The following is a 1,153,433-nucleotide window of genomic DNA, read 5'->3' as shown; positions in this document are numbered from 1 at the left end:
GGTGATCACAGCTTTGTAGTCAAGCTTGAAATCAGGTAGCATGATGCCCCCAGTTTTATTTTTGTTTTTCAACATTTCCTTAGCGATTCGGGGTCTCTTCTGATTCCATACAAATTTTTGGATTATTTCTGCCCATTTTTCCCTTGATTATTTGGTTTTGGGGTGTTAAGATTTAGTAAGTCTTTATAGGTCTTGGACACCAACCCTTTATCTGTAATGTCATTTCAAAATATATTCAGTCATTCCATGGGTTGCCTTTGTTCTATTGAATGTTTCCTTTATTGGGTAGAAGCTTTTTTATCTTGATTAAAGTCCCAAAATTTCATTTTTACTTTTGTTCCTCTTGTATTTGGAGGCATATCATGAAAGAAGTGACTGTGGCCAGTGTCAGTGAGGTTACTGCCTATGTTGTCCTCTACAAATCTGATGGGTCCCTGTCTCACATTGAGGTCTTTATTACATTTAAAATTTATCTTTGTGTATGGAGTAAGAGAATGGTTGAGTTTCATTCTTTGATATATACCTGTCCAATTTTCCCAGCCCCAGTTATTGAAGAGACTTCTTTCCATTGGATACTTTTTCTTTGTCAAAGACTAGTTGTCCGTTGAGTTGAGGGTCCATATCTGCCCTCTCTATTCTGTTCCACTGGTCAATGTGTCTTTTTCTGTGCCAATAAGATGCTGCCCTGGTGATCACAGCTTCATGATATCACACAAAGTTAGGCAACATGATGCCCAAAGCTTTGTTTTTCTTTTTCAACATTTCTTTGGTCATTTGAGGCCTTTTGGTGTCATATAAATTTTAGGATTGTTTGTTCCAGCACTTTGAAAAATGTTATGGGATTTTTATTGGGATGGTGTTGAAAATATAGATTGCTTTGGACAATGTAGACATTTTAACATTTATTCTTTCAATCCCTGAGCATGGGATGCTTTTCTTTTTCTATGTCTGCCTCTATTTCTTTCATAATTGTTCTGTAGTTTCTAGAGTATAGATCCTTTACCTCTTTGGTTAGGTTTATTCCTAGGTATCTTATATTGCTTAATGCTACTCTGAATGGAATTGATTTCCTAATTTCTCTTTTTACAGTTATATTGTTAGTATATAAAAGAGCAGCCGATTTGATTTGATTTTGAGTTTGACTTCTTCTTTGCCAATTTGAATATGCTTTATTTATTTTTGTTGTCTGATTGCTGAGGCTAGGACTTCTAGTACTACATTGAAGATAATGTTGAGAGTGGTCATTCCTGTCTTGTTCTTGACCTTAAGGGAAAGCTCTCAGATTTTCCACAATTGAGAATGATATTCTCTGTGTGCTCTTCATAACGGTTTTTCTTTATAAAACTGAGGAATGTTTCCTCTATTCTTACACTCTGGAAAACTTTTAATCAGGTAGGATGTTGTATTTTATCAAATGCATTTTCTGCGTCAATTGAAAGGGTCATCTGGTTCTTGCTTTCTTTTATTAATGTGTTCTACCATGTTGATTGTTTTGCAAATGTTAAACCACTATAGTGTAATGGGGATAAACCTCACCTTGCTGTGATGAATAACCCTGTTAATGTACTTTTGGATCCTCTTGCCTAAGATCTTGTGGAGAATTTTAGAATCCATAGTTATCAGGTATATTGGTTTGAAATTCTGCTTTTTGATTGGGTCTTTTCCTGGTTTTGGGTCAAAGTATTGTGGGCCTCATCGAATGAGTTTGGAAGTGATTCTTCTGATCCTATTTTTGAAACTTATTCAGAAAAAAGGGTATTGTTTCTACTTTAAATGTTTGACAGATTTCCCCTGGGAATCCATCTGATCTTGGACTGACTCTGTTTTTTGGGCACTTTTTGATCATAGCTTCAATTTTGTTACTGGTTATTTGTCTATTAAGATTGTCTATTTCTTCCTATTTCAGTGTAGTTTATAAGTTTCAAGGAAAGCATCCCTTTATTCCAGTTGCTTAGTTTGTTAGCATATAGTTGCTGATAGTAATCTCTAATAATTGTTTCTATTTCGTTGGTGTTAATCATGATCTCCCTTCACTTCATTCATGATTTTATTAATTATCTTTATTTTGGATAAGTCTACCCAGAAGTTTATTGATTTTATCAATTCTTTCAAAGAACGAGCTTCTAGTTTCTTTTTTTTTATCTGTTCTACTTTTTTTGTTGTTGTTGTTTCTATTTCATTGATCTCTGGTTGAATCATAATTTCTCCTCTCCTGCCTGGTTTAGATTTTACTTGCTATTGTTTTTCTAGCTCACTTTCTAGCTCATTGGCTTGTGAATTGGGGATTTTTCTAATTTTATAAGAGAGGTTTATATTGCAATGTATTTCCCTCTTAGTACCACTTTGCAGTATCCCATAAGTTTTGAAATGGCATGTTTTCATTCTCATTAGTCCATGAATTGTTTAAGTTATCTTTCCATTTCCTGATTGAACCAATCATTCTTTAGCAGGATGCTCTTTAATTTCCAAGTGTTTGAATTTCTTCCTTTTTTTGTGATTAAGTTCCAATTTCAAGGCATTGAGGTCTGAAAATATGGAAGGAATAATCTCAGTCTTTGAGTACAAGTTCAGACCTGATTTGTAATCCAGTATGTGGTCTATTCCAGAGAAATCCGTGTGCATTCAACAAGAATGATATTATGTTGTTTTAGGGTGGAATGATCTGTACATATCTGTGAAGTCCATCTGTTCCAACATGTCATTCAAAGTTCTTGTTTCTTTGTTGAGTTTCTGGTAAGATTATCTGTCCATTGCTGTGAGTTGAATGTTGATGTCTCCTACTATTAATGTATTATTATCAATATGACTCTTTGTTGTTTTTGTTATTAATAACTGGTTTATGTAGTTGGCTGCTCATATGTTGGGTGCATAGATATTTTCAATTGTTAGATTTCCTTGTTGGATGGAAACTTTAGTTATAAACTTTAGTTATAAACCTTAGTTGAATGTCCCTCTATGTCTCTTTAACTACAGTCATTAGTTTAAAATCTAACTTCTGGTATGAGAATTGTTGCCCCGGCTTTCTTTTGAGGTCTAGTAGCATGATACATTATTCTCCATCACCTCACTTTCAATCTGGTGTTCTTTAAGTTCAAAATGACTCTCTTGTAGACAGCATATGGATGGTCCTTCTTTCTATGCAATCTGAAACCCTGTGATTTTTGATGGGACCATTAAGCCCATTCACATTGAGAGTAAATACTGAAAGATAAGAACTTAGTGCCATCATATTGCCTCTAAAGTTCCTGTTTCTACAGATTGTCTCTGTTAATTTCCGATCTATACTTCTCTTGGAGTCTTTCTTCTTTTATAGAATTCCCCTTAATATTTCTTGCAGGGCTATCTTGGTGGTCACATATTCTTTCAGTCTCTGCTAGTCCTGGAAGATCTTTATCTCTCTGTACATTTTGAACAACAACCTTGTTGGATAAAGTATTTTTGGTTGCATGTTCTTCTCCTTTAGTACGCTGAATATATCTGGCTTTCCAGGTCTCTGTGGACAACTCTGACCTTATTCTGATAAGGACCTCTCTATATGTAAGAAATTTCTTCTCATTAGTTGCTCTCAGCATAGGTTCCTTGACTCTAAGATTACCAAGTTTTACTATTATACAGTAAGGTGTTTTTATTGATTTGGGAGGGGTCCTCTTGGCCTTTTGGACATGAAAGCTTGTTTCCTTCCCCAGATTAAGGAAGTTCTCTGCTATGATTTGCTAAAATATATCTCCCAGTCCTCTCTCTTTCTCCACCTCCTCAGGGATCCCAATAATTTGGACATTGGAATGTTTCATGGTGTCATTTATCTCTCTAATTCTGATCTGATGGGCTTCTAGATGTTAATCCCTAGCCTCCTCGCCTTTCTTCCTTTCAATCAGCTTATCTTCAAGATCACTAATTCACTCTTCTACCTTATTTACCCTAGCTCTTAGACTATACAGTTTAAACTGCATCTCATTAATAACATTTTAAATTTTGTTCTGGTTAGTTTTTATTTCTGCCCTTAGACATTTTATATTCTCACTAATGCTTTTCTCTGGCCTAACCTTTGACTTCATGATTGCTACCCTGAAGTCTACCTCTGACATCTTGCTTATATCCATATCCATTATCCATATCCATATAATATATATATAATATACATATACACACAAATTATATGTATAAATTATTATATTAAATTATATTATATCTGTAAAATACATATGTAATATTGAGTAGGGAAAAAAAGACTACATTGAGGCATAGAGCTATAAAATTATAGGCTTGAAAAAGTACAAGTTAAAAAGCTACTCTGAAATATGGTATCTTAAACATCTATTTGAAATGAGAAAAAGGTAAAAAGAAATAACAGGGAAGAATTAGAGAACTAATGAAAAGAAAGAGTGTTGTATCTGACAAATACACAAGCTATTAGGCAAAACCTGAAGCTCAATATACTATTTCCCCCTAGTTTTGGGGTTTTACAGTTTTATGATAACTCTAGAGTTGTCCTCTTATTCTTCTAGCGTTTCTTCTGGGGGAGGGACCTGTCATGGTGTTTCTCAGGAAACCCTGCTTGGGCAAAGTTGTCCTGCCCCATTAGAGAGGCTAGCCTCAGCAGAAACTGGATTTTTGAGCTTTTGTTCTCTTATGGCTTTCTGTGCCTCTTCTGAGGGTCAAAGCAAAAATGGCAGCACCCAGACCTCTGCCCCAGATCTGAGAATTACCAGTCTGCTCTTATCTGAACCCTCCAGAACACACAGTCTTTGTTTCTATAGGTACCACTGAAATCCACAGCCTCCCAGGAGTAGTCCATTGCCCTTATCAACCTTCTCTGTGATCTACTCAGGGTCCTGGGCTTGTCTCTATCTTTTGTGCTTCTAAAACAGGGAGCAGTCCCAGGTTCACACATGTGCCTCCACAGCTCCTAGATACTTTCTGAGCACTACTCTAAAGTACTTCTATGGCCTTTACAGCTCTGTGAGTTTTTGCCTGGTCCCTAGCACAGGATGCTTTTGCACTCCAGCATTATATCAACTTCCTGGCACCAGCTTATGGTGGCTCTCTCCCTCTTCTGTCTTATTCTGATATTTGCCCACAGAATCACTACTCCACCCTTTCTACCACAAAAGGAAGTGCTATTCTGCTTGTTGAGATCCAGGTACATATTCTTAGACCTTAGGTTGATTTCATGGGTGTTCAGAATTGTTTGGTAGATAGCCAACTAAACTCAGGAGAACCGATTGAAATAGGGCCCACTACTCCCCTGCCATCTTCCTCCATTCTCCCAGAAAAATTATATTTTAAACCAGAAACAAATGGAAAGATATCCTATATTCATAAATAGGAAGAATTAATGTTGTTAATTTACACTTTACCCAAAGCAATCCATGGATTCAATGCAACCCCTAACAAAACACCAACAGCATTTTTTTTTCCAATTAACCTAAATCAAATAATACTAAAATTTGTGGGCGCCTGGGTGGCTCAGTGGGTTAAGCCGCTGCCTTCGGCTCAGGTCATGATCTCAGGGTCCTGGGATCGAGTCCCGCATTGGGCTCTCTGCTCAGCAGGGAGCCTGCTTCTCTCTCTCTCTGCCTGCCTCTCCATCTACTTGTGATTTCTGTCAAATAAATAAATAAAATCTTAAAAAAAAAAATACTAAAATTTGTATGGAAATACAAAAGACCCGAAATAAACAAAAAAAATCTTGAGAAAGTAAACAAAGATGGAAGAATTGCAGCTCCATATTTCAAGATGTACTACAAAGCTCTAATAATCAAAACAGTATGGTACTTGCACAAAAATGAATCAATGGAAAATAAATCAAAGGAAAAAATAAATCAATGGAACAGAATAGGGACCTAGAAATAAACCCATAGTTATATGGTTATTAATGTATAAGAAAGGAGATAAGCATATATAACAGGGGAAATGGAGTCTCTTTAATAAATGGTGTTGCAAAAACTACACAGCTACAGGTAAAATAATGGAACTTGAGCCCTTTTAATGTCGTGCACAAATATAAACTCAAAATGAATTCAAGACCTAACTGTGACACTAGAAGCCATAAAAATTGTAGAAAAAAAACCAATAATTTCTTTGACACTGGTCCTAGCAATATTTTTCTAGATACGTCTCCTAAGGCAAGAGATAGAAAAGGAAAAATAAACTGTTGGGACTACAAGAAAATAAAACTTTAGCATAGTAAAGGAAGTTATCAACAAAACAAAACAAAATAGTGAACCTGACCAATGGAGAAGATATTTACAAAGGATATGGGGTTAGTATCCAAAATATATAAAGAATTTAAACAACTCAATGTGAAAAAACAAATAATTTCTTTTAAAAATAAGCAGAGAACCTAAATAGATGTTTTTCTGAAGAAGACATACAAATGGCCAATAAACACAAAAAAATATGCTCAACATCACTAATCATCAGAGAAAGGCAAATCAAAATCACAATGAAATATTACTTTATACTAGCCAGAATGGCTAAAATGAAAAAGATTTAAGAAATAACAAGGCCTCATGAGGATGTGGAAAAAAAGGAACCCTTATGTACTGTTGGTGAAGTTGCAAATTCATGTAGTCACTGTTGAAAATAATATGGAGTCCATCAAAAAATTAAAAATAAAATTTTTCTATGATCCAGTAGGTGCACTATTAGGAATTTACCCAAAGAAAATTAAAACACTAATTCATAAATATGTTTGCATGCTTATGTTTATTGAATATTTATTTACAGTGGCCAAGATATGAAACCAAACCCCAAGTATCCACTGGTAGGCAACTGGATAAGGAAAATGTTATATATATATGTATATATACATATATATACCCTATATGTATACATACATATATGGCTCTCATACATATATGATACATATATACATATATGTATGTATATATATACACTATATATATACACAATATATATATACATATACATATACATGTATATACATGTATATGTATATGTATATATATGTATGTGTATATACATGTATATGTATATATATGTATATATATACACAATATATATGTATATATACACATATATATATATGTATACACACACACAGAATATTTTACAACCATAAAAAAGATGATATTGTGCCATTTACAACAACATATATCGACCTGGAGGATATTATGCTGAGTGAAATAAGTTAGACTGTGAAAGAAAAAGCACCATATAAAGTCACTTACATGTGGAGTCTAAAAAAAAAATAATAATAAATGAAGAGAAGAATCAGACCTTTAAATACAGAGAATAAAGTGATGGCTACCAGAGGGAAGAAGTTGAGTAGTTGGGAAAAATGGGTGATGGGAAGTGGAAAATATGGGCTTCCTGTTACAGACTAACTAAGTCACAGGAATTAAAGGTACATCATAAGAAATATAATCATTGATATTGCATTAGTGATGTGTGGGAACATATAGTAACTACACTTTTGGTAAAAAAGCCATAATACATAAATTTGTGGAATCATTATGCTGTACACCTGAAACTAAAGTAACATTGTGTGTAAACTATATTGTCATACACACACACACACACACACACACACACACATGCTTTCTTTCTCAAATAAATAAATAAATAAATAAAACATTTTATAAAAATGAACGTCTGGAAAAAATGAGAGGCAAACCAAGAAACAGCCCCTTAATTATGGAGAACAAACTAATGATTACCAGAGAGGAGATGGGTTGGGGAATGGGTTTAACAAGGGATGGGAATTAAGGCGGGCACTTGTGATGAGCACTGGGTGTTGTATGTTAGTGTTGAATCACTAAACTATACTTGAAACTAACATTACCCTGTATGTTTACTAACAATTTTTAAATAAAAACTTGAAGAAAAAGGAAATAAAACATGTTGGTGAGAACATGGAGGGAATGAAACCCTCATGCACTGTTTGTAAGGTTGTAAACCTGTGCAACCACTTTGGAAAGCACTAATTTAATTTCCTTAAGAAGTTAAAAGTAGAACTACAGTATGATCCAGTACTTTCAATTATGGGTATTCATCTGAAGGAAAAAAAAATACTAACTCAAAAAGATACACACATTCCTGTATTTGCTATAGCATTAATTACAATATCTATGATATGAAAACAACTTAAGAGTCTACTGATGGATGAATAGATAAAGAAGTTATAAGATATATAATAGAATGTCATTCAGTCATGAGAAAGAAATAAATCCTGTCATATCACTGCTTGTCAGAAAGAGAAAGAAAAATACTGTATGATCTCTGGAACATGCAGAATCTAAAACAAAATAAAAAACAAAACAGGGGAACCCTCTTACACTGTTGGTGGGAATGCAAGTTGGTGCAGCCTCTTTGGAGGCTGGGGTACCAGGTGGTGGGTATTATAGACATCACGGATTGCATGGAGCACTGGGTGTGGTGAAAAAATAATGAATACTGTTTTTCTGAAAATAAATAAATCAATTTAATTTAAAAAAAAACTTAACTCCCCCCCAAAATCCCCCAAACCTTATTGATACAAAGAACAGAGTATTGGTTGACAGAAGTTGGGGGTATAGAGTTGAATAAATTATGAAATAGATATGTTTATCTTATTTTATTTGTTATATTATATTAGTCACCATATAGTACATCATTAGTTTTTGATGTAGTGTTACATGATTCATTGTTTGTATATAACACCCAGTGCTTCATGCAATACATGCTCTCCTTAATACCCATCATATGGCTACCCATACTCCACCCCTTCCCCTCTAAAACCCTCAGTTTGTTTTCCCAGAGTCAATAGTCTCTCATGGACATCTCCCCCTCCAATTCCCCCCCCTCATATTTTTCTTCCTTCTCCTAATGTCCTTCATGCTATTCCTTATCTTCCAAAAATAAATGAAACCACATCATAATTGACTTTAAGCAATAATCTCCTCCACTTCTATCCATGTTGATGCAAAAGTTGGGTAATCATAATTTTAATATTCCATTGTATATTGTCTTTATCCATTTATCTATTGAAGGGCATCTCAGCTCTTTCCACAGTGTAGCTATTGTGGACATTGTTACTATGAACATTGGATTAAATGTGCTCCGTCATTCACTGTATCTGTACCTTTGGGGTAAATAGCCAGTAGTGCAATTGTTGGGTCATAGGGTGGCTCTATTTCTAATTTTTTGAGGAATCTCCACAGTTTTCTAATGTGGTTGTACCAACTTGCAGTCTCACCAACAGTGTACAAAAGTTCCATTTTCTCCACAGCCTCTCCAACATTTTTTCTTGCATTGTCATTTTTTTTTTCCCATTCTAACTGGTGTAATGTGGTATCTCAATGTGGTTTTGATTTGAATTTCCCTGATGGCTAATGATGATAAACATTTTTTTTAATGTGTCAGTTAGTCATTTGTATGTTTTCTTTGGAGAAGTGTCTGTTCATGGCTTCTGCCCATTTTTGGACTTGACTATTTGTTTTTGGATGTTGAGTTTGAGTTCTTTATAGATCTTGGATATTAGCCCTTTATCTGTACTGTCATTTTAAAATATCTTCTCCTATTATGTGGGTTACATTTTTGTTTTGTTGACTGTTTCCTTCTTATAGAAGCTTTTTATCTTGATGAAGTCCCCAAAGTTCATTTCCACTTTTGTTTTCCTTGCATTTGGAGACATGTCATTAAAGAAGTTGCTGTGGCCAATGCCAAAGAGGTTAGTGCCTATGTTCTCCTCTAGGATTCTGATGGATTCCTGTCTCATATTAAGGTCTTTGATCCATTTTGAATTTACCAATTTGTATGGTGTAAGAGAATGGGCATGTTTCATTCTTCTGTATATAGCTGTCCAATTATCCCAACACCATTTATTGAAGAGACTAGTTTTATTCTGTTGGATATCCCCCACCCTGTTTGTTGATTTCATAAAATACATCAATTAAAAACCCACAGTGAAAAAAAAAAAAAAACACAGTGAATTTCATTCTCAATGGGGAATACCTGAAAACTTTTCCCTTAAGATCGGGAACATGACAAGGATGCCTACTCTTGCCACTATTTTTCAACATAGTACTAGAAATCCTAGCAATAGCAATCAGAAAACAAAAAGAAATAAAGGCTATTCAAATTGGCAAAAAAAAATGAGTGAAACTCTTCTCTTTGCAGATGACATGATACTTTATCTGGAAAACCAAAAGACTTAACCCCCAATTTACTAGAACCCATACAGCAATTCAGTAATGCGGCAGGATACAAAATCAATGCACAGAGATCAGTTGCTTTCTTATACCCTAACAATGAAACTGTAGAAAGGGAAATTAGAGAATTGGTTCCTTTTACAATAGCACCAAAAACCATACAATAATTTGGAATAAATCGAGCCAAAGGAGTAAAGGGCCTATACTCTAGGAAATACAGAACACTCATGAAAGAATTCGAAGAGGACACAAAAAGATGAAAAAACATTTCATTCTTATTGATCAGATGAATAAACATTGTTAAAATATCTGAGCTGACCAGAGCAATCTATAATTTCAATGCCATGATCAAAATACCAATGGCATTTTCCAAGTACTGGAACAAACAGTACTAAAATTTGCATGGAACCAGAAAATATCCCAAATCCCCAAGGAAATGTTGAAAAAGAAAAACGAAACTGGGGGCATCATGTTGCCTAATTTCAAGCTATATTACAAAGCTATGATCACCAATACCACCTGGTACTGGGCAGAGAAACAGACAAATAGACCAATGGAATAGAGTAGAAAGCCTAGATATGGACCCTCAACTCTTTGGTAAAATAATCTTTGACAGTGTTGAGAAAGAAGTTCATGACAAAAAATGTCTACATTAAGAAGCAAGAAAGATCCCAAATAAACAATTTAACTCTACACCCTAGTGAACTAAGAAAAGAAAAAAAACTGAGCCCAAAGTCAGAAGAAGAAAATAAATAATAGACTTTAGAGCAGGAATAAATGAGGTAGAGAACAGAAAAAATATATAAAAGATAAACTAAAGCAAGAGTTGATGCTTTGAAGAGATAAACAAAATTGACAAAAACTTAGTTAAGGGGAATGATGGTGGAGAAGTAGGAGACCCTGTTTCAACCAGTCCCCTAAGCTGCTCTAAATATCTACCAGAACACTCTGAACACCCATGAAATCAGCCTGAGATGTAAGATTATACACTTCTGGATCTCTGTGAGGAAAGAAGACATTAGTGTAGAGGAAAAGCAGAGTGGGAATGCTCAAGGATAACCAGAAGGGGGAGGGAGCCATCAGAAGTGATCCATTGGAAAGTAATACTCCAATATGAAAGTGCCCTGTGATTGGGGACCAGCATTAACTTGGAGTCTGGTTAAAAGCACTCAAAAAGAGCAAAAGATCTTAAGGAGCAACTTGTGGAATTGGGCGGTCATGGGCATTGGCTTAAGCCCACGGACACAGGACGGCCACCGCCAGTGACCACCCATGCCAGAGAGAGTGCAGTGGAGCCTCTGGTTCCTGGTCCCTGAGCACCTGGAATTGTGGTCTTGCACCACCGCATGGCTTGGCTCTCTCCTAACCTACCCTTGAGGGAGTCTGGTGTGGGCACCAGTCTGCACTCTCTAGAACCACACCCATTTGCAATCTGCAAGCACTGTGCAATTGGGGTCTGACTGCATTCCCTGTCCGTGCCTGTGAAAGCTTAGTGTGGGAACTAGCCAGTGGTCTCTAGGACTGGCCAAGGATTGGGAAGCTCCCAGCCCATGCCTGCAGGAACTTGGGATAAACTCTGGTCGGGGTTCCCCAGCAGAGGCAGCCTTCTGCAACCTGGGTTACTGAGAGCACCTGGTGGCATGGGCCTGGTCCCCAGACTGCAGTCCTGGCAAAGGCAGCCACTGGAAGTGGGTTCCTGGACCAATATCGCTTGTGGTTTTAGTGGCACAGGGTTGCAGAAACAAGTGGATGCTTCAGGTGACCCAAGACAGTGGCTGGGGAGCACACAGCCTGTGGGAAGTTGTGCTGATCAACGGAGTTTGCAAAGGAGGAGTCTGTGTGCTCTGGACCACCTGGAGGGGAGCAGACAGAGGCTTCTCTCTAAGGCAGAAATTTGGGTGCATTTTTTTTCCCACTAAACCTCTGAAAACCTGCAAAAAGACCCCAGGAAACAAACTCCAGAGAACAAAAGCCTGAAAAACCAGTTTCCACAGAGCCCAGCCCCTAGATAGGGGTTAGGACAACTCAACCCAAGCAAGACTGCCTGAAAAGCAGGGCGGGAAGGCCCCTCCCCCAGTTGGCAAACCAAAAGAATGAGAAGACAATCACCACTGTAAAACCCAAACATCTGGGGAAAGCAATATATTAAGTTCTCGGTATTGCTCTAAAACCTGTATATTTCATAGATACAACTTTTCTTAATTCATTCTCATGATTCTTGTTCTTTTAAGTTGTTTAAACTACTTACCATTACAACTAGAGGTTTAATACAACATATCCCATAATAACCTTTTAACTTGAACTTTTTTCCATACATATACCTTTGTTTTTCTTTCTCTTTTCTTTTTAAAAATTTTTAAATACATATAGATATAAGCTGCAAGGTAATCCTTTTTCCCTATTCAATACTACCCCTATATATAAAGCAGTTTTAATCTCCCTATCTCTGGAAAGTTGACATTATTGACATACATTAAAGTTGACATTAATGATATACATTAACAAATATATCAAGATCCACCCAGGAAGAATCAGAATAAACTTCCTCGCCCAAGTCAGGGATTTATAAACACCCTCCCATCTTTTCCTTCTGTCAGTGTTTCTGTATATTTGCTTTTGTTCTGGTATTATATAAATCTTTTTCTTGGGGTTCATTTTGGCTGGGTTCTTTTTTTTTTTTCTTGTCATTGACCTTTGTTGGTCTATTCATTTGTCCGTTTTTGTTTATATACCTTATAAATCTTACTTTTGGGGCTAATTCTTGCTGGGTTTTCTCTTTTTATTTTCCATTCTCTCTCTTTCTCCCTCCCTTTATTCTTTTTTCTTTCTTTTTGGTTGTGACTTCCAATTTCTTTGAAGCATTTCAGGGTGCAACTTGCCTGTATCATGGTTGATATATTCAGCTATACATCTCCTCAACCATCTCTCTCATCTCTCTCATCAAATAACTAGGAGGAGGAACATCCAAAAGGGGAAAAATTCAGAGACTGTACCCTATCCCTCAGAACTATTGGCTATGGACATAAATGGTATGTTGGAAAGGTAATGCAGGATAACAACTATCCAGACAATGGCTAGGTTGGAGGACACCATTAGTGACAACATAGAATCTCTAAGGGCAAAAGTGAAAACTAATCTGGCAAAAGTTAAAAATGCTATCAATGAGATCCAATCTAATTTAAATACCCTAACAACTGGAGTAACTGAGGCATAAAGTAGAATTAGTGATATAGAAGATATACTGATAGAAAGAATGGAATAAGAAAGAGGCCTGGAACAAACAGCTTAGAAGACATGAAATTAGAATTAGGGAATTAAATGATGCCATGAAACGTTCCAACATCAGAATTTTTGGGATCCCTGAGGGGGTGGAGAAAGAGATAAGACTAGAATATTTAGTTGAATAAATTCTGGATGAAAATTTCACCAATATGGGTAATGGAACAAGCATTCATGTCCTAGAGGCAGAAAAGACCTCTCTGAAGGTCAATGAATCTAGAAAGACCTCGAGACACTTGATTGTGAAATTCATAAATCATATTAGACAAGAGTTTCTAAGGGCAGCTAAGGGGAAGAGATTCCCTACTTACAGAGGAAGGCCCATCAGAATAACGTCATACCTGTCCACAGAAACTGGGCAAGCCAGAAAAGACTGGGAAGATATATTCAGGGCATAAAATGAGAAAAACATGCAGCTAAGAATACTTTATCGAGCAAGGCTGACATTCAAAATGGATGGAGAGACAAAGAGCCTCCAAGATAGGCAAGATTTAAAAGAGTATGTGACCACCAAGCCAGTACCTCAAGAAACATTAAAGGGGGGTGGTCTATAAAAGAAGAAAGAACCCAATAGTGACATAGAACAGAAATTTACAGACAGTATACATAAACTTCACAGGACTTCACAGGTAACATGAAGTCGATAAAAACCCATCTTTCAATAATCACTCCCAATGTGAATGTCCTAAACGCTCCCATAAAATAGCAAGGGACTGCAGATTGGATTGAACGACAGAACCTATCCATATACCATCTACAAGAGATCCATTTGGAACATGAAGATACATATAGACTTAAAGTGAAGGGATGGAGAAGCATCTTTCACACCAGGGAACCTCAAAAGAAAGAAGGGGTAGTGATTCTCATACCAGATAAATTAGATTTTAAGATAAAGTCTGCAGTCAGAGATACAGAAGGACAGTACATTATTCTTAAATAGTCTATCCACCAAGAAGATCTAACAATTATACATATTTTTGCCCTCAATATGAGAGCAACCAACTACATAAGACAACCGTTAATCAAAATAGAGTCATATTAAAATGAATACATTAATTTTAACTGATCCCAACATGCCACTCTCAACTATAGACAGAGCATCCAAGCAGAAAATGAACAAAGAAAAAGCTTTGAATGACACATTGGAACAGATGGACCTCCTAGATATACACAGTACATTCCATCTTAAAACAACAGAATATTCATTCTTCTCAAGTGCACATAGAACTTTCTCCAGAATAGACCACATCCTGGGTCACAAACTGGGGCTCATTTGATACCAAAAGATTGAGATTATTCCTTGCATATTCTTAGACAACAATGCTTTGAAACTGGAACTCAACCACAAGAAAAAGTTTGGAAGGAACTCAGACATTTGGAAGCTAAAGGCAATCCTGCTCAAGAGTGCTTGGATCAACTAGGAAATCAAGGAGAACTTAAGCAATTCATGAAAACCAATAAGAATGAAGAAACATTGGTCCAAAACCTATGGGATATGGCAAAGGCGGACTGAAAGGGAAAATAAATAGCCATCCAAACCTCACTCAAAAAAAAAAAAAATTGAAAAATCCCAAATACATCAGCTCTCTTTATACCTAAAGAACTAGAAAATCAACAACAAATTAAGTCAGCCTCATGCACAAAAAGTGAAATAATCAAGTTTAGAGCACAGATTAATGAGTTAGAAACTAGATACAGTAGAACACATTAATGAAACTAGAAGATTCCTCTTTGAAAGAATCAATAAGATTAATAAACCCCTGGCCAACTTAATCCAAAATAAAAGAGAGAGGACCCAAATTAATAAAATTATGATTGAAAGGAGAGAGATCATGACAAATACCAAAGAAACAGAAACAATCATCAGAAATCATTATCAACAGTTACATGCCAATATGTTAAGCAACCTAGATGAAATGGATGCATTCCTGGAAAACCATTATGAAGTTCAAAAACTGAATCAGGAAAAAACTGAAAACCTGAATAGATCAGTATCTAGTAATGAGATTGAAACAGTGATCAAACACCTCCCAAAGAACAATATCCCAAGACCAAATATTCAAATAAGAAATACATATTCTCCTGAAGCTGTTTTAAAACATAGAAACAGAAGGAAAACTTCCAGACTCTTTTTTATGAATCCAGCATTACCCTTATCCCCAAACCAGGCACAGACTCCAACCAAAAGGAGAATTTCAACCAATATCCCTAATGAAGAGATAGCTATATCTATCTATATAATAGAATGGATGCCATGATTCTCAACAAGATCCTAGCTAATAGGATCCAACAGTACATTAAAAAGATTATCCACCATGAGCAAGTGGGATTTATCCCTGGTATGCAATGGTGGTTTAACATTCACATATCAATCAATGTGATAGAACAAATCAATAGGAGAAGAGAGAAGAACAACTTGATCCTCTGAATTGATGTAGAAAAAGCTTTCTTTTTTTTTTTTTTTTAAACAAAATACAGCTTTCATTCTGGGTTAAAACTCTTCAAAGTATTAGCATGGAGGGAACATTCCACAACTTCATAAAATCTATCTATGAAAAAACCAACAGTGAAATCATTCTAAATGGGAAAAAGCTGACAGCCTTCCCTTTCAGATCATGAACATGAAAAGGATGCCCAATCTCACCACTGCTGTTCATCATAGTACTAGAAGTCCTAGGAACAACAATAAGAGAACAAAAAGAAATAAAAGGTATTCAACTGGCAAAGAAGTCAAACACTCTTTCTCTTTGCATATGACATGATAATTTATCTGGAAAACCAAAAAACTCTACACCAAAATCACTACAACTCATACAGCAATTCAGTAATATGGAAGGATACAAAATCAATGCACAGATATCAGTTGCTTTATTATACACCAGCAATGAAACTGTAGAAAGAAAAATTAGAGAATCGATGTCATTCATAAAAGCACCAAAACCCATACGATAATTTGGAATAAAACAAACCAAAGAAGTAAAGGACCTATACTCTAGGAAATACAGAGCATTCATGAAAAAATTAGAAAAAGACACAAAAAGATGCAAAAACATTCTATACTCATGGATTGGAAGAAGAAACAATGTTAAAATGTCTATACTGACTAGAGAAATCTAACGCAAAGCAAAGAGTCTCCCCTCTGAGAAGAACGGGCTGGTGGCAAGACAAGGGTCACACACTCCCTACGCATTTGACAGAAGCCTGGCTGCAAAATAGAGACGAGGGGACAACTAAGGCAGGGGCTCGTGCTCCACTTTGAGAAAGAAGTCTGGGCAGATGGCAGATCTGTTCTGTGCCTTGGGCCCAAGGGGACAGCAGCTTTTGGCCGCCTGTCCCTAGGGCTGACCTCAGGGTGCCACGAGACTCCTGAACCTGAACTCACAGAAACAGCTCCTTGGAGGAATGGGCGGTCAGCTACCGACTTCCCCCAGGATGTGGTAGCCTTTGCACAGGCATGAGTGTCCGGGCAAGAAAAGGGGACATTTCCCAACAAGCGGCTTCCCAACCCAGGGCTTGGGTGCTGTGCATTGCTGCTGTCACCTCTTTTCATCTGGGGAAGGCACAGGCCTTTAAGGAGGTCGACGGAACGCCAGAGGGAAAGGCCAGACCCTGGCGAAGCTGGGAGATGGCAGTCTGTGCAGAGTGCCATCCTGGGCTATGCACGCTGCTGAAGCGTCCAGGCTGTGTTTGGTTATGTAGGCGAGGCAGTGTGAACCCAGGGTGGGAACCTGATGCCCGGGAAAGCAAAGACCAAGAGGCACCAACTCTCCCACAACTCTTCTTCCCGGACAGGAGATGGCGAACACCCAAACCCATGTTGAGGAAGCGGCTGGGAAGTGCGGTTTCTGCCTCACTGAACCCCTCAGTGAAAGCTCTGCATTCTGAGGGAAATTTTAGTTTGTTCTGTGTGCTGCTGCTGTTTGCCTGAGCCTAGTCTGGGCAACGCGGTGGGAGAAACCCACATTGGGGGAAACACTCTTGGAGAAATCGCAACTAACACCCAAGAAGTACAGACAATTATAAGAACATACTATGAGGAACTCTATGCTAGCAAATTTGACAATCTGGAAGAAATGGATGCATTCCTAGAGACATACAAATGACCACAGCTGAACCAGGAAGAAATAGAAAGCCTGAACAGACCCATAACCAGTAAGGTGACTGAAACAGTCTTCAAAAATCTCCAAACAAACAAAAGCCCAGGGCCATATGGCTTCCTCAGAGAATTCTACCAAACAATTAAATAGGAACTAATTCCTATTCTCCTGAAACTGTTCAAAAAAATAGAAATGGAAGGAAAGCTTCCAAACTCATTTAATGAGGCCAGCACCACTTTGATCCCAAAACCAGACAAGGATCCCATCAAAAAAGAGAACTACAGACCCATCCATATCCTTGATGAACACAGATAAGAAAATTCTCACCAAAATACTAGCCAATAGGATTCAACAGTATATTAAAAGGATCATTCACCACCACCAAGTGGGATTTATTCCAGGGCTCAAGGTTGGTTCAATATCCGCAAATCAATCATTGTGATACAACACATTAATAAAAGAAAGAACAAGAACCATATGCTACTCTCAATAGATGCTGAAAAAGCATTTGACAAAGTACAGCATCCCTTCCTAATCAAAACTCTTCAAAGTGTAGGGATAGAGGGCACATACCTCAATATCATCAAAGCCATCTATGAAAAACCCACCGCAAATATCATTCTCAATGGAGAAAAACTGAAAGCTTTTCTGCTAAGGTCAGGAACATGGCAGGGTTGTCCATATCACCACTGCTATTCAACACAGTACTAGAAGTCCTAGCCTCAGCAATCAGACAACAAAAGCAAATTAAAGGCATCCAAATTGGCAAATAAGAATTCAAACTATCATTCTTCGCAGATGATATGATGCTATATGTGGAAAACCCAAAAGACTCCACTCCAAAACTGCTAGAACTTGTCCAGGAATTCAGTAAAGTGTCAGGATATAAAATCAATGCACAGAAATCAGTTGCATTTCTCTACACCAACAACAAGACAGAAGAAAGAGAAATTAAGGAGTCGATCCCATTTTCAATTGCACCCAAAACCATAAGATACCTAGGATAAACCTAGCCAAAGAGGCAAAGAATCTATACTCAGAAAACTATAAAGCACTCATGAAAGAAATTGAGGAAGACACAAAGAAATGGAAAAATGTTCCATGCTCCTGGATTGGAAGAATAAATATTGTGAAAATGTCTATGCTGCCTAAAGCAATCTACACATTCAATGCAATTTATATCAAAGTACCATCCATCTTTTTCAATAAATGGAATAAATAATCCTAAAATTTATATGGAACCAGAAAAGACCTCGAATAGCCAAAGGAATATGAAAAAGAAAGCCAAAGTTAGTGGCATCACAATTCTGGACTTCAAGCTCTATTACAAAGCTGTCATCATCAAGACAGCATGGTACTGGCACAAAAACTGACACATAGATCAATGGAACAGAATAGAGAGCCCAGAAATAGACCTTCAACTCTATGGTCAACTAATCTTCTACAAAGCTGGAAAGAATGTCCAATGGAAATAAGACAGCCTCTTCAATAAATGGTGCTGGGAATCCAGGACAGCCACATGCAGAAAAATGAAATTGGACCATTTCCTTACACCACACATGAAAATAGATTCAAAATGGATGAAGGACCTCAGTGTGTGAAAGGAATCCATCAAAATCCTTGAGGAGAACACAGGCAGCAACCTCTTCGACCTCAGCTGCAACAACATCTTCCTAGGAACATTGCCAAAAGCAAGGGAAGCAAGGGAAAAAATGAACTAATGAACTATTGGGATTTTATCAAGATCAAAAGCTTTTGCACAGCAAAGGAAACAGTTAACAAAACCAAAAGACAACTGACAGAATAGGAGAAGATATTTGCAAGTGACATATCAGATAAGGGGATAGTGTCCAAAATCTATAAAGAACTAAGCAAACGGAAAACCCAAAGAACAAACAATCCAATCAAGAAATGGGCATGAACAGACATTTTTGCATAGAAGACATCCAGATGGCAAACAGACACATGAAAAAGTGCTCCATATCACTCGGCATCAGGGAAATACAATTCAAAACCACAATGAGATATCACCTCACACCAGTCAGAATGGCTAAAATTAACAAGTCAAGGAATGACAGATGCTGGCGAGGATGCAGAGAAAGGGGGACCCTCCTACATTATTGGTGGGAATGCAAGCTGGTGCAGCCACTCTGGAAAACAACATGGAGGTTCCTCAAAATGTTGAAAATAGGACTGCCCTATGACCCAGCAATAGCGATACTGGGTATTTACCCTAAAGATACAAACGTAGTGACCCGAAGGGGCACGTGCACCCAAATGTTTATAGCAGCAATTTCTACAATAGCCAAACTATGGAAAGAACCTAGATGTCCATCAACAGATGAATATATAAAGAAGAAGTGGTATATATACACAATGGAATACTATGCAGCCATCAAAAGAAATGAAATCTTGCCATTTGCGACCACGTGGATGGAACTAGAGGGTATCATGCTTAGCGAAATAAGTCAAGCAGAGAAAGACAACTATCATATGATCTCCCTGATATGAGGAAGTGGAGATGCAACATGGGGGGTTAAGGGGGTAGGAGAAGAATAAATGAAACAAGATTGGATTGGGAGGGAGACAAACCATAAGGGACTCTTTATCTCACAAAACAAACTGAGGGTTGCTGGGGGGAGGAGGGTTGGGAGAAAAGGGGTGGGGTTATGGACATTGGGGAGGGTATGTACTATGGTGAGAGCTGTGAAGTGTGTAAACCTGGCGATTCACAGACCTGTATCACTGGGGATAAAAAAATATTATATGTTTATAAAAAAATAAATTTTAAAAAAGATTTATTTTTTTATTTTTATTTTTATTTTTTTTTAATTTATTTTCAGCATAACAGTATTCATTGTTTTTGTACCACATCCAGTGCTCCATGCAATCCATGCCCTCTCTAATACCCACCACTTGGTTCCCCCAACCTTCCACCCCCCCCCACCACTTCAAACCCCTCAGATTGTTTTTCAGAGTCCATAGTCTCTCATGGTTTACCTCCGCTTCCAATTTCCCACAATTCCCTTCTCCTAACTCCCCATGTCCTCCATGCTATTTGTTATGCTCCACAAATAAGTGAAACCATATGATAATTGAGTCTCTCTGCTTGACTCATTTCACTCAGCATAATCTCTTCCAGTCCCATTCATGTTGCTACAAAACGTGGGTATTCATCCTTTCTGATGGAGGCATAATACTCCATAGTGTATATGGACCACATCTTCCTTATTTTTAGGGAGCAAAAGAGCATGTGCATGTGAGGTAGTGGGAGGAAGAACAAAGGGAAAGGGAGAGAGAATCCTTAAGCACACTCACCGCTGGAGAGGACCCTGATGTTGGGCTAGATCCCAGGACCCTGGGATCATGGCCTGAGCCAAAATCAAAAGGCAGCCACACAACTCACTAAGCTACATAAGCACCCCTAAGTATTATTTTTAATTGTAAATAAAATGCCACTAGCTATGTTTTACAAGTGACAGCTGTTCAACTCTAACTTTGCCAGCTTCTATCTTTATCTATGTATCCATGTATCTATCTATCTATATCATCTATCTGACATTCATTGTGACAAAAACCAGCTGTTTACAAACATTTCTTTTCTCTTCTATAAGAGTCACATCTTTTTAGCCATCTTTATTTTTAGCTATAAATGTGTGGTTGAGTTCTAGTCAACAGAACATGAGCAGAATAATATAGATCCACTTTCAAGCCTGACCTGTAAAAAACATCTACCACGCATTGTTCATTCTCTTTCTTCATCTGCCGAAACATCAGCTTTTGTTATGACAGCCAGTCTTACCTTACCTACTCTTACATTGTAAAATAATTTTCATTTGAGAATCAGATTTTAATAATTATGAGTAAAGAATTTTGTTACTTTCAAGTAGAAAGGACTTGAGGCTGGCTACTGTGAGAGGCACAAAACCTAATTTCTGCTCTTCAGGTAACTATCTGGTACTATCCACCGTATCATCCCCTTTACCTTGCCTTCTACCTGCTTGTATAGTATGTTATTTACTTCCTTCTCAAGTACTTTTTTATTTTTGCTTTAAAGAACTTATTTTCAAAGAGAGAAAGAGAGTGAAAGAGGGAGATAGGAAAAACAAGAAACAGACTCTTACCTGTAGAGAACAAACTGGTAGTTACCAGAGGGAAGTTGATGGGGGATGGGTTAAATAGATGATAGGGATTAAGGATTGAACTTGTGATGGTCACTAGGTGTTGTATGAAAGTGTTGAGTCACTATATTGTATACCTGAAAGTAATATTACACTATATGTTAAATAACAGGGATTAAAAAAAAAAACTTTTAAAAAAGAACTGGCTTGCAGATTAAAGCAATAAAGTAAACTGGTCTTCTTACATTACATAAAATTGTAAAAAGTGTGCCCACTTTCCAGAAGATGAACGGACGAGATTCATTACTTATGCAATATCCACATATATGAATTATAATTTAGCTAATATATAATAAATCATTAATTTTTGAGGTAATGTTCAAAGATTCAACAGTTGTATAGAATACCCAGTGCTCATCACCACATATGCTCTCCTTCCTATATTTTAGCTTATTAAACATAATAAAAAATAAAATAAATTATAATTTAGCAAATGATTTAAAAGAATGGAACATTTTATAATACAAAAGTAAGTATTTCAGAACAGAATGCCCTTCCAGTGTAAGCTTTATAGTTTCCATTGTAAATTCTTACCCTAATAAATTTAAATGCAAAAGGTTTTTGAAAATTTATTTAGAGAAAATTCACTTTGGCTTTATTGCAGAAAGAAGTTGTGATATGTGAATATATATAGTACAGCCATGAAAAGATGAAGATAGTTTATAATTTTTGACAAAACCGATGGACTTTAAAGACATTATATTAAGTGAAATAAGTCAGAGAGATAAAGACAAATACTGTATGATCTCAATTATATGTGGAATAAAAAACTCCCAGAAAAAGAGATCAAACTTATGTTTACCAGATTCAGAGTGTAAAGGGGAAGGAGGAATTGAAGAAAGGTGGTCAAAAGTTACAAAATAAGTACTAGAGACATAATGTACAACATAATGACTATAGTTAACACTGCTGTATGATATCTAGAAAAGTTATTTAGAGAATAAATCTTAAGAATTTGGAGAACAGTGTGGAGATTCCTCAAGAAATTAAAAATAGAACTTCCCTATTACCCTGCAATTGCACTCCTGGGTATTTACCCCAAAGATACAGATGTCATGAAAAGAAGGGCCATCTGTACCCCAATGTTTATAGCACCAATGGCCATGGTCGCCAAACTATGGAAAGAACCAAGGTGCCCTTCAACGGACGAATGGATAAGGAAGATGTGGTCAATATACCCTATGGAGTATTATGCCTCCATCAGAAAGGATGAATACCCAACTTTTGTAGCAACATGGATGGGACTGGAAGAGATTATGCTGAGTGAAATAAGTCAAACAGAAAGAGTCAGTTATCATATGGTTTCACTTATTTGTGGAGCATAACAAATAGCATGGAGGACATGGGGATTTAGATAGGAGAAAGGATTTGGGGGAAATTGGAAGGGGAGGTAAACCATGAGAGACTATGGACTCTGAAAAACAATCTGAGGGGCTTGAAGTGGCGGGGGGGGTTGGGAGGTTGGGGTACCAGGTGGTGGGTATTAGAGAGGGCATGGATTGCATGGAGCACTGGGTGTGTTGAAAAAAGAATGAATACTGTTATGCTGAAAGTAAATAAAAAATAAATTTAAAAAAAAGAATTCTTATTTTTTTAAAATAAATTTAAAAAAATTTAAAAAAAAGTAAAAGAAGTTTCTTCTTTTACTTTTAACTATGGTACCTTTATGAGATGATGAATGTTAGTTGAACCTACTCTGATAATTTCACAATGTATATAAATCAAACATTCTGCAATCCTTAAACAAACAAAAGCCTTGTCAGATGTGGACTGGTTCTCTCACTTTGCTGAGGCAGAGGAGCTAATTCATAACCCCAGTAACTACTGAATATGGCTTCCAGACTTAACCAACAAGAAAGGGAAGGCAGAACACCTTGAAAACTACATAGGATAAAAACATTCAAGCAGAGTATTCAGCGGGCAAAGTTGATCTATCTAAAGATAGAGCAAAGTCAGTGTCCCTGGTTGCCCAGGGAACTAAAGTAACAGGTCAGCTTAAGTCAAGACAGCAAAAACCTTGTCAGATTTGAAATCGATTATCTTGCTCTGTCTATGCAGAGAAACTAATTTGTAGTCTTGTCTATACTGAATATAGCCTTCAGCCTAACTGATCAAGGAACCTAAACAGAGTACACAGGACACTGCATAGCTAATTCATCAGTGCTGTTTCTAAAGCACTCAAACATAGAAAAAGCACAGCCTAAGGCTTCCCCCAACTTCAGGCCAAACTGATGGCACTCTCTTGTCAGGAAATTTTGTGAGTAGTTTTGGAAGATTCAGGAACCCAAGCAATGCACATACTTAAATCCTGTTTTGTAAGCCCATGAAGTCAGGGAAGTTAATTCAGTCTTTTAAAAAAAAAAAAAAAAGATTTTATTTATTTATTTGACAGATGGAGATCACAAGTAGGCAGAGAGGCAGGGAGAGAGAGAAGGGGAAGCAGGCTCCCTGTTAACTGAGAGCCCAATATGGGGCTCCATCCCAGGACTCTGAGACCATGACCTCAGCTGAAGGCAGAGGCTTAACCCACTGAGCCACCCAGGTGCCCCAGTTAATTCAGTCTTAAGCTACTGCTGAGTATAATAAAATATCCCAGCTGTCTGGAAAATATGACCACAGATCCCCGGTTACAGCAAACCCCATCCTAAAGCCTCACCTAGGAAGAAAACCAATCCAGAAGTCTTATCAAAGTGTTCTCAGCTAGTGGCATTCTTCCACAAACATTTCAGAGCTTGGGTGGTGCCTTGCCCCAAAATAAACTCTTACAGAAAGTCCCACTTCCTCAAGGACATTGCCAGAAAACAATGAATCTTGGAACACTGCCTCAAAAACTAATGATATACTGTATGGTGACTAACATAACATGATAAAAAATTTTTAAAAAAGAAAATACATCTAGAAACCCAACATGAGCTCTGTGGTAAAGATATGTCTGTCTCTTCTTTTACACTGTTTTTGGGAATGCAAGTTGGTGCAGTCACTTTGGAAAACAGTGTGGAGATTCCTTAAGAAATTAAAGATAGAGCTACCCTATGGCCCTGCAATTGCACTACTGGGTATTTACCCCAAAGATACAGATGTAGTGAAAAGATGAGTCATCTGTACCCCAAGGTACATAGCATCAATGGCCACAATCTCTAAACTGTGGAAGGAGTGAAGATGCCCTTCAACAAACAAATCGATAAAGACAATGTGGTCCCTATATACAATGGAGTATTATGCCTCCATCAGAAAGGATGAATACCCAACTTTTGTATCAACATGAATGGGACTGGAGAGTATGCTGAGGGAAATAAGTCAAGCAGAGAGAGTCAATTATTGTATGGTTTCACTTACTTGTGGAGCATAAGTAATAACATGGAGAACATTAGAAGAAGAGGAAAAGAGAATTGGGGTAAATCAGAGGGGGAGATGAAGCATGAGAAACTATAGACTCTGAGAAACAAACTGAAGGTTTGGGGAGGGAAGGTATTGGGGGGATGGGTGAGCCTGGTGGTGTGTATTAAGGAGGGCACATATTGCATGGAGCACTGGATGTGGTGCATAAACAATGAGTCTTGGAAAGCTGAAAAAATAAAATATTTTAAAAAAGAAATAAAAACAAAACAAAAGAAACAAACAACGAGAACTGTTTCTTCTAAAGCAAATCTATAAAGTCTAAAAGAGGAAACCATCTACTCAAATGCACAGACACCAATATAAGGAAGTAAGAATTACAAAAAGTTAGGTAAATATGACACCCCCAGAGAAAACTGACTTTAAAGAAATGCAGTTTTATGAACTATAGAAGAATTCAGAATATTCCTCTTAAATAGGCTTATCAAACTTCAAGAACATATGGACAGCAAAACAAAATTGGGAAAATGCTACATAAACAAAATGAGAAGTTCTATAAAGATATAGAAACCATTAAGAAAACAGAAATCCCAGAGCTAAAAGTGCAATGACTGAACTGAAAAACTTAATAGAAATCTTCAAAAACAGACTTAGGCATGCAGAAGAATGTATCAGTGATATACAGAATAAGAAATTTGAAATTATTCATTTAGAGGAAATAGTGACAGATGATAGATTAGATAGATAGATAATAGATGACAAATAGATAAATGATAGATGGGGAAAAAAAGGCCCCAGGGACTTGTAAGACAATCAAAATAAGCAGTGTCTGCATTGTGAGAAACCCAGAAGGAGAAATGAAAGAAGAAAGGACAGAAGTAATATTTAAAGCAATAATAGCTATTTTTAAAAGCAATAATGGCTAAAAACTCCCCAAAGCTGGGGAGAGACATAAACATCCAGATGGAGCCTAATGGACCCCAAAAAAGGACTACACCAAGACACATTATCATTAAATTGACAAAACTCAAAGACAACAGATTTTGATAATCACAAGAGTAAAAGGAACTTACATATTACAGAACCCCTAAAGACCATCAGTGGATTTCTCAACAGAAACTGCTCAGACCAGAAGAAACTGGGATGATATACTCAAAAATGTGTAAGAAAAATCTTCCAAATAAGAATTTTATGGACAAAACTGTCCTTCAGAAATGAAGAAGAAATGGAAACTTTTCTAGATAGAAAAAACCTGGGAGACTTCATCACCACTAGACTTGCCTTAAAAGAAATTCTGGGTGTGGTGTATAAACAATGAATCTTGGAACACTGAAAAAAAAATAAAATTAAATGAAAAGAAATAAATTCTAAAAACAATCCTTTGAGTAAAAGCAAAACATCATAAAAAAGGAGTATACCATAAAAATTACAATTAAGGGTAAATATACATTAGATTACATCAGATTGTGTGATATGATAATTATAGTACATAATTTACATACAAATCTACTTTAAAAGTTAAAAATAAACTTTGTAAATATAACCATAACTACTATAATCTGTTACTGGAATCAGTAAACTGTAGCATTGATACACTAAAATGTGAAGTGGAGAAGAACTTAAATTGCAAAGTTCGTAAGTGCTATCAAACCTATATTGTTGTCAGGTTTTTTTCTTTATTTAAAGATTGAATTTATGTATTTGAGAGATACAGACAGAGACAGGGACAGAGAGAGTATGAGCAAGAGGAGGGGCAGAGGGAGAAACAGACTCCTCATTGAGCAAGAAGCCCAGTGCAAGGCTCAATCCCAGGGCCTTGAGATTATGACATAAACTGAAGGCAGATGCTTAACTGACCGAGCCACTCAGGCACTCCTATTTTTTTTTAAGATTTTATTTATTTATTTGACAGAGAGAGATCACAAGCAGGCAGAGAGGCAGGCAGAGAGAGAGAAAAGAGGAAGCAGGCTCCCTGCTGAGCAGAGAGCCCAATGCCGGGCTCGATCCCAGGACCCTGAGATCATGACCTGAGCCGAAGGCAGCGGCTTAACCCACTGAGCCACCCAGGCGCCACCGAAAATAAATTAAAAAAATAAAATAAAATCCAAATGCCAAGCCAAAAAAAAAAAAAAATAGAAACAGGAAAGATCATGGACAAACTACCTAACTCTGTGATTCAAGAAATTAGAAAAAGAAAAAAATGGAGCCCAAACTTAGCAGATGAAGAAAACTATAATGTTTCCTATAGCTGAAACTTCTGCTATTCCTGCTCTAGCAGAAATAAATAAAACAGAAAATAGAAAAACAAGATAAATGATTGACAAAACTAAGAGTTGGTTCTTTGCAAAAATAAAATTGGCAAATTGTTCTCTAAACTTCATTCTTAAACTAGGAATGAAGAAAAAGGATCCAAATCAACAACATTATAAATAATTAAAAAGACATTATATCTGAGACCATGAAATTAAGAAGAATTGTTAAGAAATTACTATGAACAACATATGCAAACAAACCAGACAACCTGGAAGAAGTAGAAAAATCTTAGAAACAAACAACCTATAAAGACGGTACCAGGAATAAATAGAAAATCTGAACAGATCAATTATAAGTAATGAGATTAAATCAGTAATGAAAATCTCCCAATGAAGAAAGTCCAGGGACCAGATAACTTTTCTCTAAATTCTACCAAATACTTGAAGAAGAATCAAGATGCATCATTTTCTTTTTTTTAAATTTATTTTTTATTTTCATCATAACAGTATTCATTGTTTTTGCACCACACCCAGTGCTCCACGCAATCCGTACCCTCTATAATACCCACCATGTCATAACACAACCTCCCACCCCCCGCCCCTTAAAAACATTCAGATTGTTTTTCAGAGTCCATAGTCTCTCGTGATTCACCTCCCCTTCCAATTTCCCTCAACTCCCTTCTCCTCTCTAACTTCCCATGTCTTCCATGCTATTTGTTATCCTCCACAAATAAGTGAAACCATGTGATAATTGACTCTCTCTGCTTGACTTATTTCACTCAGCATAATCTCTTCCAGTCCCGTCCATGTTGCTACAAAACTTGGGTATTCATCCTTTCTGATGGAGGCATAATACTCCATAGTGTATATGGACCATCTTCCTTATCCATTCGTCTGTTGAAGGGAATCTTGGTTCTTTACCTAGTTTGGCGACCGCGGTCTTTGCTACTATAAACATTGGGGTACAGATGGCCCTTCTTTTCACGACATCTGTATCTTTGGGGTAAATACCCAGCAGTGCAATTTCAGGGTCATAGGGAAGCTCTATTTTTTATTTCTTGAGGAATCTCCACACTGTTCTCCAAAGAGGCTGCACCAACTTGCATTCCCACCAACAGTGGAAGATGGTTCCCCTTTCTCCACATCCTCTCCAACACATGTTGTTTCCTGTTTTGTTAATTGTGGCCATTCTAACTGGTGTAAGGTGATATCTCAATATGGTTTTAATTTGAATCTCCCTGAGGGCTAGTGATGATGAACATTTTTTGATGTGTCTTATATCCATTTGTATGTCTATATTGGAGAAGTGTCTATCCATATCTTCTGCCCATTTTTTTATATGATTGCCTGTTTTGTGTGTGTTGAGTTTGAGGAGTTCATTATAGACCTTTTGTCTGTACTGTCATTTGCAAATATCTCTCCCATTCCGTGGGTTGCCTCTTTGTTTTCTTGACTGTTTCCTTTGCTGTGCAGAAGCTTTTTTTATTTTTTTATTTTTTTTAATTTTTTTTATTTTTTATAAACATATATTTTTATCCCCAGGGGTACAGGTCTGTGAATCACCAGGTTTACACACTTCACAGCACTCACCAAAGCACATACCCTCCCCAATGTCCATAATCCCACCCCCTTCTCCCAAACCCCCTCCCACCAGCAACCCTCAGTTTGTTTTGTGCAGAAGCTTTTGATTTTGATGAAGTCCCAAAAGTTCATTTTCACTTCTGTTTCCTCTGCCTTTGGAGACATATCTTGAAAGAAGTTGCTGTGGCTGATATAGAAGAGATTACTGCCTATGTTCTCCTCTAGGATTCTGATGGATTCCTGTCTCACAATGAGGTCTTTTATCCATTTTGAGTTTATCTTTTTGTACAGTATAAGAGAATGGTCGAGTTTCATTCTTCTACATATAGCTGTCCAGTTTCCCAGCATTATTTATTGAAGAGACTGTCTTTTTTCCACTGTATATTTTGTTATCACAGCTTTTGGTAAAGCTTGAAATCAGGTAATGTGATTCCCCCCATTTTAACTCAAACACCTTGAAGCTAAAGACCACCTTGCTTAAGAATGCTTGGATCAACCAGGAGATCAAGGAAGAACTGAAACAATTCATGGTAACCAATGACAATGAAGACACTTCTATCCAAAACCTATGGGATACAGCAAAGGCAGTCCAGAGGGGGAAATACATAACCATCCAAGCCTCCCTCAAAAAAAATTGAAAAATCCGGAACACAGCAGCTGTCTCTACACCTTAAAGAACTGGAGAATCAACAACAAATCAAACCAACTCCACACATAAGAAGGGAATTAATCAAGATTAGAGCAGAGATCAATGAGGTAGAAACCAGAGATACAGCAGAACGTATCAATGAAACTAGAAGCTGGTTTTTTAAAAGAATCAATAAGATCGATAAACCATTGGCCACACTAATGCAAAAGAAAAGAGAGAAAGCTCAAATACATAAAATTATGAATGAAAAGGGAGAAATCACAACGAACACCAAGGAAGTAGAAACAATCATCGGAAGTTATTATCAACAGTTATATTCCAATAAGCTAAGCAACCGAGATGAAATGGATGCATTCCTGGAAAACTATAAACTCCCAAAACTGAAGCAGGAAGAAATTGACAACGTGAATAGACGAATATCTAGTATGAGATTGAAGCGGTGATCAAAAACCTCCCAAAAAACAAGAGCCCAGGACCTGACAGATTCCCTGGCAATTCTACCAAACTTTCAAAGAAGAAATAACACCTATTCTCCAGAAGCTGTTTCAAAAAATTAAAGCAGAAGGAAAACTTCCTGACTCTTTCTATGAAGCCAGCATTACCCTGATCCCCAAACCAGGTAAAGACCCTACCAAAAAGGAGAATTTCAGACCAATATCACTGATGAATATGGATGCTAAGATTCTCAACAAGATCCTAGCCAACAGGATCCAACAGCACATTAAAAAGATTATCCACCATGACCAGGTGGGATTTATCCCTGGGCTACAAGGATGGTTCAACATTCACAAATCAATCAATGTGATAGAACAAATTAATAAGAGAAGAGAGGAGAAACACATGGTCCTCTCAATCGATGCAGAAAAAGCATTTGAGAAAATCCAGCATCCGTTCCTGATTAAAATGCTTCAAAGTATAGGGATAGAGGGAACATTTCTGAACTTCATAAAATCTATCTATGAGAGACCCACAGCAAATATCATCCTCAATGGGGAAAAGCTTGCGTCCTTCCCGTTGAGATCAGGAACACGACAAGGATGCCCACTCTCACCACTCTTGTTCAACTTAGTATTAGAAGTCCTAGCAACAGCAATCAGACAACAAAGAGAAATAAAAGGTATCCAAATTGGTAATGAAGAAGTCAAACCCTCTCTTTTTGTAGATGACATGATTCTTTTTATGGAAAACCCAAAAGACTCCACCCCCAAACTACTACAACTCATACAGCAATTCAGCAACATGGCAGGATACAAAGTCAATGTACAGAAATCAGTGGCTTTCTTATACACTAATAATGAAAATACAGAAATGGAAATTAGAGAATCGATTTCATTTAGAATAGCACCAAGAACCATAAGATACCTGGGAATAAACCTAACCAAAGAGGTTAAGGATCTGTATTTGAGGAATATGCATAATTTTCAAATTCATCCGAAAAGAAGATTCCTGATGATCACAGATGCAAAAGTTCTCAATCAAATACTAGCAAACCTAATCCAACAATATAATAAAAAATCCTTCATCACAAGCAAGTGGGATTTATTCCTGGCTTGCAAGGGTGGTTCAATATTCACAAATCAATCAGTGTGATACACCAAATTAATAAAAGAAATATAAGAACATATGATCTTTTCAATAGATCCAATTGTTTTTGAGGAAAATGCGCATTTAAAAAATGTTTTTCTAGTCCTGAAATTACTTCGTATAGGGCTTAGAAAATGTGGAATATATCAACAACAACTTACAGAATTTTCGAGGAGTACCTTCATCCAGTCATTCACTTTCCTTTCTGAGAAGCCCAGGAACATTATTTGGAATAGTGATAGGGACTTGGAAATTCAAGACTATATCTAGTGACTCCCTCTAGCTAAAAGGTAACACAATTTTATGCTATATTTATGGTTATACAGTTGAATATTGAATCTACATTCACATCAAAACTTTTACCAATCAGACTTTTCTTTAAGGGTAAAACTAAATTATGTTCAACACCTTATACTAGGACTTAGTTCAAATATACAGCCTGTGTTTCCGAGGAACTCTGCATGTTGATTTTCAGGTACATACTTTTATGGGGCTAGCAAATCACTGATATGTCAAAGGGTAATATTATAATGATGGGAGTGAGATGTGATTAAGGAAAAATTTGCCTTGTATCTCCACTCCCAAATATTATCATTCTTTCTCATATACCATAGATACACTCTTTGATTTTTTTCTCCATCTGTAGTCTCTTGAAAATGAGAGTCAGACATTCATGGTGTAAAATCCATGCTCCGTCTTAAATCTAAAAGTAAGTTTTTTAAAAGTAGAGTGAAACTTCCTTCCTGGCACAGAACTGTAGAGTGGCAGGGGTGGGGGGGGGTGTCTTCATTTCCTTAAACTAGGAGGTTGTGTTTGCTTCAGCAGAAATACTACTGAAGTGGAGTCATAAAGGCACTATTGTCAGCAAATCTCTCCCCATAAAAACCCTGAGTATCATGTGGAAGAGGGGTGTCTGCCTTCATCAGCAATGCTTACAATTTTTGTTTACATAATTTATTATTTGATGCTTACACTATTTTCTGCTACCAACCCTCTTTTATTGTCCAACCCCAAGGAGAAAAATATCAGATGTGGGTCTTGATAGAACTTGAAATAAAGATTCCTGAGAAACACTAAAAAATCAGCCTTGTGAACTTTCTAAGCCTGATTGCAAACTTTACTGCGGAACATATACCCTTAGACCTGTACCAGGGAGAATTAACCTAGACAATGAAATAATATTTATCTTTCATGGCACTCAAGCTCCTCAGAACTTAGCTGGTCATAGCAAATCAACTCAATTGATCAATTCTGGGTAGCTTTAACACTAAATGACTAGGTTGGCTATAGAAGTTGAGTTGAAGCTCTGATAGATCCAGAATGCTATAGAGAAGACCAAACACTTCCTGTGTTAGTTGGGTATAAGATTCTTGTAGCATGTGGGCTTCTTGAAATCAGATTAAACAGTAAAAGTTGACCATAATACAGCAAATGGTTTTCAGAACACCTGATTTTCTTAGTGAATGGCACCATAAAATGAAGTAAATAGTTGTGCTGCTGGCTAAAGTCAAAATATGCAACATTTTTTCTCACTGACAGTTGATAAATCTCTCTCCCTTAAAGTCTGAAGTTCTTACCTATTGATAAAATTCAGACTGAATATTGTTCACTAGAAAGAATACAGTCATTTCAAAGCCTAAATTCTCTCTGTGTAGAATCTCATAGATAAGAATACCCTAGAGGCCATTTGGATTAGTTCATTACATTGTTGTAGTACCTTGAAACTTACTCTATTCTGATTCATTGTCTTTACCTGACACTGCATGAGCAAAAAGTCATCCTTTGAACTGAGAACTTTATTGGGTTGAAGAGTACTTCCTATTCAGGATCTCTAAAATCTTATTAAACTAAACTGGACTAATGTGTTTTTTTTTTCTTCTATTCTTTTCTGGGCTTTTTCATGTTATAAACTCTGGTATGTTACTTGAAATAGTGCTGCTGCAGCTGAATTACAAACAATGAATTATTTACTAAAATCTTAATGAATAACAATAGATTTTATTGTCCGAAAGTAAATGTGGAAAATACCATATGGTTTTTGTGTGTGTTTTGTTATTTTTGGTTGTGTGTGTGTGTGTGTGGTTTTTGTGGTTTTGTTTTTGTTTTTGTTTTTTGTTTGTTTGTTTGTTTTGCTTTGTTTTTGGTTGGGAATCTGCCAATCTGTGAAATTCATTACCTTTGGGACATTTTCTAAAAGGCTGATTCTGTTATTAGTCTCAGGGTTGTATCTCTTCTGACAACTAGATTGCCATTTTTCCATCATGCTTGGCAGCAGAACTTATTGACTGACAATCCCTCCATTTGTTATTTAAGGAATAAAATGTCCAAGCAATGCAATTAAGCTTATTTGGTGGACCAAAAGTCATTACTGTCTGGGAAGAAAGTTCATGTGACTGATCGTATCAGTGAACTAAGCCTGTCAATTCATTTTTGAGAATTTAATGCAATTATGCAGGTTATTCAGTAAAAAATAAATAAAATTGTATGTGACAACTGACACTGAGAATAATAAGTCTGGTGTTCAAAATATTTGAATTCCTACCTTAGGTTTTTCATCAACTTGGTATATATGGTATTTATGTCTTTGTTTTCTGAACTGGAAAATATTTTATTATGGCTTCTCTTCCCCATAGTAATATCATATTTTTTGGCTATTATGTGGTATTTCTACTTCCTGTAGTGACTTAAAAAACATCAATATTAAAGTAGCCCTAACTGTGGATGTGATGTTTTAATGAGAGTTTTTCATGTATCCAATTTTCTTGTCACATTATTCTTCACTATTGTGTAAACTCTTTTTTCCCCATGATAACTGAAGGATCAGCATTTAAGTTATTGTATTTAAAGTACCTTACTGAAAATTATTCCTCTTTAGGTTCAAATTGAGTCTCTTGTAGACAGCATCTGGATGGGTTCAGCTTTTTTTTTTTTTTTTTTTAACCCAATGTGAACACTGGGTCACAACTGATGAATTGTTAATCAGTACATCAAAAAATAATGATGTGCTATATGTTGGCTAACTGAACATAATAATAAATAAAGTAAAATTATTTCTCCTTTTTACTTTTTTAAAGATGTAGTTATTTATTTTTGGAGGAGCAGGGGAAGAGGGAGAGAGACAATCTTGAACAGACTCCCTGCTGTGTGCAGAGCCTGATGCAGGGCTTGATCTCACAACCCTGAGATCATGACCTGAGCCAAACTCAAGAGTCCAATGCTCAATGAACTGAGTCACCCAGACACACACACACACACACACACACACACACACATATATATATATATATATATATTTTTTCATTTTAACCAGTCAGTTCTGAACTTGCTACTTTGATGACAAGTAGAACTGAAGCTTTACTCAATATGGATGTCATGGAAGAAAGAGATGTGAGATTGATTTCTCAACTCTTCCATTTTGCTGTTATATACAACCCAGCTGTAAGGACTTGTATTATACTATTCTAATGAAGAATAACCATAATAGGTTATTAGCAGGAAAACTTTTCAGTTAAGTGAATTAAGCAAGAGGGCTTAAGGCATGTCATCTGTATCCTTCCATGCCTTACTCATACTTTTCCTCATCTGCTTTAATATTGACTAATTATAGAAAAGTCCAATCTAAATAAGTAATTTTTAAAAATATTTTATTACTTTGGTGTAAAAACAAGATACATCAGAGGCCAGTTTAGTAAAATAGAAACTATTTTTTCACACATTTACAAATGGTTACTGATAAAAATAATTGACAAGCCCTTCTGTTAAGTAAACTATCACTTTTCCTAACAATTCTGTTCTTTATAAATTATACAAACAGAAATCTTATTCGATCTTTCTCCATGTGGTCATAAACTAAAAAATATTTCTAAATTTGTGAGGTCTTACTCTACTTACCACGTTAAATAACAAAACATTCTTAAGTACTTTCCTCTTGTTGCCAGTGAAACTGTGAAGAATATTTAAGATGAGTATGTAAAAGAATACTCAGAAAAATATATATACATATGAACAATTTAAGCACTAGCATTACCACATTACCCCTATGTTTTACTTGTTTTTTGCAGCATTATTTTTTAAATTTTTTTTAATTATCTTTACTTAGTCACCACACAATACTTCACTACATCAAAAACTAATGAGGTGTTGTATGTCTTATTTTAACATGACTTTAATATGACGTCCATTTTAAAACTGTTCTTACAGGTGCTTTTCTCTTAGCTTAATAGGGCCTTATCATTGTCATTGTTATTTTAAGATGAAAATATTTTTTTAAAAATACACTTTTTTCATAATTCTTTTCTTCAGTGAGGGAAGATCTCTTGATAGAAATAATTTCTGTTAATATTTTGTCATTGTTCAATAAATAATGAAAGTAAACCTTGATATGAATCTGTTTTTGTCATATTATTTAGTCAAGGTAACTTGAAAGAAGTGTTCTTTACTTTTATGTCAGACAGATTAGGTATGTTTTAAGTCTCATTTCTCAAGATCAAATCCAACATTTCCTATGTTTATTCCATCTTGACAGATAAGTATTGGTCAATATTAGTTCAAGCTAAATGACAACGGGACATACATTGTACAGTTGGTTCTCACTGCTTCATCCATTGATTTTTCTCTTTTCTGTATACAAAACAGTTCATAAAGAAAACAATAATCTTTAGAAAATTAGGTAAATGAAAATATTCTTCAATTTAGTTAATCTCTCAAGAGATAGGCTTTTTACTCAAAGTGTAAATTCTGAGCATGATTGATTGATAAAGATACCAGTACTCTTGGGGCCCCTGGGTGGCTCAGTCAGTAGAATATCCAACTCTTAGTTTTAACTCAGGTCATGACCTCAGGGTCATGAGATCAAGCCCCACATCAGGCTGTGTGCTCAGCATGGAGTTTGAGATTCACCCACCCACCCTGCCCTCTCTTCCTCCCCATGCTCATGCATGAATTCTATCTCTTTCTCTCAAAGATAAAATCTTTCCAAAAAATGCCAGTGTTATTTCTACTTAGAGTCTACAATCAAAAAATTAATAATGAGAGGTAAGTCCACTTGAAGTTGATGGTAAAAATGTATGAAATCAGAGGATGTGGAGAAAGGGGAACCCTCTTACACTGTTGGTGGGAATGCAAGTTGGTGCAGCCTCTTTGGAGAACTGTGTGGAGATTCCTCAAGAAATTAAAAATAGAGGTTCCCTATGATCCTGCCATTGTACTCCTGGGTATTTACCCCAAAGATACAGATGTCATGAAAAGAAGGGCCATATGTACCCCAAAGTTTATAGCAGCTATGGCCACAGTAGCCAAACTGTGGAAAGAACGAAGATGCCCTTCAGAAGGAACTCAAACACTGGGAAGCTAAAGGCCACCTTGCTTAAGAATGCTTGAATCAACCAGGAGATCAAAGAAAAACTGAAACAGTTCATGGAAACCAATGAGAATGAAGACACTTCGGTCCAATACCTATGGGATACAGCACAGGCGATCCTAAGAGGAAAATACATAGCCATCCAAGCCTCCCTCAAAAAAATTGAAAAATCCAGAACACAGCAGCTGTCTCCTTAAAGAACTGGAGAATCAACAACAAATCAAACCAACGCCACATATAAGAAGGGAAATCATCAAGATTAGAGCTGAGATCAATGAGGTAGAAACCAGAGATACAGTGGATCGTATCAATGAAACTAGAAGCTGGTTTTTTGAAAGAATTAATAAGATCGATAAACCATTGGCCACACTAATTCAAAAGAAAAGAAAGCCCAAATTCATAAAATTATGAATGAAAAGGGAGAGATCACAATGAACACCAAGGAAGTAGAAACAATGATCAGAAGTTATTATCAACAGTTTTATGCCAATAAGCTTAGAAACCTAGATGAAATGGAGCATTCCTGGAAAAATATAAATTACCAAAATTGAACCAGGAAGAAATCGACAACCTGAATAGACCGATATCTAATAACGAGATTGAAGCAGTGATCAAAAACCTCCCAAAAAACAAAAGCCCATGACCTGATGGATTCCCTGGGGAATTCTACTAAACCTTCAAAGAAGAAATAACACTAATTCTCCTGAAGCCGTTTCAAAAAATTGAAGCAAAAGGAAAACTTCCAGACTCTTTCTATGAAGCCAGCATTACCCTAATCCCCAAACCAGGCAAAGACCCTACCAAAAAGAAGAATTTTAGAACAATATCACTGATGAATATGGATGCTAAGATTCTCAACAAGATCCTAGCCAACAGGATTCAACAGCACATTAAAAAGATTATCCACCATGATCAGCTGGGATTCATCCCTGGGGTACAAGGATGGTTCAACATTCGCAAATCAATCAATGTGATACAACAAATTAATATGAGAAGAGAGGAGAACCACATGGTCCTCTCAATTGATGCAGAAAAAGCATTTGACAAAATCCAGCATCCGTTCCTGTTTAAAACGCTTCAAAGTATAGGGATACAGGGAACATTTCTGAACCTCATCAAATCTATCTCTGAAAGAACCACAGCAAATATCATCCTCAATGGGGAAAAGCTTGTAGCCTTCCCATTGAGATTAGGAACAAGGCAATGATGCCCACTTTCACTACTCTTGTTCAACATAGTATTAGAAGTCCTAGCAACAGCAATCAGAAAATAAAGAGAAATAAAAGGTATCCAAATTGGTAATGAAGAAGTCAAACTCTCTCTCTTCACAGATGACATGATTCTTTATATGGAAAACCCAAAGACTCCACCCCCAAACTACTACAACTCATACAGCAATTCAGCAACGTGGCAGGATACAAAGTCAATGTGCATAAATCATTGGCTTTCTTATACACTAACAATGACAATACAGAAAGGGAAATTAGATAATCGATTTCATTTACTATAGCACCAAGAACCATAAGATACCTGGGAATAAACCTAACCAAAGAGGTAAAGGTCTATACTCGAGGAACTACAGAACACTCATGAAAGAAATTGAAGACACAAATAGATGGAAGACCATTCCATGCTCTTGGATCAGAAGAATAAACATTGTTAAAATGTCTATACTCCCTAGAGCAATCTATACTTTTAATGCCATTCTGATCAAAATTCCACCGGTATTCTTCAAAGAGCTGGAGCAAAGAATCCTAAAATTTGTATGGAATCAGAAAAGACCCCGAATCGCTAAGGAAATGTTGAAAAACAATAATAAAGCTAGGGGCACCAAGACAGCATGGTACTGGCATAAAAACAGACACATAGACCAGTGGAACAGAGTAGAGAGCCCAGATATGGACCCTCAACTCTATGTTCAAATAATCTTCGACAAAACAGGAAAAAATATACAGTGGAAAAAAGACAGTCTCTTCAATAAATGGTGCTGGGAAAACTGGGCAACTTTATGTAGAAGAATGAAAGTCAACCATTCTCTTACACCGTACACAAAGATAAACTCAAAATGGATAAAAGACCTCAACGTGAGACAGGAATCCATCAGAATCCTAGAGGAGAACATAGGCAGTCATCTCTTCGATATCAGCCACAGCAACTTCTTTCAAGATAGGTCTCCAAAGGCAAAGGAAACAAAAGCAAAAATAAACTTTTGGGACTTCATCAAAATCAAAAGCTTCTGCAAAGCAAAGGAAACAGTCAAAAAAACAAAGAGGCAACCCACGGAATGGGAGAAGATATTTGCAAATGACAGTACAGACAAAAGGTTAATATCCAGGATCTATAAAGAACTCCTCAAACTCAACACACACAAAACAGACAATCATATAAAAAATGGGCAGAAGATATGAACAGACACTTCTCCAATGAAGACATACAAATGGCTATCAGACACATGAAAAAATGTTCATCATCATTAGCTCTCAGGGAGATTCAAATTAAAACCATATTGAGATATCACCTTACACCAGTTAGAATGGCCACAATTAACAAAACAGGAAACAACATGTGTTGGAGAGGATGTGGAGAAAGGGGAACCCTCTTCCATTGTTGGTGGGAATGCAAGTTGGTGCAGCCTCTTTGGAGAACAGTGTGGAGATTCCTCAAGAAATTAAAGATAGAGCTTCCCTATGACCCTGTAATTGTGCTTCTGGGTATTTACTCCAAAGATATAGATGTTGTTAAAAGAAGGGCCATCTGTACCCCAATGTTTATAGCAGCAATGGCCATGGTCGCCAAACTATGGAGAGAACCAAGATGCCCTTCAATGGATGAAAGGATAAGGGAGATGTGGTCCATATACTCTATGGAGTATTATGCCTCCATCAGAAAGGATGAATACCCAACATTTGTAGAAACATGGACGGGACTGGAAGAGATTATGTTGAGTGAAATAAGTCAAGCAGGGAGAGTCAATTATTATATGGTTTCACTTATTTGTGGAGCATAACAAATAGCATGTAGGACAAGGGGTGTTAGAGAGGAGAAGGGAGTTGGGGTAAATTGGAAGGGGAGGTGAATAACGAGAGACTATGGACTCCTAAAACCAGTCTGAGGGGTTTGAAGTTGCGGTGGGGTGGGAGGTTGGGGTACCAGGTGGTGGGTATTATAGAGGGCACGGATTGCATGGAGCACTGGGTGTGGTGAAAAAATAATGAATACTTTTTTTTATGAAAATAAATAAATTGAAAAAAAAAGAGAGAAAAAAAATTAAAAATAAATAAATAAATAAATTTTTAAGAATTAAAAAAATATATATGAAATCATACCTACAAAAGGACTGGAATACTTATTACCCTAGTCCTAGCCTCAGCACTTACAACCTAAATAAATCCAGGCAAGTCACTTAACCTTTTTGAATCTGAGTTCATTTGTATGTAGACTAAGGATAATAATAGCTGCTTTTCTTACTTCATGAGTTATTGTGATTATCAAATGAGATAATACATATGAAGATATCTGAAAACTGTTATATAAACTTGAGAGAATATATTATGATGTTTCTGATTTTAAGTAAAATATCATGAAAAAAATACCAAAAGGATGGTCTATAATAAATTTAGGTTTGAGGGGTGTCTGCGTCGCTCAGTGGGTTAGGCCTCTGCCTTTGCTTGGATCATAATCTCAGAGTCCTGGGATCGAGCCCCACATTGGATTCTCTGCTCAGCGGGGAGCCTACTTTCCCCCGTCTCTCTGCCTACCTGTGATCTCTGTCAAATAAATAAAACCTTAAAAAATAAATTTAGGTTTGCACATGGCATTCAAATATGTTATTTCTTAGAAAGAACCTCCTTTGTTCCTTACTGAGACTAGTCCTCCACAGTCTGTCATAGATTTTATGTGAAGTGAGTCCTGCAAAGCTCTATGTCACAGTGTTTAGCACTATTCCAAAATCAATGGATTTTGATGTGGTTACATGAAATCAAAAAAAATTGCATAAAAAATCTTTATTCTTCTCTAGAAGCATGGAGAATATTGAAATAATGGATATATAAAGGAAGGGTGATGTAAGATTCTCAGAACAGAAATGAATACATTTTTAATCACTGATACACTCTTCCAATAGCCATTTTGTACAGTGGGACACAGAAGAGTGAGAGAATAACCCTAATCCTGTACCCTGATGCATTTAGAAGTGTAGGACTTGTTAAATATAATTTGTTAAATATAATTTCTCTTGGATTTCCTTTTCCATATATATATATATATGGAGAGAGAGAGAGAGAGAGAATATATATGTATTCTCTACATACAAGAAGATGGTAAAATACATAAAAACTTCCCTGTAATTACTTTTTGATGAGGTGCTGACAAGTTACTTTGGAGAAATATTTCAAGATTCAAATGACCTGATTTGGAATGATTTGAAGAACCCACACAATGTTTTACCAAATGTAAATGACCATGATTATATAGCCCTGAATGGTCCTTCCATATAACGTATCATGTCACCTGTAAAGAGAGAGAGTTTAACTTCTTTGCCAATTTGAATACTTTTTCTTTTTTTTTGTTGTCTGATTGCTGTTGCTAGGACTTCTGGTAGTACGTTGAACAACAGTGGCAAGAGTAGACATCATGGTCTTGTTCCTGATTTCAAAGAGAAGGCTGTCAGCTTTTCCCCATTGAGATTGATATTCACTGTGGATTTTTATAGATAGATTTTATGAAGTTAAGGAATGATCCCTCTACCCCTATACTTTGAAGCATTTTAATCAGGAACAGATGTTGTATCTTGTCAAACGCTTTTTCTGTATCAACTGAGAGGACCATGTGGTTCTTCTCTATTCTCTTATTGATTTGTTTGAGCACACTGATCAATTTGCAAATGTGGAACCACCCTTTCATTCCAGGGATAAATTCAACCTGGTGGTGGTGGATAATCTTTTTAATCTACTGTTGGATCCTATTAGCTAGGATATTGTTGAGAATCTTAGCATCCATATTCATCAGGAATATTGGTCTGAAATTCTCCTTTTGGATGGGGTCTTTGCCTGATTTGGGGATCAGGGTAATGCTGGTTTCATAAAAAGAGACTGGAGGTTTTCCTACTTTTTTTTTTATTTTTTGAAATAGCTTCAGAAGAATAGGTATTATTTCCTCTTTGAATGTTTGGTAGAATTCTCCAGGGAATCTGTCAGGTCCTGAACTCTAATTGTTTTTTTTTGTTTGTTTGTTTGTTTCTTTGTTTGTTTGTTTGTTTTTTGGAAGTTTTTGATCACTGTTTCCATCTTGTTACTAGATATTGATCTATTGAAGTTGTCAATTTCTTCCTGGTTCAGTTTAGGAAGTTTATACTTTTCCAGGAATGGTTTTCATTAAAGAAAGAAATCACAGAAGGGAATCATAGGTAGGAAATTTAACCAAAAAATCCATTAATGTAGTTATATCACTTTACATACAGGAGAGTATTGCATAATAGTAATACAAGGGCCTCATGGGATGAAAGGTTATTTGGCTTCTTTTATCTAATTCCAGGATCTCCCCTTATAATTTATTCTATTTATGCACTTTCCCAAAACTTAAGAATTCTTCCCATGTCTAGTGAGCAACTGACTCTACCTTTTAATCATATGCTCACCAAGGATAACACTTAGTTTGATTTCCAAGGATGATATTTCTTATATAGGCTCATACCAAAAAGTAGAAAGAAAGAAGTTGTAATTCCTGGAAATCTTGTTAATTTTATCTGTCATCATAGTAATTAAAATGACACTTGGGTTTATCCAGTGATTAATGCAGTGGCTCTCAACCTTGGCTGCACATTGGAATCCTCTGGGGAGGTTTAACCAAACACTGATATCTGGGTCTACTCCTAAATATTCCAATTTAATTTGTTTGAAGTAATATCTGTGCCTTGGAATTTTAAAAATTCCTCCAGATGATTCTGAAATTTAAGCAATAATGAGAAATACTGCTTTATATATTGGATTAATTTGACACCATTCAACAGATGTTATAATAGTGACTTTCTGAATCCATAAAGTTGGGAAGTTACCTGAAGTAATTGGAATGAAATCAACTTTTGAAGCTCCTTCTAACCAGAAACATGGGTATATGTGTCCCATGATAGCATGAGAATTACACATTTCTTCCTCATACTATCAAGCCTTTACAAAAATAAAATTCTCTTGAACATGTCTTTTTTATTTTTTATATTTTTAACATTTTCAGTGACATATAACTCTCTCTTTGAGAAATTATAAGAATTAAAGGGAGACAGACAAGTAGAAATATCATTAACTACAAAAGTCTGAGATATTTCCTTGCAATAGCTTCCAAAGTGGAGATGGGCAACAGCTTTGTTTGAGTTGTTATATGGTCCATGAAGCAGCATCTACTGTTTAACACTGTGTCCCCTCATATGACACAGCACCAGTACAGTTGCATTGAGTCAGTTTTGTCATAGGTAGCTGGCTCTTTAGATCTATCTGTTCATGACTCACCTTAAATCATGCCAGCCAGGATCAGGGGTGTACTATTGTGACAAAGTAGCATAGTATTAAGTTTAATGTAATTATGCTTCATGTAGGTGACTGTGTCCAAGCCAGTCAAGAAAGTATAAGTGATGGTCACCTCTGAAACTTCAAGAATTCTGATGACTCCTTTTTAAAAAATTTTTTCAATTTATTTATTTTCAGAAAAACAGTATTCATTATTTTTTCACCACACCTAGTGCTCCATGCAATCCGTGCCCTCTATAATACCCACCACCTGGTACTCCAACCTCCCACACCCCCGCCACTTCAAACTCCTCAGATTGTTTTTCAGAGTCCATAGTCTCTCATGATATCACCTTACACCAGTTAGAATGGCCAAAAATTAACAAAACAGGAAACAACATGTGTTGGAGAGGATGTAGAGAAAGGGGAACCCTCTTCCACTGTTGGTGGGAATGCAAGTTGGTGCAGCCTCTTTGGAGAACAGTGTGGAGATTCCTCAAGAAATTAAAAATAGAACTTCCCTATGACTCTGCAATTGCACTCCTGGTGACTCCTGTTAAGTCTGTCTTGATTGTTTCTCTTACATGCTCTCTGCTCCCAAACTTTAGCCTATTGCTAAACCATCCTAGATGTTCCATGTTCTAGGGAAGTGGAGGGTTGATTATACTTTTAGGTCATCAACAACATTTTTCCATTTCACTCAGCACATGCTCTGAGACTCCTTTAATTTCCCAACTTCCTAGTCATGGGGTTGACTACCATGGCTTACTAGAATATTTGCCAAGAAGAAAACCCAGCAAGGGCTCTCAAAAATTGCTCAAGGTCATAATACCATATCCTGTGAAACGAGGCTAATGGAACTAAAATTATATTCTATAGAGATGACAAGGGAAGGGGGCATCCTTGAAAACTGTCATGGAAGCTATGTTAAGCAGCATATAAATAGTTTTTTGCTAACACTTTAATGGGCTGAAGCTGCCAAAGAAAAGATATTCTATATTGGGATTTAAAGGCAATATTTAGGCAATATTAAAGAGCAGAAATAAAGGTGATCTTCCCCCATTTCCAGTTCTGGATTATTTGGTATATATAACATGACTCTTATTATATGCAACCTAGAAGTATAATTAGTCTTACATCTATGCCCCAGTCTAGATTCTGGATTTCCTGAAAGCAGGAATATTCTTAGTCATTTCCTCACTCTGCCAGCTCAGATTTAGGCATATAGTAGATTCTCAACAACAGAATAGAGAGTACATGAACAAAAGAACTCTAGCAGTAAGTAATTTTATAAAATGGAAAGGCTTTTTTGAGAAAAATTGCAGATTTTTATTTCTTAGGTTATATGGCTTCTAAGCTTTAAGGGCAGGTTTAATTTCCTATTTGAACACTAGACAGGAATAGAATGAACTGTACGATCTTAGAATTTTCATAAATTCATTCATTCATTCATTCGTTCAACAAATATTTATTGAGCCCCCAGTAGTTTTCAAACACTGTTCTAGGCACTTGAAACATATCAGCAAACATAATACACAAAATTCCTTCCTTGTGGAGCTCACATTCTAGCAGGCAATAACTTAGGAGGGAGTTATATTTGTGTTTCCATTTCTACCTGCCCTCTGCTAGAGTACTTGGGATATTTAAGTTCAGAAGAGGAGTTGGTGAAGTTTTGATAACTGAGAAAAGATTAACAATATAGAGTCTTTGGTGTAAATTTAAAGCTAAATTTGATATAGCTAGATCCAAGAATAAAAGATTTTAATAGTCCAGCTAAGAACTACACAGAAATGTAATGAGAAACTTGATTACAAGGATAAAGAAGAGAGAATAACACAGTGAAGCACCTAAAAGAAGGTATAAAATGAAAAGGAAGAGTACCTGGTTCTTCTAAGATTAGGGATAAGATATGAAAGTGTATAAGCATAAGAAACAGAATTCAATTTAGAACATTTATATTGGCTGTGTTCATAAGGGCATGCTACTGTCTCTATTTCAACATTCCTGCTTCATCTGGGCTTTGTCAGCTTTTGTCACTTCTGTTTTGCTCCCGGACCAGTGAAATAGAAGAATTTGGTTTACTCAAGGGTTCTCAAACACTGTGGTCAGTGAAAGCCCATGAGCTAGCAGAACACATAGCTAATCTTGGTTCAGTCCGTAAATATCCCAGAACAGAACATAAGGGGTTACACTTCCACTTTCTAGTCCCTAAAGCAAGGAAACAGTCTAGGAGAGAATGGTGATGGCTGTTCAAGGGAGTAAGGGGATGTTCCAGGGAAAGTCTATTCATTCTCTATTTGAATTAATCTGGACAGTGTTGTGCAATATGAAATAACACAAACTTGGAATCACACAGAACAGGATAAGATTTCTGGTTCCACTATGTGTGACCCTGAGCAAGTTACTTAATTTTAGAGCCTCTGTTTCATCTACAAAGTGATTATAACTGACAGGGTTGGGATAATATATAAAAAAAATATTGAGATATAAGTCTTTCCCCATCTAGGGAACTCCTTTGCAGGTTACCAGATACTCTGCTCCCCATGGGAAAGTTTTAGACAATTTCTCCTGACCTTGCTTTCTATTCTGACAGTTGTCAAACCATTATCTAAATGTAGGTTGTCTAATTTTTCTTTACCATTTTCCTGATTTCAGAAACAATGCCTGAAAATTAATAAAGAATTAGAACACTACAAAGCAGACTAACAGATGCTTATTGAGTGTTTGCATGCATTTTACATTTTACCTTCAAGAAAATAAGTCTTATGAAATATGCATATTTTTAGTGCTCTGTTACATATGAGAAAATTGAGTTTAGAGAGATGAACTAACTTGCATAAGGTCCCATGCCTTAGTAAATAGCAGGTCTAGGATTAAAATTGAATCCTCCTCCTTTGAAGAAAGTGAAAGTCTCCCATTAATCCACTCCATAGATTACAGTTTGTCACTTTCCCTGCAAAGAATTGCCCATGTATATATTAATGTACCCTTTAAATAGATTCATTATACATTCACTTTTTAAATTTTCTTTGTTCAATTAAGAATATGTTGTAGACATCTTTTTGTATCTAAACATACAGTATAGATGTATCTCATTCTTTTTAACAGCTTCATGGTATTCTTTATTATATTCATAAACTATAATTTATTTAAACAATTCTAAATAATAGTTCATATCTATAGACACTCACTTTCGAATTGATAGATGTTTAAGTTGCTTCTAATTTTTACCTATTATAATCAATGATACAATAAGGATCCATGTTTGTATTTCACTTTACACTTGTTTAAAGATTTCTATAGAACAAAATCCTAAAACTCCAGTACCTCAGTAAACATGCTTTTTCTAAATCCTGAGAGATATTGCCAAAGTGACTTTCAAAATGGTGGCACCAGTCTAGAATCTGACCATCTCTGTGGAAGAGTGCCTCTTCTGCCATAGCCCCACCAACAATGAGCAGTATCAACTATTTTTCTCTTTTGTCTATTGCAAGTGAGTTTTATCATATTCTCATGGGTTTAGTAGTGAAATTCATTAGTTGTTGTGCAAGTGGTCTCCTAATGATTGTTAATATTTTCATTGGTTCATTTAAATTATTTTTATTTGTAGATACTACAATATTCAATGGATATTTTATGGTATTTTCAATGCTTTAGTTTTGTCTGATTATGGAAATAATGCATTTTAATTATTAAAAAATTAGAAAATGATGAAAAATAACAAGGATAAAAATTATTTTAATCCCACCAATGAAAAAGAAGTATTTGATGCTTATTTTCCACATGTACAATTAGATAAAGACATTATTTAAAAATATGATCATTAGAGTCAATTATCATATGGTTTTATTTATTTGTGGAACATAACAAATAGCATGGAGGACATGGGGAGGTAGAGAGAAGGGAGTTTGGGGAAATTGGAAGGGGAGGTCAACCATGAGAGATTATGGACTCTGAAAAACAATCTGAGGGTTTTGAAGGGGCGGGGGGGGGGAGGTCAGGGTACCAGGTGGTGGGTATTATAGAGGGCACGGATTGCATGGAACACTGGGTGTGGTGCAAAAATAATGAATACTGTTATGCTGAAAATAAATTAAAAATAGACTTAAAAAAACCTGAAAAAATGCATCATTAGGAAAAATGAAAACTTAAAAGAAAAAATTAAACACTATATGTAAATCCATCATATATTTCAGTTTATGACCTATATAGAGTTTCATAATCTGCTTTGTTTCACATTGCATTGTAAACATTTTCCCAGGCCATTACAAAATTTTTCCAAAACAATAATGAAATTTTCAATAGCTTTGTTGAAACATAATTTGCAGACCATGAAGTTCACTTATTTAAAGTGTACAGCTCAGCGGTTTTTAGTATACTCACAGAGCAGTGCAACAATCATCATAATTGATTTTAGTATTTTTTAAAAAGATTTTATTTATTTATTTGAGAGAGAAAAAGTGAGAGAGAGAGCATGAGAGGAGAGCATATCAGATGGAGAGGCAGACTCCCCATGGAGATGGAATCCTGATGTGGGACTCAATCCTGGGACTCTGGGATCATGACCTGAGCCAAAGGCAGTCACTTAACCAACTGAGTCACCTAGGCACCTGATTTTAGATTATTTTTAAAATCTCAAAAAGAAATCTTGTACCCATTAGCAGTCACTCTTCAGCAACCCCTGTCTCCCAGCCCTAGGCAAAGACTGACCCATTTTCTGATTCTATAAATTTGTCTATTTATAAATAAATATTTTATTCATTTATTTGACAGAGAACACAAGCAGGCATAGCAGCAGGCAGAGGGAGAGGGAGAAGCAGGGTCCCTACTGAGTAAGAAGGCTCATATGGGGGGGGCCAATCCCAGGACTCTAAGATCATGTCCTGAGCCTAAGGTAGCCACTTAACTGACTGAGCAACCTGGATGACACAAATTCACCTTTTTTTTTTTAATTCACCTATTTTTTAATTACATTTTAATGTTGACTTATTTGTTTCTACCTACCAATATGGGCACAAACACCTTCTCTTTTTTTTCTTTTCAGCATAACAGTATTCATTGTTTTTGCACAACACCCAGTGCTCCATGCAATACATGCCCTCCCAATACCCAGGTGGTGGGTATTGGGGAGGGCACAAACACCTTTTTGAAATCTTTCAGTTAGCATACATCAGGAAATGTAAACTTCTACTTAACATGGTGAAATTTTACTTCATGGTGTGTAATTACATAGCTTTGAGTATACCCTAGGTCAAATATTTCCTAAGGCAAAAGAACTGCTTAAATCTGGAGGCTGAAGTCTAGCATATTAGTCAAGGATAGAGGTGCTGAAGAGAAAGTCATACATGCACACAAAAGTGGTCTTGCTTCACCTTGAATTTCACATTGAATTTCCTTATTTTCCTCCAATTCTCCCTATAGAAAACCTACCAAGTCTTCAAAATCCATCTCAAATGCTACCTCAAATACTTTCCTGACTCTGTGGGGATTCAATTCTTCATTTCCCTATAGTTTTATAGTACTTTACCAGTTACAGTATCTTTCACATTCAATTTGGTTAAACCAGATTCTAAGTATCTGGTATATACCAGGCCCTTGGCTGGGCCGAGAATTACAGAAGTTAAACTTATAGTACAAGACACAATATTGGATAATGGTAGCCAGAACATGAATTCTGGCTACAAACTACATAGGTTCAATTCTGAGCTCTACTTTAAATTATCAATGGAGCCTCACAAAAGTTATCTACATCCCCAAAGTCTTACCTTGTCATCTGTAAAATGTGAATAAAATTAGTACCTTCATCATAGCATTGTTGTAAGGGTTAAATAAAGGAGAGGGACCTTATAAGATACCTAACACAAACATAATAACAAGTCAGTAATCAAATATTTTGGTGAAATACATTGGAATTAAATTGAAAGTCCACTCAGAAGAGGTCTGGAAGAAAGACTGGCAGACACACCCTGTCACTGATCTTCCTGATATTAGTGTCTATTGCTCAACTCTCCAAGTCAGTGGGTAGAGTGGGTGGGAGTAGGAAACTCATGAAATTTGGACAGTGTGTTTATATAACATCCACCCACTCAGTCACCACAATTGTTTCACTTCTTTTTTTTTTTTTTTCTGTCACCATAAGAACCAGAACTCAAGAAATTTGGGGTTTTATTGTTCAGTATAAAAAGAACTGGTGGCATTTGTTTATTTCATTTTTCCCTATTATGTGTACATGCATGTAACCAATGGATCCAGACTTTATTGTCAAGTGTTTTCTTGGTTATTCCAGGATATTTATCAATTATACTAATTTTAAAGGATGAGGCAAGCTCAATGTTCCCCTACTACTTGGCATCTTATCTCCACATCCCCACTTGCTTTATACAACAGAGAAAGAAATGGGAACCCAATAGGAAGAAAGTGGTTCTACTCTGAAAAGTCTAGAAGGGGCTTCTCTTAAATACATTTCTGAGGGTAATTTAGCAAAACCTTCAGAGTTAGGGGATGCATGAGCATACTGGACAGTATGAGGCAATTAAAAGCAGTCTGAGTTCTAATCTGGCCTCTGACAGTGATTTCATTGTGTAGCCTTAAACAAATTCCATTTTCTTTCTAGGCTTCAGTTTTCCCCACCTGTACATTTGAGACAAAATAGGACCCATGGTTCTCTCACAGGATTCTCTAGGCTTTGACTTTCTGTGATTCTAAATATGGGTCTGGAAATGGATGTACTATAGGAACTCTTGGTTCACTATTCTTGAGTCTCTGCTCCTTTCTCTCCTATCTTTTCTTTCTTCAAAAGTAGATGCTTTACATCAATTGGTTTCACCATGTAAATGATTTGTCAAATATATTTCTCTAACCATGACCTCTCATCCTACCATATTATCCCTAGGAGGATATCTCAATGCAGGAGTCATATCACTCTATTTCCACATGACTCGGCTCAAACTATGTTCTCTAAAAACAACAGAGTTCAATCTGTGACCCTAATGTTGCCCAGGACATCTGGACTTCCTACATGAACAGTATCTGTGCTTTCCATTTAACTATGATTCACTCTGACAGAGCCAAATCCCAGCCACTCTTCTTTCCCATCTCTGACATCCATTCCTTCTACTCTGATTTCACTGCAACAATCCTAAATCTACTTAGTTGTTGCATAATCATCCAGACTTGTCTCACTTGTTTCTACCCTTGCCCCTCTAGAATCTACCATGGAGAAGCCAGGGAAATCTTTCTAAAACACACATCAAATCATGTCATTTCAAACATGTTCAGATCCCTCCAATCATTCCTTATCTCATAACAAAAGCTAAGATCCTTTAAATGACCTACAAGATCCTTCATTATCTACTCCTGCTCAACCATCCCCATTCCCACATACCCTCTACCAGTTTTCTCCCTTACTCAGTCCGCTCTAACCACAATTACTTGAACATATCAGGCATGCTTCCTTCTCAGGATCTTTCCATTTACAGTCTTCCATTCCTAGAATTACTTTTCTTCAGATATCTGCCAAGCCTGATCCCTCACTTTAAAAATCTCTGTTCAAATGTCACTTTCTCAGGAAATATGTGTCACCTCATTAATCTCTGTATTAGTTTTATATTACTGCCATAACAAGTTATGACAAACTTAGTGGCTTAAAACAACACAAATTTACTATCTTACAGTTCCAGAAACCAAAATTCTGCCATGGATATTATTGAGCTACTATCAAGATGTCAAGAGGTCTACACTCTCCTCTGGAGACTCTAGGGGATAACCTATTTCAGCTTTTCTCTTTTCAGCTTTTAAATGGTACCCACATTCTTTAGCTAATTACTTCTTTCTTCTATCTTCAAAGCCAGCAATTTTGTACCCTGCTGTGCTTCTTATCCATAGTAACATTTCCACTCAACTCTGACTCATCTTCCTCCTTCTTTCACTTTTAAGACCTTACTGGCTGCACTGATATTATCTGGATAATGCAAAATAATCTCAGTGTTGAATGAGCTGTTGATTAACAACGTTTACTCCATCTGTAAATGTAATTCTCTCTCTTGCCATGTAATTTTTTTTTTAATTTTTTAACAAGGTTTATTTTTCAAGGCCCTCCCCCACCAGAATAGGAGAAAAAAGTAGAACATGATCATTTATTAAAATGGTTTCCATCATTCAAAATCAGAAGAAAGTAGGATGAAGCATAAAGAAAAATTTGGGGCTTTCTGGAAAGACAACAGATAGAATAAAAAAAAAAAAATAAGTGACACCACTGTTGCATAAAAGCAACATAGTGACATCTGTACCAACTACAGGGAAGCTTCACTTGTGACCACACACCCACAGATAGGTGCTAGTGGGTACCACTGACAGGAACTTCCTTTGAAGCTATAACTGGGACTGTCACAGAATGCCATGTAATTTTTTAAAATTTTTTTATTTCTTTTCAGCATAACAGTATTCATTGTTTTTGTGCCGCACCCAGTGCTCCATGCAATTTGTGCCCTCTCTAATACCCACCACCTGGTTCCCCCAACCTTCCACCCCCCGCCCCTTCAAAACCTTTATATTGTTTTTCAGAGTCCATACTATCTCATGGTTCACCTCCCCTTGCCATGTAACTTAATATATGCACAAATTCTGGGAATCACTGGACATTTTGGGGAGGTCCTGTATTTTGCTAACCACACTCTCTGTCTCATTACACTTCTTTATTTTAATTTCATGGTAATCATCACCATTGCCACATTATATTCAATACTTATATTTTCTAGTTAAACATGCTTATAATAAAAAAAATCAAATAGTTTTGCAATGTTTTCTAAAACATTTTCCCTTTTTCAGAGACAATTATTCTCAACTCTTTTCACTGATCTTTTGGGGGTTTTGACTATATAAATTTAATTAGCACCCTTATATTGCTATTCCTTCTTTCATCTTTTACAGACAATGAGAATCTAGCTCGCATTCACACCCTTACTTCCATTCATGCAAATCTTGTACATACACACTCATGCATATTTCCTGTTTTCCCATCCTCCCAATAAATTCAAAGACAATTCTGGTGGTGAAAACAAGATTCAGCATTTATGCTGATGGGACTCCATTTCCATATTTCTGGTTGTTTGTTCAATATTGATTACTTCCCATTAGACACTCAGCTCTATTTCTGTTTGGATCATTATTATATCCCCGTACCTGGTACAGAATCAAAAGCACTGAAGGTATGTAATAAACATTTGTTCAGTATCTACTATGTGCCTACTGCCTACTATCATGCATGGGCTTGACTTTATAACTAGACATTGTAAAGCTTGACTTAGAAGGGCCTTTAATAACAAACCAGCCCTGTCATTTTCAGACAAATGACATGTTAGAACCCCAATAGATCTAGCAGATAAAATCAGACTTATTTTGGTTAATGTGGGTTTAGAGAATTGAAACCAATAATATATGGGTAGATATTTAAAATCAAGCTCTCTGAAAGAAAAAAAAAAAGATGTGTATTGAGGGCATGTGTGGTGATGAACACTGGATGTTATATACAACTAATGAATTGTTGAACACTACATCAAAAACTAATGATGTACTATATGCTGGCTAATTTATCATCATCATCACCACCAGCCTACCATCATCATCAAAGAAGCCCTGGCTTATACATTTGCTTATTTTTTTTTAAGATTTTATTTATTTATTTGACAGAGAGAGATCACAAGTAGGCAGAGAGGCAGGCAGAGAGAGAGAGAGGAGGAAACGGGCTCCCTGCTGAGCAGAGAGCCCGATGCGGGACTCGATCCCAGGACCCTGAGATCATGACCTGAGCCGAAGGCAGCGGCTTAACCCACTGAGCCACCCAGGCGCCCCAACATTTGCTTATTTTTGTCATGGAAACTATTCCATCATAGTGGATTTCAAAGTACCAACATGATATTACTGAACATGGATTTGGGATGAAATGTACATAATTAGCTCATTGGATTCAAGTGGGCTCCAGCACCCATGGTTAATATAGTCACCTAAACCTCCCAATTCTCCCTATAGCAACACTCTTACAAGACTCCTAGAGATCCTCATAATTTAGCTTAAAAATCCATGGGTGATGTGGTGCATAAACAATGAATTCTGGAACACTGAAAAGAAAGATTTTTTTTTAAGTTAAAAAAAAGCAAAAAAAAAAAAAAAAGGCTGGCTTAGTGGTAATGAAAAAAAATCTGTAGGTGAATATGACACTGTTATTATACAGATGGGAGCACTGAGGCTAAGAAAAGAAGATGAATCCAGGCCTCCCAATGCCCATTACAGTGCTCTTTCCATTATTATGCTGCCAATAGCCTAAGAGTCTCCCATTGCCTTTCCTCCAATTTTACGACCTTATTCTATTGGTATTCTGCCAACAGATGTGGCCCCAAAATACCTCTTTCAGCAGGAGCAGATGCCAGCTGCACTCTAAAACCTTCTATAACTGCCATAGAAGCCTATAAGGTCAATTTGAGTCATCTTGGCTCGATTTTCAAAAACTACCACCATCTGGCCAAGCGTTTCTTGCCCCTACATTTCTGTGTATACAACAAGCTAAAGTCTAATTTTCTCCTTCTTTACCAGAATTCTTCTTACCTTTGCTGCCACTGGGCTTTAGTTCTCTCTCTCCTAACTTCTTACCTGGAATTCCTTCCCCCTTCATTTTGCCTTGTTTATGCTAACTTAATTTCAGGGCCCAGCCCATATTCCCGCTTCTTTAAGGAGCCTTCTTAGATCATTGAATTCCAAGGAATTTTTTTTTCAGCATAAGACTTTTCATTGATTTTGTACCACACCCAGTGCTCCATGCAATCCGTGCCCTCTCTAATACCCACTACCTGGTTCCCCCAACCTCCCACCCCCCGCCCCTTAAAAACCCTCAGATTGTTTTTCAGAGTCCATAGTCTCTCATGGTTCACCTCCCCTTCCAATTTCCCACAACTCCCTTCTCCTCTCTAACTCCTTTTGTCCTCCATGCTATTTGTTATGCTACACAAATAAGTAAAACCATATGATAATGGACTCTCTCCTTGACTTATTTCACTCAGCATAATCTTTTCCAGTCCCATCCATGTTGCTACAAAAGTTGTGTATTCATCCTTTCTGATGGAGGCATTAAACTCCATAGTGTATACGGACCACATCTTCCTTATCCATTTGTCCGTTGAAGGGCATCTTGGTTCTTTCCACAGTTTGGTGACCGTGGACATTGCTGCTATAAACATTGGGGTACAGATGGCTCTTCTTTTCACTACATCAGCATCTTTGAGGTAAATACCCAGCAGTGCAATTGCAGGGTCAGAGGGAAGCTCTATTTTTGATTTCTTGAGGAATCTCCACACTGTTCTCCAAACAGGCTGCACCAACTTGCATTCCCACCAACAGTGGAAGAGGGTTCCCCTTTCTCCACATCTCCTCCAACACATGTTGTTTCCTGTCTTTTTAATTTTGGCCATTCTAATTGGTGTAAGGTGGTATCTCAATGTGGATTTAATTTGAATCTCCCTGAGGGCTAGTGATGATGAACATTTTATCATGTGTCTGATAGCCATTTGTATGTCTTCATTGGAGAAGTGTCTGTTCCTATCTTCTGCAAATTTCTTTTATATGATTATCTGTTTTCTGTGTGTTGAGTTTGAGGAGTTCTTTATAGATCCTGGATATCAACCTTTTGTCTGTGCTGTCTTTTGCAAATATCTTCTCCCATTCCGTAGGTTGCCTCTTTGTTTTCTTGACTGTTTCCTTTGCTGTGCAGAAGCTTTTGATTTTGATAAAGTCCCAAAAGTTTATCTTCACTTTTGTTTCCTTTGCCTTTGGAGACATATCTTGAAAGAAGTTGCTGTGGCTGATATCGAAGAGATTACTGCCTATGTTTTCCTCTAGGATTCTTATGGATTCCTGTCTCACGTTGAGGTCTTTTATCCATTTTGAGTTTATCTTTGTGTATGGTGTCAGAAAATGGTCAAGTTTCATTCTTCCACATATAACTGTCCAGTTTTCCCAGCACCATTTATTGAAGAGACTGTCTTTTTTCCACTGTATATTTTTTCCTGTTTTGTCGAAGATTATTTGACCATAGAGTTGAGGGTCCATATCTGGTCTCTCTACTCTGTTCCACTAGTTTATGTGTGTTTTTATGCCAGTACATTCCTGTCTTGGTGATCACAGCTTTGTAGTAAACCTTGAAATCAGGTAACATGATGCCACCAGTTTTATTTTTCTTTTTCAACATTTCCTTAAGGATTTAGGGTCTCTTCTGATTCCATACAAATTTTAGAATTATTTGCTCCAGCTCTTTGAAGAATACTGGTCGAATTTTGATTGGAATGGCACTGAAAGTATAGATTGCTATAGGCAGTATAGACACTTTAACAATGTTTATTATACCAATCCATGAGCATGGAATGGTCTTCCATCTTTTTGTCTTCTTCAATTTCTCTCATGAGTGTTCTGTAGTTTCTCGAGTACAGATTCTTTACCTCTTGATTAGGTTTATTCCCAGGTATCTTATGGTTCTTGGTGCTCTAATAAATGGAATCGATTCTCTAATTTCCCTTTCTGTGTTTTCATTGTTAGTGTATAAGAAAGCCATTAATTCCTGTACATTGACTTTGTATCCTGCCACGTTACTGAATTGCTGTATGAGTTCTACTAGAACTCATACAGCAATCCAGGGATTTTTTAATTGCCTCTGTACTCCCATTATGCAAATGAGATTCTGTTATTCCCTTGTTCCTTAGTTCGTGAGATCTGTTACTGTTAGTGTGCTTTTAAACAACCCTGCCTGTCTTTTTATATATATTTGGTTTAATATTTTTATGTGTGTATCTGTATGTTTACATGAGTATTTATATGCTTAATATGTGTGTGCTTTCTGATTATGCACTGCTTTGGTACATAGATTAGTGCTTCAATGCTTTTTGGGTGTCTGTGCATGGCTGTGTATATTTGGTCTGTGTTACTATTTTATGTGTTTGTGTTCTATGTATCTCTGCATGTATATTTTGTGTAACTAAAGAATAACAGAAGAAGAACTGTACACAGCTGCACTGGATGGAATAATTACTGAGACACAATAGCAGTGAGTAGGCAACACATAGAACATTCTCCTGAAGAGCCAGGTTCTGGTGAACTAGGGACTTGGCACACCAGGATACTCCAGGATCTCTTCTTCATAAAATCACTCTTTCAACAGAAGACATAGTTGACTTTCTTAACACAGAGAAACACAGACAAGCAGAAAAAATGAGGAGAAAGAGAAATTTATTCCAAATTAAAGAGCAGGAAAAGGCTGTGGCCAAACATCTAAGTAAAACAGCTATAACTAACATGCCTCATGGAAAATTTAGAGCAATAATCATAAAGATACTCACTGGACTTGAGAAAAGAGTGCAAAACATGAATGAGACCTTTAACACAGAGATAAGGAATAATAGAGTAGAGATAAAGTGTTAAATAAATGAAATGAACAAAACAAGTAATGGAATGAACAGCAGTATAGAAGACAGAGTAATGGAAATTAATTGAGCTGAACAAAAGAGAGAAAAGGACTCAAAATGAAAAGAGACTTAGAGAATTCAGTGACACCATCAAACATAATAACATTCATATTATAGGAGTTCCAGAAGAACAAAAGGGGGCAGAAAAATTATTTGAACTAAAAATAGATGATAACTTCCCTATGTGGGTAAGGAAACAGATATCCAGATCGAGAAGGCCCAGAGAACCTCTATCAAAATCAACAAAAGCAGATCCACAACAAGACATACTGTAATTAAATTGTCAAATTACAGTGACAAAGAAAAAAATTGAATAGCGGTTAAAAAAAAAATAAAAAGACAGTAACTTACAAGGAAAAACTCATAAGGCCAGCAGGGGACTTTTCAGTAGAAGTTTGAAAACTAGAAGGGAGTGGCATGATATAGTCGAAGTGCTGAATGGGGAAAATTTGCAGCCAAGAATACTCTATCCAACATGAATATCATTCAGTATAAGAAAGATAAAGCGTTTCCCAGACAAACAAAAACTAATGGAGTTCATTAGTTCTAAACCAGCTCTGCAAGAAATAGTAAAAGAGACTTTTTGAGTGTAGGTGAGAGACCAAAAGTGACAGTATAAAGGTAAGAAACACAAAAGCAGTAAAAGTGAATTTGTCAATAAAAGATCAGTCAAGGAATTTACACAGAAAGGGTATAAAATATGATAATATATACCTAAAGTGTGGTAGGAAAGGGAAAATGAATGGCTCAAACTTTAACCATAAATTTAATATAGACTGCTCTTTGCAGGAAAGGTTATATACAAACTAATGGTAATAATAGATTAAAAAACAATAATAAATATGCAAAGAATAAAGAGAAAGTAAAATACTTCACAAAGAGGAGGCTTCTGAGAAGATGGCAGAGTAGGAGGACCCTGGACTCACCTCTTTCCACGTGGCTGCCTAGAGAACACCCACATTGGCATAGATAACCCAGAAAGCAACTGGGAAGCTAGGAGAAAAGATCCTCTGCAGCCCAACACAGACAAGAGGCCACAGTGAGGCAGATCCACTCCCTCTAACTGCTCTTGGCAAGATCCCATCAAAGTGGTGCCACAAGCCTGTCTGTGTGCAAGCAGCCTAGACTAGGGCCAACACAAGTCCAAAGTGAGTCTTGCTACAGGGAAAGGAGAAGATAACCACACAACAGTACGACCATGATCCCAGCAGTGGTCTTTAGGCAGGCAGCTTGTCTGACTGCTGGCTCCAGCCACCAGAAAAGCTTCTCAGGGACCAGACAGGGAAAGTGCCTTCAGTTTGATGCTACGTCATTTCTGATAAGTGTCTGCTCTCACGTAACTCAAGCCCAAGGCAGCACCTGAATGGCTCACTAACACCACAGGAACCAGACTCTGCCCACAACAGGCTGAGAACCATCACAGGCTGGACTGAAGACAAACACAGCTCTGCCACAATTGTAGAACACCCCTGTAGCAACAAACAGAGGAGACACCCCCAAAACGCCATTTTCTGGTGAAAAGGAGACATTGCACTTTCAAATATGGGAGACATAGCTGACTTTCCTAACACAGAGAAACAGACACAGCAATATACAGAAGAAGGAGACAGAAGAATATGTCCCAAATGAAAGAACAGAACAAAATCACAATACCTAATCACAAAATCACAGAACAAAATCACATTTTACCTAAGTGAAATGGAGGTAAGAATATATATGTCTGATACTGAATTTAAAGAAATGCTCCTAAAGATTCTCATTAAACTTGAGAAGAGTATAGGACCTTTTTGAGACCCTCCACAAAGAATTAGGAAATGTAAAAAATAAAAAATAAAAAAATAGAGATGCAGGACTCACTAAATGGAAATAAAATTAAAAATAGACCATCTGGAATGAATAGCAAACAAGAGGAAGTAAAACAACAGATAAGCCACCTTTAGGACAGAGTAATGGAAAGTAATCACACTGAGCAGATGCGGGGGGGGGGGATGAGAATAGACCCAGGGAACTCAGCAACACTATAAAGCATAACAGTCACATAATAGGGATCCTAGAAAGAGAAAAGCAAGAAAAGGGGGTAGAAGAATTGTCTGAAGAAATAAAAGCTGGCAACTTCCTCAATCTGGGGAAGTAAAGAGAACTTCAGATCCAGGAGGCACAGAGAGGCCAACCCAAAGAGGTCTGCATCAAGATGCAAAGTAGTAAGATGGCTAAAAGTAGTAATAAAGAGGAATAAAGAGGGAATTGTAAAAGCTACAAAAGAAAGGAAAGTGGTGACATACAGAGGAAACCTCATATGGCAATCAGTAGGTTTGCAGAAACTCTGCAGATCAGAAGAGAGTGGCATGGTAAATTCAAACTGCTAAAAGGAAAAAAAAAAAGATCTACTGCAAGACTACTCTATCCAACAAGGCTTTCATTTAGAATAGAAGGAGAGATAGCGTTTCGCAGAAAAAATAAATAAATAAATAAATAAAAGCAAAACCAGCCACATCCCTGTCACATATGATGCCATTGGCCTGCGGGTCCCAAATTCACAGTCCAGCCACCCTCTTGCCTGAGTCAGCATGCACAGGTGGCACCTGTTTAATGCCAAGTCAACACAGATTCACCTCAGATTGCCAAGGGCTCAAACTGACACTCTTTCCCTCAAAATCCAGCTGCTGTGCTCAAATTTGTGCACAAAAGTGGTCATAATTATAACAGCAGAATGAATTCAAACAGTGATACTAATTCTGTGGAATATATAATGAATAAAAGGATTGTGCTAGGCTGAGAACATCTCCAACAAGCACATCAAAGAACAATACATACAGCATTATTCTGGCTAGTAAAAGAAACAAACCCTGGAAAAATAAAACACGATAAAATAAGGGAGAGAGACAAACCATACGAGACTTTTAAGCATAGGAAACAAACTGAGGGTTGCTGGAGAAGAGGGTGTGGGGATGGGGAAACTGGGTGGTGGGTATTAAGGGGGACACTTGATGAATGAGCACTGGATGTTCTATGCAACTGATGAATCACTTAACTCTACCTCTGAAACTAATAATAAACTATATGTTAATTAACTTAAATAAAAAAGGAACCCCCCCAAAATACACCACTAAAGAAAATCAGTAAAATGCAAAAAAGAGAAAGAAAAGAAAGAACAAGAGAAAATTTCCAAAACAATGACAAAACAATTAAGAAAATGACAATAAATACATATCCACTCAGTAATTACTTTACATTTAAATGGACTAAATGCTCCAATCCAAAAATATAGGGTATCAATAAAAATTAATATAATCAGGTCAACAGCAAGACATAGCAAATTACATAGCAAATTGTATTTGCTAAATACAGTGATAAAGAAAAAAGTCTTAAAAGCAGCAAACCATTTTATATACGGAGCACATCCTCTTTATCCATTTGTCTGTTGAAGAGCATCTTGGCTCTTTTCAGTTTGGTGATTGTGGACATTGCTACTATGAACACTGGGGTACATATGGCCCTTCTTTTCACACAGCCATAGGAAAGGATGAATACCCAACTTTTGTATCAACGTAGATGGGACTGGAGGAGATTATGCTGAGTGAAAGAAGTCAAGCAGAGAAGGTCAATTATCATATAGTTTCACTTACTTGTGGAGCATACGGAATAACATGGAGGACATTAAGAGAGGAAAGGAAAAGTGAATTGAGGTAAATCAGAGGGGAATGTGAAAGATGAGAGACTGTAGACTCTAAGAAACAAACTGAGAGTTATGGAGGTGAAGGACGTGGGTGGATGGGTGAGCCTGGTGGTGGGTATTAAGGGGGGCACATATTGCATGGAGCACTGAATCTTGGAATATGAAAAGAAGATGAAATTAAGATGTTAAAACAAATTTTAAAATGGGTAAAAAAATCAGCAAGCCAAAGTAAATCTCTGACTTACAAAGGAAGACCCATAAAGCTAGCTGCAGATCTTTCAGCAGAAACTTGGCAAACTAGAAGAGAATGGCATAATATATTCAAACTGCTGAGTTGGATAAATCTGGAGCCAAGAATAGTCTATCCAGGAAGGCTACCATCATTCAGAATTGAAGGAGAAATTAAGAGTTTCCCAGACAAAGAAAAACTAAAGGACTTCATGGCCACTAAACCAGACCTGTAAGAAATAGTAAATGGGATAGCTTGAGTGCAAAGGAAAGACCAAAAGTGACAAAAAAGGAAAGAATAAAATAAAATTCCCAGAATGACAAACAAGTAATAAAATGGTAGTAAGTACGTATCTATTATCTATCAATAATTACTTTTAATATACATGAATTAAACACTCCAATCAAAACATAGGGTGTCAGAATTGATAAAACAAAACAAAAAAAAAGACCCATCTATATACTGCCTACAAGAGATTCATTTTAGACCTAAAGACACCTGTTGATTATAAGTGAGGGGATGGAGAAACACTTATCATGCAAATGGATGTCAAAAGAAAGCCAAAGAAGTAATAATTATACTGAACAAACTAGGCTTTAAAACAGACTGTTTCTAAAGTTCGTATAATGAATTTGTTTTTGTGCCACCAAAACATGATTGACTGAATAAATAAAATAAAATAAAATAAAATAAAATAAAGACTGTAACAAGAGACAAATGAGGACAGTATAGAATCATTAAGGGGACAATCAAACAAGATCTAACAATTATAAATATTTTTGTATCAAACATGAGAGCACACAAGTATATAAAACAATTAATACCAAATGTAAAGGAACTAAATAAAAATGATACATTAAGAACAGGGGACTTTAACAACCCACTTATGTCAGCGGACAGATCATCTAAAGAAAAAATCAACAAGGAAAACAGTGGCTTTGAATGACCCCTTGGATCAAACGGACTTAACAGATATATCCAGATCATTCCATCCTAAAGCAGCAGAATACATATTATTTTCTAGTGCACATGGGATGTTCTCCAGGATAGATCACATATTGGTCACAAATCAGGACTCAACAAATAGAATAAGACCAAAGTCAAACCATGCAACTTTTTTGCACAACACTATGAAACTAGAAGCCAGCCACAAGGAAAAATTCTGGAAAGAACACAAATACATGGTAGCTAAACAACATGCCACTAAATAATGAATGGGTAAACTAGGGAAACAAGAAAAAAATGAGAAAATATTTGGAAACAAAAGAAAATGAAAACACATGTTTCAAAACCTTTGGGATGCAACAAAAGTGGTCCTAACATGCCTAACAAGCCTACCTCAAGAAGCAAGAAAAGTTTCAAATAAACAACCTAACTTTCCACCTAAAGGAGCTAGGAAAAGAACAACATGAAGAACAATGAAGTCTAAAGTCAGGAGAAAGAAGAAAATAATAAAAATTTGAACAGAAATAAATGATATAGAAACTAAAAATAAAAACACATAAACAGTGGCACCTGGGTGGCTCAGTGGGTTGGGCCTTTGCCTTCAGCTTGGGTCATGGTCTCAGGGTCCTGGGATTGAGACTCACGTTGGGATATCTGTTTGGCAGAGACCCTGCTTCCCCCCCTCTACCGCCTACTGCTCTGCATGCTTGTGATCTCTCTCTCTCTGTCAAATAAATAAAATAAATAAAATCTTTAAAAAACACAGAACAAAGAACCATAGAATAGATCAATGAAACCAGGAGTTAGTTATTTGAAAAGTTAATAAAATTGATGAACCTCTAGCCAGACCTATCAAAAAGAAAATATAAAGGACTCAAATAAACAAAATCACAAATAAGAGAGGAGAAATAACAACCAAAACCACTGAAGTACAAACATTAATAAGGGAAAATTATGAAAAAAATATGTCAACAAATTGGACAAAATAAATGGATAAATTCCTAGAAACATATAAACTATCAAAAATGAAATGGAAAGAAATATACAACTTGAACATACTGATAACTAGCAAAAGAATTGAGTCACTAGTTAAAATAAATAAAATAATTAAAATAAAATAAAATAAATTAAATAAACCAGAAGTCCAAGACCCATGGCTTCACAGGTGAATTTTACCAAAATTTTTAAGAAGAGTTAATACCTATTCATCTCAAACTATTAAAAAAAAAAAAAAAACAAAAACAAACAAACAAACAAAAAAAACAGAAAAGAAAAGAAAACTTCAAATTTCATTCTAAGAGGTCAGCATTACCCTGATACCAAAACCAGATAAAGACTCCATTAAAAAAAAAAAGAGCACTGGGTGTGGTGCATATACAGTGAATTCTGGAACACTGAAAAGAAATTTTAAAAAAATAAATAAGCTCTTGGAGACAAGATGGTGGGGAAGTAGAAGGAGGCTCTGTTTCAACCTGTACCCTAAAGTGAGCTGATTACCTACCAAAGAACTCTGATCACCCATGTAATCAGCCTGAGATCAGAATTATACAAGTCTGGATCTCTACAAGGGCAGAAGACGCCAGTGGGCAGGTAAAGTGAAGTAGGAACATTGGGCTGATATTGGAAGATAAACAAAAGGGAGAGGGAGCCACCAGAGGCCACCGACTGGAAAGTAATACCCCTAATACAAGAGTCCCTGCATCTGGGGACCAGCATTAACATGGAGTCTGGTTGAAATCACTAAAAAACAGCAAAGGATTGCGGGGTCGGGGGGGGGGGGGATTGTGGGAATCGGGGTCCCTAGGGACAGGGGCTCAAGTCCTCCGACCCAGGACAGCCTCCCCTGGCACTGAGCCAGAGAGAGTGCGGTGGAGAAACCAGGTCTTGGTTCCTGGGCCTCCAGCGGGCCTGAGAACACATGGGGTCCGGCTCCTCTGAGGTGCTGGGAGCCTTGCCAGAGGGCAGAACGCTGAGCTGTGCTAACAGAGCCTGAGATGTGCACGCCCCTCCCTCTCCCCTGAGAGAGGTGAGCGAAGGCCCAGTCCGGGGCTCTTAGACCCGCGCAATTGTATCAGAGCCTGAGATACACACGTGCCCCAAACCGTCCCCTGAGAGAAGTGCGAGAAGGCCCAGCCTGGTGCTCTCGGACCCGCGCCCTGGTATCAGAGCCTGAGATTGCATGCGCGACCCACAGCCTCCCCTGAGAGAGGTGCGCTCAAGCCCAGCGCTCTTAGACCCAGAAAGACCAGTCACTCCCAGCCTGGGTTAAGTGAGAAAATCTCAGTGTGCAATCGCGGCTTGGAACCTCTCTAGTGGTCTGGAGCTGCCCAGACAACCACGCCGCCATGGTTTGGGGTACAAGCAAAAGATCCTGCATCTCCAGGGACCGTGACTCAGAGCCTGCTCTGCCAGTCGCCAAGGCGGAAATTTATATGGGCTCTCCAGCACCTATAGGAGACCAGACTGAAGCTTCTCTCTGAGAGGGAGGTCAGGGTGCAGTTTGCTTTCCTCTAAACCTACAAAAACCATCAAAAGTGGTCAAGGTGAGAGAAAAAAAGAAGTGAACAAACATAAAAACCTCCAGAGAATAAAAGCCTAAAAAAAAAAAAAAAAATGCTTTCCTCAGAGCCTTGAGGGGGGCGGGAGGACTTAACTCAGGGAACATCACTGACTGAAAACCCACGTGGCAGGCCCCTCCCCAAGAAAACCAATCAGGAAAGAAAAAGAAAAAAAAAAAAAAAAACAAAGACTACAAGAAAGCAACCACCACTACTTCATAGGACAACATTTATTTTTAACTCATTCCCACTATTCTGGTTCATTTTTAAAAAATATATATAGATAAATTTTTAACCTACTTACCATCACAGTGAGATGTCCAGTACATCAAATTCCATAATAACCTTCTAACCTGAACTTTTTGATACATGCACCTGTGTTTTTCTCTTTTTTAATTTTTTTTTTAATTTTAGTTTCGTTTAGTAGTTTATTCCTTTTTTTATTTTTATTTTCTAATATTCATATAGAGTTAAACTTCAAGGTAATCCCTTTTCCCCAATCAATGGTACCCCTATAGGTAAACCAATTTTTTAATTCCCCTTTATCTTAGGAAAGTTGAGTTCTTTAACAAAGATATCAAGATACATCCAGGAAGAATCAAAACAACCTTCCTCACCACACAGAGAATTTATAACAACATTCCCATCTTGTTATTGCACCAGTGTTTCTGTGTTTTTGTGTTTGTCCTGATAGTGTATAAATCTTATACTTGTGGTTCTTTTTTACAAGGTTCTTCCTTTATTTGCTTATATATATACTTTTTTTCTCTTGTCATATACTTTTATCAATCTTTTTGTTTGTCTGTTTTTGTTTGTTTTTGTCTGTTTTTGATTTACTTCATAAATCTTACCTTGGGCCCCATTTGGGCTGAACCTTCTCTTTTATCTTCCCTCCTTTTCCTGTCTCTCTCTCTCTTTTTTCTTTTTCTTTTCTTTTTTCTCTCATTTGGGTAAGTAATCCGGATTGCTCAGAAGTGTTCCAGGGTACACCTTGACTGCACCACGGTCAATATATCCAGCTACATCTGTTCAGTCATCTTTCACCAAAATGACTAGGAGGAGGAATGCCCAACAGAAGAAAAATACAGAGGATGGGCCTTCTGCAACAGAGCTAACGGCTATCAACATAGATAATATGTCAGAAAGAGAATTCAGGCTAACAATTATCCAGACAATAGCTAGGTTGAAGAAACTCATGGATGACCAAGCAGAATTGATTAGGGCAGAACTGAAAAAAAGTATATGACAAGAGAAAAAAGTATAAGACAAGAGAAAACAGGGATGATGTTCACAATGTTAGGGCAGAACAGAAAGCTACCAGGGATGAGGTTCACAATTCTCTCAATGAGTTCCAATCTAATCAAAATTCTCTCAAAGCTAGGGTAACTGAGACAGAAGATAGAATTAGTGATCTGGAGGACAAAGAGATAGAGAAAAAGGATCAGGAGTAAGCAGAACAAACAGCTTAGAAACTGCGAAGACAGAATCAGGGAAATAAATGATGTCACAAAATGTTCCAACGTCAGAATTACTGGAATCCCTGAAGGGGAGGAGAAAGAAAGAAGTCTAGGAAATATAATGGAACAAGCTCTTCATGAAAATTTTCCCAATCTCACAAATGGAACCAACATTCATGTACTAGAGGCCGAACGGTCTCCACCCAAGATTATACATTCCAGAAAAACATCAAGGCACCTGATAGTCAAATTGAGAAATTATAATTGTAGATATAATCTCTTGAAAGCTGCAAGGACAAAGAGGCTCCTTACTTACAGAGGAAAGCCCATCAGAATAATGTCAGACCTGTCCAGAGAGACCTGGCAAGCCAGAAAGGGCTGGCAAGATATATTCAGGGCAATAAATGAGAAGAACATGCAGCCAAGATACTTTATCCAGCAAGACTGACATTCAAAACGGATGGAGAGATAAATAGTTTCCAGGACCAGCAAGGCTTAAAAGACTATGCAACCACCAAGCCGATACTGCAGGAAATATTAAGGGGGGTTCTATAAAAGAGGAAAAATCCTAATAATAGCATTGAACAGAAATAAAGAGACAATCTACGAAAAGAAAGACTTCAAAGGTAACATGATGTCAATAAAAACATATACATCAATAATCACTCTCAATGTGAATGACCTAAATGTGCCCATAAAAGGACACAGGGTTGCAGATTGGATAAAACGACAGGACTTATCCATATGTTATCTAAAAGAGATCCATGTTAAACCTAAAGATACACCCAGACTGAAAGTGAAGGTATGGAGAAGCATCTTTCATGCCAATGGGCCACAAAAGAAGGCCAGGGTAGTGATTTTCATATCAAATAAATTAGATTTTAAACTAAAGACTGTAATCAGAGATACAGAGGACACTATATAACTCTTAAAGGGACTATCCACCAAGGTGATCTAACAATTGTAAATATCTATGCCCCCAATATGGGAGCAGCCAATTACATAAGAAAACTATGAATCAAATAAAGAGTCATATTGATATGAATACATTAATAGTAGGAGATCTTAACATGCCTCTCTCAGTAATAGACAGATCATCGAAGCAGAAAATCAATAAAGAAACAAGAGCATTGAATGACACATTGGACCAGATGGACCCCAAAGATATATACAGAACATTCCACCCTAAAACAAGATTACCCATTCTTCTCAAGTGCACATAGAACCTTCTCCAGAATAGACCAAATACTGGGTCACAAATCAGAACTCAACCAATACCAAAAGACTGACAGTATTCCCTACATATTCTCAGATCACATGTTTGAAACTGGAGCTCAATCACAAGGAAAAGTTTGGAAGGAACTCAAACACCTGGAAGGTAAAGACCACCTTGCTTAAGAATGCTTGGATCAACCAGGAGATCAAAGAAAAACTTAAACAATTCATGGAAACAAATGAGTATGAAGACCCTTTGGTCCAAAACCTATGGGATACAGCAAAGGCGGTCCTAAGGGGGAAATACATAGTTATCCAAGCCTCCCTCAAAAAAAAAAATTGAAAAATCCAGAATACACCAGCTGTCTCTACACCTTAAAGAACTGGAGAATCAACAACAAATCAAACCAACTCCACACATAAGAAGGGAAATAATCAAGATTAGATTAGAGATCAATGAGGTAGAAACCAGAGATATAGTAGAACATATCAATGAAACTAGAAGCTGGTTTTTTAAAAAAAATCAATAAGATTGATAAACCATTGGCCACACTAATGCAAAAGAAAAAAGAGAAAGCTCAAATTAATAAAATCATGAATGAAAAGGGAGAGGTCACGGTAACACCAAGGAAATACAATCAATCATCAGAAGTTATTATCAACAGTTATATGCCAATAAGCTAAACAACCTAGATGAAATGGATGCATTCCTGGAAAACTCTAAACTCCCAAAATTGAACCAGGAAGAAATTGACAACCTGAATAGACAGATATCTAGTAATAGGATTGAAGTAGTGATCAAAAATCTCCCAAAAAACAGGAGTCCAGGACCTAAGGGATTCCCTGGAGAATTCTACCATTTTTCAAAGAAGAAATAACACCTATTCTCCTGAACCTGTTTCAAAAAACTGAAGAGGTTGGGGGAACCAGGTGCTAGGTATTATAGAGGGCAGAGATTGCGTGGAGCATTGGGTGTGGTGAAAAAATAATGAATACTGTTATGCTGAAAATAAAGAAAAAATAAATTAAAAAAAAAAAAAACTGAAGCAGAAGGGAAATTTCCAGACTCTTTGTATGAAGCCAGCATTACCTTGATCCCCAAACCAGGCAAAGACCCTACCAAAAAGGAGAATTTCAGACCAATATCACTGATGAATATGAATGCTAAGATTCTCAAACAAGATCCTAGCAAACAGGATTCAACAGCATATTAAAAAGATTATCCAGGGGCGCCTGGGTGGCTCAGTGGGTTAAGCCTCTGCCTTCAGCTCAGGTCATGATCTCAGGGTCCTGGGATCGAGCCCCGCATTGGGCTCTCTGCTCAGCGGGGAGCCTGCTTCCCTCTCTCTCTCTGTCTGCCTCTCTGCCTACTTGTGATCTATCAAATAAAATCTTTAAAAAAAAGATTATCCACCATGACCAGGTGGGATTCATCCCTGGGCTACAAGGATGGTTCAACATTCGCAAATCAATCAATGTGATAGAACAAATTAATAAGAGAAGAGAGAAGAACCACATGGTCCTCTCAATCAATGCAGAAAAAGCATTTGACAAAATCCAGCATCCGTTTCTGATGAAAACGCTTCAAAGTATAGGGATAGAGGGAGCATTCCTGAACTTCATAAAATCTATCTATGAAAGTCCCCCAGCAAATATCATCCTCAATGGGAAAAAAGCTTGCAGCCTTACCGTTGAGTTCAGGAACATGACAAGAATGGCCACTCTCACCACTGTTGTTCAACATAGTATTAGAAGTCCTAGCAACAGCAATCAGACAACAAAGAGAAATAAAAGGTATACAAATTGGCAATGAAGAAATCAAACTCTCTCTCTTCGCAGATGACATGATTGTTTATATGGAAAACCTAAAAGACTCTACCCCCAAACTACTAGAACTTATACAGCAATTCAGCAACATGGCAGGATACAAAGTCAATGTGCAGAATTCAGTGGCTTTCTTATACACTAACAATGAAAATACAGAAAGGGAAATTAGAGAATCGATTCCATTGACTATAGCACCAAGAACCATAAGATACCTGGGAATAAACCTAACCAAAGAGGTAAAGGATCTGTACTCGAGAAACTACAGAACACTCACGAAAGAAATTGAAGGAGACACAAAAAGATGGAAGACCATTCGATGCTCTTGGATCGGAAGAATAAACATTGTTAAAATGTCTATACTGCCTAGAGCAATCTATACTTTTAATGCCATTTCAATCAAAATTACACTGGTATAAAAAAAATTACACTGGTATTTTTCGAAGAGCTGGAGCAAATAATCCAAAAATTTGTATGGAATCAGAAGAGACCCCAAATCACTAAGGAAATGTTGAAAACCAAAATATAATTGGGGACATCACATTACCTGATTTCAAGCTTTACTACAAAGCTGTGATCACCAAGACAGCATGGTACTGGCATAAAAGCAGACACATAAACCAGTGGAACAGAGTAAAGAGCCCAAATATGGACCTTCAACTCTCTGGTCAAATGATTTTCGACAAAACAGGAAAAAAAATATACAGTGGAAAAATGACAGTCTCTTCAATAAATGGTGCTGGGAAAACTGGACAGCTATATGTAGAAGAATGAAACTTGACCATTCTCTGACACTGTACACAAAGATAAACTCGAAATGGATTAAAAAAAAAAAAAAAAGAAACCTCAACGTGAGACAGGAACCCATCACAATCCCAGAGGAGAACACAGGCAGTAATCTCTTCGATATCAGCCACAGCAACTTCTTTCAAGATATGTCTCCAAAGCCAAAGAAAGGAAACAAAAGCGAAAATAAACTTTTGGGACTTCATCAAAATCAAAAGCTTCTGTACAGCAAAGGAAACAGTCAACAAAACAAAGAGGCAACCCACGGAATGGGAGAAGATATTTGCAAATGACAGTACAGACAAAAGGTTAATATCTAGGATCTATAAAGAACTCCTGAAATTCAACACGCACAAAACAGATAATCATATCAAAAAATGGGCAGAAGATATGAACAGACACTTCTCCAATGAAGACATACAAATGCCTATCAGACACATGAAAAAATGTTCATCATCACTTGCCATCAGGGAGATCCAAGTTAAAACCACATTGAGATACCACCTTACACCAGTTAGAATGGCCAAAATTAGCAAGACCAGAAACAACATGTGTTGGAGGGGATGTGGAGAAAGGGGAACCCTCTTACACTGTTGATGGGAATGCAAGTTGGTGCAGCCACTTTGGAGAACAGTGTGGAGATTCCTCAAGAAATTAAAAATAGAGCTTCCATATGACCCTGCAATTGCACTGCTGGGTATTTACCCCAAAGATACAGATTTAGTGAAAAGAAGGGCCATCTGTACCCCAATGTTCATAGCAGCAATGGCTATGGTTGCTGGACTGTGGAAAGAACCAAGATTCCCTTCAACGGACGAATGGATAAGAAGATGTGGTCCATATACACTATGGAGTATTATGCCTCCATCAGAAAGGATGAATACCCAAGTTTTGTAGCAACATGGACGGGACTGGAAGAGATTATGCTGAGTGAAATCAGTCAAGCAGAGAGTCAATTATCATATGGTTTCACTTATTTGGGAAGCATAACATATAGCATGGAGGACAAGGGGAGTTGGAGAGAAAAGGGGAGTTTAGGGAAATTGGAAGGGGAGGAAAACCATGAGAGACTATGGACTCTGCAAAACAACCTGAGGGTTTTGAAGGGGTGGGGTGTGTGAGGTTGGGGGAACCAGGTGGTGGGTATTAGAGAGAGCACATATTGCATGGAGCACTTGGTGTGGTGCAGAAACAATGAATACTGTTACGCTGAATAGAAATTAAAAGGGGAAATAAGTCAGAGAAAGACAAATATAATAAGATATCACTTGTATGTGGAATTTAAGAAACAAAACACATGAGCAAAGGGAAGGAGAGACAGTGAGGGAGACAGAAAAGTCAAAATCAGACTCTTAATTATAGTGAACAAACTTGTTGGTTACTAGAGTGGATTTTGGTAGGGCAAGGTTAAATAGGTGATGAAGGTTAAGGAATGTGCTTGCTGTGATGAGCTCCAGGTTTTTATGGAGGTGTTTAATGGCTGTATTATGTACCATAAGCTAATATAACACTATATGTTAACTCACTGTAATTAAAGTAAAAACTGCAAAAAGGGGAAGAGTTCAAAATTTTCCATGAAAGATTGTAAGTACCAAATGAATTAATCCATGAAAACTGTTAGTACAGTGCATGGAAGAGTAAAAGATCAAGAGATAGCAGCTGTCATTTTTATTGTTGTTATTGTATGCATAGAGTTGTTTGATTTTTAAAATCTGAAATGATGTAAACATCCAATCTAACAGTGTTCATGTTACAATTGAGGAAGCTGAAGTTCATGTTTAACTTGTTCAAATTCTCAGAATAAAATAGATGCAGAGCCAGGCTCTTCTCTATCTTTCCTGACTTCCTCTCCAATGTTCTTCTCAAGGCTATTGATCCCAATGTAGGACTGCAATTCTTCCTCAGAAAAATGTTGTTCATATTTTCTGGAACATTTATCTTCACATTTAGAGGGTCTTAACAAGAGGCCGGAGGCAGTTCAAAAATACAGCCACCATGCCAGACAGAAATTGACACTAGTCCAATGAGGTATGGGTTTTCAGCTTTTCATTAGTAAATACCGTAAAGGAGAGGTGTGTGTGTGTGTCTATGTTAGGGTGTCAGTTGTAAAATACAAAAAAGGGCTCTCCTAAGCTCAGGGCTCTCTGAGTGAGGAACCCAATGAAAAACAATGACTAGAATTTCAAATGACGTAGACTGAATGAAATAACCAAATGTCAAGGGACATCCAGACAAGAGGGGCTGAATCTGGGAGACAAAGGTGTTAACAGAATTCTATGTAACAATGTTGGGGCCTGAAATGCTGGACATTCATCTTAACCTTTTCTAGTCCCAAATCATCTGTAAATAACTATCCCTTGGCAAGCATGTGGAGGAGATACTGTCTGTTGCCAGGGTCTCACTACCCCTTTCTGCAAAGCTCACCCCTCCCCTGGCCAAACCCTCTCTTAGCCCTTCAATTAAAAAAGAATAACCCAAGCGTAGACTTTACTTATAGTTTGGTATGAATTTGTTGGATGTATTCTCCTTTTGGAGGTGTTCATATTTTCAATATTTAATAGGCTTTGAGCAGTGCCAAACCTAGGAGTAGACTGTTGGTGAAATTACACTCTGGGGCTTGTGAAGAGAAGAAATTAAGCTTCTTAGTAAGTCTAATGCCTATCTCTTGCTGATCACAGATATATACCAATTAAAAGTCATTGAAAAATTAATCTAATAGAGCATACCACTACCAGGTTAATGGGTAAGCACACTGTATGTTAAACTTAACTTTCCCTTTAAGAAATAAATAATAGAACCCAAATTAGCACTGATTAGAACACTTACCACCAAAGAGGTGGAGCTATTGGAGAAAGTGATTCAAAGAGCTTCCTGTATATGAGATATGGGAGTATATATCCCCATAACAACTTTATCCATTGGCTTGAGAAATATTTAAGCTTTTATTTGTAGAAAGTTCTTTCAAACTTTCATCTCTTATACTCTGAAATCATCTCTTATACTCTTATACTCTGAAGCCCACAGGCACCCACGCCCAACACTCTGTTCATTTGCATAGGTGTATAAGGCAGGAGTTAACAGTATGATTGATGAATATTGCACAGGTCAGCAATGTTGATCTCTCCTCCCCAGGACCACTGGAAAGGAAAATACCCCCATACTGGAAGGATAAAATTCATCCCAAATGTTACTCCCCCAACCTCTGATTTTTGTGGAAGAAAATGAAAATAAACACAGCCTGGGAGATCAAAGACCAGAGAACATTACTGACTCCATGGAAAGTCAAGTCAATACCCTAGCAGGGAGAGTAACTTCTTCATTCACACTAAACCTCCAATCCCAAGCAGGGGTGGGAGGGTTACTCACATGATTTAGACTGAAATAGGGAAGGAAGGAGAATGTGAGATGGGGCTGGGAGTCCAAGTGAGAGATATAGAGAAGGAAGGGAAGTGAGCAGGCACAGACCCTGGCAGCCATCAGAGGTTCATGCCTTTTTAACAGCAGGAGGCTAGAAGAAAGGATAAGAGTGGCTCTGGCTGTGATGGGGCTCTTATTGGGCCTCCTGCTTCTGGACCACCTAACAGTGGTCACCTACGGTAAGGAAGCAAATGGGGACCTGGTTACCACTGCTCACACCAGCAACAAGCTGGGAGTTTGGGATTGAATGGCTACTGGGGAAAACTTATTCCTGTTGAATAGTTAAATGTTCTCAGACAGTGCTGCAGACTCTCAGCTTTGTGTAGTTGAAGCCTGCTGAAGAAGCCAGGAGGTAAGTTTCCATAGAAATTGAAAAAGAACTTTTCTTGAAAAACAATCACATGATTTTTCTAGTACTTGTCATATCTCAGGGACATTAAGAAGGTTGCCAGTGACACCCAAATCTTTCCTCCATCTTATTTCACCTGAAATTCTACCATTTTACCTTAACCCTTCTGTCTCCAGGTCTTGATCCCTGTTAATATATATAACCTTCAAAGAAAGAATGTTTTCTAAGAGCAAGATTGGACCTTAAAAGTAACCTAGACCCAATGCTTTGCTGTTATGAACTTTGCTCAAAATATCTGTTCACATACTTCCAGTGACTGAGAGTTGATGATTTTTGCAGACTATCTAATCTATCCAGTCTAGTCCAGGACAGTTACAAATGTTAAGATGCTCTTCCTTGAGTTGAACTATATGCACTTCCTTGTGGCTTCCATCCTAAGGCCCCTGCTCTCTTTCTTAGAGATACATAGAACATATCTACTCCCTCGATGCTGCGACAGCCCTTTAGAGTTCTAATGGCAGACATCGTGTCCTCTTGTCATCTCCTCTTCAAGATAAACTAGCCCTAACTCCTTCAAATGGTCTTCACAGGATTTGCTTCTTACCATATCCTTGGGTAACTCATTTCCCTGTGAATATAGCCCAGTTCGTCCAGGCTGCTTCTGAGAAATTAATGCTGGAGATTACAAATCTACATAGATAGATAGATGATTTTATAGATAGATAGATAGAGAGAGAGAGAGAGATATCTCCAAAAAGAGGTCTTATTATCCCTATCCCATAGAAGCATTATTTCTTCAGGTATTTTTCCATCCTCTTTTATATCCCTGAGAATTGAAATAGACTTTTTGGTAACTAAGTCTAAGTAATTTCTAAGTGAGATCCAAGATATAGCAAATGGGTTTTTCCTCATATCTACTTATTTCATATCTTTACAGGGAGCGGCCAGATATATGTTGGCTTGGTGCCCCTTATGTGTCAGAAAGAACATCTTTTCATAGCTGACTCAAATTATGCTAACTCTATCCTGGGGCTCTGTGACCAATCAAATTCTAGAGCCTCAAAGCTAAAAAGGACACTAAATAAGTCACCTGAGAGGGAGAAGAATGTCCTCCAGCCACAGAGCATTAGTGGCAGAGTTAATACTATTAAATAATACAGGTTATTTTGCAAATACAATATTTACATTCTCTAAAATGTTTTAGAGGATCCTTTTCTACCTTCTCCAAATCTGTTGGTTTGAGCTTATACTTACAGAGGCAGGACTAGGGCTCAGGGGAACATGATATACATGTGAAAGTTAAATTATTTGTGTGTACATGTGAGTGCTCTCATGTATATCATTCCATCCTCAGCCTGTGAGAGCCTCTAGCCCTGGAAACGGTCTTTCTTTTATGTGGAGTGTTTAACACTATAGACCTGAAGCTCAGGACATACTGAATGACCAATAACACATTCCCACTCCCTGGATCTCAGTGTCTCCATTCTATTTTTACAGTGAGGGAATCAATTTGCTGGCCTCAAACAGCTGTGCCAGCTGAATATCTCTGTATGACTGTAGCTTTACTTTTAAAAGTGAAGGGGGCAGAAACAGCTAGTCTGTCAAAGCACATGTTTAAATGATCATAGTAAAATAAATCCCAAACATTTTTATTTTATAAACATTACAAATATTTTTTTAAAGATTTTATTTATTTATTTGACAGAGAGAAATTACAAGTACACTGAGAGGCAGGCAGAGAGAGAGAGAGAAGGAAGCAGGCTCCCTGCTGAGCAGAGAGCCCATTGCAGGACTCGATCCCAGGACCCTGAGATCATGACCTGAGCCGAAGGCAGCGGCTTAACCCACTGAGCCACCCAGGCGCCCCAACATTACAAATATTTTATAAAGCTAATCTATCCAGCACCTACTGAATACCGGCCATTATTCTAGGTGCTTTCACACCTATAATCTCCTTTGCTCTTCAACATAACCCTCCATGGAAGGTATATTATTAGCCTCCATTTTATTGATAATGACATGAAGCTCAGACAGGTTTAGCAATTTACTCAGGGTCACATAGAGACATGGGGACATGGGTCACATGTTAAGACAGACCTTGGACTACTACACCATGTGCTCCTTCACTATTCTTCTGACCTCACTAGGTGCTTCTATTCAGTGTTTCTCTAGGCTTTCTGAGAACCAAAAGATAGTAGAAAGGTGTAAGTCAATTCTATTGAGGTTACCTTCACTTTGGAGATCAGAGGACATGACGTACAATGTCTTTTTTTTTTATGTGTGTGATGCCCTGTGCCTACCATATACTGTCTCTGTAATACTAATGAAGCAGGAGGATAAAGAGGAGACAATAAAAGAAGGAGGAAGTATAGAAGCCAGATGGAAAGATGAGTTGAAGGAAGGAAAGGCAAAGGAAGGAGGGGAGAAGTAAACATAGGAAAAACATGTAATTCTTAGAAGTCTGATTAACTCTGCTCCATGACCCTATTCTGGAATGTAGGAGTCAAGCCTGACCTACTTTTAGAAGTGAGTTTCAAGATTGAGAAATTGAGACTGGCTGTTCTTATAATTGACAGACCAGAGTGGGCTATGTGAGAGTCCCCAGGAAGTTCCCAGAGAGGGTAATGCAAACCAAGCCTTGCATTCCCTCCAAGTTCAGAGGAAAGACATACATATGCATAGACAAAGTCATTTTCAGCTGTTCCAGATGTCCCAAGAGCAGAATGTTGCTTTGTTGTCAGAAAAAGTGAAAGAATGCTTTTCAGAGGATGAGTGGAAGATTTGTGATAGCTGGAAAAAAAATAATGGTAAAGATTGCATTAAACTGGAAGACTCAGATGGCTTTCATGGGGCTTAAGGCTGATACATGTGTGCTTTAAGTGACACATGCATGTTCATGATGATTATAAGCTGCATCTGCATGCATATGGAGGCCTGAAATAGCAATAGCACAGTGAAACACCACCATCTGGTGAAAGTTTACCACCAGATAGAAAATGTAATTATTTAACTTTCATCTCCATTATACCCTATTAGCATTGAACAATCTAGGATTGAAGGGACCTTAAAGAGTAATGTTGTCCAAGACCCAAACAAAGATCAGAACTTCTCCCAGACTGCTTAGTTCATGAATAAAAAACTCTGAGGACAAGGGGAGTCAAAGGGTAGAAGGGAATTGAGGGAAATTGGAAGGGGAGGTGAACCATGAGAGACTATGGACTCTGAAAAACAATATGAGGGTTTTGAAGGGGCAGGGGATGGGAGGTTGGGGGAACCAGGTGGTGGGTATTAGAGAGGGCACAGATTGCATGGAGCACTGGGTGTGGTGCAAAAACAATGAATACTGTTATGCTGAAAATAAATTAAAAAAAATAATAAAAACTCTGATTAATTACAAAGTTCACTGTTAGGACAAACCAAAATCAGACCTAATGCACTCCCATTCATGGGTCTGAGTTCTGCTCCCTGCCCAATCTGAAACCCTCCAGAGACTATGTGGTTGATTTAGCAACATGGACTCGTGTTTATTTATTAATTTCTATTCAAGGCTTTTATCTTGGTCAAAATATGCTAGTGATGTTGTAAGAATCTCTGGTGAGCAAAAGCTAGAGGCCTGGTACTTGGTACATGGCAATAAATTCTGGTAGACAGAAGGCATGTCTCTACCCTACCATCTGTTTGACTGAAGCCTGAGAATCCTGGGCTACATAACAGGCATTTATTCAGTAATGTTTCACATTTTTTAAAGATTTTATTTATTTATTCGACAGAGAGAGAGAGAAAGAGAGATCACAAGTAGGCAGAGAGGCAGGCAGAGAGACAGGGGAAAGCAGGCTCCCCATTGAGTAAAGAGCCCGATGTGGGGCTCAATCCCAGGACCCTGAGATCATGACCTGAGCCGAAGGCAGAGGCTTAACCCACTGAGCCACCCAGGTGCCCCAATATTTCATATTTTGAACCTCCTTCTTCTAGGACAGAGATAAATTAATTGTCTACATATAATACCTCACTCCTGGTTGGAGTTAAATAAAACACAAAATCCTCAAAATAAGAGCTTATGAATGAAAAATTCTTTTTTTACTTTTTTTTTTCAAAGATAGAAAGAGAGAGCATGAGCAGGGAGAGGAGCAGAGGGAGAGGAAGAAGAACACTCCTCATGAGCAGGGACCCCGATGCAGGGTTCAATCCTAGGACCCCAGGATCATGACCTGAGATGAAGGTCCCCCACACACCAAGGAAGAATCTCCTTTTGGTCCTACTACTATTTCTACCACAGCCAGCTTTAGGATTTATTCAGACCCTTTTCCTTTCCTGACATTTCCCTCTCTGTTCCTCCTCAAGATAGAATTTTTCAGTGTACCTTTGGTGAAATCTAAGAGAAACCAAAAGGTAAATAAAGAGAAATCAGGGGGGAAAAAAAGGTTAGGCTTACAAAGTGAGAATTTCAAACTTAGCAATAACTAATGATTTTGTAAAACACAAGTACATTTCACACAAGTTTCCACCCTCAGAATTGCTCTGTATGCATCCAGCCTCCCTTCCAGAGAAAAGCTTAGGGTCAGGGACCCAAATACTGAGTTTTTCTGAGGAACAATGGGGAATAAGCAGGGAATATGGCCCTTTCGTTCCTAGCCCTGCAGCACAAACATTTCTCCAGGTATATAATTACATAATAAAATGGACCAGACACAACTGTTCAGCATTTGTTCCTACACTTCTTTTGGAAAATATTGAAATAGGTTCTTTTTCATAGACTTACAGAGCTTCAGAGCTTAAAGAATCTTTAGACATCATTCCATTCAAACTCTCTACATTATATATGAAGAACATGAGTCCTTGTGGTACAAAGTGGCTTATCCAGGGTCATCTCACAGCAAGGCAGTGACAGGAAAGGAACTTGAAACTGACAAGAGCCAAACAGTGTTAAGAGTTTTTCTTCTGAGCATGTGTTTCTGATTTATGGGAAGGCAGGCAGAGAATAAAAGAGCACATGGAATCTGAAAGTAGGCTGGAAGGAAATTTTAGAGGTGTTTTTCAGAAGTCTTTTGAGATCTACCACTGCCATCCTAGCTCCCAGATGGGTATGCCATCTATGTCCATTTTCTTCTTCCTTTTCAGGCCACCCCATCCTGGAAGCACCTGAGAGTGTGACAGGACCTTGGAAAGGGGATGTGAATATTCCCTGCACCTATGGTCCTTTGCAAGGCTACACTCAAGTCTTGGTAAAGTGGATGGTACATCATGGCTTGGATCCAGTCACCATCTTCCTACATGATTCCTCTGGAGACCATATCCAGCAAGCAAAATACCGGGGTCGCCTGCAAGTGAACCACAAGATTCCAGGAGATGTATCTCTCCAGCTGAATACCCTGGAGATGGATGACCGGAGCCACTACACATGTGAAGTCACTTGGCAGACCCCTAATGGCAACCAAGTGGTGAGAGATAAGATCATTGAGCTCCGTGTCCAGAAATGTGAGTGACTGTGATGATAGGAAAGCACTGATAGACAAAGACCAAATAGAGGTCTATAATACTAGAAAAGCTTTAGAAACCCAGAGAATTTTGTTTACTTGTACACATTCTTTCTTCAGTCGTATGTGCTAATCAGAGAAAGTGGACAGGCAGAGGATCCTCAGGGTCATCACTCTCATAGTATAATTTAAGAAGTGTTGGGAAGGATTTCTGGTTTTCAAATCTCTACCCCTTCAAGCATCCCTGAAATTCTAGCATCCACACCCTGGTTTCTCTCCTTGGGCTCTGGATTTTAAAACTAATAAAAGTGAGTCAATCTATCTGATCAGGATATTGGAGAGTAAATAGATGCTAAGATAGAAGCTCTGGGGAAAGGGTTATTGGGGTTAGCCAAGATACATTTTGCTGACTTGACAATTTTATGAAAACCTGGCCTTGGTAATCCAAAACTGCAGATAATCTAAAAACTCTATCTACTAAAGCCTAAAAAGTCCCTCTATATTAAAAAAAAATCAGTAGATTTTTAACTCCAAATATTTCAAAACCATATATAACACAAAACAATATCTAACCTTCCAAACAAAACTATTTTTATTTACATTATCCTATTTCTTACCCCGTTCCAAGTTAGGAGCTCCTTTTAGTTCACTTTGCAGATATACAATTACCCCTATATTCAGCAAGGATGACTCACCCTTGTCTTCACATATCCTTATAACTTTCCAGAGCCTCGTTTCTTGTTTTTCCTTTGCAGTCTCTGTTTCCAAGCCCACAGTGACGACTGGCAGTGGCTATGGCTTCACAGTGCCCCAGGGAATGAGTATTAGCTTTCAATGCCAGGCTTGGGGCTCTCCTCCCATCAATTATGCTTGGTACAAGGAACAGACCAACAATCCAGAACCCATCAAAGTAGCAGTCTTGAGTACCTTACTCTTCAAGCCTGCCATGGTGGCTGACTCAGGCTCCTATTTCTGTACTGCCAAGGCCCGGGTAGGCTCTGAGCAGCGCAGCAACACTGTGAAGTTTGTGGTCGAAGGTAAGCAACCCTTTCTCTTGGTGATCCTAGCAATGGACTACATTGCACTGGAGATACCTCAGTAGTGCCTTTATTCCAGAGAACAGAGTTTGTGTGTGTGAAGAGAGAGAGTGTTCTGGGTTCTACAATTGCAAAGAAAAATTCTGGACTGATGATAATAAGGCTGGAGACAATGCCTGTCTTCTTACAGGGGAAAGTGACATTCTCTAAGCCAATCATATTTGCCAGATACAATTCACAAGAACTCAACACACATTCTAAAATTGAATCCCATGTCTATCTCATGAGATAGCTATCACTATTCTCATTTTACAGAAGGAGAAACTGAAAATCAGAAGGTTTGTTTTTCTTTTTTTTTTCCCAGGAGTTCACAGTTAGGAAGTTCAAGTTGGAACTTGCACACAGAACAATTACTCTTTCCATTATGTCTGATTATCTCTTACGGTTGAATATTAGCTCCTGGTCACCCTTTGGAAACTTTTTTATTTGTTCTTTTTTTTTCAGTATAGCTGACACACGATGTTACATTAGTTTCAGGTACATCACATAGTGATTTGACAAGTTTATAGATTATGTTATGTTCACCACATGTGTAGCTACCATTATATCATTATTATAATACCATTGACTATATTCTTTTTGCTTTGTCTTCTTTCCTCTTTTATTCTCTAAGTGGAAGCCTGTATCTCTCACTTCTCCTCACATACTTTGCCCATCGCCCCACTCTCCTCCCCATCAGTTTGTTCTTTGCATTTATAGGTCTGTTTCTACCTTTTATTTATTCATTTTTTTAGGCCCCACATATGAGTGCAATCACATGGTGTTTGTCTTTATCATTTATTTTCTTGTTTGTTCATTTATTTACTTATTTATGAACGAGTGACAGAGAAAGCACAAACAGTGGAGGGGGAGGGACAAATGGCATGATTTTATCCTCTATTATGCCTGTGTAATATTCCATTGTATGTATACACTACACATTCCTTATCCATTTGTCTATTGACATCTAGGTTGCTTCCATATTTTGACTTCTGTAAATAATGTTGCAATAAACACAGAGGTGCATATATCTTTTCAAATTAGTGATTTTATTTTCTGTGAGTAAATTCCAAATAACAGAATTATTGAATCATATAGTATTTCTATTTTTTTAAAAAAACCTCCATACTATTTTCCACAGTGGCTCTACCAGTTTACATTCTCACCAATAGTCTATGAGGGTTCCTTTTCACCACAACACTTGTTACGTCTTGTCTTTTTTATTTTAGCCATTCTGACAGGTGTAAGGTGATATCTTATTGCTCTTTTTGTTTGTTTTGTTCAGTGAGGATTTTTATTGTTATTTTATTGTTTGTGTTTGAATTTGTTTCATGAAATAAAGCCCAGATATCTACATAGATTTTTAAGGACCACCCCCCCAATCTTCTTCCTAAAGTCAAATGCAAGTTCTGGTTGAGGTCTCAATGAAGATTGACTCTGGTTAATGAAGGTCTGGCTGTTTCTTACAGCATTATCTTGGAAGCATTACAAACCATGTACATAAATATTGCAGGCTGGTTTAAATGAACAGCCCAGCAGTGATTTGTCTAAATGAATCTTGTTGCCTTCCGAGAGATCAACTTGGAAGGGAAGGAACTTATTTCAACAAGATTGCCATTTACCAAAACTGCTTTTGGGGACTTATCCTCAGAGCCACCTGAAAATTACTATCCTTAAAAAATAGCACTGTATAAGGAAGATAATCAAACTGGCTCTAACTATTTGATTTAGGAGACTAATGTTGGTTTGAGACTCCTGTATTTGCCTGGAAGCATTTGTTTCCCAAGGCTGAGTTGTAATGAGTATGTGTGTGCTGTAGATACTGGTCTAACAGTTGTTGGGGAAACAAGGGCAATCTCACTTGTAGAGAATTATATGGCCCAGTTCTCTGAGAGTTGACAATATGGGCAAGCAGAGAGGACATAGCATGGCCAGAAAGTCCAAGAATGTATACTTCATAAGACCTAAGTTGAGCATTCTCACCTTTCTGTGAGTTAGTTCCTAGCCCATCTGGGAAGAACTTTGCTTAGAACATATCAACCCCTCTGTATTTCTTTTTTTTTAATATTAATTTATTTATTTTCAGCATAACAGTATTCATTATTTTTTCATCACACCCAGTGCTCCATGCAATCCATGCCCTCTATAATACACACCACATGGTACCCCAACCTCCCACCCCCCGCCACTTCAAACGCCTCAGATTGTTTTTCAGAGTCCATAGTCTCTCATGATTCACCTCCCCTTCCAATTTCCCCCAAATCCCTCCTCCTCCCTAACTCCCCATGTCCTCCATGCTATTTGTTATGCTCCACAAATAAGTGAAACCATATGATAATTGAATCTCTCTGCTTGACTGATTTCACTCAGCATAATCTCTTCCAGTCCTGTCAATGTTGATACAAATGTTGGGTATTCCTCCTTTCTGATGGAGGCGTAATACTCCATAGTGTATATGGACCACATTTTCCTTATCCATTCATCCGTTGAAGGGCATCTTGGTTCTTTCCATAGTTTGGCGACCGTGGCTATTGGTGCTATAAACATTGGGTACAGATGGCCCTTCTTTTCATGACATCTGTATCTTTGGGGTAAATACCCAGGAGTGCAATTGCAGGGTCATAGGGAAGTTCTATTTTTAATTTCTTGAGGAATCTCCACACTGTTCTCCAAAGAGGCTGCACCAACCTACATTCCCAACAACAGTGTATGAGGGTTCTCCTTTCTTCACATCCCCTTCAACACATGTTGTTTCCTGTGTTGTTAATTTTGGCCATTCTAACTGGTGTAAGGTGATATCTCAATGTAGTTTTAATTTGAATCTCCCTGATGGCTAGTGATGATGAACATTTTTTCATGTGTCTGATAGCCATTTGTATGTCTTCATTATTTTTGATGCCAGTATAATAGAATTGTTTTCTAAACTTCATTTTTCTGGATAGTTTGTTGCTTGAGTACAGAAATACAACAATAATTGGTGCTGGGAAAACTGGGCAGCTATATGTAGAAGAATGAAACTCGACCATTCTCTTATACCATACAAAAAGATAAACTCAAAATGGATAAAAGACCTCAACATGAGACAGGAATCCATCAGAATCCTAGAGGAGAACATAGGCAGTAATCTTTTCGATATCAGCCACAGCAAATTCTTTCAAGATATGTCTCCAAAGCCAAAGAAAACAAAAGCGAAAATAAACTTTTGGGACTTCATCAAAATCAAAAGTTTCTGCACAGCAAAGGAAACAGTCAACAAAACAAAGAGGCAACCCACGGAATGGGAGAAGATATTTGCAAATGACAGTACAGACAAAAGGTTGATATCGGGATCTATAATGAACTCCTCAAACTCAACACACACAAAACAGGCAAACATATCAAAAAATGGGAAGAAGATATGAACAGACACTTCTCCAATCAGGACATACAAATGGCTATCAGGCACATGAAAAAATGTTCATCACTAGCCATCAGGGAGATTCAAATGAAAACCACATTGAGATATCACCTTACACCAGTTAGAATGGCCAAAATTAACAAAACAGGAAACAACATGTGTTGGAGAGGATGTGGAGAAAGGGGAACTCTCTTACACTGTTGTTGGGAATGCAGGTTGGTGCAGCCTCTTTGGAGAACAGTGTGGAGATTCCTCAAGAAATTAAAAATAGAACTTCCCTATGACCCTGCAATTGCGCTCCTGGGTATTTACCCCAAAGATACAGATGTCATGAAAAGAAGGGCTATCTGTACCCCAATGTTTATGGCACCAATGGCCACAGTCGCCGAACTGTGGAAAGAACCAAGATGCCCGTCAACGGATGAATGGATAAGGAAGATGTGGTCCATATACATGATGGAGTATTATGCCTCCATCAGAAAGGAGGAATACCCAACTTTTGTAGCAACATGGACGGGACTGGAAGGGATTATGCTGAGTGAAATCAGTCAAGCAGAGAGATTCAATTATCATATGGTTTCACTTATTTGTGGAGCATAACAAATAGCATGGAGGACATGGGGAGTTAGGGAGGAGGAGGGATTTGGGGGAAATTGGAAGGGGAGGTGAATCATGAGAGACTATGGACTCTGAAAAACAATCTGAGGGGGTTGAAATGGTGGGCGGGTGGGAGGTTGGGGTACCAGGTGGTGGGTATTATAGAGGGCCTGGATTTCATGGAGCACTGGGTGTGGTGAAAAAATAGTGAATACTATCATGCTGAAAAGAAATAAATTTAATTTAAAAAAAAGAAATACAACAAATATTTGTTTATTTTTCTTAAATCCTTTAACCTTGCTAAACTCATTTATTAGTTCTAATTATTGTTTTATTAATTCTTTAGGATATTCTAAATATGATAATGTAATCTGAAGATGTAAATATTTGTATTCTTCTTTTCCAATATGGATGCTTGTTAATTCTCACATAATTTCCCTGGCAAAAACCTTCAGTACAGTTGCAAATAATCATGGTTAGAGTGGACATTACTGTTTTGTTTTGGATCTTAGTGGAAAAGCATTCAGTCTTACCATTAAATGTGCTTTTTTAAATTTAAATTCAATTAGCCAACATAGAGTACATCATTATTTTCAGATGTAGTGTTCAATGTTTCATCAGTTGCCTATAACACCCCAGTACTCATCAAGTCATGTGCCCTCCTTAATGCCCAACACCCAGTTACCCCATTGTCCCAGCACCCCCCCTTCCACAACCCTCAGTTTGTTTCCCAGAGCCAAGAGTCTCTAATGGTTTGTCACCCTTCTGATTTCTTCCCATTAAATTTTTCCACCCTTCCTCTATGATCCCCTGGGCTATTTTATTGTATTTCTCATATGAGTAAAACCCTATGATGAGTTTCTTTCTCTGCCTCACTTATTTCATTCATTTAGCATAATACCCTCCAGTCCTATCCATGTCAATGTAAATGTTAGATATTCATCATTATTTTAAAGTAACTTCAGTTTTATTATTTTTATTTCCTCTTTTTTTTTTAACTTTTATTTTATTTTTTCAGTGTTCCAAGATTTATTGTTTATGCACAACACCCAGTGCTCCATGCAATATGTTCCATCCTTAACACCCACCACCAGGCTCATCTAACCCCCCACCTCCCTCCCCTTCAAAACCCTCAGTTTGTTTGTCAGAGTCCACAGTCTCTCATGCTTTGTTTCCCCTTTCAATTTCCCCCAATTCACTTTTCCTTTCCTTCTCTTAATGTCATCCACGTTATTCCTTATGCTCCAAAAGTAAGTTAAACCATATGATAATTGAATCCCTCTGCTTGACTAATTTCACTCAGCATAGTCTCCTCCAGTCCTATCCATGTTGATTCGAATGTTGGGCATTCATCCTTTCTGATGGAAGCATAATATTCCAATACATATATGCACCATATCTTCTTGATCCGTTCATCTGTTGAAGGGCATCTTGGCTCTTTCCACAGTTTGGCAACTGTAGCCGTTGCTGCTCAGAACATTGGGGTACAGATGGCCCTTCTTTTCATTACATCAGTATGTTTGGGGTAAATACCCAATAGTGCAATTGTAGGGTCATAGGGTAGCTCTATTTTTAACTTCTTAAGGAATCTCCATACTGTTTTCCAAAGTGGCTGCACCAACTTGCATTCCCACCAACAGTGTAAGAGGGTTCCCCTTTCTCTACATCCTCTCTAACACATGTTGGTTACTGCCTTGTTAATGTTGGCCATTCTCACTGGTGTAAGGTGGTATCTCAATGTGGTTTTGATTTGAATCTCCCTGATAGCTAATGATGCTGAACATTTTTCCATATGTCTGTTGGCCATGTGTATGTCCTCTTTGGAGAAGTGTCTGTTCATGTCTTCTGCCCATTTTTTGATGTGATTATTTGTTTTTTGTGTGTTGAGTTTGAGTTCTTTATATATCTTGGATATCAGCCCTTTGTCTGTAGTGTCATTTGCAAATATCTTCTCCCATTCTGTGGGTTGCCTCTTTTTTTTTTTTTTTTGACTGTTTCCTTCGCTGTGCAGAAGCTTTTGGTCTTGAGGAAGGTAAAAAGGAAGGTTTTCAATTTTTATTTAAATTATAGTTAGTTAACATATATGGTAAAATTCATTTGGTTTCAGGTATAGAATTTAGTGATTCATCACATCTATCTAACACTCAATATTCAGTGCAACAATTGCCCTCCTTAATATCTATTACCTGTTTAGCCAATCCCCTTCAAAAGTCCCTCCATCAACTCTGTTCTTGATAGCTAAGATCCTTTTATGGTTTGCTTCCTTCCCTCTTCTTGGCCTTCCCATATGTTCCCATATGTTCATTTGTATTGTTTCTTAAATTCTGGATATGAATGAAATCATATGGTATCTGTTTTCCTATGACTGGCATTTCACTTAGCATAATACACTATTGCTCCGTCCATGTTATTGAAAATGGCAATATTTCATTCTTTTAATGGTTAAGTAATATTCCATTGTGATATATACATCATCTATTCTTTATCCATTCATCAGTCAATGGACACTCAGGCTCTTTCCATGGTTTACCTTTAGTTGATATGTTTCTATAAAAAATGGATGGATCTACCCTTTCAAATCTATATTTTAGTATTCTTTGAGTAAATACCTAGTAATACAATTGCTAGATCATAGGTTTCTTAAATTCTTAACTTATACAAGAAGCTCCATACTCCTTTCCAGAGTGGCTTCACCAGTTTGCATTCCCAACACTAGTGTAGCAGGTTTCCCCTTTCCCTCACCCTTTCCAGTATCTGTTGTTTCTTGTATTGTTGTTTTTTTAGCCATTCTGAAAGGTGTGGGGTGATATCTCCATGTAGTTTTAATTTGTATTTCCCTCCTGATGAGTCATGTTGAGTAACTTTTCATGTTTGTCAGGCATCTGGATATCTTCTTCGGAAAAATGTCAGTTAATGTTTTCTGCCCGTTTCTTAACTGGATTATTTGGGTGGTGAGTGAAATATGTTATTTGTACACCACTTTGGAAAACAGTGTGGAGGTTCCTCAGAAAGTTAAAAATAGAAATACCCTATAACCCAGAAATTGTACTACTGGTTATTTACCCCCAAAGTCACAGGTGTAGTGAAAAGAAGGGGCACCTGCACCCCAATGCTCATAGCAACAATGTCCACAATACCCAAACTGTTAAATAAGCCAAGATGCCCTTCAACAGATGAATGGATAAAGAAGATGTGGTACTTATATACAATAGAATATTACGCAGCCATCAGAAAGGATGAATACCCAATATTTGCATCAACAGGGATGGAACTGAAGGAGATTATGTTAAGTGAAACAACTCAAGCAGAGAAAGACAGTTATTATATAGTTAAACTCATATGTGGAACATAAGGAATAGTATGGAGGACATTAGTAGAGGAAAGGGAAAAATGAAGTGGGGAAAATCAGAGGGAAGATGAACCATGAGAGACTATGGACTCCTGAAATCAAACTGAGGTTTTTAGAGGGGAGGAGATTGGAGTGATGGGTGAACCCGGTGATGGATATTAGGGAGGACACATATTACTGTGAGCACTGGGTGTTATATGCAAACAATGAATCATGGGACACTACATCAAAAATTAATGTATTGTATGGTGACTAACATAACATAATAAAAAAATTAGACTAAAGTAAAATACAAGAAAGAAAAAGAAAAACCTAAGTAAAATGAACCGCAAGAATAAGATTTATATAGTAAAATACAAAAACAAATACACAGAAATACTAGCGGAAGAATAAGAGGGGAAGATGCTCATAAACCCTCGATGTGGGTGAGGAAAGTCATTTTGGTTCTTTCTGGGTGAATTAAAAACTCTTCTGAATTTCAAAAAGAAATATGTTACCTATAGATTTTGAATACTACCTCTTTATCTGATATGTCATTGGCAAATGTCATCTCCTGTTCCAAAGGCTGTATTTTAGTTTTTCAGATTGTTTCCTTTGCTGTGCAAAAGCATTTTATCTTGCTGAAGTACCAATAGTTCATACTTCCTTTTGTTTCCCTTGCCTCCAAAGACCTGTCTACTGAGAAATTGCTATGGCTCAGGTAAAAGAAGTTGCTGCCTGTGTTCCCTTCTAGGATTTTTATGGTTTTCTGTCTCAAATTTGGGTCATCATCCCTTTTTTAATTTTTTTATTTCTTTTCAGCATAACAGTATTCATTGTTTTTTTGCACCACACCCAGTGCTCCATGCATCATCATCCATTTTTAATTTATTTTTCTGTATGGTGTAAGGAAGTGGTCCAGGTTCATTCTTCTGCATGTTGCTGTCCAGTTTTCCCAGCACCATTTGTTGAAGAGTCTCTTTTTGCCATTGGTTTATTTTTCCTGCTTTCTTGAAGATTAAATGACTATAATGTTCTGAGTCTATTTCTGGGTTTTCTATTCTATTCCATTGATCTATGTGTCTGTTTGTGTCACTACCATATTGTCTTGATGACTATAGCTTTGTGATATACCTCGAAGTCTGGAATCATGGTGCCTCCATCTTGGTTTCTCTTTTTCAACATTGCTTTGGCTATTTGGGATCTTCTGTGGTTCCATACCAATTTTAGGGAAATTCTAGCTCTGTGAAAAATGCTGTTGGTATTTTGATAAGAATTGCATTAAATGTGTAGATTGCCTTTTTTAGTACAGGTATTTTAAAAATGCTTGTTCTTTCAATCCATAAGCATGGAATGTTTTTCCATTTCTTTGTATCCTATTCAATTTCTTTGTGTCCTATTCAATTTCTTTCATAAGTCTCAAAGTGCAGTCTCAAAGTGCACATCTTTTACCTCTTTGGGTAGGTTTATTCCTAAGTATCTTATGGGTTTTGGTGCAAAGATTAGTGGGAACAATTCTTTGATTTTTCTTTCTGCTGGTTCATTATTGGTGCATAGAAATGCAACAGGTTTATGTATGTTGATTTTATATCTTATGACTGTTGAATTTGTGTATTAGTTCTAGCATTTTGTGTGTGTGTGTGTGTGTTTCAGGTTTTCTACCTAGAGCATCATGTCATCTACAAGCAGTTAATGTTTGACTTCTTCCTTGACATTTTGGATGCCTCTTTTTTGTCTTTTTGTTGCCTATTTGGTGAGCCTAGGTCTTCCAGTACTATGTTAAATAATAATTGTGAGAGGGGACATACCCATTTTCTTTCTGATCATAGAGGAAAAAAAAAAATATATATATATATATATTTTATGATTTTATGATATATTCCCTCTATCCTTACTTTGTTGAGGGTTTTTATCTAAAAATGGATGGCATGTTTAAGAAATGCTTTTTCTGTATCTATTGAGAGGATACTGTAGTTCATATCCTTTCTTTTATTATTGTAGTATATCACATTAATTAATTTGTGAATATCGAATCACCCCTACAGGCCAAGGAATAAATCCCACTTGACTGGGGTGAATAATTCTTTTAATGTAAATTTGGATTCCATTTGCTAGCATCTTGTTGAGAATTTTTGCATCCGTTTTTTGCATCAGTGATAATGATTTGTGATTCTTGTTTTTAGTGGAGTCTTTGGTTTTGGAATCAAGTGTGATTACTGATTCAATTTCTTTGCTGGCTATGGGACTGTTCAAATTTTTCTTCTTCCAGTTTTAGTTTTGGTAGTTTGTAAGTTTATAGTAATTTTGCATTTCTTCCAGATTGCTCAGCTGTTTTGAAATTTGATTTTTCACAGTATTCTCTTGTGATAGTTTTTATTTCTGTTTTGGCTGTGACCTCTCCTCTCTCATTCATTATTTTTATTTATTTGTGCCCTTTGTCTCTCTCTCTCTCTTTCTCTTTTGATAAGGCTGGCTAGACTTTATAGACTTTATAGAATTTTATGAAATTTATCGATTTTATCATTTTTTTCAAGGAAGTATCTTCTCATTTGGTTGATCCATTCTACTGTTTCTTGTTTGTTTCTATATTTCTTGTTGTTCTAATCTTTATTATTTCCCATCTTCTGTTGATTTAGGTTTTACTTTCTATTGTTTTTCTAGCTCCTTTAGGTGTAAGGTTATATTTTGTATCTGATACTTTTCTTGCTTGATGTGCTGCTATATACTTCCCTCCTAGGACTGCCTTTGTTGCATCCAAAATATTTTGGACTGTCCTGTTTTCATTTTCATTTGCTTCCATGTACTTTTTAAATTTCTTCTTTAGTTTTATAGTTAAACCATTCATCCTTTACTAGAATGTTCTTTAACCTCCATGTATTTTTGGTCTTTACAAATTTTTTTTCATATAGTTGACTTCAAGTTTTATAGCATTGTGGTCTGAAAATATGCATGGTATGATCTCAATCTTTTTGTATTTTCTGAAGCCTGGTTTATGACCCAGTATGTGATGTATTTTGGATAATGCTCCATGTGTACTTGGAAAGAATATATATTCTGTTTAAGGATTAAGTATTCTGAATTTATCTGTTATGTCCATCTTATCCAGTGTGTCATTAAAGTCCATTATTCCCTTGTTTATTTTCTGCTTAGATGATCTGTCAATTGCTGTAAATAAAATGTTAAGTTCCCCTACTATCATTGTATTATCATCAGTGAGTTTCCTTAGGGTTGTTATTAATTGATTTTATATTTGAGTACTTCCACGTTTGGGGCATAAATATTTGAAATTTTTATATTTTCTTGATTGATAGACTTCTTAATTAAGATATAGTGCCCTTCTTCATCTATTACTAGTGTTTTTTTTTTAAATTTTTTATTATTTTTTTATAAACATGTATTTTTATCCCCAGGGGTACAGGTCTGTGAATCGCCAGGTTTACACACTTCACAGCACTCACCAAAGCACATACTCTCCCCAATGTCCATAACCCCACCCCCTCTTCTCCCAACCCCCCTCCCCCCAGCAACCCTCAGTTTGTTTTGTGAGATTAAGAGTCACTTATGGTTTGTCTCCCTCCCAATCCCACCTTGTTTTATTGATTCTTCTCCTACCCACTTAAGCCCCCAAGTTGCATCACCACTTCCTCATATCAGGGAGATCATATGATAGTTGTCTTTCTCTGCTTGACTTATTTCGCTAAGCATGATATGCTCTAGACCCAGCAATTGCACTATTGGGTATTTACCCTAAAGATACAAACATAGTGATCCAAAGGGGCACGTGCACCCGAATGTTTATAGCAGCAATGTCCACAATAGCCAAACTATGGAAAGAACCTAGATGTCCATCAACAGATGAATGGATCAAGAATATGTGGTATATATACCCAATGGAATACTATGCAGCCATCTAAAGAAATGAAATCTTGCCATTTGTGACAACATGGATGGAACTAGAGTGTATCATGCTTAGCGAGATAAGTCAAGCAGAGAAAGACAACTATCATATGATCTCCCTGATATGAGGAAGTGGTGATGCAACATGGGGGCTTAAGTGGGTAGGAGAAGAATCAATGAAAATAGTGTATTTTTTTTTGAAGTCTAGTTTGTCTAATTTAAGTATGGTTACTTTAGCTTTTCTTTGATGTCCATTAGAATAATAGATCATTCTCCATCCCCTTCCTTTCAACTTGCAAGTGTCTTAGGTTTAAAATGAGTCTCTTGTGTCCTGCATATAAATTGGTCTTGTTTGTTTGTTTGTTTTCCCATTCTGATATCTTATGTCTTTTGTTTGGAAGATTTAGTCCATTTAAATTTGGAGTGATCATAGATAGATATGAATTTAGCTCAATTATGTTAGTAAAATTGGTATTTCTGTTGATGTTCCCTGTTCCTTTCTAGTCTTTGTTGCTTTTGGTCTATTTTTTCCACTCACAGAGTCCTGTTTATTATTTTTTGGAGGGCTGGTTTAGTGGTTATGAACTCCTTTACATTTTGTTTTTATGAGAAACTATATCTCTCCTTGTATTTTGAATGACAGATTTGCTGGATAAAGTATTTTTTATTGCATTTTTCCCCTAATTCAGAACATTTAATATATCATGTTACTTTTTTTTCTTCTCTTCCAATTTTCTGTGGAGAGATTTGCTGTGACCCTGATTTGCCTTAGGTTAAAGGTCTTTTTTTTCCCCCTTGCACCTTTCAGGATTTGTTCCTTGTCTGTGTATTTTGTGAATTTTTTTTTTATGATATGTCTTGGTGTTGGCTGGCTTTTTATTGATTTTGATAGGAGTTCTCTGTGTGTTTTGTATTTTGAAGTCATTTTCCTTCCCCAGTTTAGGGACATTTTCAGCTATAATTTGCACAAATAAACCATCTGTCCCTTTTCTCCTCTCTTCTTTTGGGAATCCTATGATAAAAATGTGATTATGCTTTATGGAGTCACTGAGTTCCCTAAGTCTACATTCATGATCAAATATTTTTCCCTCTCCTTTTCTGCTTCATTATTTTCCATAAATTTATCTTCTATATCACCGATTTGTTCTTTTCCTTTATCCATAGTGGTGTACCACATGCATTTGTGGATGATGAATCACCCTTGAAGCCCAGTAATAAATCCCATTTGGTCATGGTGAATAATCCTTTTAATGTACTGTTGAATCCTATTAGCTAGTATCTTGTTAAGAATTCTTGCATCCTTGTTCATCAGGGATATTGGTCTGTAATTTTCCTTTTTGGTGAGGTATTTTTCTGGCTTGTGGGTCAAAGTAATTCTAACCTCATAGGAATTTGGAAGTTTTCTTTCCCTTTCTATTTTTTGAAACAATTTTAGAATAATAGTTATTAATTATTTAAATGGTTGGTTGAAGTTCCCTGGGAGACCATCAGATGCTGGACTCCTGTTTGTTGGGATATTATTGATTACTCATTCGATTGTTTTGCTAGTTATGGGTCTGTTTAGGTTTTCACTCTCTTCCTCTTTCAGTTTTTGTAGTTTATATGTTTCTAGGAATGCATCCATATCTTCCAGATTGCCTAATTTGTTGGCATATAATTTCTCATACTATTCTCCTGTATTTGTTTGTATTTCTTCAATGATGACTGTGATCTGTCCTTTTTCATTCATGATTTTATTTATTTGATCTTATTTATTCCTTTCTCTTTTCTTGTTGATAAGTCTGGATAGGTGTTTATTGATCTAAATAATTCTTTCAAGGCCCAGCTCCTAGCTTTATTGATCTAGTCTGCTATTTTTTTTTTTCATTTCTATAACATTGAGCTCTTATATAGTCTAAGGACTATATTTCTCTTCTTCTGCTGGATTTAGGCTTTATTTACTTTTTTTTTTACCAGTTCCTTTTAGTGTAAGGTTATATTGTATATTTGAGGCTTTTCTTGTTTCTTGAAAAATTCCTGTATTGCTATATACTTCCTTCATAAGACCATCTTTGCTTCATCCCAAAGGTTTGAAATGTCATGTTTTCATTTTCATTTCCTTCCATGTATTTTTTTATCCTTATTTAATTTCTTGGTTCACGCATTCATTCTTTATTAGGATGCTCTTTAACTTCCTTGTGTTTGTGTTTCTTTCAAATTTGTCTTGTCTTTGACTTCAAGTTTCAAAACATTGTGGTCTGAAAATATGCATGGTATAATCTCAGTCTTTTGCTACCAGTTGGGACCTGATTTGCAACCAAGTATGTGATTATTTTTTGGAGAGTGTTCCATATGCACTTGAAAAGAATATGTATTCTGCTGCTTTAGGATGAAATGCTCTGAAAATATCTGTTAAGTCCATCTTGTCTACTATGTTATTCAAAGCCCTTGTTTCTTTGATGATCTGCTTAGATTATCTGTCTATTGCAGTAAATGAGGTATTAACATCCCCTACTCTTATTGTATTATTATCAATGAGTTTATTTAATTTTGCCATTAATTTATTTATATGTTTTGCTGCTTCCAATTTAGGGCAAAAGTATTTACAATTGTTAGATCTTCTTGTTGGATAGGCCCTTTCCTTATGATATAGTGTCCTTTATGTCTTATTACTGCCTTTGGTTTAAAAATCTAGTTCTTTTGATTTACAGATTGCTACTCTAGCTTTTTTTTTTTTTTAATGCCCATTAGCATGGTAAATGTGTTCTTCACCCCCTCATTTTCAATCTTGAGATTTCTTTGGGTCTAAAATGAGTCTTTTGTAGTCAGTATATTGGTGGGCCTTCTTTTTTGTTAATCCAATCTGATACCGTATGTCTTTTGATTAAAGTATCAAAAAGTATTTGAGTCAATAGCATTTGAATCAATAGTATTTGAGCCTTCTTTTTTGTTAATCCAATCTGATACCATATGTCTTTTGATTAAAGTATCAAAAGTATTTGAGTCAGAGTAATTATTGAAAAATATGAAATTAGTGTCGTTGTATTTCCTATAAAGTTGCTGTTTCTGTTGATTCCCTCTGTTCCTTTCTGACCTTTGTTACCTTTTGGCTCTATCTTCACTCAAAGTAACCCCTTTAATATTTCTTGTAAGACTGCTTAAGTGTTCATAAATTCCTTTAGTTTCTGTTGTCCTAGAAACTTTTGACCTCTTCTTCTATTCTAAATGAGAGCCTTGATGGATAAAGTATTTTTGGCTGCATATTTTTCCTATTTAGCACTTTGAATATATCATGCCATTCCTTTCTGGCCTGCCAGGTCTTTGTGGATAGGTCTGCTGCCAGCCTTATGTTTCTACCCTTGTAGGTTAAGGACCTCTTGTCCCAAACTATTTTCAGGATTTTCTCTTTATCTTTGAAATTTGCAAGCATCTCTATCTTATGTCAAGGTATTGACTTATTTTTATTAATTTTGAGTGGGGTACTCTGTGCCTCCTGGACTTGAATGCCTGTTTCCTTCCCCAAATTAGGGCAGTTTGCAACTACAAATTGTCAAAATGAACCTTCTGCCCCTCTCTCTCTCTTCATCTTCTGGTACCTCTATTATCTGGGTAGTAGTTTGCTTTATGGAATCACTGAGTTCTCTAAGTCTCCCTTTGTAATCCAATACTTGTCTTTCCCCTTCTTTTCAGCCTCCTTATTTCCCATCATTTTACCTTCTATATCACTGACTCTCTCTTCTGCCTCATTTATATTCACTGTTAAAACCTTCATTTGTAACTGCATCTTGGTAATAATATTTTAAATTTTGACCTGAATAGATTTTAGTTCTTTTATTTCTATTGTAAGGGATTTTCTAGTATTCTCCATGTTTTTTTTTCAAGCCCAACTAGTATCCTTATAATTGTTTTTTTTAAATTCTAGTTCAGATATCTCTCTTGTATATGTATTGATTAAATCCCTGGCAGTCAGTTCTACTTCCTGTTCTTTCTTTTGGGTTGAATTTCTCCATCTTGTCATTTTATCAAGAACACAAATAAAAGAAAAAGGAAATACAGTAATAGCAAGAACAACAGGGGTAAAAACAAGAACTAAAAACAACAAAACAAAATAAGAATGAATCAAATAAGAAGCAAAACAGAAATATACAAAACACACACACACACACACACACACACACACACACAAACCCTAGATCCTTAGTGTGTTTTGGTCTGCTTGTTAAAAGAAATGAGATCTTAACTACTTAGACGAGATCCAGGATTTCATTCATATATATATATGCATATATATATGTATGTATGTATATATATATATATATATATATGTATATATATATATGTATGTATGTATATATATATGTATATATATGCATATATATAACAAATATATCAAATAAAAATTTAAAAAAGAGTAAAAAAGAATTGAAAAATAAGAAAAATAATATTAAAAGACTAAAGAATTTAAAGAAACCCATAAATGCTATATTTTGTTTTCCTCAAGAGCTAAAGATTTTCAGTTCTCTATTACCTGTAAACTTTGTGATAGCCAGTTTTTCCTGGTGGTCTTCTGCAGGAAGTGTCTGTTGAGATGATTCTCAGGTGCTTTTGAAATTGCAGAAATGTGCCTTCCCTGCTATGGGACCAGGCTCAGTGTAAGTGGTTTCAGAATCCACTATATTGTGCTGTTTTGCTCTCTGAAGGATTTCAGGACTGATGGGAGGAATGAAAATAGCAGCACTCCACTCTCTACTTCTTAGGCTTAAGGTTTGTGTCCCACCACTCTTCAGTGAGCCCTCACAGAGAAGCAGTCAATCACTTTTATCTCCCTGCTTCCTGTCTGAACTCTGTGTCCACCCAGCCTGTGATCTGTGATTGAGCATTTTCATCTGACACATGCAACTGAGTTTCAAGACTACAATTTTTGTAAACTCCTGAAGCACATACCATGCTATTCCTCCCAGTGGAAAGGGTGGATCTTGCCATAACTCTGCCTTTTGTTGGGCCTCTGCCAGGATACTGGAGGCATGACCGACCATGCAACAGTTTGCAGTTTATAGCAACATAGTGCAGAAAGGCAGCACCTAAACTCTTTGCAGCTGGCTTCTCCATTCTTATGTCTGGGAACTCTGCCTAACTCAGGCACCCTTGTTCTTGTGACTCTGAGATTCCTGAGACCATGCTGTCCCACCTGGGATTCTACTCTGCTTTGGCACCTGAACACCTGTAAGCAAAGAATGCCCCCTACCGCAGAAGACCTATAAAGGTTCTGATTTTGTGCTCTGCTGCTTTTCACTTTTTTTGTGGTAGCCTCCTTAAGCAGCACCTTCCTCTCTGCCATATCCCCCAATATGTCAGCCTGGATTCAAGTCTCTGCACCTCCTATCTTCCCAAAAAATGGTTATTCTACCATTAGTAGAATTGCAACATTTATTTTCTCAGATCTCTGATTGATTTTTAGGTGTTCAGAATGCTTTGATAACTATCTAACTGAATTCCAGTGCCCAGACAAATTTAGGGTCCCCTACTCCTCCACTATCTTAATGTTTCCCCCTGGCCAACTTAGGTTTGTTCTGATTAGATCCCTGGCCATGATCTCTTGCAGTTCTTCCTTTTGGAATGAATTCATCCATCTTGGCATTTTGTTTAGACCTCTGTTTACTGTATGTTAGGAAAGGCCGTTATGTTTCCTGCTCTTGAAAGTAATGGTTATACTAAGAAGATACTGTCCAGAGCATGGAGCTTTAAGAAGGTTTTTTTGCTGTATGCTGTGTGCTCTCCACTATTGTGTTTTGGCTCTTCTTTCCTTATGATCAGTCCTCTGCAGAATTGGAGTGTTTGGACCTGGTCCAGCGTGTGCCAGCTTTTAACTAGGTGCATTTTGGTGTGCTTGTTAGAAAAAGCTAGATCCTATTTCCCCAGGAACTGAAGCTTTGCAGCAGTCTATGACCAGTAGACTTTGCACATGCAGGAAGGGGTATTGTGCTAGTTTTCCAGGGCAAAGGTGTGCTGTGTTGGTTCTCAGGCTACTTGTCCTTGTATAGATGTACCTGCAGGGCGTAGTAGTGTGGGGTTTGAGGTAAGCTGCTCCAGCCTCCACTGGGAGCACTGTGTTGCTCACTGAATTCAGTCCCTTCTAATGGGCAGGGCTAAAATAGTGTCACCGCACTCTCTCATCTCCAGAAAGGGAAGTTTTCACCTGTTGATGTTTAGAAAGCCCTCACAGAAGAGTGAACAATCTCCCCTCTTGCGTTCCTTCTTGTGCCTTCACTCTGTGTCTGAGTCTTCTGTTTACATGGTGGCACTTTACTCCTGTGTCTATCTCAGGCATGTGTCTGGGTTTCAAAGCTCCAAATTTCAAGGACCTGGCACAGGCCCTATCTGTACTGATCCTCTGGGGGATGGTCTCACCATGCTATAACTGCTGCTGCTGTTGTTGTTATTGTTTTCCCTAGAAATGTAGTCACATAACAATGTGGAACGAGGAGCTTACAGTAAAACAGAGCCAAATGCTGGCTTCCAGGTTAGCTGTCCTCAGCAATACTAGTTAATGGGACCACCCCATAGCACCCATATTCTCTTTTGTCCCCTGAGAGACAGTGCCACCTCTCCCAAATGCACTCCAAGAGAGGGAACTGTTTCTCCCCATGCAACCTAGGGAATCCTCAGACCACACAATCTGTTCCTGGCCTCTGCCTTCCTTCTCCACAGGAACAATGCTAAGCCCACTAGGCATAACAATGTTAATGCTGCAGACTTCTAAAACTTCAAACTTTGAGTTCCCCTGCTTATAAAAACTTGTGATAGTCAGTCCCTCTCTTTTTCCCAGTCAGTGGTTTTGGGAAAGAGTTTCTTTCTCTTTCTTTCTTTCTCTTGCACACTGCTTTCAATCTTTCTTTCTCTCTCTCTCTTTTTCTCTCAATTCTCTCTTTGTGATCAGGGGTCTCTTGCCTCTGCAGTCCCTGCAATTCTTTCCTCCCTCATTCAACTTTCCATATCTACCTTCCATAGTGTGGCCATTTTTCTGCCTCTAGATGTGCAATTTTCTCTCTCAGTCCTCAGATTAATTTCTTGGGTGTTCAGAATGATTTGTCATTTATCTAGCTGTGTTTGAGGGACAAGTCAAGCAAGCATAGGGTCCCCCTACTAATCGGCCATCTGGATACTGTGTAGTTAGTTGTCTTTTAAAATCAGATAGAAGAAAAGTAGTTACAAAAAATAACATTTATACTCTTTATATTTACTTATGCAGTTGCTTTATATTTACTTATACAGATGCTTTATTTCTTCATGTTGATTCAAGTTACTACCTAGTGTCCTTTTATTTGAGTTTGAGGAATTCCTTTTAGGATTCCTCATAGGACAAGTCTGCTGGTGACAAAATTTCCCAATTATTTTTTATCTTAGAATGCTTTAATTTCTCCTATGTTCTTGCTAAATATAGACAGTTTTGCTAAATTTAGAATTCTTGATTGATGGGATGTTTGTTTTAGAATTTGAATGGTATCTCAGTGTATCATGTCTTCCCTTGTTTCCAGTAAGGAATCAGCAATAAATATTTTTTCTTTAAAGATTTTATTTAAATTAAAGTTAGTTCACATATAATGTAATATTAGTTTCAGGGGTAGAGTTTAGTGACTCATCAGTTGCATATAACACCCGGTGTTCATTGCATGAACTGTCCTCCCTAATGCCCAATTACCCTATCTCCTCCAGCAACCCTCAGTTTGTTCCCTATAGTTAAGACTCTTTTATGCTTTGTCTCACTCACTATCTTTATCTTATCTTGATTGTCTTCCCCTTCCCCTATATTCCTCTGTTTTGTTTCTTAAATTCCATATATGAGTGAAATCATATGGTATCTGTCTTTCTCTGACTGACTTATTTTCCTTGGCATAATACCCTCTAGTTACATCCACATCATCACAAATGACAAAATCTGATTCTTTTTGATGACTGAGTTATATATATATATGTATATACATATATATATATACACATACTGATGAATGGATAAAGAAGATGTTATATATATATATATAGAGAGAGAGAGAGATGTATATATATATATATATATATATATATATATATATATATAACATCTTCTTTATCCATTCATCAGTTGATGAAAATTTAGGCTCTTTCCATGTTTCCATATTTTACCCTACTACTCAGCCATTTGGAGACTGTGTAGTTGTCTTTTAAAATCAGATAGAAGAAAAGTAGTTACAAAAAAAAACCCATTTACACTCTTTAATATAACAAAATATGGTTATATACACTGCTATAAACACTCAGGTGCATGTGACTCTTCAAATCACTATTTTATTGTTAAGGGTCTAGTAGTGCAAATGCTGGGTTATAAGGTAGTTCTATTTTTAACTTTTTGATGAACCCCTATTCGGTTTTCCATAGGGAGAAATCAGTCATAAATCTTTTTTTTAATAAGTCATAAATCTTATTGTGAATCTCTTATACATGACGACTTGACTCTCTCTTGCTGCTTTCATTATTGTTTCGTGGCTTTGGCTTTTAATTATGTATCTAGGTGTAGATTTTTTTTTTTAATTTTCCTACTTGGAGTTCTTTGGGCTTCTCTTATTTGCAGAATACTGTTTTTCATCGAATTGGGGCTTTTTGACATTATTCACAAATAATATTCTGTCATTTTCCTCCTGTATTTCTAGAACATTTATTATGTGTACATTGGCACACTTGATGACATCCCACAGGTCTCTGAGGTACTGCTCATTTTTCCTCATTCTTTTTTGTTTCTGTTTTTGTGGCTAATTTCAATTTTCATCTTTTCAGATTTATGGATTCTTTCTTTTGCCACTTTGACCAGCTCTATTAAAATTTTCTGCCCTTCATGACTTTTTTGTGATTTACCTTTCAACTCCAGTTATTTCCTCTTTTATAATGTATGTTTCTTTATTGCTATTCTCTATTTGGTTTGAATCAGTTTCATATTTTCAGTTCTTTAGGCATGATTTCCTTTATTTTTTAACATAGTCTCAAATAATTTGTTCAAAATCTTTGGTTAGCAAATCTAATACATTTGCTCCCTCAGAAACAATTTCCACTTATTGATTTTTTTTTACCTGTCTATGAGCTTTCTAGTTTTTTTCTTAATACCTCATATTTTTGTTGAAAACTGGAGTTTTTAAGTAATATAATGTGACAATTATGGAAGTCTGATTCTTACTCTTCCTCCAGGGCTTCTTGTTGACATTGTTCGTTGTGCTAATCATTGTTTATTTGTTTAGTGACTTTTCTGAATTAATCCAGTATAGTTTTTGTATTATTTGTCACAGATGTCCGGTGAAGTCTCTACTATATTAGCTTAGTAGTCAGCTAATGATTAAATTGAGATATTTTAAATACCTAAAACCAATAAATTCCCCAGTCTTTTCTAAAGGGCTCAGCTTCCTGTTGAAATATGTCTTAAGCACTCACCAAGGTAGTTTATAATGGTGCTATAACCTTTACTTCTTGCTTACATGGAGTCTCAAGTTTATGACCTTTTCATGAGCATGCACACAGCACTATGCTTGGCAGTGAAATTCCAGATTCTTAAGAATGTGTCAGAGATTTTCAAAGCTCTAGTTGACATTTCATTCTTCAGTTTTCCTTTCTAAGTGTTTTGGTCAGTCTCTTGTTTCACTCAACTGTTATCCATTGTCTCAGACAGTTGTGTGACACCTATACCCCTCTCCCAAGGGAGAGTTTTAGCACTGGATAACCAAAAGACAAGACTTTGAGTCAGGAAACCACTTCACAAGTGGTTTGGAAATTAATCTGTTCAGCTCACTCAAACCTACTATTGTCCTGGGGAGGAGTAAAGGGGTTAGGGGAAGTTTAAATGGCACAAAACTGCTGTTATTAACAAGGAAGCATTTTGTTTTGTTTTGTTTTATTTAAAAAATGTTCCCTGGATTGATGCAAACCTTTGACTATTTTTTTTAAATTTTGGAAAAAATACTGATTTTTAAAAATGTTCTCAGTTATTGTATTTCTTTTGTGAAGAAACAAGTGTCCAGAGGTCATAACTCTACCAATCCCATTGACATCAACCATAGCCACCTTCCTTGTAATACCTTCTAAGTCCCTCTCAAGAAAATTAATAGCTAAATTTTGGAAGTTAGTAAAAACAAAATGTCTTTCCATTTCATATGGAAAGACACTCTGGAGTCTAGTTACACATTCCTTGGGGGTCTATGAACTCTGGTTTAATAATTATACCTTAAAATGATGTGAAGTATGAACAGGTAACACCCACCTTTCCAACATCATGAGAAAAGTATTGAGAGAGGTCCAGGTATAGACCTGACTGGCCTCTACTTACTTCCTCTTAGTTGGCTTTCTTACTTACTTATTTCCCCCAGAGAATGCAACTGTTCACTGTAGGGTGCCAACACCCTTAACTGGGCTCCCTTTTCCTTGCAGACTCCTCAAAATCAATCAAGACTAAGACTGAAACACCTACAACCATGAAATATCCCTTGGAAGGTGAGTTTCACTATGGTTCAGGTGTAATAGAGTCCTGAAATGATGCCATAGAAGCTAAAGGAGCCATTATATGGGTAATAAGAGGTCACTGGGTTCCTCAGAGGACACATGGAAATAACAGAATGGAAATAAAAGAAAGGTAGCAATGATTAAAAAGTTGTGAAAAAGTGGAATCATAAATATGTATACTCCTCTTTGTGAAGACTTCTGAGTCAAAAGTAAGAGAGAATTGGGATGCACATATGGGAAAAAAGAAAGTTCTGTTTTGTTGCTCATCTTTCTATGGAACTTTTGATATGTTGCACCACCCTCTCCATGGGCCTCTTTCTACCACTAACAATAAGAAACTAAGATACCTCATCTCATAGTAATAATGATCAATACATGACCAGAAATTCTAGCAAGCTCAGCATTGATGCCCAGTGAAGGCACCCAAATTTTGCAGTCACCCTCTACCTCATAGTTCTTGGCTGGAAAAGAGCCCTCTGAGCCAAACACTTTGTTCTCATAGCAACATCTACAATGAACCTGATTTGGAACTGGACCACTGAAGTGGATGGCTATCTTGGGAAGACCAATGCTGAGCCAGGTAAGGAAAATTGAGGATTTCCATCCTTCCTTTTTGGCTCTGAACTTTGCAAATAAAACTTCCCACAATACACACTGTTCTGTGGAATTTAATTCTTCAAAACATTGCCACACAATGGTCAAAGGCCCTGAAGATGAGCAGGGTGGGTGATATGGAGAGGGAGAGATACAAATTCAGTAACGAGCAAAGTCAAAGTGCAGTTAAGTGGTAGATGTGTTCTTAGCTGGTCCTCTGTTGTCATAGTAATACACCTCCCAAACACTTTAAGCAGGAATAGGAATGGGACCATGACCTCAGCCAACTTTCCTTGGGAGATGGACATTGGAGTACCTAAGGGTAATTTCAGGGTTTCATTACTTGAGCTCTTACCCAGGGCTCACCAAACAGCTTGCAGCTGATTTATGATTTCTCCAAAGTTTCAAGAATCCTTAAGTTATGATCTCAAAGATACAAACCCCAAAGAGAAGCTTTTTTTGTGTTTCACCTGAAGCTTATAGTCAGCTTGTATGCACTAATATGACTGCATTTATTGTTTAAAAAAAGTGAAAAAAAAGTTACAGTAGTTGATAATTAGATGATTTCCTTAATCACTGAGCAACCTATTATCACCTGAGCTGCTCTACCTTATCCCTTAGGACTCCGCATACCACACATGGTCTCGCAACAAAAGTTGTTGATGTCTAGTATAACAGGGGACTTCTGAGAATTCAGGTTTACAGTAAGCATCTGTTTCAATTAGTTGATGCTAAATAGTAATGACTATCATGACTGGTTTCATCCTCTGTGTATCATTAATTGTGGATTTCTTAACTTTTTTTAAATTTTTTTTTTGTGGGGGAGAGGACTTTTTAACTTATTTTTATTATGTTCAATAATTGTGCATTCCTTAATGCCCATGTAATTCTCCCCTTCTGGTTGCACAGGGTTTTTTTTGCCTATTTATAGCCATCTTTCAAACCTGTTTTATGGGATATTTTTGCATTGCCACCTTTGGCTTAAAGGCTTCCATAACTCCATGCTTCTTGCAGAGTAACATCCAATAACACAAGGGAATTAGAAGATAATTTTTGGAGACTTGGTTTCAGAAAATGGGAAGATAACCCAGGAAGAATGGGAATTCTCAGATATTGGGTGTGCGCCCTATATCCTCCATCAGTTTTTGTTTTGTTTTGTTTACTCCTTGACTCCTTCTAAGGGGGATCCTTCCTTTAATCTCCATCAGTTTATAGCTTTGGTTTTCTCATTCCACCCTAAAGCAGCAGAATACACATTCTTTTTATGTGCACATGGGACACTTTCCAGAATACATCACAAACTAGGTCACAAATAAGGCCAGTGCAAAAAGATTGAAATCATAGCAGTCATATTTTCTGACCACAACACTATGAAACGTGAAGTCAAGCACACGAAAAGAAAAATTAGAAAAACCACAAATACATTGATGTGAAAGAATATGCTACTAAACAATGAATAGGTCAACCAGGAAACCAAGAAATGTAAATTGAGTTTTCTCAGCTCCAACCACAGTTCTGAGGACCACAAATACCAGATTTTTTAAATTTATTTTTTTTAATTCAAGTATAATTAACACAGTACTATATTCATTTCAGGTAAATAATTTAATTATTCAACAATTCTATACATTGACAGTGCTCATCATGATAACTATACTCTTAATCCCCTTCACCTAAATATTCCGTGATGGCAATCACCAGTTTGTTTTCTATATTTAAATCTGTTTTGTTGTTGTTTCTTTTCTTCTTTGTTCTTTTGCTTTGTTTCTAAAATTCCACATGAGTAAAGTCATAAGGTATTTGTCTTTCTCTGATTGAATTATTTCACTTAGCATGATGTCTTGATATCTTTTAGATTCACCCATGTTTTTACAAATGACAAAATTGTATTCCTTTTTATGACTGAGTAATATTCCAGATTTCCAAGACAAAGTATTTTAGGGATTAGTAAAAATAAAGCCAGTTGCAGCAAAAAATCCTAAGGACAATGGAATTCCTACCCCTCTTTATCTCCTAATCTTATCGCCTAGATTCAGAATATTGTAGCTGCAGTATATTAGACATTATACAACTTTTCATTGAACTTATGGGTAAAAAATACTACACCTGAGTCATCACAATATTTATTTTTTCTCTGACAGCTGTAAAAATTAGTGCCTCAAACTTAGTGCCTTAAAATAATGCAAATGTATTATCATACACTGCTGATGATCAGACATCTGACACATTGAGCTCAGGTCAAGTTATTAGCAGGGATGTGTTTTTTTTTGTTTTTTGTTTTTTGTTTCCTGGAGGCTCTGGGTAAAAATCAGTTTCTTTGTTTTTTCCAGCTTCTAGAAGCTACTCACATTCCTTGGCTCTTGGCTGCCTTCCACCATTTTCAAAGCTGACAATGTATCATCCTCAAGTCTCTCTCTAACTCTGATCTCTTTTGTTTCCCTCTTCCACTTTAAATGACACTGTTGATTTCATTGAGCCTGCCCTGATAATCAAGCTAATCTCCCCAACTCACTGTCAGCTAACTCGCAACCTTAAATACACCTGCAACCTTAATTTCTTCTTATAATTTAAACTTAAATACTCACAGATCCTGGGGATTTGGATATGAACATCTTTGGATAACCATTATTCTGCTTACCACAGTCATACAAGAAGTAAATAACAGATCCAGGCCTGGAAGCCCAGACCAGTGGTTTCCTTAAGTTTGTAGCACAGTTGGGATAGCTATTTAGGAGACTCTTTTGAAATATGTTTTGAAGAAGGAGAAACCTGAGTACATACCCAAAGAGTGTGAATAAAAGAATTATTTAATTTTATTTTTAATTTAGTATTTGCTTCAGCAGCATATATACTAAAATTGGAATGATAATTTTTTTAATTTAAATTCAATTTAGTTAACATATAGTGTATTATTAGTTTCATGGGTAGGATTTAGTGATTCATCAGTTTACAAAACAGTGCTCATTACAGAAAGCGTCCTCCTTAATGCTTATCACCCAGTTACCCCACCCCCCACCCACCTCACCTCCAGCAATGCTCAGTTTGTTTCCCAGAGCTAAGAGTCTCTTATGGTTGGCCTCCATCTCTGTTTTCATCTTTTCTTTTTTTTTAACTAAGAAGTATTATATTTCTATTTTTTTAAAATTTTTTTCAGCGTAACAGTATTCATTATTTTTGCACCACACCCAGTGCTCCATGCAATCCGTGCCCTCTCCAATACCCACCACCTGGTTCCCTCAACCTCCGAACCCCCGCCCCTTCAAAACCCTCAGACTGTTTTTCAGAGTCCATAGTCTCTCATGGCTCAGTGGGTTAAAGCCGCTTATTTTATTTTTTATTACCTTCTCCTATGTTCATCTTTTTTAAAAGATTTTATTTATTTATTTTTCAGAGAAAGAGAGCACAAACAGGGGGAGTGGCAGGCAGAGAAGGCATAGGGAGAAACAGACTCCCGGCTGAGAAGAAGCCCAATGTGGAAGTCCATTCCAGGATCTGGGGATCATGACCTGAGACAAAAGCAGATGCTTAACCGATTGAGCCACCCAGGCATCACGATGCTCATCTTTTTTGTTTCTTAAATTACACATATGAATGAAATCATATGGTATTTGTCTCTCTATGTCTGACTTATTTCGCTTAGCAAAATACCTTCTAGTTCCACCCACATCATTGCAGATGGCAAGATTTCAATTCCTTTCAATGCCTGGGAGACATATATCTCACATATATGAGATATATATATATATCTGTATTATATATATATATCTCACATCTTCTTTATCCATGCGTCTGTGAATGGATGTCTGAGCTCTTTCCGCATTTTAGTTATTGTGTACATTGCTGCTATAAACATTAGGTAGGGTGCATGTACCCCTTTGAATCATTATGTTTGTAACCTCTGGATAAATACCTAGAAGTGCAATTAGTGGGTTGTAGGATGGGTCTATCTTTAACTTTTTGAGGAACCTCCATGATGTTTTCCAGAGTGGTTGCACCAGTTTGCATTCTCACTTTTTCAAGTGGTTCCCCAAGGGGGGAAAAATTTGGCTAGAAGTAATTGACTAGAATATCAATAACGAAGTTTTTTTTATAAAGTGGGAAGTCAGATACTACTTTCTTTTAAGAGTAGGTGCAAACTCCTCGTCTTGGTTCCATGGAAAGCATGGAGAACTAATTTAAATGCCCAGACCAATCAGTCATCAATTAGTGGGTTTGGAAGAATGTGTTTATACATGGAGTTTTTAGCCTCTTTCCAGCCTTTCTCATAGGTCTTGGGTCTTGTTTGTCTCTCTGGCTATCTAATAAAGCTAGGAGAAAATTAAAAATGGGTAAAAAAGGGTTATGGGCTGGTCTGGGCTGATCCTTGGAATCTATTTCTGAACTCATTTTCAACAGCACACCTCTTTGTCTTGTTTTGCCTTCTAGGAAAGGACCTGCCTATCTTCTTCATTGTTCTCATCATTTCCCTGTGCTGTATCGTGGTCTTCATCATGGCTTATGTTATGCTTTGCCGGAAGACATCCCAACAAGGTGAGTGATGAGTATGACTGAGTGACTTTGTTCATTAATTCATTCTGAGAGCACAGTTAAGCATAAATTGCATCAACCACTGTGCTAGGCACTTCAAAAGGCTCTCAGCATACTTTGGGATTGAAGTTTAGGGTTCATGGAGACAGACATGCAAGCCAACAATAACAATATGATTTATTTAAGTTAGTTTAGAAGTCTTTGGTACAAAGCCTAGTACAAGCCTTCACTGTAATGGATGGTCTAACAAGGGTGCAAGAGAAACAGAAGTCACAATCCTTGGCCTCAAGTTGCTTAGAATTTATTTAGAAGATTCAAAGTAGAAACATGAAGTTTATCAATATACATACATAACAATAAAGGCTATAGACTCAAAGCCTGGAGAAAACAATCAATACTAAAGGTTTCCAGAGAAGAGAGTCAGAGCCTAAGTGATTAACAAGAACTCTTAGAAGGAGGAGGAACTTAGACCAGGCCTTGGATGATGAAAACAAATTAGAAGGCAGCATTATAGGAAGGAGAAACTACAAAAGTAAGGTGCAAATGCTTAAAAGGTGACGGTGAGTGAGGTCATCAGTGTAGAAAATACATAAGTAAATGCAGGGGAAAGGGAAGTTTACTTCTGATTATAGAGTGTTTTAAATAGCAGGCTAAGGAACTTGGAATTTTTTCTCTAGGTCTTCCAAAGGAACTAGAAGTCACCAATTTTTTTAAGCAAAGGAGTGACATTATGAAGGTGCACTTTTCAGGGATATTTAACAACTGTGAGCAAACAGAGCAGGAAAAGAGTTTGGACATTCATTTCTAAGTAAAACCTAGCTACACTTCAATACCTGCTGCACTCACCATTTTGCTTAACATTAGTGTCCTTTTTTTTTTTTTTTTTCCTGTAGCAGCTCCTATTCCTAAGTAGCCTTGTTTCCACCATGACTTCCTCCAGCCAAAAGGGAGAAAGGAGCCTTAAGAATTTCCTTCTCCTGGGTCTGAAGTATAAGCTCTGGTCTTGGCCAGTTAGCATGGCTATGACTCATGAGGTTGAACTTGAAAGTAGAGATGTCCCAGGTAGCCACAAATCCCAGGAATACTAAAAACCATTAATCATGGTCTCAATGAAACTAGGAATAAACTGTAACCATATTTTATTGTTTCTCTCTCAAAAACCTTCCAAGGCTTCTCATGGCTTAGGGGATAGAAGTCAAAATGATGAATTCTATTTAAGGCCCTCTCTGATATAGCCTATCTTCTTTATGCCCACCACTCCTTATTTTCATTTTGAATCACTGAAGTCCAACAGGCAAATAGACCACACACCTCATGGCCTTATGCTTTTCCCCTTCTGGATTGTCTTCCCAAAGTTTCTATTATTTACTTCTCTGTAAGAGAGAGATAGCCTTGGGCCATCAATTCAATTTAACATGTAGTTACCGATTGCCCACTATCAGTCAGGCAGGGACCATATAAAATGAAAAAGACAACACCTGTGTTATGGAAGCTACCAGGCCAGTGGGAGAGGTAAGACATGGAAACATATGGCTGTATCACAAAGTAGATGGTATAGGGCATGCTCTGTTTGCTTTGTTGTGGCTTAAAGCATGCATTCCCAGTTGTATTCCTGTAAGATTATAAACTCCGGGAGGCAGTGTCAAGAGACATCCATATTTGTACCAGGTTATAGAACATTTAAGCCTGCACAGAATAGAGATAGTTCTTCTCCATAGACACTAGGGGGCAATGGTGATCTACTTAAAGACCTTTTCTGGGTGCCCAGTGGAGATGAGTACATTTGAGAATGGCTTTGGTCATGGTCCCTGACAGATTAATTCAACCCCTTCTGCCCGGGCTCTGGCCTGGCCAGCTAGTTTCCACAAAAACTCCCTGGGATCTTTGGCAACATTCCTGGGTGGTGAGTGTGTCCAGTTCCAGTGTCCCTTCCCCTACCACAACAGGCAACTCTTCCAGCCCAATGTTCTGAGTCAGAGTATGCCAAAGAGGATCATAACCAAATGTGATTCCTCAACCTTTCTCTGAGAAATTTGTATCTCTGTGCTTCAGTTTACCTTCCCAATACCCCCCAATTCCCCCTTTCTGTCTCCCCTTCCCTCCCTTTGACTGGTAACCAGTGTCCATATTTGGCCCTGTCCACTCCCCATGGAGACTTCTGACTTGATGCCTCCTTCTTTTCTAGAGCATGTCTATGAAGTGGCCAGGTAAGACTGCCTCTGCTTTTCCATCTTCTGAACCCTCCCCTGCCTTCATTCTGTTAATCACTGGCATGAAGGAAAGGGAGCTTGACACAAACCCAATTCTAAGCCCAAAGGCCTTCAGGGTCAGAGCACTGCTTTCTTTCCTCTCTGAAGAACCTCCTGAAGTTCTTTCTTGGCTCACTGATCACACAGGATAATCCAAATCCATCAGCCTTCTGTTCCTAGAATGCCTTGATAACAAGAACCTAAGGGTTAGTTGGCAAATTTAGGACAGAAGTATGGGAAACTAGAATTCCAGGCTCAAGTCCCTCTTTATGAGTGGTGGGATCTTGGGCCACAGGACACATGCCAGAGAGGCCAGCAATTCTGGTGAAGCCTGGAGAGTGGGAATTTTCACAGGGTGTTGCTCCAGCAAAGAGCCATCTTCCCAGACTCCAGGCAATGACTACTCTGAGGATCCCTGCCTGGGCCAGGAGAACCAGACCATCGCCTGGATCAACAGTGACTATGCTCACCTGCTGCACACAGCTTCTACAGATTATGAGCTTTTGGCCACCAAGGACACTGGCGTCTGCTAAAAATGTCCTGCTAAGCCAGGGCCTACTGACATAATTTCCTATTCAGCCTTCTGTATAGCCATCTTCCCTGCTACCTCTCTTCCTGGACGACTGAACGTGTCTTCCCTGCCCAACCCTGAGGTTTCTTTTTTTTTTTTTTTTTTTTTTTTTTTTTTTTTTTTTTTCTTTTTTTAATTTTTTATTTTTTATAAACATATATTTTTTATATACATATATTTTTATCCCCAGGTCTGTGAATCACCAGGTTTACACACTTCACAGCACTCACCAAATCACATACCCTCCCCAATGTCCATAATCCCACCCCCTTCTCCCCAACCCCCTCCCCCCGGCAACCCTCAGTTTGTTTTGTGAGATTAAGAGTCACTTATGGTTTGTCTCCCTCCCAATCCCATCTTGTTTCATTTATTCTTCTACCCACTTAAGCCTCCATGTTGCATCACCACTTCCTCATATCAGGGAGATCATATGATAGTTGTCTTTCTCTGCTTGACTTATTTCGCTAAGCATGATACGCTCTAGTTCCATCCATGTTGTTGCAAGATGTGGTATATATACACAATGGAATACTATGCAGCCATCAAAAGAAATGAAATCTTGCCATTTGCAACAACCCTGAGGTTTCTAAGAGTGACTGGTTTTGCCTAAGAAGTTACCATATGCACATCAGCAAGCCTGCTACTGGATCAGGCCTTAGACCCTTATATTTTGTCTTCTTCTACTGCTTCTCTTTAAACACCAGAGGGAAGTTCTCATAACATTAAGACTTGGTCATCCTGCCTCCAGACACTGCTCAACTTTGGCCTCTTGCCACCAGAAGACCAGAGGGAAACTCAGCTTTGCCAGCTCAGAGGACCAGTTGTATTCAGGATCATTTCCTTTTTTTTAGGGCCAGATAGCCTTTAATTAAGATTTGTATGCAATAGACCAGGATTCAGTTTTGCTCCTGAACTGTGACTCTAGTGCTCTGGTGTTCTTTTGATGCTCAATAAATATCTAATCATGATAGCAACCTTGGTTGTATTGGTCTTCTCTCAAATACCTACCAAGTGATTAAGGTGAGACTAGTTGAGATGTTTGGGGACTTGGAATTATAAATAGCACCTTTTCTTTTTTGGTCTTTCTCTTTCTCACCAGACCACCTTTACCTTACTTTAGAGGTGGGTCCTCCATCTGGGACACAATGAATTTTTGGCAGGTTAGTACCCAAATGCCTTCCATTCCTTTCTTTGTCACCCTGCCATCTCCACCTGGATGACTCTCTTAAGTTATTTGGACAATTGAAAATGAAGGATCCCTTTCTCTGTTTCAGGGGACTGTAGATGCAGAGATAAAGGACTCCCTTTCTTTCCAAAGTATGAATACGCCACCCTCAAAAATTTCTACCTCCTGGAATCCTAAATTCTTTGCAGTAGTTGTATTCATCATAGGTCATCTCTATCCCCTGGCCTCTTCTTACAATGTAGAGTGAGGGTCAAAGCAAGGAAGTCTTCTTCATCAAGCATAAATGGGAAATAGGAATGTAGGTGTGTGTGTGTGTGTGTGTGTGTGTGTGTGTGTCCATTTGCATATGTGCACACATGCATACAGCTTTATTTCAGTTTCCGCTCTGAAGACCTATTCTAGGCTGGCTCAACACTGCTTCCTTTCCCTCAGATAATTCATGTTAAATCAACTTCTTTGCTCTTCATGGAAGCTGTTTTTGCCACTTTTGATTCCAGTGCAGTCCCAAGGTCAGCTCAGGTTTTACCAAGTGCTTCTCCCCTTTGGGATGACTACAGAAGTTAAAATAGTACAAAGAAAGGAATCTACTGCTTCATCACCATCAACCCACCAAGTCCACGGTCAAAGCTTCAGTGTTTCCCCCCATATGTCAGATTAATATAGCTGCTGAAAGGAGCAACTTACTCTTCCCCATCATGCTTACAAGCCTTTAAACCAGGGATCCACCCAATGGAAACCTCAGCTTCCTTCACAAAACAGCTGTGTCCATTGAAGGGCATCTTGGTTCTTTCCACAGTTGGGCGACTGTGGCCATTGCTGCTATAAACTTTGGGGTACAGATGGCCCTTCTTTTCACTACATCTGTATCTTTGGGGTAAATACCCAGGAGTGCAATGGCAGGCTCATAGGAAAGTTCTATTTTTAATTTCTTGAGGAATCTCCAAGATGCCCTTCAACGGACGAATGGATAAGGAAGATGTGGTCCATATACACTATGGAGTATTCTGTCTCCATCAGAAAGGACGAATACCCAACTTTTGTAGCAACATGGACGGGAGTGGAAGAGATTATGCTGAGTGAAATAAGTCAAGCAGAGACAGTCAATTATGATATGGTTTCACTTATTTGTGGAGCATAACAAAAAGCATGGAGAACATGGGGAGTTAGAGAGAAGGGGGTAGGGGTAAATTGGAAGGGGGGGTGAATCATGAGAGACATGGACTCTGAAAAACAATCTGAGGGGTTTGAAGTGGCAGGGGGTTTGGAGGTAGGGATACCAGGTGGTGGGTATTATAGAGGGCACGGATTGCATGGAGCACGGGGTGTGGTGAAAAAATAATGATATTGTTATGCTGAAAATAAATAAATGAAAAAAAATTAAAAAAAAAAAAAAAAAAGCTGTGTCCAGTCCCCACAGTCTCAGGAGAAAAACAACAACAACACATTATTCCTGCTACCCTTAGAGAAGGGGATGACTAGGATTAAGAAGAGAATCTTAATCATATGTCCATTAATAAAAGGAACCCCAGGGGCACCTGGGTGGTTCAGTGGGTTAAAGCCTCTGCCTTCAGCTCAGGTCATGATCCCAGGGTACTGGGATCGAGCCCCACATCAGGCTCTCTGCTTGGCAGGGAGCCTGCTTCCCCCTCTCTCTCTGCCTGCCTCTCTGTCTACTTGTGACCTCTGTGAAATAAATAAAATCTTTAAAAAAAATAAAAGGAACCCCAAACCCAGGGACACTCCCCTGTTATCCGCACAGAAGCTATGGACTCCCAGGGATATTTCAGAGTCTCTTATCTTAAAAAGCTTAGGGATCATTGATTTTAATTCGCCCTTATTATAAATGAGGAAATAAAACCTACAGAGGAACAGTAACAGTCTAAATTCATATATCATGACAGAACAGAGACCAGAAAGCAGGTCTATGAACTCCTAGGAGCATAGTCATTGCAGCAGAAAACTTCTGGGTATCATCTTTGCCCCAAAACTAATACTTTCTTTCCATACCAGACAAGCCATTAAGAGAGTCTTGGGTATAAGGCTAGCCCAAAGCTGCAGGATAGGCTAAAAAAAAAATGGGATGATAATATATAATTGTTTTAGGTGGATGACTAGTCAGGGGAAGTTTAAAGGAGATTCCCAAAAGAAGAAGAAGATATGAGGTCCCTCTAGGGCAGTTTTTCAAGTTTTGGCCAAGAAATGGCCTACAGAAAAAAATTCCACAATTGGATAAGCATGAGAAATGTTTCATTCTATAGCTCTCTATTAGAAATTTCCAATGCAACATTAGACTATTAAAGGCTCTGAAAATCCTGTAATAAAGTACCTGTATAATTTTGAATTACCAAATAATTCTAAAACATATTAGCCCTCTGAAGGCTACATATGAGCCTACTTCTTTTTTTCCTTTCTCTTCCAACCCTGACTATATTTCTTAGGAGGAAAAACCCTCACATACCCTACAGCATTATGATGACAACAGTTTAGTTTAGTTTTTTTTTTTTTTTTTTCACAAAAATCATAGATGGCACTTTGAATCAAAACCAAGGATAATGGTTTAATAGAGAGTCAATCATTTAGTAAACATTTACTGTTTTCTATAACCAAAGTACTGAGCTACATGCTGGGGTAAGGATGGAAAGGGGAGACAGCAATCAAGGAAACACTGTGTTGTCCTCACAACTTAGTGGGGAATTAAAAAAATATCACCTGGAAAAGTTTACTAATAGTTCAAGAGGTGCTATTAGGCAATAGGAGAAGAAAGGGATACATATAAGGACCAAGACAAGAAGTGTTTGAATAAAGAAGAAAAGATGTGTAGGTTAACATTCAAAAGTCCTTGGAGAGCTTGGACTTTGGCTGGGCCAGAAGTATGAGAAATAATTGAATAGGCAGAAAAAAATGGAGAAAGTATTGCCAGAAGGAAAAAAGACATGGGGAAGAGGAAAAAGATTGATGAGGTCAAAATGTGGTTTTTTTTATTTATTTTTTTATTTTCAGCATAACAGTATTCATTATTTTTGCACCACACCCAGTGCTCCATGCAATCCGTGCCCTCTATAATACCCACCACCTGGTACCCTGACCTCCCACCCCCCCGCTCGTTCAAAACCCTCAGATTGTTTTTCAGAGTCCATAGTCTCTGATGGTTGACCTCCCCTTCCAATTTCCCCCAACTCCCTTCTCCTCTCTAACTCCCCATGTCCTCCATGCTATTTGTTATGCTCCACAAATAAGTGAAACTATATGATAATTGACCCTCTCTGCTTGACTTATTTCACTCAGCATAATCTCTTCCAGTTTTTTTTTTAATTATGTTATGTTAGTCACCACACAGCTCATCATTAGTTTTTGATGTAGTGTTCCATAGTTCATTGTTTGCATGTAACACCTACTATATGCAATACATGCCCTCTTTAATATCCATCACTGGACTAACCCATCTCCCCATCCCCACCCCTCTGAAACCCTCAGTCCATAGTCTCTCATGGTTCATCTCCCCCTTTGATTTTCACCCTTCATTTTCCCCTTCCTTCTCCTAATGTCCCCCATGCTATTTCTTATGTTCCACATATAAGTGAAACCATATGATCAAACTGTGGAAGGAATCCAGATGCCCTTCAACACATGAATAGATAAAGAGGATGTGGTTCATATTTACAATGGAATATACAATGCAATATTACTCAGCCATCAGAAAGGATGAATACCCACCATTTGCATTGATGTTGATGGAACTGGAGGGGATTATGCTAAACAAAATGTGTGAGAGAGTTAATTATCATATGGTTTCACTTATTTGTGGAGCATAACAAATAGCATGGAGGACATGGGGAGTTAGAGAGGAGAAGGGAGTTGGGGGAAATTGGAAGGGGAGGTGAACCATGAGAGACTATGGACTCTGAAAAACAATCTGAGGGGTTTGAAGTGGCGGGGAGGGTGGGAGGTTGGGGTACCAAGTGGTGGGTATTAAAGAGGGCACAGATTGCATGGAGCACTGGGTGTGGTGAAAAAATAATGAATACTGTTATGCTGAAAATAAATAAAAAATAAATTAAAAAAAAAAGCTGAGGGGCGCCTGGGTGGCTCAGTGGGTTAAGCCGCTGCCTTCGGCTCAGGTCATGATCTCAGGGTCCTGGGATCGAGTCCCGCATCGGGCTCTCTGCTCAGCAGGGAGCCTGCTTCCCTCTCTCTCTCTCTGCCTGCCTCTCCATCTACTTGTGATTTCTCTCTGTCAAATAAATAAATAAAATCTTTAAAAAAAAAAAAAAAAAGCTGAGAATTAGGAAAGTAAGTTTCTAAGCCCTGTCATGAAGCTTGTGTGAAAATTCTGGTATCCTTACTGGAAGATTCTGTAGAGTAATGTGAAGAAAGGAAATATGAATCAAAGAGCACTTCCATCCCTAGGCCCTATGTACTTTTCCAAGACCATTATCCCTCCCTCAGGTTCTGACAATATAGAAACAGTATAGGCTGGAGCTTCAAGAATCATCTCACTTTCCCCCTGGCAACCTCAGATACAATGCTTCAGTCCCTTCAAAGTCACTGAAAATAACTTGTGAGAGCTTAGTTTTTGTTTGGCAAGTGATCTTGTATCCAGCAGCAGTTTATTTGTTATATCCCAACTACCCTGGCCTGGAGCTGTTAGGCATGTGCCGCACTTGGGGTATTTGACAAACTGACACTCTGCCACATGGAGTGTCCAACTCAGCTTGTCAAATACACGGAGCATGACACTGCAGGAGGCCAGACCAGGGGCTTCAGTGGGGAGGCAAAATCTTCCTGGGAGATGTGACCCTGGAGGGAAAGAAAAAAAAAGGAGTCACACCCTGAGCCCCAGAGAAACTGCAGAGGATAAGGACTAGCTGAAACATCAGAATATGGAAGTGAGCAAAATAGACATAAGGATTCCAATCAGAAGATGGATCCTATGGGAAGGCTAAGTTGAGATCACAGATGAGGCCCGAGGGCTCAAGTTGGTGTCCTCAGGCCTATGTACTATAGCTATGGCATTTCTTGGTGTTTCAAGCTTCACTGGGGCTCCTATGTGCAGTAGGGAGGGAATTTGGTCATTGTCTTGCCTTTCTGACCTCAGGAAGGAATTAGATCCCAGAATCAGTGTCCATACCCCCTTCTCAACCCTCCCACAGTCTTGTAGTTGTGAACATAGACTTTGAGGTTAAACATGTGCTTGAATTTTGGCTCTGTCATTAAGCAGCTAGGAAACCTCAGATAAATTATTTCATCTCTCTGAGCTTGTTTCCTACATGCACAAAATGGGTATGAGTACTTACCTAATAAGTTATTGTGAAAATGGCATGAAATAATGTATATAAAACCTTTAATTCAGTATTTGATATATAACAAATGTTCAAAAATGGTGGTTGTGCTACCAGAAGGAAAGCAAGGGCCATTGATAATTGATTTAACAGGGTCAGGACAGATGAAACAGGAATGCTTTATGGTCTCAGGTTTGCTTAACATGGCCCCACTTGCCCCATCAGGACTCAAGAATGGCAGCTATAAAATGACCATCATCTAATCTTACCCACTCATACAAATAAGGAAATTAAGGTTCATACTGAGGAAGAGAGTTGCTAAAGATTATACAAGTGGTTCACAGTTTAGGCTGTGCCCTATATCACTCCATTGTGCCTCTCAGATTTCCTCATTGGTTCTGTTACCTCCCTGTTATGTATATCTCTCTGGGAAAAGGGAGACACATGCACAAGGATGGCAAAGACAAGGAGCAAACATGGCAATGAGGCACACAGATCTTTCCACCCACAGCCATGAGGGAAATGAGGAAGCTGCCAGCAACATGGTCAGGTCTGGAACTTCTAGGGAAGTTCCCTTGGTAACAGACAGATCCTGTTGATAAAAAATTCCAGGTTGTCTGTGTCAAATGTCTCACCCTCCCTACTGTGGCAATTGATCTGTGAGATAGTAGCTGGCCTATATTAAATACTGGGATGAAAAGTGGCAAACATTGCAAGATTGTCAGGAATAGAAAACTGCCCCATGAGGTCAGAATGACCTCTCCCAGTTAAGACAAGGTAGAGGGACTTGTCTTTCAGGAACAACAACAACAATAGTGGCAGCAGCAACAACAACATTGCTGTTTTAAAAACAAAAGAAACAAAAAACTCAACTCTTTTGGTTTAATGTATGTTGGTGAGAGGGTGACATGCTTCTCAAATTTGAGATCTAGGAGTGATTTAAAATATAAGACTACAAAGAGTTTTTCCCATCCCCTCACTTCTGTTCCTAGTCAATCCACCTCAAGCCACCCAGAAGTGTGTGTCTTTCAGCCAAAGCAATAATCTTGGTCCACCATATATGTTATAGTGTGAAGAGTAATACAAACTTGGATTCTAATGCCTTGGGTACCAACCAGCCAATCACGACATAGGGAAAATCTTTCTTTGAGCTTCAGATGTCTTCTCTGGAAATGGGGAAAAGAAGACTTACCTGGCAGAATTGTTAGGAAAGGGTTTGTTGAGCTTTCCAGAGCTTCCCATATAGTTGGTCTCAGGCACTTTGGCTCAGACCCTGTGGGTGTGCCTAGCCAAGAAATATGATTAATGGAGTTTGAGTTCAGGATGGCAAGACAGAGAACTGGACTGGTGCCTTTTTCTCTCATTACCCTCATTGGTTACCACCTCCTATGAGAAGACTTGGATAAACTGGAGGTGTCAGTATCCTTCTGAAAGCCCTTTCTGACTTCATAAGAGAGAGAGAGATATGAAGTGGCTAAAGATTTCTTCTTAGTACACTCAAAGAGTATTAAGAGGCTTAGAGACCATGTTACTCTAGTATTAATGGAAGGAGTCAGTGGCTGAGCTGAAACTAGGTAGGTTTTATTTCCACTCTTGATGTTCTAGTCCCTGACTCTCCACAATAGTATACATAAGAAAATCAGGTTCAGTTGAGAAAGGCTGGTCAGACCCATAGGAAGAAGATACAAATACTGCATAATAATATTAAGGAACTCTGAAAGCTCTTCCCTTGATCTAAAATACTACATAAAACAACATCCTTTGTCCCTTGACCTACCCTGGCAAGGTTAACACAACAAACAACAGGACTTGCACTGCACCTCATCCAGTTGGGCCTCCTCATATATACTGGAGGCAGTATGGATTTTTTTAGGCATGGTTCATCACCACATTCAGCCCCACCCAGAAATATTTACTCAGCATCACTCATGTCCTTTCTCAACAGAGTTGACAACCATCAAAATAAGGGTTATAAAAACTAAAAGCATATCTAGGTAAATGGCAAAATCAGGGCTACTACTCAATTTCCTGACCCCTGAGTCCAGAAAATATTCCACTTCCATGAGGCTATCTCTTTAAAAGCATGTTTAAAGAAGAAATGTCATCCTCCCTTCTCACTATTAGAATTTTTAGGATAGAAGACCACTGGGAACCTTCCTCTCACCCACTCTTGACCCAGAATCTCTGAAGAGAGTATAAGGAAAGTGTGATAGGCAGGTCCAAGCCATATTTGGTAGCCACGGACACTACCTCAAACTGGGAATTCAAGCAGAGAGAACAAACAGATATTATACCTGTTACTGGAGTGGTGCCTTGTTCTCAGAGGAGGCAAAGGTTCCCTGGTGATGAGACAAACTTCAGAGGCCAGATGTAATTGAGCTTTTTGCCTGGAGTAGGAAGGCCGTGTGTTTTGAAGGGCCTTTGGTGTCTTCAAGAGGAAACATAAATGAGGAAGATAAGGCTGAGGTTAGCCAACGGAAATCTGGGTGCAAAATGACAAAACAGTGCTGTTGTGAAAGGGTTCACTACTGCAGCAACAGTTCCCACTGCCACAAACCACCCTCAGCCCCCACCCCCACCCACTCAAAGCTGACCTCTAACAAATACTGGTTCTCCAAGCTACAATAAGGGAGCTCCAAGCTGCATTAATGCTTTTCCCAATGTTAATGAGAGAATACTGGGATGTCACAGCTGAGACATTATCAAATGAAAATCCATATTGTCAAAATAGAGAAACAGACCATCTGAGAGATGAAAGAAAATGCCTGATATCAAAAAGCAAATTAGTGGCATAGTTGGAATTTAAACCCACTTCTATCAACTCCAAAACAAGTGTTTTTTCACTGTTAGAATGCCTCCTTATCCCGATATACCCTTTTTACTTTCCTGTGGCATGGCTTCTCACCTTCACATGGATTCTCAGCTACACAATTTGCAGGACCTAGTGTAAAATGTAATGAGGGCCTGCTATTAAAAAAAAAATAAGAAGAAGAATTTCAGGATGGTAACAGCAAAACATTAACCCTTGTTTGTGTGGGGTCTTCTAAGCATGGCACCTGGGAAATTTTACAGGTCACATGCCTATGAAGCTAGCCCTTGCTGGCACATCTCTGACTATAAATAATATTTTGGCATCCAGCTACTTTGAAGGAAATTCACATCTATTAATAATAAGATTATGTGCTTTACATGTGTTATCTCATTTAATCGTCAACTCTCTGTTATGATATCATCATCCCTATGAGAGGATGAAGAAACTGAGGCACATAGAAGAGAAATGGCTTGCCTACAAAAACAAAATTAAGAATTAATGGAGAAGACAGAATTCCTATTCAGATCTTTTTTATTCCAAACGTTAAGCATTTTCTACTCTCTCACAATGGCTACAAGGAGAGAATAAAGTAGCTGACCTTGAGAAGGAAAATATGGTAAAAGACCCTTAGGTTCAACTGTGTCTTTCAGGCTTCATGAAAAGTGTGAGAAGAAAGTGAGTGACTTCCAAGCACCTTGTGTTTGCAATCCTTGGGCAGTCCCCATTCACAGTCTAGAAGACGTTGGATTCCCATTATGCAGTGCTCTACATCATGAATCCTGACAACATGGCAGAAGGGAGAGACAATTTTTTCAATGGTTTTAGGGTATACCTGTGATTGCTTTCAATGATTGCAGTGCTCAAATTCCAGTCCTTAATCTACATAACAGAAGTAGGACCCTGAGCAGTGCTCAAGCCCTGGTGAATAATCTATCCAAGCTATATACAGTCTTTTAAATTAAGGTTCAAGAGAAAAGCCTATATGCTGGAGTCAGGAAGGAGCCTTGTGCCTCAGTCCCAGATCTGTTAGCTCTGTTTCCTCCCTTAGCTTTGGTTTTTCACTATTCAGTAGAAGCTTGACTAGATGTTCTTAGTGACCTCTCCAACTCAAATATTCCCTGGTTTCCTTTTTTTTTGTTTGTTTGTTTTTTTAGACCAAAAAGCTGCATTTACTTGAGTTAATTATTCAGATAAAATAAAAGAACCAAAGAAAGTCATCACTAGATAGTTTTGGAGAAAAGTTGTTTGCTCTTTGCAGAACTTCCAGAAAAGTCAATGGCCAAATCAGATGCTTGATAAGCTCCAGATAACATCTCAACTCCAGGACCTTATCTAAAGAGCCTTTAAAAAAATTGTCATTTGTCTACCAAGTAGTAGCAATTGAACTTGAGTCAACTGAAGAGATACAAAAATAAGTCATTTATAAGTGATTTGGTGCTCTGAGAACAGAGCGCCAAATAAAACAAATATTGTTTTATTGTCTCCAGCTATGACTTGAGGTTAAAAGCAGTGGTTTTCAAACCTGAATGTGCTGAAGAGTCTCCAGGATGCCTGCAGACTTCCTTGGGAGATTTCCTTTTAGTAGATCTGCACTGCTGTTATAGAATTTTGACTTTTAAAAAATATCTGAGATGATTCTGATGCTTATGGTTTAAAGTTCTTTTTTTTTTTTTAAAGATGTATTTATTTGAGAGAGAGAGAGAAAGAGAGAGGGAGGGAGAAAGCACATGGCAGGGATGTGGGGCCAGAGGGAGAGAAGCTCAAGCTGACTTCCAATTAATTGTATAGCCTGATACAGGGTTCCATCCCAGGACCCTGATATCATGACCTGAGTTGAATTCAGGAGCCTGCCGCTCAGCCTCTTTTTTTTTTTTTCTTAAGATTTTATTTATTTGACAGACAGAAATCACAAGTAGGAAAAGAGGGAGGAACAGATAGAGGGGGAGGCAGGCTCCCCGCCGAGCAGAGAGCCCAATGCGGGGCTCCATCCCAGGACCCTGGGATCACGACCTGAGCCAAAGGCAGAGGCTTTAACCCACTGAGCCACCCAGGCACCCTCTGCTGCTCAACCTCTTGAGCCACCCAGGCAACCCTAAAGATCTTACTTTGGGAAACACTGACATATTTTCAGTTGTTTGCTACATTTGCCATTCTTCATTGCCTCTATTTAAGCCCTAAACAGCCTAAGACAAACATGACCTGGGTGTAGGATGTGGGGTCAGAACACATTGTATTTCATTCTAATCTGTCCTATTTCATTCAATTCCATTAATTTTAGCAAATATTCATTAGGCCAGAGTAGGGAGAGACTAAGTACTTGAACAAAAGAAAATGCATTTTGCTATTAAGGAACTTGCAAATCTTGCAATATCTGTATAATAAGGTAAAATAAAGGGAATTTATTTTGTTCTTTAATGTGTTGCAGGCATTAAGCATAAAGCCTGTCACTTCATGCATACTCAATAAATATTTGCTGAATGTTTAATGAGTGAATAACAAAGCAAGTGAAATTAGGTGATGTAAATTTATAAGCAACATTCTGGTGGTATATGGAGCAGGGTAGGAAGTTAGTGGTGGGGTTGTTAATATTTCTAAAATAGTTCCATTTCTATAATTTGCTTTCCTCCAAACACTACCCCTCAAGCCTCTCATGTTACTCATGTGATATGATCATCTTACCAGCACATAGAATCTTTAGTGAGAGTTTTCTGGTCTAGGTGTCTAAATGGACACTGTAGAAAAATGGATTGGCCATTAAAAAGGCTATGGCCTGTGGGGCACCTGGAAGGGCAATCTGGGGGTTTTGAGGGGGCGGGGAGTGGGAGGTTGGGGGAACCAGGTGGTGGGTGTTGGAGGGGGCGCCGATTGCATGGAGCGCTGGGTGTGGTGCAAAAACAAAGAATACTGTTATGCTGAAAATAAAAAAAAAAATAAAACTAAATTAAAAAAATAAAGTAGAAAATGAAGATGAAAAAAATGTAAACATGTAAGTAAAATAACCTATTGAAATATAATTACTCATGAAAATTTTCATATAACTGGTTTGATTTTTAACACTAGATAAAAATATTACTTCAATATAATGGGCTATCAGAGTTAAAGAGTATGGAACTTGGAAGTTAATCCCCAGAAAAAGAATGTAACATAAAGGGAAGTTCTTAAGTAGCTAGAGATCATCATGGAAGGAATTAAGTGACAGGGTCCCCTGGGCAAAATTTTGTGTAAAGTCTGCTCTAAGGAACTCCTAATTTTATATCTCATTTTTTTCTCTCAACTGTTAAAGTACTTTGCTAGTTATGTTTTCAACAATCAACTACCATTTCTGTGAATCAGGGAGATTGTATCATCCCTTCCAATCCACCAAAACATGGAAATGAGGACCCTCTGCCACATGGTTACTTGGTAGATTTGAGATCAGGCCACAGCTTTTTTTTTTTTTTTTTTATTTAATTGACAGGCAGAAATCACAAGCAGGAAGAGAGGCAGTGGAGAGAGAAGGCGGGGGAGGTAGGTTCCAGGCTGAGTGGAGAGCCTGATTTGGGGTTTGATCCCAGGACCCTGGGATCATGACCTGGGCTGAAGGCAGAGGCTTTAACCCTAGTTTCTTTATAAACCTCTCTATCCCTGCCCCTCCCTCACTGTGGGCTTCAGCTTAGGAGAGATTCCCACTTGCTGTTACACTACTTTGCAGAAATTTCCTTCTACCAGAATGATTTATTGGCTATGGCCTTGAGAACAGTTTCCCCAGATATGGCTTCTGGAAAGATTCAGTTCCTTTTTATTTTTGTTTCTGACTAAAAGCTTGGGGTAGAGTCAGGATTGTCCTGTGGACACTTTCTTAGGGAGGGGCTCCCTCCTTTCTACTCACTGCACAGATATTGAGTAATTTCAGCTTTCCACTCTTTTTTTTTTTCCTGACACATCAGTTAAAATAACCTACTAGCTTTTTAACAGGGGCATTTTGGAGACAATGTTTTTACCGAAAATAGTAATTAATAGTGATCACTTTGAACCACACAGTACGTCCATGAAAGAGTGCATTAGGAGCCAGAAGGACCTGCAAATCATGCCATCTATGCAGAAGACCTGAATTAGAGCAAATATATTGGGATGATTGAAGTTCCTCTTTACCTCACAAGCACAAAGCATGTTGAGAAGGGCCAACTTTGCACAAAGGGAACTTTTCCTCTAGGTCTCTTGTCCACCAAAAAGATACACAATTCTCTCATTTTGGATGCCTTTTGCCTTGGTTAGGGGGTGGTGACTGGGTTAGCCCATTTAGGATGAGGGAGAAGAGAGTTGGATGGAGAGAGCTGTTAGGCAGTTCTGGAGTCCCACACTGTAGACACATCAATTTATTCACTCAGTACCAGAATGGAAAGAAAAACTGAATTTTGAGTCAGAGTCATTGTGTCTTCCACTGTAAGTTTTAGCTCCTGAGTTATAGACCCACCTCTGTAACTCATTAACTATATGCCCTTGAAAAATTATGCCCAGGGACGCCTGGGTGGCTCAGTTGGTTGGACGACTGCCTTCGGCTCAGGTCATGATCCCGGAGTCCTGGGATCGAGTCCCACATCAGGCTCCCAGCTCCACGGGGAGTCTGCTTCTCCCTCTGACCTTCTCCTCACTCATGCTCTCTCTCACTGTCTCTCTCTCAAATAAATAAATAAAATCTTAAAAAAAATTATGCACAGCCTATCTGAGCCTCAGCTCATATTGAGGGATTCTTGGGCAGGCATGCACCCAAAGAACTATGTCTTTGAGATAAGTAATTTGACAAAAGTACAATATGCTGTCAGAAGAGTGTGATTATTCTAGGGCAGGGGGCAAAGAGATGGTTCTTGGGAAAGTAGATTTTAGCTAGATCTTAAAAGATGGAGAGAGAAAATAATGATGTTCATTGTCTCTGAAAAGCCTTCTCTGACCACCCTTCTCTCACTGAAAACGACTGTTCCCTGTTATGATTGCCTTTAGTGTCTAAAGCCTGTTCATAGCACACTTGTGTGTCTGTCCCTCCCAAGAACTGCCCAGAGTCAGAATCATGTCTGATCCCTTTTCTTCACAGGCCAAACATGAAACAGTTACCCCAGAACTGCAAGTTCTCCACCCTAACCCCAGTGATTGCTGTGTATATGATGGCACTGGGGCTTCCTCTGTAAAGAAACCAAAGGTTGATGTATTCTATAGGGAACTTCCAGGCCAGGATGGGAAAACTTCATGTATACCTGAGCCTGGGTATGGAAGATTTACTATGATGTTCCCCACAAGCCCAGTGATAATGACAAGAGAGGTGGTAGCAATTGCCCTACCAACTACAACTCAACTTTTTTCAATAGGCTGTGCTGAGCATTTACTGGATGCAAAACTCTATGCTTGGTACCAAGGGGGAAAAATATACAATAGATCAGTAAAGTATATCCAGTAGAATATAACATGAGTTATAAATTTTCTAATAGTTACATTACAATTTGAAAAATGAATAAGTGAAAGTAATTTTGATAATATATTGTATTAACCCAATGCACGCAAAATGTTATCTTAACCTATAAGCAATTTAAAAAAATTATTAATGAGATATTTTATATTCTTTGCAATGTAGTGTGCATTTTGCATATGCAGTACATCACAATTTGGACTAGCTATGTTTCCAGTTCGATTGCCACATGTAGCTAGTAGCTAATTGGACAGCACATGCATAAAATGTGAATCGTTCTCTCAGAAACAAGACAGAGGATCATAGTGGAAGGGAGGGAAAAATGAAACAAGACGAAACCACAGAGGGAGACAAACTGTAAGAGACTCTTAATCTCAGGAAACAAACTGAGGATTGCTAGAGGGGTGGGGGTAGTAGGAGGGATGGGGAGGCTGGGTGATGGACACTGGGGAGGGTATATGCTATGGTGATTTCTGTGAGCTGTGTAAGACTGATGAATCACTGACCTTTACCCTTGAAACAAATAATAGATTATATGTTAATTAAAAATAGTTGATAAAAATAAAGTTCTATATCAGTGCCTCTGAAAAATATAAAAGATATGGTCCCTTCCCCCAAGGAATTCACATAAGTATGCACAAGTAACAAGTACTATAGTGAAGGTGCATGTCTAGAAAAGAGAATTTCACCAGAAGTTAGGAGTCCTGGGCTACAGTCTTTTCTTAGTCATTGCTTCTCTGTGCGGCCATGAGTAAATCCCTCTCTCTCTATGGGCCTCCATATTTCCATCTCTACAATGAGGCTGGACTAGATTTTTTCATTCCATAAATATATGTTAAATGTTTTGTATGTATCAGGCATGGTTCAAGGCACTCAGGATACAGAGATGAACAAGACACAATGTTTGCTTTCTTGAAACATGTAGTGTGGTGGAAAGTAGTTTTTAAACAATTTTGGGTAAACACAACAAGAAAAGGGGAAGCACAGAGGGCTGAAAGAACACATAACAAGTGAAATATAATCCACCAGGCTTGGATAGATCAATGAAACCTCTCAAAAGAAGTAACATTTGAAGGCAGTCTGCAGAATAAGAAGAAGTGAACCAAGTGAATAATTGGTGAAATGCCATTCTAAGTAGAAGAAACAGCATGTGTAAAGGCTCCATGATGGCAGAGAATGTGTTATATTCCAGGAAGATAAGGAGACTCATCTGGCTTAGAATTGGGTGAGCAAAGGAAAGATTAACTCAAAACTGTAGAGGTAAGCAGGAATCCAAAGTGGGAAAGGTCTTACATACTATCTTGAGGGTTTGAGATTTATCCAATGAGTCACAAATAGCCAGAGAAGGTACAAATGATGTAGTGCCCTTTCATCTCCAGGACAAGGAATTTTGAAATTTAGCCCATGGAAAGAAAAGTTAATTCCAACAAGTTGGACAAGAAACTTCATGGAAGAGGCAGTGTTGCAAAAGACTCTTTAAAAAAAAAAAAAATCTGTTATTTATTTATTTATTTGCAAAAGGCTCTTTTTAAAAAATGTTTCATTATGTTCAGTTACCCAACATAAAATATAATAAGATCAGTAGTCAGAGAAGTCTTCCAGGCAAAGTAGAAAACATTAAGTATAAATGTGCAGATATGGGAAAGAACATGGGGAGCTTGGTGAATGGAGGGACCAATTATGTAACAAAGTAAATATTAGCCTAAGAATATCTCCCCTCTGAGAGTATCAATAGATGTACTAGAGTAATGGAATACCAAAGTCCTATCCAACACATTAGATGTGTTCTGATAGAAACCAGACAAACATCTTGGACATACAAACATCTTGGGCCTATACAAAGATATAATTTTGTATAATCCTCATCATCAATACAGAATGAACTTACTAAGTAACAATCACTATCTCAAGGCCTTTACATGTGTTAGTTTATGTAATTTCATCACAATCAATTTATGACAGATGAGGAGCTGTTACCTGCCTAATTTAAACAGCTAGTAAATGGCAGAAGCAGGATTGAAATATCAGGCAACAATTCATGAAAGGTAGAGATTTGAAGCAATCTAAAATATATATATAATATTGTTCTGGCTAACAAATATGAAATTCAGGCCAGCTATCATCATATTCTTTTTTTATTTAGTTTAATTTTATTTTGTTTTCAGTGTTCCAAAATTCATTGTTTATGCACCACACCCAGAGCTCAAATGCAATACGTGCCCTCCATAATACCCACCACCAGGCTCACCAAACCCCCATAACTTAGTATTTTATTTTCCCCAAATTCTGCACTGGCCCTGGTCAACAAATTACCATGAACTCCTAATCAGCAAAATCAAAAACCTCTCTAGTATCCCTTATCTCCCTCAATGTCTCTGCAACAGATAACTCTGTTGGACATTACTTCTTTCTTAAAGCCCTGTCATCAACTGGTTTGGAGGATATACTCCCTATTGAGACTAAATTATATCATCAGAAGCCACACAAGCATGGTTCAGATGATATGTAAAGATCATCTTCCTGCCAAAGGATCATAGCTCATGTCAATGACTGCCTTCTTCATTTGCTTCCAAGGTGCCTAACTCAACACCTGGTCCAGGATAGTGTTTAGTGATAATTGTTAAATGTGTTTACCTACATTCTTCTGACTTGCATATCTTCCTAATCACTCTTCTTGGTTTTCTTCATGGGCTTCTCTTTTTTATTCTTGTTCCTTATTACATGTCAGTGTTTTCCAGAACTCTGTTTTCCTTTGTGTGTACATATTTGTGTCTGCATGTTTATTCACTATCTATCTTCCCCACATCTGGAACAGTAGATCAAATTGATATTGAACATATCTTCTAAATTTCTAAGTCCTCATGACTTCAACCTTACACCTCAAACAAACTTGCCAATCATCCTGGAGGGAATCCATATCTCCATGGAAGGAATCCAAGATAGAAAAATAAGTTGTTTTTGGCCACCACTATATATTTTCATTAATACTTTAGTTATAACACTTACTACTTTTTAAAATTTTTTTATTTTTTCATAAACATATAATGTATTTTTATCCCCAGGGGTACAGTTCTGTGAATCACCAGGTTTACACACTTCACAGCACTCACCATAGCACATACCCTCCCCAATGTCCATAATCCCACCACCCTCTCCTGACCCCCCTCCCCCCAGCAACCCTCAGTTTGTTTTGTGAGATTAAGAGTCTCTTATGGTTTGTATCCCTCCCGTTCCCATCTTGTTTCATTTATCTCTTTCCTACACCCTAATAGCAGCAATGTCCACAATAGCCAAACTATGGAAAGAACCTAGATGTCCATCAACAGATGAATGGATAAAGAAGATGTGGTATATATATACAATGTAATACTATGCATCTATCAAAAGAAATGAAATCTTGCCATTTTTGATGATGTGGATGGAGCTAGAGAGTATTATGCTGAGTGAAATAAGTCAATCAGAGAAAGACTATTATCATATGATTTCACTTACTACTTTTTTTTTAATCTATATCTATTTCTTCAGTGTTCCAGAATTCATTGTTTATGCACCACACCCAGGGCTCCATGCAATACCTGCCCTCCATAATACCCACTACCTTTTAACATTATATTTTATGACTTGCATTTCTATCATTATATTCAGGGTTTCCCTCGAAGACAAGGGTCTCTGGATAAATTAATTCATGCAACCCCAGTTTTTGGCACAGAGTAAGTTACACTTTAAGAAATGTTAGCTGAATGAAAAGCAATGAGGTCAGCTCCAAGAGTGCCTATATTAAGAGAGACAATGATCTTGCTCCTAATGATTAAGAAGAAAATGAAAAAATATATATATAAACATAATCCTCATTCTCAGTCAATAACGTCTTTCTCCTTAAAGTTTGGTATTTATTGCCAAGATGATATTTTAACAATACAGTTCTGATGGTGTTATTCCACTGCTTAAAAAACAATGATCAAAGCCTTCCCATTGCTTGAAGTTAAAAGTTCAAAATTCCTCAGTCAGGTGGTTAAGAACCTTCACAACCTGCCCATAACCTAAATTTTCATCATTCTCCACCTATCCTATATTCCAGATACAACACCTGTACCCTTCCTGCATACTACACTACCTCCAAATGACTACCCTCTGGATGTTGGACTCTGTACACCTTCACTGCCCTTTTTTTTTTTTAAATCTCCAAGCCTTTTTAAAAAATTATTTTAAATTCTAGCCCTCCTTAATCCACATAGCCTATTTCACCCATCCCCCACCCTACTTCCAAGGCTTTGAACTTCCCTACAACTTATGACTGACTCCTACTCATCCCTCAGATCTTACCTTAAAATATTTTCTTCATGAAATGGCTTCCCTTTCAACCCTAGCTAAATAAAGTAGCTCTCCTTACCCATTTTCCCTCACACACTTAGAAGATTACAGATTATTTGCATCCTACTTTGTACCATTTTGGGTAACTTATATTTTGGTCAATTACAATGTTTGTTGCTAATTACTTACTCAGTTCTGGACACCACATTTTGTGATTGGGAACTCTGTAAGATAAATAAGAACTGTGTTTCATTCATAGCCTAGCATAGTACCTGGCACATGCTATAAGATATTAAATAATATTTAGGGAGTAAATGACTAAGTGTGCCCCCTGACACACTAAAAGTCAAGATGAGAGGAGATGGTGTTACTGGCATCAGTTTTATGATTGGGCTGAAACAGAGAAGCTGAAGGCATGGAAAGGCCAAATAACTGTTAAGTTGGATGGACTTAAAGCCCTAGTAACAGCAAGAACTCATGTTCTGACCATGAAAGGACAATTAAGTAAGAACAGTTGTTCAGTAGAGTAGGGAAAGAGGTTACCTCTTGGCCCACATCTCTAGGCCTTGACATCCTCAAGTGTAAAACAGAGTTCATAATCTTTGGCCTACACAAATTACACAGTTGTTGTCAGATCTAATGTAATAATAAATGTACAGGAAGAAAGTGGGATGGGAGGGAACTCATGAGTGGGTGGCTTATCTCCCACCAGCCCTAGCCCAGGCTTGGCCTAAGGTAGCCTATGTAACCACCTCCTTAGCCTCTAGATTGCAGAGTCATTGTGAAAAGGAAGTCCCAGCAGCAACAGTCTGGACTTCTAGCCCATACCTCCACAGTTGCTCAAGAATGACAGTTGGCTTTTGCATCAGTCCCTCTGTACCATTCTGTCCCCAACCCCACACCCCATACTGCCTCCCAAAACCCTGTGTGGCAATTTCCAACATGGCATTTCCTCACCACTGTGGCAATGTTCCGATCTCCCAAAGTCTCAGGAACTCTGAAGGGGTTAAGTGGGTGGGAGGAACCAAGTTTTCTGAACTCCTCAACATAAAACCTGATCTATCTGGGAACATGTCTATCAAACCATCCTATACTCTCTTCAGCTACTTGCACTTTGGAGATTTAGGTTAATTTGATAACCTGCATTGATCTTTTTAGGGCCCAGCATTAGAAATGCAGCTTAGGCAAGAACAGATCCCATAACTGGTAAAACAAGTTAGAAGCCTAGGCTGAGTTGTACCTAGAGTTGTACCTAGCTCTACCTCACTCACATCTTATCATCTTAATTACAGAAATCATGTTGATCATGCTAGAGGATGGGGAGGGGAAGGCACTCATCCTTAGCAGTATCCTTTTAAAATTCTTTCATTTATTCAATTAACAAACACATGAGTACTTACTCTAAGCTAGGTCCCTGTCTAGTGTGGAAGATAGCCAAATAAACAGACTTCCAATTAGCTCAGTGGGCTCATCACTATGATATATTCAAGGATAATATGTAATACATTATGTTTGAGCTACAATGGCAAAACAGGAATGATCAAATTTCTGGGGAGGATGGGAACAGTTTCACAAAGAATATTTGAACTGATACTTGAAAGATAATGAATCTTGGAACACTGTAAAAATAAAACCAAAATTTAAAAAAAATTAAAAAGATAAATAAGAAGATAGCAAGTAGTTTACAGATAGGGCTGGGGAAAAAAGTCTAATATGCACTCTAGAAAAGTATCCTATGACAGCATGTATAAATATGTAGTTATATAAAACAGGTGAGTTTTGGTGACTAAAATTCTATATGCTTTGAATGAAAGATTTATGTTGAGGAGGGACAGGAGATAAAACTGAATAGATGTGTAGGTATACATTTTTGAAGACATTGAATGTCACGCTGAATTTAGAATTTGTCTTCAAATTAATGGAAAGTAATTGAAGAGAATGGTAAAACCCATTTAGCATCTACCCAAAGTATATTTTATGAATCCAGATTTGAACAACCAGTCTGAAAATTGTGCATGTTGTTATGGGAGCAACAGGACAAAATTTTTGGACCTGAAGCTATTCTGGGAAATCCAAAAACTATGTGCACCATATTTATGATAAACACTGCCTGAAGACAGAAATGTCCATTTCCATTTCTGAACTATCTATAAATATAGACAAAATTCTTATTTGGCTTATTTCTAGAAAGGAAGTCAAGTGCCCAATTTTTCTCAAGTGATCAAATATTGGCCAAAATTGAGAAAAGAAACAGTTGCTCAGAAAGAAACAAGATTCTGCTAGTAAGAGAACTATTGGTGGTTGTCAAGAGTCCCTGAGATTCTAAGGGAAACAGTGATAGATAGTAATTGCAATTAATATCCTTGATCCTGTGCACCCCATATCCATTATCTCATATCTTATTTTTTTCTTTTCTTTATTATGTTCAATTAGCCAACATATAGTACATCATTAGTTTTTGATGTAGAATTCAATGATTCATTAGTTGTGTATAATACTCAGTTCTCATCACATCACATGTCCTCCTTGACACCCACCACCCATTACCCCATCCTCCCAACTCCTCCCTTCTATCACCCTCAGAGTGTTTCCTGGAGCCCAGAGTCTCTCATGGTTTGTCATCTTCGCTGATTTCCTACCATTCCGTTTTCCCTCCCTTCCCCTATGGTCCTCTGTGCTATTCCTTATATTCCACATATGGGTGAAACCATATGATAATTGTCTTTCTCTGCTTGACATATTTCACTTAGCATAATCCCCTCCAGTTCCATCCATGTCGATGGAAATGGTAGATATCCATCCTTTCTGATGGCTGAGTAATATTCTATTGTATATATGAGGCACATATTCTTTTATCCAATCATCTGTTGAAGGACATTTTGGCTCCTTCCACAGTTTGGCTATTGTGGGCATTGTTGTTATGAACATCAGGTGCAAGTGACCCTTTTCACTACATCTATATTTTTGGGGTAAATACTGAGTGGTGCAATTGCTGGGTTGTAGGGTAGCTCTATTTTTAACTTCCTGAGGAAACTCCATACTGTTATCCAGAGTGTCTATACCAGCTTGCATTCCCACCAACAGTGCAAGAGGGTTCCATTTTCTCCACATACTGACCAATATTTGTTATTCACTGTCTTGTTAATTTTAGCCATTCTAAGTGGTGTAAGGTAGTATCTCAATGTGGTTTTAATTTCTATTTCCCTGATGGGTAGTGATGTGGAGCATTTTTTTGATGTCTGTTAGCCATTGGTACGTCTTCTTTGGAGAATTGTCTGTTCATGTCTTCTGCTCGTTTATTGACAGGATTATTTGATTTTGGGGTGTTGAGTTTGAGAAGTTCTTTATACATCTTGGATACCAGCCTTTTATCAAATAGGTCATTTGCAAATATATTTTCCCATTCTATGGGTTGCCTCTTAGCTTTGTTGACTGTTACCTTTGCTGTGCAAAAAGCTTTTTATCTTGATGAAGTCCCAAAAGTTCATTTTTGCTCATTCCCCTTACCTTTGGGGACGTGTCTTGCAAGAAGTTACTGTGACTGATGTTGAAGAAGTTACTGCTTGTATCTCCTCTAGAATTTTGATGGATTCTTCTCATATTGAGGTCTTTCATCCATTTTAAGTTTATCTTTGTGCATGGTGTAAGAGAATGGTCCAGTTTCAGTCTTCTGTATATAGCTGTCCAATTTTCCCAACACCATTTGACGAGACTGTCTTTTTTCCATTGGATATTCTTACTGCTTTGTCAAAGTTTAGTTGGCCATAGAATTGAAGGTCCGTTTCAGGGATCTCTATTCTGTTCCATTGGTCTATGTTTGTTTTGGTGCCAATACCATTCTGTCTTGATGATTACAGCTTTGAAATATAACTTGAAGTCAGGCAACATGATGATCCAAGTCTAGTTTATATTTTTCAACATTACCCTGGCAATTCAGGGTCTTTTCTGGCTCCATACAAATTTTAGGATATATGTTCCATCTCTGTGAAAAATGTTGAGCTTATATTTTTATCCATTTTAATGCATCTGTTCTTTATATATTTAAACCTATAAGGTGGACTAGTTTCAGTCCAGCCTCTAAGGAACAGAGTACAAATGTTATGGGCTGAGTTTTGTCTCCCCACCAAAATTCCTATACTGATGTTTCCAGAATCTCAGTATGTGATTATTTTAGGAGATAGGGCCTTTAAAGAATTGATTTAATGTAGGATATGACCATTAAGTTGGGCCATATTCCAAACTGGCTAGTATCACTTTAAGTAGAGGAAATCTGGACACAAAAGAGACACCTGGGATACGTGTCTGCAGAGGAAAGACCATGTGAAGATACGATGAGAAGGTGACCATCTACAAGTCAGGAAAGAGATCTTAGATGAAAAAAAAAAAACTAACAACTTAATCTTGGAGTTCAAACCTCCAGAAGTAAGAGAAAATAAATTTCTGTCTTTTTAAAGCTATTAAGTCTGTGGCCTTTTCTTATGGTGGCCTTAGAAAACTAATGCAGGCAGGAATCATTTTTTTAGTCTGCTTTCCACTGATATACTTCTCAAAGCATCAAGAATGCCTGGCAAAGGGAAGCTTTCTTAATGATCTGGTGAGGTCTCTCTCCTCCTCTTTCACCAGTATGACCAGGACACCTCATGGGCAGAAGAGTCTAAGCACTAAGGCCAGTTTCTTGCATCTTTTATATCAGGTCTGAACAAGTTACAAGTGTTTTTGTCACTGGAATATTTTGTTCTCTCCGTGAGGTCCCCAGAAGTGGTCAGAGACAGAAAAGTCCTGGAAGAAGGAACATAGGTGGGACATCCCACCAACTTTTAGGTAAGACCAAATGGAAAGGCATAAAGGTCTTGGATATGAATCAAGAAAACTTGTGTGTACTATAAGTTGGTTAATTGAATTTAAAATTTAAACAGAAAGAAAGAAATCTTCTGTGATCAGTTCTGCTCTTAAATAGTTGGTTGATATCCAGGATCTATAATGAACTCCTCAAACTCAACACACACAAGACAGGCAATCATATAAAAAAAATGGGCAAAAGATATGAACAGAGACTTCTCCAATGAAGACATACAAATGGCTATCAGACACATGAAAAAATGTTCATCATCACTAGCCCTCAGGGAGATTCAAATTAAAACCACATTGAGATATCACCTTACACCAGTTAGAATGGCCAAAATTAACAAGACAGAAAACAACATGTGTTGGAGGGGATGTGGAGAAAGGGGAGCCCTCTTACACTGTTGGTGGGAATGCAGGTTGGTGCAGCCTCTTTGGAAAACAGTGTGGAGATTCCTCAAGAAATTAAAAATAGAACTTCCCTATGACCCTGCAATTGCACTCCTGGGTATTTACCCCAAAGATACAGATGTAGTGAAAAGAAGGGCCATCTGTACCCCAATGTTTATACGCAGCAATGGCCACGGTCGCCAAACTGTGGGAAGCACCAAGATTCCCTTCAACAGACGAATGGATAAGGAAAATGTGGTCCATATACACTATGGAGTATTATGCCTCCACCGGAAAGGATGAATACCCAAGTTTTGTAGCAACATGGACGGGACTGGAAGAGATTATGCTGAGTGAAATCAGTCAAGCAGAGAGAGTCAATTATCATAATGTTTCATTTATTTGTGGAGCATAACAAATATCATGGAGGACAAGGGGAGTTAGAGAGGAGAATGGAGTTGTGGGAAATTGGAAGGGGAGGTGAATCATGAGAGACTATGGACTCTGAAAAACAATCTGAAGGTTTTGAAGTGGGGGGGGAGGTTGGTGGTACCAGGTGGTGGGTATTAAGGAGGGCACGGATTGCATGGAGCACTGGGTGTGGTGAAAAAATAATGAATACTGTTATGCTGAAAATAAAATAAATTTAATTTAAAAAATAGTTGTATAACTGTAAACGATTAGTGTCTCTAAATCCTGGCTTTCTCATAAAAAAGAGTTGATAGTGTGTATCTTAGGGGTCTCTTACAGTGGCTAAATGAAATGTTATATAATGATTTGAGCACTGGGAGTGGTGCAGAAACAATGAATTCTGGAACACTGAAAAGAAATTAAAAAATAAAATTTTTTAAAAATAAAATAAAATAAATGAAGATAAAATTGCCTCCCCCAAAAAAGATCTTATTATTATAAATTCTGGAGGAGTTGTGTCTTGGATAGTTACTATGAATGCATGCATAATCCCACAAGGGGCACACCCTCCATCCAATCCCAACTCCTCTACTTACTTACGAAGAGGCCAAGTTAGACCAGTTTTGATATTTTTGGGAAACTGGACAAAACAGAGTCAACAAGAAGCATATGAGCTGAACACTTTGCAAAAAGAGGTGAGCCTGTAAAAAGAATTTATAACTGAATGTAATCAATAGTAATACTACATAGGAATGTAATCCTAGTCTACATCAGGGGACATAACTTGAATCTTTAGGAAGTTCCATTTCAGGAATGGAATTTGGTATACAGAAAACAGTAACCTACTCAATTGTGTTGTAACTTAGCTGAAGTTACTGTTGTGTTGTCAGAAAGGACATTGGTGGAGAGAGGGTATCCCGGAGGTTAGAGAAAAAGGAGACATAAACAGAATGTGTCGATGTGGCAGTGATACTATCCAAGGAGAAAGTCCACTGAGTCTATGGATCAACCTGTGCCACAGAAACAGAAATCTCCAAAAGGCTGGAGAGACCAATTCATACAGCTACCCAGGCTCTAGGTAAATATCCCAGAAGATGTCTAAGCCCTTTTGCCTTATTCCTCTATTCTTCAAACTCCCTTTTGCACTCAAGTCTGCTCTTCTGAGTGGTCAGTACTTGTATGAACAGCAGATATGGGTAATTCAGCTTTGTTTATGGAGAATAAGAATTAATGCCTCTGTGCCAGATCAACTATGGGTGAGATTTCTGGCCTCACCATACTAAATTCAGACCTTGAACCTATGGTGATCCCTTTCTGAGGCCCACTCTCTGCCAGTGGTCATATCTTTGTAATAACACTTAACAAATTGGTGGGGGGTTTTGGATCAGAAGTTATTACCGAGTTCTGAATTCTTCCTGGTCTTTGTCTCGTCTCCTCAAACTTCCTTAACGCACACATGCGCATGCACGTGCGCGTGCGCGCGCGCGCGCACACACACACACACACACAGACACACACAATGGAGGAGATATGGCCTAGAAATGGCCTAGAAGCAGCATGTGTAATCCAGTTTAGGGATTTTGGTAGATAGTTAGCTCAATATGTGTCAGTTGTGAGATTTGGTGTCCAAAAGATAACACCATCTTTGACTGCATTGATAAAAAGGCAGTTGCAGTGTCCAGAACTAGGAAGGGGACAGTCTTGTTCTACTTAGCACTGGTCAGACCACAGAATATTTTCTCTTATGGGCACCACACCCTGAGAGGAACATTGACAAATGGGACAGCCTCAGCCCCCACGTTTCCCTAGATATGGTTGTGGGTTCTCACTTCCCCCAGAGCAACCTTATCCTGCAAGATCACCACAAACCAGCCCTGCTTGCAACCTAGCCTCAAGCCATATCAGGAAGTTCTGATCAGTCAGAGAGCCATGAGTCCTGAAGAATTCGAGGTCTTATATTTTTCTGCCTCTCAGGGGTTAAGGACGTAAAATATTTAGTCAATTCAAGTAGAAGACATTCTATTTTTTATAAAGCATCATAAGTAGTAGCCATTCTGGCCACTGTCACCTACCATAGGTGAAACTATTTTTTGTTTTAGGAAGACTTTCTTAGGTTCCAAGATTATGAAGGTATCTCACAGTCAAGCATGAAAAAAGTGGAAATGTGGGTGCACAGTACAGACGAAATGGACCATTTCCCCCAAATTATTTGGACTTGCAAATATAAACAGTTTGGAGCAGTCCTTACTTAGTATTGTGATTTTCCTAATGGTGGGTGGTGTCTATACAGTGGATCACTGGAGTTTGATGGATCACTCTGGGGCCACACTTTACCCTGCATTTCATGGCTTTTGAAGCTGGAGGTAGTTTCTCACTGCAGAACATGGCAGCACTTACAAGCCTGTTTGAGTGTGGTGTGACTGTTTTCTTGATAGATAGGTTAAAAAAAAGTCTGAATTGTCCTTATCATCCTCTGTCTTACATCGCCTGCTGATGTGGCCTATATTCTTGCCCTAGTTGATGTTGTTGCTCTTGTTCTTATAGATCTTTATATTCATACTATTGCTCTGAGTTTTCATGTTGCTAATATCCTTACTTCTAATGCTACCAATAGTGCTATAAATCCAGTATCACACACAGTCCTGCTAGATTTCCCCAAGTCACAGGTTACCCAGTTTTTTCAGAAGGTACTTAGTCTATGAATTGCATGCTTTTATTGGCTTCCCTAGAAAGGTCCAGTGGATTTGTCCTGGGGATACAGGATAGTCTCTGACTCATTTTTGGCCAAAGATTAATAAAGAAGCACTAGATCACACATTCAACCAGTGTTTTTACATCCAACTTTATTTCCTTTTTTTTTTTTTGGTTTTATATCAAGCTTTAGTGTTTTTTTAATGTATTTTCATTTTTTAACATATAATGTATTATTTGTTTCAAGGGTACAGGTCTGTGATTCATCAGTTTTACACAATTCATAGCACTCCCCATAACACATACCCTCCCCAATGTCCATCAACCAGCCACTCCATCCTTCCCACCCCCCTTCCCTTCAGCAACCATAAGTTTGTTTCCTGAGATTAAGAGTCTCTTATGATTTCTCTCCTTCTCTGGTTTCATCTTCTTTCATTTTCCACTCCCTTACCCTATGATCCTCTGTTTTGTTTCTCAAATTCCTCATACCAGTAAGATCATATGATAATTGTCTTTCTCTGATTCACTAGTTTTGTTTAGCATAATACCCCATCCATGTCATTGAAAATAGCAAGATTTGGGGGGGGGTTAGTGGGTACATAATATTCCAGTGTGTGTGTGTGTGTGTGTATCACATTTTCTTTATCCATACATCTGTTGATGGACATCTGGGCTCTTTCCATAGTTTGGCTATTGTGGACATTGCTGCTATTAGCATTACGGTTCACATGTCCCTTCAGATCACTACTTTTGTGTCTTTAGGGTAAATACCCAGTAATGCAATTGCTGGGATGTAGGGTAGCTCTATTTTCAACTTTTTGAGGAATTTCCATACTGTTTTCTAGAATGATTGCATCAGCTTGCATTCCCACCAACAGTGTAGGAGGATTTCCCTTTCTCTGCATCCTCGCCAACACCTGTAATTTTCTGACTGGTTAATTTTAGCCATTCTGACTGGTGTGAGGTGGTATCTCACTGTGGCATTGATTTGTATTTCCTTGATGCTGAGTGATGTTGAGCACTTTTCATGAATCTATTGGTTATTTGAATGTCTTCTTTGCAGAAATATCTGTTCATGTCTTCTTTGCACTAACGTCTGTTCATGTCTTCTCGTTGATCAGATTATTTGTGCCTTGGTTGCTGAGTTTAATAAGATCTTTATAGATTTTGGATACTAGCCCTTTATCTGATATGTCACTTGGGAATATCTTCTCCCATTCTGTTGCCTGTCTTTTAGTTTTGTTGACTGTTTCCTTTGCTGTGCAAAAGCTTTTGATCTTGATGAAGTCCCATTTGTTCATTTTTGCCCTTGCTTCCCTTGCCTTTGGTGATGTTTCTAGGAAGAAGTTGCTGTGGCTGGGGTCAAAGAGGAGGCTGAAATCCTCATGGATTTCAATGGATTCCTGTTTCACATTGAGTTCTTTCATCCATTTTGAGTCTATTTTTGTGTATTGTATAAGGAAATGGTCCAGTTTTATTTTTCTGTATGTGGCTTTCCAATTTTCCCAACACCATTTGTTGAAGAGACTGTCTTTTATCTATTGGATATTCTTTCTTGCTTTGTGGAAGATTAGTTGACCATAGAGTTGAGGGTCAATTTCTGGGCCTTCTATTCTCTTCCATTGATCTATGTGTTTTTGCCAGTACCATATCATCTTGATGGTTACAGCTTTGTAATAGAGCTTAAAGTCTGGAATTGTGATGTTGCCAACTTTTTGGTTGGTTGGTTTTCTTTTTCAAAATTCCTCTGGCTATTCAGGGTCTTTTCTAGTTCCATATAAATTTTAGGATTATTTGTTTTATTTATTTAAAAAAGTTAATGTTATTTTAATAGAGATTGCAGTAAATGTGTAGACTGGTCTAGTCATCTTCATAGTATTTGTTCTTCCAATCCATGAACATAGAAAGTTTTTCCATTTCTTTCTGTCTTCCTTCATTTCCTTCATGAGTACTCTATAGTTACCTGAGTACAGATTCTTTGCTTCTTTGGTTATCTTAGATGCCTTATGCCTCTTTAGGTATCTTATGGTTTGGGGTGCAATTGTAAATGGGATTAACTCCTTAATTTCTCTTTCTTCTGTCTTGCTGTTGATGTATAGATATGCAAATGATTTTTGTGCATTGATTTTATATCCTGACACTTTACTGAATTCCTGTATGAGTTTTAGTAGTTTTGGAGTGGAGTCTTTTGGGTTTTCCACATAAAGTACTATATCATCTGCAAAGAGTGAGAGTTTGACTTCTTTGCTGATTTGGATGGCTTTTATTTACTTTTGTTTCCTGACTCCTGAAACTATGGTATCTAGTACTATGTTGAATAGAAGTGGTGATAGTGGACAGCCCCGTCAATTCCCGATCTTAGGGAAAAATCTCTCAGTTTTTCCCCACTGAGAATGATATTGCTGAGGTCTATACCTACATTGTGAAGAGTTTTGTTCAAGAAAGGGTGCTGTACTTTGTCAAATGCTTTTTCGGGAACTATTGAGAGTATCATGTGCTTTTTGTTGTTTCTTTTATTAGTATATTGTATCACATTGATTGATTTGTGGGTGTTGAATCAACCTTGCACCCCAGGAATAAATCCAACCTTGTTCTGGTGAAAAATCCTTTCCATGTACAGCTGGATCCTATTGGCTGATATTTTGGTGAGAATTTTTGCATCTGTGTTCATCAGGGATATGGGTCTGTAGTTCTTCTTTTGGATGATGTCTTTGAATGATTTTGGTAATTTCCTGACAAAAAGAAAATTTGTCATATTTCCTGGTGTGTATTTGCTCATAATATGTTTTTATAATTGTATTTCCTTGGTGTTGGTTGTAATCTCTCCTCTTTCATTCACAATTTTAATTTGGGTCCTTTCTCTTTTCTTTTTGATAAGTCTGGCCAGGGGTTTATCAATCTTATTAATTCTTTCAAAGACCAGCTCCTAGTTTCCTTGATCTGTTCTACTCTTCTTTTGGTTTCTATTTCATTGATTTCTGCTCTGATCTTTATTATTTCTCTTCTCTTTCAGGGTCTAGGCTTTCTTTGTTGTTCTTTCTCCAGCTTCTTTAGGTGTAGCATTAGGTTGTGTACTTGAGACCTTTACTTATTTCTTGAGAAAGATTTGTATTGCTATATACATTCCTCTCAGGACTGCCTTTGCTGTGTCTCATGGATTTTGAACAGTTTTCTTTTCATTATCACTTGTTTCCATGAAATTTTTTCAATTCTTCTTCCATTTCCTGATTGACCCATTCATTCTTTAGTAGGATACTCTTTAGCCTCCATATATTTGAATTATTTCCAAATTTCCTCGTGGTTGAGTACTATTTTCAGAGCCATGTGGTCTGAAAATATGTAGGGAATGATCCCAATCTTTTGGTACCAGCTGAGATCCAATTTGTGACCCAGGATATGATTTTTTATGGAGAATGTTGCATGTGCACTAGAGAAGAATGTGTATTCTGTTGCTTTGGGATGGAATCTTCTGAATGTATCTGAGATGTCCATCTGGTCCAGTGTGTCATTTAAGGCCTTTATTTCCTTGTTGATCTTTTGCTTGGATGATCTGTTCATTTCAGTGAGAGTGGTGCTAAAGTCCCCTACTATTATTTTATCATTATTGATATGTTTCTTTGATTTTGTTATTAATTGGTTTATGTAGTTGGCTGCTCCCAGGTTAGGGGCATATATATTTAAAATTGTTAGATATTCTTGTGGGACACATCCTTTAAGTATGATATAGTGTCTTTTCTCATCTCTTGTTACACACTTTGGTTTAAATCTAATTTGTCTGATATAAGGATTGCCACCCCAGTTTTCTTCTGATGTCCTTTAGACGGTAAATTGTTTTCCACTACCTCACTTTAAATATGGAGGTGTCTTTAGGTCTCTTGTAGACAGCATATTGATGGGTCTTGTTTTAACCATTCTAATACCCTGTATCTTTTGATTGGGGCATTTAGCTAATTTACATTCAGGGTAACTATTGAAAGATATGAATTTAATGTTATTGTATTGCCTGTAAGTGACTCTTATGATATATTGCCTTTGTTCTTTTCTGGACTTATGTTTTTAGGGTCTCTCTTTGCTTAGAGGACCCCTTTCAGTATCTCCTGTAGGGCTGGTTTGTTGTTTGCAAATTCTCTTAGTTTTCATTTGTCCTGGAAGCCCTTTATGTCTCCCTCTATTTTCAGTGACAGCCTAGCTGAATAAAATATTCTTGGCTGCATATTTTTCTCTTTAATGCTCTGAGTATATTATGACAGTCCTTTCTGTCCTACCAGGTCCCTGTGGATAGGTCTGCTGCCAATCTAATATTTCTATCACTGTAGGTTACAGACCTCTTGTTTCAAGGATCTTTCAGGATTTTCTCTTTGTCACTGGGACTTGTAAGTTTTACCATTACATGACAGGATGTTGACCTATTTTTATTGATTTTGAGGGAGGCTCGCTCTGCCTCCTAGATTTTCATGATTGTTTTTTTCCCCAAATTAGGGAAGTTCTCTGCTATAATGTGCTCCAATATACCTTCTGCCCCTCTCTCTCTTTCTTCTTCTTCTGGGATACCATTATTTTAATACTGTTTCATCTTATGGTGCCACTTATTTCTCAGATTTTCCCCTCGTGATCCAGTAGTTGTTTATCTCCCTTTTTCTCAGCTTCTTTATTCTCCATCATTTGGTCTTCTCTATCACTAATTCTCTCTTCTGCCTCACTTATCATAACAGAAAGAGCCTCCATTTTTTTTATTGTGCTTCATTAACAGTTTTTTTTTTTTTTTAATTTCAGCTTTGTTAGATTTAATTCTTTTATTTCTCTAGAAGGGGTGTATATTTCTCCAGAAAGGGATTATCTAATAACTTCTATGCTTTTTTTTCAAGCCCAGCTAACATCTTTATAATCATCATTCAGAACTCTACTGCTGACATATTATTAATGCCTATATTGATTAGGTCCCTAGCAGTAGCTACCACCTCATGTTCTTGTGTGTGTGTGTGTGTGTGTTGACTTATTCTGCCTTGTCATCTTGTCCAGAGGAGAATAGATGAATGATAGAACAAAATGATGAAAGGGTAACAATGACCCCAGAAAAATATACACTACCAGAAAGTGGTCACTTTTCTGTTTATAGAATTGCTGCTATTTTTCAATCTCCTGTTGAATTTGTAGGTGTTCAGAATGGTTTGATAAGTGGCTAAGTGAATTCCTGGGACCAGAAAAAATTTAGGTCTCCTACCCTCTGTCATCTTGCTCTCCTCCTCCACAGCCACTAACTCTATTTCACAAAGCAGTACCTTCCAAGCAGATTGTGACACTAAAGCTAATGAGAAACAGCCTTAGAGGGTAAATGTATTCAGGAGGTGAGATATTCTTTCCTGTTGGTTCTAGCTCTTTGAATGGGAGCAACTGCTACTCACCCTTTTCTATCCCAGCCTACCCAATGGTCCACCAGCCTGACTACCTCAAGCCTTTCAGTCAAGGTAGTTTTATTTAACATAATTATTTGTAATTATAATTATTAGTAAATATATATTTATATGTGTGGCCATTTAATTAATGTCAATCTCTCCCACTTGGCCAATAATAATTTTTATAAGGGTAGGAATTCTCTGAAGTGTAGAAAATAACAAATGGTCAACAATTTAAAAAATGAAAGAATCAACAGATGCTAAGAAAAGTCCACTTGCCTCTCAACATTCAAAATGCTAAACACAAGCTAACATTTTATACACTTATTATGTGTTCTTTCATACATAAACATATAATTTGTTTCATAAAAAGACAAACCAAAATGGATAAATCAGCAAAGAATTTGAACAGGAATTTCACAGAAGAGGAAAAACAAATAGTTATTAAGTATATGAAAAGATTAACAGTTTCACTACTAATTAGGCTACTGCCAGTTAAAACAATCATACAATATTATTCCTGATTAGCAAATTTTTAAAGTTTGATAATTTCAAATTTGGCAAAGGTATTGAAAATAGGTAACCTCAAACACTGTTGGTGGGGCAATGAATTGGTATAGACATCTTAGAGACAATTTTTCAGTATAAACTGAATATCAAAATAAGCTTCCAGATGATACTATTTGCTTTAAAATAATCCAGTGTGTATGGGGGGTGGAATTTAGATGAAACAAGGTTAGCCATGTGTTGATAAATGTTGAAGCTAAGTGTTATGCATCCTATGACCTTATTTCTCTCCTGGTATCTCTCTTATAGGAACATTCCTACACATATGCACAAGGAGAAAAATCAAAGATATTTATCTCAGTGTTGATAATAGTGAAAAATTAGAAACAATTTAAACCTACCTCAGTAGTGATGTAGTCAAATAAATGATGGTATATCTATACCATACAATACCATATATCAATTAAATACAATGGAATGTATATAGATATCCAAGTCATGCTTTTCAGTGAGAAAAGTAAATTTCAAATTGATATGTTCAAGATGATACTATTTATATTGAAAATACCATGAATACTACTCAAGATAATGTCGTATATACGTCATTAAGTCATATACACACACACAAATACAGGGAGAGAGAGAGACACAGAGAGAGACAGAGAGATGATAGAGACATATATACATAGATGATAGATGGAGATTTTTAGACAGCCAGTTATAAGAATACACACCAATGATAATAGTAGTTATTTCTGAGAAATGGAGAAGAGGACAGGACTAGTACAGAGGTGAGACTAGTGGTTAAAGAGAGCATTGATTTTTCTTTTATCTTCATAGTACATTTTATATATTTCACTTTTTACAAAGAGAATACATTAAAATGTTGAGTATTGTAAAGTAATTTTGGGGGAAGCCTGGGTGGCTCAGTGGATTAAAACATCTCCTTTTGTTCAGGTCATGATCCCACGATCCAGGTTTTGAGCCCAGCAAGAGCATCTCTGCTCAGCAGGGAGCCTGCTTCCCTTCCTCTCTCTTTGCCTGCCTCTCTGCCTACTTGTGATCTCTGTCTGTCACATAAACAAACAAACAAACAAATAAATAAGTAAATAAAATAGCTTTTTCAAGTCCCAAAATATTTTTTTTTAATTTTTTTATTTCTTTTCAGTGTACTGGAATGCATTCTTTATGCACCACACCTACTGCTCCATGCAAGAAGGACTCATATTGCCCTCCATAATACGGCACATATTGCTCTCCATAATACCCACCACGCAGCACCTTCTCACCCCCTGCCCCTTCAAAAACTTCAGATTGTTTTTCAGAGTACATAGTCTCTCATGGTTCATCTCCACTGCCAATTTCCCTCAACTCCCTTCTCCTCTCCATCTTCCCATGTCCTCCATGTTATTTCTTATGCTCCACAAATAAGTAAAACCATATGATCATTGACTCTCTCCACCTGACTTATTTCACTCAGCATATTCTCTTCCAGTCCCATCCATGCTGCTACAAAAGTTCGGTATTCATCCTTTCTGATGGAGGCATAATACTTCGTAGTGTATATGGACCACATCTTCTTTATCCATTCATCAATTGAAGGGCATCTTGGTTCTTTCCACAGTTTGGTGACCGAGGCGATTGCTGCTATGAACATTGGGGTCCAGATGGCCCTTCTTTTCACTACATCTGTATCTTTGGGGTAAATACCCAGTAGTGTAATTGCAGGGTTATAGGGAAACTCTATTTATAATTTCTTAAGGAATCTCCACAGTTTTTTCCAAAGTGGCTGCACCAACTTGCATTCCTACCAACAGTGTAAGAGGGTTTCCTTTTTCTGCATCCTCTCCAACACAGGTTGTTTACTGTCTCTTTAATTTTGGCAATTCTAACTTGTGTAAGGTGGTATCTCAACGTAGTTTTGATTTAAATCTCTCTGTTGTTTAGTGATGATGAACATTTTTTTTCATGTGTCTGATAGCCATTTTTATGTCTTCATTAGAGAAGTAGCTGTTCATGTTTCCTGCCCATTCTTTGACATGATTATCTGTTTTCTGTGTCTTGAGTTTGAGAAGATCTTTATAGATCCTGGATATCAGCATTTTGTCTTTACTGTCATTTGCAAATATCTTCTCCATTCTGTGGGGTGCCTTTTTGTTTTCTTGACTGTTTCCATTGCTGTACAGAAGTTTTGATTTTGATGAAGTCCAAAAAGTTCATTTTTTCTTTTGTTTCTTTTGACTTTGGAGACATATCTTGAAAGAATTTTCTGTGACTGATATTAAAGAGGTTACTGCCTATGCTCTCCTCTAGGATTTGATGGATTCCTGCCTCATGTTGAGATATTTTATAAACTTCGAATATACTTTGTGTATGGTGTAAGAGAATGGTCAAGTTTCATTCTTCTACACATAGCTGTCCAATTTTAGCAGCACCATTTATTGAAGAGACTTTCTTTTTTCCAGTGTATATTTTCTCCTGCTTTCTCAAAGATTATTTGACCATAGAGTTGAGGGTCCATATCTGGGCTCTCCACTCTGTTCCACTGGCCTATGCATCTGTTTTTGCCAGTACAGTGGTTTCTTGGTGATCACAGCTTTGTAGTAAAGCTTGAAATCAGGCAAAATGATGTCCTCAATATTTTTTTTCTTTTTCAACATTTTCTTGGCAATTCGGGGTCTCTTCTGATTCCATACAAATTTAAGGATTGTTTATTCCAGCTCTGTGAAAAGTCCTGGTGGAATTTTTATCAGAATGGCATTGAAAATATAGATTACTCTAGGCAGTATAGACATTTTAACAATGTTTATTCTTCCAATCCATGAGCATGGAATGGTCTTCCATCTATTTGTGTCTTCAATTTCTTTCATGAGTGTTCTGTAGTTCCTTGAGTACAGATCCTTTACCTCTTCGGTGAGGTTTATTCCCAGGTATCTTATGGTCCTTGCTGCTCTAGGAAACAGAATCAATTCTCTAATTTCCCTTTCTGTATTTTCCTTGTTAGTGTATAAGAAAGCCACTGATTTCTGTACCTTGACTGTATCCTGCCACTTTGCTGAATTGCTGTCTGAGTTCTAGTAGTTTGGGGGTGGAGTCTTTTGGGTTTTCCATATAAAGAATTATGTCATCTGCAAAGAGAAAGAGTTTGACTTCTTCATTGCCATCTGGATACCTTTTATTTCTCTTTGTTGTCTGATTGCTGTTGCTAAGACTTCTAATACTACGTTAAACAAGAGTGGGGAGAGTGGGCATCTTTGTCGTGTTCCTGATCTCAACATGAAGATTGTGAGCCTTTTCCCATTGAGGATGATATTTGCTGTGGGTCTTCCATAGATAGATTTGATGAAGTTTAGGAATGTCCCCTCTATCCCTATACTTTGAAGCGTTTTAATCAGGAATGGACGCTGGATTTTGTAAAATGATTTTTCTGCATCAATTGAGAGGACCATGTGGTTCTTCTCTCTTCTTTTATTAATTTGTTCTATCACATTGATTGATTTGCGAATGTTGAACCATCATTGTAGCCCAGGAATAAATCCCACCTGGTTATGGTAGATAATCTTTTTAATGTGCTGTTGGATCCTGTTTTCTAGGATCTTGTTGAGAATCTTAGCATCCATATTAATCAGTGATATTGGTCTGAAATTCTCCTTTTTGGTATGGTCTTTGCCTGGTTTGGGGATCAGGGTAATGTTGGCTTCAAAGAAAGAGTCTGGAAATTTTCCTTATGCTTCAATTTTTTGAAACAGCTTCAGGAGAATAGGTGTTATTTCTTCTTTGAACGTTTTGTAGAATTCCACAGGGAATCCATCAGGTCCTAGGCTCTTGTTTTTTGGGAGGTTTTTGATCACTGCTTCAATCTTGTTACTAGATATCAGTCTATTCAGGTTGTCAATTTCTTCATGGTTCAATTTTGGGAGTTTATAGTTTTCCAGGAATGCATCCATTTCATCTAGGTTGCTTAGCTTATTGGCATATAACTGTTGATAATAACTTATGATGATTGTGTCTACTTCCTTGGTGTTAGTTGTGATCTTTCCCTTTTCATTCATAATTTTATGAATTTGGACTTTCTCTCTTTTCTTTTGGATTAGTGTGGCCAACAGTTTATTGATCTTATTGATTCTTTCAAAAAACGAACTTCTAGGGTCATTGATATGTTCTACTGTATCTCTGGTATCTACCTTATTGATCTCAGCTCTAATCTTGATGATTTCCCTTCTTATGTGTGGAGTTGGTTTGATTTGTTGTTGATTCTCCAGTTCTTTAAGGTGTAGAGACAGCTGGTGTATTCTGGATTTTTCAGTTTTTTTGAGGAAGGCTGGGATAACTATTTATTTCTCCATTAGGACCGCCTTTGCTGTATCCCATAGGTTTTGGACTGAAGTGTCTTCATTGTCATTGGTTTCCATGAATTGTTTTAAGTTCTTCTTTGATCTCCTGGTTGATCCAAGCATTCTTAAGCAAGGTGGTCTTTAGCTTCCAGGTGGTTGAGTTCCTTCCAAACTTTTCCTTGTGATTGAGCTCCAGTTTAAAGCATTGTTATCTGAGAATATGCAGGGAATAATCTCAGTCTTTTGGTTTTGGTTGAGTCCTGATTTGTGACCCAGTATGTGGTCTATTCTTGAGAAGGTTCCATGTGCACTTGAGAAGAATGAGTATTCTCTTGTTTTAGGGTGGAATGTTCTGTATATATCTATGAGGTCTATCTGGTCCAATGTGTCATTCAATGCTCTTGTTTCTTTATTGATTTTCTGCTTCAGTGATCTGTCTATTTCTGAGAGAGGTGTGTTAAGATCTTCTATTATTAATGTATTCATATCAATATGACTCTTTATCGTGATTAACAGTTTTCTTATGTAATTTGCTGCTCCCATATTGGGGGCATAGATATTTACAATTGTTAGATCATCTTGGTGGATAGTCCCTTTAAGAATTATATAGTGTCCTTCTGTATCTATGACTACAGTCTTTAGTTTAAAATCTAATTTATCTGATATGAGAATCGCTACCCTGGCCTTCTTTTGAGGCCCATTGGCATGAAAGATGCTTCTCCATCCCTTCACGTTCAGTCTGGGTGTACCTTTAGGTTCAAAATGGGTCTCTTGTAGACAACATATGGATGATTCCTGTCGTTTTATCCAATCTGCTACCCTGTGTCGTTTTATGGGTGCATTTAGGCCATTCACATTGAGAGTGATTATTGATAGATACGTTTTTATTGACATCGTGTTACCTTTGAAATATTTCTTTCTGTAGATTGTCTCTATATTTCTGTTCAATGCTATTCTTAGGATTCTTCCTCTTTTATAGAACCCCCCTTAATATTGCCTGCAGTGTCAGCTTGGTGGTTGCATAGTCTTTTAAGCCTTGCCAGTCTTGGAAAGTCTTTATCTTTTCATCCATTTTGAATGTGGGTCCTGTCATTTTATCCAATCTGCAACCCTGTGTCCTTTTATGGATGCATTTAGGCCATTCACATTGACTATTGAGAGATATTATTGACATCTTGTTACTTGTGAAGTCTTTGTTTCTATATATTGTCTCCATATATTTCTGTTCAATGATATTATTATTTTTCTTCCACTTTTATAGCACCCTCCTTTATATTTCCTGCAGTGCCAACTTGATGGTCACATACTCTTTTCAACCTTGCTGGTCTTGGAAGCTCTTTATCTCTCCAACCATTTTGAATGTCAGTCTTGCTGGATAAAGTATTATTGGTTGCATGTCCTTCTCATTTATTGCCCTGAATATGTCTTGCTAGACTTTTCTGGCTTGCCAGGTTTCTTTAGATAGGTCTGACATTATTCTGATGGGCTTTCCTCTGTATGTAAGGAATATCTTTGCCCTCGCTGCTTTCAAGAACTCCTGTCTACAATTATGACTCATCATTTTCACAATCAAGTGTCTGGAGGTCTTTCAAGATTCTATGATCTTGGGGGAAGCCCTTTCTGCCTCTAATACAGGAACGCTGGTTCTATTCACTAGATTGGGAAAATTTTCATGGAGAATCATTCAACTATATATTCTAGTCATCTTTCTTTTTCCTGCCCCTCAGGGATTTCAATAATTCTGATGTTGGAACTTTCCATGGCTTCATTTATTTCCTTAATTCTGTTTTCATGTCTTCTGAGCTGTTTGTTCGAGGCTTCCTCCTGATCCTTTTTCTCTATCTGTCCTTCAGATCACTAATTCTATCTTCTGCTTCAGTTACCCTAGCTTTTGGAGAATTTAGATTAGATTGAAACTCATTGAGAACTTCATTGAGAACTCATTGAGAACATTGTTAACATCATCCCTGGTGGCTTTCACTTCTGCCCTAATCAATTCCATTTTGTCATCAAAGGCTTTCTCCAACCTAGCTATTGCCTGGAAATTATTAGCCTGAATTCCCTTCCTGACATACTGTCTATGTCCATGTCTAATAGCTCTGATGGAGAGGGCCCAGTCTCTAAATTTTTCCTCTGTTGGGCATTGCTCCTCCTAATCATTTTGGTGAGAGATGGCTGAACGGATGTGTAGCTGAATGTATCAGCCATCGTGCAAGCAACATGCACCCTGGAATGCTTCTGAGCAATCAAGTGTTCCCACCAAAAAGAAAGAAAAAAGAAAAAAAAGAGCGAGAGAGAGACAGGAAAAAAAAAAAAGAAAGATAAAAGAGAAGGCCCAGCCCAAATGGGTCCCAAGGTAAGATTTATGAAGTAGACAAACAAAAACAGACAAACAAAAAGACCGACAAAAGTAGATGACAAGAGAAAAATAAATAAATAAATAAATAAAAGAACTTCATCAAAAAGAACCCCAGGTATAAGATTTATATACTCAGGACAAAAACAAATACACAGAAACATTGACAGAAGAAAAAGGTGGGAGAGTGGTTATAAATTCTCAGTGTGGGCAAGGAAGTTTATTTTGATTCTTCCTGGGTGTATCTTGATATATTTCTTAAGGGACTCAACTTTCCTGGGATAAAGGGGGATTAAAACTGGTTTTCCTTTAAGGATAGCATTGATTGGGGAAAGGAGATTACCCTGAAGCTTATCTCCATTTGAATATTAAAAAATAATAATAAAATAAAATAAAAAATAGAAAAACATAAGTATATGTATTTAAAAAGTTCAGGTAAAAAGGTTATTATGGAATTTGATATACTGAACATCTCATTGTGATGGTAAATAGGTTCAAAAGTTGTATATTTTTAAAAAATGATAAGAACCAAAATAGCGGGAGCGAATTAAAAATAAAAGTTGTATCTATGAAGTAGTGGTGGTTTTCCTCTTGTCTTTTTTTTTTTTTTTTTTTTGACCCGGCTTTCTCGGGGGAGGGGCCTGCCATGTGGTTTTTCAGGCCCTGTTGCCTGAGTTAAGTCCTCCTGTCCCCATCAAGGGACTGGGCTCTGGGGAAACCGGTTTTTCAGGCTTTTGTTCTCTGAAGGTTTTGTTTGTTTGTTTGTTCATTTGTTTTATCTCCCCTTGGTGGCTTTTGGCAGTTTTGGGAGGTTTAGAGGAAAGCAAACTGCACCCAGACCTCCCTCTCAGAGAGAAGCTTCCGTTTCTTCCCCTCTGGGTGCTCCAGAGCACATAAATTCCCTCTCTGCCGCTGGCAGATTACATTCCCAGTCATGGTCTCTGGGATTCCAGGAACTCCCGCTTACCTAAAACCACGAGAAATACTAGCTGTGGCTATCTGAGCAGATCCAGACCACCAGAGAGGTCCCAAGCAGAGATAGTGCACTGAGATTTTCATGCTGGCCCAGGTTGGGAGTCCTCCGACTCTCTGGGTGGGAGAGAGCACAGGCCGACTGGTGCCGGCACCCACCTCTCTCACGGGAGGGTGCAGGGCGAGAATCAGACTCTGGTCATGCAGCGTGCATGCTTGTGCAGAGTGCAAAAGCCTATGGTTCTGCTGGCTAGTGAGGCTCCCTCACCCTCACGGGTGCAGCCACCCAGATGCTGTCAGGCAGAATGGCAACTCAGAGACCAAGACCTGGCCTCTTCACTTCACTCTCTCTGGCTCAGCGCCAGAAGTGACTGTCCTGGGTCAGTGGGCTTAAGCCCCTGTCCCTAATTTCCCCCTACAGCCCATTGCTCTTTTTGAGTGCTTTCAACTAGACTCCAAGTTAATGCTGGTCCCCAGTCACAGTGCACTCTCATATCAGGGTATTACTTTTCAATGGGTCACTTCTGGTGGCTCCCTCCCTCTTTTGTTTATCTTCTGATATCAGTCCAATCAATGTTTCCACTCCGCTTTACCTGCCCACTGGTGTCTTCTGCCCCCGTAGAGATCCAGAAGTGTATAATTCTAATCTCAGGCTGATTTCATGAGTGATCAGAGTTCTTTGGTAGGTAATCAGCTCACTTTAGGGGACAGGTTGAAATGGCACCTCCTCCTACTTAACTGGCATCTTATCCCACCCCCAAAATAAAAATTTTTAATAACCCTGGAAAGATATGTATGATAAGTGGAAGAAGATAGTTTACAAAACAACATAATCACACTGCAAGAATAAATACACAGAAAAATGTCTCAATGGATGTGTAGCAAAATGTATATAGGTTTATCTTTAGGAGGTGGTAGTGGAATTTCAGGTAGTTTCATTCATTCATTCATTCATTCACTCATTCATTCATACCTTTATTTATGTTTTATTTGCAAACCTGCATTTTTACATTTTATAATAATAAACATTTAATATTTGTATAAAAACAAAAAAAGCTAAAAATAAAATATGGTAGTCATTGAGTTTGCTTATATGTGAAAACAGCCTTCGTTAAAAAAAAAAAAAAAAAAAAAAAACTAAACTAAAAAAAACAAACCTGAAACAGAGGAAAAGCTTAGAAAGGAACTTCTAGATAGAAAGTCCTCTATCTCTTTGCCACTCAATGTTCCCATCAACAAACACTGAAACACTGAGCAGTTTATTCTCTCAGGCCCTCTTTAGAGTATGGAGAGTGTGGCATGGGTGGGGGGGTGGAGAGAGTGTTAGGATGAAAACCAAATTTCTGTCCTATGGCTGAGTTTGAGCTTGAGGCTCTGTCACTATATTTCCCACTTTGTCCAGGTACTCACCCTCTCTTTTCCAAAACTCACCATTACAGAGAATATAAACATGAACATTTTGCATTCCATATACTCATTTCAGGTTCTAAATTCCTTCTGAGAAGTAACAAAAGAGTTCCAACTCATAAATAGCTACTTTCAGCTTTCCATGGAATACTCTAACCTTGGTTGCATTACTTCTCTTCCAGTCCCCAAGTGCCAAGAACCTTATCTCATTAGTGTTCTTCCACCCCTATTCCCAAATACACACACACAGTCCTTATTTTTTATAAAACATTTTTTCTTTTTTCTTTCTCTTATAAAAGTAAAAGATGCTGAATATAGAAAACTCTGAGAACAGAGCACAGGTTTTTTTGTTTGTTTTGTGTTGAGTTTTTACATATATTTTGAGTATTAAACCCTTATTGGATAAAACATTATAAATCTCTTCACCCATTCACAGGTTGCCTTTCTATTTTGATGATGGCTTCCTTCACTGTACAAAAGCCTTTTATTTTGATCTAGTACCAATAGTTCATTTTTTGGTTTTGTTTCCCTGTCCCAGGAGACAAATCAAGAAAAAATGTTGCTAGGACCAATGTCATATATATTACTGCTTGCATTCTCATCTAGAATTTTAATGGTTTCAGGTCTCACATTTAGGGGTTTTGTTTTGTTTTGTTTTTCATTTAAAGATTTTATTTTTTTAACAAAGAGAGAGAGATCACAAGGAGGCAGAGAGGCAGACAAAGAGAGGGGAAGCAAGCTCTCCACTGAGCACAGAGCCCAATGCAGGGCTCAACCCCAGGACCCTGAGACTACGACCTGAGCTGACCAATGGAGCCACACAGGTTCCCCTAGGTTTTTAATTTACATTTTGTTTCTGAGTATGGTGTTAGAAAGTGATACAGGTTCATTTTATTGTAGTTAATCCAGTTTTCCCAACACCATTTATTTAAAAGATAGTCTTCTCCCTACTTTATTTTTGTCTCCTTTTCCATAAATTAATTGACCATATAAATATGGCTTTGTTTCTGCACTCCGTATTGTTTCATTAATTTATGTGTCTATTTTCATGTCAGTACCATACTGTTCTGAGTACTACAGCTTTGTATTAAACTTGAGATCTCAGATTGTGATGCCCCTTGCTTTGTTTTGTTTGTTTTCTCAAGATAGTTTTGGCCATTCAAGGTCTTTTGCATTTCAATACAAAGTTTGCTATTATGTAGTTTTGTTTTGTGAAAAATACTGCTGGTATTTCGATAGGGATTGCATTGACTCTGTTCATTGCTTTGGATAATGTGGACATTTCAACACTGTTAATTCTTCCAATCCATGAGCAAGGAATATCATTCCACTTTTTATGTCATCTTAAATTTCTTTCATCAGTGTTTTGTAGTCTTCAGAGTACAGATCTTTCATCTCTTTGGTTAGGTTTATTCCTAGGTATTTTACTATTATTGATGCACTTATATATGGAATTGTTTTCTTAATTTATGTTCCCCCTGCTTAGTTAGTAGTGTACAGAAATGCCACTGATTTTGGGGTATTAATTTTTTATCCTACAACTTCATTAATTTCATTGTTACTTTTTTTAAGGTATTTGCAGTTTATTTTATTATTATGTTCAGTTAGCCACTGTATAAGAAAACATTAGTTTTTGATGCAGTGTTCAATGATTCATCAGTTGCATATAATACCAAGTGCTCAGTACAACACATGCTGTCCTCACTATCCATCATGTGGCTACCCCATCAATTCATGCCCCTCCCCTCAGAAACCCTCAGTTTGTTTCCCAGGGTCTGTGGCTCAACTCCTTCTCTGATATCCCCCTCCAGTTTTCTCTCATTTCTCCTATGGTCCTCCACATTATTCCTTATGTTCCACATATGAGTAAAACTATATGATAATTGTCTTTCTCTGCTTGCCTTATTAGCATAATCCCCTCCAGTTCCATCCATGTTGATTAAAATGATGGGAATTCATCCTTTCTAGTAGCTGAGTAACATTCCTTTGTATATATGAAACACATAGTCTTTATGTAATCATTTGTTGAAGGACATTTTGGCTCCTTCCACAGTTTGGCTATTATGGACAATGCTGTCATAAACATTGGGGTAAAGGTGCACCTTATTTCACTACATCTATATCTTTGGGGGTGAATACATAGTAGTGCAGTTGCTGGGTTGTAGGGGAGCTCTATTTTTAACTTTCTGAGGAAACTCTACACTGTTTTCCAGAGTGGCTATACTAGCTCGCATTCCCAGAAACTGTGCAAGAGGGTTCCTCACCAATATTTGTTATTCTCTGTCTTATTCATTTAACCATTCTTACTGGCATAAGATGGCATCTCAATGTGGTTTTGATTTGTATTTCCCTGATGGCTAGTGATGCAGAAAATTTTTTCATGTGTCTCAACCAACTGGTATGTCTTCTCTGAAGAAGTGGCTGTTCATGTCTTCTGCCCATTTCTTGACTGGATTTGTTTCTTTTGGGGGGGAGTGTTGAGTTTCTTTATATATCTTAGATACCAGCCCATTATCAAATAGGTCACTTGCAAATATATTTTCCTATTCAGTGGGTTGCCTCTTAGGTTTCTTGACTGTTTCCATTGCTGAGCAGAAGTTTTTATTTTTTTTTCCATTTGTTTATTTTCAGCACAATAGTATCATTATTTTTGCACCACACCCAGTGCTCCATGCAATCAGTGCCCTCTATAATACCCACCACCTGGTACCCCGACCTCCCACCCTCCCCCCACCACTTCAAACCCTCTCAGAGTCCATAGTCTCTCATGATGCACCCCCCTTCCAATTTACCCCAAACCCTTCTCTCTAACTCCCCATGTCCTCCAAGCTTTTTGTTATGCTCCACAAATAAGTGAAACCATATGATAATTGACTCTCTCTGCTTGACTTATTTCACTCAGCATAATCTCTTCCAGTCCCGTCCATGTTGCTACAAAACTTGGGTATTCATCCTTTCTGATGGAGGCATAATACTCCATAGTACATATGGACCACATCTTCCTTATCCATTCGTCTGTTGAAGGGCATCTTGGTTCTTTCCACAGTTTGGCGACCGTGGCCATTGCTGCTATAAACATTGGGGTACAGATGGCCCTTCCTTTCACTACATCTGTATCTTTGGGGTAAGTACCCAGGAGTGCGATGGCAGGTTCATAGGGAAGTTCTATTTTTAATTTCTTGAGGAATCTCCACACTGTTCTCCAAAGAGGCTGCACCAACTTGCATTCCCACCAACAGTGTAAGAGGGTTCCCCTTTCTCCACATCTGCTCCAACACATGTTGTTTCCTGTCTTGTTAATTTTGGCCATTCTAACTGGTGTAAGGTGGTATCTCAATGTGGTTTTAATTTGAATCTCCCTGAGGGCTAGTGATGATGAATATTTTTTCATGTGTCTGATAGCCATTTGTATGTCTTGATTGGAGAAGTGTCTGTCCATATCTTCTGCCCATTTTTTGATATGATTGTCTGTTTTGTGTGTGTTGAGTTTGAGGAATCCATTATAGATCCTGGATATCAACCTTTTGTCTGTACTGTCATTTGCAAATATCTTCTCCCATTCCGTGGGTTGCCTCTTGTTTTCTTGACTGTTTCCTTTGCTGTACAGAAGCTTTTGATTTTGATGAAGTCCCAAAAGTTCATCTTCACTTTTGTTTCCTTTGGCTTTGGAGATATATCTTGAAAGAAGTTGTTGTGGCTGATATCGAAGAGAATACTGCCTATGTTCTCCTCTAGGATTCTGATGGATTCCTGTATCACATTGAGGTCTTTTATCCATTTTGAGTTTATCTTTGTGTACGGTGTAAGAGAATGGTCGAGTTTCATTCTTCTACATATAACTGTCCAGTTTTTCCAGCACCATTTATTGAAGAGACTGTCTTTTTTCCACTGTATATTTTTTCCTGTTTTGTCGAAGGTTAATTGACCATAGAGTTGAGGGTCCATATTTGGGCTCTCTACTCTGTTCCACTGGTCTATGTGTCTGTTTTTATGCCAGTACCATGCTGTCTTGGTGATCACAGCTTTGTAGTAAAGCTTGAAATCAAGTAACGTGATGCCCCCAGTTTTATTTTTGTTTTTCAATATTTCCTTAGTGATTCAGGGTCTCTTCTGATTCCATACAAATTTTGGGATTATTTGCTCCAGCTCTTTGAAGAATACCGGTGGAATTTTGATCAGCATGGCATTAAGAGTATAGATTGCTCTAGGCAGTATAGACATTTTAACAATGTTTATTCTTCCAATCCAAGAGCATGGAATGGTCTTCCATCTTTTTGTGTCTTCTTCAATTTCTTTTATGAATTTTCTGTAGTTCCTTGAGTACAGATCCTTTATCTCTTTGGTTAGGTTTATTCCCAGGTATCTTATGGTTCTTGGTGCTATAGTAAATGGAATCGATTCTCTAATTTCCCTTTCTGTATTTTCATTGTTAGTGTGTAAGAAGGCCACTTATTTCTGTACATTGACTTTATATCCTGCCACGTTGCTGAATTGCTGTATGAGTTTTAGTAGTTTGGGGGTGGAGTTTTTTGGGTTTTCCATATAAAGAATCATGTCATCTGTGAAGAGAGAGAGTTTGACTTCTTCATTACCAATTTGGATACCTTTATTTCCCTTTGTTGTCTGATTGCTATTGCTAAGACATCTAATATACCATGTTGAACAAGAGTGATGAGAGTGGGCATCCTTGTCGTGCTCCTGATCTCAAGGGGAAGGACCCAAGATTTTTCCAATTGAGGATGATATTTGCTGTGGGTCTTTCATAGATAGATTGATGAAGTTTAGGAATGTTCCCTCTATCCCTATACTTTGAAGCATTTTAATCAGGAACAGATGCTGGATTTTGTCAAATGCTTTTTCTGCATCGATTGAGAGGACCATGTGATTCTTCTCTCTTCTCTTATTAATTTGTTCTATCACATTGATTGATTTGTGAATGTTGAACCATTCTTGTAGCCCAGGGATGAATCCCACCTCGTCTAGATGCCATGAAACGTTCCAACATCAGAATTATTGGAATCCCTGAAGGGGAGGAGAAAGAAAGAAGTCTAGAAGATAGAGTGGAACAATTTCTTCATGAAAATTTTCCAAATCTCGTGAATGGAACCAGCGTTTATGTACTAGAGGCCGAAAGGTTTCCCCACAAGTTTACAGATTCTCGAAAGACCTTGAGACACCTAATAGTAAGAATGAAGAATTATAATTGTAGGCAGAACCTCTTGAAAGCAGCTAGGACAAAGAAGATCCTTACGTACAGAGGAAAGCCTATCAGAATAACGTCAGACCTGTCCACAGAGACCTGGCAAGCCAGAAAGGGCTGACAAGATATATTCAGGGCACTGAATGAGAAGAACATGCAGCCAAGAATACTTTATCCAGCAAGACTGGCATTCAAAATGCATGGAGAGATAAAGAGTTTCCAGGACCGGCAAGGCTTAAGAGACTATGCAACCACCACGCCGATACTGCAGGAAATATTAAGGGAGCTTCTTTAAAGGACGGAAAAGCCCAAGAATATCCTAAGGGGGAAATACATAGCCATCCAAGCCTCCCTCAAAAAATCTGAAAAATCCAGAACACAGCAGCTCTCTCTACACCTTAAGGAACTGGAGAATCAACAACAAATCAAACCAACTCCACACGTAAGAAGGGAAATCATCAAGATTAGGGCTGAGATCGATGAGGTAGAAACCAGAGATACAGTAGAACATATCAATTAAACTAGAAGCTGGTTTTTTGAAAGAATCAATAAGATCCATAAACTATTGGCCACATTATTCCAAAAGAAAAGAGTGAAAGCTCAAATACATAAAATTATGAATGAAAAGGGAGAGATCACAACGAACACTAAGGAAGTAGAAACAATCATCAGAAGTTATTATCAACAATTATATGCCAATAAGCTGAGCAACCTATATGAAATGGATGCATTCCTGGAAAACTATAAACTCCCAAAATTGAATCAGGAAGAAATTGACAACCTGAATAGACCAGTATCTAGTAATGAGATTGAAGCGGTGATCAAAAACCTCCCAAAAGACAAGAGCCCAGGACCTGATGGATTCCCTGGGGAATTCTACCAAACTTTCAAAGAAGAAATAACACCTATTCTCCTGAAGCTGTTTCAAAAAATTGAAGAAGGAAAACTTCTTGACTCTTTCTATGAAGCCAGCATTACCCTGATCCCCAAACCAGGCAAAGACCCTACCAAAAAGGAGAATTTCAGACCAATATCACTGATGAATATGGATGCTAAGATTCTCAACAAGATCCTAGAAAACAGGATCCAACAGCATATTAAAAAGAAGTTTTTATCTTGATGAAGTTCCAAAGTTCATTTTCGGCTTTCTTTCACTTCCCTTTGGAGATGTGTCTTGTAAGAGGTTGCTGTGGCTGATTTTGAAGAGGTTACTGCTTGTCAATTTTTATGGATTCCTCTCTTACACTGAGGTTTTTCATCCATTTTTTGTTAACTTAATTTCATTTTTTTCAGTGTTCCAAGATTCATTCTTTATGCACCACAGCCACTGCTCCATGCTAGATGTGCCCTCCTTAATACCCACCACCAGGCTCACTTAACTCCACACAACTCTTTGCTTCAAAACCCTCAGTTTGTTTCTCAGAGTCCACAGTCTCTCATGCTTCGTCTCCCCCTCCGACTTCTTCCAATTCACTTTTCCTTTCCTTCTCCTAATATTCTCTGTGTTATTCCTTTTGCTCCATAAGTATGTGGAACCATATGATAATTGACTCTCTATGCTTGACTTATTTCACTCAGCATAACCACCTCCAGTCCCTTCCATGTTGATACAAAAGTTGGGTATTTATCCTTTCTGATGGAGGCATAATACTTCTTTGTATATGTGGACCATATCTTCTTTATCCATTCATCTCTTGAAGGGCATCTTGGCTCCTCCCAGTTTGGCGATTGTGGCCACTGCTGCTATGAACATTGGGATACAGATGGCTCTTCTTTTCACTACATCTATATCTTTGGGTAAATACCCAGTAGTGCAATAACAGGGTCATAGGCTAGCTCTATTTTTAATTTCTCTTTTTCCTCTTCATATTTTTTATTTATTTTCAGCATAACAGTATTCATTGTTTTTGTACCACACCCAGTGCTCCATGAAATATGTGCCCTCTATTTTTAATTTCTAAAGAAATTTCTGCAATGTTTTCCAAAGTCGCTGTACCAACTTGCATTCCGACAAAGACTGTTAAGAGGGTTTCCCTTTCTCCACATCCTCTCCAACAATTGTTCTTTACTGTCTTGTTAACTTTGGCCATTCTAACTGGTATAAGGTGATATCTCGATGTGGTTTTGATTTTAATCTCCCTGATGTCTAGAGTAATGATGATGAAGATATATTTTCATATGTCTGTTAGCCATTTGTATGTCTTCTTTGAAGAAGTGTCTGTTCATGTCTTCTGCCCATATTTTTGACATGATTATCTGTTTTTTGAGTGCTGAGTTTGAGTTCTTTATAGATGATGGATATCAGCCCTTTGTCTAGACTGTCATTTACGAAAATCTTCTCAAATTCTGTAGGTTATCTCTTTCTTTTGCTGACTGCTTCCTTTTTTGTGCAGAAGCCATTGAATTTGATGAAATCCCAAAAGTCATTTTCGCTTTTGTTTCCTTTGCCTTTGGAGAAATGTCCTGAAAAAAGCGGCTGTGGCTGATGTCGAAGAGGTTACTGCCTATGTTTTCCTCTAGGATTTTGATGGATTCCTGCCTCATGTTGAGGTCTTTTATCCATTTCGTGTTTATCTTCATGTATGGTGTAAGAGAATGGTTGAGTTTCATGCTTCTATATATAGCTGTCCAATTTCCCCAGCCCCATTTATTGAAGAGACTGTCTTTTTTCCACTGAATATATTTTTCCTGCTTTGTCAAGGATTATTTGACCATAGAGTAGAGTGTCCATATTTGGGCTCTCTACTCTGTTCCACTGGTCTTTGTGTTTGTTATTCTGCCAGTACCATGATGTCTTGGTGATCATAGCTTTGTAGTAAAGCTTGAAATCAGTCAATGTGATGCCCCCAGTTTTGTTTTTCTTTTTCAATATGTCCTTAGCAATTTGGGGTCTCTTCTGGGGTCTCTCTGGGGTCTACATTGCCTAGAGAAATCTATACTTTCAATGCCATTCCAATCAAAATTCCACCAGTATTTTTCAAAGAGCTGGAGCAAATTGCTCCAATGTTTAAAATTCCTCTGATTCTTCTGATCCATGAGCATCGAATTCTTTTCCTTCAATTTCTTTCATGAGTTTTCTCTAGTTCCTCAAGTAAAGATCCTTTACCTCTTTGTTTAGGTTTATTCCAAGGTAGCTTATTGTTCTTAGTGCTATAGTAAATGATATTGATTTCCCTTTCTATATTTTCATTGTTAGTGTATAAGAAAGCAACTGATTTCTGTGTATTAATTTTTTATCTTGTCACATTAACAGATTTCTGTATCAGTTGTAGAGGTTTGGGGATGGAGTCTTTTGGGTTTTCACATAAAGTATCATGTCATCTGTAAAGAGAGAAAGTTTGATTTCTTCTTTGCCAATTTGAAGACCTTTTATTACTTTTTCTGATTTCTGATTATTGTGTTTTCTGATTGCTGTTTCTAGGACTTCTACTACTATGTTGAGCAACAGTGGTGAGAGTGGGCATCCTTGTCGTGTTCCTGATCTCAAAGGGAAGGCTGTCAGCTTTTCCCCATTGAGATGATATTCGCTGTGGTTTTTTTCCTAGACTGATTTTATGAAGTTGAGGAATATTCCCTCTATCCCTATACTTTGAAGAGTTTTAATCAGGAACAGATGCTGTATTTTGTCAAATGCTTTTTCTGCATCAATTGAGAAGAACATGTGGTTCTCTCTTATCTTACTGATTTGTTATATCACATTGATTGATTTGCTAATGTTGAACCAACCTTGCATACCAGAGATAAATCCCACCTGGTCATGGTGGATAATCTTTTTAATGTACTCCTGGATCTTATTATCTAGGATCTTGTTGAGAATCTTGACATCCATATTTGTCAGGGATATTGGTCTGAAATTATCCTTTTTGGTGGGGTCTTTACCTGGTTTGGGGATCAGAGTAATGCAGGCTTTGTAGAAAGAGCCTGGGAGTTCTCCTTCTCTTTCTAATTTTTGAAACAGCTTCAGGAGAATCAGTGTTATTTCTTCTTTGGAAGTTTGGTAGAATTCCCCAGGGAATCCATCAGGTCCAGGGCTCTTGTTTTGGGGGAGGTTTTTGATCACTTATTCAATCTCGTTACTAGATATTGGTCTATTCCAGTTCTCCATTTATTCCTGTTTCATTCTTGGAAGTTGGTAGGTTTTCAGGAATGCATCCATTTCTTCTAGGTTGCTTAAGTTATTAGTGTATAGCTGTTGATAATAATTTCTGATAATTGTTTCTATTTCTTTGGTGTTATTGTGATCTCTCACCTTTCATTCATACTTTTATTAATTTGGGTCCTCTCTCTTTTCTTTTGGATTAGTTTGGCCAGTGGTTTATCAATCTTATTGATTCTTTCAACAAATCAGCTTCTAGTTTTGTTGATTTGTTTTCCTGTATCTCTAGTTTCTAACTCATTGATCTCTGCTCTAATCTTGATTATTTCCCTTCTTGTGCATGGAGTTGGCTTAATTTGTTTATTTTTCAGTTCCTTAAGGTGTAAAGGGAGATGGTATATTCAAGATTTTTCAGGTTTTTTTTTTTTTTCTTAGTGAGTCTTGGGTGGCTATGTGTTTCTCCCTTAAAACTGACTTTGCTTTATCCCATAGGTTTGGGACCAATATGTCTTCATTCTCATTGGTTTACATGAGTTGTTTAAGTTCTTTCTTGATTTCTTGGTTGATACAAACATTATTTAGCAGGTTGGTCTTTAGCTTCCAAGTGTATGAATTACTTTTACATTTTTTTGTGTGATTGAGTTCCAGTTTCAAAGCATTGTGGTCTGAAAATACACAGGAATAATCTCAATATTTTGGTATCAGTTGAACCCTGATTTGTGACCCAGCATGTGGTCTATTCTGGAGAAAGTTCTATGTATGCTTGAGAATAATGAGTATTCTGTTGTTTTAGGGTGGAATGTTCTGTATATATCTATGAGGTCCATCTGGTCGAATGTGTCATTCAAAGCTCTTGTTTCTTTATTGGTTTTCTGTTTGGATTATCTGTCTTTACTGAGAGTCAACTGTTAAGATCCCATACAATTAGTGTATTCATATCTGTATGACTCTTTATCTTGATTAACAGTTGGCTTGTGTAGTTGGCTGCTCCTATATTGGGGGCATAAATATTTACATTTGTTAGATCTTCTTGGTGGATAGACACTTTAAGAATAATGTAGTGTCCTTCTGTATTTTTGACTACAGTCTTTAGTTTAAAATCTAATTTTTCTTATATGAGAATCATTACCCCAGCTTTAATTTGAGGCCCATTGTCATGAAAGATGGTTATCCATCCCTTCTCTTTCAGTCTGGAAGCATCTTTAAGTTCCATTTGTGTCTCTTATTGACAGCATATTGATAGGTCCTGTCTTTTTATCCAATTTGCAACTGTGTGCCATTTTATGGGAGCATTTAGTCTGTTCATGTTAAAAGTGATTATTGATAGATAAGTTTTTATTGACATCATGTTGTCTGTGAAGTCCCTGTTTCTGTAGATTGTTTCTGTAAATTTCTCTTCTGTGTCACTCTTGGGTTCTTTTATTTGTTATAGAAACCTCCTTAATATTTTTTTGTAGTGTCACCTTGGTGGCCAAATAATCTTTTAAACCTTGCTGGTCTTGGAAGCTCTTTATCTCCCCATCCATTTTGCTGGATAAAGTATTCTTGGCTACATTTTATTCTCATTTAGTGCCCTGAATGTGTCCTGCCAGACCTTTCTGGCAGCCTGGTTTCTGTGGACAGGTCAGATTTTATTCTGATGAACCTTCCTCTGTACTTAAGGAATCTCTTCCCCCTAGCTTCCCTTAGGACCTCTCTTTTAAAATTATGATTAATAAAATTCACAATCAAGTTTCTGGAGGTCTTTCTAGATTTGTTGATCTTAGGGGTGTCTTCTTTCTGTCTCTAGGACATGAATGCTTGTTCCATTCTGCAGTCTGGGGAAATTTTCATCCAGAATTTGTTCAACTATATTTTCTAGTCTTCTCTCTTTCTTTATCTCCTCAGGGATCCCAATAATTCTGGCACTGGAGTATTTCATGGCATCATTTATTTCCCTAATTCTGTTTTCATGGCTTCTAAGTTGTTTGTTCCAGGCCTTCTTCTGATCCTTCTTCTCTATCAGTTTGTCCTCTAGATCACTAATTCTACCTTCTGCCTAAGCTTACCCTAGCTGTTACAATATTTAGATTAGATTGGATCTTATTGATAGCATTTTTAACTTCTGCCTGGTTGGGTCTCACTTCTGCCCTAAGAGATTCTATGTTGTCACTAATGGTTTTCTCCAACCTAGTCATTGCATAGATAGCTGTTACCCTGAATTTTCTTTCCAACATACTGTTTATGTCCATATCCAATAGTTCTGTGGCAGAGAGCACAGTCTCTAAAATTTTTCCTCTGTTGAGTGTTCCTCCTTGTCATTTTGATGAGGGGTGGTTGAGGGGATATATAGCTGATTAAATCAACCAATGATCCAGGCAAAGTGCCCCTGGAAAGTTTCATAGCAACTGGAAGTCAGCACCAAAATGAAAGAAAAAAGAAAAAAAGAGAGAGAAAAAAGATAAAACGAAGAGAAAACCCAGCCAAAATGAGCCCCAAAAGTAAAATTTATAAGATATATAAACAAAAACAAACAAAAAGAATGACAAAAGTAAATTACAAGAAAAAAAAAAAAAAGAAAAGCCCCAACAAAATGAGCCCCACGAATAGGATTTATATAATACCAGAACAAAAGCAAATACATGGAAAGACTGACAGAAGGAAAGTATGGGTGGATAGTTATAAATCCTTGTTGTGAGTGAGGAAGGTTTTTTTTGGTTCTTCCTGGGTGTATCTTGATATCTTTTTTAATGGACTCTACTTCCCAGAGATAAATGAAAATTAAAACTGGTTTATATATAAGGCTATCATTCAATAGGGAAAAAGGATTACCTTGAAGCTTATATCTATATGTATATTTTTTTAAAAAAAGGAAAACAACACAGGTATATGTATGAAAAACGTTCAAGTTAAAAGGTTATTATTGGAAAGTCAGGGGCTGAGGAGTCAAGATGACAGAGGAGTAGCAGCTGAGATGACATCATGTCGCAGGAGTTCAGTTAGGTAGTTATCAAACCATTCTGGACACCTACAAATCCAACAGGAGATAAAAGAGAAGAAGAGCAATAATTCTAGAAATGGTAAATCGACCACTTTCTGAAAGGTAAGACCTGTGGAGAAGTGAATCCAAAGCGATGGGAAGATAGACTGCATGGGGAGGGGCCAGATCATGGCAAGTGGTGGAGCAATGGAGCACAAATCAGAACTTTTAAAGTCTGCTCCACTGAGGGACATCACTCCAGAGGCTAAGTGGGGGTGAATCCCTCAAGGGGACATCTTGGTCTCAGGTACTGTGGGGTCACAGAAGTATAGGGGGTGTCTGAGTATAGCCGAGCTCTCAGGTATTAGAGTGGGGAATCTGGCTACAAAGACAGAGCCAAGGAATCTGCTCTCAGTTTGGGGTTACCTTAAACAGTGATCTGTGGCACAGTTGGACCACTGCTTTTTGAGCAGGGACCCTATAAGTGGCAGATCTGGGGACACTCACCTTCCTTCTCTGGAGGCAAGAATCTGCTGGGTTTGGTGACTCCAAGTAGGACTGTGTGCCAGAGACAGAAACACTCTGTCACAGGGTGGGTGAGCTCAGAGTGTGGCTGGAGACCAGGGAGATGGGAGTGATTGAGCACTTTTCTCCATGGGTGCAATGAGGAGTGGGACCCTGAGCTCTCTGCTCCTCTAGGCTGTAGATTGGGAGGTTGACATTTTCATTCCTGTTCTCCAGAGCTCTACGGAAATCTTTTCAGGGTACAAAAGCTCCCAAGAGTGAACCTGAGCAGATTACTTAGCCTGGCCCCTGTCAAGGGTGGCACAATTCTTCCTTGGGCAAAGACACTTGAGAATCACTACAGCAGGCCCCTCACCCAGAAATCCAGCCAAGACCAAGCTCACTGATCAAGGAGAACAGTGGAATTCCAGAAGAGGGGAAGGCAAAACATGGAATCGTGGCTTTCTTCCCATGATTCTTCAGTGTTGCAAAGTTAATTAATTTTTTTAATTTTATTTTTTTCTTATTCAATATTTTTAACTTTTACTCTTTCTTCTGTTAATGTTTTTCAACTAGTTTATCTTAACAATACCATTCTTATAAAAAAATTTTAGAACGTTCATTATTATAGTCATTTTTTAATGTTATATCATATACTTTTATTGTTCACTTTTTTCATTTATTTATTTTCAGCATAACAGTATCGTTATTTTTTCACCACACCCAGTGCTCCATGCAATCCGTGCCCTCTATAATACCCACCACCTGGTACCCCGACCTCCCACTCCCCCCGCCACTTCAAACCCCTCATTTTTTAGTAATTTTATTTTATTTTTTTCACTGTTCCAAGATTCATTGTTTATGCACCACACCCAGTGCTCCATGCAATACATGCCCTCCTTAATACCCACCACCAGGCTCACCCCCAGCTTTTTTTTTTTTTTTATTTTCTAAAGAAACCTCACAATTTTTACACATTTTAAAAACTATTCTGTGACCTGTGGACTATTTAGAAGTATGTTGTTTAATTTCCAAATATTTTGAATTTCCACTTACCACAGTTCTGTTATTATCTGGGAACATTTATATTCTTTTTTTAAAATTTATTTTTTATTTATTTTCAGCATAAGAGTATTCATTATTTTTTCACCACACCCAGTGCTCTATGCAATCCGTGCCCTCTATAATACCCACCACCTGGTACCCCAACCTCCCACCCCCCGCCACATCAAACCCCTCAGATTGTTTTTCAGAGTACATAGTCTCTGATGGTTGATCTCCCCTTCCAATTTTCCCCAACTCCCTTCTCCTCTCTGGAGTATTATGCCTCCATCAGAAAGGATGAATACCTAACTTTTGTAGCAACATGGACAGGACTGGAAGAGATTATGCTGTGTGAAATAAGTCAAGCAGAGAGAGTCAATTATCATATGATTTTACTTATTTGTGGAGCATAACAAATAGCATTGAGGACATGGGGAGTTATAGTCATATTTTTTATCTTTCATTGTATCTAACTTCATTTTTTGTCTACATATGGGGCTTTTTCTTCTAAAAAACGTTGGGATACAACTTCTTCTAATAGATCAAAATATAGCCTAAATCTAGCACAGAGCTTTGTTCTAGTCTCCAGCCTGAGCAAATTATTTCTCCTTTCTTTTCTTTCTTTTCCCAACCAACTTATCAACTCTTTTTTTCAGAATTTTTTAGAATTTTTCATCTTCACAGTCATACTCCATACCTTCATCATGTTTATACTTATTTTTGTGCATATATATATACATGTATTGTATATATATATATATATATATATATATATATATATTTCTTTAAAATTTTGGGAGGTAGTTTCTTCTATATCAAAATACATTCAAAATCAAGTGGGTGGCTCTATTCTATTCACCAGTCATATATATATATATATATATATATATATATATATTTATATATATATTTTTTTCCCTTTTTATTTTAACTTGTTTATACCCGGTTTCTTCTCCCCAAGATTTGGGGTCACTTCTGATTTCTTTAACAAACAATTTTCAGTACTCTTTGCCATCCTTTTAGTATTTTATTCTCTCCCTCATATATTCTTATCTGGATAAAATGACAAAACGAAAAATCTCTCCTCAAAAAAAAAAAAAAAAAAAAGAACAAGAGGCAGTATCAAAGGCTAGGGACCAAATTAATACGGACATTGGTAATATGTCAGATCTAGAGTTCAGAATGACGATCCTCAAGGTGCTAGCTGGGTTTGAAAAAGGCATGGAAGATGTTAGAGAAACCCTGTCTGGGAAAGAGAAGCCCTTTCTTTTATTCTGGAGAAATAAAAGAACTAAAATCTAAGCAAGCTGAAATTTAAAAAGCTATTAATGAGGTGCAATAAAAAATGGAGGCTCTTAACTGCTAGGATAAATGAAGCAGAAGAGAGAATTAGTGATATGGAAGACCAAATGATCAGGAATAAAGAAGTCAAGCAAAAGAGAGACAAACAACTACTGGACCCCAAGGGAGAATACCAGAGATAAGTGATACCATTAAACAAAACAATATTAGAATAATTGGGATTCCAGAAGAAGAAGAAAGACAGAAGGAGGCTGAAGGTATATAGGAGTGAATTATTGTAGAGAATTTCACTAATATGGCAAAGGGAACAAGCATCGAAACCCAGGAGGTACAGAGAAACCTCCTCAAAATCAATAAGAATAAGTTGATACCCCGTCATCTAACAGTAGAATTTACAGTTCTTAGTGACAAAGAGAAAATCCTGAAAGCAACCCAGGACAAGAAGTCTATAAAATACAATGGTAAAAATATTAGACTGGCATGGGACTTATCCACAGAGACCTGGCAGGCCAGAAAGAACTGGCATGATATATTCAGATCACTAAATGAGGAAAAACATGCAGCCAAGAATACTTTATCCAGCTAGGCTATCATTTAAAATAGAAAGAGAGATAAAAAGCTTTCAAGACAAACAAAAACTAAAAGAATTTGTAAACACCAAACCAGCTTTACAGGAAACTTTGAAAAGGGTCCTCTAAGCAAAGAGAGATGCTAAAAGTAGTAGACTGGAAAGGAACAGAGACAATATACAATAACAGTCACCTTACAGACAGGATAATGGCACTAAATTCCTATCTCTCAATAGTTACCCTGAATTTAAATGGGTAAATGCCCCAATCAAAAGACACAGGATATCAGATATCAGAATGGATAAAAACACAACACCCATCAATATGGTGTTTACAAGAAACTCATTTTAAACCAAAGACACCTCCAGATTTAAAGTGAGGGAGTGGAAAACAATTTACCATGCTAATGGACAACAAAAACAAAAAAAAAAGCTATGGTGGCAATCCTTACACCAAATAAATTAGATTTTTAGCCAAAGACCATAATAACACATGAGGTAGGAAACCATATCATAATCAAAGTGTCTGTTTAAGAATAAGATCTAACAATTTTAAATATCAATGGCCCTAACATGGGAGCAGCCAATTACATAAACCAATTAATAACAAAATCAAAGAAACAAATCAACAATAATACAATAATAGTAGGGAACTTTAACACCCCCCTCACTGAAATGGACAGATAACCCAAGCAAAGGATCGGCAAAGAAATAAAGGCCTCAAATGACACACTGGACCAGATGGACATCACAGATATATTCAGAACATTCCATCCCAAAGCAACAGAATACACATTCTTCTCTAGTGCACATGGAACATTCTCCAGAATAGATCACATCCTGGGTCACAAATCAGGTCTCAGCCAGTACCAAAAGTTTAGGACCATTCCCTGCATATTTTCAGACCACAATGCTCTGAAGCTAGAACTCAATCACAAGAGGAAATTCGGAAAGAACCCAAATACATGGAATCTAAAGAGCATCCTACTAAAGAAAATGGGTCAACCAGGAAATGAAAGAAAAATTGAAAAAACTTCATGGAAACCAATGATAATTGAAACAAAAAGGTTCAAAACTGTGGGACACAGCAAACGCAATCCTGGGAGGAAAATATATAGCGATACAAGCCTTTCTCAAGAAACAGGAAAGGTCTCAAATGCACAACCTAACCCTACAGTTAAAGGAACTGGAGAAAGAACAACAAAGAAACCTAAGCCCAGTAGGAGAAGAGAAATAATAAAGACTAGAGGAGAAATCAATGAAATAGAAACAAACAACAACAGCAAAAAAATTGGAACAAATTAAGGAAACTAGGAGCTGTTTCTTTGAAAGAATTAATAAGATTGATAAACCCCTAGCCAGACTTATCAAAAAGAAAAGTGAAAGGCTCCAAATAAATAAAATCATGAATGAAAAAGAAGAGATCACAATTGACACCAAAGAAATATAAACAATTACAAGAATATTATGAGCAACTATATGCCAGCAAGTTGACAATCTGGAAGAAATGGATGCATTCCTATAGACATATAAACTACTAAACTGAGACAGGAAAAAATAGAAAACATGAACAGACCCATAACCTGTAAGGAGATTGAAGCAGTTATCACAAATCTACCAATAAAAAAGAGCCCAGGGCTAGATGGCTTCCCAGGGGACTTTTACCAAGCATTTAAAGTAGGATGAATTCCTATTTTCCTGAAATTGTTCCAAAAAATAGAAATGGAAGGAAAACTTCCAAACTCATTTATGAGGCCAGCATTACCTTGATCCCAAAACCAGACAAAGACCCCATCAAATCTGAGAATTAAAGACCAATATCCTTGATGAACACAGAAAATAAAATTCTCACCAAAATACTAGTCAATAGGACCTAACAGTACATTCAAAGGATTATTCACCACGACCAAGTGGGATTTGTTCCAGGGCTGTAAGGTTGGTTCACCATCCGCAAATCAATCAATGTGATGCAATACATTAATAAAAGAAAGAACAAGAACCACACGATACTCTCAATAGATGCTAAAAAAGCATTTGACAAAGTACAGAATCCTTTCTTGGTCAAAACTCTTCAAAGTGTAGGGATAGAGGGTACATACCTCAATATCATCAAAACCATGAAAAAGCCACCGTGAATATCATTCTCAATGGAGAAAACTGAGAACTTTTCCACTAAGGTCAGGAACATGGCAAGATGTCCATTATCACCACTGCTATTCAGCATAGTATTAGAAGTCCTAGCCTCAGCAATCAGACAAGAAAAAGAAATTAAAGGCATCCAAATTGGCAAAGAAGAAGTTAAACTACCACTCTTTGCAGATCATAGGATACTGTATGTAGAAAACCCCAAAGACTCCACTCCAAATCTGCTAAAACTTGTACAGGAATTCAGTAAAGTGTCAGGATATAAAATCAATGCACGGAAATCAGTTGCATTTCTATACACCAACACCAAGACAAAAGAAAGAGAAATTAAGAATGAAACTCGACCGTTCTCTTACACGGTACACAAAGATAAACTCAAAATGGTTAAAAGACCACAACGTGGGACAGGAATCCATTAGAATCCTAGAGGAAAACATAGGCAGTAATCTCTTCTATATCAGCCACAGCAACCTCTTTCAAGATATGTCTCCAAAGGCAAAGGAAACAAAAGTGAAAATAAACTTTCGGGACTTCATCAAAATCAAAAGTTTCTGCACAGCAAAGGAAATTGAAGAAAACAAAGAGGCAACCCACAGAATGGGAGAAGATATTTGCAAATGACAGTACAGACAAAAGGTTGATATCCAGGATCTATAATGAACTCCTCAAACTCAACACACACAAAACAGGCAATCATATAAAAAAATGGGCGGAAGATATGAACAGACACTTCCCCAATGAAGACATACAAATGGCTATCAGACACATGAAAAAATATTCATCATCACTAGCCATCAGGGAGATTCAAATGAAAACCACATTGAGATATCACCTTACACCAGTTATAATCACCAAAATTAGCAAGACAGGAAACAACATGTGTTGGAAGGATGTGGAGAAAGGAGAACCCTCTTACACTGTTGGTGGGAATGAAAGTTGGTGCAGCCACTTTGGAGAAAAGTGTGGAGATTCCTCACAAAATTAAAAATAGAACTTCCCTATTACCCTGCCATTGCACGCCTGGGTATTTACCCCAAAGATACAGATGTAGTGAAAAGAAGGGCAATCTGTACCCCAATGTTTATAGCAGCAATGGCCTTGGTCGCCAAACTGTGGAAAGAACCAAGATGCCCTTCAACAGACGAATGGATAGGGCAGATGAGGTCCATATACACTATGGAGTATTATGACTCCATCAGAAAGGATAAATACCCATCTTTTGTATCAACATGGATGGGACTGGAAGAGATTATGCTGAGTGAAATAAGTCAAGCAGATAGAGTCAATTATCATAAGGTTTCACTTATTTATGGAGCATAACAAATAGCATGGAGGGCAAGGGGTGTTAAAGAGGAGAAGGGAGTTGGGGTAAATTGGAAGGGGAGGTCAACCATCAGAGACTATGGACTCTGAAAAAAAATCTGAGGGGTTTGAAGCAGCGGGGGGTGGGAAGTTGGGGTACCAGGTGGTGGGTATTATAGAGGGCACGGATTGCATGGAGCACTGGGTGTGGTGAAAAAATAATGAATACTGTTATGCTGAAAATAAATTTTTAAAAAATCTAAATTTTTGTGAAAAATACATATTCCTAGATCCCACCATTTGGAATTCTCATTCAAGTCTTCTGGGAGAGGCCTTGATCTTTATAATCACGTCAAATTTGGAACCTCTGCCCTGTGCATTGGAGTATGGGTAACACAGGACAAACTCAACCTCCCATCACTAACTTCTTCATATAGAAGATAACATCTGTACCATTACTGTTACCAGGAATGACCCACAGCAAATATTTCCTGGCAATTTGTGTAAAACTAGACTGAATTGATACTATATGCAATACAGCCTACAAAAGTATTTGAGAAGCAAGATTTGAGGCTTCCAATACAATGGAAGCCAATCATCATTTTACAATCGACAAATTTCCTCTACATGTAAGTCCTTTGAACGTTTATTCTCAAAGGTGAGATAATAGAATGAGTCACTTAAAGACATAATTTGATAACTATATCTTTCTATAGCTGTGCTAATACTAGAGTCTTAGAATGTGTGGCCATGGGAAGAACATTAGACTGAATAGATATCTGATACTATTCTTGTTATGTTTATCTAAAGTATCCATGACAAAGCAACCTAAGGAGGCCATCTATGTCCCTAATTATAACTACCACATAAAAACTCACTGGTGGTAGGCACAATTACAAACACAGTAGATACATCAGTAAATTTCTCCCCAGGAGTCACAATCACCTGGATGGGTTCTCTTGTACTTCCCACCCACAAGCTCTGTAATCAGGTTAGATTTAGACTGAATTTCTTAGACAATCCAATCAAATAAAACTTTCAATTCAATTATAAATTACTGCTTTAATTTGAGGGTGGTAAATTTCCAGATTTTATTACCACTACAGTTGCTGAAAACACCAGTTGATTTAAAACAAACATGTGCTAGAGTGCCTGGGTGGCTCAGTGGGTTAAAGCCTCTGCCTTTGGCTCAGGTCATGATCCCAGGGTCCTGGGATCAAGTCCTGCATCAGGCCCTCTGCTCAACAGGGAGACTGCTTCCTCCTATCTCTCTGCCTGTCTCTCTGCCTACATGTAATCTCTGTCAAATAAATAAATAAAATATTTAAAAATAAATTTTAAGAATTTTTAAAAAATTTAAAAGAAGAGAAATTAAGGAGTCAATCCCATTTTCAACTGCACCCAAAACCTTATGATACCTAAGAGTAACCCTAATTAAAGAAGCAATCAATCTGTACTCAGATAACTATAATATACTCATGAAAGAAATTGAGTAAAACACAAAGAAATGGGAAAATGTTCCATGTTCATGAATTGGAAGAACAAATATTGTGAAATTGTCTATGCTACCCAAAGCAATCTACACATTTATTGCAATCCCTATCAAAATACCATCAATTTTTTAAAAAGAGATGGAAGAAATAATCCTAAAATTTATATGGAACCACAAAAGACCTCAAATAGTCAGGAATGTTAAAAAAGGAAGCCAAAGTTGGTGGCATCACAATTCCAGATGTCAAGCTCTATTACAAATCTATCATCATCAAGACAATATGGTACTGGCACAAAAATGGACACATAGATCAATAGAACATAATAGAGAGCCCAGAAAGAGACCCTCAACTCTACAGTAAAATAATCTTTGACAAAGCAGGAGAGAATGTCCAATGGGAAAAAAAACAAACAAACAAAGTCTCTTCAACAAATGGTGTTGGATAAATTGGACAGCCACATGCAGAAAAATGAAACTGGACCATTTCCTTACATCACTCTCAAAAATAGACTCCAAATGGATGAAAGACCTCAATGTGATAAAGGAATCCATCAAAATCCTTGAGGAGAACACAGGCAGCAACCTCTTTGACCTCAGCCACAGCTACTTGTTCCTAGAAACATCACCAAATGCAAGAGAAGCAAGGGCAAAAATGAACTATTGGGACTTCATCAAGTTCAAAAGCTTTTGCACAGCAAAGGAACAGCCAATAAAACCAAAAGACAACTGACAGAATGGGAGAAGATATTTGCAAATGACATATCAGATAAAGGGCTAATATCCAAAATCTTTAAAGAACTTTTCAAACTCAACACCCAAAGAACAAGAATCCAATCAAGAAATGGGCAGAGGACATGAACAGACATTTCTGCAAAGAAGACATCCAGATGGCCAACAGACACATGAAAAAGTGCTCCACCTCATTCGGCATCAGGGAAATACAAATCAAAACCACAATGCAATACCACCTCATGCCACTCAGAATGGGTAAAATTAACAAGTCAGGAAATGACAGATGCTGGCGAAGATGTGGAGAAAGGGGAACCCTCCTACACGGTTGGTGGGAATGCAAGTTGGTGCAACCACTCTGGAAAACAGCATGCAGTTTCCTCAAAAAGTTGAAAATAGAGCTACCCTATATGACCCAGCAATCGCACTACTGGGTATTTACCCTAAAGATACAAATGTATTGACCCAAACAGGCGCATGCACCCAAATGTTGATAGCAGCAATGTCCACAATAGCCAAACTATGGAAAGAACCTAAATGTCCATCAGCAGATGAATAGATAAAGAAGATGTTATATATATATATATATATATATATATATATATATATATATATATATATATATATATACACACACACATATGTATATGTATATATATGTATATACACATACACACACAATGGAGTACTAGGCAGCCATCAAAAGAAATGAAATCTTGCCATTTGCAATGATGTGGATGGAACTAGAGGGTATTATGCTGAGCAAAATAAGAAAGTAAGACAATCATAATATGGTCTCCCTGATATGAAGAATTTGAGAGGTAATGTGGGGGGTTTGGGGAGTAGGGAAGAAAACAAACTGAGAGTTGCCAGGAGGACGGGGGGCGGGAGAGGGTGGTTGGATTATGGATATTAGAGACTGTATGTGGTATGGTGAGTACTGTGAACCTGCGATTCACAGACCTATACCCCTAGGGCTAGTAATACATTATATGTTATTAAAAAAACTTTAAAAAGTTATTATGGAATATGTTATATTAAACCTCTAGTTGTAAAGGTAGGTAATTTTAAAAAAATTAAAAGAACAACAATGGTGAGAACGAATTTTTAAAAAACATTGTATCTATGAAATAAACAGGTTTTAGGTCAATATTGTGAGCTAAGTATATTGTTTTCCCCTGATGTTTGGGTTTTACAGTTTTATGAGGACCCTGTGGTGGTTTTCCTCTCATTCTTTTGGCTTGCCTTCTGCGGGAAGGGCCTGCTGCATTGTTCTCCCATCAGTCTTGCTTGGGTTGAGTGGCCCTGCAGACTGTGTGGAAACCGTTTTTTTAGGCTTTTGTTCTCTGGAAGTTTTTGTTCTTTGGCGGCTTTTTGCAGTTTGGGGGAGGCTTAGTGGAAAGCAAATGTCTGTACCCAGAGCTTCACCTCAGTTAGAAGCCTCACTCTGCTCCCCTTTGGGTGGTCCAGAGCACACAGACTTCCCTCTGTGAACTCTGCTGATCAGTGTAACCTCTTATAGGTGGTGTGCCCCCTAAACACTGTCTCGGTGGTCACCCGAGGCCCCCACTTGTCTCTGTACCCCCATTCCACTATCCCTGTGAGTGAAATTTGTCTGGGGAGCCCACTTCTGGTGGCTGCCTTTTCCAGGACTGCAGTCTGGCCCACTCCGGGTGCACCCAGACCCCAAGGTTACGCAGTTTTCCGAAGGCTGTCTGCGAGGGATCCTGACTGGAAAATGTGCCAGGTTCTCTCAGCTGTGGGCTGGGAGTGCTCAGACGCTTGGCAGGCTGTGGAAGACTATGGTCCTAGAGACCACCAGTTGGCATCCACACCAGGCTCTCTCAGGCATGCGTGGAAGTCCGCCCAGCCTAGCAGTGGTGCAAACAGCAGAAAGCCAAAAGCTCAGGAACCATAGACTGGAGGCTCCGCTGCACTTTCTGGCATGGGTGATCACAGGTGGTAGCCATCCTGGGAACATGGACTTAGGCCCCGCTTCTGACCACCCAATTCTACCAGTTGCCCCTTAAAATTTTTTCCTCTTTTCTGGGTGCTTTTAACTAGACTCCAAGTTAATGCTGGTCTCCAACAACAGGGAACTTTCATATTGGGGTATTACTTTCCAATGGGTAAAGTAACAATGGTGGTTCCCCCCCCCCCTTCTGTTTATCCTCTGATATCAGTCCTAGCATCCCCACTCCACTTTACCTCTCCACTGATGTCTTCTGCCTTCGTAGAGATCCAGAAATATATATTCTTAAATCTCAGACTGATTCCATAAGTGTTCAGAGTGTCTTGGTAGATATTTAGCTCACTTTAGGTTGAAACAGGGTCTCCTATCTCTCTGCCATCTTGCCTTTTTGATCCATTTTGAGTTTATATTTGTTTATGGTGTATGAGAATGGTCCAGTTTCAATATTCTGTATATAGCTGTCCAATTTTCCCAACACAATTTATAGAAGAGACTGTTTTCCATTGGATATTTTCCCCTGATTTGTCAAAGATTTGTTGATGATATGGCTGAGGGTCCATTTCTGGAGTGTCTATCTGTTCCATTGTTCTATGTGTCTATTTTTGTGCCAACATTATCCTGCCTTGATGATCACATCTTTGTAATATAGCTTGAGGTCAGACAATGGGTGCCCCCAGCCTAGTTTTATATTTTTCAACATTGCCCAGGAGATTCACAGTCTTTTCTGGTTCCATACAAATTTTAGGATTCTTTGTTCCACCTCCTTGAAAAATGCCAATGGTATTTTAATAAGGAGGGCACTGAAAGTGTAGATTGATCTTGGCAGCATAGACATTAAAAAAAGATTTCATTTGTTTACTTGACAGAAGGAAAGAGAGCACAAGCAGGGGTTCAGCAGGCAGAGGGAGAAGCAGGCTCCCTGAGGAGCAGGGATCCAGACATGAGACCTGATCCCAGGATTCTGGGATCAAGACCCGAGCTGAAGGCAGACATCCAACCAACTGAGCCATGCCTTCCAATCCATAAGCATGGAATGTTTTTCCATCTTTTTGTGTCTTCCTCCTTTTCTTTCATAAATGTTCTGTATTTTTTAGGGTATAGATCCTTTACCTATTTGGTTAGTTTTATTCCAAGGTAGCTTATCATTTTATTGTTATTATAAATGAAATCTATTCCTTAATTTCTCTTTCTACATTTATGTTGTTAGTGTATAGAAAAATAACTGATTTTTGTACATTGATTTTGTATCTTGCCACCTTGGTGAAATGCTACAATTTCTAGTAATTTTAGGGTGGTCCTTTGGGTCCTTTGATAGATGACAAAGTATCATGACATCTACAAAGATAGAGTCTGACTTCTTCTTTGCCAGTTTGGATGCCTTTTATTTCTTGTCATTGTATGATTGCTGATGCTAGGACTTCTAGCACTATGTTGAATAATATTCATGAGAGTGGGCATTCCTGTCTTGTTCCTGATCTTAAAAGAGTATGATATTCACTGTGCGTTTTTCATAAATGGTCTGATATTTTGGAATGTTCCCTCTATCCCTATACTCTGAAGACTTTTAATCAGGAAAGTATTTTTCATTTTCTCAAATGCTTTTTCTGCATCAGTTGAGAGGATTATGGTCCTCATCTTCTCTTTTATTAATGTGCTTTACAATGTTGAGTGATTTGCAGGTGTTGAACCACCCTTGCATCCCAGAAATAAAATCTCATTTGGTTGTGTGAATAATCTTTTCAATGTATTGTTGGGTCTTAATGACTAGGATCTTGTTGAGAATTCTGGCATCCATGTGTATCAGAGATATTGGTCTGTAATTATCTTTTCTGATGGGGTCTCTGCCTAGTTTGGGGTTCAAAGTAATGCTGGTCTCATAGAATGAGTTTGGAAGTGTTCCTTCTGTTTTTATTTTTGAAACTGATTCAGGAGAAGAGGTATTATTTCTACTTTAAATGTTTTGCAGATTCCCACTCGGTGTCGCCTCCTGACAGCACATAGGAAAAGAAGGAGGCATAAACAAGTCAGCTGCAAGAGAATGTGAGCAGGGGATGACAGTAGAAAAGGCCATCATCACAAACAACTCCTCAGTCTCCTATTTATTAGAAAGTGGGTAACAATCAACAAAGAAGCTGGAGTAGATTACACATTGACCATGAGTCTTGTAGATAAGTAAGAAGAAAGGCAAAATATGTCTGGTCACCTAGTACATGACCTATAGTGAGCAAGCCCAAATAAAAAAACTGTCTAACTAAGTACATGTGCTTTCTGGGGAAGGGGAGAGAATTGAAAAATGAAGCAGGTGGCATTCCACCCTGACTGGGCAGGGCATTCCCAGCTGTTCCGCTTCAAGGATGTCTATCGTCCTCTCCCCCAGAGGCCTATTGCCAGTACCTGTTCTTCTCAAGTCTATATCTAAGCATGCTTGATAACTAGTATAATTTCTTATAGGTTATATTTTAAGCAGTATGTTTTTCTGAGGGGTGGTTACACCTGGGAATCCATCTGACCCTGGACTCTTGTTTTTTGGAAGGTTTTTGATCACTGCTTCAATTTTGTTATGGGCCATTGATCTATTAGAATTGTTTATTTCTTCCTGTTTCATTGTAGTTTATAAATTTCCCGGAAAGTATCCATTTCTTCCAGGTTGCTTAATTTGCTGGCATATAGTTGCTGGTAATAATTTTAGTAATTGTTTCTATTTCCTTGGACTTAATCCCCCCTTTCATTCATGATTTTATTAATTTGGGTCCTTTCTCTTTTATTTTGGATAAGTCTAACCAAAAGTTTATCTATCTTATTAATTCTTTTAAAGAACCAGCTTCTGGTTTTGTTGTTCTATTCTACTGTATTTCTGGTTTCTATTTCATAGCTCTTTTTTCTAATCTTTATTATTTCTCTTCTTGGTTTAGATTTTATTTGCTGTTGTTTTTCTAGCTCATTTAGGTGTAAGGTTAGCTTGTGAATTGGGGATTTTTTCTGAGTTTATGAGAGAGGCTTGTATTTTGTTGTATTTCCCTCTTAGGACAACTTTTGCAATATCCCATAGGTTTTGGAATGGTGTGTTTTCATTCTCATTAGTCCATGAATTGTTTAAATATTCTTCCATTTCCTGGTTGACCCAATCATTATTTAGCAAGATGCTCTTTAACTTCCAAGTGTTTGAATTCCTTCCAAATGTGTGTGTGTTTGTGTGTGTGTGAGTGTGTGTGTGTGTGTATGATTTAGTTCCAATTTCAAGACATTGTGGTCTAAAAATATGCAAGGAATAATCTCAGTCTTTTGGTGTCCGTTGAGACCTGATTTGTTGATTTGTGATCCAGTATGTGGTCTAATCTGGAGAAAATTCCATGTGCATTCAAGAAGAATGAGTATTCTGTTGTTTTAGGGTGGAATGTCCTTTACATATCTGTGAAGTCTGTCTGGTCTAACGTGTCATTCAAAGTTCTTGTTTGTTTATTTATTTATTTCTTTTTTTTCTTCAAAGTTCTTATTTCTTTGTTGAGTGTCTGCTTAGATGATCTGTCCATTGCTGTGAGGCTTTGAGTTGAATGTTGAGGTCTCTTATTATTAACGTATTATTAACAATACATTTTGTTATTGTTGTTAATAGTTCACTTACGTAGTTGGGGCATAGATATTTATAACTGTTAGATTTTCTTATTGGTTAGAATCTAAGTATGATATAGTGTTCTTCTATGTCTCTTACTACAGTCCTTTTTATAATCTAATTTGTCTGATATGAGGATTGCTATCCCAGCTTTCTTTTGAGGCCCATTGGCATGATAAATGTTTCTCCATCCCCTCACTTTCAATCTGAAAGTTCAAAATGACTCTCTTATAGACAGCATATGGCTAGTCCTTCTTTTTTATGCAATCTGAAACCGTGTGCCTTTTGATGGGAGCATTCAGCCCGTTCACATTGGGAATACATATTGAAAGATATGAATTTAGTGCCATCATATTGCCTCTAAAGTCCCTGTTTCTGTAGATTGTCTCTGGTAATTTGGGGTATATATTATTCTTCGTGTCTTTTATATAATCCTCCCCTTAATATTTCTTGCAGGACTGCCTTGCTGGACACATATTATTTCAGTTTCTTTTGTTCCTGGAAAGTCTTTATATCTCTGTACATTTTGAACAACAATCTTGTTGGATAAAGTATTTTTGGCTACATGTTATTCTCCTTTAGTACCCTGAATATATCTGGCTTTCCAGGTCTCTGTGGGCAAGTCTGATATTATTCTGATGAAGAACCCTCCATGCATAAGAAATATTTTCTCCTTAGCTGCTCTCAGGATAGGTTCCTTTGTTCTAAGATTAGCAAGTTTTACTGTTATATGGCAAGGTGTTTATCTGTTTTTATTGACTTTGGGTGGGGTCCTCTTGGCCTGCTGGACATGAATGCTTGTTTCCTTCCCCATATTAAGAAAGTTCTCAGTTATGATTTGTTGAAATACATCTTCTAGCCCCCCCCCAACCCCCTAAGGGATCCCAGTAATTTGGACATTGGAAAGTTTTATGATTTCATTTATCTCTCTAATTCTGATCTCATGGGCTTCTACTTGTTTATCCCTAGCCTTCTTGACTTTCTTCTTACTATCAGCTTATCTTCTAGATCATTAATTCATTCTTCTGCCTCATTTACCCTACCTCTTAGAGTATCCAGTTTAGACTGCATCTCATTCATAGCATTCTTAAATTTATCCTAGTTGTTTTTCATTTCTGGCCTTAGAGATTCTATATTCTCACTAATGCTTTTCTCAAGCCTAGCCTTTGACATCATGCTTGCTACCCTGAAGTCTATCTCTGACATCTTGCTTATATCCGTATCCATCAGATCTGTGGCAGAGGCCACTGTCTCTGGTTCTTTTTTTGTTGGGAGTTCCTCCTCCTAGTCATTTTGTTGATGGGTGGCTGAAGGAACATACAGAGTCAAAAAATATCAATCATGACTTAAACAAGATGAGCCCTCAGAAAATCTAGGAGTGATTGGAAGCCACCACTTAAAAAAAAGGAAACCCAAGAATAAAATTCATAAAATTTAATTTAAAAAATTAGAAATTAAAAAAGAGGGGTAGTGATGTTAGGAGGAGCTATAATCTCTCAGTGTGGGCAAAGGAGGGTGTTTCAATTTTTCCCGGGTATATTTTTTCTGTTTGTTAGAGGACACTACTTCCCAGTTGTGTCCTTTTTTCCCGATTTTATATATATATATATCTATATATATATATATATATATATAGATAGATATAGATAGGTAGATATATATATAGAGAGAACTACATTGAAGCATATATCTATAAAAGTATAGGCTTGAAAAAGTATGAGTTAAAATCTACTATGAAATATGATATATTAAACATCTAGTTGAAATGAGAAAAAGGTAAAAAGAATAAAACAGAGAAGAAGCATAAGAGAAAGAATAAAATGAAAAAGAGAGTTATGTCTGAAAAATACTCAAGTCATGATACAATGCCTGGAGCTCAGTATACTATTTTCCCCTGGTATTGGGTATTTATAGTTTTATGGGGACTCTAGGGCTGTGTCCTCTTATTCTTCCAGCCTATTTTCTGGGAGGGGGGGCCTGTAGTGCTGTGTCCCCTTCTTGGGCAGAGTTGCCCTGCCCCCTGTCGGGGGGCTGGGTTCAGTGGAAACTGGATTTTTGAACTTTTGTTTTCTGGCAACTTTCCATGCTTCTACTGAGGGTCAGAGCAAAAATGCCCACACCCAGACCTCTGTCCAGGAGCTGAGAAATCCCAGTGTGTTCTTTTATGAACCCACCAGAGCACACAGCCTCCATTTCTGTAGGTGTCACTGAAAACCACAGCCTCCCATGAGTGGTACACACCCACAGCCACTTTCTCTGTTGTCCACCCAGGTGCCAGGGCTTGTTTCTGCCCTTTGTGCTTCTAAAACCAGGTTCATATGTGTGCCCCCATAGCTCCTGGATCCTGTTGAGAGCTGTCTAAAGCCCTTTCTCAACCACTACTGCTCTGAGTTTTGCCTGGTCCCTGGTGCAGGATGCTTTTGCAGTTCAGTGTTACCTCACTTTCCAGTAGCCAGCTTATGGCAGCTTCCTCGCCCTTTTGCTTATCTTCTGCCCACAGATTCATGACTCAGCCCTTCCTACCTTGTGACAGGTGGTGTTTTTCTGCTTGTAGAGATCCAGAAATATATTCTTATATCTAAGGATAATTTTGTGGGTGTCCAGAATGGTTTGGTAGATACCCAGCTAAATTCAGGGGACTGGTTGAAACAGGGTCCCCTACTCCTCCACCATTTTCCCCCTCCTCCTCATTTGTTCCTTCTTGTTGATTTTTGGCACAGTCTTTGGGGCCTTCTATGTATAGTATTGTATCATCTGCAAATGATGACACTTTAACTTCTTTACAAATAAGGAATGCAGTCAATGATATTCTAATAGTATTGTATAGTGACATATAGCTATACTCATGGTGAGTATAGCATAATTTGTAAACTTGTTGAAGCACTATATTATATACCTGAAACTAATGAAACATTGTGTGTCAACTATACTCAGATGAAATAAATTAATAAAAATAATGATCAATGGGGGAAATCACCCCAAAATACAGAAAACAAAATATATGTAATAGGAAAAAAAAATCCCATAATCCTACAACCAAGAGTCGTACAACCTACAACCATGGTTAACTTTGTTGGTTCATTTCATTCCAGTCCTCTTTTCTGAATGTGTATATGTGTGTTTGTATTACTTGTTTTTCTTAATTGAAATTATACTATGGGCTCTGAAAAACAATCTGAGGGGTTTGAAGTGGTGGGGGGGTGGGAGGTTGGGGTACCAGGTGGTGGGTGTTATAGAGGGCACGGAATGCATGGAGCACTGCAAAAATAATGAATACTGTTATGCTGCAAATAAATTAAAAAATAAATTAAAAAAAATAAATTATACTCTTTACACTCTGTTGTGTCCTCCTCCTTTACCTGAATGTCATAAAATTGACATTTCCCTGTTGATAAATATTCTTTGAAATGGTTCTATATTATCTCTTACCACATTTATTTAGCCATTCCCTGGAACATTTAATGTGGCCTACCATAAATCTATATGTATATGTATATGTATATGCATATGCATATATATCTATATCAAGTATGAATCTCAGTAAATCTATAAGCATGCATGTATAGGAAAAATATATATTTTTAAAGATTTAATGTATTTATTTGACAGAGAGAAATCACAAGTAGATGAAGAGGCAGGCAGAGAGAGAGAGGGAAGCAGGCTCCCCGCTGAGCAGAGAGCCCAATGCGGGACTCGATCCCAGGACCCTGAGATCATGGCCTGAGCAGAAGGCAGTGGCTTAACCCACTGAGCCAACCAGGTGCCCCAATAATTTGTTTTTTTTTATAATTAAATTGAATTTCTATCTTCAGTGTCCAACCTGCCACACTGGCAAAAAATGTAACCTCTGAAGTACTGAATACCTTTGTGCAGATGTCTTTGTAAGAACCTTTATTTCCTTGGAATAGATTTTTAGAAGTAAGTGGAAATGTTGAATCAAAGGGTATGAACTTACTTAAGAATTCTTATTCAGATGATAAATGATAGATAGATAGTATATATTATTTTATATAACATTATAGCTAGCTAGCTACAAACCACTTAAAAAAACCTTAAGCACTTTTGGTGGTTTCACATTAAAGGGATGTAAAATTTCCTAAGGAAATTTCCTATCTGTATTCTAATTTATAATAAGGCACTGGCTTAGTCTATAACTCTTTAAGAAGACATGGAAAGAAAACTCTTAAACTTCTACACTGAAAGAATTCAACTTTGCCCTGCTTTGGACAACTATCATCAAATATTGATCCTGGTTAGGCTCTCCTCCATCAAAAGTGTGCTGACATGTAACAACGTTATTAATGCAAGTCATAAGGATTAGCTCATTCAGTACGTGGGAAGTCATTCTCAGGACTGCTGGGAGAGTTTTACAAAAAGAGTATGTGATCATTACACAGTGCAGTGCTTGGCACTCAGTACTTCAGTTCAATCTGATAACATTTTTATAAGCATGACACAATTAACTAATAAGGCAATTAATTACTTAATTTAACACTTTTTCACTGAACTGAAATCATTCATTCCAGATTCAAGTAATTTGAAATGTTGTCAAAACAATATTTATTAAGTTTAGAAAATGGGTTCTGAAGTGTGTACCTAGGTATTATGCTAAAGCTATGCAAGTACAAGCAAAGAAGTGTTTCTGACCTTGAAAATTTTAAAATAAAATTGAAAAGATACTTATCTTCAAATACTAAGAGATCAATGAAAAGACTCTGAGATGATTCTGAGAAACAATGCTAATTGCAATCAAATTGATAGATATCCTAATAATGGTATGTTTAGGGAGGGTTTTGTAGAGAAAATAGGACTCCAAATATCTGTAACAGGTACAAAGAAATGGAAAGAGAATGGGAGACAGGGGTGTAAATTAACTCAAGATTTAATGTTTGTAGGGGTGTCTGGGTGGCTCAGTCAGTTAAATCTCAACTCAGATAATCATCTCATGGTTTCTCTCTCTGTCTCTTTCTGTCTCTGTCTTGAATAAATAAATAAATAAATAAATAAATAAATAAATAAATCTTCTAAAAAAAAAGATATAAGGACATCTCAGCTCCTTCCACAGTTTGGCTATTGTGGATATTACTGCCATGAATCTTGGGGTAGAGGTGCCCCTTCTTTTCACTGCATCTATATATTTGGGGTAAATACCTAGTAGTGGAATTTCTGGGTCATAGGGTTGCTCCATTTTTAACATCCTGGGGACCGTCCCTACAGTTTTCCAGAAAGGCTGTACAAGTTTGGTGTTATATGTAATTAATGAATCACTGAACATTAATGGATAAATAAATGAATAAATTTCTCATGAGCAAGATAGATAGATAGATATAGTTATAAGGGTTGGAATAAACCTAGTACAACTGAGACAAGGGGCTAGTGGTGAGAGGCCCTGAATGCTAAAATTAAAATAAAGAAAAAATGGATGATACTTTAATATACAGGCTTTAGAACCAGACTACTTGGGTTCAAATCTTGCACTTTGAAACAGATTGATTTGGGACAAATATCTTAACCTTTGTTATTAGAGTATATATGTTTTGATACCACATACAGACATGTGGGAGTCTCAGCAAAGAAGATACGAGATCTCTTAGAAACACACACACAGTGATAGAGATACAAGACACACAGAAAAATGTTTAGAGAAAGACAGTGGCAGATCCCTGAGGCCCATCACTTGAGGTCAGGAGGTGCAAAGGAAGAGAAAGTCAGTTATCAAAGAAAAGCATCTAAAGTCAGAAAAATGCTTTAATGTCACTGAACAACTTGGGCTTGTAAGGGTTATTTTGTCTGGTGCCAGAAAATAAGCCAATTCATTTGTACATTTCCAGTTCTTGTAGTGCTAAGCATAGATGCTGCTCAAGTGCTCATACACTCTTTAAGGGACTTTCTCCCCTTGAAATGCCCTATTTTGAAAGGTAAGAATGACCTTCCTTAACATTTGGGCTCTTAATGTAAGTACATCAACGCATCATATTGGTCAGAGATATGGTTCAGTATGGCTCCTCTGGGTCTAAGGACTTGAATCTGGAGAAAATATGCAGTAAATAAAAATTAACTATGAGGTATTTTTAATGAAGGTGCTATTAATGAGTCTTCAAATAGCTTGAAGATTTAGTGTTCCTTTGATTACATTTCCTGACAGGAACTGTATTGGTAGCAACGGTACTGAACTTGGAGCTTTGCTCTGCTTCCTTCCCTTAGCTGAGAACATCCCCATCTCTGAAGCTATTTCTTCTTCTGCAAAATAAGATGAATTCACCTCTTAACTTCCCTCCTGGGATTGCTGAAAATCTCAGTGGTTGTAAGAGGACTTTATTCATACAAAGCTCCATAAATGAGAAAAAGTTGAATCAGTAGGCTAACAATTATTAATATATGCAATCAGATAGACCGTGAGAACAGAGGGAGTACTCTATGCAGATTATTGTGTACTTTGAGGCTAATGTGTTGTGGCCTGCATATTTTAAATGGAACTACAACCCTCTCTGAAAATATTCTGGAAGAAGGTGAAAAATAAACTTTGGTAAACTAACATTTGCTTCCCATCCAATCCCTATGTGTTTAAGTAATGTAAAAGCCAGAGTGAACAGGATATAATAAGCATATGTTTTTATTAATTAATTTATTTTCAGAAAACCAGTATTCATTATTTTTTCACCATACCCAGTGCTCCATGCAATCCATGCCTCTATAATACCCACGACCTGAAACCCCAACCTCCCACCCCCATGCCACTTCAAACCCCTCAGATTGCTTTTCAGAGTCCATAGTCTCCATAGTCTCTCATAATTCACCTCCCCTTACAATTTCCCCCAACTCCCTTCTCTCTCCAACACCCCTGGTCCTCCATGATATTTGTTATGCTCCACAAATAAGTGAAACCATATGATAATTGACTCTCTCTGCTTGACTGATTTCACTCAGCATAATCTCTTCCAGTCCCATCCATGTTGCTACAAAAGTTGGGTATTCATCCTTTCTGATGGAGGCATAATACTCCATAGTGTATATGGACCACATCTTCCTTATCCATTCGTCCGTTGAAGGGCATCTTGGCTCTTTCCATACTTTGGCGACCATGGCCATTGCTGCTATAAACATTGGGGGTAGAGATGGCCCTTCTTTTCAAGACATCTGTATCATTGGGGTAAATACCCAATAGTGCAATCTCAGAGTCATAGGGAAGTTCTATTTTTAATTTCTTGAGAAATCTCCACACTGTTCTCCAAAGAGGCTGCACCAACTTGCATTCCCACCAGCAGTGTAAGAGGGTTCCCCTTTCTCCACATCCCCTCCAACACATGTTGTTTCCTGTTTTGTTAATTTTGGCCATTCTAACTGGTGTAAGGTGATATCTCAATGTGGGCTAGTAAGATGAACAGTATATCATGTGGCTGATAGCCATTTGTATGTCTTCAATGGAAAAGTATCTGTTCATATCTTCTGGCCATTTTTTAAATTTTATTTTTATTTTTTTAATTTTTTCAATTTATTGATTTTCAGAAAAACAGTATTCATTATTTTTTCACCACACCCAGTGCTCCATGCAATCTGTGCCCTCAATAATACCCACCACCTGGAATCCCAACCTCCCACCCCCACGCCACTTCAAACACCTCAGATTGTTTTTCAGAGTCCATAGTCTCTCATGATTCACTTCCTCTTACAATTTACCCCAACTCCATTTTCCTCTCTAACACCCCTTTTCCTCCATGATATTTGTTATGCTCCACAAATAAGTGAAACCGTATGATAATTGACTCTCTTTGCTTGACTTATTTCACTCAGCATAATCTCTTCCAGTCCCATCCATGTTTCTACAAAAGTTGGGTATTCATCCTTTCTGATGGAGGCATAATACTCCATAGTGTATATGGACCACATCTTCCTTATCCATTCATCCGTTGAAGGGCATCTTGGTTCTTTCCATAGTTTGGCGACCATGGCCATTGCTGCTATAAACATTGGGGTACATATGGCCCTTCTTTTCACTACATCTGTATCCTTGGGGTAAATACCGAATAGTGCAATTTCAGGGTCATAGGGAAGCTCTATTTTTAATTTCTTGAGTAATCTCCACACTGTTCTCCAAAGAGGCTGCACCAACTTGCATTCCCACCAGCAGTGGAAGAGGGTTCCCCTTTCTCCACATCCCCTCCAACACATGTTTTTTCCTGTTTTGTTAATTTTGGCCATTCTAACTGGTGTAAGGTGATATCTCAATGTGGTTTTCATTTGAATCTCCCCGAAGGCTAGTGATGATGAACATTTTTTCATGTGTCTGATAGCCATTTGTATGTCTTAATTGGAGAAGTCTCTGTTCATATCTTCTTCCCATTTTTTGATATGTTTGTCTGTTTCGTGTGTGTTGAGTTTGAGGAGTTCATCATAGATCCTGGATATCAACCTTTTGTCTGTACTGTCATTTGCAAATATCTTCTCCCATTCCGTGGGTTGCCTCTTTGTTTTTTTGACTGTTTCCTTTGCTGTACAGAAGCTTTTGATTTTGATGAAGTCCCAAAAGTTTATTTTCGCTTTTGTTTCCTTTGCCTTTGGAGATATATCTTGAAAGAAGTTGCTGTGGCTGATATCGAAGAGATTACTACCTATGTTCTCCTCTAGGTTTCTGATGGATTTCTGTCTCACGTTGAGGTCTTTTATCCATTTTGAGTTTATCTTTGTGTACAGTGTAAGAGAATGGTCGAGATTCATTCTTCTACATATAGCTGTCCAGTTTTCCCAGCACCATTTATTGAAGAGACTGTCTTTTTTCCACTGTATATTTTTTCCTGTTTTGTCGAAGATTAATTGACCATAGAGTTGAGGTCCATATCTGGGCTCTCTACTCTGTTCCACTGGTCTATGTGTCTGTTTTTATGCCAGTACCATGCTGTCTTGGTGATCACAGCTTTGTAATAAAGCTTGAAATCAGGTAACGTGATGCCCCCAACTTTATTTTTGTTTTTCAAGATTTCCTTAGTGATTCGGGGTCTCTTCTGATTCTATACAAATTTTAGGATTATTTGCTCCAGCTCTTTGAAGAATACCGGTGGAATATTGATCGGAATGGCATTAAAAGTATATATTGCTCTATTCTGCCCATTTTTTTATATGATTGCCTGTTTTGTGTGTGTTGAGTTTGAGGAGTTCATTATAGATCCTGGATATCAACCTTTTGTCTGTCCTATCATTTGAAAATATCTTCTCCCATAAAATTATGATGAAAAGGGAGAGATCACAACGAACACCAAGGAAGTAGAAACAATCATCAGAAGTTATTACCAACAGTTATATGCCAATAAGCTTAGCAACCTAGATGAAATGGATGCATTCCTGGAAAAATATAAACTACCAAAATTGAACCAGTAAGAAATCTACAACTTGAATAGACCAATACCTAGTAACGAGATTGAAGCGGTGATCAAAAATCCTCCCAAAAAATAAGAGTCCATGACCCGACGGATTCCCTGGGGAATTCTACCAAACTTTCAAAGAAGAAATACCACCTATTCTCCTGAAGCTGTTTCAAAAAATGGAAGCAGATGGAAAACTTCCATACTCTTTCTATGAAGCCAGCATTTCCCTGATCCCCAAACCAGGAAAAGACCCTACAAAAAAGGAGAATTTCAGACCAATATCACTGATGAATATGGATGCTAAGATTCTCAACAAGATCCTAGCCAACAGGATCCAACAGCACATTAAAAATATTATCCACCATTATCTGGTGGGATTCATCCCTGGGCTACAAGGATGGTTCGACATTCGCAAATCAATCAATATGATACAACAAATTAATATGAGAAGAGAGAAGAACCACATGGTCCTCTCAATTGATTTAGAAAAAGCATTTGACAAAATCCAGCATCCGTTCCTGATTAAAACTTCAAAGTATAGGGATAGAGGGAACATTCCTGAACCTCATCAAATCTATCTATGAAAGACCCACAGCAAATATCATACTCACTGGGAAAAAACTTGTGTCCTTCCCGTTGAGATCAGGAACAAGACAAGGATGCCCACTCTCACCACTCTTGTTCAACATAGTATGAGAAGTCCTAGCAACAGCAATCAGACAACAAAGAGAAATAAAATGTATCCAAATTGTCAATGAAGAAGTCAAATTCTCTCTATTCACAGATGACATGTTTCTTTATATGGAAAACCCCAGACTCCACCCCCATACTACTAGAACTCATACAGCAATTCAGCAACGTGGCAAGATACAAAGTCAATGTGCAGAAATCACTGGCTTTCTTATACACTAACAATGAAAATACAGAAAGGGAAATTAGAGAATCGTTTCCATTTACTATAGCACCAAGAACCATAAGATACCTGGGAATAAATCTAACCAAAGAGGTAAGGATCTGTACTTGAGGAACTACAGAACACTCATGAAAGAAATTGAAGAAGACACAAAAAGTTGGAAGACCATTCCATGCTCTTGGATCGGAACAATAAACATTGTTAAAATGTCTCTACTGCCTAGAGCAATCTATACTTTTAATGCCATTCCGATCTAAATTCCACCAGTATTCTTCAAAGAGCTGGAGCAATAATGCAAAAATTTGTATGGAATCAGAAGAGACCCCAAATCGCTAAGGAAATGTTGAAAAACAAAAATAAAGCTGGGGGCATCACGTTACCTGATTTCAAGCTTTATTACAAAGCTGTGATCACCAAGACTGCATGGTACTGGTATAGTATGCATATTGATTTACCTGAGGCTGGTCCATATGTCTGGAATCTGCCCAGTATTTTTTAGGTATTTTCTCCATATTTACCACCCTCCATTTTGATAAACATCAGAAGACCTAGAAGGCAGGATAGTTTAGGACCCATTCAGCCCTGGATTTACATATTGTGTCTGGGAAAACTCAATAAAATTTGTTATATTTCTGGCTGCTTTACAAGTTAACTAAGCAGTTTGGTGTGTGGGAGAGGAAATGATAGCCTAGAAAGTGCAGTTGCTTACAAGTTTCAGTAATTGTGTAAATAGAGAGAGAGTTTAAAGTCCAAAATAGTCTGCCTGGCATACAAAGGCTGGCACATTCTGGCTCGAGGCCCCACTCCTTCTTAGCCCTTACCATTTCTTTGAAAATGCTCTGTCCTTTCCACAAATCTGTGCTTTAATGTTTGCTTATCTCTTGGCCTGAAATCGTCTCCCCTTTTCTTCCTTCTCTGACATGTAAGTCACTTTATATCCTTAGTGACCCAACACTGTCAACATGAGTCTATCAATACACTAATCACACTGGGTTCTTAAAATCATATGTTTTTCTTTTTAAAATTAATTTATTTATTTGACAGAGATATCACAAGTATGCACACAGGCAGGCAGAGAGGAGGGGGGGGAAGTAAGCTCCCCAATGAGAAAAGAGCCCGACGCAGGGCTCCATCCCAGGATCCTGGGATCATGACCAGAATGGAAGGAAGAGACTTAACCCACTGAGCCACCCAGGTTCCCCTATGTTTTTCTGTGCTGAGAAAGAGACAAGGGGTTTTCTCTACAACAGAATATATTCATCTCCAGATCTTAGCATTGGCATTTGTGGAAGGAAAGAACAGGGAAGGAGAAAGGGTGGGGAGGGGAGGAGGAAAGTTTCCAGGAAAGAACCCAGAAGTCAAAATCAAGTGATAAGATTTGAATTTCAATCCAGCTAATTTGTGACTGAATGATGCAGAACAAATTACTTCACTTTTCTAAGCTTCAGTTTATGTTATATTGAGTTAATAATCTCTAGTCCTTTCTTCTTGACTCAGTTTACTCCACCATGGAATAAGTGAGGGAAAGGAAAGAGAATGCAGAGATGAAAGAGAAAACAGAAAACAGACATATAAAAGAAAACTGCAATTAGTGAGGAAGAGGAACAGTTTAAGGTCAGGGTTAAGTGTACCCCTGGCTGTTTGAAGAAAAATACCACTAGAGGGCAATATTATGGTAGTGAAAATTTGTCTAGTAGCATAGGGAACTGGTAAGGCTGAATGGACCAAATCAGATAGGAGCCAAGACTTCTGGAGGCTCAGTCAGAACTTAGTCCTCTATTAAGTTTGATACATGACATCCCGGGTGACTGACACTATATAAATGGGCCACAGCTGCCTAGTGTTTACAGCTGGAAAGAATTATTTGTTGATATTATTATTTTTTGAATTATTTGTTGATATTATTGGTATCTATCACCAAATTATGATGTGTTAGAGTTCTCACAAGCTAAAGTGCCACACTTGTGCCATCTCAGAGCAGCATCAAGTGTCTGTCTTCCTATCTCTGAGGCTGTCTAACATCATTGACCAAACACTTAGTCCCTCCTTGACCCTGTTCCCACAATTATTTCCATTAAGCACAGCTTGGATTATAATACTTAACTGTTCAGAAGCCACCAGTAGCTCTTCCTTGCCTACAGAAGAAAGTTAAGAACCCTTAGTCTGGTATTCATGGTTTACTATAACCTGATTCTGAAGAATCTTTGTCTGTCTCTTTTCTCACCCTTTTATCAAATTCCATTGAACAGCCAAGATGGACTGCTCCCCAGTCTCCAAACATGCCCCCTCCTTGCATAGTTCTATTGGCTTGACATGGCTCACTATATTGGAATCTTCCACAAGATGAAGCTCTAATAGTCGTTAATGATACACTGTTGTATAATAACACTTCCCCCCCCCATAAAACCTCCACTTATTCCACTAGTCACAAATACTGCCAAAGGCTAGAAACTTCTCTGTGATTTATATATGTTTTTTCACTTAAATTAGATTTGTTCCATTCATTCACTTACTCATTTATTCTTTTGCTTTTCATATACTGACTGAGTACTTCTTATGTGCAAAGTACCATATAAAGAGCACAGAAATGATGAATGATTAGTTGTGGCCCTCCAAGAACTGTGTGCACCTGGAGAATGATAGATCTATCACACCATATTGGTTGTGTGTATATTATGTGGTAATAGAAGTACACAGGTGCACCAAAGGACAGAAAAGGACTGAGAAAACTAGTTTGGAGCCAGACTGGAATGTCAGATAAAAGAATTAGGATATGAAGGTTGAGAGTGTACCTTTGGGTAAATGCTATTCATATACTTACCATGTCAACATATGTTTGATGAATCACTCAATCCAGTGTAAAATGGATCATTTGAAGGGATTTTTTAATTGGAGAGAAGGCTGAAGATTTTTGACTTGGGCCAAGGATTCTAGATGAGGTAAGCAGGATAATCACAAAAACCTCCATTTTTTTTCTCCTAGATGTGAAGTTGTTTGGGAGTAATAACTTGCTTTATTTAATTATTCCCCCTCAGAGCACTGGAAGTAGGGAATTTTTAATTGAAAGCTTATGCATTTGTAGAGTTCCCAAGTTGGAAGTTACCTTAAGGATTGTCTGGTCATTTTTCCACATATGAGGAAAAGGAAAACCCCAAGAAATTATTTGCTCAGAGTCATCCAGATTGTTACTGTAAAAGTTAGGACATAGCCCAAAATTCAGGGCTTTTGTAACTCCTTTACATCTCATATCTCAAAACCTTCAACAGTCTTCATTGTGACTGAGACCCCTGGATGCAAAGTTCTGACATATATCTCCAGCATGTCTGTTTAAGAGGGAATGGTAAGGAAGATCCAGATGTAGATGGGGGGACTGAGACCTAAAAAGGAGAAGTAACTGGCTCAAGATCACAGATCTAGAGCCAGAACTTTTAAGATATCTGTCAAGTGGAATTAAATACATTCTCTGTAATCAAGGTATCATGCCTTTCATCAACTAACAAGTAAGTGCTCTTTACTTTAGAGAATAAACAGATCCCCAATTGACATCATTCATCATTTAGTCTTATTCTCAAGAATGTGTGCTTTTACAATAGTCTTCTCATAGCCTGGAATATTTTTTTATCAACAAGAATAATAATCAATTAGTTTCTCTGAGACATCTAAGCAATTTGTAACTACCCAGAGAAAATTTTCTTCATTCATTCTGCTTGGTTCCCTTCCTCTTTCCCTTCTACTGACAAAGGGAAAAAGAAAGGGGGAAATGTACATAATACTTTCCAAACAGTGGCAGTTTTCTTTGTGGAATTTGAAAGGACATTTTTCATAAGTTCTGGGAGCAGAGGGCACTTAGGCTGAGCTGGGCAGAGGAAGAGCACCAGGGTACCAGTCCTTACCAGGCCTAGATGTTCAAACATTGGGTTGGAGTAGAAAGAAAACTATTTACAGAAAAAGGATTGGGGCTGTCAGGTGCTATACAAGACCCTGGGACTGAAGATACATTTTTGTTTTTAAGCACATCTGAACCAAATTCTCATCACAGTTTGACACAAACACTAGAGGCTATTCCAGTCAAAGTAATGAAAAAAAATCATATAGTCCCAGAAGTGATTAAAATGTGAGCAAGATTTGTAATCAGGGTCTTCTTTATATGATAAACATGGTATTTCTAGAATCATGCATGCAATGTTCAATTTAGAAGGGACTTTGGAAATCAGTTGTCCTACCCCATTTTATAGGCAGGCAGCTTCGGGTCAGAATGGTGACAAGATATACCCAACCTCTTACTATTGTGTTGCAGAGAAGATACTAAAAACTGGGTTCTGACTCTAAGTTGAGTGTCCTTATGATGTAGTTTTGGGATGCTGGTGAGGTCCTGAGCTGATGGACAATAAAGAATTATTGAGACATCTTTGGTGCAAAATGGTGGTTTTATTAAAGCAGGGGGACAGGACCAATGTCCATGAGTTGATGCTGTTTGTTGCTCCAGGATTGTGAGGAGCAACTGATTAAATATTTTAGGGTGGGAGAAGTGAAGATAAGGAAAGTTCCAAAAGGATTTTCGTGAGCTAAAGAAGACTCACAGGACACTGCAGGCCTTGCTATTGTCCAACTAAAGTTTTTTTCCCTCTAGCAATGCATTAACATTAAGATGGTTGGAAACTTCCTAGAGGAATGTTATATTTTACCTGCCTCAAGTATCTGTCAATGGGTTGTAGGTTATTAAGGACACTTAATCTTACCTACATTTCCTTCTGCCTTTGTTTCCAACATCACTTCCACAACACCAAAATCTGCTCAACGTTCTTACCTCTGCCATAAATCTTCACTGTAGAGAGGTACTGTAGGTTTGGAGATATTTTTATCTAGTACATCTTTCCTGTTTCCCTTTGTCCTCTTCCATATTTCCATGTCTTTCAAGTGCAGATGATCATCTTGGTGAGTTTCTTGATTTGTCTCACCATGCACATGTGTACACTTGCACAGAAATATGAGCATGTGGTGAACTGCAGGCTGGTTTTTAGGGTATTTTCAGAAATAAAAAATATATATATATAGTCTCCAGATAAGATTAAAATACTACATCTATGATATTTCCCTGGAAGCATAGAAAAGGCTTCCTGAGTCATAGAACTCTTAGTGCTTGGGCCAAGGGAGCCAATGCAAATGAACCTAGTATGACAGAAAGTTGATGAAGTTTAGGAGGGTCTCTTGCTAAGCTCTCAGAGCCAGACAGATCATTCTCTTTTTACCAGCAGGCTGAAAATTTAAGCCATGAGGCAGATAAGTTCAGGGTTTGAATATCTTGGAGGATGATTGCCTCTTATAGTGCAGGCAAACCACTTAGGCTCTCTGAACTTTAGCTTTCTCTCCTCCAAAATTGGGCAAATAAAGCCCTAACTCATGGGATTATTAGAAGAAACAAGGGACAAAATTCCAGGGAGAGTCTCAAGAAATATATTTGAAGTGGCGGGGAGGTGGTGGGAGGTTGGGGGAACCAGGTGGTGGGTATTAGAGAGGGCATGGATTGCATGGAGCACTGGGTGTGGTGCAAAAATAATGAATACTGTTATGCTGAAAATAAATAAAAAATAAATTTTAAAAAAAAGAAATATTCATTTCCATTCCTTTGTTTACCAAGTTTCCTGACTACATCTTCATTTATTGGTCTATCTCCTTTTCTTTTCTTTTATATTCTTTTCTCTTCTTTCTTTCCTTTCCTTTCCTTCCCTTCCCTTTCTTTTCCTTTTTCTTTTCTTTTCTTTTCTTTTTTTTTTTGTTTTTTTTTTGTTTTTTTTTGTTTTTTTTTTTTGTTTTTTTTTTGTTGTTGTTGTTATGTAGGCGATGTAAGAAAGATGTTAGGTAGGGTTCAAACCCAGTGGCCAAGAAAGAATTCTTGAGACATCTTTGGTGAAAAAACTTGGTTTTATTAAAGCACCCTTGGACAGAAAGAGAAACAGCACTAGGGTCACGAGGAGTGGCCCATTATATACTTTCAGGTTGGGAGGGAGTTAGAGATAGCTTAAGTCTCCCAGGTATTTTGGAAACAAGGTCTCCAGGATTCTGAGGGGGCTAGTGTTGGGAAAGTTCATTTATTATTGTTGAGTAAACCTTCAGTCATGAGATCCTTCAGATGTATATTGGTGGGCCATACGCTGGGAGGATTATTGCCAAAATGTATCTTGGGGGTTAAAGATAAAGGAGGCATTCAAAAGAATTTCTATATGTTAAAGTAGACTTACAGGGTCCTGGAGGTTGGGCTAAGATTGCCTGTTGCCTTTAGCAAAGTATTAACCTCAAAGCAGCTGAGTTCCTAGTGGAATGTCACTCTGCCTGTTTCAAGGACTTGTCAATGAGCTGTAGGTAATAAGGAAATTTAACAATTTTTCTTCTGCCTTTGTTTCCCACATCAATAGGCAAACCTCAAAGTTTTCTCCTTGGTCCCCTTCTTTTCTCTAAACTCTTCTTGGTCCCACATTATCCCCGCAGGATTTATTTTTACCTCTTTTCAAAGGAGTCCTATATCTCTTCCTACAGTCTTATAATGCCCAAGTGTCTTCTCTATTTCCAAGTATATATTGTTTATTTGTGCTTGAATAATTCACCACTAAAATCTCAACCAGGATCATTTGTTTAAATATCTATCTTCCCTGAGAAATTATGAGTTCTCAGGTCTTACATTTTTTTTTTTTTTTTAGCATCCAACTCTTTTTTTTTCTTACAATTTATTTTAATTTTAATTTTTTTTCTGTCTCCACTCAGTACATACCACAGTTCATTAATAAATGTTCAAAACTTCCTGTGGGATTAATGACTAAAGGAAAAATCAAACAAATGAAGGAAAGGTGAGTACTGTGTTAGCTAGGAAGTTTTTTTAATACTAAGAATGGTCATTTAGTCCAGATTTTTTGGGACATTCTCCATTTTATTCATTTTTTCTTTTTCTTTTCTATTTAGAGTGTTAGTCTCCATGCCATATTCTACAGATAGAAATATTTTCCATTAGAAAAATATGGTTCCTCTTCCAATAGGCTAGGTGAGAGACAATAAAGGTCTCACCTACAAAAGTAGGTAGGAAGTAGACTGGAAAAAAAAAGTTATGAGAGATAGAGAAGTACACTCATATACAATGCCATCTTTGTATAAGAGTAGTAGTGTTATGTGGGAGATAGCACTCTATTTCTATCAGTACCTCATTGAGATGATAGGACTCTCTCTTTGGCTTTGCCTTTTCCCTGAGTTCTCTCTGGGAGATGTTATGAGCTTCCATCTGAGTCTCAGCATAGGTCTCAGTAATAGGACCAGCCTCCTGTTCCAACACAACACACACACACACACACACACACACACACACACACACATCTCAGCCCTTCTAGAATTTTCTGGCCTGAAGGTTTCTCCAGTTCTAGCAGAGTGTGCAGTGTAAATCTATTATTCTAACACATCATAAGTGCCAATTCAATATAATACATCTCTTCCTGTCTCTCTGTAGGAAACTGTGTTGATTTTCATGCCTCCTGCCTCTCACTATCTCCAGCTTTGTCTAAGCTCTGCTACTTACCTCTATTTATTTATTATACCTTTTCTACTCACATCAGTTTATCAAACATTTACTGACTATGAATGCTTGTCAGGCTCCATACTAGGCAGTAAGTTGCAGAGATGACAGTCACTGAATACAAAGAACAGTTTAATGTGGGAGGTAGATGTTTTACTATCTGTTGTTGCTTAACAAGCCACCCCAAAACTTATAAAGCAACCATTTTATTAAGCTTGTGCTTTATACAGGACACAGTGGAGATAACTTGTCTCTGTTTTACAATACATTGAGAATTAGGAACACTCTAAGACTGGGAGTAATATGACAGGTGGAAGTTATCATTGTGGAAGCACCTTCAACTCAAATATTGGCTGGGATCTCAGCTGTGGCTGTACATGGAATAGCAGTTACACAACAGATAGAATGCATAATTAGAAGATATTGTTCAAGAAGAAGCTGGCCAAGGACACTATTTCTCAGTTCCTTTGGGGGGAAAAAAAAAAAACATTACATAAGCAATTCATATGCACAAGAAGTTGCTACACATGCTTCTTTCCCTATGGTATCACAATTTTCCCTTTTTTTTCTTACTTATTATATCATTGGATCTTCCCAACCACACTTAAAGGTCAGTGTGATGAAACTGAGGCATAAAGTCCTTCCGTGATCCTTATGCAGAGCTGAACATCAAGAGGGCCTAAAAGTAAAGATTTGCTAATTGGTGTATTTATATAGTTACAAGGGTGTACTGTATTGACTGGGAAAGTGTGTGTATGTGCGTGGCATTAGTGTGACAGGGTTTTTTCATTGTTTTATTTTAATTTTTTATTGATTTTCTTAAATTTTTTTCAATTTATTTATTTTCAGAAAAACAGTATTCATTATTTTTTCACCACACCCAGTGCTCCATGCAAGCAGTGCCCTCTATAATACCCACCACCTGGTACCCCAACCTTCCACACCCCCGCCACTTCAAACCCCTCAGATTGTTTTTCAGAATCCATAGTCTCTCATGATTCACCTCCCCTTCCAATTTCCCCCAACTCCCTTCTCCTCTTTAACACCCCTTGTCCTCCATGATATTTGTTATGCTCCACAAATAAGTGAAACCATATGATAATTGACTCTCTCTGCTTGACTGATTTCACTCAGCATAATCTCTTCCAGTCCCGTCCATGTTGCTACAAAACTTGGGTATTCATCCTTTCTGATGGAGGCATAATACTCCATAGTGTATATGGACCACATCTTCCTTATCCATTCGTCTGTTGAAGGGCATCTTAGTTCTTTCCACAGTTTGGCGACCGTGGCCATTGCTGCTATAGACATTGGGGTACAGATGGCCCTTCTTTTCACGACATCTGTATCCTTGGGGTAAATACCCAGGAGTGCAATTTCAGGGTCATAGGGAAGTACTATTTTTAATTTCTTGAGGAATCTCAACGCTGTTCTCCAAAGAGGCTACACAAACTTGCATGCCCACCAACAGTGTAAGAGGGTTCCCCTTTCTCCACATCCCCTCCAACACTTGTTGTTTCCTGCTTTGTTAATTTTGGCCATTCTAACTGGTGTAAGGTGATATCTCAATGTGGTTTTCATTTGAATCTCCCCGAGGGCGAGTGATGATGAACATTTTTTCATGTGTCTGATAGCCATTTGTATGTCTTGATTGGAGAAGTGTCTGTTCATATCTTCTTCCCATTTTTTGATATGTTTGCCTGTTTCATGTGTGTTGAGTTTGAGGAGTTCTTTATAGATCCTGGATATCAACCTTTTGTCTATACTGTCACGTGCTAATATCTTCTCCCATTTCGTGGGTGGCCTCTTTGTTTTCTTGACTGTTTCCTTTGCTGTGCAGAAGCTTTGGATTTTGATGACGTCCCAAAAGTTTACTTTCGCTTTTGTTTCCTTTGCCTTTGGAGACATATCATGAAAGAAGTTGCTGTGGCTGATATCGAAGAGATGACTGCCTATGCTCTCCTCTAGGTTTCTGATGGATTCCAGTCTCACATTGAAGTCTTTTATCCATTTTGAGTTTATCTTTGTGTACGCTGTAAGAGAATGGTCGAGTTTCATTCTTCTACATATAGATGCCCAGTTTTCCCAAACAATTTATTGAAGAGACTGTCTTTTCCACTGAATATTTTCTCCTGTTTTGTCGAAGATTAATTGACCATAGCGTTGAGGGTCCATATCTGGGCTCTCTACTCTGTTCCACTGGTCTATGTATCTGTTTTTATGCCAGTACCATGCTGTCTTGGTGATCACAGCTTTGTAATAAAGCTTGAAATCAGGTAACGTGATGCCCCCAGCTTTATTTTTGTTTTTCAACATTTCCTTAGCGATTCGGGGTCTCTTCTGATTCCATACAAATTTTAGGATTATTTGCTCCAGCTCTTTGAGGAATACCGGTGGAATTTAGATCAGAATGGCATTAAAAGTATAGATTGCTCTAGGCAGTATAGACATTTTAACAATGTTTATTCTTCCTATCCAAGCCTTCCATCTTTTTGTGTCTTCTTCAATTTCTTCTTCAATTTCTGTAGTTCTTCAAGTACAGATCCTTTACCTCTTTGGTTTGGTTTTTTCCCAGGTATCTTATGGTTCTTGGTGCTATAGTAAATGTAATTGATTCTCTAATTTCCCTTTCTGTATTTTCATTGTTAGTGTATAAGAAAGCCAGTGATTTCTGCACATTGACTTTGTATCCTGCCACGTTGCTGAATTGCTGTATGAGTTCTAGTTTGGGGGTGGATTCTTTTGGGTTTTCCATATAAAGAATCATGTCGTCTATGAATAGAGAGAGTTTGACTTCTTCTTTGCCAATTTGGATAAATTGGAGAATTAAATTCTCCAATTAAAGAGTTGAGGGTCCATATCTGGGCTCTTTATTCTCTTTGTTGTCTGATTGCTGTTGCTAGGAATTCTAATACTATGTTGAACAGGAGTGGGGAAAGTGGGCATCCTTGCCTTGTTCCTGATCTCAACGGGAAGGCTACAAGCTTTTTCCCATTGAGGATGGTATTTGCTGTGGGTCTTTCATAGACAGATTTGATGAGGTTCAGCAATGTTCCCTCTATCCCTATACTTTGAAGTGTTTTAATCAGGAACGGATGCTGGATTTTCTTAAATGCTTTTTCTGCATCAATTGAGAGGACCATGTGGTTCTTCTCTCTTCTCATATTAATTTGTTGTATCACATTGATTGATTTGAGAATGTTGAACCATCCTTGTAGCCCAGGGATGAATCCCACCTGATCATGGTGGATAATCTTTTTAATGTGCTGTTGGATCCTGTTGGCTAGGTTCTTGTTGAGAATCTTAGCATCCATATTCATCAGTGATATTGGTCTGATGAATAGGGTCTTTGCCTGGTTTGGGGATCAGGGTAATGCTGGCTTCATAGAAAGAGTCTGGAAGTTTTCCTTCTGCTTCCATTTTTTTGAAACAGCTTCAGGAGAATAGGTGTTATTTCTTCTTTGAAAGTTTGGTAGAATTCCCCAGGGAATCCCTCAGGTCCTGGGCTCTTGTTTTTTGGGAGGTTTTTGATCACTGCTTCAATCTCGTTACTAGATATCAGTCTATTCAGGTTGTCGATTTCTTCCTGGTTCAATTTTGGTAGTTTATATTTTTCCAGGAATGCATCCATTTCATCTAGGTTGCTAAGCTTATTGGCATATAACTGTTGATAATAACTTCTGATGATTGTTTCTACTTCCTTGGTGTTCGTTGTGATCTCTCCCTTTTCATTCATAATTTTATCAATTGGGGCTTTCTCTCTTTTCTTCTTGATTAGTGTGGCCAATGGTTTATTGATCTTATTGATTCTATCAAAAAACCGGCTTCTAGTTTCATTGAAATGTTCTACTGTATCTCTGGTTTCTACCTCTTGATCTCAGCTCTAATCTTGATGATTTGCCTTTTTTTTTTTAAGATTTTATTTATTTATTTGACACAGAGAGAGAGAGAGAGAGAGATCACAAGAAGGCAGAGGCAGGCAGAGAGAGAGGAGGAAGCAGACTCCCTGCTGAGTGTGGAGTTGGTTTGATTTGGTGTTGATTCTCCAGTTCTTTAAGGTGTAGAGACAGCTGGTGTATTCTGGATTTTTCAATTTTTTTGAGGGAGACCTGGGTGCCTATGTATTTCCCCCTTAGGACCGCCTTTGCTGTATCCCATAGGTTTTGGACCGAGTGTCTTCATTCTCATTGGTTTCCATGAATTGTTTCAGTTCTTCTTTGATCTCTTGGTTGATCCAAGAATTCTTAAGCAAGGTGGTCTTTAGCTTCCAGATATTTGAGTTCCTTCTGAACTTTTCCTTGTGATTGAGCTCCAGTTTCAAAGCATTGTGATCTGAGAATAGGCAGGGAATCATCTCAGTCTTTTGGTATCGGTTGAGTCCTGATTTGTGACCCACTATGTGGTCTATTCTGGAGAAGGTTCCGTGTGCACTTGAGAAGAATGTGTATTCTGTTGCTTTAGATTGGAATGTTTTGTATATATCTATGAGGTCCATCTGGTCCAATGTGTCACTCAATGCTCTTTTTTCTTTATTGATTTTCTGAGAGAGGCGTGTTAAGATGTCCTACGATTAGTGTATTCATATCAATATGACTCTTTATCTTGATTAACAGTTTTCTTATGTAATTGGCTGCTCCCATATTGGGAGCATAGATATTTACAATTGTTAGGTCATCTTGGTGGATAGTCCCTTTAAGGATTATGTAGTGTCCTTCTCTTTCTCCGACTACAGTCTTTAGTTTAAAGTCTAATTTATCTGATATGAGAATTGCTACTCTAGCCTTCTTTTGAGGCTCATTGGCATGAAAGATGCTTCTCCATCCCTTCACTTTCTGTCTGGGTGTACCTTTAGGTTCAAAATGGGTCTCTTGTAGACAACATATGGGTGCGTCCTGTCGTTTTATCCAATCTGCAACCCTGTGCCAATTTATGGGCACATTTAGGCCATTCACATTGAGAGTGATTATTGATAGATACGTTTTTATTGACATCGAGTTACTTTTGAAGTCTTTCTTTCTGTAGACTGTCTCTATATTTCTGTTCAATGCTATTCTTGGGATTTTTTCTCTTTTATAGAACCCCCCTTAATATTTCCTGCAGTGTTGGCTTGGTGGTTGCATAGTCTTTTAAGCCTTGCCAGTCTTGGAAACTGTGTCTCCATCCATTTTGAATGTCAGTCTTGCTGGATAAAGTATTCTTGGCTGCATGTTCTTCTCATTTAGTGCCCTGAATATATCTTGCCAGCCTTTTCTGGCTTGCCAGGTCTCTGTGGACAGCTCTGAAGTTATTCTAATGGGCTTCCCTCTGTAAGTAAGGAGCCTCTTTGCCCTGGCGGCTTTCAAGAGATTATACCTACAATTATAATTCCTCAATTTGACTATCAGGTGTCGTGATGTTTTTTTTGTAATGTATAATCTTGAGTGGAGACCGTTCAGCCTCTAGTACATGAATGCTGGTTCCATTCGCCAGATTGGGAAAATTTTCATGAAGGACTTGTTCCACTATATCTTCTAGACTTCTTTCTTTCTCCTCCCCTTCAGGGATTCCAATAATTCTGATGTTGGAATGCTTCATGGCATCATTTATTTCCCTGATTCTGCTTTCGTGGTTTCTAAGCTGTTTGTTCCAGGCTTCCTCCTGATCCTTTCTCTCTATCTGTTTGTCTTCCAGATCACTAATTCTATCTTCTGTCTCAGTTATCCTAGCTTTGAGAGAGTTTAGATTAGATTGGAACTCATTGAGAGCATTGTGATCCTCATCCCTGGTAGCTTTAAGCTCTGCCCTAACATTGTGAACATCCTATCTGGTCGCTTTCAGTTCGGCCCTAATCAATTCCATTTGGTCATCCATGGCTTTTTCCAACCTAGCTATTGCCTGGATTATTGTTAGCCTGAATTCTCTTTCCGACATATTGTCTATGTTGATAGCCATTAGCTTTGTTGAAGAAGGTCCATCCTCTGTATTTTTCTTCTGTTGGGCATTCCTCCTCCTAGTCATTTTGGTGGGAGATGACTGAAGAGATGTAGCTGGATGTATCAACTGTGGTGCAGTCAAGGGGCACCCTGGAACACTTCTGAGCAATCAGGATTCCCCACCCAAACGAGAGACAAAAGAAAAGAAGAAGAAAAAGATAAAGAAAGAAAAGGAAAAAAAGAGAGAGAGAGAAGAAAGAAAGGGAAGATGAAAGAGAAGGTTCATCCCAGATGGGCCCCAAGGTAAGATTTATGAAGTAGACAAACAAAAAGAGACAAACAAAAAGACTGATACAAGTATATGACAAGAGAAATATATACATATGCAAATAAAGGAAGAACCTCGTCAAAAAGAACCCCATATGTAAGATTTATATGCTAGCAGGACAAACACAAAAACACAGCAACACTGGTGAAAGAAGAAGATGTGAGAGTTCTTATAAATTCTCAGTGTGTGCAAGGATGGTTGTTTTGATTCTTCCTGGATGTATCTTGATACCTTTGTTAAAGGACTCAACTTTCCTAAGATAAAGGGGATTAAAAATTGGTTTACCTTTCGTGGTAGTATTGATTGGGGAAAGGGGATTACTTTGAAGTTTATATGAATATTAGAGGATAAAAATAAAAAGGAATAAACTAGACTAAACTAAACTAAAATTTAAAAAAAGGAATTAAAAAAATAAAAATGCAAAAGAAAAACATAGCTGTATGTATCAAAAAGTTCAGGTTAGAAGGGTATTATGGAATTTGATGTACTGCACAGCTTGCTGTGATGGTAAATAGGTTAAAAAAATTACCTATGTGTAAAAAAAAAAAAAAATGAACCAGAATAGTCCGAACGATTGAACAATAAAAGTTTTCCTATGAAGTAGTGGTTGTTCTCTTGTAGTCCTTTTTTTTTCCCCTCTTTTTTTTTTCCTTCTTGGTTTGTTTTATGGGGGAGGGGCCTGACACGTGGGTTGTCAGTCAATGATGTTTCCTGAGTTAAGTCCTCCCACCCCCCTCAAGGGGGTGGGTATCTGAGGAAACTGTTTTTTTCCTCTGGCGGTTTTTATGTTTGTTTACTTTTTTCTCTCACCTTGACCGCTTTTGATGGTTTTTGTAGTTTTAGAAGAAGAAAACCACACCCTGATCTCCCTCTCAGAGAGACGCCTCAGTCTGGATGCAAAGCCTAAATAAGTTCCCCCTTGGCCGCTGGCAGAGCAGGTTCCAAATTGCAGACCCTGTGGATACAGGATCTTTTGCTTGTACCCAAAGCCAAGGCAGTTCTGGCTGTCTGGGAGCTCCCAACCGCCAGAGAGGTTCCAAGCAGCAATCGCACACTGAGATTTTACCGCTAGCCCGGGCTGGGAGTGCCTGGTCCTGTTGGGTCTAAGAGTGCCCGGCTTGCGCGCACCTCTTTCTGGAGCAGCTATGGGTCCCACCCGCGCCTCAGGCACTGAAAACGGGCGCAGGTCCGAAAGCACCAGGCTCGGCTTTTGTGCACTTCTGTCAGAGGAGAGAGTTTGGGGCGTGCGGCTTAGGCTCTGAAACAATGGTGTGGGTCAAAGAGCACCGGCCAGGCCTTTGTGACTCTCTCAGGGGAGCATGAAGGACATGCTCATGTATCTTGGGCTTTGTAGTAGGGCTCGCGCATTCTGCCGACCTGCATGGCTCCTGTCCCCTCACAGGAGCTAGAACCCATGCATTCTCGGGCGCACTGGCAGCTTAGGGACCAAGACCTGCTTTCTCCGCCGCACTCTCTCTGCCTCAGCGCAGGGGAGGCTGTTCTGGGACAGGGACTTAAGCCCCTGTCCCTAGCCACCCCAATTCCCACAATTTCCCCCCACGATCCTTTGCTCTTTTGGAAAGCTTTCAACCAGTCTCCAAGTTAATGCTGGTCCCCAGACGCAGGGCACTCTCGCTCGTATTGGGGTATTACTTTCCAACCGGTCGCCTCTAGTGGCTCCCTCCCCCTTTTGTTTATCTTCTGATATCAGTCCACCATTCCCACTCCACTTTACCTGCCCACTGGCGTCTTCTGCCCCTGTAGAGATCCAGACGTGTATAATTCTGATCTCAGGCTGATTTCATGGGTGAATGGAGTTCTTTGGTAGGTAATCAGCTCACTTTGGGGTATAGGCTGGAAAAGGCACCTCCTTCTACTCCCCCGCCATCTTGTCCCCCTGTTTGGAGATTTTTAATGACTGTTTCAATCTCCTTACTGGTTATGGGTCTATTCAGGCTTTCTATTTCTTCCTGGATCAGTTGTGGTAGTTTATATATTTGTAGGAATGCATCCATTTCTTCCAAATTGTCAAATTTGCTGGCGTAGAGTTGCTCATAGTATGTTCTTATAATTGCTTGTATTTCTTTGGTGTTAGTTGTGATCTCTCCTCTTTCATTCATGATTTTATTTATTTGGGTCCTTTCTCTTTTCTTTTTGATAAGTCTGGCCAGGGGTTTATCAATTTTATTAATTCTTTCAAAAAACCATCTCCTAGTTTCATTGATTTGTTCTATTGTTTTTTTTTTTTTTTTTTTTTTTTTTTTTGGTTTCTATTTCATTGATTTCTGCTCTGATCTTTATGATTTCTCTTCTCCTGCTGGGCTTAGGATTTCTTTCTTGTACTTTCTCCAGCTCCTTTAGGTGTAGGGTTAGGTTGTGTACCTGAGACCTTTCTTGTTTCTTGAGAAAGGCTTGTACCGCTATATATTTCCCCCTCAGGACGGCCTTTGCTATGTCCCACAGATTTTGAACCGTTGTGTTTTCATTATCATTTGTTTCCATGATTTTTTTAAATTCTTCTTTAATTTCCTGGTTGGCCAATTTATTCTTTAGAAGAATGCTGTTTAGTCTCCATGTATTTGGGTTCTTTCCAAACTTCCTCTTGTGGTTGAGTTCTAGCTTCAGAGCATTGTGGTCTGAAAATATGCAGGGAATGATCCCAATCTCTTGATACCAGTTGAGTCCTGATTCTGGACCGAGGATGTGATCTATTCTGGAGAATGTTCCATGTGCACTAGAGAAGAATGTGTATTCTGTTGCTGTGGGATGAAATGTTTGAATATATCTGTGATGTCCATCTGGTCCAGTGTGTCGTTTAAGGCCTTTATTTCCTTGCTGATCTTTTGCTTGGATGATCTGTCCATTTCAGTGAGGGGAGTGTTAAAGTCCCCTATTATCATATTATTGTTGATGTGTTTCTTTGATTTTGTTATTAATTGGTTTATATAGTTGGCTGCTCCCACGTTGGCGGCATAGATATTTAAAATTGTTAGATCTTCTTGTTGGACAGACCCTTTGAGTATGATGTGGTGTCCTTCCTCATCTCTTATTATAGTCTTTGGCTTAAAATCTAATTGATCTGATATAAGGATTGTCACTCCTGCTTTCTTTTGATGTCCATTAGCATGGTAAATTCTTTTCCACCCCCTCACTTTAAATCTGGAGGTGTCTTCGGGCTTAAAATGAGTTTCCTGTAGGCAACATATAGATGGGTTTTGTTTTTTTTATCCATTCTGATACCCTGTGTCTTTTGACTGGGGCATTTATCCCATTAACATTCAGGGTAACTATTGAGAGATATGAATTTAATGCCATTGTATTGCCTGTAAGGTGACTGTTACTGAATATTGTCTCTGTTCCTTTCTGATCTACCCCTTGTAGGCTCTCTCTTTGCTTAGAGGACCCCTTTCAATATTTCCTGTAGAGTTGGTTTGGTGTTTGCAAATTCTTTCAGATTTTGTTTGTCCTGGAAGCTTTTAATCTCTCCCTCTATTTTCAATAATAGCCTAGCTGGATATATTATTCTTGGCTGCATGTTTTTCTCGTTTAGTGCTCTGAATATATCATACCAGCTCTTTCTGGCCTGCCAGGTCTCTGTGGATAAGTCTGCTGCCAATCTAATATTTTTACCATTGTATGTTATAGACTTATTTTCCCGGGCTGCTTTCAGGATATTCTCTTTGTCACTAAGAATTGTAAATTTTACTATTAGGTGATGGGGTGTAGGCCTATTCTTATTGATTTTGAGGGGGTTTCTCTGTACCTTCTGGATTTTGATGTTTATTCCCTTTGCCACATTAGGGAAATTCTCCCCAATAATTCTCTCCAGTATATCTTCTGCTCCCCTCTCTCTTTCTTCTTCTTCTGGAATCCCAATTATTCTAATGTTGTTTCATCTTATGGTGTCACTTATCTCTCGAATTCTCCCCTCGTGGTCCAGTAGCTGTTTGTCCCTCTTTGCTCAGCTTCTTTATTCTCTGTCATTTGGTCTTCTATATCGCTAATTCTTTCTTCTGCCTCATTTATCTTGGCAGTGAGAGCCTCCATTTTTGATTGCACCTCATTAATAGCTTTTTTTTATTTCAAATTTGTTAGATTTTAGTTCTTTTATTTCTCCAGAAAGGGCTTTTATATCTCCTGAGATGGTTTCTCTAATATCTTCCATGCCTTTTTCGAGCCTGGCTAGAACCTTGAGAATTGTCATTCTGAATTCTAGATCTGACATGTTACCAATGTCTGTATTGATTAGGTTCCTAGCCTTCGGTACTGCCTCTTGTTCTTTTTTTTGTGTGTTGAATTTTTTCACCTTGTCATTTTGTCCAGATAAGAGTATATGAAGGAGCAAGTAAAATACTAAAAGGGTGGCAACAACCCCAGGAAAATATGCTTTAACCAAATCAGAAGAGATCCCAAATCATGGGGGGTGGAGAAAGGGGATAAAAAAAGGTTCAGAAAGAAAGAAAGAGAAAAAAAAATAAAGAAAGAAAAAAATTAAAAAAAGAAAACGAGTAAAGAAAAGTATAAAAAAGGAAAAATTTCTATATATCAGATAAACTACTTAACAAAACGTTAAAAAAAGAAAAGGGTAAAAGTTAAAAAAAATTAAGCAGAAGAAGAGAAAAAAATGAAAAGGAGAAAAAAAAATTAAATTAACTGCAAGACTAAAGAATCATAGCGAGAAAGCCGTGGGTTCCGTTCTTTGCTTTCTCCTCCTCTGGAATTCTGCTGCTCTCCTTGGTATTGAAACCGCACTCCTTGGTAGGTGAACTTGGTCTCCGCTGGATTTCTTGTTGATCTTCTGGGGGTGGGGCCTGTTGTAGTGATTCTCAAGTGTCTTTGCCCCAGGCAGAATTGCACCGCCCTTACCAGGGGCTGGGCTGAGTAATCCACTCGGGTTTGCTTTCTGGAGCTTTTGTTCCCTGAGCACTTTCCATAGAGTTCTGGAGGACGGGAAAACAAATGACAGCCTCCTGGTCTCCAGCTCAGAGGAGCCGAGAGCCCGGGGCCCCACTCCTCAGTGTGCCCTCAGAGAACAGCGCCCAGCAACTCCCATCTGCCTGACCTCCGGCCACGCTCCGAGCCCACTGAGCCCGTGACTGGTTCAAGGTAACCCCGAGCTGTGAGCTCACTGTCAGCTCTGTCTCTGTAGCTGGCTTCCCCGTTCTAATACCTGTAAGCTCTGCGACACTCAGACACCCCCAATCCTTTTGTGACCCTGCGGGACCTGAGGCCACGCTGACCCCACAGGGGCTTCACCCCGGTTTAGCCTCTGGAGAGATGTTTCTCAGTGGAACAGACTTTTAAAAGTCCTGATTTTGTGCTCCGTTGCTCCGCCTGTTTATATTATAAGCTTTTGCTCTGTTTATACTCTAAGCTTTGAAATAAAGATCTTCTTATTTTCACCATGTAGAATCTTCAAAAGTAACTCTCTTCCTCAGATTCCATAAGACCTATTGAGGAAACATGTGTTGGTCTCTATTCCTGTCTGCACAACCCTGAAGTGTTCCTATTAACATTTCCTCAGATGTACACACCTTCAATGATGATACATACTCTTTTCCTTCCCTCTAAAGATCACTTTCTAAACCAAACAACAATCACACTTTCATTTCCCCAAATGTTCTCAAGAGATCAGATAATGGGGAAGAGGGTCTAAAGCCTGCCTTAATCTCCCATGGACACATACCTCATTATCCTGCTGCTCTGTCCAACATGCTGCTTGGTACTCTTCAGTAAACTTTGCTGAGCACCTTTACCAGTCACAGTGTTGAACTGCCTGGTAAAACCATTGCAAAACACTGGAGTTGTAGATGGGCATCTCTGAAATTATTATAGATACCCAAATTACAGAGAAACAAGCTAATAACGAAGTTTGTCTCTCAACTCATAAGGAGCCTTTGAAAGAAAGATCAAGAACCTAGTCTTAATTCTGTCACTATTTCATTAATTCAAAGTGGGACTTGGTGATGAAAGGCAGTATCCCAGCCAAGGAGGGGTTTCCTAGGAATTCTGTCTACCATGTGCACTCCTAGACTGGCATCATAAAACCTAAAGCAGAGCTTAGTAGCCTTAAAACCCTATGAGTAAACTGAGACAAGATGGTAATATACAAAGATCCTTAATTCACCTCCTCCCATGGACAAAATAAATCTACAGGTACATACAGAATAATTACTCTGAAAAAGTCCTGGAAACTAGATAAACACCACTACAGAAGAAGTTCTTATTGTGTCCATCCATTCTTCTCTCAAGTTTGTGGTGCATCTTCCACAACAAAAGATAAAAGGGTTACATCAAGATAGGTATCTTGCCAAAAATTCTACCCCAAATGTGGCAACCTACAATTAGGAACAATCTTAAAAACATGGAACTTTTCCCTGAGGAGCAAGGGGTTTGTTCCCTGACATAAGGCACTGTGGCCCTTGGATTCTGCGATGGAAACATAGTCCCCAAAAATGTTTGCCTGTAGAAACAAATAGGAATATGTCCAGGAGAACCATAGCACTGTAAGCAATGAAGAACCTGTTCTTAGGGTTCACATGCAGTCTCAATCATCCCCAAACCCAGAAAAAAAGCAGTAGTTTGAAAAGTGCCAAGAACATATGTGGAGAAGGCCCACTTATTAATCATAACATGGGTAAGAACCCGTTGGGACTCTCACCACAAAAACAAATGTTGGTTGATGCCATCTTTTTTTTTTTTTTTTTTTTTTTTTTTTTTGAGATCTCATTCTACCTGGATTATTCCGGGGCTGGCAGGCAACATTTTGGGAATCTCTCTTTAACGTGTTAGTGCTACTGGGCAAGCCTCATCCATCCATGCCACATCTGTGCCACAGTCACCAAGTGAGTGGTTCACACCCCCTCTATGCTGCAGTCACACTACTGCTAGTGAGGGCAAACATCCCATATCCCCTACAATGCAGCCATGCCACAGCCAAATGAGTGACCCCTCACTCCCCTGTACCACAGACATGGCTCCACTATGGCCAGCATGTTTGTGCAGCCAACATGAGGAACACCTCTTGAGTATATGCCCATAAGTCTAGCAGCCAGAGGAAAATGCATTCCTGGGCTCACAAATCATTTCCTACAGAAAGCCACTTATGTAAGACTAAGAGAGGTAGTTATTTCACCTAATACATAGAAACTAACACAGACAAACAGATAAAATGAGAAAAAGGAATGTTTTAAATGAAAAAAAAAATGAGACAAAATCTCAGAAAAAGACCTTAATAAAATAGAAACAAGTAATTTAAAAAAAAAGTTAAGTGTAGTGGTTATGAAGATATGCCACAAACTTGAGAGAAGAATGGATGGACACAATAAGAACTTCACTGAAGAGTTAGAAAATACGAGAAAGTACCAAACAGAAGTCACAGAGATGAAGAATACAATAATTACATTGAAAAATACACTAGAGGATTTCAACAGAAGACTGGATGAAGCAAAAGAACAAATCAGTGAGCTGGAAGACAAAACAATGGAACTCATCCAGACAGAGCAACAAAAAGAAAAAAAAAAAAAGAGTTTTAAAAAATGATAGAGTCCAAGCTAGTGCCATAGAAAGATCCTGAGTTCACATATTCTCTTAGACACAATGGATATACATTTTTATGTAGAGCAATTCCTCATGAAAAACTGAAGGCTAATTGAACAGCTTCTGAACAACAAATGATAGAAGGACCACAAAGAGAGAAGTAGGAGAGATGGAGACATGGTAATAATAGGAACTTCACCCACAGTGCAATGACCTGAAGTGTAGTGAGGGATATCTCTAAAGGGTCTGTGTACAAATTTTCTTATACAGTGCAAAAACAGGGATTTAAAGGGCAACTAGAATAAAAGTGAAGGAAATAATTTACTAAGCCTAGGGCATCGCCAAACAGGCAGGGAACTGCTAAAACCCCAGGGTCAAAGGCACTGGTGAACACCACTTTTTAATTATTTACTTAAATTCAATTTACTTAACATATACTGTATTATTAGTTTCAGGGGTAGAATTTAGTGGTTCATTAGTTGCACAGAGCTCCCAGTACTCATTACTTCAAGTGCCCTCCTTAACGCCCATCACCCAGTTATTCCTTCCCACCAATTGCCTCCCCTTCAGCAACCCTTAGTTTGTTTCTACAGTTCAGTGTCTCTTATGGTTCCTTCTATGCCTCCCTCTTTATCTTCATTTTATTTTATTTTTCCTTCCCTTCCCCTACGTTCATCTATTTTGTCATAAGTTCTACATATGAGTGAAATCACATGGTATTTGTCTTTCGCTGACTGACTTATTTTGCTTAGTGTAATACCCTCTAGTTCCATCCATGTCATTGCAAAAGGCAAGATTTGTTTCTTTTTGATTGCTGAGTAATATTCCACCGTGTGTGTGTGTGTATGTGTGTGTTCTTCTTTTTTTTTTTTAATCCATTCTTCTGTCCATGGACATCTGGGCTCATTCCATATGTTGACTATTGTGGACTTTGCTACTATAAACATTGGGGTGCATGTGCCCCTTCATATCACTGTTTGTATTCTGTGGGTACTTAGTAGTACAATTGCTGGGACATAAGGTAGCACTATTTTTTTTAGTTTCCTTTTTTTTTAATATTGTAATTTTATTTTATTTTTTCTCAGTGTTCCAAGATTCATTGTTTATGCACCACACCCAGTGCTCCATGCAATATGTGCCCTCCTTAATACTGACCACCAGGGTCACCCAACCCCTACCTGCATCCCCTCCAAAACCCTGTTTGTTTCTCAGAGTCTACAGTCTCTCATGGTTCTTCTCGCCCTCTGATTTCCCCCAATTCCCTTCTCCTCTCCTTTTCCCAATGTCCTCTGTGTTATTCCTTATGTTCCACAGGTAAGTGAAACCATATGATAATTGACTCTGCTTAATTTATTTCACTCAGCATAATCTCCCCCAGCCCTGTCCATGTTGATAAAAAAAAACTTGGATATTCATCCTTTCTGATAGAGGCATAATACTCCATAGTATATATGGACCATGTCTTCTTTATCTATTTTTCCGTTGAAGGGCATCTTGGCTCTTTCCACAGTTTGGTGACTATGGCCATTTCTGCTATGAACATTGTGGGGTATAGATGACCCTTCGAAAAGAAAAAGTGAAAACTACATCTGTATCTTTGGGGTAAATACACAGTAGTACATTTGTAGGGTCATAGGGTAGCTCTATTTTTAATTTCTTAAGGAATCTCCACACTGTTTTCCAAATTGGCTGCACCAACTTGCATTCCCACCAACAGTGTAAATGGGTTCCCCTTTCTCCACATCCTCTACAACACTTGTTCTTTACTGTCTTATTAATTTTGGCCATTTTCACTGGTGTAAGGTGGTATCTCAATGTGGTTTGCACTTGAATCTCCCTGATGGCTAATGTTGCTGAGCATTTTTTCATGTGTCTGTTAGCCATTTGTATGGCTTCTTTGGAGAAGTGTCTGTTCATGTCTTCTACCCACTGTTTGATGTGATTATCTGTTTTTGAGTGTTGGGTTTGAGGAGTTCTTTATAGATCTTTGATATTAGCTCTTTGTAGTTTCTGCACAGCAAAGGAAACAGTCAACAAAGAAAAAAAGAGGCAACCCACAGAATGAGAGAAGATATTCGCAAATGACCCTATAGGATAGACATTTTCACAATACATGTTCTTCCAATCCATGAGCGTGAAATGTCTTTCCATTTATTTTTGTCATCATGCACATCTTTAATCAGTTTTTTATAGTTTACAGAGTACAAGTCTTTCATGTTTTAGTTAGGTTCTTTTCTTAGGTACCTTATCACTTTGGTGAAATTTAGGTGGAATCAATTCCTTGATTTCTCTTTCTGTTGCTTCATTGTTGGTGACTAGAAATGCAACAGATTACTGTACATTGATTTTTGTATCCTGAAACATTACTGAATTTGTTTATTAGTTCTAGCAATTTTTTGGTGGAGTCTTTTGAGTTTTATAGAGAGAGAGTCATGACGTCTGTAAATGCTGACGTTTTTTCTTCCTTACGAGACTTTATTTCTTTTTGTTTTCTGACTGCTTTGTCTGGGACTTCATTCCTATGTTCACCAAAGGTGACAAGAGTATATATCCTTGTCTGTTTCCTGAGCTTAGGGAAAAAGGTGTCAGTTTTTCTCCCTTAAGGATGATGTTAGCTGTGGGTATTTCATTTATTTTGTTGAGATATGTTCCCTCTAAACCTACTTTGTAGAGGCGGTTCACCATGAATTGGTGTTGTATTTTGTCAAATTTTTCTTACTGTGTCTATTGACATGGTCACATGGTTTTTATCCTTTTTCTTATTGATGTGCTGTGTTACATTAATTAATTTGCAAATATTGAACAATACTTGCAAACCATGAATAAATCCCACTTGCTCCTGATGAATGATTCTTTAAATGTCTTGCTGGAATCGGTTTGCTACTATCGTTTTGAGGATTTTTGCATCAACATTCAACAGGGATATTGACCTGTAGTTCTTGTTTTTAATTGTGCCTTTATCTGATTTTGGTATCAGGGTAATGCTGGCCTCATAGAATGAATTTGGAAGTTTTTATATCTTTTCTAATTTTTGGAATAACTCGAGAAGTATAAGGGATTTTTATTTTTAAATTTAATTTCTTTTCAGTGTAACAGATTTCATTGTTTATGCACCATACCCTGTGCTCCATGCATAATATCCATATGGAGTGCCCTCCATAATACCCACCACCAGGATTCCCCAACCTTTCACCCCCCTCCCTTTCAAAGCCCTCAGATTGTTTTTTGGAGACCATAGTCTCTCATGGTTCATCTCCCCCTCCAATTTCCCTCAACTCCCTTCTCCTCTCATCTCCCCATGTCCTCCAAGATGCCCTTCAACAAATAAATGGATAAGGAAGATGTGGTCCATATACACTATGGAATATTATGCCTCCATCAGAAAGGATGAATACCCAACTTTTATATCAACATGGATGGGACTGGAAGAGATTATGCTGAGTGAAATAAGTCAAGCAGAAAGAACCAATTATCATATGATTTCACTTATTTGTGGAGCATAAGGGATAACACGGAGAAGAATAAGTTTTAATTTTTCTTTAAATGTTTGGTAGATTTCATCTGTGAAGCCATCTGGTCCTGGAGTTTTTTTTTTGGGGTGGGAGTTTTTAAATTACTGAATTTAATTCTTGGCTCTCTATTGGTCTGTTCAAATATATTTCTAGGATATTTTTTTCCATTTCTACATGGTTGTCCAAATTGTTGGCATATAGCTTTTTTTTATAGTATCTTACAATAATTGGTTTCATTTCTTTAGTGTTGGTTTTTATTCCTTCTCTTTAATTTATGATTTTGTTTCTTTGATTCTTCTCTTTTTTACTAAGTCTGACTAGATGTTCATCAATTTTATTGATTTTTTCAAGGAATTACCCCCTGGTTTTACTGGCCTATTCTACTGGTTTTGTTTTGTTTGGTTTCCAAATCATTTATTTCTGTTCTAGAATTTATTATTTCCTTCATTCTGGTGGTTTTACATTTTGTTTATCATTCTTTCTGAACCTTCTTTAAGTGTAGAAAGGTTAGATATTTGAGATTTTTCTTGCTTCTTGATGTAGGTCTGTTTGTTATAAACTTCCCTCTTGGACCAAATTTGCTGCAGCCCAGTGGTTTTGGACTAGTGTATTTTCATTTTCACTTGTCTTCATGTACTTTTTTATTATTTTTTAAACTTATTTTTAATTATTTTCAGCATAAAAGTATTCATTATTTTTGCACCATACCCAGTGCTCCATGCAATCTATAATACCCACCACCTGATACCCCGACCTCCCACTCCCCACCCCTTCAAAACCCTCAGATTGTTTTTCAGAGGTCATAGTCTCTCATGGTTCACCTCCCCTTCCAATTTCCCCCAAATCCCTTCTCCTTTCTCCCCATGTCCTCCATGCTATTTGTTATGCTCCACAAATAAGTGAAACCATATGATAATTGACTCTCTCTGCTTGACTTCTTTCACTCAGCATAATCTCTTCCAGTCCCATCCATGTTGCTACAAAAGTTGGGTATTCATCCTTTCTGATGGAGGCATAATACTCCATAGTGTATATGGACCACATCTTCCTTATCCATTCATCTGTTGAAGGGCATTTTGGTTCTTTCCACAGTTTGGCAATCGTGGCCATCGCTGCTATAAACATTGGGGTACAGATGGCCCTTCTTTTCACGACATCTATATCTTTGGGGTAAATACCCAGTAGTGCAATGGCAGGGTCATAGGGAAGCTCTATTTTTTTTAATTGATTTATTTATTTTCAGAAAAACAGTATTCATTATTTTTTCACCACACCCAGTGCTCCATACAATCCGTGCTTTCTATAATACCCACCACCTGGTACCCCAACCTCCCACCCCCCCGCCACTTGTCTTCATGTACTTTAAAAAAATAATAATAATTTCTTTCTTGATTTCCTATTGCCCCCTTCACCGTTTAGTAGCATGTTATTTATCTTCCATGTGTTTATGTAGTATCTAGTCTATTCAGGAGAAATTCCATGTGCTTTCAAGGAGAATGTGTATTCTGCTGTTTTATGATGGAATGTTCTGAATATATCTGTTAAGTCCATCTGGTCCAGTGTGTCATTCAAAGTCATTGTTTTCTTCTTTATATTCTGTTTAGAGGTTCTGTCCTTTGATGTAAGTGGGGTGTTAATGTCCCCTAGTATTGTTATTATCAATTAGTGCCTTTAGGTTTGTTATTAACTGTTTTGTGTATTTATGTGTTCCCATCTTGGTTACACTATGTTGGTGTTTTTATGTTTTTAAGTTTAAATTCAATTAATTAACATATAATCTATTATTTGTTTCAAAGGTAGATGTCAGTGATTCATCAATCTTGTATAATACTCAATACTCATACATCACATGTCCTCCTTAATGTCTATCACCCACTTATCCCACCCCTCATGCCCCTCCCCTACAGCAAACCTCAGTTTCTTTCCTATGATTGAGAGTCTCTTGTGTTTTTTTCTCCCTCTCTGACTTCATCTTGTTTTATTTTTTCATAAGTATTTACAGTTGTTATATCTTCTTACTGAATTGTCCCCTTAATTATGATATCGTGCCCTTCTTTATCCCTTGTTACAGTCTTTGTTTTAAAGCCCAGTTTGGAGGGAAGAGCAACATAGCAGAGAGGTAGGAGACCTAAATTTTGTCTGATCTCAGGAATTCAACTAGACAATTATCAAACCATTCTGATCACCTGGAAATTCAACAGGAGATCAATAAAAAGAATAACAGCAATTCTATGAACAGCAAAGTGACCACTTTCTGAAAGAAACATTTTATTTTTTTTAAGGTTTTATTTATTTATTTGAAAGAGGGACAGTGAGAGAGAGCATGAGGGGTAGAAGATCAGAGGAAGAAGCAGACTCCCTGTGGAGCTGGAAGCCTGATGCAGGACTCAACCCTGGGACTTCAGGATCATGATTTGAGCCAAAGGCAGTTGCTTAAACAACTGAGCCACCCAGGCGCCCTGGAAGCAACATTTTACTTTATCAATTAATTTTTAAAAGATTTTATTTATTTATTTGAGAGAGAGATCACAAGTAGGCAGAGGCAAACAGAGAGAGAGAGAGGATGAAGCAGGCTCCCTGCTGAGCAGAGAGCTCGATTCAGGACTCTATCCCAGGACCCTGAGATCATGACCCGAGCCGAAGGCAGAGCCTCAACCCACTGAACCACTCAGGTGCCCTCAATTCATTTTTTAACATCATTTTTAATTTTCATTTTTACAGTAATATTATATCCCTTCATTGTATTTAACCTTATTTGTACGTGTGTGTGTGTTTCATTCTTTAAAATTTGGGGATACAGTTTCTTCTAACAGATTAAAATATACTCTAAGTATAGTATATGGCTTTGTTCTAGTCTCCTGCCTGATCACACTCTTCTTTTTAATTTTTTTTCTTTCTTTTTACAACCAACTTCTGATCTTCTCAATTCATTTTTTAAAAGCTTTTTTAAATTTTCATCTTTGCAGTCATATTCCGTCCCATCATTGAATTTACCCTTAATATTGTATATATGTGTTTTTCTTTCTTTAAAATTTTGGAAGGCATTTTCTTCTAACAGACCAAACCATGACTAAAATCTAGTGTGTCCCTCTGCTCTAGTCATCAACTTGATGCTATCCTTTTTTTTTTTTTGCCTTCCTTCCCCCCCCAGTTTCAGGTCATTTTTTATTTGTTTAGTGTATATTTTACTGGGGTTGTTGTTACCCTCTTAGCATTTTGTTATTTCATTCATTTACTCTTCTCTGGACAAAATGACAAAATGAAAAAAAAATCACCTCAAAAAAATAATAAGCAGTACCAACTGCTAGGGACCAATCATTATGGACATTAGTAAGATGTCAGAACTAGAGTTAAGAATGATGATTGTAGGGCCGCCTGGGTGGCTCAGTGGGTTAATCCTCTGCCTTCCGCTCAGATCATGGTTTTAGGGTCCTGGGATCGAGCCCTGCATCAGGCTCTCTGCTCAGCAGGAACCTGCTTCCTCCCTCTCTCTGCCTGTCTCTCTGCCTACTTTTGATCTCTTTCTGTCAAATAAATAAATAAAATCTTAAAAAAAAAGAATGAAGATTGTAAAGATACTAGATGGGCTTGAAAAAAGCACAGAAGAGTGTAGAGAATCCCTTTCTGGAGAAATAAAACAATTAAAATCTAACCAAGTTGAAATCAAGAAAGGTATTAATGAAGCACATAAAAAATGGAAGCTCTAACAGCTAGAATAAATGAGGAATAAGAGAGAATTAGTGATATAGAAGATCAAATGAGGGAGAATAAAAAGGTGAGAAAAACAACTACTGGGCCATGAGGGGAGAATTCAAAAGATAATACAAACCATAAGAAAAAACAATATCAGAATAATTGGGATCCCAGAAGAAAAAGAAAAGGAGAGGGGGGAAAAGGTATATTGGAGCAAATTATAGGGGAGAACCTCCCTAATTTGGGGAAGAAAACAAACATCAAAATCCAGGAGACAATAGAACCCCCCCTCAAAATCAATAAAAATAGGTAAACACCCCATCATCTAATAGTAAAATTTACAAATCTCAGAGACAAAGAGAACATCCTGAAAGCAGCTCAGGACAAGAGATCTGTAACCTACAATGGTAGAACGATTACATTAGCAGCAGACCTATCTACAGACATCTGGCAGACTAGAAAGGATTGGCATGATATATTCAGAGCACTAAATGAGAAAATTATGCAGCCAAGAACACTATATCCAGCTACTCTGTCACTTAAAATAAAAGGATAATAAAAAGCTTCCAAGACAAACAAAAACTAAGAGAATTTGCAAACAACAAACCAGTCCTATAGGAAATATTGGAAGGGGTCCTATAAGCAAAGAGAGAGCCTAAAAGTAACATAGATAAGAAAAGAACTGAGACAATACACAGTAATAGTCACCTTACAGAAAATACAATGGCACTAACATCATATCTTTCAATGGTTACCCTGAATATAAATGGGCTAAATGACCCAATCAAAAGACACATGGTATCATATTGGATCAAACAAAAAACAAAAACAAAAAGACCCATCGCTATGCTGTCTGTAAGAGACTCATTTTAAACCCAAAGACACCTCTAGATTTAAAGTGAGGGGGTGGAAAACAATTTACCATGCTAATGGACATCAAAAGAAATCTGTGGTGGCAATCGTTATCTCAGACAAATTAGATTTTAAACCAAAGTGTGTAACAAGAGAAAAGACACTATATCATACCTAAAAGGTCTGTGTGACAAGAAGATCTAACAATTTAAAATATATATTCCCCGAACATGGGAGTACCCAATTATATAAGCCAATTAATAACAAAACCAAAGAAACACAATGACAATAATACAATAAGAGTAGGGAAATTTAACACCCTTTCACTAAAATGGCCAGATCATCTAAGCAAAAGATCAACAAGGAAATAAAGGTCTTAAATGACAAACTGGACCAGATGGACATCACAGATATATTCAGAACATTCCATCCCAAAACAACAGAATACACATTCTTCTCTAGTGCACATGGAACATTCTCCAGGATGGATCACACCCTGGGTCACAAATCAGGAGTCAACTGGTACCAAAGATTGGGATCATTCCCTGCATATTTTTAGACTACAGTGCTCTGAAACTAGTACTCAACCACAAGAGGAAAGTTGGAAAGAACTCAAACACATGGAGGCTAAAGAGCATCCTACTAAAGAATGAATGGGTCAACTAGGAAATTAAAGAAGAATCAAAAAATTTCATGGAAACAAATGAAAATGAAAACACAACTGTTCAAAATCTTTGGGATACAGCAAAGGTGGTCCTGAGAGGAAAGTATATAGCAATACAAGCTTTTCTCAATGAACCAGGAAGGTCTCAAGTACACAACCTAACCCTACACCTAAAGGAGCTAGGGAAATAATAGCAAATAAAGCCTTAACCCAGCGGGAAAAGAGAAATAATAAAGATCAGAGTAGAAATCAATGAAATAGAAACCCAAAGAACAATAAAACAGAGTAATGGAAGTAGGAGCTGGTTCATTGAAAGAATTAATAATATTGACAAACCCCTGGCCAAGCTTATAAAAAAGAAATGAGAAATGACCCAAATTAATAAAATCATGAATAAAAGAGGAGAGATCACAAGCAACACCAAAGAAATACAAACAATTACAAGAATATATTATGAGCAACTTTATGCCACAATATTAGACAAGCTGGAAGAAATGGATGCATTCCTACAGAGTTATAAACTACCAAAACTGAACCAGGAAGAAATAGAAAACCTAAACAGACCCATAACCAGTAAGGAAATTGAAGCAATAATCAAAAATCTCCCAACAAACAAGAGCCTAGGGCCAGACAGATTCCCAGGGGAATTCTACAAAACATTTAAAAAATTAATACCTATTCTCCTGAAACTGTTCCAAAAATAGAAATGGAAGGAAAACTTCCAAACTCATTTTATGAGACCAGCATTACCTTGATCTCAAATCAGACAAAGACCCAGTCAAAAAGGTGAATTACAGACCAATATCCCTGAAGAACATGGATGCAAAAATTTTCATTGAAATACTAGCCAGTAGGATCCAACAGTACATTAAAGGAACTATTCACCATGACTAAGTGAGATTTATTCCTGGTCTGCAAGGTTGGTTCAAAATCCACAAATCAATCCATGTGACACAATACATTAATAAAAGAAAGAACAAGAACCATATGATCCTCTCAATAGATGCAGAGAAAGAACTTGACAATGTACAGCATCCTTTCTTCATTAAAACCCTTCACAGTGTAGGGATAGAGGGTGCATACCTCAATATCATAAAAGCCCATCTATGAAAAACCCACAGCAAATATCATCCTCAAAACCTGAGAGCTTTTCCCCTAAGGTAAGGAACATGGCAAGGCTGTCCACTATCACCACTGCTATTCAACATAGTACTAGAAGTCCTAGTTTCAGCAAGCAGACAACAAAAGGAAATAAAGTGCACCCACATTGGCAAAGAAAAGGTCAAACTCTCATTCTTTGCAGATGGTATGATACTTTATGTGGAAAACCCAAAGGACTCCACCCCCAAACTGCTAGAACTCATACAGGAATTCAGTAAAGTGTCAAGACATAAAATCAATGCACAGAAATCAGTTGCATTTTTATACACCAACAGCAAGACAGAAGAAAGAGAAATTAAGGAGTTAATCCCATTTACAGCTGCACTGACAACCATAAGATACCTAGGAATAAACTTAAACAAAGAGGTAAAGGATCTGTATCAGAAAACTATAGAATAGTCATGAAATAAATCGAGGAAGACACAAATGGTGAAATGTTCCATGATCATGGATTGGAAGAAAAAATATTGTGAAATGTCTATGTACCTAGACCAATCTACCCATTTAATGCAGCCCCTACCAAAATACCATTAACTTTTTTCAACGAAATGGGACAAATAATCTTACAATTTGTATGGAAACAGAAAAGACACCAAATAACCAGAAGAATGTTAAAAAATAAAACCAAAGATCATGGCATTACAATTCTGGACTTCAAGGTCTATCACAAAACTGCAGTCATCAAGACAATATGGAACGGGCACAAGAATAGACATATAGATTAATGGAATAGAATAGAGAGCACAGAAATGGACCCTCAGCTCTATGGTCAATGAATCTTTGATGAAGCAGGAAAGAATCTCTAATGGAAAAAAGATAGTCTCTTCAACAAATGGTATTGGAAAAATTGGACAACCTCATGAAGAAGAATGAAACTGGTTCATTTCCTTACACCACACACAAAAATACACTCAAAATGGATGAAGGCCTAAGTGTGAGACATGCATCCATAGAAATCCTAGAGGAAAACACAGGCAGCAACCTCTTCAACCTCAGCCACAGCAATTTATTCCTAAAAATATTGCCAAAGCCAAAGGTAGCAGGGGCAAAAATGAACTATCGGGACTTCATCAAGATAAAAAGCTTTTGCATAGCAATGGAAATAGTCAACAAAACCAAACAACAACCAACAGAATGGGAGAAGATATTTAAAAATGACATATCAGATAAAGGGCTAGTATCCAAAATCTATAAAGAGCTTATCAATCTCAACACCCAAAGAACAAATAATTCAGGCAACAAGTGGGCAGAGATGTGAAAAGACATTCCTGCAATGAAGACATCCAAATGTCCAACAGACACAAGAAAAAGTGCTCAACATCATTTGGCACCTGGGAAATATAAATCAAACCCTCACCAATCAGAATGGCTAAAATTAACAAGTCAGGAAACAACAGATGTTGGTGAGGATGCGGAAAGAAGGGAACCCTCCTACAATGTTGGCGGGAATATAAGCTGGTGCAGCCACTCTGGAAAACAGTTTGGAGCTTCCTCAAAAAGTTGAAAATAGAGCTACCATACATCCCAGTAATTGCACTATTGTGTATTTACCCCAAAGATACAAATATGGTGATCCAAAGGGGCACAGGAACCCCAATGTCCACAGCAGCCAATGTCCACAATAGCCAAACTATGGAAAGAGCCTAGATGTCCTTCTACAATGGAATGTCCATCTACAATGGAATGGATCTACAGTGGAATATTTTGCAGCCATCAAAATGAAATCTTGCCATTTGCAATGACATGGATGGAATTAGAAGGTATTATGCTTAGCAAAGTAAGTCAGAGAAAGTAAATTATCATATGATCTTGCTGATATGAGGAATTTGAGAAAAAGACAGAGGATCATATGGGAAGGTAGGGAAAGGTGGAACAAGACAAAATCAGAGAGGGAGACAAACTGTAAGAGACTCAATCTCAGGAAACAAACTGAGGGTTGCTGGAGGACAGTGTGGTGGGAGGGATGGGGTAGCTGTATTATGGACATTAGGGAGGGTATGTGCTATGGTGAGTGCTGTGAAATTTGTAAGCCTGATGATTCACAGACCTGCACCCCTGGGACAAATAATACATTATATGTTAATAATAAAAAATCTGTTGCATTTCTATATACTAATAATGAAGCAGCAGAAAGAGTGATTAAGAGAACAATCCCAGGGGCGCCTGGGTGGCTCAGTGGGTTAAGCCTCTGCCTTCAGCTCGGGTCATGATCTCAGGGTCCTGGGATCGAGCCCCGCATCGGGCTCTCTGCTCAGTGGAGAGCCTGCTTCCCTCTCTCTCTTTCTCTCTCTTTCTGCCTCTCAGCCTACTTGTGATCTCTCTGTCAAATGAATAAATAAATAATGAAAAAAAAAGTTTTTTAAAAAAGAGAACAATCCCATTTACAAGTGTACCAAAAATAATAAGATACCTAGGGATAAACTAACCAAAAAGGTGAAAGACCTATACTCTGAGAACTATAAAACATAGATGATAGAAATTGAAGATGACACAAAGAAATGAAAGATATTCCACGCTCATGGATTGGAAGAACAAATATTGTTAAGATGTTTAAAATACCCAAAGCAATCTACACATTAAATGCAATCCCAATCAAAATACCAACATTATTTTTTTACAGAACTATAACAAACACTTCTAAAATTTGTATGGAACCACAAAAGATCCCTGATTGCAAAAGTAACATTTAAGAATAAAAGCAAAGCTGGAGGTATCACAATTCCAGACTTCAAGTTATATTACAAAGCTGTAATAATCAAAATAGTATGGTACTGCCACATAGATCAATGATACAGGATAGAAAACCCAGAAAGGTTCCCACAACTATATGGTCAATTAATATTTGAGAAAGCAGGAAAGATGATCTAGTAGGCTTAGGACAGTGTCTTCAACAAATGGTGCTAGGAAAATTGGTCAGCTACATGCGAAAGAATGAAACTGGACCACTTTCTTACACCATATACAAAAAGAGATTCAAAGTGGATTAAAGACCTAAATATGATAACTGAAACCATAAAAATTCCAGAAGAGAGCACAGGCAGTAATGTGACTGACATTGGCCCTAGTAATATTTTTCTAGGTATATCTTCTGAGATTAGGGAAATAAAAGAAAAGTTAACTGCTGGGACTACTTAAAAAAAACAAAAACAAAAACAAACAAACAAACAAACAAAAAACTTCTGCACCATGAAGGAAACAATCCACAAAATAAAAGGCAATCTACTGAATGGGAGAAATATTTGCAAAAGATGTATCTGATAAATGGTTAGCATCCAAAATATATAAAGAATGTATATAAATCAACACTCAAAAACCAAATAATCCAATTAAAAATTGAGCACAAAAAATGAAGAGACATTTTTCCAAAGATAACCAGATCACCAACAGACATACAAAATGATGCTTAACATCACTTGTCATCAGGGAAGTGCAAGGCAAAACTACAATGAGATACCACCTCATATTTATCAAAATAACTAAACTCAAAAACACAAAAACACAAGTATTGGCAAAGATGTGGAGAAAATGGAACCCTCTTGCACTGTTGGTGAGAATGCAAACTGGTGAAGCCACTGTGGAAAGCTATGGATGTTCCTCAAAAAGTCAAAAATAGAAACACCTTATGATCCAGCAATAGCAGTACTAGGTATTTACTCCCCAAAATGTAAGGGGATACTTACATCCCTATGCTTATAGCAACATTATTTACAATAGCCAAATTATGGAAGTAGCCCAAGTGTCCATTGATAGATGAGTGGGTAAAGAAATGAGATATATTACACACACACACACACACACACACACACATACACACACACACGAATATTATTTAGCCATAAAAATTATGAAATCTTGCCGTTTCCTATGACATGGATGGAGCTAGGGAATATAATACTAAATGAAATAAGTCAGTCAGATAAAGAAAAATGACATATGATTTCACTCATGTGTGGGGTTTAAGAAATAAAACAAATAAGGAAAGGAAAGATTGGGAGAAAGAGACAAGCCAAGAAACAGACTCTTAATTATCGAGAACATACTGTTAGGTTACCAGAGGGGAGGTGGTGGGGGGAGAGTGGGTGAAACGCGGGATGGGATGAGGAGTACACTTGCTGTGATGAGCACTGGGAGATGTGTGGAATTGTTGAATTACTGTATTGTACACCTGCAACCAGAGTAACACTACACGTTAACTATGCTGAAATTAAAATGAAATTTAAAAATTTTAAGAAGTGTTAAAAAATAGTATGTCTTCAGAGCAGTGTTTCCCAAGTCTATCTACACATTGAAATCACCAAGTGTACTGGTCTGTACTACAGATTATAATTTGATCTGAGGATGTGGTCTGGGCTTTTCAACCTTTAAAATTCCAATGTGCAGACAAGTTCAGGTTCCCTGGCTCAAAGGTTTGTTGTGAAGGATTTAAAGCTCACAGAATACATAGTTTACTTTTCCTTGCAAGTGTTGGTTCACAAAGATGGGGACTGGTGAGTGAGATAATGTGTCAGGTTCAAGAGAGCTGAGAAATCTTATCCCGGTATCAGTTTTCTCATTTGTTAAACTGACATAACCCCATTTAAGCTACAAAATAGACACGTTTTGTAAGCTGTAAAGTACTTCCCAACAGCTTTTGTACATATTCCATTTCACTTTACACTTCACTCCCCACTGCCTTTTACAACAGGGCTCAAGGTAATTTTTCTGATCTTCACTGGTAGTGCAAAAATTTAGTAGTAGGAAGTAGGCAAGCCTGGAAGATTTCCTGACAAGAAGGCAGGACAGGGCTTAACTATCCCAGGAGGAATCTAGAGATACAAACCATTTCTCACAAGCAACTCCAAAGTCCCAAGTGCAAGTGAGCCCCAGAACATTACATGGTCAATGCAGGGCCCACCTACACCGGAAAAATTAGCCTGGAGCTGTGGAAAGGGTGTAAGTGATTAAGAGAGTCCTGTGCCCTTTGGCAGTTACTCTTCTTTTTCAATTCCCTTGGCCCCTCTATAAAATGAGGATGGTCATATCTGCTCTCCATAGGACTGAAATGAGGATGAAATGAGCCCAAAGATTGGAAGGTGGTCTACAGAATGGAAATTTTAGTGTAGTATTTTATAGCCACTACTCACACCACAACAAAAATAAAGGCACGGAGAAGTCATCCTAAATTTTATTGGCACTGAAATAGAACATGGGTTGAGCATAAATCCTTCCAAAAACAATTTTTAAAAACTCCCAAAAAACACACACAAAAAAATTGAATACAAAATCTAACCTTTCTCCCCAGGCTCCCTGTGGGTGCATTATTGCCCTTAAGAGGCAGCTAGAGTACCCCACAATTCCAGGTTTGAATTTAGCCAGTATAGGGCCTATCACCAAAAGAGTGTCAATATAATTCACAGCAATGCACATAAGACTCCCCAAAGTCAGGCAGGATGGAGTTTGGGAGGGATTGAAGCCAAGGGCTCTGGGCTAGGGGCACTGCCATGGAGCAACAGTATTACCCTTTGGGGACTGAACTCTGGGGAGAAGGGAAAATAAAAAGAACAATAAAACCAAATACCAAGTAATTTAAAAATGAACTGTATGACCTATAGTGATAGATGACATCACTAATACTGAAAGCTTCTTACAATAGTATTTCTGGCAAAATATTCTTTTATAATATAGTATATGCTTCCTAGTATATGCTTCCCCCCATATGTGGGAATGGTAAGGAAATGAGGCCAAAATCATCCTGCCTCAAAACTAGTATCTTCTAAGGGTGCACTAGCAAGAAACACAGAAATCAATATTGAATTAGATGCCACTAGAATATATAATACTGGTAAGAAAAAAAAAAGGAGCACACATGAAACAGAGAAGAGGAGGAGGTTGCTCCTGTGTTGAGAAAAGGGGGTTAGAGTGTAGAAGGGACCAGACCAGAGCCCCCAACAGCTCTCTGAAGCCCATTGTGAACATTTACCCCCACTGGCAAGAGTTCTGGATGGGATGGCTAGGCTTTTGGGTAAACATCCCTACTATTCTATCTGGAGGGAATTTGGGGATTGGAATGGGGAGGGGCAGATCCCAAGAAGGGAGAGACCCAGAATAATAGTAAGGGATACCTCTTCCCATAGAGCTCACTTGAAACAAGCCTAGGCTCACATAAGGCATTGGGGAGGATCTTCTAAACAGCCCTGCCTGAATAGAATGGGCAATAGCCTTCTAAGATGTTCGTGAAGTCTCTTGAAGATACTGTCTCCTCCCATCTCACTGTGGGGAAAATCTGAAATCCTGAACTCAGGGACAAGACTTAGAAGGATTTTGTAACAGGTCCAATCTGGGAGGTATAGAGAAGAATGACTGACATCTTTTTCACTTCCAATCATTATGAAGCCTAAATAACTCTAGAAGAAATGGACATTGTAAGGTCTAATCCTAAATTCGCTGATATCCTAGAGCATACACCCAGGGCCCTACCTCCTTCTGTAAACTGTGTGATGCTCTAATTCTGCAAATCACAGGACCCTGAAAAGGAAGGAAGTTGTGGGGCAGGGATGGGGGTTAGTTTTCAACTTATATCACACTTAAGTCCCACAGAACAGTGGGGGTATTTCCCCAATCAAGTAGGAACTGCCTCTAAGCTACAAAGTGGTCTCTTCTAGCAATCTAGATTAAAATGGACATAGAGGGAAAAGACGGTCCAATTGGCACTATAGTGGGCCATTTATTTGCCCAATGAGGTGAGTGAGGGCTGAGGGGCTAGGTTTGGTCCCATAGGGGCACTGAAGACTTGGCATGACTCCAGGGTTGCTCTAGTTAGTTGCTTCAGCACAATGTGAGTTAGGCAAGAGTATAGGAGTGTGGGGGCAAGGAAGAAGGGAGGAGGGGTCCTTAGAGGCTTGGTGAACATTACATGGACTCAAATTCATCAATACGCTGCTTAGTATTGCCCTGCCGGATCTGACGCAGGGTTTTATATTTGTCTCGGCCAAGTCGCATGTTCTCAGCATGGATCATGTCATTGGCAGTCTTCTTGGACTCATCACGGGCATTGGCCAGTTCTGAAGTGAGGGCCTGTGAGGGTGTAAGGGGATGAGGGGTTAATGGCTTGCTCTCACTTTACTTCTTCTTATTTAAGCAGATTCATCAGATTCATTCTCTCTCCCCCCCCTCTACACACACACACACCCCTTAACTCCTCTCTTTCTACATACAAACACATATATATATTTTTGAGGGCCATTTTCAGCAATGTTGGAAATGCAGTGGGGCAAGAATAAAATAATCAAAAAAAGAAAAATCCACAAACTTTGTGGACCAATGGCAGGTATTCTCTGAAAGTAGAAAAATGTACCAAAGATTCAGGTAGAAATTAGGTCAGGGTATTTTCTGGATACAAGAAAAAAAATGGAGTATAGGGCAAAAAACAAAAGGAGGAGGTGGCCCAAGTTCTGACTGATAAATGATGGGTGCTTATCCTTAAAGCTCTCATTAGAGAAAGGCTCAGACTCCCATACCCCAATGAGACAGGCTCCTCTACCTAACCCAATAATGATATAAGGAATGTACATGGTATCTTTGACCCTCTGGTCCTGTTGGAATACCTTCAGGTGCTTCTGAACACGCTCATTCTTCTCTGCCTCAGTGGTACGTTCCTCCTCACTGCGATCCTTAGCCATGGCATCAGCCCGCAAGTCAGCACTGGCCTCTGCTCCATTCTCATCCTGCTCATCCTGCTCATTCTCAGCCGGCTCAGCTACGTGAGGTGTACTCATGGCAGTCTTCAGCTCAGCACGGGTCTTCTCCAAGTCTTCTTGTACCATCTGAGCCTGTCCAGTAATAGAGGGCAGGAAGAACCAACAGTCAGATCAGGCTAACTTGTGGCATCCTACAAATGCATAGAATGGCCCAGCAGAAGGCAGGCACCAGGAAGGCCAAGTCACTTTGTCTGCCTTTAGTTTCTGCATCTGTGTAATAGGAACAATTTACCAACTTCCCTGGTGTATTGGAGAATTCTGGGAAGTATTTGAGAAAGCCCCGAGCTCCTTCTCCCATGATGCCTGCTATCAAGGAAGGATGCAAAGAATAAGGAGCCCAAATCTGAGGAATCTAAGGAACTGAAACCTATCCTTTATCATAAGGCTTTTACTCAGGGCACTGTGTCTTACCTTCTGCTGCCATTCCACAGCCTCACTTTCCTTCTTCTGCCGAGCCATCTCCAGCTGAGAGATTCGAGCTGTCAATTCTGCCATTTCCAAGGCCTATGGATAAATTGGAAGCTTGTGAGAGCTGAGCCTTCTGGTCCTCAGGACCTAGGTATCTTCAACCCCAGTTCCACTGGGGAGCCAATAGAAAACCTGCTGTTCCACTTGCTTGCTGTTCTGGAGGCTCTTTTTACCACACCTCCTCCAGGATGACTGGAAGACCATCCTATTCTCAGATTTACTATTCTTTTTAACTCCAAATCATTTTGTTAGAAGTCATAGATCCACACCTAGACTACAGACCTCCTGAACACAAACATGTAATTTCTCTCTCCCTCATCTCTCTCTCCCTCTCCCCCCTTTCCTTTCATCCTCCCCCTCTTTCTCTCATGCATACACTATTGCCCACTGCATATTTAGGGCCTTCATAAACCTTTGGGAATCAATGTGTCACTGTATGAAGTACCAGACCCCTTCCTGCTTTTCTGGAATGCTCAGGACTCCACTAAGACTCCTCCCAGGACAAGTATAGGAAAGATGCTATAGTGTCACAAGGCAATCTGAACAAGGGGAAAAAATAACCCTTATGCACACCCTCTCATCTTGGACACATCTATCTTCTAGAGGAAACTTCTCCCTGGTAAATAGGTCTTAGTTCCTGCATTCACACTCCAAACAGTAGAGTGAAAGAACATATATAAAGGAATTTGGGACATGGGTTCTTAACTTTTGAGTCACAAAAGTAATAAAGATGAAAATTTGTCTGGAATCAGAAGAGACCCCTAATCACTAAGGAAATCTTGAAAAACAAAAATAAAACTGGGGACATCACGTTACCTGATTTCAAGCTTTATTACAAAGCTGTGATCACCAAGACAGCATGGTACTGGCATAAAAACAGACCCATAGACCAGTGGAACAGAGTAAAAAGCCCAGATATGGACCCTAAACTCTATGGTCAATTAATCTTCAACAAAACAGGAAAAAATATACAGTGGAAAAAAGACAGTCTCTTCAATAAATGGTGCTGGGAAAACTGGACAGCTATATGTAGAAGAATGAAACTCAACCATTCTCTTACACCATACACAAAGATAAACTCAAAATGGATAAAAGACCTCAACGTGAGACAGAAATCCATCAGAATCCTAGAGGAGAACATAGGCAGTAATCTCTTTGATATCAGCCACAGCAACTTCTTTCAAGATATGTCTCCAAAGGCAAAGGAAACAAAAGCGAAAATAAACTTTTGGGACTTCATCAAAATCCAACGTTTCTGCACAGCAAAGGAAACAGTCAAGAAAACAAAGAGGCAACCCACGGAATGGGAGAAGATATTTGCAAATGACAGTACAGACAAAAGGTTGATATCCAGGATCTATAAAGAACTCCTCAAACTCAACACACACAAAACAGACAATCATATCAAAAAGTGGGCAGAATATATGAACAGACACTTCTCCAATGAAGACATACAAATGGCTATCAGACACATGAAAAAATGTTCATCATCACTAGCCCTCAGGGATATTCAAATGAAAACCACATTGAGATATTACCTTACACCAGTTAGAATGGCCAAAATTAGCAAGACAGGAAACAACAAGTGTTGGAGGGGATGTGGAGAAAGGGGAACCCTCTTACACTGTTGGTGGGAATGCAAGTTGGTGTAGCCTCTTTGGAGAACAGTGTGGAGACTCCTCAATTAATTAAAAATAAAGCTTCCCTATGATCCTGTAATTGCACTACTGGGTATTTACCCCCAAAATACAAATGTAGTGAAAAGAAGGGCCATCTGTACCCCAATGTTTATAGCAGCAATGGCCACGGTCGCCAAACTGTGGAAAGAACCAAGATGCCCTTCAACGGACGAATGGATAAGGAAGATGTGGTCCATATACACTATGGAGTATTATGCCTCCATCAGAAAGGACGAATACCCAACTTTTGTAGCAACATGGACGGGACTGGAATAGATTATGCTGAGTGAAATCAGTCAAGCAGAGAGAGTCAATTATCATATGGTTTCACTTATTTGTGGAGCATAACAAATAGCATGGAGGACATGGGGAGTTAGAGAGGAGAAGGGAGTTGGGGGAAATTGGAAGGGGAGGTGAACCATGAGAGACTATGGACTCTGAAAAACAGTCTGAGGGGTGTGAAGTGGCGGGGGGGTGGGAGGTTGGGGCACCAGGTGGTGGGTATTATAGAGGGCACGGATTGGATTGCATGGAGCACTGGGTGTCGTGAAAAAATAATGAATACTGTTATGCTGAAAATAAGTAAAAAATAAATTTAAAAAAAAGATGAAAGTAAGGATGCTCACTCTATTCCCCTGAAAAGTGCCTGGACACAGTTTTACATACAATTTTAGTGAACAAACCCTTCAGAAAGAGGCAAAAATAGGTTCTCAGCCTTACTCGGCCACACTGTGGGATCTTTGACAAGTCTCTTAAACCTCCTTGAGTCCTAATTTCCTTAACTGGGCATAGTATCCCATATGGGCTAATCCCATAGGATTATTGGGAGAGGAAATCAGAAAGTAAGGGAAGAGGAAAAGTTGCTAGCATAACTTGTAACACACAGTAGGTAGTCAATTAAGTGTAAATTCTTTTGCTTCTTTCCTCCCTCCCTTTCCTTTTTCAGGTCATCAGCTCAGATCCCTAAGGGCTAAGTTAGTAGAATAAAAGTAAGGGTTAGGGAAGACTGCAAAGCTTTCTAGGCCACATCAGTGACTCTGCAGCTTGCTTTTGAATAAAATATCTGCTGGAGACCTGTTGACTGGCACCCTGATGGAAGGAGACAGCCCTGCAGGCAGGAGTAACTGTGAATAGGTAGGCAGACAGGGAAGAAAATTCAGTTACCACAATCCTAGCTCATTTTATAGCTTTACCAGCTGTTCCTGAGTCTTCTTCTGATCTCGGGAGGCCTGCAACAGGGCTTCCTTGGCCTCTTCAGCTTCTTGACGCTCTTTGGCCAGTTTTTCAGCCTCACTCTGGGCACGCTTCCTCTCCTGTTCAAGCTCCAGGGCCCTGCGGGTCTGTTCTTCTAGTTCTGGAAAGAGAAGAAGGGGGAAAGATAGTGAAATATGCAGACATGGAAGGAACACCTAGCTTCCTTCCTGGAAATGCTTTATCCCAGGGCACAGCTGGCAGAAAGCTCTGGGAACTCTTCCTTTTGCCCTGTCTTTCATCTATCTGTAGCCACATATGGATTAGATAGCCTGAGTCTGCAGCTCAGGCAGAAGAGCCTCTAGCTCAGAGTTAGGCTCTAGGAAAACCCAGTCTCCAAGGTGACTGACTCTAAGCCTCACCGTGCTGAGCCTTCTTAGTCTGTTCCTCAATTTGCTTCAGCCTCTCCATCAGTTCCTCCTTTTCCCGTTCAATCTTCTCCTTCTCCTTTTCTGCCATCTCACGCTTCTTCTTCTCATTTTCCAGCAAAGCACTAAGGAAAGAGAAAGGATGGAATAGGTCACATGGAAAGGCCCCAAGGCTCTCTGGCCCTGGACCCTCAGCCCTTACCCATCTAACACACTTAGAGCTTGTGAGTTAGGACCACGCTCCCTTATCCCCACATCCTGTCCTTACATTATAGCCCCACATTGGTCAGTACACCCAGGACCCTGTCATTTATTCCAGAGTCAGGATCTAACCTGGACTCCCAGCTCTACTACTCACCAATGGGTAACCAGTGGGTGAACTTAACTATGTCATTTCTTTGCTCTTGTTCTCAGCACTCCTATCTGTAAAATGGCCTAATAAGTCCTGCCCATCTACCTCATAGTTATAGGGTCAAGCTTTGACTCTGCGTTGGGAGTCCACTGAGCTCTATGGCTTCTACAGGCCCTCTACATCCCAGCTCTAGGCTCTTTTCCCCCAGAATTTGTTGCAAATCTAAAACAAGTATTCACTTTTTTTGCCCCAATGCATCTTCTAGGAGGTTCCTTTTTCACCCTGGGCTAGGCGTTTTTTCTTTCTCTGGGCCCTCAGAATACTTGACCTATATTCTCCCCATCCCTCCTCTTTATTATTTTTCTCCACAGCACTTTCTCACCAACTTACATACTATATAATTTCCGTATTTGTTCTCTTTCCACGAGAATGTCAGATTCCTGATAGCAGGGATTTTTGTCTATTTATTTTTCACTACTCATTAAATACTTATTGAATGAAAAAAATTTGTACCTTGAACAGTTATGTATATATTGCTTTTCCTCTTTCTCCTACCAGACTTTAAGATCCTTGAGGGCAGGTTCCTGCCAGATCCAGCTCTGTACACTTCCCCAATCTCAGTAAAATTTTTCCGAATAAATAAGAACTTTGGTTCTTATTTGGACTTATTTGGACTCCTTTTCTAGGCTACTACATTTAGAAGCCTCCTGAGGTTCCAAACTGTTTATGAGAGAGTATCTACTACAACACTGTTCTCAAACCTTAACATGAACAGGAATCACCTGGGATCTTATTTTTTAAATAATTTATTGAGGTGAAATTTACATTATAGTAACCACTATATAGCAAAAAATTTGGTGGCATTTAGTACATTCATAATGTACATTCACTGCCTCTATCTAGTTCCAAAACATTTTCATCACTCCAAAGCAAAACCATATACACATAAGTGAGTTTCTTCTTACCTCTTCCCGCCCATTACCCCTAATAACCATCAACCTGCGTTCTGCCTCTAAACATTTATCTATTTTGGATATTTCATATAGTGGAATCATATGGTATATGAAATTTTGCGTCTGGTTTCTTTAACTTAGCATTCTGTTATAGAGGTTCATTCACATTGTAATATGTATCAGGACTTTATTCCTTTTTATGGCTGAATACTATTCCATTGTATGGCTATACAATGTGTTTATCTATTCATCTGCTGACCATTCGGTCTATTTCTATCTTCTGTCCATTGCAAATAGCACTGCTATGAACATTTGTGTACATGTACTGTTTTTTTTTAAGGATTTTTATTTATTTATTTGACAGACAGAGAACACAAGTAGGCAGAGAGGCAGGCAGAGAGAGAGGGGGAAGCAGGCTCCCTGCTGAGCAGAAAGCCTGATGCCAGGCTCAATCCCACGACCCTGAGATCATGACCTGAGCCAGGCAGAGGCCTAACCCACTGAGCTACCCAGGTGCCCCACATGTACTGTTTTCAATTATTTTGAATATATACCTAGGAGTGGAATTTGGGGATCATATGGTAATTCTATGTTTAACTTTTTGAGAAACCACCAAACTATTTTCCATAGTAATTGAAACATTTCCACCAGCAATGTACATGAGTTCCAATTTCTCCACATCCTTGACAACAGCTCTTATTTTCTGTATTTATTTATTATATCCATATTAGTGAGTTACCAAGTGGTATCTCACTGTAGTTTTGATTTGCATTTCCCTGATAATTAGGGATGTTTTCACATGTTTGCTGGCCATTTGCATACCTTTTTTGGAGAACTGATCTCCTAGTATCTTAATCAAGATGCAGATTCTGGGGGTGCCTGGGTGGCTCAGTGGTTTAAGCCGCTGCCTTCGGTTCAGGTCATGATCTCAGGGTCCTGGGATCGAGTCCCACATCGAGCTCTCTGCTCGGCAGGGAGCCTGCTTCCCTCTCACTCTCTCTGCCTGCCTCTCTGCCTACCTGTGATCTCGTCAAATAAATAAATAAAATCTTAAAAAAAAGATGCAGATTCTGAGTTAGAAGGTCTGGAGTAGGGTGTTAGATTCTGCCTTTCTAATAAGTTCTCAAGTTGATGTCACTGTTGCTGAGTCTTGCTACACTTTCAGTAACAAGGGAGTTACATAAGGAAAATTCTGGTGGCTCTCCCCAATTCCACTCAGAAATCCCTACAGAGTCCATGTTTAAATGTGCATGGAGCTTTCTGCTAATGACACTACACTGGTCAGATAGGCTGGAGCAACCGAGAAATCTGCCTAGAAAAGCAATGGCATGAGGATCAGAGACTATATGGAACTATGAAATATCCCTCCCCCCATAAGCCTCTAAAATCCTAGGCTTCTGATGTCAGCTTCCTGGGGAAGGTGATGCCTGAGACTTAATAGTAGAGGTGATAACCCTGTACAGCTCTCTCTTCCCCCATCCCAGGATGGTTCCATGTCTTTCCTTTATCAATCTTGACACTTTTGGGAAGCTTCTTTGCCCTAGCCTCCACCCTCCACTCTAGTGCCACAGAACCTACCGTTCCATCTGTTTCTGGTGCTTCTCTTCCCGGGCCTGTGCCTTCATCTGCTGTACCTCAATGGTGTCAGGCTTGCGGCGGCGCATGTATAGTTCATGGTTCCCCATGCACAGGGCCAAGATACGCTTGTTAATCCTCAGCCGGGGAGCATAGAAGACAAAGTCCTGATAGGAAACCAACAATCAAAATGAGTTTGGAAGGACAGATGAAAGTGAGCTTCTGCCTTTTGAAAGCACTGAAAGGGTTATTTATCCCAATTTTCTCATATTACAGATAAGGTTAATTATCAGAGTAGTGAAGTAACTTGTCCATGGTAACACAGAAGACTAGTGGCAAACCCAGGACTAGAACCCAGACCTCTAGACTCTAAAACCAGTGTTCTTTCCATCAAACCACAATTTCTTTTAACCTTTGCTTATGAAAACATCACATCCTAAAATATCCTCAATCTAATTGAAAGATAGGAATGGAACCTATTTGCTAATGAGGGATCTTGCTAAATCTCAGGGGTCTCTCTTAGAGGCCCCTGGGATATGGTGGTGTGGGGAGCTGGACTGTTTCTGTATCCTCCTAAAAGCATATCCTAGACACAGCCCCTTAAATCATTTTTGGGATAATGCAAATCGTAAATACATACATAAATACATAAATTTGAACACTGATTGCTCTGGCTGTCATTTAAAAAAATAAGCCTTTGATCTCAGCTGTCTTTGTTAATTAACTTTTCCCACTGGAAGTTGAACACAGCAGCAATTTAAAAAAAGAAGAAAAGGAAAAAACACACACACAAGAATCTAGTTTGCTTAATTGTTACTATAAATACCATTGGACCAAGGTTACCAATTAATGGGTTAACTACCAGTTCCTCTGCCATGGAACCCAAATTACTACTGTTTCATATGGCTTAGTGTGCAGTGGAAGGAGCACAGGCTTTAGAGGTCAAATAATGTATATATAAACCCCAGATTTATATTTTTTAGCTGTGTGATCTTGAGCAAATCACTCCAATTCTTTGAACCTTAATTTCCACAAATATAAAGCAGGTATACTACTACTTACCTGACAAGGTTGTTGAGCATTAAACAAGATAAAATATATAAAGTACCTAGCAGCAGAAGTTCAGAGAACTTACAGCTGGAGAAGAATTGTTGAGGCCTTATGAGAAGGGTCTATCTCAGCATGGCCTTTAACCCCTGTTGGACATGAGGTATACCAAAAGACAAGACCTTTTTCTTTTTTCTATCTTACTCTCAATCACCAGCTTTCCAGTCTTATCAACCACAGGCAGCTAAGTAAGTGAAAACTGTGGTGAGCATGTTAGAGGAATGCCTGGACCCAAAGCCCTTTCTTGTTCTTGGGTTGCCCTGGAGATAAGTCTTGAGAGGACAGCAGTAAAGTTATACCAAAGAGCAAGTTTCGAAGATCATCTTTTGGATCTGGATTTCTGGCTCTGTCTATTCTCCACAATTAAAAATAAATCAAGTATACCAACAGTTTCCCTTTCTGGAGCCTACAGGCTTAAAAAAAATAAGATGTGCTCTCCGTTTCCACCCCCACGGCATCAGGGCAGCAGAAGACAGTGGCAGAGAGGGAGTACTTAGACTGCCTGGGGCTCTCCCTCATCTATGTTTCTCCTAACACACATTTGCCAGGGTGGCACCAGCTACAGGATGTCTCCTGATCATGTCTCGTCATCAATAACCCCTTTCAGGGCCAATCTCCTTTTGTGCCTCCTATTCCTAGCCCCCGCACACATACAAAAAAAAAAATCCAGAAAAATGAGAGAAACATACAATGACATGTTTGCTCCTAGCATTATCCAGGTCTTGGCAAGTACCTTTCTTGTCCAGTAGGAAGAATCACTTACCGGGGCTTTTTTGTCAATGGGCTTGATGACAAATTTCTTGTCATTGAAAGAAATATTTCTGATCTCACTCCAGGGAAAGCCTATCTTGGGAGTCAGTCTGTAGAGAACAAGAACATTAGGACCATGGAAAGACAAGAAGGACATAGAGGGTTGGTGGTTTGCCTTTTGCACCCCCTACTTCTTCCTTAAGGAGGTAGATTCATTATCAGCTCAGCCAGTGTTATCACAAGCTACCAGGTCAGTTGCCAGTTTGAGGGTGCAAAAAGGACCTCCTGATACCACAACCAACTTATTATTTCTTGTCCCAAACTCTGAGGTTTGTTTTACTGTATTTTTTTAATTAAATTTTACTTTTCAGTGTTCCAAAATTCATTGTTTATGCACCATACCCAGTGCTCCATGCAATACGTGCCCTCCTTAATAACCACCACTAGGCTCACCCACCCCCTTACCCCCTCCCTTCCAAAACCCTCAGTTTGTTTCTCAGAGTCCTCAGTTTTACTGTATTTTTTGTTGAGGCAGGAACACTGTGAAAATCTCTCACAAGAATCTCCACCCCTGCTTTACTGGGACTCTTCCACCCAAGGTTGTAACAGTTGGGGAGAATGTAAACAATGAGCTCCAAGATTCAGAAGTTACATGGAACAATCATTTACTACATCCATCCTCACCAAGAGCAGACCAATGGAAAAAATAAGAAAATGAGAAAAGTCTATAGAAAAAGGGAATGTAGGCCAAAAAGCATTTAATCATCATATGGGAGTGGGATTAATTACAAATCCTGACAAGGTTGGTGCTAGGGTGATGCTGTCCAATGGAAAAATAATGATATTTTAAATTTTCTAGTAGCCACATGTTGGAGTTGAGGGAAGGGATAGGGTGGCTAGATAATGGACATTGGGGAGGGTATGTGCTATGGTGAGCACTGTGAATTGTGTAAGGCTGATGATTCACAGACCTGTACCCTTGAAACAAATAATACATTATACATTGATAAATTTTTAAGAAAGAAAAGAAGTAAAAAAGAAACAGGTGGGAGTAACTATAATAACAGTTCATTTAACCCAACATACCTAAAAGACTATCATTTGAACACATAAATATCTTAGAAAGTATTTAATGAGACATTCATCATTCTACTCTTCACACTAAGTCTTCAAAGTCTTGTGTATAGTTTACACTTACAGTGTATCTCAATTTAAGAGTAGCTGTATTTCAAGAGCTTAATAGCCACATGTGGCCAGTGACTACCATAGTGGATGGTGCAAGTATGGTCAATGCAAGATTTTGAGGCCTGGGAGGTTATGCAATCATTTAGGCTGATCTAAACTAGGTAGAAAAGGGTGGGACCTAGTTGGGACCCAGGAGATACAGTCCTACTTCGTGATGAGTACTAGGTGTCAGAGTGGCCCAAATAAACTAAGAGAAATCTAAGTTATACCTGTCATTCTGCTCATAGATGTTGAGACCTAGGGCATCCACTCCCAGCCACAATTCTGAGCCTTTCTTGTTCTTGATGCTGAAGTAGTTCACACCATACATCTCCAGGTCCTGGGCAATCTTCAGATATTCTAGAACAGCATCCTCCCTAAATAAAAGATTTGGGGGGATTATAGAGGCGAGCCTGTGAATCAGACCCAGGGAGATAGCCTATATGCTCTGCACTTCTGACAAGAATCTTGCCATTAGGGGAGGGAAAGGGGATAGAGGGTGAGCAGATGACATGTTTGACATTGTCAAACAAAACCTGCTGACAGGAGCCTAGGATCTGAGGTTCCCAAGGGTAACAAGGGTGGGCCGACCCTTGCCGGCCTCTGGCATGTTAGCTGCATTGAAGTATCTTACGTTCTTAGCAGAACCCAGATGGTGTGATGATGGCAAAATGATAAGATTCATTCCTCAACTAGACAACACCAAAAGATCTGCCATGTTTAGAGATCTCCTTGACCATTTCTTTCTTGTGGAGGGGGCCCTAGTACTCTAGAAGCTCCCTAGGGATCCTGAGGTCCCTTCAGTTTCTTTGTGGTCAAAACTGTTTGGGCTATCAGTTGCCATCATTTAAAAAAATACAGTTTCATAATGATCTTTATTTGCCTTCTATCTCTAATTTCCCCTATAAGTTGCATTCTTATCCCTTTCTCCCCAGCATCCTCCAGTGCCCCTAGTCCTTTATCTCTTTGGACCAAAACCTACTCTCATTCTCCCTACAAAAGCAGTAATACTCATAGTTGCTAGGGTGATATTACCTGAGCATGCCCCGGTGCTCCTCATGCCACACCTGAATCCGCTCCTCCCACTGGTCCTTGTTGAGTTTATGCTGCTCTAGAACCCTAGAAAGACAACAGATAGTAGACTCAAGCACAAAACCCAAATGCAGGAGTAAAGCAAGTAAAGGGAAGCCCACTTAACTTTCTGAGGGATTGATGCAAAAAAGATATGGAGTCAGCCCACTAAGATCATACTGGAAGTAGACTGAAATTGTAGCAGGAGGTATTAATCAGAGATAGGGAACTGCCTGAGAGGTAGGAGAAATACAAGAATGGGTGGAAAAGAAAGACAATGTTAACACCTTCCTTTGTAGTTTTAACCAGAAAATCCAATAATATGCTGTGATTTTCAAGTAGGGCAGGAATGTATCAAGACTCTGTGCTGACTTGAGGGGTTAAGAGTAGAGATGGGCCTCATGGAGGAGGCATGACACTCTCTCCTAGATCCTTATGGGACAAATAGTTTTTGTTTATGAGAAAATTGCTCAGGTATGAGATTACAGCATATAGCTCCAGTACAGAGAACTCAGCCCAAATGACTTTAGAAGAAAGAGGCTTAACTAGATCTACTGGATCTACTAGATCATAAACAAGATCTACTAGATCATAAACAAGACTTGTTTTAAATATGCCATCTCAGACATCAAAGCAGTGACTCAGGTAGTGTTCCAGAGAACAATCATTATCCCTAATACTTTCAGGTAAGTTGTGCATATGCCACAGCTCCAATGGGACTGAGGCTCCCAGAATGAAGAACTTTTTCTTCCATCCACAAGCTTAGGAAAATGGCCACTGGAAGCAGTAGGAAAAAAACCAGGGTTAAAAATTCAAAAGACTAGGGTCCCAGGTCTGGTTCTGCCTCAAATGAGCTGTAGGAGGTCTGGCAAGTCAGAGTGAGCACTCTGCTCTATTTCCTTAGCCAGGAAATAAAGATAATGCCTGCCTTATTCATTTTGTGTGTTGTTGTGATGCTAAAACAAAAATAATGTGTGTTTGAGAGCATTCAGCTTTGAAGTTTATAAAAGCAGAAAGCTCTGTGCACTGGTTATTGATATTAAAATACAGTTGGAGCTCCCCCCACATCCCTGGCTTGGGTATTTCTCTGTCCCTCCTGTAAACCTCTGATACAAGAGGTCTAAATCAGTGAAAAGGATTGAAAAAAAATGGAACTGGGGTAGAAGGAGTCAATCTGTCTTTGGTAATCTATATAAGCACCTGTTTCCAGAGCAGTACAATTCTGCAATCAGGCAAAAGAAGAGAAGGAAAAAAGCTTTTGGTTTTGACAGAGAAACAAAAGGGCATGGTGCCATATGCAAATATGTGTCTCTTATACTAACTGCCCACAAATTTTGAGGTTAGGCTTAAGAAGGCTCCTCTTTTAACACTCCCCCAACACCATTAATTAGCAAAATAAAAACCAGTATGCATAACATGATCTTCAGAGAGACCCTAGTAGAACAGAACAGATCTGGCAGTCCCTGTATAACAGGGCCTGGTCAGCCACGGACCTTCTCCATGCAAGGGCAGATGACCAAGGGCACCACCTCACCTCTGCGGCAGCAACTTGTCCCCAGCTAAGTAGCCAGACTTGTGGACTTCCTTATTGAAGTCACCATACTTAGACTGGACAGCATAGGAGGCCAGTAGCACAGCAGTCTCTGGTGGGCAGTAAATATCATCATTGAGAATGCCCTCCTTCACTTGCAGGAAGAACAGGCGCTGTGTGATGTCCTGGATCAATTCCTCAGATACATCCTCAGGATAGAACTTGGCCCGGAACTTGAAGAGCAGAGGACTTTCCTTCCGCACATCCTGGGCAGTCACCTGGGAGCAGCAAGGGGTTACAGCTCTTAAAAAAATGGTCTTTGCCTGTAGGGTGGGGAGAGACACTGAAAAGTCATCAATTTGGGTAATCCTGAAGAGCCAGGTGGCAACTGTTCTGGTTAATTCAGAAAAGAGACATTTTTTTTTCACTGGGGACCCAACTCCATGCCCATCATTGCTTATTTTTGGGGATTCCTTCCTGAAATGACCTTCGACCCACTGATGGTCATAAGCCTTCAAGCCACCAACATCTGGCAATATACCAACTGCCCCTAAATTTTGAGGTTAGGCTTAAGAAAGCTCCTCTTTTAAGCACCCCCCCCATACCAAAAATTAGCAAAGTAAAAACTATTATGTATCATTGAGGCTTAGAAATTGGCTAGACAAGAGAACAAAACTAGACTATCTTTTAAAGCCTGAAATTGGCTCTTAACAGCAACACATTTGTCCAGCAAAAGTCTCCACTCCTTGGGGAAACAAGATTCTGCCAGGTGAAGGTGAGGCACTTATCCCCTAGACACAATCAGAATCAGATAACACAAGACACTGGAAACCTCCAACAACAAAATTAGGAAGTTTGAGGATATTGAGATGGAGGACTGACATGCTCCTGCAGAGACACTGCTTGGAGGTGAAGAGCCTGAATGGACTTCTACTCAAACCATCTCATCTGGAGTTGAACTGAGATAGAAAATCAAAAAAGAATGGGTTATAAATCGGTGATGGGTATAAAGGAAGGCACTTGTGATGAGCACCAGGTGTTGTATGTAAGCAATGAATCACAAAATATTACACCTGAAAATAATATTGCACTGTATGCTAACTAGCTGGAATTTAAATAAGTACCTGAAGAAACTTTATAAACATATATATATATTTTTTTTCTTCAGTCTGTTATTCTCCTTTTAACAAACCTCCTAAAGCCCTTGGGTTTGGAAAGAAAAAATAGGATGCCGATCTCCTCTTGAAAATCCATTAATGATTATGGTATAAGACAAGTCAAAATTTAAAACAGAGCTCCAAGGAAAGGGGGAAGGGTCTCTTCCTCCTTGGACAAAGGCCATTCTCACTGTTAGAAGTCAAAGTGGAGACAGAGCAGGAGTTCTACCTTGGCTGAGTCTTCTGTCTTTATTCTGATCAATAGACCACCCAGTGAAAAGCACAGCCCTGGATTTGCCAGCTACCACATGTTACCCACTTGAATATAAGATATGATGGAGGAATGAATTACAAACCCAACAACTGGGTAAGAAGTTACCTTCTTATTGAGTTTCAGCCAAGTGGAGAAATTTTTAGTGTCCTGGTATTGCAGACCAAAAAACCAAACTTCCCTCAGGCCAATAGTTTTCACCACCTAGAAAAGAAAAGAAAAACATTGCTTGAATGTACGGAGGACACAAAACTGAAACTAAGATGGTCCCTGACTTCAAAAGAGATAAGGTGTCCAGGGTCTGGCAAGGAAATACACTTGGGCAGTAGTCAAGAAATGATGTCAGCATCTCTCTACACAAAGTACTTTTGTTGAGATAGAGAACAGGTCTATCACTTAGGAGCACTACCACATACCAATAACTATATTCATTATCCCCTTTGATTTTCACAATAGCTCTGTGATACATTTACAACTAGGCCCATTTTATAGATAGTGAAACTAAGTTTCCAAGAAGTGAAGGTTCAATTAGTGAGTAGAAGAGTCAGGTCTGTTTGACTCCAAATCCATGAGTTTTTCAAATCCAGTGTTGACTGCCACTTCTTCCCTCTATTATGTCATGTGCCTTTCTACTCTCCGGATGAATTAAAAGGCTGGAAATAGAGAGTGTTGGCTTAATTCCTTTATCTTCTTCTCTTGGGTTACTCTTTTATCTTTAGCAACTACAAATATGTCCACACTGTTCCCAGTCCCATTTACAATGCCCTAAGAAAGAATGTTCAGGGAGACATAGCAGGTATTGTGGTATCCATTAATCCAATGATGTGCTGTGTCTGGGTATTGAGATGCTTCTTCCCAGCCCTGATTAGAGGCTAGTCATGATTACCTTTACCAATAGCACAGGTTGAGAATGGGAAAGAGGGTAGAAACAGGGTGAGTACCTCAGTATAGTAGCGAAGTGGCCCCTGGTGTTCTGGGCCTCTTGGCTAAGCAGTGGGTAGTAGGAAAGGGAGGCCAGCCAGCAGATGGAGATTGTTTTCCAGTCCCTGACATTAGCAATGTTAATGGTTCTGGCTGACAGCTGAACCCCAGCATGCCCACCACTGGAGATGGGAGGCAATAAAGCCGACTCATAACCTAATGAGGTTGTGCTGATGGTTTTCTTTCTTTCTTTCTTTCTTTTTTTTTTTTTAATTTTCTTCGGGGGTAGGCAAGGGAGGTAGGGGAGTGAGCCGAAGGAATTTACCTGGATATAGAAATAGGAAAGGAGGACCCAATATTGCTAATGTCCTTCCTTATCAATAAATTATATCTTCCCTCAACACATACATACACATACACTCCTCCACTATATCTACAAAATTTCTACTATGCACCCAAACCCAAACCCCATAGTCATTCCTGAAGCTTACAAGCTTACAAGCTTCAGAGGCCCTAAGGAAAAAGTAGCTCATATCTATTAAGTACCTATTATGTAACAGGTATTGAACACTGAACAACCCTGAGATAGCTATTATCTCTATTTTATACATGAATAAACAAAGGCTTAAGAGGCAACCTGCCTAGAAGACATGACTAGATACCTTTCCATCCAGATGGCTTACTGACACATGAAAAGATGTTCAACATCACTTATGAACAGAGAAATACAAATCCAAACCACAATGAGATACCACTTAACACTGGTCAGAATGGTTAAAATTAACAACAAAGAAACAATAGGTGCTGGCAAGGATGTGGAAAAAGGGGAATCCTCTTGCACTCTTGGTGGGAATGTAATGCAAACCAATGTACTCACTCTGGAGAAAAGTATAGAGATTCCTCAAAAAGTTAAAAATGAAACTACACTACAATCCAGCAATTTTACTTAGGTATTTACCCAAAGTATAAAAAATACAGATTCAAAGGGGTACATGTGCCCTGATGTTTATAGCAGCATTGCCAAAATAGCCAAACTATGGAAAGAACCCAAATGTCCATTGACTGATGAGTCAATAGAGAAGATGTGGTGTGTGTGTGTGTGTGTGTGTGTGTGTGTGTGTACATATAATGGAATTTTACTCAATTTTTACTCAACCATCAAAAAGAATGAAATTGGGGGGGGGGGGGCAAGATGGCAGGGAAGTAGGAGGAGGCGCCGTTTCAACCTGTATCCTAAAGTGAGCTGATTACCTACCAAAGAACTCCGATCACCCATGAAATCAGCCTGAGATCAGAATTATACACGTCTGAATCTCTACAGGAGCAGAAGACGCCAGTGGGCAGGTAAAGCGGAGTGGGAGTGGGAATGTTGGACTGATATCGGAAGATAAACAGAAGGGGGAGGGAATCACCAGAGGCGACCCATTGGAAAGTAATACCCCAATACCAGAGTGCCCAGCGTCTGGGGACAAGCATTAACTTGGAGTCTGGTTGAAAGCACTCAAAAAGAGCAAGGAATCACGGGGGGAAATTGTGGGAATCAGGGTGGTTAGGGACAGGGGCTTAAGTCCCCGGACCCAGGACAGCCTCCCCTGGGGCTGAGCCAGAGAGAGTGCGGTGGAGAAACCAGGTCTTGGTCCCTGAGCCGCCAGCGTGCCCAAGAACACATGGGGTCTGGCTGCTGTGAGGGACTGGGAGCCTCGCCAGATGGCAGAACGCCAGGCCCTGCTATCAGAGCCTGAGATGCGTGTGCCCAACACCCTCCCTGAGAGAGGTGTGTGCAGGTGCCAGCCCGGTGCTCTCAGACCAGAAATACCAGGCACTCCCAACCTGGGCAAGTGGGAAAATCTCAGTGCGCCATTGCTGCTTGGAACCTCTCTGGCGATTTGGAGCTGCCCAGACAGCCACCGCTGCCGTGGTTTTGGGTGCAAGCAGGAGATCCTGCATCCCCAGGGACCATGAGTCAGAACCTGCTCTGCCAGCAGCTCTGCAGCACCCACAGGGGAGCAGACTGAGGCTTCTCTCTGAGGGGGAGGTCAGGGTGCAGTTTTCTTTCCTCTAAACCTCCAAAAACCATCAAAGCTGTAAAGGTTAGAGAAAAAAAAAAAAAGAACAACCAAACATAAAAACCCCCAGAGAACAAAAGCCTGAAAAACCGGTTTCTTTAGACCCCACCCCCTTGAGGGGGATGGGAGGACTTAACTAAGGGAACATAATTCACTGAAAACCCACGTGGCAGGCTCCTCCCCCAGAAAACCAACCAGGAAAGAAAAAAAAAAAAAAAAAAAAAAAGATGACAAGAGAACAACCACCACTACTTCATAGATACAACTTTTATTTTTAACTCGTTCCCACTATTTTGGTTCATTTTTTTAAATATAGATAATTTTTAAGCTATTTACAATCACAGTGAGATGTCCAGTACATCAAATTCCATAATGACCTTCTAACCTTCACTTTTTGATACATGCACCTGTGTTTTTCTCTTGCTTTTCTATTTTTTAATTTTTTTAAAATTTTAGTTTAGTTTAGTCTAGTTTATTCTTTTTAATTTTTATTTTCTAATATTCTTATAGAATATTAGAGCACTCTCTCTGGCTCAGCCCCAGGGGAGGCTGTCCTGGGTCCTGGGACTTAAGCCCCTGTCCCTAACCACCCTGATTCCCACAATTTCCCCCCGTGATTCCTTGCTCTTTTTGAGTGCTTTCAAAGTAACCCCCTTTCAAGGTAACCCCCTTTCCCCAATCAAAGCTACAGCTATAGGTAAACCAATTTTTAATTCCCCTTTATCTTAGAAAGTTGAGTCCTTTAACAAAGATAACAAGATACATCCAGGAAGAATCAAAATAACCTTCCTCGCACACACTGAGAATTTATAACCACTGTCCCAACTTTTTCTTCCACCAGTGTTTCTGTCTTTTTGTGTTTGTCCTGATAGTATATAAATCTTATACTTGGGGTTCTTTTTGACGAGGTTGCTTCCTTTTATATATATATATAAATATATATATATATAATATATATATATAATATATATATTATAATATATATATAATATATATATTATATATATATTTTATATATATATATATATATATATATATATATATATATATATCTTGTCATATACTTTTGTCAGTCTTCTTGTTTGTCTGCTTTTGTTTGTATACTTCATAAATCTTACCTTGGGGACCATTCGGGCTGAGCCTTCTCTTTTATCTTCCCTTTTTTTCCTGTCTCTCTCTCTCTCTTTTTTTTTCTTTTTCTTTTCTTTTTTCTCTCATTTGGGTGGGGAATCCTGATTTCTCAGAAGAGTCCTAGGGTGCACCTTGACTGCACCACAGTTGATACATCCAGCTACATCCGTTCAGTCATCTCTCACCAAAATGACTAGGAGGAGGAATGCCCAACAGAAGAAAAATACAGAGGATGGCCTTCTTCAACAGAGCTAATGGCTATTGACATAGACAATATGTCAGAAAGGGAATTCAGGCTAACAATTACCCAGGCAATAGCTAGGTTGGAGAAAGCCATGGATGACCAAACGGAATTGATTAGGGCAGAACTGAAAGCCACTAGGGATGATGTTCAAAATTCTCTCAATGAATTCCAATCTAATCTAAATTCTCTCAAAGCTAGGGTAACTGAGACAGAAGATAGAATTAGTGATCTGGAGGACAAACAGATAGAGAGAAATGATGAGGAGCAATCCTGGAACAAAGAGCTTAGAAGCCATGAAAACAGAATCAGGGAAATAAATGATGCCATGAAAAGTTCCAACGTCAGAATTATTGGAATCCCTGAAGGGGAGGAGAAAGAAAGAAGTCTAGAAGATAGAGTGGAACAAGTTGTCCATGAAAATTTTCCCAATTTCACGAATGAAACCAGCGTTCATGTACTAGAGGCAGAACAGTTTCCCCCCAAGATTATAGATTATCAATGTCCTCAAGACACCTAATAGTAAGAATGAAGAATTATAATTGCAGGCAGACTCTCTTGAAAACAGCCAGGACAAAGAAGCTCCTTACGTACAGAAGAAACCCATCAGAATAAACTTAGACCTGTCCACAGAGACCTGGCAAGCCAGAAAGGGCTGGCAAGATATATTCAGGGCACTAAGTGAGAAGAACATGCAGCCAAGAATACTTTATCCAGCAAGACTGACATTCAAAATCGATGGCGAGATAAAGAGTTTCCAAGACCGGCAAGGCTTAAAAGATTGTGCAACCACCAAGCCAACACTGCAGGAAATATTAAGGGGGGGTTCTATAAAAGAGAAAAAATCCTAAAAATATTACTGAACAGAAATATGGAGACAATCTACAGAAAGAAAGACTTCAAAGGTAACATGATGTCAATAAAAATGTATCTATCAATAATCACTCTCAGTGAATGGCCTAAATGTGCCCATAAAAGGACACAAGGTTGCAGATTGGATAAAACAACAGGACCCATCCATATGTTGTCTACAAGAGACACATTTTGAACCTAAAGATACAGCCAGACTGAAGGTGAAGGGATGGGGAAGCATCTTTCATGCCAATGGGCCTCAAAAGAAGGCCAGGGCAGCGATTCTCATATCAGATAAATTAGATTTTAAACTAAAAACTGTAGTCAGAGATACAGAAGGACACTACATAATTCTTTTTTTTTTAAAGATTTTATTTATTAATTTGACAGAGAGAAATCACAAGTAGACAGAGAGGCAGCCAGAGAGAGAGAGAGGGAAGCAGGCTCTCTGCTGAGCAGAGAGCCCGATGCGGGACTCGATCCCAGAACTCTGAGATCATGACTGGAGCCGAAGGCAGCGGCTTAACCCACTGAGCCACCCAGGCGCCCCATAATTCTTAAGGAGATTATCCACCAAGACAATATAACAATTGTAAATATCTACGCCCCCCAATATGGGAGCAGTGAATTACATAAGAAAACTGTTAATCAAGATAAAGAGTCATATTGATATGAATACATTAATAATAGGAGATCTAAACATGCCTCTCTCAGTAATAGACAGATCATCCAAGCAGAAAATCAATAAAGAAACAAGAGCATTGAATGACACATTGGACAAGATGGACCTCATAGATATATACAGAACATTCCATCTTAAAACAACAGAATACTCATTTTTCTCAAGTGCACACGGAACCATCTCCAGAATAGACCACATACTGGGTCACAAATCAGGACTCAACCTTACAAAAAGACTGACAGTATTCCTTGAATATTCTCAGATCACAATCCTTTGAAACTGGAGCTCAATCACAAGGAAAAGTTTGGAAGGAACTCAAACACCTGGAAGCTAAAGACCACCTTGCTTAAGAATGCTTGCATCAACCAGGAGATCAAAGAAGAACTTAAACAATTCATCGAAACCAATGAGAAACAAGACATTTTGGTCCAAAACCTATGGGATACAGCAAAGGCGGTCCTAAGGGGGAAATATGTAGCCACCCAAGCCTCCCTCAAAAAATCGAAAAAGCCAGAATACACCAGCTGTCTCTACACCTTAAAGAGCTGGAGAACCAACAACAAATCAAAACAACTCCACACATAAGAAGGGAAATAATCACGATTAGAGCAGAGATCAATGAGGTAGAAACCAGAGATACAGTAGAACGTATCAATGAAACTAGAAGCTGGTTTTTTTGAAAAAATCAATAAAATCAATAAACCATTGGCCACATTAATCCAAAGAAAAGAGAGAAGGCCCAAATTCATAAAATTATGAATAAAAAGGGAGAGATCACAACGAACACCAAGGAAGTAGAAACAATCATCAGAGGTTATTATCAACAGTTATATGCCAATAAGCTATATAACCTAGATGAAATGGATACATTCCTGGAATACTCTAAACTCTCACAATTGAACCAGGAAGAAATTGACAACCTGAATAGACGGATATCTAGTAACGAGACTGAAGCAGTGATCAAAAACCTCCCAAAAAGCAAGAGCCCAGGACCTGACTGATTCCCTGGGGAATTCTACCAAACTTTCAAAGAAGAAATAACACCTATTCTCCTGAAGATGTTTCAAAAAATTGAAGCAGAAGGAAAACCTCCAGACACTTTTTATGAAGCCAGCATTACCCTGATCCCCAAACCAGGCAAAGACCCCACCAAAAAGGAAAATCTCAGACCAATATCACTGAAGAATATGGATGATGGATGCTAAGATTCTCAACAAGATCCTAGAAAACAGGATCCAACAGCACATTAAAAAGATTATCCACCATGACCAGGTGGGATTCATACCTGGGCTACAAGGATGGTTCAACAACTGCAAATCAATCAATGTGATAGAACAAATCAATAAGAGAAGAGAGAAGAACCACAAGGTCCTCTCAATTGATGCAGAAAAAGCATTTGACAAAATCCAGCATCCGTTCCTGATTAAAACGCTTCAAAGTATAGGGATAGAGGGAACATTCCTGAACTTCATAAAATCTATCTATGAAAGACCCACAGAAAATATCATCCTCAATGGGAAAAAGCTCACAGCCTTCCCGTTGAGATCAAGAACACAAGGATGCCCACTCTTACCACTCTTGTTCAACATAGTATTAGAAGTCCTAGCAACAGCAATAAGACAACAAAGAGATATAAAAGGTATCCAAATTGGCAATGAAGAAGTCAAACTCTCTCTCTTCACAGATGACAAGATTCTTTATATGGAAAACCCAAGACTTCACCCCCAAAGTACTAGAACTTACAGAAATTCAGTAACGTGGCAAGATACAAAGTCAATGTTCAGAAAACAGTGGCTTTCTTATACACTAACAATGAAAATACAGAAAGGGAATTTAGGGAATCGATTCCATTTACTATATAGCACCAAGAACCATAAGAATCCTGGGAATAAACCTAACCAAAGAGGTAAAGGATCTACACCGAGGAACTACAGAATGCTCATGAAAGAAATTGAAGAAGACACAAAAAGATGTAAGACCATTCCATGCTCCTGGATCGGAAGAATAAACATTGTTAAAATGTCTATAGTACCTAGAGCAATCTACACTTTTTTTAAATTTATTTTTTATTTATTTTCAGCTTAACAGTATTCATTATTTTTGCACCACACCCAGTGCTCCATGCAATCGGTGCCCTCTATAATACCCACCACCTGGTACCCCGACCTCCCACCCCCCACCCCGTCAAACCCCTCAGATTGTTTTTCAGACACTTTTAATGCCATGCCGATCAAAATTTCACCAGTATTCTTCAAAGAGCTGGAGCAAATAATCCTAAGGTTTGTATGGAATCAGAAGAGACCCCCGAATTGCTAAGGAAATGTAGAAAAACAAAACTAAAACTGGCGGCATCACATTACCTGATTTCAAGCTTTACTACAAAGCTGTGATCATCAAGACAGCATGGTACTGGCATGAAAACAGACACACATACCAGTGGAACAGAGTAGAGAGCCCAGATATGGTCAAATAATCTTTGACAAAACAGGAAAAAAATATACAGTGAAAAAAAAGACAGTCTCTTCAATAAATGGTGCTGGGAAAACTGGACAGCTATATGTAGAAGAATGAAATTTGACCATTCTCTTATGCTATACACAAAGATAAACTCAAAATGGATAAAAGACCTCCCTGTGAGACAGGAATCCATCAGAATCCTAGAGGCGAACATAGGCAGTAACCACTTCAGGATCAGCCACAGCAACTTCTTTCAAGATAGGTCTCCAAAGGTGAAGGAAACAAAAGCGAAAATAAACTTTTGAGACTTCATCAAGATCAAAAGCTTCTGCACAGCAAAAGAAACAGTCAAGAAAACAAAGAGGCAACCCACAGAATGGGAGAAGATATTTGAAAATGACAGTAGAGACAAAAGGTTGATATCCAGGATCTATAAAGAACTCCTCAAACTCAACACACACAAAACAGACAATCATATTAAAAAATGGGCAGAAGATATGAACAGACAATTCTCCAATGAAGACATACAAATGGCTATCAGACACATGAAAATATGTTCATCATCACTAGCCATCAGGGAGATTCAAATTAAAACCACATTGAGATACCACCTCGCACCAGTTAGAATGGCCAAAATTAGCAAGACAGGAAACAACATGTGTTGGAGAGGATGTGGAGAAAGGGGAACCCTCTTACACTGTTGGTGGGAATGCATGTTGGTGCAGCCCCTTTGGAGAACAGTGTGGAGATTCCTCAAGAAATTAAAAATAGAGCTTCCCTATGACCGTACAATTGCACTCCTGGGTATTTACCCCAAAGATACAGATGTAGTGAAAAGAAGGGCCATCTCTACTCCAATGTTTATAGCAGCAATGGCCACGGTCGCCAAACTGTGGAAAGAACCAAGATGCCCTTCACTGGATAAATGGATAAGGAAGATGTGGTCCATATACACGATGGAGTATTATGCCTCCATCAGAAAGGATGAATCCCCAACCTTTGTAGCAACATGGACGGGACTGGAAGAGATTATGCTAAGTGAAATAAGTCAAACAGAGAGAGTCAATTATCATATGGTTTCACTTATTTGTGCAGCATAACAAATAACATGGAGGACAAGGGGAGATGGAGAGGAGAAGGGAGTTGAGGGAAATTGGAAGGGGAGGTGAACCATGCGAGACTATGTACTCTGAAAAACAACCTGAGGATTTTGAAGGGGTTGGGGGTGGGAGGTTGGGGGAACCAGGTGGTGGGTATTTGGGAGGGCACGGATTGCATGAAGCACTGGGTGTGGTGCAAAAACAATGAATTCTGTTACGCTGAAAAGAAATAAAAAATTTAAAAAAAAGAAAGGGTATAATATATAAAGTTCTATGGAAAGAGCCAAGATGGCCTTCAGCTGATGAATGGATAAAGAAGTTATAGTCCATACACACAATGGAATATTATGCATCCGTCAGAAAGGATGAATACTCAACTTTTGTGTCAACATGGATGGGATTGGAGGAGACTATGCTGAATGAAATACGTCAAACAGAGAGAGTCAATTATCATTTTCACTTACTTGTGGACCATAAGGAATAACATGGAGGACATTAGGAGAAGGAGAGGAAAAGTGAATTGGGAGAAATTGGAGGGGGAGACAAAGCACGAGAGACAGTGGACGCTGAGAAACAAACTGAGGGTTTTGGAAATGAGGGGGTGAGGGGATGGGTGAGCCTGGTGGTGGGTATTAAGGAGGGCACATATTGCATGGAGCAGTGAGCATAGTGTATAAACAATGAATCTTGAAACACTGAAAAAAATAAAATAAAATATATAAAAAAAGAAAAAAGGAAATAAATTAAAAATAGAGCTTCCCTATGACCCTGCAATTGCACTCCTGGGTATTTACCCCAAAGATACAGATGTAGTGAAACGATGGGCCATCTGTACCCCAATGTTCATAGCAGCAATGGCCACAGTCGCCAAACTATGGAAAGAACCAAGATGCCCTTCACCGGATAAATGGATAAGGAAGATGTGGTCCATATACACGATGGAGTATTATGCCTCCATCAGAAAGGATGAATCCCCAACTTTTGTATCAATGTGGAGAGGACTGGAAGAGATTATGCTGAGTGAAATAAGTCAAGCAGAGAGAGTCAATTATCATATGGTTTCGCTTCTTTGTGGAGCATAAGAAATAACATGGAGGACATGGGGAGATGAAGAGGAGAAGGGAGTTGAGGGAAACTGGAGGGGGGGATGAACCATGAGAGACCATGGACTCTGAAAAACAATCTGAGGGTTTTGAAGGGATGGGGGTGGGAGAGCGGGGGATCCTGATGGTGGGTATTTTGGAGGGCACGTATTGCATGGAGCACTAGGTGTGGTGCATAAACAATGAATTCTGTTACACTGAAAAGAAATTAAATCTTAAAAATAAATAAATAAATAAGATTTACCAGTTCAAATGAAACAAAAGAAAAGAAAATAAGAAATACAGTCCTATTTCCCACATACCTCTTGCTGACTTGAGTAATTAGGAACATGTTTTTAAAAGATAATTTGTGTGTGGGCAGTGTTAAGGAAAGATCAAAATACTTCCAGGATTCAATGGCAAGGTGAATTCCTGAGTCTAAGTTGATAGGCAATATGAATTGTCTATAAGTTTTAGATGGAGAACACAAAATGCTCATGTTGAAATGTGATATTGTGTTTTTATTTTAATATATTTGACAGAGACACAGCTAGAGAGAGGGAATACAAGCAGGGGAAGTGGGAGAAGGAGAAGCAGGGTTCCCGCTGATCAGGGAGTCCGGGGAGCAGGGGCTCGATCCCAGGGTCCTGGGTCCCAGGGTCCTGGGATCATGACCTGAGCCGAAGGCAGATGCTTAACAACTGAGCCACCCATGTGTCCCGTTTTGTTTTGTTTTCATTTGGATTTTTGGAGAGGATAGAGGGGGAAGGTATTAGAAAAAGATACGTTTTATTTAAAGCACCTCTTATCTCATCCTAGACCTAAGGCAGAGCCTAACTAACAGTTCTAAAGATTTTCCACAGGGTTTTAGAAGAATAGCGACCAGATGCAATTGGTGCAGAAGAAGTAATTCAGCCCCAGGTGAGAAAGAGACACTGAAGATGCTGAAGATGGACCATTAGGGCCAGGACCCTAAGTCATGGGATGGCAGACTCAGAATAGAATTGGTAGGGGAGCAACTGGCCTCTGCCTGTACCAACTGTAGAGGCTTGGAGATCCCAGAATTAAAATGAACTAAGGCAGATAGACTACATAATCAGTCCTAGATGTCCCAAGAATGGGCTCCTTAGCCTCTTTTTGCACCATATTGTCCATTTCACTAGAAGGATGAGTAGGTTTATAATGAGAGGAAGATCACAGGACCTAAAATCGTTCCAGGATGTGGAGTATCTCTGAGGAGCGGTTGGAAAAATGACAGTTAAAGTGAAATTAAAAAAAAAAAATCAGGATCAGTAGCAAATTTAATCTCTCTGAGCTCTGCCTCTTCCATTATGAACATAAAGAAATCAGATGCATATAAATTTTCCATATCCTTAGGCTTCAGGGTTTTGGAGAAATGAGCGATCTCTCTCAGCGTCCACGAAGTCCCAAAGTGAGGAAATAAGGATGTGGAGGGAAGGAAATATGATCTAAAGTCAGAATTGAGACTGAAAAAGAAAAAAGGATATAACTCCAAGCTATAAGGAAATCTCCAATTAAGGTCCACAGAGTACTGAGAATCATTTGATCAGGCAACTCTTGTCTCTACTTGGAAATGAGGCCAAGCTTTGCTTGCTTCCAGCTTTGCTTCTGGCTGAGACTTCCACCCCAGAGAAAAGAGAAATCTTATTTTCTAGGTCCTGTTCCAGAAACAACATTTATGGCTGTAGTGACTAGGGTCCTTCCCATTCCATTCTGAGAACTAACTAACTAAATAAATAAATAATAAATTTATATGTGTGTGTGTGTGTGTGTGTGTGTGTATGTATACATATATATACACACACACACATATATAAATTTTATATATATTCTTTCTTGGCTCCCTTTGACCCCAGACTGCCAACTTACTGAGATGAGCCAGCACTTTTCAAAGCTTCTATGGAAGAATCCATAAGCAGCAGAACATAATAAATGCATATACCCCAGAGGACACAAAGGATAGCAGGATATAAGTAGATAGCTAAAGCCAGAATTTCTTTGAAGCCTCAGGTTTAATCTTAATTACATGCACACATTTTACATTCTACTCCTTAAATATCTATTTTTTTATTTTTTAAGATTTATTTATTTATTCAAGAGAAAGAGTACACATGCATGCATGAGTTGGGGGAGGGGCACAGGGGAGAATCCTCAAGCAGACTCGTGGCTAAGTGTGGAACCCCAGGTGGGCTGAGTCCCATAAACCAGAAATAGGATTGGTGGCAACCCCTACCAGAACTTTCCAGTTGTACATTGATTTGCTTTTAGGTAGGTGATTGATGCAGCTGCTCCCAAGCCTGTAATGGGGTCTCAGTGGGCCTCAGGTGTTTGGGCACTGATGGAGTTTGGAGGGACAAGAGTTGGACACTCAACCAACTGAGACACCTATGTACCCCAATGTTTTAAAAAGATAACATCTATAAGTAAAAGTGATGCTCCAAGATACTAAATCAAGGGACACCTGGGTGGCTCAGTCACTTAAGCATCTGTCTTCAGTTTAGGTCATGATCCTAGGGTCTTGGGATAGAGTCCCACATTGGGCTCCTTGCTCAGCAGGGAGCCTGCTTCTCCCTCTGTCTACAACTCCCCCTGCTTGTGCACTTCCTCTCTCTCTCTCTCTCCCCCTCTGACAAACAAATAAAATCTTTAAAAAAAGATACTAAATCAAATTCATCCCACAGCTCTCTGTACCTCCTAAAATCTGCAATATACACATACAGGAACTAGGACTTCAGTTTTTTAAGACACTGGCTGTGAATTCTATTGAGCCACACAACACAAACCCTCATGACAGACTGTGAAGCATTATAGGGTCCAAGCAGCATAAACTTGAAAACTGAGGTCCAGTGAGGGGAAGGGATTTGCCTCTGAGAAAATCCTCACTAATTACTAGGAGCATCTGAATGTAACAAAGAACCCTCTTTTGTCTCTCTTCTGCATGTGAAGGTGGCCTATATCTGAGGTTTATGGAGGGAAGGGGCAATTAGGTCAATTCCAGAGCCCATGCAGAATCCCCCATGCATCTGAGTGAACCAACTAGTGAGGAAATGAGCCACTTCAGAAGTCCAGAGCAGGACTGGAAAGCAAGGCTGGAGCCTCAAAATGAAAACTGTGAAAAATTACGTGCAAACTCCATCAGTGCCCAAACACCTGAGGCCCACTGAGACCCCATTACAGGCTTGGCAGCAGCTGCATCAATTACCTACCTGAAAGCAAATCAATGTACAACTGGAAAGTTCTGGTAGGGGTTGCCACCAACCCTGTTTCTGCTACTCCACACTGCCTGTGTTCGAGTGGCCACCTGATCTATAGCACAGAACAAACTCAGCTAGGATTCTAAGTTTAGAGACAAATTTCCTCCACTCAGAATAGGAACAGGCAAAGAGAAGAGAGGTCACTGAGGACACAGCTGACAAAAGGTTCTGGGAAAACCACAAATTATATATGCCTCGATTCAAGCCACTATACCACTTCCTAGCTATCTAACCTTAAATAGACCTTTTCCCCCTGTAAGACTCAATCCTTCACCTAAGATAGAGTTATTACTATTATAATAATAGATGTTAATTATTTTATAGAATAAAAATGAAAGAAAAAGAAGAAAGGTTATTGTCTTCAATGCAGAATCCACAAATCATAAAGACTTTACCAAGCCAGAAAAGCTTCCTGATTTAATGGCTCCCTTATCCGTACCTCCAGGGCAATTTCTACTACCTATTTAGCCCTCAATAAGAGCAACAAACATTTGAGTGTCTCCTATACACGAGACACTTTACTTATTTGAGGATTAAATAAGACCACAAAATCTCTGAAATTAGTTTGATTACCATTTCACTAAGAAGATTTAAGTCCCAAGAGGCTAAATGAGACATCCAAGATCACACAGCTAAGTAGGACAGAATTTGAGCCCAAGGCTGACACTAAATCCCAGACTTTAAACACTGTACATCACTTCTTTTTTTTTAAAGATTTTATTTATTTATTTGACAGACAGATATCACAAGTAGGTGGAGGGGGGGAAGCAGGCTCCCCACTGAGCAGAGAGCCCCATGTGGGGCTCAATCTCAGGGACCCTGAGATCATGACCTGAGCTGAAGGCAGAGGTCTTAATCCACTGAGCCACCCAGGCGCCCCTATACATCACTTCTATACACAATCTGAACTTCAAGGGTGTTTTATTCCATGTGGGAAGAGAGCGGTATTGCATTTACTTGTCTCTCCTTCTATAGGTACAGACAGGACAGAGATGGTATTTAACAGTCTAGAGATTTTTCCTGAGACACAGTAGACCTTTAGTCAACAGTGAATCAGTCAGTGAACAAATGAATGAATGGTTGCTCTGAGATTTCACCTTTCTTGCGGAGTTCAGTATCTTGAAGCCAAGAGGCAGGTAGAGTTAGAGCCCCTGGCGGGGGTGGAGCCAGGCAAGGGGTTCTCAAAAATGTAACTCATGGTGGTCACACTGCCCCTTAGTGGCACCTAGGTAACCAAGAGCCCTCTGAAGAACCTCAGGCTTTAGAAGTGGTGGTAAGTGCAGGACTGCTGTAGCAAAACATGTTCTCTCCATTCCCTAGTTGTGCACACACTCACAAAGTTAAACGGAAAAACTGTAGGCCACATTTCCCTTTCCCACCAGGTCTTGTGTGTCCTCGAGCTATGACTTCCCATTGTTGCTTGTGTGTCCTCGAGCTATGACTTCCCATTGTTGCTTGTTATTTATTACTAATGCCAAAGAGGGTGCTTCCTTTCCAGTCAGCTTCCTCTCTGGTCAATGGCCAGAGTTCCAGGGTGGGCCCAGAGCTTTTGTCTATTCCTTCCAAGGAGTCCAGCTCCTTCCTCCTAGGCCCCAATTCCACCAGGAGGGCCTCCCTGAATAATGGATCTCAAAGGCCAGTAAGAACGGACTTCTTCTCTTATGACTCACTCATTAAGTTAGAGAGAGAAAAAAGATAGTATTCCCCAACAGCATGTGAACACATACCTCTGTGGATTCCCATCCAGATCTGACTTGGCCCTGAGAGTGCCAGATTGTCAACTCCTTATTTGAGTTCAAATCTTTTTCCCTTTTTCACCCATGGAGTCCCATATCTTCCCCAACTTACCTCACAGAACATTACTGCTCCCTCCTTCCTATGACAGCCCCTCAGAAATATCAAGACAGAAAACACATCTTCTCTTAAGTCTTCTAGACCCAACCAGCCTCATTTACCCAGGCAGGATATTACAGTGGGAAAACTATAGTTTTGCAGAGTTGTATTTGAAACTCCATATTATAACTTACTAACTTATATATATTATAACTTACTAAGTTATAACATAGCATAGCTTACATAACCTAGAGTATGTTCTTTTACTTGTCAGAGGCAAGATCTTTGCAAGGATTAAAGCACCTAGCCAAGGCTAGTTCATATTAAGTGCTCAATAAATGGTATTTCTCAAAACAACACTGATCTTCCAGATGAGAAGTCATGAACTCACTGGTTTTCTCCCTTTCCTCTCTCCAGCCAGTATGAAAGCTTCAGAGTCTCTCAAAGGTTTTGTTTGGGAAGTAGTTGCTTTCACAACTAGCATACCATCTGTCCAGGGCTCCCTACCATCTGAGCTTCATACAGAACAACACCCACAGTACACAAATCAAACCAACACGAACAAAGAATTACCATGCCTTGTGGCTTTTTGAAGTTAATAAGCCTCTTTGTTCAAGAATTTTTCTGCCCTAGGTTCTAAATGATGCCTTCCTCCCCTCCCTCCACAGTTACCTCCCTCCAATGAAAATGAACAAAGCCCCAGTGTTGAAGGCAGGGAATGGAATCATTTGGCTTGAGAAGGGTAATGTGTAGAACAAGGGGTCTGGGAAGGAGTCTAAGAAGAGGCCAAAGGAGCCTTTCTTCCTTTCCCTCCACAGCTCTGGTAAGTTCTTAGACAACAAAGGGACTCAGAGGGCAAAGGATAAAGAAGGCCTAGAAAATCCAACAAGGTAACATATCCTAGACAATATCAGACCCCCACTTACCAGAAACTGGTAGGCAAACAGGATAATGACCCACCTGAAGGGATGCAAACCCCATTTTGCTTGTCACAGACAGCATGTTCCCTTGGCCCCTGGAAAGTCTTTGAATGCTGAAAGATTCTGTGGCCCCCCCCACCCAGGTATTAGATTATATATAGCATATCCCTTCTGATAATAGTGACTCCCCATGAAGGGATATCCCTTGCATTGGAGATGGGAATGACACATCAGCATTATTTCCATGGCATGAGTGCAAGGTATGAAGTACCCTCATAATGCATTTAGCACTCCCAGTGGTGTCCTAAGTCCCAATATTCTTCTGAAGGAAATGCACATAGAGGACAATACCTCAGAGAGAATAAGTTTGTTTCCTTCTACTAGGAAGAAAACAAAAAAGTGACAGAGGTCAGTGACTAGAATGCAGCATTGAAATCCCAGCCAGATATTGGATAGATACACTAAGTTATTTTATTTCTGAGTCTCATTATTAAAATGGGGAAGAGATCACTTGCATCTTTCAGAGTTGAGAGGAAGGTTCCATGTGTTAATATTTTTAGAGCATGTAACACAGAGTCACACTCTGCTTGCTTCTCTTTTCTACCATGTTCAGGACCAAGGATAGGATTAATTGGAGCCATCTGAGGTGCAGGTTGCCAAAGTTAAACTCTGCCTCCTTTGTTATTAAGGCAAGGGTCAGCCTTTGCTTGGAATTATCTTGGAGGAGCATGTAGGAGAAAAGATTCCCAAGAAGTGGGCATTGTGGAGGGAACTACTGGGAGAGGTAGAAGAGACTAAGAAACAAATAGTCCATCCCTTACCTGGTCAAACAGCTGTTTGCCAGTGGTGTTGGGCTGAATGGCAAACTCCAGCTCTGCGTCCATGGTGGTCACACGCACATTGATCTAGGATGAGATCAAAAGAGGCAAGTTAGTTGTCTGGCTCTGAGCTTAGCAGAGCATGGGACAGATATATTGTTCAACCACAGAAGAAGGAACTAGGGTTCTAAGAATCTGAGCAACTTAGATATTGGTGGGAAGGAAGGGAGAATACTGAAATAAACAAAAAATAACTAGGCCCTGGCTCCCAACCAGCTTATGAAGACAAAAAACATAGTCAAAGAGCAATGCTTACCAAGGGGCAAACACATAAATGCAAATCAGCCAACTTTCAAGAGGAAGCAAGTGCTGACTGTACTTCTTCCAGGAAGCCTTCCCCACCTACACCAGGCAGCTCTAGGCCCAAAGCATTCTCTTCCCACCTCTGATCCACAGCCTGGATTATCTGCAGTACTTGTCTTTGCAGACACAAGTTAAGGGGAAGATAAAGAACATTGGGCTCCAAGCCTAGCACTGCAACTGTCTCAATCTACAACCTTGGATAAGTCTTATCTCTTTCCTGGGCCCTAGTTCACCTCATCTGTACAACAATAGTAATGCAGGGGCGAGGGTGTCAATTACACTAGGTGATGACCATTTCAATACTGGTGTCTATGGTGGTATATACTGACTTGCACTGTTACTACATCTTGCTTTTATATTTCATTGGTCTCTCTAAGCACAAAAGAGAGAAGGGGCCTTACCAAAGGTAGGTGTGGGTGGCACAGAGATGCTACAAAAGCCAAGTCAGCAGAGGGGAAAAAGGAATGGGACAGGTCCCAGTGAAACTAATAGGTAGCCACACACACAATTTTATAACCACTGGAAAAAGTACCATCTGCTTTTTTTTTTTAAGATTTTATTTATTTATTTGAGAGAGAGAGAGAGAGAGATTTCAGGTAGGTAGAGAAGCCTAACCCACTGAGCCACCCAAGCACCTCGAAAAGTACTGTCTGCTTTTACAAATAGAACCCTTAGCTGATATTGATAGCTGAAATTTCATCAATAAAGATTTGTTCTTTTGGCTGAAAACTTGGTAGTATTGGTAGCAGTAGGAGCAATATGCAGTAGCTTTTATGTTTGGAGACTTGCTACTCACTAGGTAATTCATGTGCACCATCCCATTTAATATCAACAATCACCTTGTGAAGTAGATAAGGTTATCTCCACAAGAAATAAATATTTGTCTAAAGTCATATCATTAGTAAAGCAGAAGACAGGGTTTGAATTCAGATCTAAGTCCAAACCTCAATTTAAACGAATACACTAAAACTTTTATACATCAAAGTGCAAAATATTCCCCATGAGAGGAAATAAAATATTAATTATTTAAGTTGTGGGACATTTTTCATAAGTACTCTATATAGTATGGCCACAATCTGACTTGTTATATATGGTCATATAAAATATTTTGAAGATTGGGTGCCTGGGTGGCTCAGTGGGTTAGGCTCAGGTCATGATCTTGGGGTCCTGGAATTGAGCCCCACATCAGGCTCTCTGCTCAGCAGGGAGCCTCCTTCCCCTTCTTTCTCTGCCTGCCCCTCTGCCTGCCTCTCTGCCTACTTGTGATCTCTCTCTGTGTCAAATAAATAAATAAAATCTTTTAAAAAATATTTTGAAGACTATTTCATGCCCAGGGAAAATACTTCAGTAATATGAAACAAGGAAGGGTAAGCAACAAGACTACATGAGCTCAATTCTACAAACAGTATGTACAGAGAGAGAATTATTGCAATCATGCCCAAGTACTAGTCAGGCTTGGTTTTAGGGTGGTTATGAATGTGTTCTCTATTCTTTGAATTGAAAAAAAAAATGAATCTACATTTTCTAAGATGCTTATATACTACTTACACGATTAGTTGAGACTAAAAATAGAATTAATAAAAAATGCAAATCCCCATTAGGTTTATGTAGGTAAGACATAAACCTAATCAGTCTTTGACATCTCTGGGTCTTTCCTGGGCGTAGGGGTCAGTTAGGGGGTAAGAGGGGGCCAAATACCATTTTGCCAGCTGAACAATTCTGATGAGGACCAGGCCTGGGGAACAACTTTGTAAATAAATATCACTAGGGAGTCAGGGAGGAAATCTATTTCAAGATAGACAATGGGACAGGAAAGGCCCTGAAGGCAGGAACAAGTAAGGCAAATTACCCCAGAGGGGGACAACAGGCAAGATTAGCCACCTTGACTTGGTGTTATCCTAGGCTTCCTGCCAATCCAGTAACCCTGTAGAATGGGCCTTCATAAGGTAGTGAGAATGAAGCCTGATGGCCTAGAATTTGGCCTCAACATCTAGCCTCATATCACCCTTGAACGGACTCAAGGGAGACCTCAAAACACCAATGACTGAGGAGGTAGGAAAAAGTGGAAAAGAGCCAGTAGGGCTTTTAATACACTGGACTTCATTATCACCTCAAGGTTTCTGTCTTACTTTGAGTTACCTCTCCAGTACCCAAGACTCAATAGGTACTCAGAAGATGGTTAAATGAGCAGTTCTAAACATGGGAATATAAGAAATACAGAGATCAAGCATAGTCTAAAGACCCAGAGGTGGGAAGATTTTATATCTTATCTTTTTACTGTGCCATGGACCCTTTTGGGCAGTCTGATAAAGTCTATGGACCAACCCCTTTTCAGAATATATGTGAATGCATGAAATACAGTGATACAAAGAAACCAATTATATTTAAATAATTATAAAAATGTGTGCTTTTTATAACATTAAGTAATTGCCTAGCACTGTATCTTAGTAGTTATTATTAGTGTAATTTTAACATTATGTTGAGCATAGAAATATTTTGAGAAATCTATAGTACAGAGAATTGAGTAATGTATTGAATTGCCAAATTACTATGTTGTATACTTGAAACTAATATTAACACTGTGTACCAAGTATACTTTAATAATACATTTTTAAGTTAATAAAATAAGAATAAAACCTCAGCAAAAAATTGTGATATAAAAGTTTCTAAGATTTCCATTAGTGACAAAGTCACTGGTACTGCCATTTTTACCACTCCTTTTTTTGTTCATATTCATTTTTTTTTCATTTTATTATAAACAGATGTAACTCAGAAACAGCCAAATGGAAAACATGCACAGGACAGGGTAGGCAGGGGTTTGAGAGATACAGAGCTTCCTGCCTTCTCCAGCTGGGCCACCTTCCTAGCACCTCCATGCTTTTATCAGCTCTAAGGCTCTCCTCATTCTGTCATTTAGGGTTTTTTGTTTTTTTGTTTTTTTATATTTCACATTTTTATTAAGTTCAATTAGCCAACATATTAGGGATTTTTTTGAAAAATAAAAAAATATATTTTGTTTATACACCAGCAAGTTGGGCTTGCTCATTAAAAATAATTATGTTGGAGCACCTGGGTGGCTCAGTCAGTTAAGCGTCTGCCTTCAGCTCAGGTCATGATCCCAGAGTCCTGGGATAGAGCCCCACATCAGGCTCCCTGCTCAGCAGGAAGTTTGCTTTTCCCTCTCCTACTTCTTCTGCTTGTATTCCTCTCTCGCTGTCTCTCTCTCTGTCAAATAAATAAATAAAAGCTTTAAAAATATATGTTTATTAGCATTTTAATTTTTTTGTCCTTGGTTTATTTTTCTATTGGGCTGTTCTCTTTATCTATTAAGTAATTAGTTATATCTATTATATACTAAGGTCATGGTTGGACAAATATTTTTTCCCGGTTATTTGTGTTAGATCGTCTAACATTTTTTTCCTATAGTATTTTGTACATAATTAATTTGTCATTATTTTCCTTTGTAGATTCTGAGGCTTGTATCTTTCTTTTCTTTTTTTATTTATCATGTTCAATTAGCCAACATAAATACATCATTAGTTTTTGATGTAATGTTCAAAGATTCAATAGTTGTATATAACACCCCATGCTCATTACATCACTTGCCCTCTTTAATATCCATCACCAGGCTCACCCATATCCCCACACCCCTCCCCTCTGAAACCCTCTTTTTTTTTTTTTTCCGGTAGTCCATAGTGTCTCATGGTTGGTTTCCCTCTCTGGTTTCTCCCCCTTCATTTTTCCCTTCCTTCCCCTAATATCCTCCATGCTATTCTTTATGTTCCACATATAAGTGAAACCATATGATAATGCTCTTTCTCTGTTTGACTTATTTTTTTTTACTTATTTCGCTTAGCATAATCTCCTCCAGTTCCAACCATGTCGATGGAAATGGTGGGTATTTATCCTTTCTGATGGCTGAGTAATAGTCCATTGTATATATGAACCACATCTTCTTTATCCATTCATCTGTTGAAGGGCATCTTCGTTCCTTCCATAGTTTGGCTACTATGGATATTGCTGCTATAAACATTGGGGTGCCTATGGCCCTTTTTTTTCACTACCTCTGTATCTTTGGGGTAAATGCCTAGTAGTGCAATTTCACTTATATTCATAATTGAAGGAGGTCCAAATCTCAGTGAGAGGTTAGTACAAACAGATATGTAATTTTTCTCAATCCACTCTCATAGATCTTTCCCACTTCAGATTATATCCATGGACCCCTATGGAGGCCTAAAAATTCCAAGTTAAGGAGCTCCCTATAAATTTATTTCAATTCACCCAATATTAATGGAACAAAACATTTAAGGAACTATCATTAGAGTAGAGCTCTAGGACCAGTCCTTGACCCCGAAGCACTTATTGAATAATAGGAAAACTATACTATACAAGGAAGACCCTGAGAAATGCCATAGCAGAACAAAAGAAACATTTTGTGGTGATAAGAAACCACAGTTCAGAGTGATATTTGCACTGGTCCACAAGGATAAGCTGTATTAAAGAAAGAGAGAGAGAGAGAGGGAGAGAAAGAAAGAAATATAGAAAGATTGTGGGATGGGGGGGAAGAACATCCAAATGTCCCAGGTAGAGAAATCAGTATGTGCAATGGCCCAGAATGAGACAGGGATGGAGATGGCCCATTGAGAAGCAGATCTACTTCAGGGTGAATGTGGACTACACAGTGAAGTGTAGGCAGAGAGGCTGGGAAGCTAAGTGGAGGGCCTTGAGGTTTATACTAAAGAGCTGGGCCTTAACCTATTGGAAGGCCAGCCATCCTTGAGGCTTTGAGCAGAGTGGGGCAGACTCAGAATGATGCTTTTTGAAGAAAGTGCCCAGGGAAGAAACTGATGAAAGAGGTAGGATTCCAAGGAAATATTCCATAGTCTATGAGTCCCCTTTATTTCACACTATTGGGAAGAATTTTCAAAGTAAATAAGCCAGTGTTAATCACAGATCATATTAATCACAGGTCATGCCAATGTAACATCTTTAGGGTCTAGTTCAGAAGTCCAAATATTTAAGTCAGATATTTGTTAAAGAAATGTTTCTTGAATAAATCAATTGGTAGAAAAGGACGTAGCCTGGGTTAGGAATAAGAATGTCATACACATTAGTGTTGTCTATGCTTCCTTCCTCTTAAATAGAGCATGACCCCAGAACAAGGGCTCTTCTAAAATCTAAAGATGTCTAGCTGAAACCAAACTGGAAACTACTTCTCCAGAATTCCTGTCCAGGGTTTCTGCCATTTCCACAGTAGCTGTTACTCTAGGGAAAACAGTCTAATATCTCCTGAATTTCACTGAGGACAAATAATCTTAGGTTTAAAAAAATAGAAAGAAAAGCAAACACAAAGGGACTTCTATTCTTGCCACCACTTAACTCAGAAGAAAATGTGAGTCATGAGGACAGGGTCATTGGTCTGTACTCTCCTGTTTTCTGTATGTCAGAGGTAGAGGGGGAATAAGGGTAATAACACAGCTGGGGCTTGAAGGTGATAGGTAGAACAGGTGTCTTGTTCAACGAAGATCCCTTGTTCTCCCTTAGAATAATCTGGAACCCAAGTGTGTAAAATAAGCTGCATGCCCAGACCCACTGATACACAGGGCCCACTGGACTCTCACCCTAGTACTTAGGTACCCACTGCCTTCCTTTGAGGCCTGTTCTCTGCAATTTCAGTGAGAAGAGGGTTATCTTGTTTGAGAGGCAAGAACCTGAAAATAAAACCTCTGAAGTCAGCAGAAATTTCCTGGGAAGCCCCTCAGCTTGGCAGGAGTAGAGGAACTGGCCTGGGTGGGGGTATCATTTCAATATGTAGAGAATTAAATCCTTTTCAAACCCTGTCCCTGAGGATCTAGCCGCAGTCTGAGTTTAAAGACTGTGTCTCTGGAGAACACTAAGGGTTTAAGGAACAAGAACAAAAAGTTTGGTTGTGGTAGGGATGGTGTCATCCTCTCATACACTAGCCTCCCCACCTCTAGCCCAAGAACAATAAATATACTGTTATTTATTGAACAACTGAACACAGACACTTTCCACACCAATGTCCTTCACTGGAGACTAACAAACAAATCTTAGTGATCTGCCATCCAAAGCCGTCAGGAAACTGGGATCTCTCCTCTGTCCCCAGGTGGCTGACCTAGAAAACAAAAATAACCAGGCAGATGCTGCAGCAGCTGGGGTACTTTGGATTCTGGGCCTGGCCAGCTTCAAAGAAGGGACCAACCCTCTCTTTTCCTAGAGCCAACAACATCCAGGTAAGCAGTAGCCAGACCACACAGTGAGGAGATCAGGGCAATGTTTCCCCTCATTTGTCCAATATCGCTGAACTTCAAGATGGCTTTCCCTGGAAAGAAATTTGGGGGAGGCAGAGCAGCAAGTAGAGAGAGTTAAATAACCACAAGTTACTTGCCTGAAGCATGGACATGTAAACCAGAAAGAATTAAAATTACAGGTGGTGGGTATTAGAGAAGGCACAGATTGCATGGAGCACTGGGTGTGGTGCAAAAATAATGAATACTGTTATGCTGAAAATAAATAAAAAATAAATTTTAAAAAATTACTGGCCCCACTTCATGGATGATGAAACTGAAATACACAGAAGCAGGTGACAGAAGGATAGAAATGAACACTTACTGAATACCAACTATGTGCCAAGCCCCATCATCCACAGCCCCACTTTATATCACTGAAGCCAAATTTACTCAGCCAGCAAGCGAGGAAGGTCTTCTCTAGACATTCCCAGAGCTCCTTCCATGACTTCACTCCTCTCTCTGGTCATGCTGGTTTCACTGCTGACTTCAGACACTGCCTTGGCAACTCTTTTGGCCAAGGACCAAACACTCTGGCATTGGAAGCCTGAGCACATCTGGGAAACACTCCTTGGGAAGGCCCCCTCACAGGGGCAGAGCTTGTGAGTCAGCCCAATTGTGTCTGAGCTCAATGACCTCACCCCCAATTGCCACCTCCCCATTCTCAAGGGCTCTGGCATTTCTGTGGAGCTGCTGGTATAAAGAAGACAAAGGCAAGTGGGAAAGGGGGACAAAGCAGGATAAACCTTACCAGGGCAACCTCAGAACTTCAGTCTCTCCACTGGACAGAGAACAGTCACCACAGTGTTACTCAAACTACCTAATCCCCACTATTTAGGCTCCAGCACCAACCATTTCCTGCTGCCAGAACGGAGGCAAGGCCAGGGCAGGGCAGAGCAAGGCCTGGTCTGTCTTGCTTCTTGGAATGACAGCACTGCCTCAAGCAGCTGTTTTCCATAAGGAGGGAAACAAGGGTTGCTTTGAATCTCCAGCTTAGGAGGTATTCTCCTTCCCCCCTCCCCTCTTCCACTGACTCACTTACTTCCCAGCAACTCAGCCACTGTTGACTTGGAAATGGTACCTGGAACAGTAATCTGTTCTGACCTCTTCCTGCCCATCTCTAGACCCTTAACACAGCCATCAACACTTGCCTGGGATTAACCCTTCCCGTGCCTGTGCCTTTTCCCAGTAGTTTCTACAAAGGAGAGCTATATCCAACCCCATCTATACTCGTATCTTAATGGGTCAGCACTTCTTTACTTCAAGTGCTGCAAAGACCATGGGAGACAAGGATTCCCCTTTTACTTGCTTTGACTCAGTCCTGCCCTCCCAAAGCTCCCCAAGAATCAATGGGAGATAAGTACATATTAGAAATGGGGTGTTACTCCACCATTCACCATATATTTGGGGAAGTAACCCCCACATGTAACTAATCTCTCTTAGCAATGAGAACATATCTAGTCACTATGGGACTGAGAGTTCAGAGCAGAGGCCAAAGCTGCAAAGGTCAGATACAATGAGACTACCTTAGCAAGCTGCGGCTTCCCCAATTAATCTAGCTTTAATTGTATGACCTTTCGAATCAAGCTCAGACTGAGGTAGAGTCCCCCTCTCAACACATGAAGATCAGAAAGTAAACTTTTCACCATGTGCACCTAACTCCAGGACTTACTCTCAAAATCAGCTCAGCCAAACCATACTCCAGGATCAAACAATACCTACTCCCTTACCCCTACCCCAGCTCATCTCTCCTTCTTAGTTACAGAGACTGCCCAACCAGTTCCTCAGCACAGCCATTCCTCCTCTTAACAGTTCCTCAAAATTAAAATCCACTCATTCTAGTCTCTCATCTGGCTCCCGCAGAATAGCATCCTTCTGAACTTCTCATCCCTGCTCTCAGAACAAACAGACCAGAATCCCAAACTGTCAGACCTGAAAGGAACCTTAGAGATCATTTGGTTCAAACTCTGCAACATAACAGCTGAGGAAACTGAGGTCCAGGAAAGGAGAGGCATTGTCCCAGAGTCATATAGCTGCTAGGTAGCCTGAGATCAGGGATAAAAACCTGGATCTTAATTTAGTGGCCATTTAATAAGCTATAGAACCGCCCTGGCACTTAAAAACAGTAGATACCTCAGGTGAACCACTGCTGAAGACTATGAAGACTATGTGGAGGAAGCTGGGCCATCTTGCTTCCATGAAAAACCCCAAGCTGGCATGGTTAGGAAGTCTAGCTTTCAACAGAAGGCAGGCCTAACTTTCAGACTCTGAGACATTCACCAACATTGATTCTAGAGAAACTAAACCTTTCATAACACCATAGAAGAAAACTCAAAGATCCTTGTTTCTAAGACAGCTTCTTTTGCAAAAACTTGGATAGCAACTGATTGGGAAGTTCCCCGACAGCAGACACAGCCAAGATCTGAAACAGAATCTGGTGAGGAGAGAGTGGGATGCAACAGGCAAAGAGGCATGGAATTTCAGGAACAGATTTATATCTAAGTAGCTAAGAACAACAGATTTCTCAATTCCCATAAAACTCTGAAGCTGCTGAAATAAAAGAGAACAGGACCCATCATTAATAAAATAGTCTCCCAAATGGCCAAAGCCCCTCTCTGGGACTACACCCAGCTGGATTTCAGTCTTTCACATCAGTTCCATGCTTGACCCAGCTTCCCACCTGCAAATTTAAAAAGAAGTATTTGCAGGCTAGAAACATGGAGCATTTGCAGCTGTCTGGAGATACCAGGTCTGCCCAGGGCACCAGAAGCGGGCTCTACTTTCTCTGATTAGGAACCCACCCCAGAAATCTCCAGCATCACAGCTCTGAAGCACACTGGGGCTGATCCAAGCATCAGCCTGAGTTCTGTCTAATACTCATGGGATTTCTTCCCTGTCTTATGCTCCTGGGTATTAAAAATCGCTGAAGCCAGGATCAGTTGACTCAGCAGGGGCAGGAGGAGGCTTCTAGGCCAAGTCAAAAAGCTGTTTTTAACCCCAGAGGTAGGCTAAGGTCTGCTTTCTGCCAACCTTATTGGTAAGCCAAGAGCTAAACCCAGTATCTGGAAAACCCACAAAATTTGAGTCCTTGTCCCAGAAATAATTGTCTCAGCTCTTTGAGGAGTGAAGCATGGCATGACAGAAAAAGGCTTTGCAGCTTCTTTCACCTCCCTTTTTTTTAAAACTCAGTTTCCAAAACTATAAAACAGGTCTAATAATATCAACTTCACAACAAGGTCATTGGGAGATTTAGGTTAAAATAAGAGACATGAAAATACATAGCACATCACAAGTAGAATGGGAAGACTACTAACCCCTCCTTTTTGACCGTATATTTTTAAAATATTTTATTTATTTATATATTTCTTTGAGAGAGAGGGAGTGAGCAGAGGGAAAGGAACAAGCAGACTCCCTGGTCAGCAGGGAGCCCAGATGCAGGGCTCAATACCGTAGGCAAGGCTCAATCCCAGCACCCTGGGATCATGACCTGAGCCAAAGGCAGACGCTTAACCAACTGAGCCTCCTAGGCACCCCACATTTTTAGCCATGTTATTACAGATATCCTACCTCTCAGAAATGATTTAAAATGAAAATGTGTCCAACTGTAGAGGTCTAGGGGCTACCCAAGAAGACCTCCAGAAAGCCCTTTCAGCATAAAGGACATGTGCACTTTGGGGACAAACTCTAAAATGTGATTAGAATTCTAGTTGGTTAACAATGTGAAGCCATGTACATCAGGTACACACATGCATATCCTTGCATGCATTATTTTAAATATATTCTCTCTTGGGAGGAATGGGGATTTTCCCCAAGAAGCAAAGTCCTGGGGAGAGGTAGAACACAACAAAGCACCTATCCTACCTTGTCCTTTATAGAGGCTGCCTGATTTTCATTAAGCTGGGCTCTGCCTTGCCATTTTTTCCAATCAAGTTTCACCAAAATACACAACTCCCTACCCCTCAACACAACCCACCAGGACCTCCAAACTTTCTTCAGCTGGTATCCAGAAAAATCACAAGCTGTATCTGTAAACTGGCTTATCATATTCACCTAAGGAAATTTTTGAAATACACATACCCTGAACTCACCCACAGAAATTCTGATTTATTATATAAGAGGGAGGGCATGGACATCAGAAGTTAAGAACTTCAGATAATTCTAAGGCTCAGCCAGATTTGGGAAACTGTCATGGAATACAGTTCCCTGAACCAACCTTCTCACGGGCTAGTGTTATTATGGTTAGATGGATGCTTGAAGGAAGGGAAACACAAGTAGAGAACAACTATGGAGACATTTAGGCTACTGGGCCTGGTGAACAGCTCTCCAAAATTGAATGCAGCCCACCTCCACAAAAGATGAGCAATGCAAACAGTCCTGCTACTGCTGCCAAATCCCACTGCAACCTGGTCTCCCTATTTGTAAAATAGGGCAGGGATTATCCTTGTCCCTTGCTAGCTGGTATCACTCCCCACCACCAGAGATAGTATCATGCCCTAAAGCAATGCCTCTGTTGTAGGAAGAACATAGCTTTGTATTCTGAAACTATATGCAAGCTCCTACTTTACCAATTAAGACATGAGCTTTCCAACTTCTCATCTGCAAAATGGGCATAATGATGCCAACCTGGCAGAGTGTCCTGCAGTGTTTCCCAAACCTAACTGATCGTAAGAATCATTAGGGGCACTAATTTAAAAACACAGAATCCTGGACCCCATTCCAAACTGAAACAGAAGAGGATCTTAGAAATTAGTGGGTTTTTTTTTTTTTTCTTATCCCTTAGGAAATTTAAAGAAACTTCACCTGCCACAGACACTGTTGAGAGGAGATGAGGGGTTGGATCAGAGGTCTGGTTTTCTAAACTGCTCTCTGGTCCAGATACCCTTATGACAGGGACTTTGAAGTTAGGGCCAGCAGAGAAGGCTCTGCAGGCAGGAGAGGGAGACTTTGGAATTCTAAACAGAAATCTAAATGCTTTCTGGAATGATCAAATGCTTAGGTGATTGTCCAGAGCCTTCCACCATCCTCACATCTAGTTAAGAATCAGACAATGGGAGGGGCACCTGGGTGGCTCAGTCAGTTAAGCATCTGCCTTCAGCTCAGGTCATGATCCTGGAGTCCTGGGATTGAGCCCCGCATCAGGTTCCCTGCTTAGCAGGGAGTCTGTTTCTTCCTTCCCTTGCCTCTTCCCTGGCTCATGCTCTCTCTCTCTCTCTCTCAAATAAATAAATAAATTGATTGGACAGTTGCCACTGGACACTGGATCACTCAGCCTCCCAAATAAATAAATAAAATCTTTTAAAAAATCAGACAATTGAAGAAAACAACTGATGCAGATACCTCACCAGCCAAAACACATTGATCAGAATGTTCTAATTAGGGTCCCAATCAAAGCCTTCTTGAGTTCTCTGTCCCTAAAATACTCTATATTCACTCTTTCCTGGGAGAATTTTTAGGCAAGGAGCACCTTAAATGATACTCTCCCTTTCTTGGATGCTCTGGGAACTTGGTAGAACAGAAGAGACATGGTGAGGGGGTCCTATATTTGCTTTGAGATGTGAGCATATGGGGAGGATGAGGGTGGAAGCTGAGACAGGTGTGATTAATAATGGTGCACTGGAACTAGCTCACACTAGTCCTGATTATGTGCATCTCTTTACAGTTCCTCCCTCAAGGACTTCACATTGGTACCTTTGATACAGCCATGGTGAGAGTATTTACACCATGGGGATAAGTAAACAGTATAAACTTGACTTCACCAGAAAATTTGTTTTTAAATATTTACCAGCACATGATACACATGCAGGTAAGAATCTTTAGCCCCATTTTACAAATGAGGAAACTGAGCCTCAGTGAAAAGAAACAACTGCCATCTTCTAGCTTCATAATCTTGGCCAGGTCTGTCTGACGAGCAACAAATCTGACTCTCCTTGCCAGCACCCCAAAGGAGTAGGAAGCCCCTCTTGTCAATAAAAAAGACTGCTGACTCTGAGGGCTTCCCCATTAGCTAAAGGCCAAACAAGGGCACCTAAATGTGCCCGGTGCCAAGGAAAGCTGGAGGTAAAAAGCTGTGGACTGAGATATGAAAGCAAAAGAAAGTCCCATCACTACCTCATGAGAGAGGCTGGAGTGAGGCAGGGAATGGCTTAGAAAGCCCCAATTGAAACCAAAGCACATTCTTAGGGTCTCTTCACAAATATCTGACAGTCTGAGCTCTGGAGGGAGACCCTGGGACACTGCAAGTCCATAGTTCTCTTGAAGCCTCAATTTTCCTACAAGTAAAATAGGAGTAATAATGCCTACCTCACAGGATTATAATGAGAACAACCATCAACTCCTTTATTTTTAAGAAAAAACCTGGCTTGGGGAGGCTGGGTAGCTCAACTGATAAAACTTCTGACTTCAGTTCAGGTCATGATCTCAGGATCCTGGGATTGAGCCGTGCGTCGGGCTCCCCATTTAACAGGGAATCTGCTTCTCCTTCTGCCCCTCCACCACTTGTGCACTCACTCTCTCTCTCACTCTCTCTCACTTTTTCTTGCTCTCAAATAAATAAATAAAATCTTAAAAAAAAAAAGATATTTGCAAATGACACTACAGATAAAAGGCTGGTATCCAAGATCTATAAAGAACTTCTCGGGGCACCTGGGTGGCTCAGTGGGTTAAGCCTCTGCCTTCGGCTCAGGTCATGATCCCAGGGTCCTGGGATCGAGCCCCGTATCTGGCTCTCTGCTCAGCAGGGAGCCTGCTTCCTCCTCTCTCTCTGCCTGCCTCTCTGCCTACTTGTGGTCTCTGTCTGTCAAATAAATAAATAAAATCTTTAAAAAAAAAAAAAAAAAAAAGAACTTCTCAAACCCAACACCCAAAAAACAAGTAATCAAGTCAAAAAATGTACAAAAGACATGAACAGACACTTCTCCAAAGAAGACAATAGACACATGAAAAAATGTTCAACATCATTAGCCATCAGGGAAATTCAAATCCAAATCACATTGAGATACCAACTTATGTCAGTTAGAATGGCCAAAATTAACAAGGCAAGAAACAACAAATGTTGGCGAGGATGTGGAGAAAGGGGAACCCTCTTACACTGTTGGTGGGAATGCAAGCTGGTATAGTCACTCTGGAAAACAGTATGGAGGTTTTAGAGCTACCCTATGACCTGGCAATTGCACTGCTGGGTATTCACCCCAAAGACACAGATGTAGTGAAAAGAAGGGGCCCCTGCACCCCAGTGTTCATATAAGCAAGATTCACAATAGCCAAACTGTGGAAGGAACCAAGATGCCCTTCAACAGATGAATGGATAAAGAAGATGTGGTCCATAAATACAATGGAATATTACTCAGCCATCAGAAAGGATGAATACCCAACTTTTGCATCAACATGGATGGAACTGGAGGAGATTATGCTAAGTGAAATAAGTCAAGCAGAGAAAGACAATCACCATATGATTTATCTTATATGTGGAACATAAGGAATAGCATGGAGGACATTAGGGGAAGGAAGGGGAAAATTAAAGGAGGAAACCAGAGAGGGAGATGAACCATGAGAGACTATGGACTATAGGAAAAAAACTGAGCATTTCAGAGGGGAGGGGTGTGGGGGTACGTGTAAGCCTGGTGATGTGTATTAAGGAGGGCACATATTGCATGGAGCACTGAGTATTATAAGCAAACAATGAATTATGGAACACTACATCAAAAACTAATGTACTGTACAGTGACTAATATAACATAAAAAAAAAAGAAAAGAAATGAAAAGAAAAAAGAAAATAATCTGGCTTGGCACTTAGCGTGTATTATATGTTTGATAAATTTTAGTTCTTTTTCTTGTGCAACCTATCCAATCCAGATTCCTCCAGGGTGCCTGGTTTACTCTTATACAGTAATAACCCTAGCCCCAGGTACACAATGCTTTACAGCTTAAGTGACACTTGTTCATATGCATTATCTCACCTAATTCAATTCTATATGGAAGACAGGGCATAGACAAGTCCTGTTTTGCAGAAGGGAGAAATGGAGTTTCAAGGAGGTAAATAGCAATTTGCTCAAGTATGAAAGAGACAGGACTAGAACCCACGTATCCCCAACTACTAGTACACTGTTTTTTACCCTTCCAAGTTTCTCTTTATTAAGACTAAAAGGAAAAAAAAAAGGTTGAAGGAGATTCCAATGGCTTACCTATTTTCATTTATTTCATCCAAGAAATCAAGTGGCCTCTAGCTCTGCCTCAGGTGCTACAAACGGAACTATTCTTGGGAGAGGAGAAGATCAATGCAGCAATGGGGTAGAAATAGTCTTCTTGTGGTAGAGGGAGCTACACAATTATCTAGGAGCAACCAACCAAGAACAGCAGGCCAGAAATTGGACCTGGGTCTTGCCCCAGTAACCTCGGAATAATCTTTTTCTCTTCTTGGAAGAGTGTCTCCAATTGTATTAGGCAGGTATTGCTCAGTGGTTTTCAATTTTATTATATATTTTTAAAGATTTTATTTGTTTATTTGACAGAGAGAGAGAGATCACAAGTAGGCAGAGAGGCAGGCAGAAAGAGAGGGGGAAGAAAGAGAGCAGAAAGAAAGCAGAAAGCCTGACATGGGGCTCGATCCCAGGACCCTAAGATCATGACCTAAGCTGAAGGCAGAGGCTTAACCCACTGAGCCACCCAGGCACCCTAATTTTATTATATTTTTAGCAGCTGCTTGCCTCTTCACTCTTAAGACAGAAAGAAAACCACATGAAACTTTAAAATATGAAGTACTATAAAAGTAGAACTTTTCTAGTTAAAGGACTGCAGCTGCCCAGAGAGCTCAGCCAAATACAGTTTGCAAACCACTGGACTACCAGCTTAGGGAAAGGGAAAGAGCTCCAGGTATAACTTTCTAGAATTTTACTCAACTTGGCCACGATTCTTTATAGAACTTATAGACTCTTTTGGCCTCAATTTCCCCATCTAAGGTAGCTGGACTAATTGGCCTCTAAAGGATGTTTTAGCATTGGGATTCCAGGAAAAGGAAGCCTAGCAATCCCCATGGTGAAGAACTGTGAAGAGAGGCCATTAAAAGCAAAGACCCATCCCTTTGCCCTTGGAAAATCCCTCGGCCTTTGGTGACTCTGAACTCTTTAGTCAGTTCCTCAAGCACTGAGTAAATGGCAACTGGGCGGGTGGGCAGACAGGCAGGAAGGCAGGCACCCCACCCTCCCTTGTACAGGAAGCTAGCTACATCCTCTTTTCCCCGCCCCACACAGCACATCTCCAAAGTCCCCAGCAGAAGTAGTGGGGGCAGGGAGAAGAAGAGGATGAGGCCTGAAAAGAAACTGAACATGCAAATCACCACAGTATGCTAGGAAGCCATCTGGGGGAGGGAAATGACTAGGGCCTGAGAAAGAGAAACAAAGCAGCCCCATTCTTTACTGGGGTCCAGTTCCTCCCAACAAAACCTTGCCAAAAGGCCTATGGCTGCAGTCACAAGGCATGAGCTGGTAGTGGGAAGCATAGGCCCACCCACTCCTTACCACTGAATTTCTACAGCCTGAAAAGTTAGGCTTCATTCACAGGTGTTTTAAGTTCTTTATTAGGGTAAGAACACAGACTGTATGCATAAGTGTACACATAAGTACACATAAGTGAACCCTTAAAAATACAGGGGCTTTTCATGCCTTTCAAAGCCAAGGAGGCAGGTACCAACCCGCATGCCCAAACCACCAGCCCACTTTCCCTGGCCTCTGCAAGCCCTGTGACTGGGGCCCAGCCCTCCCCACATCCTGTTCTCAGAGAACACGTGGCTGCCTGGGGAAAGATAATGTCATTACCACACTTCCCCTCCTTGGAGGAGGCTTTGGTTGACTGTGAAAGGAGCTGGAGTTCTCTGCCTGATCAAGCTGAATAATCTACAATAAATCTCCCAGTTTTACAGACAGGGACAGGAAGGGTAACAAGTTACCACTGACTGAGAGCACCTTCGACATTTCAGGATCCATGCCTAGACACAAATGGTGATGATCCAAAGTACTTCTAGAAAAACGAATTTTCTGGAAAAACACAAATTGGCAACTTCTACATTTGGAAACTGGAAAACAACATGCTAATGCTCTTCTTTGATTAATGAACCAGGAGATACAAAAATGCAGGAAACTTATTTTTCAAAAAGTCTCCCAAACATTATTCAAGGTACTACAAATGGGTTTCAGATGCCAGTTAACAGCATTTCTGCTAAAGTAGCATGATCTACAAGCAGTCTTAATAGGCCTAGGGTGGCTTAGGCCACTATAAAAAAGAAAATGGCTTCAGACCCGTAATAAATAGCTCCTCCAACACAGAGTAAGGGATGGCGAGAAGGTACCACAGCCTAAGTCTATTCATTGTTCAATTTCCCTTCTCTCTGACAAGCTGACTCCCGGGCTCTCTCTTGTCTTTACTTCCTAGACTATAAGTAGCAAAGAATGTGTCTGAACATTCCATCTGAATGTTTAGGGAGAACCTCCTCATTCATCTAGAGTGAAGCAGAGGCAGATGTCATTCCACAGCACTGCCTCACTAAGTGTGAATATTCGGTGCAGCATGATTCTTGGCTAAAATTGTACGGAGGACCTTGGCCGATCACCCCTAAGCAGGATGTCCTCAGTCCCACCCAGCCTATTACTTCCCTACACCTTATCTTACAATGTAATCTAACTCTTGCCCGCATCAAGGAACAAGGTTTATCACATAGGCCTTAAGAAAATACCAACGTCTCAGCACCTGCCTCCAGTGGATGTGCTGAAGACTGAGGAATACTCTTATACCTGCCCTAGGTATCTCTGTCAGTGGTCATAGCTTAGTCTTCATTTTTGTCATGGTCGTCTTCCTGGGAGCAGAGGTAAAGAGAGCCTAAATAATGCCCTTGGGCTCTACAGATCTATGATTATTTTGGAAAAGTTGCAGAAAGGGTGTGGTCATAACATCCATCTTATTAGTTTAGGTCTGATATAATATAATATAATATAATATATATGATAATAGAATATGATAAACTGATATAACTTCTTTAAAAGATGGCTTTGTATTTTTTTTCAGTTGATAAAGCCACCTTTTGCCTTCCAAACTACAAGCCCAGCTACCAAACTGGTAAAACCTGTTTAACCTATTCAGACAATACCAGGGTTTTTAGCATCCTTACCATCACAAATATACAGTCTTTGCACCCCTTAATGCCAAAGTGAGTATGCATGAAACCACTTAACCTACACACACACACACACACACACACACACACACACAAGCATGTGAGCTCTTTGGGTAGACTCAGAAGCCCTTTCCCCCACTACCCTAATTTTGGTCTAGCTTCTTCAGAGAGCAGCAGGAAAGAGGCCTACCAGAATCTCTACAGTAATTACCCACAAGCCCTCCCAATGGCCCAGGCAATACACATTTTTCCAAAATAAACCCTTAAATTATACCTACAATTCTAGTAAGATCCAGAAAAGCAAATAGGGCCAACTCTTACCTACCTCAGGTGTTTTAGAAAGGATCGACTTCTCTAATACAGTTGTGTATGCACACACGCTGGTTCCATACACCAATTTCTCAGATACCTAGTATGAATCAGGCCTTAAGATGATTTTAATGCTTACACATGTGTGTGTGAAAGTGAGTGAATGAGCATGTAACAGATTTTGGGGGGGGGGGCGGCAAGGAGGCAGTGGCATGCAGACAAGTGAATGGGTAATTACCATTCTATACAGTAAAAGCAGTGATAGAGTTAATCAGAGGGAACTGTGGAACCATAAAGGGGCACTCAGGCCATAATGGAGAAAACAGAAGGGCAGAAGGTTTTTAGAGGAAGAGCTGACATGTCCTGAGATAAATGAGGCTGTCATAGGAAAAAGATGTTAAATGGAAAGGGAAACTTAACGTGTTCCGTTTAGAGAAATAGCATGTATAAGGACACAGAGGCAAGAAACACAATGTATGCCCCCAAATGCTACAGGGAAATATACAACATGTGAAAAACATTCCTAAGGTACGAAGGATCCAGATCTCCTTTTCCAGCTCCCAGACTCTCTCCTCAGAATTTATCAAAAGAGTAAATTACAGACCACTTCACCACCATGATACTAGGCACAAGATCATAAGATTTGGGGAATAGTTGTTCCACAGGCAGAGAGAGAAATTCCTGAAGACAAAGCCAGACAAGGAGGCCTAATATACAAGATAAAGATAGGAAGCTGGCTCTGTTCTGCACAGTCCCACTGAAGTACACGCTTAGTTTAATGAGTACTCCCTACCCTAGCTCCCACAAACCTAGGTGGAACCACTCTCCAGATCTCAGGGGAGCCTACTACAACCCATTCAGGCACATGAAAACCATGTCTACCTACAGGTAGACCTGGAAAGGCAACCAGACTAAGATTACCACTGTACCCACACCCCACCATATACACACAAAGAGGAAGTGAAAGCTACCAAGACAGCAAGAGCTTGGGATGGGCCTCAGCCACAGCTGCCTGGCTTCTGCAAAGAGGTGGGGCACACTAATTTCACAAACTACTTTGCCCTCTTGAGTAAGGGTTCCTCTAATCATTTTTTCCTCTGCACATCATCTCTTCCTCCCACCCCATAACCATCCAGTCTAACATGGGTCTCAGTATAGCTCTTCTTTTCCCCCACTCCCTCATCCTGAGATTTGCAAGGCTCTCAAGAGCTGGGGTTCCTCTTCATAAAGCAAGACATGCCCACATAGATTCTCAGTCCCCCTCAACAGGCTGCAGTGGAAGGTACAGTGGGGTTCACCACAAACTAGGCCAGTAATTGGCATCATTGTTTCAAATATCAGTTTCCTCACCTATTAAAAAAATCATAAAGAGAAAGAGCTACTTGCACACAGAGAGCACACTTACAAATTAGAGGCAAAGCCTAACTAGGGTTTTGAATTGTTCTGATCTCAAATACTTAAAGGGAGCAAAATACATGACAGAAATTAAGAAAAATGAGGTATTTATCAAGCACTTTCAATATTCCAGGCACCCTCCTAGATGTACTTTCACACTTGCAAGCTATTTTCTCTCTCATAAATCCCAAGGAAGTGGGTATCACTGTTACCCACATTTTTAAAATGGAAAACTCAGGTTAAGAAAGAGTCAATGCCTAACCTAAGGTCATACACCTATAAATAATAGTTGAAAATGATCCTTTATAACTGACCTACTTAATTTATATTGTGGCTACCACGCTTCTTTTCTCTCAAGTCACCTTAAACAATGTTGACCAGACCCCCACCCAAAAAGTTACAGGAAAACCTGAAGCAACTCTACTTGGAATGCTTACCATCAATTGTGATATTAAAACAATTTAAACTAACTTTACTCACTGACTATTCACAAATATGCTTCAGTAATTAAGGACAGAAACATCTTTGCATATTCCACAGGTCTTCTATGTGTTGGATAGAAGTGTAGAGTCGGATGACTTTAGGGAAGGGGAGAAGAAGAGCAGTTCTGATGAATGCTGTTTACCCCTTGTGCCCTGATCACCTCAGGTCAGGAAGCTCAGTGGTTGAATCTCCCTAGTAGTCTGGAGTTGGGTGTGTATCCATCCATAACTCTCAGTGTGTTTGGCAAAGGGTAGTCACAGCAGAAGGAAAAAGAAAAAGCATTCCAGAGCAAATCTGGTACAACCCCTTTTAAAACTCTGACCTTTACAGAAGAGTGACTCAGTCTTGGCACCACATTCTCTCTGTCTTAGGATTCCCAAAGTTTTGGCATGAAGAGGCACAGGTGCCCAAATAGACATGTACTCACATAAACACACAACAGCTAACATAGTGGAAGCCCCCAGAACACTAGATGTAAGGGCTACAGATAGAGCTGGGAATGTCTCTGTGTCCCAATAAGCCTATCACTAGAGCCGTACTGTGTCATTCCCATAACTCCAAAGAGTTTCTGTGTCATACTTCAAAATTACCTTCTGTTTAGGCATGGTCTCAGAAAAACACAAAGGATGTATCTTCTCAAAAAGCCAGACTGGTACCAGGTGGTGGGTATTATAGAGGGCACAGATTGCATGGAGCACTAGGTGTGGTGAAAAAATAATGAATACTGTTTTTCTGAAAATAAATAAATTGAAAAATTAAAAAAAAAAAAGCCAGACTGGATTTTAGGAGGCTCAGCAAAGCCAAAAATAAAGTGTGGTGGAAGGAATAGGAAGAGACAGTCCCAGCTCTGGAATCCACTGTTGAGTATAGCTTTGGACTTTGTGTTTTCTTTTTCAAATCTCCCTAATTACTATCAACAGCAGCTGCATACTTATCAGATTCAGGGCCATCTGATCATAGGAATGATGAGCTGGAAGAAAACTATCATCTATCAGGGTCTTTTTGCTCTGAGGATACAATTTTAATTCTAACCCTAGTGACTAAGGCCCCAAATTACATCAGAAGGAGACAGAGTGGTTTGGTTAGTTAGTAACAAATATGGAAGGGGCTGGCTACAAACAACCCTGTAACTATAAATCAGGATTCAACCCTATAAATCAGGATTCAGAGGTCTACCATATGGGTGCATGGCTCAGGAATTTGGTGACTATAGACACTGTTATAATGGTGTCGTGAGTTTATAAGAAATTGGTATATAGAGGTGCCTGGGTGGCCCAGTGGGTTAGGCCTCTACCTTCAGCTCAGGTCATGATCACAGGGTCCTGGGATCAAGCCCAACATTGGGCTATCTGCTCTGCGGGGATCCTGCTTCCCCCTCTCTCTCTGCCTGCCTCTCTGCCTACTTGGGATTTCTCTGTGTCCAATAAATAAATAAAATCTTAAAAAAATTGGTACATAATAAACTGGTAATATAAAGCACAGACTATCAGGGATAGGCAAACTGTTTCTATGAGCCACATATGGTCTCTGTTGCATATTCTATTTTTTTTCTCTTTTTATTTTTATTTTTTTAAAGATTTTACTTATTTATTTGACAGACAGAAATCACAAGTAGGCAGAGAGGCAGGTGGCGGGCGGGGGAGGTTAGGCAGGCTCCTGGCTGAGCAGAAAGCCGATGTGGGGCTCAATCCCAGGACCCTGAGATCGTGACCTGAGCTGAAGGCAGAGGCTTTAACCCACTGAGCCACTCAGACACCCCTTTTTTCTCTTTTTAGCAGGTTTTTTTTTTTTTTGAAACCTATTCTTACAATACACACAATAAATAGGACCCAAACAAGTTTGCCAACTTCTAGACTGGACCAATACTTGTCAGGCTAGTAACTCTACTCACTATCAGTAAGGCCTCAAATCTGGACTAACACCTCTCATAACATTCTACTTTCTATAAAACACGGGCATCAAGGGTCTTATCCAAAAGTTAGCCAAAGATAACTGGCCCAAACAATCATACACAGTAGGTTACTTCCTTCCTAAGTAAAAGCACTGGGAAAAAAATAAGCAGTAAGCTTAGAGCACTAACCATCTTCCCCAAAGGTTCATTCACGTAACAGAAAGGCCCTGGTTAATACAGATCCCCCTCAGTAGTAGGCCCCAGGCCAGGAGCTGAGCCATGGAGTACCTAGCCCCTAGGCCTCTGGCTCAAACCCCCGGCCTTGAAGAACAAGAGCCATGCATGAAGAAGAAAGAAGAAAGGGACCTGCCCAGCTTCCCTATTAAGGGCTCAAAAAGGAAACAGACATGTATGGCTTGCTTCCCTCCCTATCCCCTTAGCAAAGGTTTAAAGAATAAAAAGAAATCAAGGCAGAGACATCTAACTCAGTGGGAAGGAGAGCTAAGAATGAAATTAGGTTTCACTTATTTGTGGAGCATAACAAATAGCATGGAGGACAAGGAGAGATGGAGAGGAGAAGGGAGTTGAGGGAAATTGGAAGGGGAGGTGAACCATGAGAGACTATGGACTCTGAAAAACAATCTGAGGGTTTTGAAGGGGTGGGGGGTGGGAGGCTGGGGAAACCAGGTGGTGGGTATTGGAGAGGGCACGTATTGCATGGAGCACTGGGTGTGGTGCAAAAACAATGAATACTGTTACACTGAAAAAAAATTAAAAAAAAAAAAGAATGCAATTAGTGAAGAAACTGTTTTCCACTGTATATTTTTTCCTGCTTTGTCGAAGATTATTTGACCATAAAGTTGAGGGTCCATATCTGGGCTCTCTACTCTGTTCCACTGGTCTATGTGTCTGTTTTTGTGCCGGTACCATGCTATCTTGGTGATCACAGCTTGATAGTAAAGCTTGAAATCAGGCAACGTGATACCCCCAGCTTTGTTTTTCTTTTTCAACCTTTCCTTAGCAATTCAGAATCTCTTCTGATTCCATACAAATTTTAGGATTGTTTGTTCCAGCTATTTGAAAAATGCCGGTGTAATTTGTATTGTAATGGCATTGAAAGTATAGATTGTTCTAGGCAGTATAGACATTTTAACAGTGTTTATTCTTCCAATCCATGAGCATAGAATGATCTTCCATCTTTTTGTGTCTTCCTCAATTTCTTTTGGGTATTCCATATAAAGTATCATGTCATCTGTGAAGAGAGAGAGTTTGACTTCTTCATTGCCAATTTGAATACCTTTTATTTCTTTTTGTTGTCTGATTGCTGTTGCTAGGACTTCTACTACTATGTTGAACAACAGTGGTGAGAGTGAGCATCCTTGTCATGTTCCTGATCTCGAAGGGAAGGTTGTCATCAGCTTTTCCCCATTGAGGATGATATTCACTGTGGGTTTTTCATAGATAGATTTTATGAAGGTGAGGAATGTTCCTTCTATCCCTATACTTTGAATTGCTTTAATCAGGAACAGATGTTGTATTTTGTCAAATGCTTTTTCTGCATCAATTGAGAGGACCATGTGGTTCTTCTCTCTTCTCTTATTGATTTGTTCTATCACATTGATTGATTTGCAAATGTTGAACCAACCCTGCATCCCATGGATAAATCCCACCTGGCCACTTTGGAAAACAGTGTGGAGATTCCTCAAGAAATTAAAAATAGAGCTTTCCTATGACCCTGCAATTGCACTACTGGGTATTTACCCCAAAGATACAGATGTAGTGAAAAGAAGGGCCATCTATACCCCAGTGTTCATAGCAGCAATGGCCACAGTTGTCAAACTGTGGAAAGAACCAAGATGCCCTTCAACAGATGAATGGATAAAGAAACTATGGTCCATATATACCATGGAATATTATGTCTCCATCAGAAAGCATGAATACCCAACTTTTGTATCAATATGGATGAGACTGGAGGAGATTATGCTGAGTGAAATAAGTCAAGCAGAGAGAGTCAATTGTCATATAGTTTCGCTTACTTGTGGAACATAAGGAATAACATGGAGGACATGGGGAGATGGAGAGGAGAAGTGAGTTGGAGGAAATTAGAGGGGGAGATGAACCACGAGAGACTGTGGACTCTGAGAAACAAACTGAAGGTTTTGGAGGGGGCTGGGAGGTTGGGTGAGCCTGGTCGTGGGTATTATAGAGGGCACATATTGCATGGAACACTGGGTGTGGTGCAAAAACAATGAATTCTGGAACACTGAAAAGAAATTAAAATAAATGAAATTAGTGCCAACCACAAAGTTCCAAGGCTAAAGACCTCTATTAGTAGTCAACACTGCACACAAGCCTTTCTCCTCTGGACTAGGTCTAGGATCCTCAGGGTCCAGTTAGTACTTCTCTCATAAGGAAGTGGTGAGAAAAAACAACCATTCAGAAGTCCACCTTCTGACCTCCCACTCCATGCCCCGGATCCTCACATTTATCCCTTCTGTAGAAAAAAAGAAAGAAAAGAAAAATATGTATGTGTGAAAGCATATATACCTTTAAATCAGCTACTACTAAGAACTGTGGGCTTCTGGATACAAGGGGTACCACTGATGGCCAATACTCAGATGTAACCCTTTTCTCCCCATTAGCTTCTAGATTCTTCCCTCTGGAGATGGAAGGTTTCCAGAGAATCTAGTCTGACTCAAGGGATAAATAGGAGAAGAAAACCCAGCAGTTATTGAATACCTGCAAAGTGTGGGGCAGAGTACTGGGTACTGAGAACACAAAGATTATGACAAGCCCTTACTTCAAAGGGTTCCCCATCTAGTAGTGAAAAGATATACTTATTGGGTCCCACAGAATGCAGTATGTGTTATATCCACCCTGAAGCTCCTAGTCACCTTTCTTCCCAAATAAAAAGTTCTTTTGGAGGCTGGTGGGTGAAAAGAAACCAAGATGTCCTCCTGGAATTGCCTGGGTCTCCACATTAAATACCTTCTTGGGCCCCAGGGAGGACTTGAAACATAATCCCCTTTCCTACCATAGAAGAAGCTTGTGGTGATGGGTATTAAGGAGGACATGTGTTGTAAGGAACACTGGGTGTTATATGCAAATAATGAATTATTGAATGCTATATCACAAATGAATGATGTACTCTATGATGACTAACATAACATAAAAAAAAATGCAATCCCAGACAATGGATGCATTATTTGAAAAGAAGAAGAAGAAGAAGAAGAAGAAGAAGAAGAAGCAACCACCAACCTTCTACTCAAGGTGAGCAGACCCATGTCCACTGTCAGGGGAATATAACATTTCTGAGTAAATCACAGACTTTCAGAACAGGAATGGCCCTCAGAGATTAGGCAAACCAACTCCTTGTAGAAAAGACTATGGCCCCAAAAGGCCAATGGTACTCTGGAAAGCTAGCAGCAGAGCCCAGACAAAACTCCATCTCTTCAACTCCAGAAGGGTGCTCTTCTCACAATTCCCCAGCACCTCCTCCATTCAACAAGTTGGACCAATGTTCATGATCCCAAGGTACAAACAAGATGCTACATTAGCTAGGTCAAAGCAGTCCCCAAACAATTCTCACTGCAGGCAACATCTATGTGTTCAGAAGTAAGGCAAAACCAAGTAAGTTACTGGCTCAACCAGGTGGAAAGCTTGACTAGACTTGAAAGCAGTGGTTTGACACTAGCAAGAAGGGTGACACAGGATACCAGCTACAAAACAAGAGTCAGGCTAGACCCCAAATGGGCAGAACATAAACAACTAACAGATGGCCATCCACACACCAATCTCAATTACTAGAATTCTCTCTAAACTTTATTCTTGATTAGTGATATATTAGAAGGAGAAACTAAAGGGAGGTTGAGCAACTATTGGTACAGGGGAAGTACCTCATGTTTAAGCCTGAAACTTCCTTTCTAGTCTTAGAACTCTGGCCTAATTATGACTAGAGCTTAAGTTCAGGCCTCGGTGAAACAACATTTATCTCCCCTTCCCATACTCCACCTTATGCAGAGTCTAAAGCTAAAGTCTTCTTGTTTCCCACTCAAGTCCTATCTCCCTTATTCATTAGCTGAGTAATTTTTGTAGAGTCTGTGTTCCCATATGAAAATAGGGGGACAATAATTCCTAACCTGCCAATTGGAGAGAGCTAATAAATATCAAATGACATAACACTGGTAAAAAGGGTTTTGACAGCTATGATGCATATCACAAACACAGAGAATTATCAGTATTTGTGTTGGAGACCTTGTTTTGTTGTTGTTGTTGTTTTGCTTTGTTTTGTTTTGTTTTTCTTTGTTTTGTTTTTGTCCAGGCAAGGGATAAGTAAAGCTAGGAACACTGGAAAATAATTGCAGGGCAATACTAGCCAACCTGTAAAAGGATTCCTTCAATTCACATCTGTCAAGGTTGTTTTAAACAGGGAACTATGTGGAGAGCAGATAGCTATCCTTAATTTATAACTTCCTCCTAGCTTCCTCACCCAAGCATTCCTTTTTCTGGGCTGTTCAACAGCTAGAGGTTTCAGAAGAACTCACCTAGATGGGTCTCTAAAAGCTTTATCAAGATTTCTTCAGTCTTGGCTCCCTTGACAAAGGTTGAATCCCAATAGAGTGTGGAAAGGAGAACGGTTCAAACCCCCTTGGAATAATGTAGAATGCTGGAATAATGTCCTATGTAGGACAATCTCATACATGGTCTCTTCTATCTCCACTCTTTGAAAGGATACCTCCCTCTGTCAATCCCAGTCTTATAAATTTGGTACCCCTATCTGAGTTCATAGCCTAGAAGGATGCTACTGAGGGCACAAATGGTCAGGAAAGTAGAAGCTTATTTCTTTCCTTGTTTCAGAAGCCAAGTTCACTGTTTTCCTTTTGGTTAAAGTCAGTTATCCACATCAGCATAAGAGTAATACCCTATGCCAGTACCATGTTGTCTTGGTGATCACAGCTTTGTAGTAAAGCTTGAAATCAGGCAACACGATGCCCCCAGTTTTCTTTTTCTTTTTCAACATTTCCTTAGCAATTCAGGGTCTTATCTGGTTCCATACAAATTTTTAGGATTATTTGTTCCAGCATTTTCAAAAACGCTGGTGGAATTTTGATCGGGATGGCATTGAAAGTATAGATTGCTCTGGGCAGTATAGATATATTAACAATATTTATTCTCCTGCACGAGCATGGAATTCTTTTTCATCATTTTGTGTCTTCTTCAATTTCTTTTATGAGCATTCTGTAGTTCCTCAAGTACTGATCCTTTACATTTTTGGTTAGGTTTATTCTTAGGTATCTTGTGGTCCTTGGTGCTATAGTAAATGGAATTGATTCTTTAATTTCCCTTTCTGAGTTTTCATTGTTAGCATGTAAGAAAGCAACTGATTTCTGTAGATTGATTCTGTATCCTGCCACATTACTGAATTGCTAAATAAATTCTTGTAGTTTGGAGATGGAGTCTTCTGGGTTTTCCACATAAAGTGCCATGTCACCTGCACAAAAACACACACAGAGACCAGTGGAACAGAGTAGATAGCCCAGATATGGACCTGCAACTCTATGGTCAAATAATTGACAAAGCAGGAAAAAATGTCCAATGGAAAAAGATAGTCTCTTCAATAAATGGTGCTGGGAAAATTGGACAGCTATGTATTGAGGAAACATGACCATTCTCTTACACCATACACAAAGATAAATTCAAAATGGATAAAAGACCTCAACGTGAGGCAGGAATCTATGAAAATCCTAGAGGAGAACATAGGCAGTAACCTCTTCGACACTGGCTACAGCAACTTCTTTCAAAACATCTATCAAAATGCAAAGGAAACAAAAGTGAAAATGAAGTTTTGGGACTTCATCAAGAACAAAACTTCTGCACAGCAAAAGAAACAGTCAACAGAACAAAAAGGCAACCCACAGAATAGGAGAAGATATTTGCAAATGACACCACAGACAAAGGGCTGATATCCAAGATCCATAAAGAACTCCTCAAACTCAACACCCAAAAAAATGTTCATCATCATTAGCCTTCAGGGAAATTCAAATCAAAACTACATTGAGATACCACCTTACTTACACCAGTTAGAATGACCAAAATTAGCAAGACAAGAAACAACAAGTGTTGGAGAGGACGTGGAGAAAGAGGAATCCTCCTCTTACATTTTTGGTGGGAATGCAAGTTGGTGCAGCCACAGTATGGAGAATCCTTAAGAAATTAAAAATAGAGCTACCCTATGATCATGCAATTGCACTACTGGGTATTTACCCCAAATATACAGATATAGTGAAAAGAAGGGCCATCTGTACCTCAATGTTCATAGCAGCAATGGCCACAGTTGCCAAACTGTGGAAAGAGCCAAGATGCACTTCAACAGATGAATGGATAAAGTGTCCTTCAACAGATGAATGAATAAAGAAGATATGGCCCATATATACCACAGTATATTATGCCTCCATCAGAAAGGATGAATACCCAACTTTTGTATCCACATGGATGAGACTGGAGGAGATTATGATGAGTGAAATAAGTCAAGCAGAGAGAGTCAATTATCATATGGTTTCACTTACTTGTGGAGCATAAGGAATAACACAGAGGACACTGGGAGAAGGAGAAGGGAGTTGGGGAAAATCAGAGGGGGAGAAGAACCATGAGAGACTGTGGACTCTGAGAAACAAACTGAGAGTTTTGGAGGGGAGGATGTGGGGAGTTGGGTGAGCCTGGTGGTTAAGTATTAAGGAGGGCACATATTGCATGGAGCACTGGGTATGATGCATAATCAGTGAATCTTGGAACACTGAAAAAATAAAAAAAAGTTTAAGAAAATACAAACTATAAGCTTACTAAAAAAAAATAAAAATAAATAAAAAGTATTTCCCAGAATAAAGTGGAAAAATAGCATTAAAAAAAAGTGTAGGGACGCCTGGGTGGCTCAGTTGGTTGAGCAGCTGCCTTTGGCTCAGGTCATGATCCCAGCGTCCTGGGATCGAGTCCCACATCGGGCTCCTTGCTCCGCAGGGAGCCTGCTTCTCCCTCTGACTCTGCCTTTCACTCTGTCTGCCTGTGCTCGCTCTCACTCTCTCTCTCTTACAAATAAATAAATAAAATAAAAAGAAAAGTGTAATACCCTACGGACAACTCAGCAGTAGCACTCTAACCACTTTATGTCTGGGAAATTGTTTGGACTTTATTTCCCTAACTAATTATTCTTGTTTGGACTGTAAGAAGAGCAAAGAGAGTTTGCATTCCCTGGGCTTACATGGCTTAGGAAAGCCAGTGTAGGTAACTGGAAGAAGAAAGTAGCAACATGGACGGGACTGGAAGAGATTATGCTGAGTGAAATAAGTCAAGCAGAGAGTCAATTATCATATGGTTTCATTTATTTGTGGAGCATAACAAATAGCATGGAGGACAAGGGGAGTCAGAGAGGAGAAGAGAGTTGGGGGAAATTGGAAGGGGAGGTGAACCATGAGAGACTATGGACTCTGAAAAACAATCTGAGGGTTTTGAAGGGGTGGGTGGTGGGTGGTCGGGGTACCAGGTGGTGGGTATTATAGAGGGCATGGATTGCATGGAGCACTGGCTGTGGTGCAAAAATAATGAATACTGTTATGCTGAAAATAAATTTTTAAAAAAGTGTTGTTATGGTTAGTTGAGAGCTGATTATACGGCAATGCATCACTGGTCCTGGATGGTTTATAAATGAGTTGTTTCACGGGAATGAACTCTTCCTAGTAACCGAGGCTTACCCTTTTAAGGATAACCATTCTTAATGATGAGGTTAAAGTCTTTCATCCACCGGGACTCTACTACCTTTGTCAACAGAGGCTGTTAAAACGTGACTTAAGCATCTCTGAGGACTTGAATCCTGTATGTTTATTTTCTACAGAATTAACATTTGAGGGTTTTCCAGTTTTATCTTATCCAAGTTTCCCACCAACTCTGAGGCTAGCATTATCATCTCCACTTTACTAATGAAGAATGGGAGGCACAGGGAGGTTAAGGGACTTCCCTGAGGTCACACAACCAATATGCTAAAATACAGAACTTCTTGCAAGCTTGGCCTACAGTAAATGCCTGAAGATATTTTTGACCCAAGTAGCCCAAAGAATAAAGTATCCCAAGTGTCATCTCCTTTCCCTTTTTGGAGTTCTCTCTCAGAGCCTTGCTCTCCTTGCTCCATAAGATTCAGAAAGTTCCAATCACTCAGAATCTTCAGGCAGCTTCCTGTTTATCTAAAGAAGAAGGCGATGGCACCTGCTGCAGCCTGTAGGTCTGTCTGAATCAAGGTTAACCTCTGGTGTCAGAGGCTTTAGGATTAAAGGCTGGACAAGCAGAAACTCTGTTCCATCCACTATGAAAGTCTGGGAACTAAGAAACAAGAGAAGGGAGGGGCATGCCATGAGTGGGCAGAAGATATCTTGCATATCCGGGAATTTCTGCTTGTCCTCATTGGGTCTGGCTCCTTTCAACATGATCAGTATCTTCAAGCTAGCAAGCTTCGAAGACCAGGGGAAGCTACTAGGCTAAATTTGTTTTCAAAATATAGTGTATATATATTTTTGTAATTCAAAAATCACTATTTTCCTCAACTCTTCAACCAGATGGCTTAATTATAACTGAATACTCTGCAAAGTTCCACTTTTCTGCAACCTGAACAAGATCCCTGATAACTATGAGTGGTGGGGAGGATTCTAATCCAACTTCAATGCTCTTCTCTGGGGAGAACTGGAAAGGCATGTGACCACCACCACTACCCCACCTACTACGCACACACACACACACACAGCTACTTTCCTTAACCTTAAACAACTAAGGCAACTAGAGGTCTTCTAGGAAACAGGGTTCTCAGTCAGGTACTGTTTGGACTCAAGCTACTCCAAAGTGGCAAAAATGCAAGAGAAAGGGTCCACATAAAACAGAGGGAAGTGGTTTACCTACTTGCTAGGCATTCCACTAAGATTATTTACACACAGATGAAAGCACAGCAATCTTGAGATGAGGGGCTTGGAAAGGGAAATAACTTTCCTCATCCTATCCTTCATGCTAACAGAATGGTCCACAATTCCTGCCTTCTCCAAGAAGCCTTTCTTTCTCTGGCAGGTAAATAAAATATCTTCTTCATTTTCCACTAAACAAAGAATATGGGTCCTTTTCTTTCATGTAGATTTTATGTGTTCCACCCATTTGATAACTTGCTTATTAATGAGTTCATCATATAGACATTAAAACATGATTTGACATGAAAAGATGGCCACCACAAAATAAGTAAAAAAATGCAGAACAGTATGGATTTGTGTTATGCATGTATTTAAAATCATATGTGTATAAATACATTTACAAAGGACTGTAAGTTCAGATAAATGGTTGTTATCTCCAAAGAATAGTCAGGTCAGAAGACAAGGAATTCTCCTTTTTTTGTACTATTTCATTTCTCACAGCAAATATATCTTAGTTTCATAATAAAAAAAGCCAAATCATAAATTGTAATAGTCTTTTAAACTATGCCCTACCAAGCAGCACAGACTGTTAATATACCCTATATGGTATCTATCTCAGCACTTTAAGAACAGATGGAGAAATTATTTAAAGACAAGATGACTTTCAGAGGAACTTACCTATTTTGGAGCACCCAACTGTATCTAGTAGGCTTCAACCTAAACCTCCCGAATGCTAGCCACACCTTACTCTCAAAAATGGGTAGGAAAAAGAGTACCTTCTATTGCTCCCCTGATTAGCTGACCTTGATTAAAATATGCCCAATTCTGCAAAGAATTGCCGTTCTGGGCCCTAAGGCAGCAAAGGTAATGGTGGTGGCAGTGGTGGTGGCAACAGTGGCAACAGGAGAACACAGATGTTGAGTGCCCCAAAATGATGATCTATAGATCTTCCCTGCTATCTTCCTTGATCTGTGCCTGGTCCTGCCCATCCCTGAGCATAGGAGTCAACTCAATCCCTAAACCTCAGGAGCACATACCTCTAAATATTAGATAATACAAGGCATCCCTGCCTGCTGGCTATAGCACAGTGAGCAGCACACACACACAAAAAACTTAAATTTAAAAATTGGGTAGGGGTAAATTTTAAAACTGGGTGGCTCAGATGGTTAAGCATCTGCCTTAGGCTCAGGTCATAAGCTCCAGGTCCTGGGATCAAGCCCCACGTTGGGATCCTGGCTCATCATGGAGTCTGCTTCTCCCTCCCCCTCTGGCTCTCCCCTTGCTTGTGCTCTGTCTCTGTATCTCTCTCAAATGAATAAATATAAAAAATATTTAAAAATTGGGTAATGTTTCAAATATGTACTCCAGAACCAAAGTGTAGGTTGCTTCACAAAGGCATATAGAAATGTCTGCATGGCTGCTATAGAATCCACCAAAAACTTTGATTCAAATATTCTCCCTTGTGATGCTACCAATATTTTGTGAAGACATAAAACAGTGAATGGGAATTGTCTGTGAACTAGCTGACTGCTCACAGGTAAACAGGTTCTCTAAGGTACACAAGAGGGACTACTCCTCCCCATTCCTTGGCACTACTCAGCTTCTTCCAGGGCCCAGCTGGGTTTATATTAGGTAATTTCCAGTGCACCACTGAAATTGTTGTTTGGCTTTCTAGTAGACTTAGTCAAAGAAGTCTGTGAAACACAATCCAACTTGACAATAGTAGCTATTAATGCATCTATTCAACATATATTTTTTGAGTCCCTCCTCTATGCCAGGCATTGTACTAGGTACTGGGATACAATGAGTAGTGGGAAACTCTCCCTGTTCTCATGAAGTTTACATTCTTAGTGGCATAAGCTGATAGAATGGAAGGAACACACTCCTGAGAGTCCTGGCTTTAAGACCTGATTCTGTCCCTGACTATGGGACCTTGAGCAAGTCCTTCCCTTTGTTGTACTTTATAATTAATAGATCTTCCATAGGTTCATATAATTTGTTTCCTCTATAAAACAAAGTCCTGGGTTACTTAAGGGTTTTCAAATGGCCACAACAGCAGCAAAAAGCCACAGTAGTATGTGGAGAAAACAAAACACATCCAAAGACCATGAATCTGGCTTGGATGGTTGCCCATGAGCTATCTGCCCAAGACAGGTGGATGGGCAAGCCTTTGAATAATATATAGTCAATGACAGACACAGCCCCTTGGGGCTATTCTTGACTAGGGCCAGCTGGAGCCACCCTGCTTACATGAATGGGACTTCCCTGCATAACTTCTACTAAAGTACAAAGCTGTGGGTCTTGCTCAGGGAAACCATAGCATCTGTCTTTCTGGGCTCAGAAGCTTAATAGGGAACACACAAGGAAAGAACTTTAAGAGGACAACCAGAAAAATTCTGGGATAGCCTCAGCCTAACTTCCCTCCTCTGTACCCCACACCTCACAGAGCACTTTCAGATGCATTAGTGCCTGAATCTTTGCCATAACCCTAAGAAGTAGGGTGTTATTACTCTTTCCATATCACAGATAGGAAACTGAGATCTGGAATGTTTAAGAAGTTTGCACTGGTGGGTCAAGGCCAACAAAACTCTCTCAAGGAGCGTCTCTGCCCTGTAGGTGTTAATTATCTTTCCCTCCTCCAAGGTGTATTTTTTCTATTACTAGTGTCGTGTATGTCCTACTAGGTTCTAATTCAACACTCTTGGATCCCTTGCATACATTATTGCTGCTTCTCTCTCTCTATGTCTGCCACTGACTATACATTCTTCAAAGACCTGTCCATCCCTAACCACCTCCACCTGGACAAAGATCCCCTTCTTGAGGCAGAGTAGTTAGAAGTTTTCAAGTCCATGAGTTTACTGAAGGAAAAAGTCTGAGAGCCTAATGGCTGCAACACCACATGTTAAATATCATAACAGAAGTTCTTATAAAGGAAGTACAGTCCACACACAGAGGATGGTACAACAAATACTAACTACCTAGGAGTATTAAAGAAAGTTTCCAGTGGAGGTGACATGGAGTGGAGGGAGATGAAGAAGACACACTTGATGTTTCAAACTGAAAGGGAAGACATATGCTAGAGCTGAAAGGTATAAAAGGTATGGCTTACTTAGAAAACCTTGTTCCCACAAGCCCATAATATAGCATACATCTGGGGAGGTAAGTCCAGAAAGTAAGCTAGGATGGATCCAGGCATCAAATGGCTTTCTATATATATATATATCATGCTAAGGGGTTTAGATTTTCTCTTCCTCACATTCACTGCAGTGTTATAAATACTGGCAAATGCTGGGACTAATCTAAATGACTCCCAAAAGAGTAATAGTAAATTATGGCATAGACATTGGATGGAATTTTACAAAACCATGAAAGTGTTCATTTTCGAAAACTAAGCAGCATTTACTTAAGCTTTTAGTGATATATTAAGTAAAGATAAAGTAGTAGTACTTTTTTATATATATAATGACTACACAATGGAAAATTATTATATGAGCTATGACAAGAAATATAAATAAATAATACTTACTATGTTAAATGGTGGGGTTTGATGGAAGATTTCTCCACTTACTAAACTCTGTCATATGTCATGTTGTGTTTTATAAAAAGGGGAAATATAATGGCTAACAGACACATGAAAAAATGTTCAACATCACTAGCCATCAGGGAGATTCAAATCAAAACCACATTGAGATACCACCTTACACCAATTAGAATGGCCAAAATTAACAAGACAGTAAACAACATGTGTTGGAGAGGATGTGGAGAAAAGGGAACCCTCTTACACTGTTGGTGGGAATGTAAGTTGGTGCAGCCACTTTGGAAAACAGTGTGGAGATTCCTTAAGAAATTAAAAATAGAGTTTCCCTATGACCTTGCAATTGCACTACTGGGTGTTTACCCCAAAGATACAAATGTAGTGAAAAGAAGGGCCATTTGTACCCCAATGTTCATAGCAGCAATGGTCACAGTCACCAAACTGTGGAAAGAACAAAGACACCCTTCAATGGACGAATGGATGAAGAAGATATGGTCCGTATATACTACAGAGTATTATGCCTCCATCAAAGAAGATAAATACCCAACTTTTGTATCAACATGGATGGGACTAGAAGAGATTATGTTGAGTGAAATAAGTCAAGCACAGAGAGTCAATTATCATTTTGTTTTGCTTACTTGTGGAGCATAAGGAATAACACGGAGGACATGGGGAGATGGAGAGGAGAAGGGAGTTGGGGGAAATGAGAGGGGGAAATGAGAGACTGTGAACTTTGAGGAACAAACTGAGGGTTTGGCAGGGATGGGAATTTGGGTGAGCCTGGTGGTGGTCATTATGGAGGGCACGTATTGCATGGAACAGTGGGTGTGGTGCATAAATAATGAATTCTGGAACACTGAAAAGAAATTTAAAAAAATATATTTTTTTTTAAAAAGGGGAAATATAAAAATAACTACTCTTCTTCCATTTGTCTCCTCTTTTTCCTTCTCCCCTTCTCACTCATCCACCTGCTTGCTTACTCTTCTTCATGAACAGTTATTCTACTCTACCACCTGAGAGGTCTCTAGAAAGGAAAGGCTGACAACAAGGTGGCTGTACCCAGCAGAAAGCTCCTACACAGCCTGGAGGATATTTCAGCCCAATTTTGAGGAAGAATCTTCCACCCAAAAGCACTACCTAGCTCTACCCAACTAAGTCTTCTTCAGTTAAGCTGTCTAGGAACTTGTTCCCAAAGGAAGACAAACACCAAAATACTTCTATTATAACCTCCCTACTGGGAACTCAGGGTAAGTGAAGATCAAATTTGTGGACAACTCCTAGGTGGTTGATATCCTTTATTCATAAATAATAACTATACAAAATGTCAATAAAGAGGAAGAAGAAGATGGGTGAAAACAAATCCAGCCAAGACCACATCATTTCTATGAACTTGCTTATGCCATATCAGCCCATTAGGCCTTGATGGGAAATTCAGAAAATACTCTCTTTTGATCCACAGGTCTAACACCAAAGAAAGCCATATTCGCAAAATACAGGGCCAGTTGAAGGCTCAACACCAGGCATGTGGCAATCTTCCTTAAAAATTCCTCCCAAGCCCACATCACCTAGCTCTCCCCATGCAAGGGCAATATAGATATCAGTGACTCAGACAGAGGAAAAGGAAGGGGACCTTCCTTTTAAGGTCTTAATTTAAGACTTGGCCAAAAGCAACTTCATAGCCCTAAGAAGAGGGATGTTGTGGAGGAAGGGAATAAAGGAAGTCAAATCTCATTTGCATTCAGTTTTGGTTTGTTTCTTCGCCTCCCCCTTCCCTGGTGGAACAATGACCAATTCCAGGGTCTTCTATTCTTCTTGGATTCACCAACGACCTAAAATAGCCAGCAATTGTGGTTTGCAGGCTGGGCTCCAAGGCCCCACCCAAGGCACTTAGCCAACAGTTGTCTCTCCAAACCAGGATGCCCACAGTGAGTTCTGGGGTAGGTGGATCAAAAACCTAATATAAGCAGAGCTCACTGAAATAAAGAGGGTTACTTACGCATGGATAGTTGGGGGCAAAAATAATGTTCCCAGTGTCATTGTAAAGAAAGGACAACTTCTCCAAATAGTCACTGCTCTCTCTTTTGTTAACGCTCTTTCCAAGAAGCCTTATTATCTTCTTAAAGATTGAGCACAAATAGTAAGAATTTCAGGAAAAACCAATGTTCTCTTTAAACAGATATTAAGATTATAGCCCACAGAAATGACTTGCTCAAGGTCACACAGGCAGAGACTAAGAAGCAGATATCCTTTTTAAGTATACTATTTTTTTCATTGCACCATTTCTATTAAAAAGCATTAAGAAAAAAACCACCCAGACAGTATGTCAAGGTTTAAATGTCAGAAAGTTCAGCTCTTTTAACCTAGGGCTAGAAAACTCAGAACTGAGGATGGGAGGCAGAGTGACATCAGACTCATTCCACTCAGGAGAGCCAAGTCAGAAGCTTATGCATACAAAGGGCACACAAAGAATTTATTAACTGGAAGGCTTTACCTACTCCAAAGGAATAGTTTAAGATGCTGAGGGGGCCAGGATGACCCCACCCTCCCCCAACACTCTGAGCCTTTTTAGGTTAAGCAGGACTACCTAGGCTGTCAGAGATCAAAATAAGAAGCTAGACAGAGGTGACCAGACTGGGTCAAAAGAGCTTGCAGAGATTTAAAAAAAAAAAAGAAAGAAAGAAAGAAAGAAAGAAAGAAAGAAAGAAAAAAAATGAAGGCAGAAATCACAGTTATTCCAGAGCTCTCCCATCTTTCTCTCTTCTCTCCCACCTCTCCCTCACCTCCATCAAAGAGCCTCAACCACCCACTCTAAGCAAGCCCTATACTAAGGCAAAAAAAAAAAAAAAAAAAAGTTTGCAGGTGGCACTACATAAACTTGAGAAAGGCATTCTCTGTAGCAAAAAAGAACAGGGGACTAGTTGAGGTGGTAAAGGGCATTTGAGGGGGGGAAAGTACCAAATAAGGCATACTTGACTGGTAAGGAATCATCAGGAAAGGTTCCAAAAGCTGACGTCACAGGGAGGAAGCGTTTAGTCATTGGTTTCCTCTGGCAACTGGCCTAAGGCCAGGAGGCAAACTCCCAACCTTAGGAAAATGCCCAGGCTATGGCAAAGAGAAAGATAACCAAAAGAGGTTTTCCCCAAGCCCACCCTCAGGCTCTTCTGGAGCAGCTTTTCAAGTACCAACAGAGAGGTATAGCATAACTCTGAAGCAAATTACCAGATGTTCTCACTAAGCATATTCCAGATCCACCATGGTCCAGGTGCCAAGAGGAGTAAGAAACCTGAGGAAGAGGCCTCTGATCTACTCTGGTTACGTATTTTTGTTATTATTGACAGTCTCATGTTAGAGAAAAGAAAATTTCAAAGGCACCCTTCAACGGATGAATGGATGCCTCAAAAGCAAAGAGGTTAAGTGACTTTTGTTCTCGGCATAGGAATTTCTGAGTTATTAATCTCCCAGGTATATCAGCAAGGATGTTTGGAGAGGAGTTTTGCTCACTTAAAACCCTTGAAGATAGTAGTGGGATGCCTGGGTTGCTCAGTCTGTTAAGTGTCTAACTCTTGATTTCAGCTCAGGTCATGATCTCAGGATCATGAGATTGAGCTCCCCAGTGGGCTCCAGTCTCAGTGAAGAATCTGCTTGAGATTCTCTCTTTCTCCCTTGGCCTCTCCCCCTACTTATGCCTCTCATACTCTAAAATAAATAAATAAATAAAACATTTTTTAAAACACCCTCAAAGATCACAAAGGTTTGTACAGCTTAACTGATGACACTTAAATAGATGACACTATTACCTTGACCCCCGTCCTACAACTCCATCTCAGATTAGTCATTAGGCCCTGACTGATACTCTGCCACACAAAATATCTACATGGGCAACAGAGACAACAATATTTATTTCAGTTAATTCACCCAATTCTAGAAAACCCAAGGTGAAGTCTTCCCCAACAAACTCCTTCAGAACTATTGGCTCTAACTGACCTTACAAAGAGCAACTTGGTCTATGCTTACAGGTACTCTGTCACTGTCCTTGAAACACCTCAATGATTCCTTCATTTCAGACAAACTCACTTTCTTTTTTTTAAGATTTTATTTATTTATTTGAGAGAGAGTGTAAGCATGAGCTGGGGGAGAGAGAGAGAGAAGCAGACACCCCACTGATCAGGGAGCTCAATTCAGGGCTTGATCCCAGGACCCTGGGATCATGACCTGAGCTGAAGACATATACCTAACCAAATGAGCCACCCAGAATCCCCCAAAATCACTTTCAAGAGAGCACTGGACTAGGGTTTACATCCATGTGCCAAAACCACGTCCTCTCCCACTCAGAACAGTCCCTGCTCCCAAGTATACACTTCCTTCAAAGCCCTGTTCATGTCGCATTAAACCCCCTTCTTCTCAAAATCTACAGAAAATGCCATGTAAAATTTATTTTTGTCAAAATGTTTTTAAGTGAGTTAGCCCTAAATCTCCAATTAAATAGGAGATCTATGAAGGCAGCTCCATTCATTTATTTGTTTCTCTCATAGTAAATAGTACCTAGTAAACACTCAATAAATGGTGAGAATACAACTGCCTGCTTTCTTTCTTACCCTTCTTATACCTGGCACAACGTTGGGCATATGATAGTTCAGTTCCATAAGTAATCATAACAAACATTTGCATCTAACTTAGTAGATGCTAGGCACAGCTCTAAGCACTTCACAAAAATTGCCTCATTTAAGCCTCAGAACAACCCTATGAAATAGGCACTACTATTATCTTCACTTTACAGTTGAGGAAAATGAGGCACAAGGTAAGTAAATTGCCCAAGGCTGCACAACTAATTGGTCACAGAGCTCAGATTTGAGTCTAAGCAGTCTGATTCCAGAAGCTGTGTTTTCCCCACTACTCTATGCTACCTTTCTATGAAGTCATGAAAAGGAATTTTTTTAGCTCTCTACCTACCTTAGGCTTGGCCTACAACACCTAGAGGTGAGTAGTGAGGGGTTGAGGCCAGGAGACTCCAGTCTGAATTCAAATATCTGCTACAGCAGCAACTACTTCGACCAAAGTACCATAATGTTCTCCTAATTCATGGAACAGGTCAAGCTGGAGCATTGAGTCAGATACAGAGATGTCAGAACTCAAAATTTAAGAAGGCAAAGAGAAAGCAATAATGTGGGTGAGGAGTGAGCAGGAAGAGAAAACAGTCATTCTGGGGCCCCAGAAAAACTGAGTCACCCACTGACTGAAACCTGCTACAGCAGAAGCTATTTAGGGGAACTCTGCTGCAGCCATCTTGTTAATTTAATCACCACAGAACCAATTCTCTGGAAGTCTGTGTCACCTTGGTGAATAGTCATTCTTCCAAGATAGGCAAGTTAGTGAGAGACCACTAACTTAGTAACTGGGAAACCCAAATTCTGCTTTCCAACTTCATGTGATCCTGGACAAGATGACCGACTCCTCTAGCTATGAATACACAAAAGAAATAACCCCTATCCATAAAGACTTTGAGGAGAATAGAGGCCCAGTCTCAAGCAAGAAAATGTGGCTAGACTGTTCTCTTCTTCCCTTCAACACATACATCTGTTCTCTACCACTCATTGCAAACAGAGCAAAAAAACATTTACCTTCCTGGTAAGTGTTACAGTCCCAAAGGCATTGTCAGAGCCTGAGCTATCTCCATATAACCTCTGAGGTCAGCTCTAAACACTCAGAAAGAATTGCTCTTCCCATTACCATAATAACACTACGGTCAAGTCACCCCCAGCGAAGAGGTAGGAAACACTGAGCACCCTGCACCAAGTGCGACTTAGAAGGCAGACCTTAAAAGTTCCTTCCCTAGGGGCACCTAGGTGGCTCAGTCAGGTGGGCATCTGACACTTGATTTCAGCACAGGTCATGTTCTCTCTAAAATAAATGAGTCTTGAAAAAAAAAAAATCCTCCCCTACACTGGGGGCCAGCCAACTTGGGTTTTAGTCCCAACCTTATTACTATTTACTCATATCACTTCCCTTTTCTGACTTTTGCTGACCCCACCTAAAACATAAAGGTAGAACTAAATGTTTAAGGCCAGGTCATTTGCTCTATGGCTCATGCCAGTGTTTCTGTTAGAGCTACTAATGAAACAAACCAACTCCCAAGCTAGAAACTCCATTCTGAAGTCAACACCCCAAAAAAAAAAACAGTACTCCAGGGGTACCTGGGTGGCTCAGATGGTTGGGCCTCTGCTTTCAGCTCAGGTCCTGAGATCGAGTCCCACAATGGGCTCCCTGCTCAGCGGGGAGCTTGCTTCTCCCTCTCCCTCTGCTGCTCCCCCTGCTTGAGCACTGTCTGTCAAATTAATAAATAAAATCTTAAAAAAAAAAAAGTACTCCAGAGGTGTGGGGGGAAAAAGAAGGTACATTCTAGCAAGTGCTGATGAACTGTGTATTCCCAGCAAAGCCTAGCACACTGCCTGGTATAGAAGGCACTCAAATTTTGAGGAAAAAAAATTTCTGAAGGAAAAAACATAGAAATGGGAGGCTTGAAAGTGTATCATCAAGGCTCTCAAGGATATCAGTACCAGAAAAGTCCCTAAGTGTCCTTATTATTTTTACAATTCCTTCATGACAAATTGGGAGAGACTGAGAGCCTAAAGAAAGGATTTGTCTAAATATTTACTTCATTTGGATCACTTTATTGAGGACAGGGAAGATGTTCTTCCTACATAGAAAGAGAAGAAGAAAAATTCCCAGGTCAGTGTTATTTGCCAATTTCCAAATCAATGGAGTCCTGAGCTACCCTTCAAGTGACTGTTCCTATACCACAAATCCAAACCTAAAATTGAAAAGTTTTTCAGCTCTATCAAGCATGAATTTGGAGGGATGAATAGCAAAACCAGCCAATCACGACAAGACCACCTCTTGACCACTAGACTGGCCCAAAGGAGACCATCTTTGTACTCTTTTTTGGGGAGGAGGCAGAAGAGTGGCGCAGAAAGAGTGGTAGCAGAAAGAATACTGTGAGTTGGGAAAGATGTACATAATAAACTCAGTTCTATCTTTGAAAAATCAGAAACACACTGTTCCCAACCTGTAATAATGCCAATTTTCATCAACTCTAGCCATTAAAGGTCCAACCCTGATTGTGGTGGTAGCCAAATATTCTCCTCTCTGGGGACCATGAGTCTGGAAATTCCAATGAGGGGGACTCCCAAGAAGATACAGATGAGCCTACATAGACTGTTGCCAAGCAACACTAGCAGAACAGAGTTCAGAATATAAGGGTAGCTGTCATCTATAGAATTGGATTTAGAGTCAGCGAGATAGACCAGATGGATGACCTCTAAATATCACTTCACCATCCAGGAAAGCACTCTCCTAAGAGGGGGAAGAGAAAAAAATAAAAATAACTCCACTAAAACAAAGCTATTGTTATAGGCAGCTAGATAATAATGGAGAGCTAGCAGAGTAGTGGTCAGTACTGCCTCTGTCATCCACTCACAGAGAAACTTTCCCCTCTACAAAACTAAGTACAGATTAGTTGATATCTTCAAGTGTCCTCCTACCCCACCAGCACCTCTCTGCCCAAAGGGCTGTTCAAGGAACTGCCTAAAGAAAATCCCCAAGATGGTTCCTGCTCTATCATCCATGCTTCCACAAAGGGCTGAATGAACTGGAGAAACAGGGGTGGAGAGATGCAGGATCCAGAGCTGCCCTCTCTCACATATAACTTCCATTCCTAATCTTTTGCCCTACCCTGAAGTCTGTAGGCAGGGTTGGTTCAAGAGTTAAAAACTGAGATTCTTCCTTCTATTCACAAAGTACCATTTCAGTGCCACTCGAGTGGCTCAAGCAATGCTAGGAATGGCAGGAGAATAAACAGTCCACACAGTCCCTGTTAAAGTTTAGCTGAATGCAGATCCAGAAGCCTTCAAATACTTTAAGGAGGTGGATGCTACATCTGCACACATGGATGGTCCTATCAACAATCATTTGATAACCTTCCCCCTGACCTGCTGAGCTAGGGTTAAAAATTCAGCAAATTGAAAAGATCTTACCAAACTGATACTCTAACTAAGACTTAAATTCAAGTTCTGGCTTTGCTACTGATGTGCTATACTATTCTAGGTCAGGTCCTCCTTATCTGTGGGCCTCATTTTCCCCCCTCTATAAATTAGAAGGGTTAGACTTGACAGTTGTGAAGAGCCTTTTCAACTCTAACAAATCAAAAACTCAAGAAAACCTTGAAAATTCAAAACAATCTCTTTCTGGGAGATCAAAAACTCCCAAAGACTTTGTGACCTAAAAAAAATTTAAAGAGGGCAGAGAAGGGAAAAGTTGTTTTTTGTTTTTTGTTTTTTTAACAACTGTCTTAGCAGAAAGTGTAGATGTCAGTTAAATAAGCTTCTTCATTCTGGCAGACTTAGGAAACTGGCAACTAGAAACAGAATCCAAGAATTGTCAGGGAGAGGGTACAGAGAAGCATGTTTTAACAGATTTAACAGAGGTTGGGTTGACTAAGGGAGACAATTGGATGTAAAAGTGAAACCAACTCTGGACAGACTATAGACATAGTTCATATGAATGAACGGATTTGATTTTTCCACTACCCTTCCCTATCTGTCATAATCCAGAAATAGCCTAATAGCCTAACTAGTGAAGGAGGAGCGGCAAATAGGGAATTTTCTTCCTCCATTAAAGTTACTAGCTGGCATGCAGTGAACTAGTATATGCTCCTGGATGCCTCAGCATTGGGATGAGGAATGAGAAAAGTAACAGGAGGCACCTTGTGAAACCCCCAACTCTCAACAGGAGACCACCAAATGCCAACATCACTATGTCTGAATTATCTACCTCCTTTTATCTGAGGACCAGGAAGTCCTAAGAACAGGGGCAGTTTGCTTTGGGCAGGGGAGAGGACTCAACTTCAAGAACCTAGTCACAGGGCGCCTGGGTGGCTCAGTGGGTTAAGCCTCTGCCTTCGGCTCCGGTTGTAATCTCAGGGTCCTGGGATGGAGCCCTGCATTGGGCTTTCCGTTCAGCGGAGGGCCTGCTTCCCCCTCCCCCTCTGCCTGCCTCTCCACCTACTTGTGATCTCTCTCTCTCTCTCTCTCTGCCAAATGAATAAAATAAAAAAACTTTAAAAAATATTAAAAAAAAAAAGAACCTTGTCACTGAGGCAGAAAGAAGGGTCCTTGAGATAAGCATCAAAGAGTCTGGGCCCCAGTCTTGGTTATGTCACCATGTACTCTTAGGTTCTTTTCTGTAAGCCCAATATCCTCATTAGTTAAAAGAGAAATAGTGGAGTGGGGAGAGGAAGAAAGTTGCACTAGAGAGTCTCAGAGGTCCTTTTCAGGTCAAGATTCTATGGTCTTAATAGGCATGATATAGTTGTTTCTCCTAAAAGTTGACTATTCCTTGAACTGAACAGTATGGAAAATTCTCCAAAGCTTTCAGACTATCAAAATTCAGCCCTCTCCTTCCAATCTGATTCAAGTTTCAGACAATCTGCATAAAAATACCTTCAGTATTCAGGTACCTTCAGTACCCTAGGCCTGACCTCAAACAGCTCATTCTCCAGGCTCTTTCAAAGCCCAGGAAAAGGATCACCAGGCTATCTTCTTCACCACTTCTGACTGAGATGGGATGGTTAAGGCAACTTTGAGACAATTTCCAGGCCCATCAAGTTGTATTTAAAGGTGAGATATTTTAGAATTGAGGATGAAGGATGCCAGTAGTGAAGAGAGATTGTGGGGCAAAGTCTGTTCTCAGAGATCCACCAATCTATTTAGGTAAAACCACCCACAGAGAGATAAACTGAAGAACAGTCTCCTGTAAGGATCTTTATAATCTTCTGTGTTGGCAGAAACAGTGGGCTTTTTTTTTTCCCTCTCTCTTTTCAAAACCATTCTCTGTCACTTTATGTGTATTGGGGGAGGCGGAAAAACTCCATGTCATAAAACCATGAGCAATTTTAAAAAGAGAGAATGTAGAAGCACATGCTTGTTGAAAACTTGGTGTTTCTAATAGGGTTTTGAAAAGACAAGAATGACTTGGCAGAAAGTCTGGACTATAGCAACGTGGCAACCAAAATCAGCATACACCCAATGAACCAGCCCCCCACTTCTCTCCTCCAGGGACCCTCGGACCTTCTCAGGGCTACTAGTCACTATCTCAGCACTACAAGGCTCAGACAATCCTCTAGGGAGAGGGATCGGCAAGCACAAGCTTCTTGGCCTTAAGGACGCAAGCCAGGGTGGTCACTAGGCCTTCCTGAACAAGAGAAGGGCTCCAGAAACCTCTTGGTATGACTTGCACAAAAGAAGTAGGACTCATTATTCAGGCACACCCCTCCCATGCCCCTCCCTTCTGGGCATCCGGCCTCCCTATAGGCCCCACTCCCAGGAGGCTTCTGCTCTTCTCATAACAGCCAGCGGGGTGGAGATCAAATCTTAGAAGCTACCACCATTCTAGAAAGGTGTGGCCCTACCGGGGAGAATCCACACCTTACAGAACAATCTGGATGGGATAGAAGGAGACAGAGAACTATTAAGCAATGGGAAGGGCAAGAATCTGTCGGTAGAGAGAGGAAGAAACCAGTCTTCCACACTAGGAAGTAAAGTAGACCTCCTCCTCCAAGTGAAGTATTAGTGATCCTGGATGGAAGCAAACAGCATCTGTTGAGTCCCTCCACAACTCTCTCCTCCACCAACTCTTTCTCCTCTAATAGTCAAAAACATATGGAGTCTCCAGGGGAGACTATGAGAAAGGTGAAAGAGGGTGCTGGATCAGCCCACTGCACTTCCTACACCTTTCCCATGGACTCTCCTGGACCAAAGCAGCCTTGTCCCCAGAAAGGCGCCAATTCCTGAACTGGAGGAAGTGTTTCCCTCCCCTGCCCCCGCAGACCATCAGGAGCAAGAGGAGACCTCGGGGTCCCCAAGGAACCTTCCCTACTGCCTCATCCCACATGCCGCCGGAAACTGGAATCTGAGAAAGAGGCCGGTCCCGCCCTGTCCACTTCTAGCCTGGTACCCACTCACACAAGAGGGCTCACCAGACAAGGACTCCATTCTCGCTCCTCCCCAACACAGGCCTCAGCGGACGGCGCGGCGTTCTGAGTGGGCGGATGGCTGGCCAAGCCCATAACCATCAGCAGAGGGTTACTAGAGTCTGCTAGAGCCCCTAGGGCGGCAGCGCACATCCCCTGTACTCACCGTCTTAGGCATGGTGACTGCAAAAGTGGCAGAGTTGATAAAGTTCGGCTAGGAGCTGTCTGGCAGCGCTGAGAACACAGTACAGACAGCACAGACTCAGGGGGCTGGAGGTTCAGATTGGGTCCCTCTCTAGCGCTGGGGCAACTGTTCGGCTTCCTGCTAACGGGCCACGACTTCAGAAACCCCACCCAGGAAAGAGCCGCCCCTGTCGCGTCGCCCGTTTCTTTATGTGGCTGGGCTTCCGCGCTGCTCCCCGCCCTCGAGCCCGCCTTCTTGCCCGCCGCTGGCCTCGCCCCGCCCAGCCCAGCCCCGCCACACCAGCCACTTGGGGGTCAGGCTGGGCCTGGGCACTCTTAGGGAGACTCCCCCCCACACGCGCGCGCGCGCGCGCACACACACACACGCACACACAGGCCTACTCTTTCTCCAACGCCTTTCGCAGCCCCCACCCTTTCAAATCCAGGCGGCCCGGCCCCACCCCCAAGCAAGGCCCGACCTTGGGCGGCACCCTGGCAGAGGCTTTCAGCCCTTGACTGCAAGTTTCCATAAATGAGGAGCTCACTACCTATCAAAAGTGTCTGTTCCCTCTCAAGATAGCACTGACTCTCAGAAAGTCCTTGCGTATAGCTAACTTCTTTGCCCTGTGACTTGCCCTGGGGATTTCCGCTCTGCTCCCGGTGGCCACACAAATCCCCGATTCTCCCTAATAATCCCTTAGAGCTCTGAAGATCCCATGTCCCCCTGAAACTTCTCTTCTCTTGGCTACACCGCCTCAGCTCCTCCAACACTTCAGTCGTTCTCTTCTGTAGCTCTATGTATCCCTTTTCCCATCATATTCCCACCCCATTCTTACTCAATCCTCATTTTCAACAGAATTTGGCTTATTCTCTGTATCTGTTCTCTATTCATTTTCCTTCCTTCAAATCCCGGTCTTCATCTTCTTCAAATCAATGCCTTGATGCTTTATTCCCTCCCCCCAATACATTCATGATTTATGTGTTTCCTTTCTGATAAGGCTGTAATCTCCCAGGTGGGATGCACCCTCAATCCACGCATTGGAGACGTGTTTGCCAGAAATCATTCTACTTCTTTCAAGGTCACAGAATCTCAAGACAATAGAATTCAAGACTGTAGCAGTTAACTGGATAAGTTTGAGTTTTACTTTGAAAGTGACTGATCATAGTTCTTTTTCCTCCTATCCATAGGCAACAGTGTGCAGGTATGGTCTGAGTATCCTTTACAATGTAGAGCACTACATACCCCAAGGATGATGAGCCAACTTGGTGAAGTGAAATGGATACTTGAGAAGGGTGGTCAGAACACCTGGCTTCTAGGTGAGGCTTTGCCATTAACTCACTCTGTGACCACTTTGTGGCCTTGGGAAGTCCCTTCCCCTCTCTGGACTCGAGTTTCCCCTTTTGTAAGAAAAGAATGGATTCCTGGGCTTCCAAGGTCCTTTCCCACTCTGACATTATAAAAGGATGGGAAGGGTAGTAGAATCCCTACAACAATAAATTGAGTCTAGTAGGGTTGCGTAAGAACTGACCTTGCATTTGCCCTCAGGAATCAGCAGTCTTATTTCCTGCTCCTTTGCTTTCCCAACTCAACAATGTGCATCAATCAGTGTGCCTCAGTTTCCCTCAGTGCTCCCAAGATTCATTGATGTGTGCTAGGGTAAACAAAGTTCCCTGCTCAACTCACTATCAGGGAAAGGCAAATCAAAACTACAAGAAGATATCACCTCACACCTGTCAGAATGGCTAAAATCAACAACATAAGAAACAACAAATGCTGGAAAGGATATGGAGAAAAAGGAAATTTCTTGTACTGTTGGTAAGAATTCAAATGTGCAGCCACTCTTGAAAACATATGCAAGTTCCTCAAAAAGTTCAAAATAGAACTACACTATCATCAAGTAATTTTACTTCTGTGAATTTTTACCCCCAAAACACAAGAACACTGATTCTAAGGTATAATGCACCCCTATGTTAATAGCAACATTATTTACAGTAGCTATATTATGGAAGCAAACCAAGTGTCCATCAACATATAAATGGTTAAAGAATATGTGGTATATATACACAGTGGAATATTATTCAGCCATAAAAAGCAATGAAATCTCACCATTTGCAATGACATGGATAGAGCTAGAGAGTGTAATACCAAGTGAAATGAATCAGTCAGAGAAAGATAAATATCATATAATTTCACTCATATGTGGAATTTAAGAAACAAACAAAGAAGCAAAGTAAAAAGAAATAGAGAGAAAGAGATAAATCAAGAAACAGACTCTTTGAAAGCAAATTAATGGTTACCAGAGGGGAGATAGGGTGGTGAGGATGGGTGAAATAGGTGATGGGGATTAGGGAGTACACTTGTTTGTGATGAGCACTGGGTGATGTATGGAATTGTTGAATCACTATATTGTACATCTGAAAGTAATATAGCACTGTATTTTAACTATACAGGAACTTAAAATAAATTCAAAAAATGAAAATTAGATGCTTTAGATGTATTAAGAATTGAAAAAAAAAAAGTTCCCTGCCCAAACTATTTTCTTAAGTTGAGCAGTTGACCCTCTAAGGAAGAGCAGCACTCTCCAGAAAGCCTCAGCAGCAGGGATAGCAAGAGCAGCCAGTCACTTTCCTTGACATTACCATGGCCTCAGGAATCACTGATTCCCTCATTTATTAAAGCCCACAAGAGCCTCAGACTAGGCTAAGTGCTTAAAGGGGTAAGGGAAGTTGTTTGAAGACTCCAACTGTCATTATCCATTCTAGAAAGTGGAAACCCCCGTGTGTCATTCCCCATATCCCATGTCAACACCTTCTATAACACACAAGAGAGAGCTGGTTAGGGAGTATCAAGCAGCTTTACACACTATTAAAAGGAAAAGGGCCACAGGGGTCCAAATAGGGAAGGAGGAAGGGAGATCAGAGGGTGGGCAAGCTAAGTAATTTGATGGAAAGAGGGGCCAAGAGAGGATAGGTTTTGCCCTTTGGGCAGGAGAAGGTTGAAAAATAGTAGGAAAGCACAGACTGTCAGAAACTATTTTGTCCAGCCTCCATTCAGGTTGAGGGAACTGAGGATCAGAAAGAGGAAAGAACTTACCCAAGATCAGGCAATAAGTATAAAGAATGGATTCAGGGATAGTAGAGAAGACAAAGAAGTCAGTTAAGCTGTTGTGATAATATAAGCAAGAAATTTTGAAAGCTAGAACAAGGAAAGTAGACCCCCTTCAACTTCACCAGACAGAAGCTGATTATGGTGATTATGGTGAAGCAGCTAGATATTGCTTGAAGGTTACAGTTAAAATCCTCTAGCTAGGAGGGACCCATCTTAGGTATTCTCCCCATCTCCAGAGCAAAGTGGAAGTGGCTGAGGGTCTCTTTTTTTTTTTTTTCAAGATGGCCAGAAAAACACATCTTCGTTTCTTACTTCTTTGTAAGACCCTTTATACCTATATGACCAGAATGTCTTATCTCCCTCACACCCCACTTCCTACCAAGATCCCTTGTGAAATGAAAGTTATCTCAATCTTCCTGTGGCCAGAGTAATCCTGACACTTGGGTTTAGATATGATGACATTTATGCCCTGCTTATAAAAAGAAGACACGTGAATAAGGGTTAACATATATTGGCTACCCTGGGTGAGGGAAGTCAAAGGTGTAAAGACAGATTTTCAAAAGATCTAAATTCAGAAGGTTCAAGGATGAATAGGCAAGTATTTTTCAAGCAGTAAATGTAGGTGAGGGCCAGTTATGAGCAGAGGGTGGTACAGAAAAATTCTAGACCTGGAGCCCATGGAAGCCTGGGGCATCTTAATTGGCAATAAGAGATGCAAAAGATCTGGGCTTTAGAGCCAGACATGGGGTCCATGTGGAAAGGTTCAGGATTCCTGGGGGACTATGTCTATTCTGGAACAGCAGCAGATATGGATATCAAAGTCAAATAAATTGAAAGCAGGAACTGCATGATGCAGATGTATGTGAAAGACTATGCCAAACTCAAGAGAGAAATGAGATCAGACTTGTAATCACCTCCCACCCCTAGGATCTAAACTCACTGCAGTAAAGAAGTTTCTGCATTCTAAATGGTATTTCTCCTTCAGAGGACACAACAGTACAGGAGAGAATACCAGAGAGGAACTGGATAGGGAACAGTACTGAATCACAGAGATACTTAAGATAAAGCAGCACCTCACTTTCCCATTTATTGGATGGTAACAGTTGAAAGATCCCATCACTTAGAACTTTCTGAGGGCCGCTTTTCATTTTGATCACTGTTGAAAAGTCCTTCTTTATATCTAAATAAAATCTTTTCCTCTTCACTCAGCACAATTGCTCTTGGCTGATGCTTAGGGAAAGAATTAACTAAGCCTATGAAGTCTCTTTTCTCCCCTACTCCCTTTTCCTTTCTCTTTCTCTCTCTCTCTCTTTCTCTTCTCTTTCTCTTTCTTTCTCCTTCTCCTTATTCTCCTTCTTTCCTTCCTTCTCTCCCTCTCTCCCTTCCTCCCCTCTTTTCTTTTCTTTCCCTTTCTCTTTTTCTTTCTCTCTCTCTTTCTTTCTTTCTTGTAGGATCCACACCCAGCATGGGGCCCAACATGCGGCATGAACTCACTACCCTGAGATCAAGAGCTAAGCTAAGATAAAAAAATTTGACGCTGAACCAACTGAGCCACCCAGTTATGACTAGTTCCCATGTTCATAAAAGAGAAATTTGGCAGACATGAAAGCAAACTTTAGCTTAAGGTCACACACTCTAAGGCCTTTCTCTCTCTTCCTTCCTCTGAGTCAGTAGCCCAGGCACTAAACTATCTGTACCCTTTACACAAGAGAATTGGGGCACTTAGGTGGTTCAGTGGGTTAAGCCTCTGCCTTTGGCTCAGGTCATGATCTAAGGATCCTGGGATCGAGCCTCGCATCGGGCTTTCTGCTCAGCAGGGAGCCTGATTTCCCTCTCTCTCTCTCTGCTAGTTCTCTGCCTACTTGTGATATCTCTCTCTCTCTGTCAAATAAATAAATAAAATCTTAAGAAAACACACAAGGGGGGTGGGGTTATGGACATTGGGGAGGGTATGTGCTTTGGTGAGTGCTGTGAAGTGTGTAAACCTGGCGATTCACAGACCTGTACCCATGGGGATAAAAATATATGTTTATAAAAAATTAAAAATTAAAAAAAAACACACACAAGAGAATAAACATAAGCATATACTGCTATCTCCCCCAAAGGAAATGGGTCCTCCTGGTACAATATGGTTGAGAGTACAGTATACTTGAGCAGTAGAAAAATATTGCTTTTAGGCACCCTCAGTCTTTTACCCACTTCTTGGAAGCAAAAGCTAGGGTTTGGGTGAAAGGGGAGAAGATAACTTTAATAAGGCACTTTTTGTGTGCTGAGAACTGAGAAGGACATTTCAATATCTAGCAAAAAAACTTTAGAGGTAGAAATGAGGAGTTTGAAGTTTTGAGGAGTGAAGTGACTTATCACAAAGTTACAGTTTTTTGATTAGTGGGACAAGGATTTGGGCCCAAGTTATGTGAGTCCAAAGTCCACATTCTTCCACAACCTGAACTATGACCAGACAAACCCAAGGAGAGAGATGCATTTTAAGATTCATATCATCCTTACACATCAATGGTCACACTGGATAGCTTGAGATAGCAGGTGGGTAATAATAAACAGTGGTGATAACAGAATCTTGGCAATATCAACTGTCTGGGAATATTTATGATTAATAACGGACCACAGTGAGAAGGAAAAGCTTCTCTCTGGCTTTTCCTCTAAAAAGCCTGGAAATTTTTCAAGAACTTCCCTGAGGCAGCCAATATCAATTCAGTTTGAGTCATATTACTCTTGGAATATGAAATTAACCCTGCAGAAAGGGTCTTCCCATAGAGTCCTTAGCCCCTATCCCCATCCCCAGTGACCAAAGACCATGTGGGGCCAGAGAGCCTGCTGAGCATAATGGCAACCTCCATGAATAACTCACAGTTCAGTTCACAACTCAATACACCTAGAAGGAAACTATTTGTCCACTCCAACCACACCTCCAGCAGTGACCAGACCCCTGGTCTTATAAGAGCCTCTGCAAGGGGTGCTTACCCTCTTCCTTCTTAGGAGCTCTCCTTCCTGTTGGCTCTGTGTAACTGGTTTTGCTAGTAGCACCATCCTTTGCATGCACACTGTTATCATCTTTAACTCCCCTCTGACTGACCCTTACCATGGGTCACCAAGCCCTGTTCTCTGTCTTTCACAGCTTCTCTCCTCCTCATCTCCATGATCAGTGCCCTAGGTCAACCCTCACCAGCTCCCTGGTCTCCCTGCCTCAAGGTTGTCCCATCTAGGCCATCCTCTACATCCTCCATCTGGCCATCCTCCACACAGGCACCATGGTGATCTTCAGAAATGCAGCCATCACCTGTGCTTAGAGTCATCAGATGACCCCCTCTTCTTAGCACACACACTTAACCTTTGCACACTTCTCTTCCTCTCTTCCTCCCACAGCTTCCCAGCACAGCCCTTCACCTGGAGCCAGGCTACTCCTACCACATGTACACAATATAGTGTGCTCACTCTTGTCTCTGCACAAAGCCCTCCCTTGATCTCTCCTGCCCTCCTTGTACTCTCTGCCTCGCCCCAGCTCCTGTAGTGTGCAAGGTCTGCTGTGCTCATCTGGTTTCCCTCTCACATCTTGCTTTGTCCTGTCAACTACTGTTTTGTTTTGTTTATTTTATTCCCTCCATTTCATGCAAGGCTATAGTTGCTCCTGGGAAGGGATCACATTTTGTGCTCCAGGCATAAGGAGCCCAACACACTTTCAGGCATATCTTTGGAGCTCAGGACAAATTGCTCAGCTAGGCCAGGGAAAGACAGGGATCCACCATTCTCACATCTAGCCTTGCAGGCCTATCAAATTGTATTATGTCCTAATTCTCTAATGGCCCAAATTTCCCCTTACACTAACTTAAGTTCACCTGTTAGGAGACAAAACTAATAGAACAGAGTTTTCTATTCCTGTCTCATTACTTCTGCTCCCACTTACAACTCTCTCTCTCCTCTCTTTTGTGTGCGCTGTGTGTGTGTGTGTGTGTGAGCCAGTTCTGCTACCAGTCTATCTTAGGAAAACATTCTACTTCACAAGGAGGAATGTAGAAGAACATTTACTGTGATACTATAATAAAGGAAACAAACTAAATATCCATGACTAGGGGACTAATTATGTACAGTATACGTTATGGTATATCCATTCAACAGGACACGGTAGAGCCTTTTAAAACCATGATCTACCATGAAGAGAACTGTGAGTGTGAAGTTACAGAACAATATGAATAGTATGAATTAAAATATCCATGTGATTATATACATGTAAGTTCCCAGAAAAGGAGAAATATGCACAGCAAATCATAGCAGTTGTTATCTCAAGAAAGGAAACTGGTATTAGAAAGGAGAGTAAAGAGAGAATTTTTACTTCCTAATGTATGTATTTCTATAGTATTTAATTTTTTAGTGAGCCTAAATTATTTTTGTAATTATATAAAATGGTAAAAAAAAAAAGAAAAGAAACATGAATACATGAATAGGAGGAGAAAGAAGAGGAAGAGAAGGGGGAAGAAGAGAACAAAGGAGAATAAAAAGAATCTAGGAGAAAATGTAGGTAGGCTGTGCAATAGAGTTAGAAGCCAAAAGTTTGTGATAGGCCCAAATAATGGTAAAATTAAAAGGTAGAACAAATGTAATATTTGTGCTGGAGTCCAAAAAGTCAACATCATGGGGAAGATGTGTCTTAGATACAGCATGGGTTAAAAAAAACCTCTGAAGTGATGTATGGAATTATCAAATCACTATACTATAGACCTGAAACTAATATAACACTATAAATAAAAGAAAATGAAAAAAAATGAAATGAAATAAAATAATTGAAAAGAAAGACCTCTGAAGTTTTACTTAATAATAAACTTCATAAATGTTAACAGTGAGCTGTGGTTTCCAGTAGAGTTAATTCAGGCCTAGTAGACTAAGGTCCAGGAGGAAAAGATAGTTCTGTCCTCTTTTAGTCAGACCCCATTTGAAGAACTGTATTCTATTGTGGTTCCCCCACTTTAAGGGGAGATACACACATTGGGATATATCCATAGGAGAGTGAGCTAGTTGCAGAGGGCCTGGGACCCAGGATGCATGAGAAATAGTTGGAGTATCTGAGATGGTTTAACTTTGAAAAGATTTAGGGGGATGTTGTCTATGTGTTTGGACTTCAGAATGGTCACCTTAAGAAAAGGTAATAGATGGGCTCTATACAGCCCCAAAGGACAGAGCTGTGAGAAAGTTATGAGATGCAAGGAAGAAGGCTCTTATCATACCTGTCTAAAACTGGAGAGTCACTGAATATGTTCTGAAATCATGGGGCAACTGGGTGGCTCAGTCTGCTGTATCTGATTCTTGATTGGCTCTGGTTATGATCTCAGAGTTACGAGATCAAGCCCCACATAGGGCTTTTGTGCTGGGTGTAGAGCCTGCTTAAAATTCCCTCCCTCTCCCTCTCTCTCTGCTCCCCACCTCTTCCTCAAAAAAAAAAAAAGGAGATGTGTGAGCAAAGATTGGAGAAGCCCACACTCTGGGAGGTTGGAGAACAGATTCCTATACAATAAGAATCTATGAAACCAATGTTTTAAAGACCCTCAGGTGAAAAAGAAGCCACTATCAAATCATCATCTCATTCACTCCTAAGAACATCTTAGTTATGATAGGTATCAATCCTTATCTGACAGATAAGGTAACTGAGGCTCAAAAAAGTGAGGTCACTTAGGCTCAAAAAAGTGAGGTCACTTGGCCATGATCACATCACAGTAAGAAACCCAAATTAAGCCATTTGACTTTATTACTCAGCAGCCATGCATTGTATTCATTTAGAAAATGTGTGTGAATGCTTACTATACACAATGAATTGCACTAGGCTCCAGGGATGTAGACATATAGAAGTCACTACTTTCACAGAGCTCCCAGCCTCATTCAAGAGACAGACGAGAAATGTTATGTAAATAATGTGGTTTTTTAATTTATTTTCAGCATAACAGTATTCATTATTTTTGCACCACACCCAGTGCTCCATGCAATCCGTGCCCTCTATAATACCCACCGCCTAGTACCCCGACTTCCCACCCCCCACCGCTTCAAAAACCTCAGATTGTTTTTCAGAGTCCATAGTCTCTCATGGTTCACCTCCCATTCCAATTTCCCCCAACTCCCTTCTCCTCTCTAACTCCCCAAGTCCTCCATGCTATTTGTTATGCTCCACAAATAAGTGAAACCTTATGATAATTGACTCTCTCTGCTTGACTTATTTCACTCAGCATAATCTCTTCCAGTCTCGTACATGTTGCTACAAAGGTTGGGTATTTGTCCTTTCTGATGGAGGCATAATACTCCATCGTGTATATGGACCACATCTTCTTTATCCATTCGTCTGTTGAAGGGCATCGTGGATCTTTCTACAGTTTGGCGACCGTGGCCATTGATGATTATATACATTGGGGTACAGATGGCCCTTCTTCTCACTACATCTGTATCTTTGGGGTAAATACCCAGTAGTGTAATTGCAGGATCATAGGGAAGCTCTATTTTTAATTTCTTGAGGAATCTCCACACTGTTCTCCAAAGAGGCTGCACCAATTGCATTCCCACCAACAGTGTAAGAGAGTTCCCCATTCTCCACATCCTCTCCAACATATGTTGTTTCCTGTCTTGCTAATTTTGGCAATTCTAACTGGTGTAAGGTGATATCTCAATGTGGTTTTCATTTGAATCTCCCTGAGGGCTAGTGATGATGAACATTTTTTCATGTATCTGATAGCCATTTTTATGTCTTCATTGGAGAAGTGTCTGTTCATATCTTCTGATCATTTTTTGATATGATTGTCTGTTTTGTGTGTGTTGAGTTTGAGGAGTTCATTATAGATCCTGGATATCAACCTTTTGTCTGTACTGTCATTTGCAAATATCTTCTACCATTCCGTGGGTTGCCTCTTTGTTTTCCTGTTTCCTTTGCTGTGCAGAAGCTTTTGACTTTGATGAAGTCCCAAAAGTTCATCTTCGCTTTTGTTTCCTTTGCCTTTCAGACATATCTTGAAAGAAGTTGCTGTGTCTGATATCAAAGAGATTACTGCCTATGTTCCCCTCTAGGATTCTGATGGATTCCTGTCTCACGTTGAGGTCTTTTATCCATTTGAGTTTATCTTTGTGTACAGTATAAGAGAATGGTCGAGTTTCATTCTTCTACATATAGATGCCCAGTTTTCCCAGCACCATTTATTGAAGAGACTGTCTTTTTTCCACTGTATATTTTTTCCTATTTTGTCAAAGATTAATTGACCATAGAGTTGAGGGTCCATATCTGGGCTCTCTACTCTCTTCCACTGGTCTATGTATCTGTTTTTATGCCAGTACCATGCTGTCTTGGTGATCACAGCTTTGTAGTAAAGCTTGAAATCAGGTAACGTGATGCCCCCAGTTTTATTTTTGTTTTTCAACATTTCCTTAGCGATTCGGGGTCTCTTCTGATTCCATACAAATTTTAGGATTATTTGCTCCAGCTCTTTGAATAATACTGGTGGAATTTTGATCGGAATGGCATTAAAAGTATATATTGCTCTAGGCAGTATGGACATTTTAACAATGTTTATTCTTCCGATCCAAGAGCATGGAATGATCTTCCATATTTTTGTGTCTTCTCCAATTTCTTTCGTGAGTGTTCTGTAGTTCCTCAAGTACAGATCCTTTACCTCTTTGGTTAGGTTTATTCCCAGGTATCTTATGGTTCTTGGTACTATAGTAAATGGAATTGATTCTCTAATTTCCCTTTCTGTATTGTCATTGTTAGTGTATAAGAAAGCCACTGATTTCTGCACATTGACTTTGTATCCTGCCACGTTGCTGAATTGCTGTATGAGTTCCAGTAGTTTGGGGGTGGAGTCTTTTGGGTTTTCCATATAAAGAATCATGTCATCTGCAAGGAAAGAGAGTTTGACTTCTTCATTACCAATTTGGATACCTTTTATATCTCTTTGTTGTCTGATTGCTATTGCTAGGACTTCTAATACTATGTTGAACAAGATTGGTGAGAGTGGGCATCCTTGTTGTGTACCTAATCTCAACGGGAAGGCTGCAAGCTTTTTCCCATTGAGGATGATGTTTGCTGTGGGTCTTTCATAGATAGCTTTGATGAAGTTCAGGAATGTTCCCTCTATCCCTATACTTTGAAGCGTTTTAATCAGGAACGGATGCTGGATTTTGTCAAATGCTTTTTCTGCATCAATTGAGAGGACCATGTGGTTCTTCTCTCTTCTCTTATTAATTTGTTCTATCACATCGATTGATTTGTGAATGTTGAACCATCCTTGTAGCCCAGGGATGAATCCCACCTGGTCATGGTGGATAATCTTTTGAATATGCTGTTGGATCCTGTTGGCTAGGTTCTTGTTGAGAATCTTAGCATCCATATTCATCAGTGATATTGGTCTGAAATTCTCCTTTTTGTTAGGGTCTTTACCTGGTTTGGGGATCAGGGTCATGCTGGCTTCATAGAAAGAGTCTGGAAGTTTTCCTTCTGCTTCAATTTTTTGAAACATCTTCAGGAGAATAGGTGTTATTTCTTCTTTGAAAGTTTGGTAGAATTCCCCAGGGAATCCATCAGGTCCTGGGCTCTTTTCTTTTGGGAGGTTTTTGATCAGCGCTTCAATCTCATTACTAGATACTGGTCTATTCAGGTTGTCAATTTCTTCCTGGTTCAATTTTGGTAGTTTATAGTTTTCCAGGAATGCATCCATTTCATCTAGGTTGCTTAGCTTATTGGCATATAACTGTTGATAATAACTTCTGATGATTGTTTCTATGTCCTTGGTGTTCATTGTGATCTCTCCCTTTTCATTCATAATTTTATGAATTTGGGCTTTCTCTCTTTTCTTTTGGATTAGTGTGGCCAATGGTTTATCGACCTTATTGATTCTTTCAAAACACCAGCTTCTAGTTTCATTGATACATTCTACTGTATCTCTGGTTTCTACCTCATTGATCTCAGCTCTAATCTTGATTATTCCCCTTCTTATGTGTGGAGTTGGTTTGATTTGTTGTTGATTCTCCAGTTCTTTAAGGTGTAGAGACAGCTGCTGTGTTCTGGATTTTTCAATTTTTTTTCAGAGAGGCTTGGATGGCTATGTATTTCTCTCTTAGGACCGTGTCGGACGCAGGCCCCTGGCCAGGGCAGCCTCCGCCATTAAAAGATGGCGCCTGGCTAGTTGCCTTGTTAGGATTGCCTCCTGAGACTAAGCGGAACGCCCAAAGAGAAAGTAAACAGCATTGGTTGATAGCGAAGTTGTTCGTTTAGGTGCACAGCCTGATTCGCTCCCTCCTATACCCTGCTTGCTGATTGGTCATGTAAGCGTATATAGGTGTGTAGACTTGCGGAAATAAAGAGAGAGAAGATGCATCCGAACCAGGGCGTCTTGTCGTCCTTGCAGGGCGAGGGCGATAAATGGCGCTGGCACCCAGGAACTAAATAAAGGAATCTTGCAAGGTAATCAGCAGGAAAGCGGGGAGTAAAGGTCCGCAGGTAAACGGGGACATTAGCCACGTTCAAAAGTGGGAATTCCACGGTAAAGCGGGGAGTAAAAATAGAAAAACCGTGCAAGGGAGAAGTCCGCAGGTAAGCGGGGTAAAACCATGACAAAGGTGGTGGGAAACTTGTACAAGACCGCAACAAGAAGCGGGGCGGCCATAGAGCCGGGATTTTCTTATCGAAACTGCAGGTAAGCGGGGAAGGGACCACGATCAAAGTGGTGGGAATCTTGTACAAGTCCGCAACAAGAAGCGGGGCGGCCTTAGAGCCGGGATTAACTTGTACAAGTCCGCAATAAGAAGCAGGGCGGCCTTCGAGCCGGGATTTAGCGAGTCGGGATTTAGCGAGTCCGCAATAAGAAGCGGGGAGGCCTTAGAGCCGGGATTAACTTGTACAAGTGCGCAATAAGAAGCGGGGCGGCCTTCGAGCGGGGATTTAGCGAGTCCGCAATAAGAAGTGGGGCGGCCTTAGAGCCGGGATTTAGTGGCGAGTATATGCGGAACAGCCATTAGGTTGGGATTCTAATTATAGGATCTGGACTGTCAAAGTCGAAGTTAGAGGGTTCCCTAAAGGACCTTCTAAAGGCCAATGGCACGCCGTTAAAAACGAAAACTGCTAGGATAAAAACGGTCAAGCAGCAGCTGATAGACATTCAGCCCGTATGGATTCTTCCCCCAAGCCCTTAGTTCTTTGGAGGACACTGCCCGCTGTAATGCAGCGGCTGGAAATCCTCAGTGGGACCTAGAAATGTTAATGGGAATAGGACCGTACGTGGGAAAGCAGGCCCAAATACAATACAACCCTGCGGTGTATCTGCAAATAGCCGCGGCAGCCACTAAAGCATGGAAGACAATTCAAGGCAGTGGGGATTTACAGGGGCAGCATATGCTGATTTTGTAGCGAGGCTGATGCAAACAGCTCGTCGAATATTTGGGAGGTAGAGACAGCCATGCCATTGATAAAACAGCTGACTTATGACCAGGCTAATAATGGTGTAAAGAAGTCATCAGACCTTGGAAAAGCAAAGACTTGAGTACATATATTAAATTTTGCAGGGATATCAACGACAGTGTTATTCAAGGGCAGGTTATGGCTGCAGCTATCACTCAAGGTTTACAAGGATTACAGGGAGCTCAACAATATAAACATAGGGGTACTCCTGGAGTTTGCTATTACTGCAAGAAGCCAGGACACCTGTAGGAGCTATAGTTACCAAAGAAGAGAGTTGGACCTTCCTATTTCAAAGCTCCTCTCCCCAAGAAACCAAGCTGCTCACAGTGATAAAAGCATTTCAAATGTTTCATCAAGAATCCTTCAACCTTTTATCAGATAGTAGATATGTGGTGCAAGCTGTCTCTATCATTGAAAATGTGGGTTCTATTAATGCCAGGTCTACTATCTCTGAGGCATTACAAGAAATCCAAACATTAGTTTGGGACAGGAAGGCTCCATTTTATATTGCCCACATACGAGCTCCTACAACCTTACCAGGACCCCTGACAAAAGGTAATCGGTTAGCAGACTCCTTAACCAGAGGAGAATTTGTCTTTGCCATTGAGGACCCGGTGCAACAGGCAAGACATTATCACAAGTTGTTCCAAGTGAATGCTTTAACTCTTCGCCTCAAATTTAACATAACAAAAGCACAGGCACAGGACATAGTAGTCTCCTGCAGAAATTGCGTGACCTTACTACCTGCACGATCCTTGGGGGTTAATCCTAAGGGTTTGTTACCTAATCACATATGGCATATGGATGTCACACATGTTTCAGAATTTGGAAAGTTAAGATATGTTCATGGCTCTGTAGATACCTGCTCTGGAATAATTTTCGCCTCAGTGCATACGGGGGAAAAATCCAGAGATATTATCGCCCATTGCCCACAGGCTTTCGCGGCATGGGGAAAGCCACGCCAATTAAAGACAGATAATGGTCCAGGCTACATCTCACAACCCTTTAAAGCCTTCCTACAACAACTTGACATTCACTTGATACATGGAATACCCTATAACCCACAAGGACAGGGTGTTGTGGAGCATGTGCATCTCACAATAAAAAATGCACTTTATAAACAAAAGGGGGGAATAGGGGACACCTTCAGGTCCCCTAAAGATAAGCTCAACACCATTCTCTTTATTTTGAATTTTTTAACATTGGACAAAACGGGTAAATCAGCTGCAGACAGACATGCAAGTGATGCTGCTGCTTCCCCTAAGCCTTTAGTACTTTGGAAGGACATCCTCACAGGAAAGTGGAATGGACCAGATCCAGTGTTAGTATGGAGTAGGGGGTCTGTATGTGTTTTTCCACAGGAAAAGGAGGCTCCAATTTGGATCCCAGAGCGGCTGGTGCGTGCAGCCTTGCCTCCAAACACCAGTCATGATACTGAAGATGCTGATGATAACTCTGGGGATGCTACACCTCCTGTGGCAGACTGAAGCCAGAGAGCTGTGAGCAGTGACTAACTCTTCTCTCATATTCCCTCCTCTCCCTTTGATGCATGGCAGGTCTGTAACTTGCTAGGAGCATGTACTGATATCTCAGCAATGTCCATGTTAAATGGTGGCAAATTCCTCAACTGTTCTTATAAACAAAATGACTCTAGTACCTTTGAGACAACAGTTAATGTGTCTTGTCCCAATAATATTACTTATCAGCCCACTCCCATATGCGTCTGGCCACTGTTCCTTTTCCTCGTAATAAATGCTAGCGAGCTGAATGATACGTTGAATTGGACTAAGAATTGCTATCTTTCCCAGTGCTGGAATGTCACAGCCTTCAAGCTGGCTGTGATTATGCGTATCCCTACCCATGTTGCTTTCCCAGTTTCCATTCCAGAGGACAAGTTACCGGTGGTGCTATCCAGAAAGAAGAGAGATTTTGGTATCACAGCCGCTGTTGAGACAGCATTGGCTATATCTACAGCAGCTGCCATGGCAGCAGCAGTCTTGCTTGCTGCAACTATACCCACTGTGGAAGCTGTGAACACCCTTACAGAAGGAACGGCGGCTGCCCTTCAAACACAGACTCAGATCAATGCACATCTGCAAGCAGGAATCCTAATAGTCAACCAGAGAGTGGATTTGGTTCAAGAACAAGTGGACATATGGGGGGCCCTATTGGGACTGAGATGTAGAGTACCCTTCCTGGCAATTTGTGTAACTCCCATAGCCTATACTAATATGAGTGACTTACAGAATGTCTCCCGACAGCTCTCCCAATACTTGCGGGGGAATTAGTCCGCAGAATTCCAAAACTATACTCAGCACCTGCTACTAGGCATAACAAGGATAAATAACACCAGAGTTGAGCTTGCAACCCTCCCAGAAATAATCAAAACATTGCAAGATGTGTTAGCCTTTAGGAAACAATGGGCTAGCGTAATTGGTCTGATGACAATCCTCATAGTGGGCTTGATTCTGCTAGTAAGGAAACTGCAAATTTGGAGGCGACAGCAACATAGGCAACAGCAAGCCATGGTGCAGGCCTTGTTAGCCATCGAGGCTGGAACATCCCCCCAAGTGTGGCTAAGTATGCTGGATCGGTAGTCAACAATGGGTAAGTTTGGTGGGAGAAATATACCAACCTAAGACAGGACACAGATCATTGATATCTGCCGTCTGATGACAGGTAAAGATATTCCCCACCACTGAAAACCTAAGACAGGCACGATCCCTGCCATAAAAGAAAAAAGGGGGAGATGTCGGAGGCAGGCCCCTGGCCAGGGCGGCCTCCGCCATTAAAAGATGGCGCCTGGCTAGTTGCCAGGTTAGGATTGCCTCATGAGACTAAGAGGAACGCCCAAAGAGGAAGTAAACAGCATTGGTTGATAGCGAAGTTGTTCGTTTAGGTGCACAGCCTGATTCACTCCCTCCTGTACCCTGCTCGCTGATTGGTCATGTAAGTGTGTATAAGTGTGTAGACTTGCGGAAATAAAGAGAGAGAAGATGCATCCGAACCAATGTTCTTGTCCTTGCGGGGCGAGGGCGATAGGACTGCCTTTGCTGTATCCCATAGGTTTTGGACTGAAGTGTCTTCATTCTCATTGGTTTCCATGAATTGTTTCAGTTCTTCTTTGATCTCCTGGTTGATCCAAGCATTCTTAAGCAAGGTGGTCTTTAGCTTCCAGGTGTTTGAGTTCCTTCAGAACTTTTCCTTGTGATTGAGTTCCAGTTTCAAAGCACTGTGATCTGAGAATATGCAGGGAATAATCTCAGTCTTTTGGTATCGGTTGAGTCCTGATTTGTGACCCAGTATGTGGTCTATTCTTGAGAAGGTTCCATGTGCACTTGAGAAGAATGAGTGTTCTGTTGTTTTAGGGTGGAATGTTCTGTATATATCAATGAGGTCCATCTGGTCCAATGTGTCATTCAATTCTCTTGTTTCTTTATTGATCTTCTGCTTCGATGATCTGTCTATTTCTGAGAGAGGCGTGTTAAGATCTCCTACTATTAGTGTATTTATATCAATATGACTCTTTATCTTGATAATAGTTTTCTTATGTAATTGGCTGCTCCCATATTGGGGGCATAGATATTTACAATTGTTAGATCATCTTGGTGGATAGTCCCTTTAAGGATTATGTGGTGTCCTTCACTATCTCTGACTACAGTCTTTAGTTTAAAGTCTAATTTATCCGATATGAGAATTGCTACCCCAGCCTTCTTTTGAGGCCCATTGGCATGATAGATGCTCTTCCATCCCTTCACTTTCAGTCTGGGTGTATCTTTAGGTTCAAAATGGGTCTCTTGTAGACAACATATGGATGGGTTTTGTTGTTTTATCCAATCTGCAACCCTGTGCCATTTTATGGGCGCATTTATGCCATTCACATTAAGAGTGACTATTGATAGATACGTTTTTATTGACATCGTGTTACCTTTGAAGTCTTTCTTTCTGTAGATTGTCTCTTTATTTCTGTTCAATGCTATTATTAGGATTTTTCCTCTTTTATAGAACCCCTGTTAATATTTCCTGCAGTGTCGGCTTGGTGGTTGCACAATCTTTTAAACTTTGCCGGTCTTGGAAACTCTTTATCTCTCCATCCATTTTGAATGTCTGTCTTGCTGGATAAAGTATTCTTGGCTGCATGTTCTTCTCATTTAGTTCCCTGCATTTATCTTGCCAGCCCTTTCTGGCTTGCCAGGTCTTTGTGGACAGGTCTGATGTTATTCTGATGGGCTTTCCTCTGTAAGTAAGGAGCCTCTTTGTCTTAGCAGCTTTCAAGAGATTATACCTACAATTATGATTCCTCAATTTGACTATCAGGTGCCTTGATTTTTTTTGGAATGTATAATCTTGGGTGGGGACCTTTTGGCCTCTAGTACATGAACACTGGTTTAATTAACGAGATTGGGAAAATTTTCATCAAGAACTTGTTCCAATATATCTTCTAAACTTCTTTCTTTCTCCTCACCTTCAGGGATTCCAATAATTCTGATGTTGGAACGTTTCATGGCATCATTTATTTCCCTGATTCTGTTTTCATGGTTTCTAAGCTTTTTGTTCCAGGCTTCCTCCTGATCCTTTCTCTCTATCTGTTTGTCTTCCAGATCACTAATTCTATCTTCTGTCTCAGTTACCCTAGCTTTGAGAGAGTTTAGATTAGATTGGAACTCATTGAGAGCATTGTGAACCTCCCTGGTAGGAGGTTCTTTCAGCTTTCACCTCGGCCCTAATCAATTCCGTTTGGTCATCATGGCTTTCTCCAACCTAGCTATTGCCTGGATAATTGTTAGCCTGAATTCTCTTTAAAAAATATTGTCTATGTTAATAGCTGTTAGCTCTGTTGCATAAGGTCCATCCTCTGTATTTTTCTTCTGTTGGGCATTCCTCCTCCTAGTCATTTTGGTGACAGATTACTGACCAGATGTAGCTGGATGTATCAACTGTGGTGCAGTCAATATGCACCCTGGAACACTTCTGAGCAATCAGAATTCCCCACCCATATGAGAGACAAAAGAAAAGAAAAGGAAAAAAAGAAAAAAGAGTGAGAGAGAGAGAGAGAGAGGAAAGAAAGGGAAGTGTAAAGAGAAGGTCAGTCCAAATGGGCCCCAAGGTATTATTTTTGAAGTATACAAACAAAAACGGACAAACACAAAGACTAATAAAAAGTATGACAAGAGAAAAAAAAATACATATGCAAATAAAGGAAGAGCCTCGTCAAAAAGAACCCCAAGTGTAAGATTTATATACTATCAGGACAAACGCAAAAACACAGAAACAGTGGTGGAAGAAAAAGATGGGAGAGTGGTTATAAATTCTCAGTGTGGGAGAGGAAGGTTGTTTTGATTTCCTGGATGTATCTTGATATCTTTGTTAAATGACTCAAATTTCCTAAGATAAAGGGGGATTAAAAATTGGTTTACCTATAGGGGTAGTATTGATTGGGGAAAGGGATTACTTTGAAGTTCAACTCTATATGAATATTAGAAAATATAAATAAAAAGGAATAAACTAGACTAAACTAAACTAAAATTAAAAAATATTTCATAAAATAGAAATACAAAAGAAAAACACAGGTGTATGTACCAAAAAGTTCCGGTTAGAAGGTTATTATGAAATCTGATATTCTGGACAGCTCACTGTGATGGTAAATCGGTTAAAAAATTATCTATATAAAAAAATGAACCAGAATAGTGGGAATGAGTTAAAAATAAAAGTTGTCCTATGAAGTAGTGGTGGTTGTTCTCTTGTAGTCTTTTTTATTTTTTCCTTTCTTGGTTGATTTTCTAGGGGAGGGGCCTGCCACGTGGGTTTTCAGTCAATGATGTTCCCTGAGTTAAGTCCTCCCGCCCCCCTCAAGGGGGTGGACTCTGAGGAAACTTTTTTTTCATGCTTTTGTTCTCTGGCCGTTTTTATGTTTGTTCACTTTTTTTTTTTTTTTTTTTTCTCTCACCTTGACCGCTTTGGGTGGTTTTTGTCGTTTTAGAGGAAAAAAACTGCACCCTGACCTCCCTCTTAGAGAGAAACCTCAGTCTGGCTGCAGAGTCCAAATAAGTTCCCCCTTGGCCAGTGGTAGAGCAGGTTCCAAGTCGAGGTCCCTGGGGACACAGGATCTTTTGCTTGTACCCAAAACCAGGGCAGCAGCAGCTGTCTGGACAGCTCCAGACTGCCAGAGAGGTTCCAAGCAGGGATCGCACACTGAGATTTTCCCGCTGGCCCAGGCTGGGAGTGCCTGGCTTGCGCGCACCTCTTTCAGGGAAGGCTGTGGGTCATGCACACATTTCAGGCTCTGAGAAAGGGGCGCAGGTCCGAAAGCACCAGGCTGGGCCTTCGTGTACCTCTCTCAGGGGAGAGTTTGGGGCACTTGTCTTAGGCTCTGAAACAATGGCGCAGGTCAAAGTGCGCCGGCCGGGCCTTTGTGTACCACTCTCATGGGAGGATGAGGGGCGCTCACATCTCAGGCTGAATAGCAGGGCTCGCGCGTTCTGTCGTCTGGCGAGGCTCCCAGCCCCTCACAGGAGCTGGACCCCACGCATTCTCGGGCGCGCTGGCAGGCTTAGGGACCAAGACCTGGTTTCTCCGCTGCACTCTCTCTGCCTCAGTGCCAGGGGAGGCTGTCCTGGGACTGGGGACTTAAGCCCCTGTCCCTAGCCACCCTGATTCCCACAATTTCCCCGCATCGATCCTTTGCTCTTTTGGAGTGCTTTTAACCAGTCTCCAAGTTAATGCTGGTCCCCAGATGCAGGGCACTCTCGCTCATATTGGGGTATTACTTTCCAACCGGTCGCCTCTGGTGGGTCCCTCCCCCTTTTGCTTATCTTCCCATATCAGTCCAACATTCACACTCTGCTTTACCTGCCCACTGGTGTCTTCTGCCCCTGTAGAGATCCAGACGTGTATAATTCTGATCTCAGGCTGATTTCATGGGTCATCGGAGTTCTTTGGTAGGTAATCAGCTCACTTTAGAGTACAGGTTTAAAAGGCGCCTCCTCCTACTTCCCCGCCATCTTGTCCCCCTCCGAAATAATGTGTTTTTCTAATATTCCTCACATCCTACAAGCTGAGTGTTGAGGTATGAAAATCAAAGGCTTAATCTTAGCAATGTCAATTGAAACTATTTCCAATGTTCTGAAAAAGCATAAGTAAATGGACAAGAAACAGAAGGAAGATGCCTCAAAGGTTTGAGCAGACTCCTCCCCAATTACTGAGGCCTCCAAAAGAGCACTGCTCAATACCTTCTACTAATAGCTAGAGTTGTATGTGGTTGAGATTATATATATATATATATATATATATATATATATATATATATCCAGATAGCTACATAATTTTTTTTGTCCATGCATGAGAGAGAGAAAGAAAATTTCACTTAGAATGCGGCATAAAATAATATAAAGAACACTGAATTTGGAAGAAGACCTGTTTTTAGCCCCTGTTTTGTCATTTGATGATCCAAAAAATTTATGTAAATCAATTGATTAACCCCAAGCTTCAGTTTCCTCATCTGTAAAAACTGAGGAAATAATAATTTATACCTCCCAGGATTGTTGTCAGGATATATAAGGTTGAACATGAGAAGCATTTTTGCAAACCATAAAGTGCAAACCAGGAAAAAAGATAATCATAGCTATGTGGGTGGAAATGTAGGTTCCACGGTGCTCCTGTGTTTAGATATGCCTGTTTTGTCATATGTGTATTGTCTATACACTCACATACTTGTGTGTTTATGTGTCCTTTTGAGTGCATGTGTGCTGATGAGCCTAATTTGTGTTTTCATGTTTCTGATAAGTAGATGTACTTCAGAAACACTTTTTCTCATTCCTTAACCCTGGTCTTAGACCAGAAAACATTCCAACATTTTTCTAATCTGAGAAATACAGGTCTCAAAATGTGTTTTGAGAGCCTTTCTTCTTCTTCCCATCCCCTCAAAAGCACTTTGCTCATGTTCAACACAGCCATGTGTGTACATACAGATGAAAGCCCATATGCAAATAAGTCTCATAGACAAAAATGCAGGGTCCTCCACCAAGTTTGACTTGCCCCCTAGAACCAACTACACATGTGTTCCTGGATGACCCCAGTGCTTCCAGAGACTATGTTACTGGCAGGTGTAATGCCTCAGGGGAAGAGGAGGAACTGTTTTCCTCTTTATCTCACACACATATCGCTACCCAACCCCCTCAGCCTCCTCTTTTCAAGGCTGAGAGATCTGATTCTACTTTTTCCATATCAACAAAACTTCAAATGTGCTTCCAGGTATACTGGGTTCGAAGATATTCAGCTAATTTTTCTGTGCCAAGAATGTTTAGGAGAAGAAAGAGAGCCCAGAGAGAGAGCCTTGTGTTTAACTCATAGAAATATGGAGTCTGAAAAAGCTAGCCTAGTCTTTCATCACTGTCTAACCCCACCTTGTGAAAAATGAAAACAGAAATCATAATTCTAGAATATCACACTTTTACCTATCATCTAGCCTACATGTCTCACTTTATGTGTAAGGAAACTAAGGCCGAGTGGAACAAATTAACTTGCTCAGGGAAAAAACCTAGCTCCCACGATTCTCAGACTAGTGTTTTTCTGCTGGGCCTCCAGACTCAAGAACGATAAGGATCAAGAAAGTTAGTTAAAAAAAAGAAAAAAAAAAAAAAAAAGGTCTGGGGCACCTGGGTGGCTCAGTGGATTAAGCCGCTGCCTTCAGCTCAGGTTGTGATCTCAGTGTCCTGGGATCGAGCCCTGCAATGGGCTCTCTGCTAAGCAGGGAGCCTGCTTCCCCTTCTCTCTCTGTCTGACTCTCTGCCTACTTGTGATCTCTCTCTCTCTCTGTCAAATAAATAAATAAAATCTTAAAAAAAAAAAGGTCCTATAATTCTATTGCTTTGAAGATGTCTTCTAAAAACAGAAGCTGAATGATTCTCAGGGAGGAAAAATAAATATGAAGGCTGGCTTTTGGATCTCTCTGCCAAGAGCAAACCTGGACAAGGTATCTACCATGGCTCAGGGAAGGATCTGAGACCCAGGAAAATGTGGGCTTCTTTTGTCCAGCAACTGATCTGAAAAACTGGGGAGGTCTTGTTCCTCTTGCAACATGAGTTCTAGATCTGCAACATAAGCTCCTAATGTCAAAGGTTATGGCTTGCATTTTCTTCTCATCTCCCAGAAACTTGAACAGCTCCAAGCTTTCTTGATTGATGGTGTTTGTCATAGAGATGGTTTCCTGGGCAAAGGCCTCTGTCTGGATCCACCCACTGACTGGCTGTGTACCAGATCTGCAGGTATACTGTGGCCCTCTGGTGCTCCACACTCTGGTCATTTCAATTTTTTAGAGAGCTGGATCAGCAAAGTATACCCTAGGGGTCAAAGGGTTGCCTGCTTGTCTAGGGGGGCTGATTCTCATCCTTAAAGGCTCTGGCCTCACAGATTATATTGAAAATGGAGATGGAAGTAATAAAATCACTTTACCTCATTACATTCAGTCATTTGATCATCTCCTTTATTTCTACAAGTTGTTCTGCTCCTACCTGTGTTCTCCCACTCCATATGAAAGACTGGATGTGGGATACTTCTGCTTCCTGTTCAGTGTCATACTTTTCCTACTTTAGGGTCTCTGGAGATGCTATTCCTTCTGACTGGTACACTCTTCCTGGGACACTCTTCCACTGGCTATTTGCATGGCTGGCTCTTTCTCTTCCTTTAGGTATCAGTTTAAATATAACTCCTTTTCTTAACCATTCTTTGTAAAACAGAATGCTCTCGACCCTTCTTCCAGAAACAACAACAATTTTATTTTCAATCTCAGAGATTTATCTTCTTCACAGCATTAACTATAGTTTGCAATAATGTATTTTATTTTTGTATTTACTTGTTTAATATCTACCTTCTTACAGTAGATAGAATAACAGAATAGTGGTCCCACCAGAGATGTGCACATCCTAATCCCCAGACCTATAGATGTGTTATATTACATAGCAAAGAGGAAACAAGACTGTAGATGGAATTAAGGTTGCTAATCAGCTGACCTTGAGACAGAGATTATCCACAACCAAGGAATGCAAGAAGTCTCACGAAACTGGAAAAGGCAAGGAAATGGATTTTCCCCTTGTCTCCAGTAAGAATGCAGCCCTGCTAACCCATTTTAGACTTCTGACCTCCAGAATTGTAAGAAAATAAATTAGTGTTGTTTTAAGCCACTAAATTTGTAGTGATTTATGGCCGTAATCATAGAAAACTATTACACTCTCCATTAGGCTATAATGACAGATGTTCTTTTTCATACTTTCTTAAGTACAGATGCAGATTTTCAACCAAGAACGTTTTTTTAAATTTCATTTATTTATTTGACAGACAGAGATCACAAGTAGGCAGAGAGGCAGGCAGAGAGAGAGGGGGAAGCGGGCTCCCTGCTGAGCAGAGAGCCCGATGCGGGGCTTGATCCTGGGACCCTGGGATCATAACCTGAGCTGAAGGCAGAGGCTTTAACCCACTGCTTCACCCAGGCACCCCTCAACCAAAAACTTTTTCTGGGGCAACTATTACGTGCCATATGCAATGATAAGAGCTTGCTCATAGGTTATTTGCAGTAGTCTGTTTTTTCACACATTATATCTTACTATCTCATTTACTCTTTGCTTTTGAAAGGTAAAGATTCCTAGCCCTACTATGAAAAGGCTCAGAGAAGGTACGACCCCTCCCCAAGGCCACACAAGCTAATGAGTATAAGAGCTAGAATTAGAATCACCACTCCCTTATGCATAAACTCTCATACACTGGACCTATCTTATCTCTTCCTTTAGACTACATCTTGAACATTCCACATTCTCCTTGCTGAAGTGATACACCCTGCCTTTTAGCAACTATTTTTTCTCCATTTTTCTCCTGGTGAAAGTCAGCACTAAGCTGAGTAGAAAGGTCACATGATTTGGAATCCCAGCCGAGGTTTGAGTGCTCACTTGGTGACTTATTGACACTGATCTTTGGCACTCTCTCCCCATTCACATCCAAGCACTACTTTTCATTTCCAGCTTCATATCTCTTTTTAAATACAGCTGGGTATTTCTAATCAGGCTGGTGTCTTCATTATTCACATCTGTTCCTTACTTTACCCTGACAAACACTCAACACAATAACTATAGTCAATATTTATGGAGTACTTATTATGTGTCAAGCATCTAATTACTTGATATGAATTATTATCTCATTTAATCCTCACAGCTTCAAATCATGGTTATTATTATCTCCATGTTATAGATGAGTAAGCTGAAATTGAGAGAGATTAAATAACTTGCTCAAGGTCATTGACAACTGAAGCTGACTTGTTATGAGCCCAGATGCTCTTACATAGGACCCCCACTTTTAACTAGTAAACTCACTTATTCTATATTCTCACACACACACACACACACACCCTGCAAAGCCAAACAGACTTTCCTCAAGCTACTACTTCCACTTGGACAGTGGGAATGGAGGGCAGGAGTAAGGAAAGTGTTGCATCACACAGAAGGAACAGAATCTATAAAATCAAGGAAGCAAAAGAGATCACAGAAAGTTAGCAAGTTAGCATGTTGGAGCTGGGTGAGGCCGGAACACTAAGTCATATGAAAAAGAGGTTCCACCTCACAGATGCCTCCAATTCAACATTTTTAAAACCCCTTCCAGTCTTCCCTATTGAACCTGTTCTCCTTCAGAAACGTAAGAGTCTAAAAAGAACTCCTCAAACTCAACACCCTAGAAACAGATAATCACATCAAAAAATGGGCAGAAGATATGGACAGACACTTCTCCAATGAAGACATACAAATGGCTATCAGACACATGAAAAAATGTTCATCATCACTAGCCATCAGGGAGATTCAAATTAAAACCACATTGAGATATCACCTTACATCAGTTAGAGTGACCAAAATTAACAAGACAAAAAGCAACAAGTGTTGGAGAGGATGTGGAGAAAGGGGAACCCTCTTACACTATTGGTGGGAATGCAAGTTGGTGCAGCCTCTTTGGAGAACAGTGTGGAGATTCCTCAAGAAATTAAAAATAGAACTTCCCTATGACCCTGCAATTGCACTACTGGGTATTTACCCCAAAGATGCAGATGTAGTGAAAAGAAGGGCCATCTGTACCCCAATGTTCATAGCAGCAGTGACCACAGTTGCCAAACTGTAGAAAGAGCCAAAATGCCCTTCAACAGATGAATAGATAATGAAGATATGGTCCATATATACCATGGAATATTATGCCTCCATCAGAAAGGATGAATACCCAACTTTTGTATCAACATGAACAAGACTGAGGATATTATGATGAGTGAAATAAATCAAGTGGAGAAAGACAATTATCATATGGTTTACTTACTTGTGGAGCATAAGGAATAACACAGAGGACATTGGGAATTGGAGATAGAAATGAGTTGGGAGAAATCAGAGGGAGAGAAGAACCATGAGAGACTGTGGACTCTAAGAAACAAACTAGGGTTTTGGAAGGGAGGGGGTTGGGGGTTGGGTGAGCCTGGTGGTGGGTATTAAGGAGGGCACATATTTCATGCAGCACTGGGTGTTGTGCATAACCAATGAATCTTGGAACACTGAAAAATCAAAATCAAATTTAAAGAAAGAAAGAAAAAAAAAAAGAAACCTAAGAGTCATCCTTAACATCACCTTCTTCCTTATCCTCTGCCGTACCAGTCCATTGCCAAGTCCTATCAATGGGCCTCCTACCTAGTTGTTGTTGTTGTTGTTTAACTGCTTGCTTCTCTCCATCTCAGCTGGTGCTACCCTTGTCCCAGCCAACCTGAATGGGCAGATGCAGCAGGTTCCTAATTGATCTCTCCACATCCTTTCTGGCTCTCCTCCCATCTGTTCTCCATAAAGCATTTAGAGGAATCTTTTCAATATAAAAATCTAATCATGTCACTTTCCAGATTAAAGGCCTTCAGTGGATTCTTCTCTTTGCTCTTATGATGGAGAACAGAATGATGAAGAACAGAATCTTTGTCATGGTCTTTAAAAGCTTTTTGTGGTCTGGTTCCTGCCTACCTCTTTAACCTCTGAACCAACACTCCCTGTTACTATTTGGATCCCAGTCACACTGGCCTTCTTTCTGTTTCTAAAATGTATCATTCCTCTTATAATCCACCCTATAAAGATCTTTTCCAGCTATTTATTCTGCAAGGGGTACATGTTTCTTCCCTCCCACAATTTACCTAGTTAGCACTAACACAATCCATCCTTTAAATAAAATGTTACTGGGACACCTGGGTGGCTCAGTTGGTTAGGCGGCTGCCTTCGGCTCAGGTCATGATCCCAGCATCCTGGGATCGAATCCCACATCAGGCTCCTTGCTCGGCAGGGAGCCTGCTTCTCCCTCTGCCTCTGCCTGCCACTCTGTCTGCCTGTGCTCGCTCTCTCTCTCTCTCTCTCTGACAAATAAATAAATAAAATCTCTTAAAAAAAATAAAATGTTACTTCTTGTGGAACTTTCTAAAACTTAATAAGGCTCCCTGACATATGTTCACAGAGCCAGTCTTCCTCCAGATAACTTAACCACAATTTGTAAGTATACATTTATTTGAGTCTTGAGTTGAGTAATATCAATCTCCCCAAGTAGAGTATAAGTTTTATGAGAAAAGAAACAGTGCCAATTTTTGATCATTATCAAATGCCAGTGGCTGACACAGTGTTTGTCATATAGTATAGTTGGTACTCAGTAAGTATAAATAAATGAGAGGCGGTAAGTTTGCAAAGGGCCTTGCATCTCATACTAAGGGTTTTTAATGTCATTCTCAAGACAATGAGAAACTGCTAAGGTTTTCAAAACAGGGGAGTGAATTGACTAGGTTTTGCTTTTAGAAAAGATAACACTGCTGAACAGAGGGAGACCAATTAGAGGGGATGAGATAGAGTATGGAATATAGCACTCATTTTTGGAAGACATCGTAATAATTTAGGCAAAAATAATGAGGATCTGAACTATTTAATCTCTTGTGGGCCAACCATATCTCAATTTATCCATCTCTGAACACATTCCACAGATGATCTGAGACAAAGTACCACAGAAAAGCAATAAAATTATAAAAATAAATAAATAAAAAACCTTAGATAAAAATGACTGATGTCAGAATTGGGAAGTCAAAATTGAGGAACCCTGTTGATGATGGTAAGAGAAAAGGAGAAATTAGTTAAGAATAAAGCACAGACAGATATGAAAGTATCTGTGATTCATACAGTTGAGCTGTGAATTTGGCTTTGAGCATCCTGAAGTCTATATGGAAAGGAAGATGTGATGACTTACATAGTTTTCATTATAGTAAAAGAAAAGACAGTACTCTTCAGTTCTGATGAAGGTGGTAGTATTAGGAATTGGGAGAAGAGGATAAATTAGAGAGAGTTTAAAGAGGTAGAATTGCTAAGACTCAGTGATTGAAAGTCCTACGTAAGGGCCAGTTTGTGGGGCAAGGAAAAGAAGTTTTGGGTTATGATGAGTTTAAGCTACCCATAAGCCATCCAGGTGGAGATGCCCAGAAGTAGTTGAGATGTCTCATTTCAGCATTTCCTCTCCCATTCCCTAATTTCCCTTATTCTACCATGCCTTCTCTCTCTGCTGGAATCACACCTAATCAACACCAGAAAGGTTCAAATATCTGTACTTTTGAGCCTACTGTTCCCTCAGTTCTATACTCTTTCTCCACTTGACCAACTCCTACTCACTCTTGATAACCCAAGTCAAATGTCATTTACTCTGGGAAGATGCTCCACCACCCACAGAAACTCCCTTCTTTCTCTGTGCTCTCACCATGCTTGGATACCAAACTCCTATTGTCCTCTAATTACTGCTGTCTGCCTCCCCCATTAGACTTTCAGCTATATGTACATGCTTTAGATAAACTCTGTAGAGGAGAAAGAGAGAACCCCATGGTCACTGGGTGTGAGGCATAAACAATGAATCTCGGAACACTGAAGTTTAAATTAAAAAGAGAGAGAGAGAGAGAACCCCATGCTACGGTGACCTGAGAGTATGAAGGGTCATTACATGAATCCCAGAAGACAAATGGGGAAAACTCCTCCAATGCAGATGAGAATAAGGACCAGAGCAATGATCTTAGGGGACACATTCCCAGGGGGCAGTAGCGGCCAAGGGCAGAGGAACCAGGGTCTTTGGGCCCCTGACTCTAGAGCAAACTGGGAAACATACTCTGGAAGAGTTAACCTGAAGATCGACCAGCCTAAGCCCAGATTTTTCCTGGTTCAGCCCACAGAGAAGAGGGTGGGACTGAACCTCCACACAGGAGCTGAGTCTCCTCCCAGGCCAGTGTCACAGAAATGAGTCAGTCATGTCTAAACCTCAGTTCCATTACTGACAGCTTGGGCCAGGAAAGTGTTAGTCTTGTTCTGAGAGTCAGGATAACTAACTTTCATACTGTTTTTGTTAAGCCCTCTCTATTTGCCCTGGAGTTACCAGTTGTTCAAGAGAGTTAAATATCTGACCCAAGCTTAAAAACCTTCTGTGGTATTGACACCTATAAACTAAAGTCCAGACTCCTTAGCAAGGCATATATGACTAGCCTCAGCTGTCCAACTAATGATCACCTTACTCTCCACTCATACAACAATGGGAGAGAACTGAAAAATCATATTTTCTGACTCCTTTAGGCCACTGGGCATGCTATTCCCATTACCTAAACTGCCTTTCCCCTGCTGGCTTCCCCCTGCCCATCTGCCCCATTTACCTGAAAAATGAGTAATTTTCTTTTAGTCTCAGCTCACCTTATCTTATAGGTCTTCCCTGACAATAGCCACTTTGCCAGACTGAATTTTGTTACCCTGCCCTGAGCTCCCACAGTTCCTTGAGCTTCTTTTCTCTTTGAACTCAGACAGTGTTTATAGGAGAAATCAAAAATGATGCCCTTGGAAAGGATATGGGCCTATTGGAATCAAGGAGTTGGTTTGACAATGTTTTGTGACTCTGAAATGAAGGGGCTAGGCATCAAGGTATGCTGAGTTTGAGTTTCAACTCTACTACTAATGAACTGCATTATCTTGTTATATCTATTATCAATTATTTTACCTCTCTAGGCCTCCATCTCTCCATTTGATGAAGGGATAAGACTGAAAGGTATCAATGGGTCAATTCCAGCTCTGATATCCTAGGATTTTTTTTAAAAGTGGAAGAAGAGATAAATGAACCCATGGGAGAAAAGAAAAGGATAAATGTGAGCCATCCCATGACTACAATGGACATTACAGATTTAACTGGCAAGAATCCTGTGACCCCAAGCCTGACAGGTACTTCTTATTATTTATAACATTCTATCCACTACTGCATGCATTGCTTTATAGATCACTGAGGCCTTTCACTTGCATTATATTTATATCATCCAGTGAGAGAGGCAGAACAAGCCTTTAAAGGCTGCTAGTATTCTTCAGAAGAGAAAACTGAGGGGGAAAAAGAAGTAGTTGTCCCAACAAGTGTTGAAATGACTTAAGGTTTAAGTACTTGCAGTCACCCTGTGTAGGGTTACCAACCTTTCAACTTTACTACATATACAAGACTTTCAGTTTTAAAACCAGAAAACTCCCAAGCAAACCAGAAAATTTGGTCATCTATATAAGTAATCAGCCCTCCTGCTCCTAATCACCCTCAAGGCAAGCAGATATAGCTAGGGAGCAGTGGACTAGTGCAATCCCTTACCCATGGTCCTGAACTACTGAAGATGAGGAAGCTAATCTAGCCCCGTTTGTTCTCCCTCAGTCTGGATTACATCTAACTGGGCTTCTCTTGGCTTAGTGGTTCACAGCTCTGGCTGCACATTAGAATCACTTGGGAGGATTTGCAAAAATTACAATTCCTGGACCTCACCCTAGACCAACTAAATCAAATCTTCCTTGAATAAAGTCTGCTCATCAGTATTTTTAAAGATTTTATTTATTTATTTGTCAGAGAGAGAGAGAGTAAGGGAGCACAGGCAGACAGAGTGGCAGGCAGAGGCAGAGGGAGAAGCAGGCTCCCTGCCAAGCAAGGAGCCCTATGTGAGACTCTATCCCAGGATACGGAGATCACGACCTGAGCCAAAGGCAGCTGCTTAACCAACTGAGCCACCCAGGAGTCCCTGTTCCCCAGTATTTTTAAAAGTTCTCTGGGTGATTCTAATGTGCAGCTAGGCCTACGAACTACTGAGTCTAGCTCTTAAAAGATTTAACCACAGATTAGGTAAGGTCCCTGGATTAAAGAATTCCTTCCCCAAAGGCCTCCTCCCCTCTTCTGCCTTGCATAGCCTTCCAACATATAAAATTTCCTCTAGATACTCAAAAGAGACCTTCTACAGAGTGCAGAAGCCCTTCCCCTCCTCTCCCCCCTTCCTGGCAGCTTAAGGGGATCCCCTTCCTCGAATTATCTGCATTTTTGCAAAGGGATTTTGGAAAGTATTCAAGATTCAAAAGACAAAGCACTAGTCATGAAAAAATTTAAGAGACATCGGGAGGTCTCTTAAAACAGGGGGATTGATCGAGTACCCTTGGAATCATATTACCTAGGTAACCTCCTACCTATAGGCCTAATTAATGGAACTAATTTAAACCATGACCCAGATGGAGAAAGAGTTGTGAAAGCTCCACAGTTCTCCACAGGTAAGATGTTGTACAGGAAGGAAGGGGCTGCTGGGGGAGTAAGGCCAGGCAAGGGAAAGAGAGATTTCTACAAGGATCTGACCTGGAAGCCAGGATGACTATGGTTTTTGCTCTAACTCACTGCAAGTCCCAGTGGGCTTTATTTTCAGGGACCCCTGTCCTTGCCTTCCCCATCAGCCCCAGGCAGACAGTGTAGGCCTACAGCATTTGTCGAGACCCTCAAAAACTAGAAGGAAAGTGACTTGGAGATCCCCTGACTGCTTTACCCTCCCCTTACACACCTTCTTTGGTGATGAGCTCACTCCAGTCCTTAGCTGGACAGTCATGACAATCACGAAAGGTAGGATATTCAAAGAGTTTCTTTTATTTAAGCCAAAATTGGTTTCCCTGGAATTTTTACTCTATGGTTCTAGCTCCTTCACCTATTTCCCTGAGATAGGTCTAATTCCTCCTAGCCCACTCACTTCCCTCTGGACAGATACCAATTTATCTTTGTGCCTATTAACATGCCATGCTCAGTACTGGACCTGGACTCTGCCTACTATAGAGATAAACTTTTTCTAGAAATGGTATTTCTATTAATATAGTCTGAGATATCACACACATGCATACACAAACCATAATTTACACTCTCTGTATGCTGATTTATAATCTGCTTTTTTCACTCAACAATATTTCATGGGCATCTTTTTATGAGTCTACTCACCATTTTAAGTGGTTTAATTACATGGCTTATTTAATCATTCTGCTATTAAAGGACACTTGGATTTTTTTTTAATTTAAATTGAATTAGCCACGGCACCTGGGTGGCTCAGTTGGTTAAGCAGCTGCCTTTGGCTCAGATCATGATCCTGGAGTCCCGGGGTCGAGTCCCACATTGGGCTCCCTGCTGGGCAGGGAGTCTGCTTCTCCCTCTGACTTCTCACTTCTCATGCCCACTCTCTCTCTCTCTCTCTCATTCTCTCTCGTGCACGCAAATAAATAAATAAAATCTTTAAAAAATTGAATTAGCCAGGGCGCCTGGGTGGCTCAGTGGGTTAAGCCACTGCCTTCAGCTCAGGTCATGATCCGAGGGTCCTGGGATCGAGTTGCATTGGGCTCTCTGCTCAGCAGGGAGCCTGCTTCCCTCCCTCTCTCTGCCTGCCTCTCTGTCTACTTGTGATCTCTGTCTGTCAAATAAACAAATAAAATCTTTTTAAAAAATTGAATTAGCCAACATATAGTACCTCTTTGGTTTTTGGAATAATGTTTAGTAATTCATTAGTTGCTTATAACACCTAGTGCTCACTTGGATTCTTTTCAATTTTGTACTATCAAACAACATTGTGATGAATAATCTTGGGCAAATCTGTATACATTGGTCCACATTTATTTCTCAGTTAGTCAAAGGGGAAGCAAATTTTAATTTTCTCAAACATTTTATTTATTCATTTGTCAGAGAGAGACACAGTGATAGAGGGAACCAAGAAGAGAGTGGTAGAAGGAGAGGTAGGCTTCCTGCTGAGCAGGGAGCCAGATGCAGGGCTAGAAGCCAGGACCCTGGGATCATGACCTGAGCTGCAGGCAGACACTTAATGACCAAGCCACGCAGGCACCTCTCCGATTTTAAATTTTGATACCTATCACCAAACATTCCTCAGAGAAATTTTTCTTACTTCTATTTCCATGATCATTGCATGCAAGTACTTTCATCCTGACATGCTCATCAACACTTGGTATTGGTCATTTTAATATTTGCCAATATGCTACACCAAAAAAAAAAAATCCTCTTCATCTTTGTTTTCATTTATTTAATTACTAATGGGTTGAACATCTTTACATGTTAGTGTTTTATATTTCTTGTTTTATAAATTATTTATTCATATCTTTTGTTCAGTTTTTCCTGAGGTGTTCTCTTTTAATTATTGATTTATAAAAATTTCTTTATATTTTAAGGATGGCATCCCCTTTTATGTTGAATATCTTGCAAGTTTGTCCCTAGTTTGTCCTTTGGCTTCTGATTTTCATTTTTGCAACATAATTTTTTTGTTTGTTTTTTTATGTCACCAACATTTATAAATATTCCTTTTGTTATTTCTGTCTTATCCTGCCAAGGTTATAAAAATACTAATCTATATTTACTTTTAATACATTGGGCCTTCATTCCAGCTGCTCTACTTTCCTTCTTCTACCTCTGCCCTCCACCATAATTCACCACCTGGTACCCACTCTTCTCTGCTTTTTGCCAGATAACTGCTATATTAAAGCTCATAAACTGAGATACACTAATAGCTGCTTATATGTCTCAGGTTCATAGGTATGTTATACTGATAGGGATAGGGAATTCTTGGATATAACTATTACCCCATAGAAGTAACTTTCTAATGGTGCCATTTTGAGCACTAAGACAGGTAGGTGAAAGGAATGATTTGGAGGAAGTGGTATAGTGGAAAGAATACTAGGTTTAAAGTTAGACAAATCCGCATTTTGTCCCAACACTAACTGTGTTTCATGGCTAATTCATATTCCCTCTCTGAGACCTCATCCATAAAATGAGAAGACTACGTGTTCTTTGTAGTTATTATTTGTTTGCCATCTGTGTTCTCCCCCTCCAATTTCATTACCACTATACTCCCAGCATCCAGTATAGCACCTGACAAATAGTAGGTGTATAGCAAGTGTTTACTACCTGAAAGAATGGACACATGAAAAAGTGGCTGACAAATAGTAGACACTATATACAGCAGTTCCCTCACTTTCCTTCCCTCTCAGAATCGCTCCAGAGAAGGCCCAACCCTTAGCTGCTCCTCATGGAAGAAAACACTCACGTTTCTCCACCTTCTATTTCAGATAGTAGAAAATGGTCTCCTGCTCCCTGATTAAGAAGATTAAGAACACCTGGACTAAGGCAGACCTGGGGATAAAAGGAAACCACTCTCCATTTTCTTCAGTGGGGTAAGGAATATTGCCAAGGATGTGCCAGTCTTCTTTGAGGGCAACACACCATACCCACATGCTGGTTTAAAAACCAAGAATCCTGGAGTCCATAACATTCTTAATTGCCAGACAGACAGCAAGCTTCCAATCCGGAAGATTCATATTGGGGTCCCAGCTCTGCCACTTATTTATCCTACATCCTTCGAAAATTCATTTTAACTTCACAGGGTCTTTGAAAAATGGAGTACCATCTAGTTCCATCCACTTCATTGCAAATGGAAAATACTTGTCCTACTTCCCTCTTAAGGAGCAAGTGAGATAATGAGAGGTCTACATATTTTTACAGCCCTTTATGCATACAGACTTATTTCATTGCATCCTCATCACAACTGCATGTGGTATCATGATGCCTATATTATAGGACAGGAAACTGAGACTCAGCAGGGTTAAGTAAGTTGCCCAAGATCACATAGCTATAAATTGGCACAGTTGTATTTAAATTCAGCTCTGTCTGATTACAGCTCTTCCTACTGAATTCCAGATATCATGCTAGGCACTAGGGATACCATCACCAAGTCTTGGTTCCTCACGGTCCTTACAGTTTACCAAGGGAGGCAGATGTGTAAATCAATGACCAAGTCACAGGGTGATAATTACAATGGCAGAGAGACTATGAGAGAATGGAGGAGGGTTATCTAATCCAGCTTTGCAGAAACAGGGAAGTTTCACAAAATGGTGTAGCTTGAGCTGAGACTTGAAGAGTAAGCAGCAGTTCCCTACATAGACCAGAGAGGATAAAACTCATGCCAAGTAGAAGGAACAGCAAGTACACAAGTCAGAAGTGTGAAAGCATATATCAACCATAAAAAGCTATAGTAACTGAAGCAATTTGGTACCAAAGAAAGAAAAAAAACAAATCAGTTGGTCAGCATAGCATGAATTTACAGTCTCAAATACATAAAAGAATTTATGTTATCACCTATTGAACTTCATTCAGTGAATATTTTATTGAAAACCTATAATATGATAGGTGCTCTATTAGGTACTGAGGGTACAGCTGTGTGGAAAAATCACTGCCCTCATGGAACTTACATTCTAGTGAGAGATACAGAAAATAAACAAATAAATAAGTTTAATATGTAGTAAATTAGGTGGTGATAAGTGCTATTTAATAAAGCAGGAGAGAAAACAAGGGATGTGGGGGCAGTTGTAAATTTAGATAGAGGTCAGAGAACGCCTCATTGACAAGGACACAGTTAAGTAGCAACATAAACGAACTGAGGGAACAAGAAAGATACATAGGGAAAGAGCATTCCAGGCAGAAGGATCATCAAGGGCAAAGGTTCTTAGGTGGGAGTTCATGTGTTCTTACAACAACAAGGAGGCCCTCATGGCTGGATCAGAGAGGGATAGAATAATAGGACTGATTAGGTTGGAGAGGTGATTGTCTTTAGATGGCAGTAGGGCATAGAAATCATGAGGGTTTTACTTTCTTTTTATTATGTTGTTCAAATTTTTACCTGTAGGTTTGTGTTAACTATTGTGGGTTGGTTGTTGTTGTTGTTTTATTTGTTTTTGAGAGAGAGAGAAAAAGAGAAAGAACATTAGGTTAGGAGAATGTGGAGGATGGTACTTTGAAGGTTCCATTGCAAGTAAGGGAAATAGGGGAAGAATTTGGAAAGGTAAGTGGAGGCTAGATCACAACCAGGTTTAGGCTGTGTGTCAGGCTAAGAGGTTTGGGATTTTATCAAAGTACTCAAGAACTAGTGAAGTCTTTTTTTTTTTTTAACATTCCAACTTTTATTTTTATTTTGTATTAGCATATAATGTATTATTTATTCCAGGAGTATAGGTCTGTGATTCATCAGTCTTACACAATTCACAGCACTCACCATAGCACACACCCTCCCCAATGTCCATCACCCAGCCACCCATCCCCCCCACCTCCTCCACTACAGCAACCCTCATTGTGTTTCCCAAAATTGAGTCTCTTATGGTTTGTCTCCCTCTCTGGTTTTGAAACCATTTCATTTTTAACTCTCTTTCCCCATGATCCTCTGACTTGTTTATCAAATTCCACATATCAGCAATATCATATGATAATTATGTTTCTATAATTGACTTATTTCACATAGCATAATACCATCTAGTTCCATCTACATCATTGCAAATGACAAGATTTCATTTTTGATGGTTGCATAATATTCCATTGTATGTATATGTGTGCCTGTGTATTTCACACTTTCTTTATCCATTCATCTGCTGATGGATATCTAAGCTCTTTCCATAGTATGTCTATTGTGGGCATTGCTGCTATAAACATTGGTGCCCATACTGGCCAAGGAAATCTATCATATTTGGGGGGGTGAAAGCAGCCCACCAAACCCCCATCCCTCAAATATAATAGGTTTCTCTGGCCAGTATGGACACTTGATTGCCCAGGAAGAGCCTGCAAGCAGAAAAACCAAGCTATCACAATAATCCATGCCAGAAATAGTAAACTAGGGTAGAGGTGAAGGGGATAGGTCTAAGAAATTCTTTTTTTTTTCCTCCCCTCCTTTTGAAAGATATTAATAGTACCCTCTCCGAACTTCCCTACACATATATATTGAGGGAAAAAGACAAAACTTATCTCTAGGATCCCTCTCAGCTGAGATACTTAAAGATTTTGGGATTTAAAGTCTCTATTAACCTTCCTATTTTCTGGCTGGATCATTATCTGTTGCCACTGCTCCCGTTTCCCTTCAGGCCCCACTCTGGGAGCTGCATCAGTACTGTTTTTTTAGAGGTGGTAGGAGCTAAGGAAAAATAGAAAGGAGGCCTCAGTTGTTTTATCATCTATGAATCCTCTGGCATCCCAGCCTGAATGGAAGGGTAGGAGCCTTCTGGGATATTTTGAAAGCATCTAAAATTAGCCTCAAGGCTTCAGTCAGAGAACACAGGGCCAGGACACTGACTGAACAGTAGAACTCACAGTCTTTGCCAAGTTCCCACCCCAGGCTCCATTCTCTTCCTAAATAAGCCAGTTTTCCCTCCTTCTTTAGCTGTCTCCTTGGAGGCCCCACCCAAGCCTGAAAAGTTCAAATTTAGCCCCAAACCTCCACCCCAAACTCTCCTGGAAAGAGCCCAAGATATAGTAGCTTATCTTCTCTAAAAGTCCCTATGGGTTCTGGGATGGTAACGAAAATAAGACAAGGAAAAGCTGAGACCAAGACACATGCCCACAGAGGTTAAGGAGCAAAGGAAGAGACACTGGGATGTGAGAAAAATAGAGAAGAAAACAGAATGAAAGAACCAGAAAAAATAAGATAAAAGGAAAAATGGAGTCTGTGACTGGAGAAAAGAAAAAGATTCAGAGATAGAAATAAATAGAGATGGTAATAAAAAGGCTAAAATAAATAGCAAAACAGATACATAGAGTCAGAAACAGAGGAGAAGGGAGTGGGAGACAGAAAAGAGAGGGAGCCTCAGTTCCTTGTTCTGTCCTCAACTTTTACATCAAGCCAAGAGCCTGTGGCTAGAGGCGTGAATTCAGCCCTGGAGGTAGACCCTATGTAACCTCAGTAGAGGTTACCCTCAGGGGTAGGAGGAGGCGGGGCCTCCCAAAGGCAAGACTGACTGAGAGACCAAGATAAGCAAGACAATGAGCCCAAGCAGCCCTCATATTTGCACAGTGTTGTCATTAGGCACTCACACCCATCATGCACTGCAGACAGGCCAATAAACAGTCACCCTCAAAGCAAATGCACAAGAACCGTTCCCCCAAGTAAGAACACTTTTCTATTTGATATTTAAAAAAGACTTCAAATTAGTTATCATAAGCAGTATCAGAATATTAATAAACTTCTTCACACTGATTTCAATGGCTTGTTGTTTTTATTTTTTATTATATATGGGCAGGGATGCTAAAATCTGTTCATGATTTAGGGACTTTAAAGGTCTGCACCTGACCTACCACCATCGTTCTGGGTTATTAGGGTAAGGTAATAGAAAGGACATGCTCTCCTTCTGGGCCTGTTTGGATGCCTCTTTGACTGCTCTTTCTCAGTCATCTTTGACAGGGTCTCTGGACAAGTAGAAACTTTTTAGCAAAACATCTTTTGGGAGTTGTGAGGACCAGCTGAGGAGAAATCTAAAAGGTTTGGCTAAGAAGGTGAAAAAAAGGGTGTCTGCTCTGGTGGTAAGATATTGGATGACTTAAGTCTAAGGCCTAATTCTGTTCCTGAAATGCTGTGTGACACTGGGTACTGACTTCAACCTTCGGAAACTCAGCCTCCTTCTTAATAAAATGGAACTAAAGCCCATTATGCTAGAAGTCTTATGAGATTTGCAGGAGAATAAGCAATGAGAAAGTATGTGTATAAGAATAATTCCTGTTAGTACAAATCACTTTAGGAAATGTCAGACCACTGAGGTGAACACAGCTCCTGGTACAGATGAGGCAACTGAGGCTCTCTGAATTTTACTAGAGCAGGAACAAGAAGAGAAAGAAAGTCTGAGAGAAGCCTGAGGAAAAACGGGAAATTGGAGCAGAGTTAAAAAAAAATGGAAATCTGATTTATTGTCTTAATAGGAACTGAGATGTGATTAATTTTTATGGCCTTATTAGGCTTTGTTTGGTGATGTGTTAGAAAGGAATAATAAATATGTCTAATATGTAATGAGTTCTTTATAACAGAAACCCTTTAGAAGGGAGCATGGCCAGCCCACCAAGGGACAAGGAAGTAGCTAGCTCTTTTCTAACAGGAATCTGGGCAGCAATCCCTAAAAGGTGGACACCATGAAAGTCTTCAACCTGGCCAAATGTTACAGGTTTACATGGCTCTTCAGTGCCTATGAGATTAATTCTAAACTTTTTGTATTATGTAAGTCTTTGCTTCACTCTTTATCATGTTCTCCCCAGACCCTGGCTTATTTCCTCCTTTATATCCCTGGCCTACAGCCATATTAAAATTCTGGCCACCATAATGTATATTTACACTTTGCCTGAAATGCATCCGTGTCATCCCCTCCCTTTGCTTAGTTAACTGAAGGACTTAGCTAAAGAACACCTTTACTGGGAAATCTTCCCTGACCAACTTCTATACCCAGTCTGGGATCTGGTTCATGCCTCCTCCACTTAGCAATCTGGATTGACATTATTTGTTTTCATGTCTGTGTTCCCCCCAAAATAATGAATATTTTGAGGGTAGGGACAATATCATCTCCATCTTTGTAATAATAATGGGAAGTGACTGATAGGGTACACAGGATTTATTTTCATAGTAATGAAAATGTTTTATTTTTTAAAGTTTTTATTTAAATTCCAGTTAATTAACATACAGGGTAATATTAGTTTCACGTATATAATTTAGTGAGTCCACACTGCCATACATCATGCAGTGCTCATGACAACAAGTGTCTCCCTTACTCCCCATAACCTATTTAACACATCCCCCCCCCAATAACCATCATTTTGTTCTCTAAAGATAAAAGTCTGTTTCTTGTGTTGCCTCTCTCTCTCTTTCACTTTTTACCTTTTGGTCATTTGTTTTGTTTCTTAAATACCACATATGAGTGAAATCATATGACATGTCTTTCTCTGATTCATTTTGCTTAGCATAATACACTGTACATCCATCTATGTCACTGCAAATGTTAAGATTTTATTCTTTTTTATCACTGAGTAATATATATATATATATATATATATATATATATATATATATATGCCACATCTTCTTTAGCCATTCATCAGTCAATGGACACATGGGCTGTTTAAATTATTTGGCTATTATAGATAATACTGCTATAAACATCACAAAGCATGTATCCTTTCAAATTAATATTTTGTATTCTTTCAGTATTCTGTATTTTGTATTCTTTTGTATTCTTTCAGTAAATACCTAGTAGTACAAATGATGGGTCTGAGGGTAGTTCTGTTTTTTACTTTTTGAGGAAATCCATACTGTTTTCCAGAGAGGCTGCACCAGTTTGCATTCCCACAGTGCAGGAGGGTTTCCCTTTCTCCACATCCTCACCAACATCTGCTGTTTCTTGTGTTGTTGATTTTAGCCATTCTGACAGGTGTGAGATGATTATCTCCTTGTAGTTTTGATTCACATTTCCCTGATGATGAGTGATGTTGAGCATTTTTTCATGTGTTTGCTGGCCATCTCTATGTCTTCTTTGGAAAAAATGTCTATACATGTCTTCTCATTTTTTTAAACAGGATTATTCATTTTGGGGGTGTTGTGTGTTATAAGTCATTTGCAAATATCTTCTCCCATTCAGTTGGTAGATTTTTTCATTACTGATTCAATTTCTTTGCTGGTTATTGATCCGTTCAAGTTCTCTCTTTCTGTTTCAGTTTTGGTAATTTATGTTTCTAGGAATTTATCCATTACTTCTAGGTTGTCCAGTTTGTTGACATACAGTTTTTCATAATATTCTATTATAATTATTTGTATTTCTGTGGGTTTTTTTTTGTTTGTTTGTTTGTTATTTCTCTTCTCTCATTTGTGATTTTAATGGGAGTTCTCTGTGTCTCCTGGATCTGGATGTCTGTTTCCTTCCCCAGTTTAGGGAAGTTTTCAGCTATTATTTCTTCAAATAAATGTTCTGCCCCCTTTTCTCTCTGTTCTTTTTGGGACTCCTGAAATACAAATATTATTACAATGGATGATAACTGAGTTCCCTAAGACTATGCTCTTATGCATAATTCTTCTTTCTATCTTTTATTCATCTTCGTTATTTTCCATTACTTTGGCTTCTAGGTCACTAATTCTTTCCTCTGCTTCATCTAGCCTGCTATTCCAATTCAATCATCAAGACTGTTTCTAGTCTTGTTTATTGCACTCTTTGTTTGTGATTGATTCTTTTTTTAACTCTTGTATCTCTGTGGTAAGGGTTACACTGATGTCTTCTGTTTTTTTCCTCAAATCCAGTGAGTATTCTGATTATTCCTTTACATTCTCCATCAGGCATGTTACTTATATATGTTTCACTTAGATCTCTGGCCTGAACCTTATCTTGTTCTTTCATTTGGGATAAATTTTTCAATCTTCACATTTTGTCTGTCTCCTCCTTCTTCTCTGTGTTAGAAAATCTAGTCATGTTTCCTGCTCTTAAAAGTGATGGTCTTATGAAGAGATCATGTAGTGCCCAGGGTTGCACTTTAGGTAATGTCTCTGTTGTGTGCTGCATGTGCTCTGTTGTTGTGTTGTGGCTTCTCTATCCATTAGGCCAGTTGTTGGCACAGGCTTTCCTTGGCTGCTATGGGCAGTGCTTGGTTCCAGGCCTGAATGCGGTGAGTTTTAACTAAGTGTACTCTAGTCTGTTTGTGAAATGAGACCTGACACAAACTTCACCAGAACTGAGGCCCTGAAGAATTCCCTGGCCCAGAGATGTGGTGTGCCTGGGGGTTGGCAGTGGTCTTCTAGAAGAAGCACTTTCTGCACTGGGACTGAGGCAAGTTTGACTGCTTAACTTATATAAGCAAGTTAGGTAGCCAGTGACAGTGCTGTGCTCCTTTCCACAAGTTGTTCTCTGTTTAGGCTGGAGGGTGGCAGGGGGTAGAGGTGGGGAGGGTAATGGCACCAGCCAGCTCCTTTGTTCCCAGACAGGTGTCTCCATGAACACTGCCTCTCAGTGAGGTGCTCTGAGAAGAGCAAGTAATCTTCCCACTGTGTGCCCCAGGCAATCTTCAAATTGCTGTTCCCATGCTGTCTGTCCCTGGATTTTTTTGCCTGCCTTCTCTGTAGGAGCAGCAAATTGCCCTTCAGGTTCTATACCAGCCAAACACACTGACCTTTAAAACTCTAGGCTTCAAACCCCACTGGCTGCAAGAATTCATGAAATTCTGCCCCTCTTGTTTTCCAAGCCAAAGGCTTTGGGAATATGTTCTCCTTCTGTATCTCCCTGTGTGTTTCTTTGTCTCTCACCCTTCTCCATGACCCTGGTTCCCTTCCCTCCAAAGAACCCATGATCTGTTTTTCCCCTCACCCTATCTCTGCATTCCTTACCTTTTTTGATGGGACCTCTTCTCTCCCTTTAGCTGTGGAGTTTGTTCTTTAAGTCTTCAGGCCTATTTATGGTGCATTTAGGATGATTTTTTTAGGTATCCAGTTGGGTTTGTGGAATTCAAGGACATATATCAAAACACTAACCAGATGTGAGCTAAGGAAATAGAGATTTCAAAGACCATACATTATGAGGAGTTCATTTTTTCTAAAAATAGTTCAGAATGCTCACTAAACATACATACCTTTAGCAATCAACAAAAGAGCAAACCTTGGGGGAAATAGATGGATCTAATTTCCAGATTGGCCACATTATAATATTTGAATGTCCATCCAGTTTTCAACAACAATAACAAAACCCTCATAAGATATTTTACAAGGGAAAAAGTTCACAGCTAGAAAAAAGCTGTAAACCAAGAATTTTGTATCTGGCAAAACTCTTCTTCAAAAATAAGGGAAAAATTGAGGCATTTCCAGATAAACAATAGCTGAGGGAATATATTTACACTAGACCTGCCCTACAAGTGATACTTCTAGGTTGATCTAAAGGACGTTAGACAGTAACTAAAAATCATATGAAGAAATAAACATTTCTCATAGAAGTCCATAGATGGGGAAACATAAAAGCCAATGTTATTTAGTTTTTGGATTTTAACTCCAGTTTTTATTTCCTACATTATTTAAAAGATGTACATATAAAAATAATTATAAATCTTTATTACTGAGCACACAATATATAAAGCTATAATTTCTGAATACCATAATACAAAGGGACAGAGCTGTATCTTAGCAAAGTTTTTGATAATATTTAAGTTAAGTTAGTAACAATTAAAATTAGCTTGTTAAATGTAATCCCCATGGCAGCCACAAAATAAAATCAAATGAACATACACAGAAGCAAAAGAGAAGGGGCTATAAACTTTTTTTTTTTTTTTCAAAAAACACTGAACATACAAGTAGGCAGTAATGGAGAAAATGAGGGTCAAATAAGGGAACAGTAATTATATTAAATAGAAATGTATCACACTACCCAATCAAAAGGCAGAGATTAATGAAATGGTTTGAAAACATGACCCAACTATATGCTGCTTACAAAAGATTCACTTTGGATCCAAAGACACAGATAGATTAAAAGTGAAAAGATGGGAAAATATTTTCCATGAAAATAGCAACCAAAAGTAGCTAAGTATGAGTATCAGACAAACTAAACTTTAAGCTAAAACATTTTACAAGGGACAAAGGAGGAAATTATATATTGGTAAAGAGTCAATTTATCAAGAATGTATAATTATAAACATATACACACCAAAAAATTGAGCCACCAAAATATGAAGCAAACATTGACAAAATTAAATTGAGAAGTAGAAAATTATACAATAATAGTGAATAACTAAATACCTACTTTCATTAATAAATAGAACATTTATAGAAGGTAAAGAAATAGAAGATTTGCAGAGCATTGTAAACCAACTAAACCTAACAGACATATATAGAATTCTCCAACCAGAAATAGCAGAATGCTCATTCTTGTTTTTTTTTTTTTTTAAGATTTTATTTATTTATTTGAGAAAGAGAGAGAGAAAGAGCACAAGCATGAGGGGAGAAGTCAGAGGGAGAAGCAGACTCCCTGCTGAGCAAGGAGCCTGATGAGAGACTCTATCATTGGACTCCAGGATCATGACCTGAACTGAAGGCGGTTGCTAGTTGCTTAACCAACTGAGCCACCCAGATGCCCCCAGAATGTTCATTCTTCTCAAGTGTACATGGAGCCTTCTTCAGGATATGACATGTGTTAGGTTACAAAAGAAGACCCAATAAATTTTAAAAAGACTGAAACATATGAGCTGTCTTCTCTAACCACAATGGAATGAAGCTAGAAATCAATAACAAGATAAAAATGTAAATGTTGCAAATTTGTGGAAATTAAGCAGCATAATCTTAAAGAACAAATGGATCAAATAAGAAAATCAATGTAATATAGCAACATTAATAGAATGACAGGAAAAATCATATCATTATTTCATTTGAAGGAGGGAAGGCACTTTACAAAAATCCAAACCCTTTCATGACCAAAAAAAACACTCAGAAAACTAGGAATAGAAGGGAAATTTGTCAATATGGGGAATTATGTTTATTAAAAACTCACAACTAACATCATACTCAGTTGTAAGAGACTTAAAAACTTTCTTCTTAAATATGGAACAAGACAAAAATGTCTAATTTTACCACTGCTATTCAACATCATACTGGAAGTTCTAGCTAGAGTAATAAGAACCATAAAGAAAGAAATAAAAAGCATCTAAATTGGTAATTAAAAAAGTAAAATTATCTTTATTCACAAAAGACATCATCCCATATGTAGAAAAAATCCCAAAGAATTAATCAAAAACCTAGTAGAGCTAAGACACAAATTTAGCCAAGTTGCAAGATCCAGCATCAGGATAAAAATTATATGTATTTTAATTTACTAGCAATGGACAATTAAAAAAAGGAAATTAAGGAAGCAATTCCACTTAAAATCACATGTAAAATAATAAAATACTTAAGTAATTAATTTAATCAACAAGGTGAAGTAAGTGTACATTGAAACTACAAAACTTTGCTGAAAGAAAATTAATAAGATTTAAATAAATTGAAAGTACCCTATGTTAATTGGTATGAAGAGTTAATATTGTTAAAATATCAATATGACTACTCCAACAATCTACAGATTCAATGCAACCCTATCAAATTCCAGTAAGATTTTTTGAATAAATGGAAAAGCCAATCCTCAAATTCATATAGGATTGCAAGCCAAAAAGTTATTTAAAAAATAAAGAAGGATAAAGGTGGAGGGATCTTTTCCCAATTTTAAAACTACAAAAAATTTTACCACAAAGATACAGTAATCAAAATAGTTAGGAAATGGCATAGGTGTAGACATATAGACCAATGGAATAGAATTGGAAGTCCAGAAATAAATGCATATGTCTATGGTCATTTGATTTTTGAGAAGGGTATCAATACCATTTAATGGGAGAAAATAATTTTTTCAATGGATAATTCTGGGACAATTGGACTTCCATGTACAAAAGAATGAAATTGGACCCTGACTTCACAGCATATACAAAAATCAAGTAAAAATGTATTAATGGCTTAAAAATAAAAGCTTAAACTATAAAGCCTTTAGAAAAAAATATAGGGCTTAATATTCATGATCTTGGATTTGACATTCTTAGATATGACACCAAAGCAACAAAATTTAAAGTAGATAAATTGGACTTCATCAAAATTAAAATTGAAAGAAATTGAAGAATTAAAATTAAAAGAATTGAAAATCAGGACTCAAACAGATACTTGTATCCCAATGTTCATTGTGGCACTATCCACAATGACCAAAATGTGGAAGCAACTCAAGTATCCATAAACAAATGAATGTATAAAAAAAATGGGCATATACATACAATGGAATATTATACAGCCACCGAAAAGAAATGACATTTTCATACATGACATAACATAAATGAATCTTGAAAACATTATGTTAAGGTAAATAATCCAGAAACTAAAGGACCAATATTGTATGCTTCCACTTAGATGAAATACCTAGAATAGGTAAATTCATAGAGACGGAAAGTTGGTTAGGGGTTACCAGGGATAGGGGGAGTGGAAGAGTATACAGTTATTGCTTAATGGTTGCAGAGTTTCTGTTTGGGATGACAGAAAAGTATAAGAAATAGAAAAGTGATGATGGTACATTGAATGTAATTAATGTCCCTGAATTGTAGACTTAGAAATGGTTAAATTGGCAAATTTTATGTTATATATGCTTTATCACAATAAAAAATACAAAAAAGAGAGCAAGAGAGAGAAAGTGATAATAACACCTACACTTAATACCCTTACTGCTGGATCTAGTATAACCCTTTGTGAAGTACAGACTCCATGCCAGGTACTATTTTAGGTTCTGGGGAAATGGTTGTGAAGAACATTCTAATCAGAGGAGACAGACAATATACAAACAAATGAGTAATCAGGAAACCTAATTTATAGTCTCAACACTGTTGTGGACCTGGCACTCTGTAACTACTTTTCTCCATGACCACTTGAGGGGCTCCTGACTGGGGCAGGCCCTGGAGACTTAAGTTGTAAAACTATGCTTTACATTTCCATAGCAATGGGCAGATCCTCTGCAACGGTTTTTCTCCTCCCATTTCTCTGCTTCATAGGTGGCCAGTTTTGCCTTGTCCTAAGTGGGCTTGAGCTTCAAATCCAAGAGCTGCCTTGGAATAGCAGAGCTTAGGCCAGGCATGGAGAATTCAGATGTTTTCCATCCTTCACAATATTCCCTTGGGTCCTGGCACCTTACTGCCCTTCACCTTTCCTTGACTCAGTTTCTTGAGTACATGAAGAGCTTCTGGGTCCTTCCCCTGCTTTTTGTCCAGGCCTCGCTAGGACATCCTATTTCCTCCAATCCCACCTCACCCACTATGGCATTTGAAATTCCAGGGCTCCCACTTAAGAGTTTTCAACATAGACAAAATAATGGGCCAATTCAAGAACCAGTTTAGTTATCAACTGAGTGTCTGCTGAGTATCAAACAGGTAAAAACAAACCAAACAAGTCATTCAGTCTTCAGTTTGACAAACATTTAATGAACGCCTGCTCTTACCCAGAAGTCAGCAACTACACTTCACAGCCATAATAATGGTCATGATAATATTTTGAGCATCTATTTATGTATACAGGACACTTCCCATGGGTTAACTCACTGAATTTTCATACAATCCTGACCATTCCACAGGTCATGTATTTTCCACACAGCCAGTGCACCATGACCTCTGCCAACACCTCACTTCAATGTATTCCCCACAATTTACTTCACCACACACTTCACCCCTTGTTCCTCTTGCAAACCTCATTATAACACTCCTTAAACATATTCTCTATGCCTAGTATTCTTTTTTTTTAAAGATTTTATTTATTTAATTGACAGAGAGAGATCACAAGTAGGCAGAGAGGCAGGCAGAGAGAGAGGAAGGGAAGCAGGCTCCCTGCTGAGCAGAGAGCCCGATGCAGGACTCAATCCCAGGACCCTGAGATCATGACCAGAGCCGAAGGCAGCGGCTTAACACACTGAGCCACCCAGGCACCCCATATGCCTAGTATTCTTGAATACCATACAGAAACTGGCATGCACATACGGACACAGACACAACTCTTTCTCCCCAAGACTTTACACACATATACATATGCTTTCACAGGCCATGCTTCTGATAAGCCATGTCTCCCACCCAGGTATAAACACTTCTTTCAGAAATATAGAGTCACACTATGTCTTGTCAACAAAATTAGGCACAGAGATTCTTCATTCACTCTGCCACATTCCTTTTTTTTCTTGTAAATTATTTTTTAATTTTAATTCCAGTGTAATTAGCATGGGTGTACAATATAGTGATTCAACAATACTGTGCATTACTCAGTGCTCATCACAATAATTCCCTTTACCTATTTCCCCCATCCTCGCACCCACCTCCCCTCTGGTAGCCATCAGTTTGTTCTCTATAGTTAAGAGTCTGTTTTGGGGGTTTGTCTCTTCCTTCATTTTTTTTTTTTTTGCCACATTCCTTTTTGTGTATCCTCCTATCCCAGACCTGCCCTGTCTCGATGCCATCCTGTATTCATTTCACCCACATACAGACCCTGCACACAGTCTCATAGTCACAGACAGGCCAGTCCACACACAGGAACTGCCAACTCTTCTCTTCCTTTCCTTCTGGCTCTCTTCATGCTGCAGCATTTGGAGTCAATCAGTAGAAGGTGGCTGTGCATACAGAGTTCTACCCTGAACCTCAGAGAAGGACAGTCTGGCAGGGCTAACCCCCCTTCCACCTGTCCTTGCACCTTTTTTCTCTTATAGTGTTAGTCTTTCCAAACATCTACCTTTGTGGTAGGAGAAGTTGAACCACAGAATTATCTCCTCTGCCTCCTGTCTTCCAGATACATGCCCCAGGGAGGAGTTTGAGGCAAGGGTTCATATAATGGCATGGAGGTGTGTTCTTCTTCAGGAGTCCAAGCTTTAAAGTGACAATTGAGTATTTTTTCCATAGCTACCACTACCCTTCCCCTTCCTGGAGTTAACCCCCAGTGCCCTATTTCTATGGTCTCTTAAATTACAAGCATGCCAGGACTTTTCTTCACTACTCTTAGGTAACTCCCTCCTTGACCTATGTCTCTATTCCCCCATCTGCCAAATAGAAACCAATGATGAGGTCTATCTTATCACCACGAGAAATGGAGAGTGCAAAGGGATACATGTCAGACCTGGTGTAGGCTGGTAGTTTTCTTTTTTTAAAGATTTTGTTTATTTATTTGACAGAGAGAGAGAGACACAGGAGGAAATACAAACAGGGGAGTGGGAGAGGCAGAAGCAGGCTTCCTGCAGAGCAGGAAGCCCAATGTGGGGCTCAATCCCAGGACCCTGGGATCATGACCTGAGCCAAAGGCAGACGTTTAACGACTGAACCACCCAGGAGGCCCAAGGCTGGTAGTTTTCTGTGTGGCTTTATTTTCTCAAGGTCTTCCTCAGAGTCAGATGCCCTGCAAGAGGTTCCAGTGTATCATTTTAAGCCCAGAACTGATATATCAAAATCAGTGTGCTGTAGTGTAATGAGTAAATTGGCAGGTGTTTTGGATAAACTCCTGTACTTGACTCCTTACTAGTTGTGTGACCTAGGTGAGTTGCTAAATCTCTCTGATGTCAGGTGCTCTATCCTAGAAATGGGGTTAATGATGGTATCTCTTTCAGAGGATTATTTTGATGATTAAATGAGAGGTTGGAAAAGTGCCTGGTACATTGAAAATAATAGATGTTTATTGAATAAATAGATAAATTAATATAGTTCTACTCAGCATCACAGACCCAATAAACATCAGATATAATCCCTAACATTCACTGTGTGTCTCAATGGACTGTAAGCTCCACGAGGGCAAAGGCTTTATGTCCATTTTGAATCACAAGCTTCTAGAATAGTGTCTGGAAAATAGTAAATGCTTGATACATATTTCTTGAATGAATGAATGAGCAAGTAAATGAATACTATATTCCAGAGATGGTGTTAGACATGTTGTCTAGAGCTCTAAGACAGACAATACCTGTCCTCATGGAGCTCACAGTCTAGTTATTAAACCAATAATCACATCAATAATTGAACCTGGGGTGAATGCTATGAAAAAATAGAGGAGGGTGCTGTGAGAATGACACATAAAATAATTTCCTAGTCTCAGAGGTGAGAGTGAATCTCCCAGAGCCAATGACATCTGAGTCTAAAGAAGAAGGAATCGGGTGACAAGGTAGCTCCAAACCCATGTGGCCAACCATCTACTTGGATATCTTCCAGATGTCCCACATGCAGCATAACCCTGTCATGAACCAAACTAAAATCTTAAATATTGCTCCCTGTATATCTGTTCCTCTGCCCCACTGTTCCCTATTTGCACGAACGTCCTACTATATACCCAGAGTTCCCTGACCAAGAAATTCATAAGTCATCTTTGACTGCTCCTAGTCCCCACATTTAACCCAATACCAAGTCCCATAAATGTTACCTTCTGTAAAGTACAGAGCAGTGATTAAGAGCTTGGATTCTAAAGCCAGCTTTTCCTGGCTTATGTCCTGGCTCTGTAACTTACTACTCACTTAAACTTTCTGTGTCTCAATGCCCTCAGCTGAAAAATGTGTGATAATAATAATACTTCATAAGGTTGTTGTGAGGATCAAATGAATTAATCCAGCTAAAGCATTTTTTATTCTATTTTTTCAGTGTTCCAAGATTCATTGTTTATGCACCACACCCAGTGCTCCATGCAATATGTGCCCTTCTTAATACCCACCACCAAGCTCACTCATCGCCTCCCCCTCTCCCCTCCAAAACCCTCAATTTTTTTTCTGAGTCCACAATCTCTCATACTTCATCTCCCTCTCCTATTTGCCCCAATTCACTTTTCCTTTCTTTCTCTGAATGTCGTCCATGTTATTCCTTATGCTTCACAAGCTAGATCATTTAAAGCAGTTGCCTAGCATATAGAAAGTATTTAGTACCTGCTAACTATCTATGATAATGGTAATGATAACAAGCTCTCAAGTATGTCTCCTCTATCCCTCTTGACTGTGATTGTCATAGTGCAAACTCTCATTTTGCCTAAATCACAAGAGCCTCCTCATGTAGTTGGATTTGACCATAATAGATATGTTATGCACTGGGTGGAGAACTGTGATGACACAAACATTTATTAGATATGATTCCTAACCCCTTGGAGTCTGAAAAATCAGGATTCCAACAGTTTTTCTGTGAAACATGGTAACCACAACTTCAAGTGGCTATTAAAATTCAACTTTAAATTCATTAAAATAAAACAATATTAAAAGTTAAGTGTCTTAGTTACAGTAACTATATTTCAAGTGCTCATCAGTTTGAAATCAGGCTACTTAGATTCTTAGCCTAGACCTGTCATTTCCAGCTGTGTGACCTTGTGTAAATTACATACCTATCTGAACCTATCTTGTCATCTATTAAGTGGGACTAATAACAGTACCTACCTTAGAGAGTTGTGGTAAGGATAAAATGAGTTAATACTTGTAAATTATTTAGACTAGTTCCTGGCACATAATAATACTTAATAAATTATAGTAATTTAGTCTAACAGTAGTAATATCAGTATATCACATAGAGGGGACATACATGCGTGCATGCACGCGCACACATACACACACACCAGAAAACGTCTCAGAGAAAAGTAACATTGCCAGTTAATGCATCTTAAAGGCTAAGTGTTCAGTCCAGTAGTTGGTGAAGTGAAACCAGCGCTGAACTAGAATTCTGGAGAATCCTAGTTCTACTTCTAGTAGTGGTTCTACCTGAGGCTCTGATATTCATTCTCTATGTAGCCTTAAGCAGATTATTTATCCTCATTGGCCCCAGGGGGCTGATTGCATTGCTCTAGATGGTATTTCTGTCCTACAAGGGCAATTCTCTTTAAGGGAAATTGTCCTTCTTCAGATTGCTTAAAGGAATTAGGACAGAGAAGAACGTGGCATTTCTTTTTTTTTTTTCTTTTTTTTTAGATTTTATTTATTTATTTGACAGAGAGAGATGACAAGCAGGCAGAGAGGCAGGCAGAGAGAGAGGAGGAAGCAGGCTCCCTGCTGAGCAGAGAGCCTGATGCGGGGCTTGATCCCAGGACTCTGAGATCATGACCTGAGCCGAAGGCAGCGGCTTAACCCACTGAGCCACCCAGGCGCCCCGAACGTGGCATTTCTGAAGGATAATAATTAGAGCCCATTTATCAAATGCTAACTCTGTACTGGACACCATGTGTGCATTATTTCATTTAATTCTCACAGAAGCCCTAAAAAATAGTCATTATCCTCATTTTGCTAATGAAGTAGGGGTTTAGAAACGCAAAGCCACTGCCCACTTTCAGACAGGCAATGGTGAGCGATAAGGTAGACATTCAAACCCAGGTCTGCTTGGTACCGAGACCACATTTTGAGCCCTTGTCATTTTTCCTAGGAGGCTTAATGAGAGAGTGGAGCTAGAAAGGAGGGTCAGAGTCACTCTAGCATAACTATGGAGGAAGCATGGGAGGAGGGAAGACTGGAAACAAGGAGACCCATTAAGAGATTATTAAATGTAAGGGAAGTGATGGGGACCCTAAACTGGGCAAAAAACCTTTGGGATGAAGAAAATGAAACAGATGAAGGACATCATACTGCTACTCCACCACTCAATTGTCAATTCCTTGAGGGTATGAACTGTTGTTGCTTTTTTCATCTTTGTATGGCACCACTGCCTGCATTTTCCACTGACACAGACTCACAGACACAGCACAACACAGCACTTTGCATACAAATTACTACGGATTAAATGGATTGAATTAAATTGAATTTATAAGACTAGGTGACTGATTTCATTTTAGGAAAATCTAAGATGGCTTCTAGGTTTAGAACCTGAATCTTAGGGAAAATTCTGAAGTTTCTTTCCATGGAGTTGTAGAACACTCAAAATATGCCCTAATTACCTTGCTTTCCCTACCCTACAGTCATTTCTTGGCAGGGCTCCAGATAGAGTAAAGCCCTTTGGGCTGGGGAAGGGGCTATTTCTCCTGGGGGCCTCCCTTCCTCTTTCCCTGCCCTAGGCAGTGAGTCCCTCTTCATAGTATTTGAATTAGAGGAAACAGATAGACTGAGGAAGTGAAAAAAAAAAAAAAAAAAAAAAAAACAAAAAAACAACAACAACAACAACAGGCTGCCTGGGCTCTAGAAGCCAATGTAAACACTCAGTGGTTTCCTGTTGTTGCAGCCCAAAGTGTCCCATGACATCATTCCTGGCCTTTCCAGAACACAGTGGCTTAACACAGCCTGCTTACCTGTCCAGGACTGAGTGGCAGTCACCCCCCTTTCTCACAAGAATTAGACCCTCTAGACCAGAGAACTTCTCTCGGCCAACTATTTCCCACCTGCCCAGTTGGGGACTTAGTCTTCCTAGCCCTATAAGGCTTTGGAGGCTATGGGTTGGACATGCTGTCCCACTTTCCAGAGACCCAGTGGCTTATGGGTCAGATCAAGATCTCCCAAGCTCGAAAAGTTATTTTACTTCTTTTAATGGAGATTCAGGGTCAAAAGAGAGGGAGGAAGGTGTGACACACAGCCTCTGAAGCAAGCCCTAATTGCTTCCTCTCCTCTCTACACTACCCAAGGGCATGTGGGTTTATGTTCTCAGTGTTGGTCACAAACTCCTAGAAACAAACCTGTAAGGACCGTTCAAAACCATTAGTCTAAACTTCCCAAGGTACATATGAGAGCACTGAGACCCAGAGGAAGGAAAAAAAAAAACAAAAACTGGTGCCAGTCACACATTTGGTCAGTGCAACATAAGCCATCCACTGCCAGAAGTCTGAACCTGAACTATCTTGAGACAGGATGATATAATTGCAAGAGCTCTTGATAGGAAATTCAGAAACTAGGGCTTAAACTCTAATTCCTCTTTGAGAACTTAGATAAATTCCTCATTTTCTTTGGTCATTGGTTTATGCATAATTCAATTCAACATAATAAATATTTATTGAGAATCTACTGTGTTTGGTAGAGCTGATGGCTCCTGGGAATGAGAAGAAAGCATGGTGAGAACACTCACCATTCCAGGTTGGAATGAAAAGAAAATGAAAGAGATTGTCTGAATTCTGGAAGAGATCCTGTCTCTAGGCAGAATCAAACCATAATCAGGGGTATGAGGTCCTTCAGGGCTGCACCCCCTCCCCTCTTCCCTCGCAAGGCAGCAGAGAGCCCTCACTGAGCCAGAATTTTATTTCCAAAAATGTTTCCCAGTTATGGTCCCATTTAGTTGGGTAGATTTGCATAGAGATGTGGCAAAGTCCTAAATTTCTGTCTGCAAAATCAAGTTAAATGATTTATGGTAATTCCTGTAACCAGCAGTAATTGGATTTCAAGCCCTAACTGTGCCATGGAGCACAGGCAATTTGAAATGGCTTTTTTAACCAATCAAATTCATCATATCCTAGATTAGCTAGTGGAAATCTGAGACATCTAAAGATGCACAAGGCAATGTAAAGTCATTCCATTAGCCAATCAATTTAATCACAACATGGGTTAGATGAAACCCAGAGAGAGAATATGGACATATTTAGATGTGTGAAGATGCACAAGCCTACACAGATGTAGGGGGCTACACAGGCACATTGGGAGACACAAAGCGACACACACAGACACACACACACACACACACACACACACACACACACACTTAATCCAACAGAAACTAGGAATAGATAGCTAACTGTCTGGGAGTTCTGGGAGGACACTTTCTGACCAACTGCTCATCTTTCTCCTTCCTCCCTCCACAACCATCCTAACTCAAATAAAACAGGGCATTTTTTTCCTATAGAAACATTAGAAAGTTGAACTCTACTGCACCACATCCATACCCACTCCCACTCCATCACATCAAATTCTTATTAACTGTTTGTCACCTGGACTGCAGCAAAGATCTTCTATTTGGGCTCTCTAATGTCAGTGTCTTTCCAATAATCCATTTTCTAGGAGGCTGCATTTCCTTGGGAATCTGCCTAGAGTGCAGTCCTGTTCTTGCCTCATTAATGCTAAAAATTCTTCCTTTCCTTTCCACCATCCACATAAGCCAACCCACATGCTTGACATTCATGGAGTGACAAAAACCTGGAATTCCTTGCTCCTATTCATATCATCTACCCTTCAGAAGGCAGATGGCACATTCCCAGCTCCCTATTACCCACTTTAAACTCTCCTGTGCTATTATTTGAGCTAGAACAGCTCTCTTCTGTACCTATCAAAATCCAACACACATTAACCAGATGGATTTGACAGATATATTAAGAACATTCCACCCTAAAATGGCAGAATACACATTCTTCTTAGGTGCACATGGGGCATCCTCCAGAATAGATCATGTATTGGATCATAAAACAATTCTCAACAAAGTCAAAATATTGAAGTCATATATCATGTATCTTTTCTGACCACAACACTATGAAACTGGAAATCAAGCACAAGGAAAAAAAAAAAAAACTCTGCAAAGAGCACAAATATGTGGAGGTTAAATACCATACTACTAAACAATGAATGGGTCAATCAAGAAATCAAAGAGGAAATTAAAAAAAAAAAAATGAGACAAATGAAAATGAAAATGCAATGATCTGAGATCTTTCAGATGCAGCAAAAGCTATTCTAAGAGGGAGGTTTATAGCAATACAGGCCTACCTCAAGAAGCAAGAAAAATCTCAACTACACAAACTAGCAAAGAAAAATCTCAACTACACAAACTAGCCTTATACCTAAAGAAGTTAGAAAAAGAAGAACAAACAAAACCCCAAACCAGCATGTGAAGGAAATAATAAAGATTAGAGCAAAAATAAATAAATAAAATAAAAATAAATAAAATAGAAAGTTTATATATATATATTAAAAGTTTATATATATAAATATATATAGTATATATATTCCATACTCATATATATAAACTATATATATATATTAAAAGTTTATATATATATAATATATAATATATATATTATATAATATATATGTTATATATATAATATATATTTATATATATCACTGATATATATATATATATATATATATCACTGATGAATATAGACGACAAAATCCTCAACAAAATATTAGTAAACAGAATCTAACAATACAATTTAAAAAAATCATTTACTACAATCAAGTGAGATTTATTCCCAGGCTGGTTCAGTTTCCACAAATCACTCAAAGTGATACCTAACATCAATAAGAAAAGGATAAAAAAGGATAAAAACCATATGACCATTTCAATAGATGCAAAAAAGTCATTTGAAATAGTACAACATTTATTCATGATAAAAATCCTCAATGAAGTAGATTTAGAGGGAATATACTTCAACATAATAAAGGCCTTATGTTTAAAAAAAAAAAAAAAACCTACAGGAGAAAAACTGAGAGCTTTTCCCCTAAGGTCAGGAATAAGACAAGGATGTCCACTCTCTCTACATTTGTTCAATATTGTGCTGGAAGGCCTAGTCACACCAATCAGAAAACAGTAAGAAATAAAAGGCATCTGAATTGGTAAGGAAGAATTAAAACTTTAACTATTTGCTGATGACATGATACTATATACAGAAACCGCTGAAGACTCTGCCAAAAACTACTATAACTGATGAATTAATTCAGTTAAAGTTACAGGATACAAAATCAATATACAGAATTTCATTGCACATCTATACAATAAAAATGAAGTAGCAAAAAGAAAAATTAAGAAAACAATCCCATTTATAATTGAACCAAAAATAGTAAAATACCTTGGAATAACCTTAACCAAAGAGATGAAAGACTTGTACTCTGAAAAGTATAAAGTATTGATGAAAGAAATTGAAACTGATGCAAATAAATAGAAAAACATTCCATACTCATTAATTGGGAAAAAATGTTAAAATATCCATACCACCCAACACAATCTACAGATTTAATACAATCCCTATCAAAATACAAACAGCATTTTTCAAAGAACTAGAACAAACAAACCTGAAATTTGTATGGAACCACAAAGGACTCAGAATAGCCGAAGCAAAGTTGGGGGAAAAAAAAAAAAAAAAAGCTGGAGGCATCACAAATTTGGACCTCAAGTTATATTACAAAGCTATCATAATCAAAACAGTGTGGTACTGGCACAAAATAGTCACATAGATCAACAGAACAGAATACAAAACCCAGAGTGTAACTCACAACTATATGGTCAACTGATCTTCAACAAAGTAGAAAATAATATCTAGTGGACAAAAGACAGTCTCTTCAACAAATGGTGTTGGGAAAACTAGTTAGCTACATGTGAAAGAATGAAACTGGACCACTTTTTTACACCATACACAAAGGTAAATTCAAAATGGATTAAAGACCTAAATGTGAGACCTGAAACCATAAAAATCCTACAAGAGAGCAGAAGCAGTATTGTTTCCAACATTGTTCTTAGCAACATCTTTCAAGATACATCTTATGAGGAAAGGGGATCAAAATTAAAAAAAAAAAAAACTACTGGAACTTCAACAAAATAAAAAGCTTCTGCATAGCAAAGGAAACAACCAACTAAACTAAAAGAGAATATGCTGCATGTGAGAATATAATTGCAAATGACATATCCAATAAAGGGTTAGTATCCAAAATATATAAAGAACTTGTAAAACTCAACACTCACCAAAATCATCATCATCATCATCATCATCATCCAATGGGAAGAATATATGAACAGACATTTCTCTGAAGACATTCAGATGGCCAACAGAGACCTGAAAACAGGAAAATCCAAATCAAAACCACAATGAGATGTCACCTCACAGGTGTTAAAATGGCTAAAATCAAAAACACAAGAAAAAAGTATTGACGAGGATGTAGAAAAAAAGGAACCCTCCAGAACTGTTGGTGGAAATGCAAACTGATGTAGTCCCTGTGGAAAACAGTATGTAAGTGTCTCAAAAAATTAAAAATAGAACTACCCTACTCTACGATCCAGCATTCACACTACTACGTATTTGCCCAAAGAGTATGAAAACACTAATTTGAAAGGATATATTCACCCCTATGTTTATTGCAGCGTTATTTACAATAGTCAAATTATGGAAGCAGCAAGTGTCCATGGACAGATGAAAGGATAAAGAAGATGTAGTATATGGATACAGATAATGGAATATTATTCAGCCATATAAAATAAAATCTTGCCATTCACAACAACATGTTGGAGCTAGACAGTATAATGCTAAGTGAAATAAGTCAGTTAGAGAAAGATAAATACCATGTGATTTCACTGATATGTGGAATTTAAGAAGCAAAACAAAAGATCAAAAGGGGAAAACAACAACAACAACAACAAAACCAGACTCTTAACTATAGAGAACAAACAGATGGTAACCAAAGGCAAGGTGGGTGGAGAATGGGTGAAACAGGTGAAAGGCATAAATGGTACACTTATCCTGATGAGCACTGAGAGATATATAGAATTGTGGAATCACTATAGGATACTTGAAACTAATATAACTCTGTGTATTAATTTTTAAAATTAAACTGTAGCAAACAAACTGAGGATTGCTGGAGGGGAGGTGGGTGAGGGATGGGGTATTGGGTGATGGACACTAAGGAGAGCACATGATGTGATAAGCACTGGGTATTATACAAAGCTGATAAATTATTGAACACTACATCTGAAACTAATAATTTACTATAAGTTGCTAATTGAATTTAAAATTTAAAAAAGAAAACAGGGGCCTCTGGGTGGCTCATTCTGTCAGGCATCTAACTCTCGATTCCAGCTCAGGTCATGATCTCAGGGTCATGGGATCAAGCCCCACGTCAGGCTCCCCTGAAGCACAGAGTCTGCTTCTCCCTCTCTCTCTGCTCCTCCCCCTGCTCACTTTCTTGCTCTCTCACTATCTCACTCTCAAATAAATAAATAAAATCTTTAAAAAAAAAAGAAAAAAGAAAACAAATAAATAATTAAAAAAATCTTACCCACATTAGATTTTCCCTGGTTGATTGAAATTTTTAGAAGGATGACTGCATATTTGCCATTATTTTTTTTTAATGTTTTCACCTTTCAAGGCTCCACCCTAGTTAACTCCTACATGAAGTCTGCTTGTAATCTCCCAAAACATTGTATTTGAAAATTAAACTTACCCAATTCAGTCTTCACAGGTATGTGTTTCTAGGCCATCAGAGCAGAGCTAGTGGAGGAAGAGGATAAAATTTCCCGATGCCAGTGCTTCCTCTGGGGCAAATCATGTGGTGGCACTCTTGTGTTAATACATTCCTCATAGTTATGTAAAGAAGACTTACAAACCCCAAGCCTCTGGACTTTTTTTTTGAAATATCTTATTTTAGTTATGGGTTTGAATCCCGGCACTGCCTCTAACTTGCTGTGTGACTATGAGCAAATTTCAATTCCTTTCTGATCTCAATTTCTGAAGGATCCTTCCAGTTCTGGGTTCTATTACTACAAGATGCAAGATTTTATGCAGCTCCTTTCGTGAAGACTTCTGGGACTGGGTGTGTCCACTCTCATTCTCTCTCTCTCTCTCTCTCTCTCTGTTTCCCACCCCCCCACCATGTGTGATCTGTTTCTGTCTCTTTCTTTCTCCCTTTTTCTCTTTTCTCCTCCCTTCTTCCTCTTCTCCCTCTCTGGAATTCTTTATTGCTTCCTCTTTGTCTCTCTGACTTACTTTCTGCCTCTCTCTCCTCTGTGGCTCTTTTTCTTATTCTTTCTCTCTCTCTCTGCCCTACCCTCAACCCCAGGAAGTGCATCTGGCTGAATAGTTCCCAACCCAAAATAGCTTTGATACTTCCTGAATGTTGCTGGTTAGTAGAAGTAGAAATGAGATCCCTCTGAAGGCCTCAGGAAGCTCAAATCCCCCACCCGTCCCCTAAGAAGTGTTCACAGAGCTAAGGAGGAAAGCAAAAGGATGAAGCATCTCATAGCAGTGCCAGCTGGCTCTTACCCTCCAGACTTTTGCTCAAAGAGAAGGCTTTGCCCACAGAACACAAAGGATCTCCATCTCCTAAGTGATCTGCAGCAGAGATTCTTAACAACCCTCTTCCCTCTCCCCTGCCCCATCATTTTAAATGAGTGAAAGCTGAGGCCCACAGACATGAAGGGAACTGAGCACTGTTTCACATGAAGTAATGAAAGAACTGGAAATGGAATGCTCGTCTCCAGATTCCTGATCAAGTCCCCTTGAAAAAACTATAAACTGATTCAACCCCATTAGTTGAAAGATAATTTTCAGAGAATTTTGCTAAGAAAAAGAAGGCTGAAGATAGTGAGGTAGAGACTCAATAGATACCCAGATTATGGGATGCCTGGGTGGCTTGGTTGGTTAGTCAGGCTGACTCTTGATTTTGGCTCAGGTCATGATCTCAGGGTCCTGGGTCTGAGTCCCATGTTGGGCTCTATGCTCAGCAGAGAGTCTGTGTGCTGATTCTCTCTCTCCCTTTGCTCCCCTCTCAAATAAGTAAATATTAAATAAATAGATACTTATCTTGAGAACACAAAAAGACAGGGTCCAAATCTCCTTTGTCTCCAATGAAAGCCCAATACAGTATCTGGTACAGGTCAGTGATGAATAAATGAGGGAGGGAGCTGCCATCAGGGCACTTGAAGGACAGGGATTACTCCTCCGGGGCTATGGATATTTATATGGAACACTCCAGAAACTTGGAAATCAATGGATCAAGAGATTTAGCCACAGTCTCTTTTAAACTTGCTCAGTCAAGAGCTACACCCTTATTAACCCCCATAAATTAGTTTCTTCCTTATAAAAGGAGTAATAATATCTGTCTAATCTGTCTCCCTGGGGCTTAAAGCAGTAGCACTTTCTTTTTATTTTGTAACAGATTTCATTGGTTATGCACCACACACAGTGCTCCATGCAATATGTGCCCTCCAAAATACCCACCACCTGACCCCCACAACCTCCCAACCCCCTCCTCTCCAAACCCCTCAGATTGTTTTTCAGAGTCCATAGTCTCTCATGGTTCAACTCCCCCTCCAATTTCCCTTAACTCCCTTCTCCTCTCCATCTCCCCATGTCCTCCATGTTATTTCTTATGCTCCACAAATAAAATAAACCATATGATAATTGACTATCTCTGCTTGACTTATTTCACTCAGCATAATCTCTTCCAGTCCCGTCCATGTTGCTACAAAAGTTGGGTATTCATCCTTTATGATGGAGGCATAATACTCCATAGTGTATATGGACCACATCTTCCTTATCCATTCGTCCATTGAAGGTCATCTTGGTTCTTTCCACAGTTTAGCGACTATGGCCGTTTGCTGCTATGAACATTGGGGCACAGAAGGCCCTTCTTTTTACTACATCTGTATCTTTGGGGTAAATACCCAGTAGTGCAATTACAGGGTTATAGGTTAGCTCTATTTTTAATTTCTTAAAAAATCTCCACACTGTTCTCCAAAGTGGCTTCACCAACTTGCATTCCCACCAACAGTGTAAGAGGGTTACCCTTTCTCCACACCCTCTCCAACACAAGTTGTTTCCTCTATTGTTAATTTTGGCCATTCTAACTGGTGTGAGGTGGTATCTTAATGTGGTTTTAATTTGTATCTCCCTGATGGCCAGTGATGATGAACATTTTTTTCATGTGTCTAATAGCCATTTGTATGTCTTCATTAGAGAAGAGTCTGTTCATGTCTTCTGCCCATTTTTTGACACGATTATCTGCTTTGTGTGTGTTGAGTTTGAAAAGTTCCTTATAGACCCTGGACATCAGCTTTTTGTCTGTACTGTCATTTGCAAATATCTTCTCCCATTCCGTGGTTGCCTTTGTTTTGTTGACTGTTTCCTTTGCTGTACAGAAGTGTTTGATCTTGATGAAGTCCCAAAAGTTCATTTTTTGCTTTTGTTTCCTTTGCCTTTGGAGACATATCTTGAAAGAAGTTGCTGTGGCTGATATCAAAGAGGTTACTGCCCATGTTCTCCTCTAGGATTCTGATGGGTTCCTGTCTCACGCTAAGGTCTTTTACCCATTTTGAGTTTATCTTTGTGTATGGTGTATGAGAATGGTCAAGTTTCATTCTTCTACATATGGTGCTGTCCAATTTTCCCAGCACCATTTATTGAAGAGACTGGTTTTTTTCCACTGGATATTTTTTCCTGCTTTGTCAAAGATTATTTGACCATAGATCTAGGGGTTCATATCTGGGCTCTCTACTCTGTTCCACTTGTCTATGTGTCTGTTTTTATGCCAGTACCATGCTGTCTTGGTGATTTCAGCTTTGTAGTAAAGCTTGAAATCAGGCAACATGATGCCACCAGTTCTGTTTTTGTTTTTCAACATCCTTAGCAATTTGAGGTCTCTTCTGATTCTGTACAAATTTTAGAATTATTTGCTCCAGCTCTTTGAAAAATACTGGTGGAATTTTGATCAGAATGGCATTAAAAGTATAGATTGCTCTAGGAAGTATAGATATTTTAACAATGTTTATTCTTTCGATCCAAGAGCATGGAATGGTCTTCCATCTTTTTGTGTCTTCTTCAATTTCTTTCATGAATGTTCTGCAGTTCCTCAAGTACAGATCCTTTACCTCTTTGGTTAGGTTTATTATCAGGTATCTTCTGGTTCTTGGTGCGATAGTAAATGGATTCGATTCTCTAATTCCCTTTTCTATGTTTTCATTGTTAGTGTATAAGAAAGCAACTGATGTCTATACATTGACTTTGTATCCTGCCACATTACTGAATTGCTGTATGAGTTCTAATAGTTTGGGGGTGGAGTCTTTTGGGTTTTCCATATAAAGTATCATGTCATCTGTGAAGAGAGAGAGTTTGACTTCTTCATTGCCAATTTGGATACCTTTTTTTTTTTTACATTCTTTTTATTATTTTTTTATTTTTTATAAACATATATTTTTATCCCCAGGGGTACAGGTCTGTGAATCACCAGGTTTACACACTTCACAGCACTCACCCAAGCACATACCCTCCCCAATGTCCATAATCCCACCCCCTTCTCCCAAACCCCCTCCCCCCCCCCTTCTCTTTGTTTTCTGGGTTGGAGAAAGCCATGGATGACAAAATGAAATTGATTAGGGCAGAAGTGGAAGCCACCAGAGATGATGTTCCCAAAGTTCTCAATGAGTTCCAATCTAATCTAAATTCTCTAAAAGCTAGGGTAACTGAGACAGAAGATAGAATTAGGGATCTGGAGGACAAACTGATAGAGAAAAAGGATCAGGAGGAATCCTGGAACAAACTTCTTAGAAGCCATGAAAACAGAATTAGGGAAATAAATGACGCCATGAAACGTCCCAACATCAGAATTATTGGAATCCCTGAGGGTGAGGAGAAAGAAAGAAGACTAGAAGATATAGTTGAACAAATTCTCCATGAAAATTTTCCCAGTCTCATAATGGAACCAGTGTTCGTGTACTAGAGGCAGAATGGGTCTCCCCCAACATCATAGAATCTAGAAAGACCTCAAGACACCTGACAGTGAAAATAATGAATCATAATTTTAGACAGGAGCTCTTGAAAGCAGCGAGGGCAAAGAAATTTCTTATGTACAGAGGAAAGTCCATCAGAATAACGTCAGACTTGTCCACAGAAACCTGGCAAGCCAGGAAGGGCTGGCAAGAAGTATTCAGGGCACTAAATGAGAAGAACATGCAGCCAAGAATACTTTATCCAGCAATACTGACATTCAAAATGGATGGAGAAATAAAGAGCTTCCAAGACTGGCGAGGTTTCAAAGAGTATGCAACCAATAGGCTGACACTGCAGGAAATATTAAGAGGGGTTCTATAAGAGAGGAAAAATCCTAAGAATATCATTGAACAGAAATATATGGAGACAATCTATAGAAACAAAGACTTCACAGGTAACATGATGTTAATAAAAATGTATCTATCAATAATAACTCTAAATATGAATGGCCTAAATGCACCCATAAAATGACACAGGGTTGCAGACTGGATAAAATGGCAGGACCCATCCATATTTTGTCTACAGGAGACACATTTCGAACCTAAGGGTACACCCAGACTGAAAGTGAAGGGATGGAGAAGCATCTTTCATGCCAATGAGCCTCAAAAGAAGGATGGGGTAGCGATTCTCATATCAGATAAATTAGACTTTAAACTAAAGACTGTAGTCAGAGAAAGAGAAGGCCACTACATAATCATTAAAGGGACTATCCACCAAGATGATCTAACAATTGTAAAAATTTATGCCTCCAATACAGGAGCAGCCAATTACATAAGAAAACTGTTAATCAAGATGAAGAGTTATACTGATATGAATACATTAATAGTAGGAGATCTTAACACACCATTCTCAGTAATAGATCATCCAAGCAGATAATCAATAAAGAAACAAGAGCATTGAATGACACTTTGGACCATATGGACCTCATAGATATATAGGGAACATTTCACCCTAAAACAACAGAATACTCATTCTTCTCAAGTGCACATGGAACCTTCTCCAGAATAGACCACATACTGGGTCACAAATCAGGACTCAACCCATACCAAAAGATTGAGATTATTCTTTTCATATTCTCAGATCACAATGCTTTGAAACTGGAGTTCAATCACAAGGAAAAGTTTGGAAGGAACTCAAACACCAGGAAACTAAAGACCACCTTGCTTAAGAATGCTTGGATCAACCAGGAGAGCAAAGAAGAACTTACTCAGTTCATGGAAACCAATGAGAATGAAGACACTTCGCTCCAAAACCTATGGGATACAGCAAAGGCGGTTCTAAGGGGGAAATGCATAGTCATCCAAGCCTCCCTCAAAAAAAAATTGAAAAATCCAGAATACACCAGCTGTTTCTACACATTAAAGAACTGGAGAATCAACAACAAATTAAGCCAACTCCACACATAAGAAGGGAAATAATCAAGATTAGAGCAGAGATCAATGAGATAGAAACTATAGATACAGCAGAATGCATCAATGAAACTAGAAGCTGGTTTTTTGAAAGAATCAATAAGATAGATAAACCATTGGCCAAACTAATCCAAAAGAAAAGTAGCACTTAAAAAAAAAAAGAAAGAAAGAAAAGGAAAGATAGGAAACAGCTTTGACAATAACAAGACAGTGCTCTGCAAATGTGATGGTTGGGTGCCATGGTGATGTCCCAGCTGGCAATTATGTTCTCAGCAGCCACTGTAACACCAAGTGTGTCATTTTCAAACCTGAAGACCTTGAAAGGGGAAAAATGAGTTGAGCCTTTAGTTAAAAGATTTTTCTGTGAAGGGGGACCAGAAAAGGGGTGAACAGAGCCCCCCACATATAGGCTGTGCCCCAGATTCTAGCTTTCTAGGCATTAACAGCCAGCTTAAGCAAGGACTGCATTCCCTATTCTGCTATTTATTTTTCTTTTAATTTCTTTTTTTTTTTATTTTTCAATTTTTTAAATTTAATTTTATTTTTTCAGTGTTCCAAGATCCATTGTTTATGCACCATGCCCAGTGCTCCATGCAATACATGCCCTCCTTAATTCTCACCACCAGGCTCATTTAACCCCGATCCCCTCCCCTCCAAAACCCTCAGTTTGTTTCTCAGAGTTCGCAGTCCCTCATGCTTTGACTCCCCCTCTGATTTCCCCAATTCACTTTTCCTTTCCTTCTCCTAATGTCCTCCATGTTATTCCTTATGCTCCACAAGTAAGTGAAACCATATGGTAATTGACTCTCTCTGCTTGACTTTTGATTTAAATTCTAGGTAGTTAACATAAAATGTAATACTAGTTTCAAGAGTAGAATTTAAGAACTCATCAATTATATATAACACCCAGTGTGCAACACAAGAGCCCTCCTTAATACACATTACCCTTTTAGCCCATACATTGCCCACCTCCCCGCCATCAACCCGCAGGTTGTCCTCGATCATTAATAGACTCTTATGGTTTGCTTCTGTCTCTTATTCCTTTCCCCTATGTTCATATGTTTTATTTATTAAATTCCTCATATGGTTCTTGTCTTTCTCTGACTTATTTTGCTTAGCATAATACACTCTAGCTCCACCTATGTCATTGCAAATGACAATATTTCATTCTTTTAGATGGCTGAATAATATTCCTCTGTGTGTGTGTGTGTGTGTGTGTGTGTGTGTGTGTATCACATATTCCTTATACATTCATCAGTTGATGGATATTTAGGCTCTCCACGATTTGGTTATTGTTGATAATGCTCCTATAAATATCAGGGTACAGGTACCCCCTTGGATCAATATTTTTGTATCCTTTGGGTAAATACCTGGTGCAAGGTTCCTGAGTGGCTCAGTCAGTTCAGTGTCTGCCTTCAGCTCAGGTCATGATCCTGGGATCTTGAAATCAAGCCCCACATCGGGCTCCCTGCTCAGTGTGGAGCCTTCTTCTCCCTCTCCTGCTCCCCCTACTTGTGCTATATGTCAAATAAATAAATAAATAACTTTAAAAAATAAATAAATACCTAGTAGTTCAACTGTTGGGTCATAGAGTGGCTCTATTTTTAACTTTTTGAGGGACCTCTATACTGTTTTCCAGGGTGGCTGCACCAATTTCTATTCCCATCAACAGTATAAGAGGATTTCCCTTTCTACATATCCTTGCTAGGATCTGTTTTTCCTGTGCTGTTAATTTTAGCCATTCTGACAGGTATGAAGTGGTATCTCATAGGGGTTTTTATTTGTCTTCCTGCTGATGAGTGATGCTGAGCATATTTTCATGTGTCTGCTGACCATCTGAATGTCTTTGAAAAAAATATTCATTCATGTCTTCTGCCTATATCTTAACTGGATTGTTTATTTCTTGGGTGTTTGGTTTGATAAATTCTTTATAGATATTGGTTACCAACCCCTTAATAGATATGTCATTTGCTAGATTTTCCCATTATGTAGGCAACCTTTTAGTTTTGATGATTGTTTCCATCACTGTGTTGAAGTTTTTATCTTAATGAAGTCTCAATAGCTCATTTTTGCTTTTGTTTCCCTTGCCTGAAGAGACGTGTCTTGTAAGAAGTTGCTTTGACCAAAGTCAAAGAGGTTTCTGACTGCATTCTCCTCTAGAATTTTGATGGTTTCCTGTCTTGATTTAGGTCTTTCATCCATTTTGAATTTATTTTTGTCTATGGCATAAGGAAATGGAACATTTGAATTTCACTGCACGTTGCTCTCCAATTTTCAAACATCATTTGTTGAAGACACTATTTTTTTCTGTTGAATATTCTTTCCAGCCTTGTCAAAGATTAGTTGACCATAGACTTGTGGGACTATTTCTGGATTTTACTATTCTGTTCCATTGATCTATGTGCTTTGTGCCAGTACCATAATGTTTTTATGACTACACCTTTATAATATAGTTTGAGGTCTGCAATCATGATGCCTCCAGTTTCTTTTTATATATTATTTTTCTTTTTCAGGATTACTTTGGCTATTCAGGGTCTTTACATATGGTTCCATACAAATTTTAGGATGGTTCTAGCTCTGTGAAAATGCTAGTGGTATTTTGATAAGAATTACAGTGAATGTGTAGATTGCTTTGGGTAGTGTAGACATTTTTTTTTTATTAATCTATAATGTATTATTTGCTTCAGGGATACAAGTCTGTGAATCATCAGTCTCACACAATTCACAGTACTCACCATAGCACATACCCTCCCCAATGTCCATAACTCAGCCACCACCCTACCCCTCCCCCAGCAAACCTCAGTTGTTTCCTAAGATTAAGAGTTTATTATGGTTTGTCTCCCTCCCCGATCCCATCTTGTTTTATTTTTCCCTCCCTACCCCTCACCCTGCCTCTCAAATTGTCATATTGGAGAGACCATATGATAATTGTCTTTCTCTGATTAACTTACTTTGCTTAACATAATACCCTCTAGCTCCATCCATGTGATTGCAAATGGCAAAATTTTAGATTTTTTGATAGCTGCATAGTATTCCATTGTGTGTGTGTGAATATATATATATATATATATATATATATATATATATATATATAAAGATCCTATATGTGCATCAACAGATGAGTGGATAAAGAGGATTATATATATATATATATATATATAATATTATATATATATATATATATATATATATATATATAATCCTCTTTATCCACTCATCTGTTGATGCACATATAGGATCTTTCCACAGTTTGGCTATTGTGGACATTGCTGCTATAAACATTCTGGTGCATGTGCAACTTTGGATCACCACATTTGTATCTTTAGGGTAAATACCCAGTAGTGCAATGGCTGGGTCATAGGGTAGCTCAACTTTCAACTTTTTGAGGAAACTCCATACTGTTTTCCAGAGTGACTGCACCAGCTTACATTCTACCAACAGTGTAGGAGGGTTTCCCTTTCCCCACATCCTAGCCAACATCTGTCGATTCCTGACTTGTTAATTTTAGCCATTCTGATTGGTGTGAGGAAGTATCTCAGTGTTGTTTTGAATTGTATTTCCCTGATGCTGAGTGATTTGAACACATTTTCATGTGTCCGTTGGCCATTTCGATGTCTTTGCAGAAATGTCTGTTTATGTCTTCTGTCCATTTCTTGATTGGATTATTTGGTTTTTGAGTGTTGAGTTGGATAAGTTCTTTATAGATTTTGGATACTAGCCCTTTATCTGATATGTCATTTGTAAATATCTTCTCTCATTCTGTTGGTTGTCTTTTGGTTGTGTTGACTGTTTCCTTTGCTATGCAAAAGCCTTTGATCTTGATGAAATCACAATAGTTTATTTTACCCTTGCTTCCCTTGCTTTTGGTGATGTTTCTAGAAAGAAGCTGCTGCTGGTGTTCTCGAGGATTTTGATGGATTCCTGTCTCACATTGAGGTTTTTTACCCATTTTGAGTTTATCTTTGTGTACAGTGTCAGAGAATGGTCGAGTTTCATTCTTCTACTTATAGCTGTCCAGTTTTCCCAGCACCATTTATTGAAGAGACTGTCTTTTTTCCACTGCATATTTTTTCCATATTTTAATTTGACCATAGAGTTGAGAATCCATATCTGGGCTCTCTACTCTATTCCACTGGTCTATGTGTCTGTTTTTATGCCAGTACCATGCTGTCTTGGTGATCACAGCTTTGTAGTAAAGCTTGAAATCAGGTAACATGATGCCCCCAGCTTTATTTTTGTTTTTCAACATTTCCTTAGGGATTTGGGGTCTCTTCTGATTCCATACGAATTTTTGGATTATTTGCTCCAGCTCTTTGAAGAATACTGGTGGAATTTTGATCAAATGGCATTAAAAGTATAGATTGCTCTAGGCAGTAGAGACATTTTAACAATGTTTATTGTTCCGATCCAAGAGCATGGAATGGTCTTCCATCTTTTTGTGTCTTCTTCAATTTCTTTCATGAGTGTTCTGTAGTTCATCAAGTACAGATCCTTTACCTCTTTGGTTAGGTTTATTATCAGGTATCTTATGGTTCTTGGTGCTATAGTAAATGGAATCAATTCTCTAATTTCTCTTTCTGTATTTTCATTGTTAGTGTGTAAGAAAGCCAATGATTTCCGCACATTGACTTTGTATCCTGCCATGTTGCAGAATTGCTGTATGAGTTCTAGTAGTTTGGGGGTGGAGTCTTTTGGGTTTTCCATATAAAGAATCATGTCATCTGTGAAGAGAGAGAGTTTGACTTCTTCATTGTCAATTTGGATTCATTTTATTTCTCTTTGTTGTCTGATTGCTGTTGCTAGGACTTCTAATACTATGTTGAACAAGAGTGGTGAAAGTGGGCATCCTTGTCTCGTTCCTGATCTCAATGGGAAGGCTGCAAGCTTTTTCCCATTGAGGATGATATTTGCTGTGGTTCTTTCATAGATAGATTTGATGAGGTTCAGGAATGTTCCCTCTATCCCTATACTTTGAAGCATTTTAATCAGGAACGGATGCTGGATTTTGTCAAATGCTTTTTCTGCATCGATTGAGAGGACCATATGGTTCTTCTCTCTTCTCATATTAACTTGTTGTATCACATTGATTGATTTGCGAATGTTGAACCATCCTTGTAGCCCAGGGATGAATCCCACCTGATCATGGTGGATAATCTTTTTATTGTGCTGTTGGCTCCTGTTGGCTAGGATCTTGTTGAGAATCTTAGCATCCATATTCATCAGTAATATTGGTCTGAAATTCTCCTTTTTGGTAGTGTCTTTGCTTGATTTGGGGATCAGGGTAATGCTGGCTTCATAGAAAGAGTCTGGAACAACAGAATACTCATTCTTCTCAAGTGCACATGGAACCTTCTCCAGAATAGACCACATACTGGGTAACAAATCAGGACTCAACCGATACCAAAAGACTGAGATTATTCCCTGCATATTCTCAGATCACAATGCTTTGAAACTGGAGCTCAATCACAAGGAAAAGTTCAGAAGGAACTCAAACACCTGGAAGCTAAAGACCACCTTGCTTAAGAATGCTTGGATCAACCGGGAGATCAAGGAAGAACTGAAACAATTAATGGAAACCAATGAGAATGAAGACACTTCGGTCCAAAACCTATGGGATACAGCAAAGGCTGTCCTAAGGGGGAAATACATAGCCATCCAAGCCTCCCTCAAAAAAATTGAAAAATCCAGAATACATCAGCTTTCTCTACACTTTAAAGAACTGGAGAATCAGCAACAAATCAAACCAACTCCACACATAAGAAGGGAAATCATCAGGATTAGAGCTGAGATCAATGAGGTAGAAACCAGAGATACAGTAGAACATATCAATGAAACTAGAAGCTGGTTTTTTGAAAGAATCAATAAGATCGATAAACCATTGGCCACACTAATCCAAAAGAAAAGCGAGAAAGCCCAAATACATAAAATTATGAATGAAAAGGGAGAGATCACAATGAACACCAAGGAAGTAGAAACAATCATCAGAAGTTATTATCAACAGTTATATGCCAATAAGCTTAGCAACCTAGATGAAATGGATGCATTCCTGGAAAACTATAAACTACCAAAATTGAACCAGGAAGAAATCGACAACCTGAATAGACCGATATCTAGTAACGAGATTGAAGCAGTGATCAAAAACCTCCCAAAAAACAAGAGCCCAGGACCTGAGGGATTCCCTGGGGAATTCTACCAAACTTTCAAAGAAGAAATAACACCTATTCTCTTGAAGCTGTTTCAAAAAATTGATGCAGAAGGAAAACTTCCAGATTCTTTCAACATTCTTTTCTTTTTCAACATTCTTCTGGATATTCAGGGTCTTTTCTGTTTCCATATAAATTTTAGGATTATTTGTTTCATTTCTTTAAATAAATGATGGTATTTTGATAGGGATTGATTTTAAATGTGTAGATTGCTTTAGGTAGCATAGACATTTTCTTAATACTTATTCTTTTAATCCATGAACATGGAACGTTTTTCCATTTCTTTGTGTCTTCCTCAATTTCTTTCATGAGTACTTTATAGTTTTCTGAGTACAGACTCTTTACTTCTTTGTTTAGGTTTATTCCTAGGTATCTTGTGTTTTTTGGCGCAATTGTAAATGGGATCAATTGCTTGATTTAGCTTTCTGTTGCTTCCTTATTGGTGTATAGAAATGCAACTCATTTCTGTAAGTTGATTTTACATCTGTGACTCTGCTGAATTCCTTTATCCATTCTCCCAATTTTGGGTGGATGCTTTCAGGTTTTCTACATAGAGTATCATGTCATCTCTGAATAGTGAATGTTTGGCTTTTTCATTGCTGATTTGGATGCTGTTTATTTCTTTTTATTGTCTGATTGCTGAGGCTAAGACTTCCAGTACCATGTTAAATAACAATGGTGAGAATGGATATCCATGTCTTGTTCCTGCCCTTAGAGGAAAAGGTTTCAGTTTTTCCTCATTGAGGATGATATTCGATGTGGGTCTTTTGTATATGGTCTTTATGATGTTGAGGTATGTTCCCTCTATCCCTGCTGTGCTGAGGGTTTTTATCAAGAATATATGCTATGTTGCAGAAACAGTGGCTCTTGGAACAGTGAAAAAATGAAATTATATTTTAAAAAAGGAAAAACAGAATATATGCTATATTTTTTCAAATGTTTTTGCTGCATCTGTTGAGAGGATCATATGTTTCTTATCCTATCTTGTATTACTGTGGTATACCATGTTGATTGATTTGTGAATATTGAACTATCCCTGCAGCCCAGGAATAAATCCCCCTTGATCATGGTGAATATTTCTTTTAATGTACTGTTGCATTTGATTTGCTAGTATTTCATTGAGATTTTTTTCGTCCATGCTCTTTGGGGATATTGGCCTGTAGTTGTTCTTTTTAGTAGGGTTTTTGTCTGGTTTTGGAATCAAGATAATTCTGGACTCATAAAATGATTTTGTAACTTTTCCTCCCATTTCCATTTTTTGAAACAGCTTGAGAAGAACAGGTTTTAACTCTTGAAATATCTAGTAGAATTCCTCTGGGAAGCTATCTGGCCCTGGACTTTCATTTGTTGAGAAATTTTTCATTATGGGTTCCATTTCTTTGCTGATTATGGGTATGTTCAAATATTTTATTTTTTTCCTGTTTCAGTTTTGATTGTTTATATGTTTCTAGGAATTTATTTCTTCTGAGTGCCCAATTTGTTGGCATATAATTTTTCATAATTTGTATTTCTGTGGTGTTTGATATTATCACTCTTCTTTCATTTGTGATTTTATTTATTTGGGTTCTTTCTCTTTTTATTTTGATAATTCTTAGTAGCAATTTATCAATTTTATTAATGCATTCAAAGAATCAGATCAAAGTTTCAGTGATTTGTTCTACTGGGTTTTTTGTTTGTTTGTTTGTTTATGTACCATTTATTTCTGTTCTTGTCTTTATTATGTCCCTACTTCTCCTGGCTTTAGGCTTCATTTCTTGTTCCTTTCCTAACTTCTTTAGGTATAAGTTTAGGTTGGGTATTTGAGATTTTTCTTGCTTCCTGAGGTACACCTGTATTACTGCATACTTCCCTCTCATGACTGTCTTTTCTACCTCCCAAAGGGCTGGACTGCTTTGTTTTTCATTTTTATTTACCTCCACATATTTTTTTTTAGTTTTCCTTTAATTTCTTCATTAATCCATTCATACTTTAGTGGATTTTTCAAATCTCCTTATACTTGAGGCATTTCCATTTTTTTTTCCTTGTGGTTGATTTCAAGTTCATCGTATTGTGGTTGGAAAATATGCATGGTATGATCTTGGTCTTTTTATATTTGTTGAGGTCTGATCTGTGACCCAGTATGTGATCTACTCAAGAGACTGTTCTGTATGCACTCAATAAAAAATATATTCTGCTGCTTTAGAATGAAATGCTCTGAATGTATCTGTTAAGTCCATCTGGTTCAATGTGTCACCCAAAGGCATTGTTTCCTTGTTGGTTTTCTTAGATGATATGTCCATTGACCTAAGTGGGTATTAAAGTCCCCTAATATTATTGTGTTATTGTCAATGAGTTTCTTTATGTTTGTTATTAATTGATTTATATATTTGGATTTTCCCAAATTTGGGGGTATAAATATTTACAATTGTTGGTCTTATTGATAGACTCTTTAATTATGATGTAATGCCATTCTTCATCTCTTGTTACAGTCTTTGATTTAAAATCTGGTTTGTCTTTGGTGTAAATACCCAGTAGTGCAATTGCAGGGTCATAGGGAAGCTCTATTTTTAATTTCTTGAGGAATCTCCACACTTTTTCCAAAGTGGCTTCACCAACTTGCATTCCCACCAACAGTGTAAGAGGGTTCCGCTTTCTCCACATCCCCTCCAACACATGTTGTTTCCTGTCTTGCTAATTTTGGCCATTCTAACTGGAACAAGGTGGTACCTCAATGTGGTTTTAATGTGAATCTCCCTGATGGCTAGTGATGATGAACATATTTTCATGTGTCTTATAGCCATTTGTATGTCTTCATTGGAGAAGTGTCTGTTCATATCTTCTGCCTATTTTTTTATATGGTTGTCTGTTTCATGTGTGTTGAGTTTGAGGGTCGCCAAACCATGGAAAAGAACCAAGATGCCCTTCGACGGACAAATGGATAAGGAAGATGTGGTCCATATACACTATGGAGTATTATGCCTCCATCAGAAAGGACGAATACCCAACTTTTATAGCAACATGGTCAGGACTGGAAGAGATTATGCTGAGTGAAATAAGTCAAGCAGAGCCAATTATCATATGGTTCCACTTATTTGCGGAGCATAACAAATAGCATGGAGGACAAGGGGAGATGGAGAGGGGAAGGAAGTTGAGGGAAATTGGAAGGGGAGGTGAACCATGAGAGACTATGGACTCTGAAAAACAATCTGAGGGTTTTGAAGGGACGGGGGGTGGGAGGATGGGGGAACCAGGTGGTGGGTACCAGAGAGGGCATGGATTGCATGGAGCAATGGTGTGGTGCAAAAACAATGAATACTGTTACGCTGAAAAGAAATTAAAAAATAAAATAAAATAAAATAAAAAGGAAAAAAGGAAAAAAAATCTGTTTTTTTTTATATAAGTATAGCTACTCAGGCTTGCTTTTGATGTCCATTAGCATGATTGATGGTTCTCTACCCCCTTACTTACAATCTGCAGTTGTCTTTAGGTCTATAATGAGTCTATTGTAGGCAGCATATAGATGGGTCATGTTGTTGTTTTTAATCCATTCTTATACCCTATGTCATTTTATGGAGCATTTAGTCCAATTATATTCAGAGTGATTACTAGAAGATATGAATTTAGTCCCATTATATTACCTGAAAAGTAACTGTTTTTGGAGATTTTCTCTGTTTCCTTTCTAGGCTTTGTTGTTTTTGGTCTTTCTTTCCCACTCACAGTCCCCTTTAATATTTCTTTCAGGGATGGTTTAGTGGTCACAAACTCCTTTAGTTTTTCTACCTCTCCTTTTTTCTTTTGAAAAATAATTTTCTCTTTATTATTACTCATGTATAAATATTAGAATGAGAGTATCATAATTTATAAATGTTTATACTGGAATCTTATGAATATAGAGTCATTACAACCACAAAACAAGAAACCTGAATGATTATCGAATGATTATTTCCTGATATACTGGGATAAATTACCATTTGGCTCCTAATCAATGAGTTTGGAGATGAACTACAGACAATCGTGGGATTTGACTCATACAGTTTTTCTTTTAATTTTTTATTTTTTATAAACATATAATGTATTATTAGCCCCAGGGGTACAGGTCTGTGAATCACCATCTACCTCTCTTTTTATTCTAAATGAAAGCCTTGCTGGACAGTGTTTTTGGCTATGTATTTTTCATTCATCATGTTGAATATACCATGCCACTGTCTTCTGGCCTGCCAGGTTTCTGTAGAGAGATGGAGAGACAAATTTTTGTCTTCCCTTCTAGGTTAGGAATTTCTTTTCCTTGCTGCTTTCAGGATTCTTTCCTTATCTGTGTATTTTATAAATTTTACTATAATATGTCTTGGTGTTGGTCAGCTTTTGTTGATTTTGGTGGAAATTCTTTGTTCCTCTTGGATGTAGATGTCTGGTTTTTTTCCCCAGATTAGGGACGTTTTAGCTACAATTTCCTCAAAGAAACCTCTGACCCCTTTCTTCTTCTGGGACTCCTTTGATATGAATGTTGTTGTTTTTATGGAGTCACTGAGTTTCTTAAATGTACATTCCTGATCAAATATTTTACTTTCCCTCTTCTTTTCAGTTTTATTATTTTACATAATTTCATCTTCATGTCACTTAATTGTTCCTCTGCTTGTTCCATCTTTGTGGTCTTTACATCCAATCAGTTTTATATCTCTGCTACATTTTTAATTTAATGTAATGTAATTTTATTTTATTTTTAATTAACATACAAAGTATTATTTGCTTCATGGGTACAGGTTAGTGATTCACCAGTCTTATATAATACTCAGTGCTCATTACAACACATACCCTCTCCAATGTCCATCACCAAGTTACCCCCTCATCTCCTGCAATGCTCAGTTTGTTTCCTAAAATTAAGAGTCTCTTATGGTTACAGCATTTAAAAGAAATTTTAGCCTGATTAGTTTTTAGGTCTTTTATCTCTGTGGTAGGGTTTCTCTGGTTTCTTTTATGCTTTTCTTAAGCCCAGCTAGTATCCTTATGATTCTTGTTTTAAATTTTATTTCCTACACTATATCTATATTGATTAGCTCCCTGGCTAGGGAGCTAATCTTTCGTTTGGGTGAACTCCTCCAACTTGGCATTTCATCTAGGACTCTGTCTTTTGTGTGTTAGGAAAGCCTGTGCCTGCTCCTATTTCCACTCATGCTGAAACATTCCAGTACTCTATGATCAGTGGATCGGCTGTGTGCAGGAGGGAGCATGGGTGGAGTAGTTTTGCTGGTCTTGGGCAGGAGGAGTCCATTGTTGCTCTGGCTCTCAATCACACTTGCCCTAATTAAAAAAAAAAAAAAATTATCTGCAGAGCGCAGTGTGGTAGGTTTGATGTAAGCAGCTCAAGCCTTCACTACATGTGTTGTGTCACTCACTGAAGTCCATTCATGCATAGGAGGGTGAAATATGGTGTCAGCCCATTTTCTTTCCTAAAGAGGGGAGTTCACACCCACTGCTGTCCAGGAACCCCTCTCAGAGGAGTGAACAATCTCCCCTCTTGTGTCCCAGGCTTCTGTCTGATCCCTGCCTTCACCCTGTCTGTTCAAGCCAGCTGCCCACCTGGTAGTGCAGTGTTCTTGTGTTTTATTTCAGGCATATGCTTGGGTTTCAAGAATCCATGTTTTAGGGACACAACACATTGTGAACTTACACTGATCCTCTGGGCAAGGGTCTTACAAAGCTGTGGCTGGTGCGGGTTTGTCCCAGAAAAGCAGTCACATGATTGTGCAAGGGCTTGGATTTAATGGTAACGCATAGCAAAACACCAGCATCCAGGTTAGTTGCCCTCATCATGCATCTCTGCCATTATACAAATGAATGGGGCAGGTCAATAGTGCCTGCCAGTTCTTTTGTTCCCTGAGAGGCAGTGCCACCTCTCCCAAATGCACTTCAAGAAGGGGAACTGTCTCTTCCAGTGTGATCCAGGGGATTCTCAAACCACACTGTCTGCTTCTGGGCCTCTGTCTTCTTTCTCCACAGAAGCAACACTATGCTCCCAGGCTTGACCCTGGTGATGGTACAGACTTCTAAAACTTCAGTTTTTCATCTCTGCTCCTTGTAAAACTTGCAGTAATCAGCTTCTCTTGTTCTACCAGTCAGTGGTTTGAGGGTCTGTGTTTTTCTTGTGCCAATCCCTGTAATGCTGCTTTATCTCTTTCTCTCTCTCCTATCTCCATGATTATGCCCCCACCCCTTTCCATAGCACCCATGATTCTTTTCTCCTGAGAATCACATCTCTACACCTCCTGCCTTCCATAATGTGGCCTCTTTTCTCCCTCTAGCTGTTCAGTGTGTTCTCTCAGTCCCCAAATCAATTTTCTGGGTGTTCAGAATGATTTGATAATTATTTAGCTGTGTTCAAGAAATAAAGCAAGCATAAGGTCCTCCAACTACTCTGCCATATTAACTCATCCTTCTCCTATTCTGTTATTTAATTCAGAGACACTATGTCCCCAGGCCACTGGGTTTTCTCAGGGACTAGAAGTCAAAATCCCCAATTTCTATTCAGGCCCAGTTTTACAGCCAGCTTTGGGGTCTAGTTTTGACTGTAACTAATTTATTCTGTGACCAGACAAATCACATTCCCTTTCTGAGCCCTTCTTGCTTGTAATATACAGAATGATCTAGATGCATAAAATTATCTTTCAAGAGTCCTGGACTAGGATTTTGAATATCTGTATATCTGTATATCCCAGCTTTGTCACAATAACTGCATGACCTTACACAAGTTGTTTTTTTTTTTTTTTTTTTTTTTTGGAGGGGGGCCTGTTTTGGCAACTATAAAGTGAAGTATTTGGATTAGATCCTTATCACTGTGTTTCAAGAATCCTGAGACTCAGGAAATCTGAGTTCTAACTCTAATTGTCACAGAGTGAATCACTGTCTCAGTTTAGACTGGTCTTATCCTTTCCCTGGGCTTTAGTTTCCCCATATGTATCATGAGGGGGTCTAAATATAATTTTTTTAAAGATTTTATTAATTTATTTGACAGAGAGAGATCACAAGTAGGCAGAGAGGCAGGCAGAGAGAGAGAGAGGAGGAAGCAGGCTCCCTGCTGAGCAGAGAGCCCAATGCGGGACTCGATCCCAGGACCCTGAGATCATGACCTGAGCTGAAGGCAGCGGCTTAACCCACTGAGCCACCCAGGTGCCCTAAATATAATTTATTTTTAAATGCACCCTGTGATTCTAAAACCTTTTGTTCTAAAATTTTAAAAGCACTGAAAATAAGTGAGAGGAGTGGGAGAACACACCCAGAATAATTTCTCACAAATTAACAGTTGTTACCCTCTCTAGATCTAACCTGAAACTGTGGGACCAGCTATACTTAGCCTGCTGATAACTGCTGGAGAGCTGAAGCAGGAGTGGAATAGAGAAGACAACTGGGTACTTCACTAGATAGGGCCAGACAAATAGAGACTAGGATTGACCTACAGACTTCCTGGCCCCTTCTTAATAAAAAAATACAGATACAAGTATGTGCTGGGAGAGTACATCTTCCCTACCAGCTACCAATAACAAAAGATTTTCCAGGACTTCACAGAGAGCCTGGCCAATGGCATATCTGTCATGGGTAAAGTTGGTATATTTGGGGAGTTGTGGATGAATGTTTGAGGATGGAGTGTGACTGTGCTATGAGGGGGAATGTGAGAATGAGTTAATTCCATGGCTGCGAGTGTTCACATGTGAGGAAAAGAACTGTTCTTAACATATGGCAAGAGCTGCTCAAGTTAAAGTGTTTCCCAGTGTTCGCTTCTACTCCCTGCCCTCCTCAGAGTAGAAACAATTCATGCCTGGGCAGAAGACCCAATATGACCTTAGTGCAGAAGTAAGTACCTAAGTCATTGAAAGGAGCATAAGTATTGAGGAGTGCTCAGTATTCAGAGAAGACCCTAAAGGTCTAGAGGATTTGTAGGCTAAGTCTTGGAGTATCACTAAATTTGGGACAATCCACGGATTCATTCTTACAAGACATTATGTGCTGGAGGCTGAGGACACATTCAGATATAGGGTTCTGTTACAAAAATAAGGACATACTAAACCTTTCATAGCCAGGTCATGAAATTCTCCCCCTTCTCTCCTTTTCGATTAAAAAGTCTTACCATCCCACCCAGATACAAGGGGGGAAATAAAGGAAGAACTTGTCTTTTGTTGTGTGATAGACGTGGTTGCAACTTTATATCTGCATATAACTCAAGTCAAGTCCCAGTCTCTCTCCAGGCCTGTTTTCCCACCTGAAATGGAAAGGGGCTGGACTTGCATTTCAAGGATTCTCTTAGCCCTAACATTTTATATGTTTTTTTTGTTTTCTTTTTGTATAATGTTCAGACATTCTTCACCTATCCAAATAGGTCCCACTCATTCCCTAAGGTCCATTCAACTCTAAGGTCCTACCTAGTCATTTAAGCTTCTAAGGCTTTCCATAACACCCTAACCCTACCCCCCACCCCTTCATTCCACTGTCATCACTGCTGTTGATTGCAATGGGGTACGGTCTTCTTGACTTTTGGTTGGAAATCCTAATCAGCTATTTCTGATGTTGGTGAGGTAACAAAGATTGGTACAGTATTCCTCTGAAGTGACAGAACTCCCAGCTTTGCCACGACTTCTATATGCCCTTGGGAAAAATCCCCGTCCTTCACTACAACTCATTTTTCCCATTTTTTTAAAGATTCCATTTATTTGACAGACAGAGATTACAAGTAGGCAGAGAGGCAGGCAGAGAGAGAGAGGAAGGGAAGCAGGCTCCCTGCTGAGCAGAAAGCCTGATGTGGGGCTCGATCCAAGGACCATGAGACCATGACCTGAGCTGAAGGCAGAGGCTTAACCCACTGAGCCACCCAGGCACCCCCATTTTTCCAATTTTTTAAAATTTAATTTTATTTTTTTCACTGTTCCAAGACTCACTGCTTATGCACCACACCACACCACACCCGGTGCTACATGCAATATGTACCCTCTTTAATACCCACCACCAGGCTCAACTAACCCCCCAACACCTTTCAAAGCCCTGAGTTTGTTTCTTAGAGTCCACAGTCTCTCGTGCTTCATCTCCCCCTCCTATTTCCCCCAATTCACTTTTCCTTTCCATCTCCTAATGTCCTGCATGTTATTCCTTATGCTCCACAAATAAGTGAAACCATGTGATAATTGACTCTTTCTCCTTGACTTACTTTACTCAGCATAATCTCCTCCAGTCTCAAAGATGAGTGGAACAGAGTAGAGAGCCCAGATATAGACCTGCAACTCTATTGTCAAATAGGCTTTGACAAAGCAGGAAAAAACATACAGTGGAAAAAAGAGAGTCTCTTCAATAAATGGTGCTAGGAAAATTGGACAGCTATGTATAGCAGAATGAAACATGACCATTCTCTTACACCATTCACAAAGATAAACTAAATGGATAAAAGAACTCAATATGAGGCAGGAATATATCAGAATCCTAGAGAAGAACATAGGCAGTAACCTCTTCAATATCAGCCACAGCAACTTCTTTCAAGATATGTCTCCAAAGGCAAAGGAAACAAAAGCAGAAAATGAACTTTTGGGACTTCATCAAGATTAAAAGCTTCTGCACAGCAAAGGAAACAGTCAACAAAACAAAGAGGCAACCCACAGAATGGGAGAAGATATTCATAAATGACACTACAGACAAAGGGCTGATATCCAAGATATATAAAGAACTCCTCAAACTCAACACTTAAAACACAGATAATCTCATCAAAAAAGTACAGGAGAAAGCTGGGATTGGGAGGGAGACAAACCATAAGTGACTCTTAATCTCACAAAACAAACTGAGGGTTGCCGGGGGGAGGGGGTTTGGGAGAAGGGGGTGGGATTATGGACATTGGGGAGGGCATGTGATTTGGTGAGTGCTGTGAAGTGTGTAAACCTGGTGATTCACAGACCTGTACCCCTGGGGATAAAAATATATGTTTATAAAAAATAAAAAATTAAAAAAAAAAAAAGTACAGGAGACATGAACAGATACTTCTTCAAAGAAGATATACAAATGGCTAACAGACACATGAAAAAATGTTTATCATCACTAGCCATCAGGAAGATTCAGATCAAAACCACATTGAGATACCACCTTACACCAGTTAGAATGGCCAAAATTAACAAGACAGTAAGCAACATGAGTTGGATAGGATGTGGAGAAAGGAGAACCCTCTTACACTGTTGGTGGGAATGCATGTTGGTATAGCCACTTTGGAAAACAGTGTGGAGATTCCTTAAGAAATCAAAAATAGAGCTTCCCTATGACCCTGAAATTGCACTACTGGGTATTTACCCCAAAGATACAGATGTAGTGAAAAGAAGGGCCATATGTATCCCAATGTTCATAGCAGCAATGGCCACGGTTGCCAAATTGCAGAAAGAGCCAAGATGCCCTTCAACAGATGAATAGATAAAGAAGATATGGTCCATATATACAATGGAATATTATGCCCAACTTTTGAATCAACATTTTTTCCCATTTTTAACTTAAAAACAGTGGGCCAGAATAGTCTCTGAAAGCACCAAATTGTTCCAGCATCTTTTAGGCATGAGAAGGTGGAGATTTTCTTTGACATCTTGCCACAATCTTGATCTTCTTTCAGTGTTTTTTAAATGGAAACCTTTCTCCTTACAACCTGCCACTCCTGAGAAGTGTCCAGGGTTTCCACCACTATGCCCTAAACAGGAGAGTCAACCACCCATTCCATTTCAGCTTTTGGAGTTTTCTTCTTCCCCTTCTCATCATATTCCCACCAGAAATAGAAAATTCTTTACTAACCAAGGTGTTTGTGAGTGATTAGAGTTTATTGTGAGGAGCAGATGCAATAAAAATAGTAAATTTCTTTTTATATTATCAAATTATGTGCCCACATATCTTATCATTAGTTTTATATATCACCACATCCCTGCTGATGCCCATAAGCCTCTTCCAGAAAATCCACAGACAGACCCTAGAATGGAGATTCCAAAGGATATTTTATTTAAAAATTTTATAAACTAAATTATGTTCATAGCTTTAGCAATGGCGAGAGTTCAGTTCAACCTCCCAGCTCAGCTTCAGTTTCCATCACACTTCCTCAAACACCTCAGTGGTTTGACTTGAAGTCAGACCTGAAGAAGTCCCTTTTCTCCCTCCTAGAAACCAGTTCCAAAAAAGGCAGGGTATATGGTGGTGAGCAACACAAAAAAAGCCAGGGGGGAAGAGCATGCAAGTAGTAGAAGGAAGAGGAGGAAAAAGAGGAGAAAAAGGAGAAGAAGAGGTGGGAAAGTAAGAATATTCAATAACAGCAAGGATTGGAGGTAGACCCTTTGTGGATAATAAAAAATGTTGGAAAAAATAAATAATTAATAATTAAAAATGAGTAAAATCCAAGAATATATTTTAAAAGTTCTGGAAGAGGAAGTCATTTGCTTATTCTTGCCAATAAGTAGTTTCCTCATTCCCGTCTATGCAATGTGTGATGATAACAATTCATGTCTATTAGTGACTATATATTGTTACTATAGCTGGACTGTGTGGCTAACATTAACTAATATATTGTGACGAAGGTCAATACTCTACTTAAAATATTACAGAAGAAAAGTCACAGAATAGGAAATAAAGGGAAGAAGTGGGCAAAGAAAAAATGGGATAAAGAGGAAGTCCTGGAGTTAGAGTGTTTCTCCAGGTTCAGAACTGGCTGACCAGCATTTGTTTAGATTCTTAATCTTCAGAGACTTCCTTATGGATCTAAGGAACACTTGTCCCAGGAGAAGTATGAGGAGCAATGCTGCAATCTGGCTATCTCTGGGCACTGCTGATACCAATTGTCACCAATACCCATAACCACCTGTCAGATATCCACAAATAATTGCTATTGATATTCACAGCCAATCACCATTGATATCCATAGGTGACTGATGTTGCTATCCAATTGTTACCACCACTCAAAAGACGTCCACCTAAACTATGGTCTTGTTAGGGGACAGGAATGAGAGAATGAGAGGCAAGAACCTGTTGAGAGGGGAATATAATGCCAACCCAGGAAGAACTATCCTCTATCCTTCCTGATCATTCCATGATTAAGAGAAAGGCCTATGGTATGACAGGGGAAATCTGAGGTCTGGCTAACCTTGCCCCTAAGCCCTTTGCTTCCAGTGCCCCAATGATGATGGGGAGGGATCTAACCTTCTGACCATGGCTAGCTAAACCTGACTAGGAGGTATTGCCATGACCTGGAACTACTCTTGAAAGACTTTGCCAAGTTCAAAGCTAGAAATCCTTACCTCTAATCAAAAACTGGCAAGATGAAGGAAGGGAAGGTAGAATTCACCTTCTTACCTTCTTGACCAATAGACCAACTAGAGGTTCTCACTGGGCCTTAGTCTATGGTGAGCCAGGGTTATAGCATAATAGTGCTGGAAGAGGATCAGGAGCATGGGCACCAGCAAGACATAGGTGCATACACCCATGCTGTGACAACAGCAGTGAGCTGGCCCAGAGCAAACAGGAGGTAGACACCTTCATAGCCAACAGTGGTGAGAGTTATTACAGTCTACTAGAGACATGTAAAGATGTCCCCAAAGTGAGACTTACCCTGACCTGGCGTCGATATACCCAAGAGTTCCCCATAGAGGAAGAATAAGCCAAAGAATAAGATCTCAGCCATCCAAATCAGCATAAAGGCACACACATCCTTCCAGGAGGAATGGAAGGTATGAACAAGGACTACCATGGCCAAAGCTTTTTCAAGGAAATGCAGGAAATGTATCAGTTTAAGGATGTAAAGAAAATGAACGGCTCCAAACATTAAGCTGAGACAGGGTTGCGATTCAGCATTGACACTCACCACCAATCCCTCCAGCACAAGGAATAGACATAAAATGTTGGCTAGATTAAGAGGGCTACACAGGAAGTACAACTTATCAGGGCAAGAAATGGCCCAGGCAAGGAGCTCGGTTCCAACCCAAAGGGCACAGAGCCAGGTAGAGCTGATGGGAGGCACAGCAGTAAATGAGACTGTTGTTCTGCTGCTATTGCTGCTACTGCTGCTGGTGGTTTCCTCCTGCCACCACCCTATGTCCCATAGGAGTGAGGCTGGACCTTCATCTCCTGGAACATGACCATAGAACACACAGAAAAAAAGTGTGGAGATCAGATTATTATCAGATCAGATTATTTTCTAAGCTCCCCATGGCGAACAGTGAGCCTCCTTCTTGGCTGGCTTGGATACTCTGGTAAAAGGAAGGATGACACAGTTTGCCTTCTTTTTCCCTCTCAAGCATGGCCAGGGCAGGAAGGGGAATGAGGACCACAAAGGTGGTGTGTAAACCCAGGCAATCAAGGGACACTACCCCAGACAAGAAGCTGGGGATGTTTCTTACTTCTGGTTCTTCAAGTATCAGGAGGACAGCCAGCTTTCAAGTGTGGTCACAGTGACTAGCCAGTTATTTCCTGGGCCCAGAAATTGCAGAAGCAAAGAACAGCTTAGCCTGGAAACAGATGTTTTTCAGGAGCTTTTAGGAGATGCCTGGAGACTCTGAGAGAACAATTGTGCCACAGTATACAGCAGGGAAAGTCACAGACAACCACAGACTAAATGGCCAAGATGGGTCCATGTCTTAATCCTCTGTCATCACTTTAAAAACTTGAGGCAGGGGTGTAATAGACTGGGGAAGGGGGTAAAAAGAGAAGCCACCAAAGAAGGCTAAGTGTAAGGGGTGAAGATGGAAGTGACAGAAGAAGCTGGAAGGCTTAGAGATCCCTAAGCCTCCACAAGGAGTAGGAGGTGCCTGACTTGAGAAACTGACTAGGGGTCAGCAGACCTGACCGTGATGGCTTTTGACTCCAACTCCCTGAGCACCAGGTTCTGGGCACTCATCAGCAGCACCAACAGCAGCAGCAGCAGCTCCTGCTGCTGCCTCTATGAGTCTCTCTATTAGGTGTCCTAAAATTGCTTTGAGTTTAGTGAGTTCCTTGCCTAGGAACAGAAAAGACTAAAAGCAAAGTGGGTGTAGAGAAGAGGGAGAGAAGGTGGGAGGAACACAGAAAGGCAAATTCATGGGTCAAAACACCTACCCAGATCAACATTTCAGTGTTACCTACCCCCCACAGCCTGCTGAAGGTGCACCTCATGCTTGTCTCTGAGGGCAATAAAGAATGAGGGTACAGGCAGCCACTTGCAGTCTGGAAAACTCACATACCATATCCGCAAATGCCCCTACCTCTCAGCCTGCTCTTCTTGCTCACTCACTTGGTTGTTTTGTATGGTCCACAAACACTGGCAGTGAAGGGACCAGCAGCTGGCTGGACAGCAGGACAGGTTGTGTGGCCAGGATTGCTACCACCTCCAGAGTTCTTGACTTCTCCTGTGTAGAGGCCCAAGACCAGGGTGTGCTCATGGAAGAGCTGGCAAAGAGCTGGGGTTTTCCAGGAATGTCTTGTTCCTGCTGTGCCCAGAGGAGCAACTGTTGAGCGACAATCTGACTCAAGTCAGCAACAATATGACTCAAAGCTATATGCATCCCCTACTACTTGTTTAGGGAGGCTGTCCTGGCCCTCAGCCTGCAGGAAATCAGACAAGAAACCCGGGCAATTTTGCTGCTCCTTCTTCCTTGTGAGGCTCAGTTCCAGCCCAGAATAGAGGGAGGGGAAGAGGTAGCTGGAGTAAAAACCAGAAGTTAGGTTGGCAGGCCCCAGCCAAGAGGTCACTTCACAAGACCAGTTAATATTTTGAATAACTTTCTCCCTGCACCCCAACCCCAACAGCCCACTCTAATTCCTCACCCTTCCCCTAGTTCTACACAGACTTCCTACCAGAAGCCTGAAAAAAGAGGAAGGGGTATAAGGGGAGGTGGAAATGAAGACCAGAAGAGAGTCTGGGAAGCCAGATGTGCTCTTGGCTATATCCAGCTGTTTTCTACCCACTTCTTTTTCTTTCCTATTCTCTAGAGGCCCTAGTACCAAAGATAGGGGCAAGAATAGGGAAGGGGAGGGGAGGGGGAACAAGCCACCTTAGAATGAAGCCTGCTTGCCTGAGGCCTATACCAGGGTGGGCAGAGTCCCTAGCCCCTTGAGACAAGCCACATCCCTTCTTCCTCTTCTTCCCCTTCTTCCATAAACTTTGCTCCCAGGACCCCGCCCTGGGTATTGAGCCAGTCTCCACATTTGCTACTGATGAGAGTTTGACAATGGAGTGCCCAGATGATCCTAAATTCCAAGATAGCTCCCCATGCTCGCCCCTTGGCTCAAGCCCAATGCCGCTCTCCCATCCCTAGACCAGAATTTTCTAGGAGAAATAAAGATTTCTACCACAATTCAACACCCTCTCCAGCTCTTTCTTTTTAACCCAGCCCTTAAAACCAGGGCCAAGTTGGATTAAGAGTTACAAGACATGCAAGCTGGTTCCTGGCTCCTCTCTTTCCTCTTCATCACTGCCTTGCTGTGAGGCTGGTACAGGTGAGGGTCTCCTCAGTGGACTTCATAGTGAGAATGGGGGGAGGAGGCAGGTGACAAACACAGATGGAGCAGGCTGTAGCTCTACAAAGCCAGATTCTTACCTTAGCCAAGTTGGGCAGACAGTAACCTGGGCAATTCAGCTCTTTCCCAGTGAGGAGGGTAGAGGCAGCAGCTTCTTCTCTCACTCCTTTCCCCCTCACATGTCCTACCCTTCACCCACCCTAGTCCATTTGTTTCTCAATTCCCTAAACAAGCCCATCTCTTTTAAGACTGTCCTATCCCTTACAGCCACCTATCAACTCTTTATTCTTCCATATTCATTACCAATGTCACATCTCTTTTGGGGAGACATCTCTGAATCCTCCCTAAGACAAGGTCCTGACCTCTGAATTCTCACAACCTTCTTTGGGTTTTTTTCTAGAACACTTTTCATACTAGAACATTATTGTTTATGTTTTCATTGCTCCATTGTATGAGTTTTACGATTGCTGCTCTAACAAATTGCCACACACTTAGTAGCTTAAAATAACATAAATGTTGAGAACATGCTGAGTCATGTCTGATTTATCATTCCACCCCCCGACCCTGCACTTCTCCCCTCCAGTCATGTATCTGGCACAGAGTGGGCGTTCATCAGTGATTGACCAAATACATGTTATAACCTCTCATGGTTACCAGATTTTTCACTTCTCAGAGAACAAATTTCTTCCTTCTGTAAATCTAACCTAAATCCAGCCTGCTTTGTTACTCTAATTGGACTGATGCCAGATCCTACAGTGCCTCAACCCTTTTGTTGTTTGCCCTTGTCCAGTGAGGTATAACTGGAAACAAACTGAAAACTAGCCTGATAACATAGCCATAGTAGGGCAGTCAGTCAGTTCTCCTCAGATGGCTGCCCCATTCTTGAGGCAGGCCTTCCTGTTCTTCTTAGGTCAGATTTTAAAGCTTTTACCATCTGGGTTGCAGGATAAAATAGAGGAGGAATACTCCTGCAGGAAGACCACCATGCCTCAGTGTGCCCTCCAAGACCCTCTTCCTTTGGTAGCCTTTTATATGTGTGAGAGAGTGGGTCTTGTTTCCCCAACCTGAAGAACTAGAGCCCTATCCACATCTTGAAAATGTTCCCTACAACCGGTACAGAGCTAGACATGTGAAAAGGGCTCCCTAAACCAAGAATCTGGCCCCAAACCAGTTTTGCAAACTCTTTTCCCACTCTATTCCTTTTGTCACACAAAATTACTCCCTTTTCCTCCAAACAGCATAAATGAACCTATCCCCATCTTTTCTTAAGATATTCCTTCTGCCTAGAATGCCTGGTTTTTCTTTCCCTCCTCCCCTCCCTTTCTACAAGTCACACACACACACACACACACACACACACACACACACACACACAGACACACGTTAATCTTTTAATTTTTTGTGGTTTTCTTTGTTCATCTTTTAAAACCTAACTAAAATTATTCCTTCTCTGTAAGACCTTCCTTACCACCATGTCAGAATTTATCCTTCCTTCTTCTCCATCTCCCCAGCAGATTTTAGTTCTAATTAGCAAGAAGTCCATTCACCCTTGTGCGCTGGCTGTTCATTTACTCATTTACTTCCCCACCTTTGGGGTTTATTCACTTTGGTGTCCCACCCATCATCCACTCCACTCCCACATACCACCACAGCCTTACCTTCATCACACAGTGACAGGTCCCAATTTTGTAATCAGTCAGTGTTTACTCAGCAAATGAATGGCTTCTTCATCTTTTTCCTGCTACCTGAAAGGCCCAGGAGAAATCATGGTCCATATGTTAGAAAGTCCTCCCGCTTCCATGACCCATGTCACCCTCTTTCCCAACTTTACACACATAACTTGGCTGTTGTGATTTTTTTCTGCATTTATCCTCTGTAGCCCAAAGGCCCCAGATTCCATCACTCAGATGATTATCAGAGTACACTCATATATTTACAGGATAATGGAGCTGGAAGAGATTTTAGGGGACCCCATCTGCTTCCTAGTTCATAAAATTAGAAACTGAGACACAGGGGTCAAGGGATTTTTCTCAACATCCCTTGTCATATTCGTAACCAAGTCAGAACTAAATCCCTAAAAAGTTTTCAGAGTTTTAAGTTCAGTTTGCTTTGGACAAAACCACCATTAACCTTGCACAGAGAAGTAGGTAAATGGTGCCACATAGTGGCTGAGAGTCTTAGCTTCATCTACTGGCCTTGTTTCTGGAAAGTGGAACTTCAGCCACACACTGCTCTCCCTTCCTCCCATGAAGGATGAAGGGAAAGGAAGGTCATCTTCTAGGAATAATCCACAGAATGTCTACATAGCCCCACCTTCTGCTGGCAGAAAACAGGACCCAACTATGTGTTATCCCTCATCTTCACCAGGAAAAGTTGGGGAGTCAACACAGCAGACAGCTTGGAAGCCAGAGTCAGGCTTCTTAAAAGGGCTTTGAAGAGGTTGATTCATACCTTCATTTTCTGAACCACCTCTGAAAAGCTGTTCCTTGGGCCTGTGCAGCTGGGCAGGCTGTTTACCAAATGTTTGATTACCACATTTGGAATGTGAAGAACTGGCTTCACATCCTGGCACAGGCCTTTCTGTGCCAGATCCGAAGACCCAGAACTCAGGGCTAGAAAGGTGGATATTCACTCCAGATTCTTTCAATAGGGGTCTTAACAAGTTATTTGGAGGTTAAGATGCTGGGTCTTTCCCCATTTAAACACATACAGCACTCTAATTGACCTCCTAAAGCTTTTTTGATTTAGCTCCTAGCAGGAAATCTCTACATTGTAAGTCAGAGGAAAAGAAGGTTTCGTTTCAGGCAGAATAGGAAAATGTGGGTGGGTTTTGTGTCATCTGCCAAGAACTGACAGCATGTCTTATCTGGGAATGGAAATTCATACCTATACCAGAGCCCCCTGCTTGGACCCTCCAATGAATCATTACATTACTTTTGACCCCTAGCTGACTTCTGGGTGGATGCCTAGGTAGAAGAAAAGGTGGAGAGGAGTTGGGTTGCCAGGAAAATGAGGCTGACCCTAGCCTGGTTCTGGAATGAAAATGGGAGCAGATGACTACAAATCGGACAGAAGCTCAACAACAAATCAGGCAGAATTTTCTTCATTTCTCTCTCATTTGGGTTTCAAGTTCCAGGAATCTGTCCAAAGGATGGGGCCGTGAGTGAGCTGGTTTCAGGCTGGAGAGGGAAGGGGAACTTAGAAAACTAGATGAGAGGAAAAGAAAGGTGATGATGGGATGGAAAATCAAAAGCGCTGGGGGAAATGTATTTTGTGGGCTGGGTGGAGTTTATGCAAATTATGTTTAAATAAAATAATCTTGAAAATTAATTTCCTAGTTGGCTCAGAAGTCCTGGAAACAGAGTAAGACACTCTTTCCCAAGCCAAGGTCTCAGACCACAGTTTCCTCTTCCACAACCCCTCTCCTCAGGCCCAGAACACATACTATTTTCCCTTGGACCTGCCCCTCTAACTGATTCTGGAGCTTGGATGATTCTAATATTCATTGACTAAGCTCTTTATATCCTTGGAGAGGTATATATATTTCACTTACCTTTCAACATATTAACACTCAATTAGACTGCAGGGGCAATCTGGCCATCACAGATTACCACCCAAATGGCTCTGGTGCCCCATAGGTCTTTGAGGTTGGCAGGACAGGGAAAGTTAACTGCATTTTAAATATAAATTGATGTTCTGAGAGATGAAGTTAATTGACTTAGAATCTCACTGTTTTGGGTGCCTGAGTGGCTCAGCTGGTGAAAAGTCTGCCTTCAGCTTAGGTCATGATCCCAGAGTCCTGGGATTGAGTCCTGCATTGGGCTACCTGCTCGATGGGGATCCTGTTTCTCCCCCACTTCTCTGCATGCTTCTTCACCTGTTTATATCCTCTCTATATATATCAAATAAATAAATAAAATCTTTAAGAAAGGAATCTCAGTGCTAAAGGGATCTAAGATCATTTTAGTCAAAATCACCCTTTATGCTCAATTCCTTCCATCCCCTAATAATGCCCGTGTCCAGTGACTGGATAATAGTAATTGAGCACCCAGCAACTTGTAAATCACTATAATCTGAGAAAGATTTTGTCCAAATCCCACCGCTTATTAGATACAGGACTTGAAGTAGGAAACCAGTGTTCAGACTGAGTTTACATAAGAGCCTATGTTGAGACACTTGCTGTTTCCCCTGTTGGGGGTTCTTACATGGGTTTTAGCTGATTTACACCATACATGTTCTTATGTTGTAGAAAAATAAAAACTCAAGGAAGGAGAGGGTCAAAACCACCTGAGCAGAAGGAAGAAAGAACAAAACATGGGGTGTTGAACTTAAATATTCATTCTAGAAATGCATCTGGGCCAAGATGAGAATGAGGGGTGGAGTGAAGCTGGAATGGGAGGAAAAAGGGAAGTCTAGCCAACTCCATAGAGCCAGAAAACCTGAAAGATATTCAGCCAGTATGGGATGAGGAGTTTGGATGTTGGTCAGAGGTGACAGCATGGGGATCTGATTCCAAATTTGGGTACTACACCATTTGGAGCAATTTGTAAAGACCGTCTGGGTTAGCAGCTGCCCTGTTGCAGATAAACACCTCCTCCTCTTTACCAGAATGACAAAGACTGAAATTTAAAAAGGAATCCAGCCCTCTTCTATCTCTGAGCGAGCTTTGGAGTTAGGGGTGGTTTGGGTGGCAGCCAGAACCAGAGAAGATAGCTTTAGAAATAATTCTGTAGTGTTGTTATTATATAAGTAATAGTTACCATACATAAAACTACTATTAATAGGAAAACTGATGACAGGAAAAAGTTACTGTCTATATGACATTAAAATTAAGCACACCATTTGGTCAGTTTAGGTCAGCTTGATTCACCTGATTCATTGAGTGGAAATTAATCAGCCAGCCGAGCTTCACGGCATGAAGGTGACCAAATAAAGTTTCTCTTACTGAAGTTTTGCTTTCTCACCCTTTATTTTTGATGCATTGAGATACTATGTATGGGCCTAACTTGGATTTCTGGTGTTCTCATCTTACCAGGATGCTCAGAGCACAGAATACAGAAGTACTCCGGTGCCCGTCCCATGACCACAGTTGTTATCTCTGCCCGTCTTGCCTATGCTAGGCCTGGATCCCATCTCCAAATGAGAAAGGAACCTGTGGGAAATAGCTTGGAGCCCACTTTTTCTCTTTCTCAATTCCTTTTCCTGTGGCCCTCCTTCTTTCCCTTCCTCCCTTTTCCTTCCCTCCTTACCTCTCTTCCATGGGCCTATAAAGGTCTCTAGATTCCTAACTCAGGGTCCAGCCAACTGTGCACTGCTTCTTCTCTGCTAGCATGGGTTCCATCTTATCCAACTCAACCACTCATCACTCACTCATTGGTTTTGGCAGTAACCATCTGTCTCTGAGGAGACCCAATGAAACAGTGGGGATGGACCTGTTTTTCCTTTCCCTCTTTTGACTTAGGGAAACACTGAGTGAGAGGAGAGACATTTCTATGCTGAGGAAAGTAATTCTCTAATTCAATACACTCCCATAATCTTGAAAGGCACCCCCAGTTGAAGGGGGTTTTGTTAAAGGAAACCAAGGGATTTTCTAAGGAGCAAAGACGAAAATGAAAGGAAGGGAAGGGAAGATTAGAGAAAAGAAATGGGGAAGGGTCTTTCTCAAATGAGGTTGGCAAACTTAATCTCTAGAGTCTCAATGGAACTCCTCCTTTCAGGAGGCCCTGGGAACACTGAATTGCTCTACAACATCTTCATCCTCTCCAGCTTGCTTGGTTTTCCCTCCAGGAGTTAGAGAGCCATCTTTTATACAGCTGTGTAATTGAATGCATTTGTTAACACCCATTTTGGATGCTTGTGATCAAGAAGTGACAAGCTGGGGCGCCTGGGTGGCTCAGCTCAGGTCATGATCTCAGGATCCTGGGATCCAGCCCTGCATCAGGCTCTCTGCTTGGCAGGAAGCCTGCTTCCCTTTCTCTCTCTCTCTGCCTGTCTCTCTGTCTACTTGTGATCTCTGTCTGTCAAATAAATAAATAAAATATTTTTTTTTAATCTTAAAAATTAAAAAAAAGGAGTGACAGGCAGAAAGCTAAATAGTGAAAGGATGGTGGGGAAGATTGTTGAGGAAAGAGGAGTGAAAAAGAGTAAAAGGACAAAGAAGTTAAGGGAACAAATGAAAGAAACAAAGATGGTGCAGAGGAAGCTTTAAAAGTGTGGAGCTGAACTTATAACTGGGCACCTCTTTCCTTGTGGGACTGCCATCTAATTTAACTAAAGGATGGCATCTCAACAACTAGATACATTAGGGCCTGGTTCTTCAGTGAGTAGAAAGCCAAAATGTGAAGGTTTTCTTCAAATTTCCATGAAAATACTCCACCAAAATGGTACCTAATAAATATGGCCCTCCTTAAATAGGAGTTAGTGAGGTAAGCCTGTACAGTTGGTATAGGGAGCTCAGGACCCATCTAGGCCACCGTCTCTAGGTGGAGAGGAAAACAGAACTTCCTCTCTTCTCTCTACTGCCACTTCTGTGGAGCTGAAGAAACTAAAGGGAGAGACACCAACAAGTTGGCCACTGCTATATTCTCCTGACCTGGAGGAGGAAGGGAAAAAGAATGCTACCAGGGGCCTTCTGTAACTATCAGTTCTTAACACAAAAGAACACTTCCTGTGAGTAGATTTTCAGGTACTCTGATAGGTCAGTAGGGAAAATTGGGAATAAAAGGCCTTTCCAATGTCTCTCTAGCCACATCAAATGATCCTGGACTAGAAAACTTTAGGGTACAGATCCCCAGGTTTTCAAAGGGGCCCTAAAGGCATACCCTCTTGTCCTCATCCCAGTAATCCAGATCATCCACTGCTTGGACCTTAATTCCAAAGAGAAGGGCAACACCCTTTTAATCTAGAACCCTGGAAAATAGGACAGCAAGTTGACAGTATATTCTGGGAAAGAAAAAAAAATAGAGAAGGAAAAGGTTTAAGGAGGATCTTCGTCATTTTTCTCCAAGCCAGATGTCCCCAGATGTTGCTTGAATAATCTGAGCTAGCCACAAAAGTCCAAAAGAATGTGGAAACTATTTGAGAAGGGGCTTAAGGTTAGAATTAGCTATTTCTCGTAAGAGGCAATATGCTGTATGGGATATTTCAAAAATCAATTATGCTATCAGTTCAAGACAAAAGCAACCATTTGTGTATTATTCTGCAAGAATATCCACCATCCAAATGCACTGTTCAGTCCTCTGATCGGGCCTATACATAATCTAGTTTACTTTGCATGTAGACATGCCTATATTCAAACTCCAAATGCCCTGGGAAGAGGACAGGGCAAGTTACAGTAAATTGATAATATAGCTATAGGAAACTGAGGTCAGAGTAGCAAAAGATTTGTCTAAGCTGGCAGAATTGGGAAGGACCAAATTTTCCGAACTCCCAGGTCAGGGTTCTATCCCCTATATGTATACTCCTAGTGTAAAAGTTGGGGAATATGAGACCATCTAGATCTTGGACCCAACTCAAAGATCATCGCAACTTGGCCAACTCAAACCTGTTCCAGCTGTTGTTGATGTCAGACCCTAAAACGTGGAGGTGATGCCAAGGAGGAAGTTCCTGTGCCTGTGTGCCAATATATAAGGCTGTGGCTCTATGTTAATTCAGCCACTTGCAATGAATACATTTGACAAGCTGGAAGAGGAAGATGTCCACTTTGCAGAACATGTTCTCTCTATGCAAAAAGGAGACAAGATAAACTGGACCCAGGGCTAAAGCTCAGCTACCTTTGGGCCATGACAGGTGCTATAAGCCATGCCATGAATCCTGTCAAGGATCTAAGAGAGCCAGAAATGTGTAAAAGAATCCAAAGCCCAGGCTCTTACCCTAAATCTTTGTCTAGTCTCAACTATTAAAAGCACCCTTACAAAAACTTCCAAATATTTCTCAGAGCTCACAGGCTTGCATCTTGGGCCATATGGTGAAAAAGCTTCTGGAGCTCTGACCACTAGAAGGATTTAGAACAGTAGAAGATGAGTTTGGCATTCTATAGAGCAATACAAGGGGGCCAAATAAGGGATCCAGACTATTGTCCTGGCCCCAGGCTATGAGATTCCTCCAACAACAGCTCTCTCCCTAGACATACATTGACTTCATCCCCAGTTTTCTGGGAGGAAGGGGTAAAGTGGGCATCTGGCCCAGGCCTAAACAGGGCAAGTGAGAAAAGCAGAAGGGGAAAGGGGGAGGATAGGACAGAAGAACTTTGGGTACTGGAGGAGAGGAGTGATGAGGCAATTAAGTAGGTCTCAGATAAGTTTTACACTGATGAAGTTATCTAACAGGCTGGAGGGATGGGATCTTCTCAGGCTTCCTCCCCATATTTCACCAGCCTTCCTTGCTTGGGGAAACACAACAACTCTAGCTACCACAGGAAACACCACAGCCATCCATTGACTCTAGAGGCCAACTTGTAACTTGCTGTTAATGAGTACTAGGAGGTGTTGAGGCATCTGGGGGGCTCAGCTGTTAAGTGTTTTCCTTCAGTTCAGGTCATGATCCCAGGGTCCTGGGATTGAGCCCCTCCTCCAGGCTCCCTGCTCAGTAGGGAGTCTGCTTCTTCCTCTCCTTCTCCCTCTGCTCCTCTCCCCCCACTCATTTGTATGTGCTTTCACTTTCTCAAATAAATAAATAAAATCTAAAAAAAAAACCACTAAGGGCGCTGCTAGGAGGAGAAGGGGTCAGAGAGGGGAGCATAAGGGAAACTAGTTGAGGACTGTGAACTCACCTTCATTACCTCTTTTGTTTGTTCATGAGGTAGAAGAGCAAGGGAATGAAGCTGCAACAACCCTGATTCTGGAGGAAAGTAATGTCCCTCTTGTCCTCTAAACTAGCTGCCAGTTTGGCTCTTGCACAGACACAGTCTCACTCCTTAAGGAGATAAGTGTTATGTGTTCAGTAGCTTTGTATGCCTCAGCCTCAGAACAGCCATGCTACCCATTTCCATAGCACTCAACCTCTTTTCACTAGTCCGGAGGAACAGAACACAGTACCCTTAGATTCACAACCCTGAGTGAGTCACCACTCTCTTAGATTGCATACACATTGAATCCTCTAAATTTACTATACCATATTCATACTACTACATACTCAATTCAACCTGTTCCTTGATTATACACACATACCCCAGATATGTGTGCATGAATAATATGTACATACAAACACAGAACCATGAAATATCCACAAGTACATAGCCCTGAACATACAAACTCTCCTACAACCTACATATGCATATATTCGATTAAACCTGTACATGCACATCAACCACACTAACAATGTTTACATTCATCTCCTTAGGTATAAAAGTGTCTACAATCTGTCACATTCATATACTCCTTTGCACACATGCACTCCTTTGAATGCACGTACAACCATATCACTCTACATACAAGATGATATATAGACACAAAGGCGCACTGCGCATTCACAGATGTTCCTACCCTCTGTGCTGCCTACATACATCCCAATACTACTTTCACACATACCCAGCATATTGGTTGGCAAGTACTAGAACTAAACATTGCTTTGTAAGTTCTCCTAGGTCCATTGTGTGACATCCATTTTTCCTGCTTCCTGCTCTGTCTTTCTTGGTATATATATATATATATATATATATATATATATAATATGTATATATATCACATTTAAAGATTTTATTTATTTATTTGACAGACAGAGATCACAAGTAGGCAGAGAGGCAGGCAGAGAGAGGTGGGGAGGAAGGCACCCCGCCGAGCAGAGAGTCTGATGCAGGGTTCAATCCCAGGATCCCGGGACCATGACTTGAGCCAAAGGCAGAGGCTTTAACCCACTGAGCCACCCAGGCACCCTTTTCTTTTTAAAAACTTTTCTTTTTTTGAATAGCAGTGGTGATAATGGACATCCCTGCCGTGTTCCTGACCTTAGCAGAAAAGCTTTAAAGAATTTTTTTTAAAAGTCTTTTTAAAACGTTTTAAAAATTTTTTAAAGGTTTTAAACTTTTTAAAAATTTTTTATTATTTTCAGCATAATAGTATTCATTATTTTTGCACCACACCCAGTGCTCCATGCAATCTGTGCCCTCTATAATACCCACCACCTGGTACCCCAACCTCCCACCCCCCTGCCCCTTCAAACCCCTCAGATTGCTTTTCAGAGTCCATAGTCTCTCATGGTTCACCTCCCCTTCCAATTTCCCCCAACTCCCTCCTCCTAACTCCCCATGTTCTCCATGATATTTGTTATGCTCCACAAGTAAGTGAAACCATATGATAATTGACTCTCTGCTTGACTTATTTCACTCAGCATAATCTCTTCCAGTCCCGTCCATGTTGCTACAAAAATTGGGTATTGGTCCTTTCTGATGGAGGCATAATACTCCATAGTGTATATGGACCACATCTTCCTTATCCATTTGTCCGTTGAAGGGCATCTTGGTTCTTTCCACAGTTTGGCGACCGTGGCTATTGCTGCTATAAACACTGGGGTACAGATGGCCCCTCTTTTCACTAAATCTGTATCTTTGGGGTAAATACCCAGTAGTGCAATTGCAGGGTCATAGAGAAGCTCTATTTTTAATTTCTTGAGGAATCTTCACACTGTTCTCCAAAGATGCTGTACCAACTTGCATTCCCACCAACAGTGGAAGAAGATTCCCCTTTCTCCACATCTCCTCCAATACATGTTGTTTCCTGTCTTGCTAATTTTGGCCATTCTAACTGGTGTAAGGTGATATCTCAATGTGGTTTTAATTTGAATCTCCCTCATGGCTAGTGATGATGACCATTTTTTCATGTGTCTGATAGCCATTTGTATGTCCTCATTGGAGAAGTGTCTGTCCATATTTTCTGCCCATTTTTTGATATGATTGTTTGTTTTGTGTGTGTTGAGTTTGAGGAGTTCTTTATAGATCTTGGATATCAACCAAAATGACTAGGAGGAGGAATGCCCAACAGAAGAAAGATACAGAGGATGAACCTTCTGCAACAGAGCTAACGGCTATCAACATAGACAATATGTCGGAAAGAGAATTCAGGCTAACAATTATCCAGGCAATAGCTAGTGGAGAAAGCCATGGATGACCAAACGGAATTGATTAGGGCCAAGCTGAAAGCAACCAGAGATGATGTTCACAATGTTAGGGCGGAGCTAAAAGCTACCAGGGCTGAGGTTCACAATGCTCTCAATGAGTTCCAATCTAATCTAAACTCTCTCAAAGCTAGGGTAACTGAGACAGAAGATAGAATTAGTGATCTGGAGGACAAACAGACAGAGAGAAAGGATCAGGAGGAAGCCTGGGACAAACAGCTTAGAAACCATGAAAACAGAATCAGGGAAATAAATGATGCCATGAAACGTTCCAATGTCAGAATTATTGGAAACCCTGAAGGGGAGGAAAAAGAAAGAAATCTAGAAGATATAGTGGAACAAGTTCTTCAAAAATTTTCCCAATCTTGCAAATGGAACCAGCATTCATGTACTAGAGGCCAAAAGGTCTCCACCCAAGATTATAGATTCCCAAAAAATCATCAAGGCACCTGATAGTCAAATTGAGGAATCATAATTGTAGGTATAATCTCTTTAAAGCTGCTAGGACAAAGAGGCTCCTTACTTACAGAGGAAAGCCCATAAGAATAACGTCAGACCTGTTTACAGAGACCTAGCAAGCCAGAAAGGGCTGGCAAAACATATTTAGGGCTCTAAATGAGAAGAACATGCAGCCAAAAATACTTTATCCAGCAAGACTGACATTCAAAATGGATGAAAAGAAAGACTTCAAAGGTAACACGATGTCAATAAAAACGTATCTATCAATAATCACTCTCAATGTGAATGGCCTAAATGCGCCCATAAAATGGCAAAAGGTTGCAGATTGGATAAAACGACAGGACGCATCCATATGTTGTCTACAAGAGACCCATTTTGAACCTAAAGATACACCCAGACTGAAAGTGAAGGGATGGAGAAGCATCTTTCATGCCAATGGGCCTCAAAAGAGGGCTGGGGTAGCGATTCTCATATCAGATAAATTAGATTTTAAACTAAAAACTGTAGTCAGAGATACAGAAGGACACTACATCATTCTTAAAGGCACTATCCGCCAAAATGATCTAACAATTGTAAATATCTATGCCCCCAATATGGGAGCAGCTAATTACATAAGAAAACTGTTAATCAAGATAAAGAGTCATATTGATATGAATACATTAATAGTAGGAGATCTTAACATGCCTCTCTCAGAAATAAACAGATCATCGAAGCAGAAAATCAATAAAGAAACAAGAGCATTGAATGACACATTGGGCCAGATGGACCTCATAGATATATACAGAACATTCCACCCTAAAACAACAGAATACTCATTATTCTCAAGTGTACATGGAACCATCTCCAGAATAGACCACAAACTGGGTCACAAATCAGGACTCAACCTTACAAAAAGACTGACATTATTCCTTGAATATTCTCAGATCACAATGCTTTGAAACTGGAGCTCAATCACAAGGAAAAGTTTGGAAGGAACTCAAACACCTGGAAACTAAAGAATGCTTGCATCGGGGCACCTGGGTGGCTCAGTGGGTTAAACCGCTGCCTTCAGCTCAGGTCATGATCTCTGATGAGATCGAGTCCCACATCAGGCTCTCTGCTCAGCAGGGAGCCTGCTTCCCTCTCTCTCTCTCTCTCTCTCTCTGCCTGCCTCTCCACCTACTTGTGATTTCTCTCTGTCAAATAAATAAATAAAACCTTAAAAAAAAAAAAAAGAATGCTTGCATCAACCAGGAGATCAAAGAAGAACTTAAACAATTCATCGAAACCAATGAGAAAGAAGACACTTCGGTCCAAAATCTATGGGATACAGCAAAGTCGGTCCTAAGGAGGAAATACATAGCAATCCAAGCCTCCCTCAAAAAACTGAAAAATCCAGAATACACCAGCTGTCTCTACACCTTAAAGAGCTGGAGAACCAACAACAAATCAAAACAACTCACACATAAGAAGGGGAATAATCACGATTAATGAGGTAGAAACCAGAGATACAGTAGAATGTATCAATGAAACTAGAAGCTGGTTTTTTGAAAGAATCAATAAGATCGATAAACTATTGGCCACACTAATCCAAAAGAAAAGAGAGAAGGCCCAAATTCATAAAATTATGAATGAAAACGGAGAGGTCACAACTAACACCAAGGAAGTAGAAACAATCATCAGAAGTTATTTTCAACAGTTTTTAAACTTTTTAAAAAGTTTTAAAAACTTTTCTATATGGGAATTTTCAAAAGTATACAAAAGTAATAAGAATAGTAAAGTGAACCCTGTGAACCCATCACCTAGCTTCAAAAATTATTTACATATATTTAATTTAAACAATCCAACAATTCGCTCTTCAGCTTCTAGAGTTAACCTGGTCCTTTGTCATCACTGAGGCCATGGTTTCTAATTGAGGGACCCACTCTGTGGCTCCAGGGTTCCTCTGCCTCATTCTTTGATATGGCCCTGATGGTGCAACAGGCTCTGGACTCCAAAAGCTTTGGCACAAATTTAAGAAGATTTTGTTCATGTGTATGGTATAACAGATGAATTCTTCCTCCTCCACCATGAATGAAGAACCCAATAATCTCTCAGTAGTTAAATAGCTATGGGATCTAGAAGCAGATACATTAAATAGAAGAGACAATGTCCAGGATCAGACATGTCTGCCTGGTCTTATTTGTTTATGGACCATCCCAACCCCCCTGTTGTCCATTCCACTTTGCTCACTCTTTAGTACTTAGCAGAATGCCATGCCAACAGAGAAAAGATGAAAGGAAAACATATGATGTTAAGCTTGCACAATGTTATATAGAAGACTACAACTCCAGGAGAAACAAAACTGCTGGCTTCTGAAATTTATGACATTTTTTGGTTTTCCATATAGAGCAGATGGTAAATTCACAATAAGGAAAGCTCAGTTTTTTTCTGGGAACTACAAACAAACGTGCCAAAACAGTGGTTTTGTATATAGATGGTCTTGATGATATGTCTCAGACAAATCTCTGTGAAGAAGCTTTGTTAAGAATTAAAGGTGTACATGGGAAGATGGAGAGGAGAAGGGAGTTGGGGGAAATTGTAGTGGGAGATGAACCATGAGAGAGTATGGACTCTAAAAAACAATCTGAGGGTTTTGAAGGGGCGGGACATGGGAGGTTGGGTGAAACTGGTGGTGGGTATTATGGAGGGCAAGTATTGCATGGGACACTGGGTGTGGTACATAAACAATGAATTCTGGTACACTGAAAAGAAATTAAAAAAATAAAAATTTTTAAAGTTAAAAAAAAAATTAAAGGTGTTATTAGCTTTATTTTTCAAATGGCTATTCAAAGATGTGTGGTGTGTGTAAGGGCCTACTTAGCCATAGAGAGCCATTTTGTTGTTTATGCAGTAAACTTAGATTGAACCTGCCCCTTCCCCCCAAGAGAAAAGCGCTTAGAAACAGAACTGGAGAAATATGACTGACCAGTCCCTGATAGTGGAGCCCACATACAAGGATGTGTCCGGCCAGGTGGAAACGTCCAATCAGTAAAAGCACATGTATTACCTCCCTACCTGCAAAGGATGAGCCAGGCCAGGTGGAAACATCCAAACAAGGGAAAGCGCACGTATTACCCACCAAGGAGTGTGAGCCCCTCCTTTTGGACACCAGACAAAGGAACCGATTCTAGCCAAGGTCATAGGCTGAATTAGATGACTATCATGGGGTAAAATGTAATTCAGTTGGCCACCTGTGTGTGGCCAGGCCACATGGCCTTTACTCTATAAAAGTTAGTCTGTGAGACTGGGAGGGGTCACCTCTTTGCAAGAGATGGCCCTGGACAGTCAGTTTGATTCTCGATGCTTGGCGTGAAATAAAGCTTTGCTTGACCTTCGCTTTGTATCAGTCTTGTCCTTTTGTCTACAGACCCTTTCAGTGGGGGCTCATCCAGGATAAAATGGCGAGGACTGAGCCAGCATCAGAAAGCCTCCGGATGTAAGATCTCAAGACCCCTTGAGATCCTATCTGTCTGTTTGTCTGTCTTGTCTGTCTGTCTGCGGAGCTCCAGGGTAATAACGGGGAGAAGCTGGATGCAGCATAGCTCCCAGGGCTGGAGTGGATGCAGGGACGCCTCATCCCTCGTGGGGGGTGGGGATTGCCAGGGTTAGGGGCCCTCCCAGGCAATCAGGGGACTGAGAAAATCCCCAACATTGGGTGCATGTAGGGGACCAGGTGCAATCCCCACCAGCGAGAGCATCTAGGCGACCAAAAAAATCCCCACCAACGAGTGTGTCAAGGGGACCACAACCGTTGGGTTTACGGATGCACGTAGGGAACTGAGAAAATTCCCCGCTGGGTCAACGGATGCTCATAGGGAACCAAGAAAATTCCCGACAGTGGTAGGTTACGTTTTTAAGATGGGATTACATCTTGTACATCTTTGGGTTTAACATCTGGTCGAAGATGGGCCGCTGGGCCTGTGGTTGTCTTTGTCTTGTCTTCTTGTTGCTTGTTGTGTTGTTTGTTGTGTTGCTTGTTGTGTTTGAAGGAATGGGGCAAGCAGAGTAAGGGGACTCTGGTTTTCATCTCTCCGTTCCGCCTCATAGATGTGGGGCTTCTCCCTTACTCATTTCTTGTGTTAATGGCTGGCTATAACTGGAGCCAGCTGGGATTGGTCTAACTCGAGACAGAGACTTTAAGGAATATTCCCAAGCAGCTGCCAAAACTTCCTTTGTTTCGGGGAAGTTCCTTGCCCTCTCTGGCCCGATGTGGACTGACTAGCCCCCACCCCTTGCTGGTGGGAAAGCATGATGTCTGCTCCTCTGTTGAAGTTGATAAGCTCTAAAACTGGGAATCCTTTTTCTGCCTTCTGGTGGCACTTTGTTTCTTCTGTCTCCCACTTCTCATGTTTCTGCACCAACGTGCGTGCAGCCTGCATGACTAGCCTCTAGATCATGCACTATGGCTCCTTCTCTCTTCACTGTCAAGAAGCAAGAAGAGCAGCCCCTGGACCTAACACCCCCCACTCCAAATCCTCCCACCCATGTCTCGAGTAAATATTCAAAGTGGAGTGGGCCCAGGTGGAACGTAAATCAGTATTTGAACTAAATTTGTTGGTTTAATTAAGATATACACGTCTTTTAAGTTATCAGCAGTAAATGTAAAACTTCAGAGTTTACTTAAGATTAAATAAGCTCATTATTTCTGTTAAAATCTGTTGAAATCTATTAGCAAAGAAATGACTAAACTGATGGTTAATTGTCTGTCTCAAAGTTTAATAGGTAATTGCTAAAGTAGCTTTCAAAGTCTTTGGTAACCTGAAACTTTAAAGTTTTGGTTGGATGACAAATGGTTTTAAATTATGGACATCTAGATGTTAACCAAACAGGATAAAATGCTGACATTGATTACTGAAACTAGGTTTGTGCTTTTGAAATCTGTTGGCAAACATGTTTTGCGCTTAACTGATTCATAAATTTGCCATCTGAAGAATTCTGTTGTAACAGCTCACAATTGGTTAATAACTGATTAAGGTCTTTCTAAGAGTACAAAATTCTGTTAAATGTAACTAAGACTGATGGAAATAAGGGAAACAACTCTGTATATAGGAAAGTAGATAATATGTAAGAAAGATTTAAGAAATGGAAGTACATTTTGTTGAAAGTAAAAAAGGTAATTTTGTCCTAAATGAGATGGTTGTTTGGAAGGAAATGGCTTGGGACAAAATCTGAATGCAAAGGAAGGTTGTAGAAGGTTTGTGAAGGAAAATCTTCAGGAAAAAAAAAATTTAGGTATGGTCAGGACAGACTAAGGAAAAAAAAAAAGGGGGAGAAAAGACCAGATGCCTGATCCTGTTTAAATAAGAAAGAAAGAAAGAACAGCCTCCAAGGTGATTTAGCACTCTCCTGACCTGCCTTCACATAGATTATACTTCCAACTGAAAGGGCCATTTGGCCTTGAGAGATTAAGGAAGCAGCCCAACTTTGAGGGACTGCAAAAACACCCTGTTACCATCCTCCATTGCCTGTAACCATAGAAACTCACTCTTTTTTAATTTTTAATAGTTTTTTTATTTTTTATAAACACATATTTTTATCCCCAGGGGTACAGGTCTGTGAATCACCGGTTTACACACTTCACAGCACTCACCAAAGCACATACCCTCCCCAATGTCCATAATCCCACCCCCTTCTCCCAAGCCCCCTCCCCCCAGCAACCCTCAGTTTGTTTTGTGAGATTAAGAGTCACTTATGGTTTGTCTCCCTCCCAATCCCATCTTGTTTCATTGATTCTTCTCCTACCCACTTAAGCCCCCATGTTGCATCACCACTTCCTCATATCAGGGAGATCATATGATAGTTGTCTTTCTCTGCTTGACTCACCCTCACTGTTCTTGCTGAGCTTATGTAAATAATTAGGCCAGGTTTGTTAAAAACTGGACTTGTTTTTCAAATAAATTAGTCCTGATTTGGCTATCTCTGGAAATGAGGGTTATTTTAGAGAGAAAAAATTATGTTTTAATAACACGCCTTTATGGATGTTAAATTCTAGATTCGGTTGTCTTTAAATGTTTGTTTACCTAAGCTAGACAACTTGAGGCAAACTTTAGAGGAAGATTTAAAATATTTATAAAATGGGTTAAACTAGACTATGAAGGGGCCTGGGCTAAGACTAGGAGGAAATTAGTAAGCCAAATACATCAGGGCACTCATTTGGGGACATGCAAGCTTAAGGAGCTTATGGGCAAGCAGTTTCAAGTTTCTAAATTATGGAGTATGGCTCAGGATGTGGTTGATAGATGTGCTCAATGTCAGGTAGTAAATGCGGGAAGAACTAAAATGGGAAGAGGAAAAAGAGAAAGTGGTAAAGAGCCAAAAATTTATTGGGAAATGGATTTTACAGAGATGAAACTGGGAAAATATAGACACAAGTATATGTCAGTTTTTATGGATCCCTTTTCAGGCTGGGTAGAGGCCTTTTCTGCCAAACATGAGATGGCAAGAGTGGTAGCCAAAAGCTACTAGAGGTTTGGGTTACCTCTCGTGATGGGGTCAGACAATGGCCCTACATTTGTGAGTTCAGTAGCACAGGCATTGGCCAAAGCCATTGGCACTAATTGAAAACTACATTGTGCCTACTGGCCCCAGAGTTGCGGGCAAGTAGAGAGAATGAACTGGACTCTTAAAGAGACCTTGACAAAGCTAAGTCTGGAGGCTGGTGATGGATGGGTGACTCTCCTTCCTTTCGCCCTCCTCATGGCATGATGTACACCCTATTTAAACAAGGTGACCCCATTTGAAATAATGTTTGGGAAACACCCCCACCCCTCGCTCTGCCCTTGGCTACAAAAGGTTGCCCTAGCAAAAGTGACTAATCAGTCTGTACTCCAGTCACTGCAGGCATTGCAGTCTGTCTTAAAAAGAGCCCACTCAGGGATCCAAACTGCCCACACTGAAATGGAGATGGAGCTGGAACCACATCCTTACCAACCCGGGGACTTGGTTTGAATGTGCCGCCGCCAAGTAGAAAACTTGGAACCTCGTTGGAAGGGACCATTTACTGTCATCCTAACCACCCCCAGAGCAATAAAAGTAGAAGGCATCCGGGCCTGGATTCACACGAGTCACGTCAAGCGAGCCGAAGACAGGGATGCCCCCAGAGATGGATGCCATTGTTGATGGACCCCGCCGACCATGAACTAAAGCTAAGACTCAAAAAAACAATGAGTTCATTAAGTTTATTGTTACTTCTATTATTACCGATCTATGTAAAAACTTCTGAGTCACCCCATCAGACAGAGAAGTATAAATGGGAAATTAGACAAGTGGGATTAACAAAAATTGAAAAGGTTATACAAAGCAATAAATGGCTGACCCATCAGCTAACTATGCAATTTAATATAACCATATGTCAGTTGGCACCTGTAACTCCTTGTGTCACGCATGACTCTTACTACATGTGTCCTTACACAGGGACTCATACAGGGTGTGGAAGAGCTTCAGACTATTACTGTGCATGGTGGGAATGTGAGACAATAGCCTCTGATTGGGGGATAAACCGTGACCCCTATATAATAGTAGTACCCATCAGAACAGATAACTGGTAACACAAAAAGAATTTGTTAAAAATTTAGCCACAGGGATCTTTCCTTCAATTGCATCCCACTGATCTGGAAAATATTGTACAAATATATCTATTACAATCATCAACCCCAAAGATCATCTCTGGGAATATGGCCGATCTTGGGGCCTTAGATACTATGAACCTGGTGCAGATAGAGGAGGGCAATTCACCATCCAGAAGATAAGAATTCGAGAACCGCTTCAGCCTATAGGGCTGAACCCAGTTTTAAATCCTCCCAAGCTATTAAAACCAACCAAGCTACCCGCCACGTCTACCCCAAGGGAAACTATCATAAAAAAGAAAAGAGAAAAGGTTGACAATGGCAATAATGTTATAAAAAGTTTACTCCCACTGGCAGATACAATGTTTAATTTTTTAAATGCTTCAAATCCTAATATCACCTGAGACTGTTGGCTATGTTTAAATCCTCAGCCCCCATACTATATTGGCATGGGGGCCAATCTTACTATAGGGACCCAAAAGGGCCAAATTAAAAATGAAAGATCTTATAACTCCTGTGAATGGGAAAAAATACCTAGACTAACTTTAGGAGATATAAGAGGTAATGGACTTTGCTTTGCTACATGGAAAGGGAAACAATCTTCCCAATACAAAAACTTATGTGAGGGTATAATGGTCCCTACCGTCTTCACTAATTTCCTTAAGGCCCCTATCAGGGCCTGGTTTGTTTGTAATTCAGGGCTCACACCATGCCTTAATCTTGCTTTATTCTTCATGGAATGAACTCTGTATAACAGCTCACATCCTTCCCCAAGTAGGTTATTATAAGGGGGTCAAAGGATTCCAGCATCTTACTGCAGGGACAGGGCGAACAAAACGTGCGGTCCCATCCTAATTCCACCATTAGAGGCTGCAGGAATAGCAGGATCTACAACAATAGGAACCGCAGCCTTAATAAAATAAAAAGTAGATTTTGAGGCTCTGGGATCACAAGTAGATGCTGATTTATGTCACATGTATGAAAATATAGATAAGCAAACTGATTCCCTAAGCTCTCTAGCCAAAATGGTACTGCAAAATAGAAGGGGGCTTAACATACTATTCTTAGAAAAAGGGGGACTTTGTGTAGCCTTGGGGGAAGAATCCTACTTTTGGGTAAATCACACTGGGGCCATTAAAGACAGCTTGACAGCCGTCAAAAGAAAATTAGATGAGTGCGAACAACAGCGCAGGGACTCCCAGGGATGATATAAAAGTTTATTCAACTGGTCTCCATGGATGACTTCCCTAATATCAGCAATTTCAGGCCCCTTAATCTTACTATTATTGATGATACTCTTTGGCCCCTGCACTATAAAGGCCCTGATGTCCATTGACAATGGCAAAAAAAAAAAAAAAAAAAATGGGGCGATAAAGATGCTAATCTTACAAACTCAGTATAATCCCTTACAACAGGGGGACATAGAATCCTCAAAGATTTGACTAATCTCCAAAGAAAAGGGGGGAATGTAAGGGCCTACTTATCCAGAGCAAGCCATTTTGCTGTTTATGCAGTAAACTTAGATTGAACCTGCCCCTTCCCCCCAAGAGAAAAGCGCTTAGAAACAGAACTGGAGAAATATGACTGACCAGTCCCTGATAGTGGAGCCCACATACAAGGACGTGTCCAGCCAGGTGGAAACGTCCAATCAGTAAAAGCACATGTATTACCTCCCTACCTGCAAAGGATGAGCCAGGCCAGGTGGAAACATCCAAACAAGGGAAAGCGCACGTATTACCCACCAAGGAGTGTGAGCCCCTCCTTTTGGACACCAGACAAAGGAACCAATTCTAGCCAAGGTCATAGGCTGAATTAGATGACTATCATGGAGTAGAATGTAATTCAATTGGCCACCTGTGTGTGGCCAGGCTCAACCACATGGCCTTTACTCTATAAAAGTTAGTCTGTGACAAGATGGGATTGGGAGGGAGACAAACCATAAGTGACTCTTAATCTCACAAAACAAACTGAGGGTTGCCGGGGGGAGGGGGTTGGGGAGAAGGGGGTGGGATTATGGACATTGGGGAGGGTATGTGATTTGGTGAGTGCTGTGAAGTGTGTAAACCTGGTGATTCACAGACCTGGGGATAAAAATATATGTTTATAAAAAATATATGTTTATAAAAAATAAAAAATTTAAAAAAAAAAAAAAAAAAAAAAAAAAAGTTAGTCTGTGAGACTGGGAGGGGTCGCCTCTTTGCAAGAGATGGCCCTGGACAGTCAGTTTGATTCTCGATGCTTGGCGTGAAATAAAGCTTTGTTTGACCTTCACTTTGTATCAGTCTTGTCCTTTTGTCTACGGACGCTTTCAGCGTGGATCCATTTGGATTTGAAAGCAGAGGCCTTGGCATCAGTAATAGCATCAATCAAGGATATGAAGGCTCAGCATGTTGTGAAAAGTGAAATTGGAGAAGAGATGCTGGTCCCATTCCAAGATATACCTGTGGAAGTAGAACAGAACACAGAAAAGCCCAACTACCTGCCTGCGGATAAGAGTCCCACAAAGAAGCAAGAAAAAGCAGTGTCCCAGGTCATCTCACACCCAGAGGGTGGAGCTAGCTGACTAAGCACAGCTGCAGGGTTTTGTTTTTTGTTTTTTTGTTTTTGTTTTGAAGGTCAAGCAAGGCTTTATTTCGTGCCAAGCATCAGGAATCTAACCGAACATTCAGGCCGCACCTCTTACAAAGAGAGGGCAACCCTTCTCTGTTTCACAGACTAGCTTTTAAGGGCAAAGACCATGCGGTCAGGCCTGGCTACTCACAGGTGGCCAATGGGATTTTAACACACACAGGAAACTCCACAGTGATGCTAGGTGACCAATTGAGTTACAATTTACCCTCGTAGACATTTGAACCAGCCTATTACACCTTGATTGGGATTGGCGCCCAAAAGGCTCCCAAAGGGCAGGGCCTATACTCCTTGGTAACCAGGGAGACAGTATGCATCCCCCACTGATTGAATACCTCCACCTGGCCCAACCCACGCCTGTACTTGGACTTTGTTACGTGGGACTGGTTTCCCGGACTTGCTTTTAAATAAGTTCCCCTGGGGGGGCAAGGTCAATTTAAGCTTTACAGCAAAATTGCAGTTCAACTGGGGTGGGGATGCTCTGGCTGAATAGGCCCTTACATTCTCCCTTTTCTTTGGAGATTAGTCAAATCTGACTTTTCAGCCAGTTCTACATCCCTTTTTTAACAGCTGCCAGACTGTTTTAATGATTCCAGAGTGGTTTACCCAGAAACAGCATTTCTCTCCTAGGGCTATGCAGAGCACCCCCTTTTTAGAAATAGTATGTCAAGCCCTAATTGTCTATATTTCCCACCTATACTTTAACAATAGAAGCAACAATGAACTCAATGAACTCATTGTTTCTGAGTCTTAGCTTTAGTCCATGATCAGCGGGGTCCATCAGCAGCGGCATCCACCTCTGGGGGGCGTCCTCATCCTTGGCTCGTTTGACGTGACCCGCGTGAATCCAGGCCCCGATGCCTTCTATTTTCATCGCCGTGGGGGTGGTTGGGATGACAGTAAACAGTCCCTTCCAGCGAGGCTCCAAGTTTCCCACTTGGCAGCATGCATCCAAACCAAGTCCCTGGGTTGGCGAGGATGTGGCTCCTTCCAAGACAAACCGCAATGCCTTGTTTAAGCAGGGTGTACATCGGGCCCCTTGGCCATCTGTAGTAGTGCCTTGGTGAATGCAATCAGCTCCGTTTTCCGCCGAGGTCCTGTGTGGCAGGTCCGTCATCCAGAGTCCCTGCTCAGGAGAAACCACGGCAGCCTCCGCATACCTCTTTCCATCGACCATGTAGCTACTTCCGTCTCTAAACAGTCATTTCTGCATCTGGGAGGGGAGTGTCTCTGGGATCCGACCTTATTCCTGTGACTTGGGCTGGGCCTTCCCGCAGTCGCGTGGGTGGTCAGCCAGCACCTCTGGTAGCAACGTGGCTGGATTTAGCACCGCCTGAGGCTGGGAGATCACTTTTGGTTCTTTGAGGAGGAGGGGCTGATACCCCATCACTAGGACATTTGTTATCCACCGGTCTGGTGGAGTCCAGAGAAGGCCCTCGATAGCGTGGGTGGTGGTCAAGGTGAGATTTTGACCCAGAGACAATTTTCTTGCATCCTTGACCAGGAGGGCCATGGCAGCAATTATGCAGCTACTCCATGGTGTAGCCTGGTCCGGGGTTTATACAGACAGACCTTAGCTAAGACGCTCCTAAGTTCCCGCAAGGGACGCGAGCAGGACAGCAGCTGAAAGATCTCCCCTTCCCTTTGTCTGCGACATCATTTATGATGGGAGGGAAACCCAGAAAACTCATATCTTAAGGATGCACATTTAAAAAAAAAAGGACAGACACTGGTATAGAAAGGCTGGTTTTCTCTCTATTTAAAAGGGCAAAGTTTTCTTAGGTTAGTTGATCTGTATAAATGGTTTTCTCTTTGCCTTCCCAGAATTGTAAATGAGATCTTGTAAGGACCTATTTTACTGTCCCTGCTCCCTTCCCCCAGGGGACTTAAAAACAAGTCCCAGAAACCAGCTCCAGGTGTGAAGGCCAAGAAAAACAAGGCTGTACCCACCTGGAGTCTAGCCCTGACATAAGTACAGCCATCTCTGCAAAGCAAAGCAAAAGCTGGCACCTTGCACTCTTAAGAGTGGGTTAGCATAAGAATGGCCATCCTGAAGGCTGGGAACCCATTTTACTGAGTTAGCCCACGGGGCGCATGTAACTTGAGATAAGAGAAAGTAGCTAAAACCTGAAAAAACAAAATCATATACCACCAGGGGGGTTAGGTGATGGTGTCATAGGGACCAAATGTTAAAGAAAAACAAAAAGTTAACTTGCAGAGATCACAATCCTGCCAGACAGGAGTCTCCCTTGGTTTGCAAATGTCCTGATGATTTACAACAAAAAAGGGCTCTCTCTTCAATGGCCCAGTTTCCAGAGACAAGTGGCTCAGTTCCTCAAGGCCTAAGGTCGCACCATAAAACTGAGGGAGGCTGAGGTGGAAGGAAATGTAAATAAAGTTGAATTTCTTCTAAACCTAAATCTCGCTTAACCGCCAGGATGGCGCCAGGGTGATGCCGGGGTGGCAAAAGGTTAAACAAAGTCAAACTGTCAAAGTGGGGTGCATGATATGTATGTAGCTATGAAGACGTGCCTTGAAAATGCTATATATACTCTTGGCTTTGAGTGCTTGGGGTCCTTGTTGAAACCTGCTGCGCCAGGCGGATACTAGGACCCCAGCTAGCTGGAAATAAACCTCGCTGTGTGACTTGCATTATCTAGAGTGTTCTCTGTCTAATTGAGTGGTGGTTGACTCCGTATCCTAACAATCTCTTTGGCTCATAAGGCTTCTTTGATATGCTAAGTTACTGATAAACCTTGGGTTGCATTTGGGTAAATGCTGTAATTATTCTAGAGTTTCTATACATTTCCTAAAATTTTAATGTCTTGATAAGGGTCATCACTTGATATTTAATTGTATCTGTTGAGCTGCAGATGTTTTATCCAGATCATTTTACTGGGTGACCTCACTTTGGGTCTCAAGTACTGTGTGAACCAACAAGGGGACAGTTTTCCATTGTTGTGGTGAGCTGTCAAATGCAATTTGTGATAAGTTATCATTTTTAGATTACATGATTGCATATGCTGCATTTTACATTCTTTAAAGAAATTTTTAAAGGATTGTATTTGTTTATTTATTTATTTATTTGAGACAGAGAGATACTGGGCAAAAGAGCATGAGCAGGGGGACAGGCAGAGAGAGAGGGAGAAGACTCCCTGCTCATCCAGGAAACCAATGAGGGGCTTGATCCCAGGTTGCTGGGATGATGACCTGAGCTGAAGCACACTTAACCATCTGAGCCACCCAGGTACCCTGCTGCATTTTACATTTTATCAGACATTTTGCCCCACTCGATGGTAAAAAGGACAGAGGCTACAGGTGGAGTTCTTTGTTTATGAAGGTATTTTGATTTTGTTTTCCTTTAATTGCCTTCCTTTAAAAAAAATGGCTCCAACTGTTAAACCAAATATATGTATGTGCAGGTTTACATTTTAATTTACATGAAGCATGTGATTAAGAAAAGTCATTTTCTCCTCAAGCCTCGGGACCTATCTGAAAAGAAGTTTGCTTTTTGTTTTGTGGGTTTTTTTCTCAGTCATTCATTTTATTTGAACATTTTTGTATTGTTATGTTAGTCACCATAAAATATATTGTTAGGTTTTGATACAGTGTTCCAAGATTCATTGTTTATGCACCATACCCAGTGCCCCATGCAATGCATGCCTTCCTTAATACCCACCACCAGGCTCACCCATTTCTCCTTGCCCCTCTAAAACCTTCAATTTGTTTCTGAGTCCATAGTCTCTCACGGTTCATCACACCCTCCAGTTTCCCCCAATTCACTTTTCCTTTACTTCTTCTAATGTTCTCCATGGTATTCCTTATATTCTACAAGTAAGTGAAGCCATATGATTGACTTTCTCTGCTTGACTTATTTCACTCAGCATAATCTCCCCCAGTAACATCCATGTTGGTGCAAAAGTTGGGTATTCATCCTTTCTGATGGCTGACGAATATTCCATTGTATATATGGACCACATCTTCTTTATAAATTCATCTGTTACAGGGCATCTCTGCTCTTTCCACAGTTTGAATATTGTGAGCATTGCTGCTATGAACATTGGGATACATATGGCCCTTCTTTTTACAGCATCTGTATCTTTGGAGTAAATATTCAGTAGTTCAATTTCCGGGTCATAGGGTAGCTCTATTTTTAATTTTTTTTTCAGAGTAACAGTATTGATTATTTTTGCACCACACCCAGTGCTCCATGCAATCCATGCCCTCTCTAATACCCACCACCTGGCTCCCCCAACCTCCCACCCCCCACCACTTCAAACCCCTCAGATTATTTTAAATTTTTTGAGGTATCTCCACACACTTTTCCAACGTGGCTGCACCAACTTGCATTTCCACCAATAGTGTAAGAAGGTTTCTTTTTCCACAACCTCTGCAACATTTGTTGTTTCCTGTCTTGTTAAGTTTTGTAATTCTGACTGATGTAGGGTGTTTGTTTTAGCTCAAGTTACTGAACATTTTTCTCTGCTTTTCTTCATGAAAGATACTTGCTTTGGTATTCTTTACTGAAAGTTAAAAACTTTCTCATTTTCACCCTTTTGTGCCTTTTAAATTTTTTTCAGCCATGTTTATACAAAGAACATTAATATAGAGACATTTGGTGAATAAAAATATATCCATATGAACATAACTGTCCCCTAAAACTACAAGTCTACAAAAACTACAATCTTTTGTACTGTAATTTTAATAAGATCAACACAAAGTCAGCCAAGAAGAAGGTATTGGAGACTATTTTAATGTGATCAGGTATGGTTCCATTTGACATTGTTCAGTATGGTTTATATCAGCTCTTAAAAGTCCCGTGCAGCATAATACTGGGAGCAACTATAAATGGCCTTTAGGCCTTACTTTGTGATCATATACCATCCTTTGCTAGGAAAAAGAAATACTAAAGAACTGATAAACTTGAAAAAAGAAAACAAAAGTTGAATGCCTGTAATGACATAGTGCCATTTGATAGTTTAATCTTGAAACATAAATTGATTGGCAGATGCCTTATCAGTAGGTATTTCCTTGTATAGCTTTTTGTGAATTTATTATGAACAAGCAATCATACTGAATGGAAAAAAAAAAGACTCAAATTATTACTTATAAAGAAATAAAGCCAGCACTGGTCCACTTAATCTTGTTCTCATGTCCAGCCAGAAAGAAAGAACTTCAGTGAAGGTAAGATAAATAAATAAATAGAGGGAGGGGGTCAAGATGGCAGAGTAGTAGGAGACGCTGTTTCAACTGGTCCCCTAAAGTGAGTTTATTATCTACCAGATCACTCTGAACACACATGAAATCAGCCTGAGATGTAGGATTACACACTTCTGGATTCTACCGGGGCAGAAGATGCCAGTGGACAGGTAAAGCAGAATGGGAACATCAGACTGATATTGGAAGATAAATAAAAGGGGGAGGAAGCCACCAGAAATGACCCACTGGAAAGTAATACCCCAATACAAGAGTGCCCTATGATTGAGAACCAGCATTAACTTGGAGTCTGGTTAAAAGCACTTGAAAAGAGCAAAAGATCTTAAGGGGAAATTGGTGGAATCTGGCAGAGGCACGGGCTTAGGCCCACAGACCTAGGACAACGACTGCTGGCCCCTGCCAGAGATAGTGTGGCAAAGCACCCAGACCTTGGTCCCTGAGCCTCCAGCCCATGTGAGAGCATCTGGGTGGCAGTGCCCAGGAGTCTGTTGTGAATGCCAGCTGGCGCTCTCTAGAACCACAGCATTTTGCACTCTGCTTGTGCTCTGTGGAACCGGGTTCTGAGTCGCGCTCCACATGGCTCCACACCCTCCCCTGAGAGAGGTCCGTGTGGGCACGAGCTGGTGTTTTCTAGGACTGGAGAGAGTCTGAACACTGCCAGCCCCTGCCAACAGGAAAATTTCAGTGCACGCTATCTCTGGTTGGAATTGCTCCAGCAGTCTGGACCTGCTCAGACAGCAGGGCAAAGGCAGCTGCTGGAAGCCAGCTCAACGGACTAATACTGTTCATGGTTTTAGTAGCACCAGCGTAAAACCAGGAGCTCCTTGGACCCTGAGACTGTGGCTGGGGACATGCTCTCCCTGTGGGAGGTGGCACAGGGTAAGTTTATGTGCTCTGGAGAACTCAGAGGGGAAGAGACTGAGGCTTCTCTCTGAGATGGAGGTCTGGGTGTAGTTTTCTTTCCTCTAAACCTTGAATAACTGCCAAAAGCCACCAAGGTGAGAAAAAAAAATACCTCCAGAGAACAAAAGCCTGAAAAACCTCTTTCCTCAGAGTCCAGGCCCTTGGTAGGGGGCGGGAAGACTCAACTCTAGCAAGACTGCTTTAAAAGCCATGCCACAGGCCCTTCCCGCAGAAAGACAGCCCCACCCAAAAAAAAAGAGGACAGACCACCACAGGATTCCCATGAAACTGTAAAACCCCAGTATCAGGGGAAAAGAAGATATTAAGCTCCTGGTATTGCCCTAAAACCTGTATACTTCATCGATACAACTTTTATTTTTAATTCTTTCCCACTATTCTCATTCTTTTTAATTTTTAACAATTTTAAACTATTTGCCATCACAGTGAGAGATTCAGTACAACAAATTCCATAATAACCTTTTAACTTGAACTTTTTTGATACATTTACCTGTGGGTTTTTTTTGTTTTTTGCTTTTCTATTTTTTTAATGTTCATGTAAAGATAAGCTTCAAGGCAATCCTCTTTCCCCAATCAATTACATATATATATTACATATATATTATATATAGATATATGTTACATATATATACACAATACATATGTATATATTACATATTAAATATATATAATTACATACACACACACACACACACACACATATATATATACCAGTTTTAATCCCCCTATATCTCAGGAAAGTTGAGTCCTTTAACAAAGATATACAGATAAACCCAGGAAGAATCAAAATAAGCTTTCTTGCCCAGACTGAGAATTTATAACCACTCCCCCATCTTTTTCTTCTGTCAGTGTTTCTGTGTATTTTTTTTTTCTGGTAGTATATAAATCTTATACTTGGGGTTCATTTTGGCTGGATTCTTTTTTTTTCTTCCTTCGCATTTACTTTTGTTGGTCTTTTGGTTTATCTTTGTTTGAATACTTTATAAATCTTACCTTTGAGTCTGATTTGGGCTGGGTAGTCTCCTTTTTTTTTGTTTTTCTTTTTTTTCCCCCATCTCTTTCTTTCTTTCTTTCTTTCTTTCTTTCTTTCTTTCTTTCTTTCTTTTTTTCTCTCTTCATGGTGGGAACCCCCAATTGCTAGAAGCGTTCCAGGGTGCACCTTGCCTGGATCGTGGTTGATACATTCAGCTACACATCCCCTCAGTCATCTCTCATCAAAATGACTAGGAGGAGTAATGCCCAACAGATGAAACATTCAGAGACTGTGCCCTGTCCATCAGAGGTATTGGATATGGACAAAAACAATATGTGGGAAAGGTAACTCAGACTAACAATTATATTGGAAATGGCTAGGTTGGAGAAAACTATTAATAACAAAATGGAATCAATTAGGACAGAAGTGAAAGCCACCAGGGAAGATGTTAACAATGCTATCAATGAATTCCAAACTAATCTAAATCCTCTAGCAGCTAGCATAATGGAGGCAGAAGATAGGATCAGTGATCTAGAGGAAAAACTGTTAGAGAAAAAGGATCAGGAGGAGGCCTGGCACAAACAGCTTAGAACCCATGAAAACAGAATTAGGGAAATAAATGAAGAAATGAAACATTCCAACATCAGAATTATTGGAATCTCTGAGGGGGAGGAGAAAGAAAGAAGACTAGAGGATAGATTTAAACAAATTCTCCATGAAAATTTTCCCAATCTGGGGAATGGAAGCAGTGTTCATGTCCTAGAGGCAGAAAGGTTTACCCCCAAGATCATAGAGTCTAAAAAGACCTTGAGACACCTGATTGTGAAAATGATGAATCATAATTTTTTACAGGAGCTCTTGAAAGCAGCTAAGGGAGGGAGACTCCTTATGCACAAAGGAAGGGCCATCAGAATAACATTAGACCTGTCCACAGAAACCTGGCAAGCCAGAAAGGGCTGGCAAGATGTATTCAGAGCACTAAATGAAAAGAACATGCAGCCAAGAATACTTTATCCAGCAAGGCTGACATTCAAAATAGATGGAGAGATAAAGAGCTTCCAAGACTGGCGATGTTTAAAAGAGTATGTGACCACCAAGCCCACACTACAAGAAATAATAAGGGGGGTTCTATAGAAGAAAAAAGAACCCAAGAGTGTCATAGAACAGAAATTTACAGAAAGAATCTATAGAAACAAGGACTTCACAGGCAAAACGATGTCATATCTCTCAATAATCACTCTCAAAGACCTAAACACTCAATGACCTAAACACTCAATGACCTAAACACTCCAATAAAATGGCAAAAGGTTGCAATTTGGATAAAACGACAGGACCCATCCATATGTTGTCTACAAGAGACCCATTTTGAACCTAAGGATACATCCAGACTGAAAGTGGAGTGATGGAGAAGCATCTTTCATGCCAATGGGCCTCAAAAGAAGGCTTGGGTAGTGATTCTCATATCAGATAAATTAGATTTTAAACTAAAGACTGTAGTCTAAGATAAAGAAGGACACTACATCATTCTTAAAGGGTCTATCCACCAACAAGATCTAATAATTGTAAATGTTTATTTACAATTATAAATGTTTATCCCCAATATGGGAGTAGCCCACTACATAAGACAACTGTTTATCATGATAAAGAGTTATATTGATATGGATACTTTAAGTAGGGGATATTAACACGACACTCCCAGTAATAGAGAAATCAATCAAGCATAAAATCAATAGTGAACGAGTGAACAATTCAATGACACATTGGACCAGATGGACCTAATAGATATATACAGAACATTCCACCCTTAAAAAACAAAACAAAACAAAACAAACAAACAAACCAGGATACTCATTCCTCTCAAGTGCACATGGAACTTTCTCCAGAACAGACCACATACTGGGTCACAAATACTCAACCAATACCAAAAGATTGAGATCATTCTCTGCATATTCTCAGAACACAGTACTTTGAAACTGGAACTCAACCAGAAGAAAAAGTTTGGAAGGAGTTCAAGCACCTGTAAGTTAAAAGCCACCTTGCTTAAGAATGTTTGGATCAACCAGGAAATCAAAGAAGAACTTAAACAATTCATGGAAACCAATGAGAAGGAAGACACTTCAGTCCAAAACCTATGGTATAGAGCAAAGTTGGTCCTAAGGGAGAAATATATAGCCATCCAAGCTTCTCTCAAAAAAAAAAAAAAAAAAAAAAAAAAAAAAAAAAAAAAAAAAAAAAAAAAAAAAGAAAGAAAGAAAAAGAAAAGAAAAAGAAAAATCCAGAATACAGCAACTGTCTTTACACGTTAAAGGGCTGCCGAATCAACAACAAATTAAGCCAACCCCACACATGAGAAGGGAAATAATGAAGATTGGAGCAGAGATAAATTAGAGAGAAACTAGAGATACAGTAGAACACATCAACAAAACTAGAAGCTATTTTTTTTAAAGAATCAATAAGATCGATAAACCACTGGCCAAACTAATCTAAAAGCAAAGAGAGAGGTCCCAAATTAATAAAATTATGAAATAAAAGGGAGAGATCACGACTAACACCAAAAAAATATAAATAATCATCAGAAATTATTATCAACAGTTATATGCGAGTAAGTTAGGAAACTTGGAAGAAATAGATGCATTCCTGGAAACTTATAAACCTCCAAGACTGAATCAACCTGACAATCTGATTAGACCTTTATCTAAGAAGTATGAATCAGTGATCAAAAACCTCCCAAAAAACAAGAGCCCAGGACCTGATGGATTCCCTGGGATATTTTATCAACCATTCAAGGAAAAAAATTATATCTATTCTCCTGAAGCTGTTTCAAAACATAGAAACAGATGGAACACTTCCAGACTTTTTCTATGAAGCCAGCATGACATTGATCCCCAAACCAGGCAAAGACCCCACCAAAAAGAAGAAATTCAGACCAATATCCCTGATGAATATGAATGTCAAGATTCTCCACAACATCCTAGCTAGTAGGATCCAACAGTATCTTAAAAAGATTATTCACCATGACCAGGTAGGATTTATCCATGGGATGCAGGGGTGGTTCAACATTCACAAATCAATCAGTGTGATAGAACAAATCAATAGGAGAAGAGAGAACCACATGGTACTCTCAATGGATGCAGAAAAAGCATTTGACAAAACCCAGCATCTGTTCCTGATTAAAACGCTTCAAAGTATAAGGATAGAGGGACCATTCCTTAACTTCATAAAATCTGTCTAGGAAAAACCCACAGTGAATATCATTCTCAATAAGGAAAAGCTGATAGTTTTCTCTTGAGATCAGGAACACAACAAGGATGCCCACTCTTGCCGCTCTTTTTCAACATAGTACTAGAAATCCTAGCAACAGCAATCAGACAACAAAGAGAAACATAATGTATTCAAATTGACAATGAAAAAGTCAAACTCTCTCTCTTCACAGATTACATGATACTTTATATGGAAAACCCCAAAGACTCCACCTCCAAACTACTCTAACTCACACAGCAATTCAGTTATCTGGTAGGATACAAAATCAATGTACAGAAATCAGTTGTTTTCTTATACACTAACAATGAAAATACAGAAAGGGAAATAAGAGAATCAATTCCATTTACTATAACACCAAGAAACACAAGATGCCTGGGAATAAACCTAACCAAAGAGGTAAAGGATTTGGACTTGAGGAACTACAGAACACTCGTAAAGTAATTGAAAAAGACACAAAAAGAAGGAAACCACTTCCATGCTCATGGATCAGAAGAATTAACATTGTTAAAATGTCTATATTGCCTAGAGCAATCTACACTTTCAATGCCATTCCAATCAAAATTACCCTGGCATTTTTTTTTTCTTTTTAAAGATTCCATTTATTTATTTGACAGATCACAAGTAGGCAGAGAGGCAGGCAGAGAGAGGAAGGGAAGCAGGCTCTCTGCTCTCGATCCCAGGACCCTGGGACCATGACATGAGCCGAAAGCAGAGGCTTTAACCCACTGAGCCACCCAGGTGCCCCTACCCTGGCATTTTTCAAAGAGCTGGAGCAAACAATCCTAAAATGTGTATAGAACAAGAAGAGACCCTGAATTGCTAGGAAAATGCTGCAAAAGAAAAACAAAACTGGGGGCATCATGTTTCCTGATTTCAAGCTTTACTACAACGCTGTGATCACCAAGACAGCATGATACTAGCACAGAAACAGACACATAGACCAGTGGAAGTGTAGAGAGCCCAGATATGGACCTCCAGCTATATGGCCAAATAATCTTAGACAAAGCAGGGAAAAATATACGGTGGGGAAAAAAAGAGTCTCCTCAATAAATGGTACTGAGATAATCGGACAGCTATCTGTAGAAGAATGAAAATTCACCATTCCCTTACACCATACATGAAGTTAAACTCCAAATGAATACAAGAGGATAAATATGAGGCAGGAATAAACATGAAGCAGGAATTCACCAGATTCTTAGACGACAACATAAACAGTAACTTCTTCAACATTGGCCACAGCAACTTCTTCCAAGATACATCTCCAAAGGCGAAGGAAACAAAAGCAAAAATGAACTTTTGGGACTTCATCAAGATCAAAAGCTTCTGCACAGCAAAGGGAACAGTCAACAAAACAAAGAAGCAACCCAGAGAATTGGAAAAGATACTCACAAATGACAGTATAGACAAAGGGCTGATATCCAGGTCTATAAATAACACTTCAAACTCAACACTCAAAAAACAGATAATCACATCAAACAATGGGCAGAAGGCATGAACAGACACTTCTCCAAAGAAGACATACAAATGGCTAACAGACACATGAAACAATATTCATCATCACTAGCCATCAGGGAGATTTAAATCAAAACCACATTGAGATACCAGTTAGAATGGCCAAAATAAACAAGACAGTAAACAACATGTGTTGGAGAGGATGTGGATAAAGGGGAACCCTCTTACACTGTTGGTGGGAATGCAAGTTGGTGCAGCCACTTTGGAGAACAGTGTGGAGATTCCTCAAGAAATTAAAAATAGAGCTTCCCTATGACACTATAATTGCACTACATGGTATTTACTCCAAATATACAGATGTAGTGAAAAGAAGGGCCATCTGTACCCCAATCTTCATAGCAGCAATGGCCACAATTTCCAAACTGTGTAAAAAGCCAAGATGCCCTTCAATGGACGAATGGATAAAGAAGGTATGGTCCTTATATACTAAGGAGTATTATGCTTCCATTAGAAAGGATGAACACCCAACTTTTGTATCAACATGAATGGGACTAGAAGAGATTATGCTGAGTGAAGTAAGTCAAGCATAAAGAGTCAATTATCATTCGGTTCCACTTATTTGTGGAGAATTAGGAATAACACGGAGGACATAGGGAGATGGAGAGGAGAAGGGAGTTGGGGGAATTGGAGGGGGAGATGAACCTTGAGAGACTGTGGGCTCTGAGAAACAAACTGAGGGTTTTGGAGGGGGGTTTGGGGTTGGGTGAGCCTGGTGTTGGTTATTATAGAGGGCACATATTGCATGGAGCACTGGGTGTAGTGCATAAACAATGAATTCTGGAATACTGAAAATAAATTTTAAAAAAGAAAGGAAAAGAAAAAAATAAAAACCAGTTCAGAATCTAATAAAAAAATAAATTAATAATAAAGCTACCCTATGACCCTGCAATTGCACTACTATTTATCTACCCCAAAGATACAGACATAGTGCACCGAAGGGCCATCTGTACCCAAACGTTCATAGCAGCAATGGCCACAGTCACCAAACTGTGGAAAGAACCAAGATGCGCTTCAGCAGACAAATGGATAAAGAATATATGGTCCATAAATACAATGGAGTATTTCACCTCCATCAGAAAGGATGAATACCTAACTTTTGTATCAACATGGATGAGACTGTAAGAGATTATGCTGAGTGAAATCAATCAAGCAGAGAGGGTCAATTATCATATGGTTTCACTTACTTGTGGAGCATAAGAAATAACACAGAGGACATTGGGAGAAGGAGAGGAGAAGGGAGATGAGAGAAATCAAAGGTGGAGATGAACCATGAGTGACTGTGGACTCTGAGAAACAAACTGAGGGCTTTGGAGGGCTTTTGGAACTAAAGACACCTTCAGAATGAAAGTAAAGGGATGGAGAACCATCTATCATGCTAGTGGACATGAAAAGAATGGTGGAGCATGATACTTGTATCAGAGAAATGAGGTTTTATTTTTTTAGTAGGATCCACACCCAGTGTGGCATCCAATATGGGACTTGAATTCACAATCCTGAGATCAAGACCTGAGTTGAGATCAAAAGTCAGACCCTCAACCAACTGGGCCACATAAGGGCCCCTAGATTTTGTCACAAAGACTGAAACAATGGCATCCTATCATAATTAAGCATTCTGTCAATCGAGAAGATCTGACAATTGTAAATATTTATGCCACCAACCTGGGAGCACTCAAATAGGTAAATCAATAAGGAAGCTGATTGAAAATAATACAATAATACTAGGGGACTTGAACATCCCTCTTATAGCAACGGGCAGATCATCTAAGCAGAAAATCAACAAGGAAACAATGGCTTTGAATGATTCACTGGACCAGATGTACTTAACAAATATTCAGAACATTTGATCTTTAAGCAGAATAATACACATTCTTTCTGAGTGCACACAGAAGATTCTCCAGAATAAAAAAAAAAAAAATTAAAAAAAAAGAAGATTCTCCAGAATAGATCCCATTCTGGGTCACAAATCAGGTCTCAACAATTAAAGATAATTTAGATCATACAATGATTATTTTCAGACCACGATGTTATGAAACTTGAGGTCAATCACAAGAAAAAAATTGAAATGACCACAAATACATAGAAGTCAAAGAACATCTTACTAAAGAATAAATGAGCATGTGCTTTGGTAAGTGCTGTAAATTGTATAAGACTGAGGAATCACAGACCTTTACCCCTAAAACAAATAATACATTATATATTAATTAATTTTTTTTAAAAAAGGATGAATGGGCTAGCCAGGAAATTAAAGACAAAATAATAAAGCACATGGAAGGAAATGAACAAGAAAACACAACACAGCAAAGGCAGTCCTAAGAGGGAAGTGTATTGCAATATTGGCTTACCCCAAGAATCAGGAAAAGTCTCAAATACACAACTTAAACTTACACCTTAAGAAACTAGAAAAAGAAAAGGAAATAAAGCCTAAATCCAGTAAAAGAAGGGAAGTAATAAAGATTAGACCAGCAGTAAACAATATAGGAACAAACAAACAAAAAAGTAGAACAGAGGGAGGAGCAAGATGGAAGAGGAATAGTAGACCTAAAGTTCATCTGGTCCCAGGAATTCATCTAGACAGTCATCAAACCATTCCAAACACCTACAAACTCAACAGGAGATCAAAGAAAAGACCAGCAGCATTCTATGAACAGAAAAATGACCACTTTCTGGAAAGTGGGACATGCAGGAAAGAAAATCTGAGGCGATATACCAGTAGGTAGACCACAGGGGAAGGGAGCTTCCTTCAGCTGGGTATCAGCAAGTGATAGAGCAGTGTAACACAAAATCAGAACTTTCAGAAGTCTGATCCACTGAGGGATATCACTCTTGTAGCTAATCAGAGGGTGGAGTCCTCTGGGACAGTGTGGTCTCAGGACCCTCAGGGTCACAGAAAGACTAGGGGTGCCTGAGTGTTGCAGAGCTCCCAGGTTTCAGAGCCAGGAAGCCAGCTGCAAAGATGGAGCCGGCAAGCGGGCTCTCAGATCGGGGTTGCCAGAAGCTGTGATCCTTGGCACAGTCAGGGGACCCCACAAGTGGCAGGTCCAGGGAGAAGACCCCCCCTCTTTCTCCACAGGGAGGAGAAACATGGGAGCATGTTGCAGGAATCTGCTGGATTTGGAGTTTCCAAATAGGGTCATGTGCCTGAGGTAGAAATACTCAGTCAAAGGGTGGGTGAACATAGAGTGTAGCAGACATGAGCAGACATGAGTCTCCATGAGCATGGAGACTAGGCAGATAAGAGTGACCGATTTTCTTTGAGGGCTCACCAAAGAGAGTGGCCCTGAGCACTCAGCTCCTCCAGGGCCAGAGATTGGGAGGCCAGCATTTCCATTCTCATCCTCCAAAGCTATATGGAAAGCTTTCAGGGAACAAAAACTACTGAAAGCAAACCCTAGCAGGTTGTTTTTCCTGGCTCCTGGCAAGGGTGATACAATTCTACCTCAGGCAAAGACATCTGAAAATCACTGAGATAGACCCTTTCCCCGGAAAATCAGCAAAAACATTCAGCCAAGACCAAGTTTACTGATTAATGAGAACTGCAAAACTCCAGTACTAGGGGAATACAACACATAGAATTCATGGAATTTGCCCATGATTACTGTCTTTCAAAATTAAATTTATTATTTTTTTTATTTTTTCTTTTTCTATTTTTACTGAAAATTTCCTAATTCCTATTTTAACCAACTTCTTACCAAAATCTTTCTTTAAAAAATCTTTTTAATTTTAATTAAAAAAATTTTATTGTGTTAGGTTAGTCACAATAAAATAAAATACATCATTAGTTTTTTTTTTTAAGATTTTATTTATTTATTCGACAGAGAGAGATTACAAGTAGGCAGAGAGGCAGGCAGAGAGAGAGGAGGAAGCAGGCTCTCCGCTGAGCAGAGAGCCCGATGCGGGACTCAATCCCAGGACCCCGAGATCATGACCCGAGCCGAAGGCAGCGGCTTAACCCACTGAGCCACCCAGGCGCCCCATCATCATTAGTTTTTGATGCAGTGTTCCAAAATTCATTGATTATGTACAATACCCAGTGCTCCATGCAATACATGCCCTCCTTAATATCCACTATCAGACTCACCTATCCCCCTCAAAATCCTCCCCTCTAAGACCCTCGTTTTGCTTCTCAGAGTCTACAGTCTCTCGTGTTTCATCTCTCCCTCTGATTAATTTTCATTTTCATAGTCATATTCTATCTCATCATTATATTTAACCTTATTTGTATATATATATATATATATATATATAGAGAGAGAGAGAGAGAGAGAGAGAGATTTATAAAGTTTTTTTTTTTCGTTAAAATTTTGGGATACAGTTTCATCTAACAGAACAAAATATACCCAAAATCTAGTGTAAGGCTTTGTTCTAGTCTCTCACCTGATCACATTTTCTCTTATTTTAATTTTTTTCTTCCTTTTTTCAACTAACTTCTTTTTTTTAACTTTAGTTATGTTTTGAGTGTTCCAAGATTCATTATTTATGCATCACGCCCAGTGCTCCATGCAATACCTGTTCTCCTTAATACCCACTACCAGGCTCACCTAACACTCCATCCTCCTCCCCTCCAAAACCCTCAGTTTGTTTATTAGAGTCCATAGTCACTCATGGTTCATCTCCACCTTTGATTTCTCTCATCTCCCTTCTCTCCTTCTCCCAATGTCCTCTGTGTTATTTCTTATGCTCCACAAGTAAGTGAAACCATATGATAATTGACCCTCTCTGCTTGACTGATTTCACTCAACATAATCTCTTACAGTCTCATCTATGTTGATACAAAAGTTAGGTATTCATCCTTTCTGATGGAGGTGAAATACTCCATTGCATTTACGGATCATATATTCTTTATCCATTTGTCTGCTGAAGGGCATCTTGGTTCTTTCCACAGTTTGGTGACTGTGGCCATTGCTGCTATGAATGTTGGGTTACATATGGCCCTTCTTTTCACTACATCTGTATCTTTGGGGTAAATACCCTGTAGTGCAATTGCAGGGTCATAGGGAAGCTCTATTTTTAATTTCTTAAGAAAGCTCCACACTGTTTTCCAAAGTAGCTGCACCAACTTGCATTCCCATAAACAGTGTAAGAGAGTTCCCCTTTCTCCACATCCTCTCCAACGTTGTTTCCTGTCTTGTTAATTTTGGCCGTTCTGACTGGCATAACTTGGTATCTCAATGTGGTTTTAATTTGAATCTCCCTGATGGCTAATGATTATGAAAATTTCAAGCAACTACTTGTCTTATAAATTCCTTTTTTAACATATTTTTTTAAAAATTTTCATCCTCACAGTCATATTTCATCCCTTATATATATATATAATCTTTCTCTTAAAATTTTGGGAAAAAGTTTCTTCTAACAGACCAAAATACAACCAAAATCAAATGTGTGGCTCTGTTTTATTCACCAGCCTGATCATTTTTTTTCCTTCCTTTGTCCCTCAGTTGTGGGTCTCTTCTGATTTATTTATTGTATATTGTTCTGGGGTTATTGTTACACTTTTAACATTTTGTTCTCTCATTCAACTATTCTTCTCTGGACAAAACAACAAAGCAGAAAAACTCACCACACACACACAAAAAGAACAAATGGCAGCACTAACTTCCATGAACTTAATCAACGTGGACATTAGTAACAAGTTGGAAGTAGAATTCAGAATGGTGATTATATAGATAGTAGCTGGGCTTGAAGCAAAGCATAGAGGATACTACATAATCCCATTCTGGAACTAAAATTAAACCATGTTGAAATTTAAAAAAATTATGAAGTGCAATAAAAAATGGAGGCTCTTACTGCTAGGATAAATGAAATACAAGAGAGAATTAGTGATATGGAAGACCAAATGATGGTGAATAAGGAAGCTGAGAAAAAAAGAGAGCTAAAAAACTATGGGATTATGAGGGAAGGATTTGAGAGGTAAGTAATACCATAAAACAAAACAGTATTAAAATATTTGGGATTCCAGAAGAAGAAGGGGGGGCAGAAGGTATATTGGAACAAATTGTACCAGAGAAGTTCCCTAATTTGGTGAAAGGAAACAAGCATAAAAATCCAGGAGATATAGAGAACCTTCCTCAAAATCAGGAAAAATAGGTCAACACCCTGCCATCTAATAGTAAAACTTAAAATTCAGAGACAAAGAGAAAATCCTGAAGCCATATATACAACAGTAGAAATATTAGAGTGGCAGCAGACCTATCCACAGGGACCTAGTAGGGCAGAGAGGACTGCCATGATATAGTCAGAGCACTAAACAAGAAAACTATGCAGCCAAGAATACTATACCCAGCTAAGCTGTCATTGAAAATAGAAGAAGAAAAAAGAAAAGCTTCCAAGACAAACAAAAACTAAGAGAATTTGCAAACAACAAACCAGCCCTAATGGAAATATTGTAAGGGTTCCTCTAAGCAAAGAGAGCCTAAAAGTAATGTAGACCAGAAAGGAACAGAGACAATATACAGTAACAGTCACCTTACAGGCAATACAATGGCACTAACCTCATATCTTCTAATAGCTTTCCTGAGTGCAAATGGGCTAAATGCCCCAATCAAAAATCACACAGTATTAGAATGGACCAAAAAAAAAAAAAAAAAAAAAACCCAAGACCCATCAATATGCTGTCTGCAAGAGACCCATTTTAAACCCAAAGACATCTCAATATTTAAAATGAGGGTGTGCGATACAATTTACCATGCTAATGGACATCAAAACAAAGCTGGGGTGGTACTCACTATATCAGACAAACTATATTTTAAACCAAAGTGTGTAACAAGAGATGAGGAAGGACACTATGTAATAACTAATGGGTCTATCCAATAAGAAGATCTAACAATTTTAAATATCTATGCCCCTAACATGGGAGCAGCCAATTATATAAGCCAATTACTAACAAAATCAACGAATCTTTGACAAAGCAGGAAAAAATATACAGTGGAAAAAAGACAGACTCTTCAATAAATGGTTCTTTGAAAATTGGATAGCTATATATAGAAGAATGAAACTCGACCATTCTCTTACAACATACACAATGATAAACTGAAATGAATAAAAGACCTCAAAGTGAGGCAGGAATCCATCAGAATCCTAGAGGAGAACATAGCCACAGCAACTTCTTTCAAGATATGTCTCCAAAGGCAAAGAAACAAAAGTGAACGTGAATTTGTGGGACTTCACTAAGATCAAAGTCTTCTGCAAAGCAAAAGAAACAGTCAACAAAACAAAGAGGCAACACACGGAATAGGAGAAGACATTCGCAAATAACAATACAGAAAAGGGGCTGATATCCAGGATTTATAAAGAACTCCTCAAGCTCAACACATGCAAAACAGATAATCATGTAAAAAAAAAATGGGCAGAAGACATGAACAGACACTTCTCCAATGAAGACATACAAAGGGCTAACAGACACATGAAAAAAATGTTCAACATCACTAGCCATCAGGGAGATTCAAATCAAAACCACATTGAGATACCACCTTACGCCAGTTAGAATGGCCAAAATTAGCAAGACAGGAAACAACATGTGTTTGAGAGGATGTGGATAAAGGGGAATCCTCTTACATTGTTGGTGGGAATGCAAGTTGGTGCAGCTACTTTGGAAAACAGTCTGGAGATTCCTTAAGAAATCAAAAATAGAGCTTCTCTATGACCCTGCAATTGCACTACAGGGTATTTACCCCAAAGATACAGATGTAGTGAAAAGAGGGGCCATCTGTACCCCAGCATTCATAGAAGCAATGTCCACAGTCACCAAACTGTGGAAAGAACCAAGATGCCCTTCAGCGGATGAATGGATAAGGAAGATGTGGTCCATATACACTATGGAGTATTATGCCTCCATCAGAAAGGATGAATACCCAACTTTTGTAGCAACATGGACGGGACTAGAAGAGATTATGCAGAGTGAAATAAGTCAAGCAAAGATAGTCAATTATCATATGGTTTCACTTATTTGTGGAGCGTACGAAATAACATGAAGAACATGGGGAGATGGAAAGGAGAAGGTAGTTGGGGGAAATTGGAGGGGGAGACGAACCATGAGAGACAGTGGACTCAGAGAAAGTGAGGGTTTTGGAGGGGAGGGGGGGGAGATTGTGTGAGCCTGGTGGTCTGTATTATGGAAGGCACGTATTACATGGAGCACTGGGTGTGGTGCAGAAACAATGAATTCTGGAACACTGAAAATAAATTTAAATAAATAAACAAAAATTTAAAAAATAACAAAAATCAAAGAACCACATTGAAAATAATACAATAATAGCAGGGACCTTTAACATCCCCCTCACTGCAATGGACCAATCATCTAAACACAGAATCAACCAGGAATTCCAGCTTTGAATGACATACTGGACCTCATGAACTTCACAGATATATTCAGAACATTGCTTCCTAAAGTGAGGGAATACTCATTCTTCTCGAGTGCACATGGAACAGTCTCCAGAAGAGATTACATACCGGGTCACAAATCCAGTCTCAACTCATACCAAAAGACTAGGATTATTCCCTGAATATTTTCAAGACAGAATGCTTTGAAACTGGAACTCAACCACAAGAGGAAAGTTGAAAAGAACTCAAATACATGGAGGCTAAATTGCATCCTCCTGAGAAAAGAAAGGGTCAACCAGGAAATTAAAGAAGAATTTTTAAAATTCAGGGGAAAAAATGAAAATGAAAACACAGCTATTCAAAACCTTTGGAACATTACAAAGAAAGTGTATAGCAATGCAAGCCTTTCTCAAGAAATGAGAAAGGTCTCAAATGCAGAACCTAACCCTACATCTAAAGTAGCTGAGAAAGAACAGCAAATAAAGCCTAGACCCAGGGGAAGAAGAGAAATAACAAAGATCAGAACAGAAATCAATGAAATAGAAACCAAAAGAAGAGTAGAAGAGATCAATGAAATTAGGAGATGGTTCTTTGAAAGAATAATTAAGATTGATAAACCCCTGCCCAGACTTATCAAAAAGAAAAGAGAAAAGATCCAAATTAATAAAATCATGAATGAAAGAAGAGAGATTACAACCAATACAAAAAAAATTTAGAACACGTTATGAGAATACTATACACCAACAAATTAGACAATATGGAAGAAATGGAGACATTCCTAGAGACATATAAGCTACCAAAACTGAACCAGGAAGAAATAGCAAACCTGAACAGACCTATAACTAGTAAGGAAGTTGAAGTAATGATCAAAAATCTCCCAACAGGGGCACCTGAGTGGTTCAGTGGGTTAAAGCCTCTGCCTTCAGCTCAGGTCATGACATCAGGGTTCTGGGATCGAGCCCTGCATCGGGCTCTCTGCTCAGCAGGGAGCCTGCTTCCCTTCCTCTCTCTCTGCCTGCCTCTGCCTACTTGTGATCTCTGTCAAATAAATAAATAAAATCTTAAAAAAAAAAAGATCCCTGCATTGGGCTCTCTGCTTAGTAGGGAGCCTGCTTCTGCCTCTCTCTCTCTGCCTGCCTCTCTGCCTACTTGGGATCTCTGTCTGTCAGATAAATAAATAAAATCTTTAAAAAAAAAATCTCCCAACAAACTAGAGCCCAGGTCCAGATGGATTCCCAAGGGAATTATACCAAACAATTAAAGAAGACTTGATACCTATTCTCCTGAAACTGGTCCAAAAAATAGAAATGAAAGGAAAAATTCCAAATTCATTTTATAAGGCCAACATTACCTTGATCCAAAACCGCACAAAGACCCCATCAAAAAGAGGAATTGCAGACCAATATCCTTGATGAACATGGATATAAAAATTCTCACCAAAATACTACCAATAGGATCCAACAGTACATTAAAGGACTATTCACCACAACCAAGTGGGATTTATTCCTGGGCTGTAAGATCGGCTCAACATCCACAAATCAGTCAATGTGATACAATACATAAATAACAGAAGGGGAAAGAACCATATGATCCTCTTAATAGGTGCAGAAAAAGCATTTGACAAAGTGAGCATCTTTTTTTTTTTTTTCAATCCTTTAATAATACTCAACTGTCTTCTGGCATCCAGTGCTCCTCTTTTTTTTTTTTTTCCATTTATTTATTTTCAGCATAACAGTATCATTATTTTTTCACCACACCCAGTGTTCCATGCAATCTGTGCCCTCTATAATACCCACCACCAGGTACCCCGACCTCCCACCCCCCCGCCACTTCAAACCCCTCAGATTGTTTTTCAGAGTCCATAGTCTCTCATGATTCACCTCCCCTTCCAATTTACCCCAACCCCCTTCTCTCTAACTCCCCATGTCCTCCATGCTTTTTGTTATGCTCCACAAATAAGTGAAACCATATGATTGCAGATGATATGATCCTTTTTGTGGAAAACCCAAAAGATTCCACTCCAAAACTGCTAGAACTCATACAGGAATTCAGTAAAGTGTCAGGATAAAAATTGATGCACAGAAATCAGTTGCATTTCCATACACCAGCCACAGATAGAAGAAAGAGAAATTAAGGAGTCAATCCCATTTACAGCTGTGCCCAAAACCATAAGATACTTAGGAAGAAATCTAACCAAAGAGGCAAAGAATACATACTCAGAAAACTAGAGAGTACTCATGAAAGATTAGGAGAGGAGAAGGGAGTTGGGGGAAGTTGGAGAGGGAAGTGAATCATGAGAGACTGTAGACTCTGAGAAACAAACTGAGGGTTTTGGAGGTGAGGGGGGTGGGAGGTTTGGTGAGCCTGGTGGGTATTAAGGAGGGCACGTATTGCATGGAGCACTGGGTGTGATGCATAAACAATGAATCTTGGAACACTGAAAAAAATAAAGTTTAAAAAAAGAATGATAAAGGTACCTTGATATTTTCCCCTTTTTTCAAGTTTTTATTTAAATTCAGGTTAGTTAACATATAGTGTAATATACTGGTTTCAGGTGTAGAATTTAGTGATTCAGCACTTCCATACAACACCTGGTGCTCATCACAAGTGCAGTCTTAATCCCTATTACCCTATCCACCTCCCATCCAACAACCATCAGTTTGTTCTCTATAGTTTTGTTTCTTAAATTCCTTCATATTTAAAACAAACTCATTTCAACTATGCATGAGTCTATATTAATTAGATGACTTCTGGAATGTGCTTAAGGATGGGACTGGTTGCTGACATAACCAACCACATGGTTAGAGTGTTGGAACTTTCAGTTCTCTAGGAAGGGGAGAAGGGCTGGAGGTTGAATTAACTGGCCAATGGCCAATGATTTAAAATGTCTATGCTACCTAGAGCAATTTACACATTTAATGCAATCCATATCAAAATATAGTAATCATTTTTCAAAGAAATGGAACAAATAATCCTAAAATTTGTATGGAACCAGAAAAGACCCTGAATAACCACAGGAATGTTGGAAAAGAAAACCAAAGCTGGCAGCATCACAATTCCAAACTTCAAGCTCTATTACAAAGTTGTAATCATCAAGACAGTATGGTACTGGCACAAAAACAGACACATTGATCAATGGAAGAGAACAGATAGCCCAGAAATGGACCCTCAACTCTCTGGTCAACTAATCTTTGATGAAGACTCCATTGTTCCATTGAAGATGTGGGGAAGGGGAAAGGGGAGCATCTAGGCCCTTAGAACAGAAGACTGGAGAGTGGAGACCTCCTTTCAATCTTTCTGCTTTTATCTGGGTCCAGAACTGGGTAGATGGACATCTCTTCTATACTGACAGAGTCCTGGGCATTGCTGTCTCTCTGACATTTCCAGGATCTAGATCTAGACAAAGAATCTTCTTCTGGGTTTGAACTTCAGCTCTAGTTATTTGCTAGTTTTGCTTTCCTAATATCTAAAGTAGGGATAATTGTAATGTGAAATATTTTGCAGGACTATTGTGAACATTTAATGTCCCTCAAACATTTTATTTAGAGAGAGAGAAGTAGGACATATTGGTTCATTCAATCACTTCACAAATATTTATCAAGTGCCCTCTAAGTGACAGGTGCCATGTTTGGTCTTGGGAACACACAGTACAGAACAGACAAGGTGTGACAAAGAGTTTAAGGGGTTCTTCTGTGGCAAGCCCTAGTTTATTTAAAACATCTTATTTTAACCTAAAAATCCATAAAATTTTTCTTCTGCCCTGACTGAAGGCAATGCCTTGTATGATGGAGAAGGAAAAGAACAGAATGTGAACATGAGAAAAAATTAGCTTTTGGTTCCCTCTTCCTCCATGCCTCTCTCATGGTGAGTGTCACAAGCATGCTATGAAGGCACACACAAGAGTTGTGTCTTTCCACAAAGTCAAGTTTATTCAATCATAAAACAAGGTTAACATAATTTTAAAAGAGGCTCAGGATTCCAAACTCAATACCATTTCATTACATGTTTAACTTAGCTTCCTATATATCACACAAAGCAAAACACAATATAAAGTCACACAACAAACAAGATACAGCAGAGTAGGTCGTTAACAAACCAAACATAACATCAGTCCACAAGTGAACAATTTAGATGAACCTTTAGTCTGGTCTGGGTCACCTCTCTGAAGGTGCTGCTTATTAGGTTCAAGAAGTGGAGACTCTCTGCTACATTCAGAGATCAATCTGGCAGTTGCCTTTTTGATGTGATCACACGTGAAAGGGTCAGCATCTGGAGAATCTGACAGTTTGCTGCAGAAATCCTCACTTTAAAAAAAGTTTAATGAGTCCTAGGCCTTTGCAAACCATCTCTTGTTCTGTTGGTTATCAGTTCTGGGTGTTGTCAGCTTGTGCTGGTTTCAGTACTATCTTCTCTTAGCTGAAATGCCCTTGGTTTCTTACATCACTGCTTGACATATGTCACTGATTGACATGAATGATTCCATCTTGCTCTCTATAGAGGCACCTGGCCTGTGTTTGGGACCCACATCTGCCCAACAGCTCGATCTTGGTCAAATTACTTTGTCAACTGAAAGAAAAGCCAACCTCAAAGTAGGTTAGTAAATGCTTTCTTGATTGTCTTACTCAAGACTATAGCCTGGGAGACAGTCTCAGATTTCTCTGGAGAATAGTTCTGAAGCTTCTTAGCTTAAAAGGGATCATATGCAAAAAGGGAAAGGGGGTATATGTGCTTGCAAGCAGTTCTCTAAGGTATAATTGCATATCACAAGGTATAATTGGTTTGATTGTAAAAATTAAGGTTTACTAATTTCCACATAGACACATAAGAGACTCTTAGGTCATCTTAATACCTTATGATTCTATCATACCTAGTTGTTCAAAACTATTGCTTACGTGTCTTCACTTAACTGGTTTTCCAGTACTTCTTGTTTTTGATATTTCTTTAAGGTTACTTGAAATGGTCACAGAGGGCCGACATTAGTCTCCAACTGCAGTTCTATTGCACAACTTTGACTAGTATCCTTTGTTTCCTCACCTATAAAATAGAAGAGAAGCTCCTCTTCCCAGGGTAGTTGTAGAGATCTAAAAAGACTGTGATAAAGTGCTAAAGCAGAGTATATGTATGAAAATTATGCATATAAATCCATAGGTTTACTGCTATTGCACAAAGAGACCAAGTGAAACTGCTAGAAGACCAGACTGTATCAAGACCCCCAAGAGACTTTCTCACAAGGCTGAGGGACCCAGCTAGAGAAGGCCCTCACGGCCAAGCTGAATCAGATGGGGAGGAAGGAAGTTTTGTCAAACTGTATTGCTGGTATTGAAGATATTTGGCTGAGGGGCCCTCCACCCTGCAACAGAGACTAAGCCTTCTGAGCTTCCCAGGCCTTTATATTCTGTGGGGCTCCTTAATCCTTCACCTTCTTCTACCAAGTTCCCTAAAGGGGCCAGGACTTATTCTTTGGGAGGTCTTTGTGCAGGAAGCAGTTTTTTCTCATTCCCTGGTGTCCTGGATTCAGCCACCTTCCCAAGGGCTTCTGGGCCCTGCCCCCAACCCACTGCCCTTTTGGGAAACTTTGAATTGCATAGCACAAGAATTAAGAGAGTGAGGTTTGGAATCAGATTCCGTGGGTTTGAAGCCCACTGCCAAGATTTTGCTAACTCTGTGATCTTGGGAAGGTGGTCTACCTGCTTTGAGCTTCATTTCTTCCATTTGTAAAATGGTTATAATTATATTCTCTATCTCATAGGGTTGTTATGAGGAATAAATGGTATTTTGCATAATATCTAACTTCTTAAGTGCCAAGCACTGTGCTCAGCACTTTTTATTTTTCTTTAGTTACAAATGAAAGAAATGAAGGAACAGAAAAATTGAGTCACTTGTCAAAGGACACACAACTAGTGAGTGTCAGAGCAGGATTCCAGTTCAGATCATCTTGTTCCAGAGCCCAAGTTCTCATCTGCTCTGTTGATTTGGTGAATAGCCAGTGTTCAATAAATGATAGTTATTATTACCATTCTTAATAATCATCATAGTTTCTAAAGAAACCATCCTAGAGGAGCTAATATTAGAGATTAAAATGGTGATAAAATTTTAATGCTGACAGAGAACTTGTGGATTATGTGGAGCAGTTCTTGCATTGTACAGAAGAGAAAACCGAGCCCCAGGAAAGGTGGAGTTGGTTGCCCAAAGACACGCAGCAGTTGGGGCACAGTTACGGTCCATTCCTGCTGTGCTGACTCTAAGGCCCATGCCCTTTCTAACCCTCTTAGGCCTCTTCCCCCAAACCTCAAACCCAGGAACCATTGATAGAATATTGAGTGGGAGTGTTCCAGATGGTACAACATACTGGGTTTCCCAACCTTTTCCCTAACCATTCTCTTTGCACTGTCATATTTATTGGCGAGAGGTCTCCAGTAGGCTGCTAATGTGATCCTGTGCTAGGTGGACATTATCTAACACCCTCAGGATAATGCCATAGTGCATGCAAAGCCTAGCCTGAAAAGATACTAGAATTATATGAGCCTGGAGCAGGGAAGGGGAGGGAGAGGCAGGCTACAAGTTGAAGGAGATGGATCTGAAAAGATCCCTCAAAACATGCAGGAGGAGTTAATGTACAAACAACAGCCAGATCCAGAAAGTTGCCATCCCTCCTTAATTCTTCAGCCTATTACCATACACAAAAGTCATCATGTGGGCAGGCAGATCTCTAGCTGAGGGTGCACTGGATATATAGCCCTAGATTTGGTCTTCAGAGAAGCCCCCCAAAATGCAAGACAGTGCAGTCATGGGTCTGATTTTTAGGGGTTATTGGAGAGTGTTATGGGGAAAAACACTGAGCCTAGTGTCAGAAGCCCTGGGTTTGCTTGTTCACCACTGAGCCCCATACGACACTGTATGTCCTTGGGCTAGCTATCTAGCCTACCTGAACCATAGATACATTGTCTGTAAAATAGGCTGACACAATGCTAGTGAAACATACCATTCTCAGGTGCAAACAAACAAAAAAGAAACAAACAAACTTCAGATTGTGTTTTTTTGAGAAGTAATTTCATCTCTGCCTGCAAATTTGAAGTTCCCAAAGGGAAGCAAGGTGGTGAGACAAAAGTAGAAAGATAAAGAGGGTTACCTACTATTGTGGTCTGCAGGAATGAATGAGAGCTCCAGGATTCATAACTTTCAGTGATAAAACTGGGAAAATCCCTGGGAAACAAGGATAAGCTTTTCACCCTAAAAGGAACCCTGGCCAGAAAATCAGGAAGAAGAAAGCAGATAAACATTTGATTTCCTTCTCTGCACTAGGCATTGTCTAGGTATTTTCTTTTGTATTCAAATCCCAGCTCTAACTTCAACTTACCTTGGACAAGTCTCTCAGTCTGAGACAAAATAAGACCTCTGAAGTTCATCTCCATTTGAATACTCTGTGAATCCTTTCCTTCAAACTCAGGTAGAATTTGAGGTCCAGGGAGGTAAAACCCACCCAGCAAACTGAGGCAGAAAAATATGGCCACGCCTATCCCACCCTGACCCCCTGATCCATCTCACTCCCCCATACTTCCCTACACCACCCTCTCTAAGGACTCTGGTAAATCTGTACCCACACTTTCTGAACTTTTACTAGAGTTCTGTCATCTGGATTTTCTCTATAAACATCTGCAGGGACATTTCATGGATCTGAGAAAACTTGCTTAGATCTCAGGGATTAAGGCAAGCTAGGGAAGGCTTCACAGATGTGGGGGTCAGATTCTAGCAAAAGAGTATGGGGATGGAACCTGGGGCTAATATGTAGGGGGAAAAGGCTTACTTTGAGTCTAGCTTAGCTCAGCAAGAAGCAGTTTCAAAGGTCCCCAGTTTATGGTGGGGGTTGAAATATCAGGACTGGATGGCTAAGGCAGAGGCAAAATAGAGGTGGCATTGTCTCAGAAACATAGGCCTGCCCCAGACACAGAAGATGGAAATAATCCATAATGACCCATAATCTCTCCCCAATTTTCTGGACAGAGGCTTCAGAGGGAACTTGCTATCTCCCAAAGTTTACTGGTCCAGAACTAGCTGAACTTTCTCTAAAGTGAATTCCTCTCCTCTGCCCATTCCCGGTGGAAATGGCCCCAGGCTTCTCTGGGCTTGGCTTTTATCCCTCTGTTCTCTCTGGGTTAGCAGATCCAAGACCCTGACTACCTCAGCTCCCTGTTCATTAGTATCCCTACTCCCCAACCCAAGTTCCAGGGATCAAGAGTAAAGAGGGAGCGTAGTTGGACACTTTGCCAGGGAACATTAAACCTCTAGTCACAGAAATGGCAATTTAGGCTTTATTAGGGAGGACTGAGCTTGGGTAACAAGGGTAAGACAATGTCAAAGGCCCAGGCTTTGGAGAAAGAAACCCTGGGCCAGAGGTCCTATTCTGCCATTTACTTACTGGCTGTGTGGACTAACACAAATCACTTGCACTTATTTGAGGTTCAATTTCTTCCTCTGTAAAATGGGAAGAATGACAATCCATCAGCCGCAAAGTGGCTGGTATAAGCAACAAATATGTAATGGACATGGATTTTGTAAATTGTCAAAGTCTCCACATAAGTTTGCCATTTATCTACTTCTCCCTTCTAAGTCAGTTGAACAGAAGACTTTGATTGAGTGACCACTATGTGCCAGGTACTCTGGGGGCTGCAAAGATGAATAAGCCAGGATCCCTGAAGAATCCTAGAGACCAAACATTATTATATCAGGATAGTGGAACTGTGGATAATTTTTCCTTCTTTTCTCTATTTTCTCTATTTTTTCTTCTGCAACTTCGTTATTTTTCATAAACAAATGATAAGCAAATATTGGTTAGATGTGTACTATATGCCAAGCACTATACTGGGTACTTTGCACACATTATATTATTTAATTCTGGCCACAATTCTATATCCCCCCACACAAAGGATTTTTGCAAAGATTAAATAAAACTTCCATAAATCTTTTACATCATTTTACAGACACAGATACTGGATTCAATAGGTTAAGCCTCTTGTTGAAGGTTATACAGACAATAAATGAGTGGTAGAGCTAGAGTTTCAATCCAGACCTGTCAGAATCCAAAGCCCAGTGCTCCAAAGCCAAAATCACTCTCCAGGAATAGCCACTCTTAAGGGGTAATGGAGATACACAACACACTTTATTCTAAAATTGATTATGTTAAGTTCCAGAATAAGGGTGGAAATTTCTGCGCATATAAAGAGGGAGAAGAAGTAAACTCAAATTTGGATGAGTGTGTGAAAAAAAAAAAAAAAAACCTTCTCAGAACAACTTGGGACCAGCCCTCTTACTAGAAATATCTGGGACTCCATTACAGATGGTAATCTAAGCAGAGAGGTTGGCCCTTTTAAAATTAGAAAAAGTTTGGATTCTCAGTCCTTACCATCTGGGTGCTCATTCATTTATTAATTTATTTAAATATTCCCTGAACACCCTCTCTACTGTAGCATTAATGCTGTTCCTTGGAGGATCAGAAAGGATTAAGTCAGTTTTTGACCACATTTAAAATCTAGCCGGACACACACAGTGACAGAATCAAGTAATTATAAAACAATGCAAAAAAAAGCAGAGATAAAAATGCATTCTTATCATATTAACAGAGTACTCAGACTAGCAGAGGGCAAGGGGAACTTTTAATTGCTATGCTTCGCTTTGGGATAGCCACACTGCAAAATTGGTTTTGGAGTACAGAAGAGGACAGGGTTAAGGGAGCTGGGACAGGACTTACGGGAATGGCGTACTTTTTCCCAGATAAGTTGCTGCAATATACCTATAGGTCCCAATGCTCTAAGCAAAATAAAACAGCACATAGTAATGATGTTAATAAACCTTATTGGCTAAGCATACATTCAGTGTTTGCACCAGGCACTAAGCTAAACACTTGACCCACATCATTTCATATCATTCTCCCAATAACCGAGTCAAGTGAATATGATAGCCCTCATTTTTCAGCTAGAGAAATCAAGGCTCAGAAAGATTAAACAACTTTCCCAAGTTTTTTTTTTTAATTTTATTGATTTATTTGATCCTGGAGAGAGAGAGAGAGAGAGAGAGAGAGAGAGAGAGAGAGAAAGATCACAAGTAGGCAGAGAGGCATGCAGAGGGGGAAAAGGAAGCAGGGCCCCCACTGAACAGGGAGCCCAACGCAGTGCTCAATCCCAGGACCCTGAGATCATGACTTGAGCTGAAGACAGAGGCTTAACCCACTGAGCCACCCAGGCACTGCACAACTTGCCCAAGTTTATGCAGTTAGTTCAAACTGGGACTGGAATCCTCATCTGTTTCCAAAATTCCTGCTCTTTATTTCATGCTTTCACAAAAACCACACACACACAAAATTCCTAACAGACAATGTATTGTACACATATGTCTAGAATTATAACCCACAGCATACATGTCTATTAAAAAAATGAGAGAAACTGCCTGGATCTTTCATCTTAACATGTGCTGCTGGCTTATTGCAGTAATTTAACAGAGATTTATGGAAGTAAAAATTGTCAAGCTACACAAATGAGTTACATCCAGGTACATACCTCACAGTAACAGCCACCAAGACATTGGTCACTTCACCACTTTCTCTAATGATCTTATCTCCTTCTCCAGACCAATGCCGTCTATGTGGACTGGACCCTTAGGCAAGGACACTGACCTTTCCAAGGAGCAGGAAGTTAGTGAACTCTTCAGCTCAAGGTATCATGTAGCAAGAATGCTGGCTAAAACTTCCAATCCCTTAATCTTCACAAGGGCTAGGATGGAAAGTAAGAAGTATTCTGAATGGTAATTTAGATTCCAGCAACTGTGGATTCTGATTCCAGGCTCAACCCCCAACTCATTGAGTGATCCTGGACTGGGGTGTTGGTCTTTCTGGTCATCACTGCCTCCACTTCCCTAAAATTACCTAGGGAGTTAAACTGGCTGACCTTCTGAAGTTTCTTCCAGCTTCAAAAGTCCATGCTTCTAGGAGAATTTACCTCAGAAGTTTGAAGTGTAAGAGTAGATCTGTGTGAGCGTGCTTCCACACCCCTGTTCTGAGGTCTCTCTGACTGACTGGAGACCAGGAGGTAGAAGTAGGCTGGAGCATAAAACAAAATACATTATTCTGTGGCAACGTTGGACTTCACAGAGGACCAGGCAAATCTGTGATGAGAGTGGGTAACTCCTGTTATGCAAACAGCAGCACTAATAAATTCTAGCAATACTCAGGGGAAAGAAATGAGCAGTTCGCAGATTCTACTGTGGGTGCTAGAAGCAAATACAAGTTTACGTTTCTAAGACTAGAGTGAGGATAGCTGTTTAGGACATCAAAATGCAGGCAGGAAGAAGAGCAAAAGAGACAGACAATATATTTTCTAGCAATTAGCAGAAAAAACTCCAGAATTCCCTAAAGAAAATTATTCACCCTTGGAAATAAAGCTTTTTACAAAATGCCTGGCAAGGTTTTGTGATACCAGCATCACCACTGGGCACAGACTTCCAGAATCAAATCCTTTTTTCAATTTTTATTTTATTTTGGTTGGGGTTGAAGTGAAATGGTGAGAATTCCTGGAAATGATGGCACACTGAGGAAATGTGAGCTCCAGAATGGCACAGAGGATTTGTTGTCTCTTCTGCCTTGTCATCCCACTTACCTCTCCCACCCCACCTCCTCCAGTTCAAGTGTAATGTTCCAAAAAGGTGCCAAAACAATCTTGCAGATGGTTATTTTTAGGGAATTCCCCCTTTCCTCATGACTACCTCCTTACCCTTGGAGACAATATTGCTGATGTATAATATACTGCAAGGAGGCCCACCTAAGCCCACTTTATGCTGAAGGTTTTGGGCATGATATGACCTGTGCATCCATACTGTCACCAGCAAGTCATAGGCTGTGTTCTGGTAGGCCTCCTCTGTGTCCTGGGTCTAGGAATGGGGAGAAGAAGATCTCAGAGTAGAGCATAGAGTGTTTTTGGAAGGCCTGAAACCATCCCACCTCCTTTGAGTAGACTTGCCCAAATACCTGTTACTATCCCATTCTGTTGCACCAAGTCTCAGTAGGTTATGCAAGCAAATAGAGATATGATGTTTGTCACAGGTTTATTGCCAGGACTGAACAATGTATGTAAAGTGCCTAACACAATGTCTGGTATGTAGTACGTATTGGTGGTGACCATTTTTGACTAGAGTGACATCCCTCTTTGGTCAGAATGTTCCTGATTTTGGCACTGAAAGTCTCACATTGCGGGAAACTCCCTGAGTTCTGGAAGACTGGGATTTTTGGTAATCTTATTTTCAATAATTTCTTCTCAAATCTCCGAATGAAGTCATAATCCAACCCTCACCTCCTCATTTGTTTGACTTACAAATGTGTCTATTTCTATATTTCTCCAATCAAAATCCTAAATATTTATTTAAAAATATATAAATTCAACATATTACAATGTGCTTCTACTTTCCACTCTTCTCAGTAACTCTGTGTTCTAGGATGGTGCTTCTCAACCAAGGTGACTTTAATCACAGGGGACATTTGACAATGAATGGAGGCATTTTTTAGTGTTACAACAAGGGAGGAGAAGAGTGCTACTGATATCTAGGGGATAGGAGTCAGGGATGCAGTTAAACATCCGTCAATGCACATGACAACTCCAACAAGGAATTATTTAGTTCAAAATGTCAATAGGGCTAAGTTTAAGAAATCCTGGACTAGTAGATATTATTAGTTCAACAGATGCTACAAATGAAAACTCTAAGGCTGAATGAGTTAAATAGCTCAAGGTCAAAGAGCTGAAAAGTGTCCTAGATAGGATTCAAGCCCAGACTGGTTGACTCTAGATCCAGTTCTTTTCTTACAATATTACAATGCTCCTGAGAAATGTTTTCTTTGTCATCTCATTTGGGTTTATTACAACCCTGGCTTGATAAGATACAGCCCTTGTTAAACATGAGGAGGTAAGTCTTCAAAATTCAGGTTGAGAGCTTCTTCTTTTTTTTTTTTTTAAGATTTCATTTATTTATTTGACAGAGAGAAATCACAAGTAGACGGAGAGGCAGGCAGAGAGAGAGAGGGGGAAGCAGGCTCCCTGCCAAGCAGAGAGCCCGATGCAGGACTCGATCCCAGGACCCTGAGATCATGACCTGAGCCGAAGGCAGCGGCTTAACCAACTGAGCCACCCAGGCACCCCAGGTTGAGAGCTTCTTAATCCATTTTAGCATTATACCCTGTGGCCTACTCTATTCCCCTCACACACACACATCATGCACACACACACACACACACACACACACACACACAGGGCACAGGATATGGTGGCAGTGAGGGTTAGGTAGTCAGCTGGGGTCCCTGAGAGGCTTAGAGGTGAGTGGTGAGTGACAGCTGGAACTAGGGTATTGGTGGAGAGGGAAGAGTGGGAAGTCCATCCCTTCCAAGATTGTAGAAAGTTATGGGGAGACAGCAAGCCCATTCCTCTAGTCTCTTGGCATCCACAAAATTCTCTCCAGTCCTTGGTTCCAAAACCAGCCCCCAAGAAGAATCACATCTTGCACTGTAGAGCTCATTGAGGTGGCCCATTGATATTGTTGTGGGATCCTTGAAAGCAATGGTCAAGAAAGAATTTCTGAGATACTTCACAATGCAACTTAGTAAGTTTATTATAATTTATTTATTTTTAATTTTACTTTATTTAAATTCAGTTAACGTAGTGTATTATTAGTTTCAGAGGTAGAGTTCAGTGATTCATCAGTTGCATATAAACTTAGTAAGTTTATATAAGTTGCATGGGGACAGCACCTGTGGACAGAAAGAGTTGCACTTTTGCTCTTTGAAGCTGGTGGTTATATACTTAGTGCTCAAAAGGAAAGGGACATGCAGGGAGTTTTAGATCATAAATGTTTTCTTTAAATTTCTACTCATAAAGCTACTTTTGCAAGATTGCTCTGGTGTTTGTCATTCAGTTCAATATTAACTATTGGTGAGATTTACAGGTGGTCATGAGCCCACTTGAATATAGCAACCAACACATATTTGATCCCTATTGAAACTATTCAGGATATAGGTCAGGCTTCTGGGATAAAAGTGAACATTTTTCTGCTTCTATCCTTTATCAGTATAATCTACCCCAAAGCTCTCATTTTACAGATAATACAAAATGAAGTCCAAAGAAGTGTTGGGCTCATTGTCTCGAGGGCGAAGAGCAACAGGAACAATAGGGTAACCTGCCACCTAGTGCAGAGCTCATGTCACTACATTCTCTGGAATCAGGCTTGTAGGCCAAGCAGGCCCTTTTACATTAGTGCTGAGTGGAAGCCAATATATCTTCTCACACCTCTGTACCTTCAAATATTACCTAGCAGGTTCTTAATACCCTGAAATTTGAGGATCTTGAAGCATATGTTAAAATGTGGTGGTGAGAGAGTATTAGAAAGAAAGAGGGCTAGAGACCCTCTCCCTTGCCCTTTTGATATCTATTTTATACTGTTGGCCTGGGCTGCTGACTCTTCTCAACCCCATCTCCCAGCCTTAGTGTCTAGCTCTTATTCCCCCAGTGTCCTTGGCTTTGCTCAGTTTTTCCTTTCTAAAGCACCTAAACCTCAAAACAAAGAAATTGATCCTAAACATAACATTTTCAACATCCCAGCTAACCACTACACATACTTCTGCTACCTGCCAAGCCCCAATAGGGGCTAACAAATAGAGTTTGGTACTCTACTGTGAGCCCTTATTCCATAAGGCAATCATTCTAATTGAGTGGTCCGGCCATGTATTTCCTACTCACAGAGAAAACACCTCCTTTATTCTATACCACTAGGTCTCAAAAGGTGGTCCCTAAATTGACAATGTCACCACCATTGGGAACTTAGAAATGTAAAATATCAGGCCCCACTCCAGACCTACAGAGTCAGAGACTCTGGGATTAAAGCCCAGTAATCTTGGTTTTAACCAGTATCCTGGGTGATTCTGCTATATGCTAAATTGTATAACTTCTGCCCTGCATCCTTATGTTAGCCTTACAAAGAAGCAAAAGGCACCATTTTAGGGGCACTGGGAAGTAGGACCACCAAGAACAGTTGTGCTTTGCATAACTCCAGAGGACATCCTTCATGTAGATGTGAATGGTACCATATAGAATTATGCAGTGTGGACTTGGTAGTACTGTTGATGTTCTTCTTCCTGCCACCAAAATAAATTAACAAGTAAAATACAAGAATGGAATGCCACATTTTCTATTAGTCTTCACGGTGCTGTTCTGGAGCTCGTTCTTATAGGCTGGAGCCAATTGTGTACATCTCTTCCCAATCTTGTGTTCAATGATTTCACATTGGTAGCTTGAAATTGGCTATAATGAAAGTATTGAAACCACAGATATTGGTAAATAGTACAGAGTTAAAAATAATTACAGAGCCTGTTTACCCTTCTTGGCAGGGCCACCAAGTATAAAAATGTGAGTTATGTATGGCAACAATATCTTTAGCAAATCTATACAAAAATATGATTGCATCATAGTTCTTTGTGGCAAAAAGTTGGTAACAAAATGAACGTCCAGCAACAGGGAACACTTGAAAAAATAAAGTATGTTTGTAGGAGGGATTATTATAAAATCATCAAAAAAATAATTTCAGCTATATCAGATGACTTGAAGGAGCTTTAATGACATACTGCTGATGGAAATATGTGGAAAAGTCTTTATGATATGATCCCATTTTGGAAAACAAACAGCATATGCATCTATGCATAGGAATATCTGGTTATGTGCAGGGAAAGATATATATTATCAACATGAATTATGGGAATAATGGGAAGATTCCCACAAAAAAGACTGTTCAAAACATCGCTAATATTTATATGGTTAGATTTATGTAGTTGATGAAAATTTACATATTTTGTAAATGTAAACTTGCTTGGAAGAATATAAAACAACATGAAATTGGGAGGTGTTAAGGTAATGATAGGCATGGTGGTAGTATTAAGGATGCATGTGGGGTCACACTTCCCCAAGTGAAGCAGTCCCCAAACTCTGGTCAACAAGGATCAGGATTTAGCAGTTCTCACAGCCTGGATGTCCAAACCCAAGCTCTGGCTTTCCAACCTGATATACAGGTCAACTGCTGAGCAACATATAGCACAGGTGGATCATTGGACAACTGAAAATTGAGACACAGGAAAGTGACCAACCAGAAATCAGCTGTGCTATTTCTGTTCTAACAGCACCAGTCCAGGTACCCTATATTTATTCCCTTCTATTAGCAGGGCTAAGGACAGGGGCTTTGACACCTTTTTTTTTTTTTAATTTCTTTTCAGAATAACAGTATTCATTGTTTTTGCACCACACCCAGTGCTCCATGCAATCCGTGCCCTCTATAATACCCACCACCTGGTACCCCGACTTCCCATCTCCCACCCCTTCAAAACCCTCAGATTGTTTTTCAGAATCCATAGTCTCTCATGGTTCACCTCCCCTTCCAATTTCCCCCAACTCCCTTCTCCTCTCTAACTCCCCATATCCTCCATGCTATTTGTTATGCTCCACAAATAAGTGAAACCATATGATAATTGACTCTATATGCTTGACTTATTTCACTCAACATAATCTCTTCCAGTCCCGTCCATGTTGCTACAAAAGTTGGGTATTCGTCCTTTCTGATGGAAGCATAATACTCCATAGTGTATATGGACCACATCTTCCTTATCCATTTGTCCGTTTAAGGGCATCTTGGTTCTTTCCATAGTTTTGCTGCTATAAACATTGGGGTACAGATGGCCCTTCTTTTTACTACATCTGTATCTTTGGGGTAAATATCCAGGAGTGCAATTGCAGGGTCATAGGGAAGTTCTATTTTTAATTTCTTAAGGAATCTCCACACTGTTCTCCAAAGAGGCTGCACCAACTTGCATTCCCACCAGCAGTGTAAGAGGGTTCGCTTTTCTCCACATCCTCTCCAACACATGTTGTTTCCTGTCTTGCTAATTTTAGCCATTCTAACTGGTGCAAGGTGGTATCTCAATGTGGTTTTAATGTGAATCTCCCTGATGGCTAGTGATGATGAACATTTTTTCATGTGTCTGATAGCCATTTGTATGTCTTCATTGGAGAAGTGTCTGTTCATATATTCTGCCCATTTTTTGTGTTTGTCTGTTTTGTGTGTGTTGAGTTTGAGGAGTTCTTTATAGATCCTGGATATCAACCTTTTGTCTGTACTGTCATTTGCAAATATCTTCTCCCATCTTAGAGGAGAACATATGCAGTAACCTCTTCGATATCAGCCACAGCAACTTCTTTAAAGATATGTCTCCAAAGCCAAAGGAAACAAAAGCGAAGATGAACTTTTGGGACTTCATCAGGATCAAAAGCTTCTGCACAGCAAAGGCTTTGACACCTTTTATGTGAGTGATATCTCCTTTATCTTTAACACTTTTCCTCCAGTATCTAGTAAATAAACTTGATTTCTAGTACTTAATCACCTTTTCCTATCCCTTCCCTTGTCTCCATTTGCTATACTTGCTCTTTTAAAGATTTATTTATCTTATTTTAGAGAGAGAGAGCAAGAGTGGTGGAAGGGGAAGAAGAAGAGAAAACCTCAAGCAGACTCTGAACACTGAGAGTGGAGCCCGAGGGGGGGCTTGATCCCATGACATTGAGATCTCAGAACAGAGTTGAAACCAAGAGTCTAATGCTCAACTGACTGTGCCACCCAGGAGCCTCTCAGATATTTTAATCCCAACTCTAGATTGGATTCATTCTTTAGAGGCCTTCCATTAACTCCTTACTACTTTCTTATCTTGTATCTATTTTTCCCCCATAACTCTTATCATTACCTGATATTATATTACACAATACTTATTTTCTTATAGGTTGTCATTTTCCTTCTACTAGAATCTAGTCTCCATGAAGGCCAGGGCCTTAATTTTGTTCCCCGCTGCATCCCTTAGAAGAGTGCCTGGCAAATATGGGTGCTTAATTAATATTTATTTGATGAATTATTGGATACTTGAATACCACTTAGTATTCATAATTCTCCTATCCCCTGAGGATATTTGAATTTTTTTTAACCAGGGTGACAGAAGGCCCTAAAGAAATTTGTGTCTGCTGGATCCTTGAAGCAACTTTCACTCTCCACACTCTTTTAATAACTGTGCAGCCACGGTTCAGATCCTTAATACATGTTCTTTCTTTTTTTCCTCTTTTATTTTTTTTATTTTTAATTACTTTTCAGTGTACTAGAATTCATTGTTTATGCACCACACCCACTGCTCCATGCAATCCATGCCCTCCATAATACCCACCACCAAACTGGCCCAACCCCCCCCCCCAAAAAACCCTCAGATTGTTTTTCAGAGTCCATAGTTTCTCATGGTTCACCTCCCTCTCCAATTTCCCCCAACTCCCTTCTCCTCTCTAACTCCCCATGTCCTCCATGTTATTTGTTATGCTCCACAAATAAGGGAAACCATATGATAATTGACTCTCTCTGCTTGACTTAATTTCACTCAGCATAATCTCTTCCAGTCCTGTCCATGTTGATACAAAAGTTGGGTATTCATCCTTTCTGATGGAGGTGAAATACTCCATAGTATACATGGACCACATCTTCTTTATCCATTTGTCTGTTGAAGGGCTTCTTGGTTCTTTCCAGAGTTTGGCGACCATGGCCATTGCTGCTATGAACATTGGGGTACAGATGGCCCTTCTTTTCACTACATCTGTATCTTTGGGGCAAATACCCAGTAGTGCAATTGCAGGGTCATAAGGAAGCTCTTTTTTAAATTTTTTTAAAAGATTTTACATATTTATTTGACAGAGGGAGATCACAGGTAAGCAGAGAGGCGGCGGGAGTGAAGCAGGCTCCCCGCTGAGCAGAGAGCCTGATGCAGGGCTCTATCCCAGGACCCTGGGATCATGACCTGAGCTGAAGGCAGAAGCTTTAACCCACTGAGCCACCCAGGCAACCCTCTATTTTTAATTTCTTATGGAATCTCCACGCTGTTCTTCAAATTGGCTGCACCAACTTGCATTCCCAACAATAGTGTAAGAGGGTTTCCCTTTCTCCACTTTCTCTCCAACACATGTTGTTTCCTGTCATGTTAATTTTGGCCATTCTAACTGGTGTAAGGTGGTATCTCAATGTGGTTTTAATTTGAATCTCCCTGATGGCTAGTGATGCTGAACATTTTTTCATGTGTCTGATAGCCATTTGTATGTATTCTTTGGAGTAGTTTCTATTCATGTCTTCTGGCTGTTTTTTGACATGATTATCTGCTTTGTGTGTGTGTTGAGTTTGAGAAGTTCTTTACAGATCCTGGACATCAGCCTTTTGTCTGTACTGTCATTTGCAAATACCTTCTCCCATTCCGTGGGTTGCCTCTTTGTTTTGTTGACTGTTTCCTTTGCTGTGCAGAAGCTTTTGATTTTGATGAAATCCCAAAAGTTCATTTTTTGCTTTTGTTTCCTTTCCCTTTGGAGACATATCTTGAAAGAAATTGCTGTTGCTGAAATCGCAGACGTTACTGCCTATATTCTCCTCTAGAATTCTGATGGGTTCCTGTCTCACATTGACGTCTTTTATCCATTATAAGTTTATCTTTATATATGGTGTAAGAGAATGGTCGAGTTCCATTCTTCTACATATAGCTGTCCAATTTTCCCAGCACCATTTATTGAAGAGACTTTCTTTTGTCCACTGTGCATTTTTTTCTGCTTTGTCGAAGATTATTTGACCATAGAGTTAGGGGTCCATATCTGGGCTCTCTACTTTGTTCCACTGGTCTATGTGTCTGTTTTTATGCCGGTACCATGCTGTCTTGATGATCACAGCTTTGTAGTAAAGCCTGAAATCAGGCAATGTGATGCCGCCAGTTTTGTTTTTGTTTTTCAACATCCTTAGCAATTTGGGGTCTCTTCTGATTCCATACAAATTTTAGGAATATTTGTTCCAGCTCTTTGAAAAATACCGGTGGAATTTTATTTGGAATGGCATTAAAAGTATAGATTGCTCTAGGCAGTAGAGACATTTTAACAATGTTTATTCTTCTGATCCAAGAGCATGGAATGGTCTTCCATCCATGTTCTTTATTTTTTGAAGTTTTGGTTTGTTTTTGTCTTCATATCTGTGTGGTGAAATTCATTTAAAAATATGCAGGAGATTTCCAAACACAGGCATAAATAGCTTTACCATTTACCAACATATAACCAGTCTTCTTGCATCTAAACCCTGTTATCTACCCCTTTTTATTTATTTTTCATAGCTTTAATGGGGTATAACTTTCATAAAATAAACTGCATATATTTAAAGTATAAAATTTGATGAGTTTGTTATATGTATATACTCATGAAATCATGGCCACAATCAATATAATGAACACAATAATCACCCTAAAAATTAGAACAGTTTTTTTTAAACTGCAGGTTGCAACCCAATAGTCATTTGTGGAATGACTTCCAGGTGACAGATGTGAGACAAGTCTGAATAGTCCTAGAATCTCATTTCCTCCCCCTTTTCAGCAGCTCAGTTGAGAGTTGAATGTGCTGTACTGAACCACCTGTGGAAAGACAAGGTCTCTGGCTTATATCAGCATTCCTGGTGGGAAAGGTTCTTTCTCGGGCCCTTAGTATGTACACTTTGGCCTTGGGCATGCCATAGTTCCTAGCACTGTTACTGATCTGGACGATCACTGTTACATTTCTTGTTACTTAGAGAAACAAGGTGTGCCTTGGCTCCTTTTCCCAGTGTGGAGACAAAGCTTTTACTCTCTTGGAGTGCTCACAGTTGTACAGCCAGCTTACAGTTCAAGCAGGCTCCTCTTTGCTGGGACTTTGGTCTTAGTGCACACAGAATATCTATGACTGGCATATGCCATGGAACAAGCAGAAATCAAGAGAGGCTGCATGTGCTCTGCTACTTCTTGGCCTGCTTAGAAGTTTCCCCCCAATAAATCCCATGTTGTAACTGCATCATATGGTATATCAAAAGCTGTCTTCCCAAATATCGCCAACCCAGACTACTGGTAAGCCCAAGTTGAGTTTATTGCTTACCAGGGTGAAGATGAACACCACCTATGTAAAGCTTTGGCAAAGATGTCTCAAAGGGAGGAAAGGAAAAGTTAGAACTTGAATTGGAAGTTTGGTTTGACGTAGGTCTTTTAATGCAGGGATTGATTAGAATTAGGTAAGGATCATAATGCAACAGTCCAAGACTGGTGGAAACAGCAAGAAAATGATTTTGAGGTGATGGATTAAAAGACTTTTAGTGCATTTTAAACTCTCTGTGGATACTTTCCATTGAGGAGTTAATTGTTGCATTTTTCAGGATAGTCCTATAACAAACAATTTGCCTGGGCAGGGGAGCTCTGGAAAAGTAAAGCCATGTTAATGAAGATAATAGAATAAGGAAATACGTTTGCATAGACAATAAGGCTTAGTTTTAGTTTTCAATGTCCAGGCTAAGTATGGGAATAGAAGGTTATGATTCTCAGTTGTTGGCAGTATATGGTCATGAACCCCTTACATGACAGTGATGACCAGCATTTTTCAAAAAATAAAACTAAATAAACTTTGTTTCAGTTATACATATGTATGTGTGAAATGAGTCATGAAGTAAAATGTGTCTCCTTATAATGGGTCTGGACCCAGAAATGTTTGAACCTAAGAGAAATGCTGACAGACCTCTAAAAGTTATAATTCCCTCACTCAGCTAGCGTGCACTGCTCTGATCTAACCTTCTGGTTTTGTTAGGAAATAATACATAATTTGATAATTAAAATGGAGGTCTTCAGGCAGACTAGGGTTTGAGTGGGAACTTTGAATCTATAAGTTTGTCTGCCATTTCAGCAGAAAGCTAAAAGAAGGTACATTGCTACTGAAGCACAAAACATGGAAGCTAGACACAAATAACAATGACCTACAGTGAGCACTGTTAGTTTCTAAAGCAAATACCTAAGAAGGCATAGGTTCCCATGTGAATGATATGCAATCTACTTTATCAGGTAACTAGATAAGACGACCCTTGGGGTGCCCTCCATTGAGAGGATATTATGATTTTAGAGAGCATCTTACAACAGAAGCAAGCAGTTAGCCTCAGATTTTATTTGGCTCTTACCTCTCAACACCTGATCCTGAGGTATTATTGGATAGAATAATAAATGGGACACAGTAGACAATGAAAAGCTTCCATTCTCAAATGGGCCATCTACTTCTCTGAGGAAATTCTGCCACTTGAGGGCTTTAGAAGGCTGGAGGTTTTAGAAGGGAACTTAGCCAACCCCCTTCACCACTATCCCCCCTCATCAGGCCTGAAATTCCTCAGAGGGCCCCAATCCTTAGGATAAATCATTATCTTCTACATTTAAAATATAAATTTTCCTTTGGCTCAAAATTTTAGCCTTTCATGTTTGTTTGTCCCACTTAGGAAAAAGAGTCTTAGGTTAAAAAGGAGTGAGAAACACTGCCACACTACCTCAGTGGGAACTGACATGGTTTATTCAGGAACTCATTTAGCAAGCAAGGATTAAGATTAATTGGAGATCTGGATGTCCCTGATTCTTTAGGTTTCATGGTCTGAAGCCAACCTATAAACAGGTAAATCACATCCCATGTCTGAGAGTTGTGGAAAGAACCTAGGCTGAAGCCACACAGATCTGGGAGTAAATCACATTTCCTCCTTCTTAATGGTACCATCTTAAGCCATACAGCTAAGCTTCAATTTTCTTATCTGTAAACTAATAAGAACAAAACTAACTTCACAGAATTAAGAAGATGATTTTATTCAGGCCTTAGCCATAGGGAGACTGCTCAAAGAAAAGAAATGAAAGTTTTATAGAAGCAGGTGAACAAAGGAGTCATCATCAGTCTTATGGGAGTCATGAGGAAGTATGGGTAGGGTCTTATCTCAGAATATGACAGGACAATATGGTCCCTTACAATTAGCTAGCTTTTTTTTTTTTTTTTTTGGAACACAAAAGGGTGGGAGAGTTTTCTCGACTGTAGCTGCTTTCTTGCACCCTAGGGCTCAAAGTTCAATGTTGTCAATCATTTAGCATAGGGCCTGGACCATGGTAGGCATTCAACAAGTGTTTCCTTCTTTTCCTTTCTCCAGTATAAGGATGTACAAAGTGGTGTGGGGTTCAGAGATGGGCCTAACAGATTTATTTTGCTTGGGAAAATTTGATTTGGCAAAGGATCCTAAATTTTAAAGGATAAATGATGTTTTGCCAGAAAGGGGAAAAAATGAAAGCTTTCTAAATAGGCTAACATAATAGGGAAGGGCATAAAGGCTTATAAGAGACATATTCAGAGACCAACTGTAACTTCAATGTGTTACAAAGAATAGCTAGACATGAAGTCGGTTTGAGCCAAATTATAAAAACCCAAGGAAAGCCATTTAATGCTTACTGTTTCAGGAAAAATATCCAGGAATGTATGACTCTATCAAGATGAGGTTTCATTTTATGAGACTGCAGCGTAAGGGATGGAAGCAGGGAGACCAGTTAAGAAGGTAGTATATGATCTAGAGAGGACCAAGGCTTGACCCAGAGTAGTGGCTATGAGGATGTCAAGGAGAGGGCTTATTAAGAAGACAGTAAAGAGAGTTTACTAGATAGATTATCTAGTTATGGGGAGGGGTAACATTCAAGTGAGGGAGAAGATAGACTAGTAGAGGATGATAATATTAATAACAAATATACTAATATTTCTAGTGCTTACAATGTGCTCTGCATTGTTCTAGAAGCACTACACTTCTCTCTTTTAATCCATACAGTTATGTGAGGTAAGTGCTTTACTCCCCTCCATTTTCAGATGAAGAAAATGAGGCATAGAGAAGTTCAAAACCTTGCCAAGTATTTCACAGACAGTAAGTAGAGACAGAACTGAACCCCAAGCTGTCTGAGTACAAAGACTGAAGCTTGGATGCCTTGTGCATACTGTTGCCATTTACTAGGATCAAAGGATATAGGATAGGGGGTCAAATTTATGGCAAAAGTATTTTAGTTTTGGACAGGTTGACATTGAGTGCAACAAGCAGTTGATTAAGTGGATTTTGAGCTCCGGGGAGAGATAGGACCAGAGCCGGAGACTTGAGGGTTATCAACATATAGGGGTATGCTTATTAGGGGCCTCAAGACTGCCTTAGGTAAATGGGATGCACAAAAGTAGGGATGGGTATTTAGAAGGAGGGGGATGGTGAAACAAGCAAGGGGAAGCATTAGCTTGAAGACAAATTTGATCAACCTACAGATTTCACAGGCAACGCCTTAGACTTGGAGAGCCCATGTTTAATTCAAGCCCATTCGTACAGCTAGAGGGGTCCTGGAGGGACTGGAGGAAATTATGGTATGTGAAATAAGTTAAGCAGAGAAAGTCAATTATCATATGCTTTCACTTATTTGTGGAACATAAGGAATAGCATGGAGGACATTCAGAGAAGGAAGGGAAAAGTGAAGAAGGGGAGAATCATATGGGGAGACAAACCATGAAAGACTATGAACTCTGAGAAATATACTGAGGGTTTTATAAGGGAGGGGGTGAGGGGATAGATTAGCCTGGTGATGGGTATTAAGGAGGGCATGTATTGCATGGAGCACTGGGTGTTATACGCAAACAAGGAATCATGGAATGCTACATCAAAAACTAATGATGTACTGTATGGTGACTGACATAAAATAATAATAATAATAATAATAAAAGATCTTAAAATGGGGATATTATCCTGGATTATCCAGAATGGGCCTGAATGTGATCACATGTAATTGAGGGAGGTAGTAGATCTTATACACACGAAGAAAAGGTGAAGTGAAGACAGAGCAGAGAGACATTTGATGATGCTGGCCTTGAAGATTGGAGTGATGTGGCTACAAACCATGGACTGCCAGGAGTCACTAGAATCTGGAAAAGACTAGAGATGGATTCTCCCTAGAGCAGCCTGAAGGACCTTTGCCCTAGTAACACCTCAATTTCAGCCAAATAATACTGATTTCAGACTTTTGACTTCCAGACCTGTGAGATAATGAATTTCTATTGTTTTAAGCCACAAAATTTACAGAAATTTGTTACACAACCACAAGAAACTAATATAGTGTCTCCTCAAAGCTATCACTACTTAACACACTTTTTGACCCAGTAATCCCTAATTATCAAAAAGTATCAAGCTTCATTTGTCACATACTAAACATGGTGCTCTTGTTAGGTACTTTGGTCAAGTTTTCTTAGAACACATAGAATAGAGAGACCTTCAGCTTCATGTGGAATGAAAGGGGAAGGATAGGGGTCTTTCCAGAAAAGCAAAATCCAAAATTAGCCTCTAAACCCCCAAAATTTTCACAAATGATTCCTTCAGACTCAGTACCTCCTCTGACTGGATTAGATCTTAAGGAGTCATATAAGCCATCTCCCTGTCTTTGCCTGTATGAAGCCAAGATCCTGAAGCTTAAAGGGTATCTGGTTTGGGGCAGATAACTGGCTTACTGGTTGGCATGGCTAGTCAGAACAGAGTATATGTCATTCAAGAATCATGAGAATATTACATTTTAGGAGAAATTGGCTGGGGAAAGTAGCATGTATGGAAAATGGATTGGGATTTGTTGCTATAAAGTGAGAAAGAGTTACTCATAGATACGTTGTTAAGATTGCTATCAACAGCAGAGAAAGACAAATATCATATGGTTTCAGTCATATGTGGAACATAAGGAATAGCATAGAGGACCTCAAGGGAAGGGAGGGAAAAGTGAATGGGAAGAAATCAGAGAGGGAGAAAAATCATCAGAGTCCGGACTCCAGGAAACAAACTTAAGGTTACAGAAGGGAGGCGGGTGGGGGCAGGGGTAACCCAGTGATGGGTATTAAGGAGGGCACATATTGCATGGAGCACTGGGTGTTATGAGCAAACAATGAATCATGGAACACTACAGTCAAAAACTGGTATGTTGGCTAACTGAACATGATAACAATAAAACTATTGCTAGCAACAGTTCTCTCTCAAGTGTTAGACTGGAAAATAATTTCGTGAGAAGGATTGGGATGGAACCCTGAAAAATCTAGCTAACCTGTAAAATCAGAAGGGCTTCAGAAAATTGTCCCCCTGGCAACTCCCGAATCCTAAGGAATTATGCAGAAAAACTAAGTATACCTATGTAGATACTGAAACCAACATAGCAGTGGATTGTTGAAAAAGTAAAATCCTACAATTTCCGCTACGAAAGAGAACCTAGAGATCACCCAGTTTAAGCTCATAGCTTTACAGATGTGAAAAACCAGCAGATTTTCCAATCCAACTTTAAATAGTTCAGTATTTCCTCTGTAGACTTGCTTCAGTGTCCACAGTGTTTTTCTGGGTCAGGTGCTGATTCATGGCAATAACAACATACTTATAAACGCATTCCCGGTACACAGGACAATCACATGCCTCCCCAGCCCGCCAACGGGCGCAAAGCGAAATTCCTCGCAGTTTAGACACCCTTCTTGGGGTCTGGGACAGAAGCACGTTAGTAACCAGGAACTTAGCGGAACCTTGAAGCTGAACACTTGATGCCGGCACGGTTGCTTTGAGAAAAGAACACTTCCGTCTAAGGAGGCCTGGCCTCTAATTTGTGGGTCGGTCGGCTCCCAGTTCTCGCGTTCTGATTTGCCACGCTAACTTAGGGAGGCGGGCTTGCGTCTGGGTCACGCTCTCCCATTGGCTGCTGGCACAGCGGCGGTTTGGAGTGAAGGTAGCATGTTGAACTGAAAGCTGTGGGAGTGCTGCGACAGAAGGCCTGCGGTGGAGTCCAGTGTCCGGTGGGAATCCGGATCCGGCCAGGTGTAGGTCTCCTGGGTATGGATCTTGTGTGGAGTGCGTGGTGCGGAAAGTGCGTCAAAGAGAAAGGGTCGTCGCCACTTTGGGCCCAGCGCATCGTGGTCGCCTGGCTCAGTAGGGCCGAGTGGGATCAGGTGACGGTGTATCTCTTTTGTGATGACCATAAATTGCAGCGGTACGCCCTGAACCGCATCACCGTGTGGAGGAGTAGGTAAGGCTGCCGGCTCAGCCCTCCTGCTATCGTGGTAGTGGCGTCTCACCTCTTTCTTTGTAGGATTCCATTTACAAAGCCCAAGTCTGCAATTTTCTAAATGCCTAAGGTCCTTTGGAGTGATTTGGGCGTTGCCCATTTCCCAAGACCCTGGGGGAAAGTCCCAGCCACGCTTTTGTACTAATCCCATGTACGGAAAGGAAGGCGGTGTGCTTCAACCACCTTCTTGTTAAATCTTCGAGCTTTAACCCTTACTTTCCTCTGTCTTGGGGAAGGTGCCAAAAGGACCGGTGTACTCGAGCCAGGTTTAAGGAGTAGGTTTACACCCGAGGGTGGATTTTTGAGTCGAGTTGGGCGGGGAGCGGGGGCGGTGCTGGCTAGCAAAACCGTGTTTGGATGGGGAACCTCGGTCCAATTGGTAAGATTGAGTTGGGAGCAAAGGATGAAGTTTCCTCCAGCTGAATGAATTAAAGGTTTTAAAGTGAAAGAATGGAGTGTGTTCACGCTTAATTGTTGGTTGATTGCCTAGCAGTTAGGCAATCAACTGCTTTTGTAAACCCTAGCCAGCATCTCACACTCTGTATACATTTGGATTGTATACAATTAGGTTACCCTCCCTCTTCCTACTTTATTGATTTGTGTCTTGTCAATCCCTCTAGAGCCAGTTATGTCATTGGAATAATTTACAATGATCTAGGTTTTGAGGTGGTGGGTGGACCAGAGTAAGGGACCTTTATGATGGTGCTGGACTGTGGCTCTTTAGGTTAGGCAACGAACTACCCCTGGCAGTGGCTTCTACTGCTGACCTGGTACGCTGTAAGCTCATGGATGTAGCTGGTGGCTTGGGCCCTGATGAACTTAGACTGCTCTATGGCATGGCGTTGGTCAGGTAAGGCCTGCATGGGTAGGGGTGAGGATGGATTGAGGGATGGGGGTGGGGGTAGCCGCTTGATTAGCAAAGCTTGGCTTTAGGTGCTACCTGAAGCAAAGCACCCCATGTGCCTCTCTGTATGGGTCATCCTGTGATTGTTTGACATGACACCTTTTGGTACCCCCTGACAATACACATTCCTTTTTTTTCCCCTGAGAACCTTTTGTCTTCCATTTTTCTTCTCTTTCTGGAATGTGGGGTGTGGGTGATTTACACCAAGTGATCTCAGTGAATCACCTCCAGCTTTGATAATTTGATTTTTTTTTCTTCCCCTTTAACTCTTTTACCCAGAACTTTTCTGAATGGTCTGAGGTCTTTGGCCATGATTCGATGTAGATTTTTCAACCCTCCTCGCATCCATACCTAGTTCCCCCTTCTGTCCTTGACAACTGAAAGGTTGCTGAGTTGAAGTGGACACTGAGTTCCTGATTAACAAAATGATATAGAGTGGTTCTAGCTATTTCATACACATCAGAAAAAAGACTGTCACTGAATTTTCTCAGCTATCAAAATCTGCTCATTTCATACTGTTTACTTTGTGTGCCTTGAGGTCCTCCCTAGCTCTTCTTACCTTCTCCATCATTTAGGTGGGCTCCTCATATTTTTTGATATAGGTAATCTTTTGTTTTAGCATTTATAACGTGATCTAGCATAGTATGTTTTATTCTGTCATGATTATTTATCCTAGACTGACCTCTTCAAGTCCAGAGCAGTGTCTTCCTCATCTGTATGGCTTAAGTACAGGGCAGACATCCCTGCGCTGGCTGATACCAATCATAAGAAGAGGACAGACCAGTTAGTGGAAAGTTGTAGAAACTCCGGGTGTCAGTAACTTAGCAAGATGTTTTGAAGCCCCACTGGTTTGAGTAAAACCATTCCTTGGGCTATGCCACTGATTTCTTCCCCAACCCCAGGTTTGTGAATCTTATCTCAGAGAGGAAGACAAAGTTTGTCAAGCTCCCTCTCAAGTTCCTGGCTCAGGAGGTATGTATGACAAAATGGCATTTTTTAATTCTCTTGCCCCAGAAGGGCTCACTAAATGGGGCATCGGGTGTTATGGGCACACAGTCAGACTAGCTCATCCCCCCACTACCAGCCAAGCCCAGCAAGAGCCCCAGAGCCTCAGCCTCCTGCTCGAAAGAAGCAGACTTTCTCCCTTGCTCATGGCTGCTATCTTCAGTGGCTTGGCTTGTCCAGCTTTTTGGGAGTGGGCCAGTGTAGCTGAGGCACTGGATTGCTCCATTGGGTAAGGACAGGAAAGAGGTAGCAGTCCCAGCACTTGCCTTCTGAGAGTTAGCTGACAGTCTGAGGGAAGAGACAAGCTCAGCTGAGCAGCATGAAAATGCCTGACATTCCTGCCCTGAGTGAGTATGTGAGGTGTGTAGAAGCCCAGAGGGCGGGCAGGTTCTCAGCCATAAAGAGAAGCTTCCTGAAAAAGAGTGTGGGATGAAGGGAGGAAGGATAAAGGGCACCCAGGGATTGGGACTCATAGGGCATAGGAAGGCTGGGGGTGATTGTTAATGCTCTTTCACAGGAATCTTTGTTCAAAGAGGGTGGTTGGTGTTGGAGGAGATAGCTATCTTTTCTGATTTTCCAGATTAACTCCCCAGAGCAGTAGAAGGAATAAGGAGACCATGTTTCTAATCCTGGCTCTGCCTTTAAGACTGAAACCTCCTCAGGATCTCAGTATTTTTTATCTGTAAAATGTGGGGAGGCCAGGGTAATTAATCTCTTTGGTCCTTTGGAGCTTTAATATTTTCTAATTTCTGTACTCACACCCTCCCTCACAATCAGATAAACATTCCGGATTGGATTGTTGAACTTCGCCATGAGTTGACACACAAGAAAATGCCCCATATAAATGACTGCCGCAGAGGTGAGTTTTCAGGGATCATACCTATAGTTAAGCCCAGGGGCCTGGGCTGGGTGGCACTGTGGGGAGACGGAGGAGGATCTCTAACTGGTGTCAGAGCCAGAACTACAGTGAGGCAAGTGAGGCATTTGTCTTGGGCACACACTTTAAGGGGGTGTCAGAAGCTCAGTAATCAGAATAAATAACATTCTGATGTGGAAAAACCCATAATGAACAAAATGCCAAAATTTTAAAGACAGAATTATTGGTGATTTCTCCTTTTGCTTCAGACTCCAGTACAGCTTAGGAGCACACTGTTCTGATCCTCTTTTGATGTCTTGATTACTATGTTTTTTGGCATTCCCTTAAATTTCATACCTAGAGAAGTGAATGGGGAGCAGGTTGAGAGGTGTGAGCCATTCAGTGTCATGAACCCAGGAGTTCTTTAAACACCCCATCCCAACTGATTCAGCCTAGTCCCTTCATGTTGGGGAAGCTGAGATACAGAAAAAGGAAGAGACTTGGCCAGAACCCTGTAACTATCTAGTGGGCCTGGGTCCCTCTCCTTCACTTGTCAGCTCTGTATTATTTTTGGCATTCCGTCTCTAATACTGGTATTAGTTTCTTGTGAAAGGTGCTGATAAGCAGAAAAAAAGCAAAGAATAGGGAGATAACCCAGAGCAAGACGGGCTACCTCTAGATATTTGAGATTTGTGCCTTCTTAGAGTCAACCATCTTCCCTCAAGTCTTCCCATAATGCTTATAAGAGGAGGCTAGGGGCCTGCTAGGAGCTTGTTTGCCTGTGGCTACTCCAGTGATACTGCCTTCCTTCCTCCTCTCCTTTAGGCTGTTACTTTGTTCTGGATTGGCTCCAGAAGACCTACTGGTGCCGCCAGCTGGAGAACAGCCTGAGAGAAACCTGGGAGCTGGAGGAGGATAGGGAAGAGACAGATGAAGAAGACCAAGAGGAAGATAAAAATATTGTAGTTGATGACATCACAGAACAGAAACCAGAGCCTATGGATAAAGGGAAAGGTGCAGAACTGGATATCAGGGTTGATGGAGACAGTGAAGGCAACAAAGAGGTTGATTCACATTTGAAAAAGGCTCTGAGACATAAAGAGCTATATGGTAGGTGTCCTTGGGTCGGATGGGGGGTATAGAGGGGCCCCTGAGTCTGTAAGACTCAGACTTATGGTTAACACTGGTTATTTTCCTGGCTCAGCAATTCCTCTGGGGTTGTGGTGAGTTTTAGCTTAAAACAGTTACTGTCACAAACCATTTCCCTTGAACCCTGTGAAGTAGGAGAGGGAAGAATTCTGGTTCCCAATTTACAACTCAAGAAGTGAGATGAGAAGGGCTCAGAATCCCATAAGGAGCAGAGGGCCGGGCTGCCCTATCTGTTTCCATATTGTATTTTCAGAAAGAGCCCGAGAACTGCTGGTCTCATACGAAGAGGAGCAGTTTAAGGTAAGAAAGTGCCCTTGACTTTGTGTGTTTTCATTTGCCCAGCCATTTCTTCCCTCTTGCCAGCTTCCTGAGAGAAGTCCTGAAAAGGAATTTGAAAGAAAAGTGGCAGAGCTTGAGGGGACTTCTCGGAAAGAGAGGGGGGATCTAGGAAGGAGACAAGAGAAGCAGAATCCAGTTGGCTGATCCTCAACACTGATGGAAGAGAGCAGATGATGGAAGTCTGGATAATCTGCCCCACTGGGTGGTAGGGAACAACTGGGCATAGGTGGTTGCATAGTCCTGCAATACTGCAGCTGATAAGCAGATGGCACCCAGGAACTTTCCTAGATCAGGTGAGCTTGAGGAGTCCTGTTTTAGCAGGAAGGGAGGTAGCCTAGAAACCATTCAGCTTGGCTCTTCCTTTTCACAGATGAAGAAATAAATTGAAACCACAGATGAGTGAAGGGACTAGCCCCAGGTCACATATGCAATCAGTGACAGAACTAGAATTAGAATATCAATGTCCTGATTCCCTTTCTTCCATAACCCATTGCTTTTCCTCATTCCTGGGCCCAAGGGTCTCTGGCCCAATTCCAACAAAATGTCCTCACTGGACATCTCAGTATTGGAGTATCTGGTGGTTGGGAGCCACAGGGAATTCAGGGTGGGGAGGGAGGGAGAAGAAGGTCTGGCTTTCCAAGGTCAGGATATTTTAGAATGTGGGCTCAGTAGGGAATTTGTGGGCCCACCCCTGCATGCCATGCCTATCTCATGAAGGGAGGTGCTGAGAGGTCCTATGGGAAGGGATCCTTGAAGGGTGGAAGAGGGTTGCTTGGTTGAATCAGGGTTCTGATGGTAACTTCTTTGCTGGCAGGTGCTGGAGAAATTTAGGCATTTACCTCAGGCTGTTAAAGCATGGAACAACCTGTCTCCACCTGTAGAATGCATCCTGGCAGAGCTCAAAGGCATTACATGTGAGAACAGGTGTGTAACTAGGTAATTAGGGGCTCTCTAGCAGCCTCACTGAAATAGGCTTCCATATCCCAGCTTGTCAACCTTTGCTGTAAGGAAATCTTACGGATAATCCCGATTCCCTACCAGATGACCCAAATTCAGCCTGACCCTCTTCCCCTGGCCCTGCCAGCTGCCAGGTAAGGATTGCATACTCTGAATCACTAAAATGGCCAGGGACAGAAATGTCTACTGTCATCAGTCCCCTTGCCAGCTTTGTTCCTCTCTGTCCAGTGGTATGTGGAGCTCTGGTTAAGTAGGAAAAGCCCTTTATCCTTACCACTTCACTGTCTAGCCCATGTCCAAGTTTGAGGTAAAAGATACAGTGAGCACTGCTGATTTTTTAACTGCAAGTAAGCAATAATCGTGTCCCTTGGGTAGGATAATCATGGTAGGGGGAACAAAGGAGAGGCTTCCCCAGGATCTGGCTCTTTGAAAGAGTAAGTCCCTCCCTGCTCTGTGGCCATGAGCCTCCTCCCACCCTCCAAAGAGTGCTCAGTTCAATCTGGTGCAGACAATATCTATCAATTCCTCTCCTCCTTAGCTCTTGGATCTTGCTACCCAAATTCAGCTGGAAAAGGGCTTTGAGGAACCTTCCACTAAGACCCTGTGGAGGCATTGCTAGACCCTAGGGAGAGATTGGAAGGAATCTGGGCTGGGGCAGAGAGTATTAGGACAGGGTGGGCCTGGGTAGATGGCCTACAGTGCAGGTTGGGATTGCCCCTTGCATCTTTTTCATTCCAAAGATACTACTAATTCCAAAGACGTTTTTATCAGTGTCTGCCTATCCTAGGCTTCTTGGCACCCTTCAGCAAAGGCCATCTCAGCAGCTGGGATAACTGTCTCTGTACCTGTGTTCAGTAGTGTCTGCCCAGTTATGCTGGGCAGGCAGCTGGCTGCTGTAAGTGCTCTTCCTGGATACTGACCTGAGAAGATAGGAGATGGATGGAAAGACAAGTCTTTTCACCTCATACCTGGTGGAGGGAGGGATCTAAGCATGACAGAATGGTCTGACAATGCCTCTGGCCATTGAGACACCTTGGGAACTCATGTTCCCCCTCTAGGCCTGGTCAGCTTGGGGATCCTCTCTTGAGGGGAACTGTTAGATCTGCAGAAAACAGTTAGTGATTGTTGGTTTCAGTTTGAGCTACATGGGTTGAGGGATTACCCCCTATAGCCTATGCTTTCAAGCCCTGTAACGTAATTCTAGGTTCTTGGGGTCCCTAGGAATAAGGGTTATATTTGCTCCTGCAGTTGAGTCCCCAAAGTTTCTGCTTCTAGGATTTGAAAGGGGGTAACTGGGGAGAAGGGAGGGTAAAAGACTGGAGGACTGTTAAGAGAAGCAAAAAGACTGATTAGTAGCTGACGTCTAAAAGCCCTTGACCCTGTGACCCTAGGCATTACCTCCTCTGTGGACCTGGGACCTTTCTCTGTGTGTGCTTTCAGGCTTGTTCAGCCACTACCACCGTCATTATGGGCCTTAGATCAGCGTGTGCTTGGTAAATGCTTGTTCAAAATCTAGTTATCCCAGTCTTTGGCCCTGTCTCTGCCCCAAAAGGCTGAGGCCTGAGATCCAACTGTCAACAGCTTTCATTTCCCATGCTGCTTTGCTCACTTGAGCCGGAGGCATAAGCTGCCCTGGGAGTGGGTAAAGAAGTAGAAGAGGGCTTAAATAAGTATCCTCTTGCTCCAGGGAGGCTGTGTTGGATGCTTTTCTGGATGATGGCTTTCTCATCCCCACATTTGAACAGTTGGCAGCTTTGCAGATAGACTACGAAGGTATGGTCCTGGGACCTCACTTCAAAGAGTATTCTTTGTCCTGGGCAGGAACACCAGGGGTGGGCTGGGTAGCCCAGGGCTGGGAGGCAAGGGATGTTTCCTGCCTTTCCATAGCCTGTCTCAGCTGAGCAGAACATGTAGCACCACTGTTACTCAGTTGTTGGGCTATTCTTAAGTGGCCTGGAAGTGGGTGGGCTGGGGTGGGCTGGGGTGTGGGAGAGTCTTAATGTCATTATTGTGCTATGTTAATTGTGATTTAGCCACTTACTAGAGAGTTAGAATAGCAGAACTGGAAGGGCCTTGTGAAGTCATCTAGTTCAATATCCTCATGTTACAGATGGTCAGACTGAGGTCCAGAGAGGGGAAGGTACTGACCCAAAATTACACAGTGAGTTATTGACAAAGATGAAGCTAGAACCAGAGCTTTTTTGTTTTTTTAATACTTTGTTTTGAGTCATTTTATTGTCGAATACTAACTGGTTTCTCTCCTTGCTGTTGTGCTCTTCTCTTTCTGTTTTGTGATGGCAACTCTGTTGTTGTTGGGCGCCCCCCACCCCCTTTCCTCCCCACCTTCTTTCCCTTTGCTTTTCTTATTTCCTCCCTCCTTTTTTTTCCTTTCCTTTCTCCTTCTCTCCCATGGGCCCCTGCCTCCCCTTTCCATCAACCTGTATCCCTCACAAACCAGAAAATGTGGACCTGAGTGACATCCTGGTGCCAAAGCCATTCTCTCAATTCTGGCAGCCTCTGCTCAGGGGCCTGCACTCCCAGACCTTCACACAGGCCCTGCTGGAGAGGTTGCTCTCTGAGCTGCCAGCCTTGGGTGACAGCGGGATCCGGCCCACCTACATCCTCAGATGGACCATTGAACTGATTGTGGCTAACACCAAGACTGGTGAGGGAGACTAGCCCTAACCTCAGGGCCTAACACACAGCCCAGGCAGAAGCATCTGCTGCTGTCCTCAGCTCTCAGTTGAAAGGCACCAGGTGGACATTCCCCTTGTTAAAGGTTTAAGCTTGTCCAGGAGGGCCCGCAATAGCAGTAGACAAATCTTCCACCTTTTTTTTTTTTTTTTTTTTTTTTACTTTGGAGCCAAGTAAACTGGTCTGGGATAAAAGGGCCTGAAAGCTTCAGCAAATGGGAGGAATAGAGTAGGGAGTCTGGAGGAGTAGGGAGGGACAAAGCCAAGCTTTTAAAGGTATAAGATTGGGTGGGAGGCTTATTGGTTCCTTCTCCTCAGACCCTCTCTTCTCTCTCAGGACGGAATGCCCGCCGATTTTCTGCAAGCCAGTGGGAAGCCAGAAGGAGTTGGAGGCTATTCAACTGCTCTGCCTCTCTTGACTGGCCCCGGGTGGTTGAGTCCTGCTTGGGGTCCCCTTGCTGGGCCAGTTCCCAACTCCTTAAGCTGTAAGTCTCTTGAATTTCATCTGGTAAGAGGGTAAGGCTCCATAGGCCTCAGGGACACACAGCCTAGAGTGGCAGAATTAGGCCTTTGCAAGGACTCTGAGTCCTGTTTCCCTCCTATTAACAGATGGGAGAATTGAGATAGGGAAGGGGTAGGGAATTCTTGCCTAAGATTACACAACTTAAGACCTGTCTCAGCGGAGTCTGTTTTGAGAATGGATGAGATAATTTCCTCCCACCCCCACAGTGCTTAGCCCAGTGGCCTGTTCAAAGTGAGGGCACAATAAATGATAGCTGCTATTTATCATTGAACCCAGTCTTCTGACTCTGAGCCCTGTGCTGTCTCCTTTGTTATCTCCCAAAGTATATCTCTCCTAGGTGTTCACCAACCTTCAGTGACATATTCTGATGAAGTCTAGGTTTCTTGGCCTGACATTGAAAGATCTTTCTGATTCTGCTCCAACCCATCATGGTAACTGTACCTTCTGTGAGTCCCCTTTACCCAATCTACCCTGGGTGCTGTGGTCAAACTGAATATTGCACTGGTTCCTGTAAATACCTGTGGTTGTCTCCATTTCCTTTTCTCTGTCATGGTCTAATCCTGAGCCACTTCCTTCATAACAGGCAGACAGGCATAATAGGCATAACATTCCTCCTTTCTGGAATAATATCTATTTCATTTGAGTGATCCATCTGACACTCTTCATCTCCTCACTCCAGTGACTTTCATTTTCTACTACATCTGCAACACATTTCCATCATTCAGAGCTATTCCCCCTCTGAAACCTGACACCCCAGCATCCCACTCAGTGGCCATAACCTCTTATCCTTCCATTTCTCACCGTTGCATCCCATGATGTTAGCTCTTTGCCTGCCTCCAGACCTCCATCCCTCCATTTCCTCAGCCTTGCTTCTCCTCCATCCCGTGTGTGGTTGATCACTTCAACCATTCATCGTCAGGACTCTGCCTATCCTTTGGTGTATTTCACTTGCCAACCCCTGAGCTGGGATTGATTCTCCCCACTCTGCTTCTGCCACTCCTCAGTCCAAGTAGCTGAGCTCTGCTGGAGAAAACTACGTAGCATTGTGGATTGCTGCCACTACAGAGGTATGATTTTTAATCTCAGGCCTGGCCTCAGCTCTGCTTGTCTGAACTTTTTACTTGTTTTCTGCCCTCTTTCTCTCCTGTTTCCTGACTGTTCTAAGCCCTTACCACTCACCTCAAACCCCTCCCCATTTCACCCTAGCTTCCTCAAGCATCTAGCAGGGCCCCTCCACCTGAGGTCTAGCCCTTGTGAACTGATCTGTGATGACACTCAACCATCTTGCCAGTCTCAGGATGAATTGGCCTTGCCCCACCTCAAAGCCTGCCCTTCCACCTATTCTCTGGAGCCACCTCTGCCAACGTCACTGGGGCCTCAACCCTGCTTCTCCCTTGCTTTCCTGGCTCTTCCTCTTCATCTTATGAATGTGCCTCAGGTTTTTTTCCATCTTTAAACAATAACATAAGCAAAATCTCCTTTGACCCTTCATCCCTGTGTTGGGTAATCAGCAGCATATTAGTCCTTTCCCCCCACCACCGACCACCATTAGAACATCTCAAAAGAGTAGTCTGTACTCAGCAGTCTTGATTTCCTCACTACGCTTTTATTTCTCAACCTTCTGCAATTTGGCATTTAACTCCCAAATCTGCTTTGATCTCCTAATTACCAAATCCATTGAGCCCTTGTCCGTTGCGGTGTCTGCTGCATTAATGGGCGTTTACCACTCTCTCCTTGAAATGCCTGTGCTTTTTTTCCCCAGTTCCTATAAAGTGCCAAGGCCCAAATCTCTTTATCTATCCCAGGCCCCTCCCCCAAGATTCAGCCTCCTATATTTGACTGTATGTCAGACATCTCCACATGGATGGCCCACAGATACTTTACTATGACCAAAACACTGGTCATCTTGTTCTCAACCCAGTCCTAAAGTAATCTTTCTCTTTTGCTCCCTTTCTCACTTGGTATCACTATCTGTGCTGTTATGTTGACTCTTAAGCACTTTCCAAATCTGAGAATTTATGTTGCCATGTCTTTTTCCCATAGTGTCTCCTTCCCTCTATAAGAGCTTTTTAAAGGTAAGGGCTCTGTATTAGCCATCTGTGCCCTAAACCACAACACAAATCCAGACCCTAAACAGACCTCAGTAAACATTGTTGAACTAAAGTATACTCTGCTCTCTCATTGCCAGCAGTGCTCTCTTTGCTGGGAGCTCAGTTTGTGCTTGGGGACTGAATGAAGTGGGAGTCTAGATGCCAAGACCCTCTTAGTCCCCTGATCCCTTCATAGAGTCAGAAAGTCATTCTTGAACCCTGATGGCATTTGGGGCACAGTAGTAGTTTATAAGAGAAAAAAAATGTAGGTTTGTAGAGAGAGGAAGCTAGGGCAAGATATCCAACAGATGGAACTGAACCAAACAGCTAGATCTCCAGATGTGTATGCTCTAGACTGGAAGTGATATGGATAGGTGGGAAACTGGGAAGAGAACCAAAATGACCTGGAGGGGTCAGAAAAACATGACAGGGCATTTGAGCAATTCCAGAAGAATAAATGAAGTTTCAAAGTCTGGAAAGACCATGGCATGTGAAGGTAATGGGGGAAGGGAGTGAGAAGAGCAGCATGGAGAGCTTTGGGTAGGTGGCCTTCAAGGTGCTTTCCAATCCTAAGTGCCTGCAGAGTGGAAGCTGCTGGTCTTGAAGTCTGGACCACAGAGATCTCCCAATCCAAGCATACCAGAGGGATGTGGCACATACTGGCAGTAACAGCGGCTTACTTGGGTACAGTCCTTACACACAGATTTTGCTTTTCCCAGGTAATCAGTGAATCTAGAGTCCTAATCATCCCATCACACAGGTTGAGACATAGGATTATCCTAGGTATTAGACTGTAAGTCAGCGGTAAGTCTGCAAGTCAGAGCTAGAGCCAGAATCCAGATATCCTGTCCTTACTCCCGTACTCTTTCTCTAATGTTCCATTAGATTGCATGATTGTGAAAAGCATGTGTTATTAGGCACATAGAGAACCTGGCTTTGTTTTCCCCAGAAGAAGAAATAAAAGATACCACTGGCAGTTAACAGTCTGAGGCATGGTGCTGTATTTTTTGTAGAAGTAATTTCCTTTGACACAGCAGCCTTTAGAGATCAAGGATTACATCCTTATTTGATAAGAAAGACATTGGAGCGCCAAGGAGTGAAGTGATTTATCCAAAAGCTACACAGTTTGTTGATGGTGGGACAAGGATTTGGGCCCAGGTTTTGTGAGTCCAAATTCCACATTCTTCCACAACCTGACCTGTGACCAGACAAACCCGAAGAGAGAGAGAGATGCATTTTAAGATTCGTATTACCCCTACACCTCAGTGATCACACTAGACAGCTTGAGATAGCAGGTGGGCAATAATAAACAGTGGTGATAACAGCATCTTGCCAATATCAAGTGCCTGGGAATGTTTATTACTAATCATACTAATGGACCACAGTGAGCAGGAAGAACATCTCTGGCTTTTCCTCCAAAAAGCCTAGAAACTTTTCAAGACTTTCCCTGAAGCAGCCAATATCAATTCAGTTTGAGTCAGTGTCCTCTTGGAATATGAAATTAGCCCTGCAGAAAGGGTGTTTCAGTAAAGTCATTAAGCCCCAGCCCCACCCCCAGTGACCAGAGACCATATGGGGCCAGAGAGCTTGCTGAGCATAATGGCAATCTCCATGAATGACTCACAGTTCAGTTCACAACTCAGTACACATAGAAGGAAACTATTTGTCTACTCCATCCACACCTCCAGCAATGACCAGATCCCTGGTTTTATATGAGGCTCTGCAAGAGGTGTTCATGTTCTTTCTCCCTAGGATCTCTCCTTCCTGTTGGCTCTGTGTTGCTGGTTTTGCTATTAGCACCATCCTTTACATGCACCCTCTCATTATCTTTAACTCCCCTTTGCCTGACCCTTACCATCAGTCACTAAGTCCTGCTCTCTGTGTCTTTCACAGCCTCTCTCCCCTTGTCTCCATGGTCAGTACCCTAGGTCAACCCTTACCAGCTCCTTGGTCTCCCTGCCTCCAGGCCATCTTCCACATCTCCATGAGGCCATCCTCCACACAGGTACCATGGTGATCTTCAGAAATGCAGCCATCACCTGTGCTTAGAGTTGTCAGATGACCCCCTCTTCTAACACACACACTTAACTTTTGCACACTTCTGTTCCCACGGCTCCTCAGCATAGCCCTTCACCCGGAGCCGGGGTACTCCCACCACGTGTACACAGTATAGTGTGCTTACTCTTGTCTCTGCACAAAGCCCTCCCTTGATCTCTCCTGCCCTCCTTGTACTCTCTGCCTTTCCCCAGTTCCTGTAGTGCCCAAGGTCCACAGTGCTCATCTGGCTTCCCTCTCACATCTCACTTTGTCTTGTCAACTGCTGGTTTCTTTTCTTTTTCCTCCATTTCAGGCAGGACTGTAATTGCTCCTGGAAAGGAGTCACATTTTGTGTTCCAGGCAGAAGAAGCCCAACATGCTTGGAGGCATATCTTTGGAACTCAGAACAAATTGCTCAGCTAGGCCAGGGGAACAGAGGGTTCTGCCATTCTCACGTCCAGTCCTGTTAGCCTGTTGGCTAGTTTGTGTATTTACAAAGCATTTAGTACAGATGAATAGCTATCATTTATTGCATGCCAACTCACTATGTTCTAGGCGCTGTGCCAGACATTCTGTGTGAGCTATCTTACTCTTCCCAACAACCCTATAAGTCAGGTACCATTACTCTGTTTCACTGAGAGTAGAAGTGAGCCACAGAGATGAATCACAGCGCTTGTTCAGGGGCCTCGGTCCCGTTTCAGTTTGCTCTTCTGCACTGCCTTTTGGAGGCAGGTCTGGAAACTTAGAGACCACATTCAAACCATGGAATGTTGGGGTATGAAGTGAGTTGAGATTTTGAATCTGTCTTACTCCATCCTTCCCTTTGCTCAGCGTCTTCAAAGCCATGGGACAGGTCCTGCCAGACGAGGAGCAGGAAAGGCTGCTGCGCATCTGTTCCATTTATACCCAGACTGGAGAGAACAGCCTAGTACAGGAGGGCTCAGAGGCCTCCCCCATCGGGAAGTCTCCTTACACATTGGACAGCCTGTATTGGAACCTCAAACCAGCTGGTTCCTTTGGAATTGAAGGAGAACCCCAGCAGCAGGAGGAGCAGGGCTGCCTTAATGATCTCAAGAAAGATGAAAAAGAGGAGAAAAATCTGGAAGATCAGGTGGAAGAGGAGGAAGAGGAAAATGATGACCAGAAGTGGGAGGAGGAGGAAGAAGATGAAGATGATGAAGATGAAGATGAGGAGGAGGAAGAGGTGGAGGAGGAAGATAGAATGGAGGTGGGGCCTTTATCTACTGGAGAGGAGTCTCCCACTGTGGAGAATGCCAAGCTTCTGGCCCAGAAAAGAGGAGCTTTGCAGGGCTCTCCATGGCAAGTTAGCTCTGGTAAGAAACCTGATACTCACTTTCCATCACACCAGTCTTCCCTCTCCAGCTGGTTCTTGAGGCTTCCCTCCACCCTAGAGAAGAGGTGGAAAGTAATGGAAGGTAGCCAGGGTGAGGCAAGACTAGGAAGCAACTTGATGTGTAGATGACACCTAGTTTTCCTCCCCTTTAAGACAGTGTATGTAAGCTTCAGGGTCCCAACAACTGTCACACTATTGGCTGCTTCATACAGAGTGCTGCATGGGATGGTGTGGCTGTGGGCACTGAGCAGCAAAATACAGAGGAGATAGCAAGGGGTGGGTGGATATATGTGATTCTGCATGTGTTTTTTGCATGCAGTGAATCAGGAGCAGGGAGACAATAATGCTTTCTATGTATATGTGAATGTGTATGGAGGCTGGGTGGTGATGAGACAGGATTTTGCTGTATATATGAGAAAGAGGGAAACCAGGGGTATTAAGTTAGAGGAAGGGAAGGGGATCAGAAAAGTGAAAATAAAGGAGTAGTGTGGTTTTTAGGTGAGGATACAAGTTAGTGAGACAAAGCCTGGTGGTGGAAAGAGAATATGAGGTGGTAAGAAAGTGGTACTATCTCCTTCTGAGGGATGTGTTTTCAGTGCCTTTGTTTAGGTTAGGGAATAGGAACTTTAAGCAGAGAGATCCTGAAGGAATGAACAGTTTGGTGTATATGTCAGGGTGGGGGATGAAATCTGAAAGAGGGAAGGAAGGCAGCTGGAATTGGGTATGGTATAGAGTGGGCATGATAGGGAACAACAGAAAGAGAGGGGAGGTAGCAAAGGAACTTAGGGGGAAAGGTAGAGCCTTTGCTGGAAGGGCTGGGGCATAAAGGCACTGAGTGTTAGGTGCGAGGGAGTACCTTTATGTCTATGTGTGGTGTCAGAGAAGTCTCTTAGGGCAAGGAGAACTGTGTTTGGAGCCTTTGTAGATATTGAATGGGAGGGGCATTGACATAGGCAAAATTATTTATGTGTAAGAGTAGGGGCTATGAAAGAAGTCATTGTGAAGTAGACACTATGCATCTGCATAAATGCACACAGGATCATGTTATGTTTTTGAAAATAGAGGAAGGATCACTGAGACCTTTGGGAGCCAGGAGGTATCTCTGAGGAGAAGTAGCAGCAATGAGAGGTGGGGGTATATGGAAAAGTGTGGGAACAGGCAGTGAGACAACCATCCAGAGGTAGCCCATGTGTGTCTCTGTTGTCAGTGAGGGCCATGTACACAGATGTCAGTCTGGAGAGGCAGGGGCTATGATGTACACAGGGTTGGGGATGTTAGTGATGGGGCGGGAGGATGGTCAGGTCAGTGACAGACATGGGGGAAGTGGTCCTTGTGTATGAAGGTATTCTTATATTTATAGGGCAACACAGGACATTAAGATAGGCACAACTTCTTCCTATAAAAGAGTCAGGGTGGGTGGTTCTCTGGGTAACATGAAAAGCTAGTCCAGGAGTGATAGTTTCCAGAATGCCAGGAACATTATGACAAGGAGAATTTTCTGGGTACCAGGGAGATGGAGGAGGCCAGAAACTGGATCTACTTGGAGAAACTCATGAAAGCTTTACTTGAAGACATTGGTACATTGGATGTACTGGTATAAGGATGGGAATGAGGGTCTACTATAATACTATGTAGAGGGTATATAAGTTATTAGGCAGAGGATAGGGAGTACCTGATATGGTTCATTCTAAAGTGGAATTTCTGTTGTGGGGCAGTGGGAGAGTAGTTTGTGAAAGTGGAAAGGCTATGATATTAAAGTCTTTTCTTCTCTCTTTCCATTGCTGCTTCTGTGGGTATACATATATACAGGGACTAAGACTTGCCATGCATTCTTATGTACCTGTGAATGAGAGGTGTAGGAGGCAGGGAGTGAAACTGGGAACATTCAGTGAATGGTGGGTTCTGTCTGTGTGTTTGTGTGTATATACTTAGGTGGCAGTGGAGAGTGAGATATACAGTAAGACATCCCTTCCCTAGATTAGGGATGTTCTTTGTGTTTACATCTGGGGGCAGTAAGACCTTGCAGGGGGCAGGGGGAGTATAATACCTCTGAGAGAGAGTCCACCCTGAGGTGTGGTATGTGGGTGTGTGTATGTGTATCTCAAGGCAAGGCCACTAAAAAATGATGTGACATTCAAACACATTGAGAGTGGGGGTTGTGTGTAGACATGCAGGAAATCTAGATAATTCAGATACTCTGAGGTATCTGGGTTCGGGATAAAGATGTGGGAATTCTGGGACATCCAAACTCTCAGCATGTGTGTGTGTGGTAATAGCAGAGCAGGTGAAAGGTTGAGGCAGTGATACGGCCAGAACTGAAGATGATGCCCTTGTCTGTATTTGTGTTGAGGGCATGTCTGGGGAAGTGGAAGAAGAGCTGAGAAGAACAAATATGTTTGTAGTTGTGTACATGGTATCTGTGAACTTGGGGGTGGGTTGTGGTGGTAGGGAAGAAGGGCAATAAAGAGTGAATAAGGGAGTATGGAAGGGGTGGGGAGTGCAAAGAGAGGAGCTCACGACAAGTGATGCAGACAGAAATAAGGCTGGACTTGCACAGAAACCTCATGCTGAGCAGGCTAATGGAGATGGGCGGGTAGATCGCTTCTTGGCCTTTTGGGCTAAGATCAAGTGTAGGTGAGCAGGTAGACCTTGTAGACAGGCCAGTATACTGGTTTGAGAACTAGCTAATCAGCCCACTCTTGCCTCCTCCCTTTGCTCCACAGAAGATGTACGATGGGATACCTTCCCCTTAGGCCTAATGCCAGGTCAGACTGAGGACCCAGCAGAGCTTATGCTGGAGAATTATGACACCATGTATCTTTTGGACCAGCCTGTGCTTGAGCAGCGGCTGGAACCCCTAACATGCAAGACTGGGTGAGTGCCCATGGCAGCAGGATTTCTTACCCCTTTCTCTGCCTCCTGCGGGAGGGAGGGAGGAAGGGAAGGACCAAAATAGGAAGGGGGGGTTAAATGAGTGATGTGTAAGCTCTGGTCCCTGACTGGGCTCTTGACAGCCTAGTTGGGGGTTGGGGTGGGCATTGAAGTAGCCACGCAGAGCTGGCTTGGCACCCTTCAGATTGCATCCAGTTTGTGTGTGTCTGTGAGAGAGACAGAGATGGAGACAGAGTGTATGTATGTGTGCACACACATTTTTGGGAGGAGAGAGTTCCATAGCTTTCCTCGGATTCTCTAAAGGGTCCACCACTCCCAAAAGGTCAAGAATGGGTATTATAATCCAACTTCCTCATGTTCCTGAGGAGAAAACTGAGGCCCAGAAAGGGGATGGGATTTGTCCAAAGGTGCACAGAGTAATCAGTAGGCCTCCCTGCACTGTCCAGGCATCTTGGTAGCAAGGCCTGCGCAGGGCTCCATGCTCTCCCTCGAAACTCGCCTCTGGATCACAGGCGTGGGAGCCCTTGGGTCATCAGGGAGCCAGGAACCAAGCAGCCCTTGCTGAGGGGTTCTGCTGGTAACACGAAGGAGCCCGTCCAGAGGGCCTGTACATTCCGGAATGCAGGGCCATTGTGACTGGGAGAATCCTGTGAGTACCAGAGAGAGACCTCTGTGGGCCCCTGAAACTGAAGAGTGTGTCCCTGTGCTGCCTACCCACTCCCTGGGAAATGAGACCCTCTTCCTCTGGACTTTCAGGGAGAGAGCTATAGAACCCAGGGACCCCAGCAGCAGGCCAGGCCCAAGGCATTGCTGTGGATTCTGTCCTAGGCCAGGGGGCAGCAGGCCCTTGGAGAGGAGATGCAGCTGGGGAAACCAGGTGGTCTATAGTTGGGAGTGGGGCCCACATGTCTGAGAGACCTCTTCTCCCCTTGGGTAAGGCTGGCTTGATGAGCATCAGGGTATCAAGTGTGGGCAGGAGGAGCTGTTAATTCCCCAAGGGAGCTGATTCTGTCCAGTCCCCACACCCCCTGTAGTAGGGAGGTTTCCTCTGCTGAAGCAGCATGCCCATTCCTGCTCCTGGTCTCAGATCCACCTCTGACTTGGTTTTGTGGCCAGGAACAAGTCCCTTTTCATCTCTGGGCCTCAGTTCCCTTGTCTGTAAGATGGTGGGCAAGGGAAGGGAATGGGACTAGATCATCTCTAAGGGTTTTTTCAGCTGCAGTAGTGTAGCCATGGATCTACCTGAGGGGAAGGGTGATGGCTTTGCTCTCAGCTATCACCCTCATCTACCTGGAAGGATGTTCAGGAAGCAGGGGAAGCAAGGGTGTTCTGAACAGTGCCAGGGAGGGGAAGGGTAGTCCTCTCCCTAGAACAACTTTTTTTTTAATATTTTATTTCTTTTCAACATAACAGTATGCATTGTTTTTGCACCACACCCAGTGCTCCATGCAATCCATACCCTCCCTAATACCCACCACCTGGTTCCCCCAACCTCCAACCCCCTGCCCTTCAAAACCCTCAGGTGGTTTTTTCAGGGTCCATAGTCTCTCATGGTTCACCTTCCCTTCCAATTTCCCTCAACTACCTTCTCTCCATCTCCCCTAGAACAACCTTTTAATCCTGGGTTGGGATCTGGGCCTAGCCCTATAGCCCAGTCCTGGCCTTGGACCCTTTATCCAGCTGTTGGGGGTGGGAGGGATCCAGCCAGGGTCCTCTGGGATCCCAATATCTATGGCCCTAGAAAAAAGCCTATTAAGGTGGCCACGTTCAATATCTTCCTGGGGTGGGGGTGGGGTATACGGGCCCTCCCTCCTGCCTTGACCCAAATAGTTCTACTTTAATCTGATTTATATACTAGGGCTTTGCATAAAGTTTCATCTGAAAAGTTGTGCTCCTTCCCTCTTCTCAATTGTGGGGAAGGCAGAACGACCCCTGGGGCCCATCTGAAGTAGTTTCTCAGATTTGCTCCATAGTCGTCTTCATAAAACCAGGCAGGAGGGTGGGCCCTTTCCGTAGATACACATCATTCAAGCACCCTTAACCCTTCCAGAGCCTAAAGTTGTGTCTTTCCCTGACAGACCCCTCTCCCCTCTCTCCACAGCACCCTTGGCTTGAACTGTGGTGTGGGCAGTGACAACTGCAGCAACAGTAGCAACAGCAGCAACTTGGAGGGCCTTCTCTGGAGCCAGGGCCAGCTGCATGGACTCAAAACTGGCCTGCAGCTCTTCTGATGCCCACACTGGTGCAAAGTGTTTCTCCAGCTCTGCTGCAGCAACAGCCCCTTCCCTGCCCCTGTTGTCCCCCTGCTCCTGGCCCCCACCAGTGCACCTGATGCTCCATGAAACAACCTGGGAGACAGTCCCACTTCAGCCGTATCAGCTCAGCTTTCTGCCACAATGGAATTTTGAATGTTTTGGGGTTTTTTAAGTTTTGTTTTGAAAAACAATAAACAGGCAACTGTTAATTTTGGTGTTTATAAGATAAGGGGGTGTGTGCTGGGGCAGACCAGTGTAGTTCTTGCTTTTTTCTGCGGGACCCAGAGAAGATGTGATCATAACAGGACTTTAAGCAAAAGCCTGGTCCTTTGGCTCCTTGGGCCCACTGCTCCTAATTGTTTTCACCACCAGGCCCCACTCATACTTTCTTCCTGATTTGAACCATTTTCATTCCTCTCTGCTGTAGAATTGGGCCAGCTCACTTAGAAGCATCAGGCTCCAGAAGAGAGGTGTTGCTATAGAGCCCAGCAGCATCAGGAGAATCTGCTCAGAACCTCCCTGACAGTGGGAAGCCCCAGGCCTTCCTGATGTTACCTGGCAGGGTTTTGGCTCATTTCCTTGCTTACTCTCACTAAACAGCAATTGAAAACCAAAAAGAAACCTTTATTTTTCCACTCCTTTGGCCTGGAATAGATAGAGTGGACATGACTGTGATAGACACTGAAGCTAGAGGAATATCTTATCGGCTGACATAGAGCTTCTGTATGTCCCATAATTCTGCCAGACAAGAGTGCCTACTCTGCCAGCTCTGAGCTGCCAAGAGACAGGGATGAATATGTTCACACCCCTCTGAGCCCTCTGCCAAGTGAGAGAAGACAAATTGCCATTCATATAATCTGAAGTTCTCTGGAGGGAGCCCTCCTGTGCCACATGTTCTTTGTTTTTCTCAGGGTTATATTTTCATGGTGGAGGTTGATTGAGGTGAAGTCTGGCTACAGTATTACCAGTCCTCTGGAGAGAGTGATAGCTGAGCAAGAGAGTGGGAATTTCCGCAGGGCCAAGTTGGCCCCAGAAAAGGGGAAGCATAGGACAGAATTAGGCAGCATTCCAGACAAGAAGCTGGCCCAAGGAGTGGCTGAGCTAAGGAATGAAGGAAAGGGCTTATGCTATGAAAATGCCGAGGAGAAATTTAGTGGAAATGTCATGTCTGATGTCGTCAAAAGGTTAATTTGAGGTAGGACCCATAGGAAGTCCCCAACACTTATTAAAGTATATCCTGGATATCTTTGTGTGTATGTGTATATAATCATTTTTCTAGAGCTGGCCCACAGACCTAAACTATCAAAGGGATCCTTCAGTCCAACAGCCCAACAGGGTTAACATTTCCTATCTTGTGTAGACCCAAACATTAGGCACGGACTGAGCCGTCACTTGCATTGGTTAATGCAGTCAGTTTCCCTGCAAATCTTCTGACTTCTGCCACAATAGTAGGTGCTGTCTTTCAGAATCCTGGAGCTGAAGGAACCCTCAGAGTAAATGTAGTCTGGGAGGTAGCTCAGCACCGGCTCCATGTGGAGATGGGTTCTGGAAACTCTTGGTTCCCCTCCACCACTTATCTGGAGCAGCCTGGATTTTATATATTGTGTATGTATTGGTATCCTATGCAAGATTTATTATTTATTTATTTTTGGGGGGGCAAATGGGTTTCGCTGCTAAAGAATTTGGAAATCATGGTTCTAGTCTAGCCCCCAGATTTTATGCACTAAAGCAGACAAAAAGGGAAGGGATTTGTCCAAGGGCACAAAACAAGTTTATAGCATATAGATCCAAGTTTCTTGTAACATTGGCGTCATCTGGGTACTTGTTAGAAATACAAATTATCGAACTTCACTACTGACCTGAATTGGAAAGATTCAGGGTGAGCAGCAATCTGGTTTAACAGTCACCAGGTGATTCTGATTCATGCTAAAGTTTGAGCTGCACCGGAATGCAGAGGGAAAAATCTGCCCAAAGATCCAGGTTCCAGGGAACTCCATCACTTTATGGGAGCAACTTTGGGTAAATTACGCCAGTTTCTTCATGTGTAAGAAAATATTTGCCTCATATTTGTTGTAAGGTTCAAAAAAGATAATAGATGTGAAAGTGCTCTTCAAAGTGTACCATGCTTTGTATGTGTGAGTAGTGTGGATTCATAGCAGGATTAGTAGGCCTTGAACTCAAGACTCAATTCTGTATAACCTAGGTCAAAGTGCTTTACCTTGGCCTTCAAAGATGGGCCTAAAGATGAGCAGACTACATGAGCTTATTTCTAGACCAGGTTCAGGTAGGGTAAGAGTCAAGGGTCATTGTTTGCTGGAGTTCTGAAACCTGGTTTCTGTGAAGCAGGTCCTTGGGAAGAGCTGCTTTAGATGGTGGGGTCAGGGGTAGGGTCAGGTGTGGAGGGGGGGTAGGAGAGGACTGGCCAGGAAGCAATAATAGCCCAGTGCCCTTGGACCTCTTCCTTCTGACTGGAGTTCAGAGAACTGATTAGAAAAATTTATCAAACTGTACACATTTAACTGGGGAGCAGAGTTGGGGGTCAAGGGAAGGGGGTATATATTATATTGTTATTCAGTGACAATAATTGAGAGTCACCTCTTCTGATAATTCATCAGTGATGAAGAACATGGTTTCTGCTTCTAAGGAACTCCCTTATTATTTGGACAGGAGTTTGCATGCCAACATAGTTGTAACAGAGTGACAAGCACTAAGAAGGATTGTTCAAGATGCCTACAAGGCCCACTGTAGGTAAGGATCAAAAAAATGTGATCAAGGAGGTGGCACAGCTTAATAAAGGAGGTGATATTAGCAGTGAGTTTTCAAAAGTAAGTTACTCTAGTGAGAACAAAGAGTAGAAGTAAGGTAAAAGTCTGGAGGGGATAAAGAAAAAGCATGGCATGTTGGGACACCAGTGAAGGGTCCAGGATAACTGGAATATTTTAAGTCGTGAGGCCAGAGAGTTAAGCTAGAGAGAGGAATGGTCAAACTAGTTGATTTCTCACCTACGATTAGAGAGGCACTGAATAGTCAGTTGTCCCCTCTTGGAATTCTATTGTTACCACTCCCCCAACACTCAGGCTGCCATTGCCCTCCAAGAAAATCTTAATTTATTAACTTATTCTGTAAGTGCACCTTATTTCCTCATGAAAGTGTAAGTTCCAGAAGCTCGGAACTGTTTATTCCTCTTCTGTCTCTCCCTAGTCCAGTATAGGCCAGGTCCATATTTGGTACTCATTAAGAACTTAATTACATATATTCCTGAGTAATAGAGGAAGAAGGAAAAGGATAGGGAGAGATGAGCACTCTTAGTCCCAAAAGGATGATAAAAGAGAGAAATATTCTCAGGTTTATGAATAGCCCCTTCCAAAGGCTCAGGCTGGGCTTTCCTGTAGCAACTGTGGTCATCTCTGCCCTTAGAATGGGACTGACTTGGATTGTTCAGGGGGTGGGGGTGGGGAGGTTACGTTGGGAGTAGGAAGCTTCTGAAAAGCTTGAGGGAAGAGTAGACATTACTGTAATGAGCTCACTGGTGGGGCGCCTGGGTGGCTCAGTGGGTTAAAGCCTCTGCCTTCAGCTCAGGTCATGATCCCAGGGTCCTGGGATCAAGCCTTGCATCAGGCTCTCTGCTCAGCAGGAAGCCTGCTTCCTCCTCTCTCTCTCTCTGCCTGCCTCTGTGCCTACTTGTGATCTCGGTCTGTCAAATAAATAAATAAAATCTTAAAAGAAAGAAAGAAAGAAAGAGCTCACTGGCCTGGGAGCAAGGAGGCCTGAAGTTCATCCATGGCTGTGCCATTACCTCCTTCTTAAGCCTTAATCAAATCTCTTTAATTCTTAGATCCTCAGTTCCCACACCTATAACCTGATGGAGTTGATGGAGCTGAGCATTCCACCAGTGACTTCTCTGAAAGTATAGGGTGCCAGGCTGCTTTGAGCGCTGATATTTTGGTTAATGCCCAGCACATGATATTTCTGTGGCCCTAAGGCTATTCAGGGAAGAAACTAATCTGGGCCCTGAGCCCTCCATCTAGTTCTGACCTATGAGTGGAGGCTTGGCCCAGTCCAGGCCTATGAGAAACACCAGATGAGTAGCACTGGAAGCTTCTTTAGTATACAAAGAGAAAGGAAGGCATTTGCTTACTGTGATAAAATTCAGATTGAACTCATTTGGGGACAACTCTCTTCTTGCAAGTCCCAAGGACAGATTTTTTTTCCCTTGTAGTTTCAAATTTTTATTGAAATTCCCCAAGGGCAAAAAATTAGTTTTTAGAAGAGATATAGAGTATACGTACAGGTCGGTGTGGTATGGCTTTTGTTGTTGATGTTCTTAAAGAAACACAGTCATTAGTAGTTAGTAGACAAATAGTTTATGCAGAAAATATGTGTGTTACAGTTCATTATCATCAATGATACAGCATTTTCAGTCATGATTATAGGTGAAACCAATTAAAACCTCATTAGGTAGTCATAGCACATTCATGCTAGTGAGAACATTGCAAAGCACTGCACCTGCATTATAGGAGTAGACAAAACTGGGGATGGGATATATTTTCACTCACTTGTGGTTGGCTTTGTGTATTTTGTCATTGAGACTTACATTATGTTTGGGTCAAACAAAAAACCCAAAGCGGTTTTATAAAAGTTTACAACCATTAAACAGTATTTGTTTAATCCCACAAATGGATAAAGCAAACTACTATAGCTCAGTGATATACAAATCAGGACTAGAAATAGTCAATCTGCCTATGTATATAGCTAGCTACAATATGATAGACATTTAATATGCTGAGTCTTTTCAAAGGCATCAACTACTATAGACAAGCAGACTCCCAAAAAATACTGGTTTGGTTTCCAGTGAGAACAAACTGTATTGCCACTTCAGTTTAAGATTATGCCCTCCTCAGTGTCAGACGTGAGGAGAGGAAAACTAGGGGAATGCAGAGAAGAATTAGGGGGACACATGAGCAGGGCTCTTTGGATAGCTTAACATTATTTTCCCTGTGCAGTCTCAGACCTGGTTCACAGAGTAAAAGTGTATTGAAAGTGTTGGCCCTTGGAAAGGGCAATTGTACAAAGTCCCTTACTAACAGCATAGATAGAACAGTAACAGAGCGCCTCTCAAAGTGAACTCTTCTATGTTAGAAGAAAGCTCAGTGGCAAAGGTTAATGTGTATCAATGTTTGAATTATTATATAAAGATAATTTATTCTCGAATAGAAAAGTAGATTTTCATAGTTCTGGAAACTAGCAGAGAGAGAGAAAGAGAGAGAGAGAGAGAGAGTACTTATATTTATATTCTTACTTAGAAGAAAGAAAACTTTTACAGACCTTTTTCATAAGGCATATGTCATTCTCCCTTCCATACTTTGCATTTTAAGAGACAGTGCAATGGCTATATGCTACCTTGAAAGGGCTCTTGTAACTGGATTGACCATGCCACTCCAGAATCACACTTCTTCAGGTTGAAATAAAAATAACAACAAAATCACAAAAAGAGAAAAAAAATAACAAAATCTACAAAATCTAAGGCCTGAGCAGGCACAGACTTGCTATGAATGCAGAAATTTAGTGAAAAAATTAGAAGTACAAAGCACCTCTTGCAAAATATACTGGTCCTTGGAACCACACAGCACACTGTGCAGTAATTCTTGCTGAGTGCTTAGAGGTAAGTATTCTGCAGGACACATGCTTAACCCTAGAAAGGAAGCCTGGTTTTATTAGCAGGAGAGCTGAGAAGGTCCCAATGCTTCTTTCTCTTTCTCGTTTTATAATTACAAACAAAATGGAAAAAGTCAAGAAGTATGCAGACCTCAGTACAGAGAAAATGTTTTTCTAATAACTTCACTAAAAACCATGCTAGATTTATGCATTCATATATTTATGCTTCTTAAACACTTTTTTAAAAAATATTTTTTTTATTTATTTGATAGACAGAGATCACAAGTAGGCAGAGAGCCAGGCAGAGAGAGAGAGAGGAGGAAGCAGACTCTCACTGAGCAGAGAGCCCGATGCGGGGCTCGATCCCAGGACCCTGAGATCATGACCTGTGCTGAAAGCAGAGGCTTAACCCTCTGAGCCACCCAGGCACCCCTGCTTCTTAAACACTTTTGACACAAAATTCCCTTTGCAGGGACATATTAAATTTAATAGGCTAAAGAGAAATTATGCAAAATAATGCTTGCAACTGTACACACAATAGCTGTGTGCATAGTAATAAAGAAGCTTGCTCTTTGGAAATAGCTCCCTCATGACCTCCCAGGCTGCTTTCCTGTGACACACAATGCCAGAAACATCATGGTGAAAGTCAGTTACCTAACTTAGTTTATTATGTGTTTTGTACACTTGTTTTTTATACAATCAGGGAAAAAAGATAATTTGTATCAACAAAAGGTCATTTATGGTTATTTAGGAATTGCTTTTTGTTACTTCAGTTCATACACATTTTATAAGAAGAATGACAATTGTTTTTTGAAAATAAAAAATACATATGCTGCCCTAAAATTATTTCCTGTGTTGGGAGGAGCCTACAGTTTTTCTGAGTACTAAACATGAACATATTCAAGATAAATTGCAGCTAACAAGATATACCATGTGCTGTAAATATCTTGCAGCTAACAAGATAAACCATGTCCCTGTAAATTTCGCAACTAGTGGATACTGTGGTACCATTGATGATTGTAGTAGGAAGATGAACTGGTACAAAGGCAGTACAGTCATCTAAGATTGTCAAATACCCTGATTTAGACATGAGACAGATTCAGGAGGTCCAAGAAGTTGAAGATAGGAAATGGTATTTGTGTGAAATTTGGGTGAAACTGTGTGAATTGCAAACACTTCAGTGGCAACTGTCACTCTCTATTTTATACCTGACAGAAAATACTTTTTACACCTCAATATGCTGGGGAACAGAAAGATCAGAGGGTAGAAGATGAATATGAAACTGTGGTTAACTGAAGAAAAATGCTGGTTGAAATGCAGTTTTAGTCAACAAGGACAGAGACAGAAAGCCAGAAAGCAGCATGCAAGCCATTCTCAAACAACCAAAAACAACCCTGACTACAGCCTCACACGTGGAATGTTTCACAGTAAGAAACATTTATAGGCAGTGTCACCCAAAAGACCTAGTCCAGGCCTTCTCAACTTTCATGACAAAAAAAATTCATAGAAATTAGCAAGATCCATCTCAAGAAGTAGTGAGTAGGTCATGGTCCAAAATGTTTAATATACAATGGATTAAAAAAGGGGTTCATTTAGTACGGCTTAAAAAAATAAATGCCTCGTTTAGAGGCATTTAGCTACAAAGGTTTCCACCCTGAGCAAGATACTAGTTGCACAAATGGTGCCAACCCAAAGTCCTGCAGTGTTTAGTAATGCATTTAAGAATTATCTAAGGGTAAGTGCATCCTTTTTGCATGTATTTGAAGTGCATAACTGAACCAACTATTAGCAAAGATGTAGCAACCCCTTTTGTGAGCTGCCTTTTTCCACTTAGAAAATCCCCTGGTTTTGTTCCCTAAAGAAATTCTGTTCCATCAATTATTGACCTTATTGCCCAAAGGGTAGACAGCAGAAGAAAGTGGATTACATGTCTGTGCGCTGTCCTCCATTACATTTTATCCTTTGATGTGGAATACCGCATAGGTCAGAAGTCTAAAGAGTATCCATTAGACCCTCTTTGAGTGCAGCTTTTGTGTTCATCATGTAATGCTGCACAAGTTTGACCATCACCCCTGGGAAAAGGGAAGTGGAGTCTGGTAGTAAATCCCTTGGTCCTCTCAAACTTTTCTGTGCTTGTCTAGCACACACCTGCTATGCTTAGAACTTGAGCTTATCCATCAGCTCCTCTGAAGAAGAAAGCTGTAATCTGATCCCTAATTTGCTAAGGTGAAGAGACTTAAAAGCTAAGAACTGTCAGTAAATGTTGACAAGTAAAAAGTGCAAAGAACCTAGAGCTAGTATGCTCTGATGACTAAGAAAACATTATTCAAATATTGGCATGTAATTTCACTTTCAAAACTAGTTGAAACTATGAAATGTGACATAAAATCAAGTTGGATTCATGATCTATACAACTGTAGACTAAGGACTGTGCAGAGCTTTTCTTATCATCACTATATAAAAGGTTATATGGAGATACACAAACATCTCAAACTAAATATTTACAGTTATACATGCACTATAGTTGTTAACAATAGGTTTGAAATACATCTCTAGAAGCCTTGATGTGACCCTGTAGCTTGGTTAGTAAAGATATTGAATGGTCAGATATTCATGCAATAATTTATGCATTTACTTTTAAGTAGCTTTAAATATCCTAATAAAAATCCCAAAAGGTTAATTCAAGATGTGATTTGATCCTGCTCTCTAAATTAGATATATTATCAATACTTTGTAATGTAGAATGTGATTAAGAAAACGTTGGTAATGGAATCTCTTGGGAGTTTCATATTTAGACCTCTTCCCCTGAGTTTTGTCCTCCATTGCATGGTGTCGTGCAAAAAAGCATGGGACTTGGAGTCAGAGGACTCGAGTATGAGTCCTGGTTTGGTCACTTGCTAGCAGTGTGATCTTGGCAAGTAACTTAATCTCAGTGAGATTTAGTTTCCTTTTCTAGAAAATAAGACATTAGTAAGATTTACCATACAGGGTTGTTTTGCGCTTCAAATAACATAAACATTGTAACTTGTAAAGCGCAACACAAAATTGTTTGTTACTATTATCATAGTATGAGTACATTATTAATATTAATATTTATTTTTGTATAAAGGAATAAGTCCTATGTCATGTCAACGAGCAGCCCTAAGCTTAGAAACAATCAAAGCTGCCAGTTGTTGGGCATCTGCTGTGTGGGGATTCTTCTCCATCACTGCAAGAACAATGTTTGAAGGGAAAATATTGCAGAGGTTCTTATAAGTCTGATACTGATGCTCTGGGATCATATGCTCCCTGTTATCATTGCACATTCCAACCCAAGGATTCCTCCAAAGCTGTTCCATTTTTTCAGGCATGCTCCGTACCATGACTGGCTCATAGCATGGTTGCATGAGATTGTTACTCAAGGGATAGGAGTGGTAGCCATAGGAATCAGTTACACAGGGCAATGGATCCCAGCTGGCATGTTGTTCCCGGCACAGAGGAGGTCGTCTTTGCCTCATGGGGTTGCTCTCATAGAGACGGGAGTCAGAAATGCTGTCCATCCGAGTCATTACAAGGGCACGTCCTGGCTGAGGGGTTGCCCCAGGATGGATATTGGGAGGCATAGGATAGTCTCCAGGACAGCTGGAGCAGGCTCCAGTTGCTGGGTGCTGGGTTTGCAAAACTAAGTGGGAAACTGACTGCTTGTGGGGGGCTTGTTTAGAATCCTCTGGGCCATAGCTCTGTGCTCGCGTTAAGGCGTCATGGTAGCCATGAGGAAAAGGCTGAAGACGGTTCTGAGATGCGGAGCGATGCAGCTTCAAACTGCCTTCAGGATGACTATCAGCTACAGCCAAGTATAGATTGTTGTAAGAGGAATAGTTGTCATTCCTGGTATGGCTCATACGGTTGTCAGGACAGAGGCTGGGATTCCGGGCATATACCCCTCGGTCTGTTTCAGCCATGTAGTACTCTCGATTATGCATGCTATTGATATTCAGTTTGGAGAAGTCGCCTAACACTGAATAGTAGCCATGGTCCCCCAAGGACTCAAACTTTGAGTATTGGTCAGCATAGCTAATAGGGGTCCCATGGCTGTTGGTAACCAGGATCGGGGGGTACTGCATGCTGGCCATGTGCTCCAGTGAGGCCTTCTGGTGGGGGAAATGAGAGGATCCTGGCACTGGGCTGCTGGCTGAACGGGTATTGAGTGCACTCACTGCATGGCTTTTGGGGGGTGGGATTGTGGGGACACTTAGGGCAGTCACAAGTGAGGGGACAGAGCTGGCCTCAGGCTTACGGGCAATGGACACCCATTCCTCAGGCTCCACAGCCATGGACCGGATGCTGGGATCCGATTGGCGCTTGGGGGCCACACATTTGACTTCTGAGGTTGTCTCACCTTTGGCACTAGATATCCCTGTGCCGCACTTGCCCAGGGTGCCTTCACTCACGGTTTTCACTGTGGACAGTTTGGCACTGATGCGGAGCTCATCAGCCACCGAACGCTGTGGTTGGTTGGCCCGCTCCGGATGGTAGTATTTGCACTTGTGGCCATAGGTGCATTTTTTGCCTGAAAAATAATGCCTTGGGGTAAGACTCTCTCTCATACTGGTGTAAATCTGTCAGAAACTGTTGTAAGAATCTGGTTACTCAAGTAAGAGTTTTAGTGTTTGGGCTTAAAGAAGAAAATTAATTGTCCACAAAGATGAGAGAGGCAGGACAACATCAAGGAGGCATCACACACTGTGAGGGGAGAGGGAAGAAGTGGAAAGCTGGAGAGGAAACTACAGTGTAAAAGCTAAGAACTGAGCAGTTGAACAGCCTTCATATTCCTGTAATTCACAACTTTGCCTAGACATAGCCTGCATGCTGCGGTGGTGTAGGCTAGCAGCAGGCAGCATAGTACAATGCAAAAAGCATAGGCTTGGAAGCCAGTCAGACCCGTGTTTCAATTCCAGCTTTGCCGCTTACTAGCCATGTAACCTTAATAAGTGACTTTACTTTCTGAGCCTCAATTTCCTCTTCTGTTAAAAATGTTCATAATTATGCCTATATTATATGGTCATTGTGAAGATTAAATGATGATAATGAACATGAAAATACTATATAATTTATATAAATGTTAATTGATAAAAAGAAAAAACCCAAGATGTCCCATAAATAAATGATTATCCAAAAAGAGTGAACATGCAAAGTAGCCTCAGACCAGGCAGCCTATGTTGCACTGTTAGGCTTACAAACTTTGTGTCAGAGGGACTTGTGTAAGATCATGAAAGCACTCTAAAAAACTATATTTTAAAAGAGCAAATGAAAATGAAGTTTGAAGGCAAACTGGAAAATACAGAACTGAAGAAAAGAGTATTATTAGTTGACAGAGAGTGCAATCACCTGCTTGAGAGATACGTCCTTCCTGTGGCCAAATCCAATTTGGCTTTGCCCTTTCTGCTTCCTAGGCCATGTGGGTTTCTGCATTTCCCTACCTCCAGCAACACTGGTCAGGATGGAGGCAGCAAGGACGCATGCATTATTTAAACAAGTGACAACTAATCTTTCCTTCAATTCTAGTTACCTTTCACTCATGTGGTTTATAAGATGTTTCTTTAAATGCCTAACGGAGAATACATAAGGTCACAGACTTAAAATCCCAGGAAGTGGACAAGATAAGATTTTTCCATTCAAAAGGGAAACCTTTGAGAAGTAAGTATGCATATAAGTCCTTATGTTTCCCTTAGTATAGAACTCAGTTTTGCACATAGGTACTCACCATAAGGGCATGGTTGCTTCTTATGCTCCGGAACAACAGGTCTCTTTCTCAAGAAATTTTCAAGATTTGGGCCATGGCGTCCTAAAGGATCATCTGGAGGCATAAATCTGAAATCAAACAAGCAAGAGGTAAACACTTTCTATCCCCACCCCCACTTCAGGAGTTCAGACCTTCAGTACTCCTTGCCTATACTATTGTCACAGCCTTCTAACTGCCCTTTCTGCCTTAAGCTAGGCCAGCGTTCTTCCCTCCATTCTCACTTGAACACACACACACACACACACATGCACGCACGCACACACACACACAAGATGATTTTTCTAGTGTATCATTCTTCTGTGAATTATATGTTTCAACCATACTGGCATTCCTGGTGGCTCCCCAACATGAGACTCACTTTCACATCTTTATAGCTTTATTTATGATGTTCTCTTTACCTATAACACCCAGTAGTCCCCTTTCTTCTGTTTGTAAACTTCATCTCAAATGTCATCTCCTGTTTGAGGCTTTTTCTTATCATTTCATGTAGACAAAGCAACTTTAAAAACTCTAACCATACTGCTTATCACAACACATTGTGTCTCTCTTTCTTTCTCTTCTCCACTACACTTTGAGCCTCTTTTAAGGGTGAGTCCTATTTCTTATTCAACCTCTTATCCCTATGGCAATCAGCATAATACACAGTACACAGTAAGTGTTCAGTAAATGTTTATTGAAATGAAATAATCTATTACTAGTGCAACTTGGATTTAGTCTATTCAGAGCCTATTGAAAACAACGTACTTGTCATTCACAAAAGAATACATCAGCAACCGCTCCTCTATAAACTTCTTCCATTCTGGCTTTTCAACTTGAAGGTCTCGGTAGTTATCATTAGATACAATGATGCCGTCAGAATCGAAAGCCAATTTGACTATGAACCGGTCATCATAACAGACAACTCTCCTGCCCTGGACCCTTCGGGATGGTGTGAAGACAAGAATCTTTTCTTTCTCCAGTTTGCGTAGGATATCTTGATCTGTCAAAATATAGATTATATGCCACACAGTAGAAACCATCTTTGGAAATTAACATTATCCTCATATTACAAATACAAAAGTTGGTACTAAATGCATATGTTATTTGCCCTTAGAGAGAAAGTGGTTTCTATTCCTGGCTATGACACAAATTTGGATTGTGACCTCAGGCAAGTCACTTTCTCCTTTGGACTTCAGTTTTCCATAAAGTGAAAGAACTGAATTCAATGACATTCAATGACATTAAAAAACTACCATGAAGAGTGAGAAATAGCACTGATACCCTACCATTCTTGTTGACTGATTTGCCCTTTGGAGGAAGCAGCAGCTTTTGGCTGCTGAAGAAAACAGAGCAGTATGCTGAGGATATGTCTGTCAGGAGGATGGTAAAGCATCACTCTGTGGGAGTTACATTTTTGCCTTCTGCCTGAAGGAAAGCCACAACTAAGGAAAAACAAAGCTGTAGCATGTTGACTATCGTCCCCCTTTCCTTTTGGCTTCTTAATTGCTGAGGAAAGCCAGTTTACAAGCTGGGCTTGAGCAGGGCCAGGATCCACTCTCAGATGAAGTTGGGACCCTGTTCAGAAGCTTACAGATAGATCCACAAAACAATTAGGACCAGCATTATTTCTTACTTGGCACCTCATGCAAACAGCTGATACTCAGAGAAGTAGGGTCTTTATGTTCTCAAATGCTATGAAAAGCTAGCTTCAGGAAAAAAAAGCTAACTTCATGTACTGTTGTAAGCAAATGTAGTACTTCTACTGACATTAGGGCTGCATCATGACTTTTGTGGACCTTAGACATGTTTGCCTTTGTGGGCCCCTTCTTTCATAAAGAAGTACTAAAAATTATACTTTACAACTGCTTTGGTATAAAAACAAATAATCTCATTAGATACATTATTATAAATTAATCGCTATATTTGATTTTTCCTTCATTGTTAAAGGAATATAAAATTAAAACATCTTTTTGTTATATTTTAATTCCAGTGTAGTTAACATACAGTGTTACATTAGTTTCAGGTGTAAAACACAGTGATTCCAAAATTCCATGCATCACTCAGTGCTCATTAAGACAATTGCAATCCTTATTCCTCATCACCTATTCACCCATCCACACCACCCATCTTCCTTCTGGTAACCATCAATGTGTTCCCTATACATAGAGGGTTTTTCTGGTTTGTCTAACTCTCTCTCTCTCTTTTTTTTTCTTTTGAAGGTCTTTTTTGTTTCTTAAAATCCACATAAGAGTGAAACTATATGATATTTGTCTTTCTCTGGCTGAATTTTATAACTTAACATTATACTGTCTAGCTCCATCCATGTCATTACAAATGGCAAGATTTCTTTTTTTTTGTATAAATACTTATTTTTTAAGTTTTTATTTTAATTTCAATTAACATACAATGTTTTATCACTTTCTTGTGTACTAGATTTCATTCTTTCTTATGGCTGAATAGTATTCCATTGTATGTGTATACACACACACACACACAAACATACATATATGTATATGATATACATATATCCATTATATTTATCCATATATATACACATTTATGTGTATATCCATTATATATATATGTGTGTGTGTGTATGTCTGTGTGTGTGTGTGTATATATACAGATATGTATGTATGTGTGTATATATATATGTCACATTTTCTTTATCCACTCATCAATCTATGGGCACTAACACTAGGGCTGCTTCCACATCCTGGCTATTGTAAATAATGTTGCTATAAACATACAGGTGCATGTATCTCTTTGAATTAGAGTTTTTGTGTTGTTTTGTTTTGTTTTTGTATTATTGGGGGAAAACACCCAGTAGCATGATTACTGGATGATAGGGTAGTCCTATTTTTAACTTTTTGAGGAAATTTCATACTGTTTTCCATAGTGACTGCATAAGTTTACATTCCTACCAGAAGTGCACAAGAGTTCCTTTTCCTCCATGTCCTCACCAACACTTGTTTCTTGCGTTTTGTTTTGTTTTTTTTTTTTTTAGCCATTATGACAGGTATGAAGTAATATCTCATTGTAGTTTTGATTTGTGTTTCCCTGAGGATGAGTCATGTTGAACATCTTTCATGTGTCTGTTGGCCATCAGTATGTCTTCTTTGAAAGAATGTCTGTTCATGTGTCCTGCCATTTTTTAATTGGATTATTCATTTTCTGGGTGTTGAGTTGTATAAGTCAGAGAGGTTTCTGCCAGTGTTCTCCTCTAGAATTCTGATGGATTCCTGTTTCACATTTAAGTTTTCCACCTATTTTGAATTCATTTTTTTTTTATTTTGTAAGACAATGGTCCAGTTTTATTCTTCTGCATGTGGCTGTCTAATTTTCCCAGCACCATTTATTGAAGAGACTGCCTTTTTTTCATTAGATATTCTTTCTTGCTTTATTGAAGAGTAATTGACCATATGTAATTGTGAGTTTACTTCTGGATTTTCTATTCTGCTACGTTGATCTATGTGTCTATTTTTGTGCCAGCACCATATTGTTTTATTTACTACAGCTTTATAACATAACTTGAAATCCAGATATGTGATGCCCTCAGCCTTGTTTTCAGTTTTCAAGATTGCTTTGATTTTCAGGATATTTTGTGGTTCCATACAAATTTTAGGATTGTTTGGTCTAGCTCTCTGAAAAATGCTGTTTGTATTTTGATAAGGATTGCATTTAATGTGTAGATTGCTTTGAGTAGCATAAACTTCTTAAAAATATTTGTTCTTCCAATCCATGAGTATGTGTCTTTGTGTATTTCTCAATTTCTTTCATAAGTATTCTATAGTTTTCAGACTATAGATCTTATATCTCTTTGGTTAGGTTTTTTCCTAGGTGCCTTATTGTTTTTGGTGCAAGTGTAAATAGGATTCTTTTCTTAATCTCTCTTTCTGCTGCTTCATTATGGGTGTATAGGAATGCAATAGATTTCTGTACACTGATTTTTTATCCTGCAACATTTCCGAATTCACTTATCAATCTAGCACTTTTTGAGAATTTTCAGGATTTCTGTGTAGAGTATCATGTCATCTGCAAATAGTGAAAATTTACTTCTTCCTTATTGATTTGGATGCCTTTTACTTCTTTTTATTGTCTAATTGCTGTGGCTACAACTTCTAGTATTACGTTGAATAATAGTAGACATACATGTCTTGTTCCTATCCTTAGGGGGAAAGCTCTCAGTTTTCCCCCATTGCGGATCATGTTAGCTGTGTAGTTTTCATACATGGCCTTTAATAATTAGAGATATATTCCCTCTAAAGCTACTTGGTTGAGGGTTTTTATGATAAATGGGTTTTGTACTTTGTTAAATACTTTTTCTGCATCTACTGAAATGATAATATGGTTCTTTTTACCCTTTTTAAAAAAGTTTCTGTCTAAATTCCAGTAACATACAGTGTAATATTAGTTTTAGATGTACAATATCGTGATTCAATACTTACATATAACACGTGTTGAAATCACAAAAACTGCACTCCTTAATTCCCAACACCTATTTAATCCATTCCCTCACCCACCTCCCCTCTGGTAACCATCAGTTTGTTCTCTATAGTTAAGAGTCTATTTCTTTAGCCACAGCAACTTCTTTCAACACATGTCTCCAAAGGCAAAGGAAACAAAAGTGAAAATGAACTTTTAGGACTTCATCAAGATCAAAGCCTTCTGCACAGCAAAGGAAACACTCAAAACAAAGAGGCAACCCACGGAATGGGAGAAGGTATATGCAAATAACAGTACAGACAAAGGGCTGATATCCAAGATCTATGAAGAACTCCTCAAACTCAACACAGATAATCACATCAAAAAATGAGCAGAAGACATGAACAGACACTTCTCCAAAGAAGACATACAAATGGCTAATAGACACATGAAAAAATGTTCATCTTTAGCTGTCAGGATGATTCAAATCAAAACCACATTGAGATACCACCTTGCATCAGTTAGAATGGTCAAAATTAAGAAGACAATAAATGATTTTTTTGGGGGGAGGAGGAATATGGCAAAGGAGTAGGAGATGCTGTTTCAACTGGTCGCCTAAAGTGAGATGATTATCTATCAGAGCACTGAACACCCATGAAATCAGCCTGAGATGTAGGATTATACACTTCTAGATCTTTACAGGAGGCAGAATACAATCCAGTGGACAGGTAAAGTGGAGTGGGAATGTCAGACTGATATCAGAGAATAAACAAAAGGGGTAGGGAGCCACCATAATTGACCCATTGGAAAGTAATACCCCAATATGAGAGTGCCCTGTGATTGAGGGCCAGCATTAACTTGGAGTCTGATTAAAAACACTCAAAAAGAGAATAAGATATTAAGGGGAAACTGGTAGAATCAGACAGTTACGGGAGCACGAGCTCAAACCCACAGACCCAGGATGGACACCACTGACGCCATGCCAAAGAGAGTGCTGCAAAGCATCCAGGCCATGGTCCCTGAGATACTAGCATGCACGTGAGAGCATCTGGTGTGGATGACAGCCGGCGCTCTCTAGAACCACAGCCTTTTGCACTCTGCACATGCACAACACAACCAGGGTCTGAGTCATGCTCCACACCCTCCCCTGAGAGAGGTCAGTGTGGGTGCTAGCCAGTGCTTTCTAGTTCAAGAGTCTGAACACTCCCAGCCTGGGCCAAAGTGAAAGTCTCTGTGCACTTCTCTGGTTGAGATCTCTCCAGTGGGCTGGACCTGCCCAGAGAGCTGGGGCAAAGACAGCCACTGGAAGCAGCTCTCTGGACTAATATTGCTCGTGGTCTTAGTAACAGTCGGATGCAGAGACAAGCGGGAGCTCCTGAGACCCCCTGTGGCTGGAGACATGTGACTTGTGGGAGGTTGCAGAGGAGGAGTTTATGTGCTCTGGACCAGCCAGAGGGGAACAGACTGAGCCTTCTTTCTGAGACTGAGGTCTGGGTGCAGTTTGCTTTCCTCTAAACCTCCAAAGAACAGCCAAAAGCCACCAAGGGGAAAACAAAACAAAACAAAACAACCCTCCAGAGAACAAAAGCCTGAAACACTGGTTTCCTCAGAGACCAGCCACTTAATAAGGGGCAGGAGGACTCAACTCTAGCAATACTGCCTGAAAAAGACTGCCCCTCCCCCAGAAAACCAGCCAAAAACAAAAACAGAAACAAAAACACAAGAGGACAACCACCACAGGGTCCCCATAAAACTGTAAAACCCCATTACCGGGGGAAAAGAAAATATTAAACTCCTGGTAGAGTTTAATAGATACAATTTTTATTTTTAATTCCTTCCAACTATTCTTGTTCTTTTTAATTTTTAATAATTTTTAACCTGTTTACCATCAAAACGAGAGGTTCAGTACAACACAACCTATAATAACCTTTTAACTTGAACTTTCCTGATAAATATGTCTGTGTTTTTCATTTGATTTTCTATTTTTTTAAATATTCTTACAGAGATAAGCTTCAAGGTAATCCTCTTTCCCCAATCAATACTACCCCTATATATAAACCAGTTTTAATCCCCCTTTATTTCGGGAAAGTTGAGTCCTTTAAACAAAGATATCAATATACACCCAGGAAGAATCAAAATAACCTTCCTCACCCACACTGAGGATTTAGAACCACCCTCCCATCTTTTTCATCTATCTGTGTTTCTGCATATTTGTTTTTGTTCTGGTAGTATATAAATCTTATACTTGGGGTGCCTTTTGGCTGGGTTCTTTTTTTTTTTTTTCTTGTCATTTACTTTTGTCAGTCTTTTTGTTTGTCCGTTTTTGTTTGCATACCTTCTAAATTTTAACTTTGGGACCCATTATGAGTGGGTCTTTTTTTATTCTTTCTATCCCCCCCCCCCTCAGTCTGTCTCTTCCTATCTCTCTCTCTTTTTTTCTTTTTTCCTTCTTTTTGGTGGGGACTCCCGATTGCTCAGAAGTGTTCCAGGGTTCATTCTGCCTGGATCATGGTTGATACATTCAGCTACCCATCCCTTCAGCCATCTCTCACCAAAATGACTAGGAGGAGGAATGCCCAACAGAGGAAAAATTCAGAGATTGGGCCCTGTGCCACAGAACTATTGGATATGGACATAAACAGTATGTTGGAAAGGGAATTGAGGGCAATGGCTAGGTTGGAGAAAACCATTAATGACAACATGGAATCAATTAGGGCAGAAGTGAAAGCCATCAGGGAAGATGTTAACAATGCTGGGGCACCTGGGTGGCTCATTGGGTTAAAGCTTCTGCCTTTGGCTCAGGTCATGATCCCAGGGTCCTGGGATCGAGCCCCACATTGGGCTCTCTGCTCAGCAAGGAGCCTGCTTCCCTCCCTCTCTCTCTCTGCCCACCTCTCTGCCTGCTTGTGATCTCTGTCAAATAAACAAATAAAATCTTAAAAAAAAGATGTTAACAATGTTACCAATGAATCCCAATCTAATCTAAATTCTCTAGCAACTAGAGTAACTGAGGCAGAAGATAGAATCAGTGATCAAGAGGGCAAACTGATAGAGAAAAAGGGGATCAGGAGGAGGCCTGGAACAAACAGCTTAGAAGCCATGAAAACAGAATTAGGGAAATAAATGACACAATGAAACATTACAACATCAGAATTATTAGAATCCCTGAGGGGGAGGAGAAAGAAAGAAGACTGCAGGATAGAGTTGAATAAATTCTCCATCAAAATTTTCCAATCTGGGGAATAGAACCAGTGTTCATGTCCTAGAGGCAGAAAGGTCACCCCCCCCCTAAGATCATAGAATCTAGAAAGACCTCAAGACTCCTGATTGTGAAAATGATGAATCATGATTTTAAATAGGAGCTCTTGAAAGCAGCTTAGGGCAAAGAGATTCCTTATGTACAGAGGAAGGTCCATCAGAACAACATCAGACCTGTCCACAGAAACCTGGAAAGCCATAAAGGGCTGGCAAGAAGTATTCAGGGCACTAAATGAAAAGAACATGCAGCCAAGAATACTTTATCCAGCAAGGCTGACATTCAAAATGGATGGAGATAGCTTCCAAGACTGGTAAGGTTTAAAAAGAGTATGTGACCACCAAGCCGGCACTACAAGAAATATTAAAGGGGATTCTATAAGAGAAGAAAGAACCCAAGAGTGTCATTGAACAGAAATTTCTGGGGACAATGTATAGAAACAAAGGTTTCACAGGCAACACGATATCAATAAAAACAGATCTCTCAATAATCACTCTCAACATGAATGACCTAAACACTCCCATAAAATGGCACAAGGTTGCAGATTGGATAAAATGACAGGATCCATCCATATGTTGTCTACAAGAGACCCATTTTGAAACTAAGGATACATCCAACTGAAAGTGAAGTGATGGAGAAGCATCTTTCATGCCAATAGGCCTCAAAAGAAGGCTGGGGTAGTGATTCTCATATCAGATAAATTAGATTTTAAACTAAAGGCTATAGTCGGAGATACAGAAGGACAGTACATCTTTCTTAAAGGGTCTATCCACCAAGAATATCTAACAATTGTAAATATTTGTGCCCCTAATATGGGAGCAGCCAACAACATAAGACAACTGTTAATCAAGATAAAGATACACATTAATATGAATACATTGATAGTAGGGGATCTTAACACACCACTCTCATATCATTCAAGCAGAAAATCAACAAAGTAACAAGAGCATTGAATGACACATTGGACCAGATAGACCTCATAGATATATAGGGAACATTCCACCCTAAAACAACAGAATACTCATTCTTCTCAAGTGCACATGGAACTTTCTCCAGAATAGACCACATACTGGGTCACAAATCAGGATTCAACTGATACAAAAAAGATTGAGATTATTCTATGCATATTCTCAGACCACAATGCTTTGAAACTGGAACTCAACCAGAAGAAAAAGTTCAGAAGGAATTCAAGCAACTGTAAGCTAAAGGCCACCTGGCTTAAGAATGTTTCAATCAACCAGGAAATCAAAGAAGGACTTAAACAACTCATGGAAACCAATGAGAATGGAGACAATTTGGTCCAAAACCTATGCAATACAGCAAAGGCAGTACTAAGGGGGAAATACATAGCTATCTAAGCCTCCCTCAGAAATATTGAATAATACAGCAGCTGTCTTTACATGTTAAAGAATTGGAGAATCAAGAACAAATTAAGCCAACTCCACACACAAGAAGGGAAATAATGAAAAACAGAGTGAGATCAATGAAATTAAAAAAAAAAAAAAACTAGAGATACATTAAAATGCATGAAAGAAACTACAAGCTGGTTTTTTGAAAGAATCAATAAGATCAATAAACCACCAGCCAGACTAATCCAAAAGAAAAGAGAAAGGACACAAATTAATAAAATCATGAATGAAAGGGGAGACATCATGACTAACACCAACGAAATAGAAACAATCATCAGAAATTCTTACCAACAGTTACATGCCAATAGTTTAAGCAGCCTAGATGAAATGGATGCATTCCTGGAAATCCATAAACTTCCAAGACTGAAACAAGAAGAAATTGACAACCTGAATAGACTAGTAACTAGATTAAAGCAGTAATCAAAAACGTACCCCCAAACAAGAGCCCAGGACCTGATGGATTCCCTGGGGAATTCTATCAAACTTTCAAAGAAGAAATAATACCTATTGTCCTGAAGCTGTTTCAAAAAGTAGAAACAGATGGAAAACTTCCAGACTCTTTCTATGAAACCAGCATTACCCTGATCCCCAAACCAGGCAAAGACCCCACCAAAAAGTAGAATTTCAGACCAATATCTCTAATGAATATGGATGCCAAAATTCTCAACAAGATCTTCACTAATAGGATCCAACAGTACATGAAAAAGATTATCTATCATGACCAGGTAGGATCTATCCCTGGAACGCAAGTGTGGTTCAACATTCACAAAACAATCAATGTGATAGAATAGGCAAGAAAGAAGAACCACATGGTCCTCTCAATGGATGCAGAAAAAACATTAGACAAAATCCAGCATCCATTCCTAATTAAAATGCTTCAAAGTATAGGGATAGAGGGAACATTCCTTAACTTCATAAAATCTATCTATGAAAACTCCACAGTGAATATCATCCTCAATGGGGAAAAGCTGACAGTTTTCCCTTTGAGATCAGGAACACACCAAGGATGGCCACTCTCACCACTCTTCAACATAGTATTAGAAATCCTAGCAATAAGAATCAGACAACAAAGAGACATAAATGGTATTCATATTGTCAATGAAAGGGCACATAGGTGGCTCAATACATTAAACCTCTGCCTTCAGCTCAGGTCATGATCTCAGGGTCCTGGGATTGAGCCTCATGTCAGGCTCTCTGCTCTGTGTGGAGCCTGTTTCCTCCGCCCTCTCTGCTTGCTTCTCTGTCTACTTGTGATCTCTCTCTGTCAAATAAATTAATAAAATCTTTAAAAAATAAAACAAATTGTCAATGAAGAAGTAAAACTCTCTCTCTTCACAGATTACATGATACTTTGATGTAAAACCCCAAATACTCCACCCTCAATCTACTAGAAGTCAAATAGCAATTCAGTAATGTGAAATCAATGTACATAAATCAGTTACTTTCTTATACATTAACAATGAAAATACAGAAAGGGAAGTTAGAGAATTGATTCCATTTACTATAGCACCAAGAATCATAAGATACCTGGGAGTAAACCTAACCAAAGAGGTAAAGGATCTGTACTCAAGGAACTACAGAACACTCATGAAAGAAATTGAAGAAGACACAAAAAGATGGAAGACCATTCCATGCTCATGGATCAGAAGAATAAACATTGTTAAACTGTCTCTACTGCCTAGAGCAATCTACACTTTCAATGTAATTCTGATCAAAATTTCACCAGCATTTTTCAAAGAGCTGGAACAAGCAATCCTAAAATTTGTATGGAATCAGAAGAGACCCCGAAATACTAAGGAAATGTTCAAAAATAAAAGCAAAATTGGGGGCATCATGTTGTCTTATTTCAAGCCTTACTACAAAACTGTGATCACCAAGACAGAATGGCACTTGCACAAAAGTAGACACATAGACCAGTGGAATAGAGTGGAGAGCCCAGGTATGGACCCTCAACTCTATGGTCAAATACTCTTCGACAAAGCAGGAAAAAAAAATACAGTAGAAAAAAAAAACAGTCTCTTCAATAAATGGCACTGGGAAAATTGGACAGCTGTGTGTAGAAGAATGAAACTTGACCATTCTCTTACATGATACACAAAGATAAACTCGAAATGGACAAAAGACCTCAATGTGAGGCAGGAATCCATCAGAATCCTAGAGGAGAACATAGGCAGTCACCTCTTGGATATGGGCCATAGCAACTTCTTTCAAGATATGTCTCCAAGGCAAAGGAAACAAGTAAAAGTGAACTTCTGGGACTTCATCAAGATCAAGATCAAAGACTTCTGCACAGCAAAGGAAACAGTCAAAAAAAAAAAAAAATGAAGAGGCAACCCGTGGAATGGGAGAAGATATTCGCAAATGACAGTACAGACAATAGGCTGATATACAAGATCTATAAGGAACTCCTCAAACTCAACACACACAAAACAATCACATCAAAAAATGGGCAGAAGACATGAACAGACACTTCTCCAAAGAAGACATACAAATGGCTAATAGACACATGAAAAAAATGTTCATCATCACTGGCCATCAGGGAGAGTCAAATCAAAACCATCAAAACCATCAGATACCACCCTACACCAGTTAGAATGGCCAAAATTAACAAGATGGTAAACAACGTGTGTTGGAGAAGATGTGGAGAAAGGGGAACCCTCCTCTTACACTATTGGTGGGAATGCGAGTTGGTACAGCCAATTTGGAAAACCGTGTGGAGATTCCTTAACAAATTGAAAATAGAGCTTCCCAATGACCCTGCAATTGCACTATTGGATATTTACTCCAAAGTTGCAGATGTAGTGAAAAGAAGGGCCATCTGTACCCCAATGTTCATAGTAGCAATGGCCACAGTCGCCAAACTGTGGAAAGAACCAGGATGCCCTTCAATGGACAGATGGATAAAGAAGATATTGTCCATATATGCTATGGAGTATTATGCCTCCATCAGAAAAGATGAAAACCCAAATTGTATCAACATGGACAGGACTGAAAGAGATTATGCTGAGTGAAATAAGTCAAGCAGAGAGAGTCAATTATCATATGGTTTTGCTTATTTGTGAAGCATAAAGGAATAACAAGGAGGACATGGGGAGATGGAGAGGAGAAGTGATTTGGGGCAAATTCGAGGGCAGCCAACCTATGAGAGACAGTGGACTCTGAGAAACAATCTGAGGGTTTTGGAGGGGAGGGAGATGGGGGATTGGGTTAGTCTGGTGGTGGGTATTAAGGAGGGCATGTACTGCATTGAGCACTGGGTGTGGTGCATAAACAATGAATTCTGGAACACTGAAAAGAAATTAAAAAAAATAAAATGAAACTCATGTATTCAGCATATAGATGGGTCTTGTTCTTTTAATCCATTCCACCACTCCACTAAATGGAGCATTTAGTACATTTATATTCAAAGTAAGTATTAATAGTTATGTACTATTGCCACTTTATTACTTGTTTTGTCATTGGTTCAGGAGATTTTCTCTGATCTTTTCTTGTCTTTCATCTCTCCTTTGCACAAAAGGGTCCCCTTTAGTATATCCTGCAGGGCTGCTCTTGTGTTTAGTTTTTGTCTGGGAAACTCTTTTTCTCTCCTTCTGTTATAAATGATAGCCTTGCTAGATAGTGTGTGCTTGGTTGCAGATGTTTCCCATTCAGCATGTTGACTGTCCCTTTTGGCTTGCCAGGTTCCTGCTGAGAAATCTACAACTAGCATTATGGGTGTTACCTTGGAAGTTAAGGACTTTTTTCTTGTTGCTTTTAAGATTTTTTTCCTTATGATTATCATTTGCAAATTTAATTACAATATATCTTGTTGGCCTGATTTCATTGACTTTGATGGAAGATCACTGTCTCCTGGATCTGGATTTCTATTTCCCTTGACAAATTAGGGGAGTTTTTTTCTGTGTTACCTGAAATAAATTTTCTGCCCCATTTTTTCTCTCTTCTTCTGGGACTCCTATAATATGAGTTATTACATTTGATAGAGCCAGTGATTTCCCTATGTCTATTCTTTTGTTACATAATTCTTTTTCTCTTTTGTTCAGCTTCATTGTTTTCCATTATTTTGTCTTCTAGGTCACTAAATTGTTCCTCTGCTTATTCTAGTTTGCTCTTCATTGCATCAAGTCTGCATTTAATCTTGTTTATTGGATATATAATCTCTGATTAATTCTTTTTTAACTCTTTTATCTCTATTGTAAGGGTCTCACTGATGTCTTACATTTTTTTCTCAAACTCACTAAGTATCCTTATGATTGTTACCTTAAATTCTCCATCAGGCATGTTACTTATCTCTCTTTTGCTTAGATTCCTGACTGTGGCCTTGTCTTGTTCTTTCATTGAATATAAACTCTTCCTTCTTGGCTTTTTTTCTAAGTTTCTTCCTTTTTCTGTGTTTTTGAAAAGCTGATTATGTTTCCTGCTTCTGAAAGTAATGGCCTTATGAAAAAGAGGTCATGTAGTCCCCTGAGCCTGGCACTTCAGGATTATCTCTGGTGTGTGCTGTGTGTGCCCTGCTATTGTGATTTGGCTGCTCTGTCCTTCAGGCCAGTCTTCTGCAGAGGCTTTCCTGGCCAGCTGTGGGCAGTGCTTGGTCCCTGGCCTGAATGTTGTGAGTTTTATGTTGGTACACTCTGGTGTGCTTCTAAGGTGCGACCTGCCACCAACTCCACAAGAACTGAGGACTTAAAGAACTCTGTCATCAGGGAATGTGGTGTGGGCAGGGGTTTGTTCTGTTCTTCTGGGGGAGGGGTCTTTTGTGCTGGGACTGAATCTTGCTTGACATGAAAGGCTGTCCCATCAGAGCTCAAGGGAACTGGGCTTGGCATATGCAAGTTAGCCATCCAGTGTCCATGATGAGCTGCTTTTTGCAAGTGGCTCAAGTTTATGCTATGGGCCAGGGGAGAGAAATAGTGCTAGCCATGTTATTTTTCCCAGAGAGGGATCTCTGTGAATGCTGCCTCTCAGAGAAGTACTCCCAGCATAGCAAATAATCTTTGCCCTAAGTACCCCAGGCATTTTTCAGATGGCTGTTGCCATACTGTCTATCCCAAGGTTATTTGCTTGCTCTCTCCATGAATAGCACAGTGCCCTCCTGGCTCTATCTCAGGCAAGTCTTCTAACCTTTTAATCTCCAGGCTTCAGAGAATTGTGTGGGCAGGGGCTTGTGCTGGTCATCTGGGGTAGGGACCTGCCACTCCATTTTCTTTAGGCTATCCAATTTGTTGTCATATATTTTTTTTTGATAATATTCTCTTTTTCTGGATTTCTGTTGTTTTGATTGATATTTCTCCTCTTTCATTTTTAAGTTTATTTATTTGAGTCATTTCTATTTGTTTTTTGATCAGTCTGGCTAGAGGTTTATGAATTTTTTTTAATCTTTTCAAATAACCAGTCCTGGTCTCATCGGTCTCTTCTATTTTTGTTTGTTTTACTTTTTGTTTGTTTGTTCATTTTTAGTTTCTGTATCATTTATTTGTGCTCTAATATTTATTATTTCCTTCCTTTTGCTGCTTTGGGGGTTGAACTTGTTCGTTTTTCTAGATCTTTTCTAGATCTATATCTACACCTTGATCCTTTAGGGGTAAGGTTAAGTTTTTTTATTTGAGATTTTTCTGGTTTCTTGAGGTATGTCTGTAAACTTCCCTTTTAGAACTGCTTTTGCTGCATTCCACAGAATTTGGACCATTGTGCTTTCATTTTCATTTGTTTCCATGTACTTACAGATATCTTTTTGATTTCTTGCTTAACCCATTCACTGTTTAGTAGCATGTTATTTAATTTCCATGTATTTGTGTTCTTTCCATTTTTTTTTTCTTTTGATTGATTTCTAGTTTCATAGTGTTATGGTGGAAAAAGATGTATGGTATGATTTTGATCTTTTCAATTGCTGTGACTTGTTTTGTGCCCTAATATGTGATCTGTTCTAGAAAATGTTCCATATGTACCTGAAAAGAATGTGTGTTCTGGGGGCGCCTGGGTGGCTCAGTGGGTTAAGCTGCTGCCTTCAGCTCAGGTCATGATCTCAGGGTCCTGGGATTGAGTCCCGCATCCGGCTCTCTGCTCAGCAGGGAGCCTGCTTCCCTCTCTCTCTCTCTCTGGCTGCCTCTCTGTCTACTTGTGATTTCTCTCTGTCAAATTAATAAATAAAAAAAATCTTTAAAAAAAAAAGAATGTGTGTTCTGCTGTTTTCGGATGGGATGTTCTAACTATATATGCTAAATCCACTTGGCCCAACGTGTCATCAAAGCTATTGTTTCCTAATTGATTTTCTTATTTTGGATCTTCCTGTTGATGTAAGTGGGATGTTAAAGTCCCCTACTCTTATTTTATTACTGTTAATTAGTTCATGTTTATTATTAACTATTTTATGTATTTAGTTCTTCCATGTTGAGTACTTAAATATTTATACTTGTTAAGTCTTCTTGTTTCATTGTCCCCTTAATTATCATATAGTGTCCTTTTTTGTCTCCTTACTGTCTTTGTTTTAAAATCTGTTTTTTCTTATATAAGTATTGATATTTCAGCTTTTTTTTTTAATATCCATTTTGCATGATAGATGTTTATCCATCCCTCACTTTCAATCTTCAGGTGTCTTTAGGTCTAAAATGAGTTTCAAGCAAGTAGCATAGAGATGTGTCTTGGGTTTTTTTTTTTTTCTTTTTATCTATTCTGTCACCCTATGTTGTTTAATTGGAGCATGTATTCCATTTACATTCAAAGTAATTATTGATAGATAAATATTTATTGCCATCTTAATGTTCTTTGTGGTTGTTACTGATGTTTTCTTGTGATCCTTTCTTCTCTTATTCTCTTTCATTGTTTGTTTTCCTTAATGATACATTTGGTTTTCTTTCTCTTTATTCTTTGCATCTATTAGTGGTTTTTGACTTGTGGTTATCATTATGTTTGTATGTAATATCTTCTGTATATAGCAGTCTATATTAAGTTGATGGTCATTTGAACCCATTCTTTTACTCCTCTCCTTCCAACATTTTAGGTATATATTATCATAACTTATTTTGTGAGTTCCTTGACTGATTTTTTAATAGAAATAATTATTTTTACTTCTTTTGTGTTTCCTACTTTCATATTGTTACCTTTGGTCTTTCCTTTGCATTGAAAGTGTTCCCTTTAATATTTCTTGCAAGGCTAGTTTAGTGGTCATGAGCTCCTTTAGTTTTTATTTGTCTGGGAAACTCTTTATCTCTCCTATTCTGAATGCTAGTTTAACTGGGTGGAGTATTCTCCACTGCAGATGTTTCCTATTCAGCAATGTGAATATATTGTGCCACTCTCTTGTGGTTTGCAAAGTTTCTGCTGAAAAATCCACTGATAGCCTTATGGGACTTCTCTTATACATAACTATCTCTTTTGTTTTTCTGCTTTAAATTTTTTTTTTCTCTATCACTGCATTTTGCCATAAGGAAGATGTGGTCCATATACACTATGGAGTATTATGACTCCATAAGAAAGGACGAATACCCAACTGGTGTGGGTATTTTGTTGATTTTGCTCAGGTTTCTATGTGCCTCCTGCATCTGGATATCTGTTTCCTTTCCCAGATTAGGAATGTTTTCAGCTATTATTTCTTTAAATAATTTTTCTGCCCACATTTTTCTCTCTTCTCCTTCTGTGACCCATAAAATGCAAACATTACTTTGATTAATGGAGTCACTGAATTTTCTAAGTCTATTCTCATTATGCAGTATTTGTCTCTCATACATTCAGTGTGATTGTTTTCTAGTACTCTAAACTCCAGGTCACTAATACATTCCTCTGCTTCTTGTTTCCTACTGTTTATGCCAAATATTTCATTTTTTAATGTTCTTTTTTTATATTTCTTTTTTAAAATTAATTTATTTTCAGCATAACAGTATTCATTATTGTTTCACCACACCCAGTGCTCCATGTAATCCATGCCCTCTATAATACCCACCACCCGGTACCCCAACCTCCCACGCCCCCGCCACTTCAAACCCCTCAGATTGTTTTTCAGAGTCCATAGTCTCTCATGATTCACCTCCCCTTCCAATTTCCCCCAACCCCCTTCTCCTCTCTAACTCCCCATGTCCTCCATGCTATTTGTTATGCTCCACAAATAAGTGAAACCATATGATAATTGACTCTCTTTGCTTGACTTCTTTCACTCAACATAATCTCTTCCAGTCCCGTCCATGTTGCTACAAAAGTTGGGTATTCGTCCTTTCTGATGGAAGCATAATACTCCATAGTGTATATGGACCACATCTTCCTTATCCATTTGTCCGTTTAAGGGCATCTTGGTTCTTTCCATAGTTTTGCTGCTATAAACATTGGGGTACAGATGGCCCTTCTTTTTACTACATCTGTATCTTTGGGGTAAATACCCAGGAGTGCAATGGCAGGGTCTTAGGGAAGTTCTATTTTTAATTTATTGAGGAATCTCCACACTGTTCTCCAAAGAGGCTGCACCAACTTGCATGCCCACCAACAGTGTAAGAGGGTTCCCCTTTCTCCACATTCCCTCCAACACATGTTGTTTCCTATCTTGTTAATTTTGGCCATTCTAACTGGTGTAAGGTGTTATCTCAATGTGGTTTTAATTTGAATCTCCCTGAGGGCTAGTGATGATGAACATTTTTTCATGTGTCTGATAGCCATTTGTATGTCTTGATTGGAGAAGTGTCTGTTCATATCTTCTGCCCATTTTTTGATATGCTTGTCTGTTTTGTGTGTGTTGAGTTTAAGGAGTTCATTATAGATCCTGGATATCAACCTTTTGTCTGTACTGTCATTTGCAAATATCTTCTCCCATTCCGTGGGTTGCCTCTTTGTTTTTTTTTTTTTTTTTTTTTTTTGACTGTTTCCTTTGCTGTGCAGAAGCTTTTGATTTTGATGAAGTCCCAAAAGTTTATTTTCGCTTTTATTTCCTTTGCCTTTGGAGACATATCTTGAAAGAAGTTGCTGTGGCTGATTTCGAAGAGGTTACTGCCTATATTCTCCTCTAAGATTCTGATGGATTCCTGTCTCACATTCAGGTCTTTTATCCATTTCGAGTTTATCTTTGTGTACAGTGTAAGACAATGGTCGAGTTTCATTCTACTACATATAGCTGCCCAGTTTTCCCAGCACCATTTATTGAAGAGACTGTCTTTTTTCCACTGTATATTTTTTCCTGTTTTGTTGAAGATTATTTGACCATAGAGTTGAGGGTACATATCTGGGCTCTTTACTCTGTTCCACTGATCTATGTATCTGTTTTGATGCCAGTACCATGCTGTTTTGGTGATCACAGCTTTGTAGTAAAGCTTGAAATCAGGGAACTTGATGCCCCAGTTTTAATTTTGTTTTTCAACATTTCCTTAGCAAATCGGGGTCTCTTCTGATTCCATACAAATTTTGGATTATTTGCTCCAGCTCTTTGAAGAATACCGGTGGAATTTTGATCGAATGGCATTAAAAGTATAGATTGCTCTAGGCAGTATAAATATTTTAACAATGTTTATTCTTCCGATCCAAGAGCATAGAATGGTCTTCCAACTTTTTGTGTCTTCTTCAATTTCTTTCATGAGTGTTCTGTAGTTCCTCAAGTACCGATCCTTTACCTCTTTGGTTAGGTTTATTCCCAGGTATCTATGGTTCTTGGTGCTATATTAAATGGAATCGATTCTCTAATTTCCCTTTCTGTATTTTCATTGTTAGAGTATAAGAAAGCCATTGATTTCTGCATAATTTCATTTATTGAGTTCTTCGTCTCTGATTGGTTCTTTTTAAAAATCTCTTTGTTAAAGGTCTCACTGATATTGTCCACTCTTGTGTCAAGTCCAGTGCACACTTTTATGAACATTGCTTTAAATTCTCTATCAGGTATACTACTTATTTCTGTTTTGCTTAGTGATTTTCTCCTATTCTTTCATTTGGGACAAATTTGTCTGTCTCCTCATTTTGTTTACCTGTTCCTTTGTGTTAGAAGAGTCAGCTCTGCTCTCTGCTCCTGAAAGTAGTGGCTTTATAAAGAGGAGATCCTGTAGTGTCCAGCACTGATATTCATCTGATATTCATCAGAACCTGGCACTTCATGGGATTTTCCCATGTGTGTTGTTTGCATCTGGCTATTGTGTTTGAGTAGCTTTCCCTTTCAGTCTAAGCTTCTGCACTGATTCTGTGCCTGCTGTGGGCTGTGCTTGCTCTTTGTGGTGTTAGTGAGACCCAGGTAGGCCATCCCTGAGGGGATGAGACTGTACAAGGGTTCAGGGTTAGGTAGCAGTGTTAGCAAAATTTTTAGTGAGTCAGATCCCTCAAAGTACATTTGTGACCAAAGGCATAGCACGTGTTAGTGGCAGTGGCTGGGAGCTGGGCATGTGGCCGAGGTGGTAGAAAGGAACACCTGCTGGCTGTGCAATCAGCGGCTGAAAGTCAAGGTGGCTGGTGTCATGTGGGCAGGGCATATGTGACATTACTAAAATGTGTACTTACCTAAGCCAGTTTCTCAAAGTGTGATGACAGGGTTGCAGCACACAACTGTGGCAGCAGCCAGAGGTGTTTGCCATCCATGTGTGCAGCGACCAGGTACTGATTGTGGTGTTTGAGGCACAGGATATATGTGCACATGGCTGACTTGGTGGGGCACCTGTGGCATTAACAAAATTTGCACTAAGCCTAGGGCCAAGGCCAGAAGACTTAGGAAAAGCAAGTCCTCAAGAGAACTCCTGGGCAGGGCACACTGCTAGGAGGTTAGGTAACAAGTGTCTTTGCAGTACAGCCTCCTGTAGGTGGTTCTGTTTATGTTGGAGGGTGGGGAATGAAAATGGTGACTGTCAGTTCCTTTGCTCCCAGAGATGTCCCCCAACATTCTCCAAAATCAGTATAGACAAATCTTCCTCCTGTTTTGTAAGATGTTGCTTCTATATTGCCTCTCCTTGGGCTGATGTCTCTTTAAGGATGGAGACCCAGCTATCACTTGCCCTCCCAGCTCACCCATTGCTGGCTGAGTCAGTGGACTTTTAAAGCTTTAGGCTCAAAGTCTTGCTGGTTATATAAACTCACAGAATTCAGCCCCTCTGATATTCAAAGACAGACATTATGGGGATTTGTTTTCCCTGTGTGGGCTCCCTGGTGCTTTTCCCTCTCTGCAACCATAGTTCCCTCCCTCTTTCAGGCTGCTCCAGACTAAACTACCATTTCTGCCCTTCCTAACCTCTCTGATGTGGCTTCTTCTCTACATTTAATTATGGAGTTGTTCTGCCAGTCTTCAGATCACTTTTGTTTATTGACATGAATGTGAGTGATATCTAGTTGCAAACATGGCATGGGGTGAGCTTAGGGTCCTCTTACTATGACATCTTGCCTGTGCTTCAAAACATCTTTGTAGGATCCTAAATGTATCATGGCCATGGGCAATGGGCCTGCTGTGTTTCATGGATAAGTTGGTTCTGACTGTAATGGGACTTTTCTCTATATATATTTTACCTTATATTTTGCAAATCTCATAATCACTCCTCTGGTACAGAATGTGATCCATTTTCTATCATGGTTTCTTTATTCTTTTGGAAAACACAGTCACACTCATAACCATGTTCATCCCCCTTTAGTCTGAAGTATATTGTCAAATAGAAAGCACTCCTTTGTTTTTCAACAGCTTGCTTTATTACTTGCTAAATTGAAGTTGTCTCAATTTAACTGCCATATGCCACAGCATAATAATGGTTTTATTTGGATTAGGAAAAATAATGTTTAAAAATCTACTTAATACAAGACATTTTAAGATACTTAATAAACTTAGAAAAATAATTATGTTGGGACAATCAACCTCTCCCAAAACTATCTTGTTAGCTTTTCCTCTGGATGAGAAGAAATGTCCTATTTGAAATAGTACCTGTAATTGGTGCATCAGGGCGGGATTGCTCTTTTCTCCATGCAGGCACAAATACAGTAATATCTTTATGGCCTTTGTCTAGAAACCAGTCCACAGCAAGTTGTATTCCTCTGCAGGAGAACTCTTCTTTATTCCCATGGCTTTAGGAAGATAGAGAATGAAAGGGTAAAGGATCAACAATAGGTAGCAAAGAAATACCCCAAACAGTCTTTTTCTTAGTACCAAGACATTAACAATAGACATTTTATTTCTTGATGATGTCAAAATGAATTTTCACTTTTTAAAGGATTTTATTTATTTATTTGACACAGAAAGAGAGCACAAACAGGGGAAGCAGCAGGAGGGGGAGAGGGAGAAGCAGGCTCCTCACTGAGCAGTGAGTCTGATGCCAGGTTCAATCCCAGGACCCTGGAATCATGACTTAAGCTGAAGGCAGACACTGAACTGACTGAGCCACCCAGGTGCCCAAAAATGCATTTTTAAAACAATAAATGAATCTCTTTTTTTACTCAATCATTATAAATATTTCCACTATTATTACACCTTTTTTTAAGGCCACAGATGGTTAATAACAATTCCCAATTTATAGCAAACCTGATGAGTATTTCCTGCCACTGCTTCAATTTTCTCTCTTCTCTTTCTACATCTATTACCACTTTATTTTAGAATATTCAGATATTCACAACAGATGAGCAAAGAAGAGGTGTCACCAGAGGTTTAGATAATTTATATGGAGGATTAGTTGGAGATAAGTTTTAAGCACATATATTAAATTTAAAAAATGATATTGACAGCAGAAAAGAGATGTGTAAATTCTGACTAAAAATAGTTATCACATTTAATTAAATATAATTTGCCAATAAAAATCACATTATTTTAAAATTTTAGGATGTGGGAAATGCTCACAATATAATGCTAAAAGAAAAAGGGATACAGACTCTATATAATGTAATCCCAATTTTGTGGAAGAAAGTCTATATATAAATTTAGAAAAAATGCTAAGAAATAGATACATCAAAATATTAATAAGAGAATTATTCTATGTGAGAGGATTATAAGTGATTTATTTTCTTTATTCGAAAATTTCTTCAAAATATTAAGTATTGCTTTTATAATTAGAATATGATGTAAAAAGAGAAGACATTTTATCTTTATTATTTCTAGACATAAGCATTGTAAAAACTTGAAAATCAAACAGAAATTTGATTGAAAATTTGAAGAGGGAAAATTAGCAAATGAATTGGGGAGAGATATATTTATTGCCATCAGATTAAACAGTTACAGAGAGTGTACTAAATTTGTGCCTAGTTTGCATGTGAGAATTCCAACCTCTTAGCACATAGTTTGGTATTCTAACATAAATATAAACCACACTAAATTACAGTTATTAAACAGTTTGGATGATAAATTGGCATACATTACATGTACCAATTCTAGTATAATAAAGTGGATATTGCCTGTCAAGGCTGATTAGAAAGCTAATTAAGACAATATGAAGCTCGGGGCGCCTGGGTGGCTCAGTGGGTTAGGCCACTGCCTTTGGCTCAGGTCATGATCTTAGGGTCCAGGGATTGAGCCCCGCATCGGGCTCTCTGCTCAGCAGGGAGCCTGCTTCCTCCTCTCTTTCTACCTGCCTCTCTGCTTGCTTCTGATCTCTCTCTGTCAAAAAATAAATAAAATCTTAAAAAAAAAGACAATATGAAGCTAATGATGACAATATAATGGGCCCTCTTTCTTTAGATCTCTTAACTTCTCACTAGTACTCAACTACAAGAGAAATTAGCTCCAATTGTATTGGTCCCTTTGAGTGAATTAATACATAATCTCAGAGGCCCCATTAATACATATACTGCAAGACTTCCTAGTGTCTTAATCACTCTTGAGGCACATGACCAAAAAATATTCAGTATTTTCCTAACTTTTCTAAACACATGTTAATCATGTCTAAGTGTCCAGTAATTCCCATAAAGCAATTACAGTACATTACTAAAAGTCAAAGCACTTAAGAAAAAAAAAGGACCATAACCAGTAAGGAGATTGAAACAGTCATTAAAAATCTCCAAACAAACAAAAGCCCAGGGCCAGACGGCTTCCCGGGGGAATTCTACCAAACATTTAAAGAAGAACTAATTCCTATTCTCCTGAAACTGTTCCAAAAAATAGAAATGGAAGGAAAACTTCCAAACTCATTTTATGAGGCCAGCATCACCTTGATCCCAAAACCAGACAAGGATCCCACCAAAAAAGAGAGCTATAGACCGATATCCTTGATGAACACAGATGCGAAAATACTCAACAAAATACTAGCCAATAGGATTCAACAGTACATTAAAAAGATTATTCACCACGACCAAGTGGGATTTATTCCAGGGCTGCAAGGTTGGTTCAACATCCGCAAATCAGTCAATGTGATACAACACATCAATAAAAGAAAGAACAAGAACCATATGATACTCTCAATAGATGCTGAAAAAGCATTTGACAAAGTACAGCATCCCTTCCTGATCAAAACTCTTCAAAGTGTAGGGATAGAGGGCACATACCTCAATATCATCAAAGCCATCTATGAAAAACCCACCGCAAATATCATTCTCAATGGAGAAAAACTGAAAGTTTTTCCGCTAAGGTCAGGAACACGGCAGGGATGTCCATTATCACCACTGCTATTCAACATAGTACTAGAGGTCCTAGACTCAGCAATCAGACAACAAAAGGAAATGAAAGGCATCCAAATCGGAAAAGAAGAAGTCAAATTATCACTCTTCGCAGATGATATGATACTATATGTGGAAAACCCAAAAGACTCCACTCCAAAACTGCTAGAACTTATACAGGAATTCAGTAAAGTGTCAGGATATAAAATCAATGCACAGAAATCAGTTGCATTTCTCTACACCAACAGCAAGACAGAAGAAAGAGATATTAAGGAGTCAATCCCATTTACAATTGCATCCAAAACCATAAGATACCTAGGAATAAACCTAACCAAAGAGACACAGAATCTATACTCAGAAAACTATAAAGTACTCATGAAAGAAATTGAGGAAGACACAAAGAAATGGAAAAATGTTCCATGCTCTTGGATTGGAAGAATAAATATTGTGAAAATGTCTATGCTACCTAAAGCAATCTACACATTTAATGCAATTCCTATCAATGTACCATCCATCTTTTTCAAAGAAATGGAACAAATAATTCTAAAATTTATATGGAACCAGAAAAGACCTCGAATAGCCAAAGAGATATTGAAAAAGAAAGCCAAAATTTGTGGCATCACAATCCTGGACTTCGAGCTCTATTACAAAGCTGTCATCATCAAGACAGCATGGTACTGGCACAAAAACAGACACATAGATCAATGGAACAGAATAGAGAGCCCAGAAATAGACCCTCAACTCTATGGTCAACTAATCTTTGACAAAGCAGGAAAGAATGTCCAATGGAAAAAAGACAGCCTCTTCAATAAATGGTGCTGGGAAAATTGGACAGCCACATGCAGAAAAATGAAATTGGACCATTTCCTTACACCACACACAAAAATAGACTCAAAATGGATGAAGGACCTCAATGTGCAAAAGGAATCCATCAAAATCCTTGAGGACAACACAGGCAGCAACCTCTTCGACCTCTGCCACAGCAACATCTTCCTAGGAACAACGCTAAAGGCAAGGGAAGCAAGGGAAAAAATGAACTATTGGGATTTCATCAAGATCAAAAGCTTTTGCACAGCAAAGGAAACAGTTAACAAAATCAAAAGACAACTGACAGAATGGGAGAAGATATTTGCAAATGACATATCAGATAAAGGACTAGTGTCCAGAATCTATAAAGAACTTAGCAAACTCAACACCCAAAGAACAAATAATCCAATCAAGAAATGGGCAGAGGACATGAACAGACATTTCTGCAAAGAAGACATCCAGATGGCCAACAGACACATGAAAAAGTGCTCCATATCACTCGGCATCAGGGAAATACAAATCAAAACCACAATGAGATATCACCTCACACCAGTCAGAATGGCTAAAATCAACAAGTCAGGAAATGACAGATGCTGGCGAGGATGCGGAGAAAGGGGAACCCTCCTACACTGTTGGTGGGAATGCAAGCTGGTGCAGCCACTCTGGAAAACAGCATGGAGGTTCCTCAAAATGTTGAAAATAGAACTGCCCTATGACCCAGCAATTGCACTATTGGGTATTTACCCTAAAGATACAAATGTAGTGATCCAAAGGGGCACGTGCACCCGAATGTTTATAGCAGCAATGTCCACAATAGCCAAACTATGGAAAGAACCTAGATGTCCATCAACAGATGAATGGATCAAGAAGATGTGGTATATATACACAATGGAATACTATGCAGCCATCAAAAGAAATGAAATCTTGCCATTTGCCACAACATGGATGGAACTAGAGCGTATCATGCTTAGCAAAATAAGTCAAGCAGGGAAAGACAACTATCATATGATCTCCCTGATATGAGGAAGTGGTGATGCAACATGGGGGTTTAAGTGGGTAGGAGAAGAATCAATAAAACAAGGTGGGATTGGGAGGGAGACAAACCATAAGTGACTCTTAATCTCACAAAACAATCTGAGGGTTGCTGTGGGGAGGGGGTTTGGGAGAAGGGGGTGGGATTATGGACATTGGGGAGGGTATGTGCTTTGGTGAGTGCTGTGAAGTGTGTAAACCTGGTGATTCACAGACCTGTACCCCTGGGGATAAAAATATATATTTATAAAAAATAAAAAATAAATAAAAAAAAGAAAAAAATACAATAAAATAAGTTATGGAAGAAAAAAAAAGAAAAAAAAAAGGAAAGGAAATATATTTAACTGCCAACAAACTCCAAGGTAGCCTTAGAAACAGCTACCATGCTGATTGCTTCTAAAAATTTGAACAATGGGTAAATTGGGACAGCCAATTAACTCTTAAAGAGTTAATATTGGATAAAGCCAGCATGAAACAGACAGGTAGGGAAGATGCCCAGGTGTTAGTTTGCCCAATGCTATAGTGCTGGTAAGTATGAGAATAATATGAACTCAGGAAAAATAACCAGAATTGCCAATAGAGGGGGAATTTGGAGGAAAGGGATAGGATTTCATTTCACATGACTTGGCAGTGCTATAAAGTGTGTCCTTCCAAACACAGTCTAAAACCGTAAACAAGTGAGACCATAAATAATTGAGACAGAGAAAGACAAGTACTATATAATTTTATTTATATGTAGAATCTAAAAAACAAAACAAAACAAAAATAAACAAAGCAGAAATAAGCCCATAAATACCAAGAGCAAATTGGTGGTTGTTAGAGGGGAGAGTGGGCAAAATGGGTGAAGGGAAGTGGAAAATACAAGCCCTTCAGTTATGAAAAAAATAAGTCATGGGGATGAAACGCATAGCATAGGGAATATAGTCAGTGGTATTGTGCTAACATTGTATGGAGACAGATGGTAACTACACTTGCAGTGAGAATATAGTTGTCCAGACACTATATTGTACACCTAAAACTAATGTAACATTGTCTTTCAACAATATTTTAATAAATAAAAATAAATAAAATATTTTCCACTATGAAAATATTTTTCACTATAAAATATTTTTCACTATGTTATTATGTGACAACATACTAAACAACCTAGAATAAATGGCTAAATTCCTAGAGACAGTGTCTTGTCCAAGATGACTACATAGGAAGACCCTGAACTTACCTCCTTCAGGGAACATACCAAATTACACTGATTTATAGAACAATTCCTCTTGAAGAAGGACTTAGGGCTGACTGAACTGCCTCTACACAACAAAAGATATAATGGCCAAAGAGAAAAAAGAGATGAACACATTGTAATATAGGGAACTCCCACTCCTGACACTGCAAATAGCATTGAAAAGTGATAGTACTAAGGTACGAGGAACAGAGTCCTCCGTCCTCGGGCACAGGGAAAACACACACACACACACACAAACTGGTTTAAAAAAGCAACTACCATATATAAAAGATACAGCACTAGAACTCGGCCAAATGATGGAAGAGCTGCTCCAGGTCAGAAAAACTGGAGAAATGCATGGTTTAGTTCACTCCACCTTGAAAGTGCAAAATGAAGCAACATCCTGATGCATAGCTAGCTTGCCGCCTCAGTGATCCCTTGGTCCACAAGCCTACACCAGCCCTGGTAGCTTTGGGGCACAAAAGAAAGGTGTAATTTCAAAGGCCAAAGGAGCTGAAAGAATTCTAAGTCAGAAGCACTGGAGAACGTTTGGGTTTATGCTCTCCCTCCATGTTAAAAGAACAGGTAAGAGCAGGGTCTGGTTTCTATAGCTGGCTTGCTGCCTCAGAAAACCCTAGTTAGAAGCCCTGGGCCCATATCAACCATAGCCAGCCCCCCCAAGTGGCCACAGGTGCAAAGCACACCAGAACATTCCAGGCCCACATCACTTTGGATCCACTTTAGCTTCAGCTATCCTGACAATATACCTTCTGTGCATAGAGCTCCAGGTCCTCCCAGCTTGCACCCACTTTACTTTTAGCTATTCTGTCAGGACCACAGGGACCTCCTGGGCTTTGTACCACCTCAGTGCCAACCACTCCACTAGTATATCCTCTGTACAGACCATTCCAGGACACCCTGGCTTGCATACATTTAAGCTTCAGCTGTACTTCAGGTTGCATTATTCACAAAAAGCCCTAGGATCTCCCAGCCTACATCCACTTCAGCTTTAGTTGTACTGCCTGGGTACTTGCTGCATGGAGAGCCATGGGAACTCCCAGGCCACATGTCACCTCAGCTCTAGGATCCCTCCAGGACACCATCTATGGGGAGAGCACTGGGACACCCTAGTTTACACCTACTTTAGCCTTAGCTGTCTTGCCAGGACACCCAAAGCATGAAGAACCCAGGGGCTGCACTGATCAACATGCTCTGCACCCACTTCAACTTTAGCTGCCCTTCCAAGGTGCTAATAATGTGGAGGGCCCCAGAACCTCCAGCCCATACCAGCCACAGCTTCACCCAACCAGAAAAGTCACTAAACACACATATACTACAAAGGGGATGTATACTCATATACTGAAGCCCTGCAAAACTCTCTGGTCAAAAGATGTGGTGTGGGCAAGGGTTTCTGCTGGTCCTCTGGGGAGGGAGTATTATGTGTTGGGCCTGAGGCAAGCTTGACATGTATACACATATACTACACAAGGAGATTCCTTTACATTTAAGAGAAGTAGCTGTTCTGCTTAATCCATAAAAACAAACACAGAGAGTCAAGCAAATGGTAGAGTCAGAGTAATATGCTTTAAAAGAAAAAGTAAGACAAAACTTCAGAAAAATAACTAAATGAAATGGATATAAGCAATATGTCTGATAAGGAATTTAAATTAATGATTGCAAAGATGCTCACCAGGCTGGAAAGAAAAGTAGAAGAACTCAGCGAGACTTGTCAGGCTCCTCCCCCAGAAGAACAGCAAAAAGCCTTGCCCACATCACATCTCTGAATACTGGAGTTTTTGGATAATTGAATTTAAATTAAAAAAAATATAAAGACTGTAGTTTCGAAGGTCAGCATGATTGGCTGGGAGAGAGCCTGGAAGGCCCTGCACTGCTCCTGGTGAAAAGATAGACAAAAAACCTGGAAGCAAGTGATCTGAAAAAAGCTGGGACACAAGTAGAGAGATTATTCACTCTTCTCAGAGTGCTTCCTTGAGAGGCAGTGTTCAGAGATGCCTCTCCAGGGACAGCAGAGATGGCTGGTGCCATTTCTCACACTTGAATACTCACAATAAACACAGAGCTACCTGTGGGAAGCAGCAAAATGCCAACACAAACTGCCTAACGTACTTATCCCAAGTTCCATACCCCTTTGCTCTGGGCAGACCACCCTTCTCAGTCAAGCTTGCCTCAGGCCCAGTACATAAGACTCCCTCCCCAGAGGACCAGCAGAAAACCTTGCCCACACGACATCTTTTGACCAGAGAGTTTTGCAGGGCTTCAGTTCTAGAGAAAGCAGTATCCATTTTCATTTAACAAGCAGATGAGAGCACACCTAGTTAAAACTCACAACATTCTGGCCAAAGATCAAACACTATCCACAGCAAGTAAGGAAAGCCTCTGCAGACAACTGATCCATTGGATAGAAAAGCCAAAACATGATAGCAGAGCAAATGCTGCACACACCAGAGACACTGCCTGAAGTGCTAGGCCCTGGGCATTATATGACTTCTTTTTCATAAAGCCATTACTCTTAAGAGCAAGAAACATAACTGGTTTTTCTACCACATAGAAGAAGGCAGAGACTTTTATTTATTTATTTAATTCTTTTTTTGAATTTAAGGTTTTATTTTTGCTAGAAGACTTTTTACAGAATTAAGGAGTAGGGACCCTGTAGTTAAGTTAGAATTAATGAATAAAAATTATAACTTTTCAGAGTTAATTTTACAAAGGTATTTTGCAGACAAATAAATCTCATGTTATGTTATCCCTAATAATATTTAAAATAACTTAACTCCTTTTAAAAAATGCAAACAAAGGCAGTACATAGGCAGTAATCTCTTCGATATCAGCCACAGCAACTTCTTTCAAGATATGTCTCCAAAGGCAAAGGAAATAAAAGCGAAAATAAACTTTTGGGACTTCATCAAAATCAAAAGCTTCTGCACAGCAAAAGAAACAGTCAAAAAAAAAAAAAAAAAAAAAAAAAAAAAAAAAAAAAAAAAAAAACAAAGAGGAAACCCACGGAATGGGAGAAGATATTTGCAAATGACAGTACAGACAAAAGGTTGATATCCAGGATCTATAATGAACTCCTTAAACTCAACACACACAAAACAGACAAGCATATCAAAAAATGGGCAGAAGATATGAACAGACACTTCTCCAATCAAGACATACAAATGGCTATCAGACACATGAAAAAATGTTCATCATCACTAGCCCTCAGGGAGATTCGAATTAAAACCATATTGAGATATCACCTTACACCAGTTAGAATGGCCAAAATTAACAAGATAGGAAACAACATGTGTTGGAGGGGATGTGGAGAAAAGGGAACCCTCTTACACTGTTGGTGGGAATGCAAGTTGGTGCAGCCTCTTTGGAGAACAGTGTGGAGATTCCTCAATAAATTAAAAATAGAACTTCCCTAAGACCCTGCAATTGCACTCCTGGGTATTTACCCCAAAGATACATATGTAGTGAAAAGAAGGGCCATCTGTACCCCAATGTTTATAGCACCAATGGCCATGGAAAGAACCAAGATGCCCTTCAATGGATGAATGGATAAGGAAGATGTGGTCCATATACACTATGGAGTATTATGCCTCCATCAGAAAGGACCAATATCCAACATTTGTAGCAACATGGACGGGACTGGAAGAGATTATGCTGAGTCAAGCAGAGAGAGTCAATTATCATATGGTTTCACTTATTTGTGGAGCATAACAAATAGCATGGAGGACATGGGGAGTTAGAGAGGAGAAGGGAGTTGGGGTAAATTGGAAGGGGAGGTGAATCATGAGAGACTATGGACTCTGAAAAACAATCTGAGGGGTTTGAATTGGCGGGTGGGTGGGAGGTTGGGGTACCAGGTGGTGGGTATTATAGAGGGCGCAGATTGCATGGAGCATTGGGTGTGGTGAAAAAATAAAAATAATGAATACTGTTATGCCAAAAATAAATTAAAAAAAAAAGAACTTAAAAAATTCAAACAAAAAGGGAGGTGATAAGTATCTGTGCTGGACAGTAAGCAACTTACCAGTCATATTCTAAAGTGAAATTAGATTTATATATTTTTTAAAGATTTTATTTATTTATTTCACAGAGAGAGATCACAAGTAGGCAGAGAGGCAGGAGAGAGAGAGAGAAGGAAGCAGGCACCCTGCTGAGCAGAGAGCCCCATGCGGGGCTTGATCCCAGGACCCTGCAATCATGACCTGAGCTGAAGGCAGCGGCTTTAAACCACTGAGCCACCCAGGCGCCCCTAGATTTATATTAATACAAGAAATTCTGCTGTAGCTACAGGGCAGGAAGAAATTTCCAAGAAACTAACCATGTGATAAGAATTATCTTGAAGTAGGAAGTACATTGCTATTTGTCCTTATTCTGGCTAGAAGTTGTGTCTTAAAATTGCTAAGCTTTGAAGAAGTGGAATGGACCAGAGATGTACTGCACTGAGCTCTTAAAATTTTTCTGCAGAGTCTGTCTAGCAATAATTTTGATTAATGATTCAGTCATTTTAATTAGGATTTGCTTCAAAAGTAAATGTCAATGCAACTGGGAGGGCACAGAGTTGAAGAAGCTGGTGCTATTCCTCGGGTTTCTTCCTCTTCTTCTTCTACTCCTGCCTCCTCCCCCTCCCCCTCTCCTGCTCCTCCTCCTTCTTCTTCTTCCCCATTTTCTTCTTCTTCTCCTCCTCCTCCTCCTCCTCCTCCTCCTCCTCCTTCTTCTTCTTTCCTCAATGTGGAGCTATTTATTTACTTATCCATGCATACCTGCTTTTAAGGCTTGACTGTCGTTTACATGAAAATTGATACCAATGAAGACAATTAGAGTCAGCAAATCAAACTTACTGATACGAAAGCACAACCTGAAAATGTAATGGATTTGTATTTTTTTTAGCTTAAATTCAATTAGCCAACATAGTAGTGCATCATTAGTTTCAGATGAAATGTTCAACACTTTATCAGTTGTTATAATATCCAGGGCTCATCACATCATATGCCCTCTGTAATATGCATCACCAAATTCCATCCCCTCACTAACATCCTCTCTAGGAGCCCTCAGTTTGTTTCCTACATTTAAGAATCTCTCATGGTTTTTCTCCTTCTCTGATGACTTCAATTTACTTTACCCTCCTCTCTCATATGATCCTCTGGGCTGTTTCCTATATCCCACAAATGTGTTAAAACATATGATAATTTTCTTTCTCTGATTGACTTATTTCACTCAGCATAATACCCTCCAGTTCCATCCACATCCATGCAAAGGGTAAATGTCCTTTCTGGAGGTTGAGTAATATTACACTGTGTATATATACTACACCTTATTTAACCATTCATCTGCTCTTGGATATCCTGGCTCCACAGTTTGACTATTGTGAACATTGCTGCTATGAACATTGGGGTATAGGTGCTCCTTCAGATCACTGCATTTGTAACTTTAAGGTAAATACCCAATAGCACAATTCCTGGGCCATAGGGTAGCTCTATTTTTGACTTCTTGAGGAAACTCCATACTGTTTTCCAAAGTGGCTTTACCAATTTGCATGCTCACAAATGGTGTAAGACAGTTCCCCTTTCTCCACACTCTCATCAACATTTGTTGCTTCCTGTCTCATTGATTTTGTCATTCTGACTGCTGTAAGGTAGTAGCCCATTGTGGTTTCAATTTATATTTCCCTGATGGCAAGTGATATGGACCATATTTTCTCGTCTTTGCTGGCTATTTACATGTCTTCTTTGGAGAAATGTCTGTTCATGTCTTCTGCCCATTTCATGACTCAATTATTTTTTTCTTCAGTGAGTGGTTTGAGAAGTTCTTAATAGACCTCTTTATCAGGTATGTCATTTGCAAATATCTTCTCTCATTCTGTAGTTTGATTTTAAACTAAAAAGTTTAAAAGTTGACTGTTTCATTTGCTGTGCAGAAACTTTTTATCTTGATGAAGTCCCAAAATTTCATTTTTTATTTTTTTACCTAGACTTTGGAGAGGTGTCTAGCAAGAACTTGCTGTGGCCAAGATTGAAGAAGTTGCTGCCTGTGTTCTCTTCTAGGATACTGAGGGATTCCTGTCTCAGCCATTTTGAGTTTATCTTGGTATATGGTTTAAAAGACTGGTCCAGTTTCATTCTTCTGCATGTGGCTGTCCAATATTCCCAGCACCATTTATTGAAGAGTCTGTTCATTTTCCCATTGGATGTTCTTTCCTGTTCTGTCAAAGATTAGTTGACCATAGATTTGAGGCTCCATTTCTTGTTCTCTCTCTCTTCCACTGAACTATGTCTCTGTTTTTGTGCCAGTACCATAATGTCTTGATCACAACCTTTTAATATAGCCTGAAGTGAGTGAGACATTGTGATGCCATGAGTTTTGGTTTCCTTTTTCAACATTCCTCTGGCTATTTGTGTCTTTTCTGGTTCCATACATATTTTAGGATTATTTGTTCCAGCTCTGTGAAAAATGTTGATCTCATTTTGATAGGAATTGCATTGAATGTGTAGATTGCTCTGGGTAGCATATATATTTTAACAATATTTATTCTTCCAAACCATGAACATGGAATGTTTGTCCATGTCTTCATGTCTATCTCAATTTCTTTCATAAGTGTTCTGTAGCTTTTAGAGTACAGATCCTTTATCTCTTCGGTTAGGTTTATTCCTAACCAAAATCTTATGTTTTTTGGTTCAATTGCAAATAGGATTAATTCCTTAATTTATCTTTCATTGTTAGTGTAAAAAATGCAACTGATTTCTGTGTAGTGATTTTATTTTCTGCCACATTGCTGAATTGCTGTATGAGTTCTCACAATTGGGGGGGGGGGTCTTTTGGGTTTTCCATGTAAAGTATCATGTCATCTGTGATGAGTGAGACTTTGACTTCTATTTTGCTAATTTGAATGCCCTTTATTTCTTTTGGTTGTCTGACTGTGGAGGCTAGAACCTCTAGTACTATGTTGAACAACAGAGATGAAAGTGGACATCCCTTTCATGTCCCTGTCCTTAGGGGAAAAGTTCTATTTTTCCCCATTGAGAGTGATATTCTCTGTGGGCTTTTTGTAAATGAATTTTATGATATGGAGGCACGTTCCCTCTATCCCTACACTGTGGAGAGTTTTAATAAAGAAAGGATGCTATATTTTATCAAGTACTTTTTCTACATCAATAAGAAGATCATATGGTTCTTGTCCCTTCTTTTACTATTGTGATAAATCACATTGATTGATTTGTGAATGTTGAACCACCCTTGCAGCCCAGGAATAAATCCCACTTAGTCCTGGTGAGTAATGCTTTTAATGTGCTGTTGGATCCTATTGGCTCATATCTTGGAAGTATTTTGACATCCATGTTCATTAAGGATATTGTTCTGTAATTCTCCTTTTTGCTGGGGTCTTTGTCTGGTTTTGGGATGAAGGCAATCCTGGTCTCATAGAATGAATTTGGATATATTACTTCCATTTCTATTTTTTGAAATAGCTTGAGAAAAATAAGTATTATTTCTTCTTTAAATATTTTGTAGATTTCCCCTGGGAATCATCTGGCCCAGAACTCTTGTTTGTTGGGAGGTTATTGATTACTGTTTCATTTTCCTTGCTGGTTATGGGCCTGTTAAAGTTTTCTATTTCCTCCTGTTTCAGTTTTCTTAGTTTATAAGTTCCCAGGCATGCATCTATCTCTTCTAGATTGCCTAATTTGTTGGCATACAGTTGCTCATTATATGTTCTTAAAATTGTGTTTCCTTGTTGCTGATCATGATGTCTCCTCTTTCATTCATGTTTTTATTAATTTGGGTCCTTTCTATTTTCTTTTTGATAAGTCTGGCTACAGGTTTATTGATTGTGTTCAGTCTTTCAAAGAACAAGCTTCTAGTTTCATTGATGTATTCAAATGTCCTTCTGGTTTCTATTTCACTGAGTTCTGCTCTAATATTACTTCTCATCTCTTGCTTGGTTTAGGCTTTATTTATTGTTCTTTCTCCAGCTCCTTTAGGTGTAATGTTAAGTTGTGTATTTGAGACTTTTCTCATTTATAGAGAGAGTTCTACTTATTAGAGTTTATTAGAGTTTTCTATTTATTAGAAAGGCAGTCCTATGAAGACCACTTTTGCTGTATCCCAAAGGTTTTGAACAGATGTGTTTTAATTCTCAATAGTTTCCATAATTTTTTAAGTAGAATTTTTTTTGTTTTTTAAATTTATTTTTTATTCTTTTATAAACATATAATGTATTATTAGCCCTAGGGGTACAGGTCTGTGAATTGCCAGGTTTACAGTCTTCACAGCACTCACCATAGCTATACCCTCCCTAATGTCCATAACCTCACCACCCTCTCCCTCTCCCCGTCGCCCCGGTCACACTCAGTTTGTTTAGTGACAGTAAGAGTCTCTTATGGTTTGTCTCCCTCCCTATCTCATCTTGTTTCATTTATTCTTTTCATATATATATATATATATATATATATATATTTTTTTTTTTTTCTTCTTTATCCATTCATCTGTTGATGGACATCTAGGTTCTTTCCATTGTTTGGTTATTGTGGACATTGTTGCTATAAACATTCAGGTGCACTTGCCCCTTCGGATTTAGGGTAAATACCTAGTAGTACAATAAGGTAGCTCTATTTTCAACTTTTTGAGGAACTATCATGCTGTTTTCCAGATTGGTTGCACCATCTTGCATTCCCACCAACAGTGTAGGAGGGTTCCCCTTTCTCTGCATCCTCACCAGCATCTGTCATTTCCTGACTTGTTAATTTTAGCCATTCTGACTGGTGTGAGGTAGTATCTCATTATGATTTTGATTTGTATTTCCCTGATGCCAGATGATGTGGAGCACTTTTTCATGTGTCTGCTGGCCATCTGGATGTCTTCTTTGCAGAAATGTCTGTTCATGCCCTCTACCCATTTCTTGATTGGATTCTTTGTTCTTTGGGTGTTGAGTTTGATAAGCTCTTTATAGATTTTGGATACTGGCCCTTTATCTGATATGTCATTTGCAAATATCTTCTCCCATTCTGTCAGTTGTCTTTCGGCTTTGTTAAGTGTTTCCTTTGCTGTGCAAAAGCTTTTGGTCTTGATGAAGTTCCAATAGTTTGTTTTTGCCCTTGCTTCCCTTGCCTTGGCAATATTCCTAGGGAGAAGTTGCTATGGCTGAGGTCGAAGAGGTTGCTCCCTATTTTCTTCTCAAGGATTTTGATGGATTCCTTTCGTACATTGAGGTCCTTCATCCATTTTGAGTCTATTTTTGTGTGTGGTGTAAGGAAATGGTCCAATTTCATTTTTCTGCATGTGGCTGTCCAATTTTCCCAACACCATTTGTTGAAGAGGCTGTCGTTTTTCCATTGAACATTGTTTCCTGCTTTGTCAAAGATTAGCTGACCATAGAGTTGAGGGTCTATTTCTGGGCTCTTTATTCTGTTCCATTGATCTATGTGTCTGTTTTTGTACCAGTACTACACTGTCTTGATGATGACAGCTTTGTAATAGAGCTTGAAGTCCAGGATTGTGATGCCACAAATTTTGGCTTTCTTTTTCAATATTTCTTTGGCTATTCGAGGTCTTTTCTGGTTCCATATAAATTTTGGGATTATTTGTTCCATTTATTTGAAAAAGATGGATGGTACTTTGATAGGAATTGCATTAAATTTGTAGATTGCTTTAGGTAGCATAGGCATTTTCATAATATTTGTTCTTCCAATCCAGGAGCATGGAATATTTTTCCATTTCTTCGTGTCTTCCTCAATTTCTTTCATGAGTATTTTATAGTTTTCTGAGTATAGAGTCTTTGCCTCTTTGGTTAGGTTTATTCCTAGGTATCTTATGGTTTTAGGTGCAATTGTAAATGGGATTGACTCCTTAATTTCTCTTTCTTCTGTCTTGTTGTTGGTGTAAATAAATGCAACTGATTTCTGTGCATTGATTTTATATCCGGACACTTTACTGAATTCCTGTACAAGTTCTAAAAGATTTGGAGTGGAGTCTTTTGGGTTTTCCACATAGAGTATCATATCATCTGCAAAGAGTGATAGTTTGACTTCTTCTTTGCCAATTTGGATGCCTTTAATTTTTTTTTTTCTTTTTGGTCTGACTGCTGAGGCTAGGACTTCTAGTACTATGTTGAATAGCAGTGGTGATACTGGACATCCCTGCCGTGTTTCTGACCTTAGCAGAAAAGCTTTCAGTTTTTCTCCATTGAGAATGATATTTGCTGTGGGTTTTTCATAGATGGCTTTGATAATATTGAGGTATGTGCCCTCTATCCCTACACTTTGAAGAGTTTTGATCAGGAAGGGATGCTGTACTTTGTCAAATGCTTTTCAAGCATCTACTGAGAGTATCATGTGGTTCTTGTTTTTTCTTTCTTTCTTTTTTTTTCAATGTATTGTATCACATTGATTGATCTGAGGATGTTGAACCAACCTTGCAGCCCTGGAATAAATCCCACTTGGTCGTGGTGAATAATCTTTTTAATGTACTTTTGGATCCTATTGGCTAGTATTTTGGTGAGAATTTTTGCACCTGTATTCATCAAGGATATTGGTCTATAATTCTCTTTTTTGATGGGACCCTTGTCTGGTTTTGGGGTCAAGGTGATGCTGGCCTCATAAAATGAGTTCCCATGATTTTTTAAAAAAATTCTTCTTTAATTTCCTAGTTGACCCATACATTCTTTATTTAATATTTATTTATTTATTTGACAGAGAGATCACAGGTAGGCCGAAAGGCAGGCAGAGAGAGGGAGAAGCAGGCTCCCTGCTGAGCAGAAAGCCCAATGTGGGGCTTGATCCCAGGACCCCCCAAGATAATGACCTGAGCCACCCAGGTGCCCTGACCCATACATTCTTTACTAGGATGCTATTTAACCTCCAATATTTGAGTTCCTTCCAAATTTCATTTTGTGATTGAGTTCAAGTTTCAAAGGACTGCACTCTGAAAATATGCAGGGAGTAATCCCAATCTTTTCATATCAGTTGAGACTTGATTTGCAACCCAGTATGTGATCCATTCTGGAGAATGTTCCATGTGCACCTGAGAAAAATGTGCATTCTGCTGCTTTTGGACAGAATGTTCTGTATGTATCTATGAAGTCCATCTGGTCCAGTGTGCCCTTCAATTCCCTTGTTTCCTTGTTTATCTTCTGCTTAGATGATCTGTCTATTGCTGTGAGTGTGATGTTAAAATTCACTATTATTATTATATGATTATCAATGTGTTTCTTTAATTTGGTTATTAATTGGTTGATATAACTGCCTGCTCCCAAGTTAGGAGCATAAATATTTATAGTTATTAGTTTTTCTTATTGGATAGACCCTTTAAGTATAATATAGTGTTCTTAACTGATTTAGACTGCATCTCAGTTAGAGTATTTTTGATTTTGGCCTGATTTAATTTTATTTCTGCACTAAGAGAGTCGCTAGCTGTCTTTTATGTTTTTTCAAGCCCAGCTGGTAACTTTATAATTGTTATCCTGAATTCCGGCTCTGGCTTTTTACTTATATCCATATCAATTAGATCTGTGGCAGAGAATATTACCTCTGTTTCTTTCTTTTATTGTGAATTCCTCTTTATAGTCATTTTTTCCCAAAGAAGAATGGATAAATGAGTGAACAAAATTAAAAATATTACTCATGACCCAAGGAAAATACACACTAGATAAATCCAAACAGGTCAGAAATTAAAAAAAAAAAAAAAAAAAAAAAAGGTGGGTGGGCGGGCAGGCGGGAAGAAAGAAAGAATATAATTCTCCAGGTGGACAGTACAGCATTATCCACTTGGTCCTTGGTGTATTTTGGTTTGTTTTTTAGAAGAGAGCAAACCCCCAAATTTTTTTTTTCTTTTTTTTTTTAAATTTATTTTCAGCATAACTGTATTCATTGTTTTTGCACCACACCCAGTGTTCCATGCAATCTGTGCCCTAATACCCACCACCTGGTTCTCCCAACCTCCCACCCCCTGCCCCTTCAAACCCCTCAGATTGTTTTTCAGAGTCCATAGTCTCTCATGGTTCACCTCCCCTTCCAATTTCCCCCAACTCCCTTCTCCTCTATTTTTTTTAAACCCCAAAATTTTAAAGAAAGCAAATAATACACATACAAAAATAAAAAGTGAACATAGTAAAAGGAAGACAAAACTGAAGAATATATCTATAAAATGTAAATGTAAAAAATGAACATTAAAAATGATTTAAAAAGTTGATAGGAAAGTAATTGAAAAGGAAAAAAAAGAAAAGGAAAATTTTAAGTGGAAACATAAATGAATTATGAGAGAAACACCTTGAATTCAATATATTTATTTTCTCCTAGCCCTGGAGTTTTGCAGTCCTGTATGTTCAGTAAACTTGGTGTTACCCTGTTGTTTCAGCTGGTCTTCTTAGGTAGGGACCTGCTCTCCTGATTCTCAGGTGTCTTTGCTTGGGCAGAGTTGCACCGCCCCTTGCTGGGGCCCTGAGCTCAGTGTAATTAATGCTGTTGGTTCCTCTATGTGGCTTTTGTACCCTGCAGGGCTTCTGTGCCTCTCTAGAGGATGAAAACAAAAATGGCTCTGCCTGGATCTTGAGCCCCAGAGCAGAGAGACGACAGTCCCCTCTCCTCAGCAAACCCCTAGGGACAAACAATCTTCACTTTTGTGTGTGCCAAGCTGTGCAGATGTCTGCAGTGTGGGCCTGCATCCATCCTCCCAGGGGAAGGTAGAGGGGCCTGCTTTTCTGTCCTTTGCTGGGCCCCCCCACAGGAAGTGGTAGACTGGTGTTTCATGCTCCCATGCCATCCCTCCAGGGAGGAAGTTGGAGGTCCACCAATTTTCTTTAATTTGCAAGGCCCCTGGAATAAAGATTTTGCCTGATTGTGGTGTTGGTCATGGTTTATGGTGAATGAGCTGAGACCCCCTCCTGGACTCACTGACCCTTACTGTCTTCCTAGGTCCAGTGCATAGGAATACCACTGGCTCAGGCATCTCTGTTCTACCCCCCAGGGATCCTGAGACCACACTAGTACCACCTAGGATTCTGCTCCACTTTGCCAACTGAGCACCTTTCAGAGAACTGAGCACTTTTCAGAGAAGCCCCACATTAGAGTAGATTCTAAAGATACTGATATTTTACTTGGGGGTTATATCACTTTCTGGTAGTGGGTTTATAGAGGCTCCCTTCCCCTGCTGATTATATATATATATATATATATATATATATATATATATATTTTCTCGGATTCACTTCTCCACACTTCCTACCTTGCAAAAGTTATCAGTTTTCTATTTGTAGAAGTCCAGCAATTATTTTACTACATGTCAGGTTGAATTAATAGGTTTTCAGAATGATTTGATAGTTATTTATCTAAATGCAGGAAACCAGATGAAATGAGGTCCCCTATCTTCCACCATCTTGTCTCCAATCACAAGGTAGAGACTTTAGACAAAATGCCAAGAAGGAGGAATTCTTCCCAAATGAAACAACAAGATAAGGCCATGACCAGAGATCTAAGTGAGACAAATATAATAAAAAAATTTTATGCCTCATACCACATTAATAAAAGAAAGGATAAGAACCATAAACCCATTTCAGTAGATACAGAAAAAAAGCGTTTGACAAAATACAACATCCATTCATGATAAAAAAAAAAAAAAAAACCTTCAATAAAGTAGGTTTAGAAGGAACATACCTCAACATAAGAAAGCCCATCTATGAAAACCCCACAGCTAATATCATCTTCAATGGAAAAAAAAAAAAAAACTGAGCTTTTCCTCTATGGTCAGGAACAACACGGGGGTGACCAATCTTACCACTATTATTTAACATAGTACTGGAAGTCCTAGGCACAGCAATCAGAAAATGAAAAGAAATGAAAGGCATCCAAATCATCAAGGAAGAAGTAAAACATTCACTGTTTGCATAAGATATGATACTCTACAGAATAACCCAAAAGAATACACCAAAAACCTGTTAGAACTGGTAGACAAATTCAGTAAAGACTCAGGATACAAAATCAACCTACAGAAATTTGTTGCATTTCTTTTCTTTTTTTTTTTCTTTTTTTTTTTTTTTTTGTAAATCTCTTGCTTTTCTATCAACCAATAATGAAGCAGGAGAAAGAGAAATAAAGAAAACAATGCCATCTACAATTACACACACAATAAAAACAAGAAGGTACACAAGAATGAAACTATCCAAAATGGTGAAAGATCTTTATTCTGAAAACCTTAAAACAGTGATGAAGTAAATTGAAGAGGATACAAAGAAATGGAAAGACACCCATGCTCATAAATTTAAAGAACAAATATTGTTAAAATGTCAGTACTACCCAAATCAATCTACACATTTAATAAAATCCTTACCAAAATATGAACAGCATTTTTTTTTATATAGAGAGAACAAACCTCTTTGGTTCCTTTGTATGGAACCACAAAAGACCTTGAATAGACAAAGCAAACTTAAAGGAAAAGAAAAAAAGGCAAAGCTTGATGCATCATAATTTCAGACTTCAAGTTGTATTACAAAGCTGTGGTGATCAAGACAGTATGGAACTGACTCAAAAATAGACAAAAAGATCAATAGAACAGAATAGAAAGTTCAGAATTGATCCCGTAACTATATGGTGAATTAATCTACAACAAAGCAGGAAAGAATAGTCAATGAGAAAAGATAATCTCTTCAACAAATGGGGTTGGGAATACCAGACAGCAAAATGGAAAAGAATGAAATTGGACCACTTTCTTACACTATACACAAAAATAAACTCAAAATGGATGAAAGACTTAAAAGTGAGACAGGAAACCGTTAAAATAATAGAGAACACAGGCAGTAATCTCTTTGACACAGGCATTAGTAACTTTTTATTAAATACATCTCCTGAGGCAAGGAAAACACAGGCAAAAGCAAGCTATTGAGATTTCATCAAAATAAAAGCTTCTGCACAGCAAAGGAAACAATCAACAAACATAAAAGGCAACCTATGGAAAGGGAGAAGATATTTGTAAATCATATATCTGATAAAGGGTTAGCATCCAGAATCTATAAAAACTATATAAAACTCAACACCCCAAAAATGAGTAATCCAATTGAATAATGGTCAGAAGTCACCATTAGACACTTTTTCCAAAGAAGGCCTACAGATTGCCAACTGACTTGAAAAGATACTCAACATCACTGATAATCAGGGGAATACAAATCAAAACTACAATGAGATATCACCTTACACCTGTCAGAGTGGCTAAAATAAACAATCAGAAGAAAAAGCAGATGTTGGCAATGACGTGAATAAAGGGGAACTTTCTTGCACTTTTGGTGGGAATGCAAACTGGTACAACCACTCTGGAAAACAGTATGGCATTTGCTCACAAGGTTAAAAATAAAACTATCCTACAATCCAGCAATTGCACTACTAAATATTTACTCAAGAAATACAAAAATACTAATTCAAAGGCATACATGCACTCTGATGTTTATAGTAGCATCATTTATAATTGATAAATTATGGAAACAGCACAAGTGTCCATGGACTGATGAATGGATAAAGAACATGTGGGATATATACACAATGGAATATTATTCATTTATCAAGAAGAATGAAATCTTGGGGCACCTGGGTAGGTCAGTTTTTAAAGCATCTGCCTTTGGCTCAAGTCATGATCCCAGGGACCTCAGATCAAGGCTTACATTGGGCCCCCTGCTCATTGGGCAATCCCTTTCTCCATCTGCCACTCCCCCTGCTCATACTCAATCTCTCTCTCTCGACCTCTCTCTCTCAAATAAATAAATAAATAAAATCTTTTTAAAAAGAATGAAAACTTGGCATTTGCAACAATGTGATGGAGCTAAAGAGCATTATGCTAAGTGAAATAAGTCAAATCAGAAGTCAATCAGAAAAAGGAAAATACCATATAATTTCACTGATAGAAAAAAAGGAGCAGGTGTGTAAAGAGACAAAGAGCGACAAACCAAGAAACAGACTCTTCACTATAGAGAATAAACTGATAGGAGGTGGGTGGGGGGATGGATTCAATAGGTGATGGGAATTAAGGAGTGCAGTTGTTGTGATGAGCACTGGGTACTGTATATAAGTGTTGAATCACTAAATTGTACCCTGGAACCTAAGATTACACTGTATGTTAACTAACTGGAATTTAAATAAAAAGTTTATTTTTTAATTTTTTAAAATAAAAAATGTAAAAGAATGCATATTGAGGAAGTAATGGGAAAAGTTCCAAACCTTTAGCTGATAGCCCATTATTGTAGTGCTAGCTGCAGCAGGAGCCAATTCTTAACAAATTTCCTCTTCTATTTATGCTTTACTTGGGAGGCATCATGACATTATAAGTAATATTTTTCTATCAAAATATTTATAAATATTTTTCTGGGACTCACTGGCATATTTGTAGATATCAGGGTAGATCTGGGAAGAACTTGCTGAAAACCATGAGAGGATAGGATGAAAAGCTTTTACAGCTATATCTATTTTAAAAAGGAAAGACACCAGGAGGAATTAGTGGGCCATATCAAATAAGACTGTATTTTTGTGACTCATAAATAAAATAATGGGTTTGACTGGGGCAAGTCATTAAAAATTTATTGGTTTCAGGGGGCCTGGGTGGCTCAGTGGGTTAAAGCCTCTGCCTTCGGCTCAGGTCATGATCCCAGGGTTCTGGGATCGAGCCCCGCATCGGGTTCTCTGCTCAGCAGGGAACCTGCTTCCCTCTCTCTCTCTCTCTGCCTACTTGTGATCTCTGTCATATAAATAAATCTTTAAAAAAAATTATTGGTTTCAGTTTCTCACTTATAAAATAGGATATCAATATTTTCTTTAAATCTTTTCTGTGGGGAATAAGGGAGAATATGTCTTAAGTGCTTAGTATGCTGGAAATCATTATATGCATTTGCAATATCTCTATTTTACTTAAAGAGAAAAATTTGCTCCTTTCTCTTTATATATTACAAAATTTGTTGTATGTTAATACAAATTTCCTGTACATTCTTTGAGTGTATGAGACGGTGTGTGTATATGTGAGCTAGTGTCCATGAATGTGTCTGCAGATGCTACTGCTATTTGAAGTCATCAAAGTCAGAGTTTTGTATTTTAAAAAGAAAGAAAAAGACATAGGGTGGTAGAATAAATTTTTAAAAATAAAAAAAAATCTATATGCTGGCTACAGGACACTCACCTCAGACCTTAAGACACCTTACAGACTGAAGTGAAGGAATAGAAAACATTTATTATGCAAATGAAAGCAGAGAAAAATGCTGTGGTTCCAATACTTACATGAGAGAAAATGGACTTTATTTTTTATTTTATTTATTTAATTAATTTAATTTAATTTAACTTTGTTTTATTTTTACTCTTCTCCCCTCACGTTTTTTGGAATATGGTGCCATATTTTGCACCTTTTATTTTGTAAGTCCTTTGGCTGATTTTTACAGAAAAAGTTATTTATACTGTTTTTGTGTTTCTTGCTTTTCATATGCTCAGTTATGGTCTTTCCACTCAAAGTGTCCCCTCTAATATTTCTTGTAGAGCTGGTCTAATGGTTATAAACTTCTTCAGTTTTTGTTTGAAAAATTCTTTATCTCTTCTTCTATTATGTTGATAGCCTTGCTGGATAGGGTATTCTTGGCTGCAGATTTTTTTTCCCCTTCTGCACACAGAACATATTAAGCTTCTCCCTTATGGCTGCAAAGTTTCTGCTGAAAAAAATACACTGATACAGACTTAAAAACAAAGACTGTAACAAGACACAAAAGAGGCAATACATACTGAAAAAGTATGTAAGGGATGTAATCCAAAAAAAGATATAACAATTGTAAATATCTACACACTCAATACTGGAGCATCAAAGTACATTAAGTAAATATTAATGGAAACAAAGAAAGAATATAGTAGAGGACTTCAACAGCCTACTTGCAGAAACGCAATAAGAAAAAGTATCTTTGAATGACATATTAGGCCATATAGACATAATAGATATATATACAGAAGTCCAACTAGAGACAACAGAATACACATTCTTTTCAAGTGCACATGGAAGGTTCTCCAGAATAAACCAGGTTATGTCACAATTCAAGCCTCAATAAATTTAAGAAAAACATACCATGCATCTTCTTCTGATAACAGTATAAAATTAGAAATGAATCACAATACAAAAACTGGAAGAAAAACACAAATGTGGAGACTAAAGAACACAATATTAAATAACCAATGGGTCGACAAAGCAATTAAAGAAAAATTATACATGAAGAGAAATGAAAATTAAACACAATAATCCAAAATCTTTGGAATACAGTGAACAGTGAACACAGTTCTAAGAGCAAAATATATAGTGGTACAGGTCTGACTCAAGAAAAAATAAATAAATAACAAAACTCATTCTAAACTTACATATAAAGGAACTAGAAAAAGAACAAGCAAAGCCAGGGTGAGTAGAAGAAAGAATAAAGATAACAGCAGAAATAAATGGCACAGAGACTAAGAAAAGTCAATGAATCCAAGAAGTGTGTGTGTGTGTGTTTTAAGATAAACAAAATTGTAAACTCTTAGCCAGACTCATAAAGAAAAGAGGAAGGAAAATAAGTGAAATAATAAATGAGAGAGGGGCGCCTGGGTGGCTCAGTTGGCTAGGCATCTGCCTTTGGCTCAGGTCATGATCCCGGGGTCCTGAAATTGAGCCCCATATTGGGCTCCCTGCTCAGCAGGAAGCCTGCTTCTCCCTCTCCCACTCCTCTTGCCTGTGTTCCCTCTCTCGCTCTGTCAAATAAATAAATAAAATATTTAAAAAAAAACAAAGAAATGAGAGAGAGGTAACAAATGACACCACAGAGAAAGCCCACCCAGAATGGGCCCCAACAGTTAGATTTATAAGGTATACAAACAAAAATGGACAAACAAAAAGACTGACAAAAGTAAATGACAAGAAAAAAAGAACCCAGGCAAAATGAAGCCCAAGTATAGGATTTATATACTACCAGAACAAAAACAAATACACAGAAACACTGACAGAAGAAAAAGATGGGAGGGTGGTTATAAATCCTCAGTGTGGGCGAGGAAGGTTATTTTGATTCTTCCTGGGTGTATCTTCATATCATATCTTTGTTAAAGGACTCAACTTTCTAGAGATAAAGGGGGATTAAAACTGAATGATATGGAAGTGGGATGAGACACAATTGAAGACCTTCTTGAATTCTGAAGCAGCTTTGATTCTTTATGACTTAGTTAAGCCCTACCCACAGAACAAAACAAAACAAACGCATGATCTTTATTCAGGCCCTGGCCTTAAAATTCTTACTGTTCATTTATTGAAGTTTCACAGGAAATTTCTATTAAAAATTCATATAACTCAAAAAAAACCTGAAATATATATATATATATATATATATATATATATATATATATATATATGTAGGAGTGGAAAGAGGACTACCTTGAAGCTTATCTCTATATGAATATTAAAAAAAAGAAAAACACAGGTGTATGTATCAAAAAAAGTTCAAGTTAAAAGGTTATTATGGAATTTGTTGTATTGAACCTGTCACTGTGACGGTAAATAGGTCAAATTATTTTTTTTTAATTTAAAAAGAGTGAGAACAAATTAAAAATAAATGTTGTATCTATGAAGTATATGGGTTTTAGAGCAATACTTGGAGCTTAATATCTTCTTTTCCCCTGATATTGGGGTTTTACAGTTTTATGGGGACCTTGTGGTGGTTGTCCTCTCTATTTTTTTGGTTGGCTTTCTGGGGGAAGGGCTTGCTGTGTTGTTTTTCAGGCAGTATTGCTTGGGTTGAGTCCTCCTGCCCCCATTAAGGGGCTGGGCTCTGAGGAAAACGGTTTTTCAGGCTTTTGTTCTCTGGAGGGTTTTTTGTTTGTTTTGTTTTCTTCCCTCTGGTGGCTTTTGTTGGTTCTTCGGAGGTTTAGAGGAAAGCAAGCTGCACCCAGAGCTGCGTCTCAGAGAGAAGCCTTAGTCTATTCCCCTCCGGGTGATCCAGAGCACACAGACTCCCCCTCTGCTATCTGCCACTGGTAGAGCACATCCCCAGCCACTTTCTCAGGAGTTGCAGGAGCTCCGGCTTATCTCTGCACCCGGTGCTACTAAAACCATGATATTGTTCCAGGGAGCTCACTTCCAGTGGCTGCCTTTGCTGGGCTGCTGTCAGGGCAGGTCCAGACTGCATGAAAGATCCCAAGCAGAGACAGCACATTGAGATTTTTATGCCCACCCAGGCTGGGAGTGTTCAGACTCTAGGCCAGTCTTAGGGGGCCCACCTGCTAGCGCCCACACGGTCCTCTCTCAAGGGAGGGTGTGGGGTGCCGCTGAAGCCCTGGTCCTGCAGTGCAGTGAGCGTGTAGAGTGCAAAAAGCTGTGGTTCTAGAGAGCCACTGGTTGGCATGCACCCAGACTGTCTTGCCTGGAGGCTTCGCTGCACTCCCTGGCAGGGGTGGTCACCTGCGGTGGCCATCCTGGGTCCATGGGCTTAAGCCTCTGCCCATGACTGCCCATTTCCACCTATTGTCCCTTATGATATTTGGTCTTTTTCAGTGCTTTTAACCAGACTCCACATTAATGCTGGTCCCCAATCAGAGGGCACTCTCGTATTGGGGTATTTCTTTCTTTCTTTCTTTATTTTTTATTTATTTTCAGCATAACAGTATTCATTATTTTTGTACCACACCCAGTGATCCATGCAATCTGTGCCCTTTCTAATGGGTTTCTTCTAGTGGCTCCACCCCCTCTGTTTATCTTTTGATATCAGTCCAATCGTACCTACTCTGCTTTTCCTGTCACCTGGAGTCTTCTACTCCAATAGAGATCCAGATTTGTATAATCCTACATCTCAGGCTGATTTCATGGATGTTCAGAGTGTTCTGGTAGATAATCAGCTCACTTTAGGGGACCAGTTGAAACAATGTCTCCTACTACTCTGCATCTTGCCCCCCTCCCACAACTGACACTACAGAAATAAAAGGGATTATAAGAGAATACCACAAAAAATATGTAAATAAATTGAACAACTTAGGAAAAAAGGATAAATTCCTAGAAAACTACAATCTTCCCAAAGGATTCAAGAAGAAAGAAAAAAATCTGAACAGACCAATTACTAGTAACAAAATTGAATAAGCAATTAAAAAAAAACTACCCCAAAATGAAAAATTTAGACAAGATCAATTCACAGGAGAACTCTATCTAGCATTAAAAAAACAGTTACTACCTATTCTCCAACTATTCCAAAAAAAAAAGAAGACAAAGGAAGGCTTCCAAATACATTCTACAAGGCCAGAATTACTGTGATACCAAAATCAGATACAAATAAAGAAATGTAGGTTAATGTCCCTGATGAAGATAGGTCTAAAATACCTTTTCAAATTGTTATCAAACCATTCAAAAATACATTTAAAAGATCACTATCATCAAGTGGTATTTATTCTGAAGAAACAAATCAGACCACATATGTGATACACCACATAAAGATATGTGATACACCACATAAAGAAAATGAAGGATAGAATTCATATAATTATCTCAATGGAAGCAGAAAACATTAGACAAAATTTGCTCCATTCATGATAAAAAAAAATCTCAGCAATATGCTGTGGAGGGAACATACCTCAACATAAGAAATGGCATATATAAGAAACCTACAGCTGAGGACAGGAGTAGGACAAGATGGTGGAATAGTAGGGGACTCTAATTTCATCTGGTCCCTGGAAGTCAGCTAGATGCTATCAAATCATTCTGAACACTTACAAAATCAACCAGAGATCAGAGAAAAGAATTACTGCAATTGGACAAATAGAAAATTGACCACTTTTTGCAAGTTAGGAGGTGCAGAGATGGGAATCTGAGACAATATATCAGAAGAACAGCTGTGTTGGGGAGGAAGCATCTATAAATAGGGGACTGGAAAGTGTTATAAGCAGCAAAGCAAAATTCGAACCTTCTACAAGTCATGTGATATGTGCTTAGGGGGTGAAGTGGGGTTGAGCCCCAGGTGGGACAGTTTGGTTTCAGGATCCTTGGGGTCACAAAAAGAAGGGGGATGTCTGAGTGCAGCAGAGTTCTAAGCATTCGAACAAGGAAGCTGACTGAAAATAGTGAGTCCAAGCACCCGCTTTCTGCTCAGTGTTGCCATAAAATGTGAACTGCTGTATGGTCCAGTGATTACTCTCTGAGCAGGGGCCTAGCAATCGGATGAACTGCAGCAAGACCCTCCCCCACCCTGGAGGAGTGGTTCGGGAATTGCTAAAGTTTGGGGATTCAAACCGGGTCCTGTGCCTGAGATAAAAACACTGAATCACAGGCTGGATAAACACAGAGTTCTGTCAGAAACCAAGGAGACAAGAGTGATTGTTTTTTTTGTGAGGGCTTCCTGAAAAGTAGAGTGAGCAGACTTTCAGCTCCAGGGCTAGAGATCAGGGCATCACCATTTTTCATTCCCCACATAGATGCTGAAATCTTTCAGGCAGCAAAACAGCCACATTGATCTATCTGTGGCCACTTAGACTAAGTCAGTCCCCCTGGCAAGGACACTCTGAAAGGAAATGAACTAAATGCTTCAATCAAAAGACATAGGGTGTCAGATTGGATTTAAAAAAAAAAAACAAGACTTAATGATATGCTGTCTATAAAAGACTAATTTCAGAGTCAAAGATGCCTCCAGATTGAAAGTGAGTGTTTGGAGAACCATTTATCATGCCAATGAACATCAAAAGAAAACTGGAGTAGCAATCCTTATAGCCAAAGACTGTGATAAGAGATGAAGAAAGACACTATATGTTATAATAAAAGGATCTATCAAAAAAGAAGATATAACAATTGTAAATATTTATACCCCTAATTAATAACAAAATTAATGAAACTCAACAAAAATAATCCAATAATATTAGGGAACTTTAACACCCCACTCACTGTTATGGACAGATAATCTAAGGAGAAGATCAGCAAGGACATCAGGGCTTTAGAATGACACACTGGACCAGATGGACTTCACAAATATAGTCAGAACATTGCAAGCTAAAGCAACAGAATACACAATCTTCTCAAGTGTGCATGGAACATTCTACAGAATACATCACATATTGGGTCACAAATCACATCTCAACCAGTACCAAAAGACTGAGATTATTCCCTGCATATTCTCAAAACACAATGATTTAGAACTTGAACTCAATCACAAGAGAAAATTTTGAAGGAACAAAAATACATTGAAGTTAAAGAGCATCCCACTAAAAAATAATGGGCCAACCATGAAATTTAAGAATTATTTTAAAAATTCATGGAAACAAAAATGGAAAGATGACAATTGAAAACCTTTGGGAGGCAGCAAAGGCAGCCCTAAGAAGGAAGTATATAGCAGTAAAAGTCTTTCTCAAGAAACAAGAAAAGTCTCAAATACACAACTTAAGCTTACATCTAAAGTAGCTGGACCTAAAAGCCTAGATCCAGCAGGAGAAAAGTAATAATAAAGATTAGAGAAGAAATCAATGATGTAGAAACCAGAAAAACTGTAGAACAGATCAGTGAATTTAGGCACTGCTTTCTTTGAAAGAATAAGATCAATAAACCCCTAACCAGACTTATTAAAAAGAAAAGAGAAAGGGTCCACATTAATAAAATTATGAATGAAAGAGAAGAGATCACCACCCACACCAAGGAAACACAAACAATTTTAAGAACATATTATGAGCAACTATATGTGAACAAATTAAGCAATCTGAAAGAAATGGATGCATTACTGGAAATTTATAAATTACCAAAACTGAAAGAGGAAGAAATAGAAAACCCAAACAGACCTATAACCAGCAAGGAAATTGAAGCAGTAATCAATAATCTCACAAACAAGATTCCAGGGTCAGATGGCATCCCAGGGGAATTCTACCAAACATTTAAGGAAAAATGAACATATATTCCTCTGAAACTGTTCCAAAATACAGAAATGGAAGGACAACTTCCAAACCCATTCTATGAGGCCAGAATTACCTTGACCCCAAGCCAGTCAAAGACCCCACCAAAAAGGAGAATTACAGACCAATACCCTTGATGAATATCGATGCAAAAATTCTCACCATATACTACCTAGTGGGACCCAACAGTCCATTAAAATTATTACTACCAGGGCCAAGTGGGATTTATTCTTGGGCTTCAAGAGTGGTTCAGCATTTGCAAATGAACCAATGTAATACACCACATTGATAAGAAAGGATAAGAACTATATGATCCTCTCAATTGAGGCAGAAGAAGCATTTGACAAAGTGGAGCATCCTTTCTTGATTAAAAACTCTCCACAATGTAGAGATAGAGGGAATATACCTCAACATCATCAAATTCACATATGAAAGACCCACAGGGAATATCATCCCTCAACAGAGAAAAACAGAGAGCTTTTTCTCTAAGGTCAGGAACATTACAGGGATGTCTAATCTCACCACTATTAATCAACATAGTACAGGAAGTCCTAGCCTCAGTGATCAGACAACAGAAAGAAATAAAAGGCATCCAAACAGGCAAAGCAAAGTTAAAATTTTACATCTTCACGATGTGAAGATGATACACTATGTAGAAAACCCAAGGTCTCCAATAAAAAATTCAGTGCTGACTCAGGAATTCAACAAAGTGGCAAGATATAAAATCTACACACAGAAGTCTGTCACATTTCTATACACTAACAATTAATCAGCACAAAGTGTAATTGAGGAATTGATCCCATTTACAGTTGCACCAAAACCGATATGATACCTAGGAATTAACTTAACCAAAGAGGTAAAAGATTTGTGCTCTGAAAACTGTAGAACACTTATGAAAGAAACTGAACAGGACACAAAGAAATGGAAGAAAAATACACACTTCATGCTAATGAATTGGGAGAACAAATATTGTGAAAATGTCTACACTACCAAAAGTAATCTACGAGTTTAATCCTTATTAAACTACTTTTAAAAATATGCAGGGAATGATCCCAATCTTTTGATACCGGTTGAGTCCTGATTTAGGACCGAGGATGTGATCTATTCTGGAGAATGTTCCATGTGCACTAGAGAAGAATGTGTATTCTGTTGCTTTGGGAAGAAATATTCTGAATATATCTGTGATGTCCATCTGGTCCAGTGTGTCGTTTAAGGCCTTTATTTCCTTGCTGATCTTTTGCTTGGATGACCTGTCCATTTCAGTGAGGGGAGTGTTAAAGTCCCCTACTATTATTGTATTATTGTTGATGTGTTTCTTTGATTTTGTTATTAATTGGTTTATATAGTTGGCTGCTCCCACATTGGGGGCATAGATATTTAAAATTGTTAAATCTTCTTGTTGGACAGACCCTTTGAGTATGATATAGTGTCCTTCCTCATCTCTTATTATAGTCTTTGGCTTAAAATCTAATTGATCTGATATAAGGATTGCCACTCCTGCTTTCTTCTGATGTCCATTAGCATGGTAAATTCTTTTCCACCCCCTCACTTTAAATCTGGAGGTGTCTTCGGGCTTAAAATGTGTTTCTTGGAGGCAACATATAGATGGGTTTTGTTTTTTTATCCATTCTGATACCTTGTGTCTTTTGACAGGGGCATTTAGCCCATTCACATTCAGGGTAAGTATTGAGAGATATGAATTTAGTGCCATTGTATTGCCTGTAAGGTGACTGTTACTGTTTAAATATCTATGCCCCCAATGTGGGAGCAGCCAACTATATAAACCAATTAATAACAAAATCAAAGAAACACATCAACAATAATACAATAATAGTAGGGGACTTTAACACTCCCCTCACTGAAATGGACAGGTCATCCAAGCAAAAGATCAGCAAGGAAATAAAGGCCTTAAACGACACACTGGACCAGATGGACATCACCGATATATTCAGAACATTTCATCCCAAAGCAACAGAATACACATTCTTCTCTAGTGCACATGGAACATTCTCCAGAATAGATCACATCCTCGGTCCTAAATCAGGACTCAACCAGTATCAAAAGATTGGGATCATTCCCTGCATATTTTCAGACCACAATGCTCTAAAGCTAGAACTCAACCACAAAAGGAAGTTTGGAAAGAACCCAAATACATGGAGACTAAACAGTATCCTTCTAAAGAATGAATGGGTCAACCGGGAAATTAAAGAAGAATTGAAAAAAATCATGGAAACAAATGATAATGAAAATACAACGGTTCAAAATCTGTGGGACACAACAAAGGCAGTCCTGAGAGGAAAATATATAGCGGTACAAGCCTTTCTCAAGAAACAAGAAAGGTCTCAGGTACACAACCTAACCCTACACCTAAAGGAGCTGGAGAAAGAACAAGAAAGAAACCCTAAGCCCAGCAGGAGAAGAGAAATCATAAAGATCAGAGCAGAAATCAATGAAATAGAAACCAAAAAAACAATAGAACAAATCAACGAAACTAGGAGCTGGTTCTTTGAAAGAATTAATAAAATTGATAAACCCCTGGCCCGACTTATCAAAAAGAAAAGAGAAAGGACCCAAATAAATAAAATCATGAATGAAAGAGGAGAGATCACAACTAACACCAAAGAAATACAAACTATTATAAGAACATACTATGAGCAACTCTACGGCAATAAATTTGACAATCTGGAAGAAATGGATGCATTCCTAGAAACATATAAACTACCACAACTGAACCAGGAAGAAATAGAAAGCCTGAACAGACCCATAACCAGTAAGGAGATTGAAACAGTCATTAAATCTCCAAACAAACAAAAGCCCAGGGCCAGACGGCTTCCCGGGGGAATTCTACCAAACATTTAAAGAAGAACTAATTCCTATTCTCCTGAAACTGTTCCAAAAAATAGAAATGGAAGGAAAACTTCCAAACTCATTTTATGAGGCCAGCATCACCTTGATCCCAAAACCAGACAAGGATCCCACCAAAAAAGAGAGCTATAGACCGATATCCTTGATGAACACAGATGCGAAAATACTCAACAAAATACTAGCCAATCGGATTCAACAGTACATTAAAAAGATTATTCACCACGACCAAGTGGGATTTATTCCAGGGCTGCAAGGTTGGTTCAACATCCGCAAATCAGTCAATGTGATACAACACATCAATAAAAGAAAGAACAAGAACCATATGATACTCTCAATAGATGCTGAAAAAGCATTTGACAAAGTACAACATCCCTTCCTGATCAAAACTCTTCAAAGTGTAGGGATAGAGGGCACATACCTCAATATCATCAAAGCCATCTATGAAAAACCCACCGCAAATATCATTCTCAATGGAGAAAAACTGAAAGCTTTTCCGCTAAGGTCAGGAACACGGCAGGGATGTCCATTATCACCACTGCTATTCAACATCGTACTAGAGGTCCTAGCCTCAGCAATCAGACAACAAAAGGAAATTAAAGGCATCCAAATCGGCAAAGAAGAAGTCAAATTATCACTCTTCGCAGATGATAGGATACTATATGTGGAAAACCCAAAAGACTCCACTCCAAAACTGCTAGAACTTATACAGGAATTCAGTAAAGTGTCAGGATATAAAATCAATGCACAGAAATCAGTTGCATTTCTCTACACCAACAGCAAGACAGAAGAAAGAGATATTAAGGAGTCAATCCCATTTACAATGCATCCAAAACCATAAGATACCTAGGAATAAACCTAACCAAAGAGACACAGAATCTATACTCAGAAAACTATAAAGTACTCATGAAAGAAATTGAGGAAGACACAAAGAAATGGAAAAATGTTCCATGCTCCTGGATTGGAAGAATAAATATTGTGAAAATGTCTATTCTACCTAAAGCAATCTACACATTTAATGCAATTCCTATCAAAGTACCATCCATCTTTTTCAAAGAAATGGAACAAATAATGCTAAAATTTATATGGAACCAGAAAAGACCTCGAATAGCCAAAGGGATATTGAAAAAGAAAGCCAACGTTGGTGGCATCACAATTCCGGACTTCAAGCTCTATTACAAAGCTGTCATCATCAAGACAGCATGGTACTGGCACAAAAACAGACACATAGATCATGGAACAGAATAGAGAGCCCAGAAATAGACCCTCAACTCTATGGTCAACTAATCTTCGACAAAGCAGGAAAGAATGTCCAATGGAAAAAAGACAGCCTCTTCAATAAATGGTGCTGGGAAAATTGGACAGCCACATGCAGAAAAATGAAATTGGACCATTTCCTTACACCACACACAAAAATAGAATCAAAATGGATGAAGGACCTCAATGTGCAAAAGGAATCCATCAAAATCCTTGAGGACAACACGGGCAGCAACCTCTTCGACCTCTGCCGCAGCAACATCTTCCTAGGAACAACGCAAAAGGCAAGGGAAGCAAGAGAAAAAATGAACTATTGGGATTTCATCAAGATCAAAAGCTTTTGCACAGCAAAGGAAACAGCTAACAAAATCAAAAGACAACTGACAGAATGGGAGAAGATATTTGCAAATGACATATCACATAAAGGACTAGTGTCCAGAATCTATAAAGAACTTAGCAAACTCAACACCCAAAGAACAAATAATCCAATCAAGAAATGGGCAGAGGACATGAACAGACATTTCTGCAAAGAAGACATCCAGATGGCCAACAGACACATGAAAAAGTGCTCCATATCACTCGGCATCAGGGAAATACAAATCAAAACCACAATGAGATATTACCTCACACCAGTCAGAATGGCTAAAATCAACAAGTCAGGAAATGACAGATGCTGGCGAGGATGCGGAGAAAGGGGAACCCTCCTACACTGTTGGTGGGAATGCAAGCTGGTGCAGCCACTCTGGAAAACAGCATGGAGGTTCCTCAAAATGTTGAAAATAGAACTGCCCTATGACCCAGCAATTGCACTATTGGGTATTTACCCTAAAGATACAAATGTAGTGATCCAAAGGGGCACATGCACCCGAATGTTTATAGCAGCAATGTCCACAATAGCCAAACTATGGAAAGAACCTAGATGTCCATCAACAGATGAATGGATCAAGAAGATGTGGTATATATACACAATGGAATACTATGCAGCCATCAAAAGAAATGAAATCTTGCCATTTGCAACAACATGGATGGAACTAGAGCGTATCATGCTTAGCGAAATAAGTCAAGCAGAGAAAGACAACTATCATATGATCTCCCTGATATGAGGAAGTGGTGATGCAACATGGAGGCTTAAGTGGGTAGAAGAAGAATAAATGAAACAAGATGGGATTGGGAGGGAGACAAACCATAAGTGACTCTTAATCTCACAAAACAAACTGAGGGTTGCCGGGGGGAGGAGGTTTGGGAGAAGGGGTTGGGATTATGGACATTGGGGAGGGCATGTGATTTGGTGAGTGCTGTGAAGTGTGTAAACCTGGTGATTCACAGACCTGTACCCCTGGGGATAAAAATATATGTTTATAAAAAATAAAAAAATTATAAAAAAAAAACTACTTTTAAAAGGTATCCTTAATAAAGCTATCCTTATTAAACTACCACCATCACTTTTCACAGAGCTAGAACAAATGACCTTAAAATATCTATAGAACAACAAAAGACCCCAAAGATCCAAATAAATCTGGATAAAGAAAAGCAAAGTTGGACGCATCACATTCCTAGACTTGAAGTTATATTACAAAGCTATAATGATCATACCAGCACAAAAATAGACACATAGATCAATGGAACAGAATCGAGAACCCAGAATGCACCATCAACTCTATGGTCAACTAATATTTGACAAAGCATCCAATATTTGACAAAACATACAATGGAAAAAAGACAGTTCCTTTAACAAATGATGTTGGGAAAATTGGATAGCCACATGCAAGAGAATGAAAATAGGCCACTTTCTAACACCATACACAGAAATAAACTCATAATTGATGAAAATTGTGAGGTAGGAATCCATCAAAATCCTAGGGGAGAACATGGACAGCAACCTCTTTGAATCTGACCTCAACAACTTTTGCTAGCACATCTCTAGAGACAAGGGAAACAAAAGCAAAATAAACTATTGGGAGGCAACTGCGTGGCTCAGTTGGTTAAGCAGCTGCCTTCAGCTCAGGTCATGATTCCAGGGTGCTGGGATCAAGCCCTGCATCAGGCTCCCTGCTTAGCAGAGAGGCTGCTTCTCTCTCTCCCTCTGCCTGCTCCTATGCTTACTTGTGCTATCTATCTCTCTGTCAAATAAATAAATAAATAAAATCTTTTAAAAAATGAACTATTGGGACTTCATTGGATAAAAAGCTTTTGTACAGAAAAAAAATTAACAAAATTAAAAGACAGCCTATGGAATAGGAGAATATATTCCCAAATGACATATCGGATAACGGGCTAATATCCAAAATCCATAAAGAACTTATCAAACTCAACACCCAATAAACAAATATCCTGCCAAGAAGTGCACAGAATAAATCAGTCAGAGAAAGACAAATTTCATATGATTTCACACATATGCGGAATTTAAGAAAGAAAGCAGACTAACATAGAGGAAGGGAAGGAAAAATAAAACAAGGTAAAAACAAAGAAGAAAGCTAATCATGAGACTCCTAACTATAGGAAACAAACAGAGTTGCTGGATGGGTTGTGGTTTGTGGGGTAGGGTAACTGGGTAATGGGCATTAAGGAGGGAATGTTATAAAATTATCACTGGGTGTTATATACAACTGAGGATTCACTGAATTCCACTCCTGAAAATAATAACACACTGTATCTTTACTAAATTTAATTTAAATTAAAAAAATAGAAAAAAAGATAATACTACAAAGCTGTAGTAATCAAAACAACATAATGCTGGCACAAAAGGAGACACATAGACCTATGAACATATTAGAGACCCCAGAAATAACCTGGCATTTATATGGTCAATTAGTCCATGAAGACAGAGGCAAAAATATAAAATGGTGAAAAGACAGTCTTTTCTTTAAAATTTTTTTAATTCAATTAATTAACATATAGTGTATCATTAGTTTCAGAAGTACAGTTCTATTTTTCATGAGTTGCATATAATACCCAGTGCTCAGTACATCACATGCCCTCCTTAATGCCCACCCCCCAGTTACCCCAAATTCCCCACCAAACTCCCCTTCAGCAAACCTCAGTTTCCTATAATTAAGAGTCTCTTGTGGTTTGTCTCCCTCTCTACTTTCTTTTCCCCCCTCCCTTCCCCTATCATCCTCTGTATTTTTTTCTTAAATTACACATATGAGTGAGATCATAATTGTCTTTCTCTGATTGACTTATTTCACTTAACATAACAGCCTCCAGTTTCATCCACATCATCAGAAATGGTAAGATTTAATTTTTAATGGCTGAGTAATATTCTATTCTTTGTGCATTCATCTGTTGATGGATATCTGGGCCCTTTCCATAGTTTTGTTATTGTGGACATTGTTGCTATAAACATAGGGTGCAGCTGTCCTTTCAGATCACTATATTTGTATACCTTGTGTATATACCTAGTAGTCCAATTACTGGGTCATAGGGTAAATCTGTTTTTAACTTTTAGAAGAATCTCTATAATGTTTTCCAAAGTGGCTGTACTAGCTCGCATTGCCATCAATAGTGTAAGAGGGTACCCCTTTCTCCACATCCTCCCCAACATTTATTTTATTTGTATTTCACTGATGCTGAATGATGTTGAGCATTTTTTAACATCTTCATTTTATTTTTTTTTCATGTTCCATGATTCATTGTTTATGCATCACACCCAGTGCTCCATGCAATATGTGCCCTCCTTAATACCCACAGCCAGCTCACCCATCTCCCCACCTGCTCCCCTCCATAACCCTATTCTTGTGTCTGTTGTCCATTTGTATGTCTTCTTTGGAGAAAGGTCTGTTCATGTCTTCTTCTGATTCCCTGGCTGAATTTTTTTGTTTTTTGGGTGTTGAGTTTTAGAAGTTCTTTTTAGGTCTTGTAAACTAGCCCTTTATCTGATAAGACACTTGCAAATATCTTCCCCCATTCTGTAGGTTGTCTTTTGGTTTTGTCAGCTGTTTCCTTTGCAGTGCAAAAGGTTTTTATCCTGATGAAGTCCCAATAGTTCATTTTTTTCTTTTGTTTCCCTTGCTTTTGGAGACACGTCTAGCAAGAAGAGGCTTCTGTCTGTGTTATCCTCTAGGATTTTAATGGATTTCTGTCTCACATTTAGGTCTTTCATCCATTTTGAATTAATCTTTGTGTGTGATATAAGAAAATGATCCAGTTTCAGTCTTCTACATGTGGCTACCCAATTTTCCTAACACCATTTGTTGAAGAGACTAAGACAGTCTTATCAATAAATGGTGCTGGAAAAACTGGGCAGCTACATGTAAAAGAATTAAATTGAATCAGACTCTAACACCATACACAAAAATAAACTCAAAATGAATGAAAGGCCCAAATGTGAGACATAAAGCTTAAAAATTTAGAAGAGAACATGGGAATTAATTTTCCTGACATTAGGTGTAGAAACATTTTTCTTGATATGCCTCTTCAGGCAAGGTAAATGAAAACAAAAATAAACTATTGGGACTATACTAACACAAAAACTTTCTGCACAACATGGAAGCCATCAAAAAAATGAACCTACTGAGTGGGAGAAGATATTTGTAAATGGGAGAAGATAAGGTATTAATATCCAAACTAAATAAAGAACTTACACAGCGAGACAACAAATAAACAATCTGGTTTTTTAAAAATGGACAGTTGACCTGAGTAGACATTTTTTTTTTAAAGAGAGGGATACAAATAGTCAACAGACACATGCAAAGATGTTCAACATCACTGGTCATCAGGGAAAGACAAGCCAAAACCACAAAAAGATATCACCTTTCACCTGTCAAAATGGCTAGAATAATAATTAAAAAGAAACAAGAAATAACAAGTGTTAGAAAGGAGGTGGAGAAAAAAAGAAACTTGTACACTGTTGGTGGGAGTATAAATTGGTACAGCCAATGTGAAAAACTGTATGGAATTTTCTCAAAAATTAAACATAAAAATACCATATGATCTAATAATTTCACTCTTAGGTACTTAAAGAAAACAAAAACACTATTTTAAAGAATATATATCCATTCCCATGTTTATTGCAACATCATTTACAAAAGCCACACTATAAATATAATTACCCTACAATCCAGCAATTGCACTAGTAGATATTCACCTACAGAATACAAAAATGCTAATTCAAAGGGATACATGCACCCTGATAATAGCCAAATTATGGACACAACCTGCGTGCCATTAAGTGATGAATGGATAAAGAAGATATTTGGAACAACGTGGATGGAGCTAGAGAGTGTTCTATTAAGCAAAATATGTCAGAGAAAGACAAATACCATAAGATTTCATTAATATGCTTAACTTAAGAAACAAAACAAATGAATATATTGGGGAAAAGAGAGAGAGATGCAGCGCAAGAAACAGACTCTTAACTATAGAGAATAAACTGATGTTTATCAGAAGGAAGGTGGATGGGGGATAAGTTACATAGATGATGGAGATTGTACATGGAGTTTACTTGTAATGAACACCAAGTATTGTATGAAAGTTTTGAATCATCATATTTTACACAAACTAATATTACACTGTATGGTAACTAATTGGAATTTAAATAACAACTTAAAAATATTGTCAATAAATTGTAATACAATGATAATGTATCTCTGGTCACATTACAATAGTGGTGAGCATAACTTTATGTTTAAGGTTGTTGTATCACTATGCTGTATATCTAAAACAAATATAATATTGTGTGTCAACCATAGTAAAAAAAAAATTCCTAAAAACAAAAAATCTTCCATGACTGAATCAGTAAGAAACAGAAAATCTAATGAGACCTGTTACTACTAATGAAACTGAATCATTAATCAAAAGACTCCCAGAAAACAGTCTAGTACCAGATGGCTTCATAGGTGAATTGTACCAAAATTGTAAAGTTAATACCCATTCTTCTCAAACTATTCCGAAAAACTGAGGAGAAAAAAATGCCCCCAAGCTCATTCTATGAGTCCAGCCTTACCATGGTATGAAAACTAGACAAATTCACTTAAAAAAATGGATATAAATATTCCTGATGAGCATAGCTACAAAAATATTCAATGAAATACTGGAAAAATTTGTAAAAACATTACAAGGATCATACATCATGATTTTATAGGATTTATTCCAGGGATTCTAAGATAGTTCAATACCCACAGTTCAATCAACTGACACAACATATTAAAAAAGGATAAAAATTGGGCACCTGGGTGGCTCAGTGGGTTAAGCCGCTGCCTTCGGCTCAGGTCATGATCTCAGGGTCCTGGGATCGAGTCCCGCATCGGGCTCTCTGCTGAGTGGAGAGCCTGCTTTCCTCTCTCTCTCTCTCTCTGCCTGTCTCTCTGTCTACTTGTGCTCTCTCTCTGTCAAATAAATAAATAAAAAATCTTAAAAAAAAAGGATAAAAATTAAAGGATCATCCCAATAGATGCAGAAAAAACTTTTGATGAAATTTATCATCCATTTATGATTTTAAAAAATTCTCAAAAATGAATATAGAGGGAATGCACCTCAACATAATAAAGACCATATATGAAAAACTCACAGCAAACATCATGCTCAATGGTGAAAAACTGGGAAGTTTTCTTCTGAGATAATGAATAAAACAAAGATGTCTACTTTCACCATTTTTATTCAATATAGTTTGGAAGTCCTATATACAACAAGTAGCAGGAAATAGAAATAAAAGTCATTTGATTGGTAAGCACTGTCACTCTTTGCAGATGACATGATACTATATATAGAAAACCTTAGGGGTGCCTGGGTGGCTCAGTGGGTTAAAGCCTCTGCCTTTGGCTCAGGTCATGATCTCAGGGTCCTGGGATTGAGCCCCACATGGGGCTCTCTGCTCAGCGGGGAGCCTGCTCCCCCCCCCACCTCTGCCTGCCTCTCTGCCTACTTGTGATCTCTCTCTCTCTGTCAAATAAATGAATAAAACCTTAATAAAAAAGAAAACCTTAAAGAATCCACCAAGAAACCAAAAGAGCTAATACAATAAATGCAAAAGAGAGCTTCAGGATACAAATCAATATGTAAAAATTTGCTGTATTTCTAAACACTAATAAAGAACTGCAGAAGTTTTGAAAAAAACCCATGTACAATTCTATCAAAAAGAATAACATATATAAGAATAAACAACTGAGATGAAAGTTCTGTGCTCTGAAAACTGTCAAACACTGATGAAAGAAATTAAAAGTGACACAAATTAATGGAGAGACCACTATGCTTATGGATTAGAAAAGTTAATATTGTTACAATATCCATACTGCCCCAAACAACCTGCAAATTCAATGCAATCCCTAATAAAATATTAACAGTGTTTTTCAAAGAACTAGAACACTAATCCTCAAAGTTGTGTGAAAACCCTAAGGACCCTGAATAGGCAAAACAATCTTGAAAACAGCAACATCAGTAGCCATCATAGAAATACAGATCAAAACTACGACAAGACACTACCTTACACCTTACCACTTTACAATTTACACTAGTTATAATGGCTAAAATTAACAAGGCAGGAAACAGTAAATGTTGCAAAGTATGTGGAGAAAGGGGAACCCTCTTACATTGTTGGTGGGAATGCAAGCTGGTACAGACACTCTGGAAAACAGTATGGAAGCTCTTCAAGGTGTTAAGAATAGAGCTACCCAGGGCACCTGGGTGGCTCAGTGGGTTAAGCCTCTGCCTTCGGCTCAGGTCATGATCTCAGAGTCCTGGGATCAAGTCCCACATCAGGCTCCCTCTCCCTCTGCTGCTCCCCCTGCTTGTGCTCTCTCTCCTTCTCTCACTCTCTGTCAAATAAATAAATAAATAAATAAATAAATAAATAAATAAATTCTTAAAAAAAAAAAAAGAATAGAGTTACCCTATGACCTAACAATTGCACTACTAAGTATTTACCCCCAAAGATACATACATAGTGAAGAGAAGGGGCACATGCACCCCAATGTTCATAGCAGCCATGTCCACAATACCCAAACTGTGGAAGAAGACACCCTTCAACAGATAAACAGATAAAGAAGATATCATACATATATACAATGGAATATTATTCTGCCATCAGAAAGGATTAATACCCACCATTTGCATCAACATAGCTGGAACTGGAAAGAATTATGTTAAGTGAAGTAAGTCAAGATGAGAAATACAATTATTATATGGTTTCACTCATATGTGGAACATAAGCAATAGCTGGGAGGACCATAGGAGAAGAAAGGGAAATCCAAAAAAGGAAAAACCAGAGAAGGAGATGAACCATGAGAGACTATGGACCCCAGGAAACAATCTGAGGGTCTCAGAGGAGAGGAGGATGGAGATAAGGGGTAAGAGGTTGATGGGTATTTAGGAGGGCACATGTGATGAATACTGGGTGTTATACTTAATTAATGAATCATTGAATATTACATCAAAAAGTGTGTACTATACAGTGGCTAACTGAACATAATAATAAAAAAAGAACTACCTGGAGGTATCACAATTCCAGATTTCAAACTATACTACAAGGCAACAGAAATCAAATAAAATCAGTATGGTACTGGAATAAAACCAGATAAATAGATCAATAGAATGCAATAGCAAGCCCAGAAACAAACCCATGTTAGGGAGAGGCTAGGATGACAACATACTAGACGGACCCTAGGATTGCCACATCCTTTGAAAACAGCTAGATGTCTATCAAATCATTCTGAATACCCAAGAAAACAACCTAAGGATTGACAGAAAGAAACTGCACAACTAGAGGGAGAGACAAGGCCACAATGAGGAAGGAAGGAAGTGCCAAGACATGGTTTGGGGGAGGAACAGATCATGGGTGCTTGGGAGGAGAAGGAGGCCTGGTCACAGAGAAAGGCAAGAGAGAGTGGATTGTACAAGGATACACACAAGGAGAATACTTCCCTAAAGCCTTTGGCTGGGAAAATGACAGGAGCTGATTTTCCTGAGTGTTTGCAACCAGTGGGAATCAAGGACTAGAATTTTAGAGGTCAGGGGCTTGGCTGGAATAGAGACCTGAGTGTACTGCCCTATTCCTGTGGATAAAGCAGGCAAACAAGACCAGGGCAGATAGCGTGATCTGAGGATTGCCCAAGGTGCACAAGGAGAGACTATTTGCTCCTCTTGGAATAGATCTGTGAGAGATGGTGTGTACAGAGATGCCCCTCTGGGGACAAGAGAGCCAGCAGGTGCCATTTCCCTCCCCCACCTCTCAGCATAGGTACAGAGAAACCTGCTGACAACAGTTAACCAGGACCTTGGCTGTTTCGCCTACTTTGCTCCAAATCCCAAACCTCCTCACCCTGGTATGACTGCCCTTATCTATCAAACGTGCATCAGCCCCAGGATAGCAAGACCCTCCCCAAGAAGACCAGTGTAGGACTCCACCACAGCAAGTCCCTAAAATTCAGAGTTTTATTTATTTATTTATTTATTTTTTTAAAAATTATCTATTCTTCTAAGAGAGAGAGAAAGAACATAAGTACGGGGGAGGAGCAGAGAGTGAGAAGCAGACTCCCTATAGAGCAGGGAGTCCAAGGTGGGACTTCATCCCAGACCCCGGGATCATGACCTGAGCTGAAGGCAGATACTTAACCAACTAAAACACCCAAGTTAGTAGTTTTAAAAGTCAGTAGGCTTGGCTGGGATAAAGCTAAAATTGCCAATGCACTGTTCCAGACAGTGTCTGCAGACAGACAGATTGAACACAGCAATCTGAAAAATTCTTGGGGTGCATGAAGGGAAACTATTTGATCTTCTGGGAGTACTTCCCTGGGAGCAGTAAGCACAGAGACCTCTCTCCAGGGAAAGACGAGCTGGTTGACACCATTTCTCTCCCCTGCCCCTCAGCATAAACCGGATGCAATAAACAGCAAAGCACCAACATTGGCTGCCTAACCTGCTTACACCAACTACTGCTCCTCCTGCACTCTGCTGGTGCTGCTTTTCTCAGGCAAGTGTGCCTAAGTACCAGCACAGTGAGCCTCTTCCCCAGAAGTCCAGCAGAAACCTCTGCATGCACCACATCTACTGACTACAGAGTTCTGCAAAACTTCAATTATAGTGGAAGTAGCATTAGGTCTCATTTAACAAGTAGACCAGAGCACAACTAGTTAACACTCACCACTCTCTGGCTAAGGTCCACACACCACCCACTGCAGGCAAGGAAAGCCTCTGTGGGATGGCTAACTTGAGAAATAAAGTAGCCAAACCACTACAACAGAGTGCATGCAGCACACACCAGTGACACTCTCTGAAGCACCATGCCCTGGGCACTATATAACCTCTTCTTCATGAAACCATTACTTTTGGGAATGGAAAAAATAGCAGGCAATTCTAACACACAGAAGAAAACAGAGACCTAAACAAAATACCAAGGTGGAAGAACTCATCCCAAAATAAAGAACAAGGAAAGGTCACAGCCAGAGATATAATTGAAACAGATATATGTAATATGCCTGATGCAGAATTTAAAGCAACAGTCATAAGGATACACACCAGGCTAGAGAAAAGATTGAGAGACATCAGGGAGACCCTACTGAAGAGATAAAAGGGCTAAAAAGCAATCAGGTAGAAATGAAAAATGCAATATCTGAGAAACTGGATGTAATGACCAAATGGAGAGAAGAAGCAATTGAATAAGTTAGTGATATACAAGATAAGTTATGGAAAATAATGAAGCTGAACAAAAGAGAGAAAAAAAGAATGATGAACTGCAAGAGTAGACTTAGGGAACTCAGTTACCCCATCAGACATAGTAACATTTATGTCATAGGAGTTGAATTTGCAGAATAGAGTGATAAAGAAAAAAATCCTGAAAGCAGCAAGACAGAAGAAATCCCTAACTTACAAGGAAAGACTCATAAGTCTAGTTGCAGATCTTTCAACAGAAATTTTGCATTACAGAAGAGAGTGGCATGGTATATTAGAAATGCTGAATGGCAAAAATCTGCAACCAAGAATATTCTATATAGCAAAGCTATCATTCAGAACACATGGAGAGGTAAAGAGTTTCCCAGACAAACAAAAACTAAAGGAGATTTTGATCACTAAGACAGCCCTGCAAGGAATATTAAAGGGAATTCTTTGCATGCAAAGGAAAGAATAAAAATGTAAAGGACTGGAAAGGAACAGAGAAAATTCTCCAGAAACAATGATAAAACAAGTAAGAAAAGGGACCTAAATGCATATCTATCAATAATTATTCTGTCAATGTCCTCCATGACATTAGAACAAGGAAGGGAAAAGTGAAGGGGGGTGGGATCAGAAGGGGAGATGAACCATGAGAGATTATGGACTCTGAGAAACAAACTGAGGTTTTCAGAGGGGAGCGCAGGGGAGTGGGGGGCTGGATTAGCTCAGTGATGGGTGTCAAGGAGGGTGTGTATTGCACGGAGCACTGGGGGTTATACGCAAACAATGAACCATGGAACACTACATCAAAAACTAATGATGTCATTCACTATGCTCCACAGATAAGTGAAACCATATGATAACTGACTCTCTCTGCTTGACTTATTTCACTCAGCATAAGCTCTTCCAATCCCGTCCATGCTGATACAAAAGTTGGGTGTTCATCGTTTCTGATGGAGGCATAATACTCCCTAGTATACATGGACCATATCTTCCTTATCCATTCGTCCGTTGAAGGGCATCTTGGTTCTTTCCACAGTTTGGTGACTGTGGCCTTTGCTTCTATGAACATTGGGGTACAGATGGCCCTTTTCCCATTATATCTGTATCTTTGGGGTATATACCTAGTAGTGCAATTCCAGGGCCATAGGGAAGCTCTATATTTAATTTCTTAAGGAATCTCCACACTGTTTTCCAAAGTGGCTGCACCAACTTGCATTACCCTTTCTCCACATCCTCTCCAACACATGTTGTTTATTGTCTGGTTACTTTTGGCCATTCTACTGGTGTAAGGTGGTATCTCAATGTGGTTTTGATTTGAATTTCCCTGATGGCTAGTAATGACAAACATTTTTTTATGTGTCTGCTAGCCATTTGTATATTTTCATTGGAGAAGTGTCTATTCATGTCTTCTGTCCATTTTTTGACGTGATTATCTGTTTTGTGTCTGTTGAGTTTGAGAAGTTCTTTATAGATCTTGGATTTCAGCCCTTTGTCTGTACTGTCATTTGCGAATATCTTCTCCCATTCCGTGGGTTGCTTTTTTGTTTTGTTGACTGTTCCCTTTGCTGTGCAGAATGTTTTTTTTTTTTTTAAAGATTTTATTTATTTATCAGAGAGAGAGGGGGAGAGAGCGAGCACAGGCAGACAGAATGGCAGGCAGAGGCAGAGGGAGAAGCAGGCTCCCCGCTGAGCAAGGAGCCCGATGTGGGACTCGATCCCAGGACGCTGGGATCATGACCTGAGCCGAAGGCAGCTGCTTAACCAACTGAGCCACCCAGGCGTCCCTGCAGAATGTTTTGATCCTGATAAAGTCCCAAAAGTTTATTTTTGCTTTTGTTTCCTTTGCCTTTGGAGATATATCTTGAAAGAAATTGCTGTGGCTGATGTCGAAGAGGTTACTGCCTATGTTCTCCTATAGGATTCTACTGGATTCCTGCCTCACGTTGAGGTCTTTTATCCATTTTGAGTTTATCTTTGTGTATATTATAGATGCAGAGGAGAAGGGAGTTGGGGGAAATCGGAGGGGGAGATGAGCCATGACAGACTATGGACTCTGAGGAACTAACTGAGGGTTTTGGAGGGGAGGGGGCTGGGAGGTTGGGTGATCCTTGTGGTGGGTATTGTGGAGGGCACATATTGCATGGAGCACTGGGTGTGGTGCATACACAATGAACTGTGGAACACTGAAAAGAAATTTAAAAAATAAAAATTTAAAGAAATGCACATGTAGTGAAAAGAAGAGCCATCTGTACCCCAATGTTCATAGCAGTAATGGCCAGAGTCGCCAAACTATAGAAAGAACAAAAATGCCCTTCAACAGATGAATGGACAAAGAAGGTATGGTCCATATATACTATGAAGTATTATGCCTCCATCAGAAAGGATGAATACCCAACTTTTCTATCAACATGGACTGGACTGGAGGAGATTATACTGAGTGAAATAAGTCAAGCAGAGAAAGTCAATTATCATATGGTTTTTCTTATTTGTGGACCATAAGGAATAATATGGAGGACATGGGGAGATGGAGAGAAGTGTGTTGGGGGAAATTGGAGGGGGAGATGAACCATGAGAGACTGTGGACTCTGAGAAACAACTGAGGGTTTTGGAGGGGAGATGGGTGGGAGGTTGGATGAGACTTTTGGTGGATAATATGGAGAGCAAGTATTACATGGAGCACTGGGTGTTGTGCATAAACAATGAATTCTGGAACACTGAAAAATTTAAAGTAAATAAATAAAAATTAAAAAATGATGTACCGTATGGTGACTAACATAACATAATATAATAAAATACAAATCACTTAAAAATAATTATTCTGAATGTAAAATAAGTGAACACTCCAATCGAAAGACATAGGGTGTCAGAATGGATTAAAAAAAAAAAAAAGCTCCATCTATATGCTGCCCACACGAGATTCATTTTATTTATTTATTTTTAAATTTAATTTAATTTTTCAGTGTTCCAAGATTCATTGTTTATGCACCACACCCAGTGCTCCATGCAATATGTGCCCTCCTTAATACCCACCACCAGGCTCACCCCCCCCACCCAACTCCCTTCCAAAAACTGCAGTTTGTTTCTCAGAGTCCACAGTCTCTCATGGTTCATCTTCCCCTCCAATTTCCCCCAATTCATTTTTTTTTCTCCTACTGTCCTCCATGTTATTCCTTATGCTCCACAAGTAAGTGAAACCATATGATAATTGACTTTCTCTGTTTGACTCATTTCACTCATCTTAATCTCCTCCAGTCCAGTCCATGTTGATACAAAAGTTGGGTATTCATCCTTTCTGATGGAGGTGTAATATTCCATTGTATATATGAGCCATATCTTCTTTATCCATTCATCTGTTGTAGGACATCTTGTCTCTTTCCACATTTTGGCGATTGTGGCCATTGTTGGTATGAACACTGGGGTACATATGGCTCTTCTTTTCACTACATCTGTATATTTGGGATGAATAACCAGTAGGGCAATTGCAGAGTCATAGGGTAGCTCTATTTTTAATTATGAGATTCATTTTAGACCTAAAGACACCTGCAGATTGAAACTGAAGTAATGGAAAAGTATTTATCTTTTTTTCTTTCTTTCTTTTTTTTCTCAGTCAGTCAGTGCAGCCTAGAGCTTCCAGTGGATTCAGCACACTCTCTCATTACAGGTTTTTTATTACAGCTTTCCTGAGATCTTATTCACATATCATTCACTGATTTAAGGGTACAGTTCAGTTGTTTTCAGTACATTCACAGAGTTGTGCAACCATCACTATAACAAATTCAGAACATTTTCATCAGCCCTAAAAGAAACCTTGTGTCATTCCCCTTTTCTTCCATAGCCTCTCCCCAGCACTGGGCAGCCACTCAACTACCTTCTGAATTGATGTCAGAAGAAAGCAGGAGGAGCGATACCAGCATCAGACAAACTAGATTTTAAACCAAAGAGTGTAAAAAGAATGAAGAAAGGCACTATATAATAATGAAGGGTACTCTCCAACAAGAAGGTCTAAAAATTGTAAATATTTATGCTTCCAATGTGGGAGCACACAAATATATGAAATGATTAATAACAAACACAAAAGTACTCACTGAGAGTAATGCAATAATACTAGGGAACTTTAACACCTCAAATACATCAAAGGAGAAAAGACATCTAAGCAGACAATCAACTAGGAAAAAAATGGCTTTGAGTAGCACACTAGAAAAGATGGACTTACCGGATATATTCAGTACATTTCATCTTAATGCAACAAAATGCATATTCTTTCCAAGTGCACATAGGACATTCGCCAGAATAGACCACAAATTGTGACTCAAGAAGTACAAAAAGACTGAATTCATACCATGGATATTTTCTGACCACAATGCTATGAAACTTGAAGCAATCACAAGAAAAAGTCTAGAACCAAGATGCCCTTCAATGGATGAATGGATAAGGAAGATGTGGTCCATATACACTATTGAGTATTATGCCTCCATCAGAAAGGACGAATACCCAACTTTTGTAGTAACATGGATGGGACTGGAAGAGATTATGCTGACTGAAATAAGTCAAGCAGAGAGAGTCAATTATCATATGGTTTCACTTATTTGTAGAGCATAACAAAAAGCATGGAGGACATGGGGAGTTAGAAGGGGGTTGGGGTAAATTGGAGGGGGAGGTGAATCATGAGAGACTATGGACTCTGAAAAACAATCTGAGGGGTTTGAAGTGGTGGGGGGGTGGAGGTCGGGGTACCATGTGGTGGGTATTATAGAGGGCACGGATTGCATGGAGCACTGGGTGTGGTGAAAAAATAATGACACTGTTATGCTGAAAATAAATAAATGAAAAAAAATCATAGGAGAATAGAATGAGAGAGAGAAATAGAAGGGTTAAGAACTTAACTTCTTAATTAAAGTGGATTAAGAACCTAAGTATAAGACCAGAAAAAAAATATGTGCAAACATACTGGGCTATCTGGAAGAAATGGAAAAATTTCTAGAAACATATAAACTACCAAAGCTGAAACAGGAAGAAATTAATAAAAATAAATAGACTCATATCAGGGAGATCATATGATAGTTTTCTTTCTCTGCTTGACTTATTTCACTAAGCATGATACGCTCTAGTTCCATCCATGTTGTGGCAAATGGCAAGATTTCATTTCTTTTGATGGCTGCATAGTATTCCATCGTGTATATATACCACATCTTCTTGATCCATTCATCTGTTGATGGACATCTAGGTTCTTTCCATAGTTTGGCTATTGTGGACATTGCTGCTATAAACATTCGGGTGCACGTGTCCCTTTGGATCACTACGTTTGTATCTTTAGAGTAAATACCCAGTAGTGCAATTGCTGGGTCATAGGGCAGTTCTATTTTCAACATTTTGAGGAACCTCCATGCTGTTTTCCAGAGTGGCTGCACCAGCTTGCATTCCCACCAACAGTGTAGGAGGGTTCCCCTTTCTCCACATCCTCGCCAGCATCTGTCATTTCCTGACTTGTTGATTTTAGCCATTCTGACTGGTGTGAGGTGATATCTCATTGTGGTTTTGATTTGTATTTCCCTGATGCCGAGTGATATGGAGCACTTTTTCATGTGTCTGTTGGCCATCTGGAAAGTGGTGATGCAACATGGGGGCTTAAGTGGGTAGGAGAAGAATCAATGAAACAAGATGGGATTGGGAGGAAGACAAACCATAAGTGACTCTTAATCTCACAAAACAAACTGAGGGTTGCTGGGGGGAGGGGGTTTGGGAGAAGGGGGTGGGATTATGGACATTGGGGAGGGTATGTGCTTTGGTGAGTGCTGTGAAGTGTGTAAACCTGGTGATTCACAGACCTGTACCCCTGGGGATAAAAATATATGTTTATAAAAAATAAAAAATTAATTAATTAAAAAAAAAGGCAGTCTCTTCCACATATGGTGTAGAGAAAACTGGAGAGCAACATGCAAAAGAATGAAACTGAAACACTTTCTTACACCACACAGAAAAGAAAATTCAAAATGGATTAAGAACCTAAGTATGAGACAAGAAAACATAAAAATCCTAGAAGAGAGCTCAGGCAGTACCTTCTCCAACATTAACCATAGCAGCTTTTTCCTAGCTATGTCCTTGAGGAAAGGGAAAGATAAGCATAGTGAACTATTGGAACTTCATCAAGATAAAAAGCATCTGCTTAGCAAAAGAAAAAAAAAATCAACAAAACTGAAAGGCTGCCTACGGAATGAGAGAAAATATTTGAAAAGGACATATCTGATAAAAGTCAGGATCCAAAATCTATAAAGGACTTACCAAACTCAACATCCAAAAAACAACATCCAGTATAAGAAATGGGCAGAAGACATGAATAGACTTTTTTTTTCCAAAGAAAATATACTGATGACTAACAAACACATAAAAACATATTTAATGTCACTCATCATTGTGGAAAAACAAATCAAAACCATGATGAGATACCACCTCACACCTGTCAGGATGGCTAAAATTAACAACAGAAAAACAACAGATTTTGGTAAGGTTGCAGAAAAAGGGGACCTTCTTATACTGTTGGTGGGAATGCTAACTGGTACAGCCACTCTGGAAAACAGTATGGAGGTTCCTTAAAAAGTTAAAAATAGAACTACTTACGATCCAGGAATTGCACTATTAGATATTTAGACAAATTATACAAAAGCACAGATTCAAAAGGGCACATACACTTTGATGTTTATAGAAGCATTATCAACAATAGAAAAACTATGGGAAGAGCCCAAATGTCCATTGACTGATTAATAGATAAAGAAGAGGTGGTTCATATACATAGAATGGAATATTGGTCAGCCATAAAGGAGAATGAAATCTTGCCATTTACAATGATGTGGCTGGAGCTAGAGTGTATTGTACTAAGGGAAAAATGTGAGTCAGAAAAAGACAAATACCATATGATTTCACTCATATGGGGGAATTTAAGAAACAAAATAGTTGAAGGTATTGGAAGGGGAAAATAAAGAGGGGGGGACCATAAGGGATTCTTAATGATAGAGAACAAACTGAGAGCTGATGATGGATGATTGTGGGTGAGAGATGGGCTAAATATATGATGGGTATTAAGGAGAGCACTTGTTATGATGAGCCCTAGATGTTATATTGAAGTGATGAATCACTAAATTCTACTCTTGTGATTAATATTACAGTATATGTTAACTAGAATTTAAATAATGTAAAAAAAGAAAAAAATATATGTGAAACATAACCTTATATCTAAAGGAGATAGAAACATAACAACAAACGAGGCCTACAGCCCACAGAAAGATGCAAATAATAAAGATTAGAGCAAAAATAAGTGATACAGAAACTTGAAAAAAGCAATAGAACAGATCAAAAACAGATGTTTCTTTGAAAAAAATAATAAAATTGATAAACATATAGCCAGAATTTTCAAAAATAAAAGAGAAAGGACCAATTAAATAAAATTAGAGATGAGAGAGGAGAAATAACTATCAAGACCACAGAAATACAAACAATTATAAAAGAATATTATGAAAACCTATATGCCAAACAATTATATAATCTGGAAGAAATGGATAAATTCCTAGAAATCCATAAGTTACCAAAACTGAAATAAGAAGAAATAGAAAATTTGAACAGACTGATAATCAGCAATGAAAATGAATCAGTAATTAAAAATCTCCCACTGTTATTTAACAGAGTACTGGAAATTCATAATTTCAGCAATCAGACAACAGAGAGAAATAAAGACATCCAAATGGGCAAGGAAGAAGTACAGCTTTCAGTATTTGCAGATGACATGATACCCTATGTAGAAACCCCAAAAGACTGAACCAAAAATTTGCTAGACCAGATACAAGAATTCAGTAAAGGACACAAAATCAATGTACAAAAATTTGTTGCATTTCTATACAGCAATAATGAAGGAACAGAAAGAGAATTCAAGAAATCAACCCATTTACAATTGCACTCAAAACTATAAGATATCTAAGAATAAACTTAACTAGATTGTACTCTGAAAACTATAAAACACTGATGAAGGAAATTGAACAGGACAAAAAGAAATGGGACAGTATTCAATACTCACAGATTGGAAGAACAAATACTGTGAAAATGTATATATTACCAAAAGTAATATACAAACTTAATGTGATCCTTACCAGATTCCACTATCACCTTTCACAAAGCTAAAAAGAACAATCCTAAAATGTGCATAGAACCACAAAAGACCCCCAAAATCCAAAGAAATCTTGATAAAGATATTTAAAGTTGGACTTCAAGTTGTAGTTTAAAGCTGTAGTGAGATGAAAGAGGGACAATATGGCAGAAAAGTAGGAGACCCTGTTTCAACCAGTCCCCTAAAGTGAGCTAAATATCTAGTAGAATACTCTGAACACCTATGAAATCAGCCTGAGATGTAAGATATTACACTTCTGGATCTCTACGGGGATAGAAGACATCAGTGAAGAGGTAAAGCAGAATGTGAACTCTTGGGCTGATATTGGAGGATAAACAGAACAGGGAGAGAGCCACCAGAAGTGACCCATTGGAAAGTAATGCCCCAATATGAAAGTGCCCTGTGATTTGGGACCAGCATTAACTCGGAGACTGGTTAAAGGCACTCAAAAAGAGCAAACATTCTTAAGGGGCAACTGGTGGAATTGGGCAATCATGAGCACAGACCTATTCCCATGGTCCCATGACTGTCACTGCTGGTGACCACCCATGCCAGAGAGAGCCTGGTGGTGGCTTCAGTTCGTGGTCCCTGAGCTCAGGGTGTTCCACTGCTTGCACCACACTTAGGCTGGGTGCACTCCTGCCCATGCCTGAGAGTCCAGTGTGGGCACTGGCCATTGGTATCAGGGCCTGCAGCCTTCCGTGACCAGCTGTGGGGTCTGAATGCACCCAGACCATGCCTGAGAGAACCCAGCGCAGTCTCCAGTGAGGTTCCCTCCACCTGCAGGCTTCCACGACCTGTGCCTCCGCTGTGGGTGAGTGACCCCAGAAAGCAGTCCTGTCAATGGCAGACACCTAGGTTTGGGCTTGCCAGGACCAATATTTCTTGCAGTTTTAGTGGCACAGGGTTGGAGAGACAAGCAGAGGCCTCAGGCAATCACTGAGACATTAGCTGGGGGTGCGCACCACTTGTGGAAGTTTGCATTGTTCAGCAGAGTTTGCAGAGGGGGAGTCTGTGAGTTCTGGAGCACCCAGAGGAGAGCCGACTGAGGTTTCTTTCTGAGGCAGAGGTCTGGGTGTGGACAGTTTACTTTACATTAATCCTCTGAAAACCCGCAAAACCCCACCAAAGAACAAAACCCTCCAGTGAATTAAAGCCTGAAAAACTGGATTCCACAGAGCCAAGCCCCTTTAAAGGGCACAGGGCAACCAAGCCCAAGCAGGACTGATTGAAAAACAATGTGGCAGGCCTCTGTCCCAGAAGACAAGCCAAAAGAAAAAGAGGACAGCCACTAGAGTGTCCCCCCAGAAATGTAAAACCCCAACACCAGGGGAAAAACTATATTAGGCTCTCCATATTGCCCCAAAACCTGTATATTTCATATTTCATCTTTCTTCTTTCTTTTCTCCTTTCTTTCTTTCTTTCATCCCTTTCCTTCTTCCTTCTTTCTCTTTCTTTCTTTCTTTCATTCATTCATTCTCATGATTCTTGTTCTTTTATTTTTTTAAGCCAACATATTCCATAATAACTTTTTAACTTGAATTTTTTTATACACATACCTGTGTATTTTTCTTTTCTTTTCTTTTTTATTTATTTTCAGCGTAACAGTATTCATTGTTTTTGCATCACGCCCAGTGCTCTATGCAATCTGTGACCTCTCTAATACCCACCACCTGGTTTACCCAACCTCCCACCCTCCACCCCTTCAAAACCCTCAGATTGTTTTTCAGAGTCCATAGTCTCTCATGGTTGACCTCCCCTTCCAATTTCCCTCAACTTCCTTCTCCTCTCAATCTCCCCTTGTCCTCCATGCTATTTGTTATGCTCCACAAATAAGTGAAACCATATGATAATTGACTCTTTCTGCTTGACTTATTTCAAAGATATAATCTTCAAGGTAATCCTTTTCCCTATTCAATACTACCCCTGTGGACACCCGGGTGGCTCAGTGGGTTAAGCTGCTGCCTTTGGCTCAGGTCATGATCTCAGGGTCCTGGGATTGAGTCCCACATCAGGCTCCCTGCTCAGCAGGGAGCCTGCTTCACTCTCTCTCCCTCTCTCTCTGCCTGTCTCTCTGCCTACTTGTGATCTCTCTCTGTCAAATAAATAAATAAAATCTTTAAAAAAATACTACCCCTATATATAAACCAGTTTTAATTTCCCTGTATCTCTGGAAAGTTGAAATCATTTAGAAAGATAACAAGATTCACCCCGGAAGAACTGAAATAACCTTCCTTGATCACATTGAGTGTTTATAACCACCTTCTCATCTTATCCTTCTGTTAGTGTTTCCATGTTTTTGTTTTTGTACTACATAAATTTTATTCATGGAGTCAATTTTTGCTGTTTTTTTCTTTTTTTTTTTTGTCTTAGTTTTTTCGTTTGTTGTTTTTTCTTTATGTACCTTATAAATCTTACTTCTGGGGCTCATTTTGGCTGGATTTTCTCTCTTTTTCTCTTTTTTTCTTTTTTCATTCCTTTTGGTGGTGACTTCTGATTGCTCTGAAACTTTCCAGAGTGCACCTTGACTAGATCATGTTGATATATTCAGCTATATACATCCATCAACCACCTCTCACCAAAAGGATGAGGATGAGGAAAACGCAATGGAGGGAAAATTCAGAGAATGTGCCCTCACCTATGGAACTATTGGATATGGACATAAAAAGTATGTCAAAAAGGGAATTCAGGGTAAAAATTATTCAGACAATAGCTAGGCTGGAGAAGACCATTAGTGGCAACATAGAATCTCTAAGGCAGAAATGAAGGCTGATATGGCAGTACTAAAAAATGCTATCAATGAGATCCAATCTAATCTAAATACGCTAACAGCTACTGTAAGTGAGGCAGAAGATTCAATTAGTGATCTAGAAGACAAACTGATAGAAAAGAAGGATCAGGAGGACACCTGGACCAAACAGCTTAGAAGCCATGAAAACAGCTTTACGGAACTAAATGATGCCATGAAATGACCAATGTCAGAATTACTGGGATCCCTGAGGGACTGGAGAAAAAGAGAAGACTAGGAGATATAGTTGAATGAATTATGAATTAAAATATCCCTAAGCTGGGGGAATGGAATGAGTGTTTGAGTCCTACAGGCAGAAAGGACAACCCCCAAGATCAACAAGTCCAGAAAGACCCCCAGACACTTCATTGTGAAATTCACAAGTCATAATTTTAGACAAAAGTCCTTAAGGACAGCTACAGGGAAGATATTCCTTACATATAAAGGAAGGCCCATCAGAATAACATCAGACTGGTCCACATAAACCTGGCAAGCTAGAAAGGGCTGGCAAGACAAATTCAGGGCACTAAATGAGAATAACATGCAGACAATAATATTTTATCCAGCAAAACTGACATTCAAAATGGATGGGGAGAAAAAGAGCTTTCAAGACCAACAAGGTTTAAAAGAGTATGTGAGGAGGGAGACAAGATGGCAGAGAAGTAGGAGGCACTGTTTCAACTAGTCCCCTAAAGTGAGTTGATTATCAATCAAAGAACTCTGATCACCCATGAAATCAGCCTGAGATTAGAATTCAAAGAACTCTGATCACCCATGAAATCAGCCTGAGATTAAAATTATACACTTCTGGATCTCTATGGGGGCAGAAGACGCCAGTGGACAGGTAAAGCAGAGTGGGAACATTGGACTGATATTGGAAGATAAACAAAAGGGGGAGGGAGCCACCAGAAGTGACCCATTGGAAAGTAATGCCCCAATACGAGAGTGCTCTGCAATTGGGAACCAGCATTAACTTGGAGTCTGGTTGAAAGCACTCAAAAAGAGCAAAAGATCTTAAGGGGAAGTTGGTGGAATTAGGCGGTTAGGGACAGGGGCTTAAGCCCATGGACCTAGGATGGCCACCACTGGCAATGAGCCAGAGGGAGTGCTGCGAAGAAGCTAGGCCTTGGTCCCAGAGTCACTGGTGCACGTGAGAGCATCTGGGTGGTGATGCACATGAGATAGTCTGGTGCGGATGCTAGCCAGTGTTCTCCAGAACCACAGCATTTTGCTCTCTGCACACATGCTATGTGACCTGGGTCTGAGTCGCACTCCACACCCTCCCCTGAGAGAGGTCTGTGAGGGCGCTACCAGTGCTCTCTGGGACCGGGAGGCTCTGAACACTCCCATCCCAGGCCATCGTGAAAATCTCAGTATGATATCTCTGGTTGGGACCTCTCTGGAGATCTGGACATGCCCAGACAGCTGTGGCAGAGACAGCTGCTGGAAGCCAGCTCTCTGGACTAGTAATTCTCCTGGTTTGGGGTAAAATCGGGAGTTCCTGAGATCCCTGAGACTGTGACCGAGGATGTACTCTGCTAGTGGCAGAGGCGGAATTTATGTGCTCTGGAGCACCCAGAGGGGAACAAACTGAGGCTTCTCTTTTGAGATGGAGGTCTGGATGCAGTTTGCTTTCCTCTAAGAACCAGCAAAAGCAGCCAAGGAGAGAAAACAAACAAACAAACAAACAAAAAGCCCAAAACAAAACAAAAAAAATCTCCAGAGATTAAAAGCCTGAAAAACCAGTTTCCTCAGAGCCCAGCCCCTTGATAGGGGGCAAGAAGACTCAACTCTAGCAAGAGGGCCTGAAAAACCATGTGGCAGGCCCTTCCCCCCAAAAGCCAGGAAAACAACAAAACAAAACAAACAAACAAACAAATAAAAAAACAATCAAGAGGACAATCTCTACTACTTCATAGATATAACTTTTATTTTTAAATTTTTCCCACTATTCTTGTATTTTTCAAATTTTAAAATATATTTTAACCTATTTACGATCACAATGAGATGTTCAGTACAACAAACTCAGTAGTAACCTTTTAACTTGAAATTTTTTGATGCACATAACTGTTTTTCTTTTGCTTTTCTATTTTTTTATGTTTTAACTATTTTCTTTTGTTTATTTTTAATAAACATATAAAGATAAGCTTCAAGGTAATACCTCTTTCCCAAGCAATGGGAAACAAGTTTTAATTCCCCTCTATCTGAGGAAAGTTGAGTCCTTTAACAAAGATATCAAGATACATCCAGGGAGAATCAAAGTAACCATCCTCGCCCATAATGAGAATTTATAACCACCCTCCCATCATTTTCTTCAGTCAGTGTTTCTGTGAATTTGTTTTTGCTCTGGTAGTATATAAATCTTATACGTGGGGCTCATTTTGGCTGGGTTCTTCTTTTTTTATTCTTTGTCATTTACTTTTTTCAGTCTTTTTGTTTGTCTGATTTTTTTTTTTTTGTACACTTCATAAATCTTACTTTTGGGGCCCATTCGGGCTGCGTCTTCTCTCTCTCTCTCTCTCTCTCTTTCATTTCATTTTCATTTCTCTCTCTCTCTATTTTTTTCTTTTTTCTTTCTTTTTGGGACTCCCAATTGCTCAGAAGTGTTCCAGAGTTCACCTTGTCTGCACCACAGTTCATACATTCAGCTACACATCCCTTCAGCCATCTCTCACCAAAATGACAAGGAGGAGGACTGCCCAACAGAGGAAAAATTCAGAGACTGTGTCCTCTGCCACAGAGCTATTGGATATGGACATAAAGAGTATGTCAGAAAGGAAATTCAGGGTAACAATTATCCAGGCAGTGGCTAGGTTGGAGAAAGCCTTTAATGATAAAATGGAATTGATTAGGGCATAAGTGAAAGCCACCAGGGATGATGTTAACAATGCTCTCAATGAGTTCCAAATGAATCTAAATTCTCTAGGAGCTAGGGTAACTGAGGGAGAAGATAGAATTAGTGATCTAGAGGACAAACTGATAGAGAAAAAGGATTAGGAGAAAGCCTGGAACAAACAGATTAGAAGCCATGAAAATAGATTTAGGGAAATAAATAATGCCATGAAACAGTCTGATGTCAGAATTATTGGAGTCCCTGAGGGGGAGGAGAAAGAAAGAAGACTAGAGGATATTTTTGAACAAATTTTCCATGCAAATTTTCCCAAGCTGGGGAATGGAACCAGCGTTTGTGTCCTAGAGGCAGAAAGATAACCCCCCAAGATCATAGAATCTAGAAAGACCTTGAGACACCCGATTGTGAAAATGATGAATCTTAATCATAGACAGGAGCTCTTGAAAGCAGCTAGGGCAAAGAGATTCCTTATGTACAGAGGAAAGCCCATCAGAATAATGTCAGACCTGTCCACAGAAACCTGGCAAGCCATAAAGGGCTGGCAAGATGTATTCAGGGCACTAAATGAGAAGAAAAAGGAGTGAAGAATACTTTATCCAGCAAGATTCACATTTAAAATGGATAGAGAGATAAAGAGCTTCCAAGACTGGCAAAGTTTAAAAGAGTATGTGACCACCAAGCTGGCACTACAAGAAATATTAAGGGGGGGGTTCTATAAAAGAGGGAAAAAACCCAAGAATATCATTGCACAGAAATTTATGGAGAGAATTTACAGAAACAAAGATTTCACAGGTAACATGATGTCAATAAAAACTTATCTCTCAATAATCACTCTTAACGTGAATGGCCTAAGTGAGTCCATAACATGGCACAGGGTTGCAGATTGGATAGAATGACAGGACCCATCCATATGCTGTCTACAAGAGACCCATTTTGAACGTAAGGATACATCCAACTGAAAGTGAAGAGATGGAAAAGCATCTTTCATGCCAATGGGCCTCAAAAGAAGTCTGGAGTAGTGATTCTCATATCAGATAAATTAGATTTTAAACTAAAGACAATAGTCAGTGATACAGAAGGACACTACATCATTCCTCTTTTAAAACTTCTTTTCAGCATAACAGAATTCCTTGTTTATGCACCACACACAGTGCTCCATGCAATACGCGCCCTCCATAATACCCACTACCTGGCTCCTCCAACCTCCCATCCCCCGCCCCTTCAAAATCCTCAGATTGTTTTTCAGAGTCCATAGTTTCTCATGGTTCATCTCCCCCTCCAATTTCCCTCAACTCCCTTCTCCTCTCCATCTCCCTATGTCCTCCATGTTATTTGTTATGCTCCACAAATAAGTGAAACCATATGATAATTGACTCTCTCTGCTTGACTTATTTCACTCAGCATAATCTCTTCCAGTCCAGTCCACGTTGATACAAAAGTTGGGTATTCATCCTCTCTGATGGAGGAATAATATTCCATAGACACTACATCATTCTTAAAGGGTCTATCAACAAAGATGATCAAACAGTTGTAAGTATTTGTGTCCTCAAATGGGAGCAGCCCACTACATAAGAAAACTATTAATCAAGATAAAGAGTGATATTGATATGAAAACATTAATAGTAGGAGACCTTAACATGCCACTCTCAATAATAGATCATCCAAGCAGAAAATTAATAAAGAAACAAGAACATCGAGTGACACATTGGACCAGATGAACCTCATAGATATATACAGAATATTTCACCCTAAAACAACAGAATACTCATTTTTCTCGAGTGCACATGGAACCTTCTCCAGAATAGACCACATACTGGGTCACAAATCAAGGCTCAATATATACCAAAAGATTGAGATTATTCCCTGCATATCATCAGATCACAATGCTTTGAAACTGGAGCTCAACCACAAGAAAAATTCAGAAGGAATTCAAACACCTGGAAGATAAAGACCAACTTGCTTAAGAATGTTTGGATCAACCAGGATATGAAAGAAGAACTTAAACAATTCATGGAAACAAATGAGATTGAAGACACTTTGGTCCAAAACCTATGGGATACAGCAAAGGTTGTCCTAGGGGGAAATACATAGCCATCTAAGCTCCCTCAAAAAACTTGAAAAATCCAGAATACACCAGCTGTTTTTACACTTTAAAAAACTGGAGAATCAACAACAAATTAAGCCAAATCCACACACAAGAAGGGAAATTATTAAGATTAGAACAGAGATCAATGAGATAGAAACTAGAGATACAGTAGAATGCATCAATGAAACTAGAAGCTGCATTTTTGAAAGAATAAATAAGATTGACAAACCGTGGTCAACTAATCCAAAAGAAAAGAGAGAGAAACAAATTAATAAAATTATGAATGAAAAATGGGAAGATCACAATTAACACCAAGGAAATAGAAACAATCATCAGAAATTTTTATCAATAGTTATATGCCAATAAGTTAAGCAACCTAGACAAAATGGATGTATTCATGGAAAACTATAAACTTCCAAAACTGAATCAGGAAGAACTTGACAACCCAGATAGACCAATATCTAGTAACAAGATTGAAGCAGTGATCAAAAACCTCCCAAATAACAAGAGCCCAGGACCTGACAGTTTCCCTGAGATATTCTACTAAACATTCAAAGAAGAAATAATACCTATACTCCTAAAGCTGTTTCAAGAAATTGAAGCAGAAGGAAAACTTCAGACTCTTCTTATGAAGCCAGCATTACTCTGATCCCCAAACCAGGCAAAGATCCCATCAAAAAGGAGAATTTTAGACCAATAACCATGATGAATATGGATGTTAATATTCGCAACAAGATCCTAGCTAATAGGATCCAACAGTACATGAAAAAGATTATCCACCATGACCAGGTGGGATTTATCCCTGGAATGCAAGGGTGGTTCAACTTTTGCAAATCAATCAATGTGATAGAACAAATCAATAAGAGAAGAGAGAAGAACAACATGGTCCTTTCAATGGATACAGAAAAAAATATTTGACAAAATCCAGCATCCGTTCCTGATTAAAAGCTTCAAAGTATAGGGATAGAGGGAACATTCCTAAACTTCATAAAATCTATATATGAAAAACCTACAGTGAATATCATCCAATGTCAGCTTGGGAAAAAGCTGACAGCCTTCCCTTTGAGATCAGGATCATAACAAAGATGCCCACTCTCGCCACTATTGTTCAACATGGTATTAGTAATCCTAGCAACAGAAATCAGACAACAAAGAGAAATAAAAGGTATTCAACCTGGCAATGAAGAAGTCAAACTCTCTCTCTCTGCACAGATGACATGATACTTTATATGGAAAACCCAAAGACTCCACCCCCAAACTAATAGAACTCATACATACATCAATTCAGTAATGGGTAGGATACAAAATCAATGTACAGATAACAGTTGCTTTCTTATACACTAACAATGAAAATACAGAAAGGAAAATTAGAGAATCAATTCCACTTACTATAGCACCAATAACCATAAGTTACCTAGGAATAAAGCTAACCAAAGAGGTAAAGGATCTGTATTCAAGAACCTACAGAAAACTCGTGAAAGAAATTGACGAAGACAGAAAAAGATGGAAGAACAGTCCATGCTCATGGATTGAAAGAATTAACATTGTTAAAATATCCATACTGCATAGAGCAATCTATACTTTCAATGCCATTCTGATCAATGTTCCACTGGCATTTTTCAAAGAGGCTGGAACAAACAATCCTAAAATTTGTATGCAATCAGAAGAGACCTCGAATTGCTAAGGAAATGTTGAAAAAGAAAAACAAAACTGGAGGCATTATGTTGCCTGATTTCAAGCTTTACTAAAAAGCTGTGATCCGCAAGACAGCATGGTATTGTCACAATAACAGACACAAAGACCAGTGGAACAGAGTACAGAGCCCAAATATGGACATTGTACTCTATGGTCAAATAGTCTTCAACAAAGCAGAAAAAAAAAATATACAGTGGAAAAAAGGCAGTCTCTTCAATAAATGGTGCTGGTAAAATTGGACAGCTATATGTAGAAGAATGAAACTCGACCATTCTCTTACACCATACACAAAGATAAACTTGAAATGGATAAAAGACCTCAATGTGAGGCAAAAATCCAACACAATCCTGGAGGAGAACATAGGCAGTAACCTCTTCGACGTCGACCACAGCAACTTCTTTCAAGATATGTCTCCAAAGGCAAAGGAAACAAAATCGAAAACGAACTTTTGGGACTTCATCAATATCAAAAGCTTCTGCACAGCAAAGGGAACAGTCAATAAAACAAAGAGGCAACCCACGGAATGGGAAAAGATATTCGCAAATGACACTAGAGACATAGGACTGATATCCAGTATCTATAAAGAACTCCTCAAACTCAACAGACACAAAACAGCTAATCATGTCAAAAAATGGGCAGAAGACATGAATAGACACTTCTCCAAAGAAGACATACAAATGGCTAACAGACATATGAAAGAATATTCATTATCACTAGCCATCAAGGAGATATGAATCAAAACCACATTGAGATACCACCTTACATCAGTTAGAATGGCCAAAATTAACAAGAGAGGAAACAACGTGTGTTGGAGAGGATGTGGAGAAAGGGAAACCCTCTTACACTGTTGATGGGAATGCGAGTTGGTGCAGCTACTTTGGAAAACAGTGTGGGGATTCCTTAAGGAATTAAAAATAGAGCTTCTTTATGACCCTGAAATTGCACTAGTGAAAAGATGGGGTCTGTACCCCAATGTTCATAGCAGCAATGGTTACGGTTGCCAAACTGTGGAAAGAATGAAGATGCCCTTCAATGGACAAATGGATTAGGAAGATGTGTCCATATATACTATGGAGTATTATGCCTCTGTCAGAAAGGAAGAATACCCAACTTTTGTAGCAACATGGACAGGACTGGAAGAGATTATGCTGAGTGAAATAAGTAGAGAAAGTCAGTTATCATATGGTTTCACTTATTTGTGAAGCATAAGAAATGACATGGAGGACATGGGGAGATGGAGAGGAGAAGGGAGTTGGGGGCAGTTAGAGGGGGAGATGAACCATGAGAGACCATGGACCCTGAAAAACAATCTGAGGGTTTTGGAGGGGCAGGGTGTGGGAGTTTGGGTGAGCCTGGTGGTGGGTATTATGGAGGGCACATATTTCAATGGCATACTGGGTGTGGTGCATAAATAATGAATTCTGGATGACTGAAAAGAAATTTTCAAAAAAATCAAAATTAAAAAAGTAAAACACATACAACTCACTGCATAAATCTAAGAACTGTTGTAACTGGTTCAGTTTCACCAGAAAAAAATATGGAAATTTAAGTTTTTTTTTTTTTTTTTTTAAGAAATAAAAAGAAACTACAGTCTGTGGACCAAATCCATCCTGTCACCTAATTTTGTAAATAATGATTTATTGGAACATGGCAAAAAAAAAATAAAAAATAAAAGAGTATGTGACCACCAAGCCTGAATGGCAAGAAATATTAGGGGGGTTCTATAAAAGAAGAACCGAAGAGTCACATAGAAGAGAAATTTACAGAGACAATCTAGAGAAACAAGTACTTCACAGGCAATATGATGTCAATAAATGCATATCTTTCTATAATAACTCTCAATATGAATGGCCTTAATGCTCCCATAAAATGGCACAAGGTTACATACTGGATAAAATGGATTAAATGACAGAACCCTATATGCTGCCTATAAGAGACACATTTGGAATGTAAAGATACATCCAGACTAAAAGTGACGGGATGGAGAGCCATCTTTCATGCCAACAGGCCTCAAAAGAAAGCTACGGTAGTGATTCTCATATTAGATAAATTAGATTTTAAGCTAAAGACTGTAGTCAGAGATACAGATACCTTCTTTAAGTTTCTATCCACCAGCAAGACCTAATAATTGTTAATATTTATGACCCTGATATGGGAGCAGCCAACTACATCAGACAACTGTTAATCAAAATAGTCATATTGATATGAACACATTAATTGTAGGAGATCTTAACATGTCCCTCTCAGTTATAGATCATCTAAGCAGAAAATCAATGAAGATACAAGAGCTTTGACTGACACCTTGGACCAGATGGACCTTATAGATATATACAGAACAATACACCCTAAAACAATAAAATACTCATTCTTCTTGAGTGCACATGGAACTTTCTCCAGAATAGACCATGTATTGGGTCACAAATCAGAGCTCAACTGATACCAAAAGGTTTAGATTATTCCCTGCATATTCTCAGACCACAGTGCTTTGAAACTGGAACTAAACCACATGAAAAAATTTGGAAGGAATTCAAACACTTGGAAGCTAAACACCTTCTTGCTCAAGAATATTTGGATCAATGAGGAAATCAAAGAACTTAAACAATTCGTGTTAAGCAGTGATAATGAAGACACTTCGGTCCAAAACCTATGGGATACAGCAAAGGTGGTCTTAAGGGGGAAATACATAGCCATCCAAACCTCCCTCAAGAAAGTTGAAAAATCCCAAATACACCAAATCTTTTTACACCTTAAAGAACTGTAAAATCAACTGTAAAATCCCATGCACAAGAAGGCAAATAATTAAGACTGGAGCAGAGATCAATTATTTAGAAACTAGAAATACAGTAGAACACATCAATGAAACTAGAAGCTGGTTCTTTGAAAAAAAATGAATAATATTGATAAATCTCTGTCCAATCCAATGTAAAAAGAAAGAGAGAGGACACAAATTAGTAAAATCATGAATGAAGGAGGAGAGATCATGACCAAGAAAATAGAATCAATCATCAGAAATTACTATCAACAGCTATATGCCAATAAGTTAAGCAGCCTAGATGAAATGGATGCATTCCTGAAAATCTATAAACTTCCAAGACTGAAACAAGAAGAAATTGACAACCTGAATAGACCACTATCTAGTAATGAGATTAAAGCAGTGATCAAAAACTTCCCCCAAAACAAGAGCCCAGGACCTGATGGATTCCCTAGGATATTTGAGCAAACATTCAAAGAAGAAATAATACCTATTCTCCTGAAGTGGTTTCAAAAAAATAGAAATAGAAGGAAAACTTCCAGACTCTTTCTATGAAGCCAACATTACCCTGATTCCCAAACCAGGCAAAGTCCTCATCAAAAAGGAGAATTTCAGACCAATATCCATGATGAATATGCATGCTAATATTCCCAACAAGATCCTAGCTAATAGGATCCAACAGTACATAAAAAAGATTATCTGCCATGACCAGGTGGGATTTATCCCTGGAATGCAAGGGTGGCTCAACATTCACAAATCAATCAATGTGATAGAACAAATCAATAAGAGAAGAGAGAAGAACCATATGGTTGATTTTTATGCCAGTACCATGCTGTCTTGGTGATCACAGCTTTGTAGTAAAGCTTGAAATCAGGTAACGTGATGCCCCCAGTTTTATTTTTGTTTTTCAACATTTCCTTAGTGATTCAGGGTCTCTTCTGATTCCATACAAGTTTTTGGATTATTTGCTCCAGCTCTTTGAAGAATACCTGTGGAATGTTGATCGGAATGGCATTAAAAGTATAGATTGCTCTAGGCAGTATAGACATTTTAACAATGTTTATTCTTCCGATCCAAGAGCATGGAATAGTCTTCCAACTTTTTGTGTCTTCTTCTATTTCTTTCATGAGTGTTCTGTAGTTCCTCAAGTACCGATCCTTTACCTCTTTGGTTAGGTTTATTACCAGGTATCTTATGGTTCTTGGTGCTATAGTAAATGGAATCGATTCTCTAATTTCCCTTTCTGTATTTTCATTGTTAGTGTATAAAAAAGCAACTGATTTCTGCACATTGACTTTGTATCCTGCCACGTTGCTGAATTGCTGTATGAGTTCTAGTAGTTTGGGGGTGGAGTCTTTTGGGTTTTCCATATAAAGAATCATGTCATCTGTGAAGAGAGAGAGTTTGACTTCTTCATTACCAATTTGGATACCTTTTATTTCCCTTTGTTGTCTTATTTCTATTGATAGGACTTCTAATACTATGTTGAACAAGAGTGGTGAGAGTGGGCATCCTTGTTATGTACCTGATCTCAATGGGAAGGACGCAGGCTTTTTCCCATTGAGGATGATATTTGCTGTGGGTCTTTCATAGATAGATTTGATGAAATTCAGGAATGTTCCCTCTATCCCTATACTTTGAAGCGTTTTAATCAGGAACCGATGCTGGATTTTGTCAAATGCTTTTTCTTCAATTGAGAGGACCATGTGGTTCTTCTCTCTTCTCTTATTGATTTGTTCTATCACATTGATTGATTTGCGAATGTTGAACCGTCCTTGTCACCAAGGCAGCATGGTACTGGCATAAAAACAGACACATAGACCAGTGGAACAGACTAGAGCCCAGAGCCCAGATATGGACCCTCAACTCTATGGTCAAATAATCTTCGACAAAACAGGAAAAAATACACAGTGTAAAAAAGACAGTCTCTTCAATAAATGGTGCTGGTAAAACTGGGCAGCTATATGTAGAAGAATGAAACTCAACCATTCTCTTACACTGTACACAAAGATAAACTCGAAATGGATAAAAGACTTCAATGTGAGACAGGAATCCATCAGAATCCTAGAGGAGAACATAGGCAGTAATCTCTTCGATATCAGCCACAGCAACTTCTTTCAAGTTATGTCTCCAAAGGCAAAGGAAATAAAAGCGAAAATAAACTTTTGGGACTTCATCAAAATCAAAAGCTTCTGCACAGCAAAGGAAACAGTCAAGAAAACAAAGAGGCAACCCACGGAATGGGAGAAGATATTTGCAAATGACAGTACAAACAAAAGGTTGATATCCGGGGTGCCTGGGTGGCTCAGTGGGTTAAGGCCTCTGCCTTCGGCTCAGGTCGTGGTCTCAGGGTCCTGGGATCAAGCCCTGCATCAGGCTCTCCGCTCGGCGGGGAGTCTGCTTCCTCCTCTCTCCCTCTCTACCTCTCTGTCTACATGTGATCTCTGTCTGTCAAATAAATAAATGGATAAAATATTAAAAAAAAGGTTGATATGCAGGATCTATAATGAACTCCTCAAACTCAACACACACAAAACAGACAATCATATCAAAAAATGGGCAGAAGATATGAACAGACACTTCTCCAATGAAGACATACAAATGGCTATCAGACACATGAAAAGATGTTAATCATCAGTAGCCCTCAGGGAGATTCAAATTAAAACCACTTTGAGATATCACCTTACACCAGTTAGAATGCCCAAAATTAACAAAACAGGAAACAACATGTGTTGGAGGGGATGTGGAGAAAGGGGAACCCTCTTCCACTGTTAGTGGGAATGCAAGTTGGTGCAGCCTCTTTGGAGAACAGTGTGGAGATTCCTCAAGAAATTAGAAATAGAACTTCCCCATGACCCTGCCATTGCACTCCTGGGTATTTACCCCAAAGATACAGATGTCGTGAAAAGAAGGGCCACCTGTACCCCAATGCTTATAGCAGCAAGAGCCACGGTCGCCAATCTGTGGAAAGAACCAAGATGCCCTTGAACGGATGAATGGATAAGGAAGATGTGGTCCATATGTACTATGGAGTATTATGCCTCCATCAGAAAGGACGAATACCCAACTTTTGTAGAAACATGGACGGGACTGGAAGAGATTATGCTGAGTGAAATAAGTCAAGCAGAGAGAGTCAATTATCATATGGTTTCACTTATTTGTGGAGCATAACAAAAAGCATGGAGGATATGGGGAGTTAGAGAGAAGGGGGTTGGGGTAAATTGGAAGGGGAGGTGAATCATGAGAGACTATGGACTCTGAAAAACAATCTGAGGGGTTTGGTGTGGCAGGGGGTGGGAGGTCAGGGTACCAGGTAGTGGGTATTATAGAGGGCACGGATTGCCTGGAGCACTGGGTGTGGTGAAAAAATAATGATACTGTTATGCTGAAAATAAATAAATGGATAAAAAAGAAGCATATGGTCCTCCCAATTGATACAGAAAAAAAAAATTGACAAAATCCATCATCTGTTCCTGATTAATACTGTTCAGATTATAGGGATAGAGGGAACATTCCTTCACTTCATGAAGTCTACCTATGAAAAACTCACAGTGAATATCATTCTCAGAGGGGAAAAGATGACAGCCTTTCCTTTGAGATTAGGACACGACAAGGATACCCACTCTCACCACTGTTGTTCGACATAATACTAAAAGTCCTAGCAACAGCAATCAAACAACAAAAAGAAATAAAGGGTATTCAAATTGAAAAAGAAGAATTCAAACCCTCTTTCTTCACAGATGACATGATACTTTATATGGAAAATCCAAAAGACTCCACCACAATCTACTAGAACTTATACAGCAATTCAGTCATGTGGCAGGATACAAAATCAATCCACAGAAATCTGTTGCTTTCTTATAAACTAACAATGAAAATATAGAAAATGAAATTAGAGAATTGATCCCATTTACTATAACACCAAGAACCATAAGATACTTGGGAGTAAATCTAACCAAAGAGGTAAAGATTTGTACTCAAGGAACTACAGAACAATGATGAAAAAAATTTAAGAAAACACAAAAACATGAAAAAACATTCCATTTGTCATGGAATGGAAAAATAAACATTGTTAAAATGTCTACATTATCCAAGACAATCTGAAATGAAAACGCTAACTCAAAAAGACATTTGTACCCCAATGTTCATTGCAGCATTATTTACAACAGACAAGACATGGAAGCAACCTAAATGTCCATCAATAGATGAATGGATTAAGATACACACATACACACTTGAGTGTGGGAGGAGAGGGATATTGAAATATTAGTCATAAAAAGTAGTTAAATCTTGCTTTTTGTGCCAACATTAATGAAACTAGAATGTATTATGCTAAGTTTAGTAAGTAATATAGAAGAAGTTAAATGCCATATTGTTTCACTGGTACATAAAATCTAAATAAACATAAATAAATAAAATGAAATAGAAATTGATAGAAGAAACTGTTGTTTTCTAGAGGGGTGAGTGGATAGGGGATGGACAAAATAATTGAATGGGATTAAGAGGTACAATATTCCAGTTATAAAATAAAAAACATGAGAATGTAATGTATGGCATAGGGAAGATAGCCTATAATATTGTAAAAATTTTGTAGGATGACAGATGGTAAGTATGGTTATTGTGGTGACCATTTTGTAATGTATATAAGTAATAAATCACTATTTTGTACTCCTGAAACTAATACAATATTGTATGACAATTATTATTCAATAAAACATCTGTCATCATTATGAGTAATGCATATTTGTAATATAAAATGTGAAAAATATATAAAATGTAAAGAAAAACCCTTGTGGGATCTGTTTTGATGCCTCTCAGAGACAATCACTGTTAATATTTTGATACATCTATATTCTGATATAAGTTTTTAACATACTGGGAATTATCATGTTAAAAAATGTAAAATGCCTATAGCATTCCATTGAAAATGTATTAAAATCATGCCATTGCCACATTCCATGAAGTGTACCAAATGCCCAATAGGAATCAGAATTCACTTTCAACATTGATGAAGGTGGCAGTAAAAGTCCTACAAAAAGGCCCAATATACAAAGTTTAGTGTCAATAAGTATTTGAGGAGTGCATAAAAAATACAGGAAAATAAAGTGATTCTTGCAAGATGACCTGTTTTAGCCCCAACCCACAAAATACTATCTTGCAATTTACAAAGTTAGGACCAAAAAGCCTATTAAAATGTAATCTAGCACTCCTGGGTGGATCAGTGGGTTAAAGCCTCTGCCTTCAGCTCAGGTCATCTCAGAGTCCTGGGATTGAGCCCTTCATCGGGCTCTCTTCTCAGCAGGGAGCCTGCTTCCTCCTTTCTCTCTGGCTTGCCTCTCTGCCTTCTTGTGATGTCTGTCTGTCAAATAAATAAATAAAATCTTTTTTAAAAAATAAAATAAAAATAAAAAATTTAAAAAAATGTAATCTAGGGTGCTTGGGTGGCTCAGTCAAATAAACATCTGCCGTCAGCTCAGGTCATGATCCCCGGGTCCTGGGATCGAGTCCCGTGAACCTGTTTCTCCCTGTGTCCCTACCTCTCTCTCCCTGTCTCTCATGAATAAATCAATGAGATCTTTAATAAAATAAAATACAATAAAATGTAATCTTAAAAGCCTAGACCTGCAAGTTGCCAAGTGTCTTGGTGACAGTATATCTCACTTTGTTCTATAAACTATCTTAGATCCAGGTTCTAAGCCAAATTCTGCCTAGCAGATGGGTCACATGGCATTTTCCTCTGCCCTTTTTTTAGACAATGTTTGGGTTTTGCTCAGACTTAAAAAACATGATGGCATTTACATTTGAAAGCCTTAATTCTTCTGAAATGGATTTTTCATCCCCAAAGAGGCAGCTCTTAAAATGAACATACCCTTTAGGATCTTAACTTATATCAGTATGTGAATCACAGGTACACCACTATTGTAAATGTTAGGCAAATGTTGTAGACAATAAACCATCATGACTTCAAGGCAGGCTCAAATGACAGGCTAAGGAACAACAGATGTTATATGTAGTTTGCCTAAGAAGTATTAATCTAATGGCAAAGTTACAGCTAACCAATGGGGAAAACAAGCCAAGTTTAGATTAACTGCAGTAACAAATCCACAAGCAGACTATGGTACTGAATTCTGACCATGTGAAATGTGATTGCAGGTAAGTGAAACTTATCAGTACCTAACCTATCAAAAAAGGAATGAGGTGCTAACAAGGACACAGCTGGCAATTTTAGAAAATCATGACCTTCACTCTGCACCATTTTAATATGCTCCTAAAAATAAGCTTATTTTATGCTGCTTTTTTTTTTTGCTTTATTTGAATTATGTGAGGCATCTTTAATTTAGCAAAGCAACTCCTACAAAAGACAAAAGTTCATCTTTCCATCAGTATGACAGTTGGCTACTGGCATAGACTAGATATGTTGAAACTAATTACCTTGGTAATTAATTTCTCCAGTGTTCCTTACAAAGCAAAGTAACCATACTACAGTGCCTTTTATACCCAGCAATCCTTGAACAAAAATAAGGAAGGTCTTATATCACCATGAAGTCAAAATCCTCAAGAAATTCCTGGGATTTTTTCATCCCTACATTCAAAACACACACACACACACACACACACACACAACAAAACAAACTTAAAGAAATATAGGCCTTGGGAAACTGGTCTAACCTAAGGTGTTTTGGATGATCTGGTTTGGCAAGAGGTTGAGTTTGGCAGATCCCATACCTCTTCCCTTCAGAAATCACTCTAGTCTATGCCTATTAGGATAAAAGCAGAGTTACCATTGGCCCTTTGAATAGAAATCACCCTCTGCTTTTTGCAGGCCCACTACATAATTCTGATTACTTTCATATTGTGTACAGGCCATTTAACTCTCTTGTTACCGTGCTTCCAGTTTTCCCTAAGTAAAACAGGGGAGAGAGCTCACATGCTTTACTCATATTGTGACTGTGCTGTCATGATTAAAAGATTTGGAAAAGGAAATTTGTAAATGTACTCTCTGCTACCAGGAAGAATGTTAAATATTCTTTTTTTTTTTAAGATTGTATTTATTTATTTAAGAAGGAGAGACACAGAGAGAGAGCATGAGTTGGAGGAAGGGCAGAGGTACAAGTAGATTCCCCACTGAATGGGGAGTCTGAGGCAGAGCTTGGTAACAGGATCCTGGGATCATGACCTGAGCTGAAGTCACACACTTAACCAAATAAACCATCCAGGTGCCCCTCAAATATACTTTTTTTTATTATGTTATGTTAGTCACCATACAGAACATCATTAGTTTATTCTTAATAACACTGATAGCCATGTACTATTGCATTATATTGTTAAAGAACATTGGAGTCAGATTCAGATTTTATTTTATTTTTTTAAGATTTTATTTATTTATTTGACAGAGATCATGAGTAGGCAGAGAGAGAGGAGGAGGAAACAGGCTCCCCACTGAGCAGAGAGCCCAATGCGGGGTTTGATCCCAGGACCCTGGGATCATGACCTGATCCGAAGGCAGAGGCTTTAACCCACTGAGCCACCCAGGCGCCCCCAGATTCAGATTTTAATACAATCATTGTCATTTATTACCGGCATAACCTTGGGCAGTTATTCATCCTCTCTGAACCTGAGGCTCCTCACCTGCAAAAATGAACCTAATTAGTTTGCTCATGTAGGATTTTTAGTGAGAATTAAATAATGTATACAAAAGTGCCTGGCACTTGTAGAGGTGAGCACTGGGTGTTATATGTAAGTGAAGAATCAATAAATTCTACACCTGAAACTAATATTACACTGTATATCAACTAACTGGAATTTAAATAAAAACTTGAGAAAAGAAAAGAAAAAGAACAGATATTTATAAATGTTAGTTTTATTTCATTCATTTGGAACCAGAATATGTAAGTTCAAGTTCCCACAGCTACTTTACTAACTATAGCAAATGACCTCAAGAATATGGATAAAGAAGATGTGGTATACACACACACACACACGCACACACACACAAACACACACAGGAATATTATGCAGACATCAAAAACTGAAATCTTGCAAGAACATGGATGGAACTAGAGGGCATTATGCTAAGCAAAAGAAGTCAAACAGAAAAAGACAATTATATGATCTCATTGATATGTGGATTTTTTTTTTTTTTTGTATGCTAGGGATTTATCAGAACACCTGAGAAGACTTTTCTTATTATTGTGTTCAGCTAGCCAATATATAGTACATCATTAGTTTTTGATGTAGTGTTCAATAATTCATTAGTTGCATATAATGCACAGTGCTCATCAAAACACATGCCTGACTTAATATCCACCACCTGGCTACCCTATCCCACCATGCCCTTCCTCTCCATAACCTTTGGTTTGTTTTCCAGAGTCCAGAATCTCTTATGGTTTATCTTCCTCTCTGATTTCTTCATATTCTGTTTTCAATCCCTTCCACTATGGTCCTCCATGCTATTGTTTATGTTCCTCATATGGGTGAAACTATATGATAATTGTCTTTCTCTGCTTGACTTAGTTCACTTAGCATAATCCCCTCCAGTCCATACTGATGCAAATGGTAAGTATTTATCTTTTCTGCTAGCTGAATAATATTCCATTGTATATATGAACCACATCTTCTTTATCCATTCTTCTCTTGAAGGACATCTCAGCTCCTTCCACAGTATGGCTATGGTGGACATTGCCTCTATGAACATTGCAGAACAGGTGCCCCCTTTGTTTCACTACATTTGTATCTTTGGGGTAAATACCTAGTAGGGAAATTACTGGGTTTTGGGGTAGCTCTATTTTTAACTTTGCAAGGAACCTCCACACTGTTTTCCAGAGTAGCTATACCAGCTTGCATTCCCACCAACAGTGTAAGAGGGTCCCCTTCCTCCACATCCTCCACAACATTTGTTTTTCTCTGTCTTGTTAATTTTTGCCATTCTAACTGGTGTAAGGTGGTATCTCACTATGGTTTTGATCTGTATTTCCTTGACAGCTAGTGATGTCATTCACTTTTTTCATTTGTCTGTTGTCCATTCATATGTCTTCTTTGGAGAAGTGTCTGTTCATATCTTCTGGCCATTTCTTGACTGGATTATTTCTTTATTGGGTACTGAGTTTGAGAAGTTCTTTATAAATCTTGGATACCAACCCTTTCTCTGCAATGTCATTTGCAAAAATCTCTTCCTATACCATGGGTTACCTCTTTGTTTTGTTGACTGTTTCCTTTGCTGTATAGAATTTTTTCATCTTGATGAAGTCCCAAAACTTCACTTTTGCTTTTGCTTCCCTTGCCTTTAGAGACATATCTAGCAAGAACTTGCTGTGGTCATGGTTGAGGAGGTTGCTGTCTGTGTTCTCCCCTAGGATTTTAATGGATTCCTGTCTCACATTTAGGTCTTTTATTAATTTTTAGTTTATCTTTATGAATAGTGTAAAAGAATGATCCAGTTTCATTCTTCTACATGTGTCTGTCCAATTTTCCCAGCACCATTTAATGAAGAGACTGTTGTTGTTGCTGTTTCCATTGAATATTCTTTCCTACTTTGTTGAAGATTAGTTGATCATCGAGTTGAAGGTCCGTTTCTGGGTTGTCTATTCTATTCTGTTGATCTATGTGTCTGTATTTGTGCCAATACCATGCTGTCTTGATGATCACAGCTTTGTAATATAGGTTGAAGTCTGACACTGTGATGGCCTCAGCTTTGGTTTTCTTTTTGAATATTCTCCTAGAGATTCTGGGTCTTTTCTGGTTTCATACAAATTTTAGGTTTATTTGTTCCAGCTTTGTGAAAAATGTTGATGACATTTTGATAGGGATTGCATTTAAAGTGTAGATTTTTCTGGGTAGCTAGACATTTTAACAATGTTTATTCTTCTGATCCATGAACATGGAGTGTTTTTCCATTTCTTTGCGTCTTCCTCAATTTCTTTCATATGTGTTCTGTAGTTTCTAGAGTATAGATCTTTTACCTCTTTAGTTAGATTGATTCCTAGGTATCAATGGTTTTTGGTGCTATTATAAATGGAGACAATTCATTAATTTCTCTTTCTTCAGTGACATTGTTAATGTATAGAAATGCAACTGATTTCTGTGTATTGATCTCATATCCTTCTATGTTGCTGCATTGCTGAATGAGTGCTAGTAATTTTGGAGTGGAGTCTTTTGGGTTTTCCACATAAAGTATTATGTTATCTGCTAAGAGAGAGAGTTTGACTTCCTTTCCAATTTGAATGCCTTTCACTCAGTTTTAAAGGTTTTATTTATTTATTTGATAGACAGCAAGAGAGGGAACACAAACAGGGAAAGTGGGAGTGGAAGAATCAGGGTTCCCACTAAGCACAGAGCCTGATGTGGGGCCCAATCTCAGGACCCTTGGAATATAACCTGAGCTGAAGTAGATGCTTAACAACTGAGCCACCCAGGCGCCCCACCTTTTATTTCTTTTTCTTTTTTTTTTTCATTAATTTTTTATTTTTTATAAACATATATTTTTATCCCCAGGGGTACAGGTCTGTTTTGTTGTCTGTTTGCTAAGGCTAGGTCTTCTAGTACTATGTTGAACAATAGTGGTGAGAGTGGGCAACCCTGTCCTTTTCCTTACCTTAGGGAAAAAGCTCTCAGTTCTTCTCCATTGAGAATGAGACTTGCTGTGGGCTTTTCATAGATGGTGTTTATGATATTGAAGTATGTCTCCTCTATCCCTATACTTTGAAGAGTTTTAATCAGGAAAGGATGCTATAATTTGTCAAATGCTTTCTCTGTATCAACTGAGAGGATCATATGGTTCTTTTCTTTTGTTAATGTGATCTATCACACTGATTGCTTTGCAAATATCGAATTACCCTTGAATCCCTGGGATAAATTCCTCCTGGTCTTGGTGGATAATCCTTTCAAGGTACTGTTGAATCCTATTGACTAGGATATTGGTGAGTATTTTGGCATCTATTTTCATCAGGGATAATGGTCTGAAATTCTCCTTTTTGCTGGGGTCTTTCGTTTTGGGATCAAGGTAATGTTGGCCTTATAGACTGACTTGGGAAGTTTTCATTCCATTTATATTTTTTGAAAGAGCCTCAGAAGAATAGGTATTATTTCTTTAAGTGTTTGGTAAAATCCCCCTGGGAAACTATCTGCTCCTGGACTTTTATTTGGGGAGAGATTTTTCATTATTGCTTCACTTTCTTTTTCTTTTTTTAAGATTATTTATTTTATTTATTTGACAGAGAGACATCACAAGTAGGCAGAGAGGCAGGCAGAGAGAGAGAGGAGGAAGCAGGCTCCCTGCTGAGCAGAGAGCCTGATGCGGGATCCAGGCGCCCCATTGCTTCACTTTCTTTGCTAGTTATTGGTCTGTTCAGATTATCTAATTCTTCCTGTCTCAGTATCAGTAATTTATAAGTTTCCAAGAATGCATCCATTTTTTTCCAGATTGCCTAGTTTGTTGGCATATAGCTGCTGGTAAAAAATTCTAAGTTCTTTATAGATTCTGGACACTAGTCCTTTATCTGATATGTCGTTTGCAAATATCTTCTCCCATTCTGTTAGTTCTCTTTTGATTTTGTTAACTGTTTCCTTTGCAAGAATTGTCTCTATTTCCTTGGTATTAGTCATAATCTCTCCCCTTTCATTCATGATTTCATTAATTTGGCTCCTTTCTCTTTTCTTTTGGTGAGTATTGCTAGGGGTTTATCAATCTTATTAATTATTTCAAGGAAACAGCTTCTAGTTTTGTTGATCTGTCCTGTTCTTCTAGTTTCTACTTCATTGATTTCTGCTCTAATCTTTATTATTTCCCTTCTCCAGCTTGGTTTAGACTTAATTTTCTGTTCTTTCTCCAGTTCCTTTAGGTGTAAGTTTAGCTTGTGTATTTGGGATTTTTCTAATTTTTTGAGAGAGGCATGAATGGCTATGTGCTTCCCTCTTAAGTCCACCGTGCAGAATCCCATAGGATTTGGGCCAATGAGGTTTAATTTTCATTGGTTTGCATGAATTGTTTAAATTTTTCTTCAATTATCTGGTTGACCCATTCATTCTTTAGTAGGATGCTCTTTCTCCAAGGGTTTGAGTTCCTTCCAAATTTCTTCTTGTAGTTTAGTAACAGTTTCAAAACTTTTTTGTCTGGGGGAACCTGGGTGGCTCAGTGGGTTAAGCCTCTGCCTTCAGCTCAGGTCATGATCCCAGGGTCCTGGGATCAAGCCCTGCATTGGGCTCCCTGCTCAGTGGGGAGCCTACTTCTCCCTCTCCCTCTGCTGCTTTGCCTGCTTGTGCTCTCTCATTCATTCTGTCAAATAAATAAATAAAATCTTTAAAAAAAAATAACCAGGACAGCTTTAAAAAACAAAAAAAGCTTTTTGTCTGAATTATGCAGGGAATAATCTCAAACTTTCGATAGCAATTGAGACCTGCATATGTGATCCAATCTGGAGAAACTTCCATGTGCACTCAAGAAGAATGAGTATTCTGTTGTTTTAGAATGGAATGTTCTCCATATATCTATGAAGTCCATCTGGTTCAATGTGTCATTCAAAGTTCTTGTTTTTTTTATCTTCTGCTTAGATGATTTGTCTAATCCTGTGAGTGGAGTGTTGACGTCTCCTACTATTAATGTATTATTATCAATATGTTTCTTTATTTCATTATCAATTGATTTATATAGTTGGCTACTCCCATGTTGAGGCATAGATATTTACAATTGTAAGATCACCTTTTTCAATAGACCTTTTAAATATGATATAGTGTCTCTCTCCATCTCTTACTATAGTCTTTGGTTTAAAATCTAATTTATCTGATATGAGGATTGCTACCCTACTTTTCTTTTGAGGCCCATTGGCATGGTAAATTGTTTTCCATCCTTTAACTTTCAATCTGGAGGTGACTTTAGGTTTGAAATGAGTCTTGTAGATAGCATATGGATGAGTCCTCCTTTTTTAATCCAATCCAAAACCTTGTGTCTTTTGATGGGAGCATTCAGCCCATTTACATTCAGAGTAACTAATTAAATATATTAATTTAGTGCCATTTTATTACTTGTGAAGTTCCTGTTTCTGATGATTGTCTCTGTTTCTTTCTGGTATATATTAATCTTGGGGTCTCTCCTTGCTTCTAGAATCCCCTTAATATTTCTTAATATTTCTTGAAGGGCTGGTTTAGTGATCACATATTATTTCAGTTTTTGCCTGTCCTGGAAGCTCTTTATCTCCCCATCCATTCTGAATGACACCCTTGTTGGATAAAGTATTCTTGTCTGCATGTTCTTCTCATTTAATACCCTGAATATGTTTTGCCTTTTCTGGCTTGCCACCTTTCTGGGATAGGTCTAATGTTGTTCTGATGTTCTTCCATCCATATTTAAGGAAACTTCTCTCCCTCACTATTGTCAGGATAGTTTTCTTGGCTGTATGATTTGCAAGCTTCACTATTATATGTCAGGGTGTTCATCTATTTTTATTGATTTTGGAAGGGGTCCTCTCTACCTCTTCTACACAAATGCTTGTTACTTTCCCCAGATTAGTGAAGTTCCCAACTATGATTTACTCAAATATACCTTCTAGCCCTCTCTCTCTCTCTCTTTCTCTCTCTCCACCTCCTCAGGAATCCTAATAATTCTGACATTGGAAACTCATGATATCATTAATCTCTCCACAACATTTTTCATGGGCTACTAGTTGTCTATCTCTGTTTTCTTCAGTTTCCTTCCTTTCCATCAGCCTATCTTCTAGATCACTTATTCTCTCTTTTGCCTCATTTAACCTGGCTGTTTGAATATCCAGTTTAGATTGCATCTCATTCATAGCACTTTTAAGTTCATCCTGATTAGTCTCATTTCTACCCTTAGAGATTCTATATTGTCACTAATGCTTTTTTCAAGCCTAGCTATTGACTTTATGATTGCTGTCTTAAATGCTATCTCTGAATCTTCCTTATATACATATCTATTATCTCTGTGCCAGAGAATAGTCTCTAGTCCTTTTTTTTGTGAGTTCCTCTTTCTTGCCATTCTGTCAAGAGAATGATGGGCGGGCCAGTGAACAGAGTCCAAAATATCAACCACATCTTGTTTGGGATGTTGCACCCTAGCAACATCCTGAGTAGTCAGAAGCTACCACAGAAAAACAAAGTCAAAATGAAACACCAAAATAAAATTGAATAAAAGGGAAAAGGGGAAGAGAAATTATAATTTTGCAGTGTGGACAAAGCAGGGTGTTCCACTTGTTCCTGGGTGAATTTTGTTAAAAGACACTACATCCTAAAATTTCAACAAAAGTAAACCTTATAGGAAGTCTGGGTGACTCAGTCAATTAAGTGTCTGCCTTCAGCTCAGGTCATGATCCCAGTGTCCTGTGATCAAGTCCCACATTAGGGTCCTTGCTCAGCAGGGGTCCTGTTTCTCCCTCAGCCTGCTACCCTCTCTTTCTCTCTCTGACAAATAAATAAAATCCTAAATAGATATATATATATATATATATATATAGAGAGAGAGAGAGAGAGAGAGAGAGAGAGAATAGAGTGTAAAAGGAGTAAAATGAAGCATTTATCTATAAAAAAGATAAGTGTGAAAAAATACAAGTTAAAATGTGACTATGAAATACAAGTTGGTATAATAAGCATCTAGTTGAAATCAGAAAAAGGTAAAAAGAAAAATGAAAAAGAATAAAAAGAAAAGGAGAGTTTTATTTGAAAAATAAATAAGTCATGGGGCAACACCTGGAGCTCAATACACTATTTGCCCATGGCATTGGAATTTTATAGTCTTATGAGATCCATAGGCTTGTCATTCATCTGTTCTTTCAGACTGTCTTCTGGGGAGTGGCCTGCTGTGGTGTTTCTCAGGTATCCCCACCTGGCAAGAGTTGTCCCTCCCCTTCTCAGAGGGAATGGGATCAGTGCAAATGGGTCCTTTGTATGGTTTTTGTTCCCTGGAGGCTTTCCATGTCTCTTCAGAGGGTCAGAGCAAAAATGGCTGTGCCCAAACCTCTGGCCCAGAGCAGAAAGATTGCAGTCTTCCCTCTTTAATAAACCTTCCAGGAAAAACAGTCTCCATTTCTGTATGCACTGAAAACTTCAGCCTCCCATGGGGTGTGCTCACGGAAACTCTCTTAGAGGTAGTCCCAGGGGACTGGGACTGCCACTGACCTTTTTGGCTCTAAATCTATGAGTAAAGGTGGGCTCATGCATGCACACCTGAAGCTCCTAGATCATGTCTGATTGCCATTCTAAAGTCCTTTCAGGGCTGCTACTGCCCTGAGAGCTTTTGTCTAGTCAGGTGCAGGTTCCAGACTTTTTCAGGCTGCTCAAGAGAAGAGCAATTATCAACCAGCCCAACTCATGGTTTATGATGGTCTGAGCTGAGAAACCCCTCCTGGACTCACTGACCATAATCTGCTTCCTGATTTCACTGCTCAGGCACTCTACCAGTTCAGGTAGAGAGTCTACCCATTTTCTCTGTGACTCCTCAGATCCTAAGACCACAATTCCTTGTCCTACCTAGAATTCTGCCTTTTCATTTCCAGAACCCTTTTAGGAGAGAGATGTCTCTCACTGGAGACATCTATTTAGACTTATTTATTTTTAGTTCAGGTCAGGTTTCTAAGGGTTGATTTTGTGCTCCAGTGTTATATCACTTTCCAGGAACGAGCTTATGGAGCCTCCCTCCCCCTTATGTTTATCTTTCTATATCACCCCACAGATTCATGACAGCACACATCCTACCTTGCAAAAAGCAGTAGCTTTTCAGCTTGTTGAGATTCAGATATATATTCTTATATCTTAGGCTGATTTCATAGGTGTACAAAATAGTTTGTTAGATATACCGCCAAATTCAGAGGATTAGTTGAAATGGCATCCCCTATACCTCCACTTTCTTCCCTCCCTGATATGTGGAATTTAAGAAAGAAGGTAGAGGACCATAGGGGAAGAAAGGAAAAAATGAAACAAAACTATATTTGAGAGGGAGACAAACCATAAGAGACTCTTAAACCTAAGAAACAAACTGGGGGCTGTTGGAGGGAAGGGATGGGGGAATGGGGTAACTGGGTGATGGACATTAGGGAGGTTATATGTTGTACTGAATATTGGGTATTAGATAAGAGTAATGAATCAATGTATTAAAATTAAAAAGTAATACATTATGTGTTAATTAAAAAATCATTGAACCTTGTTGAACTCTAGTTTTCTCATCTGTAAAATAAAGCTGTTGTGAGGATTATATAGAACTATACACTAAGATGTACTTCCAGATAGCCTGCTAAGAAACTCCTGCATAGAACAATGGTATGGTTCATAAGACTTTTGCTATCCCTGCTCCCTCTCTAGGAACATACAGTAGTGTGTTATGTGTTTTGAGGAATATAAGAGAGGCATAAAACAAGACATAAAACATTTTCATTCATAATTGAATGAAAAACTTGCTAGTCTAAAGCTTCTTACTTTTGTTCTGGTTGTGTACAGTCTAAGATTCCAGTGAGTTCATCAACCAATGATAAACTCATTAAGAAACAGGCTCCTGATTCTTGAGAATTAAAAAAAAAAATTACTTATTTGAGACACAGAGCTCAAATTTATTTACTTATTTGAGACAGAGAGCCAGGGGAAGGGTACAGAGGGTGAGAATATCAATCATACTACTTGCTGAGTGCAGAGTCTGACTTGGGAGTTGATCTCACAACCTTGATTTCATGAGGTGCCCCAATCATTTAGAATTTTTCAGCTAAACTGAATGACAACTCATTTTGGAAATAAAAGGAGGTTTTTATTTTGATAAAATACTTAAAAACTATTTTTAATAGTTTACTTTTGTTTAAAAAAATGGAAAAAGAGATTCCTAAAGATCTTTTACATGAGATAAAAAATTATATGAGAAAGTATGGAATAAAGTATGAAGGCACTCTTGGTTATGTATTTACTATTGTTCTGTAGCAAATCACCACACATTTAGTGTCTTAAAATAACACCAACTTATTTATTTTTAGTTCAGGTCAGAATTCTAAAATTCTAAAATTCAAATTCTATCTGACAAGATAGTGTTGTTTCTGAAGGTTTCAGGAGAGAATCTGTTTCCTTGCCATTTTCAGTTTCAGAGGATATCCAAATTCCTTGGCTCGTGACTTCTTTCTTACACCACATGACCTCTTGTTTCTGTCATCACATCTCCTACTAGTCATTCTTATCTGGCTGCCTTCTCTTCCCTCTTATAAGGACTTGTGATTCTAGTGAGTCCACTTTGATAAACCAGGATAATTTCACCTATCTCAAGTCCTTAACTTAAACCAGCAAAGTCCCATTTACCATGTAAGATAACCTATTCACGGATTCCAGGGATTAGAATGTGAACTTCTTTAGGGGGCTATTATTCAACCTACCATAGGTAATGTAGCTCAGAGATAATCATTGGGATTAGAAAAGTAAGGATGGTATTTATGGAGGCAGTACATCTTGATGGGTATGAAGATAAAGAGGAGGTCACTCTTATGCAGAGGAATGACATGAACACAAGCAATGGGGGTAGAAATCATAATTTACATGGAAGCTATTAAAACGACTGATGTAAATGTAGTAGGTGTGAAAAACACAACCAAATGGAAGGGGAGAAAGGTCAGATCACAAAACCAGGCAAAGGGATCCAAAGTTGGTAGAATGGCAGTTGGGAGTTACTGGTAGTTCCCAAATAAGCTTCCAAGTGATGTTATAAAAGCATTCTCAGGATGATTGGTCCAGGCAAGTAGAGGTGGGAGAAGGGACCCCAAGAGGAACAAAGGTTGAATGAGTTGTCTCTACTGAAGTATCACTTATGTCTAAGATGCTTTAGGGTATCTGAAAACAAATTGCCAACAATTTTAAGGAAGGGAGAAAGGGCAAAGGTGGGATCATTTTAGCCTCTCTCCACCTACAAGAGCAAAAGCCATAGACAACAACCAGGGGCCTCTCAAAGCGTTTAGCAAAGGAAGATGATTTATATGAGCTCAGGGACTTTTTTTTTCCTTTTCTTTAAAGAGTAAATATATTTTACACTTACCTCATTGCCACATTACTTCCATCTATGACAACTGGCCTCAAATTTTCACTGCTGTCTATTTCATCTTCAAGAAACAGTTCAGGACTTGTGGTCTCTCTGGAGTTGGGACCCCGAGGTACTAAAAGATTCAAGCTGACCTGTCCTTCTGAATCACCTTTGTTCCCGAGTCTGACGAGCTCTGCCAAGACATCATTAATAAGTGATTCTGGGCCCAACTTGTTCAACACTGATTGAATCTGTGTCTCTGCATAGCCCAGCTTTAGAGCAAAATCCATCTTGGCTTGGTATTCCTTTTCCAAGTCAAGCTTCCCCTCTTGCAGAATGCCGCTCTGGGAGAAGCTTGGATGATCTAAGCAGGGTGATCTATAGAGCTGACGGTGTGGCTTAGAGGGAATTTCCTTTTTTTTCAAGTAAACATCCCCAGGTTGGTAGCTATTGTCATTGTTGCTGCTCTTAAGGATCATCTGTTCAGGGTCACATTCAGAGTTCATCCACTCTTCTGAGTCAGCATTGCTTTTCTCCATGCTGTCCTGCTTAGACTGTTGTTTCTCTTCCTTGGAGGCATTCTTCTCCATTTTTTGTGTCTCCACTGCAGCCGTGGCCGTCATCCCGTTCAGTAGACAGTCTGAAGACTAATCAGCTCCTTTTTCTTTTTAGCCTGCTTGGAATCCACATACAGTTATATTGTTTTGTGGTAAAATGTGGTGGTAGGGATGAAGCAAGCGTCTCCCTGTTTGGTTTGATATGTTCAGATGTTACCAGTCCCTATAAATAAACAAACATACCACAGTCATGTTTAGTAAAATTTTGGAAAAGCACTTCAGAATGCAACAATTTCTTTGTAAGAAACTACAGCCTATATGACCTTTAATTTTTGTGATTCAGGTGATTGGACTTGTCTCTCAATATAAAAAGAGAGAGACTCTAATTCTTTAATAATTCTATGCATAAAAATTTCAGTGATGGCAATAATACTGTAATTCCTCTCCCCTCTCACAAAATAAATCATGCTATAATTAACTGCTAATAATAACAGCTTTGAGAAAGAAAAAACATGACATTTCAACAAGGGTCAAGAATACATACATCCTTGAAAGGATTCTTTTCCTTTCTGCCAGTTAAATTTTACCAAATCTCACACAAGATCCTTCTTGTTAAAGCGGAGTTCCACTCCTGAAAAGCATAACATCTTCAGCACTACTAATTGCAAAATGTCAGGAACTCTATCTACTGGGCAGACTAGAAAACTAGTATTTACTTTCAAACAATTGAAAGTAGAGTATAACGTGACAAGTAGATAAATCTGCTCCAGGTTTTTTTAAAAGTTCATGTGTACACTTATGAGTTGTATGTGCAGCCTCTTTTATTTATTGTAATTATATTTATTGTATTGTAAAGAGAAAATTAAGTCAACTTGAACAATAAACAAAACATTTTTAAAAGAATATTAATTACTGAAAGAAATAAAATTAACATGTTAAAAAAGAATATTAATTACAAAAAAGAATTAAAAACAATTTTATTTAAAACACCTCCTCTCATGTACTGCATCTGTCTCTGCAGGTTTGAGTTCTAAGTTGGCCAAAGTATTTTTTCTCAGTCTGAGGCTTAGTTTCCTCATACATAAAATAAGAATATTGATACTTACCTCATAAGGTAAGGATTATGTAAGATGAATAAGGAAAGTGCTTAGAAAAGTGAATAGAACATATAATAGGTTTTCAGTATATGTAAAGGATGCAACAGACCCCATCAAAATATTGTGGTTTTTTTTTAAAGAAGTCTAACAGTGAGGCAAAGGGTGTAGACCTGTGAGCACTAACAAGCTCTTCAGATAACAGCAGTGTTCACTAATCTAAACAAGATTATCTAGGTAAACAATGTACTAGAGTTTTCCAGTTACTCTTTAGTAATATTTATATAAACAAGAAGGAAAGTCACCAATAGCTCTAAGAATAATATGCATAACTGCATGTGTGCTTTAGGAAAGTCACATATGGAAACATTGAATGCACACAGAATTGACATCTCAGAACTGATATCCCAGTAACATATGACTTCTGTAATGATTATACTCCCACTGTGACTTCAAAATATTCCCTTAATGAATTAGCTAATATATAGATATCCATTCACTTCTCTATTAATCTCTCATTTAAATTTTGAAGTCTATTTCCTTTATAAGTTCATTTACTATTTGATTTACATTTTATTCTCTTCAAAATAATTTCTAGTACAAATAGGACTTTGAGATTTTACTCTTACATTTATTCAAAGCTCAGAAGTCTCTTTAAAAAATCACTTTAAAACAACTGTTTAAAAGACTAACTATAATTTACTGGCAAAGAGAGATACCTGTAAAAGGTTTGACGGTTCCTAGCTATTGAACCATAGAATATTTTTTCTTCTCTGTTTTCTGTGCCCAAATTAACATTGTTGTGAGTACCTTTATCATGTTCATGTATACAATAAATTGCATGTTACATATAATATGTGTTCAATACATACTAGCAAATTTAAGGTCAGGAAGAAACCCACATAAGGAATCCTCATTGTGGGGGGCCTGGGTGGCTCAGTGGGTTAAAGCCTCTGCCTTCAGCTCTGGTCATGATCCCGGTGTTCTGGGATCGAGTCCACATCAGGCTCTCTGCTCAGCAGGGAGCCTGCTTCCTCCTCTCTCTCCCTGCTTCTCTGCTTACTTGTGATCTCTGTCTGTCAAATAAATAAAATCTTAAAAAAAAAAGAAATCCTCACTGTAATTACTAGTATTTATTGGGAAAATATCCTACTCAATAACCTAAAGCAGAAAAGAAATAAATGACTTAGCATACATAAACTTGGATTTACCTTTCAAAGCCTTAAGAAAGAAGATTTTATGAAAAATGTTGACAGTCTGTCCTAAAAACCTGTGTATGGGTATAGGTGTCATGTGTTTTTTGTGTTTGTTTTGTTGAACAATATAAACTTCTTGAGGCAAAGATGGCAGGAATGCTTTTCATTTGAAAGAATAGTCACTGAGTGCCAGATACTGAAATAGGCCCAAGGTCTAGAAAGAGAAACCAGAATTGATTCTGCCCTCAAAGAACTAACAAATTAATAAAGATTGGCTAGAAATGGCTCTAGTAAGTGCTAAAACACAATTCTATAGATTTTGCATTTATTATTGTCCAAGCTGAGACACCTATGAGAATAAAAAGAACACTAGGCATAAAAATTAGGTATGTCTCAGATACACATGAATGTATGGTTGGTCTTTCAAGTTACTTGAAAATTTCCATCCACATACAAAAGAGGGAATGTTAAGTTCTGCCCATGGGGTGAGAGATAAGGGTAATGGTTATAGAGATTAGGAACGAATTCAAGGATATAATATTTGGACTAAATTTCTGACTAATAAATTAATTAATAAACATTTACTTAGTTCTAACTATGTGCCAGGAAACATGTTAGGATCTGGGGACAGAAAAACCAAACATAAGATCCTGATTTCAATGTCTTATAGTGGTGTTGGTGGGGAGTGGAGACAGATAATAATAGAAATAGACAGATAATAATAGAAATATATATATATATATAATTGATATAATTGATATATATAATTTATAATTAAAAATTGTGACAAGTGGGGTGCCTGAGTGGTTCAGTGGGTTGAGCCTCTGCCTTCGGCTCAGATCATGATCTCAGGATCCTGGGATCTAGCCCCGCATTGGGCTCTCTGCTCAGCTGGAAACCTGCTTCCCCCTCTCTCTCTCCCTGTCTCTCTGCCTACTTGTGATATCTCTTTCTGTCAAACAAATAAATAAAAAATCTTTTTAAAAATTGTGACAAGACAAACCATAAGTGACTCTTAATCTCACAAAACAAACTGAGGGTTGCCGGGGGGAGGGGGTTGGGGAGAAGGGGGTGGGATTATGGACATTGGGGAGGGTATGTGATTTGGTGAGTGCTGTGAAGTGTGTAAACCTGGTGATTCACAGACCTGGGGATAAAAATATATGTATATAAAAAATATATGTTTATAAAAAAAAAAAAAAAGAATGATTGAGGCAACATGAAAATGCCTAGCACTGTACCCGGTACATAATAAATACTTAGTAAAAATTCAAAAAAAAAAAATTGTGACAAGTGATTAAACATTAAAAAAAAGCAGGAAGGTATCAGTTATCAGTTAAGCATTAAAGAAAAGAGTAACAATTTTTTGGCAAGGAAGAGTTTTCTAAATTATAAATATATAATGCCTTAGTTAACATCTTATGCTTAATATTATTGGTAAGGAGCAATAAATGAAAGCATTGAAGATGGATAAAGGAAAATAGTTACTTTTGCTCAAAAAAGAAGGTAAATAGGGAGAAAATTTTCAAAGATGATGTTCTACAATGTAAGGATGTGCACTCTGACCATTAAAATTTAACATAGTACTGAGTGTCTTAGCCTGAGCAACAGAAAACAAAAAGAAATAAAAAGCATCCAAATTGGTGAGGAAGAAGTCAAACCTTCACTACTTGCAGATGACATGATACTCTACATAGAAAACCTAAAGAATCCACCAAAAAATAGCTAGAACTAATACATGAATTCAGTAAGGTCACAAGATATAAAATCAATGTACATAAATCTGTTGCAATACTACAGACCAATAATGAATCAGGGGAAAAATAAATCAAGGAATCAATCCCATTTACAATTGCAAAAATCTATAAGATACCTAAAAATAAACCTAACCAGAGAGGTAAAAGATCTGTACTCCAAAAACTATAGAACACTTGTGAAAAAACTTGAGCAGGACACAAAGAAATAAAGAAACATTCTATCCTCATGGATTGGAAGAACAAATATTGTTAAAATGTCTACATTACCCAAAGCAATCTACACATTTAATCAAATCCCTATAAAAATATCACCAAGATTGGGGCACCTGGGTGGCTCAGGGGGTTAAAGCATCTGCCTTCGGCTCGGGTCATGGTCCCAGGGTCCTGGGATCGAGCCCCACATCAGGCTTTCTTCTCAGCAGGGAGCCTGCTTCCTCCTCTCTCTCTGTCTGCCTCTCTGCCTGCTTGTGATCTCTATCTGTCAAATAAATAAATAAAATTTTAAAAATATATATATCACCATGATTTTTCACAGAGATAGAACAAACAATCCTAAAATTTGTATAGAACCTCAAAAGACCCCAAATGATGAAAGCAATCCTGAAGAAAAAAAAAAAAAAAAAAAAAAAAAAGCTGGTCATCAAGATTCAGGACTATAATCTATGTTGTAAAGCTTTAGTCATCAAGAGAGTATGGTACTGGCACAAAAACAGACACATAGATCAATGGAACAGAATAGAGAACCCAGAAATGGACCCACAATTATATGGTCAATTAATCTTCAACAAAGCGGGAAAGAATCCTCAAAGGAAAAAGTCTCTTCAGTAAATGGTGTTGGGAAACCTGGAAAGCAATATGCAGAAGAATGAAACTGGTCCACTTCCTTACACAACAGACAAAAATAAATTGAGCATGTTTGAGAGAGCTAAAAATGAGACCTGAAGCCATAAAAATCCTAGGGGATAACACAGGTAACAAACTCCTTGGCCTCAGCCATAGCAACTTCTTACTACATACATCACCAGAGGCAAAGAAACAAAGCCAAAAACAACTTTTGGGACTTCATCAAGGTAAAAATCTTCTGTATAGCAAAGGAAACAATCAATAAAGTAAAATTCAGGCCTATGGAATAGGAGAAGGTATTTGAAAGTGACATATCTGATAAAGGTTTTGTATCCAAAATCTATAAGGAATTTGGCAAACTCAACACTCAAAAACCAAAAAGCCCAGTTGAGAAATGGACAGAAGATGAGAATACACACTTTTTCAAAAACATATAGAGGGCTAAGAGACACATTAAAAGATATTGAACATCACTCATCATTAGGGAAATACAAATCAAAACCACAATGGGATACCACTTTACATATTTAAGAATGGCTAAAATTAACAACACAAGAAAAAAATGGATGTTGGTGAGGATGTGGGGAAAGGGGAAACCCTCTTGCACTGATGGTGGCAATGTAAACTGGTGCAGCCACTCTGAAAAACACTATGGAGGTTTCTAAAACAGATAAAAATATAACTATCCTATGGCCCAGAAGTTGCACTACTAGGTATTTACCCAATAGATTTTAAAAAAAAAATGCAAAGGAGTTCATGCACCACAATATTTGTAGCAGCATTATCAGCAATAGCCAAACTCCAAAGATACTCCAAATATCCATTGACAGATGAATGCATAAACAAGATGTGGAGAGGGAAGTTTAGATGGCAGAAGAGTAGAGGACCTTGTTTCTTCTGGTCCTATGAATTTAGCTAGATAACTATCAAATAATTCTGAATATCTCTAATCCAACCTGAAATGTAAGAAAGGAACTGCTGGATTTCTACAAATAGAAAGGTGACCACTTTTTTTTTTTTTTTTTTTTTTTTTTTTTTTTTTTTTTGCAAAGTAAGAGGTGTTGAGAAGTGAATTTGAAAGGATATATTAAAAGATAAATGGGGGGAGGAGGGAGCCTCTGTAAGTCAGCTACTAGAAAGTGATTTTAACTAACCATGGAGCACAAAAACAGAACCTTTAGAAATCTGCACCAGTAAGAAACATACAAGCCTGAAACGTGCCCAGGTGGCAAAGCAGGGTAGAATCCTAGGTGGGACAGTGTGGTCTCAGGATTTTCAGGGTCATGAAAAGAATCAGGCTGCCTTAGCCAACAGAGTTCCCTAGCACTAGAGCAGGGAAACCGGTCATGGTCAGTGACTTCAGAAAGGGCTCTCAGCTCCTTCATAAACTGTGAATTATGGTATGACCTAGTGAACACTCTCCATGAGGGGGCCCTTCAAAGAGCAGAAATGAAGCAACACTCCTCCTCTGTGGAGGGGCAGTGAGAGTTCAAACCACAGGAGCCTGCAGATTTTGGCACAAACGAAAGTGAAGACTGCTTATCTCTGAGTGTTTACTGAAGAGAAGGGTCCAGGATCTTTCAGCTCTGGGACTGGAGATCAGGACATGAACATATTTATTTTGATCTTCTAAAGAAGTGCAGAGGGTTTTAGAGGGGAGGTGGTGAGGGGATGGGGTTAACCCACTGATGGGTATTAAGGAGGGCACATATTGCATGGAGCACTCGGTGTTATACACAAACAAAAATTAATGATGTACTGTATGGTGACTAACATAACATAATAAAAAAAAATAAATGAATGAAGAAAAAAAAAGATGCAGAAAGCCTTCAGGTAACAGAAGGCAAGTAGAGGAACTGGTAGCAGCTTACACTGAACCTGGGCCCCTTGCAAGGGGCAGTGCAATGCCAAAAAGCAAAGACACCTGGGAACCAGTGCAGCAGGTCCTTCCCCCAGAAGACCATCTCAAACAACAGGTGAATACCAAGTTTACAGAGCACATAGGACAGCAAAATTCCAAGGCTAGGGGAAAACAATACATAGAATTCAAGGCTTTTTCTTAAGGTTTGTTTATCTTTCAGTTTAATATTTTCCTTTTCCTTTTATCTTTTTTCATTTTCAACTAGTTTCTTATTTATCAATCATTTATTTTTAGTTTTTTAAAACTTTCATTGTTTATATTTTATAGGTATATTCTTCATTTTCGCTTCCTTTCATGGTATCCAATTTCATTGTATATATAAAAGTTTTTCTTTTTGAACAATTTTGGGATTTAGTGTGTTCTAAGAAACAGACCAAAATACACCCAAAACTAAGTATATCACCCTTTTTTTCCACCAGTGAGATTATATTATCACCCCCCCATTTTTTTCTTCTTTTAATCTTTAGATTATGACATTTTCAGATCTGTCTAGTGTGTATTTCACCTGGGTCATGGTTGATATTTTTAATTTTGTTCTCTTCTTCACCCACTCTTCTCAGAACAAAAGGCCTAGAAGGAGGAATTCACAACAAAAGAAAGAACTAGAGGTAATAATCTCTGTCACAGATCTAATTGATATGGATATATATAAAATGTCAGAGCTGGAACTTAGGATAAAGATCATAACATTACTACCTGGGCTAAAAAAAAAAAAAAAAAAAAGCATAAAAGATACTCAAGAATCTCTTAGTGCAGAAATAAAATTTAATCAGGTTCAAATTAAAAGTGTTTTAACTGAGATGCAGCCTAAATTAGATGTTCTAACAGCTAGGGTAAATGAGGCAGAAGACAGAGTAAGTGACATATAAGTTGATGGAAAGAAAAGAAGGTGAGGAAAGAAGAGAAAAACAACTAATGAACTATGAGGGGAGGCTTCAATAAATCGTGATAACATAAACCAAAAAAAAAAATATTAGAATTACTAGGGTCCCTGAGGAAGAAGAAACAGAGAGAGGGGAACAGTAGGTATACTTGAGCAAATCATAGCTAAGAATGTCCCTAATCTGGGGAATTAAACAGACATTCAAGTCCAAAAGGAAGAGAGGACCCCACTAAAAATCAATACAAACAAATCAACACACCAAAATATAGGAATTTACAAAATATTTCAAATTTCATAGATAAAGAGAAAATCTTTAAAACAGCTTGAGACAAGAGGTTCTTATCCTACAGGCATAGAATATAAGGCTGGCAACAAAGACTTGGCAAGCTAGAAAGGGCTGGCATGATATATTCTGGATAGTAAATGAGAAAAACTCATACAGCCAAGAATAATTTATTCAGCTATCAATCAGAATGTTTTATCCAGACCATCATTCAGAACGTAAGGAGAGATAAAGAACTTCTAGGACAAAGAAACTAAAAGAATTTGTGTCACCAGCCAGCCTGCAATAATGGGGATCCTGTAAGTGAAGAGAGAGCCCAAAAGTAACATAGACCAGAAAGAAACAGGGATAATCTACAGAAACAGGGACTTTACAGGAAATAAAATGACATTAAATTCATATTTTTCAATAGTTACTTTGAACGTAAATGGGCAAAATGCTCCATTCAAAAGGCACAGGGTATCACGTTAGAAAAAAAAGCAAAACCCACTGATATGCTGTCTACAAGAGACTCACTTTGACCCTAGATAACCTCCAGATTGAAGGTGAGGGGGTGAAGAACCACTTATCATGCTAATAGGCCTCAAAAGAAAGCTGTAGTACAATACTCATATCTGACAAATTAGACTGTAAACTAAAGACTGTAAGGGTCTATCCAACAAAAACAACAACAACAACAACAAACCCTAACAATTATAAATATTTGTGTTCCTAACTTGGGAATAGGCAATTTTATCAACCAATTAATAACAAATTAGAGAAACACATTGATAAAAATACAAAAGTAATAAGGGTCTTCAACATCTCATTCACAGCAATGGACAGATCATCTAAGAAGAAGATCAACAAGGAAACAAGGGCTTTGAATGACACACTGGACCAGATGGACTTCACAGATATAAACAGAACATTCCAACATAAAGCAACGGAATAGACATCCTTCTTGAGTGCACATAGAACATTCCCCAGAATAGATCACATACTGAGCTGCAAATCAGGTCTCAACCAATACCAAAAGGTTGGGATTATTCCCTGCATATTTTCAGAGCACAATGCTTTAAAACTTTTACTCAATCATGAATGGAAATTTGGAAGTAACTCAAACACTTAGAGAATAAATACCATCTTATTAAAGAATGAGTGGGCCAACTATATTGTGGCTAACTGGACATAAGAAAAAAATAAGAATGAAGAAGATGGATAGAAAAGAATTTTTAAAATCATGGAAACAAATGAAAATGAAAACAACTGTTCAGAACCATTGGGAAACAGCAAAGTTTGTCCTATGGGGGAAGTACATAGAAATCCAAGCATTTCTAAAAAAAACTAAGGGTCTCAAATACACAAGCTAACCTCGCACCTGAAAAAGTTGGAGAAAGAACAAATAAAGCCTAAACCAAGCAAGAGAAGAGACATAATAAAGATTAAGTGCAGAAATCAATGAAATATAAACCAGAAAAAAAAAAAAACAGTAGAATAGATTGATGAAACTAGAAGCTGGATCTTTGAAAGAATTAATAACATCAACAAGCCCCTAGCCAGACTTATCAAAATGCAAAGAGAAAGGACCCAAATTAATAAAATCATGAAAGAAAGAGAAGACATCATGGATAATAGCAAAGAAATATAACTTTAAGAACATATTATGAGCAACTATATGCCAATAAATTAGACCATCTGGAAGAAATGGATCCATTCCTAGAAACTTATAAACTATCAAAATTGAAATAGGAAGAAATAGAAAACCTGAACAGACCCACAGCCAGCAAAGAAATTGAAGAAGTAATCTAAAAATCTCGCAAACAAGAGTCCAGGGACTGATGGCTTCCCAGGGGAATTCAACAAAACATTTAAAGAATAAATAATACCTATTCTCCTGAAGCCATTTCAGAAAAATGAAAGGGAAAGAAAACTTCCAAACTCAGTCTCTTAGGTCAGCATTACCTTGATCCAAAAACCAGACAAAGAACCCATCAAAAAGGAGAATTACAGAACAATATCCCTGATGAACTTGGATACTAAAATATGCTGCTATCCCTTGGAACAATTTGTTACTTAAACCCTAACCCCTGGAGGATTTTACTAGTTACCAAGCACATTTAGATATGGCCTTAAGAAATACATATACTGACAACAGGTCTTTGGGGAGAAGGACGATATACGACCGTGAAGCTGGGCAGCTGGGGATACCTGGCTCACTCAGGGTGGAAGGCCACCCCTTCACAGAAGCCGGGCAGCTGGGAATGCCCCACCTGCCCAGGGCGGAACACGGCCTGCTTCAGGGAAGCAGAGCACCTGGGAACGCCCTGTCAGCTCAGGGTGGATCAAAAACCACCTGCTTCCCTTATCCGTTATTGCTCCTTTCTCATCCCAGAAGTGCCCGTTTTTTAGTTTAGATGAGTCCTTTGAATGTGCTTGTTTAACTATAAACTTTATCCTCCTCCTTGCTTGTCTGCAAGACGGGATTAACGTTTGACCTTCATCAATCCTTCTATTGGCTATTGTTTTCTATCTAATAAAAGTGAGACTGTGGAGTTGCTTATGGCAGCAGTCCTTTTCGACGGTTGTCCCCTGCTGCCAGTATTTTTCAGCTGACTTGTTTGTGCCTAATTCTTCTCTCGTCGCAGACTGGAAGCGGCAAAATATTCACCAAGATCCTAGCCAATAGGATCCAACAGTACGTTAGAAATTTTACTCATCATGACCAAGTTGAATTTATTCCTGGGCTGAAAGTGTGGTTTAACTTTCACAGATCAATCAATGGGATAGATCACATTAAGAAAAGAAAAGAAAAGAACCATATGACCCTTTCAATTAATGCAGAAAAAGCCTTTGACAAAAATACAGCATCCTTTCTTGATTAAAACTCTCTGAACTGTAGGGATAAAAGGAAGATATCTCAATATCACAGAAGCCATCTACAAAAAGCCCACATCGAATATCATTCACAATGGGTCAGAAACACAATGGCAATGATAACTCTCACTACAGTTGTTCAACATAGTTCTAGAACTCCTAGTCTCAGCAATCAGACAACAAAAAGAAATAAAAGACATTTAAATTGGCAGAGGAAATCAAACTCTTCCTCATCACAGATGACATGATACTTTATGTGGGAAACCAATAAGACTCCAACCTCCAAAAATTGCTATAACCCATACAGGAGCTGAGCAATGTGGCAGGATATAAAATCAATACACAGGAATCAGTTGCGTTTCTATACACTAGTAATGAGGCAGAAGAAAGAGAAGTTAAGAAATTGATCCCATTTACAATTGCACCAAAAAAAAAAAAAAAACAAAACAAAAAACAAACAACAACAACAACAACAAAAAAAACCATAAGATACCTAGGAATAAACCTAACCAAAGAGGCAAATAATCTGTACTCCAAAAACTACAGAACATTTACAAAACAATTTGAGGAAGACACAAAGAAGTGGAAAAACATTCCATGCTCATGGATTGGAAGAAAATTGTTAAAAAGGTTTATGTTACCCAAAGTAATCTACACATTCAATGCAATCCCCATCAAAATGCCATCAGCATTTTTCACAGAGCTGGAACGAATAATCCTAAAATTTATATGGAGCCAGAAAAGACCTTGAATAGCCAGAGGAATGTTGAAAATGAAAACCAAAGCTGGTGGTATCACAAAGCCTGACTTCAACCTATATTTACAAAGCTGTGATCATCAAGACATCATGGTATTGGCATAAATATGGACACATGGATCAGTGGAGCAGGTAGATAAACTAGATATGGACCCTCAACTCTACGGTCAACTAATCTTTGACAAAGAAGAAAGAATTATCCAAAGGGTGGATACAGAGTCTCCCATTTAACTAGAAATGGGAAAGGGAGAAAAAAGAAAAAAGGACCAAGGAACTTAAATGAGTTATCAAATCTATAAAATCATGACTAGAAGAAATTACTAAAGGGATGATTTATGAGCTCTTAAAAAGGGAATTAGTGCTCACTAGAGGCAACTATGTGTTCACAGAGAAAACTTTTTGTCCAACTAATGATGCTTTGGTCCCCCTTTATACATGGTAGATATGTTACAAGATTCTCAATGGATGGCTGAAACCATGGGGAGTACTGAATATATATATATATATATATATTTCACATATATATGGTATGTATACATATATATGTATACATACATATGTACATACATATGTACATATACATATATACGTATACATATATATATATATATATATATATATAAGAGATTGAGAACAACAATAATAGAACAATTATAACATAAATAAATAAATAAGAACTTAAGAAGCAGATAAATGTCTGCAAGTCACAACTACCAACATTGACCTCAGAGAATTATTGCCAAGAAAACAAAGTGTTCTCTTTCCCATTTAGTTGACTTATTCTACTTTCTTCATTCACATCCTCCTTCCCATCTCTTTAATATGAAATATAGTTCACTTGTATGGCATTTAGACAGAACAAAATTCTGAGATCAGTCTTCATGTTTTACTACAGTCTCCACTTTATCCTTTCCAGAACCACTGGAAATGTATTAAAAAATAAAAGACAAACTCAGTAGTTATGTAGGACAGAACTGTCCAGCAGTAACCAAATCAAGAAGAAAATATTAAATTCTCAATGATCTACACGTGGCTAAGACACTTTATTATTTGTGAAAGTGTTAAATTTCAGTCAGTGCTCTGGGAGGCATGTTATGAGGGAGATACAAGGACATCTTATTAGACAACTACCCTTCTCTTTCCCTTCTAGCATTTCTTTTCATAATAGGCATCCTCAAGGATATTGCATATATCAAAAATTATCTACTATGCATGATTTTTGGTAGGGCCTAGAAAACTGAGAAGTCACCATATTTCAGTCATCATAAGAAACTAAGCTCTTTTCTTAGTTCTTACACTTTGAACTGTACCATTGTTTTTAGAATTAACTTTAAGGAGAAATAATACAAATCTGTATTATATGAAGACAACATATTTTACTTTAAAGATAGAAAATAAGGGACACCTGGGTAGCTCACTTGGTTAAGCATCCTTCTCAATTTTGGCTCAGGTCATCATCTCAGGGTCATGAGATAGAACTCTGTGTGGGGCTCTGCATACATCAGTGACTCTGCTTGAGATCATCTCTCCCTCTCCTCCCATGCTCATGTTCTCCCATTCTCTAAAATAAATAAATAGGTCTTTTAAAAAGTGGAAAATAGCAAAAATAAACTATTGGTACTTCAAGAGAAAAAGCAAAGGAGGCAGTCAATAAAATGAAAAGAAAACCCAAGAAATGGGAGAAGATATTTGAAAATAACATAACAGATAAAGGGCTGGTATCCCATATCTATAAAGAACTTCTCAAACTCAATACCCAGAAAACAAATAAAGAAGTCAATAAATGGGCAGAAGACATGAACAGACATTTTTTCAAAGAAGACATGCAAATGGCTAACACACACATGAAAAAATGCTTCACATCATTTGGCATCAGGGAAATGCAAATCAAAACTGCAATGAGATACCACCTATGTCTATCAGAGAGGCTAAAATTAACAAGACAGGGAACAACAAATGTAGGGGAGGATGTGGAGAAAGGGGAAACCTCTTATGCTGTTGGTGGGAATGCAAGCTGGTACAACCACTCTAGAAAAGAGTATGGAGGTTCCTCATTAACTTCAAAATAGAGCTACCCTATGACCCAGCAAATGCACTACTAGGTATTTACCCCAAAGATACAGATATAGTGAAACAAAGGGGGACATGTACCCCAATGTCCATAGCAGCAATATTCACAATAGCCAAACTGTCAAAGGAGCTGAGATGTCCCTTGACAGATGAATGCATAAAGTAGATATGGTATATAAATATAATGGAATATTATTCAGCCATCAGAAAGGATGAATAACTACCATTTACATCGACATGGATGGAACTGCAGTTTATTGTGCTAAGTGAAATAATTCATTTGGAGAAAGACAATTCTTACAGTTTCATTCATATGTGGTATATAATAAACAGTGCTGAGGATCATAAGGGAAGGGAGGAAAAACTGAATGGGAGGAAATCAGAAAGGGAGACAAATCATGGGAAGCTCTTGACTCTGGAAACAAACTGATGGTTGCTGAAGGGGAAATGGGTGTGGAGTTGGGGTAACTGGGTGATATTAAGGAGGGCATGTGATGTTATGAGCACTGGGTGCTATATGCAATTAAAGAATCATTGAACACTACACTAAAAACTAATGATGTACTACATATTAGCTAATTGAATTTAAATTTAAAAAGTGGAATATAATAGTTATGATATTTTAGTAATAATAATAAAGTATAAATACTTATTTACATTTACATTACCTGTTAGAGTTTCCTGTGTGCTTTCACATACATGTTCTAAATCAACAAGGTCACATCATTACCTACATAACCCTGATTTGGATTCTTATTTCTTATATATCTCACTTTTCAATTCCCTATGTCAAGTACATCAGGTAAAGAAGTTACAAAAATCCCAGGGAGAAACATAAAATGTAATCTCTCTCAATGATTGAGAGGGAAAGAGGTTAGAAACCTTTACTGATTCTCAAAATGAAAAAGGTTCACATGAAAGCGATCTGAGAAAATTCAAGATTCAAATCCTCTCATTTTAATTTATATTAAATCTATTACACACAGTAATTATATCAGAAAAGAGGTAAAGACTTGCTTTACTGCTTCTTCAACCTCTAATTACACCCACTTGTTTATGTGCTCTTGAATGGTTTTTAGGTTGTAATACTTAACAAAGACATAGTTTAAGAAATAGCGTATTTTATGTGTTTTGTAAACATAGGATTTTTCTCAAGTAATGAGAACATGCTTCTCAGCCTGTCCTTACACACCTCTAAAACAAAATTGGCTTTTTCTTTAATTTTTTTTTTAATTTATTTTCAGCATAATAGTATCATTATTTTTTCACCACACCCAGTGCTCCATGCAATCCATGCCCTTTATAATACCCACCACCTGGTACCCCGACCTCCCACCCCCCGCCACTTCAAACCCCTCAGATTGTTTTTCAGAGTCCACAGTCTCCCATGATTCACCTCCCTTTCCAATTTACCCCAACTCCCTTCTCTCTAACTCCCCATGTCCTCCATGCTTTTTGTTATGCTCCACAAATAAGTGAAACCATATGATAATTGACTCTCTCTGCTTGACTTATTTCACTCAGCATAATCTCTTCCAGTCCCGTCCATGTTGCTACAAAAATTGGGTATTCGTCCTTTCTGATGGAGGCATAATACTCCATAGTGTATATGGACCACATCTTCCTTATCCATTCATCTGTTGAAGAACATTAAAAATTTTTTTGAGCTTCAGTGCATTCCCAAAATGATGCATGTCACACCAAAAATTGTCATGAGGAGAGGTAAGCACAACTGAGATATTAAAAATTTTGGATTTCATTTCTTAACTGTGCATGATTAAGCAGCCTCAAGTCTTATACCTTGTCCCCTCAAAATATGTGTAAGCTTTAGACAAAATGTTTATAGGAAAGTAACAGTCTGTAGACTTTCAATATCCATTTGTCCTTCCAGAGTTTTAAACATAATAGACAGACAATTTGATTTCAAGACCCATTATTCTTTGATTTTGAACTGGGGCTCATTTTTCTGCTACCTTCTACCATCACTTACTTCATTAGGGAAGACTTTCATAGCACATGTAAAACATCCTGCTCTATACACAGTCTATTGTCCAAATGAACTAAAAACACACTGGTAAATAAAGTTCAAAATAGAGCTACCCTATGACCCAGAAATTGCACTACTATGTACTTATCCCAAAGATACAGATGTAGTGAAACAAAGGGGCACCTGTACCCCAATGTTCATAGCAGCAATGTCCATTAAATTATCTGAATTTAATCTTCCATTAAAAAAAAAAAAGTTCTAGTTCTCAGTCTCCTAGAAGGACAAAGAAATAGTGGGTTACAACTTACTATTTTTTTTTCTTTCTATATAAAGAATGTCTAAAGAGAGATCAGTTGAAATTCGTGTGTGGAAACTGTATTATACCTTATTGGAGAACCCTCTGTTAGAGTAACTATGCAGTAAATGTTTGTTCTCTGGCCACTAGTGATAGCTGGGGAGCAGTTATAAAAGCATTTTCTCCAGAAACTATGGCCACTTCCATGACTCATTGGTAAAGATTCTTTGTTTCTTTTGCTTTCTTCTTTCCTCAGGCAGTTATATATATATATATATATATATATATATATATATATATATATATATATATTTCTTTTCTAAAGTTGTTCTGTTCTATCTCAGTAGCAGCTATACTTCTGTAGCCAGTAACATTCATAAGAAATAGTTTTACATATTAAAATAAAATATGTGTTAATCTTTCAACTTAATAAATGGTTGATAATGCAGTGTATGTTTTCTTAATTAATACTTTAACCATGTTATGTCATGGACAATCTCCTGGCTGCCCCAATGAACTTAAGGCGCTGGTGACCCCTCAAGGTTCCAAGACATACAAGATTAAACATAGTGGGAAAACTTTTGCATTTGAGGTTGGAGTCAGGAGATCTGGGTACAAATTTTCATTCTATCATTTACTAGAGCTCTGTGTCATTTTTAAAATTTTAATTTCAGTTAGTTAACCTAGAGTGTTATATAGTTACAGGTGTACAATATAGTGACTCAACACTTCCATGCATCACCCTGTGCTCAATATAAGATGTGCATTCCTTAAACCTATTTAACATTTTCCCCCACATATCTCCCCTCTGGAGACCATCAGTTTGTTCTCCATAATTAAGTCTATTTCTTGGTTTTTCTGTCTCTGTCTCTCTCTTTTGTTTTCCCCATTGTTTACTTGTTTTGTTTCTTAAGTTCCACACATGAGTGAAATCATATGGTACTTGCCTTTTTCTGACTGGTTTATTTTATGTAGCATTGTATTCCCTAGCTTCAGCCATGTCATTGCAAATAGCAAGATTTCATTCCTTTATATGGCTGAGTAATATTCCATTATATATCACTCTATATCTTTTAGTCTATCATCTATCTACCAATTATCTATACATCAATCTATCTATCATCTATCTATCCATCATCTATTATATCTTCTTTATCCATTCATCAGTTAATGGATACTTTCCTATTCTTTCCTGCTTTGTGAAAGATTAACTAAACATATAATTGTGGATTCAATTCTGGATTTTCTATTCTGCTTTACTGATCTATGTGTCCATTCTTTTGCCAGTACCATATTACTTTGATTACTACAGCATTGTAATATAGCTTGAAGTTTGAAATTGCAATGCCTCCAGTTTTGCTTTTCTTTTTCAAGGTTGCTTTGGCTATTCAGAGTCTTTTGTGATTCCATACAAATTTTAGGACTGTTACAGTTATGTGAAAAATACTGCTAGTATTTTGATAGGGAATGCATTAAATGTTCAGACTATTTGATGTAGTATATGCATTTTAACAATATTTGCTCTTCCAGTACAGGAGAATGGAATGTCTTTCCATTTGTTTGTACCCTCTTCAATTTCTTTCATTGGTATTTTTTAGCTTTAGGAGTACAGGTCTTTCACCTCTTTGGTTAGGTTTATTACTAAATATCTTACTACTTTTGGTGCAATTTTAAATGAGATTAATTAATTAATTTCTCTTTCTGCTGCTGCATTACTGGTGTATGGCAATGCAACAGATTTCTGTATCTTGCATCTTTACTGAATTTGTTTATCAATTCTAGAAGTTTTTGGTGGAGTCTTTCAGGTTTTCTATATATACTATATATATGCAAATAGTGAAAGGTTTACTTCTTCCCCATCAATTTCAATGCTATTTATTTCTTTTCATTGTCTGAGTGTTGTGGGTAAGATTTCCAGACTATATTTAATAAAAGGGTGATAGTGGTCATTTTTGTCTTATTCCTTATCTTAGAGAAAAGTCTCTCAGTTTTTCTCCATCAGGGATGATGTTCCCTATGGGATTTTCATATATGGTCTTTATTACATTGAAGTATGTTTTCTCTAAACCTACTTTGTTGAAACATTTTGTCAAATGCTTTTTTGTGTGTCTATTGAAATGGTCATAATGTCATAATCATCTCTCTTATTTATGTGATGTATCACACTGATTGATATGTGAATATTGAATCATACTTGTAATCCAGGAGTAAATCTCATTTGATTGTGTAGAATAATTATTTTAATGTATTGTTGGCTTCAGTTTGCTAGTTTTTTGTTGAGGATTGCATGTATGTTCATCAAGTATAGTGGCATGTAGTTCTATCTTAGTGGTGTCCTTCTGGTACTAGCATAATGCTGGCCTCATAGAATGTATTTGGAAGTTTTAGTTCCAGTTCTATCTTTGGAATAGTTATAGAAGAATATGTATTAAGTCTTTAAATATTTGGACAAATTCACTGGTGAAGCCATCTGTTCATGGACTTTTGTTTGTTAGAAATTTTGTGATAACTAATTCAATTTATTTGCTGATAATCAGTATGTTCAAGTTTTCTATTTCTTTCTGTTTCAACTTTGGTAGTTTATATGTTTCCTGGAATTTATCTATATCTTCTAAATTGTCCAATTTGCTGCCATATAGTTTTTCATAATTTTCTCTTATAGTCATTTGTATTTCTGTGGTGTTGGTTGTTATTTTTCCTCTCTCATTTGTGATTTAATTTATTTGAGTCCTTTCTCTTTTCTCCTCATGGCTCTAGATAGAGGTTATTTATTTTGTTGATTTTTTTTTTCAAAGAGACAAACTCCTGATCTCATTGATCTGTTCTATTGTTTTCATATTATTTATTTCTATTTTAAAATTTATTTACTTCCTTCTGCTAGCTTTAGTCTTCCTTTGTTGTTCTTTTTCTGGCTCCTTTATGTTTATGCTTAGGTTGTTTGAGATTTTTCTGGAATCTTGAGGTAGGCTTATATTGCTGTGAATTTCCATCTTAGAACAGTTTTGCTGCAACCAATTTTGGACAGTCGTGTTTTCATTTTCATTTATTTCCATGTACATTTGCTTTTCTTTATTTTCATTCTTTATTTTTTTCTAATTTTATTTTACTTTTTCACTGTTCCAAGAGTCATTTTTTATGCACCACACCCAGTGCTCCATGCAATACATGTTCTCCTTAATACCCACCACCAGTCTTACCTAACCCCTCACCCTCTCCTCCAAAACCCTCAGTTTGTCAGAGTCCACAGTCTCTCATGGTTAGTCTCCCCCTCTGATTGCCCCCATTCACTTTTCCTTTCCTTCTCCTAATGTCCTCCATGTTATTTCTTATTGTCCACAAGTAAGTGAAACCATATGATAATTGACACTCTCTGCTTGACTTATTTCACTCAGCATAATCTCCTCCACTCCCTTCTATGTTGACACAAAAGTTGGGTACTCATCCAATCTGATGGAGGCATAATACTTCATAGTATATATAGACCATATCTTCTTTATCCATTTGTCTGTTGAAGGGCATCTTGGCTCTTTCCATAGTTTGGCTACTGTGGTAATTGCTGCCATGAACATTGAGGTACAGATGGACCCTCTTTTCACTACAAGTATATCTTTTTTAAAAATTTTATTTATTTAAAAATTTCTTTTCTGTGTTCCAGAGTTCACTGTGTATGCACCACACCCAGTGCTCCATGCAATACATGCTGTCCACAATACCCACCACCAGATCCACCCAACCTCCAACCCCCTCCCTTCCAAAACCCTTATTTAGTTCCTCAGAGTCCACAGTCTCTCATGGTTCATCTCCCCCTTCAATTCCCCCCAACTCCCTCCTCTCCATCTATACCATACACAAACTCAAAATGGATAAAAGTTCTCAATGTGAGGCAAGAATCCATCAGAATCCTAGAGGAGAACATGGGCAGTAACCCCTTCGACATCAGCCACAGCAGCTTTTTTCAAGATATGTCTCCAAAGCAAAGAAAACAAAAACAAAAATAAGCTTTTGGGATTTCGTCAAGATCAAAAGCTTCTGCAGAGCAAAATAAATAGTCAACAACACAAAACAGCAACACATAGAATGGGAGAAGATATCTGCAAATGACAGTACAGAAAAAGGGCTGATATCCAGGATTTATAAAGAACTCCTCACACTCAACATACACAAAACAGATAATCATGTCAAAAAATGGGCAGAAGACATGAAGAGACACTTCTCCAATGAAGACATACAAATGGCTGACAGACACATGAAAAACATATTCATTATCACTTGTAATCAGGGAGATTCAAGTCAAAACTACATTGAGATGCCACCTTACACAAGTTAGAATGGCCAAAATTAACAAGACTATAAACAACATGTGTTGGAGAGGATGTGGAGAGGGGAGCCCTCTTACACTACTGGTGGGAATGCAAGTTGGTGCAGCCAGTTTGGAAAACAGTGTGGAGATTCCTTAAGAAATTAAAAATAGAGCTTCCATATGACCCTTCAATTACATGGCTGGGTATTTACCCCAAGGACACAGATATAGTGAAAAGAAGGGGCACATATACCCCAATGTTCATAGACACAATGGCCACAGTCGCCAAACTGTGGAAAGAACCAAGATGTCCTTCAACAGACAAATGGATAAGGAAGATGTAGTCCATATACACTATGGAGTATTATGCCTCTGTCAGAAAGGATGAATACCCAACTTTTGTATCAACATGGACAGGACTGGAAGAGACTATGCTGAATGAAATAAGTCAAGCAGAAAGAGTCAATTATCATATGGTTTCACTTATTTGTGGGGCATAAGGAATAACACGGAGAACATGGAGATGGAGAGGAGAAGGGGGTTGGGGGCAATTGGAGGAGAAGATGAAACATGAGAGACTGTGGACTCTGAGAAACAATCTGAGGGTTTGGAGGGGAGGGAGTTGGGAGGTTGAATGAGTCTGGTGTTGGGTATTATGGAGGGCACGTATTGCATGGGGCACTGGGTGTGGTGCATAAACAATGAATTCTGGAAATCTGAAAAGAAAAATTTTTTGAAATCTTGCCATTTGTGACAACATGGATGGAACTAGAGCGTATCATGCTTAGCGAAATAAGTCAAGCAGAGAAAGACAACTATCATATGATCTCCCTGATATAAGGAAGTGGTGATGCAACATGGGGGCTTAAGAGGGTAGGAGAAGAATCAATGAAACAAGATGGGATTGGGAGGGAGACAAACCATAAGTGACTCTTAATCTCACAAAACAAACTGAGGGTTGCTGGGGGGAGGGGGGTTGGGAGAAGGCGGGGTGGGGTTATGGACATTGGGGAGGGTATGTGCTTTGGTGAGTGCTGTGAAGTGTGTAAACCTGGCGATTCACAGACCTGTACCCCTGGGGGTAAAAATACATGTTTATAAAAAATAAAATTTTTTTTTAAAAAGTCTACTAAAAAAGAAGGAAAGAAGTCTTGCGATATGCAATGAAATCGGTAGAACTAGAGAGTAAGTGAAATATGTGAAATATGTTTGTTGGAGCAAGACAGATTCATAAAAATCACAACTACTAAAATTAAGTCATGAAGCAATAGAAGACCTGAAACCTATCTACAATAAGTAAAATAGTAATACTTTTAACAATAACAATAATAAACTTCCCATTAAAAAACCCAACTCATATAATTTCACTGATAAATGCTATCAAATGTCTAAGACCTCTTCCAATGGTAGAGTAGGAGAATATATTTCCCCATATGGGAGAAGTATTACCATGAAACCAAAATCAGACAAAGATATCACAAGAAAAGAAAATTACAGGTCAATATACTTTATGAATACAGATGCAAAATCCTTAACAAACTACTGGCAAAATAAATCCATAAGGGTAAAAATAAATAATTACACATCATGATCAAATGTGAACCATCTGCGGAATGAAAGGTTGGTTCAATATATGAAATTCAGTGTAATATGCTATATTGGCCAAATAAAGGAAAAAAATAACAGGATAATTTCAGTACATATAGAAAATGCATTTGATAAAAATCTGACATCTTTTCATGATAAAATCGAACAACAACTAGGAACAGAAGGAAACTTCCTCAAATTCATAAAGGGGATCTAAGAAAAACCCATGCTAATATTGTAAGTAAGGATGATAAAATGAAAACTTTCCCCCAAGACCAGGAAAAAAGCAAGTATGAATACTCTTTTTTTCCTTTAATTTAAATTCAAGTTAGTTAACATATAGTGTATTGTTAGTTTCAGGGGTAGAGTTTAATGATTCATCAGTTTTATATAACACCTAGTGTTCACTGCATAAAATGCCCTCCTTAATACCCATAACCCAATTACCACATCCACCCACCCACCTCACCTTCAATAAACCTCAGTGTGTTCACTATTGTTAAAAGTCTCTTATTGCTTGCCTCCCTCTCTGTTTTTATTTTATTTTATTTTTCCTTCCTTTCTATGTTCATCAGGTTTTTTAAAGTTAAATTCCACATATGAGTGGAATCATATGATATTTGTATTTCCCTAAATGACTTATTTTGCATAGTATAATAAACTAGTTCCATCCATTTGTTTCAAATGGCAAGATTTCATTCTTTCTGGTGGCTGAGTAAATATTCTATTATAAAATATTATTCCATGTCACATCTTCTTTATCCATTTATCCAGTCATTCATTGATTGACATTTGGGCTCTTTCATATTTTGGCTATTGTTGATAATGTTGCTATAAACATCAGAGTGTATGTATCCCTTTGAACCTGTGTTTTTGTATCCTTTGGGTAAATATCTATTAGTGCAACTGTTGCATCATAAAGTAGCTCTATTTTTAACTTTTTGAGGAACTTCCATACTCTTTTCCAAAGTCGCTGCACCAGTTTGAATTCCCACCAACAATGTGAGAAGGTTCCACTTTCTCTGCAACCTTGCTAACATCTGTTGTTTCTTGAGGTGATAATCTTAGGCATTCTGACAGGTGAGAGGTGGTATCTCATCGTGGTTTTGATTTGTATGACCCTGATGATGAGTGATGGTGAGCATTTATCATGTGTCTGTTGGCCTTTATGTCTTCTTTGGAGAAATGTCTCTTCATATTTTCTGTCCATTTCTTGACCAGATTATTTGTTCGTTGGGTGTGGAGTTTGATAACTTCTTTATAGACTTTGGGTACTAATCCTTTATCTAATAAGTCAGTTGCAAATACTTTCTCCCATTACATGGGTTGCCTTTCACTTTTGTTGACCATTTCTTTTGTTGTGCCTTTTATCTTTTTTTTAAAATTAAGTTCAACTAGCAAACATATCATTAGTTTTGGGTGTAGTGTTTAATGATTCATTAGTTGTATATAATACCTAGTGCTCATCAGATCATATGCCTTCCTTAATGTCCATCACCCAGTTACCCCATACTCCCACACCATTTTCCTTCAGCAACCCTCAATTTGTTTCCCTGAGTCCAGAATCTCTCATGGTTGGTCTCCCTCTCTGATTCTTTCCCATTTAGTTTTCCCTCCCTTCCCCTATGGTCATCTGCACTATTCCTTATATTGCACCTATGAGTGAAACCATATAATAATTGTCTTTCTCTGCTTGGCATAAACCCCTCCAGTTCCATCCATGCTGATGCAAACAGTGGGTATTCATCCTTTCTGATGGCTGCTATGAACATTGGGGTTCATGTGCCCCTTCTTTCACTGTATCTGTATATTTGAAGTAAATACTAGGTAATTCAATTGCTGGGTTGTAGGGTAGCAGTGTTTTTAACTTCTTGAGGAACCTCCACACTGTTTTCAAAGGGGCTGTGCCAGCTTGCTCTCCCACCGACATTGTAAGAGTTTACCACTTTATCCACATCCTCTCAAAAATTTGTTGTTCCCAGTCTTGTTAGTTTTAGCCATTCTTACTGGCATGAGGTGGTATCTCATTTTGGTCTTGATTTGCATTTCCTTAATGGCAAGTGATGTGGAGCATTTTTTTCATGTTTCTGTTGGCCATTTGTATGCTTTCTTTGGAGAAATGTCTGTTCATGCCTTCTGCCTATTTCTTGACTTGATTATTTGTTTTTTGGGTGTTGAGTTCAAGAAGTTCTTTATAGATTTTGGATATCACCCCTTAATCTGTTACATCATTTGCAAATATCTTCTCCCATTCTGTAGGTTGACTTTTAGTTTTGTTGATTCTTTCCTCTCCTGTGCAGAAGCTTTTTATCTTGGGGAAGCCCGAATAGTTCATTTTTTGTTTTTGTTTCCCTTACTTTCAGAGACGTGTCTTGGAAGAAGTTGCTGCAGCCAAGGTTGAATATGTTACTGCCTCTGCTCTCCTCTAGGATTTGGATGGATTACTGTCTCCCATTTAGGTTTTTAATCCTTTTTGAGTTTATCTTTGTATATGGTGTCAGAGAATGGAGGAGAAATGTTCAGGGCTTTTATCAAGAAATTATTCTATAACTTGTCAAATGCTTCTGCATCTATGGAGAGGATCATAAGGCTCTTAACCTATCTTTTATTAATGTGGTGAATCATGTTGATTGACTTATGGATGTTGTACCATCCCTGCAGCCCAGGGATAAATCCCACTTGATTGTGATGAATTTTTTAAGTGTACTGTTGGATTTGATTTGCTACTATTTTCTTGACAATTTTTGTATCCATGTTCATCAGGGATGTTGGTCTGTAATTATCCATTTTAGTGAGGTCTTTTTCCGGTTTTGGGATCAAGGTAACACTGGCCTCAGGATGAATTTGGAAAGGTTCCTTCTACTTCTATTTTTAGGGACAGTTTCAGAAGAATAGGTATTAAATCTTTAAATGTTTCGTGGAATTCCGCTTGGAAGGCATCCAACCCTGGGCTCTTGTTTGTTGGGAGAATTCGGATTACTGCATTAATTTCTTTCCTCGTTGTGGGTGTGTTCAGGTTTTCTATTTCTTCCTGTTTTGATTACTTTAAGTTTCTAGGAATTTATCCATTTCTTCCAGATTACCTACATAATTGACATACAATTGCTCATAGCAGTCTCTTATCATTGTTTCTATTTCTTCGTGTCTGTTGTGATCTCTTCTCTTTCATTCATGATTTTATTTATTTGGATTCTTTCTCTCTTTTTTTTGATAAGTATGGCTAGAGGCTTATCAATTTTGATAATTCTATTAATAAATTAACCCCTGATTTTTTTAATCTGTTCTAATTTTTTATCTCTATAGCTAATCTTTATTATTTCCCATTCTCCTATTGGATCCAGGCTTTTCTTCCTTTTCTTTTCCCAGTTCCTTTAGGTGTAATGTTAGGTTGTGTATTTGAGACTTTTCTTACTTCTTAAGGAAGGTCTATATTGCTATATATATCTCTATTAGGATCGCTTTTGCTGCATCCCCCAAATTTGGACAGCTTTGTTTTCTTTTCTTATTATATTAGTCACCATACAGTATTTCATTAGTTTTTGATGTAGTGTTCCATGATTCATTGTTTTCATATGACACCCAGCGCTCATTGCAATACATACCCTCCTTAACACCCAGCACTGGGCGAACCCATCCTCCCAAACCCCTTCCCTCTGAAACCCTCAGATTCTCTCCTGGAGTCCAGAGTCTCTCATGGACCATCTCCTCCTCTGATTCACCCCTTAATTTTCCTGTTACTTCTCCTAATGTCCTCCATGCTATTCCTTATGTTCCACATATAAGTGAAACCATATGATCATTGTCTTTTTCTGCTTGACTAATTTCACTTAACATAATCACCTCCAGATCAACCTATGTTAATGCAAATGGTGGGTATTCATCCTTTCTGATGGCTAAGTAATATTCTATTGTATATATGAACTATATCTTCTTTATCCATTCATCTGCTGAAGGGCATCTTAGCTCCTTCCACAGTTTGGCTATTGTGGATATTGCTGCTATGAATATTAGGGTGAATGTGTCCCTTCCTTTCACTACACCTGTACATTTGGTATAAGTACCCAGTAGTGCAATTGCCAGGTCATGGCGTAGCTCTGTTTTTAGCTTTTTGAGGAAACTCCATATTGCTTTCCAAAGTGGCTGCACCAACTTTCAGCCCCATCACCAGTGTAAGAGTATTCCCCTTTCTCCATATTGTCTCCAACATTTGTTGTTTCTTGCTTTGTCAATTTTTACTATTCTAACTGGTATAAGGTGGTATCTCAATGTGGTTTCGATTTGAATCTCCCTGATGGTTAATGATGATGAGCATTTTTTCATGTGTCTTTAGCTGTTCATATATCTTCTTTGGAGAAGTGTCTTTTCAATGTCTTCTTCCCATTTCTTGACTGGAGTGTGTGTGTGTGTGTGTGTGTTGAGTTTGATATATTATTTATAGATCTTGTATACCAGCTCTTTATCTCTAATGTCATTTGCAAATATCTTCTCCCATTCTGTGGGTTGCCTCTTTGTTTTATTGACTGTTTCATTTTCTGTGCAGAATCTTCTTATCTTGAAGTCTCAAAGTTCATTTTCACTTTTGTTTCCTTCGCGTTTGGAGATGTGTCTTGAAAGAAGATGCTGAGAGATTGCTGTCTGTGTTCTCTTCTACAGTTTTGATGGATTCCTATCTCACATTGGGGTCTTTCATCCATTTTGAGTTTATCTTTTGTGTGGTGTAAGCAAATGGTTGAGATTCATTCTTCTGTATATAGCTGTCCAATTTTCCCAGCACCATTTATTGAGGATACTGTCTTTTTCCCATGGAATATTTTTCTTGCTTTGTCAATATTATTTGACCATAGAGTTAAGGGTCCATAGCTGGGATATCTATTCTGTTCCATTGATCTGTGACTGTTTTGATACCAGTACCACATTGTCTTGGTGATCATAGCTTAGTAATATAGCTTGAAATCAGGCAATGTGATGCCCCTAGCCTTTTCTTTTTCAACATTTCCTTGACAATTTTGGATCTTTTCTGGTTGCATATGAATTTTAGGACTGTTTGTTTCAGCTCTTTGAAAAATGCCAATTGTGTTTTGATAAGGATGGCATTGAAAGTGTAGATTTCTTTGGGAAGCATAGACATTTTAACAACGTTTATTCTTCCAATCCATGAGTATGGAAAAGTTTTCCATCTTTTTGTGTCTTTTTCAATTTCTTTCATAAGTGTTCTGTAGTTTCCAGAGTATACATTCTTTACTTCTTTGGTTAGGTTTATTCCTAGTTATTTCATGGCTTTTGGTGCTATTGTAAATTGCTTTCATTCCCTAATTTATCTTTCTACAGTTACATTGTTAGTGTATAGAAAAGCAACTGATTTCTGTGCATTAATCTTGTCTCCTGAGACAATGTCTCACATTACTGAGTTGCTGTGTGAGTTCTAGTTATTTGGAGGTGGAGTCTTTTGTTTTTTCCATGTGAAGTATCATGTCATCTATGAAGAGTGGGAGTTTGACTTCTTCTTTGCCAATTTGAATACATTTTATTTCTTTTTCTTTTTTTTTTTTTTTTTTTTTTTGGCTGACTGTTGATGCTAGGACATCTAGTACTATCTTGAACAATAGTGGTGAGAGTGAGCATCCTTGTTGTGTTCCTTTCCCCAATGAGAATGATATTTGTTGTGGGCTTTTCATAGATGGATTTTATGAAATTGAGGAATGTTCCCTCTATCCCTACACTGTGGAGGGTTTTAATTGGGAAAGGTTGCTGTATTTTGTCAAATGCTTTTTCTGCATCAATTGAGATAATCATATGCTTCTTGTCTCTTGTTTTATTAATGTGTTCTATCACACCAATTGATTTGCAAATGTAGAATCACCCTTGTATCCCAGGGATAAATCCCACGTGGTCATGGTGGATAATCCTTTTAATGTACTATTGGATCCTATTAGTTAGGATCTTGTTGAGAATTTTAGCATCCATATTCATTAGGGATATTGGTCTGAAATTCTCCTTTTTGATGAGGTGTTTGTCTCCTTTTGGGATCAAGGTAATGCTGGCCTCATATACAATGAGTTTGGAAGTTTCCCTTCTGTTTCTATTTTTTGAAGCAGCTTCAGGAGAATAGGTATTATTTTTTCTTTAAATGTTTGGTAGTCTTCCCCTGGAAATCCATCCGGGCCTGGACTCTTGTTCTTGGAAGGTTTTTTCACTGCTTCAATTTTGTAACTGGTCATTGTTCTAATCACATTGTCAATTGCCAACACAAATGCTTGTTTCCATTACCAATTAGAGAAGTTCTCAGCTAAGATTTTCTCAGATATATCTTCTGGACCTATCTCTCTCCACCCCTTCAGGGATACCAATAATTCTGAAATTGGAGCATCTCATGACATCATTAATTTCTCTCAGTCTGATCTCCTGAACTTTAGCCTGTTTCCCCAGGCCTCTTCAGTTTCCTTATTCTCTATCATCTTATTATCATCTTATTATCTTATTATCATCTTATCATCTAGTTCATTAATTCGTTTTTCTGCTTTGTTTACCCTGGCAGTCAGAGTATCCAGTTAAGACTGTATTTCATTTATAGCTTTTTAGATTAGATCTCATTTCTGTCCTTAGAGATTCTATATTGTCACTAATATTTTCCTCCATCTTAGATATCAACTTCATAATTGTTACTCTGAAGTCTATTTCTGACATCTTGCTTATATCCATATACATTAGTTTTGTGGCAGAGGTCACAGTCTCTGAGTCTTTACTATGTTGTGGTTTCCTCCTCTCAGACATTCTTTTCATGGGTGGCTGAGGGAATGTACAGGGTCCAAGTTATTGACCACAGCCCAAACAAAGTGCACCTGTTTTATAGGGACCTTAAGGTTGTTCTTTCAACCTCTTGTTCTTTCAACCTGTGTCTGGGGGTGGAGCCTGCCACACTGTTACTCACGCAATCCTGCTTAGGCAGAGTTGCCCTACTTCCTGTTGGCGGGGTGGGTGGGTGGGGGGGAGTTGGGTTCAGTAAGAACTAGTTTGGGAGGCTTTGTTCTTTGGCAGCTTTCCCAGGCAGATTTCTGCATCTCTTCTGAGAGTCAGAATAGAAGTGACCACATTCAAACCTCTGTCTCTGAACAGGGAAATCACAGTCTGCTCTTCACTGAGCTCTCTAGGCCAGATTGTCTCCATTTCTGTCTGCACTGCTGAAATGCACAGCCTCCCTGGTTGTGTGGTCTGCAGCAACACTCCCAGGTGTGGATCCCTGGGCCAGGCACATATCTGCCCTTTGTGCTTCTAAAACCATTAACTGCCCCTGGGTTGCATGCACATACCTACAACTCCTGGATCCTGTTAGGGGCTGGACTGAAGACTTTTCCCCACTGCTACTAGTCAGCAAATCTGTGTCCAGTCCCCAGAATGGGACACTTTTGCACTCCATTGTTGTATCACTTTCCCAGAGCTAGCTTATGGTGGCTCCCTCCAACTTCCATTTATCTTCCAATATCAGCCTGCAGAATCATGGCTCCATGTTTCATACCTTGAGACTGCTGGAGATATTCTGTCTATAGAGATCCAGATGCATATTCTTACATCTCAGGCTGATTTTGTGGATGTTCAGAATATTTTGGTAAATATTCAGCTAAATTCAGGGGACAGGTTGAAATAAGGTTCCTTACTCTTCCAACACATTTTGCCCTCCAGGATGGCTGTGTTTTCATTTTCATTTTCTCCTGTGTATCTTTTAAATTTTTCTTTAGTTTCCTAGTTGACACATTTATTCTTTAATAGGATGTTCTTCCATGTATTTGTGGACTTTCCAAATGTTTTCTTGTGGTTGACTTAAAGTTTCATAACATTTGGTCTAAAAATATGCATGGTATGATGTTAGTCTTTTTGTACTGGTTAAGTCCTGGTTTGTGACCTATTGTATGACTTGTTCTGGACAATGTTCCATGTGTAATCAAGAAGCATGTATATTCTGCTGCTTTTGGATAAAATGCTCTGAATATATCTATGAAGTCTATCCAGTGCAGTGTGCCATTTAAGTCCTTACTTCCTTGTTGATCTGCTTAGATGATCTGTCCATTGCTGTGAGTGGGGTGTTTAAGTCCCCTATTATTATTGTATTCTTATCAATGAGTTTCTTTAATTTTATTATTAATTGCTTTATATATTTTGCAAATATTCACAATTGTTAGATCTTCTTGTTGGACAGTCCTTTTTATTGTGATACAGTGCCTTTTTTCTTGTCTTCTTCAATCTCTCTTTTAAAATTAGTATGTCTGATATAAGGATGGCAACTTCAGCTTTCTTTTGATGTCCATTGACATAATAAATGGTTCTCCACCCACTGATTTTCAATCTGGAGGGGACTTTGGATCTAATATTAATCTCTTGGATTGATAGATGGACAATATTTTTTGTTTGTTTGTTTGTTTTATTTTCAGCATAACAGTATCATTTTTTCACCACACCCAGTGCTCCATGCATTCCGTGCCCTCTATAATACCCACCACCTGGTACCCCAACCTTCCACCCCCTGCCAATTCAAACCCCTCAGATTGTTTTTCAGAGTCCATAGTCTCTCATGATTCACCTCCCCTTCCAACTTACCCCAACCCCCTTCTCTCTAACTCCCCATGTCCTCCATGCTTTTTGTTATGCTCCACAAATAAGTGAAACCATATGATAATTGACTCTCTCTGCTTGACTTATTTCACTCAGCATAATCTCTTCCAGTCCCATCCATGTTGCTACAAAAGTTGGGTATTCGTCCTTTCTGATGGAGGCATAATACTCCATAGTGTATATGGACCACATCTTCCTTAACCATTCGTCCATTGAAGGGCATCTTGGTTCTTTCCATAGTTTGGCGACCGTGGCCATTGCTGCTATAAACATTGGGGTACATATGGCCCTTCTTTTCACTACATCTGTATCTTTGGGGTAAATACCCAGGAGTGCAATGGCAGGGTCTTAGGGAAGTTCTATTTTTAATTTCTTGAGGAATCTCCACACTTTTCTCCAAGAGGCTGCACCAACTTGCATTCCCACCAACAGTGTAAGAGGGTTCCCCTTTCTCCACATCCTCTCCAACACATGTTGTTTCCTGTCTTGCTAATTTTGGCCATTCTAACTGGTGTAAGTTGACATCTCAATGTAGTTTTAATTTGAATCTCCCTGATGGCTAGTGATGATGAACATTTTCATGTGTCTGAAAGCCATTTGTATGTCTTGATTGGAGAATTGTCTGTCCATATCTTCTGTCCATTTTTGATATGATTGTCTGTTTTGTGTGTGTTGAGTTTGAGGAGTTCATTATAGATCCTGGATATCAACCTTTTGTCTGTACTGTCATTTGCAAATATCTTCTCCCATTCCGTGGGTTGCCTCTTTGTATTCTTAACTGTTTCCTTTGCTGTGCAGAAGCTTTTGATTTTGATGAAGTCCCAAAATTTCATCTTCACTTTTGTTTCCTTTACCTTTGGAGACATATCTTGAAAAAAGTTGCTGTGGCTGATATCGAAGAGATTACTGCTGATGTTCTCCTCTAGGATTCTGATGGATTCCTGTCTCACATTGAGGTCTTTTATCCATTTCGAGTTTATCTTTGTGTACGGTGTAAGAGAATGGTTGAGTTTCATTCTTCTACATATAGCTGCCCAGTTTTACCAGCACCATTTATTGAAGAGACTGTCTTTTTTCCTCTGTGTATTTTTTCCTGTTTTGTCGAAGATTATTTGACCATAGAGTTGAGGGTCCATATCTGGGCTCTCTACTCTGTTCCACTGGTCTATGTGTCTGTTTTTATGCCAGCTCCATGCTGTCTTGGTGATCACAGCTTTGTAGTAAAGCTTGAAATCAGGTAACGTGATGCCCCAAGTTTTATTTTTGTTTTTCAACATTTCCTTAGCAATTCGAGTCTCTTCTGTTTGTTTTTGTTTTTATCCATTCTGGTACCCCATGTATTTTGATGGGGCATTTTACACATTTACATTCAGAGTAAGTAATCAAAGATATGAATTTAGTGCCATTGTATTACCTGTAAAGTTGTTGTTCCTGTAGGTTTTCTCTGTTCCTTTCTGGTCTTTTTTTCTTACTTTTGGCTGTCTTTCTGCTCAAAGCATCTCCCTTTAGTATTTTTTGCAGGGCTGGTTTAGTCTTTACAAGCTGCTTTAGTTTTTGTTTCTCTTAAAAGCTCTTTATCTCTCTTTCTATTTTGAATGACAGTCTTGTTGGAGAAAGCAAACTTAGTTGAATATTTTTCCTATTTAGCAAGTTAAATATGTCATGCCAGTCTTTTCAGTCCTGCCAAGTCTATGTAGACAGGTCTGCTGCCAGCCTTATGAATCTACCCCTATAGGGTAAGGACCTTTTCTCCAAAATTGTTTTCAGAGTTCTCTCTTTATCTTTGTATTTTGCAAATTTCACTATGTTATGTCATGGTGTTCTCCTGCTTTTGTTGATTTTTAAGGGTGTTTCCTATTTCTTATTTCCTCCTCCAGATTAAGGATGCTTTCAGCAATAATTTGTTCAAATAAACCTTTTACTTTTTTTTTTTTCTGCTCTTCTTCTTCTGGAACTCCTGTGGTACAAATATTATTTTACTTTATGGAATCCCTGAGTTCTCTAACTCTATCTTGTGATCTAAATGGGTATTTTTTTCCATCTTCTTTTTAGCTTTCTTGTTTTCCTAATTTTATCTTCCATGGCACCTATCCTCTTCTCTGCATCTTCATTCCTTGTAGCAGTTATATTGTCTATCTTGTATCTCAGTTGTAGCACTTTTCATTTCAGCCTGACTGCTGTTTAGGTCTTTTGTTTCTACAGTGAAGGTTTCTCTGGTATCTTCTATGCTTTTTCTAAGCCCACCTACTAGTGTTAAGACTGTTGAACTAAATTCTCATTGAGATATACTGCTTACATCTGCTTTGAGCAGATTCTTGGCTGTGATATCTACCTGAGCTTTCTTTTGGGGAGAATTCCTCCATATTGTCATTTTATCCCAGTTTCTTTCTTTTGCTTTTATGAAAGATTGTTATATATCCTGCAACTCAGAGTAATGTTATATTAAAAAGGTCATGCAGTATCTAGGGTCTGGCACCTCAGTAAGAGTTTCTGGTTTATAATGTGTGTACTCCACTGTTGTGTTTTGGCTGCTCTTTGCCACTGGTCCATCCTCTCCAGATTTCCTCTTTGCTTGCAGTGGGGTGTGTTTGGGACTTTATCTAGGTTTGTTTTGATTTGTTTGTTGAAAAAAGCCAAAAAGGAAGGAAAGAGGGAAAAGAGAAAAAAAGAAAAAAGGCCTGCCTGATCCAACAAAAGAAAAAAAAAGGAAAATGAACAATAAATAAATCAAATAGATTAAAAGCAAAACAAAAATAAAACCCCAAGCAAACAGATAAAAACCAAAACAACAACAACAACAAAAAACAATCAAAAAACAACAACAACAACAATTATAAGCCTGATTTCAAAGAAAATGAAAGGAAAAATCAATAAAGAAAAAGAAAGGGCAAAAAGAAAAAAGAAACCTGGTGCAAAAGAGAGAGAGAGGGAGAGAGAAGCAAATAAAAGAAACAACAACAATTTAACAAACAAACAAATTTGCCAGCCTTATTCCAAAGGGGAAAAAAATGAAAAAAAAAAATACAACCAGGTCTTGTTTCCACCAGAACTGAAGGGGACACACTGTATGATCTGTAGACTTAGTTAGTACTTGTGGCATGCTGCCTGTGTTGCTCCTCTAGGGGAGAGGCCTGCTGTGCTAGCACAGAGTCAATGCTGCCCCTGTTTAAAAAAAAAAAAAGTGCTTGCTAGGCACAAGGTTGTGGGGTTCGATGTAAGTAGCTCCTACTTCCACTGGAGGCTGCTGTGCTGTTCTCTGAAATCCACTGGTGTTAGTATCAATGGAAAAATAGCATTACAGCCAGAGACAGGGGATCTCATCCCCACCAGCTGTTTAGAAGCTACTCACAGAAAGACAATGGCCATCAGCATGCCCAGCATGACAACTCTCCTGTATTTTATCTTTGGCTCTGGCTAGGATTCAGAACTCTAATCTTAAAGGAGCCAGCACCCCCTGGATTTCTGTTCCCTCCTCCAGAGTAGAGCCTCTCTGTGCTCTGAATACTGCTATTTGTTTCACAAAAACAGTCTTATGTCTGCATGATGCACAGAATCTATGGCATAGAGAGCAAAAAACAGTTACCAGATTATCCAGGCTCACCAGGCCTTTCCATTTGCTGGTGCCTGCAGGGTGTTTTGTCCTTGAAGAGGCAATATGCCTTCTTCCAGATATACTCCAGGAAGGAGAGTGGTATCTTCCAGTGTGGTCCAGGAGATCCCTACACCACACTGAGTACCCAGAGCTGTCCTCTATAGGAGTGCACACTACAGCTCAGCTCTGGCAAAAGTCATGAGCTTCCAAAACTGAGCTACATTCACTGTCTGGAAAAATCCCTGCCCACTCAGTTCCCCCATCTCCCCAGTTTGTGGTCCCAGAGGTTTTGTTCTTGTGTGAACCCAGTGAACACTGCATTACTCAACCCTACTCTTCCTTTTCTCTCCCCATGGAAAATGTTCTCCCCCAATTCACTTCCATGCACATTATACCTATCACACTATCTCCCTCCAACTGGTGGAACTCCTTCTTCCAATCCTCAGATAAATTCTTTGGCTCTTCCAAGTGATTGGACCTCAAAACAGCCTCACTGAAAGGATGAGGAAAGCTTCAAGTTCCCCTATTTCTCTGCCATTGTAACTCAACCCTATGAATACTCTTGATAATTCCAATCAATTATATTATTAAAGCTAAAGCCAGGCCAATTAGTCAAATAAGAAACCAATAAACAAAACCCAAAACTGTAAAGGATGTTTACCATTTATAGGTGGTATATTTTATGTAAAAAGTACTAGTGAACTTGGGGCACCAGGTGGCTCAGTTAAACATCCAGCTCCTCTTGGTTTTGGCTCAGCTCATGATCTCAGGGTCCTCAGGCTCCACACTCAGCAGGGAGTCTGCTTGAGGATTCTCTCTATCCAAGTCCCTCTGCACCTCCCTCTGCTTGTGCTCACTTTCTCTCTCTCTCAAATAAATTAACAAATATTTAAAATACTAGGGAACCTACAAATAATTTATTAGAATTAATACATTAATTAATATGATAAATAACAAATCAGAAGTATTGTATGATACAAGAACTGTATACAAAAATTGTCTTTCCAAACACTAGCAATGAACAATTTCAAAATGAAATTAAGAAAATGTCATTTAGAAGGTGGCAGCAAAGTCGGAGGACCCCAGCCTCACCTAACACAACTAGATAAATATCAAATCATTCTAAATACTTCAGAAATAGTCCTGAAGACCATCGATAAAGCTCCACAACTAAAGGGAAAGAAGTGGCCACATTGAAGAAGGTAGAAGTTTGGAGGTGGAGTTTAGTGGAGAAGTGGATCAGGGGTACTGCAAGGAAAGGGAGGCTGTGGTTGTGAGAAGGGAAAGAAAGAAGAGCAACAGGAGAACACGAAAGGATAATGCTTTCCCAAAACCATTTTCCTGGAAAAAAAGAGACGATGAATTTTTAAAGTTCTTATAACAACGAGATTTAAAGCATGCAGTTCTAAAGGTCAATGGGCTTCAGTGGGAGAGAGTACAGAGGGCCCTACACTGCTCCTTGAGAGAAGGCAGGAAAACACCCCTGGGGGTAGACATCCTGGAAACAGCCACCTGAAGAATGTTTGGGGCACACAGTGAGGTTATTTGTTCTTCTTGTAGCATGTCTTTGAAGAATGTTTGTGGCACACAGTGGGGAGAATATTCACTCTTCTGGTGGTATGTCTCTGAGAGGCAGTGAAAAGTGATGCCTATCTGGGAACAAAGCTGGTATCTGGCACCATTTCTTTCCCCTGCCCAGTAACAATAACACAGAGCCACCTGTGGAAAACAGTGCAGCACAGAGTGGAGCTGTCTAACTTGCATACACCAATCCCAAGAGTTATGACAGGGTGCCATTCCCACACAAATCTGCATCAGTCCCAGCAAGACAGGTATATCCCCAAAAGGACCAGCACAAACCCCACCTACACCATGTCTACAGACTAGAGAGTCTGTAGGCCTCTGTTCTGGTGCAGGATGTGTCAGCTCGTATTTCAAAATACGAGATCAAAGTATGCCCATTTAAGATTCACCACACTCAGGTCAGAGACTAAACAATGCCCTCATCAGCCAAGGAGAGCCTCTACAGAAGGCTGGCCGGAAGGATAAAGCAGTCAAAACACAACATCAGAATGCATGTAGCACACACCAGAGTTAATCCCTGAAATACTAGGCTCTAGGCACTATGTAACCTCTTCTTCATAAGACCATTACTTTCAGGAGCAGGAGACATAATTGTCTTTTATAACAAGGAGAAGAAGACTTAAAGAAAATGTGACAATGGAGGGATTTATCCCCAATGAAAGAATGAGATAAGGTGCTGATCAGAGATCTAAGTGAAGGAAATATAAGTAACATGCCTGGTGGAGAATTTAAGCAACAATCGTAAGGATACTCACAGGACTTTAGAAAAGAATGGAAGACACCAAGTGAGATCATTAGCATAGATGAAAAGTTTAAAAAGAATCAATCAGAGATGAAAAGTACAATAAAGATTGGAAACAGGCTTGAAGCAATGAACAGCAAACTGGAAAGTAGAGGAACAAATTAATGACCTAGACATCAAAGTAATGAAAAGCAATGAAACTGAACAAAAGAGAGTAGAAAGAAGTCTGCAAGACAAGAATAGATGTAGGGAACTGACTCCATCATATGTAATAATATTCATATTATAGAATTCCCACAAAAAAGAAGAGAGAGTAAAGGGGGCAGAAAATTTATTTGAAAAAATAATACCTGAAACCTTCTCAAATCTGAGGAAGGAAACAAATATCCAGATCCAGGAGAAGTAGAGAATTCTAATAAACAAAAGCAGACCAACACAAAAAAACATTGTAATTAAAATTTCAAAATATAGTAATAAAGAAAAAAATCTTAAAAACGAAAGACAAAAGAAGTCCTATAATTACAAGGGAAAACACATAAGGCTAGGAGATTTCCCAAAAGAAGTTTTGCAATATATAAAGAAGAGGAATGATATATTCAATGTCCTGAATGAGAAAAATCTGCATGCAAGAAGACTCTATCCAGCAATAGTTGGAGAGCCAAAGACTTTCCCAGACAAACAAAAACTAAAGGAGTTAGAAAACACTAACCTAGCCCTGCAAGAAATATTAAAGGGGATTCTTTGAGTGCTAAGGAGAGACTAAAAGTGACAAAGACAAGAAAGGATCAAAGAAAACCTCCAGAAACTATGACAAAAGAAATAGTAAAATGGAAATAAATACATATCTATTAACAATTACCTTGAATGTAAAGGGACTAAACACTCCAAAAGACATGTGGTGTCTGAATAGATAAAAAACAGGACTGATTTATATGCTGCCTATAAGAGACTCATTTTAGACCTAAAGATAGCTGTGAATTGAAAATGAGAGGTGGAAAACAATTTATCATGTGAATGAACATCAAAAGAAAGATGGAGTACCTATCCTTATATCAGACAAAGCAGATTTTAAATCAGAGACAGTAATAGGAGATGGAGAAAAGTATATCATAATAAAGGGGTCTATACCACAAGAAGATCTAACAACTGTAAATAATTATTCCCCTAACATGGGAACACCAAATATATAGACCAGTTAATAATAAAATTGAAGAAACTCATTGATAATAATATAATATTAGTAGGGGATGTTAACACCTCACTCACAACAATGGACTAATCATCTAAGCAGATCATCAAAGACACAAGGGCTTTGAATGACACACTGGACCAGATGGACTTCACAGATAATTACAAAACACTCCAAACTAAAGCAACAGAACACTCATTCTTCTCAAGGGCTCGTGGAACTTTCTCCAGAATAGATCACATACTGGGTCACAAATCAGATCTCAACTGGTACCAAAGGACTGGGATTATTCCCTGCATTATTTTCAGAACAAATTGCTTTGAAAACTAGACTCAATCACAAAAGGAAATTGGAACAAACTCAAACACTTGGAGGTTAAGGAGCATCCTACTAAGGAATGAATGGGTCAACCGGGAAATTAAAGAAGAATTTTAAAAATTCATGGAAACTAATGTGAATGAGAACACATCTGCTCAAAACTTTTGGGATACACCAAAGGCAGTCCTGAGAAGGAAGTATACTGCATTACAAGCCTCTCTCAGAAAATTAGAAAAATCTCAAATACACAATCTAACCTTACACCTAAAGGAGCTGGAAAAAGAACAAACAAATAAAGCCTAAACCAAACCAAAGAGAAATAATAAAAACTAGATCAGAGTTCAATGAAATAAAAACCAGAATAGTATAATGGATTAATTGAACTAGAAGTTGGTTCCTTAAAAGAATTAAGATTGATAAACATCCAGCAAGACTTTTCAAGAACAAAAGAGAGAAGACCCAAATTAATAAAATTATTAATGAAAGAGGAGAGATCACAACCAATGCTAACAAAATACAAAAATTTTTAAGAACATATTATGAGCATTATATGCCAACAAATTAGGCAATCTAGAAGAAAGTGTGCATTCCTGGAAACTTATTAACTAGAAAAACTGAAACAGGAAGAAATAGACAATCTGAATAGATCCATGATCAGCAAGGAAGTTGAAGAATAATGAAAAACTTTCCAGGGCCAAATGGCTTCCCAGGGGAATTCTACCAAACAATTAAAGAAGAAATAAGACTTATTCTACTAAAGTGGTTTCAAAATATAGAAATGGAAGGAGAACTTCCAAACTTGTCCTATGAGGCCAAATTACCTTGATCCCCAAACCAGACAAAGATTCCATTAAAAAGGAGAATTACAGAACAAGATCCCTGATAAACATGGATGTCAAAATACTCACCAAGATACTAGTCAACAGGATCCAACAGTACATATAAAGGATTATTCACAACAACCAAGTGGGATTTACTTCTGGGATATAAGGGTTGTTCAACATTCACAAATTGATCAACGTGATACTTCACATTAATAAAAGAAAAGACAAGAACCAAACGATCCTCTCAATTGATGCATAAAAAGCCTTTGACAAAATACAGCATTCTTTTTTATTAAAACTCTTTACAGTGTAGGGATAGTGGGAATACACCTCAATACCATAAAAGCTACCTACAAAAAGCCCACAGTGAATATCATTCTCAATGGGGAAAACACGAGAGTTTTTTCCCTAACATCAGGAAGACTCTCACCACTGTTATTCAACACAGTACTAGAAGTCCTAGCCTCAGCAATCAGACAGCAACAACAAAAAATGCATTCAAATTGGGAAAGAAGGAGTCAAACTGTCACTCTTAACAGATGACATGGTACTTTAAGGTGGAAAACCCAAAATACGCCACCCCAAAATTGCCAGAACTCATACAGGAATTGAGCAATGTGGCAGGATATAAAATCAATACACAGAAACCAGTTGCATTTCTATACACTAACAATGAGGAAGAAGAAAGAGAAATCAAGGAATCAATCCCATTTGCAATTGCACCAAAAATATCTAGGAATAAACTAAACCAAAGAGGTAAAGAATCTGTACTCTAAAAACTACAGAAAACTTACTTATGAAAGAAGTTGAGGAAGACACAAAGAGATGGGAAAACATTCCATGCTCAAGATTTGGAAGAACAAATATTGTTAAAAATGTCTGTGCTGCCCACAGAAATCTACACGTTCAATGCAATCCTTATCAAAATACCATTAACATTTTTCACAGAGATGGAACAAACAATCCTAAAATTTGTATGGAACAATAAAAGGCTCCAAATAGCCAGAGGAATGTTAAAAAGAAAACCAAAGCTGGTAGCATCACAATTTCTGACTTTAAGCTATATTACAACTTGAAACTTAATGAATGTTAGATGATGTGTTGTTGAAAGAAAGAATAAATTATTACCCATATTGGTAGGGAAGGAAAGAAAAGCTACATTACAAAACCACGACTATCAAGACGGCATGGCTCTGACACAGAAAGAAAGACATAGATCAATGGAATAGAATAGACAACCCAGAAATGGACCTTCAGCTCTATTGTCAACTAATCTTGTACAAAACAGGAAAGAATATTTAATAGAAAAAAGACAATCTCTTCAATAAATGGTCCTGGGAAAATTGGACAGTTATATACAGAAGAATAAAACTGGACTGTTCTCTTACACCATACACAAAGATAAACTCAAAATGGATGAAAGACATAACTGGAGGACAGAAATTTAAAAAAAAATAATTCTAGAGGAGAACATGGGAAGCAAATTCTTCATCCTCAGCCACAGCAACTTCTTGCAAGTATTATGCTAAGTGATATGTCAGTCAGAGAGAGACTATAATATATTTTCACTCATATGTGGAATATGAGTTCAAAGGACCATAGGAGAAGGGAGAGAAACTAAATGCGAAGAAGTCAGAGAGTGAAACAGACCATGAGAGACTCTTGACTCTGGGAAACAAACTGAGGGCTGTGGAAGGAGAGGTGGGTGAGATGTGATAACTGAGTGATGGGCCTTAAGGAGGGCACATGATGTGATGAGAACGAGTGTTTTATGCAAGTGATGAATTATTGAACACTATATCTGAAACTAATGATGTACTATATGTTGGCTAATTGAATTTAAATATAAATAAATAATACAAAAATATTGGAAGATTTAACACCTTACTCACAGCAATGGGCAGGTCATCTAAGCAGATCTACAAGGAAACAAGGGCTTTGAATGACACACTGGACCAGATGGACTTCACTGATCTGTTTAGAATTATTCATCCTAAAGCAACAGAATATACATTCTTCTTGAGGGTATGGAACATTCTCAAGAATAGATGACATACTGGGTCATAAAACAGGGATCAAATGGTACAAAAACAGAGCTAACTCCATGCATTTTCAGACCACAGTGCTTTAAAATTTGAAGTCAACTAGAATAAAAATAATTGGGAGGAGAACTAATACATGGAGTTTAAAGAGCATCCTACTAAAGAATGAATGGGTCAACCAGAAAGTAAAAAGTAAAGTAAAAATATATGTAAAAATAAAAAAGTAAGGTAAAGTAAAAAATACATGGAAACAAATGAAAATGAAAACATGACAGTCCAAATTTTGGGTGTGTTGCAAAGGCAGTCCTAAGAGGAAAGACCTTTCTCAAGAGATGAACAACAACAACAAAAAAGTCTCAGCTGCACAAGGTAAACTTAGCCTAAAGAAGCTGTAAAAAGAATGGCAAATAAAGCCTAAATCCAGCATGAGAACAAAAATAATAAAGATTACAGCACGTTGAAGATGTAGAAATTTTTTTTTTTTAATTTTTTATTTTTTATAAACATATATTTTTTATATACATATATTTTTATCCCCAGGTCTGTGAATCACCAGGTTTACACACTTCACAGCACTCACCAAATCACATACCCTCCCCAATGTCCATAATCCCACCCCCTTCTCCCCAACCCCCTCCCCCCGGCATCCCTCAGTTTGTTTTGTGAGATTAAGAGTCACTTATGGTTTGTCTCCCTCCCAATCCCATCTTGTTTCATTTATTCTTCTACCCACTTAAGCCTCCATGTTGCATCACCACTTCCAAGATGTAGAAATTTTTTTAAAATGGTGGATCAGATCCACAAAACCAGGATCTTGTTCTCTGAAAATTAGTAAGTTTGATAAACCCCCAGCCAGACTTTCAAAAAGAAAAGAGGAAGGACCCAAATAAATAAAATCATGAATGAAAGAGGAGACATCACAACCAACACCAGTGAAATATAAATAACTATAAGACGATATTATGAACAATTATATGTCAGGAACCATATTATCTTCTCTATTGATGCATAAAATCACTTGACAAAATATAGCATCCCTTCTTGATAAAAACTCTCCACCCTGAACAGAGCTCAGTATCATAAAAAACATATATGAATAACACACAGCAAATATCATACTCAATGGGGAGAAACTGAGGTTTTTCCCCCTAAGGTCAGGACCAGAACAGCAATGTCAACTCTCACCACTATTGTGCAACATAGTACTGAAAATCCTAGCCATAGCAATCAGACAACAAAAACAAATAAAGTCATCCAGGTGAGCAAAGAAGAAGTCAACTTTCCCTCTTTGAAGATGACATGATACTTTATGTAGAAAACCTGAAAGACTACAAAATATTGCTAGAACTCATAAAAGAATTCAGCAAAGTCACAGGACATAAGATTAATGCACAGAATTTTGTGCACAGAATTCTGAATGCACAGAATAGCATTTCTCTACAGCAATAATGAAGCAGCTGAAAGGGAAATCAAGGAATTGATCCCATTTACAATTGCACCAAAAACCATATGATACTTTGGAATAAACCTAACCAAAGTAGTAAAAGATCTGTACTGTGAAAACTGCAGAACAATTATAAAAGAAGTTGAAGAAGACACAAGTAAATGGAAAAAACTTCTTATTCTCATGGATTGGAAAAATAAATACTAAAATGTCTATGCTATCCAAAGCACTCTATACAGTCAATGCAATCCCTATCAAAATACCATCAGCATTTTTCAAAGAGCTGGAAAAAGCAATCCTAAAATTTTTATGGAACCAGAAAAGGACCCTGAATCACCAATGGATTATTGAAAAAGAAAACCAAACCCAGGAGCATCACAATTCCAGACTTCAAGCTGTATTTCAAAACTGTAGTCATCAAGACAGCATGGTAATGGCACAAAAACAGACACAGAGATCAATGGAATCCAAAAGAAAACCCTGAAATGAACCCTCAGCTCTATACTCACCTAATCTTCAACAAAGCAGGAGAGAACATTCAATGGGAAAAAGCTCTCTTCAACAATGTTGTTGGGAAAATTAGCTACATGCATAAAAATGAAACTGGCTCACTTAATTCTTTTAGATTTTATTATTTATTTGAGAGGAAGAGAGAGAGTGAGTGAGAGAAAGAGCACAGACAGGGGGGAGAGACAGAGGCAGAGGCAGAAGCAGACTCCCCACTGAGCAGGGAACACAAAGTGGGGTTCCATCCCAGAACCCTGGGATCATGACCCAAGCTGAAGGCAGAAGCTTAACTGACTGAGCCACCCATGGGCCCCTAGATCACTTTCTTACACCATACACAAAAATAAACCCCAAATGTTTGAAATGCCTAAATGTGAGACAGGAATCCATCAAAATACTAGAGGAGAACATAAGCAGCAAACTCTTTGAACCATATGGCAACAACTTCTTTCTATACATGTCTCCAATAGTATGGAAAACAAAAGTAAAAATGAGCTATTGGGACTTCATCAAGATAAATATCTTCAGTTAACAAAACTAAATGACAACCTATGAAATAGGAGAAGATTTGCCAATGTCTTATCAGATAAAGGGTAAGTATCCAAAATCTATGAAGAACATAACAAACTCAACACCCAAAGAACAAAAAATTCCAGTAAAGATATATGTAGAAGGCATGAACAGACATTTCTCCAATGAAGACCTACAAATGGCCAAAAGACACATGAAGAAATGCTCATCACTTGCCATCAGGTAAATACAAGTCAAAAGCACAATGAAATACCACTTCACACTAGTCAGAATGGCTAAAATGGCTAAAATTAACAAGTCAGGAAATAGCAGATGTTGATGAGGATTCAGAGAGAGGGGAGCTTTCTTACACTGTTGCTGGGAATGCAAACTTAGGCAACTAGACTGGAAAGAGTATAGATGTTCATCAAAAAGCTAAAATAGAGCTATCCCACAACAAAGCAATTGTTCTCTATATAATTAACCAAAGGATACACACATAGTGTTTTGATGGGTCACATGCTTCCCAATGTTTATATCAGTAATGTCCCCAATTTCCAAAATATGGAAAGATCCCAGATGTCCTTTGACAGATTAGTGGAATATATATATATATATATATATCATCTTCATATATATATCATATATATATATATATATATAATACACATAGACATATATATGTATACATAGTGGGATACTACTCAGCCATGAAAAAGAATGAAGTTCTTCAATTTGCAATGATGTGGATGGAACTAGAGGGTCTTATGCTAAGCAAAATAAGTCAGAGAAAGATAAATACCATATGATTTCTTTCATATGTGGAATTTAAGAAACAAAATCATCTTGTTTATGCCCTTACATATGGTATTTCCATATGTTCCACATTCATTTGAGAAGAATGTACCTTGTTGCTGGGTGATTCAAATTTTGATCCTGCTTCTTCCTAGATGTGTGACCAGTAGATTTAGGCTCCTCATTAGCAAATGACAATAATAAAACTTGCATCAAAATGTTCTTATAAGAAGAAAATTGGATAATATATATGAAGGAACAAGCACATTGACTAGAACACAGTAGACACTCAGTAGATGTTCTTTCTCTTCCTTTTGTTTTATAATCACAGTGAGGAAATTATTAACCATGAAACTCTCAGAAAACAATTCATTTCATTACATGGTATTAACTATATACAGGGAAAAGTTCCAAAAAGGCAGACCAGTGAGAGAATTGCAATGATCAATAAGTCTTCTTGGAGAACGTGGGATCTAAGTTTGGCTTTAAGAGATAGATACCCTTTGGATGCATAGTCCAGTGTATCTCAAAATTCTTTATTAGAACACCAGAATTGTGTAAAATTGGCCAGGGTGCTCCACTATTTAATTTTTTTTCCAATTTTCAAAACAACTAAAATAACTTTTTTAATTTGAAACTTTCTTTCTATACATTCTTAAAAATTATTTGACACTTGTTACAGCTTCTTTAAATTAAAATCAAGAATAAGATAGTAATAAATTTAGCAAATAATATAGTTAGTTATTTTATGTTTAATAAAGATACTTCATGGTATTTACAAAAAGAATCATGGCTTCTGGTGCTATCCTACCAAAATACATTGGAGATTTACTGGCATGAGTGGAAAATATGAAGCATATAGAAACAGTATAGAGATAGCATAAGGGAAAGTATCAAAGGCTACAGATAACAGACCCATCTGGTGTGAGCAGTGTGTGTAATGGATTGATAGAAAATAATGGCTAGATAATAATAAGGTATAGTATAATTCTGAGTAAAATACTCATCTGAGCTCATTCTCATAGCAATTTTTTGAAATGAAGGGAGCAGGTGAAAAGTATTACTGTTAATAATAACAGCTTTTTATTATTGAGCACTTATATAAAGATGTAATTTATATATGCCTTACATATATTATTTCTAATGCTCACAAAAACCCTGAAATAATAGGTGTTATTACCCTAATATTACAGTTGAGTAAACTAAGGCTCAGAAAGTTTAAGTCATTTGTCCAAGGCCATAGACCTAGAAAAGAGCAGATGCTTAAATTTGAATCTCAGCTTTGATCCCAGTTCCAGTATACATTCTGAGAAAATGGAAAGAAGATCCAAAAGAAGTGAAAAGGAGAAGGCAGTAACAAGTACACGACATCAGATTTCACCACCAATAATCCTAAGGTTGGATCTTCCAGAAAGTAAACTAAAAGGATTTTTGAAGTCCATTTTGTAAAAATAACTTCAGCTCTGTCAATCCTAAAAATCAACAGTCCCCAATTTGAAAGGCCCAATTGAAATATTGAAGTATTTAGGGGGTGAGCACTGGGTTCACTTTAGAACTCAGGGTCTGGAGTCACCTATCAAGCCTGAAATGAAAGCTGTCTAAATTGACATCATTTATCATTTATTTGCTTTCCTTCCTTGGGGAGATTATAGCCAACAAAAGCTCCTTGTGTAAGAGGAATATTTAAAGAAATCCAGGAGTTGAAGCATGTTTCCATGACTGATTCCCTACCAAGGCATTTTCTTCCTATAAGGAGAAGTCTAGAGATTGTCAAAGTCAGGGATCAGTACCAAGGCTTGACTCAGAGTCCCATTCCTTCTTGAAAGGGTGGAATATTCAGGATTCTCATTCAGAAGGAATAAATGTAAAAAAAAAAAAGTAAAAAAAAAAAAAAGAAGGAATAAATGTTTGCCTCTTGGAAAATGTTTGGATTGTCAATCAGGATCCTTTAGGGAGAATATAAATGCTGACATTTAGAGCTTAGACTAGAGAAAGTGTAGTATCTATTTTAGCCCCAGAAAGTATAATATAATCTAACATAGAATTTTGACCCTCATGGAAGGGAAGCTTTATTGCTCTTTCTCTATTGGAGATAGACAAAGAAAGGCAGAGTAAAAGGCTTCTGAGAAGCTGGAGACGGTGACACTGAGTCTATAAACTAAAGCTTACACAATTTTACTCATAAAAGAGTTCCTTTATTCTGTATTTAAAGTCAACTAACTGTTATTAAAACAACTCATTTCTTTAGAATTTAAAAAGTATGAATAAATACCTTTGGATATATTTGATTTTGAAGAAAATTGGATCTTTTGCAAAAATAAGGAAGACTGATACTGTTTTACCTTATAAGAAATGAACCATCCTGTAATTCAACCACTGCACTACTGGGTATTTACCCAAAGAATACAAAAATACTAATTCAAATGGATAAATACATCTAAATATTTACAGCAGTATTATCTACAATAGCCAAATTATGGAAGGAGCCCAAATGTCCCTTGAATGGTGAATGAATAAAGGAAATGTGGTATATAGTAGAATATTACTCAGCCATAAAAAAGAATGAAATTTTGCCATTTTCCATGACATGAATGTAGCTAGAGAATGTTATGCTAAGCTACAATAAGTCAATCAGAGAAAGACAAATACCATATGATTTCTATAATATGTGAAATTTAAGAAACAACACATATGAACAAGGAGAAAGAGAGAAACCAGGAAATAGACTCTAACTATAGAGAACAAACTGAGGGTTACTGAAGGGAAAGTGGGCAGGGGGGATAGGTTAAATAGGTGATAAGATTAGGGAGTGCACTTTTAATGAGCACCAGATGTTGCATGGAAGTCCTGAATCACTATATTGTATGCCAGAATATAATATTACACTGTATGTTAACTAACCAAAATTTTAAACAAAAAGTTTTTTAGGGACCAGACAAGATGGCAGGGAAGTAGGGGGAGGTGCCTTTTCAACCTGTACCCTAAAGTGAGCTGATTACCTACCAAAGAACTCTGATCACCCATGAAATCAGCATGAGATCAGAATTATACATGTCTGGATCTCTACAGGGGCAGAAGACACCAGTGGGCAGGTAAAGCAGAGTGGGACCATCGGACTAATATCGGGAGGTAAACAAAAGGGGGAGGGAGCCACTAGAGGCGACAGGTTGGAAAGTAATACCCCTAATATGAGAGTGCCCTGCATCTGGGGACCAGCATTAACTTGGAGACTGGTTGAAAGCACTCCAAAAGAGCAAAGGGTCACGGGGGGGGGGTGTGGATTGTGGGAATCTGGGTGGCAAGGGACAGGGGCTTAAGTCCCCAGTCCCAGGACAGCCTCCCCTGGTGCTGAGCCAGAGAGAGTGCAGTGGAGAAACCAGTTCTTGGTCCCTGAGCCGCCAGCGCCTCCGAGATTGCATGGGGTCTGGCTCCTGTGAGGGGCTGGGAGCCACACCAGATGGCAGAACACATGAGCCCTGCTACAGAGCCTGAGAAACGCGCGCCCCTCCCCCTCCCCTGAGAGAGGTGCATAAAGGCCCACCCGGCGCTCTTAGATCCGTGCCATTGTTTAAGAGCCCAAGATGCACACCCCAAACTCTCCCCTGAGAGAGGTGTGTGAAGGCCCAGCCTGGTGCTTTCAGACCTGCATCCCACTTTCAGAGCCTGTGACTTGCGCATGACTTGCAGCCTCCCCTGAGAGAGGTGCATGCAAGCCCGGTGCTCTTAGACCCAGAAACACCAGGCACTCCCAGGCCAGGCCAGCTGGAAAATCTGTGTGTGATCACTGCTTGGAACCTCTCTGGTGGTCTAGAGCTGCTCAGACAGCCACCGCTGCCATGGTTTTGGATACAAGCAGAAGAACCTGCGTCCTCAGGGACTGCGACTCGGAACCTGCTCCGCCAGTGGCCAAGGGGGAATTTATATGGGCTCTGCAACACCCACAGAAGAACAGACTGAGGCTTCTCTCTGAGAGGGAGGTCAGGGTGCAGTTTGCTTTCCTCTAAACCTACAAAACCATCAAAAGCGGTTAAGGCGAGAGGAAAAAAAAAGTGAACAAATGTAAAAACATCCAGAGAATAAAAGCCTGATAAAACTGGTTTCCTCAGAGTCCACCCCCTTGAGGGGACAGGCAGACTTAACTCAGAGAACATAATTGACTGAAAACCCACGTGGCAGGCCCATCCCCCCAGAAAACCAACCAGGAAAGAAAAAAAAAAAAAAAAGACTACAAGAGAAAAACCACCACTACTTCATAGGACAACTTTTATTTTTAATTTGTTCCCACTATTCTGGCTCAATTTTTTATATAGATAATTTTTTAACCTATTTATCATTATGTAAGCTCTCCAGTACATCAAATTCCATAATACCCTTCTAACCTGAACTTTTTGATACATAAACCTGTGTTTTTCTTTTGCATTTCTATTTTTAAAATTTCTTTTTTTATTTTATTTTAGTTTAGTTTATTCCTTTTTTATTTTTATTTTCTAATATTCATATAGAGTTAAACTTCAAGGTAATCTCCTTTCCCCAATCAATACTACCCCTATAGGTAAACTAATTTTTAATCCCCCTTTATCTTAGGAAAGTTGAGTTATTTAACAAAGATATCAAGATACATCCAGGAAGAATCAAAATAATCTTCCTCGCCCACACTGAGAATATATAACTACTCTCCCATCGTTTTCTTCCACCAGTGTTTCTGTGTTTTTTGTGTTTGTCCTGATAGTATATAAATCTTACAATTGGGGTTCTTTTTGATGAGGTTCTTCCTTTATTTGTTTATATATATATATATATTTTTTCTCTTGTCATATACTTTTGTCAGTCTTTTTGTTTGTTTTTGGAACCTCCTCTTTTCTCTTCCCTTTCTTTTCTCTCTCTCTCTCTCTCTCTCTCTCGCTCTGTTTTTTTTTTTCTTTTTCTTTTCTTTTTTCTCTCATTTGGGCGGGGAATCCTGATTGCTCAGAAGTGTTCCAGGGTGCACATTAACTGCACATGGTTGATACATCCAGCTACATCTGATCACTCATCTCTCACCAAATGACTAGGAGGAGGAATGCCCAACAGAAGAAAAATACAGACGATGGACCTTTTGCAACAGAGCTAACAGCTATCAACATAGACAATATGTCGGAAAGAGAATTCAGGCTAACAATTATCCAGGCAATAGCTAGGTTGGAGAAAGCCATGGATGACCAAACGGAATTGATTAGGGCCAAGCTGAAAGCGACCAGAGATGATGTTCACAATATTAGGGCGGAGCTTAAAGCTACCAGGGTGGAGGTTCACAATGCTCCCAATGAGTTCCAATCTAATCTAAATTCTCTCAAAGCTAGGGTAACTGAGACAGAATATAGAATTAGTGATCTGGAGGGTAAACAGATAGAGAGAAAGGATCAGGAGGAAGCCTGGAACAAACAGCTTAGAAGCCATGAAAACAGAATCAGGGAAATAAATGATGCCATGAAATGTTCCAATGTCAGAATTATTGGACATGGGGAGTTAGAGAGAAGGGGGTTGGGGGAAATTGGAAGGGGAGGTGAATCATGGGAGACTATGGACTCTGAAAAACAATCTGAGGTGTTTGAAGTGGCGGGGGATGGGAGGTCAGGGTACCAGGTGGTGGGTATTATAGAGGGCACGGATTGCATGGAGTGAAAGACCCCTCTCCCCTTGCTAAAGGCTTGTTTAAGTAACCTGATGTCCCCAAAGCACCCCCTATCCCCTTGCTGAAGGCTTGATTGTTCCCATAGCCGGATGGCAACACATACCAGGATGTCTATTGTCTGTGATCACCCGGTCTGTCAAAAGAAAAGACAAATGAGGAATAGAGTGTACCTGGGACTTTCCAGAGTGCTGAGCCAAGGCCCACCAGAACAAACCGTTGTGTCCTTGCCTTAAACCCAGTGCCTGACAATGCTTGATTTAAGTTAACCAATCAGATCCCTGTAACCAAGCATCTGCTTCTGTAAGCTCGCTTCCCGCCACCCCAACCCTTGCCCTATATAATCTGCTCTCCAATCTATCCCGGCGCACTCAGCCCACAAAGGCTGATGCGTCCGCAGGCACCTGTGTAACCAATAAACCTCTTGTAACTTGCATCCAGTGGAGGCTTGGTGTCTGCTTCTTGGGTGCAGATCGAGGGTCTTTCAGGAGCACTGGGTGTGGTGAAAAAATAATGATACTGTTATGCGGAAAATAAATAAATGAAAAAAAAGAATTATTGGAATCCCTGAAGGGGAGGAAAAAGAAAGAAGTCTAGAAGATATAGTGGAACAAGTTCTTCATGAAAATTTTCCCAATCTTGTGAATGGAACCAGCATTCATGTACTAGAGGCCGAATGGTCTCCACCCAAGATTACAGATTCCAGAAAAACATCAAGGCACCTGATAGTCAAATTGAAGAATCATTATTGTAGATATAATCTCTTGAAAGCCGCTAGGACAAAGAGGCTCCTTACTTACAGAGGAAAGCCCATCAGAATAACGTCAGACCTGTCCACAGAGACCTGGCAAGCCATAAAGGACTGGCAAGATATATTCAGGACACTAAATGAGAAGAACATGCAGCCAAGAATACTTTGTCCAGCAAGACTGACATTCAAGTGGATGGAGAGATAAAGAGTTTCCAAGATCGCAAGGCTTAAAAGACAATGCAACCACCAAGCCTACACTGCAGGAAATATTAAGGGGGTTCTATAAAAGAGGAAAAATCCTAAGAATAGCATTGAAAATAAATATAGAGACAGTCTACAGAAAGAAAAACTTCAAAGGTAACTCGATGTCAATAAAAACGTATCTATCAATAATCAGTCTCAATGTGAATGGCCTAAATGTGTCCATAAAATGGCACAGGGTTGCAGATTGAATAAAACGACAGGACCTATCCATATGTTGCCTACAAGAGACCCATTTTGAACCTAAAGATACACCCAGACAGAAAGTGAAGGGATGGAGAAGCATCTCTCATGCCAATGGGCCTCAAAAGAAGGCTGGGGTAGTGATTCTCATATCAGATAAATTAGAGTTTAAACTAAAGACTGTAGACAGAGATACAGAAGGACACTACATAATTATTTTTGTTTTGTTTTGCTTTCTTTGAAGTACAATTTTCTATTTTCTATGAAGTACAATTTAATTGATTTTTAAAGGATTATATTTATTTATTTGACATACAGAGATCACAAGTAGGCAGAGAAGCAGGAGGGGTGGGGGTGCAGAGGGAAGAAGGCACCCTGTCAAGCAGAGAGACTGATGTGGGGCTGAATCCCAGGACCCTGAGATCACGACCTGAGCCTAAGGCAGAGGCTTTAACCCACTGAGCCACCAAGGTGCCCCAATTTAATTGATTTATTTAAATTTATTTTTTATTTATTTTCAGCATAACAGTATTGATTATTTTTGCACCACACAGTGCTCCAAGCAATCTGTGCCCTCCATAATACCCACAACCTGGTACCCCGACCTCCCACCCCTTGCCCCTTCAAAACCCTCAGATTCTTTTTCAGAGTCCATTGTTTCTCAGGGTTCACCTCCACTTCCAAACACTACATAATTCTTAAAAGGACTATCCACCAAGATGATCTAACAATTATAAATATCTATGTCCCCAATATGGGAGGAGCCAATTACATAAGGAAACTGTTAATCAAGATAAAGAGTCATATTGATATGAATACATTAATAGTAGGAGATCTTAACACACCTCTCTCAGAAATAGACAGATCATTAAGGCAGAAAATCAATAAAGAAACAAGAGTATTGAATGACACATTGGACCAGATGGACCTCATAGATATATACAGAACATTCCACCCTAAAACAACAGAATACTCATTCTTCTCAAGTGCACATGGAACCTTCTCCACAATAGACCACATACTGGGTCACAAATCAGGACTCAGCCGATACCAAAAGATGAGATTATTCCCTGCACATTCTCAGATCACAATGCTTTGAAACTGGAGCTCAATCACAAGGAAAAGTTCAGAAGGAACTCAAATACCTGGAAGCTAAAGACCACCTTGCTTAAGAATGCTTGGATCAACCAGGAGATTAAGGAAGAACTGAAACAATTCATGTAAACCAATGACAATGAAGACACTTTGATCCAAAACCTATGGGATACAGCAAAGGTGGTCCTAAGGGGGAAATACATAGCCGTCCAAGCCTCCCTCAAAAAAATTGAAAAATCCAGAACACAGCAGCTGTCTCTACACCTTAAAGAACTGGAGAATCAACAACAAATCAAACCAACTCCACACATAAGAAGGGAAATCATCAAGATTAGAGCTGAGATCCATGAGGTAGAAACCAGAGATACAGTAGAACGTATCAATGAAACTAGAAGCTGGTTTTTTGAAAGAATCAATACGATTGATAAACCATTGGCCACACTAATCCAAAAGAAAAGAGAGAAATCCCAAACTCATACAATTATGAATGAAGAAATCAGTTGCATTTCTCTACACCAACAGCAAGACAGAAGAAAGAGAAATTAAGGAGTCAATCCCATTTACAATTGCACCCAAAACCGTAAGATACCTAGGAATAAACCTAACCAAAGAGACACAGAATCTATACTCAGAAAACTATAAAGTACTCATGAAAGAAATTGAGGAAGACACAAAGAAATGGAAAAATGTTCCATGCTCCTGGATTGGAAGAATAACTATTGTGAAAATGTCTATGCTACCTAAAGCAATCTACGCATTTAATGCAATTCCTATCAAAGTACCATCCATCTTTTTCAAAGAAATGGAACAAATAATTCTAAAATTTATATGGAACCAGAAAAGACCTCGAATAGCCAAAGGGATGTTGAAAAAGAAAGCCAACGTTGGTGGCATCACAATCCTGGACTTCAAGCTCTATTACAAAGCTGTCATCATCAAGACAGCATGATACTGGCACAAAAACAGACACATAGATCAGTGGAACAGAATAGAGAGCCCAGAAATAGACCCTCAACTCTATGGTCAACTAATCTTCGACAAAGCAGGAAAGAATGTCCAATGGAAAAAAGACAGCCTCTTCAATAAATGGTGCTGGGAAAATTGGACAGCCACATGCAGAAAAATGAAATTGGACCATTTCCTTACACCACACACAAAAATAGACTCAAAATGGATGAAGGACCTCAATGTGCAAAAGGAATCCATCAAAATCCTTGAGGAGAACACAGGCAGCAACCTCTTCGACCTCAGCCACAGCAACATCTTCCTAGGAACAACGCCAAAGGCAAGGGAAGCAAGGGCAAAAATGAACTATTGGGATTTCATCAAGATCAAAAGCTTTTGCACAGCAAAGGAAACAGTTAACAAAATCAAAAGACAACTGACAGAATGGGAGACGATATTTGCAAACGACATATCAGATAAAGGACTAGTGTCCAGAATCTATAAAGAACTTAGCAAACTCAACACCCAAAGAACAAATAATCCAATCAAGAAATGGGCAGAGGACATGAACAGACATTTCTGCAAAGAAGACATCCAGATGGCCAACAGACACATGAAAAAGTGCTCCATATCACTCGGCATCAGGGAAATACAAATCAAAACCACAATGAGATATCACCTCACACCAGTCAGAATGGCTAAAATCAACAAGTCAGGAAATGACAGATGCTGGCGAGGATGCGGAGAAAGGGGAACCCTCCTACACTGTTGGTGGGAATGCAAGCTGGTGCAGCCACTCTGGAAAACAGCATGGAGGTTCCTCAAAATGTTGAAAATAGAACTGCCCTATGACCCAGCAATTGCACTATTGGGTATTTACCCTAAAGATACAAACGTAGTGATCCAAAGGGGCACGTGCACCCGAATGTTTATAGCAGCAATGTCCACAATAGCCAAACTATGGAAAGAACCTATATGTCCATCAACAGATGAATGGATCAAGAAGATGTGGTATATATACACAATGGAATACTATGCAGCCATCAAAAGAAATGAAATCTTGCCATTTGCCACAACATGGATGGAACTAGAGTGTATCATGCTTAGCAAAATAAGTCAAGCAGAGAAAGACAACTATCATATGATCTCCCTGATATGAGGAAGTTGTGATTCAACATGGGGGCTTAAGTGGGTCAGAGAAGAATCAATGAAACAAGATGGGATTGGGAGGGAGACAAACCATAAGTGACTCTTAATCTCACAAAACAAACTGAGGGTTGCTGGGGGGAGGGGGTTTGGGAGAAGGGGGTGGGATTATGGACATTGGGGAGGGTATGTGCTTTGGTGAGTGCTGTGAAGTGTGTAAACCTGGTGATTCACAGACCTGTACCCCTGGGGATAAAAATATATGTTTATAAAAAATTAAAAATTAAAAAAAAATTATGAATGAAAAGGGAGAGATCACAATGAACACCAAGGAATTAGAAACAATCATCAGAAGTTATTATCAACAGTTATATGCCAATAAGCTTAGCAACCTAGATGAAATGGATGCATTCCTGGAAAACTATAAACTATCAAAATTGAACCAGGAAGAAATTGACAACCTGAATAGACCAATATCTAGTAACGAGATTGAAGCAGTGATCAAAAACCTCCCCCAAAAAAGAGCCCAGGACCTGACGGATTCCCTGGGGAATTTTACCAAACTTTCAAAGAAGAAATAATACCTATTCTCCTGAAGCTGTTTCAAAAAAATTGAAGCAGAAGGAAAACTTCCAGACTCTTTCTATGAAGTCAGCATTACCCTGATCCCCAAACCAGGCAAAGACCCTACCAAAAAGGAGAATTTCACATCAATATAACTAATGAATATGGACGCTAAGATTCTCAACAAGATCCTAGCCAACAGGATCCAACAGCACATTAAAAAAGATTATCTACCCTGACCAGGTGGGATTCATCCCTGGGCTACAAGGATGGTTCAACATTCGCAAATCAATCAATGTGATACAACAAATTAATATGAGAAGAGAGAAGAACCACATGATCCTCTCAATTGATGCAGAAAAAGCATTTGACAAAATCCAGCATCCATTCCTGATCAAAACACTCAAAGTATAGGGATGTAGGGAACATTCCTGAACCTCATCAAATCTATCTATGAAAGAATCACAGCAAATATCATCCTCAATGCGAAAAAGCTTGTAGCCTTCCCATTAAGATCAGGAATAAGACAAGGATGCTCACTTTCACAACTCTTGTTCAACATAGTAGAAGAAATCCTAGCAACAGCAATCAGACAACAAAGAGAAATAAAAGGTATCCAAATTGGCAATGAAGAAGTCAAACTCTCTCTCTTCACAGATGACATGATTCTTTATATGGAAAACCCAAAAGACTCCACCCCCAAACTACTAGAACTCATACAGCAATTCAGCAATGTGGCAGGATACAAAGTCAATGTACAGAAATCAGTGGCTTTCTTATACACTAACAATGAAAATACAGAAAGGGAAAATAGAAAATCGATTCCATTTACTATAGCACCAAGAACCATAAGATACCTGGGAATAAACCTAACCAAAGAGGTAAAGGATCTGTACTTGAGGAACTACAGAACACTCCTGAAAGAAATTGAAGACACAAAAAGATAGAAGACCATTCCATGCTCTTGGGTCGGAACAATAAACATTGTTAAAATGTCTATACTGCCTAGAATAATCTGTACTTTTAATGCCATTCCGATCAAAATTCCACCGGTATTCTTCAAAGAACTGGAGCAAATAATCCAAAAATTTGTATGGAATCAGAAGAGACCCCGAATCGCTAAGGAAATGTTGAAAAACAAAAATAAAGCTGGGGCATCACGTTACCTGATTTCAAGCTTTATTACAAAGCTGTGATCACCAAGACAGCATGGTACTGGCATAGAAACAGACACATAGACCAGTGGAACAGTGTAGAGAGCCCAGATATGGACCCTCAACTCTATGGTCAATTAATCTTCAACAAAACAGGATAAAATATACAGTGGAAAAAAGACAGTCTCTTCAATAAATGGTGCTGGGAAAATTGGACAGCTATAAGTAGAAGAATGAAACTCGACCATTCTCTTACACCGTACACAAAGGTAAACTCAAAATGCATAAAGGACCTCAACGTGAGACAGGAATCCATCAGAACCCTAGAGGAGAACATCGGCAGTAATCTCTTCGATATCAGCCACAGCAACTTCTTTCAAGATATGTTTCCAAAGCCAAAGGAAACAAAAGCGAAGATGAAATTTTGGGACTTCATCAAAATCAAAAGCTTCTGCACAGCAAAGGAAACAGTCAAAAAAACAAAGAGGCAACCCATGGAATGGGAGAAGATATTTGCAAATGACAGTACAGACAAAAGGTTGATATCCAGGATCTATAATGGACTCCTCAAACTCAACACACGAAACAGGTAAACATTTCAAAAAATGGGCAGAAGATATGAACAGACACTTCTCCAATGAAGACATACAAATGGCTATCAGACACATGAAAAAATGTTAATTATCACTAGCCCTCAGGGAGATTCAAATTAAAACCACATTGAGATATCACCTTACACCAGTTAGAATGGCCAAAATTAGCAAGACAGGAAACAACATGTGTTGGAGAGGATGTGGAGAAAGGGGAACTCTCTTACACTGTTGGTGGGAATGCAAGTTGGTGCAGCCTCTTTGGAGAACAGTGTGGAGATTCCTCAAGAAATTAAAAATAGAACTTCCCTTTGACCCTGCCATTGCACTCCTGGGTATTTACCCTAAAGATACAGATGTCGTGAAAAGAGGGGCCATCTGTACCCCAATGTTTATAGCAGCAATGGCCACGGTCGCTAAACTATGGAAAGAACCAAGATGCCCTTCAATGGACGAATGTTTAAGGAAGATGTGGTCCATATACACTATGGAGTATTATGCCTCCATCAGAAAGGATGAATACCCAAGTTTTGTAGCAACATGGACGGGACTGGAAGAGATTATGCTGAGTGAAATTAGTCAAGCAGAGTGAGTCAACTATCATATGTTTTAACTTATTTGTGGAGCATAACAAATATCATGGAGGACAAGGGGTGTTAGAGAGAATGGAGTTGGGGTAAATTGGAAGGGGAGGTGAATCATGAGAGACTATGGACTCTGAAAAACCATCTGAGGGGTTTGAAGTTGCGGTGGTGTGGGAGGTTTGGGTTCCAGGTGTTGGGTACTCTAGAGGGCACTGATTGCATGGAGCACTGGGTGTGGTGAAAAAATAATGAATACTGTTTTTCTGAAAATAAATAAATAAATTTAATTTAAAAAAAGAAAAAAAAAAGACAGACATTCAAACTTTAGCATGAACTGTTTCTTTCTCTTAGGAAAACAACAAGAACCTCTCTAATGCTTCTGTGTTTCATAACTTACAATGTGCTCTTTTTCTTTCACCTCTATGGATTTCACTGTTGCCTAGATTTTTTCCTACATCTTTCTACACCCAATTCTCCTCACCCCAGGCTCCAGTTCTTCAGTTGAGATAGGAGAGGATATCAGACAAGAAGAAAGCAAGCCTTAAGGCCCCTGTGGATGTCTTTGCTCTCTCATTTCCTTATCTTCCCAGTGCCTGGGCTGAACTCCCAAATCCTTCTCACAGCCTCATTCTGCTCCTGTATAAAGTGCCTCAAACTAGGGTATTGGTGCTCTGACATGTAAATAAAATTCTATTCTCCCTCCAAGAATTCAGGTCCTACCACTCACACATATGCACATATTCATTTGTTCTGAAATGATTTAGAGTAGGGAATCATTCTGTTTCTTGCAGTTGTTGGCAGTTGGTATTCTTCAAAACTTCCAAAAGAGCAATGTTTGCTTCTTTTAGGAGAGGCAAATGAAAAGGGGAATTATTTTCTTCCATAATGATTCTCAAAAGAAATAAAAATGAAAGGAGGAGAGGTTTTGTGTGTAGCGGACCTAGATAAAATTCCTACCAGTGCCAGATACAGTTAGATGATTTAGAAAATCATTTAATCTACCTGATTTATAAAATGGGGATTAAAGCCCCTATCATTCTTAGCTCACAGAATAATTATGAAGCTCTGATAAGATAATAAATATGAAGGTACCATGGAAATTGTGAAGGAGTGTATGGTTATAAAGTGATTGCCAATGCAATTCTGTATTCCCAGAATTTCACACTTTTCTATGTAATCACTGTTATTACTAATGGTTGGATTTTATAGTACTATTCATTTATTCAAAATGCATTTATTAAACACTTTTAGTTACAGACTCTATATAGAAACTGGGCATACAGAAATATATCATGCACAATTATTTTCCTGGGGGCATGAATTTATTCAAATTTATTTATAGGTTGACTAGGTTTTGGTGGTGATGAGAAAGTAGGGAATCCAACCATCATTTTTATGCCAGTAATTTATAAATTAATTTTATTATGCTGTATATTATGGAGTCAAATCACTAAAAGGAGGGAGTGGGCAGCTGCAAACTCTTATCCTTTCATGGAAACATTGAAAAACAAGTAGAAACTCTGAACTACCCTAGTCAAAACTATGGAAAACAGTCAAAGGTTTATAGCAACCAAACAAACATAGAATCAAGAAAAATCTAACTTAAAAATTGTATAAAATTTGGGTGCCTGGTGGCTCAGTCATTTAAGTGTCTGTTTTCAGCCCAGGTTATAATCCTGGGATGTTAGGATTGAGTCCAATATCAGGCTCCCCACTCAATGGGGAATCTGCTTCTCCCTATCTCTCTGCCTGCCGCTCCTCCTGTTTACTCTCTTTCTCTGCCAGATAAAGAAATGAAATCTTTTAAAAAGATTCATCCTTGTGTTTTTATTCATCCTTTCCCTACCACCTCCTAACTTGGCTATGATATTGAAGATGTGTGTCACCCTGGCTCCTGGTTGCAGAGAGAGCAGACAAAACCTCATTTGTACATTATTGTGTTAGCCTGTTCTAACTGGTCTAAGGGCTACCTAAAAAGCCTGAATCGAGTATCTGTTTTACCTAACATGGAACTCTGAGTGGAAAAGTGGAAGACATAGTTTGGAAATATTGTAAAGGTGGATGAAAAATCTGTAGCCATTAGGGTCAAAAGATTACAGCTGAAGGTTCTAGTTCACAGTGGAGAGATAGGAAGATCCTGAACTCACCAAGTCCCACAGACACACCAAATCTACAGCTATATAAGGAACATTTCTACCTAAATTCTAGCACATGACTTGATTCACACTGAGCAAATGAGGAAAAAAAATTAAAGCAGGTATGAAGGGCTGAGATACAATCTTTCCATATACCCCATCCCTGGTGCAGCAACCCATGACTGGGAGGAAATTCAAAACCTGGAGCTTCTCCTTGGAGTAAAAGTTAATACGTCACAGTGGCCACCCCAACTTTTAAGATGAACTGGAGAGACAGTGCCTTCAAAGATTTAGCTTTGAAAACCTCTCCAGTTACTTCCCATTCAGTTTTCACTCCCTTCTATGAAAGACTCTTAACTATAGGAGGGGAGGTGGATGACAGCATGGGGTAATTGGGTGATGGGCATTAAGGAGTGCACGTGATGTGATGAGTGCATCACTGAGTATGTTATATATGAAGCTAATGAATTTAGATTTTTTTTTTTAGGAAAACTAATGGGGCTCGTGCCTATGAGATCTGTGAGGCTATGGCCAACTGATAAATGGCTCTTAAAAGGCTGCTACCCAGACTCACCTTCTTCAGAATCCAGCACAGAAGCAGTCCTTTGAAAACTGCCTAGACATTATGTGAAATATTTGTTTCCTAATTTGGTCTGAGGGGCAGGGTCTGCTGTGATACTCTTTTTTTCATTTTCTCTTTTAATTTTCTTTTTCTTTTTTTTAACTCTTTTCCCTTTTTTGACAGGTTCTATTTTTACACTCCCTTTATGCCTCACTCAAGTCAATGGATACCATCTTCAATTCTGGCTCCAGAGCACCAGTATCTCCTATAGAGGAATTTACACATACATTTGGTGCTTGATTTTTGTGGTTGCTGCACAGGCAATATTCTTTGACTACCTGCCTCTAATGTCCAAGGGAACTTACATTCCTGGGTCACATGGGACTGTAACAATAGTAGAGACAATTCTGGACAGGCCACCACACACAGAGCCCTGCACACACAGCAGACTGAAGCATACATAAAGTTTTCTATGGAAGAGGTTTAATTGCTCATTCTGGAGCTTCAGCATTAGGCTCAGGCTTCAGATTTAGCATACAATGAGAGTCTACAGAGATGCTCTCAGAGAATGTAAACTGAGGGACTCCTTCTTTTTGCTCTCCATGTGTCTTCCTACAGCTCACTGGTATCTCCAATAAAGGAGTTTATGCACTCCACTGGAGCATGAATTTTGCAACTGCCACCAGAGAACACTTCTAGATTTCATGGCTCTGATGGACAGTGGGACTGATGTTAGTTTTCTCACAAGACTGTATATATTTTTATACTTAATTTTTTAAAAATATTTCATTTGTTTATTTGAGAGTGAGTAAGAGAGAGCACAAGCAGGGGAGGGGCAGAGGAAGAGGGAGAAACAGGATCCTGGCTGAGCAGGGAATCCAATATGGGGCTCAATCCCAGGACCCCGGGATCATGACCTGAGTCAAAGGCAGAGGCTTAACTTACTGAGCCACCCAGGAATCACAATATATCTGCGTACTTTTAAGGCCACCATCTGAGAGTCTGTCTCCCAATCAGCCTGAATCTAGGTGCTGATTGTGATCCTTCCCTCTGGGACACTAACAGGTTTTGACACACTCTCAACAACAGGGAGTTATGGAAAATAAAATAGGCTTCTTGAACCCCTGAAACAAATAATACATCCTATATTAATAATAATTTTCAGAAGTCTGCTTGGATAATTGCAAAAGTTTGAGAGAAAACCAAGAGCTAGAGCAGGGGTTAATGACAAGACCAAACCTTCAAGACTGGGAAAGAACTATTTCATCTAATACATAGACATCAACCCAGAGAGTCAAGCAAAATAAACAGAAAAATATGTTCCCAATGAAATTAGATAAAAACTCAGAAAAAAATCTTAATAAAATGAAGATATATAATTTATCTGATTAAGAGTTCAAAGTAATGCTCATATAGATGTTTACCAAACTTGGGAATAGGATGGATTAAAACAGTAAAAAACAAAACAAAACAAAATGTTTAAAAAAGACATAGAATGTATAAGAAAGTATCAAACAGAAGTCACAAAACTGTACTAAAAAATATACTAGAGGGGTTGAATAGCAAACCAGAAACAGAATAGATCTCCATATTCAAATACCAGACAGAGAGATTCACCCAAACAAAGCAAAAAAAAAAAAAAAATGATGATAGCTTAAGGGGTTTATGGGACAACCTCAAGCCGATTAATGTTTGCATTAGGGAAGTCTCAGAAAAAGGAGATAGAGAGAAAGGAACAGAGAACTTATTTGAAAAAACAATGTCTGAAAACTTCCCTTATCTGGTGGAGGAAACAGACATATATGTACAAGAAGCCCAGAAAGTTCCAAATAATATGAAAGAAGATCCACAACTAAGACACCTTATAATTAAAGTGTCAAAAATTAAAGACAAATAGAGCATACTAAACTCAGCAAGAGTTGTGCCTGGGGGCTCATTGGTTAAGAGTCCTACTCTCAGTTTCTGCTCGGGTTGTAATCTCAATGTGTTTAGATCAGGCCATGCATCTGTCTACATTCTTAGTGTGGAGTTGGCTTCAGATTCTCTTCTCTGTCCCTCCCCTCCTCTCTCTCTCATGCAATAAAGAAATTAATTAATTAATTAATTAATTTTAAAGAAGCAAGAGAAAACAAACAAAAAACCATATAACATATAAAGGAATCCCCATAAGAGTACAAGCAAATTTTTCAGCAGAAAATTTGTATGCCAGAAGGGAGTGATATAATATATTCAAAGTGTTAAAGAAAAAATAGACTTCAAACCAAAATACTCTATCCAGCAGGTATTGTACTAGTGAAGCAAAAGCTAAAGGAGTTAATCACTACTAAACTTGTTTTATGAGATATGTTAAAGGGGCTTCTTCAATCTGAAAAGAAAAGATGCTAAATAGTAATGTGTGTATGTGTGTGTGTGTGTGTGTGTGTGTGTGTATGAAACTATAAATCAAACTGGTAAAGGTAGTGAATTAATCACTTACAAAGCTGGTGTAGAAGTTAAAATACAAAGTAGTAAAAATAGGTGTAACTATAATAATTAGTTCAGGGATACAGATTATAAAAATGTAAAATATGACATCAGAAACATTAAACATCGAGAGGCATAGAAATGTATGCATTCAAATGTAAGTTGTTATCATCATAAAATAGACTTACAAATGTAAGTATGTAAATGCAGGTATGTAAGTCTCATGATAACCACAAAGCAATAGTATATACACAAAAGGTAATGAAAAAGGAATTTAAGCATACCACTAAGGAAAGTCCTCAAACCAAAAAGAACAAGAAAAAAAGGAAGAAAAAAAGAAACAGAGGAAGTACAAAACAAGCAGGGAAGTTAACAAAATGACAGGAAGTACATACTTTCCAATAATCACTCTAAATGTAAATGTACTAAATTCTCCTACCAAAAAACAATTAGTAGTTAAATGGACTTAAAGAAAGACCAATCTATACACTGTGTACAAGAAACACACTTTGGATGTATTCACACATACAGACTGAAAATGAAGGGATGGAAAAAGATGCTGCATGCAAATAGAAATTTTAAAAAAGCTGAAGTAGCTATACTGGTGTTCAACAAAACAGACATTAAAACAAAAATTGTAAGGATAGACAAAGAAGGGCATTACATAAGGATGAAGGAGTCAATCCAACAAGAAAACATACTTGTAAGCATATACGTATTCAACAAAGGAGCACTAAAATATATAAAACAAATATTAACAAACCTGTAGGAAGAGCTAGACAACAATACAATTACAAGGGATTTTAATGTCCCACTTACAACAATAGTGAAAATTATCCAAACAAAATATAAATGAAACATTGGCTATAAGTAACCTGTTAAACCAGATGGATTTAGTATAGAACATTCCATGCCCCCCCAAAAATATAGATAGATAGATAGATAGATAGATAGATACACATTCACCTTCACAGAATACACATGGAACACACTGCAGGTTAGATCATATGCTAAGCCACAAAAAGGATCTTAAAAAGTTTACAATGATTAGAATCATATTAAGTATCTTTTCCAGTCACAATGGTATAAAGCTAGAAATTAATTGCAAGAGAAAAATTGGAAAATTCACAAATGTGTGGGGTTTAACAACATGCTATTGGGCAACCAAGGATTTAATTAAAAAAAAAATAAAAGAGAAGTTGGAAAATAATACTACCAGACAAATGAAAAAGGAAATACAACTTACCAAAACTTATGGGATGCAGCAGAAAGGAAATAATGATATATTTATCATATTTATTTACTTATTTATAGCTATTATATCACAGGATATATTTACTCTTTATGTGATAAACATAAATAAATAAATAAATAGGTACCTCAAGACACAAGAAAAACCTCAAATAAATAATTTAAATTTACATCTTAAGGAACTAGAGAAAAGAACAAATAAAGGTCAAAGATAACAATACCAAAGATCAGAAGAGAAATAAATAAAATAGAAACTAGAAAGTCAACATAGACAATCAACAGAAGTAAGAGCTGGTTCTTTAAACATATCAACACAGTAGACAAGCCTTTAGTTAGACCCACCAAGAAAAAAAGAAAGGTGATCTCAAATAAATAAAATCAGAAATAAAATAAATGATAAAACTGTTACCACAGAAACGTAAGAGCCCAGGGGCTCCTGGGTGGCTCAGTTGGTCAATCATCTGCCTTCAGCTCAGGTCATGATCCCAGAGTCCTGGGATTGAGCCCTTCATTGGACTCCCTGTTTGGTGGGGAGCCTGCTTCTCCAATTCCCACTGCTTCTCCCCCTGCTTGTTCTCTCTTGCTCTTTCTTTCTGTCATATAAATAAATAAAATCTTTAAAAAAGAGATTTTTAAAAAGCTCATAAGAGACTACTATAAACAATTATAAGAAAATATATAGGACAACGTAGGATAAATAGAAATATACAACCTTACAAGACTGAACCATAAAGAAATAGATAACCTTACCATACCAAATACTACAAATGAAATTGAACAAGTAATCAAAAAACTCCCAATAAAACAGATGTCCGAGACCAGATGACTTCACAGGTGAATTCTACGATACATTTAGATGACAGTTAATACCTATTCTTTTCAAACTATTCTAAAATATAGAAAAGGAAGGAAAACTTCCAAATTCATTCTATGATTCTACTATCACCCTGATAGAAAAAACATAAAAACACTACCAAAGAGAAAGAGACAGAGAGTGAGAAAGAGAGGAGAAAACTGTGGTGAATATCTCATCTCTCTTATGGATATAGATACAAAAATCCATAACCATAAATAAGCAAACCACATTCAACAACACATTAAAAATTATTCATCATGATCTAGGGCACCTGGGAGACTCAGTCATTAAGCATCTGCCTTTGGCTCAGGTCATGATCCCAGGGTCCTGGGATCAAGCCCCACATGGCGCTCCCTGCTCAACAGGAAGCCTGCTTCTTCCTCTCCCACTCTCCTTGCTTGTATTCCCTCTCTTTCTCTCTCTTTGTCAAATAAATAAATAAAATCTTTTAAAAAATATTCACCATGATTAAGTGGGATATATTCTAGGTACACAAGGGTATTTTGATATTTGCAAATCAATCAAAGCAATATGTACATCAACAAGAGAAAGGATAAAAATCAGATGATTATTTCAGCAGATGCAGAAGAAGCTTTTGACAAAGTAGAGGATCCATTCATGATATAAACTCTCAAAGAGTGACTCTACAGGGAACATACTTCAACATAATAAAGGCCATAGATGAAAAACACACAGCTAACAGCATGTTCATCAGTGAAAAACTGAGAGCTTTTCCTCTCAGATCAAGAATAAGACAAAGAATAAGAATCAGATGAAATCAACTTTATCCAGCACTGCTGGAAGTCTTAGCCACAGCAATCAGACAAGAAAAAGGAATAAAAAACTAACGAAGGGTTTTGGAAGGGAGGGGGTCAGGAGGTTGGGTGAGCCTGGTGGTCGGTATTATGTACTTGCATGGAGCTCTGGGTGTGGAATCCTGGAACACTGGAAAACTGAACAGAAGTTTAAAAAAATAAAATAAATTTAATTTAATTCATTTTATTTAAAAATTATTTTAATTTATTTGAAAAATTTATTAAAAATTAATTTAATTTATTTTAAAAATAAATAAAAAATTTTTAAAAGATTTTATTTATTTATTTGCCAGAGACAGAGGGAGAGAGAGCGAGCGAGCACAGGCAGACAAAGAGGCAGGCAGAGGCAGAGGGAGAAGCAGGCTCCCTGCCGAGCAAGGAGCTCAATGTGGGACTCGATCCCAGGACCCTGGGATCATGACCTGAGCCGAAGGCAGCTGCTTAACCAACTGAGCCACCCAGGCGTCCCAATAAATAAAAATATTTTAAAAAGGAAATAAAACCTCAAAAAAAAGCATCAAAATTGTTAAGGAAGGAATAAAATTTTCACTATTTATAGATAAAGTGATTTATAGATGAAGAAATACTTGAAGATTCCACCAAAACAAATATTTTAACTGATAAATGAATTCAGTAAGGTCACAGGGCATAAAATCAACATACAGATATCCTTTGCAGTTTTATGCAGTAATGAAGTAGCAAAAAGAGAAATTAGGAAAGCACTGACATGGGTGAGACAAGATGGTGGGGAAGTAGGAGCAGACACTGTTTCAACCTGTACCCTAAAGTGAGCTGATTACCTACCAAAGAGCTCTGATCACCCATGAAATCAGCCTGAGATTAGAATTATACACTTCTGGATCTCTGTGGGGGCAGAGGATGCCAGTGGACAGGTAAAGCAGAGTGGGAACATCAGACTGATATTGGAAGATAAACAAAAGGGGGAGGGAGCCACCAGAAGTGACACATTGGAAAGTAATACCCCAATAAGAAAGTGCCCTGTGACTGGGGACCAGCATTAACGGAGTCTGGTTTAAAGTACTCCAAAAGAACAAAGGATCATGGGGGTAAATTCTGGGAATCAGGGAGGTTAGAGACAGGGGTTTAAGTCCCCCAACCTAGGACAGCCACCGCTGGTGCTGAGCCAGAGTGCAGCTAAGAAAACAGGTCTTGGTCCCTGAGCTGCCAGTACACCTGAGAGCCTCTGGGTAGCAGCTCCCATAAGGGTGAGGGGGCCTTGGCAGCCAGCAGAACCACAGCCTTTAACACTCTCCATGCACGTGCCATGCTACCAGAGTCTGAGTCACGCCTCACACCCTCCCCTGAGAGAGGTGTGTGCAGGCACCAATCGGTGCTCTCTCAGACCCTGGAGAGTCTGAGCACTCCTAGCCCAGGGCACTGGAAAAATCTCAGTGTGCTATTGCTGCTTGGGACCTCTCTGGGGGTCTGGAGCTGCCCAAACAGCCATGGCTATCGTGGTTTTGGGTACAAGGGGGAGTTCCTGTGACTCCAGAGCATGACTGGGAATGTGTTCTGCCAGCAGCAGAGGGCGAATTTATGTGCTCTGGAGCACCTGGAGGGGAACAGACTGAGGCTTCTCTTTGAGAGGGAGGTCTAGGTGCAGTTTGCTTTCCTCTAAACCTCCAAAAATGATCAAAAGCTGCCAAGGGGAGAGAAAACAAATGAACAAACAAACAAAAATACCCCCAGAGAACAAAAGCCTGAAAAACCTGTTTCCTCAGAGCCCACCTGCTTGATGGGGGTAAGAGGACTTAACTCAGGGAATACTGCCTGAAAACTCACTTGGCAGGCCCCTCCTCCATAAAGCCAACCAAAACAAACAAACAAACAAAAAACACACAAGACAAGAGAACAACCACCACTACTTCATAGAGACAACTTTTATTTTTAAGTCGTTCCCACTATTCTGGTTCTTTTATATATATATATATAATTTTTAACCTATTTACCATCACAGTGAAGTGTCCAGTACATCAAATTCCATAATAATCTTTTAACCTGAATTTTTTGATACATATACCTGTTTTTCTTTTGCTTTTCTATTTTTTAAATTTTTTAATTTAATTTAATTTTAGTTTATTTTTTTTAAATATTCATACAGAGTTAAGCTTTAAGGTAATCCCCTTTCCTCAATCAATGCTACCCCTATAGGTAAATCAGTTTTTAATCCCCCTTTATCTTAGGAAAGTTCAGTCCTTTAACAAAGATATCAAGATACACCCAGGAAGAATCAAAATAAACTTCCTCGCCCACATTGAGAATTTATAACCACTCTCTCATCCTTTTCTTCTGCCAGTGTTTCTGTGTATTTGTTTTTGTCCTGATAGTATATAAATCTTATACTAGGGTTCTTCTTGATGAGGTTCTTTTTGTTTGTTTGTTTTTACTTGATTATTTATTTTTCTCTTGTCATCTACTTTTGTCAGTTTTTTGTTTGTCTGTTTTTCTTTGTCTACTTCATTAATCTTACCTTGGGGCCCATTTGGGCTTGGCCTTCTTTTTTATTTTATCTTTCTTTCCTCCCCCTTTTCTTTTTCTTTTTTCTTTCTTTTGGGTGGGGACTCTTGATTGCAAAGAAACGTTCCAGGTTGCACCTTGCCTGCACCAGAGTCGATATATTCAGCTACACATCCTTTCAGCCAACTCTCATCAAAATGACTAGGCGGAGGAATGCCCAACAGGAGAAAAATTCAGAGACTGTGCCTGCTGCAACAGAGCTATTGCGCATGGACATAGACCATATGTTGGAAAGGGAATTCAGGCTAACAATTATCCAGGCAATAGCTAGGTTGGAAAAAGCCATGGGTGACAAAATAGAATTTATTAGGGCAGATGTGAAAGGCACCAGGAATGATGTTCACAATGTTATCAATGAGTTCCAGTCTAATCTAAATTCTCTAAAAGCTAGGGTAACAGAGGCAGAAGATAGAATTAGTGATCTGGAGAACAAACAGATAGAGAAGAATGATCAGGAGGAAGCCTGGAACAAACAGCTTAGAAGCCACGAAAACAGAATTAGGGAAATAAATGATGCCATGAAACATTTCAATGGCAGAATTATTGGAATCTGAGGGGGAGGAGAAACAAAGAAGACTAGAAGATATAGTTGAACAAATTCTCCATGAAAATTTTCCCAATCTGGAGAATGGAACCAGTGTTCATGTACTAGAGGCAGAAAGGTTTCTCCCCAAATTCATAGAATCTAGAAAAACCTCAAGACACCTGATAGTGAAAATGGTGAATCTAAATTGTAGACAGGAGCTCTTGAAAGCATCTAGGGCAATGAAATTCCTTATGTACAGAGGAAAGCCCATCAGAATAACATCAGACCTGTCCACAGAAACCTGGCAAGCCAGAAAGGGCTGGAAAGATATATTCAGGGCACAAAATAAGAAGAACATGCAGCCAAGAATACTTTATCCAGCAAGACTGACATTCAAAATGGATGGAGAGATAAAGAGCTTCCAAGACCAGCAAGGTTTAAAAGAGTATGCGACCACCAAGCTGACACTGCTGGAAATATTAAGGGGGAGTTCTATAAAAGAGGAAAAATCCTAAGAATATCATTGAATAGATATATTCTCCATATAATGGAGACAATCTATAGAAACAAAGACTTCACAGGTTACACGATGTCAATAAAAACATATCTCTCGATAATCACTCTCAATGTGAATGGCCTAAATGCACCCATAAAATGGCATATGGTTGCAGATTGGATAAAATGACAGAACCCATCCATATGTTGTCTACAAGAGATCCATTTTGAACCTAAGGATGCACCCAGACTGAAAGTGAAGGGATGGAGAAGCATCATTCATGCCAATGGACCTCAAAAGAAGATTGGGGTAGTGATTCAGACAAGAAAGAGAAATAAAAGGTATCCAAATTGGCAGTGAAGAAGTCAAACTCTCTCTATTCGCAGATGACATGATACTATATATGGAAAACCCAGAAGACTCCACCCCCAAACTACTAGAACTCATACAGCAATTCAGTAACATGTCAGGATACAAAATAAATGCACAGAAATCAGTTCCTTTCTTATACACTAACAATGAAAACACAGAAAGGGAAATTAGAGAATCGATTCCATTTACTATAGCACCAAGAACTAGAAGATATCTGGGAATAAACTTAACCAAAGAGGTAAAGGATCTGTACTCAAGGAAATACAGAACACTCATGAAAGAAATCGATGAAGACGCAAAAATATGAAAGACCATTCCACGCTCTTGGATTGGAAGAATAAACATTGTTAAAATGTTTATACTGTCTAGAGCAATCAATATTTTTAATGCCATTCCAATCAAAATTCCATTGGTATTTTTCAAAGAGCTGGAGCAAATAATCCTATAATTTATATGGAATCAGAAGAGACCCTGAATTGCTAAGGAAATGTTGAAAAAGAAGAAAAGAAAAACTGGCAGCATCATGTGGCCTGATTTTAGGCTTTACCACAAAGCTGTGATCACCAAGACAGCATGGTACTGGCATAAAAACACATACATAGACCAATGGAACAGAGAAAGCCCAGATACGGACCCTCAACTCTATGGGCAAATAATCTTCAACAACACAGGAAAAAATATAGAGTGGAAAAAAAGACAGTCTCTTCAATAAATGGTGCTGGGAAAACTGGACAGCTATATGTAGAAGAAAAACTCGACCATTCTCTGACACTGTACACAAAGATAAACTGAAAAGGATAAAAGATCTCAACGTGAAACAGGAATCCATCAGAAATCCTAGAGGAGAACATAGGCAGTAACCACTTCAATATCAGCCACAGGAACTTCTTTCAAGATATGTCTCCAAAGGCAAAGGAAACAAAAGCGAAAATTAACTTTTGAGACTTCATCAAATTCAAAAGCTTCTGCACAGCAAAGGAAACAGTCAACGAAACATAGAGGCAACCCAGGAATGGGAGAAGATACTTGCAAATGACAGTACAGACAAAAGGCTGATGTCCAGGATCTATAAAGAAATTCTCAAACTCAACACACACAAAACAGATAATCATGTCAAGAAATGGGCAGAAGACGTGAACAGACGCTTCTCCAATGAAAACATACAAAAGTCTATCAGACACATGAAAAAATGTTTATCATCACTAGCCATCAGGGAGATTCAAATTAAAACCACATTGAGATTCCACCTTACACCTGTTAGAATGGCCAAAATTAGCAAGACAGGAAACAACGTGTGTTGGAGAAGATGTGGAGAAAGGGGAAACCTCTTACACTGTTGGTGGGAATGCAAGTTGGTGCAGCCACTTTGGAGAACAGTGTGGAGATTCCTTAAGAAATTAAAAATAGAGCTTCCCTATGACCCTGCAATTGCACTACTGGGTATTTACCAAAAAGATACAGATGTAGTGAAAAGAAGGGCCATCTGTACCCCAATGTTTATAACAGCAATGGCTATGGTCGCCAAACTGTGGAAAGAACCAAGATGCCCTTCAACAGACAAATGGATAATGAAGATGTGGTGCATATACACTATGGAGTATTATGCCTCCATCAGAAAGTGGGACACCCAGCTATTGTGTCAACGTGGAAGGGACTGTAAGCAATTATGCTGAGTGAAATAAGTCAAGCAGGGAGTCAATTATCATATGGTTTCACTTATTTATGGAGCATAAGAAATAACACGGAGGACATGGGGAGATGGAGAGGAGAAGAGAGTTGAGGGAAATTGGAGAGGGAGATGAACAATGAGAGACTCTGGACTCTGAAAACAATCTGAAAGTTTTGAAGGGGTGGGGGGTGGGAGGTTGGGTGAGCCTGGTGGTGAATATAATGGAGGGTTTGTATTGCATGGAGCACTGGGTGTGGTGCATAAACAATGAAATCTGTTACACTGAAAAGCAATTTTAAAAATTAAATTAAATTAAATTATGCTTATGTCAATGATTTATTTTTTAAACTTAAATTTAAATTAAACTTAAATTAAACTTAAATTTTAAATCAAATTAAATTTAAATTTAAACTTTAATTTAATTTAAGTTTAATAAATAAAGCATTGACATTTACAATTGAAGAAAAATAAAATATATAAAAATAATTTAACCAAGGAGGTGAATAACATGTGCTTGGAAAACTATACAATATTAATGAAAAAACTGAGGATGACATTAACAAAAGGAAGATATTCTATGCTCATGAATTGGAAAAATTAATATTGTTAAAATGTCCACAACTAGCCAAAGCAATCTTCAGATATAATATAACCCCTATCAAAATACCAACGGCGTTTTTCACAAAACAATCCTAAAGTGTGTATAAATCCATAAAAGACCCCAAATAGCCAAATAAATCTTAAAAAAGAACAAGAAAGCTGGAGGTATCACAATCCCAGATTTCAAGGTATACTACAAAGCTGTGCTAATGAAAACACTATGGTTACTGACACAAAAAAGACACATGGATCAATGGAACAGAGTAGAGAGTCCAGAAAGAAACTCACATTTTTATGGTCAATTAATGTACATCGAAAGAGGAAAATATACAATGGGGGAAAAGGGAGTCTCTTCACCAAATGGAATTGAGAAACTGGACAGCTACATGCAAAAGAAAGGGACTGGACCACTTTGTTACATCATACACAAAATAAAATTCAGAATGAAATAAGGACCTAAATGTGAGATCTGAAGCCATAAAATTCCTATAAGAAAACAGGCAGTAATTTCTTTGACATTGGTCATAGACACATTTTTCTAGACATGTCTCTTCTGGCAAAGGAAATGAAAGCAAAATTAAACTATTGGGACTGCAACCAAATTAAAATGCTTTTGCACAGAGAAGGAAGCCACCAAAAAAAAAAAAAAAAAAAAAAAAAAGACAACCTACTGAATTGGAGAAGATATTTACAAATGTTATACTTAATAAGGAGTTAATACTGAAAATATATAAAAAATGTATACAACTCAAATTTGAGAAAACTAATAATTAAATTTAAAAATGGGTAAAGGAAGACATGCAGATGGTCAACAGATACATGAAGAGATGTTCAATATCACTCATCATCAGGAAAATGCAAATTAAAACCATAATGATATACCATTTTACACCTATCATAATTGTAAGAATTTTTTTTTAAGATTTTATTTATTTATTTGACAGAGAGAGATCACAGTAGGAGAGAGGAAGGGAAGAGATCACAGAGAGAGGAAGGGAAGCAGGCCCCCTGCTGAGCAGAGAGCCTGATGCGGGACTCGATCCCAGGACCCTAAGATCATGACCTGAGCTGAAGGCAGCGGCTTAACCCACTGAGCCACCCAGGCGCCCCAATTGTAAGAATTTTAAAAAAGACAAGAAATAATGTGTTGGCAAGGATGCAGAGAAAAAGGAAACCTCATGCACTGTTGGTGGGAATGGAAATTCGTGCAGACACTGTGGAAAACAGTATGGACATTTCTAAAAAAATTAATATAGAATTGCCATATGATCCAGTAGTTTCACTACTGGGCGTTTACCCAGAGGAAACCAACACACTAATTAGAAGAGATATGCACAACTATGTTTGTTAAAGCCTTTTTTTTTTTTTTTTTTTTTTTTTTTACAATAACCAACATATGGGAGCAAGCCACTGATGGACGAAAGGATAAAGAAGATGAAGGAAAAAAAGAAAAAATGAACGAAGATCACACACACACACACACATTCGGAAATATCACTCAGCCTTAAAATGAGTGAAATTTTGTCATTTACAACAACATGGATAGACTTACAGTGTATGATGCTAAGTGAAATAAGCCAGGGAAAGACAAATACCATATGATTTTGCTAATATGTGGATTTAGGAAACAAAACAGAACAAAAATCAAAAGGAAAAAAAAATATCAAGAAACAGATTTTTAATTATAAAGAACAAACTGATGGTTACCAGAGAGGACAGGGAGTAGGAGGATGGGTTAAATAGGTGATAGGATAAGGAGTACATTTGTCCTGAAACTAATGTAACACTGTATATTAGCTAACTGGAATTAAAATAACACGTTAAAAATTTAAAAAAAACCTACACTGTGTATAAAAAATGAAAATAACCAGTGTTGGTGAGGATATGGAAAAACATTGCTGGTGGAAATGCAAAAGCATTCACTCACTCTAGGAAAGTTTGGCAATTCCTCAAATAACTGAACATAGAACTACCATATGACCTCACTAGCCAAAAGATGGCCACCGCCAAAATGTTCAGCAAGGGATGAATGGATAAGGAAATGATTATTATTCAGCCATAAAATAAAATGAAGTACTGTAACATACATAATACAATGTGGATGAATCTCAAAACATTATGCTAAGTGAAATAAGTCAGATACATTGTATGATTCTATGCATATGAAATATTTGGGTTATACCTGAAATATTTAGTATAGATAAAGCAAAGAATCTACTTCATAAGTTAGGTGTTTTACCTTGGAAGGATGGGAATATTTTCCAGCTAGAGTTGTTCCAGTTCCAGCTAGAGTTCCAACATTTTGAGTTTACTAAATGACATTGAATTACTCAACTTTAAAATGGTTACTATTATGTTATGTGAATTTCACCTCAATAAATTATTTTCATGAATTGTATATGTAATAATGTTTACTGTAGAAAAATTGGAAAACAGGGAAGCATATTGGGGCACCTGGATGGTTCAAGTGGTTGAGTGTCTGCCTTTAGCTGGGGTCGTGACCACAGAGTCCTGGGATCAAGCCCTGCATTGGGCTCCCTGCTTAGTGGGAGCCTGCTTCTCACTCTGCTCTCTGCTTGTGCTCTCTCTAGCTATCTCTGTCACTACCTGTGTCTCTCTCTCAAATAAAATCTTTTAAAGAAATAAGAAATGTCACTTGCATTTTTTCATCTAAAGATGATTACTTTTGATGTTTTGATTAGCGATCATTATAATATTGTTTCCTTGGAAAGTATATATTTTTTAATTTAAATTAAATTAGCCAACATATAATACATCACCAGTCTCAGATATAGTGTTAAATAATACATCAGTTACATAAAACACCCAGTGATCATCACATCACATGCTCTCCTTAATTCCCATGACCCAATTATCCCATCTTCCCACCCACTTTCCCTCCAGCAAACCTGTTTGTTTTCTATAGCTAAGAATCTTTTATGGCTTTTCTCTCTCTCTGATTTCTTGTCATTCTGTTTTCCCTCCCTTCCCCTATGATCCTCTGTGCTATTTCTTATATTCCACATGAGCAAAATCATCTGATAATTGTCTTTCTCAGATCGACTTATTTCACTTAGTATAATACCCTCTACTTCCATCCATGTTGATGTAGATTGTAGCTATTCATCTTTTCTTTCTTTTTTTTTTTTTTAGGCCTTCCAGAAATTTCTTGCATTTTTTAAAAATTTATTTTTAGCATAACAGTATTCATTGTTTTTGCACCACACCCAGTGCTCTATGCAATCCATGCCCTCTCCAATACCCACCACCTGGTTCCCCCAACCTCCCACCCCCCGCCCCTTCAAAACCCTCAGATTGTTTTTCAGAGTCCATAGTCTCTCATGGTTGACCTCCCCTTCCAATTTCCCTCAAGTCCCTTCTCCTCTCTAACTCCCCTTGTCCTCCATGGTATTTGTTATGCTCCACAAATAAGTGAAACCATATGATAATTGACTCTCTCTGCTTGACTTATTTCACTCAGAATAATCTCTTCCAGTCCTGTCCATGTTGCTACAAAAGTTGGGTATTCATCCTTTCTGATGGAGGCATAATACTCCCATTGTATATATAAACCACATCTTCTTTATTCATTTATATGCCAAAGGACATCTTGGTTCCTTCCACTATTTGGCTATTGTGGACATTGCTGCTATGAACATTGGGGTGCAGTTGCCCCTTCATTTCACTTTATTTTACTACCCAGTAGTGCAATTGCTGGATCATAAGGTAACTCTATTTTTTTTAACTTCTTGAGGAACCTCCATATTGTTTTCCAGAGTGGCTGTATCAGGTTGTATTCCCAACAGTGTAGAGGGGTTGCCCTTTCTCCACATCTTCACCAATACTTGTTTTTTCCTGTCTTGTTTTTTTTGCCATTTTAACTGGTAAATGTAGTATCTTGTGTTTTTCATTTCTAGTTCTCTGATGGCTAGTGATGTTGAGCATTTTTCATGTGTCTGTTGGCCATTTGTATGTCTTCTTTGAAGAAATATCTGTTCATGTTTTCTGCCTATTTCTTTACTGGATTCTTTGTTTTTGGGGTGTTGAGTTTGAGAAGTTCTTTGTAGATCTTGGATACTAGGACATTACCTGATATGTCATTTGCAAATATATTCTCCCATTACATAGGTTGCCTTTTAATTTTGTTGCCTGTTTCCTTTGTTGTGTAGATTTTTATCTTGATAAAGTCCTAATAGTTCATTTTTGCTTTAGTTTCCTGTGCCTTTAGAGATGTGTCTTGCAAAAAGTGGCTGCAGCCAAGATCAGAGAAGTTGCTTCTTGTGTTATCCTCTGGGATTTTAATGGATTTCTGTCTCCTATTTAGGTCTTTTATCAATTTTGAATTTATCTTTGTATATAGTGTAAGAGAATGGTCCAGTTTCATACTTCTGCATGCGACTGTCTTATTTTCCCAGCACCATTTATTGAAGAGACTGTCTTTTTTCCATTGGATATTCTTTCCTGCTTTTTGGAAGATTAGTTGACCATAGAGTTAAGGGTCCATTTCTGGACTCTCTATTCTGTTCCATTAATTTATGTCTCTGTTTTTGTGGCAGTAACATGCTGTCTTGATGATCACAGCTTGAAGTCAGGCATTGTGATGCCCCTGGCTTTGGTGGGAAATTATGTTTAGAGTTACAGAAAGATAACATAACCCTTAGAATTAAGTCATATATAGTGAGGACTGCCTTGTAATAATTACCTATTATAAAGTCTAACCTTATTCAAGTTAGTGGCATGACCTTCCCTGAGATAAAGTAACATCTAGGTAGAGATTCACATCCAGAATAAGTGGAGCCAAAAGATAATGCTCTTCTCCCCCCACCCACTTTTTTTTGTGTGTGTGTGTGTGTGCGTTCAGTTAAAACATCTTTCCAGAAGAATTAGTGTTTTATATTTAGGAATGCAAAGAACATTGACTCTGCTTTTAGGAGCATAATTCAGAAACAATAAGCAGAAGTGAGCAAATTGCCTTCTCATCTTCCAGTTGCCAGAATAAGAGTTTGCATTTAAATAAACATAACACTTTTATTTCAATCAACATTATTAAAAACCCTAAAAGTTAATGAAAAGATTAATTCAAGTCAATTTATAAGAATAATGAAAAATCTGTGGCACTATTGTCTAAGATTAACAGAATTTGAGAGATAAATAACTATATAAGATACATATTAAGTTCTGTTAGGAAACACCAGACCATTTTCTGCTCCAGATTCCTTTTTAACAAGCATCAGATGGGGGTTAGATCAGATGAACTTTGAGAGCCCTCTTTGCCCTGAGATTTTAGTCCATCCTTAAAACCATATCTTCACTGTCAGCTCTATGTAAACACATCAATCACATGCACTTACACTTTCACACTTTAGTAAGTAGTAAGAACAGTTTACATTGTTTAATGTTTTTGCCCATAATTTAAATGTTATTGAAAAACTGACACTAAATATAGGAGATCATTGTTGTATACCTTACAAAATTAATTACATTATCTTGGTAGATTAACTGGAATTATGGAACTGATAAGGCTTTCTGCCATATAACACAAATTTAGGAGGCTGTGTAGATCATTAGTGTTGCTTTCTTCTAAATGGACATCCTTCTGTGAGTCTAACCTTTCCTCCTATTGGCAGGCACAACATTTTTGAACAGCCTACACAAAGAAACACAATTATGGCTGAAAACTAGTAATTTTATAGCAACCTGGACACTTTATGTTCATAAAATAGGAATCTGGGCTTTGAGCTTGCCAATTCTTCTTATGTTTCTTTCTTTTTTCTTCTTCTTCCAAGGACAGGTGTAGTAAATCTTTATATAAAGGCATGTCAATCCTTTCACAAGCCCAACCAGTACTTGATTGCTTTTTAATTTATTAAAAGATTTTACATATATCACTTTATTCAACTATAGCAATGATACAGGGGGGAAAGGGATAGCATCATCCCTGTTTTACAAATGAAGAATTGGATTCAGAGACAGGCTTGTTCATTCCCTTTTAAAATCTAATTAGTCAATCTACAAGACCTATCTGAGGAACCAGATCATTCATGAGAAAAATATGGACTGATTCAGACAGAATTTGAATTCAAAACACTTTTCTCTGAATTCCTATTGCACTTAAAGTATATTATATGCATTTACTACTCTGAATTCCTATTACACTAAAAGTATGTTGTATGCATTTTACTACTAAAGTATGTTACATGCATTTTACAACACAGCCCTCTGTGTTGTATAAATAAATACATAGATTTTAACCATCAAAATCCAAAAAGTGAGTTTGAGTCCTGACCTAGCCATGACCCAGCTGTGTGACTTTGGGCAAGATGCCTAAGTTCTCTGAACCTGAGTTCCCCTATCTGTGAAATGTGAATAACATTCCCTGCCTCACAAGCTAGTTTTCCTTGTCAAATAAGATAGTAGTTGAAGTTATCTTTCCATGTTCCCCATCAGGCTGTAATCCCCAGGAGGTCATTGCCCATATATTTAACTGTTGTTGCCTCTCAACAGAATTGTACCCATAGTAAATATCTGATATCTACTTTTCCATGGAGTGGAAAGTGTTGGAATGCATGTTTTTGTGACAGTAGGCTATTTCTTTTTTTTTTTTATTAAAGATTTTATTTATTTATTTGACAGAGAGAGAGAGATCACAAGTAGGCAGAGAGGCAGGCAGAGAGAGAGAGAGAGGAGGAAGCAGGCTCCCTGCTGAGCAGAGAGCCTGATGTGGGGCTTGAGCCCAGGACCCTGGGATCATGACCTGAGCTGAAGGCAACGGCTTAACCAACTGAGCCACCCAGGTGCCCGGTAGGCTTCTTCTTAATGCTCATTGTCCAAGCCTTTGAATCTAATACACCTAAATCTCTTTTTCAGGATCTGATTAAAACTTAACATGAAAACTAGCTAATTAAGTGCTTGTAAATAGCAATTCACAAACCATTTATTTATAAGAGAAATTGATGTTTTTTTTATTTTAGTTCTTAAATGCCCCATTTTCTGTAATCATCATTAATAACGATTTTAGACATGAACTCTTCATTGGTGACTTTTGCTGTTGCTGTGAAACTTATAATAAGCAGCCACTGCATTCACTGACAGAGATAACTCCCCTTAAGATCCTTAAGGCCTGCAGTATATTTATTGGGGAGGTAGTGAAAGAAACATAGGAAAAGAAAAGGGGGGAGTACAGAAGTTGCTGCAAAAGTCTATACCAACACAGTAAATGTGATACATAATCCCTAGACAAATAGATATCTTCTTATATACCATCACTTATTTCTTGATATTTTTTGAATGTATGAGGGTGATATGCCTAAATATTATGCTTATGTAGTCAGTTTCTTCCAATGATCTTAAATGTGTTACAAATACTATTTCATTAATCTTTCTATGAAAGAAACATTTATATTCTATTTGTGCAATTGCTTGAATATGGTTAGCAGTATCAGTCTCAAATATGAAGAAATTTTAAGTTTGCATTTACATTGAGTTAGTTAGCATACAATGTAATATTAATTTCAGGTATACAGTGCAGTGATTGAAAACATCCACTTAAAACCCGATGATCGTTATAACAAATGCACTCCTTAATCACCATCATAACACATCCCCTCACCCACCTCCTCTGATAATCAACAGTTTGTTCTCTACAATTAAAGAGTACTTCTTAGTTGACTTATTCTTTTTTTGATTTGCTCCTTTGTTTTGTTTCTTAAATTCCAAATATAAGTGAAATCATATGGTATTTGTTTTTCTCTCACTAATTTCCCTCATAACAAATATTCATTTTACATTAATCAGTCAATGCACACTTGGGTAGTACATAGTTTCACTATTATAAATAAAGCTGCTATAAACATTGGGGTGCATGTATCCTTTTGAATTAATATTTTTGTATGCTTTGGATAAAACCTAGTACTGCAATTGCTGGATCATAGGATGGTTCTATTTTTAACTTTTGAGGAAACTCTGTATTGTTTTCCAGAATGGCTGCACCAGTTTGCACTCCCACCAACAGTGTAAGAGGGTTCCCCTTTCTCTGCATCCTCAACAATACCTATTGTTTCTTGTGTTGTTAATTTTAGCCATTCATACAGGTGTGAGGTGATATCTCATTGTAGTTTTGATTTATATTTCCGTGATGATGAGTTATATTGGCCATATTTTCATGTGTCTATTGGCTATCTGGATGTCTTTTTTTATGTTCAGTTAGCCAGCATAGTTTTTTTTTGCTGTAGTGTTCGTAAAGTCTTCTTTGGAAAATTGTCTTTCCATGTCTTCTGTCTGGTTATAAATTGGCATATTCATTTTTTGGGTGTTGGGTTTTATAAGTCTTTATATATTTTGGATCCTAACCCTTTATCAGATATGCCATTTACAAATATCTTCCTTCATTTCATAGTTTGCCTTTTACTTTTGTTGGTTTAATCATTTGTTGTGCAAAAACTTTATTTTGATAAAGTACAAATAGTTTATTTTTGCTTGTGTTTCCCTTGCCTCAAGAGACACATCTAGAAAGAAGTAGCTATGTCTTATGTCAAAGATATTTCTTCCTGGGTTCTCCTCTAGGATTTTTAACATTTTACATCTCACATTTAGGTCTTCAATTCATTTTGAATTTGTATTTGTGTCTGCTATAAGAAAAAGATCCAGTTCCTTTCTTTTCCCTGTTGCTGTCCAGTTTTCCCAACATGGTTTTTTTGAGAAAACTATCCTCCTTTCATTGGACATGGTTTCCTGCTTTGTTGGAGATTGATGAACCATATAATTGTGGGACTATTTCTGAGCTTTTTATTCTGTTCTATTATTTTATGTATCTATTTTTATGACAATACTATACTGTTTTGATTACTGCAGTTCCGCAATGTATCTTGAAGTCTGGGAACTGTGAGGCCTCCAGTTTTGTTATTATTTCTTAAAGTTGTTTTCACAATTCAGGGTCATTTGCCCTTCCATACAAATTTTAAGATTGCTTGATCTGGACCTGTGAAAAATGCGTAGATTGCTTTGGGTATTATAGACTTTTTTTTTAACTTTACTTTTTCAGGGTTTAGTATAGACATTTTAACTATGTTTGTTCTTTCAATCCATGAGCATGGAGTGTTTTCCCATTTCTTTGTGTTATCTTCAATTACTTTCATCGGTGTTTTATATTTTTCAGATATATTTTTCAAATGCTTTTTCTGCACTTATTGACAGGATCATATGATTCTTCTCTCTTTTTTTTTTTTTTTCATTACTATGTTGTATCACATTGATCAACATTCAACCATCCCTGCAGCATGGGAATAAATCCCACTTGATTGTGGTGAATAATTCTTTTAAAGTACTGTTGAATTTGATTTGCTAGATTCATATTGAGAATGTTTGTATCCATGCTCTTCAGATATTGGTCTATAATTCTCCTTTTTGGTGGGGTCTTTGTCTGAATTGGGTATTGAAGTAATACTGGTCTTGTAAAATGAGTTTGGAAGTTTTTCTTCCATTTGTATTTTTTGGAACAGTTCATGAAAAAGGTGAAAAAATAATGAATACTGTTATGCTGAAAATTTAAAAAAAGGAGAATTTCTGCTAAAAAAAAAAAAAAGGTATTAATTCTTCTTTAAATGTCAGATAGAATTCCCCAGAGAGGCCATCAGGTGCAGGACTTTTATTTATTGGGAGATTTTTTTGATTGCTGATTCAACTTCTTTGCTGGTTATTGGTCTGCTCAAATTTTCCATTTCTTCCTGTTTCAGTTGTGGTACTTTGTAAGTCTCTAAAAATTAGACCATTACTTCCAGGTTGCCCCATTTACTGACATAGTTTTTCATAATATTCTCTTAGAATTGCTTGTATTTCTGTGGCATGGCTGTGATCTCTCCTTTTTCATTTGTGATCTTATCTATTTGGGTCCTTTCTCTTTTCTTTTTGATAAGACTGGTTAGGTGATTACCAATTTCATTAATTCATTTGAAGAACCAGCTCTTAGTTTCATTAATCTGTTCTACTTTGGGTTTTTTGTTCATCTCTTTGTTTCTGTATCATTTATTTATGCTCCAATATTTATTATTTACTTTCTTTTTATTGGTTTTAGGCTTTATTTGCCCTTCTTTTTCTAGCTGTTTTAGGTATAAGCTTAGGTTGTGTCTTTGAGACTTTTCTTTCTGCTTGAGGTAAGCCTGTATTCCAATACACTTCCCTCTGAGTACTGCCTTTGGTTCATCCCAAAGCTTTGGACTGTTGTGTTTTCATTTTCATGTGCTTCTAGGTTTTTTATTTGTTTCTTTAATTTCCCGGTCAACCCTTCATTCTTTAGTAGGATGTTTTTTAACTTCCATTCATCTGTGATCTTTCCAAATGTTTTCTTTTTTTACTTCAAGGTTCATAGCATTGTGGCCTGAAAATATGAATGGTATGATCTTGATATTTTTGTACTTGTTCAGGAATTATTGGTGACCCAGTATGTGATCTATTTTGGAGAATGTTCCATGTGCACTGGAAAAGATTGTGTATTCTGCTTTTTTAGGATGAAATCTTCTGAATATATCTGTGATGTCCATCTGGTCTAGTGTGTCATTAAAAGCCATTGTTTCCCTCTTAATTTTCTTCTTGGATGATCTGTCCATTGTTGTAAGTGGGATGTTAAATGCCCTACTATTACTGTGTTATTATCAATGAGTTTCTTTATTATAATTGTTATTAGTTGATTTATATATTTGGGTGTTCTTAAGTTGGGGCATAGATATTTACAAATGTTAGATCTTCTTGATGGGTAGACCCTTTGATTATAATACCCTTCTTCATCTCTGGTTACAGTCTTTTTTATTTTTATTTTTTTATTTTTGGGGGGGTTATAAACAAATTCTCCTTTTTTATTTTTTTTTTATAAACATATATTTTTATCCCCAGGGGTACAGGTCTGTGAATCGCCAGGTTTACACACTTCACAGCACTCACCAAAGCACATACCCTCCCCAATGTCCATAATCCCACCCCCTTCTCCCAAACCCCCTCCCCCCAGCTACCCTCAGTTTGTTTTGTGAGATTAAGAGTCACTTATGGTTTGTCCTAGTTTGTCTGATATAAGTGTGCCTATTTCAGCTTTCTTTTGGCATCCATCAGATGACAGATAGATCTCTATCCCTTTGCTTTCAATCTGCAAGTGTCTTTAGGTCTAAAATGAGTCTCTTATAGGCAGCATATAGACGGATCTATTTTTTTAATCCATTCTGATACCCGATGTCTTTTGTGTTGAATATTTAGTCCATTTACATTCAGAGTGATTATTGAAATATATAAATCTAGTGCCATTGTGTTAACTGTAGATTGATGTTTATTTTTTGTTGCCTTTGGTCTTTAATTTCTCCACTCAGACTTCCCCTTAAAATTTCTTACCAGGCTGGTTTACTGATTATGAAATCCTTTATTTTTTTGGGGGGGGGAATTTTTATCTCTCTTATTCTAAATGGTAATCTTGCTGGATAAAAAATTATTGGTTGCATATATTTCCCAAAAGCATGTTGAGTATTTCCTGTTACTTCTTTTTGTCCTGTCAAGTTATTGTGGAAAAGCTGTTGTGTAACTGATTTTTGCCTCCTTGTAGGTAAAGTCTATTTTCCCTAGCTGCTTTCAGGATTCTTTCCTTGTCTGTATTTTGTGTATTTGACTAATATGCCTTTGGCGATGGCTGGCTTTTGTTGAATTTAATGGGAGTTATCTTTGCTTCTTGGATTTAGATCTCTGTGTCCTTCTCCAGATTAGGGAATTTTTTCAGCTATAATTTATTTGAATAAATCTTCTGTCCCTTTATCTCTCTCTTCTGCCTCTCAGATTTCTATGATATAAGTGTTATTATGTATTAAGAAGTTGCTAAATTCCCTATGTTTGCCTTCATAGCCCATTACCCTTTCTCCCTCTTTTTGGCTTCAGTATTTTCCACAGTTTTCTCTTCTGTATCACTGATTCATTACTCTACTGTATGCATTACTGTTTTTATGACCCCCATTTGGAATTGCATCTTGGTTATAGCATTTCAAATTTTGGCCTGACTAGATTTTAGTTCTTTTACTCTGCAGTAAGGGATTCTTTAGTGTCTTCTATGCTTTTTTCAAACACAGCTAGCATTCTTATAAGTGTTGTTTTAAATTCTAGTTCAGAGGGGCACATGGGTGGCTCATTCATTAAGCATCTGCATTTGGCTCAGGTCATGATCCTGAGGCCCTGGGACCAAGCCCCACATCAGGCTCCCTCCTCAGTAGGAAGCCTGCTTCTACCTCCCTTACTCCTCTGCTTGTGTTCTCTCTTTCTCACTGTGTCTCTCTCTGTGAAATAAATAAATAAAATCTTTCAAAAAATAAGTTCTAGCTCAGACATCTTACTTTTATCTGTGTTGATTAAATCCCTGGCCTTGAGTTATACTTCCCATTTTTTTTTTCCTTTGGAGGGAATTTCTCTGTCTCATATTTATGTCCAGAAAAAAATGGGGGAAAGAAAAACACAAAACAAAACAACAAAGAAAAGTAAAAAACAAGGCCCCCTAAACTAGATTCTGGGTGTTTTTTGTTCTGCTTTAAAAAAAAAATAAGATCTTCATCCTGAGCTGCCTGGGTAACACAGTCAGTTAAGCATTTGACTCTTGGTTTTGGCTTGAGATCATGATGTCAGTGTTGTGAGGTCAAGTCCCACATCAGGCTCTATGCTCAACATGGAGTCTGCTTAAAGCTTTCTCCTCCTCTCCCTTTGCTGTTCTTCCCCCAAATAAATGAAGTATTTTAAAAAAAATCCTTATCTGCAACAGTCAACAAAACAAAGAGGCAACCCAAGGAATGGGAGAAGATATTAGTAAATGACACTACAGAAAATGGGCTGATATCCAAGATCTATAACAAACTCTTCAAACTGAACACACACAAAACAGATAATCACATCAAAAAATGGGCAGAAGACCTGAACAGACACTTCTCCAAAGAAGACATACAAATGGCTAACAGACATGAAAAAATGCTCATCATCATTAGCCATCAGGGAGATTTAAATCAAAACCACACTGAGACACAACCTTACACCAGTTATAATGGCCAAAATTAACAAGACAGTAAACAACATGTGTTGGAGAGGATGTGGAGAAAGGGGAACCCTCTTACAGTTGGTGGGAATGCAAGTTGGTGCAGCCTCTTTGGAGAACAGTGTGTAGATTCCTTAAGAAATTAAAAATAGAGCTTCCCTATGACCCTGCAATTGCACTACTGGGTATTTACCACAATGATACAGATGTAGTGAAGAGAAGGGCCATCTGTACCCCAGTGTTCATAGCAGCAATAACATGGTCGCCAAACTGTGGAAAGAACCAAGATTCCCTTCAATGGACGAATGGGTAAGGAAGATGTGGTCCATATTAAATCCCTGGCCTTGAGTTATACTTCCCATTTTTTGTATAATGGAGTATTATGCCTCCATCAGAAAGGAGGGATACCCAACTTTTATATCAACATGGATGGGACTGGAAGAGATTATTCTGAGTCAAGCAGAGAGAGTCAATTATCATAAGGTTCTGCTTATTTGTGGATCATAAGAAATAGCACAGAAGACATGGGGAGATGTAGAGGAGAAGGGAGTTGGGGACAATTGGAGGGGAAGACGAACCATGAGAGACAGTGGACTCAGAGAAATAAACTGATGGTTTTGGAGGGGAGAAGGATGGGATGTTGTGTGAGTCTGGTGGTGGATATTATGGAGGGCACATATTGCATGGGGCACTGGGTGTGGTGTATAAACAATTCTGGAACACTGAAAAGAAATTAAAAACATCTTTATCCACCAACAAATAAATACATAAAATGAAAGAAAAGAAAAAAATATATATATATGAATACATCTGTTAACTCCGTTTTGTCCAGTGTGTCTTTTAAAACCATTGTTTTTATGTTAGCGTTCCATTTAGATGATCAGTCCATTGATGTAAATGAGGTATTAAGGTCCTCTACTATTATTGTATTATTATTGATTAGCTCTTTTATATTTGTTATTCACATTTTTGAAATATTTGGTTGCCCTAATTTTAGGTTTACAAATATTTAAAATTGTTAGATCTTCTTGTTGATTTGGTCCCTACAAATGCCTGTTTTATTTATTTAAGTAATCTCTGCACCCCATGTGTGTCTCAAACACATGAAAGAGTCATATGCTCCACCAACTGAGGTATATTTCTGGGGCTTTTAAGATCATTTCATAGTTATCTAGTTGTGTTAGTGGGACAGGCAAGCCCAGGGTCCTCCTAATTTGCAACCATCTTCCTCTCTCAGTAATTATTCCATTGAATTCATTTCATACATTTAATCCACTTGTAAGGCTGGATACAATCACCTGGGCAGCTTAGTATTGTGGAAAGAATATTGAGCTTAGAGACACACAGTCCAAAGTTGGATTTCTGGTTATACCATGTATTAGCTATGTGACTTTCTGCAAATTTTTCAGCTTCAATATTTTTAGAAAAGGTATTTTGAAACTCTTAATTTATTATAAGATTTGATCCTTAGCTTGTTTTCCTTTTTCCAAGTATTTATTTATATTCCAGTTAGTTAACATACAGTGTAAAATTAGTTTCACGTATAGGATTTAGTGATTCATCACATACAACACCCAGTTCTCATCACACACACAAAAAAAGTCCTCCATCTCCAACACCCATTTAACTCATCTCCCTGCCTACCTCTCCTCCAGCAACCTTCAGTGTGTTACTTATACTTAAGAATATGCTTGGGCGCCTGGGTGGCTCAGTGGGTTAAGCCGCTGCCTTCGGCTCGGGTCATGATCTCAGGGTCCTGGGATCGAGTCCCGCATCGGGCTCTCTGCTCGGCAGGGAGCCTGTTTCCTCCTCCTCTCTCTCTCTCTGCCTGCCTCTCTACCTACTTGTGATCTCTCTCCGTCAAATAAATAAATAAAATCTTTAAAAAAAAAAGAATATGCTTTATGCTTTGCTTCTCTCATTTTCCCCCATGCATTCACCTGTGTTGTTTCTTAAATTCTACATGAGTGAAATCATATGGTGTTTATCTTTGTCTGACTGACATCTTCCTTAACATTATACTCTCTAACTCCATTCATATTATTGTAAATGGCAAGATTTCATTCTTTTTGATGTCTGAGAATATTCCATTACATATACATATGCCACATCTTCTTATATATTCATCAGTTGATGGACATTTGGGCTCTTTCCATTGTCTGGCTATTGTTGATAATGCTGCTATAAACATTGCAATGCATGTACCCCTTTGAATCTATCTTCTTTTATCCTTTTGGCAAATACTTGTAGTGCAATTGCTGGGTCATAAGGTATCTCAATTTTTAGCTTTTTGAGGAACCTCCATACTGTTTTCTATAGTGGCTGTACCAGTTTGCATTCCCACCAACAGTATAACAGAATTCCCCTGGGGTGCCTGGGTGGCGCAGTGGGTTAAGCCTCTGCCTTCAGCTCTGGTCGTGATGTCAGGATCCTGGGATCGAGCCCCACATCGGGCTCTCTGCTCGGTGGTGAGCCTGCTTCTTCTCTCTCTCTCTCTGTCTGCCTCTCTGCCTACTTGTGATCTCTCTCTGTCAAGTAAATAAATAGAACATTAAAAAAAAAAAAAGAATTCCCCTTTCTCTACATCCTCACCTACACTTGTTTCTTCTCTTGTTAGTTTTAAGCATTCTGAGATATCTCAATTTTTAACTTTTTGAGGAACCTCCATACTGTTTTCTATAGTGGCTGTACCAGTTTGCATTCCCACCAACAGTATAACAGAATTCCCCTTTCTCTACATCCTCACCTACACTTGTTTCTTGTCTTGTTAGTTTTAAGCATTCTGACTAGTATGTAGTGGTATATCATTGTAGTTTTGATTTGTATTTCCCTGATGATGGGGGATGTTGAGCATATTTTCATGTATCCATTAGTCATCTAGATGTCTTTTTTGGGGAAAAAAAGTGTCTATTCATGTCTTTTGACCATCTTTCAACTGGGTTTTGTTTTTCTTGGAGTAAGTAGATACTGACAAGTTTTTTGTTTTTTTTTTTAATATGTTTTGGATACTTGCCCTTTATCAGATATGTCCTTTGTGAATATATTCTCTCATTCTAAAGGTTACTTTTAATTATGTTGATTGTTTCCTTTGCTTTCCAGAAGAGTTTTTACCTTTTTTTTTTTTTTTTGTGGTTTGGTTCATTTTTTAAAAATTTTTTATTTATTTATTTTTTAAAAAATGTTTTATTTTTTATAAACATATATTTTTATCCCCAGGGGTACAGGTCTGTGAATCGCCAGGTTTACACACTTCACAGCACTCACCAAAGCACATACCCTCCCCAATGTCCATAACCCCACCCCCGTTTTCCCAACCCCCCTCCCCCCAGCAACCCTCAGTTTGTTTTGTGAGATTAAGAGTCACTTATGGTTTGTCTCCATCCCAATCCCATCTTGTTTCATTGATTCTTCTCCTACCCACTTTATGCTGCACCACATTAATATAAGAAAGTATAAGAATCATATTATACTCTCAGTGGATGCAGAGAAGGAATTTGAGAAAGTAAAACATCTATTATTGTTAAAAAAAAATATCCTCAACATAGTGGGGCTATAGGGAGCATACCTCAACATCATAAAGGTTATATACAAAAGACCTAGAGCTAATATCATCCTTGATGGGGAAAAACTGAGATAAAAAGGTAAAAAACTCTCCTACCCACTTAAGGAAAAACTGAGATAAAAAGGTAAAACTGAGATAAAAAGGTAAGAACTCTCCTTAAGTGGGTAGGAGAGTTTTTACCTTTTTATCTCAGTTTTTTCCCATCAAGGATGATATTAGCTCTAGGTCTTTTGTATATAAACTTTATGATGTTGAGGTATTCTCCCTATAGCCCCACTATGTTGAGGATATTTTTTTAGCAATAATAGATGTTTTACTTTCTCAAATTCCTTCTCTGCATCCACTGAGAGTATAATATGATTCTTATACTTTCTTATATTAATGTGGTGCAGCATATTGATCAATTTTTAAATATTAAACCACACTTACATTCCAGGAATAAATTCCATCTTATCATGGGGAATTATTCTTATAATATATTGTTGGATTAAATTTGCCAGTATTTTGTTGAGAATTTTTGCATCCATGTTCATTAGGGATATTGGCCCATAGTTCTCTTTTTGAGTGACGGTCTTTGGTTTTGGAATCAGGGTAATGGTGGCCTGATAGAATGAGTTTGGAAGTTTTATTTCCATTTCTGTTTTTGGAACTGTTTGAGAAGAAATGGTATTAACTCTTCTTTAAATGTTTGGTAAAATTTGCCTGTGAGGCCATCCCGGACTTTGGTTTGCTGAGAGTTTCTTGATTACTGATTCAATTTCTTTACTAGTTATTAGTCTGTTCAAATTTTCTCTTTCTACCTATTTTAGTTTGGTGATTTATCCCTTTCTTCCAGATTGCCCAAATTATTAGCATACAATTTTTTATAATATTCTGTTGTAATTGTTTGTATTTCTGCAGTGTCAGTTGTGACCTCTCCTCTTTAATTTATGATTTTATTTATGCGGGTCCTTTCTCTTATTTTCTGATAAGTCTGGCTACAGGTTTATCAATTTTATTGATCTTTTCAAAAGAAACAGTTCCTCGGTCCTTTAGTGTTCCCTAAAAGGGAAAAGATTTCCTTTTCCCTCACATTGTTATGAAATTTTATTGTCTATAAAGTACATTCACATTTATTATATCAAGTTATTCACACAAAACTATATGAGATATGGATTATTTCTGCCATATTAGAGATGAGAGAACTGAAGTTCAGATAGATGAGTGGCTGTAGACAATATGATATATATACAATAGAATATTACTCAGACACAAAAAAGAATGAAATTTTGCCGTTTTCAAAATATGGATGGGACTAGAGAGTATAATGCTAAGTAAAATAAGTCAGTTAAAGAAAAATACCACAAAATTCACTCATGTGTGGAATTTAAGAAAGAAAACAAATGATCAAAGTTAAAACGAGAGAAAGAGAGAGAGAGAGAAATGAAAAAACAGACTGTTAACTATAGAGACCAAACTGATAGTTGTCGGAGAAGAAGAGAGTGGTGGGGATGGGTGAAATAGGTGATGGGGATTAAAGTGTACATTAATCATCATGAGCATTTAGTAATGTGCAGAATTCTTGAATCGCTATATTGTGCACCTGAAACTAATATAACACTGTATGCTAACTATATTGGAATTAATTTTTTTAAAAAATCTTAACAAGGAGGACATGTGTTGTGAAGAGCACTGGGTGTTATATGCAACTAGTGAATCATTGAACATTACACCAAAAACTAATGATGTACTACTATTTGTTGGCTAACTGAACATAATAATAAAAAACTTAATAAATAAAAGAAAACTAAGGCTCAGAGAGGCTAAATGAATTAACCAAATTTATCTTGTAAATAGGAGGCAGAACTAAAATTCAAATTCATTTTGTCTGTAAATCAAACGATCTTGCCACAATGCCACAGTTCCCAATAATTTTGTACATACTTAGTAAATTATAAAATGAATATTAAAGATGTAATTAAAAGTTTAAACACCATGTGGAAGAACTTATAAAGGCTGTAGTTTAATAAAAATCAAATCAATATTTCCACTTTTCTTGAAAATTATGACCTCAGCCTAGGAACTTCATATTAGACATGTCACCAGAGGCAAGGGAAACAAAAGCAAAAATGAACTATTGGGACTTCTTGAAGACAAAAAGATTCTGCACAGTGAAGGAAACATAAACATTTCTAAACTATAAAAATAAAAGAGGCTTAAATTCCTTAGAGTGATCAAGTGTCCAAAAGTATGTGACATGAGCCTACAATCAGTTGAAATAAACATTAAACTGTTGCTTTAGCTGAATAAATTTAACAGATTTCATAATAGAAGTCTACATTTCTACACTTACCTGCTCTAGGTACATATAACTTCCCTGGAAAATTTGGTTTGCATTTACATACTATCTGAAGAAATTCAGAAAAAACAAAAAGGAAGAGTGTCAGAATCATAGCTATTTCATTGCTTAGAATAGTTGCTTCTTTCTCTAGCACTGCTTTTTTTCTTCAGGTGCATATATTGGAGTTGCTTAAGAATTTTCTGAATATACCATGTCAAAAACTTTCCTCAGAAAATTAAAATTAAATGGATGTTTAATTCTTCATAAGAAAACCATAAAATTGTACAGCAATAATCTTCTCTTACATATTTGGTTCTCTCTACATACAATGTTAGAAGTCAGAGAGACCTGTGTCTAAAACACAAACGTGAACTTAATAGTTGCACAGTTTTTGTCAAGTCAAGTAATCTATTTAAGACCGTTTTCTATGTGTAAAATGAAGATAATAACACATACATCATAGAATTATTATGAGGATTAAATGGGATAACACATATTTTGGTACTTGATTAGTAAAGCTCAATAAATGATAGTTCATTTTCATTTACTCCCTCTTAAGCTTATTTCCTGTTAAAAAGCCTAAAAAGCTTTCCAGATTTTCACTACCACTTTGACAGTTTAAATTTTCTGAAAGTATCCTTAATTTTCTTATAAAAATAGTCACAGCTATTACATAGATCATGGCAATCTTCTTGCAATAATTCTGCTCTAATACACACACACACACACACACACATACACACACACCCCTCAACAACAATAATCAGCAAAGTACTTACCTCTTAACATTTCCAATATCTGGCACATATCCTCGACCAGCTCAATTCTTCTTTGGAGGTCTATAGTCCACATCTGTATTTCTTACTTGTGTGGCTTATTCATTATATCATGGCTTTTATCCTTTGATGCTGTCAGAATTGTCAAAAATAATCCAAAGCTATGGAATGAGAGATTCCAATAGAGTTACATAAGCAGAAGGCAAACTTATGGTAAGAATTCAATAAATCATTCTCTGAAACACATTTTACCCATTTAAAGTTCAGTACGACAGTCAGTAGCAGACTATTTTGATCTCAAAGACTGATAGTTCTTTTCAATATTTGTGCTAATCAGAGGTGATTATATATATATATATATATATATATATATATATATATATATGCTCAGAATCTTCCATAGGCTTAAGAGAACTTATCTTGTGACTACGGATAAGACTCAATCCAAAAGAACCATAGCCAAATTACCTGTACACACACACACACATACACACACACACACATACTAAAGAAAAGTATATATGAACAGTGAATTCAAGGAGAGCTACTTTATCTACACTTTTCATTAAGTAGCAGAATGTTTCCAGATGGCTCTTATGTACAGTTTGAAGATTAAGTATTACTATTCCTTCTTGATGATCTATGCAAAGTGAAGATCTTAAAAGTTAAAGGACCACAATTTAGAATAAATATTAATTTTCCTAAACACCTGGAATGAATATTTCCACCTTAGAGAGACTTTTCTACTTTTTAGTTCACTTGCAGTCATATTAACTAAAAAGTCACACGTACAGTTTACAAGTTGGCAGAAACAAGAAAAACACTTGGATAAAACTAACCTTGAACCTTCTTACTTATTCCCTTCTACCTCAAGATGAGTGAATCATCTTTCTGAAAAATGTAAAGTGCTGAATTATTATATAATAATTATCATTTTATAACTTTAAGATCTTAAAATATATTTCTCAACTAGAAGTTAGAGCATTAAACCATGGTCTAGGAGCAAAGTATGGCCTAACCAAGGTTTGTGAAGGTCCTCATCATTATCACCACTTACTAGCCTTATATATTTTTCCATTCTCTGAATATTTCTTTTAGTAGTGTGGTAGCTATACTCCCCAAACTTTAAATATGACCATAATATTCGATAAATAAAGTTTTTGTGTTGCTTCTTGGTACCAGATGCAATCCAAAAGATGTAACTTCAGACTTTGAAAAAACTGGAACTTATTGAACACTCTGATGGCTTGGAAGGATAATGGGAAATAATTCTTAAAATTAAATATGTATTGGAAAATTACATTACTATATGAATAGGACATCTGAGTGATTGATACTTGATAGAAGAAAAAATCAACTAAAATTCACAACAGGAGGAAATCTTCCTCTCACTTGCTTCCTACAACTTGCCTGAGTGCTGGCACACCCTGCTGCTGCCCTACAGAAATGCTTTGATTACCTGCAGTTCTTCCTGAAATTAGGCCAGCGTCTAGGACATTAGCTTATCTCATTCAGGTTTATTCCAAAGAAGTAAAATTTGGTGTAGATGCCTGAGCTTTAATGCTTCAATGTGTAGACCTTTTAGTTGATCTTGATAGCTCTTACTATGGGGCCAAAGGGAAGAACAGTGATTATTGGAAAGAGTTGGAAAATACCCAAAGTATCAAAAGATGGTGTGACTGTTGCAAAGTCCATTGACTTAAAGATAAATATAAAAATATTGGTACTAAGCCTGTTCAAGATGTCAGTAACACAAATAAAGATCCCGGTGATGACACCACTACTTCTATTTTCCTGGCACACTCTATTGCCAAGGAAGGCTTAGAGATTAGCAAAAGTGCTAATCCTGTGAAAATCAGGAGAGGTGTGATGTTAGCTGTTGATGCTGTAATTGATGAAGCAGTCTAAACTTGTGACAACCCCTGATGAAATTGCTCAGATTTCTACAATTTCTGCTAATGGAAACAAAGAAATGTGCAACATCATTTCTGATGCAATGGAAAAAAGCTAGAAGAATTGGAGTCATCATAGTAAAGGATGGAAAAACACTTAAGCATGAATTAGAAATAATTCAGGGCATGAAATTTGATTGAAAGTGTATTTCTCCATACTTCATTAATACATTAAAAGGTCAGAAATATGAATTCCATTATTCTATATTCTATGGAGGTGAAAAGAAAGTTTCCAGAGTCCAAGACACTGTGTATGCTCCTGAAATTACCAATGCTCCCCATTAACCCTTGGTCATAATCGCTAGATGTTGATGAAGAAGATCTGAATAAACTCATTTTTAATAGACTAAAAATTAGCCTTCTGGTTGTAGCAGTCAAAGTGCTAGGTTTTGGTGACAATGAAAAGAATCAGACTAAAGAGAAAGTAGTTGCTATTGGTGGTGCAGTGTTTGGAAATGAAGGATTGACACTAAATCTTTTTTTTTATTTTTTTGATTGTTATTTTATTTTTTTATTTTTTATAAACATATATTTTTATCCCCAGGGGTACAGGTCTGTGAATCACCAGGTTTACACACTTCACAGCACTCACCAAAGCACATACCCTCCCCAATGTCCATAATCCCGCCCCCTTCTCCCAAACCCCCTCCCCCCAGCAACCCTCAATTTGTTTTGTGAGATTAAGAGTCACTTATGGTTTGTCTCCCTCCCAATCCCATCTTGTTTCATTTATTCTTCTCGTACCCACTTAAGCCCCCATGTTGCATCACCACTTCCTCATATCAGGGAGATCATATGATAGTTGTCTTTCTCTGCTTGACTTATTTCGCTAAGCATGATATGCTCTAGACCCAGCAATTGCACTATTGGGTATTTACCCTAAAGATACAAACATAGTGATCCAAAGGGGCACGTGCACCCGAATGTTTATAGCAGCAATGTCCACAATAGCCAAACTATGGAAAGAACCTAGATGTCCATCAACAGATGAAATCTTTTTTTTTTTAACTTCATTTTATTTTTTCAGTGTTCCAAGATTCATTGTTTATGCATCACACCCAGTGCTCAATGCAATATGTGCCCTCCTTAATACCTATTACCAGGCTCACCCAACACCCCCCTCCCTTCCAGAACCCCCAGTTTGTTTCTCAGAGTCCACAGTCTCTTTTGGTTCATATCTCCCTCCAATTTCCCCCAAATCTTGAAATATTCAGCCTCATGACTTAGCAAAAGTTGGAGAGGTCATTGTGACCAAAGATGATGCCATGATCTTGAAAAGAAATTGTGACAAGGCTCAAATTGAAAATTGTCTTCAAAAAATCATCAAGCAGTTAGATATCACAACTAGTGAACATGAAAAGGAAAAACTGATTGAACGTCTGCCCAAACTTTCAGATAGAGTAGCTGTGCTGAAAGTTGATGGGACAAGAGATATTGAAAAGAAAAACAGCTATGGTTTCCCTCAATGCTACATGAGCTTCTGTTGAAGGCATTGTTCTGGGAAGGGATTGTGTCATGCTTTGAAGCATTCCAGCTTTGGAATCAATAATTACAGTTTCTGGGGTATCCAGGCAGCTCACTTGGTTAAGCAGCTGCGTTTGGCTTAGGACATGATCTCAGTGTCCTAGGATCAAGCCCCATGTTGCATTGGACTCCATGCTCAGTGGACAGTCTGCTTCTCGCTCTCCTTTTGTCCTTCCCCTACTTATGTTCTCTCTCTCTCTCTCTCTCCCTCTCTCTCAAATAAATAAATATTTTTAAAAAATTAGCTCCTGAAGATCAAAAAACTGATATAGAAATTATTTAAACACCCAAAATTCCTGCAATGACCATGGCTAAGAATGTAGATACTGAAGTATCACTAATAATTGAGAAAGTTATGCAAAGTTCCTCAGAAGATGAGTATGAGGTTATGCTTAGAGGTTTTGTGAATATCATGGAAAAAGGAATAATTGACTCATCATTGAATAAAGGAAAAAGGAATAATCGACTCAACTAAGGTTGTAAGAACTGTTTTATTGGTTACTGCCAAAGTGGTCTCTCTGTTAAGTTCAAGAGAAGATCTAGTCACTGAAATTCCTAAAGACCCTAGAATGGGTGGAATGGGATGTGGTATAGGAGGTGGCATATCCTAATTCTTATAATAGTACTTTATTAATAAACTGAGAGGAAGTTCAATGCAATTGATCTCACCAATCACCAAGCTGATTCTCACTAACAACTTCAGAGAAGTGAGCTGAAGGTAATGACCGAAGAAAAGCCTGGCTGATCTTTAAGAAGATAACTATAACCAATACTTGCTGATTTCAGTTAACAACATATCATTGTTTAATTCTGTCTTTGTCAATGCCTACAGAAAATCCATTTTGTGTTTTTTAATAAAAACACATTTGTACATTCCTGATACCTAAGTGCAAGAGCCATGTAACAAATGTGTTGCTTTCAACTGAAATCACTGAGGCATTTTTACAACTATTCTGTTGAACTTCGGATTTTAGTGATTGCCATCACCAGATGGAAAATTGAGAAGCAGCCTTTCTGTGGAGAGTAAGAATAATTGTGTCTAAAGTAGAAAAATAATCTAATTATATGACAATCTCTGTTAACAAAAATTCGTTTAAATTTTTTTATTTTTAATTCAATTCAATTTAATTAACATATACTGTATTATTATTAGTTTCAGAGTTAGAATTTAGTGATTTGTTAGTTGCATACAACACCCTATGCTTATTACTTTAAGTGCCCATCACCCAATTACTGCAGCCCCATAATCACCTCCCCTTCAACAACCCTCAGTTTGTTTCTTATAGTTAAGTGTCCCTTTTGAGAATTTGTCTCCATGTTTCATCTTATTTTATTTTTCCTTCTCTACCCCAAGTCCATCTCCTTTCCATCTTAAATTCCACATATGAGTGAAATCATACAGTATTTGTCTTTCTCTGAGTGACTTATATGCTTAGCATAATATCCTCTAGTTCTATCCATGCCATTGCAAATGGCAAGATTTCATTGTTTTTGATGGCTGGGTAATGTTCCACTATATAGACACACCACATCTTCTTTATCCATTCATATGTTAATGGACATCTGGGCACTTTCCATTTATCAGCTACTGTGAAAATTAATGCTGTATTAATTAATGCTGTAATGGAGACATTAGGGTGCATGTGCCCCTTCAAGTCACTATGTTTTTATCCTTTGGATATAGGCCTAGTAATCCAAATGCTAGGTCTTAGATTAGCTTTATGTTTAGCTTTTTAAAACTTATGTCTTTATACTAATATATGCTGTATTACTTGTTTCAGAGGAAGAATTTAGTGATTCATCATTGTATACAACACCCAGTGCTCATTACTTTAAGCGCCCTCCTTAATACCCATCACCCAGTTACCCCATCGTTCAACCCACCTCACATCCAGTAACCCTAAGTTTGTTTCCTACAGTTAAATGTCCCTTATGGCTTCTCACCCTCACTGTATTCATCTTACTTTATTTTTTCCTTCCCATATACTAAGTTTATCTGATTTGTTTCTTAAATTCCACATATGAACTCGTGGTATTTGCCTTTCTCTAACGGACTCATTTCACTCAGCATAATACCCTCTAGTTCCATCCATATCATTGCAAATGCCAAGGTTTTGTTCCTTTTGATGGCAGAGTAATATTCCATTGTATATATATATACTTCTTCTTTATCCATTCATCTGTCAATGGACATATGGACTTTTTTCATAGTTTGACAATTGTGGACATTACTTCTATAAACATTGGATTCAATGTGCTGCCTTTGAATCACTATTCTATTATCCATTATGATAAATAGTTAGTAGTGCAGCTGCTGGGTCATAGGATAACTCTATCTTCAAATTATTTATTTATTTATTTATATTGTATTTATATTTATTTATTTATATTTTGGTATTTACATATTTATATTAACATATACTGTATTATTAGATTAAGGGGTATAATCCAGTGATTCATCAGTTGTATGTAACACCCAGTGCTCATTACATCAAGTGCCTTCTTAATGTCCTTTACCCAATTATCCCAACATCTACACTTTCCCCTCCAGCAACCCTCAGTTTTTTGTAGTTAAGAATCTCTTATACTTTCCCTCCTACTCTTTTAAATTTATTTTTTATTTCCTTTTCTTTCCCTATGTTCATCTCTTTTGTTTCTTAAATTCCACATATGAGAGAAATAATATGTATTGGTCTTTCTCTGACTGACTTATTTACTTAACACAATACCCTCCAGTCCCATCCACGTCATTACAAATGACAAGATTTCATTCTTTTTGATGTGTGAGTATTATTGCATTGTGTATAGATACCATATCTTCTTTATCCATTCATTTGTTGATAGACATTTGGGTTCTTTCCATATTTTGGCAATAGGGGACATTGCTTCTGAAAACATTGGGGTGCATGTGCTCCTTTGAATCACTATTGTTGTATCCTTTGGATAAATATCTAGTAGTGCAATTGTTGGATCAAAGAGTAACTCTATCTCTTTTTTAAAAAATTTTATTTATTTATTTGACAGAGATCACAAGTAGGCAGAGAGGCAGGCATAGAGAGAGAAGGGGAAGCAGGCTCCCTGCTGAGCAGAGAGCCTGATGTGGGTTTTGATCCCAGGACCCTGGGAACATGACCCAAGCTGAAGGCAGAGGCTTTAACCCACTGAGCCACCCAGGCATCCCGAGTACCTCTATCTTTAATTTTTTGAAGAAACTTTATACTCTTTTCCAGAGTGGCTGTACAATTTTTTATTCCCACCAACAGTGTAAGAGGGTTTCTCTTTCTTTGCTTCTTTGCTGAGAGCTATTGTTTCCTGACTTGTTAATTTTAGCCAGTCTGACTGCTGTGAGGTGGCATTTCATTGTGGTTTTGATTTGTGTCTCCCTTAAACTGAGTGATGTTAAGTATTTTTTTTTTTCACGTATCTGTTGGCCATCTGTATGTCTTCTTTGGAGAAATCTCTGTTCATGTCTTCTGTCCGTTTCTTGACTGGATTTTCTGGTTTTGGGTGTTACATTTGATAAGTTCTTTTTTCTTTAATTTTTTCAATTTATTTATTTTCAGAAAAACAGTATTCATTATTTTTTCACCACACCCAGTGCTCCATGCAATCTGTGATCTCTATAATACCCACCACCCGGTACCCCAACCTCCCACCCCCCCGCCACTTCAAACCCCTCAGATTGTTTTTCAGAGTCCATAGTCTCTCGTGATTCACCTCCCCTTCCAATTTACCCCAACTCCCTTCTCCTCTCTAACACCCCTTGTCCTCCATGATATTTGTTACGCTCCACAAATAAGTGAAACCATATGATATTTGACTCTCTCTGCTTGACTTATTTCACTCAGCATAATCTCTTCCAGTCCCATCCATGTTGCTACAAAACTTGGGTATTCATCCTTTCTCATGGAGCATAATACTCCATAGTGTATATGGACCACATCTTCCTTATCCATTCATCCGTTGAAGGGCATCTTGATAAGTTCTTAATAGATTTTAGATACTAGTCCTTTATCTGTTAAGTCACTGGCAAATATCTTCTCCCATTTTATAGGTTGCCTTTTAGTTTTCTTGACTGTTTCTTTTACTGTGCAGAATCTTTTTATCTTCATAAATTCTCAGTTTATCGTTGTTTTTGTTTCCCTTGCCTTGGAAATGGGTGTAGTAGGAAGTTGCTGCAATCAAGTTGAAAGTTGTTGCATACTGTGTACTCTTTTAAGATTATCATGGATTCCTGTCTCACATTTAGGTCTTTCATCCATTTAAGTTTAATTGGTGTACAGTGGTCCTGTTTCATTCTTCTGGGTCTCCCTGTCCAACTTTCCCAACATCATTTGTTGTAGAGACTTTTTTTCACTTGATATTCTTTCCTGCTTTGTCAAAGATTAGTTAGTTCTGGGTTCTCTATTCTGTTGTTCCACTGATCTGTTTCTCTTTTTGTGCCAATACCATGCTGTCTTAATGGTTACAGCTATGTAATGTATCTTAAAGCCTGGAATTGTGATGCCTCCTACTGGTTTTCTTTCTCATCATTACTATGGTTACTTGGGTTTTTTATGGTTTCATGCAAATTTTAGGATTATTTGTTCTACCACCATGAAAAATGCTGATGGCATTTTGATAGAGGTTGTATTGAACATGTAGATTGCTTTGGATAACATAGACATTTTAACAATATTTGTTCTTCCAATCAACAATCATAGAATGTTTTTCCATTTCTTTGTGTCTTCCTCAATTTTGTTCACAACTGTTCTGTACTTTTCAGAGTACAGATCATTTACCTCTTTGGTTAGGTTTATTTCTAGCTATCTTATGGTTTTTGGTTCAGTTGTAAATGAGATCAATTCCTTGATGTATCTTTCTTCTTTCTCATTGTTAGTATATATAAATGCAACCTATTTCTGTGCATTAATTTTGTATCTTGCCACTTTCCTGAGTCCTGGATGAGTTCTAGCAATTTTGGGGTGACTTCTTTTGTTTTCTATGGAGTATCATGCCATCTGAAAACAGAATTTGACTTCTTCTTTGCTGATTTGGATGCCCGTTATTTCTTTTTGTTGTCTGATTGCTGAAACTGACTTCTAGTAATATGTTGAAGAGCAGCAGTGAGAGTGGACATTCCTGTCATTTTCCTGGCCATAGGGGAAAATCCCCCAGTTTTTCTCCATTGAGTATATATATATATATTTTTTTAATTTTTTATTTTTTATAAACATATATTTTTATACCCAGGAGTACAGGTCTGTGAATCACCAGGTTTACACACTTCACAGCACTCACCAAAGCACATACCCTCCCCAATGTCCATAATCCCACCCCCTTCTCCCAAACCCCCTCCCCCCAGCAACCCTCAGTTTGTTTTGTGAGATTAAGAGTCACTTATGGTTTGTCTTCCTCCCAATCCCATTGAGTATATTTAATGTGGGTTTTCATATGTGGCTTTTATGACATTGAAGTATGTTCCCTCTATCTTTACATAGTGGAGATATTTTGAAGAAACAATGCTGCATTTTGTCAAATGTGTTTTCTGCATCTATTATGAGGCTCATGTTCTTGTCCTTTCTTTTCTCATTAATGTATCACATTGATTGATTTGTGGATGTTGAATCACTGTTGCAGCTGAGGAATAAATCCCACCTGTTCATGGTGAATAATCCTTTTAACGTACTATTGGATGTTTCTAGATAATATCTTGGCAAGAATTTTGGCAACCATGTTCATAAAGGATATTGGTCTGTAATTCTTTTTGAGGGGTTCTTTGGTTTTGGGATCAAAGTAATGCTGGCCTCATAGAATGAGTGTGGAAGTTTTCCTTCCATTTCTAATTTTTGAAATCATTTCAGAAGAATAGGTATTAATTCCTCTTTATTTTTTTTATAAATAAGTGTTTTATAATTTAATTTACTTTTTTCAATGTTCCAAGATTCATTGTTCATGCACACCCAGTGATCCATGCAATATGTGTCCTACTTAACACCCACCACCAGGTCCTCCCAAGCCCCCACCCCTCTCCAAAACCCTCAGTTTGTTTCTCAGAGTCCACAGTCTCTCAAGGTTCATCTCCCCTTCCCATTTCTCCCAACTCCCTTCTCCTCTTTAATATTTTGTAGAAATCACTTGGGAGGGCATGTGGCCATGGGCTCTTGTTTGTTGTAAGATTTCTGATAACTGATTCAATTTCTTTGCTGATGATGGGTCTGTTCAGGTTTTCTATTCCTTCCTGTTTCAGCTTTGGTAGTTTATATGTTTCTAGGAATGCCTCCATTTCTTCCAGATTGCCTAATTTGTTGTCATATAATTGCTCATAATATTCTCTTAGAATTGTTTTTAATTCTTCTGCATTGGTTGTGTTGTCTCCTTTTTCTCTCATGGTTTTATTTGAGTTCTCTCTCTCTCTCTCTCTCCATTTCTTTCTCTCTCCCTCTCCATGTCTGGCTTAGAGTTCATTGATCTTCTTGATTCTCTTAAAGAAGCAGTTTCTATTTTCCTTGATCTGTTCTACCATTTTTCTGATTTCTCTATCATTGACTTATGCTCTAATCATTATTATTTCTCTTCTGCTGGATTTAGGCTTTATTATCTCTTCTTTTTCCAGCTCCTTTAAGTGTAAGTTTAGGGTGTGTATTTGAGAATTTTCTTATTTCTTAAGACAGACCTCTATTGCTATACAATTCCCTCTTAGGACCACCCTTGCTGCATTCCAATGGTTCTAAAATGTAGTGTTCTGATTTTCATTTGCTTTCATGTATGTTTTAAATTCTTTTTAATTTCCTTGTTTCTCCATTCATTCTTTAGTAGGATGCTCTTTAATTCCATGTATTTGTGTTCCTACCAAAATTTTTCTTGTACTTGACTTCAAGTTTCAAAACATTGTGGTCTCTAAATATGCACAGAATAATCTCAGTATATTTTGTATCAGTTGAGAACTGATTTGTGATCCAGTATGTGATCTATTCTAGAGAATGTTCCATGTATATGTATATATACATACATATGTATATACATAATGTATATACATACATATATACATATACATTATGTATATATATGTAAGTTTTTCTTTCTTCCTTATTTTGGGAATCTAGTTTCTTTTAACAAACAAACCAAAATATACAAAATATATTGAAATATATCAAAACATACAAAATTTGATCAGTTATCTATATATCTATCACTATGTGTGTGTGTGTATAAAAAGAACTGAAAATATAATAAAACAGCTAAAAAAACCTGAAATGCTGAAAAATAATTAAAAACCCACGAATGTTGTATACTGTTTTCCCCAAGGACTGATGTTTTGCAGTTCTCTATGATGGGTAAACTTCGTGCCATCTAGGTTTTCCTGCTGGTCTTCAGGGCAAGAGATCTGTTGCACTGATTCTTAGGTGTCCTTGCCCTTGTGGAATTGTGCCTCCATTGACAAGGGGCCCGACTCCATTTAAGTGATTCTGTATTCCACTATATGGCACTGCTTGCTCCCTGAAAAGTTTAAGCACCAACAGAGGAGATGAACATGACAGAGACCCACTCTCCAGCCCTGGAGCTGAAAATCTGCATTCTCCATTCTTCAATGAGCCCTCGAAATAAAAGCAGCTGGTCACTTATGTCTCCCTGGTTTCTGACCAAACTATGTGTTCACCCAGCCTGTGACCCACCATTTTTATCTCAGGCATGTGAACCAATTTCCAGTCTTCAAAGTTTATGGACTCATGTAGTGGACCCACACTGTTCCTCCCCGGGGGGGCGGGTCTTTCCCCACTTCTACATTTTCTGTGCCGCTGCCCAAAGAACAATCAGGTGACCATGCAGTTGATCTCAGTTTATGGCAACACCAAGCACAAAGCCGCCTCCTAGTCCTGTTATTTTTAGCTGGCTTCCCCACTCTGGTCCCTGGGAACCCTACTGGATTCAGGAACCCTCTTTCTTCTTTTGCTCCAGGGATCCTGTGACACAACACTGTCCTACATCAGATCCCATCCTGCTTCACCACCTGAGTACCATTATGCCAAGTTCATCTCTCACTGTAGCAGATTTCTGAAAGTTCTGATTTGTACTCTATTGCTTATAATAGAGTATCTTTCTTAAGCAGGTTCCCTCCCCTCCACCTTTTCTTTCAATATAGCACCCCAGATTCACATCTTCACACCTACTACCTTCCAAAAAGTGGTCACTTTTCTATTTGCGGAATTGCAACAATTCTTCTCTCAGATGTCTGATTAATGTTGCAGGTGTTCAGAATGATCTGATAACTATCTATCTGAATTCCAGGGACCAGATGAAATTAGGTTCCCTTACTCCTCTGCCATCTCAACTCCTCTCTTTCCCCTACTTGCTGAACCTAAATTTGTTTAAAGTTTTAAAACATGTCAAGACAAGATAAACTGGCACTATTTAACATAAAATCATTAGAAAAATTATTCCACAGTTCACTTAGAAATATGTGAATTTCAGGAAAATAACACACCAAATTTCTCTGTCCAAAGAAACCCATGATTCTTGAAGAGTAAAATGTTGCTCTGGAGTTGATGCCTCATGTATATGCTATCAAGATCATAGGGTTACTTACTTCAACCCAGGATTACTAATTTGTGGAGAAATACATTCTCACTGGTATCTAATTTAGTCATACCGGTAAATATGTTGTTAGTTGAAGCTTCTTATCGCCATAGCTATCATGATGAAAGGGTCTACCTTGTTTTTCCACATATGGCACTAAGAGACCCCCTTCTGATTCTACAGTTTTAATGATTTATAGATGCAAAAATACATTTGTGGGAGGCCAAGAAAAGACTCACTATCTGCCTCTGGAGTCTAAAAGGACATTAAGAAGACTTTTCTCAGTAGCTTTCATTCCGCTACACTAAAATTCTTAAGGAAAAGTTGAAACTTACTTTAAGTCCCCGGTGCTAAGCCTCACATATAGTAGATGCTCCAAAAATAGTTGCTAAATAGCTTATAAGACCCTGTAGGAAGAAAGCACTTTCTTGACCTTCCAAATTTTTCTTTTTGTCTTCATCACTGAATAGCAGCTATTTTTTTTTTTTAATTTGCTTGTTATCTTATAGGCAAGCAAGATAGGAGGCAAAATTTTGAGGCAATAGTTAAAATTATTCACACAATGATGTAAATGTGGATGTATGTCTTGAACGAGCTGCTACTCACCTACCTTCCCATGTGCCCAGGATGAAGGAGGTAGGTAGGTGGTCATTATCTCTCTTTTCCAGTTCACCTACGAAACTATGGTTCTTAAAAGAAGCTGCAGTATCTTGAAACTTGGCTGTTAAGACTTCTTTGTAGAGGAATAAGAAGAAGCACAATTGGTGACTATTAAACAAATGTCTCCCTCGGAGTAAAACCTTGCTAGAATACAGAAGGGACTGAAGAGGTTTAAGAAATGGTATCAGTCTTTGCTAGCTTTCTGAAAACTTAAACTTTACAGTGGCCTAATGAACAGGAGAGAGAGAGAAGCAAATAAATACAAACTTGCAGTAGCAAAGAACAAATGCATACAAAAAAAGGAATCTAAGAATTTTCTAAATTTCATGAGCAAGTTAAAGGGATACCTAACACAATACATGACCAAAATGAGGAAGAAAGAAGTCTCTATAAGAAAAAAAAAAAAAAAAAGCCAAACCAATAACCCCACTTTCTATATCTACCAATTGGAAAGAAGTATCATCTCTCTTGGTACAGATATTAAATCAGAAACCATTTGTTCCCCTAATGGGGATAAAAACTTTCATTTGTTATAGTATGTATACATGTACTAGAGCAAAAGAATATGGTGTGTGTGGTACATACTAGTATGTATAGTACTAGTGTGTATGTGTGTGTATGTGTTACCATATATAATATACCAAGGACAATATCACTGCAATACACAGTTCATATATATTAAATCACTAATACAGGTTAACCAATAAGAACCAAACCAATCCAAATTAGGACCATTAAGTAATGTGTAGTAGTCCATACATTAACTTAGTTTCATATATTTTCTTTGGGAGGAATTAGCTTTGTATGGTTTCATGTTCTTACCCAAATATCATTTTAAGAAGGCCATTAAACCAAACAGAGAGAATAAATCTGTACAATTTTGGAGGCCAACTTGCATGTGTAAATACTAATCTTGTTTTTTTCATGATACAAATATATTCTGGTCAAAAGGTTTTATTTGAGTTTGACAGAGTGAAAGTGAAAGACAGATTGGATATTTTAGTGTCCCAAATACCTTATTGGAGTCTGGAAGCAAAGCAATGGGGTTCAGACTGACCATAAATACTGTTGATATGCTAAAAGTAAACAGTCAGGCACCTGGGTGGCTCAGTGGGTTAAAGCCTCTGCCTTTGGCTCAGGTCGTGATCCCAAGGTCCTGGGATCAAGCCCCGCATCAGGCTCTCTGCTCAATGGAGAACCTGCTTCCTCCTCTCTCTTTGCCTACTTCTTTGCCTACTTGTGATCTCTGTCTGTCAAATAAATAAGTAAAACACCTTTTAAAAAAGTGAACAGTCATGATGTTGTTCTTACTATCTTTTAGTCAACAAAAGTCAACTTTGCAAGAATGATAAAAATTTATCATTATTACTTAAAATTTAAAGAAGCTCTCAAACCATAGTCTTTAATCTGAGAAAACATTAGGAGAAAAAAATTTTCAGAAAAGGTGCTTTCATAAATTTAATCAGAAGAAGAAATTAATATGCTAAGTGGATAAGTCAGACAGAGAAAAATACCATATAATTTTACTTATATGTGGCTTCTAAAAACCAAAACTAACCAACCAACAAAACAGAAATGGAATCATAAACATAGCAAATCAACTGCTGGTTGCCAGAGGGGGTGGGATTGAGGGAGATGAGAGAAATAGGTGAAGGGGACTACAAGATACAAGCTTCCAGTTATAAAATAAATAGGTCACAAGGATGGAAAGCACTGAATAGGTAATATAATTAATAATATTGCAATAACATTGAGTGGTGATAGATGGTAAATAGCTTAATCTATAGAACTGAAGTGAGCATAGCTTAATGTATTGAATTGTCACATTAGTGTGTTGTACACTAGAAACTAATATAATATTGTCTGCCAAATATACTTCAATTTTTAAAAGTTCATACCTCAAAAAAGTCATACAAATTACAATTTACCACACAATTCCAGATATTTACCTCAGTTGAGTTTTAGAACCAACATATGAAATAAACAAGGTAAATAATTTATCCCATTACATAAATGAGAAAACTGAGGCTGTGAAATATTTTGTGACTTATTCTGTGTCATAAAACTCCAGACTGCTGGAGCTAGAACTGGAATATAGGTCCTCTGACCCAGAGTACCTTTTTCCTTCTGCCTTTCAGATCACTGCTGAGTAATATTCCACTGTATAGATATACTGTAATTTCTTTATTCATTTACTTGCTTATAAACCTTTGGGTTATTTGGAGTTTTACAAATAAAGCTGCTATAAATATGTGTATACAAATCTTTGCATGGACATATGCTTTATTTTCTCTTGGATAATGACTAAGAGTGGAATGACTAGTTCATATGGTAGTTTCATATTTAACTTTTTAAGAAACTGTCAAACTCTTTTCCCAGTGTAGTTGTATCAACTTATGTTCTCGCCAGCAGTGTATGTATGAATTTCTCTACATCTTTGTTTAAATATTCAGTTTTTGGTGTACTTGGCATCTTTTATTTTAATTTTAGTCATTCTAACAGGTATGCAATAGTATCTCATAGTGTTTCCTAGTCATTAATGATATGAACATCTTTTCTTATGCTTGTTTGAAATCATTATCTCTTTTATGGTGAAGTGATTATTCAAATATATTGCCTTTTTAAAAATTAGATGATCTGCTTTCTTACAAGTAATCTCTTATTTTTTTTTTTTATTTTTTATTTATTTTTTTTTTATTTTATTTTTTTTTAATTTTTTATTTTTTATAAACATATATTTTTTATATACATATATTTTTATCCCCAGGTCTGTGAATCACCAGGTTTACACACTTCACAGCACTCACCAAATCACATACCCTCCCCAATGTCCATAATCCCACCCCCTTCTCCCCAACCCCCTCCCCCCGGCAACCCTCAGTTTGTTTTGTGAGATTAAGAGTCACTTATGGTTTGTCTCCCTCCCAATCCCATCTTGTTTCATTTATTCTTCTACCCACTTAAGCCTCCATGTTGCATCACCACTTCCTCATATCAGGGAGATCATATGATAGTTGTCTTTCTCTGCTTGACTTATTTCGCTAAGCATGATACGCTCTAGTTCCATCCATGTTGTTGCAAATGGCAAGATTTCATTTCTTTTGATGGCTGCATAGTATTCCATTGTGTATATATACCACATCTTCTTGATCCATTCATCTGTTGATGGACATCTAGGTTCTTTCCATAGTTTGGCTATTGTGGACATTGCTGCTATAAACATTCGGGTGCATGTGTCCCTTTGGATCACTACATTTGTATCTTTAGGGTAAATACCCAATAGTGCAATTGCTGGGTCATAGGGCAGTTCTATTTTCAACATTTTGAGGAACCTCCATGCTGTTTTCCAGAGTGGCTGCACCAGCTTGCATTCCCACCAACAGTGTAGGAGGGTTCCCCTTTCTCCGCATCCTCGCCAGCATCTGTCATTTCCTGACTTGTTGATTTTAGCCATTCTGACTGGTGTGAGGTGATATCTCATTGTGGTTTTGATTTGTATTTCCCTGATGCCGAGTGATATGGAGCACTTTTTCATGTGTCTGTTCGCCATCTGGATGTCTTCTTTGCAGAAATGTCTGTTCATGTCTTCTGCCCATTTCTTGATTGGATTATTTGTTCTTTGGGTGTTGAGTTTGCTAAGTTCTTTATAGATTCTGGACACTAGTCCTTTATCTGATATGTCGTTTGCAAATATCTTCTCCCATTCTGTCAGTTGTCTTTTGATTTTGTTAACTGTTTCCTTTGCTGTGCAAAAGCTTTTGATCTTGATGAAATCCCAGTAGTTCATTTTTTCCCTTGCTTCCCTTGCCTTTTGTGTTGTTCCTAGGAAGATGTTGCTGCGGCAGAGGTCGAAGAGGTTGCTGCCCGTGTTCTCCTCAAGGATTTTGATGGATTCCTTTCGTACATTGAGGTCCTTCATCCATTTTGAGTCTATTTTTGTGTGTGGTGTAAGGAAATGGTCCAATTTCATTTTTCTGCATGTGGCTGTCCAATTTTCCCAGCACCATTTATTGAAAAGGCTGTCTTTTTTCCATTGGACATTCTTTCCTGCTTTGTCGAAGATTAGTTGACCATAGAGTTGAGGGTCTATTTCTGGGCTCTCTATTCTGTTCCATTGATCTATGTGTCTGTTTTTGTGCCAGTACCATGCTGTCTTGATGATGACAGCTTTGTAATAGAGCTTGAAGTCCGGAATTGTGATGCCACCAACGTTGGCTTTCTTTTTCAATATCCCTTTGGCTATTCGAGGTCTTTTCTGGTTCCATATAAATTTTAGAATTATTTGTTCCATTTCTTTGAAAAAGATGGATGGTACTTTGATAGGAATTGCATTAAATGTGTAGATTGCTTTAGGTAGCATAGACATTTTCACAATATTTATTCTTCCAATCCAGGAGCATGGAACATTTTTCCATTTCTTTGTGTCTTCCTCAATTTCTTTCATGAGTACTTTATAGTTTTCTGAGTATAGATTCTGTGTCTCTTTGGTTAGGTTTATTCCTAGGTATCTTATGGTTTTGGATGCAATTGTAAATGGGATTGACTCCTTAATATCTCTTTCTTCTGTCTTGCTGTTGGTGTAGAGAAATGCAACTGATTTCTGTGCATTGATTTTATATCCTGACACTTTACTGAATTCCTGTATAAGTTCTAGCAGTTTTGGAGTGGAGTCTTTTGGGTTTTCCACATATAGTATCCTATCATCTGCGAAGAGTGATAATTTGACTTCTTCTTTGCCGATTTGGATGCCTTTAATTTCCTTTTGTTGTCTGATTGCTGAGGCTAGGACCTCTAGTACGATGTTGAATAGCAGTGGTGATAATGGACATCCCTGCCGTGTTCCTGACCTTAGCGGAAAAGCTTTCAGTTTTTCTCCATTGAGAATGATATTTGCGGTGGGTTTTTCATAGATGGCTTTGATGATATTGAGGTATGTGCCCTCTATCCCTACACTTTGAAGAGTTTTGATCAGGAAGGGATGTTGTACTTTGTCAAATGCTTTTTCAGCATCTATTGAGAGTATCATATGGTTCTTGTTCTTACTTTTATTGATGTGTTGTATCACATTGACTGATTTGCGGATGTTGAACCAACCTTGCAGCCCTGGAATAAATCCCACTTGGTCGTGGTGAATAATCTTTTTAATGTACTGTTGAATCCGATTGGCTAGTATTTTGTTGAGTATTTTCGCATCTGTGTTCATCAAGGATATCAGTCTATAGCTCTCTTTTTTGGTGGGATCCTTGTCTGGTTTTGGGATCAAGGTGATGCTGGCCTCATAAAATGAGTTTGGAAGTTTTCCTTCCATTTCTATTTTTTGGAACAGTTTCAGGAGAATAGGAATTAGTTCTTCTTTAAATGTTTGGTAGAATTCCCCCGGGAAGCCGTCTGGCCCTGGGCTTTTGTTTGTTTGGAGATTTTTAATGACTGTTTCAATCTCCTTACTGGTTATGGGTCTGTTCAGGCTTTCTATTTCTTCCTGGTTCAGGTGTGGTAGTTTATATGTTTCTAGGAATGCATCCATTTCTTCCAGATTGTCAAATTTATTGCCGTAGAGTTGCTCATAGTATGTTCTTATAATAGTTTGTATTTCCTTGGTGTTAGTTGTGATCTCTCCTCTTTCATTCATGATTTTATTTATTTGGGTCTTTTCTCTTTTCTTTTTGATAAGTCGGGCCAGGGGTTTATCAATTTTATTAATTCTTTCAAAGAACCAGCTCCTAGTTTCGTTGATTTGTTCTATTGTTTTTTTGGTTTCTATTTCATTGATTTCTGCTCTGATCTTTATGATTTCTCTTCTCCTGCTGGGCTTAGGGTTTCTTTCTTGTTCTTTCTCCAGCTCCTTTAGGTGTAGGGTTAGGTTGTGTACCTGAGACCTTTCTTGTTTCTTGAGAAAGGCTTGTACCGCTATATATTTTCCTCTCAGGACTGCCTTTGTTGTGTCCCACAGATTTTGAACCGTTGTATTTTCATTATCATTTGTTTCCATGATTTTTTTCAATTCTTCTTTAATTTCCCGGTTGACCCATTCATTCTTTAGAAGGATACTGTTTAGTCTCCATGTATTTGGGTTCTTTCCAAACTTCCTTTTGTGGTTGAGTTCTAGCTTTAGAGCATTGTGGTCTGAAAATATGCAGGGAATGATCCCAATCTTTTGATACCGGTTGAGTCCTGATTTAGGACCGAGGATGTGATCTATTCTGGAGAATGTTCCATGTGCACTAGAGAAGAATGTGTATTCTGTTGCTTTGGGATGAAATATTCTGAATATATCTGTGATGTCCATCTGGTCCAGTGTGTCATTTAAGGCCTTTATTTCCTTGCTGATCTTTTGCTTGGATGACCTGTCCATTTCAGTGAGGGGAATGTTAAAGTCCCCTACTATTATTGTATTGTTGTTTATGTGTTTCTTTGATTTTGTTATTAATTGGTTTATATAGTTGGCTGCTCCCACGTTGGGGGCATAGATATTTAAAATTGTTAAATCTTCTTGTTGGACAGACCCTTTGAGTATGATATAGTGTCCTTCCTCATCTCTTATTACAGTCTTTGGCTTAAAATCTAATTGATCTGATATAAGGATTGCCACTCCTGCTTTCTTCTGATGTCCATTAGCATGGTAAATTCTTTTCCACCCCCTCACTTTAAATCTGGAGGTGTCTTCGGGCTTAAAATGTGTTTCTTGGAGGCAACATATAGATGGGTTTTGTTTTTTTATCCATTCTGATACCCTGTGTCTTTTGACAGGGGCATTTAGCCCATTCACATTCAGGGTAACTATTGAGAGATATGAATTTAGTGCCATTGTATTGCCTGTAAGGTGACTGTTACTGTATATGGTCTCTGTTCCTTTCTGATCTACCACTTGTAGGCTCTCTCTTTGCTTAGAGGACCCCTTTCAATATTTCCTGTAGAGCTGGTTTGGTATTTGCAAATTCTTTCAGTTGTTGTTTGTCCTGGAAGCTTTTAATCTCTCCTTCTATTTTCAATGATAGCCTAGCTGGATATAGTATTCTTGGCTGCATGTTTTTCTCGTTTAGTGCTCTGAAAATATCATGCCAGCTCTTTCTGGCCTGCCAGGTCTCTGTGGATAAGTCAGCTGCCAATCTAATATTTTTACCATTGTATGTTACAGACTTCTTTTCCCGGGCTGCTTTCAGGATTTTCTCTTTGTCATTGAGACTTGTAAATTTTACTATTATGTGACGGGGTGTGGGCCTATTCTTATTGATTTTGAGGGGCATTCTCTGAACCTCCTGAATTTTGATGCTCGTTCCCTTTGCCATATTGGGGAAATTCTCCCCAATAATTCTCTCCAGTATACCTTCTGCTCCCCTCTCACTTTCTTCTTCTTCTGGAATCCCAATTATTCTAATGTTGTTTCGTCTTATGGTGTCACTTATTTCTCGAATTCTCCCCTCGTGGTCCAGTAGCTGTTTGTCCCTCTTTTGATCAGCTTCTTTATTCTCTGTCATTTGGTCTTCTATATCACTAATTCTTTCTTCTGCCTCATTTATCCTAGCAGTGAGAGCCTCCATTTTTGATTGCACCTCATTAATAGCTTTTTTGATTTCAACTTGGTTAGATTTTAGTTCTTTTATTTCTCCAGAAAGGGCTTTTATATCTCTCGAGAGGGTTTCTCTAATATCTTCCATGCCTTTTTCGAGCCCGGCTAGAACCTTGAGAATTGTCATTCTGAACTCTAGATCTGACATATTACCGATGTCTGTATTGATTAGGTCCCTAGCCTTCGGTACTGCCTCTTGTTCTTTTTTTGTGGTGAATTTTTATGTCTTGTCATTTTGTCCAGATAAGAGTAAATGAAGGGGCAAGTAAAATACTAAAAGGGTGGCAACAACCCCAGGAAAATATGCTTTAGCCAAATTAGAAGAGATCCAAAATCGTGAGTGGGGAGAAAGGGGATAAAAAGAGGTTCAAAAAGGAAGAAAGAAAACAGAAAAAAAAAAAAAAAGAAAAGAAAAGAAAAGAATTTTTTTTTAAAAAAGAAAACACCTAAGAAAAATGTAAAAAAATATATATATATATTAGATAAACTAGTAAAAAATCGTTAAAAAAGAAAAAGGTAACAGTTAAAAAAAAAAAATTTTACCCGAAGGCGAGAAAAAAAAAAAAAATGAAAAAGAAAAAATTAAATTAACTGCAAGACTAAAAAAAATCACAGGAAAAAAGCCATGAGTTCCGTGCTTGGCTTTCTCCTCCTCTGGAATTCTGCTGCTCTCCTTGGTATTGAAACCGCACTCCTTGGTAGGTGAACTTGGTCTCGGCTGGATTTCTTGTTGATCTTCTGGGGGAGGGGCCTGGTGTAGTGATTCTCAAGTGTCTTTGCCCCAGGCGGAATTACACCGCCCTTACCCGGGGCCGGGGTGAGTAATCCGCTTGGGTTTGCTTTCAGGAGCTTTTGTTCCCTGAGCGCTTTCCGTAGAGTTCCAGAGGACGGGAATACAAATGGCGGCCTCCTGGTCTCCGGCCCGGAGGAGCCGAGAGCCCAGGGCCCCACTCCTCAGTGCGCCCTCAGAGAACAGCGCCCAGTTACTCCCGTCTGCCTGACCTCCGGCCGCGCTCCGAGCTCACCGAGCCTGCGACCGGTTCAAGGTAACACGGAGCTGCGAGCTTACTGTCGGCTCTGTCTCTGTAGCCAGCTTTCCCGTTCCAATACCCGCAAGCTCTGCGACACTCAGACACCCCCGATCCTTCTGTGACCCTGCGGGACCTGAGGCCACGCTGACCCCGCGTGGGCTTCGCCCCGGTTTAGCCTCTGGAGCGATGTCCCTCAGCGGAACAGACTTTTAAAAGTCCTGATTTTGTGCGCGGTTGCTCCGCCGCTTGCCGGGAGCCGGCCCCTCCCCCCGGGGTCTATCTTCCCGTCGCTTTGGATTCACTTCTCCGCCGGTCCTACCTTTCAGAAAGTGGTTGTTTTTCTGTTTCCAGAATTGCTGTTCTTCTTCTCTTCGATCTGCCGATGGATTTTCAGGTGTTTGCAATCTTTAGATAAGCTATCTAGCTGATCTCCGGCTAGCTGAAGCAGTCTCAGCTTGCTACTTCTCCGCCATCTTGACTCCTCAGTAATCTCTTATTTTTAAAATTTTTATTTATTTTTTAAATTTCTTTTCAGTGTTCCAGAATTCATTGTTTATGCACCACACCCAGTGCTCCAAGCAATACGTGTTATGTATTGATTGCATGGAGTAATCTCTTATTTTTATTTTTACTTATTTGTTTATTTTTTAGTGTTTGGTTCAGAGATTTTACAAACCAGTAAACTATGAATGTAACACTACTATAATTACTAATGTAGTAATATACTAATAGCAACCATGTATTATAATCTCAATTTTATGTGTTAAAATCAAATGATAATAAGAATAAAAGTATGTAAAATTGTCATAAAAATGAAAACTCAATGAGGCCAAGACAGTTTTTGATTTCTGTTTAAAAATACAGATGTTCAAAAAAGTACTCATAGGTATTAATCATGATAAAAGATTCAGTTGGGAATAATTGTGGCTTGTTTAGAATTATATCCTCCCAATCAGTATATAATTTGAAAGAGCTAATTCTTGCTGCAAAAAAAAAAACCACCTCACAAAATTACATTCATGCCTCAATTATGAAGCAACCAATAGACTCAATTATTAAACAACCAATATACTGTTTTATATGGTAGCATATTAAAAATATATTTATTTCCCTTTCATTTATGATTAACTTTTCTCTCTTTTACGTAGTATTTTGCTTATTTTTTGAATACTACATTTTCTTTTTTTAATTTGAATTCATTTAGCCAAGTTATAGTACATTATTGGTTTATGATATGTTCAGTGCTTCATCAGTTCATTGAAGTATAATTAACACATATTATTATATTAATTTCAGGTACACAACCATCATGAATGAACAGTTTTATATTTTTCAGTGCTCACCGTAAGTCTCAATCCCTTTTATTTATTTAACCCATCCACTATTCACATCCTCTCTGAAAACCACCAGTTTGTTCTTTGTATTTAGAAATCTGTTTTGACTTCTCTTTTTATTTTTGTTTTTTTTTCTTTTGTTTCTTGATTTTCACATATGGATGATGTCATATTGTATTTGTCTTTATCTCTCTGATTTATTTCACTTAGCATTATAACCTCTAGCTCCATCCATGTTGTTGCAAAAGGCAAGATCTTAATTTTTTTAATTTAAATTTAAATTCAATTAGCTAACATACAGTCATTAGTCTCAAATGTAGTGTTCATCAATTTACCAGTTGTTTATAACATCCAGTGCTCATCATATCACATGCTTTCCATATCACATGCCGCCATCCAATTATCCCATCCACCACCCACCTCCCCTCCAGAAACTCTCAGTTTTTCCCTATAGTCATGAGTCTCTCATGGTTTATCTCCCTCTTTGAAGACTTCCAATTTCAGTTTTGCCTGTGTTGTCTTAAGAGATCTTATTCTTTTTTATGGGTGAGTAATAGTCCATTATATATATATATATATTTATATTATATATTATGATATATAATATTATATCATTATACATATATATATATATTTTTTTCTCCTTTATTCATGTATCTATTGATGACACTTAGGTTGTTTTGATACCTTGAATATTGTAAATAATGGACAGTTGTAAATTGTAAATAATGTTGTGCTAAACACACAGTGCAATCTTTTCAATTTGTGGGGGTTTTTGTTCTGTTTTCTGTGAGTAAATAAACAGTACTAAAATTATTGGGTCACATAAAACTTCTATTTTTAATTCCCCGAGGAAACTCCATTCTGTTTTCCACAATGGCTGTACCAATTTGCATTCCTACCAGCAATGTATGATGATTCCTTTTTCTCCACATCCTTGCCAGAACTTGGAATTTCTTGTCTTTTTGACTCTAGCCATTCTGACAGTTGCAGGGGGATATCTCATTTTGGTTTTTAATTTTCTTTTTCCCTGATGATTAGTGACAATGAGCAACTTTCCATGTGTTTCTTGGCCCTCTGTATATCTTCTTTGGGAAAATGTCTATTCAAGTCCCCTGACCATTTTTTAGTCAGATTGTTGTTGTTGTTTGTTTTGATTTTTGGTGTTGAAGTGCATACATTCTTTATAAATTTTGCATATAAACCCATTATCAAATATATATTTGCAAATAACTTCTCCCACTCTGTAGGTTACATCTTTATTTTATTGATAGTTTCCTTTTCTGTGCAAAAGCTTTTCATTTTGGTGTAGTCTCAATAGTTTATTTTTTCTCTTATTTCTCTTGCCAGAGGAGACATATCTAGAAAAACATTTCTATGACCAATGTCAAAGAAATTATTGCCCATGTTTTCTTTTAGAAATTTTACAGTTTTAGGTCCCACATTTAGGGCTTTAATCAATTCTAAGTTTATTTTTGTGTATGGTGTAAGAAATTGGTCCTGTTTCATTCTTTTGCATGTAGCTGTCCAGGTTTCCCACATCATTTGTTGAAGATACTGTCTTCTCCCCATTGTATATTCTTGCCTACTTTGACATAGATTAATTTGGCCACAAATTCTTGGGTTTATTTTTGCACTCTATTCTGCTGCACTGATCTATATGTTTATTTTTGTGCCAATACCATAATACTGTATTGATTACTATAGCTTTTTTAAATATCTTGAAATCTGGGATTGTATACCTCCAGCTTTTTTGTTTTTCAAAAGTGCTTGGGCTATTAAGTATCTTTTGCAGTTTCACACAAGTAAATATCCTGGAGGAGGGACGCCTGGGTGGCTCAGTTGGTTGGGCGGCTGCCTTCGGCTCAGGCCATGATCCCAGCGTCCTGGGATCGAGTCCCACATCGGGCTCCTTGCTCGGCAGGGAGCCTGCTTCTCCCTCTGCCTCTGCCTGCCTCTCTGTCTGCCTGTGCTTGCTCGCTTTCTCTCCCTCTATCACTGGCAAATAAATAAATAAATAATCTTAAAAAAAAAATATCCTGGAGGAGAACACAGGCAGTGATTTCTGACATGGGCCACACCAACATTTTTCTAGTTATGTCTCCTAAAGCAAGGAAAATGAAAGCAAAATAAACTATTAGGACTACATCAAAATAAAAATCTTGTGACAACAAAGATGATAATCAACAAAATGAAAAGACAACCTACTGAGTGGGAGAAGATATTTGCAAATGATGTATCATATAAGGGATTAATATCCCAAATATATAAACAACTTATATAAGTCAACACAATAATCTGATTAATAAATAAGAAGAGGATCTGAATACACATTTTTTTCTAAAGAAATGCTCAACCTCACTAATCAATAGGGAAATTACAATCAAAACCACAATGAGATATCACCTTATACCAGTTAGAATGGCTAAAAGAAAAATGACAAAAAATATTGATAAGGATGTGGAGAAAAAGGAATCCTTGTGCACTGTTGGTGGGAATGTGACCTGGTGCAGCCATTGTGGAAAACAGTATGGAGGTTCTTCAAAAAATTAAAAATGGTAATATCTAATGAACTAATAATTCCATTGTGGAATTATTTATGAAAGCACTAATTTGAAAAGTTATCTACACCCCTATGTTTATTGTAACATTATTTACAATTGCCAAGATCTGGAAGCAACATAAGAATCTATCAATAGATGAATGGACAAGGAAAATGTATATATAAACAATATAATATTACACAGTCACAAAAAAAGATGAGATCATGCCATTTGAGACAACATGGATGGCATGGAGGGTATTATGCTAAAAGAAATAAGTCAGAGTGAGAAATACAAACACCATAAGATTCCACTCATAAGTGGAATCCAAAAAACTCTGAAGACTAAACAAAGAAAAAGAAGAATCATACCTATAAATACAAAGAACAAACTGATAGTTTTAGGGGAAGGGGATGGGAGTTGAGCAAAATGGGTGAAGGAGACAGGGAGATACAGGCTTCTAGATATGGAATGAATAAATCATGGGGATAAAAAGTACAACATAAGGAATGCAGTCAATAATATTGTAATAGTGATGTATACTTGTAATGACACAGCATTATGTATAAACTTGTCAAATCACTATGCTGTAAACCTGAAACTAATCATGTGTCAACAACACTCAAGAAAAAAAAATCTATTTGATATATGTAGATCAATTTTGTCCTTTCATTTTTTCCATATAGCATATTTTATTTGATCATTCTCCCAGTGAATGTTCTATTTTAATCCTTAGCAAGTTTTAAAATAGGGGCTCATAGGGGCACCTTTGTGGCTCAGTCATTAAGCATCTGCCTTTGGCTCAGCTCATGATTCCAGGGTCCCGGGACTGAGCCCCACATCAGGCTCCCTGCTCGGCAGGAAGCCTGCTTCTCCCTCTCCCACTACTTGGGTTCCCTCTCTAGCTGTGTCTCTATCTGTCAAATAAATAAATAAAATCTTTAAAAAAATAAAATAGGAGCTCATAAACACTTTCAAATTAACTTGTATTTTAATATAATTAATATAAACAATATAATAATATAAAATAAATTATATGATATGAATTATATAAATAATATAAATGAATGAAACTAACCTCAAGAGAAGGATTTTTAAAATGTTACTCATTTCAAATTATTCACTAAATTGGTAACCATTTAATAGCCACTTACTTAATACTTCTAGAATAAGTGGATAGATGAAATATAAATTAAAGTAGCACATATGGTGGAGTTTAGCTCAGGGCTTCTCAGAAGTATGTATACAGAATCAGATTTGTGGCACCTTGTGCCTTATGTTAAAAAAAAAAAATTCTGTTTCACCAGATGGAGCCCAAATTTAATTTCCAAAGCTATCAGTTTGGGTTTATTTAGTTATGTAGCAAGGGAAAATCATTTAACCTTAAGAGGTTAAATAATTATAATTAATTAAATAATTAAATAATCATTTAATAATTCAAATAAGTTAATATTTAAATATTAATAACACTTTAAATAATAAAATAAGTTAATAATTTGTACTTTTATTTTAAAGTTAAGCTTTTTCATCTGTAAAAGGAAGAGAATTAAAGATTAATGGGTTGGCCTAGCTAGATGGTTAAATAAGATATAAATATAAGAGATTTTTTTAAAGATTTTATTTATTTATTTGACAAAGAGGGATTGCAGGTAGGCAGAGAGAGAGAGGAGGAAGCAGGTTCCCTGCGGAGCAGAGAGCCAGATGTAGGGCTCAATCCCAGGACCCTGGGATCATGACCTGAGCCAAAGGCAGAGGCATTAACCCACTGAGCCACCCAGGTGCACCTAAATATAAGAGATTCTAAATCACTGGAAACATAACAAGGCTGAGAAAATTACATTATCTAAACTCTCTTCTCATAGACAGTATTACATGAGAGTTTGGGAAGAATACTTTAAAAACATAAGTGATGGTGTTGGCAGGATCTAAAGGACATACTTCTATGGCTGATAAGCTGTCTTCTGAGGAGAAGAGGATTCTGCTAATTTTAGGTCTGTATTTGGAGTGCCTGTAACATTAAAAGTAATCAAGTTATAGATTTCAGGGCATGTTTTCTCCATGAATACAGGGATTTGTGCTTAGAACTGAAAGTAGTCCACAGTTGGTGCTCAATGTATATTTAAATGAATGAATGAGTGAATGCTGCCAGTAATCCTTCTTTTCCCCCATACAACTTCCACTATCACCTTCCCATAAACATTGAACAGTATTAAAAAGTCAGTTTGAATGTATGCATATTATTAGATTACTTAAATTATCCTACATCTTCATCTAGAGCTAGAGCTAAGAATACTTATCTCACAGGACTCTTGAGAAGTTAAAAAAATAATGTGTAAGAAAATGGCTGGCTTGGTGCCCAATGCATTATAGGTAATCAATAAATTTTAGTCGCCTTCTGTCTTGTCCTAGGAAAAATATCTATTCAGTTTTGTAGCAGGCATGCACCTTTATCTACTCTGGTCCTTAATATCTTTATATTTTCTTTATACTTTCAACTTTCAACAACTTTATAAAGTATAAATATCTTGATACTTTCAACCTCATTCCAACTTAGAATATATTGCTGTAGTAAGTATCCTTTCCTCTGTCAAGAAGGGACAATGATTATTTGGGTCTTTCTGCACAGTTCTTTACTCCAACTTTCAATCTATCAGGGCTTGGGAACCCACACCATTTGGACCAATATGAAAGTAAGTTCTACCCAAGTCGACAAGTTGTTCCTTCTATGGTGTTAAAATTACTTTGTGCATAAGGATTGAAAAAATAATTCATCCATTTTCATTCATTATGAGTTATTTAATTGTCCCAAAATCTAATAAATAAATTATTATCCAGAACCACATGATATCTACTATAATTACTTAAAAAATAATTTATGAAGATAAAAACAGTCTAGAAATTGTGGAAGGTAAAAAACTAACTTTTAGAGAAAAGTGAAAGAGGACAATATGTAAGATAGTGATAGAGACGGCAGACCCTAGTCCTCTATCCTCCCATGAACATAACTAGATAACTATCAAATCACCCTAAATACCCCGGAAATTGACCTAAGGACTGAGAGAACAAACTATGCAACTAAAGCGAGAGAAGAGGCCACATGAAAGGTAGGAGGTGCAGAGATAGGTTTTAAGGGAGAAACAGACTATAGGTGCAATGGAGGGCATGGAGCTGTGAGAAAGAAAGACAACCACATGGCAACACACCACAGGAATGGTTTCCACAAAGCCATTGGCTTGGAAAAAGAGAAGGGCTGAATATTATGAGTTCTTGCAGCAAAAACAGCTTAAAGCCTGGAGTTTTACAGCTTAGCAAGATAGAGCCTGGAGGGCACTGCACTGATCCTCAGGACAAAGCAGGGAAACAACTCCAGGGCAGACAACATGGAAAAAGGGATCTGAAGAGTGCCTGTAGCACAGAAAGGGGAGATGATTTGATCTTCTCAGAATGTGACTCTAGGAGGCAAGATTTAAAGGGATGCCTCACTGAAAAGAAAAGAGTGGGCTAGTGCCAGTTCCCTCCCCTGCCCTTCAGCATAAACGTTCTTTCTCCTGCTCCTCAGAATAGACACAGAGTCAATTGCAGAAAGCAGCACAGTGCTGAAGACACTCACTGCCTAACATGATTTCACAAAGCCCCATTCCCATGTGCCCAGGCAGAACTGCCTTTTTGTCCCAGCATAGCATACATCTTCCCCAGAAGACTAGGGAAAAAATACCCTGTCCAAACCAGGTCTCCCAACCAGACATCTTGTAGGACTTCAAATCACAAGCAGACCAGAGCACACTTAGCAAAAATTTAGCACCTTCACGACAGGGATGAAACACTGACCAAAGCAAAGACAGCCTCTGCAGATGACTGGCCTGAAAGACAGAACAGTAAAAACACAAAGGAAGAGAACAGGCAGCACACACACAAAAAAGATAATTACTGAACCACCCTAGGGACTACATAATTTCTAACTCATAAGGAAATTAGATTCAGAAGTGGGAGACATAACTGACTTTTTAAAAACACATTATTAGAGATTTTATTCTCTCCCTGAGTTGGGTATTTTTGTTGTTGTGGTTGTTAATAAGATTTCATTTTTTAATTTAATATTTTTTCAGTGTAACAGAATTCATTGTTTATGTACCACACCCAGTGCTCCATGCAATACGTGCCTTCCATAATACCCACCACCAGGCTCACCCAACCTCCCACCCCTGACCCTACATAACCCTCAGATTGTTTTTCAGACTCCATAGTCTGTCTCCCTCCAATTTCCCTCAACTCCCTTCTCCTCTCCATTTCCCCATGTCCTCCATGTCATTTCTTATGCTCCACAAATAAGTGAAACCATATGATAATTGACCCTCTCTGCTTAACTTATTTCACTCAGAATAATCTCTTACAGTCCCATCCACATTGATACAAAAGTTAGGTATCCTTCCTTTCTGACGGAGGCACAATACTCCATAGTGTATATGGACCACATCTTCCTTATCCATTCGTCCACTGAAGGGCATCTTGGTTCTTCCCACAGTATGGTGACCATGGCCATTGCTGCTATGAACATTGGGGTAGAGATGGCCCTTCTTTTCACTACATCTGTATCTTTGGGGTAAATACCCAGTAGTGCAATTGCAGGGTCATAGGGAAGCTCTATTTTTAATTTCTTTTTTTTCCTTTTTATATATTTATTTTTAAATTTTTTTAAATTTTTAATTTTTTATAAACATGTATTTTTATCCCTGGGGGTACAGGTCTGTGAATCACCAGGTTTACACACTTCACAGCACTCACCAAAGGAATAACCACCCCAATGTCCATAATCTCACCCCCTTCTCCCAAACCCCCTCCCCCCAGCAACCCTCAATTTGTTTTGTGAGATTAAGAGTCACTTATGGTTTGTCTCCCTCCCAATCCCATCTTGTTTCATTGATTCTTCTCCGACCCACTTAAACCCCCATGTTGCATCACCACTTCCTCATATCAGGGAGATCATATGATAGTTGTCTTTCTCTGCTTGACTTATTTTGCTAAGCATGATACGCTCTAGTTCCATCCATGTTGTCGCAAAAGGCAAGATTTAATTTCTTTTGATGGCTGCATAGTATTCCATTGTGTATATATACCACATCTTCTTGATCCATTCATCTGTTGATGGACATCTAGGTTCTTTTCACAGTTTGGCTATTGTGGACATTGCTGCTGTAAACAGTCGGGTGCATGTGCCCCTTTGAATCACTAAGTTTGTATCTTTAGGGTAAATACCCAATAGTGCAATTGCTGGGTCATAGGGCAGTTCTATTTTCAACATTTTGAGGAAGCTCCATGCTGTTTTCCAGAGTGGCTGCACCAGCTTGCATTCCCACCAACAGTGTAGGAGGGTTCCCCTTTATCCGCATCCTCGCCAGCATCTGTCATTTCCTGACTTGTTGATTTTAGCCATTCTGACTGGTGTGAGGTGATATCTCATTGTGGTTTTGATTTGTATTTCCCTGATGCTGAGTGATATGGAGCACTTTTTCATGTGTCTGTTGGCCATCTGGATGTCTTCTTTGCAGAAATGTCTGTTCATGTCCTCTGCCCATTTCTTGATTGGATTATTTGTTCTTTGGGTGTTGAGTTTCCTAAGTTCTTTAAAGATTCTTGACACTAGTCCTTTATCTGATATGTCGTTTGCAAATATCTTCTCCCATTCTGTCAGTTGTCTTTTGATTTTGTTAACTGTTTCCTTTGCTGTGCAAAAGCTTTTGATCTTGATGAAATCCCAATAGTTCATTTTTTCCCTTGCTTCCCTTGCCTTTGGCGTTGTTCCTAGGAAGATGTTTCTGCGGCAGAGGTCAAAGAGGTTGCTGCCTGTGTTGTCCTCAAGGATTTTGATGGATTCCTTTCGCATATTGAGGTCATTTATCCATTTTGAGTCTATTTTTGTGTGTGATGTAAGGAAAAGTTCCGATTTCATTTTTCTGCATGTGGCTGTCCAATTTTCCCAGCACCATTTATTGAAGAGGCTGTCTTTTTTCCATTGGACATTGTTTCCTGCTTTGTCGAAGATTAGTTGACTGTAGAGTTGAGGGTCCATTTCTGGGATCTCTATTCTGTTCTATTGATCTATGTGTCTGTTTTTGTGCCAGTACCATGCTGTCTTGATGATGACAGCTTTGTAATAGAGCTTGAAGTCTGGAATTGTGATGCCAATTGTATTATTGTTTATGTGTTTATGTGTTTCTTTGATTTTGTTATTAATTGGTTTATATAGTTGGCTGCTCCCACGTTGGGGGCATAGATATTTAAAATTGTTAGATCTTCTTGTTGGACAGACCCTTTGAGTATGATATAATGTCCTTCCTCAACTCTTATTATAGTCTTTGGCTTAAAATCTAATTGATCTGTTATAAGGATTGCCACTCCTGCTTTCTTCTGATGTCCATTAGCATGGTAAATTCTTTTCCACCCCCTCACTTTAAATTTGGAGGTGTCTTCGGGCTTAAAATGAGTTTCGTGGAGGCAACATATAGATGGGTTTTCTTTTTGTATCCATTCTGATACCCTGTGTCTTTTGACAGGGGCATTTAGCCCATTCACATTCAGGGTAACTATTGAGAGATATGAATTTAGTGCCATTGTATTGCCTGTAAGGTGACTGTTATTGTATATGGTCTCTGTTCCTTTCTGATCTACCACTTGTAGGCTCTCTCTTTGCTTAGAGGACCCCTTTCAATATTTCTTGTAGAGCTGGTTTGGTGTTTGCAAATTCTTTCAGTTTTTGTTTGTCCTGGAAGCTTTTCATCTCTCCTTCTATTTTCAATGATAGTCTGGATGGATATAGTATTCTTGGCTGCATGTTTTTCTCGTTTAGTGCTCTGAAAATATCATGCCAGCTCTTTCTGGCCTGCCAGGTCTCTGTGGATAAGTCAGCTGCCAATCTAATATTTTTACCATTGTATGTTACAGACTTCTTTTCCCGGCTGCTTTCAGGATTTTCTCTTTCTCACTGAGACTTGTAAATTTTAGTATTAGGTGATGGGGTGTGGGCCTATACTTATTGATTATAAGGGGCATTCTCTGAACCTCCTGAATTTTGATGCTCGTTCCCTTTGCCATATTGGGGACATTCTCTCCAATAATTCTCTCCAGTAAACCTTCTGCTCCCCTCTCTCTTTCTTCTTCTTCTGGAATCCCAATTATTCTAATGTTGTTTCGTCTTATGGTGTCACTTATCTCTCGAATTCTCCCCTCGTGGTCCAGTAGCTGTTTGTCCCTCTTTTGATCAGCTTCTTTATTCTCTGTCATTTGGTCTTCTATATCACTAATTCTTTCTTCTGTCTCATTTATCCTAGCAGTGAGAGCCTCCATTTTTGATTGCACCTCATTAATAGCTTTTTTGATTTCAACTTGGTTAGATTTTAGTTCTTTTATTTCTCCAGAAAGGGCTTTTATATCTCTCGAGAGGGTTTCTCTTATCTTCCATGCCTTTTTCGAGCCTGGCTAGAACCTTGAGAATTGTCATTCTGAACTCTAGATCTGACATATTACCAATGTCTGTATTGATTAGGTCCCTAGCCTTCGGTACTGCCTCTTGTTCTTTTTTTTGTGTTGAATTTTTCCGTCTTGTCATTTTGTTCAGATAAGAGTATATGAAGGAGCAAGGAAAATACTAAAAGGGTGGCAACAACCCCAAGAAAATATGCTTTAACCAAATTAGAAGAGATAACAAATCGTGAGGGGGAAGAAAGGGGATAAAAAGAGGTTCAAAAAGGAAGAAAGAAAAAAAGAGAAAAGAAAAGAAAAGAAAAGAATTTTTAAAAAGGAAAGAAAACAAATAAGAAAAATATAAAAAAGAAATATATATATATATATTACATAAACTAGTTAAAAAATGTTAAAAAAAGAAAAAGGTAAAAGTTAAAAAAAAATTTACCAGAAGGCGAGATAAACAAACAAAAAATGAAAAAGAAAAAAATTCAATTAACTGCAAGACTAAAAAAAATCACAGGGAAAAAACCATGAGCTCCATGCTTTGCTCTCTCCTCCTCTGGAATTCTGCTGCTCTCCTTGGTGTTGAAACCGCACTCCTTGGTAGCTGAACTTGGTCTCGGCTGGATTTCTTGTTGATCTTCTGGGGGAGGGGCCTGTTGTAGTGATTCTCAAGTGTCTTTGCCCCAGGCGGAATTGCACTGCCCTTATCAGGGACCGGGGTGAGTAATCCGCTTGGGTTTGCTCCAGGAGCTTTTGTTCCCTGAGCGCTTTCCATAGAGTTCCGGAGGACGGGAATACAAATGGCGGCCTCCTGGTCTCCGGCCCGGAGGAGCCGAGAGCCCAGGGCCTCACTCCTCAGTTCGCCCTCAGAGAACAGCGCCCAGTTACTCCCATCTGCCTGACCTCCGGCCGCGCTCCGAGCTCACTGAGCCTGCGACCGGTTCAAGGTAACACCGAGCTGTGAGTTTACTGTCGGCTCTGTCTCTGTAGCCAGCTTTCCCGTTCCAATACCCGCAAGCTCTGCGAGACTCAGACACCCCCGATCCTTCTGTGACCCTGCGGGACCTGAGGCCACGCTGACCCCGCGTGCGCTTCACCCCGGTTTAGCCTCTGGAGTGATGTCCCTCAGCGGAACAGTCTTTTAAAAGTCCTGATTTTTTGCGCCGTTGCTCCTCCGCTTGCCGGGAGCCGGCCCCTCCCCCGGGGGTCTATCTTCCCGTCGCTTTGGATTCACTTCTCCGCCAGTCCTACCTTTCAGAAAGTGGTTGTTTTTCTGTTTCCAGAATTGCTGTTCTTCTCTTTGATCTGCTGATGGATTTTCAGGTGTTTGCAATCTTTAGATAAGCTATCTAGCTGATCTCCGGCTAGCTGAAGTAGTCTCAGCCTGCTACTTCTCCGCCATCTTGACTCCTTCCCCTATTTTTAATTTCTTAAGGAATCTCCACACTGTTCTCCAAAGTGGCTGCACCAAATTGGATTCCTACCAACAATGTAAGAGGGTTCCCCTTTCTCTGCATCTTCTCCAACATACGTTGTTTCCTATCTTGCTAATTTTTGCCATTCTAACTGGTGTAAGGTGGAATCTCAATGTGGTTTTAATTTGAATCTCCCTGATGGCTAGTGATGATGAGCATTTTTTCATGTGTCTGATAGCCATTTGTATGTCTTCATTTGAGAAGTGTCTGTTCACATCTTCTGCCCATTTTTTGACATGATTAGCTGTTTTGTGTTGAGTTGAGTTGTTTTGAGTTGAGTTTGAGAATTTCTTTATAGATCCTGGACATCAGCCTTTTGTCTGCACTGTCATTTGCAAATATCTTCTCCCATTTCTTGGGTTGCCTCTTTGTTTTGTCGACTGTTTACTTTGCTGTGCAGAAGCTTTTGATCTTGATGAAGTCCCAAAAGTTCATTTTAGCTTTTGTTTCCTTTCCCTTTGGAGACATATCTTGAAAGAAGTTGCTGTGGCTGATATTGAAGAGGTTACTGCCTATGTTCTCCTCTAGGATTCTGATGGATTCCTGTCTCACGTTGAGGTTTTTTATCCATTTCGAGTTTATCTTTGTGTATGGTGTAAGAGAATGGTCGAGTTTCATTCTTCTACATATAGCTGTCCAGTTTTCCCAGCACCGTTTATTGAAGAGACTGTCTTTTTTCCACTGTATATTTTTTTCATGCTTTGTTGAAGATTATTTGACCATGGAGTAGAGGGTCCATATTTAGGCTCTCTACTCTGTTCCAGTGATCTATGTGTCTGTTCTTATGCCAGTACCATGCTGTCTTGGTGATCACAGCTTTGTAGTAAAGCTTGAAATCAGGCAAAGTGATGCCACCAGTTTTGTTTTTCTTTTTCAACATTTCCTTAGCAATTCGGGGTCTCTTCTGATTCCATACAAATTTTAGAGTTGTTTTTTCCATCTCTTTGAAAAATACTGGTGGACTTTTGATCAGAATGGCATTAAAAGTATAGATTGCTCTAGGCAGTATAGACATTTTAACAATCATAACTGATTTTTTAATAGAGAATGCAGAGACATAAACAAAATGTAAAAATAGGGGAATTTATCCCAAATGGAAGAACAAGATAGAACAAGAACAAAAACAGAGCCAGAGATCTAAGTGAAACAGATAATAGTAACATGCTTAATTGAGCATTTAAAGCAACAATCATATAAATACCAGCTGGGCTTGAGGAAAAAAAATAGAAGACATCAGTGAGAATCTTAAGATCTCCCTTCAGAAGAAATCATCAGAGATGAAGAATGCAATAAATGAGATGGGAAACAGGTTTGATGCAATGAACAGCAGACTCAAGAATCAGAGGAGTGAATTAAACACCTAGAAGATAAAGTAATGGAAGGTGATGAAGTTGAGTAAAAGAAGGAAAGGAAAATTACTCAATATGAGAATAGACTTAGGGAAGTCTATGACTTCATCAAACATGATAACATGCATATTATAAGAGTCCCAGAAGAAGAAAAAGAGAGAAGGGAGGACAGAAAATTTATGTGAAAAAGAGACATGAATCAACATGGCAGAGGAGTAGCAGACTGAGATGCCTGCAGGTCACAGGAGTTCAGCAAGATAGTTATAAAATGGGGCGCCTGGTTTGCTCAGTGGGTTGGGCCTCTGCCTTTAACTCAGGACGTGATCTCAGGGTCCTGGGATCGATCCCTGCATCGGGCTCTCTGCTCAGCAGGGAGTCTGCTTATCTTCCCTTTCTGCCTGCCTCTCTGCATACTTGTGATCTCTGTCTGTCAAATAAATAAATAAAATCTTTTAAAAAAAGATAGTTATAAAACCATTCCAAACACCTACACACCCAAGAGGAAGTAGAAGAGAAGAAGAACAGCAGAAAAACAGAAAATTAGAAGTGTAAGATAGGACATGTGGAGAAGTGAATCAAAAGCAACAGGGAGATAGACCATGGGGGAAGGAGCCAGCTCCCAGCAAGCACTGGAATAGTGGAGCACAAAATCCAAAATTTTAGAAATCTGCTTCACTAAGGGACATCACTCCAGAAGTGAAGTGGGAGTGCAGCCCTTGTGGGAACAGTGTGGTCTCGGGTCCTGTGGGGTCACAGAAGGATCAGCAGTGTCTGAGTGTCACAGAGCTCACAGGTATCAGAGCAGGGCAGCCAACTACAGAGACAGAGCTGAAAAGTAAGCTTTCAGCTTGGGGTTACCTGAAATTGTGATCTGTGGCACAGTAAGGTCACTGTTCTTTGAGCAGGGACCCCACCAGTGGCAGATCTGGGAAGACTGACCTTCCTTCTCTGGAGGCAAGAATCTTCTGGGTCTGGAGACTCCAAATGGGGCTGTGCACCAGAGACAGAAAGGCTCCATCACAGGCCAGGTGAGTTTGGAGCAGAGCTGGAGCCAGGGAGATGGGAGTGATTGATCACGTTTCTCTGAGGGCACACTGAGGAGTGGGGCCCTGAGCTCTTGGCTCCTCTGGGCCAGAGACTGGGAAGCCTCCATTTTCATTCCCATCCTCCATAGCTCTACAGAAAGTGTTCAGGGAACAAAAGCTCCCGAGAGTAAACCAGAGCCAATTACTTAGCCTGGCCCCTGGCAAGGGAGGCACAATTCCACCTCGGAAAAAGACATTTGAGAATCACTGCAACAGTACCTCCCCCAGATGATCAGCAAGAACATCCAGCCAAGACCAAGCTCATTGCTCATGGAATACACGGGAATTCTAGAAGAGGAGAAAGCAAAGCATGGAATTAATGGCTTTCTCCCCATGGTTCTTTAGTCTTACAAAGTTAATTAAATTTTTCTAATTTCATTTTTTCTTATTTTAGTTTTTTAACTTTCCCTCTTTCTTCTTTTAACAGTTTTTAACTAGTTTATATTAACAATACCATTCTAAAAAAATCTTTTTCAACCTTTATAATTATACTCATATTTTTATCCTTCATTGTATTTAACTTTATTTTTTGGATACATATAGGGTCTTGTTTTTTTTAAAAGATTTTATTTATTTATTTTACAGAGAGAGATCACAAGTAGACAGAGAGGCAGGCAGAGAGAGAGAGGGAAGCAGGCTCCCTGCTAAGCAGAGAGCCCGATACGGGACTCGATCCCAAGACCCTGAGATCATGACCTGAGCTGAAGGCAGTGGCTTAACCCACTGAGCCACCCAGGCACCCACATATAGGGTATTTGTTACAAAAAAATGTTAGTATACAATTTATTCCAATAGATAAAAATATACACTAAACCTACACAGGATTTTATTCTGGTCTCCAGCCTGAATAAATTCTCTCTACATTCTTTTTATTTCTTTTTCTAACCAATTTATCTTATCAATTCCTGTTTTAGAATATTTTTTAAATTTTTATCTTTACAATCATATTCCAACCCTTCATCATATTTACTCATATATATATATATATATATATTTCTTATACTTTCTTATTACATATATATGTATACAGACATATATATGTATATTTATTTCCTTAAAATTTGGGGAAGTAGGTTCTTCTAAGAGACCAAAATATACCCAAAATCAAGTGGGTGCCTCTGTCCTATTCACTAATCTAATTATATATATATATAATCAATATATTAATTATTAATTAATATATATAATATAATATGTATATATTAATTTCTTTTTACCCTTTTCTTTCTTCCCCCAATTTGGGGTCTCTTCATATTTAGTTAGCATACATTTTTCTTGGTTCTTCCACCCTTTTAGTGTTTTATTCTCTAATTCATATATTATTCTCTGGATAAAATGACAAGGTGGAAAAACTCACCACACACAAAAAAGAACAAGAAGCAGTACCAAAGGCTAAGGACATAATCAATATGGATATTGGTAATATGTCATATCTAGAGTTCAGAATGGCGATTCTCAAGGTGCTAGCTGGAAGGTATTAGATAAACCCTTTCTGGAGAAATAAAAGAACTAAAATCTAACCAGGTTGAAATCAAGAGAGCTATTAATGAGGGCTATAAAACGTAGAGACTCTTACTGCTAGGATAAATGAGGCAGAAGAGAGAATTAGTGACATAGAAGACCAAATGATGGAGAATAAGGAAGCTGAGCAAAAGAGACAAACAACTACTGGATTATGAGGGGAGAATTTGAAAGATAAGTGATACTATAAAAGAAAACAATATTAGAATAATTGGGATTCCAGAAGAAGAAGAAAGGGGAGGCAGAAGGTATATTGGAGGAAATTATAGTGGAGAATTTCCCTAATATGGCAAAGGACAGAAACATCAAAATCCAGGCGGCACATAGAACCCCCTCAAATTCAATAAAAATAGTCCACACCCCATCATCTAATCATAAAAATTACAAGTCTTAGTGACAAAGAGAAAATCCTGAGATCATTTTGGGAAAAGAAGTTTGTAACACAAAATAGTAAAAATATTAGATTGGCAGCAGACTTATCCACCGAGACCAGGCAAGCCAGAAAGAACTGGCATGATATATTCAGAGCCCTAAATGAGAAAAACATACAGCCAAGAATACTATATCCACCTAGGCTATCATTGAAAATAGAAGGAGAGATAAAAAGCCTTCCAGGATAAACAAAAACTAAAAGAATTTGTTAACACCAAACCAGTTCTACAGGAAATATTGAAAGGGGTCCTCTAAGCAAAGGGAGAGCCTAAATGTAGTAGACCAGAAAGGAACAGAGACAATATACAGTAATAGTCACCTTACAGGCAATACAATTACACTAAATTCATATCTCTCAGTAGTTACCTTGAATGTAAATGGGCTAAATGCCCCAACCAAAAGACACAGGGTATCAGAATGGATAAAAAACCAAAACCCATCAATATGCTGTCTACAGAAAACTCATTTTAGACCCCAAAACACCTCCAGATTAAAAGTGAGGGGGTGGAAAACAATTTACCATGCTAATGGACATCAAAAGAAAGCTGGGGTGGCAATCCTTATATCATATAAATTAGATTTTAACCCAAAGACTATAATAAGAGATGAAGAAAGACACTATATCATACTCAAAGGGTCTGTCCAACAAGAAGATCTAATAATTTTAAATATCTATGCCCTAACATGGGACCAGCCACCTATATAAACCAATTAATAACAAAATCAAAGAAACACATCAAAAATAATAGAATAATAGTAGGGGACTCTAATACCCCCCTTACTGAAATGGACAGATCCTCCAAGCAAAAGATCAACAAGGAAATAAAGGCCTTAAATGACACACTGGACTGGATGGACATCACAGATATATTCATAACATTCCATCCCAAAGCAACAGAATACACATTCTTCTCTAGTGCACATAGAACATTCTTCAGAATAGATCACATCCTAGGTCATAAATCAGGTCTCAGCTGGTACCAAAAGTTTAGGATCTTTCCCTGCATATTTTCAGACCACAATGATCTGAATCTAGAACTCAATCATAAAAGGAAAGTTGGAAAGAACTCAAGTACATGGAAGCTCAAGAACAATGTACTAAGGAATGGTTCAACCAGGAAATGAAAGAGGAATTGAAAAAAAAATCATGTAAACAAATAATAACAAAAATACAACTGTTCAAAATCTGTAGGACACAGCAAAGGCAGTCCTGAGAGGAAAATATATAGCAATACAAGCCTTTCTCAAGAAACAAGAAAAGTCTCAAGTACAAAACCTAACCCTACACCAAAAGGAGCTGGAGAAAGAACAGCAAAGAAAGCCTAAACCCACCAGGAAAAAAGAAACAAGACCAGAACAGAAATAAATGAAATAGAAATAAACAAACAAAAAAAGTAGAACAAGTCAATGAAACTAAGAGCTAGTTCTTTGAAAGAATTAATAAGATTGATAAACTCCTGGCCAGACTTATCAAAAAGAAATGAGAAAGGACACAAATTAATAAAATCATGAATGAAAGAGGAGAGATCACAACCAACACCAAAGATATACAAACAATTGTAAGAACATATTATGAGCAACTACATGCCAGCAAGTTTGACAATCTGGAAGAAATGGATGCATTCCTAGAGGCATATAAACTACTAAAACTGAGCCAGGAAGAAATAAAAAACCTGACCAGACCCGTAACCAGTATGGAGATTGAAGCACTCATCAAAATCTCCCAACAAACAAGAGCCCAGGGCCAGAAGGTTTCCCAGGGAAATTCTACCATGCATTTAAGAAGAATTAATACCTATTCTCCTGAAACCATTCCAAAAAATAGAAATGGAAGGAAAACTTCCAAAGTCTTTATGATGGCCAGTTTTACCTTGATCCCAAAACCAATCAAAGACCCCATCAAAAAAGAGAATTACAAACCAATATTCTTGATGAACATGGATGCAAAACATCTCATCAAAATACTAGGCAATAGGATCCAACAGTACATTAAAAGGATTATTTATCACGACCAAGTGGGATTTATTCCTGGACTGCAAGGTTGGTTCAGCATCTGCAAATCAATCAATGTGATATAATTCATTAATAAAAGAAATAACAAGAACCATATGATACTCTCAATAGATGCTGAAAAAGCATTTGACGAAGTACAGCATCCTTTCCTGATCAAAACTCTGCAAAGTGTAGGGATAGAGGGTACATACCTCAATATCATCAAAGCCATCTATGAAAAAACCACCGCAAATATCATTGTCAATGGAGAAAAATTGAGAACTTTTCTACTAACGTCAGGAACATGGCAGAGTGTCCATTATCACCACTGCTATTCAACATAATACTAGAATTCCTAGCCTCAGCAACCAGACAACAAAAAGAAATTAAAGACATCCAAATCGGCAAAGAGGAAGTCAAACTGTCACTCTTCGTAGATGATATGATACTTTATTTGGAAAACCCAAAAGACTCCACTCCAATTCTGCTAGAACTTGTACAGGAATTCAGTAAAGTGTCAGGATATGAAATCAAAGCACAGAAATCAGTTGAATTTCCATACACCAACAAGATAGAAGAAAGAGAAATTAAGGAGTCAATACCATTTACAATTGCACCCAAAACCATCAGATACCTAAGAATAAACCTAACCAAAGAGGCAAAGAATCTGTACTCAGAATAAAGTACTCATGAAATAAATTGAAGAAGACACAAAGAAATGGAAGAAAGTTCCATGCTCATAGATTGGAAGAAAAAAATATTGTGAAAATGTCTCTCCTACCTAAAGCAATCTACACATTTAATGTAGTCCCTATCAAAATACTATCAATTTCTTTTTCAAAGAGATGGAACAAATAATCCTAAAATTCATATGGAACCAAGAAGGACCTTGAATAGCCAGAGGAATGTTGAAAAAGAAAGCTAATGTTGGGAGCATCACAATTTCAGAATTCAATCAAGAATTGGGTAAAGGACATGAACAAACATATCTGCAAAGAAGACATCCAGATAGCCAAAAGACACATGAAAAAGTGCTCCATATCATTCGGCATCAGGGAAATACAATTAAAAACCACAATGAGATACCACCTCACACCAGTCAGAATGGCTAAAATTAACAAGTCAGAAAACAACAGATGCTGGTGAGGATGTGGAGAAAGGGGAACCCTCCTATACCGTTGGTGAGAATGCAAGCTGGTGCAGACACACTGAAAAACAGCATGGAGGTTCCTCAGAAAGTGGAAAATAGAGCTACCCTATGACCCAGCAATCTCACGACTGGGTATTTACCCTAAAGATACAAATGTAGTGATCCGAAGGGGCACGTGCACTTGAATGTTTACAGCAGCAATGTCCACAATAGCCAAAGTATGGAGAGAATATAGATGTACATCAACAGATGAATGGATAAAGAACATGTGTTGTATATATACAATGGAATACTATGCAGCCATCAAAAGAAATAAAATCTTGTCATTTGCAATGACTTGGATGGAACTAGAGAGTATTATGATGAGCAAAATAAGTCAATCAAAGAAAGACAAGTATCATATGATCTTCCTGATATGAGGAATTTGAGAGGCAAAGTGGGGGGGTTGGGGGTAGGGAAATAAAAAATGAGACAAGATGGGATTGGGAGGGAGAGAAACCATAAGAGACTCTAAATGTCATAAAACAAACTGAGGGTTGTTGTGAGGTGGTGGTATGGTGAGTTGGTTGGGTTATGGATATTGGAAAGGGTATGTACTATGGTGAATGCTGTGAAGTGTGTAAGCCTGACGATTCACAGACCTGTACCCCTGGGGCTAATAATACATTACATGTTAATAAAAGGAATTTAAAAAAAGAAAAAAGAATAACAGAAAACTTTCTAATCTGGAGAAGGAAAAAGACATTTAGATCCAGAAGGCACAGAGAACTCCCATCAAAATCAATAAAAGCAGGCCAACACCAGGATATATTGTAATTAAATTTGTAAAATACATCAGTAAAGGAAAAAAAAAAAATCCAAAAAGCAGAGAAAAAAAACAAGTCCCAAACTTACAAGGGAAGACCCATAATGGGAATTGCAGTTCTCTCCACAGAAACATAGCAATCCAGAAGACAGTGGCATGATATATTCAACAAAGTGAATGGGAAACATCTGTAGCCAAGAATATTCTCTCCAGCAAGGCTACCATTGAGAATAGAAGGAGAGAAAACGAGTTTCTCAGACAATAAAAACTATAGGAATTTGTGATCACTAAACCAGCCCTGCAAGAAATATTAAAGGGAACAATTTGAGTGCAAATGAAAGACCAAAACAGTCAAAGGCAAGAAAGGACCACAGAAAATATCCAGAAGCAATGACAAAACAAGTAATAAGATGACACTAATTCTCAACTATCAATAATTAATCTGAATTCAAATGGACTAAATTCTCCAATCAAAATACATAGCATGTGAGAATGGAAAAAAAATTTTAAAAAAAGACAAGTGTATATGCTGCCTACAAGAGACTCACTTTACCTAAAGTAACCTGCAGATTGAAAGTGAGGGGATGGAGATGAAAGTTAAGAGAGATCCTTATTATGCAAGTGGAGGTGAAAACAAAGTCAGAGTAGAAATACTTACTTCAGAAAAACCAGACTTTAAAATAGAGTCAGTAACAAAGGACAAAGCAGGGACTATATAATCATAAAGGAGAAAATGCAATAGAAGACCTAACAATTATAAATATTTAGGCACCCAACATGGGAGCACCCAAATATATAAAACAATTAAAAACATAGAAGAATAATTCATAAAAATACTGTAATAGTAGGAGACCATAACATCCCTCTTACATTGATGGCAAGATCATGTCAATAGAAAATAAACAGGGGAACAGTGGCACTGTATAACACATTGGTATAGATGAACTTAACAGAAGTATCCAGAATATTCATCCTAAAACAGCTGAATACACACTCTTTTCAAGTACACATGGGACATTCTCCAGAATAGATCACATATTAGGTCACAAATCAGGCCTCAACAAATATGAAAAGATTGAGGTCATACCATACAAAGTTTCTAACCACAATGCTATGAAACTAGAAGTCAGTCACAAGAAATAATATGGAAAGACCAGAAATACATGGAGTTTAAGTAAAATGCTACTAAAGAATGAGTGGGTCAACCAGGCAATCAAAGAAGAAATAAAAAAATACATGTAAATGAATAAAAATGAACACATTACAGTCCAAATCCCTTTGGGATGCAAAAGCAGTCATAAAAGGGAAGGGTATAGCAGTATAAGCCTGCCTCAAGAAATAAGAAAAATCTCAAATAAACCTAATCTTTTACCTAAAGGAGATAGAAAAATAACAAGAAATAAAGCCCAAAGTCAACAAGAGGAAGGAAATAATAAAGAATAGAGCAGAAATAAATGCTATTAAAACTAAGAAAAAAAAAAACAGAAAGCATCAATGAAACAAGATGGTTCCTTGAAAAATTTAAGAAAATTGATAAACCACTAGCCAGGTTTATTAAAAAGAAAACCAAAAGGAACCAAATAAATAAAATCATGAATGAGATATGAGATATCAAAGCCAACACTACAGAAATACAAACAATTATTAGAGAATAATATGAAAAACTATGTGCCAAAAAATTGGACAACCTGGAAGAAATGGATAAATTCTTAGCAATATACAAACTACCAAAACTGAAACTGGAAGAAATAGAAAATGTGAATATATACATAACCAGCAAAAAATTTGAATGAGTAAACAAAAATATCAAAACAAACAAAAGTCCACAGCCACAAGGCTTCACAGGGGAATACTACCAAACACTTGAAGAAGAGTTAAAAACTTATTCACAAAGTATTCCAAAGGATAGAAAAGAAAGGAAAACTTCCAAATTCATTCTATGGCACCAAAATTACCTTCATTCCCAAACCACACAATGAAAAAAGCAGAATTACAGACAAATATCAGTGATGAAGATGGATACCAAACTTCTCAACAATATAATAGCTAATAGGATCCAGCAGTCCATTAATAGGATTATTCACAATGACCAAATGGGATTTATTCCTTGGCTGCAAGCATGGTTCAACACATGCAAAACAATTGATGTGAGACAAGACCATATGATATTCTCAATAGAAGAAGAAAAAGCATTTGACAAAACATAGCCTGCTTTCTTGATAAAAACTCTGTTCAATGTAGGGATAGAGGGAACATACTTTAGTATCATAAAAGACACATGTGAAAAACCCACAATAAATATCATCCTCAAGGGTGAAAAATTGAGAACCTTGCCCCAAAGGTCTGAAACACGACAGGGAGTCCACTCTCATCACTGTTGTTCAACATAGTATGGGAAGTCTTAGCCTCAGCAATCAGACAACAACAAAACCTATAAAAGGTATCCAAAATGGCAAAGAAGCAGGCAAACTCTCACTCTTCACAGATGACATGATACTTTACCTAAAAAACCCAAAAGACTTCACTCCAAAATTGCTAGAACTCATACAGGAATTCAGCAATGTGGCAGGACATAAAATCAATGCACAGAAATCAGTTGCATTTCTATATAATAACAATGCAGCAGAAGAAAGAGAAATTGAGGAATTGAACCCACTACAATTGCACCAAAACCATAAGATACCTAGGAATAACGAGAACCACAGAAGAAAAGTATCTGTACTCTAAAAACTACAGAATACTTATGAAAGAATGTGAGGAAGAAACAAAAAAATGGAAAATCATTCCATTTTCACAGATTGGAAGAATAAGTATTGTTAAAATGTCTGCTGGTTCATAAACAATGAATTCTGGAACACTGAAAATAAATTAAAAAATAAATAAAAGAATAGTCAAGTTTCATTCTTCTACATATAACTCTCCAGTTTTCTCAGCACCATTTATTGAAGAGACTGTATTTTATCCACTGTATATTTTTTCCTGTTTTGTCGAAGATTATTTGCCCACAGATTTGAGGGTCCATATCTGCACTCTCTACTCTGTTCCACTGGCCCATGTGTCTGTTTTTATGCCAGTACCATGCTGTCTTTGTGATCACAGCTTTGTAGTAAAGCTTGAAATCAGGTACGTGATATCCCCAGTTTTGGTTTTGTTTTTCAACATTTCCTTAGCAATTCGGGGTCTCTTCTGATTCCATACAAATTTTAGGATTACTTGCTCCAGCTCTTTGAAAAATCCATCAGAATCCTAGAGGAGAACATAAGCAGTAACCTCTTTTTTTTTTTTTTAAAGATTTTATTCATTTATTTGACAGAGAGAAATCACAAGTAGATGAAGAGGCAGGCAGAGAGAGAGAGAGGGAAGCAGGCTCCCTGCTGAGCAGAGAGCCCGATGCAGGACTCGATCCCAGGACCGTGAGATCATGACCTGAGCCGAAGGCAGCGGCTTAACCCACTGAGCCACCCAGGTGCCCAGTAACCTCTTTAATATAAGCCACAGCAACTTCTTTCAAGATATGTCTCCAAAGGAAAAGGAAACAAAAGTGAAAATGAACTTTGGGACTTCATCAAGATCAAAAGCTTCTGCACAGCAAAGGAAACTGTCAAGAAAACAAAGAGTCAACCCACGGAATGGGAGAAGATATTTGCAAATGACAGTACAGACAAAAGGTTGATATCCAGGATCTATAAAGAACTCTTCAAACTCAACACACACAAAACAGACAACCATATAAAAAATGGGCAGAAGATATGAACAGACACTTCTCCAATGAAGACATACAAATGGGTATCAGACACATGAAAAAATATTCATCATCACTAGCCATGAGGGAGATTCAAATTAAAACCACATTGAGATACCACCTTACACCAGTTAGAAGGACCAAAATTAGCAAGACAGGAAACAACATGTGTTGGAGAGGATATGGAGAAAGGGGAACCCTCTTCCACTGTTGGTGGGAATGCAAGTTGGTGCAGCCTCTTTGGAGAACAGTGTGGAGATTCCTCAAGAAACTAAAAATAGAACTTCCCTATGACCCTGCAATTGCACTCCTGGGTATTTACCCCAAAGATACAGATGTAGTGAAAAGAAGGGCCATCTCTACCCCAATGTTCATAGTAGCAATGGCTACGGTCACCAAACTGTGGAAAGAACCAAAATGCCCTTCTACGGATGAATGGATAAGGAATATGTGGTCCATATACACTATGGAGTATTATGCCTCCATCAGAAAGAATGAATACCCAACTTTTGTAGCAACATGGACAGGACTGGAAGAGATTATGCTGAGTGAAATAAGTAAGGCAGAGAGAGTCCATTATCATATGGTTTCACTTATTTGTGGAGCATAAAAAATAACATGGAGGACAGGGGGAGATCGAGAGGAGAAGGGAGTTGACGGAAATGGGAAGGGGTGGTGAACCATGAGAGACTATGGACTCTGAAAAACAATCTGAGGGTTTTGAAGGGGCGGGGAGTGGGAGGTTGATGGAACTAGGTGGTGCGTATTAGAGAGGGCACGGATTGCATGGAGCACTGGGTGTGGTGCAAAAAAGAATGAATACTGTTATGCTGAAAATAAATAAAAAAATAAAAAAAATAAAAGGGCACCACCATAAAAAAATTAAATAAATAAATAGATAGATAAATAGATAGATAAATAAATAAAAATTTAAAAAGTGTGTGCTGCCCAGAGCAATCTACACATTCAATGCAATCCCTATCAAAATGCCTTTGACATTTTCCACAAAGCTGGAACAAATAATCCTAAAATTTGTATGGAAGTATAAAGGGTTCTGAAGAGTCAAAGAATATTGGAAAAGAAAACCAAAGCTTGTGACATCACAATGACAGACTTCAAGCTATATTACAAAGCTGTAATCATAAAGACAGTATTATATGTGCACAAAATCAGACACATAGATCAATCAAGAATAGAGAACCCAGAAATGGACCCACAATTCTATGGTTAACTAAATTTTGACAAAGCAGGAAAGAATACCCAATGGGGAAAAAAAAAAATAAAGTCTCTTTGATAACCGGTGCTGGGAAAATTGGACAGCCATATGTAGAAGAATGAAATTGGACAACTTTCTTATAGCATACATAAAGATAAACTCAAAATGGATGAAAGACCTAAATGGGAGACAGGAATCCATATAAAGGGCTAGTATCCAAAATCTATAAAGAACTTATCAAACTCAACATCCAAAGAACAAAAAATCCAATCAGGAAATGGGCAGAAGACATGAACAAACATTTCTCCAAAGAAGACATACAAATGGTTAACAGACACAAGAGAAAATGCTCTACATCACTTGTCACCAGGGAAATACAAAGCAAAACCACAATGAGATACCACCTCACACTAGTCAGAATAGCTAAAAATTAACAAGAAAGGAAACAACAAATGCTGGCAAGAATGCAGAAAAAGGGGAACCCTCTTACACTCTTGGTGGGAATGTAAGCTAGTAGAGCCTCTGGAGATCAGTATGGAGGTTCCTCAAAAAGTTAAAAATAGAGCTACCGTATGACCCAGCAATTGCACTACTATGTATTTACCCCAAAGATTCCAATATAGTGTTCTGAAGGGTTACCTGTACCCCACTGTTCATAGCAACAATGTCTAAAAAGCCAAACTGGGAGCACCTGGATAGCTCAGTCATTAAGGATCTGCCTTTGGCTCCTGTGATGATCCCAGGATCCTGGAATAGGGAGCCCCACATTGAGCTCTCTGTTCAGCAAGAAGCCTGCTTCTCTCTCTCTCACTCCCCTGCTTGTGTTCCCTCTCTTGCACTCTCTCTCTCTATCTCTCTCTCTGTCAAATATAATAGCCAAACTGTGGAAAGAGCTGAGATGTCCATCAAGAAATGAATGGATAAAGATGTGTGTGTGTGTGTGTGTGTGTGTGTGTGTGTGAAATGGAATATTATACAGCCACCAGAAGGGAAGAATACTTAATATTTACATTGATGTGGATGGAGTTATAGGGTATTATGCTGAGTGAATTAAGTCAATCAGCAAAAGACATTTATATAATTTTATTCATATGTGGAATAGAAAAAGCAACAGAGAGGATCATAGGGGAAGGGAGGGAAAACTGAATGGGAAGTCATCAAAGAGGGAGAAGATCCCTGAGAGACTCTTAAGTATAAACAAAACAAAATACAAAAAACAAAAACAAAAACGAAAAAACCGTGACTATTGCTGGAGGGGTTGGGGGAGAGGATTGGGTAACTGAGTGAGGAGCATTAAGGAGGGCACATGATGTGATGAGCACTATGCATCTGATGAATTATTGAACACTACATTTGAAATAAATGATCTGTATATTGGCTAACTGAATTAAAATAAAAAAATAAAAAATAAGTGGTATATATATATACCACTTATTTTATATATATATATTCATATATATATTCATATATATATATATGAATATTACTTAGCCATGAAAAAGAATGTAATCTTGCCATTTGCAATGACCTGGTTGGAACTAGAGGCTATTATATTAAGTGAAATAACTCACTGAGAGAAACAGAAATACCATATTATTTGCCCATAAATGGAATTTAAGAAACAGAACAAATTAACATAGGGGAAGGGAAGGAAAGATGAAATAAGTTGAGAACAGAAAGGGAGACAAACGATAAGAGATTCTTAACTACAGGAAACAAATAGTGCTGCTGGAATGGAGGTGAGTGTACGGTAACTGGATGAGCTGTATTAGGAAGAACACTTGAGTATTGAATAGTGTGAGTTGTACGCAACTGATGAGTCATTAAATTCTGCAACTGAAACTAACAATACAGTATATTTTAATATAAAAAAATATTTTTTAAAGATTTCATTCATTTATTTGACAGAGAGAGATCACAAGTAGGCAGAGAGGCAGGCAGAGAGAGAGGAAGGGAAGCAGGCTCCCTGCTGAGCAGAGAGCCTGATGCGGGACTCAGTCCCAGGACCCTGAGATCATGACCTGAGCCAAAGGCAGTGGCTTAACCCACTGAGCCACCCAGGTACCCTATAAAAATAAATTAAAAAAATTTAAAAACAGTATTAAAAATAGGGACAATTGTGTAGAGGTAGTGAGAGGAAGTATATGAGAACTCTACTTCTTTCACAATTTTTCTGTAATCCTGAAACTGTTATAAAAAAAAATTTAGTTAGGGGTGCCTGGGTGACTCAGTAGGTTAATCCTCTGCCTTCGGCTCAGGTCATGATCTCAGGGTACTGGGATCGAGCCCCACATGGGACTCTCTGCTCAGCAGGGAGCCTGCTCCCCCCCCCAGCCCCGACCTCTCTCGGCCTGCCTCTCTGCCTACTTACGATCTCTGTCAAATAAATAAATAAAATCTTTTTAAAAAATCCTGCTCTTTGGTACATACTGCTATGAAAATGAAATAACAATCCACAACCTGGTGGTGGGGGGATATTTGAAAAGCACACCTATCTCTTAAATGACTTGTACCTAGAATATATTAAAAAATCAAAATGCAATAATAATAATAAAAAAACATTGGAAAATGAAGAAAAGTGTAACAGTTTACCCAAGAGGGTATACAAATGGAAATTAAGCACATGTAAAGATGTTCAACATCACTGGTGTTTAGAAAAATACAAGTAAAATACACAATGAGATGTCACTAGCTCCTTATTATAATGGGTAAAATAAAAAACATTAACATAATTCGAGTTTGGCAAAGATGAAAAATAACTGGAATCCACATACCTTGTTACAAATACGACATGGTTCAGCCACTTTGGAAAGTAGTTTGGAAGATATATTTTTAAAAGTTCCACACACTCTTATGATAAAACCTAGCAATCCTGCTATTAGATATTTACCTAAGAAAAATGAAATTATGTGCTCCTACAAAAACCTATATGTGCATGTTACAGTGGCTATGTACATTATCATCAAAATCTAAAAATAGCCCAAATGTCTCTCAATTAAGGAAGAGAGAAACAAATTGGGATACAACATACAATGAAATAAACTCAGAAATAAAAAAAGAAGAATAAATTACTAATACATACCACAGGGCAAAGGAATCTCTAAGTATTATCTGAAGTAAAAGAAGCAAGAATCAAAAGGCTGCATTCTGTATGCTTCCATTTATATTACATTCTGAAAAAGACAAAATTGTAGTATGGGAAAACAGATAGGTAGGTGGTTGCTAGGAGATAGGGATGAATGAGTGAAATGAATACAAAGTTGCACAAGGAATCCTTTGGTGATTACATAATTAACTGACATCATAGTTATGGTAGTCATTAAACAATAATATAATTTTTTCATAATTTAAAGAACTGTACATCTAAAAAGTGTGAATTTCAGTGTATATAAATTGCACCATAATAAAACAGAAAACTGCTTAGTGTAAAATAAATAAATGTAGTAAATACTGTTTTTGTAAGTTTATAAAGCAAAATTAAATGTTATATGTTTTTATTTTATGTAAATGAATATATACAGGAGAATATACATTAAATACATAGTTGTGTGTATGTTAAAAGGAGATTGGAGAGGTAGATAAAACAGGAGATGAAGTTTACAAGAGATATGCACAGATATGCACAAAATAAGGGGCAGTGTTTGAATCAATAGGGATGATTAATCTCATTATTCAAACTAGACTCATCAAGCACTGGGTGTTATACACAACTAAAGAATCATTGAACACTACATCAAAATCTAATGATGTATTTGTTATACAGGGGCTAATTGAACATAATTTTAAAAAGAGAGAGACCATAGTCCAAAAACACGAAAACTGATGGATATGAATACCAGTTAACTTGATACAGGGTAGGAAAAGTATAAGTACTTTCCTATGACCCAACAATTTCACTTCAGGCTATCTACTTCAGGGAAACTTTTAAATTTATGCAAAAGAATGCTTCCTGCAGCAATATTTGAAATCGTAAAAAGATACAAGCTATGTGTCCACAATGGGAAATGGCAAAATCATTGTAAAAAAGATTACTTAATAGTTTAAAAATAATTAGGTGAAGCATGTCTGAATGGCTCAGTCAGTTAATTGTATGCCTTCAACTCAGGTCATGATCTAATCAAGGTCCTGGGATGAAGCCCCACAGGTCTCCCTGCTCAGTGGGGAGTCTGCTTCTCCCTTCTCCCTCTGTCCCTCCCCCCTCTCATGCTCCTGCTCTCTTTCTCTCTCTGAAATAAATGAAATCTTAAAAAATATTTAGGTGAAAGTATCTGGACTAGAATGGGAAAAAAACAAAGGCATATTGCCAAGTAAAGGACAAAATGCAAAGCAATGTGCTCAGTATGATCTTATTCATATATTAATTATGAATAAATGATATTATACATATTTACAGGTATAAATGAATTTTAAAATGCATGAGTAAAGGTCTGAAAGGATCTGCACCATATTATTAATTGACATCCTCTGGGGGAAGGAACTAGAATTATGGGTTATTATAATTTATTATTATAAATTATCCAGGGAACTTAAGCATAAATAACTTTTGCATGAGTGTACTTTTATGATGTTTTGCAATTAAAACTTAATAAAATTTAAACATAAATAATTGCTAACTTTTATTGATACATTTAAATAAAAGGTAAAGTTATTATTCAGATGTAAAGCTATGTTAGATGAACATTGTTTATTAGATTTAAAGTCAGTATTTAACCTGCAACTAGATTGCAAATGTGATAGATAAAATTTAACTCTGCCCCCACATCTCTCCACTCCCTGGTGTACATGCCCAGTATAATCCCCTTTTTAATGAATGTGGACAGGTCTGTGGATATAATGTATGTACTTCCCACAATTTAGGTTATAGCATATGGACAAAGGGAAAGGATTTTTTCAGATATTATTTAAACCCCTAACCAGTTGATTTTAGGTTAATTAGAAGAGATACATTGTAGGTGGGCCTGACCTAATCAGATGCCCTTTAAACTAGGACAGAGACCTAAAGAACCAGAGATTCTCCTTTCTATTGGATTTTTATTGTTGTTATTTCAAGTTTTAATTTATATTCTCATTAGTGGAGTGCCTGGGTGGCTCAGTCAGTTGTGTCTGCCTTCAGCTCAGGTCATTATCCCCAAGTCTGGGAATCAAATCCAGCATCAGGCTCTCTGCTCAACAGGGAGTCGGCTTCTCCCTCTGCCCCTCCCCCCAACCATTCTCTCTCTCTCTCTCTCTCAAATAAGTAAAAAAAAAAAAAAACTAAATAATTAAATAAATTCTCATTAGTTTACATATTCTGTAACACTAGTTTCAGGAGTAGAATTTAGTGATCCATCACATACATGTAACAGCCAGTGCTCATCACAAATGCCCTTTGTAATACTCATCACCCATTTAGATCCTCCTTGACACAACTCCCCTCTAGCAACACTCAGTTTTTTCTCTATAGTTGAGTCCCTTGTGGTTTGCCTCCATCCCTTTTTTATTCCCTTACATTCATCTCTTTTGTTTCTTAAATTCCACATATGAGCTAAGTCATATGTTATTTGTCTTTCTCTGACTGACTTATTTCATTTAGTGTCATACACTCTAGATCCATCCATGTTGCAGTAAATGGCAAGATTTTTTGCTCTTTCTATGGCTGAATAATATTCCATTATATATAATTATATTCCATTATATATAATATTCCATTACATATAATGGAATATTATTCATAATATAAGGAAGATGTGATATATATATATCACATCTTACTTATGTTATGATATATCCTTATGTTATGATATATATATCATATCTTCCTTATGATATATATCTATTTGTAGATAGATATATATAACTATCTAGATATATATCTAGATATATATAACTACCTATCTATATCAATATATCACATATCTATTTATCTATAGATATATGAATATGTATTATATATATCTATATCTATAGATAGATAGATATGTGATATATATAGAGATCTATATATATATCATAAGGAAGATGTGATATATCTATATCTATATATATGTGATATATCGATATTGATATAGATAGATAGATATAGATATAATCTATAGACATAATCTAATCTATATATAATATAGATTATATAATCTATAATCTATAGCTATATATATTATATAGATAAAATCTATAGATATAATCTCTCTATATAGATATATATAACTATATATAATTATCTATATCTATATATATCTAGATTATATAACTATCTATCTATATTGATATATCACATATCTATCTATAGGTATAGATATATATATTTCATCTTCCTTATGATATATATATAGATCTGTAGATCTATATATATATATCACATCTTCCTTATCCATCCATCACTTGGTGGACATTTGGACTGTTTCATTAATTTGGCTATTGTTAATAATGCTGTTGTCAACCTCAGGGTGAATGTACCCCTTTGAATCAACATTTTTGTACCCTTTGGGTAAATACTTAATAGTGAAATTGCAAGGTCATAGGGTAGTTCTATTTTTAATGTTCTGAGAAACCTCCATATTGTTTTCCAGAGTGGCTGCATGGGTTGCATTCCCACCAATAGTACAAGAGAGTTCCCCTTTCTCCAAATCCTTGCTAACATCAGTTGTTTCCTGGGTTGTTAAATTTCGACACTCTGACCAGTGTGAGATGGTATCTTATAATGGCTTTGATTTGTATTTCCCTGATGATGAGTGATGTTGATGTTGAGCATATTTTCATGTGCCTGTTAGCTATCTATATGTCTTCTTTGGGAAAATGTCTATTCATGTCTTCTACCCATTACTTCACTATATTATTTGCTTTTGTTTGTTTGTTTCTTGGTGTCAATTATGATAAATTCTTTTAATTTAATTTAATTTTTTCAGTGTTCCAAGATTCATTGTTTATGGATCACAACCAGTGCTCCATGCAATATGTCCCCTCCTTAATACCCACCACCAGGCTCACCGAACACCCCTTCAAAACCCTCAGTTTGTTTCTCAGAGTCCCTAGTCTTTCATGGTTCATATTCCCCTCCAATTTCCCCCAACTCACTTTTTCTTCTCCCAATGTCCTCTGTGTTATTTCTTATGCTCCACAAGTAAGTGAAACCATATGATAATCGATTGCTTGACTATGATAAATTCTTTATACATTTTAGATACTAACCCTTAATTAGATATGTCATTTGAAAACATCTTCTCTTATTTTCTAGGTTGCCTTTTAGTTTTGTTGACTGTTTCCCTCACCGTGAAGAAATTTTTATCTTGATAAAGTCCCAGTCATTCATTTTTGCTTTTGTTTCCATTGCTGCCAGAGATGTGTCTAATAAGAGGTTGCTACAATCAAGAGCAAAGAGGTTACTGCCTGGCTTCTTCTCTAGGATTTTGATGGTTTCCTGTCTCACGTTTAGGTCCTTCATCCATTTTGAATCTGTTTTTGTGTATGATATAAGAAAGTGATCCAGTTTCATTCTTCTGCTTGTTGTTGTCCATTTTTTCCAGCACAGTTTGTTGAAGAACCTGTCTTTTTGCCATTGGATATTCTTTCCTGATTTTTCAAAGATTAGTTGACCATATAGTTGTGGGTCCATTTCTGGGTTTTCTATTCTGTTCCATTGATCTGTGTGTCTGTTTTTGTGTCATCTACTATCTTGATGACTACAGCTCTGTAATACAGCTTGAAGCCCAGAATTGTGATGCCACCGGCTTTGCTTTTCTTTTTCAAGATTTTTTGGCTATTTGGGGATTTTTTGGTTCCATACAAATTTTAAGATTGTTAGTTCTAGCTTGGTGAAAAATCCTGGTGGCAGTTTGATAGGGTTGCATTAAATGTGTAGATTCCTTTGGGCACTATAGACATATTAAAATTACTTGCTCATCAAATCAATAATCATGGGATGTTTTTCCATTTCTTTTTTAAAAAAGATTTTATGTATTTATTTGGCAGATAGAGAGAGGGGGTGGAGAGAGAGCACAAGGAGGCAAAGCAGCAGGCAGAGTGAGATGGAGAAGCCAACTTCCTGCTGAGCAGAGACCCCAATGCGGGGTCCATCTCAGGACCATGGAATCATGACCTGAGCCAAAGGCAGCCTCTTAACTGACTGAGCCACCAGGTACCCTGTTTTTCCATTTCTTTGTGCTATTTTCAATTCCATTAATATATGTTCTGTAGTTTTCAGAGCACAAATCTTTTATATTTTTGGTTAGGCGTATTTCTAGGTATCCCATGGTTTTTTGGTGTAATCGTAAATGGGATCAATTCCTTGATTTCCCTGTATGTTGCTTCATTATTGATTTACAGAAATACAACAGATTTCTGCACATTGATTTTGTATCCTGGGACTCTGCTGAGTTCACCTATTAGTTCTAGAAATTTTTGGTGGAATCTTCTAGGCTTTTTATATCGAGTACCATGTTGTCTGCAAAGAGGAATATTTGACTTCTTCCTTGTTGATTTTTAAATATTTTTTCATTTATTTTAGAGAGACAGAATGAGCAGGAGAGGCAAAGGGAGAGGGAGAGAGAATCTCAAGGAGGTTCTGCACTGAGTGCAGAGCCCTACACAGGGTTCAATCTCATGATCCTGATATCATGAAACAAAGAGTAGGACACTTTACCAACTGCAACATCCACAAGCCCCTTCCTTGTTGATTTTGATGGATTTTATTTCTTTTTGATGTCTGATTGTTGAGGCTAGGACTTCCAGTACTAGGTTAAATAACAATTGTGAGAGTGGACATCCCTGTTTTCTTCCTGAACATAGCAGTAAAGCTCTCACTTTTGTCCCACTGAGGATGATATTAGCTGTGGGTCTTTTGTATTTGGCCATTATGTTGTATGATGTTGAGGTATGGTCCCTCTATCCCTACTTTGTTGAGGATTTTTATCAAGAATGGATGCTGTGTTTTGTCAAATGCTTTTATTGCCTCTATTGTATCTTATCATTCTTATCCTTCCTTTGATAATGTGATGTATCACACTGATTCATGAATATTGAACTAGCCCTGCTGCTATACTTGATTAGGTCCTACTTGATCATGGTGAATAATTCTTTTAATGAAATGTTGGGTTTGATTTGGTAGTACCTGACAGGGGGACAAGATGGCGGGGGAGTAGGAGGAGACGCCTTTTCAGCCAGTACCCCAAAGTGAGCTGATTACCTACCAAAGAACTCCATTCGCCCATGAAATCAGCCTGAGATCAGAATTATACACGTCTGGATCTCTACAGGGGCAGAAGACGCCAGTGGGCAGGTAAAGTGAAATGGGAACAGCGGACTGATATCGGAAGATAAACAAAAGGGGGAGGGAGCCACCAGAGGCGACAGGATGGAAAGTAATAACCCAATACGAGCAAGAGTGCCCTGCATCTGGGGACCAGCATTAACTTGAAGACTGGTTGAAAGCACTCCAAAAGAGCAAAGGATTGCGGGGGGAAATTGTGGGAATCAGGGCGGCTAGGGACAGGGGCTTAAGTCCCCGGTCCCAGGACAGCCTCCCCGGCGCTGAGGCAGAGAGAGTGTAGTGGAGAAACCAGGTCTTGGTCCCTAAGCCTCCAGCGCGCCCAAGAATGCGTGGGTTCTAGCTCCTGTGAGGGGATGGGAGCCAAGCCAGTCAACAGAACACACTAGCCCAGCTACAAAGCCCGAGATACGCGCGCATGCCCCTCATGCTCCCCTGAGAGAGTTACAAAGGCCTGGCTGGCGCTCTTTGACCTGCGCCATTGTTTCAAAGCCTAAGCCGCGTGCCCCAAACTCTTCCCTGACAGAGGTGCTCTCAGACCTGCGCCCCATTCTCAGTGCCTGAGACGTGCACGCGACCCATAGCCGCCCCTGAAAGAGGCGCGCACAAGCCAGGCACTCTTAGACCCAGCAAGACCAGGCACTCCCAGCCTGGGCAGCGGCAAAATCTCAGTGTGCGATTGCTGCTTGGAACCTCTCTGGCGGTCAGGAGCTCCCAGACAGCCGCCACTGCCTTGGCTTTGGTTACAAGCAAAAGATCCTGTGCCCACAGGGTCTGCAACTTGGAACCTGCTCTGCCAGTGGCCAAGGGGTAACTTATTTAGGCTCTGCACCCAGACTGAGGCTTCTCTCTGAGAGGGAGATCAGGGTGCGGTTTGTTTTCCTCTAAAAGTACAAAAACCATCAAAGGCGGTCAAGGTGAGAGAAAAAAAAACGTGAACAAACATAAAAACCGCCAGAGAACAAAAGCCTGAAAAAAACCGGTTTCCTCAGAGTCCACCCCCTTGAGGGGGGTGGGAGGACTTAACTCAGGAAACATCATTGACTGACAACCCACGCGGCAGGCTTCTCCCGCAGAAAACAAACCGAGAAAAAAAAAAAAAAAAAAGGACTACAAGAGAACAACCACTACTTCATAGGAAAACTAGTATTGTTGACTCGTTCCCACTATTCCGGAACATTTTATTGTTTTTTTTTTTTTTTTTTTTTTTTTTTTTACACATAGGTAATTTTTTTAACCTATTTACCATCACAGCGAGCTCTACAGTACATCAAATTCCAAAATGCCCTTCTAACCTGAACTTTTTGATAATACACCTATGTTCTTCTTTTGCATTTTTATTTTTTTAATTCCTTTTTTAAAAATTTTAGCTTAGTTTAGTCTAGTTTATTCCTTTTTATTTTTATCCTCTAATATTCATATAGAGTTAAACTTCAAAGTAATCCCCTTTCCGCAATCAATACTACCCCTATAGGTAAACCAATTTTCAATCCCCTTTATCTTAGGAAAGTTGAGTCCTTTAACAAAGATATCAAGATACATCCAGGAAGAATCAAAACAACCTTCCTTGCACACACTGAGAATTTATAAGAACTCTCCCATCTTCTTCTTCCACCAGTGTTTCTGTGTTTTTGTGTTTGTCCTGATAGCATATAAATCTTACACTTGGGGTTCTTTTTGACGAGGTTCTTCCTTTATTTTCATATATATATATATTTCTTTTGTCAAATACTTGTATCAGTCTTTTTGTCTCTTTTTGTTTGTCTACTTCATAAATCTTACCTTGGGGCCCATCTGGGCTGAACCTTCTCTTTCATCTTCCCTTTCTTTCCTGTCTTTCTCTCTCTCTTTTTTCTTTTTCTTTTTCTTTTCCTTTTTCTTTTCTTTTGTCTCTCGTTTGGGTGGGGAATCCTGATTGCTCAGAAGTGTTCCAGGGTGCACCTTGACTGCACCACAGTTGATACATCCAGCTACATCTGTTCAGTCATCTCCCACCAAAATGACTAGGAGGAGGAATGCCCAACAGAAGAAAAATACAGAGGATGGACCTTCTGCAACAGAGCTAACGGCTATCAACATAGACAATATGTTGGAAAGAGAATTCAGGCTAACAATTATCCAGGCATTAGCTAGGTTGCAGAAAGCCATGGATGACCAAACGGAATTGATTAGGGCTGAACTGAAAGTGACCAGACAGGATGTTCACAATGTTAGGGAGGAGCTTAAAGCTACCAGGGAGGAGGTTCACAATGCTCTCAATGAGTTCCAATCTAATCTAAACTCTCTCAAAGCTAGGGTAACTGAGACAGAGATAGAATTAGTGATCTGGAAGACAAACAGATAGAGAGAAAGAATCAGGAGGAAGCCTGGAACAAACAGCTTAGAAACCACGAAAACAGAATCAGGGAAATAAGTGATGCCATGAAGTGTTCCAACGTCAGAATTATTGAAATCCCTGAAGGGGAGGAGAAAAAAAGAAGTCTAGAAGATAAGTGGAACAAGTCCTTAATGTAAATTTTCTCAATCTCGTGAATGGAACCAGCGTTCAGGTACTAGAGGCTGAATGGTCTCCACCCAAGATTATACATTCAAAAAAAACATCATGACATCTGATAGTCAAATTGAGGAATTATAATTGTAGGTATAATCTCTTGAAAGCCACCAGGGCAAAGAGGCTCCTTACTTACAGAGGGAAGCTCATCAGAATAACGTCAGACCTGTCCACAGAGACCTGGCAAGCTAGAAAAGGCTGGCAAGATATATTCAGGGCACTAAATGAGAAGAACATGCAACCAAGGATACTTTATCCAGCAAGACTGACATTCAAAATGGATGGAGAGATAAAGAGTTTCCAAGACCAGCAAGGCTTAAAAGACTATGCAACCACCAAGCCAACACTGCAGGAAATATTAAGGGGGGTTCTATAAAAGAGGAAAAATCCTAAGAATAGCATTGAAAATAAATATAGAGACAGTCTACAGAAAGAAAGACTTCAAAGGTAACTCGATGTCAATAAAAACGTATCTATCAATAATCACTCTCAATGTGAATGGCCTAAATGTGCCCATAAAACGGCACAGGGTTGAAGATTGTATAAAACGACAGGACCCATCCATATGTTGTCTACATGAGACCCATTTTGAACCTAAAGATACACCCAGACTGAAAGTGAAGGGATGGAGAAGCATCTTTCATGCCAATGGGCCTCAAAAGAAGGCTGGGGTAGCGATTCTCATATCAGATAAATTAGACTTTAAACTAAAGACTGTAGTCAGAGATACAGAAGGACACTACATAATCCTTAAAGGGACTATCCACCAAGATGATCTAACAATTGTAAATATCTATGCTCCCAATATGGGAGCAGCCAATTACTTAAGAAAACTGTTGATCAAGATAAAGAGTCATATTGATATGATTTGGTAGTATCTTGAGAATTTTTGCATCCATGTTCATCAGGGTTATTGGCCTGTAACTCTTTTTAATTGGGTCTTTGGTTTTGGAACCAAGGCCTCATAGAATGAGTTTGGAAGATTTCCTTCTATTTCTATTTTTTGGAATAGGTTGAGAGGAAAAATATTATCTCTTCTTTAAATGTCTGGTAGCATTCCCCTATGAAGCCATCTGGACCTAGACTTCTGATTGTTAGGAGATTGTTGATTCTATTTTTTTGCTGGCTATGAGTCTATTCAAATTTTCTATTTCTTCCTGTTTCAGTTTTGGTAGTTTTTATGTTTTTAGGAATTTCTTTCAGATTGCCCAATTTTTGGTATATAATTTTTCATAATATTCTCTTATAATTGTATTTCTGTAGTATTGATTGCAATCTCTCCTCTCTCGTTCATTACCCTATTTATTTGAGTCCTTTCTCTTTTCTTTTTGATTAGTCTGGCTGGGAGTTTATCAATTTTATCAGTTCTTTCAAGGAACCATCTCCTTGTTTCACTGATCTGTTCTACTTTTAAAAAAAAATTCTATATCATTGATTTCTGCTCTAATCTTCATTATTTCCTTTCTTCTGCTGGCTTTAGGCTTCATTTACTCTCCCTTTTCTAGCTCCTTTAGATGCAGAGGTAAGTTGTGTATTTGAGATTTTTTTAAAAAGACTTTTCTTGTTTCTTGGGGTGGGGGGTTGGGTGAAGGGGGGTGGGGTTATGGACATTGAAGAAGGTATGTGCTATAGTGAGTGCTGTGAAGTGTGTAAACCTGGTGATTCACAGACCTGTACCCCTGAGGATAAAAATATATGTTTATAAAAAACAAACAAAAAAAAATCACAAGAACATAGGGATAGCAATTGTGGCCCAATCACCTACTGCCAAGTCCACCCCTACTCTGTCTTTAAAAACTCTGACTGTAATCTGGTTGAGGGTCCAAGTCTCTACTCCCCTGTGTCGGGTACACTTTGGCCCAAGCTTAAGCTTGCCAAATAAACCCTCATGTGATTTTAAAAAAAAAAAAAAAGAATTCTCTTGTTTATTGAGTTAAGCCTTTATTGCTATATACTTTTCTCTTATGACTGCTATTGCTGCATCCCAAAGGTTTTGGACAGTTGTATTTTCATTTTCACTTGTTTCCATGTAGTTTTTCATTTGTTCTTTAATTTCCTGGTTAATCAATTCATTCCTTAGTAGGATGTACTTTAACCTCCATGTAATTGAGGTCTTTCCAAATTTCTTCTTGTAGTTGACTTCAAGTGTCATAGCATTGGTGTCTGAAAATATGGATATTATGATCTCAGACTTTTTGTACTTCTTGAAGGCTAATTTGTGAACCAGCAAGCTATTCTGGAGACTTTTCCATGTACATTTGTAAAGAAAGTGTATTCTGCTGCTTTAGGATGAAATTATCTGATTATATGTTAGTCCATCTGGTCTAGTGTGTCATTCAGAGCCATTGTTTCCTTGTTGATTTTCTGCTTAGAGGATCTGTCCATTAATGTAAGTGAGGTGTAAAGGTCCCCTACAGTTATTGTGTTATTATCAATGAATTCCTTTTTCTTTGTTATTAATTGATTTATATATTTGGCTGTTTCCAATTTGGGAGCATAAATATTTACAATTGTTAGATCTTCTCATTGGATAGATCCCTTAATTATGATATATTGTCCTTCTTCATCTCTTTTTACAGTCTTTGGTTTAAAATCCAGTTTATCTGATATAGGTATGGCTACTCTAGTTTTCTTTCAACTCCATTAGAATGATAAATTTTTCTCCATACCTTCACTTTCATTCTGTAGGTGTTTTTTAGGTTTAAAGTGAATCTCTTGCAGGCATCATGTAGACTAGTCTTGTTTCTCTTATCCATTCTGATACCTTATGTCTGTTTATTGAAGCATTTAATCCACTTATAGTCAGAATGATTATTGATAGATATGAACTCCATATCATTATGTTAGTTGTAAAGTTCTTGTTTCTGGAGATTGTCTGTGTTCCTTTCTAGTCTTTGTTGGGTTTGGTTTTACTTTCAAATTCAAAGAGTTCTCTTTAATATTTCTTGCAGGACTGGTTTAGTGGACATGGACTCCCTTATTTTTTGTTTGTCTGGAATACTCTTTCAATTCTGAATGTCATCTTTGTAGGACAAAATATTCTTGGTGGAACATTTTTTTTCCCATTCAGCATGTTGAATACATCTTGGCACTCCCTTCTGGCCTACCAAGTTTCTGTGAAGAGGTCTCCTGCTAAACTTACTTGTCTTCCCTTGTAAGTTAATGACCCCCCCCCCACCCTTGGCAACTATTTTCTTTTCTCTGTATCTTGAAAGTTTATTTACATGTCTTGGTGTTGGATTTTTTTTTTCAATTTAATTTTAAAGTTTATTTAAGTAATTTCTACACAGTGTAGGACTCCAACAGATAACCCTGAGATCAAGAGTTGCACATTCCAAATGAGCCAGCCAGGTGCCCCTAGAAAAAAAGATTTTCTTTTACAAATGAGGATTAGCAAACTCACTAGGATTTATAAAAATTATAGTACATGTTGCAAAATTTGAATACATGCTGAAATTAACTTGTCAAAATAAAACCGCATATATTTATCCGTATTTCAATTTAACTATAACTATATCAAGTTTTTGAAAATTCAGGTAGATTTCTTTTATTTTTAGGGAGTGTTAAGTAGTACTGAACCATTTGCATTTTTTCCTTAAGGTTTTAACTTATACTTAATTTAAAACCTTAAATTCCTTCCATTTTAGGGTTAAATCTTTAAAAACTCTTTTTAAAAATAACCACTGAACCACAGACAAATCATGAACAGTTGGGTTTATTTCAACAGTGGGTCTGAAACTCTCGCCTTTGGCAGGAGTACTACAGTAATTATACCAGGAATAGACAATTTCCTACACTGTCAAATATATAAAAGTTCCTCTTGTACTTTCCTCAACACTGATCAACAAGCAGATTCAGTCCACATTTACTTTGATCATTCTACTGAGTTAACCCAAGCTTCTTCTTCAGAGACTCTGGCATTTCAGGTGGAGGAGGGCGAGGGAGCCTGAAGTAGACCTTCACAGAGTCATAGATGAACCACTGTAGTGCAGTCAGAGTGCCAATCATGATGATACGGGCAAAGAGTCCCTTCCATACACCTTTAAATCCAAGTCTCTGAAGGACTTGAGAAGCACTGCTACCTTTCTCCTTATTCAACACAGATACCACAGAATCAGCAGGGTGAGAAACAATTGCACAGAACACTCCAGCTATGTAACCTGCCACAAATGTTACAACCAGTTGCTCTGCCTTTGTACATTCACTTCGGGGCTTGGGAACCACAAACTTGTACAATGCTTCAACAGTACGTTCAAAGCAGGCAAATTTCATCATGGTGTATGGTATCTGTCTCATCCAGAGAGGAGCAACGCCCTTGTAGAATGCTTTTAAGCCTTCTTCCTTATACATTTTGGGAGCTGCATCCCTCAAAGTGTTGGCATAACCTGGCTGGGTTTGAATTCGAACCTTAGCAGCTTCCATAGGAGCCAGGGCAATGTCAGCAAAGAATTCAGCACTGGCAGAAGAAGCCAAATATAGTGATGTGCGCCAGAGATAGGCATTCTCCTCCCCAAGCATGTTGCTATACAAGACTTTGAAAACTTCATAAAAACCAAACTTGCAGAGCCCCTGCATAGAGTAGCCAATGAAAGTTGGAGCCCATCCTTTAGCCAAACCACGAACACCATCCTCTTTCAGTGTAACTGAGAATCCATTAAATATGCCCTTGTACTTCTGGGGATCCACCTGCATTCGGCATTTCACTAAATCCAGAGGAACGACAGCAGTGTGTGTCAGACCACAACTTAAGACCCCACCAAAGCCACACAGTGCATAAAACTTCATGGAGCCATATTCGCAACTGTACTCTTCCACAGCGGCTGCTGCCAGATTGCGGGAACGTTGGGGCGGGCCCGGGGGCGCCGCGGGGCTGCTGCGGTGGCCCGTGAGGCCATCGTGTACCAGCTGCAGGTGGGGCGCGTTGAAGGGTTTCGCCCGCGCCAGATGCGCCACAGACGAGAACATCTTCTTCCTAAGATGGCGAACACACAACCGCTCCCTCGGAAAGGCTGCGGCTCACAGAGCTTGGTGTTGGATTTTGATGGGAGTTCTCTCTTGTTTCCTTCCCAAGATTAGGGACGTTTTCAGGTATAATTTGCTATTTATGACCACATTGAACAAATTTATATTATTTTGATATTCAAAACACCTCACTATTATACTGAAGACTTTGTTATTATACACTGATACAGATATGTTCTTATTTATTTTTAAAAACATTTTATTTATTTATTTGACAGAGATCACAAGTAGGCAGAGAGGCAGGCAGAGAGAGAGGAAGGGAAGCAGGCTACCTGCTGAGCAGAGAGCCCAATTTGAGGCTCTATCCCAGGACCCTAGGATCATGACCTGAGCAGAAGGCAGAGGCTTTAACCCACTGAGTCAACCAGGCTCCCTTGATACTGATATTTTTGAAAAATTCAATCATTTCAACTGTTAAATAACAAATATTCCATTAGTATATTTAAAAAATCGAATTGTTCTTATTGACCAATTCATGAATTGGGCAACATCCCATGTAAGCAAGTAGAGGGAAGTTCCAAAAGACTACAAAAAAGGATTTTTTTTAATGATAGAGAGAAAATGGGAATAAGAAAACTGTTAGCAAAGAATCCATTGTTTTAGGCAAGGTGGCCCTGCTAATGGAAACATAAGGGGAACTATCAGTAAATTTCCTAGTGCTAATCAGGAAATTCCTGTGTTAATGGGTTAAAGATTAAATTATATATATATTAAATATATATGTGTATGTATATATATATTTTTTAAGCATCTGTTTGCCATTTGTATGTCTTCATTGGAGAAGTGTCTGTCCATATGTTCTGCCCATTTTTTGATATGATTATCTGTTTTGTGTGTGTTGAGTTTGAGGAGTTTATTATAAATCCTGGATATCAACCTTTTGTCTGTACTGTCAGAACAATCATGAAAGAAATTGAAGAAGACACAAAAAAATGGAAGACCATTCTATGCTCTTGGATCGGAAGAATAAACATCGTTAAAATGTCTATACTGCCTAGAGCAATCTATACTTTTAATGCTATTTCGATCAAAATTCCACCAGTATTCTTCAAAGATCTGGAACAAATAATCTTAAAATTTGTATGGAATCAGAAGAGACCCCGAATCACTAAGGAAATGTTGAAAAACAAAAATAAAACGGGGGGCATCACGTTACCTGATTTCAAGCTTTACTACAAAGCTGTGATCACCAAGACAGCATGGTACTGGCATAAAAACAGACCAGTGGAACAGAGTAGAGAGCCCAAATATGGACCCTCAACTCTATGGTCAATTAATCTTCGACAAAACAGGAAAAAATATGCAGTGGAAAAAAGACAGTCTCTTCAATAAATGGTGCTGGGAAAACTGGGCAGTTATATGTAGAAGAATAAAACTGGACCATTCTCTTACACTGTACACAAAGATAAACTCAAAATGGATAAAAGACTTCAATGTGAGACAGGAATCCATCAGAATCCTAGAGGAGAACATAGGCAGTAATCTCTTCGATATCAGCCACAGCAACTTCTTTCAAGATATGTCTCCAAAGGCAAAGGAAACAAAAGCGAAGATGAACTTTTGGGACTTCATCAAAATCAAAAGCTTCTGCACAGCAAAGGAAATGGTCAAGAAAACAAAGAGGCAACCCACAGAATGGGAGAAGATATTTGCAAATGACAGTACAGACAAAAGGTTGATATCCATGGTTTTCTTTTTTCACACTTTTTTGTTGAGATTCTCAGCTTGACTGCGAGATGTCATAATCTAAGACATTAGATTAAGTCTACCATTCTCTCTTAAGTACTGTTCCATAATTCTTAAGGCATTTGTAGATCCTTTGTGTGATAGTCACAGGTACAGGTCATGATGTTTTTGCTCAATGTGTGTGTCATTCACAGGTTATGACTTTAGGTTCAAAAATTTTAAGTCAGTTGTCCTGTTTGTTCCCCTTTTAATGTTCTGATCTTGGGGGGGTCATTTGCTTGCTGGTTAGCTGCTTCAAGCATACACTTAAAGCTTTTGAGAGAATATAATGCACCAAGGGTATCATTATCATCACTATAAGCAGAATAATTCCCAATCTTTGGAATGCATTTTGAAACCAATGTCACCAAGACCTGAACCAATTAAAATCAAATATATCAAAGAAAGACCCCACTGAAGGAATCACTCTTTTAAGACAAGTAACTTGTTCAGTGACTGAGTTTCCACTTCTCCAAAAGTGTTAATCCAGGTGCAGCAAGTGTTGTTGTCTACAGTAGACCCTCTCCTTGTTTAGCTAAAAGATAACCAAGGGCTATTCTATTATCAAGAATAACTGGTCAGAGTCTGAGAATTTGGGGAGCAGCTATAATTTTATCAGCAGCTTTTGAAACAATGGTAAGAATTAAGGTAAATTTCTGGGGCACCTGGGTGGCATAGTTGATTAAGTGTCTGACTCTTGGTTTCAGCTCAGGCTGTGATCACAGGGTCATGAGACTGGGGTACACCCACACTCAGTGGAGTCTGCTTGGGTTTCTCTCTCCCTCTCCCTCTGATTTTCTCCACTGTGTGTACTCACTCACTTGCTCTCTCTCTCTTTCTCTCTAAGAAATAAATAAATCTTTTTAAAAATGAATTAAGGTAAGTTTCTTTATCATAGCCTCATTTGCATTTATCCATACCTAGGCAAGTAGTGACCTGCCTGAAGGAGTGAATGCTGAATCATGAATGCCTCCTGGGAGGTCCCTTTCAACTCGACAATGCCAATTTGGGGAAGTTGACTAATGAGATGTCTTATTTTGCTGGTGAAAATTTAGGGACATAGATAGATTTTATTTTAGTCTGAAATAAAAGGTCACTAAATTCCAAAGGTTACCCTTCTTAGCTATGATCCAAGAGATAGAGTTGAAGGCATTACCTTTCTAGGCCAATGCCAGAGTAAAGGTAAGGAAAAGAAGGAGGAATGGGTTTCATGTTTAGTTAAAGATCCGTTGTTTGGGGTGGAAGCTACTTACACAAGCTACTTCTATTTCTTTCTTATCAACTTCATTCAGAGGCTTTCCAATAGGACACAGGCCTGGTGTCAAGTGGAGCCGTGTGTGTGTGTGTGTGTGTGTGTGTGTGTGTGTGTGTGTGTGTGTGTGTGATTGGCTCAATACCTTTTAGTCTGCAGCACTGTTAGTCATGTAGGACTACCTGGTAAGTTTCTTTCCAATGGACTTGAGGGTTGTCTTCTGCTGATAATGCTTTCAGAATACCTAACCATGAGGCTCTAAAATGACTCACAGGACCCTATGAATTGAGATCTAGTAAGCCTCCTTAACCTATTGATTACAAGCTTGAATATAAGACACTAGACACTTACAGTAGATAAGCACCGTAGCATGAGACAAGTGATTAAGCAGAAGGTTGTATACTATTAGAATTTCAAGAAGTTGTATAGTTTTGTTAAGATCTGTATGATTTTCCCAGGGTGCCTCAATTACCAGAGATGATAGAAAGTATAATCCAAGTAGGCAGTATATTTTTAACAGATTTTTCCTATTGTGAGGGCATCAGCCTTGTGTCAGGGAGGGGCTTCAACCCAGCTGGAAAACATACAAACAAAAACAAATACATATTGCTAATCCTTTACTAGGTGGCAATTGAAGGAAGTCCAGCTGCAGGAGTTTAAGTGTCCAGAGAGAGGAAATCTGAGGCATCTGGGAACAAAAACAGTTTCTCGAGGATTATGAACCTAAGTTATACATTGTTGGTAGACTGTTTTTGCAACATTACAGAAGTCTCTGTACCCATGCATATTTATAATTTGAGTCATCTTAAATGCCAAACAATAGGTGAAAGAATGTAAAAGACAAAAAATGGGTTTCATCAGAAAGCTAAGAAGAACCAGCTAGTTGTCTTGGGCTTCCCATAGCCCAGACTGTCCACTGAATTTGCAACCATTTGCAAATATCTTAATTTCTCTGATTCAGGAGCAGACTACTGCCTTGTTAAAAGGACATAAGGATGGCAAAAATTTGGCAATCAGGGGCCATTTTTTTTTAAGCAGAATAGATTTTATTCAATGTGCCACAATCTTATAATGAAAACCTAGTATTACTTCTTGTTTGGCAATGCTTCACATGTAATTTAACATATCAAGTAAGTCTAATTAGCTTAGCAAATCCTTTTTAATATTCTAAGTCAAAAGGACTTAAGATGATCAAAAGTCTAGAAAAAACTTTTGTTAACAGAGAGAAAAGCAAATTTTAATTTTGTACCAGGTTATTTTTGATATTAGCATTTATGTATTCCAATCTTAGTCCTTAGCCACATATAATATTTCTTTTTAAAGATTATTTTTTAATTTTTTATTATGTTATGTTAGTCACCATAAAGATTTTTTTCCACAAACGTTTTAAAACGGTTTTTTTTTTTTCGCATTTAGATTTTGTCCTGAGTATTCCCTCTCTTAACCCAAAGCCCACATCTTACTTTCCTTCTATAGAGAGTTGTTTCCCTTATTAGAATGTTTTTAACTCTTAGGAACCTTAATTTCTAGTGAAAGTTAATAAGTGAGCAATTGTGAACTGTCTCTTTTACCAGTGTTCCTTAGGTTGGCAAATTGATACATTTTATAATTTTGAGAAATGTACTTTTTCAAAATAAAATATTTTAATAAAGCACAAAACTTGTTTACCAACAGACCCAAATTTATCTTGAGTTTCTCTATAACAAAGAAGCCAAAAGTAGATAAATTTATGTTCAGTAGTTACTATATTATCTTATCTTACTTGGAAATGATTTAGATATTTAATGAATTTAACTTGATTTCTCATTTGACCTAACTCAGTAAAATTTTAAGGTTTTAGTTTATCAAAAATATGTGGGAGACTATCTAAAATGTTACCTAAATTAAAAATATGTTTTTTACACTTAATTAATTTGTTTGTTTTTAATAATTATGCTCACATTACCCCCCAAAACTTCATGAGACAGTAAACTCAGTCATTTTCCTGAGCCAGATGTTTTTTAAGAAAAACATTTTGTAACAGAGATTATATCAACTTACCTGACTGACTTTTCATATACCCAGGCAGAATAAGTTTTAATTTTAATGTTGATAACTCTAAAGACATATCTATTTTAATTAAACCAATAAATATTTTCCCTTAGCACACAAACTTGGAAATTTTTGTTAATTTTTTCTTTCTAGGAGTTTTAGAACGCCCAATCTTTACAAATACTTGCCTTTAAATGAACTAAAAAGAGTTCTTTGACAAATTAATTTAAGCAATACAACCTGGAGGTTAAAAAAAAAAACCTCACATTTACAACATATACATATATGTACAACATTTTACATATACACACACATGCAAAGACAGTGGTAAAGACCTTATATTTACTAATATTTGTAAAGAAGATTTTTAAGATTTGTATTTGTTCCTGGAACTCATCTTAGGAGACTAATTATTAGAGTTTGGGCACAAGAGCCCTTTTAGAAGTTTGTGTTTTAAAAAAGGACTCTTTCCCTTTTTTCCCCTTTAGTTTCATAAGACTGTGGGCTGTGTTTACATTTCAAAGACATAATAACATATAATTTTAATGGAAAGAAAGAATGTAAGTTCTTCCAAGAAAGATTTTGGTTTCTGAAAACCAATCATTAACAAGACATTTAAGAAAAATAGGGAAAGTTAGGGGATTCATAAAGGAATGGGTGAACTTTGAAATTGCCTTTAGAGCTGCATCTCTGGTTTTGGAAAGATTTGTAAGAAAAGCAAAGTTGCTTTCATCCCCCCAAAGAATTGGGTAACTTAAATGTCATCATAGGTTGATCCATCTATTCAACTACATTACCCTCAATTTGCTTTTTACTCTATGGCTACATAGTTCTAATTTTAAATATTTCTAGCAGATTGAATAACCCCTCTTTGGTATAAGATGGGTCCTCCAAGAGGGTGTGGAGGATATTACCTCCCCCAAATCCACAGTCACTCCCAATGATAGCCAAACAAAAGAATTAACAACCTGCATATCTTAGGCAGGCAGAAAGCCAAGTCACACAGATGGCAAGAAAATAGCTATCTCTGGGAGAAAATCAATAATCTGGGAGAAAATCAATAATGGGTCTGGGTTTGGGAAGGAAGGGGCAGTTTCTTTTCCTCTCAACTGTGTGTTACAGTGTCACAGGGGTTTGAAAGAACAGATTTTGGTAAGAATTTACATGGTTTGCTGCCTTCAGCCAATTTTTCTAAAATCCCCTTTGCAGGGTTCTGGTATTTTTCAGTTTCCCCTTGGCTGTTTAAGAAGATAACATAGCACTTGACCATAAAAGCCCTATTTTGACAACCATAGGTATTGCTCATATGGGGTCCTTCTTTTGAAAGTAGACATGGGAGTGTCTATAAGGCAAGTAACTTGGCAGTCTTTTGTTTACAGTATGTAGCCTTTTTAGAAGGGAAAACATTAGAGGATCAGTAGGATGAGTTCTCACAGGATAGAAAGGAGCAGTAAGAGTTTTGTCATTCTTAGAGTCTTGGTTTAGGTGCCTCTTACATCTCTAATTTTTCATTGGCTTTTTCAATGAATCATTTATTGAAACTACTTTGAAATTTTGAAAAACTTTTGGAGGCTTCTACTTGCCATTCTGTTTAATTTGGGGATCCTTTTTAACTGAACTTCTTAAGTGATCTTATCTAATTAGAACATTCCAAATAATAATTATTATATTTCTAGGTTATAATTCTCCTGAGGGCTGGAAACACCTTGGTAAGATGCTGGCCATAAATTAAGTTAACCCACTTTTTAAAAATTCAAGTATAATTAACATGAAATATTATATTAGTTTTAGGTGAATGATTCAACAATTCTATACATTGTTCATTGCTCATCACCATAAATGCATTCTTTTTTAAAAATATTTTTATTTATTTATTTGACAGACAGAGATCACAAGTAGGCAGAGAGGCAGGCAGAGAGAGAGGAGGAAGCAGGCTCCCTGCTGAGCAGAGAGCCGGATGGGGGACTCAATCCCAGGACCCTGGGATCATGACCTGAGCCAAAGGCAGAGGCTTTAACCCACTGAGCCACCCAGGCGTCCCACCATAAATGCATAATGCATTCTTAGTCCCCTGCACCCACCATCCTGCCATCAGGCAACTACCACTTTGCTCTTTATATTTAAGAAATAGTCTTTTTTGGTCTCTTTTTTCCTTTACTTCTTTGTTTTGTTTTTTAAATTTCACATATGAGTAAAATTATATGGTATTGGTCTTTTCCTGATTTATTTCACTTAGCATTTTACCCATAAGATCCATCCATGTTTTTGCAAATGGCAACATTTCATTCTTTTTTACGGATGAGTGATATTTCATTGCATATATACATACCAAATTTTTTATCCATTCTACAGTGGATGGACACTTGATTGCTTCTATATCTTAACTGCTGTAAATAAATCTGCAATAAACATAGGAGTGTATATATCTTTTCAAATAAATGTTTTGATTTTCTTTGGGTAAATACCCAGTAGTGGAATTACTGGCTTATATGGCAATTCTATTCTTAATATTTTCAGTACTCTCCATACTATTTTCCATAGTGGATGCACCTACTTTAATACCTAAGAAGAGAACTCAAGGATTTTTTTCATCCACATTTTCACCAACATTTGTTATTGACTTGTTATCTTGATTTTTTTTTATTCTAGCCATTCTATGAAATCTGAGGTAATATGTCATTATTGTTTTAATTTATAATCCCCTGATTAGTGATGTTGAACATTTTTCTATTTGTATGTTGGCCATCTCTACATCCTTTCTGAAAAAAAATTATTCATGTCCTCTTCCCATTTTTTATTTGACTGCTTGACTTTTTTGGAGGTGTCAAGTACTAGAAATTCTTTATAGATTTTGTATATTATCCCCTTATCAGATACATTATTTGCAGATATCTTCTCACATTAAGTAGGTTGCATTTGCTGTGCAAATTTTTTTATAGTCCCAATACTTTAATTCTGCCCATGTCAGAGGAGACATATATAGAAAAATGTTTATATGGTTCATGTCAAAGAGACTGGCAGTACTCTATTGTTTTCTTCTAGGAAATATATGGTTTCAGTTCTCACATTTAGGTTTTTAATCCATTTTGAGTTTCTTTTTGTGTATGGTATAAAAGATTGGTCCAGTTTCATTACTTTGCATATAGCTGTTTAGCTTTCCCAACATCATTTGTTGAAGAGATTGGTTTGTTTGTTTGTTTGTTTTCCTATTGTACATTTTTCTTCCTTTGTTGCAGGTTAATTGGTGATACAATCATGGGTTTATTCCTGGATTCCGTATTCTGTTCCATTGATCTATGCATCTATTTTTGTCCCAACCATACTGTTTTCATTACTACAACTTTGTAGTACATATCGAACTCTAGTATTGTGATAGCTCCAGTTTTTTCTTTTGCAAGATTTCTTTAGTTGTTTGAGTTCTTTTGAAATTCCATACAAATTTTAGGATTATCTGTTCTACTTCTGTGACAAATGCTCCTGGTGTTTTGACAGGGATTGCATTCAATCTATAGATTGCTTTGGGTAGTATAGACATTTTCAAAATATTGGTTTTCACAATCCACGAACATAGAACATCTTCCCACTTATTTGTGTCATTTTCAATTTCTTTCATCAATGTTTTATAGTTTTTAGAGTACAGATCTTTCATCTCCTTAGTTAAGTTTTTCCTAAGTATTTCATTCTTTTTGTTGCAATTGCCAGTGGGATTGTTTTCCTGGTTTCTTTTTCAGTTACCTCATTATTAGTTTATAAAAATGTAATAGAGTTCTGTATGTGAATTGTGTATCTTGTGGCTTTAGTGAATTTCAGTTTCAGTAGTTTCTTGGTGAAATCTTTGTGGTTTTCTATATAGAGTATCATGTCATCTATAAATAGTGAATACTTCTTCCTTACCAATTTAGATGCCTTTTCTTTTTCTTTTTTATAACTGTGGCCAGGACTTCCAGGGCTATGTTAAATAAAAGTGGAGAGAGTGGACATCTTTGTCTTCTTTCAGATCTTAGAGGAAAAGCTCTTAGGTTTACATCATTGAATATGATGTTAGCTGTAGGTTTTTCATATATTGCCTTTATGTTGAAGTAGGTTCCCTGTAAGTTTATTTTATTGAGAGTTTTTATAATAAATGGATGTTGTGCTTTTTCAAATGCTTTTCAAGCATCTATTAAAATGATCATGTTTTATTTTTCCTTTGTCTTTTTGATGTGAGGTATCATGTTGATTGATTTGCAAATATTGGTCCACACTTGTATCTCTCAAATAAATTACACTTGACTATGGTGAATGATTTTTTAAATGTACTGTTGGATTTGGTTTCCTAATATTTTGTTGGGGTTTTTCCTGTGTATTCTCATTAGAGATATTGGCCTGTAGTTTTCTTTACTTTTTTTTTTTTTTTTTTTTTTTTTGGTGGGGTCTTTATCTGATTTTGGTATCAGGGTAATGTTGGCCTCAGAAAATAAATTTAAAAGCTTTTTTTTCCTTTTCTATTTTTTTTTTTTGATTATTTGAGAATGATAGTTATTCTTCCTTAAATGTTTTGTAGAATTTACCTATGAAGCCATCTGGTCCTGCATTTTGATTGTTGGGAATTTCTTGATTACTGAATCATATATATGTATTTTTATTTTTATTTTTATTTATTTGACAGAGATCACCATAGGCAGAGAGAGAGAGGGGGAAGCAGGCTCCCTGCTGAGCAGAGAGCCTGATGCGGGGCTTGAGCCCAGGACCCTGGGATCATGACCTGAGCTGAAGGCAGAGGCTTTAACCCACTGAGTCACCCAGGCGCCCCTACTGAATCACTTTAATTGCTAGTATTGATGTGTTTAACTTTTCAATTTCTTTCTGATTCAGTTTTGGAGGGCTATGTTTCTAGGAACTTATCCATTTCCTCTAGGTTGCCCAATTATTCTGTATAATCTTAAAAATTCTTTGTACTTCTATTCCAAATATTTGGTGTATGATTTTCCATAATTCTTTGTTTTTCCATGGTTCCAGCTGTTATTTTTCCTATTTCATATCTGGTTTTATTTGAGTCCACTCCTTCACCATTTTTTTTTTCTGATAAGTGTGTTAAAGGCTTGTCAATTTTGTTGATCTTTTCAAGAAAGCAGTTCTTGATTTCATTGTTCTGTTCTATTGTATTTTTAGCCCCTATTTAATTTATTTCTGCTCTAATCTTTATTGTTTCCTTCCATTTACTGGGTTTGAGCTTTGTGTCTTCTTCTTTTTCTAACTCTGTTACCTGTAAAGTTAGGTTGTTTATTGGACATTTCTCTTGCTTCTTAAGGTAGACCCATATTGCTATAATCTTTCCTCTTAGAATAGTTTTTGCTTCATTCCTAAGATTCTGAATGCTTATGTTTTGATTTTCATTTGCCTCCATGTATTTTTTATTTCCTCTTTTTGATTTCTTGGTTAGCCTATTCATTGTTTAGTAGGATGTAATTTAACCTTCATGTGTTTGTATTCTTTCCAGATTTTTTGTGATTGAGTATTGCTTTCATAACTTTGTGGTTGGAAAGAATGCATGACATGGTTTTAATTTTTTGGATTTGTTAAAAAACATATATATATATACATATATGTATATATATATACATATATATATATATATACATATATATATATATATATATGTATATATATATATATATATATATTTGTGGCCCAACATTCTATTCTGGAAGCTGTTACAGGAGCATTTGAAAATAATGTGTATTCTGTTATTTTGGGATGAAATGTTCTGAATATGTCTGTTAAATCTAACTGATCCAGTGTATCATTCAAAGCCACTGCTTCTTTGTTGATGTTCTGTCTGGGTGATCTACCCATCGATATATGCCGGGTGTTAAAATCCCCTATTATTAATGCATTACTATTGATTTATTTCTTTATGGCTATTAATAGATGCCTTATGTGTTTGAGTGCTCCCATGTTGGGTGCTTAAGTGTTTATAGTTGTTATTTATATATTCTTGGATTGTACCTTTTATAATTATGTAGTACCCTTTGTCTTTTGTTGTGGTTTTGTTTTACTTTGTCTGCTACACGTGTTGCATTGTATTGTATTGCATTGCATTGCATTGTATTACTTCAACTCTATTTCACTTCCATTTGCATGATAAATGCTTTTCCATTCCTTCACTTTTAATCTGCATGTGTCTTTCAGCCTCCAATGATTCCCTTGAAGGCACCATATAGATGGGTCTTTTTTTTTTTTTAATCTATTCAGTCACCCAATATCTTTTGATTGAATTATTTAATTTATTTACATTCAAAGTAATTATTGATAGGTATATACTTATTGCCATTTTGTTACTTGTTTTAGAGTTGTTTTTGTGGTTATTCCCTGTTACCTTTTCCTCACTCTTGTTTGATGGCTTTCTTTAGTGATATGCTTGGATTCCTTTCTCTTTACTTTTTGAATACTATTTCAGGTTTTTGATTTATGGCTACCATTAGGTAAATATATAACATTTTATTCATATTGCAGTCCATATTAAGTTGGTAGTCACTTAAGTATAAAACCATTCTAAAGCACTAAATTTTTATCCCCTTTACCATGTTTTACATAATCTGCATCCTTTAATTTTGAAAACCCCTGGACCGTTATTTATAGGTAGAATTGATTCTACTGTTTTTGTGCTTTAAGCCCCATAATGATTTTATAAGTCTAATCTACTATAATCTACTACTTTGATTATGTTGGTACATAATTGTGAATTTTTTTTTCCTTTTCCAATTTTAACTCTTTTTAAAAATATTTTATTTATTTATTTGACAGAGAGAGAGATCACAAGTAGGCAGATAGGCAGGCAAAGAGATTGGGGGAAGGAGCTTCCCACTGAGCAGAGAGCCTGATGTGGGGCTCGATCCCAGGACCCTGAGATCATGACCTGAGCTGAAGGCAGAGGCTTAACCAACTGAGTCAGCCAGGGACCTCCAATTTTAACTCTTGATGGTGGACTTCTCTTTCCATTCAGAGAATTCCCTTTAATATTTCTTGTAAGGCTGATTTAGTGGTGATAAAATCCTTTCCATTTTGTTTGTCTAGGAAACTCTTTATTTCTCCTATTCTGAATGGTAGTCTTACTGGATAGAGTATTCCTGGTTGCAGAGTTTGACTTTCAACACTTTGAATATACCAAATATACTGGTCTGCAAAGTTTCTGTTGAACAATCAGCTGATGTCCTTTTGGGGTTTCCCTTCCATGTAATTGTGGTTTTTTTCTCTGGCTGGTTTTAAAATTCTCTCTTTGGAGGCACCTGGATGGCTCAGTTGGTTAGGCACCTGCTTTTGGCCCAGATCATGATCCCAGGGTCCTGGGATCAAGCCCAACATTGGGCTCCCTGCTCAGTGGACAGCCTGCCTCTCCCTCTGCCTGCAGCTTTGCCTACTTGTGCTCTCTTTCTATGTCTCTGTCAAATAAATAAGTGAAATCTTAAATAAAAATAAATAAAATTCTCCCTTTGTCACTACTTTTTGTAATTTTATTACATATCTTGGTGTGGATCTCCTGAATTGATTTTATTGGAGGCTTTCTGGGAATCCTAGATCTGGATATATGCTTCCTTCCTCAAATTAGGAAAGGTTCAGTTATTATTTCTTCAAGTAAGTTTTCTGCCACCTTTTCTCTTCTCTCCTTCTGGGATACCTATAATGCAAATGTTATTATGCTTGATGATGTCACTGATTTCCCCTAAAGTATTCTCATTTTTTAAAAAAAATATTCATTTCTTTTTCTCTTGGCTGTTCACCTGGGTTGTTTCTCATTATTCTGTCTTCCATCTGTTGATTGATCTGTTCTGCTTCCTCTAGTCGACTATTATTCCATCTACTATATTTTTAATTTCAATATTTGTCTTTATCTCTGATTGGTTATTTACATTTTCTATCTTTTTGTTGAAGGTCTCACTGAGATCCTCCACTTTTTTTTCTCAAAGCTAGTAAATGTGTTAATGAGCATTACTTTGAATTTTCTATCAGGCATATTTCTTATCTTCATTTTCCTTAGCTCTTTTGTTGTGGTTTTGTCCTGCTCTTTCATATGGGACATATTACTCTGTCTCATTTTTCTAACTCTCTGTGTTTGTTTCTATGTATTGGGAAAGCCAAATATGTCTTCTACTTTTTAAAGTACTGGCCTTATAAAGATGAGGTTCCGTAGTGCCCTGTAGCACAGTCACCTGTTGGGACACCTGGGTTAAAGCCTCTGCCTTTGGCTCAGGTCATGATCTCAGGGTTCTGAGATTGAGCCCCACATCAGGCTCTCTGCTCAGTGGGGAGCCTCCTTCCTCCTCTCTCTCTGCCTGCCTCTCTGCCTACTTGTGATCTCTGTCAAATAAATAAATAAATAAAATCTTTAAAAAAATTTTTAAAATTTAAAAAACAAAGTCACCTGTTCACCAGAACCAAGCATGTCAGTGTCTGTTGTTGTTATTGTCATTTTTGAACATATATATGTTCCATGCACCCTACTGTAGTAGTGGAGTGGAATTTTCCTTCAGTCCAGTTGGCTGCAAAGACTCTCTTCACCTATTTTTGAAAGAGTTTGTTCCCTGTGCTGTTTAAGGGCCAGTATGGGGACTTCCTAGACTTGAGTTGTATCAGAACAAATGCCTGCCTTCAGCTCATTTTCCAGAAATGCAGTCACACCAATGTGTAGGGTGATCTTCTTCTGTTTTCTCGTGAGATGCTTTTACTGGGGCCTGTCGTCAGACCAGATGTTTGCCCTCTTTCTCTGTTGGTATTGCAGTGAATTTGAACTAAAACATTATCTCTTTATCCTGGCTTTGTGATGGTTTTGTTGGTGGATGGAATTGGTTATCATTTCAAATGTGTGTATCAGCCCATACTGGAGGCTGCAAAATGGTGTATTGCTTATCTCTTTTTCCCCCAGCACAAGTCACTTTGAAGTGGTTCTAGAGGGCATATGGTGTTAGTAAGTTATGTGGAAATAGTTCATGCTGATTCTCACAGGTGTCCTGGTATCTTGCCTGGGGGCTGTGATAGGGATAGAAATGGTGCCTGCCAATTCTTCTGTTCTCAGGAAAGTCTCCTATAATCCATTCCCATTCAGTACAAGTTTTGAGATTAGTAAATAAATCTCCTTTTCACATACCCAAGGCACTCTTCAAACTGATGCCTCTATGGTGTATTGTGGGAGGCTTGTTAGCTGTGCTATATGCTTCAGGGTGGTGACTTAGTTTCTTATCACTTTCCAGCTCTCCCAGAGCCAAGCTCACTAATTTTTAAAGTATCAGATTTAAGTCTCGTGGATTGTAAAAGCTCATGAAATTAAGCCCCACTGTTTTTTAAAGATTTATTTATTTATTTGACTGAGATCACAAGTAGGCAGAAAGGCAGGCAGAGAGAGAGGAGGAAGCAGGCTTCCCGCTGAGCAGAGAGCCTATGCGGGCCTCGATCCCAGGACCCTGGGATCATGACCTGAGCCGAAGGCAGAGGCTTTAAACCACTGAGCCCACCCAGGTGCCCCTGTTTTTTAAAGCTAAATGTTATGGACTTGTCTTCCCAGTGCAGGTCCCTTATGTCTTGGGTGCTTAGTGTGGGGTCTATTTCTCTCTCTCCTGTGGTTTCCCTCCAATTTGTGGTATTCTCCTCAGAAGTTTGATTCCTGACTGAGTCTCTGCCCCCTATCATTTTGTATGTGACCTCCTTTCTATGATTAACTGTGGAGAGTCTGTTCTACCAGTCTTCAAGTCATTTTCTGGGTTAATTGTACTGATGTGGCTGTTGTATAGAAATATTTGGGACAATGTGAACTTAGGATCCTCCTATTCCACTATCTTCAAAGTTAATACACACTTCTGTACAGTCATATCTAGCTACAAATGCAGTGCAACTCACATTTATGTCTGGACTTGTTTTGGGCTTCCCAATTGATAATAACTAAACCAATTTCCTCAGTACACCAAACAAGATTAGCAAAATATTACCACCCCTGTTAGATATCTGTGACTTCTCAGACTATAGTTCTTAGACATAAGAAAAGCAAGTGTGCTGAAAGGTGGCACACTTAACTCTAGAATTTAAGGAGCTTATTAACTTAACTTTTGGCTTTCCTGGATATGAACTAATACCTAAAAAGGATAGGTTGCCGCATTGGGGGCTGTGTGTTTTACAGTGTACTTTATTGCATTGAAATTTTCTTGAGTCTAACCCATTCTATGACCAATTTATCCTATCACAGAAGTCATATTGAGGTGGTAATCACTCTAACAGCCTTTAAATGATTAACATGTGCCCACCAACTTTTGTGTCTTTTTGTCCTCCAAGATCCCCATTAGCAATATCCTTTACACTGAACAAGATAAATAACATGTGCATCATAATATATCAGTAGTAACCAAAAGATGTTAGTGTGTTCTGGCCACAAGAAGCACCCACATGCACCACCACTAATTCCTGTTGAAACGTGATGTGGTTTTTCGTCTGGGGAGTTGTAATCTGAAAGACTAAAGGCTTGGATACTGGCAGACCCTTCTGCCAGCACAGCTGGGCTCCAGGAAAAAAAAAAAAAAAAGACCTACCAGCTCAACATAGCTCCACACAAATATGTCAGATCAGTTGGCTCTGGGCGTAATCATTTGTCAGATGAAGGAAAGGGCAGATGAAGGAAATAGGGCAGAATTTGTCAGATTAATTTGTCAGATGAAGGAAATAGGGCAGAATTCAGAACTGAGAGAAGCTTACCTACCTAGAGCCCTCAGAAATAGTGAGAAAAATATTGAATATAAAAAGTTTGTGCGTACTATGACTGTTTTTCTAATTGTCCCCAAATGCTTCTGGAAGTTGGCTTCAGATCCCACCAATGACACCAAATCTGTTAACAAATAAAATTTCAGCCAAGTACATTTAAAAATTCTAATTGGCTTTATTGATTAATTCATTAATTTGGCAGCATCTCATTGAGCAAGTAGATGGGAACTCCAAAGGGCCACAGAAAAGGAAAGGTTTTTAAAAGTAGAGAGGGAGTGGAAAAAAGCAAACTGTTAGGCAAAGTCAACCTCCAAAAGGGAACAGAAAGTGTCTGTCAGTAAATTTCATAGTGCTGACCAGGAAATTACCATGTTGACTGGTCAAGGGTTACATTTCTGGGGGGGGGGGGTGAAACTGTCATTAAGTATTAAGTCTTAGTTTAATGATTTGGGACATTAAAGTCATGTCAAAGACATGACATTAAGTCATGTCATTTGGGGTCTGTGGTTTTCTTTTTTTAAGTTTTTATTTTAATTCAGGTTAGTTAATATACAATGTTATATTAGTTTCAGGTGTAAAACAAAATGATTCAGCAATTCCATACATCACCCTGTGCTCACCTAGACAAGTGAACTCCTTAATCCCCACCAACTTTTTCACCCCTCTTCCCACTCCTTCCCCTCTGATAGCCATCACTTATTCTCTATAATTAAGAGTCTGTTTCTGGCTTTTTGGTTTTCTTTCTTTTGTTTTTTAAGACTTTATTTATTTAGGGAGGGGAAAAATGACAGAGAAGAAGGAGACCCTGTTTCAAACAGTCCCTTAAAGTGAGCTAAATATCTACCAGAATACTCTCAACACCCATGAAATCAGCCTGAACTGTAAGACTATACACTTCTGGATCTCTAAGGGGGCAGAAGATCATCAGTGGAGAGGTAACATGGAGTGGGAATGCTCGGACTGATAGCAGAGGATAAACAGAAGGGGAAGGGAGCCACCAGAAGTGATACATTGGAAAGTAATACCCCACTATGAAAGTGCCCTGTGATTGGGGACCAGCATTAACTTGGAGACTGGTTAAAAGCACTCAAAAATAACAAAAGATCTTAAGGGGTAACTGGTGGAACTGGGCGGTCACGGGCATGGACCTAAGCCCACATTCCCAGGATGGTCACCACTGGCAACCACTCATGCCAGAGAGAGTCTGGGGGACCTACAGCCCATGATCCCTAAGCTCACAGCTTTCTGCTGCTTGCATCACCACTTGGGCTGGGTAGACCCCCACCTGCACCTGAGAGAGCCTGGTATGGACACCAGATGGCAGTCTGCAGCCTTCCCCAATCAGCAGCAGGGTCTGAGTGCACCTATCTGGCACCTAAAGAAACCTGAGAAGATCTCCAATCAATGTCCCTCAGCCCTCAACTTTCTGTGAACTGTGTGACCACAGGGTCTGAGCACACCCAGCATGGACCTGGACTCCTGACAGCAGTCTGGCAAAGGCAACCACCAGAAGCAGGCTCCCCAGAACAATATCAATCACAGTTTTAGTGGCACAGGGGTGCAGAGATAAGGGGGCCTTGGTCAAACACTGCGATGGTGGCTGGGGGTGTGCATTGCCTGTGGGAGGTTGCACAGCTCAGCTGAGTTTGCAGAGGGGGAGTCTGTGTGCTCTAGACCACCCAGAGGCTAGCAGTCTGAGGCTTCTCTCTGAGGTAGAGGTCTGGGTGCAACAGATTCTTTGCTCTGACCCTCTGAAAAACTGCAAAAAGCCCCCAAAGAGCAAAAACCTCCAGAGAACAAAAGCCTGAAAAATCGGTAACCACTGCCTTGATCAGTAGCCACTGCCTTGATAGCAAGCAGCGTGACTCAACCCAAAAAAGATTGATAGGAAAAAAATACATCAGTCCTCTCCCACAGAAGACAAGACAAAAGAACAAGAGGGCAACCACCACAGGGGTCCCCATAAAACAGTAAAACCCCAATGTCAGGGGAAAACAATATATTAAGCTCCTGGTATCGCCCTAAAACCTGTATATTTCATAGAAAAAACTTTTCTTCCTCTTTTTCTTCTAATTCTTTCACACGGTTCTTGTTCATTTAATTTTTTAACCTACTTACCATTACAACTAGAGGTTTAATACAACATATTCCATAATAATATTTTATTTTTTATTTATTTTTTTATTTTTTAAAGATTTTATTTATTTGACACAGAGAGAAACAGTGAGAGAGGGAACACAAGCAGGGGTAGTAGGAGAGGGAGAAGTAGAATTTCTCCCAAACAGGGAACCTGATGTGGGACTCAATCACAGGACCCTGGGATCATGACCTGAGCTGAAGGCAGACAGTTAATGACTGAGCCACCCAGGCACTCCCATAATTTTTTAACTTGAACTTTTTTCTTACATCTACCTGTGTTTCTTTTTCTTTTCTTTTTAAAAAAATATACATATAGATATAATTTTCAAGGTAATTCTTTTTCCCTATCCAATACTACTCCTATATATAAACAAGTTTTAATTTCCCTATATCTGGAAAGTTGAGTCCTTTAACTAAGTTAACAAGATACACTCAGGAAGAACTGAAAGAACCTTCCTCACCCGCATGGAAGATTTATAACCACCCTCCCATCTTATTATTCTGTCAATGTTTCTGTATATTTGTTTTTGTTCAGGTATTTTATAAATCTTACTCTTGTGGTTCATTTTGGCTGGGTTCTTTTTTTTTTTTTTTTTTCTTATCATTTACTTTTGTTGCTCCATTTGTTTGTTTGTTTTTGTTTATATACATTATAAATCTTATGTTTTGGGCCCATTTTAGCAGCGTTTTCTCTTTTTTTCTTCTCTTTCTCTCTCTCTCTCTTTTCTTCTTTTTTCTTTCTCTTTGGTGGTGACATCTGATTGCTCCAGAACTATCCAAGGTGCACTTTGCCTGGATCATAGTTGATATATTCAGCTATACATCCCCTCAACCACTTTTCACCAAAATGACTAGGAGTAGGAACACTGAACAGAGGAAAAATTCAGAGACTGTGTCCTCTGCCACAGAACAATTGGATATGGACATAAACAGTATGTCTGTAAGGGAATTCAGGATAACAATTATCTAGGCAGTGGCTAGTTTGGAGAAAACTGTTAGTGACAACATATAATCTCTAAGGGTGTGTTTGTGTCCTAGAGGCAGAATGGATTACACATAAGATCAATGAGTTTAGAAAGACTTCCAGACACTTAAGTGTGAAATTCATGAGTCATAATTTCATACAGGAGGTCTTAAGGGCACCTAGGGGGAAACATTTCTTAAGTACAGAGTAAGTACCATCAGAATAACTTCAGATCTGTGCACAGAAACCTGGCAAGCCAGAAGGGGATGACAAGATGTATTCAGGGCACTAAATGAGAAGAACATGCAACCAAGAATACTTTATCTGGCAAGGCTGACATTCAGAATGGATGGAGAAATAAAGAGCTTCCAAGACCAGCAAGGTTTGAAAGAGTTATGTGACAACAAAGTCAGCACTACAAGAAATAATAAGGGGGGTCCTGTAAAAGACGAAAGAACCCAAGAGTGACATAGAACAGAAATCTACAGAGACAATCTACAGAAACAAGGATTTCAGAGGCTCCATGAGATCAATAAACACCTTTCTTTCAGTATTCACTCTCAATGTGAATAGCTTAAATGCTCCCATAAAATTACACAGGGTTGCAGACTGGATAAAACGACAGGACCCCTCCATATGCTGTCTACAAGAGACACATTTAGAATCTAATGATGACTCAAAACTGAATGTGAAAGGATGGAGAACCATCTTTCATGCCAATGGGTCTCAAAAGAAAGCTTGTGTAGCGATTCTCATATCAGATAAATTAGATCTTAAGCTAAATACTGTAGTCAGAGATACAGAGGGACACTATGTCATTCTTAAAGAGTCCATCCACCAAGAAGATCTGTCAATTATAAATATTGATGTCCCCAATATGGGAGCAGCCAACCACACAATCCAACTGTTAATCAAAATAGTCATAGTGATACTGTGGACTCTAAAAAACAATCTGAGCATTATGGAGGTGTGGGGGTGGGAGGTTGGGTGAACCTGGCGGTGGGTATTATGGAGCACATGTATTTCATGGAGCACTGGGTGTGGTGCATAAACAATGAATTCTGGAACACTGAAATTAAAAAAAAATTAAATATATTAAAAAATACTCATACTAATATGAATACATTAATTACAGGAGATCATAACATGTCACTCTCAGTAATAGACAGATCATCCAAGCATCAAATCAATAAAGAAACAAGAGCTTTGAATGACACATTGAACCAGATGGACCTCATAGATATATACAGAACATTCCACCCTAAAACAACATAATACTAATTATTCTTAAGCACACATGGAACTTTGTCCAGAATAGACCACATACTGGGTCACAAATCAGGGATCAACCAATAACAAATGACTGATATTATCCCCTGCATATTCTCAGACCACAGTGCTTTGATTCTGGAACTCAATCACAAGAAAAATTTGGAAAGAATGCAAACACTTGGAAGCTAAAGTGCAGCTCACGAATGCTTGGATGAACCAGGAAATCAAAGGAAAACATAAACAATTCATAGAAACCAATGAGAATGAAGACACATTGGTCCAAAACCTGTGGTATAGAGTAAAGGCAGTCCTAAGGGGGAAATACACAGCCAAAAATATTGAAAAAAATATTGAAAAATTCCGAATACACCAACTCTCTTTACATCCTAAGGAACTGGAAAATCAACAACGAATTGAGCTAACATCACACACAAGAAGAGAAATAATCAAGATTAGAGCAGAGATCAATGAGCTAGAAACTAGAGATACAGTATAAGAGATCAATGAAACTAGAAATGGTTCTATGAAAGAATTAATAAGATTGACAAACTACTGGCCAACCTAATTCAAAAGAAAAGAAAAAGAACCCAAATTAATAAAATTATGAATGAATGGGGAGAGATCATAACTAACACCAGGAAAATAGAAACAATCATCAGAAATTATTATGAACAATTATATGCTAATAAGTTAAGCAACCTAGAGGAAATGGATACATTCCTGGAAACCAATAAACTTCCCAGACTGAAACAGGAAGAAATTGACAACCTGAATAAATCAATATCTAGTAACGAGATTGAAGCAGTGATCAAAGTCCTCCCAAAAGGGGCGCCTGGGTGGCTCAGACTATAAGCATCTGCCTTCGGCTCAGGTCGTGATCCCAGGGTCCTGGGATCGAGCCCCAAATCTGGCTCTCTGCTTGGTGGGAAGCCTGCTTCTCCTTATCCCACTCCTCCTCCTTGTGTTCCCTCTCTTGTTGTGTCTCTCTGTAAAATAAGTAAATAAATAATAAAAAAAAATTCTCACAAAAAAACAAGAGTCCAGGACCCTACTGATTCCCTTGGGAATTCTACAAAATATTCAAAGAATAAATAATACTTATTCTCCTGAAGCTATTTCAAAAAATAGAAACAGAAGGATAACTTCTAGACACTTGTTAAGAATCCAGTATTACCCTGATCTCCAATCCAGGCAAAAAACAACAACAACAACAACAACAACAAAAAAAAAAAAAAAAACAAAAAACAAAAAACAAAAAAAACCCTCAAAAACCTCAAAAAGGAGAATTTCATACCAATATTCCTGATGAATATGGATGCCAAGATTCTCAACAAGGTCCTAGCTAATAGGATACAACAGTACATTAAAAAGATTATCCAAAATTACCAGGAGGGATTTATCAATGGGATGCAAAAGTGGTACCACATTCACAAATCAATCAAAGTGATAGAACAAAAAGATAAGAAAAGAGAGAAGAAACATACGGTCCTCCCAATTGATGCAGTAGAAGCATTCGACAAATTACAGTATCCTTTCCTGATTAAAACTCTTCAAAGTGTAGGGATAGAGGGAACAGTCTTCAACTTTATAAACTCTATCTATGAAAAACCCACAGCAAATATCATTCTCAATGGGGAAAAGCTAACAGCCTTCCCTTTGAGATCAGGAACACTTACAAGGATGCCCACTCTCATCACTGTTGTTCATCATAGTACTAGATGTCCTAGGAACAGCGATCAGAAAACAAAAAGAAATAAAAGGTATTCAAATTGGCAAAGAAGTCAAGCTCTCTCTCTTCACAGATGATGTGACACTTTAAATGGAAAACCCAAAAGACTTCACACACAAACTACTAAAACTCATACAGCAATTCAGTAATGTGGCAGGATACAAAATCAATGCACAGAAACTAGTTGCTTCATTATACACTAAAATAAAAATATAGAAAGGGAAATTAGAGAATCTATTCCATTTACTATACCACCAAGAACCATAAGATACCTGGTAATAAATCTAACCAAAGAGGTAAAGGATCTGTACTCAAGGAACTACAGAACACTCATGAAAGAAATTGAAGACACAAAAGGATGGAAAAGCAGTCCATGCTCATGAATCAGAAGAATAAACACTGTTAAAAAGTCTATACTGCCTAAAGCAATCTATACTTTCAATGTCATCCCAATCAAATACCAGTGGCATTTTTCAAAGTGCTGGAACAAACAATACTAAAATTTGGATGGAACCAGAAGAGACCCTGCATTACTAAGGAAATGTTGAAAAAGAAAAATGAAACTGGGGGCATCACATTGCCCGATTTCAAGCTTTACTACAAAGCTGTGATCACCAAGACAGCATGGTACTGGCACAAAAACAGACACATAGACCAGTGGAACAGAGTAGAGAGCCCAGAAATGGACCCTCAACTCTATTGTCAAATAATCTTCGACAAAGCAGGAAAAAATATCCAGTAGAAAAAATACAGTCTCTTCAATAAATGGTGCTGGGAAAATTGGACAGCTGTGTTTAGAAGAATGAATCTTACACCATACACAAAGATAAACTCAAATGGATAAAAAATCTCAATGCGAGGCAGGAATCCATCAGAATCCTAGAGGAGCACATAGGCAGAAACCTCTTCGACATCAACCACAGCAACTTCTTTCAAGATATGTCTCCAAAGGGAAAGGAAACAAAAGCAAAAATGAACTTTTGGACTTCATCAAGATCAAAAGCTTTTGCACAGCAAAGGAAACAGTCAACAAAACAAAGAGGCAACCCACGGAATGGGAGAAGATATTCACAGATGACAGTACAGACAAAGGGCTGATATCCAAGATCTATAAAGAATTCTTCAAACTCAACACATGCAAAACAGTTAATCACATCACACAATGGGCAGAAGATATGAACAGACACTTCTCCAATGAAGACATACAAATGGCTAACAGACACATGAAAAAATGTTCATCATCATTAACCGTCAGGGAGATTCAAATCAAAACCACATTGGAAATACCACCTTATAGCAGTTAGAATGACCAAAATTAACAAACAGTAAACAATGTGTGTTGGAGAGAATGTGGAGAAAGGGGAACCCTCTTACACTGTTTATGGGAATGCGAGTTGGTGCAGCCACTTAGGAAAACAGTGTGTAGATTCCTTAAGAAATTAAAAATAGAGCCTACCTTTTGACCCTCCAATTGCACTACTGGGTATTTACCCCATAGATACAGATGTAGTGAAAAGAAGGGACTTCTGTATTGCAGTGTTCATAGCAACAATGGCCACAGTCGCCAAACTGTGTAAAAGAGCCAAAATGCCCTTCAAAAGACGAGTGGATAAAGATATGGTCCATATATACAATGGAGTATTATGTCTCCATCAGAAAGGATGAATACCCAACTTTTGTATCAACATGGACAAGACTGAAGTAGATCATGCTGTGTGAAATAAGTCAAGCAGAGAGAGTCAATTATCTTATGGTTTCACTTACTTGTGGAGCATAAGGAGTAACAGAGGGCATTAGGAGAAGGAAAGGAAAAATCAATTGAGGGCAATTGGAGGGGGAGATGAACCATGAGAGACTGTGGACTCTGAGAAGAAAACTGAAGGTTTTGGAGGTTAGAGGGGTGAGGGGATATGTGAACCTGGTCGTGAGTATTAAGGAGGGCACATATTGCATGGAGCACTGGGTGTGGTGCATAAACAATAAATCTGCAAAAATAAAATAAAAATTTAAATATGATTTTATTTCTTTATTTGGCAAAGTCAGAGAGACCACAAGCAGGGCGAGGAGTAGAGAGCGATTTAGAAGGAGGCTCCCCAGTGAGCAAGGACCCTGCACATGGAGCTGGATCCCAGGTCCTGGGATCATGACCTGAGCTAAAGGAGATGTTTAACTGACTGGGCCACTCACATGTCCCTGTGGTTTTCTTTTTATTACAACTGTTGAGTTAAGTTTCCTAAAAGACTTAGGGTCACCTGAGTGACTCAGTTGATTAAGCATCTGCCTTTGGCTCAGATCATGATTTCAGGTTCCTGGGATCGTGTCTAACACTGAGCTCCTTGCTCAATGGGAGCCTGCTTCTTCCTCTGTCTGTCACTCCTGCTACTTGTGCACTCTCTCTTCCTCTCCCTCTCTCTCTCTGACAAATAAATAAAATCTTTAAAAAATTTTTCTAAGAGACTTCTAATGTTAGTACATTAATTAAGGGAAAATACACACAATAAAAATACCATTTTAATTATTTTTAAATGTTCAATTTAAACAGTTCAATTGCCTCTAGTACATTCACATTGTTTTGCAACTACCATCACTATCCATTTACAGACCTTTTTTAAATCATTCCATATTGAAACAATGTATCCATTAAATAATAACTCTCCATCCCATTCCTATCTTCCTCAAACCTCAGTAACCACTGTTCTACTTTCTACTTTTGCTAAACAAATTACCTCATATAACTGGAAGCACACAGTATTTGTCCTTCTGGGTCTGGCTTAGCTTACTTAGCTTACTTTCTTTGAAGATAATTCATGTTTTAATATGTATCAGGATTTCAGTTCCTTTTAGAGAAATATTTGCAAATGACACATCAAATAAGGGGCTAGTACCCAAAATCTATAAAGAACTTATCAAACTCAACACCCAAAGAACAATCCAATCAATAAATGGGCAGAAGACATGTTCATCATCACTAGCCCTCAGGGAGATTCAAATTAAAACCACATTGAGATATCACCTTACACCAGTTAGAATGGCCAAAATTAACAAAACAGGAAACAACATGTGTTGGAGAGGATGTGGAGAAGAACCCTCTTACACTGTTGGTGGGAATGCAAGTTGGTGCAGCCTCTTTGGAGAACAGTGTGGAGATTCCTCAAGAAATTAAAAATAGAGCTTCCCTATGACCCTGCCATTGCACTCCTGGGTATTTACCCCAAAGATACAGATGTTGTGAAAAGAAGGGCCATCTGTACCCCAATGTTTATAGCAGCAATGGCCATGGTCGCCAAACTGTGGAAAGAACCAAGATGCCCCTCAGTGGACAAATGGATAAGGAAGATGTGGTCCATATACACTATGGAGTATTATGCCTCCATCATAAAGGACGAATACCCAACTTTTGTAGCAACAGGGATGGGACTGAAAGAGATTATGCTGAGTGAAATAAGTCAAGCAGAGAGAGTCAATTATCATATGGTCTCACTTATTTGTGGAGCATAACAAATAGCATGGAGGACAGGGGGTGTTAGAGAGGAGAATGGAGTTGGGAGAAATTGTAAGGGGAGGTGAACCATGAGAGACTATGGACTCTGAAAAACAATCTGAGGGGTTTGAAGTGGCGGGGGGGGGTGTGTGAGGTTGGGGTACCGGGTGGTGGGTATTATGGAGGGCACGGATTTCATGGAGCACTGGGTGTGGTGAAAAAATAATGAATACTGCTTTTCTGAAAATAAATAAATTAATTTATTTTAAAAAATGGGCAGAAGACATGAACAGACATTCATGCAAAAAAGATTTCCAAATGTCCAAGAGACACACGAAAACGTGCTCAACATCCCTCAGCATCAGGGAGATACAAATCAAAACCACAGTGAGATACTGCCTCACATCAGTCAAAATGGCTAAAATTAACCAGTCAGGAAATGACAGGTGTTGGTGAGGATGCAGAGACAGGTGCTCCTACACTGTTGCTGGGGTTTCAAGATGATGCAGCCACTCTGCAAAGAGTTGAAAACTGAGTCACCCTATATGACCCATCAATTGCACTACAGGGTATCTACCCTAAAGATACAAATGTGGTGATCTGAAGGGGCATGTGCACCCGAATGTTTATAGTAGCAATGTTCACAATAGCCAAACTATGGAGAGAGCCTAGATGTCCATCAACAGATGAATGGATAAAGATATAAGAATACTATGCAGCCATCAGAAAACCCAAAATCTTGCCATTTTCAATGACGTGGATGGAACTAGAGGGTATTACACTAAGCAAAATAAGTCAATCAGAGAAAGAGAACTATCATATTATCTCTGTGATATGAGGAATTTAAGAGGCAGGATGGAGGGTCATGTGGGAAAGAGAGGGAAAAATGAAACAAGATGGGACAAGGGATGGAGACAAACCATAAGAGACTCAATCTCAGGAAACAAACTGAGGATTGCTGGAAGGGAAGTGGGTGAGAGGGATGGGGTGGCTGAGTGACGGACATTGGGGAGGGTATGTGCTATGGTGAATGCTGTGAATTGCATAAGACTGATGAATCACAGACCTGTACCCCTGAAACTAATAATGCATTATATGTTAATAAAAATTGCTATAAAAATGTGCATTTTAAATAAAAATTATATATATTTAAGATATACAACTTGATTATTTGATATACATGTCATCTCACATAGTTACCATTTTTTTTTTTTTTTGTGATGAGATTACCTGGAGTCTACACTCATGGTATATTGCCATTGTGCAATATAGAATTATTTTGCACAGTCAGCATTCCCACACATTAGTTCGCTAGACTTGTTGATCCTACATAACTACTGTTTTTAACATATGACAGTATCTATCCTTTATTCCATCACTCAGTCTCTGGTAACTACCATTTTAATCTGCTTCTGAGTTCAACTTTTTACAAATTTTAGATTCTACATATGAGATCATATAGTATCTTAATTTTCTGTCTTATTTCATTTAACATAATGTCCTCAAGGTTTATTCATGTTGTCACAAATGGTAGGATTAACTTCCTTCTAATGGCTGAATAATATTTCCTTGTGTACATATTTACATTATATATATATATATATATATATATATATATATATATATATCAATGCTTCTATTGACAGGCACTTGAGTTGTTTTTATATATTGACTATTGTGAATAATACTACAATGAACATGGGAGGGCAAATATTTCTATGAGATACTAATTTGTTTTCTTTTGGTATATACCCAGAAGAGGGATAGCTGAATCATATGGTAGTTCTGTTATTAATTTTTATACTAATTTTTTACTGAGATAAAATTGATGTACAGCACTGTGTAAATTTCAAGTGACAGCATAAAAACTTCATTTACATTTATTTTGAAATAATTACCACAGTAAATTAACATCCATCACAATAGTTATTTTCCCCCATGATGAAAACTTTTAAAATTTACTGTCTTACTCTCTTCAAATACACATAAAGCAGTGATAACTATAGTGACCATGTTGCTGTTTTTGCTCAGGACTGTTTTCACTTCTTTGGTCTTTTGTGGTTCCACATGAATTTCTGGAATTTAAAATAAATATTTCTATTAAAAATGCCACTGGAATTTAGTAGAGATTGCATTGATCTCTAGATTGCTTTGGGTAGCATGGACATTTTAATAATTCTAATTCTTATTCATGAACACAGGATAGCTTTACATGTTTGTTGTGTCTTACTAAATTTCTTTATCCAGGGTTTTATAACTTTCAGGGTACAGATCTCTTACTTTCTTGGTTAAATTGATTTCTATTTTATTGTTGTTATACTGATTCAAATGGGGTTGATGCCATACTTTCTTTTTCAGATACTGTGGTTGCTCTATAGAAATACAACTGAATTTCCTATGTTAACTTCATATCCTGCAAATTTACTGCATTTATTTTTTTTTTTTTCATTATAGAGGTTTCCTTTCTATGAGATTATGTCATCTGCAAACAGAGACGATTTCACCTCTTCCTTTTCGATTGGAATTTTTTTTTTTTATTCTTTTTCATGCTTAATTTCTCTGGATAAGATTTCTAGTACTGTACTGAATAGAAATAATGAAAATTGGGATTCATGTCTTTTTCCTTGTCATTGACAGAAAAGTTTTTAGTTTTATTCATTATTTTCTGATTGTTTTCTAGTTACTTTGTTTTTTTTTCCTCTCTGTCTTTGAGATTTAATGTTTGCTTGTTTGTTTTTTCTGTAGTGGTATGCTTTGATAGATTTATTTTTATATTGTTTATCTATTCTGGATTTTTAAAAATTTGGGGTTAAAATGAAGCTTACATAAAACACCTTATATTTATAAGGTTGATAACTTTAAGCTAATAACAAATGAAAACAAACAATATTCAAAAACTCTACACTTGAAATCCTCCCCTCAGATTTTATATATTGATGTCACAATTTACATTTTTATATATGTGTATACAATAAAAATATTGTAACTGTAGTTATTTTTATACTTTTGCACTTTAACTTTTTAAAAATATTTTATTTATTTATTTGACAGACAGTGATCACAAGTAGGCAGAGAGGCAGGCAGAGATAGAAGAGGAAGCAGGCTCCTTTAGGGAGCCTAATGTGGGGCTTGATCCCTGGACCCTGGGATCATGACCTGAGCTGAAGGCAAAGGCTTTAACCCACTGTTGGGAAAAGTGATTATCTCTCCTTCCTTTTCAAAGGCAGCTTTGGCAGCTATAGGTTTTTGGTTGGCAGGTGTTTGTTTGTTTGTTTGTCTGTCAGTATTATCCCATAATTTGCTTGTCTGCAAGTATTATGTTCAGAAATTCATTGATAATAACATTTCCTTTTCCAGATTAAGACAATTTTCCGTCATTATTATTTAAATAAGTTTTCTGCCCTATTTCTTTTTCCCTGGGCCTAGTGGGACTCCCATAATGCATACATTTTTCTCTTTTTACATTATCTTATAAAACACATAGGCTTTCTTCATTTTTCTTTATTATTATCTTTTTCTTTTTGTTCTTCGTATTGGATAATTTAAAAGTATCTGTCTTCAATCTCACTGGTTTTGTCTTCTGCTTGATTAAGTCTTTTGTTGAAATTCTCCATGAAATTTTTCAGTTCAGTCATTGTGTTCTGATTTCAGCTCCAGAATTCATTTGATTTTTAAAATTTTTTTTATCTGTTTGTTAAACTTTGTATTCTGTTTATGTATTGTTTTCCTGATTTCATTTAGTCATGTATCTGTATTCTTTTGTGGCTCACTGAACTTCTTTAGATAATTATTTTGATTTTTTTCCTCAAAAATTTGGTAGCTCTCCATGTCTCTAGGGTTGGTTATTGGTACTTTATTAGTCAGTTTTGTTGGTGTCACGTTTCCTTGTTTATTCATGACCTCTGTGGCTTTACACTGGTGTCACCACATTTCAAGATGTGGGCAATTCTCCTAGGCTTTATAGATTCACTTTGGTAGGTTAGGCCCTTTACCAGTCAAACTGACAAGAGATTTTGTGTGGCCTTAATTTAATGTCTGTTGGTGGACTTGCTGCTAGAGTGCTTGGGGTAGCCAGTATGGTGCCTGGGTTAGCAGATGGCTAAATCTGGTCTTGAGAGTCAATCTTGGATCCAGTTTCCACTGGAGTGGTCCTATCACTTGGGGCCATTGGTAAGCCTAGTGCTGAGTCTGTGATGTTGGGCCTGAGACTGAGTTCTGCATGGGCAGGTCTGAATTCTTGGTCTATGAAAGTTAATTAAGGACCAAAGATTACTGGAGAAGGCCTGGCAGTTGGGCTTGTGGGGGCAGCCCTGTCAGCTGAATTCACAAGGGTGCACCTGGAACTTGGATCCATAGGGGCTGACCTGGTCCCATGGTCCACTGGGAGCACATTTTCTGCCTTTATTCACAGAGGTATCCTGATGTCTGGGACTGTGGTGTTGATCCAGAAGCCCAAGACACTAGGGATAGGCTTAAGCCCTGTGCCAGTCTGGTGCTGGAATGAGCCTTGAGATTTTGTCCATGGGGGCAATTCTGAAGTACAATTCCATCAGGGAGGCCTGGACCTGGGAGCCACTAGAGTATTCCTGAAACCTAGTTATGATGGAAACTTGGTTCACAGGAGACACTGGTGTGAGCTAGGGGCCTGGAGATATGAACCCTGTTTTGAAGGGTCTGTGTGTATTGACCCTATGCTTGGTGTCACAGGGGCTGGCCTGACACTGGTATAAAAATGAAGCCTAGGACTTTAGGGACAAGTCTGGATCCTTGGTACAGAGGAACTAGACTGGAGCTTAGTTTCTTAGAGGATGGTCAGACCAGCAGGTGCTTGGGTCTATGGGGGCAGACCTGGACACTCTGATTTCCTCAATGCCATACTTTTAATCTCTTCTTGTACACAAAAGAAAATTTTGCAAAATAAACTGGCAGAACCAGGTACCTGAACATGTGCTGGTATCCATTGCTATATATATTCTTGATAGCTAGAATAAAGGGGGGACTAATGTAAAGTAAAAATGGTGAGACTCCTCAGTGACAATGTTCAGACATGACTTACTAGATGTTTAATAAGCATAAAAGCACTATTTCTATAGAAGTGATACAAAAATGGTAATATGAACATAAAAATTGCAAATCACCTAATAGATGACTGTTTAAAACAATAGTAACAAAACATATTTGGTAATTAAAGCTTCTAGATAAATTAAATGAATTACAATAATGTTGTAAGAAATAGTAAAGAGGAATTGATAATATTCTGTTATAAGCTCTTTGAGCTACCAGTGAAACAGATTAGTGTTATTTGAAAGAGGTTATTTGAAAAGATCAGTTTTAAATGTATACTGAAAACCCTAAAGAGCCCCCTACATAAAGAAAAAGGGAAAAAAAGAATTATGATAGATATACTGAGAAGAAATGCCCCTTATATTATACAAAAAGCTCAGTTAAAATCAGAAAGTGCACCTTGGGTGACTCAGTCAGTTAAGCATCTGACTCTTGATTTCAGCTCAGGTCATGAGCTCAGTTTATGAGATTGAGCCCCTCATTGAGCTCTGAACTCAATACAGAGTCTACTTGAGATTTTCTCTCTCCCTCTCCCTATAACCTCCCCTTCCAAAATAAATAAATAAATAGAATCTCTTTAAAAATTAAAAATAAATAAAACCAGAGAGTGTAAGAAAAAGTGGAAAACTAAAAGATAAATTTTAAAAATGGCAACTGATAGAAAACAGCAAGAAATATGGAAGATATTAATCCAGTATCAATGACTTTGAATGTTATTGGTTTAAACACTTCACTTAAAAGACAGAGAATGTTATACCAGATTGGGTGAATCAAGGTAATATGGTAAAACAAACAAACAAACAAACAAACAAACAGTAAAAAGAAAACTCAGTTGTGGATTTTTTTAAAAAAAGATAAAATTGACAAACATTTAGTTAGATTAACTAGGTAAAAAAGAGAGACCTTAATCTTTATTTAAATGAAATAATAAATAAAAGAATATATCACAAACAATACAACATAAATAAAAAAAGATAATAGGAGACTACTATGAAAAATTGCCTTCCAAAAAATTGGATAATGTAGTAAAAATGGATAAATTCCAAGAAAGATATAACTTCTGAAGTCTGAGTCATGAAGAAACAAAGTCTGAACAGATGAGTAAGTCTAAGAGACTGGATGAGCAATCACACATCTCCCAAAACCCAAGAATAGCTTCACTGGTAAATTCTACCAATGAATTAATATCGATCCTTCTCAAATTCTTTGAAAAAATAGAAGACTATGAAATGGAACACTGACAAGTACACTTAATAAACACAGCACTACTCTGATACAAAAGCCATATGGGGATGTTACAAGAAAAGAAAATTACAGGCCAGAATACCTAATGAATGTATATATGAAAATCCTCAACAAAATCTTAGCAAGCTGAATTCAACAACACGTTAAAAGTCCATGCATTAAGATCAAACAGGATTTAACTCTTCTATTAAAGGATGGTTCAACATATACCAATCAATAAACGTGATATACCAGTTAACAAAATGAAGGAGAAGAATCAGATCATCACAGTGGATATAGAAAAGACATTTGACAATATTCAAAATCCTTTTGTAATAAAAATTCTCAACAAATTAGGTATAAACAAAATGTACCTCTACATAGTAGAGACCATATATGATAAGACTACAGGAAACATCATACTCAAATCTTTCGGGTTTGGGGGGCTAGGATCAGAAACAATATAAGAATGCCCACCCTCACCACATTTCTTCAACACAGCAGTGAAAAATCTTAGCCAGATCAATTAGAAATAAAAGACATGCTAATATGGGCGCCTGGGTGGCTCAGTGGGTTAAGCCGCTGCCTTCGGCTCAGGTCATGATCTCAGGGTCCTGGGATCGAGGCCCGCGTCGGGCTCTCTGCTCAGCAGGGAGCCTGCTTCCCTCTCTCTCTCTGCCTGCCTCTCCATCTACTTGTGATTTCTCTCTGTCAAATAAATAAATAAAATCTTTGAAAAAAAAAAAAGACATGCTAATAGGAAATAATGAAATAAGATTGTCTCTCTTTGAAGGTGACATACTCTTTTTTAATTAATTAATTTATTTTCAGCATAAGAGTATTCATTATTTTTTCACCACACCCAGTACTCCATGCAATCCGTGCCCTCTATAATACTCACCACCTGGTACCCCAACCTCCCACCCCCCCCACCACTTCAAACCCCTCAGATTGTTTTTCAGAGTCCATAGTCTCTCATGATTCACCTCCCCTTCCAATTTACCCCAATTCCCTTCTCTTCTCTAACACCCCTTGTCCTCCATGATATTTGTTATGCTCCACAAATAAGTGAAGCCATATGAAAATTGACTCTCTATGCTTGACTTATTTCATTCAGCATAATCTCTTCCAGTGAAGGTGACATACTCTTATATGTAGAAAATCCTAAAGATTTTATTAGAACTGATAAACAAATTTGGCAAAGGTGCAGGATACAGAATAAACATAAAAAGTTAGTTGTTTCTGGAATCTAACAATAAACTAACTGGAAAAGAAATTTTTAAAAATTCACTTTCAAAAGCATTAAAATTAATAAAATACTGAGAATTTTAACCCAAATGGTGAAAGATTTGCATACTGAAAGCTATAAAAAAGTTAATAAAAGAAAGTCATGGGGGTTAATTCTAAGCAAGATGGCAGCAGAGTAGGGGACCTCATTTGGTCCCCTACTGGAATGTAGCTGGATATATATAAAACCAATCTGAACATACACACAAGTTCAACCTAAGATGTAAGAAAATATATCTGGAACTCGAAATGCAGAAGAATAACAACTTTTTGCAAGGTAGAAGATGCAGAATCATGAATCTGTGGGTAAATATTGGAAGATAAATGGAGGGAGGAGGGAGCCTCCATAAGCCAGCTACCGGAAAGTGAAATCAGAACACTTAGAAATTGTCTCCAGTGAGAGACATCCTTTTCTGAAAGGGGTCCAGAGAATGAAAATTGCAGAATTCTGGATGGGTCATTGTGGTGTCAGGATCCCAGGATACACAGAAAGAATGGGGGTGCCTGATCTGATAGAATGCCCAAGCAGTGGATCAGAGAAATTTGTTATGGTCAGTGAGCCCAGAAGGGACTCTCATCTCTGGTTGCCATAAACCATGAGTGGACTGGTAGAGAGATTACTCTTTGCCTGAGCAACCTGAAAAGGACTGGAATATACAGGCTGTTAAACATCCCCTGGGAAAGATGAAATAGTTGCTCTCACATTGGGTAACAGCTCCCAGAGTAGAGGTGGCCCGGAAAAGGACAGTAGGATGGCACTCACCATGACCTAGGAACAGCAAAACATGGTGTACTCACGAACCCACAACTGCTTGTAGTCAAAAAGACACAAAGCAAAGTGTCAGTTATGGGCCCCTGGGATACCCCATTGGGATAAATGTAGTGGGGGTGAAGAGCGAGAGTCTATGGGTTTAGTGTATGCACACAAAAGTGGAAAGAGTTTAACCTAGAGATGATTTATTGAAGAAAGGGAACTGCCATATTATGTCTCTGGGCCAGAGATTCGAGCATGGCCATTTTTGCTCTGAACCACTGAGGAGGCACAGAAAGCCACCAGGGGAAAAAAACAAAACAAAACAAAACCACCACCAGCTCACCTTGAGCCCATTCCCCTGACAAGGGGTGGGGAACCGCTGCCCAGGCAAAGAAATCTGAGAAGCAGAAGAGCAGGATTCTCCCCTCAGAAGATTGATGGGAAGAGCATATGAACGACAAGCTTATAGATCCCATAGGACTATAAAATTCAAGCACTAGGGGAAATTAATATACTGAGCTCCAGGTGTTTCCTTTTCTTTTCTTTTACATTTTTCCCATCTCAACTAGATTCTTATTTTACCAATTTATGTTTTTAAGTCACCCTTTAACCTTTTTTCACATCCAAATTTTATAGATTATGCCACATTCTAGTCTTTTTTTTTCACTCTATTCAATATTAAATATATACATAATTTTCTTTTTCAATTTTGGCAAATAACATCTAACACAGATCAAAATTCAATCAGAAACAAGTAGATCACCCCGCTTTGTCCACTTTGTGAGATTATAGTCTCTCCCCCCACCTCTTTTTTATTGTTCCATTCATTTTGGCTTTGTTTGCTTTTCTGTGGTGACTTCCAACTACTTCAGAACTTTTCTAGGGTCCAGTTTTCTTAGGTTGTGGTTGATATTTGGGATTCTGTTTGTCCACTCACCCATCCTTCCTTGGAAAGAATGACTAGAAGAATGAACTTACAACAAGATGTTGCTGATAGAATTCAGGATAGCAATTTCAAAGTTAATAGCTAGCTTTGAAAAAAGCCTACATGACAATATAGAATCTCAAAGGGTGGAAATGAGATCTAATCAGGCCAAACTTAAAAATGCTTTCAGTGAGATGCAGTCTAGATTTTATGCTCTAACAGCTAGGGTCAATGAGGTGGATGAGAGAATAAGTGATCTAGAGCACAGGCTGAGGGAAAGGAAGGAAGTTGAGGAAAAGAGAAAAACAACTGAACGTGAAGAGAGACATAGAAAATTTAATGATGCCTTGAAAAGCATGAATGTCAGAATCACTGGGATCCAAGAAAGAGTAGAGAGAGAGAGGGTTGGAAGGTATATTTGAGGAAATCATGGCTGAGAACCTTCCTTCCTTTGGGAAAGGAAACAAACATTCATGTTCAAAAGGCAAAGAGGACCCCTCCCAAAATTAATAAAAAACAGATCAACACCCCAACAGAAAATAGTGAAGTTTGCAAACCTTAGAGCCAAAGAAATTATCCTGAGAGCAACTAGGGCAAGGAGATTCCTTACATATGAAGGAAGGAATATCATAACAACATCAAAGCTATCCACAGGAACTTGACAGGCCAGAAAGGGCTAGTAAGATATATTCAGGGTATTAAATGAGAAGAACATGCAGTCAAGATTACTTTATCCAGCAAGGCTGTCATTCAGAATGAAAGAAGAGAAAAAGAACTTCCAGGATAAACAGTAACTGAAAGAATATGTGACAACTAAGCCAGCCATGCAAGAAATATTGGAGGAGATCCAGTAAGAGAAGAGAGACACCAATAGTAACATAGACCAGAAAATAAAAGAGACAATCTACAGAAATAGGGACTTTCTAGGCAATACAATGGCACTACATTAGTGTCTTTCAGTAGTTACTCTGAATGTAAATCAGCTAAATGCTCCAATTGAGAGAGACATAGGGTATCAGATTGGATTAAAAAAAAAAAAAAACATTCGGGTGCATGTGTCCCTTTGGATCACTACATTTGTATCTTTAGGGTAAATACCCAATAGTGCAATTGCTGGGTCATAGGGCAGTTCTATTTTCAACATTTTGAGGAACCTCCATGCTGTTTTCCAGAGTGGCTGCACCAGCTTGCATTCCCACCAACAGTGTAGGAGGGTTCCCCTTTCTCCGCATCCTCGCCAGCATCTGTCATTTCCTGACTTGTTGATTTTAGCCATTCTGACTGGTGTGAGGTGATATCTCATTGTGGTTTTGATTTGTATTTCCCTGATGCCAAGTGATATGGAGCACTTTTTTTTTTTTTTTTTTTTTTTTGTTTATAGCAGCAATGTCCACAATAGCCAAACTATGGAAAGAACCTAGATGTCCATCAACAGATGAATGGATCAAGAAGATGTGGTATATATACACAATGGAATACTATGCAGCCATCAAAAGAAATGAAATCTTGCCATTTGCAACAACATGGATGGAACTAGAGCGTATCATGCTTAGCGAAATAAGTCAAGCAGAGAAAGACAACTATCATATGATCTCCCTGATATGAGGAAGTGGTGATGCAACATGGAGGCTTAAGTGGGTAGAAGAATAAATGAAACAAGATGGGATTGGGAGGGAGACAAACCATAAGTGACTCTTAATCTCACAAAACAAACTGAGGGTTGCCGGGGGGAGGGGGTTGGGGAGAAGGGGGTGGGATTATGGACATTGGGGAGGGTATGTGATTTGGTGAGTGCTGTGAAGTGTGTAAACCTGGTGATTCACAGACCTGGGGATAAAAATATATGTATATAAAAAATATATGTTTATAAAAAATAAAAAAAAAAAAAAAAAAAAAAAAAAAAAAAAAAAGCAAGACCATGAAAGACTAGGGACTCTGAAAAACAATCTGAGGATTTTGAAGGGGTGGGGGGTGGGAGGTCGGGGTACAAGGTGGTGGGTATTATAGAGGGCACGGATTGCATGGAGCACTGGGTGTGGTGCAAAAACAATGAATACTGTTACACAGAAAATAAATAAAAAAAATAAAAATTAAAATTAAAAATAAAAATTATACAAACCATTTATCATGACAAATGACCTCAAAAGAGAGCTTGGGTATATTATGCATCCATCAGAAAGGATGAATACCCAACTTTTGTAGCAACATGGACGGGACTGGAGGAGATTATGCTGAGTGAAATAAGTCAAGCAGAGTCAATTATCATATGGTTTCACTTATTTGTGTAGCATAACAAATAGCATGGAGGACAAGGGGAGATGGAGAGGAGAAGGGAGTTGAGGGAAATTGGAAGGGGAGGTGAACCATGAGAGACAATGGACTCTGAAAAACAATCAGGGTTTCGAAGGAGCAGAGGGTGGGAGGTTGGGGGAACCAGGTGGTGGGTATTAGAAAGGGCACGGATTGCATGGAGCACTGGGTGTGGTGCAAAAACAATGAATACTGTTACACAGAAAATAAATAAAAAAATAAAAATAAAAAATAAAAATAAAAATAAAAATTATACTAGTAAAAAAAAAAAAGAGAGAGAGAGCTGGGGTAGCAATCCTTTTATCAGACATATTGGATTTTTAAACCAAAAACTGTAGTAAGAGACATAGAGAGACACTGTACCATACTCAAAGAGTTTAACCAGAAGACCCAACAATCATAAATATCTATGCTTCCAATGTGGGAATAGCCAATTATATCAACCAATTAATACCCAAAGTAAAGACACATTGATAATAAAGCAATAATAGTCGGGATCCTCAATACCCCACTCACAACAATGGACAGATCATCTCAGCACAAAAGCAACAAGAAAAACAAGGGCTTTGAATGACACACTGGAACAGATTGACCTCATAGCTATATACAGAACATGCCATCCTAAAACTACAGAATACATATTTTTCTCAAAAGCACATGGAACATTCTCCAGAATAGATCCCATATTGGGTCACAAATCGGGGCTTAACCAATACCAAACTACAAAGCTGTGATCACTAAGACAGCATGGTACTGGCACAAAAACAGACACATAGACCAGTGGAACAGAGTAGAGAGCCCAGATATAGACGCTCAACTTTATGGTCAAATAATCTTTGAAAAAGCAGGAAAAAATATCTTGTGGAAAAGAGAGTCTTTTCAATAAATGGTGCTGGGAACATTGGACAGCTATATGTAGAAGAATGAAACTTAACCATTCTGTTACACCATACACAAAGATAAACTCGAAATGGATAAAAGACCTCAAGGTGAGGCAGAAATCCATCAGAATCCTAGAGAACATAGGCAGTAACCTCTTTGACATCAGTCACAGCAACTTTTTTCAAGACATGTCTCCAGGGCTGCCTGGGTGGCTCAGTGGGTTAAGCCTTCAGCTCAGGTGACGATTTCAGGGTCTTGGGATCGAGTCCCACATCGGGCTCTCTGCTAGGCAGGGATCCTGCTTCCTCCTCCCTCTCTCCCTCCCTCCCTCTCTCCCTCCCTCCCTCTCTCTCTCTCTCTCTCTCTCTGCTTGCCTCTTTGCATACTTGTGATCTCTCTCTGTCAAATAAATAAAATCTTAAAAAAAAAGATATGTCTCCAAAGGCAAAGGAAACAAAAGCAAAAATGAACTTTTGGGACTTCATCAAGATCAAAAGCTTCTGCACAGCAAAGGAAACAGTCAACAAAACAAAGAGGCAACCCAAGGAATGGGAGAAGATATTCACAAATGACAATACAGACAAAGGGCTGATATCCAAGAGCTATAAAGAACTCCTCAAACTCAACCCACACAAAACAGATAATCATGTCACACAATGGGCAGAAGACATGGACAGACACTTCTGCAAAGTGGAGACACAAATGGCTAACAGACACATGAAAAAAATGTTCATCATCACTAGCCATCAGGGAGATTCAAATCAAAACCACATTGAGATACCACCTTACATAAGTTAGAATGGCCAAAATTAACAAGATAGTAAACAGCATGTGTTGGAGAGGATGTGGAGAAAGGGGAACCTTCTTACACTGTTGGTGGGAATGCAAGTTGGTGCAGCCACTTTGGGAAACAGTGTGTAGATTCCTTAAGAAACTAAAAATAGAGGCTACCCTATGACACTTCACTTGCACTACTGGGTAGTGTAAATACTATAATATACTATAAATACTATAGGGCAAATACTATAATACACTATGATGTGTAAATATGCTCTATTTACCCCAAAGATACAGTTTTAGTGAAAAGAAGGGCCATCTATACCCCAATGTTCAAAGCAGCAATGGCCACAGTCGCCAAACTGTGGAAAGAACCAAGATGCCCTTCAACAGACAAATGGATAAAATGGATACAGTCCATATATATAATGGAGCATTATGCCTCCATCAGAAAGGAGGAATACATAACTTTTGTTTCAACATGGAAGGGACTGAAAGAGATTATGCTGAGTGAAATAAGTCAAGCAGAGAGAGTTAATTATCATATGGTTTCACTTATTTGTGGAGCATAAGGAATAACACGGAGGACATGGAGAGATGGAGAGGAGAAGTGAATTGGGGGAAATTGGAAGGAGAAATGAACCGTGAGAGACGGTGGACTCTGAGAAACAAACAGGGTTTTGGAGGGGAGGGGGGTAGGAGGTTGGGTGAGCCTGGTGGTGGGTATTATGGAGGGCACATATTTCATGGAGCACTGGGAGTGGTGCCTAAACAATGAATTCTGGAATACTGAAAGGAAATTAAAAAACAAAACAAAACGAAACAACTAATGACGTACTGTATGGTGACTAACATAATAAAACAAAAAAAAATTTTTTTAAAGAATTACAGACCAATATCCTTGATGAACACGGATGCCAAAATTCTCCCCAAGGTTCTGGACAATAGGAACCAACAGTACATTAAAAGGATTATTCACTGGGGCGCCTGGGTGGCTCAGTGGGTTAAAGCCTTTGCCTTCGGCTCAGGACATGATCCCAGGGTCCTGAGATCAAGCCCCGCATCGGGCTCTCTAATCAGCAGGGAGCCTGCTTCCTCCCAACTCTCTCTCTGCCTGCCTCTCTGCCTACTTGTGATCTCTGTCTGTCAAATAAATAAATAAAATCTTAAAAAAAAAAAAGGATTATTCACTAGAACCAAGTGGAATTTATTCCTGTAGTGCAAGGGTGGTTCAGCATTTGCAAATCAATCAACATGATACATCACAGTCATAGAAGAAAGAACAAGAATTATATGATTCTCTCGAGGAAGGAGGGACAAGATGGTTGAGGAGTAGGAGACCCTATTTCAACCATTCCCCATTGAGCTAAATATCTACCAGAGCACTCTGAACACCCATGAAATCAGCCTGAGATATAAGATTATGCACTTCTGGATCTCGATGGGGGCAGAAGATCATCAGTGGAGAGGTACAGAGTTGGGAGTGCATGGACTAATATAGGAAGATAAACAGAAGGGGGAGGGAGCTACCAGAAGTGACCCTCAGAAAGTAATACCCCAATATGAAAGTGCCCCATGCTTGGGGACCAGCATTAACTTGGAGACTGGATAAAAGCACAAAGGGACATAAGGGACAATTGTTGGGATCGGGCTGTTGCAGGTGCAGACTTAAGAGCACGGTCTCAGGATGGCCACAACCAGTGCCTGCCCATGCCTGAGAGAGCCCAGCACAGGCTGCAGTTGTTGGTCCCTGGGTCTGTAGCCATAATAGCCGCCTCTGCTGCCTCCACTGCTACCCAGAACCAGTATCACTCCTGGTTTTGGTATCATGGAGATACAGAGACAACCGGGGTTCTTGGGCAATCAATGAGATGGTGGCTGAGGGTGCACACCATCTTTGGGAGGTTGCAGTGTTCAACATAGTTTTCAGAGGAGGACTCTGTGTGTTCTGGACTATTCAGAGGGCAGGATATTATGGCTTTTCTTTGAGGCAGAGGTCTGGGTGTAGACAGTTTACTTTGCTCTGACTGTCCAAAAAGGTGCCAAAGAACAAAAACCTCCAGAGAACAAAATCCTTAAAAACTGGTTGCCACAGAGCCCAGCCCCTTGTTATAGGGGGTAGGGCAACTCAGCCCAAGCATGATTGACTGAAAAACAATGCAGCAGGCCCCTCTCCCAGAAACCAAGCCAAAAGAACAAGAAGACAACCACCACAGAGTCCCCATAAAACTGTAAAACCCCAATATCAGGAGAAAATAAATATTAAGCTCCTGGTATTGCCCCAAGGAGTGTATATTTTGTAGATACAACTTCTCTCTCTCTTTTTAAAATTTGTTCTCATGTATCTTGTTCTTTTATTTATTTTTACCTACTTACCATTTCAACTAGATATTCAATACAACATATTCCATAGTAACTTTTTAACTTGAACATTTTCATACATACATTTTTGGTTTTTTTCTTTTATAAAGATTACAGATATAGACATAGAAATAGATATAGATAGATAGGTAGTCCTTTTTCCCTATTCAATACCGTATGTGTGTGTGTGTATGTGTCTGTATATATACACACCAGTTTTAATTTCCCTGTATCGTCAGAAAGTTGAGTCCTTTAACAAAGATAACAAGATACACCTAGGAAGAACTGAAATAAACTTCCTCACTCACATCGATGGTTTAGAACAAACTTCCCATCTTATTCTTTTGTCAGTGTTTTAGTGTCTTTGTTTTTGTTTTTGTACTTTATAGATCTTATTCTTGGGGTTCATTTTGGCAGGGGTTTTTTCTTTTTTTTCTTTGATGGCCTTTTTATTTGTTCATTTTTGTTTTTGTACTTTATAAATCTTACATTTAGGGCTCAATTGGGCTGGGGTTTCTCTCTTTTTTTTCTCTCTTTTTCTTTTTTCCTTCACCTTCCCCACCCCAGTGACTTCCCATTGCTCCAAAACTTTCCAGGGTGCACCTTGCCTGGATTGTACTTGATATTTTCAACTTTACATCTTCTCAACCACTTCTCACCAGAATGACTAGGAGGAAGAACACCCAACAAAGGGAAAATCCAGAGACTGAGAACTCTTCCACAGAACTACTGAATATGGACATAAACAATATGTCACAAATAGAATCGGGGTAACAGTTAACTAGACACGGGCTAAGGTGGAGAAGACCATTAGTGGCAACATAGAATCTCTAAGGGCAGAAGTGAGAGCCAACCCATGTACAAGAAGGGAAATAATTAAGATTAGAGCAGAGATCAATGAGTTAGAAACCAGAGATACAATACAACACATAATAATAATGATGATAATAATTAGTATTATTTATTTAATATATAATATATTAATATAAATATAAATTATTTATTTATATATTTATGTATTAATATAAAACAATTATAATAATGAAACTAGAAGCTGCCTCCTTGAAAGAATTAATAAGATGGATAAACCACTGGTCAAACTAATCTAAAAGAAAAAAAGAACTCAAATTAATAAAATTATTAATGGAAGGGGAGAGATCATGACTAACACCAAGGAAATAGAAACAATCATCAGAAATCATTATCAACAGCTATATGCTAATAAGTTAAGCAACCAAAAAGAAATGGATGCATTCCTGGAAACCTATAAACTTCCAAGACTGAAACAGGAAGAAATTGACAACTTGAATAGACCAATATCTAGTAATGATATTGAAGCAGTGATCAAAAACCTTCCAAAAAACAAGAGTCCAGGACCTGATGGATTCCCTCGGGAATTCTACCAAACATTCAAACAAGAAATACTACCTATTCTTCTGAAGCTTTTTCAAAAATAGAAACAGAAGGAAAACTTCCAGACTCTTTCTATGAAGCCAGCATTACCCTGACCCCCAAACCAGGCAAAGACCCCCTCAAAAAGGAGAATTTGAAACCAATATTCCTGATGAATATGAATGGCAAGATTCTCAACAAGATCCTAGCTAATAGGATCCAACTGTACATTACAAAGATTATCCACCATGACAAGGTGGAATTTATCCTTGGCATGTAAGAGTGGTTCAATATTTGCAAAACAATCAATGTGATAGCACAAATCAATATGAGAAGAGAGAAAAAACACATGGTCCTCTCAACTGATGCAGAAAAAGCATTTGACAAGATACAAAATCTATTCCTGAGTAAAACTCTTCACAGTTTACGGACAGAGGGAATATTCCTCAACTTCATAAAAACCATCTATGAAAAGCACACAACAAATATCATTCTCAATGGACAAAAGCTGACAAGAAGCCTTCCCAGTGAGATCAGGAACACGACAAGGATGCCCACTATCACCACTGTTGTTCAACATAGTACTAGAAGTCCTACCAACAGCAGTTAGAAGACAAAGAGAAATAAAAAGTATTCAAATTGGCAAAGAAGAAGTAAAACATTCTCTCTTCACAGATGACATTATACTTTATGTGGAAAAGCCAAAAGCCTCCATCCCCAAATTACTAGAACTCACACAGCAGTTCAGTAATGTGGCAGGATACAAAATCAATGCACAGAAATCAGTTGCTTTCTTATACTAATAATGAAACTGTAGAAAGGGAAATTAGAGAATCAATTCCACTTACAATGGCACCAAAATTTGAAATAAACCTAACCAAAAAGGTTAAAGATCTATACTCAAGGGAAAACAGAACACTCACTAACGAAATTGAAGATGATACAAAAAGATGGAAAAACATACCAGGCTTATGGATCAGAAGAATAAACATTGTTAAAATGTCTTTGCTTCCCAGAGAAATCTATACTTTCAATGCCATCCTGATCAAAATACCAATGGCATTTTTCAAAGTGCTGGAACAAACAATATTAAAATCTGTATGGAATCACTAAGGAAATGTTGAAAAAGAAAAACAAAGCTGGGGACACCATGTTGCCTGATTTCAAGCATTATTATAAAGCTGTGACCACCAAGATGGCATGGTACAGGCACAAAAACAGACAGATAGACCAATGGAACAGAGTAGATGGCCCAGATATGGACCCTCAACTCTATGGTCAAATAATCTTCAATAAGAACAAAATCCTGTGGAAAAAGATAATTTCTTCAAAAAGTGCTGTTAGAAAAATTGGAGAGCTATATACAGAAGAATGAAAATTGACCATTCTCTTACACCATACACAATGATAAACTCAAAATGGTTGAAAGACCTCAGTGTGAGACAGGAATCCATCAAAAATCCTAGAGGAGAACATAGGCAGTAATCTCCTCGACATCATCCACAGCAACTTCTTTCAATACACATCTCCAAAGGCAAGGGAAAGAAAAGTGAAAATGAACTTTTGGGACTTCATCAAGATCAAACTTCTTCACTGCAAAGGAAACAGCCAAAACAAAACAAAACAAAAACAAAAACAAACAAACAGACAAACAAAAACCCCAAAAACCAAAAAAACAAAGAGGCAACCTACAGAATGGGAGAAGACATTGCAAATGACACTACAGACAAAGGGCTGACATCCAAGATCTATAAAGAACTCCTCAAACTTGGGCGGCGGGCCGCGGTTTCGGGATGGTGTGTGGCAGTAGGGTGGGGGGCAGCCTCCTGGAGAACGCTAACCTGCTCATCTAGGAGCACTCTGGGGAGCTACCGGTGACCGCTGGTGAGGAGGATGAGCAGGTTCCAGACAGCATCGATATGAGCGAGATCTTCACTGATTCGCTCCATCAATGATCTGGAGCATCCACTGACACTGGAAGAATTGAACGTAGTGGAGCAAGTCCGGGTTCAGGTGAGCAACCCTGAGAGTACGGTGGCTGTGGCCTTCACACCCACCATTCCACACTGCAGCATGGCCACTCTTATCGGCCTGTCCATCAAAGTCAAGCTTCTTTGATCCCTTCCCCAGCGTTTCAAGATGGATGTGCACACTACACCAGGAACTCATGCCTTGGAGCATGCAGTGAACAAGCAGCTTGCAGATAAGGAATGGGTAGCAGCTGCTCTAGCGAATACCCACCTGCTGGAGGTTGTGAACCAGTGCCTGTCAGCCCGCTCCTGAGCCTGGCTTTTGCCCCCAGTCACACCCAGGGCTCATGGCCTTGTGTTTTTGAATCACTGACAATGGGTCATTAAACTAACACTTTACATTTTGTGATAAACCCTTAATTTATATTAAAAAAAAAGAACTCCTCAAACTCAACGCACAAAAAAACAGATAATCCTGTCAAACAATGGGCAGAAGGCATAAACAGAAACTTCTCCAAAGGATACATACAAATGGCTAACAGACACATGAAAAAATGCTCATCATCATTAGCCATTATGGAGATTCAAATCAAAACCACATTGAGATACCACCTTACACCAGTTAGAATGGCCAAAATTAATGTTCATTAAATGGACAAAATTGTCTATAAAAGACAGTAAACAACAAGTGTTGAAGATGATGTGGAGAAAGGGGAACCCTCTTACACTGTTGATGGGAATGCACATTGGTACAGCCACTTTGGAAAACAGTGTGTAGATTCCTTAAGAAATTAAAAATAGAACTGCCCTATGACCCAGCAATTGCACTACTGGATATGTACCCCAAAGATACAGATGTAGTAAAGAGAGGAGCCATATGTACCCGAATGTTCATAGCAGCAATTTCCATTATCGTGGACAGAACTGAAATGCCCTTCAACTGATGAATGGATAAAGAAGATATGGAATATTACTCAGCCATCAAAAAGGATGAATACCCAACTTTTAAATCAACATGGATGGGACTGGAGGAGATTATGCTGAGTGAAATAAGTCAAGCAGAGAGAGTCAATTATCATATGGTTTCACTTACTTGTGTAACATAAGGAATAACAGTGTTCATTAGGAGAAGGAAAGGAGAAGTGAATTTGGAGAAATCAGAGGGGGAGATGAACTATGAGGGACTGTCAACCCCCAAGAAATAAACTGAGGGTTTTAGACTGGAGGTGGGTGGGGGGATGGTGAGCCTGGTGGTGGGTATTAAGGAGGGCAGGTACTGCATGCAGCACTGGGTGTTATACATAAACAATGAATCTTGGAACACTGCATCAAAAACTCATGATGTATTATATGGTGTCTAACATAACACAATAAAAAAAGAATTATATGATCCTCTCAATACAGAAAAGGCATTTGATAATATACAAGAAATTCTTTCTTGATTAAAACTCTGCACAGTGTAAGTGGAGCATACCTCAATATCATAAAAGCCATCTACAAAAAGCCCACCATAAGTATCATTTTCAATGGGGAAAAACAGAACTTTTCTCCTAAGGTCAGGAACATGACAGGGATGTCCACTCTCCTCTCTGTTCAAATAGTCCTAAAAGTCCTAGTCTCAGCAATCAGGCATTCAAATAAATATTTTATTTCATTATTCAAATAAAGGCATTCAAATTTGCAAAAAAAAAAAAAAAGAAGTCAAACTCTCTCTTTGTCGTATGTCATTATACTTTGTCTGAAAAAGCCAAAAGACCCCACCCCCAAATTGCTAGAACTTACACAGCAATTCAGCATCATGACAGGATATAAAATCAATGCACAGAAATCAGTTGAATTTCTATGCACTAACAATGAGAGTGAAGAAAGAAAAATTAAGGAATTGATCTAATTTACAGTAGCACCAAAAACCATAAGATACCTAGGAAGAAAACTAATGAAAGAGGTAAAGGATCTATATTCTGTAAACTACAGAACACTTATGAAAGAATTTGAGGGAGACACAAAGTAGTGGAAAACATTCCATGCTCATAGATTAGAAGAATATTGTTAAAATGTTTATGTTACCCAAAGCAATCTACACATTCAATGCAATTCCTATGAAAATACCATCGACATTTATCACAGACCTGGCACAAATAATCCTAAAAGTTGTATGGAACTAGAAAAGATCCCAAATAGCCAGAAGAATGTTGAAAAAGAAAACCAAGGCTGCGGGCATCACAATGCCTGACTTCAAGCTCTACTACAAAGCTGTCATCATCAAGACAGCATGGTACCAGCACAAAAGCACACCCTTAGATTAATGAACAAAATAGAGAACTCAGAAATAGAACCTCAACTCTATGGTCAATTACTGAGTACAACATCTGAAATTAATGATATGTTGGCTAATTGAATTAAATTAAAATGCAGCTATTTTCTTTTTTTAATTAATTTAGATTCAATTAGCCAACATATAGTATATAATTATTTTCAGATGTAGTGTTCACTAATTCATTAGTTGCATATAACACCTAGTACTCATCACATCAAGTGCCCTACTTAATACCAGTTACCCCATACCCATCTCCCCTCTAGCAACCATCAGTTTTTTTTTCTTTATAGTTAAGAGTCTCTCATGGTTTGTCTCCCTCTCTGATGACTTCCCATTCAGTTCTTCCTCCCTTTCACTATGTTCTGTTTGTTGGTTTTATATCCTGTGACTTTGCTGAGTTCACGTATGAGACCTTCAGGTTTTCTACAGAGTATCATGTCATTTGCAAATACTGAAAGTTTGACTTCTCCCTTGACAGTTTGGATTCCTTGTATTTCTTTTTGTTGTCTGATTCCTGAGGCTAAGACTTCAAGTACTATGTTGAATAGTAATGGTAAGAGTGGGCATCCTTCCCTTGTTCTTGAGCATAGAGGAAACTGAAGGAGGTATTATCTATGAATCTTTCATAAATGGCCTAGCAATGTTGAGTTATGTTTCCTCTAACCCTACTTTTTTGAGGGCTTTATCAGGAATGTATGCTGTATTTTGTCAAATGCATTTTCTACATCTATTGAGAGGATCATATGGTTCTTATCTTTCCTTTTATGAATTTAGAATATCACATTGTCTGGTTTGTATAACATTGAATAACCCCTGCAGCCCAGGAATAAATCCCACTTGATCATGGTAAATAATTACTTGAATGCATGCTATACTCGATTAGTGAGGGTCTTGTTGAGAATTTTTGCTTCCATGGTCATCAGGGATATTGGTCTGTAATTACCCTTTTTAGTGTGGCCTTTGTCTTGTTTTGGAATCAAGGCAATGCTGGCCTCTTAGAATGGGTTTGGAGGGATGTCTAAGTGGCTCAGTTGGTTGTTCAGCTGCCTTCAGCTCAGGTCATGATCCCAGCATCCTAAGACTGAGTTCTACATTGGGCTTCTTGCTCAGTGGGAAGCCTGTTTCTCCTTCTGTCTGCCTCTGTCTCTCTCTCTCTCTCTCTCTGACAATTAAATAAATAAATGAAATCTTTATTTTAAAAAAAATAATGTGTTTGGAAACTTTTCATCCATTTTTATTTTTTTGGAAGAGTCTTATAAGAATACATATTAACTTTTCTCTAAAGGTTTTGTAGAAGTCCCCTGGGAAGGTCCTGAACTTTGGTTTGTCAGATTTTTTTTTTTTAACCGATTCAATTTATTTACTGGTTAGGGATCTTTTTTCTATTTATTCCTCTTTCCTTCTTTGTAGTTTTTATATTTCTAGGAATATATCCATTTCTTCCAGATTTCCCACTTTGTTGACATATAATTTTTCATAGTATTCTCTTATGATAGTTTGCATTCCTTTAGTGTTGGTTGAGACTTCTTCTCTTTCATTCATTCTTTTTTTATTTGAGTCTTTCTCTTTTCTTTTTTATAAGAACATCTAAAGGTTTGGGGAAACTCTATGGCTCCTTAAGCAGTTAAGCAGCTGTCTTCAGCTCAGGTCATGATCCCAGGGTCCTGGTATTGAGCCCCAGATTGGGCTCCCTGCTCAGTGGAGAGTCTGCTTTCCTTCTCCCTATGCCTGCTGCTCTGTCTGCTTGTGCTATCTCTGTCAAATAAATATATAAAAAATGTTAAAAAAGAATGGCTACAGGTTTATCAATTTTATTCTCTAAAAGAACTAGCTCTTAATTTCATAGATCTTTTTCCACTGTTTTGTTTATTTCTGTATTGTTGTCTACTTCTCCAATCTTTATTATTTTCCTCTTCTGCTGGCTTTAGTTTTTGTTGTTGTTTGTTTGTTTGTTTTTTACTGTTCATATTCTAGTTATTTTAGGTGTAAATTTAGCTTGTGTATTTTAGACTTTTCTTGCTTCTTTGGGTAGGCCTATATAGCAAGATCTCAAAAAAATTTCCTTTGTTGCATCCCAAAAGTTTGGGGTTGTTGTGTTTTCATTTTCATTTCCTTTCTTATATGTCCTTTTAATTTTCTTTTTAAAATTTCCTTGTTCATTCATTTATTCTTTAGTAGGGTTTGCTTTAAGCTGCATGTATTTGAGGTGTTTCCAGAAGTTTTCTTATGGTTGACTTCAAGTTTCATAGTGCCTGATCTGAAGCTACTTTCAGGACTTTTCCTTCTCTGTGTATTTGGTAAATTTGACTATGTTATGTCTTGGAGTGGGCTTGTTGTTGATTCTGTACCTCTTGAATTTTGATGTTTATTTCCTTTCACAGTTTAGGGATGTTTTCAGCCAAATGTGCTCAAATGAATCTCCTGCCTCTTTTCCCCTCTCTTCTTCTGGGATTCCTGTGATACAATTATTATTATAGTTTAAGGGGTTACTGAATTCTCTAATTCTACATCCATGATGCAGATCCTTCTTCTTTTCAGCTTCATTATTTTCCATAATTTTATCTTTGATTATCACTGAGTTGTTCTTCTGGTTTGTCCATATTTATAGTCATTCATCCAGTTGGTTTTGCATCTAAGTTATAGCATTTTATATTTTTGACTAACTAGTTTTAAGTTCTTTTATGTTGGCAGTTAGGGATTCTCTAGTGTCTTCTGTATTTTTCTCAATCCCAGCTTGTGTCCTGATGATTGTTGTTTTATTCTTTTTATTTTTTATAGATTTTATTTATTTATTTGACAGGGAGAGAGAGAATTCACAAGCAGGGGGAGTTGCAGAAGGAGAGGGGGAAGCAAGCAGGGAGCCTGATGTGGGACGCAGTCTAGGACCTGAGACAAACCAGACACTTAATTCACTGAGTCACCCAGACACCGATGATTGTTGTTTTAAATTCTGGTTAAAACCTCTTATATCAGTTTTGTTTAATCATTGTCTATTACATCTACTTCTTTCTTTTAGGGTGAATTCCTCTGTTGTGTCATTTTGTCTAGGTCACTGTTGTGTGTGTGTGTGTGTGTGTGTGTGTGTGTTTGTGTGTGTGCATATGTATAATTGTTAGAAAAGCCTGTTATATTCTTGCTTCTGAGAGTAATGGCTATATTAAGAGATCCTATACTGTGTCAGGATGTACTCTATAAATTTTTGTTTGTAATAATGTATCACTATTAGTACATCTCTAGGAGTACTTTAGAGTTTGTTTTTGGTTTTGTACATTCTCTGGGTTTTGACACATTTATAACAACATGTATCCATCATTATAGTATCATATGGAATAGGTTCACTGCCTTAAAAGTACTCTGCACTTCACCTACTCATTTTTCTCTTCCTCCTATGGAGCCACTGGCAACCACTGATCTTTCTGTTGTCTACATAGTTTCAACTCTTCCAGAATGCCATATAATTGGAATCATATGACATGTAACCATTTCAGGTTGGCTTATTTCACTTAACAATATGCATTTAAGGTTTGTTCATGTTTATTCATGGTTTTGTTTCTGTTTGTAACAATCTTTTTTAACTTCTCCACAATCTTTGCAGTGGTAGAAATAAATCTAACAGGGATATGAATTTTAGAGCATGTTCTATAGGATAATCATAATAAATAAAGACATTACATTTTAGCCTCAGTTTTACCTAAAATATTCTTCAAACATTTCATGACTTCTTAGGCTAAGCAGTAATTTTATTATTTTTTAGTTTTTATATAAATTCCAATTAGTTAAAATATAGTGTTATATTAGTCCCAGGCATATAACATAGTAATTCAGCAGTTCCATACATCACCCAGTGCTTATCACAATATGTGCACTCTTTAACCTCCATCACCTATTTAACCCATAACCTGAAAAACCTCCCCTCTGCTAACCATCAGTATGTTCTCCATAATTACAAATCTGTCTCTTGGTTTGTCTTCCTCTCTCTTACTTTTTACCTTTGCTCATTTGCTTTGCTTCTTAAATTCCACTTATGAGTGAAAGCATATGGTATTTATCTTTCTTTGACTTGACTTATTTTTGCTTAATATAATACTCTCTAGCTTCATCCATGACATTGCAAATGGCAAGATTCCATTCTCACAGCTGAAAAATATTCCATTATGTATATGTGTGTCTGTGAGTGTGATTATATATATATATATAATATTGTGATATATATAATAATATATCACATCTTTATAATCCATTCATTAATCACCCTTATGCTGCCTCCATACCTTGACCATTTTAAATAATACTGCAATAATAATTGAGGTACATGTATATCTTTGGATTTGTGTTTTTGTATTATTTGGGTAAATACCCATTAATGTGATTATAAGGTAGTTCTATTTTTAAAATTTTCAGGAACCTTCCTACTATTTTCAACAATGGCTGCACCAGCCTGCATTCCCACCATTATTGCTAGAGTGTTCCCTTTCCTCCAAATTCTAACACCTATTGTTTCTTGTGTTTTTATTTTAGCTATTCTGACAGGTACAATATGATATCTCATAATAGTTTTTATTTTCATTTCCTTGATAATCAGTCATTATGAGCATCTTTTTCCTGTGCCTGCTGGCCATCTGGATGTCTTCCATGGGAGAAAGTTCTGTTCATGTCATTTTTTTCCTGTGCCTGCTGGCCATCTGGATGTCTTCCATGGGAGAAAGTTCTGTTCATGTCATTTGCCCATTTTTAATTGGATTATTTGGCTTTGGGGAGTTGAGTTTATAAGTTATTTTGGATATTAACCCTTTATGAGATAAGTCATTTGCAAATACCTTCTCCCATTCATTAGATTGCCTTCTACTTTTGTCAATTGTTTCCTTTCCTGTACAGAATCTTTTAATTATGATGTAGTCTTAATATAATGTAGTCTTAATTTTTCATTTTCTTTTCTTTGCCTCAAGAAACCTATCAAAAAATATATACCATATCAAATGTTGAAGAAGTTACTGCCTGTGTGCTCTTCTAGGATTTTTATGATTTCAGGTCTCACATTTAGGTCTTTCATCCCTTTGGAATTTAATTTTTCTATGACAAAAGAAAGTGGTCGAGGAGGAGTTAAGATGGTGGAGGAGAAGGGGACCCTAATGTCGCCTGGTCCCTGGAATTCCCTTAGGTAGTTATCAAATCATTCTGAACACCTGTTAAATTAACCAGAGATCTAGAAAAGAATTGTTTCAATTCTACAAATAGAAGGGTGGCCAGTTTTTGCAAGGTCAGAGGTATGGAGACGTGAACTTGATATGATACATCAGAAGATTAAGCTGCTGGGGGAGGGAGTTTCCTTAAGCCAACTATAAGAAAGAGTTATGAGCAGCCAAGCACAAAATTGAAGCTTTTAGAAGTCTTATCCAGTTGGGGTTATCCCTGCCTGAAAGGTGCTCAGGTGGCAATGCAGAATCAATCCCAGGTAGGTCAGCATGATCGCAGGATCCCCAGGGTTACAAAAAATATGTGGGTGCATGAGTGCAGCAGATTTTTCAAGCTGGCTGCAAACAGTGATTCTAGACACCAGCCTTCTCCTTAGTGTTGCCATAAACCATGGTTCAGTGACCACCCTCCAAGCAGGGACCCAGCGAAAAGCAGAAGCATGGCAATACCCTCTCCCTCCCGTGGGAAGAAGGACAAGGGTCTGCACTGCAGGAATCCATAAAGGTTGGAGTCTCAAAATATGGTTTATTGCCTCAAAAAATGCTCAACTGTTGTAGGAACAAGATGACAGAGGATCAGGAGACCTAAATATCATTGGGTCCCAGGAGTTCAACTAGATAGTTACCAAACCATTCTGAACACCTACAAAATCAACAAGAGATCAAAGAGAAATAGAGCAGCAATTCTAGGAACAAAAAAGTGACCACTTTCTGGAAGGTAGGATTTTCAGAGAAGTAAATCCAAGGTGATATATGGGAAGATAGACCACAGTGGGAGGACCCAGCTCCCAACAAACAGTAGATCAGCAGAATAAAAAAAATCACAACTATTAGAATTCTGCTCCACTGAGGGACATTGTTTCAGAAGCTAAGCAGGGGGTGGAGCCCTGAATGGGGCAGTATGGTCTCAGGACCTGCAAGATCAAAAAGACCAGCAGTGTCTGAGTGTGGCAGAGCTCCCAGGTATCAGAGCAGGGGAGCTGGCTGCAGAGATGGATCTGAGGAGTGGGCTTTTAGCTCAGGTTTACCTGAAACCATGATCAGAGGCACAGTCAGGCCACTGCTCTTCAAGCAGAGACTTCACAAATGGAAGATCTGATAAGACCCCCCTCTTTCTTCCTCTGGGAGAGTGGCACGAGAGCATACTGTAAGAACCTGTTGGGTTTTGGAGACTCAAAGTGGGGCCATAAGCCAGAGATAGAAATGCTCAGGGACACACCAGGTGAGCATGGAGTGCAGCAAGAGACCAGGTAGACAGGAGTGATGGACTGCTTTTCTCTGAGGGCACACTGAGGAGTGGCTCCCCTGAGAGCTCAGCTCCTATGGGGCCAGAGATTGGGAGACCGCAATTTCCATTCTCATCCTACAAAGTTGTATAAGTGTTGAAGGAACAAAAGCTCCCAAAAGCAAACCCGAGCAGATTACTGATCCTAGCTCTGGTAAGGTCAGTGCAATTCCACATTGGGCAAAGACTTTTGAGAAGCACTGCAACAGGCCCTTCCCTGAGAAGATCAACAAAACTATCCAGCCAAGACCAAGTTCACTGATCAATGAGAACTGCAAAAATTCAGAGCTACAGGAATACAGCACATAGAATTCATGGCTTTTTCACTGTGATTCATTAGTCTTTTGAAGGTATTTTATTTTATTTTATTTTTTCTTATTCTATTTTTCAATTTTTCCTCTTTCCTCTTTTAACTTTTTTTTAACTATTATACCTTTTTAAAAATATTTTTAAATTTTCATTGTTATAGTCACATTCTAACCCTTCATTTTATTTAACCATACTTTTTGTATATATATAGTTTTTTCTGTCTTTAAAATTTTGGGATACAGTTTCTTCTAACAGATCAAAATATATCTCAAATCTAGCTTATGGCTTTGTTCTAGTCTCCAGCCAGATAACATTCTTTTCCTCCACTTTTTTTTCAACCAAATTCTTATCTTATCAATTTCCTTTTTTTAATCTTTTTAAGTTTTCATCTGAACACTCATATTACATCCCATCATGTTTATCCCAATTTTTGTGTATATATATGTTTTTGTTTTTTGTAGTTTTGGGAGGCATTTTCTTCTAAAAGACCAAAATACACCCAAAATTAAGTGTGTGGCTCTGTTTTATTCACCAGTCTAATATATATATATATATATATATATATATATATATATATATATATATATATATATATATTCCCTCCTTTCTTCTCTACCTGGTTTCAGGTCTCTTCTGATATGGTTACTGTATACTTTTCTGGGGTTGTTGCTTCATTTTTAGCATTTTGTTCTCTCGCTCATCTATTCTTACCTGGATGAAATGGCAAGGAGGAAAAACTCACCTCAAAAAAAAAAAAAAAAAAAAAAAGAACAGGAGGCAGTACTGATGGCTAGGGACCTAATCAATAAGGACATTCATAAGCTGTCAGAACTAGAGTTCAGAATGATGATTATCATGGTGCTAGCTGGCCTCCAAAAAAAGCATGGAAGATACTAGGGAATCCATTTCTGAAGAAATAAAATCCATTTCTGGAGAAATAAAAGAATTAAAATCTAACCAGGTTGAAATAAAAAAAAAAGCTATTAATGAAGCCCAATAAAAAATGGAGACTATTACAGCTAGGATAAATGAGGCAGAAGAGAGAATTAGTGATATAGAAAACCAAACGATGGTGAATAAAGAATCTGAGAAAAGAGAGATAAACAACTACTGGACCACAACGGAAGAATTGAAGAGAAAAGTGATACTATAAAATGAAACAATATTAGAATAATTTGGATCCCAGAAGAAGAAGAAAGAGAGAGGGGGCAGAGGTATATTGGAGCAAATTATAGTGGAGAAGGTCTCTCATTTGGGGAAGGAAATAGACATCAAAATCCAGGAGGCACACAGAACTCTCACCCTTAAAATCAGTAAAAATAAGTCGATACCCTGTAAAACTTACAAGTCTCAGAGACGAAGAAAAAGTCCTGAGAGCATCTCAGGACAAAAGGTCTGTAACCTACAATGGTAGAAATATTAGATTGGCAATAGACCAATCCACAGAAGCCTGGAAGGCCAGAAAGGACTGGCATGATACATTCAGAGGACTAAGTAAGAAAAATATGCAGCCAAGAATACTATATCCAGCTAGGATGTCATTGAAAATAGAAGGAGAAATAAAGTTTATAGGACAAACAAAAACTAAAAAAAATATGCAAATACCAAACCAGCCCTACAGGAAATATTGAAAGCGGTCCTCTAAGCGAAGAGAGAGTGTAAAAGTAACAGACCAGAAAGGAACAGAAACAATATACAGTAACAGTCTCCTTACTGGCAATACAATGGCAATAAATTCAAATTTCAATAATTACCCTGAATGTAAATGGGCTAAATGCCCTAATCAAAAGACACAGGGTATCAGACTGGATTAAAAAAAAAAAGACATTGATATGCTGTCTGCAAGAAACTCATTTTAGACCCAAAGAAACCTCCAGATTTAAAGTGAGGGGGTGGAAAACAATTTACCATGCTAATGGACATCAAAAGAAGGCTGGGGTGGCAATCCTTATATCAGAGAAATTAGATATTAAGCCAAAGATCATAATAAGAGATGAGAAAAAACATTATATCATACTTAAAGTGTTGTCCAACAGCAAGATATAACAATTTTAAATATCTATGCCCCTAACACATGGGAGCAGCCAATTATATAAACCAATTAATAACAAAATCAAAGAAACACATTGATAATAATACAGTAATAGTAGAAGACTTTAACAGCCCCTCTCCCACTGAAATGTACAGATCATCTAAGCAAAAGATCAACAAGGAAATAAAGGTGTTAAATGACACACTGGACCAGATAGACATCACAGAAATATTCAGAATATTCCATTCCAAAACAATAGAATACACATGCTTCTTTAGTGCACATGGAACATTCTCCAGAACAGATCACATCCTGAGTCACAAATGAGGACTCAACCAGTCCCAAAACATGGGGAATCATTCCCTGCACATTTTCAGACCACAATGTTTTGAAACTATAACTTAAGCACAAGAGGAAAATTTGAGAAACTCAAATACATAGAAGCTAAAGAGCATCTTACTAAAGAATGAATGGGTCATCCAGGAAATTAAAGAATTTTTAAAAATTTATGGAAACAAATGAAAATGAAAACACAACTCTTCAAAATCTCTGGGACAAGGTAAAGGTGGTATTGAGTGGGAAGTATATAGCACTACACCTCTTTATCAAGAAATAAGAAAGGTCTCAAAAAAAAAAAAAGAAAAAGAAATAAGAAAGGTCTCAAGTACACAACCTAACCCTACACCTGAAGGAGCAAGGTGAAGAACAGCAAAGAAAGCCTAAAGCCAGCAGGAGAAGAGAAATAATAAAGATCAGAGCAGAAATGAATGATTTATAAAGCAAAAGAACAGTAGAACAAATCAACAAAAATAGGAGCTCATTCTTCAAAAGAATAAGATTGATATACCCCTGACCAGACTTATCAAAAAGAAAAGAGAAAGGACCCAAATGAATTAAATAATTAATGAAAGAGGAGAGATCACAACCAACAATAAACAATTATAAAATAAACAATTATAAAAACATATTATGAGCCACTATATGAGAACAAATTTGACAATATGGAAGAAATGGAGGCATTTATAGAGACATATAAGGTACCAAAACTGAAACAGGAAGAAATAGAAAACCTGAAAAAAAAAAAAACATAAGCAATAAGGAGATTGAAGTAGTAATCAAAAAATCTCCCAACAGGGGTGCCTGGGTGACCGAGTGGGTTAAAGCCTCTGACTTGGGCTCAGGTCATGATCTCAGGGTCCTGGGATCGAGCCCTGCATCAGTCGTTCTGCTCAGCAGGGAGCCTGCATCCTCCCTCTTTCTCTGCCTGCCTCTCTGCCTACTTGTGATCTCTATCAGTCAAATAAATAAATAAAATCTTAAAAAAAATCTCCCAACAAACAAGAGCCCAGGGCCAGATGACTTTCCACGGGAGTTCTACCAAACATTTAAAGAAGAATTAATACCTATTCTCTTGAAACTGTTCCAAAAAATAGAAATGGGATAGAAAACTTCCAAACTCATTTTATGAGACCAGCATTACCTTGATCCCAAAACCAGACAAAGATTCCATCAAAAAGGAGAATTATAGACCAATATCCTTGATGAACACAGATGCAAAAATCCTCACCAAAATACTAGCCAATAGGATCGAACAGTACATTAAAAGGTTTATTCACCACGACCAAGTGAGTTTATTCCTGGACTGCAAGTTTGGTTCAAAATCCACAAAAAAATCAATGTGATATAATACATTAATAAAAAAAGGAACAAGAAGCATATGATACCCTCAATAGATGCTGAAAAAGCATTTGACAAAGTACAGCATCCTTTCTTGACCAAAACACTTTACAGTGTAGGGATAGAGGATACATACCTCAACATCATCAAGATCATCCATGAAAAACCCACAGTGAATATCATTCTCAATGGAGAAAAATTTAGAACTCTTCTCCTCAGATCAGGAACACAGTCTACTATCACCACTGCTCGTCAACATAGTACTAGAGGTCCTAGACTCAACAATCAGACAACAAAAAGAAGTAAAAGGCATCCAAACCAGCAAAGAAGAAGTCAAACTCCCACTCTTTGCAGATGTTATGTTACTTTATGTAGAAAACTCAAAGACCTCACTTCAAAATGGTTAGAACTCATAAAGGAATTCAGTAAAGTGTCAGGATATAAAATCAATGCACAGAAATCAATAGCATTTCTATACACCAGCAGCAAGACAAAAGAAAGAGAAATTAAGGAGTCTATCCCATTTATAATTGCACCCAAAATCATAAGACACCTAGCAATAAACCTAAACAAAGAGACAAAGAATCTATACTCAGAGGACTATAAAGTACTCATGAAAGAAATTGAGGAAGCCACAAGGAAATGGAAAAACATCCCATGCTCATGGATTGCAATAAAAATTGTGAAAATATCTATGCTACCTAAAGCAATCTACATATTTAATGCAATCCCTATCAAAATACCATCAACTTTTTTTCAAAGAAATAAAGCAAATAATCTTGAAATTTATATGGAAGCAGAAAAGACCACAAATAGCCAAAGGAATGTTGAAAAAGAAAACCAAAATTGGGGGCATCATAATTCCAGACTTCAAGCTCTATTACAAAGCTGTCATCATCAAGATGGTATGGTACTGGCACAAAAACAGACACTTAGATCAATGGAACAGAAAAGATAGCCCAGAAATGGACTCTCAACTCTCTGGTCAACTAATCTTTGACAAAGCAGGAAATAATGTGCAATTGAAAAAAAGACAGTCACTTCAACAAATGATGTTGGGAAAATTGGACAGCCACATGCAGAGAATGAAACTGGGCCATTTCCTTCCAGCACACACAAAAATAGACTCAAAATAAATGAAAGATCTCAATGTGAGACAGGAATCCTTCAAAATTCTTGAGAAGAACACAGGCAGCAACCTCTTCAACTTCAGCTACAGCAACTTCTTCCTAGAAACATCACCAAAGGCAAGGGAAGCAAGGGCAAAAATGAACTATTGGGACTTCATCAAGATCAAAAGTTTTTGCACAGCAAAGAAAACAGTCAACAAAACCAGAAGACAACTAACAGAATGGGAGAAGATATTTGCAAATAACATATCAGATAAAGGGCTAGTATCCAAAGTGTATAAAGAACTTATCAAACTCAACACCCAAAGAACAATTAATTCTGTCCAATAAATTAATCCAAACAAGAAATGGACAGAAGACATGAACAGACATTTCTGCAAAGACATTCAAACAGCCAACAGACACATGAAAAAGTGCTCCACATCACTCGGCATCAGGGAAATACAAATCAAAACCACAGTGAGATACCACCTCACACCAATCAGAATGGTTAAAATTAACAAGTCAGGAAACATCTGATGTTGATAAGGATGTGTATAAAGGGAAACCCTCTTACACTGTTGGTGGGAATGCAAGCTGGTCCAACCACTCTGGAAAACAATATGGAGGTTCCTCAAAAACCTGAAAATAGAGTTACCCTATGACCCAGCCATCTCACTACTGGGTATTTACCCTAAAGACACACACATAGTGGTCTGAAGGGCCATGTGCATCAGAATGTTTATAGCAGCAATGTCCACAGTAGTCAAAGTATGGAAAGAAGCTAGATATCCATCAACCAATGAATGGATAAAGAAGATGTGGTATATATATACAATGGAATATTATGCATCCATCAGAAGCCCAAATCTTGTCATTTGCAATGAAGTGGAAGGAACTAGAGGGTATTATGCAAGCAAAATAAGTCAATCAGAGAAAAACAATTATCATATTCTCTCTCTGATGTGAGGAATATGAGAGGCAGTGTGGGGGCCATGGGGGGTGGGAGGGAAAAATGAAACAGGATGGGACTGGGGAGGGAGACAGACCATAATAGACTGTTAATTTCAAGAAACAAACTGAAGGTTGGTTGGGGGGTGGGGGGTTGGATAGAGAGGCTGGATTATGGACATTGGGTTATGTATGGGCTATGGAGAGTGCTGTGAATTGCATGAGACTGATGATTCATAAATCTGTACCCCTGAAACAAATAATACATTATATGTTAATTAAAAAAGAAAAAAAAAACCCTCAATGCCTGGCTGGATGAGCACAAAATTTGGGCAGAAACCAAGAAGACAAGAGTGATTGATACTTTTCTGTGAGGGCTCATTGAAGAGTGGGAGACTCAGACTTTCAGCTCCAGGGCTAGAGATCAGGGTGACACCATTTTCACCCCCTTCATCAGTACTGAAAGTCTTCAGGGAGCAAAACAGTGCTACAAAGTGCAGTACACTTACACTGAGTACAGCTCCCTGGTAAGAGAGGTGCAATTCCACCCAGGTAAAGACACCTGAAAATCAGTGCAAAAGGCCCTGCCCCAGAACACCAACAGCAACATCAGGCTAATATTAAATTTGCCAATCAAAGAGAACTGCAAAACTTCAGCTCTTGGGGAAAACAGAATATAGGAATTGTGGCTTTTTGTTATTATTACTTAATCTTTAATTTTTTAATTTTCATTTATTTTCTTATTTTACCAATTCTTTTAAAAATGTTTATTAATTTTAATTTTTACATTTATATATTTCAGTTTTGGTGTCCTTTCATTGTATTCAATTTTATTTATTTATTTTTTTACCTATATAAGTTTTTCTTTCTTTCCTATTTTGGGAATAGTTGGTGTTGTTGTTTCTGATTAATTCCCTGGCAGTGAGTACTGCCTCTTGTTCTTTCTTTTGGGGTGAGTTTCTCTGTCTTGTTCTTACACTCAGAAAAGAATACATGAAAGAGATAGAAAATACAAAAATAGCAACAACACCAGAAAATACAAACCAGAATAATGGAAGAACACAGAAACCAAAGATGTGTGAGAGGGAGAGAGAGAGAGAGAATAAAATCCACCAAAAGTAAAACAACACAACAATAAACTAGATCCTGGGTGTGTTTTGGTCTGTTTGTTAGAAGAAACTAGATCCCAAAATAGGAAAGAAAGAAAAACTTATACAGATAAAAAAAATAAAATTTAATTCAATGAAAGTACACCAAAAATGAAATATATAAAAGTCAAGGCCCAGATAGCTTCACAGGTGAATTCTACCAAACATTTAAGGAGATCATTTCATTTCTTCTCAAATTATTCTAAAAAATAGAAGAGGAAGGAAAACTTCCAAATTGATTCTATGAGGCCACGATACTAAATCCAGATAAGGACACAACAAATAAAAACAACTATAGACCGATACCTTTCATGAACATAGGTGTAAAAATCCTCAACAAAATACAAGCAAATAAAAGCCAATAATATATTAAAAAATCAGTCACCATGATCAAGTTGGTTGAAGGAGTGATTCAATATGAACAAATCAATCAATGTGATAATCACATCAATAAAAGAAATGACAGTAAACAAATGATTACTTCAATATATGCAGAAAAAGCACTTAACAAACTATAACATCCATTCATGACAAAGACTGTCAACAAAGTAGGTTTAGAGAAAACATATCTCAGAATAATAAAAATGATACATGAAAAACACACAGTCAACACCGTCCTTAATAGGGAAAAGGTGAGAATTTTCCCTGTAAGGTCAGGAATAAGACAAGGATTTCCACTCTCAAAACGTTGGTTCAATGCAGTACTGGAAGTCCTAGCCACAGCAATCAGACAACAAAAAGAAATTAAACACATCCTAATCAGTAAGAAATAAGTAATATTTTCAACAATATGAAAAACTAATAAAGTACTGTATGGTGACTAACATAACATAATAATAAAAAAAAGAGCAGAAGGTGCAGAAGACTTTCTTAACGCACAGAAATAGACACGGAAAGAGAGATAAAATGAGCAGAGAAATCTATCCTAAATGAAAGAACAGGACAAACCCATGCCGTAATATCGAACTTAAACAGACATAAGTAACATACTTGATAGAGAATTTGAAGCAATGATCATAAGATAATTACTCATTGGCCTTGGGAAAAGAGTGGAAGACTTGAGGCATTAACACAGAGATAAGGAATAATATAATAATATAATATAATATAATAATAATATAATAATAATAATATAATAAAGATCAATGAACAAAATGAGGAAAACTTGATAGAATGAACAGCTATATGGAAGAAACAGTGGAATGGAATAGTGACAGAATAATGTCTGTAATATAATGTAATGTAATGTAATATCTGTAATCAGGCTGAATAGTAGAGGGAGTACAGAATTATGTAAAATGAAAACAGACTTAGGGAACACAGTGATTTCAACAAACATAATAACATTCATATTATAGGAGTCCCGGGGCAGTTGGGGGGTAGGAAGAGAGAATAAAATTTACTTGAAGAAATAATAGCTGAAAACATCCTTAATCTGGGGAAAGAAACAGACCTCCAGATCCAGGAACCACAGAGAATCCCCAAAATTTTTTAAAAAAGCAGATTCACACCAAGACATACTGTGATTAAAATAGCAAAATACGCTGTTGAAGAAAAAATCCTAAAAGTCACAAGACAGAAGAAGTCACTAAGTTATAAGGGAAAAAATATTAGTCTAAAAGGAGATTTTTCAACAATAACTCTCCAGGCCAGAAGAGATTGGCATGATACATTCAAAATGCTGAATGGGAAAAACCTATAGCCAAGAATACTCTATCTAACAAGGTTATCATTCAGAATAGAAGGAGAAACAGAGACTTTCTGGGGGGGGGAGGGAGAAAGGGGTAGCTAAAGGAGTTAGTGGTTATTAAGCCAGATCCATAAGAAATATTAAAAGGTACACACTGAATGGAAAGGAGAGAGCAAAACTGACAATATAGAGGTAGGAAACACAAAGGCAGTAGCAACAAGTATTTTTTAAAAACTAAGTCAAGAAACACACAAAAAAGAATATAAAGTATAACAAACAACTAAAATATGGGGAGGAGAGAATAATGGGTTCAAACTTAAATGACCAACAGCTTAAGATAGACTGCTATATATACAAGATGTTATATAGAAACATAATGTTTCTATATCAAAAACCACTAATAAAAAGGCAAAAAATAAAGAGAAAGGGATCCAAATATATTGCTAAAGAAAACCAGCAAGCCATAAAGGATAACAAGAGAATAAATGATCAGAGAAAATCTTCATAAATGACCACAAAACAAATAATAAAATGGCAATAAATACATAATTATCAATAATTACTTTGAATGTAAATTGACTAAATATGCCAATAAAAAACATAGGGTCTCGTAATGGATGAAAAAACAAGACCCACCTATATGCTGCCTACAAGATTCTCATTTCAGATATAAAGACATCCACAGACTGAAAGTGAGAGGATGGAGGGGTGCCTGGGTGGCTCAGCAGGTTAAGCATCCAATTCTACATTTTTGACTCAAGTCACAATCTCACAGTTGGGGGATAAAGCCCCATGTCAGACTCTGCTCAGTGCAAAGTCTGATTTAGATTCTCTCTCCCTCTCCCTCCCATTCTCTCTCTCTCTCTCTTAAATAAATCAATAAAATTCTTTAAAAAAATGAAATGGAGAGGATGGAGAAATATATGTCACACAATAGATGTCAAAGAAAGCCAGTGTAACAATACATATATAGAACAAAGTAGACTTTAAAACAAAACAAACAAACAAGCAAGCAAAAAAAAAAAAAAAAAAAAAAAAAAAAAAAAAAAAAAAAAAAAAACAGTAACAGGAGGCAAAGAAGGACATTATATAAAAATAAAGAGAAAAATCCAACAAGAAGATATAACAATTGTAAATATCTATGCACCCAACATAGGAGCAACCAAATACATAAAAGAGTTAATAAACATAAAGGAAATGATTGATAATAATGCAATAATCATAGGGGACTTTAACACCTCACTTACACCAATGGGCATATCTTCTAAACAGAAAATCAACAAGGAAACAATATCTTTGAATGACACACTGGAACAGAATGATCTAAGTTATATTCAGAACATTCCATCTTAAAAAAGCAGAATACACATTCTATTCAAGTGCACATTGGACAGTCTCAAGAACAGATAATAACCCATAAAACAAACATCAACATATTCAACAAGATGGAAAACATACTATATGTATTTTCTGACCACGAAAGTACAAGACAGCCACACACACACAAAAATGTGTATGGACCACAAATAGATAGATGTTAAATAACAAGTTACTATACAAAGAATGAGTCAATCAGTAAATAAAATAAATATTAAGTCCATGGAAACAAATGAAAATGAAAACACAGGAGTTTAAAATCTGTAGATTCAGCAAAAGCAGTTCTAAAAGGGGAGTTTATATCAATACAGAACTACTTCAGGAAGCAAGAAAAATTTCAAATATAAAAAACCTTTCCTTGAACCTAAAAGAGCTATAAAGAGAATAAAAAAAAAAAAAACATACAACTAGCAGAAGGAAGGAAATAATGAAGATTAGAGGAGAACTTAAAGATATAGAAATGAAAATAACAATAGAACAAACTGGAAGCTGGTTCTTTGAGAAAAATCAATAAAATTGGTAAGTCTCCAGCCAGCTTTACCAAGAAAGAAAAAGGAAAGGACTCAAATAAATAAAGTCAAAAATCAGAGAGAAGAAATAACACCAAGACCACAGAAATACAATAATAAAAGAATATTATGAAAAAGTATATGCCAACAAACTAGGCAACCTGGAAGAAATAGATAAATTCCTAAAAATATATAAGCTACCAAAACTGAAAAGGGAAGAAATAGAAAATTTGAACAGGCTGATAACTTGGCAAAGAAATTGAGTCAGTAATTACAAAACTCCCAACAAACAAAAGTGCAGGACTAGATGGCTTTAGAAGCAAACATTTAAAGAATAATTAATACTGCTCTATTAAACTATTCTTAAAAAAAAAGAAAAGGAAGGAAAATTTCCAAATACTGTGAGGCCAGTATTACCCTAATAGCAAAAGCAAATAAAGACACCACAAAAAAAAGACAACTACAGGCCAGTATCCTTCATGAACATAGATGCCAAAATGCTCAACAAAAAATGAATTCAATAATACATTAAAAAATCATTCACCATGATCAAGTGGTATTTATTCCTTGCTTGCAAGGGTGATACAATAGTCTCAAATCAATCAACATGATGCATCACATCAGTGAGAATAAAGATAAGAACCATATGATCCTTTCATTAGATGCAGAAAAAGCATTTGACAAAGTGCACCATCCATTCATGATAAAAACTCTCAACTTAATAGGCTGAGATGGAACATAGCTCAACATAATAAAGGCCATATATGAAAAACCCACAGCCACCATCATTCTCAATGGAGAAAAACTGAGAGCATTTCTCCTAAGGTCAGGAACAAGATAAGATGTCCACTCTCAGCACTGTTATTCAACACAGAAGTGGAAGTCTTAGCGACAGCAGTCAAGCAACAAAAAGAAATAAAATACATACAAATGGGCAAGGAAGAAGTAGGTTTTTCACTATTTACAGATAATATGATTTTACATATAAAACCCAAAAGACTCCATCAGAAAAATTGCTGGAACTGATAAATGAATTCATTAAAGTCACAATAAACAAGTCAATGTACAAGAATCTGTTGCATTTCCATATATCAATAATCAAGCAGGAGAAAGAGAAATTAAAAAAAATAATTCCATTTACAATTGCATCTAAAATTGTAAGATGTGACATAAAGTTAAGAAGGTGAAGAATTAGGGGGATGTGAGGCTTTCCTCGACCCTTGAACACAGCTATATTGAGGTCAGATCACTTGGAACATCCAGGAAATTAATCTGAGGATTCAAAAAAGGATATCCACTGTTCAGGGGAGACAGTATAATAGGGGAGAGGTGCAGGAAAGGGAATTGGGGGAGATAAATGCTGACATGCTGTGAAGGGCAGGGAAAACTTTCCTTGTGGAGAGAAAAGAGAGAGAGGGTAGAGGGATGGAGAGAATACAGCATGAGGATTACACAAGAACACCTCTCCAAAATATGGATGGGGGAGCTGAGAGAACTGAGTGGTGCAGGAGTTTTGCAAACAGTGAATGTATCTTAAACTCTGAAATGTTGCAAGTGCAGAACTTTCATTGGAGCAGAGCTGTAGCATGACGTTCTGAAGAGATGGAAGGCCCTGGAACGCATGGAAAGTGGAGTAGGAATCTTCAGAATCTCACTGGGAGAGACAGTTCCCCTTCCCAGAATACATTTGGAAGAGAGTATATTGCCTCTTCAGAACAAAAGAACCCTCAGACTCCAGCAAATGGCTGTTTTCATTGACAAGAGTCAAAGGAAAATTCAGAGGGTGGATAATTTGGTCGCCCTTTTTCATATTGCCATAGCATAGAATCCAGGCATTGTGCAGATGGGGGACTGATTTTGTTTGTTTGTTTGTTTGTTCCTGGGACAATGAGCACTAGTCAGAGTGCAGAGATCCTCTAGTCCACAAGAGGGAGCAGATCTAAGCACTGCTGGCTCCTTTAAGATTTGGAGTTTTGAATCCCAGCCTCACTAGTGATAAATGCAGGAGAGCTGGGTGCTGGCTGTGTTGATGGGACTCACTTCCCTGTGAGGGCTTCCTGAACTGGGGTAAGTGTGAGATGGGGTGTCCTTATTTTACCTCTGCTGCCAACATGGTCAGACATCAGAGAGCAACAGTGGCCTCAGTGGAGGAAGAAGCTGATTACATCAAACTCTGCCATCCCTGTGCTTGGGAAGTGTTTTTTTTTCTTTTTTTAAGATTTTTATTTATTTGACAGAGAGATAGCACAAGTAAGCAGAGTGGCAGGCAGAAGGGAAAGAGAAGCAGGCTCTCTGCTGAGCAGGGAGCCTGATGCGGGGCTCGATCCCAGGACCATGGAATCATGACCTGTGCCAAAGGTGGAGGCCCAACCCCTGAACAACCCGGGCACCGCTGTTTGCTTGTTCTAAACTGTGGCAGGACTGACCCTGAGCCAACCCAGCAGGCCTCTACCCCAGAACAGTAACACAGGCAGCATGCCACATACACAACATCTATAGAAAATACAGTGATGCATACCATCCCTTTCAGTTCTTGTTGACATAAGACCATGAGAGACTATGGATTCCAGGAAATAATCTGATGATTTCAGAGGGGAGGGGAAGGGAGAGATGGGGTAGCCTGATGATGGGTATTAAAGAGGGGATGTGTTGTAATGAATACTGGGCATTATACATAAATAATGAATCATGGAATACTATATCAAAAGCTAATGATGACTAACATAACATAAAGAAAAGAAAAATAAATAAATAAAACCAGGATGTATTTTTATCTTTTATTCTTTTTTCCTTTGGAATCAGATGTAGTTAGTTTTTACATTTCTCTCTCTCTCTCTCAGTCTTCTTTGTTTCTTTTATTTTTATCTATTTATCTATTTTTTTCTTTTTATTTGGAATCAGGATTGTACTTTCTTTCATTTTTTTTATTGTCCCTTTTCTTTTTCTCTTATTTATTGGATCAAGTTTTTTTTTTTCTTCCTCTCTCTCTCTTTTTTTCTTTTCTTTTTCAAGCTTTTTTTCAAAAAACAAAAAACAAAAACTAAACTAAACTAAAGCATACCTAGATAAAGATCCAAGGCAAGCAAAGAGGAACTCTGTAGAGGAAAGACAGGTGGGGAAGAGCAGCCAAAATGAAACAATGGAGTGCACACAGCATAAAAGAAAAACACTTCCTGAAGTGCCAGGCCCTGGACAGTGTATGATCTCTTTTTAATATAACACTACTCTAAGATACAAGATAGAAACTTAGCCAAATGGCAAGATGGAATAATTCTACCTGAAAGAAATATCAGAAAGATATCACAGGGAGGAACTTGCTCAAAGCAAATATAAGCAATATATCTGAACAAGAATTTAGATCAACAGTTATAAAATTACTAACCATACTTGAAGAAAACATAGAAGATGAAGAGAAATGTCCACTGCAGCCATAAAAGACCTAAACACTAGTCAGGCTGAAATAAAAAATGCTATAACTGAGATGCAGACAGACTGGATATAAACACTGTGAGGGAGGCAGAAGCAGAGGAGAGGATAGGTGATGTAGAAGATAAATTTATGGAAAATAATGGAACTGAAAAGAAAAGGGAAAGAAAACAATTAGATCATGAAGGTAGACTTATGGAATTCAGTGATGTCATAAAGGGAAATAACATCCATATCATAGGAGCCCTAGAAGAAGAGTAGGAAAAGGAGGCAGAAGGATTATTTGAACAAATTGTAGCTGACAATTTCCCTAATCTGGGGAAGAAAATGTCATTTCAGTACAAGAGGCACAAAGAACTCCCCTGAAAATCAACAAAACAGTGGTCAACACTCTGATATATCATAGTGAAACTTGCAAAATACAAAGATAGCAAGAAAATTCTGAAATGAGCTTGGGAGAAAAAGTCTTTAACCTACAAGGCTAGACACATAAGGGTGAGCACATTGGTCCTCAGAAACCTGGAAGGACAGAAAAGAGTGGCATGATATATTCAACATATTAAATGGGAAAAATATGAATCCAAGAATATTTTATCCACCAAAACTGTTATTCAGAACAGAAAGAGAGATAATGAGTTTCCGAAACAAACAGAAACCAAAGGAGTTCCTGAAAATTAAGCCAGCCCTGCCAGAAATATGAAAAGGGGACACTTTGAGCAGAAAGAGAGTCAAAAGTAATGACCAGAAAGGAACAGAGACAATCTATAGAACAGTGACCTGACAGGTAATAAATGGCACTAAATTCACATCTTTCAAGAACTACTTTGTTTTCTTTTTAATTTTTATTTATTTTTAAAATTTCTTTTCAGTGTTCCAGAATTCATTGTTTATGCACCACTCCCAGTACTTCATGCAATACGTGCCCTCCATAATACTGAACACCAGGCTCACCCAACCTCCCATCCCCCTCCCCTCCAAAACCTTCAGATTGTTTCTCAGAGTCCACAGTCTCTCATGGTTTGTCTCCCCCTCCAATTACCCCCAACTCCTTTCTCCTCTCCATCTCCCCATGTACTCCATGTTATTCCTTATGTTCCACAAATAAGCAAAAACATATGATAATTGACTCTCTCTGCTTGACTTATTCACTCAGCATAATCTTTTCCAGTCCCATCCATGTTGATACAAAAGTTGGGTATTCATCCTTTCTGATGGAGGCATAATACTCCATAGTATATATGGACCACATCTTCCTTATCCATTCCTCCATTGAAGGGTGTCTTGGTTCTCTCGAGTTTGGTGACTATGGCCATTGCTGCTATGAACATTGGGGTACATATTGCCTTTATTTTCACTACATCTTTATAAGTTTCCAAAACTGAATCAGGAAGATATTGACAACCTGAATAGACCAATATTTAGTAACGAGGTTGAAGCAGTGATCAAAAACTTCCCAAAAAACAAGAGCCCAGGACCTGACAGATTCCCTGGGGAATGCTACCAAACATTAAAAGAAGAAATAATACTTATTATTCTGAAGCTGTTTCAAAAAATTGAATCAGAATGGAAACTTCCAGACTCTTTTTATGAAGCCAGCATTACCCTGATCCCCAAACCAGGCAAAGACCCCATCAAAAAGGAGAATTTCAGACCAATAACCCTGATGAATATGGATGCCAAGATTCTCAACAATATCCTAGCTAACAAGATCCAACAGTACATTAAAACAATTATCCATCATGACCAGGGATTTATCCCTGGGTTGCAAGGGTCGTTCAACATTCGCAAATCAATCAATGTGATGGAACAAATCAATAAGAGAAGAGAGAAGAACCACACGGTCCTCTCAATTGATGCACAAAAAGCATTTTACAAGATACAGCATCCATTCCTGATTAAAACTCTTTAAAGTATAGGGATAGAGGGAACATTCTTCAGCTTCATAAAATTCAATTATAAAAAACCCACAGTGAATATCATCCTCAATGGGGAAAAGCTGACAGCCTTCCCTTTGAGATCAGGAACACAACAAGGATGCCCACTCTCACCATTCTTGTTCAACATAGTATTAGAAGTCCTAGCAACAGAAATCAGACAACAAAAAGAAATAAAAGGCGTTCAAATTGGCAATGAAGAAGTCAAAGTCTCTCTCTTCACAGGCAACATGATACTTTAAATGGAAAACTCAAGAACTACTTTGAATGTAAGTGAACTAAAAGCTCCAATCAAAAGACATAAGGTACAAGAATGACTTTTTAAAAATGATCTATATGTTTCTGACAAAAGACTCACTTTAGACCCAAACACACTTCCAGGTTTCAAGTGAGGGGGTGGAGAACAATTTATCATGCTACAGGACATCAAAAAAAGCCTGTAGTTCCCAGCTATCCTTAAGTCAAATAAACTAGATTTTATACCAGACTATAATAAGAGATGAAGAGTGACACTACACCATAATAAAAGGGGCTGTACCACAAGAAGATCTAACAGCTGTAAATATTTATGCCCCAATACATACATCAATTAATGACAAATTTAAATAAACTCATAGATAATAGTAGAGCAATAGCAGGGAATTTTATTAACCTACTTGTAGCAATGGACAGATCATCTAAGTGGAAGTTCAACAAGGAAAAAAGGGCTTTGAATGACACACTAGACTAATGGACTTAACAGTAATATTCAGAACATTTCATTCTAAAGCAGCAGAATACACATTCTTTTTGACTGAACATGGAACATTCTCCAGAATATATCACATACTGGGTCACAGATCAGGACTCAACTAGTAGAAAAATATTAAGATCATATTGTACCTATTTTCAGACCACAATACTATGAAATTTGAAATCAACACAAGAAAAAACTCAGGAGGAGCATAATACATGGAAGTGAAAGGACATCTTACTAAAAATGAATGGGTCAAACAGGAAACTAAAAAAGAATTTTAAAAATACAAGGAAGGAAATGAAAATGAAAACACAACAGTTCAAAACTTTTAGGATACAGCAAAGGTGGTCCTATGAGGGAAGTATATAGCAATACAGGTCTTTCTCAAAAAGCAAGAAAAGTCTCAAATAAGCAACCTAACCTTACATCTACAGGAACTGGACAAAGAACAGCAAATAAAGCCTAAATCCAGCAGAAGAAGAAAAAGAATAATGATCACAGCAAAAATCAATGACATAGAAATAAAAATAGTTGTAGAACAGATCCAGGAAACTAGGAACTGGGTCTTTGAAAGAATTAACAAGATTGAGGAATGTCCCACCAACGTTAACAAAAAGAGGAAGGATCCAAATAAATACAATCATCAATGAAAGGGGAGAGATCACAACAAATACCACAGAAATACAAAAAGTTCTAAGAGAATATTATGAACAAATGTACACCAACAAATTAGGCAATCTGGAAGAAATGGATACATTCCTAGAAACATAAAAACTACCAAAACTGAAACAGGAAGAAACAGAAAAGTGGAACAGACCCAAAACCAGAAAAGAAATTGAATCAGTAATCAAAAATCTCCCAACAAACAAAAATACAGGGCCAGATGGCCTCCCAGCAGAATTCTACCAAACATTTAAAGAATTAATACCTATTCTTCTGAAGCTGTTTCAAAAAATATAAATGGAAGGAAAACTTCCAGACTCATTCTTTTAGACACAAATTATCCTGATCCCAAAACTAGATAATGACTACATTAACAAGGATGATTACAGATGAATATCCCTGATGAACATGGATTAAAAAATCCTCACCAAGGTACTGACAAATAGGATCCAATAGTACATTACAAGTATTATTCACCATGACCAAGTGGGATTTATTCCTGGGTTGCAGGGGTGGTTCAACAAACACAATCCAGCAATGTGATATACTACATTAATAAAAGAAATAAGAACCATATTATATAATCCTCTCATGGATGCAGAAAAAGCATTTGACAAAATACAGCTTCCTTTCTTGATAAAAACCCTCTACAAAGTAGAGATAGAGCAAACATACCTCAATATCATAAAGGCTATAATACGAAAGACCCAGAGCAAATATCATTCTCAATGAGGAAAAACTGAGACCTTTTCCCCTATGGTCAGGAACATGACAAGGATGTCCACTCTCACCACTGTTGTTCAACATAGTGCTGGAAATCCTAGCTTCAGCATTCAGACAACAAAAAGAAATAAAATGCATCCATGTGAGCAAAGAAGAAGTCAAACTTTCACTCTTTGTAGATGACATGACATTCTATAAAAAACCTTAAATACTTCATAAAAAATTACTAGAACTGATACAAGAATTCAGCAAAGTCACAGGATATAAAATAAATATGCAGATGTCTGTTGCATTTCTCTACAACAATAATGAAGCAGCAGAAAGGAAAATAAAAGAATTGGTCCCATTTACAATTGCACCAAAAACCATATGATACCTTGGAATAAAGCTAACCAATGAGATAAAAAGATCTGTACTCTGAAAACTACAGAACACTATGGAAGAAATTCAGGAAGACACAAAGAAGTGGAAAAAACTTTCCCTGCTATGGATTGGAAGAATAAATACTTTCAATTGCCAGTACTACTAAAAGCAATCTATACATTCAATGCAATGTTTATCAAAACAACACCAGTATTTCTCAAAGATCTGGATCAAATAATTCTAAAATTTCTATGGCACCATAAATGAACCTGAATAGCCAAAGTAATGTTGACAAAGAAAACCAAAGCTTGAGGCATCACAATTCTGGGGTTCAAAGTGTGTAAAAATGTAATAATCAAGACAGCATGGTACTGGCACAAAAACAGCACACAGATTAATGGCTCAGAACAGAGAATCCAGAAATGGATCCTCAATTCTACTGTCAACTAATCTTCAAAGCAGTAGGAAAGAAAATCCAATGGAAAAAAAAGCAAGTTTTTAACAAATTATGTAGGGAAAATTGGACAGCCACACACAGAAGAATGAAAGTGGGTCATTTTCTCACACCATACAAAAAAATGAACCCAAAGTGGATAAAAGATTTAAATGTAAGACTGGAAACCTTCAAAATCTTAGAGGAGAACACAGGCAGCAACCCCTTTAAGTTTGGCCACAGCAAATTCTTGCTAGACAGGTCTCCAAAAGGGAGACATAAGCAAAAATGAATGATTGGGACTTTATCAGGATAAAAGCTTTTGTATAGCAAAGGAAACAATGAACAAAACTAAAAGGAAACCTATGAAATTGGATAAGATATTTGCAAATAACGTATCTGATAAAGGGCTAGTATCCAAAGTTTATAAAGAACTTAGCAAACTCAACACCCCCAATATAAAAAATCTATTCAAGAAATGGGCAGAAGACATTAATTGACATTTCTCCAAAGATGATAACAAATGTTCAACAACACTCAACATTGGGGAAATGCGAATCTAAACCAGAATGTGATACAACCTCACACCTGTCAGAATACTTAAAATTAACACTTCAGGAAAAAAAAAAAAAGTTGATGAGGATGTGAAAAAAGGGGAACAGCCTTACACTCTTGATGGGAATGCAAATTAGTGCAGCCACTCTGGAAAACAGGATGAGGGTTATCCAAGAAGTGAAAAATAGAATAACCCTATGACCCAGCAATTGCACTAAGAGTTATTTATCCAAAGGACACCAAAATAGTGATTCACTGGGGGCATATGTACCAAAAAGTTTATAGAAACAATGTCCACAATTGACAAAACATGTAAAGCATCCATATGTCCATCAACGGATGAATGGATAAAGGTACAGTACACATACACAATGGAATATTACCAAGCCATTAAAAAGAGTGAAATGTTTCCATTTTCAACGATGTGGGTGGAACTAGAGTGTAAGCAAAATAAGTCATTCAGAGAAAAATGAAAACCATGTGATTTTACTTATATTTGGAATTTGAGAAACAAAACTGATTAACATAGGGGAAGGTAAGGAAAAATAAAACATGAAAAAATAGAGATCAGATCATAAGAGACTCTTAACTATAGGGGACAAACTAGGGAGTTTTGGAGGGAGGGTGGCCAGGAGTATTTGCATGAACAGAGAAAGAGGCCAATCATAAAAGACTCTTAAGTATAAGGGACAAACAGAAGGTTTTTGGAGGGATGGTGGGTGGGAGTATTTGGGTGAAGGGTATTAAGGAGGGCATTGATGTAATGAGAACTGGATGTTATATATCACTAAATTCTACCCTGAAACTAATAATGCACTATATGTTAACGGACATGAATTTAAATTTAAAAATTATAAAATAATTACACCTAGATAGGCATAGCCTAATCAAAATGGTGAAAGACCTGTACTCTGAATAGTATAAAACACTGAAGAAAAAAAAAAAGAAGAAGACACAAAGAAATGTAAAGACATTGGAAGAACAAATGTTATAAACATATAAATACTTACAAAACTCAACACTCAAAAAACAAATAATCCAGTTAAAAATGTGCAGAAGACATGAACAGGCATTTCTTCAAAGAAGACATACAAATGACTAACAGGCATATGAAAAAAATCTCAACATGGCTTATCATTAGGGAAATGCATATCAAAACTACAATGAGTTTGTATACACCTCACACCTGTCAAAATGCCTAAAATCAACAACAGAAGAAACAACAGGTGCTGGTGAGGATGTGGAGAAAAGTGACATGCATGCACTGTCAGTGGGAAAGTAAAGTGGTCAGCCACTCTACAAAAGAGTATGGAGCTCCTTTAAAAAGTTAAAAATCGGGGCACCTGGGTGGCTCAGTGGGTTAACGCCTCTGCCTTCAGCTCAGGTCATGATCCCAGGGTCCTGGGATCAAACCCCCCACTGGGCTTTCTTCTCAGCGGGGAGCCTGTTTCCCTTCCTCTTTTTCTGCCTGCCTCTCTGCCTGCTTGTGATCTCTATCTGTCAAATACATAAATAAAATCCGTAAAAAGAGAGATTTATAAAAAGTTAAATTTGAACTATCTTATAGTCCAGCAATTGCACTATAGGTAATTACTCTAATACAAGAACTAATTGAAAGGGATACATGCACCCCAGTGTTTATAGCAGCATTATTTACAATAGCCAAGAAATGGAAGAAACACTAATGTCCACTGACTGATGATAAACACATGTGGTACATATACAGTGGAATATTATTTAGCCATTAAAAAGAATGAAATCTTGTCATTTTCTCTTTTTTTAAAGATTTTCTTTGTTTATTTGAGAGGCAGAGATCACAAGTAGGCAGAAAGGCAGGTGGTAGTGGGGGGGGGGGGGAAGCAGGCTCCCTGCTGAGTAGAAAGCCCGATGGAGGGCTCAATCCCAGGACCCTGAGATCATGACCTGAGCCGAAGGCAGGGGCTTTAACCCACTGAGCCACCCAGATGCCCCCAAATCCTGCCACTTTCAATAACGTGGATAGAGCTAGAGAGTATAATGCTACATGAAATAAGTCAGTTGGAAAAACACAAATGCCATATGATTTGAATCATATGTGGAATTTAAGAAACAAAACAAACAAAGGGGAAATATAAAAGAAAGAGAAAGAGAGCAAGATAGAAATCAAGAAACAGACTCAATTATTGAGAACAACCTGATAGTTATCAGAGGGGTAGGGACTGGGGGTGGGTTAAATTGCTGATGGAAATTAAGGAATGTACTTGTGATGAGCACAGGGTAATATATGGATGTATTGAGTTACTCCATTGTCCACCTGAAACTAATATAAAAATATATGTTAACTAACTGTAATTAAAATATAAGCATAAAAACTTTTTAAAAAAATAGTATGTACTTTCGATGGGTGGGTCAAGAGGGGAATGCAAAGTTAATTAAGGAGTATAAAGTTTCAGTTTCACAAGATGGAGAGAACTAAGAAAGAGGATGCTGGTGGTAGTGGCACAGCATTATGAATGTATTTAATATCAATTACCTGTACACATAGAAATGGTTGAGATGATAATTTTTATGTTATGTGTATTGTAGAATAATTAACAAATTGAAAAAAAACCATAATAACGGAGGGTATGTGCTTTGGTGGGTGCTGTGAAGTGTGTAAACCTGGTGATTCACAGACCTGTACACCTGGGGATAAAAATAAATGTTTATAAAAAATAAAAAATTAAAAAAAAACCATAATAACATAAGTACCCAATTATCAAAAAACTAAGTGTACAATACAGTTTTGTTAATTCTAAGCACAATATTGTATAATAGATCGCTGGAAATTTTTTATCTTACATAACTGAAACCCACTGAACAGCATCTCCCCACTTCCCCTACCACCCAGACCCATTCTATTTTCTGCTGTGATGAATCTGACTACTTTAGATACTTATATAAGTGGAATCAAGTAGAATATTTCCTTTTGTGACTGGCTTATTTCACAGAGGGTAATGTTCTCAAAGTTTATCCATGTTGTAACATATGACAGGATTTCTTTCTTATTTATGATTGAATAATATTCTATAGTATTTATATTACATTTTCTTTATCCATTTATGTCTCAATAAACATTTAGGTTATTTCCACCTCTTGTTTATTGTTAATAAAACTACAATAAACACAAGAGTGCAGATATCTTTTTAAAATCTTAACTTTGGGGGCACCTGGGTGGCTCAGTGGGTTAAGCCTCTGCCTTTGGCTTGGGTCATGATCTCAGGGTCCTGGAATCAAGTCCCGTATCAGTTTCTCTGTTCAGCAGGGAGCCTGCTTCAACCCCTTTTCTCTCTCTGCCTGCCTCTCTGCCTACTTGTGATCTCTCTGTCAAATAAATAAATAAAATCTTAAAAAAAAAATAAAATCCTAACTTTTACTCTTTTGTACAAAAACAGAGGTGAGGTTGCTGCATCATATGGTAGTTCTACTGTTATTTTGGAAGGAATCTCCATGTTCTCTATAGAAGATGCATCATTTTACATTACAACCAGGAATGCACAGGACTTTCAATTTCTCCATATTGTCACCAACACTTGTTATTTTCTGTTTCTGTTTTTTAAATAATGGCCATCCTGACAGATGTGAGGTGATACTTCCTTGTGGTTTTTCATTTGTATTTTCCCTTTTAATGATGTTTAACATCTTTTTTTATATATTTGAGTTCCATTTGTATATCTTATTTGGGAAAATGTGTATTTAAGCATTTTAGCTATATCTTAATCATGTTATTATTTTTTCTATTAAGTTTAGGAGTTCCATATGCATTTTGGCTCTCATCCCTTTCCAGATATCTGATTTAGAAATATTCTGTCACATGTTATAATTTGCTTTTGCACTCTTTAGATTGTTTTCAATGTAGTCCAGAGAGATACTTTTTGTCTTAAGTTGACCTACATACACATTTTTGCTTTTGTTGCCTGTGTTTTTGGTGTCATATGCAAAAAAACATTGCCAAGAACAATGCTTTTATGGGTCAAAGGTTTGTGTCTTCCCCAAATTCACATCTTGGTACACTAAACTCCACTGTGGTGGTATTTAGAAGTTGGTACTTTGATACATAGCTTGTTTTAGATTAGGTCATAAAGGTAGGAGTCTAATGGTGGGATTAGTATCCTTATTAGAAGAGGAAAACAAATATCAGTTCTCCCCCTCTCTCCCCTTCCTCCCCACTCCTTTGTCTCTCCACAGACAGGCACTGAGAATAAGCTATGTGAACACACAGTAAAAAGGCAGCCATCTGCAAGCCAGGAAGAACTGAAACTGCCAAAACCTTGGTTTTGGAGTTCCCAGCCTCCAAAACTGTGAAAAAAATGTATTTGTTTAAGCCACTGGTCTATGGTATTTTATTATAGCACAAATAAAACCCTGGGATTGGCTATGGAACTGTGTAATGGGTAGAAGCTGAAATAATTTGAATTGCATGCTAGAAAAAAATAAGACAACTATTTAGGGAATGCTGAAAGAAATTCTGGTGAGGGTTTAGAGAGAAAAGAATAGAATTGATGAGAAAGCCTACATCTTCCTACAGAAACATATGAACAGCACGATAGTAGAAATATGGGTGGTAAGACTACTTCTGATAATGTCTCAGGATAAAATAAGAAACAATAAAGAAAAAGCAATACTTGCTATAAATTATTAAGGAAATTGGCTAAATTGTTTTTATGTTCTAGTGTGTCGAAGGTAAAACTTGTGAGCAATAAAATTGCATAAAGAGATTGTTAAAGAGATTTATATGCAAAAGGTTGAAAAAAAACAAAGTTCCTTCTGACTGTTATGGTAAAATAAGATAAGGGGAGTTAATTGAAGAAGAAAATGTTCAGCAAAAAATAACCAGAAGTAAAGATGTGGTAAATTCTAAATCTTCCCCTATTGCAAAAGAAAGAAAGGTATTTGGAGGATAACACCAATATTTTGGTTAACCATTTGATAAATTAGTGTGAGTGTGAACCATAGACATAATAAGTCACATCAATAGAAAAAAGAATAGAGATGGGATTATACCAGAAAAGATACTGGCAATTTGAACTAAAGGTGATAGAGATAATGAAATGTAATTAAAGAAAGTTGTCAAACTTCTTACATCCTAAAAGACCAGAACAAAGACCTATTAGACTATAAATATGTTATTCAAGATAAGGGGAAAATGACCCCAGTGGCAAATCAGAGATCATTAGGGATCCTTTCTCAGTCTCAAAGTGTACATATGTGTGTGTGCATACACAATTACCTTGGTTTCAACAGGGCAGGTGGGATCTTCCAGAAACCTTAAAATGTAGACCCACCTGTCAGAGACAATGAGTGTGGGATGCCCAGCAAAACCTGGCACGGTGCAAACACCACCCAGAAAAAAAAAATTGTCAGGGAAAGGCACAATCTCCAACCTGGTATGCCCAGAAGTCTTGGACAACACCCTCATGGGTCTGGAAGGCAGAACATCAAAACAAAGAGAATAATTACATGTGAGTCTGAAGATCTTATGAAATTTAGCTTACTGAACTTCAGATTTGTTTGTGACTCCTTTCTTTCTCCCGTTCCCCTCCCTTTTTGGAATGAGAATGTCTATCTTATGTCTGTCCCACCATTATATGTTGGAAGCACATTACTTATGTAGTTTCACAGGTACACAGATTGAGAGGAATTTTTCTTCAGGATGAATGTTATCTCCAATCTCACCAATATCTGATTTAGATAATATTTGAATGAGAAGGAAAAAAGAAAAGAGAGAATAAATCAAGCCATAAATGATTCTTTTTTAAAAAAGATTGTTTTATTTATTTAACAGAGACAGATACACCGAGAGAGGGAACACAAGGAGGGAGAGTGGGAGAAGGGGAAGTAGGCTTCCCGCTGAGCAGGGAGCCTGATGCAGGGCTCAATCTCAGGACCCCAGGATCATGATGTGAGCCTAAGGCAGCTGCTTGATGACTGAGCTACCCAGTCACTCCCATAAGTGACTCTTAATGATACAGAATAAACAGATTTGATTGAGAGCGAGGTGGGTGGGGGATGGACTAGATGTGTGATTGGTATTAAAGAGGGCACTTGTGATCAGCACTGGGTATTGTATGTAAGTGATGAATTACTGAATTCTACTCCAGAAACCAATACTGCAATGTATGTTAACTAACAACACTTAAATTTAAAAAAAAAAATGAATTTAGAGTTGGTATTAGAACAAATTTAGACTTTTGAGGTTGTTGGGATGAAATGACAGTACTTTGCATATAAGAAAAAAATGAATTTTGAATTTTAGGTGGCCAGGAATGGAATGTTATGGGCAGAATAATGTGGTCCCAAATTCATATGTGGAAGCCCTAACTCCAATGTGATGGTAGTTACATAGAGATAGGGCCTTTGGGAGGTAATTAGTTTTCAAGTAAATCATGAGATTGAGAATCTTATGATGGGATTAGTGCTCTTACACAAAACACAGAGAAGGAGCTCATTCTCTCTCCACATGCATGCACAGAGGAGAGGCCAAATGATCATACAGCTAGAGGGCAGCTGTCTACAAACCAGGAAGCAAGCCTTTGCCAGACACTAAATTTGTTAAGAGATGGGATTATAATATATCTTGCCAGCCCTTTCTGGCTTGCCAGGTCTCTATGGAAAGGTTTGACATTATTCTGATGGGCTTTCCTCTGTAAGTAAGGAGCCTCTTTGTCCTAGCGGTTTTCAAGAGATTGTATCTACAATTATGATTCTTCAATTTGACTATGAGGTGCCTTGATGTTTTTTTGGAATGTATAATCTTGGGTGGAGATCATTCAGCCTCTAGTACATGAATGCTGGTTCCATTCACGAGGTTGGGAAAATATTCATGAAGATCTTGTTCCACTATATTTTCTAAACTTCTTTCTTTCTCCTCCCCTTCAGGGATTCCAATAATTCTGATGTTGGAACATAACATGGCATCATTTATTTCCCTGATTCTGTTTTCATTGCTTCTAAGCTGTTTGTTCCAGGCTTCCTCCTGATCCTTTCTCTCTATCTGTTTGTCCTCCAGATCACTAATTCTATCTTCTGTCTCAGTTACCCTAGCTTTGAGAGAATTTAGATTAGATTGGAACTCATTGAGAGCATTGTGAACCTCATCCCTGGTAGCTTTCAGCTCTGCCCTAACATTGTGAACATTATCCCTGGTCGCTTTCAGTTCTGACCTAATCAATTCCATTTGGTCATCCATGGCTTTCTGCAACCTAGCTATTGCCTGGATAATTGTTAGCCTGAATTCTCTTTCCAACATATTATCTATGTTGATAGCCGTTAGCTCTGTTGCAGAGGCCTATCCTCTATATTTTTCTTCTGTTGGGCATTCCTCCTCCTAGTCATTTTGGTGAGAGATGACTGAACAGATGTAGCTGGATGTAACAACCGTGGTGCAGTCAAGGTGCACCCTGGAATGCTTCTGAGCAATCAGGGTTCCCCACCCAAATGAGAGAAAAAAGAAAAGAAAAAGAAAAAGAGAGAGAGAGAGGCAGGATAAAAAGGGAAGATAAAAGCGAAGGTTCAGCCCAAATGGGCCCCAAGGTAAGATTGATGAAGTATACAAACAAAAACAGACAAACAAAAAGATTGCCCACTGGCATCTTCTGCCCCTATAGAGATCCAGACGTATATAATTCTGATCTCAGGCTGATTTCATGGGTGATCGGAGTTCTTTGGTAGGTAATCAGCTCACTTTAGGGTACAAGTTGAAATGGCACCTCCTCCTACTTCCCCGCCGTCTTGTCTCTCCCACATGTGTTGGAAAGGATGTGGAGAAAGGGGAACCCTCTTACACTGTTGGTGGGAATGCAAGCTGGTGCAGCCACTTTGGAGAACAGTGTGGAGATCCCTCAAGAAATTAAAAATAGAGCTTCCCTATGACCCTGCCATTGCACTACTGGGTATTTACCCCAAAGATACAGATGTAGTGAAAGGAAGGGCCATCTCTACCCCAATGTTTATAGCAGCAATGGCCATGGTCGCCAAACTGTGGAAAGAACCAAGATGCCCTTCAATTGACGAATGGATAAGGAAGATGTGGTCCATATACACTGTGGAGTACTATGTCTCCATCAGAAAGGATGAATACCCAACTTTTGTAGCAACATGGATGGGACTGGAAGAGATTATGTTGAGTGAAATAAGTCAAGCAGAGAGAGTCAATTATCATATAGTTTCACTTATTCATGGAGCATAACAAATAGCATGGAGTACAAGGGGAGATGGAGAGGAGAAGGGAGTTGAGGGAAATTGGAAAGGGAGGTGAACCTTGAGAGACTATGGACTCTGAAAAACAATCTGAGGGATTTGAAGGGGCATGGGGTGGGAGGTTGGGGGAACCAGGTGGTGGGTATTAGAGAGAGCACAGATTGCATGGAGCACTGTGTGTGGTGCAAAAACAATGAATACTGTTATGCTGAAAAGAAATTAAAAAATAAAGAGAGAGATGGAATTATACCAGAAAAAATACTGGCATTTTGAACTAAAGGTGTGATCAAAAAACAAGAGATATCTCAATAGACAATTTAACTTTACACCTAAAGGAAGTAGAAAAAGAACAGCAAAGACAAAAAAAAATAACCAAAGTTAGTAGAATGAATAAAATATTAATGATCAAAGCAAGTAGAAATAAATGAAATAGAGACCAAAAATATAATAAAAAAGATAAATGAATATAAGAGCTGATTATTTCTTTTCACCCCTCAATCTTAAACTTCCCAGTCTCTGGAACTATAAAAAAATAAATATATGCTGTTTAAACATCCCACTTTACAGTATTTTGTTAGAGTAGTATGAAGCTAACATTAATTTTGTAGGACATTTTTCTCCTTTCTTCTAGGAGTTACACAGTTTAAAGTTTTATGCTTAAGGCTTTAATCTGTTTTGACTTGAATTTGTGTATAGTGTAAGATAAGGGTCCAAATTCATTGTTTTGCATGTACCTATCCAGTTTTTCTAACAAAGTTGTTGAAGACAAAGTCCTTTCTCTATTGTATTTTCTGACACCCTAGTAAAATATCAGTTGATTTATGTATGAGTGTGTTTCTCGACTATGTTCCATAGCACTGCATATCTGTCTTTAACCCAGTATCTGAAAACAGATGTGTGAGGCCTTGAGGTTTGTTGTTTCTTAACATTGTTGTCCTTCATGATTTCACACACATTTTAGGATATTTTTCTATTTCTGTAAAAAAAAATGCGAATGAAGTTTTGACAGGTTGAATTGAATATCTATATCACTTTTGGTATGGACATATTAAGAATATTAAGTCTTCCAAACTATAAACATAAGGTACATTACCATTTATTTATGTCTACTTTCATCAATGTTTTGTAGTTTTTAATACAAGTCTTTCACCTCCTTGGATAAGTTTTTTCCCCCTAAACCCTTATTCTTCTTCTTAAAGACTTAATTTCTATAAAGCAGTTTTCAGACCAAAGAAAAATTGAGGGGAAGGTAGAGAAATTTCCCATATAGCCCTTGCCCCCAATCATTCAGTCTCCTCCATTATCAACTCCACTCAATAGAATGGCACATGTTTTACTGAGCATAAACATATATTAAAACACATAATCATGACATAGCATAATTGTGACAGGGTACAATCACTTAATTTTCATTAAAGTTCACTTTTGGTAAGGTATGTTTTATGGCTTTGGACAAATGTATAATGGCATTATCCATCACTGTATTATACAGTGTATTTTCACTGACATAGTCTCTATTGTCTTCATATTCATCTCTTTCACCTCACCAGTAATCATTGATCTTTTTTTTTTCCCCCTCCATAGCCTGTTAGCCATCTGTATGCCTTCTTTGGAAAAGTGTATATTCAGATCCCCTGGCCAGTTGTTAATTAAATTTTTGTTATTGAGTTATATGAGTCCTTTATATATTTTGTATATCAAAAACTTATTGGATTAATAATTTACAACTCTTTTCTCCATCTCAGTGGGATCCCTTCCATTTTGTTGGTCGTTTCCTATACTATGCAGAATTTTTTTAATTTGATGTAGTCTCATTTGCTTGCTTTTGCTCTTGTCGCATTGTCCTTTGTATTTTCCTTGTATCAGTTGTAACTTCTCTTTTACTTGTAATTTTTTTCTCATTAAACTTTTATTTTAATGAGTCTTAAAAATTCTGTGGCAGATTTTTGGTCAAGCTGTATCCATTAAAGAATACTGATTTTATGGGGGGCCTGGGTGGCTTAGTGGAATAAGCCTCATCCTTTGCCTCAGATCATGATCTCAGGGTCCTGGATTGAGCCCTGCATCAGGCTCTCTGCTCAGTTGGGAGCCTGCTTCCCTCCACCTCTGCCTGCCACTCTGCCTACTTGTGATCTCTGTCTGTCAATTAAATAAATAAAATCTTTTTTTAAAGGTACTGATTTTAAAAACTAATAATTTAAAAACTAATAACGAAAGAGGATGGGATTGGGAGGGAGACAAACCATAAGAGAATCTTAACCTCACAAAGGAAACTGAGGGTTGCTGGGGGTCAGGGGGTCAGGAGAGGGTGGTGTGGTTATGGACATTGGGGAGGGTATGTGCTATGGTGAGTGCTGTGAAATGTGTAAACCTGGCGATTCACAGACCTGTACCCCTGGGGATAAAAATACATTATATGTTTATAAAAAATTTTAAAAATAAAAAAAATTTTAAAAAAGTTTAGTGAAAGTATACAAAAAAACCCTAAATGAACAAATAAAAAAACTAACACACACACACACACACACACAAACAAATGGTCCACAAAACATTCTTCTTTCCTTCTGAAGGTTTTAAAATGCATTGTTATAATTAACTGTATTTTACTATTAAACTTAAATATCCAATTGAACAAACAATTCTGAGACCATTCTTTTACCACTGGCTAAGACTGGGGTGGCAGGTATTGAGGATAATATTCATTTAGACTTCTAAGCTTTCTGGGCAGACTTGGTGACCTTGTCACTTGTAATTTTATTTATTTGAGTCTTTTCTCTGTTTCTATTGTTAAGTTGGCTACATTTTTTCAGCTTTGTTTATCTTTTAAAAAATCAGCTCTTATTTTCATTTATCTTTTCTATTATATTTTTAGTCTCTATCTCATTTGTTTCTATTTGCTTTGATCTTTACTATTTTCTTCATTCTACTAACATTGGTTTGTTTGTTTGGTCTTGTTGCTCTTTTTCTACTTCAAGTGTAAAGTTAAATTGTCTATTGATATATCTTTTGTTTTCTGAGACAGGCCTATGTTGCTATAAACTTCTATCTTAGAACTGCTTTTGTTGTATTCCATAAATTTTGGCATGCCACATTTGTGTTGTATTTTCTCCCGTAGGTATTTTTTTAAATTTTTCCTTTGATTTCCTCTATGAACCATAATTATTCAGTAACATGTTGTTTAATCTGCATAGTTTGTAAATTTTCCAGAATTCTTGATTTCTAGTTATATACTTTTTTGTTTGGAAAAGATACTTCATATGACTTAAATGTTTCTAAACCTTTGAGACTTGCTTTGTCACCTAACATGTAATCTATCCTGGAGAATGTTCTATGTGCACTTGGAATTTTCTGTATATACCTATTACATCTATGTGGTGTAATGTGTCATTTAAGGCCAATGTTTCCTTATTAATTTTAATTCTGGATGATCTATCCAGTAATGTGGGGGTTATTAAAATTGTCTTCAATTATTTATTACTTTCAATTTCTTCCCTTATGTCCGTTAATAATAGTTTTATAGGTTTTGATGCTCTGATGTTGGGTGCATACATATCTATAAAATGTTATGTATTTTTGATTGACTAACCACTTTATTTTTATTAATTGTGCCTCTTTGTCTTTTATTACAATCTATTTTAAATTCTCTTTTGCCTAATATGAATATATCTATACCAGCTTTCTTTTCATTTCCATTTTCATGTAATATCTCTTTCCATCTCTTCATTTTCAGTCTGTGTATATCTTTAACTTCTGAAGCAATTCTCTTGTAGGCAATATATAAGTGCATCTTTTAAAAAATCCATTCAGCCATTCTATCTTCTAATTTGAGAATTTAGTCCACTACATTTAAACAATTACTGTTAAGTATGTACTAATTGTCACTTTGTTAATGTTTTTCCAGCTGGTTTCATAGTTCCTCTCTTTTCCTTTCTTCTTTCCTCCCCTTGCTTTGTGGCTTGATCACTTTCTCTTTAGTGTTATGTTCAGATTCCTTTAATATTTTGTGTTGTATATTTTCAGTATGTGGTTGCCATGAAGTTCACATATATTATCCTATGTATATAACAGTCTAGCTTAAGTTGATATCTTAAATTTGAATATATTTGAAAACTCTTATTTAATAACCCTTCTCCACATTTTGTGTTTTTGATGTCACTTTCTGTGTCTTTTTATTTCATATGTCCCTTACCTAATTATTGTAGTTTTAGTTAATTTTACTAATTTTGTCTTTTTTTTTTTAATTTTTTTTTTTAATTTTTTATTTTTTATAAACATATATTTTTTATATACATATATTTTTATCCCCAGGTCTGTGAATCACCGGGTTTACACACTTCACAGCACTCACCAACTAATTTTGTCTTTTAACCTTTTTAGTAGCTTTAAAATTTATTAATTGATTACATTTAGTGTATAGTTAACTTTTCCAGGAGATTTTTAGTTTTCTATGGTTTCTCATTTCTTTTTCCTTTTAAAAATTCCCTTTAATATTTATTATTATTATTATTATTATTATTATTTAGAGAGAGAGCATGTGCAAGTGGGGGGAGGTGAAGAGGGGAAGGGAGACAGAGAATCTTAAACAGGCATCCAGTGCAGAGCCCAATGCAGTCCGGGCATAGGGCTTGATATAATGATCATGAAATCATGACCTGAGCTAAAATCAGAAGTCAGATGCATAAAAAATTGAGCCACCCAGTCACCCCAAGTTCCTTTAATATTTCTTATAAGGCATGATTTAGTAGTAATGAACTCCTTTAGCTTTTGCTTGTGTGGAAAACTTTTTATCTTTCCTTCAAGTCTGAATAATAACCTTGCCAAATACAGTTTTCTTTGTTGTAACTTTTTTCCTTTTAGCACTCTGAATATGTCATGCCACTTTCTTCTGGCTTGCAAATTTTCTGTTGATAAATCTGATAGACTTATGAGGTTTCTTTTGTGTGTAACAATTTGTTTTTGTTATTATTTCTTCAATTAGATTGCCTCTTTGTCTCTATCTTCTTTGGAGAACCCTACAATGTGGATGTTATTCTACTTGGTGTTGTCCCATAAGCCCCTTAAGCTATCTTCACTTTTTAATTTTTTTTTTCTTTTTGGTTCCTGGTCTGGCTGAGTTCCATTGTCTACCTTCCAGTTCACTGATCCATTCCACTTTATCTAGTCTGATGTAGAACCACTCTGATGCATTTTTCAATTTGGTTATTTTATTCTTTAGTTCTGGACTTACTTTTGATACTTTCTTAGGTTTTCCTTTTCTTTGTTGATGCTCTCATTGTGTTTATACAATCTGAGTTTGGTGAGCATCTTTATGACAAATACTTTGAATTCTTTATCAGGTAGATTTTAATATTCATTTCATTAAGATATTTTCTGAAGTTTTATCTTATTCTTTCATTTGGAAATTATCTCTCCATTTCCTCATTTTATTTGGCTCTCTGCGTTTCTTTCTATGTATCATAGGAAGTAGTTATTTCTCTTACCTTAAAGGAATGTCCTTTTTTAAGTGGTGAACCTGCTCATTTAACCTCCCCCTAGCTCTTGGTTATCTCTTGAACCTTTTTGGTTGTCCAAACTGCCTAACTCATGTCCCCATTGCTGAGAGTATTTCAAGACCTGCCGGTAATCTAAGGAAAGAGATGTTATTTACCACCTAATTTCAGGCTGATTGGAAGCCAGATCCTAATGCTACAACTTCTAAAGGATACAAATAAATGCAGTCCCGGGGAAACACATCATAATCCCTCCTGGCCTCCTAACCAGATCTGAAGGTATCTCTAAGTGACACTTACAAAAATTGGGACCCCAGTTAAATTCATTGTCTTCTTTCTGAAAAGTCTTGTTGGGCTGTAGCTTGGTCCAGAGGTTACACAAGGATAGTGTATTCCTGCTTATGTTCACTGGGATTGCCTACATAATGCCTAGGTGTGATAAAAACCAAAATCCTGCCCCTTGGGCTGAAGTGTGAGGCTAAATATGCCAGCATTTTTCAAAGAAAGACTGTAGTTCAGTATTAGTGTGCTGTCTGTCCATTACCCATGGAGGCGTGGCCTGCCAAGAATTATTTTTCTGATTATTACAAGCCTATGTAGCTCTGAAATTCTAGTCCTCTTGAACACCAGAGTCTGGTGAATGGATAAGAGGTGTCCTTTATGTGAATTCTACAAGTTTTTGTCTTTAACAAGGCAGCTGGAAATTGTTGGGGGGCACGTTATCTGGCTTTAAAATGGCAGTGGGATAATGTCTTGATGGAATATTTCTGTAGGGTTCAACAATGCATAAGAGAGCTTGTCTGTGTGTATACACTGGCTTTAGGGTGAGAGGAAGAGAATGATGTATATACTCATGCTTGATAGCCCCAGCAGGGGCAGAGGAGATTTGTAACTTCCCCTACTCACAGACTTTCATTAAGGTGTGGAAAACTCCATGACTGTACACGTTCACCTGCTTCAGCCAGGGAGTGAGAAAACACAAACTGACTATGCTCTCTGACTTCAGCAAAGGCTCAACCACTCTAACCCACTGTCCAAAAAAATGCAGTAGGAGGGTGCTGTATCCAAGCTCATTTCCCTATGCTTTCAGGTTTTGTGGGAGAGTGCAACAATAGCATCCAACCCAGAGATGAGTTCCCCCATCTCTGGGGAGCACCACAACTGTATTTCAAACCTCTGGCTGATGTCCCAAGATCAGCAAGTAAATCTCCCACACAAGCAGCCTAGACATGTTTCAAACTGCTGTGTTCTACACCCCCCCACACACACACACTGGGTCTCAACATCAGCAAGGTAACATCCAACCCCTACAAGAAGGGAGATAAAGTTTCCTGTACTGCTTTGGGACCCTTGAATGTCAACCTCATTGATTCTTTAAGGTAGATGTTACTGGGGGCTCATTACCTTGGAGCACATCCTAGAAGCCAAGGTGTTTAAGATGGGTACAAACTGATGGATCTTCTGGGGAAAGCACATTTTTGGTGAGTTCCTATTTGTCATCATGCCAAGGATGGCTTTTTTCCCCCTTTATTGCAAGAGTTTCTCTTCTTTTCCCATCCATTTCAATATTGTCCTTTTATCCTCTGTTGTGGAGAACTGTTCCTATACTTTCCAGATCTTTTTCAGAGGGAAATTATCCGTATGTAACTGCAGATTTGGTGTAGTTCTTGGAAGAGGTGAGTTCAGAATCCTCTTATAGTACCACCATTTTTTTCTCCTTCCTGTGGCTTGGCTTCTAATTCTCATGATACTGTATTTTGAAAAATAGAAATTTTTAGTCTTAATGAATTCAAACATATCGATTGTGTGTGTGTGTGTGTCTGTGTGTGTGTGTTCGAATCATGTCTTTGATGTTGCATCTAAAAAGTCATCACCATGTGCAAGGTAATTAGGTTTTATCATGTATTGTCATCTAGAATTTCTATGGCTGTGTGACTTACATTTAGTTTAATAATACATTTGAAGTTAACTTTTTGTGAGGGGTGTAAGGTATGTTTCTAGGTTCATTTCCTTTCTGTTTTTTTTTTCTTTTTTTGCATTTCTGTGTCCAGTTTTTCCAAAACCATTTGTTGAAGATCCTATCTTTTCTCATTTGTATTGACATTTCTTGTTTGTCAAGATCAACTGACCATATTTATGGTTGTCTATTTCTGGGTTCTCTATACTGTTTCATACATCTTAGTCTATTTTTCATAATACACCATTTTGATTACTGTAACTTTATAGTATGTCTTGAAGTCAAATACCATCAATCCTCCAACTTTGTTCTTTATTCAATATTGTGTGGTTCTTCTGGGTCTTTGGCCTCTCTGTATAAACTTTAGAATAAGTTTGTTGTTATTTTAAAAATAACATGTGGAGGAGGGGTAAGATGGTGTAGAAGTAGGAAACACAGTTTCAACCAGTTCCCTAAATTGAGCTAAATATCTACCAGAACACTCTGAACACCCATGAAAACAGCTTGAGATGTAAGATTACAAAACTTCTGGATCTCTACAGGGGCAGAAGACATCAGTGGAGAGGGTGACTGGATCATAGTTAATATTTTCAGCAATATATTCCATCAACTACCAAAACTTCCATCTCACCAAAATGACTAGGAGGAGGAACACCCAACAGAGGAAAAGTTCAGAGACTGTGCCCTCTCCCATGGAACTACTGGATATGGACATAAACAGTATGTCAGAAAGGGAATTCAGGGTAACAATTATCCAGGCAAAGGCCAGGTTGGAGAAAACCATTAGCAACAGCATTGAATTTCTAAAGGCAGAAGTGAGAGCTGACCTGGCAGGAGTTAAAAATGCTATCAGGGAGATCCAATCTAATCTAACTACTCTAACAGCTAGAGTAACTGAGGCAGAAGATAGAATTTGTGATCTAGAAGAAAAACTGATAGAAAGATCAAAAGGAGGCCTGGAACAAACAGCCTAGAAGCCATGAAAACAGAATTAGGGAAATAAATGATGCCATGAAGCGTTCCAACATCAGAATTATTGGGATCCCTGAGACAGTGGAGAAAGAGAGAAGAGTAGAAGATATAGTTGAAAACATTCTGGATGAAAATTTCCCTAATCTGGGGAATGGAACAAGTGTTCATGTCCTAGAGGCAAAATGGACTCTCCTGAGATCAACAAATCTGGAAGAGACCTCTGAACAATTGATTGTGACATTCACGAATCATAATTTTAGACAAGTGATGTGTTTTTTGTAGATAATTTTATCAAGTTGAGAATGTTTCCTTCTATTTCTATCTTACTGAAGGTTTTCATTATGAATTGGTGTTGGATTTTCTAATGTTTTTCTCTGTATCTATCAATATCGATGATATTATCATGTGATTTTTTTTTCAGTTTGTTGAGGCAATAGTTTACACCATTTGATTTTTGTTTTTATTTTTTTTATTATGTTCAATTAGCCAATATATAATACATCTTTAGTTTTTGATGAAGAGTTCAGTGATTCACTAGTTGCATATAACCCCCAGTGTTCATCACCACATGTCCCCTCCTTAATACCTATCACTTAGTTATCCCATCCCCCTCCCCTCTGTAATCCTCAGTTTGTTTCCTGGAGTCCAGTGTCTCATGGTTTGTCTCCTGCTCTGAATTCTTCCCATTTAGTTTTCCCTCCCTTCCTCTATGGTCCCCTGCTCTATTCCTTATATTCCACACATGAGTGAAACCATATGATAATTGTCTTTCTCTGCTTAACTTGCTTTGCTTAGCATAATACCCTGTAGTCCCATCCATATTGATGCAAATGATAGGTATTAATCCTTCCTGATGTTTGAATAGTAATATTCCATTGTGTATGTAAACCACATCTTTATCCACTCATCTCTTGAAAGACATCTTGGTTCTTTACACAGTTTAGTTATTGTGGACATTGCTGCTATGAACATTGGTGTGTAGGTGCCTCTTCTTTTCATTACATCTATATCTTTGGGGTAAATACCTAGTAGTGAAATTGCTGGGTTGTAGAGTAGCTCTATTTTTAACATTTGTGGAAACTCCATGCTCTTTTCCAAAGCAGCTGTACCACCTTGCATTCTCTCCAAGAATGTAAGAGTTTTCCCATTTCTCCAGATCCTTGCCAACATTAGTTGTTTCCTGTCTGGTTCATTTTTGCCCTTCTAACACATGTAAGGTGATATCTCATTGTGATTTTGATTTGTATTTCCCTGATGACTAGTGATGTTGAACATTTTTTCATGTGTCTGTTAACCACTTGTATGTTTTCTTTGGAGAAGTGTCTTTTCATGTCTTCTGCCCATTTCTTGACTGAATTATTTTTTTGGGAGGGGTTTGAGTTTGAGAAGTTCTCTATAGATCTTGGATTCCAGCCCTTTATCTGTAATGTCATTTACAAATATCTTGATTTTTAAATGTTGAACCACCTTGCATTACAGAAATGAATTCCATTTATTTATAGTGACAAATTGTTTTAATGTATTGTTGGATTTAGTTTGTTAATATATTGTTTATGTTTTTGTATCTATATTCATAAGATAGTGGTCTGTAATTTTCTATTCTGGTAATTTCTTTGTTTTATTTCATTTTGATGGCTTCCTGTCTCACATTTAGGTCTTTAATGAATTTTGAGTTTATTTTTGTCTGGGGTGTATAAGAAAGTGGTCTAGTTTCATTCTCTGGCATATAGCTGACCAGTTTTTCTAGCACCATTTAATGAAGAGACTGTCTTTTTCCCATAGGATAATATTTCCTGAATTGCCAAAGACTCACCATATAATTGTGTGTTTATTTCTCTGGTTTCTATTCTGTTCTGTTTAGCTACATGTCTCTTTTTGTGTCAGTACCAGACTGTTTTAATTGCTAGGACTTTGTCATATAACTTGAAGTCTGGAATTGTGATATCTCCATCTTTGTTTTCCTTTTTCAAAGTTGCTTTGGCAATTAAGGAATTTGTGGTTTCATACAAATTTTAGGATTGTTTTTTCTATCTCTGTGAAAAAAAATTGTTGGCATTTTGATAGGGGTTTTATTAAATCTATAGAATCCTTTGGATAATACACACATTTTGACAATATTTGTTCTTATCCATTATAATGAAATAGCTTTCTATTTTTCTATGTATTCTTCAATTTCTTTCATAATTGTTTTATAATTTTCAGAGTACATGTCTTATACTTTATTTGATATAGTTAGTGCAACTCTAAATGGAAATGCTTTAATTTCTGTTTCTGATGTTTCACTATAGGTGTATGGAAATGCAACAGATTTCTATACAGTCATTTTGTATACTGGAAATTTACTGAATTCATTTAACAGTTCTTGTATTTTGTTGGGGGAATATTATATGTTTTCTATATAGAGTATCATGTCATCTGCAAACACTGAAAGTTGAACTTCTTTCTTACAATTCAGATGCCTCTTATTTATTCTTGTTGTCTGACTGCTGTGGCTAGGACTTCCACTACTGTGTTGAATAAAAGTGGTGAGGGTGGACATCCCTGTTCAGTTCCTGACCTAAGGAGGAATGCTCTCAGTTTTTCTCCATTAAGTATGATCTTCACTGTGGGTTCTTCATATGTGACCTTTATTAAACTTATGATGTTGATGGCTTTTATCACGATTAGATGTTCCCTTTTGTGAACATGATTTTTCTGTCAAATGAAATGATCATTCCACTTTTATCCTTTCTCTTACTAATGTGATATATCACATTGATTCATTTAAGCAATTGTATCACCCTTGCATCTAAGGACTAAATCCCACATGATTGTGGTGATTTTTTTAATGCATTGGAATTGTACTTGTACATTTTATTGAATGAATTCAGTTTGCCAGTAATTTGTTGAGGATTGCTGCATCTATATTCATCAGAGATGTTGGCTTGTAGTTGTCCTTTGTTTCTGGTATCTTTATCATGTTTTAATATCAGGGTGATGCTAGCCTTATTGCATCACCTTGACCTCATAGCAAAACCTTAGCAGTTTTCTTCCTTTAGCTATCTTTTGGAAGAGTTTGATAAGAATAGGTATTAACTCTTCTTAAAACTCAGCTGAAGAGCCATATAGTCATGGCTCTTTGTTCCTTGGGAGTTTTGCAATTACTGTCACAATCCCTTTGTTTGTAAATAGTCTATTTAAATTCTCTCTTTCTTCCTGCTTCAGTTTTGGTAGAACATATGATTATAGAAATTTATCAATTTTTTAAAAATATTTTATTTATTTATTTATTTACTTGAGGGAGAGAGCACAAGTGGGGTGAGGGGCAGAAGGAGCAGATTTCCCAATGAGCAGGGAGCCTGAGCAGTGCTCTATCTCAGGATTCTGGGATAATGAGCTGAGCCAAATGCATATGTTTAATTGACTGAGCCACCCAGGTGTCTGCAGAATATATCAATTTCTATTTTTGGCATATAGATTTTCACAATATTTTCTTACAATTGTTTGTATTTCAGTGGTGTTGGTTATCTCTGCTCCTTCATGTGTAGTTTTATTTATGTCTTTTTGTTTTTGATGAGTGTGACTAGATTATGAAGTTTGTTTTTATTTTTCATCAGCCAGCCCCTGGTTTTATTGATATTTTTTTAGTTTATATGTCATTTATTTCTGCTCTGAACTTTATTTCCTTACTTCTGTTGGTTTGAGGTTTTGTTTTATGTCCCTTTTCCTATTTCTTATAGGTGTAAATTTAGTATTTTTTTTTTAGATTCTTCTAGCTCATTGAGGTAGGCTTGTATTGCTATATACTTCTCAATTACAAGTGCTTTTGCTACATCCCATATGTATTGAATGATTGTGTTTTCATTTTTATTTGTTTCCAGGTAATTTTTTTTTATTTCTTTGATTTCAAGATTGATTAGTGCATTATTCAATACCATATTATTTAACTTGCATGTATTTGTCATCTTTCCAGAGGTTCTCTTTCATTGACTTCTAGTTTCTTACTATTGAGGGTAGAAAAGAAACTTATTATGAACTTTTTTTGTCATTGTTGTTATTGTTCTTCTTCATTTTTTTAACTTGTTGAGACTTAAACTATAGTCCCATGTTCAATCTATTCAGGAGAATAATTCATCTGCATCTGAAAAGAATGTATATTCTGCTGTGTTAGGATGGGATGCTCAGAGTATATCTATTAAACCTAACTGATCCATAATGTCATCAAGACATTGTTTCCTTTTTAATTTTCTCCTTGGTTGATCTGTCCATTGAGGTAAGTAAGGTCTTAAAGTATCCTGTTATTATTATATTATTATAGATTAGTTCCTTTATATTTTTAATATGTATTATGGTGTTCCCATATTGGGTACATAAATAATTACAATTGTTATATCTTCTTGTTGGACTGTCCCCTTTGTTATTATATAATAGCAATGTCCCTCATTGTCTCTTTTTACAATCTTTGATTTAACCCATTTTGGAAAAAAGAAATTTAAAAAAAATAAAAATAAAACCCATTTTGGGGGCGCCTGGGTGGCTCAGTGGGTTAAGCCGCTGCCTTCGGCTCAGGTCATGATCTCAGAGTCCTGGGATCGAGTACCGCGTCGGGCTCTCTGCTCAGCGGAGAGCCTGCTTCCCTCTCTCTCTCTGCCTGCCTCTCCATCTACTTGTGATTTCTCTCTGTCAAATAAATAAATAAAATCTTAAAAAAAAAACCATTTTGGGACAAGGTGGTAGCAGAGCAAAAGAATTTGTTTCATCTGGATATATATCAAACCATTTTGAACACACACAAATTCAACCTGAGATGTAAGAAAATATAACTGGAACTCTTCAAGCAAAAAACAACTACCTTTGCAAGTTAGGAAGTGTGGAATCTTGAATCTTCAGGAAAAATATTAGAAGATAAATGGAGGGTGGAGGGAGCCTCCATAAACTGGTCACCAGAAAGTGGTATAACACCCAAATGCAAAATCAGGACCCTTAGAAATCTCCTACAATGAGAGACATCCCTATCTGAAAAGGGCACAGGGAATGTATAGGGTAGAATTCTAGACGGGTCATTGTGGACTAGGGATCCAGGGAGACTCAGAGGAATGGGAAAGCCTGAGTTGATAGAGTACCTAAGCAGTAGAGTGGGGAGACTGGTTATGGTCAGCAAGCCCAGAGGGATTCCCAGTTCTGGTCAACATAAACTGTGAGCCAGACTGTTTGGAAGACCTCTCTTTGCCTGAGCACCCTGAAAAGGACAAGGTACAGGCTACTTAAGATCCCAGGGGAGATATGATAACTGGGGAATAGTTCTCAGGGTGGCAGTGATCCTGGTAAAAACACTAGGGCAGCACCCACCTGTGACCTGGGAACAGTGGGACTGGGTGTGCAGTGAACCTACAATTTCTCACTGTCACAAAGACATAAAGTTCAAAGATGTTCCTGGGTCACTGGAACTCCTCCTTGGAGAGACAATTGGACATGAACCATGGGATTCAGTGGTTTGGCACACACAAAGCCTGAGCCCATGACTAGGCAATAGCTCTCAGGGCGATGTGGCCCCTGAAAGGACACTGGGTCCACACTCAGCCATGACCTTGAATTGGTGGATGAGTATGCACGTGTGAGTCCATGGATGCTCACAATTGCAAAGGCACAAAACACATATACTTGCAGGTCCTGATGGGAGATTTGTAGTGGGCCTGAATAGCATGAAGTCTGTGGAGTTTGGTACATACAGAAGTGGAAATGGTTTGACCTGGAGGATTGACTGAAGAAAGGGAACCATGACATTGCAGAACTAGACCAGAGATTCCTGAACAGTCATATTTGCTCTGACCCTCTAAAGAGGCATGGAAAGCTACAAGGTAACAAAATTCACACAGACTACCAGCTCACATTAAGCCCATCCTCCTGACAAAGGGAGGGATAATTCCACCCAGGCACAGACCCCTCAGACTCCTACCCCAGAAGACAGACTGGAAGAACAGGTGAATGACAGGCTTATTTCCCATAAGACTGTAAAACTCAACTACCAAGGGAAAACAATATATTGAGCTCCAGGTATTCCCTCACGAGTTGTTTACACTTAGGATAAAATTTTACATTTCCTTTTTGTTTCCTTTTTTCCTTTTTTTTTTTTTTACCCAGTTCCCATTTCAAAAAGATTATTTCTTTTCTTTTTATAAAATATTTAAGTCACTTTTTAATTATTATATTTTCACATCTATGCTTTACAGATTTATGTTCCATACTAGCCCACTTCTCACTCTATTAAATTTTATCATATATGTGAATATATTTATTGATTATATGTTAATATAATTAATATGTTATATAATATATTAATACAATATATATTTTATCTTGGCATATATATCTTGATATATGCATATCTTGATAAAACTTCTGATTTCTATGCAATTTTGGGATATAATGTCTTCTGACACACAGACAGAAAATCAATCAGGAACAGGCAGATCATGATGCTTTGTCCACCCTAAGAGATTATAGTATCTCTCCCTCCACCCTTTTGTTATTGGTTTAGATCAACAGAACTAATGGATATGGATATAAACAAGATGTCAAAGATAGAATTCAGGATAACAATTATAAAGCTAATAGCTAGGCTTGAAAAAAAGCATACATGACAATACAGAATTTCTAGGGCAGAAATGAGATCTAATCAAGACAAACTTAAAAATGCTATGAATGCAATGCAATCTAAATTGGATGTTCTAATAGCTAGGGTCAATCAGACAGGGAAGAGATTAAGTAATCTGTAAGACAGGCTGTTATAAAGGAAGGAAATTGAAGAAAAGAGAAAAACAACTCATGGCACATGGGCAGAGACTTAGAGAATTTAGATATGTTGAAAAGAATCAATATCAGGATCATTGAAATTTAAGATGGGGGTACAGAGAGAGAGAGAGAGAGAGAGCTAGAAGGTATGTTTGAGCAAATATTGGCTGAGAACTTCCCTAATGTGGGGAAGCAAACAAGTATTCACATCAAAGAGACAGAGAGGACTCTTTGCAAAATCAGTAAAAGTAGATCAACACCCCAACATATAACAGTAAATCTTGCAAATCTTAGAGCCAAGGGAGCTTACCTGAGAGCATCTAGGGGGAAGAGATTTCTTACTTATGGAGGGAGGAACATGAGAATAACATCAGACCTATCCCCAGAAATCTGGCAGACCAGAAAGGGCTGGCAAGATGTATTCAGGTTATTAAATGAGAAAAACATGCAGCCAAGAATACTTTATCCAGCAAAGCTATATTCAGAATGGAAGGAGAAATAAGAGGTTCCAAGACAAACAGAAATTAAGAGAATTTGTCATTATTAAATTCACCTGGCAAGAAACATTAAAGGGGATCCTGTAAGCGAAGAGAGAGCTCAAAATTAATATAGAGGGTGCCTGAGTGGCTCAGTGGGTTAAGCTGCTGCCTTCAGCTCCAGTCATGATCCCAAGACCCTGGGATTGAGTCCTGCATTGGGCTCTCTGCTTCGGCAGGGAGCCTGCTTCTCTGCCTCTCTCTGCCTGCCTCTCGGCCTACTTGTGCTCTCTGTCTGTCAAATAAATAAATGAAATCTTTAAAAAAAATTTTAAAAAGAAGGGATAGCTATTAAAAAAAAGATTAATATAGAGCAGAAAATAACAGAGACAATCTACAGAAACAGGGACTTTACAGGTAACACAATGACACTAAATTCATATCTTTCAATAGTTCCTCTAAATGTAACTGGGCTCAATGCTCCAAAGATTATGATTGGATAAAAAAGCAGGCCCATCCATATGCTGTCTACAAGAGATGCATTTTGAAACTGAAGACAACTCCGTTTTGAAAGTGAAGGGATGTAGTATGATTTACCACACTAGTGGACCCCAGTGAAAGCTTGGGTAGCAATCCTTATACCATCCAAGTAAGATTTTAAATCATAGACTGTAGTAAGAGATGTAGTGGCTCACTATATCACACTTAAAGGGTCTATCCAACAAGAAAATCTAACAATTGTAAATATCAATGCTCCCAACGTGGGAGCAGGAAATTATATAAACCAATTAATAACCAAAATAAAGAAACATATTGATAGCAATATATTAATAGTAGGAGACTTCAACACTTCACTCACAGCAATGGACAAATTATCTAAGCATAAGATGAAGAAGCAATAGCTTTGGATGACACACCAGATGGACTTCACAGACATACAGAACATTCTATTAAAAAACAACAGAATAAATATTCTTCTCAAGCGCACATGGAACTTTCTTGAAATAATAGATCCTATACTGGTTCACAAATCAGGCCATAACTGATAACAAAAGATTGAGATTATTCCTTGAATATTTTTTGACAAAAATATTTTGAAATTGGAACTCAGTCACAAGAAGAAATAAAGAAGGAATGTAAACACCTGGAGGTTAAAGACCATCCTGTTAAAGAATGAATGGGTCAACCAGAAAATTAAAGAGGAACTTAAACAAGTCATTGAAATTAATGAGAAAAAAAGCACATTGGTACAAAACCTATGGGACACTGCAAAGGAGGCCCTAAAAGAGAAGTATATAGCTGCCCTAGCCTCTCAAAGAATTAGAAAAATTCCAAAGGCATAAACTAATATTATACCTAAAAATCTGGAGAAAGAAAAGAAGTAAAGCTTAAACCAAGCAGGAGAAGATAAATAATAAATATCAGAGCACAAATCAATGAAATAGAAACCAGAAGAACTGTAGAATAGATCAGCGAAACTTTGTTCTTTGAAAGAATTAATAAGATTGATAAACCTCTGGCCAGACTCATCCAAAAGAAAAGATAAAGGATCCAAATTAATAAAATCATGATAGAAAGGGGAGAGATCATGACTAATACCAAGGAAATAGTAGGAATGGTTAGAAATTATTTCCAGCAATGATATGCCAACAAATTAGGTAATCTGGAAGAAATAGATGCATTCCTGGAAACTGATAATCTACCCAGACTGAAAGAGAAAGAAATAGACAATTTGAACAGACCAACAAGGAAATTAAAGCAGTAATCAAAAACCTTCTAATAAACAAGTGTATAGGGTCAGATGGTTCCCCTGGGGAATTCTACAAACATTTCAAAAAGAGATCATAACTATTCTATACAAGGGGTTTCAAAAAAGAGAAATGGGAAGAGTACTTCCAAAACCTTTCTATGAGGCAAACATTGGCCTGATATGAAAGCCAGACAAAGACCCCATTATAAATGAGGATTTAAGACCAATATCCCTGATAAACATGGATGACTGAATACTAACTGACATTCTAGCTAATAGGATCCAACAGTACCTTAAAAGGATTATTCACCATGACCAAGTGGGATTTATTCCTGGAAAGCATGGGTGATTCAACATTTGCAAATCAATCAATATGATACATAACATTAATAAGAGAGAAGACAAGAACCATATGATCCTCTCAATTGATGCAAGGAAATCATTAGAAAAAATGCAGTATCCTTTCTTGGTTAAAATTCTTCAATGTGGAGAGATTGAGGGAACATAACCTCAACATCATAAAAGCCATCTATAAAAAGGCCATAGTGAATGTCATTCTCAATGAGGAAAAACTGAGACCTTTTCCCTTAAAGTCAGCACTCTCACCACTATTGTTCAACATAGTACTAGAATTCCTAGCCTTGGCAATAAGACCAACAAAAAGAAATAAAGGGCATTCAAACTGGCAAAGAAGAAGTCAAACTCTCACTCTTTACAGATGACATCATAATTTATGTGGAAAACTAAAAGACTCCACTCTATAATTGCTAGAACTGATACAAAAATTCAACAATGTGGTAAGATATAAAAATCAATGCTTATAAATCAATTGCATTTCTATATACCAGCAATGTGACTGACAAAAGAGAAATTAAGTAATTTATCCCATTTAAAATTACACCAAAAAGCATAAGATAGCTAGGAATAAATCTAACCAGAAAGGTAAAGGATCCATACTCTAGAAACTACAGAACACTTATGAAAGAAATTGAGTAAGACTCAGACAAAAGGTTGATATCCAGGATCTATAATGAACTCCTCAAACTCAATACACACAAAACAGGCAATCATATAAAAAATGGGCAGAGATCTGAACAGACACTTCTCCAATGAAGACATACAAATGGCTATCAGACACATGAAAAAATGTTCATCATCACTAGCCATCAGGGAGATTCAAATTAAAACCACATTGAGATATCACGTTACACCAATTAGAATGGCCAAAATTAACAAGACAGGAAACAACATGTGTTGGAGAGGATGTGGAGAAAGGGGAACCCTCTTACACTGTTGGTGGGAGCCTCTTTGGAGAACAGTGTGGAGATTCATCAAGAAATTAAAAATAGAACTTCTCTATGACCCTGCAATTGCACTCCTGGGTATTTACCCCAAAGATACAGATGTCGTGAAAAGAAGGGCCATCTGTACCCCAATGTTTATAGCAGCAATGGCCATGGTCGCCAAACTATGGAAAGAACCAAGATGCCCTTCAACGGACGAATGGATAAGGAAAATGTCATCCATATACACTATGGAGTATTATGCCTCCATCAGAAAGAATGAATACCCAACTTTTGTAGCAACATGGACGGGACTGGAAGAGATTATGCTGAGTGAAATAAGTCAAGCAGAGAGAGTAAATTATCATATGGTTTCACTTATTTGTGGAGCATAATAAATAGCATGGAGGACATGGGGAGATAGGAGAAGGGAGTTGGGGTTAAATTGGAAGGGGAGGTGACTCACGAGAGACAATGGACTCTGAAAAACAATCTGAGGGGTTTGAAGTGGCAGGGGGGTGGGAGGTTGGGGTACCAGGTGGTGGGTATTATAGAGGGCACAGATTGCATGGAGCACTGGGTGTGGTGAAAAAATAATGAATACTGTTATGCTGAAAATATATAAATTTAATTAAAAAAAAGAAATTGAGTAAGACAAAAAGAGATTGAAAAATGTTCCATTCTCATGGATTGGAAGAATAAACATTGTTAAAATATCTATGTTGCCCAGAGCAATCCACACGTTCAGTGCAATCCCTATTAGAATACCATTGACATTTTTCACAGACCTGGAAGAAAAAATGCTGAATTTTTTGGAATCAGAAAAGGCACTGAATTGCCAAAGTAAGGTTGAAAAAGAAAACCAGATGTGGGGCATTATAATGTTTGACTTCAAGTTATATTACAAAGCTGTGATCATCAAAACAGTATGGTACTGGCACAAAAACAGACACATAGATCAATGGAACAGAATAGAGAGCTCAGAAATGGATTCTCAATTCTATGGTCACATAATCTTTGATAAAGCAGGAAATAATATCCAATTAAAAAAAACAGTCTCTTCAACAAATTGTGTTGGTAAAATTTGACAGCCACATGCAGAAGAATGAAACTCAACCATTTTCTTATACCATACACAAATATAAACTTAAAATGGATGACATGCCTAAATGTGAGACAGGAATCCATCAAAATCCTAGAGAAGTACATAGGGAATAGCTGCTTTGACCTTGAATAAAGCAACTTATTTCAAGACAAATTTCTTTTTTTTTTTTTAAAGATTTTTATTTATTTATTTGTCATAGAGAGAGAAGCGAGAGCAAGCACAGGCAGACAGAGTGGCAGGCAGAGGCAGAGGGAGAAGCAGGCTCCCTGCCAAGCAAGGAGCCCGATGTGGGACTCGATCCCAGGATGCCGGGATCATGACCTGAGCCAAAGGCAGCCGCTTAACCAACTGAGCCACCCAGGCATCCCTCAAGACACATTTCTAAAGGCAAGGGAAACAAAAGCAAAAATCAACTATTGAGACTTCATCAAATAAAAAGTTTCTGCATAAAAAAGGAAAGAATCAACAAAACTAAAAGGCAACCTATAGAATGGGAAAAGATATTTACAAATGACATTACAGTTAAAGGGCTAGCATCCAAGATCTATAAAGAACTTCTCAAACTCAAAACCCAAAACACAAATTATCCAATCAAGAAATGAACAGAAGACATGAAAAGACACTTTCCCAAAGACACACACATGATCAACAGACACATGAAAAAATGCTCTGCATCACATGCCATTTGAGAAAGACAAATGAAAACCACAAGGGGACACCACTTTACACCAGTCAGAATGGCTAAAATTAACAAGAGAGGGAACAATGTATGTTGACAAGTAAGTGGAAAAGGAGGAAACCTCTTATACTGTTGGTGGAAATGTAAGCTGGTATAGCCACTCTAAAAAACAGTATGGAGGTTCCTTGCAATGTTAAAAGTAGAAGCACCCTACAACCCAGAAATTGCACTACTGTGTGTACATTCCAACGAAACAAATGTAGTGAAAATAAGGAGCATGTGCACTCCAAAGTTCATAGCAACAATGTCCACAATAGCCAATCTGTGGAATGAGCTAAGATGTCCTCCAATGGATGAATAGATAAAGAAGATGTGGTTCATATATACAATGGAATATTACTCAGTCATTAGAATAGGTGAATACCTGTCATTTATATCAAAATGGATGCAGCTGGAGGATATTATGCTATGCGAAATAAGTCAATTAGAGAAACACAGTTTTCATATGGTTTCACTCATATGTGGATCATAATAGTGCAGAGAATGATAGGGTTGGGTGGAACAGAATGGGAAGAAATCAGAGAGGGATACAAACCATAGGAGACTCTTGACTCTGGGAATCAAACTGAGGGTTTTGGAAAGGGAGGTGGGGAGGGATGGGGTAACTGGGTGATGGGAATTAAAGTGGTCACATGATATGATGAGCACTGTATGATATACTTAATGTGTCATTGAACATTGTATCAGAAACTAAAGATGTATTATACTTTATATAATTGAATTTAATTTAAAAAATAAAACAAAAAATTGAAATAAAAATAAACTCCATTTTATCTCATATAAATAGTGCTGCTCAGGCCTTTTTTTGGTATCCATTTGCATGATAAATGTCTCTCCTTCCCATTTTCAGTCTGTAGGTGTCTTTAGGTCTAAAATGAATATCTTGTATGAAACAGATAAATGTTTGTTCCTGTTCTTTTATCCATTCTGTCACCCTGTCTTTTTATTGGATCATTTAGTCTATTTATATTCAAAGTAATAATAAATGTCTATAATTATTTTATTACTTGTTTTGTTATTGTTTCTGAAGTTTTCCCTCTGATTCTTTCTACTCTTCTGTCTTTCCTGGTTTTCTGGGTTCCTTTAGTGATATACTTGGATTCCATTCTCTTTATTCTTTGTATAGCTATTGTTTTTTTTTTTTTATTTTTGGTTACCATTAAGTTGTATACAATCTCTTCTCTATAAAGTAATCTATATTAAGTTGATGGCAGTTTAAATTTGAATGCTGTATTTACTACTCATCTCCCCATGTTTTAGATATATTGTGTCACATATTACCACCTTTTATTTTGTGATTTCCTTGACTAACATTCTATGGCAATATTTATTTTTGCAGTTTTGTGCTTTCTACTTTTTTAAAGATTTTATTTATTTATTTGACAGAGAGAGAGATCACAAGTAGGCAGAGAGGCAGGAAGAGGGAGAGGAAGAAGCAGGCTCCCCACCGAGCAGACAGCCTGACATGGGGCCTGATTCCAGGACCCTGAAACCACAAAACTAGCCGGAGGCAGAGGCCCAATCCACTGAGCCACCCAGGGGTCCCTGTGCTTTCTATTTTTGTACTGTCATTTTTAGCCTTTCCTTTTGACTCAAAGCATTCCCTACATAATTTCTTGCAGGACTGCTTTAGTGGTTATGAACTCCTTCAGTTTTTGTTTAACTGGGAATTTTTTTTTTTTTAATCTCTCTCCTATTCTAAATTATAGTCATACTGGGGAGAGTATTTTTGGCTGCAGATTTTTCCTGTTTGGCAGTTTGAAAATATAATGCCACTCCCATATGGCTTGCAGGTTCTGCTGAAAAATCTGCTAACAACTTTAGGGAGTTTCCCATGTATTAACTGTCTTCCTTTGGTGATGCTTTTATTTTTTACATTATTTTATGTTTTTAAGTTTTTATTTAAATGAAGTTAGTTAATATACAGTATTTTTTTAAAGATTTAATTTATTTATTTGTCAGAGAGAGAGAGAGAGAGTGAGAGCGAGCACAGGCAGAGTGGCAGGCAGAGTCAGAGGGAGTAGGAGGCTCCCTGCCAAGCAAGGAGCCCGATGTGAGACTTGATCCCAGGACGCTGGGATCATGACTTGAGCCGAAGGCAGCTGCTTAACCAACTAAGCCACCCAGGCATCCCAGTTAATATACAGTATAACATTAGTTTGAGGTCTACAATATTCTGATTCAACAATTCCATAGAATTCCAGGTACTCATCACAAGTACACTCCTTAATCCTCATCTTTAATTTAACCTATTCCCTCACCCATATCATCTGTGGTGCCCATCAATTTATTCTATATAGTTAACAGTCCATTTCATGGTATGCTTCTGTCTCTCCTTTATTTTTTAATTTCCTCATTTATTTTCTAGGCTAAATTCCACATGTGAGTGAAATCATAACATATTTATCTTTCTCCGACTAACATATTTAACTTAGCATTATATACTCTAGCTCCATCTACGTCATTACAAAAGTCAAGATTTTATTCTTTTTTATGGCTAAGTAATATTCCATTGTATATATGTGCCACATCATCTTTAGCTGTTCTTTAGGCAATGGACACATGGGATACATCCATCATTTGGCTATTGTTGATAAAGATGTTATAAACATTGAGGTGTATATATCCTTTTGAATTAGTATTTTCATATTCTTTGAGGAAATACCTAATACAGCTAATGCTGGATTTTAGGTTAGCTTTATTTTCAAATTTTAGAGGAAACTTCATACTGTTTTACAGAGTGGGTGCATCAGTTTCCATTCCCATCAGCAGTGCAAAAGTGTTCTGTGTTCTCCACATCCTTGCCAAAGCTGTTGTTTCTTGTGTTGCTGATTTTAAACATTCTGGCAGTTGTGAGACAATATTTCATTACAGTTTTAATTTACATTTATCTGATGATGAGTGATGTTAAGCATCTTTTTCATTTTTCTGTTGGGCATCTATATGTCTTCTTTGGAAAAATGTCTGTTTATGACCTCTGCCCATTTTTAAATTGGATTTTTCATTTTTTGTTGTGTTGAGTTTTATAAGTTCTTTATGTATGTGAGTAAGAACCCTTTATCATATATATTATTTGTAAATAATTTCTCCCATTCTATAGGTTGTCCTTTAGTTTTGCTGAATGTTGCCTCCACTGTGCAGAAGATTTTATTTTGATGAGGTCCCACTAGTTTATTTTTGGTTTTGTTTCCCTTGCCTGAAGATATGGATCTAGAAAGATGTTGCTCATGCCAATGTCAAAGATGGTACTGCCTATGTTGTTTTCTAGGATTTTTATGGTTTACTGTCTCATATTTAGGTCTCTAATCCATTGTGAATTTACTTTTGCTTATAGTGTAAGACAGAGGTCCAGATTCATTCGTTGGCATTTTGCTGTCCAGTTTTCCCAATACCATTTGTTGAAGAGACTGTCCTTTTCCCATTGGATATTATTTACTGCTTTGCCAGACATTAATTGAGCATATAGTTCTGGGTTCCTTTGTGGATTTTCTTTTATGTTCTATTGATCTATGGGTCTATTTTTATGTAAATACCATATTGTTTTTTGGTTTTTTTTGATATTTATTTAAACCTATTTAATTCATCACAATTTTAAGTATGTTTGGTATTTGTGTTTATTTATTTTTTTTTTAATTTTCAGAATAACAGTATTCATTATTTTTGCACCACACCCAGTGCTCCATGCAATCCGTGCCCTCTATAATGCCCACCACCTGGTATCCCGACCTCCCACCCCCCGCCCCTTCAAAACCCTCAGATTGTTTTTCAGAGTCCATAGTCTCTCATGGTTCACCTCCCCTTCCAATTTCCCCAACTCCCTTCTCCTCTCTATCCATACCATATTGTTTTGATTACAACAGCTTTGTAATATAACTTGAAGTCTGGAATTGTGGTGACTTCAACTTTGCTTTTCTTTTTCAAAATTGGTTTCATTATGTGTAGTCTCTGGTACTTCTGTACAAATTACAGGATTGTTTGTAGATTGCCTTGGGTATTATAAACATTTATTTTTTTTTTTTTAGATTTTATTTATTTGACAGACAGAGATCACAAGTAGGCAGAGAGGCAGGCAGAGAGAGAGAGAAGAGGAAGCAGGCTCCCCGCCAAGCAGAGAGCCTGATGCGGGGCTCGATCCCAGGACCCTGAGATCATGACCTGTGCCAAAGGCAGAGACTTAACCCACTGAGCCGCCCAGGCACCCCTTAATTATTATTTTTTTTACTATCCATAAAATGAAATATCTTCCCATTTCTTTGTGTCATCTTCAGTTTCTTTCATTAGTGTTTTATACTTTTCAGTGCACAGGTCTTTCACCTCTTTGGTAAGGGGTATTTTTGTTTTCGGTGCAATTATAAATGGGATTGATTCCTTTATATCTCTTTCTGTTGCCTCATTATGGGTGTATAGAAAAGCAAGAGACTTCTCTATGCTTATTTTGTATCATGCAAGTTTACTGAATTCGTGTATGAATTCTAGCAATTTTTTTTTTTTTGGTGGTGTATTTCCAGTTTTATGTACAATTTATCATGTTGTTTGCTACTAATGAAAGTTTTACTTCTTCCTTGCTCATTTGGATGCAATATCTTTTTTTGCCCTATCAGATAGTTGTGGCTAGGACATCAAGTACTATGTTAAATAACAACAGTGGTAGCTGACATCCCCATCTTGTTCTTGACCGTGGAGGAAAAAGCTCTCATTTTTTAATTGAAGATGATATTAAATGTGAGTTTTTAATATATGGTTTTTATTAGGTTTATATATATTCCCTCTAAACCTACCTTATTGATGGTTTGTATCATAAATCTATGTTGTATTCTCAAGAGCTTTTCCTGCATCTATTGAAAAGAACAAATGTTCTAATCTTTGGGATGTGAAGCCTTCTGGCCTTGGACTTTTGTTTGTTGGGAGATTTTTGATTAAATAATTCAATTTATTTATTGGTTATTGGTCTGTTCAAGTTTTCTATTTCTTCCTGCTTCCATTTTGGTACTTTATACATTTCTAAGTTATTAATTTCTTCCAGATTGCCCAATTTGTCATCACATATATTCTTCCATAATATTCTCTTTCAATTGTGTTTCTATGGTGTTGACTGTTATTTTTTACTCTCATTTGTGATTTTATTTATTTGGGTCCTTTACCTTTTCTTTAGTCTGACTAGAGGTATATCAATTTTGTTAATTCTCTCAAATAAGGAGCTACTGGCTTCATTGATATGTTCTATTGGTTTTGTTTGTTTGCTTTTGCTTTTGTTTTTGTTTTTGCTTTTGTTTTTAACTTTCTATATAATTTTTTTAAAGATTTTATTTATTTATCAGAGGGAGAGATGGGGAGAGAGCAAGCACAGGAAGACAGAATGGCAGGCAGAGGCAGAGGGAGAAGCAGGCTCCCTGCTGAGCAAGGACACTGGGATCATGACCTGAGCCGAAGGCAACTGCTTAACCAACTGAGCCATCCAGACGTCCCTATATAATTTATTTTTGCTGTAATCTTCAATTACTTCCTTCTGTTAACTTTAGTCTTCTTTTATTGTTTTTTTAAATTTTCATTCATTTTTAAAATTTCTTTTCAGTATTCTAGAATTCATTGTTTATGCACCACACTCAGTGCTCCATGCCATATGTGTCTTCCATAATACCCACCACCAGGCTCACCCAACCTCCCACCCCTCTCCCCTCCAAAACCCTCAGTTTGATTCTCAGAGTCCACGGTCTCTCATGGCTCATCTCCCCCTCCAATTTCCTCCATATCTCCTTTAGGTTGTTTATTTGAAGTTTATCTAACTTTTTGAGGTAAGCCTGTATTTCTATATACTACCCCTTTAGGGCCAGTTTGGTTGCATCCCAAAGGTTTTGGACTGTTGTTTTTCATTTTCTTTTGTTTCCATGTATTTTTTTTTTAATTTCTTCTTTGATTTCCTGGTTGACCCACTTATTTTTTAGCAGAATGTTGTTTAACCTACCATGTACTTTTGGTCTTTCCAAATTTTTTTTTCTTGTAGTTTTCTAGATTCATAGTGTTGTGGCCAGAAGCACTGCATGATATTATGTCAATCTTTTTGTATTTGTTGGGGTCTGATTGTGTCCAAATATGTAATGTGTTCTGGATAATGTGGTTTTTTTTCCTTAAGATTTTATTTATTTGCTAGAGAGAGAGCACAAGTAGGCAGATCAGCAGGCAGAGTGAGAGGGAAAAGCAGGCTCCCCACTGAGGAGAAAGCCTGATGTGATGTGGTGCTCCATCCCAGGACGCTGGGATAATGACCCAAGCTACAGGCAGATGCTGAGCCACCTAGGCGCCCTCTGGATAATGTCTCATGTGCACGTGGAAAGAATGTGTATTCTGCTGCTTTAGGATATAATGTTCTGAATATATCTGTTAAGTCCATCTGGTCAAGCATGTCTTTCAAAGCCATTGTTTCCTTGTTGATTTTCTGTTTCAATGTTTGGTCCATTGATGTAAATGGGGTGTTAATATTTCCTACTATTATTGTTATCAGTGACTTCTTTTATGTTTGTTATTAGTTTCTTTTTATATTTGTTCCTCCCATGCTGGATGCATAAATATTTACAATTGTTATATATTTTTGTTGGATTGTCCCCTCAATGATTATATAGTCACCTTTTTTGCCAGTTGTTTTATAGGCTTTGTTTTATAGTCTAGTTTGTCCAAAGTGAGTATTGTTACTCTTTCATTTGACAACCATTTGCATGAGGATGTTTGTCCATTGCCTCGCTTTCAATCCATCTTTAGGTCTAAAATATGTCCTTGTAGGCAGTATATATCATGGGTTTTGTTTCTTTATCCATTCTGATTGGAACATTTAGTCCATATACAGGCAAATTAATTACTGAGAGGTATATATTTACAACCATTTTATTACCTTGTTTGTCATTGTTTCTGGAGAATTTCTCTGATCCTTTCTTCTCTTTGTCACTTTTGGTGTCATCTTTCCACTCAGAGTCCCCTTTCATATTTCTTGCAAGACTGGTTTAGTGGTCATGAGCTCCTTGAGTTTTTGTTTTTCTGGGAAACTATCTCTACTATTTTGAATGATAGTTGTGCTGGATAGAATATTCTTGGCTATAGCCTTCCCATTAAGCACTTTGAATATATCATGCCTCTCCATTTTGGCCTGCAAAATTTCTGTTGTGAAATCTGCACCTTGTTCATCTTTCCTTGTTATTTATGGATTTCTTTCATCTTGCTACTTTTAAGATTTTTTCTTTATCAGTATGTTTTGAAAATTCAGTTACAATATGTATTGGTGCATGTCTGCTTTTGTTCATTTTGATGGAAGTTCGCTGTCTCTCCTTGGTTTGTATGTCTGCTTTTTTTTCTGCCCAGATTAAGTTTTCAGCTATTATTTCCTTAAATAAATCTTCTGCTCCCTTTTCTTTTTCTTCTTTTTGAACTCCTATAATATGAATATTATGTTTGATGGAGTCACTGAGTTCCCTGAGACTAATCTCATGTTTCATAATTCTTTCCATTTTGGCCTGCTGCATTACTTTCCATTATTTTGTCTTATATGTCACTAATTACCTCCTCTGCTTCTTCCAGCTTGATGCTTATTGCATCAAGCCTGTTTCCCATATTGTTTATTGCACCCTTCATCTCTGATTCTGTTTTAACTCTTCTATTTCTATGTTAAAGGTCTCCCTGATGTCTTATATACTTTTCTCAAGTCCTGTTGAGTATCCTTATAATTGTTGCTTTAAATTTTCCATCAGAGAAAATCATCATACCTATTCTGCTTATATCTCTGGCCTGACCTTTTCTTCTTTCATTTGGAATAAATTCTTCCACATTGGCATTTGTCTAAGTTTTTCCCTTCTCTGTGTTAGAAAAGACTGTTTTGTCTTCTGCTTCTGAGAGTAATGGCTTTATGAAGAAATAATAATCTAGTGTCCAAGGCCTGGCACTTCAGACAATGCCTCTGGCGTGTGCTGTGTGCTTTTCTCTTGCATTTTGGCTGCTTTGTCCTTCAGACCAGTCAGCTGCAGAAGCTCTCTTTGCCTGCTATGAGCAGTGTTTGGTCCTTGGCCTGAATCTGTTGAGCTTTAACTAAGTGTGCTCTGGTCTGCTCATGAAATGAGCCCCAATATTACTTCCAGAAAGACTGAGGCCCCACTGAACTCTCTAGTTGAGATATGTTGTATGAGCAAGTGTTTCTGCTGATATTCTGGGGGAGGGGCTAGCCCTTTTAAGTATGTTCAATATGGTAAAGGAAAGTATGTCTAAAAATATAAGGGAAGACATTAGAACAATATCTTACCAAATTGAGAACATCAATAAAGAGAGAAATTATAAAAAAGATCCAAATAGAAACTTTAAAGTTGAAAAGCAAAATAAGTGAAATAAAGAATTCACTGGAGGCACTCAGCAGTAAATTGGAGCAGGCAGAAGAAAGAATAAATTTGAAATAGGACATTGAGATTATCCAGTTGAGAAAAAGAAAGAAAGAAAGAAAGAAGAAAAAGAAGGAGGAGAAGAAAACTAAATAGAGCCTAAGAGTATCATGGTATATTATTGATATTGTCAAAAAATGCATAATGAAATATCCAGAAGGAGAGGAAAGACAGAGGCAGAAAGTGTATTTGAAAAAAAATGACAGAAATTTTAATTTCATAATATCCATGAATTTATGTATCCAAGGAGCTAAGGAAATTTCAAGGATGATAATTTCAAAGATATCTGCACCTAGATACATCACAATCAAGCTGACAACTACACTGAAAGAAAACCTTGAAAACAGCAAGGAAAAACTGCCTCATTACATGCAAAAGTTAAGTAATATGATTAATAGCTTATTATTATGATACTATAGTAGAATTAAGGTTGTGGGATGACAAATTTAAAGTTCTGGAAAAAAATCTTTCAACCAAGATTTCTATAACCAATACCATCCCTCATAAATGGATGGCAAGTTAAGAATTTAAAATAAAAAAAAAAATAAAGAAAGAAACAAAAATTGAGATAAACAAGAATTGAAGAAAAGGGGTCTTTCAGGATGAAAAAAAAGTCAGCAGACAATAACTCAAGTCCTCATAAAGAATTAAAAGACATCAGAAAAGTTAATTAAAGGGAAAATATGAAAATTTTTATTAATATTTCTATTTATAGCTCCTTTTTAAATTTGACTTAAAATACAACTATGAAAAAATAATAATTATAAATCTAGTTTGATGGATGCACTACTTATATGGATGCAATCTGTGACAATAACATCAGCAGCACAAGGGGCAGAATGGAGATATTCTGAAGTACAGTTTTTGTAATTTTTACACATTATTGAGCTTAAATTGATATTTTTAAAAATATTTTTTGAAAGAGAGCGAGAGTGAGAAAGCAGGAGAGAGAAAGTGGGGGAGAGGGAGAGAACTAGACTTCCTGCTGAGCATGAAGCTCTTCACAGGGCTCCTTCTTTTAACACTAAGATCATGACCTAAGCTACAGTCAAGAGTTGGACATCTAACTGTCTTAGCCACTCAAACACCCTGACCTTAAGCTCCATTAATGACAAGTATATAGGCATAAATTAAGATGTTAATTGAAACCCTTAGAACTACTAAAAGTTAAATTTATTATGTATAAATAAAAATGGAAGAAAGAATAAATCAAAATGGTTCACTTGAAAATACATATCTAATGCAAAACATGACAATAATGGAGGAATTGAGGAATAAAGACATCTTTGTGGGTTAAACTGTGTCTCCCAAAACAAGACCTAGTCCCTGGCACCTATGAATGTAACCTTATTTAGAAATAGAATCTTTGCAAATATAATCTAATTAAGGTAAAGTCATGCTGGATTTGAGTGGGCCCTAAATTAATGACTGGTGTCCTGATAGGATGAGGTAAATTTGGAAACAGCACAGAGAGGATGCTCTATGACTACTGTGGCAGATATTAAGATAATGAGCATATAAGTAATGAAGCACAATGAAGTGCAACTGCCAGAAGCTAAGAAGAGGCCACAAATGATCCTCCCTTAGAACTTGTGGAGTGAGCATTACAAAGCTCACAATTATATTTATGACTTCCAAATTCCAAAACTGTGAGACAAACAAGTTTCTCTTATTTTAACTCATCCAAGTTTTCAATACTTTCTTATGGCAACCCAAGTAAATTTAATAGACATATAAAAAAAGAGCAGAATGGCAGGAACCCAGCAAGAAACACCCCCATCTGTGCCTTCAGAGATCTTGAAAGGGCCCTATACTCACTCAGCTCCAGCCTCTATGAGTAGTAGTCCAGAAACAGTCATGAAGGTGCAGGGACCCAATGACAACAACAACAAAGAAACTCCTGTGCTGCTGAAGATCCTAAAAGGGCCCTATATTTCTCCATGAATAGTTTTTCATGTGCATTGACCCTGTGGAAGACATACATTTGCACCCCTAGAGATCCTGAAGCTGCTCTATACTTGGCTCTGGAACTTTAATATCCCTGCCATCCCAGGATCCCATCAGGAAACACACTTGGCACTGTCCATAGAAGTAAGTCAGCCAACCTTTGACAGCATATCCATAAATGACTCATCTCCAACTCCTCCCAGCCACTGTCCATGGGTAGTTCTGCCCACTCAGAGACCCACCAAGAGATAAACCAATCTGTCCCTGGGGGTTAAGATCAAGGTAACCTCAGCCCAAATGCAAACCCTGAAATGCACCATATCAACTCCATCCCTTCTCAGTCATGGTTCAGGGGCACTTTTCCTCACCCATGGACCTGACAGGAGGATGCTCATCCATGTCTCCAGAACGAAGCCTGCAGACCTCAGTCTTGGCTGTGAACCCTGAACCAGCCTTGAGATGTTACTCTAGCCCCTCTCTGACACAGTATGAGGCCAATAATACCTGCCCAGTGACCTACCTACTAACCTGTAGAGGCCCTTATGGAGACCTTATGTTGTCCCTCAGGAGACCTTTTACTAAGACCCTTTACACCCATCAGTGCATCTGATAACAGAACTTGTGTCTAAGCACCCAAATATGGATACTAAAGCAGACTCATCCCAGTTCCACATTACTTAACAAAGTCCTGGAGGCAGTCCCATACATTCAGGAATGAGACAGGATCCATGACCACTCAGGCCCATGGTATTAAGCCTACAAAACCACAGATCCCACTGTGGACCTAGCAAAGGGATTCTGACTCAGATCGAATAAAGCATGACTGCAATTCCAAAAGTAATACAATTAGCCTCAGGAGTCAAGAAAAGGCCTTTACCTGCCAAAATCAACCAGCAGAAACTGGGAGTGTTTGATCCTTCCCATGAATAGACACTAATGTAAGGCACAAATAAATGGATGGATATTCTATGTTCTTAAGTTGGAAGAATTAAAATTCTGAAAATGTCTATACTACTGAAAATGTTGTATAGATTAGGAGCAATCTCATCAAAATTCCAATGCCATTTTTCACAGAAGTAGAAAAAGAGTCTTAAAATTCATATGCAGCCGCCCAAATAGCAAAGGCAATTCTTGAAAAAGAAGGACAGGCTGGAGGCATAACAATTCCAGAACTCAAACTATATTATAAATTTATAGTAAGTAGAATAGTCCATACCAGCATAAAAATAGACTTACAAAGTGATGGAACAGAAGGAAGCGCTCAGAAATAAAACCTCATATATACAGTCATTAATCTATGACAACATTGCCAAGAACATGCAATGAGAAAAGGAGAATCTCTTCAATGTATAGTGCTAGGAAAACTGTATATCCATATGTTAAAAAAAAAATTAGACTATTTCCTCATGCCATATACAAAAATGAACTGAAAACAGAAAAAGACTTAAATTTAAGATTTAGCACTGTAAAACTCCTACATGAAAAGACAGGGAAAAATCTACTTGACATTGGTCTTGACAGTGATTTTTTTTTAATATGAAACCAAAAAAACAGGCAACAAAAGTAAAAATAAACAAGTGAGACTACATCAAAATAAAAAGCTTCTGCACAACAAAAGAAACAATCAACAAAATGAAAAAAACAACCTATGGAACAGAAGAAAATATTTTGAGCTATAAATCTGATAAAAGGTTAGTATAAAAATACATAAGGAACTCATATAACTCAATAGTAAACAAAAGACTTAATTTAAAAATAGACAAAATTGCCTGAATAAACGTTTTCCTAACAAGGACATGTAAACGATCAACAGGTACATGAAAAAGTGCTCAATATCACTTTTTAAAAAAAATTTCATTTTATTTATTTGACAGAGATCACAAGTAGGCAGAGAGAGAGGCAGAGAGAGAGAGGAGGAAGCAGGCTCCCTGCCAAGCAGAGAGCCCGATGAGGGGATCAATCCCAGGATCCTGAGATCATGACCCGAGCCGAAGGCAGAGGCTTTAACCCACTGAGCCACCCAGGCACTCCGCTCAATATCACTTAATCATCAAGGAAATACAAATCAAAACCACAATGAAATATCAACTACCATCTTTTGTTATGGCTAGTATTTCATTATGACAAGAGGTAGCAATTACTGGGAGAAGTATGGAAAAAGAAAACCCTTGTATACTACTGGTGGGATAGTAAATTGTACAAGTATTATAGAAAAGAGTACAGGGTTTCCTCAAAAAATTAAAATAAAAATACCATACAATACAGTGAATAACACTTCTCAGTGTGTCCAGAAGAAATAATATTAGTATCTTAAGAGATATTTGCACTCCTACATTCCTCACAGCATTATTCAGTAGCCAAAACTAGCAAACGACAGGTCTGTCAACAGTTAAATGGATAAAGAAAATGTGTGATTACATAAAATAGAATATTATTCATTCATTAAAAAAATGAGGGGGAGAGGAGTGAAGAAGGTGGAGAAGTAGCAGGCTGAGATGACATCAGGTAGCAGGAGATCAGCTAGATAGCTTATCAAACCATTCCAATCCCCTACAAATCCAAGAGGAGATTTAAGAGAAGAAGAGCAGCAATCCTAGAAACAGAAAATCAACCACTTTCTGAAGGGTAGGACTGACGGAGAAGTGAATCCAAAGCAATAGGAAGATAGACCACGGGGGGAAGGGCCAGCTCCTGGCAAGCAGCGGAGCAATGTAGCACAAAATCAGAACTTTTAGAAGTCTCTTCCACTGGAGGACATCACTCCAGAGGCTAAACCGGGGTGAAGCCCACGTGGATACAGCATGTTCTCAGGTCCCATGTGGTCACAGAAGGATGGGGGTGGCTGAGTGTCACAGAGCTCACAGGTATTAGAGTAGGGAAGCTGGCTACAGAGAGGGGGGTGAGGAGTGAGCTCTCAACTCAGGGTTACCTTAAATTGTGATCCGTGGCACAGACCATTGCTCTGTGAGCAGGGACTCCACAGATCTGGGGAGAGCCCCCTGGAAAAGTGCAGGGATCTGCGGGGTTGGAGACTACAGCCAGGGCTGTGTGCAAGAGACAGAGACGCTTGGTCACAATCTGGGTGAGCTGGGAGTGCAGCCCAAGCCAGGGAGAATGGAGTGATTGAGCGCTGTTCTCTGAGGGCACACCAAGGAGTGGGGCCCCAAGCTCTTGGCTCTTCTGGGCTGGAGACTGGAAGGTCATGATTTTCATTCCCATCCTCTGGAACTTTATGGAAAGCATTCGGGTAACAAAAGATCCAGAAAGCAAACCCGAGCGGATTATTTAGGCTGGCCCCTGGTAAGGGCGGTGCAATTCCACCTCGCGCAAAGACACTTGAGACTCACTACAACAGGCCCCTCCCCAAGAAGATCAGCAAGAAATCCAGCCAAGACCAAGTTCACTACCAAGGAAAACAGTGGAATTCCAGAGGAGGAGAAAGGAAAGCATGGAATTCATAGCTTTGTCCCCATGAATCTTTAGTCTTGCAAAGTTAATTATTTTATTTTATTTTTTTCTTCTGCTAAATTCTGTTTTGACTCTTATCCTTTCCTCTTTTAATATTTTTAAACTAGTTTATCTAAACAATATTGTTCAAAAAAATCTTTTTCAAACCTTCATTCCTACAGTCATATTTTATCCTTCGTTGTATCTAACTTTATTTTTTGCATACACATAGGGTTTTTTCTTCTAAAAAATTTGGCATACAACTTCTAATAGATAAAAATATACCCTACATCTAGCACAGGGTTTTGTTCTAGTCTCCAGCCTGAGCAAATTCTCTCCACTTTCTTTTCCTTTATTCTCCCAACCAACTAATCTGATCAATTCCTCTTTCAGAAAATGAAAAAAAAAATTCCATCTTCATAGTAATATTCCATCCTTTCTTTGTGTTTACCCTTATGTATATTTTTCAATCTTTAAAATTTTGAGAAACCAAAATACTCCCCCAATTAAGTGGGTGACCATGATCTAGACACCCGTCTAATATATGTATATATGTGTATTTTTTTTCTTTTTTATGTTTTTTTTCTTTTTTCTTTTCTTTTTTTTTTCTTTTTTTTTTTTTTTTTACTGAACTTCCTTTTACCCACATTCTTCCCCCCAAGAATTGGGGTCTCTTCTGATTTGGTTAAAACACATTTTCCTTGGGTCTTTGCCACCCTTTTAGTATTTTATTTACTCCTTCATATATTCTTATTTGAATAAAATGACAAGGCATAAAAACTCACCACAAAAAAGCACGAGAGGCAGTACTGAAGGCCAGGAACCTAATCAATACAGACATTGGTAATATGTCAGATATAGAGTTCAGAACGATGATTCTCAAGGTGCTAGCTGGGCTCAAAAAAGGCATGGAAGATATTAGAAAAACCCTGCCTGGAGAAGTAAAAGCCCTTTCTAGAGAAATAAAAAACTAAAATCTAACCAAGCTGAAATCAAAAAAGCTATTAATGAGGTGCAATAAAAAATGGAGGCTCCTACTGCTAGGATGAATGAGACAGAAGAGAGAATTAGTGATATGGAAGACCAAATGACAGAGAATAAAGAAGTTGAGCAGAAAAGAGACAAACAACTACTAGACCATGAGGGGAGAATTTGAGAGATAAGTGATATCATAAAGTGAAACAATATTAGAATAAGTGGGATTCCAGAAGAAGAAGAAAGAGAGAGGGAAGCAGAAGGTATATTGGAGCGAATTCCTGTAGACAATTTCCCTAGTATGGCAAAGGGAGCAAGCATCAAAATCTAGGAGGCACAGAGAATCCCCCTCAAATTCAATAAGAATAGGTCCACACCACATCATCTAATAGTAAAATTTACAAGTCATAGTGACAAAGACAAACTCCTAAAAGAAGCACGGGAAAGAAATCTGTAACATACAATGGTAAAAATATTAGATTGGTAGCATACTTATCCACAGAGACCTGGCAGGCCAGAAAGAACTGCCATGATATATTCAGAGCACTAAACGAGAAAAACATGCGGCCAAGAATACTATATCCACCGAGGCTATCATTGAAAATAGAAGGAGAGATAAAAAGCTTCCAGGACAAACAAAGATTAAAAGAATTTGTAAACACCAAACCAGCTCTACAGGAAATATTGAAAGGGGTCCTCTAGCAAAGAGAGAGCCTAAAAGTAATAGATCAGAAAGGAACAGAGACAATATACAGTAGTAGTCACTGTACAGGCAATACAATAGCACTAAATTCATATCTCTCAGTAGTTACCCTGAATGTAAATGGGCTAAATGCCCCAATCAAAAGATGCAGGGTATCAGAATGGATAAAGAAACACACACACACACACACACACACACACACACACATCAGTATGCTGTCCACAAGAAACTCATTTTTGACCCAAAGACACTTCCAGATTTAAAGTGAGTGGATGGAAAACAATTTACCATGCTAATGGAAAACAAAAGAAACCTGGGGTGGCAATCCTTACATCAGAGAAAATAGATTTTAAGCCAAAGACTATAATAAGAGATGAGGAAGGACACCATATCATACTCAAAGGGTCTGTCCAACAAGAAGATCTAACAATTTTAAATATCTATGCCCCTAACACGGGAGCAGCTAACTCTATAAACCAATTCATAACAAAATCAAAGAAACACATTAACATTAATACAATAATAGTAGGGAACTTTAACAAACCCCTCACTGAAATGGACAGATCATCCAAGCAAAAGAGCAACAAAGAAATAGTCCTTAAATGACACACTGGACCAGATGGACATCACAGATATATTCAGAACACTCCATCCCAAAGCAACAGAATACACATTCTTGTATAGTGTACATGGAACATTCTCCAGAACAGATCACATCCTGGGTAATAATTCAGGTCTCAACCGGTATCAAAAGACTGTGATTGGGGCGAATGAGTGGCTTAGTGGGTTAAAGCCTCTGCCTTTGGCTCAGGTCATGATCTCAGGGTCCTGGGATAGAGCCCTGCATTGGGATCTCTGCTCAGCAGGGAGCCTGCTTCCTCCTTTCTCTCTCTGGCTGCCTCTCTGCCTACTTGTGATTTCTGTCTTTCAAATAAATAAATAAAATTTAAAAAAAAAAAAAAAAAAAGATTGGGATTGCCAGACAAGATGGCGAAGAACTAGGAGGAGGTGCCATTTCAACCTGTACCCTAAAGTGAGCTGATTGCCTACCAAAGAACTCCGATCACCCATGAAATCACCCTGAGATTAGAATTATACATGTCTGGGTCTCTATGGGAGAAGAAGACGCCTGTGGGCAGGTAAAGTGGAGTGGGAACATCAGACTGATATTGAAAGATAAACAAAAGAGGGAGGGAGCCAGGATAAGTGACCCATTGGAATGTAATACCCCAATAAGAGAGTGCCCTGTGACTGGAGACCAGCCTTAACTTGGAGTCTGATGGAAAGCAATCAAAAAGAGCAAAGGATCATGGGGGGGAAATTGTGGGAATTGGGGCGGTTAAGGACAGGGGCTTAAGTCCCCAGACCAAGGACAGCCACCCCTGGCGCTGAGCCAGAGAGTGTGGCAAAGAACCAGGCCTTGGTCCCTGAGCCTTGAGCGCACCTGAGAGTGCCTGGGTGGCAGCTCCTGTGAGGGGCTGGGAGCCCCGCCAGCCAGCAGAACTGCAGCCTCTTTGCCCTCTCCATGCATGCTCGCGGTGCCACTCCATCAGAGTCTGAGTCATGCCTCACACCCTCCCCTGAGAGAGGTGTGTGCAGGCGCCAGCCTGGCACTCTCAGACCCGGAAAGTCTGAACACTCCCAGCCCAGGCCAGCAGGAAAATCTCAGTGTGCTATCACTGCTCGGGACCTCTCTGACAGTTGGAGCTTCCCAGACAGCCACCATTGTTGTGCTTTAGGGTATAAACAGAAGTTCCTGCGTTCACAGGGTCTGCAACTGGGAACATGCTCTGCCAGCGGCCAAGGGGAAATATATGTTCTCTGGAGCACCCAGAGGGGAACAGACTGAGGCTTCTCTCTGAGAGGGAGGTCTGGGTGCAGTTTGCTTTCCTCTAAACCTCTAAAAACCATCAAAAGCTTTCAAGGTGTGAGAAAAGGAATAAACAACAAAAAAACCTCCAGAAAACAAAAGCCTGAAAAACTGGTTTACTCAGAGACTACCCCCTTTAGCCACCCTCAAAAAAATTGAAAAATCCATAATACACCAGCTGTCTCTACACCTTAAAGAACTGGAGAATCAACAACAAATTAAGCAAACTACACAAACAGAAAGGAAATTATCAAGAATAGAGCAGAGATCAATAAGAAAAAAACTAGAGAAACAGTAGAACGTTTCAATGAAACGAGAAGTTGGTTTTTTGAAAAAATATATAAGATCGATAAACAATTGGCCACACTAATCAAAAAGAAAAGAGAGAAAGCTCAAATTAATAAAATTATGAATGAAAAGGGAGAAATCAGAACTAACACCAAGGAAATAGAAACAATCATCAGAAGTTATCATCAACAGTTATATGCCAATAAGTTAAGCAAACTAGATAAAATGGATGCATTCCTAGAAAATTATAAACTCCCAAAATTGAACCAGGAAGAAATTGACAACCTGAATAGACCGATATCTAGTAACAAGATTGAAGCAGGGATCAAAACCCCCAAAAGCCCAGGATCGGACTAGATTCCCTGGGGAATTGTACCAAACTTTCAAAGAAGAAATAACACCTATTCTCCTGAAGCTGTTTCAAAAAATTGAAGCAGAAGGAAAACTTCCAGGCTCTTCTTATGGAGCCAGCATTTCCTTGATCCCCATAACAGGCAAAGGACCCACCAAAAAGGAGAATTTTAGATCAATATCACTGATGAATATGGATGCTAAGATCCTAGCAAACAGGATCCAACAGCACATTAAAAAGATTATCCACCATGACCTGGTGGGATTCATTCCTGGGATACAAGAATGGTTCAACATTAGCAAATCAATCAATGTGATAGAACAAATCAATAAAAGAAGAGAGAGGAACCACATGGTCCTCTCAATTGATGCAGAAAAAGCATTTGACAAAATCCAGCATCTGTTCCTGATTAAAATGCTTCAAAGTATAGGGATAGAGGGAACATTCCAGAACTTCATAAAGCATATCTATGAAAAACCCACAGCAAATATCATCCTCAATGGAAAAAAGCCCACAGCCTTCCCATTGAGATCAGGAACACGACAAAGATGCCCACTATCACCACTCTTACTCAACATATTATTAGAAGTCCTAGCAACAGCAATTAGATAACAAAGATAAATAAAAGGTATTCAAATGGCAATGAAGAAGTCAAACTCTCTCTCTTCACAGATGACATGATACTTTATATGGAAAACCCAAAAGTCTCCACCCCCAAACTACTAGAACTCATACAGCAATTCAGTAACATGGCAAGATACAAAATCAATGCACAGAAATCGGTTGCATTCTTATACACTAACAATGAAAATACAGAAAGGGAAATTAGAGAATCGATTCCATTTACTATAGCACCAAGAACCATAAGATAACTGGGAATAAACCTAACCAAAGAGGTAAAGGATCTGTACTCGAAGAACTACAGGACACTCATGAAAGAAACTGAAGAAGACACAAAAACGTGGAAGACAGCTCCATTCTCATGGATCAGAAAAATAAACATTGTTAAAATGTCTATACTGCGTATAGCAATCTGTAATTTTAATGCTGTTCCGATCAAAATTCCACGAGTATTTTTCAAAGAACTGGAGCAAATAATCCTAAAATTTGTATGGAATCAGAAGAGACCCCGAATTGCTAAGGAAATGTTGTAAAACAAAAACAAAACTGGGGCATCACGTTGCCTGATTTCAAGCGTTACTACAAAGCTGTGATCACCAAGACAGCATAGTACTGCCATAAAAACAGACACATAGACCAGTGGAACAGAGTAGAGAGACCAGATATGGACCCTCAATTCTATAGTCAAATAATCTTCGACAAAGCAGGAAAAAATATACAGTGGAAAAAAGACAGTCTCTTCAATAAATGGTACTGGAAAAATTGGAGAGCTATATGGAGAAGAATGAAACACGACCATTCTCTTAAACTACACACAAAGATAAACTCAAAATGGATAAAAGACCTCAACGTGAGACAGGAGTCCATCAGAATCTTGGAGGAGAACATAGTCAGTAACTTCTTCGATATCAGCCACAACAACTTCTTTCAAGATATGTCTCCAACGACAAAGGAAACAAAAGCGAAAATGAAGTTTTGGGACTTCATCAAGATCAAAAGCTTCTGCACAGCAAGGGAAACAGTCAACAAAACAAAGAGGCAGCACACATAATGGGAGAAGATATTTGCAAATGACAGTACAGACAAAAGGTTGATATCCAGGATCTTTAAAGAAATAGTCAAACTGAACACACACAGCAGACAATCATGTCAAAAAATGGGTAGAAGATATGAACAGACACTTCTCCAATGAAGACATACAAATGGCTATTAGACACATGAAAAAATGTTCATCATCACTAGCCATCAGGGAGATTCAAATTAAAACCACATTGAGATACCACCTTGCACCAGTTAGAATGGCCAAAATTATCAAGACAGTAAACAACATATGTTGGAGAGGATGTGGAGAAAGAGGAAGCCTCTTACACTTTTGGTGGGAATGCAAGTTGGTGCAGCCTCTTTGGAGAACAGTGTGGAGATTCCTCAAGAAATTAGAAATAGAACTTCCCCATGACCCTGCCATTGCACTCCTGGGTATTTACCCCAAAGATACAGATGTCGTGAAAAGAAGGGCCACCTGTACCCCAATGCTTATAGCAGCAAGAGCCACGGTCGCCAATCTGTGGAAAGAACCAAGATGCCCTTGAACGGATGAATGGATAAGGAAGATGTGGTCCATATGTACTATGGAGTATTATGCCTCCATCAGAAAGGATGAATACCCAACTTTTGTAGCAACATGGATGGGACTGGAAGAGATTATGCTGAGTGAAATAAGTCAAGCAGAGAAAGTGAATTATCATATGGTTTCACTTATTTGTGGAGCATAACAAATAACATGGAGGACATGGGGAGATGGAGAGGCAAAGGGAGTTGAGTGAAGTTGGAAGGGGAGATGAATCATGAGAGACTATAAATTCTGAAAAAGAACCTGAGGGTTTTGAGAGGCGGAGCATGGGAAGTTGTGGGAGTTATGTGGTGGGTATTTTGGAGGTCACGTATTATAGGGAGTACTGGGTGTGGTGCATAAACATAACTCCGTTATGCTGAAAAGAAATTAAAAAAAAAAAAGATTGGGATCATTCCCTGCATAATTTCAAATCACAATGCTCTGAAGCTAGAACTCAATCACAAGAGGAATTTAGGAAAGAATCTTAATACATGGAGACTAAAGAACATCCTTCTAGAGAATGAATAGGTAAACCAGGAAATTAAGGAAAATGGAAAAAGAATTCATGGAAACAAATGATAATGAAAACACAACGGCTTAAAATCTGTGGGACATAGCAAAGGCAGTCCTGAGAGGAAAATATATAGTTGCACAAGCCTTTCTCAAGAAACAAGAAAGTTCTAAAATAAACAACCTAACCCCACACTTAACGGAGCTGGAGAAAGAACAACAAAGAAAGCCTGAACCTAGGAGGAGAAGACAAATAATAAAGATCAGAGCAGAAATCAATGGAATAGAAACAAAACAAAACAAAACAAAAAACAATAGAAATCAATGAAACTAGGAGCTAGTTCTTTGAAAGAATTAATAAGATTGATAAGCCACTGGCCAGATTTATCAAAAGGAAAAAAGAAAGGGCCCAAATTAATAAAATTGTTAATGAAAGAGGAGAGATCACAACCAACACCAAGGAAATACAAACAATTATAAGAACATATTATGAGCAAATTATGCCAGTAAATTTGACAATCTGGAAGAAATGGATGCATTCCTATAGACATATAAATTACCACAACTGAACCAGGAAGAACTAGAAAAACTGAACAGATCCATAACCAATAAGGAGATTGAAGCAGTCATCAAAAATCTCCCAACAAACAAGAGCGCAGGGCCAGACAGCTTCCCAGGGGAATTCTACCAAACATTTAATAAAGAAATAATTCCTATTCTCTTGAAACTGTTCCAAAAAATAGAAATGGAAGGAAAACTTCCAAACTCATTTTATGAGACCAGTTTTACCTTGATCGAAAAACCAGACAAAGATCTCATCAAAAAAGACCAATATCCTTGATGAACACAGATGTGAAAATTCTCACCAAAATACTAGCCAATAGGATCCAACAGTACATTAAAAGGATTATTCACCACGACCAAGTGGGATTTATTCCAGGGCTGCAAGCTTGGTTCAACATCTGCACATCAATCAATGTGATACAATACATTAATAAAAGAAAGAACAAGAACCATATGATATTCTCAACAGATACTAAAAAAACATTTGACAAACTATATCATCCTTTCCTAATCAAAACTCTGCAAAGTGTAGGAAAGAATTGCAGATGATATGATACTATATGTGGAAAACCCAAAAGACTCTACTCCAAATCTGCTAGAACTTGTACAGGAATTCAGTAAAGTGCCAGGATATAAAATCAATGCAGAGAAATCAGTTGCATTTCTATACACCACCACCAAGACAGAAAAAAAAGAGAAATTCAGGGGTCAATCCAATTTACAATTGTACCCAAAACCATCAGATACCTAGCAAGAAGCCTAACCAAAGAGGCAAAGAATCTGTACTCAGAAAACTATAAAGTACTCATGAAAGAAATTGAGGAAGACACAAAGAAATGGGAAAATAGTTCTGTGCTCATGGATTAGAAGAAAAATTATTGTGAAAATGTCTATGCTACCTAAAGAAATCTACACAATTAATGCAATCCCTATCAAAATACCATCCATTTTTTTGGAAAAAAAATGGAACAAATAATCCTAAAATTTATATGGAACCAGAAAAGACCTCGAATAGGCAGAGGAATGTTGAAAAAGAAAGCCAAAGTTGGTGGCATCACAATTCCAGACTTCAAGCTCTATTACAAAGCTGTCATCATCAAGGCAGCATGGTACTGGCACAAAAACAGACTCATAGATCAGTGGAACAGAATAAAGAGCCCAGAAATAGACCCTCAACTCTATGGTCAACTAATCTTTGACAAAGCAGGAAAGAATGTCCAGTGGAATAAAGACAGTCTCTTCAACAAATGGGGTTGGGAAAATTGAACAGCCACATGCAGAAAAATGAAACTGGACCATTTCCTTACACCATGCAAAACAAACAAACAAACAAACAAAAAACAAAACAAAACAAAAACAAAAAAAAACACTCAAAATGGATGAAGGACCTCAATGTGAGAAAGGAATCAATCAAAATCCTTGAGGAGAACACAGGCAGCAACCTCTTTGACCTCAGCCACAGCAACTTCTTCCTAGAAACATCAGCAAAGGCAAGGGAAGCAAGGGCAAAAATGAACTATTGGGACTTCATCAAGATCAAAAGCTTTTGCACAGCAAAGGAAACAGTTAACAAAACCAAAAGACAACTGACAGAATGGGTGATGATATTTGCAAACGACCTATCAGATAAAGGGCTGCTCTCCAAAATCTATAGAGAGCTTAGCAAACTCAACACCCAAAGAACAAAAAATCCAATGAAGAATTGGGCAGAGGACATGAACAGACATTTCTGCAAAGAAGACATCCAGATGGCCACCATACACATGAAAAAAATGCTCCTCATCACTCAGCATCAGGGAAATACAAATCAAAACCACAATGAGATACCACCTCACACCAGTCAGAATTACTAAAATTAACAAGTGAAAAAATGACAGATGCTGGCGAGGATGTGGAGAGAGGGGAACCCTCCTACACTGTTGGTGGGAATGCAAGCTGGTGCAAGCACTCTGGAAAACCGTGTGGATGTTCCTCAAAAAGCTGAAAATAAAACTACCCTATGACCCAGCGATTGCACTACTGGGTATATATCCTAAAGATACAAACATGGTTCTCCAAAGGGATACGTGCACCCGAATGCTTATAGCAGCAATGTCCACAATAGCCAAACTATGGAAAGAACCTAGATGTCCATCAACAGATGAATGGATAAAGAAGATGGGGTATATATACACAATGGAATACTATGCAGCCATCAAAAGAAATGAAATCTTGCCATTTGCGATGACGTGGATTGAACTAGAGGGTATTATGCTTAGCAAAATAAGTCAATTGGAGATAGACAACTATCATATGATCTCCCTGATATGAAGAAGTAGAGATGCAATGTAGGGGCCTTGGGGGGTAGGAAAAGAAAAAAGGTGGGATTGGGAGGGAGACAAACCATAAAAGACTTGATCTCAAAAAACAGACAGAGGGTTGCTGGGGGGAGGGGGGACGGGAGAGGGTGGTGGGGATATGGACATTGGGGAGGGTATGTGCTATGATGAGTGCTGTGAAATGTGTAAACCTGGCAATTCACAGACCTGTACCCCTGGGGCTAAAAATACATTAAATGTTTATTTTAAAAAAATAAATAAATTTAATTTAAAAAAAGAAAAAGAAAAAAAGAAGACATCCAGATGGCCAACACACAATGAAAAGTGCTCCAGGCATCAGGAAAATACAAATTAAAACCATGAGATATCACCTCACACCAGTCAGAATGGCTAAAATTAACAAGTCAGGAAATGACAAATGCTAACGAGCATGCAGAGAAAGGGATACCTTCCTACATTGTTGGTGGGAATGCAAGCTGGTGCAACTACTCTGTAAAACAGCATGGAGGTTCCTTGGAAAGTTGAAAATAGAGCTACCCTATGACCCAGCAATCGCACTACTGGGTAATTACCCTAAAGATACAAACGTAGTGATCCAAAGGGGCATGTGAACCAGAATGTTTATAGCAGCATGTGCACAATAGCCAAACTATGGAAAGAATCTATACGTCCATCAACAGAAGAATGGATAAAGAGGATGTGGTATATATATATATATATTTGCCACCATCAAAAGAAATAAAATCTTGTCACTTGCAATGATGTGGTTAGAACTAGAGTGTATTATGCTTAGTGAAATAAGTCAATTGGAGAAAGACAACTTTCATATGATCTCCCTGATATGAGGAAGTGGAGATGCAACATGGGGTACTTGGGGGATAGGAAAGGATTAAATGAAACAAGATGGGATCAGGAGGGAGACAAACCGTAAGAGACTCTTAATCTCACAAACCAAACTGAGGGTTGCTGTGAAAGGGGGCTAGGGAGAGGGTGGTGGGGTTATGGACATTGAGGAGGGTAAGTGCTATGGCATGTGCTGTGAAGTGTGTAAACCTGGTGATTCATAGACCCTTACCCCTGGGGCTAATAATACATTTTATGTTAATAAAAAAAATTTATAAAGGAAGCTCTGCCATTTGTAACATGGGTAAATCTGAAGTCATTACATAAGTGAAATTAGACAGTAAAAAATACTTTACTGTGTCACATTTATGTGGAATATAAAAATGTTGAACTCATAGAAATAAAGAATAGAATGGCCACTACCAGAAGTTAGACTTTGGAGAAAATAAGGAAGCTGGTCAAAAGGTGCAAACTTTCAGTTATAAGATAAATATGTAATGCAGATATAATGTTAATGACAGTGAGTATTGTTAATAATACTTTGCTGTGTACTTGAGATTTACTGAGAGTTCTAATTACACCAAAAAGGCAATAATGTGAGAAAATAGATGTATTAATTAACATGACAATGGTGACTATTTCACAGTGCATAGTTTTAACCATGTCATTCCGCATCTTAAATATATCTATTTTTTGTGTCAATTATATCTCAATAAAAAGCTAGATCTAAATCAATAACTTAACCATCCAACTGAAGAATTAGAATATGAAGTGTAATCTACATTCAAAGAAACAAAAAAAAAAGGGAAATAATTCAAATTAGAATGTAGGGAAACAAAATAGAGCAGAGAAAAACAAAAGAAAAAATCAGGAAATCAAAAGTTAGTTCTTTGAAAATATCAGGAAATGAAAACAAATTAGTCAGACAAACCAAAAAAAAAAAAAAGACAAAATTCATATGACTAAAATCATATTGAAAAGGGTGACATCTTTACTATCCTTACAGAAATAAAAATGATTATAAGGGGATATATGAAGATTTGTACCAACAAATAATATTAACCTAACTAACATGTACAAATTACTAAAAACATAAACTACCAACACTAACTCAATAGGAAATAAAAATATATATAAAACAGAACTGTAACAAAAGATTGAATCACTAATCCAAAAAAACTCCCAAGAAAAAACTATTCAAACACCCTCTTCGAGGCCTGCATAAACTTGATTACAAAAAAGAAAAAGATCCCACTAAAAAGAATTACAGGCCAATATCCTTGATGAAGAGCGATGCACAAATTCTAAACAGGACACTGGCAAATCTAACCTAACTGTACATTAAAAGAATTATTCAGCACAATCAAGTCGGATTTATTCCTATGCTACAGAGTTGGTTCAATATTTGCAAATCAATCAATGTGATACACCACAGGATAAGAACCATACCATCCTCTCAACAGATGCAGACAAAGCATTCAACAAAATATAGCATTCATTCTTGATAAAAATCCTCAACTAAACAAGGATAGATAGATGGAACATACCTCAATATCACAAAGGTCGTATAAGAAAGACCCACAGCTAATATCCTCAATGAGGAAAAGTTGAGAGTTTTTGCTCTGTGCTCAGGAACTAGACAAGGAAGTCCACTCTCACTATTACAACTTAACATAGTACTGGAAGTCTTACCCTCAGGAATAAGCCAACAAAAAGAAATAAAAAGCATCCAAATTGGCAAGAAAGAAGTCAAACTTTCACTATTTGAGGAGGACTTGGTACTCTATGTAGAAAACTGAAAAGACTTGAACAAAAACTTGCTGGAAATAATGCATAAATTCAGAAAAGTCACAGGATATGAAATCAATATCCAGAAATCTGTTGCATTTCTATACACCAATAATTAAGCAGCAGAAAAAGAAATCAAAGAATTGATTCCATTTACAATTGCACCAAAAATCACAAGATACCAGGGATTAAATCTAACTAAAGAGGTAAAAGATCTGTACTCTGGAAACCATAGAACCCTTATGAAAGAAATTGAGGAAGACACAAGGAGATGGAAAATATTCTGTGCTCATGGATTAGAAAAACAAATATTATTAAAATGTCTATACTACTCAAAGCAATCTACATATTTAATTCAATTCATATCAAAATACCACCAGCATATTTTGAAGAGGTAGAGCAAATAATCCTAAAATTTGTATGGAACCAGAAAAGACTTTGAACAGCCAAAGCAATCATGAAAAAGAAAATAAAAGTTGGAGACATCACAATTCTAGACTTCAAGCTATATCACAAAGCTGTAGTTATCAAGGCAGAATAATATTGGCACAAAAACAGACACATAGCTCAATGGAACAGAATAGAAAACCCAGAAAAGCACCTACAACTCTATGGTCAACTATCTTTGACAAAGTCAGAAAGACTATCCAATGGAAAAAGGACAGTGTCTTCAATAAATGGTGCTGGGAAAACTGGACAGCCACATACAGAAGAATAAAACTGGGATGTTTTCTTTCACCATATACAAAAACAAATTAAAATGGGTAAAATTCTTAGAGGTGAACACTGGTAGCAACCTCTTTGACCTTGGCCTTAGCAACTTATGACTAAATACAGCAGCAGAGGCAAGGGAAACAAAAGCAAAAATGAACTATTGGAACTTTATCAAGATTAAAAACTTCTGTAAAATGAAGGAAACAATCAGCAAAACTAAAAAGCAGCCCTAAGACTGTGAGAAGATATTTTCAAGTGACATATCTGATAAAGGGTTAGTATCCAATATATATAAAGGACTTATCAAACTCAACACCCAAAAAATGAATAATCTAGTTAAGAAATGGGCAGAAGAAATAGACATTTTTGTAAAGAAGTTATCCAGATAGCTAACAGATACATGAGAAAATGCTCAACATCACTCATCATCAGAGAAATACAAATGAAAACCATGAAGAGATACCACCTCGCACCTGCCATAATAGCTAAAATTAACAACACAAGAAACAACAGGTGCTGGTGAGTATGTGGAGAAAGGAGAACCCTCTCGCTCTTTGGTGGAAATGCAAACTGGAAAAACAGTACTGAGGGTCCTCAAAAAGTTAAAAATAAAACTACCTATAAACTTACAATTGCACAAATAGGTATTTACTCAAAGACACAGAAATACAAATTCAAATGAGTACATGCACCCCAATATTTATAGCAGTATTATCAACAATAGCCAAATTATAGAAGGAGTCCAAATGTCCACTGACTGATGAAAAGAAAAAGGAGATGTGGTATGTATATACAAGGACTATTACTCATCCACAAAAAGAACGAAATCTTGCCATTTGTAACAATGTGGATGGAGCTAGAGTATATTATGCTAAGCAAAGGAATGACTCAGAGAAAGTCAATACCATAGGGTTTCACTCATATGTGTAATTTAAGAAACAAAACAGATGAAGATTTAGGAGGGGAAAAAAGAAAAAGAGGGGTAACCAAAGCATAAGAGACTCTTAAAAAGAGAGAACAACAGGGTTGAGGGAGGAAGGTGAATGTGGGTTAGGCTATATAGGTGATAGCTATTAAGGAAAACACTTATTATAATGAACATTTGGTGTTGTATGTAAGTGATGAATCACTGAATTCTGTTACTGAAACCAATATTGCACTATATGTTAACAACTAGAATATAAATAAAAATTTGAAAAGGAATTAAAAAAATGAAAAAAAAGTCCCAAAGAGAAATTCACGACCAGATGAGTTAACTGTAGAATTCTACTAATCATATCAAGAAGAATTAATAGCAATCTTTTTCAAACTCTTCCAAAAATAGAAAAGGAGGAAGAATATACTAATCTATTCTATGAGGTTACCTTTAGTCTGTTACCAAGCCAGACAAGGAAATCACAAGAAATAAATGGATTTAATTATATAGGTTCAAAAATATTCAACAAAATACCAACAAATTGAAACCAGCAGTTTATTAATATACACCATGATCAATTAGGATTTATACCAGGAATGTAAGAATGGATCAACAGGCAAAAATCAATCAAGGTAACAAATTATGCCAAAGAATAAAAAAGAAAAAAAAAGTGGTCATTTCAATAAATACTGAGAAATCTTTTGACAAATGCAACATGCTTTATGATTTAAAAAAAAATTAACTAGGAACAGAAGGAACCTTCACTAGCATGATAAAAGATATTTATGAATACCCCACAACCAATATCCATGAAAAACCCATAGCTAATATAATAATTGATGATGAAAGCCTGGTTATTTTCCCTCTAAGATCAGGAACAAGACAAGACTATCTGCTCTTAGCACTTCTATTCAACATTGTACTGGAGGGTGTGGCCAGGGAATCAGGCAAGAAACACAATGAAAGTTGCCAATATCAGGGAGAAAAAAGTAAAATTAATTCAATTTTTATAACTGGACAATCATAAAGAGTGTATCCCCCCAAAAAGGAAAAGAACAAAAAACTCTATCAGATCTAACAGCAGAGTTAAGCAACATTGCAGGAAACAAGATCAAGACATAACAAAACCATTGCGTTTTTACACACAACTAATGAAAACTACATAAATAAAATGTTAAGACCCATCAGACTTGTAATAGCATCAAAAACAGTAATATATTTAGAAATAAAATTAACCACAAAAGTGTAAGACTTTTACATTGAAAACAACAAAATACCATTAGAATAAATTAAATAAATCTTAAATGAGTAGAAAAGTATCCTGTGATTATGGATTGGAATACTTGATATTATTAAGATATCAATATTATGCAATGTGATCTATAGATCTAATGAAATATGTATAAAAATTCCAACCTTTTTTTTTAACAAGGAAAAAACTAATCCTAATATTTATATGGAATTAGAGGGGACCCAGAATAGCAAAAAAAAAAAAAAATGTTGAAAAGTGACAAAATAGATGGAGTACTCATATCTCCCAGTTTCAAAACTTAATACCGAATTAAAATAATCAAAAAGTTATGGTATCTGCAAGAGTTTGGAAAGATGGTGGTGTAGTAGGAGGACCCTAGGATCATCTTGCCCCATGAATACAACTAGATAACTATCAAGTCTGCCTAAATCAGAATGCCAGAAATCAACCTCAAGACCGGCAGAACAAACTCTACAACTGAAGATAGAGAACAGCTCAGTGAGCCCCCTCCCCAGAAAACCAGCCCAAAACCCAGCCGAATTTGCTTATCCCAACCCATGAGTTTTGTAGGACCTGGGTGCCAGTGGCAGTAATAACAGGTCTCATTTCCCAAACAGACAAGAACACATCTAGTTAAAAGTCACCACATTCAAGCCAGGAACAAGACACTGCCCACAACAGGCAAAAAGAGCTTCTGCAGATAAACTGGTCAGGACATAACAGCAACTGCATGCTGCACACAATGGAGAAACTCCCTAGAGCACCAGAACTTGGGAAACAGGGGACAGTACATGGCAGGGCAGTATGGGACCTCTCCTCAAGAACATGAAATGTACTGACTCTCCTAACACAGAGAAACAGGCACAGAGACTTAGAAAAAATGAGAAGATAGAGGAATTTGTCCCAAAAGAGAGAACAGGAAAAGGCCATGGTCAAACATATAAGCAAAGCAGATATAAATAACATGCCTGCTAAAGAATTTAAAGTACTGATAATAAACATACTCATCTTGAGAAAACACTGGAAGATATAAGTGAGATCCTGACACACAGAGATGATGACTAACAGAGCATAAATAAAGGGTTCAGTAAAATATGGAAAACATGCTTGATGGAATGAAAAGCAGCCTAAAAGCAGAGGAACAAATTAATTACCTAGAAGACAGAGTAATGGAAAGTAATCAAGCTGAACAAAAGAGATAAGAAAGAATTATGCAAAATGGAAATAGAATTAGGGAATTCAGTGACTCCATCAAACATAACAAATTTCATATTATAGATATCTCAGAAAAAGAAGAGAGAGCAAAGGAGGTAAAAATTTACCTGAGGAATTAATACCTAAACCTTACCTCATGTGGGGAAGGAAGCAGATACAATACAAGAAGGCACAGAAACCCCTTCAACAAATCAACAAAAGCAGATTAACACCATATTATATTATAATTAAAATGGCAAAAGGTAAGGAAACAGAAAAAAATCTTAAAAGTAAAAAAAGACAGTTGCATACATGGGGAACCCCAAAAGGCTATCAGCAGCTTTTTCAACAGAAACTTTATAAGCCAGATGGGAGGGACATGATGTATTCAAAGTGTTGAATGGGGAAAATCTGCAGCTGTGAATACTCTCTCCAGAAGGACTATCATTCAGGAGAGATTTAAAAATTTACCAAAATTTAAATTTAAATTTAAAAATTTACCAAACAAAAACTGAAGTTGCTCATTACCATAAACCAGCCCTGCAAGAAATCATATAACACACTTTGAATCAAAAGGAAAGGACAAAAGTGACAGTATGAAAGTAAAAAGCCCAAAAGGTAAAAAAAATAAATATCACAATAGAATGTCAGTCAAGGAAAGTACAAAATGAAAGGATGTACTATATGACAACATACACCCAAAATATGGGGAGTAGAATAGTAAATACTGTACTCAAACTTAAATGGCCAGCAACTTAATATAGATTGCTATATACAGAAGAGGTTATATACAAACTTAATGATAACCAAAAATAAAAAAAAAATCAACAATATCTATACAAAGAATAAAGAGAATGGAATCCAAGTATATCACTGAAGGAACCCAGCAGACCATGAAAGACAAAAAGTAGAAAGGATCAGAGGAAAAACTTCAGAAACAACTACAAAAAAAGTAACAAAATGGAAATAAGTAGACATTTATCAAGTATTACTTTGAATGTAAATAGACTAACTGCTCCAATCAAAAGACATAGAGTGACAGAATGAATAAAAGAACAAAAAAATCATCTATTTGTTTCCTAGAGGAGAATAATTTTAAACTTAAAGGCACCAACAGATTGAAAATGAGGGGTTGGAGAAACATTTATCATGCAAATGGGTGCCAAAAGAAAGTCTGGGTAGCATTATTTATATTAAACAAAATAGATTTTGAACTAAAGACTATAACAAGAGATAAAGAAAGGAAAAAAGAGACAAAGAAAAACATTATATAAAAAGAGAGAGGACAATCCAAAAAGAAGATATAATAATTGTAAATGTTTATGCATCCAATATGGGAGTACCATAACACATAAAACAGTTAATAAAAAAAATAAAAGAACTAATTGATAGTAACAAAATAATAGTAGGGGACTTGGACACGCCCCTTTCATCAATGGACACGTTAACCAACAAGAAAATCAACAATGGAACAATGCCTTTGATCACACATTTGACAAGGTGGAAATAACATATATAGAGAACTTTCCATCCTGAAACAACAGAATAAACATTCTTTTCAGTAGTACATGGAGCATTCTGCAGAATAGAGCACATATTAGGACACAAAAAAGTCTCAATAAGTTCAAAGATGTAAAGGTATACCATGTGTCTTTTCTGATCATAAAGTTATGTAAAGGGAAATAAGCCAGAGAAATAAATCTGGAAAGAAAACAACAACAAAAAACAAACCCATAGAGGTTAAATAACATGCTACTAAACAATGACTGGGTTAACCAAAAAATCAAAGACCTAATCCAAAAGGACTTGGAAATAGGTGAAAATGAAAACAAAACTGTTGGGACACTTGGGTGCCTCAGTCAGTTAAGCATCTGCCTTCAGCTCAGATCATGATTCCACGATCCTGGGATCAAGCCTGGCATGAGGCTCCCTGCTCAGCTGGGATCCTGCTTCTCTTTCTCCCACTCCCCCTGCTTGTGTGTTCTCTATCCCTCTATGATGAAGCAATCAATCACTCAATCAACCTTTTACTAAAAGAAAAAAAGAAAATACAACTTTCCAAAACTTTGGGATGCATCAATAACAGTTCTGTGCCTGAAAAGCAATACAGGGCTACCTTGAAAAGCAAGAGAAATCGCAGGGGGGGGGGGGGAGTAATCTTACACCTAAAGGAGCTAGAAAAAGAACAAAAAGCAAAACCTAAAACCAGCAGAAGGAAGAAATGAAAACAAATATTGATACAGAAGTGAAAAAATAAACAAAAACCTATAGAACAGATCAATGAAACGAGGAGCCAGTTCTTTGAAAACCTAAAAAAATTCATAGTCTTCTAGCCAGACTCATCAAAAACAACTAAAAGGACTCAAATAAATAAAACCACAAAGAAAGAGGAGATGCAAAAACAGACACCACGGAAATACACACAGTTGTAAGAGAATATTAGGAAAAACTATGTGCTAAAAATTGGATAACCTGGAAGAAATGGATAAATTCCTAGAAATGTGTAACCTACAAAAACTGTAGCAGGAAGAAATAGAAAAAAAATTAAAGATTTTATTTGTTTATTCACAGATAAAGGCACAGTGAGAGAGGGAACACAAGCAGGGGGAGTGGGAGAGTGAGAAGCAGGCTTCCCACTGAGCAGGGACTCTAATAGAGAGTTCGATCCCAGGACTCTGGGAGCATGACCTGAGCTGAAGGCAGATACTTAATGACTGAGCCACTCAGGCGGCCCGGAAAGAAATGAAAAATTTGAATAGACTGATTACCAGCAAGACAAATGAATCAATAATCAAAAAACTCCCAATGAAGAATACCGGTGGAATCTTGATCGGAATAGCATTAAAACTATAGATTGCTCTAGGCAGTATAGACATTTTAACAATGTTTATTCTTCCAATCCAAGAGCATGGAATGGTCTTCCATCTTTTTGTGTCTTCTTCAGTTTCTTTCATAAGTGTTCTGTAGTTCCTTGAGTACAGATCCTTTACCTCTTTGGTTGGGTTTATTCCCAGGTATCTATCTTATGGTTCTTGGTGCTATAGTAAATGGAATCGATTCTCTAATTTCCCTTTCTGTATTTTCATTATTAGTGTATAAGAAAGCCACTGATTTCTGTACATTGACTTTGTATCCTGCCACGTTGCTGAATTGCTGTATGAGTTCTAGTAGTTTTGGGGTGGAGTCTTTTGGGTTTCCCATATGAAGAATCATGTCATCTGCAAACAGAGAGAGTTTGACTTCTTCATTACCAATTTGGATACATTTTATTTCTCTTTGTTGTCTGATTGCTGTTGCTAGGACTTCTAATACTATGTTGAACAAGAGTGGTGAGAGTGGGCATCCTTGTCGTGTTCCTGATCTCAACAGGAAGGATGCAAGCTTTTTCCCGTTGAGGATGATGTTTGCTGTGGGTCTTTCATAGATAGATTTGATGAAGTTCAGGAATGTTCCCTCTATCCCTACACTTTGAAGCGTTTTAATCAGGAACGGATGCTGGATTTTGTCAGCTGCTTTTTCTGCATCAATGGAGAGGACCATGTGGTTCTTCTCTCTTCTCTTATTAATTTGTTCTACCACATTGATTGTTTTGCGAATGTTGAACCATCGTTGTAGCCCAGGGATGAATCCCACCTGGTCATGGTGGATAATCTTTTTAATGTGCTGTTGGATCCTGTTGGCTAGGATCTTGTTGAGAATCTTAGCATCCATATTCATCAGTGATATTGGTCTAAAATTCCCCTTTCTGGTAGGGTCTTTGCCTGGTTTGGGGATCAGGGTAATGCTGGCTTCATGGAAAGAGTCAGGAAGTTTTCCTTCTGCTTCAATTTTTTGAAACAGCTTCAGGAGAATAGGTGTTATTTCTTCTTTGAAAGTTTGGTAGAATTCCCCAGGGAATCCATCAGGTCCTGGGCTCTTGTTTTTTGGGAGGTTTTTGATCACCGCTTCAATCTCGTTACTAGATATTGGTCTATTCAGGTTGTCAATTTCTTCCTGGTTCAATTTTGGGAGTTTACAGTTTTCCAGGAATGCATCCATTTCATCTAGGTTGCTTAGCTTATTGGCATATAACTGTTGATGATAACTTCTGATGATTGTTTCTACTTCCTTGGTGTTCGTTGTGATCTCTCCCTTTTCATTCATAATTTTATGTATTTGTGCTTTCTCTCTTTTCTTTTGGATTACTGTGGCCAATGGTTTATCGATCTTATTGATTCTTTCAAAAAAGCAGCTTCTAGTTTCATTGATATATTCTACTGTATCTCTGGTTTCTACCTCATGGATCTCAGCTCTAATCTTGATTATTTGTATGGAATCAGAAGAGACCCAGAATCACTAAGGAAATGTTGAAAAACAAAAATAAATAAAACGGGGGGCATCACATTACCGGATTTCAAGCTTTACTACAAAGCTGTGATCACCAAGACAGCATGATACTGGCATAAAAACAGACACAGAGACCAGTGGAACAGAGTAGAGAGCCCAGATGTGGACCCTCAACTCTATGGTCAAATAATCTTCGAAAAAACAGGAAAAAATATACAGTGGAAAAAAGACAGTCTCTTCAATAAATGGTGCTGGGAAAACTGGACAGCTATATGTAGAAGAATGAAACTCGACCATTCTCTTACACCATACACAAAGATAAACCCAAAATGGATAAAAGACCGCAATGTGATACAGGAATCCATCAGAATCCTAGAGGAGAACATAGGCAGTAATCTCTTTGATAGAAACCACAGCAACTTCTTTCAAGATATGTCTCCAAAGGCAAAGGAAACAAAAGTGAAGATGAACTTTTGGGACTTCATCAAAATCAAAAGCTTCTGCACAGCAAAGGAAACAATCAAGAAAACAAAGAGGCAACCCACGGAATGGGAGAAGATATTTGCAAATGACAGTACAGACAAATGATTGGTATCCAGGATCTATAATGAACTCCTCAAACTCAACACACACAAAACAAACAATCATATCAAAAAAATGGGCAGAAGATATGGACAGACACTTCTCCATTGAAGATTTACAAATGGCTATCAGACACATAAAAAAATGTTCATCATCACTAGCCATCAGGGAGATTCAAATTAAAACCACATTGAGATATCACCTTACACCAGTTAGAATGGCCACAATTAGCAAGACAGGAAACAACATGTGTTGGAGGGGATGTGGAGAAAGGGGAACCCTCTTCCACTGTTGGTGGGAATGCAAGCTGGTGCAGCCTCTTTGGAGAACAGTGTGGAGATTCCTCAAGAAATTAAAAATAGAACTTCCCTATGACCCTGCCATTGCACTCCTGGGTATTTACCCCAAAGATACAGATGTAGTGAAAAGAAAGGCCATCTGTACCCCAATGTTTATAGCAGCAATGGCCATGGTCGCCAAACTGTGGAAAGAACCAAGATCCCCTTCAACGGATGAATGGATAAGGAAAATGTGGTCCATATACACTATGGAGTATTATGCCTCCATCAGAAAGGATGAATACCCAACTTTTGTAGCAGCATGGATGGGACTGGAAGAGATTATGCTGAGTGAAATAAGTCAAGCAGAGAGAGTCAATTATCATATGGTTTCACTTATTTGTGGAGCATAACAAATAGCATGGAGGACATGGGGAGATAGAGAGGAGAAGGGAGTTGGGGGTAAATTGGAAGGGGAGGTGAACCTTGAGTGAGTATGGACTCTGAAAAACAATCTGAGTGTTTTGAAGAGGTGGGGGTGGGAGGTCGGGGTACCAGGTGGTGGGTATTATAGAGGGCACGGATTGCATGGAGCACTGGCTGTGGTGCAAAAATAATGAATACTGTTATGCTGAAAATAAAAAATAAATTAAAAAGCAAAAACAAAAACAAAAACAAAAACTCCCAATGACCATTATCCAGGACCAGATAGCATCACAGGCTAATTATATCAATATTTAAAGAAAATTTAATACATTTACTTCTCATACTGTTCCAAAAAGTAGAAAAGGAAATAAAACTAAATTCCTTCTATGATGACAGCATTAACGTGATACTAAAACTTGACAAAGACACCAAATAAAAGAGCAATATAGGCCAATATTTTTGAAGAACAGTAATGCAAAAATCCTCAACAAAACAGTAGCAGACAGAATCCAACAATACATTTAAAAAATTATACAATACTATCAAGTGGGATGTATCCTAGGGATGCAAGGGCGGTTGGTTATTCAAAAAGCAATAAACCTGATACATCACATCAATAAGAGAAATTATAAAAACCATACGATCATTCCAATGATTGTAGAAAAAAAAATTTGACAAAGTAAAATATACAATAATGATAAAAGCTCTCAAAAAGTGTTGGTTATCTGGTTTGGTAAGATGCCAGAAGAGCAGAGGACCTCATTTTGTAAGCTCCCTTGAATTTGGCTGAATAACTATCAAACCATTCTGAATGCCCATGAATTCAGCCTGGGATGGAAGAATATATATTTGAAGATCTACAGGTAAAAAATTGACTGCGTTTTGCAAAGTAGGAGGTGTGGAGACATGAATCTAAAAGGAGATATCTTTCAGGAGCTTTTGTTCCCTGAGCGCTTTCCGTAGAGTTCCAGAGGACGGGAATACAAATGGCGGCCTCCTGGTCTCCGGCCCGGAGGAGCCGAGAGCCCAGGGCCCCACTCCTCAGTGCGCCCTCAGAGAACAGCACCCAGTTACTCCCGTCTGCCTGACCACCGGCCGCGCTCCGAGCTCACCGAGCCTGCGACCGGTTCAAGGTAACACAGAGCTGCGAGCTTACTGTCGGCTCTGTCTCTGTAGCCGGCTTTCCCGTTCCAATACCCGCAAGCTCTGCGACACTCAGACACCCCCGATCCTTCTGTGACCCAAGCGGATTACTCACCCCGGCCCCGGGTAAGGGCGGTGTAATTCCGCCTGGGGCAAAGACACTTGAGAATCACTACAACAGGCCCCTCCCCCAGAAGATCAACAAGAAATCCAGCCGAGACCAAGTTCACCTACCAAGGAGTGCGGTTTCAATACCAAGGAGAGCAGCAGAATTCCAGAGGAAGAGAAAGCCAAGCACGGAACTCATGGCTTTTTTCCTGTGATTTTTTTTAGTCTTGCAGTTAATTTAATTTTTCATTTTTCATTTTTTTTTTTCTTTCTCGCCTTCGGGTAAAATTTTTTTTAACGGTTACCTTTTTCATTTTTAACGATTTTTTACTAGTTTATCTAATATATATATATATTTTTTTTTTACATATTTCTTAGGTGTTTTCTTTCTTTAAAAATATTCTTTTCTTTTCTTTTCTTATCTTTTTTTTTTTTCTTTTTTCTTTCTTCCTTTTTGAACCTCTTTTTATCCCCTTTCTCCCCACTCACGATTTTGGATCTCTTCTAATTTGGTTAAAGCATATTTTCCTGGGGTTGTTGCCACCCTTTTAGTATTTTACTTGCCCCTTCATTTACTCTTATCTGGACAAAATGACAAGACGGAAAAATTCAACACAAAAAAAAGAACAAGAGGCAGTACCGAAGGCTAGGGACCTAATCAATACAGACATCGGTAATATGTCAGATCTAGAGTTCAGAATGACAATTCTCAAGGTTCTAGCCGGGCTCGAAAAAGGCATGGAAGATATGAGAGAAACCCTCTCGAGAGATATAAAAGCCCTTTCTGGAGAAATAAAAGAACTAAAATCTAACCAAGGTGAAATCAAAAAAGCTATTAATGAGGTGCAATCAAAAATGGAGGCTCTAACTGCTAGGATAAATGAGGCAGAAGAAAGAATTAGTGATATAGAAGACCAAATGACAGAGAATAAAGAAGCTAAGCAAAAGAGGGACAAACAGCTACTGGACCACGAGGGGAGAATTCGAGAGATAAGTGACACCATAAGACGAAACAACATTAGAATAATTGGGATTCCAGAAGAAGAAGAAAGTGAGAGGGGAGCAGAAGGTATACTGGAGAGAATTATTGGGGAGAATTTCCCCAATATGGCAAAGGGAACGAGCATCAAAATTCAGGAGGTTCAGAGAATGCCCCTCAAAATCAATAAGAATAGGCCCACACCCCGTCACCTAATAGTAAAATTTACAAGTCTCAATGACAAAGAGAAAATCCTGAAAGCAGCCCGGGAAAAGAAGTCTGTAACATACAATGGTAAAAATATTAGATTGGCAGCTGACTTATCCACAGAGACCTGGCAGGCCAGAAAGAGCTGGCATGATATTTTCAGAGCACTAAACGAGAAAAACATGCAGCCAAGAATACTATATCCAGCTAGGCTATCATTGAAAATAGAAGGAGAGATTAAAAGCTTCCAGGACAAACAACAACTGAAAGAATTTGCAAATACCAAACCAGCTCTACAGGAAATCTTGAAAGGGGTCCTCTAAGCAAAGAGAGAGCCTACAAGTGGTAGATCAGAAAGGAACAGAGACCTATACAGTAACAGTCACCTTACAGGCAATACAATGGCACTAAATTCATATCTCTCAATAGTTACCCTGAATGTGAATGGGCTAAATGCCCCTGTCAAAAGACACAGGGTATCAGAATGGATAAAAAAACAAAACCCATCTATATGTTGCCTCCAAGAAACACATTTTAAGCCCGAAGACACCTCCAGATTTAAAGTGAGGGGGTGGAAAAGAATTTACCATGCTAATGGACATCAGAAGAAAGCAGGAGTGGCAATCCTTATATCAGATCAATTAGATTTTAAGCCAAAGACTATAATAAGAGATGAGGAAGGACACTATATCATACTCAAAGGGTCTGTCCAACAAGAAGATTTAACAATTTTAAATATCTATGCCCCCAATGTGGGAGCAGCCAACTATATAAACCAATTAATAACAAAATCAAAGAAACACATCAACAATAATACAATAATAGTAGGGGACTTTAACACTCCCCTCACTGAAATGGACAGGTCATCCAAGCAAAAGATCAGCAAGGAAATAAAGGCCTTAAACGACACACTGGACCAGATGGACATCACAGATATATTCAGAATATTTCATCCCAAAGCAACAGAATACACATTCTTCTCTAGTGCACATGGAACATTCTCCAGAATAGATCACATCCTCGGTCCTAAATCAGGACTCAACCGGTATCAAAAGATTGGGATCATTCCCTGCATATTTTCAGACCACAATGCTCTAAAGCTAGAACTCAACCACAAAAGGAAGTTTGGAAAGAACCCAAATACATGGAGACTAAACAGTATCCTTCTAAAGAATGAATGGGTCAACCGGGAAATTAAAGAAGAATTGAAAAAAATCATGGAAACAAATGATAATGAAAATACAACGGTTCAAAATCTGTGGGACACAACAAAGGCAGTCCTGAGAGGAAAATATATAGCGGTACAAGCCTTTCTCAAGAAACAAGAAAGGTCTCAGGTACACAACCTAACCCTACACCTAAAGGAGCTGGAGAAAGAACAAGAAAGAAACCCTAAGCCCAGCAGGAGAAGAGAAATCATAAAGATCAGAGCAGAAATCAATGAAATAGAAACCAAAAAAACAATAGAACAAATCAACGAAACTAGGAGCTGGTTCTTTGAAAGAATTAATAAAATTGATAAACCCCTGGCCCGACTTATCAAAAAGAAAAGAGAAAGGACCCAAATAAATAAAATCATGAATGAAAGAGGAGAGATCACAACTAACACCAAAGAAATACAAACTATTATAAGAACATACTATGAGCAACTCTACGGCAATAAATTTGACAATCTGGAAGAAATGGATGCATTCCTAGAAACATATAAACTACCACAACTGAACCAGGAAGAAATAGAAAGCCTGAACAGACCCATAACCAGTAAGGAGATTGAAACAGTCATTAAAAATCTCCAAACAAACAAAAGCCCAGGGCCAGACGGCTTCCCGGGGGAATTCTACCAAACATTTAAAGAAGAACTAATTCCTATTCTCCTGAAACTGTTCCAAAAAATAGAAATGGAAGGAAAACTTCCAAACTCATTTTATGAGGCCAGCATCACCTTGATCCCAAAACCAGACAAGGATCCCACCAAAAAAGAGAGCTATAGACCGATATCCTTGATGAACACAGATGCGAAAATACTCAACAAAATACTAGCCAATAGGATTCAACAGTACATTAAAAAGATTATTCACCACGACCAAGTGGGATTTATTCCAGGGCTGCAAGGTTGGTTCAACATCCGCAAATCAGTCAATGTGATACAACACATCAATAAAAGAAAGAACAAGAACCATATGATACTCTCAATAGATGCTGAAAAAGCATTTGACAAAGTACAACATCCCTTCCTGATCAAAACTCTTCAAAGTGTAGGGATAGAGGGCACATACCTCAATATCATCAAAGCCATCTATGAAAAACCCACCGCAAATATCATTCTCAATGGAGAAAAACTGAAAGCTTTTCCGCTAAGGTCAGGAACACGGCAGGGATGTCCATTATCACCACTGCTATTCAACATCGTACTAGAGGTCCTAGCCTCAGCAATCAGACAACAAAAGGAAATTAAAGGCATCCAAATCGGCAAAGAAGAAGTCAAATTATCACTCTTCGCAGATGATATGATACTATATGTGGAAAACCCAAAAGACTCCACTCCAAAACTGCTAGAACTTATACAGGAATTCAGTAAAGTGTCAGGATATAAAATCAATGCACAGAAATCAGTTGCATTTCTCTACACCAACAGCAAGACAGAAGAAAGAGATATTAAGGAGTCAATCCCATTCACAATTGCATCCAAAACCATAAGATACCTAGGAATAAGCCTAACCAAAGAGACACAGAATCTATACTCAGAAAACTATAAAGTTCTCATGAAAGAAATTGAGGAAGACACAAACAAATGGAAAAATGTTCCATGCTCCTGGATTGGAAGAATAAATATTGTGAAAATGTCTATGCTACCTAAAGCAATCTACACATTTAATGCAATTCCTATCAAAGTACCATCCATCTTTTTCAAAGAAATGGATCAAATAATGCTAAAATTTATATGGAACCAGAAAAGACCTCGAATAGCCAAAGGGATATTGAAAAAGAAAGCCAACGTTGGTGGCATCACAATTCCGGACTTCAAGCTCTATTACAAAGCTGTCATCATCAAGACAGCATGGTACTGGCACAAAAACAGACACATAGATCAATGGAACAGAATAGAGAGCCCAGAAATAGACCCTCAAATCTATGGTCAACTAATCTTCGACAAAGCAGGAAAGAATGTCCAATGGAAAAAAGACAGCCTTTTCAATAAATGGTGTTGGGAAAATTGGACAGCCACATGCAGAAAAATGAAATTGGACCATTTCCTTACACCACACACAAAAATAGACTCAAAATGGATGAAGGATCTCAATGTACGAAAGGAATCCATCAAAATCCTTGAGGAGAACACGGGCAGCAACCTCTTCGACCTCTGCCGCAGCAACATCTTCCTAGGAACTACGCAAAAGGCAAGGGAAGCAAGGGAAAAAATGAACTACTGGGATTTCATCAAGATCAAAAGCTTTTGCACAGCAAAGGAAACAGTTAACAAAATCAAAAGACAACTGACAGAATGGGAGAAGATATTTGCAAACGACATATCAGATAAAGGACTAGTGTCCAGAATCTATAAAGAACTTAGCAAACTCAACACCCAAAGAACAAATAATCCAATCAAGAAATGGGCAGAAGACATGAACAGACATTTCTGCAAAGAAGACATCCAGATGGCGAACAGACACATGAAAAAGTGCTCCATATCACTCGGCATCAGGGAAATACAAATCAAAACCACAATGAGATATCACCTCACACCAGTCAGAATGGCTAAAATCAACAAATCAGGAAATGACAGATGCTGGCGAGGATGCGGAGAAAGGGGAACCCTCCTACACTGTTGGTGGGAATGCAAGCTGGTGCAGCCACTCTGGAAAACAGCATGGAGGTTCCTCAAAATGTTGAAAATAGAACTGCCCTATGACCCAGCAATTGCACTATTGGGTATTTACCCTAAAGATACAAATGTAGTGATCCAAAGGGGCACATGCTCCCGAATGTTTATAGCAGCAATGTCCACAATAGCCAAACTATGGAAAGAACCTAGATGTCCATCAACAGATGAATGGATCAAGAAGATGTGGTATATATACACAATGGAATACTATGCAGCCATCAAAAGAAATGAAATCTTGCCATTTGCAACAACATGGATGGAACTAGAGCGTATCATGCTTAGCGAAATAAGTCAAGCAGAGAAAGACAACTATCATATGATCTCCCTGATATGAGGAAGTGGTGATACAACATGGAGGCTTAAGTGGGTAGAAGAAGAATAAATGAAACAAGATGGGATTGGGAGGGAGACAAACCATAAGTGACTCTTAATCTCACGAAACAAACTGAGGGTTGCCGGGGGGAGGGGGTTTGGGAGAAGGGGGTGGGATTATGGACATTGGGGAGGGTATGTGATTTGGTGAGTGCTGTGAAGTGTGTAAACCTGGTGATTCACAGACCTGTACCCCTGGGGATAAAAATATATGTTTATAAAAAATAAAAAATAAAAAAAAAAATAAAAAATAAAAATAAAAGTAGATATCTGAGGATAAGTGAAGGGGAGAGGAAACCTCCATAAGCCAGCTACTGGTAAGTGATATAGCCCCAGAGGGCAAAATTGGAACCCTTAGAAAACTGCTCCAGTAGGAAATATCTCCAAATGAAAGGGGCTCAGAGAATGAAAAGGACAGAATTCTAGGTGGGTCAGTACCGCCTCAGATCCCAGACACCACAGAACTAATGGTGGACCCTGAGCCATTAGAGTTTCTCAGCAGTGGGGTAGGGAAACTGATTATGGTCATGAGCCCAAGAGGGGACTCCCAGTATGCATTATCTCCTGAGCACCCTGAAAAGGACTGGAATGCACAGACCACCAGTCATCTTCAGGAGGGATGAAATGGGTGTACCAAGACTGAACTATAGCCCTCAGGATGGCGGCCCCAGACAAGACAGTAGGGTAACACTCAGTCATCCCCCAGAGCAGTGGAGCAGGTACATGCATGAACCTGCAACCACTCTCAGCCCCAGAGCAAACAAAGGGCAGTAATGTAGGTCCCTCGGACTCCCCTTGGAAGGACTGCTGTGGGCATGCACCACAGGAGTCTATGGAGTTTGTCACAATATGAAAGTGAAGACTGTGTCCCAGAGAATTCACTAAAGAGGGAAGACCTCCATCTTTCAGTGCAGAGCCTAGAGATCCATGCATGGCCATGTTTATTCTGATCCTCTAAAGAGGTGCAGAAAGCCTCTTGCGGGTGTGGAGGGGGGGGGGGGAAAGCCACACAGAGGATTAGCTTACATGAAGCCTAGCCCTGGCAAGAGGCAGTGCAACTCCGCCCAGGAAAAGACACCGGAGAAGCAGCACAGCAGGTCCCTCCCTCAGAAGACCAATGGGAAGAACAGGTGCAGAACTGGTTTACAGATCCCAGAAGACAGTAAAACTCCAGTGCAAGGGGAAAATAGTATACAGAACTCGAGGTTTTTTCTCATGATACATTTATCTTTCAGTCCCAAATTTTCCAATATTTTTTTCCCATCTCAACTAGTTTCTTATTTTATCAACTCTTTGTTTTTAAATTACTTTTTCACTTCTTTTTCTTTACAACATTTTATAGATATATGCTTCATTATTGCTTTTTTCCCACTCTATTTAAATATACATATATGTGATATATATTATGTATAATATATATTAACATTATATATAATATAAATATATGTATTTTATATATATAGATAGAGATAAAAATATTTATCTATCTATATATAAAGTTTTTCTGTCTTTGCCATTTTTAAATTTAGTGTCTTCTAACACACAGACCAAAATTCACTGAGGAAATACTAGATCACCCTGCTTTGTCCACCCTCTGAGATTACATTCTACCTCCACTCCCCCCACCCTTTCTTCTGTTTTGTTTTCTTTTGTTTGTTTGTCTGTTTAGGTTTCCAACTGCTTTGGATTTATCTAGTGTGTATTTTGCTTGGATCATGGTTGATACTTATGATTCTGCTCACTGGCTCACCCACTCTTCTGTGGGCAAAATGAATAGAAAGAGGAATTCACAACAAAAGAAAGAACCAGAGGTAATACTCTCTGACACAGATATAATAAATATGGATATAAGTGAAATGTTAGAGCTGGACTTGAAAAAAAAAAAAGCATAAAAGTTGTAGTGTAGAAATGAGATCTGCTTAGCCTGAAGTTTAAAATGCATTAACTGGAGACACCTGGATGGCTCAATCCATTAAGTCTTCTCTTAGGGTCCTGGGTTCGAGTTCCACTTCAGGCTCCTTGGTTAGCAGGGAGCCTGCTCCTCCTGCCTGCCGCTTGCCTTGCTTTTGTGTATGTTCTCTCTCTCTCTCTCTCTCAATCTGACAAATAAATAAGTAAAATCTTTTAAAAATGAGTTAACTGAATCACAGCCTAGAATGGATGTTCTATCAACTACAGAAAATGAGACAGAAGAGTCAGTGACATAGAAGATAAGATGATGGAAAATAAGGAAGCTGAGGAAAAGAGAGGAAAATAACTAATGGGTCATGAAGGAAGGCTGAGATATCACTGATACCATAGAGCGAAACAATATTAAAATTATTAAGGTCCTAGAGGAAAAAGAAAGAGAAAAGGGTAGAAGGTATATATGAGCAAATCATAGTTGAGAAATTCCCTAATCTGGAGAAGGAAATGGGTATTAAAGTCCAGGGGATAGAGTTGCATTTCTATATGTTAACAATGAGGCAGAAGAAAGAGAAATTAAAGAATTTGTCCCATTTACAGTTGCACCAAAAACCATTAGACACTTAGGAATAAACCTAACCAAAGAGATAAAAGATCTGTACTCTAGAAACTACAAAACAGTTATGAAAAAAATTGAAGAAGAAAAAAAAGATAGAAAACCATTCCACTCTTGGATTGGGAGAGTAACTATTGTTAAAATGTCTATTCTTCCCAGAGCAATCTACACATTCAATGCAATCTCTATCAAAAAAACCACTGACATTTTTCACAGAGCTACAGGACACAAACCTAAACTTTGTATAGAACCAGAAAAGAAACCAAATAGCCAGGAGAATATTGAAAAAGAAAATCGAACCTGGGGACATCACAGTGCCTGACTTCAAGCTATGTTACAAAGCTGTAATCCAGACAGCATGGTACTGGCACAAAACCAGACACACAGATCAATGAACAGAAGAGAGAGCCCAAAAAAGGACCCTCAACTCTATGGTCAACTAAGCTTCAACAGAGCAGGAAAAAATATCCAATATAAAAAAATAGAGTCTCTTCAATAAATGGTGTTGAGAAAATTGGATAACCACATGCAGAAGAATGAAACTAGACCATTCTATTACACCATACACAAAGATAAACTCAAAATGGATGAAAGACCTAAAGGTGAGACAGAAATCTATCAAAATCCTAGAGGAGAACAGAGGCAGCAACCTCTGTCACCTCGGCTACAGCAACTTCTTCCAAGACACATCATTAAGTCAAGGGAAATAAAAGCAAAAAGTAAACAATTGGGACTTCATCAAGAGAACAGGCTTCTGCACAGCAAAGGAAACAGTCAACAATACTAAGAGACAACCTTTGGAAAGGGAGAAGATATTTGCAAAGATGTATCAAGAACTTCTCAACCTCCACACCCAAAAAAGCAAATTATCTAGTATATATATGGGCAGAAGACATGAACAGACATTTCTCCAAAGAGGACATACAAATGGCTAACAGACATATGAAAAAATGCTCAACAGTACTTGTTATCAGGGAAATATAAATCAAAACCACAATGAGATACCATCTTAGACCAGTCAGAATGGCTAAAAGTAATGAGACAGCAAATAACAAATGTTGTCAAGGATGTTTAGAAAGGAAACACGTTTTACATTGTTGGTGGGAATGTAAGCTGGTAGAGCCCCTTGGAAAAAAATATGGAAGTTCCTCAGGAAGTTAAAAATAGAGCTACCCCATGACTCAGCAATTGCTCAGTTTTTACCCCAAAGATACAGATGCAGTGAAAAGAAGAAGCACATGCACCCCAAAGTTCAAAACAGTAATGTCTACAATAGATAAACTGTGGAAGAAATTGAGATGCCCTTCAACAGATGAATGGATAAAGAAGATGTGGTTTATATATACAAATGAACATTACTCAGCCTTCAGAAAGGATGGATGCCTACCTCTTACATTGATGTGGATGATCTGGAGAGTATTATGCTTAGTGAAATGAGTCAGTCAGATGAAGACAATTATCATATGGTTTCAATCCTATGTGGAATATAAGAAATAGTGTAGAAAGTCATAGGGGAAGAGAGGGAAAACTGAATGGGAATAAATCAAAGAGAGAGACAAACCATGAGAAATTCTTCATTCTGGGAGAGAAACTGAGGGCTGCAGAAGGGGCAGTGTATGGGGGTAATGGGGTAACTCAGTGATGGGCATTAAGGAGGTCACAGGATGTGATGTGTACTGGGTGTTATACACAGCTGATGAATTATTGAACACTACTTGTGAAACTAATGATGTCCTATATGTTGGCTAATTGAATTTAAATGAAAAATAAGAATTGCGGGAGCCTGGGTGGCTCAGTGGGTTAAGCCGCTGCCTTCGGCTCAGGTCATGATCTCGGGATCCTGGGATCGAGTCCCACATCGGGCTCTCTGCTCGGCAGGGAGCCTGCTTCTCTCTCTCTCTCTCTCTCTCTCTCTCTCTCTCTCTCTTTCTGCCAGCCTCTCTACCTACCTGTGATCTCTCTCTGTCAAATAAATAAATAAAAAAAATATTAAAAAAAATAAGAATTGCAATGCCAAAAAAAAAGTTGGTTTAGAGAAAACATACCTCAACATAATAAGGAACATATATGAAAAACCCACAGCAAATGTCATACTAAGTGGGGTAAAATTGAAAATGTACCCCCTCAGTTCAGGAACAAGCCAACAATGTCACTCTGACCAATTTTATTCAACATACTACTGGAAGTTTAAGTCACAGAAATTAGAGAACACAAAGAAATAAAAGGCACCCAAACTGGTAAGAAGTAAAATTTTCACTATATCCAGATGTATGATACTGTACATTTACAGAAAACCCCAAAGACTCCACCAAAAAATCGTAGATCTTTTAAATTAATCCAATAATTTTACAGGATACAAAAATCAATATGCAGAAATCTGTTGCATTTCTAGACACTAATACTAAAGCAGCAGAAAGAGACATTAAGAAAATAATTTCATTTACAGTGCATCACAAATAATAAGATACTTAGGAATAACACTAAAAGGGGTGAAAGACTTCTACTCTGAAAATGATATAACACTGATGATAGAAAATAAGGACAACACATGAAAAGGAAGGACATTTCATGCTCACAGACTGGAAGAAAAAAATGTTAAAATGTCTATATTATGCAAAGCAATCTATATATTTAGTGCAATTTTTATCAAGATGCCAACAGCTTTTATCAGAGAACTAGGGAAAAAAAAAGAACTTCCTAAAATTTATATGGATCCTAAAGACCCCAAATAGCCAAAGCAATTTTGAAAAAGTAAAAAAAAAAAAAAAAAAAAAAAAGTAGAAGGAGTCACAACTCCAGATTTCAAGGTATATGACAAAAGTGTAGCAATCAAAATAGCATGGCACTGGCACAAAAACAGAAGCATAGATCAATAAAGCAGGATAGAAAGCCCTGAATTAAACCACAATTTTATGGTCAATTAATCTTTGACAAAGCAGGGGAAAATATTGACTAGGAAAAACACACTCTTCAACAAATGGTTTTGTGAAAACTGGACAGCTACATGCAAAAGAGTGAAACTGCACCAATTTTTTTTCATTGTACATAAAAAATAAATTTCAAATGGATTAAATGTGTTTCAGAAAGCCATTTAGAAAAAAAAAAAAAAAACTAAAAGAGAACCCAGGCAGTAATTTCTATGACATTAGGCAAAGCAACATTTTTCTACATAAGTCTCCTGAGGCAAGGGAAAAAAATGTAGTACTAAACTACTGGGAATTCTTCAAAATCAAAAGCTTCTCCACAGAAAGAATACAATCAACAAAAGTAAAAGGCAGCCTATGGAATGGGAGAAGATATTTGTGAATGGTATATCTGAAAAAGGATTAGTATCCAAAATATATGAAGAACTTATAAAAATCAGCACACAAAAAATGAATACTCCATTTAAAAATAGAGAAGATGTGCATAGATATTTATCCAAAGTAGACATGGAGATGATAAACAGACACATGAGAAGATGTTCAACAGCACTCATCAACAGGGAAATGTAAATCAAAACTACAATGAGATATTATCTTACAACTGTCAAATGGCTAAAATTAACAACAAAGGAAACTTCTGATATTGGTGAGGATGCAAAGAAAGAAGAACCCTCTTGAACTGTTGGTGGGAATGTGAACAAGTGCAGCCACTCTGGAAAACAGTATGGAGGTTCCTAAAAGTTTAAAAATAGAACTACCTTATGACCCAGCAATTGCACTCCTAGGTATTTATCCAAAGAATACAAAAATACTAATTCAAAGGGATACATCCACTCTGATATTTTTAACAGCATTACCAAGAATAGCCAAATTATGGAAATTAGCCCAAGTGTCCACTGACTGACCAAAGGATAGGAAGATGTGGTATACATATTTAATCAGCCATAAAAAAGAATGAGATCTTGCCATTTGCAACAATAAAATGGCTTTAAGTAGCATATAGTGAAATAAGTCAGTCAGACAAAAACAAATACCATATGATTTCACTAATGTGTGGAATTTAAGAAAAAATACAAAGAAAAAAAGAGACAAGCATAAAACCAGACTTAAATATGGAGAACAAACTGGTCATTGTCAGAAAAAAGGAGGGTGGGGAAATGGGTATAATACATGAAAAGGATTAAGAAGGAAATACATTGAAGAGATTACCAAAAAATGTATAGAAATCTTGGGTTATATTTACACCCAAAACTAATACAACAATGTATATTAATTATACTTGAATAAAAAATAAAAATAAATAAAAATGTTGGAAAACATTGATTCCACATCGAAATGTGCAAGTGATTTTTAGAGAAAGCTCTATGAGATATGTGGAATTTAAGGGGAAAAAATGATGAACATATGGGAAGGAGGAAAAGTAAAAAAAGGAGTGAGGGAAAGGAGCCATAAGTGACTCTCTTTTTTTTTTTTTTTTAAGATTTTATTTATTTATTTGATAGAGAGAGATCACAAGCAGGCAGAGAGGTAGGCAGAGAGAGAGAGAGGAGGAAGCCGGCTCCCTGCTGAGCAAAGAGTCTGATGCGGGGCTTGATCCCAGGACCCTGAGATCATGACCTGAGCCGAAGACAGCAGCTTAACCCACTGAGCCACCCAGGCGCCCTGCCATAAGTGACTCTTAAGGATAGAGATTAAACTGAGGGCTGATGGAGGGAGATAGGTGGAGGATGGGCTAGATGTGTGATGAGTATTAAAGAGGGCATTGTTATGAGCATTGGGTAATGTATATATATAATGTATATTGGGTAATGTACATCTTCCTATCCTTTGGTCACTGAATTCTATTCCAGAAATAAATATTGCATTATATGTTAACTAACAAAATTTAAATTTTAAAAAGAAATAGCTCTAAGAGAGATGCATGTATATGAAGAGACTAGCTTTATAACACTAGTCATTAAGTTTATCTAGTTCCATTGTTCACAGAAGCTTGTCTGCAGGCAGGTTACATCTAAATCATCTGATAAAGTTTCTATAGAGGTTCCTCAATTTGAATGGAAACACATCAAAGGATTCAAGGGAGGTTAAGTAAATATGGAAGGCGGCAAAAGAAAGGAGTGAAGGTGATGGAAAGTGAGAGATATTAAATGAGGCAACTTAGGAAGATCTAAAATTTCCTAAAAAGGCCACTGAAATTCCATATTATCCTTAAGCATGTAGTCAAATGAAGTTGAGGAAGAGGATTCCCAGTAGACTAAATGTTATCCACAGGAAGAGCAAAGCAAAATCAAGGAAAGAAAGGATCCAGGTATGAAAAAATCAGTTTCATACACAATCCTGTCTGAGAAACAAAGGACAATTTATATGTAATTTCCCTTAAGGAGACAATTTTTTAAAAAATGCTTTGAACAATCCCTAGCCAACAAGTCAGGAAAAATAAACAAGCCTCATGAAGAGCCTGGGATTTACTTCCCCAGTGTCAGAAAGCATATCTCCACTTGAAAAGGCAAAGAAGACCTTTTTGAGGATTATAATGCTCACTTTAAACAGAAAAGAAGCAAGCATCTTTTGAGAAGCAGTTAAGAAAATTAGGGCTTTTCCATGGGGAAGAGTGATGCCAAAGTAACAGCAACAAAGAAAGGGAATTTAATTGAGAACTCTACCAAGAACTGAAGTTCAATCCAATGAAATTTCAATGATAATTTACCCTGTTCTACACCAATGGCACCTTTCAAACAAAGAAGTGTAGGACTCTATCCCAACCTCAGGAATAGACATAGAATCTTAAGGATCAAATTCTGTCATCACCATGCTTTGATGGTCATCTGTTGCATTCGCTCTGTATCAAACTCACAAATGGATCTCCAATTTATCAACCAGGAATAAAGACAAAGTGTTCAAAGGTGTACATTCAGGGTCCTGGGTGAAAGATCCAGGGTTACAGTGATGAATTCAATTTTATCCCGGTTATAGTCCCAGACTGTTACAGAGAAACTATTCTGACACTTGCTAAAGACTTCATTCAAGACTACTGTAGTAAGGGAAAGATTACTGCACTATTAGAGATCAAATGCAACTCTAAATACAACAGGGCAGCAGGAGATTTATAGCCAACATACAGAGTGATGGAGATGATGTAAGATTACTAAGAGAAATTTGGTCAGGTATCAAGGACGAAGAGGAATGTGATGAGATATATACATGGGGATTAAAGAACTTGGTTGGATATCAAGAGTGGGGTAATTCCATAAACTGGTTTGGTAGGCCTTAGGAGCTAAATTCATGTTTCAGGTCCAAAACTACAGTACTTCAGAATGTGACTGAAAAAAAATATATAAGGTCTGTAGAGAGATAATTAAGGTAAAACAGGTATATAGGGTATGCCATAATCAGTATGCCATTATAGAGTATGCCTTAATCCAGTATGATCAGTGTCCTTATGATGAGGGAGCAGAAGGCTGGCTGAGGACAAAGCAAAAGCTGGCACCTTGCACCCTGTCTCCACCCACACCCCTCCCCTTGGTAATATGTGTGACATTCCTCAGGCACCCCTGACTGCTATAAGCAAGAAACAAATAGTTAACTTGCAGAGATCACAATCCTGCAAAACAGTCTCCCTTGGTTTACAAATGTCCTAGAGATCTACAAACAAAGAAGTTACCTTATCAATAGCACAATTTCCAGAGGCAAATAACTCAGTTCCTCAGCCCTAAATAAAGTTAAATTTCTTCTAAACACAAATGTCACTAACAAAGACTCTTGATAGCAGAAATGTGAATGGCTTGCCAAAAGACAACATCAAGCAGCAAGGCCTCAGGTATCCCAGCACCTTGTAGGCCCTCTTTAGCATATGAATGTTCCGCTGAAACCTCCCTTCCCCTCACCTTCCCCCAACCACAAGGTACATAACCTGCCATCTCTCACAACCCGGGGCAGCAGCTCTTCCTGCCCATGGGTCCTGTCCCCATGCTTTAATAAAACACCATTTTGCACCAAAGATGTCTCAAGAATTCGTTCTTGGTCATCGGCTCCGGACCTCAGCCCACTGAACCTCACCTAGGCTCTAGAACTTCATCACTTATAATTAGAGAAAATTAAGACACAGATATACACAGAGTGAAGGTCATTTGAAGACACAGGATGAATATGGCTGTATATAAGACAAGGAAATAGACCAGAAAAAAAAACAAAAACAAAAACAATCATACCAATATCTTGATCTCAGACTTCTAGCCTCCAAGACTATGAGAAAATGACTTTCTGTTCTGCTAAAATTGTGGTACTTAGATATGTCCACTCTAGCAAACTAATACAGAAGAAATCTTACTAAAACTGGGCTTGTTATGATAAAAATGAAGCTTAGTTCAGAACAGGGCTCAGAGGAGCCAGAATAAAATTTGGTCAAGGATGGAGTCCTTCTTAGATATAACACAAAAAGTACAATCCATAAAAAAGTTGAGATTAAATTTCATCAAAATTAAAAACTTCTGCACTTCAAAAAACAAGCAACAGACCTAGAGAAAATATTTTCAAAGACTGCATCTGATAAAGGAATTCTATAAAGAATTATATAAAGAACGCACAGAACACAACAATTAGAAAAAAAATGATCTAGTTTTTAAAATGGACTAAAGATTTGAATAGGCACTTCACCAAAAAGGAGCTAGTGAGACAAGTAAGCACAAAAATAGCATGGAGTAGTAGGTTGCTTAAACAACAATTATTTCTCACAGTTCTGGATAATGGGAAGTTCACTGTCAAGGTGCCAGCAGATCCTATGTCTTTGGAGCGCCTGATTCTTGGCTCTCCAGCTGTATCTTCACATTGACGGCAGAGAGAGATCATCTCTGTCACATCTTTTCTTATCAGGGCACTAGTTTCATTTGTGAGGACTCTATTTTCATAAACCTAATTTCAGGATAAAGGCCCTACCTTCAAATACCTTCACATTGGAAATTAGGGCTTTAACATACACATTTTGAGGGAACATAGTCATACAGTCCACAACATTTCACAACAGCTCTCCAACATTCATGTCCTTCTCACATACAAAATGTTTCATTCTATCTAAACAATCTTAAAAGCCTTGTTCTAGCCCAAACCCTAAAGTCTAAAGTACTAACTGTCATCTAAAGGAGATACAGATAAGGCTTGATGTATAATGCACCCTAAAGCAAAAGCCCTCTGAAGCTGTGAATGTTTGGAATCAAACAAGTTATGTGTTACAAAATACAGTGGTGTGACAGGCATAGGATAGACATTCCCATCCAAAAAGAGATACTGGACAGAATGAAGAGGTAACATATTCCAAACCCAAAATCTAGCAAGACAAAACCCCCTAAATCTTAAAGCATGAGAATATTTTTCTTTGGCTCAATTCTTTACCTTCTAGGCCCACTAGGGTGGCACTATCACCCTCATGGTCACCACCAATACCATGACTCTCAGTGGTGGCCCTGCCCATACCAGCAGGGGTCATGACCCAAAGTCTGCCAGGTGGGAGTCATGCCCCCCAAGAGTCTACCAGATGGGACTATCACACCCTGGCTTTGGTTGGAAACCGGCCAGTTAAAAGCAAGAGAGTGGCCCTGATGACCTCTAAATCACCTTCAAGGCCATTTGTGAAGAGTGCACATTAACAGCCAAATAATTCTATAGTCCGGTACTGTAGTCTCAGAAGTCCAACAACCTTCCTTCATTTCATTCTGCCTTTGACACTTTCAGTTCAAAATACCAGAGTTCTTGCATAAATCAGGGTAGCAGATTATGTCACTGTTTTTTACCCATATTAATCTCCTTATCAAATGGTATGCCAGCCTCATCTTTGATGTTTTATTCATAACAAGATTTCTTAATTTTTTTTTTTTTTGTAATATGGGCAGGCTGAGAATTTTCCAAATCTTCAAGTTCTTGTTCCTTTTGACTTAACAATTCCTTCTTCATTTCATATTTTTACATTTATCTCTAAGCAGTCAGAAACCAAGCCACATCTTCAATACTGCTTAGAAATCTCCTTAGCCAAATACTCAATTTCATCACTTGCAAATTCTACCTTCCACAAAACACTAGACCATAAACAAAACGTAGCCAGATTCTTCGTCACTTTAAAACAAGAATTGCCTTTTCTCCAATATCCAATAAGATGTTTTTCATTTCCTTCTAATAACTCATCAGAATGGCCTTTACCATCTATGTTTTACCAATATTCTGTACATGATTATTTATGTGTTCTCTAAGAAGATGAAAGTTTTCTCTCCAGTTTTCTTCTTTTCTTTCTGAGTTCTTATCAGAATTGCCTTTAACATACCTTTCATGACAATATTGGCCTTTTCTAGTATGCAGGTCAAAACTTTCCCAGTTTCTACCAATTATTTAGTTCTGAATCTGCTTCCACAATTTCAGGAATTTGTAGAGGAGCACCTCACTTCTCAGTATCAATTTCTGTCTTAAAGAGTCTGGGCTACTATAACAAAAATACCATGAACTGAGGGACTTAAACAGCATAAATTTATTTCTCAGAGATATGGAGATTGGGAAGTTCCAAGACAAAGGTGTCAAAACATTTGTTGTCCTCAAACTCAACACACACAAATCAGAAAATCATATCAAAAAATGGGCAGAAGATATGAACAGAGACTTCTCCAATGAAGACATACAAATGGCTATCAGACACATGAAAAAATGTTCATCATCACTAGCCATCAGGGAGATTCAAATTAAAACCACATTGAGATATCACCTTATACCAGTTAGAATAGCCAAAATTAGCAAGACAGAAAACAACATGTGTTGGAGAGGATGTGGAGCAAGGGGAACCCTCTTCCACTGTTGGTGGGAATGCAAGCTGGTGCAGCCTCTTTGGAGAACAGTGTGGAGATTCCTCAAGAAATTTAAAATAGGACTTCCCTATGACCCTGCCATTGCACTCCTATATATTTACCCCAAAGATACAGATGTAGTGAAAAGATGGGCCATCTGTACCCCAATGTTTATAGCAGCAATGGCCACGGTCACCAAACTGTGGAAAGAACCAAGATGCCCTTCAACGAATGAATGGATAAGGAATATGGGGTCCATATACACTATGGAGTATTATGCCTCCATCAGAAAGGATGAATACCCAACTTTTGTAGCAACATGGACAAGACTGGAAGAGATTATGCTGAGTGAAATAAGTCAAGCAGAGAGAGTCAATTATCATATGGTTTCACTTATTGTGAAGCATAACAAATAGCATGGAGGACATGGGGAGTTAGAGAGGAGAAGGGAGTTGGGGGAAATTGGAAGGGGAGGTGAGCCATGAGAGTGCCATGGAGACAATGGACTCTGAAAAACAATCTGAGGGGTTTTAAGTGGTGGGGGGTTGGGAGGTTGGGGTACCAGGTGGTGGATAATATAGAGGGCATGGATTGCATGGAGCACTGGGTGTGGTGCAAAAATAATGAATACTGTTATGCTGAAAATAAATAAAAAATAAATTTTAAAAAAAAGAGAGAGAAAAAAAAAAAACATTTGTTGTCTGGTGAAGACCCATGTCATCATGGGTCTTATTGATAGCTTATTGATAGCTACCTTCTCACTGTGTACTCACATGGCCAACAGAAAGAAAGAAGAGAGAGAGAGAAAAAGAGAGAGGCTTTCTCCTGTGTCTTCTGATACTACCATGAAGGCTCCATTCTCATAACAGAACTACCTCTCTAAAGCCACACACACAATCACACTGGGGAACAGGCTTCACAATATGAATTTGTGGAGATTAAAAAACATTCAGTCCAGAGAAACATGTAGAAAGATATTTAACATCATTAGTCTTTAGGAAAATGCAAATTAAAACCACAATAATAAACTGAACATAATACGTACATACATCCCACAATAAAATACCACTACACACCTATAAATTGGCTAAAATTTAAAAGACTGATTATATCAAGTTCCCGTGAGATTTCAAAGGAACTAGAACTCTTACACACTACTGGTGGAAATGTAAAATGGTACAACAACTATGGAAAACAGTTTGACAAGTTCTTAAAAAGCTAAACATACAGTTACAATAAAATCCATGATCTCACTTCTGGAGATATATCCAGGAGAAATATATGTTTATATAAGGGCTTGTACATTAATATTCACATTTGTGATGGCCAAAAACTGGAAGCAACCTAAATTCCACTCAATAAGTGAGTAAATATGCAAATTATAATATATCCATACACTGCTCAGTAATAAAAAGGAAAGACCTACCATTAAAATCTATGGCATGGATTAATTTCAAATGCATTATGCAAAATGAAAGAATCCAAACCACAAAGGCTACACTCTTTGAGATTTTGTTAAAAAAGTTTGTTGAAACTTTAGAAAATGTGAACTGATCTATAGTAACCAAAATCAAATGGAAGGTTTCTTGGGGATGGGGCGAATATCACACATAGTTGGGTATAAGCAAGGATTACAAATGAGCATAAGAACACTTTTGAAAAGAGGATACATTCACTATCTTGACAATGGTTTCATGGGCATATACATGATAAGATAACAGCTCAGTCATAACACCAACCTTGCATATCCATGTAAACCATACCAGTACAGGCTTGAACCACATTATTCTGTGTCTTTAAAAAATGCATTTTGATCCTCCTGGAACATAAGAAGATGAAAGGCCTGTAAGAAGATGGTCCAGTGCCTTACCAGAAGCTTCTGTACCTTTCCTGGGAGGCTTTCATGAGAGTTTCCCCTCACTTCCTGTGTTCCAATGAAGTGCAAGGATTTGTTCCACTTGCCTCAGAATAGGGTTGCAAAGTATAAAACAGATTAGTTGCAGTCTGGGATTGGCTCTTTAGCAATGGGATATACCACAACTTTCATTATACTCATCTTTCACCTTTTATTTTGCTATCATTCTTATTAGCAAATGAAAAAAGACCATGGAGAGCTAGCATATTTGGCTACTCTTCTTTTCACTATACATATAAGAAAACAACTGTCTGAATCTAAATTACCCTATCTTTACCAGTTGAATCAACAAGTCTCAGGCATGGCTTTGTTTTGTCTTCTGTGTCCTTGAAATTTAATAGTGGTGATGGATTTCCAGGTATATGTATATGTAAAATACTTATTGCTGTATACTTTAAACATGTGCAGCTTATCACTTGCCAGTTATACTTAATGTTGGGAACAAGCTCATAATGTTTGTACACACCACTTTTATCCTATATTATATGGAAGATACTAAAACATCCAATCAGACAAGAAAAATACAAGCATATAGATTGGAAAGAAAGAAATAAAACTTTATCTTCTGGGATACCAGTGTGGCTCAGTCAGTTGAGCATCCAACTCTTGATTTTGGCTCAGGTCATGATCTCAGGGTTGTGAGATGGAGCCTTATTTCACGCTTTGTGCTCAGTGCAGAGTCTGCTTGTTCCTCTCCCTCTCCCTTCCCATCACCCCCACTGCTCTCTCTCTCTCTCAAATACGTAAAATCCTAAAACAACACCACCAAATCCTTTATCTTCAGATAGCTTAGAAAATAAAAAAAAAATGCAAAAAGAGCATTAGAACAAATAAATAACTTTATTCAGGTCATAGAATACAAGGACAATACACAAAATTCAAATATATTTTTATATTTCCATATACTAGCAATGAAACATTGGAAAATTAGAAACCAACAAAATGGTACCATATATAATAGCACCAAAGTTCATGAAATGCTTAGTTACATATCTAACAATATATGTACAAAGTTTGTATACTGAAAATCATAAAACACTGATAAGCAAAATCAAAGGAAACAAAATTAAATGGAGACTGTTTTCATAGATTAGAAACTTTAATGTTGCCAAGATGTAAACTCTCTAAAATTATTTATAGATATAACACAATCCCAATCAAAACCCTAATATAAATATTTATAGAAATCCACCAGTACATTCTAAAATGAATATGAAAATGAAAAAAAAAAAAACTAAAAAAAAAAAAAAAAACAGGATAATTTTTAAAAAGAATAGGAGAAGAGAGCTAAGATGGCAGAGTAACAGGAGGACCTCAGGCTTACCTTGCATTGTCTCAAACACAGCTAGATAAAAATGAAATTATTCTGAATACCTGAGAAATCAACCTGAGGACCAACAGAACAAACTGAATAACTAAAAGGAGAGAGGAGGCCACACTGTGGAAGATAAGATGTTCAGAGAAATGATTCATGGGAGAAATGGATCACATACTGTTGAGAAGAAGGATCTCGGTCATGGAGAGAGAAGTGCACTGGGGATCACACAAGGAAACTATTTTCCCAAAGCAACTGACTGAGAAAAGGAGAGGGGCTGATTTTTGTGAAGTATTTTTTTCAACCAGAGGACTCAAAGACTGGAAATTAGAAGTCCGTGAGGTGGCTGGTATAGAGCCCTAAGGACACTGTCCTGCTTCTTTAAAGAAGGCAGGCAGGTAACCCAGGGGACAGACAGCCCCATCTGAGGATCTCCTGAGACACACAGGTAGAGACGTTTTCCCTTCTTAAGTGCTGATGCCACCTGAGAGAAGTGGTATTGCACCTCTGGGAACAAAGGAGGTGGTTGGTGACATTTTCCTCCTCCTCTCCTCAACATAGGTGCAAAGACTTCTACTGAGGGCGGCTAACCCAGATACGGGCCACTTAATGTGCTTTGTTCCAACTCCACACTCCCGAGCTCTGGTGCCTTTCTGGGTCAAAACTTCATCAATCCCAGAGCTTCAAGACCCTCCCTCAGAAGACCAGTGAGGCCCCCACCATAGCAGTTTGTATAGTTTGGATTTTTAAAAAGATTCTATTAATTTATTTGACAGACAGAGATCACAAGTAGGCAGAAAGGCAGGCAGAGAGAGACCGGGAAGCAGGCTCCCTGCTGAGCAGAGAGCCTGATGTGGGGCTTGATACCAGGACACTGAGACCATAACCTGAGCCAAAGGCAAAGGCTTAACCCACTGAGCCACCCAGGTGCCCAGTTTGGAGTTTTAAAACTCAGTCATCCTGGCTGGGGTAAAGCCCAAAGTGCACTGGGCTTCTCCAGGCAGGCAAGCAGCTTGGAGACAGTATTCAAGCACAGATCTGAAAAACACCTTGTATGCCTGAGGGAAATTTTTAGCTCTTCTGGGAGAACTTCCCTACAGCAGGTAGGACAAAGTCCCCTTTCCAGGGACAAAGGAGCTGCCTGGTGCCATTTCTTTCCCACACCCCTCAGGATAAATTAACTTCAGTAAACAGCACAGTGCCAACAGTAGCTGCATAAATTTTTTACACAAAGCCCTGAAACCCAGTACTCTGCTTTCTTGGGCCAGTGTGCCTAAAAACCAGAGCAGCAGGGTCCTTCACAAGAAGACCTGCACAAAACCCCTCATACACCACATCTACTCACCATAAAGTTCTGCAAAGCTTTAGCTTGATGGAAACAATATCAGGTCTCTTTTTAGAAGCAGACCAGAACATTCCAGGTTAAAACTCACCACACGATGGCCAAGGACCAATCAGCTGTTGCAGGCAAGGAGAAATTCTATAGAATATTGATAAGAGGGATAGAGCAGCAATAACACAGAATTAGAGTGTCCACATCACACATCACAAACAATCCCTGAAGTTCCAGGCTCTGGTCATTATATGACACATTTTTGGTAAATCCATTACTCTCAGGAGCAAGAAATAGAGCAGGTTTTCCTAACATGCAGAAGATAGAGACCTAGGCAAAATGCCAAGACAAAGGAAGACATCACAAAAGAAACAACAACAACAACAACAACAAAAGCCATGTATCTAATCAAAACAGATATAAAGAATATGCCTGATCCAGGTTTTGAAGCATCAATCATAAGGACACTGAGCTTGAGAAAAGCACAGAAGACACCAGAAAGTCCTTGTGGAGATAAAAGACCTTAAAACCATCACGCCAAAAGGAAAATGCAATAATTGAGATTTGAAACTGATTGAATCAATGACCACAAAGATGCAAGAAACAGGGAAATGAATAAATGATATAGAAGGGAGAATTGTGGATATCCTTTCGAAGATGGTAGAGAAGTAGCAGGCTGAGAAGACCTCAGGTAGCAGGAGATAAGCTAGATAGCTTATCATACTATTCCAAACACCTACAAATCTAAAAAGAGATCGAAGAGAAGAGCAGCAATTCTAGAAACAGAAAATTGACCACTTTCTGAAAGGTAGGACTGGCAGAGAAGTGAATCCAAAGTGACAGGAAGATAGACCTCGAGAGAAGGGGCTGGTTCCCAGCAAGTGGCAGAGCAAAGGAACACAATTTCAGAACTTTTAAAAGTCTCCTCCACTGAAGGACATTGCTCCAGTGGCTAAGCCAAGGTGAAACCCATGCGGGGACAGCGTGGTCTCAGGTCCTGTGGGGTCATAGAAGGATCTGGGGTGTCTGAGTGTCACAGAGCTCACAGGTATTAGAGCGGGGAACCCAGCTACAGAGACGGAGCTCAGGAGTGAGTTCTCAACTCAGGGTTACCTTAAATTGTGATCCGTGGCACAGACCACTGCTCTATGAGCAGGGACTCCACAAGATCTGGGAAGAGCTCCCTGGAAGAGCGCAAGGATCTGCAGGGTTGGAGACTCCAAACAGGGCTGTGTGCAAGAGACAGAGATGCTTGGTCACAATCTGGGTGAGCTGGGAGTGCAGCCCAGAGCCAGGGAGAATGGAGTGATTGAGCACGTTTCTCTGAGGGCACACCGAGGAGTGGGGCCCCAAGGCTCTTCTGGGCTGGAGATTGGGAGGTAGTGAAAAAGGCAGAAAAACTCATGACAGAAAAAAAGAACAAGAGGCAATGCCGAGGGCTAGGGACATAATCAATACGAACATTGGTCATATATGATCTAGAGTTCCGAATGACGATTCTCAAGGTGCTAGCTTAGTTCACAAAAGGCATGGAAGATATTAAAAAAAACCCTGCCTGGAGAAATAAAAGCCATTTATGGAGAAATAAAAGAACTAAAATCTAATTAAGCTGAAATTAAAAAAGCTATTAATGAGGTGCAATAAAAAATGGAGGCTCCTACTGCTAGGATGAATGAGGCAGAAGAGAGAATTAGTGATATAGAAGACCAAATGACAGAGAATAAAGAAGCTGAGCAAAAGAGAGACAAACAACTACTGGACCATGAGGGGAGAATTTGAGAGATAAGTGATACCATAAAGTGAAACAATATTAGAATAAGTGGGATTCCAGAAGAAGAAGAAAGAGAGGGGGAAGCAGAAGGTATATTGGAGCGAATTACTGTAGAGAATTTCCCTAAAATAGCAAAGGGAAAAAACATCAAAATCCAGGAGGCACAGAGAACCCCCCTCAAAATCAATAAGAATAGGTCCACACCCCAACATCTAATGGTAAAATTTACAAGTCATAGCGACAAAGACAAAATCCTGAAAGCAGTCCAGGACAAGAAATCTGTAACATACAATAGTAAACATATTAGATTGGTAGCAGACTTATCCACAGAGACCTGGCAGGCCAGAAATAACTGGCATGATATATTCAGAACATTAAGCGAGAAAAACATGCAGCCAAAAATACTATATCCACCTAGGCTATCACTGAAAATAGGAGAGATAAAAAGCTTCCAGGACAAACAAAAATTAAAAGAATTTGTAAGCACCAAGCCAGCTCTACAGGAAATATTGAAAGGGGTCCTCTAAGCAAAGAGAGAGCCTAAAAGTAGTAGATCAGAAAGAAAGAGACAATATACAGTAGTAGTCACTATATAGGCAATACAATAGTACTAAATTCATATCTCTCAGTAGTTACCCTGAATGTAAATGGGCTAAATGCCCCCAACCAAAAGACACAGGGTAACAGAATGGATAAAACAGATCAAAAACAAAACAAAACAAAACAAAACAAAACCCATCAATATGCTGTCAACAAGAAACTCATTTTAGACCCAAAGACACCTCCAGATTTAAAGTGAGGGGGTTGAAAACAATTTACCATGCTAACTGACATCAAAAGAAAGCTGGGGTGGCAATACATAGATCAATTAGATTTTAAGCCAAAGACTATAATACGAGATGAGGAAAGAAAATGGTTGAGTTTCATTCTTCAACATATAGCTGTCCAATTTTCCCAGCACCATTTATTGAAGTTACTGTCTTTTTTCCACTGTATATTTTTTTCCTGCTTTGTGGAAGATTATTTGACCATAGAGTTGAGGGCCCATATCTGGGTTCTCTACTCTGTTCCAATGGTCTATGTGTCTGTTTTGATGCCAATACCATGCTGTCTTGGTGATCACAGCTTTGTAGTAAAGCTTGAAATCAGGTAACGTGATGCCACCAGTTTTATTTTGTTTTTCAACATTTCCTTAGTAACACAAAGATAAACTCAAAATGGATAAAAAGCCTCAATGTAAGACAAGAATCCATCAGAATCTAGAGGAGAACATAGGCAATAACCTCTTTGATATCAGCCACAGCAATGCCTTTCAAGGTATGTCTCCAAAGGCAAAGGAAACAAGTGAAAATGAACTTTTGGGACTTCATCAAGATCAAAACCTTCTGCACAGCAAATAAACACTCAACAAAATAAAGAGGCAACCCACGGAATGGGAAAAGATATTTGCAAATGACAGTACAGACAAAAGGTTGATATCCAGGATGTATAAAGAAATTCTCAAACTCAACACACACAAAATAGATAGTCATGTTAAAAATGGTTAGAAGACATGAACAGACACTTCTCCAATGAAGACATACAAATGGTTATCAGACACATGAAAAAATGTACATCATCACTAGCCATCAGGGAGATTCAAATTAAAACCACATTGAGATATCACCTTACACCAGTTAGAATGGCCAAAATTAGCAAGAAAGAAAACATGTGTTGGAGAGAATGTGGAGAAAGGGGAACCCTCTTCCACTGTTGGTGGGAATGCAAGTTGGTGCAGCCTCTTTGGAGAACAGTGTGGAGATTCCTCAAGAAATTTAAAATAGGACTTCCCTATGACCCTGCCATTGCACTCCTGGGTATTTACCGCAAAGATACAGATGTAGTGAAAAGAAGGGCTATCTGTACCCCAATGTTTATAGCAGCAATGGCCACGGTCACCAAACTGTGGAAAGAACCAAGATACCCTTCAATGGACGAATGGATAAGGAAGATGGGGTCCATGTACACTATGGAGTATTATGCCTCCATCAGAAAGGATGAATACCCAACTTTTGTAGCAGCATGGACGGGACTGGAAGTGATTATGCTGAGTGAAGTAAGTCAAGCAGAGAGAGTCAATTATCATATGATTTCACTTATTTGCGGAGCATAACAGATAACATGGAGGACATGGGGAGACGGAGAGGAGAAGGGAGTTGAGGGAAATTGGAAGGGGAGGTAAACCATGAGAGACTATGGACTCTGAAAAACAACCTGAGGGTTTTGAAGGGGCAGGGGGTGGGAGCTTGGCGGAGCCAGGTGAGGGGCATTAAGGTAGGCATGTATTGCATGGAGCAATGGGTGTGGTGCAAAAACAGTGAATACTGTTACACTGTAAAGAAATTTTTAAAAAAGAGAGAGATGAGGAAGGAAACTATATCAAACTTAACGGGTCTGTACATGTAGATCTAATAATTTTAAATATCTATGCCCTAACATGGGAGCAGCCATCTATATGAACCAATTAATAACAAAATCAAATAAACACATTGACAATAATAAAATAATAAAAGGGGACATTAACAACCCCCTCAATGAAATGGACAGATCATCCAAGCAAAAGATCAAAGAGAAAATAAAGTCCTTAAATGACACACTGGACCAGATGGACATCACAGCTATATTCAGAAAATTCCATCCCAAAACAACAGAATATACATTCTTCTCCAGTGTGCATGGAACATTCTCCAGAACAGATCACATCCTGGGTCATAAGTCAGGTCTCAACCAGTATCAAAAGATTGGGATCATTCCCTGCATCTTTTCAGACCACAATTCTCTAACCTAGAACTCGATCACAAGAGGAAATTTGGAAAGAACCCAAATACATGGAGATTAAACAGCATCCTTCTAAAGAATGAATGGGTCAACCAGGAAATTAAAGAAGAATTGAAAAAATTCATGAAAACACAACAGTTCAAAATCTGTGGGACACAGCAAAGGTAGTCCTGAGGGGAAAATATACAGCAATACAAGTCTTTCTCAAGAATCAAGAAAGGTCTCAAATACACAACCTAGCCCTACACTTAAAGGAGCTGGAAAAAGAACAACAAAGAAAGCCTAAAAAATGCAGGAGAAGAGAAACAATAAAGATCAGAGCAGAAATCAATGAAATAGAAACCAAAAACAAAACAAAATGAAATGAAACAAACAAGCAAAAAAAAAAAAAAACAGTAGAACAAATAAACAAAACTAGGAGATGGTTCTTTGAAAGAATTAATAAGATTGATAAACTCTTGGCCAGTCTTATCAAAAAGAAAAGAGAAAGGACCCAAATTAATAAAATCATGAATGGAAGAGGAGAGATCACAACCAACACCAAAGAAATAAAAACAATTATAAGAACACATTATGAGCAACTATACACCAGCAAATTTGATAATCTGGAAGAAATGGATTCATTTCTAGAGACATATAAACTACCACAACTGAACCAGATAGAAATAGAAAACCTAAACAGACACATAACCAGTAAGGAGATTGAAGAGGTCATCAAAAATCTCCCAAAAAACAGTAGCCCAGGGCCAGATGGCTTCCCACCAGGAAAGAATGTCCAAAGGAAAAAAGACAATCTCTTCAACCATTTCCTTGCCATTTCCTTACACCACACAAAATAATAGACTCCAAATGGATGAAGGACTTCAATGTGAGAAAGGAATCCATCAAAATCCTTGAGGAGAACTCAGGCAGCAACCTCTTCAACCTCAGCCACAGCAACTTCTTCTTAGAAACATCAGCAAAGGCAAGGGAAGCAAGGGCAAAAATGAACTATTGGAACTTCATCAAGATCAAAAGCTTTTGCACAGCAAAGGAAACAGTTAACAAAACCAAAGACAACTGACAGAATGGGAGAAGATATTTGCAAATGACATATCAGATAAAGGGCTAGTATCCAAAATCTATAAGGAACTTATCAAACTCAACACCCAAAGAACAAATAATCCAATTAAGGAATAGGAAGAGGACATGAATAGACATTTCTGCAAAGAAGACTTCCAGATGGCCAACAGACAGATGAAAAAGTGCTCCACATTACTCAGCATCAGGGAAATACAAAACAAAACCACAGTGAGATACCACTTCACACCAGTTGGACTAGCTGAAAATCACAAGTCAGGAAAAGACAGATGCTGGCTAGGATGTGAGGAAAGGGGAACCTTCTTACACTGTTGGTGAGAATGCAAGCTGGTGCAGCCACTCTGCAAAACAGCATGGAGGTTCCTCAAAAAGTTGAAAATGGAGTTACCTTATGACCGAGCAATTGCATTACTGGGTATTTACCCTAAAGATACAAATGTAGTGATCTGAAGGGGCATGTGCACCTGAATGTTTATATCAGCAATGTCCACAAGAGCCAAACTATGGAAAGAACCTAGATGTCCATCAATAGACGAATGGATAAAGAAGATGTGATATATAAATATAATGGAATACTATGCCACCATCCAAAAATTAAATCTTGCCATTTGCGACGATGTGGATGGAACTAGAGGGTATTATGCTTAGCGAAATAAGTCAATCAGAGAAAGATAACTCTCATATGATCTCCCTGATATGAGGAAGTAGAGATGCAACTTGGGGGGTCTGGGGGTAGGAAAAGAATAAAAGAAACAAGATGGAATCAGGAGGGAGACAAACCATAAGAGACTCTTAATCTCACAAAACAAACTGAGGGCTGCCAGGGGTAGGGGGATACGGAGAGGGTGGTGGGGTTGTAGACATTTGGGTGAGTATGTGCTCTGATGCGTGCTGTTAAGTATGTAAACCTGGCGATTCACAGACCCTTACCCCTGGGGCTAATAATACAATATATATATATCCTGTCTTAAAAAAATAAGAGAGAATTATGGAAAATGATGAAGAAGATCAAAGAGGGAAAGAAAAATCTTGGATCAGGAAAGTCGACTTAGGAAACTCAGGGACTCCAGGAAGTGCAATAACATTTGTATCAAGGAAGTCCCAGAGGTGGAAGAGAGAAAAAGGCAGCGGGAAATTTATTTGAGGCAATTATAGCTGAAAACTCCCTAATCTGGGGTCTTCCACATCCAGGTACTACATAAAAGCTCCCACCAAAATCAAGAAATGAAGGCCAACACCAGGACATTCTAGTTGAATTTGCAAAACATAGAGATAAAGAAAAAAATCAAATAAGCAGTAAGACAAAAGAAGTCCCTACATTCAAGGGAAGACAAATAAGTTTAGTACCACATCTCTGCATAGAAATGTGGCAAGACAGAAGAAAGTGGCATGATATACTCAATATGCTAAAAGAGAAAACTCTGCAGCCAAGAATACAAGCAGAGCTATCATTCAGAATAGGAGAGATGAAGAGTTTCCCACACAAACAAAATTTAAAGGAGTTTGTGACCATTAAAACACCCTGTAAGAAATATTAATGAGGACTCATTGAATGGGAAAATGGCTAGAAATGAACAGAGAAAACCTTCAGAAATAATGGCCCAAAAAGCAATAAAATGGTATAAAATTCCCATCTATCAGTAATTATTCTGAATGTAAATGGATTAAGTATTCAAATCAAATACATAGGGTGTCAGAATTTTTAGAAAAGACCCATTGCTGTACTGTGGTACATATGTCCCTTCTTTTCACTACATCTGTATCTTTGGAGTAAATATCCAGTAGTGCAATTGCAGGGTCATAATGTAGCTCTATTTTTAACTTCTTAAGGAGTCTCCACATTGTGGAAAGAACCAAGATGCCCTTCAACAAATGACTGGATAAAGAAGATATGGTCCATATATACCATGGAGTATTATGCCTACATCAGAAAGGATAAATACCCAACTTTTGTATCAACATGGATGGGACTGGACAAGATTATGCTGAGTGAAATAAACCAAGCAGAGAGAGTCAATTTTCATATGGTTTCACTTACTTATGGAACATAAGGAAGAACACGGAAGACACTGAGAGATGGAGAGGAGAAGTGACTTGGGGGAAATCAGAAGGGGAGACAAACCATGAGAGACTATGGACTCAGTATGTGTTCTGTTCTGGAGAATGTTCCATGTACATTTGAAAAAAATGTGTATTCTGCTGCTGTAGGATTAAATGTTCTTAACACATCTGTTTAGTCCATCCAGTCAGTTTTTCTCTTGGATGATCTGTGGGTTGATATAAGTTAGATATTAAAGTCTCCTACTATTATTGCAATATTATCAGTGAGTTACTTTATGGTTGTTATTAATTGTTTTATATATTTGGTTGCTCAAAAATTGGCAGCTTAAATATTTATAATTGTTGGATCTTCTTGTTTGATAGTCCTGTTGATTATGAGATAGTAGATATAATACTCTTCTTCCTCTCTTATTACAGTTTTTAGTTTAAAATCTAGGTTGTCTGATACAGTTTCACCAAACCTGGTGATGGGTATTAAGGAGGGCATGTATTGCATGGCACACTGGGTGTGTTGCATAAACAATAAATTATGGACCACAGAAAATTAAATTAAATTAAATTAAATTAAATTAAATTAAAAAGACCCACCTATATGCTGACTACAAAAAAACTCATTTTAGACCTATAGACACCTGATGATTGAAAGGGAGGGGATGGAGAGCCACTTATTATGCTAATGCATGTCAAAATAAAGCTGGAATAGCCATCCTTGTATCAGGCAACCTAGATTTTAAACTAAAAACTGTAATAAGAAAGGAAGAAGAGTACTATATCTACTATCTCATAATAAAGGGGACTATCAAACAAGAAGATCCAACAATTGTAAATAAGCTTCCAATTTTTGAGCAACCAAATATATAAAACAATAACAACCATAAAGGAACTCATTGATAATATTGCAATAATAGTAAGAGTTTAACATCTAACTTATATCAACCCCCAGATCATCCAAGGTAAAAACTGACTGGATGGACTAAACAGATGTGTTCAGAACATTTAATACTACAGCAGCAGAAAACACATTATTTTCAAATGTACATGGGATATTCTCCAGAACAGAACACATACTGGGTCAAAAATCAAACCTCAACAAACACCAAAATATTGAGAATACCATGCATATTTTCTGACAATAATGCTATGAAATCTGAAGTCAACCATGAGGAAAAATTTGGAAAGACCACAAATACACAGAGGTTAACAAAAAATGAATGGGTCAACTAGGAAATTAAAGAATAAATTTATATAAAATACAAGAAAACTTAAAAATGAAAACAAGACAGTACAACAATATTGGGATGTAGCAAAAGCAGGCATAAGGGGGAAATATATAGCTACAAGCCTACCTCAAGAAGCAAGAAAAATCTCAAAGAAACAACTTAACCTTACACATAAAGGAGAAAGAAAATAGAAAAACAAATGAAGACTAAAGACAGCACAAAAGAAATTATAAAGATTGGAACCAAAGTGAATGATATACAAAAAAGCAAAAAAAAAAAAAAAAAAAAGAAAGAAAAGAAAGAAAGAGTAGAATAGATCAATGAAACCAAAAGATACATCCTTGAAGAAAATTATAAAATTAATACCCCGTAGCCATACTTATCAAAGAGAAATAGAAAGGACCCAAGCAAATAAAATCATGAATACAAGAGAAATAAAATCATGAACATCACATCATAAACTCTATTTTTAATCTCTTGAGGAACCTCCACACTGTTTTATATTTGAATGAGATGGTAAATGAAAAAAAAAATCACAGAAATGCAAACAGCATTACGAGAATATTATGAGAAATCACATGCCCCAAGCCTGGGAAATCCAGAAGAAATGGATAAATTACTAGAAACATACAAACTACCAAAACTGAAACAGAATGAAAAAGAAAATACGAACAGATCCATAATCAGCAAAAATATTGAAACAATAATAAAAAATCTCCAAACAAGAGTCCAGGGCCAGATGGATTGCCATGGGCATCCTATAAGACATTTAAAGAAGAATTAATATCTATACTTCTCAGTTTCAAAATATAAAGTGGAAGAAAATCTTCCAAACTCCTTGTATGAGATCAGCATGACCTTGACTCCCAAACCAGACAAACATGCCACTAAACAGGATAATTATAGTCCAATATCTGTGATAAAAATGGATGTGAAAACTCTCAAAAAGATACTAGCAAATCGAATCCAAGAGAACATTAAAAAAATCAATCACCAGGATAAAGTAGAATTAATTCCTGGTTTGGAAGGGTGCTTCAATACTTGCAAATCAAACAACATGATAAACCATGCTAATAAAAGAAAAGAACAGAATCATATGATCTTTCCAATAGATGTAGAAAACTCATTTAATAAAATAAAATATCCATTCTTCATAAAAAACACTCAACAAAGTAGGGATAGAGGGAACATGCCTCAACACCCTAAAGGCCATATATAAAATAAACACAGCAAATACCACCTTCAACAGGGAAAAACTGAGAGCTTTTCCACTACACTCAGAAAGAAGACAAGGATGTCCAATCATACCACTTTATTTAACATATAACGGGAAGTCCTAAATTTAGCAATCGATAACAAAAAGAAATAAAATCCATTCAGATCAGGAAGGAAGAAGTAAAACATCCACTATTTGCAGAGGATATTATACTCTATATTAAAAAAACAACAATGACAAAAAAAAAAAAAAAAAAAACCACAAAGATTCCACAAAAAAAAAAAAAAAATGCTAGAACTGCTACAGGAATTCATTAAAGTCGCAGGATGCAAAATCAATGTGCAAAAAAAAAAAAAAAATTTCATTAAAATACACCAATAATGTAGCAGAAGAAAGAAATGAAAGAATCAGTCCCATTTAGAATTGCACTAACAACCATAACAAGAAATAAACATAGACAGGTAAAAGATAATATACTCTGAAAGCTATAGAACACTTATGAAAGAAATTGAATGAGACACACAGAAATGGAAAAATGTTTCATGCTCATGCACTGCAGGAAAATATGTTGTTAAAATGTCTCTACTACCTAAAGCAATCTCTATATTTGATGCAACCCATATCAAAATACCACCAGAATTTTTCAAAGAGCTGGAAAAACAATTCTAAAATTTATATGGAACCAAAAAATACCCCAAATAGCCAAAGTAATGCTAAAAATGAAAACTGAGGAAGGAGGGAAGGAAGGAAGGAAGGAGAAGGGAAGGGAAGGGAAAGGAAGGGAAGGAAAGGAAAGGAAAGGAAAGGAAAGGAAAGGAAACAAAAGGAATGGAAAGGAAAGGAAAGCTAGAGGCATCACAAGTCTGGAATTCAAGCTGTACTACAAAGTTGCAATTATCAGTATAGTATGATACTGGCACAAAAACAGACACATAGGCCAATGGGACTGATTAGAGAAGTCAGAAATGGACCCTAAATTCTATGTTCAACTAATCTTTGAAAAAGCAGGAAAGAATATCCAACAGGAAAAAACAAAACAAAACAAAACACAAAAAGACAGTCTCTTCAACAAATGGTGCTGGGACAACTGGACAGCCACATGCGGAAAAACAAAACTGGACCACTATCTTACACCATACATAAATATAAACTCAAAATGGATGAAAGACCTCAATGTGAGACAGGAATTCATCAAAATCCTAGAGAATACAAGCAGCAACCTCTTCGACCTCAGCCACAGCAGTTCTTGCTAGACATGTCTCCAAAGGCAAAGGAAACAAAAGCAAAAATGAACTCTTGGGAATTTATCGGGATAAAAGCTTTTGCACAGCAAAGGAAACAACCAAAAAAAGTAAAAGACAACCTATGGAATAGCAGAAGATATTTGCAAGTGGCATATCAGATAAAGGGCTACTATCTTAGATGTTGAGTTTGATATCAAAATCTATAAAGAACATATCAAACTCAACATCTAAAAAGCAAAACATCCAATGAAGAAATGGGCAGAAGACAGGAATAGATATATCTCCAATGAAGACATGCAAATGACTAACAGGCACATGAAAAGATGCTCAACATCACTCAGCATCAGGGAAATAGAAATTAAAACCAAGATGAGATACCACCTCACATCAGTCAGAATGGCTGAAATTAACAACACAAGATACAGTAAGTATTGGTGGAGATATGTAGAACGTACTGTCTTGCAACGCTGGTGGGAACGCAAACTGCCACTCTTAAACAGTACGGAATATCCTCAAAAAGTTCAAAATAGAATTACCCTATGATTCAGCAATTGCACTTGTAGGTATTTAACCCAAGGATGTAAAAATACTGAGTCAAGTGTGCCTAGGTGGCTCAGATAGTTAAGCATCTGCCGTTGGTTATGTTGTGGTCTCAGGGTCCTGGGATCGAGCCCTGCACCGGGCTCCCTGCTCAAGGGAAAGCCTGCTTCTCTGCTTCTCTCTCTCTCTCTGTCTCTCTGTCTCTGTCTCTGTCTCTCGTGAATAAATAAATAAATAAAATCTTAAAAAATACTGAGTCAAAGGGACACATGCACCCTGACGTTTACAATAGCATTATCAACAATAGCCAAATTACTGAAAGAGCACAAATGTCTATCAACAGATGAATGGATAAAAAATTATAATATATACATAAAATGTAATGTTACCCAACCATAAAAAGAATGAAATCTTGCTAATTAAAATAACTTTATTGTTAATTAAAATAACTGTTATCCTAAGGCAGATAAGTCACACAGACAAATCCCATATGATTCCACTCATATGTGGAATTTAAGAAATAAAGCAGATGAACATAGGGGCAAAAAAAGAGAGGCAAACCCTAAAAAGATTCTTAGGGAAGAATAAGAATTCTTATTCTTATAATAAGAATTATTATGGAGAACAAACTGAAGGTTGCTGGAGGGGAGATGGGCAGGGGGATGCATTAAATGAGGGACTCATATTAAGGAAGGCACTTGCGATGAGCACTAGGTGTTGTATGTAAGTGATTAATTACTAGATTATACTCCTGAAAATAATATTACACTATTTATTAACTAATTAAAATTTAAATAAAAATGTGAAATAAAAAATAATAATTAAACCTTTTTATTTTCTAAAAAAAAAAAATAAATAAACTTACCACCAGGTTGACATAGACTGCTATTAGGGTGTTATATATTAACTTAATGATAATGATAAATCCAAAATCTATGATAAAACACAAAAACTATAGAGAAAGGCAGCTAAACATAACACTGTAGAAACTCATCAATCACGAAGAGAACAAAAGAAGAATCAAGGTACAAAAGAAAACTACAAAAATAACTGGAAAATGGAGAAAGTGTAAAGATGGTGGAGGAGTAGGGGGATCCTAAGTTTGTCTTGTCCCTCAAATACAACTAGATAGATATCAAATCGTTTTGAACAAAAAATAACTCAATTGGAGGTATGAGAAAACAAATGTTGCAGGTCTACCAGTAGAAAAGTGACCACCATTTGGAAGGTGGGAGGTGCAGAGATGTGATTCTGGTGTTATATAGCCAAAGATATGGCAGAGGCTACCACAAAGGGTTATAATCAGTGGATTACAAAATCAGAAATTTAGAAGTCTGCTACAGTAGAAGGCATGCCTCAGTTAAAGGTGCTTAGGTGGTGAAGTGGAGCAGAAATTCGGGTGTCACAGTGTGGTCTGAGGATCCCTATGGTCACAAGAAGAACTATTAGTTTCTTAGTGTGGCAGAGTTCTGAGGCATAGGAGCAGGGAAGCCAGCTGAGAACAGTGAGTTTAAATGTCACCTGTCTACACTGTGTTGCCGTAAACTATGAACTGCTGTGCAATCATCTGACCATTTTCTTGGAACTGGCCCAGCAAATGGTAGAAGCATGGTGAGAACCTCCCTGGAAGGAACAGTGTAGGTCCCTGTCATGGGAATCCCTAAAATTTGAAGTTCTGCAACTCAGTTGCATGCCTAAGATAAAAATGCTCAGTCACAGGCTATGTGAACACAGAATTGGATGGAAACCAGGGAGACAAGAGTGATTGACTGATTTTCTATGAAGGCTTACTGAAGAGTGGGGGGGTGAGAATTTTTGGCTCAGGTGCTAGAGAGCAGTTTTCAGCCATATTCACCCCAGGCACCATTGCTGAAAGCCTTCAGGGAGAAAAAGAGTGCCACCTACTGGAAACTAGAGCTGCGTACACTGAGCCCTTCCTGAGCACTGAAGGCTCTCCACCTGAGAATCAACACAACTGGCCCCTCCCTCAGAAGACCGGCATAAACAATGCTCTCTCACAAACAATTTACTGATCACAGAGAGCAGCAAAGCTTCAGCTCTTAGGGAAAAAAGTATATAGCAGTCCTTGTACTTTTATTCTTCAGCATTTTAGAATTATTTTCTGTCATTTTCTTATTTTCCACATTCTTTCTTAATCTTTTTAATTTTATATAAACTTTATAAAGCTATATTAAATTTGTGTTCCCCTTCACTGTATTTTATTTATACACACAAACATATAAATATATGTGTTTTTTATATATATGATATAGATATATAGATGTTTTTCTTTCCTTTTTATTTTACAATCTAGGTTCTTTTAACAAGCAGACCAAAATACACCATGGATCCAGTTTTTTATTTGTTGTTTCTTTCTTTTTTGTTATTGTTACTGTGGTTTTCTTTTCTTCTTTTTATTTCTTATTTTCTTTTCTGGACAAAATGAGGGCAAGAAGAAAAACATCCCAAAAGAAAGAACAGGAGGTAGTACACACAGTCAGGGATTTATTCAGTATGGAAATAAGTAAGAAGTCTGAACTAGGGCGCCTGGGTGGCTCAGTGGGTTAAGCCGCTGCCTTCGGCTCAGGTCATGATCTCAGAGTCCTGGGATCGAGTCCCGCATCGGGCTCTCTGCTCAGCAGAGAGCCTGCTTCCCTCTCTCTCTCTCTGCCTGCCTCTCCATCTACTTGTGATTTCTCTCTGTCAAATAAATAAATAAAATCTTTAAAAAAAAAAAAAAGAAGAAGTCTGAACTAGAGTTTAAAACAATGGTTATAAAGGTACTATTTGGGCATAAAAAAGCACAAAAGACAATATAGAATCTCTTAAAGTAGAGATAAAATAACTAAAATCCAGCCAGAGCAAAATTAAAAATGCTATTACCAAGATGCAGTTCCAAGTAGAGGCATAAAAATAAGAATGAATGAAGAAGAGTGGAAGAGTGACATACAAGATAGAATGATAGAAAAAAGGAAGATAAAAAGAGGGAAAGAAACTATTAGATCAAAGATAGCCAGAGGGAAATCAGTGATATTATTAAGCCAAAAAAAAAAAAAAATCCATACTACAGGGGGTCCTAAAAGGTGAAGAATGGGGAAAAGGGGGGAGAAGGCTTATCTGAACAAATTATATCTGAGATTCTTCCATAATCTGTGGAAGGGAAATGACATTCAAGAAAAAGAGGCCCAAAGAATAGCCCTAAAAATCAGCATAATTGGGTCGACAACTTGACATATAATACTGAAACTTGCAAATTTCAAATATAAAAAGAAAATCCCAAAAGCCGCTCAAGAAAAGAGGTTCTTCAGCAACAAGGATAGACCCTTAAGGCCATCAAAGTAGCTCTCCACAGAGACCTGACTGACCAAAATGCATTGGCATGATGTTTTCAAGGTGTGAAATAGGAAAAAATATGCACCCAATATACATGAGCCAAAAAGGCTATTATTCAGAATAGAAGGAGAGATAGAGTTTCCAAGACAAACAGAAACTGAAGGAGTTCCTGAACACCAAACCAGCCATGAAAGAAATATTAAAGGGGATACTTTGAAGAGGGAGTCCCAAAATAACAAAGACCAGAAAGGAGCAGACATAATTGACAGGAACAGAGATTTTACAGGTAATACAATGGCACTAAATTCAGAACTTTCAAGAATTACGCAGAACGTAAATGGACTAAAAGCTCCAATCAAAAACATAGGATATCAGAATGGAGAAAAAGGATACCCATTACTATGCTGTCTATAAGAAACTCATTTTATTTTTAATTTATTTTATTATGTTAGCCACCATATAGTATATCATTTGGGATATTTTGCCCTTTTTTTCTTAATTTTTATTCTTTATTAACATATAATGTATTATTAGTCCCAGGGGTACAGGTCTGTGAATCTCCAGGTTTACAAACTTCACAGCACTCACCATAGCACATACCTTCCCCAATAACCATAACACAACCACGCTCTCCCTACCCCCCTACCCCTGGCAACCCACAGTTTGTTTTGTGAGATTAAGGGTCTTTCTGAGTTTGTCTCCCTCCTGATCCCATCTTGTTTCATTTATTCCTTCCCTACCCACCAACCCCCCCACTTTGTCTCCCAACTTCCTCATATGAAGGAGATCATATGATAATTGTCTTTCTCTGATTGACTTATTTTGCTAAGCTTAATATCCTCTAGTTCCATCCATGTCATTGCTAATGACAGCTTTGTAATAGAGCTTGAAGTCTGGAATTATGATGCCACCCATTTTGGCTTTCTTTTTAACATTCCTCTGGCTATTTGAGGTCTACTCTGGTTTAATATAAATTTTAGGATTATTTGTTCCATTTCTTTGAAAAAAATTGATGCTTGTTTTGATAGAGACTACATTAAACGTATAGATTGCTTTATGTAGGAGAGACATTTTCACAATATTTGTCCTTCCAATCCATGAGCACAGAACTCTTTTATTCAATTTCTTTGTGTCTCCTCAATTTCTTTCATAAGAACTTTATAGTTTTCTAAGTATAGATTATTTGCCTCTTTGGTTAGGTTTAATGCTAGGTATCTGATGGTTTTGGGTGCAATTGTAAATGGGATTGACTCCTTAATTTCTGTTTCTTCTGTCTTGTTGTTGGTGTATAGAAATGCAACTGGTTTCTCTGCTTTGATTTTATATCCTGACACTTTACTGAATTCTTGTACAAATTCTACCAGATTTGGAGTAGAGTATTTTGGGTTTTCCACATAAAGTGTCATATCATCGGCAACAAGTGATAGTTTTACTTCTTCTTTGCTGATTTGGATGCCTTTAATTTATTTTTGTTGTCTGAATGCTGAGGTTAGGACTTCTAGTACTATGTTGAATAGCAGTGGTGATAATGGGCATCCATGCCATGTTCCTAACCTTAGTGGAAAAGCTCTCAGTTTTTCTCCATTTGGCATTATATTCACTGTGGGTTTTTTTCATGGATGGTTTTGATGATATTGAGGTATGTACCCTCTATTCCTACACTTTGAAGAGTTTTTATCAAGAAAGCATACTGTATTTTGCCCAATGCTTTTTCAGCATCTGTTGAGAGTATCATATGGTTCTACTTCTTTCTTTTATTAATACATTGTATCACATTGATTGATTTGTGGATGTTGAACCAACCTTGCAGCCCTGGAATAAATCCCACTAGGTCATGGTGAATAATCCTTTTAATGTGTTGTTGGATCCTATTGGTTAGTATTTTGTTGAGAATTTTCATATCTGTGTTCATCAAGGATATTGGTCTGTAATTCTCTTTTGTGATGGCATCTTTGTGTGGTTTGGGGATCAAGATAATGCTGGTCTCATAAAATGAGTTTGGAAGTTTTCCTTCCATTTCCATTTTTTGGAACAGTTTCAGGAGAATAGGAATAAGGTCTACTTTAAATGCTTGGCAGAATTCCTCTGGGAAACTGTCTGTCCCTGTGTTCTTGTTTGTTGGGAGATTCTTGATGACTGCTTCAATCTCCTTACTGGTTATGGGTCTGTTCAGGTTTTCTATTTCTTCCTGGTTCAGGTGTAGTAGTTTTTATGTCTCTAGGAATGCATCCACTTCTGCCAGATTGTCAAATTTTTGGCCTATAGTTTCTCATAATATACTTTTTAAAAAATTTTTATTTATTTATTTGAAAGAGAGAGAGATCACAAGTAGGCAGAGAGGCAGGCAGAGAGGGGGGAGAGCAGGCGCCCCAATGGGCAGAGAGACTGATGTGGGGCTCAATCCCAGGACCCTGAGATCATGACCTGAGCTAAAGACAGAGGCTTAACCCATTGAACCACGCAGGTGCCCCAACTCATAGTATAATCTTTGGTGTTGGTTGTGATCTCTCCTCTTTCATTCATGATTGTATTTATTTGGGTCTTTTCTCTTTTCTTTTTGATAAGTCTGGCCAGCGATTTATCAATCTTATCAATTTTTTCAAAGAACCAGCTCCTTGTCTCGTTGATTCATTCTACTGGTTTTGTTTGTTTGTTTCTGCTCTGCTCTTTATTATTTCTCTTCTCCTGCTGGGTTTGGGCTTTCTTTGTTGTTCTTTCTCTATCTCCCTTAGGTGTAGGGTTAGGTTGCATATTGGAGACCTTTCTTGTTTCTTGAGAAAGGCTTGTATTGCTATATATTTTCCTCTCCAGACTGCCTGTGCTGTGTCCCACGGATTTTGAACAGTTGTGTTTTCATTATCATTTGTTTTCATGATTTTTTTCAACTCTTCTTTAATTTCCTGGTTGACCCATTCATTTTTTTAGTAGGATGCTCTCCAGGCTCCATGTATTTGGGTTCTTTCCAACTTTCCTCTTTTGATTTGAGTTTTAGTTTCACAGCATTGTGGTCTGAAAATATGCAGGGAATGATCCCAATCTTTTGGTACCAGTTGAGGCCTGATTTGTGACCCAGGATGTGATCTGTTCTGGGGAATGTTCCATGTCCACTTGAGAAGAATGTGTATTCTGTTGCTTTGAGACAGAATGTCCTGAATATATCTGTGATGTCCATCTGGTCCAGTATGTCATTTAAGGTCTTTATTTCCTTGGTGATCTTTTGCTTGGATGATCTGTCCATTTCAGTGTGAGGGGTGTTAATGTCCCCTACTATTATTGTATTATTGTCAATGTGTTTCTTTGATTTTGTTATTAATTGATTCAGTACTATAATTATAACCATATAACTATAGCTGGCTGCTCCCATGTTAGGGGCATATACATTTAAAATTGTTAGACCTTCTTGGACAAACCCTTTGAATATGATATAGTATCCTTCGTCATCTCTTATTATAGTCTTTGGCTTAAAATATATTTTCTCTGATGTAAGCATTGTCACCCCAGCCTTCTTTTGATGTCCATTGGCATGGTAAATGGTTTTCCACCCCCTCACTTTAAATCTGGAGGTGTCTTTGGGTCTAAAATGAGTTTCTTGTTGACAGCATATTGATGGGTTTTGTTTTTTTATCCATTCTGATACCCTGCATCTTTTGATTGGGACATTTAGCCCATTTACATTCAGGGTAACTACTGAGAGATATGAATTTAGTGCTATTGTATTGCCTGTACAGTGACTCTTACAGTATATTGTCTCTGTTCCTTTCTGATCTACTACTTTGGGGCTTGCTCTTTGTTTAGAGGACCCCTTTCAATATTTCCTGTTGAGCTGGTTTGGTGTTGACAAATTCTTTTAATTTTTGTTTGTCCTGGAAGCTTTTTATCTCTCCTTCTATTTTCAATGATAGCCTAGCTGGATACAATATTCTTGGCTGCATGTTTTTCTCATTCAGGGCTCTGAATATATCATGCCAGTTCTTTCTGGACTGCCAGGTCTCTGTTGATAAGTCTGCTGCCCATCTAATATCTTTACCATTGTATGTTACAGACTTCTTCTTCCAGGCTGCTTTCAGGATTTTCTCTTTGTTACTAAGACTTGTAAATTTTACTATTAGATGATGGGGTGTGGACCTATTCTTATTGATTTTGAGGCAGATTCTCTGCCTTTGCTAGATTTTGATGCTTGTTCCCTTTGCCATATTAGGGAAATTCTCTACAGTAATTCACTCCAATATACCTTCTACTTCCTCCTCTCTTTCTTTTTCTTCTGGAATCCCACTTATTCTAATATTGTTTCACTTTATGGTATCACTTATCTCTCAAATTCTCCCCTCATGGTCCAGTAGTTGTTTGTCTCTCTTTTGCTCAGTTTCTTTATTCTCTGTCATTTGGTCTCCTATATCACTAATTCTCTTTTCTGCCTCATTCATCCTAGCAGTAGGAGCCTCCATTTTTTATTGCACCTCATTAATAGCTTTATTTTATTTCAGCTTGGCTAGATTTTACTTCTTTTATTTCTCTAGAAAGGGCTTTTATTTCTCCAGGCAGGTTTTTTCTAATATCTTCCATGTCTTTTTTGAGCCTGGCTAGCACCTTGAGAATCATCATTCTGAGCTCCAGCTCTGACATATTACCAATGTCTGTATTGATTAGGACCCTAGCCTTTAGTACTGTCTCTTGTTCTTTTTCTTGTAGTGAGTTTTTCTATCTTGTCAATTTATCCAGATTAGAATATATGAACGAGAGAATAAAGTAGTAAAAGAGTGGCAAAGCCCCCAGAAAATCTGTGTTAACCAAATCAGAAGAGATCCCAAATCATAGGGAGAAGAAAGGGTGTAAAAAGAAGTTCAAAAAAAATTTTTTTAAAAGAAAAGAAAAAAGAAAATACTTATATTAGATCGGTGAATAGAACAGAGCCACCCACTTGATTTAGGGAGTATTTTGGTCTCTTAGAAGAAACTACCTTCTGAATTTTTTTTTTAATTTTTTTTAAAATTTATTTATCAGAGAGAGAGAGGGGGGAGAGCAAGCACAGGCAGACAGAATGGCAGGCAGAGGCAGAGGGAGAAGCAGGCTCCCTGCTGAGCAAGGAGCCCGATGCGGGACTCGATCCCAGGACGCTGGGATCATGACCTGAGCCGAAGGCAGCTGCTTAACCAACTGAGCCACCCAGGCGTCCCATACCTTCTGAATTTTTAAAGAAAAGGAAAATATGTATACGTATATATATAATATGTAATATATATAATATATATATATATATATATATGTGTGTGTGTGTGTGTGTGTGTGTGTGTGTGTGTTTGTGCCCATATAAGGGTAAACATGATGAAGGGATGTAATGTGACTATAAAGATAAAAATTTTAAAATAATTCTAAAAAGAAGAGTTGATAAGACAAGTTGGCTGGGAAAAGAATGACAAATAAAGTAGAGAGTATTTGCTCACGTTGGAGACTAGGACTAACCTTGTGCTAGATTTAAGGTATATTTTGATCTACTAGAAGAAGTTGTATCCCAAAAATTTTTACAAGAAAATTCCCTATATGTATACAAAAAATTAAGTTAGATAAAATATGACTATAATAATGGAGGTTCAAAAAGAGTTTCTTAAGAAAGGTATTGTTAAGATAAACTAGTTAAAAAAACGTTAAAAGAAGAAAGAGTAAAAGTTTAAAAAATTAGAATAAGAAAAATAATTTAATGTTGCAAGACTAAAGAATCATGGGGAGAAAGCCATGAATTCCATGCTTTGCTTTCCCCTCCTCTGGAATTCTGCTGTTCTTGATCAGTGAGCTTGGTTGGCTGGATGTTCTTGCTGATCTTCTGGGGGAGGAGCCTGCTGTAGTGACTCTCAAGTGTCTTTGCCTGAGGCAGAATTGCTCTGCCCTTACCAGGGGCCAGGCTAAATAATCTGCTCAGGTTCGCTCTCAGGAACTTTTGTTCCCTGAATGATTTCCATAGAGCTCTGGAGGACAGGAATGTAAATGGCGGCCTCCCAATCACTGGCCTGGAGGAGCTGAGAGCTCAGGGCCCCACTCCTCAGTGTGCCCTCAGAGAAAGGCAGTCAATCACTCCCATCTCCCTGGCCTCCAGCCGCACTCCAAACTCACCCAGTCTGTGACCAAGCATTTCTGTCTCTGGTGCACAACCCCATTTGGAGTCTCCAAATCCAGCAGATTCCTGCCTCCAGAGAAGGAAGGTGAGTCTCCCCAGATCTGCCACTTGTGGGGGTCTCTGTTCAATGAGAAGTGGCCTGACTGTGCCATGGATCACAGTTTAAGGTAACCCCAAGCTGAGAGATCAATCCTCTGTTAGATCTCTGTAACTGGCTTCCCCACTTTGATACATATGAGGTCTGCAACACTCAGACAACCCTGATCCTTCTGTGACCCCATAGAACTGAGACCAAACTGTCCCCATGAGGGCTCCACCCCTGCTTAGCCTCTGGAGCGATGTCCTTCAGTGGAGCAGACTTTTACAAGTTCAGATTTTGTGCTTCATTGCTCCATTACTTGCTGTTGCCAGCCCCTCCCCGCCATGGTCTATCTTGCCATTGCTTTGGATTCACTTCTCCGCAGGTCATACCTTCCAGAAAGTGGTCGATTTTCTGTTTCTAAAATTGCTGTTCTTCTTCTCTTCAATCTCCTCTTGGATTTGTAGGTGTTTGGAATGGATTGATAAGTATCTAGCTGATCTCCTGCTACCTGATGTCATCTCAGCCTGCTACTCCTCCACCATTTTGACTCCTCCTCTCCCTACATCATTAGTTTTTGATGTAGTGTCCTATGATTTATTGTTTGCATACAATACCTAGTGCTACATACAATCTATGCCCTCCTTAATATCCAAAACTGGACTAACCCATCCCCCCATGCTCCTCCCCTTTAAAACTCTCAGTTTGTTTCTCAGAGTCCATAGTCTCCCATGGTTCTTCTCCCCCTCTGATTACCCTCTCTTTGTTTTCCCTTCCTTCTCCTAAGAGAAGGAAGGGAAATGCTATTCCTTATGTTCCACAAATAAGTGAAACCATATGATAATTGCTTTTCTCTGATATATTTCACTTAGCATAATCTCCTCCAGTTCCAGCCATGTTGAGGCAAACCTTGAGTATTAACCTTTTTCTGATGGCTGAGTAATATTCTATTGTATGGACCACATCTTCTTTATCCATTTGTCTGTTGAAGGGCATTTCAGCTCTTTTCACTGTTTGGTTATTGTGGACATTGCTACTATGAACATGGGGGTGCATGTGGTCTTTCTTTTCACTACATCTATGTGTTGGGGTAAATACCTAGTAGTGCAATTGCTGGGACATGAGACAGCTTTATTTTTAACTTTTTGAGGAACCTCCATACTGATTTCCAGAGTGGCTGTACCAACCCACATTCCCACAAACAGTGTAAGAGGGTTCCCCTTTCTCCAAAACCTCACCAACACTTGCTTCTTCTTCCCTTGTCAATTTTGGCCATTCTAACATACTAGTTAGAAGATGGTATCTCAGTGTGGTTTTGATTTGAATTTCCCTGATGGCTAATGATCATTTTTTCATGTTTCTGTTACCCATCTGTACGTCTTCTTTGGAAAATGTCTGTTCAGGTCTTCTGCCCATTTTTTGACAGGATTATTTATTTTGGGGGGGTGTTGAGTTTGAGAAGTTCTTTATAGAGATTGGATGTCAGCCCTTTGCCTATAGTGTAATTTACAAATATCTTCTCCTAACTTGTGGGTTGCCTGTTTGTTTTGTTGACAGTTTCCTTTGCTGTGCAGAAGCTTTTGATCTTGATGAAGTCCCAAAAGTTCATTTTCACTTTTATTTCCCTTGCTTTTGGAGACATGTCTTGAAAGAAGTTGCTGTGGTCAGTGTCCAAGAGGTTACTGCCTATTTTCTTCTCTAGTATTTTCATGGATTCCTGTCTCACATTGATGTCTTTCATCCACTTAGAGTTTATCTTTGTGTATAGGGTAAAAGAATGGTCAAGTTTCATCCTTCTGTATACAGATGTCCAATTTTCCCACCATCATTTATTGAAAAGACTGGCTTTTTTCCATTGGATTTTTTTTCCGATTTGTCAAAGATTAGTTGGCCATAGAGTTCAAAGTCCATACTGGGTTCTCTCTTCTGTTTCATTGATGTATGTGCCTGGTTTTGTGCCTGTACTACATTGTCTTAGTGAACACAGATTTGTAATTTAGCTTGAAATGAGGCAATGTGATGCTCCCAGCTTTGTTTATCTTTTTCAACATTTCCTTGGCAATTCAGGGTCTTTTCTGGTTCCATACAAATTTTAGGATCATTTGTTTCAGCACTTTGAATCATAAAATTATCTGTTACAGAACACATCACTAAGAGAAGAGACAAAAATCTTGTCCTCTCAACTGATGCAGAAAAAGCATTTAACAAAATATAGCATCTTTTCCTGATTAAAACTCTTCAGAGTGGAGGGATAGAGGGAACATGCCTCAATTTCATAAAAAGCATCTATGAAAAATCCACAGCGAATATTATTCTTAATAAGGAAAAGCTAAGAGCCCTACCTTAAGATCAGGAACATGACAAGGATGCCCAGTGAAGTCCCAGAAACAGAAATCAGACAACAAAAAGAAATGAAAGTATTCTAATTGGCAAAGAAGAAGTCAAACACTCTCTCTTCACAGATGACATTATACTTCATGTGGAAAAGCCAAAAGACTCCACCCCAAAATTACTAGAACTCATACAGGAATTCAGTAATGTGGCAGAATACAAGAAACTCATTTTAGGACCAAAGACACATCCAGATTGAAAGTGGGGTGGATAATCTATTTATAATGCCAATGGACATCAAAAGAAAGATTGAGCTGCCATCTGTATATCAGATAAACTAGATTTTCAACCTAAGACTAATAAGAGATGAAGACAGACACTATATCATAAAAAGAAGCCTATACAACTAGATAGTTCAACAATTATAAATATTTATGCCCCTAATCTGGAGCAGCAAAACACATTAACTAATTAATAACAAAGTTAAAGAAACTCATTGATAATAATACAATAATAGTAGGGGACTTTAGGAGGCCACTCACACCAATGGACAGATCATCTAAGCAGGAGATCAACAAAGAAACAAGGGCTTTGAATAACACACTGGACCATAGGTATTTAAGAGATACATACAGAGCATTTCATCCTAAAGAAGCAGAATACACATTCTTCTCAAGTGCACATGGAACACTCACCAGAATGCATCACATACTCAGTCACAAATCAGGTCTCAAATCATACAAAAAGATTAAGACCATACCATGCATATTTTCAGACCATGCTGCTATAAAACTTGAATTCAACCACAAGAAAAATTTTGGAATGGCAACAAATATTGTAGATTAAAAATATCCTACTCAAAGATGAATGTGTCAACAAGGAAATTAGAGAACAATTTTTAAAATACATGGAAACAAATAAAAATGAAAACACAACAGTTCAAAAACTTAAGGATGAAGGAAAGGTGGTCCTAAGACAGAAGTATATAGCATGCAAGCCTTTCTTAAGAAGTTAATAAAAAGAGTCTCAAATACACAAAGGAACCTTACACCTAAGGGAGTTGGAAAAAATAGCAAATAAAACCTAAATCCAGCAAATGAAGAGAAATGATAAAGATTAGAGTAAGGAAATTAGGAGCTTGTTTTTTGGAAGAATAAGATTGGTAAACCTGCAGCAGACTTATCAAGAAGAAAACAGAAAGGATCCAAAGAAATAAAATCATGAATAAAAGAGGAAAGATCACAAACAACACCAAAAATAAATCCCAAACATTTATAAGATAATATTATGAGCAATTATATGACAAGAAATTAGGTAATCTGGAAGAAATGGAAAAATTCATAGAAACATATAAACTAGTAAAACTGAAACAGGAACAAATTAAAAAACACAAGCAGACAAATAACCAACAAAGAATTTGAATTAGTAATAAAAAAATAACCCAACAAACAAAAGTCTGGGACCAGATGGCTTCCCAGGTGAATTTCAACAAACATTTTAAAAAGAATTAATACCTGTGATGCCTGGGTGGCTGAGTGGGTTAAGCCTCTGCCTTCGGCTCAGGTCATGATCCCAAGGTCTGGGGATTGAGTCAGTCCCTCATTGGGCTCTCTGCTCAGTGGGGATCTTCTTCTCTCTCTCTCCCTGCCTGTCTCTCTGCCTACTTGTGATCTCTCTCTGTGTCAAATAAATAAATAAAATCTTTTTAAAAAGAAGAATTTTAAAAAATTTAAAAAGAAGAATTAATACCTATTCTTTTGAAACAGTTCGAAAAAACAGAAATGGAAGAAAAAATCCAAACTCATTCTTTGAGGCCATCATTACCTTGATCCCAAAGCCAAAGACCACACTAAAAAGGAGAATTATTAAAAAAAAAAAAATAGAGACCAATATCCGTGATGAACATGAACACAAAAATTCTTAGCAAGATACTAGCTAATAGGATCTAAAAGTCCATTCAAAGCATTAAATGGCCAAGTGGGATTTATTCCTGTGCTGCAGAGGTGAGTCAACAATGCCAAATCAATCAATGTGATATATCACAGTAATAAAAAGAAAGGACAAGAACCGTATTATCTTCTCAATAGATTAAAAAAAAAAAAAGCATTTGAAAAAATATAACATCTTTTCATGGTAATAAACCTCCAACATACAGGGACAGAGGGAACATAACTCAACATCATAAAAGCCATATACAGAAGTCCCATGATGCATATCACTGTCGATGGGGAAAACCTGAGCTCCTTTTCTCTAAGGTCAGGAACATGACAGGGATGTCCATTCTCACCACTGATCTTCAACATAGTACTGGAAGTCCTAGTCTCAGCAATGAGACAACATAAAAAAATAAAAGGCATCGATATTGGCAAAGAAGTCAAACCTTCACTCTTCAAAAATGGCATGGTATTCTATATAGAAGACCCAAAAGAGTCCAGCCCCAGAATTGCGAACACATACAGCAATTCAGCAATGAGGTGGGATAGAAAATCAATGCACAGAAATAAGTTGCATTTCTATACATGAACAATGAAGTAGAAGAAAGAGAAATCAAGGAATTGATCCCATTTACAATTGCACCAAAACACATAAGATTACCTAGGAATAAACCTAACCAAAGAGGTAAAGGATGTGTACTCTGGCAACTATAGAACACTTATGAAACAAATTGAGGAAGACACAAAAAATGGAAAAAAAATCCCATGCTCACTTCTTTGGAAGAACAGATATTGTTAAAATGTTTACCTACCAAAAGCAATTTACGCATTCAAAGTAATCCCTATGAAATTCCCATGAGGATTTTTCACAGAGATGGAGCAAACAACTCTAAAATTTGTATGGAACCAGAGAATACCCCAAATATCCAAAGGAATGTTGAAAAATAAAATCAAAGCTGCAGGGGTCACAGTTTTGGATTCAAGCTGTATTACGAAACTGTAGTTATCAGTAGAAAACGGTATGGTACAAAAGCAGACACATAAATCAATGGAACAAAATAAAGAGCCTAGAAACAGACCCTCAACTCTATTGCCAACTAATCTTTGACAAAGCAGGAAAGAATATCCAATGGAAAGAAGACAGTCTCTTCAACAAATGGTGTTGGGAAAATTGGACAGCCACATGCAGAACAAAACTGTACCACTTTCTTACACCATACATAAATAGAAGCTCAAAATGGGTGAAAGACCTAAATTTTAGACAGGAATATCAAAATCTTAGAGAAGATCACATAGAGCCACTTCTTTGATCTCGACCACAGCAATGTATTCCTAGACATGTCTCCTGAGGCAAGGGAAAAAAAAGCAAAAATGAGCTATTAGGACTTCATTGGGGTAAAAGGTTTTCCACAGCAAAGGAAACAGTCAACAAATCTAAATGCATCCTATGGAATGGCAGAAGATATTCACAAATGACATATCAGATAAAAGGCTAGTATACAAACTCTATAAAGAATTTAAATTCAACACCCAAAAAACTAAAAGTCCCATCAAGAAATGCACAGAAGACAAACAGACATTTCTCCAAAGAAGACACTCATATGGCCAACAGACATACGGAAAAATGCTCGAGATCACTCAGCATCAAAGAAATACAAATCAAAACCAAAGTAAGATACCACCTCCCACCAGTCAGAATGGCCAAAATTAGCAGGACAGGAAACAAGTGTTGGAGAGGATGTGGAGAAAGGGGAACCCTTTTACACTGTTGTGGGAATGCAAAGTGGTACAGGTACTATGGTAAACTGTATGGAGGTTCCTCCAAATGTTAAAAATAGAGCTACCCTACAACCCAGCAATTGAACTTCTAGGTATTTATCTAAAGGAAACCAAAATAATGATTCAAAGGGCCCATGTAACATGTTTATAGAAGCAATGTTCATAATAGCCCAAATATGGAAAGATATGATAGATATCTATATGGGTATATATACATATATAGATATATATATATCTATATATGATACATATGATTATATATATGATTATATAATGATTATATATTATATATAATTATTTTGGTATAGATATATATATCTATATATGATAGATATAGATAGAGATAGAGATATCACCTCTTCTTTATCCATTCATCTGCCAATGGACATCTGGGCTCTTTCCATATTTTATTCCATATCTATATATATCATATATAGATTATTCCATATCTATATATATCATATAGATATAAACAGATTACTCAGTCATCAAAAATAATGAAATCTTGCCATTTCCAATGATGGAACGAGAGGGTATTATACTAAGTATTCCATATCTATATATATCATATAGATATAGATATAAACAGATTACTCAGACATCAAAAATAATGAAATCTTGCCATTTCCAGTGATGGAACGAGAGGGTATTATACTAAGTGAAATAAGTCAGTCTCAGATCAATACCATATGATTTCACTCATATGTGGAATTTAAGAAATAAAACAGATAAAGAGTGGGAAAGGAAGGAAAAATAAATTAAGATGAAAATAGGGAGGAAAACCATAAGAGATGCTTAACTCTAGGAAACATACTGAGGGTTGCTGGAGGGGAGGTTGGTGGAAAGAAGAGATAACTGGGTGATGGGCATTAAGGAAGGCTCATGAAGTAATGAGCACTGGATGTTATATGTAACCGATGAATCACTAAATTCTACCCCTGAAACAAATAAAAACAGTTTTAAAAACTCATTCAAGAAGATACAAACACCCTGGTGTTTATAGCAGCATTCTCTTCAATAACAAAATTATGGAAACAGCCCAAGTATCCACTGATTGTTGGATGAATATACACACATGTGTGTGCGTGCGCGCGCGCACACACACACACACACAGGAATGTTACTCAGTCATAAAAATGATATCTTGTCACTTTCAATGACACAGAGGGAGCTAGGATGTATTATGCTAAGCAAAATAAGTCAGTGAGACAAAGAAAATACTATATGATTTCAAACATATGAAGAATGTAAGAAACTAAAAATACAAAGGAAAAAAGAGAGAGGCAAATCAAAAGCAGATTCTTTAACTATAGAGTACAGATCAGTGGTTATCAAAAGGGAGGTGGGTAGGGGGATGGTTTAAGTAAGTGATGGGGATTAAGGAGGTGCAATTGTTTTAATGAGCACTGTGTGTTGTATATAATGTTGAATCACTATACTGTTTTCCTAAAACTAATATTATACTCTATTTTAAATAACTGGAATTTGAATAAAAACTTAAAAAAACAATGTCTTAACAAATTAAGTATTAAAAAATCTTAAACACATGGAATGCTATGCAGCCATCAAAAGAAATAAAATCTTGCCATTTGCAATGATGTGGATGGAAGTAAAGGGTATTATGCTGAGTGAAATAAGTCAATCAGAAAAAGACAACTGTCATATGATATCTCTGATATGAGGAATTTGAGAGGCTGGGCAGGGGGTTGTGGGGGTAGAGAAGGAAAAAATGAAACAAGATGGGATGCAGAGGAAGACAAACCAGAAGAGACTCTTAATCTCACAAAACAAACTGAGGGTTTCTGGGGGTGGGAGGTAGGGATAGGGTGGTTGGGTTATGGAAGTTGGAAAGGGTATGTTCTATGGTGGGTGCTGTGACATGTGTAAGCCTGATGATTCACAGACCTGTACCACTGATGCAAATAATACATTACATATTAATAAAAATAATCAAAAAAATCTTAAACACAAATCCAAAAGCACAAATCATGAAAGAAAAAACATAAACTTGACTCCAAAATTAAATCTGTTGCTCTTTTAAAAACATCGTTTGTAAAATTAAATAAGACAAACCGAAGGCTGTGTGAAATGTTTGAAAATACATATTTCATACCATCCTGGAGTCAGGAGTCCCCAACCATCCTGAAGTTCAATGATTCACTAGGAAGACTCATATTACTCAGCATATAGTTGTGCTCACATCTTTAAATTATTACAATAAAAGAATAAACAACAAAACCAGCCAAGGAAAAGGTATGTGTGGTAAAATCTAGAAGAGCTTTCCACAAGTTCTCTCCTGGTAAAGTCAAATGTAATTCTTCCAGCAACAAGCTGTCTGAACTTCAGACAACAACATGCCTGAAATATCTACCAGGTAAACTCATTTGAGACTTGGTATCCATTTTGGGGGTTTGTGGGATGGGAAAGGGGTGGAAATGTCTCAAAGCCACTGTCTGCCTAGCATGTACCACAATTCCAGACTAACAAAAGGAAAGCTGTTGCTCAGCATAAACCATACTGTTTGTCTAAACAGTTTAGACACAGTGAGTAATTCTTATAATGGAATGATGGGAACCATACCAAAATCCAAGTTCCCAGATGTTGGCCAAATGCCAATCTTATAAGGAGGTTTTTTAAAGGACAACAGTCTGTCTTTTCTACCCAACTTGTATCCAGAATACATAGAGCACTTTGTAAAGCTGAACAATATGAAAACAACCTAAAATTATGTTCAAAGTATCTGAACAGACACTTTACCAAAGAACATATAAAAATAGTAAATAAGCACATGAAAAAAATGCTCAAAATCATTTGTCATTTGGGAACTGCAGGTTAAAATCACAGGCCCAGATGGCTTCAATGGTAAATTCTACCAAACATTTAAAAAAGAAATGTAAACAAATGTACATAAACTCTCACAAAATTGAAGAGAATAGTATATTTCCTAGCTCATTCTATCAGGCATGCATTACCATATAAGGAAGTAAAAAACAGGAAAAGAAAACCACAGACCAATCAGTATCTCTAATTAACATAGAACACTGTTATATGTTAAAATACTTTTTTGCCAGCCTTTTTTTTTTTTTTTTTTTTTGTAACTTCAGGGAATTTTTGCCATAAAGGAATAAAAAAAGCATCAACATGTTTAGGAGTGAGGTTTAAAGTCTCCTGGTATATATTTAATACTGACTGCTCAGTAATACCTGACATTCATGCACTCATTGAACTAACAGTTATTGGGCTCCTTTTATATTCCAGGCACTGTATAAGGACATAAACACTGTTTCTGCTTTTGGAAAGCAGTTCTAACACAGCCATTCATTACCTGAGTAATCTTGGGAAATTTTTTACATTTCCTAGGCCTCAGTTCTTCGTATAACCATATGAGAGGTGACTTTTATGTTGTGAAAAAGACCAAGATAACAAAATGAAGAACTCCTTGATCTTACATATTTCAGCTTAAGGCCCTTTTCACCATTCATCAATGCTATGACCCCCTTGTTAAACTGCTTTTATAAAACCAAGTGCCCTCTTCCTTTTCTTTGAGATGGTCCGCATTGATGAATGTTATCCTTATTGCAATATCCTGAATAAAATTTATTTCCTTAATTGTCTACTCTTTGTTTTTCCACAAAAGATTATGTAAGATATGTGTAAAATACTCAATCTGTGCCTGACTCCTAGAAATATCTCAAAAAGTTTACAGTGTTAATATGACAAATTTAAATCACAATTATATACCATTAAATACCTATAAATACCTATAATATGACAAATTTAAATCACAATTATATACCATTAAATACCTATACCTTAAAGTCCAAATACTGGCAGGAATGTGGAGTAATTAGAAATCTGATACATTAGTAATGGAATGCCAAATGCTGGAAAACACAGGCAGCTTCTCATAATGTTAAACCTACACTTGCCTTCTGATCCAGGAATCTCACTCTTAGGTATTTAAATTTAAGACACAAATGTAACTCTATGTTCACACAAAAATCCATATGCTAATTTTTATAGTAGCTTTATTCATAATAACCATAATTTAGAAATAACCCACATGTTCTTCAGCTGGTGAATGAATAAAAAAATTGTAGTACATCCTTACAATGAATTACTCAGATATCAAAAGAAATACTTTTACACTCTATGGCATAGATAAATTGCAAATGGATTATGAAAAGTGAAAAAAAAAAGTAAGATTGTAATACCTGCATGCTATAGTATTTCATTTATATAACATTATCAAAAATGAAAAACTATAGAGAAAGAAAACAGATTAGTGGCTACTAGAAGCTGAGATAGAAGTTAAGGAAAGATACAAAAGTAGATTAGGGAATTTTTATAAAGCAATGGAAATTTTATTTATTTTGGTTTTGGTGGTAGTTACAGGACCATGCATTTGTAAAAAGCCATAGAACTGTATAGTAGAAAGGGTGAATTTTTCTATATGAAAATGACATCCTAATAAACCTAAAGGGAGATAATACTTCCTTCTTGAAAGATGTTGTCAGAAATCTCTCCATTGCAAGGCAACAAATGTCCCCTTTACCCTGGCCCCCTCTACTGATTTCCAGACTAATAATCAGAATTAAATCATGCTAAGACAGATAAGGGAGGAAATAAATTACACCTCCAAGGAGAAGAAAATATTACCTAACATACCTTGCAAAAGCCATAGGAGTAAGAGCTAAAGTTGTTGAACATCTTGTCATGGGTTTCTTTTAATATCTATATATCCTCTTCAGTAAAATATCTACTTATAAGCTTTGCCTAATTTCTAATAAGATTTCTTTTTTTGCAGTTGTTTTTTTGAGAATTATTTATGTCCTTTAGATCTGTATGCTTTCCTAGTGTGTTGACACTTTTATAATTATGTAATGTCCCTACTCAATATTCTCTTCTCCTAGAGTCTACTTTCCCTCAATTTATTTATTTTTTATTTTTTATTTTTTTTAAGATTTTATTTATTTATTTGACAGAGAGAAATCACAAGTAGATGGAGAGGCAGGCAGAGAGAGAGAGAGGGAAGCAGGCTCCCTGCTGAGCAGAGAGCCCGATGCGGGACTCGATCCCAGGACCCCGAGATCATGACCCGAGCCGAAGGCAGCAGCTTAACCCACTGAGCCACCCAGGCGCCCCTCAATTTATTTTTTTATAAGTTTTTTTTAAGATTTTATTTATTTATTTGACAGAGAGAGATCACAAGTAGAGAGGCAGGCAGAGAGAGGCTCCCTGCTGAGCAGAGAGCCCAATGAGGGACTTGATCTCAGGACCCTGAGATCATGACCTGAGCCGAAGGCAGCGGTTTAACCCACTGAGCCACCCAGGCGCCCCTACTTTCCCTCAATTTAACATAGCCACTGCTGACTTGGTTATAGTTTGCATAATATGCTTTTTCCAACATTTTATTCTCAACCAACCTACGTTGTATATGAAACCAAATTTTGTTTTATTATTTTGTCTTTATCCAGGTGTCAATCTTATTTTTAATATTTTTAAATTAACGTTGATATACAACATTATATTATTTTCAGGGATACAACATTGTGATTTGACAATTATATATATTAAGAAATGTTCGCCATGATAAGTATTATCTATCACCTTACAACGTTATTATAGTATTATTGACTATATTCCCTATACTATGTATTGCATTTATATGTCTTATTTATTTTATAACTGGGAGTTTGTACCTCTTAATACTCTTCACCTATTTGTCCATCCCCTGCCCTATGACAATCACCAGTGTGTTCTTTGTATTTATATCTCTGCTTCTGTTTTGATTGCTCATTTCTTTTTTTTAATTTAAAAATCTACTTTTTAATTTGATATACGAGAAGGATAAGAATGGAAGACCTTGTCATAGAACTAGGGTTTTGAGTTGGACTTCCCTAATGGTTAGTGATGTGGAGCATTTTTTTTTTTTTTCATGTATCTGTTAGCCTTGTGTATGTTTTATTTGGAGAAGTGTCTGTTCATGACTTCTGCCCATTTTTTGACAGGATTATTATTATCTTGGGGGTGTTGAGTTTGAGCAGTTTTATATAGAACTTGGATACTGGTCCTTTATCCATAATGCCATTTTACAACCATCTTCTTCCATCCCGTGGGTTGGCTCTTAGTTTTGCTATTTCCTTTATTGTGCAGAAGCTTTTTGTCTTGATGAAGTCCCAAAAGTTCACTTTTGCTTTTGTTTCCCTTGCTTTGGAGACGTGCCCTGAAAGAAATCACTGTGTCCAATGTCTCATGGGTAACTGCCTGGATCCTCCTCTAGAGTTTTTAAGAATTTCTGCATCACATTGAAGTATTTCATCCATTTTGAGTTTATCCTTGTGTATGGAATAAGAGAATGGTCCAGTGTCATCCCTCTGCATATGATTTCCAATTTGCCCAGCACCATTTACAGAAGAGACTGTCTTTTTTTCCCATTGGATATTTTTTCCTGCTTTGCCAAAGATTAGTTGACCATAGAGATGAGGGTCCACTTCAGGGGTCTCTGTTCTGTTCCATTAAGCTATGGGTCTGTTATTGTGCCAATACCATACTATCATGGTGATTAAAGGTCTTTAATATACCTTGAAGTTAGGCATTGTGAGGTTCCCAGCTTTGGTTTTCTCTTTCAACAATCCCCTGGCAATTCAGGTTCTTTTCTGCTTCCACACAATTTTTGGGATTGTTTTAGCTCTCTGACAACTGGTGATGATATTTTGATAGGGATTGCGATGGATGTGTAGGTTGCTCTGGACAGCATAGACATTTTAACAATGTTTATTCTTCCAGTCCATGAGCAATTAATGTTTTTTCCATCTCTTTGTGTCTTCTTCAATTTCCTTCATAAGTATTCTGTGGTTTATACAGTGGAGACTCTTTACCTCTTTGGTTAGGTATATTCCTAGGTATCATATGGTATTTGGTGTTATTTTAAATGAAATCAACTCCTTAATTTCACTTTCTCCAGTCACATTGTTGGTGTATAGAAAAGCAATTGATTTTTGTGCATTGATTTTGTATCATGCTGCATTGCCAAATTGCTGTGTGAGTTGAAGTAATTTAGGGGTGGAGTCTTTTGTGTTTTCTACATAAAGCATATTGTCATATGCAAAGAGAGACAATTTGGCTTCATCTTTGCTATTGTTGTCTGAATGCTGAGGCTCGGACTTCTGGTACTATGTTGAACAAATCTAGTGAGAGTGGCCATCCCTGTCATTTTCCTGACCTTAATGAGAAAGCTCTCAGTTTTTCCCCATTGAGAATATTTGTTATGGGCTTCTCATAGATGGCTTTTATGATATGAGATATGTTCCCTCGATCACTATATTTTATATATATATATGTGTATTTTTAATTAATTTATTTATTTTCAACATAACAGTATTCATTATTTTTGCACAACACCCAGTGCTCCATGCAATCCGTGCCCTCTATAATACCCACCACCTGGTACCCCAACCTCCCACCCCCTCGGCCACTTCAAACCCCTCAAATTATTTTTCAGAGTCCATAGTCTCTCATGGTTCTTATAATCCACATATAAATGGAATCATATGATATTTTTCTTTGTCTCGTATATTTCAGTTAGCATAATACTCTCAGATGTAGTGTTCAATAATTTATAAGTTGCATATAACATCTAGTGCTCATCACATCACATGCCCTACTTAATGCCCATTCCTATATACTATATATATATATATATATATATATATATATATATATATATACTATTACCCCATCCCCCACCCACCACCCCTCCAGCAACCCTCAGTTTATTTTTTTCTTATAGTTAAGCCCAGGTTATTTTTTCTTCATTTGAATTTTCATTAAATACCTTTTACCATTCCCTGAGTTTCAGTCTGTATGTGTCCTAAAATCTGAACACTATTGTGGGCAGCAAAAAAAAAAATTAAAAAAAAATAATTTTTTATGCACTCAATATGCTATGCCTTTCAATAGAAGAAATCAGCCCATATTTTTATTCTATTAATATTAATTACAGTATAGTTGGTATACAGTAGTGTCCTATTTGTTTCAGTTGTACAAAACTGGAATTCAACAATTCCATACATTATCCAGTACTCATCATGCCAATTGTATTCCCTAATGCCCATCATCTATTTCACCCATTCCTCTGTTCTCATCCACTCTGGTGACCATCAGTTTGTTCTCTATAGTTAAGAGTCTATGGACCAGTGGGAAAGAAGATGGCAGAAGAGTAGAAGACCTTCATTTCATCTGGTCCCTTGAATTCAGCTATACATCTATTAAATCATTCTGAACACAAGTGAATTCAATCTGAGATCTACAAAAAGAATTGCTGCAATTCAACAAATAAAATAGCCACCACATACAAGGTAGGAGGTTCAGGGAAGTGAATTTGAGGGGATATATTAGAAAACGGGGGGGGGGGGCTCTGTAACCCAGCCACTGGAAATGATAAAGCAGCAGAGTACAAAACTGGAACTTTTAGAAGTCTGCTTGGAAGGATGTCCCTGTCTGAATGGTGTTCAGGTGGCAAAGCAGGACAGAATCCTAGGTGGCATGGTGTAATCTCAGTATCCCTGGAGTCACAGAAAGAATGGGAGTGCCTAAGCATGACAGAGTTCTGACGCATTGGAGCAGGGAAGCAGGCCCCCAGCTCAGCTTTGCCATAAATCTCAAGCTGTTGTATGATCAGACGAGCAACCTCTGAGCAGGGACCAGCCAGCAGCAGAACCACAGCAAGACACTGCTCTTTCCCCTGGGGGGAGCAGCATTTGTGCCAGCACAATCCTGCAACCACTCCTGAAGCACAGGCCCAGCAAGCGGCAGAGCATTGGTGAGACCCTCCTTCTTCCCACAAAAGTGTGGGTGTGCACCTCAGAAGTCTGCAGAGTTTGGTGCACACAAAAGTGATTAATTGCTTTTCCCTGAGGGTGCACTGAAGAGTGGGGGGCCAAGAAATTTCAACTCCAGGGCTGGAGATCATGGCACTAATATTTTTATTCTTATCTTCTAAAGTGGCAAGGAAACCCTTCAGGGAACAAAAGCCCCCTAGAGCAACACAAAGCAGCTTACACTGAGCCCAGCAAGGAGTGGTGCAACTATACCCAGGCAAAGACACATGAGAATTACCAGAACAAGCCTCTCCACCAGACCAGCAGGAACATCAGTTTACAGATCATACAGAAGTGAAAAATTCCAGAGCTAGGGGGAAATAATATATAGAATTTGAGGTGGGATTTTTTTTTTTCCCTCGTGAAAATTTAGTTGGTCAGTTTAAATTTCTTTCACTTTTCCCTTTTTTCCCTTTTCAAATAGTTTCTCATTTTATAAACTTTTTAAGTATTTTAATTTTCATTTTTATGTTTACATGTTATAGATATGTTGTTAATTTTTGGCTTCCTTTCACTATATTCACTTTATCTATCTATCTATCTATATGTTTTGTGTTTTTACAATTTGGGGATCTATTGTCTTCAAACAAACAGACCAAAGTACACCCAAAAAACTGTATTACCCTGTTTGTCCACCTGTTAGATTATATTCTCTCTTTTTTCCCTTTTATTTATCATTTTGGTTTCTGATCTCCTTTTTAAAAAGATTTTATTTGATAGAGAAAGAACACAGGGTGAGTGAGAAGAAAAAGTACACTCCCCACTTAGCAAAAGTCCGATATTGGGCTCAATCCCAGGACCCCAAGATAACAACTTAAAGCTGAAGGCGGACATATAACAAACTGAGCTACCCTGGCACCCCTAGTTTCTGATCTCTTCTGATTTGCTTAGTGTGCATTTCACTTTAGTCATGGATGATATATTTTTATTTTGTTCTCTCCTTCATCTATCCTCTAGACAAAATGACTAGAAGGAAAAATTCATAACAAAAGAAAGAACCAGAGATAATACTCTATCCTATGGATTTAATCAATGTGGATATAAGTAAGTAAGGCCTAGAATTCCAAATAATGATTATGAAGATACTAACAGGGGTAGGAAAAAAAGCATAAAAGACACTAGAGAATCCCATTAGGAAGAAATTAAAGAACTAAAATCTAATTGGGTTGAACTTAAAAATGTTTTAAATGAGAAGCAGTCTAAAATGGATGCTCTAACCACTAGAGTAAATGAGGCAGAAGAGAGAGGTAGTGACATAGAAGAAGAAGTGATGAAAACTATGAAAGCTGAGGAAAAAAGAGAAAAATTACTGAATCATGAGGGGAGGATTTGAGAAATCAACAATACCATGAAGTGAAAAATTAATACAATTATTAGAGTCCCAGAAGTAGAAGGAGAGAGAGGGACAGAAGGTACATTTGAGCAAATCATAGCTAAGAATATCCCTAATTTGTGGAAGAAACAGGAATTGAAGTTCAGAAGGCAAGGAGACCTCACAAAATCAACAGAAATAGGTCAGCACCCTGTCATAAAATAGAGAAGCTTACAAAATGCAGAGACAGAGAGAGAATCCTGGAGTGTCTGGGTGGCTCAGTCAGTGAAGCATCTGCCCTCAGCTCCAGTCTTGATCTTGGGGTCCTGAGATCAAGTGCAACATCAGGCTCCCTGTTCAATAGAGAGACTATTTCTCCCTCTCTTGCCCTTCCCCTCATGTGTGCTCTCTCTTACACACACACTTTCTCACTCTCTATCAAATAAATAAATAAAATCTTTAAAAAGAGAGAGAGAATCCTGAAAACATCTCAAGACAAAAAGTCATTAAAGTACAAGCGTTGAAACATTAGACTGGCAGAAGACTTATCCAGAGACCTGGTAGGCCCAAAAGGACTGGCATGATATATTCAGAGAAATACATGAGAAAAACATGGAGCCAAAACTATTTTATCCAGCAAGGCTGTCATTCAGAATGGAAGGTGAGATAAAGTGTTTCCAGGACAGAAAATAAAATAATTTATGATTACTAAAATATTCATGCAAGAAATTTTAAACTGCATCCTGTAAGCAAAGAGAGGGCCCAAAAGTAACATAGACCAGAAAGACGCAAAGACAGCCTACAGAAAAAGGGAATTTACGAGTAATACAATGGCACTAAATTTGTATCTTTCAATAGTCACTCTCAATGTAAATGGGCTAGATGCTCCAATCAAAAGACACAGTGTATCAGATTAGATAAAAAAAAAAAAAAGCAAGACCCAAACATACGCCGTCCACAAGAGACATACTTTAGACCCAAAGATACTTCCAGATTGAAAGTGAGGGGGTGGAAAACAATTTATCATATTAATAAACCTCAAAAGAAACCTAGGGTAACAATTCTTACATCAAACCAATTTGATTATATACCAAAGGCTGTAGTAGGGATAAAAAGGGACACTCCATCATGTATAAAAGCTCTATCAAACAAGATGATCTAACTATTGTAAATATTTGTGCTCATAAACATGGTAGCAGTCAGTTATATAAACCAATTAATAACCACATTAAAGAAAAGCATTGATACTAATACAATAGTAGGGGACTTTACCCACTCACAACAATGGATAAATCACCTATGAGGAAGATGAACTAGGAAACAAGGACTTTGAATGACACACTGGACCAGATGGACTGAACAGATATATACAGAGCATTCCATCCTAAAGCAAAAAAATCACATTCTTCTCAAGTGAACATGGAACACTCTCCAGGATACATCACACATTACATCACAAATCAAGTTTCAAAAGGAACAAAATATTATAATTATTCTATGCTTCCTTTCATACCAATGCTTTGAAACTTGAATTCAGTCACAAGAGAAAATGTGGAAAGACATAAAATATTTGGATGTTAAAGAGAATCCTACTAAAGAATGCATGGAGCAATCAGTGTTATACACATGAATCATTAACAGTACAACAGTCCTGTCCATATTGATACAAAAGTTGGGTATTCAACCTTCTGATGGAGGCATAAGACTCCATAGTATATATGGACCGCATCTTCCACATCCATCTGTCCGTTGAACGGCATCTTGGTTCTTTTGACAGTTTGGCGACTGTGGCGATTGCTGCTATGAACATTGGGGTACAGATGACCTCTCTTTTCACTACATCTGTATCTTTGGGGCAAATACTCAGTAGTGCAATTGCAGGGTCATAGGGAAGCTCTATTTTTAATTTCTTAAGAAATCTCCACACTGTTTTCCAAAGTAGCTGCATTAACTTGCATTCCCATCAACAGTGTAAGAGGGTTCCCCTTTCTCAACATCCTCTCCAACACACGTTGTTTACTGTCTTGTTAATTTTGGCCATTCTAACTGGTGTCACGTGGTATCTCAACACGCTTTTGATTTTAATTTCCCTGATGGTTAGTGATGATGAACATTTTTTCATGTGTCTGTTAGCCATTTGCATGTCTTCATTGGAGAAGTGTCTATTCATGTCTTCTGACCATTTTTTGGCATGATTATCCAGTTTGTGTGTGTTGAGTTTGAGGAGTTCTTTGTCTGCTTTGTATCAGACCATTGTCTGTTATTTTCTTTGCGAATATCTTCTCACATTCTGTGGGTTGCCGCTTTGTTTTCTTGACTGTTTCCTTTGCTCTTCAGAAGCTGTTGATCTTGATGAGGTCCCAAAAATTCACTTTCGCTTTTCTTTCCCTTGCCTTTGGACATGTATCTTGAAAGAAGTTGCTGCGGCCGATGTTGAAGAGGTTACTGCCTATGTTCTCTAGGATTCAGATGGATTCCTGCTTCATGTTGAGGTATTTTATCCATTTTGAGTTTATCTTTGTGTATGGTGTAACAGAATGATTGAGTTCCATTCTTCTGCACAAAGCTGTCTAATTTTCCCAGCACCATTTATTGAAGAGATGTCTTTTTTCTACTGGATCTTTTTCCTGCTTTGTCAAAGATTATTCAACCATAGAGTTGAGGGTTCATATCTGGGCTCCCCACTCTGTTCCACTGGTCTATGTGTCTGTTTTTGTGCCAGTACCATGCTGTCTTAGTGATGACAGCTTTGTAGTAAAGTTTGAATTCAAGCAATGTGATGGCACCAGTTTTCTTCTTTTTCAACATTTCCTTAGCAATTTGGGGTCTCTTCTGATTCCATACAAATTTTAGGATTATTTGCTCCAGCTCTTTGAAATATGCCAGTGGAATTTTGATCAGGATGGCATTGAAAGTATAGCCTGCTCTAAGAAGTATAGACATTGTAACAATGTTTATTCTTTTGATCCATGAGCATGGAATGCTTTTCCATCTTTTTGTGTCTTCTTCAATTTCTTTCATGAGTGTTCTGTAGTTCCTCAAGTACAGACCCTTTACCTTTTGGTTAGGTTTATTCCAAGGTACCTTATGGTTCTTGGTTTTATAGTAAATGGAATCAATTCTCTAATTTCCTTTTCTGTATTTTCATTGTTAAGTGTATAAGAAAGCAACTGATTTCTGTACATTGGTTTTGTATCCTGCCACATTACTGAATTGCTGTGTGAGCTCTAGTAGTTCAGAGGTGGAGTCTTTTGGGATATTCCATATAAAGTATCATGTCACCTGCGAAGAGAGAGAGTTTGACTTTTCACTGCCAATTTGAATACATTATATTTCTCTTTGTTGTCTGATTGCTGTTGCCAGGACTTCTACTACTATGTTGTACAAGAGTAATGAGAGTTGACATTCTTGTCGTGTTCCTGCTCTCAGAGGAAAGGCTGTCACCTTATTCCCATTGAGGATGATATTCACTATGTGTTTTTCATAGATTTTGTGAAGTTAAGAAATGTTCCCTCTATCTCTATACATTGAAGCGTTTTAATCAGGAATGGATGCTGTAGTTTGTCAAATGCTTTTTCTGCATGCTTTTAGAGGACCATATGGTTCTTCTCTCTTCTCTTATTGATTTGTTTTATCACATTGATTTGTGAATGTTGAACCACCCTTGCAACCGAGGGATAAATTGCACCTGGTAATGGTGGATAATCTTTTTAATGTACTCTTGGATCATATCACCTAGGATCTTCTTGAGAATCTTGGCATCCATATTCATCAGGAATATTGGTCTGCAATTCTCATTTGTGGTGGGTTCTTTGCCTGGTTTGGGGATCAGGGTAATGCTGGCTTCATAAAAAGAGTCTGAAATTTTTCTTCTGTTTCATTTTTTTTTAATAGCTTCAGGAGAAGAGGTATTATTTCTTCTTTGAATGTTGGTAGAATTCCACAGGGAATCTGTCAGGTCCTGGGCTCTTTTGTTTGGGGAGGTTTTTGTTCACTGCTTCAGTCTCATTACTAAATATTGGTGTATTCATGTTGTCAGTTTCTTTCTTATTCAATTTTGGAAGTTTATAGTTTTCCAGGAATGCATTCATTACATCTAGGTTGCTTAACTTACTGGTATGTAACTCTTGACAGTAACTTCTGATGATTGTTTCTATTTCCTTGGTGTTAGTTGTGATCTCTCCCTTTTTATTAATAATTTTATTAATTTGGTTCTTCTCTTCTTTCCTTTGGATTATTTTGGAAAATGGTTTATCCATCTTATTGATTATTTCAAAATACCAACTTCTAGTTTTGTTGATGCATTCTACTGTATCTCTAGTTTCTATCTCTTCGATCTCTGCTCTAATATTCGTTATTTCCCTTCTTGTGTGTGGAGTTGGCTTAATTTGTTGTTGATTTTCCAGTTCTTTAAGGTGTAAAGATAACTGGTGCATTCCGCGTTTTTCCATTTTCTTGAGGAAGGTTTGGATGGCTATGTATTTCCCCTAGGACTGCCTTTGCTGTATTCCATAGGTTTTGGTCTGAAGTCTTCATTCCCATTGGTTTCCATGAATTGTTTAAGTTCTTCTTTGGTTTCCTGGTTGGTCCAAACATTCTTAAGCAAGGTGGTTTTTAGCTTCCAGGTGTTTGAATTACTGCCAAACTTTTCCTTGTGGTTGAGCTCCAGTTTCAAAGCATTGTGGTCTGAGACTATGTAGGTAATAATCTCAATCTTTTGGTATTAGTTGATTTGTGACCCAGTATGTGGTCTATTCTGGAGAAAGTTCCAGTGCACTTGAGAAGAATAAGTATTCTGTTGTTTTAGGGTGGAATATTCTGTATATGTTCTCAGATATATACCTATGAGGTCCCTCTGGTCCAATGTGTCAATCAATGCTCTCATTTATTTATTGACTTTCTGCTTGGATTATCTGTGTATTACTGAGAGTGGTAGGTTAAGATACCTTATTAATATATTCATATCAATATGACTCTTTATGTAGATTAATAGTAGTCTTATGTAGTTGGCTGCTCCTATATTTTGGGCATAAATGTTTACAATTGTTAGAACTTCTTGGTGGATAGACCCTTTAAGAATGATGTAGTGTCCTTTTATATCGCTGACTAGTCTTTAATTTAAAATCTAATTTATCTGATATGAGAATCACTATCCCAGCCTTCTTTTGAGGCCCATTGGCATGAAAGATGCTTCTCCATCTCTTAAATTTCAGTTGGATGTATCCTTAGGTTCAAAATGGGTCTCTTGTATACAACATATGGATGGGTCCTGTCGTTTTATCCAATCTACAACCCTGTGCCATGTTATGGCTGCATTTAAGCCATTCACATTTAGAGTGATTATTGAGAGATACAATTTTATTGACATCGTGTTACCTGTGAAGTCTTTGTTTCACAGATTGGCTCTGTAAATTTCTGTTCAATTATATTCTTGGATTTTTTCCTCGTTTATAGAAGCCCCCTTAATATTTCTTACAGTGCCGGTTTGCTGGTCACATACTCTTTTAAACCTTGCTGGTCTTGGAAGTTCTTTATCCCTCCATCCATTTTGAATGTCAGTCTTGCTGGATAAAGTATTCTTGGCTGCTTGTTCTTTTCACTTAGTGCTCTGAATACATCTTGCCAGCCCTTTATGGCTTGCCAGGTTTCTGTGGACAGGTCTGACATTATTCTGATGGACTTTCCTCGGTACAAAAGGAATCTCTTCTTCCTAGCTGCTTTCAAGAGCTCCTCTCTAAAATTATGATTCATCAGTTTCACAATCAAGTGTCTCGAGGTCTTTCTAGATTCTATTATCTTGGGGGTAGACCTTTTTGCCTCTAGGACATGAACACGAATTCCATTCGCCAGATTGGGGAAATTTTCATGGAGAATTTGTTCAACTGTATCTATTCTTCTTTCTTTCTTCTCCCCCTCAGGGATTCCAATAATTCTGACATCAACAAGTTTCATGGCATCATTTGTTTCCTTAATTCTGTTTTCATGGCTTCTAAGCTGTTTGTTTCAGGCCTCTTCTTGACCCTTTTTCTCTATCAGTTTGTCCTCTAGATCACTAATTCTATCTTCTGTCTCAGTTATCTTAGCTGTTAGAAAATTTAGATTGGAGCTCATTGAGAGCATTGTTAACACCTTCCTAGGTGGCTATCACTTCTTCCCAAATCAATTCCATTTTGTCATTAAAGGCTTTCTCCAACCTAGCCATTGCCTGGATAATTGGTAGCCTGAATTCCCTTTCCAACATACTGTTCATGTCCATATCCAATAGCTCTGATGGAGAGGGCATAGTCTCTGAATTTTTCCTCTGTTGGCATTCCTCCTCCTAGTCATTTTGGTGAGAAATGGCTGAGAAGATGTGTACCTGAATTTATCAATTGTGGTCCAGGCAAGGTGCACCCTGGAACATCTCTGAGCAATCAGAAGCCCTCACCGAAAAGAAAGAAGAAAGAAAGAAAAAGAGGGAGATAGAGGGGGGGGGATAAAATAAAGTAAAATGAAAGAGAAGATCCAGCCTGAATGAGCCCCAAATTTAATATTTATAAAATATACAAACAAAAATAGACAAATGAAAAGACCAACAAAAGTAAATGACAAGGAAACAAAAAAAAAAAGGGATCCAGCCAAAATGAACCCCCAAGTGTAAGATTTACATGCTACCAGAATAAAAACAAATACACAGAAACACTGACAGAAGAAAAAGATGGAATGGAGGCTATAAATTCTCAGTGTGGGCAAGAAATGTTATTTTGATTCTTCCTGGGTGTATCTTAATATCTTTGTTAAATGATCCAACTTTCCTGAGATAAAGGGGCATTAAAACTGGTTTATAAATAGGGGTAGTATTGACTGGGGAAAGAGGATTACCTTGGAGCTTATCTATATATGAATATTTAAAAAAAATAGAAAAGCAAAGGAAAAACACAGGTATTTGTACCAAAAAAGTTCAAGTTAAAAGGTTATTATGGAATTTGTACTGAACATCTCATTGTGATGGTAAACAGGTTAAATTTTGTTTTTAAATGAAAAGAATGAGAGTAGTGGGAACAAATTAAAAAGAAAAGTTGTATCTATGAAGTGGTGGTGATTATCCTCTCGTTTTTTTTTTTTTTTTTTTTTTGTTTGTTTGTTTTTGTTTTTGTTTGGCTGGCTTTCTGGGGGAGTAGCCTGCCAAGTAGTTTTTCAGGCAGTCTTACTAGAGTTCAGTCCTCCTCCTCCCTATCAAGGGGCTGGACTCTGAGGAAACCAGTTTTTCGGGCTTTTGTTCTCTCTCTTTTTTTTTTTTCCTCCCCTTTGTGGTTTTTGGTGGTTCTTTGGAGGTTTAGAGGAAAGAAAAGTGCACCCAGACCTCCATCTCAGAGAGAAGCCCCAGTCTGTTCCCCTCTGGGTGCTCCAGAGCACAGAAACTCCCCCTCTGCCACTGGCAGAGCACGTCCCCAGGCACAGTCTCAGGGGCCACAGGATCTCCCGCCTCCACCCAGGTGCCACCAAAACCACAAGAAGTACTCGTCCAGAGAGCTGGTCCCCAGTGGCTCCCTCCACCACAGCTGCCTGGCCAGGTCCAGACCATCAGAGAGATCCCAACCAGAGACAACATGCTGAAATTTTCCATCAGCCAGGGCTGGGAGTATTCGGACTCTCAGCCAGTCCTAGAGAGCACTGCTTATGGCCTAGAGGGACTTCTCTCAGGGGAGGGTGTGGAGTGCGACTCAGACCCCAGTTGCACAGTGCACATGCAGGGTACAAAAGGCTGTGGTTCTGGAGAGTGCTGGCTGGTGTCCACACCAGACTATCTCATGCGCGGTGCCACCCGGACACTCTCACACGCGTCAGTGGCTCAGGTAGCAACGCCTGACTTTTTGGCCGTACTCTCTCTAGCTCAGCACCAGCAGTGGCCATCCTGGGTCTGTGGGCTTAAACCCCTGTCCCTAACCACCCAATTCCACAAATTTCCCCTTAAGATATTTTGCTCTTTTTGCATGCTTTCAACCAGACTCCAAGTTAATGCTCATCCCCAATCACGGGGCACTCTTGTATTTGGGTATTCCTTTCCAATGGGTCACTTCTGATGGCTCCCCCCATTTTGTTTATCTTCTGATATCAGTCTGATGTTCCCACTCCACTTTACCTGTCCACAGGCATCTTCTGCCCCAGTAGAGATCCTGAAGTGTATAATTTTAATCTCAGTTTGCTTTCAAGGGTGATCAGAGTTCTTTGGTAGATAATCATCTCACTTTAAGTGGCCAGTTGGAACAGTGCATCCTACTTCTCTGCCATCTTGTCTCCCTCCTCCTGTATATTTGTTTTTACATTGTTAGTCACCATACAGTATATCATTAGTTTTTGAAGTAGTGTTCCATAATTCAGGGTTTGCATATAACACCCAGTGCTCCATGCAATACATACCCTACTTCAAATTTGTCACCGGGTAGCCCATTCCCCCACTTCCTTCAATCTAAAACCCTCAGTTTGTTTCCCAAAGTCCATTGTCTCTCATGGTTCATCTCCCCCTCTGATTGCCCCTCTTGTTTTCCGTTCCTTCTCCTAATGTCCTCCATGCTATTCCTTATGTTCCATAAATAAGTGAAACCATATGATAATTGACTTTCTCTGCTTGACTTATTTCACTTAGCACAATCTCCACCAGTTCTATCTATATTGATGCAAAAGTTGGGTATTTATCCTTTCTGAGGTCTGAGGAATATTCCATTGTATATATGGACTACATCTGCTTTATCCATCCATCTGTCAAAGGACATCTCAGCTCTTTCCACTGTTTGGTTATCATGGACATTGTGACTATGAACATTGACATGTGTGTGGACCTTCTTTACACTACATCTGCATCTTTGGGGTAAATACCCAGTAGTGCAATTGCTGGTCATTGGGTAGTTCTATTTTTAACTTTTTGAGAAAACTCCACATTGATTTCCAAAGTGCCTATACCACCTTGCACTCCCACCAACAGTGTAAGAGGGTTCCCCTTGCCCCTCAACATCTCCAACCTTTATCATTTCTCACCTTGTCAATTTTTGCCATTCTAACTGGTGTAAGATGGTATCTCAATATAGTTTCGATTTTAATTTCTCTGACGGCTAATGAGATGAACATGCTTTCATGTGTCTCCTTGCCATTTGTATGTCCTCTTTGGAGAAGTGTCTGTTCATGTCTTCTGTAAATTTTTTGACATGACTATTTTTTTTTGGGGGGGGGTGTCGAATTTGAGAACTTCTTTATAAATCTTAGATAACAGTCATTTATCTGTAGTGTCATTTTAAAATATCTTCTCCCATTCTCTAAGTTGCCTCTCTGTTTTGTTGAAAGTTGTGGTTTTTTATGTTTGTTTGTTTGTTTTTGTTTTTTTTTTTTTGTTTTTTTGTTTTTTTGCTGTGCAGAAGCTTTTTATCTTGATGAAGTCCCAAAAGTTCATTTTTGCTTTTGTTTCCCTTGTCTTTGGAGACATGTCTTGAAAGAAGTTGTTGTAGTCGATGTCAAAGAGGTTACGGCCTATGTTCTCCTCTAAGATTTTGATGGATTCCTATCGTACATTGAGGTCTTTTATCCATTTCAAGTTTATCTTTGTGTATGGTATAAGTGAATGGTCAAGTTTCATTCTTCTGCATAGAGCTGTTCAATTTTCCCAGCACCATTTAAAATACTCTTTTTTTCCCCCTTTCGATGTTTTTTCTTGTTTTTTGGGGAGATTATTTGACCATAGAATTGGGCTCTCTATTCAGTTTCATTGATCTATGTGTCTGTTTTTCTGCCAATATCATTCTGTATTAATGTGGCAGTATGCAAAATTCAATGCACATAAATCAGTTGTTTTCCTATACACTATCAATGTAGCCATAGAAAGAGAAATTAGGGAATGCTGGAAGACCCCAAATATGCAAGGAAATGTTGAAAAAGAAAAATAAAGCTGGGAGCATCATGTTGCCTTATTTCAAGCTATATTACAAAGCTGTGATCACCAAGACAGCATGGTATTGGCACAAATACTATGTACATTCTTAAATAAGCAGAGTACTATGTATTATGTACTATGAGCAACAACATGCCAACAAAGTAGGCAATCTGGAAGAAGTGGATAGATTCCTATAAACATATAAACTACCAAAAGTGAAATAGGAAGAAATAGAAAATCTGAATAGATCCATAAACAGCAAGGAAATTGAAGGAGTAATGAAAAACCTCCCAAAAATCAGGAGTTGAGGGCCAGATGGCTTCCCAGGGAATTCTACCAAACATTTAAAGAAAAATTAGTACCTCTTCTTCTGAAGGCACTTCAAAAAATAGAAATGGAAGGAAAACCTCCAAACTCATTCTATGAGGCCAATATTACCTTGATCCCAAAACCAAAGATGCCACTGAAAAGAATTACAGACCAATATCCTTGATGAACTAGATACCAAATTTCTCACTAAGATACTACTCAATAGGATCAAACAGTACATTAAAAGGATTATTCACCACAACCAAGGAGGATTTATTCCTGGTCTGCAATGATGGTTCAACATCTGGGAATCAATCAACGTGATAATTCACATTAACAAATGAAAGGACAAGAACCATATTATTGTCTCAATTGATGCACATTTTTAAAATATACACCATGTTTTTTTTTAAATAAAATTCTCCACAGCTTAGGGATGAACAGAACATACCTCAATATCATAAAAGCCATATATGAAAAGCCCACAGTGAAAATAATTCTCAATGGGGAAAAATTGAGACCTTTTCCCTTAGGTCAGGAACATGACAGGGATGTCCACTCTCAGCACTGTTGTTCAACCTAGCACTAGAAGCCCTAACCGTCCATAATCAGAAAACAGAAAAAAATAAAAGTAATTCAAATTGGCAAGAAGAAGTCAAATTCTCACTCTTTGCAGGTGACATGATACTTTATGTGAAAAACCCAATAATTTCCACCCCAAAATTGCTAGAACTCATGCAGCAATTCAGCAGCATGACAGGATACAAAATCAATACAAGAAATCAGTTGCATTTCTTTATACTAATGATGAGGCTACAGAAATGAAATTAAAGAATTGATAACATTTATAATTGTACCAAGAAACATAAGATATCTAGGAATAAACCTAACCAAAGAGGTAAAGGATTTGTACATGAGAAACTACAAAATATGTATGAAAGAAATTGAGGAAGACACAAAGTGATGGAAAAACATTACACACTCATTTATTAGAAGAACCAATATTGCTAAAGTGTCTATGCTTCCCAAAACAATCTGCACATTCAATGCAATTCCTGTCCAAATAGGAACTAAAAAGGATTCTGTATAGCCAGCGTAATGTTGAAAAAGAAAGGCAAAGCTGGTGGCATCACAATGCTGGCCCTCAAGCTATATTACAAAGCTGTAATCAAGACAATATGGTACTGACATATAAAGAGACCCATTAGTCAATGCACAGAATACAGAACCCAGAAATGGACCCTCAACTCTATGGGCAACTAATCTCCAAAAAAGCAGGAGAGATTATCCAATGGAAAAAAGACAGTCTGTTTAACAAATGGTGTTGAGACATCTGGACAGCCACTTGTAGAAGAATAAAACTGGATTATTTTCTTAACACCATACACAAAGATAAAATCAAAATGGATGTAAAACCTAAATGTGAGACAAGACTTTATCAAAATCTTAAAGGAGAAAAGAGGCAGCAACCTCTTCAACCTCAGCTGCAGAAACTTCTTCCTAGACACATCAGCCTTGTCAGCAAATGCAAGGGAAACAAAAACAAAAATGAACAATTGGGGCTTCTTCAAGATAAAAATCTTTTTCACAGCCAAGGAAACAGTCAATAAAATTAAAAGCAACCTATGGAATTGGAGGAGATATTTGCAAGATACATATCAGATAAAGGGCTAGTATCCAAGGTGTATAAAGAACTTACCAAACTCAACATCAAATAAAACAAATAATCCAGTCAAAAAGAATGGGCAGAGAACATGAACAGACATTTCTCCAAAGCAGACATACAAATGGCCAAAAGACATGAAAAAATGCTCCACATCATTTGGCATCAGGACAATACAAATAAAAACCCCACCGAGACACCACCTCACACCAGTCAGAATGCCTAAAATTAACAAGTCAGGAAACAGCAATAAAGGTACTGATCTAAAAGGGCCCCTACACCCCATGTTCATAGCAACAATGTTCACAATAGCCAAACTGTGGAAGGAGCCTAGATGTCCATGGACAGATGAATAGGTAAAGAAAATATGTGTGTGTGTGTGTTGTGTGTGTGTACATATATATATATATATGTGTGTGTGTATATATATATATATACACACACACACATATATATTTCAGCCATCAGAAAAGATGAATTCTTACCATCCATGTCGATGTGGGTGGAACTGGAGGATACTATGTTGAATGAAATAAGTCAGTGAGAGAAAGAGAATTATCATATGGATTCACTCATATGTAGAATATAAGAAATAGCACAGAGCATCACAGAGGAAGAGAGGGAAAGTGGAATGGGAAGATATCAGAGAGAGAGAGAGAGAGAGACAAACAATGAGAGATTCTATGAGAAACAAACTGAGGGTTGTTACAGAGTAGGTGGGAGGGGGGATGGGGTAACTGCCCAATGGTCATTAAGCACGTGATGTGATGAGCACTGGGTGTTACACACAACTGATGAATTACTGAACTCTACATCTGAAACTAATTGTGTACTATATGCTGGCTAATAGAATTCAAATAAAAATATAAAATGAAGTTAGAAATGAAGTTAGAAATGATTTTCATGATTTGTCTCCTTTTTCATTTTCTTTTTTGTATTATTTTTTAAATTCCACATATGGGTGAAATAACAGGGTATCTGTCTTTCTTTGACTGATTTATTTCTCTTGGCATTATACTCTTTAGCTCCATCCATATCCTTGTAGTTAAAATTTCATTTTTCATTGCTGATTTATACTTATTTTCACATTTTCTTACCTATTCACCGACTGACAGACACTTGGTCTTCCATAATGTGGGTATTGCAAATAATGCTGCTATAAACACAGGGGTGCATGTATCCCTTTGAATTAGTGTACTTGGATTTTGGGGGTAAATGTCCTGTAATTCATTACTATGACCCAGTAACTTACTGGGGTCATAGTAATGTTTTTAAATTTTTGAACAACCTCCATAGTGTCTTCCAGAATGACCCCACCAGTTTACATTCCCAGAAGAAGCACAACAGGGTTCCTGCTTCTCCACATCCTCATCAACACTTGTTCCCGTGTGTGTGTGTGTGTGTGTGTGGCCATTCTGACAAATGTGAGGTAATATTTCATTGTAGTTTTGACTTGAATTTCCTAGATAATGAATTATTTTGAGCATCCCTTCATGTGTCTGTTGGCCATCAGTATGTCTTCTTTGGAGAAATGTGTATTCATGTCTTCTGCTTGTTTTTAAAAGAACATTCTTTTTTGATGTTTAGTTACTTATATTAATTTATTTTAGATACTAGCCCTTTATTAAATATGTCATTTGCAAACACATTTTCCCATTCAATACACTGCCTTTTAGTTTTGGGGTGTGTGTGTGTGTGTGTGTGTGTGTGTGTGTGTGTTTTCCTTCACTGTGCGGAAACTCTTTATTCTGATGTAGTCCCAATAGTTTATTTTTACTTTTATTTCCCTTACTTCAGGAGACATATCTAGAAAATTTTTGCGTGGGGTGATAGAGACATTACTGCCTGTGCTCTCATCTAGAATTTTTACGGTTTTAAATCTTACATTTAGGTCTTTAATCTATTTTGAATTGGTTTTTGTATATGGTGTAAAGGTGGTCCACTTTCATTCTTTTGCTGACAAGTTTCCCCAGCACCGTTTGTTCAAGAGACTGTCCTTTTCTCATTAGATATTCCTTCCTGTTTAGTCAAAGATTAATTGACCATATAATTGTGGGATAACTTCTGGGTTTTCTATATTGTTCCATTAATCTATGTTCATGTTTTGTGTCAGTGCAATACTGTTTTGATTATTATGGTTTTCCCTTACTACATGTAGTCTGGAATTGTAATACCTCCACATTTCCTTTTCTTTTCAAGATTGCTTTGGCTATTTGGGATAGTAAATTTTAGGATTGTTTGTTCTAGCTCTCTGAAAAATGCTGGTTGCATTTTGGTAGGGATTGCATCAAAGTGCACATTACATTGGGTAGAATAGACATTTTAAAAGTATTTGTTCTTCTGATCCATGAACATGGAAAGTCCTTATGTTTCTTTGTGTTATCTTCAATGTCTTTCATCAATATTGTACAGTTTTCAGAGTACAGGTCTCTCACTTGTTTGGCTGGCTTCATTCTTAAATATTGTATTATTTTTGTTGAAATCATAAATGAAACTTTTTTCTAATTCTCTTTCTGATGCTTCATTACTATCATATAGAATGCAACAGTAGAAGGAATAAGATGGCAGAGGAGTAGGGGAACCCAAATTTTGTCTCATCCCTCGAATACAGCTAGATAATATCAAATTATTCTGAACAACTGAGAAATCAATTGGGGGTCTGAGAAAACAAATGCTATAAGACTACAAGTAGAAAAGTGACCTCCTCTTGGAAGGTAGGAGGTGTGGAGACTTGAGTCTGACATGGTATAGCTGAGGATACAGTGGAGAGGGGGGAGCCTGTTTAAGGAGGTGATTGTAAAGTATATAGGTCACATAATGCAAAACTGGAACTTTTAGGAGTCTGTTACAGTGAGGAACATCTCTGGATTAAAAATGATCAGGTGGCAAAGTGTGGGAGAATCCAGGTGTGACAGCATGGTGTCAGGATCCCTGGAGACACATTTTCTGCCTGACTGTGGCAGAGTTTCCAGGCATAGGAGTGGAGAAGCTGACTGACAACAGAAATTCTAGATGTTAACTTTCTGCTCTATGTTGTCCAAAATAGTAAATTGATATAAAATTGTGCACCATCTTTCCTGGGAGGGGTACAGCAAGAAGCAGAAGCATAAGGAGTTCCCCTCACTACTTCAGGAAGAATATCAGAAGTCTCTGCTGCAGGAGTCTGCAAAATCTGTGGTTTTGAAACTGCCACAGGCCTGAGATAAAACCACCAGGTCAAAGACCTAGTGAGCATAAAGTTCTGATGGAATCCAGGGAGACAGTAGTGATTGACTTTTTGAGGGGAGGGCTCACGGAAGTTTGGGGTGTGAACTATCAGCTCTGGGACAAGAGACTGTTGTGCTGTTATATTTATCCCACCCAGCTGTGCTAAAAACCTTCAGGGAGGAAAATAGTGCCATATGGTGGAATCCAGAGCCATTTACACTACCCCTGGCTTATGCACAAGGGAGGGAAGCCCACCTGAGAACTAGTGCAACAGGCTCCTCCTCCAGAAGACCAGTATGAACTACTGGCATGCACCAACTTAACTGATCATAGAGGGATGCAAAGCTTCTGCTCTTGGGGAAAACTGTAAATAACATTCTTTCCATTTTTCTTTCTTAGTCTTTGGGTATTGTTTTTTTCATTACTTTCCTGTTTTTTCAATTCTATTTTAGCTCATTATTTAATTTTTATTTTTACATATACATATACGTACATAATTATTTTTGTTTCCTTTTATTATATTTATTTTATTTATGTATATGTGTAAGTTTTTCATTCTTTATTAGTCTGGGATCTATTTCTTTTAACAAGCAGATAAAAACACACCCAGAGTCTAATTATGGTTTTGTTTGTTAATTTCTTTGTTTCTTTTGTTTTTCTCTGTTGTCATTGTTATTGTTGTTGTTTTTTCTCTTTCTTCTTTTCCACTATGAAAAAACTGATGAAATGGAGAGATTCACCCGAAAAGAAAGAACAGGAGGTAGTACTCATTTCCAGAGATTTAATCAATATGGATAGAAGTAAGGTGTCTGAAGTAGAATTTAAACAGCAGTTATAAAGATACTAGTTGGGCTTGAAAAAAGCACAAAACACACTAGAGAATTCCTTGCTGTACAAATGAAATAATTAAAATATAGTCAGAGTGAAATTAAAAATTCTATCATTAAGATGTAGTTCCGGGGAGGAGTCAAGATGGCGGAGAAGTAGCAGGCTGAGACTACTTCAGCTAGCCAGAGATCAGCTAGATAGCTTATCTAAAGATTGCAAACACCTGAAAATCCATCAGCAGATCGAAGAGAAGAAGAACAGCAATTCTGGAAACAGAAAAACAACCAAATTTCTGAAAGGTAGGACCGGCAGAGAAGTGAATCCAAAGCGACGGGAAGATAGACCCCGGGGGGAGGGGCCGGCTCCCGGCAAGCGGCGGAGCAACAGCGCACAAAATCAGGACTTTTAAAAGTCTGTTCCACTGAGGGACATCGCTCCAGAGGCTACCCGGAGCAAAGCCCACACCGGGTCAGTGTGGCCTCAGGACCCACAGGGTCACAGAAGGATCGGGGGTGTCTGAGTGTCGCAGAGCTTGCGGGTATTGGAACGGGAGAGCCAGCTACAGAGACAGAGCCGACAGTAAGCTCACAGCTTACTGAACCGGTCACAGGCTCAGTGAGCTCAGAGCGCGGCCAGAGGTCAGGCAGACGGGAGTAACTGGGCGCTGTTCTCTGAGGGCGCACTGAGGCGTGCGGCCCTGGGCTTTCGGCTCCTCCGGGCCGGAGACCAGGAGGCCGCCATTTGTACTCCCGTCCTCCAGAACTCTACGGAAAGCGCTCAGGGAACAAAAGCTCCTGAACGCAAACCCGAGCGGATTACTCACCCCGGCCCTGGGTAAGGGCGGTGTAATTCCGCCTGGGGCAGACACTTGAGAATCACTACAACAGGCCCCTCCCCCAGAAGATCTTGGCGAGACCAAGTTCACCTACCAAGGAGTGCGGTTTCAATACCAAGGAGAGCAGCAGAATTCCAGAGGAGGAGAAAGCCAAGCACGGAACTCATGGCTTTTTCCCTGTGATTTTTTTTTGTCTTGCAGTTAATTTAATTTTTTTCTTTTTCATTTTTTGTTTTTTTTTCTTGCCTTTGGGTAAAATTTTTTTTTAAACTGTTACCTTTTTCTTTTTTTAACAATTTTTTACTAGCTTATCTAATATATATATTTATTCTTTTTTATATTTTTCTTAGGTGTTTTCTTATTTTAATTTTTATTTCTTTTTTTTTTTTTCATTCTTTCTTCCTTTTTGAACCTTTTTTTATCCCCTTTCTCCCCCCTCACGATTTTGGATCTCTTATAATTTGGTTAAAGCATATTTCCCTGGGGTGTTGCCACCCTTTTAGTATTTTACTTGCCCCTTCATATACTCTTCTCTGGACAAAATGACAAGACGGAAAAATTCAACACAAAAAAAAAGAACAAGAGGCAGTACCGAAGGCTAAGGACCTAATCAATACAGACATTGGTAATATGTCAGATCTAGAGTTCAGAATGACAATTCTCAAGGTTCTAGCCAGGCTCGAAAAAGGCATGGAAGATATGAGAGAAACCCTCTCGAGAGATATAAAAGCCCTTTCTGGAGAAATAAAAGAACTAAAATCTAACCAAGTTGAAATCAAAAAAGCTATTAATGAGGTGCAATCAAAAATGAGGGCTCTCACTGCTAGGATAAATGAGGCAGAAGAAAGAATTAGTGATACAAAAGACCAAATGACAGAGAATAAAGCAGCTGAGCAAAAGAGGGACAAACAGCTACTGGACCACGAGGGGAGAATTCGAGAGATAAGTGACACATAAGACGAAACAACATTAGAATAATTGGGATTCCAGAAGAAGAAGAAAGAGAGAGGGGAGCAGAAGGTATACTGGAGAGAATTATTGGGGAGAATTTCCCCAATATGGCAAAGGGAACGAGCATCAAAATTCAGGAGGTTCAGAGAACGCCCCTCAAAATCAATAAGAATAGGCCCACACCCCGTCACCTAATAGTAAAATTTACAAGTCTCAGTGACAAAGAGAAAATCCTGAACGCAGCCCGGGAAAAGAAGTCTGTAACATACAATGGTAAAAATATTAGATTGGCAACTGACTTATCCACAGAGATCTGGAAGGCCAAAAGCACTGGCAAGATATTTTCAGAGCACTAAATGAGAAAAACATGGACCCAAGAATACTATATCCAGCTAGGCTATCACTGAAAATAGAAGGAGAGATGAAAAGCTTCCAGGACAAAAAAAACTGAAAGAATTTGCAAACACCAAACCAGCTCTACAGGAAATCTTGAAAGGGGTCGCTAAGCAAAGGGAGAGCCTACAAGTGGTAGATCAGAAAGGAACAGAGACCATATACAGTAACAGTCACCTTACAGGCAGTACAATGGCCCTAAATTCATATCTCTCAATAGTTACCCTGAATGTTAATGGGCTAAATGCCCCTGTCAAAAGACACAGGCTATCAGAATGGATACAAAAACAAAACCCTTCTATATGTTGCCTCCAAGAAACTCATTTTAAGCCCGAAGACACCTCCAGATTTAAAGTGAGGGGGTGGAAAAGAATTTACCATGCTAATGGACATCAGAAGAAAGCAGGAGTGGCAATCCTTATATCAGATCAATTAGATTTTAAGATAAAAACTATAATAAGAGATGAGGAAGGACACTATATCATACTCAAAGGGTCTGTCCAACAAGAGGATCTAACAATTTTAAATATCTATGCCCCCACCGTGGGAGCAGGCAACTATATAAACCTATTAATAACAAAATCAAAGAAACACATCAACAATAATACAATAATAGTAGGGAACTTTAACACTCCCCTCACTGAAATGGACAGATCATCCAAGCAAAAGATCAGCATGGAAATAAAGGCCTTAAATGACACACTGGACCAGATGGACATCACAGATATATTCAGAACATTTCATCCCAAAGCAACAGAATACACATTCTTCTCTAGTGTACATGGAACATTCTCCAGAATAGATCACATCCTCGGTCCTAAATCAGGACTCAACTGGTATCAAAAGATTGGGATCATTCCCTGCATATTTTCAGACCACAATGCTCTAAAGCTAGAACTCAACCACAAAAGGAAGTTTGAAAAGAACCCAAATACAGGGAGACTAAACAGCATCCTTCTAAAGAATGAATGGGTCAACCGGGAAATTAAAGAAAAATTGAAAAAAATAATGAAACAAATGATAATGAAAATACAACGGTTCAAAATCTGTGGGACACAACAAAGGCAGTCCTGAGAGGTAAATATATAGCGGTACAAGCCTTTCTCAAGAAACAAGAAAGGTCTCAGGTACACAACCTAACCCTACACCTAAAGGAGCTGGAGAAAGAACAAGAAAGAAACCCTAAGCCCAGCAGGAGAAGAGAAATCATAAAGATCAGAGCAGAAATCAATGAAACAGAAACCAAAAAAAACAATAGAACAAATCAACGAAAGTAGGAGCTGGTTCTTTGAAAGAATTAATAAAATTTATAAACACCTGGCCCGACTTATCAAAAAGAAAAGAGAAAGGACCCAAATAAATAAAATCATGAATGAAAGAGGAGAGATCACAACTAACACCAAAGAAATACAAACTATTATAAGAACATACTATGAGCAACTCTACGGCAATAAATTTGACAATCTGGAAGAAATGGATGCATTCCTAGAAACATATAAACTACCACAACTGAACCAGGAAGAAATAGAACGCCTGAACTGACCCATAACCAGTAAGGAGATTGAAACAGTCATTAAAAATCTCCAAACAAACAAAAGCCCAGGGCCAGACGGCTTCCCGGGGGAATTCTACAAACATTTAAAGAAGAACTAATTCCTATTCTCCTGAAACTGTTCCAAAAAATAGAAATGGAAGGAAAACTTCCAAACTCATTTTATGAGGCCAGCATCACCTTGATCCCAAAACCAGAAAAGGATCCCACCAAAAAAGAGAGCTATAGACCAATATCCTTGGTGAACACAGATGCGAAAATACTCAACAAAATACTAGCCAATAGGATTCAACAGTACATTAAAAAGATTATTCACCATGACCAAGTGGGATTTTTTCCAGGGCTGCAAGGTTGGTTCAACATCCACAAATCAGTCAATGTGATACAACACATCAATAAAAGAAAGAACAAGAACCATATGATACTATAAATAGATGCTGAAAAAGCATTTGATAAAGTACAGCATCACTTCCTGATCAAAACTCTTCAAAGTGTAGGGATAGAGGGCACATACCTCAATATCATCAAAGCCATCTATGAAAAACCCACCGCAAATATCATTCTCAATGGAGAAAAACTGAAAGCTTTTCCGCTAAGGTCAGGAACACGGCAGGGATGTCCATTATCACCACTGCTATTCAACATAGTACTAGAGGTCCTAGCCTCAGCAATCAGACAACAAAAGGAAATTAAAGGCATCCAAATCGGCAAAGAAGAAGTCAAATTATCACTCTTCGCAGATGATATGATACTATATGTGGAAAACCCAGAAGACTCCACTCCAAAACTGCTAGAACTTATACAGGAATTCAGTAAAGTGTCAGGATATAAAATCAATGCACAGAAATCAGTTGCATTTCTCTACACCAACAGCAAGACAGAAGAAAGAAAAATTAAGGAGTCAATCCCATTTACAATTGCACCCAACACCATAAGATACCTAGGAATAAACCTAACCAAAGAGACACAGAATCTATACTCAGAAAACTGTAAAGTACTCATGAAAGAAATTGAGAAAGACACAAAGAAATGGAAAAATGTTCCATGCTCCTGGATTGGAAGAATAAATATTGTGAAAATGTCTATGCTACCTAAAGCAATCTAGACATTTAATGCAATTCCTATCAAAATACCATCCATCTTTTTCAAAGAAATGGAACAAATAATTCTAAAATTTATATGGAACCAGAAAAGACCTCGAATAGCCAAAGGGATATTGAAAAAGAAAGCCAACGTTGGTGGCATCACAATTCCGGACTTCAAGCTCTATTACAAAGCTGTCATCATCAAGACAGCATGGTACTGGCACAAAAACAGACACATAGTTCAATGGAACAGAATAGAGAGCCCAGAAATAGACCCTCAACTCTATGGTCAACTAATCTTCGACAAAGCAGGAAAGAATGTCCAATGGAAAAAAGACAGCCTCTTCAATAAATGGTACTGGGAAAATTGGACAGCCACATGCAGAAAAATAAAATTGGACCATTTCCTTACACCACACACGAAAATAGACTCAAAATGGATGAAGGACCTCAATGTGCAAAAGGAATCCATCAAAATCCTTGAGGAGAACACAGGCAGCAACCTCTTCGACCTCTGCCACAGCAACATCTTCCTAGGAACAACGCAAAAGGCAAGGGAAGCAAGGGCAAAAATGAACTATTGGGATTTCATCAAGATCAAAAGCTTTTGCACAGCAAAGGAAACAGTTAACAAAATCAAAGACAACTGACAGAATGGGAGAAGATATTTGCAAACGACATATCAGATAAAGACTAGTGTCCAGAATCTATAAAGAACTTAGCAAACTCAACACCCAAAGAACAAATAATCCAATCAAGAAATGGGCAGAGGACATGAACAGACATTTCTGCAAAGAAGACATCCAGATGGCCAACAGACACATGAAAAAGTGCTCCATCTCACTCGGCATCAGGGAAATACAAATTAAAACCACAATGAGATATCACCTCACACCAGTGAGAATGGCTAAAATCAACAAGTCAGGAAATGACAGATGCTGGCGAGGATGTGGAGAAAGGGGAACCCTCCTACACTGTTGGTGGGAATGCAAGCTGGTGCAGCCAGTCTGGAAAACAGCATGGAGGTTCCTCAAAATGTTGAAAATAGAACTGCCCTATGACCCAGCAATTGCACTATTGAGTATTTTCCCTAAAGATACAAACGTAGTGATCCAAAGGGGCACGTGCACCCGAATGTTTATAGCAGCAATGTCCACAATAGCCAAACTATGGAAAGAACCTAGATGTCCATCAACAGATGAATGGATCAAGAAGATGTGGTATATATACACAATGGAATACTATGCAGCCATCAAAAGAAATGAAATCTTGCCATTTGTGACAACATGGATGGAATTAGAGCGTATCATGCTTAGCAAAATAAGTCAAGCGGAGAAAGACAACTATCATATGATCTCCCTGATATGAGGAAGTGGTGATGCAACATGGGGGCTTAAGTGGGTAGGAGAAAAATCAATGAAACAAGATGGGATTGGGAGGGAGACAAACCATAAGTGACTCTTAATCTCACAAAACAAACTGAGGGTTGCTGGGGGGAGGGGGTTTGGGAGAAGGGGCTGGGATTATGGACATTGGGGAGGGTATGTGCTTTGGTGAGTGCTGTGAAGTGTGTAAACCTGGTGATTCACAGACCTGTACGCCTGGGGATAAAAATATATGTTTATAAAAAATAAAAAATAAAAAATTTTAAAAAAAGATGTAGTTCCACATGGAGGCTATAAAAATGAGGATAAACAAGGAAGAATCAGTGTTATAGAAAAATAAAATGACAGAAAATAAGGAATCTGAAAAGAAAAGGTAAGAAAACTATTAGATCAAAAAGGGAGGTTTAGAGAATTCAGCAGCTCTATAACCTGAAATGATAATGGCATACTAGGGGTCTTAGAAGATGTGGAGTAGGAGAGAGGGGCTAAAGATTATTTGAAAAGTATATATAGCTGAGAACTTCCCTAATCTGGGGAAGGAAACAGATGCTCGAGACCAGGAAGTGCAGAGAACACTCTGCAAAATTTAAAAAAAAAAAAGTGAACAATTCAACATATACTAGTGACGTTTGAAAATTTCAAAGATAAAAAGAAAATCCTAAAAGCATCTTGAGACAAGAGTTCCTTAACCTACTAGGGTAGATGCATAATGCTGGAAGCAGACCTGTCTAGGGAGACCTGGCGGGATAAAAATGATTTGCATGACATATTTCACAGACAAAATGAGAAAAAATACAGAGCCAAGAATCTTTATTGAATAAGGTTGTCATTCAGAATGGTAGAGGTAAAGAGTTTCTAGGACCAACAAAAATTAAAGGAATTTGTGAGCAGTACACCAGCCCTGCAAGAAAAATTCAAGGGGTTGCTTTGAGCAAAGACAAGAAAGAAAGAGAGACATTTAACAGGAACAGTGATTTTACAAGTAATACACTGGCACTAAGTTCATACCTTTCAAGAATTATTTTGAATGTAAATGGACTAAAAGCTCCAATCAAAAGACATAAGTATTAGAATGCATAAAAACAAGACCCACCAATATGCTGCTTATATGAGACTCATATAAGCTGCATATGTGAGACACCTCCAGATTTAATGTGAGGGAGTGGACAACAATTTATCATCACAATAGACATCAAAAGAAGGCTGGAACAGTGATCTCTATTCAGACAAACTAGATTTTAAAACAAAGACTCTAATAAGAAATGTAGAAGGATACTGTATCTTAATTAAGAAGTCTATACAACAAGAAGATCCACCAATTATAAATATTTATACCTCTAACCTGGACACAGCCTATTATACAAACCAATTCAAAAGAAAATTAAAGAAACTAATTGACAATAACACAAAGATAGTAGAGGACATTAACAACGCACTCACAGCCATAGACAGATCATCTAAACAGAAGATGAACAAGGAAACAAAGGCTTTGAATAACACAGTGGACCAGAGGTACTTAAGAGATACATTCAGAGCATTCCATCCTAAAGCAGCAGAATACACTTTCTTCTCAAGTGTACATGGAACACTCACCAGGTCTCGACTAGTACAAAAAGGTTCAAAGCATACCATGCATATTTTCAGATTACAATGCTATAAAACGTGAAGTCACTGACAAGAAAAAAAAAATTGGAATGACCACAAATACATAGATGTTAAAGAACATCTGAATGAAGAATGAATGGGTTGACCAGTAAATTAAAGAAGAATTTAGGGGCACCTGGGTGGCTCAGTGGGTTAAAGCCTCTGCTTTCGGCTCAGGTCATGATCTCAGGGTCATGGGATGGAGCCCCACGTCGGGCTCTCTGCTCAGCAGGGAACCTGCTTCCTCCTCTCTCTCTGCCTACCTCTCTGCCTACTTGTGATCTCTATCTGTCAAATAAATAAATAAAATCTTTAAAAAAATAAAAAAAATTTAAAAAAAAGAAGAATTTAAAAAGTACATGGGACCACATGAAAATGAAAATACAACAGTTTAAAGCTTTGGGGATGCAGCAAAGGTGGTTCTAAGAGGCAAGTATACAGCAATGGAAGCCTTCCTCAAGAAGCAAGAAAAATCTCAAATACAGAGCCTAACCTTACACCTAAAGAAGATGGAAAAAGAATAGCAAATAAAACCTAAATTCAGCAGGAGAAGAGAAGTAATAAAGTTTAGAGCAGGAATCAATGATATACAAATTAAAAAAAAAATAAAAAAACAATGTATACCAGATTAATGAAACTAGGAGCTGATATTTTGAAAGAATTTATAAAATTGATAAGCCCTAGTCAGACTTATGAAAAAGAACAGAGAAAGGACCCAAATTAATAAAATCATGAATGGAAGAGGAGAAATCACAACCAATACTGAGGAAATAAAAAAATTCTAAGAGAATAATATGAAAAATTATATGCCAAGAAATTAGGTGATCTGGAAGAGTTGGATAAATTCCTTAAAACATAAACTACCACACTGAAACAAGAAGAAACAGAAAACCTGAACAGACACATCACCAGTAAAGAAATTGAGTTAGTAACCAAAAATTTCCCAACAAATGAGTTTCTAGGGCTGGATGTCTTTCCAGGGCAATTCTACCAAACATTTAAAGAAGAATTAAGACTTATTTTTCTGAGTCTGTTTAAAAAAATAGAAATGGAAGGAAAGCTTCCAAAGTAATTCTTTGAGTGCAGCATTACCTTGATACCAAAACCAGATGAAGACCCCACTAAAATAGAAATTACAGAACAATATTCCTGATGAACATGGAAACAAAAATCCTCAATAAGATACTAGCTAATAGGATCCAACAGTCCATTTAAAGGATTATTCACCATGACCAAATCGAATTTATTCCTGAGCTGCAGGGGAGAATCCACATCCAAAAATCAATGTGATACACCACATTAATAAAAGAAAGGACAAAAAAATCATCTTCTCAATTGATGCAGAAAAAGCATTTGACAAAATATAGCATCCTTTCTTGATGAACACTCTCTGCAGTATAGGAATAGAGGAAACATACCTCAATATCACAAAAGCGATATATGAAAGACCCACAGGTTATGTCATCCTCAATGGGGAAAAACAGATCTATTCCCCTAATGTCAGCATCATGACAGGGATGTCCAATATATTATGTTCAACATAATACTAGAAGTTCTACCCTCAGCAATCTTACAACAAAAATAATATAAAAGGAATCTAAAGATTACAGAGATGTAGGAGACCCTGTTTCAAATGGTCCCCTAAAGTGAACTAAATATCTACTAGAACACTTGAACACCCATGAAATCAGCCTGAGATGTAGGATTAAACACTGCTGGATCTCTACAGGGGCAGAAGACATCAGTGAAGAGGTAAAACTGAGTGGGAAAGCTTGGACTGATATCAAAGAATAAACAGAAGGGAGAGGGAGCCACCAGAAACAATCAGTTGGAAAGTAATACCTAAATAGGAAAGTGCCCTATGGTTGGGGATGAACATTAACCTGGAGTCTGGTTAAAAGCACTCACAAAGAGCAAAAGATCTTAAGGGCAACTGATGGAATCAGATGATCATGGGCATGGGCCTAATGCCACGGACCCAGGACAACCACCACCAGCAACACCCATGCTGGAGAGACTGAGGCATAGCCTCCAATTCCCAGTTCCTGAGCCCCCAGCTGTGTGCTGCTTGCATCACTGCTCAGCTGAGTGCATTCCCACCCACCCGTGAGGGAGTCTGGTGGGCACTCTCTAGAACCATACCCATTTGGGCATTGCACACATGGTGTGAATGGGGTTTGACCATACTCCCTGCCCATGCCTAAGAAAGCTTGTAGTGGGCACTAACTGGCGGTCTCTAGGACCAGCCATGGGTCTGGATGCTCCCAGCCTGCACCTGAAGGAACTCAGCATGATCTCTGGTCTGGATCCCTTAGCACACCCCATGGTATGGTGTGGGCCTGGTCCCCAGACAGCAGTGCGGCAAATGCAGGAATTGGAAGTGGGCTCCCTGGACCAAAATCACTTGCATTTTTAGTGGCACGGGGGTGCAGAGACAAGTGGGCACTTTGGACAACCCTGGGGGTGCACACTGCCTGTGGGAGTTTGAACCACTCAGCAGAGTTTGCAGAGGGGGAGTCTATGTGTTCTAGACCATCCAGAGGGGAGCAGACTGAGGCTTCTCTCTGAGGTGGAGGTATGGGTGCAGTTTGCTTTCCACTAAACTTCTGTAAAGCTGCAAAAAGCCACCAAAAAAACCCCACAACAAAACAAATGAACAATCAGAGTCAAGACAGTGGAGGAGTAGCAGACTCAGATGACATCAGGTCACAGGAGTTCAGCTAGATAGTTATCAAATGACTCTGAACACCTACAAACCCAATAGGAGATGGAAGAGAAGAAGAGCAGCAATACTAGAAACAGAAAATTGACCACTTTCAGAAAGGTAAGATGTACAGACAAGTGAATCCAAAGTGATGGGAAGATAGACCCTAGGGGGAGCAGTTGGCTCCCAGCAAGGATTGGGGGAATGGAGCACAAAATCTGAAATTTTAGAAATCTGCTCCACTGAGGAACATCATTCAAGAAGCTAAGCAGGGATAGAGCCCTTATGGGGACAGTGTGGTCACAGGTCCTGCAGGGTGATGGAAGGATTAGGGGTGTCTGAGTGTAGCAGAGATTGCAGGTATCAAAGCAGGGAAGCCAGCTACAGATATGGAGCCAAGGAGTGAGCTCTCAACTCAAGGTTACCTTAAACTGTGATCCATGGCACTGCCAAGACACTGCTCTTTGAGCAGGGACTCCATAAGTGGCAGATCTAGGGAAACCCACCTTCATCTGCCAGAAAAGCAGAGCAGCAGGAATCTGCTGGGTTTGGAGACTCCAAAAGGGACCGTGTGCCAGAGACAGAAACGCTTGGTCACAGGCACTACACAGAATGTGGAAAAGTTAAAAAAAAAATTTGTAAACATCAAACCAGCTCAACAGGAAATATTGAGAGGGGTCCTCTAACCAAAGGGAGAGCCTAAATGTAGTAGGCCAGAAAGGAACAGAGACAATATACAGTAATAGTCACCTTCCAGGCAATACAATTACACTAAATTCATATGTCTCAGTAGTTACTCTGAATGTAAATGGGCTAAATGCCCCAATCAAAAGACACAGGGTATCAGAATGGATTAAAAAAAATCAATATGCTGTCTACAAGAAAATCATTTTAGACCCAAAGACACCTCCAGATTTAAACTGAGGAGGTGGAAAACAATCTACCGTGCTAATAGACATCAAAAGAAAGCTGGGGTGTTAATCCTTATATCAGACAAATTAGATTTTAAGCCAAAGACTATAATAAGAGATGAGAAATAACACTACATCTTACTCAAAGAGTCTGTCCAACACGAAGATCAAACATTGGGAGCAGCCAACTATATAAACCAATTAATAACAAAATCAAAGAAATACATCAACAATAATAAAATAATAGGGGATTTTAACAATCCCCTTACTGAAATGGACAGATCATCCAAGCAAAAGATCAACAAGGAAATAAAGTCCTTAAATGACACATTGGACCAGATGGACATCACAGATATATTCAGAACATTCCATCCCAAAGCAACAGAATACACATTTTTCTTTAGTGCACATGGAACATTCTCCAGAATAGATCACATCCTGGGTCACAAATCAGGTCCCAATTGGTACCAAAAGATAGGAATCATTCCCTGTGTATTTTCAGACCACAATGCCCTGAAGCTAAAACTCAATCACAAGAGGAAAGTTGGAAAGAATCCAAATACCTGGAAACTAAAGAGCATCCTTCTAAAGAAGGAATGGGTCAATCAAAAGATTAAATAAGAATTGAAAAACTTAATGGAAACAAATGATAATGAAAACACAACTGTTCAAAATCTGTGGGACACAGCAAAAGCAGTCCTGAGAGGAAAATATATAGCAATGCAAGCCTTTCTCAAGAAACAAGAAAGGTCTCAATTACACAACATAACCCTACACAAAAAGGAGCTGGAGAAAGACCTGCAAAGAAAGCCCAAACCCAGCAGGAAAAGAGAAATAATAGAGAGCAGAGCAGAAATCAATGAAATAGAACCGCCATCCTCCCAAAAAAACCACAGTAGAACAAATCAAGGAAAATAGGAACTGGTTCTTTGAAAGAACTAAGATTTATAAAACCCTGGCCAGACTTATAAAAAAGAAAAGAGGAAGGACCCAAATAAATAAATTTATGAATAAAAGAGGAGAGATCACAACCAACACCAAAGAAATCCACACAATTATAAAAATGTATTATCAACAACTATTGCCAGCAAATTGGGCAATCTGGAAGAAATGGATGCACCCTAGAGACATATAAACTACAAAAACTGAACCAGGAAGAAAAAGAATACCAGAATGGACTTATAACCAGTAAGGAGAGTGAAGCGGTCATCAAAAATCTCCCAACAAACAAGAGCCCAGGGCCAGATGGCTTCCCAGAGGAATTTTACCAAACATTTAGAGAAGAATTAATACCTATTCTCCTGAAACCATTCCAAAAAATAGAAATGGAAGGAAAACTTCCAAACTTATTATATGAGGCCAGCATTGCCTTGATCTCAAAGCCAGACAAAGACACCACTGAAAAAGAGAATTGCAGACCAATATCCTTGATGAACACAGATGTGAAAATTCTCACCAAAATACTAGCCAATAGGATCCAACAGTACATTAAAAGGGTTATTCAGCACGGCCAAGTGGGATTTATTCCAGGGTTGCAAGATTGGTTCAACATCCACAAACCAATCAATGTGATATGATATATTAATAAAAGAAAGAACAAGAACCATATGATACTCTCAACAGATGCTGAAAAAGCATTTGACAAAATACAGCATCCTTTCTTGATGAAAACCATTCAAAGTGTAGGGATAGAGGATACATACCTCAATATCACCAAAACCATCCATGAAAAACCCACAGCGAAAATCATTCTCAATGAAGAAAAACAGAGTTTTTCTGCTAAAGTCAGGAACATGGCAGGAATGTCCATTATCATCACTGCTATTCAACATAGTAGGAGAAGTCCTAGCCTCAGCAATCAGACAACAAAATGAAATTAAATACATCCAAATCAGCAAAGAAGAAGTCAAACTATCACTCGTTGCAGGTGAAATGATACTTTATGTGGAAAACCCAAAAGACTACATTCCACATCTGCTAGAATTTGTACAGAAATACAGTAAAGTGTCAGAATATAAAATCAATGCAGAGAAACCATTTGCATTTCTATAAAACAACAACAAGACAGAAGAAACAGAAATTAAGTAGTCAATCCCAATTACAATTGCACCCAAAACCATAAGATACCTAGGAATAAACCTAACCAAAGAGGCAAAGAATCTATACTGAGAAAACTATAAAGTACTCATGAAAGAAATTGAGGTAGACACAAAGAAATGTAAAAAAGTTCAGTGCTCATGGATTGGAAGAACAAATATTGTGAAAATGTCTATGCTACCTAAAGCAATCTACACATTTAATGCAATCCCTATCAAAATACCATCTTTTCTTTTCAAAGAAATGGAACAAATAATCCTAAAATTTATATGGAACCAGAAGAGACCTCAAATAGCCAGAGGGAAGTTGAAAAAGAAAGCTAAAGTTGGTCGCATCACAATCCAGACATCAAGCTCTATTACAAAGCTGTCATCATCAGTACAGTATGGTACTGACACAAAGCAGATAGATTAATGGAACAGAATAGAGAGCCCAGAAATAGACTCTCAACTCTATGGTCAGCTAATATTTCACAAAGCAGGAAATAATGTCCAATGGAAAAAAAGCAGTTTCTTCAACAAACAGTGCTGGCAAAATTGGACAGCCACATGCAGAAAAATGGAACTGGACAATTTCCTTACAGCACACACAAAAGTAGAGTCCAAATGGATGAAAGACCTCAATGTGAGAAAAGAATACATCAAAATCTTTGAGGAGAACACAGGCAGCAACCGCTTTGAGCTCATTCGCAGTAAGTTTTTCCTAGAAACACTGCCAAACGCAAGGGAAGCAAGGGCAAAAATGAACAATTGGGACTTCATCAAGATGAAAAGCTTTTTGTGTGTGTGTTAAGTTTGAGGAGTTCTTTATAGATACTGGATATCAACCTTTTGTCTGTACTGTCATTTGCAAATATCTTCTCCCATTCCGTGGGTTGCCTCTTTGTTTTCTTTTTTTTTTAATTTTTTCAATTTATTTATTTTCAGAAAAGCAATATTCATTATTTTTTCATCACACCCAGTGCTCCATGCAATGTGTGCCCTCTATAATACCCACCACCTGGTACCCCAACCTCCCACCCCCCCACCACTTCAAACCTCTCAGATTGTTTTTCAGAGTCCATAGCCTCTTTGTTTTCTTGACTGTTTGCTTTGCTGTGCAGAAGCTTTTGATTTTGATGAAGTCCCAAAGGTTTATTTTCACTTTTGTTTCCTTTGCCTTTGGAGACATACCTTGAAAAAGTTTGCTGTGGCTGATATCGAAAAGATTACTGCCTATGTTCTCCTCTATGATTCTGATGGATTCCTGTGTCACATTGAGGTCTTTTACCCATTTTGAGTTTATCTTTGTGTATGGTGTAAGAGAATGGTTGAGTTTCATTCTTCCACATATAGCTGCTCAGTTTTCCCAGCACCATTTATTGAAGAGACTGTCTTTTTTCCACTGTATATTCTTTCCTGTTTTGTTGAAGATTATTTGCCCATAGAGTTGGGGTCCATATCTGGGCTCTCTACTCTGTTCCACTGGTCTATGTGTCTGTTTTTATGCCAGTACCATGCTGTCTTGGTGGTCACAGCTTTAAAGTAAAGCTTGAAATCAGGTAACGTGATGCCCCCAGCTTTATTTTTGTTTTTCAACATTTCCTTAGCGATTCGGGGTCTCTTCTGATTCCATACAAATTTTTGGATTATTTGCTCCAGCTCTTTGAAGAATGCCGGTGAAATTTTGATCAGAATGGCATTAAAAGTATAGATTGCTCTAGGCAGTATAGACATTTTAACAATGTTTATTCTTCCGATCCAAGAGCATGGAATGGTCTTCCATCTTTTTGTGTCTTCTTCAATTTCTTTCATGAGTGTTCTGTAGTTCCTCGAGTACAGATCCTTTACCTCTTTGGTTAGGTTTATCCCAGGTATCTTATGGTTCTTGGTGCTATAGGAAATGGAATCGATTCTCTAATTTCCCTTTCTGTATTTTCACTGTTAGTGTATAAGAAAGCCACTGATTTCTGCACATTGACTTTGTATCCTGCCACGTTGCTGAATTGCTGTATGAGTTCAAGTAATTTAGGGGTGGGGTCTTTTGGGTTTTCCATATAAAGAATCATGTCATCTGTGAAGAGAGAGAGTTTGACTTCTTCATTGCCAATTTGGATACCTTTTATTTCTCTTTGTTGTCTGATTGCTGTTGCTAGGACTTCTAATACTATGTTGAACAAGAGTGGTGAGAGTGAGCATCCTTGTCATGTTCCTGATCTCAACGGGAAGGCTGCAAGCTTTTTCCTATTAAGGATGATATTTTCTGTGGGTCTTTCATAGATAGATTGTATGAATTTCAGGAAAGTTCCCCCTATCCCTATACTTTGAAGCGTTTTAATCAGGAACGGATGCAGGATTTTGTCAAATGTTTTTTCTGCATTGATTGAGAGGATAATGTGGTTCTTCTCTCTTCTCATATTAATTTGTTCTATCACATTGATTGATTTGTGGATGTTGAACCATCGTTGTAGCCCAGGGATGAATCCCACCTGGTCATGGTGGATAATCTTTTTAATGTGCTGTTGGATCCTGTTTGCTAGGATCTTGAGAGTTTTAGCATCCATATTCATCAGTGATATTGGTCTGAAATTCTCCTTTTTGGTAGGGTCTTTGCCTGGTTTGGGGATCAGGGTAATGCTGGCTTTATAGAAAGAGCTTTTGCACAGCAAAGGAAACTGTCAGCAAAACCAAGAGACAACTGACAGAATGGAAGAAGATATTTTCATACAACATATCTGATAAAGGGCTAGTATCCAAAATCTATAAAGAGCTTACCAAACTCAACACCCAAAGAACAAAGAATCCAATCAAGAAATGGGCAGAGGGCTCTACAACTTGGGGACGCTTGCTGCTCTCAAAGCCAGGCCCAGCTTCCTTCAATATGTCTACCATTCACGAAATTCTCTGCAAGTTCAGCTTGGAGGGTGATCACTCCATGCCGCCAAGTGCATATTTGTGGGTCAAAGCATACACCAATTTTGATGCTGAGCGTGATGCTCTGAACATTGAAACGGCCATCATGACCAAAGGTGTGGATGAGGTCACCATTGTCAACATTTTGACCAACCACAGCAATGAACACAGACAGGATATTGCCTTCGCCTACCAGAGAAGGACCAAAAAGGAACTTGCATCAGTGCTGAAATCAGCCTTGTCTGGCCACCTGGAGACAGTGATTTGGGGCCTATTAAAAGACCTGCTCATTATGACACTTCTGAGCTGAAAGCCTCCATGAAGGGACGGCTGATGAGGACTTCCTCATTGAGATCATCTGCTCAAGGACCAACCAAGAGCTTCAGGAAATTAAGAAAACAGCATGGGAGTTCCTCAGAAAGGTAAAAATAGAGCTACCCTATAACCCAGCAATTGCACTACTGGGCATTTACCCTAAAGATACAAATGTAGTGATCCAAAGGGTCATGTGCATCAGAATGTGCATCAGAATGTTTGTAGCAGCAATGTCCACAGTACCAAACTGTGGAAAGAACCTAGATCTCCATCAACAGATGAATGGATAAAGAAGATGTGGTATATATATACAATGGAATATTATGCCACCATCAAAAGAAATGAAATCTTGTCATTAGCAATGACGTGGATGGAACTAAAGAGTATTATGCTGAGCATAATAAGCCAATCAAAGAAAGACAACTATCATATGATCTCCCTGATATGAGGAAGTTGAGAGGCAAAGTGGGGGGTTTGGGGGGTATGGAAGGAAAAAGTGAAACAAGATGCAATCAGGAGGGAGACCATAAGAGACTTAATTTCACAAAACAAACTGCGGGTTGCCAGGGGTAAGGGGGGTAGGGAGAGCGTGGTTGGGTTATGGACATTGAGGAGGGTATGTGCCATGGTGAATGCTTTGAAGTGTGTAAGGCTGACGATTCACAGACCCACACCCCCGGGGCTAATAATACATTGTATATTAATTTTAAAAATTAAAAAATTAAATACATTTTAAAAAGCTACAACAGTCGGTCAAACAGTTGGCCAAACATGATGCTAAAGAGAACTAGAAAATGATTAATCATTAAAATAAAATCAGAGGGGCGCCTGGGTGGCTCAGTCGCTTAAGCATCTGATTCCTGATCTCAGCTCAGGTCTTGATCTCAGCATTGTGAATTTAACTCCCACATTGGGCTCCATGCCCAGTGTAGAGTCTACTTAAAAATAAACACAAATCAACACACACACACACACACACCCCCCAAACAACAACAACATAAAAAACAGAAAATGAACCAACAAACGAACAAAAACCTTGAGAGAACAAAAGCCTGAAAAACTGGTTTCCACAAAGCCCAGACCCTGGATAGGGGGTAGGACAAGTCAACACAAGCAAGATTGACTGAAAAACAATGTCACAGGCCCCTTCCCCAGAAGGCAAGCCAAAAGAATTAAGGGACAACCACCACAGGGTCCCCATAAAACTGTTAAACCTCAACATCAGGGGAAAACATTAAGCTCCAGGTATTGCCCTAAAACCTGTATATTCCACAGATACAACTTTTATTTATAATTTGGTCTCATGATTCTTGTTCCTTTAATTTCTATAACTTACCTACCATTACAACTAGAGGTTTAATACAAGATGCTCCATAACAACCTTTTAACTTTTAACTTTTTTCATACACATACTTGTGTTTTTCTTTTTTAAAAATACACATAGTTATAAGCTTGAAGGTAATCCTTTTCCCCTATTCAATACTAGCCATATATATAAACGAGTTTTAATCTCCCTTGATCTATGGAAAGTTGAGTCCTTTAACAAAGATAGTAAGTTACACCCAGGAAATACCAAAATAAACTTCTTCAACCACATCGAGGATTTATAACCTCCCTCCAATCTTGTTCTTCTGTCAGTGTTTCTATGCACTCATATTTGTTCTGGTATTATACAAATCTTATTCTTGGGTTTCATTTTGAGTGGGTTCTTTTTTTTTTTTTTCTCTCATTTAATTTTGTCGGGTTTTTTTTTTTTTTTTTTTTTTTTGGTACGTTTTTCTTTATGTACCTTATAAATCTTACTTTTGGGACTCATTCTGCCTGGGTTTTTCTTTTTTTAATTTTCTTTCTTTTTGATGGTGACTTCTGATTTCTTCAAAGTATTACAGGATACACCTTGCCTGAATCATGGTTGATATATTCAGCTATACATCCCCTCAACCACTTCTCACCAAAATGACTAGGAGGAGAAACATCCAACAGAGGAAAAATTCAGAGGCAGTGCCCTCTCCCACATAACTATTTGATATGGACATAAACAGTATGTTGGAAAGGGAATTCAGGGTAACAATTATCCAGGCAATAGCTAGATTGGAGAATACCATTAGTGACAACATAGAATCTCTAAGGACAGATGTGAGAGCCACCAGAGCAGAAGTTAAAAATGCTCTCAATGAGATCCACTCTAATCTAAATACTCTCACAGCTAGGGTAACAGAGGAAGAAGATAGAATTAGTGATCTAGAGGACAAACTGATAGAGAAAAAGGATCAGGAGGATGCATGGAACAAACAGCTTAGAAGTCATGAAAAGAGAATTAGGGAAATAAATGACACCATGGATGTTCTAATGTCAGAATTATAGGGATCATAGAGGGGGTGAAAAAAGATAGAAGAAAAGAAGGTATGGTTGAACAAATTCCGGATCAGTATTTTCCCAGTCTGGGGAATGGAACAAGTGTTTGTATCCTAGAGGCAGAAAGAACACCCCCCAAGATCAAAGAAACTAGAAAGACTTTGAGGAACTTAATTGTGAAACTGATGAATCATAATTTTAGACAACAGGTCCTAAGGGCAGCTGGGGGGAAGAGATTCCTTATGTACAGAGGAAGGTCCATCAGAATAACATCAGACCTGTCCACAGAAACCTGACATTGAAATTATAGATTGCTCTAAGCAGTACAGACATTTTAACAATGTTTGTTTTTCTGATCCATGAGCATGGAACTGTCTTCTATCTTTTTGTGTCTTCTTCAATTTCTTTCATGACTGTTCTGTAGTTCCTTGAGTACAAATCCTTTACCTCTTTGGTTAGGTTTATTCCCAGGTATCTTACGGTTCTTGGTGCTATAGTAAATGGAATCGATTCTCTAATTTCCCTTTCTGTATTTTCATTGTTAGTGTATAAGAAAGCAACTTTTTTCTGTGCATTGATTTTGTATCCTGCCACATTACTGAAATGCTGTATGAGTTCTAGTAGTTTAGGGGTGGAGTCTTTTGGGTTTTCCATATAAAATATCATGTCATCCATGAAGAGAGAGAGTTTGACTTCTTAATTGCCAATTTGAACACCTTTTATGTCTCTTTGTTATCTGATGGTTGTTATTAGGACTTCTACTACTACGTTGAACAAGAGTGGAGAGAGTGGGCATCCTTGTCGTGTTCCTGATCTCAAAAGGAAGGCTGTCAGCTTTTTCCCATTGAGGATGATATTCACTGTGGGATTTTCATAGATTTTATGAAGATCAGGAATATTCCCTCTATCCCTATACTTTGAATGGTTTTAATCAGAAATGGATGCTGTATTTTGACTCAAATTAATAAAACTATGAATGAAAGGGGAGAGATAACTACTAACACCAAGGAAATAAAAACAATCATCATAAATTATTATCAACAGTTATATGCCAGTAAGTTAAGCAACTGAGAAGAAATGGATGCATTCCTGGGAACCTATAAATTTTCAAGACTGAAACAGGAAGAAATTGACAGCCTGAATAGACCACTATCTAGTAACGAGACTGAAGAAGTGATCATAAACCTCCTAAAAAACAAGAGCCCAGGACCTGATGGATTCTCTGGGGAATTCTACCAAACATTCAAAGAAGAAATAAAACGTATTCTCCTGAAGCTGTTTCAAAAAACAGAAGTAGAAAGAAAACTTCCAAATTCTTTCTATGGATCCAGCATATTTTGAACATCACATTAAATGGTGCTACGATTTTTGTTTCAATCAGTAAATATGAGTTAAAAACGCATGAGGATATTCTATTATATTTAGCTGTATGTTTATCCATTCTGATGTCTTTCCTTTCTGATATTCAAAGCCTTATTTATTATTTCCTTTTTGTTTAGAGAAGTTCTTTTAGTCATTTTTTTTTTTTTATTTTTTATAAACATATATTTTTTATATACATATATTTTTATCCCCAGGTCTGTGAATCACCAGGTTTACACACTTCACAGCACTCACCAAATCACATACCCTCCCCAATGTCCATAATCCCACCCCCTTCTCCCCAACCCCCTCCCCCCGGCAACCCTCAGTTTGTTTTGTGAGATTAAGAGTCACTTATGGTTTGTCTCCCTCCCAATCCCATCTTGTTTCATTTATTCTTCTACCCACTTAAGCCTCCATGTTGCATCACCACTTCCTCATATCAGGGAGATCATATGATAGTTGTCTTTCTCTGCTTGACTTATTTCGCTAAGCATGATACGCTCTAGTTCCATCCATGTTGTTGCAAATGGCAAGATTTCATTTCTTTTGATGGCTGCATAGTATTCCATTGTGTATATATACCACATCTTCTTGATCCATTCATCTGTTGATGGACATCTAGGTTCTTTCCATAGTTTGGCTATTGTGGACATTGCTGCTATAAACATTCGGGTGCATGTGTCCCTTTGGATCACTACATTTGTATCTTTAGGGTAAATACCCAATAGTGCAATTGCTGGGTCATAGGGCAGTTCTATTTTCAACATTTTGAGGAACCTCCATGCTGTTTTCCAGAGTGGCTGCACCAGCTTGCATTCCCACCAACAGTGTAGGAGGGTTCCCCTTTCTCCGCATCCTCGCCAGCATCTGTCATTTCCTGACTTGTTGATTTTAGCCATTCTGACTGGTGTGAGGTGATATCTCATTGTGGTTTTGATTTGTATTTCCCTGATGCCAAGTGATATGGAGCACTTTTTCATGTGTCTGTTGGCCATCTGGATGTCTTCTTTGCAGAAATGTCTGTTCATGTCTTCTGCCCATTTCTTGATTGGATTATTTGTTCTTTGGGTGTTGAGTTTGCTAAGTTCTTTATAGATTCTGGACACTAGTCCTTTATCTGCTATGTCGTTTGCAAATATCTTCTCCCATTCTGTCAGTTGTCTTTTGATTTTGTTAACTGTTTCCTTTGCTGTGCAAAAGCTTTTGATCTTGATGAAATCCCAGTAGTTCATTTTTTCCCTTGCTTCCCTTGCCTTTTGCGTTGTTCCTAGGAAGATGTTGCTGCGGCAGAGGTCGAAGAGGTTGCTGCCCGTGTTCTCCTCAAGGATTTTGATGGATTCCTTTCGTACATTGAGGTCCTTCATCCATTTTGAGTCTATTTTTGTGTGTGGTGTAAGGAAATGGTCCAATTTCATTTTTCTGCATGTGGCTGTCCAATTTTCCCAGCACCATTTATTGAAAAGGCTGTCTTTTTTCCATTTTAAGAGTAGTTTTGCTAGGAACAAATTCTTACTTTCCCTTCATTTGAAATTCCCCCTTCATTCCAGATTGATATTTTTGCCAGATATGGGATTTGCATTTGGAAGTTTTCTTTAAGCTTATAAAAAATACTGTGCCCCTTCCTTCTAACATTTGTTTTCTGATCAGAAATCTTATGTCATTAGAAGTGGTTTTTCCCGGGATACCTGGGTGGCTCAGTTGGTTAAGCAGCTGCCTTCGGCTCAGGTCATGATCCCAGCGTCCTGGGATCAAGTCCCACATCGGGCTCCTTGCTCAGCAGGGAGCCTGCTTCTCCCTCTGCCTCTGCCTGCCATTCTGTCTGCCTGTGCTTGCTTGCTCTCCCTCTCTCTCTCTAACAAATAAATAAACTCTTTAAAAAAAGTGGTTTTTCCCTTATGAGTAAATTTTCATTTTTCTCTACTTTCGAAGTTTTGTTGTTGTAAAAAGTTTTCAGAAGTTACTTTGGCAGTTCTTAGTGTGGATTTTCTAGGTTTATTTTATTTGAGGTTAATACATGACCTTGAATCCGGGGTTTTTTCCAAATTTAGGAGAATTTCAGCATTATTTTTCTTTTGGTCTTATTAAGGTATAATTGACAACACTGTGTAAATTTAAGATGTATATTTTGATTATTTAATATATGCATATATTGTGAAATGTTAATAAAGTTAACACAGTCTCAGATGATGTATGTGTTGAAAACATTTAAGAACTACTCTCTAGCAAATTTGAAATTTATAATACAGTATTGTTAGCTATAGTCATCATTCTATATATTAGATCCTCAGAACTTATTAATTTTATAACTGAAAGTTTGTACCTGTTGGTCAATATCTACCTGTTTTCCATACCCCACAGGTCCTAAAAACCACAAATCTATTCTATTCCTATGAATTTGACATTTTTATGTTCTACACATGTGAGATCATACAGTATGTATCTTTCTCTGTTTGACTTATTTCACCTAGCATAATGTCCTTAAGTATCACCTATGTTGTCTCAAATGTCAAAATCTCCTTTGTAATGGCTCAATAAAATTCTGTTGCATGACTTTAACCATTTATGATATTCTGTATCCATTCACCCATCAGTGGACACATAGGTTATTTCAGTATCTTGGCTATATTATTTATTCATAATGATGAAGGTTTGAGCCATAATCTCTTCTAGTTTTGGGATTCTGTAGTTAGAAATGTTAAATATTTTGTTATAGTCCCATAGATCTATGAAGTTCTGTTGTTTTTCTTACTACTATATTTTCATCTGTTGTTCATAATGAATAAATTGTAACTTTTCCTCATTTCACTGATTCTATCTTCTATCATCCATACTCCTGATTTTATCCAGCAGTTTTTTGCTGTATTTTTTCAGTTTATTGATTTCTTTTATAGGTAATTTTAAAAATAATTTCTATTTTTTAAGATTTTATTTATTTATTTATTTATTTGAGAGAGAAAGAGAGAGAATATAAGTAGGGGGATTGGACAAAAAGAGGGAGAAGAAGACTCCCCATTGAGCAGAAAGCAAAACTTGGGGATAGATCCCAGGACTCTGAGATCATAAGCTGAGTTGAAGGCAGACTCTTAACCAACTGAGCTACCCAGATGCCTCAAGATTTTCTGTTTTTCTTTTTGCTTCAAGAGAATTGTAATTGTTTGACGGGCATTTTTATGGTGGCTGCTTTAAAACATTTTTAGATATTTCCAACATTTGATTCATTTCTGTGTGTTGATATTTGATCATTTTCTTTTCTCATTTGATTTTGGATTTCCTGGTTCTTGCTATGAAGAGTACTTTTTAATTGTATCTTGAATAATTTGGGTACCATATTATGAGACTCTAGATCTTATTTAATCTTTTTAATCAGACAGTCCCTTGTTTATGTATACTATGATGGCTATGTAAGTTTGTATCCTCAGCTTCTTGTTGGGCTCCACTGATGTCACTCTAGCAAGAGCAGAATGTTGGTTCCCACTGCTTTGCTTCAGACAAGTAGGGTGGAAATTTTGCAGTCCCTTTGCCTTGTTGATAGTCAATACATTTTGGGAAAAGTAGGGACACACTCTTAACACACACCTTCTCATTACCTTTGAGTGGGATTATAAGTAATGGATAGAGTTGAGAGTAATTAACATCACTTTGTTGCTACAAGGTAGGAGTGGAAGCTCAGCTTCCCATTTGACCCTATTGACAGTGAGGGAGAAGAGGGAATTATAATACAAAACAGACTCACCTCCCACTACCTCATTCCTCCTCACTAATGCTGGGTAGACATAGAGGTTCAGATTCTTGCTAGGTCTCACTGGTACGAAGCATAAATAAAGTGGAGAAAACATGTCAATTAGCTTGACTCACACCATTTCATTCTGCCTCATTGATACCAGGTAGGGATAAGGGTTAGCATCCCCACATGGCATCATTTATATCATTTATCTATTGCTTTTAAAATTTAAAAGCTTTCCTTATGGTGTTTCAAGAATGATTTACCTATGTTTTCTTCTAGATTGCTATATTTTCATCTTAAACATTTAATCCACATAGTTCGATGTAAGAAGTGTTTACATTTATTTCCTCTAAATAACTGATTAAACTAACTCAATTTGTTAAAAATTCCTTATTTTTCTCACAATTCGTGAAACATTTTCCCACAAACTTTTTCACAAATCAAATACCTATTTGTCTAATTTATATACTTAACATATATTTTATATACCAAAGAAATACTTGTTTATGTATAGCATATATGTCACTAGAATGTAGATTCAAAGAGAGCAGGGATTTTCTTTTGCTCACTGCTTGGTCTCTAGTGCCTTAAATATTGGTTGCATGGTAAACAATGAATAAGCAAATTGGTATACTACGATTACTTCTTGGTCTAAATATCTTATCCATTGATAAGTCTGTAAGTTGATATGTTATTCATTAGTAGGTCTCAAGTATTGCATTGAGTAGTCTAGCCTTAAAATGCATTTCAATATCTGATAAGGAAAGCTCCCTCATTACGCTTCTTTTCCAAAATGTTTTTAGCTAGTCATGCATATTTACTCCTTCAAATATGATATTAAAAATTATTGAGTTTCAAAAATATTTTAAAATAGGTCTTTCATTATAGTTAAGATATGCTAAGTATTTCAAAACAAGCAAGACCTTATCTATTAGGAGATCAGATTTCAGGCAAGTGTAATTAAGAGTCAAGGAAAAAGAAGCTTCTAAGTCCCTAAAGTAGCAACCCTACTAAAACAGCTTTGAAACGAAAGCAAATGGTATGGTCAACAGTGAAAAGCTTTAATTTTTTCAATATTCAATATTCAGACATCAGTGATAACTATTAGAAACCCTATTTAAGGAACTCCTATAAGTCACACACACACACACACACACACACACACACCACCAACATTGATAAAGTGGTAGAATAACTGGCAAATATAAATAGGTATTTCACAAAATAAAAACTCACCTAAACTAAAAACACATGAAAAGATGACCAAACATGCAAACAGTAGGAGAAATACTTAACAAAATAATGATATATTACTTTACAGTAATAGGATTTGTAAACATTAGAAAGATGGATAGTAATAAGTATTAGAGGAGAGTTGGGGAGAGATAAGGCCATGATTCACTGCTGGGGAAGTCAGCTGGGAGAGAAATCTGGCACCTCTTGCTTAAATTGAATTAATATATACACTATAGGTTGATTGGAGGGGCAAAGATGGAAGAGAAGTGGGGGATCCCTATTTCAACGAGCCCCTTGAAATTAGCTCAATATCTACCAGACCATTCTGAACATCCTTGAAATCAACCTATGATGTAAGAAGATATATCTGGAACTGTACAAACAGACTATCTCAGGTGGTTGGTCTCGAGGTATGAAGCAGGGAACTATAATTCTACAGACAGATATTGGAAGATAAATGGAAGGGGAATGAGCCTCCAGGATCCTGCATGGCTGGAGCACAAAAGCCTCCTGTGCTGGGGACCAGGCACAGGACTGCAGACAGGTAATGACAGGGAAAGGACTCTAGTGCAGCCCCTGAACTGAAATCTGAAGCTGTGGGGGCACACATGTGAACTGGGATCAGCTAGAAGTCTTAGAAGAACAAAGGACAGAGATGTGTTTGGACCTGGAAGAGAGGGCTGGGAATGCTGCTGTGGGGTGCACAACCCAGGAGACTGCAGCTTTTGGCAGCACAGATAGAAGTAGGGACAATGTGGCCCAAAGGGACAAAATGCAATCTATCTATTCTGAGACAGAGGTTTGTATACAGTCAATTCTGCTCTGCTGCTCGGGCATGACACAGAAATCTGTCAGAAAAAGCCAGCAGAGAACAAATTGCCTCCGAAATGGATTTCAGTGAGCCCATCCCCCTCTAATGGGACAGGACAACTCTGCCCAGACAGGGTTGCCTGAGTAACACTGTGGCAGACCCCTCTCCTCCCAGAAGACAGGCTGGAAGAACAAGAGGTTGACAACACTAAAGTCCCCACAAAACAGGTGCACCTTGCTTGGATTGTGGTCAATAGTTTGGACTCTGTATATTCCCTCAACCACCCCTCAACAGAAAAGGAAGAAACCCCAACATAGGAGAAACTCAGAGACTGTGACCTCTGCCACAGAACTAATGAATGTAACTATAAGCAAGATGTTGGAAATAGACTTCAAGGTAATACTTATGCAGACAATACCTAGGATGGAGGAAACTATTAATGGCAGCATATATTATTTTTTTAAAGATATTATTTATTTCAATCTCAAGTAGGTGGAGAGGCAGGCAGAGAGAGAGAGAGAGGAGGAAGCAGGCTCCCCACCGAGCAGAGAGCCTGATGCGGGGCTCAATCTCAGAACCCTAAGATCAAGACCCGAGCCAAAGGCAGAGGTTTAACCCACTGAGCCATCCAGGTGCCCCGGCAGTATATATTCTTAAGAGCATAAATGAGAGCTGATCTGGCAGAACTTAAAAATACTATCAATGAGATCCAATCTAATCTAGATACTCTAACACTTAAGGTAAACGAGGCAGAAAATGAATTAGTGATCTAGAAGACAAACTGATAGAAAAGAAGGAACAAGTGGAAACCTAGAACAAACAGCTTAAAATCCATGAAGACAGAATTGTAGAAATAAATGACATCACAAAATGTTGTAATGTCAGAATTATTGGGATCCTTGGGAGGGCGGTGGAGAGAGAGAGGACTAGAAGATATATTTGAGCAAATTGTAGCTGAGAACATCCTTAACTTGGAGAATTAAACAAACACTCCTGTCCTAGAGGCAGAGAGGACCCCTCCCAAGATCAAGAATAGACAAACACCCAGACATGTAATCAAAAAACTCACAAATCTTGAAGCAAAGGAAACAATCTTAAGGGCAGTTAGCGGGAAAATATTCCTTACATAGAGAGGAAGGAACATCAGAATAACAACAGACCTGTCCACAGAAACATGGCAAGCCAGAAAGGGATAGAAAGACATATTCAGGGTACTAAAGGAGAAGAACATGCAGCCAAGAGTTCTTTATCTGCCAAGGCTGCCATTCAAAATAGAGAGATAAGGAGCTTCCAGGACTGGCAGAAACTGAAAGAATATGTGACCACTAAGCTGGTCCCCCAAGAAATATTAAGGGGGGTTTGATAGAAGGAGAAAGACCCCAAGAGTGAAATAGAATAGAAATATACAGAGCAATATATATAAGCAAGGACTTGACAGGCAACATGATGACAATAAATTCATATCTTTCAATAATCACTCTCAATTCGAGTGCCCTAAATGTTCCCATAAGGGACGCCTGGGTGGCTCAGTTGGTTAAGCAGCTGCCTTTGGCTCAGGTCATGATCCCAGTGTCCTGGGATCAAGTCCCACATCGGGCTCCTTGCTTGGCGGGGAGCCTGCTTCTCCCTCTGCCTCTGCCTGCCTCTCTGTCTGCCTATGCTTGCTCGCTCTCTCTCCCTCTATCCCTGACAAATAGATAAATAAAAAAATCTTAAAAAAAATTAAAAAAAAAATAAATGTTCCCAAAAAATGGCACAGGGTTGCAGGTTCAATAAAAATACAGGACCCATCCATATGCTGCCTACAAGAAACTTATTTTGAACCTAATGATACATACAGACTGAAAGTGAAGGAATGGGGAAGAGTTTTTCATGCCAATGGGCCACAAAAGAAAGCTGAGGTAGCAACTCTCATATCAGATAAATTAGATTTTAAGCGAAAAACTTTAGTTAGAGATACAGAAGGACACTACATTATTACTAAGGGTCTATCCAACAAGAAGATCTAACAGTTATAAATATCTATGCCCCCAACATAGGAACAGCCAACTATATAAGCCAACTGTTAACCAAAATGCAGAGACATGTTGATAGTAATACGTTAATAGTAGGAGACCTGAGCAATCCACTGTCAGCAATAGACAGATCATCTAAGTAGAAAATAAAGAAAAAAAATCTTTGAATGAGGCACTAGACTAGATGGACCTCATAGATATATAGAGAACGTTCCACCCTAAAACAACTGAATACGCATTTCTCTTGAGTGCACATGAAACTTTCTCCAGAATAGACCACATACAGGGTCACAATTAGGGCTCAACTAATACCAAAAGATTGAAATTACTCCCTGCATATTCTCAGACCACAAGGCTTTGAAATTGGAACTCAGCCACAAGATAAAGTTTGGAAGGAATTCAAACACTTGGAAGCTAAAAACCATACTGCTTAAAACTGTTTGGGTCAACCAGAAAATCAAAGCAGAACTTAAACAATTAATGGAAACCATGAGAATGAAAACACTTTGGTTCAATGGAAATGTTGAAAAAGAAAAACAAAGCTGGGGGCATCACGTTGCCTGATTTCAAGCTTTATTACAAAGTTGTAATCACCAAGATGTCATGGCTATCACAAAACATCCACATAGACCAATGGAACAGAATAGAGAGTCCAGATATGGACCCTCTATTCTATGGTCAAATAATCTTCAACAAAGCAGAAAAAAATATCCAGAGGAAAAAAGCCAGTCTTTTCAATAAATGGTGATGGGAAAATTGGACAACTATATATGGAGGAATTAAACTTGACCATTCTCTTACACCATATACAAAGATAAACTCAAAATGGATGAAAGATCCCAATGTGAGACAGGAATCCATCAAAATTCTAGAGGAGAACATAGGCAATAACCACTTCAACATCAATCACAGCAACTTCTTTCAAGACACGTCTCCAAAGGCAAGGGAAACAAAAGCAAAAATGAACTTTTGGGACTTCATCAAGATAAAAACCTGCACAGCAAAGGAAACTGTCAATAAAAGAAAAAGGGAACCCACCGAATGGGAGAACATATTTGAAAACGACACTACATACAAAGGACTGACATCCAAGATATATAAAGAACTTCCCAAACTCAACAACTAAAAAAAAAAAAAAAAAAGTCAAGTAAAAAAATTGACAGAAGACATGAACAAACACTTCTCCAAAGAAGACATACAAATGGCTAGGAAACACATGAAAACATGTTCATTTCATTAGCCATCAAGGAAATTAAAATTTAAATCACATTGAGATACCACCTTACACCAGTTAGAATGGCAAAAATTGACAAGGCAAAAAACAAAAAAGGTTGGAGATGTTGTGTAGAAAGGGGAACCTTCTTACACTGTTGGTAGGAGTGTAAGGTGGTATAGACACTTTGGAAATCAGTGTGGAGTTTCCTCAAAAAGTTGAAAATAGAACTACCCTATGACCCAACAATTGCACTGCTGGGTATTTACCCCAAAGATACACATGCTGTGAAAAGAAGGGGCACATGCACTCCAATGTTCATAGCAGGAATGTCCATGATAGCTAAACTGCGGAAAGAGCAGAGATTCCTTTCAACAGATGAATGGATAAATGAGGAAGGCTACAGATTAGAATCTCTGCCTGGGCATAGTGGGAAAAGCAGCTCTAAAGCTGGGAAAGCTTTTTGTTGTCTTAACTGAAGATGACCTGAAGCCCAAGTTTCCTGACAGAAGAGGGCCACAAGCTTTATGCATAAAAAATATTAACTCTGCCCACCCACCTTTTGGATTGAGTGCTACTGGGCTACACAGCTTCCAGGAGTTTTCTCTAGCATTTTGGTCAGATGGATCCACATCCTCCACAGCTGGAGGGGTTGTGATTAAGCTCCTTGACTGGGTGAAAGTGGGTAGGGCTGCTCCAGGCTGCTCTCAGTTTCTCAAACTGGCTCTCTGGTTAGGAGGAACTTGGAGCTACTCTCCTTCATTGAGGATCTGAATCTAATCTGTAGCCTTCCTCATTGCTGAATACAGTCTTCAGCCCGTCAAACCAGGAAATATAGCCAGAGAAAAAAGGAAGTCACATAACTCATTAAATAGCTCTGTGTATAGTGGTACCTGATAGGAAAGTACAGCCCATGGTTTCCCTGCTGAAGAGAAAACAAAAAAAAACAGAAAACGTACTATGTAATTCAGTGCATATTCTAGCTTGATTTGAGTAAAGAGTCAAAAAGCTATATAGGTCTTGGACTCCGTCCTACTGTCCTTCCAAGGCAAGGAAGCTAATTCATAGCTCCATAAGCTACTGAATATAGTACCTGGTACAAACTATCTAGTAAGCCTGACCAGAGAATCCAGGTAAACATAGAGCCCATTCTACAGACTCATATGTATAGAAAACCAAGCCAGAAGACTTATCCAAGAGTTCTTAGCCAGTAGCTCACCCACTTCCTTGTCCTTAGAATGTTAAAGTTGCCTTCTCCTAAAATGGAAAATAATAGGAGGACCCACCTGCTTAAGGAAATTACTAGCAGACACATGCCAAACCCCAAGCTGAGCTGACTGGGGGGAAAAAACTGTCTTCGACAAAGGAATCCTATAAAATCTGAAAGCAGAAACCAATCATTCAAATGTGTAGATACTAATGTAAGGAATCAAGGATCATGATGAATCAGGTAAATATATCAAAGGAAGCTCATAAAGAGCCTATGACTGACTCTAAGGAAGGAAAACTATGAACTCTTAGAAAAAGTATTCAAAATAATCCCATTAAAGAAGTTCAGTGTGCTACTTACTAGAAAACACAGACAACTAAATGGAATTTGGAAAAAAAATGAACAAAATGAGAGGTTCAACAGGAAATAGCATACATTAAAAGTTCCAGAAATTCTGTAACTGACAAATCCAGTAAGTAATCTGAAGAATCCAATAGAGAGTATTAGAAGTAGAGCGGACCACACACACACACACACACACACACACACACACACATCAACACCTCAAGTTTACAATGTTAAAAATTACCTAGACAGAGGAGCAAAATGAAGAAAAAAGAGTAATGAAAGCCTATGAGAATTAAGGGACAAAAAGGAAACCAATAGTCACATTATGGAATTCCACAAGGAGAAGGGAAAGGGGCAGAATACATACTGAAAGCAATAAGGGCGTAAAACATACTGAACCTGGGAAGAGTAATGGACATTTAAATTCATAAAGCCGAAAGGATCCCAAGTAGGTTGAACTCAAATAGGACTAACAAAGACACATTATAACTAAATTGTCAAAAAAAAAAAAGGAACAGCTAAAGAAGAGAGTCACTACATACAAGAAAACTGTGTAAGACCATCAGCAGATTTCTCAACAGAAAATTTGAGGGCCAATAAAAAAAAAAGGGGGAGATGATATATTCAAAATAAATGACTGTCAACCAAGAATTCTGTACCAGTAAAACTATCCTACAGAAACAAAGTAGGACTAAAAGCTGTCTCAAACAAAAGCTGAAAAGTTCATTATCACTACAGCTGACAAACAAGAAAGGCTAAGAAAGTTCTTTTAGTGTGAGTAAAGTAAAAACATTTAAAAAACATGAAAACTTAGGGGAGGAGTCAAGATGGCGGAGAAGTAGCAGGCTGAGACTACTTCAGCTAGCCGGAGATCAGCTAGATAGCTTACCTAAGATTGCAAACACCTGAAAATCCATCAGCAGATCAAAGAGAAGAAGAACAGCAATTCTGGAAACAGAAAAACAACCACTTTCTGAAAGGTAGGACCGGCGGAGATGTGAATCAAAAGCGACGGGAAGATAGACCCCGGGGGGAGGGGCCGGCTCCCGGCAAGCGGTGGAGCAACAGCGCACAAAATCAGGACTTTTAAAAGTCTGTTCCGCTGAGGGACATCGCTCCAGAGGCTAAACCAGGGCGAAGCCACGCGGGGTCAGCGTGGTCTCAGGTCACGCAGGGTCACAGAAGGATCGGGGGTGTCTGAGTGTCACAGAGCTTGCGGGTATTGGAACGGGAGAGCCAGCTACAGAGACAGAGCCAACAGTAAGCTCACAGCTCGGTGTTACCTTGAACCGGCCACAGGCTTGGTGAGCTCCGAGCGTGGCCGGAGGTCAAGCAGACGGTAGTAACTAGGCGCTGTTCTCTGAGGGCGCACTGAGGAGTGGGGCCCTGGGCTCTCGGAACCTCCGGGCCGGAGACCAGGAGGCTGCCATTTGTATTCCTGTCCTCCGGAACTCTATGGAAAGCGCTCAGGAAACAAAAGCTCCTGAAAGCAAACCCGAGCTGATTACTCACCCGGGCCCCTGGTAAGGGTGGTGCAATTCCGCCTGGGGCAAAGATACTTCAGAATCACTACAACAGGCCCCTCCCCCAGAAGATCAAAAAGAAATCCAGCTGAGACCAGGTTCACCTACCAAGAAGTGCGATTTCAATACCAAGGAGAGCAGCAGAACTCTAGAGGAGGAAAAAGCAAATCACGGAACTCATGGCTTTTTCCCTGTGATTTTTTTTAGTCCTGCAGTTAATTTAATTTGTTTCTTTTTCATTTTTTGTTTTTTTTTTCTTGCCTTCTGGTAAATTTTTTTAACTTTTACTTTTTCTTTTTTAACGTTTTTTAACTAGTTTATCCTATCTATCTATCTATCTATATGTTTATATATATATATATATATATATATATATATATTTATATTTTTATTATTTGTTTTCTTTTTTTAATTCTTTTCTTTTCTTTTCTTTTCTTTTTTCTTTCTTCCTTTTTAAACCTCTTTTTATCCCCTTTCTACCCCCTCACGACTTAGGATCTCTTCTAATTTGGTTAAAGCATATTTTCCTTGGGTTGTTGCCACCCATTTAGTATTTTACTTGCTCCTTCATATACTCTTAGCTGGACAAAATGACAAGACAGAAAGATTCAACACAAAAAAAAGAACAAGAGGCAGTACCGAAGGCTAGGGACATAATCAATACAGACATTGGTAATATATCAACTCTATATTCAGAATGACAACTCTCAAGGTTCTAGACAGGCTCGAAAAAGGCATGGAAGATATGAGAGAAACCCTCTCGAGAGATATAAAAGCCCTTTCTGGATAAATAAAAGAACTAAAATCTAACCAAGTTCAAATCAAATAAGCTATTAATGAGGTGCAATCAAAAATGAGGGCTCTCACTGCTAGGATAAATGAGGCAGAAGAAAGAATTAGTGATACAAAAGACCAAATGACAGAGAATAAAGAAGCTGAGCAAAAGAGGGACATACAGCTACTGGACCACAAGGGGAGAATTCGAGAGATAAGTGACACCATAAGACGAAACAACATTAGAATAATTGGGATTCCAGAAGAAGAAGAAAGAGAGAGGGGAGCAGAAGGTATACTGGAGAGAATTATTGGGGAGAATTTCCCCAATATGGCAAAGGGAACGAGCATCAAAATTCAGGAGGTTCAGAGAACACCCCTCAAAATCAATAAGAATAGGACCACCCCCCATCACCTAATAGTAAAATTCACAAGTTTTAGTGACAAAGCGAAAATCCTGAAAGCAGCCCGGGAAAAGAAGTCTGTAACATACAATGGTAAAAATATTAGATTGGCAGCTGACTTATCCACAGAGACCTGGCAGGCCAGAAAGAGCTGGCATGATATTTTCAGAGCACTAAATGAGAAAAACATGCAGCCAAGAATACTATATCCAGCTAGGCTATCATTGAAAATAGAAGGAGAGATTAAAAGCTTCCAGGACAAACAACAACTGAAAGAATTTGCAAACACCAAACCAGCTCTACAGGAAATATTGAAAGGGGTCCTCTAAGCAAAGAGAGAGCCTACAAGTGGTAGATCAGAAAGGAACAGAGACCATATACAGTAACAGTCACCTTACAGGCAATACAATGGCACTAAATTCATATCTCTCAATAGTTACCCTGAATGTTAATGGGCTAAGTGCCCCTGTCAAAAGACACAGGCTATCAGAATGGATACAAAAACAAAACCCATCTATATGTTGCCTCCAAGAAACTCATTTTAAGCCCGAAGACACCTCCAGATTTAAAGTGAGGGGGTGGAAAAGAATTTACCATGCTAATGGACATCAGAAGAAAGCAGGAGTGGCAATCCTTATATCAGATCAATTAGATTTTAAGCCAAAGACTATAATAAGAGATGAGGAAGGGCACTATATCATACTCAAAGGGTCTGTCCAACAATAAGATTTAACAATTTTAAATATCTATGCCCCCACCGTGGGAGCGGCCAACTATATAAACCAATTAATAACAAAATCAAAGAAACACATCAACAATAATACAATAATAGTAGGGGACTTTAACCCTCCACTCACCTAAATGGACAGATCATCCAAGCAAAAGATCAGCAAGGAAATAAAGGCCTTAAACGACACACTGGACCAGATGGACATCACAGATATATTCAGAACATTTCATCCCAAAGCAACAGAATACACATTCCTCTCTAGTGCACATGGAACATTCTCCAGAATAGATCACATCCTCGGTCTTAAATCAGGACTCAACCGGTATCAAAAGATTGGGATCATTCCCGGCATATTTTCAGACCACAATGCTCTAAAGCTAGAACTCAACCACAAAAGGAAGTTTGAAAAGAACCCAAATACAGGGAGACTAAACAGCATCCTTCTAAAGAATGAATGGGTCAACCGGGAAATTAAAGAAGAATTGAAAACAATAATGAAACAAATGATAATGAAAATACAACTGTTCAAAATCTGTGGGACACAACAAAGGCAGTCCTGAGAGGAAAATATATAGTGGTATAAGCCTTTCTCAAGAAACAAGAAAGGGGGGCACCTGGGTGGCTCAGTGGGTTAGGCCGCTGCCTTCGGCTCAGGTCATGATCTCAGGGTCCTGGGATCGAGTCCCGCATCGGGCTCTCTGCTCAGCAGGAGCCTGCTTCCTCCTCTCTCTCTCTCTGCCTGCCTCTCTGCCTACTTGTGATCTCTCTCTGTAAAATAAATAAATAAAATCTTTAAAAAAAAAAAAAAAAAGAAACAAGAAAGGTCTCAGGTACACAACCTAAACCTACACCTAGAGGAGCTGGAGAAAGTACAAGAAAGAAATCCTAAGCCCAGCAGGAGAAGAGAAATCATAAAGATCAGAGCAGAAATCAATGAAATAGAAACCAAAAAAACAATAGAACAAATCAACAAAACAAGGAGCTGGTTCTTTGAATGAATTAATAAAATAAAATTAATAAAATTGATTAATAAAATTATTAATAGAATTAATAAAAAATTAATAAAACTGGCCCGACTTATCAAAAAGAAAAGAGAAAGGACCCAAATAAATAAAATCATGATTGAAAGAGGAGAGATCACAACTAACACCAAAGAAATACAAACTATTATAAGAACATACTATGAGCAACTCTACGCCAATATTTGACAATATGGAAAAAATGGATGCATTCCTAGAAACATATAAATTACCACAACTGAACCAGGAAGAAATAGAAAGCCTGAACAGACCCATAACCAGTAAGGAGATTGAAACAGTCATTAAAAATCTCCAAACAAAAGCCCAGGGCCAGACGGCTTCCCGGGGGAATTCTACCAAACATTTACAAAGAACTAATTCCTATTCTCCTGAAACTGTTCCAAAAAATAGAAATGGAAGGAAAACTTCCAAACTCATTTTATGAGGCCAGCATCACCTTGATCCCAAAACCAGACAAGGATCCCACCAAAAAAGAGAGCTATAGACCCATACCCTTGATGAACACAGATGCGAAAGTACTCAACAAAATACTAGCCAATAGGATTCAACAGTACATTAAAAGGATTATTCACCACGACCAAGTTGGATTTATTCCAGGGCTGCAAGGTTGGTTCAACATCCGCAAATCAGTCAATGTGATACAGCACATCAATAAAAGAAAGAACAAGAACCATATGATACTCTCAATAGATGCTGAAAAAGCATTTGACAAAGTGCAGCATCCCTTCCTGATCAAAACTCTTCAAAGTGTAGGGATAGAGGGCACATACCTCAATATCATCAAAGCCATCTATGAAAAACCCACCGCAAATATCATTCTCAATGGAGAAAAACTGAAAGCTTTTCCACTAAGGTCAGGAACACGGCAGGGATGTCCATTATCACCACTGGTATTCAACATAGTACTAGAGGTCCTAGCCTCAGCAATCAGACAACAAAAGGAAATTAAAGGCATCCAAATCGGCAAAGAAGAAGTCACATTATCACTCTTTGCAGATGATATGATACTATATGTGGAAAACCCAAAAGACTCAACTCCAAAACTGCTAGAACTTATACAGGAATTCAGTAAAGTGTCAGGATATAAAATCAATGCACAGAAATCAGTTGCATTTCTCTACACCAACAGCAAGACAGAAGAAAGAGATATTAAGGAGTTAATCCCATTTACAATTGCATCCAAAACCATAAGATACCTAGGAATAAACCTAACCAAAGAGACACAGAATCTATACTCAGAAAACTATAAAGTAATCATGAAAGAAATTGAGGAAGACACAAAGAAATGGAAAAATGTTCCATGCTCCTGGATTGGAAGAATAAATATTGTGAAAATGTCTATGCTACCTAAAGCAATCTACACATTTAATGCAATTCCTATCAAAGTACCATCCATCTTTTTCAAAGAAATGGAAGAAATAATTCTAAAATTTATATGGAACCAGAAAAGACCTCGAATAGCCAAAGGGATATTGAAAAAGAAAGCCAACGTTGGTGGCATCACAATTCCAGACTTCAAGCTCTATTACAAAGCTGTCATCATCAAGACAGCATGGTACTGGCACAAAAACAGACAGATCAATGGAACAGAATAGAGAGCCCAGAAATAGACCCTCAACTATATGGTCAACTAATCTTCGACAAAGCAGGAAAGAATGTCCAATGGAAAAAAGACAGCCTCTTCAATAAATGGTGTTGGGAAAATTGGACAGCCACATGCAGAAAAATAAAATTGGACCATTTCCTTACACCACACACGAAAATAGACTCAAAATGGATGAAGGACCTCAATGTGAGAAAGGAATCCATCAAAATCCTTGAGGAGAACACAGGCAGCAACCTCTTCGACCTCAGCCGCAGCAACATCTTCCTAGGAACAACACCAAAGTCAAGGGAAGCAAGGGAAAAAATGAACTATTGGGATTTCATCAAGATCAAAAGCTTTTGCACAGCAAAGAAAACAGTTAACAAAATCAAAAGACAACTGACAGAATGGGAGAAGATATTTGCAAACGACATATCAGATAAAGGACTAGTGTCCAGAATCTATAAAGAACTTAGCAAACTCAACACCCAAAGAACAAATAATCCAATCAAGAAATGGGCAGAGGACATGAACAGACATTTCTGCAAAGAAGACATCCAGATGGCCAACAGACACATGAAAAAGTGCTCCATATCACTCGGCATCAGGGAAATACAAATTAAAACCACAATGTGATATAACCTCACACCAGCAGAATGGCTAAAATAAACAAGTCAGGAAATGACAGATGCTGGCGAGGATGCGGAGAAAGGGGAACCCTCCTACACTGTTGGTGGGAATGCAAGCTGGTGCAGCCACTCTGGAAAACAGCATGGAGGTTCCTCAAAATGTTGAAAATAGAACTGCCCTATGACCCAGCAATTGCACTATTGGGTATTTACCCTAAAGATACAAACGTAGTGATCCAAAGGGGCACGTGCATCCGTATGTTTATAGCAGCAATGTCCACAATAGCCAAACTATGGAAAGAACCTAGATGTCCATCAACAGATGAATGGATCAAGAAGATGTGGTATAGGGGCGCCTGGGTGGCTCAGTGGGTTAAGCCGCTGCCTTCGGCTCAGGTCATGGTCTCGGAGTCCTGGGATCGAGTCCCGCATCGGGCTCTCTGCTCGGCGGAGAGTCTGCTTCCCTCTCTCTCTCTCTGCCTGCCTCTCCATCTACTTGTGATTTCTCTCTGTCAAATAGATAAATAAAATCTTTAAAAAAAAAAAAAGATGTGGTATATATACACAATGGAATACTATGCAGCCATCAAAAGAAATGAAATCTTGCCATTTGCGACAACATGGATGGAACTAGAGCGTATCATGCTCAGTGAAATAAGTCAAGCAGAGAAAGACAACTATCATATGATCTCCCTGATATGAGGAAGTGGTGATGCAACATGGGGGCTTAAGTGGTTAGGAGAAGAATCAATGAAACAAGATGGTATTGGGAGGGAGTCAAACTATAAGTGACTCTTAATCTCACAAAACAAACTGAGGGTTGATGCGGGGAGGTGGTTTGGGAGAAGGGGGTGGGATTATGGACATTGGGGAGGGTATGTGCTTTGGTGAGTGCTGTGAAGTGTGTAAACCTGGTGATTCACAGACCTGTACCCCTGGGGATAAAAATATATGTTTATAAAAAATTAAAATTAAAAAAAATGAAAACTTAGTGTAAATCTCATTGATAATGGCAAATATATAGTTATGGATTCTGCAATATGGCAATAGTTCACTTAAAATTTTAGGTTGCATTGAAAAAATAAGCATAGTAAAAATAACTATAACTACAGTAATAAGTTGTTAGTTACATACTATAAAAACATGTGAAGGGGCACCTGGGTGGCTCAGTGGGTTAAAGCTTCTGCCTTCGGCTCAGGTTGTGACCCCAGGGTCCTGGGATCTAGCCCCGCATTGGGCTCTCTGCTCAGCATGGACCCTGCTTTTCCTCTCTCTCTGCCTGCTTCTCTGCCTACTTGTGATCTCTGTCTGTCAAATAAATAAATAAAATCTTAAAAATGTGAATTATACCATCAATAATCTAAAACATAGATGAGAGGAATGGTAAAAGCGTAAAGCTTAAAAATTCTATTGAAGTTAAGCTGTTATCAATTTAAAATAGGATATTATAAGTTTAAGGTGTTTTATGTAAACCTTATGGTAATCATGAGGGAAAATCATTTAATTACACTAAAGAACATAACAAAGAAGTCAATGCACATTGACAACCAAACACATCAAAAAACAAATAAAAAAAATTAACAAGAAACAATGGATTTACAACAACAACCAGAAAAAACATAACGACCTGGCAACAGTATGTCTTTATCAATATTTGCTTTAATGAACACTGATGAAAATCTCCAATTAAAAGACATAGAATGGCTGAATGGGTAAGAAAAAAAGAGCAAACAATATATTACCTACAAGAAAGTCATTTTTTCTGAAAAAAATTTTATTATTATTTTTATTATGATATGTTAGTCACCATACAGTCCGTAATTAGTTTTTGATGTGATGTTCTAAGATTCATTGTTTATGTATAGCACCCAGTGTTCCATCCAATATGTGCCCTCCTTAACCCATCATCACACCAGCCCATCCCTCTACTCTCTTCCACCTTAACCTGTCAGTTTGTTTCTTGGACTCAACAAATCTCTTGGTTCATCTCCCCCTCTGATTCTTCCTGCTTCACTTTTCCTTTTTCTCCCAATGTCTTCCATACTATTCCTTATGTTCCAAAAGTGAGTAAGTGAAACCATATGATAATTGATTTTCTCTGCTTAACTTATTTCACTTAGCATAATCTCCCCCCATCTCATGCATGTTGATGCAAAAGCTGGGTATTCACCCTTTCTGATGGCTGAGTAATATTCCATTGTATACATGGACCACATATTCTTTATCCATTCATCTGTTGAAAAGCATCTTGGCTCTTTCAACAGTTTCGCTATCATGGACATTACTGCTATGAACATCGGGGTGCATATGACCCTTCTTTTCACTACATCTGTATCTTTGGTGTAAATACCCAGTGGTGCAATTGCCAGGTCATAGGGTAGCTCTATTTTTAATTTTTGAGGAACCTAAAAACTGTTTTCCAAAGGGGCTGCAACAACTTGCATTTCCACCAACAGTGTAAGAGGGTTACCCTTTATCCACATCCTCTCCAACATCTCTTGTTTCTTGCCTTGTCAATTTTGGCCATTCCGACTGGTATAAGGGGGTATCTCAGTGTGGTTTTGATTTGAATTTCCCTGATGGCTAATGATGATCATTTTGTCATGTGTCTGTTACCCATCTGTATGTCTTCTTTGGAAAATGTCTGTTCAGGTCTTCTGACCAGTTTTTGACAGGATTATTTGTTTTTTGGGTGTTGAGTTTGAGAAGTTCTTTATAGATCTTGGATGTCATCCCTTTGCCTATACTGTAATTTGCAAATATCTTCTCCCTACTGTGGGGTGCCTCTTTGTTTTGTTGACAATTTCCTTTGCTGTGCAGAAGCTTTTGATCTTGAAGAATTCTCAAAAGTTCATTTTCACTTTTGTTTCCTTTGCCTTTGGTGACATGTCTTGAAAGAATTTGTTATGGCTGATGTCAAAGAGGTTACTGCCTGTGTTCCCCTCCAGGATTCTGGTACGTTCCTGCCTCACATTGAAGTTCTTTTATCCATTTAGAGTTTATCTTTGTGTATGGTGTAAGAGAATGGTCGAGTTTCATTCTTCTACATATAGCTGTCCAATTTTCCCAGCACCATTTATTGAAGAGACTGTCTTTTTTCCACTGTATATTTTTTTCAAATAATCAAAGATTATTTGACCATAGAGTTAGGGGTCCATATCTGGGCTCTCTACTCTGTTCCACTGGTCTATACGTCTGCTTTTATGCCAGTACCATGCTGTCTTGGTGATCACAGCTTTGTAATAAAACTTAGAATCGGGCAACATGATACCCTCAGGTTTGTTTTTCTTTTTCAACATTTCCATGGTGATTTGGGGTCTTTTTTAGTTCCATACAAATTTTAGGATTATTTGTTCCAGCAGTTTGAAAAATGTGATTGCTCTGGGCAACATAGACATTTTAACAATGTTTATTCTTCAAATCTATGAGCATGGAATGTTTTTCCAACTTTTTGTGTCTTCTTCAATTTCTTTCATGAGAGTTCTGTATTTCCTCGAGTATAGATCATTCACCTCTTTGGATTTATGTCAATGTATCTTGTGGGTTTTGGTGCCATTGTAAATGGAATCCATTCTCTAATTTCCCTTTTTACAGATTCAGTGTTAGTGTACAAGAAAGCAACAGACTTTGTATCCTGTCACATTACTGAATTATTGTAGGAGTTTTAGAAATTTGGGGGTAGATATTTTGGGATTTCCACATAAAGTCTCATGTCCTAGATGAAGAGTAAGAGAGTTTGACTTCTTTGTCAATTTGAATACTTTTTATTTCTTTTCGTTGTCTGAATGCCATTTCTAGGACTTCTAGTAGTATGTTGAAAAATAGTGGAGAGGGCACCTGGGTGGCTGGGTGGATAAAAGCCTCTGCCTTCAGCTCAGGTCATGATCCCAGGGTCCTGTGATTGATCTCTGCATTGGGCTCTCTGCTCAGCAGGGAGCATGCTTACTCCTCTGTCTCTGCCTGTCTCTTTTCCTACTTGTGATCTCTGTCTGTCAAATAAATAAAATATTTTAAATTTTTTTTAAAAGATTAAAAAAAATAGTGGAGAGAGTTGGGCATCCTTGTCATGTTCCTGATCTTAAGGGAGAAAGCTTTTCCCCATCGAGAATGATATTAACTGTGGGTTCTTCGTAGATGGATTTTATGAAGTTGATAAATGTTTCCTATATCCTTATGCTCTGAAGAGTTTTAATCAGCATCCTTCACAGAAAGGATACTGTATTTTGTCAAATGCTTTTTGTTCTATCACATTGATTGATTTGTGAATGTTGAAACACACTTGCATCCCAGGGATAAATCCCACCTGGTCATGGTGGATAATCTTTTTAATGGACTGTTGGATCCCATTAGCTAGGATCTGGATATTGGTATGAAATTCTCCTTTTTGGTGGGGCCTTTGCCTGGTTTGGCGATCAAGGTAATGCTGGATATAAAGAGTCTGGATGTCTTCCTTCTGTTTCTATTTTCTATTATTTGAAACAGCTTCAGGGGAATTGGTATTGTTTCTTCTTTGAATGTTTGGTAGAATTTCCCAGGGAATCTGTCAGGTCCTGGGCTCTTGTTTTTTGAGAAGTTTTTGATCACTGCTTCAATCTTATTACTAAATATGGGTCTATTCAGGTTGGCAATTTCTTCATGTTCAGTCTTGGAAGTTTATAGGTTTCCAGGAATGCATCTGTTTCTTCTAGGTTGCTTAAGTTATTGTCATATAACTCTTGATAATAATTTCTGATGATTGTTTCTATTTCTTTGGTGTTAGTAGTGATCTCTCCCCTTCCATTCATAATTTTATTGATTTGTGTCCTCTCTCTTTTCTTTTGAATTATTCTGTCCACTGGTTTATCAACCTTACTAATTCTTTCAAAGAATCAGTTTCTAGTTTTGTTGATTTGTTCTACTGTATCTCTGGTTTCTAATTCATTGGTCTCTGCCCTAATCTTAATTATTTCCCTTCTTGTGCATGGGGTAGGTTTAATTTGTTGCTGATTCTCCAGTTCTTAAGAGTGTAAAGAGAGTTGGTGTATTCGTGATTTCTCTATCTTTTTGAGTCAGGCTTGGATGGCTATGCATCACCCCCTTAGGACCACCTTTGCCATATCCCATAGGTTTTGAACCAATTTGTTTTTGTTCTCATTGGTTTCTATGAATTGTTTAAGTTCTTTTTTGATTTCCTGGTTGACCTAAACATTCTTAAGCAGGATGGTCTTAGCCACCAAGTGTTTGAATTTCTTCCAAACCTCTTCTTGTGGTTTAGTTCCAGTTTCAAAGCATTATGGTCTGAGAACATGGAGGGAATAAGCTCAATATTTTGGTATCAGTTGAGACCAGTGGGTCACCTGATTTGTGACCCACTATGTGGTTTATTCTAGAAAAAGTTTCATGCGCACTCAAGAAGAATGAGTATTCTGTTGTTTTAGGGTGGACTGTTTTGTATATATGTATGAGGTCCATCTGTTCCAATTTGTCATTCAAAGCTCTTATTACTTTGCTGATTTTCAGCTTAGATTATCTGTATTGCTGAGAATGTGTTACTATCTCCTGCAATTAACATATTCTTATCAATATGTCTCTTCATTTTGATTAACAGCTGGCTTAAGTACTTATATGCTCCCATGTTGGGGCACAGATATTTATAATTGTTTGATCTTCTTGTAGGATAGACCCTTTAAGAATGATTTAGTGTCCTTCTGTATCTCTAACAACAGTCTTTAGCTTTAAAGTCTAATTTGTCTGATATGAAAATTGCTACCCCACCTTTGTTTTGATGTCCATTGGCATGAAAAATTGTTCTCCATTCCTTCACTTTCAGTATGAATGCATTTTTAGGTTCAAGATGAGTCTCTTGTAGACAGCATATGGATGGGTCCTGTCTTTTTATCCAATCTGCAACCCTGTGACATTTTATGAGAGCATTTAGGCTGTTCATGTTGAGAATGATTATTGAAATATATGTTTTTGTTGTCGTCATTTTGCCTGTGAAGTCTTTGTTTCTATAGATTGTCTCTGTAAATGTCTGTTCTATATTAGTCTTGGGGTCTTTCTTCTTTCATAAGCCCCCCTTAATACTTCTTGCAAGGCCAGCTTTGTGGTCACAAATTCTTTCAGTCTTTGCCAGTCTTGGAAGCTCTTTATTTTTCCATCCATTGTACATCACAGCCTTGCCAGATAAAGCATTGTTTGCTTCATGTTCTTCTTATTTAGTGACCTGAATATGTCTTGACATCCATTTCTGGCTTGCCAGGTTTCTGTGGACAGGTTTGACATTATTCTAGTGTTCCTCCCTCTGTGTGTAAGGAATCTTTTCCCCCCAGCTGCCCTTAAGATATATTCTTTGGATTTAAGATTCATGAGTTTCACTATCTCATGCCTGGAGGTTGCTATACCCTTATTTGTCTTGGGGGGGTGTCCTCTATGCCTCTAGAACATGAACAATTGTTTCAATCCCCAGATTAGGGAAATCTCAGCTAGGATTTGCTCAACTATACCTTCTAGTCCTCTCTCTTTCCATCCCCTCTGGGATCCCCAAAATTCTGACATTATAATGTTTCATCACATCATTTATTTCTCTAATTCTGTTTTCATGGCTTCTAAGCTGTTTGTTCCAGACTGCCTCCTGATCCATCTTTTCTATCAGTTTGTGTTCTAGATCACTAACTCAATCTTCTGCTTCATTCACCCCAGTTGTTAGATTATCTAGATTAGATGGATCTCACTGATAACATTTTTAAATTCTGCCAGATCAGTTCTCATTTCTGCCCTTAGAGAATCTATGTTGACACTAACGGTTTTCTCAAACCTAGCTATTGTCTGTATAACTGTTACCCTGAATTCTACTTCTGAAATTTTGCTTATGTCCATATCCATTAGTTTAGTGGTAGAGGTTATAGTCTCTGATTTTTTCCTCTCTTGGGGATTCCTCCTCCCAGTCAGTCTGGTAAGAGGTAGTTGAGGGAATGTACAGAGTCCGAACCACTGACCACAATCCAAGGAAGATGCACCACTTTTATGGGGACTTTCAGGTTCTTGGCCTCTTGTTCTTTCAGCCTGTCTTCTCGGGGGAGGGACCTGCCATGCTGTTACTCAGGCAACCCTGTTTGGGCAGAATTGTCTTGCCCCTTGTCATGTGGGATGGACTCAATGAAAACCAGCTTCAAGGCCCTTTTGTTTTCTGGTGGCTTTCCCTGGTAAGTTTCCGTGTCCCTTCCAAGAGTCAGAGCAGAATTAACTGTGTCCAAACTTCTGTCTCAGATTACAGAGATCACAGACTCTTCTCCAGAAAGCCCTCCAGGTCACACTGACTCTGGTTTTGTCTATACTGCTAAATACTGTAGAGATCTGGGTTGTGAGCCCCACTCCAGCACTCCTAGCCCTTGCTTCCAGGTCCAGGCCCATGTTCTGCCCTTTCTGCTTCTTAAACTGCCAGTCACCCCCAGTTCACACATGTGCCCCCACAGGTGCAGGTTTCAGCCTTTGGGGGGGGGGGTTCCCTAAAGTCCTTTTCCAATGGCTATCAGTGGTCTGCAAGTCTGAGCCCCTGGCCCCTGTGTAAGAGGCTTTAGCACTCCTCTGTTATTTCACCTTCCAAGCACCAGCACTTATTGTGGCTCCCTCCTCCGTTTGTTTATCTCCCAATATCTGACCACAGAATCATGGCTCCCTGCTTCACACAATGAAACTGGCCACTGGAGATATTCTGTTGGTATAGATCCTGGTATATCCTCTTACATTTCAGCCTGATTTTGTGGATATTCAGAGTTGTCTGGCAGATATCCAGCTCAATTCGGGGGACTGGTTGAAATAGGATGCCCTACTTCTCTACTATCTTGCCCCCTCACCCCAAAAAGCTCATTTTGTTTTTATTTTTTAAAGATTTTATTTATTTATTTGACAGACAAAGATCACAAGTAGGTGGAGAGGCAGGCAGAGAGTGGGGGGAGAAGCAGGCTCCCTGCTAAAGCAGAGAGCCCAATGTGGGGCTCAATCCCAGGACCCTGGGATCACGACCTGAGCCAAAGGCAGAGGCTTTACCCACTGAGCCACCCAGACACCCCCTCACTTTGTTTTTAAAGACAAACAGAATGAAAGTGAAGGGATAGAAAAAGACATTTCAAGCAAATGGTATTTTAAAAAAAAGCAGAGTGGCTATAGTTACATAAACTAAAAGTTTTAAAAGAGACAAAAAAGTCATTATATAACGATAAAAGTGTCAGTACATCAGGAAAATATAACAGTTGTAAATGTTTATTCATCCAACATTGGAATACTTAAATACGTAAAGCAAAACTAACAGAGATGAAAGGAAAAATAAATAGTAATATTATAATATCTGGGGATTTTCATACTGAACACTAAACAATGGATACGTCATACAAACAGAGTATCAATAAACAACAGATTTGAACAACACTGTACACCAAATTGATCCAACAGACCTATGGAGAAGGTTCTATCAACAGTAGCAGAATACATATTATTCTCAAGCACATGAGGAAGATTTTCTAGGATAGCCCATATATGAAGTCACAAAACAAGTCATAGCTAATTCAAGAAGACTAACATCATACCAACTATCTTCTGCAACCACAGTGGCATGAAATTAGAAATCAGTAACAACAGGAAAACTGGAAAATTCATAAACACATAGAAATTAAACAACAAGACCTTGAAAACAACAACAATGGATCAAATAAGAAATAAGAGGGAAATAAAAAGTTTCTTGAGACAAACAGAAGTAGAAATACAACATGTAAGAATTTGGAGAATGAAACAAAAGGAGTTCTAAAAATAACTTCATATCAAAGAAGACCAATATTAAGAAGTAGGAATACTCCCAGAAAACAACCTAACTTTATGTCTTATGAAAGTATAAAAAGGAAGAAGAAACTGAGGTCAAACTTAGCATAACAAATAAAAAATAGAGCAAAAATAAATGAAACTGAGAACAGAGAAACAATAGAAAAGATTAAACAAACTAAGAGTTGGGTTTTTTAAAAGATAAAATTGACAAATCTTTAACTAGACTAACCAAGGAAAAGAGATAAAGGACAAATACCAAAATTACAAATGAAGCACTGGGTGTGGTACAAAAATAATGAATACTGTTATGCTGAAAATAAAAATTAAATTTAAAAAAATTACAAATGAAATAGAATACATTTCAACTAATACCATAGAAATTCAAAGAAACATAAGAAGCTATTTTAAAACAACTATACACCAACAAACAAGACAATCTAGAATTTTTTTTTTTAAATCTTAGAAACACTACTTACTAAGACTGAATCAGGAAGAAATAAATAGTCTAAATAGACCAATTATCAGTAAGGAGATTTAGTCAGTAATCTAAATTCTTCCAATGAGGAAATGCCCAGAAACAGTTGGCTTTACTAGTGAATTTTCCCAAACGGTAACAAAGACATTAACACCAATCTTTCTCAAACTCTTCCAAAAAAAATAAAAAGGAAGGAACACTCCCAAACTCATTTTGTAAAGGCTGAACTATCTTGATACCAAAACCAGAAAAGGACACTAGCTAATAGGAAAAAAGAAGAAGAATATCTATAAGCCAATATTCCTGATGAATATAGATGCAAAATTTGTCAATAAAATACTAGGAAACTGAATTTAGCAGTGCATTAAAAGGCTCATACACCATGAATAAGTAGGATTTATTCCTAGGATGCAAGGATGATTCAACATATGGAAATCACTCACTGGGATACTTAAAAGAATCACGATCATCTCAATAGACACAGAAAAAAAAATCTGAGAAAATTCAGCATGTTTCATGATAACTCAACAAATGAGGCATAACAGGAAAATATCTCACATAGTAGGGGCCATATATGACAAGCCCACAGCCAACATCGCACGCTGGTGAAAACCTGAAAACTTATCGTCTAAGATCAAGAACAAGACAAGATGTCCATTTAGAATATTTATATTCAACATAGTACTGGAAGTCCTATCTAGACCAATCAGAAAAACAAAAGAAATAAAACATATATGGATTTGAAAGGAAGAAGGAAAATTGCCTTTATTTGCAGATGACATGATTTTTTAATTAACATATCATGTATCATTTTTTTCAAGGGTACAGGTCTGTCAGTCATTCATCAGTCTTACACAATTCACAGTACTTTTCATTGCACATACCCTTCCCGATGTCTATCACCAAGTCACCCTATCCCTCCCACTCCCTCCCCTCCAATAACCCTCAGTTTGTTTCCTGAGATTAAAAATCTCTTATAGTTTATCTCCATCCCCGGTCCCATCTTGTTTCATCTTTCCCTCCCTTCCCCCCAAGACTCTCCTTCCCTACCTATCAAATTCCTCATATCAGAGAGATCATATGATAATTATCTTTCTCTGATTGACTTGTTTTGCTTATCATAATACCCTCTAGTTCCATCCATGTCATTGCAAATGGCAATATTTCAGGTTTCTGATGGCTATATAGTATTCCATTGTATATATATACCACATCATCTTTATCCATTCAACAAATGACATAACTTTATATAAAGAAATTTCTTAAAAATCAACCAAAATCTGTTAGATCAAATCAATGAACTCAATAAATTAGCAGAATATAAAATTAACATACAAAAATCAGTAGCATTTCTATAAACAATGAATTTTCTGAAAAAGAAATTGACCCCATTTACAATAGCATAAAAAGCAATAAAACACCTAGGAATAAATTTAAGTAGGAGGAGAAAGATTTCTAAAAACTACAAGGCCTTGGTGAAATAACTCAAAGAAGATACAAACAAATGGGAAGTTATCTTGTGTTCAAGGATTGAAGAATTAATATTGTTGAAATGCCCATACTACCAAACACCAAAAATAAAAAAAAAAGCCTGTATAGACTTAATATAATCCCTATCAATATTCCAAAGGCACTTTTAGTAGTAGAAAAAATATACCTAAATTTTATATGGAACCTCAAAAACCCCTGAATAGCTGAAGAAATCGTGAAAAACAAAGTAGAAAGAAGCACAATCCTGATTTCAAACTATACTATAAAGCCACAGTCAGAAAGAGTATGATACAGATATAAAAAAGACAAATAAACTGAAGGACCAGAATTAAGATCCCAGAAATTAACCCAAGCATATATAGTCAATTAATATTTGACAAATATCCAGTGTTCAATGGAGAAAATAGTAAGCTGTGCTGGGATAATTTGATATTCATATACAAAACAATAAAAGTGTACCAATTTCTTACACATTGACAAAGATTAATTAAAAATGGAATAAAGATTTAAATGTAGGACCTGAAACCATGAAATTCTATAAGAAAACATAGGAACAATGCTCCTTGACATGGGTCTTGGTAATGATTTTTTGGATATGACACCAAAAGCACAAGCAACAAAATTTAAAAAATAAACAAATAGGACTACATAAAACTAAACAACTTCTCCACAGCAAAGCAAAAGAAACTAACAAACGAGTGAAAAGACAGTCTATGGAATGGGAATAATATTTGCCAACAAAATATATGCAAAGGGATTAATGTTCAAAATACAAAAAAAAAAAATATACAACTTACACCACCAACAACAAAAACACAAATAAGCCAATTAAAAGTGGGCAAATGACCTGGATAGGCATTTCTCCAAAGAAGATATATGAAAGTTCAATAGGTACATGAAAAGATGCTCAATATCACTGGTGATCAGGAAATGTAAAATTAAAACCACATTGAGATATCTCCTCACTCTGATTAGAATGGCCATCATCAAAAAGACAAGAGATGGGGTACCCAGCTTGTTCAGTCAGTTAAGTGTCTGTCTTCAGGTTAGGTCATGATCCCAGGGTACTGGGACTGAGCCCTACATTGAGAAGCCAACTTCTCTCTCTACCTTTCCCACTCCCCCTGCTTGTGCTCGCAAAGTCTGTCTGTCTCTCTCAAATAAATAAATCTTTTTAAAAAATTTTAGAAGACAAGAGATAACAATTACCAATAAAGAACAGATGTGGAGATGAGAGAAATTCTCTTCTGCACTGTTGGTAGATTGTTTAATTGGTACACCCACTATGGGAAACAATATGGAGGATACTGATAAAATTAGAAATATAACTACCATTATGATCTAGCAATTCCACTTCTGGAAATATATTCAAAGGAAATGAAAACACTAACTTGAAAATATTTTTACACCCCTATGTCCACAAAAGCATTATTTACAATAGCCAAGACATAGAAACAACTATGTATCAACAGATAGATAAATGAATAAAGAAGTTATATTATATATAATATCTATAATCACATCATTTAGCCATACATGAAAAAAACAACAAAAACAAACAAACAAACAAAAGGAAATCCTACCATTTGTTATGACATGAATGAACCCTGAAGGCATTATGCTAAGTGAAACAAAACAAAAAGAAATACTGTATGATCTCACTTATATGTGGAATCTAAAAATAACCCCAAGCTCATAGATGAAGAGACCATACTTGTGGTTACCAGAGGCAGAGGATGGAGAGAAAGGGAATTAGAGGAAGGTGGTCAAAAGGTACAAACTTCCAGTTACAAGATAAATAAGGACAAAGGATGTAACGTGCAAAATGATGACTATAGCTAACAGTGCTGTGTGATATGTACGAAAATAGTTAGGAGAGTAAACCTTATGAGTTCTCATCATAAAAAGAAATTAATTTCCATTTTTTATTGTATCTATGTAAGAAGATGGATATTAGCTGAACATAGTGTGGTAATCATTTAACAATATATGTAAATCATGTTGTAGGCCTTAAACTGACACAGTGATGTATATCAATTATTTCACAATAAAACTGGAAAAAAGTAAGTGATGGTCCTTAGGTCAATGATTATAATGTGCCACAAGCTAAATGTGATTAATTCATCCCTCTGGTTGGGCTTTGTTGTCATTCACTAATTCATCAAATATTTATAGACTGGAAGACTATAGACATGAAAGGCACTGTATTAGATACTTGAGACACAATTTTGAATAAAACGGATGTGGTCAATGTCCTAGGAGAGCTTAGAGTTAGTTATATAAGTTAGATTATAGTTAGTTGGGGAAGACAGACATTAAACACATATTTAGACCAACATAGGTTTAAAATCCAGTTTTATCATTTACTAGCTATTTAAGAAAGTCACCTAATCTTTCTGAACCTCAATTTCTCTATCTATAAAATTGAAATAGTAACATCTATCTTATATGTCTGTTGTAAAGATCAAATAATATAATGTACATACATAATTTACTATGGTATTTGGAATATAATAAGTGCTCAGTAAATATAAACTATTATTATTATTATCACTTATGATTGTTCATACAGAAAGAGACCTTTGATTCTCATTCAAGCTTATTAAATTTTATTAACACACATCTCTTAAGATTTTTGTTTATTCCTTTTCTCAGTAAATGACAGATTAAATAACACAAACTAAAAGTAGTTAGAAGTCCTAGCAACAGCAATCAGACAACAAAGAGAAATAAAAGGTATCCAAATTGGTAATGAAGAAGTCAAACTCTCTCTCTTTGCAGATGACATGATTCTTTATATGGAAAACCCAAAAGACTCCACCCCAAAACTACTAGAACTCATACAGCAATTCAGCAACGTGGCAGGATACAAAGTCAATGTGCAGAAATCAGTGGCTTTCTTATACACTAACAGTGAAAATACAGAAAGGGAAATTAGAGAATTGATTCCATTTCCTATAGCACCAAGAACCATAAGATACCTGGGAATAAACCTAACCAAAGAGGTAAAGGATCTGTACTCGAAGAACCACAGAACACTCATGAAAGAAATTGAAGAAGACACAAAAAGATGGAAGACCATTCCATGCTCTTGGATCGGAAGAATAAACATTGTTAAAATGTCTATACTGCCTAGAGCAATATATATTTTTAATGCCATTCCAATCAAAATTCCACCGGCATTCTTGAAAGAGCTGGAGCAAAGAATCCTAAAATTTGTATGGAATCAGAAGAGACCCCGAATCGCTAAGGAAATGTTGAAAAACAAAAATAAAGCTGGGGGCATCACATTACCTGATATCAAGCTTTATTACAAAGCTGTGATCACCAAGACAGCATGGTACTGGCATAAAAACAGACACATAGACCAGTGGAACAGAGTAGAGAGCCCAGATATGGACTCTCAACTCTACGGTCAATTAATCTTTGACAAAACAGGAAAAAATATACAGTGGAAAAAAGACAGTCTCTTCAATAAATGGTGCTGGGAAAACTAGACAGCTATAGAAGACAATGATAAGTGACAGCTATGACAAAAGAGAGAAACCAGAAAAGACAGACAATACATGCTAAGAATGATAAACCTACTAAACAAGAAAGTCAAGATATATTTGGTATTTTCTTTTAAAAAAACTAATATTTTATAGCCAACTCTGAAAAGTGGCTAGAATATTTTTCCCCATGAAGTGGAAATCTTCAGTTGCTAAAATATATTTTTAGGTAGAATAACTTATTCTCCAATAAGGCTAGACAGATAATGGATTACTGTAGTTTCAAGTTTGGAAAAAGAGCAGCCATTAACAACTGCAAAATACTAACATTAAACTGCCTTTAAAATAGATTTTCCACCTTCCAAAAGCTTGCATATGGAGTTTCAGACAAAATGGAGGAAGAAATAAACAGCACATAACACCTTGCTGTTATTTTCTCAAATTCAAATATAAAAACAATACAGTGAAACACAGCTAGGAAATAAAGATGGAAGGGGTTATTCTTAAAATATGTCTTTAGCTACCTACCTTCATTTTAGAAGTTAAACTCTATAGCCAGGAAACCATCTTCCAAAAATGTAGACTGCCAATGGACAACTTAAATCTTAATTATATGTTGCCTGCCTATTTTAAATTTTACTTTGCTTATAGGCCAGGGAAAACAATATCCTTGGTTTGTTTATATAAATTTGCACTGTGCCCTTCCAGATATTTAAAAACTAAAGTTCTAGTAAGAATGGAAATGCAATTTGCTTTGTCAATAATGATCAGTACTTTATAATAAATATTAACCATCTTTATTACTGTGAACAAGCATGCTCGAAGGGATAGTAAAGAAAGCACAAATACTAGTTTGATCTAAACTCTCTCTTCCCTAACCTCTAATTTACTCACTTAAAAATAAAATAATTTTACAATCATTCTACCACTGACATGACTACAGAATGCTACCCAAATTCAGTTTCTCCATTTTTGGTGAATATTATTCTCCCATAAATAATCTCCTCTTTAGAAATTTATGTTTTCCTACCATACATGGATAGAATATTCTATCAATTTTCTATACATAATTAGAAAATGCAAAAATAATCTCTGAATGCTTTATAGTGCAGAATTTAAAAGTATTGTTTTCCATTCAACTAGTGAGTGTTAACCTAAAATCTGTAAGCCTTGCTGCTGTTACCATAAAAACTAAGCCAAATCCACAACTGTGTTCTAGTTTTCTTCCATTGTCTAATTACAGGTCCTCCAGTGAGAATGCTAATTAGCTAACTGCCCATCTTGTCAGGCTGGAGAATAAAGCAAAGATAGAACATAAATGAGACAATAGTGTAAAGAAGTTATGAAACTGAGGAAAGCTAAGAAAGATAATGAGATGCTGGGGAAAAAAAAAAAAAAAACTATTTTCCTGATGCTGCTATTTCTCCACCACAGGAAAATCATACCAAGTAGAGCCTTGTAAGTTGTTCTGTTGATGACAGTATTAAAGTCACAAATAGCAATAATTTGGGAAGCCAAGTCCAAGCTACTCAAGTTCTTAGAAAACTCTTGTAGTTTTGCAGTGGAGAAAACACCATTTCACAGACAAAATAATCTGGCTGGTATTATTCCAAAATGTGTGCCTTCCTGTAAGTATCGTATTAGTGAATTTTATTCTGTTTAGGTTAATTTGCTAATATCAATTTTTGGAAATTCGAATGAACCAAAGCTGTGGTAGGTGGTGGTTGTATACCAGCATTCATTGTTCTATTGACATGTATCTATTCACAAATCTGAATAAGTGATATGGGCTTAAAAAATTGGGGAGGGAATATTTCACTTTCAATGATTTAGTTATCAAGAAAGATGCAATGAACACTTCACTAATTTAACTTGCAGTTCCTGATTTGTCATTTTTAACATATGGTTATTTACATATTCTTACCTGGACAGTTTAAAATATTTATTGTAATAAAAATCCTCCTCCCTCATTAGATACTGTTCAGAAAATTCATCCTACTTTAGTTCATCTCTTGTATTGTGACTGTCTATAAGTATTTAGAAATATTTGCTAATTTATCTTACCTTACTGATGGTCCACAAAAACTAACTGAAGTATTTATAAAAATGAGAGATTTGCCATGGTTTGTCAAGCTTCTGTGAGCTACTAAATTGCCACCTGACCACCCCAAGTGTAGCTACCACCTCTCATATACAATGCTATCATATTACTGAATATATTCTTTATATGTGCCTTTTATTTCTGTGACTTATTCTATCCATACCTGGAAGCCTAGATCATCCCCACAGGTCCCTCCCCTCTAGCAAACTTTAGTCTGTTCTCTGTAATTATAGATCTAATTCTGTTTTTTGTTTGTTTATTTATTTGTTTTTGTTTTTAGATTTTACACATGAGTGAAATTATGTGGCATTTGTCTTTCTCAGTCTTATTTCACTAAGCATCATATAACATAGGGCCATCCATGTTGTCACAAATGGCAAGAGCTTATTTTTTATGGCTGAGTAATACTCCACTATATAGTACATTCCAGATATATGACAAATCTTCCTTATGCATTTGTCCATTGAATGATACCAGTTCCTTCCATATTTCACTATTGCTAATACTGCTACAATAAGCATAGTAGTGCACATATCTTTTCAAATCAGAGTGTTTTCATTTTCTTTGCTGTAAATACGCTACTGTGTACTTGATGTATCATATAATATTTTTAACTTTTAAAGTTATTTTTGTTCATTTGTTTGTTTTGCATCTGGTATCCTGCAGTTCAGAGACTCATCCAGAGAATAAAACCCCAGAATGATTCTGAGTTGAGAAGGCAGTTCAGTCATCTACCAAGCTGAGGCAGGAAAGAACTTGGGGCCGTAAATACATTTTAAATAGATATTCAAACTGGTCCTTCTGCTTTTATCCTTACCTACACAAACACTTTCAGAAATACTACCAATTCTTAAATGTTTTGGGTCTTCTCCAGGATAACAAGGCTGCTTCTCAGCTTGCTTTTTTTTTTTTTTTTTTTTTTTTTGCTTAAGTTTTTATCTTAATTCCAGTTAGGAGATATACAGTGTAATATTAGTTTCAGGTACACAGTACAGAGATTCAGCACTTCCATACAATACCCAGTGCTCATCACAAGTGCACTCCTTAATCCCCATCTCTTATTTAATCTATCCTCCAACCCATTTCTCTTCTGGTAACCATCAATTTGTTCTCCACAGTTAAGAATCTGGTTCTCGGTTTGCCTCTTTCTATATATTTTTCTTCCCTTTTTTCATTTGCTTTATAAAGTCATATGCTATTTATCTTTCTCTTACTGATTTCAAGTAGACTAACACTCTCTAGCTCAATGGATGTTATTTCAAATGGCAAAACTTATTCTTTTTATGGTTGAGTAATGTTCCTTTTTATATATATCACTCCTTCTTTATCGATTCATCAGTCAATGAACATGTGGGCTATTTCCATAATTAGGTGATTATAGATTATATTCTGTATTGCAGAATATAATATAGATTATATTCATGTTATTGCAAAGGACAAGTTTCATTCTTTTTATGGCTGAATAATATTCCATTACTTATATTGGACAAAATAGACTTTAAAACAATTATAACACACACACATGCTATACACATAGGGGAACTTCTTTCCCTTTGAATTAAATAATTACTTTTATTTATTTATTTAAGATTTTATTCATTTATTTGACAGACAGAGATCATAAGTAGCCAGAGAGGCAGGCAGAGAGAGAGCAGGGAGGAAGCAGACTCCCTACTGAGCAGAGAGCCAGATGCGGGGCTTGATCCCAGGAACCTGGGATCATGACCTGAGCCTAAGGCAGAGGCTTAACCCACTGAGCCATGCAGGTGCCCTAAATAATTACTTTTAAACATCCAAAGGAGAAGACATATCTTTAGGCATTGACTCATTTACCATGCACCCACTGGATGCCTTCCATGGACAAGACATTTGTTAGGCATGGTGTTAAACACCAAATTGTATGCAAACTTTTTTCTGTCCTTGAGAAACTTATCCAGAAGAAAGGGAGGACCCCCTTGGGGAGATGGCCTGGATCTCTGCATTTGGAAGTGAAAACTTTCAAAGTTCACAAGATGAATAGAGAAACACTTCTAGGCATTTTTGGAGATCTCAGAAGATCATGAAAAGCCTCTCATTTCTGTTCTCCCTGACATGACTGAGAAGGAAAGGCAGACCCAGCACCCGGCAGGTGCTCATTCACATTGTAGGGAATATGATGAATCTTTTCCTGCTTCACTGTGAAAGTGTCATAGAAGGTGTCCCAATGCAACTCTGGCTGCAAAAGAACTCAAGAAAAAATAGCCAAATTACCATATTTCCTTCTCCTACCCCTTCCATTTTCTGGCAGCCCAAACCACCCCTCAACACATTACTGTTTAAGGAGGCTATTGTAACATACTATAAGCAGTGAAGTGCTTCTAAGAAAAAAATTTCTAAGAAAATAACTTTTCTTCTAAGAAAATAACTTCTAAATAAGAAATTTAGAAGTTTGCTACATTGGGAGAATGTGCCTGACTTAAAGGTGCTCAGGTGGTGAAATGGTCTAAGGATCCCATGGATCACAAGAAGAATGGGTAACATCTAACTGCAGCATGGTTGCCATGCATAGGAGCATGGAATCTGGCTGAGAACAATGAGTTCTGTGTTGCCATAAACTGGAAATCCCTACATGGTCAAGCAACTGCTTTCCTGGGACAAGTCCAGCAAAACTCAGAAGCAGGTGAGACCATCCCTGGAGAGAAACAGCATGGGTCAACACCATGGGAGTCCTTAAAATTTGGAGTTTTGAAACTCAGTAGCATGCCTGGGGGTGGGGGGTGAAGCTGCTTGGACACAGGCAGGGTTAACATAGAGTTCTGCTGGAAACTGGGGAGACAAAAGTGATTGCTTTTCTGTGAGAGCTCACTGAAGAGCTCACTGAAGGGATAGAGAGTAGAATACCACCATATTCATCCCACCCAGCAGTGCTGAAAGACTCCACTAAGCAAAACAGCACCACCACGTGGAATCCAGGGCCGCTTACACCAAGCATTGTGCTTCTTAAGAGCTGGAGGTGCATTTCCACTGGAACAAGTCCACTTAAGAATCAGGACAAGAGGGGAGGGGCTTGGAGAGAAGGGGGTGGGATTATGGACATTGGGGAGGGTATGTGCTTTGGTGAGTGCTGTGAAGTGTGTAAACCTGGTGATTCACAGACCTGTACCCCTGGGGATAAAAATATATGTTTATAAAAAATTAAAAAATAAATAAATAAATAAATAAATAAGAATCAGGACAAGAGGCCTCTCCCCCAAAGACAAGCACCAACAATTCACTTACACCAAGTTTGCTGATCATAGAAAGCAGCAAAGCTTCAGCTCCATGTGAAAAGAATATCAAGCATTTTCCTTTTTTTTATTTTTTACTCATTTAGAGACACAGATGATAAAATTCTGGAAAATAATGAAGCAGCAAAAAGAGGAAAAGAAAAGTATTAGATCACAAAGGTAAACTTAGTGAACTCAGTGGTTCCATAAGTAAAATACTTATCCATATTAGAAGAGTACAAGAAAAAGAAGAGTGAAAAAGGAGCAGAAGGTTTATTTGAACAAATTATACATGAGAACTTCCCTAATCTGGAGAACGATACAGGCATTTAAGTCCAAGAGACACAGAGAACATCCATCAAAATCACCAAAAATAGGTCAATGCCTCTACATATTATATTGAAACATGCAAATACAAAGGTAAAGAGAAAAAAAACCTGAAAGTAGCTCAGGAGACCACGTTCTTCACCTAAATGGCTAGATAAATAAGTCTGGAAACAGACCTGTCCCATAGACCTGGCAGGCCAGAAATGATTGGCATGATATATTCAATGTACAAAATGGGAAAAATATGCACCCAAGAATACTTTATCTAGCAAGACTGTCATTCAAAATAGGAGAGATAAGAGTTTCCAAGACAAGTGGAAACCAAACAAGTTCAGGAACACTACACTACACCTATAACAAATATTAAAGGGGACCATTTGAGCAGAAAGAGAACAAAAGTAACAAAGACCAGAAAGAAAAAGAGAACAATCTACAGGAACAATGATTATACAGGTGATACAATGACACTAAATTCATGACTTTCCATAATTACTCTGAAAGTACTTGTGACTAAATTCTCCAATTTAAAGATATAAGGTATCAGAATAGATTAATAAAGAACATTGATATGATATGATAAACATTAATATGATATGAACAAGAGACTCATTTTACATCCAAAGATAACACCAGGTTGAAAGCCAGCAGTGAAGAACCATTTATCATGCCAATGGACATCAGACAAACTATATTTTAAACCAAAGACTGTAATAAAAGATGTAGAAGGACACTATGTAATAATAAAGTTGTCTATACTACAGGAAGATCTAACAATTGTAAATGTTTATACCTCTAACGTGGGGGCAGCCAAATGTAAAAATCACTTAACAAACTTTAAGAACTCATTGATGATAATACAATAATAGCATGAAACTTTAACACCCCACTCACAGCAATGGACAGATCATCTAAGCAGATGATCAGCAAGGAAACTAAGGCTTTAAATGACACACTGGACAAGAAGTACTTAACAGATACATTCAGAGCATTTCATCCTAAAACAGCAGAATACACATTCTTTTTGAGTGCACATGGAACATTCTCCAAAATAGATCATATGCTATGTCACAGATCAGATCTCAAGGGGTACAAAAAGACTGAGATCATACCATGCATATTGTCAGACCACAATGAAACTTGAATTCAATGACAAGAAAAAATTTTGAAGGACAACAAATATAAGGAAGTTAAGGAATATCCTACTGAAGAATGAATGGGTCAACCAGGAAATTAAAAAGAATTTTTTAAAAATGCATGGAAGCACCAGGTGGTGGGTATTAGAGAGGGCACAGATTGCATGGAGCACTGGGTGTAGTACAAAAACAATGAATACTGGGGGGTTTTTAATTTCTTTTCAACATAACAGTATTCATTGATTTTGCACCACACCCAGTGTTCCATGCAATCTGTGTCCTCTATAATACCCACCACCTGGTTCCTCCAACCTCCCACTCCCTGCCCCTTCAAAACCCTCAGATTGTTTCCAAAGATAAAGATGTCGTGAAAAGTAGGGCCATCTGTACCCCAATGTTCATAGCAGCAATGGCCACAGTCACCAAACTGTGGAAAGAACCAAGATGCCCTTCAGCAGACGAATGGATAAGAAAGATGTGGTCCATATACACTATGGAGTGTTATGACTCCATAAGAAAGGATGAATACCCAACTTTTGTAGCCACATGGACGAAACTAGAAGAGATTATGCTGAGTGATATAAGTCAAGCAGAGAGAGTCAATTATCATATGGTTTCACTTATTTTTGAAGCATAACAAAAAACATGAAGGACATTGGGAAATGGAGAGGAGACGGGAGTTGAGGGAAATTGGAAGAGGAGGTGAACCATGAGACACTATGGACTCTGAAAAACAACCTGAGGCTTTTGAAGGGGCGGGGGGTGGGAGGTTGGGGGAGGCAGGTGGTGGGTATTGGGGAGGGCATGCATTGCATGGAGCACTGGATGTGGTGCAAAAACAATGAATACTATTACGCTGAAAAGAAAATTTTTAAAAAGAAGAAAAACTGAATACTGTTATGCTGAAAAGAATTTTTTTTTTTTAAAAAAGCATGGAAGCAAATGAAACTGGAAACATGAAAATCTTTGGGATGCAGCAAGGTGGATCTAAGAGGGAAGTATATAGCAATTCAGGCCTTACTCAGAAAGAAAAATCTCAAATACACAACCTAACCTCACACCAAAAGGAGCTTGAAAAAGAAGAGCAAATAAAGCTTAAATCTGGCAGGAGAAGAGAAATAAAAAAAAGTATTAGAGCAGAAATCAGTGATATATTTAAAAAAGAGTAGAACAGAACAAGAAAAGTAGGCGCTGGTTCTTTGAAAGAACTAACAAAATTCATAAACCCCTATCCAGACTTATCAAGGAGAGAGAGAGAAAGAGAGAGAGAGAGAGAGAGAGAGAGAACCCAGATAAATAAAAATCATGAAAGAAAGTGGAAAGATAACAACATACACCAAAGAAATACAAACAATTCTGAGAATATTAATGAGCAATTATATGCCAAAAAATCAGGCAATTTGGAAGAAATAGATGTTTCCTAGAAACATGCAAACTACCAAAGAAAGAGGGGGGAGAGAAAAGTGAACAGACCCATAACCAGCTAAGAAATTGAATCTTTAATAAAAAATTAACCAACAAGCAAGATTCTCAGGCTGGATGGTTTTCCAGGCGAATTCTACCAAACATTTAAAGAAGAGCCAAGATGGCCTTCAACAGGCTGAAGAATAAAGAAGATAGAGTCTATATATACAATGAAATATTACACAACCACCAGAAAGGATGAATACCGAACTTTTGTATCAACACAAACAGGACTGGACGAAATTATGCTGAGTGAAATAAGTCAAGCAGAGAAAGTCAATTGTCATATAGTTTCACTTACTTGTGGAGCATAAGGAACAGCACGGAGGACATTAGGAGAAGGAAAGGAAAAGTGAATTGGGGGAAATCAGAGGGGGAGATGAAGCATGAAAGACTGTGGAGTCTGAGAAACAAACTGAGGGTTTTGAAAGGGAGTGGGTGTGAGATGTGGGTGAGCCTGGTAATGGATATTAAGGAGGCCACCCACTGCATGAAACACTGGGTGTGGTGCATAAACAATTAATCTCTGAACACTGAAAAATAAAATTAAGATGCTAAAAAAATAAAAAATAAAAATAAAGGACTAATGCTTATTCTTCTAAAACTGTTCCCAAAAAATAGAAATGGAAAGAAAACCTCCAGACTCATTCTATGAGGCCTTTATTACCTTAATCTCAAAACCAGACAAAGACCCAGTTAAAAAGAAGAATTTTGAAGGGGTGGGGGATGGGAAGTTGGGGGAACCAGGTGGTGGGTATTAGAGAGGGCACGGATTGCATGGAGCACTGGGTGTGGTGCAAAAACAATGAATACTATTCTGCTGAAAAAAATCAATTTTTTAAAAAAGGAGAATTATAGACCAATATCCTTGATGAACATGGATGTAAAAATTCTCACCAAGATACAAGCTAATAGGATCCAACAGTCCATTCAAAGGATTATTCACCATGACCAAGTGGGATTTATTTCTGAGCTGCAAAGGTAGTTCAACATCAAGAAATTAAAAAACATTATATGCCACAGTATTAAAGAGTGATCCTCTCAACAGATGCAGAAAAAATATTTGACAAAATACACCACCTTCTTTTTATTAAAAAAAAAAAATCTTCCATGATGTAGTGATAGAGAGAACATATCTTCATGTCATAAACATCATATACACAAAACCCACGATGAATATAATCCTCAATAGCATTTCTCCTGAGATCATAAACATGACACAGATGTCCATTTTCACCACTTTTGTTTATCCTAATACTAAAAGTCCTAGCCTCAGCAATCAGAAAACAAAAAGAAATAAAAGGCAACCAAATTGGCAAAGGAGAAGTTAAAATATTCAGTCTTTGCAGAAGACATGATATTCAATGTAGAAAACCCAGAAAAACTCCACCAAAAAATTGCTAGAACTCATACAGGAATTCAGCCAAGTGGCAGGATATAAAATGAAAACACAGTGGTCTGCTGCATTTCTACAAATTAACAATGAAGTAGAAGAAAATGAAATCAAGGAATCAATCCTGTTTAAAATTGCACCAGAAATCCTAAGATACCTAGGAATTAACCTAACTAAGGAGGTAAAAGATCTGTATTCTGGAAAGTATAGAAAACTTATGAAAGAAATTGAGGAAGACACAAAGAAATGGAAAAACATTCCATGCTCATGGATTGGAAAAAATATTATTAAAATGTATATTCTACCCAAAGCAAACTACATATTTAATGCAATCCCTATTAAAATACAACCAGAATTTTTCACAGAGGAGGAAAAGACAATTTTAAAATTTGTATGGGACCGGAAAAGACCCCAAATAGCCAAAGTAACATTGGAAGGAAAACCAAAGCTGAAGGCATCGAAATTCCAGACTTCAAGCTTTCTTTTAAAACTGTAATCATCAGGACAGTATGGGTTGGCACAAAAACAGACACAGAGTTCAAAGTAACAGAATGGAAAACTCAGAAATAGACCCTCAACTCTGTGGTCAACTAATCTTTGACAAAGCAGGAGATAATATCCAGTGTAAAAAAAGACAGTCTCATCAACAAATGATGTTGAGAAAATTGGACAGCCACATGCAGAAGAATGAAACTAGAACACTATCTTCCACCATACCCAAAGATAAACTCAAAATGGATGAGTGACCTAAATGCAAAACAGTAATCCAACAAAATCCTAGAGACCACAAGCGGTAACCTCTTTGACCTCAGCCACAGTAACTTCTTGCAAGACATGGCTCTAAAGACAAGGTAAACAAAAGCAAAAATAAGCTATTGGAACCTTATTAAGAAAAAAGCTTCTCCACAGCAAAGGAAAAACTAAACAAAACAAAACCTGTCTCCAAAGGCAAGGGAAACAAAAGTAAAAATGAACTATAGGGATTTCATCAGGATATAAATCTTTTCTACAGCAAAGTAAAAAGCATTCAATGAAATGACAAAAGATATTTGCAAACTCTATAAAGAACTTACCAAACCCAACACCCGAAATTCAAAAATCCAGTAAAGGAATGGATAGAAGACATGAACAGATATATCTCAAAGAAGACATTCAAATGGTTAACTTACACATCAAAAAGCGCTCAACATCCCTCAGCATCAGGGAAATACAATTCAAAACCACAATGAGATACCACCTCACTCCAATCAGAATGGCTAAAATTAACAACTCAAGAAACAACAGATTTGGGGAACGATGCAGAGAAAGAGGAGCTCTCTTACACTGTTGGTCAGAATGCAAACCTGTCCAGCCATTCTAGAAAAGAGTATGTATGTTCCTCAAATAGTTGAAAATAGAATTATCTTAGGACTTAGCAACTGCACTATTGGGTATTTATCCAAAGAACAGAGTGATTCGCAGGGGCACCATATATGCACCCTACTGTTTATAGCAGCAATGTCCACAATTGCCAAAATATGGAAGGAGCCCAGATGCCCATCAAAGGATGAAAGAATAAAGAAGAAGTGGTGTGTACACACACACACACACAGGAATATTACTCAGCCACCAAAAAGAATGAAATCTTGCCATTTGCAATGGCATGGATGGAACTAGAGGGCATGATGCTAAACAAAATCAGTCAGTCAGAGAGACAAATACCATATGATTTCTCTTTTATGTGTAATTTAAGAAACAAAACATAAACAGAAGGGAAACAAAGGAAAAACAAAATAAGTACTGAAAGGGTGGGAAACCACCAGAGACTCTTAATTATGGGAAATAAACAAGGTAGCTGGGGGGCAAGGGGTAGTTTTGGAGGGCAATTGGGTGATGTGCATTAAGGAGGGCACTTGATGTAATGAGCAGTGGGTGTTTTTTTGCAACTGATGAATCACTGAATTCTACCCCTAAAACTAATAATACACTATATGTTAACTAAATTGAATTTAAATGAAAAATTTTTTTTAAAAAGACAGCAAATACACCTGACATTTTGTTTCTTGCTTTCTACCAAACATTATAATAAGAACTGATACCTATCTTTTCTCAACAATTAAAAAAAAAAAAAGGAAAGAAAAGGAAGGAATTCTAAATACAGGTCAACATCATCCTGATACCAAAACCAGATGAAGATACCACTAATAAAGAACTACAGGCCAATATCTCTGATGAACATGAATAGAAAAAATTCTCAAAAACAAAACAAAACAAAACCTAGCAGCAATTCAAATCCAACAGTACATTAAAAGAATCATCACTACAATCAAGTGGGATTTTCCCCCCTGTGGGTTACAAGGGTATTTCAATATCCATAAATCAATCAACATGATAAAACAGATTAATAAAATAAATGATAAGAACCATATCATCTAGAATGCAGAGGAGGAGAGGCAAGATGGCAGAGAAGTAGGAGAGCCTATTTCAGCTGGTCCCCTAAAGTGAGCTAAATATCTACCAAAACATTCTGAACACCCATGAAATCAGGCTGAGATGTAAGACTCTACACTTCTGAATTTCTACAGGGGTAGAAGACATCAGTGGAGAGGTAAAGTGGTGTGACAACGCTCAGACTGATATCCTCTGATATGTGGGAAGGGAGCCACTAGAGGTGACCTGTTGGAAAGTCATACCCCAACACAAAAGTGCCCTGTGAGTGGGGACTAGCATTAACTTGGAGTCTAGTTAAAAGCACTCAAAAAAAGCAAAAGATCTTAAAGGGCAACTTGTGGAATAAGGCGGTCATGAGCAAGGGCCAAAGCCCATGGCCGTAGGACCATCACCACTGGTGACCACCCATGCCAGAGGGAATCCACTGGGGCCTCCAGTCCCTGGTCCCTGAGCCCACAGCCTTCTGCTGCTTGCACCACCACTAGGGCTGGGCGCACTCCCGCCCATGCCTGAGGAAACCTGCATGAATTCTGGTCGGGGTCCCTCAGCCCACAGCCTCCCACGGCCTGCGCCTCTTCTGGGCTCCAGTGCACCCAGCATGGGTGTGGACTTCAGATAGCAGTCCTGGCAACAGCTGTCACCCAGGTTTGAGCTTGCCCGGACCAATATTGCTTGCAGTTTTAGTGGCATGGGTGTGTAGAGACAAGTGGGGGACTCGGGCGACCACTGGGACAGTGGCTGGGGAGGTTGTGCACTGCCTGTAGAAGGTTAGGGTGTTCAGAGGAGTTTGCAGAGGGGGAGACTGTGTGTTCTGGACAACCCAGAGGGGAGTAGTCAGAGGCTTCTCTATGAGGTGGAGGTTTGGATATGGACAGTTTACTTTCCACTAAACCTCCCAAAAGCCACTGAAAGCCGCCAAAGAACAAAAACCTCTAGAGAACAAAAGCCTGAAAAACCTGGTTACACAGAGCCCAGTCCCTCTCAGGGTGACTCAGTCCAAGCAAGATCGACTGAAAAACAATGCAGCAGACCCCGCTGCCAAAAGACAAGCCAAAAGAACAAGAGGGCAACAATGACAAGGTCCCCATAAAACTGTAAAATCCCAACATCAGAGAAAGCAATATATTAAGCTCCCTGTATAGCCCCAAAACCTGTATAGTTCATAGATACAATTTTTCTTTCTTTTTTTTTTAAATTCGTTCTCACAATTCTTCTAACTTTTTAAACCTACTTACCATTACAAATAGAAGTTTAATATAACATATTCCAGAATAACTTTTTTTAAGCTTCAACCCACTGAGCCACCCAGGCGCCCCCAGAATAACTTTTTAACTAGAACTTTTTTCGTACGTATACCTGTGTTTCTTTTGTTCTTCTTACTATACATATAGATATAAGGTTCAAGGTGATCCTTTTTCTCTATTCAATACTACCCCTATATATAAACCAGTCTTAATTTCCTTGTATCTCTGGAAAGTTGAGTCCTTTAACAAAGATAAAAGATACACCCTGGAAGAACCGAAAGAACCTTCTTTTCACACATCGAGGATTTATATCTATTCTCCCATCTTAGTCTTCGGTTAGTATTTCTGTATAATTAGTTTTTGTTCTAGTATTATATAAATCTTATTCTTGGGGTTCATTTTGGCTAGAGTTTTCATTTTTTCTTATCTTTTTACTTTTGTCTGTTTCTTTGTTCATTCATTTTTGTTATATGACTTATAAATATCACTTTGGTTTTTTTTCTCTTTCTCTATTTTTTCCCCTTTTTCTTCATGATGACTTCTGGGAGCTCTGAAACTTCCCAGGGTGCACCATGCCATGATCATGTCTGATATATTCAACTATACATCCCCTCAACAACCTTTCACCAAAATGACTAGGAGGAGGAACACCTAACAGAGGAAAAATTCAGAGCCTGAGAACTCTGCCACAAAACTATTGGATATGGACATTAACAGTATGTCAGAAAGGGAATTCAGGGTAACAATTATCCAGGCAATGGTTAGGTTGGAGATGACCATTAGTGACAACATAGACTCTCTAAGGGCTGAAGTGAGAGCCAATCTGGCAGAGGTTAAAAATGTTAACAATGAGATCCAATCTAATCTAATACTTTAACAGCTAGGGTAACCAAGGCAGAAGATAGAAGTAGTGATCTAGAAGACAAATTGATAGAAAAGAAGGGTCAGGAGAAGGCCTCAACAAACAGCTTAGAAGCCATGAAAACAGAATCAGGGAAATAAATGATGCCATGAAAAGTTCCAAAGTCAGAATTATTGGAATCCCTGAAGGAGAGGAGAAAGAAAGAAGTCTAGAAGATATAGTGGAACGAGTTCTTCATGAAAATTTTCCCAATATCGCAAATGGAATGAGCATTCATGTACTAGAGGCTGAACGATCTCCAACCAAGATTATAGATTCAAAAAAAAAATCAAGACACTTCGTACTCAAACTGAGGAATCATAATTGTAGATACAATCTCTTGAAAGCTGCTAGGACAAAGAGGCTCCTTACTTACAGAGAAAAGCCCATCAGAATAATGTCAGACCTGTCCACAGAGACCTGGCAAGCCAGAAAGGGCTGGCAAGATATATTCGGGGCACTAAATGAGAACATGCAGCCAAGAATACTTTATCCGCAAGGCTGACATTCAAAATGGATAGAGAGATAAAGAGTTTCCAGACTGGCAACGTTTAAAAGACTATGCAACCACAGCTGACACTGCAGGACATATTAAAGGAGGTTCTAAAAAAGAGGAAAAATCCTAAGAGTAGCATTGGACAGAAATATAGAGACAATGTACAGAAAGAAAGACTTCAAAGGTAACACGATGTCAATAAAAACGTATCTATCAATAATCACTCTCAATGTGAATGGCCTAAATGCGCCCATAAAATGACACAGGATTGCAGATTGGATAAAATGACAGGACCCATCCATATGTTGCTTGCAAGAGACCCATTTTGAACCTAAAGATACACCCAGACTGAAAGTGAAGGGATGGAGAAGCATCTCTCATGCCAATGGGCCTCAAAAGAAGGCTTGGGTAGCGATTCTCATATCAGATAAATTAGATTTTAAACTAAAGACTGTAGTCAGAGATACAGAAGGGCACTACATCATTCTTAAAGGCACTATCCACCAAGATGATCTAACAATTGTAAATATCTATGCCCCCAATATGGGAGCAGCCAATTACATAAGAAAACTGTTAATCAAGATAAAGAGTCATATTGATATGAATACATTGATAGTAGGAGATCTTAACACGCCTCTCTCAGAAATAGATCATCGAAGCAGAAAATCAATAAAGAGACAACAGCATTGAATGACACATTGGACCAGATGGACCTCATAGATATATACAGAACATTCCACCCTAAAGCAACAGAATACACATTCTTCTCAAGTTCACATGGAACCTTCTCAAGAATAGACAACATACTGGGTCACAAATCAGGACTCAACCGGTACCAAAAGACTGAGATTATTCCCTGCATATTCTCAGATCACAGTGCTTTGAAATTGGAGCTCAATCACAAGGAAAATTTCAGAAGGAACTCAAACACCTGGAAGCTAAAGACCACCTTGCTTAAGAATGCTTGGATCAACCAGGAGATCAAAGAAGAACTTAAACAATTGCATGGAGCACTAGGTGTGGTGCAAAAATAATGAATACTGCTATGCTGAAAATAAATAAAAAATAAATTTCAAAAATGGGCAGAAGATATGAACAGACACTTCTCCAATGAAGACATACAAATGGCTATCAGACACATGAAAAAAATGTTCATCATCACTAGCCATCAGGGAGATTCAAATTAAAACCACATTGAGACACCACCTTACACCAGTTAGAAGGAGCAAAATTAGCAAGACAGGAAACAACATGTATTGGAGAGGATGTGGAGAAAGGGGAACTCTCTTACACTGTTGGTGGGAATGCAAGTTGGTGCAACCACTTTGGAGAACAGTGTGGAGATTCCTCAAGAAATTAAAAATAGAGCTTCCCTATGACCCTTCAATTGCACTACTGGGTATTTACCCCAAAGGTACAAATGTAGTGAAAAAAGGACATCTTTATCCCAGTATTCATAGCAGAAATGGCCACTGTTGCCAAATTGTGGAAAGAACCAAGATGCCCTTCAATGGATGAATGGATAAGGAAGATGTGGTCCATATACAATATGGAGTATTATGCCTCCATCAGAAAGGATGAATACCCAACTTTTGTAGCAACATGGACTGGACTGGAAGAGATTATGCTGAGTGGAATAAGTCAAGCAGAGAGAGTCAATTATCATATGGTTTCACTTATTTGTGGAGCATAACAAATAGCATGGAGGACAAGGGGAGATGGAGAGGAGAAGGGAGTTGAGGGAAATTGGAAGGGGAGGTGAACCATGAGAGACTATGGACTCTGAAAAACGATCTGAGGGTTTTGAAGGGGTGTGGGGTGGGAGATTGGGGGAACCAGGTGGTGGGTATTAGAAAAGGCACGGATTGCATGGAGCACTGGATGTGGTGCAAAAACAATGAATACTGTTACACTGAAAAGAAATTTTAAAAAGCTAACCTTTCAATAATCACTATCAATGTGAATGGCTTAAATGCCTCCCATTAAAAGGCACAAGGTTACAGACTAAAAGGACAGGACTCATCCATATGCTGTCTACAAGAGATGCATTTTGAACCTAAAGATATATCCAGACTGAAAGTGAAAGGATGGAGAAGCATTTCATACCAATGGGCCTCAAAAGAAAGCTGGGTTAGCGATTCTCATATCAGATAAATTAGATTTTAAGCTAAAGAACAGTCAGAATTACAAAAGAACACTAGATCATTCTTAAAGGGTCTATCCACCAAGAACTTCTAGCAATTGCAAATATTTATGCCCCCAATATAGGAGTGGCCACCAACAGAAGCCAACTGTTAACCAAAATAAAGAATCATATTAATATGAATACATAAATTGCAGGGGATCTTAACACACTACTCTCAGTAACAGACAGGTCATCCAAGCAGAAAATCAATAAAACAACAAGACTTTGAATGACACATTGAATGAGATGGACCTCAAAGATATATACAGAAGGGACACCTGGGTGGCTCAGTTGGTTAAGCGGCTGCCTTCAGCTCAGGTCATGATCCCAGCGTCCTGGGATTGAGTCCTGCATTGGGCTTCTTGCTCGGCAGGGAGCCTGCTTCTCCCTCTGCCTCTGTCTGCCTGTGCTCACTCGCTCGCTCTCCCTCTATGCCTGACAAATAAATAAAATCTTAAAAAGAAAAAGATATATACAGAAAATTCCAACCTAAAACAACAAAATACTCATTTTTCTTGAGTTCACATAGAACTTTCTCTAGAATGGACCACATACTGGATCACAAATCAGGGTTCAACTGATACTGAGATTTTGAGATTATTCATGGCATATTTTCAGACCATAATGCTTTGAAACTGGAACTCAACCACAAGAAAAAGTTTGGAAGGAATATAAACACTTGGAAGCTAAAGACTATCTGGCTCAAGAATGTTTGGAACAACCTCAGAATAAAAGAAGAATGTAAATGATTCATAGAAACTAATAAGAATGAAAATACATTGGTCTAAAACGTATGGGATAAGGCAAAGGCAGTCCTAAGGGGGAAATACATAGCCATCCAAGCCTCACTCAAAAAATTGAAAAATCCTGAATACATCAACTCTTTTACACCTTAGAGAACTGGGAAATCAACAACAAATTAAGCCAACGTCACACACAAGAAGGGAAATAATTAAGAATAGAGCAGGGTTCAACGAATTAGAATCTAGAGATACAGTAGAACACATCAATGAAACCAGAAGGTGTTTTCAAATGAAGCCTTCTTTCAAAGGAAAGAATCAATGAAATCAATAAATCACTGGCCAAACTAATCCAAAAGAAAAGAGAGAGGACACAAATTAATAAAATTATGAATGAAAAGGGAGAGATCACTACTAACACTAAGGAAATAGAAACAATCATCATAAATTATTATCAAAAGTTATATGCCAATAAGTTAAGCAACTTAGAAGAAATGGAAACCTATAAATTTTCAAGACTGAAACAGGAAGAATTAACAACCTGAATATCTAGTAATGAGATTGAAGCAGTGATCAAAAACCTCCCAAAAACCAAGAGCCCAGGACCTGACAGATTCCCTGGGGAATTCTACCAAACATTCAAAGAAAAAATAATACCTATTCTCCTGAAGCTGTTTCAAAAAACAGAAGTAGAAGGAAAACTTCCAGGCTCTTTCTATGAATCCAGCATTATGCTGATCACCAAACCAGGAAAAGACCCTATCAAAATGGAGAATTTCAGAACAACGTCCCTGATGAATACGGATGCCAAGATTCTGAACAAGACCCTAGCTAATAGGATCCAACAGTACTTTAAAAAGATTATACACCATGACCAAGTGGGATTTATCCATGGGATACAAGTGTGGTTCAACATTCGCAAATTAATTCACTGTGATAGAACAAACCAATAAGAGAGGAGAGAAGAACCATATGGTCTTCTCAATTGATGCAGAAAAAGCATTTGACAAACTACAGCATCCTTTCCTGATTAAAACTCTTCAAAGTATAGGAATAGAGGGAACATTCCTCACTTTATAAAATCTATCTATGAAAAACCCACAGTGAATACCACTCTCAATGGGGAAAAGCTGACAGCCTTCCTTTTGAGATCAAGAACATGACAAGAACACCCACTCTCACCACTCTTGTTCAACATAATACTAGAAGTCCTAGCAACAGCATTCAGACCACAAAAAGAAATAAAGGTACTCAAATTGGCAAAGAAGATGCAAAACTCTCTTTGCAGATGATATGATACTTTATATGGAAACCCCAAAAAACTCCACCCCCAAACTACTAGAACTCATAGAGCAATTCAGTAATGTGTCAGGATACAAAATCAATGCACAAAAAAAATTTTTATATGCACAATTGCTTCCTTATTCACTAACAATGAAACTATAAAAAGTGAAATTAGAGAATCAATTCCATTTACTATAGCACCAAGAATGATGAGTAACTTGGAATAAATCTAACCAAAGAGGTAAAGGATCTTTATTTGAGAAACGACAGAACACATATGAAAGAAATTGAGGAAGACAGGAAAAGATGGAAAAACATTCCATACTCGTGGATTATAACAATAAACATTGTTAAAATGTCTATACTGCCCAGAGCAATCTACACTTTCAATGCCATCTTGATCAAAATATCACTGGCATTTTTCAAAGTGCTGGAGCAAACAATCCTAAAATTTGTACAGAATTAGAAAAGACCATGAAACGCTAGAGAAATATTGAAAAAGAAAAACAAACCTGGGGCATCATGTTGCCTGATATCAAGCTCTACTACAAAGCTATGATCACCAAGACAGCATGGTACTGAGACAAAAACAGACACATAGACCAGTGGAAAAGAGCAGAGAGTCCAGAAATGGACCCATAACTCTATGGTCAAAAAATCTTTGACAAAGCAAGTAAAAATATCCAGTCGGCAGGGGAACAGTCTCTTCAAGAACGGTGCTGGGAAAATTTGATAGCTATGTGTAGAAGAATGAAACTCGACCATTTTCTTACACAATACACAAAGACAAACTCGAAATGGATAAAAGACCTCAACATGAGGCAAGAATCTATCAAAATCCTAAAGGAGAACATAGGTAGTAACATCTTCAACATTGGCCACAGCAACTTCTTTCAAGATATGTCTCCAAATCAAAGGAAATAAAAGCATAAATAAACTTTGGGACTTTATCAAGATCAAAAGCTTCTGCACAGCAAAGGAAACAGTCAAGAAAACAAAAAATCAACTCACGGAATGGGAGAAGATATTCGCAAATGACAGTACAAAGGGCTGATATCCAAATCTATAAAGAACTCCTCAAACTCAACACACAAAAACAGATAATCACATCAAACAATGGGAAGAAGACATAAACAGTCCAAAAAAGACATACAAATGGCTAATAGACACATGAAAAAAATGTTCATCATCATTAACCATCAGGGAGATTCAAATCAAAACCACATTGAGATATAACACCTTACACCAGTTAGAATGGCCAAAATTAACAAGACACTAAACAACAAGTGTTGGAGAGGATGTGGAAAAAGGGGTACTTTCTTAAACTGTTGGTGGGAATGCAAGTTGGTACAGCTACTTTGGAAAACAGTGTGGTGATTCCTTAAGAAATTAAAAGTAAAGCTACCCTATGGCCCTGTAATTGAACTACTGGGTATTTACCCCAAAGATATAGGTGCAGTGAAAAGAAGGGCCTGGGTGTGGTGAAAAAATAATGAATACTGTTATGCTGAAAATAAATAAAAAATAAATTAAAAAAAAGAAGGGCCATATGTACCCCAGTGTTCATAGCAGCAATGCACACAATTGCCAAACTGTGTAAAGAGCCAAGATGCCCTTCAACAGATGAATGGATAAAGAAGATATGGTCCATATATACAATGGAATATTATACCTTCATCAGAAAGGATGAATACCCAACTTTTGTATCAACATGGACTGGACTGGAGGAGATTATGCTGAGTGAAATAAGTCAAGCAGAGAGAGTCAATTACTTTCACTTACTTGTGGAGCATAAGGAATAACATGGAGGACATTAGGAGAAGGAAAGGAAAAGTGAATTGGGGGAAATCAGAGGGAGAGATGAAGCATGAGAGACTGTGGACTCTGAGAAACAAACTGAGAATTATGAAAGGGAGTGTGGGTGGGGAATGGGTGAGCCTGGTAATGGGTATTAAGGAGGGCACTTATTGCATGGAGCACTGGGTGTGCTGCATAAACAATGAATCTTGGAACACTGAAAAAACAAAATACATTTTTTAAAAAAGACCATATCATCCCCTCAATAGATGCAGAAAAGACATTTGATAAAGTAGAACAATCATTATAAAAACCCCCAACAAAGTATGGATAGAGGAAACATACTTCAACAACATAACGTTCTTATAGAAAAGTTTCACATGTAATATCTTCCTCAAGCAGAAAACAGAGCTTTTCGCCTGACATCAGGAACATGACAGGGATGTCCACTCTCACCATTATTGTTCAACATGGTACGTAAGTCTTGCCACAGCAATCAGACAACAGAAAGAAATGAAAGACATTGAATCAACAAAGAAGCCAAACTTTTGCTCTTTGCAGATGATATGATGCTCTATGTAGGAAACCTGAATGACTCCACCAAAAAATTGCTAGAATTAATACAGGAATCCAGCAAAATGGCAGGTTATAAGATCAATGCACAGAAGTCAGTTGAATTTCTATATACAAACAATGAGACAGGAGGAATGTTGAGACTACAAGTCAACACACATCAGAGCAGCTACAATTAACACAAGGAACAACAGGAACTGGTAAGGATGAAAAGAAAGGGGAACCCTTCTGTGTTGTTGGTGGGGATGCAATCGTGTGCAGTCACTCTGGGAAACAGTATGGAGTTTGCTCAAAAATTTAAAACAGAACTACCCTGCAATCCAGCAATTGCACTACTATGTATTTACCCAAAGTATGTGAAAATACTAAATCAAAGATGTACATACACCCTGATGTTTGGCAGCATTATCTACAATTGTCTAATTATGGACACAGCCTAAGTGTCCTTTGACTGTCAAATGGATAAAGACGATGTGGTATATCCAAGACATTGAATACTACTCAGCCATAAAAAAAACACAATCTTGCCATTGCTAAGATGTAGATGGAGCTAGAGAGTATTGTGGTAATGAAATAAGTCAGCCAGAAAGACAGTCACCATATGTTTTCATTCATATGTGAAATTTAAGAAAGAAAACAAAACAAAAACAAACAAACAAATAGACAAAATAAGGGAGAGATTGAAGCAAACTAAGGAACAGACTCTTAACTATAGAGATCAAACCAATGTTTACTAGAGTGGAGAAGGGTGGGGGAATGGTAATTAAGGAGTACAGCTGTGATGAGCACCAGGTATTGTACAGGAGTGTTGAATCACTGTATTGTTCACCTGAAACCAATATGACACTTTATGTTAACTAACTGTAATTTAAATAATTTTTTTAAAAGTGATCTTAGATGAAAATCTCTATGGGCTTTTCATAAACAGCTTTCAATACATTGAGGTATTTTCCCTCTAAACCCACTTTGTTGAGCATTTTTATCATGAATAAGTGCTGAATTTTTCAAATGCTCTTTCTGGATCTTTGTGTCACATGGCTTTTATCCTTCATTTTACTAATGTAAATGTACCATTTGATTTTTGAATATTGAATTATTTTGCATCCCTGAAATAAATCCCACTTCATCCAGGTAACTCATCCTTCAATGTATTGTTGAATGCAGTTTGCTAACATTTTTGTTGAGATCTTTTGCATCTATGTTCATCAGGGATATTGGCCTTTAGTTTTCTTTTTTGTGGTGTCCTTTTTTTTTTTTTTTTGAGAATTTCAATATCAGGGTAATGCTGAACTATTAGAATATATTTGGAAACTTTCTTTACTTTTACACTTTTTTAATAGTTTGAGGAGAATAGGTATGAACTCTTCATTAAATGTCTGGTAGAATATGCCTGTGAATCCATCTGGTCCTGGACTTTTATATTTTGTTGAGTTCCTGATTACCAACTCAATTTCATTACTAGTAATTGGTCTGTTTAGATTTTAGTTTTCTTCCTGATTCAGTTATATAAGTGTTTATATTTCTAGGAATTTGTACATTTCTTCTTTTTTAAACATGCAATGTTTTATTAGTTTCAGGTGTATATTATAGTGATTCAACAATTCCATATATCACTCAGTGTTCATCACAAATGTACAACTTAAACCACATCACCTATTGAACACATCCTCCATTCTCCTACACTCTGATAACCATCAGTTTGTTCATAATTAATGATGAGATACCACCTCACATCTGTCAGAATAGCTAAAATTTATAACACAAGAAACAACAGGTGTTGACAAGACCTGGAGAAAGAGGAATTCTCTTGTACCGTTTGTGGGAATGCAAAATGGGAGAGCCACTCTGGAGAACAGTTTGGAGACTCTTCAAAAACTTAAAGGTAGAATTACACTATGTTCCAGCAATTGCACTACTAGGTATTTACCCAAAAGATACAAAAATACAGATTTGATTGGGTACATGCACCCCAATGTTTATAACAACATTAGCAACAATAGTCAAACTATGAAGAAAGCCCAAATGTCATATGGGAAGAGGGAAAAGAAAAAAAAATGGGAGTGGTGGATATAAGCCATAACATAATAGACTTTTAATAATAGAGAACAAATGGAGGGTTGATGGAGGGAGGTGGGGATGGGCTAGATCGGTGACCATTATTAAAGAGTGCTCTTGTGATGAGCACTGGGTATTTCATGTAAGTGATGAATCATTGAATTCTATTCCAGAAACCAATACTGCACTGTTTAATAACTAAAATTTTAAAAAGCCTGTTTTTAAATTTATCTCTTTTTTCCCTTTACTCATTTGTTTTGTGTCTTAAATTCCACATCTGTGTCTTATTTGTTGGCATATGATTTTTTTATATTATTCTTTCTAATCCTTTGTATTCCTGTGGTGTCAGCCCTTATTTCTCCCTTGTTTATGATTTTATTTGAATCCTTTCTCTTTTTTTCTTGATGAGTCTGCCTAAGGTTTATCAATATTGTTTATCATTTCAAAAAACTGTGAAATGGTTCATGGTTTCATTGATTTTTTTTTAAAGATTTTATTTATTTTATTTGACAGAGAGAGAGATCACAAGTAGGCAGAGAGGCAGGCAGAGACAGAGGGGGAAGCAGGCTCCCTGCTGAGCAGAGAGCCCGATGTGGGGCTCGATCCCAGGACACTGAGATGGTGACCTGAGCCGAAGGCAGCGGCTTAATCCACTGAGCCACCCAGGCGCTCCTCATTGATTTTTTTAATTTTTTAAGTCCATCATTTATTTCTGCTCTGATCCTTATTTTTGTCCTTCTATTCACCTTGGGCTTTGCTCTTCCTTTTCCAGTTCCCTTAAGTGTAAGGTTATATTGTTTATTTGAGATTTTCTGTATTTCTTGAGGTAGGCCTCTGTTGCTATATTTCTCTTTTATAACTGCTTTTGCTGTGTCACAGTAATTTTGAACAATTGCTTCTTTTCATTGTTATTTGTCTACATGTATTCTTTTATTCTTTTATTTCTTCTTTGATTGTTTCACTAACTCATTAAAGTCACAGTTATATTTTTAGAGGATGGCTGCTATGTAAAGAATAGATCAGAATTGGTAAAAGGAGGAAGAAGTTACTGTCCTATAACTCACCTATTCTTTGATATCCCAGCAATATAATAATTCACATGTAAAAATCCAAATCCAAACTGGGTGATGGGCATTAAGGAGGGCACGTGATCTCATGAGCACTGGGTGTTATATGCAAATAATGAATCATTGAACACTACATCAAAAACTAATGATGTACTATATGTTGCCTAATTGAAGTTAATAAAAAGAAATAAATAAACCAAAAAATCCAAACTCATTATTTAATCCCCTTTAGTTTCTCTTCTCAATTTAAATGTTGCTAATGTTTAAAAAGTCCTGGAATTCAGTGATATTGTCTCTGACTCATTTTGTTAGCCTACCAATTCCATTCATCGTTAAGATTCATCTTTACCATATCTTACACATTCAGTTAGTTGGTGTGCATTGATATCTAGTGCACTGATATCTAGTAGCTAGCAATATTTGGGGTTCTGTTTATCCACTTGCTTGCTCTAAAACCTAGAACATGCCTTTACATCTTCCTGAGCTCCAGTGTACTCACCTATCAAAAGCTCATAATATGTTATTCTAAAGATTAAATGAGGTAATTTGTATAGAAACCTTTGTAAATTATAAAACACTATACAGGAGTTCATTTATTGCTATTGTCATTATTGTGACAAGGAAAGAAGGGAGTCGAGAATACAAAGAAATATAACGTCACATTATCAAGAAGTATACAATCTGGAAATACCGAGATAACATGACTTAATAAGTAAATGCTATCAGGAAACGGGGGAAGGAACTAACATTTACTTAAAGACAACCATATGCCAATGTGTAGAGTGTTTTACATAAGTTACATCAATAGAAGTTTGAAACAGAAAAAGTTCAACCTCATCTGGGCCTCAAATAATTCTGGGCTATCATTTTGCTTCCACCTTTTTAAAATTTAAATTCAATTAGCCAACATATAGTACATCATTAATTTCAGATGTAGAGTTCAATAATTCATCAGTTGCATGTAACGCCTAGTATGCATCACATCATGTGCCCCCTTAATGTCGATCACTAATTTTAATTCTTTATAGAGGCAGAGTTCAAGATTCCTCTACCCATCACCCTCATTTTTACACAAATTGTGTTTTTTCTGGTTAAAGATATAATAGAAAGTATCAGGTGAAAGGTTCCTCTAATTCTTTCCCTTATAACTCTGAACTTATCTATGAATATTCATTCCATCCAAGTAAATGTGCATTTACTGTAAGCTACATCACAGTTCAGGCACTGAGCATTCAACAGTGAACAACATGCACAAACTTCTTGTACAGTACAATGAGAGAGATAGATAATATATACATACACCTGTAACTGTAAAGATGTACCCATCTTTACCACCTCCATTTCCATAAGAAAAAGATACATATCTCTTCCTCAATAAAGATAAGTGTGTAAACCTGGTGATTCACAGACCTGTACCCCTGGGGATAAAAATATATGTTTATAAAAAATAAAAAATTTAAAAAAAAGATAACTTCTTCAAATATGACCTTGATCCCACATCCATCAGACTGTTGTCAATGATTTACTACCACTAGTATCCTTCATGTTTCTGTCAACTGGCTCCTCTTCCTCAGCTTATAACATATTATGTGTTCCCATTCTAAAAGAAACATTTACCATTAATGCTACCTTCTCCACATACTATTGTTCCACTCCATTCTATGACTTACCACAAAACTTGAAAGTGTTCTATAATTACTGTATTGATTTTTTTCAATTATTGTTTTTCTCAAATCATTCCCTTGGGATTTCTACTACCATTTTTCCACTGATACTATTTTCATCAAGAATATAAAATTACCATTTTGCTGGGATCAAAATAATAATCAAGACAGATCAATAAATATACAGTGTATGTCAGGATTAAGGGGATAGAAAGTGTTAAAGTGTGGGCTTGCATATTTAAATTAAGCACAAATTTATAAGGTTCCCAAACATTTCTATATCAAGCATATCTTTACTCTCTTCTTTCCCAAGTGGAAGAAAGAGCTGTCCCTCTTTGTGCTAAAAGGCCTATACTTTAACTTCTGAATACTCTGAATGGCATTTGTTCCCATATATTTTAAGGACTTTGTTTTATCCATTATCTCCTCTTTTTTGTTTCTTTTCCATCTCTTCTCTATTTGAGAGGCAGTATAGCTTAATGATTATAATGATTGTAAGTATAGGCTAAGTAATCAGACTGTTCATGTCTAACTCCTAACTCTACTATTAATCATTTGTGCAACCTCAGAAATATCATGTTATCCTTGTCTATCTCATAAGATTGTTGTAAGTGATATAATATATGCCCAGAAACTAGCAGAGTTCCTCACGCAGAGTAAGCATTCAATAATGTTAACATTACTATCACATTCATTACTGGATCTTACATCTCAGCATATAAAGATGATCTTAAAGATCTTAAAACAAAGCTGAGATACAGGGAGAGAGCAAGCAAGGATGCCTCTCCCTACACATGGAACCTACCTACATCTGTTATTCCTCCTCATTCTTAGCCATGTTTACCGAGAGTCTACTTTCACACTCTCTAGTTCCTTCCATTCATATTTCAAGTGAAGGTAATCTGGCTTTTTCCCCACAACTCCACTAAAAAATGATTTTTCTAAGATCATCAATGACTGCCTATTTACAAATCTAATATTTATTTTTCAGAATTTATCTTATTTAACTTTTCATGGTAATGGATACTGTAGTTCCTCCTTAATCCTTGAAATTCTTTACGCAATTCACTTTAGGACTAGCTCTTCTGGTCCTCATTCTACCTCTAATTCTTTTTCAGTTTTCCATCATGGACTCCTCTTCTCTTTTCTCCATCTTAAATATTGTTTTTCATGGAGTTCTGTTCTTAGTTCCCTTCTTGTCACATATTCTTTTTCATAGGATATCTAATCCATACCTGGAAATTTCAACCCTGCTCCACTCTGCAAACTGTCAAATATCTGCCTATCTTCTCCTCTGAATCCCGGATTCATATATCCAATTGCCCAATGGAAAACCACTCAGTATAAGACAGATGAAGTCTAAGCTTTCAACATTCAAGCCCCACAAATCTTATCTCTTAGTGTTTTAACAAGTTTGTGCTGCTATACCAAAATAAGAGGCTGGGTGCCTTATGAACAAGAAACCTTTATTTTTCACATTTATGGGAAGTCCAGGATAATGGTGCTTACAGATTCAGTGTCTGATGAGGGCCTTCCTGTTAGGCAGCTGTCCTTTCACTGTAACCTCACACTGCAGAAAAAGTGAGCTAGCTCTCTGGGGTCACTTATAAAAGGAAACTAATCCCAAATGCGAAGGTTCTGCCTCCGTGACTTAATCAATTCCTAATGCAATTACCTAAGGGATTAAGAGTTCAATGTATAAATTTTGGGGTGACACAAACACACTGACCACACAGCATTTAGTAAACAGTTCTTCTTTCTCTACCGAACTATATTTAACTTTCCAAATGTATTTTGCTCAGTGTCTCTCCACGTCTTTGCTCAAGATTCTTCACAGATTACTTTCCTACTACCAAACCCACTGGATCAGTGTTTATCAAACTTTAATGTGCATGATAACATCTAAGGATGTTGTTAAAATGCAGATTCAGGAAGTCTAGGGTTGGGCCTAATTATCAACATTTCTAAAAAAAACTCGCAGGTGATGCTAATGCTGTTAGTCTGTAGCAATGGTCATTCTAGAAAGAGTCTATGAAGACCGGGAATTCTGTCTGCTTTGCTTATTACTGTACTCCAGTGCCTGGGATATAGTAATTGCTCAAAAAATATTTGTTGAATAAATAAATGAAATAAAAACCAGAACTTCATTTAATACATGCTTGAAAACTCAAATATATATATATATATATATATATATATATATATATATATATTCTGACCTGACCATATAATAACCAATTCTTCATTTATTGCTCACTCACATATTGCTTATTTTATCTCTATTAAAGACAACAGTGCTTTTCAATAATACATTTTTTTCCACAAGTCTTCTTAACATAGAAATAATATCAAGGGTTGAGGTGACTGTGCACTCATTGGGTATCTGACTCTTGGTTTGGGTTCAGGTCGTGATCAGGGTCTTGGAGTCTATTTCGGATTCTCTTTCCCTCTGCTCCTCCCACTCATGCTTTCTCTTTCTCTATATTAAATAAATAAATAAATAAATAAATCTTCTTGAAAAATAATATCAAGTGTATAAGAATATGTTTCCAGCAGAGTTTTCCTGAATGTTTTTGTGGTGCTCAGGCTTTTGATTTTCTTTTTGTGGTTCTTTGATTCTGGAATAACTGTTAAAAGTTATGTGATAGAGAAATGAGCAAAGAACAAAAAAATTGCAAAAGAGGAAATATAAATGTCTAATAAACATTTGAAAACAATTTGATCCTTAATAAATTGTGTATTTATTGTTGATAAGAATATAAAATTATAAAACTATTTTAGAAAGCAATTCTGTGATATATACTCTAAAGAGATACCCAAAATGCAAAGTTTTACACCAAAAAATGTTTTTCACAAGATTTATTTATAATGAAAAAATAAAAACTCTTTTGCCTAAATGTCTAATAAGGAAATTATTAAGTAAATCATAACACATCCATTAAATAGGTTATCATGCAGTCATCAAAAATGTTTGAAAATAATTCTAATCACTTGGGGAAAATGTTTAAATAAAAATAATGTTCATAAAAAATGGGAAATATAATTGTTTACTGTATGACCACAATTAAGGGCAATATAAAGAGAAAAAAAGAAAGTCACAAATACAACAAAGGTTATTTCAGGCATTGAGGAGGAATTACTGATGATTCATTGATTTTCTTCTTTGCAATTTTTTAAGTTTTCTATAACAAATGTATGTTACTCTTATAACCAGAATAGAACTTTGTTTAAAGAACTTTGTTCCCTTTAATTAAAATATTATGCCCTCTATTTTTTTAAAGATTTTATTTATTTATTTGACAGACACAGATCACAAGTAGGCAGAGAGGCAGGCAGAAAGAGAGGAGGAAGCAGGCTCCCTGATGAGCAGAAATCCCAATGCGAGGCTCGATCCCAGGACCCTGAGATCATGACCTGAGCCAAAGGCAAAGGCTTAAGCCACTGAGCCACCCAGGTGCCCCATGTCCTCTATTTTTTCTTATTATTTTCTCTTGTTCTATTTTTTCTAGAGATCTTCTTAATCCTATGATATAATGTTCCTTAAACATACCACAAACACATAAATATTCATGGTACTTATGGAAAGATGCTGGTACCTCTCCATCCGGATTATCTAAGCCAGACAACATCTGGAATCTGTTTGATAGATACCAACAGCTTTAAAAAAAAATCAGGATAAATTTAATATTCAAATGAAATAAAATATTTGCATGTATCTCCTTTAATAATAAAGGGTATCCTATATTCTTCATATGCTTTTCTTTTTTTTAAAGATTTAATTTTTTACTTGACAGAGAGAGATCACAAGTAGGTGATACCCAGCAGAGACAGAGAGAAGAGGAAGTAGGCTCCCCACCAAGCAGAGAGCCTGATGCGGGAATTGATCCCAGGACCCCGAGATCATGACCTGAGCCGAAGGCAGAGGCTTAATCCACTGAGCCTCCCAGGTGCCCCTTCATATGCTTTTCTTAAATCAGTATATCATTTCCCACTTCCCCTGAATCTGATACAAGAAATTCATCCATATATTTCAATGGTAAAAAAGACAAGAAAGAGAAAAGGGAAAATAGAAACACTTAGTATTTTTTTTTTGTGATACTTGTGATTAAATGGTAATTTCCATTGTGTTTTCCCCCCAAATTCTACTAGGTCTTAAGAGCACTAGATGGGTTAGTAGTAGAAATTCAGTAGGATATGTTTTATCTCACAGTTTAGTTGGAGAGATTGGTAAGATAAATTTGTTCTTCCTTTTCTAAAAGTAAAGAAAAATCAGAAATGAAAATTATAATAGAAATACAGTCACGTTATGGCATTTTTGTAATTAATAGTTATTAATAGTTATTAATAATAATTATAATAATTAGTTATTATTAATTATATATAGTATGTTTAAGGAACATTATGTCACAGGATTAAGAAGCTTTGTGACATTAGAAAGAGCTTTGTGACATTATAAACTAGACTGTGATCTACTGAAGATCTATAATGCCCCCCTATCATTATGTGATACATTAAAGATCTTATACACCTTTATATCCTAAGAGATAGCCCAGTGTTTGATTAGACACTATAAACAGCCAATAACAAATGCCTACAGAATTAAACAAATCTGTTCATGCACTTTTTTCAATTCTCTGTTCCCAAAAGTAATTAGAATAAAATGTCATTGTACAAAAGGATTGTGACTAAGCAAAGCAATTTTAAAGGAGAAGAACAAAACTGGAGGTATCACAATACCATATTTCAAGATATACTACAAAGCTATAGAAATCAAAGCAGTATTGGACTAGCCAAAAAAAAAAAAAAAAAAGACATATAGGTCCATGGAACAGAACAGAAAGCCCAGAAATAAATCCACATTTATATGATCAAATAATCTATGACAAAGGAGGTAAGAATATACAATAGTGAGAAAATAGTTTCTTCTATAAATGGTGTTGGGAAAACTGGCCAGTAACATGCAAAACATCAAACTGGACCACTTTAGTACACCATACACAAAACTTTAAAGATTAAAGACTTAAATGTGACACCTGAAACCATAAAACTCCTAGAAGAAAACACAGGCAGTAATCTACTTGACATGGCCTTAAGTACAGTTTTCTAAATATGTCTCCTTAGGCAAGGAAAACAAAAGCAAAATAAACTACTAGGAGTACAAAACAAAAAGTTACTGCACAGTGAAGGAATCCAGACTGGTAGGGAGACTGCTCATTTCCTGAGCACCCTGAAAAGGATGAGAAGTTGTGGGCTGAGTTCATGACTGGGCAACAGCTCTCAGGGTGGTGTGGCCTCCAAAAGGGCACTGGGGATGCAACCAACCATGACCTGGGATCATCAGAGGAGGGTGCATATGTGAGCCCATGGCTGCTTGCATTTGCAAAAGCACAAAGCACAGAGACCCCCACAGGTCCCCAGAACTCCACAGGAGAGTTGCAGCAGGCATGAATAACGTGAGTCTGTGGAGTTTGGTACACACAGAAGTGGAGATGGTTTGACCTGGAGGGTTTATTGAAGAAAAGAGAGACCATGATATTGTGGCTCTTAGCCAGAGATTCACACATGGTCATATTTGCTATAATCCTCTAAAGAGGCATGGAAAGCTGCCAGGGAAAAAAAGTCACACAGATGACTAGCTCACGTTAAGCCCATCCCCCTGCCAAGGGGTGGGGCAACTCCACTAACACAAAGAATTCTGAGAAGTTGAGCAGCAAGTCCCTCCCCCAGAAGATACTGGAAGAACAGGTGAATAACAAGCTTATTTCCCACAAGACCATAAAACTCAAGTATCATGAGAAAATAATATATTGAGCTCCAGGTGATCTCTCATGACTCATTTATATTTCAGGCTAAAATTTTATATTTCTTTTTTATTTCTTTCTTTTTCTTTTTTACCCTGTTCCCATTTCAAATAGATTATTTCCCAACTTATGTTTTTAAGTAGATTTTTAACTTTTTTTCACATCTTCATTTTATAAAACTACATCTCATACTAGCCCTTTTTTCACTCTATTCAGTTTTATCTTATTGTGATTTCTTTGTAATTCTGGGATACAGTGTCTCCTAACACAGAGAAAAAAAAATAAGATCAATCAGGAATAGGCAGATTAGCCTGCTTTGTCCACCCTGAAAAGTTACAGTCTTTCTTTGCCCCCACTTTTTAAAAATTGTTTTGAATAATCCCGAATTTTTTTGCACATCTGTGGTAGCTTCTGAAAACTTCAGGTTTTTCCTAGGGTGCATTTTGCTTGGGTAGTAGTTGATAGTTTAGAATTTGTTCTTTCATTCAACTATCCTTTGACAGAATGATTAGGAAGAGGAATTCACAAAGAAAAGAACCAGAGGCAATGTCCTCTGCTGCAGAGAAACAGGGACTTTACAGGCAATACAATGACACTAAATTCATATATTTCAATAGTTACTTTAAATGTAAATGGACTGAATGCTCCAATAAAAGAACACAGAGTATCATATTGGATAAAAAAGCAGGAACCCATCCATATTCTATCTACAAGAGACTCATTTTGAACCTAAAGACACCTCCAGATTGAAAGTGAAGTGATGGAGAACTATTTACCATGCTAATGGACCTCAAAATAAAACTGAGGTAGAAATCCTTATATCAACCAAATGATATTTTAAACCAAAGACTGTAGTAAGAGATGTAGAGGGACACTGTATCATACTTAAAGGATCTACCCAAGAAAAAGATCTAACAATTGTAAATACCTATGCCCAAATGTGGGAGCAACCTGTTATATAAACCAATTAATTAATATAGTAAAGAAACATTTGATAATAATACATTAATAGTAGGGGACTTCAATGTTCCACTCACACCAATGGACAGATCACCTAAGCAGAACATCAATAAACAAGAACTGAATGACAAGTTGGACCAGATGGAGTTCATAGATATGTACAGAACATTTTATTCTAAAACACCAGATTACTCATTATATATTATATATATATATATAATATATATAATGTTCTTCTCAAGTGAACATGGAACTTTCTCCAGAATAGACTTAATACAGGTCACAAATCAGGTTTCAACCAATACCAAAAGACAGATTATTCCTTGTGTATTTTCAGACCTCAATGCCTTGAAATTAGGACTCAACCACAAGAAGAAATTTAGAAGGAACTCAACACTTGGAGATTAAAGAGCATCCTGCTAAGGAGTGAATGGGTCAACCAGGAAATTAAAGAATAACTTAATTCATTGAAACTAATGAAAATGAAAAATATCAGTTCAAAACCTATGGGATACTGCTAAGAAAATTATACGAGGGAAGTCATAGCCATCCAAGCCTCTCTCAAAAAATTAGAAAAATTCAAAATACACAAGCTAAACTTACATCTAAATAACCTGGAAAAAGAACAGCAAATAGAGCCTAAGCCAAGCAGGAGAAGATAAATAATGAAGATTAGAGCAGAAACCAATGAAATAGAAACCAGAAAAACAGTAGAACGTTTCAAGGAAACCAGAAGCTGGTTCTTTAAAAGAATTAATAAGATTGATAAGCCTCTGTGTAGACATATCCAAAAGAAAATTGAAAGAACCCAAACTTAATAAAATCATGAATGAAAGGGTCAAGATAGTGACTAGTAACAATAAAATAGAAAAAACTATTAGAGATTATTACCAGAACCTATATGCCAACAAATTAAGCAATCTGGAATAAATGGATACATTCCTGAAAATTATAAACTACCAAGACTGAAACAGGAAGAAATAGACACTCTGAACAGACCAATACCTAGCAAGGAAATTGAAGCAGTAATCAAAAACTTCCCCCAAAACAAGAGTCCAGAGCCAGATAGCTTCCCAAGGGAATTTTACAAACCTTTAAAGAAGCTGTTGCAAAAAATAGAAATAGAAGGAAAATTTCCAAAACTTGTTCTGTGAGGGCAGCTTTATCTTGATAACAAAATCAGACAAAGATCCCATTAAAAGGAGAATTACCGACAAAATTCTTGATGAACATGGATACAGAAATACTCCCCAGTATCCTAGCCAATAGGATCTAACAATACATTAAAAGGATTATTCACCATGACCAAATGGGATTTATTTCTGGGATGCAAGTGTGGATCAATATTCTCAAATCAATCAACATAATAGAGCATATCAATAAAAAAAGACAAGAATATATGATCCTCTCGATGCAGAGAAAGCATTAAACAAAATACAGCATCCTTTCTTGATTAAAACCTCAAAATAGAGGGATAGAGGGAACACACCTTAGTACAAGAAAACCCATTTATGAAAAGTTCACAACAAATATTCTCAAGGTGGAAAACTGAGAGCTTTTCCATTAAGGTCAGGAAAATGACTGGAATGCCCACTCTCACCACTGTTCAACATAGTACTAGAATCCAAGCCTCAGCAATCAGACAAAAAAAAGAAAGAAAAGGCATTGAAACTGGTGAAGAAGAATTCAAATTCTCTCTCTCCATAGATGGCATGATAATTTATGTGGAAAACCCAAAAGACTCCACCACAAACATGTTAGAACTCATACAAAAATTCAGCAACATCAGGATACAAAATCAATGCAAAGAAATTAGTTGCATTCCTAAATACTAGCAATGTGACTAAAGAAAGAGAAATTAAGAAATTTGCCCAATTTTTTCATGTGTCTGATAGCCATTTGTATGTCTTCATTGGAAAAGTGTCTGTTCATATCTTCTGCCCATTTTTTGATATGATTGTCTGTTTGGTGTCAACGTTGAGTTTGAGTTCTTTATAGATCCTGGATATCAGCCTTTTGTCTGTACTGTCATTTGCGATTATCTTCTCCCATTCCGTGGGTTGCCTCTTTGTTTCATTGACTGTTTCCCTTGCTGTGCAGAAGCTTTTGATCTTGATGAAGTCCCAAAAGTTCATCTTCGCTTTTTCCTTTGTCTTTGGAGACAGATCTTGAAAGAAGCTGCTGTGGCTGATATCGAAGAGGTTACTGCCTATGTTCTCCTCTAGGATTCTGATGGATTCCTGTCTCATGTTGAGGTCTTTTATCCACTATGAGTTTATCTCTGTGTACAGTGTAAGAGAAGGGTCGAGTTACATTCTTCTACATATAGCTGTCCAGTTTTCCCAGCATCATTTATTGAAGAGACAATCTTTTTTCCACTGTATATTTTTTTCCTGTTTTCTCAAGGATTATTTACCCATAGAGTTGAGGGTCCATATCTGGGCTCTCTACTCTGTTCCACTGGTCTATGTGTCTCTTTTTATGCGAGTACCATGCTGCCTTGGTGATCACAGCTTTGTAGTAAAGCTTGAAATCAGGTAATGTGATGCCCCCCGTTTTATTTTTGGTTTTCAACATTTCCTTAGTGATTCGGGGTCTCTTCTGATTCCATACAAAGTTTTGGATTATTTGCTCCAGCTCTTTGAAAAATACCGGTGGAATTTTTATTGGAATGGCATTAAAAGTACAGATTGCTCTAGGGGCGCCTGGGTGGCTCAGTGGATTAAGCCTCTGCCTTCGGCTCTGGTCATGATCTCGGGGTCCTGGGGTCGAGCCCCATATCAGGCTCTCTGCTCAGTGGGAGGCCTGCTTCCTCCTCTCTCTCTGCCTGCCTCTCTGCCTACTTGTGATCTCTCTCTGTCAAATAAAAAAAAAAAAGTCCAGTTTGCTCTAGGCAGTAGAGACATTTTAACAATGTTTATTCTTCTGATCCAAGAGCATGGAATGGTCTTCCATCTTTTTGTGTCTTCTTCAATTTCTTTCATGAGTGTTCTGTAGTTCCTCGAGTACAGTTCCTTTACCTCTTTGGTTAGGTTTATTCCCAGGTATCTTATGGTTCTTCATGCTATAGTAAATGGAATTGATTCTCTAATTTCCCTTTCTGTATTTTCATTGTTAGTGTATAAGAAAGCCACTGATTTCTGTACATTGACTTTGTATCCTGCCACGTTGCTGAATCACTAGCCATCAGGGAGATTCAAATTAAAACCACATTGAGATACCACCTTACACCAGTTAGAAGGACCAAAATTAGCAAGACAGGAAACAACATGTGTTGGAGAGGATGTGGAGAAAGGGGAACCCTCGTACACTGTTGTTGGGAATGCAAGCTGGTGCAGCCACTTTGGAGAACAGTGTGGAGATCCCTCAAGAAATTAAAAATAGAACTTCCCTATGACCCTGCAATTGCACTACTGGGTATTTACCCCAAAGATACAGATGTCGTGAAAAGAAGGGCCATCTGTACCCCAATGTTCATAGCAGCAATGGCCACAGTCTCCAAACTGTGGAAAGAACCAAGATGCCCTTCAATGAATGAATGGATAAGGGAGATGTGGTCCATATACAATATGGAGTATTATGCCTCCATCAGAAAGGATGAATACCCAACTTTTGTAGCAACATGGATGGGACTGGAAGAGATTATGCTAAGTGAAATAAGTCAAGCAGAGAGAGTCAATTATCATATGGTTTCACTTATTTGTGGAGCAAAACAAATAGCATGGAGGACAAGGGGAGATGGAGAGGAGAAGGGATTTGAGGGAAATTGGAAGGGGAGATGAACCATGAGAGACTATGGACTCTGAAAAACGATCCAAGGGTTTTGAAGGGGCATGGGGTGGGAGGTTGGGGGAACCAAGTTTTGGGTATTAGAGAGGGCACAGATTGCATGGAGCACTGAGTGTGGTACAAAAACGATGATTACTGTTATGCTGAAAAGAAATTTAAGAAAAAAAAGAAGAAATTTGCCCCATTCACAATTGCACCAATAACCATTAGACACCTAGGAATAAACCTAAACAGAGGTAAAATATCTGTACTCTAGAAACTACAGAAGACTTATGAAAGAAATTGAGGAAGACACAAATATATCGAAAAATATCCCATGCTCATAGATTGAAAGAATAAACATTGCTAAAATGTCTATGCTCCCAGAGAAATGGACACTTCCAATGCAGTCCCTTTCAAAATATCATTGATATTTTTCACAGAGATGGAAAAAACAATCCTATAACTTGTATGGAACAAGAAAAGACCTGAATTAGCCAGAGGAATGTTGAAAAAGAAAACCAAAGCTGGGGTATCACAATGCCTAACTTCAACCTATATTACAAAGACAATACAACATGGTACTGGCAAACAAACAAACAAACACATAGATGACTGGGACAGAATAGAGAGCCCAGAAATGGATCCTCAACTCTGGGCTCAACTAATCATAAACAAAGCAGTAAAAAATATCCAATGGAAAGAAGCCAGTCTCTTCAATAAACGTGCTAGGACAATTGGACAGCTACACGTAGAAGAATGAAACTGGACCATTCTCTTACACCATACACAAAGATAAACTCAAAATGGATGAAAGATCTCAATGTGAGTCAGGAATCCATCAAAATCCTGGAGGAGAGCACAGGCAGCAACCTCTTCAACCTTGGACAAAGCAACTTCTTGTATGACAGATCTCTAAAGGCAAGGGAAACAAAGGCAAAAAGGAACTATTGGGAATTCCTCAAGATAAAAAGCTTTTTCACAGTAAAGGAAACAATCAACAAAACTAAAAGGTAACCTACAGAATGGGAGAAGATATTTGCAGACATCATTATAGATAAAGGATTCGTATTCAAGATCTATAAAGAACTTCTCAAACTGAACACCCAAGAAACAAATAATCCAGTCAATAAATGGGCAGAAGACATGAACATATATTTTCTCAAAGAGGAAATACATGTGGTCAACATACACATGAAAAAATTCTCCACATCACTTGTCATCAGGTAAATACAAATCCAAGCCACAATGAGATACCACCTTACACCTGTCAGAATGGCTAAAATTAACTATCAGGGAACAACAAATATTGTGGAGGATCTGGAGAAAGGGGAACCCTCTTACACTGCTGGTGGGAGTGCAAGATGGTACAGGTGCTCTGGAAAATAGTATGGAGGTTCCTCAGGAAGTTAAAAATAGGGCTACCCTATGACTCAGCAATTGTACTATTTGGTATTTACCCCAAAGATACAGATGTAGTGAAAAGAAGAAGCACACCCACCCCAAAGTTCATAACAACAATGTCTACAATAAATAAACTGTGGAAGAAATTGAGATGCTCTTCAATGGATGAATGGATAAAAAGATGTGATTCATATATACAATGGAATACTACTCTGAATGGGTGAATATCTACCATTACAATGACATGGATGCAACTGGAGGGGATTATGCTAAGTGAAATAAGCCAATCATAGAAACACAATTATCATATGATTTCACTCATATGTGGAACATAAGGAATAGTGCAGAAGGCAATAAGGGTCATTGGGGGAAACTGAGTGGGAAGAAATTAGAAAGTGAATCAAACCATATGAGGCTCTTGACTAGGGGGGAAAAACTGAAGGCTGTGAAAAGGAAGTTAGGTGAGGGGATGCGGTAAACGGGTGATGGGCTTTAAAGAGGGCATCTGATATGATGAGCACTGAGTGATACATGCAACTAATGAATCATTGAATATTATATAAAAAACTAATGATGTACTATACCTCAGCTAATTTAATTCAAATTAAAAAATCCTTTAAAATTAAAAAAATAAAAGATAAATAAAGATTAAAAAAATAAAAGGGTATTGTGTGTTTATCTTTGGAGCAGTTAGGAAGGAAATGCAGGAGAAATTACATGGCCATTCTTCAGCCAGTTTTATGGAGAACAGAATTCCAAAGGATAGAATAAGAAGTGACAGGTTTTAGTGAAAAAGAAAGTCAGGAAAGAGTCATTCTCAAAGACAGGGGAAGAAAGAAAACTGAGACAAATGGTTTTGGATTTTAAAACAGAAAAGCTTGAATAGATTTATAGTTACCAATTACATTTACAAAATAAATATTCAGTTTTTTTCTCAGTAAATATGAAAGCCCACTTAAGTCATCTTATTTTAAATGCTAAAAATTAATTTATAGCCCTAAATCTGTAATGTCCATACAGCCTTATCATGAAATTTCCTTGAAGATTCCTGTCATCATTTTACTCAGTAGCCACATTCAATGGGAAAGGAATAGAAAACAGATACAGTACTTAAAATGAAGAATTTGGGCGCCTGGGTGGCTCAGTGGGTTAAGCCGCTGCCTTCAGCTCAGGTCATGATCTCAGGGTCCTGGGATTGAGTCCCGCATCGGGCTCTCTGCTCAGCAGGGAGCCTGCTTCCCTCTCTCTCTCTCTGCCTGCCTCTCCATCTACTTGTGATTTCTCTCTGTCAAATAAATAAATAAAATCTTAAAAAAAATAAATAAAATGAAGAATTCAAAAGATTTCTTAGCTAATTAGATATAGTGGGAAACAAAATACATGACACTGAGGTTTCAAATGAAAAAAAAATTATGCCTTCATAGATCCTTTTATAGCCATGTATTTTAGTGAACTCATGTACTTAAGGAATTCTATGAGTTCACTGGTTCGTTACTTTTATTTGAAAAATGTATGGCATATTTCTTAAGTGTTGTTATTCTTAAGACCTGAAAGTTATTACAAGTAGCATTATAGAAGGGTAGATAGTAGAGATGGCCATGTCATAATACCTTATGACATAATTTTGAAAAGCTTTTAACCTGAAGGAATGTTAAATAACAATCCCCTATATCACTTTATTCTCATAACATCAAGAGCTAGTCAAATGTTTTTCTTCTTCTCTCCTTATTTTGTCTTTTGACAACAAAATTTGGGCACACAAAATTCAAGTAACTCAAGTTCACTCTTAGAGGCAGAGGCCATGCTATGCAGCCCAACTGGTGCTTAGGAGAGCAGTTGCTTTCTCAAGTTACTGGATCTCATGCAGGCCTGATGAAACCAAGACACTGGATCTCATGCAGGCCTGATGAGACCAAGACAGGTGTCTCATAGGAAACACTTGAATGTGTTACTCCTCAAAGCTTCAGGCTCTTGAGATTGGAAAACTGGGGCCTCTGAGGCAGAGATATACAGTACAAAAGAAGGGGAAAATGGTGTTATCCCTTGCTCCACAAGCCCTTACAGAAAAAGAAGTATGCTTTAAACCCCCAAACAACTAAAACTTTTGTTAAATAGTTAACACATTAGCATAAACTAGTGGGAACAGAACAAAATAAAAATGAGAGAGGGAGACACCAAGAAAAAGAAACAGAGCACTGAATAATGGATGCCAAAGACAAGCTGTATTCATAATATCCCAGACTGTGGCCCACACAAACTCAAAGTCAATTTTTCAGTGAATTAAATTATCTTTCACAATTGTTTTTCAGCATATTTTATTGAGATACAAAATATCTAGTATTTAACCAAAACAATTATCTAGTGATAACTCAAAGTCTGCAGCAATGTATTTGTAAACCTCTTCTAAGAATTATCTGAGCTTGGTGGTTGGTATTAAGGTGGTATGTATTGCATGGAGAACTGGGTGTTATACATAAACAACAAATCTTGGGACAATACATCAAAAACTAATGATGTAGTGTATGGTGATTAACCTAACATAATTAAAAAAAAAAGAATTATGTGACTTTAGGGGCACCTGGGTGACTCAGTTGGTTGAGTGTCCAACTCTTGATTTTTGACTCGGGTTATGATTTCAGTGTTGTGAGATCGAGCCCTGCATTGGGTTCCATTCTCAGTGGGGAGTCAGCTTGAGATTTTCTCCCCCTGCCCCTCCTGCTGTTTATGCAGAGATTCCCTCTCTCAAATAAAAAAAGTAAATCTTTTAAAAAAGAATCATATGACTATAATCAGTAAAGTATGGGGGGGAGGAGTCAAGATGGTGGAGAAGTAGCAGGCTGAGACTACTCCAGCTAGCCAGAGATCAGCTAGATAGCTTATCTAAAGATTGCAAACACCTGCAAATCCATCGGCAGATCGAAGAGAAGAAGAACAGAAATTCTGGAAACAGAAAAACAACCACTTTCTGAAAGGTAGGACCGGCAGAGAAGTGAATCCAAAGCGACGGGAAGATAGACCCCAGGGGGGAGGGGCCGGCTCCCGGCAAGCAGCGAAGCAACGGAGCAGAAAATCAGGACTTTTAAAAGTCTGTTCCGCTGAGGGACATCGCTCCAGAGGCTAAACCGGGGCGAAGCCCACGTGGGGTCAGCGTGGCCTCAGGTCCCGCAGGGTCACAGAAGAATCTAGAGTTCAGAATGACATTTCTCAAGGTTCTAGCCGGGCTCAAAAAAGGCATGGAAGATATTAGAGAAACGCTCTCGGGAGATATAAAAGCCCTTTCTGGAGAAATAAAAGAACTAAAATCTAACCAAGTTGAAATAAAAAAAGCTATTAATGAGGTGCAATCAAAAATGGAGGCTCTCACTGCTAGGATAAATGAGGCAGAAGAAAGAATTAGTGATACAAAAGACCAAATGACAGAGAATAAAGAAGCTGAGCAAAAGAGGGACAAACAGCTACTGGATCACGAGGGGAGAATTCGAGAGATAAGTGAAACCATAAGATGAAACAACATTAGAATAATTGGGATTCCAGAAGAAGAAGAAAGAGAGAGGGGAGCAGAAGGTAAACTGGAGAGAATTATTGGGGAGAATTTCCCCAATATGGCAAAGGGAACGAGCATCAAAATTCAGGAGGTTCAGAGAACACCACGCAAAATCAATAAGAATAGGCCCACATCCCGTCACCTAATAGTAAAATTACAAGTCTTAGTGACAAAGAGAAAATCCTGAAAGCTACCCGGGAAAAGAGGTTTGTAACATACAATGGTAAAAATATTAGATTGGCAGCTGACTTATCCACAGAGACCTGGCAGGGCAGAAAGAGCTGGCATGATATTTTCAGAGCACTAAACGAGAAAAACATGCAGCCAAGAATACTATATCCAGCCAGGCTATCATTGAAAATAGGAGAGATTAAAAGCTTCCAGGACAAACAACAACTGAAAGAATTTGCAAACACCAAACCAGCTCTACAGGAAATCTTGAAAGGGGTCCTCTAAGCAAAGAGAGAGCCTACAAGTGGTAGATCAGAAAGGAACAGAGACCATATACAGTAACAGTCACCTTACAGGCAATACAATGGCACTAAATTCATATCTCTCAATAGTTACCCTGAATGTTAATGGGCTAAATGCCCCTGTCAAAAGACACAGGGTATCAGAATGGATAAAAAAAAACAAAACCCATCTATATGTTGCCTCCAAGAAACTCATTTTAAGCCCAAAGACACCTCCAGATTTAAAGTGAGGGGGTGGAAAAGAATTTACCATGCTAATGGACATCAGAAGAAAGCAGGAGTGGCAATCCTTATATCAGATCAATTAGATTTTAAGCCAAAGAGTATAATAAGAGATGAGGAAGGACACTATATCATACTCAAAGGGTCTGTCCAACAAGAAGATGTAACAATTTTAAAAATCTATGCCCCCAACGTGGGAGCAGCCAACTATAAAAACCAATTAAAAACAAAATCAAAGAGGGGCGCCTGGGTGGCTCAGTGGGTTAAGCCACTGCCTTCGGCTCAGGTCATGATCTCAGGGTCCTGGGATCGAGTCCCGCATCGGGCTCACTGCTCAGCGGGGAGCCTGCTTCCCTCTCTCTTTCTCTCTGCCTGTCTCTCCATCTACTTGTGATTTCTCTCTTTCAAATAAATAAATAAAATCTTTAAAAAAAAATCAAAGAAACACATCAACAATAATAAAATAATAGTAGGGGACTTTAACACTCCCCCTCACTGAAATGGACAGATCATCCAAGCAAAAGATCAGCAAGGACCAGATGGACCAGATGGACATCACAGATATATTCAGAACATTTCATCCCAAAGCAACAGAATACACATTCTTCTCTAGTGTACATGGAACATTCTCCAGAATAGATCACATCCTCGGTCCTAAATCAGGACTCAACCGGTATCAAAAGATTGGGATCATTCCCTGCATATTTTCAGACCACAATGCTCTATAGCTAGAACTCAACCACAAAAGGAAGTTTGGAAAGAACCCAAATACATGGAGACTAAACAGCATCCTTCTAAAGAATGAATGGGTTAACTGGGAAATTAAAGAAGAATTGAAAAAAATCATGGAAACAAATGATAATAAAATACAACGGTTCAAAATCTGTGGGACACAACAAAGGCAGTCCTGAGAGGAAAATATATAGTGGTACAAGCCTTTCTCAAGAAACAAGAAAGGTCTCAAGTACACAACCTAACCCTACACCTAAAGGAGCTGGAGAAAGAACAAGAAAGAAACCCTAAGCGCAGCAGGAGAAGAGAAATCATAAAGATCAGAGCAGAAATCAATGAAATAGAAACCAAAAACACAATAGAGCAAATCAACGAAACTAGGAGCTGGTTCTTTCAAAGAGTTAATAAAATTGATAAACCCTTGGCCAGACTTATCAAAAAGAAAAGAGAAAGGACCCAAATAAATAAAATCATGAATGAAAGAGGAGAGATCACAACTAACACCAAAGAAATACAAACTATTATAAAAACATACTATGAGCAACTCTACGCCAACAAATTTGACAATCTGGAAGAAATGGATGCATTCCTAGAAACATATAAACTACCACAACTGAACCAGGAAGAAGTAGAAAGCCTGAACAGACCCATAAACAGTAAGGAGATTGAAACAGTCATTAAAAATCTCCAAACAAACAAAAGCCCAGGGCCAGACGGCTTCCCGGGGGAATTCTACCAAACATTTAAAGAAGAACTAATTCCTATTCTCTGGAAACTGTTCCAAAAAATAGAAATGGAAGGAAAACTTCCAAACTCATTTTACGAGGCCAGCATCACCTTGATCCCAAAACCAGACAAGGATCCCATCAAAAAAGAGAGCTATAGACCAATATCCTTGATGAACACAGATGCGAAAATACTCAACAAAATACTAGCCAATAGGATTCAACAGTACATTAAAAGGATTATTCACCACGACCAAGTGGGATTTATTCCAGGGCTGCAAGGTTGGTTCAACATCCGCAATTCAGTCAATGTGATACAACACATCAATAAAAGAAAGAACAAGAACCATATGATACTCTCAATAGATGCTGAAAAAGCATTTGACAAAGTACAACATCCCTTCCTGATCAAAACTCTTCAAAGTGTAGGGATAGAGGGCACATACCTCAATATCATCAAAGCCATCTATGAAAAACCCACCGCAAATATCATTCTCAACGGAGAAAAACTGAAAGCTTTTCCGCTAAGGTCAGGAACACGGCAGGGATGTCCATTATCACCACTGCTATTCAACATCGTACTAGAAGTCCTAACCTCAGCAAACAGACAACAAAAGGAAATTAAAGGCATCCAAATCGGCAAAGAAGAAGTCAAAGTACCACTCTTTGCAGATGATATGATACTATATGTGGAAAACCCAAAAGACTCCACTCCAAAACTGCTAGAACTTATACGGGAATTCAGTAAAGTGTCAGGATATAAAATCAATGCACAGAACTCAGTTGCATTTCTCTACACCAACAGCAAGACAGAAGAAAGAGAAATTAAGGAGTCAATCCCATTTACAATTGCACCCAAAACCATAAGATACCTAGGAATAAACCTAACCAAAGAGGCACAGAATCTATACTCAGAAAACTGTAAAGTACTCATGAAAGAAATTGAGGAAGACACAAAGAAATGGAAAAATGTTCCATGCTCCTGGATTGGAAGAATAAATATTGTGAAAATGTCTATGCTACCTAAAGCAATCTAGACATTTAATGCAATTCCTATCAAAGTACCATCCATCTTTTTCAAACAAATGGAAGAAATAATTCTAAAATTTATATGGAACCAGAAAAGACCTCGAATAGCCAAAGGGATATTGAAAAAGAAAGCCAACGTTGGTGGCATCACAATCCCGGACTTCAAGCTCTATTACAAAGATGTCATCATCAAGACAGCATGGTACTGGCACAAAAACAGACACATAGTTCAATGGAACAGAATAGAGAGCCCAGAAATAGACCCTCAACTCTACAGTCAACTAATCTTCGACAAAGCAGGAAAGACTGTCCAATGGAAAAAAGACAGCCTCTTCAATAAATGGTGTTGGGAAAATTGGACAGCCACATGCAGAAAAATAAAATTGGACCATTTCCTTACACCACACACGAAAATAGACTCAAAAATGGATGAAGGACCTCAATGTGCGAAAGGAATCCATCAAAATCCTTGAGGAGAACACAGGCAGCAACCTCTTCGACCTCAGCCGCAGCAACATCTTCCTAGGAACAACACCAAAGGCAAGGGAAGCAAGGGCAAAAATGAACTATTGGGATTTCATCAAGATCAAAATCTTTTGCACAGCAAAGGAAACAGTTAACAAAATCAAAAGACAACTGACAGAATGGGAGAAGATATTTGCAAACGACATATCAGATAAAGGATTAGTGTCCAGAATCTATAAAGAACTTAGCAAACTCAACACCCAAAGAACAAATAATCCAATCAAGAAATGGGCAGAGGACATGAACAGACATTTCTGCAAAGAAGACATCCAGATGGCCAACAGACACATGAAAAAGTGCTCCATATCACTCGGCATCAGGGAAATACAAATCAAAACCACAATGCAATATCACCTCACACCAATTAGAATGGCTAAAATCAACAAGTCAGGAAATGACAGATGCTGGCGAGGATGCGGAGAAAGGGGAACCCTCCTACACTGTTGGTGGGAATGCAAGCTGGTGCAGCCACTCTGGAAAACAGCATGGAGGTTCCTCAAAATGTTGAAAATAGAACTGCCCTATGACCCAGCAATTGCACTATTGGGTATTTACCCTAAAGATACAAACGTAGTGATCCAAAGGGGCACGTGCACCCGAATGTTTATAGCAGCAATGTCCACAATAGCCAAACTATGGAAAGAACCTAGATGTCCATCAACAGATGAATGGATCAAGAAGATGTGGTATATATACACAATGGAATACTATGTAGCCATCAAAAGAAATGAAATCTTGCCATTTGCGACAACATGGATGGAACTAGAGCGTATCATGCTTAGCGAAATAAGTCAAGCAGAGAAAGACAACTATCATATGATCTCTCTGATATGAGGAAGTGGTGATGCAACATGGGGGCTTAAGTGGGTCGGAGAAGAATAAATGAAACAAGATGGGATTGAGAGGAAGACAAACCATAAGTGACTCTTAATCTCACAAAACAAACTGAGGGTTGCCGGGGGGAGGGGGGTTCGGAGAAGGGGGTGGGGTTATGGACATTGGAGAGGGTATGTGCTATGGTGAGTGCTGTGAGGTGTGTAAACCTGGTTATTCACAGACCTGTACCTCTGGGGATAAAAATATATTATATGTTTATAAAAAATTAAAAATTAAAAAAGGGCACTTATCAAATCAAGTATTGTAAAACATTCAAAAGTATTGTAAAACACTCAAAAATATAAAAATGTAAACCAAATGGTTTTCAATATCCAGGGATCTAGGATAAATATTTAGTAAGTGAAACGTACTTTGAGCTTTTCAGTTTAATTAAAATAGGTATGTCTCCATATACATCTTTACTAAAAGGAAGATGTTGGCAGAGTGAAGGGGACCCTAAGCTTGCCTTGCCCCGTGACCACAACTACATAACTGCCAAATAATCCAAAAAAGAAAAAAACACCAAGAAATAGACCTAAAGAATGAGAACAAATTCCACAACTCAAGGGAGAAAAGAGGCCACACTGAAGAAGATAAGAGGTTCTGAGATTTGCTTTATAGGGAAACGGTCTGTGGGTGCTGCAGAGAGGAGGGAGCTGTGGTCCTGGAGAAGAACAAGAGTGGGAAGAACATACATGGGAAATGCACAGGGATAATATTTCCCCACAGTGGCTAGTTTAGAAAATGAGAGGGACTAATTTTATGATTTCTTGTGACTAGTGAGGCTTAAAGCCTGGAGTTTGAAAGGTCAACTGGCTTGCTTGAGATAGAGCCCAGAGGGCACTGTGCTAGTCCTGAAGAGAAAGCAGACAAACAACCTAGGGGAAGACAGTGTGGAAACATTAATATTGAGAGTGCCTGGTGCACACGGTGGGTACATGATTCACTATTCTTGGAGCATGTCTCTGAGAAGCAGCATTTACAAAGACACCTCTCCAGGAACAATGGAGTGTGCTGGCACCAATTCCCTACCCCACCCCTCAGCATAAAAACAGAGCCATCTGCAGGAAACAGCACAGTGCTGACACTGGTTGCCTAAAGGGCATACATGGAGTCTCACATGCCTACACTCTAATGGGACTGCCCTTTTCAGTCAAGTTTGCTTCAGTCACAATGAAGCAGTCCCCTCTCCCACAAGAACAGTTCAAAATCCTGCCTATGTCAAGTCTCCCAATCAGAGAGTTCTACAGGTTCTCAGTTCAAGTGGAGGTGATGACAGGTTACATTTCATAAGCAGACCAAAGCACACCTAATTAGAACTCACTACATTCAGTTCAGGGACTAAACACTGTCCGTCCACAACAGCCAAGGAGAGCCTGTGCACATGACTGGCCTGAAGGAGAGAACAGCTAAAAAACAGCAGAAAATATACAACACACACTAAAGACACTCTTTGAACTGTGAGGCTTTGGACACTACATGATCTCTTCTTCAAAATGTCATGAGTTTCAGGAGCAGGAGATATAACTGGATTTCATTACACACAGAAGAATGTAGAGACTGAGACAAAATTCCAAGATGGAGGAATTTATTCCAAATGAAAGAATATAAAGCCACAGATTGAAAGTTAAGCAAAACAGATATAAGTAATACGCTTGATGAAGAATTTAAAGAAATAATCATAAAGATACTCACTGGGTTTGAGAAAAGATTAAAAGACATTGGGGAGAGGCTTATGACAGACAAAAAAAACAAAAGAATTAAAAAAGAATCAGTCAGGTGCCTGGGTGGCTCAGTTGACTGAGCATCTGCATTTCACTCAGGTCATAATCCCAGGGTCTTGGCATTGAGCCCCATGTTGGGCTCTGGAATCACCATAGTTATTTGCCCCTCTCCCTCTATCCATTCCCCAGACTTGTGTTCCCTCTATGTCTCAAATAAATAAATAAAATGTTTAAAAAATAAATATAAAAATTAAAAAATCAATCACAATGTGCAATAAACAAGATTAGAAACAAACTTGATAGGATAAATGGTGGGATGGATAAAGCAGAGGAAGGAATCAGTGACCTAGAAGACAAAGTGGTACAAAATAACAAAGCTAAACATAAGAGAAAAAGAAAAATTATTCAACATGAGAATATACTTAGGGAACTCAGTGATCCATTCAAATGGAATAGTCCCGGAAGTAGAGATTTTACTTGGAAGAAAAAAATACTGAAAACTTCCCTAATCTGGGGAAGAAAGCAGACTTCCAGATCCAAGAGCACAGAGAATGCCCATTAAAATCAACAAAAGCAGGCCAACACCAAGACATCATGGTTAAATTTGCAAAACATAGTGATGAAGAAAAAAAAATCTTAAAACCATGAAGACAAAAGAATTACTTATCTTAAAATGGAAGACACAGAACGCTAGCTGGAGATTTCTGAACAGAAATACAGCAAGCAAGACATAAGGGAGTGGCATGATATGTTCAAAGAGCTAAATGTGAAAAACCTACAGCCAAGAATACTCTACCCACCAAGGCTATCATTCAGAATAGGAGAGAGAAAGACTTTCCCAGACCAAAAACAAAACAAAACAAAAACTAAAAAACAAAACAAACAAAAAAAAACCCACAACAACAACGAAAGGAGTTTGTGACCACACCACCCTGTAGGATATATTAAAGAGGACTCTTTGAGTACAAATGAGAGAGAAAAAAGGATTGGAGAAAATCTCCAGAAACAATGGCAAAACAATAGAATGGCAATAAATACATAGCTATCAGTAATTACTCTGAATGGAAGCCAAATGATCCAATCAAAAGACATAGAGTATCAGAATGGATAAAAAACAAGACCATTTATATGTTGCCTACAAGGGCCTCATTTTAGACCTAAAGACACCTGAAGATTGAAGCTGAGGGGATGAGAAAACATCTACCATGTAAATGGGTGTCAAAAGAAAGACAGAGTAGGGGTGGCTGGTTGGCTCAGTTGGTTAAGCATCTTCGTTTGGTTCAGGTCATGTTCCCAAAGTTCTGAAATTGAGTCCCACACCAGACTCTAGGCTCAGCCAAGAGTCTGCTTGTCCCTCTGTCCCTCAACCTGCTAGTGCTCACACTTGCTTTCTCTTTCTCTCCCTCAAATAATAACATAAAAATAAAATCTAAAAAAAAAAGGCCAGAATACTAATACTTATATCAGACAAGGTAAACATTTTAAAAAAGACTGTCACAAGGGACAATGAAGGACACTATATAATCAACAAGAACACATAACAATTTTAAATACTTATGCACCCAACATGGGAGCACACAAATATATAAAATAATTAACAAACATAAAAACTCATTGATTGTATTATAATAATTAATATGAAAGGGAAGTTCATAATATGAAAAGGAGGGTAACACCCCACTTACATCAATGGACAGATCATCTGAACAGAAAATCAGTAAGTAAATAATAGCTTTGAATGATACACTGGACCACATGAATATAACATATATATTCACAGTATTCCATCCTAAAGCAATATAATACACATTCCTTTCAATTGCACATGGAACTTTCTCCAGAGCAGATCACATATTAGATCATAAAATTGGCCTCAACCAATAAAAGAATACAGAAGTCATACCATGCACGTTTCTGACAATAACACAATGAAACTGGAAATCAAGAAGAATCCCACAAAGAGAAATCTGTAAACCCAAATGCAAGGAGGTTAAAAAACATGCTACAAAACGATGGGCTCAACAAAGAAATCAGAAAACCAAAAACAAACAAACAAAAAACATGGAGACAAATAAAAATGAACACACAGTGGTCCAAAAGTTTTGGGATACAACAAAAGCAGGAAGTATATAGGAATACATACCTACCTCAAGAAGAAAGAAAAATCTCAAATAAACAACCTAAACTTACACCTAGATAAGCTAGAAAAAGAGCAACAAATAAAGCCTAAAGACAACAGAATGAGGGAAATAATAAAAATTTAAGCAGAAGTAAATGATATAAAAACTAAAGAAACAATATAACAAATCAATTAAACCAAGAGCTGATTCATTGACAAAATTAATAAAATTGATAAACCCCTAGCCAGACTTATTGAAAAGAAAAGAGAAAGGACCCAAATAAATATAATCACAATGAGAGAGGATAAATGGATAAATAATAGCCAACACCAGAAACAATTATGAGAAAATTATGAAAAACTCTATGCCATCAAACTTGACAACCTGCAAGAAACAGATAGGTTCCTAGAAACATATAAACTACCAAACTGAAACAGGAAGAAAGAGAAAACTTCAACAGACCAATAACCAGCAAACAAATTGAATCAGGAGTGTATGCTATAGCAACTCTCTTATGAAAGAGAGTAATAAAAAATATCCCAGAGATGCCTGGGTGTCTCAGTCAGTTAAGTGTTTTCCTTTGGCTCAGGTCATGATCCCTAGGTCCTGGGATCAAGTCCTGCATTGGGCTCCTTGTTCAGCAAGGAACCTGCTTCTCTCTGCCTGCTTCACCCTCTGCCTGCCCTTCCCCCTGCTTGCACACGCAAACACACACTCTCTCCCTCTGACAAATAAATAAGTAAAATCTTAAAAAATATATATCCTTAAAAACCAAAGTCCAGGGCCAGATGATAGATGAAGTGTAACAAGCAATTAAAGAAGTCAACAGGTATTCTTTTCAAACTATTCAAAAAGAGAGAGAGAGAGAGAACAAAGAAATGGAAGGAAAACTTCCAAACTCATTCTTTGAGGCCAGCATTACCCTGATTAAAAAAAAAATAAATAAAAGAACAAAATATAGGTTAATATCCCTGGTGAATATGGATGCAAAAATTCTCAATAAAATATTAGCAAACTGAATCCAACAGTACATTAAAAAAATCATTCACCACAATCAGGCAGGATTCATTCCTGGTTTCAAGGGTGGCTCTGTGTTCCCAAATCAATCAACATTAATATCACATTAATAAAAGGAAGGACAAGAACTACAAGATCCTGGAAGAGTTGAGATGGCAAACACGTAGGGGGTAGGAAAACCTGGGGTTTTCTTAGTCCCTTGAACACAGTTGTATTGAGGTCAAATCACTTGGAGCACCCAGGAAACTGATCTGAGAATTTGAAGAAGGATTTCTAGGGTTGGAGACAGACAACGTGGCAGGCACAAGGTGCGTGGAACTGAAATGGAAGAGAAAAAGTTGTTGTGTTGCAGAGTGGAGGGAATTATTTTGGCAGGAAGAGGAAAGGGAGAGAATGAGAGAGGGGTTGAGAGATTGCAGCATTGGGTTTGCTCAAGAAGAAGACCTCTCCAGACTACAGACTGGGGAGCTGGAGGAACTGAATGGTGCAGGGTTTTGTTTGTTTTTGCAAACAGTGGATGTACCTCTGAGTTTTTGGAAGTTCATGACTTTCGTAGGAGAGTTGCTGTAGCATACACTCCTGAAGAAAAGGAATGCTCTGGCCCAAGAGTGCACATAAAGTGGTGTAATGATCCCAGGGGTCTCACTGAGAGAAATCATTCCCCTTCCTGGAGTACATTTGGAAGAAGGCATATATTCTCTCCAAGGACAAAAGACCCTGCGGGCACCAGCAAATGGCCTTTCATCAATAGCAGGGAACAAAGGCACTTGCAGAAACTGAATAGCCTGGTTCCAGCTTTGTGTTGCCAAAGCATAGAATCTGCACACCCAGCAAGTGGGGGACTGTTTTTCTGGGACAAAGAACACAAGTCAGAGTGCAGCAAGCCTCTAACCTAGAGGAGGGAGCATATCTGAGTGGTACCAGTTACTTTAAGATTTGGAGTTTTGAATCCCAGTAGCATCAAAGATAAATGCAGGAGAGCTTGGTGCCAGGGAGCTGATGGCCCTTGCTTTTCAGTAAGGGCTTCTAGAACAGCGGGGATTGAGATCCACCATCCAGGGATGAGAGCGTTGGGTGTTTCCACTTTACCCGCCTCCACTACCGCCATGAAAACAGTAGCACATCAGAGAGCAACATAGCGCCCCACCCGCTCCAGTGGAGGTGGAAAGCTCTTGCATCAAACTCTGCCCCACTGTGTTAGGCAAGATTTTTTAGTATATATTTTATTTTTTATTTTTATTTTTTTACTGGGGCAGGGATTGACTCAACCAGTACAGCCAATTCCCTTTTTTACTGGGGCAGGGATTGACTCTGAACCAGTACACAGGCCTTTCCCTCAAAAGAGCAACACTGACAGCATGCACCAAGTCCACTGATCATACAGACCCTCACAGCATCCCATTCAGTTCTGCTACAAATAAGAAAAGGCTGTATTTATTTCCTATTTCTTTCTTTCTCTCTCTCTTTCTTTCTTTCTTTTCAATTACAATTATAGTTTTTTGGTAGTTTTTTTTTTTTTTTCATTTCTTGCATCTTCTTTTTTTTTTTTTTTTTTTTGATCAGTCATTTTTTTTTCCATTTCATTTTATCTTTTTTCTCCTTTTTCTTTGGAATCAGGCTTAAAGTTTTTAAATTTATTCATTCCCTTTCTTTTATTTTTGAATCAAGCTTTTTTTCCTTTTCTTTTTTCTATTTCTCTCATTCTTTTTTTTACAGGTTTTTTTCCCAACAAACAAGAAAAAGCACACCTATGTAAAGGTCCAAACACTCCCCACTGCAAGCAAGGAGGAACTCTGCAGAAGATGATCGATTGAACAACAAAACAAAACAGCCACACTGCAACAGCAGAGTTTATGCAACATACACCAGAAACACATCATGAAGTGGCAGGCCCTGGACAGTGTATGACCTCCTTTAATTTAACATTACTCCAAGATGCTGGAAACATAACAAGCTTTTGTAACATGCAAAAGATACACACTTAGCCAAAATGACAAGATAGAGGAATTCTCTCCAAAAGAAAGGTCAGGAAGGTATCACAGCTGGGGACTTCCTTATAGCAGATATAAACAATATACCTGAACAAGAAGTTAAATCAACAAGTATTAGACTACTAGCTGGACTTGAAAGAAGCATAGAAGACAGCAGAGAAACCCTTCCTACAGGGATAAAAGTCAGGCTGATATAAAAAAAAATGTTAAAACTGAGATGACAGAAGAATGGATATAATCACTAGGAGGATTGAAGACAGCGAGGAGAAGATAGGTGTTAAAGAATATAAAATTGGGGGCGCCTGGGTGGCTCAGTGGGTTAAGCTGCTGCCTTCAGCTCAGGTCATGATCTCAGGGTCCTGGGATAGAGTCCCGCATGGGGCTCTCTGCTCAGCGGGGAGCCTGCTTCCTCCTCTCTCTCTCTCTGCCTGCCTCTCCGAATACTTGTGATTTCTCTCTGTCAAATAAATAAATAAAATCTTTAAAAAAAAATGAATATAAAATTGGAGGAGTCAAGATGGCGGAGAAGTAGCAGGCTGAGACTACTTCAGCTAGCCAGAGATCAGCTAGATAGCTTATCTAAAGATTGCAAACACCTGAAAATCCATCGGCAGATCGAAGAGAAGAAGAACAGCAATTCTGGAAACAGAAAAACAACCACTTTCTGAAAGGTAGGACCGGCGGAGAAGTGAATCCAAAGCGACGAGAAGATAGACCCCGGGGGAGCGGCCGGCTCCCGGCAAGCGGCGGAGCAACAGCGCACAAAATCAGGACTTTTAAGTCTGTTCCGCTGAGGGACATCGCTCCAGAGGCTACCCGGGGCGAAGCCCACGCGGGGTCAGTGTGGCCTCAGGTCCCGCAGGGTCACAGAAGGATCGGGGGTGTCTGAGTGTCGCAGAGCTTGCGGGTATTGGAACAGGAAAACCGGCTACAGAGACAGAGCCGACAGTAAGCTCACAGCTCGGTGTTACCTTGAACCGGTCGCAGGCTCGGTGAGCTCGGAGCACGGCCGGAGGTCGGACAGACGGGAGTGACTGAGCGCTGTTCTCTGAGGGCGCACTGGGGAGTGGGGCCCTGGACTCTTGGCTCCTCCGGGCTGGAGACCAGGAGGACGCCATTTGTATTCCCGTCCTCCAGAACTCTACGGAAAGCGCTCAGGGAACAAAAGCTCCTGAAAGCAAACCGGAGCGGATTACTCACCCAGGCCCCTGATAAGGACGGTGCAATTCCGCCTGGGGCAAAGACACTTGAGAATCACTATTACAGGCCCCTCCCCCAGAAGATCAACAAGAAATCCAGCCGAGACCAAGTTCACCTACCAAGGAGTGCGGTTTCAATACCAAGGAGAGCAGCAGAATTCCAGAGGAGGAGAAAGCAAAGCACGGAACTCATGGCTTTTTCCCTGTGATTTTTTTTTAGTCTTGCAGTTAATTTAATTTTTTTCTTTTTCATTTTTTGTTTTTTTTTCTTGCCTTCTGGTAAATTTATTTAACTTTTACTTTTTCTTTTTTAACGTTTTTTAACCAGTTTATTGAATATATATATTTTTTCTTTTTAATATTTTTCTTATTTGATTTCATTTTTTTAATTCTTTTCTTTTATTTTTTTTCTTTTTTCTTTTTTTTTTCTTTCTTCCTTTTTGAACCTCTTTTTATCCCCTTTCTCCCCCCTAACGATTTGGGATCTCTACTAATTTGGTTAAAGCATATTTTGCTGGGGTTGTTGCCACTTTTTTAGTATTTTACTTACTCCTTCATATACTCTTAGCTGGACAAAATGACAAGACGGAAAAATTCAACACAAAAAAAAAGAACAAGAGGCAGTACCGAAAGGCTAGGGACCTAATCAATACAGACATTGGTAATATGTCAGATCTAGTGTTCAGAATGACAATTCTCAAGGTTCTAGCTGGGCTCGAAAAAGGCATGGAAGATATTAGAGAAACCCACTCGAGAGATATAAAAGCCATTTCTGGAGAAATAAAAGAACTAAAATCTAACCAAGTTGAAATCAAAAAAGCTATTAATGAGGTGCAATCAAAAATGGAGGCTCTCACTGCTAGGATAAATGAGGCAGAAGAAAGAATTAGTGATATAGAAGACCAAATGACAGAGAATAAAGAAGCTGAGCAAAAGAGGGACAAACAGCTACTGGACCACGAGGGGAGAATTCGAGAGATAAGTGAAACCATAAGACGAAACAACATTAGAATAATTGGGATTCCAGAAGAAGAAGAGAGAGAGAGGGGAGCAGAAGGTATACTGGAGAGAATTATTGGGGAGAGAATTAAAGAGAATTAAAGGGAACGAGCATCAAAATTCAGGAGGTTCAGAGAACGCCCCTCAAAATCAATAAGAATAGGCCCACACCCCATCACCTAATAGTAAAATTTACAAGTCTCAGTGACAAAGAGAAAATCTTGAAAGCGGCCCGGGAAAAGAAGTCTGTAACATACAATGGTAAAAATACTAGATTGGCAGCTGACTTATCCACAGAGACCTGGCAGGCCAGAAAGAGCTGGCATGATATTTTCAGAGCACTAAACGAGAAAAACATGCAGCCAAGAATACTATATCCAGCCAGGCTATCATTGAAAATAGAAGGAGAGATTAAAAGCTTCCAGGACAAACAAAAACTGAAAGAATTTGCAAACACCAAACCAGCTCTACAGGAAATATTGAAAGGGGTCCTCTAAGCAAAGAGAGAGCCTACAAGTGGTAGATCAGAAAGGAACAGAGACCATATACAGTAACAGTCACCTTACAGGCAATACAATGGCACTAAATTCATATCTCTCAATAGTTACCCTGAATGTTAATGGGCTAAATGCCCCTGTCAAAAGACACAGGGTATCAGAATGGATACAAAAAGAAAACCCATCTATATGTTGCCTCCAAGAAACTCATTTTAAGCCCGAAGACACCTCCAGATTTAAAGTGAGGGGGTGGAAAAGAATTTACCATGCTAATGGACATCAGAAGAAAGCAGGAGTGGCAATCCTTATATCAGATCAATTAGATTTTAAGCCAAAGACTATAATAAGAGATGAGGAAGGACACTATATCATACACAAAGGGTCTGTCCAACAAGAAGATCTAACAATATTCAATATCTATGCCCCCAACGTGGGAGCAGCCAACTATATAAACCAATTAATAACAAAATCAAAGAAACACATCAACAATAATACAATAATAGTAGGGGACATTAACACTCCCCTCACTGAAATGGACAGATCATCCAAGCAAAAGATCAGCAAGGAAATAAAGGCGTTAAACGACACACTGGACCAGATGGACATCACAGATATATTCAGAACATTTCATCCCAAAGCAACAGAATACACATTCTTCTCTAGTGTACATGGAACATTCTCCAGAATAGATCACATCCTCGGTCCTAAATCAGGACTCAACCGGTATCAAAAGATTGGGATCATTCCCTGCATATTTTCAGACCACAATGCTCTATAGCTAGAACTCAACCACAAAAGGAAGTTTGGAAAGAACCCAAATACATGGAAACTAAACAGCATCCTTCTAAAGAATGAATGGGTCAACCGGGAAATTAAAGAAGAATTGAAAAAAATCATGGAAACAAATGATAATGAAAATACAACGGTTCAAAATCTGTGGGACACAACAAAGGCAGTCCTGAGAGGAAAATATATAGTGGTACAAGCCTTTCTCAAGAAACAAGAAAGGTCTCAGGTACACAACCTAACCCTACACCTAAAGGAGCTGGAGAAAGTACAAGAAAGAAATCCTAAGCCCAGCAGGAGAAGAGAAATCATAAAGATCAGAGCAGAAATCAATGAAATAGAAACCAAAAAAACAATAGAACAAATCACCGAATGTAGGAGCTGGTTCTTTGAAAGTTTTAATAAAATTGATAAACCCCTGGCCCGACTTATCAAAAAGAAAAGAGAAAGGACCCAAATAAATAAAATCATGAATGAAAGAGGAGAGATCACAACTAACACCAAAGAAATACAAACTATTATAAGAACATACTATGAGCAACTCTACACCAACAAATTTGACAATCTGGAAGAAATGGATGCATTCCTAGAAACATATAAACTACCAGAAGTGAACCAGGAAGAAATAGAAAGCCTGAACAGACCCATAACCAGTAAGGAGATTGAAACAGTCATTAAAAATCTCCAAACAAACAAAAGCCCAGGGCCAGACGGCATCCCTGAGGAATTCTACCAAACATTTAAAGAAGAACTAATTCCTATTCTCCTGAAACTGTTCCAAAAAATAGCAATGAAAGGAAAACTTCCAAACTCATTTTAGGAGGCCAGCATTACCTTGATCCCAAAACCAGACAAGGATCCCATCAAAAAAGAGAGCTATAGACCAATATCCTTGATGAACACAGATGCGAAAATACTCAACAAAATACTAGCCAATAGGATTCAACAGTACATTAAAAGGATTATTCACCACGACCAAGTGGGATTTATTCCAGGGCTGCAAGGTTGGTTCAACATCCGCAAATCAGTCAATGTGATACAACACATCAATAAAAGAAAGAACAAGAACCATATGATACTCTCAATAGATGCTGAAAAAGCATTTGACAAAGTACAGCATCCCTTCCTGATCAAAACTCTTCAAAGTGTAGGGATAGAGGGCACATACCTCAATATCATCAAGCCATCTATGAAAAACCCACCGCAAATATCATTCTCAATGGAGAAAAACTGAAAGCTTTTCCACTAAGGTCTGGAGCACAGCAGGGGTGTCCATTATCACCACTGGTATTCAACATAGTACTAGAAGTCCTAGCCTCAGCAAACAGACAACAAAAGGAAATTAAAGGCATCCAAATCGGCAAAGAAGAAGTCAAAGTACCACTCTTTGCAGATGATATGATACTATATGTGGAAAACCCAAAAGACTCCACTCCAAAACTGCTAGAACTTATACAGGAATTCAGTAAAGTGTCAGGATATAAAATCAATGCACAGAAATCAGTTGCATTTCTCTACACCAACAACAAGACAGAAGAAAGAGAAATTAAGGAGTCAATCCCATTTACAATTGCACCCAAAACCATAAGATACCTAGGAATAAACCTAACCAAAGAGGCACAGTATCTATACTCAGAAAACTATAAAGTACTAATGAAAGAAATTGATGAAGACACAAAGAAATGGAAAAATGTTCCATGCTCCTGGATTGGAAGAATAAATATTGTGAAAATGTCTATGCTACCTAAAGCAATCTACACATTTAATGCAATTCCTATCAAAGTACCATCCATCTTTTTCAAAGAAATGGAACAAATAATTCTAAAATTTATATGGAACCAGAAAAGACCTCGAATAGCCAAAGGGATATTGAAAAAGAAAGCCAACGTTGGTGGCATCACAATTCCGTACTTCAAGCTCTATTACAAAGCTGTCATCATCAAGACAGCATGGTACTGGCACAAAAACAGGCACATAGATCAATGGAATAGAAAAGAGAGCCCAGAAATAGACCCTCAACTCTATGGTCAACTAATCTTCGACAAAGCAGGAAAGACTGTCCAATGGAAAAAAGACAGCCTCTTCAATAAATGGTGTTGGGAAAATTGGACAGCCACATGCAGAAAAATGAAATTGGACCATTTCCTTACACCACACACAAAAATAGACTCAAAATGGATGAAGGACATCAATGTGCGAAAGGAATCCATCAAAATCCTTGAGGAGAACACAGGCAGCAACCTCCTCGACCTCAGCCGCAGCAACATCTTCCTAGGAACAACGCCAAAGGCAAGGGAAGCAAGGGCAAAAATGAACTATTGGGATTTCACCAAGATCAAAAGCTTTTGCACAGCATAGGAAACAGTTAACAAAATCAAAAGACAACTGACAGAATGGGAGAAGATATTTGCAAATGACATATCAGATAAAGACTAGTGTCCAGAATCTATAAAGAACTTAGCAAACTCAACACCCAAAGAACAAATAATCCAACCAAGAAATGGGCAGAGGACATGAACAGACATTTCTGCAAAGAAGACATCCAGATGGCCAACAGACACATGAAAAAGTGCTCCATATCACTCGGCATCAGGGAAATACAAATCAAAACCACAATGAGATACCACCTCACACCAGTCAGAATGGCTAAAATCAACAAGTCAGGAAATGACAGATGCTGGCGAGGATGCGGAGAAAGGGGAACCCTCCTACACTGTTGGTGGGAATGCAAGCTGGTGCAGCCACTCTGGAAAACAGCACGGAGGTTCCTCAAAATGTTGAAAATAGAACTGCCCTATGACCCAGCAATTGCACTATTGAGTATTTACCCTAAGGATACAAACGTAGTGATCCAAAGGGGTACGTGCACCCGAATGTTTATAGCAGCAATGTCCACAATAACCAAACTATTGAAAGAACCTAGATGTCCATCAACAGATGAATGGATCAAGAAGAGTGGTATATATACACAATGGAATACTATGCAGCCATCAAAAGAAATGAAATCTTGCCATTTGCAACAACATGGATGGAACTAGAGCGTATCATGCTTAGCGAAATAAGTCAAGCAGAGAAAGACCACTATCATATGATCTCTCTGATATGAGGAAGTGGTGATGCAACATGGGGGCTTAAGTGGGTAGGAGACGAATCAATGAAACAAGATGCGATTGGGAGCGAGACAAACCATAAGTAACTCTTAATCTCACAAAACAAACTGAGGGTTGCTGGGGGGAGGGGGTTTGGGAGAAGGGGGTGGGGTTATGGACATTGGGGAGGGTATGTGCTTTGGTGAGTGCTCTGAAGTTTGTAAACCTGGTGATTCACAGACCTGTACCCCTGGGGATAAAAATATATGTTTATAAAAAATAAAAAATTTAAAAAAAAAAGAAAGGCATTTCTCAAAAACAGAATTTTGACAAAATAATTTAAAAGGATCCTGTAAGAAAGAGAAAGTATGTTTAAACAAGCCATTATGAACAACCAAATAGCCCTTGCAGCTCTTCAGTGAAATCACATTTTTTAAAAAATGTATATAGCATGAACAACAGGGTATTTGACAAATAATGACAAATGATAGCAAATGAAAACAGACAAACAGCACAATAACTCTAAGAATTGTATGAAGAAGACTAAAGCCCAGGGACGCCTGGGTGGCCCAGTTGGTTAAGCAGCTGCCTTCGGCTCAGGTCATGATCCCATCGTCCTGGGATCGAGTCCCACATCGGGCTCCTTGCTCGGCAGGGAGCCTGCTTCTCCCTCTGCCTCTGCCTGCCATTCTGTCTGCCTGTGCTTACTCTCTCCCCCTCTCTCTCTGATAAATAAATAAAATCTTTTTAAAAAAAAAAAAAGAAGACTAAATCCCAGAGTGAAATAATTTAATAAAAATTGCTAATAATACAAAATGCCTTATTAAACATTGGATCAAAGCCCTTAAAACACAAATAATGGCCTCACTGTTTGAGAAACAGTATCATACTATCAGATAAAAATGAACTACTCCTATTTTGTACCATTTCTCTTTGAAGAAGAATGGTTATCAAAATACATATGGTAGAAAAACATTGTTATGAGAGACTGAAAATGCAATTTGGTAGGTAGGAAAGAGTAAGATAACAACCAGCTGTTCTAAAATAAATAAACTTCCAAAACCAGATATATTATAAATTAGGATACTGAAAGAAACTACTACTAGACTGATAACAGGAGAGGTACAGGAAGAGTGAGTATAAGGTTTCAGATTTTCTTAAAAGGAAGAAAGGTAAAACCCAAAAACTATATAAACTACAATAGTGAAAATAATATGAAATCCCAGCAAAATTCTCGAACAAATTACTAAATAGATGGCTTATGAATAACCATGTGTTATTATTATTGTTTAATAGTAGCTAACATAAATCCAGTACATCTAGTATTGCCAACTAAAACTTTATTGGTTGGGTTGTTAGCCTGGAAGACAAAATGAAACAAGAGATATAGTGTATCTTGTTCATTTAATTATTTGACAAATTTCTGATGAGAAATATTGTAAAGCTGTCAATCTCATGGTGAAAGAAACAATTTTTCCAAAATTCTAATTTTCACTTGAAAGTCTAAATTTAATCATTTGTAACAAATACTCCCAGTTGTTTGCCTTAAAATAAGAGTTTCATATTCATCCATTATTGAGAAAATGTCTACAAAATGTTGGAATAGCCATAGACTTTTTGCCTGTTGTCCTTCAGGAAAACAATGGTATTCCATGAGAAAAACTGCTAGTTTGACTCAAAGTTCAGCCATAAAAGTGCTTTTCCTAAAGGCAAACATCAAACTTCTTTATGCAGCAAATGTGCTTTATGTACACTTCCTCTTTTGTCAAATAAAGAGTATTAAATGACATATACTCAGGGTTAAAATTCTAAAAAGTTATTTTTTATTGTTTTTTCATCAAAGATAATTATTTCTTTTGAGAGAAAGAGTGTGTATTGGAAGAGGGAAGAGCAGAGGGAGAGGGATAGAGAAACTCAAGCCGACTTGCCCTGAACACAATGCCCAACACAGTGCTCAATCTCACCACCCTGAGATCATGACCTGAGCCAAAACCAAGAGTCAGACGCTCAACCAACTAAGCCACCCAGGTGCCCCTCACCAAAGAAATTCTTAGGTGGAAATTATTTTCTTGTGGTGTGTTGTGGTAAATACTACAGTAGCCACTTGTACAATTTGGTGCCACTTCCTTGATTTACTTGTGCTAAAATGCCATTGTTTTTAGCTCATCAGTGGGAATATCAACATAGTAAGAAAAAAGCAAAATAACATCATAGCATTATTTTGAAAATAATTTTGACCTCATGGACCCCTCAAGGTCCTTGGACAATACTCTAAGGAACACTGGTATAGTGGGAAAGATAATGGTTTTTAAACTATATAGACTTGCATTCAAATTCTGCTTTTTCAGTGGATTTTGCAGTTGGAAAATTTAAAATTCAATTTAGTAAACACATAGTGTCTTATTAGCTTCAGGGGTAGAATTTAGTGATCCACCGGTTTCATATAACACCCGGGGCTCATCACATCATCTGCCCTCCTTAATGCCCATTACCTAATTATACCACCCTACCCACTTCCCCTCCAGCGACCCTGTTTGTTCCCTATAGTTAAAAATCTCTTATGGTTTGCCCCCTCTCTGTTTTTATCTTATTTTACTTTTACTTCCTTTCCCTTTTGTTCACCTGTTTTATTTCTTAAATTACACATATGTGTGAAATCAAATGTTATTTGTCTTTCTCGACTTATTTCACTTAGCATAATACACTCTAGTTCCAACCATATTGTTGCAAATGGCAAGGTTTCATTCTTTCTGGTGGCTCAGTAATATTCCATTATATATATATATATATATATATATATATATATATATATATACACACACATATGTGTATATATATACACACACATACATACACACATACATATATACATGTGTATATATATATATATATTATCTTCTATTAAAAGATTATATTTATTTATTTGAGAGGGAGAGAACGAGAGAGTGCATGAGAGGGGAAAAGGTCAGAGGGAGAAACAAACTCATTGTGGAGCTGGGACCCTGATGCAGGACTTGATCCCGGGACTCTGGGATCAAAGGCAGTGGCTTAACCAATTGAGCCACCCATGTGCCCCTATACCATATCTTTTTATCCATTTATCTGTTAAGGGACATCTGGCCTCTCTCCATATTTTGGCAATTGTGGACATTGTTGCTATAAACATTAGGGTGCATGTGCCCCTTCAAATCACTATTTTTGTGTCCTTTGGATAAAAAGCTAGTGGTGCAACTGCTGGGTCATTTGGAGAAAACTGCATACTGTTGTCCAGAGTGGCTATACCAGTTTGCATTCCCACCAACAGTATAAGAGGGATCCCCGTTCTCTGCATCCTCACATGAGCTGTTTTCTGAGTTGTTAATTTTAGCTATTCTGTCTGGTGTGAGGTGGTATGTCAGTGGGGTTATGATTTGTATTCCCTGATGCCAAATGATGTGGAGCATTTTTTTCTGTTAGTCATTTGAATGTCTTCTTTGGAAAAAGGTCTGTTAATGTCTTCTGCCCATTTCTTGACTGGATTATTTGTTGTTTTGGGTGTTGAGTTTGATAAGTTCTTTATAGATTTAGGGTACTAACCTTTTATTGGATATGCCATTTGTAAATATCTTCTCACATTCCATAAGTTGAGTTTTAGTTTTGTTGATTGTTTCCTTTGCTGTGCAAAAGCTTTTTAAAGGAGAACCTGCTCTTAAAGGGCTCACATACAGTCTCATTCAACTTGGGACCCAGCAATAAAATGCCATTTGGGAAAGTTCCTAGAAAAAAAAAGTGAAATATATCATTTACTAGTCCTACAGTGTATGCTGAGCAAGCAAGAAACTGCTGAGACATTCTCTGGGAAGTGAGAAAGAGTTGGGCACAATTTGTGTGATTACATTCTATCTTGCTAATGATAATGCTAGTGAACAACATCTTCGGACTCTCACAATAACCTGTTAATACTGCTAAGCATACATGCTGACAGTCCCATGTACCACCATAGTCATAGCTGCAGAAAGGGCAATATAGTCAGATGATATAGGATAAGTCCCTACCCGCCTGTCACCCACAGACCCAGCCACCAGGGCTGGAGGGAGAGCTCCAACCACTGGAGGACTTGCATTGTTCTAGATAGCTGGCGAGGTGGAGCTCTGTCCAGTACTATAGTCACAACAGCAACCATAGCACCCCATCAAGCAGAGTCTTGGGGGCTAACCCCACCACTTGTGTAGCCACAGAGGCCACCATGGTGCGCCAACAAGCTGGGCCACAACATAGCTTTGCCTACTATCACATCTCAAGCCTGTCAGGCTAGAGGCAGAACCCCACACACCTATGCATTTGCAGCTACAGCCATGGACGCCAAGCCATATGGGCAGGTGTGGGGAGGAGGCCTGTCCACCACCATGCCACAATAGTTGTTGCACAACAAGTAGGCAAATCTCAACAGGAGATGCCACTTAAACATCTCGAGTGTATTACATTTATGGGTACCATGGGACAATTCATAAGGCCACAATACATAAGGCTACTCCTTCAAAACTGGGAAAGAGCTGGTTGGCCTAAAACATGGAAATAGAGAGGAAAATATCAAGGATGCAAAGAAATATGTTCCAAATGAAAAAAAAAACAAAGCCTCAGAAAAGGACCTTAATGAATCAGAAATAAGTAACCTACCTGACAAAGAATTCAAAGTAATAGTCATAAAGATGAACAGCAAACTCAGATGAGTGAATACAGTGAGAATTTCAAAAAAGACAAAACATAAGAAAGTGCCAATCAGGAGAGGAATGTAATAAGTGAAATGAAAAGTACACCAGAGGAAATCGAAAGCAGATTAGATGATACAAAGGAATTAATCAGTGAAAAGAAACACAAGGTAGTGGAAATCATCCAATCTGATCAACAAAAAGAATAAAGAAAAAAAGTCATCTGCGTGGCTCAGTCAGTTAAGCATCTGCCTTCAGCTCAGGTCATGATCCCAGGATCCTGGGATCGAGTCCCACATCATGCTCCCTGCTCAGCAGGGTGTCTGCTTCTCCCTCTCCCTCTGCCCTCCCCACTGCTTGTGTGCACGCTCTCTCTCCCAAATGAATAAATAAAATCTTTTTAAAAAGGGATACACAAAATAAAAAGATGTAAAATATGATGTCAAAAAAATGATATGTGAAGAGGGAGTACAAATGTAGTGCTTTTAGAATGATTTCAAACCTAAGTGACTATCAACGTAAAACAGACTGCTACATATATAGGTTGCTATATATGAACTTCATAGTACCCACAAATCAAAAACCTGTAACAAATAAACACACACACAAAGTGAAAGGAATCCTATGATAACACTACACAAAGTCAGTAACCCACAAGGGAAAAGAGCAGAAAAAGAAGAAAGGAAAGGAAAACAACTACAGAAACAACCAGAAAATAATTAATAAAATGTCATCAAGTACATATGTATCAATAATTACTTTGACTATAAATGTAATAAATTCCTCTATCAAAAGGCATAGGTGAATGAATGGATTAAAAAATAGACACTTTTATATGGTGCCTACAACAGACTATCAGCTGATCTTTCAGGAGAAACTTAGTGGGCCAGAATAGAGTGGCATGATATAACCCGAAGTACTGAAAGGAAAAAAAAAACTGGAACCAAGAACCCTACTCAGCAAGGTTACCATTCAAAACAGAAGAAATAAAGAGTTCTCCAAACACAATGTAAAGAAGTTGATCGCTATTAAACCAGCCTTACAAAAAATGTTAAACTGGAAAGAAAGGCCATATCTAGAAGAAAATTAGGAAAGGAAAAAACTTCACAGTAAACTGAGTAAATTAATTACTTATAAAGTCAGATTGGAGGTTAAAAAATCCAAAGGAGGAAATCAGTTATATCTACAAAAATCAGTCAAGGGAGAGATTGGTAAGAAGGTGAAGCAAGAAAATTCTCACCTCATATCATGAACACACCAAGAAAACAGGCACTTTAGTGCAACTAACTCAGAAACCAACCCAAAGACTGGCAGAACAGACATTCCAGTTAATCCTAGAGAGAAGGCCACATCAAAAAGGGCAGGAGGGACAGAGATGATGTTGGGAACCAAACCTCCAGCAAGCCTAAGGGAAAGGATACCACAAGCATAGAGAAGCGAGAGGATCAGATCTTACCAGGCATCCAAGCATGGGGGAATTGCACTAAAAGAATGAATCTCTATGCACTAAAAGCATAACATTTGGGGTATAACTTTGTGAGCTTTTACAATCAGGGAGAATTAACTCTGGACACTTTAAAAATCAGTAGGCTTAGCTCCAAGTGAGCCATAGGGTGATAGAAAACTGGGTCCTTGCCCTTAAAGAAACAGCATAACAAACAACCCAGGCTAGATACAACGTAGAAGCAGCAGTTTAAAAAGTGCCTGGGATATACATAAAGATTTATTTACTAATCTCAGAATATGTGCTGGAAAGACTTTGGCAAGAACAAAAGAGTGCTCCAGGCTTCATTACTCACATTCCCTCCAACAATTAGATAAAAGGACATTTTAGGAAACCAGCACTCTCCACCTACCTTGCTAATACCGAGTGTCCTGCACCCATGTTCTTCTGTGGATCCCTCCCCATCCAAACCATCCCACTTAGCAGACATTCCTCCAAAGAGACTCCTGCCACTGGCTACCAATGACACCCAAAGTCCCAGGGGCTGGCAGCATAAAAAGAGGGCCCTGCCAATCAGTGATACTGCAGCTGTAAGGGATAAACTTGGGACAGTAATCTAGTCTGACTGCTAGCACTGCTCACCAACAAAAATATGTCAGGTACAACACAGAAAGAGAGTCCTGAAATTCAGTGTGACTGCAGCTCCAGCAGATGCACTGGGGAAGTTACAGGGATTTACTGCCAGCCCCTCACCCAAGGAAATCCTCTGGAAGACACAGCAGGTAGAATACCCTGAAGGGTACTGCCACTGTAGCCCAGGAAAATAGACTGAGGGCAGGCATGAGGTCTGACTGCTGACACCACAAAATTACAAGTCAATGGTGGCCCCAAGCAGGCCTCTTAACAATATAAGGAAAAAACCCTGCCTGGTATACCCACAACAGACAAAATGTTACATTGACACTGACTGGACTGTGTTGCAGCTACAACAATAAGGCACATTATCCCACATAGGAAACATACCTGGAGCAATTAGTTCTGGTGAACAGGGACATTGCACAGAAGGCACAAAGCAGGAAATGTGGCTAACTATCCTAATACATAGAAACAAAGAGTTAAACAAAACGAGGATGCAGAGAAATACATTCCAAATGAAAATGCAGAACAAAACCATAGTCGAGGGTAGCAAAATGATGGAAGAGTAGGGGATCTCAATTCATCAGGTCCCTTGAATTTAGTTATCATTCTGAACACCTATGAAGACAGCCTAAGATATAAGAAAATAATTGCTGGAATTCTACAAGTGGAAAAGCGACCAGTTTTGTAAGGTAGGTGTGGAGAAGTAAATCTGAGGGGATATATGGGAAGACAAATTTGAGGGGATATATGGGAAAGGACATTTGTAAGCCAGCTACCGAAAAATGATATAATGCCAGAGCACAAAATAGGAACTTTTAGAAATCTGCTCCTATGACAGACATCCCTGCCTGAAGGGTGTCAGGTAGCAAAGTGGGGCAGAATCCTAAATGGGACACTGGTTTCAGGATCCCTAGGGTCACACAAAGAAAGGGGGTGCCTGAGCCGACAGAGTTCCCTAGCATTGGAGCAGGGAAATTGGCTACAGTTGCCAAGCCCAAGAGTGGGATCTCAGCTAGGACTGCCATGAAGTGCAAACCAAGGCACAATCAGTCGACCACTATTCAACTGGGATCCCTGCAAAGGGCAGAAACTTGGTCACCTCCCTCCCTCCCACAGGAGGATTTGTAAGGGTGTGCATCGCAGGAGTCTGCAGTGTGGCACACAACAACTGAAGACAGCTTTTCTTTGAGGGTTTACTGCAGAAGGGGCCACAATCTTTCAGCTCCAGGGATGGAGATCCAGGTGCAGCCATTTTTATTATCATCACTTAAAGTGGCATGAAAGGCTTCAGGGAACAAAACCAACATAGAATAATCTGAAGCAATGTATACTGAGCCTGGTCTCCTGGCCCCTCTGCTAGAAGACAAGCTGGAACATCAGGTGAATACTAAGTTTACAAAGCACACAGAACAGCGAATCTTCACCATTAAGAGACAATAGCATATAGAATTTGAGTTTTTTTCTCATGATTATTTTATTGTTCAGTTTAAATTTTCCTTCTTATTTTTTCTTCACCCCTAGTTTATTTTATCAGCTCTTTGTTTTTGAGTTATTTTATTTTTTAAATGCATTTCATTCTTTTTAGTTTCTGATGTAGTGTTCATTCATTCATAGTTGTGTGTAACACCCATAGCTCATCAAATCACATGCCCTCCTTAAGTCTTTTTTAAATTTCAGTTTTACATTACATTTTATAGATATAGTCTTCATTTTTGTCTTCCTTTCACTGTATTCAGATTTATGCTTTAAATATGTATATATATTCATATATAAGCATATATATATGTAAAGAATTGTAAAGAAAGCAATATATATATTGCTAGGATTTCTTTACAATTCTGGGATACAGCGTCATCTAACATACTAAAATAAATCTAGGACCAAGTGGATCCCCTTGTTTTGCCCACCTTGGGAGATTATATTCTCTCCCTTTCCCCTTTCTTTTTCTTTTCATTTTTGGTTTCTGGTATCTTCAGATTTGTCTAGTGTGTATTTTGCTTGGGTCATGGTTGATATTTTTTATTCTGCTCTCTGGCTTACCCATTCTCCTCTGGGCAAAATGATTACAAACAGGAGTTCATAACAAAAAGAGGTAATACTCTCTGTCACAAATCTAATCAATATCAATATGTAAGAGCTGGAATTCAAGATAACAATTATAGTGTTAATAGCTGGCTTGAAAAAAAAGCATAAAGACACTAGAGAATCTCATTAGAGATGAGATCTACTCAGGCCAAAATTAAAAATGCTTTAACCGAGATGCAGCCTAAAATGGATGCTTTAAAAGGTAGGGTAAATAACACAGAAGAAAGTCAGTGACATAGAAGACAAGATGATGGAAATGAGGGAAGCTGAGGAAAACAACTAATGGGCCATGAGGGGAGCATTCAAGAAATCACAAATACCTTAAAGTGAAACAATATTAGAATTATTGGGGTCCCAGAGGAAAAAGAAAGAGAGAGAAAGAGGGCCAGAAGATATTTTTGAGCAAAGCCTAGCTGAGAACTTCCTTAATCTGGGGAAGGAAACTGGCATTCAAGTCCAGGAGGTAGAAAGATCCCCCCTCAAAATCAGTAAATATAGATTAACACCCTGGCATATAATATAGAAGCTTGCAACTTTCAGAGATAAAGAGAAAATCCTGAAAGCAGCTTGAGGCAAGAGCTCCTTAACCTACAGTGGCAGAAACAGACAATCTACAGAAACAGGAACTTTACAGGTAATACAAGGGCAGTAAATTCATATCTTTCAATAGTTACTCTGAATGTAAATGAACTAAATGTTTCAATCAAAGGCACAGGGCTGGTATTAGATTGCATAAAATAATATTGAAAAAATAAAATGTACAAAAAGGAATACCCATTCATGTGTGGTCTATAATAGACTCATTAGAGACATAAAGTCACCTCCAGATTGAAAGTGCAGTTTCCGTAGTGTAGGGATAGAGGCAACATATCAATATCACAAAAGACATCTATGAAAAACCCACAGTGAATATCGTTCTCAATGGGGAAAAACTGAGAGCTTTTACCCTAAGGTCAGGAACATGACAGGGATGCCCACTCTCCCCACTGCTATTTAACATAGTGCTAGAAGCCTTAGCCTCAGCAATCAGAAAACAAAAAGAAATAAAAAGCATTCAAATTGTCAAAGAAGAAATCAATCTCTCATTCTTTGCAGAAGACATAATACTTTATGTGGAAGACCCAAATACTCCACCCCAAAATTGCTAGAACTCATAAAGCAATTCAGCAATGTGGCACGATATAAAATCAATGCACAAAAATCAGTTGCATTTCTATACACTAACACTGAAAGAAAAATTAAGGAATCAATACCACTTATAACTGGACCAAAAAAAAAAAAAAAAAAAAAAAAAAAAAAAAAAAAGAAAGAAAGAAAAAAAAAAAAAAACATAAGATACCTAGAAATAAACCAAACCAAAATGTTTTTGGATCTGTACTCCAAAAACTACAGAACACTTATGAATGAAATTAAGGAAGAAACAAAGAGATGGAAAAGCATTCCATGCTCATGGATTGGAAAAATAAATACTGTAAAAATGTCTATTACGCCCAGAGAAATCGATACTTCCAAAGCAATCCTTTGCAGAAGACATAATACTTTATGTGGAAGACCCAAATACTCCACCCCAAAATTGCTAGAACTCATAAAGCAATTCAGCTCAAAATTCCATCAACATTTTTCACAGAGCTGAAACTAATAATTCTAAAATTTGTATAGAACCAGAAGGACCCCAAATAGCCAGAGGAATATTGAAAAGGAAAACCAAAGCTGGTGGCATCACAATGTGTGACTTTATGCTGTATTGGAAAACCGTAATCATTATGACAGTATGGTACTGACACATAAACAGACACATAGATCAATGGAATAGAATAGAGGACCCAGAAATGGACCCTCAGATCTATACTCAACTAATCTTTGACAAAGCAGGAAAGAATATCCAATGGAAAAAGGGCTTCAAAAAATTGTTCTGGGAAAACTTGACAGCCACATGTAGAGGGAAAATGGGCCATTTTCTTCCACCTTACACAAAGATAAACTTAAAATGGATGAAAGACATAAATGTAAATGTGAGACAGAATCCACCAAAATCCTAGAGGAAAACATAGGCAGCAATCTCTTTGACCTTGGCCACAGCAACTTCTTCCTAGACACATCTCCAAAGGCAAGGAAAACAAAAGCAAAAATGAACTTCTCGGACTTCAAGATGTCAAGCTTCTGCACAGCAAAGAAAATAGTCAACAAAACTGAAAGGCGACTTATGTAATGGGAGAAAATATTTGCAAATGACATATTATGTAAAGGGTTAGTATCCAAAATCTATTAAAAAAAAGGTATCAAACTCAATACTGAAAACAAATCCAGTCAAGAAATGGGCAGAAGACATGAACAATCTTTTTCTAAAGAAGGCATACAAATGGCCAACAGACATATGAAAAAATGTCCCACATCACTTGTCATCAGGGAAATATTAATCAAAACTCCAATGAGATTCCACATCCCACCAGATAGAATGGCTAAAAATAACAAGACAGGGAATATCAAATGTTCTTGAGGATATAGAGAAAGAGGAACACTTTTACACTGTTTGTAGGAATGCAAGCTGGTAAAACCACTTTGTAAAACAGTATGGAGTTTTCTCAAGAAGCAACTGCACTACTAGGTATTTATAACAAATATACAAATGTGATCTGAAGGGGCACCTGCACCCCAATGTTCATAGTAGCAATATACACAATAGCCGAACTATGTAAATAGCTGAGATGTCTATCAACAGATGACTAGATAAAGATGTGATATATATATGTGTGTGTGTGTGTGTGTGTATATATCACATATAGATATGTGATATATATATATATAGATAGATAGATAGATAATGGAAAAGTACTCAGGCATCCGAAGGATGAATACGTAACAATTTACACTGATGTGGATAGAACTGGAGGGTATTATGCTGAGTGAAATAAGTCAGTCAGAGAAATACTATTATCATATGGTTTCACTCATATGTGGAATATAAGAGACAGAGGATCACAGGTGAAGGGAAGGAAAACTAAATGGTAAGTCATCAGAGAGGGAGAAAAACCATGAAAGACTCCTAACTATAGGCAACAACTGAGGGTCACTGGAGGGGAGAGGAGTGGGGGAATTAGGTTTTTCGGTGAGTGGCATTAAGAAGGTTATATGAGGTGATGAGTATGCGATGTTATATGCAACTGATGAATTACTGAACACTACATCTGAATCTAATGTAATCTAATCTAATCTAAGTAATATGTCTGGAGAAAAATTTACTTTTTTACCATTAACTTTTTTACTATTTACTTTTATAGTCATAAGTATACTCACTGGACCTGAAAAAAGATAAGAAGATCTCAGTGATACCTTCAAGAAAGAGATAGAAAATATAAAACAGAGGCAGTCAGAGATGAAAAATATAATTACTGAAATAAAAAAATATAGTAGAGGGAATCAATAGCAGATTAGAAGAGGTGGGAGAGTGGATCAGCTCCCTAGGATAGAGGGTAATGGAAAGCAACCAAGAACAGATGGCAAAAGGGGGAAAAAAAGAATAATAAAGAATGAGACTAGGTTAAGAGATCTCAGCAACATCATGAAGCATAACATTAACATTACAGGGATCCCAGTAAAGAGAGAGAGAAAGGGGAAGAAAAATTATTTGAGAGAAAGGGGAAGAAATGATAGCTGAAAAGGAAAGATACAGACACAGAGATGCCAGAAGCACAGACAGACCCAGCAAAATGAACCCAGGACATCTACATGAAGCAGAGAAAGACAATTATCGTGTTTCACTCATATGTGGAACATAAGGAATAATGCAGAAGACCAAGGGGGCGGGGTGGAGGAAAACTGAATGGGAAGAAATCAGAGAGGGAGACAAACCATGAGAGACTCTGCACTCCAGGAAACAAACTTAGGGCTACAGAAGGGAGGTGGGTTGGGGATGGAGTAGCCAGGGGATGGGTATTAAGGAGGGCACATGTGGTGATGAGCACTGGATATTATATGCAACTAATGAGTCATTGAACACTACACCAAAAACTAAGGATGTACTATATATTGGCTAACTGAACATAAAAATAAATAAACACCTGAAAAAAGATGCATGATAATTAAATAGGAAAAAGTAATGATAAAGAGATAATTTTAAAAGCAACAAGATATGTTTATAAAAAATAAAAAAAAAAAAAAAAAAAAAAAAAAAAAAAAAAAGCAACAAGATGAGTTCAAAATGCATAAGCAATTATATATGACCATAATGGTAACCACAGATCAGAAACACATGCTACATAAAAAATAAAGAGAAAAGAATCCAAGCATGGCACTAATGAAAACCATCAAACACAAGGAAGAGAGCAACAGAAGAAAAAGGAAAAGAGAAGAACTACAAAAAAATACCAGAAATCAAATAACAAAATGACAATGAGAACATACCTATCAATAATTACTTTAAATGTAAATGGAATAAATGTACCAATCAAAAGATAGAATAGATAAGAACAAAAGCCATGTATATGCACCTACAAGAGACTCACTTCAGACCTAAAGACAAACACAGATTGAAAGGGAAGGGACAGAAAAACTTTTACCATGAAAATGGCAGTGAAAAGAAAGAAGAGGTACCAATACTTACATTGGACAAAATACATTTTAACACAAAGCCCATAACAAGAGACACAAAAAGACACTATATAATGATAAAGGGAACAATACAATAAGAGGATATAACAATTGTAAATATGCATTGAACATGGGAGTACCTGGATACATAAAACAACTATTTGCAGATATGTAGGAAGAAATTCTCAGAAATACTATCAGTACAGGACTTTAGCACCCCACTTATATCAATGGAGAGATCATCCAGACAGAAAATCAACAAGGAAAATTGGCTTTGAATGATATACTGAGCAGATAGACCTAACAAAAATTCAGAACATTGTATTCCTCAAGAGCAGGATGCACATTCCTTTCAAGTATGCATGGACACAAAGCAAGTCTCAATAAATTAAAGAAGATTGAAATCCTATCATGTATCTTTTCTAATCACAATATGAATCTAAAAATTAATCACAAGACAAAATCTGAAAAGACACAAATACATGGGAGCATGTATAATTAAACAGGAATTAGCATGTTATTTTAGTAGCATGTTATTTGTTTATGCTATAAATAACATGCTACTAAAAAATGAAGGAGTCAACCAAGAAACAAAGATGAAATTTAAAAAAAAATAAAGACAAATGAAAATCAAAACACAATGATCCAAAATGTTTGGGATGAAGGAACTGAGATATTGCCTTTTACAATAGCATAATCTCCTCCAGTCCCCTCCATGTTGATACAAAAGTTGTACATTCATCGTTTCTGAAGGAGGCATAATATCCCACTATATACATGGACCATAACTTCTTTACCCATTCATCTGTTGATTAGCATCTTGTCTCTTTCCACAGTTTGGCAACTGTGTGCATTGCTGCTATGAACACTAGGGTACATATGGCCCTTCTTTTCATTTCATCTGTATCTTTGAGGTAAATACCCAGTAGTGCAATTGCAGGGTTATAGGGTAGCTCTATTTTTAATTTCTAAAGGAATCTCCACACTGTTTTCCAACGTGGCTTTATCAATGTCCATTCCCACCAACAGTGTAAGAGGATTCCCCTTTCTCCACATCCTCTCCAACATTTATTGCTTCCTGCCTTGTTTATTTTTGACATTCTAACTGCTGTAAGGTTGTACCTCAGTATGTTTTTTATTTGAATTTCCCCGACGGCTAATGATGATGAACTTTTTTTTTTCATGTGTCTGCTAGCAAGCTGTATGTCTTCATTGCAGAAGTGTCTGTTCATGTATTATGCCCATTTTTTAACATGATTATCTGGTTTATTTGGGTGTTGAGTTTGATGAGTTCTTTATAGATCTTGAATATCAGCCCTTTGTCTATAGTGTCATTTGTTAATATCTTCTCCCATTCTAGGAATGACTCTTTGTTTTGTTGACAGTTTCCTTTGCTGTGCAGAAACTTTTGATCTTGATGAACTCCCAGAAGTTCATTTTTACTTTTGTTTTTCTTTGCCTTTGGAGACATGTCTTGAAAGAAGTTGCTGTAGCTAATGTCGAAGAGGTTCTGCCTATGTTCTCCTCTTGGGATTTTGATAGGTTCCTGCCTCACATTGAGGTCTCTTAACCATTTTAAGTTTATCTTTGTGTATGGTTTAAGAGAATGGTCGAGTTTCATTCTTCTATATATAGCTGTCCAATTTTCCCAGCACCATTTATTGAAGAGACTGTCTTTTTTCCACTGTATATTTTTTTTCCTGCTTTTTCGAAGATTATTTGACCATAGAGTTAAGGGTCCATATCTGGGCTCTCTACTCTGTTCCACTGGTCTATGTGTCTGTTTTTATGCCAGTACCATGCTGTCTTGGTGATCACAGCTTTGTAGTAAAGCTTGAAATCAGACAATGTGATGCCCCCAGCTTTGTTTTACTTTTTCCACATTTCCTGAGCAATTCGGAGTCTTTTCAGGTTCCATACAAATTTTAGGATTCTTTGTTCCTTCACTTTGAAAAATGCCTGTAGATTTTTCATTGGGATGGCATTGAAAGTATAGATTGCTCTGGGCAATAGAGAAATTATAACAATGTTTATTCTTTCGATCCATGACCATGGAATGCTTGTCCATCTTTTTGTGTTTTCTTCAATTTATTTCACTAATGTTCTGTAGTTCCTCAAGTACAGATCTTTTACCTCTTTGGTTAGGTTTATTCCAAAGTATCTTATGGTTCCTGGTGCTATAGTAAATGGAGTAGCCAACTACATAAGCCAACTGTTAATCAAAATACTTATATTGATATTAATACATTAATTGTAGGAGATCTTAACAGAGCATTCTCTGTAATAGAGAGAACATCTAAGCAGAAAATCAATAAACAAGGGCTTTGAATGACACATTGGACCAGATGGACCTCATAGATATATATAGAACATTCCACCCTAAAACAACAGAATACTCATTCTTCTTGAGCTCACATGGAACTTTCTCCAGAATAGACCACATACTGAATCACAAATCAGGGCTCAACTGATACCAAAAGATTGAGATTATTACCTGCATATTCCCAACATATTCTCAGACCACAGTGCTTTGAAATTGGAACTCAACCACAAGAAAAAGTTTGGAAGGGATTCAAACACTTGGAAGCTAAAGACTACCCTGCTTAAGAATGTTTGGATCAACCAGGAAATCAAAGAAGAACTTAAACAATTCATGGAAACCAATGAGAATTAAAATACATTGGTCCAAAACATATGGGATATGGTAAAGGCAGTCCTAATGGGGAAATGCATAGCCATCCAAGCCTTCTTCAAAAAAATGGAAAAATCCAGAATACCCCAGCTCTCTTTACACCATAAAGAACTGGAAAATCAACAACAAATTAAACAAACCCCATGCAAAAGAAGGGAAATGATCAAGATTAGAGCATAGATCAATGAAATAGAAGCTACAGTTTCAGTGGAACACATCAATGGAACTAGAAGCTGGTTTTTGGAAAGAATCAATAAGATTGATAAACCACTGGCTAAACTAATCCAAAAGAAAAGAGGGAGGACCCAAATTAATAAAATTATGAATGAAAGGGGAGATATCATGACTAACACCAAGGAAATAGAAACAATCATCAAAAATTATTATCGGGGCGCCTGGGTGGCTCAGTGGGTTAAAGCCTCTGCCTTCGGCTCAGGTCATGATCCCGGGGTCCTGGGATCGAGCCCCCAATCGGGCTCTCTGCTCAGCAGGGAGCCTGCTTCCTCCTCTCTCTCTCTACCTGATTCTCTGCCTACTTGTGATCTCTATCTGTCAAATAAATAAATAAAATATTTTTTTAAAAAAATTAAAAAAAAAATTATTATCAACAGGTCTATGCCAATATGTTAAGCAACCTAGAAGAAATGGACGAATTCCTGGAAACCTATAAACTTCCAAGACTGAAATAAGAAGAAATTGACAACCTGAATAGACTGATATCTAGTAAGGAGATTGAAGAGGTGATCAAAAACGTCCCAAAAAACAAGAGCCCAGGACCTGATGGATTCCCTGGGGAATTCTACCAAACTTTCAAAGAAGAAATAACACCTATTCTCCTGATGCTCTTTCAAAAAACAGAAACAGAAGGAAAACTTCCAGACTCTTTCTATGAAGCCAGCATTACCCTGACCTCCAAACCAGGGAAATACCCCCTCAAAAAGGAGAATTTCAGACCAGTATCCCTGATGAATATGAAAAAATGCCAAATTTCTCAACAAGATCTTAGCTAATAGGATCCAACGGTACACTAAAAAGATTATCCCCCATGATCAGGTGGGATTTATCCCTGGGATGTAAGTGTGTTCCAACATTTGTAAATCAATCAATGTGATACAACAAATCAATAAGAGAAGAAAGAAGAACCACATGGTCCTCTCAATTGATGCAGAAAAGCATTTGACAAAGTACACCATCTGTTCCTGATTAAAGTTCTCCAAATTATAGGGATAGATGGACCATCCCTCAACTTCATAAAATCTATGAAAAACCCACAGTGAATTTAATTCTCAATGGGGAAAAGCTGACAGTCTTCCCTTTGAGATCAGGAACAGGACAAGGATGCCCGCTCTTTCTACTGTTGTTCAACATAATACTAGAAGTCCTAGAAACAACAATCAGACAACAAAAAGAAATAAAAAGTGTTCAAATTGGCAAAGAAATCAAACTTTCTCTCTTTGCAGATGACATGATACTTTATATGGAAAACCCAAAAGTCTCCACCCACAAACCACTAGAACTCAGACAGCAATTCAGCAATGTGGCAGGATACAAAATCTACAAAAGATTTAAAGAAATCTAATACCTATGCTTCTAAAACTGTTCCAAAACAACAAAAATAGAAAAGGAAGGAATTTACAAATTCATTCTATGAGGCTAGCATTACTCTAATACCAAAAAAAGATAAATACACTACTTTGAAAGAAAACTACAGACCAATATTCCTGATGAAAATAGATGCAAAAAATACCTTCAACAACATACTAGCAAACAGAATCCAACAATACATTAAAAACTTATTTATGACAATCAAATGGGATCTATTCCTGTGTTACAAGGGTAGTCTCATATTCACAAGTCAATCAGTGTAATCCATCCTCTCATTAGAGAAAGGATAAAAGCCTTTCAGTAGACAGAAAAAGCATTTGACAAACTACAACATCCATTAATGATAAAAGCCCTCAACAAATAGGTTTAGAGGGAACATACTTCAACGTAGTAAGGGCTGTACATGAAAAACCCACAGCTAATACCACCTTAAATGGATAAAAACAGAGCTTTCCCTCTACAGTGAGGAACACAACAAGGATGTCCACTCTCACTACTTGTATTCAACATAGCACTGTAAGTCCTAGCCACAGCAATCAGACAAAAATAAATAAGAGGCATCCAAATCAGTCAGGGAGAAATAAAATTCTCTTTTTACAGATGACATGATACTATATGTAGAAAACCTGAAAGACTCCACCAAAAAACTGCTAGAACTGATAAATGAATTCAGTAAAATGGCATGATATGAAATTAATACCCAGAAATCAGTTCATCTCTGTAAACTAATAATGAAATAATAGAGAAATTAAGAAAACAGTCCCATTTACAACTACATTAAAAAATAACAAAATACCCAAAGATAAACATAACCAAGTAGGTGAAAGACCTGTAATCTGAAAATTATAAAACACTGATGAAAGAAATTGAAAACTCAAATTGAAGGATAATGCATGCTCATGTATTATAAGAATTATTATCGTTTAAATGGCCACACTACCAAAGCAATCTACCGATTCAATGCAATCCTTATCAAAATACCAACAGCACTGTTCATTAAACTACAACAAATAATATTACAATTGGTACAGAACCACATAAGATGCTGAATAGCCAATGAAAGCTTGATACAAAAGAACAATGCTGGATGTATCACAATCCCAGATTGCAAGATATACAACAAAGCTGTAGTAATCAAAACAGTATGATAGGCGCACAAAAACAGGCACATAGATCAATGGAAGAAATAAAAGAGTCCAGAAAAAAACTTACGTTTATACAGTTCATCTGTAAGAGGAGGAAGGAATATACCAGGCTAAAAAGACAGTCTTACTCAGCAAATGGTCTTGGAAAAACTGGTCAGCTACATTCAAATGATGAAACTGGACCTGTTTCTTATATCATACACAAATATAAATCAAAATTTGTTAAACATCAAAATGTGAGACTTGAAAACATAAAAATCCTAGAAGAAAGCATAAGCAGCAATCTCTATGGCTTTGGCCACTGAAACATTTTTCTAGATATGTCTCTTCTGGTAAGGAAAATAAAGCAAAATCAAACTTTCAGGACTACATCAAAATAAAAAGCTTTCGCACAGCTAAGGATATCACCAACAAAAAAGAAGACAACCTCCTAAATGGAAAATGATATCTGTAATGATATATCCAGTAGTGTGTTAATATCGAAAATATGTAAAGAACATATACAAGCCAACACCAAGGAAAAAAAATATCAAATTAAAAAACAAGCAGAAACCCTGAGTAGACATTTTTCCAAAGAGGACACAGAGATGGCCAAAAACCATATGAAATGATGTTCAATATCACTAATAATCAGTTAAATGCAAATCAAAACCATAATGAGATTATTACCTTATATCTGCCAGGATGTTTAAAATCAAAAAGACAGAAATAACAAGTGTTGGTAATGCAATTGGTGGTAATGCAAATTGGTATAGCCATTGTGAAAAAATAGTATGGATGTTCCCCCAAAAATTATAAATAAAATTATCATATGATAAATTAATTCAGCTACTGGCTATTTACCCAAAGAAAACAGAAAGACTAACTCAAAAAGGTACATTCACCCTTATGTTTATTGCGGCATTATTTACAATAGCCAAGATATGGATGCAACACAAAGGTCCATCCATAAATGAATAGATAAAGATGTGATATACATATGCAATGGATATTGCTCAGCCATAAGAAAATGAGATATTGCTGTTTACAACAATATAATTGACCTAGAGGGTATAATGCTGTGTGAAATAAGTCAGAGAAAGACAAATACCACAATTTCACTCATATATGGGATATAAGAAAAAAAATGAATGAACAAGCAAAGAAAAAAGCCAAAAAATCCAGGACTCTTAAATACATAGAACAAACTGGTGGTTTGCACTTAAACATAGACCTGATCCTATACCACTCCTAGGACAAAATGTAGAAGAAAAATTCTTTAAGATTGGACTGGGCAATAATTTTTGGTGTGCACCAAAAGCACAAACAAAATACACAAAATGGAACTATATCAAACTAAAAAGCTGTGTAAAAAAATGTAACAATGGAAAAAAATGAAAAGGCAGTCTATGAGATTAGAGAAAGTATTTTCAAACCATATATCAGACAAGGAGTAACAGCCAAAATATATAAAGTACAACTCATAACAGAAAAACAATTCAATTTTAAAATGGGCAGAGAAGCTAGTTATTTTTCAAAAATAAACATCTAGATCACCTCCAAGTTTATGAAAAGATGCTTAATATCACTAATCACAACCAACACAGAATATCACCCCACATCTGATGGAATGGCTACCATAGAGAAGACAAGAAATAGGAGCCCCTGGGTGGCTCAGCTGGTTAAGCATCTGCCTTCGGCTCAGGTCATGACCCCAGAGTTCTGGGATTGAGCCTTGTGTCAAGCGCTCTGCTCACTGGGGAGTCTGCTTCTCTCTCTCCTTCTTCCCCTCCACCCAACTCATGCCCCCCCCCTCAAATAAATAAATAAATAAAAATAATCATTAAAAAAAAAAAGAAGACAATATACAAAAAGTGTTGATGAGTATGTGGAGAAAAAAGAACACTTTTACATTATATATGGGAAAGGAAAATAGCATGGAGGTTCCTCTGAAACATAAAATTACCATTAATTCCACTTTTGGGTATACATCCAAAGAATATGATAATGGGAGTCTGAAAAGATAATATACTCTTATATTTTTGCAATATTATTCACAATAGCCAAGATTTGGAAACAACCTAAGTGTCTGTCAACAGATGAAAGGATAAAAAATATATATGAATATTAAGACAGCCATGAGAAAGATGGAAAGCCTATCATTTGTGAAAACATGAATGAACCTTGAGGGCATTATGCTGAGATGTGTTAACAAAGAAATACTGTATGGTATCATGTATATTTGGAATCTATGAAAGCTTAACTCAAGGAAAAGGGGTAAAATGAGGTCACTAAACGCTGGCAGGGTGGGAGGATTGGGGACAAATTGTTTAAGGGTAAAAACTGGAAACTAGAGAGGAGAATGGAGTTGGGAGAAATTGGAAGGGGAGGTGAACCATGAGAGACTATGGAGTCGAAAAACAATCTGAGGGGTTTGAAGTGGTGGGGGGGTGGGAGGTTGGGGTACTGGGTGGTGTGTATTATGGAGGGCACGGATTGCATGGAACACTGGGTGTGGTGAAAAAAATAATGAATACTGTTTTTCTGAAAATAAATGAATTAATTTATTTTAAAAAAAGAGTCTATCAGCACTGGAAAAAAACAAAAAACAAAAAACTGGGAACTAGTAGATAAAGAAATCCTGGCAAAGCTAATGCACAGCATAATGATTACAGTCGATGGCACTGTATTATAAGCATAAAGTTGCTAATAGATTAGATCTTACTTGTGCCCACCACCAAAAAATGATAATTATGTAACATAATAGAGGTGTTAGCTAATTCTATGGTAGTAATCATATTGCAACATATAAATATATCAAATCATTATGTTGTACACATAAAGCTTACACAAAGTTATATATCAATTTTATTTCAATCATTATGTTGTACACATGAAACTTACATAATGTTATATATCAATTTTATTTCAATAATAAAATTTAATAAAGATTATTATAAGAATGAAAAAGGAGAAAATAAAATATCTTGAGACAAAAATTAAAACACAACATATCAAAGCATATTAAGATGTAGCAAAAGCAGTACTAAGAGATAACTGTATAGCATCACACACTTATTTAAAAAGAAGAAAGAGGGGCGCCTGGGTGGCTCAGTGGGTTAAGCCTCTCCCTTTGGCTTAGGTCATGATCTCAGGGTCCTAGGATTGAGTCCTACATTGGGTTCTCTGCTCAGCAGGGAGCCTGCCTCCCCCCCTCTCTCTGCCTGCTTCTCTGCCTACATGTGATTTCTCTGTCAAATAAATAAATTAAATCTTTTTTTAAAAAAAAGAAGGAAGATTTCAAATCTTTCTTAATTTTACATGTCAAGGAACTATAGAAAGAAAAAACCATATCCAAAGTTAGTAGAAGGAAATAAACATCAGAGCAGTAATAGATGAAATTAAAAAAAAGAATAAAAGGTCAAGTTGATTTTTTTGAAATGAAAACAAAATTAAAAAAACACCAGCTAAGAAGGCCAAAGTTGGTGGCATCACAATTCCAGACTTCAAGCTCTCTTACAAAGCTGTCATCATCAAGACACTATGGTACTGGCACAAAAACAGACTCATAGCTCAATGGAATAGAATAGAGAGCCCAGAAATAGGCCCTCAACTCTATGGTCAACTAATCTTCAACAAAGCAGGAAAGAATGTCCAATGGAATAAAGACAGTCTCTTCAACAAATGGTGTTGGGATAATTGGACAGCCACATGCAGAAAAATGAAACTGGATCACTTCCTTACACCACACACAAAAATAGACTCAAAATGGATGAAGGACCTCAATGTGAGAAAGGAATCCATCAAAATCCTTGAGGATAACATAGGGAGCAACCTCTCCAACGTCAGCCACAGCAACTTCTTCCTAGGAACATCGCCAAAGGCAAGGGAAGCAAGGGCAAAAAGGAACTAGTGGGACCTCATCAAGATCAAAAGCTTTCGCACAGTACATTAAAAGGATTATTCACCACGACCAAGTGGGATTTATTCCAGGGCTGCAGGGTTGGTTCAACATCCGCAAATCAGTCAATGTGATACAACACATCAATAAAAGAAAGAACAAGAACCATATGATACTCTCAATAGATGCTGAAAAAGCATTTGACAAAGTACAACATCCCTTCCTGATCAAAACTCTTCAAAGTGTAGGGATAGAGGGCACATACCTCAATATCATCAAAGCCATCTATGAAAAACCCACCGCAAATATCATTCTCAATGGAGAAAAACTAAAAGCTTTTCCGCTAAGGTCAGGAACATGGCAGGGATGTCCATTATCACCACTGCTATTCAACATCGTACTAGAGGTCCTAGCCTCAGCAATCAGACAACAAAAGGAAATTAAAGGCATCCAAATCGGCAAAGAAGAAGTCAAATTATCACTCTTCGCAGATGATATGATAATATATGTGGAAAACCCAAAAGACTCCACTCCAAAACTGCTAGAACTTACACAGGAATTCAGTAAAGTGTCAGGATATAAAATCAATGCACAGAACTCAGTTGCATTTCTCTACACCAACAGCAAGACAGAAGAAAGAGATATTAAGGAGTCAATCCCATTTACAATTGCACCCAAAACCATAAGATACCTAGGAATAAACCTAACCAAAGAGACACAGAATCTATACTCAGAAAACTGTAAAGTACTCATGAAAGAAATTGAGGAAGACACAAAGAAATGGAAAAATGTTCCATGCTCCTGGATTGGAAGAATAAATATTGTGAAAATGTCTATGCTACCTAAAGCAATCTACACATTTAATGCAATTCCTATCAAAGTACCATCCATCTTTTTCAAAAAATGGAACAAACAATGCTAAAATTTATATGGAACCAGAAAAGACCTCGAATAGCCAAAGGGATATTGAAAAAGAAAGCCAACGTTGGTGGCATCACAATTCTGGACTTCAGGCTCTATTACAAAGCTGTCATCATCAAGACAGCATGGTACTGGCACAAAAACAGACACATAGATCAATGGAACAGAATAGAGAGCCCAGAAATAGACCCTCAAATCTATGGTCAACTAATCTTCGACAAAGCAGGAAAGAATGTCCAATGGAAAAAAGACAGCCTTTTCAATAAATGGTGCTGGGAAAATTGGACAACCACATGCAGAAAAATGAAATTGGACCATTCCCTTACACCACACACAAAAATAGACTCAAAATGGATGAAGGACCTCAATGTACGAAAGGAATCCATCAAAATCCTTGAGGAGAACACGGGCAGCAACCTCTTCGACCTCTGCCGCAGCAACATCTTCCTAGGAACAACGCAAAAGGCAAGGGAAGCAAGGGAAAAAATGAACTACTGGGATTTCATCAAGATCAAAAGCTTTTGCACAGCAAAGGAAACAGTTAACAAAATCAAAAGACAACTGACAGAATGGGAGAAGATATTTGCAAACGACATATCAGATAAAGGACTAGTGTCCAGAATCTATAAAGAACTTAGCAAACTCAACACCCAAAGAACAAATAATCCAACCAAGAAATGGGCAGAGGACATGAACAGACATTTCTGCAAAGAAGACATCCAGATGGCGAACAGACACATGAAACTGTGCTCCATATCACTCGGCATCAGGGAAATACAAATCAAAACCACAATGAGATATCAACTCACACCAGTCAGAATGGCTAAAATCAACAAGTCAGGAAATGACAGATGCTGGCGAGGATGCGGAGAAAGGGGAACCCTCCTACACTGTTGGTGGGAATGCAAGCTGGTGCAGCCACTCTGGAAAACAGCATGGAGGTTCCTCAAAATGTTGAAAATAGAACTGCCCTATGACCCAGCAATTGCACTATTGGGTATTTACCCTAAAGATACAAATATAGTGATCCAAAGGGGCACATGCACCCGAATGTTTATAGCAGCAATGTCCACAATAGCCAAACTATGGAAAGAACCTAGATGTCCATCAACAGATGAATGGATCAAGAAGATGTGGTATATATACACAATGGAATACTATGCAGCCATCAAAAGAAATGAAATCTTGCCATTTGCAACAACATGGATGGAACTAGAGCGTATCATGCTTAGCGAAATAAGTCAAGCAGAGAAAGACAACTATCATATGATCTCCCTGATATGAGGAAGTGGTGATACAACATGGAGGCTTAAGTGGGTAGAAGAAGAATAAATGAAACAAGATGGGATTGGGAGGGAGACAAACCATAAGTGACTCTTAATCTCACGAAACAAACTGAGGGTTGCCGGGGGGAGGGGGTTTGGGAGAAGGGGGTGGGATTATGGACATTGGGGAGGGTATGTGATTTGGTGAGTGCTGTGAAGTGTGTAAACCTGGTGATTCACAGACCTGTACCCCTGGGGATAAAAATATATGTTTATAAAAAATAAAAAATTAAAAAAAAAAAAAAAAAAAAAAAAGCTTTCGCACAGCAAAGGAAACAGTCAACAAAACCAAAAAACAACTGACAGAATGGGAGAAGATATTTTCAAACGACGTATCAGATAAAGGACTAGTATCCAAAATCTATAAAGAGCTTACCAAACTCAACACCCAAAGAACAAAGAATCCAATCAAGAAATGGGCAGAGGACATGAACAGACATTTCTGCAAAGAAGACATCCAGATGGCCAACAGACATATGAAAAAGTGCTCCACATCACTAGGCATCATGGAAATACAAATGAAAATCAGAATGAGTTACCACCTCACACCAGTCAGAATGGCTAAAATTAACAAGTCAGGAAATGACAGATGCTGGCGAGGATGCGGAGAAAGGGGAACCCTCCTACACTGTTGGTGGGAATGCAAGCTGGTACAACCACTCTGGAAAACAGCATGGAGGTTCCTCAGAAAGTTGAAAATAGAGCTACCCTACGACCCAGCAATTGCACTACTGGGTATTTACCCTAAAGATACAAATGTAGTGATCTGAAAGGGCACATGCACCCAAATGTTTATAGCAGCAATATCCACAATAGCCAAACTATGGAAAGAACCTAGATGTCCATCAACAGATGAATGGATAAAGAATAAGTGGTATATATATACAACGGAATACTATGTAGCCATCAAAATAAATGAAATCTTGTCATTTGTGATGTCATGGAACTAGACGGTATTATGCTTAGCAAAATAAGTCAATTGGAGAAAGACAACTATCATATGATCTCCCTGATATGAAGAAGTGGAGATGCAACATAGGAGGTTTGGGGGGTGGGAAAAGAATAAATGAAACAAGATGTGATGGGTTGGGAGACAAACCATAAAAGACTCTTAATCTCACAAAACAAACTGAGGGTTGCCGGGGGGAAGGGGGAAGGAAAGGGTGGTGAGATTATGGACATTGGGGAGGGTATGTGCTATGGTGAGTGCTGTGAAGTGTGTAAACCTGGCAATTCACAGACCTGTACCCCTGGGGCTAATAATACATTATATGTTAATTTAAAAAAAAAAAGCACCAGCTAGATTAACTAAGGAAATAGAAAACCCAAGTTTAAAAAATGCGAGAGGAGTTATTATAACTGTTGTCATGTAAAGGATTATAAGAGACTACTATGAATAATTATATACCAACAAAATGGGTACTCTGGAAGAAATAGATAAATTTATAGGAACACACAACCTATCAAAATCTGAATAAGGGGGCACCTGGGCGGCTCAGTGGGTTAAGCCGCTGCCTTCGGCTCGGGTCATGATCTCAGGGTCCTGGGATCGAGTCCCATATCGGGCTCTCTGCTCAGCAGGGAGCCTGCTTCCCTCTCTCTCTCTGCCTGCCTCTCTGCCTACTTGTGATCTCTGTCTGTCAAATAAATAAATAAAATCTTTAAAAAAAAAAAAAAAAAAAAAAAATCTGAATAAGGAATTGAAAACTAAACGGGCCTGTATCTGGCTTTGGTATTAGGTTAATGCTGACCTCATAAAATGAGTTTGGAAGTGTTTATTCCTCTGATTTTTTATTTGGAACAATTTGAGAAAGATTAGTGTTAATTCTTTAATGTTTGGTAGAATTCATCCATGAAACCATCTGGTTCTGAGCTTTTTATTGTTATTGTTGTTGGAACATTGTTAAATTACTCATTTAGTCTCCTTAGCCAGAAAAAAAAGAATATTAGAAGAAAACTACAGTCTAATAACCCTGATGAATACAGATTCAAATTTCTTGAAAAAACTACTAGTAAAACAAACTCCATAGTACCTTAAAAAGATCACACACCATGAAAAGGTGGGAATTATTCCCAGATTCAAAGATAGTTCAACAGACAAAAATCAATCTATATGATACACCCACATTAACAGAATAAAGGGGAAAATTATATGATTACAGATGTATAGATCTAGAAAAATCATTTGACACATTGTAACACCACTTTACAATAAATAGCATTCAACGAATTAAGAATGGAAAGAACTTACCTCAACAGAATAAAGGCCATATATGAAGAACCCACAGTTAACATCATACTCAATAAAAACTGAAAATCTTTCCTCCAAGGTCAGGAGTAAGGCAAGGATTCCAACTCACACGATTTCTATCAAACATAGTACTGAATTTTAGGATTTTTTATTTCTGTAAAAAAATGCCATTGGAATTTTGATAGGGATTTCATTGGATCTGTAGCTTGCTTTTGGTAGGATGGACATCTGAACGATATTCATTCCAATCCATAAACATGGTATGATGGTATATCTTTCCAATTAGTGTCCTCTGTAATTTCTAGCTAGAACAATAAGACAAATAAAGGAAGCTTAAAAGGCATCCAAGTTTAAACAGAAGTGAAATAAATCATCTCTGCTCACAAGTGACATGATATGATATGCAGAAAAACCTAAAGACTACACACACACACACACACACACACACACACGATCCTAAAATTCAAACAAAACCAGAAAATTCCCCAAACAACAACAACAACAAAAGGTTGAGCAAAAAAACAAAGGTAGAGTCCTCACACTTCCTGTTTTCAAAACATATTACAAAGCTACAGTGTAGTGCTAACATAAAGATGGACATACAATCCTAAGGACAAGACTATGGAGCCCAGAAATAAATACATGTATATACAGTCAACTGATACTCAACAAAGTTTTAATAATATACAATGGGTAAAGGACAGTCTCTTCAATAAGTGGTGTTGGGGATATGAATATCTACATGCAAAGGAATGAAATTGGATCTTACATATCCACAAAAATCAAATCAAAGTGGATTCAAAACATAAATGTAAGACCTGAAACCATATAACTCCTAGAAGAAAACATAAAGAAAAAGCTTCAAAACATTATTCTTAGTAATTATTCCTTTGATGTGACACCAAAAATGCAGGCAACAAAAGCAAAAATAGACAAATGGGAGTATAAACTAAAATGCATCTTTTTTTTAAAGATTTTATTTATTTATTTGACAGAGAGAAATCACAAGTAGACGGAGAGGCAGACAGAGAGAGAGAGAGAGGGAAGCAGGCTCCCTGCTGAGCAGAGAGCCCGATGCAGGACTCAATCCCAGGACCCCGAGATCATGACCCGAGCCGAAGGCAGCGGCTTAACCCACTGAGCCACCCAGGCGCCCCTAAAATGCATCTTCACAGAAATATAAATTGAGAGTGAAAAGGCAACCTATAGTATGGGAAAAAAGGTTTGCAAACCATATTTCTGATAAAGGGTTAATTTTCAAAATATTAAGGAACTCCTACAATGTAACAGTAGAAATGAAAATAAAAATAAACCAATTTTAAAAACAAGGAAATGATTAATATTTTCCAAAGAAGACACAGAAGTAGTTAACAGGTATATTAAAATATAGTTTACATCACTATCATGGAAATGTAAGCCAAAACCACAAGGAGATAGTACTTCACATCAGTTAGAATGGCCACTATTTAAAAAACAAAACAAAACAAAAAACAGAAAATTATTGTTAAGAATGTTTAGAAACTAGAACCCTTGGAGCACCTGGGTGGCTCTGTCAGTTAAGGGTCCAGCTCTTGATTTCAGCTCAGGTTATGATCTCAGGGTCAGAAAATCAAGTCTCATATCAGGCTCAGCAGGGAATGTGCTTCTCTTTCTCTCTTCCTCTCCCTCTGCCCCACCTAAAATAAATAAATAAATCTAAAACAAAACAAAAAAACTAGAATCATTGTGCCATGTTGGTGGGAATGTAAAAATGGTGCAGCTGGTACAGAATATTGCATGGAAGTTCCACAAAACTCTTAAGATTTATTATATGATCTTTAAAATTAAGTAATCCAGTTAAAAATGGGCAGAAGACATGAATAGACTTTTTTTTCCCAAAAAACACAGATGGCCAACAGATACATGAAAAGATGTTTAACATCCTTCATCATCAGGGAAATATAAATCAAAACTACAATGAGATAGCACCTCACACATGTCAGAATGGCTAAAATTAACAATAGAAGAAAAAAAAAAGATATTGGGAAGAATGTGGAGAAAGGGGAACCCTCTTGTACTGTTGGTGGGAATGCAAACTGGCACAGACAATCTGGAAAACAGTATGGATGTTCCTCAAAAGTTTAAAATGGAACTACCCTGCAACTCAACAATTGCACTACTAGGTATTTATCCAAAGGATCAAAAATACAGATTTGAAGGTTTACATGCACCCCAATGTTTATAGTAGCATTATCAACAATAGCCAAATTTTGGAAAGAGCCCAAATGTCAATCAACTGATGAATGGATGAAGATGTGGTATTGTATATCTATAATGGAATATTACTTAGCCATAGAAAAGAATGAAATCTTGCTGTTTGCAATGATATGGATGGAACTATGCAGTATTATGCTAACTGAAATAAGTCAGTCAGAGAAAAACAAATACCATATGATTTCACTCATATGTGGAATGTAAGAAACAAAACAAATGAATGTAGTGGGGGAAAGAGGCAAACCAGGAAACAGACTCTTAAATATAGAGAGAACAAACAGGGTTACTAGAGGGGAAGAGAATGGGAGTATGTGTTAAATAGGTGACAGTGATTAAGGACAGCACTTGTGATGAGTGCCTTGTGTTATACGGAAATGTTGAATCACCCAATTCTAAACCTGAAACTAATATTACACCATATGTTAAGTAACTGGAATTTAAATAAAAACTTGGAGGGAAAAGAGTAATTAGATCTTAAAAAAAAAAAAAAAAAACTACCATACGATCTGACAATCCCACTTCTGGGTATTAACCAAAATATTGAAAATAGGATCTCCAAGAAATATTTGCACTTCTATGTTCGTTGCATATTATTTACAATAGATAAGGGGTGAAGACAAACTAAATGTCCACTGACTGATATGTCTTGGAACACTGAACAAATAAACTTAAATTAAAAAAAGAAAGAAAATGTGGTAGATACATGCAACTGAATATTATTCAGCCTTAAAAAAGAAGGAACTGATGTTACATGCTACAACAGATGTATCTTGAAGATATTACATTAAGTGAAATAAGCCAGTCAGAGAAAGACAAATACTGAATAATTTCATTTATATGAAGTATCTAAACTAGTAAGACTTATAGGAGCAGAAAGTACAATGCTATTTGACAAAGGAGAAATGGGAGTTACTATTCAATGGGTATAGAGTTTGTCACACAAGATGATAAAGTTCTAGAGATCTCCTGTAGAACTCTACTGAATACTTAAATTTTTGTTAAAAGAGTGGATCTCATAGTATATGTTTTTACCACAATAAAAAAATTGGAAGACAGAGTCCTAACATATCAATAATTATTTTAATATGCAAATAATCTGAATGGACCAATTTAAAGACAGATTAGCATAGTGGATAAAAACAATATGGCCCAGTATATGTTGTCTGCAAGAAATTCACTTCAAACATAAAGACATGTGTAGACTGAAAGTAAATAGATGGAAAAAAGATATACCACTGAAACAGATTTTTTTTTTAAAAATCACTTCCCATTAAGTACACTTCGGAGTGAAGAAAATACTAGGGATAAAGAGGAATATAATACAACATTCATGAAATAACATAATTATAGTGATAGAGAACAGAGTAGAGGTGAGAGTTTAGGGAGGGGGGCAAAGGAGTTGAGTGTGGTTCAGTTTAATTAAGAATTCCAGAGAGCTAAATTTTTATTCTAGTTGATCTAATGACCTTTGCGTTATTGCTTTCTTTGCTTTTACTCCTAAGGTCTAGGACTTATCAGTGAAGAGCTATGACTTACACAGTAGAAGTGAGTTATCACTATTGTAATATGCATGAAACAAAGAACTAGTTTTTTTTTTCCCCTCCTAAAAGAACATCAATAATAAGCCTCCAACATCCCTATTATTGCATGTAGCTGTGCTTTTTCCCGGTTAACTTTGACATTTATTCTGGTTTCTTGTTAGAAGAATTTCATTCCATGCTATCAGTAACACTGGGTTTTAGAACATTTTGCAACATCACATAAATAAAACAAAGATATATTAATATGCATGCATGCATTATATGATTACTAATTCAAAACTAGAGAAAAGAAGGGGAGTCTGGGTGGCTGCATTTGTTAAACATCTGCCTTTGGTTTAGGGCGTAATCCCAGGGTCCTGGGATGGAGTACCACATCAGGTTCCCTGCTCAGTGGGGAGTCTGCTTCTCCCTCTCCCTCTGCCTTTTGCCCCTATGCTCTCTCTCCCACCCTCAAATAAATAAATAAAATCTTAAAAAAAAAATACTAGAGGAAAGGAGGTCCTGAAGTTTTACTACTTCCAGCATTGTTAAAATACCATTAACATATCAAGACTATTAAGACTACTCAGTGTGGGGGCGCCTGGGTAGCTCAGTTGGTTAACTATCTGCCCTTTGTGCAGTTCATGATCTCAGGGTCCTGAATCCAGTCCCAACTTGAGCTCCTTGCTCAGCGGGGAGCCTGCTTCTCCCTCTCCCTCTGCCTGCCACTCCTCCTGCTTGCGTGCTTGTACTCTTTCTCTCTCTTTCTCTTTTTTGGTCAAATACATAAAATCTTTTTTTTAAAGACTATTCAGTGTAACTTTTTAAATTTAAAGATTGTATTTATTTATTTGTTTGGGAGAGAGTGAGCACAAGTAGGCAGAGTGGCAGGTAGAGGGAGAGACAGGCTCCCCATTGAGCAAGGAACCTGATGTGGGACTGGATCCCAGGACCCTGAGATCATGACCTGAGCCAAAATCAGCTGCTTAATGGACTGAGCCATCCAGCCATCCCTCAGTGAAACTTCCAATGCATACTTATTTCACTTTCTCATGCTGACGAAATAATAAGAAGAATTTAAGTGCACAGAATTTACATGCAAATAATATTGCTATTTTAGTTTTTAAAACGTCTGAGGGGAGGTGAACCATGAGAGACTATGGACTCTGAAAAATAATCTGAGGGGTTTGAAGTGGCGGGAGCGGTGGAAGGTTGGGATACCAGGTGGTGGGTATTATGGAGGGCACGGAGTGCATGGAGCACTGGGTGTGGTGCAAAAATAATGAATACTGTTATGTTGAAAATAAATTTAAAAAATATATTAGGAAAAAAATCTGAGAGCAATTCATCATAACTATTGTCCCAATTTTGCTTGCATTACTAACTGATGTTCAAATCCCTTTTCTTGTAAACAACTCAATTCAATTAATAATCTAATCCTTGTATGTTCAATGCAGCACTTAGAAGACATTTTAAAATACATAAAACCTACCTTCTTTCCTCTTAGCAGTTATTTTAATTGAATATCAGTGCTTTTGTTACAAGAAATTAGTTAGGTTCTAACAGGAGGCCTGGAGGCCAACAAAGAGGAAGCCGTGGCCAGCTATGGGGAAAGTCAGAGGACTTTTCTGGCAGCACTCCAAAGAATCTGGGTCAAACAAGACAGGTCCAAGATGACTGACAAATTAGACCTGACACTCTTGACCAAATAAGTAAAGACTGACAACCCTGCTTCCAAGAAATCCCCTCCTAAGTAATTAATATTCCAGCCGCTTGTTAACAACCATCAATAAAAGATGGACACCTAAACCCCAGGTTGCAGCTCTCTCACTCTCTAGCAATCTCTCCCACTTCTCTTGCCAGCTCTCACATCTTGAGAGTGTACTTTTGTTTTAATAAACTTTCCCACACATGTCGATTGTCCACTGCATTGTATCTGTTCTTGAATCCTTTCCCTGATGAGACCAAGTACTTTTGGCAACATCTTTGAGATGGCCTCAGTACCTGGGATCTCCCCACTTCACCTGGCAACACTGTCATAGCCAGTAAAGAAGCTCTGACATCTAACCTCTGGTATGGCTCTGGCTGCTTCTCCTGTGGAATGCAATCCATCACCAGCATGGGTTTGGCACTCTACAAAATATATATTTTTAGCATAATTACTATATCCAGGCTATAACAAATTTTGACTAGTGGAGCCTGAATTATGGAAATTTTGAAATATGATTTAGACCCCACTGATACAGAATTTGAGATAATTCAGACAGTGGCTGAGATTAAATTAACCTTAGCATTATTTATGAACAAAGAGTTTGCTAGGCAAATTAACAATATCAACAAGATAGTAGAGAAAAAATGTTTCCAACCTTCTTTAAATATCTTAGAAATATCTCTTTACACATAATTTGTAGATATGCTAACTACATATCATTCTTACATATTTATTAAAAGAATTAATACTTTGTTAGCCTAGTTCCAGTTACAAGAAAGTACAAGGAAGTAATAAAACCTGCAGTACATAAGAAATATTCTAAAATTCACAGCTTCAACCACTTCATACCTATTCTACTGTTACTGCATATTAAGAAAAAATTAAACATGTAAAATAAAACATCCATTTTTCTTATACCCCTACTTTTTTCCATCTTCTATGGAATCATAGGGATCTGAACTAATTTGGCAGCAAAATCAACACACTCCATGATAATTAAATCTATTAATAATAAACAAAAACAACCCAGTTAATAATAATAGCCTGGAAAGTACAAAGAGAAAAGGAATATAAGGATTTGTGTGCACATTTAGAAATTGAACTCAACAAGAACAATTAAATACCCAGTAAACGTCAAGGAGCAACTAATAAATAGTAAGTATGGCTTATGTATGATCTCTGGAATAAAACTACTTATGTCACACTTCATATACCAACTGGTTTTCAATTTGAAAGAAAATAGAGTAATTATTTTATAATTCTGAGATTCTAAGTCCACTAAGTTAGACACAGTATTTTATTTTATTTTATTTTACTTTATTTTGGATTTTATTTATTTATTTGACAGAGAGAGAGAGAGAGAGCGCACAAGCAGCAGGAGTAGCAGGCACAGGGAGAGAGAGAAGCAGGATTCCCACTGGGTCTATCTCCTTTCCATCAATTCCCATTCACTCTATTTCAATTGAAAAAATATATAGGGCACGGATTGCATGGAGCACTGGGTGTGGTGCAAAAATAATGAATACTGTTATGCTGAAAATTTTTTTAAAAATGAGAAAAAATATAGAAGTCCTATATAAACACATTCTTCATGAAAAAAGTTAAAACACTACAGATAAGATTGAAGTTCCCTATGTTTATCACCCACAGTCACAGGCTCCTCTATCTCCTTCCCCAAAGGTAACCACTGTTATAAGATTGGTTTGTATTTTACCAGAATTTTTTCATATGGATTGACATATATATATGTAGAAATGTATATAAAATATTGTTGTTTTCTGTGTATTCTTTTAATATAAACAATATTATACTCTTTTTCCTGTTGTGCAGATTGCCCTAGTCATCCAAAATTATGTCATGGAGATCTAGTCATTTTTTAACTCTTTTTAAAATTATTATGTTATGTGAGTCATCTTACAGTAGGTCATTAGTTTTTGATGTAGTGTTCCATGATTCCTTGTTTGCATATAACACCCAATGCTCCATGAAATACATACCCTCCTTAACATCCATCACTGGGCTAACCCATTCCCCCACTCCCTCCCCTCTGAAACCCTCAGTTTGTTTCTCGAAGTCCTAGTCTCTCATGGTTCGTCTTCCACTCCAATTTCTCCCCCTTCATTTTTCCCTTCCTTCTCCTATGTTCTCCATTCTATTCCTTATGTTCTACAAATAAGTGAAATCATATGATAATTGACTTTTTCTGCTTGACTTATTTCACTTAGCATAATCTCCTCTAATCCCATCCATGTTGATCCAAAAATTGGGTATTCATCCTTTCTGATGGCTGAGTAATATTCCCTTGTGTATATGGACTACATCTTCTTTATTCATTCTAGACACAGTTTTTTAAGAGTTTGGATTAATTCCCTTCTTACTGCCTCCAGTTAATCACCCAGTTTCAAATGCAGTTTATCTGATATGGATTCAGCTTTTTAGACCATGACAGAAAATCTTTCCTAAGTAAGTTTTTAAAGATATAAATATATTTTTAAAAATTCATTCAGGGGTCACAGATGTAACTCAGAAGTGACAGTGAGAACAAAGTAATATCTACATTTGTTAAGAAAGGGGAAATGAGGCACAGAAAGTGAACATAATGATCTATATAAATCAGGGCTTTTAAAGGTTATGTAAATACGGATATGTAGTGTGCAATTGTTTTAATCAAGAATTTTTTAAAAACACCATTTTTTCTCATTATGAATCATGTCATAACTAAACCTCAGATTTTCATTTAATATTTATTGCATTTTAAAAGCTGCTTCAAAACGCTTTATACTTTATTCCATCAAATTCCTGAGATGTATTTGTCATCAGGAATGAATCAGACCACAGGGGAAATTTGGGGTGTCAACATTCCAAAGACAGTTAACAATATATAATATATGATATTAAGAGAACAATAATTGTGTATAAAGCAGTTCTTATGAATATTACTTTAGAACTTATATGTGAAGGATTTGCTTTATTTTGTTTGTAGGTGCCATTCTTTAAGAAAGAATTCTACTCTCCACTTTTCTTCCTATGTTGAATTGGCTGATAGTATTTTCCACTTTGTGGAAAAGGTTATTTTCCAGGGAAATGTGATCCAAAAAGAACTATTGGGTAAAAGCCATTTTTGCCATAAACTTCCATAATAAAATAGGACTGTGCTCATCCGGGGAAATTTTCAACCCATTGACATAATAAATATCATAATAACAATGTTAAAACTGCATAAAGAAAATTATAACTTATGGATACACCTTTGTTATTCAGTAAAATGCTGCTCTACCTCTAGACTCAGTAATATGGTAAAAAAATATTGAGAATTTTCTATTATATAGTAAGGGAAACTGACAATCTCTTACTCTATTTCACATGCAGCCACCACTGAGACTTAGCAATTTACGTAAGCTGTTTACTTGCCTTAAATCACCATAGTACAGAGAACTTGACATACAAAGTAATTTTCATTTAAATTTACCAGTGCTCTTTCCAAAGATGTCCCCTATTGATACCAGCATAATCAGCTAAGAACAGAAATGTGCGATACTTGCTTAGGAAAGGAGACTAAACCCAATGCTTTCTGAATGCTTTGCTGTTAACTAATTTCTAGTGATTGAATATTCATTGACTATGTATATGTGTACTATTCTGCTCTCTAACTCTCTAACTTATTTAGCTAATAGCTGACAACCTAAGTAGAGAATGTTAAAAACAACAGTTATATCTATCAAAATTACTAACTACTGTGAATTAACTTTTATTAGTAATAACTATAATCAGAGAGACTATTGTTGGCAGCAAAAATACCAAATGAGAAGTATAAGATGGTGTATAGAAGCCTCAAAAAATATCTAGTTTGGTAATATTGTTCCTTACAGTAAATCCATGAATTAATCTCAAGAATTCTTTGCAATTTTTTTGAGGGGTACAACCATAGCACATTTTCTTATGCTTATTTTTCTATATATAAACATCAACCTAAAATGGTTGACTAAAACCAAGTAAACTATTAGTCATGTAACTAATTTTCAACACAACAAAAAGTTGTTAGAAAAGCAATAAAATCAGTTTTTCAAAGGTTTGTAACTGCAATTTAAACACTGATGTTAAGAGACAATTTTTCACACAAGCATTATTAATAGGATAATATTAGAACTTTGACAGACATCAATTTGTAGGACTCTGGGATACCTCTCTTTGTTTAAAAAAAATAGTAGTATTAATTAGCAGTACTAAAAACTAAGCTATCATATACTTAATGGACCAAAATTAATGTTGCTTATAGAATTTCATAATTTACTTTACCAGGAAATAGTCACTGGAGAATATTAATAATCTAAAGTTGTACTAATCAGATCAATCCTGTACAAAATACTTAGATTGTAACTGTTTTAGGAGAAAAAGAAAATGTACAGGTGATAAAAATATGTGAACTTAACACTCTCTATCTTCTTAGAAAACATCTTCACTTGCCCCAAGAAATAGAAGGATTATTTTAAGTCTGGCTTCTATAGTATGCACCTGTGAAAAATTATTTAATATTAACTTATTGATTTAGGATATAATTTATCATAAAAACTATGCCCACTACTGAAAGTGCCCTTTAGGTTTATCCAGGAGAGTAATATTCACAAAGATTAGAAAATCAAGTGCCTCAGTTCATGCTATGTTGAACTCCCCCACCTTCCAACAATATCTATACTTCAAATAAAATAAAGAATTTTCTTAATAAAGAATCAAATCAAATCTGACTTTGTCTATAAAGCCTTCTCAGACAAACAGCTCCAAATCTCCTCTTTTACCTATAATTATTTTAGCTCTTATTCTGTACTATTCAATGTTCTAATTTTTGACCATGATGTCTCCAGTGGATGAACAATTTAATTCTTGGGGCCTGTTTCTCTTCTATTCTCTACAGTAACTGCTATAGTAATGGGCACTCATTGAAGCTAGACAATAAAAGCTTGTTGAAAACCAATTAATTTAAAAAACACTGAAGTCATTCCAGAATTCACTGGTCGAGTGCTTTGTTGTATTAATATTATCTTTCAGTGTGGGTATAACTCTCTAGGTAAACGCTCTTGAGTATGTGGCACCTTTATAACTATAACCATATTCATTGAAATCAAATTCTAAATGGTATCCAAATTACTGCCTATTTCTAAAAGTATGTGAAGTGAGTATCCAAATGATACATTTTATTTCAAATAGTTCGGACTTGAATTAAGAGCTTTTCCAAAATAGAAACATTCCTAAGTTTGGAATCTAGCAACTATAAGCATGTTAATTTGCCAATTCACCACTATCACCACCACAATGACCACCACCAACAACAACATAAAATACTCGCTGAGGTCCAAGATTATTTTGCAGTGATACTAGAATTAAACAGTGCCTTAATGTATATCCAAGAGAACCTCAAACAACATGAAAGCTACATTTTACCCAAAACTATCAAGTTTGGACTGATTCACTAAATAAACTTATCTAATCACAAAAAGCATGTAAATCCTTTTTAAAAATCTTTAGCTTAAAATAATTTACCCAAAATTAAATTTAGCCTCTTTAATGCAACACTTCTTTACTTCTTTCCTTTTTTCCTAATAAAAGAAACATAAAATAACTTAAAAACTATTAGGGAGGGAAGAGACCCAAATAGAAGAAGGAACCCATCTTTCATTGTGTGTGCATGAAAGTACCTTACAATCAAAATTACTAATCAATCTGAATTCAGTCCACTTTTGGAAAGGGTCAACTGTGAACTGTGACTTTTTTCAAACATTTTCTTTTAAAGGAACAACTTCACTACTCAAAGATAATATTGCTAATTTTCAAAAAGCACCTTACAACTTTAGATCCTCATCTAAATCATTCTGTCCAAAACATCACTTCAGGTCCCTCATGGCCATGTTTTTAGAAGCAACTAATCTCAATTGCAGAATACCCCAGGAAGAACAGATAGATCATAAGACACCCTGTTTTTATTAGGGACATTTTAAGTTTCATCATATTTACTAAAAAAGAAGTTAGATCATTCTGGATGAAAAGTAGTTCATAAAACCTGTTTCCCTTGTTATCAGGCACTATCTGTCTACTTCTTTTCAACTTCGATACCACTTTGGAAGTCAAGTAGGTTGTGTGTTTGCTAGTTTGTTTTATTACTATTATTTAATATAAGTACTGACTTCCTCATACATGTCAGAAGTCGGAAGCCAGGCATGCGACTTTCAGAAGCTCTCCTCAGCACACGAGTATCAAGAAAACTGAAAAGAGGCCAGGCCATCTGCCCGTTCAAGCTTTGAGGCATGGAGAGACAACAGTCTGAGAAATGGTTCTTGAGAAGCCTGTGGTCAGACTGAAACGTTAGAGAGCAAAAGCAACAGAAAAGGAATGAAAAGGATATTGGGAAAGACTGTCCCGAAATCGGGGACCAGGCTGCGTGATTGTACGTAGAATTATCAGCATCTATGGCATCTAAGAAGCAAAGCCAGGCCTTAAGCCCCTCATTCCTGGATGCTGGGGTTGAGACCAGAGAGTGGTGGTTTTTAGAAGGAAAACTACCTCGAAGGGCATAGGGAGCCGCGAGCAGATGTAGGAGAGGCGTTAGAAGCTTCTGCAGGAGAAAGCAGCGCGTTGGTCGCCTCCCGGGGCCCCAGAGGACAGAAAGGTGCCCCAGCACCAGGCGAGTGCAGTGCCACTACTCACCCCTACTCTCCTACGGTCCCCGTCGTCGCCCTGCTGGACACAGCCCCTGCAGAGGGAGCCCCTCCCCCGCCCGCCGCCAGGGGTGGGCTCAGCCGGCGGGAGGAGACGGCGGCGCAGGTGTCCGTGTGCGGGTGCCAGAGATGCGCCCCAGGAGGAGCTGGATGTAAAGGAGGCAGCCTGGTACCTTGCGCTCCCTGACGCCGCCAACTTCACCACCATCGACGTGGAGGGGCGAGGGTAGGCAATGGGGGCGGGGGGAGGCCCTCGCCCAGCGGCCCCGTACGTTCCTGGAGTACTAGGCCTGAGCTCGGGCGGGACCGCCACCCCCGGTCCCCTCAGCGGCCCGACCCCCAGGCCTGATTCCCGTCCCTCAGCCCCCGCGGCCACAGAGCAGCGGCGGCTCCCTCTCGGGGCCGCTGTCGCAGCTTCATCCTCGTGCTCCTCCTCCTCTGGCGCCGCTGCCTACATACACAACCCCAGCGCCGTTAGAGCCACGGCGCCCCGACTGCCGTCGCCTAGCAACCGCGCGCATGCGCCCCACCCCCGCCGGCGACCGCCGCCACCGCTGGCGCCTCTGTAGGGGATCAGTCTAGGACCTACAAAAGTGCTCTAAAGCCCACTTCCTAGATCCTGGATGGAACGGCGTCAAGGCGGGGTGAGGTGGGAGAGGTGCAGTTTGCCCTGCAAATGGAAGAGGCTGGAGAATTTGGGGATACAATCTCCAGACTCCTCGACAGGTATCTTGGCCAGCCCAACAACCTTCCAACTTATTCTTTAGTCTTGCCTTCTCCAATTCATTCTTAAGAAGGACTTCCAGAGGAATTTTCTAAATAAACCCCTTTGACCATGTCACTCATCTGCATAATTCTGGTAGTTGAGGAACAACCCCCTTAATAGGGCCTAACAGTTCTGGACTACTGCAATAGCATACTCTCTGGCCTTCCCTGCCTTTGTATTTGTCTTGCTACAATCTATTCTCATACTTCCATCAGCGTGATCTTTGTAAAACATAAATCTACTCTCACTTCCCTTCGGTTTAGAGAAGGGCTTTGGCATGAAAGCCAGTTTTTAATTTCTGCCCCACAGCTGACTAGCCGTTTCCTTGAGCCAAGATGCTTAACCTCTCTGAATCTGTTTCTTCATTTGTAAAATGGGGATTATTATAGTATTATGAAATAGTTATGAGGATTAAATGAGAGACTGCGTGTAAAACACTTAACATAGAGAATTTACTCTGGCACCAGAATAAACACTCAGTAAAAATTATAGCTGTTTTTAAGCTGATTTTATATTTTTGCTTATAAAAATGGGTAAAGTATAAACTCCTTAGCTTAGAATTTAAGGTTGTCTAAGATCTTGCCTCTATTTTTCTAGCTTTATCTCCTTTCCACTTCCATTTGGGCACCTAGCCACAGATAGTCCCTGAAGTTCTTGAGATACATCTAGATTATAAAGTTTTTTAATTATATTTTCCAAAGGTTCATCTGGAGAAGAATTCTATGTAAACCCTCCAATTAATGAACATGTAAGTATTCAGTGATCCTTCCCAAAATATACATGCAAATTTTTAAATAATGACACTGAAAACTGGAACATAGTGATTGTCTACAAAAATTGTGTGCTTTCTCCAGAGGCTTTTTCACTTCATTTTTTTTTTTTTTAGATTTTATTCAGTTATTTGACAGAGAGAGACACAGGGATAGAGGGAACACAAGCAGGGGGAGTAGGAGAGGGAGAAGGGAGCCTGATGTGGGGCTTGATCCCAGGACCCTGGGATCATGACTGAGCCAAAAGCAGATGCTTAATGGCTGAGCCACCCAGGCTCTCCCTTTACTTGATCTTTTTAAATCAGGTTTCAAGTTTCTGTAACGTATAATGACAAAAATATGTTGCCAATTTTGAACTTCATACAATGCATGAACATATTTACAAACATCATAGGTCTTTCTGGATGTTTATTTAACTAAAGATTTAAACATTTTAGGAAGCATAAAAATCGCTGTACCAAATATAGAGAATCTGAGAGGCCCTAGAACTCATACTTTAACATTAACGAAGAGCTCAAATGGAATATAAAACTAAAATGGAACTTTGAGGACCAAGTAACCAGAAAATATCAAAAAAGGAGAAAAAAATGAGATGCTTATCTTTCTCTTATTGACTTATCTCTCTTAGCTTAATACCCTCCAGTTCCATCCCTGTCAATCTAAATAGTAGGTATTCATAATTTCTGAAGTCTGAGTAATATTCCCTTGTATATATAAACCACATCTTCATTATCCATTCATCTTTGAAGGGGATCTTGGCTCCTTCCACAGTTTGACTATTGTGGACATTGCTACTATGAACATTGGGGTGTCGGTGCACCTTTGTTTCACTACATCTGTATCTTTGTGGGTAAATATCTAGTAGTGCAATTGCTGGGTAGTAGGGTAGCTCTATTTTTAACTTCTTGAGGAAACTACATACTGTTTTCCAGAGTGGCTGTACCAGCTTGCACTCCCACCACATTTGCATGTGGAATATAAGAAATAGTGCAGAAGATCATAGGGGGAGGGGAGGGAAAACTGAATGGAAAGAAATCAGAGACAGAGACCAATCACAAGAGATTCTTGACTCTGGGAAACGAACTGAGGTTTAAGGAAGGGATGGTGAGTAGGGGGGTGCATGATATGATGAGCACTGGGTGTTAGATGCAACTGATGAATCAGTGAACACTTCATCTGAAACTAAATGATGTATGTTGGTTAACTAAACTTAAATTAAAAAAAAAATAATTGGTATGGTGAAAAAGAGTGAATCACTCTAAGACTAATTAAGTAGAAGTACCAGATGAAAATAATCAACAAACTGTAACCAGCAGGGAAGATCACAACATAAGGAATAGGTACTACCACTGTAAATATGCCAGTGAGCTTGAATAGACCTCTCACACAGATCATCCTTTTCCTTCCATAAGATACAAACGTGCATTTCAAGTTCAAAGAAACACAGTTTCTGAGTGTTCAGCCTTTTCCAAGGACCATCAACAGCTCACAGGGACAGACTTCTAACAGAATTTGCTTAGATCTTCTAAAATCTGTATTTAGTGATATAAAATCTGTATTTTCTTTTTTTTAAATCTGTATTTTCTGTTCACTAATGGAACTCATCATTCTACAGTAACAGAGGAATAAATATATAAAATTCCACTAGTCATCTTTAATTCTTCCTTTTCTACATACAAAACTGTGTCACTGCTTAAACTCCTTCAATATTTTCCCTTGGGTTTCAATAAACAATCTGAGCTCCTTTGAACAGATCATTGTATCTGCCTCTACTATGTTAGCTAAGTAAAAACTATCAAAAAAGAAAGACCTATCCACATCACTATGGAAAGAAATAAACTTATTATTGATTGAGGGCAGTTCAATGCAAGCATATAGGTAACCCTCAAGAAACTAAAAAATCAGGATATAATTCCACACAAATTATAGAATAAGGCAAATACAAAATTCACTTGAGAACTGTAGTGACTGTTTAGTTAATTGACTTCCTCCAAAAGAATAACAAAATGTCTATACTGCCTAGAGCAATATATACTTTTAATGCCATTCCAATAAAAATTCCACTGGTATTCTTCAAAGAGCTGGAGCAAATAATCCTAAAATTTGTATGGAATCAGAAGAGACCATGAATCGCTAAGGAAATGTTGAAAAACAAAAATAAAACTGGGGGCATCACGTTACCTGATTTCAAGCTTTACTATAAAGCTGTGATCACCAAGACAGCATGGTACTGGCATAAATACAGACACATAGACCAGTGGAACAGAGTAGAGAGCCCAGATATGGACCCTCAACTCTATGGGCAAATAATCTTCAACAAAACAGGAAAAAATATCCAGTGGAAAAAAGACAGTCTCTTCAATAAATGGTGCTGGGAAAACTGGGTAACTATATGTAGAAGAATGAAACTCGACCATTGTCTTACACCGTACACAAAAATAAACTCAAAGTGGATAAAAGACCTCAATGTGAGACAAGAATCCATCGGAATCCTAGAGGAGAATGTAGGCAGTAATCTCTTCGATATCAGCCACAGCAACTTCTTTCAAGATATGTCTCCAAAGGCAAAGGAAACAAAAGAGAAAATAAACTTTGGGGACTTCATCAAAATCAGAAACTTCTGCGCAGCAAAGGAAACAGTCAACAAAACAAAGAGGCAACCCATGGAATGGGAGAAGATATTTGCAAATGACAGTACAGACAAAAGGATCTATAGTATCCAGGATCTATAATGAACTCCTCAAACTCAACACACACAAAACAGACAAGCGTATCAAAAAATGGGCAGAAGATATGGACAGACACTTCTCCAACAAAGACATACAAATGGCTATCAGACACATGAAAAATGTTCATCATCACTAGCCATCAGGGAGATTCAAATTAAAACTACATTGAGATATCAGCTTACACCAGTTAGAATGGCCAAAATTAGCAAGACAGGAAACATGTGTTGGAGAGGATGTGGAGAAAGGGGAACCCTCTTCCACTGTTGGTGGGAATGCAAGTTGGTGCAGCCTCTTTGGAGAACAGTGTGGAGATTCCTCAAGAAATTAAAAATAAAACTTCCCTATGACCCTGCCATTGTACTCCTGGGTATTTTCCCAAAAGATACAGATGTAGTGAAAAGAAGGGCCATCTGTACCCCAATGTTTATAGCAGCAATGGCCACAGTCGCCAAACTATGGAAAGAACCAAGATGCCCTTCAACGGATGAATGGATAAGGAAGAAGTGGTCCATATACACTATGGAGTATTATGCCTCCATCAGAAAGGACGAATACCCAACTTTTGTAGCAACATGGATGGGACTGGAAGAGATTATGCTGAGTGAAATCAGTCAAGAAGAGAGAGTCAATTATCATATGGTTTCACTTATTTGTGGAGCATAACAAAAAGCATGGAGGACATGGGGAGTTAGAGAGAAGGGGGTTGGGGTAAATTGGAAGGAGAGGTGAATCATGAAAGACTATGGACTCTGAAAAACAATCTGAGGGGTTTGAAGTGGCGGGGGGGTGACCAGGTGGTGGGTATTATAGAGGGCACGGATTGCATGGAGCACTGGGTGTGGTGAAAAAATAATGACACTGTTATGCTGAAAATAAATAAATTTTAAAAATTTAAAAAAAAAGAATAACGAAACATCTCTTATTTCCTCAAATACACCTTGAATCTTCCTGGAAGTCGAATGGTTACATCTGGAGATAGGCTTCCATATTATATCTGTAGAAGTGTCTTTACATTCTAAGGGGAATATGGTTCATGATTTTGAAAAAATGCCTACATTCTAAAACTGAAGAATAAGCTTTTCTAGTTGTTAGAGAGATTGACCTGTATTCTAAAGGATCCATGCCCACTATGTCCCCCAAAGAAACACATTAAGTAAAGGAGAAAAAATAGTATTTCATTTTACTCACCTTCATTTACCTTTACAATTCAGTGAGTTCTTTCAAAAAACAGACCTTTGCCTGCACAATAGATGGCACCTGGTAGATCATGAACATATCTTTCTTAAATAAGAAAGTTATAGAAGAGGTGACATTGCTCTGGGTGTTAGCACATGAGTAGGAGTTTTCCCAGAAGGGAAAAGTCTATTCCATGCAAATAAAATGTTCTGCTCAAAGGTCCAGAAAATGTGAAGACCCCTGGTATGGGCAATGAAGTTCGAAGAGTTAACTTACACATATTATATCTGTATTTAGGAGCTGAGCAGCATAAGGACACAATTGAGTAGAGAGAATTAGGTAGGTGAAAGATTGTGAAATGCCATAGATACCATGTCAAAGTTTGGAAAAGGTCCATATCTGATAGCTAATATAAGCATCATACTAATTTTGGGGGCATCCGGCACAAATATTAAACAGTGCCCCAATATCAAAGAGCTTTTAAGCTAATGGATGAAAGAAGACAATATAACAAATAATTAAGATAAATGAAATACCATAAATTGACAGATGTATTTGAGGGGCAGATAGGGGATTGTGGACTGATTTTGGATAATGTTTCTGAGAAAGCTCCTTGGATGATTTGATCTTGACCTATAATGTAAACAATGTCCATAATCAGAGTAGCTCCTGGAATTTTAAATACTTGAACTCTGTGTGTCTATATGCTGTAGTTCTTGTATTCTTTGTTCCCTGTTTCCATTCTGGCTCTGCTGTAGAAAATAATTCTGACACTTTAAAAAAATGTATTTTTTCAACTAGCCAACAGAGAGTACATGGTTAGTTTCAGAAGTAGAGTTCAGTTATGCATCAGTTGCATTTAACAACCAGTGCTCATCACATAACGTGTCCTTAATACCCATGATGCGGTTCCCTCATCCCCACACCCACCTCCTCTCTACAACCATTCAAAACCTTTGGGATAAAGCAAAGGCAGTCCTAAGAGGGATGTACATAGCAATACAAGCCTTTCTCAAAAAAAATTAGAAAAGTCTCAAATACACAAGCTATCCTTACAATTAAAGGAGCTGGAGAAAGAACAGCAAATAAAGCCTAACCCAAGCAGAAAACAAACAATCAAGATTAGAGCAGAAATCAATGAAATAGAAACAAAAATAATAGTAGAACAGATCAATGAAAGTATAAGTTTGTTCTTTGAAAGAATTAATAGATTGATAAACCTCTAGTCAGACATATCAAAAATAAAATAGAAAGGACCCATATTAATAAAATCCTGAATGAAAGAAGAAAGATCACAAACAACACCAAGGAAATACAAACAATTTAAAGAAGTAACTATTTGCCAATAAATTAAGCAATCTGGAAGAAATGGATGCGTTCCTTGAAACTTATAAATTTCCTAAACTGGACTAGAAAAAGAAAACGTGTACAGACCCATAACTAACAAGAAAATTGAAGCAGTAATTAAATATCTCCCCCAAAAAAGAGTCCATGGCCAGATGGTTTTCCAGGGGAATTCTACTAAATATTTAAAGTGGTACTAATACCTATTCTTCTGACGCTGTATCAAAAAATGGAAAGGAATGGAAAACTTCCAAAGTCATTCTACGAGGCCAACATTCCCTTGATCCCATACTCAAAGATCCTACCAAAAAGGAGATTTACAGACCAATACCTCTGATGAACTTGGATTCCAAAATTCTCAACAAGGTACTAGCCAAGAGGGATGCCTGGGTGGCTCAGTAGGTTAAGCCTCTGCCTTTGGCTCAGGTCATGATCTCAGGGTCCTGGGATCAAGTCCCACATTGGGCTCTCTGCTCAGCAGGGAGCCTGCTTCCCCCTGTCTCTCTGCCTGCCTCTCTGCCTACTTATGATCTCTCACTGTCAAATAAATAAATAAAATCTTTAAAAAAAAAAAAAAGATACTAGCCAAGAGGACCCAACAGTACATTAAAAGGATTATTCACCACGACCAAGTGGGATTTATTCCTGGGCTGCAAGGGTGGTTCAGCATTCACAAATCAATCAATGCTATACATCTCATTAATAAAAGAAAGGACAAGAACCATATGATTCTCTCAATTTCTGCAGAAAACACATTTGACAAAAACAGCATCCTTTCTTGATTAAAACGCTCACAGTGTAGGGATAGCAGCAACATACCAATATCAAAAAAGCCATCTATGAAAAACCCACAGCAAATATCATTCTCAATTGGGAAAAACTAAGAGCTTTCCCCCTGAGGTCAGGTGCACGACAGGGATGCCCACTCTCCCCAGTTGTTTAACATAGTACTAGAAGTCCTAGCCTCAGTGTTCAGACAAGAAAAAGAAATAAAAGGTATTCAAACTAGCAAAGAAGTCAAACTCTCACTCTTTACAGATGACATGATACTCTTTATGTGGAAAACAAAAAGACTCCACCCCCAAATTGCTAGAACTTATACAGAATTCAATAACGTGGAAGGATACAAAATCAATGCACAGAAATTAGTTGCATTTCTGGGGTGCCTGAGTGGCTCAGTCAGTTAAGCATCTGACTTTGGCTCAGGTCATGATCCTGGAGTCCTGGAATTGAGTCCCACATTGGGCTTCCTGGTTGGCAGGGAGTCTGCTTCTTCCTCTGTCTGCTGTTGCCCCTGCTTGTGCTCTCCCTCTCACACATGTGCTCTCATTCTATCTCAAATAAATAAGTAATATCTTTAATAGAAATCAGTTGCATTTCTATAAACTAATAATGTGACTGAAGAAAGAGAAATTAAGGAATTGATCCCATTTACAATTGTGCTAAAACCATAACATACCTAGGAATAAATTGAACCAAGAAGGTAAAGGATATGTACTCTAAGAACTATAGAACACTTATGAGATAAATTGAGGAAGACACAAAGAAATGGTCCATGCTCACAGGTTGGAAGAACAAATACTGTAAAAATGTCTATGCTACCCATAGCAATCTACATATTCAGTGCAATCCCTATTACTCTGGCCTTTTAATGTATAGTGTTATTAACACAGATTTGGTTTCTCAACTCCGTACTTAACAACCCTTTCACTTTTTCTTGGTCAATCCCTCTCCAAGTCTCAGCTATTATTCCAAATGTTAAACATTCTCCACTATTACTGATGACTTTCTCACTCACCCATCAAACCTACCACCTAAATGATTACTTCATCATCTACCTTCCTTTTAAAAAAAAACTGAAGCTATTAGGTGTTCTTCTCACTCTTAATCAGCATCTGATCCCATACTGTACTTTGATCCCTCAGCCTCACATAGATTGTATAAAACTAATTCTACCATCTATGCTCCTGTTCTTTGTCTCACCCAGCCTCTCAGAGACTGCTCTATTACCTCTTCTGTCTTTAATATTTTACACACACATCCCCACACACTGACTCATTCTCCACAGCCTATAAACATTCTCAAGTCTCTTCATCCTTAAACACTTTCCTTTATCCTGGGGTTTCCTCCAGTTTCTTCCTCTAGTTCCTCCTCTAGTTTCCTTGAAGTGGTGACTGTTATCACCATTCCTTTTCCGACAGAGGTCTCAAAACTGGTTATCAACATTTATGGCCTTTATTTTTTTCATTTCCCATTCACCTTTCAACCTCTATAATAGGGATTTTACCTACCAATCTCCACTAAAATCTCACTCGTTAAGAATGCTATTTACTCACAGACAAATGTCTCTTTTTCATGAACATTTTTAAGCCCTTTTATTATTAGATCTCACTGCTACATATAATAACGTTGATCATTTCAGTTCGCTTGAAATTCTCTGTTGACTTGACTTTCAGACACACATTCTCCTTTTCCTTTCTGTCTATATTTTACATTTTTGTAACTTTCATGTATTCCTCCTTTTCTTCCTATGTCTTAAATATTTATGTTCTCCCATGGTTCTGTCCATGACCTATTTATTTTGTTCTGCTCTCCATACTGTATTAATGTATGGAAGACTTTCAAATCTATGTTTCCAGTTCAGCCCTGTCTTCTTATATGTAGATCAATGGATTCAACTGATGGGGCACCTGGGTGGCTCAGTAGGTTAAGCCTTTATCTTCAGCTCAGGTCCTGGAATCGAGCCCCACATTGGGGTCTCTGCTCAGCAGAGAGCCTGCTTCCTCCTCTCTTTCTCTACCTGCCTCTTTGCCTACTTGGGATATTTCTCTCTGTCAAATAAATAAATAAAAGCTTTAAAAAAACAGATTCAACTGACTACTAAGTATTCTCATCTGGATGATCTCAAACAATTTAAATTTATTTTGTCCACAGCTAAACTATCTTCATATACTAATGCGTTCTTCTTCCTTAAGGAGGATTTAAAAAAAAATACTAAAGTAAGTTATCATCACACATTTCACAGAACCAGATGAAATGACTAGACTATTTTATGAGTTGTGTCAAGACTACTGTATCTTTTCCCAGGAAATAGACTCTGTATATATTAGGGAAGAATAACTTGTATTGCTCAAATGGAAGATGCATGAGGATAAGGATTTTTATCTGTTTTGTTTGCTGCTGTGTCTCAAAGTTCTTAGGGTAGTATCTGGCACATAGAAAGCCCTCAATAAATGAATGAATCGTATATCCCTTGCTTTAAGAGACTTTGCTTAGGAATTCTGCTAGGATAGCGCTAGCTAGCTAGCTAGCTAGATGATAGATAGATAGATAGATACAGACAGATAGATACAGATTTAGGTAGATAGATATAGATCCATAACTTATTTAAGAGAAATGTGTCTTTTTGTATCTGAATAAGGCAAAAGGAATTTGTAATGGCATTTCATCCAGATTTCTGCCCATGGGAAATAAAGAAAAAGGATCAGGGGTGGTGGGTGTGGGGTGGGATCAAACACTTCCATCTATCACTTGGAACATTCAGTTCTTAGTTACTTCTTCCAGGGCCTCAGATATCTGTGTATAGGCAAAATTCCTCTGAGGTTTGCTTCAAGGGCCTGAATGAGCAATGCTAATTCCACTTCCAGAAGGTTGCAAGGATTGTGTGTAATACCTAGATCTTGTTTTGCACTCAATAGTGAATAAAGAACATGTGAAACTTTTACCTTGTCTCCCAAGACAGAAAGTTAAAATCACCTTAGACTCTTTATCCCCCACCCTATCAAATTAAGTTAATAAGCTCTGTTTATCCTATTTCCTAAATATTTCTCATATCCATATTTCCTTTAAGCTTCCAATGATATCAGTTTTGCCTTAGTTTAGACCTTTATCTTTTCTTTAGGACTATTTCAACAACTTTCTAATTGGGCTTCTTGATTTCAGTCTTACCTCTCTTCCAAATCATCTTCCACACTGCTCCTTTAATGTGTTATCTAAAATGCAATCTTACCAAATTCCTCCCTGATTAAAAACATTTCAAACCTACTCCACGGTGCCTACTGAATACACTTCAAGCTACAAAATACTCTATAACTTGTCTCTTCTCCAGCCTCATCTCCTGCCATTCTCTTTCATGTTCAGAAATATGCTGTTTTCTATTATCCTTTGATAAACATACCCTCTTTTCTGGGCTTTTCTCTTGCCACAAACCCCTTCTCAATGTTACTTTACAAATTTTTATTTATGTGACCCCTTGGACACAGTTGACCAATCTGGGTCTATCACAGCCCTTCCTCAAAAATTTGGACTCTAGACTGAAATTTCAAACCACTTTGTTTTCTTATGCTGAGTACTGTACTCTTCAGAGCTGTTTGGCAGCAGCCATTTTTATGCCATATGGTCTGGAAAAGAGAAAAAGCTGGTCTGCTATTAAAGATGAAGCAGTCACACAGAGAGATGCAGAGATGAGAAAGGGAGACACCAGATACCAACTGAGTCCCTAGCTCTAATTTATTCCTTTAAGTTCATCAGCCTTATTCTTTGGTTCCATAAGACACTCTATCCTCATGCTAAATTTATTTTTTGCTTAAGCTAGTTTGAGTTGAATTTCTCATCCTTGGAAAAAATACTGCTTTCCCATATCGTGTTGTTTAACACTCTTGTGTCTTTGCTAATTCTTTTCCCTTTAACCAGAAAACTGTAGTTCCTCTTACAATTTTGCCTGAATAATTCCTATTTTTACAAGGAAAGTAGGACTCAGGCCCTCTACCTGTATCAGGAAGGTACCTGCCTTTCTACTCTGCCATTTCATTTCTTCCCAAGAAAAGGGAATGCTGATATTATATATAGGTCATATGTCATGACCATGGTTGGATCAGACTCAATAGCAAGTGGGATAATTGTCTACAAATAAGTCTCATATTCATGCACAGTTTTTCTTTTCCTATTCTTAGTTGTGGATATTGTAAGAAGGCCAGAGCAGCTTTTCATTCTCTCTCTCTCTCTCTGAGCATTAATTAATATTCCTGTGATTTGTGGCTTACCAGAGAAGAGTAGCATTTTGATTTGAGCTTTGGAACAAAGGTGCTGTTAGTTAATCTAACATAGGTTTAAGTGACCCATGTTTCAACCAAAATTTCCCATCACTTTACACCAGAAAATATTTGTTGCAGCACCCTATATTTAGTAATCACAGTTGCAGCTCATATTAGGAGGACAGAGATTCTGCCATAAAATAGGACATCCTTTAGGGAATATAGATTAGAAGACAGAGCCTCACATAAAGGAAAATTCTACCATGGCTAGCTAGGAATGGAACCTTTAGACAGAAAGAATTTCGGTGCACATGTTTTTAGGCATTGATTGGAGGGACAGTATTTTGTCCTCCTCACTTTCCACTACAACCTGTCTCTCACTTTGAGCTGAGTAATAGTATGTTTCTCCAAAATAGGTCACATCCTTCCATAGTAGAAAAAAGATAGTAGAAACAAATTTGTGTTTTATTTAGACAACCAAAACCTGTGAAATTCAAAAGCTGAGGGAAAACAATACTGACAGAAATACAAGTTTGATAAGTCCCAAATAGCAGCAGTTCAGAACTAATAAATATTTGAGATTCCACAAGGCTTTTAGAAAATAGATATAAAAGCTTGCTTGATCTCCTGACAATTTCTCACATGAAAACCATATTTAATTGTTACAGGTACTGTTTAATTAGCATAAATTGACAGGCACACAGATAAATTTAAAAGCAAGATTTTGGCCTTTTTTTTCTTTTCTGTTCACCCTCTATTCTCATTCCCCAAGAAATGGGACTGGTAATAGTAACATGGGAACATTATTTTTGCTTAGGATTGTCATTGATCAGGATGGTCACTGTTTGGCCATACATTTTATGAGTGTAGGACTAAAACTTGAGAAAAGTGAGACCCGAAGGAGACTTGAAGTTGTATAAGTTCAACTTCAGGAGTGTTAGAAAAGCTATAATTCCAGTGAAATGGAACAAATTCTGTAACCACTGAAGGAAGCCAGACTCCAGCCAGGCATCTGGATGACACCTCTTTTGGCTGAGATAAAGAAAAATGAAAAGTTGGGGAGAAGATAATTTTTGACTTTGGTTTCTTCGGGAAATTAATTTCTACAAAATAAACTCTTTTCCAAGTGTAACTCTTTGTGGAAACTTGGTCTTTAAGGGGTTTTATATTGTTCAAATGTAGGATATTAAATTGTTGGGGTCATGTTGCATTATCTGGGTTGTGCTACCATGTAGCACAATATTGCCATATTGGACAGTTGTAGATACATATAATTTGAGATGGGAGATAAAATAATGGGTAAAATCTTGACCATCTGTACAGGTATGGTCCTGGGAAGATAAAAGAATGATGAAAGTCAAAGAGATTGTATCACAAAAGGAGAAGCCAAACTTCTCTGATATTCCACTGTTCTTCTCCCACAAAGGGAGTAATTACCTTCCTATCTGACTGTCATATTTCTTATTAAGCCCAAAGGATTAAAAGAGAATCTAATGTAGCAGAGTATAAGGTGAAAGGAGCTGTCATTCCTTTTCCTCACAACAGAAAAATCTGTAACAGATGGTCTCCACACTTTTCCCTACTATTTTCTTCCCTCCTCCTAGACAAGAGGGAGCTCCTAACTGATAAATTGAATAACAATATGACTGGGTCACATTTACTTGTGAGCTAATGAATGGGTTCACTAGACTAAAGATCAGTCAACTGGGCCTGGCCTTGTTCTTAGCTGCCTCTCCTTTCATTCTGCTGGGATTATCAAATTTCTTTCTCTTCACCTGCCCTGCAGATGGTAAAATAGTTGTAGTATTTTTTATTTATACTGAGTTGTGGGAGTAGCAGCCTGTCTGAGACCTCAGGTTTATGCCATGAACTTCAAATATTGGGCCCAGGTCTGATTAATAATAACATGGTACTCTGTTTACCAGTTTCTATTGTTCTGCTCTCAGGGAGCAATTGAGGAGGAAAAGTAAAACAAAATTTGGGCATCGTGGATATTCTAGCCAATACCAGCAAAATGTCTTCACACTCCCAATACTATTCATCATCTAACTTTGTTGTAACAGGTACCTATGTAATTATCTATCTAGAAATTCTCTCTAGGAATTCTGTTCCCCTTATCTTGTTCCTCCATTCAGTCATATACCTGGTTGTAATAAGAGCTGCCAGGTTATTACAACATAATCATAGTCCCTAACCATAGTTGATTGGACAGGGAGGGGGGTGGTAAGTGGTGAGCACATGATTTAAGGGATTCTTTTCTCTGGGTCTTTCCCCTGAGGTGCTGAGGCAGGCAGCACCAGCTATTCCTCTACCTTTTATTAAAAGAGCAAAAGCTTTCCTTGGAGTCAAGCAGATTCTTCCTTCTTATCATTAGTCAAAACTGGATCCAGAGCCATTCTGTCTTTAAGGAAACTGGAAAAGTGAGTACCTACCTGGGCCAATCACATTGCTTCCCAGAAAAAAAAAAATTAGGGTTATGTTGGCAAGAAAAAAAATGTGGAATAAGTCTTGGGGAACCAACTTACAAGGTCTGCCACACTAATACATTTATTTATAGAATATAATACAAAAACAAATTTACTAAGTATAAACCTAATTGTCTTGCAAGGAAAATACCCATTTAAAAGGGGGATGTTTGTCTGTATATCTTTTATGGGTTAGGGTAAGCAAGCTAGGGTAGGCAAGCTAGTAATTATCTAGGGAAGACACAAGTATTCTGTATAACAGTGGAGAAAGTGTTTGGAACTATAGGAGCAATCTGGGAGGGAGGAAGATAAGTGAAGAGATAGAAGGAGAAAGCAGATGGTGGAAAGCTACAAGGTTTGTGTTCTGAGATTTCCCTATTATCACCAAATCTTTAATAAAGTCTAGAACTCATGTAAGGATTATTATGAATATATTTCTTGTGAAAACTAGTGAAGGGTTGAACTCTATGTGTAAGTTGTATTGGATGTATTGATACAAGAGCTATAGGCCAGACCCTGAAGAAAGCAAGAAGGTATAAGTTCCAACTGTGACCACAGAAATCATAAGGAGAGTCAGAAGTTCATATATCATGGAATGATAAAGGCCATAACAAATTATTTCAAGATCTATGAGAAATAAGGTAGGCCCAGCCAACATCTGAGTTATGTATGTTTCTTGTCCCCATAAGTGGTGAGCACCTTGAGGACTAGAATAACATCTTAGTCATCAATGCTTTCTAGCACTTAGCCAGATGCATGAAACACAGTGGATAGTCTATAAATATTTCTTGAATTAAATTAAAATGACCTGCCCTATATTGTAATTCTCAATATTATTACCTTAAATCCCTTAGTAAATTGAAATTTCCATTAGGAGTGTGTCTGATTTGGGGTACCTGGGTGATTCAGCTGGTTGAATGTCTGCCTTCAGCTCGGGTCATGATCCAAGGGTCCTGGGATCAAGTCCCACAGGGGGCTTTCTTTCTTTCTTTCTTTTTTTTTTTTTTTAAGATCCTATCCATTCATTTGACAGAGAGAGATCACAAGTAGGCAGAGAGGCAGGCAGAGAGAGAGGAGGAAGCAGGCTCCCCGCTGAGCAGAGAGTCCGATGCGGGACTCTATCCCAGGACCCTGAGATCGTGACCCGAGCAGAAGGCAGCGGCTTAACCCACTGAGCCACCCAGGCGCCCCCCACAGGGGGCTTTCTGCTCAGCAGGGAGCCTGCTTCTCCCTCTACCTCTGTCACTCCCCCATTTGTGCTCTTCCACTTTCTCTGTCAAATAAATAAATAAAATATTTTTTAAAAGAGTGTGTCTGATTAATCTCTTTATTAAGTAAAGTGCCTTGAACATAGTAGGTACTAAAAGAGTTAGTTTTCAGAGTCCTGACTTAATGGAAGGTATAAAGAAGTATTAGGAAATCTAAGTCACATTTCTAGTGTACTTTAGAATGTAGGTTCTGATTTCTTGGCAGTATGAAGATGAATTTTCATTTCCAGACAAATATTAATTGATGGCCGGGGGAAGGTAGCACAGGTAAGTGCCGTGTGATAGAGGGAAAACAGCATGGGATTTTAATTTGCCACCAATGATCCATAAAGTAGATAATCAAGTAGATAACCAAGAATTGGAAGTATTAGGGTGCCTGGGTGGCTAAACCAGTTAAGCATCAAATGCTTGGATTTGGCTCAGGTCAATATTTCATGAGTCCTGAGATTGACCTCTGCATGGAGCTATGCACTCAGTGGGTAGTCTGTGTGAAGATTCTCTCCCTTCGCCCCTCACCCTTCACATGCATGGTCTCTCTCTCTCTCCTTCTCTCAAATAAATAAATCTTTTAAAACAACAGTTGGAAGTATTAGAAACTAGAAATTAGAAATTGTAGATCATTTATTATAAGTATAACTGGGGGTAGAAAAATACTGGAAAGACAGGGATTATAGTACTGAGTGTGAAAATTATTATGAAGTGAAATTATATGTGTTTTCTTTTCTTTTTTTTAAGATTTTATTTATTTATTTGAGAAGAAGAGAGGGGGAGAAGCAGGCAGAGAGAGAGGGAGAAGCAGGCTCCCTGCTGAGCAGAGAGCCCGATGAGGGGCTCTATCCCAGGACCCTGAGATCATGACCTGAGCCGAAGGCAGAGGCTTAAACCACTGAGCCACCCAAGTGCCCCTATTTTTTTCTTTTTTTGATCATTTATGCAAATTCTAAACTGTAGAACATGTTCAAAAATGCTTTTTAAAATAAATTCAGGAGGGAGGAGCAAGATTGCAAAGAAGTAGGAGACCCTGTTTCAACAGGTCCCCTAAAGTGAGCTAAATATCTACCAGAACACTCTGAACACCCATGAAAGCAGCCTGAGTTGTAAGTTTATTCACTTCTGGATCTCTATGTGGGCAGAATTTAATCAGTGGAGAGGTAAAGCAGAGTTGGAATGCTCAGACTGATATCCAAGGAAGATAAACAGAAGGGGGAGGGAGCCACCAGAAGCGACCCATTGGAAAGTAATATTCCAATATGAAAGTGCCCTGTGATTAGGGACCAGCATTAACTTGGAGTCTGGTCAAAAGCACTCAAAAAGAGCAAAAGATCTTAAGCGGCAACTGGAGGATTCAGGAGGGCACAGGCACAGGCCCATGTTCCCAGGACTGTCACCACCTAACCACCTGTGCCAGAAAGAGCCTGGCGGGGGCTCCGGTCCATGGTCCCTGAGCACTCAGCTTTCCACTGTTTGCACCACCGCTCGGGCTGGGGCACTCCTGCCTATGCCTGATAGAGGCTGGTGTGGGCTCCAGCAGGTGGTCTCTGGACCCACAGCCTTTGGCAACCTGTACCACCACCAGGTGTGAGCAAACCTGGCACGGGTGTGGGCTCCAGAGAGCAGTCCCTGCAGTGGCACCACCCAGATTCTGGCTTGCCTGAACCAATATCACTTGTGGTATAAGTGGCATGGGCGTGCAGAGATAAACAGGAGCCTTGGGCCACCACTGTGATGGTGGCTGAGGGTGTGTATGGCCTCTGGGAGGTTGCGCTGTTCAGCAGAGTTTGCAGAGGGGGAAACTGTGTGTTCTGGACCACGCAGAGGGGAACAGACTGAGGCTACTCTCAAGGCAGAGGTCAGACAGTTTACCCGGCACTAAACCCACCAAAACTTTGCAGTTTTGCTTTTTGCAAAGCCACCAAAGAACAAAACCTCCAGAGAACTAAAGCCTGAAAAACTGGTTTCTACAGAGCCCAGCCCCTTGATAGGGGGTAGGGAAACTCACCCCAAGCAAGAATGACTGAAAAACAATGCAGCAGTCCCTGCTGCCAGAAGACAAGTCAAAAGAACAAGAGGACAACCACTACAAGGTCCTCATAAAACTGTAAAACCCTAATAACAGGGGAAAACAATATATTAAACACTCAGTATTGTCCTAGAACCTATATATTTCATAGATATAACTTTTCAATCTTTCTTTTTCTTTAAATTCATTCTCAAAATTCTTGTTCTTTTAATTTTTAACCCACTTACCATTATAACTAGAGGTTTAATGCAACATATTCCATAATAACTTTTTAACTTGAAATTTTTTCATACATATAACTATGTTTCTTTTTTTATTTTTTTAATATGCATGTAGATATAAGCTTCACGGTAATCTTTTTTTCCTATTCAATACTACCCTATATATAAACTTGTTTTAATTTCCCTGTATCTCTGGAAAGTTGGCTCCTTTAACAAAAATAACAAGATTCACCCAGGAAGAACTGAAATAACCTTCCTCACACACATGGAGGGTTTAGAACCACCTTCCTATCTTACTCTTCTGTACATTTGCTTTTGTTTTTATACTATGTAAATCTTATTCTTGGGGTTCATTTTGGCTAAGTTTTTCTTTTTTTTTTTTTTTTCTTTTACTTTTGTCAGTCCCTTGGTTTATTCGTTTTTGTTTATGTACTTTATAAATCTTACTTTGGGGGTCTCATTTTGGCTGGGTTTTCTTTTTTTTTTCTCTTTTTCTATCTCTTTTTTTCTTTTTTCTTTCCTTTTGGTGGTGACTTCTGGTTGCTCCAAAACTTTTCAGGGTGCGCCTTGCCTGGATTGTACTTTATATATTCAGCTATACATCCCCTCAACCACTTCTCACCAAAATGACTAGGAGGGGGAACACCCAACAGAGGAAAAATTCAGAGACTCTGCTCTCTGCAACAGAAATATTGGATAAGTACATGAACAGTATATTAGAAATGAATTCAGAGTAACAATTATCCAGACAATGGCTAAGTTGGAGAAGACCATTAACAGCAACATAGAAACTCTATGGAAGTGAGGGTTGATCTGGCAGTACAAAAAAATGCAGTCAATGAGATCCAATCTACTCTAAATACTCTAACATCTAGGGTAACTGAGACAGAGATAGAATTAGTAATCTAGATGACAAACTGATAGAGAATAAGGATCTGGAGGAGGCCTGGAACAAATACCATAGAAGCCCTAAAAAGAGAATTAGGGAAATAAATGACCATGAAACATTCCAGTGTCAGAATTACTGGGATCCCTGAGGAGGTGGAAAAAGAGAGAAGACTAGATGAAATAGTTTAACAAATTCTGGATGAGAATTTCCCTAATCTGGGGAAAGGAACAAATGTTCATGTCCTAGAAGCAGAAAGGACAACCCCCCAAATCAACGAGTCTACAAAGACCTCCAGGCACTTAATTGTGAAATTTATAAATCATAATTTCAGACAAGAGGTCTTACAGCCACTTAGGGGGAAGAGATTCTGTACATAGAGAGGAAGGACTGTCAGAATAATGTCAGACCTGTCCACAGGAACCTGGCAAGACAGGAAGGGCTGGCAAGACATATTCGGTGCACTAAAACAGAAGAACATGCAGCCAAGAACACGTTATCCAGCAAGGCTGACATTCAAAATGTATGGAGAGATAAAGAACTTCCAAGACCAGCAAGGTTTAAAAGAGTATGTGACCACCAAGGCAGCACAACAAGAAATATTAATGGGGGTTCTGTAAAAGAAGAAAGAACCCAAGAGTGACAGAGAACATAAATTTACAGAGACAATATATAGAAACAAAGACTTCTCAAGCAACATATGTCAATAAAAACATATCTTCAATAATCACTCTCAAAGTAAATGGCTGAAATGCTCCCATTAAACAGCACAGGGTTGCAGACTGGATAAAATGACAGGAGCCATGCTTATACAGTCTTCAAGGACACATTTGGAACCAAAAGATAACATATAGACTGAAAGTGAAGGGATGGAAAAGCATTTTTCATGCCAATGGGCCTCAAAAGAAAGCTGGAGAAGCAATTCTCATATCAGATGAATTAGATTCTAAGCTAAAGACTGTAGTCAGAGATACAGGACACTACATCATTCTTAAAGGGTCTATCCACCAAGAAGTTCTAACAATTGTAAATATTTATGCCCCCAATATGGGAACACCCAACTACAAAAGCCAACTGTTAATCAAAATAGTCATATTGATATGAATACATATATTGTAGGGGATCTTAACACTCCACTTTCAGCAATAGACAGATCATTTAAGCAGAAAATCAGTAAAGAAACAAGAGTTTTGAATGACACATCAGACCAGATAGACCTCACAGATATATACAGAACATTCCACCCTAAAACAACAGAATACTTATTCTTCTCTAGTGCACATGGGACTTTCTCCAGAATAGACCACATACTGAATTACAAATCAGGGCTCAACTGATACCAAGGATTGAGAGTATTCCCTTCATATTCTCAGACCACAATGCTTTGAAACTGGAACTAGCCACAAGAAAAGATTGGAAGGGATTCAAACACTTGGAAGTGAAAGACCATCCCGCTCAAGAATGTTTGTATCAACCAGGAAATCAAAGAAGAACTTAAAGAATTCATGAAAACCAATGAGAATGAAAACACATTGGTCCAAAACATATGGGATACAGTAAAATTGGTCCTAAGGGAGAAATACATAGCCATCCAAGCCTCACTAAGAACAGTTGAGAAATCCAGAATACACCAGCTCTTTTTACACCTTGAAGGACTGGAGAATCAACAACAAATTAAGTTAACCCCACACACAAGAAGAGAAATAATCAAGATTAGAGCAGAGATCAATTCTCATTGAATTGAAACTAGAAATAGAAACTAGAGATACAGTAGAACACATCAATGAAACTAGAAGCTGGTTCTTTGAAGGAATCAATAAGATTGAGAAGTCACTAGCCAAACTAATTCAAAAGAAAAGACAGAACCCAAATTGCTAAAACTATGAACGAAAGGGGAAAGATCACAACCAACACCAAGGAAATAGAAACAATAATGAGAAATTATTATCAACAGTTATATGCCAATAAGTTAAGCAACCTAGAAGAAATGGATGCATTCCTGGAAACCTATAAACTTTCAAGACTGAAACAGGGAGAAATTGACAACCTGAATACACCAATATCTAGTAACAACATTGAAGCAGTGATCAAAAACTTCCCAAAAATGAAGAGCCCAGGACCTGATGGATTCCCTGGGGGAATTCTACCAAACATCCAAAGAAGAAATAATACCTATTATCCTAAAGCTGTTTCAAAAAATAAAAACAGAAGGAAAACTTTAAGACTCTTTCTATGAAGCCTGCATTACCCTGACCCCTAAACCAAGCAAAGACTCCCTCAAAAAGAAGAATTTCAGGCCAATATCCCTGATGAATATGGATGCCAAGATTCTTAATAAGATCTTAGCTAATAAGATCCAACTGAAAATTAAAGAAATTATCCACCATGACTAGTGGGAATTTATCCCTGGGATGCAAGTGTGGTTGAACATTCGCAAATAAATCAATGTGATAGAACAAATCAATAAAAGAAGAGAGAAAAACCACATGGTCTTCTCAATGGATGCAGAGAAAACATTTGACAAAATACAGCCTCTGTTCCTGATTAAAACTCTTCAAAATATAGGGATGGAGGGAACATTCCTCAATTTCATAAAATATATCTATGAAAAACCTACGGTCAATACATTCTCAATGGGGAAAAGCTGACAGCCTTCCCTTTGAGATCAGGAACACAACAAAGATGCCCATGCTCACTACTATTGTTCAGCATAGTACTAGAAGTCCTAGCAACAGCATTCAGACAACAAAAAGGAATAAACATTATTCAAATTGGTAAAGAAGTCAAACTTTCTCTTTTCACAGATAACATGATACTTTATGTGGAAAACCCAAAAGACTCCATCCCCAGACTACTAGAACTCATACAGCAATTCAGTAATGTGGCAGGATACAAAATTAATGTACAGAAATCAGTTGCTTTCTTGCACACTAACAACGAAACTTTAGAAAGGGAAATGAGAATCAATTCCATTTACTATAATACCAAGAACCATGAGATACCTTGGGATAAACATAACCACGAAAGTAAAGGATCTGTACTCAAGGAACTGCAGAACACTCATAAAAGGAACTGAAGAAGACACAAAAAGTTGGAAAAGCATTCAATGCTCAAGGATTGAAAGAATAAACACTGTTAAAATGTCTATAGTGAATCACCAGGTTTACACACTTCACAGCACTCACCAAATCACATACCCTCCCCAATGTCCATAATCCCACCCCCTTCTCCCAAACCCCCTCCCCCCTGGTGATTCACAGACCTGTACCCCTGGGGATAAAAATATATGTTTATAAAAAATAAAAAAATAAAAAAAAAAATAAAAAATAAAAAAAAAAAGAAAGGAAAAAAAAAAAAAAAAAAAAAAAAAATGTCTATAGTGCCCAGAGCAATCTACACTTTCAATGCCATCCTGATCAAAATACCATTGGCATTTTTCAACGTGCTGGAGCAAACAATACTAAAATTTTGATAGAACCAGAAAAGACCCTGAATTCTTAAGGAGATGTTGAAAAAGGAAAACAAAGCCGGGATCATCAAGTTGCCTGATTTCAAGTTTTACTACAAAGCTGTGATCACCAAGGCAGCATGGTGCTGGCACAAAAACAGACACATAAACCACTGGAACAAAGTAGAGAGCTCAGATATGGACCCGAAGCTCTATGGTCAACTAATCTTTGACAAAACAGGAAAAAATATCCAGTGGAAAAAAGACAGTCTCTTCAATAAAGGGTGCTGGGAAAATTGGACTGCTATGTATGGAAGAATGAAACCTGACCATTTTCTTACACCATACGCAAAAATAAATTTGAAATAGATAAAAAGATATCAATGTGAGGCAGCAATCTATCAAAACCCTAGAGGAGAACATAGACAGTAATCTGTTCAACATCAGCCACAGCAACTTCTTTCAAGACATGTCACAAAAGGCAAAAGAAACAAAAGCAAAAATGAACTTTTGGGACCTCATCAAGATCAAAAGCTTCTGCACAGCAAATGAAACAGTCAAAAAAACAAAGAGGCACCCCAAAGAATGGGAGAAGCTATTCGCAAATGACAGTACAGACAAAGGGCTGATATCCAAGATCTATAAAGAACTCCTCAAACTCACCTCTCAAAAAACAGATAATCACATTAAACAATGGGCAGAAGACATGAACAGACATTTCTCCAAAGAAGACATACAAATGGATAACAGACACATGAGAAAATGTTCATCATCATTAGCCATCAGGGAGATTCAAATCAAAACCAGTGCACTTTTAAAATCCATTCATTTCAAATGTAGTCCATCCTTGACCACACCTAGAATTCCTTTCCAAGGATTTCCCTTCACAAATCTTCTAAAACTTTCCTTTGCATTCATATTTTGTCCCCAAACATTCTTTTTTTTATTATGTTATGATAGACACCATACAGTACATCATTAGTTTTTGATGTAGTGTTCCATGATTCATTGTGTATAACACCCAGTGCTTCATACAATATGTGCCCTCCTTAACACCCATCACCAGATTCACCCATCCCCCCACTCTCCTTCCCTACAAACCTTCAGTTTGTTTCCTGGAGTCCATAGTCTCTCACGATTCTTCTCCCTCTCCGATTCCCCCCCCCCCGCCGTAATTTTTCCATTCCTTTTTCTAATGTCCTCTGTGCTATTCCTTAGGTTCCACAAATAAGTGAAATCATATGATAATTGACTCTCTGCATGACTTACTTCACTCAGCTCAGTTTCTTCCAGTCCCATCCATGTTGCTATAAAAGTTGTGTATTGGTCTTTTCTGATGGCTAAGTAATATTCCATTGTATATATGGACCACATCTTCTTTATCCATTCTTCTGTTGAAGGGCATCTTGGCTCTTTCCACCATTTGGCTATTGTGAATATTGTTGCTATGAACACTGAGATGCATATGGCCCTTCTTTTCACTACATCTGTATCTTTGAGGTAAATACCAGTAGTGCAATTGCTGGGTCATAGGGTAAATCTATTTTTAATTTTTTGAGGAAACTTTATACTGTTTTCCAAAGTACCTGTCCCAAACCATTTCTTTCCAAACAACCTATCTCACTTAGGACAAAATTATCCTCTTCTACCTCCAACAAAATTAATTCTCATGTCTTATAACTTTCTTGCATACCTACTACTTTTCTACCTACAGATTTGCTTCCCTTATTCCCATCAGTCTTAATTACACTTAGTAGATTTTTGCACTCTTAAAAAACTTAGACTCCAGTGAAGACTAAGCAGTAAGCAATTGTAACCTGTTAAGCCAGAATTCTTTAAATGTTAATTTTATGAATCAATCAAGTGCAAAGAATGCTTTCCAACAGACCCAAATATCTTTAGTTTAGTTTAGTTTTGTTTGATTTTGCAATAAGTCAAAAGCACAAACCTACATCCTTTGATCAATGCTTTAACACTTTATCTTATTGGAAAAGGCCTAGATGTCCAAAGAATTTAACCTCATTTGTCATCCAAGCAAAACTTTAAAGTTTCAGGTTACCGAAGGCTATCTTAACAATTACCCATGAAACTTTTGAGACAGAGAAGATTAACCATCATTTTCTATTCATCAGAAGCAGGTCACTTGATCAAGCCTATGGTCAAGGAGAGGGGACTTCACAAAACGATGGATTCCAGGACGCAGGGATTATTGGGGACCCTTGTAGAGACCACCTCCTACAGACTCTTCTATATTCCTTCTTAGGGAACCTCTCCCAGGTGCATCCCCAACAAGGCAGCCCTTATCACTATGTTCCCTCATTTCCCGTAAACAGGGAAATGTAAACAGTTAAAAAAATAAAAAGAGTAAACAAAGACCAGGTAGCTTGATGCAAGGAACTGAGCTTGGCAAGTCATTGTAGCAGAGATCTTTAGCTGTTGGTAATACCTATTTTCATATTCTTTCTTAAATATTTCAGAACTGAGATTTTTGTTCAGGGCAACAATGTGCCTAGCTCTTTTTCTCTGCCCCTTCTGTAGCTTGAGGTGACTATGAGACTTAGTTCTGGCCGTTGAAATGCAAGGAAAAACTTGATAAGAATTTCTTGGAATGTTTTGTTTTCCTGATTTAAAAAAAAAAAAAAAAAGGACAGGAAACATTTTCTTCTCTACCTGTCTTCCCTTTCCCTGCCATGATTATGGCTACGATAGCTGGAATTCAAGCAACCACGTGAGGTAAGACTATGAAATACTGACTCTAACATGATGAAATAGTCTATCAACAGCAAAAACTCCCTGCATCTAAACTTGTTTAATTCAATTTATTTAAATGAAACAAAAACAGTCCATCTATTTCTCCTACCCCTTCATCCCTCACCTTTGACAACCACCAATCTATTCTCCAGATCTATGAGCTTTCTTTTTTTTTTTTTTTAAAGATTTTATTTATTTATTTGCCGAGACAGAGAAAGAGAGAGCGAGCGAGCACAGGAAGACAAAGAGGCAGGAAGAGGCAGAGGGAGAAGCAGGCTCCCTGCCGAGCAAGGAGCCCGATGTGGGACACGATCCCAGGACCCTGGGATCATGACCTGAGCTGAAGGCATCTGCTTAACCAACTGAGTCATCCAGGCGTCCCTCTATGAGCTTTCTTATTTATTTATTTACTTTCAGATTTCCACATGTAACAGAAATCATATGATGATTATCTTTCTATTACTTGTTTCACTTAGTTTAATGTTCTCAAGGTCCACCCATGTTGTATTAAATAGCAAGATTTCATTCTTTTTTATGGCTGAAAAATATTCGTGTGTGTGTGTGTGTGTGTGTGTGTGTGTGTACAACAGTTTTTTAAACCGTTCGTCCATTGTTAGATTTACTAAATGAAAAAAAAAATCCTTATTTGTTTAAGTCACTCTAGTCATTCCTATTTATTGTTGCTGAAAGCATGCCTATCTTGTGTAGTCATATAGACTGGAGGGCTGAAACTTCCATTTTTGAACAACCATAACTGGCTGTAATAAATTAATGATTGGTTCTGATAAATAAGAGGAAGCTGGATTGCAAGAAAAAATGGGGTTGTTGAGCAGATGTTTCAAGGGAAAAAGGTAAGATATGCAGTTCAGTAAAATGAATAAGAGCAAGAGACCGAAAAATAAGTCTCAGATTTCATTTATTTATTTAACAGAGAAAGAGAGAGCGGCAGCAGAGGGAGTGGGAGAAGATGACTCCTTGCTGAGCTGTGAGTCTAACACAGAATTTGACCTGAGCCACAGGCAGACATTTAACTGACTGAGCCACCCGGGCACCCTAGAAAAATTTTCCAGTCCCTTGAGACATGATCTAGTTCCTCTAATTGGGTTCCACAAGATGGTCTGCCATATCATTACAATAAAATACTTTATCCTTCTGTTAATTTCTGTAACTGGCAAACAAAAATGCCTAGGGTGAACACTTGAGTTAATAAAAAAGTCAGGGGACTGGTGTAAGGTGGTATCTCAATGTGGTTTTAATTTGAATCTCCCTGATGGCTAGTGATGATGAACATTTTTTCATGTGTCTGATAGCCATTTGTATGTCTTCATTTGGAGAATTGTCTCTTCATATCTTCTGCCCATTTTTTGATATGATTCTCTGTTTTGTGTGTGTTGAGTTCCAGGAGTTCTTTATAGATCCTGGACATCAGCCTTTTGTCTGTACTGTCATTTGCAAATATCTTCTCCCATTCGGTAGGTTGACTCTTTGTTTTGTTGACTGTTTCCTTTGCTGTGCATAAGCTTTTGATCTTGAGTAGTCCCAAAAGTTTATTTTCGCTTTTGTTTCCTTTGGCTTTGGAGACATATCTTGAAAGAAGTTGCTGTGGCTGATATCGAAGAGGTTACTGCCTATGTTCCCCTCTAGGATTCTGATGGATTCCTGTCTCACGTTGAGGTCTTTTATCCATTTTGAGTTTATTTCTGTGTACAATGTAAGAGAATGTTCAAGTTTCATTCTTCTACATATACCTGTCCAGTTTTCCCAGAACCATTTATTGAAGAGACTGTCCTTTTCCCACTGTATATTTTTTTTCCTGTTTTGTCAAAGATTATTTGCCCATAGAGCTGAGGTTCCATATCTGGGATCTCTACTCTGTTCCACTGGTGTACATGTCTGTTTTTGTGCCAGTACCATGCTGTCTTGGTGATCACAGCTTTGTAATAAAGCTTGAAATCAGGTAACATGATGCCCCCAGTTTTATTTTTGTTTTTCAACATTTCCTTAGTGATTCAGGGTCTCTCTTTTTTTTTTAATTTATTTTTTATTTATTTTCAGCATAACAGTATTCATTATTTTTGCACCACACCCAGTGCGCCATTCAATTCATGTCCTCTCTAATACCCACCACCTGGTTCCCCCAACCTCTCATTCCCTGCCCCTTCAAACACCTCAGATTGTTTTTCAGAGTCCATAGTCTCTCATGGTTCACCTCCCCTTCCAATTTCCCTCATCTCTCTTCTCCTCTCTAACTCCCCATGTCCTCCATGCTATTTGTTATGCTCCACAAATAAGTGAGACCATATGATAATTGACTCTCTCTGCTTGACTGATTTCACTCAGCATAATCTCTCCCAGTCCCGTCCATGTTGCTACAAAAGTTGGGTATTCAGCCTTTCTGATGGAGGCATAGTACTCTATAGTGTGAATGGACCACATCTTCCTTATCCATTCATCCGTTGAAGGACATCTTGATTCTTTCCACAGTTTGGCGACCGTGACCATTGCTGCAATAAACATTGGGGTACAGATGGCCCTTCTTTTCACTACATCTGTATCTTTGGGGTAAATACCCAGTAGTGCAATGGCAGGGTCATAGGGAAGTTCTATTTTTAATTTCTTGAGGAATCTCCACACTGTTCTCCAAAGAGGCTGTACCAACTTGCATTCCCACCAACAGTGTAAGAGGGTTCCCCTTTCTCCACATCCCCTCCAACACATGTTGTTTCCTTGCTAATTGTGGCCATTCTAAGTGGTGTAATTTGATATCTCAATGTGGTTTTAATTTGAATCTCCCTGATGGCTAGTGATGATGAACTTTTTTTCATGTGTCTGATAGCCATTTGTATGTCTTCATTGGAGAAGTGTCTGTTCATATCTTCTGACCACTTTTTGATATGATTCTCTGTTTTGTGTGTGTTGAATTCCAGGAGTTCTTTATAGATCCTGGATATCAATCTTTAGTCTGTACTGTCATTTGCAAATGTCTTCTCCCATTCTGTGGGTTGCCTCTTTGTTTTCTTGACTGTTTCCTTTGCTGTGCAGAAGCTTTTGATTTTGATGAAGTCCCAAAAGTTTATTTTCACTTTTGTTTCCTTTGCCTTTGAAGACATATCTTGAAAGAAATTGCTGTGGCTGATATCGAAGAGATTACTGCCTATGTTTTCCTCTAGGATTCTGATGGATTCCTGTCTCACATTGAGGTCTTTTATCCATTTTGAATTTATTTTTGTGTACGGTGTTAGAAAGTGGTCAAGTTTCATTCTTCTACATATAGCTGTCCAGTTTTCCCAGCACCATTTATTGAAGAGACTGTCTTTTTTCCACTCTATATTTCTTCCTGTTTTGTCGAAGATTATTTGCCCATAGAGTTGAGGGTCCATATCTGGGCTCTCTACTCTGTTCCACTGGTCTATGTGTCTGTATTTATGCCAGTACCATGCTGTCTTTGTGATCACAGCTTTGTAGTAAAGCTTGAAATCAGGTAACGTGATGCCCCGAGTTTTATTTTTGTTTTTCAACATTTTCTTAGCAATTTGGGGTCTCTTCTGATTACATGCAAATTTTAGGATTATTTGCTCCAGCTCTTTGAAGAATACCAGTGGAATTTTGACTGGAATGGCATTAAAAGTATAGATTGCTCTAGGCAGTATAGACATTTTAACAATGTTTATTCTTCCAATCCAAGAGCATGGAATGGTCTTCTATCTTTTTGTGTCTTCTTCAATTTCTCTCATGAGTGTTCTGTAGTTCCTCGAGTACAGATCCTCTAACACTTTGGTTAGGTTTATTCCCAGGTATCTTATGGTTCTTGGTGCTATAATAAATGGAATCGATTCTCTAATTTCCCTTTCTGTATTATCATTGTTAGTGTATAAGGAAGACACTGATTTCTGTACATTGATTTTGTATCTTGCCACGTTACTGAATTGCTGTATGAGTTCTACTAGTTTCGGGGTGGAGTCTTTTGGGTTTTCCATATAAAGAATCATGTCATCTGCGAAGAGAGAGAGTTTGACTTCTTCATTGCCAATTTGTATACCTTTTATTTCTCTTTGTTGTCTGATTGCTGTTGCTAGGACTTCTAATACTATGTTGGACAAGAGTAGTAAGAGTGGGCATCCTTGTCGTGTTCCTGATCTCAATGGGAAGGCTGCACGCTTTTTCCCATTGAGGATGATATTTGCTGTGGGTCTTTCATAGATATCTTGTATGAAGTTCAGGAATGTTCCTCTATCCCTATACTTAGAAGTGTTTTAATCAGGAACAATTGCTGGATTTTGTCAAATGCTTTTTATGCATCAATTGAAAGGACCATGTGGTTCTTCTCTCTTTTCTTATTAATTTGTTGTATCACATTGATTGATTTGCGAATGTTGAACCATCCTTGTTGCCCAGGAATGAATCCCACCTGGTCATGGTGGATAATCTTTTTAATGTGCTGTTGGATCCTGTTTGCTAGGATCTTGTTGAGAATCTTAGCATCCATATTCATCAGGGATATTGCTCTGAAATTCTCCTTTTTGGTAGGGTTTTTGCCTGGTTTGGGGATTAGAGTAATGCTGGCTTCAAAGGAAGAGTCTGGAAGTTTTCTTTCTGCTTCAATTTTTTGAAACATCTTCAGGAGAATAGGTGTTATTTCTTCTTTGAAAGTTTGGTGGAATTCCCCAGGGAATCTGTCAGGTCCTAGGCTCTTGCTTTTTGATATACGTTTGAACACTGGTTCAATCTTGTTACTAGATATTGGTCGATTCAGGTTGTCAATTTCTTCCTGGTTCAATTTTGGGAGTTTATTTTCCAAGAATGCATCCATTTCATCTAGGTTGCTTAGCTTATTGGCATATAACTGTTGATAATAACTTCTGATGATTGTTTCTACTTCCTTGGTGTTCATTGTGATCTCTCCCTTTTCACTCACAATTTTATGAATTTGGGCTTTCTCTCTTTTCTTTTGGATTAGTGTGGCCAATGGTTTATCGATCTTATTGATTCTTTCAAAAAACCAGCTTCTAGTTTCATTGATACATTCTACTGTATCTCTGATTTCTACCTCATGGATCTCAGCTCTAATCTTGATGTTTTGCCTTCTTATGTGTGGAGTTGGTTTGATTTGTTGTTGATTCTCCAGTTCTTTAAGGTGTAGAGACAGCCTCTGAGTTCTGGATTTTTCAATATTTTTGAGGGAGACTTGGATGGTTATGTATTTCCCCGTTAAGACTGCTTTTGCTGTCTCCCATAGGTTTTGGACCAAAGTGTCTTCATTCTCATTGGTTTCCATGAATTGTTTCAGTTCTTCTTTGATCTCCTGGTTGGTCCAAGCATTCTTAAGCAAGGTGGTCTTTAGCTTCCAGGTGTTTGAGTTCCTTCTGAACTTTTCCTTGTGATTGAGCTCCAGTTTCAACGCATTGTGATCTGAGAATATGCAGGGAATAATCTCAGTCTTTTGGTATCAGTTGAGCCCTGATTTGTGATCCAGTATATGGTCTATTCTTGATAAGGTTCCATGTGAACTTGAGAAGAATGAGTATTCTGTTGTTTTAGGGTGCAATGTTCTGTATATATCTATGAGGTCCATCTGGTCCAATGTGTCATTCAATGCTGTTGTCTCTTTATTGATTTTCTGCTTCGATGATCTCTCTATTTCTGAGAGAGGCGTGTTAAGATCTCCTACTATTATTGTATTCATATCAATATGACTCTTTATCTTTTTTTTTTATTTTATTTTATTTTTTTTTATTTTTTATAAACATATATTTTTATCCCCAGGGGTACAGGTCTATGAATCACCAGGTTTACACACTTCACAGCACTCACCAAATCACATGCCCTCCCCAATGTCCATAATCCCAACCCCTTCTCCCAAACCCCCTCCACCCAGCAACCCTCAGTTTGTTTTGTGAGATTAAGAGTCACTTATGGTTTGTCTCCCTCCCAATCCCATCTTGTTTCATTGATTCTTCTCCTACCCACTTAAGCCTCCATGTTGCATCACCACTTCCTCATATCAGGGAGATCATATGATAGTTGTCTTTCTCTGCTTGACTTATTTCGCTAAGCATGATACGCTCTAGTTCCATCCATGTTGTCGCAAATGGCAAGATTTCATTTCTTTTGATGGCTGCATAGTATTCCATTGTGTATATTTACCACATCTTCTTGATCCATTCATCTGTTGATGGACATCTAGGTTCTTTCCATAGGTTGGCTATTGTGGACATTGCTGCTATAAACATTTGGGTGCACGTGCCCCTTTGGATCACTACGTTTGTATCTTTAGGGTAAATACCCAGTAGTGCAATTGCTGGGTCATAGGGCAGTTCTATTTTCAACATTTTGAGGAACCTCCATGCTGTTTTCCAGAGTGGCTGCACCAGCTTGCATTCCCACCAACAGTGTAGGAGGGTTCCCCTTTCTCCGCATCCTCGCCAGCATCTGTCATTTCCTGACTTGTTGATTTTAGCCATTCTGACTGGTGTGAGGTGATATATCACTGTGGTTTTGATTTGTATTTCCCTGATGCCGAGTGATATGGAGCACTTTTTCATGTGTCTGTTCGCCATCTGGATGTCTTCTTTGCAGAAATGTCTGTTCATGTCCTCTGCCCATTTCTTGATTGGATTATTTGTTCTTTGGGTGTTGAGTTTGCTAAGTTCTTTATAGATTCTGGACACTAGTCCTTTATCTGATATGTCGTTTGCAAATATCTTCTCCCATTCTGTCAGTTGTCTTTTGATTTTGTTAACTGTTTCCTTTGCTGTGCAAAAGCTTTTGATCTTGATGAAATCCCAGTAGTTCATTTTTTCCCTTGCTTCCCTTGCCTTTTGCGTTGTTCCTAGGAAGATGTTGCTGCGGCAGAGGTCGAAGAGGTTGCTGCCCGTGTTCTCCTCAAGGATTTTGATGGATTCCTTTCGTACATTGAGGTCCTTCATCCATTTTGAGTCTATTTTTGTGTGTGGTGTAAGGAAATGGTCCAATTTCATTTTTCTGCATGTGGCTGTTCAATTTTCCCAGCACCATTTATTGAAAAGGCTGTCTTTTTTCCATTGGACATTCTTTCCTGCTTTGTCGAAGATTAGTTGACCATAGAGTTGAGGGTCTATTTCTGGGCTCTCTATTCTGTTCCATTGATCTATGTGTCTGTTTTTGTGCCAGTACCATGCTGTCTTGATGATGACAGCTTTGTAATAGAGCTTGAAGTCCGGAATTGTGATGCCACCAACGTTGGCTTTCTTTTTCAATATCCCTTTGGCTATTCGAGGTCTTTTCTGGTTCCATATAAATTTTAGCATTATTTGTTCCATTTCTTTGAAAAAGATGGATGGTACTTTGATAGGAATTGCATTAAATGTGTAGATTGCTTTAGGTAGCATAGACATTTTCACAATATTTATTCTTCCAATCCAGGAGCATGGAACATTTTTCCATTTCTTTGTGTCTTCCTCAATTTCTTTCATGAGTACTTTATAGTTTTCTGAGTATAGATTCTGTGTCTCTTTGGTTAGGTTTATTCCTAGGTATCTTATGGTTTTGGATGCAATTGTAAATGGGATTGACTCCTTAATATCTCTTTCTTCTGTCTTGCTGTTGGTGTAGAGAAATGCAACTGATTTCTGTGCATTGATTAACAGTTTTCTTATGTAATTGGCTGCTCCCATATTGGGGGCATAGATATTTACAACGGTTAGATCATCTTGGTGGATAGTCCCTTTAAGAATGATGTAGTGTCCTTCTGTGTCTCTGACTACAGTCTTTAGTTTAAAATCTAATTTATCTGATATGAGAATCGCTACCCCAGCCTTCTTTTGAGGCCCATTGGCATGAAAGATGCTTCTCCATCCCTTCACTTTCAGTCTGGGTGTATCCTTAGGTTGGAAATGGGTCTCTTGTAGACAACACATGCGTCCTGTCGTTTTATCCAATCTGCAACCCTGTGCCATTTTATGGGCTCATTTAGGCCATTCACATTGAGAGTGATTATTGACAGATACATTTTTATTGATATCGTGTTACCTTTGAAGTCTTTCTGTAGATTGTCTCTATATTTCTTTTCAATGCTATTCTTAGGATTTTTCCTCTTTTATAGAACGCCCCTTAATATTTCCTGCAGTGTTGGCTTGGTGCTTGCATAGTCTTTTAAGCCTAGCCGGTCTTGGAAACTCTTTATCCCTCTATCCATTTTGAATGTGAGTCTTCTCATTTAGTAACCTGAATATGTCTTGCCAGCCCTTTCTGGCTTGCCAGGTCTCTGTGGACAGGTCTGACGTTATTCTTATGGGCTTTCCTATGTAAGTAAGGAGCCTCTGTCCTAGCGGCTTTCAAGGGATTATACCTACAATTATGATTCCTCAATTTGACTATCAGGTGCCTTGATGTTTTTCTGGAATCTATAATTTTGGGTGGAGGCCGTTTGGCCTCTAGTACATGAACGTTAGTTCCATTCATGAGATTGGGAAATTTTTCATGAATAACTTGTTCCACTCTATCTTCTAGATCTTTCTTTCTCTTCCCCTTCAGGGTTTCCAATAATTCTGACGTTGGAACGTTTCATGGCATCATTTATTTCCCTGATTCTGTTTTCATGGCTTCTAAGCTGTTTGTTCCAGTCTTCCTCTTGATCCTTTCTCTCTATCTGTTTGTCCTCCAGATCACTAATTCTGTCTTCTGTCTCAGTTACCCTAGCTTTGAGAGAATTCAGGTTAGATTGGAACTCATTGAGAGCATTGTGAACCTCAGCACTGGTAGCTTTTAGCTCTGCCCTAACGTTGTGAACATCCTGTCTGGTCGCTTTCAGCTCAGCCCTAATCAATTCTGTTTGGTCATCCATGGCTTTCTCCAACTCAGCTATCGCCTGGATAATTGTTAGCCTGAATTCTCTTTCCGACATATTGTCTTTGTTGATAGCCATTAGCTCTGTTGCAGAAGGCCCATCCTCTGTATTTTTCTTCTGTTGGGCATTCCTCCTCCTAGTCATTTTGGTGAGAGATGACTGAACAGATGTAGCTTGATGTATAGACCATGGTGCAGTCAGGGTGCACCCTGGAACACTTCTGAGCAATCAGGATTCCCCACCCAAACGAGAGAAAAAAGAAAAGAAAAAGAAAAAAGAGAGAGAAAGACAGGAAAGAAAGGGAAGATAAAAGAGAAGGTTCAGCCCAAATGGGTCCCAAGGTAAGATTTATGAAGTATACAAACAAAAACAGACAAACAAAAAGACTGATAAAAGTATATGACAAGAGAAAAAATATATATATATATATATGCAAATAAAGGAAGAACCTCGTCAAAGAACCCTGAGTGTAAAATTTATATACTATCAGGACAAACACAAAAACACAGAAACACTGGTGGAAGAAAAAGATGGGAGTGTGGTTATAAATTTTCAGTGTGGGCGATGAAGTTTGTTCTGATTATTCCTGGATGTATCTTGATATCTTTGTTAAAGGACTCAACTTTCCTAAGATCAAGGGGGATTAAAAATTGGTTTACCTATGGGGGTAGTATTGATTGGGGAAAGGGAATTACTTTGAAGTTTAACTCTATATGAATATTAGAAAATAAAAATAAAAAAGGAATAAACTAGACTAAACTAAACTAAAATTAAAAAGAAATTTAAAAAATAGAATTGCAAAAGAACAACACAAGTGTATGTATCAAAAAGTTCAGGTTAGAAGGTTATTATGGAATTTTATGTACTGGACAGCTCACTGTAATGCTAAATAGGTTAAAAAATTATCTATATTAAAAAAATGGGCCAGAATAGTGGGAACGAAATTGAGAATAAAAGTTGTCCAATGAAATAGTGGTGGTTGTTCTCTTGTAGTCTTTTTTTTTTTTCTTTCCTGGTTGGTTTTCTGGGGGAGGGGTCTGCCACGTGGGTTTTCAATCAGTGATGTTCCCTGAGTTAAGTCTTCCCACCCCCTCAAGGGGATGGGCTCTGAGGAAACTGTGTGGTTTTTTAAGCTTTTGTTCTCTGGAGGTTTTTATGTTTCTTCACTTATTTTTTTCTCTTGCCTTGACCGCTTTTGATGGTTTTTGTAGGTTTAGAGGAAAGCAAACTGCACCCTGACCTCTATTTCAGAGAGAAGCCTCAGTCTGGCTGCAGAGCCCATATAAATTCCCCTTGGCCACTGGCAGAGCAGGTTCTGAGTCCCGGTCCCTGGGGATGCAGGATCTTCTGCTTGTACCCAAAACCATGGCAGCGGCGGCTGTCTGGGCAGCTCCAGACTGCCAGAGAGGTTCCAGGCAGCAATCACACACACTGAGATTTTCCCGCTGGACTGTGCTGGGAGTCCCTGGTCTTTCTGGGTCTAAGAGCGCCCAGCTTGCGTGCACCTTTCAGGGGAAGCTGTGGGTCGAACGCACATCTCAGGATGCAGGTCCAAAAGCACAAGGCTGGTCCTTCGCACAACTCTCTCAGGGGAGAGTTTGGGGCGCGCGGCTTAGGCTCTGAAACAATGGCGTGGGTCAAAGAGCGCTGGCTGGGCCTTTGTACCTCTCTTAGGGGAGGATGAGGGGCACGTGCATCTCAGGCTCTGTAGCAGGGCTCTTACGTTCTGCCATCTGGCCTGGCTCCCATCCCCTCACAGGAGCCAGATCCCATGCAATCTCAGGCTCACTGGCAGCTCAAGGACCAAGGCCTGGTTTCTCCGTTGCACTCTCTCTGGCTCAGCACCAGGGAAGGCTGTCCTGGGACCGGGGACTTAAGCCCCATCCCTAGCCATCCCGATTCCCACAATTCCCCCCCCACCAATGATCCTTTGCTCTTTTGGAGTGCTTTCAACCAGTCTCCAAGTTAATGCTGGTCCCCACACGCGGGGCACTTTCAGATTGGGTATTAGTTTCCAATCGGTCACCTCTGGTGGCTCCCTCCCCCTTTAGTTGATCTTCCGATATCAGTCAGCCATTCCCACTCTGCTTTACCTGCCCACTGGCGTCTTCTGCCCCTGTAGACATCTAGATGTGTATAATTCTGATATCAGGCTGATTTCATGGGTGATCGGAGTTCTTTGGTAGGTAATCAGCTCATTTTAGGGTACAGGTTGAAAAGTCGCCTCCTCCTACTTCCCTGCCATCTTGTCCCCCCTCGGGGTCTCTTGTGATTCCATACAAATTTTAGGATTATTTGCTCCAGCTCTTTGACAAATACCGGTGGAATTTTGATCAGAATGACATTAAAAGTATAGATTGCTCTAGGCAGTATAGACATTTTAACAATGTTTATTCTTCTGATCCAAGAGCATGAAATGGTCTTCCATCTTTTTGTGTCTTATTCAATTTCTTTCATGAGTGTTCTGTAGTTCCTTGAGTACCGTTCTTTTACCTCTTTGGTTAGGTTTATTCCCAGGTATCTTATGGTTCTTGGTGCTACAGTAAATGGAATGAGAATCCACCTTACACCAGTTAAAATGGCCAAAATAAGCAAGACAGGAAACAACATGTGTTGGAGAGGATGTGGAGAAAGGGGATCCCTCTTACACTTTTGGTGGGAATGCAAGTTGGTACAGCCTCTTTGGAAAACAGTGTGGAGATTCCTCAAGAAATTAAAAATAGAACCTCCCTATGACCCTGCAATTGCACTACTGGGTATTTACCCCAAAGATACAGATGTAGTGAAAAGAAGGGCCATCTGTACCCCAATGTTTATAGCAGCAATGGCCATGGTCGCCAAACTGTGGAAAGAACCAAGATGTCCTTCAACGGATGAATGGATAAGGAGGATGTGGTCCATATACACTATGGAGTATTATGCCTCCATCAGAAAGGATGAATACCCAACTTTTATAGCAACATGGATGAGACTGGGAGAGATTATGCTGAGTGAAATAAGTCAAGCAGAGAGAGTCAATTACCATATGGTCTCACTTATTTGTGGAGCATAACAAATAGCATGGAGGACAAGGGGAGATGAGAAGGAGAAGGGAGTTGAGGGAAATTGGAAGGGGAGGTGAACCATGAGAGACTATGGACTCTGAAAAACAATCTGAGGGGTTTGAAGGGGCGGGGGGTGAGAGGTTGGGGGAACCAGGTGGTGGCTATTAGAGAGGGCACGGATTGCATGGAGCACTGGGTGTGGTGCAAAAACAATGAATACTGTTATGCTGAAAATAAATAAAAATTAAAAAAAAACTGGAAAAAAAATGTCCTTAGCCTTTCACATAGTTTCCTGTGGTTAAAATCTTAATAAAGCTCTGTTTTCAAAAAACAAAACAAACAACAAACAAACAAACAAAAAAAAAACAACAAAAAATGCTAAGACAATTTAATATATCTATGTATTTATTTATCAAATTTATGTGTTTTATATAAGTCAAATCACATTTTAAATGCAGAATAATGCATAATAAATCTTTCCATTTGTTCAAAAAAAAAAAAAAAAAACAAGTCAGGAGACTGAAAGATTGCAATTAGTCCAATGTACTAAATTTCCCAATGGCTTCTATAGTTCTAGAGCCATCTTTGACTGGAGTCTATCAGAAAGCTCTATCAAAGATGGCATACATTATCCCCTGCATCTAAACCTTACTGACCCATCAGTGCAACTGACTCTTCAGCCCCCACAGAATACTTAGTTCCTTGATGTGCATCTGTAGATCTCAGTTTGTGTTCTGATCTATAAGGGTGTCACCTTTTTGTTTACCTCTCATGATCTGATTGTCACACAAAGGCCGTAAGAACTCTTAGAGAATACCTTCGCTGCCTCACCCTTTATATAACAGAAGGACTAGGTCTCAGACCTCTCCCTCTACTGGGGCCCCTCTAAATCTAGCTGATTCTCTCACAGACAACTGGGCCAATAATAAGATCAGAAAAACTGAGCTAAGAGAAAGGATTTAACAAAGAGGTAATATGTTATAACACAGTGGGAAAAGAGCATGGGCTTCAGAGTCTGACAGACTCAAATCCAGGCTCAGCCACTTCTTAGCTGAGTGATTCTAAATAAGTAGGTCACCTCTTTGAGCCTCAGATTCAACAGTAATATAGGAATAATAATACCTAGAGAGGTAATAATAATGAGGAATAAAACTGGTAATATTTCTAAAAAGTACATTACCGTATCGTGTGCCTGGAAGGATTAGGTATTCTTTCAGTGAAAAAATACCTAAAGCTTATACATTTTTCTCTGCCTAGTGAAGTCTTATCCAACTCTCAAGACTCAACTCAAATTCCATTTCTTCAGAAAGCCCTGATATTGAAAATGAAAAAAAAAAAAAAAAAGATAGAACTAACTTACCAACAATGTTACTTAAGTTATTGAAATGTCCTCATTTTATGTGATTGGACTTAATTAAGTACTATTTTTTAAGAATTGAAATATTAATTTGGAAACAATAACTATAGAAATAAATTCTGTGTTTATACAAAATAACCTTTTTTTGTTCCATCAGTGATATTTTCTTTATATTGGCTTTAAATTATATATTTTACTGAATATATCTGAGGAAATACATAATCCAAAAGCTGTTAATAAACAAACATGTGATCTCTCTCCTAAATTAAATTTAATTATTTAAGTGGCTTAAATATAAATATTTTGGAAAAATTCCTGCTTACCTACCTTCTTTAAAAGACTAGATAGAGATCCTCTGAGCTTCAGTAAGAGAAATAGAGAATTGAAGAGGAGAACAAGCTAGTTCATGGGCGCTCTTAAAAAGTATGTCATTCCCTAATCCCACCCTCCTCCTATCAAGAAATGGCTTCAGTAAGACTAGAGCTGACAGAAAGATTGGGAATGAAAAGCAGATAACACTCGTGCTTGCTTTTTATCTGAAAACTTGAGAGTAGGGGACCATCTTGCAAGGGTTTCTGTGATATTATGGTGTAAAAACTCAAAATGGAGAAGACTATTTATGGTTACAGAAACAGATAGCCTAAATCAAAATATTCCATAGACTTGGAGTGGTAGAAAGGGCACCTGACCTTTCCCGACCATGCCCAAGAAAAAAAAAGGTACACGTGTCAGCAAATGTCAGCACAGAATACCAGAGGCATGCATTATGTATGTTCTTGGAACTTAAATCAAACCCAGAGAAAAATGAAAAGGAAGATTAGAAAATCCTGAATTGTTAGAGTGAGACTAAGGAAAACCCTGATGTGACTTAACGTAAGTTTGGTTGTGGAGCAATAAATTTATACATTTTTGCACATCTGAGTAAACAGATTGAAAATACCATGTTTATTACATCAAATAAATAAATAAATAAATAAATAAATAAGGATCCTGAAGTAATAAGACATCCAGTTCCAGGGTGGAGATCAACAGAACCAAAACAAAGAGATATTTACTTAGGACCAAAAAAGAAAATAAGGTTTACACTAATTTGTGA

The 1,153,433-nt window shown here is 38.3% G+C and overlaps 6 protein-coding genes, 1 long non-coding RNA gene and 4 pseudogenes across 21 annotated transcripts; 6 read left to right on the top strand and 5 right to left on the bottom strand.

Annotated features, from left to right (window-relative positions):
- Positions 1 to 72,566: 72,566 nt before the first annotated feature.
- VSIG4 (V-set and immunoglobulin domain containing 4) lies at positions 72,567 to 110,105 on the top strand. 12 transcript variants are annotated; one of them, XM_059157571.1, is made up of 9 exons: positions 72,570 to 72,757; positions 78,046 to 78,402; positions 79,157 to 79,438; positions 101,119 to 101,181; positions 101,693 to 101,770; positions 106,210 to 106,314; positions 108,497 to 108,518; positions 108,856 to 109,213; positions 109,714 to 109,978. In XM_059157571.1, the coding sequence occupies exons 1-8, from the start codon at positions 72,703 to 72,705 to the stop codon at positions 109,091 to 109,093; spliced, it is 1,200 nt and encodes a 399-aa protein (XP_059013554.1). In that variant the 5' UTR covers positions 72,570 to 72,702; the 3' UTR covers positions 109,094 to 109,213; positions 109,714 to 109,978. The 12 variants fall into 12 exon arrangements, with proteins under 12 accessions (XP_059013565.1, XP_059013562.1, XP_059013559.1 ...); XM_059157572.1 differs by having other exon boundaries at positions 72,571 to 72,757; positions 108,947 to 109,213; XM_059157573.1 differs by lacking the exon at positions 101,693 to 101,770 and having other exon boundaries at positions 72,569 to 72,757.
- A 4,475-nt stretch (positions 110,106 to 114,580) lies between these two features.
- Positions 114,581 to 118,124, bottom strand: LOC131822015 (uncharacterized). The gene is made up of 3 exons (XR_009350056.1): positions 117,891 to 118,124; positions 116,789 to 116,881; positions 114,581 to 115,114 (listed from the first exon to the last, which is right to left on the bottom strand). It is a non-coding gene; the product is annotated as an uncharacterized LOC131822015 (long non-coding RNA).
- Positions 118,125 to 225,006: 106,882 nt separating this feature from the next.
- Positions 225,007 to 304,537, bottom strand: MSN (moesin). Its single transcript, XM_059156627.1, has 13 exons — positions 304,312 to 304,537; positions 258,745 to 258,828; positions 241,472 to 241,567; positions 239,939 to 240,213; positions 238,369 to 238,452; positions 237,564 to 237,710; positions 236,123 to 236,219; positions 234,256 to 234,419; positions 231,367 to 231,497; positions 230,947 to 231,107; positions 228,018 to 228,110; positions 227,454 to 227,678; positions 225,007 to 226,923 (listed from the first exon to the last, which is right to left on the bottom strand). Exons 1-13 carry the CDS (start codon positions 304,321 to 304,323, stop codon positions 226,759 to 226,761), a joined length of 1,734 nt encoding a protein of 577 aa, XP_059012610.1. The 5' UTR covers positions 304,324 to 304,537; the 3' UTR covers positions 225,007 to 226,758.
- A 99,284-nt stretch (positions 304,538 to 403,821) lies between these two features.
- On the top strand, positions 403,822 to 411,741 carry LOC131821992 (armadillo repeat-containing protein 1-like). Its single transcript, XM_059158377.1, has 4 exons — positions 403,822 to 403,889; positions 404,064 to 404,107; positions 404,369 to 404,416; positions 411,491 to 411,741. The coding sequence occupies exons 1-4, from the start codon at positions 403,822 to 403,824 to the stop codon at positions 411,739 to 411,741; spliced, it is 411 nt and encodes a 136-aa protein (XP_059014360.1).
- Positions 411,742 to 458,658: 46,917 nt separating this feature from the next.
- LAS1L (LAS1 like ribosome biogenesis factor) lies at positions 458,659 to 478,288 on the top strand. 4 transcript variants are annotated; one of them, XM_059157265.1, is made up of 15 exons: positions 458,659 to 458,986; positions 459,750 to 459,875; positions 460,832 to 460,901; positions 461,712 to 461,793; positions 462,616 to 462,900; positions 463,193 to 463,239; positions 464,093 to 464,202; positions 465,923 to 466,008; positions 466,346 to 466,396; positions 466,694 to 466,900; positions 467,266 to 467,413; positions 472,410 to 472,912; positions 475,656 to 475,806; positions 476,271 to 476,473; positions 477,926 to 478,066. In XM_059157265.1, exons 1-14 carry the CDS (start codon positions 458,796 to 458,798, stop codon positions 476,458 to 476,460), a joined length of 2,247 nt encoding a protein of 748 aa, XP_059013248.1. In that variant the 5' UTR covers positions 458,659 to 458,795; the 3' UTR covers positions 476,461 to 476,473; positions 477,926 to 478,066. The 4 variants fall into 4 exon arrangements, with proteins under 4 accessions (XP_059013248.1, XP_059013249.1, XP_059013250.1 ...); XM_059157266.1 differs by lacking the exon at positions 466,346 to 466,396 and having other exon boundaries at positions 458,660 to 458,986; XM_059157267.1 differs by lacking the exon at positions 476,271 to 476,473 and having other exon boundaries at positions 458,661 to 458,986; positions 477,926 to 478,288.
- Positions 478,289 to 484,380: 6,092 nt separating this feature from the next.
- ZC3H12B (zinc finger CCCH-type containing 12B) lies at positions 484,381 to 1,114,732 on the bottom strand. Its single transcript, XM_059157316.1, has 7 exons — positions 1,114,225 to 1,114,732; positions 684,499 to 684,656; positions 593,053 to 593,817; positions 510,437 to 510,576; positions 490,261 to 490,495; positions 489,478 to 489,584; positions 484,381 to 488,283 (listed from the first exon to the last, which is right to left on the bottom strand). Exons 3-7 carry the CDS (start codon positions 593,658 to 593,660, stop codon positions 486,863 to 486,865), a joined length of 2,511 nt encoding a protein of 836 aa, XP_059013299.1. The 5' UTR covers positions 593,661 to 593,817; positions 684,499 to 684,656; positions 1,114,225 to 1,114,732; the 3' UTR covers positions 484,381 to 486,862.
- On the bottom strand, positions 670,295 to 670,616 carry LOC131821311 (small ribosomal subunit protein eS27-like; annotated as a pseudogene).
- LOC131820972 (60 kDa heat shock protein, mitochondrial-like) lies at positions 685,942 to 688,582 on the top strand (annotated as a pseudogene).
- Positions 747,380 to 748,701, bottom strand: LOC131821309 (solute carrier family 25 member 3-like). The gene has a single exon (XM_059157317.1). The coding sequence runs from the start codon at positions 748,645 to 748,647 to the stop codon at positions 747,562 to 747,564; it is 1,086 nt and encodes a 361-aa protein (XP_059013300.1). The 5' UTR covers positions 748,648 to 748,701; the 3' UTR covers positions 747,380 to 747,561.
- On the top strand, positions 792,789 to 793,324 carry LOC131821310 (cytosolic iron-sulfur assembly component 2B-like; annotated as a pseudogene).
- On the top strand, positions 979,641 to 1,008,750 carry LOC131820971 (annexin A2-like; annotated as a pseudogene).
- Positions 1,114,733 to 1,153,433: the final 38,701 nt, after the last annotated feature.

Source organism: Mustela lutreola, chromosome X (assembly GCF_030435805.1).
Source record: "Mustela lutreola isolate mMusLut2 chromosome X, mMusLut2.pri, whole genome shotgun sequence".
Lineage (NCBI taxonomy): Eukaryota > Metazoa > Chordata > Mammalia > Carnivora > Mustelidae > Mustela > Mustela lutreola.
The sequence above is the reverse complement of the archived record's forward strand: the minus strand, read 5'-3'. Positions and strand labels throughout refer to the sequence as shown.

Coding starts and splice junctions, on each gene's coding strand:
- LOC131821309 (XM_059157317.1), bottom strand. CDS start 748,647: ATGTTCTCGTCTGTGGCGCATCTGGCGCGGGCGAAACCCTTCAACGCG.
- LAS1L (XM_059157265.1), top strand. CDS start 458,796: ATGGATCTTGTGTGGAGTGCGTGGTGCGGAAAGTGCGTCAAAGAGAAA. Junction 460,902..461,711: donor TCAAGTTCCTGGCTCAGGAG/GTATGTATGACA, acceptor CCTCACAATCAG/ATAAACATTCCGGATTGGAT. Junction 472,913..475,655: donor TCCATGGCAAGTTAGCTCTG/GTAAGAAACCTG, acceptor TTTGCTCCACAG/AAGATGTACGATGGGATACC.
- VSIG4 (XM_059157571.1), top strand. CDS start 72,703: ATGGGGCTCTTATTGGGCCTCCTGCTTCTGGACCACCTAACAGTGGTC. Junction 72,758..78,045: donor CCTAACAGTGGTCACCTACG/GTAAGGAAGCAA, acceptor CTTCCTTTTCAG/GCCACCCCATCCTGGAAGCA. Junction 101,771..106,209: donor GAAGACCAATGCTGAGCCAG/GTAAGGAAAATT, acceptor TTTGCCTTCTAG/GAAAGGACCTGCCTATCTTC.
- LOC131821992 (XM_059158377.1), top strand. CDS start 403,822: ATGCCATGCCAACAGAGAAAAGATGAAAGGAAAACATATGATGTTAAG. Junction 403,890..404,063: donor CTTGCACAATGTTATATAGA/AGACTACAACTC, acceptor TCTTGATGATAT/GTCTCAGACAAATCTCTGTG. Junction 404,108..404,368: donor AGCTTTGTTAAGAATTAAAG/GTGTACATGGGA, acceptor AAAAAATTAAAG/GTGTTATTAGCTTTATTTTT.
- MSN (XM_059156627.1), bottom strand. Junction 236,220..237,563: donor ATCTATGAGCAGAATGACAG/GTATAACTTAGA, acceptor TGTTCTCTACAG/ACTGACTCCCAAGATAGGCT. Junction 231,108..231,366: donor GACTAAGAAGGCTCAGCACG/GTGAGGCTTAGA, acceptor TTCTCTTTCCAG/AACTAGAAGAACAGACCCGC.
- ZC3H12B (XM_059157316.1), bottom strand. CDS start 593,660: ATGACGGCCACGGCTGCAGTGGAGACACAAAAAATGGAGAAGAATGCC. Junction 510,577..593,052: donor GGAAGTAATGTGGCAATGAG/GTAAGTGTAAAA, acceptor ATCTTCCTAAAG/CCATGGGAATAAAGAAGAGT. Junction 490,496..510,436: donor CCCTGATGCACCAATTACAG/GTACTATTTCAA, acceptor ATATTTTGACAG/ATCAAGATATCCTACGCAAA.